This window comes from Lycorma delicatula, chromosome 7 (assembly GCF_047948215.1).
Source record: "Lycorma delicatula isolate Av1 chromosome 7, ASM4794821v1, whole genome shotgun sequence".
NCBI lineage: Eukaryota > Metazoa > Arthropoda > Insecta > Hemiptera > Fulgoridae > Lycorma > Lycorma delicatula.
In genome coordinates this window covers 102,857,609-103,961,082 of record NC_134461.1, presented here as the reverse complement: position 1 = coordinate 103,961,082, position 1,103,474 = coordinate 102,857,609, and the positions used below count along the sequence as shown (strand labels likewise).

The 1,103,474-nt window shown below is 30.3% G+C and overlaps 14 protein-coding genes across 34 annotated transcripts; 7 read left to right on the top strand and 7 right to left on the bottom strand.

Moving 5' to 3' along the window:
• Positions 1-56,460: 56,460 nt before the first annotated feature.
• LOC142328023 (kinesin-like protein KIF3A) lies at positions 56,461-80,924 on the top strand. Of its 2 annotated transcripts, none has more exons than XM_075371466.1 (10): positions 56,461-56,700; positions 57,120-57,233; positions 58,223-58,428; positions 61,143-61,333; positions 65,348-65,478; positions 66,443-66,634; positions 69,668-69,848; positions 72,178-72,382; positions 77,926-78,106; positions 78,429-80,924. In XM_075371466.1, exons 1-10 carry the CDS (start codon positions 56,695-56,697, stop codon positions 78,675-78,677), a joined length of 1,656 nt encoding a protein of 551 aa, XP_075227581.1. In that variant the 5' UTR covers positions 56,461-56,694; the 3' UTR covers positions 78,678-80,924. The 2 variants fall into 2 exon arrangements, with proteins under 2 accessions (XP_075227581.1, XP_075227579.1); XM_075371464.1 differs by having other exon boundaries at positions 56,462-56,700; positions 57,120-57,341.
• A 4,638-nt stretch (positions 80,925-85,562) lies between these two features.
• LOC142328489 (calcineurin-binding protein cabin-1-like) lies at positions 85,563-120,117 on the bottom strand. 3 transcript variants are annotated; one of them, XM_075372314.1, is made up of 10 exons: positions 119,572-120,117; positions 111,039-111,152; positions 108,983-109,120; positions 108,355-108,456; positions 106,766-106,974; positions 105,417-105,666; positions 99,817-99,936; positions 96,654-97,018; positions 93,711-93,885; positions 85,563-91,682 (listed from the first exon to the last, which is right to left on the bottom strand). In XM_075372314.1, the coding sequence occupies exons 1-10, from the start codon at positions 119,662-119,664 to the stop codon at positions 86,505-86,507; spliced, it is 6,744 nt and encodes a 2,247-aa protein (XP_075228429.1). In that variant the 5' UTR covers positions 119,665-120,117; the 3' UTR covers positions 85,563-86,504. The 3 variants fall into 3 exon arrangements, with proteins under 3 accessions (XP_075228429.1, XP_075228430.1, XP_075228431.1); XM_075372315.1 differs by having other exon boundaries at positions 99,826-99,936; positions 119,572-120,116; XM_075372316.1 differs by lacking the exons at positions 108,355-108,456; positions 108,983-109,120; positions 111,039-111,152; positions 119,572-120,117 and having other exon boundaries at positions 106,842-106,925.
• Positions 120,118-125,093: 4,976 nt separating this feature from the next.
• Positions 125,094-159,414, top strand: cos (kinesin-like protein costa). The gene is made up of 3 exons (XM_075370995.1): positions 125,094-125,223; positions 137,704-137,805; positions 153,504-159,414. Exon 3 carries the CDS (start codon positions 153,610-153,612, stop codon positions 157,393-157,395), a length of 3,786 nt encoding a protein of 1,261 aa, XP_075227110.1. The 5' UTR covers positions 125,094-125,223; positions 137,704-137,805; positions 153,504-153,609; the 3' UTR covers positions 157,396-159,414.
• Positions 159,415-220,013: 60,599 nt separating this feature from the next.
• Positions 220,014-280,156, bottom strand: LOC142328352 (adenylate cyclase type 10-like). The gene is made up of 13 exons (XM_075372059.1): positions 279,953-280,156; positions 275,225-275,363; positions 263,472-263,612; positions 260,796-260,933; positions 257,687-257,898; positions 256,780-256,852; positions 251,582-251,668; positions 247,856-247,938; positions 236,794-236,933; positions 232,810-233,006; positions 230,939-231,173; positions 222,607-222,871; positions 220,014-220,241 (listed from the first exon to the last, which is right to left on the bottom strand). Exons 1-13 carry the CDS (start codon positions 280,154-280,156, stop codon positions 220,014-220,016), a joined length of 2,142 nt encoding a protein of 713 aa, XP_075228174.1.
• On the top strand, positions 274,626-287,246 carry LSm-4 (COMM domain containing 5 Like Sm protein 4). Of its 5 annotated transcripts, none has more exons than XM_075370823.1 (4): positions 274,632-274,735; positions 278,252-278,335; positions 281,090-281,190; positions 287,073-287,246. In XM_075370823.1, the coding sequence occupies exons 3-4, from the start codon at positions 281,126-281,128 to the stop codon at positions 287,239-287,241; spliced, it is 234 nt and encodes a 77-aa protein (XP_075226938.1). In that variant the 5' UTR covers positions 274,632-274,735; positions 278,252-278,335; positions 281,090-281,125; the 3' UTR covers positions 287,242-287,246. The 5 variants fall into 5 exon arrangements, with proteins under 5 accessions (XP_075226937.1, XP_075226938.1, XP_075226939.1 ...); XM_075370824.1 differs by lacking the exon at positions 278,252-278,335 and adding an exon at positions 276,882-277,252; XM_075370825.1 differs by lacking the exon at positions 278,252-278,335 and adding an exon at positions 276,882-277,252 and having other exon boundaries at positions 274,637-274,855.
• Positions 287,247-295,219: 7,973 nt separating this feature from the next.
• LOC142327301 (potassium channel subfamily K member 18-like) lies at positions 295,220-312,757 on the bottom strand. 2 transcript variants are annotated; one of them, XM_075370218.1, is made up of 3 exons: positions 312,582-312,757; positions 306,125-306,847; positions 295,220-304,388 (listed from the first exon to the last, which is right to left on the bottom strand). In XM_075370218.1, the coding sequence occupies exons 2-3, from the start codon at positions 306,705-306,707 to the stop codon at positions 303,646-303,648; spliced, it is 1,326 nt and encodes a 441-aa protein (XP_075226333.1). In that variant the 5' UTR covers positions 306,708-306,847; positions 312,582-312,757; the 3' UTR covers positions 295,220-303,645. The 2 variants fall into 2 exon arrangements, with proteins under 2 accessions (XP_075226333.1, XP_075226334.1); XM_075370219.1 differs by having other exon boundaries at positions 306,125-306,840.
• Positions 312,758-313,181: 424 nt separating this feature from the next.
• Positions 313,182-484,288, top strand: Gapvd1 (GTPase activating protein and VPS9 domains 1). 3 transcript variants are annotated; one of them, XM_075370370.1, is made up of 30 exons: positions 313,182-313,438; positions 313,623-313,744; positions 355,725-355,901; positions 365,447-365,679; positions 372,497-372,664; positions 374,120-374,348; positions 377,452-377,661; positions 379,207-379,353; positions 397,983-398,133; positions 405,146-405,309; positions 409,773-409,920; positions 413,819-413,971; positions 420,083-420,262; positions 424,366-424,496; positions 428,033-428,142; positions 440,203-440,276; positions 441,729-441,956; positions 444,138-444,403; positions 447,516-447,639; positions 450,141-450,289; positions 450,424-450,536; positions 451,492-451,577; positions 457,727-458,001; positions 459,592-459,734; positions 459,934-460,047; positions 460,799-461,010; positions 463,181-463,295; positions 473,179-473,449; positions 477,025-477,159; positions 482,042-484,288. In XM_075370370.1, exons 2-30 carry the CDS (start codon positions 313,634-313,636, stop codon positions 482,123-482,125), a joined length of 4,701 nt encoding a protein of 1,566 aa, XP_075226485.1. In that variant the 5' UTR covers positions 313,182-313,438; positions 313,623-313,633; the 3' UTR covers positions 482,126-484,288. The 3 variants fall into 3 exon arrangements, with proteins under 3 accessions (XP_075226485.1, XP_075226484.1, XP_075226486.1); XM_075370369.1 differs by having other exon boundaries at positions 457,712-458,001; XM_075370371.1 differs by lacking the exon at positions 420,083-420,262 and having other exon boundaries at positions 457,712-458,001.
• Positions 484,289-484,317: 29 nt separating this feature from the next.
• Positions 484,318-600,555, bottom strand: obe (activating signal cointegrator 1 complex subunit obelus). 7 transcript variants are annotated; one of them, XM_075370362.1, is made up of 38 exons: positions 600,491-600,555; positions 589,385-589,524; positions 585,220-585,329; positions 582,635-582,786; positions 577,967-578,254; positions 574,658-574,798; positions 572,614-572,731; positions 571,146-571,320; positions 568,295-568,422; positions 567,966-568,111; positions 558,873-559,073; positions 555,821-556,013; positions 555,596-555,708; positions 550,407-550,655; positions 546,161-546,381; positions 542,808-542,913; positions 539,744-539,968; positions 535,986-536,105; positions 533,405-533,519; positions 530,283-530,419; positions 528,618-528,794; positions 527,031-527,256; positions 523,625-523,766; positions 523,004-523,115; positions 521,004-521,172; positions 516,855-517,075; positions 516,562-516,664; positions 514,672-514,967; positions 508,179-508,439; positions 503,890-504,030; positions 502,422-502,610; positions 500,342-500,644; positions 496,368-496,558; positions 493,153-493,321; positions 488,797-489,051; positions 486,319-486,503; positions 485,189-485,352; positions 484,318-484,546 (listed from the first exon to the last, which is right to left on the bottom strand). In XM_075370362.1, the coding sequence occupies exons 2-38, from the start codon at positions 589,519-589,521 to the stop codon at positions 484,428-484,430; spliced, it is 6,498 nt and encodes a 2,165-aa protein (XP_075226477.1). In that variant the 5' UTR covers positions 589,522-589,524; positions 600,491-600,555; the 3' UTR covers positions 484,318-484,427. The 7 variants fall into 7 exon arrangements, with proteins under 7 accessions (XP_075226477.1, XP_075226480.1, XP_075226478.1 ...); XM_075370365.1 differs by having other exon boundaries at positions 600,481-600,499; XM_075370363.1 differs by lacking the exon at positions 600,491-600,555 and adding an exon at positions 599,816-599,924.
• An 8,445-nt stretch (positions 600,556-609,000) lies between these two features.
• LOC142327277 (coiled-coil domain-containing protein 174) lies at positions 609,001-905,126 on the bottom strand. Its single transcript, XM_075370175.1, has 7 exons — positions 904,832-905,126; positions 899,866-900,083; positions 896,051-896,257; positions 880,280-880,548; positions 625,599-625,853; positions 619,652-619,786; positions 609,001-609,577 (listed from the first exon to the last, which is right to left on the bottom strand). Exons 1-7 carry the CDS (start codon positions 904,868-904,870, stop codon positions 609,078-609,080), a joined length of 1,623 nt encoding a protein of 540 aa, XP_075226290.1. The 5' UTR covers positions 904,871-905,126; the 3' UTR covers positions 609,001-609,077.
• Positions 643,194-814,287, top strand: LOC142327278 (uncharacterized). The gene is made up of 3 exons (XM_075370176.1): positions 643,194-643,318; positions 803,818-803,970; positions 812,646-814,287. Exons 1-3 carry the CDS (start codon positions 643,249-643,251, stop codon positions 812,984-812,986), a joined length of 564 nt encoding a protein of 187 aa, XP_075226291.1. The 5' UTR covers positions 643,194-643,248; the 3' UTR covers positions 812,987-814,287.
• A 4,159-nt stretch (positions 905,127-909,285) lies between the features above and the next one.
• LOC142327461 (putative ATP-dependent RNA helicase DDX10) lies at positions 909,286-946,994 on the bottom strand. Its single transcript, XM_075370554.1, has 13 exons — positions 946,732-946,994; positions 944,836-945,027; positions 941,840-941,990; positions 939,012-939,133; positions 936,638-936,759; positions 934,066-934,267; positions 931,626-931,788; positions 927,045-927,231; positions 926,404-926,580; positions 924,098-924,522; positions 916,978-917,184; positions 911,345-911,762; positions 909,286-909,510 (listed from the first exon to the last, which is right to left on the bottom strand). Exons 1-13 carry the CDS (start codon positions 946,888-946,890, stop codon positions 909,378-909,380), a joined length of 2,658 nt encoding a protein of 885 aa, XP_075226669.1. The 5' UTR covers positions 946,891-946,994; the 3' UTR covers positions 909,286-909,377.
• Positions 946,995-948,548: 1,554 nt separating this feature from the next.
• Positions 948,549-972,766, top strand: LOC142328351 (putative glutamate receptor). Its single transcript, XM_075372058.1, has 9 exons — positions 948,549-948,676; positions 949,976-950,112; positions 954,834-954,971; positions 960,249-960,425; positions 961,417-961,683; positions 963,932-964,118; positions 964,910-965,118; positions 967,948-968,052; positions 972,471-972,766. Exons 1-9 carry the CDS (start codon positions 948,549-948,551, stop codon positions 972,764-972,766), a joined length of 1,644 nt encoding a protein of 547 aa, XP_075228173.1.
• Positions 972,767-974,044: 1,278 nt separating this feature from the next.
• On the bottom strand, positions 974,045-1,014,951 carry LOC142327383 (zinc finger C4H2 domain-containing protein). Of its 2 annotated transcripts, none has more exons than XM_075370391.1 (5): positions 1,014,803-1,014,951; positions 1,007,626-1,007,797; positions 1,001,940-1,002,118; positions 997,771-997,998; positions 974,045-978,792 (listed from the first exon to the last, which is right to left on the bottom strand). In XM_075370391.1, exons 1-5 carry the CDS (start codon positions 1,014,865-1,014,867, stop codon positions 978,663-978,665), a joined length of 774 nt encoding a protein of 257 aa, XP_075226506.1. In that variant the 5' UTR covers positions 1,014,868-1,014,951; the 3' UTR covers positions 974,045-978,662. The 2 variants fall into 2 exon arrangements, with proteins under 2 accessions (XP_075226506.1, XP_075226507.1); XM_075370392.1 differs by having other exon boundaries at positions 997,771-997,983.
• Positions 1,014,952-1,015,348: 397 nt separating this feature from the next.
• Positions 1,015,349-1,078,858, top strand: LOC142328167 (uncharacterized). Of its 4 annotated transcripts, XM_075371717.1 has the most exons (7): positions 1,015,349-1,015,543; positions 1,042,296-1,042,367; positions 1,057,050-1,057,076; positions 1,063,217-1,063,237; positions 1,070,644-1,070,739; positions 1,070,776-1,070,973; positions 1,075,856-1,078,858. In XM_075371717.1, the coding sequence occupies exons 1-7, from the start codon at positions 1,015,477-1,015,479 to the stop codon at positions 1,075,951-1,075,953; spliced, it is 579 nt and encodes a 192-aa protein (XP_075227832.1). In that variant the 5' UTR covers positions 1,015,349-1,015,476; the 3' UTR covers positions 1,075,954-1,078,858. The 4 variants fall into 4 exon arrangements, with proteins under 4 accessions (XP_075227832.1, XP_075227833.1, XP_075227831.1 ...); XM_075371715.1 differs by having other exon boundaries at positions 1,015,354-1,015,543; positions 1,070,644-1,070,973; XM_075371718.1 differs by lacking the exon at positions 1,042,296-1,042,367 and having other exon boundaries at positions 1,015,353-1,015,543; positions 1,070,644-1,070,973.
• Positions 1,078,859-1,103,474: the final 24,616 nt, after the last annotated feature.

Sequence of the window (1,103,474 nt, the reverse complement as noted above, 5' to 3'; positions counted from 1 at the left end):
CGATACATGGTTCTTTTCCTCAGCCTCCCTACTTGCCAGACCTGGATTTTTTTCCGAAATTAAAATTAGTGATGAAAGGATGCAGTTTTGAGACTATTGATAGTAGTATTTTGAAGTGGACAAGGAGCAATAATCTGTAAAATTAATAATAAAAATTAAAAAAAATAATGTTCTGTATTTTCTGAACAGACTTGTAATTGAAACTATGTAAGGACTGTTGTTAAAAAGTTGACTAATTGGAAATCTGCTAATTTTTTGTAGCACTATTTCTTAAAATTTTGCAGCAGGATTTTAAATTTTTTTAAGCAGGACATGTTTTAGTTTGACTTTCATATCAAGCTAACAAAGTTTTCTACCCAATCTAAACGTTTCTGGTGATCTGCCAGGTTTTCTCATTGGAAAAAGCTCTCAAATAATCATCATGTCATCCGTGTGGATGTTCAGAACTTGCATCTGTATGTTGCTAGTTCATATTTCCAGTATAGAGAGATCCTGCTGATCATCATCTTGATATCTGGGATAAAATTCTACAATTCTATAATTCTTATAAGCAGATGTCCAATCCTTATAGATGCAGATGTGAATGCTAAGTCACTCTTGTGGCATAGCAGTTTCACCGACGTTGGCTTTTTAGCCCAACATGATCTACAGGTATATAACATACATGGTGAGTTGCCCATAGCTATAGTAGATCGTTTGGTGGAATGAACATTGATACTGTTGGTAGGTTTATCTCTGCCAAACATTGGCAGGGATAAACCTACCAACTACTCGTTACAATTCAGAATAGTTTCTGTATTTTTACTTTTAAAAAGTATTTTTACTTTTAAAAAGTATGCATACATGCTTAATAAAGAAAAAATAAATAAATTATGTATACATTCTTTTATTGCCTACTACAGAGCTTAAAATTTTATTCAGTCTAGCTTCAATTGTCTATACTGTGTACTGTGTTCACACAGTTATTAGTGCTTTGCTATATTTTCATAAATTCTTTATAATACTAGACATTTTTTTTCTAATTTTTATTTGCTACATGGCCTCTGCAAAAGTTTGTGGATGCTCAAGTTTGTACAGTAGAGATAAATTTACACATAAATCTCAAAGAAAGGCTTATTTATGAATCCATAAAAACTGCCTATAAATTTTATTTTGCGCACCCAGGGATCAAGATAATCTGGGCACCTCATGTTATTTCTATATTTTGCTCAGTAACTGAATGGTGGAGGGGAAACAATAGGAGGGCTCATTTACTGTACTGATTGTTTGGTATGAACCTAAGGATCACATTTCACAGACTGCTACATTTGTATGACAAATATATTTGGATTTTCATTCAAAAAAAGAAAGTTCATAAAATATGGAGATGTATCCTCAGGTCCAAAGCTGGTACCACAGGGGGGGGGGGGGGGGGTAGGAGTTACCTGTACCTGTACCACCATCTAATCCAACATTTTTTGAAAAACTATCTGAAAATGTAGTGGATGTTGAAAAATGTCTTCCTGTACTGATGAGAAATCCCCTCACTTAATTCAGCAATATGAACCAAGCTGAACGTCGGTGACGTCCAGTGGACTCTTTTAGCAGAAAAAACAAAAGTTACTGTGTTTGGAACATGAAATTAAATTTATTCAACTTACTTTACTATCAGAAGTTCATTGTGTGTTTACTGATGTCAATTTTATTGACTCTACTAAGTTAACATGAAAGAGTTGGTAATGGTTACAAACAGACATCCGTTCTTCCACTCATGCAGTCTACACGAAAGAAATATATGAAAATGTGGCATCAGTATTAGATGCGATAAAGTACAAAGAGCATTTGTGACAAGATTGTCACAGTGATTAGAAAATTGTGCTTTACTTGTGTTTTTGGGCTACTCGTGGTACAAGAAGTCATTACTAAGTAAAGAACTGGCTATTCCGGCAGAACTTTATGCCTGTTGAAAAAATGTAAAGAATTTATCATTAATTAAGAGTGGTAAGATCATAGTCACAATTTCATATAAAATTTGGACCAATGAAAAATTTTGTAAAGGCACTAGATAAAGATGGATGAGGATTTAATGATTTAATAATACGTTTTCCTAAATTGAGTGATGGTAAGTTCAAGAAGAGTACATTATTTATCGGTCCACAAATATAAAAAAATGCTTAAGGATTTTAACGTTTGAGGATAAACTTAGCGAATGGCATTAGCTGCATGGAAGTCTTTCAGACACATTGTTGGTGTTTTTTAGACAACAGAAAAGATGATAACTATGTTTTTATGGTTAATCTGTTAACAAGTACAAACATTTAGTATGTAGGATGTCATTAAAAATTCATTTCCTACACTCCCACCTAGACTTTTATCCTGAAAATTTGGGCTCTGTCAGTGAGGAGCAGGGAGATCATTTCCGTCAGGATATTCTGACCATGGATCATCAATACCAAGGAAGATGGGATGCTAGAATGATTGAAGACTATTGTTGGTTTTTATTTAGAGAGACTGATCAAACATTGTACAAGTGAAAACATTTGTCAAGATATTTTAAAAATTCAGTTCCAATGATTTAAACGTTTAAAAACTGTATTGCATATATTTCAATTCATCTGTATTTGAATAAACAAAAATTTGGCTGATTTAAACAAATTATAAATGAATACACATAAATAATAACTTTTTTGAAATATTTTTATCACACTGATTATGCATTTATTGGTAAATAAAATGTATGTATCTAAAAGTGTGATGTGTTACACAAAATTTTATAAGTTTTGAATTCAGCACCCAAAATTTGTTAAAATCACCAAGTACGATTCTACATATACATGTGCTGCTGCATTTTAAACCCCCTTCCCTTGGAATCCTAGTTTACCGTTGAACACGAAGGATAGCAAGGGATGGTAACTTGTTTGTAGATAAGCTAAGTTACAAAATTAAAGACACTGTTAATAATTAGTTTTGATAATTTCAACAAATAAATAAAAAAACATAATTTTTTTATTTGTTTAGAAAAATTTTAAATCCTTTTTAATTTTAGAAATTTATTTCTTAAAATAAAATACAGAAGAAAGTCTGTGAATACACTTCATCTGACATATATGATTTCATGTGAGAAAACAGGTAACACAAGTATTAAATATTTTGAATTTTGCAGAGTATAATAAAAGGGACAATGTTTCATTGCTTGTGTTTATTACATTTAATACTGAAATTAGCTTGCTGTATGTTTTTTTGTTAAAAAGATCTAATGTGCCAATTCTGGAATTTATTACAGATTATAGAAAACCTGACATAGTATATTAAACATACGAAACCTAGTTTTATGAGTAAGTGATTTGCCAGTTGAGTAGAATTATCAATTAAAAATGTTAATCTTTTAACCCTTCTCTCCCTATATATGACGTGGATCTTATGATTGTTAGCTTTTGTTCCTTGTTGTTATGAACAGTAAGACTGTTATGCTGATCATGGTGAATACTGGCCTTACATCTTGTACTATGATCATAGATATCTTCAGTTTTTTAAGGCTTAATATTTTGCACTCAGTTTCATGTAAATATGCGATATATCTTGGAAAATTAATTTTTTTCACATTTAATTAAGTTATGGCACTTTTCAGTGAAAAGAAATTCATTATAAATTATAACATGATACTCAGCTCCACAAAACAATTCTTTATTCAGTTTATCACATAATGAGCAACATGATACATTTTTTACTATATTAATCATTTAGCCTAGAATTTGTTCTAAAAACGTTAAATTCTATTTACCATTTTTTTTTTATTGTAATTCATATCTATTTAGATATTCATGGACAACTCACTTTACCTGAATGGCTACTTACTTTCATTGCATATGAAAAATTATATTTAGACTGATGATCATGTTAATAGCTACAAAAATCAATTGGACTGATAACAAAACATAAAAGTAATACAGCAGGAGAAGGGCTCAGTGATTCAATTTTTTTTATTTTTAAATGAAGTCAGAAGGAAGAGAGAGATTAGCCACAGCCACATGAATTCTAAGAACTATGAGAGAAATTGACCTTCCATGTCAGATCAATTTTGGTGATTATAATAGTCATTTTAACCACTACCATAATATAAAATTATACAAAACACTGAATTCAATTAGTAAAATGGCACAAAAGAATTCTACAATGGCTACAAAATAGAAATATTCTCTTTTCAGCAGATATGGTCAGAGCTGAAGTGTATGCATTAGTCAAATTAAGTAAGCTACTGAAGAGTACTAGTTAAATTAATAGAGGATTATGGTTTCAGCACATTAAGACTGAACCATTATGAATTTGCCCAATATAGCTGATATGGATACAAATAATCAGATTGCAGTGGAAAATTTGTCAGTAGGTCAAAGATAAATGAAGTAAAGCATATAGTTAAGCAAAAATACGTTTTACTGTCAGCTTAATTCTGAAAAGAGTGATGAATTACTTTAGTTTTTGAAAAATGTTTTGGTAACCATAACTTGGGGAAAGTGTTTCCCTACTCTTGTTATTCTTTATTTGACCAATGAAATATATTCCTCAAATATTGTTTCTTTACTCATGCTGGTGCTTACATTGAATTAGAAACTTTATTGTAAGCTTTGTATAAAGTGTAAAACTGAAACACGTCCTTGTTTTGCAAAACAAACTACTTTTGCAAAAAAATAAAAATCTTGCAGCAAAATTTTAAGAAATAGTGTAAATACTTTAAGAAGTACCACATTAATTTTACAATCATGCTGTAAAAATTGAAAATAAATATAGAAATAATTTCAATTTATAAAAGCAATGATAGTGACAGAAGTGATATGCCATTGAATCTCGGTTAGGAGACAGTGGTAATGCAATAGTTTAAGTCAATAGTTTTAAAAATGTGTAGAATATAAAGAAATAATTTTCCCTTCTTCATATTATCCTTTTTTATTTCTTGTTAGGAGAATGAAAAAAGCCAGAAAAGAATTTCATAACTATTCCAGTTTGGCCAGGAACTCTGGCTACCAACTCTGCGTCTATCAACGCATGACCCTTGATAGACTATTATTTAGATTGAAAATTATTAATTAGCCTTTCTCTTTAATAAATTCACAGATTCATGTCAGCCAATCTTTGATTTATTGTATTATGTATTTTTGCTTCATTGTAAATCCCATTATTCTCTGAAGCAAAAATAAATATATTTTTGAATCCCATTGATCACTAATTTCCTTACTAAAAATGTGAACTGATATTCATAGTTCACATAAGCAGTAAGTTTTTTTAATAACATCCTAATCAGTATAAAAACATAGTTTTTTTTAATTCAAATTCATATTTAAGATTAATGATTCAGCTGATAAAGTTCTGCACATGGAGTATTTATTCTCTTCAGAATTCATGATTTTCCGGAAAGGAAGAATAGTTATCTATTTACTTCTAAATTAGTAGTAATTGAATTAAAACCTTTATTCTGATTACAGCTTGAGAAGACAAGTCACAAATTATATAAAAAAGAAGAATGAAAATTGTTGAAAAAAAATTAACAAAACAAAAATATAATTTTTTTTTAACAATGTTTAACATAACGGTCGTGGTATTTTACAATTACTTCCATTGGAATTTTCAATAGGAGTGATCTTTTAAATTTTGCTCCTGAGAGAAAAGCGTGTAGGAGTTCAGTCTATTTAAGAAAAACTTATTAAGACAAAGTAAGTAATAAGCCAAAGTAAAAAACTCATTCAAGACAACTTAGAAAAACATACAAAACATTTTAAATGTTAAAAAACTAGAATCCACAAAATACAAAAGAAACTGTAAGGAAATTGTTCTTCAATAAAATCAATAAGAGACAAGAAAAATGTTTGCTACAAAAACTCCAAGGAACTAAAACAAAAGCAAGTACTGCAATTTTACTGAAAATACGTGACAGAAATACAATATAACACATTTCTAAAATTAAAAATTAAACTAAAGAAAAATAGAAACTATAAAACCATAACATTATGGATGTAGTGGGATAAGTGGATATGGAGTGTAGGGCACCATCCCAAAAATTATGTTTTTACTTTTGAATATTTATAATTTAAAAGAACAGAAATTAAAAAGAGATTGGTTATATATTACTTTTCCATCTAACACTACAGCAGAGCTATAGCTTTAAAAGGGAAAGTATTATTGTATTCGGTCCAAATTGGGCATATGCGGTTTTCACCTGATCTTTAAGTTTTGACACCTAAGGAATCCAAAAAACCCAATGGAAATTTTCAGAATGTTTGTATTTATGTGTGTATGTTCAGTACACTCTCTAAATCACCTTATATCTCAACTAATTTTGGCCAAACTTGGTCACATTACTTCTATGTATGGAGTACTGATGCTATAAAATATTAAACTTAAAAGGTCAAAGGGGTGAGGCTGTAGAGCAAGGTCACTCTCATATCTCGAGATTTCACGTAATTAAGGTGTTATTTTTCTTAGGCACATTTGTTAATTAAAAAAAATTCCAAAAAAAACATTTTTGCAAAATCTCCCACCCCAAAAAATTCTCTAAATAAACTAGTGGCTAAATGGGTATAAAGTGGCCGATAGTATCCTCAAACCTGCACGAATGAAATACGATAAGCACATGTGCTTTAGTTAGAATCATTGAATTAAATAACTATAAAATATTACAATTATAAACAAAAAATAATAATAATTAATTTTATTATAATAAAATAATAATAAAAATAATAAAGAATTATAAACAAAAAATATTACATTTAAATTAAATAAAATTTTTAAATTAAGTTGTATGTGAAAGCCATGCATCAGAAAATAGCCGCTTGACAGGAAAGTCCTACAACTGTGTTGTCAGCTTTTTTTTTTTTAATTGTTATACAAAATGATTTGTACTACAAAAAAAATTGATCAATTTCTAATTAAATGTTAAAAAATACTATTCACGTTTATTTATATTATACATAACGACTATGTTTATACGATAATTTATATTGTAATTAAACAAAGCTGAAAAAAAAAACGCATCGGGATCAATTTAAATATATAATGAACAGTATCTCTACTGACTGGGACTAAGTAGTGGTGGATTGTTTCCACAGAGAGCAGTGCATCAATTTTTTCTTTACACTGTCACATTCTTTCCTATGAATTCATGCATGAAAAGTAAAGCATCTAAGGCAAAAACAAAACCAGTCGCAGAATTGTTATTCATAGAATTATTTTCTTTATGAGTATTGATGTTCATTAATCTACCAGATTGTAAAAAACAGAGTAATGGTGCTAGTTGTAGGGTTGAACATCATCTGCATTTTAGTGAAATTCACTTGCTGATGTGCAAAACTCTAAAAGCAGGAAACATCATTCTGTATTCTCCTTAACAAGTATGAGATGTTCATTATTCTTGTAATTTTTGGGAACAACTTTCACAGGTAAGATCAGCTATAGATATATTGGTTATGGCATCTACAAGTGCACCATAAACAGTAACTAACTTTACTTATTAATTTTTAAGTTTATGAATAAATATTATGGCTATAAGCACTTAAATTAATTGCTTTACCAAGATCATCTTTCTTAAATTACCATCTTTCAGGTTCACTACTTTACTGTTGTGTGATTCATGTCACCATTTGTTGCATTTAGGAATTAACCTCTAGAAAGATTCAATAGTTTAACACCTGAATTGTTTGAAATACTGGTGTATTGAATACCTGACCCTCAAACATCTTCAACAAAAGAATCCATGCTGAAAGATCACATGACTAAATTAGCCACATGATGTTCCCATATCAGGAATAACATGTCCAGGAAGAAATTCTGCAATCTAGCTTGGAATTTTTGTGATGTGGCTCAAAGTTTCAGAACTGCTGAAAAAAAATGCCTTATTTATTAGAGATATCTTCAGGAACTAAAAAAAGTATCTAACATGAGAATGTGACAACTTTAAGTGACCTTTTCTATCATATAACATCAGTAATAACTAGGAAGTGACTGTGCACCACATAACTTCAGAACTGTAAAATGGTTCTTCAAGTGTTGTGTCTTGTGGGAGCCATTAAAAAAATTTTGCCTTATTAATATCTTGATCAATGTAAATTAGCTTCATTCACTGAATTATAAGTTAATTAATCAATCAGCTATAAAAACATTTGGTAAAAAATTCTAAAATTTTTCTAGCCTTGCTCATGTAGTGTATTATCTTGAATTTCTTTTGGGTATAGAATCTGCCAAATGCTGGCTCCAAACTGGATGAGTAAAATAGTTTGATGTTAACTCTTCATTGGACTTTCTATGTACTATATTTACATTGCTAAGTTACTGTTAGCCAGAAGCTTCAAAATTTTGAAACAAAATCTTAATAGGAAGGGCTGTTTAAAACAAAACAGTTACAATAAATACCAAAGTTTCTTCAAAAACCACACTAAAAAAAATCTCTAATTATTTTGGTAAAAGGATTTCATAGCAGAAGCACACTACATTATAGGTCATGATTCCATTGCAACTGGATCATAGTATGTACTATTAGAAAGATGGAATTAATGTCACAAAGTTTAACAGTTTTTTCCCAAAACATTATTGAGTTGCACAATAGTCCTTATATAAATTACCACACTTTTTGTTCTTTGACTTTGGCAAAATGTTAAAATTTATCTACATTATTATTAAATGTAAAAAATTTCTACTTAGTATGAAAAACCATTTTTGAGATATATGGAGTGGGTGAGAAATCCATCTGTGCTAGTTATGAAATTATTAGGATAGATGCAGATTACCTTCTATGGATCTAAAATATCTGTGTGGGTTCCACCGCATTTAAAGCACAGCTCGATTCCCCCCCAAGGGGGGAAGATCCCACCTCGTAGCGTGTCTGGTCGCTACACCACCCCCTCCGTTCCTAGCCTGTAGTGGCTTTAACGGAGGACATCTTCTCGCCCTCAAACTGATTGCGCACCACAGCTTTCAGTCCAGGCCCCGCAGAGATGCCACCGATGTAGATGCCCCGAGGGACATCTGCATCGGTAAAATTCACCCCGAGATAGTTTTTCGTGTTTATGCCTTCAGAAAGAAGACAACGGACACCTGCAGCTACCACGTCGCCCTCAGGAACTAAGCTAGAAGCCTAACCGCGGAATGAAGACCCCGCGCCTAGTCCTAACATTTTAAAGAGCCAATTTCTGAATATCTCAGATCCGCACTAACAACCTCTATAACAAACTTTCCCACTAAAGTTTCACACAGCGAAATTTAGACCTAGTTCCCTTAAGAACCCAGCTTATTTACTCAATGAGTTTATTTCTGACTCCGCCCGGGAGAGGAGAATAAACGCCTACTCCCGCACAGCTCCATCGCGGAGTCCCGCGTGACATTCACCATCTTTCGTAAACTGCCGTCAAGACACCCCTGCATACCACCGGAGCGGTACCCAGAGACGCCTCGCCGACAGTGTCGTTAGCTCATAAACACCCTCGTCGGAGCGCGACCGCACCGCCCGGGCAAGGATAACCACGCCTGCCGGCCGCGGCCGCAACCCCGCCGACAGCTTAATTTCAATACTAGAACACCAATTACATCTAACCGAGGCACGCTGCCTAAGCGCCTGCCTTCGGTCAATCAAACTGCCCTGACGGAACCTAGCCACCTGGGTTCCTATCCTAAATCCCTTCAGCCGCCCTGCCCTGGGCAAGGGATTTTAGGAAGCTGGCCACTATCGTCCATTCACTGCGAGTCCTCCAGTTGACTCGCAGATCCAAAAAGGAGTGCACTCTCTCAAGTTCCCTATCAACTCTGGTACATTCAGCTTCGTACCGGGGACAAGTATATAGGACATGGTCCACTGTGTCCTCAACTCCGCATTCCGGGCATGACCCGGAATCAACCAACCTGAACCTCGCTAGACTACCCCTAAAGGCACCATGTCCCGAAAGAAATTGAGTTGTGTACCGATTGAGGGAAACCTAACTAATAGCTCGCAAATCCCTAACATCTGGAAAAATACCATGCGTATATCGACCCGTAGAAGAGTCGTCGGCCCACCTAGCTTGCAAAGTGTCAAAACCTTGGTCTTCAATTTCCCGCATACGCCCGGTAGTAAGAAGACCTGCCTTCTTTGAAATGTACCGCTGGCTACGCTCTGTAGCCAAAATATCTACTGGCTTGATGCCAGCGATCACAATTACTGCCTCTCGCGAGACAGTCCTGTAACCGCCGACAACCGCTAATAACAGAAAACGCTGGGCTCGTAACAGGATGTCCCTATAGCACTGAAACCGCAAACGATGAGCCCAGACGGGCGCAGCGTACAACAATATAGCCTCACAAACGCCTTTATAAAGAATACGCATGGTACGATACTTCAACCCCCAATCGGGATGGATCACCCTACGGACGCCGAAGAAGGCATCTATAGCCCTCTTCGCCACAAACTGGAGGTGCTCCTTGAAGAGAAGCCTCTCATCAAGGATAACACCCAGATACTTTTGGACTATGACATACCTAATCGAAAGGCCGCCCATCACAACCCGCGGATGACGGGTTGCAGCGAGCCGGCCCTTAAAGAACATCATAGTTTTCTCCGTGCTGAAAACCATCTTATGTTGAAGACTCCACAACCGCAATACCTTACATGCTTGTGTCGCTCTGAGCTCGATCTCGGCACGCGAATTGCCCTCGACCAGCAGCAGCCCATCGTCGGCAACACATTCAAAGCACAGCTATATGCGCCTAAAAGTCTGTTATTTATCAACAACAGCATATCAGGGGTAAATTTCAAATACTGACTGAACAATATTTTGAAGCTGTTTGTTGCTAATATATCTGTGTTTTTGGATTTCTTCTTTTACAAAACCACAGAGTGCATTGTTAAGGTGTGGTGAGGTCAGAGCTGGCAACAGAGCCGTTAACTCTTCTGACACTCATTCAATCCAGCAATTTGGAAAAATTTCATTGAGGCATCTGCAAAAATTAAAATCATAATGCACTGGAGCTGAAATGTAATTCAGCTCATTAAATTCATTTCAGCATTAATGATTTCAGCATTAAATCATAATGCATAATGCTGAAATGTAATGATATTAGCAATACCTTTTACCATTAATTCTTTAAGCAACGATTTGTCAATCATTCTCAGATAACTATGTTGATTAACTGCATCATCAAGAAAATAATGATCAAAGAGATATTCAACTGTCACCCAGCCCAAATCATAACATGAGGCGGATGGTGTTCAATTTTCACAAAAAAGTAAGAAATAACTTTTGTTAAAAAAAAAATTTGGTTACAAGAGCTTCAATAAATTGCACACTTGTCTGAGAACAATGTTCTTTTTTATGGTTTGCTCTTGGAAAGGGTTCAAGCAATAACTAACATTCATAAACACGTCGATCAAGGTCATTGTCACTCAAGCTCTTCTGCATATGGTCACATTGTTGATCTTGGAATTCTTAACTCTGCGCATGAACAGTTGCACTTTGATTTCATCAGTAGTGATTGTTGAATCGATGCCTTCACAGCATCACATGTCTCGGCTCAAGTGCTTGCCCTCCTACTGCATGGTACATCAACAACAGTTCCTGTTGCAAAAGCCTTCTTCTCCCATCTATATAACGTTTGCCATTATGGTGATGATTTCCTGAAATATATATACACAAAGAACTTATTCATAATGTCTCCAACATTTACCAATGTATGGTCATTTGTAGACCACACAAAAGCTAACAATCGCTCTTCAACAGTGAATGCACTTGTATCCACCACTGTAGTACACTTAACTACAACTAAGGTCATCCCACCATGAATGTGAACACACCGGACAACCCTCACCATGGCTTATCTTCCTCACCTTTTCTAGAACAGCAAGTGATATCAGTGGTGAGAATTGGCTGCAGAAGAGTCCAATTAAGCTGAATTTATTACAATGTAAAGGGAATTCAACCCACACAGTACTTGTCCTTTGTATAAATTACTCTACACCCCCCTCGGTATATTTCACTCAAAAATTTTACAATGATTATATTCTGATGCTTATTTCTGTGCAAAATTTCAAATTTGAAAATCATTGAACTTCATTCATTCACCTTTTAACAAACACTAAAAATTTACAACAAAAAGTAGTCAAACTATTCAGAAATTAAGTGGAATATTCAAACTAAGTGGAATTAAACTGTCTGAAAAAATTTACTCACTCTGAGTAAACTTTTGAGGACTCATGAGGTCTGCATCCTCCTGTCCCCTTGACAAATTGTAAGATACGTACATTCTTCTGGCATTTTTCAATACTAAAATTGTATTTTTTTGGTTCAAAGTAGTGATGAAATAATGAGAACTGCAAATCCTTACATGCAAAATTTAATTTGGTTAGTTAACATACCTACTACATAGCAAGGAAAGTAAAATTTTTAATAAAAACACAGTTAAAACTCTAAAAAAAACTTAAGGCATTGATTGCATATGCTTGTAAGCAAGCAACACTGATTTGCTTGTATGTTGGGCATGATAATGTATACAGTTCACTTCTCACAAAGTTGCTTATACAATCTCCAACCAGTCAACAACCTGTGAGACAACTGTGTATTATTTTTCATATTCTTAAAACATCAAACTTATAATAATAAACATAGTTAAAATATCAACTTATAATAGTTATAGATGAATGTAATTTTTTGGGTCTACTTCTAGTGTATATATATATATATATACACACACACACACACACACACATGTATATAGTTATATTAATTGTGCAAATAACAACAAGAATATTATCTCCTTTCTATAAACAAAACATTAGTGTAAAACTTCAACCTTCACAACTTTTTTTTAATAACAGTAGGCTTATCTACCTTCCATTGAGTCAAAAGAGCAAAATTGCAATTTATGAACTTATGAACATGAGAGTGAATTTCAGGATACATCCTATAAAATCTGAACAAATTGAGAACAAAGAATGAGAAATGAGAAAAGGCCTGCCACTGATGAAAGAACTTCTTCCTTGAAATAAAAAAAATAATAATATGATCTCTTTTATACTTATTTCACAAACAGCATAAACTGTCATTGCTTAATGTATGAGTATGTTTACAAATAATGATTATCTTTAAAGTGTTGATTTTGCTGTTCATACAGATAATAAATAATTAACAATCCTTTTAATTTCCTATTGAAATTAGATTATCTATAAAATAAAAATATCACTATGGATATTTCATTTGCTTTATTGTCTAATTTTTAAACTATTTTTCTTGTTTATGCTAGTATCTTTGTACAGACAAATTAATTTCTTTACGATTTAAAATAAATATATGATTTATATTTTAATTTAAATTAAATTAATAACTAAAAAAAATATGTATTAGAAAAAATATATATTTTAAAAGATATGCAGTATATTGAGTTAAATATTTATATATATATTAACTTAATATTACTGAACTTGTTCATACACAATATAAATTAAATCCAGTACTTAAATAAGGTATATAGTATTTTAAATTTACATCAAACACAAATACAAATATTTTGATTCTAGTCTAGTCTTTTTAAAAAACACCTGAGGAAGCACATTTTATCTGGTGTTTAAGAATACGAAGCCATGTAAGTACTTTTTATTGAAAAAATATTACTATAAATTGTATTATCAGAGCCTTCTATTTTCTTACTGCATTTATTGATGAACTATTGTTTGTTTCATGTTTATAAACAATTACGAGGGAAGGATAATTATTTTCTCAGTTGCAGTAAAAATTTTCTCATAATAAAGAGTTTTGGGTCTTATTAAGAGAGAAAATCTTTATATGAAAGTTTGTTTTGCATTTAAATGTAAAAACAACCTCTCAAATTTCTCTAGTAGATTTTTAAAAATTTTTTTGTTATGCAACATAATAAAAATTTGCTAATTACACATTGCAGTGTGGATAGCAATTTATGATACAGGCAAAATTTAAATAACTGTACACATTTTTGTAAATACTGTTTTTTTTTTAATTAAGATAATTTAAATATATAATAAAAGCAAAATATTTTTATAATTTATTTTGTTTTAACTTTTAACTGAATAAATATTAAAAAAAAAAAAAATAATAATTTTGTAATTGAACATTAACAATAAAATTATTACTCAGATATTAGGTTTATATTCCATTTTGATTATTTCATATTAACTATTAACAACTAAAATATTTTCTATACTTTAATTTTATAGAAATATATCAGTATAGACTTCATATTTTTGGGTCCAACCAAGGACATATTTTTTGAAATTACTTCAAAGTCTTAACAGCTTACTGAAACATTAAACTTTATTTATTCAGTTGTATTTTTCACTAGACATGACTAGTGAAAAATATAATACTGAACGTAAAACTCTCAACTGGAGCAGATGTCCCAGGCAAAGACATTGCAAACTCATTTATTTTAGAAATATTGCAACACGAAATATCAGTCTTTTGAAACACCTCAAAAATTGGGTCCCACTTCTCTTTAAGCTTAAAATAAACATAATGAATCTGTTATAAAAGAAAAACTGTTTTTACTTTCTGGTCAACCCTCACAATTTGTCTATGCCCCTTAATTTTATTTTATAAAATTTTTCTACTCCTGTATTTAATGTACAATAGTTTGAAATTACATAATTCATTTTTTTATAAGTGAACGGATTAAAAGTTTTTGTTTTTACAATCTATTCTGAATTCTGAAATGTTAATTTTTTTTTTTGATGATTAGGTCTGTCGTTCGAGTTTCATATTTCGAAATATATAATTATGAAATTAGAGACTTATTAAGCAAGGATCCAACAACTCAGCTAAAAGTTGAAGAACATCCTGATTTTGGCACATATCTTAAAGATGTTACTACATTTATTGTAAACAATACTGATGACATGGATAGAGTCATGACTTTTGGAAATAAAAATCGTGAGTATATTTTTATTACTGTTATAGTTATATATTTTATATATATTTCCATAGTACAAATTTCCTCATCAATCTGATGAAGATGCAACGATTGAAATAGGTATGATTTCAATTTATTTTTTTAAAAAACCAAATTATTGATCTAATTTTACAAATGCATGCCTTCAATTGATATAAACGAATGTAATACAGTAAATATAATTGATTTGTAAAACATCAGCATATTCAAACCAAAAAAACCTGTAAAATCCAAGTGAATTTTTCTTGACTTTTACTATATTAAGTAAAAATTATGATATTAAAAAATATATATATTTGGCTGTGGAAAGCCAAAGTAACTGAAGTACAAGCAAAGCAGCATTAGATAAACCGCTTCTCTAAGAATAACACAAACTGGACAAAATGAAGATTCATTTAGCTGAATATCACCTGTAGCTGGCTGATATATACTATATTCAGCTCAGTGAAGAGGTTTATGGAATTTATTTAGCCATAAGTTTGGCACATGAAGCTTTTTTATGAATTATTTTAAGAATGATTCATTTTCAGGTAACAAGTGATTTGTGATAGATCATCTACAGCTGCTACAGTTATGGTATCTAAAACACATACTCCTGCAAAGAAATACAAAATTTAATTTAATCATCTATCTGGTTAAATAAAGTAAACAATACATACATAGAATGACGGTACTATAAATCTGCATTTGATCTGCATTTGAAAACTTTCTAAAATTAACTTTTTCTGGATAACTCTCACATTAAATTATAAATACGAGATATGAATGAGAATTCGTTTATAAAATTCTGTCAACAAATCATCTACATGCTGTAAAATATAAAAATATCATAATTTTGCATTTTGAACTTTTGTTTCTCCAGGTTTGGTTAAAACTGCTTCTACAGATACTGGGTGCCCACGATCTCATGCTATATTCTCAATAACTGTTGAATCAAGACAAGCGGAAGAAAATGGTGAAGAACATTTAACGATCGGGCGTCTTCATTTAGTTGATCTATTTGTATGTATTAACAATTTTTAATCCATTTTTTCTTCTAAAAATCTTAACAAATAAGTGGGTAAAAATGAGAAGAATGTACTTGATGGACTTTATAAATCACAAATTTGTCAAAATTGTGATCATTTTAAATAGCAGTCATGAAGTTTATTGGTTAAGGTATTAAATAAGATACAAGTACATTGGATTTAATGACCAAAAACTTGTCCTTGGTTGGTTTGGTATGCTGTTAATACATACAGTATATTGTTTATAATTACATCGATTGTAGTGACATATCGGTTATGACATTTTTTCTACTGCAATGCAACATTTTATGGCTTGTAATGACGGACGGATGTCCGTCATTACAAGCCAGTACATCCGTCGTCTGACGACGCATGCATTTGTTGCTACAGAAATATTTTGACGGTTAAAATGAGTCACCTTTAACTTTTTACCTACATATGTACTAGCGGTGGGATAATTGATCTTTTTCAGGAATCGATTCTCAGAAAGGATTAATAAAAAATAAAAGTTCGTCCGATTCAACCATTCTTTTCCTTGCCACCAGTACCGTAATGTAAACTCTAATGCGCATGCACTCTCTCTCTTCACCCACCCATGTTTAGTGGTTCATCTCTCTTCATACTCCTGTTCTACTCAACTGATGCATACCTACTAAATGTCTTCGAGTCTATTCTTTTTAACTCTTATTCGACTCTTTAAGAAACATTGCTATGAATCTAATCGAATCATAACTGAGATAGATTTGGTTTCCTATCCACTACCCAATTCATTGTTGAAAATCGTAAACAGAATCGGAACCTATTCTCAATCCTTAGTTCAGTATAAAGAATCGAATTGAAGGAGCGACTCGTTCACGATTCTTCCCATTATAGTTCTTGTTTTTCTTATCTTCTTCCTGTACCAGATTATTGTAAACTGAAGCAACCGCATTCAGTTATTAATCTTTTTCTCTGACCATATCATATCGTGCAGGTACAGTATTTTATTTTACGTATCTGTAATTCATTAAATAGTGATTTAATTATGACTTCGCGAAAAACAATCATGATAGAGGTGAAAAGGTGCACATTATCTGGCTGTTAGAGAATGGTGAAACTAATAAGAACATTGCCCAAGAATTTGGCGTAGGTCATTCGACAATATCGGTGAAATGGAAGATCAGTGAAAAAAATTAAGAAACAATTTGAAACAAATTTTATGAAATTAAAAAAAATTACGGCCTAGTCAAATTAATGATGTTAGACCAAGCGCTGTTAAAATGGCTGAAATACCAGAGGGCTAGTGATATCCCTATTAGCGGCCCTATATTGCAAACTAAGGCAAACTGAAAAATTTGGTAAACCACGTGAAATTAACTTCAGCTTGGATACAACGGTTCCGTCAGCGTCACGATATTGTGTCGAAGAGAATAAGCGGCGAAGACACAGCAACTCCAACTCATGTGTTAGAGAAATGGCTAGAAACCATTTGGCCAAAATTAAAAGAGGAGTATAGTCCTCTTTTTTTTTTAAATTGACGCCGGAAAGAACCCTTCGGTTTGAAGGCGAAACGTGTTCGGGGGGAAAATTATCAAAAGAAAGACTAATAGTACTAATTGCTACAAATATGACAAACTGACAAAAAAAATTCTGGTTATAGGGAAAAGTGCTAAACCCCGATGTTTTAAAATTTTGAAATCGCTTCCTGTTATATACAAAAGTAACAAGAAAGCTTGGATGACAAGTGATATCATTACATCTTGGTTACGAAAATGGGACTGAGAATTAAAGATTGAAAATGACAAAATACTACTCCTCACTGACAACTGTCCGGCTCATCCACATGAAAATCTTTCGTGTATAAAGTTAGTGTTCTTACCACCGAAAACAACAGTAGTCTTACAATCCTTAGATCAAGACGTGATAAAGTCGGTAAAAGTTCACTACATAAAACATCTAATTTTACAAATGATACAGGATTAAGTTAAAAATAAAAAATAAAACACGAATAACTATTCTGGATGCTATAATTATGTTAAAAAGATCAGAAAATATAATTATGTTATGATTATTCAAAAGAATGAGGTTTCTCTACAGACTGTAACAATTTGGTTTCGACGTGCAGAACCACAGACTGGCGAAGTTACTGACGTCGCATGCGAAGAAGAATCTATAGGAATGGGGCAATAGTATGCAAAACCAATCGTTGTCAAATGCATTATTTGAAGATTATCAAGAGGTTGACAAACATTTACAAAAGCATGAAATTGTAACAGATGATGATCTAGTGGCTTCAGTACTAACTAGCAGAAATAGACGGGGACGTAGGTAATGACAACGAAGGTAACGACAGCGACAACGATGAAGACTTCAACTCGCTAAATCTTCCAGAAGTTGTAGCGGCAATGAAAACTATTTGCCGATTTCTCAGTTTTAGAGAAATTTCTAATGAAGAAACAAAGAGTGTTTATTTTGATTTAGAGAAGAACCTTCAAAAACTGTATTACAACATGAAATGTTCGAAACAAAGCAAAATAACCGCTTTTTGCAGAAAAATTAATTTTTACAACTTCTTTTATTATATCTTCTTCTATCTTCTTTTATTCTACCGTATTTATTTTTATTATTGCATATTTTTTTTGTTTTTTTTAATATTTTATTTCAAAAATAGATTATTTTCTAATAATTATTGTTTTACTGTATTACAATACCAGTGCAGATGGCATATTAAAGTAATACCAGTAAGCCAAAAACCAGTAAGTAAAAATTGGGTCAAATAAAAATAAAATCACCAAACAGTGGTTACTGAATTTTTAAATGGATTGTGTTGTTTTATAAGGAATTTGAATTGAGTGTGATTGGTTTTAATATAATTTAGAAAAATTTTTTGATGACTACTTGTGGTCTGTATTTCTAAAATGGGAAAATTTTAAAGCTTGGTTATTCATTTAATGTTCAGTTGAGGACACTCTACTTGACTTATTTTGTCATTCAATGCCATTCAATAAAAATGGACCCGTGGTCAGATTCACAACATGCTTTCTGAAATTGTTTTATAAAAATTGACTATGACAACTGTACAAAGGTTATTTCGCAGGTTCAATATTGCAAATCATGGGTGGCAGGTACCATCTATTCATCCAATTAACTTATGCATTAGAAGATTTGAGAAAATTGGACACCAGAAAACACTGATAAATTTGAAACTGTATTAGCTTTGAATATTAGTAAATTGTCTAACATAGAATCATACATAGACACTTAAAAGTTTTCATTCTCTATAAAATTAAATTGTTCAGGAATTAAAACATGTTGATTTGGTTATGTTGCAAGTTTGGATGATGATGTAAACTTATCCATCATATGTTTGTATGAGATGATAATTTTCACCTAAATGACAACATTCATCAGCAGAATAGTCAATATTAGAGTTCTGGAAACCACTTCAATTATGTAGAAACTGTTGCATAGTCTGAAAATACATGTGGTGTGCACATGATATCACAGCTCTTTCTGGTCACAGGGTATTTGGTTCCTATCTTCACAAGTTTTGGAGAAGGCAATTTCCAAACTGAATTTATTGTGGGCTATTAGATACCCCCACAACATAATTTTTATGACTGCCCCAAGTGGGAGGAGATGAAGGAATGGTCGGCTTGGGGTGAATCACACCCTAGGGTACGGTTGCTTTCATATTGCAAGGGGTGGATGAATGGAGGGCAGTTGTGGGGTTAGCTGCTGAGATCTTGAAAAAGAAGGAGACGAACTGGCGTGAGTGGAGGCCGACTGGCTGGGCTACCAGAGTGTGACATGGGGGATAAGGGACAGCCCTCTGCAGAGCTGCCGTTTTATGGACACTCCCCCAGGCTGAGTTATATTTGATTGTAGGTCCGGCCCTGGGGAGTAGGAATAAGAAAAAATCACTGGACCATTCTTTTCAATCATTACTGTAGCGTGTTACACAAGCATGGTCACAAGATTTTTGAGGCAAGAATTAGTTCAATTTCTACAAATTACATGGTTCCAGCAAGATGGTTTTATGAGTCATATTGCTCTTGTATCTATTGCTGTTTAAGAAAACTCTTTCTGAACCATATATATATATACATACTAGCTGTACCCACCACGCTTCGCTGTGGCACATTGTGGTTGCAACGATGAGAAATGAGAAACAAAACAAAGCATACGTTTCATAGAAGTTTAATTTTGCAATACTTGTGGATATACAATATTTTTTGTTTTTCCATTGTCTGCGAAAAACAGTGGAAAAACACTGTTTTTCCACTGTTAAGGGCTATCTGGTTTGCCAACTCGGGAACACGCAAATACAGTTGTCCATGTGAGAAGCAATCCGCATCTAAATCTAAACAACACAATTCTAAAGCTTGACCTTGAGCTTTATTGATTGTGAATGCAAATGCCAATCGAATTGGGAATTGCAATCTTTTAAATTGAATCGGTCAGGATCATGGGTATTCAAGGAATGAGGACATCTTCACCTTTGAAAGGCCCCGTTAAAATCGTTGCTTCCACTACGTTATTCATCAATTTCTTAACTGCAAGTCGCGTGCCGTTGCAGAGTTTTGGCTGATTAATATTCCGCAACAGAATAATTGGCACACCTATTTTCAATTTTAATATGTGTGGTGGCATCCCTGGCAGATCAAGTGAGTTTAAAAATTCCGTTAGATAATTAACGACTTCATCTGCTTCCACAACGGTGTCTTTCGACTTATATGTAATTTCCTCACTTTGAATGCTGGATTGAATAACATTATTAAGTTGATAGACATCTTTATTCTTTGCGGCAAGGATAGCTCGTTCACTGAGCCAATCGTGATTTCTATGATTAATTTGAATATCAGAAAATACTTTTCCGATCAGTTCTTCTTTCGATGTTATTAAATTACAAAAATTGTCAGGAAATGACATTCGTCTGGACGTCTCATCGGCTGGCAGCTGTCCGTTTCCAATGTCCAGTAACTGTCGTGAGAATACCTCAGCTGATGGATCATTCTGCAACTGAACACGCATATTCGTAGTCAACTGCAATGTACGTACGTGTCGCCACAGTGTTGAATATTTCAGGCAAGCATTTATTTCGACTGCTGGTGTCGATCGAGAAATTACAGGCAATGTTTGCCTAAAATCTCCTGCGAGCAATATCAAAGCATTCCCGAATGGTTGAACGTTATCACGCAAATCTCGTAACGATCGATCAAGAGCTTTAAGCGATTTTTTATGTGCCATCGTGCATTCATCCCAAACAATGAGTTTACATTTTTGCAATACTTTTCCCATACAGGATGCTTTGGAAATATTGCACGTGGGAGTCTCGATGATTTGCATGTTAATGGCAACTTCAGAGCTGAATGCGCAGTCCTTCCAACTGGTAACAATGTCGCAACTATTCCAGATGAAGCAAGAGCTAAAGGCTATGTCATTTTTTGATCGAACCGTTGTTAGAATCAATCTAATGAAGAATGTTTTCCCAGTTCCTCCTGGCGCATCCAAGAAGAAGGTCCCCCCCAACTCCGTCATTTATCATTTGCATTATGCGATCATAAATGCCTTTTTGTTCACGCGTTAATTTGGGAATGTTTGATTGGATATATGACTGAAGATCACCAATGTTGTAACTCTGTTCATGGCGTAAATCCACATCAAATGAAGTAATCGCAGCTCGGGTGGGTGCTGGCATTCCTAATTGACTAAGAACTTTATTTGCATTAGCTAACCACTTGTCTTCAATATTTATCAATGCTTCGTTGTAAATGCCTTCTGTAAATTCAGACAAAAGTGAATATTTAACCTAACAAAGGATTTTTTGGTCATTATGTAGGGATATTATTTTCTGTGTATTATTTGGTTATTTCGACTTTTTTTGTTTGCATAGTCTATCTGGGCTATAAGAAAGTTGGGCGTTTTAATTTATTTACTGTAAGTCATCCTTCTAGGTGGCTTTTCTTTTTGTTTTGGTGTTTTTTAAAATAAAATACAGATGTTTTAGCTGTAAAATATAATTCAAAGAAATCTGTTACTTTGTGATTTTGAAATCACAAAGAAATCAGTTGTGATTTTGTTTACATTGGCAACGGCGATACGGGCTCTTTGTGATTGGTCGTTGTGTTTGACAGCGGCCATCTTGCATTGATCTGATTGGTTTTCCTTTGTTTACATTTCCAAATTAAAAATAGATAAATAGATTTATTAAAAATAGATGAAAACAATCTTTGATGCGGGTTATATATCGTGCTAAAGTTTGAGCTCAATGGTGCAGAACATTTTGAGTTTTTGAAGCGTACACAAACGAACTTAACATTTTTATATATATAGATACCTGGTTCAGAATATATATAAAAATGGTTCATATGTTTAGAATATATATGGTTCATATGGTTTTATACATACACTGGACGGCTAGATTTTCTGATTTGTCTATACACAACTTCATTCCTTTGGTGTTTGCTCAAGAGCTCTTTACAACCTTGTAATACTTGAAAAATTTGTTTTGTCTTCATTTATGTCATGATTTTTCTAAAAAATGAAAAATGTCTTAAGAAGACATTAAGCATCACCTAATTACTCGGCCTAATAACCTCTTTAATGTTGCCTAGGCTTAGCGTAGTATTTGTGTTATTGAAGAGATCCTTTTCTTTTCTTCCTGTTTAGCCTTCAGGAATTACCGTCAGGTATTACTTCAGAGAATGAATGAGGATGATATGTATGAGTGTGTGAGCTCATATTATGAGCGCCCAGCGCAGATCCTTAATTGTATGCATTGGTGTTTTTAAAACAACCTCCTACGAGGCTACCACCGTATTGGGAAAGACTCTACAAGTCCATTTAGTGGTGAAAGTTCAGGCAGCCATGTGGAAATTGAGAAGAGTCCGGTAGGCCGAGGTATTTGGGATGCGGTTTAGACCCGGGTCAGTGATCAGTTAAAGCGGAATGGTGATCACAATGTACTGGATGTAAATTTTGTTCAGTTGCCCATCTCTCTGCCAGCCCTTGGGAGGGGGGCAGAACTTAGGCACCCTGGAACTTAGAAGTCAAGGGGAAAATTGGCACTCACAAGCGGCAAGTCAATTTGGCGAGAGCCGCATTGTCGAACCGTGTGGGAGTTCCTAGATGCAGTTGCTTTGTTCAATCGACAACCGTAGTTTACTTAAGGGAAAGACTCTTACCGCATTGCCGTGGTAAGCTTACCCTGAGTACGGCTGACCATCACCCAATTATTATGGCTGCAAGCGCTATAAAATGGTGGATAGCTACTTGCTGGCATTCAGCGACGTAGGCGTGGCAGCGAATTGCTGCCTAGATGATATAAATTTTATTTATTGATGGGGTGCGTCTACCCATTTTAGCAAATATAGGATAAGTGAGTGGTTGGGACACGTAAGCCGGTGGTGTATGGTACTGTGCCGCGCTTAGTCCACTCACGCTGTTAGATAAGCTCTAGGAACTATTTAGGACACTGGTCGCTAAACTGTTTCGAGGCTCAGTAGCCGTTTGTAGCACAGACATTCGGTCTTATGCTTTAGGACGACCGAGTGGGGTGGTGGCGGCAGAAATGCCAAGCAAAACAATGTATGTGTGCAAGTGAAGTGTAGTCTTGTATAGTTTCAGGTCAACCATTTCTGAGATGTTTGGTTAATTGAAACCCAACTACCAAATAATACCGGTATCCACGATCTATTATTCAAATCCGTATAAAAATAACTAAATACCTTTACTAGGACTTGATGCTGGTACTCTTGACTTCTAAATCAGCTGACTTCGCAAATCAGCTGATTTGCGAAGACGCGTTCACCACTAGACCAACCCGGTCGGTTACTGAAGAGATCCAAACTAGTTTATCTATAATATAAATAACATTATCATATTTAGATAATATTTTGTTAAGATTCTTAGTGGTTCTGGTTTAATTTCTAATCAAGCTTGTCATTCCTTACACACGGCAAAACTCATCTTTCATAATTGACTGTGATTGAGGATTAACTTGCCTGGTAACTTGTTCGTTAAAAAATGAATACTACACATATGTATGTGTACATGCACACTTACACATAAATAATCGTACTAATTATACTTTTTTTTTTTAGCAAATTGGAAGCGGCAATAGAAATGATTATGAAATACAGTGTCCAGTAAAAGATCATGATGATGATAATAATGAAATATCAAACTCATACAATTACATAAAAAGGAAATTGGTTTGTAATAGCAAGAAATCATATAAAATGTGACGCTAATTTAATTATTTTATTCCACTATTATTTAATGCACGAGTAGAAAAAAATTAATAAACTGGGCGCACAACGAAATGTCGTTATCAGCGCTCGTACACAATATTACTATCGTAAGCAATTAAAAGTTAACTTATAAATTAGATTGATATAAAACGCCTATTCAAAAGCAAAACAAATAGTATAAATAGCTTAAACTATAATAGTAAAATTCAAATATTTGAATATAAACGGACGGCCCTAAAAAACCGTAAAACATTCAACAACGTCTTCTCATTGTTTCCTAACATATTTCGGAAGTTGCCTCTGGTTTAAACTTCTGACGTAATGCCACATGAGACACAAAAGGATGTGTTTTATCAGTTAGTTGGCAGTCGTAGCGAACAAACGGATGCAACGGTCTGAGTCATGAGATGCCCATGAGCGAGTCTAGTGTGCCCTATACGCAATCGGGAAATAACCTCTTCTCAACGACGGCTATTCCTGCATGAAGAGCTCGACGGACGAAAGAGCTCGAGTATTCTTAACAGGACGAAATTTAATGTTGATAGTAGTATTCCATTCACTTTGCCACTCATCACGGTTCACCCTCTTCAGAAAACAGAAAAGCTCATCAGAAACAACACTATCAGCGCGCTTATTGTCTGAAAATCCAATATGGCTGGAGAACCAGCAGAAGTTAACAGTTGTGTTGCGCTGTCATGTAAAAGATAACAGACTGTCACAGATGGCAGAAGTACATGTTTCTAAATCACTTGTCGAAATGTTGGGTTAATTATATTTAAGGCCTCATTAACAGCAAACAGTTCCGCAACGAAAACACTGACGAACTGGCAACGCCAAACATCTATTGTCAACTATAAAAGCACAACCAACAGAATTAATGTTTTTAGAACCGTCCTTATAAACAATAGCGTCAGGATTCACGTTATTTATATTATAAAATTTTTCTCGTAAAGTAATCGGATTTGTGTTGTTCTTATGATACCGACAAAGACTAAAGTAGTAATTAACGAGAGAAGGCCGCTAAGGGGTGTAATAATACGAAGTAGCAGTAGGAACTGGAGGTAATTTAATATTTAGAGCTAAGAAAAGACGCTGAACTCTGATACCTAGCGGAGCAGTAGATTTCGGCTGTCCCGGGTATCGGATTAGAAGACACCGCATCAAAGGTTGGATGAATTCGTAGAGCTTTAATACGGGCTACATAAGAACAGATCATTTAGTTTACAAATTCTTTCAAGATAATCTTGAAAGAAATCTTTAAATGTAAAAGGTTTAATATTCAATTTTTTATTTTATTTTATTTTAATACAAAATTACTTTAGAGTTTTAATTAGTAAAAGAAAAATCATTGTGCGTATTAATTATTGTGTGCGCTTTCGGATTATTCCTCTATCATTAGAGATTACTGATTAATTATGAATTTTATAGTTGAGCATATAAATGGGAATTAAAATGAAGATAAAATTTTTAAAAAACACACACACAAACAAAATTCATATTTGTCTATTAACTGACCATATCTTTTCTTTTAGAATTTTGAACGAAGTTCTGAAATTGGTCCTTCAAGACTTCATGAAGGAACAAAAATTAACTTACCATTGACTACTCTAGAAAATGTAATTTCTGCATTACTTAATAGAAAATGCATCCAAATACCTTACTGTAATTCTAGATTTAAACATCTTTTACAAAATTCATTGGCTGAAAATTCAAAAACTATTACAGTAAGTTTACATAAAATTTTACTTAATTTTTTAATTCTATTTTTTTATTATTAAATTATTCCATTAAGTACTGGATGTCATTCTTGGGTGCTAACACGCTATTATCATAGATTATTTTACAGCCAAAGATACCATTTATGGTACAAACAAAGAATATTTAAATAATATTGTTGTTAGATTCTAGACAATGCTTATTAATAGAAATTACGAGGATCATTCTAATATAAAATTGACTAAGAGCAGTGAATGTGATGGGGCGCATCTTATTGGTATAGGTGTGGAGGGAGATAACCGGCCGCCCACGCCCTTAGGTCACGTCCCCACGTCAGCAGCAAAATTCTGAGTAGGAGTACCATCGACCGTGCGCAACGAATTACACAGTGTACCACGAAGTTCTCCCGGGTCTTTCATAACCTATACTACTATCAAAATAAGGGGAAAAAGTTCATATAAACATGTCCTAAAATGCTTTGTTTGTGAGTTACGCTAGTGAAATATTTCACTCGGATTTCAACTATTAAGATGAAATGAGGTTGCACTGAAATTTTTAGGATGTTACTTAAGGAGTAGAATTAGTGATTTCTTATGGTTTTTGACCTGAAAAATCGAATAATATAAGTCTCAGAATCCTATTTGCAGTAGTATTTAAGAAATCTGGGATGAAAACCGATAAATTGTACATACAAATTTTTATAAATGGGAATTAAAATGAAGTTAAAATTTAAAATTATGTTCGTAACAGTTGATTGTCAATAGTTAAAATATGTCAACGTTAAAAAAAACAGTTGTAAACATCTTACTGACAAGACGTAACAGTTGCAAACATCAAGACATCAGTTGTAAACATCAAACAAAAAACAGTTGTAAACATCTAACTGACAAGACTTGTCAGTCTCTATCTGAGACTCGAGATAGAGACATGTTCTCTATCATATGAGTTCTCTATCATGACATAGAGTGAAATTTTCCTCATCGGTAAACAAAACATACTTGCCGAAAACATACAAATCGAGTTGTCGATTTGTATTCCAGTAGTTGCACAACTCCAAGCGAAGCGGAGCGTCTCCTGAATGCAAATGTTGAACTGGATATTTATGATAAAGGATAAAGTTTGTGTCCTTCAAACCATCAAATGCGAAACTCTGATCCGCTTAGAAAGAGTAAGAGCAGTGTTCCTACGTTCTCGTCGTCGGGGCTGACAACGATCAGTGACTGTCAATCAACCTGCTTTGCTGTGGGGTTTAGGCAACACAGCTGAGTAGTGTGTTACACTAGTGCCACTGGCGATTAAGTAAGGACGTTTCCTTTGTTGTTGCATCGTGTTCCCGTTCCTAGGATCATGAACCCAATAATCTTTTCGATCATCTGGAAGGTTCAGGAAGCGATTTCGTTCCAATCTCGCCGGGTAGTCTGCTGTAGGAGCTTTTAGCTTTTCACTTTTCGAGCGGGGTTACGTGCGAACAGCTGGCCTTGCTCGGGATAGATCACTGCTGGACGCTCACCTTGTCTTGTGTCTAGGTAGGATCGCTCAGACTGTTACTGTAGTGTCTGGCTGTACAGTCGGTGTTTTTGTTTTCTTTGAAACGCTATGGAGCAATCCGGGGGAGATTGCTTGGAGATTGCTTGGCATAGCATAGCCAAGGACCTGGTTGCCAGCGACCCCTTCTTGGCGAGAAGGTCACTCGGAAGGTATCCGCCGAGAAGGAGGTCTCGGAGGTTCCACAAGGACAGTACTGCGCCCAAGTGCACCGGCGGATTGCACTAATCCTGCTGAAACCTCTGCCACGAGCTGTGCGGGGAAGGCTGCGGTCGGAACCGCCCAGGGAGTGCGCGGCAGTGGAGGTCAAGCCAAGGCCGAAGGGCGACTCCCCACAAAGTCGGGGAAAACGGAATCCGGTGATATGGAGATCGGCCCGGTGCGGGAGGTCCCCGGGGTGAAGCCTGCTATGAGGCAGGTGAGCTCCGGATCCGACTGTATCGGGCGGATCGAGGAAATGCGGTCAGATGCGATCTGAATGGACCAGTCACCTCAAAGAAAGAATTGCGGATTGGACTGGAGTTTCAGCAAAATGGTCCACCTCTTTTTGGCATTAAAATGCGAGGGGCTCCAAGGTGCCAATCATTTTGCTGCTGTCACGGAACATCGACCAAGTTGTGGATGAAGTTCGTGGTTTCAAACCGGTGAAGGATGAGGCACTAGGTGAACTCCAGAAATCTATAAAACGAGTGGAAGAGAAGGTTAGGAAGCCTGTCCCTTTAGCCTCAATTGCTGCCACGCTTGTGCTTAAGCAGGTTCGTCCACCGCCGCCAGCTCAGCCGTCAGCGGCCAAAATTAAGCGGGTCACTGTCAAGGTAGTCCCGCTTACACCTGGTCGTGGGGAACGGCCGCTCTCCGTAGTCATGGTTGGCTCAGATTTGTTAGGCATCTTCTGGATGTCTCATTGATCCCATGAGCAATTCATTGTCGTGCGAATCACGACGGGTACGCTTAATGTCATGCTAGTGTCAGGATACTTTCAGCTTGGATGGAGTATCGATGACTTGCTGGCGAAGTTGGACAGGATTCTGAACAGTCTCCCGGGAACAGAGTGCTGGTTGCTCTGTATGCCAACGCCAAGTCTCCCGCCTATGGCACACCACTTACTGACCCCAGAGGCGCTGGTTTCGAATAGTTCGTTGAAGCCAGGAACCTCTACTTGATTAATGACGCAGAACAACCGACAACTTTCTCTTGTGAAGTTACATCGACGTCACTTTGGTGACGGGCGACCTGCTGCGTAGTACAAGTAGTTGGACTGTCCAGCCCGAGGCCAGTGAGCGATCATCGGCTTAACATATGAGATCGTTTACGGAGGCGGTCTAAAAGCTCCAGATTCGGGTCGCTATAACCTAAGGGGCCTGGATCAGAACAGGCTGCGGCGCGAGTGCGCAGCTGTCTTGCAGGGTTTATAATGGCACATGGATCCCGTAGATATAAACCGAGTGGTTTCTCGAATGGTACTGAGAAAGGCACCGGGGATTGACCAGCTTGACCCAGATATTTTTACCATCTGCTGCCTGTCATAAGTTGGCCTGTTGTTTTTGGAATGCCTAAGCTGGAGCTGCTTCCCGACTTGTTGGAAAGTGGCTTTGGTGAGGGTGCTCTTAAAACCAGGTAAGGATCCTAGTGAAGTCAGCAGTTATCGACCCATCAGCCTTTTGCCGGTAATCGGCAAGTTGCTTGAAAGTACGGTTGTGGAACGGCTCTGGGAAAACATCGATATGCTAAATCGAGGCCAATACGGCTTCATGAAAGGGGTTGGTACCGAGGATTGCATCTTAAATGCTCTTGCCGAGGTGGAAAGCGACGACTATAAATATGTTTCGGCGATTTTTATAGACATAGAGGCAGCATTTCCTTCCTTGTGTTAGAGTTCTGTCCTCTATGAGTTGGAACGCCGCAATATTCCCGTAGCCCTGCAGGACGTAGTACGTGACTATTTGTCTAAACGTACGGCGTTGTTTAAGGATGCGTACCTAATTGTGGAAAAATTCGTTACCAGGGGAAGCCCGCAGGTGGTATTCGACGGATTTCTGGGATTGACATTTCCAGAAGAGGTCACGGCCCAGGCTTTCGCCGATGACTGTCCGCTGGAATACCGGGCACAGGCGGCCTTGTCAACCGCAGAGGGCTAGATGGACATGCAAAATTTAAAGATTTCTGTGCTCAAGACGAAGTTTATGCTTCTCAATGGTGCAGACAAATAATCGTACAGTCGTAACCCCCATATTAAATATAAAGGCTGTGAAATCAGCCGAGTTAGAGTTCAGAAGTACCTAGGAGTTTTGTTTGATGAAAAGCTGCTGTTTAGCAACCACATTAGGCAAGTAACGGCGGACGCTGTCTCAGTGATTCATAAACTTGCACCGGATCTAAATTTCGTTCAGTTGCCCATTGCCCATCTCCCGCCTACAGAGTTTCAGAATGAACATCACGACTAAGGGAAGATCCTTGTACAAGTTTATACAGAATCTGGGCAGATTGTATGCCTGTAGCTCGTTTTTAAGAACAACGGGTTCCCAGGTGCTCACCAACCACGTTAACTTGAACCTATATCAGGGGAAAATTGGCCACGCACATGCGGCGAGTCAATGTGGCGAGAGCCGCATTGTAGGACCGTATGGGTGTTCCTTGATGCAGTTGCTTTGTTCAACCGGCATCCTTTTTTTACTTAAGGGAAAGACTCTTACTGCATTGCCGTTGGAAGCTAACCCTGAGTACGGCTGATGGCTCGAAGCGCTATAAAATGGTGGACAGGTACTTGCTGGCATTCAGTGACGTAGGCGTGGCAGTGAATGCTGCCTAGACGAAATCAATTTTATTTATTGATGGGGTGCGCCTACCCATTTTAGCAAATATATGACAAGTGAGCGGTTGGGACACGTAAGCCGTGGTGTATGGCCCCGCGCTTAGTCCGCTCACGATGTTAGGTAAGGTCTAGGAGCTATTTTAGGATATAGACTGTTCGCGGCTCAGTCGCCGTTTATGGCACAGACATCCGGTCTTATGCTTTAGCGCGAGCGAATCGGGTGGCAGCGGGGGAATGCCAAGCAAACCAATTACTTCAATGGCAATCACGTTCAAACTAAAATTCACAGAAAAACCTTCTTCGCTAACGACAGCACAGTTTACATTATTCTATATACTTAATTCTGAATACTGATTTAAACAGTATTGTGCATTGTTTATCGGCTGACATTACTTTATTGCCAAGTTGGAAATAATTTATTGTATTTCTGTCATTAAAAAAAAAAAATCATTGATGACTTTCGAAAATGCTTAGGTTTTTTCTTATGTTAACAGTAAATTTTGTTTTTACGAATTTTTCCCCCACAAGAAATTTGTTTTTTTTTTTACATGATATTTTTCCATTATTTTTACGAGTACTATAGATTAAATCCTCTGAAGTTTTGACTCTTCTCCAGACACAGTTCGGAAATTCTAATCGGATTTTTGGTTAGCTTTTTGTCAACTTAATTTATTATTTCAAAGATATCTATTAAGAACAGTTTACAAGATTTTGCTTTGTATCATGTCGCAATTATTTGCTTTTATGTAATAGTGCACCAGTTATTTAACAAATCCATGGATTCCTTTGGGCCCTTTAAAAAAACTTTTAACACCATTTATTCGTTTTCAAGAATAAATTTTCTCCTATATTAAGTTTTCACTAGAAAGAAAACTGGAATATTTTTTTTTTTTTTAATAAGGTAAAGTGATTTACCTTTTTTTTATATACCACGCCTTATGGCAAAAAATTGAACCAGAATCTAATAATTATATAAAACCCTAAAATTGTTGAACGATTCCTCCCTTTCTTTATTAAAATTTATATATTTATTCTCGATAATAATAGCAATTTAAACAATACTGATACTATTACATAATTATTATTACTACCAACATTAATATTACTGTACTACTAATACACTGGACTGGTGTGAAGTTTGCTTTTTTAATGTAAGAAAGCTGTCAAAATTCAAATTTGATGATAACCAGTGTTTCTTGTTGTGGTATATTTTATAGAGTAACAAATCCAATTAAAAAAAAAATCACCAGCAGAATTAGTGACTGAAAACAGTCACATAATAGATTCAAAATGTTTTGAAGTTATTAAATCATGGCGGGCACTTGAAGGATACGCAGGATTCCGGTGGTGATACTCCTTGGCGTCCGAAATGCCTTTAACTCCGTCAGCTGGGACTTCGTCTTCCGGTCGCTGAGAGGGTGGGGTGTGAGCGGATATCGGAAATCTATCTTAATGATAGGAAGCTGGTATACAAGCTTGGTGACCTCTGATTCCGTTCCACGTGTGAGGTGACCCAGGGCTCCGTTTTGAGTCGCCATCTACGAAATATCGTGTACGATGGGGTCCTCCGGTTGCGATACCCGCGGGGTGTCCCCCTGTTGTCTACGCTGATGGTTTGCCCCTGGTGGTGGTGGCAAAAACCGAAGAGGAGATAACACGTGCCGCGAATGCCGCTATCGCGGTGGTCAATGAGTGGATGGCCGAGGTGGGACTTCTTCATCTGTCCTGCGATAAATCTGTTTGTCACAAAGGTGAGAAGGAGATGACCGGTGCCCTTCCCGATGGAGGGAGCAATGGTCCAATTATGAGCGGCCACCAAGTATCTTGGGGCGTGGTTGGACCATAGGCGGTCAATCACTCGTCACGTTCGGGCGGTGAGTGAGAAAGCTAGGTAGACTGTCAAGAACTTTGTTAAGTTACTATCGAACGTTGGAGGGCCCCGTACGTCAAAGAGAAGGCTGTACGCGCATGCGGAGACCTCGATTCTCTTCTAAAGCGCCCCAGTGTGGAAGACAGCCATGGCGGTAGGGTGCAACAGAAAACCTTTGGAGGGAGCACACCGCCGTATAGCTCTTAAGTTGGCGTCGGACACGCCTCGGTCTTGACTGAGGCGGTCTGGTGGTGACTGGGATGCCGCCACTGAGATTGAGCCGTGGGCCGGGAGGAAATTTGGTGAACGGTCATGGGGGTCTTCCATCATACCTGTGTGGACGCAGAAGAGCTGGAGACCCCTTCTGCCCTACTGTCGGGACTTCGACACGCCGGAGCACGTGATATTCCAATGCCCGTGGTGGGTCAAGGAACGCCGCAACTGTGCTGGTGTAACTGGACATCTCGAGGTAGGAACCATCGTTGGAACGATATTGCGCAGTTCGGTGGACTTCGACACTGTGACGGGAATACTTCAAATGAAATATCGGGAAGCGAGGAGGTGAGGGACACCGTTACTCGTTCTTCCGTGCTTGCACGAGTAAGCGGTGGTGATAGTGCAAGGACTCTCGAGCCCGTGATTATACCATAATCAGAATTGATTTAATATAATTTAATTAAAATTTCATTAACTATCTAACCTAAAGTTTTATTTTGTGTATTTATATTACTAAGTATTGTCTTGCATTTTTGTAAAAGTATACTTCTGATAATATTCTCCTTAAATTAGAACCCATTATTAATTCTACTTCCTGCAAATAGAGTTAATTAAATGTGAAATAATTTTGAACTAGGCAGAGTTTATTAATGTAATTGTATACTACTCCAGAACAGATATTGCCAGTTTTTTCTTTTATGGCTTGATATCACCACAAAAGTTTGAAGCTTGAGCATGGGATATGGAAATGGAATTTTTGAGCATATGAAAAATGCCATTCCTGACCAGGATTCGAACTTTACAAATGTTTGTAGCAGAATGGGAGTATTTTATTTACAAAGCCATCCCAGATTCAAATCCTAGTCAGGCAAGCGATTTATTACATGCAACATAATTCCATTCCATCTTCCTACACACAAACTTCCAGCTTATGTAGTGAATTAGTAATAAAAACATATATACAACTATTAATGGTTTTTTTTAGGTTTAATATATTTCCTCGAATGAAATTTTTTCTTGATTTCACAATTATAGTCTTAACGTATTCTTAAAATCTCCTAAACTGATATTTCTCATACCTCACTTAGATTGTTATTTTTAAAATACTACACGTGTTTGATTTTCTCAACTACTGTAATAAAACAATGTTTTGTTTTAAAATCAAAAATTTTAAAAATTACTTTTACTATTATTGTATTACTTTCATTCAGAACCTAAGAGTTAACATAATTCCATTGAAATTTTAAGTAACTGTATGCGATACAAATCACTGTAAAGTCATTCCTCACAACCTTTCATAACTTGTTATTTTATTTATATGTAATACATAAAATCTGTAACTGCCTTGCATTATGTTTTCAGAGTGCTATAATTGACACGGATGGTAGTAACAATAATATTGATGAAAGTGAAGTTGCACATACTAGCAGAGCAAAATATATTTCTAATGAAACTAAAACTAATGAGAATACAAACGATGCTTTATTAAGGCAATTTGAACAAGAAATTAAGATACTAAAACATCAACTTGATGATGGTAATGGTAAGTTTTTATGTTCATAATTTTTCTACTTCACTACATAGTTTGTTTTTTTGTTTTTAGAGTGTAATGTGCATTTATTTATTTATTTAGTTTTTTGCTGAAGTGTTTCTCTACATTATAGTGGCAACTTTAATTTATAAATAATCATTAGTATAAATAAAAAAATTATCAAATAAAAAACAACAATGAAAAATAAGTAAATTACACAAGCCTACAAAATTTCGGTTGTGGAATGTTTTTAACTTTTGATAATCAATTCCTATGTATTTTTTGCAAAAATATGGTACTATAAAATAGACATAAAACATTTTTTTATTAACGTTTTGGCTTATACTCTGCATTCTTATAGCAAAACAGTTGAGTGGTTGAAGATGACGAGATGGTGGGAGAGCTTGGCCCACAACAGTTTGTGACAAGACTTAACAAGATGTAACATGTTTATTGACAACTATCAGTGGTATTTCAGTCATCAACGAAGTAAATCGAGTTTTTTCTGTCTCTGTGATCAAACGCGTTTTTGTCAGTGTAAAATATTTTCAAGCCATAAAGCAAACTTTGTTTTCAATATGGCTTCAGGAGGCTGTAAAAATTCTGCCAATTATTTTTATTACATTTGTGGTTAGTTAACGGTGGAAAGGCAAAAAAGAAAAGTTTCATTCAACAAGTGTACCTCACATATTTCTGAGTGAAAATAGGAGATCAAGACAAAACTTGGGCACCTCACTATGTCTGCTACACATGTGTTGAAGGAATTAGACAGTGGTCAAAGGGTTACCAAGAAGCGTTCAGATGTGGAATTCCAATGGTGTGGCAAGAACCACGAAATCACACCAATGATTGTTACTTATGTTTGACTGGTGTTCACAGTTTGAATTTCAAGAATAAAAAAAATATTGTCTATCCAAAAATACACCATCCACTTTACGCCTGATTCCTCATGGTCCAAATATATTATTGCCATTTCCACTAGAAAATTTACCTGAAATAGACGGTTCCACAAGGATTTAAATGAAGATAACATCTGAAAAGTATGTACCCGGAAATGGATGTGCACCAGAGCTTTATTCACAGTCTGAACTAAATGATATGATTCGAGACTTACATCTGACCAAAGAAAATTCAGAATTGCTTGGTTCGAGGCTTAAAAACCTGCTAGTATCTGGCACCTTATTTTCCTGGTTCAGGTAAGGAGAAAAGGACTTTCTTTCATATTTTTCAGAAGTCTAAGGTGATGCTGAGTACAGATGGAAAATGTTCATAGATTCTTCCAAAAGAAGCCTCAAAGTTTCCCTTCTCAATGAGAATATGTATCCATCAATACCCATCAAACATTCTGTCCATTTAAAAGGTTACAATAATTTGGTATTCGTTTTTGATAAAATTAAATATGACAATCATAAGTAGATTACATGTGACGATCTCAAAATAATATTTTGAGCCTTTAAAGACGTAATAACCAAGTTTCTGAGCAATAAGAAGAATCCAAACTTCAAATCAATTGTTGAGAACATGCTGCACAAGTGCAAAAATTTGGCCTGTTCCATGAGCTTGAAGGTTCACTTCCTAAATTCACATGTGGACTATTTTCCTGAAAATCTGGGTGCCATTAGCGAAGAGATGGGCGAGAGATTTCATCAGGACATGAAAGAAATGGAGAGGAGGGATCAGGGAAAATGGACTACTACAATGATGGCAGACTATTGCTGGATGTTCCACAGAGATGCACCATATAGATAACATAGAAGGAAGAGTGTGAAGCAGAGTATGTCATCTAAAGAAACTTTGACCCACGAAATAAAATTGTAAGTTCGTCATTATAAGGGGGGATTGTGGTTTCCAAAGGCATGACATACCTCGTAAAAATTAATTAAATAAATAAAAGGAAATTAATTTAAAAATATACTATAATAGAAATTAAGCTTATTTTATGGCAATTTTCATTAGAAATTGAGGGGTCAATGACCCCCCCCCCATCTTTATATAACTTCCTCTGAGAAATAGATTTCTTTAATCATTTATAAAGTTAGACTTCTATAGACTGTTGCTGGAAGCTCTGAGTGTTGTGGTGCTAATGAATTTGATACTGGATTTTAAATGATCTTGAATTTGTATAATATGTTCAAAAGATATTGCCTATTTTACATTATATTTGTTCTCTATTGTTTTTAATGCATATGTCTGATGTAGCTCAAGTGTGTCTTGTTTCTTCTTCATTAATTTTCATGTAATTGATCTTATGTAAATGTAGGTTGTTTCAGTTAAATTTTTAACCCTAGAAAAATTACAACTGCTTAATGTAAGTTTTTTTCTGAATGTGTATTTAAACAGCAATGTAGCCTTAAAAATGTGTATAAGCAATTTTAGTGTATTGTTAATTTGACTGTTAATGAGTCTTGCCTATTCTGCTTTTGTGAAAATGCAAAATTGTGAAATCTGTGTAAAATTGTTCTGAAAAGTTTGTTGTGTAATGTGATAAGAGTTGTGAAAAGTGTATCATTTGTAGTAGTAGATCATCCATAGGTTTTGATTGTGTCTGACATTGTTTTATGGCCCAGAAGTTTATATACTTCTTGCTTTTTTTAAATTTGATGTGAAAGTTATATTTTTTGTGCATTTATTGTGAGTGAGCTATTTATATTCACTGGTCTTCCTACTCTAAGGATTGTTACCTATATTTATATGCCGATAAATTTTATGAGTTTCTATCATTAGTTGTAAGTATTTTTGTTTCTTCACTGTTTGATAAAAGTATTTCAGTAAAACATGCTTGTTTTACGGGTGAATCTATGCTAGTCCATTACCTGTAATCTGCGTTGAGAGTAAAGTAATACGTAATTTTGTTGTGATTAAGAGTGTCTATAATTCCAGTGATTAGTTGATTAGATGTTTTGTTTTGAAAAGTTACCTCTGTAAAACTGAGATTTTATCTGAAATGAGATTGTCCAAAGAGGCAAGTGTGGCATCACAAGGGATACAGATATTGATTTTCAAGTATTGTGTATGTGCTGGCAAATGATTGTAAGTGTAGTAAAATTTGTGCTGGAGATTTTTGTAATCTATAGGGGGATAAATTGATATTTTGTCTGACTTTTGGGAAATGTTTATTAGTTTTTTAATGATCTGCATTTAATGATATTTTTTTTACTGTGTTTGGATATTTGATTGCAGAAACACATTTTAATTATATTTTATGTAATATTATGTATTTTGGCATACATATTACAGTTTCAACTCCAACAATATAAAGAATATGTAAAAGTATTTCATTCGACCACTTAATCTACTTTTGCAAGCTACCTTATTAAAACAACCAATATATGCATAGACGTCAACAAAAAATGGAAAATCTTTCACAAATATACAAACAGAATAACATTTTAAATGAATAAACAATTCTTGAAAATCAATTTCAATCTTCAGCATCACAATACTCTAATGCTGCCAGAACTTTCTGAAGAAGTTTAACTTAGAGTAAATAACTAATACTAATAGTTTTTAAAAGTTTCATTTTTAAAAAAGAGTACTATAGTTGATTTTTAAAAACTTTTCAAAATGTTAAAATGTCATGGTTATCAAAATCTTAAATTTTTGACAATCAATATTGTTGAGATAACAAAAATCTTATTGTGATGACACTAATCTTTTTCAACATTTTCATAATCTCACACAAGTTTTTTTTTAGTATTTTTCTTAGTCATCTATTCTTTGATTTTAGTTTCTAAAACAGCAAAGGTTTTCTACTTTTGGTATATTATACTATCTAATTTAATGTTATTTATCATCATACCCCCCCTTTTCTCTTAAATTTAATCACATTTTATTCTTATTTATTTTCAAATTGAATTTCTCTGCACATAATTGTTGTTTATTCTGATTGCAGTTGCATATTGTGATGTCGAGCAACTGCTTTACAATGTATCATTTATTATCTACATTGGGTCTGGGATTAACCTGTATCTGAGATGTTAGCATGTATAATGTAGTGGCTCTTAATATTTTAATTTAGATTTTTTTTATGTTAAAAATTATTTTGAAATCTGACTGTTTTTTGTGTATGGTATACAACCTTTTATTGGGAAAAAATAACACTAGTAAAAGTTTTCAATATTTTCAACAAATAAAAAACAATTTTTTTTTTTAAATAGCTGAATTTACCATCTCAGACAATGAAGTTGAAGTAGAAATAAGCACTAGAGAAGATAAAATTGACAGCAAACATTACAAAATGCACAAAAGAAAATCAATGAATATAAATCAACTTGCTGATAGAAATTGTGATCTTAATCGAAACTCTGAAGAGGTTAATAATAATTTAAAACAGTTTACAAACAATGAAGCTCATGATGAACAAATAGCTGCAACAACGTGAGTATTATAAAACTACTACTATAAGTATAGCATTTGATTTAAATATATTACTTTTTTTATACATAAAAATATTATACCATTATTATCAGTATGTCTATCATTAATATTAATTAATTTTCTTTTTAGGAGAAAACCTAAACATAAGCTTTTACAAGATAAACTAAATAGATTAGAAATGAAAATATTTTTTAGTGAAGAAAATCTAGTAGAAAAAGCTAAACAGCAAGAAAGACTATTAGAGATATTCACAAAAAAATTTAAAAAAATACAATCTGAAGAACAATTACTGGAAAAAAAATTAAAGGAGAAAGAGGTAAGATTTAAAAAATATCAATTTATGTTAGTAGAAATAAGAACATACGTTATTTATATAGTAGTGATGTATTAATGGCAATATCCATGATTTTTCATGATCTATCCATGATCTTTTCAAAGATAAGATCTATGACTCGCTGTCATATTGGATTTTATGCAATTTATAGCAGATAATTATTATTTGTTATATCATGCCTTGAACTACATTTGAATAAAATAAACAAAAGTAATTTTGTCCGATCATATTATGATTAGAATGCTTCATCCAGCTGATTCAAATATATATATTTCTCCAATAATAAAGAATTATTTGTTCAGTAATCTTATTGAGAATATTATTGGTTGCGGTACATAGTACATAAGTTTAGACTTTGACCACAAAAACAAAAGTAGTGATGTATAGCAATGATATAGGTCAAATTCAAAAGGATGTCAGAGCTGAAGAGAAGATTAAACATCATTAATGGATTGAATTGAGGTTGCTGAGAACCGGAGCTACTTTGGTATTTTCAAATACGAGAATACAACTTACATGGATGTAAGCTGTAAAAGTAATTTCAGCTTTGTAACTTAAGTAATTTCTTAGTCACTCTGGATCTAGATAAAAAAATTACAGAAGGTCTAACAGAAATTGAATGGATGGGTTAGTATATTTGTGCCATAACACCTTGCTGATGTTGAAATTTTTTATAAATATAAAAAATGTTTTATAAGTATTATGGGAAATGATAAATGGCTAAATGCTATAATAATCCTCTTTTTAGCATCACACATTATTACACCTCACATATATAATTTGTTTTTGTAGTTTTTCTTTTAGTAAGTATTTAGATTAAAAAAATCTATAACAGTTTTAATTATCTTTAAATCAGATTTAGTTAAAAGAATGTTTAATATGAAAATGACACACATTAAACTCTTTAACATTTGTCAAAGCTTTAAAATACCCTTATCATATATTATGTGATCACTTAACAACACAATCAACCAAGTTGTAAACTACAGCAAACAACGTCAAAAAAAAGAGTTCAGTCCTTCTTGAATGCTAATGTATACAAAACAATTATTAAATAGTTGTTACCTGTATCTTATAGTAGTATTTAATACAAATTGTTCTCATTCGTATTTTAATCTAAAATTTGACTAGGTTTGTTCTTTTCCCCATATATAATATAATATATATATTTTTTATATTATATATTTTTTTTAGTTATATTTTTTCATCTCATCCGTTTTTAAATTACACACATTTGATTTAATGAAAATAAAGTATAAATTGCCCCTTGATTGTGATCTAGTAAAGACAAATTAAATATTTCTCATTTGACTATTAGTTCATAATAATTGTATATTTAATATGAAATAAAATTTCATATTTCATTTAAAATTAAATATATTACTTATTCACGGTTTTTATTTACAGGCAGAACGTGGTGATATGGAAGCAAAACATTCTATTCTTAAAAAAGAAGCAGTTGCCTCATCAAAAAATCTAACAAAACTTCAGGACCTTTTACAATTGGCACAGGAAGAGCAAAAGGAAGTTATTAAAGATAATCAGTATGAAATGGAAAGACGATTGGATGTTCTTAAGCAGTTAACTAAAGAAATTGGCTTACAAAAAGCATTAATAAAAAATTATATTCCTAATAAATTCAAGGTTTGGTGCTTGTATATTTTATATTTTAATTCATTTAAACCTAACCTAAGTATGCATACAAAAGAATTTGATAATAGTAATCTATAATCATAAGTTAGTGCCGCACGCACGCACGTGCATGCGTGTGTGTGTAAACTAACCTATTTATACATTAATTAAATTAATATTCTTTGAAAAAGAAGGCCCATCTCTATCCTTCAGTGTCAAATAGCAAAGAATTCCCCAGAAATGTTGTAATCACCATTGCTAAGGAAATAGTTATTAAACTGGCTACCAGAATTTCACAACAGGAAAGATTAAATAGCAGATGACCAATTTTGATATTACTACCCCAGTAAATAAGAGATTTGTCAGAGTAACAGGTTCTATAACATGACATTATTCTGATATTCAAAATATTTTTACATAGAAATTTGAGAAAGTCAGTTGAAACGACTAAAACAAAAATTATAGATACACCTACCCAATTGTAGGTAGCTAATTCTATTTACAGCTTTGGGATTAAGATTTTTACTATGCATTTGTTCTAATGATGTTTTGTCTAAATGTTTTGCAGTCAGGTATAAAGAGGTCAAACAGTGTAGTAAAGTAGTATTCACATCTTGCCATGCCTTCTTTACAAAAGAGATAAATTTCATTTTCTTAATTGCAGGTAGCATGTACAGTACATTTCATTCTTCAATTATATTTTAAAAAGTTTTATTGTGTTAATAAGAACATGGTTGCCAAAATTTAGTTTATCTGAAATTTATATTATGATACAAAATTACTATAATTATTAATCTTTTCCTGTGAGCAAATTAATTTTTGTTCTATTACACATAAGAAAAATTAATATATTGTTGTTTTTTCCTGAGATAAAATTAATTTTTGTTCCATTACACATAAAAAAAATTAATATATTATTGTTGTTTAGGAACTTATTGTACAACATTTACACTGGAATAAAGATATTGGAGAATGGCAGCTGCAACATATTGCAACTGGGAAGAAAACAGCAAAGTCACTTGAACAAAAAATGGATGCAGAGGTGAGCTTAAATGCGTGGAAAGAGTATATAAAAACTTTATACAAATTGAAAAAGTCATCAGATTCATCAGATGTATGGTTTTCAATTTTTCCTGAAAATCATCAAGAGAGGCTTTATTCATTTATATGAAATATATGGTCATTTTAAGATTGAAGGGAAAATCCTAGTGTTCTTGGCATAAAGAGAGTAAACAATAAAATCAAAGATGCTATCATTATGTAGAAAAATAATTTTTAAGAATAATTAAATTTGTTAATCTGTCTTTTATATACCTCATTATGATTAATAAACTTTTATAGAATACTGGGAGTTGTTTTTATGAATACCTTATACATTTTTGTTTTTCAATGATTTAATTTTTCAATAAGCATTAATTAATAATTCATTGTTCACTCAATCTTGAATGTTTGACTAACATGTTATTACACATCAGTGTGCTAAACCAACTGAACTGCTGCTGATGTTATTTATGATGAACACATTAAGTTATACATTAGCCATAAGAAAGACTGGGACTATGCTTAGTACTCATGGACACTGTTTACAAAAAAACAGTTACACATCACAGCCATAAGAGACTGGGACAGAACAGATTGTACACAACAGATTATATTCACATTTTATTATGTAACAATGTGCTAATTATGCTGTCTCACAAAGTGGGGGGGGGGGGGGATTATATGACTAATAAATATGAAAGCAATTCCTAAATTGATTTCTAGTTAGGTGTTGAATTGAAAATAATTCGCCAAATTAGCATGGCATATGCGCAGTAGCCAGCAAAATCAGTAAAGCATCATTAGAAACACAAGAAACCGGTCACTGTTGCTTTTATCTAATGTGATTATTTTATTATAAGCAAATGGAAATGATTTTGGAAAATGCAATTATGTAATGTATGAGAAGCAAAGTAATAAAGTATCAGTGACATTGAGTGGAAGTAGTGCTAGAAAATCAGAGAGGACCAAGTATCAAACTAAAAAATGGCTACACAATTTTTTGGTGAAAAGGAAATTTTAATGCCCAATACATTTTCAACTATGATAATGTTTTTCACGCAATGGATGCCATGTAATGCACTGAACTGAATCATCTCAAGGGTGTTTAGACTTATTTAAACACAATTCCAGTAAGTTTCTTCAATTTTTTTGCGACTAAACAGCATTCCAAACAGTGGGTAAGTAGAAGTGCAGCAAAGACAGTGAAAGAGTTTCTCTGCAAAAAAATGCTATGGTTTTTTGGGTTGTTCATAGAATACCTAAAAAAAGGAAACATCACCAGGGACCATTGTTTCACACTGGAGCAATTGAAGGGTGCTGCTATTCACTTAACATCCAGTCTAGCAAAAAAAACTTGCTCTTTCACAACGATAATGTGCCTGCATAGACATCTTGGGTTGTTGCTGCAAAATTCCATGACCTCTTCAAAGTGCTTCTACCACATGCACTGTATTTGCCAAATTTGGCTCCCAGTGATTATTTATCATTAATTACTATTTAATCATTACTGCTTAAAAATTACATCTTCCCAGATGATTTAAGAACAAAATAAAGTAAGCTGATCAGAAAATTATTATGAAATAACACTGTTGTAAAAACTTTAATAAAAATATTATATGTACATAAAACATTGATGTACCCAATAGAATCTTAACCCTTAACTGCATGGTATAGTTAGCATATATGCAACAATATTTTAACATTATTTTGTATTTTAATTTATTTACCTTACTTTACTGCATACTGTAGCATATGTGCACATAATATTTGTTGCTTTAGTACATTAAACTCATATTTGGTGAGCCAGTGTTATTGTTCACTAATTTTACATGTGAATGTCTCATTGTGGTTTGAGGTTAGTGATTTTTTGTGCTTTTTTTAATCAGTTGTACAATTAGAACTACTTATATTATTTTGCTATAGTAATTTGTAAATTTTACCTTGTTGCATATTTGCTACAGTATGCAGTAACACTATGTTGTGCTGAATTGAGGTTGGTAAATTATTTTTGTTATGATTTAAACGTAAATTATATTTTTAAAAATGGAAAAATAAACTTCAAGAAAAAATAAATAAGAGTGTGTGGAAGCTCAGCAGTCAAAAATGATGATATTCTTTTCTACTTAACCATTCCTTCTGACAGTGAAGACGAGTTAGTCTGATTATGACTGATAGTCTGAGTATAGGAAATTGTGTACGAACAGGAAATTGACTGTAGATTGTACAGTGACCGTTAGTAACTCCCAAAGAGCCTAGACAAGTTGAAATTAGTCCAGAGGTTTGTAATACTCTACTTGTATGTCAGCTGCCACAAGCAGATGGCCAGTTACCTTATACATCTCAAGCTGATAGTAACAAAAATAAAATGCCATTAAAATATAACATTTATTTGGGGGAAAAAACACCTAAATCTATCCCCAGAAGAAAAAAATGTTCATTGGTAATGCTTCCCTATCAGAAAAGATGCAAGTAAGCCAATCAGAATTTCTAGGAATGAAATAAAAAAATACTTAGGAATAAGCGTTATGATGTCAGTGTTACATGTACCAAATGTCTGAAAGAACTGGTCTGAAAATTTAGGTAACAAAGTCATTAAAGAAGCAATGCAGTGATTTTTTTTTAAAAAATAGACAATTTTGTTTATGCCTGTAATTGATTCTTTTAGAGTCAGGTTTAAAATTATTTTTCTTGAAGCATTAGCCATATCACAAAAGGGTGCCACTACATGAAGCAATACATGCCATTAAAACCTTACAAGTGGGACTGCAAGCTCTTTTCTCTTTGTGGCACAGCAGGATTTACTTATGTCTTTGAAATATATTCAGAGGAAGTAAATCTTGGTGCTTCAGCTAATGTGGTCACACGTTTGTCGCATGTTATACCAAATGATTGTAATTTCAAACTATATTTTGATAACTAGTATACAAGCCTTCCTTTAGTTGTGACTTTGAAAGAACATGGAATCTTTGCTCTTGAAACTTTACGGATGAATAGAGTTCCAGGATTAAAACTGCTTTCCTTTAGTTGTGACTTTGAAAGAACATGGAATCTTTGCTCTTGAAACTTTACGGATGAATAGAGTTCCAGGATTAAAACTGCTTTCAGAAAATGAACTTAAGAAAGCATCAAGAGGTACTGTGGATGAATACTGTGCTACAGTTATGAAGTCCAAACGTCAGCAGTGGTTTGGAAAGATAATAAACCGTTAACTTTTGCCAATTCATAAAGTGAATCATTATGCTTGAAAAGACAAAAATACTCAACAAGTGGATTGCCCCAATGAAGTAAAAGTATAAAATAAACAAATATGAGAGGCATATATGTTCTAAATGGTTTATTGGTAGATATAGAATCAGAATGAAATCAGAAATGGTACATGCGCATTTTTTATCATCTGTTAACAGAACAGTGATTAATTCATGGCTTCTTTATAGAAGAAAACAGGTTCAGTGCAGACAGAAATAAGTGCCACTACCATTACTAGAATTTCAGGAGCAACTTGGAGTCAGTCTTTGTAAAATGGGACTACCAGTAACTGGAAAAAGAGGAAGTCCTAGCTGTGAGAATGAAATATTGCTCCAGGAAAAAAATAGGAGCTCCTGTAAATAGTGCACCACTGAAAGATGTATATCAATTGGGGCATTGGCCCAGTTGGATGCAAAAACAAGGTAGAAGTACGATGTCTTACTATAAAGATTTTTCCTATGTATCATGTGTAAAGTGTACTACATTTTTAAAACAGTAAAATCAGTGTGATTTTTAGAATTACACAGAAAGAGTATGAACAGTAGTTATTTTTTTTCTTGGTAGTTATATTGCAGAATGTGTTTTTTATTTATAAGTTTTTCATATAAACATGTTATTAGTAGTTATATAAATTAATTTTTTTTTAATAAATACAAGTTACAATGGTGGTGGGTTATTTTCTTGAAAAAACCAACACTGTTTATGGAAACATAAAGTATAGGAAATAAAGATGCAATGCATGTTCTGCAGCTTGTAGTGGAAAAGACACATCAAATGCATAGTTTAGCAGATCTGCAACGTACCTTTTTTATAGAAAAAAAGAATTATACGTGTAACACTTTTTAAACTATTTTTTCTGCATTTTTATTAAACACTAATTTTTAACTAACATACATTTTTTTACTTTATTCATGCAGTTAAGGTTTTAAATCTTCCTGATTTTGACCATATTCATAAAACTAAAGAATTTTATACTCAGCTCCATGCAAATGTGCATTTGGTATTAGACGCTAAGTATTTCTTTTTTTTATTTGTTGTATTCAATAAAATGAGTAGAATGTTTCTCACTTAAATTGTACTGTTTTACCTGTCTTAAAAAGTTATTCTTTTTCTAGTTAAATTAGTTGATAATTTGAGTACCTACCTAACACGTACAAAGGAAAACATTAAACGAAACGCGGAGATGTTTTGAAAAGATTCACAATTCGGAAAACAAATTTAATGATCACAGTGCATGATTGACCAGTTGCTTACATTACCCGCCATTATGGCGGGTATTATGTCGTAATAGCTGCCAATGCAATGCCTGCACAAATTAAAAAATTGTAACCGTTTATTAAAGTGAACTTCTGTTGAAAATTTTAATTTTAAAAATCTTTAGCGTAATAAACATTTTTTAAAAATGCCCTGGGGCGGATGGCAATTATTTATTTATGAAATGCCACTGCAAATTGTTAATAGAAAAAAAATTAAACTTGCATGTAAAGTATTTTATAATCGTTAACTGCGAGGAAATTTAAAATGGATTAGCAGCGATTTAGTGTCAGTTTTTCTTCCCGGTTAAAATATTGTTGATTCAGCGCGCGAAAAAAATTTATATATTTTTAAACTTTGTTTATCCGTAAATTGTGTTTTGTAAAAGTAATCAATTTTTTTCCCGATTTCTAGGTAAGATTATATTAATAAAATTTATATTTTACCTATTAATAAATGGCAAATGGTTCAGACATGAGAAATGGTTTATTTAACAATACATGTCTTGTAAATTATGTTTTGATAAACTAATGTACATTTTCTAGGTTATGAATATATCTAATTTTTTGTTGTAGTTTAACGTTAAATGAATTTTCATTCTGATACAATGTTTAGATGAATTAAATGAAAAGTTCTAACTCTATAAAAAGGAAAATAAGTAAAATTTCAAGATATGTACTTAACAATTATTGTTTTCATACTAGTTTACAGAAATTGTTTTGTGAAATCTGTTAAATTTAGTGGAAAGATTACCGCTGTTTTTGCTTAGGAAATATAAAATTGAAAGGATTGTAATATAATTAAAGAATTGGGCTAAACCAATAATGTATGTTAGGTACCAAATTAAATCCCAAAGGGAAAACTTCCATTCCCAAAAACTGTATAATCTGTCTTAGGAATGAGCATCCAGTTCTTCACACTTATTAATGAAACTGAGAAGTGAAATGGTATCTCATTGCCTCCACTATATCAAATATAATATCAGCATGCTAAGTACACTTAATTACAGATAATGTTTATTTGTAAGTTTAGCCACATAAATAACACATTTCACTTTGTTAACCAAAGGAGTAAGCTGTAAAATGAATATTATTAGAGAGAAAATTTTACAAAAAAAAATTTGTACATGGTTTGCAGATGTCACATAAGTAAGATTAATAAGAATAACAAGAAATAAAATAAATTAATGTAACCTGTTTCAAGAGGAAAAAAACCAGTACAAAAAAGAATTAGTATATTTGAAACAACATATTCGACTTAATTTAACCTACTACGCTATATTTGCCTGAAATCTGGACATATTTGGGTTCTCAGGAGTTGTGCTGCTTTGGCCTTAAAAAGGGCTTTATTATTTGTCTTGCAGTATTCAAATTCCTTTGTTTGTTTGTTGTTTAATATTGTCCAAACTCCTTTGTTTGTTTGGAGTTTAATATTGTCCAGATTGTAGTTTGTTGTCTGTTTTTAAGTCAAGCATAATTTGTTAAATCAAAATTTTTGAAATGGAAGGATCTCATTTTCCTGTCATTTGTTGTAGTTTTTTTAATACAATTGCTTATAAAACAATTATATAAATGTCTGCCTAGTTAAAGGCACTAGTATCTGAATAGTACCTTTTTATCTAGATGTGAGTGGGAAACCTGAATATATTTATGACTCAGAATCATGAAAAACTTAAGAATAATTTCACAACTAAGATTATTCAAGAAGTTTATTACAATAAAAACAAATGAGTAGTTATTTTGTTAATAATCTTTAATAAGAAAATAAACAAATAAGAAAACTGTGAACAATTAAATTAAGAAGTTTTTTCTGGCAGATGAATAGTCCGTTTAGGGCAGTTTTGTTATTTAGAGGTTACAGAGATAGGTATTATAATGGGTGTACAAAAAAAGAAGAATATCAGGATTTAACTTATAATCTCTTGGATGAAGTGTATGATGTTAATTTAAGGCTAAAATCAAAGAACAAAAAGGTCATAACTTATTTCCTATCTTTCCATTTTACAGTGTGAACAGACAAAGCCTGCGAAATGTGAATCTGCATTTACAGTTCAACTTGTGTTCCTTAGAAAGTTTAATTGTGATCCTCAAAGTGACAGTAACATTCTTTGATGGCGTAACAGTTTGAAATGACAATGTTTGTGTAAAGGGAAGAGTAGGAACAACTGGGATGTCTGAAAGAAAATGTATGTCTCAGGGACTCTTAGCTGCGTAGTCCTAAAAATTCTGTCAGGAAGGCCAGTGTGAACTAGCAATGCCTGTGTACAGTGTGGAATATTTTAAAGAAACACTTATAAATGTGTCCATACTGTTACAGGATTTGAAGCCCAACCGATTATGGTGTTCATAATGAATCTGCAATTGCAATAAGAAAATGATTTTGTGATTGTATTGTGCTTAATGATGGGTCAACATTTCATCTTAATGGAAACATTATCTCACATTTGTTTGTATGTGGGGGTCAGAAAATCCTTATAACTCTTAAAATGCAAAAAGTACTTACCAAAGTTAAATGTGTTGTGTATAATATCCCAATGTCAAGTTTATGGGCCTTTTTCTTCTTGTTGAAGCAAGTGTAACAAGATAACAGGAAATGCAAATCACCTTTATTAATTCAGTTATAAAATAAGTTTGTGTGTGTGTTATATCTGTTTATGTATTTCAAGACCCATACCCTTCTGCACTAATATACATTGTTTATGTAGCCCAACTTGATCCACCGAAATACAGAAATTATTAAATAAAATTACACTTAACTTATTTTTTCATATCTAACAATGGCGCTTTCATGGCACCCACATCTTAATTCAGTTATTATACTCAAAATACAATTAAATATATGTGAAAAAGTTTTTGATATATGAAAAAAAAAATTTAAGATTAAAATTGAAATTCAAGAAATAAAATATAAAAATTCTTTTAAAAATCACAAATTAAAAGTTCTTTTAAAATATATAAATGATAGAAATTAACCATTTTAAAAGTTATTAGAAACTACATATATAAAAATGTGAGTCAAATTTGATAAAAAAATAAAATAAATAGGAAAAAAGTACCTAGTATCTTGGCTCGCCAATGATGTACTGTGTGGATTTGAATTGCATTCATCAAGTGCATTTATGCATTATCATTATTTTTATCTAAAAAAAATTGCTGCCATCTACTGCAGTCATCAAGTGTGTCATCTTCACATGGCAGCACTCTTTCTGTAAAAATAATAATGCATAAATCCAATTCAATTCAAATCCACACAGTATTATAACATTGGCTAGCCAAGATACTTGGTACATTTTTCCTACATATTTATTTTAATTTTTTATCAAATCTGACGTCATATTTTTATGTGTAGTTTTAAATTTTAAATTTATAAATTTTAAAAAGAGCTTTTAATTTGTGATTTTAAAAGAATTTATATTTCAATTCTTGAATTTCAATTTTAATTTATAAAAAAAATCTTTTCATTTATTATTAAACATTTTTTTATATACATTTCATTTTATTTGAGTATAATATGTAGTTTGATATAAACACTTAAAAAGTAAATTACAACTGAAGATGTGAGCTGCCATGAAAGCATGGCAAACCATGTGAGTTGCCATAAAGATGTCATCTTATTTAATTTATAATTTCTGTACTTAGATGGATAAAGTTGGATTATACATTTCTTTGTGAGCTTGTATTACTTCTTAAGTCACTTACTGGTTTGTCCTTGACAATTAACTGAAGGTAATTTTTTGTTTTTAATGCAGATTTATTCCTGTTAACAGTTATTGTATGAAGTTTTATTTATAAGCTTCTTATCATAAAATATGAATTAACAGTATATTGTTTTAATTTTCTTCTGTTTCCTCATAAACTTAGTATTTGTAAACTATAATATTTAGTAATAATTATGATTAATTACATAATTTCAGGATTCTCAATAATCAAACTTTTTTCTTTTAAAAATATTCTTAATGTATTTTTACCTTAACTGTAACTTAACTAACCTTCAACAAAATTACCAATAAATTACAAACTAATGTAATAATGATTATAAAAATAAAAATGGCTGGAAATAAATAGAATAAAGTATTTTAAGAAGTATTCTTGCTTAAATATGTGTGTTTCAATGCACCAGCACCCCACACAATTAGGAGTTGAAACATTAATTCATGTTAAGAGTTAAGTAAGGGGATGTTGATAATAATTTTTCTGTATACTAACAATTTAAATAAGGAATGCAGATGATGTTCAGCCCTTCCAACTATTATCAATATACAGTTATCACAGTCTGATCATTAAATGAACATTATTACTCTTCAGAGAAATTACTGACTAATTCTGCTTCTGTATTAATTGCTTTCATTTATCATACTGACAGGAAAGAATGTGAACAGTAATATGAAGTAATAATCTCTCTGTGGGAAACAATGCATTGTTCATGTGGGAAACTGTTGATGATTCTTTTTAATATTTTACTAAAAACTATTCATTTTTTTAAGTGCAAATCATTCTGCATAACAATTAAAAATAAATATTCAATCTCATCTTACTCTTTGTATAAACTTTTAAATGATGAATATCCTAAAGTAAAAACAAAATTTTTGGACAGAGGCCTTCCACCCCACTTCACTTATACCCACCCCTCACATTATGTTATGGTTTTACCAATTCTGTTTTTCTTTAAATTTACTTTTAATTATAGTGTTACCTCATTGTATTATATTTGTGTCAGGTGTTTGAGTTTACTGTTTACTTAAAAGGAAAACAAACATTAAGATATTTCAGATCAGTTTTTCTTTTAATTCTTTTTTGTTCCATTTTGATATTTTTATGGTAAACCTTTTCTTGTCGATTTTATTTAAGTCTTACAGGGTTTCTAATACCTTTTACATGTTTTCTTCTAAGGTGTCTTGAATGTGATTTTTTACTTAAAGCTTTTCTCTTAGTTTTTTCTTGCTTGATTTAAAAATTTAAAAAGATCTACTCTACTGAAAATTTCAGTAGAAGTCATTTAAAGATATGATGAAAATTATTTTACTGATTACTATGTTGAAGACTTTAAAAGAAAATTATACTTTCTTTTTAATAAAATAATACTTTTTAATATACTTTTTTTAGTAAAATAAAGAATACTACATAGGTATAGAGTACACTATATAAGGGAAGATATGCTAATGAGATAGCATACCTTCCTGTAAGTATAGCATACCTTCTTGTAAATAGCAACTTTTTTCTTGCTATTTCATGACACTAACAAAAAAATTGTAGGATTGAAACATTCTGCAAGGATGTTTGTATGCATATAACATATATAAGTATGTTTGTTGACCTATTTAATGCTTGATTAAAGATGTCCTGTATCTCAAAATTTCACTCAAAGGGTAGATAAGTCTTTTATATAATTTAATGCCCCTTAGATAGATAAGGTACTTTCTGATTGCATTTATTCAAACCTCTTATGGAAATTTGGCTTTAAGGAAACACAGAAATTCAAATTTTTATTTACAAACCTTTTTTGAGTAAAGTGTGATAACTTATTTGTAGATGTGTGAACATGTGTACGCCTTAGTAGTGGCATATATTAAAGAAAAATTTTATCTAAAATGTGAAATTTTCTATAGTACGTGTGTATTAGAGGGATCAAATTACTTTTTCTGCTATTATTACAATAAACTAAAGTAAAAAATGTATTTTGTTTTAATTAAAAGTTTTGAGTACAAAACAAAAAAGAGATGTATGAGAGTACTTGCAATTTTTAATTTTTATTTGTCAAATCATTATAACTGTACATAATCATAACCTGTGCTTATTATTCAAACGATAATGCAGCATTTTTTCAAAATTTACGTAACTCGCCTTCAAAAATTAACTTTTTGGTTTGAAGCATAGGCAGATTTAAATTTCAGATTACAATAAAAAATGTATCAAAAGAAGGTAATTTTTGAGAGATTGAAATTTTTAACTAAAAATATGTACAAAAAAAAATTTACCCATAAATGCAAAATTGAAATTTTATAATACAGTATTGAAACTAATCCTCTAAAGAGGCTGAAACCTCCAATATAACAAATCTAGAATCACTTTTAAAAATTGAAAGGGCAATTTTAAGAATAATCCCTATCCAAGAAAATCTCAGTTACAGAATGAAGTCAAATTTACAAAATTAAAGAGAAAAATAAGAAAAAATAAAACTTTTGAAAGAGAAGATTAAATTTTGTGGGACATATGATTTGAAAGGATTCACGTAGATGAACAAAAAACTTTTTAAATTTTGGAAATATAAAATTCCACCCCCATACATAAAACAAGTAAAAGAAGACCTAAATATGGCTCATATGTTTTTGAATACGGGGGCATTGGTCATATTAGTTTTCAAAATTTGTTAAGTGATTGGGGGGGAGGGTCTATATTGCATAAACCGATATAGATTTTCTTCAGAGGCATTTTAGAAAAAAAAAATGTTTAAAGCAAATTGTTACCTTGTAATGAATATATAAATAATTTTAAAAACTTAAGCCCACCTGCCCAAACTGTGCAGAAAAATAATCAGAGTATAAAAACTCTGTCTTACTCTGTCTTCAACAAGACAATTTCTTGTTGAAATTGTCTTATCTTTTGATTAATATGAGCTTTGTTAAAACTGGGCCAATACTAATAGTGCTAAAGTGGAAATGGTTTATATGGACTGCTCAGCTTCATTCAGAGCATGATTCTTGGAGTATGTCTACGAAGATAAAAAGCAATTTCTCCTAATGGTAGATTTTCACAATCACAAATTGTATGACAGTGGTATTGCAGAACTCTAAAGATCTGAAAATAGGACAATTATGGTAAATATTTTTTAATTTTGAGAAAAATAAAATTATAATAGAGGTGAAACCTAAAAAAGAAGTAAAATACGTTTTTTAGTAGATAAGAACATAACCAAATTTGATTTTGATATCCAAGATAACAACTTAAATGTATATTGAACAATCACAAATGGTAAATACAAGGAAGAAATATATTATTAGACCTCCTCTCCAAAACTAAAAAAGGAAAAACCTCTTGTTCCATAAAATCGACTAATTGAAAGACAGCGTCAAAACTGATGGTCAGTCTAAAAGATATTATATTCCTTACTTCTGCTAAATACTTATGAAGCATTTGAATGTACACTATATGATTATTTGTGTGTTTACGTGGTCAATTTTTTTAATGGTTTTAGTCAGGTAAATGGAGGCAGGTGGAGCCAGTCGTGTCAAACATTAATTAACAATGGCAATTGTTATGCCATACACAGTTGCACCCCTTAAAAAATCAAATTTAAAAAACCCACAAATGGTTTTTAGATATCTATCTGAACAGTATTTCCAAGCTCAAACTTGTGAAGAAAGTCGGAAATTGGTAAAACTTCCTTTCAAGAAGATGCCTGCCGAAGAAAGGCGATCTATAGTTAGTTGTTAGATGGAGCCACTGAAAGAACAAAATAAAGTTTTTATTTTATTTGTATAAAATAAATAATTTTATTATTTTTCTCCATTCAGTGGTTACATAACAACTGACTAACTACAGATCGCCTTTCTTCTAGATCGATGGCTATCATCTTGAAAAATACAAAAATTTGTAATCATTGTTAATATTTTTCACCCCTTTCAGGGGCGAATTTCGAAAAATCTTGAAATATGTTTTTAGATATTCACACGAAGATCACACACGCGCGGGTGCATACACACACACATATTTTCATTTGTTACATATAAATTTAAAAAAAAAGCTGGGTTTATATATATATATATATATATAGTGTAAAAAAATTGTCACTCGAAAATTTCCAAAACTACTAGATAAATTTCATGAGTTGGTCAATTGTTATAAAAAATTGAAATTTTTTCGAAAAATCTCCAAAACTACTAAATCAATTTCAATGAAATTGATTACGCGTGTATCTTAAGTTGTACATGTAAAAAAGCTGATGAAAATTGGTTTAGTTGTTCTTCAGTTATGCTCAACTTGACGTTATGTTGACTGTGTACTTAAGTGTATTTAGTTGACTGTGTACTGTAGTATATTTTTCATCGCACTAATCAGCGAGTTACACTTGTACTTGTGTGTAGGTAGGGTTTACTGCTTTGTAGTGGCCTTGTGTGTACAGAGATGAAAAGGTCGTGCACATCAAAATTAAAGTGTCTATTAATTGAAGTGAAGTTACCAAGCAGTGAAAACATGTCAATTTCCCACGAGCAACAAGTTTTCATTGTTGAACATTATTTTTCCATTAGTTCTTATATACGTGTTGTAGACGAATTTCGTGGGAAATATCCGGATGTGGCAATGCATAAACAATTCGACCATGACGAGATTAATTGCCCGTGTTAGAGAATACTTGTCAGTTGCAGACAAGAAGAGAACCGCAAGACTGGCCATGTTGACTGAGATTAAGAATGTGATTGAGCGTTCCCCTTCAAAAAGCTTGAGGAGACTATCAGCGCACTCTAAGATTTCATATGGAAGTGCTCAGAAAGCCAAGAAGGGGTTTCGCTTTCGAGCATATCACGTTCGCAGTGTTCAGGAATTAAAGGAGCCGGATAAAGAAAAACACGTAAGAGTTCGTACATGCTTTTCTTAACGGGGCAGCGATTTTGAGCAAATGTGAAAATAAATAAATCGTTAAATTTAACGATTTGTCTCTTTTTTTTATTACTTTGATGTGCGCGATTTGGATGTCCGTACATTGATCTGAACTGTTACTTACCAAATCAAACCTAACATTTCAGTTCCTGGTAACTCCTTCACATCACTTAAATTATTATCATCGTTACCGTCATTTACGTTAACATTTTCAATGGCATTATCAATTACAGGTTACAGAGACAAAAAGACATTTACATTTTCTTGACATGGTCGCACCTCCATTTCAATTCGGCATTCGTAATTGAATTTAATGAAATAGCATCATTTAATTTAAAAATAACATTTTTTCCGCGACATACTCTTTAAAAAACTGGGCAGATGTTTTCAATCTGATTTAATTACAGAGAAGTAGGCAATCTCAAAACGTAGGACCTTTCTCGGCTAAAACTGAATCTATTTTAAATAATGTAAATGAAGTGTAGTCTTGTACATTCTCAGTTCGACCGTTCCTGAGATGTGTGGTTAATTGAAACCCAACCACCAAAGAACACCGGTACCACGATCTAGTATTCAAATCCGTGTAAAAATAACTGGCTTTACTAGGGGACTTGAACGCTGGAACTCTCGACTTCCAATTCTGCTGATTTGGGAAGACGCGTTCACCACTAGACCAACCCGATGGGTTACAAGTAGCTTATTCAGTTTTATTAAAACTGTATAGGTCTGGTTTAACGTTACCCTCAAATGACACATTTTTTTATAAGCAATCATGTCGGCTTTCCTCCCACCGTAAGTTGCAGTCAGAGCAATCACCCCAAAATATTTGGTATGTACATAGTCTACACTTTAGTCCGTGTAAATTATTGGCCTGTTTTGGTTACGGTAGCCTCTTAAGTAACGTAGCTTCAATTCGCGATTTTCTAATTTTTTTCCATTTGAACCCCATGTCTTCGATAGTAAACATAAAAGAAGCCATAAAGATCAAAAACTTACTTGAAAATTGATTTTCTCTTTTACAAGTAGTAGCCATCGAATAGTAAAGCTGAACACGTTCAGCTTTATCAATGTGAAAAAATAATAAATCGTTTCGTGAGTAATATTTTTTATCAAAGTTATCCACAGACGTATTAGTTTTTTTTTAGTGTTAAGATTTTTTTTAAAGAACTAAAGTCGATACGTTTCCAACCGAATATGCTTAAGAAGGATCGGTTCACCTATACATAAATGTAAAAGAAGTGTAGTGTTGTACTGTACAAATCGACCACTCCTGATATTTGTGATTAATTTAAATCCAGTCAGCATATAACACCGGTATTCACGATCTAGTATTCAAATTCATATAAAAGGATTCACCTCTACTAGGATTTGAACCTTAGTCCTATCGTCTTCGTAAATCAGCTGATTTCGAGTTAACCACTTAGAAGACCAGCTTGCCACGCATAAGTTTACGCCCCTTCCAATAAAGTGCAATTGTAATACAACCTACGATATATTGTAATCTAAAGAAACAGATTATGTTAACAACAAAAGTGTAAAAATTAACTAAATTCTAACGATACCAATAATTTTCGTAAACAAAACACGTGCGGATCTTTTTCGGTTAGCGGGTACCACTTTTTCTTTTTCAAAAATAATAATACAATACATGCTACAGTCTTATTTTATATAACTTACTGTCCATAATTTTTATTTTTAACGTTAATTAGATGAGGTTAGCTCATTTCGCTCGCTAACCTCGTCTAATAGGTTAACTTGCTAACCTCACTTAAAAAAGTGATATTTAAAATAATTCAATAATGTTATATTAATTTTTATTTTTCGTTGATTAAAGTATATAAGTATTAGATTATTTTTTCTGTTATTTTTGAAAAATAAATAAAAAAAGATTTGTGCCCGCTTACCGAAAAAGGGCCACAATGTTTTCATAAAATAATATAATGCACACACATTATTAATTTTTAAATATTATATATATATATATATATATATATTAGTACTTTTTACTATATATTTTTTAATTATGTTCATATATACGCTCATAAGAACAGCAACAAACACACAACTCAGCGAAGAAGCAACTGAACTAATCCAAACCACCACCGCCAAAACGCGTGTCACTATGGAAACGCTTCAAGGACAACTTGTGGTTTGCAAAACCTTTAACAACAGCAGTTTAACTGTATATCAGTAATAATTACCCAATTTGATAACAGCTGTTTTCTCCAGATATAGCTGATATTTGAATTTGTATCGTTACTTCATCGCTTAAAAGAATAAATGTGTCTGTAAATAATATATGTTGAATGATGTTTCTGTTTTAAGTCGTAACTGTATTCCTAATATAACTCTTATTGCAATATTTACTAAATTAATATAAAATGTTGGTAGGTACAACATTTTCGTTATATTAAATGTAATATATTATATTTTACTTATTATTAGTAATGATTGAATAATATACATTGTTAAAACGTGTTTAATATGTCCAAGGTCGTAATAATAAAGTAAGAAGAAAAAAATTTAATTTCCAAAATATGTAAAGTTTCTCGTTACTTTATTTTTTTTTTTGTTAGCGTTTTGTAGATGATGAATTTAATTTCTTGAATTATTAAAGTAAAATTTGTTTTCTTTTGTTTTACCTAACCTTTTTTTACCATGCATAGTTAATTATCACTAATGTTGATTCTTGTGTATTAATTATACTTTTTTAAAATCTTAATTTTAAAATTTACTTTAGTAATCTTATTAGTTAATGAAACTCCTCTCTGTTATAATTGTAATAGGTGATGTTTTATTTCTTTAGATTAAACAGATTGCCTGTTCTGTAAGTGAAGTAGAAGATGTTATTAAAGTTGTAATTAGAATTTGCCCATTAAGCACAAATGAGATAGAAGCTGGATGCAGAGAAATTATTACTGTAAGTACATTAATTGGGCAGATATTTGTGAGAAATCCAAAAGCAAATTCCCGTGATCTTTCTGAAATATTTACGTTTGATTATGTTTTTGACACAAATTCAAAAGAGGTGAGAAAATGCTTTATTAAGAGACTTTTATACATAATTTTCAGAAATTCTCTGTATTTTTATACCAGTCTTCTGTAAAGTTAATTGAAGAAAGAAAATTGTTGTATGATGAACAGAAGTATTAACAGTAGGTGTTAATTAAACTAATGTGAACGTTGAAGTCATCTAAATATAATTTCTAGCCTTCTGGTTACTGCACCAATTGATTTTTACAACAAACTATGTGTTAGGAACATTTTGCATCTACAAATAAGTGACCTTTGTAATAGAAACTAGAGAAAATGAATAATTTCATTAATATGCATTAGATATTATAACTTTAACAATTTTCAAGGAAATCTATGAATCAGCTCAATACAAGTATCATTACTGTACAAGCTGACAGAGTGAGCATATATTCCCTTTGTCGCCTGACTATAGACAGCAGTTATTAATCTATGCTGTCTTAATTGATCTTTGTTATTTGAGATTGTAGATCAACAGAATACTGATGTTAAATTTTACATCATACTAAGTAAAACTTTGAGATGCATCATCTATTGAAATAAGCTTATGGAAAGCCATAATGCTGTGCTGTAAATGTGAATCTGTTTCTAATCTTTGTATGGTATAATTTGGCACTTTGCCATAAAGAGAACTTTGTTTACAGGAATTCAGTTTAATTTAACAGGTAATACAATTTTAACCTGTGTAACTTAAAAAATAGGGTCTGAGAGTACAAAGCTCACATGGGAAATAGAAAGGTGGGAATACAAAGCTCACGTGGAAAGGCAGAATTTTCATGGATACTATCAAATTAATAAGGATGCAAATTTTCATTGTTTATTTTTATTCCCTGAAGCACTACTAAAATTTTTACTTATGTTTTTTTTATTTTTTAGTTGGATGATTATAATGCAACAGTATGTCTTCTAATTGACAAAGTTCTTGCTGGTTTTATTGGAACGATATTTGTGTATGGGCAAACAGGGACTGGCAAAACCTACATAATGAAAGGTATACGTACTGAAGCTGAACAGAGAGGTATCATACAAAATTCTTTCACCCATATTTTTGGACATATTGCAAAATCAAATGAAGATTCAAAGTAAGTATAGTACTTTAAAAATTCTTTTGCACATATTGCTTGGATGGAATGTAATAGTTTTATATTCTTCTGTTGCATTACATTATCAAGTTTTGTAAAAATAGAAGTATATGAATTTTAAATGCAAAATAAGTTCGCCTAATAGATTTATAAGCAAATAATATATTGAAAAAAAGTAGCAAAGCTAGTGCACATAGTGCTTGGATTGATGAAAAGTGACAAAACTAGTACACAGTTACCTTAATTTTTTACCCAATACAAGCGAGAGGATGATTCATACTGATATTAATATAGGTTTGTTTTAACAGAACTGGAAATGAATGACAATTACAGGAGTAGTATTTTATTGATCACAACGTACAGTGGTATGTTGTGATTTTGACATAATCCCTTTAATCTTTGGGTTCCCTCCAAATCATAGGGATAGAAAATTGCTTGTGGCATGTGCCATTTTTACATGTGATGAAAATCCTAGAACACAGTAAACAACAAATATGTGGAGCCCAGGCCCTTGTTTGGTCCCAGACTTTAAAACGTTTTTAACACTTACTAATGGAGTAAGGTTTCACCTTTGGGACTTGAGCATCATTTCACCACCTACGTAATAAATTGTTAGGATGATTTAAACAAACTCTAGGCATTTTGCAACTAAAAGACCAATTAAAAGAAATAGTTGTAAATATGTAATACGTAACGTATTACATATTATGTATGTATACATATTATATATACATGTATGTTACACACAAAACATTATGTATGTATGTATGTATGTATGTATGTATTGTGTGTCTGTTCAGACACACAAAGCACTCACAATGATGTGTTTACTGGTTCACTACTCTCACAACTGGCATTATTATGATTGTGTGCTATACTAGATCACATTTGTACATGTCAGAACCTGCACAGCAGTAACAATGCTACCTTTGAGTTAGCTCATTTGGTTTCATCATATTTACAATGCTCTAGGAGCTTTTACTTGGCAATGGACAAATGGATGAAGAAAGTTTTAAAATATTAAAAAAAATTAAAATAACAAAAAAACTGTGTGTGATGGAGAAATTCCAAATACATAATTGAAAGCAGGATAAAAAACTGCATTAAGTACACATATTGGTACTAGACAAAAGTAATGTTGACCAGTGTTATTAAATCATGATTAGGTTTGGCTAATTCATTTTATGGTTTACATGAGACAAGATTCCAATATTTTTATTTTTCAACTTTTCCTATTTTATTTTTAATTTTCTTCCACCTTTTTCCTATCTTATTTTTATTATCTAATTTTCACTTTTTCTTCAATGGAGATGATTTCATTACCCATTCGTTATTGCTGCAGGACTATAGTTCAAATTCATTCAAAAGTATATACACGCTTAACAGGATTAGAACATCCATGACTAATAATGGTGTAATTTAGTCACTGCATAGTTGACATTTATTTTTACCTTTTAACAATCAATTGTATTTATAACTTTTGTTTTTAAAATTCAAAATTCTTTTAATATATTAATTTGTAAAGGAAATAATTATAATGCATTACACATAATTGTTCTTGATGATGGATTAATATCTGAAAGCGCTCACAATAATAAAAATTATTATAAGTGGAAATTATTATACAATTAATTTATATCAATACCAATAGGCCATGATTAATAATAAAATTATGTATTACAACTTTTGGGTTTATTTTAATCTTAATAAAAAATGTTAATAAACAGTAAATTGGTAATAGTACTTAGCAGTATAAAAAAACCCACCATCCTGTGTCCTAAATATATAATATTATTTTTTTAACTTGTTTTCCATAAATTACCAGTTTTCCAATTTCTCTAATACATCTTTTTTTTTTTTGAGATAATAAACTGTGAACTGAGCTAATATGCTGGTAAAACTATGAAGAAATGATGTAGTAAGGGAATAATAGAAGTAATCAGTTTTCTTATAAAAAAGTAATTTTTTAAAGATATTTTTGAAATTTTATTATTTCGTAATATCAATAAATTAAATTAAAATGAGAAATTGATACAGAGTAATGAACATTGAAAATTGCAATAAGGAATCTTGTACTATGAAACTTTCCTGCTAAAATATTATTCATTCTTTAACTTTATAGAAAAATACACTTTCTGATTTTCACAAGAAAAAAGGCTGTATTAATTTTTCTGGTACATTACTTCCCAATCTTTCTTATAACTGTGACATATGTAAACCACCTGAGCTGAAAACCCATCACTGAAGAGATGTTTTTTCTTAAGTAAATAATGTTCAATGTACAGTCTGTTTTTGAAGTTAATAGAATAAAAATGTCATGTCCTAATATGGAATGATTATTGTTGGAAATTGCTATTGGTGGGAGTGACATGTCTGTTAGTTTTGCCTACAATCTTTACAGTTACAGCGCTTAACATACATACATACATACATACATACATAGAAAAACACAAATTGCAAATGAGGTTTAGATGTAAATTAATTTTTTAAATTGTGAATTTTTTCTTAATTTAAGTCAATAAAATTGATATTTTATCTGTTTATAATAATTCTTTTGCTTAATTTTATTTTTCATTAATCTTTTCCCCTGATCCTTTATTTTACACAACAGTTTGAAATAGTAGAATTTGTGATATTTATATATATATACATATATAAAAGTTATTGGTTGTATAATTTATCAACAAAATGTAAAAAGTTTAATTCTTCGATAGGTCTATCGTTCGAGTTTCATATTTTGAAATATACAATGATCAAATTAGAGACTTACTGAGCAAAGATCCAACAGTTCACCTAGAAGTTGAAGAACATCCTGATATTGGTGTTTATGTGAAAGATCTTTCAACTTACATTGTGAACAATGCTGATGAAATGGATAAAATTATGACTATGGGAAATAAAAATCGTGAGTCAATTGTTTTCATCATTATAAATTTATGGATTGGGTAAGTGTACTATGACTATGACTGCTGTTTAGAAGCTTAAGTCCACTTTCAATGAAATGTGTAGTTAAAAATCTAACTGCATGATGTGTACAGCCCAACCCCTGTAGGAAAAGACCACCCACCTTGTGATGATTCCGGTTGCCACACCTCACCCCCTGTTCCTAGCCCTGATTGACTTTAATGAAGGTCATCTTTTGACGCCTCTTATTACATCTGTCATCATCCAGGCCTTAGTGGGCTACTGTCATCAACCAGGCCTTATAGTGGGCTACATCTTGTATAGCCAAAAGGTTTTATTTGTAAGAAAGTATATCAGCATTCATTTCTCACTTTTAATTCAACATTCAAAATCTGAAGTAATAAATAGTGTATGAGATAAATATGTTGTAATATATATATATATATGTGTGTGTGTGTAATATAAAATAACCAGTTATTATCTAAACCAGCAATGTCAGACAACTTCAGCTTTTGGTGTGTTTTATCAACCACCCAGTTCTTACCAGTATTTTGTCATCAGTTCTTTATTGATCATATTTTTTTTCTTGAACTGGAGCTTAATTTTTTCATGTTAAGATATTGACTGCAAAGAAAAAAATCTGGATTAGATTCCATGTGAATATGTTCAACTAATTAAATTTTTAAAGTGATCCAAATGGTTTTCTCCTGTTGCTTTTATTAAATAAATATTCACTTAATCCACTCTAAGCATAATCCTCAAATCTGCAGCTTTCAAGCACAGAATCTTGCCATTTTTTTTTATTAATAGGTAAAGAAAACAAATAGCAGATGTATTAGATTTTATAGATGTTAAAACGTGGTAGAGAATTTTCTTTTAAATGATTATCTCAGATTGCTGTGAAATAGTATCTGTAGCCAGTTATAGTTGATTGGCTTAAATTAAAATTTACAAGTAGGCAGATCAGATGATCACGTTTATAATTGACAAAATGTGACTTTGATTACACTTAAAACCAGGATTATAATATTGTCAAGTGTAGTTGCCAGTTTGCATATCTTAAGTTTAGATTCATTGTGATACATCTCTCCACAAAATAAGCATGTACCACCTATCTTTTAGTTGTAAAATTTGTCATGTATATCTTAAACCATTTACTTATTGTACATTATCGTAAAAAATTGGACTCCATAGTTTTAAAAAGAGAATATCATATCTTATTTATTGTATGCATTAATTTATAAACTATCATTAATTATAAATATCATTAATTTATAAACTGATTGTTATAAAACTCATTACATTTTAAAAAATTCCTTCTTAAATAAGAAAAATATTCTGAAGGAACAGATTAAAATAGACTATATATAAAATCCACTGGTAAAATCAATCTTGATATGTTTTTTATAATAAAATATTTTATGTTCATGACTTGCAGTTTGTTAATAATAAAATAGCACAACATAAGACATGAAACTTTACAAAATGTGTTTTTTAATTAACCATACATGTTCTTAATGAATACAAAATTATTAGTACAAATTGGCTGACATTAAACATTTATAGATTTCTAGCTGTGTTTAAAAGTAATATAGACTGGTTTTAATGGAGCATAAGTAAGAATAGCATAAAGAACAAGTCTTTATGCTTTATTCCATATTTTTTTTTAACATCTCTCGTGTTTTAATACAAACCTTTGTGGAGTATAGGTAATACAGATTTTTCATTCCTAAGCTTACAATTTTCAACATAACAAATGAAAAATTTTTTAATTATTCTCTGTCTCCAACAATTCTTAATGATTTTTACATCATTTTCCTTGTTTACTATTATGCTTTTTTTGGACACAATTATGGTTTTTTTCTATCTTCTTAGTTTAAACAAATTGATTCTGTACCTGTAATTTGATTCTGTGAACATCCATGTCAGGCAGTACAAATTGAGGTAATTAAAAAATAGCTCTATTATATTACCTACAGACAAGTTTCTATTTTATTAAAATAAAATATAAACTATTTTTTCTCTTGGCACTGAGATACTTGCTTAAAGAAGTCCAGCATTAACCTTTTTTATATAAGGAATATTCCATTTTAATTGAACAAATTTTAAAAACCTTTATTGCATCACAATTTTTGATTTTGATATTTGGTATATAACTATACCCACCTTGAAGTGGCCAAAAAATTTTTTTTTTGTTTTAAAAAATTTTTTTCTTGATTTCTAACTTGCCAACAGGTAAAAACAGTCATTTTCATCACTTTTTCCATGAGTTGTAGCATTCTTATTTCAATTGAATAGAGGTCAAAAAGGATTTTTGGGAATAGTAAAGATGGAACGTTATCTTAGTGCACCTTAAGTCATTTTGTTACATAACCAAATCTTGTAATGTTTACTGAAGTTATGTTTAGAAATTTTGAGCCCAAAATTAATGAAGGGCTTAGGGTAATTGCTTTATAGGTTTACCAAAGCCAAAATGTAAAAATTATGTCTGCTGCCTATGATGGCAAGTTGTAGTTAGGCAAAGTCATTGAAGTACACTTTTAGGCAAAGTCAATATCAAATACACTTTTTCCATCTGCAGAGTCCTGGTACTTCATTCAAGAAATCATTGAAACATGGGTTCAACTGGAAAATATTTTAAAGATTCTCATAGCTTCAGAGCTTTTTCTATTAACTACTGGAAGAGGACACAACATTTCACCAAAGATGAGCAAGAACTTTATCAGTTCTACTCAATAAAAACATGGCAGCAGCACTAAGTTATGTTAGTTAAGTTTATCAAAAAGTGCAAGATTTATTCATAACTTTCATTAGCAGAAGTAAAATAAGGCAAAAGTGAATTGAACAACTTAATGTATTTGAATTATTTTACAATTATTCTGTAATTGACTGTTTATCATTTTGCAATTGACTATTTATTAATTTCTTTATTTACTTATTTGCATTTCTTCAGATTGCATATGAGCTTAGTTGTAATTTTTATAACCTAAAAAAATACATATCTGTATTTTTGAATACGTTGTGTATGGTTAGAAGGAATTTTAACAGTTTTGTTGGCTTCATTACTCGTCTACCCTTTTGAATAGCAATTTTTAACTTTAGCAGTTTTATGAAAATCCTTGGACCCTAAGAATTAATAAGTACCTTGATTTATCATTATAGGATTGTTGATCAATTTGTTCCCTTTCAAATGGAAGAGGTGCGACTTTACATGATAAAAGCATGGTCAAACTAGACAGTTGTCATGTAAACTAGTTTGACCATGCTTTTATCACTCTCCAAAAGAATGCCAAAAGTCAAAACCTTGCCCTTTTTGTTCTGATGGTAAATCAGTTTTTCTTTTTTTCATAATAAACAGCAGAATTGAGCCCTCTGGTCATGATTGCCTCCCAAAGTAACACCAGAAGAGTACATATTTAAATGCTATAAATATTATTTGAAATACAATATTAATATTTAAAAATGTTAATTTATGATATTCATCTTGAATTTTTTCCAGTTTTAATAAGTAATGGTAAAAATTAAATGGCATTTAAAAAGCCTTCAAATGATCCTATCTCTCTCTGGCTGTGATAAGTTGCAGCTGTTTAGTGAGAATAATAGTGCTTATTAATGCAGCCAGATTCTTTTAGAATGGTTGTTTCACTTTCACACCTAAATGAGGCTTGATATGGTGTACATTTACTTAACAGTATATTTAAATTATTGGAAGCATCTTTAATCTTGACATTGTATGATTTTCCATTTTCAAGTAACTTTTAAGTAACATACAAGCATTGTGGTTGTGGTATCTTTATCTGAAGACTTTTAATGGCAATTAGAAGTCTAATAAATTTCCAGTTAATAAATGACACTGAATATATGAAGTGAGTAATATCTATAGTTTGAGGACTTACTTTTTGGATAATCCTCTGATTAAAATAGATATGCTATGTAATTGTAAAAATTTGTTCTCAAATATTTGCTAATAGCTGTTAGTATAAGATCATTTTTTTTTTAAATTTTTGTTATGCAGGTGTTATTACTACAAATACTGAGAGTCCACGGTCTCATGCAATATTTTCAATAACAGTTGAAACATGTGTATTAGGAGCAAATGGTGAAGAACATATAAAGATAGGACGTCTTCATTTAGTTGATCTGGCTGTATGTACTGACTCTATATTTCTTTTCCATTTTAAAGTACTTAAAAAATTAAAATAAGAACAATACAATTGAAAGCAGTTTATAAATTCCATGTTAATGAGTATCTGTTTAAACGAAAGTTTATAGAATAAATAACAAGATGGTCATTGGTCAAGTATGTATTAATGTGATTGATTTGTAAAACCAAAAGTGTCTGATTACAACATTTAATTCTATCCATGAAAGGTATCATGGTAAGTATAAATTATATTGTATAGATACTTTCTGAATGGTATAAAATTTATTTCAGAATTAAAAATTTTGTGACACCAGTTTGGAACCATTAATTTTGACAGCTAGAAAGTGCAAAGGATGAACAAATGTAGTATTTGTGGAAATTTAGATGGACTTAAAGGCAGTTTTTCATGATATCATTATACATGACAAAAAAATGTTTGTATCTACCCAGTTGAAGAAACTAGAAAAACATCTTAGCACATACTTATAGTAGAGAAAATTTAGTTATTTTAATTTATGTATGGACTAAGGAAAGTAAAGATTTTGGTTACTATTGATTAAATGGCTCTTTCACATATGACTAATTTATTTTTTGTTGGGATTCAGGAAAATATTAACCATCTTTTGAGACAGTTAGGAAGGGACAATGTAAAAAGAAAGAAAGAACAGAGATTTATATTTTGAGATTAGATGTACTAAGAAAGCACTGTACTTAATAGCAAAGCTGTAATCACATAGCAAACATCTCATGGTGTGATGATTTAAAAATAAAATTCAAAAACCAGTACAATTCTAAAATTATTTCAGTGACTTAAAATTCATTAAAAAAAATTAATTTGAATTAGATCTTTAATAATACAATGTGTGTGTGTGTGTGTGTGTGTGTGTGTGTGTGTGTGTGTGTGTGACTAAATGTGTAAGTTGTATGACTAAATAAACTATTATATTTATTGATGTGCCTTTAAAGGGTTCTGAGAAACAAACTAAAAGTGGTACTGTTGGACAAAAGTTTCGAGAAGCACCAAAAATTGACTTGCCATTATCCACTCTTGGGAACATAATCTCTGCATTGGTTGATGGAAGATGTACTCATATACCTTACCGTAATTCTAAACTTAACCATATTTTACAAGATTCATTAGGTGGTAAAACTGCCATGGTAAGTTTGTATAAAATTGGTATAAACACTAAATTTCATTTCATTACTATACAAACATTATAGATGACATAATTTAGAGAATTTATCATATGTATAAATTTACATTTTATATCATGAGTATAAAAGTTAATATGGCATTTGAATAAAATCCCTTTTTTCTAAAGCCTTACACAAAATTTTACTAATTACCAGAGAAGCCTGTATAATCACAATGTTAAAAAACAATAATATTACTCATTTAATTTTAAAAAGCTTACACAAATAGAAAGCGTAATTCTACCTGGGGTTTCTGAAGTTGTGTTGGCACTGTTCATATTAAAATGAAAGGGAGGGGGGTAGTGTACTGTGACGGGATGTCATAGGTTCTTAGGTCAGTGAGTCATTTCTCCAGCAATTCATTCCCACTCATGTCAACTGAGTTTTCTTTAGAGAAGAAAATGATTAACTTTAATAAAAAAAAAAAACTTACACAGTTCTGTACAAGAAGACTCTACTTTTCATTTCTGATACCTTCATTATTTTGCAATCAAACAGTTTATCAAAGTATAGTGCATACAATGAAAATAAAAGCTTGTGTTGAAGGTCAAAACTGAGAACATTACCCCATCTAATAGTACAATAAATGCAATTTTATTTATTCATGTTTAATTTATTACCATTTTCATGTTTCATTAATTACAATTCATTATTATGTAATTAGTCAAAGAATTTTATTTTAGTTGTAATGTAAAAAAATCTGTAAAAAACTGTATTTAAAATTAAAAAGGTACTACTGTTGCATGGATGAATATTGTATCCCTAATTACACTAAATTAGACATTTTTTTTTTTTTTTTGTATAATATTTAGAATTTTCAAATTTCTTTTTTTTTTATAAAATCTATTCATTGTTGATTGTACTATTAACACTTACTTGAAATTTTCATTATGTCCAGTTTCTGTCAAGTACACAATCTTCTGTCTTCATCCAAGTCATTTTCACTATCACTTTCTAAATTTATCACTCAATCGGCGATTGAATCTTATTTTCAGTTTCATTTTTTTTTACATGTTTGCAGCATAATTTCCAATCAACCTTAAGTCATTTCATTAATATGAATGGTAAGCTGGAAGTCACAGACTCCTGTGTTTTTTTAATAGTCAAAATGGTATTTTATTTTTGAATTTCTTTGTAATTTAATCATGTCTTACAATTTTGGTTTTAACATTGCTTTATTAAATGGAATATTCTTTTAACCAATTAATCTTGCCTCTTTCCCTATCACTTGAATTTTTGGAGGCTTCTCTAGAAGTGAATTGTGGTGTGCCACAGATCAGGAATTAATTTTTCAGATGGAATGAACCCCCATTTCTCCTCCAGCGTGGAATATGCTTAACTGATCACCCTTATTAATTGGCATTTTTACTCCTGCATCACTGTCAACCAACTGAGTTTGTTGATGATTTGTCCAAAATCAATGATCAAAGAATTCTTTTCATTTTTTTTTATTCAATCTTTTTTGCCATTTTTCTTAAATTCTACCTTCTTCACTAGATGTCTTCTTTCTCAATCAAAAGTTTCCTATTATCAGTTTTACATCAGTTAAACCCAAACCCTAACTCTTTCGGGATAGCTGCTAATGTAGTTATAGAACCTTGAAATTGTAATTTGTTTAATGTAAGCAGTTCATTATATTTTGTATGAAACTGTTCAGTTTATAACACCTTGATCAAAATTGTGTAATCCCCAAATAACTGGTTTTACTTTTTATACTTTTTGGTGAGCTGAATGAGCTTGACTACAATTTTTCAAAGTTTTCTTGAAATCCTACAAGCTGTAACTGCAACGGTTCTTTTTTCACATTTTTGAATGTGTATCAAATGTTTGGCATCTTCTAATTTTCCTAACTTTATAGCCTTTCTTTATAAAATCATATACATTATTTCATGAGCTTGACTATGGAGTTTATTCTCTTCATAAACAATGTGTACAATAAATAATGAATATAAATATTTATTCAGGGCTTCTGCCCACCCAATCAAATCACTTAAAAAAAATTGCAAAACAAGATTTTAAAGTAAAATAACTGTAGTACTTAGGTAATAAAATAATAGCTATTGCAAAAAATCATTAACAAAAACCACAATGAATTAACCATAACATGCATTACATTACAGAAGGAAACAACTAAACCATTCATATCTGGCACACAACCAGGAATTGAACTAAATCAGTTTATTGAAAATAAACAAACATTAGGATTGCATGTTAGTCAAATTACTTTGCTACATCGACAATACAACATCTATCACAAGTGCATATAAATATAACAGAGATGGAATATTTTGATAACCAATTCATTTTATAACTCACTTGGAGGGAGTGTAATAATTTAATAAAAGTTTGTGTAAGATATTTGTTTTCTTACTGCATACAGTAAGAAATATTTATAAGTATGCTAAATATCTTTAAAGAAATTGTCTGAAATTAAACAAAATAATAAACTCGTAATTGTGGAAAGAATTTTTGTTATTTATGAAAATAGTTACATGTTGTATTGCAGGCAGAATAACTCTGTTTCTGAATGAATCCAATTTTCAATCAAATTTTCACATGAAACAACTTCAAATACTTGTCTAGCATCTAAATTTCAATGAAAAAAAAATTCATATTTTTTGGAAAACTTAGCATAAACTCATGAAATTTATCTAGTATTTTTGGAAATTTTTAAACCACAAATTTTATATATATATATATATATATTTATATATTTTGTCGAATAGCTTTAATGGCACCTTAAAAACTTTAAGGTAGCCCTAGCCCTGAAAAGGGCAGATTGAGGTTTTTTAAGTGATTGTCCTGAAAAGGACCATTTTGTGTTTTGTGAGATAGCCCTGAGAAGGGCTGTTGGATGTCAGGTTGACATCTATATAAACTAGTACTGTTTATTATGAACTATTGGTAGTTTTGCAAAAGAAATGCATTATATTTTTTTATTTTAATCAAGTTTATTTCCTAGTATGTGTATTCAGCATTTTGTTGGTTTATTTTCAGTGTGCTACCATTGGCCCAGCTGATTGTAATTATGATGAGGCTAATACACTCAGAAATGCTAATAGAGTAAAAAATAATTTTAACAAAGGTCGTATTAATGAGGATCCAAAAGATACTTTATTAAGACAATTTCAACAAGAAATTAAAACGCTAAGACATCAACTTGATAAGGATAGTGATAGTAAGTTTTTATACTCAAAATATTTTCTTTTTTTCTGCCCAGTTTAGGAATTTTGTGAAATGGCTCATTATTATAAGTTTTCTAGTCTCGTATGAAAGTATTTGTATCAGCCTTATCTGCAAATTTATTAAAGGTCTTCACAAAATAGGATTGAAATCATTACTAAAGCTTCTCCCTAAAATTGCTAGACACCACTTTCCACATTACCTTGTGTTAAAATCGCTTATTCACAGTTTTCATATATAGTTGTTTATACAAGTATTTGGTGTAATAATCTGTAGAACCATATTTGCAGTAGTCTTTGGGGTGGAATCAATAAATTGTGTTGGGGGGGGGGGTAAAAAACCCAGTTTTTAATGTTTGATATACAATAACTTTGTTAAATGACTAGAACACAAAACTTAAAAAAAAAAAAGTGTAGCAAATTTAATTCTGAACAAAATGGTGTAAGATAAATTGAATAAAACAAAGATATGTTAAAAATTTGAATTTTATTTAGAAGCAGTACACTAAAGTGCATTATACATACCAGTTTTTAATGTAAGAAAATGAGCCTGCAATTTTCAATACATTTCTTGGTATGCTTCTAGGTCTAGTGCACTATTTCTTAATAAAATTTGAATTTTTCTAACTTTTCTTTGTTTTATTCAACTTATCTTATGCCATTTTGTTCAGAATTAAATAATCTACAGTCTCAATTTTATTGGTTTTCACCCAGATTTTTCAAAATACTGCAGAAGCTGTTCTGGGACCAATTTTGATTTTTTAGGTCAAAGACCATAAGAAATCACTAATTGTCATTTAACATTCTAAAAATTTCAATACTACCACTTCACGAAGGTAGCTGAAATCTGAGGGAAATCTTTCACTAGATGTAACTCGAAAATGAAGTATTTATGACTTTTCTCATTATTTTCACAAGTAGAATAGTTTATGAAAGTCCCATGGAACTTTGTGGACACATCGTGTGTGTATTTGTATGTCTGTGATGACAGGCAGATATATGTAAATCTGCCACTATAAAAGTATCTGACCTCTGCTAGTGATGGTTCAGTTTGTGTATTTGAAGCTTATTATAGGTTGATAATGCATCTTGTATATTTTTAACCAAACTACTCCAAGTGTTTACCTTATTTACAGAGTTTGACATATTCTATTAAATTTACCTCAAGAAATAAAGGTTTATTGACATCTTGTTATTATAAGTACAATGTAAAAATCTCACTCACTAAGAGATTCTAATGACATCTTCAGTAGAATGGTAGTTCTGTCTGTCTAGTAAAACGTTTATTACTATAGTAAAACGTTTATTACATAGTCTTGTGGAACTAGGTGTGTACCCCCTATAGTAATAACTGTATTAGAGGTTACCATCCATTATTTTTCAGTTAGTAAAAATAATAAACTAAATCATTTATTGAATAATGGTCAAGTTTGATTTCAAAATTTACACCTTGCAGTACTAAAATTTCTGCTAATGAGAAAATTATATATATACACATAGACTAAATCTCAGAACCATAAGTACAATATAAGATAGTGATAAAATTAAAAATTAAATTAATTCTAGATAAAATTGAAAGAAAAATAACAAAATTAAAGATAATAAAAATATGAAACTTTGTCATCAATTTCACCCAGAATCACAGGCCAATTGATTAAAAAACTTTCTACATCTTCAATTATCAGCCAATCATAAATTGATACTGAAAACCTTTTTAGTCTTCTATGGATTTAAATTCCCTTTGTAAGAGATTAAAAGTTTTTGGACCTACGTATGAATAAAAACATTTAAATAACTTAATTCTTGGCCTAGGAGGCCAATAATAATGTAAATAAATGTTAAAAATTATTTTGGTAACTAACTAAGCTTTTATAATGTACTTAATAATATACAAATCAAGGTATTTTCTTTTCAATTTTTAGGTTTTTGTTTGGTAAACTTATATACCAGTTTACTTTGTCTTAATTTATCCCAAAGAAAAACTTATTTAAAAATAGAAAAAGTATTTTTTGTCCACTACAAGGTGGGTAGTTACATATACCAAATATCATCAAAATCAAAAATAGTGATGAAATAAAATTTTTGAAAAGTTGAGTTAATATGGAATATCCCTTTTATAAATTTCATTTTTGTTATTTTTATTTTGCATTTGAATTTCTTTTCCAGCAGCACACATATACATACATAATAGTTTTCATATATCATGTAATTGCTTCAAATGAACATTTACTTACAAATATTTATACTGCATAACTGATTTTCACTAAATTATAATAAGATATTAATAGATTAAAAGAATTACTCCTTATTTTATTTTTTTAATAGTTGAATACACAAAGTCTGAAAATAAAGTTGAGGAAAGAGTAAGTGAATATAAATCTGTCAACAAAAATTACAAAATGTGCAAAGTTAAACCAATGGATCCAACTGGTGCTGAAGGTTATGATCAAAATACTAAAGAAAATATAAAGTACAATATTGAACAGGTTACAAATGATGATTTAGCTCATGATGACCTTACTGTAGCAATGTGAGTTTTATTGATGTTAGAAATGATTTATACTACTCTTTATTGAACTTTTAAGTACTTGTTTTCAAATGTATTGCTGCTTTTAAATACATTGGTTACTTTCAAGTGCTTTATTTAGGTAAACATATGTAAATTAAATATAATCTAAATCTGTTTTTACATAATGTACAGATATTTCAAACTTGTTACATAGAACATCAGTAACATAGAACAAATAAGTAATACATATACTTGTAACTTCATTTTTACATAGGTTTGATTCACTAAAGGGATTGACTGTCACTGAAGATTGTGAAAAAAAGATCAAAAAAGTATTTTGAAGAGAAATAAGTTAGTTCACTTTGTACTGCATGCTGCACAAAATATCTAGTAAAAATGCGCAATTCCTTCAACTAAACTGAGCTAGATCAAACTGCAGTTATCAGTGTCATCATTACTGTTGCTACTACAGATATTGTACCATTTGTTATTATTCTCATCTGTAATCTGTTTTAAATTATTAATGTTTCAGTGCAGAATTGTTTCATTATTTGCAGTTATGTCTTTAAAAAATTTCTTATTCAATTGAGGAAAGGGTTGCTTTAGTGAAAGCTTTTATACATTTTGGATCCTTTAAAGAAATTGTAAAATATTCACATTAAAATTTTTGAATGAAAGTATCCCAGCAAAAAAACAGTCGGTTAAAAAATGCCACAGTGGGGTTTGTTTCTTATGCAAAATGAAATAAGCAAACTACTGTTTCAACTATAGAGGTCATAGTCAATATTCAAAAACCTTCCAGTGCAGAAATATAAAGTTATTGTTACAAAAATACTTGTATTGAAGTAAGATTGTTCATGGTTTAAATTGAAGCCACATTGTGCATCAACTTTTATTATTGCATCTGGCTTTTCAAAAGCATTGTTGGTGGCCTGTTAATGTATTTCATATCAGATGAGGCACGGTTAATGCCCCATATCTGCTCATGTTAATTAGCACAACTCCAGATATCATATGATGAACCCACCGGGTTGGTCTAGTGGTTAATGCGTCTTCCCAAATCAGCTGATTTGGAAGTCGAGAGTTACAGCGTTCAAGTCCTAGTAAAGCCAGCTATTTTTACACGGACTTGAATACTAGATCGTGGATACCGGTGTTCTTTGGTGGTTGGGTTTCAATTAACCACACATCCCAGGTATGGTCGAACTGAGAATGTACAAGACTACACTTCGTTCACACTCATACATATCATCCTCAATCATCCTCTGAAGTATTATCTAAACTGTAGTTACCGGAGGCTAAACAGGAAAAAGAAAAGAAAGATATCATATGATGAAAATCCTCATCAGCTGTTTGAGAATCCACTTCACAAAGAGAAAATCAGTGTAAGGTGTGTTTCTGGTAATTGTATAATGAACCTCATATTTTTTGAGCTGGTGGTCACCCAGTTTCACAAGCTTGCTGTCTGAGAACTGTTACAACGGTTTTGCGCCCTTACTGTTTAGACGATTCATGCTCTTTTCACGGGGATTCAGAGGATTTGTTCAAGCAAATCACCTCATCGTGGTGAAGAGTGACAACAACTCCTGGTTGGAAGTCTCTGTTACGAGCAAAGGGGCATTTACCCTTAGTCCTGCTCGCACTCTTTTAGAGCAGGGGCCATAATCTGTAACTGTGTGTTGGATCTTTAATTTTACACATTTGATCCAGTAGCGGTGAAGAGGTGCAAAGAGTGACAGGAAAATACAGAAGGTCTCCAACTGCCTGTGGCTTGCTGCAGGTAGTCATCATGCTTGTGGGCTTGTGCCCAATATCTAAGTAGAAAGAATACAGCAAGCATTTTGAGTTTGTGTACTGTTAGGTCAGGGCATCTCCAACCACGACAGATGTTAGTGAGGTAGATAAGAAGCTTAGCTGGAGGAGGAGGTGGCTGGAGCCTTATCCTTGACCTCCTTGAATACTGGTCCTGACGATAGTTAAGTAGATATAGGGGTGACCACCCAAGAGGGTATGAACTCACTTTGAAAAGTTTTTGCAAACTGGGGGCAGACCTGGCAGAGCTCTGCTCCTTTGGCGTGTGATGTTTGGCAGAACTGGGTGGCTTGTCTTCCTATTTAGCAAACCCCCAAGTGTACTGTGCTGCTACCAAGAAAAGATTATTGCCCCAACTTGAATTCTTCCAAGCGGCTTTCACAGCTCTCGTCAAGGGGTTCGAAAATCTTGTCTCATGGCCTTAAGTGACTGTCTGAGAAACCGGCCCTGGGCCTTATGCAACACAGTGTAGGTATGCTGAGGTAGTCAGAGGCAGACATGGAACCAGCCAGTCCTCTAAGAATCTTGAGTTTGTGTTTGTTAATAGGGCAGAGGGCTCAGCTGTGTCCAACAGTCAGCTGAAGAAAGACCTCCAGGTTGCCCTTCAGGGTGATCGGAAAGATCTTAAAATTAGGAACGTTAGAGACCGGCAAGGGATTAGTTGAGGTAGTGGATGATACGGAGACCATACAGGCAATTAGAGATTCCGCTGCAGTTAAGCGATTGAATGTGAAAATAGACCTGAAAAGAACGCATAAGCCCCTCATTAGGGAGCAGAACACTGATTTGGATGAAGCTGTCTTCCGGCAGGCTTGCAGGTTGGTCTTTAAAACGGGTAGGCATGATACCCAGAAATATCACGGAGTTTTTGAGGTAAGTTCTGGTCACTTTCAAAAATTTTGCCTGCAGGCTGACTATTTATTGATTTAGGGTCCTGTCAAGTAAAAAAGTACATGGACAGCCAAAGCTGCAGATATGGTCACAGGGCTAAATTTTGTAAGTTTGCCTTGGTGTGTACCCATTGTGGCGAGGAGGGCCACAAGAATGACAATTGTTCGCATAGGTCTGAGGCTGCAGCCTGTGCTAACTGTAAAAGATTGCACAAAAATCATGAGCACTCAGTTGTTAGTAAGGAGTGTGGCTGTTATGCAAGGACCATTATGCTGTATTATAATTCCCTAGATGGTTAGGTTCAGTCAATTAAATGCCCAGGCTTATGAAGTCCAGGTTGAGTTAGGTGAGATTGTAGAGAGATGGAGTCTCAATGTTGTCCTTCTGCAGCACCCATATGTAATTTGGGGTGATTGCCAGGCTTTGACAGCTGGAAAAAGTTTTGTGTATGGCATACCTGTATGTCTGCTATTCTGTGCAGGAAGTTGCCTGATAGTGCCTTTGTAAGGCAGGTTTCTGACGCGCATCATGTTGTGGTCAGACTTTCCTTTTGTGGACAGAACCTTACAGTTGTTAGTTCATATTTCCAATACAGGGATCCGACTGAGGAACACTTAGTGAGATGGGATAGGATCCTTCGTATTGTGGGCAATGGTCCAATCCTTATTGGTGCTGATGTTAATGTGAAATCACTTTTCTGGCACAGTGGGATCACTGTTCATGGCAGTGGCACAATTGACAGTTTCATCGTGCAGCACAATTTGGAGGTCTTTATTGTTGCAGACTATTGGCCAATTACATCTGTATGGTTAACAGACAACGAGCCTTTTCAGGTACAAATATTGACATCACCATTGGTAGGGACATCCATGACAGGATCCTTGGCTGTCTGTGGTCGACACCTGTTCTAGCGATCATCAGTTGATACTATTCAAAATAGTGGATGAGAGCTGCAAGATTGCCATGAGGGACACTGTTTGGAGACCAGACTGGAGATTTTTTCTCAAGTCCTGGCATGACCATGTCCTTAATATTTTGCTGAATGATTTTCTCCCGGATGACACTGTTGGGTGTCTCATACCACAGGCGGAAAGTCACAATTTTTGAGACCAACATTCAATCTTCTGAGATTGTGTGTGTGCCAGGTGATCAGTAGCATGGCATGGCACAAGGCCCCCAGATATGATTGTCACAGTGGAGCTCCTCGTCTGAGTGCTTCCAGTGGTCCTTAGTCTTCAAACCAGAATATATAATAGGTTGCTCTTTGCCAGCCACTTTCCGGCGTGCTGGAATCATGGAGATTTGGTTTTTTTGTTAAAAGGTGGCGACGAAGATCCTACTGTTATTTCTTCTTACCGTCTACTAACGCTCTTGCCTGTGATTGGCAAGGATTTTGAGAAGGTCCTATATTTGCATATTAATGTTAATTGGCCACTGATCATTTGCTGATGGACAATCAGTATGGTTTCTGACCAGGCAAGAGCACTGAGGATGCCATACTGAAGGTGATTGATATAGCTTTCTCCAGTCCATGTAAATATGTGTTACGGGTTTTTCTGGACATATCTGGGGAATTTAACAACTTATGGTGCCCCTCTACCCTGTTTCAGATGCAGAAGCGTAAGTGTACACAAAATGAACTAGGTGTGCTCTCAAGTTATTTCAGCCATTGGACAGTTTCCCTCCTTGATGGAGGCTTGGAGGTTCATAAGACCTTAACTAAAGGATGTGAAGATGTCCGTTGAGGCCTATGTGAAGGCGAAATTTGATATGTATTTGACGCAAATGTCTGCCGAAGCATTTACATCTGTGGCATCCTGACCAAGGCCTGGCTGATGACTGTGAGATGTAATCAGTTAGAGGGTCTAAAGATGATCTCTGGTAAAGCCCCTCAGGGCTTTCAACAGAGGGGGTGGTGTGGTGCCCGGTAACGTCACAAGGTGGGAAGTCTTCCCCCTACGGGGTTGGGATGTCCATACTGAAGTCTACTGAACAGTTTTTGAAAAATTCTATGCTCAGTTAATAGAAGAGCTGCACATCAAATGATTCACTAGCAAGTGTTGTTCATGCTGCTTTTACAGAACAAATTTTCACAGTGGTGGCTCATCACATTCCCCAGATTTGTTTAAAATTTTTTTTGTTTGAGAGACAAACTGAAGGTGACAGTAATCAACTAGAAAGAACATGACAGCATGAATCAACAGCATTGACAAATATGTTGGCATAAATCAACATGATTTCAAACACAAAAGTACATCATTGCACCAAACGCTCACTTTGATCATCTTCAACTTTTACTAATTTAAATACTGAATTATTTTAAGTTTTTTATCTCATTCATAAAATGTTACACATCACAACTGTGTAGTAGTATGTAACAATTTGGTTTTTAATTTCATCCTGTATTTACATATTGTGTAAACAGGTTTTTTTTTTGTTAAAATTATGTTTAGGAAATAATTACGCAATATAATATTTATAGGTTATTACAAGACAGCAGAAAAAGTAAATGACAGTCAGAATTTTTAACTAATTTCTCATTGCCCAAATTTTTATTAGAATATTTAGTTAATAAAAATGTAATATAGCATAATACAAGGTTAAGCATTATAGTTTTAATGTTTATTAACCTGATAATAAAGTATGTATAATAAAGTCTTAAAAGTATGGGACTTAATAGTGAAATGCTAGAGAAAATAAATGTTTAAAAACTTTTATTTTTGCAAGATGATTTCTCTCTGCCAGTAGTAGATGCTTATTACAACTGTTGTGCATGGTAGATCTATAGTACAATCATATGAATTTATAATTTTTAATTTTCACATGATAAATTTTGTAATAGTTCATAATTCTCTTTTCAGGAGTGAACAAAAGCTTTTGAAGGACAAACTTATCACTTTAGAAAAGAAAATTCTTGTGGGTGGGGAAAATTTGTTAGAAAAAGCTGATGAGCAGGAAAGAGTGTTAGAGATATCCAGATTAGAATTAGAAAAACTAAGTTCTGAAGAAGAACTATTGAAACAACAGTTAAAAGAGAAAGAGGTAAGATTTAACATGTTGGTTTATTTTATTAAATCTTACAAAGTGCTAAGAGAAAGTACTGTTTATAATTTTCATTTAATACTTGTAACCAAAACATAAATCCAGCAAAAAATTGCTAGTTTTAAAATGTATCTGTGATGTATAATATTGATCATTACTATGAGTTTAATAAGTGTTGTTTTTATTAACCTGTATATTGTAAGATAAGATTTCATTTAGCATGCATAATATCCAATAACTGTTAACAATGCTCTAATAAAATAAATTAAAATAGCATTTCTTAGTTAATATACTACTAATATTGTATTGTATTTGCTCTCAGGCAGAACGTGCTGATATGGAAGCAAAACATTCTAATCTTCAAAAGGAAGCAGTTAGTTTGTCAATGAAACTGAAAATACTACAGGGCCATTTAAAATCAGCACAAGAAGAGCAAAATGATATTGCTGATGATAATGAATGTGAAATGGAAGGAAGATTAGATATTGCTAGACAGTTAACTAAAGAAATTGGCTTGCAAGAGGCATTAATAAAAATGTATATACCAGATAAATTCAAGGTTTGGCTCTAAATTAAATATTTGTGAAATTAAAAAATTTTCAGGGGGGGGAAAGTGAATGTGATTCATTCATTTAGTTGAATTATAAATATTCCTTCAATACATAATTGTCACAGAGCCCACCTATTTGGTGGATGTTGCATGATTAGTATGTTTATGTGAAGAATGCAATAACTAGGTGAAGGCTTTAATTCATCGCTTATTTCAATATGCCTGACATTGTAGTTATTACTCTTGATGACAGCTTTTATCTTTTTTGAGCATCAGATTGTGTGATCACCTTTAATCTATGGTAATAAGTTATTCAAATATAAACTGTAACTTTACTGAGTGGACTGTCAAATGTAAACTGTAATTTTCTTCATGGAGTGAGGAGGAGCAGTGAATGTGGTAGGCCACTGCAGGTAGTTGTACAAGTGTAAACGGGTGCAACTGGCCAGCCACACCCCCTGTAGGTCACATTCTCACATCAGTAGCAGAATGTCTGAGGAATAATTATATTTGTTGCACAACTTATAGATTTCTTGTCAATAAAGGTGTCAAATATTCCAAAATTTTAACTCTCCTCCAGGCTACCCTCAAAATTCAAATGTTGATTGGACCAAAAAATTTTCAAATGTCCGCAATGCAATGAAGAACAAAAGCCATACACATCATCCTTGGACCAGCATCAATAATAATTCAGGCTCTTTTGTGACCTTGTGGGAAGGTGAAATTCTTCCATGAGGTAGGCATAAGTGTTGGAAGTGTGTATACAATGTTGTCACATACTCTTGGATACAGCAAAGTGTACCAAGGTGAGCTTCATGTCTGGAAAGACATCTTTCCAGACAAAGCCACATCAAAATGGCTTCTGAATTGCTTTGAGGAAGGAGAGGCATTTTTGGACAGTGATATGAGACTACCGCCGTACATTGTATTGTGATCACCACTACTACACTCTGAAAAGCAAAAGAACAAGTATGGAGTAGAGGGAAAAAAGGAGGGGCATTGATCTAAGACCAAGAAACACTTCTCAGCTAGAAAAGTTCTGGCAACTGTGTTTTAGGACGCTGAAGGTGTGCTGCTGATTATCTGCAAAAACTGATTGTAGATGATAAATGCAGCATACTCCTGTCAGTTATTTGATGTCAGGACTACTTATTGCAACAAACGATGTTGCAACAGATTCCTCCTTATCCCATGGTTGCATACAGCAGCTCTCGCTAAAATCCACTGGACACATTTCCACATTTTTGGTTTGCTGAAAGAAGCTTTAGAAGAGGAAAGATTCAAAGACTATGCCGCAGTCAAACATTATGGGCACAATTGGTTGTTGAGGCAATAACTTTTTTTTTGATTAGTCAGGGAGCTCCTGATGTGATGTATTTCTTCTGTTGAGGAAACTATGTAGAAAATAAGGTAATTTATTCATAGTTTTAACTAATTTCTATAAAGCTATGTAAAAAAAATCCAATATATATTTGATGGTTCTTTTACATAAGTTTTCATTAAAAGAAAATGATTGTACCTCACCTAAAAATCTTTTGTAAAAGCCATTGTAGCTTAAGAGTGTTATCATTTTTAAAAGCTTCTTTTTCAGTTTTTTTTAGTTAAATGTTCATCATTCAGTAAAGTTAAAGTGTAAACTTGTATTCTGCTAGTTCTGCTAAATTGAGCATAAAAATGTTTACCTTCCAGGAAAGGCTAACCATAAAAATTTCTACATCTACTTAGGTTTTATAAAAACTTTAGAGGAAAATTTTGCCTCAAAAGAATAATGGATGCCATAAACTGAATGCAACATATTTTATTTTTATTGGTATTTAGAAATATTATTTTGAATTGTCTTACTGTATATACGTTTATTGGTTTTTGTTAGTGGAATATAAAGGAAATACTTTTAAATAGGCTCCAAAAAAGAGAGGCTGTCAATTTGCCCATTATGATTGACTTTATCAATCATAATGACCAAATTTTGAGAGCCTCTCTTTTGTAAAGTTTTATCAATATATTACTGATTTTGATGATTCTTAGTTTAATAAGAAGGTTCCTCAGGGTACCACTGTAATTTTCTTACATTTAATGTTTTATATTAAAAATATTTTTCATTAAATTGTCTGCAAACCAAATAAAAACATATGTATTATAAGTTCTTTCAAATAAGTAGAAAAGATTCTGTAAAAGCTGTTTAAAAACAGAGCTTTACTGTTTTAAATTAAAATTATATATTAAGAATTTGAGTCAGGTGTAGACATTGTCAATAAGTTATATTTTAGGTTATTGTTAAACAGGTTTGTTCAATACAGTAAATAAAATGTTGGATTACTTGAATTCCAGATAATACTCTTGTCTTATTCTTTTACTTATTATTGATAAGGAAGGTTCCCTATTACTGACCTCCTTTCATGATTATATTAAATTGAATCGATATTATATTTGTGATCTTACAAGTGATCAGCACAAATAGTTTTTCATACGAGTACGCTATCTGTGCAGGTGATGAATCATTTTAAATCAGTTTGTGGAGGCTTATTTTTTAAAGATTTATGCTGTTTTGCAAGTAGATGTAAAGAGCCTAACTATGGGGTTAAATAGTGCTCAAATTGGTGTGTACTATTTGAAAACGTTTTTGGATGCCATTTACAGTTGAAGCTCTCCACAAATAAAATATTGGCTGGTCCCTCCACAATTCTGTACTAACCTGTGTAATTTAGGCCTTCTTTAATGAAAAAATCTTAATATTAAAAAGGGAATTGAGTTATGTAGTCTAGTTATACATAACCTGTACTGAATTTTGTGAATAGAAGAGCCAGCTGGATGTAATTCTGTGTTTTAAAATAATTAAATGTAGATGTAATTCAAAAAACTTGTCAACCTGTTGTTCATTAGTTCTAATTTACAGTCTATATACGTACTCTATTTCTATAATTGTACTGTACCTGGAAAACTCATAAGGTCATGTGTTCAGTACTGCTTGCTACTCATTAGTAGCAGTACTTTAAACTTAGTATAAAGTGCTGCATAAGAAAGTTTATTCAGGCTGTAATATTTTAATTTCCTGAATTAATTGTATATTGTGGCAAGTCATTTTCTCTGGAAAAAGTTAAAATTATTCATTTGCTGGAGAACAGGATAAAGCAGTACTACAATTGTTCTGAAATCAACAAAACCTGCCATTCCCAATCAAATACCTATACTGAAAACAAAAGCTGAATTCTTTGCAAATAATTTAGAAATAACATTCAAAGTTTCAGCTGGCTGCATAAATTTAAACATTAACTACAGTAAAATTTGTGGCTATGCCAAAGATGTTGACATTGTTACAAATTATTGGTTATAATTACCAGTCATATGAAAATTAAAAAAATTTTAAAATTGTAAACTATAAATTGTAACTTGAAATATTGAAACTGAACTAATGGATGAGTGAATGAGATGCTGAATTAACTACAAAGAGTAGCAAGATTCTTTTATTAGTGTGTAATTAATTATACAGGATGTAGATATCTAAGGACTCAAGTAAATTAAATGACTAGGGTCCTCGATAACTGATTGATCAGTGTATCAAATAGCTGAAAGACCATTACAGAAAGAAAGTGGTGCTTTTGAAGAGAGAGAAAATAATGTTAAAATTGTATGAATCGGCTCTGTTGTCTTGTCAAAGCATGGGAGACTGGACAGTTATGAATAAAAGTTCAGTGTTCCACCAGTCTGCATTATCTAACTTCAACAAAATGGTTAATAGACTAACCATCCTAGTGATAATGAAAAAAACAAGGAAGAAGAAATGGATCAAGCAATTCTACCTGTACTTCAAAAGAGAGGCCCTTCATGCAATAAGGCTGGTGGTAGTATCAACCTACATAAGATGCCATAGTAATGCCATAGATGACACAAAATAACATTGAAGATGATTATTACAAAACAATCATGCATTTCTTTAGAAGTCATCACTTAAAATAATTTTTACTCATAATTAGTCAAAAATTAACACGATTTTATGAAAAAACTTTACCGCATGTAAATAAACAAATTAGTAAAAGTTTTTATATTACTATTAGTAAGAAATGTTTTTAAAGTTTTTCTAAATAAATTGAGTGAAATTACAGTTGTATTACGTTAATGTGTTCTTTCCTAAAGACCTTTAAACAATCCTCTAAAGTCTATTCGATAACTTTGTTACTATTATTTCTATTGCAGAAAAAAATTGTTTTATCTCCCAGTTTCACTTTCTTAATTTTATATATTTTTCTGGTATAAGCATGACTGCAGATGCAGATAGAAAGGTATTTTTTCTAATTTTTCCAGAAACAAAATTCCTCTATAATGAAAATTTATAGTGGACATACAGAATCATACAGAACTTCAACTGAACCTCTTGTCCTTTTGGTAAGTAAAAATAATTTTAAGAACATAATCAACAAAATTTAGTTTATCAAGATGTTTTTAATTATACATTTCTAAAGATGTAATTAAAAAGTAAATGTTTTACTGCATAACAAAAAAAAACTATGTATTGTTATTTAGGAACTCATTCAAAAACATGTACACTGGAATAGTGATATCGGAGAATGGCAGCTGCAATGTATTTCACACACTGAAAATAAGTCGAAAAAATTGATAAATTCCAGTCCAGAATTAAATCCAGAAGTGACTTTACATGCATGGAAAGAGTACATGGAAAGATTATACCAATCAAAAAAGAAATCTGATTCATCGAGTGTATGGTTTACATTTACACCTGAGAATCCTCAAGAAATGTTTTTTTCATTTCAATCAAATTCACAATAACATTTAGGTTTTAGTTTTGCTAAGCTTTTTCTAAGCTTTAGTGATATTCATTTCAAACAAAGCATACTTAAATATTGCATAATAAAATGCATAGTACAATTTACATTGTACTAATTGTGATCACTAAGATATGGTTTTTCATATCAAATGAAAATAAAAATCTATTTACTCTATTAGTACTTGAATTTGTATTATCATTATCTAATCAATTTAAAAAAAAGTAAGTTAATTCAAATGTTTGTGTAGTATTATGAACTGTTTTTATTCTAAAAATACTTTTCATAGTTTAAAAATAATTCTCTATTGTAAGTATACTGACTGCGATTAGTAGCGTAAATAAAAAAAATCTGATACTACATGACTTCCTTGTATGCCTGTTAGATTAGATTACACATTTTTTTACTGCATTTCAATTAAACATATTTCACGTGAAAATGAGAAATTATCCTCCAATTCTTATAAAGTGGACAGTTATACAATTTCTGAGATGTTACAATCCTACATGAAATATTTGGGCAGAGTAAAAGTCTCATTATTACTCGTATTACTAGCCAGTATTATTTGTATCTTCGCGAGTTTGCTGATAACAAAAGTTTCAGATTTCTGGTGTCATAAAAATGTATTATGACACCAGATGTGTTATGTGACACCACATGTATTATGTGGTTAATAATATTCAATTTAGTAACCAGTATACTCTTATATAATGTTAATTTCAACCTTATGGTGTAAAGATGAATATGAAGAGGAAGAAAATGTTAATCTTTTATTATTTCTTTGGTATTATTTAATTACAGCATATTAAAGAGACTTAACAGATTCTGACAAAAAAAAAAAACATTACGATTGGATATTTTTTGTGTGTGTGCCATATATCATAAATTATTATGTTTTCCTCAGTGTATTGTTGTTCTTGTGAGGTTCTATTTTTAAGTTGCTCTGTAGTTAACTTATTACTGCAGTAAAGAAAAATTCAAATTTTGGGCTTTTTTGGACACTTGGTTCAGTGAACTGCAATCAAAGGGGGTGCACAACTAGATATTACAACAGTCCTGGCAATTAACTGTCAAATGATTGCAGAACATCTGAACTGTACCATAGTCCATAAAATTTTGACAAGTGAATTGGACATGAAAAAAGTTTGTGCAGAATTGGTCCCCAAAAAACCTCACTGTAAAACAGAAAACCAACAGGGTGAAAGTGTGCCTGCGATCTTCTAGGGCGAATTGAAACTGATCCTGATTTTATAAAAAAATTTTATTACTGGTGATGAATATAGTATATTTGAGTACAACCCAAAAACAAAATACCATGCTAATTTGTTTTTTTTGATAGTAATGGCATTGTCCATAAGGAGTTTTTGCCTACAGAACAAGACTGTAAATCAAAATGTTTACCAAGAAATTCGTGAAGGACTGCATAAAAAGAGTTGCCCACATGGGACCAGCTACCAAAGTCAAACATGACAATGTGCCTTTTTTTGCCAAAAACTCATTGCACTGTCAGTGAGTTTTTGGCAAAGAAAAACATTCCTGTAGTTCCTCACCTGACTAAAAAAGTCCCTGTGACTTTTTTTTTGTTTCCGATTTAAAATAAAAAATAAATCTAACCGACCAACTGAAGGATATTCTGGTTTCAGAGTTCCAACATTGAGTGGCTTCCCAAGGGAACCTTGGGAAATCACCTTCCCAAGAAGGTGATTTCGTTTATAACATCGTAAATAAAAAGCTTTTCTGATTACTTTATTACACACCTTGTAGTGTTCAGAAACTGAATTGGTTTCTGTAAAACTTATTACTCTTAAGTATTTAGTCCTTTCTCAACTGAATTAGTTTCTGTAAACTTAATGAAGTACAGTGTCCTTTCTCACATGAAAATTTGCTATGAAATGCAAAAATTGTTTTAATATCATATCACTTGTGAAAATATCATATATGAAGATCTGACAGCTCATTTTTAGATTCTGAAAACACTAAAGGATCCCCAAAAAGAATTAATTTTACTACAAAAAAATTTAGTTCATATGGCAAAACCTGACATGTGTCTGAATGAATAAAAGTGTGGAAAATATACAAAGCAAATTACTATTGTTTATAAAATTTATTTTTTTAATTTAACCCTGGAAATTTTCCAGATTTAGTACAGTCCACTAAGCAACTGCTTCACTTCACTATTACAAATGTTATGGATTTCAACATAGTTGTGATCTATTAATCCTGGCCACATTCGGCTAGGTCAATCTTTTAACATGTTGGCTACTGGTAAGAATACAGAGCAATTGTTTAATGTTGTTGCATATCATAAACCAACCTTAAAGAAATAGATAATTTAGTGGTGAAACTTTATACTTAAAATACAGAAGGAAACATTGTGATACCCAAAATAATAGTTATACAATAATAAATTTAATAATAAATACAACTTTTAAACAGTTTCTTAATATTAAAAATGATAGTTACAGAAACCAATAAAAATACACTAAAATTATTTATAGAATACTGTTCCCAGTTGAAATAATACATGTGAAGAAGAAATGAGAAACATGTCCTCACAATATAAAAGGACTAAAGAAATTGTTGCATTCAGAGAGAGTGTATACGTATGCTAAAAAAGTAAGAAACATTGCTCAGTAAACTGTCAACAAAGTGCAATATCTGTAAAACATTTGTGCTTAACATTACTGTTAAAAAAATTGCAAATCTTTTATCTTATTGTTCAGTTTGTTATGGTACATAAAAATATTGATTAATTAATTATTAAATGCAAATTAATTCACTATTTATTATAATACAATGTGTGCAGTATGTAGCAAATTCTATTTAAAATTTTAATTTCACATAATATACAAATTATTTCATGAATAAGATGTGCAAAACATTCACACATTAACATTATTCTAAGAAAATAACTTCACATGAATCTTTCTTCTGTTTATCTTTTGGAGTTGCAACAATTGTCACATCTGCTTTATCATATTTACCAACATCTTGTTTTTTTAAATTTTAATTTCACAGAATATACAAATTATTTCATGAATAAGATGTGCAAAACATTCACACATTAACATTATTCTAAGAAAATAACTTCACATGAATCTTTCTTCTGTTTATCTTTTGGAGTTGCAACAATTGTCACATCTGCTTTATCATATTTACCAACATCTTGTTTTTTATTACCAACATCTTGTTTTTTATTATCAACATTGGGCATATTGGTGTGTGCTTGCGTAATTGTCAACTGGGTACCAATAGCTTTTAAAGCTGATATTCGATTATCTACTGCTGTTACAGGTTTTCTGTAACTTCCTGGTAAATTTGACGATATGTGTTGTTGAATTTGTGGTAAATCTTGCTGTCTCTGAGATAGATTCAACTGTTTATTTTTACTTGAAATTGTATTTTCCGTATAAGAAACCATAACTTTATCAGGCATACTATTAACAATATTACTTCCCATGATTGTAGGTGAACCAGTTTGATTTTCGTTTTGTGGTAATCTTGTTAAAGTAATTTCCTTTGGACTTAATGATGACAATTTACTAGATAATTCATTATTTACAGTTGAAATTGTTAAACCTATTTCTTTAGGAAGTTGTTTCTGTTCACAACTTGCACTTGTAATTTTAGATGGTATCTTACTAATAGAAAGCCCACTTGGTCCAGCAGCTAAATTAAACTTATTATCAGTAGCATTTTTGGCCATATCAATAATATTTTTTCCAATCGCATGTGATGGTTTATCTTTATTATCAAATCTACTTGTTGAAGCAAGATCAGTTTCTTTAATGGAACTTATTGAAGCTTGTTTGCTTCTCTTAGCAGATAATAATTTATGTTGTAAACTTATATCACTTCCAACACTATTTAATGGTGATGAAGTCATCGGATGACGAATATTTGATGGTAGTGGTACAGGATTAAATGGGTTATTAGGGTTTTTAATGATAGATGGAGAACAAACAATCTGTGATTTTGAAACTGATGGAATAGTCTGTGTTTCACGTGGTGTAATAACTGGTGTCACTGTTGCTGATAATTGTGGTTTCATAGATTTTGATTTAGATTTAACAGTTGATCGTTGATGACTCTGAACACCAGATGATGAAGTTGATGACTTTGCAGATGGAGATATAGCTGTAATTGTAATATTTGGATGATCTTTTGGTGAAGTAGTTGCTGATATGTTTGTTGTAACTGTACTACTTTTATTTGTAGAAGGAACAGAAGCAGAAGGCATTTGTGATGATTTTTGAGAACCCTGAGCAATCGTTATTTGTCTCATTAATTCAGCTTGTAGATTATTAAACTGTTGTTGAACAGTTAATGATGCAGCATGCATTGCAAACATTGGATTTGTTCTCATAATATTCATTAACTGTTGTGGTGTGTTATATGGTAAATTCTTATAAAACATCTGAAAATCTTTAGACATGCTAGGCATATTCTTCAAAATTTGTGAAAGAGGATTTGGATGTCTGATAGAACTACCAGCAGGACGACCTCTAGGTCTTTTTACAGGAATTTGAGTATTCTGAACAGGAGTAGCTGTTGCTTTCACTATAGGTGGTGTAGTGACAATTGGAGGAAGATTTATACTACTTGCCATAGTTACAGTCGCAGGTGCAGATGTTACAGATGCTGCTACTGTAACGGCTGTAGTAGTTGGTGTAACAGTTAATACTTGGGATTGTTGTGTTGATGGAGCAGCCAAAACTTGTTCAGGTACTGAAATGCTCTGTTCTGGAACAGTAACTGGAATTAAAGTTCCATCCTGGCAAAACCTTATAGCTGCTTCAAATGTAGATTTACAATTTTCTCCTTTACTTTTTAAATATTTAGAAAAACACTGAGTAACTAATGAAATGAAAGCTGCATCACGTGGCCAGAATTTACTAATTCGTTTATAACGTCTATATGCATCATTTAGTATATCTTGAATTTCAGTAGTATTATGTGTTTCATGTAATTTACGACGTAATGCTTGAACACTTAATGTAAGCGATTCTTTAGCGAGCTGTTCTCTTTCTTCATCTCTTAAGTATTTTTTATCTGGATCAGGTGTGTCTTTTAACTGTAACGATAAGGTAAACAACATTTTATGATCTCTTGAATCTCTTAACAAATCTAACAATAAATGTAAACATCGACTCATATGTCCAGCAAAACTACCAGGACGATCGATTTCACTTGAAGGTATACGCCAAACACCATTGAAAAAATGGTTTGGTTTTCTATCAGCAAAAAGACCACCTTCTCCTAATAATAATTTTTCAACTTTCACATTATCTGAACGTACTTTAGAACGAAAATAATAATGGGCTTGACGATAAATCGATTTATAATGTTCTGGAAATCTTATAACACATTCTTCCATTGCAATTAAACAACGATCAATCAAACATCTTTGCTCTTCTTTCCAATTGCTATTGGTTTTAACATCGTTAGTTTTCATTTTTTTGGCCGGTGAAGGTTTATCATCGTCATCATCATCATCTGAAGAATCTTGTTGTGAGCTTTCTGAAGAACTAGAATCTGATTCTTCAGAACTAGTAGTATCTTCTGAAGAATCACTATCAGATGAAGATGTATCTGATAATGTTTCTGAAGAACTGTCTTGTGATTTTACAGTTTTAGATGTTCTTTTACCATCATCTGATTTATCTGTCATATCATCAGAAGTTTCATTCTTTGAATCGTTTGCAGAATCACTTTCTTTACTTCCTTGTCTCTGTAATATTTTTTTATTATTAGAATCTCTAGTTATTTCTCCATCAGTTCCAACATCATAATCATTAGTTTTAAACTTTTTAGGATTTGTTTCTTCAATATTTTCTTCAGTATAATCACTACTTGAAACTTTTCTTTTATTAGTACTATCACTATACTCACCAGAAATTTTTATTAAAATGCGATCCATTACAAATTTTGCTTCATTTTCAGTTAAACACAACATGCTTTTTTCATCACTGGCATCACAATTATAAATATAATCAAGAGGTTCACCAAAATTAGCAAAAGGACCACATGCTGATTTTTCTAAAACTTCATAAAAATACTGGCGTAAATCTTCAGTAAGAGGTTGATCTTCAGACTGTTCCACAGATTTTAGTATACATGCATGTATACGATAATACAATTCCAATGCTTCAACTGAATAAAGTTGTGGATTAGAATAACTAATATGTTCAGGATATTTAGCATTATTCTGATGTAAAAATTTAACAGCTTGCATAAAATGATTTAGATAAACTATTGGTTTTTCTTCTCTTTTTTCTGCAATTTTACCAAGCATATAATGATGCAACCAACGTTCATCTTGGATTTCTGGTTCAATTCCCATTTTTTCATACCTACTCCATAATGTATTAGCAGAAGTGAAACATGTAAAAGCTGTTCCTAACATTTCATCTTTTTGTGTTTCTAATATTTCAAATAATTCTAAACTAAGGTTTTGTTCCTGATTTAAAAGTCGTGAACAAAATGAATGTACCATATATGAAAATGAACCATATTCAATCCAAAGTGTGGATTGTTCAGGATCTAATTGTAAAGACCGTTGATAACATTTACATGACATTTTGGCTCGTTTTAAAAATTCTGTTTCACTTTTTATTCGTTCACATGAATTTAACTTTGTTTCCAATTGACTACCTCGAGCAAGAGCAAGACAAGCCCATGAATCGACTCTTTTTGGATTAGCACAAACATCTAATACATAATATTTAATAGCTTTACTCCATGATTTATTTTTAAAATAATAGTCTGCAATTAAATAATAAATATCAACAATTTCATTTGGTAAAAGTTTTTTATTCATTGGTAATTCATTCGATGTACCTTCAATATAACTATTTAACTGCTCGACTAAACTTGATGGATTATTTTCATTAGGAATTGAATCTACAATTCGTCTAAAAAATGCTTCAGTATCCTGAGAAATACTGTAACGAGCTGAAGAATCATACATAGGCAATTCACGAGGTTTTAAAAATCTATACACCAACCACGATCGTGACCATGTTAAAGCCAATCCATTGGCATTATGTTCTTGTACATACCTGGGTCTATTTTTCTTTATTGGATGACCATATAAACAATAAAATATTTGTTCCATCTGCTGATTTAATATTAACATTTTATCAGAATCAGGATTGGATGACTCCATGATCGGTAACAAAACTTTTAATGTCTTGAGTAATATTTCAGCTTCATCGTAACAACACCAATTTCTTCTTCCAAGATACTCATGAGCTGTAAATAATAAAGTTAAAGAATTTGGAATTTCATCATCTTCGATTATTTTACCACTAGTTTCTTCATAATGCTTTAATATCTCATAAAGAAGAATCCATGGTGATATTGTTTCAAAAGGTATTTCAGCGCTGTCAGATGATTCAATCTGATGAGAAACAACACTGCTTAATGTTTGAATTAGACGTACCAACTTATTATTTGGTAATTTACCAATGATTCCAAGGCTACCATGATCAATACAAAATGGTAAAGCTTGTAAAGCATTAGTTAATAGTATTAACCATTTTGACCTATTACCATCATCTTCTAAACTATTACGGCAATTGTTTAATGCTTCATGACAACATAATTCACACCAAATAAAACAGTCTTCATATTTTTCTAATTCAAATAAAGAATCTAATAATAAAGAAAACTGTGTACATCTGTCTAAAACAGGCTCAACAAATTCAGCATTCAATAATCGTGCAGATGGTTGCAGCGCTTCCATTAATATTTCAGCAACGGTTGAATATTTTTTATCAATAAATAAAGTTTGGACTTTACTTAAACTTTCATTTCTTTTCAATGTATTATATAATCTTTCAATCAAATCAAAATTAATGATATGGTGATTCTTAATGTTATTTAACTTAACTTCAATATTACCACATTTTGAATCATCCATAAAACGTTGCAAAACTATTAATGTTGATTCTGAATTACCGGCATGAAGATACATCACTGCTTCTAGCCAATAACATCTAACTATAAATTCATTATCTTCAGAATCATCACATACATAATTTAAATCACCAAATGAAAGTGTACAAAATTCTCCACCAAATACAGAACCTGTGATTGGACTTGGTAATCCTTGTTCTTTACCTTTTTGTAGCCAATAATCCAATAACAATTCGCCATACAATAATACAGCTTGTGCTCCAGGCATATCTAATGTTTCTGAAGTCTGACAATTTTCAGGTGAGTGAAGCCTCACAATCTTGTATATCTATAAAAAAATAATAAATTAAAAAAAATACTAATCATTTTCAAGAACTGGTAACACATTAATTTTCTTTGTGAATGCCTACCTCTCAGAAATTTTTTGAACTTTTCTACACTTTGTTTTCAAGACAAATCATTTTAGAACATTAAGAAAAACATTATTTTCTTTCATTCCTTTTATTGTTTGTAACATTATACAACTTTGTAAAATTTATAATAGGATAAACACATAGATGTAGATGCAATCACCACAAAAGTCCCTAAAAATGTAAAAATGGGTTTGGTATACATGGTCGCACACAGACAGAAAGATAGCCAATTTTAATTCACTCAGAGACAGTGGGACAAGAAAAGGTTAGAACAAGTGATGATGTTGGAACATCAACGCCATTCTCCTTTCTTATTATCCTCTTCACAGAAGTAACTGACTGCATTCTTCTGATATTTCTACTAATTCAATATCAGCCAAGTCATAGCAAAAGATCTCTCCCTTGGTGGAATTTATTGTACTGTGAGGTTCTACTATTACCTCGTCCTTCCCTACATTCCTAAGGGCTAGGAGCTTCTGACTCTGGTCATCATCAATTACCTCACTCATCAAAGCGTCACCTAAGCTTTTTAATAAATTTAGGAGAGTCACAAGCCATTACTATACATTTATTTATTAGGAATGGAGAAACCTTAGTGAATGTGATTTACCTTCCTCATTATACTTCACTATAAGAAAATTTACACTATAAAATTTAGCACTACCTGTTACATTTTTTGTTTCCATATTTCCTGATATATACTCCGTTGATGTCAGTCCAAGTCTTTTCGAACTCCCCAGTTTGCTGGTTTGTTCAAGTGAACCAACAACCACCAAAAGACCAACAAAAACTAGCAATTTAATGGTATTGTTAAAGCTGTGTGAATGACACATTTCCACCTCAACTGTTACATGAAAAAGCAGAACTATCCTTACTGAGCAGACAGCAACCCCAATGAAGTTTATGAATGTCTTTGTACAGCAGCAAGGTAATGGTACGGTGTGAAGTTTCGTCATATGGGGTCATCAGTACATACTTTTTCGAAAAAGAGGAACAGATCACCACAACTGTCACTTCAAATCAGTATGTTTACATGTTGCATTCGGTGAAATTCCCTGGCCCCCAAGATCGCCAGATTTGTCAGTGTGATATTTTCTTGTGGAATACCTTAAGAGTGTGGCCTACAAAAGTCAGCCAAAGACTCTGGGTGAATTAAAATAAGCAATTCAAGACAAAATTTGTGGCATCCCACCTAAGATCTTGCAGCGAGCAATGGGGAATCTCAAAGACAGATTGGCAGTGCATACATACAGGATATTAGATATTTTGATATTTTATATAAATTATATTTTTAATTGCAGTAGTTAGATTTCTGTCAATAAATTTTTTTATTGCATTTTTTAAAAATTCCCATTTTTTGTGTCACTATACATTAGTCTTGTAATAAAGGTTTGTGTTCATTATGAAACAAACTAATAAAAAAAAAACCTGTATTACTTACTTTAAAATTGTTAAACACTTTAAAATTATTTTATACTTATATTTTTTATGGAACTACTCTATAAATTTGAACCACTATTAGAGAAAAATATCTTGTAATACAGTAGTTTATGAAACAGCCTCTGATGAGCAGGACTCCGTATGGGCTCTGTTCTGTTTTCCTATCCTAAAGCATATAAAATTGGTAAACTACCTACTAGGTAAAACCAGGCTTCCTATTCCCTGTCATTATTACTTGCATGACCAAGACAGATTAATTGAGAGCAAATAATTAACAGCCATTCTAGATTTATAGAAAGCACAATACATTTATCACTAAAAAACATAAACTCCTGGAGTTTTATGACAAAAAATTAATGTAACAGTAGAATAAAATTGACTATATATTAAATAAAATTTAAGAGATTAGCAAACAAATTCTTAGGTAAATTAATAGATACAATAAGCAGATGGGACATGAACAGCAGTCTAACCAGCACGTTTTAAATAAAAATGATACAAACCTTCAGATAAACGGTATTTAAATAACTTGGCCACCATAATTTCCACTTTGAAGAAACTGATCTCACATAATTATTCAAAAATATTAATATGTTATGGCAATTATTTTCTTTAATAAATTTATTTATGTCATTAATTTCCTTATCTGTATTAAAATATTTCTCTCCTTCAATTAATCTGAAATTTTAATAGATAAAATAATTAATATGAAATCTCCCTTATAATAAATTTAAACAAAACTAGTAAAATACTATCGTCTTAATAATTAGACCACTTTCACAAATAGTTCAGATTCATTTATCAAGTAAATAGATCACATGACTGGTTTAATGTTACTCCTCATTTGTTACTCTTCATTCTTTGCTAAACATTATTCTTAATTTATTGACTACATCTTAGATCCAATTGCATTTTCTTGTTTTATATATTACAATTTTAGTCTTTCTCTACAGTGTTTAACTTCTACACAACCTTCTATTACCAAATTTACAAACCTACACTAACATATGAGCCTAATTTGAATACCCCCCAAAAAAGAAATGACAGAACTAATTGCAGGACCTTATAAGCTACATCACAAATCATAAAAGCTATTGAATTATCATTAATTTTATTCAAGTTCAATTATTATGCATAAATACTATATAACCAAATATATTACAGCCACATTTCAGAAAATTAACATTGCTCAGATTTTTATCTATAAGGCAATTGTTATCACCTGTTCACTTATTTTCATTAATGAATTGCACAAATAAATAATGTTTTATGTTAGTATTTATTAATGGGCATGTCAATTAAAATTTATAAAAATCAATTTTCCATTTTATGTAAATATAAGAATTGATCATTTTATTTTCAAAAAAAAAGTTATTTACTTATTTTTTTATTTTTTTAGGCCACATTGGACCACATAGTCAATCAATTTCCAGTGTTCTTCAAAAAACGCACTTCCTTAACCTTCCGGTTCTGCCAGTACTTCCTAAGACAGTCTGATCTTTGTTTCCGAATTTCATCTGTAACCTCCACTGAGCGTCTTTTCTATACAGAATCTGTGTGCTTTGAGAGTGTTGTTTATTTTTGTCTTCACAAAAGCATCCTCAATCCTCAGTACAATTTCTTCAAGACTCTTCTTAATTTCTCTGATGTATTTCCCACTAGTTTTTTATTCCAAACTCCTGAGGAATATGAGAACCAGTTGTTTCAGAATTCGACCTTCAGGCATTCTTAAGCTGTGCATTTAATTACTTTATTATAGCAACAACAGGTTTAAACCATTTACAGTTAGCGGCCCTCCCACACTTTTTTTATGATAAAAAATGAATTTTGTAGCAACTGAAAAGTGTCAAAGCTGACTGGAATTCACACCCAAATGAAAATTACAGATACTTCACTTTGTCATGGGGTTGGAATTTGTGTTTCAGTGTTATCACAACATTATACAGTTAAAAGCAAAGGTTTTTAAATAAGTTTTCCTATTCTTTTTTTTTTTGTTTTTAAATTAGAGTAGGCAAGATGTGATTATTTCCCAAAACACAACTTCAAAAACATGCATTAAGAATTGTACACTATCAGAGCTACTGTCATTTTTTAAGTATTCCCCTATAAACTGGTTTGGTTATGTAAAATTAAAACTTTGAGTCTAGAAACTCTCTTGGTGCCTGAATTCTCTTGGATTTCCTTTATCACATTATGCAGTGTCACAAAATTTTTGTTCTTTTAAGGGAGAACTTAATTTTAGAAATACCAGACATCACAGAGATATAAGTTAAATGAATAATCAGAATGGATCAGTTGTAATTTTTAACCAGAAACTCTTACAATGAGTGCACTACAGCTTTGGACAATGATAAGCTCATCAGGCTACAATTTGTATGTTTCCTGCTGCACAGAATTTCATAATCGGTTCAGTAGCATTAGACTTTTCACCAGCTGTTGATCAAATACTTAATCATCAGTCAGACTGTATTAAATTTTGAATTCTGTTCTATTAGCAACCATCTTTTTTGATTTTGGCTAACTAAGCATGGGATTCACCCTTTTAGCCCATTTTTCAATCACTTATACCATTATGAACACTCCAGTGTTTCAGTAGCAGTTCGCTTGATTTTCACACAAAATATGATGTGCTGATCTAGATTTTGATCAGAAATCTTTATACCAAATTTGGATCCAGATATTTAATTTTTTTCACAATAGTCAACTAACAAATGGCTCTTCAGCTTAAGGTTTTTCTATACATTAGGTAAAACATATACCAATTCACGAATTTTCACTACACAGTCATTTTACAAATTTAATAGCCACACCTGACATATAATACAATATATCAAATAACAACAAAATAACCACCAAACACAGTAACAGAACCTAAAAAACTAATGACAAAAGCCAACTTTAACAAGATCCCGCATCATCAGTCGGAACAAAATTCCAAAATTACATCAACATCAAGCAAAAATATAAATAAAAAATATAAATTTTAACATAAACCCTAACAACCATAAAACTTGAACAAAACTACTCAATATCAACTGGAATGATAATCTAACTAATATATAATAATTTAATATAAACCAAACCACCAAAAAAATAAGCCTAATATTCTCAACATCACAAAAGATAATCTTTTGTTACGTTGACGATAAATTATATTTTGATAGATGTTCTGTTACTGCGTTTGGTGATTATTTTGTTATTATTTCAGGTTATCCGGCACGGTGATCAGTACGTTGATGAATTATTTGAATTTTCACAAAGTTATCACAATATTATTATATACTTAAGGTACGTATTTATTATTATTTTTTTACATTTTTAAGGTATAATATGTTTTAAATATTATTTATACAGCTTCGCAGTTCAACAAATTGCTCCTAAAATTTTATAATTTTTGAAAAACAAATTTATGATAACTATACGTAGAGAGAAAAAAGAAAACTAACCTGTTACGTTCATCATCAGTGACATTATTAACTACCTCATATTGTTCATTATTTTCTTGTAATGAAATACCATCTTTACTTTCAAATAAACGATATAAATCCATTGTGTCCATAGAATCTTCTGAGCATCTCAAAGGATCCAAATCTCTTCTATCATCCTTTGATGGACGTAAACTTTGTGGCAACAAATTATGCAATGTCCTCGCCAAAGTTGGTTCATCTCTTCTCACAGTGCTTCTTACACGAGCTGATCTTCTTTTACTACAAGACATCAACTGATCTAATAAAGATGGAGAACTTCTTCTACGTTTATTACGACCCCCTGTGTCCTCATTATCTCCTGGTAATTCATTCATTTTACCAATCTGAAATTAAATTGATAAAACTTAATTTAAAAATATCACTGTCATAAATAAAACAGTAAATCTGTTTCCAAATCTGCACTATAATTTTATGGTACAAAAGATAATCATACGTAATCATAAATAAAATAATAAGAATGTTTAACTCAGCGACTATTGCTACAAACAGCAGCTGCTTACAAGAAATAAATTTCTGTTCATCAATTTTCATTCATTCCAAACTTGATTACATTGAATTACTATGAATGAGTTGGATTAGTAAGCCTCTTGATAAAAACATCATTGAAGCTTTTAAATCATTATTGATAAATCATTCAAATGTTTATCATCCTAAGTTGTAGTAAAAAAAAATAATAATAAAGAAAGAAATCAAGAAAGAAGTAAAGAAAAATATTAAGTACACCATAATCACTGCGTAAAACAGATCATTACCAGGTGTGTGACACATCTGTTACCACCCCTCATACAACAGAAACTTTATGAGAAGGAAAAGTAATTAATTGTTAGCCCTGTTCTTAAGTAAACTTTTCAATCATGTGATTTTTTGTGTTAAAAAACAGAGTATCAGCCTTTTTATATATTACTTTTGATTGCACAATAAAATTAATGAATGACCCTTTTTTTTTAAATCTCAAAGAATGACACAACTTTTCATTTTTTTCTCATATAAAACAAAAAAAGATTAACCAGCAAGTTGTATGTATGGTTTTAGTGTATATTTTTTTTATGACAAAAATTAATGTTAAATCGTATTCCCTCTCTCATCACTGCAGAATTACCTACAGATAAAAAATTAGCAAGTCACAATTTTTAATGAACCCAATTTTTCTGATGTTAAAGTGACAAACAGCATAGTACAGAATACTTATTCCATATCACAAGCACTGAAACAGATTTGGAAAATTCTATTGTCAAAATTTGTACACAATTAACATGTTGAACAAGTAATTTACTAATTTTAACAATTCTCTTCAGAAACAAATTGTGGGTGCAATTCAGTTACACTATGGCTGCATTTCAATGAAAACCAGTGAAATCTCAAACAAAAACATGAAATTATTAGCAATTTTTAGATTCAGGTTTTAGACTGAATACATAATCAAAAACCTATGTTGATAGAAACTATTTACAAAAATAAAAATATGTAAACAACCTATCAGTGATTAAATATATAAGGTTTGATAAAAAAATAATGAGAATTTTTTAATTTCTCCAAAAGCATTTATTCAATCTTCAATGTTTATCCCGTCCCCTTCAAAGTGGTCCCCCCCTGCGATATTATACGCTTATACCAACGTAGGTTCCAGTTTGAAAAACTGGAAATTCCTTGAGCTCAGCTTGCAATTTTGCTTTTATCTCATCTATTGTTGAAAAACATTGTTCCTTGAGTGTCCTTTTTAAGTCTGGGAAATAAGAAAAAGTCCCAGAGAGCCATGTCTGGAGAATAGTGGTTGTGACATCATAATAGTATTATGTTTTGCGAAGAACTGTAGGATAAATAGAGTGAGACAATGCATTTTGTGATACAAAAGCCACAAGTTGTCTCTCCAGTCTCATTTTGGCATCAATTATGATGCCATTTTTGGTGAAAATATGGCAGTTTTGGAATGTCGCTTCAATGTCTTCTCGGCCTTCCTGAAAGCATTTGAACTGCTCATAAACTCATGGTTGTAACATAGCGTCATTGTCTAAGGCCTTCTTTAACATTTTAAACGCTTCGTTAAACTTAATTTCTTTTTTACACAAAATTTCCAACAAATTCTCTGTTCTAACAATCTGTCATTTTTTTTTTGTGAATACGATAAAGTACATCTTGCTTTTTCATTTGCCAAACACAAAGTGTTACTGGTGGTTAAAAATTAACACTTGTGTCACTGACAGTACTACCAATGTACAGAAAATGACAGACATACAGTGCGCGCAATTAAAAAAAAAAATCTCATTACTTTTTGATCAGACCTTATATAATAAACAATATCTAATGTCTTAATTTTTTGGAATGCTGATTTCTCTAATATCACAAAGACAAATAGCAACAAATTATGAATTCACATAATTAGTAATCTCTTACTTACAAATCTGAACATAAGTTAAAATATTATTTTAAATTAAAAGCATTATAATGAAGCTGTAATATAATGTAGTTTATGAAAATATATATATTGTAAGACTTCACAAAATACTTTATAGGATTACACAAATTCAGCAATGATAAGTTTTACAGCCATCATTAACTGTCATTATATGGGCATTCACATTAATTACACAGACAGTGATAATAAAACTAGAACATAAATGTTTATCAGACAATAACTAACATAAATCATTGTCTTTTTAAAGACACTGTTTTTTTCTTCTAAATATTTAGTTAAAAGATTTTGATTTACAGTATTCAAAATACACAGAATTAAAAAACTACAATAACTTTATATAGCATGAGAAATCATTGATCATGTGTAATTCAATGATCATTAAAAAATAAACATTGAATTTCATGATAGAAAGATATGTTCAGAATACATGTTCCATCAGTTTTATTCTATTGAGGTTGCTAAAATCACATTACAAATAAATAAACAGTTATTATCAATGCTATTTAAATGATTAAATTGTCACAAAATGATAAGGGTTTATTATTTATGTAATTTTAACAACCTAAAAAGCTGCACAGGGAGAAAAATCTGAATTGGAACAAATGTTCCAAAATACTTTAACTTAACCTGTGCATCAATGGAATCAACAGAGAATACAAATATTGTAATTTCATTTAAATAAAACATAGTAAAAAAAAATATAATTACAATAATTACTTCTTTATCAATTAAATTATCATCTAAAAAATCTTCTGTTTCCACAGTATCTACATCAGGTTTTGTTAACACCACATCATCTTCAGTTAAATCAACAAGCCGATAAAAACTCTAAAACAAGAATAAAAGAGAGTAACTTAAAATGTATATTCCACCAGTAATACATATAACATATAACTACTTACTTCCCAAGTTAATACTATGATAAGGCAAGTTAATCTTTAAAAAAGAGCTTAAGCTTTTGTTAGACGGTAATTTCTTGAATTACATTCAAATAAGTGAATGTAAAGATGAAATGATCATTTTTTTGGAAAAATGAATCCACATTTAAAAGAAAATTTTATCTAATTATAGCAATTATTAACAGTTCACCAATGGCCAAATGCTGCAAAAAATTTTAACTTTTTAAATTTTGTAACAAGATTAAACACAATTACAGTATTTGACTAAAACGTCAGATTTAGTATTTACCATCATATTAGATCACCGAAATGGAAAACTATTACGAAAAAATAAAGAACAGCAAGAAAAAAAGAAAAATATGAAAATCTACCAAATAACAAAAATCACCTAACATTCAACAATAATACAAACCTTCTGGAATAACACACAAAACAGTCTATAAGTACAATGAGTAGGAAGAAATAGATGAATTAACAGGACAAGTATAATGAACCAGGGTTCATTGTTTCTTCCAAATAAGAAGAATGAAAGAGGAAATAAAGAAGAATGTATTATTTTCTCAGAATAATGGGTCCGTTTATCAAATTTGTTCTTTGTAATACAGAGACAATGGCACTTCCAAAGCTCTTATGGGACCAGAAAGATTACCCGACCTAAATAAGAACTTATTGAAAAATGTAAAGGCACTTCAACAATTAAAAGGAAAAGCTGGGTACTAGTTCTAAGGCCAGGAGGTAAAATACTGCCAGGGACAGAATCAGTAGTTCTGCGAGGCTGTGTTTGGCACAATCATCTTAACAGTGACATCAGTAAGCATGTGATTATATCACATGCTTACTGCATTCCAGTGTGAACAGTGATTGAATGCAGGAAGTTGTTTGACAATTTTATGGTAAATAGTAGTAAAAGTGATAGTAGCATTCCATTCATTCATAAAGTGTAGGGTAATTCTATTCTAAACAGAAAAAGTAATAATACTTGCAGAAAGTGGACTGTATGAACTTAAGACTTTTTTATTGTTATCTTGTTAACGCAATATTATTGTAATTTCTATCAGTCATTATAAAGTTTTTCATAAACTGGGCTGTATTTTGATACTCATACTTTAAATGTCATGTAGGTTTAGTTAACTTTCGTGTGCGTTTAATTACGTTATTTTGATTACACAAAACCAAATCAGAATTTGATTTTGCGCAAGTTCACAAACTATTAAATTTAAATTGGGCTGTATTTTGATAATCATAATTTAATTGTCATTAAATAAATATTGTATTTTTATTTGAATTACTATTTTGAATATTACATATATTTACTGTTATCAATATTATTACCATTGTCATTGTTATCATTATCATTTTATATGTTATTATCATTTTATTTTATGTTTTTAAGAGTATTAAAATTGTATTTATAAGAAATTCTTACATTTGTTAGTCTCAATGTCCTTGTTGCACCACAAACACACAACAGTATATTATGACTGACATATGGTTCTACATCACAAAACTATTCAGGGACATTTGCAATACAGCTTGTTTTTATTATTATTCATTAATATCCCATTAGAAAGTTCAGTAAAAAGATGCACCTTTTATCAAAGTAAGTGCTGTAATAACTGATTTAAAAAAATTACAAATATACATATGTACATAAATAACACTTATTATCATAGAATGACTACTTATATTAAAAATTGTCATATTAAAAAATTTACTACAAAATGAAAAAAAAAATTAATAATCAAGGTGACTCGATGTCATTTTTATTATGGAGAAACCTGCTGTTTAGAGAAAAAAGTCTTCTTCTTTGTCCTACATATGTAATCTTCAGACAGAGAGATGAAATAATTTAGTTGCAATTAACTGTAATGAATTTTCTCAAATCTGATTTTTACATAAAATTCTATGATTTAAATTTTTTCAACTACCCATATTTCCCCAATGAATCTTGTATAAATTAATTTACTTCACTCTTCTACTTCTGAAGAACTAGATTAAGTAAGTTTACAGTAGCATGGAAATTAATCCGAACACAGATATTATTTAATAAAAAGTAAGTTTATTTAGAAAAAAATCATACCTTACTATTTGTGAATATCTAGTAATTAATATGCCCTCTTTTATTCTTAAGCACTTCATGAACACAATTTGGCATCAATTCAACAAGTGTACTACACATTACCACAGGAGCACTTTAATTTTTTGTTCTTCGAAACATTTTTTTCACTTTTTTAGAAGCATGGCATGGTGCCAAATCTTGTTTGAACACTCACTGCCTTATGGGAATTTGTTTTGAAGTTGTCCCACAATCCTTTCCTTCAAAATCTTTATATATCCATCACTTTTCAACATACCATCTACTGGAAGTAAACAAGGGCATTCAATAAACATCCTGAAAATATTTTTTTCTGGGGATGTTTAACAAACTGTTGAATATGAGCCTCTGATGCTTCTCTAATATACTGAACCCTTTGTTCCTCATCATAAAACTCTGACATGTCAGAAAACATAACATTTTTCCAGTCTTCTTTGGTCCAATTAGCATGTACTTTGGCCCACATGAGCCTGTTTATGCACATTGCTGGTGTTAAAAGCCGCTTTTTAGCTAGACGATAAGCTTTCTGTCCAGCTGCAAGTTGGTGTCTAAATACTGTCATGTGTAAATCTGTTCCACTGGCTGCCAATTCTTGATTTACATCCACAGCAAATAATTCTGGATCAAGTTTACTTTTTCTCACAATGTTGGAATAGTTTTTCAAAACTAACTACAGCAGTATGTACAGTATAATGGAGAACTGAAAGATATAATTTTCAAATTAATTAAAAAATTTTTTATATAATTTAGACATCTTTTTTCTTTATTGATTATTTGTAAGATATTAAAATTTCATAAATGCAAAATAGTGCCTTTATATTTTATAAAGCGTCAGATATTTCTGCAAATCTCCATGTACACTCTTTGCCTGGAATTGAACCCCCAGATGAAGGTGATCTTTTCTTTCTTTTTTTTGTTTAGCCTCTGGAATTACTGTAAGGTATTACTTCAGAGGATGAATGATAACTCTGATGACAAAAAAAAAAATTTGTTAATGTTTCTCTAAGTGTGATACCATTTCTTGAATAGCTTTTTTGTGTACATTACAGATCTGTAAATATAATTTTTCTATCACCCTTATTTTTAAATAAATTACGCTTCAAAAAAAATTAAGGGAAAATATAAATAAAATCTGTAAAATTCATAATTTTGCAGTCATACCTCTGTTAGAATGGTTTCACTGATGCTTTTCTTTTATAAATAGCCTCAGATACATCCCAAATTACTGTCAAACAGTAATCGGCTAGCATGTTAGTATTCCATATCCCTTTATAGCGGCTTTCCATCACCGAAATGTATTGGTGCAAACGTTCACCATGTTCGTCACTTACGTCTTCGAGGTTGTCCGGGAAAAAATCCAGATGTGAGTGGAGGAAGTGTATTTTTAAAGACATATTACATCCCATAGCTCTGTATGAAGTAAGAGGGTGATTAACAATATTAAATGAAGCCAAAGCTGCACTTTCTACATTATTTAACACTGAGTTAAATACATCATCTTTGACCAACTCTCTTATTTGAGGACCAACAAATACTCCTTCATTAATTTTTCCTTCACTTACATTCGGAAATTTCTGCCTGATGTCCAAAAATCCGGGACTATCCTTCTTCATTGCTTTCACAAAATTTTTCCTTAGTCCTAGCTTGATATTGAGAGGGGGTAAAACTATTTTTTGGGGGTCAACTAAGGGCTCATGAATAATATTTTTCCCATTTGGAGTCAAGTTGTCTCGTTTCTTCCACTCTTTGGTAACATAATGTTTATCCCTAGCTCTGTTGTCCCACTCACAAAGAAAACACATGTACTTAGTATAGCCTAACTGCATGCCTAACAAAATAGCTATAACTTTCAAATCACCACATATGTTCCAGCTATGTTTTTTATAATCTATTTTTTCAAGAACATTTTTCATCACATCGTATGTCTCTTTCAAATTAATACCATAAGCGATTGGTATCGAAGGACATTTGTTACCATTGTGTAGTAGAACCACTTAAACTATGCTTGGACAAATCTATAAAAAGGCACCAGTCCTCAGATTTACGAATTTGTCCTAAGCTCATCAATATTTGTGCAATAAACCAAATTATTTTCATCAATAAGTACTGAGAAAGTTCTTTTTGTTGACTTCAAAAGCCTGAAATTTTTGTATTTTTTTGAAGTAAATTCCATCCTAGCAGTCTTGATCCTAACAGTTCAGCTTGATTTTTTGATAAATTTAAATCCCTAACCAAGTCATTTAATTCACCTTGTGATATAAGATGTGGTTTATTGAAACACAATTCAAAATCAAAATCATTGTTGTCTTCAGTACACTTGATTCTTCATCGCTGTTTTCGAAACATACATTCACAGGTGGCTAAGGAACTGCAATAATTTCACTGTGAGGTACAGGCCTGATTGCAGATTGCAATGAAGGATATTTAACAGTATGTTAACACACATATATAACAAAAGGCATCCACATCATTTACACAATTTCAAGGCATTGACACTGAACTATTAACAAACTTAAGAGAGCAATAAGACTGAACAAAATGAATTCATTTCTAAATCCAATGCTTTATACAAACAACACAGTTGTATTTCCAGCTACATCCTTTGACCTGCATAGACCATAGACATGATTAATCTTGTCCATGAAGGCTCGCTCTTCAGTATTAGATATGATGTCATAATATGTGACTGAAATCATTTATTAAATCATCATATTATGATGTCATAATATGATGATTAAATTCTTTGTCTAGTATTGTTTATTTATAGCTTACAAATTACATTAACAGAGTTAAACAATAAAAAATGAGCTAACAAAATGCAATATAGGAACTTAAGTGTTATAAAAAAAAATCATATTTTTTTCATTTTGAAAAATGATAAAAATCATTTAATTAAAATAAAAATTTTTCAAAAATGGTAAATACCAGTATACACAATCTAGTATTCCAATCTGTATAAAAGCAACTGCCTTTACTACAATTTGAACCTTAACTCTCAATTTTAAAATCAGCTGATTTGCTGTGATGACAAGTTCACCATAGACCAATCTGAGGGGTTCAGATCAAGGTGATTTAGAAGCCAAGTAAGCTAACTACAAAACCAGCTGGCTAACAAATAATATGTAATTGTACAGTTTTACCAATTACATGAAATCAGATTAAATCTATGATAACTTGTTTTATTTCAACAAATAAAACAGAAGAAATACAACAGAAAAATGTACACAACCATATAAAAATTACATTTTTTTTACCATAATCAAAAATAAAAAACAAACTAGTATCACTTACAAAGTAACAAAACACTAACTCACTATTTCAGGATAGTCTTCCTTTAAGCGGTTATAAACATGTAAAAGACAACGGCCCAAAGCAATCCATGATTTTTTCTTTAGTGGCCTATCTGGTTTAATATTAGACAATACTTCATCTTTATTTTCTCTTGGCCATTGCAAAGTTTCAAAACTTTTTTTTAATCTATTAGCTTCTTCAAACATTTTTATATATACAGGATCATCTGTTTTTATTTCCTTGCCATACTCTTTTATTTTTTCATCAAGTAAACTGTCAAATAAAATTATTAATTTTTTTTTTACAATTATAAATAAAGTCACAATAAGAAATTAACTAAAAAGTATTTTGCCTGTGAAAATTACTAAAAATAAAATAAAATTTTTCATGACAACACTTTCATTTCACCACATAAAAGACAGTATCAATTTGGACCGTACACCATTTAATATTGTAGTAAATTAAATTTCTCTCACTTTCATCATTTCTCTTATGTTAAAATTTTCTATTCAGATATATATGTATTATGTGGCACAAACTTACAATTTATTATTTATAATGACTACCAAAATTGGTACATCTATTTTCAAAAATTATCAACATTCGATGCCAGAGAAAAAACAAAAAAATATCTCGTAGCCTTTTTCACATATATCATGTTAAATTCAAACATGTCAATGTTTCACAATGCAAATACCATTCAGCGCTACCAGTGTCACTTTCACCATTACTGGCTGTAGAGTGAACACAGATTCCATAAGAGGCAAATCTGACTGATGTTTTTTGTTTGCAAGTTCTGTTACATGTACACCTTGCCATGGTGTAAACCGGATTCATAACCACTGCCAGTTTGACATAAAATTATATATACACCAAACAGACAAAAGCATTAGCATTGACAAAAGTTTTAAAAATGAATAAATAAATAAAATAGCCCTAATAATATGTTCAACTGGCATCTAAAAATGTTAATAACATTTCATTGCTGGTAGTCTGTTCTGATATTCTAGAATGTCCTTTCTAATCTAAGGGTTAAGATCAGATCTCCTGACACTAATCAGTAAGAACAAGTTTTTCCCCTTACACATGTTGAGTTGAACGATGTGTCATACACTACCATCTTGTTCTACCCCTCCACTATAATCTTCAAACCTCTATACCTTTTATACTATAATATTCTGCTTAAATTTATTTAGTTACCTACTACTGTAAATTTCTCAATAAACTTACTGTCATTTGTTTATAATATATATTATAAATTTTAGAATTAATTTTTTGAGAAATAAAACATTATTTTATAAATGCAAAAGGAAACCTTTGTAACTACAACATAGTCAAACTTATTTTATAAAAAACATTTTTTTTAATTTACCATTGTGGATAATACAGCTGAAAATCATGCCTAAAATATGGGTGGTCATCATAAATTTTTTGACAAAAAGCAATACCTTTCATGAATTTACAATCCTTTTCCAAACCTTCTGATATATAATAAAGGCATAACAAGAAGTTTCCAGATGCATATAAAACTGTTATTAATGTATCAAGACTTGGCCAGTGGTTTGGATTACATCTCAATGCCTGAAAAATACAATATACCACTCTCACAATATTTATTTAATGTAATGATAAAATAACAAATATACATATGTAACACTTTAGAGGATAATGAGTTGCTCTAATCCTTGTAATTAGTAATGAGCAACTATTCATATAATAACGATAATGGCCAAAACTATCATGATGTTTAGAATTTGTACAAAGGATGAAAACCTAACATGCAACAGTCAAGCCTATCACAATTCAGACTTAGAGAGTAAATGTAAATTTGAAAGCAACACAACAATATAAGTATTGAAAGGAATTGACGTAACACCATTTTTAAGCAAAAATGATCCTTTGTTTCTCTTGATGATGAGTAATACTGTTATTAAGAACACTTTCCTATCATAAGCAACGAAATATCTTTAAAAAATTTAAAAATAAACATAAGCACATTTGATTTAAATGGAGCACAGTAGCTACTTAGAAAAAAATATTATAGCATGTTATAAGGAATAAAGCATGAAGAAGACTCAATACAGTACAATATTTTCACATAAACTTAATTTTTGTAATTAATTCAACATTAAAACAATTTTTTTTTTACTTAATAAATATCACTTTTTTCAATATTTCTTAAACTTTTTTTTAGAAAAAAAAAGGAAGAAATCAATGAGACATCCTGAAGCTGCAATCTTTAAGAAGATAGAGAGAGAGATGTGTCTTATAAGGGCTTGAAGACAGCAGCAACAGACACACACATGAGTATTTCAACAAGGCATCATTTTTAGAAGCTGATAGCGCTCTAAATTCTCCTTCTGGTCTCTTTTCCATACTTGCTTCCTACACACCCTCTAGTTACCTTTCATCAATAATCCTGCTCACATTCCAAACTGAATTAACTTAATTCTTTTTTAAATATCACAGTGACGTTTTTGATTTTATCATTCTTAGTTTTGTTCTCAATTTTCCTTTCAAACATCAAGTCCTTTGCTTAATACCTGTTTTTGTTTTTGTGGAAACAGAACATTAAGAATAATATCCAAGATTTGTAAATATAGGCAAGTATAAGAACACAAGTAGATTTAAATACTAGCTTTCTCCCCTCGTTTACTTCTGCCTTTCAAAAAGAAATTCCTGATTAATTTTCCAGAAATAACTGCTAGCAGCCAAGCTGCAGTAATAGAGTTCAAAATCTATTATTTATCTATCGTAAGATAAATACTTAAATTCTGGAACTTCACCTAGCAGTTCATCCCTATTCTGAGAATATGGCTCTATGCACACTTTACTCATGGTCAATATCATTTTTCAAAGAAATTTACTATGATACTAATAAACATAATTCTTTTTTAAATATAATTTCATTTAAATACAGCATTCATCACACCAATTAATACATAGAATTAAAAAACATACCTCTTGAAAAGCATATGATGCTAAATTGAGATTTGGAATTTTTATTGCAGCTCTTCCAATACGATACCAAAGATTTAAATCTGTGTCATCAAGCATTACAGCCTAAAAATTATACATATAACATTAACTAAAAATTTAAAATGAATATATAATACAATATTATCAGTCATACATTTCATAATTTACACAGCTAAATTAATATAATAGTAACCCAACAGAAAGCAACTGCCGAGTATGAATTCTTTTATAATTGCATCTGTGATATTTATTTACTCACACTAGATTACTCACACTGGCAACCAAATACTTCACTTTTTTTGGATGAGAGATATATTTCATCTCTCATCAGAGATACTTGCATGTAATAAATATCATGCCTGACACGGAGTTGAACCAGAACCTTCTCGATGGAAACAGAGACATTACCATTACACCATGGAGGTCAAGAAACTAAGAACATTACATACTTGTACATTAGTAATGTGCAACTATATATTTAATTTCTTCTTTTTTGAAAACATGTGAGAATACATACTGTAAAAAAATAATTATGAGGGCTGATAAAAATATAATTCAATGAATGAGGTACATATGATATACATTTTTTAAGGTAAAAAATAGCAGTTACCTCAAGATAATAGTCAACAGCAGCTTTAATCTCATTCATTTCGGTAAGCACATGGCCAAGATTAACTAAAATGCAATATTTCAGATGCACCAGAGATGGTTGAAGTTTTCCTCCAACATAATTTACATTGCCAGTTACCTAAACATTAAATACACCAAAATTATCTATTTAAACACATAATTACTACAACACATTATAAAACAATAAATTTACAATTGAGCACAAATATCATAATATCAATTATTATGTGTTTTAATACATAAAAATCTGTGATATTTATTACTTTATCAATTTAATTATGAATTTATCATTTTTTATACACCATTAAAATAATTTTTATTATTTTTTACATTTGGTATTGAATGTTATAATAATCATTAGCTACTAAAAAATACCAAAACCAGCCAAACAAATTGAACTTGGTTTTCTCTGGCTTTAATTATTTTACAAGAACTAATTTAATGGGGCTTAGTCATCAGCAATTTATTCTTATATCACACCTTCAATTTCCAGGATGCTAGTCCCCGAGATGTTCCAAATTATTCATAACATTAGGTTATACAGGATAGAGTTTACTTTTTTACCCAGTTTCAATATTACTCATTTAGCAAAAACAAATTACAAAAACTTAGTTACAACATCTTGTAAATTACCAAGATATTAATTAATTAGTCTTATTACTTTCCCTTTCTTTTTCCTGTTTAGCCTCCGGTAATCATCGTTCAGATAATACTTCAGAGGATGACATGTAAGAGTGTAAATGAAGTGCAGTCTTGTACAGTCTCAGTTTGACCATTCCTAAGATGTGTGATTAATTGAAACCCAACCACCAAAGAACACCGGTTTCCACGATCTTAGTCTTATAACTTGTATATCTTAATTACAACACGAACCTCACCAACAAACTCCTTCATCATCATTTTACTCTTTTTCCTTCCTATGAACTTTGATCATATTGTTATATTCTGTAATTATTTTCTGCTCCTTCAAATGAATAATTTATTTATTTACACTTACCATTTACTACCAGTGCATGTTACTTAAAAAAAACTGAAAAATAATTTTACTAAGGTTAACTGTTACAGAAATAATGTCCACATGCCATTTTTTATCAAAAGACTGCTTCGTAGCCAATGTGCAACAACATTTTGTTTTGTTTGTTTTTTTTCAATTAAGATAACAATAAAAATAGCTGAATAAATACATGCTGGTTGCTACCAGGGTTTTAACAATACAGAATCATATGAGTAACGTAGATCATAAAAATATTAGATAATAAACTTATGTTGTAATCATACGCAGTAAATAACTATCACATGTAATTTTTTCAAGTGTGAAATGATAAGATCTGTCTGAAATTAGTTATTTCATCAAATGGAAGCTTTTTATTTTAAAGTTTGAGCGTTAACTCACTAAAACAATTTTATCATAATTCTGTTGTTTAAAATCAATTTATGTAAATAAGGTATCTTTCTCAATATGAAAAAAATACAATGCATTATCATTTCTTTACAACAACAATTTGTACTCTTTTGTGTACCTCCTTTTCTATGTCAATCTGTACTGAGCTTACACCTTGAGTACATCAAATTTACAATCTACCAACAAAATTTACATGATGACTAGCATTGTCCTACACCATTACCTCCATTTACACTACCTTGATTTATCTCATAATCAAAAGCACTTGCTTAAAACTATGTTTGTTAATGGTACCGCTTTAAGTCAGGTAAATTAAACAAAACCAAAGGCTTTTTCCATTCACCAGACCTGAAGTCTTTTGCTATATAGAGCAGATCCTCCGAAATCAGATAACCAATAAACAATTGCTTAACTCCAAAAAATACTTTCACCTACAAAATTCGTAAAATCAATTTGATCAATTCATTTATAAGGTTTATAAAACATTATTTCCACATCTTTTCAGCATTAATTTACCTTGTGATAGGATAATTTTTCAATTAGTTAAGTCAATAAGAAACAAATACTACTAATTATCAAACTTGTTCTTTGTCAACAGTAATAAAAATAAAGAAACACAGATAATAAAGCTTACTCGAGATAAAACATCGGATTCCAAAAGTTTCTTTAAACCTTCTTCTGCTTCTTTCCATTGTTTGTTCCTTTGCAGCAATAATACTTTTGTATACTCAGAGACAGCTTTTTCTTCCTACACAAAGAAAAAATTGGTAGAAAAAATGTATTACTAAGCTTACAGTTAAGTTTTACACACAACTAATTAAAACCTATATTAACGTAGCAAAACATGACATAAACACATTAAATTAGAAACTTAATATTTACGTAGAAGGTTAAAAGGATTAGTTTTTAACATAAGATAAATATAATGCATTGCCCAAAATAGTACCTTAAAAACTTATGATGAATCCATCGATTTGAAAAGTGTATTTTAAGTATATTGTAAGCTTGCATTGAGATTGATGTTAATTTGATATGTTACAGATGATGACAAATGAAGAAGTGTTGTGGCAAACTGATGAAAAAGAAGCTTTTGGAAAAATATAGTTAAAAAAAGAGACAGACTTATAGGCCACATATTAAGATATCTTGGAATAGTTGCTTTAATATTGGAGGGACAAGTAGAAGGAAAGAATTGTGCAGGCAGGCAACGTTTGGAATATGTAAAAAAAATTGTTAGGTATATAGGATGTAGGGAGTATACCGAAATGAAACTACTAGCACTAGATGGGGAATCTTGGAGAGCTGTATCAAACCAGTCAAATGACTGAAGACAAAAAAAAAGTTTATATATTAAATTCTATTAATATAATTGTATTAATATAATCTATTAATTAATCTAACAATCTCAACATATTTTTCCAATATATATATTTTAAATTCTATTAATATAATAAACTACCTAAATACAAAATATTGAAATAAGACATGAATATATGTCTTATCTCAATATTTTGTATTAGATGGTTTATATTAATAGAATTTAAAATAAAATATAACGTTACAGAGGAATAATATGAATTATCAACAGCTTAGGTTTGGGGGAAGACTATCTTTTTTTTTTCTCCCACCTTCCTGGAACCACTCTACAGAGCACTACGTCGGCAAGGGGAGAGTAATGCCGTCAGGTGCCAGTTATGTGGAGTGGCTGTGACCTCACTGCTCCAGGACAACTCCCACATGCTTGAGGGGTGCTCTAGGCGCTCAGTTATGGGCCTGTCTGACGCGGCACCCTCTGACAGGACTCTTCACAGGCATGTAACCTTGTCTAGTACCTTCTTGACAAAGTTTTCTACTGCTCTCCATTCACTGGCTCCCTTTAACATGACGCCCTCCGTATCCTCAGGATGGAACATGTCTTCCAGGCCCAAAGCATCCAGCATCTCCTCACGCTCACCTCTAAACTGTGTACAGCAAAAATGAACATGATATGGAGTCTCCTCCTCATCACAATCAGGACATAGGTCTGCACAATCTAGGTCAAATCTGAAGGTATGACCTGTAACCTCCATGGCCCGCCAGGAACTATGCTAAACTATCCAAGCAAGCCATGTGTTCTCCAGTACCAACTTCTAATGTCACCAATAAGGCGATGGGTCCAGCGGCTCTTTGTCCCCTGGTTCCAGCAAACCTGCCAGACTTCAGGTAGCTCCTCTTCAATCTGCAATAATAGGCGTTTTTTGTCCCTGTGCAGCAAAGGTTGCTGTTCCCAAAGCCTCTTCCTTAATTGTGTGACTAGATCTATTGGCATGACATCCGCCAGGACCTCGGCCGCCTCCTTCGAGGCAGTTTGATAAGCTGCTATAATTCTCAAGTAGCATTTTCTATGTACCACTTCAAGCTTCCCTTTATATTTTGTGTATTCTGTCATATTAGCCAATAGCTTGGCCCCTTAAAGCATGGTGGAATATGTGACTCTGGCCAGTAACCTCCTGCTATACTGAGGAGAGCAGCAATTAATCTCATTGTCCTCTCTGATTTGTTGGCAGTTTCTATGACTTGAATGCCAAATTTCATTCTGAAATCAATCCGTATTCCTAAATGTTTTATTGCTGACTCCAATTTCAGTCTCCTCCTTGCTCTGGAGATGGCAACCACCTCAGTGTTGTCTGGAGCGAGTGACAACCCCATCTACATCATCCATATATTTATCGCCACATATACTTCACTTATTTTCTCAGTGGCGTCTAGCCGAGTGGTAGCCTCGACTACTAGGACAAGGTTGTTCGCATATCCTACCATGGGCTCTCCCTGCAGAAGGGCAACCTGGAACACCCCATCATATGTCAGGTTCCAAAGGGTCGGCCCAAGGACCAACCCCTGGGGTACACTCCTATGCAAGAGATCAAATGATGCACCGTAAGTGTGTAGGAACCCTGTGATCTTCGTGCTAGCATCATTGCAACATGAGAAATGCATTTCTCATATCTAGGGTAACAAGAGCACAAATACTCCACAGACTACCTCTCATGATTCTCCTGGCCACCTGGAGCCCAGTGCCATGGCATCGAGAGCAGACCTTCCCCTGCAAAAGCCATACTGGCTCGCAGAGAGCCCACCCACCTCCTCCACCACCATGGATATTCTGGCCATTCCGTCTATCATAGCCAGCAGCTGGTAAGAGGAATGGTGCGCCAAATCCCTTCCCGATTTTGCTATAAATACCCGCCGCTGGCGCTTCCATTTCTCGGGAAAAATGCCTTCCCGAAGGCACGCGTTATACACCTCCAAGAAGGTGTATAACGGCTATGTCCGAACCGCTACCTTGACAACTAAATTTGGCAATCAGTCCGGACTCGGCGCCTTAGCAGGAGGCATACATGCTTTTGCCTCCAGAAGTTCATCTTGGTTGAAGAAAATCGGATTGCGTCATCAGTAGTTGATTACTCGCCGTCAGGAAATAGCTCTTCTACTATTTTCTGGACCTCTCGAACATCCTGCATGACCAGAACTCTGGATCTTAGGGCTCTCCTTACCAGTAGTCTTCTCCACGGGTCAGTTTCTATTTCTGTTATCAGTTGCCTCTAGGGCGTTTTCTTTGCATCTCGAACACTTCTGACGAGGTTCTTCTGGCAATTTCGATATTCGGCCATATAAATGTCCCTGAGGGCTGGGAGATGCGCCCTCATCACACGTCCTGTGACACGCCTCTCTCTTTTTGGATATCTCGGTGGTCCACCAATAAACTGGCGGGTAACCCTTCCTGTAACATCTCCGCAGTAACACAGAGCCGCCTCGAGTGAGTTTACAAATCGAGACACTTTCTCTTCTGCCGTGTTTACTTCCCATATTCCACTGAAGTCGACCTCCTCTGCAAAAGCATCAGGATCCAGGCTCCTGGTGCTCCAGCCCGTAAACGTGGGTGGGCCGTCTCCTTCCTCAGTGATTGTTGTGATCATCAGTTGGTGGTCGCTTCCGGAGAGACCCTACCACGCCAGCCAGCCAGTGATGCGTGTGGCCAAGTCCAAGCTCACTAACGTTATATCCACAAAGGACCCATTGAAATCCCCCGCAAGAATAGTGGGTCGGTGTGCGGGATGATTCCTTGTAATAGAGTCCAGTTTCTCCTTAAATCTCTCTGTCTTGATATTGGGTGACATGTAGCACGAATAGAGGTAGATCCCCCCGGCCCTCAGCCTGACGAACTCTCTCCTAGGTATACATCCCGGATAGGCGTAGTACCGCATGTCCATATGGCGGCGCGCCCGTCCCCCGAAGATATCACCCTAATCAGGGGCGAGTAATGTACAGCTCGAAGATGAACGCAAGGTCCACGCCCATCTTCGATGCATACTTGGCCAATAAATCGTGAGCCAGTGCAGCTTAGTTTAAATTTATTTGCACAATCTTCATTTCCGTGAAGTTGTCCGGCCCTCATTCATAACATCCTTACCGTCTCCTCTAGGACATGCAGTGGAGCCCGTCCGGTACCCTCAATACCACAGGACAAGCACCTGGACGCCTCCTTACAGTCCGAGGCCCTGTGGTCCTCGCCTCCTCAGTTAAACCATGCTCCCGACCTATCTTCCCCACGACATCCTCTAGCCATGTAGCCGATCTCGAAACATCTATAGCACCTCATAGGTTGCTCTATAATGTCGACATGACATGAAACTAGTCCTACCCTTGACTCGGCTCTTCTGTGCAATTGTCGGCGCTACTGCCGCCGATAGCCTGCATATTGCAATCTTGGTGTCACCATACCACGTCCTGATGTAGCGCAAATTTCCAGGGAGTTCCTGTTCAGCGACCTCCGCTAGTCCACTGGCTATTTCCTGAATATTGCACTCGAGAACTCGGATTCTCAGTGCGGTAGTCTTAGTTCTAGGGTGCACCTAACCATCCTTCAAGGCAGTAGCGTCCACCTTAAAAATATGAAGATATAATTACAGAGATATATGACTACAGAAAAATTATTTATTCAATGACCATGAAACTAATGTTACTTTTCAACATGATCGCTGGCTACATTTAGACATTTGTCCTATCTTTTTCTGAGCTATCTTATTCTAGTAGTAAAGAATTGTTCATTTAGGTTTTCTGAGCCATTTTTTTATTACATACTTGACTTGCTCGTTGTTGAAGAGCTTGGTACCAAATAAAAACTCTATGAGAAAACTAAACAAAAAAAAAACTGATGGTATGTGAACTGAGTTGTAAGATGAATGTGGCAACATCTACCAATCCAGCTTTTGAGTAGCTTCCCTTGTCTTTAGAGAGATGTGGGGACAGGCTTTACCATGCAGAAGAATTACACCTTTTACAAGAGAACTAGTATGTTTCTTACTTATTGTAAATATAATTTACCTTCTAGCATGTCAATAATACTCACTATTGATTATATGTTGCTCTTCCAAATAATACAATAAATTAGACTTTTATATATTATATTGAAATATATAAAGGTCAGTATATATTTACCTCAACTATTTATAGTTGAATTAAATAAACTGTACTAATAAATTTTAAAGTGATAAACTATAAACTCTACCCACAAATGAATTACATAATTTTAAAATATCTTTTCAAGAAGGTCCTGACATCTTTATTTGACTGTTTTTCAGTGATTTAAGGTTAGAGAAAATTTTTGGAATTTAATTATAATGATATAGCATGGAATTTATTCATTTAGCCTCATTCAGTTCTACAGAGCTTAATGATTATATTAAAACTCATGACTACCTTTTAACCAGAGAGCAATATTTAACATAGGACTCCACAATTTCAATTGTCAACAAAAATAATTCACTTATTTTATTCTTTAATCCGCCATAAGATACCAGCAAAAAAATGTTTATTTAATCTATTACTCTATAAACATTTCAAGGAGAAAGGACAGTCAACTCAATGTTTAAATTGTCATTAAAATTCTCTAAATTTATAGAGACATTGTGTACACATAGCAAAAAATTCTCCAAAACGTGATATCATTTCAAAATGTTCTCTAATAATGTGAAATGTACATACAATGGCCCACAAAATATTCCTAGAAGCTCTTCATTTTACTTTACGGGATATGTACAACCATAATCAGGTAATGGGATAAATAACTGCAACAGCATGCAATGACTTCCATCAGACCCTACCAATTATTCCATGAGGCATAAGAACTAATGAGATTGAAGTTCCCTAAAACGTTTTACAACTAGGCTTATGTTAACTTTGAGGGAAAATGAAGGAAAGAATATTTTTATTCTCTTAAAACAAATATGAGGATAATATAATCTAACTTTTCAGAAAAATATAATTTGGTTATATATATCAAAGAATTTATACTAGCACCCTTCCATTTCCAGTGCACCAGTTTGATATGCATGTGAAGTGCAATACAATACGTGTATATTATTAATGTTATGTTTGATAGTATTCCACAGAGTTTGAATTGATCAGTCAGCAATTTCCACAATGAAACGCTGTTTTCATGACAAAGGCCACCAAAAACCCATTTTCTGGGTAGACATGACCAGCATGTTTTTTGCGGCTCAAGAACAGCATCTCATAGATTTTGATGACCAACCATTTCCCACAAGTTTACCTTGCCTGTGCTGTTCAGTATAGTACACACACATCTCTAATGAAATTATTCCAGTCAACTACTGTAACTGGACCCATACCCAATTCACAGCAACACCAAGCAACACTTGATAGTTCAAACACACAACTATATAGAAAATATATGACTGTCACGAAGCTGAGGTTCAATTATTTCAGCCACAAATTGACATGCATATTGACTTTCAACTGGCAAATACCATTTGTCGCAATGCGATATAACACCATCATTTTTGTAAAGACAAGCACATCCATTTTGACATGCTGGTTCCCACAAGAATGCCACGCAATTACAGGAAAATGGCAGTTAGTCCACAAATTCCAAATATTCATGTTAAATGTCAGTAGCAAAATTAAATTGCTTTCATGATTAAACGCACAGTACCATCTCAAAGTAACTGGCTGTAATACACTAATGTATTAAATACTGATACAGAGTAGTATTTACATCATTGTGATAAGGAAACTTATCTTTAAAGAAATAATCAATGGTATCATTATAATTTTCTTTTTAATTTGTCCTCTCAGTATGAGACAACACACATGAAAATATGAACTTAACTTACTTTGATGAACAGAATGTAATAATTAAAAATTGAAATTACTATTCAGAATAATTGTGAAAACATTCAAGATCTGAAATCTAAAACAGCTATTTGGTTTTACACAAGGGCAATACAGGTAACAAAAAATGATAATTGTATTCTTTATTAATAATCTGGTTTTGGAACAAATTAATTGAAAGGAAAGAAGTTACCGACAAATTCTATGAAACCAATTTAAATGAAAACGATTCTGTTGATTATCTTATCGAATTTTAGATTCTCAAGAACTGGCTACGTTACCTTCTCAAATTCTAAAATTAAAACTTTTTTGACCCACTGTGTTAAAAAGAAACCTGGATCCTTTGTGTCTCTGTAATAGTATTTGACTTCAAGTCACATCTTACAAAATTTATGTTCAATGCTAAGAGTATTATAAGTTTTCATGTAACTTAGCACAATTATGTGTGAAGATTTAAACAGTATCTTAACTGTCAAATTATTGGTACACAAGAAAGGGGCTTATTTAGATTTTGTTCCCAACAACCACTTTAAATGAAATTAAGAGTTTAATACCAAAATTATTAACAAAAAAATTTCATAGTTACCTAATCATTTAATATAGATGATAAATAATAAATGGGTAATTAAGAGCAATTACTTGATCAACTTCAAATTTGTTCATACTTTAATATACCACAGTAGATATGTTTAGGATCAGGAAAACATAAGAGCTAAATGTCACAAGGCAAGACTGAACAGTGTGGGTGGCCTACACAAGGTCAAAGTTCAAGCTTCACTATGACTATTCTAGTCAATTGGCAACAGTTTTGTGAGTTATCAAGACCTGTTCTAATCTGTTCTGTAGGGAGAGGTTGGGGTTAAGGTTTAGTTAGAATTAAGGTTAAGGTTACCATTTCACAGGACACTTTACCAAATCTATGTTTAAACAGAAAATAAAGTCACTACAGAGGAAGACTACACCACATGTTCCATGTTATTAGTCAAGTGTATGAAGGATAATCACCTTGCAAATAGCATCATCAATCATCTTTAACGGCTGACTCAGAGTTAGACTCTGATGACTACTAAGGTTAGTTTATGGTTTTTTTCCTGTCTCCACCAAACTCTAACCTTAACTTTAACTTCAATTTCAACGTTAATCCCAAATTCTCTCCACGTAACAGATTAGCATCTGAAAATGTCACCATAACTCACAAATCTGATAGCTAATTGACTAGGGTACTGATAACACAGTGCAAACTTATCTTGCACAGGTCACCCCCATCTAAATTTGCTTTCCAACATTCAGATCTTGTTTTCCTGATCCTAAGCACATCTACTTTGGTATTATTAAAGTACAAAAAAAATTGAAGGTGATCAAGTAATTGGTCAGAATTTCCAATAAGTGTTTAATCTTCATTACTCTTTCTCAATTTTGATTTACTGTACATACTTTATATTTTGTATTTTTATATATTTAATTTACTACTACTTACGCATTTATTATCTTTTAACACTTATCATGAAATTTAACCACCTAAATCTCCTATTTTATAATTAATTTTTTTCTGTTCAGATCAAGATTTTACCATAGTTTCCCTTGATATTTCCATGAAAATCCTGGGACAGTTCCTTCTTACCAGAAGTAGCAAACCTATCAATTTCTAATATAATCTATATGTTCTATCAGAATAAAACATTTATTTATCTACATATACTAATGTAATCCGCTACACTAATTGTTTCTGGGAATACACTTGGAAAATTGCAAGTCATCATTTAGGTGTAAAACTTCCAGGCCACTGGCAAAAAATTACCCCAAACAAATTTTTTGAAATTAAAAAAAGTTTTTATTATACACTATTCTATTATTAAAATTCTTAATACAATTTACAGGCGTATATAATACTATATACTTTTCAATAGAAACAAACATTAAGATTATCTGTGACAATGTCTACAGTGTTTATTTACTGTATACAATCAATTCTAGATCTCTCATAGGTTATTTACCAATGCTTCTCGGGTGACAGGCGGATTTTCAACATCCCCATCACTTTCTTCTGACGAAGAGACATTTAAGGCTTTAAAATGAGCTAACGTCATGGTGTTAATAAATACTTCAATATTAACTATTCATAACCAATCGCAATGCCGGCTTGTATCTGCAGTCAATTAACATTTATTTTATACATAAACATGCAAATATTAATACAGCAACTGATTAACATCTAACGAGTTAATTTTATACAGTCTTAAAATTAATAAACCACTAAACTAAACACAGGATTATACTACTAAAAACAACGAACTACAACCACAATTTACAAATTAATACTAAACAACTCGGCACAGCCTCTTTTATCTATGGTTATACTTTCGTGAGAACGATCGATTACTCTAGTACTTGAATTGTAAAACTGATAATTCAAAAGAAATGTGCAAAAAAAATCACGAACAGAAGCATGCGTTTAATCTTTCTTCTTTTTAAAAAATAGCTTTCACATTATGGCGAGATAAATATTAAAATATTATACTGAAAACATTAACTCTTCCAAAGGTAATAAAACTGTCGAATGTAACAGTTCTCCCTAAGTTAACATTTATCGGTTAAGTGAAAAGTTATAGGTTCGGGATTTCTTCTTACCCTACAATCTAAACATTTTAAAAGTAGAGATATTGAGTCAATTAAAAGAACATCAGTGTTTTTAAATAAGTTTTAAAACCAATCAAATTTATTAAATAATTAAAGTAAACAAAAGCTATAACATTTTAGAGTTTATTTTTAATTATTACGAGTAAAAATTGTAAACGACTCGCTTTCAAATCAGTATAACTTGTTCTTTCAATCCTTTGGAAAGTTCTTACCAGGAAAAGTTCAATGAAATTTCTAGTAGAACTGTTATCAATAGTCTGTAAAATCCCTTAATGCATAGTCAAATAATGGAGACAACCTAATTGTATTTGTTACTGTTATGTTGATTTTGAAAATTTAATATATCGATCAAAATTTAGTTTCTTACGTGATATGAGTTAAATTTTCTTAGTAACTAGGGTACTGTCCGAACCATAACGTTAGTCTTCTGGTCGATTTATCTCCACGCTTTTATTGTGCCAAAAAATTAGGTACGACTGGGTATTTTATTATAAAGAAGCAGAGATATTTCTCAGTTCTAACAATAACAGTTGAACATCAGTAAAATCATCGAGAAACTTCCTTATGATGCAAAAATTCGTGTCGGAATTTTTTTCCGTTCGCGTTATAAGCACTCGGGCCCTGGCCCTTAAAGAAGGGCACTCGAACGTAAGATAACTATAACGTGTGCTTAACTATAAGCACAAGTTCGTTAACTGTCATACCAAATCTCATTATTAGAGATCGTATTATATGCAACATAAAAAGCTTGAAATATGCATGTAAATATGAATGAAAAATGCTTAAAATATGCATGAAAAGTGTCAAAATATGCAACTTTAAATAATAAAGCAATAGTCATTTTTAGTTTTTTTTTATTTCAAAAACAGCATACAATTAATTATTAAGTAGTTGAATAAAATATCAATAAATTAGATAATTAATAATTATTTAACATTTTGTTACTTTTGTAAACGTAAACAATCAGGTACGGTTCCAAATGTTTGGTCTTCCAAAGATTGTGTCTTCGATTACTCAAAATATTTTTATTCGTTTAAAAGGATCTTTCCACATCCACTGGGATAACTGGGCAGTATTTGAAGTTGGGTGCTTTGTTAGCACTTATTGCTTCTGGCAAAAGTTCACCCGTCTCATTAATAAAACTATCCACTTAATACAAAGATCCAAAGTCTGAATTATTGTTAAAAAAAATTTTTAACCTCTGGCAATGGGCAATGCGGGGTTCATTTGGTAGATTTTATTCATTAACTCAATAGATTCAATCAACTCCAAACCTTGAGTTTCAAGTTTTTAATACTCACAGGTATGTGGGAAAAATGAGTGCTAATCTTCTTACTGATTTTTTTTTTTATACTAGAATCGTTAAATGCCTCCCTAGACTGACAAACTTACATAGCCTCTGCACTATCGAAGTCGTTTACTAAAAGTTTTAGTTAGCACTGGTTCGGGAGGTAAAGGCACATTTGGCAGTTTTTCTTTATAGGCCTTATTGCGAGCAGGTGTCTTAAGAAACACTTTCTTTGTTGATGAAATCAGTTTATTTACATTCCCAAACGTGGTTCGTACTTCAACGAGTCGTGGATCAAATTGGGATAAAATACTTGAAGGGCTTTGGGGCTACCTTGATCATATAGGGAGCAGCATCCGAGAGAAATTTAAACTTTCATCCGCAGAAGATTCAGGAAATATTTTTTTAATACTCTCATTCACAAATCTGCCGATCGTAGAATGATTTGTCTTTTCAAGGTCTTTGCAGGCCACCAAATAGTTAAAAGAAGGCTCTAGGTTTTAGTGCTCCGACAGTTAAATTCAAAATGTAATGGCCACAACTGTCGGTAGTTCGTCAGCTTAAATCCAAAGGTAGTTCGTCAGCTACCTTTGATTTCATTGCGTATTTCTTCCAGAACGTCTAGGTAAATTTTGGTATGTAATTTTTACGCAATGTTGATTTGTCTGGTATATTTTGATTCAAACAATATTTTCGCTGAAAATCTTTGAAGGTAGGATTTGTAATTTTGTGAAGAGGAATATTACTTGTAAGAAATACTTCATATAAATCAATGCTGAGGTGGGGTTTTGTTTACTTTGAAGTGAAATCAGTGCTACTTTCTGCTGTTTTAAGTTTTTTCGTGGGTCTTTCTTTTGCAATCTTGCGATATGAAGACTTGTCTTGGCATGCTAGTCTATTTAAAACTTTTTGTTCACGAAATATTTTTCTTGCAAACTCGAAAATATAAAACAATTCCATCGTATGTAAATGTTTCAAGATAGTCAGCTATCCATGAAGAGACGCTTTTTTTCGGGAGGCATGGTATACTTTAAAACTAGACTGATGCAATGAGCGCGTCAACAATAACATGCGTAATTTAGCTGCCTAGTGGGAGGAGTGCTGCAGTAGGCGTGAGTCTGTGTTTTGCTTGACTTCATAATAATATTATCATATCAAAACAATAGATTCGCGGCTGCCAAGTGCGCTCTAAGAGCCATGCGGCTAATAGGTTTGGCCGGCTACAATGTAAGATTTCCTTTATTAACAAGGTACCCAACGAAATTGCAATTACAGCAAAAATACGCATAATCACTAGATTTTAAGGAAAATATACAGTAACCAGTGAGAATGGGCTTAATATGCAAATGCATATAATCCGGTACTCATTATATATTGGCCAAAAATGTCCATGACTGGACAGAAATTGAATAACTACTACATGATATTGAACAACATCTCATAACTCTTTAGTCTGGTATAAATTCATAGAGTAATTTTCCACTCTGTTAAGAGTTTTATTCATTAAGCTTTGTTTCCAGAATGAAAAGTTAAACATCTTTCCTCAGGCAGTAAAGAACAACCCCCGAAATTTGGAATGGCATTAACACCGTCGTTATCTTCTTCATCATTCACAAACTGCAGTTCAACCACTCTTTGTAAATTCTGCATAGCAGTCTGTCTCTTCACTATTAACCACACAAAGAGAGGCCTGCTCAGAGAAAAGGAGGTAAAAAACAGAAAATATCAAGGTGTACGAAAAGAGTGTTGGACATTCCATCAATTCTGAATAAGGTCTGTTGTCTGTGTTCAAATTTAATCAAGACATCTAAAACACTGCTGCATAGGACACAATGGTTTCAAAGACTCAGTCATACACCATTTTGCGTCTACTTGAAACAAACCCCATGCTTAACATGCTATGCTTCTCAAAATTAATTTATAATTTTTCATCCAAATTAAAGATTTTTCTTAAAACTGGTTAATGAATCCTTAACATCCATAGTAAATTTGTTTTAGTAAGGTGCATCAACTGAAACTTTAATGGTATAATAATGAAATAAAAATGACTATTCATTGTAGTAAGAGTTTAGTAACACCACTTTTTTAACAAAAAAAAGTTTGTTTGACATTAATTTTTTTGCTGTTTCTGTACACTATTTCTCTGTTCTGTTTTCTGCTAAAGACTTTGGCCAAATATTGTAATCGAAATAAGTAAACAGAGTAGTGTTGTAAACCAATAAGTAAATCTTTTATTCTGATTGGTATATAATAATATATAAATCACATATATTGGTATAAATCACATATGGTGTACAATTAATATAATTGGTGGGATTAAAGTCCATATTAATTATCTTAAATAAAAACATGTGACAGATGGTGTACAATTGATATAATTGGATAATAATATAGACTACTTAACTTAAAACTTATCGGTAAACATTTGTTTAATAATTTACAGAGGGTGTTGAAAATGATGTCCATCCACTTCTATGAACTTGTCAACCTATTACACACTATTTATTGGTGTAGGTGAAATTCAAAGAAAATGAGCGAATTCAGTACCGCACATTTGCTGTACTGCTCACCGCAATGGTTGACACTAGCTACTGGCAGCCGCCTGCATGTTTTGTGATATCAAGTACGAGTTATTTCGTAAAAACTTCGGGCCACCTACGGCTGTAAGGTCACAAAGTCTGACCGTTGTCTGCTTTGATTCGATTACTCGGAGAACATAAGAGCAGGTTAACGGGGCGGATGAAACTAAAGTTTATGCGATCAACGTGTGGTTAGTTTGTTACCATCCTCCATTATGTTGTTTCCGAAATGGGCAATACGCGTTTGGCGCTGTTTAGTGGTATGCACAGAAAAATAAATTTCATTTCATTAAGAGAGAGCAATATTTCAACGGCTAGAACCAAACTTTAGATACATTAGTATAATTTCTTAATAACACTTTTCACTGGTGCTTCGTTTTCAAATCTTTCCCTGGATTTTCGCCTACATACAACATGAAATTTCTTCTCTAAATAAGTTTTTGTCAATAATACATGTTCTTCTACAGTTAACTGCATTTTAATAAACAAATGACGATTACACGCAACCCTGTTCAAAAGCCAATGCCAGCTATTCGAGTTTGCGTTGTAGCTTTTGCAAAATAAAAGTCTCGGCATAAACTCAAATGTGCAGGCAATAAACTTATGTGCAGGCTCTTCACTCCAGTTCCAGTCGTACCAACATTTTCCTCATTATTTTATCGGTCTTACACTTATATATACATTTTAACAAAAATACGTATTTCGTATAAAGTACTTTAGTGATCGGGACTCTTAAAGTTGAACACTCGTATATATTGGTGGAATTAAAGTCCACATTAATTATTTAAAATAAAACATGTGAAATAATTTTAATGTAAATTTCATTAAATACACGAAAATATTACATATAAAAAATAACTAAATTGTATATTTAATGAAATAATGCAAATAACCCAAACTAATAATACATTAGCACGTGAGACTTAAATCTAAATTAATTGCATATTGAACGTTTTAGAAAAAAAAGAACCAGTATTATGAGAGTTATAAATTGTAGATAGCTTGACTTCGATGAGTTCAGTCTCAGATACGCTCAGTTGATGAAAATTTTCTATTTGAATTGTTTTTTCAGTTTAATTTTTTCAGGTTTCTTCAATGGCGGTATTTGTATTGCCGTTTTCTTCATTTACTGTTGTTTGCAGGTTTTTATACGTTAAAATATTTGTAACTTAGGTTATTTTATTTTTATACAGTAACAGTTGTGTTTACATTTGAAATTTAACCCAATGTTTATACACAAGTTCTTTTAACATAATAATTTACATGATTTCGCTTTCTTAGTGAACTGATTACTATTACTGTTATTCATTAAAGTAACTTCTTGTCGATGTTTTAGTTCAAACATTGAATTTTAAAGCTGCCTTTTCTCATGTGATTCATGGGTGTAGGTGTTAATATTTTTTTCATTTACAGCAGATGATATTAATCTGGGTTTTTCAATGCCATTTTGCATTACTTTGCAGTATTAAGGTACAAATTGTTAACAGAAATAATCATAAGCCAAATTTACATAGCTTATATTCTGTACCACTCTGTCACAAATGTATAGGTGCAGTAAAATATGTGTAAATGTTCTTTTAGTAAATTTTTATGCACTGTCATGAAAATTTGAATTAAAATTTTGGTACAGTCCCAAATATAAAACGTCTCAAATGTTTGAGCAACTTCTTTTTTAAAAAATCAACCAAATTCACTTGTATAGGAAGGTTATTGTGCCAATAATTTATAAAATAATTGCCTTTGTTGTTTATCAAAAATTATTACTAATGACTTACTTTCTCAAATTTTACGCAAATAACTCTACTGAAGGCTCCAAAAAACGTTTTGAAGACAATCAGAAGCATCTTATTAATTTTCTGTACTACTGTTGCCAATGGTTTTCTTAAAAAGTTATGAAACAACTTTTAATTAAAAAATATAATCATTCAAATTTCAGCAACATATTAACACAACATGCTTAAAAAATATTCAATTAGTTATCAAATGGATTTTCTATTATTTTTAAAAACAGCTTTAGGCTCCATTGTCAACAATGCTTTGGCAAATACATTGAAGAAGGTACTGCTAATATCCTGTAAAATGTTATTTGGAAGAATTATTATTTCTCTACTATTGGAAATGGAAAGTCATTATTAATAAATTTTATTTACTTTTTTAGTATAGTCCTGTTCTAGAAATATCCATGTCATTTACAGCACATTATATTAATTTGTGTTATGCGCATTGTCATTTTGGGTTACTTTGCAGTTTGAGGCACATATTGTCATATGTTGTGAGAAATATTTTAAACAAAATTTACTTAGCCTCTGTTCTGTACCACTCTTATGTCACCAATGTGTTGACACAATAAAATATGTTTAAATGTTCTTATAGTAAACATTATATGCAGGTTTATTTAAATTTAAACTTACTCAATTTCTTAACTATTCAATTTCTTACAGAAAGTGTCTGCTGTCCTACAAACCATAATATAATTTACCTTGTTTGTGGTGGAATTATATATTGATTTAGTGTAACAACTAGAATCAGATTAGGTTTCACATATAATTTTGGTATATTCTGGTTTGAGTTTTATACATTAAGAAATTTTGTATTGTACTGCAATAGCCCCCTTTTTTGTTAGTCTTATTGTTTTCAGGTAAATCTTTTTTATACTGAACCATCATGATTGTAGAATAACTTGTTTACACTCTAGATAAATATTGAAGGAGAATACAAGGGTTATTTTTTTTCAAGGTCCGATCATCAGTCACGAAATTAAAACCACAGTGAAAATAAACAAATTTTTATTTGTAACAAGTACTTACATAGTTACAATATTTCTCTACATAGTCGCCACTCCGATTTAGACATTTGTCATAGCGTGGTACCAACTTTCCGATACCCTCATCAACACAGGCAGATCCCGCCTGTGTTTTCAGCCATGTTTCTACGCTGGTCTGCAGCTCGATGTCTGTGCCAAAATGTTGTCCTCCTAGCCAACGTTTCATGTGAGCAAAGAGGTGAAAATCGGATGGAGCCAAGTCCGGGCTGTATGGTGGGTGATCAAACACTTCCCAATGAAAATGCTGCAGGAGCTTCTTTGTTACAGCTGCAGTGTGCGGCCGAGTCATGGAGAAAGACAATGCCTGATGACAACATTCTCCTCCGCTTATTCTGAATTGTCCTTCGTAGACGTTGAAGAGTCACGCAATATGAGGCTGCAGTGATGGTCGTGCCACGTTCCATGAATTCTACTAAGAGAACTCCATTCCGGTCCCAGAACACAGCAGCCATACACTTGGAGAAGGTTTGCTTGAACTTTTTTGGTTTACTGGGAGAATGAGAATGCATCCATTGTTTGGATTGTTCTTTTGTTTTTTCAGTTTCGAAATGGACCCATGTCTTGTCCCCTGTGACAATTTTGTTCAAAAAGTCTTCACCTTCATTGTGGTAGCGCTGGAGAAACGTTAGGGAGGCATCCATTTTCTTTTTTTTTGTGATGGTCGGACAGCATCTTGGGAACCCATCTCGCACACAGTTTGCGGTACTGAAGTCTCTCACCCACAATGGTGTAGAGAGCTGACCTTGAAATTTCAAAAAACTAATCACTCAATACAGAAATTGTGAACCGACGATTTTCTCGAATTGCCTCATCCACTCGCTCAACGAGATCATCGGTTGACACTCGCTTCCTTCCCTGACCGCCCTGCTTTAAAGTTACTGCACATTGTCGCACTTTGCTGTCACTCGTTGAAGTTTCACCATACACATTACTTATTCGTCGATGAATTTCAGCTCCATTACACCCCTCAGCCTGAAGAAATCGAATTACCGCACGCACTTCACACTTGGCGGGAGATGCTATTGTTGTAGACATGTTTACATGCTAGCTGCGTGTTCACAACTAAACGAAGTGACGCGGCGTGATTGAAGGCCTTACTAGAGATGCTGCGCAACACATATGCGCAAAGGTTCATCCGATTTTTGCGCAGGTTTTTATTTTGCGACCGATCGGACCTTGAAAAAAAAATAACCCTCGTATAATTTTATTGCATACATCTAACCTTAGGCTACACTTTAATATTTAATATCAGTTAATGTCAAACTCTATATGGCAGGGGCAATAATTGACAAATAACAACATCAGGAATTGTTTTTGTGTGTATTGTTCCCTAAATTATAGGGAGGGCCGTTTTTAAACTTTCAGAAAAAATAAATTTTTTTTGGTCTATCTTTTTTTTCATTGCTAGAAGACATTTTTATTGTTAGTATGTCTAATGTAAATGTTAATGGTAGAATTTTGTTGCTCTTAATGTGAAATTTCTAGATATTTTGGTAGCCCACAAATTCTTATTTTGTTTGAAATTATTAAATTGAAATTGATTTCATTTGCATCAAAGTCTACTTTACCATTTTGCTCTGATGTGTTTTATGAAAATAGTAAGATTTTCATTTCTATAAGTATTTATTGTAACTTATTCTATTTCCATGTAAAATACACTATCTTGCAGCTCTATATCAAGTGAGTCAATATCTTGTAAATTAAAAACGTTAACTTATCCATGCATTTATATTTTTACATTTACTAAAAATGAAAAAATTAAAAACATTTTACATTTACATATTTCTAAAAAAAATCCCCTCAGAGTAACTCTAGAATACAGAATGATTTTTGTGGATTTTAACATGATTTATTGACATGGGATAAAAGGTCTTATGCTTCCATTGCAATTTTTAAGAAATTTAACCATTAAGGTTAAGGTTAAGATTTAAATAGATTTTGTAGATCAATATTACTTATGAATTAGTTTTTAAGTAATATGTACTAAAATGAATAAAAAAATAAACCCTCAGTTTGCTGCCTTTTTTTATATGTACAAAGAATATATATTCAGTTATTGTTTAGTCTTTTGTTATTTATTTTGTCCTTATTTTATTTACTTAATTATTTTCATATTTAATAAGTGTATGTCTTATTTGCTGCTCTGATCAAAGGTGTACCAGTTGCACACTTACCTATTGATGACATGATCAAATCATCTATTATTTTATTATAGTCCATAATATCAAATATTTATTCTATATTTTGTTCCATATTTTTTTTATATAAGTAAGTAATGGCTTCTTTTTTCTTTCTGCTATTAGTAAAAACTTTTCCTTTTATTTCTACCTGTAATTTCTGGAGCTACTCACTCACTACCTCTTTTCTAAACTAATTTTAGTTCCTGTTAATACATGTGTGGTTTTTCATTGCATTTCTGAACTTTTTACCACATTTATATAGACAGTTTAATATCTGCTTTCATCTCTTTGTGATTTCTTTGCTTATAATCTTCTTTTATGGCTTTAAAACCAAATATTCATTACAAATGTTTTAATTATACCAAAGTCAGTCCTTTTCCTTCTTTCCAGATCATACTTTCCCATCTTATCTTGCATTAGCTACCACAGCATTCACATTCCTTATTATCTACAACAATCTTTACCTTTACTTTCCATGATCTTCTCTATCAACTCTTACATTATTTCAGCTGCATCATCTCATGTTGACTCAAGTTAGCATTTACAAGTTAAATAAGAAACTAATTTTTAGGTTCATTTCTATCCTGATAGCCTAATTAGTAAAAAATTATCCTTGTACATGCAGAGTGGCCTGAAAGTTTTTTTTATGTAAATTTTTTCAACGTTGGTAGGCTATAATTTTATCATTAACACAATTTTAACATTTAAACACAGTACTCGCAAATTGAAGCTATTTTGATAAATTATGATATTAACATTAAATGAGTATAATAAACAATGTTATAAAATACAAATAAACTACTCTTGATACCTTCTTTTGGGCCACCCTATGATTTCATAGGGTGATTTCATTTATTAATTTTAATCCCATTTCATTAATTTTTAATTTTTATAGGAGTAAATTGTAACGTATCATTGACATTAACCTCACTTTAATAACAATTAATTTATTAATTAGTTATTAGGTTTTACAGACCAACAGGTGTAACCTCATTTTATTATGTTTAACTATCTTATTATTATTAAGTCCAAACAAACAAACAAATCTAAAAAAATGGTAACAAAAGAAAATATAGATTGCATAAATTTTTTTTTTGTCTTCAGTCATTTGACTGGTTTGATGCAGCTCTCCAAGATTCCCTATCTAGTGCTAGTCGTTTCATTTCAGTATACCCTCTACATCCTACATCCTACATCCCTAACAATTTGTTTTACATATTCCAAACGTGGCCTGCCTACACAATTTTTTCCTTCTACCTGTCCTTCCAATATTAAAGCAACTATTCCAGGATGTCTTAGTATGTGGCCTATAAGTCTGTCTCTTCTTTTAACTATATTTTTCCAAATGCTTCTTTCTTCATCTATTTGCCGCAATACCTCTTCATTTGTCACTTTATCCACCCATCTGATTTTTAACATTCTCCTATAGCACCACATTTCAAAAGCTTCTAATCTTTTCTTCTCAGATACTCCGATTGTCCAAGTTTCACTTCCATATAAAGCGACACTCCAAACATATACTTTCAAAAATCTTTTCCTGACATTTAAATTAATTTGTTATGTAAACAAATTATATTTCTTACTGAAGGCTCATTTCGCTTGTGCTATTCAGCATTTTATATCGCTCCTGCTTCGTCCATCTTTAGTAATTCTACTTCCCAAATAACAAAATTCTTGTACCTCCATAATCTTTTGTCCTCCTATTTTCACATTCAGTGGTCCATCTTAGTTATTTCTACTACATTTCATTACTTTTGTTTTGTTGTTGTTTATTTTCATGCGATAGTTCTTGAGTAGGACTTCATCTATGCCGTTCATTGTTTCTTCTAAATCCTTTTTACTCTCGGCTAGAATTACTATATCATCAGCAAATCGTAGCATCTTTATCTTTTCACCTTGTACTATTACTCCGAATCTAAATTGTTCTTTAACATCATTAACTGCTAGTTTCATGTAAAGATTAAAAAGTAACGGAGATAGGGAACATCCTTGTCGGACTCCCTTTCTTATTACGGCTTCTTTCTTATGTTCTTCAATTATTACTGTTGCTGTTTGGTTCCTGTACATGTTTCAAATTGTTCTACTATCTCTGTATTTGAACCCTAATTTTTTTAAAATGCTGAACATTTTATTCCAGTCTACGTTATCTATAATTTTATTCATTGTTTTTTAGGTAGTCAAGATATTCGATTTATAGGTGGGTAGGTAAAGCAATGTCCTTATGTGAGTTCAGCATTTTTTGTTTCTTTAATTTGTTTGTGTGGATTTCCCTTTTTTCTGGATTTTATTCGAAGGATTTTATTTTAGAGTTTTTTTTTATTTGATTATAGAATTTTTTTTTTTTTTTTTTTTGTGTTACTTTTATTTACAGTTTACGTTTAATTTATTATTTATTTTCTTCCAATTCTTTTTTTTCCCTTATATTAATTTTTGTTACAGTTTTTTTATAAATATTTCTCTTCTTTTTTATATTTTTCTTGTTTATTTGATTTTAAGTTGATTCCTTTGTTTTTGTTTGTTTTTTTGTTTTTTGATGTTTTAAGTTTTTTATATTTTTATTTTGGTTTAATTTATTTTATAATTCAGCCTTTTCTAGGTCTATAAACGCCAAGAATGTTGGTTTGTTTTTCTTTAATCTTCCTTCTACTATTAATCTGAGGCCTAAAATTGCTTCCCTTGTCCATATACTTTTCCTGAAACCAAATTGGTCTTCTCCTAACACTTCTTCCACTCTCCTCTCAATTCTTCTGTATAGAATTCTAGTTAAGACTTTTGATGCATGACTAGTTAAACTAATTGTTCTGTATTCTTCACATTTATCTGCCCCTGCTTTCTTTGGTATCATGACTAATAACACTTTTTTTGAAGTCTGACGGAACTTCCCCTTTTTCATAAATATTACACACCAGCTTGTATAATCTAGCAATCGATTCCTCACCTGCACTGCGCAGTAATTCTACAGGTATTCCGTCTATTCCAGGAGCCTTTCTGCCATTTAAATCTTTTAATGCTGTCTTAAATTCAGATCTCAGTATTGTTTCTCCCATTTCATCCTCCTCAACTTCCTCTTCTTCCTCTATAACACCATTTTCTAATTCATTTCCTCCGTATAACTCTTCAATATATTCCACTCATCTGTCGACTTTACCTTTCGTATTATATATTGGTGTACCATCTTTGTTTAACACATTATTAGATTTTAATTTATGTACCCCAAAATTTTCCTTAACTTTCCTGTATGCTCCGTCTATTTTACCAATGTTCATTTCTCTTTCCACTTCTGAACACTTTTCTTTAATCTACTCTTCTTTCGCCAGTTTGCACTTCCTGTTTATAGCATTTCTTAATTGCCGATAGTTCCTTTTACTTTCTTCATCACTAGCATTCTTATATTTTCTACGTTCATCCATCAGCTGCAATATATTGTCTGAAACCCAAGGTTTTCTACCAGTTCTCTTTATTCCGCCTAAGTTTGCTTCTGCTGATTTAAGAATTTCCTTTTTAACATTCTCCCATTCTTCTTCTACATTTTCTACCTTATATTTTTTACTCAGACCTCTTGTGATGTCCTCCTCAAAAATTTTCTTTACCTCCTCTTCCTCAAGCTTCTCTAAATTCCACCGATACATCTGACACCTTTTCTTCAGGTTTTTAAACCCCAATCTACATTTCATTAACACCAAATTATGGTCGCTATCAATGTCTGCTCCAGGGTAAGTTTTGCAGTCAACGAGTTGATTTCTAAATCTTTGCTTAACCATGATATAATCTATCTGATACCTTGCAGTATCGCCTGGCTTTTTCCAAGTGTATATTCTTCTATTATGATTTTTAAATTGGGTGTTGGCAATTACTAAATTATACTTCATAAGTCGGTCCCCTCTTTCATTCCTTTTGCCCAGCCCGTATTTACCCACTATATTTCCTTCCTTGCCTTTTCCAATGTTTGCATTCCCATCTGCAACTATTATTAAATTTTCATCTCCTTTTACGTGTTAATTGCTTCATCAATCTCTTCGTATACACACTCTACCTCATCATCATCATGGGCGCTTGTAGGCATATAGACGTTAACAATCGTTGTCGGTTTAGGTTTTGATTTTATCCTTATTACAATGATTCTATAGCTATGCGTTTTGAAATACTCTACTCTCTTCCCTATCTTCTTGTTCATTATGAAACCTACTCCTGCCTGCCCATTATTTGAAGCTGAGTTAATTATTCTAAAATCACCTGACCAAAAGTCGCCTTCCTCTTCCCACCGAACGTTACTAATTCCTACTACATCCACATTTATCCTATCCATTTTCCTTTTTAAATTTTCTAGCCTACCAACCTTTTTTAAACTTCTAACATTCCACGCTCCGACTCGTAGAATGTTATTTTTTAATTTTCTGGTGACCCCTTCCTTAGTAGTCCCCACCTGAAGATTCCGAATGGGGGAGTAGTTTACCTTCGGAATATTTTACCAAGGAAGGCGCCTCCATTATTGCTATATGAAAATGCAGAGAGCCACATTTACTTGGAAAAAAAGCAGCTGTGGTTTTCCATTACTTTCAGCTGCACAGTACTCAGAGGACTGAGTGATGTTGATATGGTCGTTTAAGTCATTCTGACTCACGCCCCTAACAACTACTGAAAGAGCTGCTGCCCTCTTTCAGGAATCATTCCTTAGTCTGGCTCTCAACAGATACCTCTCCGCTATGGTTGCACCTTCGGTCCAGCTACTCACTATCCCTGAGCACTCAAGCCCCCTCACCATCGGCAAGGTCTCATGATTCATAGAGGAGGTGTATAAAATTACAATTTTTAATTTTTTTGTTCTTCAGCATTTCTCATTACTACTTTTTTCAGTTTTGTGTGGGTGTTTAATATAACTTTTTCTTGGGAAAAACAGAAAAAATATGCAAAATAATAATGATATTTTTTTTTACCTTTTATTTGTGAATATTGTGTTAAGTTTATAAAAAATAAATAATCATACATTTATAGGTCCATTTTATGTAACTTGTGTATTCTAGATAATTAAAATATTGTATACATTACAACAGCTTACTAATATTCAAACAAAGTTTTTTAATAATTTATAAGCATTGTTTCATACAATGTTTGGAGTATAAAAGCACCATGAAAGTTGTTCGTATTAATATATTTGGATATGTCAATATGTATCTTTTTTATTTATTTAAAATGCTCTTAGTAAGTGTATCAATCTAAGTAATAATTGAGAGTATACATTGGTATTGGTAGAACATACATTAATTCTTCTTTATTGTATTTGTCAGAGTTAAACCACATTATTTCTTTATCATCTGCACTGTGATAGATCCATCTGTCAGCTTCTGATATGATATCAGATACTAATCTTCCCTTTTTTATTTCTGCCCATTTCTGGAAAAAAAGTAAGGATTTAGAATATGAGGTAATCGTTAAATTAATTCACTTCAAACCATTTAACATTACAATTACATAAACTGTCAGCTAAGTATGACTTAATCGATGTCACCTGAGATCTACATAGAACTCGGTGCGATAAAATACTTAGCACTCATGATTAAATATGATTTACACTCTTTTATAAAATCTAGATGCATTCAGCCATTAGAACAACAAAAAAAAACAAATCATTACACATTTGCCTATTACCAGGCAAACACAATGCCCATGGAATATATAAACTGTTCTGATTATCACAGTATTCTATAGTGGTCAAATAGGAGTGCAACTTCAAAGATACAATCAGTATAGTCAACATTTGCACCAATTCACAGATAAGTCATAATCCACCACCAAGATTAACACAAGAATATGAAATAAATATTTATTTATAAATTCAAATGGATAAGATTGAAACCAAACACCGTTTTTTACCTCATTCTTAATGTGAATTTTTGTAATTAAAAAAAAAAAAAATGCTAATATCAGCAGATGCCAGCATCACCACCATTCATTGAAAAATGTTAAAAAGACAGTTATAATATTTGGTTCAGTTTGCATCTGTATATAAGAGTGTCATAGACAGATGTGTGTGTGTTAACAACAGCCATTTTATACCTTGCTACTTTTTTTGACAGTTAAAAATTAGTAATGTTTTACTACTTTTCTATTATGTCAGTGATTCATTTATATCTTCAGAGTATGTTTTGTCCTTACAAAACATACTCTGAAGATAATAATTTACATAATTATCTTTCCTTAAAGATAATTGTGTAAATTATAGAAATTAACAATTCATTTATTCTGTCCAGAAAGTATAGATTTTATCTTTTTATGTTATTAAACATCAAACAGCTTGTTTTCAGAATTATTTAATTCTCAATCAAAATAAAACCTTAAAATTTTGTTAAAAAATATATTTAAATTTGATGGTAACGAATTTGTGGCATAATTTGTGTGTGAAAATGAATTTGTAAGCTATTATCTGGTGTTTTGTGAGGATGGAAACCCTCATTAGAACATTCTGGTCAGAGATTCCTTCAAATTATAGATATGTCCTAGCAACATGTTAAGATAAAATATGTTAGTATTCTATATTGTTTTATTATAGTGGGAGCATTTTATAGTGGGCATTTCACTGGAAATGCCCACTAATTAAAGGAAATTACAGGACATGTTTTAAACAGTATTCTTGAGAGCCTGAATAATGATATAAAAACCGTTTAAAGCATGTAAAACTATTTAATAATCTAATACTTAAAATTGTAGCTAATTTAATTTTATTAAAATGTTTATTAAAAATTTTCATATTTATTTCATAAAGAATGTAAGTTCAGTTATTAATCGGTTTCAGTATGTTGTAATAAGAGTTTTTGTTTAAAAATAAGACATGCAGAAAACTAGTTTCCAGACCAAGTTTATTTGAAGCTTTTTTTTAAGTCTTAGGTATAAGGTAACAATTTTTATCTCCTATAAAAAAAAAATTAGGGATAAGTTATAGTTTAGTTATTTCTAAATTATCTAAAGTTGTCTGGTTTAAATTTTAAACAAAATTGCTTCCTTGTGGTTTTGTAGGTCTGATCAATTTTTGGGCTATTCAGGTTGAGTTTAAAAACTGAGTAAAAAGCTTATTTTACTTTCCTATATATATATATATATATACACACATAAACTATGAACTGTAGTAACAAAAGATGGTTTGAGTCTCTATGCTCTTATAGATGCGTTATAAAAAGGTAGTGTAAAGTTTTTTAGACAATTCCAAACAAATTTCTAATTAAAAATGTTGATTTAATTTTATTGTCCAGTTGACAATGTTTTCCAGGTGGTTTTATTATTTATTCTACTTTATTTATATTTTATAAATAATTTATATTTTATTTATATGTTAGGCTTATGTAATTTCACTTACTTTTTCATTATGTTTAATCCATTCATGTTCTTGTTGATCATTATATTGCAAACTTAAAAATTTTCCTTTTTTTATATAGTAATCAGATTTTATCTCGTACTCCTTTAGTTCACAGAAATAAGCCTTGAGAAGAAATAACCTTCAAATAAGTAAAAGCATCTGTAGAAATTGTTTTTATTCTTAGTGAAATGTTGAATTATAGTACTGCCTTAATAATCAAAATTTCCCTAGTACCCTCTCCATTTCAGCTTTGACTTCACTTGATGTATAATTCAACCTTTAAGCTTATGTGATGATTGGGTAGGAAATAAAATTCCCAGCATGTGGCGACGTGCATGTAGGGTATATGGTCTACAGAATGTCTACCCAATGTCACCAAGGATGTACTGGTTATTATCAAGGTCCTGGCAACCTAAGCAAGGAGGATCTAGCAGGGACAGATATATATCCACAGAATTAGTAATAAGAAAAAGATATGGACGATGAGATGATGCTGACTAATTCTAATGGATAGTTATCTACACCTAGCAGTTCCTTTAATACTGAATGAAACTTTAATTTATAGGACTGAATAGAACCCGCATTTTGGTGAATATGGGATGATGTGTAAATTCAGTTCACTGAAACAAGCAACAAGAAACTATTTCTGCCCTACTTTTTCTAGTAACCCTAGCATAAGATACTTGTTAATCCTGAGACTGCTTATATCATTTTCAGGACTAACTTTTTGTTTCACGGTTTGCCATTCAGTTATATTTAATATAAAATCACAATTCTGACTGAATAACTTTTGGCAAACCTAACGTGAAACAAAAAGTTAGTCCTGAAAATGATATAAGTACTCTCAGGATTAACAAGTATCTTATGCTAGGGTTACTAGAAAAAGTAGGGCAGAAATAGTTTCTTGTTGCTTGTTGTTTGTTTCAGTGAGCTGAAGTTATACATCATCCCACATTCACCAAAGTTGTGGTTTCTATTCAGTCCTATAAATTAAAGTTTCACTCAGTATGAAAGGGACTTCTAGTTGTAGAGTGAACATCATACTCTTAACATACTGTAGTGAGAGTATGTTAAAAAAGATACACTAACTCTTGTTCAGAGTTTGTGTATTTGTCTCAGCCTTTAAAAATCTGTACACTTCATTTCAGAAAGACAATCATTCTTACACGCATACTGATACATTGAACTAACTATAGAAATAATGTTTGTACAATTATATGAACAATAAAAAAAAAATTAAAGTTAGAATACTAATTAAAATTTTTTCCAGATGAATTGGAATTAATAAAATCATCAAATGATGTAATGATGTAGAAAGTTTCTTCTGTATTTGGTGGAAAAAGTATTTCATTGCAAGGGAAAATTACAACAGGTTAGTTATCAAAATAAAGCTACACTTTTTTTTTAAATTTCATTTGACAGTTCTTTATCATGTGCATGAACACACAATTCAATATATATGTGTGTGTGAACAAGTCTGTGATTTTGATTTTGGATTCAAATTAGGATTACAAAAATACACAAATGGTCATAATCATTTGCCGGGTTCACTTCAAAATGGCCACCAAAATTAAAATGTTTAATTAATGATTATTACAACAAAATAAAAAATTTATTTTTAATTTATTTTTTTAAATTAATTCTATTTTATTAAATGACTATATTTTTTTATATATATGCAATTTTTAACTTTTTTAAATTAAAAAAAATTTTAGTTTTAATTTCTGTTTTTGATTTTAATTTAGTAAAGGATCTTAAAAATTTTTAATTTTATCTATAGTACAGGATTTGTAATTTCAATCTTCATGTGTAATTTGGTACAAATGATTTCAAAAATTATATAGAGCAACTGGTGATGCGATGGTATGAAAGCACGCTGGCTTGAATTATGGATTAAACTAAGTGTCATCCTATTTTATTTTATTATTCTGTATTTAGGTTGATCGGAGGAATATGATTCTCAAAAGGATCGATTTTAGAAAAATAGGTTCAAAACACTTCATTAGCAAGTTATGGCTAGTGAAAGATTTTGCCTGGATTTCTGAAATATGTGGCCACATTGGAATTTCACAGGCCATAAATTATGATACAAATTTGGTGGTCTTATACATTTTTTGAAGAATTGAAAAATATAGGTCCCAGAACTGTTTCTTATAATAATTTTCTCAATAACTACAAGAGTCTGTTCTGGGACCTATATTTTTTATTTTTCAATTTCTCTCAATAACTACAACCCAATTATTGTAAAACCCAAAAAATTCAAATTGATTCAAATTGTTTAGGTTTGACATACAATACCTTTGTTAAATGGGCAATTAAGTGTTCAATAAACATAAATTAAAAAATAAATATTTAAACTTAAACATAAACATTTTATAAACTTTGTTTATATTTATAAAAATTTAATTCTGAGTTAATTAAGTGAATAAACCCAATAAAAACAATAATTCAATAAATCTAAACGAATGAAAAGTGACACAAAAATGATTAAAGCTATGATTAAAGTACTCTAGCAATCAAAGTAGTTATTCAATGTTGCCACCATTCTGTTGATTGCAACACGAGGAATCCAAGCTTTTCTAACTTTGCTTAAGGTATCAGGACTTTTTTTGAGAGTTGCTACAGCTTCGATCCCTTGTGGAGATTACCATTATCAATTCTCAAAGGTAATATAGTTTAATGGCAATTTTATGGGTCCTGCTCAATCAGTCCACTAGTTATCATATGCTGATGACCCACCATGCATAAACCACATCCTTGCTTTATATTGAAAAGCAACATCTTCCAAAGTTTCATGCAGATTGTTTGGGAAAAATTTGGGTACTCTTCTCCATTGAGCCGTGGAGGTAAGAAAATCAGCTGAATTGAATTTTCAGTAAGAATTCCACACCACACATTAAATGAATATGTGCTGTGCTGGAAATGCATTGTGGTGTTTGCCAAAATATTGCTGTTATGAAAATTTACAACTCCATTTCTGATGAAGCGAGATTCATCTCTAGCTAGAATTTGTCTAACTAACCACTGGCAGAATTCTTTTTGATTATTGTAATCTTGCAGTAGTAAATCTTGTATTGGTGTGACATGAAATGGGTATAATCGTAATAAGTAGAAAAGTTAGGTAAAATTTTTATATTCTTATCTTGAAGCTTTTGTTTACTTTACTCATCAGCTTTGATGAGGCGTGTGTGTAGGTGGAATACACCAAGGTGTATGGAATGCACCTTGTTTTATTTGCACTGTAAAGCGATTCATTTTAAAACTATTGTGAATAATTATAAAATAATATAATTAAAAGCTGATCACTTGGCATATTGGTAAACACCAGTATTAACAGCATATTAACTGTTGGCCCACAGTTGGATTCATTTATCATTTAATCATCTTTCAGTATTGCAACTTGCCTTTAATGATGAAAACACATGACTGGTGAAAAAAGAAATGTGTTGAGGTAAAGTCTTTGAATGTGATTCTTTTTTGGAATCAGAAGGATATAGTTTAGAATTGATAATGTACCTCAGTGAACTATTAATAAAATGTGAGGGCGTATTATATTATAGCCACTAAATAATTTTTTTTTGGACCAAAAATCTGCAACCCAGAATTGGAAAATATATCTCAGCAGTAAGGATTTGTTTTTATCATGACCATGGGATGTATTTTTATTGCGAGTGATTTTAAAAATTCTGGTTGTAAGCATTATTAATGCTTATATGTTTTACTGTCCTTTCCTTTATTAAATTGTTAATATTTAATTGAATACAATTATACATTAGTATCCATTCACTCCAGTGCAAAAGAAAATGATGTAATAAAAGAAAAATACTGCTTAAAATAAGATTTAACAACTAACTTCTTGACCATAAGTAGGAGCTTATAGTGAAAATTTACAAAGTTAAAATTTTAAATTTATACAAACCTAGGTTTTAAGTGTGGTGCAAACTTGTTTATTACTTCCTCCATCTCTCTACATAGCTTGTGAGCTTTGTCAAACTCTGTCAGTAAAGTATCAATATCTTCAAATCCTACTTCATTAAGTTTTTTAGAAAGACTTATTAAAAATAACTCAAAATACATTATTTCAGTATGTACATTAAACAACGTGATTTTATTTTGTGGTTGTTCCAGCTGTTCACGTATTAGATTATGCTGATTTAATATACCTCTAAAATTAGGAAAACATTTTATGAATTATTTGCATTATTAAAAATTTTATTTTTAAAACCTAAATTAGAGCATTTGGATGCATCATTTTAGCTTAATAATTATTCTTTTAAAAGTACATGTATTTCTATAAACAATAAGCCATGTTAACTTTGTACTAAATTTAACAAATTGAACTCTTCACCAAAATTGAATTAACAGTATGAATGAAAAATTGGCAGGATATAGAAAATGGAGTTATGTAGACAGGGGCACTGTGCTAGGATTAGAAATGCTAACATGCTAGTATTGCTATCTACATCATAAACAGTGTTGAAGTCGAAGCAGTACTATGCAGTGTTGCAGTATAAGTTCTGGGCAGAGCTCTGTTGCCCAAGGAAGGGGATAATTGTCCAAGATCACTTCAGGAGTGGAGGGAAGAAAAGTGTTCAGACTGTTGGCAGCAGTGTCTGGGCAACATAGCATCTTTGTCTGCCCATCAAAGTGTATTGCCTTTAGTTTAGTGATTTTGATATACAAAATAAATTTTATTAAAAATTATTACATAAATATTGTTTCGCTGAATTATTTACAAAGTTTCATAACTGCAAACCTTTAAAATTGGAAAATTTGTTTGGCAGTGACAGCAGTACAAACATATACAGAGACGCAAGCTAAAAGGAAAAATTTTAACAGGACATTGCTTCATATAGTTCAATATTTTATAAAAGTTCTGAACATAAGGCTGTTCACTATCGATTGGTTTTAGCTTTAGCACTTCTTAGAATATTAATAGTTTTACATTGTACAAGTCCACTGGAAATTAGTTTTTTTTATTTAATGTGTTTTTTGTTCAGAATGATTAAGTTTGGCTTAAATTATCAAATAATTGAAGCAGAGCATAGTACAGGCCAAGGAACAATTGTAGTGCTGTGGAATTATCTTTAAAACTCTTTTTACAAAATATTGTTCAAATTGGAATCCAAGACACCTAACCGATGAGGAAAGGGTGGTCATGTGCCATACTTGGACTGTAATGAGACAGAAAGTGAGGTGTTTATGTTGGGTGATCCTGCTTGGCCCAAAAAAAACACGCCTAATGAAATGGCTCCACTGTTCTTCACCTCAAACTGAAAAAAGTAAAAATAATTCAGCCCTTAGAAAAGAGATGATGCCTTAGATGATTATATACCTTTCTTTGTGAAGTGATGTATTTAATTTATTTGTTTAATTTTTATTCGTAGCAGTAAAAAGCATTAAAAGATTTAAATGGCAGAAAGGCTCCTGGAATAGACGGAATACCTGTAGAATTACTGCGCAGTGCAGGTGAGGAAGCGATTGATAGATTATACAAACTGGTGTGTAATATTTATGAAAATGGCGAATTTCCATCAGACTTCAAAAAAAGTGTTATAGTTATGATACCAAAGAAAGCAGGGGCAGATAAATGTGAACAATACAGAACAATTAGTTTAACTAGTCATGCATCAAAAATCTTAACTAGAATTTTATACAGAAGAATTGAGAGGAGAGTGGAAGAAGTGTTAGGAGAAGACCAATTTGGTTTCAGGAAAAGTATAGGGACAAGGGAAGCAATTTTAGGCCTCAGATTAATAGTAGAAGGAAGATTAAAGAAAAACAAACCAACATACTTGGCGTTTATAGACCTAGAAAAGGCTTTCGATAACGTAGACTGGAATAAAATGTTCAGCATTTTAAAAAAATTAGGGTTCAAATACAGAGATAGAAGAACAATTTCTAACATGTACAGGAACCAAACAGCAACAATAACAATTGAAGAACATAAGAAAGAAGCCCTAATAAGAAAGGGAGTCCGACAAGGATGTTCCCTATCTCCGTTACTTTTTAATCTTTACATGGAACTAGCAGTTAATGATGTTAAAGAACAATTTAGATTCGGAGTAACAGTACAAGGTGAAAAGATAAAGATGCTACGATTTGCTGATGATATAGTAATTCTAGCCGAGAGTAAAAAGGATTTAGAAGAAACAATGAACGGCATAGATGAAGTCCTACGCAAAAACTATTGCATGAAAATAAACAAGAACAAAACAAAAGTAATGAAATGTAGTAAAAATAACAAAGATGGACCACTGAATGTGAAAATAGGAGGAGAAAAGATTATGGAGGTAGAAGAATTTTGTTATTTGGGAAGTAAAATTACTAAAGATGGACGAAGCAGGAGCGATATAAAATGCCGAATAGCACAAGCTAAACGAGCCTTCAGTAAGAAATATAATTTGTTTACATCAAAAATGAATTTAAATGTCAGGAAAAGATTTTTGAAAGTGTATGTTTGGAGTGTCGCTTTATATGGAAGTGAAACTTGGACAATCGGAGTATCTGAGAAGAAAAGATTAGAAGCTTTTGAAATGTGGTGCTATAGGAGAATGTTAAAAATCAGATGGGTGGATAAAGTGACAAATGAAGAGGTATTGCGGCAAATAGATGAAGAAAGTAGCATTTGGAAAAATATAGTTAAAAGAAGAAACAGACTTATAGGCCACATACTAAGGCATCCTGGAATAGTCGCTTTAATATTGGAAGGACAGGTAGAAGGGAAAAATTGTGTAGGCAGGCCACGTTTGGAGTATGTAAAACAAATTGTTGGGGATGTAGGATGTAGAGGGTATACTGAAATGAAACGACTAGCACTAGATAGGGAATCTTGGAGAGCTGCATCAAACCAGTCAAATGACTGAAGACAAAAAAAAAAAAAAAAGCAGTAAAAATTTGAAATTTGGGGTCAAAATATTAAATAGTGTTATGAACAAACAAATTATATTCAGAGTGTTGTTTATTTCCTTGCATATATTTTCACCATTTTCAAAACTGTTTCTAAAATCCATTTTGGAAAAATTCTTGTGGCTGTTGTTTCCCTTATGATTTGCAGCCAGTTTAATGTTGCCTTTCACCCTGTATGTTTTGAGTTATCACTGAAATTTTCCTCACAAAAGATGTTGAACAAATAGAAAAAACCTAAGGGAACCAAAACAAGACTTTGGAGGTTAGAGCATTAGACCTTATCCCATAGTCTGTGAAGTCTTCATTAAAATGTGGGAGTGTGCATATCATGGTGTGATTTCTTCATTGTCTCCATTGCTCATTGTTGTACCTCATTCAAGGAGATCAATCAAGTATGTCTCAGAAGATTTCACCGTTACTTCTCTGAGGGCTGAATTATTTCCTTCCACCTTTTCTAAAGTGTGGAGCCATTCTATTCAGCATGTTTGTCCAACACTGCATTTTCTCCTTCTTAAAACCTCTTTCTCCAGTTTTGAACATTATTGGTGTCAATTGTGACAACATTTTCACATCCACCAGTTGTCTTGTGCGAATATCTGGTGCCTGATATCTTGTTTTCTAGCAATTCATCTTGTCTGTTTCCTCTGTCATTCGTGTTGTTTACAGTGAAAGGAAAAAAATTTCCCAATTTCATATTAAAATCATTAAAGATTATAAGTTATCTAGGAAGAGTCATTACTTTCTGGAACCCTTTGTTGTAAATTGTATAAGCATTTCAAGCAACTTTATTGTTTTTCTTTACAGCAGAGAGACTGTGTTACTTAAATGTTTTACACACTATCTGTCATTATGACTAATGAACATAAAGCATGTAATAATGCTCATTAGAGAATCAGCCGCTAAGCCAAACAAACTGATAGGTTATTATAATCTGAGACATAGATTAATAGGATCTGTACTGCTTTATTTTAATACAATTTTGAGGAAAATCTTTTTCCTGTGAAGGATATAAGTTTTCACATACGTAACCATTAAAAAAGTAAATATATTCAAGTATTAACAATGGAAAGTAAATGCACTTTCCATAGTGTAATGGATGCACTGCAAATAAAGAATGTAGGAGTTGTAAACAGATGCCCACTAACAATAAAATTTTGAATGGTAACAAACATAGAAATCCATTCCTATAGTCAACAGAGTGAAGGTGGGTTTGGCATGCTGATATATAGTATAATAACATGACAATAGCAAATACCAATAACATGACATTATTAGTAGTGAATGTGGAAGAGAATTTAATGCTCTAAAAAACTATAAAACTATAAAAAGCAATTTTTGAAGGGTCTTTGTACCGAGATTGACATCAATTTACTGAGGTAGTTGGTCTTAAAACACAACAGGATCAAATGATATGTATGAAAACAGTGTAGACAATGAGACCTGTTAGTCTGCTGATGCTGAAGAGATCATCAGTTACTGAATAAGAGGCATATTAAAGTAATAAAATATCTAATTCATCACTTATATTTTTTATTCAAAGAGAAAGGCTGTTTTCCACTTTTGTGATGTTACAAAAAAAAAAAAATACTATGAAACAAATTTGTTTTCTTTGAACTGTTGTTAACAGCTTTTGTGATTCAAAGTATCACTTGGGTTTCTTGATAATTAAGCTATTAATTAATGTCTTCCAACATTCTTGCTCTTGCACCAGACAAGCTTGAATAATTTGTCCAGAAATAGACATATTATATTAATATTTCTTTGTATTTGTAGTCTTAATGCAATATTATTTTTAATTGACTTCAAAGGAGGTTCCAATGTGTATATTTTTATATTTTTGTTTTGTCCGAGTGTAACTTTTCAAAGTGAACCAATTTGGGTGAACTATTTTTTTAGAATACAGGTTCATCTGTAAACAATTATGCCTATCATCGGCTCTTTCATTTTGCAATTTTTTCACTTTGATGCTCTCTTACAGCGGTCAATTCTTTTAACAACTTACAGTAGCCACCTCGTAACAGTGGGCTTTGATGATTAGCCCACATGTCATTGCTGTACTATTGTTCTCTGAAACATTGGCACACCATTATTAGTAATATCTTAGTAGCAATGTATTCTCATATGAAGCAACGTATTTTTGGGTGTATTTTTCTGCCTCTCTGTATGGTTCTTTTGGCTGTGTCATGTATTTTGTTATATAATCAATTTATATTCAATATTTTGTAAAGGTTTTTATTGTGGTTTCAAACTTTTTAAAGTAGTTCAATCATATGCAAATAGTTATAGCTGAAATTAGGTCTGTTGTGAAAGGTAAAAAACTTTGTAGCTACATGTGCGAAATTGTAAACATGAATAATTTCATGAAGAAAGAATCTTTAGCTGTAGGAAAATTAAAAAATGACAAGCATTTAATTGTTGTACAGAAGTGTGAAGAGAGAACTGCAGCTACCTGTGGCCATTTCCAACTTCTTCGATCCGAGGGGCTAGAATGTTGATTCATCACCCCGAAAAAGTAATGTAGAGAAAGAAAAGAAATAAAACTAGTTATCATGTTAGATGATTTTGGTTAACAAACTTTTACAGAATTAAACATTAAAATTAATTTTAATGCCAATGAAACTAGTTTAAGAAGAATTTCTTAAGAAGAAACATCATATTCCATTTTTGTCTCAAATGCTTAAACCACAATTGTATGAACTAATTAAGTTGAAGTTAACAGAAAACAATACACAGGACGACAAATTGTTATAAAGTTCCAGCTTCCACATTACCATCCTGATTTAAATCCAATTGAAATGTTATGGTCAGAGGTAAAACAACATGTTGTGAGCCACAATGCAACATTTAAGATGTCAGACGTGCAGAAACTGCGTGAAAATAAAATAAATTTGATGAGCGATGAACACTGGAAACCTTACCTTGAAAGGATAAAAAAATTGAAGGTGAATGTTGTAGCCAAGAATCGTTAATAAGTCACAGTTACTTGGTGCGACTGTACCTTTCATGTATCTCTGACTTTTAGACAGCCTCTGTATGATATGAGGCTCTTTGACTCCAAATCCTCTATGTTTTTTCCCTCAGATCTTTGAGTTATTCTGAACAAGCCTGTTTTGTTTCAAGAGAATGTTCTTTTCTCATAAAGTACAAATCTTTATGTAGCAGTTGAATGGAGAAATATTTAAATGTTACATTTATTTTGAGGCAGTGATGGTGAATGAAAATAAATGACTATACATAAGGGGATAATGAAAAATGGAAAAAACTAGGGAAGCTTTAATACATGTTCAAAAGCTTTTCTACAGCCAAGATCCTAATATAGAATTTAAACTGTACTTGGTGGGATGTTATGCAATGTCGTAGGCTATCATCACCATGGTGGTAGTCAGTAGAAATTAAAAGTTCAGACTTATTCTTGTTAATATTAATGAAGGATTAATTTGATCTTATATTAAAATGTTAGTGATTGATTGTTTTTAGAAAAAAATTGTTTACCTCCTTGTTACATTTAATCCAAGAACGATAAAAATAGGTCTTGAATATTGAATTTTGTTACTGTAAAACAGGGATAGAATACTATCTACAGGTTTTATCATGACTCCAGAATATAAATGTAATATTAAGCAAAATAGATAATAATGTGGAGTAGACAGTGGATGTTTGATGAAAAGTTTCATACTTTCCAAATGGTAGTTATATCTGTTGATGTTCTTCTGTTTTATCTTAAACAAATCAAAATATTTTCTTAAGTATTAATAGATTAAGTGAGAATCATCTGCAGACATTGATATATCAATATTAGAGACTTATTGAGAAGATTAGAGACTAAGTAACCTATTGAGAATGTAAAATATGTAAATTGAGATTTTTACAATTTTTTCATAATGTTATATATAATTAAATATTTCATCATTGGTCTGCATTTGATATTTGTTTTGTCATAATTCTGAACTATCCATTCAAAGAGAGAGAGAGAGAACATAGCATGTGTACATACTATGTACACATGCTATGTTCTCTCTATGCATAGCATGCTATGTACACATGCTATGTTCTCTCTATGCATAGCATGCTATGTACACATGCTATGCTATGTACACATGCTATGCTATGTGCACATGCTATGCTATGTGCACATGCTATGCTATGTGCACATGCTATGCTATCTACACATGCTAGGCTATGTACACATGCTAGGCTATGTACACATGCTATGCTATTCTATGCTATGTACACATGCTATGCTATTCTATGCTATGCTATGTACACATGCTATGCTATTCTATGCTATGCTATGTACACATGCTATGCTATTCTATGCTATGTACACATGCTATGCTATTCTATGCTATGCTATGTACGCTATGCTATATATGCTATGCTATGTACGCTATACTATGCTACGCTACACTATGCTATCGCTCTCGCTCGCTCGGAGGTCTGCACAGGTCAACTACTAACTGAGAATACTATAACTGTACATGATTGATTAAATTACTTAAAATTAGTTCAATTAAAATTAGTTCATGATTAGGTAGAGAATCAAATTAAAAATTGCTTTAACTATTTTATGAAAATGTTTTTTCATTGTTGATACTAATGTCATATGGATATATGATATCCATGAACTTTTCTCTATGGAAGATTGCTTGCGTTGGTAATGTTGTTCTGTGGGCTTCCACAAACCTGCTCGTTACATTTTTTGTATTGTGAACATAGGCAAATTTTTCAGGAGAAAAGTACAGTCCCTAGCTTTAGTGTTCAGATATATTTCTCAGTATTTTAAATTTATTTTTCCTTTTAGTTGGAGTTAAGGGATTTGAAAGTGTAGTGTACTGTATTGTATTTTACTTCCGTATTGTTGTTCATTTACTTACATTACTTCTGATTGTTCATTTTATGGCCCACATTTTAATCCATAGTATGTAGTAATCATATACACCAATTAAATAATTAAAGTATTTCATTGTTGTAATAAAGAGTTTTAATTTTAAGGTTATTTAACCACATAATAAAGTATGACTAAGAAGTTTTTAAAATCATATTACCAATAAAAACAGTAATATTGTCATTATGAATAATGTTGCATCCCAATTACGTAATTTAAAACTCAATTGTAATAATTCTTCTGCTTCGTCTAAACAGTTTAATGTTCTTCCTTGTAAAAACCTGAATGAAGAATTTTATTATTTATTAAAAAAAGGTTTACTTAAGTAATAGTCACTTTTGGTTTCCCCAAAAAGTGGCTGTTTAACAATAAGATTTTGTGAAGGGTTATATATAAAAACATGAAGGGAATCATTCTTTCACCTCTTTATACATAACTCTTAACAACGTGAAAATTACTAAAATTGAGATATATAATAATCTATTAGAATCTAGTTAAAGTTTATTAAATATAAAAAAATTCAAATGCTACAGTGTCATACTGGAAAATTTTATTTAATTTTTAAGTAAAGCTGATTATATAACCATAAAATTACATAAAAGAATTGTGGAAGTAATGGCAAACTGAGAAGTAAAAAATCCTAGAGATCTCACAAACAATAAATAAACCCAATATAGAAATAAAAGTCATCACTCATGATAAAAATAAGTCTTAAAACAAATAAAATAGCCCAGTCAAATTAGACACAGAAAGCCCAATCAAGAGAAGCAAATCTTTTCAAAATTGGCACGTTGTTCCTTGCACCTAATTTTGAAGAAAATAAAAAGTCCTGGGGAGTGGGGAGATGATGTTTTTTAGTTTTACGCTCATATCTCTGAAACTATCACTTGTAGTGAAATATTATATGCATAGAAATTAATACTGATTAAATTTCCTACAAAAATGGTTCTATGCATTTTTTTACGTAGGACCAATACTTTCAGAACTAAGAGCTTCAGAAATGTTCATATTTACCCAGGAGTAGGGTTTTTATTGCATTTTCCTTTGCTCTAAATAGTTCAAACAATGAATTTTTACATAATATGCATATAAAATGAAATTATAGTTGATAGTATTCAAATTAGCAGTTTTACAGTAAAGAAGATAAACGATAGATGGGTGGAGGGGGATTTAGCCATGGGCAGCTGCTTGAGAAGAGAATAGACAAGCTAGTTTGGATTGAGGTGTTGACCTTATACTCATGGACCCAACATGTGATCAGCTGATATGGGTTTTAACTAATTGCAACACAATGTTTCCACTATAAGGGTGCTAGCGATTGGCATAATAGGTTAAGCTACAATAGTAATAAAAAGCTGTTCCCACGTTGCTGTGTTGGCAAAGTGGGTTGGAGGGGCATTCTCAACAACTTCAATACTCTGCATTGGAAGATAGTAGTTGATAAAACTTACAACTAATGTCACAAAAATCTTATGATAGTTTTTAACGTAGTTTTAAGTTACATGTTAGTGTTTTTGTTATCCGAGAATGGGCCTTTTACACCCATTCCGGATTTTGCTTCCTGTGATAGTAGTTTTAAGTTTTAATTACTTTTATTTATTTATTTTCCGGGCGATGATAACGACCAATCGTTTTTCGCCCTAAAACAGCACAAAACATGCTGAACAACAATGTTGAAGCACCTCAAATATTCAGTTGACATTTGATTACACCGAAGGAATGGTAATGATGGTTCAGCAAGAACACTTCCTTGGCAATGAGTACAACAAGCCCAAGTTTATCAGTATGCTACCACTGAGGGAATTGGGAGACAGGCTGATGCCGATAACGATTGTGCAGTGTGGAGTAGAAAAAGCAGCATCCAATGAAAATTTAGCTGTCATAGGTGAAGATGTAATATGCTGGTCTTGTTGACAGCATTAGCTCCATCTGAAACCAACATTCTGTTCGTCAAACCAGGAGAGGGAAAGTGGAAAGTAGAATGTATTTCTCCTTGGAGTTGCAAAAACTTGATTTATGAACGCATGAATGAAAGCATACTTTTCATTCATGGGTTTAGTGGGTGTGACACTACTTCATACATTTTCAGAAAAGGCAAGTCAATTATCGTCAAATTGTTTAGAAAGGACAGCAGCCTTAAAGCCATATCCAGCATATTTTACGAGTCCTCTTCAACACCACAGGAGGTCACTGTAGTCGGCGAGTGCATGTTCCTCGCATTATATCATGCCCAGAACAAGATCTCAACACCCACCAATCTTGGCTTTCCTCAAGTCAACCACTAAGGTTAAGCCTACCATACTTCCCACCCACAAGAGGATCTGCCCAGCAGCAGCAGCTTGAGTGTGTCTGCAAGTTCAAAACTGGTTGGGCAACCAGCAACCAATTATGGAATGGGATTGGGCGAAAGGGGTCAATGGTCGAAAAATCTTCTACCATTTACAACTATGGAACCTGCTGTCCTCAGGCTTTCACAATGAATTGTCAATGAATCACAATTTTTAAAAATACTGTTACTTTCTCGGCTCTATAACTCCAAAACTATTGGTCCTATGTAAGAAATGTAGATAAATGATCCTATGTAGGATCAATAGGATCATTTTTGTAGAAAATGTTTATGTATTCAATTTTTCACTACAAATGATAGTTTAAGAGATATAAGGGAAAAAACAAACTGAGAAGTCACCTTTAAAGGGCCCCCTTTGAGCTCACCCTCCCCCCATCCACCAGGACTTTGAATTTCTTAAAAATTGGGTAACCAAGGAACAACTGTGTATTTTCAAAACTATGGGATTTATTTCACTCAATTTGTCTGGCTTGAATGGGCTAAAAATTCAAGTACAAAAAATATTAAAAATCATATTATTTTACACATGCTAAAAACAAATAATCCAGAAGGGAACATACTCTAATAAGAAAATGAAAAGTAAAAACAGTAGAAAATATTTAATAGTTGCCAGTAATTTTTAACATTTTCCAATAGCTTGATCAATAAACCAGTCTATTACATTTTTTTATTAATGTACTAGCAAACCAGGCAATGCTTCACTATTGCTAGATTTGCATATGTATATATATATATATATATATATATATATACTCAAATCTAGATATATATACACATCTACATATATATTATACTATATATATGTAGATTAAATCATAATTGAAAGTTTGATAAAATATTAACAAAATGAACATTACGGAACTTCATAAAATTTAACCTCTCCCTGTTTCCCCTTTCCTTTTCCTACTTTCTTTTTTCCATTTTCATTTGATCATGTTCTCTTTCCCACTTTCCTTTTCTCCCCTCCTCTTTTCCCCTTTTTCTTTTTTCATTTTCAATTCTTCCTTTCTACCTTTTCTGATTTTTCCCTTTCTCCAGTTTTCCCGCCCGTAAATCGGTCCAGTAGTTTTTTAGTCTATAGCAGACACACATATCGGAAACATTGAAATGGAATCGTAAAATATTTAGTTTAGCATTTGTTGCTTTTACATCCAACAGATAGTGCTATTTTTACTTGTCACAGGTGTGACATCTTAGGTATATAAATAGTAGATATATAAAAACATGTGCATATTTGAATGCAACATTGTGTCAAAATTTCAAAGCAATCTGTGAAGAGCTTTCAGAGATTTAAGTGTTTGAACAAACAAACGAACATTTACATTTTTATTTATATAGATTTTTTTTCAGACTTTAACTTCTAATTGTAGTATTTACAAAGTTTAAGTTACTAGAGTTTATTACTTTTTTCAAAGATACAAGGTTTGAAAAAGGTTTTTTTTTATTTTGTTGTAACTGTTATATTAATCAAAATTATTGAACACATAATTCCTAATTTTATTGTCTGTGAATTGCCATTTTTGAATTAAATTTATGAAATTAACTTTAAATATTTCACTTTATCTGTTGTGCTAAAATTGGCTCATTTATTATTACTGGTCATGTTAAATAGAAAAGTACATTAAATAAACAGAACTATAGTAAGTATAGAAAATGATAAAGTAGAGTATGAAAATATAACAAAGTACAACAAAACCCTAAGTGGAATGGGAGTAGACTGGTTACAGCAGAATATGTGGAAATATAGTCCTATCTCATTAATTATCATTTTGTAAATTTATGTTCAGTTCTGAACATTACCTGATAGAAAAATTAAAATATTTCATATAAAAATATATATATAAAAGGTTAAACAGTTAGCCTAATAATTAGCACAACCACTGTCCTTCATAACATACACAAACAAAGAAAATGTGAGTTTGGTTATGTGACAGACAGCTACATTAAAGCATCACATGAGGATTGAGATATTTATGTATTCATTTCTCCTTTCCAAACAAAAATAACAGAAATAATGTGGTAGTTTTATGTCTATGATTCCACAGCAATGTATGCTAGCTTTGATTTGATGTGGCTTATTGTAGATAACAGTAACAAATATAGCCATATTATAATAGGAAGTATTTGATTATATGAAACACTTAATTCCATGATCAGGGAAAGATGTTTAAAATGAATTGAAATATTCATATCTTTGCCTCATTGCCTATTGATTTATGAAATTATTTGGATTTTTAAATAAAGCAATAAAATGCAATTTTGGGAAGTGTGAATTTATCTTTGAAATCCTCCCATATTATTTTTGTTGTATCAACTGTAGCAGTTTATCCTTGTTTTAAACTATTAGGATTTCAGTTAGTTTAGTGACAACCTTTCAGTAACTTCTTAACAATTTTCTTTGAAAAGATTTTACCTCAAATTTCCCTCCTCTCATATGCATCCTAAGACATTTCTTATTTTATAAACCCACATCAATTTTCAACATCTTCCTGTTCAAAGGCTTTCTACTATTTTTCTCTTGGATTTTCATAATCAAAATGTTTTTTTGTATTTTTTAGAATTAATTCTTAGGTGCATATTTGATGCTAGTAGATTTATTTTCTGTTTGAAAGTTCTCTTTCTTAGTTTGTTCATCCTTACCAGCAGAATTTAGCAAATTTTGGTTTATTATTATTTCTCAATCTATTTTGTTTTGCGTAAAAAAATCATGTGGAAGACATTTTTGGAAAAAGAAAATTTGTTTTTAAATAGATTTTTATCTGCTCATTCATTTATTCATTAAATCAGAAATAGCAGTAATTTTCTATATCCATTAGTAAATGTTATTAATTTAGTTAGTTTTGAATATGTTTCCTGACTCATATAGTTCTTTATAATTCAGTTTTCATGTTACTATTTCATTTATTTGTATATTTTTTTTTTGTTATAGGTATAAAATGGACAATTTCATTTTCATTTCAAGACTGCATCCCTTCAACATTTATGGAATTATTAAAATGAAAGATTCCACTTAAGAAAAATATTTAAAAGAAAAAATGGAACCAAATATTGAAGTTGCTGTCAGAATTCGGCCACCAATTCACAGCAACCATTTGGTTGAAGACATATGTTTGTATGCAGATCCATATACAAAAGAAATTATTTTAGCTAATCAGATGTCATTTTATGTTGATTATGCACTGCCATTAGAAATTAACCAAAGTCAGCTGTTTGACAGCATTATACTACCAAGAATTGATTATATGCTTCAGGGTTATAACGTTTCATTTATCGCATATGGCCATGTTAATTCTGGAAAGACTTATTCCATACTTGGTCCTGGTTTACATTGCGCTTTGAGTGAAACTACGTATGGTATACTTCCGAGATCTGGTAGAGAGATATTTAACAAATTATTAGCATTTCGTCAGCAATTCGGTTTACAGTTTAAAGTATTTGTTAGTTTTATTGAAATATGTAATGAAGAGCCTAAAGATTTATTGGCCTCTAATAATGTTCAGTTTGGTAATAATAATAATATTAGTTTTAAAACAAATGAAAGAGGTCTGACTGTTTTATGTGGTATTGAAGAAGTTGAATGCCATAATGTAAGTGAATTATTTAATTGTCTCCGATTAGGTATGAGTTATCGTAAAACAGCAAGAACGAATTTAAATTCTGCTTCAAGTTTATCACATTGTGTTGTTATTATAAAAGTTGAACAAAGATGGTTAAGTAATCAAGGGCAGCTAGAAACTATAATATCACAAGCGATGTTTGTTGATTTAGCTGGCAATGAACAAATGTTTTTAATGAGTCCAATTGATTCAAATCCAGTACAACAAACAACTGTTGGTAATATGGGTTTAGGTGTTATATCGGCAATAATTGCATCATTTTCAGGACAGTGGTTACCTTCATCACCTTTTACCCAATCATTACTTTTTCCTTTACTTAAAGATTCATTTATTGGCTCCATTAAAACGTTATTAATCTGTTGCCTTTCACCTTCATCAACAGATTACAGTGAAACATTAAATAGTTTACGTTTAATAGATCATATACATACACTTAACAAATATTCTTTTGTCAGAGAAACAATTAAATTTAGTGCTAATAATGTAAATAATGATTACAAAAATATTGATAATTCAGAAGAAGGTAATAATAGTATTAAAGGCAGAGAAATTAATGGAAATGGAAATGCAAATGGTGATCCATTCGGTTTAGAGTTTGCTGCATCACAGTGGTTAAAATTAGTAGCCAATGCTGAAGGGTTGTTTAATAAGCTTGTTACTAATGATATGCCTGAAGATGCTCGTGAACAAATTGAAGAATGGTTATGTTTGAAACAAGAATGTGAAGAATGTTTTGGTCTTGAATCAAGAGCTGGTAATGTTCAAAATCACACTGGTAGATCTTTAGAAAGAATTGAAGAGGTTACTGAAACAGATACTAAAAGTAAATCAGGTAGATCGAGTGATGATAGCGATTCAGATGGAATAGCAACTGAAACAGATTCTGTTGAAGGAGAAATTGATGATAATGAAAATAATGGAAGTGATAATATAAATGGTCAGGATGAAGATAATGATTATGGTGAGGATGATGGTGAGGATGATGGTGAGGAGGAGGATGATGATGATGATGATTATGGTGGTGGCAATGCTAATGGTGATGAGGATGATTATCTTGACAATGACAAGAGTAGGAATTGTAATAAAAGAGCTGTTGAACAAGAATTATTTTACAGTTCACATGGTGTTGACTTTGTCGAAAAATTGGACCAACTGATGGATCAATTTAGGTTTGCTACAGATAAAACAATTGGTAATATTATAAATAAAGTTTCCAAAAAAGAATTACCTGATGACAAAGATGTATCATTTTTTAAACCACTACCTAATACACGATCAAATGGACGAAGAAAAAGTATTTTGCCTGGAGAAAATCAGTTTTGCCTTAGTAATCTGTCATTAAATCCAGAAGAAAATGTTATAGATGATGACATAAGCAGTTTTAAAAAGAAGACAAATGATGAAGATTGTACTGATAAAAATTCTATTAATGATAAATTGGAAGAGAATGGTGATATTGTGTTAGTTTTAGATATCAGTAGCATTACAAAGCAAACAAAATTTACGGTTGAGCCTGAAAAAGAATTTCGTCTCCTTTCTGCAAATAATGATATAAAACAGAGTCAACTTGGTTTAGCTAATTTAGATTTAGAAGCAGCATCAAAACGAATTGATGAATTACAGTCTATGATTAAAATAAAAGAACAATTTATTGAGGAGATGATTAAAAATAGTGGTGCAAGAATATCAGCTAAAGCAAAATTTCAAAGAAAACATACAAGATTAGAAGAAGAATACTTTAAAGCAAGAACGCAGCTGGCTAAAGCCGAAAAAGCTTTGAATCATGAAGAAGGAAATCCAAATTTAGAAAATGAAGTGCAAAAATATAAAACATTAGCAGCACAGTATGAAAAACGATTACAAGATATTGAAATGATAAAACAAATTGCTGGTGATAGTGCCAAAAAGGTTTTAGAATTGGAAAATAGTTTACATAATTCTAAACGTAAAATGCAAAAACTTAAAAAGCAGTTAAAAAAGGAAGAAGAACATAAATATTGTTTAGAGAAAGAATTAATGGAAGATCAAAAACGTATAAAACAGTTGGAGGAAAAATATAAATTACAGTCTGATAAACTCAAAAGTAAAACAAATGAAGATAGTGATGATACTGGAAATGAAGAAAAAAGACTTAAATGGATTGCAGAAGAAGAGGAAAGACTGATGAATTTACAGTTATCTTCGCAAAAATTACAAGAACAGCTTCAAGAAAAACAAACCATGTTGGAAAGACGTGAGTCATTTTTAAAAGAAAAATTATCTGAAGAAAAAAGCATGAGTAAAAGTTTACTGCATGTTAGTGCAAGAATTTCGCATTTAGAGCAAATATTAAAAGAAAAATCAACAAATTTGGAACAAGCTGATGATTTAGATACTAAAGAAGCATTGAGGCATGAAATAAGAAACTTAAGAAAAACTAGAGATTGTTTGGTTGAACAAAGAAGAAATTTAGATGCTAAATTTAACAAAGATAAGGTATTAACAACAGTTGAAGAAAGAAAATTTTTAGAATGTGATGAAGCAATTGAGGCAATAGATGCAACTATTGAATACAAAAATGAATTAATGTGTGGAAGAAAAGGATTGGTCGGTGAAGTAGAAAATGGTGAACGAGAAAAAGGTGAAGAAATGCTTTTGGCTAGATTAATGAAACTTTCTCCCATGGAAATGAGAATATTATTATATAAGTATTTTCAAAAGGTTATTGATCTCAGAGAAAGTGGTAGGAAAATGGAAACACAAATCGCTGAATTAGATAGACAAGCTGAAACACAAGCTTGGAAGATTCAAGCTTTAAGTAATGCTTTACAGCAGGCCCATTTAGAATCTGAAAGAAGATTAATTGCAGCTCAAAAAGAACATCAAGAAAAATTGCATCTTATATTCAGACATTTTGCAGATGAAAGTAGTGGCCACAGTTCTGGTGCTGATAATGTTGAGAAATGTTGCAGACAAAATAAAGCATTGAAACAGCGTGTATTGGAACTTGAAGCAATGTTATATAAAGCAAGAAATTCACAATATTCAAGAGGAGCATCGAATTCAAATGCTCAAGAGACCGAGCAGGCAACACCAACTACTCAGCTGAATATACCACAACATAATCTCAAACAGCTGCAGGGAGGATCATCATCACATACGACAAAAGTTACACGTCAGAAGAATAAGCTAATTATTCAACAACAAAAAACTAAAAAAAAGTAGTCCAGTATAAAGCAAAAAACCACTTAAAATTACTCATTTTAAGTTTACGTTATTGTTATTATAGTCTTGTCCAACAAGTTTCTGTTTCTTGTACACAGAATATTTAAGTTTGATGAAATATGGGAATTTGTTTATTAAAGGTAATTTTGTCCACTGGAATTTTATCCTTATTGCACATCCTTCATTTTCCAGGATGCTATTCATAAGGAAGTATAAGAGATGCATTCAGGACCTGAACATAACCTTTCTCATTGGGAGTACCAGGTACTCCCTGGTAATATTAATTACCAGGGAGTAATTAATAATTAGTAATATTAATTATTCATAACTTATGTCATGATTTCAGTCATTTTTACCCATTTTTGTATTTTGCTAAGTTAGATATCAGTTAAATAATATGAATGAGTAAAATAATAATAGAAAAATGTGTGACTGCTAAATATAATTCAACTGAACAATTTTTGGTTTGGGAAACATAAAATTGAAAACTGTAGCACTATTTGAAAGTGATTCTGAGGCATTATTTTATATTATCTTCCTCTTTTTTTCCCTTTAGCCTACTCCAAATTTAGTAGGGAACAACCTGCATTTTTCTCTATCCTTCCATACTTACTTTCACAATACCAATGGCACATCATCGACTCTCTTTCCTACATATCTTCATTCACCTTATCCATTCATCTTTTTCGTGGTCTTCCTCTCTGCTACTTCACATGCTGTAGTTCCATACACACTGTCTTTGCCACCCTCTGATTTTCCATTCTCAGTACATGTCCAAACCACCTTATTCTATTTCTTTCAATCCCGTCAGACATCTTACTCATCCCGACAATTGACCTTAACTACTTCATTCGGTCTATCCTTCCTTGTTTTTTCAATCATACTTCACAAGAATTTCATGTCTGCAGCTTCGATTCTCAGTTCCTCCGTACTTGTCAACCTCCATGTGTTAGGTTCATATGTTTTGAACATCACTTCTTGGAAACAACTTTACTCCATATCAAAGTCCTTGGCGCTAGGAAAAACTCACTAGCTTGTCTTATTCTCCTACTGGTTTCCTATTCCAATCTTCCATTTTCTTCCATCTCACTTCCCATATACACAAAACTCAAGAATACTTCAAGCTTTTTCCATTCACTTCAGCTAACACCTCTTTCCCACTTTCTCCTCATGACTCATCCATGACTATTGTAAATAGAAGCGGTGACAGAATACTCTTTGTCTTAGCCCAGTTATAATACTAACCACTCAAATGTTCCTGCTTTGGTACTCACTGTTCCCCAACACTTTATAAATAGCCATCACCATCTCTATTAACCTCTTTGACACCCCTTTACTTCTATTACTTATGTTTTTATCTACTCTTGCACTACGAACCATCTGGACTGTAAATAGTTGGGTGAAACAATCAAAAGTACTATTATTTGTGGTATCTGTATGAATAGGACAGTTATTTAAATCCTTCTCGAGATAAGAATTAAGAAAAATCACTGTTGGTAAAAGTATGTTTCCTTTTATGAAGTATAATTTTCCATTTGACTTGTTTGGTAAACTTTTCTTCAATATGGTAAAAGAGCATGCTTTTTTTAAATTTGAGGGTACTTAAAAGCTCTCATAAATTTTAAATTGTAATGTGTTCACAGTCAATTCATCTGAACAGCATATTTTCAGTTTGGTATATTATCAGTTTAAATGAGAATAAATATATTCTTGTTTAAATCTTGAAGATATCAGTCAAACTCAAACCATCAAGAAATGTTGTAGTTTCCTTTGGAATCATCAATTTCTTTTTCCTGCCGTAACTTTTAATATTCCTTCCAACTATTATTCTCTTTTTCTCTGTTAACAGCATTCTAGCTGAACCTCTGATAATATAACACTTTGGCTTCATTTTCAGAAAATGTTCTCATTTTTCTATCTGCTCTGCATATATTTCTTCTTATTATTAATATAGTCATATTTTAATCTATTATCACTGTGTTTATGTTCAACATTTCTGTTTTTTTTTATCTATAAAATTTCTGCCTTTATTGTCTTCACAAATTTTTTACTTGCTTCGTTTATCCATCAGCTTTAATTAAAATTATTTCCTTAATTATTTATTAAGATTTTCTATTAATTTCTAGGCTTGTGCAGTAATTTTTACATTTGTTCAAAACTTAACTTAAAATTATTTGCGTTTAGCTTATCTACGTCCTATCTTTGTTAACTATCTTTGCTAACTTTAACTTACATTTTTAATAAATTGATCAGAATAATTTGCGGAAATAATTTATGTTTGCTCTTTGATAAATTACATTCCATAATTTCTTTTGAAATTTGTCATTTTATGTGGTACCTTGCTGTATCTCTTTGCTTCATCCATGTGAATGAGGTAAATAATAATTACTACATGTTTATTCCTTAATGATTCCATATGAATTATTATGCATCTCCTGATCAGAAAAAAATCTTATGTTTTTTCCAATCTTAAACTCTTTTTTAAAGATCTAACTATCTGTTTCTAGTCTTTATTTACTGTACTATTCTTATTTAAACTTCTGACATTTAATAATGAAGGTCTAGGTATAATTCTTTGTTTTATGATCTTTCCTACTGAATAATTGAGCAGTCTCTAACTAGAGATGCAGTTTGGTAAAACAGTTTAGTTCAAGAAAGTTTCACAAGAGTATTGTATAAAAAATAAAAAGGAGTGACCAATTTCTTCAGAAAATGGAACTGTATTTTTCCTTTGTTTTTGTTCATGTTACCTTTAATTGCAGAACTGATGTGCTAGCATACTCTGACACAAAAGATGCTATTTTGGTAATAGCAGGTTTTAATACAATCTCAGTGTCTTCAAACTTGATTGATGCTTTGTTTTAATCGAAGTTAGTGACAAAAAAGCCATTTTACAAGGATAAGTGGAAAATTAAGCTCAATTTTTCAAATTTATCTGACTAATAATACAATTTACAAAGCCACATTCAACTTTACTAGCCTTTAAGTGTTGTGATCCAAACTTTGCAAAAATGAAATTGTGCACTTTCAGTTTTGTATATAAAATTATATTATTACTGAAATGTGTTATATGTTTTGGATTCCTTTGTTTTTTGAATTGTACCTACACTGGGTTATTGTAATTGTAAAAGTAATACCAAGTCACTCAAAATCACTTTTAAAAATCCACTAAGTGAATTCAACAATGCATTTATGGAAAGTTTGTTGAAAAACTGCAAAACATGTCAGAGCTATACAACGACTGCCCAATCACTGCTTCAGTAGTACCAGTTATGTCACTACACAATAGTACTGCACAAGCAGCTAAAAAATTTTGTTGCTGCATGTTACTGGACACTTTCTTATACTTACCTTAGTCATATGTTTGAATATTTTTCTAATTGTTTGAAATGTTGTATATATCATTACTTTACAATTAGTAATGTGCTCAGAACATCTTACAATCCCCTACAGACCTTCTTGCAACCCCTCTGGGGATTTAGATCCCCACTTCAAAGAACCTGCCATAGATTACCATAATAAGACTACTTGCTTCTCAAAGCTTGCTCTGCAAAATACAAGATTCCTGATTTCTTATAAGAAAACAATTATCTGTTTTTAATTGTAATGTTTATATTTTTAATGTTAACTGAATCTCATACTTTTTATGCATCTCAAATTTTATGTTAATTTTTATTTATAATTTTCTATATTACTAATGAAAGCTTACTCATATAAAATAATTGAAGTTGCCTCAGCATTATTATTTTAGAATCTCTTCTTTTGTGGTAAATTGAAATGTGAAACAAGTAAAAAGTTAATGGTAAAAGGGGTTTTAAATTTTGTTATTTAGAACAACTGGTTCAGCTGCCAGTGCAAACATGTCTTTCATACAATCAAATTTTATATTATTTTTTATGCATATTTTATATTTTTATATGAATAGATTAATTATTATTTCTCTGCTTCACTGAGTAATTTTAATTACAATAATGAACTTACAATCGTATATTTTTAATAGGTATTATCACATCATTAATGATTTTAGTGTTTGCTCTATTTTTATATGAGAAATTTTGTAAGTCATTTTTATTCTAAATAATGTAGAGTACAAATATATTTATTTTAATACCATATTGCTTTGAATTTTCAATAATCTAAAAGAGTTTTTTTTTTAATATTTGAATGAAAGCAAATAAGAATTAAAAAAGGAGAATTCACTTAAGTTTACGTTTTTCAGTTTAGATTGTCTAAGAAATACTTTTTAAGTTTTTTTATGCTGACCTTGATAAAATTTGATATTTTGAATCTCTAGATTCAAGTTATCTAAGTTAAACAGTTTTCTTTTTGTGATCTGTTTGTAAAATGCATTTGATTCTTTAACTGATCACTTGCGTACTAAAAACTTCGTTGATAGATGTATAAAACATACGGATATTGGAAGAATATATTACACACTTGCATTACAAATAAAAAATTCTTTTGAAAGTTGTTTTTTTTTTTAATTTTGCAGTTTTCATCATTTTTTTACACGTATAATTGTATATTGAACTGTGTAGTTAAATATATAATTTTATTTTTATATTCTTTAAATAGTCAAACAATAGTATTGAAATTCTGTACAGATTTATTGTTTATGACTAAAAGAAGTTTTGTGAATGCCAAATTATTTACAAGTTTGATACTGTTATGGTTTTAAAGTCTTTTTTGTTTCACAAGCATATAGGTATACTACTTCTCTTAGAATTTCTTTATTAGAAAACATTATATGGCAGCAAATATCACTTAACACGTCTACATTCATTTCTTTACTTCCTTTTCCTCCGATAAGAGTTTTTGGCTGATAATACTTCCATTAAAAATATATGTAATTCATTTATTTCCTGACCCTCCTCCTTTGTACTACCATCCACTCTTACTGTCAATACAATCTCATCTCAAATTTCAAGGTGCCTTTATTTTCTCTTCCTCAGAAGTTTAGTGACCATTATATTCTAAACAATGATCACTAAACATTAAATGTTATTTCTGTGAAAGTTCGTTACAAACTCCTTTCTCTAAGCTATCATTATAGTTTATTTTCCACTGTCACCATTCTTTGATATACATTTATTGTGACATTTCAACAATTTAGAATTTCACTTTGTTTTTCATGAATTTACTTTTGCTGTGTAGAATCAGTTGGTACTCTTATTTGTTCTAAGATTGTAATTGATTGTATTTAAGCTTCAAATTATCCCTAAATCAAACGTTTTATTTTTTCTAACAAAATTGTTTTGTAATTTCTATTTTTAGAAATTTTGTTTTAGTCTTTTTCATGAAGACATCTACAATATACATTTGCATTATTTACCCAAAAGTTATGTTGGCTCATTTTATGAAAAGTATTGCTCATTCAAGTGCTATGTATAACATAACAGAGTTATGTTTCCGTTATTAAAAAATGTTTGAGCATGCATGCTGTGTAGTTCTTTGTTTACACAACTCAAGAGTGCTAGTTAACACTGCTGCATTCGAAGTTTGTCAGGTCAGGATATGTTTTCAATTAGAACCACAAAACAATAGGTGCTGTGGTATTTTTAAAGTCTGGATTAGAAAACATTACTGTTAACATTAACTGATCACTTATGCCCCATCTGTCTATCTTTCATATGGAAAGACAGCCATTACTACTTTCATCCAATTTAAACTACTTGTAAACTCATGAAGCACCTGGCAACTGCTGATGCAGTTATCTGTCAGTTCCTCTCGTCATTAGCCACTACAGAATGTTAATAGTATGCAGTGAAAATACATCCAGTGTATTTCCAGACTTGGAAATTTGAGAGCAGAGATTATTACAGAACCATAATGTTGTAATAAATGTAATTTAGTACCTTAGCCAGGGCCTGACAGGTAATTAAGGTAAAAACTGCAGTAATGTGTTTTTTATTTTTAACTTTTCCCTCATTATCAACAGGACTGTTCAGTCAACAAGATTCATATAAAACCTTTTCTTACAAATTGTATAAAAAAATTTATTAAGTTCAAAGCAATGTGATATTGAATATTTTAGGGTGTTTTTAAAAAAAATGTTCTAAATTTTTGTGCTTCCCAATTTCTCCTTGTTTTTCTTTAAAGTTTCTTTTTGTACATAATTAAATTATTAGATTTGTAGTAAGTTCATTTGTGTACCAGTAGTAAGCGCTGTACATAATATACAAAGTATTATTATTTATATTCCTGTTTAATACACTTTGTGAGTAATGTATGACTTTTTATTTTTAAAGTATGTATATTTAAAATAACGTGAATATAATTAGTGTTTCCATTCTGTGTGTGACTGATAACTACTGTCAAAGTCCAAGTTCTGACTAGTTGCAGCATGAAGAGAACATCAAGGTATAAAAGTACATGATATATTTATATCATTGATATTGATATATACCAATTACTATTTATATTATAAAAATTAGTCAACTTTTTATTTATATGCAGACTTTACGTGCCATTAATAAAAAGTGCTCTGTATTTTAGTCTCTCACAAACTGTATCCTAATTAGAGCTTGGACTCAGCCAGTATGCTTTATTAAATTTTGTACAACTAAAAAAATGTGATGTATTCTTTATTTAATTTTAGAATTAATTGATAGCTTTAGTATGTGTTAAAAATTTATTAGTGACTGAAGTATACCTTTTTAGTAAATTAGAATTCTCATAAGTATTATTGTATGCAGTTGTAGCATTATATATAATACCTTTTAAACCTTTAAGCTAACAAACACACTGTCTCAATGGCCTATTTAAAAAAATAATATATTGTTGTACTCATGAGTTTATATAAACAAGTTGGATTATTTTTACTTAAATTAAAAATTCACATTTTGTTTATCATGCTAAATTGCATTAAGAAATTTAAAAAAATATTTTTAAACAATTTTTTTATTGAACAGCTTAATTTCAGTTTCTGAATTAGCTGTTCATAATTTTCCAGGATTTATATCTATTAAAAGATTGATTAAGAATTTCTGTATAAATGTTTCATTACAAAGTTACCAACAGTACAAGTTACGAATTGGTACCCAGTACAAATTCATACTGTAAAACAGTAGATAACTAATTTAGACTTTATTTACTTCATGTAGTACAAACACAAAGTGATTGAAAGTTACCCGTTTTCAATCCTAACAGTAAGTCAAGTCTAAGTTATCATTACTGCAATATCTCAGACACGCTGTATTGTTTTTGTTTTTACCAAATCTTAGGATGTCCAAGAAACTAGAAAGAGTTGAAAAAAATAGTAGCTAACATCTAACACTAACAGGATATAATTTTATTAATACCACAAAATTAATAAAACTAGAAAAAATAATTTTAGAAGAAAATGATCAATAAACATCTTTAATGTCTGAATAATCTTTCATCTCCAGTTTAATCTGTTTGTAATTTTTTTTTAATTTTACTTTAGCACCCTGTAGAGAGTGACCAGTTCCTTTCTACCTCAAAAATATGCATTAATATTTGAAATATTATATTAAATTATGACTGTAATTTAATTGTATTAAATTACATTACACATATTGAAAACTATATTAAGTCATCTTCAAGCTTGGTCATTGGGTTAATTTTTAAATTAAGTATTTATTTCATTATGTTTTAAAAAATTATTAATTTTAATTGTTTTAAAAGTGGTATTTAACTGCATCATATTGTCTTTATTACTTCAAAATTAACGGCATACAATGTTGCTACAGATTTAGTTTTTAGAAATTAGAATTTTGTGTTATTCATTTTATTAGAAACTGAATTATATCCTTCACCTTTTAAAACATCACATTATTATTATTGTTGTATGAATAATTTTTAGTTTCATGATTAAAATCATATATTGTAAATGTGCATGTAATTTATACTGAAATATAGGCCTAAATAAAATCATTACATTAAAATATCATTTTATATACATAATTGTATAATAATGAATTGTATTCTTTTATAAATTGATTTTATTCAAACTGTTAATTAGTCTGCTGAATTAGTATTATTGTTACATAACATTGTTTTGTATCTATAATAATAAGTTACTAAAATTAAGTTAATAAAGTAAGTTATAAGATATTAAGGAAACTAAATTTATCATTTTATAAAAATAATCATTTTTTATTTATTTATTTGTTTAAGTTTTGAAAATAAACCATTGTCAAATATATATATGTTATTTGGTATATAAAATTACCTTTTTTTATTTTTTTTTTAGTTTTTTATTTTAAAAGAAACAATTTTTTTATAGAAAAGTTTAAACTTATAGTAAGGAGGATTACATGTTGCACAAACTTTAAAAGATAAATTATTTTCTCAGCTTAACATTGAGTTTTCACTTACAAATTCTTGGAAATGAATTAAGATACCTATTTACATATTAGTATTCTTATTCACTTTTTTATTACAATATCATTACAAGAAGTATCATCATCTTAAGGAGGTAACTGTAAAAAATTGAGTTTTAATAACAAAACATTCAGTCTACAACAAGGCAGTGATAAGGGAATAAGATTTGACTTTTTTCATCTAGATCCAGGATTTGTTAAAGGAATAGAGTAAGATTTTAAGGCGGTTTATCAGCTAATCATGTTAATTCCTGTGACTCCTGTTGTATCACTAGATACAAATAATTCAGTAGCAAAAACAATAAAGGTTCTTTTCTCATTTGTCATGATTATTTTTGTAACAATATTAGTAGAATAAATTGAAAAAAGAAAACAAATAGCAAGATCTTATTAAGACTGTACAGTCTTCAGCTAGTTCAGATTAAACAAGGAACAGATTATATAATTTTGGACAAATCCAAATTCCTTTCCCAGTTGTATTATCAGTGTTAGATCTAGGCTCTTTTCATGAGGGTGAAGGTCTCAGGCAAATTGAATTAAAATGTATGTCCTGTTATATAAAATAATTTGACGATTTAAAAGAGTGTACTACAAGAAAATTTTGTATAAGAATCAAATAGCATAGTAATTAAAAAATGAAAGCAGGAAATTAGATTATATTTAACTTTAAAGAAGTTTTGAAGAAAGAAAAAAGAAAAAAAATAGTTTTGAAGAAAATTAGAAAACTTATAGATTATACTTTTGTAAAAAGACAGTAAAAAACAAAACTTTCCTTAAAAATATTCTAACTCAGAAATAATTTAAAACTGAAATTAACTTTTTTATATTTTTTGTTTTTATAAATTATGTCTAAAACATCTTTCAGATAGATCATCTAAAAAATTCTACCAATTTTTATAATACAGAAATGAAAAAATAATCGTAAAAGAATTATTTTTACAAGGTTTTGGTTTTGAATAAACCAATATTTTTTTAGATCCATTACCCACTACATTTTAAGATGACATTCTTTCATCATCCAATTCTTAAAAAATAAATAATTCTGAATATGTTTCCAAAAAAAATAAAGTTTGGTGCGAAGGTAGCACCAAGTTGCAAACTGCAGATGTCTCTTCTAGAGAAGAAAAGAGCAGACCTTATGTTACAAGAATAATATTGGGAGAAAAAGGAACTACTAATGACTGAAAAGAAAGATTTGATACCAGCCCAAATATATGTAACTATTCCAAGTAATTGCTAAGTTTTCTAATGAAGAGGCAGAAGAGAATCATGTAAAGGTGGAAAGAAACTCAAAAAGTGAAAAGCATGGGACATTTGTTATTACAGTGATGTAATAGAACATAGTGGTTGATGAGAGAAGAGATGATGTAGAGAAATATGTGGTTCAGGAAAGAGGAATGGATGGAGGAAACAGTCAGCTTTTTTAGAAAGAATAGATTCTTAGTATGTAACACAATAACTGAATGATTCTTCTTCAAAGGGAATTTAAACATTTCTTGAAAAAGATAAAGCCTTTATAGGGGTAAATATCTTACCCCTTTATAGGGGTAAGTGATGCTGGAGAAAGTAATTTTTTTAAAAATGCTTGATTTACAAAAAGAAATGGAGGAAAAATTTATCAATAATTTGGGAGGAAATAATAATGAAAATACAAGCAAGAAATGGTTGAAGATAAGGCAAGGTTTACAAAAAGACATTGAATTATAATAAAAATTTTTATTTTACACATTTCCTTATGTGGAAACTACAGACACTAGGTTCAAAACAGTTTTCTTAATGGTATAACATTCACAAAAAATAAAAATGAGCTTAAACCAAAACTGACTATGTCCCCTCTGGAAATAAAGAATTCTGAAATTATCAAAATCTAAAGTGTGGCATATACCACACTTTATGCGTAGGACCATATTAAATTAAAGTATTTAATAAATAAAAGAAATTTGTCTCCTTTAATAATGAATTTACAATCAAGGAAGCATATTCAAGTTTGCTTTGTATAAAAGCATAATACTGATTCAATGTTTATAAACTTTAGAAGAAACCCAAACATTTACATGGTTTGAGAAATTTTATGTACATATAATCCAAAGTTTAAAAAGTCAAATAAATAAATATCTAGATCTTTTTTGTATTTAATTGGCTCATTAATTAAATAAGAGTTTAATTAGGTTCACGTGTTTTAAATTCAATTGTAAATCTATTTTATAATTGAACTTGAAAAAATTAAATTCAATTTAATCATTAGAATCATTTAAAAATAAAATTGATGCAAAAATTTTGTATCAAAAGTATACAGAAGGACTTTCTTGGTTTGATCTAGCAGATTGTTATTCATTATTATAAAAAATAATAGGCCTAATTTTGAGCCTGTGGAACTTTCTGAACCATTGCTAGACTCTAACGATTCCATGCCATTAATTTCAACATATTGTTATATTCATCAAATAGCTAAAAAATACAGATAATTATTTTTTCAAAAATCCAAATTTAAGCATTCAGTTTAATAATGAATCGTGCATGATTGCTTCTTTATGTAAAACATCAAATTAGTGTAACAGAATGAGAGTGAATACATATTTTGAGAATTTTGTAATTTATTCGTTAAAACACAGATCAAGTAAAAATTTGCTAACAAGTATGTAAAACAAGTAATTTTTTCTTTAATAATGTTAGACCTATTAATATAGATTTAATATAATAAAAGATTAATAATGAATTAACAAGACAATCAGGTGGAATAAGTTAGAAATGTACAATAAAAACCTGAAGTAAAAGGGAACATGTTTTGAAGTTCAAAGTAGCAGTGTTGTTGACTTTAAAAGCAGCATTAAAATAATATGCAAATAGAAAAGAAAATGACACTGTAATTAGAATCTCAAGAGATTCTAGAAGGATGTAGCAGAAAATGTGAATTTAGAAGAGAAGATCCCTTTTTATCAAGGATGAAAAGAAAAGTATATCTTGTCCAACCCAAATTGGCAGATTTGATGAACAGCATAGCTGTATATCTTACTGCCTAATGAGCATGGGTTTATACTACTTGATTAAAAACAGTATGTATACGGTACGATATTTCTTATTCCAATCAATGAACAAATTCACGTCTTGTATTTATTAATTATTTAATTCTGAGTTTATATATTATTAAATTAATAATTTATTTCTTTATTAAATAGTGAAATAGATATGTTATGTAATATTATGCAGACTAATTGGCTATTACTGATTAGTGTTTAGGCCTAAATGTATTTATTTATAGTTTTATAACTGTATAAATACAAGCCAAACATGTACAACAAGACTGATGTCTACTGTTAATGCTACACTTTTTGCCCTTTGTTCTGGGAACAACCGTACTCTAGCCTAGGTTATGAGTCATGTATAATAAAAATTTCTTTAATTCAGGTTTGTGTAAATAATAACCAAACGATGTGTCATTCTAAACATTTAAATTAAACATTAAATCTCTATTTATACAAACCGTTCCCGACTCATTCAGAGACTAACTTGTTTTTGAAAAATGATTCCGTTCTAATTTATACTATATTTGCAGTTAAAATGTGTCCAGTTAATTATGTGTAGGCAAAGAGTAGGTTTTCATCCGATTATAGCGTTCTTTGAGTTTTATCGACTTTTATTCTTATGGTAGTGAATTGATCTTATTATTTTGCATATTATGTCTAATTTACGTGGAAAAGAAAGTTTTAAAATTTTATTTAAACGAGGGTTGCTTGCCTTCTATAAGGAAACTTACCGCAAAACTAAAAAGTGGTGGGGTATTTAATGGGCAAAAGAGTAGCTTAGGGACATTTTTGTTAAGCATAGACTTCAAATGGAAGAGTATCAGAAATCTTATTGAAAAACATGATATTCAGTACAAACTGTTTGTATACTTGAATGTAGTTAAATAAGACGCAGATCGAGTTGAATTATAGACTAATCGTCAACGTCAATGAAACTCATAGTTTTCACTGCCAACAGAAATGTTGGCAACCTTCATCCACTTGAGTGTTTTGCTGAACCAATTTCAAAAAGAGAAAAGAATAATTATCCATGCTGGTAGTGAAATGGGATTCGTTTCCAACTGCTTGACAGTATAGAAAGCCAAATCTTCCGTAGGTGATTTATCATTCTCAGATAAACTAAAACATGTTTTTAAAGTATATAAGAGAAAATTAATGCAACTTGCCAGTAAACGGTGTCATTTTAGATAATGCTTCTTATCACAATGCTGAAGAAATCCGAGCACCGAATTCAGCATTAACCAAACAACCAATGATTGATTGGCTGCAGACTAACAACAGCTTACCATTCCGTGAAAATTTGAAAAAAGTTCAGGTATGAGAAAATGAAAAAAAATAAAAATCATCTGAAAACATATACGAGATATTGGAGAAAGGCGGGTTCCCTATTTTACGTCTACCCCCATATCATGATTTGAATCCCATTGAGATGATCACGGGTGAAAAACCGGATTGCAGCCGAAAATGTACAATTTACAACAGCTGCAACAATGGAGATTTGTCATAAAAAAGTTCGCAGAACTCTCACTGGATAAAATGTTGCGAACAAGTTAAAAAAGCTAAGATGAATATCGCAAGCTGCAAGAACCTCTACAACAACAAATTGAACGTGTCATTTGTGAAGCGGGAGTTCATCGGAATCGTCAAAAGAAGACAAAAACATGCAGAAGGGAGTGAAGTGCTATACATTCAGCCTTCGTAATTTTTTACTTTAGTTTATTTGTATTATGCTATTTTTAGTTACAAAAATTATAACAAAATATATTATAAAAGCAAAGTGTGAAAGTTTTACTGAGAAAAGGATTGCCGAGCAAGTAATAACAATTATAAAAACACAGAAAAACAAGAAATACCTACATCTCAAGGTAATAATTATAATTATTTATTTTTTTACTTTTAATAAGACTAAAAACAATTTAAAAATTTATTCTATGAATTTTTTATTGATTGGAATAAACATTACTATAAAAATACAAAAAAAAATTATACTATAAATTAGTACAAAAAAAATTATTAAGTATATTTAGTACAAAAAAATATATACTGTATATAAACCATAAAATTTATTATATCGTATATACACTGTCTTCCACAAGTAGCATTTTATAGCCCCGTGCTAATTAAGCAACCATTGCCTAGATCAGATCTGTGCCAATTTGGCTTGGACAAGTTATATTAAGTTATATAAAGCTTATCAGGTTATATTAAAGGAGAATTGGTCCACTGATTTATTCTCATGATGATTCCAATCAATGAAAAAATGAACCAAGAAATATAAAGAATTCAGGAAAATTAGTCCAATACCTCATGTTGCTGAAAGTTCTTAAAGTACTTAACTGTAATTACTGTAGTACTTAAGTATTTAACTGTAAATTGTATGAAAAGTTGTACAGTTTATTTGAGAAGGAACAATTTGGATTTAAAAAGTGGTCATGGATTCTTGGGATACCATCAGATTGTTAAGGGTGAAAGGACAAATGTTTATAGAAGAGTAAAGTACTACTAGTATTCATAGATCTTGAATAAGGAATTCAACAGAGTAAAGATAAAAAAATTATGGAGAGCCTCAAATAACTTGTTTGCAGTACATCTTGATATTTATCTTACAAAAATTGTTAGTGAATGTTTGAATGAACTACATCTGATTAGTGAATGACATGATGGTAATATTAAAATAATGAGGAAGCAACTGTAATATGCCAGATAGTTTGGACAGGAATATGTCATGAAAGTACATAAAACTAAAAAAAAGCTCTTATGATTTTTTAGAATATAATACTATGAAAAATAAGACAGAAAGACATTGAATAATTTCAAATATCTAGGAGAGCAAACTAGTGACTTTCATGAATGATTTTTTGATGTAGTCATGAATTTCTTATATTTATGATTAATGTACAACATAAGCTTAAAGCTTATGTGCAGGAATATGGAATGAAATTTTTATAGCATAAAACCAGTAAATTATGGTAAAATTTTGCCAGTAAGCAACTTTCAGAAAGTTTCAGTAATGAATTTCAGGAAATTAAATCATAAGAGAAAAAGTCTTGAATTTTGAATAAATTAGTCTAAAGAATGCAGAGCAAATCCTGTGGACAACTACTACTGGTTCTGAACAAGACTTTAAAATATTCTGATTTGAAATAGTAGCTGTTCATAAAACCCACCAGGTTGGTCTAGTGGTGAATGCGTCTTCCCAAATCAGTTGATTTGGAAGTCGAGAATTCCAGTGTTCAAGTCCTAGTAAAGACAGTTATTTTATACAGATTTGAATACTAGATCGTGGATACCGGTATTGTTTGGTGGTTGGGTTTCAATTATCCACACATGTATGAATGTAAATGAAGTATAGTCTTGTATAGTCTCAGTTCGATCATTCCTGATATGTGTGGATAATTGAAACCCAACCACCAAACAATACCGGTATCCACGATCTAGTATTCAAATCTGTATAAAATAACTGTCTTTACTAGGACTTGAACACTGGAATTCTCGACTTCCAAATCAACTGATTTGGGAAGACGCATTCACCACTAGACCAACCTGGTGGGTTTTATGAACAGCTACTATTTCAAATCAGAATATTTTAAAGGAATGATCGAACTGAGACTATACAAGACTATACTTCATTTACATTCATACATATCATCCTCTGAAGTAATATCTGAACAGTAATTCCCGGAGACTAAACAGGAAAAAGAAAGAACGTAGCTGTTAATAAATGATTGTGTAAAACCCCAAATTAGTACATGAAGCTCTATTGGGTAAAACAGTGCCCTCCCCTTACTTTTGCTAAAATATAAATTTAAATGAGCCTTCATAGTTAAAAAAAAATGTTCTCTTGAAAAATGGGATTTTCTATTTTTATTAGAAATTTTAAACATAGTTGATCTTCATAACTTAAGTTTGTAGATGCTGTTATTTATAATCATTAATAATACATAAAACTAAAAATAATTTCTACATGAAATCATAATTAAAAGTTTTTGTAACAGTAAAGTTATAATTTACAGGTAAATTAATGTAAAAAAAATCAAACTTAAACATGATCTAAGGATTGATGGCCTCTCTTTTATTTACATAGTACTCCATTTAGGGGTTTTTTTTTTATTTATATTAATCAATAAAATATAAATATATTGACTTGCACTGTTATTATTTTTTAAATATATAAAATATTAATATTTACCATGTTGTCATAATTGCAGTTTTCAATCGTGCTTGTGACAAATCTTGCATTACATCAGGTTCTGTTATCTCAAAAGGTTGGGTAAGCTTTTGGATGACTGTTTCCATAAGTTTAATGTGTTTAAAGTCTCCTAAATGATTGTAAATATCGATCATATTTGCAAATGTATCACAAATTAAGCAAAAACGAGGATTTTTTGATTTCAAAACACATAGCACAGCTGCTATTGAGGCTTTTTTTGCACTCTTCCAATCCTTTTCATTCTGATAAAAAATAAGTACATTATTAAACAATACATCAGCAATTTTCACATAAATTAAGGTAAACCATAAAATGCTCATTTGGATTAGCTGCTTACCAACCATCAGAGCAAGTTTTGGTTATCAAAATATCTACTGTCCCTAGCTATTAACAAAAACATACATTAAATCTATCTATGTATAATGGTTCACATGCATAATAATGTAATGTAGAATAGTGATGAACAAAGATGGAGGACAAAGGAATTAACTTCCACTTCAAATTTGAAAAACATTTAAAATTAAAAACACTTTAGAAATATAAAATTATTTCTGAATAGTGAAGTTTACAATCTTTGCTGAAAAATAGCAGCTTAGCTACAATATTTACGAAATTATGTAGTCTTTTGCAAAGCATTTGTTACATTACTCAAGTTAATAAACGTATTAATTGAGATTGATTTACAGTTTTAGTATATATAAATTATTTTATTATGTTACTTACCATATTTTTTACCTTAATTTATGTCCTTTTTTGTGAATTATGTTGTAATCTAAAACAGAATCAACCTTCACAAATCAGCTGATATAATTAAAAAATTTAAATTTTAATCCTAGCAAATTCATATAAATTTAATTCATAACTATCTCTGCAATAAAATATTGTTTGATGCTGCTTCTATTTGGTTGGATTACAGTGCCTGTTACATTTTTAACTGTATATTATACAAAAATGAAGGAAAGTGTAAACTTATTCCAATGTTTTTGTTATTATCTCATAAACTACCCCTTTTCAATTTAAAAAAAATCATGAAACTTTGTTTCTTTCTTAATGCCTGCTCTCAGACCAGCCTCTTCTCTGTTTTTACACTCTCACATTCTAATCACCTCTTTATCAGCTAAAATTTTTAGCTAAAAAATTATTATTTTTAGCTAAAATTTTTCTTCCATTTGCATTTAAGGCTTTTTACTTTTGTTATTTCCATGTTCAGTATTCTTTCACAAATGGTCTAAAAATGACCACACTAGTGTGCTGCATTCACCTCTTCTCTCTTTCTTCTAACTCCTTTTTTCATTTTATCTTTATTCATCAATCAATCTCTCAATACGTTGATTTGATCAGTTCATCAATGCAACCATCTTAATCACAAATAGAATGTTAAGTATTAGAAGATATCAGTTGCCTTATATTTAACCCATTTTTACAAAAAATACATTTACAAAATAATACATTATTAGGTCCCACAAATAAATTTTTCCATATAATTTAGTAAAAATTAATTTCTGATGATGTTAAGTCCTATTCAAACTCTTATGAAGGAGTGGGGGCAAAAAACCGTTTTTTTCAAAACTACGAGAGTTATTTTTTTTCAAGGTCCGATCGGTCACAAAATTAAAACCACACTGAAAATAAAAAATTTTTTATTTGTAACAAGTACTTACATAGTTACGCTATTTCTCTACATAGTCGCCACTCCGATTTAGACATTTGTCGTAGCGAGGTACCAACTTTCAGATACACTCACCATAGAACAGCGCCGCCTGTGTTTTCAGCCATGTTTCTACGCTGATCTGCAGCTCGATGTCTGTGCCAAAATTTTGTCCTCCTAGCCAGCGTTTCATGTGAGCAAAGAGGTGAAAATCGGATGGAGCCAAGTCCGGGCTGGTGGGTGTGATCAAACACTTCCCAACGAAAACGCTGCAGGAGCTTCTTTGTTACAGCTGCAGTGTGCGGCCGATCATTGTCATAGAGAAAGACAATGCCTGATGACAACATTCCCCTCCGCTTATTCTGAATTGCTCTTCGTAGACGTTGAAGAGTCACGCAGTATGAGGCTGCAGTGATGGTCGTGCCACATTCCATGAATTCCACCAAGAAAACTCCATTCCGGTCCCAGAACATAGCAGCCATACACTTTCTGTTGCAGAAGGTTCGCTTGAACGTTTTCGTTCAGATAATCGGTTGACACTCGCTTCCTTCCCTGACCGCCTGCATCATGAACATCTGTACGTCCTGCTTTAAAGTTCCTGCACCATTGTCGCACTTTGCTGTCACTCATTAAAGTTTCACCGTACACATTACTTATTCGTCGATGAATTTCAACTGCATTACACCCCTCAGCCTGAAGAAATCGAATTACCGCACGCACTTCACACTTGGCGGGAGATGCTTTTGTTGTAGACATGTTTACGTGCTAGCTGCGTGTTCACAACTAAATGAAGTGACGCGGCGTGATTTAAGTCCTTACTAGAGACGCTGCGCAACACATATGCGCAAAGGTTCATCCGATTGTTGTGCGTGTTTTTATTTCGCGACCGATCGGACCTTGAAAAAAAACCCTCGTAATTACACAAAAAACTATTAAAAAACAACAATCAATTAGTTCTCCCTTTAATTAGATGATTTCTCTATGTAAGTAGATCACTTGATTATGTATTTCAGGAATAATAATTTTAATAACAGTTTTTATGAAATTTTGCACTATGACTTCTGAATATGGGTCATTGGTGTCATTTATACAACTCTTTCGCAGCAATTTTTAATTCTACATTTTTATATGTGTACACCGCTCTGGGACTAACACAAAAAGCCCTACTGAAGCATCTTATCAGATAAATCCAGAACTTCTACAATCTAAATCTAATAAAAGTTGTTATTACAGTTATTCTTCCTTGGAACAAATTAATGGTCAATTTAATGATTTATTATTAGGTGGAACTTCATTAATTTTATTTGCTCTTACTACTCTATATTGGTTATTGTTCATAATTATTATTATTATTATTATTTAAAAATATAATTATTTTATATTGAAATCAAAAAGGAAGAATGGAAGATCCTCAGGAAAATCCACAGTGTGATCCTCAGAGATGGAACCTGGATCAAATATCCACCAAGGAATTATATGAAAACACTGACTCCATCACCGACAAGTTTAGGAAAAGACATCTACAATTCTTCAGACACTTACGCAGGATGGGTGAAGATACTCACTTAAAAAATGTTCAGCATCGTCAAGGCAAGTAAATTAAAGTCCATTTGGATGAAAGAAACACATAACAACCTGGACGTCTGAACATCTCAGAGGAAGAAATCAAGGACAGAAAAAAATTTAGGGATGAAATTAGAAAATTGATTAACAGCAAAAAGGAGAAACAATTGGGAAAGATAGATGGTGGAGAGGAAGAAGAAACACAGTGAACAGATGAAGTTTGGGGAAGAAAATAAAAAAGGAGAAGGAATTAAAGCCACGATTGGCTCAAGTTCACGCGCTCTCCTAAAGGGGAATAATTGGAAATAATAATAATATTTTATTTTTAAAAGCTTTTATTTTACTCGCTTTAAGAATAATCAAATCTTGCAACTGCTATATCTTTTGATCTATCGTATGAAAATCAATAAAATTTGGTACACGTATGTAACTTCGATGACAATACAGCACTAGGATGTCGGAATTTGATATGACCCACCACCACGCCACCATGCGCTACCTCTACGCTAAATTCCATGCATTTAGTTGAAAATTTTCATTTTTCATGAACTATCATATGAAAATGATAGTACACATATGTAACTTCGATGTGTAAAAATAAATATTTTTACTTTTTTAAAGCTTTTATTTTTAGTCTTAAAAAAATACAAAAAAAAATTACAAAAATATATTTGATTACATATAAAAAATTATTTTTTAAAAAGCTTTTATTTAACTAATATTAATAGTAACATTAATAAAAAAAGGAAACAAATAAGAAAGTAAAAAATAAGAATTAAATCAAATTGAGAATTTTAAACAAAAAATGTAATATAGTAACAAATATAAAAATGCACTGAAAAGTAAAAAAAATAAATTATATAAATATCTAATAAATAACCAATAAATAAATGTAATAATTATTAAATTTTAATATTAAAAGTAATGAAAATAATTAGTTAAATTAAAGAGTGATGCAGTTTTTATAACATGTTTTTAAGTATTTATAGACATTTGCTGTATTTTAAAATATATATTTTGTTTAATGAGGTTGTTTAGTAATAATATATATGTTTATGTAATAAAATAACTCAAGTTTTAATTCTTTGATGGTTCAAATTTGCACCGAGATGACCTTTAAGGGTTAATAGGATTAAAAATAAAAATTAAATTTTGCACAAGTTATTACATTTTGACGGTAATGTGAAAAATTATTATTTATTATCATTATTATAATTGTAATCATAATTATGAATTCATTAAATAAAAATTCATAATTAATTAAAACGAAACTTTTAGCGGAAAGAGTGCATTCAATTTGGCTTAGATTACAAGCAGAATTTGAAGATGTACTTCAACTATGTGAGAACATGTACAAAGAAAGCGAGTGGGTGCATTTTCCCAGATTGTTACTTATAGCTAGTCAGTCTCAACTGGAGAGGTTCCACCAGACCTTTCCGCCTCCTCGCGTCGTTATTGAAAATGAAAATGAAGATTAATTGTTGTAAAAATAAATGTTGTATTCTTTTAAATAAATTATAAAAACAGCGCCATGCTTTTATTTAACTAAATATTTTCTTTACTTTTAATTTTAAAATTTTAATAATTATTACATTTATTTATTGGTTATTTATTCGATTTTATATAATTTATTTTTTACTTTTCAGTGCATTTTTATATTTTTTAATATATATTTTTTTGTTTAAAATTCTCAATTTGATTTAATTCTTATTTTTTACTTTTTAGAGGGGTTTTCTAATTTGTTTCCTTTTTTTATTAATGTTAATATTAATATTAGTTAAATAACAGCTTTTTTAAAAAATAATTTTTTATATGTAATCAAATATATTTTTGTAATTTGTTTTAATTTTTTTTGGGGGGGGGGTTAATAAAATCTAATTTTCTTTCATACAAACAGTTTTCTTACCATGCAATATTGTGATAATATATTAAAATATTCAGCTCTCAGTACACATAATGAACTTTTACTTCCAAATATTGTGTGCCAACAAGATGTATGTATTGTACTTAACAATTTAACAAATTTATTTGATTTAACTTTCTTATAGAAATACCAATACAATTCATTGCCAATAATAAACTCTTTTGCTCTGCTTAATTCTGCGTTTGCTAAAGCTAAAAATTTTAAATCCAAGTAACCTTGTGCTGTAAATGAAATTTTAAATCGTATTATTAAAAAATGTAACAGCATTTTTCCTATTAACTAAAAGTTTATTATAGCTTTCATCCTTCAGTATTTTGAGAAATAATATGTGTAAAGAAAACAGTATGATAATAAATTAAAAATTGTACAATTTAATATATATTTCATATTATAATCATGCACTTATACTGCATTCTATTAATGTTCATCACACATCATAATTACAATACATTTTGAATTCAGAATGTAAACTAAACTCTTTAATACGATTAAAATTTAATCAAATTCATTCTATCTTAATTGTAGAAACAATTATTAATCTTAACGATTATGCAAGCACTACCCTATATTTTAACAACCAACATCTAGAGCACTGTGTTCCCTTTTATATCTCCTTTTCTTACATATTAATTAAAAACCTCACTATTATTTATTTTTATGTTTATTATTATGTTTTTTTTTTATCTTGTATAGTATTTTGTTAACATACTGGAAACTTGTGTTATTTAATAATTGCAATGTTTTTGGCATTACATCACAAAAAAATTTTATATAATACAAGGGTTGTTCAATAAGTCCTTAGAAAATCCAAGAGATGGCACTCGTAGTATTGAAGATTGTTTGCTTTTAGTAAGCGTCATTTGTCACTAAAGTGCAGTTAAAGTTTCAGCTGTATCCATCACATGGTTTCATTGTCATAGTCGATTGAAGCAACAAGCTATTGTTTATTTAGAAAAATGGAAAAAAGTGAGTTTCAAGTGGTGATTAAACACTCATATTTAAAAGGCTTAACACCAAAAGAGATTAAAGCTGAGTTGGATGAAGTTCATGGCACATCTTCTCCTGTGTTAGCAACTGTTTACAATTGGGTAAATGAGTTTAAACATGACCATACATTCACAAAAGATAAAAAAAATTTGAAACATCCAGTGGAAGTGTCCACCCCTAAAATGATTGACAAAATCCATGATATGGTTTTGAGAGATCAACAAATCAAAGTGTGCAAAATAGTTGAGGCCACAGGCATATCGCAAGGTACAGTGTTTTCTATTTTGCACAAAAAATCAGGTGTGAAAAAATTTCAGCAAGATGGGTGCCAGCCATGTTTGCTCTCAGTGGAAAATAAACACAATCGTGTGGTCAACTCTGAGGCTGTTTTGGCAGTTTTTTGTTGCAGTCCTGACAAGTTTCTGCATCAATACATAACTGTGGATGAAACATGGATGCACTACTACACTCAAAGGACAAAGGAACAGTCAGAACAGTGACTTTCTGATGGAGAACGGGCTCTGAAGAAGGCAAAGATAGTGAAATTGGCCGGCAAGGTGATGAGAGTATTATATGTTGCTATTGCACCAGTTGAGCAAAGAAATCAAGAAAAGACATCCTCATTTGAAAAAGAAAAAGACGCTCTTCCATCAAGAGAATGCACAGGTGCACAACTGCGCAGTTTCAATGGCCAAAATTATGGAATTAAAGTTCAAATTATTACAACATCCACTGTATTCACTGGATTTGGCTCCCAGTGATTTTTTTTTACTTCCAAACTTGAAAAAATGGCTTGGTAGGCAACGGTTCATGTTGAACAAGGAATTCATCACCCAAACAGATGCTTATTTTGAGACCTTCCAAAATCCTACTTTTTGGATGACTTAAAAAAGTTAGAGAAATACTTAGAGTTAAAAGGAGATTATGTTGAAAAATTAAAAAAAATCTACACAAAATAATTTGTTTTTTTATCTTTTTCTAAGGACTTATTTAACAACCCTTGTATCACATGATTTTATTATATCTCAAAACTTGTTAATTCTGTGAATTGTAGTTATACAATTGTTATTTAGTATTATTATTAATAATTATGATTCATGAATGATTTTTTTAAAAACATTCATCACCATGTGGTGAATGTAGAGTGAATGTAAAGTCGCTGTTTCTCTTAATTCCAAGGAAAACAAAAGCTTATCTAGATGTCCTTACTACTCTACAGTACTAAGGACATCAGTTCCTAGAATAATAATAATAATAATAATAATAAGAGTACGGAATGGCTTTGTATTAGCATCTACGTAATATTTGTATTTTACTAAATCTAAATTAGTGAGGTATACTGCTCCCAAGTACTCTTGCTTTACGATTAATTAAGTTCATAATTTAATCTTATTACATATTAATGTTTAAACTTACCATTAATTTGTTAATATATTATGTAATCATTGGTGCTTTTTAGTTTGAGAAATATCATAATGAATGAAGATAAACATTAACAAAGGTAATCATATATTACTGTTTTAACTTCAGATTTTTATCCTAGTCATAATTAACTTATCAGGTAAAACTTTTCATTATTAAAGAGGAATATCTGCACTAATATATGGAATGATCTATCAAACTTTGATTTGCTGTTGTATTTATGCTCTGTTGGATCTTTTTGTATCATTTATAACCAGAAAATCTTAGTCCGCAGAATTTTTTTTTATTCATGTTGGTACAACCAGTCATTTACAAATAGAAACTTCTGTTGCTGGTCCTATACTTGGATGTTTTCTAATGTTAAATTTATCTAATTTCTTTTTTGAGTTTCTGAATTTTCTTTAACCGTTTTCTGGTTTTTTTAATACTTAGAATTGCGATATAAGTTATTTACTGTATTAATGTTGTTTCTTTTTATATTCTTTATCAATGTAATTGAATTACAATAAATCAAATGATCTTAAATAAATGTTTTAATTTCACTTGCATATATTACTAAAGTAAAGAAATTAAGAATTATCCATTCACAGGTATTGCAAATGTATAGTGTTATAGTTAAACAACTGGTATGCAACTAAGCAGCTCATTTAAGTATTAAACTTAAAATTCTTAAGGAAATAAAGTTAACTATTATTTTACCAACTACATTAACCAAATGTTGAATAACATGTTATCAAACAATCTTATTTATTATTATTTATCAATAATTTAACTGTATACCTTCAAGTATTGCAATTTTTCCTCTGATAAAGTTAAAATCAAAACTATTTTCATACTCGCTCATTTTTATCATTTGCTAAAAAAAAAAAAATTAAATAAAAAGAAAGAAAACTATAAAACTAAGTTTAATGAATGTTTTATAAATACTATATATTTTGTAGCATTTACAAAGAAAATAATTTCTTTCTGATACCCTCTATTGGGCTTATACAAACTGAAGCACTGCTGGAAGAATTTTTTTATTCAAAACAAAATATAATTTTCTGTGAAATTTATAAATTGTGTTTCTTGTTCTTGCTTAACAAAAGTTAAATATATTGGTAATTTAGTATGCCTTAGTTACACAAGCTTCCCAACCACAACCCAATGAAACCTAGTTAAAACTATTTAACTGTGTTGAAAGCAACGGGTATGAACATACATGTGGAAAGTGTTCAAACATGAACACAATTTACAGGTTCCAACTTGATGTGCATGTGCTCCTTGTAATTTGGCCTGCTTGCTTAATAGTCATAAGTTGGCCTGCTTGCTCAAAAATCGTGCTCTCAACAGTATAAAAGAGGCGTAAGGGTTGCAGAACATCAGTTTAGTTTTGAATACGAAGTGTGTATATGGTGCCTTTATTTAAATTTTTAAAAGCGTAGTTTCACTGTAAATAATAATAATCAAGGTTTCGATTTTTTGGTATGTGGCCACTGTCTAGAGTTAACTGTTTTTTTTCTTTCAATTAGCTTCTTATCAAAATTGATAAATTTGTGAAAAAATCGTTCTAAGAAAGTTATTTTAATAATAGTTTTACCTCATTGGGTGGAAAGCCACAGAGCATTGTTTGCTTTCAAGAAAATTACTTACTTTAAAAAATCAACAACCTTCTATTTGTAAATCAAGCCATATTGACAAAAGTACACTTACATCTTATCTTGTATTAAGAGTAGCATCTCATTGTATTAGAGTTTTATAAAGATTATTAAAATGTCCAAACCCCATAAAATCGTAGAAAACCAAATATTACCTGCTGCAATTGATATGTCATTGTTTTAATAGATATGGAAAAAGAAAAAACGTAGAAAAAAATTCTGCTTTCTAAGAACACAACATCAAGGCGAATCGATGACATAACTGCCAATGTTTGCATCAGATAATTCAGCAAGTGAAAGTAGAATTTTTTAGTGTTCAATTTGATGAATCAACAGATCTGACAAAAATTTCTTAGTTGTAATCTTTTGTGATATAGGAAAGATCAATTGAAGAAAATATATTGTTTTGCAAATCAATACCTGGTCATGCAACAACAAGACAATGTCTTTTTGATGTTTTTTATGAAGCTACTAAAAACTATAACATAGATTGGACAAAATGTATGCAGTATGTAATGACATACTGCAAAGGCGATAACAGTTAACAAGTGGATTTCTGCAAAAATAAAAGATCATCTTCTACCAAGAGCGGAATGGACACACTACTTCTTTCACAGATATGCTCTTGCCACAAAAAAATATGCTGGAAAATCTCAAATAAATATTTTGTAAAGCTGTAAAAATGGTTAATTTTATTAAAAGTCAATGGTCAGAGAATAGGCTGTTTGCTGAACTATGCAATGAAATGAACGAAAAGAAAAAATCTCTTCTTTTCCATACAGGGATCAGATGGTTATTGAGGGAGGGGGAAAGTGGGGATGGTTATTGGGGAAGTGTTAACCCAGTTATTGGAATGTGAGATGAATTAATGTTTTTTCAGGATAAACAAATGCCATTCTCAATATTTTTACAGAATAATGAGCATACATTGTTATCGGCTTACTTAGCTGATGTATTTTCATATTTAAACGATTTGAATGTGAATTTACAAGGAAGTGATAAAAACATCAATAACAAAGTTCATGCTTTCATTAAGAAGCTTGATATCTATTTGCCATCAAAGCCAAAATTTTTAGACGTTTCCACTCACTTCCGATTATATTGTGAAATATGTAAATGTAAAATGAAGAATTATACATTATTCACCACAGTTTGGATAGCATATCATCTTTTATCACTTGAAAATGATTTACTTTTATGTGTTCCTAACATACGTAGATCCATGTACGGAAAAACTTTTAAATGAAAAACAAACGCAACCATCTCTCAATTTATTTTCTTTATATGTGTACTTATAAATGTAAGTAAAATGTTTATAAATTATTTTATTTCTCAAAATTATTTCGTTATTGTTTACATGTAAAGTTGAAGGCTAATTATTTTACAACCACCTTTCATATCACCATGAGCCCCAGGTTGAGAAATGCTGTCCTAGTTATATATCACCGCTGTAAATTTTTTATCAATAGAAAATGTTATGCTTTTAATTTTGGAGTGTATGTAGCATGTTAAGTGTGAATAGCTAACTATTAGCATATACCAGATGCTTTTATTGAATTCTTCAGTGAACTTGTTGACTGACAAAGATAGGTATTTTAGGCAATCTAAGAAAGATAATTTGTATGGATAAGTGTGTTAGTTGTGTACCCACCAGATTGATCTAGTGGTGAATGTGTCTTCACAGATCAGTTGATTTGGAAGTCGAGGGTTCCAGCATTCAGGTCTTAGTAAAGGCAGTTACTTTTATACGGATTTTGAATACTAGATCGTAAATATCGTTGTTCTTTGGTGGTTGGGTTTCAATTAACCACACATCTCAGAATGGTTGACCTGAGACTGTTCAAGACTGCACTTCACTTACACTCATACATATCATCCTCATTCATCCTCTGAAGTAATACCTGACGGTAATTCCCAGAGGCTAAACAGGAAAAAGGAAGGAAGTGTGTTTAGTTGTAGTAGGTTTTTTACTATATTTTAAAGCTCCATTATTTTAATTTTGCCTTTTATTATTTAATACTTTTAAATAGAAATTTAAATTATTTAGAATTGTTTATAAATTGTCATAAACATATTCTCAAACAGTTCAATCATTGTTCAAGGTAAGCATAAACCCATAATTATTAAACCCATAAAAAATAAATTGCTTTGTTTTCATAAAAAATAAAATATACCTTACAAGAAATTTATTACAGACTTCTAATACGTAGTATTTACTTGTAACAACCGACTAGAATTGTAAATTTTAACTTAATAATGAATTATTAACTTTAGTTCTTTTAAATGTTTTTTTTTTTTTTAATATTTTTATCCTTTTGTTTTTATTTTCTCAGTTGGTATACTATGTAATAAAAGGTAATAAAATAGCCCTCATCTATTTTTGTATTTGTGGAATTTTAAGACCTCTTGAATCCAAAAATAAAAATCTATGCCCCAAATTTCTTTATTTAAGGATTTGAAGTGAAATGCTTTAAATCTCAAAAGCATAACCTATAATAATGAAATTGGTGTGATAGGTGATTGTGCAATATTACAGGATTTTATTTTACTGCTTATTTTTTATTTGACTAGGATAATATACATTGAGGAAGATTTGACTTGATGAAAATTTTATAAATGTTTTAAGAATTTTGTTACAATTTTTTTTGACTTAATTATTGAAAAAAGCACTCACACACACACACACACACACACACACACACACACACACACACACACACACACACACACACACACACACACACACACCTCTGTTATAATCGTTTGCTAAGTTTTTATTCAATCTCATCTGTATTTTTACCCTGTGATGATCAACAAACTGAATAAAATGCTTTTAGTGTAACATTTTTATAATCCACATCATAATACTTTCAGTTGTTTTTACAGCCATTTTCAGTGACTGAAGTTTCTCATCCTGGTTATCAATTATTTATTGCTGGTAGTTTTTCTGTTAGAAATATACTTATTTTAAATGTCATTTAGAAAGTGTGCTTGAATTGTATTTGTTAATTTATTATATTATTGCTGTAGGTTTCATAATATTCAAACATGTATTTTGCCCAAACATTACAAAATATATTGCGCAAAAATACTTAACTATAAGTTGAGGAGATGCATAGCATCTGTGAATCTGGGCTTTGCAATAATGCAGTGGGGCTGGTGATGCCTGTGAACTGCGGCCAATCCAGTGAGCTGGAAATTGTTAATTTAGGAAATCATGTATTCAAAGGGCAAAGTAAGCTGGAGGCCCAGCCAAAAAAAATATGTTCCAAACAAATATTTGTTTGGAACAACAATAGCCATATCCTGTCGTGTGATGAATTGCTTTTTAACTCATTCACAAAATGAGAATTCTTTTTAGCCAAGAAAACCACATTTCTGGCTTGTGGACTGCGATCAATTACACAATCATTAGAAACTACCTCTTTTTTAGAACTCCACAAATGGAAATTATTCTATTAAAGCTTGTTAGGTTTGCAACATGCATGTTCTGTACCTCCATCTGATAATTCATTCATAAAAATTTGTCAAAATGGTTTCATTTCATGTCTTTTTTAATATAATCGTGCATTGTTGATAGAGTTATTATAAGTTAAGGCTCTCATTTACAAATAGATTTAATTAGCAAATGTTCAGTCAAATTGACAACAGAGCAGCATCACATGATTTGCATTTGCATCTTCCTTCATCCACTACATAATCTGTCTTTAACACTGTACTGAAGCAAATGCATTGTTTTTCCCAATCAAACACAGTTGCTTAACAAGGTAGGTCGTTGTTAAAGCATTCACAAAATATCTTCTTATTTGTGGCATTTCCCAATGCAATGTCATTCATAAACCTGAACTCATGTCATCAACCTTGAAACTCATGGAAAGATTTGTTTCCTTGAGGCTCCTCAACAGTAACTGCATCTGCTCACTCACATCAGTTATGGCTTTTGTAACTGCAAAAAGAGAGCAAATGAGTTTCCTGTGTAACCTTGAGAGCAAGAATACCAATCACAGTAAAGAAATTATTTCTCAGAAAGCGAATATCACATGACTTTCAGTACAGTAGCAACAGGTTAATTTGAAGGGAGGGGTGCAGGGACTTCTTGGACTTACTGTATAAATTAACATATCAATCTTACTAGGGCACTGAATTTCACAACATTTAGAATTTATTTGTTATTGAACAGAAAATCTTTTTGGACAAAAATTGAAACTCCCCTTTTATGTGCAGTTCTAAATTAAAAGGCTTCATTAAGCTTAAAATTACGTAGTTCAGAAATTACTTTTATATTGGTCAGCCATTATTCTGTAAAATAAACAGTAAGTAAAAGTTATAATGATATTAATGTTCAATTTTGTTACTGATGTAATACATTTTTTATTCAGATTAGTTTATAATTGAACTGGATGTTTGAGTCGCACATTATGAAGATGGGCAGGTCTACTATTCCATTGGTCACAAAAGGACATACTCCAGCATTTGCCTTGATCTAGATATACCATGTGAAACTCTTGAAAAATGCAAAATAGATCAATAAAAATCTGTTTTTATAATCTATGAGAATAATAAACACATTAGATAACAGTCATAAATTTAAAAAAAAAATTAAAACCAATCCAGAATTAAAAAAAAATAATTCTGAAGGGAAGGAGAGTTAGTTAATTTTTTGAATACATATTTAAGTTAGTGGCTAAGATGTAGAAAATTCAGGTTTACTTATTTATTCATTCAAAAACTCATTAATAAAATAAAATTGACAACTTAACTCTCACTAAAAGAGGGGTTCTCTTGCAAATGTTGAAAAAAGGGACAATCAATACTGCTAGCTATTTTCAATTTGATAAAACCTGGCTTTAATTTTAATTTAATAGTAAAATACATTACTACAAAAAATACCTTCAATCTTTCATCAGCTTGTATTAGTCCATTTATAGCTCTTCTTCTACAACCAGCAAGTAATGCAGTTTGAGAATACTCTATTGTTAATAAAATCTCTCTTTCCATTAAACCTTATTAGACAACAAATTAACAAAACAGTTAAGTATATTCTTATTTTTAATGCAAAAAATAATACTACTATCTCTAATTAATTGTATTATACAATTTACACTTACTGTGATAGACTGTAGCAGTTTTTCAGATTCTCCAGACTTTCATCTCATTTTTCTGGATCACATCACCAGGTCTCATTTAGTACAGAAAAAACAGAGTTGTGTTGTGATATCCTAATAAATTTTAACTGAAGAATAAGGACAGGTTCATAATCTATAATTCCTTAAAATATAAATAATTGCATATATTGTTGCAGCTTGCTAGGGTGATCTTCATGAGTTATATGTTATATATCTATTAATATACATCTAGTACAAGTTACACCAGTTAAATTTCAATCCTTTTTGGCCTCATTATATTCAGTCTCTCAACCATCAATAGTGTTTGGGTTTAATTAACGATACATCCTAACCTGGTGAAGCTAGTGTAATATGTATACTAAAGTTCATGAACAATCGAACCTGTGGGTTTGGTGAAACCAGTGTCAATAAATATCTTGAAGGCTTCTAAACAATTTTGCAAGTTGCTTACATATCATTTGGGCTTCCATGAGAAAAAAATCTGGAATCATAGACCATTTCCCAGCAGACCTTATACTTAGTATAAAAATAAAAATATATCCATTTATATTATATATTACACTTTGATGTCAGAACCTAATATTGAGTTTTGTTAAAATTAGTATACTACTGTTTGTATTCAGTTTGATAAAACTTTTTTCGGTTTGATGTATTCAGATTGCATTAAAAATCTAAATTTATTTTTTATGAACTATCTACTTTTGTTTAATTTATATTTTTCTTAGTTAACATTTTACCTTACATTATTCTTACCTGCTGTATGATAGTGGTAAATGATGTCTTCAAACAATGAAGGTTCAAATCTATCTTTTCTTTTAACATGTATTTCTCTGAACTCTGGTCGTTTCTCCTTTTTTTCTATAATTAACAGTACCAAAAATAAGCTCTAAAGAGTATTAAATACAATATAATAGAATTAATCCAAGCATACAGTAATCAGAATTGGTAATTAACTATGCATCAATAACAGGAAGTAATAGTGAGATTGATTTGAAACATTGTTTTATTGACTGTTTCTGATGAAAATTAATTGATAATAAATTTGGAAAGAGACAAACTAAACCAAACACAATATTTAAAAAAAATGAACATCAAGATGTTTTTAGCTGCTCTTGCAACCACCTTTAGCAACTGGTAAGTAATGACAAAAACTGGCACTTATAATATCAGCTGTTACCAGAGTGAGAACAGTAGTACCAATAAGTGAAAGTGAAGGAATGACTGAAAACATGATATACATTTTCAAAACCATTATATTTGGTTTGATTTGTCACTGCATCAGTTTATGGTTTTAAATAAAAATAACAATTCTGTTTGTTTCAAACAACAGCATTCTTTCCTTACCATTTTTCATCTGCTATAAAAGAAGTTTACATTTAATGTAGTTTGAACTAAGGTTGATGCCTTACAATAATAATTTGATTCAGACACAAGCTGCTTGAATTTTTCTATTTTTAATGTTATATACTACCAGGCTGAAAGAGTATTATAAAATACAAAAATTCTTTTTTATAGTAATAAAAATTTTGTAAATTTTCTGTTGTAATTTTGTTTCAAAATCTGAAAATTTTTCTGCCTCTTCCAAGTTGTAAAAATTAAATCCATAGCATAGAATATTTCTTATATGTCTTCAATGAAAGTTACTAAAATTGTTGTATTGTATTTTTAGTATTCTAGCAGGCATGTGTTCCATTCCTGAGTGATATATTAACATTGTGATATCTATAACATTATTACGTGAATATTAATATAATATGCACATAATGTTTTATCTAATTATTATATGCTATTAATTGTTTACTAACACTTTGCATGACATTGCCAATAACTCTTTATGATCTGAGTTCAAGGAATAATATAATAAAGTTCTATTGAAATCCACTCACTTATTCAAAAGTTATTATCAGATTTACTCTTTTCTCTGTTGGTCTTAGAAAATTCTAAGGATTTTTTTTTATAACAGTAAGGAATAGATAAATGATTTTTTTTCACGTGTCATTCTACATCCAACTTGAGTATTCCTTGCATTAGTACATCATACCTTGTGTGTAGCATATCCAAGGTTTTAATGCAAGGCAGAATAAATAATACAAAATCTAAATTTAGTATTATCAAATTCCTCTAGGCTGAAAATTTAAAAACAATGGACAGCTTTATATTATGAAATAGAATGTTGGTGAGACACTACAGTTCCAACTCAATTCTCAAACCAATAAATTTAAAAGAAGAAAACATTTTTACATATCCAAAATAATTTGGAATAAAAATGTGAAATTCAGCATAAAGACCTTCCATGAAAAGAAATCAAGACTTTGAGCAAGATTTTTTTCAACTTGCTGAGCTTCAAAAGGGTATCATCATTTTTAACATGTTATCTGAAATTTTTACCAAATGAATAAATAATATTTAACAATGATTAAAACTAATGAAGGAGATGTTATTTTTTAAAAATATTACAAATTAAAAATTTTTTCACATAGTTATGTATGTACACACACACTAGGAACATTCAATAATTAAAGATACAAATTATAGAAGAAACTGTGCATTTTTACAAAATGAGACTTACTACTTCTCAACATACCTAATGCAAAGAAGTCTTTGTCTTGTTGTTTGAGCCACTTTCCAACAAATTCTTTGACCTCCTTTGTTGTTGCTGATCTTTTTTCCATGTAATGCCTCCTTGAGTGGACTAAACAAATGAAAATCTGAGGGAGCTAAATCTGAACTGTAGGTAGGATGTGGTTGTATCTCCCAACCCATTTTTCCAATGGTTTGAGCATCCATTTCAAAGGGCGAGCATTGTCATTTAGCAATATCACACCCTTTCTTTGAGGTCCGCAACATTTTACTCTCATTGCTGACTGTTTTTGAACTGTTCTACTCACTTATAAAAATTTCTGCTGTTCATACAACTTTCACCATACTGTAAAATCATTCGAGAAAACATTTTAGCCGGTTTTTCACCTTCAGAAAGCAAAAAACTTATCACTCAACGTTGTTCAACTAATGTGGAAGCTTCAAGCAGACACGTCATCGTTGCAATATAAACAAAACAATTTTTACTCGTCAGCTGTTCTCAGCTCATCCAAGTGATGCCAAACTAAAGTCATTAAAGTACAAAACTCCTACAAACTGTTTTATTTCTACATCAATTTGTCTCTTTAATTATTGAATGTCCATCATATATAAAAGCCAATTTTTGAAGTATTGCTCTTTAGGTAACATGTGCTTCTTTTAGAAACATGTTTGAAAATATTTCTGAAAAATTTGATGATAGATTGAGAAACAACATCTTGGAATTAGGTAATGGAATCTGATGGTTTTCATTATTTCAATAATATTTATAGAAATCTAGGTTTTTATAAAAAAAAGTTATTTACAATTATTTCCTGATACTTTCATTTCAAAGAGTGTTTGATACACAATTTGAAAAGGTGTTTGATAATGTGAACTGGGACAAAATGTTCACGATTCTCAAAAAAAAAAGGGATCAGATGGAAGGATCAACTGCACTTTGTATAGAAATGAGAAAGTAGTCATCAGAATGGGAGGAGAAATTAAATATTGTTAATCTTATATATCAAGTATCTTCATTCTCATACTGGTCCAAGGGATTACTCCAGCCCTAGAATTCTCCTATACCGTCCACTGTCTCCAAATCAACATAAATTTTCTACCTAAATGGTATCATCCTATCATTCATTAAACCCAACATTTATTTTAATTTTCCTTAGTAAACCCCACATTTCTATGGTCCTCCAAATTCATAATTTCTTTAGTTGCCTAATCCTTGAGATATGATCGACATATTGCAAAAATGGATGTCATATTTACTTAGATTATTATTTACAAGATTAGAACCTTAGAATAAACAGAACAAAAACCAAAATAATGCTATGTGGTCGGGTATATAAAAAATGCACAGATTAAACTGAATGTTGAGAATTTCCAACAGACTAATGAATTCAAATACCTGGCAATTATGCCAGACAGAAGTTCCAAGGAAATAAAAATGAGAACAAGTGTTTCTTCTTGTTAAAGGCAATTCTTGCTTGTGCAATTCTCATTTTTATTAATTGCCTTTAACAAGAAGAAACACTTGTTCTGTACTACCAATATAAATTTAGATATAAGGAAACAGCTTCTAATAACATATGTATGGAATGTAGTTCTGTACGGTAGCAAAGGTTGGATGATTGGAAGTACGTATAGAAGGAAGCTGGAGGCCTTTGAATTGTGGTGCTACAGGTGAATGCTTAGGATCAGGTGGATTGGCAGAGTTACAAATAATGTAGTATTTAGCCAGGTGAATGAAGAACAGAAGTTAATGAATGCTCTCACAAGAGAAGAGATGTGCTAATTGGCCACATATTACGACACAAATGGCACAGTTGACTGCTCTCCATATTATTGTTGAGGGAATGATTGAAGTGAAGGATCATTGGGGGAAAGGAAGGCTGGAGGTATATCAAACAGATTATGAGGGATGTGAATTGTGAAACCTATGTCGTGCTGAAAAGGAAGGCTCAGAATTGAGGACGTCAGAGACTTGCTGCCAATCAATCACAGGATTGAATACCAAAGAGAGAGTGACTTGCATTCAAAATATGTTTTAATACACTACATACAGTATTTTTACTGCTGAACCTAGTTCCTCCATGTTTTAATCATTTTCCATTAACCAAGACCAAAACTATGGAAGGGGTATTTAAAAATGACAGCAATTTGATTCATTGTGCTCTTGATGTGTACCTATAAGGTTGAAATGAGATTCAAAATGAGTAGATCAATGATCACTGATCCATAACATTATGCTTATCAATAATGTAATCCAATGTTTCTTACCTTCTACTTTTTTATCATCAATTGTTAGTTGGGGTGTTGTTGACATTGCTTGTAAGAGTGCTTGCCAATAACCAGGTCCAAGCTTTACCTAAGAAGAAAAAACTCATACAAATGCATAAATACTATATTTAAAAACAAGCATGTAAGTTCACTTCTTGGTCTATATGGGAGAATTCTTTCATTTTAATGTAGACATCATAGTTTGGTTTCAAGAGCTGATTTTATAGAATGAGGATGAGGATTATTCAGAATAATCTTCTCTATGCCCTGTTCACAAAGTGTTCTTTGTGAACAGCATCTTTATTTTTTTTAACTTTATCTCTGTGGAAACTGATAGAATATCTCCTTTCACTAATAATCTTTAGCATCAAAAATGTTTCTTAGTATCCTTTTATCAGTTGATGGTTGAATCTACATTTTTTCCTGACTGAAGAACAAGTGTGCTTCCACTTCAATGACTGTATTTCAGTTCATATCCATGAATCTCATTACAGCATTATAAATGATTATTCTTTCCAAAAATTCATCTTCAGTCAAATAGTATTGCAAAGTTTTAATTTTCTTTTGTAATGAATAATAGTTCTGTTTGTCATGAATAATAATTGAGAAGATTAATGATCAGATTACCGTTTTCATATTCTGTTTTATATCTATGAATAAAAACTACTGAGACAATTTATTCATATGGATAATTGAAACTGGTTGTTTCTCACAATGGTTATCAGTAACTAATATTCAATTACTTTTCAACTGTTCAGCCCATTTACAATTTATTCAAGTTTTACTGTATTGCTTGAATATTTGGGAGTCCATTCTGGATTGAAAACTCTTGAAAAAAAGAACAATTTTGAAAAGGAATTGCTATTCTTAAATGACTGATGGGTATTTATGCATATTACTCTGTCAATCAGTTGTTTTAAATTTATGACAAAAATTGATTTAAAAGTATTATTCTTACAAAGATAATTTCTAAATACAAGTATTTACTTATTTACTAAATACTTCTTGAATGATTATACATATAATAAAAACCACCTATGCATAATCTAGTTGTCATGTCCGACAAGTTGGTCATAACAGTAATCATTTTTTAATTTAACTCTTCAGTTAAAGCATCATCATGAATCCATTGATTCAAAAAGCTTATTATTCAAATAGGCAAATTAATATTAAGATTTCTATTTTGGTTTGTTTATTTATTATTTGGTTTTTACTTATTAACAATACTACACAAAATATATGTTCCAACAAAATGTTCATAGTCACAAATATTTAGATATTATGTTGTTAGATGAGAAGGCATTTTCTCATCTTGCAGAGGCATTTTTAGATTAAAACTCCACATGATTAGAGAGATCTAAATTATGGTATGTAAGGTAAAGAATTATCCTTGGCCAGAATATCCTGTTTGGGAAAAGCTTATAAAAGAATGTATGTACTTAAATTTACACATTACGTTTTATATATATATATATATATATATATATATATAAGACAATTTTTCATATGGCATACAATAAATTATTAACATTTAGTTGATGAATTTAACATCCACTAAGAGGTATGATTGATTTTTTTTTCAGAAATCCTAGTAAACTACCAGAAATAAAATAAGCTTCACCTTCCTGTTTCTTGTTTTCTCAGTGTTATATTTCACATCCATTTTGAAATAATCTCTAAACATAATATCACACAAGATGCTTCTTCAAATTTAACTTAATCTTACTACATAATAACTACTCTTATTTCTTTCTGTTAAATGTTTCTTAGCCACTATTATTCTTGCAACGTGGTACTTAATTATATTTGTACTCTACTTCTTCAGTTTGTTTGTTCTTCTTTTGTATAGACATGCATTGGCTCATTTCAAAAAGCCTATTTTTTACTCTCTATACTTAACAATAAGATTAAAAGAATATTTTCGTTTCATCTTACTGCTTAGTATATATAAATTATTCTCTTGAATATTTTTAAATAATAAAACAAAGTTGTTGATTCATATTAAATTTGCAATAAACATAATAATAAAAAGTTTTACCATATTACCATTGTATTATAATGGCATTTCCATTATTACACTCAAAATCTGATAGTTGTCATGATAAACTGAATTAAATACTGATTAAAGTTAAGTTAGCTATTAAAACAAGTGTTTAATTTAATCATAATGTTCAAGATTTATTGGTTTATTCATAAATGTGTATTTATGTATCATATAGATCATCTTTATATGTATATATATATATATATATATATATATATATAACATTTTTCTTTGTACTCAAATGTTTGATTTTTTCTAATACTTATACATCATTCTTCATGTTTGTTATTGGTCCTTGTGTAGTGAGATGACTTTGTTTTAACTATTGACAATCAACTGTTATGAACATAATAATTTTAAATTTTATTTTCATTTTAATTCCCATTTATAAAAATTTATATGCACAACTATAAAATTCATAATTAATCAGTAATCCCTGATGATGGAAGAATAATTCAAAAGTGCTTAGATGGTCAATACTCACAACTGTTTGGTAAGTGAATACTGTAGTTTTTATATAAATTATATAATACCAGCGGTGTAGGATGTTAAAAAAATTGAACCTGACCTATTTACTTTTTAATAAATATTTTATTAAAAATTAATAAAATTTATTTTTTAATGTATTTTAATATGATTTAACTATTTTGTTATACTATTTACATTTTCTTTTAATACTACACTGTCCTGTTATCTGCATCATCTGACATTAAAAAATGTATTCTTATACTATAATTCACTGCCCAACAAAAATTTTTTTTTCAAATGTTTCCTTCACTTAAGTCAAATCTTCCTAATTTTGGGTCGAGAAAAACGAATATGACAAGGAAAATTTTTATTAGCTCTAGTTTCTGTAATATACAATAGATGGAAGTATTTTATTTTAACGGATTAAGAGAAAACAATACATTTTAATTTGATATACCATCAACATACAAAGTCCTTAGGACATTTTTTTAATGACAGTTACATTTAAAGAGTTCTTAATTGATGAAAGAATACTTGGCAGCTGGTTGGGTCTAAAGAGAATCACAAGGTTGCTTCATGAGATCATTTTCTTTTGGCTTTCCTCATATAAGTAGAGTTACAAAGCATCCCTACACCAGACCAGCAGTAATCCGCAAGCACTACTTCATTCCAGCGGCCCTGATTTCTTTGTTCCATTACAGAAATATCCTGATGGAATCTTTTTCCATGTTCATCACCAACAACTCCACAACTAGGAGGGAAAAAGTGCTGGTGTGAGTAGAGAAAATGTATTTTAAGGGACTTGTTGCATAACCCACCGGGTTGGTCTAGTGGTGAAAAAGCGTCTTCCCAAATCAGCTGATTTGGAAGTTGAGAGTTCCAGCGTTCAAGACCTAGTAAAGCCAGTTATTTTTACACGGATTTGAATACTAGATCGTGGATACTGGTGTTCTTTGGTGGTTGGGTTTCAATTAACCACACATCTCAGGAATGGTTGAACTGAGAATGTACAAGACTACACTTCATTTACACTCATACATATCATCCTCATTCATCCTCTGAAGTATTATCTAAACGGTAGTTACCAGAGGCTAAACAGGAAAAAGAAAAAGGGACTTTTGATAGTATTTTTGCAGAAGTACTGTCACCAACCAACTGTAGTTTTCATTTCTTTTATTGTCTAAAAGTCCATGAATGACTCCCTTTAAGGCTTCCCAAGCTTCCTTTTCTTTCTGCTACTAAATTCGGTCAAACGCAGGATCCTTTACAACTTGTCGAATTTGTGGCCCAACAAATACCTTCTTTAACTTTTGCATCACTTAATGTAGGCAATTTGTCTCCTAAGTACTTAAGGCCTGGCCTTCTCGGTTCATACCTTTGACAAAATGTTTCATCAAACCCAGCTTTATACGAAAGGTGGAAAGAAGAACATCTTTTGGATCAACATGAAGCTCGGCAATGACATTTTTTTCACTAGAGTTAAGATTTCTTGCAGGCCAGTCTGCTTGAATGTAATATGATTTCCTATCCCTACTGTCCCACACACATAAAAAGTTATTTAGTGTAAAAAAGTATTTAGTGTACCCCCAGTTGCATTCCTAAGAGTACAGCGATGACTTTTAGATTGCTACAGTGTTTGTAGTTCTGCTGCTTGTTTATTGTTTATTATTGGATTGTGGTGTTCTTTTTTGGTGTGGACATTGACAAAGTTCAGGGGAAAATTTCTTGGAAGTATTTCCTTTTTTTTCACTGTTTTTGAGGTGTTTTTTAATTTAAAATTTTTTGCAGTAGGCAATAAGGATCAAAATAGCATCTCTTAACATTTAGTAGTAAACAACTATAAAAACACAACACACAAACAAACAAGTGTATTAGTAAGGTTGTTACTGTGTGTAATGTAGATTATTTTATTGCTATCGATGGTTTCCCAGCAGGTAGTCTATTGTAATCTTATCTGAACAATAGCTAGGGTGGTAGCGATAAGTAGGTGGCTTTGTCATTACTTGATAGCACTGGTAGGGCTATATTTGTTTATGTTAGTTGATATCTAGTATTATTGTATTGATATAACATTGCATATATTTTGCGATAATTTTTTTTTTTTAATTAAAAATATAGAAAGGTCAAAGGATTCCTGTACCTTCTGTTTTTGTGACAGTAGTGGGTACCCGGACTGTGTGCATACATTTTGTCAATCCCTGGTTGGTAAAAATGGTCAAAAGGAATCAAAGCCAACAATGCAGGCACTCCACAGTACGTTTTTAGCTCCAGAGACTCAACAACTAGCGAGTTGACGGATGGTGCATCAACTGTCGAGAAGAGTAAAGAGCGGAGGAAGAGGAGTCTCTCTGCTAAAACGGTTCTGGCTGAGATGGAGTAGCAGTCGAAGGTTAATCTAGAGAACACCCTTCAAGGAGAACTAGTTAAGTATGTTAAGGTGTTACTTAGTGTGAGCAGTATGCTCACTAAGCATGCAGAAAAAAATCACATGGCCAAAGAACTGAAAGAACTTGTCGTAGATATGGTGAGGGTCGTGAGGGCATTTAGAGGATTTGTTAAATCTAACCCTTTTGAAAGAAAGGCAGAACTGAGAGAAGTTGCATTTCAGACCAGAACTGATGCCAGTAGCAGCGATCTGTTACGGCAATTGAAAGAGGGCATCAAGAATGACAACATAGATGTCCTCGTGGCCGCTAAATGGAGGAGATAATGGTTCATCAAGACCGTGGAACCGGATGACTGGCATTTCTGGATTGAGAAAGACATTGCTGTAATGCTCTATCTCAGTAAGCCGAAAAGCAGATTCTCAGAGTCAACATTTAAAGTGGCTCCAAGGGTCAAACATCTGATGGCTGCAGATCAGCTAGCTGCATGTGAGTCAGCCACAGTTCTCCAGGGAGATGACCTGGAGGACTTTGAAAGGAGAGTGTTTATTCTCATTATTGATTCCTCCATAGTAGAGGAGAATATTTCACATCTAAGGAAGGATATTGCCTAAATTTTTCTTCAAGCTAAACTATATGTTATCTTTGGAGTCAAGGAGGGCGAAGCAGCCTGTGTAACACAAAAAGTTCTGGAATATGGGGGTATGAGGACTAATAGGATGACCAGTCTCTACATTGAAAAAGAGTAAAACTAAAGCAAAGAGAGATAAATCTACCAGTGTGGCAACGGTAGAAAGGGCGAAGACTCTAGTTGTAAGGGCGGCAGACAAGACTTTCACTGACCTCCTTAGGGAAGTCAAGGGAGGAGTTACAGACATAAACTTGGAAATTCTCTGTCTGTAAGGGGCAGGGAGAGGACATCTTGATCAGAGCTAAAGATGAAGATGAAGGCCCTGAGAAGCTAGTTAAAAAACTCCAAGTGCTTTAATCCACCATTAAAGCGCTATGATGAAGGAAAACATAAAACGAACATATAATTTAAATGTTGCATCTATTTAACTTATGTTAAATAAAAGATGTTCAAAATAACCACCCTGATAATCAATGCACTTTTGTGCTAGACTGATCATATTAAGTATCGTCTGACGCAAAACGTTGTCAATTGCGTTGATTTCTAGTTAAATGTTCACCTTTAGTTCATCAATATTGTGGGGATTAGATGCATAAACTCTCTCTTTTAAGTAGCCCCCAATGGAAAAAATCCCTAGTAGACAACTCTGGAGAACATGGAGGCCACCGTCCTCTGCTGACAGCTCGTTCATTTGTGAAAGCTGCATGAACACGATTCAGTGAAACGTTTGACTTGTGATGTCTTGTTGAAAGAAGCTTTATTTTTTTTTCATTATCAGTTAATTGCGTATAGAATTCTTCAAAAATTATGAGGTAAACTTGTGTATTGACAGTCCGGTCAAAAAATATTGGTCCCACTATACGATTACCGGAAACGGCACCTCAAACACCAATTTTCTTATCGTGAAGTGGACTCTTGAACATCTCGTGAGGATTCCTCATCAATACCTGGTGTTCTGCGAATTAACATGATTGGATAAATGAAACCATGCCTTGTTTGACATGAAATACGACATCTGGTCTATCTGGCCACCAACAATGTTTTCGAGAAGCCAGTTGTAAAAATAAGGTTGTTTCAGTTTGTCTGTCTCCTTCAGTTCTTGCACAGTTGTAACGCAGTATGGTTTCAATCTTGAAGAATTTTACTACAAAATGTGTATTTAACATCGGATTGTTGGGAAAACTTGCGTAGTAATTTTTTTGGACTAGCACTAAGTAATTCTCCTTTCAATATCAGCAATGCCCTGTATAGTCCTAACGAAAGGTTGCCTATTTTGTTTTGTATTTGAAACCGAACCTGTAGTACACCATTTTTTACTAAATCGTGTATGGATAATTGCTGGATACAGGCAATTCGGACATTTTTTTACGAAGTCTTGACATGGTTCTTCAAACGATCCTGAACGAATATAGGTCTGAACTACATCTATCCTCTCCTGGATTGAATTTTTACACAAAACACAACCTCACTCACAATAATACACTGCAACAAAACGTATACTGCACTGACATGTAACCACCTGACAAACGGCAGCAACAATCCAGTAGAAATATATACATCCACTAGTCGCACTAGTTGTGTGAGTCTTTCATAAATGGTGTTGGGTATATTTATGTTGCTCACCCGGTATATCCTTATATCATTTTTCTATTACCACTTGTACTATTATTGGATGGTAGTATAAAATGGTATAAAGGTAGTTTTAACTAATTTTAAAATGTAGTATTTAAAATTTGCATACTTACATCTGTTGGTGGATGTAATCTTAATTCTAAATATGCTGCTATTCTCTTATGAAATATTGTCTTTTGATTTAGAGGTAAAAGATCATATGTTCTACGACGAAATAATGGTATTGTAAATCTGAGATTGTTACAGAATGCATAGTACGGATACAAATATGCTTCCTCAAAATCATCTAAATCAATACAAATGTTATTAAAATATTTAAATTTTTTTAATTTTATAATTCATTACGTTAAAATATTCAATGTTCCACTTTTAATTAATACTAAGAGTTAAGTATCTAAATTCTACAGAGATTAATAATAATAATAATTATTCTAATTTTTATTAAATTCTAGAATATTTAAGTAAATTCATTGAAACATAGTTTAGATTTAATACTTGTCCTTTTCATTTCATCAATTTTTTTCTTGTTTATTTTATTCATAACGTGCAAATTAAGTAACAAATGTTTCATACTAATCTGACATAAAACCAAAAAAAATCATATTTAATTAGACTATTTGATTTATAAATATATTTATTTTAAATTTGATTGGTCCTAGACAAAAATCTGCACCCCTAATAACCTAAGACTTCCTCCATTATCTAAAATGATGTAGATGGTATTCAACACATTTGAAGATGCATTGTCACTTTAAACAACACTTCAGAACAGCATCAATACTGTTGTTTCTTTGCTCTGCAAGCAAAAATCCTTGGAAAAATTTGGTTAATACTGCACGATCAACAAGCAATTTGTAACCACTGGAAGTAATATACAGAACTATACAACAGCAACAAAGCAATATAACCTACAGAAGAAAATGAGCTAATAGAACTGGAGCCAGATATTACAAAATAAGAAGTTGCATGGGTAATGAAACAACTATCCAAACAGAAAGCACCTGGTATTATGTACACCAGCGGAGTTACTTACAGATACCCATTGCATTATGACCTAAAAATATGAAATACATGTATATAGCCCAATGAATTGAAAAAAATCAATATTCATCCTCTTCCCAAAAAAATTGCTACTCCAAAGATTGCTCAAACTGCCATAACATTGCACTGATACCCCATGCTAGTAAAATTTTACTAAAAATCACACTTTTCACCCTGACCATTAACAGAGAACTACCAGATGTTCAGGCTGGTTTCAGAAGGGAATGGAGCACAAGAAACCACATTGCAAAACATTTTTTGAATGTTTTGCAATGTGCTGGATAATGGAGAAAGCCAGAGAATTAAAAAAAAAACATTTATATGATCTATTAACTACTCCAAGGCATTTTATGTCATCAACCAAAACATATTATGGTCTGAGAAATGGGTACACAAGAACATATTGTATGCTTAATCAAGTCTCTATACCTTAACCAGGAAGCCACAGTCCACACCCCATGAGGTGATACTGACTGGTTTAAGATCAAAAAAAGGTTCTATATGAGGCTGCATCATATCTCCTTTAATTAAAATTTGTGTGCAGAATCTGTTATGAGAAATGCTGGTCTTGACAAACTCCATCCAATATTAGTTTAATATTTGTTGGCAGAATTCTTAACAACCTAAGATATCCAGATGATACAACCCAATTAGCAGAAAGCATGAAAGATGTAGAAACTCTGATCAGGATGACATAAAAAGAAAGTGATGAGGTAGGCTTCATCTCAGTATAAAGAAGGCAAAGATCATAACAACCACAGAAGATAAAAACATCAGCAAGAGCAATGGCACCAACAAAAATTAAGGTGGTAGAAGATTATATTTTTTTGGCTCAAAAATCTGCTGGTATGGAAACTGCATACCTGAAATTAAAAAAACATCTGACAATGGTAGGGCTGCCATGAGGAGATGAACAAAATGTAGAAAAAACCAAGGACATCAGCTTGAAACAAAATGTGGACACATCTTATTTATGATGGACGGAAGAAGACAATTGGACCAACCAAGAACCCATTGGCTGGATACAATCAAAGTAGCAACCAGCAGGAGTATGGAGGAACTTAAAGAAGCTGTCAGACTGAAGGAAGTGGAGGAGCATGATCCATCAAATTACTGAGAGTCATATGTGACAGTCGTTAAGAGGAAGAAGGAATCTCAGTGATTAACATCTTTCTGGACTTAATTAGTACATGTTTTCTTTTAAATGCTTATCTGTATGTTGTTGGTATTTGCTGACCAATGATTATAGCAGTCAATTAAAAATTAAAAAAATTAAATTTTTATAACTTCTACCTTAAGGATTTTCACTCAACATATTCTGCATTAAAATTTACAAACTAAGATTATATTTTAAAATGTCAAAATATTCTGCATGCTTGTTCTACAATTATGCAGATTTGAATTTGCACTGATATCATACTTAATGCCTTCTTTTACACCACTCATAATTTTTTATTACATGTTTAGGAAAATGGATAAAATACAATTGATACAGTACTAACACAGTTTATAAGGTTATTACATTCATTACCTTAAAGTAATATAACTGTGAAACACTCATATCTACTTGAACAAAGTTACCTATTAACCAGCAGTTCTTAGATTTTAAACATCTAGCTATCTCATACTTTGTTTTATAAGTTCCTCTGAATGCAGAATCCAACTATTAATGTTTTTGTAGCTACTGAAATTTGATAAACCAAAATAGAGAATGTTATTAAAAAGAAAGGAGTAAATGCAACAACAATTTTCTGTAGAAAAAGACAGTGTATTAGGAAATTCAATAAAAATAGATTTAATTTAATAGTTATCATAATACTGTCAAAAGTTTGTTAATTTCCTAGACTATAGTTTTAAAACAATTGTTTATTTGTTACATTGAACTAAACGTTTTCTTTAAACTACTACCACATAGCCATTCAAATGAACAAAAATTTATTGACCTATTTACATAGTGATATCAATGAAAATTTACTTTAACCAATTAATAGCTTCCATAATTTCCATTGTGTGTATATACTCTCATTGCCAGATCTAGTGAGTGTTGACATTCATTGACAATTTTATATGATATTCCACTTTTCTTTCACTTTCATGTCAAATAATACAAATCAATTTAAATATTACTTACCATGAATGGTTCTTACTTTGCAGTAACAGGAAAGTTGATTTGATCGAATAGTTGCATCATAAGACCTAGCATCAAAATCTGAAATGATGTCACTTGTAGCATCATCATCATCTCTTGCACAACATAATATGTGCATTTCAAATAAACGTTTTATTGCTAAAGAGAGAAGACTATGATCAGGTAACTAATTTAAGTGATAAACTTAAATATATTACTTAATATTTACTTAGATATACTTCAATATATTAATTCCATTTACACAAAACTAACATTTATCTATAGTTTTTAAATTATCTGTGTTTTTAAGTGTATCAACTATATATATATATATATGAATACTTTGCCATACACTTTCACTACTGAGTAGAAATTAATGAACATATAATAGAAAAAGAAAAAAAACACACACCCATACACACGCACACATATATATATATATATATATATATATACCATACATGGCTTATGTTTCCTGTATTCCAAAGAAAATTAATTCAAACAGTTTTTACAACTTCAGAATTTTTCAGTCTTTGCAATTCTCAGCGATTGGCCCTGGTGTTTTTCTCATTAATGTCAGCTGATTATACTGTTGTTGGCTGTTTTTTTAATAAGACAGATGGAAACATCTAATGAGAAGTGGTTTAAAAGTATGTGTGATTTGAATTTTCTCAGTCCATTTTGTACACCATTATGTGTTTTTTACGTTTATACATTTCATATTTTTCAAAATGTTTAGATGCAATTCTTTTTTTCTTTATGTGTATGAATATCAAGGTTGTTGTTAATGTTGGTGGATTTGTGATTTGTGATTTTGAGGTGGTTAACAAATGTTGGCTCTCTTTTGCAGTGGAAGGTTTTTAAGTGCTCATATGAAGTTTTTAAAATTGCAACCTATTTCACCAATGTACAACATTGGCAATTGGACAGTCCAGTTAGTATATTCCAGCTGCCTTGTGTTTGTTAGGTGATAGCATTTTATGTTATGATTTTTTGTTTGTTTTTTAGAAGGCTCAATTTTAACTACACTTTTTTAATTCATTAGGGTATTTGTTTTAAGTGATGTATTTATTTTCTGCACAAGTAGGTCAGTCTATGGAGTCTTCAAACAACATGGGTGCTCAAAATTATCGTGGATGATACTACTAAAAGCAAATAGTTTTTGTGATGTTGGATATTTGAAGATGTTGAGAGTAAAGCAGTTTGCTTATTTACAATTATCTGGTATGCTAAATGTAGATCTTCTAAAAATTTTTTCCTCAGAAATGAAAACTGCAGAAATAGCCTCCAACTTCATATAAATATCTTAACATATGAGCCTACCATAATGGAAAAGAGAAAGACTTAAAAGGCTGCTCAGTTCTTAAGACTGTCTCAGTAAATACTAAAAAATAATTACCAAATGCTAGACAAGATAGAGATGTTAATAACCCCAGACCATGCTACTTGAAAATGCTTCATCAAACTCAGATGATGAATTAGTTATCTTAAAATGTAAACAGAAACTGCACTCTGATATGTAAACAGCAAATTAAATAAGAATAAATTATATATTTTTTTAATCTAAGTAACATTAATAAAACATGGGTACCTTTACAGGCTTACATAATTTCTCACGTATTAATAAAGTGTTCTATAAACTACACCCAATAAAAAAAAAAAACCAACATTAAGCATTACCAAAAATTGTGCTTATTTTAAGGTGTCCACTAATAATACAGATAGTTTAATTGAATACATGTTGATAAGGTTTTTTATAACTAAGATTAATTAACTTAAAATATACTGTGAATTTTTTTCTTAATTTATTACAAAGATTTGATTTAGCCCTGGAAAAAATTCATATAAGTCAACCATAATCTACAACTATACTGATGGAAACTTGGCTGTATGACAGGATCCCTAACTCCAAAATTATTTATAGTAGATTACATTGTTTCTGATCAAATTGATGTTATAGAGAATAGAGGTAAAACTAATCAGTAATATTGAGAATGTATAGTGGAAGCTGAATGAGCTAAAAAAAATTTGTCCTCGGTTGTATATACCAACTGATAATGGTGAAATCAACTGACAAAATACAGTGAATCTTTGGTTATACAGCAATTATATGTAATGATTTTCACTGGTCATCTTAACTTGAATTCACTGAGTACAGAGTTGGCACAACTTGATTTGGTTTTCCCTGATTTCTTCATTTCATCAAATCAATTCCAACAGATATTAGAACCAACGAGAAGTAGACAAAATCTGAACCCTTCTGTGCTGTGTTAGATTTGGAGTGTACTAATGAACAGAAAACAGTCTCAATAATTGATATAACATCACTGACAGGATAGAGTAGTCATTCAACACTTTTGTTAACCAATTTTTTTTTTCTAAAAGAATACTAAATTAAGCAAAAGTCAAGTACAGTAAGGATTAAAAAAGAAAAAGTAATATCAATATTATCATTTAGAGCTTTGCAATAGAGGAGGAGGTCACTAGATATTGCCAGCTGGAGTAGAGGTAAGCAAAATATAAAGAGATTTATGATCAATAAATATTTATTAGTGTCATTGAAAAGTGTGTTTGCACTTCCAGTGATCATAGAACCTATGTAAGTAAATTCTACATAATTATACTTATATTGTTATAAATTAAGTAATTTTGCACAGCTTTTATAATAATAATTCTCTTTTTTAATAAATTTAAAAGGATTTACATAATGCTGAGTTTTGTTATTTTTCTGCTAAGCTGTAGAAAAATAACAGATTTAACTTTAAATGAGCATTCTAACTATAATTTGTAACCAGAACCAAGAAAAGCTAATTTCACACTAAAGTGATTGCCATTAGCTTTGCTACTGAGTTTTCTAAATAATTTAATAAAGAAGAGAATATAAGCTGTGCCAAGAGTTTTAAATTAATAATTTATCATAGTATAAATATAATTATATATAATTAATATTTATTTATAGTGCCAGCTTTAGGGTAGGGCAACAGGTGCGGTTGTTCAGGAGCATAATGTCTTGGGGGATGCCTTTGGCACTTCCCAAAAACTTTTTTATTTTTACTCACCATACACAGGCCATTAAATTTACATTACCTGGGTTCTTTATAAAGCAAATGAGCACCTGAACCCACATACCCTAAACTCTTTTCACTACAGATGGGACATCAAACCCATACACTATTGGTTTCTTACATAGGTGACAAGATATTTACTATTTATAGTTTTTCAGTGCTGCTGGAGTTGCATGTTCAGACTTGTAAACAAATGCAAATATGACAACCTGAAATTGTCAGAGTAATGAAGGTTAGTGAAATTGGGAACACTTAAGTGCTGCTATACTTGTACATGTAAACAGTGCAAATCATAATAAATTGTATGCTCAATGATCTGAAGCAGAAAAAATGTTACAAAATAAAATGATTGATCATTTAGGACAATCCCTAATTGTAAGAGAAACAGAGCATTGGAATAATGGAGTACATAGATTATTGAATATAATTTTATAGATGACAAAAAATAACATGGTGCTTTGTGGATCTTCAGATAATCGTTTCACACCTAATTATGGAAAGTATTTAGGACTTAGTGAAACATTTGCAGATGCCAAAGCGAGAAAAATTAATTATTTTAATGAAGCACTATATTGCAACATTTTTGTAAAAAAATTATACTTGTATACATAGAAACATAAAAAACAAATATTTGGTGTAGAAGTAGTAGAGGTGTTTTATTTTTTCAAGTGTAACATCTTAAACCCCCAGTCATCAAAATTTTTAGTAGGAAACTTCCGGCCTTACATGAGACACCAACATTTCTTGCCTGGAGCGTCGAAATGACTAAAGCCAGGACTGTTTATTTATGTTGCTTTTGTAGAAAACAATGTTGAAAAGTTTGTTGAAGGTGCCTAATATTGTCCCAGAATATAATTAAAACCCATTCTAACTGTTCTGGCTGATATTATGAATATATCACACTAAAAGCTGCCAAATAAATGGAAGTAAGCATCTGCAACCATCATTTTTTAAAAAAAAGACAAAACATTACCAGTGAACTACTGACCAATTTCTGTGACTTCCAAGTATATGAAAAAGCCTTAATTTACAAAATTCATCAGTTTCTTTTAAGAGATTATTTATTGCCTCCAGTCAGCATAATTTTCTTTCGGGCAGATCATTAACACAAATCTTTTTTGCTGTGCTTGAATCATTGTGCTAAAAATCATAACTCTTGCTATCTATTGCACAGTTTGACTGTAAAAAAACAATTGACCAAGTTCCTTAAAAAATACTACTGTAAACATTTAATTATTTTCTAAACTTATTACTCAAGAAGAAGCTCAGAAATGAAGAATTCTTACTAAAAATCATTTATCCACTCAGCTAAGTTATTTTTTGATGCAAAACCATTGAAAATGAAAATTAGAGATCAGTACTCAAGCATTTACAGATTCATATTGTTGTTCCTCAAATCTGGATATGCTTGTCTGCTATTTAAAATTTTTCACAGAAACATTTTTAGTTATGTAAAAAAATTAAACTCATGTCGTGAGTAGCAACAGGAGTGCTACATAGATGATTTTCATTATTTTACTGTCTTGTTTAAAAAATTAATTTTAAATAAATTGAACATATTGTAAGAGACATTAAAAATATTGAACCTACTGTCTCTTAGTACACTGATATGGTAACTCATTTTTATTAATATATTTTTAATCACTAACAAAATAAGACATTTACCTTGAGCAGTTTCTTTAGAAGAACGTTTAAATAAGACTGCATGTAGCATCTCCCTTGAAAATTCATTACCTATTACTGAACCGCATTTAAGCAGAAGTTGTTCAAATGGGGAAAGACGATCAAAAGCTGACATGATAACAGCTGTAAATTGAAAATTTATTCTACAGTTAATTAAATATATTTAAAATAGTCTATGTAATACAAAATTAATATTACAATGAATTTGTAATTACCTTCCATTATTCCAGGTGATTCTTCAACGATTTCATCACTAGTAGACATTACAGAACAGATATTTACCTCTTCATCTAATGTTTCAACCTGAGAAAAAATATTTTTATTATCATTATTATTTAAAGGAATAAAAAAACACTCCAAGAAAAAGGCAGTTTTTGACAGTAATTTGTTTTCTTTTTATATAAAATTAATAAAAATAAAATTCTCTATAAATATCTTGCATTTTTTTTTTTACTATACATATAATCTTACTATTATAATCTAATGAAAAGCAATAAATTGTTATGGTATACATAAAAATATAACAGGAAGAAGAAATAACATATTAATATAATAAATATTAATAAACCAATATTAATATAAATAATATAATAAGCATACCGGTAATGGTGTTTGAACAAATATAATACAAGGAGGACGAACTTGTTGTCCAATAACACGTTTTGTCAAAAGGATTAAAGGTGGTATTACCATGTCTTCTTTCAATTTCTCTAGCTCCTTGAGAACAATTTTTTCAGTCACCATTGTCCTGCTATCCAGTAATGATTGTAAAAATCTTTGACACCATCCTGGGTTTGGTGTTGAACGATTTACTATCAACCTAAATGCAAGTGCAAAAAGATTTTTCACACTTCATGAATTAACAAAATAATAATGTTAACATTATAAATTTTTATACTGCATTAATAGTAAATATCAGTTAATAGAAAAAATTTTATTTTATAATTCCTCTCAACAAACAGATCTTACTTGTGTAAAGCTCAAATTAGATTGATAAAGCTCAAGTTAAATGATCATGAATAACATATGGTTGATGAATAATTGTATAATGATTCATAAAAATCAAAACTAAACAAAAAATAAATATTTTATTCTGATCAGTTTGTAGTAATACATTATGTAGATCTTGTTAGGATTGACAAGTATATTCGTACTACTCCATTAAAAGCAAGTGCTACAAGATTTGCATGGCTGACTCAAGACAAACCATGATATAAAACATTGATCAGAGCAGAATCACAGAATATACTAAATTAATTATAAGATAAAAAATAGATGTGATTAAAGCTCATATTAATTATTTAAAATATGAAATAATGTGTGTAGAATTTTAGTAGTAAGGGAATGAAGCTTTAAGATGGAACCACCTATCACTTTGTATGAATGTAGATTTTTCTGTAAGAACACCAGTTGCATTACATTTCAACCATCCCTTGTAATACATAGATTAAATCGCAGATGATTTAAATCAGGTACTAATTAAAATGAACAAGGGTTAATGAACAGGTTAATTTAATTAAAATGAACAAGTAAAAATCAGGTACTAATTAAATGAACTAGAACGTAATTATAAATAATTTAATGAATGAAAAATTAGTAGAAAAATTATTGAATTTTAGGTTTGATATTGACAATCATCAGCACTTCTGCTTACCTTGTCTAGCTAATGCAATCAATACATTTTGTAGCTTTTGCTATCTGCAGCATTTTTTAATATGTTAATGTAAATCATTTGGATTACAATCCTTGTTCTTTCATATTCACAATCATATGTCTACAGAATTGAGAATTGCAAACCTGGCTGTATATATATATATGTAAAGTATGTATGAAATGCTGAAGATAAAATAATTTGCCAAATTATTCTGGAATATTACTCTTTTTACTCTTTTACTCTTACTCCTTCTATTCCTTTTCCTTCAACTTTTCAGCATGCTTACCTTAAATTTTCTAAGAAATTACTTATGTGGTCTATAAAAAGTAACGTAACGAAAATTTAAAAAATAAAGAAACCTGGATTGTTTCTGTTAATTGACTATGTGTGTCTCTAAAATCAGGGGAGTTGCATGAAAATAATGTAATAAAATTATTTTTAAAAAATATTGCTTTCAAAGATTGAATATTAATCTTGAGAAAGAGACCAATCTAGCTACAACTAGGCTTCCTAATTATTTTCTTCAAAAAATATGTGAACTACTCTGGTTAGAGAATCATAGGTGCATGTCTTCCATCTGAACTGTCATACTAAATAATAGTTGTCACATATAAGCTTACTGTTTCCTAAGTAAGCTTTAAAAAACATATTTTATGGTAATCTAAAGTTATGCATAATGAACAACCATAAGGGCAATCTCTCTCTTTTTTTTCTGTTTAGCCTCCAGAACTACCGTAAGGTATTACTTCAGAGGATGAATGAGGATAATATGTATGAATGTAAATGAAGTGTAATCTTTTACAGTTATGGTTGACCATTCCTGAGATGTGTGGTTAATTAAAACCCAATACCACAGAACACCAGTATCTCCAATCTAGTATTGAAATCCGTACAAAAGTAACTGCCTTTACTAAGATGTGAATCTTAGAACTCTGACTTCAAAATCAGCTGATTTGCGATGATGAGTTCACCATTAGACCAACCTGGTGAGTTATACAGGGGAACTGGCTATTACATAAGTTGCTTTGTAGTACTAATGATACTAATTCTTTCCCTTCTCAAATCTGTTTATCTAGTTGTTATTACATAAGTTCTTCATATGCTTATGCTTATGGATTCTCAGTCTCCGTGTTGGTGGTTTACCTTCTCCCTCAGTTCTCTTTTCCTGAATTTCCTTTTCCTTGATGCTGTTTTTCAGGGTAAGTAACTATGGTATTGTACAATCACCTCATTGGCTCCATGTGTAACTTTATATTGGTAACATTTGGTTCACAAAAAGGTATACCCTACTACACTACAGAGGCAATTGGCTGTAGCTTGTCAGAGTACCCTTGTTTCCCACTCATGGATCATACAAAAGATGAATTTACGGCATCAAGATCTTCTTTCTCACACTTTAATTGTTGCATAATTTATTTTAATGAATGATTCCCATAGGCTTATTCTTTTGAACAGGTAATGAAACAGGAATTTTCTTATGGTTCATATCATAAGAATTAAGTTGCAGAATTGAGTGTGGAAAGATCATTACTGATATCATTGACTGGTATATCAGTCATTATTGTACCAACTGAATTATTGAGATTCAAAATTCATGAAAGAAATAAGACTTATTTGAAAAGTAGTCATTTTTTTTCGAATTTTCAGTAGAAACTTTAAAGAAGTTTAGGAAAAGTTGAAATGGTAATTAGCTGTGAAAAATCCTTTAGAAGAGAGAGTTCTAGTATTTTTTTCTTTTTTGCTTTGGTTCTTTAATTCTTTATTTTCTTCATTTATTAATTTATACTATCTCTTTGAGGGCTAGGATTTCATATTTAATTTTTAAATATTATTAGGTTTTTGTCACACTGCTAGTGTGACAATAATATACACAGTAAAATTAAGATCTAATTTTCTTATATTTTTATTTTTCAGTACTTTATCAGCAGATGTAAACCACTGAGAGCAAAGCAAGATATGAATACAAAATGTCTTATGACTGTTTCCATTAATCTCCATTAATTAAGTTAAAAATTTTAGTATTCTGTCACTAATTAAAAATCCTTAACAGGGAAATAATGGTAATAGAATATGTACATAAATTTTTACTTAGACCAAATAAATGCTGGAATTGTAATTATTTATTTGCTTTAAATGAGTTAATGTTAATTACTAAAAGATATTGTTAAAGTGGCTTTTCCTTTTAAAATTATCTCCTCCCCTCCCCCAAATTCTGATAATTGTTCATCTTTTAAAAAGAGTTATAAGAAGTTATTCACTAATATTTCTTTATTCGTTATATTATTATTAAATCTCTTGTTCTCTTTTTCAAAAAAAATAAGGGACCTTATTTGGGTCCCTTTTTCAAGAGACATTTTTCATTCATATTTTCTACTTAATTTTTCCCTCTTTTCAAAGGGCATTGTTTACCTAATTTTTTTTACTTATAATCTTATTTTTCAAATAACCTTCTTTACCTAAATTCTCCAACTTGTTTTTCACTTACCTTTACCTTTCATTTTTTATTATTTTTTTTTTTTAGCTTAACTCTTCGTTAAACATTTTCTAGATGATTTGTTTTCCTTTTCTTCAATAAATAATTTTGGGGTATTCCTTTTTAAATCAACAAATGTTTTTGCATCACTGTTTTTGATTTTGATGATATTTGGTATATGATAACTACCAACCTTGTAATTGCAAAAAAACTTTTTTTATATTTTTAAAATTTTTTCTCTTGAGTAATAAACTATTTTCTAACTTGCCAACAGGTAAAAACAGCCATTTTCGTCATTTTTTCCATGAGCTATAGCATTCTTATTTTACATCATACATAGAGTCAAAAGGGCTCTTTGGAAAGAGTAAAGATGGAACTTCATCGTAGTGTACTCAAAATTAATTTTATGTAACCAAAACTTGTAATGTTTACTGAAGTTATGTTTACAAATTTTTTTTTCAAATTTTGGGCCGAAAATAAATAATGAAGGGCTTAGGGTAACAGGCCTGTTTTTACCTTTTAACTCTTAGGTACTATTAGTACTTACAAAAAAAATTGTACTGATACTGAGTGTCCTATTGCCACCAAATCGTAAGATTTTTAAATGTCTCCTTTTTGGGACCCAAAAACCACATATGGGACAAGTGGCAAAAATCTGAAATGTTTACAACAGTAAGTACTTTTTATGTACTTTAAAACCATATAAAATTTATTATGTTCCTCAAAGGACTGATGAGTAATGAAGCCATAAAAACCACTAAAAACATTAATCCTTCTAACCATGAACAATGGATCCAACAAATTCACATCTATTTTCAGATAATAATGTAGGCCTACTATACTAAATATTTTGATATGTCTATAATGTGATAGCTTATATTCCAGCTAGTTTCTTACTTGTATGACTCACTCAAGTATGACTCATATACACAAACTCATATTTAAACATGAAAGTGAATAGACATGCATGGACATGAATGTTTGCGTAATACTGAATGTAAACATTGCAGAAGGCTCAGTTGCTGTTTTGATTTCAGTGTGGTATATTGTATTATTGCTAGTGTTAATACTGTGGTTAGGTATTATATACTTGTTTATAAAGTAATCTTATTAGCAGTGAACATTTCTTTAATGCAATATCTTTTTTTTTAATTTTATTAATTAGAGAATTTTTTATTTTAGCTGTAGAGAAAGTGGGATAAGACAAAGTGTAATTGGTAGTTTATAATTTATACTAACTGTATTGTTATTGTAAGAACCCTAGCATTTTATAAAAACAGATTATGACGTGTTCAATTGCCATTCACATTGAAACAGTATGTCACAAATTGACTTACAATAGATCTTCAGTATTACACGATAATTAGAGTTTACTGAACAGCAAATAACATTGATATCTTTATAAGAAGTGGATGTACTGAAACAAAAAATATCTGTACTTTTCATAAAACCAAATATTTAGATAAATATTTTCACATTAATGGAAAAAGTTTCTCTGACCAATTTAGGTGTCATACTAAACCGATTAAGAAATCTCTTCAAGAAATATCTTTGATATTTTCAACAAGTAATCCAAATTTAAAATTAATTCCAGGCAGAGCACTGTATACAAAATGCTTAAAATACATAAACCACAAGATGATACAAAAAGCAAACCAGAATGTCAAGATATATTTGAGCCTCAAGGTATAATAGTCGAGTCAGTGAATAAAGCTTGTTCAGCACTTTGAATTTCCCCTATTAAGGTTAAAAAATTATCAAGTAGCACAAAGGAATCAATTTTAAAAAATAAAGTTACAAAAACAGCCGAGTCAGTTACAGTAAATTAAACAATTTCTTTGATTTAAATATTTCTACTGAAGAAACCAGTTTAGTACCATAAAATTATGCTGATTTAGGTAGAGAATATGAAGTATTAATCATTAAAATAAAGGATAAAATGAAAAGAGTTGCATCAACCCAGGAAAAAATTAATATTTTAAGTTTATTACCAAGCAGCTGGAGTATTCAAAAAATTCAAAATGAGTTTAGTGTTGGTCAGTATTTAGCCCGTCAATCCAAACAATTAGTTATAAAACAAGTGGAATTTTGCCATAAATCGGCAAAAAGAAACCCGGTCACATAATTGATGAAAATTTTATTTAATGTGTCCAAGATTTTTACCAGAATGATGAGCACAGCCAAATGATGTCAGGCAGAAGTGTCTGGGTGATGCCAGGCAGAGACACACTACTATGTCTCTGTAAGACAAGCTGATTGGAAGAAAACTTATCTAACTTAAAAGGATTGTACACAGCCTTCAAAGAAAAACATTTTAAAAATTGGTTTTTCAAAATTTGCTGATTTAAGACCTAAATTTTGTGTTCTGATTGGTGGGTCAGGTACTCCACTCTGTGTATGTATTACCCACCAAAATGTAAAACTTATGTTATCTGCTCTAAAAATGAAATTTGATTGTAAAATTCTCCTTTCATCCATGGTATATGATATAGAAAATATCATAAAAAAATATTTTTCACACTGTGAAAAATGTCTATGCATTAATGATGTGCTCAGCTTACTGCAAGAGAGCTGGAATGATTTTGATTCTGAACTTTTCTTTAAACAGTGAATTTCTGTACCGTTGTGAACTAACTACTCAAATTTTTCCATTTCAAGACTATTTAGATAAAATCACTGAAAATTTAAATAAACGTTAAAAAATAAAACTTGTTACAGGGTGAATGTACTGTAATGCGAGACTACTCTTAAAATTTTCCTTTTGTGATACAGGATGAAGTCCAGTCATATCATTGGTCAAAAACGTATGCCACAGTACATCCATTTCTCATATATTTTGAAAAAGGAACATTACAAAGCCAAAGCTAATCAATGCATGATTAGTGAGTACTTGAAAAGCACAATACCACATTGTTCTTTTGCTTCCAAAAGCGGGTTATAAATAAAGTAAAAGCACTTACCACAAATTAAACAATCTTTTTTATTTTTCTGATGGCTCCTCAGCCCAGTATAAAAACAAAAAAATTTCATAAATTTGTGCTACCATCAAGAAGATTTTGAAATTGCAGCTGAATGGCATTTTTTTTTTTTTTGCTGATACAATGGAACAGCACCATGTGATGGTATTGTTGGAACTGTAAAAATAACTGTGAGTAAAGCAAGCCTTCAAAGGACAGTCAACAATCAAATTGTTACACTTTCTGAAATGTACAATTATTGCAAAGGCAATATTAAAAATATAACATTTATTCTCTGCTCTAATAAAGATGTTCAATAGACTGAAGAATACCTCAGTTTTCTTTATCAGGTAATCACAACAGTCCCAGAAACAAGAACCTTTCACAGTTATATTCAACAAGTCAGAAATGTATTCCGAAAGTCTAGGTGACCTCTGAATCAGAAAAATTTATGTTAGTATCGGTACACAAGGACATTAATGCTTCTGATTGCTTTATTGGTTTACCAAAGTCAAAATGTAAAAATTATGTCAGCTGCATATACAATGGCAAGTGGTAGTTAGGCCAAGTCATTGAGTTCAAAATATACGAAAATGAAGAGGAATATCAAATACACAGTTTCCATCTGCAGGGTCCTGGTATTTCATTCAAGAAATCATTGAAGGATGATCAAACATGGGTTCAACTGGAAAATATTTTAAAGATTGTCACGCCTGCAGAGCTTTTTCTATCAATTACTGGAAGAGGACACAACATTACTCTTATTCAATAAAAAAATGGCAAGAGCACTAAGTTATTTTAGTTAAGTTAGTTATCAAAAAGTGCAAGAATTATTCATAACTTCCATTAGCAGGAGTAAAATAAGGTAAAAGTGAACTCAATAACTTGTTAATATATTTGAATTGTTTATCATTTTGTAATTATTATTTATCATTATGTAATTGACAAATCATTTTGTAATTGAATATTTATTAATTATCAATTTATTCATTCTAATGAGTTTATTTGTAATTTTTATAATCTGAAAAAAATATATATCAGTATTTTTGGATACGTTGTTTACGGTTAGAAGGAACAGTGTTTTTAGCGGTTTTGTTGGCTTCATTACTCATCAACCCCTTTGACTAACAAAATAAAATTTATATGGTTTTAAAATAGATAAAAAGTACTTTTTTGGCGATTTTTTTTAATGAAGGACACTTGGTAACAGTACAATTTTTTGTTATAATTACTACTAGTACCTAAGAGTTAAAAGGTAAAAAGCAGGCCATACCCTAAGCCCTTCATTATTTATTTTGGGCCCAAAATTTTTAAAAATAATTTGCAAATGTAACTTCTGCAAACATTACAAGATTTGGTTATGTAAGAAAATGAATTTTGAGTACACTAAGATGAAGTTCCATCTCTGTTCTTTCCAAAGAGCCCTTTTTGACCCTTTGTACTTTTCTTCAATAACACAGCTAAATTTGCAGTATGACCTTTTTCTTGTAGCTTTAAAATGTTGTGAATCTGTGATTTTTCACTTTAATGGTTATTAATTTTGGTCTTATTCTTTCTGTAATACTGATAAGTATATTGTTTTTTGTAAGTTCTATTATTTTATTAATTTATAGATTAATTTTTATGCAGACTAAAGTAAGGAGGTTAAAATGAAATTGTTTTTGTATAGTTAAATGATTTTAATGAGGTCTTTCAAAATGTGGAAGGGTCTTGAACTCAAGAAATGACTGCAATGATTTTTATACATCGGGAAGTTACTTTCTCTTCAGATCCTGATTTGAAATAGGTTTTAGTTTGTATAGAGACCAATATATTTTTAAATAAGAACATTAGCTCCAAAATAAATCTTTAGCATCTTCTGTTATTGTTACAATAATGAATTTTCAAAACATATAACTAACATTTCTGTTTAATAGTTATACATACTAAATATCCAGGACACTAAGAAAGAATGAATTTAAAGATTCTGATTAACTTACATCTCCAGCTCTGTTGGTATTGCTCTGACACCAAGTAACTGACAAGCAAGAGGTGCAACAAATTCTTCATCCAAATCTTCTAATTGATATATAATTAATTTAACATTTTTAAAGCACCTACGTGGTTTCGCATAACTTTTTTTATTAACAGTCATAACAAAAACAACACTCACTTTTTGAAGAAAAAGTGGCAGATATTCGGCTGATTTTTTATCACAAAATTCTATATTATCAATAAATATTATGGTTCCTGAACACACCTGTAATTATTAATTTAAATTAATTTTTTCTTAATTTTTAATAGTAAATTTTAATGTAATTTTTTACATAAATTAGTGTTCAAATAACTGAATTTTTAACAAAATATTTTTCAGAAGAGTACTAAATTACACTGATGGACAAAAAAAATTTTTAATGTTTCTCTAAGTGTGATACCATTTCTTGAATTGCCTTTTTGCGTATATTACAAATCTGTAAATACAATTTTTTTATCACCCTTAGTTTTAAATAAATTATGCTTAAAAAAAAATTAGGGGAAAATATAGTTAAAATCTGTAATATAAAATTTATAATTTTGCATGGCCATACCTGTTAGAATTACTGATGCTTTTCTTTTATAAATAGCCTCAAACACATCTCGAATTAACATCCAACAGAAATCAGCTAGAAATTTAGTATTTATTTCCCTTTATAGCAGCTTTCCATCACCAAAATGTCTTTATGGAAACGTTAACAGTGTTTGTCACTTATGCCTCCGAGGTTATCTGGGAAAAAATCCAGATGTGAGTGGAGGAAATATATTTTCAAAGACATATTACATCTCATAGCTCTGTATGAAGTAAGAAGTTGATTAACAATATGGTGGTAATCATCGTATTTTTGTTTGCCGCGAAAATGTTTGCAAACATCTTTAAATGAAGCCCATGCTGGTCATCTTTGAACAAACTCTCTTATTTGACGACCAACAAATATTCCTTTAATTTTTCCTTTGCTTACAATCAGAAATTTCTGCCTGATGTACAAAAATCCAGGACTATCCTTCTTCATTGCTTTTACAAAATTTTTCATTAGTCCTAGCTTGATATGGACAGGGGATAAAAATATTTTTTTGGGTTCAACTAAGGGCTCATGAATAATATTTTTCCCATTTGGAGTTAAAGTTGTCTCGTTTCTTCCACTTGGTAACACATAATGTTTATCCCTAGCTCCGCTGTCCCCCTCACAAAAAAAACATATGTACTTAAAATAGCCTAACTGCATACCTAACAAAATAGCTATAACTTTCATCAAATCACCACATATGTTCCAGCTATGTTTTTTACAATTTATTTTTTCAAGAATGTCTTTCATCACATCACATCATATGTCTCTTTCAAATTAATACCATAAGCAATTGGTATAGAAGGATATTTGTTACCGTTGTGTAGTAGAACTTAGTTTATAGTTTTAAAACTTAAACTATACTTGGACGAATCTATAAAAAGGTGCCAGTCCCCAGGTTTATGAACTTGTCCTAAGCGCAACATAAACTCATCGATATTTGTGCAACAAACCAAATTATTTCCATCAATAAAATACTGAGAAAGTTCTTTTTGTTGGCTTCGAAAGCCCAAAATTTTTATATTTTTTGAAGTAATTTCCAACCTTGCAGTCTTGATCGTAACAGTTCAGCTTGATTTTTTGATAAATTTAAATCTCTAACCAAGTCATTTAAGTCACCTTGTAGTTCAAGAACTGGAATAATTTCACTGTGAGGTACAGGCCTGATTGCAGGTTGCAATGAAGGATATTTTACAGTATGTTTAGATTTTTTAGAAATTCCAGACACACTTGCTAAACAAAAGTAACAATTGGTTACATGATCCTTTGGTTCACGCCAAACCATAGGTACACCAAATGGCAAAGCTTTCCGTGTATCTTTCAGCCATCCTCTTTATATGAGGATGGCCATCCAACAATTAGTGCGTACTATTTGAGGAGCCCACATCTTAAACTGATCACCAACTTTACACTGAAAGTACAAATTATATTGCTTCTTTAATTAAAGGTGTAATGTTTTTTTCTATTTGATTTTACGGTAAACTCACCACATACATACAAAAAGCATCCACATCATTTACACAATTTCAAGGCATTATGACACTGCACTATTAACAAAATTGTTTGTTAATTAAATCCATTGTTTAATACAAACAACATAGCTGTGTTTTCAGCTACATGTTTTGACCTGGACAGACGGGATTAATCTAGTCCATGAAGGCTCACTTCTTCAGTATTAGATATGATATCATAATATGCTATGATATGATTTCTTTGTCTAGTATTGTTTATTTATAGCTTAAAAATTATGTTAAGTTAAACAATAAAAAATAAGCTAACAAAGTACAATACAGGAGCTTAAGATGCTAAATATACATTGAAAAATGAAAAAAATCCTTTAAATAAAATTAAAAAATTTTTCAAAATGATGGGTGATAAAAAGATTCTGAGTTCATAATTTGTTTTCTGCATCAAAAAATAGATTAAAATTATGTATCACATATTAGTAAACAAAAATGATGTTTGTTAGTGTTATCTGTAGTCTGCTTGTTAGGATTTGGATGTTTCATCTCGCATAAGCAAAATGTCAATCACGATTCATAGAGTTGGTACAAAAAGTTAGCAGCAAAGAAATCTTGATGTGTCCAGAGATTATTTTTATTACATGGCCATTATTTGCAATGACATACAGTATTTTTTTTTCTTATTGTGCAGTATTAAATTTTATGATATAATCAGTAACATAATTTTCTCTATGAGAAAATGAGGGTGTTTTATTACTACCTTCATTCAAGTATTTCTGTGTTGACTGAATAAGTCAGAACCTTTTAGTTCTATAAGTACCTCTCCTATAACTAAGTTTAATAGGATAGTTTGCGTAAACATAATGCCAGCATCCAAGGGTTAAGTTGTTGCTTATCATTAACAACTACTTTTAGGAGCTTCCAACAATTTATATAACATAAAACGTACTTATAACAAAAATGAAGGTTTTTCAATGGCTTTAAATATGTAAGTGTTCGTTTCTATTACCACTAACCATATGTTTGCTGCAGCAAATCACATACATAGTTTTCCTTCTCTGAAGTAATTGCTTTGCTGGAAATGATAGAAGTTGTATTCCATTCATTATCATCACCAGGATTCTTTACCCAAAGAAAATCATTAACATTTTAACTTTAAAATAATATACATTGTACCCATGTTGATTGGCATTTATTATTAACTAATGATCAAGGCAGTTAACAGTAAAAAAATTTATTACGAAAAAAGAAGCAAATAGCTTTTTCTATACAGACATATTTAACATTTTTCACAATGGATATCTATGGAAAGGTCAGTCAAAGACATTTTTAAATATCTTTATCTTTTCATATTTACAGTAGTAAAATAGTTTTACTTCTGCTTTATGCAATCTTTCTTTAAATATTTTACTTTGATAAATGTTAGCTGTTGATTTTATAAAAATATGAAAAATTTATTTTCTATTTTTCAACTAGTTGCAAGAATTCAGTCTTATACAAAATTAAAACTAAGGAAATCAATTTCATGATCTAGAAAAAAACAATTAACAATGGTTGAATATTAAATACCTTACTTACAACTACAGCTTAGAAAGAAATTTATAAAATTTTTATGTTTTTAATAATAATAGCACCAGCAATTACCAGCTATAAAATTCATTACAATTATTTTAACGCTCAATTTTATGAAAGTACCCATACCAGTTGTATCAGTTTATGAAGTGTTTTATTTTTCAATTTCATCACCTCTTGTGAACTCCTAGAGAAAAGTTCTGGAGGAGCATCATTTACATCCAGATTAAGTACATGAGTAAGAAGGAAAACATACTTTACATATTCCGTCCCAGCTAAGAGAGAAATTATTTTTCCAGTTCTACTTTTTATATCCTCATCACTTGCAAAATTAAGCATCTAAAAGGAATCAGAAAAAAAATTTAATTAGTTACTGAATATTAACTGAAATACTTAACCCAGTTAAGTAAATGTTTTTCAAACAGTTATTAACTGTATTAAAATAATAATTGAAAGAGAATATAAGTAAATTAATAATATTTATGAAAATTTATGTGCTGCTTGTCCTTAATCAACTCAACAAGCAGTTTAAATCCATAAACATGCATACCCAGCATATGTTCCAAAATGTTTTATGGCCATCATCATTAAATTACCCTCAATTTTCCCTTTGCAAGTGTTTTACTTAATTTTTGTCATTCATAAAGACTAGTATATTAACTTTTTATTTCCAACTTAGGAAAGGATATGATTAGATTATTATTAAATTTACATATACTCGTATGTACCTATTATCAGATAGGACCTACTTCATATTTCATTAACACTTTTTTTTAATTAATTCTACTTATTTAAAAAATGTAATTAGTCATTTTTTTATTTGTTGTGTAAAGTGATTTTACCAGTAATAATTCATACTCATAATATTTTCAGAATCACAAATTGTCATTTTATCTCTCCTGTCCTCAGTTGACTACCATCCATAGGAAGTTTTTATTAAGGAAAAAATTGAGAAAAATGTTTTTAAGTTTTCCCCCTCCTCAACACCTATGACATACAGGAACTTGGTGATTGTGATGGTGTTGGCAAAAACTTGCAAGCTCCATTAAAGCAACTTCTCTACAAAAGGTTCTATTATATTGAAAGACAAATTAAAAAACATATTTAATTTTTCTGAGTTGTTTTAAGAAAATAAAACATTAAAAAAAAATCCTTAGCTAATTTTGACTAGCTATGCTTGTCTTACCAGACATTGCATAAAATAAAAATTCTAGACTTAACAAATGTATATATATTCTGTACCTTTCAGAAGAAAGATCATCTTCTATAAGGGATAAATCAGGATAAATAATTACAATTTTCCTTAATTATATTTACATGCATGATTTAAAATATTAACCTTTTCCCATCACAATGATCCACGCTTGATTAGTGCTCTATGAAAATATGTTGGTTATCTGATTGCCTCTCTTCATACTCTTATGCTACCTCTTGTGAAAAAAATTTCAAAAAATTACAGTATATTAAAGAGATTTAATAGATTCTGACAAAAAAAAACATTACAATTGGATATTTTTTATGTGTGTGCTGCATATCATAATTTATTATGTGTTTCAATACATCGAAATGTTGCTACTAAGATAAGCTATTTTTGTAAATAATAAATAAATCCATTATTGTCATAGCAATTATAATACACAAGTCACACATACACACACACACACACACACACACACACACACACACACACACACACACACACACACACACACACACACACACACACACACACACATATATACACACACACATACACATACACATACACATTTCTGAGAAAAAAATGGTCATATTCTTTCTAGTCTAAATAAAACATTTTACATCGTATAAATGTCGTTCAAATTGTATAATAAAACTGATTCCTTTGTGAATACAAAACAAAATAACTGACTTAGATGCCATATAAAATGATTTTGTAACAGCATTTTAAAACTGACGCCGTACATAACCAGTTCCAAGGTTAAATGATCTGAAAAGGTTAAGTAAAAAAACTATTTATCTTTATTGAAAGAAGAAAAGGGTTAATGTAAAATTGGACTTCCTAATTTTATTCTTATACTAATTTTATGTTTGCTTGTCTTTCTTAGTACATAGCTCTGGTCTTCATTTTGTAGTAGAGCTTTGTAGTGAAGTTTTTACACATGTTATCAAAATATTTTTAACTTTAAGTCATGAAAAAATTTTGTTTTCTTATAAGCATCTTTTCCCCAAATTGAAATTATAATAACTGTGAAGGGTATAAAATTCAGATGTATATGTAAATAATAAATTCAAACAGTTACATTTCTTTGAATCCAATGAGAACTGTTTTACATATTCACTGGATTCATTACTAAAAAGAGATTAAAATTCATCTACATTTATAGGAATATTAAAAAAAATTATAAAATTACTTTTCATTCATTCCGAGTTTGTTATAGAAAAAAAAATTAGTTTGTTAAAATGCAAATCATAAATTAATAAAAAAATATGTTTTAATCTTGTTTTTAAGTCTTTATTACTATGAAGCTACTACTAATAATCTGTATTTCTAAAGAAATATCAATTTTTAAAATACTAAAAAAAACTTATTAAAACCCTATAGAATAAATGTATAACAGTCATAGAAACTGTAAGAACATAATGTTATTAATAGGAGGAAATTATAATAATAATTAATAGTAGGAATTTGAAATAATTATTAATTATATCATATAATACGTACAAATTTAAAAATCTGTTGAATAGTGTAATACAATATTGTACTGTGGTTTGTTTGTAAAGTTATTAATATTATTCTTAATGGCTTATTAACACACATTATCATAAATTCTTCTAACAATCTAGTTTTGCCTACACCTTTATCACCACAATACAATACACCGCAAGGGTAACCTTCATATCCATCTAACACCCTTTGAAAAGTCTGTAACTCTGTATCTCTTCCTAATAATGGTGGTAGTTGATAAATAGTCACATTTCCTCCTCCTCTGTAATAAAATTTTGTATAATTACATTTTATGTTATTTAAATACTTAAAAATCATAAACATAAAAATAATTTATTCTAATTAATCTATCAAATAGTAATCTTTGTACATACTTAAGGTTAATTAAAATACCAGATTGAAAATGTAACATTAGTGAAGTCAAGAATTGCTACACAATTTGGCAATGCCATGGATCAGCATCAGCAGTGACTGTATCATTATTTTATAAAATGGCTTAGTTTCATGGTCTCAGAGAAAATTTTATTGGCCATGAAAAATGTTTACTTAACTTATTTCATAGTTAACAAGATGTAATGCACAATCGCTTATAACACACTAATGAAAGAAGTATGACATAAAAATACAATTTTATTTGTTACAAAAAATTACATTTATTTTTCCATGTAATCATCAGTTGCAGCTACATATTTGTCCCAATGGTTAACCGGTTCTCATTCCATCAATAAAGATTGCTGGCGATGTTTCCCTTGATCCATAGTTCACTCTTATCTTCAGTTCATCATCTGTGGCGATTCCTCTTTAATTGAGGGAAGAAATTAAAATCACAGGACGCCAAATCTTGCAAGTAAGGAGGATGTGGAATAGGTTCAAATTTCAACTTTATAAGAACCTTGGGCGTTTGCATGCGATATATACAACCAAGCATTTTCGTGTTGCAGAATTATCGTCTCCATGGATTGTTGAAATCAACATACAGGTCTCCTAAGGTGTTTATCATTTCAACTTTGTGTATATATTGCATAGAATTTTTACAATCAACCCGACTTCCAGGTAGTCAGTCAGTCTGTCAGTCACACACTCATGTTTGGAATTCTAGAGAGGATTTTTTCCAGAGGGATCTTTTTGAATTTTCTTTTTATTGTAGCAAACCATAGTGGTAGCTTTTATTCCATGCTATGAAGTTTTTATTTTGGCTATATTTGACAACATTACTTTTGTTGTTCTTATTTTTTTGATGAATTTGCGTGTCACCCACTGCAAACAGATAACATGACCTTTTTATCTGTTTTCTAATCAAAGAGTAAATTTTCTATTTAGAATGATTTAATAAATCAGTAGATTTTATTATAAAACTTAGCAAAATTTCAATACTTAACTTTGTGGTGTTTTAAAATTATAACAAACACAATTTCATTAATAGAAATTTAAAAAATAAAACTAAATCTTCATTTCCACTGTTGCATCACTTTGTAAATGCAAGTAAATTAGAAAACTTAAATATAAAAAAAACTTAAATAAAAGTTTACCAAAAAAAAAATTGTATAAATAAATACTAATAATAATTATTTGAATACATAAACAATGTTCAGTATTTTTTTTTTGTTCCTTACTTAAAGTGTTCATTTCTTAATGTGAGATAACTAAACTTTCTTATGATGGCGAGTTTACTGTTCTTTAGGTACATTCATGTTACAATTTATTGTCTGTATGGACTACTATGGTTATTCTTATGATTAGACTTTGTTTTTATTTTGTTTTCTTGCAATAATAATATTTAATAATCATAATACAATACAAAGAGAAAATTATACTAACTTATCCATTTGTTATTTTTTATTAGTAGTATTTAATTTTAAATCTGCTTATTGTCAGTTTTTAGGTTTTTTATACTTGTTTTCCTAATTCCCTTGCATCTATTGCTGCTGATTGTTTAATGTTCAAAATACAAATTTAGCTTCAGAGTTTTATTTGTTTCATAATTAAAAATGTTCATCATAAAACATAATTAAAAATGTTTCAAATACCAATATTTTTTGCTTTCTGTACAAAAAAAAAGAAAAATGTTTTACTACTCTCCTCCATTCTGGCAAAAGTTGAATACCTGCCTCATGACACCTCAGAGTATTACCATAACAAAACCTCATTTAAAAAAAAAATAAATAATAAAAAACTTCAGTTAGGTTAAACAGTCAAAAGTTAGAAAAATTATTAAAATAAATTTTAAGTTTCTTTTTTGTAGCATTTTATCTCTAATGATGTGACATTTTCCACACAACTCAGAAATAGTAGCAATTCTGTTTTCAGCACTGAAATTTAGAAGGGGGACTCGTTATTTAACATTATATGATAAATATTAAATATAAATGTGTAAATGAATATATTTAATATATAAATATATGCTATATTATATTTATATTTTTATAGGCTAAAACTTCTAATAAAAATTCATAAATTCATTCCCTTTCAGTAACATAACAATTCCCAAAAATAGTCCACTCTATGCTTCAAATCAATCCACGTAATACACAAGTTACTGCATCGCATAAAATTACATGATCATAGATTAATTTTTCACAGACATAAAACCAATTACATATTGTTAACACATATATGCCAAACTTAATATCGGCGGACGGCAATGGTAGCAGCTTAGATGTCAGCAGGAGTGCGCTTGCACAGCGTCACTCCCGTCGCGCAGTTCTCCCACCATAGCGGTGCTGCGGCTCCACCATTTTCAAAATCCAAAGAAAGAGCGTGCACGAGATTGAATTTTCAATTCATCGTCGACCACCTCCTGGAAAAACCAACAAGAATAAGCATGCGAAGAAGAAATCGAGCACGTATTCAAAATTTAAGGAATGCCCAGCGCAGATCCTTAATTGTATGCACTGTTGTTTTTAAAACAACCTCCTACGATGCTACCACTGTATTGGGAAACGCTCTCCCAATCGATTTAATGGTGAGAGTTCGAGCGGCCATATGGAAATTGCGAAGAGGCAAGGAGTCTGAGGTATTTGGGATGCGGTTTCGAGGCGGGCCTTTACCGGAGCAGAACGGTGATCTCAATGCACCGGTTCTAAATTTCGAACAGTTGCCCATCTCCCGCCTGCGGAGGAGGCTTTACAGCCTTGCGATGGAAGCATGGCAGCAAGAATGGCACGCCACGACCAGAAAGGTCCTTGTATAGATTTATACAGGATCTGGGAGGATGGTATGCCTCTTCTTCGTTTTTAAGGGCAACAGAAGCCCGAGTGCTCTCCAACCGTGTAAATTTAAACCAATATTTGTTTCGGTTCCGCCTGGTAGTTGATGAGCTGTGCGTCTGCGGGAAGGTCCAATCGAACGAACACATGATGTTCGACTGCCCAGCTCTTGGGGAGGCCAGAATTCAGGCCACCCTGGAACTCAGAGGTCAAGGGAAAAATTGGCCACTCACAAGCGGCGAGTCAATGTGGCGAGAGCCGTATTGTCGGACCGTGTGGGAGTTCCTTGATGCGGTTGCTTCGTTCAACCGACATCAGTAGTTTACCTAAGGGAAAAGACTCCTACCGCGCTGCTGTAGAAAGCTAACCGAGAGAGATGGCCGGCTACCAGCCAGATTAAGGCTCCAAACGCTTTAATGGTTGATAAGTACTTGTTGGCATTCAGCGGCCTAGGCGTGGCAGCGAATTGCTATCTTTGACGAGATAAATTTAATTATTGATAGTCATATATGTTTTAGTAGTTGACGGGGTGCACCTATCCAATTTAGTAATATATGACAAGTGGGCGGTGGGATACGCAATCGAGTGGTGTATTGGTACCACGCTTATTCCGCTCATGCTTTTAGGTCAGCTCTAGGAGCTAGTTAGGTCACTAGTCGCTAACTGTTTCGAGCGCTCAGTAGCCGTTTGTAGCACAGAAATTCGGTCTTGTGTTTTAGGGCGACCGAATGGGGTGGTGGCGGGAGAAATGCCAAGCAAACCAATAAAACAAGAAGAAGATAGAAGAATACAGAAGAAGTTCCATGGCCGCCTCAACGTGGAAACTCCCGGCGGATGCAAACATCCCCGCCAGAGCAGCAGGCCTGGTCGCCCGCCAAGGGATTCGCTGGACGCAGACGCTACCTTCCCGCTCCATCCCGTAGCTCCAATCCCGTAGGGGCAAGACACCCACCTTGTGACGTTACCGGTCGTCACAACAGCCCCCTCCGTTCTGAGCCCTGAAGGGCTTTACCGCAGGTCGTCTTTAGACTCTCTTTGACTACTATAACTGATTATACCCCACAGTCATCAGCCACGCCTCGGTCGGGTTGCCACCGATGTAAATGCCTCGGCAGACACCTTTTGCATCTGTTAAATGCATATCAAATTTCGCTTTCACGTAGGCCTCAAAACGGACATCTTCACATCCAACCAAACATGATTTCCTCAAACTAACTGACCGAAACCGCGGAAGCGCGAACCCCGCGCCTGGTCCAGATTTGACAGCACCGTTTGTGACTGTGAATGCCTCAGAAAACGAACGAGTTTAAAGTTAAATTAGTGCTACACTCATACCAATAAAAATTATATTTTACGCAAGCTAGAAATTAAGACCTACACCCAAATAAGTCGACCAATTTAGGTCGCCTAACAAGGATAACCGCAACCTCATTCCGGTTCGCGCAGGAGCCGGGGATACATCCTGCACCCCAACCCGGTCCCATCATGGTGTCTCGCGTGGCATATCACCAAATCACGATCAGGACCGACACCGGCGGAGGGAAGCCACACCCCCGGTCGCACGGGTTAACATACTCCGACGGCGCGGTCACCTCCCACCAGCGGGAGTCACAAATCGAATCACAAACAATACCAATATAACCGTGGCACAATGCCAATGCGCCTACCTCCAACCAATTCAATACCTAATCCGGAACTCTAGCCACACAAGATCCTACCACGGTCGAGTACCTCGATTACTGCATACCTACATACCGCAAGGGCGCGGATAAAACAAGCCACTATAGACCACTCCTTGTGGATCATCCAGTTTACGGAAACAGACGTAGAGGACGTGGTCCACTGTATCATCAGTTCCGCAATTCGGGCATTGACTCGAATCCACCAAGCGAAACCTAGCCAAACTCGCCCGAAAGGTATTATGCCCGGAGAGAAAATGTGTGATATACCGATTGGTGGAGACCCATCCAACCACACCTAAATCAGATACTATAGGAAACATACCATGCGTGTAGCAACCTGTAGGGGATTCGTCCCACCTAACCTGCCTGGACGCAAGGCCCCGGTCTTCAATCTCTTCCATTCGTTCTGACGTCTATAGGTTATTTACCTTGGAAATGTAGCGCTCCTTACGCTCATCAGCCAAGATATCTATTGGACTCCGGCTATATCACAGACTGCCTCTCACGAGACTGTTCTATAACCGCCTATTACAATCAGCAAGAGGCGTAGCTGGGCCAGCAGCAAAATGTCCGCGCAATACCTAAAAGCCATGCGGTGAGCCCAGACAGGCGCAGCATACAGCATAATAGCTTCGCTGACACCTTTTTAAAGGATACGCATGGTACGGTAATTCAACTCCCAGTCGGGATGAATGACTACGGATTCCATAAAAAGCATCAGCGGCTTTTTTTTGCTACAAACTGTAAATGTTCTTTGAACCGAAAATTCTCATCAAGGACAATGCCCAGGTATTTTTGAGTCGTAACGTACCAAATGGGAGACCAGCAATCCGGACACGGATTCGTCAGGTAGCAGGCCATCGGCCTTTAAGCAATATCATTGTGGTTTTCTCTGGGCTGAAAATCATCTTATGTTGGAGACTTCACAGTCGGAGTAACTCACAAGCACGAACAGCTCGGAACTCTACTCGTAACGCAAATCCCGTTGCTTAACCTGACGACGCGAATGCGTCGTCAGCATAAGCGACAACATGGCAACCTTAAACGCAAAATCGAATCGAATTCTATGATCCAAAGAAGGGGACTCAGAACACTGTCCTAAGGGCATCCTTTACTTAAGGTCTTACAAACCTCCGAGCTGCTGTCACGCAGGGAAACAGTCCGATGGCTGAACACTTCTAATTCATTTCGTGTATACTTTCGCTTCTGCATCTGAAACAAGTCAGAGACCCACCATAAGTTATTAAATGCCCCGGATATGTCCAAAAAGTTCCCTAATTCATGCTTGCATGAATTAGAGGATGTTATACTCATCACCTTTAGTATGGCATCTTCAGTGCTCTTGTCCGGCCGAAAACCATACTGGTTGTCCATTAGTATATGATCAGTAACCAATCTAGCATTAATACGCAAATATAGGACCTTCTCCGAAACCTTGCCAATTAAGAGAAAGAGCGTTAGTGTACGGTAAGAAGAGCTAACAGTAGGATCTTTATCGCCACCTTCGAACAACAATATTAAGTCTCCTCGCTTCCAACACGCCGAAAAGTGACCGGCGAAGAGCAACCTATTATATATTCTAGTTAGATGATCAAGAACTACTGGAAACTCCAGAACGAGAAGCTCCACTGTGATACAATTATATCCGGGGGCCTTATGCCGTGCCATACTACATATCACCTGGCGCACTTCCGCCTCAGTGATCTCAGAAGACTGTAAGTCGGTCTTAAAAATCGCGACTTCCCGCCTGACACGCAGGTAGTATGAAACCTCACCCACCATAGTATCATCCGGGAGCAAATTATTCAGCAAAATGTTAAGGACACGGTCCTTATCCATTACCACACCCTCGCGGGTTCACAAGGCTTTCCTGCGCTTATGTCCAAGGGCTCTATACACAACACCCGAAGGGTCTTTATTCCCTTGCTCCTGAACGAAGGAGCATCAGGAATTACGCTTGGAGGACCTAATGCTATGAAAGTACGTATCGTTACCCACAATAGGAAGGATACTATCCCATCTCGGTAGGTGTTCCTCAGTGGGATCCCTGTATTGGAAATATGAACTAACAACTGTAATGTTCTGTCAGCGAATGGCAAGTCTGATCACAACATGATTGGTGTCAGAAACCTGCCGTATAAAGACACTATCAAGCGACTTCCTGCATAGAATAGCAGACATATGATATGATATAAAACTATATGAGATATGCCCTATATAAAACTTTTTCCAGCTGTGAAAGCCTGGAAGACACCCTAATTACATATGGGTGCTGCAGAAGGACAACATCGAGGCTCTGTCCTCTACAATCTCACCTAATTTAACCTGGACTTCATAAGCACCCTGGGCATTTAGTTGATCGAACCATCTAAGGAATTAAAGTGCAGCACAACGACCCTTATATAACAGACACACTCCCTATTAACAACTGGTGCTTATGATTTTTGTGCAACCTCTTACAGTTAGCACAGGCCGGAGCCTCGGACCTATGCAACAATCGTCACGCTTGTGGCCATCCTCGCCACAAAGGGTACACACCAAGGCAGACTTACAAAATTTACATCTTACATCTTTGGACACCCACAAACTCTTTTACTTGACAATACCCTAAATCGATGAATAGTCTTCCTGCAGACATTAAGTTTTGAAAGAGACCAGAACTTACCTCAAACACTCCATGATATTTCTGGGTATCACGCCTACACATTTTAAAGATCACCTGCAATCCTGCTGGAAGGCAGCTTCATCCAAATCAGTGTTCTGCTCCCTAATGAGGGACAAGACATCTTTGTCGGTCAGGTTATGGTCAATATCATAGACTATAATACGGGACCTATGCATTCTCCTTGAGTCTATTTTCACATTCAATTGCTTAACTGCCTTGGAATCTCTAATTGCCTGAATAGTCTCCATATCTTCAATTAAACCCTTGGTGGTCTCTTTAATGTTCCTGATTTTAAGACCTTTCTGGTCATCCTGCAGGGCAACCCGGAGGTCTTTCTTCAGCTGACTGCTGGACACAGTCGAGCCCTCTGTCCTATTAACAAACGCAATCTCAGGTTTCTTAGAGGACTGACTGGCTGGTTCCATGTACCTTATTCATACTTATTTTATAATCTGAAATGATGAATTCTACTACTTAGAATATAGTAATTTTTTTCCTTGTTGTGTATTCCATCTTTTCTGAGGTTAGGCAAAAAATATTGACCAAAGTTTTGCCAGTTCTCTGATAAACTGGATGAGGAATTTTAAATTAAGTTATCTATAATAAAACATAGAAAGTAATTTACAGACATAATACTTTGCCTAATTATAATAAAGGAAATTGAAATTGTTTGTAACTGAAACATATTAAAAAAATTCCTTCCTTGTAATAACATGCCTGAAACATCCTCAGATTATTCATTAAAAGAATAAAAATATTATAAAGATTGTTCTTACCTTTTACCTTCAGAGTATTCATAAATACCAGCAACTTTACCAATACCTTTAAGAACCTTTTGTTCTTGTTCAGTGAAATAAATGGGAGAAAGACCGGAGTTAAAATATGTTTGTTGATCACATGTTACTTTATTAGGGAAATACATCATCAGACGTGCTGCTTTATTAACTGGAGCACCTATGACTGTATATTCTTGTCTTAATGGATGACCTACGACACCACAGTATGTCATGCCTAGTATCAACAGAATATTAACAACAGAATATAATGAGCCCTGCTATTCTTGATTTTAAAAATACTAAATGATACAGAACAATTCTGTCATATAAAATTTATAAAAGAATTATGTATATTTATAACAAATTAAAAAGAAAAATAATGAGGTACAGTTTATACTATTCAGTTCAAATAGATAAATATTTAGTAATTTTTTTTTTAAATAACCAATATTTTGTAAATAGAATCTGTTTTAATTATTACTGAACAACTAGCACAGGTTATATTGTAATATTATTGAAATGGATTTTATAATAAAAGTTAAAACAAGTAATTTTGCTTGAAATGTTATGAGAATACCATTCATAAATGGTACAAAAGTGCTATTAAAAGAATGATATGAAAATGAAAGATATGAAAAGATATTGAAAGATATGGAAATCAGAACTCTACTACTAAGATAGACAGTATATCCTCCCTATGTTGTGGTTACTGAGGTCCTGAAAGGTAGAGATGATTACAAATTCTATTTTAAATATTTACTGATGAAATTTTGAATAGGAAAAGGTAAGCAACACAAATTGAATCTGCTTATCTGCACGCTCTCTTCTATTTGAGATTATCAATAAAATTAGGCAAGTTTCTTTATTAGACAAGTTCAACTTCGACATAGACAATTTTGACATAAAATACGTAACAAAAACTTATTGAACATTTTGGAAACTGGAGTTTTGAGTATTGATTTTAAGATCCAATAGTTAACAGTTAGAACTTAAGAACATGATATCTAAACATATTATATTATGGAGGTTATTGATGAAGTCTGGAATTTTGTTAAGCAGTAAGGAAATAATCAAAGAAATAAATTGTTCCTTACTGAAGAGAATCTAGCGACAAGTTACCTAGCACAGTGTTGTGATCTGATCAAACAGAATAAAAAAGTCACTGAAGCCATTTACCGCAGTATAACAATATAAGTATCAGGAACGTGCATGACTACCAAGAAGATTTAAAGTTATTGGCAGTTAAGATGAATTTTTTTGCATAGACTGAAATTTTCATTTAAACCTAGTAAATAATGAAAAAAGGAGAAAGAAAGGAATGGAAAGTAGAGCAGCGGATGAAAGAAAGAAAAAACAACCAGCAGGAAATGGATGAGAACAACCTAATAGTGCAGGCATTGACTTTTTATGAAAGGAGGAACAGAGACTGCCCAGAAGGTCGATGTTAGATGTTTACTTTTCAACTTTTTAAAAAACCCAAAAGTTTATAAAGAAATATCCAAACAGCATACAAATAGCTCAATAGACCATGAACTGTTACTAAACAAAATTTTAATATAGACTGATCATTTTAATAACTCAATTCAGAAGGAGATCCATACTTATGACTGAATCTGATCTGAATGATGACTGAAACTGATCCATACTGATGACAAACTATAAAGTGAATATATATATTTAATACATAAAATTTAATAAATCCCATAAAATATGTTATTTAAGGAAACTGAGACAACATTTTTTTTTTTAAGTCATGTGTTAGACACTGTTAAAGATTATTGGGCACTTCTATACTTATACAGTATAAAATATTTACCTCTCTTAGAAAAATTAAAATTAATTATTCCTAATGATAAAAAATATAAACTTACCAACAGTAACACCACATGCGATACCTTTAACATGTGGTAATTGGCTGATAATACTTCTAATTTTATAAGCACATTTTAAGCTTCTCATTGCATTATATTCATGATGAGCACCTCGTAAACCAAATATTACAAGAAACATTATATCTTTATCAAACATACAAACTTTATTCACAACTCCCATCTGTTTTTGAACAACCCTAAAATAATAATGAAATAATGATGTATTAATTACACCAAATACTTTTAATATCCCAAAAATATGCCAACCTTAGACTACTATCAGTTAATGTCTGAAATGGAATCATTATCTTTCTTCAGTATACATTTTAAACTAGTTGTAACTTTATAAAAATACAATGTATATTGTGGTAGTGATTCTGCATAGACATTTTACTTTGATTAGCATTTTTAATCGTCGACCTACAATAAAACATAATCCCAAGCTTCTACTACTAAAACAAGTAAACTCGATTAACCTTTGTTATAAAGTAGCAGCTGAGATAATATCATCACGTAAAAAAATCAGTTGTCTCCACAACTAGGAGAAAACATTAATTCAAACTTTGTCATCAAAAAAATCTAAAATTTATAGTTGGACATATTCCTATTAAGAATAGATGGTACAATATCCCATTTCTGATAGTAAAGTCACTAAAGTGATATACCCTAGTATAAAAGCTTTTTGGAACACACTGGTTTATAAAGCTAGGGATAGATAACAAGTAAGTTTGTATTAGCCCTTGCTGTTAATGTTAGAAACCATACACCCCATACATTTAGTCACAGCTATAGGAAAATTAGGTATTTTGTGTTTTATTTTTCCAATAAAACATTTATTTTTGTAATAAAAAACTTAATATTTGTTTCTAATTTATAAAACATTTTCATATTCAAAGAACATTTGTGATTACACATTTTTTGTAAAATTTATCTTGCAATATTTTTATTTTAGAAACAAGAAAATTTATATTTATATGATTTTTTCCATTCTTATGTTCTAAGATGTTAGGAGATGTGATCCCAATGAGATGACAGATTTACTGTACGAGTCATGTAATTCATACAGTTACAATGCTTGTCACAAAAGTTAACTAAAGAAACGCTGGTACCTCTCTTTATTGCCTATGTGGGGTACAGTCCAACATACAAATTAACTATTATGAAATACATAATCATAGTACAATAAACAACAGACAGGACTAAACAATAAAATATTAAACTATATGTTTTTTTACTTTAAAATACTCAATTATCACAATTCTAATAACCAGTAGGTCTTGGAAAGTAACCTCACCACCAAATTAGAACTCAGTGGGCTAATTCCTCATTACTTGAAATCACATAAGTTGCAATTATTACAATTAAGAAAATATAATCAGAAACATCTTAAATCTTGTCTTTATTTTTTAAATCTTTAATTTTTTCAATTAAGAAAAAATAATTTGAAATGTCACATGGAATCTGGAATGTCATAGGAATAAGAGGAAAATAAAGGGAAACAAGAATGACATGCAGATAGAATTTAGAGGAAAGGCCTCAATGAAAAAGATAAATGAATAGTTTGAGGACAGACATATGGTAATGTTCAATGGAAATTACAGACAACTCTGCATCTCTACGGTTGCAGATAGATAAGAATTCAAATAAGTAAAGAGGTGCTAAACAGTTGCAAGGAGAGCACCACTATAGAACTATACAACAAAAAAAGAAACACTTACCCCACTGGTTAGTAGAATTTGCCAGCATGGTACTTTACAGCATTGGAGACAGGAGGGTACAGTCTACACACTTCTCATGGTACCAAACAAAGAAGAATAGAAAGAAAAAAAGAGATTAATGCAAAGAGAGACTACCTTTGACCAAGGTAGTTTGCCAATTCCAAATATTGATACTTCACAACCTATTATAGAATGTGACTACTGCTATCGCCTGTTTCAAACCATTTAGGAAACACTAAAATATGAGACACACTAAGCTCAATATATTAAGGGTGATTGCAGGTTTTCTACTCATATATTATCACAACAAAAAAGTGTATTTTGTTCATTACATTGATCTAAACTCAGAGTTGAACTCTGTATAAAATTAAATAAAGACATTCAGCTAGTCAGCCGAAGTTTAAATGAAATAAAACTAACCAGAAGACTGAACTCTACTAGTTGTAAAATTTCTGGAGTTACTAGATTGAGATAGTTATAAATGATCCACTCTCCAAAGTGTATAATAAAATGCATAATCTGAACAAAATTGAATATTACAAGTAAATTTTTTTTAAATCCAAAATTACTCCTAAAGATTAGTGAATAAAGTAACTTCTCATTCAGTAAGCAAAATAGAATAAGAAGTCATTTTTACCTAGCTAGCCAGTTGTTGATTCCCAGTAAATATGACAATTTTTTTGCCTCTCATTTCATTTTAGATATTTCATTTCATTTCAATAAAGACACCTTCCTTGTTAAAAGCATAATTGTCAGATTGTAATTATAATAATGAAATAAATATAATAAATAATATGGCAAACAAAATTGAATAATTAAAAATGAATTACCACTAACTTTTTATAACCAGATTTTACTAATACTGTAATTCAAAACTCATTTAAACTAGACTTTTTTAAAAACTAACTGAACATTTTATTAATGAATCTTTTTATTAACTTATTGAAGTAATTACTTGCAACAACTTAAATTATTTTTCAATTATTTATTTATGAAATTAAATTTCATATTTATAAAATTTTGGTTCAATTTATTTTTTAAACATTTTAGATTTAAATTAATTTTGATTACTGATTATCATGGACAAGAACATAAATTTAAAAATTGGTTATTTTCCAACTTAAAGAGTTTCCCTGGACAAAAAGCATGCTTTCACTTATCACCTGGACACAATATATTTATTGTAAGTAGATGTTAAAAATTAACAAAAATTAATTAAAAACTAAAACCCAGTAACGTAAAAATACATCTTAAAATGAAGTAGCCTGTAACATACGCTAAAGCGAAATAAAAACACAAAGATATATTTCATTATTTATCTCGGTTAAAATAATAAATTTACCATCTGCTTTATGGCAAATTATATAAATGGCTGAAACACACTACAGTATTTAAATATCTGAATAAAAACAGATGGCCCTAAGAAATTGTATAACATAACATTAACACTGTTTCATTATCCCCTAAAATAGTTTGCATGTTAGCAAACAGATACAATCCACAAGGAGGTAGAGCTCTTTTAGTTGGCAGTTGCAACAAGCACAAGGAGGTGCATCTGTTTGTGTCATCAAATATCCGTAAGCGAACCTAACATGCCCTGTTCGCAAACTGAAAATAATAACCTTCTCTTGACTGTTATTTCTGCATGAGGAGCTTCGCGGTGACACTGTGTATTTAAATGGATGAAGTTTATTGTTAATAGTAGCATTCCATTCTTTCCATTCATCATGAACTACCCTCTTCAGAAATCAGACAAGATTGTTCAAAGCAATGTGATTGGTGAAAGGGGGCTGAAAGCAAGAGCCTCCTTTGCTGCACCATCAATGAGCTCATTGTCTGAAATTCCAAAATGGCTGGGGATCCAGCCAATACATTTGCATTACATTGAGTCATATGAGAAATAACACACTGAATCTCACAGACAATAGGGTGTCTGGAGTATACGTCACTTGTTGCCTGTAAGGCACTCATGTAATCTGAGCAAAAAGAAGTACATGTCAAAATATTAGGCTAATTATATTTAAGGCCTTTGAATAGCATATACAGCTCTTCAACGAAAATACTGACAGTGCTGGGAAGGCCAAACATATATGTTCTACTGTCAACCACAAAAGCACAACCAACAGACGAGAGGTGGAAAACTTTTAATAACACTGAATAAACACAGAATGCTTTTCATACAATATTTTTTTCTGAAGAAATTAGTTGAATTGTGTGAAAAAACAGATGAATTGTGTAAGTAGATACTGAAATTTTATATACTAACTGCCATATTTGAGTGTATACTTCATCAACTCTCTCTATAATAGTTTCAACTGATCCTTTTTTGTCTAATATGACATTTATAAATACAGTAGTTACTAATCTCATTTCTGTAAGATAATCAAGAGGTTGTTCTGCATCTACCTGAAATAACAAAAAGATAGTGTTGTAAACTTAAATAACAATAAATAAATATACATTATCCTATTATTACCAGAGAGTCAAGGCACCTTGAATGTTGGTGATCCTTAAAATAGTTGTTTAGTAAAGCTATCAGAAGTAGTCAGCTTGGTTCCAAATAATTCATCTCTTTACTCCCAGAGTCAACAATAGAAAATGGCTTGGCTACGCTAGCCCAGAATTATAATTTCTTGGATTGGTTCTAAGAACCATTTGGATTGTCATCCAGCATAAGTGTCAGAAGCCTAATCAAAGTAATTGATTACTGCAATCAGCCTATTTATAGATGAAAAAAAGTTATATATGTATATTAAAAATAAATATTTATATTAAGTAGAGAGAGAGATAAATAAAAACTAAGAAAAATGTATGATCTGCCTTGACCTCAATCTATGTATCTCTTGTATAATACAGTAAAAAAAATCTCCGTGAACAAATATACACCAAATTTTATAAAACAATAACCTAGAAATAGCAAGATTAGGTTGTAATACAAGGTCTGTTCAGGGAATAACTGGTCCTTGTAAATAGGATCAATAATAAATTATTGGGTCATTGTCCCCTTCAAAGTACTCACCCCTCTCCTATTCACACACTTTTCCAGCGATGTTTACACTTCACAAAGCAGTCCTTGGAGGTGAAAGAACCCCATTTATAGGTGCCTAAGCATTGCCGGGCTCGTTATTCCGCAAGATATTATTAGGTGTATATGTGCACTTGCGCAGTACAAACTAAACCTCCACCCCTCCTGGAAACCGCTTATGCAGCATTACTTCAGGAAGGGGGAAACGCTCACTCACACAATCGAACACTGCAATCAAGGAACACCAAACACCAATACAATCACACACTCAACACAAAGAAACAAAACACAGGCAACACTAAGACACAGCAAAGCACAATTACGCCCCCACACACACAATTTGTCATCACACAAACACCAAACGCACATAGTCAAACAAATTGCGGTACACATACACGCCACTCAAATACATGCACACACAAGCCAACATCATGCACACTCTCAGGTACTTACCACATACTTATACAGAACTTACCAGGACATCCCCAGTCTAAGCTTCAAAAGAGAGGAACTTACCTATGGGCCAGTGCCAGCAAAGTGATCATGGCTTCATTGCATCCAGTAACCCCCACAAGGTTGGGGGGTCTCCCCAGTGTTGGGACTGCATCCCAACACTGTAGGGGAAAGTCACCCACTTTGTAACATTATCGGTCGCCACACCACCCCCTCCGTTCCGACCGCTGAGGGGCTTTGTAAATGCCTGTACACTCGAGTGACAGGCAAACCGCGACACGCAGTTTGTCTACAACTACTTTGGCAAATCTTGCCACTGCGTTCCAGTTCTCTTCTTTTGCTAACACAATCTGCTCGAAGTCTTCAGGTAAGAACACATACCTCCTGCCTAACGTGTCTACCGCTCAAGACTTTGCTACGCTCTAGTTCAAAACGGGGACACCGAAAAAGACATGATGTCTCTTTAGTTCCACAAACAGGGAAACTATCCATATAATAGGGCCCAAATCTAAACAAAGACTCTAATGCCCCCATCTCCCGACAGAGGCTGCGTTAAATTGAAATCCATCGAGCAATGAGCCCTTCCGGACTCGTCCACAAACGTCCCCAATCAATATATATGACCACCTGCCTGCCTTTTGCACTGTGGATCTACCTATCCTGCCACACCCCTATCAACTTCATAATATCCAAATTGATACGTTTCTTTTCAGCAGCCATCAGTGGTTCGAGTTGGTGTAACCTGCTCCGTTTAGTTATCTCAAGATAAATCGGGAACAACCAGCTATCACTTCGACCGCCTCCCGGGATGCAGTCCTGTAATCAGCCGCCACCCATACATAGCATTTCTTATAAAAGGACTCCAATGTTCCTCTATATCTTCCGTATACAACAACATATGCTCAGACTTAGAACCATATAAAAGCGTGGCATGGGCCGGAGTGGCCCATGCTACGCTATTGACAGGAGATGTCAATAATTTCCTTCGTTGTTGCCCTTGTCCTCTACAATTTGGTAGAATCCCGGCTATGTAACGCATTACCCTCTCCGCCTTTTCAGTGGCTTCGAGCGCATGCCTACCTAACCTTAGACGAGCGTCAAACCAGATCCCTAGACATTTAAAAGTTTCGACAGTATTTTCCTTCCCTGAAATCTCGACCACCAAAGTCGGTCTTCTTTTTGACGTAGAAATCACCACGATTTTAGTCTTTTCGGCGTCATGGGCAGACCAACACTCTCCATCCAGGAGCTCACTATGGAAAAGGAGGGCGCCTTATCTTCTCGGACGCCTCCCATCGAATATCTGCCTCCTCGACCAACGCAACGTAGTCGGCATAACCGACGACTGTTGCACCGGTAGAAAGGGGAACACGAACACACCATCATACATTATATTCCAGAGGGTTGACCCGAGAATTGACCCCTGGGGGAACTCCCTTATTCACGTCCCGTTCCAGCAATCCATCATGAAGCTCATCATCCTTCTTTTTTAAATAAGCAGAGATGATCCTCACAAGATATTGAGGAACACCGAGAGTCCTCAATGCACTGATAATCGCAGTGTGTTTAATGCAGAACGTGATTCTTACGTCCAAAGTCACAAGCACGCACATCTTGCCTTTTTATGGTCTCCAGCAAGCCGCCATAATCCTTTCTGCCATCCACGCATCATAGAAACCGCATCCAACGCAGATCTGCCTGTTCTGAAACCCCGTATTATCGGTCATGGATTCCACTTGTTTCTTCGATCGCGCAAGATAGCCGCTGAAGTAACAATCTTTCCAAAATCTTGGCAAACTTATCAATCATTGACAGTGGACGAAAAGAGGCAGGAAGCGCCAAGTCCCTGCCCGGCTTCGGTATCAGTACTAAGCGTTGACGCCTCCACCTTCCTGGAAATACACCTTCCTCCAGGCACGCATTACATGCATTCAAAAACGCCGCAGGATCAGCACGAATTGCCAAATTAATAAGTGCATTTGGCAAAAGGTCAGGTCCCGGTGTTCTATCAGTTGAGAATCGACTCACTGCCGCATCAAGATCCCCAGCAGTAAACAGTGGTATCATTGCCATCTCAGCCACCTCATTCGCAAGCACCTCGCCTTCAGCTGGAAAGAGCCCCTCCACTATATTTGCAATCTCTCCGGGCTCACATCGGAATTCTGAGCGAGTGCTCTTCTAACCAGTAATTGATATGGTTTACCCCAAGGATTATCTTCCAATTCAGCGATAAAACGCCTCCAGCACTCTTTCTTCGATTCCGCTAACAGCCGAGCAAGCTCCTTCTTTACTTTATATAATGCAGAATTTGCTGCCCTTGCCGAGTAAAGATAGGATTCTCGTCGCCGTCCGCCTAGCCCTGAGACATTTCCTTCTTTTTACTGCATCTCAGCCGTCCACCAATAAACAGGTGGACGGCCACCTGTAGGTACCAATGTACCTACGAGGAAGCACTTGGTCGCACGCACGTGTCAACAAGTCGACCAAGCGCGTAGACTTCTCCGCAGTGGGAGCCTCACTCACCGCCCGAAGATCCAGCCTCTCGGTAAAAGTTACATGGGTTCAGTTTCCCAGCACTCCAGCCCTTACTGCAGGTCGTCCGCCTCCATTTAGCCTGTGAATAGTTACGGTAACGTTATCGCTTGGTGATCGCTTCCCGTGTATCCTTTATAAACTTTCCAATCTCGAATCTTTGCGACCAAAGTTGTGGAGGCAATCAAACCTGAAATCTCTCTTTTGAATGTATAAACATCCTCACAATTTAAGCACATCATGTCTAACTCTGCAATAGTCTCCGTCGACAGCCTCCCGCGCAGATCCGTTCTAGCCGATCCCCATATCGTTGACCATGCGTTGCAGTTCCCTGCCAACAACGCCAGTCAGTTGGCTGCGAGATTCCTCGAAAGTGAGGTTAAAGCTTCCTTGTACTGCTCGGTAGAGTAGGACTGATAAGTAGGGAGGACAGTCATCTGATTTTTTGCACAAAACTTTCGAATTGACAAAGCTGTGTGTGCGGGCGCATTGTCGTGGAGAAGGAACCATGAGTTGTCTCGCCACAACTCTGGTCTTTTTTTACAGATTTTTCACATAACCGATATAAAACGCTTTGATAGTACGTACGGTTCACCGTTTCACCTTAAGGCAAGAATTAAAAATGCAGAATTCCATTTAAATCGAAAATCAGAGAGCATCACTTTGAGATTGGATCGAGCTGACGTACTTTCTTGGAGCGTGGAGATTCTTTTCCGATCCACTGTGATGATTGAACTTTCCATTTCGATGTCGTGGCCGTAAACCCAGCTTTCGTCTCCCGTTGTGATCCCGCATGAATTTTTCATCGTCATCGGCTTGTTCAATGTTTTTTCTGTTGTTCGGTCATCAAACAAGAAACAAACTTTGCTGCAACTCGATGCATGTTCAGTTTTTCAGTCAAAATGTCATTGCGTGATCAGATTGAGATGCTAACCTATTCTGCAAGTTCTCTGACAGACGATCGGCGATTTGCACGCACCAGATCATTGATTTTCTGAACATGGGTGTCATCAGTTGAAGTTGAAGGCCTTCCTGGTCAAGGATCATCTTTGATTGACTGATGACCACTTATAAATCGTGAAAATAATTCATAACATTGCGTGCGATCCACAGCATCTTCTCCGTAAGCTTGTTTAAAAGTTGAAAGATTTCTGTGTAAGTTTTCCCCAGTTTTATGCAAGATTTTACGTTGTATCGTTGCTCCGAAAATCGCAAATTACAAAAATCGCTACTAACATTTAAAAACGTTGCACTCAAATAACAATAACACGAAAACTAAACGAGATATAAACATTCCAAGAATAAGTTGCAGAGGAAGTTATGCGGAACACAATGCTGCCAGCCGCACTACACTAGAAATCTTCATTGGCGCATAATTAAAATGTTCGGTTATTTTCTGAACAAGCTATGACCAATTAAACGGCCAGTCCATATTTTTTCTCATCCTCAATAAAATATTTTCCTTAACATTCTGTACTCCACTGATTAAAGTAGAAAACTTGTATTTATAATAATTTTTAAATTTAAAATCAATATTTTAAATAGCCTCTTAACTAAACTAAAGTTTCTTAAATTCTACTAACATAAACTACCTAGTACAGAATATTGAGATTTAAGATATTCCTTAATTTTATCATAATTCTTTTGCAGGATAATTGTGCGTTGTGCACTTCTAAATTTTGTTAGTAGTGTGTATTGGATTGCTATTAACTGTATTTATGTGTAATTTTATGAGACCAAAATTTTTTTAGAATTATTTATTATATTATTAGATATAAATTCTCTAATATTACTATTTCAATTTAGTTACCCTTGTTTATTTCGATACTGACATCTAGATAATTTAATGTTCTATCATTATCTATTTCAAATGTGAATTTTAAATTTTCAATAAAAGAATTTAATTTGTTTAATATTGTTAGATGTTCATATTTACCCACCAGGTTATATATAATGAAAATATCATCAGTATACAGTGTCTGTATTAAAACATTATGTTTATGAGTTATGCCATATACTAATTTACTCTGAAGATCCTGAAAATATATTTCTGACATGATTGCTAATAGTGGAAATCCCATGGGTAAGATATTTTTTGTATATCTTCTTTTTTTTAAATTTAAATAGTTTTGTTGACATATTTTTTTTATAATAGTGATGATACTTCAATAAATGTTGGATCTTCTAGGGTACTTTATTTTTTTATTGTTTCTATAGTACAGTCTATTGTTATGCTACGATAAATGTTGTCATAACTATCCATTCTAGTGTCTTTGTTTACATTTAAACTTTTTAATTTATTTACTAACCATTTTTTATGTTACGTATATTAGATAAATTAATTTTTTATTATATATCACGTAAATTCATTCAAAATCGAACAAAGGTCTCATTGGAATGTTTATAAATTAAACTTTTGGTGGTCCAGTTAACTTAAGAGTAATTGATTCAGAAAGATACAATCTAGAATGGTATTTTAAAATTATTATTATTTTTGAAAATTAGTCTGAATTGTTTTATTTCAAACTTTTAGAAATTTGTTAGTTGGTTCATTAACTTATATGTATTAATATATTGTTTCAGGTTATTTTTCAATAATAAATGGTGTATCTGAAATATTAAATTGTTTGTATTTAATTTTTCTCTTAAGTAATATAAACCATTTATCAATAAAAAACATATGTAAAGTATCTATACAAGAATATCATTAAAAGCATTACTAAAGTTTACAATAAAGAAATATTTAAACCAGTTTACAAACCTAATAACCACATAATAAAATGTTTAAAAAACAAAAATAGTAATAATAAAATAATCTGTGTGTAATTAAGAATTAAATGTAATAGTTGTTTGTGATGGTGTATTTATATAGGACAAACGAATCTTTTAAAACTAGTTTTCTTGAATATTATAGAAATTATAAAAATAATAAATTAGGTTTATCTAATATACCAAGTCATCTAAATATACTATTTCTGATATTCACACAAATTTATAAATATTGGAAATTAATCAAAATGACCCTCCTCTATGAATCATGAGACCTTGCTGTTGGTGAGGGGGCTTGAGCGCTCAGGGATACAGAGTAGCTGGACCGAAGGTGCAACCATATCGGAGAGGTATCTGTTGAGAGCCAGACTAAGGAATGATTCCTGAAAGAGGGCAGCAGCTCTTTCAGTAGTTGTTAGGGGCGTGAGTCAGAATGACTTAAACGGCCATTTCAACATCACTCAGTCCTCTGAGTACTGCGCAGCTGAAAGCAATGGAAAACTACAGCTGCTTTTTTTCAAAGAAAATGTGGCTCTCTGCATTTTCATATAGCAATGATGGAGGCGCCTTCCTTGGTAAAATATTCCGGAGGTTAACTAGTCCCCCGTTCGGATCTCCGGGTGGGGACTACTAAGGAAGGGGTCACCAGAAAATTAAAAAATAACATTTTACGAGTCGGAGTGTGGAATGTTAGAAGTTTAAAAAAGGTTGGTAGGCTAGAAAATTTAAAAAGGGAAATGGATAGGATAAATGTGGATGTAGTAGGAATTAGTGAGGTTCAGTGGGAAGAGGAAGGCGACTTTTGGTCAGGTGATTTTAGAATAATTAACTCAGCTTCAAATAATGGGCAGGCAGGAGTAGGTTTCATAATGAACAAGAAGATAGGGAAGAGAGTAGAGTATTTCAAAATGCATAGCGATAGAATCATTGTAATAAGGATAAAATCAAAACCTAAACCAACAACGATTGTTAACGTCTATATGCCTACAAGCGCCCATGATGATGATGAGGTAGAGTGTGTATACGAAGAGATTGATGAAGCAATTAAACACGTAAAAGGAGATGAAAATTTAATAATAGTTGGAGATTGGAATGCAAGCATTGGAAAAGGCAATGAAGGAAATATAGTGGGTGAATACGGGCTGGGCAAAAGGAATGAAAGAGGGGACCGACTTATAGAGTTTTGCACGAAGTATAATTTAGTAATTGCCAACACCCAATTTAAAAATCATAATAGAAGAATATACACTTGAAAAAAGCCAGGCGATACTGCAAGGTATCAGATAGATTATATCATGGTTAAGCAAAGATTTAGAAATCAACTCGTTGACTGCAAAACTTACCCTAGAGCAGACATTGATAGCGACCATAATTTGGTGATAATGAAATGTAGATTGGGGTTCAAAAACCTGAAGAAAAGGTGTCAGATGAATCTGTGGAATTTAGAGAAGAGGAGGTAAAGAAGATTTTTGAGGAGGACATCGCAAGAGGTCTGAGTAAAAAAGATAAGGTAGAAAATGTAGAAGAAGAATGGGAGAATGTTAAAAAGGAAATTCTTAAATCAGCAGAAGCAAACTTAGGCGGAATAAAGAGAACTGGTAGAAACCTTGGGTTTCAGACGATATATTGCAGCTGATGGATGAACGTAGAAAATATAAGAATGCTAGTGATGAAGAAAGTAAAAGGAACTATCGGCAATTAAGAAATGCTATAAACAGGAAGTGCAAACTGGGAAAGAAGAGTGGATTAAAGAAAAGTGTTCAGAAGTGGAAAGAGAAATGAACAATGGTAAAATAGACGGAGCATACAGGAAAGTTAAGGAAAATTTTGGGGTACATAAATTAAAATCTAATAATGTGTTAAACAAAGATGGTACACCAATATATAATACGAAAGGTAAAGTCGATAGATGGGTGGAATATATTGAAGAGTTATACGGAGGAAATGAATTAGAAAATGGTGTTATAGAGGAAGAAGAGGAAGTTGAGGAGGATGAAATGGGAGAAACAATACTGAGATCTGAATTTAAGAGAGCATTAAAAGATTTAAATGGCAGAAAGGCTCCTGGAATAGACGGAATACCTGTAGAATTACTGCGCAGTGCGGGTGAGGAAGCGATTGATAGATTATACAAACTGGTGTGTAATATTTATGAAAAAGGGGAATTTCCGTCAGACTTCAAAAAAGTGTTAGTCATGATACCAAAGAAAGCAGGGGCAGAGATAAATGTGAAGAATACAGAACAATTAGTTTAACTAGTCATGCATCAAAAATCTTAATTAGAATTCTATACAGAAGAATTGAGAGGAGATTGGAAGTGTTAGGAGAAGACCAATTTGGTTTCAGGAAAAGTATAGGGACAAGGGAAGCAATTTTAGACCTCAGATTAATAGTAGAAGGAAGATTAAAGAAAAACAAACCAACATACTTGGCGTTTATAGACCTAGAAAAGGCATTCGATAACGTAGACTGGAATAAAATGTTACGCATTTTAAAAAAATTAGGGTTCAAATGCAGAGATAGAAGAACAATTGCTAACATGTACAGGAACCAAACAGCAACAGTCATAATTGAAGAACATAAGAAAGAAGCCGTAATAAGAAAGGGAGTTCGACAAGGATGTTCCCTATCTCCGTTACTTTTTAATCTTTACATGGAACTAGCAGTTAATGATGTTAAAGAACAATTCAGATTCGGAGTAACAGTACAAGGTGAAAAGATGAAGATGCTATGATTTGCTGATGATATAGTAATTCTAGCCGAGAATAAAAAGGATTTAGAAGAAACAATGAACGGCATAGATGAAGTCCTACGCAAGAACTATCACATGAAAATAAACAAGAACAAAACAAAAGTAATGAAATGTAGTAGAAATAACAAAGATGGACCACTGAATGTGAAAATAGGAGGAGAAACAATTATGGAGGTAGAAGAATTTTGTTATTTGGGAAGTGGAATTACTAAAGATGGACGAAGCAGGAGCGATATAAAATGCCGAATAGCACAAGCGAAATGAGCCTTCAGTAAGAAATATAATTTGTTTACATCAAAAATTAATTTAAATGTCAGGAAAAGATTTTTGAAAGTGTATGTTTGGAGTGTCGCTTTATATGGAAGTGAAACTTGGACAATCGGAGTATCTGAGAAGAAAAGATTAGAAGCTTTTGAAATGCGGTGCTATAGGAGAATGTTAAAAATCAGATGGGTGGATAAAGTGACAAATGAAGAGGTATTGCAGCAAATAGATGAAGAAAGAAGCATTTGGAAAAATATAGTTAAAAGAAGAGACAGACTTATAGGCCACATACTAATGCATCCTGGAATAGTCGCCTTAATATTGGAAGGACAGGTAGAAAGAAAAAATTGTGTAGGCAGGCCACGTATGTGGCCTGTTTTACAATATGTAAAACAAATTGTTAGGGATGTAGGATGTAGAGGGTATACTGAAATGAAACGACTAGCACTAGATAGGGAATCTTGGAGAGCTGCATCAAACCAGTCAAATGACTGAAGACAAAAAAAAAAAAATTAAACATATTAAAAAAAATATTACCCATATATTATCTGGGTATATAAAAAAACCACAATTTCAATTTGATAAACCACCAGACTGTGTGTAAGGGAGATATTCTTATAAAAAACAGCAACAGATAGTAGCACTCATGTGTAAATTTTATATTACATTACTGTCATTACACTATGGTTTTATTTTATTTACATAAACCATGGTACATGATTTTATTTGGTAAGAAAAATCTTATATACTGTACTAGGTGATTTATATATTGTAATTTATTTATTGTGATTTTTATATTTTAATTTACAATATAATTTTACATTACAGAGGAATAATATGAATCTTAAAAAGATTAATTTCAATAGAATAATAATAACAAACTAAAGTTATCTCACATAAATAAAAAATTCAGAGTAAGACATAATTTTATACTTCTAAGTTTGTGAAAATTTGTTTATGTTCACTTTCTGCTTAATTTATAGGTTTAACCCCAGAGGTAAATCCATATATCAGAATTAATCAAGCATTGAAAGCATTAGCATTGTTAACATTTTTTTCAATACAGAACATAATATTTTAGGAACTGAAATTACCAACTCATGTTAAACAATCTTATTTATTTTATTAATTCCTAATTTGTGCACTGCAATCTGTTCAACTAGTGAGCAATAAGTAAACCACCCCATCCCCCCAAGATTATGAGTATGATCTGAATGACATGTTAATGATGTGTAGCCTTGTATAGGCTAACCATCGCTGAGATGTATGGTTAATTGAACTCCAATCACCAAAGTACACCAGTAATTCACTGTATATTATTCAAATTCATATAAAAGTAACTTACTAGGATTTGAAACACAAAACCATCAACTTCAACAATCAGCTGTTAAACAAATGATTTGCGATGAGTTTACCACTAGACCAGTCTGGTGGGCATCTTGTTAATGACAACTATCTTAATTATAATTTTTATTGCTAAAATAAATCCATTAATTTATACAAAATAACTTTATAGTTAATTTAATAATTTACCTGTGCAACCACAGGAGGAATAAGGTAAGGTCTTAGGAAAGGACCAAGCTGTCGTTGTGCGGCAGTTCTAACTTCTGGTCTAACTGAAAATATACTGATAATCAGATAAAAAATAAACAAGAATTATTGTCATATTCAAGACAGTATATACAGAATCCTAATGGAACAGTGTACTTCTATGTAAACTCTAGACTACAGAAGAAAAAGTTTACAGTGGTAAGGAGTATATAAAACAACAGTTTTTTTTTGTTGAGTTGTCTAGAAGTTCACTGGAATGGTACTATTTTCTTTTTTTTGCACTGCACTAATATTTATACTTAAGTATATTTATAACATTCTACGTATTCAGTTTCTCTGTTGCATATGTTTCAGTCTTTGTCTTCCAATAATCTTTACCTTCTCTAAATGTACTTCTATCAAAATTAATTAAATTAACTAAATCTGGATATCTCTTATATATTCTACAACCTTGTTCATCTCTTTACAAGATTCTACCACAAATTTATTTCCATTTTCAAACCCTTTTATTTGAAATTATATCAACCTATCTAATTTTCAACATCCCCCTGTAACAATACATTTCAAAAGTCCCTACGTCTGCCAAATGATCTATGTAGTGTTACTAGCGCTTTGAAGCTCATTCATCTAGTGAAAATAATGAAAAAATTCATATAAACAAGGGTCTGAAAATGTCCATTAGCGAATTAAGGATAGCAAAAGATTTCGCCTTGATTCCTGGAAAGGGTGAAATAATAAAACCATACTGAAATTTGGTTATGAAATCATAACCAAAATTAAGTGGTAATCTTGATGGTTTTTGACCTGACAGATCGAATAAAACAGATTCCAGAACCACATCTACAGTAGTTTTCATTATATCCGGCGTAAAACAAGACCATTTATTATCCAAAAACACGTTTTTTTAAAGTTTCAATACATAACTTTATTAAATTACTAATAAATGCGTAAAATTTATTCATAACTTGTAGAAAATTTAATTATGAGGAGATTGATGTAAAATAGCCCAATAAAAAACAGATACAAGTTCAAGAAATTTGAGTTTATTATTGACACCGTATGAAAACAAAGGGATTACACATACAAGGCATGTTTGCTTTTATATAAAGTGCAATGATATTAAAAAAAAAAAATGTGTGTATTAAATTAAAAAGTAAAATTCAGAAGATATAGAATTAACGAAGGTTATATAACAATGGGCAGAAGTCAATCCACAAACGACAATACGATTATTTTCCAACACCGATTTAGCGTTAGTATTTGGCTGGTCTACTTTAAAATCAGCTAGCTAGCTACTTGGACGTTCATTCCCCCAGGACGTCTAAATTCAGAGATTTACTTAGAACTCCTTAAGGAACAATTGCCGCTGTTATTGGTTGATGTTCCATTAGCATCAACATACCACAAGTACTTTCAGCTGGATGGTACGTCACCCCATCTCTCTCGTTACGTGTCCGCATACTTGAATGACCAAGTTCCAGAGTGATGGATTAAACGCGGCAAGCCGGATTCCTAGCCACCAAAATCACCTGATGTAACACAGTTAGATTTTGCCTGTGAGATTGGATAAAAAGTATTGTGTACAAGAGAAAAGTTCATACGCGTCATAAGAATTGGTTACTCGTATTACAGGTGCCGTCGCACAAATTAAGAAAATCGTGCAGAATTGCGAAGAGCAACGCTAGCAGTGCGAAGGCATGCAGTCAATTACATTTAAGTAAAGGACAGATTTTTGAAAATTTACTGTAAACTTTATTAAATGTATCAATTCATTTTCTGTAGTTTATAACATTTAAAAATTTTTATACGGAAAATATTTTTAGTTTTAAAAGTTTTCAGTTTTATATGTTAAATTTTGTTATTATAAACGTAAAAAAAAACTTTTAGATAACAAATGTTTTTTACGTCGGATTTTATAGAAACTATTGAAGATATGGTTCTGGATCCTGTTCTAGAATTTCAGTATAGTTTTATTTCAGTCTTTGCCCAGGAATCAGACCGAAATTTATTTATCTAGCCGTAACTCGCTAACGGAGCGTTTCCGGACCCATGTTTCTATGAACTTTTCTCATTATTTTCGTTAATAGAGGTAATATTTCATACTAGCAGACTTCCATCTTTCTATCCTTGATTGTGCTAGTCAATTTTTGATATCTGCATTACTTCATCTATTCTTTGTGTAATTCTACTACCTAATACTTCTTTCATCGATCTTAATACTTTATTCGTTATCATCATTCTTTATATTATTTAATTACCTCTGTTTTAATTTGATTTATCTTCAAACACTACGAGTAATTTCTCTCCTAGCTTAAATTTATTCTATGATACCAAACAATTTTTTTATTATGCATTGCTAAAAAAATTAATACTTTTTTTCAATGTGTAGTTAAATAAAAATTTAATTTCCATATACTGACAATTCCAAATATTCTGATGAAATTCTAATAAATGTACTTACTAGGCTCTATAAGTAAACATAATTTTTCTAAATTTGTTTAATTTCTTAAAAACTAAAACGGTTTCACTATTCACAATTAAGTAAAACAGCCCTTGTAAAAAAACACAAACATACTATAACCCCAATTTTTTATTTCAAAACCTAAACTTTACCTCATTTTTCCTTACATTAACACCATAATTTCTTTTTGACTAATCTAATCAGTAACTGTAAGTCTTTTAGTATGTATTGCCAGTTTATTCTCACATTTAAAACGATGAATTACAAAAAAAATAAATTATAATAGGAATTTAAAATATTTTAAACCCCTATATTACCCCCTGTTAAATAACTTAAGAGTATACTACAGAAAATCGTAATTTTCCTACTAAGTTAGAATGATGTATTTACAATTTATTCACACCAGCAGCTACTAAAAGTTAGAGTCCAATTATGGTTATTTTGATTTATTTTTGTTGAGAAAAAAAATATTTGAAGTGAATGAAAAATGCTAAGCCCAACCAGAATTCAAACCTTGAACATTCAAAATGAAAGGCAGAGATGCTGCCATTCTCTATCACAAAAATAAGCATATTTAAATAGCACAGAATTTCACTTTTATCCTAAAAGTTATATTGAATGCATTCATAACTAATGAAATTATGCTAAATTAACTGTTTTTGCCATATTGCACAGTTTTTCAGATACTTTGTAGGCTTTCACCCGTTGTCAAATAAAAAAATTTCTTACCTAGCATATAATTTAAAAATATATTCTATAATTCTGAAAAATAAAAAACATCTCATATAAGGTTAACTAGAAAAAGTGAGGAATGAAGTGGTTTCCGATCTTAAACCAAATATACTGCTGCAGATCATTATTCTAAATCCATTGAAATGTAAATGATATCACTACAAATGGCAACTTCATTCTAGAACAGGAACTAGCTATACAATGAAGGATAGATAAAGCAACTTAATTGGTGTTTCTTGTACCTTGGACACTTTTTAGGTGTCACAGTCATAATAAATGGTATTATAGTTTTAAAAACAACAAATTGGTGTTTTATTTTCTGTTATGAAACAATGCAATATTTACTTCATTTTAACTCAGTACGAAAAATAATAATACTTGTATTAAATAATTTTAACCAGATATCCTGCAATTGACCAGTAAATACAATTACAACTAAAAAGTCATTACTGTTCAAATTAATTTTTAAAATAAGATTTCACTATTTAAAAATAATTATTAAAAATATATAATACCAGTTTCAAATTTAGCAGAATTTAAATCTGTGAAAGATTCCACTTGCTTAAACCTCTGAATTTGGTATCTATACTTCTTTTCAAGATCTGAAAGTTAAAAATTTCCAAAATTATAGGAATTTTCTGTTTCTGCTGTTATTACTGACAATTTATGATTAAAGAAAAAAAGGTTGCTTAATTCTGTATTTACCTAGAGCAGAAAATTAAGAGAACTCCAAAATATAAGTGTTGAATCACAAAAGTTTGTTATAGATTTATAATTTAATTAGTACTGGGTAATTATGAATGTTATTGTTTGCCTGCAGACACATATTTATATATCTGTATATACATAGATCACAGTCATAAGAAGTATTAAGATGAATTTGTAAAATAATAAACTAATTCATCTTTTTATTTTGTTAGCTGAAGGCACGTTTAGCAAACCTTTTGCCCTTTAGATAATAGAGTTAAAAAATACTGAGTGCAGGTTCAGATCATTGTGTTTACTCCACTCTAGAACCTGGGAAAATTTATCTGAACCAAACTCCTAGCAGCCCACACACACTGGGTGTGTGGAGTTCACCGCCTATGCGGTGGGATCAATCTTAACCCCCCTCCCCCCCCCCCCTGAGGGGAGAAGATCCCGCCTCGTAGCGTGTCTGGTTGCTACACCACCCCCTCCATTCCATGCGATGGGACCCACTAATAACTCACTCCCTCACACAAGGTGTTGCTGGATGTCATGACATCAGTATGTCCCTGTCAATTATAATTTCAGTTTTCTTAGCTGACAGTTGCAGCCCCTGCATCTGAAGCCATGACTTGATCTTCTAAATGGTCATCGTAGCTATCCCCACAACCTTCTCCAGCTTCTTCGCTGTCATTACTTCTGGCAGCCACTCCTGCTGAAAGAAATTGTCGTACACCACATCCCACAAGATGGGCCCCAAGATTGACCCCTGCGGCACCCCACGTTGCATGGGCATAACGATCTCCTCCTCCTGCTCAGACGTGATACTCAAGTTCCTTCCACTGAGGTACAACTTCATCATCCTTAACAAATATGGTGAAATGCCTCCCTCCTCCAACTGCAACAATATGGCCTCCCATCTCACCACATTGACTTTATTAGTGATATCCAGGAAAATGAACAGTGGAATCTTCCTCACATTCCTAGACCCCCTGGCTGTCGCTTCCACCACCTCACTTTTTTAACAGCATCCACTGCCTCAGCAGTGGATGCTGTTAAGCATAAGCATTACATAAGCACACCAGGGTGCTAATGTACCAACCGGGTTGGTCTAGTGGTTAACGCGTCTTCCCAAATCAGCTGATTTGGAAGTCTAGAGTTACAGCGTTCAAGTCCTAGTAAAGCCAGTTATTTTTACATGGATTTGAATACTAGATCGTGGATACCGGTGTTCTTTGGTGGTTGGGTTTCAATTAACCACACATCTCAGGAATGGTCGAACTGAGAATGTACAAGACTACACCTCATTTACACTCATGCATATCATCCTCATTCATCCTCTGAAGAATTATCTAAACGGTAGTTACCGGAGGCTAAACAGGAAAAAGAAAAAAAGGGTGCTAATGTAGTCCAGGTTGAGTTAGGTGAGGTTGTAGAGAGACAGAGCCTTGATGTTGTCCTTCTGCAGCACCTGTACATAATTAGGGATGATCTTCATAGCTGGAGAAAGTTTTGTATAGGGCATACCTGTATGTCTGCTATTCTGTGCAGGAAATCGCTTGATAGTGTCTTTATACGGCAGGTTTCTTGCGCGCATCATGTTGGGTCAGACTTCCCATTCGCGGGCAGAGCCTTACAGTTGTTAGTTCATATTTCCAATACAGGGATCCCACTGAGGAACATTTAGCGAAATGGCCGCTTACGTCAATATGGTTGACGGACGAAGGGCATTTTCAGGTACAAATATTGACATTACCATTGGTAGGGAAATCCCTGGCAGGATCCTTGACTGGTCGTGGTAATAGACGACTGTTCTAGCCATCATCGATTGATACTTTTTGAAATAGCGTGAGCTGCGCGATGTCCATGAGGGACACTTTCCTGTTTACCGGGGGCGCTTCCTGCATAGGAAGGCGGACTGGCCGAAATTCTCCTTTTTGTTGGAGTCCAGACTGGAGATTTTTTCTCGAGACCTTGACAGCTTGCCATTAGATGTCCTGGCAGAAATTTTTACTTCTGTGGTGGTGGCGGCGGCTGAAGCCGCCATTCCTTGATGTACTGGCAAGGAACGTATCTGGTTGGTGGTCTCAATCTGACAGCAATAAAGCAGTCTGTAAATTGACTCGGAAGGGCTGCGCAATGAGAAGGTGATCCTGATCGGCGTACGGCCCTAACTGCAGATTACCGCCGAGCAAGGGCTAGGTACTTTCATAGCATTAAGTCCTCCAATCGTAATTCCTGGCGCTCCTTCATTCAGGAGAAAGGAAATAGAGACCCTTGGGGCGTTGTTTATAGAGCCCTTGGACATAAGCGCAGGAAAGATGTCCTCCTGTCAGCTATATCAACCCGCGAGGATGTGGTAATTTGATAAGGACCGTGTCCTTAATATTTTGCTGAATGATTTGCTCCCAGATGACACTAGTGGGTGAGGTTTCATAGTCAGACGGGAAGTCGCGGTTTTCGAGACCGACTTACAATCTTCTGAGATAACTGAAGCAGAGGTGCGTCAGGTGCAGTATGGCACAGCACAAGACCCCTCAGATATGATTGAATCACAATGGAGCTCCTAGTCCAATTGCTTCCAGTAGTTCTTGGTCATCTAACTAGAATTTATAATAGTTTGCTCTTCAGTGTCCACTATCCGACGTGTGGAAGCCTGGAGACTTAATATTGTTGTTCAAAGGTAGCAACAAAGATCCTACTCTTAGTTCTTCTTACCGTCCACTAACGCTCTTGCCTGTGATTGGTAGGGTTTCTGAGAAGGTCCTATCTATATTTGCTTATTAATATTAGATTGGTCACTGATCATTTGCTAATGGATAACCAGTATGGTTTCCGACCAGGCAAGAGCACTGAGGATGCCATACTAAAGGTGATGGATATAACTTTGTCTAATTCATGCAAGTATGTATTAGGGATCTTTCTGGACATATCCGGGGCATTTAATATCTTACGGTGGCCCTCTGCCTTGTTTAGATGCAAAAGCGAAAGTGTACACGAAATGAATTAGAAGTACTCTCAAGTTATTTCAGCCATCGGAGTGTTTCCCTGCGTGACGGCAGTTAGGAGGTTCGTAAGACCCTAACTAGTACTGCGTACTTGAATGAGCCGGCTGCATCTTAATGACCTGCTTCTTATCATCCAACTCAATTACCTCCGCTACTGCTCTAGCTACCTCCTCTTTTGTTGTAACAGTGTCTATATCTTTTATGTAAATTCTCTGTATTTGTTCTCTTTTATGCAGGGCAACCTTCACCCCAGCAACCCCCTCCTGCAATTTCCTCAATTTTTCTGGCCCTTCCACCTCATCTTTGATTCTTATATGGATATCTTCTCCTACACCTTTGTGTACCAAGAGAATTTCTTGTTCCCCCTCAACTACTCCTTCCTTAACCTCTTTAAGTAGCTCTGCAAAGCTCTTTTTTCCTTACACATTGGTTGCCTTCACTATTATCGTCTTGGCCTTCTCAGCAGGTACTCTGCTGGTTGATCTCTCCCTCTTAGATTTGGCCTTCACCACCCTTATCAACACAGATTCTGGTCGTTCTATTAGTTCTCCACCCCACGGTACTCCAAAATATTTCTAATTTTTCTAACGCAGAATGCATCACCCTTCTCCATGCCAAAGACCACATCATGCTACGCCTGTAGAAATATTTCTGCCACTCCTTTTCTCAAATGGAGGATGTTCCCTTCCCCAACGATGAATCAATCAGTAGGGTGAACATCCTCCTCTCAAAGTCTTTCACATCTTCCCCTTGGAATTGTGGCTCCCTCCATGCATGCAAGCCACTGGCCCTACCTTCAACTGACCCTTCATTGCCAGGTCCTTAATTCTTGGAGACGATTTTTAAGGCGACTCTGAGATTAGCTAATACGTATCTATATCTAATTAGCTCTTCTACATATCTATAAAGCTCCCCCTGTGGAGTGCCCTCCAGCCTCTTCTCCATCCCTAGATCAATTAGTACTTTTTTTGCAGAGTGACTTCTCTTCATTCTCTTCTTCTTCTCCTCTGTTGCTGCAGCCTCAGTTGACGCACTTGCCATTGAGCCCCTGGAGCTGCATGCATACTGAAGCGCCTGCTGTTGCATACTCCGACTTCTTTTAACCATTTTCCCAGTAACAGAGCTTACATGCAATAGCTTTCACTCAACTATATAATAGCTTACCTACATAAGTTACTAATAATCTCTACAATAATAGTCTATTATCAAAGAAATAATCAACTGCTTCTCATTATCACTAAAATTATAATTAAAATTAATATACTTCTAAAACTGTTAAATGCAATCAACGTAGGTAACACTTAACAATAATTCTTAAACTACATGATAAGAAATATAATTCTTATAGTCCACTGCATTACAAATACACACACTAACACATACAAACCAATGACAAGCAAAAAAGCTTTAAAAAACAAAAACCAACAAACAAAGTCGTCCATTTTCCAAATGCTTTATATATATAAAAAACATCCAAATTATCAATCACAGTTACCAATGTACACTCCAATAAAGAAAAATCGCAAAACTCAATCCAAAACTAAATAAACGCAGAGTAATATAGATCACGTCTACTCTCAACAAAATCTCCCACTCTACTCACTCTAGAACCTACTCATGGTGTTAACAATATCTTAATGGTATCCAATGGAATCTTAGTAAATAATGTACTGGTCTTTTTGTTAAAATCTTATAATAATAAACTTTTTAATTATTTATTTTTAATAAATTTGAAATTACATTTACTGTTGCATTAACAAATCACATCAACCGGCAAAATTGAAAATTGTACTAATTACTATCTATGAACGCCAATTTATTAGACATAGCATAGATCATTAGTATTTTACATTAATTCACATTTTCAGGATTCCACTGATAATTTCCAGGTATTAAAGAATCCTCAGATTACAAAGGATAAACTTTAAGGTAGATCTTAGTTACTTTTGAAACTAAATTAATGATAATATAATTAAAACTGCAGTAGAGTATAATAATGACAATGAAATAATATTTACCTACTATTTGTTTTGGTGGAAGATTAAAAAGTTTTCTGTTTGTCTGCCAGGGATTGTAAATTATACGTAATATCTAAAAAAAACAAAGAATTTTATAATTTTTTCTATGTAAAATAAAAAAATTACTAATCTTTTACTTATTTCCAGAACATTATGAAAATAGAAAAATTAAATAAAATAATAACCCTTAATTTCCTTATAGCCTGTCAGTTGTTTGCATCCCATACAACTTTATATTATTTCTCAACATCAACTTCCCAATGAATAGACACCTGAAAAGATACAAAAATGTGAAGCAGGGTTCAAAAATCAACAGCAAAAGTCAAATGTAATAAGCCAGTTCCCATAAATTAGTGAATTTCAACAATGTTGAATGTTGTTTGCTTGTGAATGTATTATTGCAGGCTAATGGCATTCTTTGGCTAGCACCAGATTTTATTCCACTTCTTTTTTACATACCATTAGTGCAAATATTAAGGTGTGTAAACATTTTAATCATACTGCTTGTTTATCCTAATGTTTATGATTCTTTTTGTGGGAAGGACTAACCCATATTGTTTTAATTCATTTCACTATAAATGATATTGGGTATTATTATCAACCTAAACCTTTTCTTTAATCAATAAGATATACAACAGAAACAATGTTGTAATCAACTAACATGAATGTCTACAATATCAGTGATAATAAAAATAATCTTCATGTTAAAGCATACTTCCACATATTTAAAAAAAAATAAATATTTTACTTTCTTTTGTATTTGCTGTTCATTACCTTGAAAATTTCATTTTTTTATAATCAGGCTTTTTTAGAATTGATAATTACTAGAAAAAGTGGGTCCAGTAATCATAGATTAATTGGAAAATTTGTTAATAAAAATTAAATTAACGATATTATTAAAAAATACCTTTATATGTATTTCGTCTTTATGAGTATATAAATAATTGACATGGCTGCAATGGCCCCAAGCAGATGGTGCCAACACAACATCACCAGAAACGCATGTATCTTGTGCTTCTTTAACCTCATCAACAGCTTTACCATAAATAACATAATATTTTGATGTTTCTTCACCAATACTTGAAAATATTACATTTCCAGCTGATATTGCCAATTTAACTTAAAAACAAAACATTTCCAATAAGACTATATTGTCTACATCTTGTCCAAAAAATAGTAAATTAAATTTAATCCTAACACCATTAACAGTATTTTGGATTAGGTCATATTTATTAAACTTTATAAACATAACCTAAAATTAAATTTCAATGATTAATTATTTAGATTTAACTGAGAAAAAATATTCTAGCTAATTTATTCATTAATAATTGAAATTTAACTGACCAATAAATCTGAACAAAAGTTATTTTCTTTCAATATTTTTCATGATTGTAATCTGTTGTAATAAATGCAATTATGCTTTATAGAAATTGTTCAAGCATCTTTAACTCTCAATCAGTAGTCACAATTTGATCCTGATGAGACCAATTCCTCAAAAATTGAGGACCAATTCCTCAAATTGTCCTGATGACAATTTGGTCCTAGGAAAAGTACCCTATTTATTTCTCATCCTTTGTTTTCCTGTTGTCTTTCATTGTTTAATACTGCCATAATTACTCTTCACCGAACACTTTTATGTCTTGGAAAATAACAGTAAAAAATCTAAAAAATTTAATTAAAGCTAAAATCATATTTCGATCATTTTCTAAATACATTAACACAACAAAGTTACTCATCAACAATCTACAAAATGGAAACAATACCTGAGGAAGATTTAATGTTACGATTATAATGATAGACTGAGTTGTTTTTGAACTCATCCATATAGTTTAGATTTTATAATAGTTTTATTGATTCGGATATTGCAAAATGCTAAACATTATAGAATTATACAAGCAGAAGGTATTATTAGAATGTAGGACAGCAAGAGAGCAAGGTCATTAAGAGAGATAAATATCATTATTAAGAGGTCATCATCATCATCATGAACATTATAGGTTGGCCATAAAAGCCTATTCCATTGGCATAGACTCAATCACTCAGTCTCAGAAATCTCACAGCTGCTCCCTCCATCTCTTTCTTGACCATCCTATTTGTCTCACACCAACTGCTCTATAACCCTACATAATCTGTAGAATTCTATTTCCATTCATCATATCTATATATGACTCATTCACTACTGCCTACCTTTTGCAACCATGCTTCCCGATAATGTCAACTCCTAATTGCTGACGTATTACATCAGTACTGACTGATATGATGCTTCAATGAAATACCCAACACTCCACGCAAAAATCTCATTTCCACAGATTCAATTTTTCAACTTGATGTGAAATAAGGAGTCCAAGTCTCAGAACCATACAGTAATGCCAGTACAATCATAGTTTTGTAAAATTTAATAACCGTTTCCTTCCTTACTTTACTGACAAGATTCCTTTGCATGGTACCTTGCAGCTTCTGAAATCTATGCAGCTTAGCATAGATTATAAGCATCTTCTGATTTAAAAAAAGACAAACTACAACTCAGATAATCAAATGTAGTTACTTGGTTTAATATCTCATTATTTATCATTATCTTTGTCACATGGGTTCCTCATCTACAAAGCCTTAGTACCTTTCTCTTCTTAGTAGATATCTCCAATTTATATCAGCTTAGTATGGAATGTATCCTAAAGACTGCCAATAGCAAATTTCAGAGTTAAACATCATTTATGATGTTTTAACTCTGAAATATAATCATGAAATTATATTTTAAAACTTTTTGCTAATTTTCAACAACATCATCAATTTATAAATTAAATAACATAGTTGATAACAGACCCCTTGTCTGACTCTATTTCACACATTCTTCCACAACCTGATCACCCACTTAATAACACCAATGTGGGCATTATAATAGAGACTTTGTATTGTCTTAATGAAATTTTCCAGAACACCTTTTTAAAACTTCCCGCAGCTTCAAACAAGACATCTTATCAAAAGCTTTCATCTAGTCAATGAAAGATACAAATGGAATAAAATTCATGGTGTTTTTCTATCAGCTGTCCACTGCAAATGCACAGTCTGTACAGGATCGTCCTCTGCAAAATCCATGTTGATCCTTCCCTAATTTCACTCAATTAAGAGAAGGCAAAGAAATTTCTGTACCTCTTAATTATTAAGAAGCAAAGACATTCTCAAACCAAATCATTCCCAAGATTCTGTGATGAGATTGCAGTAAAAAAAATATGGGTTGAAGCATAGATGATATTTTCCATGGAAATTTGATAGTGCACAAGTATGGTATACACATAGCAAGCAACTTGATGGACCAGTAGACCTCTATTAAACAATATTTCATCTGCTTTTCCCTGATTGTGCTATCACAATTGTCTGCTTAATGTCAAGTATATTCTCCATAGCCCTTGCCTTACCAAACCAGTTATAAATACCAGAAATTATATGCTCTACCATAACTATAACTGTCATATATACCTTGGAGGCTCGTAGGCTATCCTACTACTCTATCACAAAGAACTGTAAAACAAGATTATGTATTTTTCAAATTGAAGTCCAGTTAATCTTCGCTGTGTCCAGTGGAGTTAATGAGGGTAACAGCTAATCCTTAATCGTTTAGTTACACATGGAACATCTCTCCAAGGTTTATGAATAATAATAAGATGTAATGTGGCACTGGCTAAGTTATTTTCTTAGATCTTTACAGGTAATATACATACACTTCTTGTTAGAATGAACAACTGCATGATGTCCAGTACCATCCAAAATAAAAAAAATCCCATTCCAAGAGTAAGTATAAACTTTGTTGCCAATAATGATATTACTTAAATAGAAGTTTTTAACTTAAATCATAATATTTAATTTTTTAACTTCTGTTATATTTTAAATTTGGTTGTTTTATAATTTTTTTTTTTTTTAATATTTAATAGAGAGCAATTAGTCAAACATTTAACTTAATTTAATATAATCTTATAAACTATTATTAAATAATATGATTAATTTAAAAACAATATTCTCACCTCTCAGAAGTACATTAGCATCTGTTTCAAATGAACCTAAAGAATGCTGAATATACATTGCACATACAATAGCTCTATGGATTACTTCAACTATATAATCATTTCTTTTAACTTTCCAGACTGCTAGAAAAGCATCACCTGGAATAATACAATTTTTTTAAGACATACTGCAAATAAAACGCTGTGAAATTTTTAAATGCATCAATAATAAAATAAAAATTATTAATTTTAATCACTTAATTCTACTTTTTCTATCTTTTTAAATTATACCATCAAAAAGTCTGAATAATATCATAAATCAAATATAGTCTATGAGATTGGTGAAGAAATAGTATATCTATCTCATGAGCAGTGTGCTAGTCAACTAGAATACAAACACGATTCCTTACTGCTGTTTAATTCGGTAATTTGTTTCTTAATGAATAGTTATTGATCCTACATATATATATATATATAAAAGAAACTGATTTTTTTTCTCCTAAATTATATAGGTTAAATACTTATGGTTATTACCATTTTAATGTATGATTTTTGTTTCTTCAAGTCATAAAATGTACAACCATGTTTATAAAATAAAAATTGTTAAGTACTGTAAACAATATATTACTAATAAGCCTACGTGTTACAATAACAAACAAGTGACAGTTGCCAACAACAAACAATTTAAAAAGTATAATAATAAAGTAGACTTAAAAAAATAACCTTAAAAGGTAAAAAAATTTTTAATTTTGAATTGATTTTTTAAAATCAAAACATCATTGCATATAGTAATCCAATATTTAACAAAGATGGCAATAAAAAATAAAATGAGAAAGTTCAAGTTTTGTTTTGTTTTAAACATTTTTTGTTAAAGTAAACTGTAAAAAAAGTTACGATGGGACCAGCACAGGAACTTCAACAAAATCAAAAAGTGTGATCTGGACAACACATGACTTCCTTGTACACCTATTAAATTACATTTATACATTTTTTTAAAATGAAAAGTACATAAAATTTTATTTCATTAAAAACTTCTGATATTTTTTCATTTCGTTTTCTTTTGTTGTTATTGAACTATTATCCATCGTAAAAATCTTTTTACAATCAGAGGTTAATAAACTAATATATTTAAATTAAAAAAAAAAAGTTAAAAAAAAGGAGATGAAGTCTGATTTGAACCAATGTGCCTTCCCCTAAGATCCAAATATTTTAATAATTAAAATTTTATTTGGCTATAACTCTGGAACTGATGAAAATAAGTACCACTTATGATATATGATCTATGATTTATTGTTGGCAATAAAACTGTTTACTGCAGTTAAGAAAAAAGCCAAAATCCAAATTTTGGGGAATTTTGGACTTTTTTGGACACTTTTGCTTCAGTTGATTGCAATCAAAAAGGGAGGTGCACAACTACATGTTACAACAATCCTAAATCCAAAATTTCAACATCCTACAGCTAATCGTTATGTTATGCGAGATATATACATACATACATACAGATATGCCAAAACTAGTCAAAATGAATTCGGGGATGGTCAAAATGGGTATTTCCATTGAAATCTGGAAACCAGAATTTTTCGCAATCACAATACTTCCTTTACTTCATAAAAGGAAGTAAAAATTATCAAAATCAGACCATTTGGTGAAGGGTAAGGCTTAGATACACATAAAAAAACATAAACCCAAAATATAAGGTCAAAACAAAAAACCCCTTCTTTTTATTAAAGTTGGTTAAAGAAATGTTTAACCAGTGTGTTAAACTTCAATGTTCACAAATAATCAACTATCTGAGAAGAGACATTCAAGAAGAAGCAAAGATGAGGGTGTATAACATAACCTCTCTGCTGACTCTACTACACTATGTAGAACAAAGACCACTATAGTTTTAGGCAAACAACACAACAGAATAATGGCTGCAGAAATGAGGTTTTTAGCAAATTTTTTAAGAAGATAAAATAACAATTAAAATAAGAGCAATTACTTTCCAAGATAGAGAAAAGAACACTAAGATGCTCTTTTCTCTGCCTTTTTAGAAAGAGAAAAGTCATTCTTAGGGGTCCCTTAATATGGAGAGAATAGGAAATAAAGGTATATTAGAAGCAAGAGCAGAAGGAAGGAGAGGAGGAGCTCAACTTTGTATGGCATGAGCTAATTATTTGGGTTGAATAGCTTGTAGGAAAGGAAAGAGTGTACAGGAGGAGTAAAGGTTGGCACTTGATCATAAGCACTTCAAATTACGGCTGAAGGATTCACTACTTAATAGCAAAAGAGAAGAAAAAGAAAGAATATTTATTAATCATGAGTAGTTTAGTAAGATCATTATCTATAACAACAGTAATAAAATTAAATTTAATAAAACATTATCTTCAAATTGGTGAATACATATTTAGTCATTCTTGTACTTTGTTTATTAACTTACTTTTTCTGCTATTAGTTTCTTTCTAGTTTTATTTTGTTCAGATTCTTAACTCAGCAATACTGAATTTTTATTTTTACATTTTAAAAACACATTAATCAGAATTAAATCTGTTAGTTGTATATGTCATTTAATAAAAATAATGGTTATTTTATTTCTTATAGATAACCTCTACTCATTTCTACTGAACTTAAATCAAATATTTAAATGTACAATTTTCAAAATTAATTGTAATTTGTTTTCTACCAAATTTAAAATAGAAACAAGATAAATACTACCTGAAAATTTTATGATATCTCCTCCATAAGAATAAATAACATCAACCATAGCACCAATATAAGAATTAAGAGTTGCTGTTAACTTATATGTTCCTCCTTTTCCACCTTCTGCAAAATATTTTTCACAAAGTGCAGTAAAACCTGTAAATTTATTAACAATAAATTAACTTGAATTTAACAATAAATTTACATTTTGTACAACTTTTAAACTCATTCATTGATCATTATTGTGAAATATGGTTTTAATTTTCATACAGAGTTAACCAAATTAAAGTTTAAATTACTTCTCAAAAACATTTCCAGTATAAAAAAGAATACCAGACTTTGTATCTTTTACAAAATTGCACTGCAACAAAAACTATATATTCGCAGTTTGCCAGTACTTAACTCTGAACTAGAACAATGCTGTTGGTATAGGGCAATCTGAGAAATTTTGTTGCAATGCTCTTTGTACTCAAAATATTTGGCGTCCCGCCTTGAAATGTACAATTATTTACTCTTTTTGCATTTATCATGTATTTTTCATAAAAATTATGTTATTACATGGAGAAAATGAAATATATTAAATAAAAATAAACAGTTAGAATGCTTCTATTGAAATTTCTAAACACTGATTAAGCACCCCATTTCCTTAACCAAAGCTAGTAAAATTCAGTCCTCTAGTAATAAATTTAATTATTTGTAAAAAAAAAATACAGAAATGTATTACTTTTGGTTTCATAGTGCTAATAATAACAATATTTCTCATTAAAAGATATGAGTAAAACATCAAGAAAAAATGTAAAAAATACAATAATTCTTTTACATGTGTGCTCAAGTGACAAATTGGTTTTGTGCTGATCATAATCAGTGCCTGTTTGCTAAATGTATAGAAATAATGAGAAGAGTATGTATTTTCACTGAAGTTAGTATAATTTTACCAGTGACATCAATTAAGCAGGTAAATTTACTAAAAAGAATTGTAAAATTGCATGCTGGACACTAAACGTTTCAGAAGATAGTGATTTTACTCTCCTTAGTAAAAGTACTGTTTTCAGAATAGGTTATAGAATTACCAACACTGAGAATGGTATTATTACTAACAAGTTAGTAAATTTACATTTATAGTGGAATATTAAATTCTAGAGCAAAGAATCTGTCCAAATTTGGAGGATTAGAGAAGGCAGAACCAACAGGGCAAGTTAGTTAAAAAGCATAGGCAATAAAGCTGTTTGTCACTTGGGCAGATTCTTTGCTCCTGAATATACTATGCTGAATACAGCAAATTTTCAGTTGCACTCTTAAAAGTGCCTCACTCAGAACAGTAAATTTTATCTGTTCATTTACTAAAGGGCAGTGATATTACTTTTTCCAATGTAGAAACTAGAACATTTTGGTCTCTACCCAGTTAAATACAACATTTGGTTACAACTTTTAACAGATTGTCTTTAAGTTAGGCACTAGATTAAGTATAGATTTACACTAAATCAGATAATTTTTATTTTTTGAGAAAAGTTGGGACTTAAGAATGAGCAAAAATAAAAACTAAAAACATGAAAAAATAATTTGCAGTAATTGATGTGATTCTGTCTATGAAATAATACAATAAAATAGAGGACAAGTTCAGACGGTGTAAATTATAAGTACATGTTTTTTTTTTTTTATTTGCACTACAAATGATTTAATTAATGAAAATTTGAATGACAAATTCCTATAACCTCAAAAAAAATTATTGTGATCACATGTAACGATCAAATTAAAGATAACTGATATTAAAACTAAATTCTTCATTACATTGTACAAAATTTTTCATAGGTGAAAATAACACTACAACACAGTTGTTCAGTGTTAAATATATCAATCCTAAAACTTTTGATGATATTAGTTTTTGTGGCAGTGCAATTTTGTAAAAGATACTAGAGAGCTTTTCAATGATATATCATAAGTGGTACTTATTTTCATTGGTTCCAGAGTTGTAGCCAAATTAAATATTTGGATCTTACAAAGGGAAGGCACATTGGTTCGAATCAGACTTCATTTTTTTTAATTTAGATATATTGATTCATTAATAATTATTAACCTCAGATTCTAAAAAAAGTTGAATTAAGAATAATTTAATTATAACAATTAAAAAAATTATGAAAAAATATCAGAGGTTATTAATGAAGTAAAATTTTATGTACTTTTCATTCTAAAAAAATGTATGTGTAATTTAATAAGCATACAAAAAAGTCATGTGGTGTCTGCATCAGATTTTTTACATTGGAAATGTTATTGAGGAGTGATATTTTTGAGGAATTTATACAATTTGATAAATATTGTTGAATAAAAAGCACTTCAATCTGTATGAATTCAATAATTTTATGAGTGAATTAAAATAACTGATTTAACATTTGATTTGAATTTGTTTAATTTTTTATCAGAAAAATATTCCTTTTTTGTCAATTTCAATTAATTGCAGGTTTTAATCCTCTTTCTTTGTCATAAAGACATGAATATCTTCTGCATTTCTTGGCCAGTGTCATGTTTTCTTTTTTCATTGTTTATACAGACCAGTTACTTATTTTGTTTTATCAGCCAGATGTAATGTTCTAGATATACCAGAATGAAAAATAGTACTAATTTTTGATCTTCAATTTTAAATACTTTGAATGCATCTTTAATGTCAAATTTTTAAATTTTGTTATTCTTAGAAATGACTTTCTCAAACACCAATAGTTTTATTGTTACAAACTTCCATGTTGAAACAGACTGAATTTTTTGCATCACATTCTCACAAGAACAATTGTCATATTTTCAATTTTTTTTTCTTTCTTATTGTATACATTATGTAATAGTTGTTGAGTTACACTACCTTTTTTCAAAAACTAACAATTATTATTTAAACAGGTCGTCATATACTGCACTTTATATTTGAATATATCTTTTAAAAACTCAAAGAAATTATAATATTTAATGAATTGTAGTTACTAAATCAAAGCTTTCATAATAAATCATTCAATCTTAGTGATAAAAAAGAGGAACAGAAAACTTTAAAGAATTTAAAGTTAGTTTAATTTAATTAGTTTAATTTAAAGATAGTTTCATCCTATTAAATTTTAATACAGCCAAAACTACTTGAAACCCAGAGTTTAGCTAAAACTAACATATACCAAATTCAGTTTTATATAAATTTAATCATCATATAATTACATTTGGTTATTGGGCGAAGTTCCATTAGCTGTCTACCACTATTTTTGCAAGAATCTGTTTACTGTTCACCGCTCTTTATTTTAAGAATAATTTTATATTTCTAGGCAACCTTACATATTAGAGCAATATTTTGTGTTAAATGAAAAAAAAATCAATAATTCTATGCTTCAAAGTTGTTTACTGCAATGAAGACAAAATAGTCCACCATGTATTATTTATAAACAACTGCACATTTATTCAACATTCTCTTTTCTACACCTCCATCTCTCACAGTCGTCACTTATGCTCATCACTATTTAACGTCTACATTTGCATTGTTTTTGTTTAGGTAAAATGTTAGCTAAACTAACATTAAATGTACTAAATGAACTAATACTGACTGGAATGTGGTTAAAGCTATTAAATTATTACTATTAACTATATTATTATTGCTAATAAAATTGGTGGTCAGAATATTTTAATGCTTATTAAAAAATAGTGAAGAAAGTAACAAAACCAGACTGTTATTGAAATAACATAATTATGTTATTTTTATTAAATATTTAATATTCCTTATACTCCTGAAATGTAATATTAACATCTCTTGATCCCTTTCAAATGTCAGAATAACTTTCAAGATACAAAAACAGGCCATAATATCATTGTTTGGTGCCCTAATATGAATACAGTATTTAATAAGTATCAACCCATTTAAAATATTTTCCAAACAATACATATGAAATAAAAATTAAAAATTCTTTTTTGCAGAAACAGTATTGCTCCATTGATAAGTGTTAACTAAATAAAATTTGTGTAAATGACAATAAAATAAAAAAAGTTTCTACACTATCATTTACTGTGTAAAAATAAAATATGCTGATTAATTTCTTCATTAATACCTTCTAAATTGTTATTATTTATCTTTTGTATCTTATTCAGTTTCTTCATTTATTTAATATTTTCTTATGTTTGCTACTATTTCATGTATTTATTATTTTTAAGTGAGACTAAAGCCACTTACATATATTTATTTATGATTAATCATGTATATGATATATTTTTTTTATTATTTGTTTTCCTTAGCTAAAAATGGTTCTACATTATCATCGCCCAGACATGATATATTTGTTGTAATAAAAAAATTAATACAATTAAATTAATAAAATTACCATCTGCTTTACATCAAATGGAATGAATAGATGAAACACTACAAAAAAATCAAATACTTGAATATAAAAGGACAGCCCTAAGAAATCTTATAACATAACATTTCATTATCACTTAGAATAGTTCACACATTAGTTTCTAGGTTAAACCTGCGACGCAATAATGCATAACTGATACAATCCACAAGGTTGTGGTACACTGCTAGTTGGCAGTCGCAGGTGCACAAATGGGTACATCTGTTTGTGTCATCAGATATCTGTGAGTAAGCCTAGTGTGCCCTATTCGCAAATGGCAAATAATAACCTCCTTTCGACAGTTATTTCTGCATGAGGAGCTCCACGCCGACACAGTGTTCGTGATTGGATGAAGTTTATTAGCATCCCACTCACTTTGCCACTCATCATGAACCATGGCACATTAGAAAATGGACAAATCATTCAAAGCAACACAATTGGTGAAAGGAGGCTGGAAACAAGCCTACTTTGCCACACCGTCAGCGCGCTCATTGTCTTTCTTTTCTTATTCCTGTTTAGCCTCCAGTAATTACCTTTCAGATAATACTTCAGAGTATGAATGAGGATGATATGCATGAGTGTAAATGAAGTCTAGTCTTGTACAATCTCAGTTTGACCATTCCTGAGATGTGTGGTTAATTGAAACCCAACCACCAAAGAACACTGGTTATCGTCTACCTAGAATTCAAATCCGTGTAAAAATAACTGACTTTACTAGACTCTCTTACTGGAACACTCGACTTCCAAATCAGCTGATTTGGGAAGACGTGTTCACCACTAGACCAACCCAGTGGGTTGCGCACTCATTGCCTGATTCAGCAGAAGTTCACAGTTGTATTACCATGATTCATTTGCAAAATAACACACTGAATCTCAAATGCAACACAGGCTGTCTGAAGTGCATATCATTAATCACCTGTAAGGCACTCATGGAATCTGAGCAAACAGGAACATGTCAAAATTTTGGGATAATTATATGCAAAGGCTTATTAATGACACAGCTCTACAACAAAAATACTGGTGATACTGGTAAGACCAAACATGTATGTTGTGTTGCATACCACAAAAGAACAACCAACAGAATAATTGTTTCTAGAGCCATTTTTACAAATTATAGCATCAGGATTCACACTATTTATAATACTATAAGATTCATTTTGTAAGATAATTGGATTTGTATTCTTTTTTTGAACTAACAAAGATCAAAACAGTAATTAACAAGAGAAGACCGCCAAGGTGGGTAAATAACATGGAGTAACAGTAAGGATTGGAGGTAATTGTATATTTAGAGCTGAAAAAAGGCGGTGAACTCAGATGCCTAGTGGAGCAGTTGATCTTGGCATCAAATCCTGTTCCTGGTATCAAATCAGATGTTGGTTAGAGAACACCACATCAAAGGTTGAATGATTTCATTGCGGTTTAATACAAGCTATGTAAGTGCAGCTCATTTGATTCCGTCTATTCGAAAGGAGTAGCTTACCACTTTCCACCAGTAGACTTACCACAGGGCTTGAAAGAAATACACCTGTAGTAAGATGGGTGAATGAAAGATTGACTTCATCTAGCATTCTAAGAGTGGTAGACCAAGCGGACAAAAAAGCCACACAGCTGTGGTCCAAGCGGGAACGGACTAGCTCGGTAGAAGCACAACATTTATTCTCGATCTGCTCCTTAACGAGTATTGGATATAAACTCTCAGCATGAGAGGTAAAATATTTTTAAACATTTCACCTTCAGCTCCTTTAAATGTGTTACCCAGGTTAGTCATTTTTAAGAATGTGGTTTGACCTGTTTGACCAATGTCAAACATTCACATTCTTAAAATCTACCCCGTGCGTATGCTTCAACTGGTTCACCATGTAAAAAAAATTGAGGATCAGTATCTTTCTTCAGGCGTGAAAGACAGAAGTAATTTAGTTTTCTCCATAGAAAACATAAATCCAGTCATTTTACACCATGACTGTAAACGGATTATTGTATTTATGAGCAGCCTCTCGCTAGTAGCTTAAGTTCTGGATAATACATAAATTGAAAAATCATCAACAAATAAAGAACACATAATGGGTTTTCGCACGCAGTTTGTTATACTATTTATGACTATGGCAAATAAGGTAACAACACTTAGGACACTTCCTTGTAGTATTCCGTTTTCTAGTGTGAAACTTTTGGATATCATTGTTCCAATTCAAACTCAAAAGGAACCGATTGATGAGGAAACCCTGGTAAATGCAACAAGAAGATTTTTATAGTCCTTGTGTATACCTCAATCATGCAGTTTATATAGGATTCCTCTCCTCCAAGTCATGTCGTATACCTTTTGCATATCAAAAATGTTCAATCAACTTGCACAAGGTACTGGTCAAGGATATAGGGCGATAACTGGAAGGGCATGATTTATCTTTACAGGTTTCAGTATGGGAATCAACAGTGCTTCTGACCAGTAATTTGGAAACACCTGGTCAGAGAATATTTTATCATTAATAAATAAAAGATGTCGTAACATACTGAACCTGATATTCCCAGGAGAAGTGTCATGAGAATTTTTCAAGGCATATCTTAGTTCATCAAAATAAAAGTAATAATAAAAGCACACTTTCTACCTTTAACTTAAAGGTAGGACAGTAGGAGGTTGTTTGTGCTATATGATATGTATATGTGATTCTGTTATATGTACTTAATATGAATAAATGTCTTTTTATTGATTTTTCTGTTTTTACGTCGCATTCTGGTGCTATTATTTTATTCTCTTCTATTTTCTATATGTCTGTGTGTCTATTGCTTGTATGTGGTTTTACCATACAAATGGAAATATAATGGATCTTTCTAACATAATTGTTTTTTATGTTTATTATATATATATATATATATATTATCATGACATTACATTATGTGCCAAGAATATTTATTTATTTTCAACAACAAACTCCACTCAAACCTCAAGTTACAATTCACTGTAAAATATGAATGTAATTGGTCATTAAAAATTATTCATTTTTAACACATTCACAGTGGAATTATTTTAATTGCATTTTACAGAGTGCTGTTCCGGTCCCCGGAAACCAGTGCAGCTGGGTTTGACTGAAAACTCAGTGAGGTTACTTTTTTCTATAACGTGATCTTTTTCAATTATTCTATAAAATGTTATAACAACAAATAAGCGATTTTTTTTGTTTGTAAATATTTACCTTCCAATCGCTGGTAGTAAAAAACGCACTGTGGTTACAATACAATACTTACTTGTGATTCCTACCTCCGGGTTAAAGATGCATCACTATTTAATTTATATTTTTTTATAACTTATGAACCCCAAATAATTTGGTTGTTTCCTATTTGTTATCAAGATTTTTTGTGTTGACTATTGGTATCTTGTTAGGCCTAACGGTAAAAAACAATGCTAATAATTTTTATTAATAAATTACATAATTCCTTATTTATTCAATTGTCAGTGACCTTGAACGCCGACAATTTTTACTCTGGTACATACATATGTATATATCTGGCAGAGAAATTGTTAAAAATGAAAATTGCTTACTGTGGTACCTTGCAAAGTAGTAGAAAAGGAGTCCTCAAAGAAATCAGACAATTGATATTAAAACGTGTTGAAATCTTCGGTGTAGTAAAGTAAATCTTTATTAAGTAAATCTTTGGTGTAGGTTGAAAAATGGCAAGACAAACGGCCTGCATTGATATTGACAACAGTGTATTCCCATGACAAAATTAGTTGACACAGGAAAGATTAACAGAAAAGGTGAACTGGTGAAGAAACCAAGTTCTATTATTCATTATAATTAAGGTAAAAAAGGGGTAGACAGTGACCAAATCTCGTCCTACCATTCAGTTTTGCGTATGAGTATAAAATGGAACCACAAGGTCTCATTTGAATTAATTTTTGGAGTAGCAGTTATTAATGCCTGGATCAGTTATAAAATGATACCCGGTAATAAATAAATGACAACAGAATTTATGAGGGTGTTAGGAAATTGATACAGAAAAAAGAGTAGGCAAGACACTTCGTTATACGTTTGTTAAAGCCGAAGGTCCGGGGCGAAAAAAAAAGAAAAATATGCCGCGGTTGTTACCAGAATCTGTGGAATCAATTAGTAGCAAAACAGCCGATAGAAAAGCGCGTAAGGCGATGATGTCTTTCTGCTAAGAGTACGATGGCGTTCCAGGTTATTGTCTGGAGTCTTTTAATTCGTATCATACTAAGATTTAAACTGTAAAAATTTTAAAAAGCTAAGTTTTGTTAGAATATTATAAGTGTTAATGAATTTTACTATCTATCGTTAATTCTTATATTACTTTTTTTTTAAATGACCACGTTATTTTTTTTTTTGTTTTTTAATTCTTTAATTATTAATACGGATTTTTATTCGAATGTAATTAATTAATCACTGAAAAGATAGTAGAACAAAATTAAATTAACAACAAAAAATAGGATTATTTATTATAAACTAAATATACTAGAAATATTTTTACTTTTATCTTACTTATTTTGAACTGTTATATATTATTTTACATTTAAACAATATTACTTATTAAAAGTACAGGAAAGTTCTTTTAATTAAAGTTTTAAAAGGTAAAGAGTGAATTTACAAATGAATTCTCATTACGCCCATAATTATTAGTGTGGTTCCGGACTTTGTCGTTAGGAAAATTAAATACAACGGCAGTGCTACTCCAGACGCCGGTAATACTACGTGTAAATATGTCAAAACTAACCTAACAACGTATTCGTAAACTAAACGTAGCAGAAAAGTAAAACTTGATGCAATAGGTGGCGTTAAAAGTATAAACTAAGTTCCTGTACCCGGCGACCGGAGTCGCACTATTATTAAAGATATGTTCCGCATCATGGGAATGGGAAACGTATTACCATCAAGGCAGGCAATTATAACATCCTAAAATCATACATCTCGGATATGGTCGAACTGAGACTGCACAAGACTATACTTCATTTACATTCATACATATCCTCATTCATCCTCTGAAGTAATATCTGAACGGTAATTCCCGGAGGCTAAATAAGAAAAGAAAGAAGATAATTTAACATCATACTTGCTTGAATAACCTTTCCTAGCACCGGGGACCGAAACAGCAGCGAATGTGTTAATCACAAATTTAATGTTAATGGATTTTTTTATTTGAATTAAAGCATTTTCAACAATACAGTTATAAAAGTGACCAAAAAATGTAAAATTTTGTTTGTGAAAGAGATTTAAATCCTGAAAATGGCTCCATTATCAATAAAGAGCTACGTTGTGGTTTTAACATTTTATCATGTTTGTCCTTTTAAATGTTTAATATAAAACTGTCAATAAATAAATTAATTACTTCATTAAATATATTATTGAATCTGCTTATAATTCAATTAAAATATTGATTTTAAAAGTTATACAGCTTTTGGAGCGGTTCTGGTTGTCACTACGTTGTAATGTAAATTTCCGATATTACATGTTTCATAGGTCTCTGAAAGTTTACTAAACGTAAATTAAAAAAAAAAAATTAAGGAAAATATTTATTTTTTGTACTGCGTAAATATTACGCAAAAGGTACGAAAACCCTGCTTACATGTAAAAGTTTTGTTTCAATTTTTAACTAAATCATCGCAACCAGCTTAAAAAATAAATTTAACGAAAATAAAATTTTTTAATTTGTTTTCAGTTTCAAAATGTCTGCAGAAAACAGCTTTTTATACTTTAGATATTATGCAATAAGAAAGGGAGTCCGACAAGGATGTTCCCTATCCCCGTTATTTTTTAATCTTTACATAGAACTAGCAGTTAATGATGTTAAAGAACAATTTAGATTCGGAGTAACAGTACAAGGTGAAAAGATAAAGATGCTACGCTTTGCAGATGATGTAATAATTCTAGCCGAGAGTAAAAAGGATTTAGAAGAAACAATGAACGGAATAGATGAAGTCCTACGCAAGAACTATCGCATGAAAATAAGCAAGAACAAAACAAAAGTAATGAAATGTAGTAGAAATAACAAAGATGGGCCACTAAATGTGAAAATAGGTGGAGAAAAGATTATGGAGGTAGAAGAATTTTGTTATTTGGGAAGTAGAATTACTAAAGATGGACGAAGCAGGAGCGATATAAAATGCCGAATAGCACAAGCTAAACGAGCCTTCAGTAAGACATATAATTTGTTTACATCAAAAATTAATTTAAATGTCAGGAAAAAATTTTTGAAAGTATATGTTTGGAGTGTCGCTTTATATGGAAGTGAAACTTAAGACGATCGGAGTATCTGAGAAGAAAAGATTAGAAGCTTTTGAAATGTGGTGCTATAGGAGAATGTTAAAAATCAGACGGCTGGATTTAGTGACAAACGAAGAGATGTTGCGGCAAATCGATGAAGAAAGAAGCATTAGGAAAAATATAGTTAAAAGAAGAGACAGACTTATAGGCCACATACTAAGGCATCTTGTAATAGTCGCTTTAATATTGGAGGGACAGGTAGAAGTAAAAAATTGTGCAGGCATGCAACGTTTAGAATATGTAAAACAAATTGTTAGGGATGTAGGATGTAGAAGGTATACCGAAATGAAACTACTAGCACTAGATAGGGAATCTTGTAGAGCTGCATCGAACCAGTCAAATGAAGACAAAAAAAAGATATTATGTGCCATTCTTTTTTTTTTCATTTTTATGGCGTGTTGTAGAATGCTTACTTTACTTATTCAAACAATAAAATGTTACTGGTTTGGCAAGATTTCAAATCTCAATCCTGATTTTATTATACTATTCGGTGAATGATGAATTTCATACATCTGAAAGGAATTTTTGAAACAGGTTAATTTAGATTCATACATCATTTGTAGGTAGTGTTTTGAAACTCAATTTAGGGTTATGTTCAGTCAACTTTGAAATTTGTTATTGCGCAATGCAGAGGAATCTATTGACAGATTGAACGGATAAAAACGTACGTACATACAATTATTTTATAATATTGTATGTATTTTTATTGAATAATGAATTTCTTTTGTAATGTTTTCTAGTATTCAGCTGTCGTTGTAACGAATACCATAAAATCTTTATTTACGTATGTTTTAAACGTAGTTTGTGAATATTTGAAACTTATTCTTGTTAAAGATTTTAATTAACCTTTTTTTAGTTAAGTTTTTAGTTAACCTTTTTAATTTTTTTTTTGTAATTTACATGGACATAACTACCTACATGGCTATTAACCTAGGCTAGGTTTATCACAACTACCTTTACTTCTAGTAATAATGTGGCCTATTTTTTTTTTTTTTTTTTAGTACTTGCTCTAATATATTAATCACTTTAAATGTTCTTGTTATCTTCGCCAGATAAGTTTTGTTCCCAAAATGAATTTATCTATTTATTGATAAAAGAATTTATATTTGAGCATTACTCATACCATGTGAATAATTTTTAGATAACCACTTACCAGATACATCCCCAAATAGTAAAATACCAACAAAGTGTGTCCTAGTTTTTCCTTCTAAAGGATATTGATTAATTAACTCGCTAGGGAGAAGTGTTGCAAAAATTTCTGCTTGCACATTACTATAGACACAATCATTTATCTGCAATAAATCATGATTTTTATCATTAATTCATACAAAATATACACAAAATCATCTAGAGTTCATATATATATATTTTTTTTTTACAGTTTAAGTTGGCAGTTTTGTATATAACTATAATTCATTTGAAAACCACTGGAAGATGGAAGTTCACACATTAGTACCACCACTGCTGTACTAACATTTCTTCACAGTTTTTAATGCAACCATTCCAATATGTATTTTTCATTATAAGTGTTTTTTGTCATAATACATGTAAAATGTACAATTTATTAAAAAAATATCATGCTTTAAACTATAATTAAATTTTATTATTCTAATTAATGACTATTTTTAAAACTATACTGTTTATTTACTATTTTAAAACTAATTATATATTTACATACACCATAATTATTTTTAAATGAACTGTGAAAAAACTAAGTTAGCTCATCAAAAACTGAAATCTAAAATCACCAGTGAATTTTTGAAAATAGGTATGTGCAGTTAAGTCATAATGGTATAATAATGAATAAATAATTTTGTCAAACTGTGAAGATCTGTCCAAGAGGCTATTTAAAATATCATTGTATTTCACTTAACATTTTCTTCTGTGTTTATTACACATTATTAAGTACACATCAAAAGGACAGCATAAAAATTAAATCAATTCATACAAAGTAACTACACAATTCTAAAAGTAACAATCAGATATCAGTTATTTATTACGTTAAAAAATTTCATCTCGAATATGATATAAGCTTATTATACCTAGTGAAGTAAAATTCTCAGGATTTTAAAGGTAGTCCAAGATTATCTTTGCCTTCTTTTCTATTGCCAGCTAAATTTTTATTTCCCATTAATTTTCCTGTCATTTTACATTTTATTCTGCTGTTTTTATATTTTGTACCTCTGATTTAATCAACCCTTCTCTTCATGATATCTTCTGACAGTTGAATCTCCTACTCAGAGTTCTTCATTCTAAACTCCTGTTCATATCAATTTCCATATTACTTTTTCATTCTGTTGTCCATTTAATTTTCTTTAACCTCCTTGCTCACAAATGCCAATAACAGTTTTTTCCCATTTTTTTTTTTTACTAATTTAACAAGACCAAGTTTAATTCCACTTAATTAAGCAGTTTTTCTTTTATACATTCCTTTTTCTCAACTGCGGTTTTTCAGATTTTTTCTCATTTTCATTTCAGAAACATGGTTCTAAATACTTCTACCAGTACTGTTTTACTTAAGTCAGTTTTTCTTTCTTTTGTGAAAGATATTCATTCTTTTGTTGTCTCTCCTTATTATCTTTGTTTTTTTTTCATTCTGATGTGTGGCAGCAGATATTAAGCAACTATTTTTCTTCAAAAGAAAAAATATACAAAATTGTTTTAGCAGAGCCGAGCTAGAAAACTGTGTAAATGAACATATTTGCTGTGTGTAACTTGCTTAAAAGACACATTTAAAAATTTGAATTGGGCATCATAATATTCCTAACACTTATAATGTTAACAGATGATAATTGACATTTTATTTTTAGAATTCCGTCGAAGATGTTTAAATTCAAATCTAGCCACACTGAATAAACTTAAACAAGGCTTAACTTAGGCAAATTAAAAATCTACAAGCAGGTAAATACATTTTCTGAAGTCAGCTAGTACATTGTAATGGAAACCACTTTTGGATAGTGCAATTTTTACGTTAAAAATTTTCTTACTTAATGTTTTGCTAAATTAAAGGACACTTTTATACAAATGTATTCATAAAATCTGCCCAAGTATAAAATTTTGGACGCACTGGTGCATTATAAAGAGGTGGCTGCTGCTATCAAAAATATCGTGACTTCTTTTTTGACATCTATAAACAGTTGAAATTAAAAATATATTTACATCTTAAAAATAAAAAAATATGGTAATAAATTATATTTATTTTTAATTATTTATTTTATAAATAATTAAAATATCTTTAGTAGAGTGATTTTGTGAAATGTGTATGAAAGTTTACATCTTTAAAAAATGTTACTTTTACAAATTGAAAAATTTTGATATTTAGAAATTCTACGTAATGGGTTTAATATTCTTATGAAAATATATTGTTGAGAATAATCTAACAATTAAAGAATAAGACAGATTTCTGATCGCTAACATTTCAACACTAACATTTTTATTTTAAATTTATTACATTAACTAATATAAAGAACAAACATTTTAAAAAATGCTTCTAATAAATTAAGATTTCATTCTTTAAAAATAAAAATAAAAATTTTTAAAAACACTAACAAAAAACAATCCACCTCTACCAAATTGTTTTCGTGGAACTGAGCACAATTACTTTAACACACAAGAGTGTTATCTGCTTTCTTTTATATAGCCATTAAACTCATTCAGTTGGTTTAAAGTAAAACTGATTTTAAAATCTGCATTTTCTTTGTATAGTTGCTTTACTTTTTTCGTTTGTTAATGTTGGTATAAACTTAAAATACTTTTATTTTTTCAAGTCATTTGCTTGATCAAATGGATTAATTTTGGTGAATTTTTTGTTTTTTTCCACCTTAGTCTTGTTATAAGATTAAAGTTGACCCTATTTTAATATTTTCCTATATAACTTTAGTGAAAAGATTTTTTTTTAATACAACAGTTATATTGTCAATAATCATTATCTTTGTCAATATCATTGCAAAAAATTGGATTTATGTGGCATAACATACATATATACATAAAATATAACTAAATAATTCTAATCTTAAAATATAATATAAAATTTAACATGGGATTCCACATAAATGCACAAATCCACTCTATTGCCACACTCCATTAAACTGTAACTGCGCTCTCAGTAGTAATCTGTTTTACATTGGTTTTCTTATTGTATTGTAATGTTTTGTGTATTTCTTTTCTTATTTTTATCCAGATACATTTTTTGTAATGTTCCTTGCTGATGGCTTCTTTCCCATTCAGGCAGCATTTTTAGTATGGCTATTCATATTTTAAATAGGTATGAAAGTAAAATAAAAATACATTTTTTTAAATACACTGAAAACTAAGCAAGTTTATATTTTTTAATTCTTTGATTTGGCATCAACTAAAACTTGTACTTTGGCTTTAAACACAGAGTTTGAAAAGAATGTGAATGATTGGTCCTTAAGTAATCATTAACTCTGTAAATGGATTTTTAGACTTAATTATTTCAGTTTTTTAAATTTAATAAATCCTCTGAATATAGTTCTGCCTTTGTAGGTATTATTTTTTTTTTTTATTTCCTGTGCTGACCTAATATTACAATATTTTTTTGGGTTGAGAGGTATTTCTGTACACTGCTAATATCTCATTGGCAATTTCCTTTTTTTTGTATTTGATTGATGGATATATTTAAAAGTGAATAGAATATGTTATTTAGGGACTAATGATTGTTTCCTATGATTGAAAATATTACTGTTTGTTTAGCTAACAAAATCCCATTCCATGTGATTCCAATCTTTGTCTGAGTTTCTGTATTTTATTCTCTATAGTACATGCATTATTATATATAGACATTGTTTGTTCTAATGTTATAAAAATTTTCCCATCTATCACTCACTGCCTGTCTTCTTCTGCCTATTGAAGTGAGGTTTACATTCACTGTAAGAGGGATTGGCAGATTGTTCCATTAGGCAAAAGCCAAGATAGTTTCTTTTTTCATGGATTAGTAGTATATTCTTGATGTGATTGACAAATTTTAACAAAATATTTATTAATTTAGTACAGTTTATTTTGTGCGTGCTTCTCTGGGAAAGCCCTGGGATTTATTCAGAATTCACCTCCTCAAAAAAAACCCACAATTTTTTAACCAATCGGCCAAAAATCTTTGTATTTTTAATATCCAATAAGAATTAGGTGGGAATATGCAAGTTTCAAGATAAAAAATAAAAATTGGTACTTTTTCGTTAATCCCCCCTCAAAATAGCAAGAAATATTGATATTAACAATAACCAGGTTGGAGAAATAACCCAGTAGCCAGATATAGCAATTTATATTTATTTATTTTATAAATATAATCTAACGAAACCTAACCCACGCTCGCTTTGCTCGTAATAATTAATTACCATAGATTATTCGTAAATTATCACCTTACTAATTAACAGTAATGTTTTGAATATTTAAGTAAATTAATGAATTTATTTTTTAAATAATCAAAACATTACTGTTAATTAGTTGAGGTTAGCGAGTGAAGTGAGCATAGGTTAAGTTTGGTTAGATTAATAAATACTTAATTCAGTAATTATTGCAATTATTTATTATTTAAATAATCATAACATTACTGTTAGTTAAGGTTAGCGATTGAAGCACGCAGGTTAAGTTTGGTTGATTATATTAATAATTTATATCTACAATTATAAGCAAGAATGGTTATATTTTTAATATATAAAATATATTAATATGGAAAATATTTAAAATGACCGGTATAAAAGAGCATGTTAAGTGTGTTAAGGGTTTTTTTGGGGGGGAATTCTGAAAAAGATACAAGCCCTTTACAGAATGTTTTATGGTCTGTTTCAGTTTGAAATAACATGTTTTTCTATGTTACGTTTAGGAAAAATGTGTCTTAAGTATATAATTTTATTGTATTACTTACTGTGTACAAATACACTTTCTCTGATAAAAGGGCTGCTTCCAACAGTCCAGCATTTTGCCTAGCTCCTGATGATGCTGTTGTTGAATGCTGTTCATCACTTATCAAATTTTCATCTAGATCAGGTGCCCAGTATGGATTTTTGGCCCAAATTACATATTGACACCAACAATCCTCTGCATCTTTTTCAATTAATAGAAGTGACATTTTTCTAATTTTATTTTTTATATATACTTATGTAGTAAGACTAGTTTTTGCTTTTATTCTTTAGTCTTTTATTCTTGTATTGCCTTTATTATTACTACACATTTTCTTTATAATACACTTAAAAATTTTTGTTTAAAATTTTTTTCATTTTTTTTATATGTATATTTTAAAAATACATAGTGCCCTTCCGCATATATAAATTAATACTATAATTTCATTTTTTTATAATAGTAGTAGTTCAATGTCAACAAACAAATTTTTAATTTATATTTATATACAATGCATTTTTCATGTATGGTAATAAAAAGTAAATATAAGTGATTAGATTGTTTTTCTTTTTTTTTTTTTTGATTATGCTGTTGTGGTCATGTGGTTTTTAAGAAAACATATTTGTTTAACAATGTTTTCTAGTTAATGTATTTTAACTGGTATTTTTTTTTTTTTTGAAATTTTTATAAATTATTAACTTGGACTAGCTTTTTTAGGTATTTAAATCATTACTTTTAACTAACTTCAGTTTTGTTAGAATGAAGAAACATTCCATAAACATTAGAAAAAGCAGTTAATAAGGAACTATAATTTCAGCTTACTATTTAATTTCTCTTTGGACTTCACATGCATTCTTTTCAATCTCTATCCATTATATATATTAAATATATTTCTCTCTTTTTGAAAATCCCTTATGGCTTTTTAATACAATTTTTAAGTATTAAATTTTTTAATTTTATTTCTTTTAACATCCAAAATTTTATAAGGTGGTGTTCAATGTCCACACAGAAGTTGTGCAGTGTAATGTTAATAAAATTAATTAGAATTAATAAAAATGACTAATTTTAAGATGAAGTGAATCCAAATGTATGGAATGTATGCAATATTTTTCATTTTCATGAAAAATGTTAATTTTCATTTTTTTTTTTTTTTTTTGTTTTACAGATTTTGTTATAAACTTTGGATCTTAATTATTTTAAGATGCCTATTCATTATGCTACAAATGATTCTATTAATTGGAGAATAAATATTGTTATATCATCTAGGTAATAGTGATACTTTTATTGCATTAAATTGGGTATTCTATATATTACTGCACTATATTGAAATAAGTTGTTTTTACATTATGCTCTTTAAGTAATGCACTATTTGAAATATTGAAAATATAAATGCAATATTTACAGATTGTTATGTTTTGCAGTGCTTTGTTACTTTTCAAACACATGTTTCCATTATGCAGTAAGCATTTATCTAGTTATTTTATTTATTTATTTAATGCATCAAGTAAACAGCAGATTTTCTAAATTTGTTGTGATATTTACAGATTGTTATGTTGGCAGTGTTTTGTTACTTTTCAAACACATGTTTCCATTCTGTAGTAAATGTTTATCTAAAGTTGTTTATTTGTTAATTTAATACATCTGCTGTTAATTTAACAGCAGATTTTCTTTAAGAATTGTAAAAAAAAATTTCTAAATATATTGAATTGTGCTTTCAGAAGATCTTTTCACACCTGTTATGTGTAGCACCTTCATTACATCAGAGTTCACTTACTGTTGCAATTAAAGGCTGTAACTTTGATCCTTGTCGTTGCAAATTAGTTTAGTTTGACATTTACCACTGATGTTACAATCACTTTGTCTTCAACATTTAGTGATCGTAGTATTTAAAGTGTGCATCTAGATAATTTAATCAAACTGCTTAAGTAAAATGTTTGATTTTTAAGCTTATTATGATGAATGTTTATAATATCTGTTGTATATCCTTAATATTAATGTGTTATAAATACATCAGAGTATTTCATATGTTACACAATGCAATTGCAAGGGAATATAAAAGAATGAGTGAGAGTAATTTTCAAATTCATGCTAAAACTAAAAAAGTACAGCTTGTATAAGGAAAGAAGGATCTTTGCAGAGGGGTAGAAAAATCATGCCATTATAGTTGTGATTTAATGAGCTTTATTCCTTAAAATGTATCTTAATACCATAAAATGTTTTTTATAAAAAAATAACCATTGTGAATATTTTTTATTTAGTAAAATGTTAACATAAATATAACCATTAATTTAGAATTTATGAAACATCTGATTTTATTAAAAACCTAGTAATTATTAAAACCAATGGGACACATACACACATTGACTGTTTACGATAATTTAAAAATAAAGCATGTAAGTTTTTTAATGTAGGCCTGATTTTGCACCTCCATCACTTTTACTTCTTTCTTTATTTGACAAATACCACAATAATTAATGTAATAAAAAGCATAGATCTAAATTTATTATGAGTGCGAATTAAATGTAAATGGTAATTTATTTATTAATAATATACACAATTCATACCTTCATCATTTCTGTATATATTCTCCTGTTCGAGCTACACAATTTTGTACACAGTTTGGAAGCTTGAATATTCCTTGTTCATAAAAAGTTTGAGTACGAGTTGTCAATCAATTGTGCACATGCTTCTCGACGTATTCATTGTTTCCAATCATTCCCCTCCAAGCTATTCTTTCAAGGGCGCAAACAAAAAATAGTCACAGGGGCAAGTGTGGACTGTAGGGAGGATGGTCAAAGATTTTCCATTGCATTTTTTTAAATTTATCCCTTGTCAAAATCATTGTGTGCGGTCTGGCATTGTCATGGAGGAGGATGACATCTCCGATGGGTATACCTGGTCTTTTGTTTTGGTAGGCGACTTTTGTTGACTGTACCAGCTGGCAATAGTAAGCTGCATTCACCGCTTGTTGATTGTGGAGAAAATCAATGAGTAAAACTCCCCTTGTGTCAAAAAGAATCGTTGCAGGGACTTTTCCAGCTAACAGACGGGTTTTGGCTTTCATTGGGCAGCCCTCATCCTTCCTTCGCCACTACTTACTTGCCATTTTTGACTTCTGGAATTTATTGAAGGACCCTTGTCTCATCACATGTGATGATGCGCCTCAAAAAATCGACCCTTTCTTGTCAAAATCAATTCAGAAGTCTCTCACAGATCTCCAACCTGACCTGTTTTTGATTTTTGGTCAACAACCTTGAAACCCATTGAGCACTAATTTTTCTAAAGCCAAGATGATAATGGATTGAGGACTCCATAGCTGATACCCATGTCTGTTGCAATTTTTTCAACAGTGAACCGGCGATCACCTTCATTTGTTATTTATTAAATAAGACAAAAATGTATGCAATTATGATTAATTAAATAACATTAGAAGTTAGTTTTACTGGTAATGATTAGTAAACTGAAAAGTATGTAATTACCATTATAACTGAGTAGTTGTAATGAAAAATAACAAGATTTTAATCTAGTTGCAAGATCTTGTTATATGAGATAACCTCATGTAGGATTCAGTAATGATGTATATACATTTGGTAATCATGAAAGAAATGTGACATTCTGCCCAAATATTATTTGTAAGTTGTGAATTGAAACCCTGAGTGACCTTTAATTTTTTCCAGTATGCACACTGCAGTTGTATAGCCCCAGTTGTCTTTTATAAAATATAATGTTTGTGAGCAGGTAAGGTAGTGTGGTAAAGTCTTTTCCAAGTTGAATGTTAAGGTATCAGGTGTTCATTGTTTTCTGCCTCTTTCAAATCACTTTTTAACATTTTACGTGCTTTTTCAACACATTTGTAAATGTGCTGTATGTTCATTAATTATTTGTTGTGTTTCATCTTCAATGGTGACATTTTTTTCAATACTTAAAAGGCATCACACTTATCCTTCTTAAATTTTTTTGCGTCATAGACTGAATGATGTCAAGAAAATTTGCTTGTACTTAGAAAAGGGAACATAATTTTGATATTCCTGTTAATACAGATTATGCATAAAATTAACCATTATATGGCAAGACAAATATTTAGCATCAGTCTTATTTCTGCTATAATGACTCGCATATCAATGAAATTTGTTGATATGTTAAGTGACTTTTTTTGGGGCATCTGTAAATTTGTAGTGGCCTCCTGCTAATCCTGTTTTGTCTACCACGGAATGTGATCTTAATTTCTTCAACGCTGTGTCAATCCTCTTTGTTAATAAGCATAAACCTTGGCAGAAGAAAGATGTTCATACTTCTATATTGTTTAGTGAGTAAATTCAACTAAAATTTCTTTTAAGAGGACTTTATGCTCTATGATGATTGACATCTTTTTCCTTAACGAAATGAAATTACCTAGCATGACAGTCTGAGTATTGTATTTTCCAAGTTCCCATAATTTTTCATTACACATTTTTCTTTCATCAACACTAATATTTAAATGGCATTTTCTTGAACAGTTGCATACATACTCTCTGAACTCTTTAGTACACACCTCCTGTTTTTTAGAGTTATGCTATGGTTTATTTAAATTTTTTTTTCTTCCAATCTTTTCTTGTAAAATTGCCATATTTTCTCTTCCTCATTTTGGTCGCCCCTTCTGGATCTGGATAGGCACTGGTAGTAATTTCACCTCTCTTATCTTCACAGCCTTTTTGATTTTCACTCATCTTTTGATGAGACCAGTTATTTATATGGAGTTTAAATTAGATAATGGAGAAGTGAAATGTATTAAAGTGCCTGTTGGGAAATTTCATTTACTTAGACAAAATGTTACGTTAATACTTAAAGAGATGGATTTATTTAAAAATTATTTAAACAGTATTTAAAAAGATATGTTTATTAATCATAATTATTTGTATTTGTTCCTCTGTGTAATCTTCATATAAAATTTTATCTGATGACATCATTTCTATTTCAGATATTTAGTTTTGGTTAATAAGTTATCTGTAGTGTATGAAGACATGATTTAGTTAATACAAATTTGGAAATGTTCAAAATACTTTTATTAATGTATTATATTTAGTAAATGAAAAAAACACCTTTTTCACATGATAGAATAGTAGGAAATTATTTACTGTATACCTTCCTCTGTTGCTTCAGAGCCCATTCAGTTTCATTACTACTAATATTATTATTATTATTTAAAAAAATCATTTTCATTATTACCAATAAATTTCCATTATTACAAACCAATAAGACCAAGTTATTGTGTTCATTTCCAGTATTGTAAGTTGTTTCTACATTTACTGCTTCAGGGGTTGATTCAGTTACATTATCCTCATTATTTGAAAGAACATTAAATTCATTTCCACTACTATTAACCAATAAGACTATGGCTTCATCATTTGAGGTGTTTCTTTCATTTGCAGTATTGTCAATAGTATCCAGTGTAAATTCCTGCATCAAGGGATATCGTGCTTTTAAACTTAATGACAACACAAATGTTAGTTTAATTCCTAGTTGTTAACAAAGTGCATTCACATCAGAAAATAGTATTTCCCACCAAGCATGGTATAGAAAAACATTATTTTCAGATATGAAGTAACTGAAACTAGCCTTTGCTGTCATTAAGCAATACAAAACCACCTGTTAACCATTATGCAAAACAGTGTAACCAGAAAGAGCTAACATTTCTTTATGGACATTAAGAACTAGCTCTATATAGAATTACCAACATTTTTTATAAAATAAAAATCATTAAGGAAATTGCAATGTGTAAAAAAACAATAACAAAAACATTATTTGGTGAACGAACCTCAAACACTGGCATTGCAGTTAAGGGTAAGTCAAGAAGCAACTTTGTTCTTGGAAGCATTTCCACACTTATATGATAAATTTAAATATTATTAAACTAATTCCCTACTTTTTAATACTATAAATAACAATTAATTAAATAATATTAACTAAGAAATACCATATGAATTCACTGTATTTCAATCATAGCTCAACATGATAATTTGGTTCTGTAATGCAAAACATATGTTCAGCTAAGAAAGGGGAATCAGCTGACAAGATTTTTGGTTTCCTATTGCAGAATGAAAAATTATGAATATAGTTAATGGTAGTTGGTTCAAACTTCAATATATAGCAGCCCAGTGGAAATTTGTATTGGATCGTTGTTGCATAACAAATTAATCAATTACAAGTGATTCTAACAAAAAAAAAAAAAACAGATTCCCAATTTTGGTGGTACAATCGATTCTAACAAAAAAAAATCGATTTCCAATTTTGGTAGTTTGTTCCTTCTTCCATAATTGGGTCCTAGTTTGTTCATTTAATGTGTTGTTTTGTCAAATTTATTTTTTTTTTTTTGTAATCTCACTCACATTGTTAAGATTCGTTGAAATATCGTAAATTTTATTTGCTGCTTTTAAAATGTTCATTGTGGGTTAATATCTTTATATGTTGCCATTTTGTATGACTTGATTGGCAAAATGGTTTTTTATTATATCGCCTGTTTGTTTCTGAAGGTGAATGTGTGTCCATTGCAGTATATAAAGCAGTCAGTGAAGTTTAATTTGTCTACATCTAGGCTGTTTTATTAATTAGTCATATCATTTTGTATTTTATTTATGGTTTTGTTTAAAAAATGTATTGCTTATCAGTTGTGGAAAAATTACAAGATAATTTTTTTAAATGCTACATCATAAATATATCTTTTTTTTTATTACTAAATTTTAAGATCTTAAGACAGATATCTAAGTACTATCTAAACAAACCAAAAGTGGATTGTCAAAAACCGTAATCTTAGAAGAAAACAATGAGATTGTAGGTACCACTTTAATAAAAAGAAATCCTGGTTAATGTTAGATAAAAAAAGACATATGTTAGCAGAATATGTGTTGAGTATGACAAAAAAAAATACAGTTAAAATACAGCATTTTGTGATATTGTAAATTAGAACATATCATTCCTTAATTAGTATGTGGACTTAATGAAGATGATTGTGATAGGTGTACCCTAATGTATGTAATAAATCTGTTTGATAAAACATCGGTTTGATAAAACATTTTACTTTCTGATCATGTACATTGTATTATGTGCTTTAAAATAGATTACTTAAGATTTATCATATTTTATACATAAAGAATTTTTTTTTAATTTTACAGAGAGTTAGGGCGTGTACTGAAACCAGTTATTTATATGGAGTTTAAATTAGATAATGGAGAAGTGAAATGTATTGAAGTGCCTGTTGGAAAATTTCATTTACTTAGACAAAATGTTGCATTAATACTTAAAGAGATGGATTTATGTAAAAATAAAATAAACAATATTTAAAAAGATTTCGAGTATATTATGTCTATTAACCATAATTATTCATATTTGTTCCTCTGTGTAGTCTTCATATAAAATTATAACATCATTTCTACTTTAACATCATTATAACATCATTTCTATTTTAAATATGTCGTTTTGGTTAATAAGTTATCTGTAGTGCATTAATTAAGGCATAATTTAGTTAATACAAATTCTGAAATAATTTAGAAATGTTCAAAATACTTTTATTAGTACTTTTATTTTATTCAGTAAATGAGAAATGTAAAAAGTATTCTTAAAATTATTAAGATGATTTTTTAGTTTTCCCTTATACTTTAAAATTAAAGTATTACTGAATCACTATTAAAAAGTCATAAAATAAATTTTCAAACGATAATTTATTTATCCAGTTTCATTAAAATTAGTTCATCCATCCTAGGTATGTCAAAAAACATAAATCAAGATACTTGATTGACTCAATTCAAGTTTTGACAAACAAAAGTATCATTTAGAGGCGTATTTTTCATGATAATAGCAATAAAAATACCCAAATCAATTTTTTTAAGTTAGATCCACCCTGTTATTAAAATAAAAATTTGCTGATAAAAGAAAAATAAATATATAATGTAAATTTATTTTACCTAAAAAGCAGTGTTTAAAATAAATGTTTTGTTAGTTAGTTACTAGATTCGTGTTTTTAATAAAAATGTCTCTCATTAGAGAAGTTGTCAAATAGAAAATATTATTATTTGATTCCCAAAAGTCTGATATATATATATATATATATATAGCTCAAACAACAAATTAACCCCCAAACACAGTAACTGAAAAACCTTAAAAAAATAATACCAAAAATCGACTTTCATGGGATCCTGCATCATCAGTTGATACATAATTCTATAGTTACATCAAAAAACAAAAAAGAAATAAAAACTTAAAACTTTAGAAAACATAAACCCTAATAACCACAAAACTTGAACATCACAACTTCACTGTCAACTGGATTGATAACAAAAATATAAAAATGATGATTTGTCGGAAATAAATGTTCATTCTGGTTTCAGATTCGGTATGACAAGGAAGCATAGACATTTAATAATAGTTGCACTGTTTTTGTTTAAGTGGTAAAAAGTATATTTTAATAATAGTGCCTTTGAACTTTTTAGGAAGGTGGCTTTTGTTTTTGTATTTATATAAAAATTGTATTATAAAAAACTATATAGGTCTATAATTATCATATTTGTAATTTAAAAAAATGTAAATTGTAATATTATTGTGTAAACATAAATAATGGATATTGAAAATCTTAATTTCTAAACTAATGTTGAAACAAGAAATTTGGAATAAAACACTTAAATTGCATTCCAACAAAGTTGTTGGTAAGGTAAGTAATAAAAAAAAAACCAGTATTTTTTAAATATGACAGTACTTGCAGTAATAGTTCTGTAATCCTTTTTATTATTATCTATTGAGTAATAAAACAGTATCAGTTAATTATAGTAAATATTATATTAATAACAGTTCAAATATTACTTTATTCAATGTAGTATGTTTTGTTCGTTTTTACCTGCTTTATTTTAACTCACAATGTTTTTTTTTCATGTTTGTCCTCAAATCTTGCATCCTTAATTTAACATAATTCCTGACATTGCCTATTGATGAAATTTTTCACAATTACTAATATTGAGTGACAATACAATATTCTACCATATGAGGGTAAATTAAGAATGCAGGTGTAAAAAATAGCAAAATGGCTATGCAGAGTTTTAAATTCAAATTAACCTACTAATTAAACTCATGCAGTGTACGATAATAATTTGATTAAAGTATGACTAAAAAGTATAAAGCAAATTTAAAAAAATTTTTGTAATATTATTAGTCATCATATGACTAGGGAAATATTTCCATGTAACTACTAAATTTGTTTCTTACACATTTGGTCTCAGTTGGAAGCCTTCTACATCTCTCCCAAATTACTGATTCACCATGAACGGTAACATCAGCTGGTTTTACAGTTTACGGTCTGTTTGACCATTAAAATTTTACACGATCTGAGTTCAAGCCGGCATGAACCAGATTGGTTTCTATCATCTTTAATTTTATTCTAACTGATACGAAAGGATTTTTAGTAAGTGCCTGTGAAACCCTTCTTTATCTATAATGGTAATATGTAAAATACAAACACATTTGACAATTTTTTCCAATGATTTTGGAGAGAATACACCATTTTGAATAAAAACTTCCAAAAGCAGATTCTACAGATTTTCTTGCCCTAGGCAAGCATTTGTTAAAGTTGGCCTTCTTGTTTGTCAAATTCTTGCATTTATATGGTTTCATAAGGTTAGGAAGCAAAGGATAATCCTGATGTGCTAAGATAATATAGGGAGCTTTCAAATTACTGTGAGGGAGAAAGTCAGGTTCTGGAAAATGATTCCACAGTTGGTACCAGCATGTAGCTTTTCCTAAAGTATATGACTGGTTTCTTTGATAATACTTCTGACTGTAGTATTTCCCAAACGAAACCAGAAGGCCAAAGCCTGGAATGACGTGTCAGTGGTCAGGTATCTGAAAATAATAACAGGACGATTTGGTACAAATCTTTTTTAATTATATTGTATGAGTACATTTTCATATTGAATTAGTCGCATTTGGACTAAACTATTGTTAAACTAGTTATATTATTAAATAATATAACTACATTATTTAATTCAATATAGAATAGTCACATTCAAAGGTGACATGAGGGTTTATACTTTGATTTTAGTTACTGCTTTGAGAAATAAGTGGAAATATTTAAAAGATCAATTTGCTGTAGAATTCAGGAAGATGAAGCCTATTACCACAGGGGACCCAGCAAACGAATCATCTGAGCCAAAATGGTTGCATTTTAAATCTCTATTGTTTTTAAGAGATGTTGTGTAGCCATGAGCCTACTCAGGTAATTTGTCAGCAACAAGAACTCCTCCATTGCCCAGTGAAGCAAGCCAACAGATTTATAATGTCAATAACAATGCTGCTGAAAACTAGGGTTTTCAAGAAGATCCCATTAGTTTTGACGAACCTAATGCTGAAGAAAGGACAGATGTTCCACATGAAACATAATTTAATTTGAATTGGTGATTGTGGAAACAAAATAACATCTTGCCAAAGATCAAAGTTCATCTTTTCTGCCCCCCGATCCTGCCAATTTTATTGTATGGAGCAAAAACATGGACACTATTTAAGACAGATCTGAGCAAACTTGAAGTGTTCCAAATGTGATGCCTACACTATATCATTAAGAGTCTCACTTCATGATCACAAACAAAATGAGGATATCAGCCATTGCTCTGAACAACAGCCAACAATTGAGGAACAGATTCAAAACAAAGACTGCAGTGATTTGGCCATGTCTGCAGAATGAGTGAAAACTGATTACCATACAAACTTCTCTGGCATGAATGACCCACCCATTGGAGAGTCTAACGAACAGCTCCAAAGAAAACATGAATCAAGCAGATAGATGATGATATAAAAAACCACAGGCTAAACCTTAATGAGGCCAGGATAATGGCCATGGATCGCCATACATGGAAGCATCTTGTTAGTGTAATCAGACAACCCTTGGCACCCACAGCAGCATACAGGCTTAGGAGTCGATCCAACCCAAATGCCAGCTAGGGATCAAAAGAAGAAAGAAGAAGGATATTTTACAACAACACAAGATACACAACTCTCCAAAAATCTTCGTAACCCTTAATGATTTATCTGTTGTGTAAAGATTTCATTTGTCATAAATTTCTGTTTTTTATTGTGCTTTTTTATATTTCATTATATTATTCAAGGTTTTTTTATACTTTTTTTGTTAATTTTAAAGAAATAATTAAAAAAATTATTTCAGTAACAATTATGAGAAATCTGTATTTTTTCTTTTTCTGTTAGCCTTCGGAACCACCTAAGGCATTACTTCAGAGGATGAATGAGGATGAGAAAGAAGTATAGTCCTGTACAGTCTCAGAATGTGAACAATGTTATATCAAATCTACTGTTAAAACGCAAAGAAATTTTGAATATTGTAAAATGTGTATAGATGTATTAAATGTGATACTAAAAACATTAAAATGTACATCTGCTTTGCATTTTAAAATAATATTATTATTATTTAATTATGAGAAAATTAAACTAACATAATGAAGGGTCATTACAAGATTATAAACAACCCATATCTATTCTGTTGATTAAAACATCTCCTTAATTGTCCCTTTTTGTGGTCCTTTATCTCCTCTTTTTTTTTATTATTATTACCAAACATAGATCTTGGTGTTGGTGTGACCTTGCCAGGTTCTCCATGCTGAGGATCCTGGGACCTTAAGAGCTAATTCATCCTTGATGTCTGTTAGGGGAGTCTATCAACTGGACCAACTCAGGGACTGACAACAACTACAGTTTTGTCCTGCAATTCAATTTACTCAAAGAAACAACTTTAACATAACTTCATTATGTTATCTGTCTCTTGATTTACTTAAAAATCAAGAAACAGATTCACAAATTTAATAAGCTTCTAATGAAAACATACCCTATCTCTCTGCTCTAGTTCGCTTTCGGGAGCGTGGCTAATGCCTACACCCCACCATAGCTCCATTACAGAGTTCTCTCTACATCCATTCTCATACTAACAGCAAATATCTCAGCTAACCGGGACTCAGTACCAAAACGCCTGTCGTAGCAAAGAAAGCACCCAGGGAGACTCCTAGCGACCCAGATTGCTATTCTATATACACATCTATAACAGCATCAGACTCCCTCAGGCATGCTCCACAGAACTAAGAATCTAAGGAAGTCAGTAACTATGTTCCTTCCATTCCCTTTCGGTTTTACAATTAACTTTCAGATCGGTACCAGAATTGATCCTCACAAGCTCTCTAGCTACTTTGGTATATTCAGCTTTGTACTTGGGACAGACATGGCAAACATCATCAATGGTCCTACACTCCGAACAGAGGCCTGAATTAAACCAAATCTGGTTAACCTATCTCGAAAAACACCATGTCCAAAAAGAAACTGTGTAATATGCTGATCAGGGGAAATACATGGGGTTGGCCAGTCGCCTCCCCTTTTAGCATGTAATTTTCTTTCTGAGTATTTTAAATCTCAAGTATTCAGTGCATCCCTCAAAATTTAGGAGCTGAAACATTAAATCCAGTTAAAAGTTAATGAAATTCCTGTAAAGATGCTTAAAAGAGTAATGTTTGAACTATTCATAAAATTTACTACTCAGTAAATTTACTGGGTAAATTACACATCAGTTGTGAATTTAAAATATTGGCTTTCCAATGGATCCCATTTTCATGAAAAAAGATATTGTCAACATAATTTAAATTAGTTCATATGTTTAAAAATTAAATATGTGTTAACAATTTACTGATCATTAAATTTTTTAAATGATCCAAATCATTGATTTTTTTACACATATTACAAAGTATTATAAATAAAAAGCACAATGATGTAAATTTTATTAATCCTTTTATTAAATTTAAAAAGTTTTAGTATTTTAGTACAAATAGTTTTACAAAATAAATGAAATTATGTACTCAATCCTACCAGTTTCTTTTTTACTTAGTTTTAGATTTTTAAACAATAAATATTCAAAAGTAAACACATAATTTCAGAGTGGGGGTCTTCCACCCCACCCCTCTTAAAACCTCCTCATTAACATTAAACTACAACATTATGTCCCACCATTTCCGTTAAGTTATGAGAAAATAAAACAGTTTTCTTTTCTTTTTATTAATGCTTGGATTTTAATAATTTTTGTTAATTTATAAATATCTGTTTCTATCAGTGCTGTTTAGTAGTTTTAAGCTTCTTTTTTTTATCTTCTTGGTATTTGTTTGATATTGTTGGTATTTTTCTACTTTGTTTTACTCAAGAAAGTATTTTTCTTAAACTAATTAAATTGACTTAAAAAATTGAATAAGTTTCTTTGTTGGGTTTTATTTCCTTTTTGTTATTCTTAAAACCTTTTGTTGTTTCCTTCTTAGAAATTTATTGTGATTAGGAAACTTTCTGTTAACCTGTAGACTTTGTTAGATCAAACTCTTTTAAAAGTTTTAGTTCTGAAGCAAAACAATTTGTACTTCCACAGAAATTTCCAATAGGAATAATTAAAATATCTGACTTGTAAGTTACTGAGACATTGGTAAAGAAAAAGTTTAGTTACTTTACTGTATCTTTACACAGTGAGCAGCCAATAATATATATTCTATGAAATATAAACAACCAAAACACAATAATGACTGCTCAGGATTATCAAAAACAATGAATTAATATTTGTATTTTTTCTTGTTTCATGATCTGTTCTACTTATTTCTAGACCATCTGTCATTTAATTGGTTTAATCATATTCTATTCCTTTCTGTTTTGTGGTATATTTTAACTTCAACATATGTATTATGAAAAACATTCTCAGTTATCTATTTTGTATGTATTATAGTGTTTTAAAGTTTATCGTTTACAAGGGCTGCATGTAGAGAAGCAAACATTATTAGAGAAATCACCTTGAAAGTCTTTTCCTAAATTGTTATTGCATTGCCCCCTGGATTTTTTTTTACTGTTGTATGTTTTTTAAAACAGATCTCATAGACTTTTTTTGTAAGATGATAGACTTTCAAGATTGATTATATATTTTTTTCTGTATTTAAAAATGTTTGTAAAATATTAAAAAAAAAAAATCATTGATAAGGTGACATTTGAATAGATGAAGTACTTATGAACTGCTGTCCCATGTTTTCCACTTCTTTCTCACTACTTATTTCTCTCTCTCAAATTCTTCTTTATTGTTAAATATAATTCATTGTTGGTTTTGTACTGCTGTTGAACATCAGGATTGTAAAGACAAGTCACCTTTAGAAGATGACATTAAAAATTAAATTATATAATGTATAAAAAATATATTAAAAAAACACTATAAAATTACACATGTTCAAAAGATCACAAAGTACATTCACTGTAATAAGAGAAATCTTAATAGTGATGATCATAGTTTATGGCATAGTTAATGACCAAAAATTGATTATGTGAATGGGTTAATGACATAAAATCCAAATTGAACCATTTTATAATCAATTACTGTTCTTCCATTTATTGTCATCAGGTGGTTCATTATAATCAGAACTTTCTATTGATTCCGAAAGGAAGAAAGTGATTCTTATAACAATAGTTCAAGACCAAATGAAACAAAAGATTTTTTACTTTGATAAGACCAAAAGATGGATTACTGTGGATGAACATAGTGAAAACAAAAAAGACTAATTTCATTAACTCATTTATCAGATGTTAAAATATTTGAAAAAAAATTGAATCAGCAATAAAGTGTATTTTCTTCTTGCATAAATGTCATAAACAATAATAGAGGAAAATATTTGAAAAAAAAAACTAGCATTTTGCTTGCAGTTGAGCACGTAAGAATATGCTCTTATGTAACTAGTATTTCATTTGAAATTTGACAAAGGCATCAAGAAATTGCTGGAACTTAGCAAAATTTCCCAAAGCCAACTCAGAAAAACTACGTATATAAAAACAAATCATTTTACAGAAAACATTCAAATTTGTTATTTTTGCAAAATCTGCTGCAAATTTTATCTTCATATTTTACTAAATTTCTACACTGATGGATGAATTAGCTAAAAAAAAAAAAAAAAAAACCACTAATAAGACACATTTTAAGTAATTTTATTTTTAATAAGTATTTATATTTTTTCAATTATTAATTTATTTTCTGTAATATTTTGTTAATGTGGTAAAATTATAAGTAGATCCCTGAATATCAGTCCCTATTATTGGTTTTTCATGAATTCTTCTTTTTACAGATACTTTAAGAAAAATATAAAAAATAACTTGCTTTTCTCATTTGATTGTGCTTAGCACTATTATTTATAATGTAAGATGCCACCACCATAAGTTAAAAATAAAAGCTAGGAGGTAAATAATAATTAAAATGTACTACTTGTTACAATATAATACTTTTATTTGAGCCATAAAATTTTATAAATTAAAACGTATCAACAGTATTTAGTTTTTTATGTCTGTGTATGTGAGCGTTGGGTATTAGTGTTTTTTTTATACAAAACATATCAAATTCATTTACAACTACAATAATAAATTACATACATCAATTATTAATAACAGATTTAACTACATTTCAGACATAGAGTTATTATTTTATTACCAGTTAAATACAAATAATATAATTATAATATTTATATTTTCTATAATTATAAATAATGAGTAAAAAAATATAATTACAAATAAACATCTACCTTACTTTAAATTTATATTAATACTGAGCATTAAAATTAAAAAAAATATGTTTAACCCATTTACACATTATATTCTTTTTTTTAATTTTTGTACATTTATTTCAAAACCTTAGTCTCATTATTAAAATTAATTTATCATATTATCTGCATCAGCTTCTTTTAGTTAATAGATTGTCTCATTTTTACCAGATAATTACTTACAATAACAGTTTTAACACTGATGTTCTTTTTTTATATATAATACTGTTCATGTATATTGAAAGTAAAGAAGTCTACTGCAACAAATATTTAAATTTATCTTTTATAGTGAATTATAGGAGTAGAGACATATTTTTACTCTGGCCATTACCATACAATTTGGAATGTATGTTAAGAAGTATCCATATGATTTATAAAATCTCACTGAAATGTGTGTCTTTTCAAAAACTGAAACTGAAACTTTTCAAAATGGTAGTCAAAATCAGTTCTTGTTTTACAACTTAAAAAAAGTTTATAGTCCAAAAAATACTACTTTCATTGGATGTGTTCTGTTCTCCTTTTTTATAGGCATAGAAAATAGTGTCTCTTCATATTTCAAAACAAATGTAGAGTAGGTATGGATGTCAGACAATAATATGTAACTTTAAAAAATTATTCTACAAAACGGTAGAAAATGAAGTCAAATCTAAATTATACTCGTATAATAGCTTAAACTTAAATAAATCTGAACATATCTTAATTTAGAAAAAGTCTAATTAGACTAATAAATAAGTTTTATTATTACACTATAAAATATCTGACTTTTAGCCATAATTTAATTTTAAGTCCTACATATTTTAATAATATACTTCAGCAGACTTCTTTTAGATATAAGATATTACATATTTTACACTTTATATTTATATTATGTTAAATTCTATTAAACTGTAGATCAACTCTTTATACATATTATAATTAAAAAATGAAGCTAACTTTTATGCAATTATTTTTATTAATATTAATGGTATGTTATATGACATATTGAAAAAAAATTACTGTAAAAAAAAGTAAATTATCATATTACATATTCAAAATTTGTTTTTTAAAATAGATTAATATGAATATTGAACAAATCTTTTAATTCAGATATTAGAATATATTCCCTGTATAAATATTATTTTACTATGTTTTACCTAAAATTGTTGTAAGAAAATGATGTCCATCTTTTTTTACACATTTCTTTATGTCAATAGTAAAGAATGCCAAACGTCTACTAGTTAATATAATGCTTATATTTTCCTATAAAAGTAATTTATTTTCTTCCTTGCCTTTTATATTTTTTGTATCTTCTTTCATCTTATTAATAGTATGAGTAGTTTAATTTAGTTTTTAAATGGTATTTTTAAAATAATTTGGAATTAAACAATTTTTTTTTTTCCATGAAAAGTTTGTTGCAAAATCGTGTATTGTTATACCTGAGGTAAAATTTGTTGGCACAAAGTATATTAACATTTTACCAAATAATACTAGTTTGGCGTTTCATTTTATCCATTATTATCATGTCTGTGACTATTTTAAATATACATCTAAAGGTTGTTTTTTTAATTATAAATATTTCTTTGAGCATAAGTTGTGTTTGTAGTGTATTAAATAGAAACAGATTGGTTAGATATTTGTTATTAGTAAACCAAGATGTCAGTAATAGTGATTAAGCTGTTTAAGATGTGTGGAGATAATGGAAGTTAAGAAAAATATTGATCATGCAGAGAGACAAAAGATTCTTGAGGCATGTTAATGGTGCTTCAAATAAAGGCACAGATTGATTATAAAAGTAGTAGGACCCCTGACTTTGACCTACAATCAAAAGTTACAGTTTGATATTTAATGCAATCCGTGGTAGATAATAAAATCAGATATGCTAACAGGCAGGAATCTCACCCAACTGAGCTCTTAAGAAGAAACCAGCCACCATCCTGTACCTGCATGGCACTGTAAATTGAGCTAGTGAAGTATCAATCCTTTCCCACAATACCTATCTAGTAAAGACGGGAACAAGGATAAGGAAGAAGGGCAGATGAGAGAATGAAATGATCAACCCATGAAGGGATTGCTTCAGAGATGAGCGTAGATTAATATCTTACCCTTGGATCTCAACAGTTAATTAAAAGGTGTTGCTATCATATGTTCTATGATGAAATCATGTAAAGGCTTCCAGAAGTCTTCTCAGATTTATTATGTAGCTCCTATATCAATGATATTGCAGTAGATACTTGTATATGTTCCTACAGTGAGGCCATTCAGCGCATGTTAAGATTAAGGAAATATATATGTGAAGGGTCTTGGGCAAGATTTCTCAATTTTTCAGACTTTCCCATCTACCCAGTTGGATAGATCTTCCTTCTCATTATCCATCACTTTTCCTAATCTTTTATCATTTCTTCCTCATGAGTTCTGTGGATGCAGGTCTATCTGAAATAGATTACCACTGAAAGGATTCCAAGATCTGAAGAAGCAGTGCATTCTTGCTATCTGTTGAGTGAAGCTGTTTGTGGAACAACTCGGACACCTTCTGTTTCCTACCTGATGGCTGTACAAAATACCTGATTTTGAAGTGTGTGCAATTAAATCCTGACCTTCAGAAAATAAAAAATATGAACTATAATAATAGAATTAAAAAAAAAATGACCAATCGTAATTGAGGAACAAATAGGTTTGTAGAGCTACATGAAACAGGATTTGTAAATCATTATTGTGGAAGTAAAATTCAAGAAAAAATATTTTGATTAATACTTGTGATAATTGGACATTTTTTAAAATAAAATTACAAGCAGTTTTTGACTGAAAAATATTTTCATTCCATTGTAGAACTCTTTTTTCTCCCTAACAAAAAAAAAACAATTATGATTGTTCATTTTGAAAGAACTGAGAATATTATCATTAAATTAACTTTTACCTATACTTACCAGAAATGTTCATGTTTTCAAAGTTAAAAATGGCCCATCTGATTATTAATAACATCAAAACTAAGTTCTTTAAAAAAAGATCATTCATAACTCTGTACTGTACTCTCACTGCACATATTAATTTTAATAATGAAATGGATTATTTACTTAATTGGAAAGAATGTACACAGTGCCTTTATCCTTGATTACAGTTAGCTCTTCTAATTCTTTGGTAGCTAATAATAATAAGATACACATACCATGTGTTTTCTGATTTAGTGTTCTTCTATATGCAACATCATGGCTTTTCTCTGATCTTGTAAGTGTAGACCCAGTTTGATTTAATGTAATTACATGCTAATGCTATCAATTTTATTGTTGGCCTCATAAAAGGTTTCCTAGCATAAGATTTCTGGCTCACTGTCTGGTTCATTAATATCACCATTTATAATATTAAAGGCCAATCAACAAGTAATGAGAAAAACCTCTAAATAAAGAGTATGATACTTTCAAAATCATAAGTTCGCATACCTTTCTTTTTCCTGTTTAGCTTCCGTTCAGGTATTACTTCAGAGGATGATATGTATGAGTGTAAATGAAGTGTAGTCTTGTACAGTCTCACTTCGACCATTCCTGAGATGTTTGGTTAATTGAAACGCAACCACCAAAGAAAACTGGTATCCACAATCTAGTATTCAAATCCGTATAAAAGTAATACCTTTACTAGGACTTGAACGCTGGAACTCCTGACTTCCAAAGCAGCTGATTTGGGAAGACACGTTCACCACTAGACCTACCCGGTAGGTTTTAGTTGGCAAATCTATTATCAATTTAAAACACCTGATATAATTACTTTAATTTGCATAACTAATTCATTCTACAGTGACAAGTCCTCTTGAAAAGTTGTTTTTCAAGAATAATGTTAAATAATAACATGTTTAATTTCAAAAGGTATAAAAAATATGCCCAAAAATGTTGTAATGTAATAATGTAATGTAATTTATGCCCAAAAAATTCAAGACTTACAATTCTCAAACAATACAATAAAAAATATGTGAATCATAAATATTTTTACAAGTGAATTGAACAGTTTGAAAGTGACCAAATAATTTTCACTAATACCAACATAAAGGATAATCCAGCTCTGAAATTTAATATTAGTGAGCTTATTGAAGTAGATCTGTAGTAAGAATTTGTGAAAATTCTGATATCAGTGCATTTCACTCACTTATTCATAAATTTAGTACTCTCATTTACTGCTTCTTGTAGTATTTAACATATAATCAGTTTGTAATTTTATTTTTCCTTACTTTTAAAATAGTCATAATAATCTAGGATTACAATTTTAAGTCACCATTTCATAAGCAGAATCAATTAGACGTAAAACTTTATTTTCTGTTTTCATCTGGCACATAAACATCAGTACATTGGATATAGATATATTTTTTTTATTTTTACCAGTTAGGTTTCTCTTATGCTGAGTGGATTTATTACATTTAAATTAAAATAAATACCTAATAACCAAAGCTAATTTATTACAAAATAATAACATGTAAATAAATTCTTGGTTAGTATTCTTTTTTGTCTATAACACAAATAAAATTTTAGTTTATTTGTATTAACATAGTCTGTTACTTTTAAAGTTAATCTTTTTTCCCCATAACTTGCTTTTATTTAAATTTTTATAAGCATTTAATATGTGCTTATTGTAAGAGGTTAATAATAATTTTATAACAGATAAAATTAGTCTGAAACTTGTCACTTCTCCCAGGCAAAAATAATAACTATTTTTGTAAAATAAGTATGAGATTATTCATAAACTTACTTTACCAAAATGTTTGTTATTATTATGCATTTTTTTATTTCTACATAAGAATATTTTTATTAGCAAATTAATTACTTTAAAAAATTTCCTATAAAGTACAAACATTAACATCTTTCCTGCATTATAAATAAACATAAATTTATTACTACACTATATCTATAAAAAAAAGTGAAAAGATTTTTTAGAACTAGCTTAATACAAATAGCAAATTAGAAAATCTACTAATACTTCAGATTTGAAATTGTTAATTTTATGCATGCATCCTCTTAATGGGTATTTCAGAAACTCATGAACAACTGAAAAAAATATTTGTGTTTTTCTCTGTTAACAGAATAAAATTATCAATAAAAAAATGATTCTGGTCTAGAGATCTATATTTTTCAAACTGTTTAGGTTCTTGAATCCAATAATACTTAAATTTTTTTTTAAATTATCCGATCTCATGTGCATAAATACTGACTTTATGTCCTGAGATGACCTATGATCTTTTTTTATAGTATATCTATCTATGTGGGTGACTGATCATGCTAAATTAAAGGAATAAATTGTTTGGTAAGTAGTTAGTTAAATATTAAAGGGGTGGTACATCTAACTAATGCCCTTGTTAAATATAGGTAAACGTTTTCATTGTAAACATTACTTGGGTATGTATTTTACCATATCAAAATATTATGTCATCTAAAAGAGTTATGAAAAATTTTGTAAAAAGAAAAAAATCATCATTATCTTATAAATGTTTATTTATCCTCATGGAATGTAAGCAGTGTATAAATTCATTGTTTCCCATAAAAAAGGTACATTAAGGTTTTGCTTTTCACTATCTGCCCCAATCTTTTTTACGCCATGGATACTGTAAAGTTTTGAAGTATACTAGCCAGAGTTGCCTTCTTTGGGTGTAAGACTTCCATTATACAACCAGCTCTTGCGATGAACAGAGTGAAGGAGAAATATTACCTAAGACTTTATCATTTGTATTTTAGAAGACATGGTGTTACACAATAATTATACATGTTTCGGTGAAGAAGACAACATGAAACTGCTTCACTTCTCACTTTCCCTAATACATCCCTTTACTGAATATTTTTATTCTCAGGAGTAGCTGTCATTTTCATAAATGACTCCTGTTATATGTAAGGTCACCTACAATGTTAGATGTCAACCTAATTAATACTAATTTTTCTGACATTATTTTTTTTTTAACTTCTCAATTTGAAATTTTTTTTTTAATTTGATGTTATAAAAGTAGGAACAATTTTTAATCCTTATCAGAGAGGTTTAGAGATTGTATATCCCTATTTTTAAAAATAAGAATTCTTTAAATTATTTAATTTGTTACTATTCCAATTTTTCAGCTTAAACATTTGTATATTATTTTATTTTAATGAAATATCAGAATGGAAATACGAGTTTAATCTTTATTACAGTTAGACTAATTTTAGGAATAGATCTGTAATAATTTTTAGAACTTTTCACTGCCTTTGTGACCAATATTAAATAATCATTAAAATATGTTTAATTTTCATGATAATAAATTTCATCTCATTTTATAACATCACAGATTTGTTAAAAATAATTAGTCAAGCTTACAATCCAGGGATTTATTTACATACAGTTCAACAGTTTTCTTTCTGAGCAGTTTTAATTTTTTCTTTTAATTACTATTTGTTTTTTATGAATTCAGTACATCACATAACTTTTATTATAATGCATTTATCAATTTTTAATTATCAACTTATTTAATTATTTGTCTACTTATTTTTCTTTCTAACACTTATGTTTTACACCTTACGGATTATCAGTACCTTAGTTCCAAAGTTTTTGAGGAATGTTATGCAATGTTGAATTCATTATTATTTAATGTTAAATATGAAATGATTTTATAGATCATATGATACAGTGACAAGCATGTTTAGGTCACTCGTATCATTATTTGGTGGAGAATTTTTCAGATCTTTGGCTTGAAAGATTATTTAACTAGAAAGGAATGGCATAAATAATTTTAAAATTATCAGAAAGTAATGGATTCATTATTTTGAACTTATAATTGTCATACTCTCTTTTTTCTGTTTAGCTTTCGGAACCACCTAAGGTATTACCTGAAAGGATGATATGAATGAATGTAAATGAAATATAGTCTTATACAGTCTCAAGGCCAACATTCTGGAGATGTGAAGTTAATTGAAACCCAACCACCAAAGAACACCAGTATCCATGATCTATTTAAATCCATATAAAAATAATTGTCTTTACTAGGATTTGAACTTAGAACTCTCAAATTTGAAATCAGGTGATTTCCAATGATGATTTCACCACTGGACCACCCCGATGGTTTAGTTGTAATACTAATTAAAAATAAATTTATCACATTTGCAAAATCATTTTATAAATTAACCTTTGTGAGAATTAACTGTAAATTAAAAATTAAATTAATACTCTTACCACTGTTCAATATTTTTATATAGATTAAGAATCTGCTCACTGGTGATCAAGTTGGTGGAAACATTTAAAATAACTAGAATTAGAATAGAGATGTTAAAATTTAAATTGTGAAAAACTAGCCATTTTTAGCTTAAAAAGAACAATGTTATTTATTTTATTAACATAACTATGTTTTTTAAATAAAATTAAGGATCTATTTACATGACATCATGATAGTGGTACCAGTTAGAATAACTCAAGATAAAGTGCATATTTAAGATCTTTTTTTTTTCTTCACTCATTTGACTGGTTTGATGTAGCTCTCCAAGATTCCCTATCTAGTGCATGTAAGCTCTAACTTATTCTAAAAAAGATGCCATCATACTAGAAAATAAGTTATATGAACTTTTTTTTTTGGTGTACTGTATGATAATTCTTCAGTCAAATTTCTTGGGAAGATACAGTGATTGTGTGACTGTATTTTTGCTGTAACTCACGTAATATGTTAACAAGAATATTGATTGAAATTAAAAGACTTTTGATGATTTAAATATTATTTTAAGAATTTCATTAATTATTATAGTTAGTAATTATTAATTGTGGTAAATTGGCTTTGATAATTTTTTCTTTTTCTTTTATTTTACATACTTATAATATATATATATATATATATGTACACAGTAAATACATTTTAAATATTTTACATTTTTGTGTTTTCTTCATTAGTTTCTTTAGAAGAAGATTCAGTATTAATTGCAGCATTATTGGTATCTGATCCAGATGGTATAACACCAGTAAAATTTATGTTAAGATAATTAAAACTACTGCTGTCATTAACTGAAGAATTCTCTTTACAATTACTAGTTGAAAATTTACTTTCAGGAGATAATTGAGTCATATGAATATGATGATCAGAATCTGATATGCAATCATTTGCATTTAATGAATCTGAAGTATTTCTTAAATTATTTAAACTGTGTGGTTGTCAAGAAACCGATGGTTTAATTAAATCACTTTTTGTTATTGGTGGTGTACTGTAATTTTCCAAACGATAAACAACTTCTTTATGGAATATATTAAAACACATCGCTGTTAATGCCATACCTGATAAAATATAGAGTGAGAAAAACCATACAGTTAAGTCACCATAAGCTTGTAATTTTGATGGAACTGAATCTACAAAATTAATAGTACTTAATGTCATGAAACAAAAGAAAATTCCATCAAGGTATGACCAGTTTCTTTCTAATATACATAAAATACTAGCACCACAACAGACGTATGCTATCATTACAGCTAAACATAAACATATTGATAAAAGTGTACTTTTATAACAGCTTGCTGTTGTTGGATCAAATGTCATTGAATTTGAGTTACTAAAATGATTTATTGTTAATGTTGATGTCTTATGTATATTCTCTGGGCAGTGCAAGTTATGTGGAGTTGTTGGACAATCTGGTGTCTTACTCGGTGATCGAATATAGAATGGTTCTAAATTGAGTCGTTCTTCTCCAATTCCTCCTGCTCCTATACTTCTTTGCTTTTCTTTATTTTTGTTCTTACGAGCACAGCTGCAGCAGAAATTTCTATTGAAAATACTCAATGTACAGTTAGATAATAAATTTCCTATGCTTGATAAATATATTAGCATTAATGGAATTCCTATAGCTGCATAAATCATTGTCACTGTTTTTCCTAACATTGTTTTAGGTCCCATTTTTCCATAACCTGAAATCATATAAAAACTGAATGAAGTTTAGTTTATTAAAATTAAATCTCCTCTAATTAATCATATTATTACTGATCATGAAAAAATTATTCCCATTGTTTCACTCAACTTTTAAGCAAACAGTATTAATATTTTACCAATTGGTCATCTGCCTTGAGGTAGGCCTGTTATACCATGATCGTCTCCATTCTCCTCTATTCCCTGTTGAATTCTTACAATCCTGATAGCTTCCATTTCCTTTAAAATCATCCTTAATCACTCTTTTCCAGACTCTCTTTTTTTGTACTTTCTGTTGCTATTTACATTTATTTGTAAACTGTATTTAAGTTTATTTGCTGTTTTTACCGTACTTGCTTAGCCTTTAAGTATGTAAGCCTGATGCTAATAGTTGCCTAGTGATTACTTTTGGCAAACTCACAGGAAAAAAATTGAATCATTCTAAATCTATACCAACTCCAAACCAGTGATTAGTATTTTATAATTGATATCCTACTTTTAAAAAATATATTCTCCCTGTATAAAAGTAATCAGAAAAAAAGATTGAAATTTATTAAACTAGAATATATTTTTGAACAATTTATAATCACACAAAAGAATCTGGTAAAGGGTAAAGTTCAATAACTTAAAATAAGTTGCAAATTTTCTACATAAAAGTACATCTTAATATTTTTACCTTTTTATTTTCAATCATGTCTTTGCATCTACTGTCCACTTCTGTCGACCTTCACAATGTTTTACTTTTAGGTTTCTTGTCTTCATTACCTCCTCTACTTCTCTACCCTTTCAGAATTATTTATGTTATCCTCAGTAAAATCTGGTTGAAAGCTCTGAATCATACATCCTAATCGTGAGGTCAAACTACCTAAACATTTTACTGGACATTGTCTACGATATCTTAAACTACGTGCACACCACCTTGTACATCATTATTATTAACACCATACATCTATTGTTTTTCATGCTTTTACTGTAGATATTTATTTCTAAAATTACAGATTTTTATTGTATCCTTCATTTTATTCCCATGTTTCTGTTTTACAAAGGATGAAGAAACTTGGACCATACTTCTAAAAATCATTTATTTTATCTCCTTCCTTCTTACCATATTGAATTGATTTTGAGATTCCACAATCAATTGCTAAAGAATTCCAAAAAAAAATTCCTAAAGATTTTTTTTAATTTTCTTAAATATTTATTTTTAATACTTTGTTGATTAGTTTTAGGTACAACTGATGTTAATTAATAGCACAAAAAAAATGATCATATATTATAAAATTGGTGAATGATTGAATGAAGATAACATTAAAAAGATACTGTCCAATGCCATATGAGGTAACATCAATAATCTTCAACAAACTTAAGAGTAAGCTGCATAATTGTTTTGATTCATTTTAGATGATCAAGCCTAACAAAATAATTCTAAATTATTGCCATTAAATCAATACTTTATCTATTTTATTTATCCCAGCAACTAAAGGCTGACCCCTAATTATAACTAGCCACCCAAATTTTTTGATGATAAATGAATTTTCTAGACTGAAAAATACAAAGCCTGATCTGGATAAATCTATCAGATGAAAGAATGAGACATTACTACTCTCCCATGGAGATTGATAGAATGGTAAATATGAAAACTGTTATGCATCTTAAATCTTATTACTTTACTTAAAATTTGACTTAAGAAATATAAGATACCTGTTAAAAAAAAAAATTTGACTTAAAAATATAAGATTACCTGTTGTTGTAAGTATTGTGATGGAGTACAATAGACTTCTTGCTAAATCCCAATTTGTATCAGAGTTTGATACATCTTTATTATGATTTAATTCTTTTGTTAGATGTTCAATTAACTTTTCCTGAAAACGTGAGATTTCTTGTGATGCTAATTTTGTCCAGTTTTCTCTGTACAGTATATTTAAATTAACTGTTATCTCCCAGATATTTTCAACAGCACGTTCCCGTGGTTCATTACCAAAACTAGTTGTTAATATTTCATTATTATTACTTTTTCGGTTTAAAAATCCTTCACCTTCGATCACAACAAACAATATAGCACCTAAAAATGTATAACTTATTAAACCTAAACATACTGTAAAACTATTTACGCAACCTTTTATAACTTTCTTTTTTTTCTCTTTTTCTTTTACTCTTGTTTCATTCATGTTATTACTGTCATCATCAATTCCTGAACAAAAACACAAACATCCACTATCTGATTCATTTGTATTTAGTGTATTATTATGTTTACTAGTATGTGTTGAACTGACATGTGCTGAAGATTGGTTATATCCCTTATACATTATGTTTCTTTCATCCATTTGTAATAGTTTTTAATAATACTTTCAATGAATCTTGTAAAATATAAGCCATAATCTTGCAGTTATAAGTAACTTATACTATGTTGCACTTTAATAGGTTTTAACTGATAGGTCTTCCTTTTTTTATAGACCACTTTTACCTGTAAAAAAATAAATCTGTACATTCATACATTTTAAGACAATTGTAATGATCATGAAGTTCATCTGTTTATTTTGCATTGAGAACAGTTCAATTTACATATAATTCAATGAGAATAAATGAAATGTGTTGTAGAATCCTGCACAGCAACCTTATTTTGAAAGTCTTATGAATGATCAAAAAGCTTTATTATACATGGTCATTCATGGGAACCGGATGTTTTTGAAGTGGGTTGTACTCGGGCGTTCGTGGTGGGAGGGGCACGTGGCTGGTGTCTGACGTTTCCTTTGTTCATAGCATTTACATTTTAGTCGTTGAGATGGAGCCGTGGACGCTAGACCAACGCCTGTACGCGTATGACAGTTTTGTGCGAAATGACGAATCCGTAACTGCTGTTCAGCGAGATTTCCGCCATCAGTTTAATATCCATCGTAATGCAAGTGTCCCTTCTCGTAACACAATATTGCGATGGGTAAACAACCTTCGAACAAGCGGTTCAATATTGAAGAAAAAACCCCCGGGTCCCCGACGAACCGCTAGCACTCCGGAGAACATCGAACGAGTAAGGGAAGCCATTGTCAGAAGCCCACGCCGCTCTATTCAGAGGCATTCAGCAGCGCTTCAAATGAGCACAAGTACGGTAAAACGAATTCTGCATACAGACCTGCAATTCAATCCTTACAAGATAGCCGTCGTGCAGCAGTTAAACGAGCAAGATTTCACGCAGCGATTACAATTTTGTCGAAAAATGCTTACAATTTTTGAAGAAAATGAAAATTTGTTATTGTTAATGAGTGACGAAGCCCATTTTCATCTGAATGGCTTCGTCAACAAACAGAATTGCCGGTATTGAGCAGAAAGAAACCCACACCAGCTTCACGAGAGACCACTTCATAGCCCAAAGGTGACTGGTGTGCAATAGGAAAGGTCGGTGCTATTGGACCATATTTTTTTGAAGAAAATGACGCTGCCGTAACTGTAACAGCTGATCGTTACATTGTGATGTTGAATACGTTTTTCATCCCTGAGTTACGAAACCGGGGAATCGATTTTCAAAATGTGTTATTCCAGCAGGATGGAGCTAGAGCGCACACAGCGAGGGCAACGATGGCTGTTCTCCGTAACTTGTTTCCGGGACGGATCGTTTCCAGATTCGGCGACATTCCTTGGCCCCCTCGGTTCCCCGACTTGAGTAGTTGTGATTTTTTTCTGTGGGGTTTTCTGAAATCGCGTGTGTACGGCAATACACCGCGTACATTGTTGGACCTAAAGATCGCAATTCGTCATCACGTCACCCAGATTGATGTAGACATGCTGCAAAGAATTGAGGCCAGTTACCGTGAAAGGCTACAACAATGTATTGCCCAAAATGGACATCACTTGGCGGACATAATTTTTCGTTCATGAGTAAGTAACAAATGCTTTGATTTAACAAGTATTTCAGTACCAATAAAACTTTTTCAAAGTAAATATTCAATTTTTTATGATTATTTTAAAAACATCCGGTTCCCGTGAATGACTCTGTGTAAGTCAAGTTATATTAAACTTATGTATGTATGCTACTGGATTGCGATATTAATTATTTTTATTATAGTTGATATAAAATCCCTCTAATTGTTATTGTAGTGGCTGATTATAGTGTATATGTTCGTATCTGTTTAGAATCATTTTGAAGTAAGTGTATTCTACTAAGAACAGTTTCACTGTATTACTTCTAAACTTTTTGAGGTATTTGTGTCCCATATACTTCATAGACTATAGATTAGACCAAAGTATTTTCAATGAAAAATGCAAACGAATTATGATTAATATTTTGTTAAGTATTGTAAAAATTATATTTTTCTTTATTAGTGATATGAATCAAATATTTTTCAAAAAAGTTTTATTTGTTTGAAAAATGTTATAATTATGTAAAAAATTAATGCATTTTGTAAAGATAATAATGCAAGAGATAAAGTTTAATACTCTTACAATTTAGAAGAATAATAATGCGGGTTCGGGTTGAAGGTCAATTATCTATTTGAGTTTTGGCATTAAGCAGGTGACTGAGAAATGTTAAAGACCAGTTATAACCTTTATAGGTATAAAGAAAGAGTATAACGGGTAAAATATATACAGCAAGAAGGAGGTCCCCAGAAATTAAAGAAATGAACAATAATTATGAAAGCACAATAAAGACATCAGTGGGACAGGCTAAAAGTTTTGTTGCAGAAGCTGATTTAAGACAAAATAATGTACTCACATATTTGTTATCATTGCTCTGGATGAGTTTCTTAAAAAAAGTGAAGAAGACTGTACATATACAAAACACATTATATTGCTTGGGAGAAAAAGTAAAAAGCGGGGCTTGGAAATAAGCTTAGAGAGAAGAAAAGCATTGGTTGTAAGAAGTAGATACAGTTAAGTTGTTACAAGTTTCAGATTTTATGTGAAATATCTAAGGATGGAAATATTAGTAGAGTGCAGATGGCAGGAAAGCTTTATCAGGATGCTGGAATTTAAAATGAGATGAGTGGCAGTCAAATGTTAACAGACATAAGCAATAGGCAATTTAAGTAGTTTTTAAAAAGTATATCAAGAAAAATACAAAGGCATTGAATAAGAAATGCTTCAGTAGCAAAAGACTTAGGATGTAGAGTTCTACTAGAAATATCTGAACAGGACGGATTAAGATGGTTTGAGGAACAGATAATTAAAAATGTAATTTAATTATAGAAAGACCAATAAAAAGAGATGGATATATTTCAGGAAGACCTGAAAAAGAGAATAGAGGTGATTAAAGTTTTTGAGGAAGAGTGTGGTGGAGGTCCGTACAGCTCAACCCAATAACATTTGTATTTAGATAAAAAGGTATTATGATATGCAATATTTATCCAGACTAATACAAAATCATTTTAAAAAACAAACTTAAAAATTCATAATCTGTGGAGAAAATTAAATCATTATAAAAATCTTAAAATTAAAAACATATATATGCATATTAGCTGTACATTTGTTTGCAGTTAGAGCCCCTGTAAATAAAATGTTAATGAAATACTCCTGACAGAATACAGCCAAAGTTTAAATCAAGACTACAGTAATATTTTTAAGAGTTTTTTAAATGTCCTTGCCATTTATACATAGCAAATAATTCTTAAGAGCTGCACAAGTTGTCTCTATCAGTTGATTAGTAACGATTGGTTTATATATGCAAATAGGGTTATATATTTGAGAATCTGATATTCATATTATATGTGGATGCATATGTGTTTTAGGACTGAAATTCCATAATCTGCCATGATTTACAAAATAAATATCAGATTATTCATCTCGACTCTACAAAGATATTATGTGGCACGCAAAAAAAAAAAGTAAATAAAAAATACAGAATATAGTAGAATTTTTTTTGAACTTGAAATTTTTCTTCTAAAAACCAAAATTGTTTGAAACTCAAATGTGGCATTAAATAAAAGTACTTGAAAAGAAATTTTATGAGCATTTTCTATTTATAGTCTTATTTCAGGAAGAGTTTAGTATAGCTCTTTTTTGAAAATTAAAGAGTAGAAATAATGATTTTTTTTTACTTTTTCTTAGTAGTTTTAAACTTACTTTACTTTTTCGTGTCTGAGCGATGAGACATTAAAACCTTTGTGACCAGTATTGTGCCACCGAAACACCAGAAGCATTTCCTTGCCACAGATCTTCTAGTGTGCATTTGGTTGGGCAGAGGGTGCATTTTAGGAGATGTTCAGAATCCTGAATCTCACCGCACTCGCAGTTCAGGTCGTTAGGCTCTATTTGACGCCATCTAGCACGGTTAACTCTGATTGGTGCAAACCCAGTTCGAAGCTGGTTTAAAGTCACCCACGTTTGCCAGTCCAGGTCATGTCCTGGAGGTGTTTGAGCTCTTTTTGGGAACCATGGAGGGGGCTCGATAGATGTAGAGTTCAAAAATCCCTTTCTCGATTTCAGTCTCAGAGGGGGTGGTCGCTCCATCTGGTACATTGTATGTCGTGTATCGAAAGATTGTCTGAACCGTTCAATGTACTCGGCTTCAGCTCGACATAGTTTTAAAATTTAAACATATGTGAAGTTATAGAAAAATGTTGTCCATATAAATAACAGTCATTTGCAAGAACTTCAAAAAGGTGAGGAATGTTCAATTTGATAAAAATACAAAAAAGAATGCAGTGAAAAATTAATATACAGTGATTAGATACTTTGTGTGAGCTAAGGCTATCTGGATTGTGATAAAGTCCATAAAATTGCACATTTGTACATTCATATAATATATAAAATCTAAAGATTTTTCAAACTGACTTTAGTGAAGTGTTGTGTAAAAACAAATTAATACATTAAATATTCCTTCATATCAAAATGTAATATACTGTATTACACAAATCGCTCTGCTGTAGTTATCCAATATTGACCAATAACGATGACCAACAAATAATATTATCTTAAAATTGTTTATGCAATTACTCATTAAAAATCTGTTCACTATAATTGTTTGGCATGAACTTACTTCAGGCTAACAGAGAAACTTCCTCTGCAATATAAAAATGAATCGTCAAAATCGGTCTTCTTGGTAAAAAGTAAGGTTTAACAAACATAAGAAGAAAAACTTATGAGTTGATTTGAGCACCTTCAGCTCTGTTGATCTGGTTTTAAATAATTAAATAAAAACACATTTTCTGCATCCTAATTTAATTATCAAATTTATTAAGATATCTGAAATATTTTTCTAGTAATAGATTAAATTGTGGACTGCTCTGATTAAAAGTTTCCATGGTTTTCTTTTATTTCGTCTCCCAAATCCTAGGGGAATTCACTTGATTACCAACATACTTATTTGCTAATATAAGCTCATTTATTCCACCTGACATGATCTGTGTAATGTATAACTACGTATTGAAGCAGATAAAATATTAGTTTCCTTACTTTTACAAATTTAAATGGGAAAAATAATGTAAACAGTAAAAGTACTGTTGTGAAACATTACATGTTAAAAAATAGTACTCTAATAAATTTTATTATAAAATACTAACATCAAAACAGTGACTGCGAATATTCACCAGTTAATTACTGATTAATTTCCAATATAAAACCATAATTAATTTTTGTTTTAATGTACTGTTAAATAGGTCAGTTTTTGGAATTTAAGTAAAATATTCACATATATAATTATTAAATATGATAGTTACATGTTTTGTAATGTTTATCAATGGATTTTTGCCTAAAAAAAACATTTTTTAGTGTATCATATAAACAACTGGAAGAGAATTCATAAGAAATTTTTGTTTTTGTTTTTCAAAGAATAGAAAACATAATATTTAAGGTAAAAAAAAAAAAAGTGAAACTATCACTTATATAATATGCATACAGAAAATCGCATATTAATATAAAAACATGAATTTTTAATTGTAGCTTAAAAAGTTACACTGTAAAACTGCTGATGAGAAAAATAGAATAAATGAGTTATGTAAAACTTGCCGGAAAAATTAATAAATGTTAAAATTATGTAAATACATACCTTTTAAATAAAACATGATATTGAAAATAGTCTGCGCCAATTAAAAAATCGTGATAACAATATAATTGATTTCCAGTCATCCATTCAAAATATGCAGGAAAAAACGATTTTTTTCCTTGCATTTACAATAGTTTTATATATTATTAAAAAACAAAAATAATTTAACTTTTTTTAGCATAATACTACTTTTCAATTTAAAAAAAAAAAATAAATTGCTACTTACGTGAATATTGATTTCGTTATCATGAGCACTATAGATTAGTGATGTTATAGTGAAGGAAAGCAACACACTTTGGTAATTGCCCTAACTACTTATTGTTAATCTAATTTCGAGCTCAGGATCACAGACGGATGCAAGAGCACTAAAATCAGCGCTCTGGTATACCAGGAAAACTCGGAAAATCGATCGAGGGCTCCGCCATCTAGAGGTTTATACCCGAATCGAACGTTGTTTGTTTGCTTTTTTTGTATTAATATTTATTGGGCAAGATTTACAATGATTGCAATTTATGATTTAGTCTACATATTCCCTATAGTTTTATTATTAATTCCATTACAATCCGAAATAATACTTTGTTTTTAAGGTGTAAAATTTCTTAAATTTAAAAACTTACCCCTGTTAAGTGATGACTTTTTGACGGCTAGATTTGGTTAAAATAATGCAAGCATTTATTGTTTTCCTTTACTGTTAATTATATTATATTTTTTTATGTATTAGTTTATATGTAACAGTTAGGTAACTAGCATGAATAACTTAAATAACTTTTATTGAAGATTACCGTAGGTAAATTTATATTTAGTACGTTGGCACTAGTGAATTTTAATCTGTCATGGCGTATTAGTTGTGGGTGTTCTTGCTCTAATTTAGCATGTCTATTATTTTATAGTGGATTTTAGCATTAAAGGAATGATTTTAATTTTGTTGTATTGTCTTTGAAAGAGTAAAATGGGATAAATCCGGTTACATCTGTTTCTGTTAAGTGTTTATTTTGTATATGTTCATGTTGCCCTAGGTCAAGTTAAGTAAGAGTAGGCGTAAGAACTGTTGAAATTTTCCTTTTAATAATATTTTGATATAAGGTTTGTTTATTTTTATTTTTATTTTATTTCATTTCATCACTGTTTTTTGAATTTCACTGAATACGCTGCATGACTAGTCTTGTTCGATCTTTGCGAAGATCTGTTGTTCATTTAACTTTCTTACAGACTGTTAACTATTAGTCGACACTTCTATGGTTATTACTATTTCGCTCGTTCATTTCAGGACACAAGAAAATGGATAATACACTTGTACTCTGGGATTTAATTGAATTGGCTGGCCATTTAAGGCAGGAACGCCTTTTTGTGTTGTCAGAGCAGGTACATCTTCAGGAACTAAATGAAAAGGTGAGTAGCTATTCTGGTCAAAAAACATAGAAATAATTATTTATTTCTCTGTTACCAAAAATTAGTGTCTGTAACTAGATTTTCTGAGCCTTTTTTTAGAAGACTATTTTTTTTTTAAGAGAAAATAAAGATTTTGGTTTTATGAAGTATCTGTAGATTAGATTTTTTTTATATGTACTAATATTACTATATTATGTGCAGAGTTTGATGTAATTATCATCGCTTTTTCGTTAATGTTATGCTTGGTTAGAAGTTAATGCAAATCATCAACATTAATGCATCTAAATAAGTTTATGGTAGAATGGAAGAGTTTTGGAGTGTTCTTCAGAATTTTTATTAGGTGTTGATGTTTATTTTATTCAAACTTCAGAAGAGTAGTTTGACTACCTAGTTTGATTATTCATTGTATAATGCCCTTGGAAATTTTGCTAGCTTTTGGCGTGTTAGTTGGTAAAATTGTATCCAAGTTCCAAAAATTTCAAGTAAACGTGTATTATAGAGTTGATTTGTGAGTTTGCCCACCCAGATGTTTACATGATACTTCCTGAACATTTCATATGTTAGTTTTTAAATTTTCTAAACAGCATTGACTATCAACCTTGGTCAAGTTCAGGGCAATTTGCCATGAATTTACTGGTTTAATTTAAAGTATTGATAAGTCTATATAGAATACTCTCTTCTGTAACTCTTACATTGTAAATGTAGAACATTATTTTTATTGATTGGTGTAAATGCTTGATCTCCACAGTTTGGTTTAATATCGTATCACAGCCAGTCTTTAATGATAATTTTTTTTTCTGAACAAATTTAGTCCTTTTAAATGCAATTAATATATATCAGCTATCTTACTTTTATTTAAATGTCTCTCTTTTCATTCTTTAAATGTAACTGTCCATTTTTGATTATTTTTTTAAGTTCAATTTTGTATATATTTATTTTTAACTTTTTTGAAATATTTTAAAGAAAAATCTTTTATATCCTCAGTTGTTCGTTTGATTAACAAATATTTAATTTTAATATTCTGTATATTTTGAGTAGAGGTTTTATGTTCTATTTTTTTTTGCTGCTGAACTAGCCCTTATACAAGTTTTCTAATAAATTAATCTGCATATTACCTATAGTTAAATGAAATTATATTTTAGCTCCTTTGAGATTTTTTCTCTGTAATCTCAAAGCAAGAAAATGCCAGAAAGTTATTTTTTGTTAACACATAACTTTTTTTAAAAAATATGATTATATTGTTAAACATTTGATTATTACATAGCTATTAAAATAATTCAAATAAATATGATTATATTAAAAATAATTTAATAAATATCATCCTATATTTTGCAATAAAATGCATTCTTATTTAACTTGTGAATTCAAGAATTTGTTTTTTATTAGAATATTTTTGCATTGGCCCCAAGAGCCGTGTAAAACAAAAGTTGGTAGAATTGATTAATATTTTACAAAAAATATTAAATACTTGGTGGGTAATCAAAATTTTCAAACTTTTGAAAGCGTTTTGTCTAATTGAATATAATCTTTTTGGCTTATTATATAATTATTATAGTGTAGGCTCCTGTGATTTAAATGCAATTTCTGATTTTAAATAATTGATTTACACACCACTCTTATTATTTAAAATTCATGAACAAGGTTTTTAACAAATATTAGAAAAAAAACTATTAAATTCTATTCACTGATATTCTTCATTCTGATTCTTTTGTTCACTCGGAATTATGAAGTGCTTTGTTGTGACTGTAAATATTGTTTGGATGAAAATTGATTTAGACTTTCAAATAAATATTTTTATTGAAAATTTTAAGGCCTCAAAGTGGTGAAATGCAGCAAATCTCAATTGAGAGTTTAATATAATTTTAATAAAGTGGGAAAAATAACTTAAATCTTTTAATATATAAAAGAAAATAATAAATTTCAGATTGTTATTGAACACTAGAAAATAAATCCTCTTGTTATAGACTTGTTCAACTGATTTTAGTAGAACTGACTAAGCTGATAACTTAATCTTTGTAGTATAGAATTTTGAATGCACATTTATTATATAGTATAATTAAACTACTATCCATTAATTTAATCGGTAATTAATTTCATACTTCTTAAAAAAATAACTGCATATATTGTAACATAGCAGTAGCTTAAGATGAAAATAAATAAATAGAAAATTAAAATTTCTGTTAAAAAAGAATAGAAAGTGTTAGAAAAAGATAATGCTAAAAATATTGGAACAATGTTGTAGATGAACTATAAAAAAACATTTAATGGGGAATTTAGAAATATGGATTTGTTAAATAATGTAAGGAAACTGAACTGGGAAGGTAAAAATAAACAGTAAGGAAAAAATGAACAGAAAAAATTAGAAAATGAACAGTGTAAAAATTACTTAAGCTGTGAAAAGTACAAATCAGATAAATAAGAAAGAAAATGGTGAATGGGAATGTGAAAAAGCTGAAGTGGAAATTGAAATGCAGTATATAGAAGAATTTTGATATGCAATACATTCTTGAGTTGTACTACATTACCCTAACATTTAAAAACTGGAAAAATAATATCATAAGCCAACGTGATTCAGTGACAAAAAACAAAAATTGATTAGTGTTTGTTTTTTTCAAGAAAGAAGAATTTACTAGAAATAGTACAATTCATTTTTTATTATTGTGTACTTGTTATTTTAATTTTTTAAGTTCGAAATACATGACAAAATAATGTAAATTATAACTAGTCTTTTGTTTTTCAGCATGAAAGTCTCAAAAAGACAGTAACTGCAAGTAGATTCTGTAATCTTTCACATTTATTAAGTACTGATTATTATTATACATAGAATTTTATCTGGTTTATTAAATGACGTATCATTTAACATATAGAACTTTAAATCTTTACTGTTATTTTAATAGTTTATAGAAAGAAACCTATTGTAACATTTATTAAGAGAAAAATAACAGTTTAACTGATTTTTTTACTTAATCTGTTTGTCCTGACCTAGTTGATAAACAGAGATCTATTTTATCTTGTTTTTCATAAAAATGTGCAAAAGGAAAGTAGTTCGTTTAGAACAGAATTGATAGTTGCTGCTACTAGTATAAGATGTCAGAGAAACATACAATGAATTCTTTTGAAGGAAAAGACCGATTATTTTCTGTTATACAAATGTGTGTGTTTATATAATCCAGCAGCTTGAACAAATCAGGAGAGCAATGACTGCTCTCAACTTCGTTTTATATTATTCTGAAAAGTAAACTGTGCAAATTGCGTTTGGAGTAAGGATAAGCAGATTACATCAGTTTTAGCAGTACAGCATGGTAATTTGGCTGTCGTCAAGCTCATCAGCAGTACCTTTCCCTTTAACAGTCAAATTCAAATGGTAAACTTTTCAAAATTCAGTAATGGTAATGGTAAATTCAGTCAAATTCAGTAGTGGTAAATTTTTTTGTCAGGTGTGTGTGCATATAGATTTTAATTCAATGAGATTTTTTTCAAGAAATTTTTAAAAGAATTTTGATTCTTTTGTAGTGTCAGCCAATAAAAACTATGACTAAATGCTCTTAGTATGCTGGTGGACTAATCTTTCTTTATTATTACTCAAGGTTGTTTATTGAATTAATTCTCATCATGGTTTAGTCTTCCAATATATACATATAGTGTGCATTTTGGTTTGTAACTGAATAAATATTAATTATTAAAGTACCACCATGAAAGGTCTAATTTTAGAATATATTTTATCAAGAAATTAGGTTTTAATATAAATATCAGTTATAAATTGTTCTTCCTAATATTATTTTGATATTCTATTTTAATATTTTATCATTAAACCTAATGTATCTATACATGGATAATAGTGGTTAAAATTTTCATTTATATCTCTTCTTTTAGTTATCTTGGTAGATTGAATTTTATTTAGTCAACAAAAATGTTCTTTTAATAAAACATCTTTAACCCTTCATGTTTGAAACTGTATTCTAATTTTAGCTCAATAAATTGTAAATTGTCTGTTTAAGTTTCGAATAAGCTGTGATTAAAGAGATAAGTTGGGAAATTGGGAAGCTCCAGTTGATTTATTTTTATCTACTGATTTCTTTCTTCTTTTCTCTCTTATATAATTTCTACTTCATTACTTCCAGGGAGGGGGGAAATAACCTTCAAAACACATTTGTAATGTTTATATGTTGAATATGCATTCTTATTTCTCTTTTGAATAAAATAATGTGATACCTAGTTTATGTGATATTTAATTGTAAATTTCGCTGATTAATATACAAAGATTATGGTCTTAGGTTTATCGATTGAAAACATTCTTAAAAATGAATATAATATAAATTAATAGGTTTTTATATTTTTTGTTAAGAGTCCCACCATTGAAATTTATTGATATCGGCTCATATTTGTTATGTTAGTTCTGTTTTATGTCAGTATTATTATGATTATTTTACTTATTTAGGTTAATGATCAGCACTGAAATTTATTGATAAGGAAATGTTGAATTTGTTGGTAGATAATGCAGTGTTTACAATAAAAATATCCTTTTCATTACTACTTTATTAATATTAACTGACTTACTTTATCGATATTGTAAGTTATTCAGTCTTTTACTTTTCCAACATATTTGGTATGTGATTTCAATATCATTGTCAGTTTTATGTTTAATTTTAATTTTCTCTGCAACAAGGACTCACATGGAAATTGTGGTGTCTGTGACTTCCACAAAATTTATGACTGAGTTTAGAATGAACTGCATGTTACTGTACTCATATGTAAGTGAATTCATGCGATGCAGGTGCAAACAGACTATCAGTGTGTTTGAATAGATATTGGCAAACATGTTGCCTTTTGGTCATCACAGTGAAAGAATTGTGCTGCAACATCAGTATTATAGCAAAAATCTTTTTTTTAGTTGATGTAAATACAGGTATTCTTTTTAATTTCAGTAACAATATCAGTAAATTTCAGTGGCAGGGCTGTAAGAAAAAATACACACTTATTTAAATATTTTGTATTGTGGTAAGAACATACATTAAGTAAGAACGTACATTTTATAAAAAAGATTGCATTGTTATTTTTTCATTGTGGGAATTTTTCACTATTGTTTTCCTTGATACGTTTAAAATTCACAGATAGAAATGCAGATTTTGATATAAAAAATTAAACCTAATATTATAAAATGTATTTTAAATTTTCCTAATTATTTTTTTAGCAGTTTTTGGTTGTACGTTTAATCCTCACATTCACCTTGCACTTTCTTGAACAAAAGTTTCTGCAGCATTCATCCTTTAGAGATCTGTTTTAAAAGGTGGGGAAATATTCATAAGTTCTGCGCAGCTGTGCTTAATTATGTATTCTTCTTCTTAAGAGAGTTATAGACATCTATTAAGAACAAAAATTGAGACATTTTAAAACTGGCTACTCTTGGTTTGCTTGCTGTCTCAGGCTAGGTTCTGTTCTATCCTTGATACTCCCATAGATCTTTGGTTTAAAAAAAAATTATAATTTTCGATATTTTTATGACTAATTAAGCATTGCAGATGTTTAATGTTTTATCTGTTATTTTCCCAATTTAGTATGTGAAGGAAATTTTTATAAATAAATATAAATGTTAAATTTGAGCTACTGTTTTAGCATATATATATCATCTACATTACTTTAACTTGCGATGCCTATAGGTTGCTAAATTCATAGAATTCTAAATTTGGTGTTGTAAAATGTGTGAAATAGCTACATGCATTTTTTTCAGCAATAATAGAAAAAATATGATTTCTAGAAAATAACTCGTTATTTCTTAACCTTGGACATAGCAGCTGTTGATTTTCCTGCAAATACATTGAATGAAAACAAAATGCTTGTTTCTGCCTAACCTTGCATTTCTTAAAAATTATACTTAAGCATACAGTAAGAGAAATGAATATGTTTGCTTTATTTAAGTTTTTTGCTGCATAATTAATTATTTTACTCTACGTTTTAGTTTTTGCAAGTTTTGTTAGAAGAGTGAGATTGGATTGGTGTAAAATTAAAAAATTCTAAAGTACAGATATAAAAATAACTCTTAATAATCCACCTCCTTTACTACTTAAAAGCAAAAATTTAAAGAATACTATTATTATCATCATCATCAAAGTTATATAATTATCAAAGTAATTATAATAGTTTTATATAAATTATATATATATAAATTGTTTAATTTGTTAACCAATTCATACCCATTTTTTATATTATATTTATACAGAGTCCGGCATATAAACCTGATGATTTTTGAATGATTATAATTAAACTGTGTTTCGTACTATTAAAACATTTAATATATCAAATTAAAGATCAATTTTTGCAATTTATAGTGAATTACTTACATAGATTTTTTTTTATTTGAATATTATGTTGTCCAAATTACTTCTCACACACTCACTTAACCTCATTCTAAAATTTGACATTGCTCGCTTAATCATCAGTTGTGGAACTGCTTCAATTTCTCGTTGAATGGCCTCCTTGAGTTCTGCAATTGACTGTGGTCAACTATTGCAGAATTTATGTTTGAGATATCCCCACAGAAAAAGAAAAAAATCACAAACAGCCAGATTAGGTGAACGCGCTGGCCAAGGAATGTCGCCAAATCGGGAAATCAAACGTCCAGGAAAGGTTTCTTGCAGTACATCCATAGCGATTCTCGCCATATGAGCGGTGACACCATCTTGTTGAATCCAAATTTCATGTCCTTGAAAGTCATTCAGTTTTGGTTGCAGAAATTCATTCAACATGTTTACGTATTGATGAGATGTTACTGCTACTCTGTGATTTAACTCCTTAAAAAAATATGGGCCAATTATGCCAAACTTTGAAACCGCACGCCACACTGTAACATATTGACTGTGAAGTGGTTTTTCAAGAATTTGCCGTGGATTATGCGAAGCCAATAACAGTAATTTTGTTTATTCACAAATCCTAACAGATGAAAATGTGCCTCGTCACTTAAAAGAATAATGGCATCCTGGTGGACATTTTCGAGGATGAACTCCCAAGCTGCTTTGCGAGACGCCCAATCATTTGCATTAAGTTGCTGCACTAACATCATCTTATACGGATGGAATTTCGGGTCGGCATGAAGAATTCGTCGTACGCATCGATCAGAAATGGCTAGCGCAGCAGCATGTCTCGCTGCTGAACGTCGTGGATACCGTGTAACAGCTAACCTTACAGCGTTAATGTTCTCAGTCCGTTTTCGTCCTGTTGGTTTCATTTTTAAAGCAGACGATGGGTTACTAAAATTCTTCACCCACAACAATATCGTATTCCTACTAGGAACAGACGCGTGTCGATTTAAATTGAAATCTCTGCGAAATAAACGTGTTACAATAACCAAGTCATTATTTTTAAAATAGGCTTCAATCACAATTGCTCGTTGTTCACCCGACCACAACATACTGGCAATTGAAATAGCATGTCGATGTACAACATTCCGCCTTCCCATTGACAATGGTGCCAACATAACAATTAGTACAAAATCGTCAGATTTATATGCTGGACCCTGTATAGTAAATCAATCTTACAGTGCTGTATGTAATATTTAGTGGCTAGCCCCAAAGATGTTTAACAAATTTTAATTATTTGACCACACTTATTTTATGTATGTAATAACTTTGAATTTTAATGTGTAATTTTGAATTTTAATTTTAATCAACTGATGATGAGGAATTCCTCAAAGCACTGTTGATAAAGGAGAATAATAGAAATTTGGTTCTGTACTGTGGTGGATTGCTGAGTTTTGCTTTTGAATATATATATATATATATATGAAAGATATGTATTGTATATATATTTATATATATATATATATATATATATATATATATATATATATATATATATGAAAGAAGGAGGACGCTGTATATTGATAAAGGATATTTTATTTAAAACTTAACTATTGTAAAGTAGTGATCAATGGAATATACAAGAGTGCCTTGGGGAAAAAAACATAGTTGTCCGTCCCTCACTAATATGGATATGGTAGGAGTGTAATATATAATCTACTAGTAAATGGTGAAGTAATACAATGCATCTCTCGAGTATTCTTGAGAAATCGCATTTTGAAAATTGTGTAAATGAGATTGCACATTTACTGTTACAAGATTCATCAGAAGAATCGCAAAATTATTTTTTGAAGTTTCTTGAGGTAGTGTTATATTAATACTAACGTTTAAAATTGCTTTAAGTTTACAAAAAACAGATATTATATATTCTGATAATAAATTGCCTATCATATGCCTGATTCTTTTACCAGCTCGGCTAAATCAGTATGTCTCCGGAACCTGGAGCTTTATTATTTTTCAAACTTCCAAGAGAGAGAAAATCACATTTTCAAATCTTAATCTCTAAGTCTCCAGATCCCTAGCAATTGAAGTTTAAAACAGTTATCTTAAATGTTGGACAATTCTAACTAGATGGTTTCTAATTTATATCCATCATTCAACCAGATACTGGAAACAATCATAACTATCTGATTTTCATTAGATTTAACTTTTTAAGGAAATCTCAAGTCTTCCTTGTACATGTTACCTTTCCTATAAAATTCTTGATTCCCTCACAATATGTTCTTTTCTATCAGAAGGTTTCTTTCTTACTAACTATTTGTTATAGATAATCTTTTTGACACCTATCACCTTTTAGATAGAATCTCATTCCACCGATGTAGTTTTTGTAACATCTTCCTATTATTGTCCAACACTCTTATATTTCCAGAGCAGCTTCAACTTGTAACACTCGATATTTACATTCACTGCCCCTTCTGATGGAGAGTTTATCTTTGCAAACAATAAATGTTAATAGAAACTGTGCTGATCTCTCTTACAAACCTTTTATAACAACCTGAAGAACTGAAGCTAGAGATTTTTTATTTTCACTGTAGTCTTCTCGCTGTACTTGAAAATATTTGAACTTAGGTTATAAGCAAGAAGTGGTTGGATCCACAGAAGAAAATTCTGCCTTCAAAATTACGTAATTGGTAATAAGATTTTAGATGATTTGTTGTTGGAACTATACATATTTGTAAGTTTCTTTAGTAAAATTTAACATGAATCTTAAAAGAAAATTGTTGACACTTAAATCAATCTTGTCCCATTATCAGTTAGTACTTCTTCATCATGGGGAACAAATTTTGTGATTTTCTTTTTTTCCTACTCTACCATTAAAGTCACCCATTAAAATAATTTCTTTTTGACTATTCAGTTATATTAGCACCTGAAAATATTGTTTAGCATCTGCATCAAGGTTTTTGTAAAATCATTTTTTCCTAACTGCTTCATCATAGTCTGTGCATGCACACATTAATGTGTATATAAATTTATATGCATGCACACATCCCAATTACTAGTAAAATCATTTCTCTTATATTCCAATTATTATTCAAGTATGAATTGATATAGAACTCCAGTTTGGCCTGTAATATATGTTGTTTTAATAAGAATGGTTTAAAAAATACATGTTTTGTAATTATTTGTATTAAATCAACATGACATGAAAAAAATTACTACTTTATAAGTTTTCTTAAATATTAAAATTAATTGTATTGAATTACTTTTTTATATTGATAGTATTTAATAACACTTAATCTACCACAAAGCAAAACACAAATTGAATTTTAAACAGTTTGTAAACATGACATTTTTTAAATAATTTTTTGTTAGAAGTATTTAAATTTGATAGCATGATTAATTGTTATAATGTTTTTATATACCCTTTAAACAGATTATTTAATTTGGTGCCTTTAAAAATAATGAATTTATGTATTAAGTATTATTTTGTAAACCTGTTGATCAGAACACTATAAACTTTTGATGGGGTTCTGTGCCGAAATTAAAAAAAAAACTTTTTTTTCCAGATATTTGATAGTTTATTAAAATTTTATACTGGTAAAAAGTGATTTTTAACACTTTGTTCATATTTAGGATCTTGATATAATTGAAGGTAGCCTATTAAAAATTTAAAACTGATATTTTGTTTGTTCTGATTAATATTTATCTGGATTGTGAGACTGTTTTGGGTTGTTTGGACCTGGATGAAGTTGGCTGTAGCAGCTGACTATTTGTTGAAACTTATTTTTTAATTCAAGTAAATAAAAAATTTGCTTAGAGCCTGATTATATATTTACAAAAAACCAACCTTATGCAAATTAATTAGAGGTGCATGTTAATTGTGTGCGGGTGTTGTTTTAAAAATGGAATAAGTACTTTATTATTTTAATGAGTTGTTATTGGATATTAATGAGAATAATTATTTACAATTGATGTATGATGAATAATAAGTTTGTTGCTAATCATGTATTGACTTTCTCCTTAATTTATAAAAGTGGGTTTCTATCTTAATGCCATTCTATGAAGATATGTTAATACCTTATCGGCATTTTTTTTTTAAGTAGTTATTCTTTATGTGATACTTGTAATATAGGACTGACATTTTATCACAAGAATATAATATTAATAATAACCATAAAGTTTTTTAAATCTTATCATGTAAAATGTAGAACTTCCTTCTTCTGCATTCAGGCCTTTTGTACTTAGATTCTTTGTAAATTCGGTACTTAAGTTGGCATTTTTTCAGTTTAATCATATGCTCTTAATACTTATTAAATATTTTTATCTCTATTTTCAAGAAAGTTTGTGAGCAAAACTTGATTTTAGGCAGTTCCATGTTTAAGTAGGTATGAGTTGTAAACATTTGGATTGATAAAAAGTTTCTTTAATAAATTTCTGCAATAACAGCTGAAAATTTGAGGAAAGTTTTTTCCAATAATTTTATGAAAATTTCTTGAAGGTGTTGAAAAAATTGTATTCTGTGTAATGAAAATGTACGAGGTGTGGCTATTAAATAACGAGGCTAATGCTGTAAAATATTTTATTTTAAATTTATACATATTTAGTTATCCCCTTCAATATACACCCCTCCTCTATCCTGGTACACTCATTGTGAATTTTCCATTGTTTGAAACAGTGCTGGAAGTCTTCTGTGAGCTCTTTCAAGATGCGTGCTGCTTTTTCTTCAATGTTCTGAAATCTTGTTCCTTTTAATGCAGATTTGATCTTGGGGAACAGATAAAAGCCACATGGTTCCATGTCACGCAAATAAGGCAGAGATAGTCTAACACTGGGATGCTATACTTGGCTAGAAACGTCTTGACAGACAATGCAGTGTGAGCTGATGATGTGTTGTCCTGGTGAAGAACCCGTAACTTTCTTCCACATTCCTGGTCATTTTTTCTTATTTTTTCACGGAGCTAGGACCTCAAGGAAGTAATGTTGAATAGTCATTTGACTTAAGGAACCCAGTGAAGGTATTTAATCTTATGAATATAAAGCAAAAAACAAAACCTGTGCGAACATAATCTTTAATGTCTTCTTTCGGCCATCTTGGAAACTCTTAAACCACTCAAAAACTTGCACACGTGATAAACATTCATTGCCATATACTTTTTTTTTAAAGATAAGTTTCAGTAGTGATTTTTCCAAGTTTCATATAAAATTTCATGATAGTTCTTTGCTCTAATAAAACAGTTATTTTTTCGGCAAGACAAAAAACAGATGTTATCCAAACGAAGGCCACGGCCAGACTAGTATGTCTACAAAAACTGGAGTGGCAACAGTTGAAAGAGAAGGCTTCACGCTACACAGCTGTTGGTCGTACGAATTTGGTGCGTGCACAGTTCTTCTGTAGCAGCATTAGTTTAGTTATTTATAGCCACACCTCGTATTCAGATTAAATCAGTGTGATACTGATTGTGAACCGATCAATGTTTATCTGTTTCTGAGAGATTCAGGTTTGAAACTTTGCAGAATATTGGTTTTTGTTACCTGTCATTCTTAAGTAGTAGATTGTGCATTCGAGTTATGCTTGTTAATTTCCAGTCAAAAGATTACATTTATTGGAATTTTTATTTTTTCCTTTTGATACTTACATCTGTGGAATCTTTCTTTTGCTTTAATAGAACTAAATTTTTCTTATCATATTTCTCTAAAATTTAAAAACTTAGAACTATATTACATAATGAATAAATAAATGTTATTTGTATAAACTAAGTAAATTATTTTAAAAATATTTTATTTAGCCCTTTGATTTGAACTGTGATTACTGATTGTGTAAAATATTATTTTAACTGTGCAGTTTTTATTATATTTTATTTCATTATGATAGTTTTTCTTCTGTTTATTTTTAATTTAATAATTTTATTTGTTAATATTAAATTGTTGATATGCAATTAATTCACAGAAAGATAAATTAATTACAATAAATATGATGCAATTTTATCTTCCTTTATTTATTAGTTTTTGATAGTTTGTGTCAGTTTTATTTATTGACATAAAAAAAAAGCTTTTCTTATAAATTAATCTGTATGGAATAAATGAATGTATAGTGTTTATATTAATTTCTGTGTTTCTTGTAAAATTATATTTATATAATTTCACTTGACTTGTAGCTAATGATGATGGTAACCTCTGTGTTGTAATGATAAAATCTTTGTTTGGAAGCTTCTAAGTTCAAAAATTGTTGAATGTGGGCATTTTCTATGTGCTGCAAATAAAAAAAATGTGCACATATCATTTCATCATATTATATCATACTACCGTACCCCGTCGCGATTTCGCCCACAATATAGATGTAGCTTCACTCGCAATGCTTTTTTAATAGCTTATTTTTTTTTAAACTTATTTTTTTATAAATAAAAAAAATAAAAATAATCAACAATATTATATTTAGATTTTCAGTAAATCCTGATAAAACTGTAAATAAAAATTTTTATGAAAAATACTGAAGGAATATACGATAATCAATGAATTGTTGCCCAAAACTTAAATAAAAGAAAACAAAAAAAGGAAGATAAGATAGTTGAACAACAATAGTTCAATAAAAAAGTCTAATAAAGATAAACAAAACATTTTTTACAATCCCAAATTTAGCATCCCCATCGCGGCTTCGCCCGTGCTCTATGGTTACTTGCGCTTCCCGTCACGATCAGAGGGTCATGGCTCGCTTCGCTCTCCCGTTTCTTTTACTTTCTTGCGTTTCGCTTTTCCTTACTTCCCTTTCCCCATCCTCTTCTTTTTTTCTCTTTTCCTTTTTATTTTTTTCATTTCCCCTTCTTCCTTTTTTACCCTCTTTCCTTTTTCGATTTTTTCCTACTTCCCCTTTTTGATTTTTCCCTTTCTCCTTTCTTCCCCGGTTTTCGATGAATTTCGGTTGAGGTTCATTTTGCCGCCAAGCAGAAATCATGGTAAAATTATTTTTATTCCTAATTTAAAAACAAAACCTTTTCCGGACACGTGTTTATTATGAACTTTTTTCATTATTTTAAACAGAGAAATACAGCTGTAAAATTTAACGGCATTCTTCTGGAGCACTCACACACTCATTCTGTCGCTCTGCGTGCGCACACGATGTATTAATAATACCTATCCGACAGATGTAATGAATTACTTCATTTCCATGCTTTACCTGTGCTTTTAATCTCAACCAATTTTTTTGCATCTGACATTTTCAATTATTTGCTTTACATATTCCAATTTTTTAATTCCATTTTAATTTAATTATTTATTTATTTTAAATTTAATTTAATATTATTTTATTTAATTTTAATTAAATTTATTTAATCCCCTTTCTCTTCCCCTGTCCTATTTCCTTTTTACCGTTTTCCCCTTTTTCTTTTCCTCATTTTCCCCTTTTTTGATTTTCCTTTTCCCTTCTTCCCCGCGCGTAAATCGGTCCAGTAGTTTTTTAGTCAATATCGGACACACATATCGGAAACATTGGAATGGAATTGTAAAATATTTAGAATAGCGTGTGGTGCTTTTACGTTCAACAGATAGCGATAACACGAAATTAAGTTTTTTAGCGATTTGAACCCCTTAAAATCAAAATTTTGCATAATCCTCTCTAAGTGCACACATGCTTAACGATACGAAGATATCCTGAAAATTTCATGTCCCTACCTATGATAGTTTAGGTTGTACGTTTATTATGAGTCAGTGAATCAGTCAGGACATTCTATGTTACATAAGAGATGATGATATGACGTAATATCATATCATTATATTCTCATTAACAAACTTGAAACTTGTAGAGATTGAAAAAGATTTAAAATTAACTGATTGAGATGCGATGTCTAATCTTGAAAATGCTTGGATTTGAAAATTTTGGTCAACAGGAGTAGGAAATAATAGCCGTTTCTGGGACAAGGTCAAAGGTCACGCAGATTCTGGGGCAAGGTCACGTCGCAGGGTTGCCAAACCTGGCAACACCGCAAAAGCGCCGCAATTGGCGCACCTGACAACGTCGTTGTATAATAATAATAAGAATACGTTGTTTATTTCGCGGTTTTCCTGTATAGGAGGAAAAAATAAAAAAAGATAATTGTTCTAATTTTATTTTCCTGTTTACCAAGAAAAAAATAATAATAGTTTTAATTTTAAAGAAATATGACAACACCGAAAAAGATTTGACGTCGCAATAGATGTGGCAACATCATAAGAAGAATTTCTGTAATTCCCCTGCGCTGTGGTTTTCCTGCTCACAAGGTAATAATAATAATAATAATAATACGTTGTTTATTTTCCTGTATAGCAGGAAAAAAGATAATAATAATATCAAATAATTTCTGTAATTCCCCTTTTCGTGCGCGGTTTTATTAGAAACTAATTTTATTAGAAAAGATAATAATAGTTTTAAATAATATGTGTGTAATCATATCTTATCTTTTGTAGCAAATACAAAAACAAATTCTCCTTTTAGCGCGCGGTTTTCCTGTTTACCAAGAAAAAAATATTACTATTAAATTATAGTAATAATAATAATAATAATAGTTTTAATTTAAAACGATATGTTTAATCATATCTTATCTTTAAAATAACAATTTTATTTTGTGTGCGGTTTATCTATTTCGGCCAGTTTTATATAAAAACAGGCAGATTTTTCATTCATTTATAGTGTGTTCTCAGTGTACGAACCTGCTGCTGTACGTTAACACCATTATATAGGTGAGAAAAATACTTTCTTAATAATAATAATAATGATAATTACATTTTAAGATTTAAATAATATCTTATAATTTTTAATGTAAAGATTTAATTCATAATTAGATTTAAATAATATCTTATAATTTTTCTTAATAATAATGATAATTATATTTTAAGATTTAAATAATATCTTATTAATTCATAATAATAAGGTTAATAATTAGATTTTAAGATTTAAATAATATTTTAATTTTTCTTAATAATAATGATAATTAGATTTTAAGATTTAAATAATATCTTATTAATTCATAATAAAAATAATTATAATAATCTTATTTTAAGATTTAAATAATATTTTATAATTTTTTATGTTGATATTTAATTCATAATAAGTAAAATTAATTTAAGATATAAATTTTGTTCGTTTAGCATGCGAATAAATATTAATATATTCGAATAAATCTTAACATATTCGATTAATATATTCGTTTTTATTTTCAGATTAAATTTAAAATTATACTCTACGGTGTGGTACCTTGTATACTCTTTACGGTGATACCTTGCAGCATTACGGTGGTATCTTGCATCTACTTATTACAAAGGTAAGCGCAACCTTTCAGAATGAAAATTATGAAATGTAAATGCATTCGCCAAAATAATTACATAATTTAAATAAATAATTAAAAGCAAATTTTCACATTATGTATGTAAATATTCTTTTTTATAAATATAAACCAAGCAAATTTCCACATTATGTATGTAAATATTTTTTTTTATAAATATAAACCTTTCATCATTTGTTTCTTTTACAGATTAAATTAAATTAATATATTCGTTTTTATTTCCAGATTAAATTTTAAATTATACTCTTTACGGTGGTGGTACCTTGTATGGTGGTATCTTGCATCAACTTATTACAAAGGTAAGCGCAACCTTTCATTATGAAAATAGTTTAAATGTAAATGCGCGTTCACCAAAATATAAATAATTATAAGCAAAGTATTTTCATTATTAACTTCTATTCCAGAATAATTGGTATTAGTTAATATTTTTGTTTTATTTTATAGAAACCATGAACTGATAAATGAATGTTTTGTTAATATTAACAGCAAATATTAACAGATTTGCTGTTAATATTACTACCGTTGTTGCAACGTGCATTGCGACGGCGATAAAATCCCACTATATTCCATTAAATATGACAAATTTTTTCAGATACGATTTATTATTCCTATTTCTAAAAATGAATTCGAAAGATGTTTCATCGACATAATAAAACTGTATGTTGCAGATTTCTCAGCAGCAACAAGAGTTATTCGATTTGCTAGCTGACGAAGACATAATGATGATAGAAGATATAGCTCGAACTGCAATGGATGATGACGGTCAGATACCGTCAAATTCAGGGGTTGGTCGCCAGCCAGTAGCGACCGCTAATCCGCCGGCGGTAACACGACCCGCGATCGTTGATGGACAGCTTCCATCGACCTCGGGAGTTGCCCGCCAGGCAGTAGCGACCGCTAATCATCAACCGGTAACACGACCCGCGATCGTCAATGGCCAGGTTCCATCAACCTTGGGAGGTGGTCGTCGGCTTGCGACGGTAGCCTCTCGTCGTAAAGTTAAATATCAAAAAGCGGCGGCACGGTTTACATCGATAGACGAGACTAATAAGCTTAACCTGATGAATATTCTTATTAAATTCTATACTATGGGGTTGCTCTGTATAAACGATTGGGAAGAGGCGTTTGGTAGAGTCGATAAAAGAAATTTACCGACGAATCTAATTTCATTAGTAAATGTATTAAAGATGGCTTTGACAACAATAAAATCTAAATTGCGTCTATCTACTTCCTTAGATGACAACCAGATAGGGGAAATGAATGAAAACTGTCGAACGTTGCCGATATCTTTCCTCTTAGATAGCATAAAACATATTCCGGCAGTGGGCAAGAAACAATTCGATGAAGCCGATGTAGATCTACTGCGGTTTATTATGAAGTCGCAGAAAGGAACAAAACGGACCTTGAAAGAGGTCTTACTCGGAGAAGAGGATGAAAAAAGATCTTCTCAGTCGTATGAACAATATATTCGCGTTTTATTAGATGAAACGCAAATTGATCTAACGACATCCCTTACCGCGGGTGATTATTTAGTTAAAATCGAATTATTTAAAACCGCTGATATCGAAGGTAAACATTGGAAAGAGCGGTATGGGAAGGCTCTTAACAGTGCTGTTTTTGTCGTTAACAAAGGAAGTCCGATTCTTGTAACATTCGATGACTTGATGTTGCAGGCCGTTGAAAAAGTAAAAAATGACGACGGTGCTAAAAGAATCGTGAGAAAGATAAGCGCGAAGCCGTTTTCTGATTGAACCTCTTCTGGTTGTCTGTGTAGTTGGTAGTGGTGTAGAGTAATAGTTGTAGTTGATAATTAAAATTCTTTTTCGGTTTTTAGGCATGGCAGATTCAAATAGTTGCAAGCGTATCCGATTAATGCAAATAGGAAGAACGGATCGATTTCGATTGATAGAAAATGCGTTTGCTTGCAATCTCCAAACGTATTATTATAAAAATACCGATAGTAATGCAAAAGACATTTGGAATTTCTTAGAGAATTTAAAAAGTGATATGATTCAATTATTGTCTGAAGTAGTAACAGCGGTAGGTTCAATTAAATTTAATTACTACTAGAGTGTACGTACGGTAAAGAGTTATTGAATGAGTCCAAAGATATTTGTTTTAAGACAAAAACGTGAAGTTTCTCAATTTATATAGCGTAGCAGAACTTATCGATAATGCTATTGGCGAATTGTTGATGAAAAAGCCGTTTTTGAGGGGAAAGGGAGCGGGTGGACACTGGTGTTTATCGATGGTATTCTGATAAGAATTAGTAAATAGCAACTTTTGCGTAGTATTTCGTATCTCCCATTACCAAAAGAAATATATAGGCGAAAGGCGGTTATAAACATTAAAAATAATGATGATTACTGCTTTAAATGGGCTATTCTTTGTAAATACGTGGAAGGCACGTATCGGGAAAGGGTAGACGAAAGTTATAGAGGACTGATGAATCGGTACGACTTTAGTATGATAAGTTTACCTGCATTATTATGTGAAATACGTTATTTTGAAAAGAAAAATAACGTTTCTGTGAACATTTACTCGATAGATGATCAGAAACAAGTTTTTCCTGTTGAAGTATGCGACAGTAAATTGGAAGACCATTTTGATTTGTTTTTGTTAAAGCAGAATGATACTAGTCATTGTTGTTATATAACAGATTTTCCCGTTTAGTTTCCAGCCAGATAAGTAAACATGGTCATAAAATAGTAATTTGTAAGCGATGTTTTACGCATTATAAACATGATTCTGAAAGCCAACGCAAGATGACAACTCACTTGGAATTATGTAAAAAAACAGAATCCGTTAAAGCTGTAGTTCCTGAGGCAGAAAATGGAGTAGACCGATTTTAAAATTAAAAAACTCACCAGAAATTTCCTGCTCCTATTGTAGTTTATGCAGACTTTGAATCTATTTTAAAACTGGTAAACAGGTGTTTACCGTCGCCAAAATGTTCGTTCACTGCAGAATCCGAATTACATATTCCAGTGAGTTACTGTCTGTATTTTGTATTCTATGAAACCGTATCATCCACAATTAAAGATCTAGCCCCCAATCCGCTTATCATTTACAGAGGTCCGAATGCCGCTGAGAGGTTTATGAAATGTCTTGCAGACATAGTTAAAAGAATAGCCCGTGCAATTGAAAGGAATATTCCTCTTATTATGACAGATGAAGCTATGATGAACGCTTTTCAGTCTGCTAGATCTTGTCAAATGTGTGAAAAAGAATTTACACGTGACTTACCACCGCAGCGCGACCACTGTCACCTCACCGGCAGATATCGTACTGCATTATGTCGCAAATATAATATGATAAGACAAAATCGCATACAAATTCCTGTATTCATTAATAATTCGTCTAATTATGATTCGCACTTTATTATTAGACAGCTAGGTTACGATACGAAAAATATTTATGCTATACCAAACTCTCTAGAAAACTATCACGTTTTCAAAATGCATATCAAAAAATCTGACCATTCAATTCGTGGATTCGATTTGATTTATGTCTGATAGTCTTGAGGGTCTAATTTCAAATCTACCCGTATGTAAATTGAATCATATCAGGAAATACTTTTCTGAAAATGAACTCCCGTTAGTAACGCGTAAAGGTGTGTATCCTTATGAATATACCAGCTCTTGGTCTGTGTTAGACGAAACAGCTACCGTCTAAAAAAAAGTTTTATAGCAGTCTAACCGGCTCGAGTGTAGATGATAAAGATTATGCTCATGCGAAAACTATGTGGCACTATTTTAAATCCCGACACGATACCGGCGTTTTTACCCTTGAAGATTATAGCGATCTATATCTTAAATGCGATATTTTGTTGTTAGCCGACGTATTTGAAAATTTTAGATCCTTGTGTCTTACAGAATAGGGACTGGATTGCGCACATTATCTTACCGCGCCAGGTTTTTCGTTTGAAGCTATGTTGTATAAAACGAAAGTAAATCTTGAATTGCTGTCCCATTATATGATTCTTTTCATAGAGAAAGGAATTCGAGTTGGAATGTCGATGTGCGTTACGAAATACGCTTCTGCAAATAATCCTTATGTAAAAGACGGTTTCGATTCTCACTCCCCTCGGAAGTATCTTACCTATATCGATGCCAATAACCTATACGGTTGGGCCATGAGTAAGTACTTATCTTTCAAAAATGTTATGTGGGACCGCGATGATTTAAAAGATATTATCCTAAAAGACGTATGTAGTATTCCTGCAGAATCCTGGATAGGATTCATTTGTGAGGTCGACTTTGAATACCCTGAGAGCCTACACTTAGATCACAACGAGTTACTATTCCTCCCAGAAAATAAACCTCCACCTTTTCCTAAACAATTCAAATTACTAGCTACTTTAGAGACGAAGAAAAATTATATCTGTCATTATGAAGTCTTGAAATAAGCCGTTTGTCACGGTTTAAAAGTAATTAAAGTGCACAGAATTCTCCAGTTTGAACAAGCAAGATGGTTGAAACCGTATATTGATCTAAATACGGCTAATAGGCAGGCTGCATCGAATGATTTTAAAAAAGATTTCTTTAAATTAATGAACAATGCGGTATTAGAAAAATGTATGGTAAACGTACGAAAACGAATAAATTTATAATTAGTTTCGTGTCCGCGTCGTCTTTCCAAACTTATATGTATACCTACATTCTTAGACAGGATAATTTACGATGAAAATTTTTGCGCTGTACAGCGCTCTAAAGAGAAAGTATATTTCGATAAACCGATTTACGTAGGTTTAGCCGTCTTAGATTTAAGCAAAACATTAATGTATCAATTTCATTATGATGTTATAAAATCGAAATATGTTTTGCACGTTAAATTATTATGTGTACAGACAGTTTTTTTATCAAATTGAAACTTTTGATTTTTATCGCGACATGCAAAACGCAGATTTTATTCAGTATTTTGACACCTCAGATTATCCGTTAAATCACCCTTGTCATTCGCTTGCTAATAAAAAGGTTCTTGGTAAATTCAAGGATGAATGTAAAAGCGTCCCGATTGTAGAATTCATAGGTTTAAGAGCCAAACTTTATACATTTAGAACGGTGGCTGGATAGGTAGAAAAGAAATTGAAAGGCGTTAAGAAAAATGTTAAAAACGAAATTACCTTAGATGATTATGAAGCCTGTTTGAAAGAGCCCGCGTCAACTTTTTATCATAAGATGAAAATGTTTCGATCTAAATAACATATTATTCATACGGTTACGGTAAATAAATCAGCTTTATGTAATTATGACGACAAAAGAATTGCAATTGATGAAATTAATACAATCGCTTACGGACATAAAAATACGCCATTAGAATTGAGCAACCTATTTGAAAATGACATGCTAAAAAAAGTTAATATGTTGTCATTCAATAACATCTATTTTGTTTCTTTTCAGTTTATAATGTTTTATTTTAAATCAAATTATAGTTTAACAAGACACAGAAGTTCTTTTTCACTAGTAGCATATTCTGTTGTTTCATTGTATTTATTTTTTAGAAATAAAGTTAAAACTATAATATTTTGTTCGAATATATATTTTATTTTTAATTTTTATATATATATATATATAAATATATAATAACTAATATATATATATATATATATATCATTGCATTTTATTGTTAAAAACTATATTCGCTTTGTTATATTGATTTATTTTTTTAGAAAAAATTTATTTATTTAAATAAAGCAAAATACTATATATATATATATTGAAATAAATAACTGTTTTATATTATATACTGATTGTTAATGTAAATAACTAATTACTTTCTTATAAATTATGTTATTTTATTTTTTAGAAATAAAGTTAAAACTATAATATTTTGTTCAAATATACAATTTTTTATAAATATAATATAAATATAAATATACATAATATTATATATATATATATAATATAAATATAAATATATATAAATATATATATATAATATATATCATATTTTATTGATTAAAAATAAAGTTAAAACTATATTCGCTTTGTTATATTGGTTAAAAAAATGTATTTTAAATTTATATATATCTCATTGTATTTTATTGTTTAAAAATAAAGTTAAAACTATATTCGCTTTGTTATATTGGTTTAAAAAATGTATTTAAAATTTATATATATTTCATTGTATTTTATTGTTTAAAGATAGTTAAAACTATATTCGCTTTGATATATTGAAAAAATGTATTTATTTAAACAAAGGTAAATACCATATGTAAATTGAAATAAATAAATATAATTATTAAATAAAATTGGTGTCTTTTTTCCCTTCTCAATTATTTTCCTAAAACAAATATTGGATGGGTTATTCACTTTACGGATAAAAAATGACGAAAGTAAATAAATAAAACACACCGGTAGTTATGGATGTTATTTTTCTTTTTTCTTTTAAGTATTACAATCATGACAATCACAATCTGACATGCTCAAAATAATATGAACGGATACATGACCGCATCCTTATTGTAAGAGTGACGAATTCCTAAGGCATGTCTGATCTCGTGCAACAACGTATGAAATAGACTGGTCTTGCCTTTGTCTGCTTTACCGTCAAGATCATAACTCCAATTCTTCTCTTCATCTATATGGATCTCTACGAGTGTATTTGCTGTATTGGGAAAAAACGCGTGTCCCAAGATACCACCAGGATCATCAAGTATGTTCGGGCACCTGACTTTATCGTTTTTAGCATACGTGTGGGTGCCGTATTTGTCTGAAATGAGGATATCATATTCGTAGTAATTGTGAGTGAATGTCAGTTGGGTGTGCTTTGCCCATCCCTCGAAGGTTATTCTCGCTAATTGCATCTTTTCAGCCGATGTCCGCTGGTAGTACCATTTTATTTCCCGTTTTCTCCAAGCGATTCTAGATACCGCGAACTGAAAAACGTCTGCTACGCCACATCTGGGGGTGCGCATAAAGGCTTCAGTCTCGTTGTTCAAGTTGCCATTTACAGGGAGATTGAAAGAATCTTGAAACAGCCTCACAGCGTCTTCTATCGCTTCTTCATCGTCCAGACTCGCGTTATTTCCTCCTTTTAGGTAACCATAGTTTAGCAGAAACTGATTTGGATCGAAGTTGTCTGCAGCGATAGTAGTAACCACTACAGCAAAGAAACCAATAATTAGTACGATCATGCTTTCACAGTTTTCGTTTGAAGAATGATCATACCGGTTCGATCGCAACCCCTTAAATATATATTTCTAATAGTTGAGAGGAAGGAGAGGTTAAATTATATCTGTAAATGAAAAAAACAAGCCTTTTCTTTTTTATATAAATGTATTTTCTAAAAACTAAAACTAACTACAGCTGGAACGACGTTACAATGTACACTTACATATATATGCAAATAGAAAAATATAAAGTACAAACAGATAACGCTAATTTTTACATACAATAATTTTTTACAAAAATAAAAAACTAAACTTGACTCCAGTCTTTGCCGGCTTCAGGAAACGGTTGACTGATCTTGATGCAGGTAGATCTTCGTACACTTTTGCAGGGACGTAATGGCCGTAATAGTCTGATGAATGATTTAGGAACATAGCGTAAGACTTCCGGTTCGGGACTGTTTAAACAACACTTCTTAACTTTTTCCATAGCGTTTCCCACCGCTTCCACGGTATTATAGAATTTGCTTTGCTCGAACCACCACATGTGCAGCCATATAACTCTGTTCATAGCGCATTCATGATTTTCACCAAAAGGACAGATTTTGTTCATTTTACAAGTTGATCGGAGGACAGTCGTACCCATTAAGATGCTTTTATCGTTAAACACTTTATAGCTTTTATCGTTATTTAGTATATGTTTTAGCAAAATCGTTTTGTCTTCGCTTTTTGCATTTATTATAAACGTAGGCGCCAAATTTTTTAGGATGAATGGTAGCCTTGAATATGAAACGAATCCTGAATTCCAACTATGACTTATTTCTTTTTGTAGTTTTTGTTTTGATCTTGTAGCTTGAAACAGTTTATCGTAGTCATCGAAAGGCGGCTTAAATAAATATTGATCGAATTGATTACCGTCCAATGAAACAATAGCCATTTCTTTACATACACATCGTCGACGGTATCAGATAGGCGAAAACAACTAAAATCGACCACGAAGAAAGACATGTCGAGTCCAACAAATAATCTATACTAATTAAGAAACACTTCTTACTGTTCCTGTTAAAGGGGTATACTGTATGACGTAGTCACTTATCATTAAACGATAGGCGGTCGTGTTATCAGGAATGTTGACAGAAGTTTGGATCTCGAATTTTATATCGACTGCGCCAGTTTTCAAGGTATCGCTCTGTTTTGAACAATCTATAAAAAATAGCGGTATTAAAGGGTATTTGGATGGAACGATTAACGCGCCTTCAGACTTCCTGTTGTAATAAGATCGATAAAAATTCCTAAACATTTCATAAAATATTAGCGGATCTTCTTGAATTTTTCATACGGATAGTATATCGAATTTAAATATAAACGTATATTGTTAACAGAAATGGAATCAAACTTAGAAGCGCTTTTAGTCGCATCTCCTTTTCTTGAAGTTTGAAATCCTACGATCACATAACGAGGTTTATCCGCTTGCGTCGTTGTTTTCACCGTCCATATAGTGTCTTTTCCGTTAGGCAGAGACGGGTACTCGTACAGATTCCACCTGCGGAAAGCCATAGCAATGGGTTCATCTCTATCGACGAGTCTGAGAAGCGATAACCTCCTTTAATCTGATACGTTCACGTACGGTATTTTTCATACGATTCTTAATGGGAACGTTTTTCCAGTAGGAACAACTACTGCGTTAGTATCGGTGGAAGCCCGAAGCAAGACTAATTCTTGTTTTACGTTCAACAATATTCGGTTGTAGTCTTCGAAGAAACCTAAGAGCATCCTTAGAGGTAACATAATGCTAAATCTACCAGATTCCCCGCTGATATAACCGCCGTTATCTGATTGGATATCGTCTACGCCAGGCGATGTCCAACCCGTCGTGAAAATTTCGTCTTTTTCCGAATTCCTGAGCGAAATAGCCTTTGTAATTGTAGAAGTTATGCCTACGTTTCTGACCCTATCGACTTCTTGTCCGGCTATTTCGTACCGGATTTCATCGAAAAGAAACGCGCTGAAATTGTTACATCATTTTAGCGTCGCAATACGACCCGTAGATGTGTAAGTAACTGTCGCACGGAAGCGTGTACACGTCTTGTTGCTGAACGGGGATTCGTATCTCATCGTTGTTATTAAATATTGTAGCCGCGTAAGGATAGTGGGTATGATATTCGTTACCCGTAATTGCGTCATCGAACACCGCGTTTACTGAATCGACATTAATTATCTTCCCGCTCATTGCGCTGCTGTAAGACTGTGAAACCTTAAGATTCGAGAAAACGCACGTTCTCTCGTGTTAATCTTTTAAGCTTTACAGTCCGATTGTCTGTTGTTGCGGTTGCGGGAGAAGATTTATATTCTACATCATCGAGAAAAATCAACCTCATCGTTCCTTCGTCTCAAATGCAGCCTCACGGTCATCTCTTCGTCGCCAAAATTTATTATATCTGATTTCTGGTCGCACACCCGTACGGTTATATTTCGTATAGATTTGGTGTTCACCGGCAGGTAAATGACGCTGTGAGGTACTTCGATTATCTTATATCCGCGCCCGACGCTGGGAAAGAATTCGTGAGTTATATGACTTTTTTCACCGTCTACGTATGATCCTCGGATGATGTTACAGGTTATACGTGTCGCGTTTACAGTTGAAATACAGATCGGACTCTGAGATATGTGCAACGTGTTACGGAGTAGGATGATCGCGTCAAATCCTAAAAGATTACGGATAGAATAGGGCTTTGTAAAATAGACCTTTTCAGAGCAAAACAGTTGCGAATGCATCGTCGTAGGTTCGATCGCGATGTTGAAAACACATTTCCGAGAGATTTTCTTACTGCAATGTTGCGGTTCATATTTACAAATCGCCCTTCGAATTCATTAAACACGTCAGATAGTTTCCCATGCCGCGAATCATCATTGTTAATCGCATTTGATTCCTCCGTGTTATCGGCCTCGCAACCAGCGATTCCCATGTTTCAGTTTCATACGCAAATCTTCGATCTCATACATCCCCGAGGTAGCGTTATCCTTTTACCGTCGCCATAATAAAACATGTTTTTCCTTATTCTACGTTGGCGATGTTGTTGTAAGACATGAAATCGACGAGACCGATTTCCCACGCGGCATCGCCGAGTTCTATCGGCGGGAAGAAATCCGTAGACAACACGGACGATTTTCCGCTGAGACAGAACATATCAAAAACTTCAAACACAAATGTCCGCAGATGACTGAATCAAATCCTTGTCTGCGATATAAATTATAGTTGATTACAATGTCGTTTCCGCCGTCGCCGGATCTGAGATAACGCGTTAACTCTAGGCGGGCGTAGGTTTCCGCAACTATCGAAGTAAACCGCTTTTACACCTAGTTTTTTGTAACACCTAATGCGTACCCGAATTTTTGACGCTGTCTAAATTCACTATCCCCGATTCGTATTTCTTTATTCTATCCGGTAGAGTATCGCGCATGAAAATCCCTCTGAAATATGGTATATTCACTTTGCTTGCAAATTGTAGAAGCGCTATGTCAGTCAAAGGTTTATTCGGAAGTTTGCGCAGTAATTTTAGCGCCTTTGTCTGCCACGATGTTGTCGACGACGACGTCGTTTTTTTACACCGCATTCGGTCTTTGGACGATATGGCTCCAGATAAACACCCTTCCCGTTTTTTTCTTATCGTTTTTCTCCGCACACCTCTGCTCGATGGTCTCTTTAGTTTTCCGCCGAACTTGCTTTTTAATTTCATAGCGTTTGTTACCGCCCACGCGGCAGGTTTCTCACCAATACTGGAATCAGGTGCTGTCACCCTCTGCCAGGCTCTTTCTCCTAATTGCTTATCGGCTTGAGCTCTCCGTAGAGTATCGCTGTAAGCGTTATACGCTATATCGTGCACTTTACAGGCTTTATTGAGAGGGTTTATCCCTGGATCTCCTCTCCGCAATCTTTTTTCTAATTTGGTTCCAGGACTGCAGTATTGGTAACCCGGTATGTGAGCTTCAAAAGGAAGCAAGTGCCGCTCGATTGAGTACTGTTCCTGCAGTACTTTTTGCGATCGAACTTACCAAACCGCCTCCTCTTTTCTTACTGGTTATTCGCTTGTTCGCTCTCCGCATTTTATAGCCGACTAAAAGTCTTCATATGATTCTTCCGTTTTTATATCAGATTCGTTTTCAGTCTTCTTATTAGTTCCTATGTTTCCCCCAGGGTCGTTCGCGATTTTACCAGTCTAAGAGATTTCTTCTTCATTTTTCTTCTCCATGTTGCAGATCTCGTAAGAGGTTTCTTCATTTTTCCTCATCATATTGACGACCTCGTCGAATTTTTTCTGGGTGAGGAACCGCGCGTAACTCAACGTTATTAGATCGTTTTCATCTTCTGGATTAGCAGCGTTTTTAGCGCGACCGCCTTTGAAATCGACAGCTTTAAGATTGCTCTGCTCCTCGCATATTAAGATACCGCGATTTGTAGCGTACTGCTGGATGATATACAAGCAGTCGCTCATATTGACGGCATCATCGTAATTTTCTGCATACGCTAAATTACAGATTCATTTTTCGCGAGCGACGATATTTCCTTCATCGGTGATCCCGAAGGGATCCTTGAGCTGAGTTCAGACTGACCCAACCTGTTGATCGCCGTGTTCGCAAATGGCTCGACTACAGTACGCTTTTCTCTTTTATCAGCCCTCGTTCTTTTAATTTTTCGATTATCGATATAATTTCATTATCATGAGCTGTATTACCGGCCTTCTTTGACGCAATCAACAGTTTTAACCTCTCGCAGATTTCGTTAGGATCGTCAAAATAAACGTATTCTATTTTACGGTTTTCGTTTAACGTCATTGCAGAAGGTATCAGACCTTCTCCTCGTTTTTTAGAAGGGCCGGGTGGAAACAGTTATTATTATATCCATGTACTTGCGTCCCGGATTTGTCTTCACGCGTTCCAGAGCGGAATGATGTCTTCTATGTGCGTTCGTCGCGATCAGAATTTTTTTATACTCTTCCAAATCTTCTTCGGTATACGACATGGGTCGCTTCTTAAAGAGCAATTCGAACAGACCTCGACTCGCAGGGTGTGTCACTTCTCTTATGAGAATATTACTTTCTCGATCAAAGTCTACGTCGCATCACCGATCTTCAGACTGTTACCGTCGAAATGGACGCCATACACACCATACAAGTTGTTTTCCGTGTCCCTGATGGCGTCGAGCGTGTACTCTTGCGCCAATCCTTCCCGAAGACTGGTTCTGACAGTCATGCTCGCCCTCATCTTTCCGTCGGGCATACGCAGCAGCTCTTTGATAGTCGGTTCTGTCTCGAACGTCTCTATGTTCGTCCTTTGTTGTCGGCGGCGGTTCGGTTTCTTTGACCGCTGCTGGCGTTTCGATCCGGCGTCGAGCCATGTAGGAATTAAACCTCTTTGCTTTTTGCTTTCGTCTTAAACCGCTCATCTCGTCGTCGGCCATGTCAGGCGGCAGGAGCATTTCCAGTGGAAGCAAACCGGTACTATCCATTTTTTTATTTAACTCGCGAAATAACCATTTTTTTTATTTGCTACAAAAGATAAGATATGATTAAACACACACACACACACACATATTATTTAAAATTAAAACTATTATTTTTTCTTGGTAAACAGGAAAATAAAATTAGAACAATTATTTTTTCCTGCAAAACCGCGCGAAATAAACAACGTATTATTATTATGCGACGACGTTGTCAAATGTGTTTTCTTGGTAAACAGGAAAATAAAATTAAAACAATTATTTTTTTTCCTGCTATACAGGAAAATCGTTAAATAAACAACGTATTCTTATTATTATTATACGACGACATTGTCAGATACGCAGTGTTGCCAATTGCGGCGCTTTTGCGGTGTTGCCAGGTTTGGCAAACCTGCGGCGCGACCTTGTCCCAGAACCTGAGTGAACTTTTTCACCTAGTCCCAGAACCTGACTTAACCTTTTGGCATTGCCCCAGAACCTGACTTGACCTTGTCCCAGAACCTGACTTGACCTTTTGACCTTGCCCCAGAATCGGCGTGACCGTTTAACCTTGATCCCACTATCGGCTATTATTTCCTACTAACAGGCTTCAAAGCATTTGAAGCCTAATAAGCTCTTGGGTTTGATTTCCCACAAGTTTCTGACACTTTTCATTTTATGAAATTTCATCTGTTTCTATAAAAGGAGAGAGAGGAGGTACCTTATTTAATAATTTATGTTTTCTATTTGTTCAAACCTTAGGCTTCTTCACAAAGTAGACCATTTTTGAAAATCTTTTTATTTTTATATTTTTAAGAAATTCCTCTGTTTGTTCCATAGTAAACTTTTCCAATGTACCTTGATAGAAACTTTTTAAATAAAAAAAATACCCTAAATCTAGATAATTTGAAAGATGGTTTTCATTTTTTTTTTATAATCATTGCTTAATATTTGATTATTACGCCTAATGTTACATATAGCCCTTTGCTGTTCAGATATTCTAAATTTTCTCTCATAAAAATTCGAGGAAATTAATAGGTAAACTTGGATTAATTATTAAGTGAAAATAGAATACATATTTCCGTATAACGAAAACTTTTAGCAATCATCTGCCAAGGATCAGTCAACTGACCCTTGTCACTTGATCTAACTTACATAATAATTTTACTTTTATCCAAGACACTTTCTCGCCTTTGTGTTTTCCAAATGGCTTTTCGTATGGGCAGTTTTTTAAGGTAATTTAGAAACTACAAAATGTAAAATAAATTTATTATTATTGCTTTTAAATAAAACTGATAAAAAAATGAATTCTTTAAATTTTGAATATTTGAAGTCATATAATGTTAAATTTTGATTCAAAAAATAAAAAGAAATATGAGGGGTTTTTTCAAGGTCCATCGGTCACGAAACTAAAACCACAGTGAAAATTAAAAAAAAATTATTTTTAACAAGTACTTACATAGTTACGCTATTTCTCTACATAGTCGCCACTCCGATTTAGACATTTGTGGTAGCGTGGTACCAACTTTACGATACCCTCGTCATAGAACGGAGCCATGTTTTCAGCCATGTTTCTACGCTGGTCTGCAGCTCGATGTCTGTGTCAAAATGTTGTCCTCCTAGCCAGCGTTTCATGTGAGCAAAGAGGTAAAACTCGGATGGAGTTAAGTCCGGGCTGTATGGTGGGTGATCAAACACTTCCCAACGAAAACGCTGCACGAGCTTCTTTGTTACAGCTGCAGTGTGCGGCCGAGCATTATCATGGAGAAAGACAGTGCCTGATGACAACATTCCTCTCCGCTTATTCTGAATTGCCCTTTGTAGACGTTGAAGAGTCACGAAGTATGAGGCTGCAGTGATGATCGTGCCATGTTCCATGAATTCCACCAAGAGAACTCCATTCCGGTCCCAGAACACAGCAGCCATACACTTTCTGTTGGAGAAGGTTCGCTTGAACTTCTTTGATTTACTGGGAGAATGAGAATGCATCCACTGTTTGGATTATTCTTTTGTTTCTTCAGTTTCGAAATGGACCCATGTCTCGTCCCCTGTGACAATTTTGTTCAAAAAATCTTCTCCTTCATTGTGGTAGCGCTGGAGAAACGTTAGGGAGGCGTCCATTCTCATTGTTTTTTGATGGTCGGACAGCATCTTGGGAACCCATGTCGCACACAGTTTGCGCTACTGGTCTCTCACTCAATACAAAAATTGTGAACCGACGATTTTCTCGAATTGCCTCATCCATTCGCTCAACGAGATCATCGGTTGACACTTGCTTCCTTCCCTGACCGGCTGCATCATGAACATCTGTACGTCCTGCACCATTGTCGCACTTTGCTGTCACTCATTGAAGTTTCACCGAACACATTACTTTTTCGTCGATGAATTTCAGCCTGAAGAAATCGAATTACCGCACTCACTTCACACTTGGCGGGAGATGCTATTGTTGTAGACATGTTTACGTGCTAGCTGCGTGTTCAGAACTAAACGAAGTGACGCGGCGTGATTGAAGGCCATACTAGAGACGCTGCGCAACACATATGCGCAAGGTTCATCCGATTTTTGCGCGATCGATCGGACCTTGAAAAAAAATAACCTCATATATATATATTTACTACCAAGAATGTTTTTTTTTTAATTTGCTTTAAATATAAAGAATATATGCATGAAGTTATAAATAATAGTATTCAATTATCTATTTAGAGATCCTAAGTGTTGAAAGGTTTTTTTGGGTGTGGGTTTCTTTTAAAACGTGTTACCAAAATATAAATATTATTTAACAAAGGTAATAATATGTTAGGTGGATAAAGCTGAAAGAACGAAATTAGAAGACCAATTTAAATTTAAGGTTTTTCAGAATTATCAGGTAGTGAGGAATGCTGTTAACTAGAAAAATCCAGCAAGTACTGCATGCTTATTTAGGGAAATGATAATTAAGCTTGCTCCATTCAGTTGATTTATGCAGAGAGATTCCAAACTGTATTCATTAGCTTTTCAACCATATTTATCGATTTCAAAACCACAAAATTAATTTTATACAGAGTTTGTTGTTTCAGAATAAATTGTTAATATCTCAATTATTAACATAGCAAGTTGTAGACTGTTACACATTTATTTTGACTAATCTTCTGTATATCTTTATCAAAATATTTGTTATTCCATACACACCTTTTATACATTTCATCAATGTTCTGTTAGCTTCATCAACTCAGTTTGGTCTCTTTCTACTTGTCCAAAACTTGACATTAAAACTCAAATATCTCAACTTTGACAGTAGCTGAACAGTTCCATTGGCTATCTTTAATATAAGGTTAATCCTACTACTACTATTGCTGCTTGTATCACAAAATGTCTCACGATTGAAAGCGTTCATCAAACCTAAGTGAAAGATTTCAAAATCTTCACCTTATTTTATTCGAGGTTCACAGATATCTTTATTAACCAAATTATTTTAATTTAAATGCAACATGATTACATTACACATACATATTATGATTTATTTGTTTATTAGAAAGCGACGGGTTATTATATTCTAGCAAATATTACAAATTAATTAGAAGAAATAACAGCGGTACTGACTTACTGCTAGGATAGAAATTTGATTTTAAAATAGAATAAAAATAAACTAGAAATTAAATGCGTAGGAAATGAAATGAAATTGTTAAGTGTCACGTTAGAAGAATGTAGTTGTAGATAAGATATACAAATACCACCTTTTAGACTATAGCAGATTTTATAACTGCATAAGCTTGTTAAATAAGTTGTACAGCATATTACCTAATTCTTGTTATAAATTGTTGATGTGTGTAATTTCTTATGATGTAATATTTTGTTTCAATTAAATATTATGCTCTGAAAAACTTTATATTATTAATTTTTTGTTTCTTTCAAAATCTCCTTCAATCCAAATAAAATAAAAAATTAATTGTAAGTAATACAGCATTCTACAGAAGAAATTTTAATTTATAATCGGTATTAAAAAAATTAGTCATCTAATGAAGTGGTAGTGTGTAGTCTGGTATAGTTTTGCATTTTATTATATGCAAATTACTTTAACATATTTGTACTTTTATTTTGATCTAAAATTCAGTCCAGCATCAGCAAAGTTATTTGATGAGGATGCACACAAGTTCCCAAACATAACTTTTAAACTTTTAGGTAAAAGAGGCATACCAAATTGGGATTGTTTGTCTTTCTCATTAGTATCACAATCGGTAGCTGCTCTATACTAATTTAGCATAGTTGCTGATAATATGACGTATATTTAAGGAAGAAATTTGTCAAATGCTGTGTATAGAGTGTCCTATATCTGCTGTATGGAAGTAAAGCATGGACGATGAGGAAGAGGAAGGACCGGATTGAGGTTTTTGAGATATGGAGAAAATAAGGTGGATGGATAAAGTGAAAAATGGAAAAGTAATGAATAGGATTATAGAAGAAAGAGCAATTATGTGAAAAGTACACAAAAGGAAAGGAAATTTGTTATGCCATATAGTCAGAGGGAATTGAATCTTGATAATCGGATTGGAAGAAAGGACGGGAGGAAGAAGGATAAGTTAATTGTTAAGGTGAAGATTGAAAACTACAAGGGGATAAAAGAGAAGGCTGTGATAGGGATTGATGGGGGATAGCAGTGGTGTAATAGACCTGCTACTGGCAGAACATCAGATGATGGTGTTTATGATTGTACATATATATGGTATTGTTTGTCAAAAAATTTGTTGGCTATCACTAATGTTATTAAAAGACAGAATATGTTTATCCATTTGTTTTTACAAATAATCTAGACAAAACAGATTAGGTTTAGGTGACTTAATTTTTTAAGGAAATCATTAAAATCCATTGATCGATTAAGTTATTAACCTCATTTTTAATCGGTTTTAAAAGGCCATATGCATTTTTAAGGTAATGCACATTTAATGACATTGTTTTACTGTGTCGTTTTAGTAATTTTATTGCTTGAAACTAGTTGTACTGGAGTAAATTTTAAGTAAAAAGTAGAGTATTTGAAACTTAGCATATTACATGGTAATATAAGTTTTTTTCTTAAGGGTCATTTTCAAATTATGGGAAAGTATTAGTTTTTTGTCGTGAAATTAATTTTTTCAACCGAAAATTTGTATTTATTTTATATTTGGGAAACACTGGATTTAAGTTTGCGTGTTATGAGTTAAAAAATTAATATTTTTTAAACGTAGTTGTTATTTTTTTATTGAAATGCCCTAAAATCGTCAGTTCGGTAACTGTCTTCGTAAAGCTGTCGTGTGGTTCGGTAACTAATATATAACCGTAAAAAATAATTTATCGAACCAAAACTTCGTTATAATGTTCCCTAACCCTGTTATTATATTTCTATACAAGCATTGAAAGATTATATTTTATTTAACGTAACTGAGGTCGCGAAAATAATACGTCTCGGTTACGAATGTGGCCGGGGGAGAATTTAAAACTTCCCGCCCGGTAGAAAAAAATCGCGCAAAATTGGGTAGTAGAAGTATTTATTAAACAAGTGTGTGTTGTAGTCGGTGCTTTCTTGAACTTTTTTCGTTCATCGCAATAAACCAGGTAAGATATTAACCGTACATTGATTACTGAACAACTCGTTAACGTATACAGTTTAAACTTTATTATCATTAACTTTATTTTAAGGATAACGCTGGGCGCAGAAATATCAGTTAAACCTATCCTAACCTAAATTTACCTTCGTAAATGCCAGAAAAGACTACAGCGTAAAGAAGAAAAAGTTGAAAAGTTATTTTCTCCGTCACCTAATACAGAAATTAAAATACTGATCAGCGTAAAGAAGAAAAAGTTGAAAAGTTATTTTCTCCGTCACCTAATACAGAAATTAAAATACTGATCCGAAGAGAAAAGGTATCTCCCACTGTCAAGAAGAGGCTGTTTATTGAATTTGGTCTAGAAACGTAGCCTGAGCATAAAGTTCTAAAAATAAATCCAAAGGCTAAAGAGCGGCAGCTGGTTAAAAAAGGGATAGGGTCAAAAACATTATGAAAATACCACATTCAGAAGCATTTCACGAACATTGTTTCCTATAAATCAAACCGACTACTAAATGAAAACAAAAGAAATTTTGAATACAAACAGACGTATCATTCCGTAGTTGCGAAAGAAACTAGCCAACTTAATGATTTCTTCCAGGACGAAACAGTATCCCGAATCTGTTCGGGAAAGAAGGACGTTGTCAGGTGAAAAAGTGAGAGAAAACAAAGCAGAATACTTCTTGATTCAATGCAAAACCTTATACGGTCGTTATGTGAAAGAAACAAAATCAAGTATTTCATACACAAGTTTTACCCGAGTCGGAACATCTTGAATCACACCGTCAAATGCAAGGGACAAGAAGACCTGTGCCTGTATTAGGCAAAGTAATATGCAATTTTTAATCACTGCTTTAAAACAAATTAGAGTGATTAACAAAGGATGCATCAGCAACGTCTTAAACGCAGTTATGTGCTCAATATACAATGAAGCGTGCATAACGGGGAAGTGCCAAAATTATAAACAGAAATTATCAAATTTCAAAATGGGAGTTATTTTAAAATCCTACCAATGGAAAAGTGTTTCGAAGAAGAGAGTAATAAAAAATGAAGAAAAAATAGTAAAAAAGGTCGTAAAATTTAAAAAAAGTAGCACAGGTTTCGATGTGAAAATAATGCTCGACAAAATGATTGTTAACTTTAAAAAAAAAACGTTTATTTTATGTTACATCAAGCAAATGAACTAAAAAACAAAAAAAACCCTTAAAGAGGGCGAACTTGTTTTCATCATCGATTTTTCAGAAAACTATGTTGCTAAGTATTCGTCAGAAATACAATCCATGCACTTCGGTGCATCTCAGAAGCAAATATCACTCCATACTGGTGTAATTTATAGTTAAGAAGAAAATAAAATTATTAGTAAATCTTTTTGCTCAGTATCGGACCATCTTGATCATGCTTTTGCAATTTGCGCTCACATGAGCCCAATATTTCAAGATTCAGCGCGGTTATATCCCAAAACCCACAATATCCACGTGTTTTCTGAAGCCCGTCGGCACAATATCGTACAGTAAATTATTTGTTATAGTAGCAGTGTTTTAAGGAGATATATATTAATACATCTCCATAAAACACTGCTTCCTGGATTTTTCCCCTCATTAAAAAATGTGACTTGGAACTTTTCAGAGCCTGGCCCATGGATGAGGTGGGAGGTTCTCTTAAGCGAAGAGCTGATGAATACGTACGCTGTGGTCATGACGTCAAGTGTGCTGCGGATTTTGTTCATGCATTTCAGAATTATTTTAAGAGTAAAATACTTCTTGTGGAAATACCGAATAAAACTGTTGAAAGCATGAAAAATAAAATTCCAGAAAATATTCCTCCGAAAAAAAATTATGCAAATAAGCGGTGACCTTTTGTGGAGGCAGAATTTTGGGTGAAAGTTGTGTTTTGTTTGCTTTGTTAGTCGATACTGTGATCATTATGCTTCAACGCAAATATTTTATAATGATAAACTGGCTCATATTCCATAAAGTCGAATTCACGTTGATGATGTGTATACGTCGTCATCATCAGATGAGGAAAACATTGCCGAAAATCCTTCATGTTCTCAGTCTGAAGATGATAATAGTGATCGTAGTAGACCTTGTTCATTTTATTATAATAATTCTGACACGTCTGCAAACCACATGTTTCATCACACGCTTGGTGCACATGTACTCGTCAGATTCGAAAATTCGTCAAAAAAAATCCAGACTGCGTCAGTTCGTCGGTATGTGCCAGTTTCGTGGCTAACGATGAGTTGAAAGTTATGTTAATGCAAAATGTTTCTGCCGACAAAAAGCTCTTTGTGTGGACAAGCAAGATATTTCTTATGTTTCCACGGAACAGATTGTAGCGACACTTTCTATGCCCAGGATTATTTTAAAAGGAGATCGCGTGTTTTATAAATTGTCGCCGAATGGCTTCGACGACACGTAATTCATAACCTTGTGGTGTCCCTGAAAAGGACCGTTTTTTCGGCGTTAGCTCTGAGAAGAGCTGTCGGGTCCGGAAGATGGAATCCGGCGAAGAAGGGGAATTGCGGCTCATCCATTGAAGTCCGACCGGGCTTTCCTTCAGTGGCAGTAATGGCCCCCAGAGCCCCGCAGTGTCGGGTCGCCGTCAGCGTCGGTCGTCCTTCGCCGGCGCGGCCGAGGTGGCTCTCCCCGAGCTTTCCCACGCTGGGCCGGCTCCTGCTGCTGAGTCCGCCGGCCAGGGCGATTGAAGCCCGGCGAGCTGGAGCGGGAAGGTAGTGGTGGCGTCCAGCGGCTCCCTCGGCGGGGATGTTGACGATGAACTCATATGGTGGGGGTCAATGATGAACTTCATATTCGGAATGGAATGGAATGCAAAGTTGGCAGGAGTCTATTACTCCCTACTTTATCGCAGAGCCTGGACAGAGTCCCTTGCTGCTGGATCTTTCTAATCGGGCTTGTTTTTTTTAAAAGGTTATTTTTAATCTCGGATCTAATTTTTCAATTTTTGTCTATTATTATTTTTGTGAATTTAAGACGGATTTAATTGCATTCCAATCCGTTGTTGAACCAGCGTTATCAAACCCATTGCATGGGCCGACCGCGGAAGGCTAGGCTTATAAAGCCTGTCCTCCCGACGTAATTCCCCTTCAGACCGTCCACTGAAGTCCTTTCGGTGCTAACTCTTTAATAGGCTAGCAGGAATACGCCACAACGGGACACTAGCTAAAAAGGAGGGAGCAATGCGTCCCCTTTTCCGGAGGGGTCGCAATTGCTGGGTTATTTGGTCTGATTGTAAGTTTGAATTAGGAGAGGTTGTTAAGAAGCTCTTCATCCGCTTCTAGTATGGCTGCCCTTCAGGACGCATCTCTGCTGGGCTCTGTTCCGGACTCCAGTCCGTGATGTTGAGACGAGTGGCTGGTCTTCCTTCTTCTTCATCTTCTCCCTCTTCTTCTCCCGAAGACCTCTTCGTTCTTCTTTGGCCTGCACTTTCCAAGAATTGGTAGTAACCGAAGTTACATACCGTTAACCTTGTAATTCCCGAAGCCCCGAAGGGCTGAACGGGGGAAAGTGCAGGTTTCTTCGCTCTTCTGTGCTGTCAGTGGCTGCTGGGCAGGTGGCTGCTGGGCTGATGGCTGCTGGGCTCGTTCCCTCTTTCTTCTTTCTTGAAAGGAAAGGAAGGTAATAGGGAACTTACAAATGGTGGTGCCTATTCGCGATCGCGGTTTTGGGGTGGCGATTTTCTGGAAAGAAGTAAACAGTAATTATTCACTCCACGTAATTATTAACCTTCAGACACACGTGTGTCTGTGAAGGGGTTGGGGGGACCGCGTGGCCGCAGTGAAGAAACCATATGTTTTGTGGTGGCTGTTGGTATCTGCAACAGAAGAAGCAGAACACAAACACGAGAAAAAAAAAAAAAAAAAAAAAAAAAAAAAAAAAAAAAAATTCTTAATTATAACTTTTCTTTTCGGCTGGCAGGATGAGACGGCACGTCGAGTCGTTCCACATCCGCGTTTCTCCCGTTTCTGAAACAAGAGAAACAGAACAAAACACGCAAAAAAAAAAAAAAAAAAAAAAATTAAATTTAGACCGCGTTTTTGTTGTATGCGCGACTTACCGTATTTGAAGTCTTCAAAATATATAACTTGCGAAAAACTAATCACTCGCGACCCCGGAAACGCGTCTGACGCACTATTCCGTTTATGGCTCATGCGATATGGAGGCCCCTAAGCCTGGTTTGTCGATTTTCGGCTACCGCACCGCACCATCACGGTGGTTCGTCCAGTACGGCGTGAGGCCGCTTCCTTACACCTGTCGGAGTTGGGTCCTCTCTGCAGATGTCCCGAAGATGACTGTGTTCGGACACAGCCGCTCTCCCGAACAGTCTGCGCGCCTGCGCCACCCCCACCTCGGACACGGATTGAAATCTCGCATCAGATCGGAGAGTGGCGTTCCTGACGAACCACGGAGCTCCAAAGATCGTCCGCAACGCTATGTTTTGGACGGCCTCGATCTTCTTTTGAAGCGAGGAGCTCAACACTGCCCCCCATGCCGGGTAAGCATATGTTAGAATCGGCAGTACGTACAGCCGAAAAATGAGCAGCTTAGTTGCCAGTGGGTACGGGCTGGCACTGTTCAGCACTGGGTATAGCGAGGCTCTGGCGGCCTTAGCCCTTCGGGTCGCATAATTGACATGCTCGTCGAAGGTAAGCCGCCTGTCCAACACCACCCCCAGGTACTTAACTGTTTTCTCAAAAGGGATTTTCTCCCCTGAGATTTCCAGCTCTCTGGTCGGTTTTCGTGTCTTGCATGTGAACATCACGGCCACCGATTTTTCACCGTTGACCCTGATTCTCCACATGTCGAGCCACGGTTCCACTAAGTCCAGCTGCCTTTGGAGCCTCCGGACCGCGTAATCCACATTTGCGGATTCGTAGAAATATGCCGTGTCGTCTGCGTAAAGGGCCGTTTTGACCCCATCCGACAGCGGCATATCGTTCACGTACAAAGTGTACAAGAACGGGGAAAGTACTGCTCCTTGGGGAACCCCAGCGGCTATTTCTCTGGTAGAGGAAATCGTTTCCCCTACGCGCACGACAAAATGTCGGTCTAGTAGATATGACCGCATCAGTCTGACATAGCGGTACGGGATCGCCGATCGCGCTAGCTTATAAAGCAGCCCGCTATGCCAAACTTTGTCAAAGGCCTTGGCCACATCCAGAAAAACGGCTGCAGTCACCCGTTTCCTGTTCAGGCCTCCGACAAGGTCATCTATTATTTTTACCAGTTGGAGGGTAGTTGAGTGACCCTCCCTGAACCCAAATTGCTCGGGCCGCACTTCTCCCTCCATGTATCGCCTCAGTTTTTCGAGAAAAATCCTCTCGAACAACTTAGACAATACCGGTAACAGGGAGATTGGCCTATAATTCCGTGGGAAAAGTAAACTTTTCCCCGGTTTGGGTAAACATACGACTTTGGCCGTTTTCCAACAATTCGGGAAATATCCAACGTACAAAATGGACGTGAATATCACCGAAATTGCTGTAATCACGGAGGCCGGTATGTTCCGGAATGCACGGGCGCTGATCCCGTCGACACCCGGGGCCTTGTCGGGGCTTGTGGCCTTAATGGCTGCGGAAACTTCCGCTTCAGTGACTTGGTCAATCTCTAGAGGGGCGTCCTCCACCTGTGAGAAATAATCTACAAGAAAGGATTCCACCTCGGTTGTGTGCTCGTCGTTCGGGGAGGGAGGGGGGTTTGGAGTGAACTGCTCCTCCAAGGTATCGGCGAATACCTCGGCCCTCTCCGCCTCCGAGTATGCAAGAAAACCTCGCTGCCCCACAACCGGATGGCGAGGCTTCTTCCCTTCTCGCAGTCTCCTGTTCAACCTGAACACCGAGGAGATGTCGTCAGAGACCGAGGCGAGGTATTCGTTCCACGAATCCTCTCGATGGCTTTTTAGCAGTTGTTTTACCCTGTCCGTTTGATTATAAAAGGCCCGCTTATCAGCGGGGGACAGGGTGATTCGATATCTCCTCCTCAATCGTCGTTTCTCCGTTATGGCTTCGGAGATATGAGGAGGGAGGTCGTTTCGAACAACTGCTCGAGTCTTGGCCGATGAGCTGCCTGCCAGGGCCTCGGTCATTGACGACGTGACGCGCCCGACAGTGTCAACTTCATATTCACTCTCGTGCACGCTCTTTTATTGGGGCTTGAGACTCGTGGGGCTGTAGCGCCGCTATGGTGGGAGAACTGCGTGGTAGTGATGCTTGTATCAGCGCGTCCATGTACTGTGCGCAGGCTCGCATCTGATTTGCGATTGTGTTCGCCCGCCGATATTAAATTAGACATACTGGTAACAAAATTCAAAAAACCAATAAATTTGTTCTGATGGAGCAATATGTTATTGCCGTATCTTTTTTCATAGATTATTTTTGTTATTTAATATTGTATTATTTTTTCATTTGTCACAAAAATGTGTTTAGAAAACGAATTTCAGTGTATTTTGAAGCTTAGTATGTATCTTAATTTAGTTACCTAGTTAATTGTTGCATTTTATTTTATTATATTGATGTTTTTTTTTTAAATATTGTTTCTCTAGATATATTTTTTTTTATTTAACTGAAACGTTTATTTAATTTCATTTGTATTACCAAAAATGTAATGCTATTCTTATTTATATTTCATTAAAAAAGTCTGATCAAGTATTGTGAAATTTGTTGATCGTAATGTGCTTTTTCTTTTTAAATTTTATATTTGATATGTTTTAAGTTATTGATTTTGAATGATAAGTATTATTTCTAGGCGTATGATATTGTATTTAAGCGTGTATTATGAAAAATTATTCTGTTAATTCGCTTATTGTACCTTGTAGTCGAAATATTTTATTTTATAGACTGTTTTAAAAATGTTCACTGATTTGTCTTAGTTTAGCAGTTAGTCTATGTTAATATATAGTTTATGTTATCCTATTTCATTGTACTTATTCACATTTTTATAAGTTTTTATGTATTTTTTGTTTATTATATTCCAAATATCTCGTTTTATTTTATTATTTTCTCCAACTTCCACATCTTATTGTCAGTCCGGTAACAGGAATGTCAGATTAGTAGCGTTACGTAAGTTCGGTAACTCGTCTCAAACTGCAATTTCTCGTTAAAGATATAATAATTAATCTGCAGTAAAATCATGAAATTTATCACTTGAATACAGTTTTTGAAAATCAATCAAATTTTATTTAAAATCTGTGCTCTCGCTCCGTATTTTTCGAATATTATGTATTTAACAACTCACAAAATGATAAAAGTAAAACTTTTTGTCATTTAATCAAAACAATGCTGTAAAAAATTCTAAACAATGTTTTATGTAAAATTAATAATTTAATTGTATATAATAAAATTGTTTTTTCTATTTACCATATTTCCTGTCACTTATTATGTCACAAAAATTGTTACTGAAATGATACATTTTGTATAGTCCACAACAAGAGAGATTGATTATAAAAATGCCAAAAAATAATTTTTTTAGCTGTGCTACTTGTGGTGTCTGATTTTATTGTACTGTTCTATAATTATTAATTAATTTTAAAATAAATTATATTTTGACTTTAAACATTGTATTTTTATTAATATCCCTCAATCTGAAAATGACCCTTAACACATCTCTTTCATACACTATTAATTTAGAATTAAAATGATTATTATAGTTGAACTGTGTATCATAACCATAAATGGACAAAAATGAAATTTTTCAGTAATTTAACATTTTTAAAAATCCTGGTCTAATTCACTAAAAAAAGTGTAAATATCATTTGGAAAAACTATTCGTTAAATCTAATTATGGGCTTTATAGTGAATAATATTATGTATATGTTTACATTTAATAATTGTTTTAAAAAAATCATAAATTGTAGTGATTATAAACCACTGAATTGTATTCAAACATTCACAGTTTATTACTCTTGAATTAATTATTCACATCAGAAAATATTTAACTACTACTTCAGAGCTTCCCGTAAGATCACTTCTAAATGACATTTGTTTCAGTTGTATTACACAACTGATTTGTGTTATATAAATGACAGTTCAGTGTATTATACAGCTTAACTCATATTTGTGTTCATTATTACATATAGTGAATTCAGGATTAGTATGGTGATCATAATTTCCATTTTTCAGATTTTTGTAATTATTACATTATAATTGGTTGATTGGGTGTATTATTATTTAATATGTATCTTTATTTATAATTTTAATTTTATTTTATCTATAGGTAGTACTTGCATCTTCTCGTTTAGCACAATCAGCATGGGTTACATCACAGCATCGTGTTAATTTAAATCGCCTTATATTATCACGACCAGATTGTTCTCCAGCTATGTGTTGTCAACGTGCTGATTCACTTGAATTAACTGAATTTATCGATTCATACAAAGTACTAGGATATCAGGTAATTTGTACTGTATAAGCTTACTTTAATTATGCTCTTGAAAATAACTAGAAAAACACTTTTTATTTTAAATTAACTGAAGAATGGTTTTGTAACTCACTTTAAAAGTGAAAAGCAAGAATTAATAGGATGAAAAAGTACTGGCAATCAAGAAAACTTAAAAATCCCAAAGCTAAGAAACAAATCAAAGACAAGAATAAATTACTACAGTGGTTCAATGAGGCCGTAAATAAGCAAAACAAAAAGTATATATATATATATATATTACACAATAACTATAAAAAAATTAATTATGTAAGTACTTCAGTTAACCTTCATGTAGAATATATACTATGTTATTGTTATTTTGAAAACCTGTCAATGCTGTCTACATTCTTAAACTGAAGTATTTTTTTATTTTATATTGTCATTCAAAATATTGATATCGTATGATTAGTATTCATATCTTTCAGTTATATGTTAATGTCAGATGTAATTTCTAATGTTCTATAAATTTTTGTTAATTAGTAATAAAAATTTGGATTACAACTTCTCTTTAAGCTTCTGAAAATTTGTAACATCATTTTAAATATTTTTTAATTAAAAAAATTATAAATTAAAAAAAAAAATAATGTTCAGTTTATTTTTTTAATATATGTAAAATTAAATAATTTTTGTTGATTTATCCTAGTTTCATTAAAAAAAAAAAAAAAAAAAAAAAAAAAAAAAAAAAATAATATATATATATAATTATTGAATATGAGATATTCAGATTGCTTGAATTGAAACTCCAACATCCTGTTAGGCCTATTAACAATTAGGCTACTATAGAGGAGGATATTAATTCATGCTTCTCATCATTTGAGAATCTACTGGTGTGAAGGGGAAGCCATACAATATTTTATAATGTTGGGTTGAGTTATATTTTGTATTTACTATTTGGTTATTTAAGAATGTGTGTATTTTATATTTTTTTCTATTCAGTCTTAATTCATTCAATTCACTTCTTTATGTATTTTGATTCTACTCTAGTCCTTATACCTTAATGTATTTTTGCTGCATTCTAATTATTGAGTAGATGATACGTTATATATTATAATGTGTAATATAAAGTTTATTCTAATAAACTTTATTATGTCATTTTAATAAAATATAGATTAAACATAATTCCCAAATATCCTAGGATAATTATAAAAAACTCCCAATTTAATAAAAATATATTCAAAACAAAAGAATTTGCAGAAAGATTTAGGATAAAACAGGAAATTAAACAGGGTTATTATAAAAGGAATTGTAAAAACATTAAATTATATAATACACACCCTCATTTGTTAAAAATGTTAGGACAGGTGATCTCTGAGTACATACTTAATTTTATTAAAATTAATGTTGAAAATCGTAAACATGAAAGAATCTAAACATATAAAAATTGGTAATTTGATTAAGATAAGAAATAATAACAACAAAAGTAATAATAATAATAATAAAATAAATCCGCCCGATAACAAGTTTCAAAAAATATTGTTGTGAATAAAAATGGTGCTTCAGGTTTTATTCATACACAAGAAAAAAAAATACTAACACTAATAATGAGTTTTTAAATTTGACAAATGTTAACTTTAGTGATAATGCACAATCTGTTGTTGCTAATGCTTTTAAATTTAATCTATTTGATAACAACAAGAATAATATTATCAAAAAACATAATAGTTGATTCCGAAATAAATACTAACAAAATAAATCCTTCTGATAAAGAACAGTTACGCAATATTATTAATAGCAATATCCATAGAATTAAAGGTATAAATTTTAATAAGAAACCACTTTTTAATTTAAAAAAATTCTTAACTTAAAGAATAAATTAATTGAAAATAATTTTATTATATTAAAATCTGGTAAAACTAATACACTTGTTATTATGTACACTGAAAAATGTAATATTTTAATGAAACAATATATAATCAAAAATAAGTTTAAAGAAATAAAAGACCTACTAATAAATTTTTGAAAATAATAAAAAGTCTAATAGCAAAATATCAAACTGTTTTTAATTTTAACAATTTAAGATACCATACTAGATTATACCCTTTTGAACTGGTCGCTCAATAATTAACAGGACTCCCAAAAATATATGAACCCGGCATCCCAATGCGACCTTTGATTGATTTTACATCTGCACCATCTTATACCATTCCAAAATAATAGAAAGAATTTTTAGGATAAAAATGAATTTACATTTTATTTATAACATAAAAAATGGATATGAATTTGTAAATAAATAAAAAACTTAACAGTTGGCAAAAACACTAAGAAGTAAAATGTATCCTAGCATACCTATTGGTAAAACAATTTGTATAATAAAAAATAAATAATTATGAAGACCCTAAATTTATTGATAACATCATCACTATTATAAGAAATGTCAACAAAATTACTTTGAATTTAACAAGTGTTATACACAAGAAAATTGATTGCCTATGGGATTTCCTTTGTTAGCTATCATGTCAGAGATATACTTATAAGATTTTGAGAATAAAATAGTTTACGGTATTATTTGCACGCATAAAGTTTTATTACCGACTTGTTATGTTAACGATGTTTTTGTCGTTTATGATCCAGTTATGAACAATGAACACCTCATAATTTTACATAAACTTAACTCATATTATAACGATTTAAAATTGTCTTATATGAAGTAGATATAAACAGAACAATACATTTTCTAGATGTTTGCATTTAAATTAACAAAAATAATCAAATTGTAACTTTGGTATACAGGAAACCTATAGCCAAAAAAGTAACAATTCATAGAAAATCAAATCATCCTTGGTCTCATAAAATATATATATATATATACAAATATGATTAATAGAGCTATCCATTATACACAAAATAATAAAGAAAAAGTCATGAGTACAGATGAGATATACATTGAGTATATCCAATTAGTGTATGTCCTCATCATATACTCTTGTATATGATCACAATTTTAATCTTTTAATTGTTTAATATGTAATTTTCTAAATATCATATGACTGATGATGTGAGATTCTGCAAAAATACTAATGTGAAAAATTATTAATATACAAATAAGGTAAGAGTTGTCTTATATCTGTACTTGATTGGATTAATGTGATATCGGTGTTTAAAATTTATTTAAAAATAATTTAGTGAAGCTGATAATTAGTTTTCATTTCAGTCGAAAAATAAATAATACTGTTGAGGAAAATTTATATGAATTATGTATAAGTATTTTTAAAAAAATAAATAAACAAAGTAATATAGTATATGTTTTTTTAATCAGTGGTAACTTAGTTGAAATTTCCACTACAGAATTTATCAGATAATTTAATTGTATGCTTTATACCACCCATTAATTTACTTAATACAAAACTTTTATATCAAACAACTTATATCAATTTTTCAATACAGGCACATAAGGTTGGAACAACTTTTATTATTGGACCCATGAGTAAGGAAAATATATATATATATATATATATTTCAACTTCAATTATTAGAATTGAATTAACTTAGAAAAATATATCAAGTAGAAAATATTGCCAAATAAAATAAACAATTCCATGTATAATTATTCCATGTGTAAAATTATGACTCTTTTAATTAGTTGAGTTATAAGTGGGTGTTATGAGGTGGAGTTTATTGTATTTCAAAAACATATTATTTAACATGTTCAGTGTTGTCACCATGTTACACACCATCAAAGATTTTGGCACAATATGTTTACACAAAGATTCTGATAGAAACCTATTGATAGTTTAGGTAGATTTTAATTAAAATCTTTATTTATTTATTTATTTAGTCTGTTGAAGTCATGCTGCCTTACTTATCTGGATTAAGGTTTAAGTTTGTGGAACCAGAGCTAAGAGCAGCATTCTAATGGCTATCTATCTCTAACATATTGATTAAGATTGTTTTAAGTTATTGTGTCATGTGCTTAAATCTGCTGGGTAATAGCGGTAAGAAGTAAGAAACATTTTTGAAAATGATTTTGGGAAAAACAAGTTAGGCTGGTAGTTTTGTAAACTATTGTTGATTAAATTATTTGTCAGTTATATTCTGCACTGATAAGTTATTTCATCAATGTATATTGTATTTTCATTGATTCATTTTTAAGATATCAAGGATAGATTGCTCTTGCAGTTATTTCAATTGCAGTTAATTCTAGAATTTTATATTATTGATTTTTATTACTATTTATGTTTATTATTATTATTATGCTTTTATGGCCATCATGGGACCACTTAAGTCAATTTTAGTTGGATCTTTTCGGAGAAAAGCGTGTTATTTTACTCTTCTGAGCTGCCCAGTATTTCTTCATCCGTTCAGATCTTGCTTTCTTTTCTTCATCCGTAAACACCCTCTTCGTTGTATTTTGTCGTTTGTCTGTCTTTTGTTTAAATCTAATGCTTTTGTCTTTTAGCTTTGTAATTTTTCCAGTTTTATTCTGTAGGGCGGTCAGGGAAATTCCCAATTCTTTCATATCTTCTCTAATTTCTTTGATCCATCCTACTTCTAGCTTTTGGAACCAGAGCTTTTCAATGATATTTCTTGACAGTCTTGTTTCCGGTGTCCTTATGAGATGACCAAAGAAAGAGATTCTTTTTTTCCACATAGTATCAGTAACAGGCTCTATTTCTCGATACACCACCTCATTTGGCACAATCCACCATTGGCCTTCTTTTTGGTATTTTTTATTGATACACGTTCTGACAATTCTCCTCTCTATTTTCAGAATTTTTTCAATTCGGTTTTTCTGAGTGATTTTGAAAAGGGTCTCGCTTCCGTAGGTGACTTCTGGCTGTACTACAGTTTTATAATGTTTAAGTTTTGTTTTAGCAGAAAGGCATTTTTTGTTATATGTTGACCAAGTTAATTTTTGGGATTTAATCATTTTATTTGTCCTGTTTTGCCATGTCACTTTTTCATTTAAATTATAAGTTATTATTTCCCCTAGATATTTAAATTGTTTTACTATTTTAATTTTCTGATTGTTTACCGTAATGTGCTCTATTACCAGAGGATCTATAGCCATCAGTTCAATTTTTTCCAATGAGATATGAAGCCCTATCTTTTGTGCTAGGATTTGAAGGCTCATGATTTGTGTTTTGGCTTCTTGAATATTATTTGCTAAAAGAGCGAGGTCATCTGCAAATCCTAGGCAATTTAGTGTGATGGAGTTTTTCTTAGTACCCATTTTTATATTTTTGGGATTTATTTCATACCATTTTCTCATGACAAATTCGAGGGCGCAGTTAAAAAGGAGTGTTGAGAGGCCATCTCCTTGCCTCAATCCAGTTTTTATGTAGAAGGGTTGAGAGAGTTCACCTCTGAATTTCACTCTGGACTGGGTATTGGTTAAAGTTAATTTTATCATGTTTACGAGTTTAGGGTGAAGGCCCAGGTTTCTCAGAATATTCAGCATGGATGGTCGATGTATACAATCATAGGTCCTTTTAAAATCGACGAAGGTGATTATTGGTTGTTTTTTCCGTCTTTTGTATAAGTCCATCATAAGTTTTAGGGATATTTTTTGCTCCAGGCAACCTCTCCATGGCCTAAATCCCCCTTGGTATTCCCCAAGTTCCAGTTCAAGTTGGTCTTTGCATCGGTTGTATATGATTCTCGACAGGATTTTGTATGTGCAATCCAGGAGAGATATGCCTCTGTAGTTTTCCGGATTAGTTTTATCCCCTTTTTTATGTAATGGATGAATGAGGGCTGTGGTCCAGTGTTCTGGAAGTTTTTCTTCGTTCCATATTTTCACGAGGCATAGATGTAGGGAAGTTTTGACTAAATAAACTGATGAGTGTTTCCAGAGTTCTGCGAAAAGCTGGTCTTCTCCACTTGCTTTGTAGTTTTTTATTTCATTTAAGGCTGCGAGAACTTCTTGAATTGTTGGCGGGTTGATATTTACCGGCGAAGTTTTAACTGGAGTTTCAGTGTCAATCTCAAAAAGCTCTGAGGAGTCGTCACAGTTGAGGAGTCTATTGAAGGTTTCTGCCAAAATTTCAGCATTTTCTTTGTTGGTGTGGGCCATATTTCCTTTTTTTTCCTCTCAGCATAAGGGTGGGTGGTTCATATCTTTGAAGAGCCTGACCAAAAATTTTATAATAGTCTCGGGAGTTAGTTTTCTTGGAACTTTCTTCTATTTGCTGAATCAAGTTTTTTTGGGCTTGTCGTTTGGATCCTCTTATAATTTTCTGAGTTATTTTCCTTTGTTTGATGAATTCATGGTTAGATTCTTCAGTTTTCTGGGTTTGGTGGTTGATCCAAGCCCGGTGTCGGTCTTTGAATGCTTTGTCACATTCTTCATTCCACCATTGGTGTTTTTTTCTTGGGTTTATAGGGGCTAGTTCTTCAGCTATTTCTTTCAGTTGGGATGTCAGTTCTTTTAAATTATTAGTTAATTTGATTTTTTTTGTTGTTTCTTCAAAGATGGCATTGTTTATTAATTTATGTGGATCATAAGCTCTTTTGTTTTTAGGTTGGGATTTTCTCTTTTTATGCGGGGTGAATTTTATTTTAACTTTAATTAAGTAATGGTCCGATCCAGTATCTGTTCCTCTCAAAACTTTTACATTATAAATCTCCTTGTGATAATTCCGGTCCATGCAAACATGATTGAGTTGCCATTCCCCTTTTTTCCAATCTGGGTGTTTCCAAGTCTTCAATTTGTTTGGTTTTCTCATAAAATAGGTGGATTTTGAGATCATATTATGGTTTCTGCAAAATTCGACAAGTCTTTGGCCGTTCTTGTTAGTTTTCTTCTGGGCAGGCCATTTTCCGATAATATCACGATATCTTCGTTCTTTACCAAGTTGGGCATTAAAGTCCCCTATTAAAATCTTGGTGTAGGTCTTATTTATGTTGTTTGCAGTTTGGTCAAGAAGTTCCCAGAATTTGTCCATCTCTTCTCTATTTTTTTTGTGGGAGCATGGACATTTATTATGGTGTAGAATTTATTGACTGATTTTAGGGTTAAGGTTGAAATCCTGGGGGAGTAAGACTTAAATTCTACGACTGAGTCAATTATTTTAAGATTGATTGCAAATCCTGTTCCGAACTGTGGGCAATTCTTCATCACACGTTTCCCGGGGATTCCTTTGTAGATTCTGTAACCCTGAGATTCAAACGGCTCTCGATCGGTGTTTCTCATTTCTTGAAGTTCTGCGATTAGGATTTTTTGTTTGTCCATTATGTCTGTTAGAGTTTTTAGTTTGCCGGGTTGAATTAGAGAATTAATGTTGTGATTCCGGAATCATTTCGTCCTTATGTTTATTATTTTATATATCTATTAATTTATTTTTATTTTATTAATAACTTATTCTGATAATCTGTTTCTAGGATTTTGATGATTTAATTCATATTGATAGCTATTTAGTTATTGTAGCATTCGTATTTATAATTAATCAACTTTTAGATGTCAATTTACATAATATTTAGATTAGTGTTATTGGGAGTTTTCTTTCATTTTATATGAAGTCAGTTGTGAATTTTTATTTAAATATTTACATGTATTTATAATGTAATTTTTAAATTTATGTAGTGAATAATTTTTTAAAAATTGTGTTTATTTTTTATTAAGTGTTATGGTTTTGCCGATTGCTTTTATTGTCTGAAAATCTATTAATAATAGTGATTTTTTTAATCAGTATTTTTCATCTTAAATTTATTTTCTTTTTACATGCTTTCCTTTAACAGAGTGGTTTCACTGTGTCCTCAGAAATTGCAACCTTAATTAAACTCATTTCCTGATGTCATACAGTGGTGAAATTTTACACATTGATATAAATTGGGTGACAATACAATATTCCATTGTTAATTTCTATTTTATAATGTATGAGGAACATCTTGAGGAAGGGAACTGAATTGATAAGATGCTATTTATTCAATTGATTTTCACCGTCAATTGAGTATGAATATATCAGGTGGCTGTTGGAGCAGATTTTAGTATAACTAATGTAAATTTACCTTCTAAAATTTATATACACTAATCATCTGATTTGGTTATAAATAAGTGGTATAATTTATAATAATTAAAACTTATTATCCAAGTTATAATATAAAACTGTATATAAAAATTTTTTTGTTTACTAAAGAATTAAAACAACTAAAAGTAAAAACTTACTTGTCAGTTTAAATACTTATACAATGAAAAAAACAGTTAATGCTACGAGGAGGTTTTATAACTAAGAGAATCTAATTTGTTCAAATGTGAGTTCAAACAACTTAGTTCTTTTGAGGAAATAAAAAATAGAATAATATTATTCCTCAGAAATTATTTTAAAAGAAGAGTTGAAAAACACTGAATTTTGGGAAGCATGTAGAAAAGAAAACAAAGAAAATTCTACAACGATGAAGAGAGAGCAACTAAGCAAAAGAGACAGTTAGAGAAAGTGAAAAAACCCCAAGAACAGAAAGCAAATGAAGATAAAGAAGTCAAGTGGGCAAGATTGGATATTCATTACCAATTACAAAGTGCAGTTGAGAGCTACTATCCAGAACAGCATGAACTTCAATTGGGATTTTGATGCTAGCATAAATCGCATTATCGTGCCAAAGGACACTTTAAGACCATGAAGATCACTTGGAAAGTCTGTGCTATTTAGAATGTGGGGCACTAGCAATGCTACAAGAACATGAAATTAGTTTAGAATGTAGGTGTCACTAACGTCACGATTGGAATGCTGATCTTACAGCATTACTGTTGTTGTGTGACATTTTAAATTTATTATCATTCCAGTTGGCATTAAGTTATGTTGTTCAAGTTTTGTGGTTATTAGGGTTTATGTTTAATAAATTTTTAAGTTTTTATTTATTTGTGTTTTTGTTTGATGTAATTTTGGAATTGTGTACTGACTTACGATGTGGGATCCCGTGAAAGTTGACTTTTGGTATTAGCTTTTTTAAGTTTTCTGTTACCGTTTTCAGTGGTTGATTTGTTGTTATTTGAGGTTAATTGGCACAGTAATCAGTATGTTGATGAATTATTTGAATTTTCACAAAGTTTTATTTATGTACATCTATTATTTGTAAATTGTGATTTATATTTTTAGTACAGGCCATTAGATTAGATTGTCTTTTCTCAATCAGTTTGTGTTGTTATTTCATAATTTATAAAAGTGCCTTTTGTTTCGTTTTGTAGTTGTAGTTTTCCTGTGAAGGGATGTGTTTACAATAACCATATCATAAACTCACACTTAGGTTCTTCACCATTTTTGTTATTTAATTTAGAAGTTGTTGTGAAGTATTATGTGATGAGAGTTGAACTCTGACAAATTTCTGTTTACTGAATTATTCTATAGAATAATAAAAAAAAAGTACTATGTGTTCAACTAGTTATGATGTTCAGAATGCAGAATAAAGAACTCAGTTAAACTTTTATTTCAGTCTTATATTTATGGATGTAATTCTTTTTATCCTTTGACAGTTCCATATTCATGTTCTGAGAAAAGTAAGTTGTTGTTAATCCTAAGAAAATGTATTTCATAATTAATTATAGAAAATGATTGCCTAAATTGTTTTATTTTTTATTTTTATAGGATTCTACCATGTATGGGCAGTTTTTGCACAATTTGCGTTCAGCACCAGAATTGTTAGCTAGTTGTTTAGCTGCTGGTGATCGTATAATGCCTGAAGCTATGCCTTCTATAATTCATTCATTAGTTGCTGGATTATATGGTAGTTGTCTTTTACCAGAGGATAAATTACTTGTCTTAAGATTACTTAAAACACTTACAGAGTTACAGCTTTGCACATCTGATAATCCTAGAAGGTATTTTTTCTTTTTTTTATTGATTAAGTATTACGTTTCATTAAACAAGTTAATTCATCAAGTAAATTAATATTTTTAATTAACCAAATTTTTGTACTTTTTTGTACCAAATTTTTTATATTTTTAAATTTCTTAAAAAAGCAACATCAGTTATTAGAATTTAATTAACTTAAAAAATATAAAAAGTAGAAAATATTGGCAAATAAAGTAAACAATTCCATGTATAATTAAAGAAAACTTTATGATCAAAATTCATCTAACACGAGACAAACAGTTGATGAAAATTATTGATAATTTCCTAGTTTGGATATGACTACAAAAATAGTTAGAAGAAATAAATTAATGGCAGAAAATGCAGATTGTCATCCTGCTCAAGATATTTATTAAAGTACTTTTGAATGTGATTGTACAGCTTTCAGAAAGATGAGAATAGATTAAATCTAAGATTTTGATATTTTTTTTTATGTGTAAAATTATGACTCTTTTAATTAGTTGAGTTATAAGTGGGTGTTATGAGATGGAGTTTATTATATTTGAAAAAAAACATGTTCAGTGTTGTCACCATGATACACACCATCAAAGATTTTGGCAAAATACGTTTAACACGTAGATTTTGATAGAAACCTACTGATAGTTTAATTAGGTTTAAATTAAAACCTTTATTTATTTAGTCTGTTGGAATCATACTGCCTTATTTATCTGGATTAAGGTTTAAGTTTGTGAAACCAGAGCTAAGAGCAGCATTCTAATGGCCAGTGCTATCTGTAACATATTGATTAAGATTATTTTAAGTTATTGTGTCATGTGCTTAAATCTGCTGGGTAATAGTGATTGAAGTAAGAAACATTTTTGAAAATGACTATTTTGGGAAAAACAGGTTAGGCTGGTAGTTTTGTAAGCTATTGTTGATTAAATTATTTGTAATTAGTATTACTATCAATATTGTATAGTGAAATTATCTTATTCCTGGGGCTAGAGACTGCAAAAATGCTGCAAATACAGAAAACCACAATTATAGAATGGAACTAATACTTATTTAAGGAAGAATGGTTAGGTTCTATGTAAAATGAAAAAAAAATCACATGTACTTACTTGGGCGATGTTATTGATGAAATACAGACAGCAACATTAATTATAAGCACTGGTTTAGTACAGTACATAGGTACACTACACAAAAAAATATTTAACAAAATACATTATATTTCCGAATTTACTTGTAAGCACTTACTGAATTGTTTGATTTAAAAACTCACAACAGTACGTTTAGTATGTGTTGCATTAGAAAATGGTATTACATGTCATACTTGATAATCACCTTAAAAAGTCATGAAGACAGCACAACAATACTATCTACTCTAAAACCAAAATTACTGTAAAAAGGAAATTTAAAAAACTAACCTACAGTATTTTGGATTACATGTAAACAAATTTGTAATTTTTCCTGGTCTCGCTCTTGTTTTTAAATCCGTGTGTAGTTCTGTGTATTCTTGCATGGCATCTTCAATTTTTGTGCTTAAAGATTAAGCTTCTATTCAAAGATGATGCAGCATCTATAAAAATCTGGGTAAGATCATGGGATAGTTTAATGTATTTGGTAAGTGTTTTGATATAAACTGTTTTCCAGGGATTGTTTCTTCTACCTCTTCACCTTCATACTATGCCTGCACCATTTAATCTTCCAGATCTTGTTCATTAAGTTCTCGTGTGTTTACAAGATTTTTAATATCTGTCTCATCCACTTTATTGACCTCATTTTTCCCTATTGAACGAGCTATTACTTTCATGCTTTTGGCGATATTTCCTGGGGTCTTGATGTCACCAGTACTTTCCAGCATATCTGTTTGAAGCAGCTTCTTCCAGCAAGATGCCAGAGTTGACTGTTTCAGTCCATCTAATGAAGACTTCATGCATATAATGATGTCAGCCACATTAAATTTCTTCCAACATGTTGTAACATTCAGCTCAGAAATTCTTCTGATGTAATATAATTTAAAGAGTTGAATAATTCCCTGATCCATTGATTGCAATAAAGCGATATTGTTTGGGGATAGAGAAACTACTTTTATTTTGGGATGATCTTTTTTGGATTTCCTGTGGATGACTAGGAGCATTGTCTTAGACTAAAAGAGCCTTAAAATTTAGGTTTTTTGATTTTAGATATTTTTCAACATCAGGTACAAAATGGTTGTTAAACCAGTCCATGAAAAGTGAAGCTGTAATCCACGCTTTTTTATTGAATTGCCAAAAAAACTGGCAACAGCATCTTATTTTTATTTTTCAACACGTGCGGGTTTTGGGACCTATAAATCATTAGCGGTTTAATTAAACTATCATCAATTGCATTTTTACAAAGAAAAATTTTACTCTGTCTTTTGGTAGAACCCTGGTGCTGATCGTTCATTTTTTGAGATGAAGGTCCTATCGGGCATTCGTTTTCAAGCCTGCTCATCTGTGTTAAAAATCTACTCTGTCTTGTATTTGTTATCCTCAACAATTTTTAAAAATTTTCTGGGTAAATTTCTGTGGCTACTTTATCTACTTATGCAGCTTCCACTACAATTTTTACATCGTGTAAAGATTGCCTGACTTTAAATTTATTAAACCAGCCTTCTGAAGCTTGGATCGGAGTAAAAGAATGATTTTTGCTTGGCCCTTGGTTAAAATGATCGTCAGTCTCTTAGCTTTTTCACAAATAATAGGTCCACCTATTGGAATCTGTTTTTGATTCTAATCTTCAAACCAAATACTTAGTGCAGTTTCCATCTTCTCAATAGCAGGATCCCTAACTGTTTTAACACTGAGGTGATGAAGTGGAAACTGAGATCCTAATTTGCTGTTCAGATTTCTTAATGTAACGAATGGTTGATTCATTTATTTCAAACCTTTGAGCAACAGAAGCTACTGATTCACCTTCTTTAAGCCTATCCAGGAATTCAACTTTTTATACAACAGCATAACTTTTTTTACCCTTTTTTTTCATTGCTACTGGTGGAAGACATTTTTACAGTAACTCAATCCCTTTATATTATAAAAAAATAATTTAAATTAAATGATAGATTTAGTAAAGTTTAAAAACAAAAACCAAGCAAAAATACAAAGTAGGCCTACTATTCTGTACGTACAGTAAAATAGATTAACAATCACACTTTGAAAGATTAACAATATTGTATTGAATAAAAACATTTCCTACTTATTTACAACACGCACACAATAATAACCGTTATACGATCGATACTTCTGCTCAACTGAATTACTTTACAGTACGTACTGAACTGCCATAATCTGAAACTACATGTGCAATGTTGACAATGGGTAACTCGTATCCTGTCTGTCACTGAAAGGCAAATATGATACAGAAATTTCTCTTATATAAAAGCAAATAGTGTACTGTGCAGTACAGTATGTGTACTATCACAGTGTACATTCATACTACATTAAATTATTATTTTTTTAATGTGTGATATTTTAATTTTTTAATGTCACTACATAATATAATGTATGCGAATATGGATAATTTTAGCTGCAAAATAGAAAATACATCAAAATATTGCACTGCAAATAATGAAATCATGAATAAGGAGATTTCACTGTATAGTAGTTATTATAGCAGATGTATAAAGTTTATAATTTAAAATGTTTTAGTTATGTAAGGTTTATTTTAAAATAGATCTGCTGTTTAAGATTATAACTCATGTGGAAATCATGGCTAACTATGTCTATACTTCCATCATTGGTTGTTTAGAGAAAGGTACAGGCCATATGTGGATCAGAACATTCACTAATGCCGATTGGACTAGAAAGCAACGGCATCTTTGTTACTGTGCTATTTGATGTGACGAACACATTTGGTTACTCTTTTGGGTCAGTTTCACAAACATCATCCTACTGTCCTGAGTTTATGAGGTATAAGTTGCAGGTAAAAGGTGTGCCTTTTATTGTTGGAGATTTGCAAAATGAATTAAACATCCCTTTTCCTTTTGAAGAACAAAAATTAGTTCATCAGATTCTTTCTGATCAGATTCTTGGTGAGAAGCATTGGTGATCCTTGAACTGAAGCCTGGTAAAGAAAGATAAATTATATCCTTTAAGTTGTTGGCCTATATCCTTGATCAGTACCTTGTGCAAATTGATGAAACGTATGATAAACCATCGTCTAGTGTGGTACCTGGAGAAAAATGTCCTAATTGCCCCTGAACAATGCATTTTTTGCCAGGATAGAGATCAGCTATTGATCATGAAGTTGCCTTAGAATCTGTTATTCAAAACACCTTCCTACTTCACCAACACCTGGTTGTGTTATTTTTTGATATACAAAAGGCATACAATACAACACAGCTTGAAGGGGAGGAATCCTAAATGCACTGCAGGAATGGGGAATAGAAGGAAATTTCCTTGCATTTATCAGGGTTTCCTCAGTAGTCAGTCCTTTCAAGTTCAAGTTGGAAAAATGATATCCAAAAGTTTTACATTAGAAAATGGAATACCACAGGGAAGTGTCCTAAGTGTTAGCTTATTTGATGTAGGTATAAGTAGTAGTGCAAATGGTGTGTTAATACTGTTATGTGTTCTTTATTTCTTGATGATTTTTCAATTTACCATAACATCTAATGATAGGCTGCTCCAAAATACAATAACCAGTTTAGAATCGTGGTGAAAAAAGACTGAATTCGTGATTTCTCCAGAGAAAACAAAATCAGAGAAGATTTCACTCATCAGAGAAGATATTGACACTCAACTGTTTTTACACGGTGAACCAGTTGAAGCATACACACAGGTTAGATTTTTAGGAATGTGGTTTGACCGACGACTGATGTAGGCAACATATTTAAAGGTAGTTGCATTTTTAATTTCAGATCTTTCATCTCACTCAGCCTTATTAAAGACTCAACATAGATGTGTTTTATTTTAACAAGTTCATTTCCTAGTAGTACACCGATAGGAATATCACATGTGGTATTCACATTGGTGGCATCCCGAATGAGGCAAGAACAAGGCTGAATGATGCCTTTGGCCAGGGTTCTGAAGATGACTTCCAGTAAAGCCTAAATGGCTAGGTATGGAAGGGGTGATGTGGCGACCAAAACTTCCATATGGAGGGTGTCTTCTCGTATGGGGGTCAGGATGAGGATAAAATGTTTAAAAATGTTAGAACTGCTGAGAGTTTTGTGTAATACTCATTGGAGAGCTGATAAAGTATGCGTGTTGTGCTTCTACCAAGCTTCAGTCTGTTCCCTCTTGGACTGTAGCTGCGTGGTATATTCTTCTGCTCGATCCATCGCTCTTAGAATGCTAGATGCAGCCCATCATTCGATCATCAGTCCTGCTATAGGTGCATTTCTTTCAAGCCATGTGGTAAGTCTACTGGTGAAAAGTGGTGAGCCATCCCTTTGGAAAAGCGATGTAATTACATTACAGGCGATTAGTGACATGTACTCCAAACACCCTCTGTTTGTGAAATTCAGTATGTTATTTTGCAAATGAATCACTTTAATACAACTGTGAGCTTCTGCTGGATCTCCAGCCATATTGGAATTTCAGGTAATGATGGTGTGGCAAAGGAGGCGTGTTTCCATCCTTTCACTATTCATGTCGCTTCTAACAATCTTATCGGTTTTCTAAAGAGAATAGTTCATGATGAGTGGCATAGTGAATGGAATGCTACCATGAACAATAAACTTCGCCTAATTAAGAAACTGTGTCACTGTGCAGCTCCTCATGGAGAAATAACTGTCTAGAGGAGGTTATTATCTGCCATTTGCGAATAGGGCACACTAGGGTCACTCACGGTTATCTGACTCAAACAGATGTGCCAGTTTGTGCTCGCCGTGATTGCCAACTAACAGTGCACCACATCCTTGTGGTTGTATCTGTTTTGCGGCATTGTGTGGAAAGTTTAAACAAGAGGCTAACATGCAGACTATTCTAGGGAATAATGAAATGTTATCTTATGTTTTATGATCTCTTAGGGCCATCCGTTTATATTCAAATATTTAAATTACTGTAATGTGTTTCAACTATTCATGCCTTTTACCGTAAAGCAGATGGTAAAATTATTATTTTAATTGAGATTTATAATGTGATATACCTTTATGTTTTATTTCGCTTTTAGTTTATTTTACAGGCTATTTACTTTGAACATGTAATTTTGCGTTGCTGGGTTTTTAGTTTATAATTGTTCATTCTTTAACATTTATTTTTTACAACAAATACATCGTGCTGGGCAACAATAACAAAAGTGTTTTTTCCCAGAAAAACCAAAAAAAAACCATGCATATCATCCTCATTCATTATTTGAAGTATTACGTTATGGTGATTCTGGAAACTAAACAGAAAAAAGAGAAATGTATCATACCAATTTGAAAATAGATAAAAATATTTTTATCTTCGTCAATTTTCATGTTGTTTTAAACATTATTTTGATGATAAAAGCCTCTAAAAAGTATGTTTAAAGGATCACTATGTTTAATCACTACAAACACTATTTTATAATCACTATTTTTAATTATTATAAACATAGTTTTTTTTTTTTAATTATAGTAAATATAGTTTATAACAGAAAGAAAAAGATATAGCAATGAATCATTTTACACTAGTGGTGTAAAATAAAATGAAAAATTTTTGTGTTAAAATATTCCACTAACTGCTGATCATGCTACAGTAGTACAATGCACTTTTGAAACTTTTTTTGTTATTTTGCAAGTTTATTTTTTTCTTCATTTAAAAAATACAATGTTATTCGAAATATGATTTCAATGACATTTGATGTTAAGTTGTTATCTTTATATTGCTATTCATGTAGTATATTTTATACTTTCAGATTGTTGAGACATGGTTCTTGTGCATTCTCTCGTTTATATTCTGTGTTTCATGAAGGTTTGTTCTCAGCTAAATTATTTTTAACTGCTGCATTACATGGACCTATAATGCAATTGCTTATGGAAGATGAAAAATTTCTAGATATTGATCCAGATAAAGCACCAATCAGGTAATAACTGTTTAATTAGTTATTCAGTTGGATGTGGGTAGTCTAATTATTGACTTAAACACAGATGTTTTGTAATCTCATAAAGTGTCATATATGTTGTATGAGCAATTTTTATGATTCCATTTCAAGCTAAGAAAATAAAAATGTTATATAAATGTTTAACTTTATTGCAGGCGTTTCTAATTTCTTTTCTTTTTTTTGGAATTATTACTTGTATCTTATATAACTCAAAATATTCAGGGTTATATTTAAAACCTCATTCAACTTTTTTGCATGAATTTAAACAAAATCAAGTTTGGACACCTTTCATTGTTCAGTAAAATTTCATAAAAAAATTATATAAATAAAGAAAATGTGTAAAAATCATCCTCTAACTCCATAAATTTATTGCTAATAAACAAACTAAATTATTATTTGTTTTATTAAATATTACATTAGTTATTTGTCACATGTAGGTTTTACATTGTTGATAAATTGAATCCATTAAACTTTTGTTAATTATTTCCTGAAAAATGATTTATTATCAAACAAAATTTCACCAGATTATCTTTTTTCACATTAGTAACATATTTTTTTTCTTTAAACATAATTAACCCAGTTTTGTTTCTCATAGCAGTTAAATCTATTATATCACTGCTTTTCAGCACTGTATCTTGTATAAAAAACTTTTTTATTTTTGAATTAAATATATTTGAAAAAAAAAATAGTTTTTAAATAAAATGTCGTAACTTATTTCCTATTGTCAGAACAAAAATAAATTAATTTTTAAAGTTATTAATGTAATAGATAATATTATTATCTATTTTTCATTAAGGTATAAATTGTTAAATGTTGCTTTTTCACCTTGAGTAGTAGAAAAGTTTGTTCTGGGTAAATATTAGAACTTGATTTATTTATACGTAATTTTATTGTGGAAAGCAGATACGATAGAAAGTGATAGATAGACACTTAGTTCTCTCCAAACGATATGCAAACAGTTACTTGAGGTTGCTCTTAAAGGATTCAGAGTGAGAACTTAGTCTTTGTGAACTATTTTAATCCTGAATATATTTTAATAAATTTAAGTACGCATTCATGATTTCCATAAATTCTTATTGTAAATAAGTTTTGTTTACCTAATGGTAAACGCCAGTTTTGTATACTGGTAGTGTTGTGAGAATCTACATAACCTGATGAGTTCTACCTTTTAATGTAATTCTCTGATGAGTAATTTTTAGTTATTTTAATCTTAATGGAAAGGAAATGTACATTGCTATTTATTGACTTTGATTGATTTTATAGTATTTTTTCTGTATGACATCTGTTGTATGTAACTCTACGTTGGTTGTATATGACAACATGAAAGTAGTAATTTCTTTAGAAAATTTATTTGTTAATGTTGATACAATTTATGTTAATTTAAATCTGTGAAATTTTTCTTTATTTAAATAGTAAAATTTTTTTTTTCTTGTTCAGATTTCCCCCAGATGAAAGATTGAGAAAATTTGGTAAAGAAGGTACAGCAGAATATGCTGCTAATTTACAACGTTATAGAGCATGGACTATTAAATGTTTAGTTAATACAACAAATCAGTTTATTAAAAGTCTGAGAGAAAATCTTCATTGTTTTCCATCAAGTGTTTGTTGGCTTGTTAGACAAATAGCTGCTCTTCTTATTAAGTCGAATGCTGTTGAAGAGAAAGAGGTAAAATATTTCAGATAACTTAATAGAAAATTTAAATTAATATTTATTTTAAATATAGTTGGAGTTATTTTTTGTAACTGATGAATTAATTCATCGCAGAAGCTTGTGATGGGAATATGAATATGAAAATTCTTAGCTTATGAAAAATGACATCCTGACCAGGATGGTCACCTCCGCGAAGATCAATTATTTTATCCATTCCATTTTTTTTTTGAAGTCTTATTTAGTTAAATTGTCAAGAACATTTAAGGTTTCAAGTAGTGGAATCCATAGTTTACTTTGTGTGGCCTTAATTTTATCAGAAAAGAACATTAACAGGTACATTCTATGATAAAAATGAACATTAAAAGGTACCATTAAAGCTTTGTTATCATTTATAAAACTTCCAAATAGTCTTTTGAAGTTGAATAATGTCATTACCAATTCAAAACATTTTAAAATGATGTTTTACTTAAAAACATTTAGTTTAAATGTTTGTATTGTTCTGGTATTGATGTTTTAACTGGATATTAATTAAGAATTATCAAATGATCATAAGATTAAAAAATTATTTTTTCATTAATATCTTTGTTATAAGTTTTCTGTTGTTAAGGTTTATATATTGCTCATTTCTTTAGATTTAGATGAATGATGCAACATATAATTGGACTATCACACATTTTCTCAGTATGATAATAATATTTTTATTATTTTTTCTGTCTTTTAACTTCAGTTTTGGAATACAATTAATATCTACACTTTTTATTGTGGTATAGCAAAATATTAATTTGTATTGTATTTAAATAAGAAGGTTCTGATAAATGGTTATTAAATAAACCTTTTTTTTCTATTTCATTATTTTTACCAAAGATACAGATAATGATACCAAAAGTCTCAGTCCCATTTTAAAATTATTGTGCTTGTGATTGTGAATATTGATATTGACAATTCTAAAAGGAAAACCATAATTAAAGAAAATAATATTTTTCTTTATTTACCATAAAGGAAATATTAATATTATTACTTCTACTTCTGAAGCATATCAAACTTTGATGTGGTTTAAGGGAAGGAGAAGGTAGTTAACTATTCAAAAGTCTTTTTTATTTTGTTTTCTATTTCAATTTTTGGTTAAGCTGTCTCCAAAGGTTATCTCCAGCTGTCTCCATTTGGTCAAGTGTGATCTTCATCGCCTTCCTTATGAATTACTTTTTCCATAATTTCCACCATCTATCAAAATCATCTCTTTCATTTATTTATACACCTCTTCTTTGGTACATAAAATGTAAAAATAGGTTGATTTTAAATTTTGAATTTAAAATTAATTGAAACACCTTTTATTTTAAATAGATTTTGCCTAAATCTCAGGTGTGTTGCTCCATATTCTCTTTTTAAATAAAATTTTAATACATATATCATAAACTTTCCTGAATATAGTTTTGAAAAAAAATCATAAAAACTATTTTTCAGAATAAACTTTTCTGACTCTTCCTACTTGGCAGTTTGTGTAACTGTCACCACTTATTTTAACTCTGTATAGTATATTTTGTTTTCCTTCATTTGTCTCATGGCATTTTTTTTTAATGTGACAGATTTCTTTGAAACCAATTTCCTTACAGTCAACTTGTCTATTTAGAATAGTTTGACTTTTTTATGTCTGTAAATCTTAGCAGTTATGGAAAAATTGTAAAGTAGATTGTGGTATGTATTAGTTAATGCAGAAAAGTTTCAAGCACAATTAAGAAATGGATAATACTGTTCCATTTATCACTTCAATGGTATGAATTGACAGAATAATCTACATTATTCCTTTTTCAGTCTTTGCTCTATTGTTTGCATTATTTAAAATAAAAAATAAAAATGATAGAGTTCAGTCAATAGTTGTCAGCAGTTTGTAATTTTCACCACTATTTTAGCTATGTAGTATATTTTGGTTTCTTTCAATTATCGTATGATTGCTCAGTCTCGTGCTGAATAACAGACTAGTATGGTTTGCATGTTTTTATAATCTTTTCCTCTGGATTACACTTGTTTTACTGAAATTAATCTTTTTAAAATTCATATTATTCATCTGTACTGTTAAATTTTATTTTAAATTCTATTTATATGAACCAACTAGTTTAATGAGGTAAGACATATCTTACCTTTATTTTATCATGAAAGTACTTTTGCAGGATCCCACATCCTCAATCATAATTGAAATATTTAATTAAACTGCAGATTAAAAATTAAAATTATACATATTAAACATGGTTTATTTTAGTATTTTATATAAAATTTTTCTATAAAGTAAAAATTGTAATAAATAAAGAAATAATAATTTTTATATTAATTTTTTTACAATTTTTATATAAAATAAATCATGTACATGATTTATTTCAGTATTTTTAATGTTTAATTAGCAGTTTAATTAAATATTTCAATCATGATTGAGGATGTAGGATCCTGTGAAAGTACTTTGATGATAAAATTAAGGTAGGATATATCTATCTCAATATTCTGTTCTTGATGGTTTATATTAATAGAATTTAAAATATAATCTATCTCTTTGTATATTAGTATCATTGAAATGATTTTTTTTCACTATTGTTTTTGGTTTTAAACATGTTTAGTACTTTTTCAGAGTTCTCTGCTTCATCAGAAGATACTGTTTTTATATATATAAAAAAAAATGTTTAGAAAAAATATAATTAAACTTTTAAACAATAGAGAAGTATTTTACCATCTCATATATATTTTTATCAGTAACAGAAGTTGTAAATAATCTTTTTATGGCTAAATTTTGTATTTAATGAAATGTGGAGAGATCTCTTCAAAAGTAAATACTAAACATGACTAGGATAGAAAAAATTAATTTCATTTTGCTGCTAGAATGAAATTTACCAATTATTTATTAACAGCAAATAGTTGTAATTGGTTTCTGTGTTTTTTTGTAGATACAAATAGTATAGTATTATAAAAAGCACAAATTTGTATAGCGTTTTTGATTATTTTAACATTTTAAATAGGTTTTTATGTTATCAAGTTTTTCTTGTTAGAATGAAGTTTAAAATACTATTAAGATAATCTGCTAATTATATGTTAAATTAATTATGGGTCAGTTTTACAAAATGTGTTTTTTTTTCAGGTCTTTGCCATTTGTACAGATTTAGTTCTAACATTTTTTATATGCTTAGCTATTGTAAATCCAGAACCATATGGTATTACTGATGCTCCAATTAGTTATATTGCTCGTTTTAATCTAATTCAAGTTGCGCAGATACTACAGATGCTTGCTATGCAAAAGTATGAAGGTGTTGATCCAAAAGTTGAAGATCTTTATTCACAGTTTGATAAGGTTTGTTTTAATTGTTTGGTTTTATTAATTTTAATTTTATTGTCTTCCTCCTATGAAATTACAAAATCATCACATTATCCTTTAAAGTTTGGTTTCTGGCAAAAGAACAGGTTCATCAGCAAATCTTAATTTTTTCTTGAGTAGTTCATCTATTCTCAAAATTTTCATTTAGTTTAAATAAACTAAATGAAATGAAGCTAATGGATATTGTGTACAGTGTGTACAGGCTGTGTACAGTGTTCATTGAAATCGATGCATAAGCTTGCACAATAATATGAAATGGAGTTAGTAGTTATCATAAAGCAATTCAAGATAAAACTTTTCCCTTATAAAATAATGTCTATGAATAGTTTAATAATAATCACTGTGAATGGTTTACAATTTTATTGAAAGAATTTTCAAGATATCCTTAAGCCTCTACAGAGGAAACTTGGTTTCATTTGTTAAGATTATATTAACCTCAGATTATATGACTGTGGTCATTATATAACCCTCACTGTTTGCATGAGTGACATTTGGACGATACAAAATTGGTAGATTTTTGGGTTGAATTTTGTGGAGGTGGCATTGCGAGTCCTGTACACTCTTCAAATTGTCTTAACTGTCTTTACTCTTATGATCATTATTATGCTGAAATTTTAATAAAATTCAACAGTCAACTCGCAGTAACGATCAGTTTTGCTTGGTTCGAACAAGATGGTGTTGCAGTATACTCGGCTAACAGTTCATTGATAGTCTTTCATTTAGTCATTGTTTCATTTTAGTCTTTGTTTTTTGAGAATGAATCCTTTTTAGGGTTGATGCTCCTAATCATTGGATTTGACTTCACCAAATTAATTTTTTTGAGAAGCAACAAGACAGTTTATTTCAACAGACCATTTATAATTTAACAGCTGATAGCAGAGCATATATAGAGAACATTTCATGGGATCAGCTGTTTAAAATATTTCAAAACAAGCTGAAAAATATTCAGTAGCATTCAACCAGTCATAATAAGAAGTTATTTCTAACACATTTTATAAACTTTTTAAGGTAAATTGCAATCCTTAATTTGTGCTGTTACTATTTGTGAAATTGAAGTGCACCTTGACTTCTTGAATGTACTGTAAAAGAAACTTGCTATGCAACTACTAAAGGCACTCCCTGTATAAAATTAATACAAATAGCTGTTGAGGTTTGTGTATTTTATGAAGAATTTATAACGTATAACAGAAAGTAGGTTTTGATTCAATCTAAGTGCATGTATGTAAATAGAATCAAGAACATAATTTTTTTGATGTCTGTTAATTATAATAATAATTTCTAAATATTCAATATATATATATATATATTGAAATAAGATTCAATTCATATACCTAAGCCAAAATGTTTAAGTTACTTTTCTGAATAATATATAAAACATTTTGCTGTCTATTAATGTCCTGTAAACTACCTTTCGTGAGTTGTATAAGTATAATATATTACGTTTAAAGCAATATATTAAAATTGTTTAGTGAATAGTGTTGTTGATTTAGTGAATATATTAAATTTGTTTATTTATAATAGGATTGTGTCTCCAATATTTTGGAAGCAATGCTAGAAGGTACGACTAATGGACAGGGTGCTGAGGAACCAGCTGTTGCTGATAACGCTAAATTACAGGGTTTGTCACGATCAGCTGCACTTTTTACAGAGGCAGAGCTGTATGCACTGGTAATGTATGCTAATTTTTATTGTAATATTGTAACATCAGTATCTGTTAAGTGTAAATGCACTTATAATATCAATTAAGTAAATAAAAAAAACCTTAAGATTAAAAAGAGAGGTGTAGTTATTGTTTTATAAATATCATAGTTATTTTTCTAAATATTTTTTTAAGTTGTGACAAACTTGTAAAAAATGGTGGAATGTAGATCTTATGCATAAAATTGTAAATTTAATAATAAATAACTTATTAAATTGCAACAGATTGTAGTTACATTATTAATCAAATTGCAGTTACAATTTTTTTTTTTGTGTTAATTATTAACAAATGATTTTGTAGTATATGCTGCTTACTATTCAATCTCAAATTAATACTCAATTTAGTTTTGTAAAAATTGATCTGATGTAATTGAAGATTTGTTGTTTTTTATTATACAGCTAATAACATGAATCATTTCATATTAAATCAGCCAGATGTCATATCAATCATCTACTCTGATTTTCAAACAATTTTTTTTTTCTTGTTACTGCACAGTTTGAACCTTGGAAAATTTTTCATCTCAAGAAGTATGGTTTTTGAGTTACATAGTTTTTGTAATGTAATGAGTGATTGATAGGTAGATGATCAATTTTGTGTTAGTAATTTTCCAGTTTTAGGTTAAAAATTAGTAACCATTTGAAAAATGAAATTCATTAAATGAAAGTAATAATAAATTCAGTATGTATTGTAATTCTTATTTTTAACTTTTAGATTTAACTTTAAACTTTATCTCAACTTTATTTAATCTCTTATTTCAACTTTAGAAATTCATAATTTCAATATTGATAAAGTGGGTGGCTTGTAGGAGGAGTAGTAATTAACATTCTAATTTCTGGTCTCATCTGATCTTCATTACTGGTAAAGATGTGGCAACTTTCTTCTTTTATGATAGCTATCATTTGTATCAATTCTGTGATCATTTATTTCTGGAAAATGTCAGATGTGAAATAAATTGGCTGTGAGATTTCACCCTTACTTCACATCTTGAATTCCAGCAATGCTGCTCTATGAAAGTTTTTAGGTTTATGAAATATCTGGAGTGTTTAACCACCAGTATCAATTCTTAACTCCTTAATAGTACCATTCTTTCAATCAAAATCTTGTTGTTTTGCCATTATTTATTTTTTTGTTAATTTTGTTATTTTTTTATATTAATGTTCTCTCTGTATAAAGTATGTTATGTAATTCAGTTAACATCTTCTTAAACATTACTTTATTACAGTAAATCTGAAACCACAATAACCAAAAATTTTGTTAGTTGAATTGTCCTTCTTGGATGGTATTCTATTTTAGGTAGATTTCATAAGAAAGCTACCCATTTGTAATGGGTACCATGATTCAACTTCCGGAGAATTTTGACATATCTTTGCGTTTCAGATCCCCCAGATCCCAAAATCACCATCAGTGCAAAAGTTTATCTATAAATTTATATGTATGTCTATATATTTCACTTTCTTGTGGATATGATAAGTGCTGTAATTTTCTGTCAATCACTCTCAAATTTCGTACCCAGGAAGTTGTGTAGATGAAGCGAATAATTAAACAGCAGAGCAGAGTGGAAGAACCTACACCTTCCCTTATATTAAGATTTAATCTTCCAGTACCTCCTGAGAAGATAAAAATAGGTTACCTATTGGTTCAAGTACGACCTTTCATCCCTAACTCACGAAGATGTTTCCAATGTCAAGATTATGGCCATACTACAGCATAATGTTCAAAAACAATCTGCATTCGATGTCTAAAGAAGGTCACAACGACAGTAACTGCCATGAAGAAGAAAAATGTGCTATCTGGGGGAACACATTCAGCTTGCTTCCAAGATTGCCCAATTTTTTAAAAAGAGAAGGCAATTCTCAAAATCTGTACAGAGCAGAAATTATCTTTTCTCTCTCCCTCCTTCACAACAAATACTAGAGGATGTGGTTGAGGAACCACCTGACCCCTAGGGCAGAAATTTTTAAAATCAAAAATTTGAAAAATAAAAACCGGATCACTTGTTACTAATGAATCTGTGACTCTGTAGTTACCTTTATCTATGAACATTATCCAGTGGAATGTTAGAGGTTTTTGGTCTTGCATTTAAGATATCAGATTATTGTTATGCATACATGAACCATTAATAATGTGCTTCCAGGAAACACACCTTCTATAACAACATGCAATAACACGTAGAGGCTATTTCTATGAGAGATATAACTCTCTTGTAGACATTAGAGGAAGTGGTAGAGTTGCTACTTTCATGCGGAATGAGGTGTCTGCTACAAGGATACCACTAGCTACCCTCATTTCTGCTGTTGCTGTAAAAATCTCTGGTCCTTTCAGATTACATATCTGCAATTTGTATATCTTGCAGAACTCTGAGTTCAGTGCTCTGGACATATCAGATCTCCTCACACAGATACCATCGCCATGTTAATAGTAGGAGATTCTAATCATCATATTTCATGGGGCTCATCTTTCTGCTCCCATCAAGGAAATATGATAAACAGAATGAGACAAGACTTAAACGCTTGTCTACAGAATGAAGGATCATGCACATTCATGCCCTTATCATCTGTTAACATTGTCCAACATTGACCTCTCCTTATGCTCACTGACTTTACTCCCTTATCTTAATTGGTCTGTGTGTGATGACTTTTACGGCAGTGATCACAGGCCAATTATTATTGCTGCTAGTTTCAACCGTGTTATTAAAAGGTCATGGAGGTGAATTGTTGAAAAGGCAAATTGGAACATTTACCATAAAGCCTTTCCATTACAGTATGACAATGGTACAGACAACCTTAATCAACTTAATTCTTTTAAGTATTTGGTACTTGAGAATGTTGATAGATATATTCCTCAAACATCTGGAAACCCTAGAAGTCCTTGGTAGAATGATGACTGCCAAAACACTATTCAGAAACGACAGCAGGCATTATTAAAGGCAAATTTAACCGCAGGACTAAAAATGAACATATAAATTTATACCATAAAGCTAGAGTGGTGAGTCGTCGGGTATTCTTAGACACACTAAGAGGAAATCATGGACGAAATATGTGGACACCATCTTGCGCACTACCCCCATGTCTACTGCGTGGAAGAAGCTTTGCACAATTTGTGGATCACCGAAACAATCTATTCTTGCTCATTCACAAAGAACTCCTTTCATCTTCTTATGCAGTGGCAACTATCTTGGCTGATTGTTTCCGCTCAGTGTCTCTCAACTCATCATACACTAACAAATTGGTAAAAGTTGAGGAAGAGGTGGAAGTTGCAGATGGAAGTATTATCATTAGACACTGGTGATTTGGTCAGTGAGTTGAATGCTTCATTTACATTCAATGAGTTATCACGCGCACTTAAAAACTCATGTGACACTTTCCCTGAACCTGACAACATTTGCTCCTCTGTATGCTCTCACACCTTCCTAATTTGGTATTACACCACCTATAGTGTATTTATAATGGTTTATTCTCTGCAAAAGGTTTTCCACTCACTGTGTGATCAGAAACATTTGTCACACCAGTACTTACTTTTTTTCCCACCACCAGCTGTATGTCCGGCAAGGCAGGTCGGACACTGGTTGGATCTTTTCTTTCTTTCTTTGCTTGCCCACCCTAGTGGGGGTACACCATTTCTGGTTTTTCCCACCGGTTCAGATCTTTTCTTTCTTTTTATTTGCCCACTAGTGGAAGGAAGCTATTTATGACTACCACTGGTTCAGGTTTTTTCATTCCTTCCCAACCCTTCATGGTGTTACCTCTGGATCCTGGAGACCCAGGTATCAAGAGTCCCTCCACTTCCTCACCACCACCCACTCATGCAACACGGACAATGAGTCCATGAGGGGCTATCTCTCTTTTTCACCCCCTCCTCCCCGTGCCACCATCTCCTCGCTGCAATATCGGCAATAAATCCTGCTATCGTCATATACACACGCTGACCAGATACCATTCTCTGGATTATGTTTTCTGCAAAGTGGGCCAGCACTTCATTGAATTCCTTGTCTTTCTGCTTCCCACTTGTGGCATCTAAATGCTATATGGTTGGGGGTATCTGCATCCCTGCAATATGGACACTTGTCAGTCTCGGCCTTTGTCTCCCATGCAGGTATGCTTTAAATTCTCTGTGAGTCAACCAATAACTGACCTCCCCAAATCCCTTCCCGACCCACGGTTTCACCATCCTAATGAGGCAATGTGTCCAGTGCCCTTTGGAGGATGTGTCCCCCCCCCCTCTGCCTGTTATTCTGATATCTCCTTCCAGGCTGTGGTTTTAGGCACTACCTCTGTTACTCACATCCGCATCTGGGCTATTTGTTGTATCAGAGGGATTCCGGTACAAGTACAGCTTCAAGGGACACCAAGGTGGAGGCTGATGCCACCCTAAGAACCATCCATCTCTGTACGCTCTAAACTTTGGCGATACTTATCGACCTCCATCACCCTTCCTCAAACAGGTGCACCATATAAAATCATGGAGTTTGCCATATGTGCAAATAGCTTCCTTTTAGCTGACCAAGATCTGTTTATATTCGTTAACAGCCCACTGAGACTCTTTACCATTCTGCTCACCTTTTTACTTGTCTCCTGCTCATGCCTTCCAAAGGTTTTCCCCTTACTGATCCTTATCCCCAAATACTTCGCTTCATCAACCTGCTGTACTGGGGTATCACCTATCCTGATCATTATCGGTCTTATATGTCTCTTGCCGGTCATTAACACCACCTTTGATTTGTCACCTGAAAGCTGGAGTCCCTTTTCTATCATCTTTGCCACTACCATCCTTATCGTTTTGTTTCCTGCTTTGGCCACCTCTATCTCTGTCCTGGCCCTCACTACTGAGGCCAGGACAACTTAGCGAATTGAATGCATTTTTGACATCTAGCATTATGACTGCCAGTATATTACATGTTGTCCATGTTCCTGTCCCTTGTTTCTCTTGTCATCTGCATAACTTCCCCAACAGCTCTGATGGTTGAATGCCCTGTTCTAAAGCCGTGCTGGTGCTCACTTAGTCCTCTGTGTTTCTCTATACTGATCCAGAGCCTAGCCTCCAGCATCCTTTCAAATAGTTTGCAGAAGTTAAGCAAACATATAGGTATGATTGAGGTGTATCTTCAGCTCCCGGCTTCCGGATCAGTACCTGCCTCGCCCTCTTCCAGTCAGTTGGTAATATTCCTGTATCAGCATGTGGTTCATTATGCCCACGAGTTCTACTGGAGCCAGATCCACCATCAACTTCACTACTTCCACTGGTATTCTATCAGAGCCAGGACTCTTGTGAAGTTCATTTTCCTCCTGGCTACTAAGAGCTCGCCCACTGTGAACAACTCGAGTCCATCTGTGGTAATCTTTGTGTGTGATTCTCTTCCTACGGGAAACAGATCTCTTAGGCAATCACAAACTTGGCCCTCTGACCGTGTCAGGAGTCTTTTTCCAAATCTGCTGGTAATGATTTGAAAACCCTTGCCCCAGGGATCTTCATCCACACTGACGCATAACTTCTTCCAGCTGTTTTCCTTAGTCCGCTTTATTGCTCCTTTGTATTCATCTCTAGCAGCAGTATACTGTTGCTTGGCAAGCATCTGGCTGTTCAAATTTTCGCGTCTATTGGCTCACTCAAGCCGCTTCTCAGTAACCAAATTTTTCTACGTAACTGGTGCAGCTCCTTGTTTCACCAATAGGTGTGGCATTTCTCTGGCACTCGATTCGTCACCCACAAACGTGTGCACTTCTCTGTTACCTCCTCTATGAGATCCTCTGGTGTGTTCAACTCTGTCAACCTGTGCCTGATACTATGGGCAAATCTGATGCAACCACTCCTAGATGTAATTAACCACAGCACACTTCTGTGGCTCACTCGCCGATCAACCCCATATACTATGTGGCAATGGTCTGTCAGTATTTCAGTGTCAAGAATTCTCCAATTAATACACCAATCTGCATGCTCTTCATGAACGCAAGGTCAGTCGCTGAACCTGAATTGCCTAGGTTGAAGGTATTTCCGATCCCGTTCAAACATGTTAAACCCAGACAGCTGGTACGTGCACCAAGATATTGCCCCTGCAGGTTACAATTGTCTCCGGAGAAATCCGGGGACTGTGTGTTAAATCCCCAGTGACTAACAGAACTCCTTTTCTATAAATCTCGTTGCTGAGCTTGTCCAGAAATGTCAAAGCTTTCGATTGCGGTATTAAGAGAGTAATAACCCATCCAGATCTGCCCATATATATCCATCTCCCGCATCGCTGTTTACTACCGGAATACCTGACCTCAGGGATCTTATCGCTGCATCATGCCACGCCAGTCTTTACTACATTCGGTTCTAACACCAGGAGAACATCCACCCCTTATTGATGGATGTCTCTCAGCATAAGTTCATAGCTTGTTACCGATTTGTGTTAAATTGCATGAACTTCATACAAAGGACCTCTCTGTCATGTGGCCTTCCATTTCACATATCATGCATGCAGCTGCTTGTCTGCATTCTATCCTTCAGTGTCCTGGCTTCCCGCAATTATAGCAATGCTGCATCCTATAGACACCCATGCAATTAGCCGCCACATGCCCTGCAGCCCACATCGGAAACATCTCACCCAGGTTCTCTGATCTCAGCCCTGTAACTGAGCCAGCCTATCTTTACTCGTGCTTCGGTCAACCTCCTTACAGCGTCATATGTAATTATAACTATTATGTTCAACTCATTCTCCACTCCTACTACTTGAGCCACTGCTGTGTTTATTCTGTTACGTTGTTATTCCTTAAGGCCATCTGTTTATACTCTAATATTTAATTTACTGTAGTGTGTATTGGCTCTTCGTGCTAATTGTTGTATAGCAGTTGGAAGTTTCGTTATTCTAATTAAAACATAAAATGTGATATCTGTTTTTTTATTGCAACAAATGTGTCACGACTGAACAGTAATAATGCCAAAGCATTTTTCACCCAGAAAAAAAGAAACAAAAAAAAGCTTAATTTTTCTCTAGGGCAATAATATCTATAATTCTACTAAGATTTGAAATCAGCGCTGATAATTTACAGTTGATATGGAGTTTTACAGTATCACTTTGACCATCTCATCATTTTTTAAATCTAAGACTGCAGAGATTGTGAAATTCTTGCTATAAAATCTTTCTATATTTAATACAAACTACTGTATGTTAAATGACAAAACTGAAGTGTATTATGACTTTGCCCTGAAAATAAATCAGTGTAACCTAAGAAATTTTGATTCCTTAGTCAAAAAATCCTGTAAACTTCACTTTACTTCATTACGTTTACTGGACAGTTTTTAGCTATGGAAGTTCTTTTTCAGTTTCAACAGAAAATTATTGGCTCAATGAGTAAGGAATTATTTAAGATCTGATATGTATCTCTTGTTGAAAAAAATTCATCATAATGCTTTGTCAAAAAATAGTTGTTCATATTTTCTTCTGGATATTTAATTCCGGTTTTAGTTAGTCTTAAGTTTAGGCTAATTTTAGATATTGTTTTATAGATTTCAATCTAGCAGTATATAGTTTCAAATTTGTCTGTTGCTTCCTCATTTCTAACCAGGCACTTGACTTGTTGATTCAGGGTGGTAAGGATGGTTATAGGGGTGCAGGAGCTTGTTACAATAACAATTAAAATATTATACTTAGATATCAGTTTTTATTTTATATGTAATTGGTTGGCAATGGAGTTGATATTAAAATTATTTCTACATTTAATAGAAAATTAAAAGATTACAAAGAAATCTTTAAAAAATTGTTTTAGCATTGTTTGAAATAGTTTGAATTTATATCAATAATCTCATGTGCTAACGAAAAACTTAAGCTATGTCTGTATTATTCAAACTAAAATAATGCCAACAATTCTACATAATTCGGTGACCATTATAAAAATTATGTTAATATACCACAAAGTAAAATTTCAACAGGATTTTATTCATGTATATTATAATGTTGTATGATATAGGAAGGAAGGTATGACAATACTTCACTCCTATTCAAATTTATTAGAATGAATTCTTTTGTTTCCAAATGGAAAAAATCCAGAATTGTCTATGTTTTTAGAGTACTGTTTTATTTCAATTTTCATTGACTTTTTTAATTTACTTTATTTTAAATTGTATTTAGAAGAAACACTGAAAATATTGGTAACTTGACTTAATCAGTAATTTGATGATACCATAGTACCATCAGTGTTACTTTTTAGTCAGTCTTGCTGGCATAAATATGTGCTCTTTAATGTAAAAATATGTTAATGTAAAAAGTAACTTCAATGAGACATTGTCTTTCATAGTAGAAGAAATTTTTAAACTGGCTCTTATGCAATGCACACATTCATCTGAGTTTTCCAAAGCACAGTATGTAGCTGATTTAAAAAAAATATATCTCTTGTAAAGAGTACTTACAGGCAGGTTTACCCACTGGGGTAGTACAATTGAATATTTTAGTACATAGTATATTTTTAAAAAGAACTCTGCTAAAATAAGTTACAGGTTAGAGGATGTTGTCTTTAAAGCAGTAAAAAAATAATAATTTTTATTTTACTTTTTAGAACAGCTGTTTCTATTTTATAAATAAAAGTTTGTGTGTGTGTGTGTGTGTGTGTATATATATATATTTGTATGTATATATGTGTGTATACATATATTTATTTATTTTTTATGTAACATATATTTTTTGTAATTAATTTATTTTGTGATTATATAGAGTAAATTCTAATGTACTGTATATAAATATTACATTTTAATCATTAAAAGAGATTTATTTATTTTATATAAAAAAGAATAAATAAAATAAATATTATTCTTAATACAACACATCATCACATTAATTTACATTCATTTAAATTTTTTGTGATAGTAAAACTAAATTTGGCATTTAAACACTTTGTGATGTAGCTACACTTAACACTATTATGTTGCTTGTTTGTTTATGGAATAGGTTTAATTATTTTTCATTTTCGAATTGTAGAAGAAGAATTTTATCACTGCGTAATTTTAATAAGAATCTTTTATCTAATTGTGTTCATTATAGTTCAGTTGATAATAATAAATTAACTGCCAAATTATTAACCATGAAAGATGCTGAAACTTTGATTAAAAACTTATCTGAATCAGAAATTGTTTTGCTTAAAAGTGCTCTTGAAGAACGTTCTGTTAAAAATGTAGACGTTAAATTTAAAAGTGCATATTCTTTTAAATGTTTATCAAGTGATTGTAAAGTTAGTATGCAAACTCTTTTGCCTGCAAGTACTGAAGTGTGTAAACAATCAATCAGTGAGTCATCAAGAATCCCTAAACCAACTCTTAAAGACTTGGGTACTTTATTAATACATGAAAGTACACCATTTTTTTTCTTTGGTTTTTTGGATAATTTTTTAATGATATCATTTGATGAATTTATCCTGGAAACTTTCTTGCTACCATTAGGTTACTCTGTTATATTTTGTGCTGGGTTAGGAAATGCATTAGCTGATCTTGTATCTGTACTGTTTTCCTATTACATTAATGAATTTGTAAAAAATTTTACAAAGAGAAGCACATTAACTGAATTTCAACTCAGTTTGCCAGTTTACAGAAGGATTATTGTAATTAGTCGTCCATTAGGTATTATGGTTGGTTGCATGTGTGGTATGTTTCCATTATTACTTTAAACATAAACTGATTTAACAGAAATACATATAAAAAACTGTTTTAATTATGTTTTAGATTAATCAATATTTTTATATCCTTTTTTATATGAAGTACATTATTTACTTATTATATTATTTACTTAGTTTGTGATTATATAATAAAAATTTTCTTTAGTGTTAGCAGTTAATGATTTCCTCCTGCTTGTAATATTTTTTCTTGCTGCCCAAAGCCCTTAAAAACAGCCGTAAAACGTCATGCCGTAAAAAATACAAAACATGACACGTTTTGTCATGTTTTGTATTCTTTATTCACTGGCAAAAATCCATGACAGCTGTGTTTTTTATGATTAATTACTTGGTTCCTCGATGACCATGTTGAATTTTCATTTTTGAAAAGTAAACAGAATTGAAATAATAGCCACAAATTCCTAAGTGGCTACTAATTGTTCTATAGTTGTGTAGTAAATCAGTTTCAGGAATTTAGTTATTGACATCAGCAGTAATGTTTGGCATATAACATGTGACTTGGTGAAGGTAAATGCTGTTCTTCTTTCGTATTTATTGTTATTTAACATTAATTAATCAGCAATAAACATTAATGTTGCCAATTGTTGTTGGCAGCTGGACACTCTGCAATCTAATGCTGAGCAATATTGTAATGTTAAGTATTTTATGTATATATTTATTATATAATAGGTAAATTGGACCTACATGAAAAGTTGAATGATGTGTTAAACAATTTGTGTAACATTGGTGATATTTTTTCCTACATTTTATGGCAAGCAAAATATGCATGAAAGCGTTTTTCAGCAATATTATTTCTTGACTTCTGAAATTGTAAAGATTTATCTTGCAATTATGGTTAAAATTTGTTTCAGGAATTAACAGAAAAAAGGAATCAGTTTATCGCATAGCATTGAACAGTCGTATATTGTAATATAGTTGCAGATGTAAAAATAATAATATAATGTCCAGAATCGTATAGTTAATTCATCTTGTAATTCATTTCCTTGTCTTAATATCCTTTTAAGTTGTGCAGTTAACTTTTGTACATCATGTTTTGATAGATAAATAAAATAATATACTTTGTGTATTTAAATATCAGAATTGTCCAATTGAAATGAATTTGATATTATTTGGAATAATGTGCAGTTTTATTTGGCTGAATGAAATCTTTAAAAAAAACGAACTAAAATTGTAATTAATTGATTTATAACATCACTTAACAAGTAGGTTATAGCTATTGGGGGTAGTATTGTAGCAGGAATGCAGTATGTGGTTAGTGGATAAATAGAAAAAACACGCCAATAAATAGCTAAGCAAATTGCATCTGAATAACAACTATAAATTATTTTTAGGTTATTTTATACAAATTAATTTTTTTATTGCTTTTATTCATTAACCTTACCCATTTTATTCGTCAAATAATGTAAAATTTATTTATTTTTTAATGAAAACTTTGTTAAGTTACTGCTTCAGGATCAACATCTTGATGGTTAATTTTCTCTTTTCTTCAGATTTGTGATGCTATCTTCAGGGAACATGCTTGACTAAATTTCAAAGAAATAAAATTGTCTTAATGCAGAAGCCCTTTTTATGAAAATGTGATTTTGCATGCTGTCTTCAAAGCTTTTTTAGATTGACTTCAATTCACGATGGACTTAAATTCAGCCATAACTATTCACACATGAACAAACTACTTTAAAAAGTGTGAACCGTAAACTATGATAAAAAACTTTTACAAAATAAAAACTGTATTGTACATTAATTGACTAAACTATACAACTCACACAAAAAGAAGTGTACTGAGAGGCAGAACCACAGAACTGAACTTTATATACATAGAAAAGTAACAAAGGAACAAAAATAAAATACAGTAAAAAAATAATTGTTTTGTATTTAAAACATGATGTCACTTTCTTAATATTGTAAACACACAAAAATATATTGTATCATGTTTATGCTACTAAGAGATGACTAATCATGGTGTGCCAATATTTCAGAGAACAATATTATAACAGTGACATGTGAGCTGATCATCTAAACTCGCTGTTACATGGCAGCTACAGTAGATAAAAATTACATTACCTAACCAAATTTACCTAACCAAAAGCTTGCTTCGCTCACTAACTTCAGCTAATTAGGAGGAATGTTAACAAAGTAGGTGCTGCTACTTTAGAACTCATGATGATGGTAGACTGATTACTAAAGAAGCACCCAATTTTTTATTCTTTTTCTGTCTTATAGGGTTATAATCAATAATAATCTTGGATTCGATTTATCCTTTGTATAATTTTAAGAGGTTAATTTTTTTTAATTTTATTTATGAGATTGGTACATTTAAAAATGGCTCTTTATAACAGCGCTATGAACTCTAGTGTGTGAACATAATTTCTTAATGTTTTCACATGGTGAAATGTCTCTATAAAAATCTGTCACTCTTATGTTTTTGGTTCAAAAAGATGCTGAAAAAACAACAGAAAAATGTGGAAAGCAGGTTACTACGAAGAAGTTGCATATAATATAATTTTAACGTATATGTGATTTTTATGGTTGCTGTCATGATATTAAATACAGAGGTTATTTGGAAAATAACTTCCAATTCTTGATTATAAAAGCACCATTATTATAAAATCACCAAATGAAAACAAAAACAATTATTGTATACATCTTTTTGTTATGCTTCTACGTAATTGCTATCAAAATTAAGCCTCTTGTCACATCTGCAAACAAGTTTTTGAATAGTCTCATGATAAAACTCTGCCGCTTGTGAACTAAGCCTGGGGGTCATTGTTTTTCAACCCCCCGTCATTTCCAAGCACTGTGTCGCTAACAATTTCTTTATTTTTGGGAAAAAGTGATCACTGGGAGCTAAATCAGGGCTGTGTGGAGGATAGTTAAACAACTCCATTTGAAACTGTCAATTTTGTGTTGAGTGCGTACTGCAGTATGCGGACAAGTATTATCATGAAGAAAAACTATATAACAATTGAACTAAACATATGGTTGGCAATGGTGGCAACTGGACACATCAATGAACCTGTAAAACAGATTTGAAATTTAAGTAACTTTTTACACTTTTATGTCTTAAATCTCTATCCTGAAATAACAAATTTATAGGGGTTTATTGATGGCATCTTATAAATTGTGCACAACCATTGCCTTTCTTTAGCATATTATATTTAGAGAGATAGCTGATGAATAATTAGAAAACTAATTGACTAGTGTATGTGATGGTGATGTACCAGGGAAGTAGAAAAAATCACCTAGAGAAATTGAAGTTTGTATATTTTGTTTGTAGTAAGGTCAGCCAATAATAACACCAGAACAGTCTGCACTAAGTTCAAGGAAAAGTTGCATGGTTTTTATTCTTTCCAACTGAAAGACAATAGGTTTCATCTAACAAATGAGATGAACAATTAATTTTTTTAAATAGTGGAAACTGTATATTGTTATAATTTTTTAACTATTATTACTAGGGTCATTCAAATGTAAACCAGAATTTTGCCATGTAGATTGGGGAAGAGCAGTGAATGTGGTGGGGCACTGTGGGTAGTTAGATGGATATATGTGGAGGGGGAGAAACTGGCCAGCCACTTTTGTAGTTCATGTTCCCATGTAATAGCAGAATCTCTGAGCAGTTGATACCGTTGTTTGTTGCGCAGCGAATTATAATTCAATTTTTCGCCAACGAAGATATCAGATTCTCTGAAATTCTGACTAATTCCTGGTACAGTTACTCTGTCAAAAATTCAGTTTGATTAAAAAAAAATTTTTGAATGGCTCTAATGCAGTGGAGAACGAAAGTCATGAATGAATGTTGTCTGCAGACCAGCGTAAATGATTGGCCAGCAACATTCAGGCCATTCTTGACCTTGTGGAAGTTGACCTTGTCAGATAGCTGTTGCTGATATCGCATCAGACGAGGGCATAAGTGTTGGGAGTGTGCATGGAATATTGTCATACACTTTTGGATACAGCAAAGTGATGAAAAGGTGGGTTTCACCTATCATTAAGGCACAGGGAAATATTTGGAAAGACATCTGTTGGCAGCTTCTGAATCACTTTGAGGTAGAAGGAGAGGGATTTTTGGACCTGCTATGAATCATGGGTCTACTATTACACTCTGGAAAACAAGAGAACAAGTTTGATAAGACCAGGAAACACGTGTCAACTGGAAAAGTTCTGGCAACTATGTTTTGGGACTCAGAAGGTGTGAGCTGATTGATTTTCTTCACAAACAAAGGATGGTAAATGAGGCATATTACTGCTAGTTGTTGTTGGATGATGTCAGAGCTGCTTATCACAACAAATGCTGACAACTGATTTGCAATGTCCTCCTTCACAACAAAGCACAATTGAATACAGCAGCCCAGACTCATCATAAATTCGCTAAAATTCATTGGACATCTCTTGAACATCCACCATACAGTCCAGACTTGTCACCATGTATTTCCACATGTTTGATTTGCAGAAAGAAGTTTTAGGAGGTGAAAGATTCGAAGACGATGTTGCAGTCAAGCACTTTGCACAGTTGATTGGTTGTAGGGGTGGGGCGGCCATCTTACTTTTTTATGAGGGGGATCAGAAAGTTGAGAAAATGTATTTCTGTTGAAGGAAAATTATAGAAAAATAGGTTAATTTATTTGTAATTTAATCTAATATGTAAACAAATCTGTTAAATGAATTATGGTTAATATTTGAATGACCCTCATATTTATTAACAATAAAAAATTAAAAAGTATGAAATTAATGATCGGACAAACAGTCAAGCAGGTGAGAATGTATTATGTATCTTGTATGTAACAACTTTGCAATTATAAAATTAAATAAAAAAATTATTTTCTATAAATGTGTGTTGATTTTTGCAGCTTTGAAATTATGTCTATTATTTTCAAAATAAAAATTTATACTTTTTTATTTTTTCTAATAAAATTCTTTCTTTTTTTTCTTTCTATCATATAAAAAACAAAACCAAAATACAATTTTGGAAAAACTCTTTCTTCTCCACTATACTTGTGCAAAGTGCAAATATCACATTCTTATTTGTTTTATAAATTAAAACTATAGAGATGCACATTTACTACCTCAGTCTGAAACTAAAACATAATGAAACTATTCTGCTGCTGTTATAATTATGTATAATGAAACCTTGGTATGAGATTTGACTGTATTTTTAAGTATATTATTTAAGTTTTTATTAATTTAAATTAATAATTCCCTTTCCCTTAACATATTAAATGTATTATTCAGTCATCCTGTTCAGATTTTACTTGTTTTATTTTCATTGGGAATTAAATTTAAATTCCTTATTCTTGAAAGAAATACACATAATAAAAAATAGCACATAGACTGATTAATTTTGTACCAGAAAATTTGAACACTACGTTATAGAGAAATGGCAGTAATTTAGATTATTCAAAAACTTATAATTTTTAAAGATATATTCAAATATTGTATCAAAGCATTAGTTTCATTATCTGTCACAGGTTGTATTGTCAACAGAATATTACATGAATCAATGATTGAGAATATAAATACAGCTATCTATAATTTTAAATTATGTTTTTAATTAAACTGTATAAAAAAGAAATTCCATTGCAGAAATCTCTGTAAACCTACTTACTTAAGAAAGATAGCAAATAAAAACAGTAAAACTAATTTTTAATAATATAAAAAAACATGTTGGCTGAAAAAATCATTTATTTCTTCCTAATATTTTGGTTGTAACAGTCATGATATAATTTTAGAAATTACCTTGGTTAACATTTATATGTTATTAATTACTTAAATATGTGTATTCATCTTCAGGTGATAGAAATAAAGGAATATGATGAATTTATAAAAACTGATGGAAAAATTTTAATTTATATAGCTGTGATAGTTATAATTTAAAAACTTTTTCTCATTCTTTATTTTGCAATATAGATTATTTTATAACTACTGTTCAAATTCATTTGTTTTCTTTGTCCTCTTGCTTAAATGTAAACATCTCCTGTCATCTTCTTTCTTCTCATTTGTTAATGAACCAGCTGGTCTTAATCATTGTTAGAATTAATAACTGTATGTATTTGATGCTTTCCTGTAAAATGTTGAAGAAATAACATTTCTAAGTTCATATCTGTTCTAGCTAGATACCTTTAATATATATTTAAAAATGTGAACTTAACTAAAAGTATGAAACTATTGGAACATAATGTAATGATTAATAATTCAGTGTAAATTTAAAGTAAATAAAGGAAGTGCTTACTTAACAAGCACTTCCAATGCAAAAATTCATTACATTATGTTACAATAGTTTCATTCTTTTAGTTAAGTTTACATCTTTAAGCAGTTACATTGCCTGTCAATGAAATAAAACTAATTCTGCTCACCAATAAAGTTTGACATGAGTACTTGCTGTTCATCTTCACTTTAATGTGAATGCAGTAATGTGTTTCTCTAGCCTTCACCAGTATAGGATGGGAGAGCACTTTTTTTCATTGTACTAGACATAACATTGGAGTAATAATTGTCTATGAAAATGTTTCTCAGTAATGCTGCTCTGGTTGTTTGTCTTAAAATTAAAAAAAAAGAATTTTTCTCACTTTAAGCACCCTTGATGTTACTTTGAGTGATGCTACATATTGTGGTAGTAAACCTCATCCCTCATACCACGAGGGATGTGGTTTACTATATTACCCAGAGATGCGTAAAATAATTTTCAACAGTTTTAATCATTCATCTCAGTTATCAATCATTAATATATGCAGAGATTTCATATGTTGCATTGTCGTTAAATGCCAGATGTTACATAAGTTAGATATGGTTAAATGATGAATCGATAAGGAAATTGTTGATGTATTAGAAAGTGATTATAATTAGATGTTTATTTGCTTTTAAAATCAGTGATATTAGTAAGGTGTCATTAAAAAATAGTAGTGAAGTTAGAAGTACGAACGTAAACACTAATTTTTTGTATTTCTTATTAAAATGTTTTAAATCAATCTGATAAAAATGTTTAAATTTACGCTTTTGCAAAGGAAAGTGATTAAACAAATTCTTAGCAGTCACAATTATTTAGGAAAATTATATAGGAATATTTTCAAGAATTAAACATTTTTAGAAACAACTTGTGATCAAATGACATACAACTGCAGATCAAACTGATATTGTTTATAGAAGTATTATTAATTTAAACAGTAAATCAACTTATAAATATTAATTCATTTACTACTTTTCAACAATGTTATTTATTTTTTTTATTTTACTGTTATTATTTAACTATGAGTGATGTTGACATAATATCAAACTAATATAGTTACTATAAGTTGAAGTAGGTCAAATCTATCTTCTTTGCAAGCAGTCATCTAATTTACTTAATTACATAAATGAGTTCAGTATATCAGTATGTTCCTGTTGCCAAATTATTGAATAAAATGTTAAATCCCCTTTAATGTTTGATTAATTTTACAGCAGTAATTGTTTTTGGATATGTTCTTGAATGCAGTCTTAAGAGGAAATACAATAAAAATTTTCGTTAGCTTGTTCACACTGCTTAATTTTGTGCTTAGTTCCAGTTTTGTTACTTTATTTTAGATATTTTAAAAATCTGAAACAGTTTTCAAAAAATAGATTTTACCATTTTTTCTCATAATTTTACATAATAAAAATTTTGATCACATGACTATTACTGGTTAAAAAATTAAAATTGGGGTCAAAATGGTGGATAGAAATTTCAAACTTTCTGTAAAGAATATTTTTGTAAGTGTACAAATCTGCATCCCTCTTATTATAGCCACATTTTATTATTTATTATACGAAATCATTTTCAGACTTTTTTAATATTGTATGTTTAGTTGTGTATGAAATATGATGTATGTTTGTAATAGTTATTTTATAAAATACTGCTTGTGAAAATTCATTGTTAAACATGTTCAAGGCAGTTTATGTTAAATGTTATCATAGTTTGTGTGGTGGCGAGAAGGAAAGTTGATGTTGAATAATCAATGAGGTCACTTAGAAAAAGTTACCTGTCTTACTTTGTGACTATATTGTTGTACCACCAACTGATTTTATAAGAGGGAAGATTTAAAATTAGAATAAATATGTAGCATAAGCAGAACGTAGGTTAATTTTACCTTACCAATTTTAATGACTTATGTGGTGTTTGAAATTTTGTATTTAGATTATTTTTTTAGAAATTCTTAAAGTGTGTGCCTTTTTTCGTATAAAACCAAAAAAATCTGCCTAATTCCTTAACCATTGAAGGTGTTTGGGGCCTTTCAAATTAATTCCCCAGGCTAGAAAACTAGAAACTTTTTGTATCAAAAATTGGCCAACTAAGTTTTAAAAAGTGTCTTAAATTTGTAACAGCTGCCTTTTTCCTGTCCTATTTATAAAATTAAATTTCCTTTGTAAATTGTATTTTTCTATTCCTTTCCACATTAATCAGTAGCCTCTCACCATTTCAGTTGAGGTTCACTTACAGTCAATTCAGTCCTCACTCAGAAATCAAGTTGTACAGATGTTTGTTCATTTACTGTTACTACTGAAATATTATTTTTGCCCCAAAGATATTACATGAGAAATCAGTTCTTTTCAGAACTTTACCTAAGTTTGTTTTTACATTAACCATCCTATTTTCTAAACATAAGAAATAGTTCTTTTCTTTTCTTCCTCATTAAAATCTTTCTTCTTTTCAAAATTTACTTATATTTTTAACTTTTTCCTTTTTGATGTTACTTTGATAATGCATAAATTAAAATTGCCTATGGGCCAGAGTTTGGCAAATTATATAATTTTGTAAAGATTCCACCTGAATCTTTATGCATCAAAAGTTTATATATTTTGCACCTTAATGAAAGAAATTGCCAATTGTAGTTTTCTAGCTGTGGTTATATTTTTCAACAGGTTTTATTACTAAATTATATAATTAGTTTTATATATTACTTTATTTTGTTAGAATTTTAAATATATTACTATATTTATTCATTTTATTTTTCTTGTAGGTTGGATTTCTTCAGGCTGTTGCTAATGATCAAGCAGATGCTGAAGTAAAAGTGGATAAAAAAGAACTAGACTCAGTTTTATCTCAGTTACCACACCAAAACTCAAGTCCTACTACACATCCAAAAAATAGTAAAATTAATGGTCAGAAAGGTATATTTTTCTTACAGTAAAGTTTTTTATGTTTTTAAGTTTATGCTTTAATATCAAACACTAAATTTGAATTTCTCTTATAAACTTGCATGTTTTCATAGTAAGTTCATAAGAAATCTGTTGGTTAATTCAGGTGATTTATTCCCTTAAAAGGTTCAGAATATGCGTAAAATTGATTAAAAAAGTGCAGTACAGGGAAAAATTGAGCATACGAAAAAGTGCCATTGTTTGGAAATGATGCTTACAAGACTGGGAGGAAAAATAACTAACAATAGCAAAAAATAATTCTAATGAAAGAAAATATGAAATTATTTCTCATTCAAGTTGATAAAGTATTCTTAGAGTAACATAAAAGTTGATGATTTGAAATATATGTAGAATAGAATAGTTGGATGACGTGGAGAACAGTCTTTCAGTGAATGTAATGATTAGAATTTGTGTTAGAAAGATTGAACATCTTTTAAAATGATCACTTTATGTTTTGAATTATATTCTTCTTCTTGCCCATTTTTCCGGGATTTTTATTTATTTGTTTAGTTTATAAAATACAATGCGAGAGTGTTCAGACTGAAGCTAAAACTTCTTATCTTTAAAAGAATTGCAGTTTAACAAATACAAATTATAATTAGGTACACTAAACTAAATAAATGACTTATTACTAACCAATAAAATATAATATAATTTGATGCTGAATCAGGATGTTGAGAGATTAACAATTAAAAATTTTAATATAATTACAATTAGTATAATATAATTGATTAGTATAAACAGATAAAAAAGTAAGACAAATCAGTAACAATAATAATGATAATAATATTAACAAAACAACAATAATAAAGAACTAACAATAATAATAATAATAGTAATAACAACCACATCAACAACAACAACAACAATAATAATAATAATTTATTTATTTATTTTGTTTTTTGTGCAACAGAACAGCTTTACAAAGCCTTCATATGTTGCACAGTATTACATAAAAATATATACAATAGTTACAATATCTATAAACAGTTATAAGTAACAATTCACATATAAATTGAAAATACAATATTTAAATACATAAATATCGGAATACAATAATAATAATAAATTATAAATTTACAACAATGGAAATAATAATTCTAGTCACTATTTACAAAAATACATTAATTTCGTTCAAGAAACGAACTTGTGGCAGAAAATCAGACCATCACCTTTACCATGTTATAAAGCAATAGCAAATTTTCATATATATGTAGATAAATGCAAATTATGAGTCTGTGCATAATTATAAAATAATATTAATAAAATGGTCCAAAACAATTTTTATAACAATTTAGTATTTTACAATTAAAAAAACACAATTCAGAATTTATAATATACATAATCAGAACATAATTTTATAATAATAATAGATTTTAAAACAGTAAGAATTACAAAGTAATACAAAAGAATAAAACCAGAGTATTAATAAATTGTGATTATTATTAAGCAGTAAATAATTTCTATAAGCAGAAACTAATTCTGAATAAAACTATTTTATTAGTATAAAGTTAAAATATTATTTTGGAAGGTGAATTAAAAGGAAAAGGTTAATAGTTAGACACTGAAATAAGAATGGAAATGGCTGCAAACACACACACATATACATACAAACATATAATATATATATATATATGCATATATACCATCTAGCATAACCTAGTCAGTATTACCAACTATTGCTCGATATATATCATCAATAGATGGACGAGAAAAAAGATCTAATAGATCAGCGAAACTATTTGCCAGACCAAAGCATCTTAATACTGGAGAACACTCAGAAACTCTTCTAATGAAGTAGGGCCTAAAGCTCCTAATGTTCCGAAATGGCACCCGCAGTTGTAATTCACGACATTCCGGCAAGGTACCATGGAGGAGATCTGCAGCAAACTTCAAATCGAAAGCAGTTCGCCGATCTTCCAGTTTCTCTAGCTTCAAATCTCCAGATTGAGTAGTGTAGGAAGTGGTATCAAATTGACCAGGAAACCTGCATCTCAACGCCCAAAGCAGTTTCTTCTGAACGCTTTCAATCATATCGTTAGTGAAACCACGATCCCTGTTCCAAATGACCGTACAATACTCAACAAGAGGATGAAAGTGTTTTATACACAATAGCCATGTGCTTATCAATATAAAATGATGACAAAGCCATCTCACAACACCCAAATTTCTTCTTGTCAATGAGGTGATGGACTCAATATGATGTATAAAGGAAAGCTTTGTGTCAAAAAGAACCCCTAGGTCCTTTATCTCCTCAACTCGCTCAATTCGAGAGTTGTCTAAGAAATAAACATGACGAGACCAATTCGTCTTTCTTGTGAAAGTCATCACCTTCTTCTTTTCAAGATTCAAAGGAAGACTGTTCTCAACAGACCACAACCAAGCCTCGTTCAACGCTTTCTGCAGCAGCAGAAAGCGTTAATAATAATAATAATGAATAATAAACATAAATAATAATAATAATCAATAAATTACATACAAAATAGGTAAGGACAGGATTTATTTACAGGTAGTTAAATCATAAATACTAGAATTCAGTTCAATTGACAAAAGACAATATAAAGACTGCTAACCTTTAACATCTAGTATTGTATTAACTACAGATAAGATAAATCTAAAGTTTATTCACTGCAAATACTCTTTCTGTTTAAAATAAAACTACCCTAAAATTAATGAGTGAGTGTAACACTTAATAATAAGTGTTCTGCCCAAAGGCAGGTTTTCAAATGGCCGCCCACCATTCTGCTCAATTCTGTGCCATCTGTTTCATTTTATAGTAACTATCATCTTCCCTTTTTATATTGTCTATCATTTTCATTCATCTCTAACCTCTTGCTTTCCTCCCTGTTACAAATCCGACCAGTGCCATCACCAACAGGCAGTCACATCTCAGCCAGTGTCCCAACAAACTGCATTTTCTTCTTTTTATAATTTCAGTAATTGCCCTCTCTTCTCCTACTCTACGAAGCACCTCCTCATTCCGAAATCTCTTCGTCCAGCTGATGTTTTCCATTCTCCTTCAAACCCACATTTCAAAGGCCTCCAATCTTCTCTCCTCTTTCTTCCTAATAGTTCATGTCTCTGCCCCATAAAGGGCTACACTCCACACAAAACATTTTGCAAATTTTCCTTAGTCGCAGATCTAGTTTGCTACATAGCACACTCCTCATTTTGCTGAATGCTTCCTTTGCTCTAGCAATTCATACTTTAACTTCCTGATCACACTTCATATCTTCCTTAATGATGCACCCCAGGTACTTGAAGAATGCCACTTGCTCAACTTTATTTCCCCCTACCCTAATCGTTGCCCTTTTGGTTGATTTGCTAATTATCATGCTTTTTGTCTTCTTTGTATTTATCTTCATCCCATACTCCTTACAGGTTTGATTTATTCTTCTCAACATTTCATTCATCATGTACTCACTCTTTGCCATGTCATCAGTGAACGTAACGTACTCTATCCTCCTTCCTCCAATATTTACACTCTTATTACCAGTTATACTCTTTTCAATTATCGCTTCTAGGTAACAGTTGAACAGAGTTTGTGACATGCAACATTCCTGCCGCACGTCTGCTTTCCCTGATAACTCTCCCAAGTCTGCTTTCTTCTGATAACTCATTCCCAATCTTTATTTTTACCTTCTGTGACAAGTACAGATTTCTTATTAATCTCCTTTCCCTCCAAGCAACTTCTTTTTCCTTTAAGATTCTCAGCAATTTATCCCATTCCACCTTGTCAAATGCTACATATAAATCTCTTTGCTTTTCAATATATATTTCTCGGATCACTCTTATTAACCTTATTGCTTCCCTTGTTCCCTTCCCCCTTCTAAACTCAAACTGCTCTTCCCCAATTGATCTCTCAAGTCTTCTATAAAGTCTCCCATTCAACACTCTTGGTAGTATCTTAACTACATGCGATATAAGGCTAATGGTCCTATATTCCTCACATTTCAATGTATTACTCTTCGTTTCAATTGGGACCATAATAGTAGTCACAAAATCTTCCGGCCAATCACCACTGTCATATTCAAATTACATAGGCTTGTGATATCCCTAATTCCCCTTTCCCCTAAAACTTTTCACAGCTCAGCCAGTACTTCATAGACTCCACACGCTTATCTGCTCTTCATTTCCTTTAAGGCTTTTTCTACCTCTCCCTCCATAATGTAACAACAACCTTTCTTGTCCTCACACACTTCTGATTCATCTTCAATTCCTAGAATTTCTTGTCTCTTATCTACTTTGTAAAGTCCTTCCACATATTGTTTCCATCTACCTAGAACCTTGTTCTTTCCATCAACTACCTCCCCATATTCTGTTGCTATTTCCATTCTAGTTTTACCTTTTCCCTTTTTAAATTCAGAGTTCCGTAACTACTCTGTACATCTCTTCAAACTTTGAAGTTTTTTCAAACTTCAAAGTTGAAGTACTACCCTCTACAATTTCTGAATATCTTTACACCTCTCCATCAACCATGTTTGTCATGCCCTTTCTATCTCTCTTCTTAATTCATTATTTAGTTTCCTGTACATCTAAAGAATGTCAGAACAGAAGAGGGTAAGAACCCTCTTCTGTTCTGGCATTCTTCCACTTTCTTCGCTCACCCATTTTATCCAGCATCACCTCTGTAACCCATTCTTTCTTTATCCTCTTAGTCTGCTTTTTACCCCCAGCATCTTTGATGTCATTTATTAGATCCTCCTTCATATATCCATCTTATGTTAAGGTCTGTGTCTTATTCTCTTCTCTCTATTTACCAAATAATTCTCCTTTAGCCTTTCCCTTTTGTCTCCATCTTTCAGTACTTTACTATTTAACCTCTCTACTCTTTTTCCTTTGTTTACTCTTTTCATCCTCATCCGTAACTCTCTCACCACAGGATTATGGTCTGAATCTATATCTGCACCTGGATACAAATTTTTTAAACATTTTCTATACCTGTTTTCTATCATAAAGAAATCTATCTGGTACCTCTCTCCATTTATTCTTGATGTCCTTGTGTATCGGTGTCTCTTGTGGGCTTGGAATGGTGTATTACCAATTATCAAAGAGTTCTCCTTACAGAAATCCACCAATTTTTCCCCTCTTGCATTTCTTATACCTAACCCAAAGTCTCTCACAACATTTCCCTCTGATCCTTCCCCTACAATTGCATTCCAATCTCCCATCACTATAATGCAAGTTTATCTCCTTCCCCCATCTATCAGTTCCTGAGTCTTATTATAGCATTCTTCAGTCTCCTCATCTTGATGTTGGCTTGTTGGCGTAAACACTTGTATTATCACTAGATCTTTTCCTTTGCCCTTCAATCTCAACAACAATACTTTCATCTACATATCTTACTCTTTCAACACTGTCTCTCATCTGCGGGCTCAGCAAAATTCCCACTCCATATTCACCACTTCTTTCTCCGCTTGAAGAAAAGATTTTGTACCCTCCACTCTGTAACTCCTCCCCCCTTTCTTCCAACCTCACCTCGCTCAAACCCAGCACATCCATTCTTTTCCATTTCTCTTTTTGCATTCTCTAGCTTCTCTGCTTTAAGTAACGTCAAAACATTCCAACTTCCAATTCTAATTTTATCTGCAAGTGACCTCGATGTTTCCTCCTCCCAGAGAACTGATTGAGGGGAAGCTTTAACTCTGGATTCTTTAACATTGAGGATCACCCACTGTCCTCACGGGAATGCTTATGATGTCACTTTACATATTGTTACTGCATGCTGTTTCGCAATCGCGTCAAACATACCCTTACTGATCTTAACTCGCTGGTCCTGGAGTATTTATACTATGGGTCTTGGATGTATTTATACTCATTTGGGTGTGGTTCTGCAGGACCACTCTTACATTTTCCCATAAATTCCTACCCTGGTCCCGTAATTCTTCTCATTGAACAACATCTGTTGGAGTTGTGCCATGGGCAGTATTACAAAGAATGATTGTTAAATGGACCTGTTAGCCTTAGAAAAAGGATCTCTTCTGGATTCCGTTCAGTGTTATTTTCTACTACTTTCTTCTTAATTGGCAGGGATCTGTTATGCAGGTCAATTATACTGGTCTTTTTACAATAATATAATAGTTAAAAAATAATTATTATTATTATAATAGATAAAATACAGGTCATGAAAAAAAATTATTTAGAAACCAGCCTGTTATATCTGTAAGAAATCCTTTTATTATTTAAATTCTAAAGTGTATCAGAGTATGTTGAGCCTTTTACCATCATCTCCATTACTTAATAATAAAGTTTGAAATTTTGTAAAAAAATTTACTTTCACTCTTGATATTGAATTTAAAACACTGAATTTGTGACAAAACCACAAATAGGGATACATGTGCCTAAAATTTCTGAGTGGTTGTTGACGAGCTATCATGTCTGTAAAAAGTGGAAAAATCGAATAATGTAAAGTTAGTGATTAGAGATTTGATGTATTCATTTAAAATGTGATATAAAAACTGAAAAATTTTAAACCATTTCATTTTGGATTTTGTAAGTTAACCACCAAAGTTAGACCTTTGAAATCAAAATTCTAACTTTGTTATGTGAAGATTACTGCTCTTTTTTCTGTTTAATCTAAAAAATTTATTGAATAAAGTGTTTGAAAAATGTTTAAAATAGTTAGCTAACACAAGACTGAATAAGCTAAATATTTGTGTATTTTTCTTGAAAATCAGTTGCCAATTTTTGAGATATTTATTCTCAATTTTTACTCCGTCAATTGTTTTTTTTAAGGGAAGCAATTTCAGCTTCAAATTTTTTTGTACTTTGTGCAAGGTCTATAACTTCTAACTTAAAGAATTCTATTTATGCAAGTAAATGAAAATTAAATTGAAATTTAACTTTAAAACTAAGTATAACAATAGTTTTTTTATTTTATAAAAAAAAATAATGTTGATTTTTTTTTTGTGGATTTATATTTAGTAAAAAGTTTTAGTTATACATTGTTTAATTTGTATTTATAGCAACAAATTTGTTTTTACAGGTGGTGGAAGTAAGGGTGGTTTAAGAAATTGTAACAGTACTAATACTGGAGCTGATGCTTTAGATGAAGGTCTTGGTGGCGAAGAAGAGACTAATAAACCAGTTTTGGTTATACCATTTGACATGAATTCTGATACATCTGTTGGTTTCTTATCTGAACAAAAGGTAACATTTATTTATGACAGTTTTGATCAATAATTTAAGAGATTATATTCTAATAGTAGTGTGTGATTGTTATATAAAATCAAAATTAATCTGCTTGCTAAAATTTTGATAGATTCCTGTGGACATTTTCATAACAATTACTTCTTCACTTATAACTAAAGGTGGTGTAATTATTTCTTTTGTGAATTTTTTCTTTTTTAAGTCTTCATTTAATTGTTTTTCTTCATTTTTCGTTACAAAAAACTGGTTTGAAAAAGTGATTACTGTGAAAAAACTGCTACGATGAAACAGCTTAAAGTGATTATTTGATTGGTACTATTTATAAGAGATTTAAAGATTTCATTGCTGTCATCAATTTTTTAAACATAAAATGATTAAATTCCAGTCATTACATGAGTGTGGCTTCTCATTTTTATATAATCTTTTTAAAATGTTCTAACTTAAGAAAACAAACTTCATAAACTTCAATTTTTACCCTTATTATTAAGATAATTATTATCAATGTTTTATCATAATGAATCCATTATCTTGAACTCTCAGCATGTTACAGTCTTTTGATAAATAGATAGCCAACTTAATGGGAGGTGAAAAAACAAAAAAAAATCTTAAATTATCATTCAAATTTAAAGCAAAAACAGTTTTAAGCAGCAAACTTCTTGATTCTCGTGGAGCTCTCTATGAAAAGACTGTCTCTGGTTCCAGTCAGTTTTGATCTTCAGAGGTGGTACTTTAGAGTAATGAGTATTAACCATTACCAGTAATTGTTTAGTTGCATTTAAGATTTGTTAAGGTGTATAAAAAAATACTAATGAAGTAATTACATTATTTAGATTTATTAATACAAAATCTGCAAAAATCAGTACTGATTAACAATAAAATTTTAATTATAAATTTAGATTTTTTATTTAAAAGGATCAGTTTTTTACTGTAAGAACAAACATGCCTTATTCGAATGCTGATATTTGTTAAAATAAAATGGTGTAAAGGAACACAGATTTTTCTAAATTTAAAAATAAAATTCACCACAATAAAAATTATTCACCATAATAAAAATAGTTTGAGAAGATTGGAAAAAAACTTTGTTAAATCTAGAACAGGCTCTATCTGAGACAGTTCCAAAATTCCATCATTTTTAAAATCACGTATTGTGTCCATTTGAGAAAATGTATTGTACACCTTCATCAATAGCTCAAACTAACCAGATGCATTAAAATTTAAAGATCGGGTGAATGGCAAAATATTACCAATATTAATGTAATGCTTCTTATTTTATATCAAATGCTATAGATGTGCAAAAACAACCTTATGAATAAAAACAAACTTAATAAACAGCTGGTGGAAAAAATGGACTAAAAGAGTATCAAATATTTGCAATAAGGCCATCAAAATGAAACCAGAGTGGCCGTGATAATGATTGATGATGTGACAAGATATATAAATAATGAGGAAAAAGCATGAACTGGATGACAATGGTCTGGAAGGCTATAGATGTGCAAAAACAACCTTATGAATAAACAAACTTATGAATAAAAACAAAGTTAATAAACAGCTGGTGGAAAAAATGGACTAAAAGAGTATCAAATATTTGCAATAAAGCCATCAAACTGAAACCAGAGTGGCCGTGATGATGATTGATGATGTGACAAGATATATAAATAATGAGGAAAAAGCATGAACTGGATGACAATGGTCTGGAAGGTCATTATTATTCATTTCATTTTCATTTACTACGTCATTAGGCATTTTAGTGGGAATCTGATCATCTCTATACATATTTCATGGTCCCAATCAAGTTAGGGGAGTGTCATCTTAACAAAATAATTACATAACATCTATACTGATACTTTTTGTTCTCGTAAATACTTGTCTTCTCCAGATTTGATCATCTTAGAAGGTGGTCTTTTTGGAGAGAGTTCATAGCAGTATAAAATGCCCAACTATTAATAAGTATGTGAAACATTTTAAATAGTTGCTGTTTTTGAATTATGAAACAGAGACTTAGTTATATTAAACTAAAGCTAAGCTCTTTAGTATAGTACAACAATGATTTTGAGCAGAATTGTAGAAGGATCTACCTCTTTACAGCAGTATCATGAAGAGGTATGGAAATTTTAGGATACTGAAAATTTCTTTCCCAGAATGGCCAGAACTAGGGCCCTAGTCCTTCATGCCAGGACTTTCACTTCTACACATAGGGTATAAGAGTGTAGAAAAGCCTATACACGAAACTCCTGCAAATCTGTACAAGCACAACCTTTTACCAGTTTGCAATTAACATAAGTGAGACTAAGTGTGCAGTGTGTATCACCACAATCGGCAGTATTGTGATGATACACATCCTACATATGAGGTGTGATAAAACAATAACAAAAATTTTGCAATAACATGTGCAATGTCTTTCAACTGAGTTCATTTTTTCCCACAAGTTGGCAGCACTGTCTAAAATGATGTCAATATTTTCAGTTGTATTAGAAGGGTCATTCAAATTTGGCAGTTAAATAATACAAAGTCCAGTTGAATGTTAATATTTTCCTTACATATTTTTGTTTATATAGGTGTCATCCATTACGAATTCGTAACCATAAGATTATACATTCAACAAATATTACTAAGCAGTTTTATGTTGCTTACCCTAGGCAACATGAAGAAAACTTGCAACATATAATTGGACTGTCACAAATTTTCTCAGTATGATAAATAATGAAGAATTTTTGGATTTTGTAGAATGAAAAATTCTAGCTCAATCTTCATGAGATGTGTGGTTAATTGAAACCCAACCACCAAAGAACACCGGTATCTACACCAGTGTATTCCCCGACTTGGCAATCTCTAACTTATTCTCATAGCTGCTGATTAAATGAATAACAATTTACAATGATATATGAAATAGAGAAAAAATTGTTAAGTAAACTTAAGGGTGTATCAGAAAATGTTTTCCACAAATGTTTTAAAAATTGGAAGAAGTACTGGCCTGTCACATTACTGGGGCTACTTTGAAGAGGGCAATATCAATACTAAATAAATTTTTTTTTTTGTCTTCAATCATTTGACTGGTTTGATGCAGCTCTCCAAGATTCCCTATCTAGTGCTAGTCGTTTCATTTCAGTATACCCTCCTACATCCCTAACAATTTGTTTTACATATTCCAAACGTGGCCTGCCTACACAATTTTTTCCTTTTACCTGTCCTTCCAATATTAAAGCGACTATTCCAGAATGCCTTAGTATGTGGCCAATAAGTCTGTCTCTTCTTTTAACTATATTTTTCCAAATGCTTCTTTCTTCATCTATTTGCCGCAATACCTCTTCATTTGTCACTTTATCCACCCATCTGATTTTTAACATTCTCCTATAGCACCGCATTTCGAAAGCTTCTAATCTTTTCTTCTCAGATACTCCGATCGTCCAAGTTTCACTTCCATATAAAGCAACACTCCAAACATACACTTTCAAAAATCTTTTCCTGACATTTAAATTAATTTTTGATGTAAACAAATTATATTTCTTACTGAAGGCTCGTTTAGCTTGTGCTATTCGGCATTTTATATCTTTCTTATGTTCTTCAATTATTACTGTTGCTGTTTGGTTCCTGTACATGTTAGCAATTGTTCTTCTATCTCTGTATTTGAACCCTAATTTTTTTAAAATGCTGAACATTTTATTCCAGTCTACGTTATCGAATGCCTTTTCTAGGTATATAAACGCCAAGTATGTTGGTTTGTTTTTCTTTAATCTTCCTTCTACTATTAATCTGAGGCCTAAAATTGCTTCCCTTGTCCCTATACTTTTCCTGAAACCAAATTGGTCTTCTCCTAACACTTCCTCCACTCTCCTCTCAATTCTTCTGTATAGAATTCTAGTTAAGATTTTTGATGCATGACTAGTTAAACTAATTGTTCTATATTCTTTACATTTATCTGCCCCTGCTTTCTTTGGTATCATTACTATAACACTTTTTTTGAAGTCTGACGGAAATTCCCCTTTTTCATAAATATTACACACCAGTTTGTATAATCTATCAATCGCTTCCTCACCTGCACTGCGCAGTAATTCTACAGGTATTCCGTTTATTCCAGGAGCCTTTCTGCCATTTAAATCTTTTAATGCTCTCTTAAATTCAGATCTCAGTATTGTTTCTCCCATTTCACCCTCCTCAACTTCCTCTTCTTCCTCTATAACACCATTTTCTAATTCATTTCCTCCGTATAACTCTTCAATATATTCCACCCATCTATCGACTTTATCTTTCGTATTATATATTGGTGTACCATCTTTTTTTAACACATTATTAGATTTTAATTTATGCACCCCAAAATTTTCCTTAACTTTCCTGTATGCTCCGTCTATTTTACCAATGTTCATACTAAATAAATAGAACTATTTATTTATTTATCAATGAAAATCACTTTGTAATTTTTTACTATTTACACACTTTTTTAAATATGTTAATTACTTATCTTACAGGTTCTAGAAGTGGAGAAGAATGGTGTCATGGTTGAAGAATTGGTTCGTGTTGGAGCAGTTCCAGTTACAGTTGTAGGTAGTCGTGATAGAGTTGAAAGTCAAGAAAAACGAACACGTTTTTCCCTTTCACATGATGATGGATCTATTGGTATTATTTGATATTAAATAAGTTATTTTTATGTTATTAATCAAATTTGTGTTCAAAATATGCTTGTTAGAAAAGTACTATTAGGGTACAAAAATCAAATTATTTTTATATCATATCCGTTCTGTTACTATTTTTTTATATCAAACTATTTTTTTTATGTAATATGTTGTGTTTATCTTAACTGGATAGCAATTCTTTTACTCCCCATCACAGAATGAAGGTACCTATAAAAACAATTAAATTTGCTGTTACTTTTTAATTTCTAAACACTGGCCTGTGAATTCTCTTTAAGTTTAATAACATGAAAAATATTTGATATTTATCCAAACCAAATGATGAGGTTTTAGGTCCTGATCAAATCTGACTGCAAACAGCTGAATTGTATGCACAGTATAATACATTTTAGAACCATAATTGATTTACCTTAATATTTTGTCATTTCCATTAATTGTTGTATGTTGACTATACTTTTCATGTCTGATGATGAAATTTTATTTGGTTTAATTTTTTCCAAATTTTTGAAAACAGACTGTATTTTAAGACTGCATCATCAACTTCCAAATTTTATACAGAATGACATATAAACAAAATTTGCTGTTTTTGTAATAGTATCGGAAGTTTGTTTAAAACGTCATGAAGATATAGTAGTGCATGTTGGAAATGATTACTACAGCATTGCTGTGTACAATTGTAATCTAACTTAATAGTCCTATCAGTTTCAAGTTATAAACTAAATTAATATCGAAACAGTTTCTAGCGCTACATTTTTAATACAGAGGATTTCTTTTAAGAATTGTAATGTTGTGAGAGGTATAAAGAACATGCATAAATTTCTAGTCTATTAAGCTTTAAGTTAAAGTTTGAGATGTAGCATTCTGTGATCAGTCACTGCACATGAACATAATGCAATAAAGCAACTTGAAAGGTAAAGTGTCCTTAAAATATTCAACTTTACCCTTTTATGAATGCCAAAGGAAATAATTGATTTATATTTGTGTCTTTCATTTATGAAAATCATGGAATATTAACTGTTTATCAGTTGCATTCGTGGAAGCTGTAGGACACCAGGGTGAGTAATCTGTGTTATTGACATATATGAATCACAGATGTTGAATGTTTATTTGGTTTTTAAACATTTTTTGAAGTCAGATCTTAATGGTGTTTACAAAATACATTTTCTTATATAAAGTCTTGAAAGAACTATGTCAGAATTTGTCAAAGGGTCTGATCTGTAGTAAAATGGTTTGGGCAGTATTGAAGAAGAAAAAGTAGTAAAAAATAGTATTTTCAACCTTAATTTTTTCTGCAACATGTTATTGGTAATCAGTCTTTTTTATTAACTTTATTCTGAACTCATGAAAGAATTAAGTCTTTTTGATCTGTGAATTACAGACTAAAACTTTAAATACCTGAATTTGTATTTCATAGTTAATGTATGTATTCACTGTCAATTTGGTACTCTTTGATTGCTTGGTTTTGTGAAACATTATTGCTTTTTGAAGCTGAATGCAATACTTTTACATTTTGATTTTAATGTTTGTTAATTATTTTTATGTGTGTTTCAAAAGAGGTAAAGTACTGTGAAATGTAAGAAAAGATAGGACAGGTTTTTAATTTTAAATAATAATAAGATGAAAAATCATCAAACAATCAGTAATAAATGATGATTCTAACTTTTTGAATGCTTAGAATTTTTCTATTATTTGTTAAGCTCTTAGATTCCCAAACTTGATTTTTCATTTCAACCATTTAACTAATTTTTTTTTTGTATGATAAAAAATGTATTTTTTAGTTTATTGAAATCCATCTTACATATTTAATCTGGTAAGCCTTTAACAAATTTCTCTATTAATGAAGATCTTTATAAGTCTAGCATTCATAATTTTTGTACCTATATAGTGGGTTGTCTGCATTTACCTGAAAACCTTTTCAGTAGTATTTTTATAGATATATAAAGGTTCTGACAGTCATGCTTACATATGCAGCTCTTGAGAGTGTATCATTTCTTGTATATTTATTAAAAAAAAAAAAAAATAGAACTAACATTTTTCAATCCTAATAAAAATAAAATTTAAAATTCTTCTTATATTAATATTTTTTTTTAATATCTTTTTAATTAACAATAATAATTTTAATGTTACTTAGTCAAAATTCAGAATTCTGTATTCTTAAAACACTCAAGGAAATAATGCTGTATGTATTGTGTTTCTTTATTTATTTGTATGTCATTTTTGCTTTATGTAGTGTAAATTGAACAAGAATCATTCTGGTTTTTCTGTATTGTGAGAGTTATTCAAATTTAAACAGTAATTTTGCTATTCCACGCAGCAAGCAGTTCCGAGCTGGATAGTAGAGTGAGGGGTGGTTAATGTTCAGTGTGTGAGAGAGGGAGAACGAGCTTGTTTAGCTCTTCTGCTCTATTCTACCATCAGTACATGAGTAAGCAAGAAGTTCCATCATCTGTTGCATAGCGTATAATCGTAAAGTTTTTTAAACTAATGAAGACGTTAAACCTGTGGAAATTTTAACTCATTTAAAGGTACAGTTTGGGGATGCTACGCTGTCCCAGAACCAAGTGAATACATGGGCCAGACAATTTAAGAGTGGGTGAGAAAGTAGAAGACAAAAGTCATGATTGACACCCAAGGTCAAGTCTGACAGCTGACAACATTTGTACTGTTCGAGAGCTTATCGAAGGTGATCGCCGATTCTCCGTTGAAGAAATTGCATCAGAAGTTGGTATCAGCTATGAGAGGGCTCAATTCATTATCACTGATCATCTTGGCTTTTGAAAAATTAGTGCTTGAAGAATTTTGAGGTTGTTGACCAAAAATAAAAAACAGGTCAGAGATCGATGAGAGACTTCTGAATCGATTTCGGCAAGAAGGGGATGATTTTTTGAGGCACATTGATGAGACATGGGTTCATCATTATAATGGGTCCAGAGTCAAAAATGGCGAATAAGGAGTGGTGGAAGGAAGACTGAGGGCTGCCCAGTGAAGGCCAGAACCTATCTGTCAGCTGGAAAAGTTCTTGCAACAATTTTTTTTGACTTGAGGGGAGTTTTACTCATTGATTTTCTCCACACTTAACAATTGATGAATGTGACTTCCTATTGCCAGCTGCTACAGGCAACAAAAGACGCCTACCGAAACAAAAGATGGGGTATGTCCATCAGAGATGTCATCCTTCTCCATGACAACGCCAGGCCACACACTGTGATTTTGACAAGGGATAAATTGTAAAAAATGCACTGCAAAACCCTCGACCACCCTCCTTACAGTCTATATTTGTCTTCCTTTGCTTGCACCCTTGAAAGAATCGCTTGGAAGGAAATGATAAGAAAACAATGAAGACATTGAGGAGAACATGCACAATTGGTTGATAATTTGTCCTCAAACTTTTTATTAACAAGGAATATTCAAGCTTCCAAATCTTGGCAGAAATGTGTATATCATGCAGGAGACTATATAGAGACATGATGAGGTATGAATTATATATATTATTAATCTATAAATTTATAAAAAATAATTTCTGTTTATATTTGATTCACCCTCATATGTTTTTACATGTTTATATTAGACTCAATAATTCTGTTTCATATAACGGTATTCATTTTATAACTTATAACTATATTAGAAGTCCAAATTCAAATTATTGGGAAATAAATTATCATCTGACCTCCATGACAAAATTGTAGCACCTCTCCCTTTAATCTGAAAGGTACTGGGTTTGATTCAGTCAGGTTTTTAAATTTTTACATTACAAAATTAATTTTATCTAAAAAGATGTATGTGTATACTGATTATATTTGGGTTTGAGCTTGTTATTGTTACATAATTTTGTTATATTTTAATTGTCATATTTTAATATATATATATATTTTTTTTTTTTTTAGGAAATACTAGTGATAACTTAGAAGCAGTGTCTGAAGCAGCTTCCAATCATAGTGTAACATCTTCATTGGAACTGGAAAATGAGGATCAAAATGATAATCTTTCCGATATGGTTTCAGCTAATGTATCTGGTAGAGGATCACCCAATATTTCTGGTATTAAATTATTATGCTAAGAATATATGTCTAAGCCATACAACCTTTTTTTATCTCTTTTTGGATGTTTGAGAATATAAATATGATTAATGAAGTGTGAGATTATATTTATTGTTTATGAAAATGAGTAGAAAATGACTAGTTTAATGCTAAGCAGTAAAATTTAACACCACATAGCAATAATATCCCCAACTTTTTTCTCATCCCTGGTAGTGGACTTGTTTATAGATCTAAATAAAATAAGGAAACAATTTGTAATATAACCAACATAATATATTAATTATTGTAGTACAAGTAATGTGACTTGTAACTATATTAAATAATTTTATAATTAGATCCTAGGTGCATCAAATGTCTTGTTTTATTTTGTAAAATGTTGAATGAATGCCTACAAAAGATTTGTAAGGACTGATATTATTTTTAAATATGATGTAAGCCACTCAAATGTAGAATTCTATCTTTAATTTGATGTGGTAAATGTATGTAAGATTAAAATTGAATTCTCTGTAATTTTTATAAAAAAAGATAATGTGTGATTCTAAAATATTACTGTCTTATTTATTTTTTCATGATTCTATTCCGTAAGATGTTTTGAAAAACCAGATTTTAAGGGTTAATAATAATCATAATCTATATTTTTTTCATTTATTATTATGCAAAACATATCACTAAAAACTATAAAATAGATAAAATACAATAATAAAACAAGTTATAACACGTTACAATGAGAAAACAGTTGAAACACATTATGCCAGTACAGGCTACATGTGTTAGGTTGCAAGGTAGCCTTATATACAATATTATTAAAAAAAAGATTGCTGCACATCCCTGACCTTCATATTATGAATAAAAAATATTTTTAATGAGCCGATTCTGCATTTTTCGTTTAAATTCCTTTATGGGGACTACCTTTTCTATATCAAGGAAGTTTATTTAAAAAAAAAAAAAGCTATTCTTATTATTAATGACCAATTTTTTTTTTTTTTTTTTTTTATAATTAGATGACTTTGACTGCATGAAATCACAGTATTACTATTATTTCTAGTATTGTAGTTTTTACTGTTTACAACAATTTATTCCTCAACATTATTTTTATATGTACTAATACATAAAATACACATACAATTGTCATTATTTTAAGTTAGACAAATAAATAAATACTTACTGTGTTCTGGTTGGTTCTTATAAGCATCATTCTAACCACTTGTTTTTTTTTTTTAACATAACAGAAGAACATCTGTTGTGTGAATGGATTGACCCCAATACATAATTCAGATATAAACTGGAATTTGTTTACATAGCATTATTGATATTAGATGAAATTAAATAAATTACCTCATTGTTCTACATAGTTTCTTTCAACAGAAATACATTTTCTTCGCCAGATAGGTAGCTGCCTGGGATCCCCTCATCAAAAAACAAGATGGCTGCCCGAACAGTCAATTGCGCACACAATGCTTGATTGCAGCATCATCTTTAAATCTTTCCTCTCCTAAAGTTTTTTTCATCAAATCAAACATTTGGAAATAACATGGTGACAAGTTTGGATTGTATAGTGGGTGTTCCAAGAGGTGTCTAATGAATTTTAGCGAGTTTATTGTGAGTGAGCTGTTGTATGTGGCTGTGCTTTGTTGTAGAGAAGGAGGACATTGTGAATCTGTTGCCGGTGTTGTTTGTTGTGATAAGCAGCCTTGACGTTATCCAATTACTGGCAGTAGTAGTTATCCAATAACTGCATTACAACTAACTTCATTTGTAATGCATGCCGCACTTACCATCCTACATTAATGCAGGAAATTAGTCAGCGGCATACCTTTTAAGTCCCAAAACACAGTTGTCAGAACTTTTCCAGCTGACAAGCGTTTCGTGGCCTTATTCAGTGCTCCCTCCCCACTCTCCACAACTCCATACATTTCTCCTGCTTTCCAGGATGTAGTGGTAGACCAACATTTTGTCATAGGTCATAATACAGTCCAAAAATGCCTCTCCTTCTTCCTCATAGCAATTCAGAAGCCACTGACAATGTATTTTCAGACATTTCTGTGTGCCTCAGTGAGAAGACATGGAACCTACCTTGCCGATACTTTGCAGTATCCAAGAGTATCTGACAAAACTGTATGTACACTTATGCCCACCTCTGGTGCAATTTAAGCTATGGTTACCTTCCACAAGGTCACAAACAGCCAGAATGTTGTCATCGTAGATGTTGGCTCAAGAACAATGTTTGTGACTTTAGTTCTCCATTGCATCATGACCATTTGACATTTTTTGACCCAATCCATTATTTGAGTTTTTGACAGGGTATCATCCCTGAACTGTGCCTGAGTCGAGTCAAAATTTCATAGGATTTGATTCCTTTATTAGTGAGAAATTTGATAATTTGTTACGCAATGGACGGTGGTACTTCCTGATCAGACATTCTGCTACTGACGTGGGAATGTGACCTACAGATGTGGCTGGTTTGTTACTCCCCTCCACATATATCTAACTAATTACCTGCAGCACCCCACCTCATTCACTGCTCTTACTCAGTCTGTAGAGAAAATTCCAGTTTATATTTGAATGAACATCATACATTTAGCAAAATCTGTTATCAGAAAATTACTAAAACAGATGAATGTGAAACTAATAAAAGAATATAATTAGATACAAGAAAGGGTTAGGAGAAAATTGGCTTGTTAATCATTAATTATTATATTTAAAGAAAAGACAAAAAATGAATAAATCTGTGATATATAAATATGGACCTCAAACGTAGGTAATTCACTATCAATGTAGAAAATCTATCTCCTACCGATAAAATATGATCAATAAATTAAGGTATGATCACTAACCCCGCAGGCAAAGACTTTCTTTAAAATAACTTCTTGTGAAATTGCATAAAATACATAAATAAATTGCAGAATATTAAGACAAATATTTTTTTATATTCCAAGACCATAATAATTAAGTTTATAATCCTTTTACTGTAGATTATCCTTTTTTAATGAAACTTTCTCTATTGCTTTTAAATTGAACTGGATCCAGCTTGGCAGAAACTGGACAGCTTTTGGCCTACAAATTTTTATGTTTTACAGTAGCTAACAAATTTATGCATCAAATATTATGTAATCGTTGAAAAAAAACTGGGACAAGACTTACAGGTGATTAGTTAGAAAGTTCTTTTCTACATCTAGACTCTAAAGGAATAACTTTTATTAACTTTAAAAATTCTGGAAAAGTACTACTGACAAAACACAAGTTACCAATTTTTTCAAGTGTTAAATAATAGAAGTTACAATTTTTAAAAAAATATATAAATTGACGTATCAGTAAAATTTGTAGCAGAAAGGCCAATCCATTACTGCTTGTAAAAAACTTTTTCATTGAAGCCCCAATCGAATTCCATTTCAACATTTCTCTTTTTTTTCTACATCTAATAATACTGCAAATAAAACTAATATTAAAATTATTATCTATGATAAAATTTACAGCTAATTTCTTTTCTGTAGTTTGTACAATATTTGTTGAGTTCATTTGAATAAATGTGGGATTGCATTTCCATCACATCTAATAAGTTGTCATGCTGCTTTACCCTTATATGGGTTAGAATTAATACAGGTTTCATAAGATTTCTTTTCTATCATCTTTTGTTCCTTATAAAATTTTTACAATGAAAGTAATTGTTTCCTAACGAGTCAGTTTGGTGATTTTTAAAAAAAATTAGTGTTAGCAACATCATTTCTTTTTTATGTTTTAATTTCCCATCATACCAGTTAATCTTTATGTTCCCATACTGCCATGAAGTGTTTCTTTAATAATACTGTATTTAAGTTTTAGAAAATTTCAAAAAATTATTAAAATCCTTACAACTATTACTAATGAAGTGATATTTCCTATCGCAGTTAACTTGATTAAAATATTTTCACTTGACTTCAGTGTAATATACTTTTTTATTAGTGGAAGTTTATTACACCTACATATTTCTTATTTAAACATGTTAAAATATTGGAATGGTTAGAATGCATCTTATGCACCCTGACATTTTAATTAAAAGTAGGGAAATTTTTGATAATGTAAGTCTTTAGCTGAGTCAATAGAGATTTCAACCTCAAAAAATTTACTATAGCAAATAAATTATTTGAATGGATTCAGAAAATATGTAGGATAAAAGTGTGCCCTAGCAGTCATGAGTGATTAACTATTAATTTGTTTAATTAACAAATTAAGGAAAAGTTTTTTGCTAATAGCAGCTTTACTTTTAATTGCATGTAAAAATAAAAAACACTTATTGATAGGTGAGGAAATTTCACATAAAAAAATCTCATGGAACTTTTTTATTCAAGCAAAAGTAATGGTGCTAACGAATTTTACAATAATCACCAAAATCATGCTATAGCTATCATACATAAGTAGCATAACTAGAAGGCATGCAATAAATAAACTTCCATAACTCTGTTCTTATTAGAGATAATTAAGAAATCAAAAAGGTTCGGATTCATAGGCTATAAATGATTCATAAGCCAAGGCTATAAATTAATCAAATTTTTGAATTATTTTTAAATTCTGATTGCCTGTTAATTCGGATCTACTGTGAAAATTTGTAAGTTGTTGATAATAACCTATAACAATAAACGAATTGCAAAAGATGAAAAAGTCAGTATAACATTCTGTTCTTGGGCTACTACCTACTTGTTTCATAAGTTATACAACTATACTTATTTAATTGTTTATAAACATTTGAAAACTGCATTTTAGAAACAACACGTTTTGGTACCTTGGCTAACATTCAAAACCGATCATTATTAATTCTGTTTTTTTTTTAAATATAAAAATATTCTAATTGTTATTTGTACGGTAAAACATGTACTTTAAGATGACAGAGATGGTTTTTCAAAAACTTTAATTTTTCAATAGGTTTTAGAAAGTAAATGCTAGTATACTTCATAAACACATGAAAATAACGCTATAAACAGATTGTTATAAAAAATTAATGAAAACAGATATTTTTATACAACTTTTTATATTTATATAAAAATAAGTCATTTTGATTGATTTTGAAAATTTTTTGCTGTTTCTGGAAAAAATGTTTTTGAAAAAATATCTAGTTTTTCATTAATATTTTCTTTATTTTTATCTTATGAAAAAATAAATACCACTAATAGAAAACTAAAACAATTTTGTAAAAAAGCTCCCAAACACTTTTTTTATGAGTAAAATCAAGAGATTATGGATAAATTATTATTAATTTACCCATTGAGTTTTACTGTATGTGAAAAGATACCCAGTTTCCAAGCTACTCTACCATACCGTGATTTTGGTGCTTGATTGTAAATTTTGCTAGTGCCCTTACTTTTCTTCATAGAAAAAGAGTACCTGGGAGGTTTTTTATGCAAAATTTTGTCAGCTATCTTTTGGTGTTTTTTTATTTTTACATGTGATTAAAAATAAAGTCACTATTGGTGAAAAACTAAAGGTTTTTCCTTAATTTGTTAATAAATAAATTAAATAGTATTCACTCACATCCGATAGGGCACACTTTTATTCTACTTATTTTTCTGAACCCATTTCAATAATTTATTTGCTGTAGTGAATTCTTTTGAGATTAAGGTCGTTTTGAATCTCTGTTGACTCAGCTACTTACCAACCAAATATAGGAGAAAGACTAAAACGTACAGGTCAAAAAGTTTAAGTATTATAATATCTGTGGTTTCTTTTCTTTTACCAATAGAAAATCAATATTAACATCAGTACAAATTACAATATTTAATCCCTTTGAAATGATTAATAAATTTTCCAAAGAGAAAGACAAAACTCTTAAAATCACCCTTAAAGTTAGTCTCAAAATTATTTTCTTGATAAAATTACTGCAGTTTAATTTTTTCATCCTAATTTACAGTCTTATCCAGAACCCCAAAATCCTTTGTCATTTCTTTATACTTTGTATCATCTCTAAAATTTGTATTAATTAATATGTACGACCTCATTATATAACTTTAAGATTTTATTTTTTATTTGAAATTTAACTTCTGAAGCTCATAAAAATTTCTAAAATGTATTTTATATAGGTATAATAATTGTGATTAAGCTCTTTGCTTAAAGTTAAATAGATTGAAATGATTCTACTTCTAGGTCGTGATACCCCTTCATCTCAATTAACTGAAGGTGAAGAAGGTGGTGCTCAAGTTTCAGTCGGTGTTGAACCACGACAAGCTTCCTTGGAATTTGTACCATCATCTCAAACAGCTAAACAAAGCCGTTTTGATATTGATGATAAGTTTGGAAAATTTCAGATAAAAAAATTAATTGAAGGTAGTTTTATAAATTATTAGTATGTATTTATAAGTTTTTGTGTCTTTTGTACTTTATTAAAAAAGTCAGTTAAGATGTACTGTTATTGATACAGTCTTTGTATTTATATATCTAATAAACATAAACGTTTTATGTATTAACTTTGTGAAAATTCAAATAATTCATCAGCGTACTGATCACGTCGCCAATTAACTTCAAATAATAACCACCAAACACAGTAACAGAACCTAAAAAACTAATACCAAAAATCAACTTTCACAGGATCCCACATCAACAGTTGGTACAAAATTCCAAAATTACATCAAACTAAAAATAAATAAAAACTTAAAAATTTTAGAAAACATAAACCCTAACAACCACAAAACTTGAACGACATAACTAAATGCCAACTGGAATGATAATAAATTTAAAACTTCAAGCAACTATGTTTGTAAACACTATTGCCAACTGCTACAACCAACTATGCCTTTAATTAAATCATTATCTTCAAAAATGATCTGTTGATTAATTGTTTCATACTTTTATGTAAATCTATAAATATAATATTTTTCAAGTATAACCATTCTTTTATTGTTATTACAAATTGCTAAATTATTTTTATAATCAGTAATACTATGCTTACACAACAAATGGTCAGCCATATTACACAACTCCCTTTCCGTTTCTGTAAGCCTTGTATGCTCCATAAATCACTTTTTAAAAGATTGGTTAGTTTTACCAATATAAATTTTATTACATTCATTACATTTAATTTTATATATTTCCCTTAAATCCTCTCCAACACTTTTATTATTATTATTCCTTAAATATTTGTAATATGGTTATTTGGTGGTTTGTAAGCTTTTGTAGAGTTATTTTTATCATGAACATTAGTAATTTTTTCTATTATTTTATTTATGTAATTGCATTTTAAGAAAAACTTATTAAAAATATCTGTTTTATTTTCTTGTTGCAATTGTGTAAAACTATCATGGTAATTAATTCTCTGCTTTTTATATGTCTTTTTTATAACTACAACATGAAAACTATTAAATACTGCTATTTGTTTTATTACATCTTTCCTTTCAAAGTTTGTTTTCACTATTCTTTGTATAATGTATTGCTCTAAAAATCAGGTTTTTATATGTACCAATTTTTGAGACTATGGGTAATTAGAATTTACGTGAATTGTAATGCTATTCATTGTGGGTTTTCTTAAACTGATGTTTCTATAACATTGCATTTATTTATTTCAATCTCAGTATCTAAAAATTGTATTTTTTTTTCGTTTTTTTTTTCATGTAGATTTTAAATTATAATTAAGTGTATTCAAAATGACCAAATGTTTACTATTTATAACTGGATTATAAATAACCAGAATATCATCTTCATATCTTATCCGTAATAGTACTTGGTGTACCAAGTGCTAGTGGTATACAAAGTGGCACTTGGTATATACCATGAATTATAATACTCTCAAAATATTGTATAAAAATTTTCAGACCTAATCACAGAAATAGGTGAACCCATAGGTAAACCTTTTGTTTGTGAATAACATTTGTTCTCATATTGGAAATAATTTTGGAGACAAATATTCCTCACAATGGTGAACATGACTCCTGGTATACTCCTGGTTTTCCTTCAAATTGTTTTTTATTATTTCTATTGTTTTATCAACTGTTCACTAGGGTGCATGTTGGTGATATCATATGTTACCATTTTAGTGTTAGAATTAGTTTTAATACAATTTAGCATATTTATGACTGTAACCATTCTTAACATGATACGTATATTCAAAATTCATTTTTATTCTAAGAATTTTAGCTACTACTTTAACTATAAAAGGTGCTGTCCTAAAATGTATTAATGATCTTATAGAATTGTTTATTTTATGTAATTTCGGTAATCCAGTAAGTTTTGGGGGTGATGGTACTTATGGATGGATACAATCTTGAGTGATAACTTAATTTATTATCAAAAATAAATATTGGTTTATATTTAGAAATTAATTCCTTTACAGTTTTTAAATATTTGTTTGTTGGGTCTTATATCACTTCAAAATCATTTTCTTCAATGTAATTATCCATAAGTTCTTTGAACTTATTTTTATTCATAACGATTGGTGTATTAGTTTTATCCAATTTTAATAATATCATTATCATTAAGCTTATTTTTTAATATGATAACCTCAAATTTTATCATTTCTTTATTGACTATGTTATGTTTTTTATATTATGGCTAATTACATTTCTTATTTGATTCTTATTAAAAAAATCCAATCTTTCAACATTATATTCTGTATCAGTTGTGATATTTTATTTTTACTTTTTACCATCATTTAAATTAAATTAATTTGAAATGATCAATTTTTCTTTATCAAAAAATATATTAGTAAAGTTCTTAAAATTATTATCTAATCCTGTATCTTGTTTTTGAAATCTGTTAAAGTTATTGTTTTGAAAACTAGGTTTATTATAATTTCCATGATGTAAACTTTATATTGAATTCTGATTATTGTGGTTCTGTTACTTTGGTGGTTATTTTGTTATTTGAGATTATTATTTGTATTATTCATATGTATTATTTATCTAATAAACAAATGAAAGATTCTGAATTATGTAGATTTGACTTGGTCAGATGCTTCTAGTTAAAATGATAAATAAATCAAGGGATACAATTTGCTATTTTATCCAGATTCCCATTTCATTTTCTTATTCATATTCTCTTGTTTATTGTTTTTTTCTTGTCAGTAGAAGTTTCCTTTTATTTTTAATTTATTGTAAATTTCTTGTGGTTATTTTATCAGCATTGTTTAACAGATTATTTTTTTATTAGTTAAAATTTAATGTTTTTTTTTAAAAAAACATATTTTTTCATTCTTCATTATTTATTTACTTGTTTTAAAAAACTGTGGTTTTTGTTGGTTAAAATTATATAATAGCATTTTTATCTTTTATTATGGAAGTATTGAGATCTTTCTGTTATTTACCTGCGTCAATTTTTTAAATCTTTATTCCCCACTGCCGTGGCTCAAGTCAACAGCTATTGTTAGTTATTTTAATATGCAGTTAGTAATCCTATGAAACAGTAAAAATAGTATTCATATACTATAAATTATATGTACATAGTTTCTGTTTTCACTAAAAAATTGTATGGTTTCTAATGAATCATAAGGGTGTGTGTGAAAATTCAAAGCAATATAAATATAAAGGGAAAAGTTTTTTCCTAAATAAGGAGCAAACTCAGTGTTGTTGGATATATATTAATTCAATAAAATAAATTCTTTTTTTTTGTCCATATCTTCCTCTTTCCTAATTCCAAAAGCATAATCAAAATACAGCCCAGTCCACCAAAGTACAGAATCAGTAAGAGCTCTTACCTTATCTTATTATTTTTCTTTTTTATATATCAAAAGCGCTTTTGAGGAATGTCTTCATCAGTTGATTAAAATTGAAAATTAATTACACATTAATAATACACTAAACATAATATTATTACATGTATGACAATATATGCAGTCAAATAATTAAAAATCTTTATAAACTTTTAAAAAAATTAAAATTTTTGTAAACATTTATATTTTAATTAATTATTTGACTGCATATATTATGTCATATATGTAATAATATTATGTTTAATGTTTTATTGATGTTTTAATTTGTAATTATTTTTCAGTTTTAATCAACTGATGATGAGAACTTTCCTCGAAAACACTTTTGATTTATAAGAAAGAAAAAAAATAGATAAGGTCAGAGCTTTTATTGATTCTGTACTTAGGTGGATTGTGCTGAATTTTGTTTATGCTTTTGGAATATATATATTATATATATGTACAAAATTATATGTGAAATAGAAAAGTGCATAAGCCTTAAACAAAAAGTACATAAGACAAAACGCATGACTTATCAAAAGTATAATGAAGCAGAGGTGTCAAGTTTACATATGTAAGCTTAAAAAATGAATCTCCTTATGCCGTATTGGAAGAGGAACTATTTGATATTTGCTACTTTTATTCACATGGTAATGTTAGTTAAAATCATTACTAAATTGCAACTTTTTAAAAGAGAAATAGTTAACAGTGCTCTTAATGTTATTAGAATAATTACTTAGTTTTTTCTTGTTAGGAGCGGATGAAACAATTTCCATGGTTAGTGATACATGGAGTACAGATGTATTGGCTAGTGATAGTGAAATCATGGAAGCAGTTCCTGGAGCTGCAGAAGTTGTACAACAGTCATTACCTGGGCCACCTCAGGTAAAAGTTTTGAATTGCAGTAAGAATATTATTTTGTACTGATATTAAAATAAAACTACCATTTAAATAATGGTTTTTTATTCTTACTTATTTATAGTATTAGTACTTATGCTCTTATGCATTTAACTACAAAATAAAATAATCCAAGTCCATCTAGATTTTTATAAATAAATCAATTCTTATATATTAAAATCTATCAGTGGTTGCTCCATTTATTTATTTATTTAAGTTCAATATGATTGTTAAAAAATGTGTACAAAGTTTAATTTTTTCAAATACATTATATTTTTTATTTTTGTAAATTGAAATTGTTATTAACAGTATCTATACAGGTATAAACTTTTATTATTATTGGTAATATATCACACAAATTTATTTTTGGCAAAACCCAGAAAAATCAGTAATATTCATAGAGGTTTATTCATTCTTTATTTGTTCCTATTCTCTAGGCTTGCTCAGATCAGGCTATTCACATTACACATCAATTTATCCCTCTTTATAAACAGTTTTTCCATGATTTTCTTTAATTTATAACCTTTTTTCCCCCATTTTTCTTCATCTTCTATTTGTGAAGTATTCTATTCACACCCATTTACACTCATCATTTTTTAATTTTTTTGATACTATCTGTTCTCATTTTCGTTGGTTTTCCTCAAAAATTGCAGCTTGCATTTTTTTCTTTATTGCTCCTGTAAAACCTAATTTCCTATTGCATGTGTAAGGGTTACTTGATAATAAGCTGTAAGTGTCTGACAATATAAAAACTAGATAGATACCTTCTAATCTCTAAAAAGATCCAGAATTAAAAAAAGTTAGAAAATCTATAAATTCAAAATAGTCAAATGATGCTTATTCTTGATTTCTGTGTATAAAAATACACTGTGTTGAAATATCAGCTTGGGTTTGACTATAGTTGTATCAAAGCACTATATATTAATTCAATAAAATTAGTTTTAAAAAAGCTACAATCCTACATTTTTCAATGAAACTAGATTTTTAATAATAGAGTGCAGATTTTAGTGTAAAATCCAGAAATAACTAATATATAGAAACTTCATTAAAAATATTTAAAGGAAATACATTCACTGTCTAAAATTGTGTTTATCTACAGTCAAACCTATATATACACAGTATGTCTGAAAAGTTCCCAAACTAAATTAAATAAAAATACAGATTTGAAGATAAACAAATTTACTCACATCAGCCCTCTACATAGAACCCTTCTCTAGTTATATACTCATTGCAGCGCTGGTAGAGCCCGTCAAATGCTCTGCCTGGAGAAATCACTTTGTGGGATCACCTTCAACTGCTCAGTACAAGCCCTTTGGATGGCTGGAATATTGTTGAAAAAGCAGCTTTTCATCTTCAACTTGAGTTTCGGGAACAGAAAATAGTCGCTGGAGCCAAGTTGGATGAATAGGGCGGGTGGATAAGACGGTGATTTGATTTGTGGCATAATAACGTGTTAAAACTGTTGCCATGTGTGCCAGGGCAGTGTTGTGCAGGAGAGTCCAACTACCCAGATCCCAGTACTCGGACTGGATTTGACGAATGCGATGCATCAGGCGTTTTATTACTTTGAAATAAAATTTAGAATTCACGGTTTGACCAGTTGGGACAAATGCATGATTAATCAGGTCCGTTGAGTTGAAGAATGCAATCAACATAGTCTTCACTATTGAGTTTTGTTACCTGAGTTTCGCCGGTCTTTGTGCTCCAGAACTCAACCAAGCAGTGGATTGATGCATCGTTTGCAGATCATACGTGAAGTAGCAACTTTCATCCCAAATTAACAATTATTTGCAAAAAATTCAGGTCGCTATTGGCAGTTTCAACGAAGAAGTCTTGAGCGCAAGAAAGACACACCTGTTTTTGTTCTTTGGTCAAGAAGTATGGGACGAAACAAGAGCACACCTTTCGATGGTTCTTTTTTTCAGAATTGTACATACTGCATCTTTACCAATGTTTAGCTCTTCTGCTATGGCTTGAAGGGTAAGATGAGGTTGTTTGAGCAGGAGCGCGTACACTTTTGCAACGTTTTTGTTGTAAACAGCTGTTGATGGCCTCCCGCTTCATTCATAATCCAACGACTCTCTACCGTCTTTAAATTGCTTTCACCATGTGTATGTTGTAATACAAGATGCAGCTTCATCACCGAATGCTTGCTGTATCATAGAATAAGTTTCAACAAAAGATTTTTTAAGTCGAACACAAAATTTTATCATGCATCTTTTTTCCTTGTTGTGAGCTCGCCCAAGGTCACATGAACACAATATATGCAGCCGAATATAACTCAAGACTGGAGTGATGAAACACGATGAAATTTTGTAGATACATTCATCAGACATCATACTATATAATTCCTTGGTTATCGGAGAGATGGCATTACTTGTATTGACTATAGAAATTTAGTTCAGGAACTTTTCAGACGCTACTGTGTATGATATTTAATTCAACAAAATGGACGTAAATGATATTTGTATTAAAATGTTAATGTTTTTATTATGTTTTCAATACTACCATTTAAAAATCCAAGAAAGGGCCATCCATGTCAATCTAATCTAAGTTAATTCCATTGGCAGGCACAGCTTGAGTAAATGATGAGGATATTGCTTTTGTGGATTCATTTGGCATCGCAGTTTTTAGTTAGAAATTCTGTAAACTTTGTTATTTACATACACACATTTAATTTTTTTTTTCAATATAGGTAATCTATAGAATTCAGCTTGGGTTGGGTAGCTTGTCAGTTGGAGGACAAAGCCTGAATGATTTCTGTTATTATTTTTGTATATAAACATGAATATTCTTTTTATAATCAGTTAATTTATTGCTTTATTTTTGTGTATATTCTACTCTTATAACATTTAATTATGTCCAGTATTTTCTGTATGTTTGAGTTAGAATATTGTGGAACTTTGATTTATTATATGCTTACTTAATTGATAATTTTACTATTTTATCCTACTTAATCTATAGAGCTCGTAGGTTTGCTATTGGTGTTATTTTTATAAGATTTTCAATAAAGTTTCATTAATATCTATTGTATTAAATTGGTAGAAATGTAATTTTGTACTTATTATATTTTCATTTAATTATTTTGTAGGAATTTCTTTTGATATAATTGTAGAGGCCTGCCATGAAGAACTAGGTAATATATAGTATTGATACCTGTTCTATAAATTAAATGAATTTTAATTAATAATTTTTTACAGTAAATTTAGATCCTCATCTTGAAAAAATGTAAAAAAAAATGAGTTGCTTACATTCACTTATTTAACAGTAAACATGTTTTCATTTATAGTCATATAGAATTATGTTTAAAAATTGTTTTTAGTAAATAAATTATTATTTGCATACTACTGAGCAATATCAGAATATGTATTAAATATTTTATTGAGTAATAGTCCAATATTTATAATTATCAGTTTAAGGTTGTATTTTTAAATTAACATTTAAAACTGCCCTATTAATTTTTTTGTTGCTGCAAATTTTTTATCATATATTCTATATTTTATATCTAAATTTATAAATTTTAGTTGTTGGATGTATCGGAGACTGCTTCTGAAGCTTGGAGCACCGATGTTGTAGCATCTGATTCAGAAAGATTAACTGAAGTTGACACTGATGACACAGCAAGTGTGGCCAGGTAGACTAGATTGAAAATTATGTATATTTTAGAAAAATTTTTCCAGTTTCAGTAATGTTGTTTTTGGTTAAGCAGCTATGCTTTGCTATTCTATATCATTTTGATTATTATTTTCTTTTTAATCAGCTACTTTTCTATTTTCACTCATCTTACACTGCATGTTCATATTACACAGCTTGTGCATTATGTTGAAGAGATGCAGTTCTGGATTGTTAAACATAACTACACACTTGTTGAGGTTTTGTTTACAGTTTGCTTTTTTTTAATGTATGACCATCTGAACATCTTTAATTTTTATGAAAATTAAACTGTGTGTATTACAGGATCAAATTTAGAAGAACAAATTTTCTTTTTAAAAGAAAATTTGTTAGAGATTTTGAAATTTGAGATTTTTTTCATGTCTAAATTTGATATGAACAGAACCGAAACACTAAATTGGAGCAAAGGAAAAAGGATAATTTAACTTAGCATTGAGTGTGAAACCAAACTGATAAAACCATAAAACATAAAACTGATAAAAACATAACATAGTAAAATCTAAGTTTCTTCGTATTACTTTCCTTTCAATTTTAAGTTTCCCTTTCTAAGTAGTATGTAATTTTCTTATCCGGACAGAAGTACGCATGCTCTGTTGTTCTCTATTATTGATCTGATGTCATTTTACTGTAAAATATCCTTAATTTAAGTTGTCTTCTTTTACACTTACTCTTGTCTTCTACGATTACTTTCATTACATCTTTTTTTAGAAGAACATTGCCTTTTTATATTGTGTACAGTTCAATATTTCTTCTTTATATTTTGGTCAATAGTAACTTATTAACTTTATTTCCCTACATTCCTTAACGCCGATGGCTAATTTTATCACATAACATCTATTTTAATATCCAAGGTACTCTGTTGTCACCATACATATTAATGCATATTTAACTGAGTTTTTTCATTTGACTGTTTCAAAATTTTTCATAAAAAATTTCAGTCATACATTTTAAATGATTTTAAGTTCATAGAGAACTTATTCAACTTTTTGTCTTCCTTGACAACTACTGTGAGTTTAAAATATTTACCTTTATACAATTTGAAATAAGCATACAACATACCAGCTTGATTTTTATAGAAGATATGTCAGAATAGAAATTATTTTTATTTTATGTTGATGGTCCCAATTTCATGTATTTTTTATAACACATGAAACTTTTAGGAATAGAAATTGTTCTGTGTTTTATTTTTGTTAATAAACAGATATTAGAAACTTAATATTTTTTATTCTAAAATTGGACATTTCTTATACTGAAACTCTCTTAGTGACAAAAATCTGGAAAAAATTTCAAATCGTTAAAAATTAGAATCACTTAACAGGGGTTTTGTAATGAGTGGATTTAAGTATGCCTTACAAATAAAAATAATAAAATATATTTTCCTTTATTTTGTAAAATCTTTTTCTCTCTTCCATATTATATTTCATTTCTTTCTCACCAGTCTGTTCTGTTAAATAACTCCTTCTGTAATTTTTCTTACTTTGATCTCGTTAACTCTCTTCCTGTACTAAAATATATATATATATATATATATAAGTTACTTTTTCAAACATTATATACCATTATATGAAAATAAATTACTTTAAAACCAAATATTTAAATCCACCAGATACAGTTGAAATAAGAGGTAAGAATACTCACCTTGTGTGGCCCTTTCAGACTTTTACTATATAATTAGCAGACACATTGTATAAATTACACCCAATTATAAATTAAAATATATGTTTAAAAATATAATTAAAATTTTATAAAAATCATTAGTTTGTATTTACTAATGATAGTAAAAACTTCTTATATTTACCATGGTAAGGTAATGAGTAGGATTTATCAATATATTCAGTTATGCCAGTTCTACCAATTTAATCATTGTATTATCATAATTTGTTTAATATTAAGTTTGTATTTATTTTTACTTCCTTGTACGAAGTAAAGGAAGTATTGTGATTGCAAAAATTTTGCTTTTCAGTTTTCAATGAAACTATTCATTTTAATTAGTTTTTGTGAGACGTCTGTATGTATGTATATATGGATGTATGTGCATACATATGTACATATGTATCTTGCATAACTCTTAAACGATTAGCCATAGGATGTAGAAATTTTGGATTTAGGACTGTTGTAACATCTAGTTTTGCACCTCTCCTTTTGATTGCAATCAACTGGACCAAAAGTGTCCAAAAAAGCTCAACATCCAAATAATTTGGACTTTTTCTTAATTGCAGTAATAATCCCTCATTGAGAGCTTTTTAACGATATATCATAAGTGCTACTTATTTTCATTGGTTCCAGAGTTATAGCCAAATAAACTTTGAATTAATGAAATATATGGATCTTACAAGGGGAAGGCACATCGATTCAAATCAGACTTCATGTCCTTTTTTCTTTCTTTTTTTTTTTTATATTGATTTGTTAATAATTATACTGGTCAACATGATTTTTGTCTCACAAGTACCAATCGGTGTACTTAATGCAGTTTTTATCCTGTTTTCAATTATGTATTTGAAATTTCTTTATCACCCACAGTTTTTTATTTTAATTTTTTAAAATATTTTAAAATGTTTTTTCATCCATTTGTCCATTGTCAAGTAAAAGCTCCTAGAGGATTGTAAATATGATGGAACCAAATGAGCTAATTCAAAGGGTTGCTACTGTTGTGCAGGTTCAGATGTGTATAGACATGTTGTTACATTTGAAAAAAATATATATATGTATATATATATATATACATACATATACAAGGTCTGTCCGGAAATTAATGTCGCCAAGTCTTCAAGTATGAAAAAAAAACCATTTATTTACATAATAAGAATAATAATACCTGTACTTTAAAATTCTTCAAAATGGTCTTCCTGCATCGATACATCTTTGCCAGTGATATTTCCAATCTGCAAAGGAATCCTGGAAGGCCTGTTCAGGAAGTGCATTTAAAGCCATTTCACAACCTGCTTTCACGTAGTCAATTGTTCTGTAATGATGTCCTTTCAGGGGAAATTTCAAACGGAGAAAAAAAAGAAGTTTGCGGGAGCCAAGTCAGGACTGTAGGGTGGTGGCTGTGGCAGTGTTGCCACGTTAGATTTGGCCAGGTAGCTGATCATGACGAAGGCAGTATGGGCTGAAGCGAAGCATGAATATTTTGGAATTATTCACAATTACTTCAGGTCAGCCCATAAAATGGGTTCGATAACGCTGGTTCAACAACGGATTGGAATGCAACTAAATCCGTCTTAAAATCACAAAATAATAAACAAAACTTGAAAAATTAGACCCGCCATTTAAAAATAACCCTTTTTAAAAACACGCCCGATTAGAATCATCCAGCAGCAAGGGACTCTGTCCAGGTTCTGCGATAAGTAGGGAGAAATAAACTCCCGCCAACTTTGCATTCCATTCCATTCCACAATTACTTCTTTCCAGCCCAACTTAGTTGTTATTTTGTTTCCAAGCCATGTTTGAAGCTGAAAGAAGTGAAATTATATAGCTGGTCCAACAGTTGGTGATAATTTTTCTAATTTAAAAGTAGACTTTGCAGTTAATACTTCGTATTGCTGAAATCTCAAATCATCCATAGATAATTTATCATTTGTGCATTTGTAAATAGTTGAAATTATTTTACAACCATTTCAAGCAATGAATTTTGGCTCCGCATTAGTCTGATAAAAAGGCTTTACAAACTCTATCAACTTTGGAGTATTAATCAGTGAATTCAATGTTGTTGTTTTTCCTTTGCCTGCAAAACCAGATGTTGTGTCATAGCCAATAAAACAATGTAAAAAACCAATAACAGAACGATAATCTTCTTACTTAAAACTATTTGACGAATACATTGAGTAGCTTACATTGGCTGCACCTGGCTTGAGAAAGTAAATTGTTGCATTATTCGAATTTAAATGAACCAAAAGATCACAATATTTTGTCAAACAACAACAGTTTTTTTATATTCTGTGACTTCTGTTGCTGCATTTATAACCTTATTTTTTTCGGCGATGTCTATTGTTGTTGTATTAATAATTAATGAATCTGCATCTTCTTTTGCTTGTTTAATTCGATATCCTTCAAATCTAAATGCTTTTGCAAAAATTTCAACAATTGAGTGGTGTAATCAGTTTTTGAATTTTCTTTTAAATTTAAACAAATTATCAACAAATACTGAAAAATTCATTGCTTCAAGAGTAATTTTTTTTTGCGTTTATAAGCATGTTTTTGAATTGTGATTATAGATTTTTTTTTATTTTACCAAAAAGTGTATGTCAAATCAAAAAGTGAGCACTGGCAGAACTCTATGACAATTTTTCTTGGTAGAACTTTTTTTTTTTAAAAAAAAGTGTTTCAGACTGGAAAAAATGATTACCTCAGAAACTTCTTATTTTTTTTTTTATCTAATAAAATTATTTTTGCAGAAATGAAAAATAAAAAACAAAAAAAGATCCATACCTTGTAATCTTTTTTCTATTATTCTTATCAAACCACAAGTTACCTGCTATGAAGTTATTCTGTTCAGAAATCTGTATCATTGTTTCACCTTCCCCATTTCTTTTCCATATCCATGGGGTTCCAGTACCTTCTCTGTGCCATCTCTCTTTTTCCACCTGCGCATTCATGTCTCTTATTATTACTGTTTCCTTATCTTCTATGCAGCTTTCCAGTTTCTCTAAGAAGTGTCCTATATTTTCTTCAACACATCCCACCTGTAATGCATACACTTGAATGATATCCTGAATTTTATATCTAATCCTTAGCCTTAATCTTATGATTCTATCATCTTTTGCCTACACCCTTTCTATGCACACCTTTATTTCCTTACCCACAAGAAAGCCAACCCCATTTTTTCCAGTTTTAACAAAGATGAACTTTGTAGAATCTATAAAATCAAATGCAATGATAGTGATGATATATATATATATATAAATACTTTACTAAAATTTATCTTTTTAAGATTCATATTATCCCTCTGTTGAATTTAAATTCTATTAAAATAAACTATCTAGTGTAGAATATGAAGATAAGATATATCATAGTTTATTTTTCATAAAAGTACTTTCACAGATCCCACATCCTCAGTCATGATTGAAATAATTCCATTATTGTATAATAAAAATTTTAAAATAGAAATACTAAAATAATGAAAATTGATGATTAAATATAATAATTTTGGTGGTTTTTATATAGGACAAACAGATCATTTAAAATTATTAGATTTCTTGAACACTATAGAAATTATTAAAATAATAAATTACATTTATCAAATATGGCAGACCATCTAATAAATAATAAATATTCTATTACTGATGTTAACACAAATATTAGAAATTTATAAAGATGACATAAAATTAATTATATTAGAAAAATATTACAAATATAAAAACAAACAAAATTTCAATTTGATAAACCATCAGATAGTACTTAGAAACTGCAACAGATTGGAGCAATCATATAAATTAATAAGCAGTTTTCATTATTTTAGTATTTTTAATTTAAAATTTTTATTATACAATAACAGAATTATTTCAATTACGACTGAGGATAGGGAATGACATGAAAGTACTTTCATGGAAATATTAAAATAAGATATGTCCTATCTCAATACTCTGTACAAGGTGGTTTGTTTTAATTATATATAAATATATATATATATATATATATATTTTTTTTTTTAATTTTTGACTACATATTACAAATATATGCAACAATTTTTAATGTGTAATTTTTTAAAAAAATTTTGCATTAACTGACGATGAGAGATACCCTCAAAAGCACTTTTAATGTAAAAATTGGAGAAGAAATAATATACAATAAGAAGTATTGTTAGACTCTGTACTGTTGGTGGAAAGCTAAGTTTTACTTTTGTTTCTGATATATATATATACACACACACAAGAGGGTAAATCAAATATAAACGGGATTTTTGTTACTGAGCGTCTATGGTTCATAGTACTGGGCCCGTGCTTCTAATGTGTTTGTGTGGAGTCATTAGAATTGGGGAGAGCTGGCCATTCCATACTCCCAACCAATTGGTCTGTAACGCTTACAATGTCTGAGCAATAGGTGCACACCTCCATTGTGCAATATATAATTATAAAATTTCTTGCATGTGAAGGAGTTCAAGTGATGGAAATTTTCCGGAGATTGACTGCACAGTTTGGGGAACAAACATTGTCAAGTACTTGTGTGACAGAGAGTTCAAGAAAGGATGAGAATGAGTGGATAATCATGAACATGATCGCTGTCCTTGGACCAACATTACAGACAAAAACATTTGTACGGTTCGAGAAGACAATTGATGGGTGAGAGTATCTGAATTTGCAGAACTGGTTGGAATAAGTTATGGGACCTGTCAAGCGATTGTCACAAATAACCTACAGTTTTGTAAAGTGTGTGCTAGATGTTTCCCTCGCCTTTTGACCACAGACCAGAAGTTGAGATGTTTGTCAAAGGTCTGTCAAAGGTGCAGGTCTGTCAAAGGCTTACATCAACATTTGCAAAAGAAGATGATGCATTCTTGAGTCAGATCGTCACATGCGACAAAACGTGGGTCCACCACTACACTCCCCAGTCAAAACAAGCCAGTATGAAGTGGCAGAGGAAATGGGAGGCAGCCCTTATGAAAGCCAAGACTTGACTGTCAGCTGGCAAGGTTTTTTCAACTGATGAGGCATATGGGTCATTAATTTTTTGCATGAGTGATGCACAATCAATGCTGCTTACTACTGCGAATTGTTGAATGAGGTTAGGGCTGCATATCGCTGCAAAAGACAAGACCAACTGATTCGAGAGACCATCCTTTATGACAATGCCAGGCCCTAACGGCCTGTCATAAATGACTGCAGCTCTAACTATCTCAAAACTAGAGGAAATGCACTGGACTCAACTTGATCATCCTCCCTACAGCTCGGATCTATCGCCCTGCGATTTTCATTTGTTTGGGTTGCTTGAAGAACCTCTAGGAGGGTTATAAATTTCTATATTTCTAAAGCAGGGAACTGTGTAGAAAAATAAATTATATTTGCCTTTTATTTTTCAATAAATAAATTTTTTTTTTTAAATAAAATTTTTTTAAATTTGTTTTACCCCCTCATATTTAGAAAAAAACCACCAGATCGTTCATAATAAAGCTTTTTTCAGAGCATTATATTAATTACAAAAAAGAAAATATTAAATTTTCAAATTTACTGAACATCTTTTGAAAAATAAACATATATTAACCGACATTAATAATAATTTAGAAATATTAAATATAAATAACGATAATAAAGAAATTGATATATTAGAGAAATATTATATTAGTAAAAGTAAAAATAAATAAAAATCTATCATTAAACTAAGTGCATGTGATAGATAATACAATGATTACAGTGGTAGACCTGACATAATGATTGAATATTTTGATAAATACTATTTATTATCTTACCATGATAGCTATAAGAAGTTGACACTAGAATATATATACTAATGTTTTTTTTTTTTTTTTAATTTTTAATTATATATTAATAATTAGATGTAATTTATAAAATTTGTCTGCTCATCTCATAATGAAGTAAAATTTTGAAAGCATTACATATAGGTGAGTGTTTTTACCTTTTATTTGAATTATATCTGGTGGATTTAAATGTTGTATTAAATATTTTTACTCTACGTTTACTTTTCTGACTGATTTTATAAAGTTACAGAATTTTATAGCTTTAATGTTGTATGTTTAATTTTCTGAAAAAAATAAACAAAAGTAACTCTGTTATTATGAGTTAATTTGTAAAACTCAACTGAACTAATATAAATAATAAAATTAAAAACCTTTTTATCTTTTAAGTCTTATATTAACCGACATTAATAATAATTTAGAAATATTAGATATAAATAACAATAATAAAGAAATTGATATATTAGAGAAATATTATATTAGTAAAAGTAAAAATAAATAAAAATAAAAATCTATCAGTAAACTAACTGCATGTGATAGATAATACAATGATTACAGTGGTAGACCTGATTTCCATAGGAATGCTGTTCCTATGGAAAGAGCATTCATTGCATTGTGTGTTAAATTATATTTACAGCGTAATTCAAAATCATAGATTCAGTTTTGCAATGCTGTATTCCATATTAAGAATTAACACAAAGTAAATTAATCCGATAATATTCACAATAAAGTTTACAGATACAATTCATAAATGTTCAATGTGGCCCTCTCTGGCTGCACGACACACATCTGAGTGGTAGCTGAACTCATCTCACATATGAGGAAGCAAACCTTGTGTTACTGAGTTCACCGCAGCTGTCATATGGTTCTGCAGGTTGGCCAGATTTGTTGGTAGAGGTGGTATGTAAACTGTATCTTTCACAAACTCCACAAGAAAAGTCACATGGTGTCAGACCAGGTGATCTTGAAGGCTAGAATTGAAGAGCTAACAATTTAACAAATTGTCTTTAATCTAAATAATAAATTGAAATTGTAAAGTATTAATTGCAGATGGTTGTTCTAAATGTTTATTGAGTGTGTTTACAATTATGTTGATATTAGAACGAGGCATGTTTTTGAAGGAAGGTCCATTTTGATTTTGCCACCTATATGTGCGATGTAAGAAGATGGTATTTGTGTAGCCCAGTTATTTCATTTAGTCAGTTGTTACAACAATAGTTTAGTTATTTTGTTATTAGTTGTTAATATTCATCTATTTATAGTGAGTGCTATAGTTTTTAATCTCGTCAAGTGTAAAGTTTAAGGAATATTATGATTTTTGATGGCAAGAAATAATTCTGCGACTGAAATTCATAAGCAAATTTGTGATGTTTACGGGCCGAATATTATGAGTGATGCTAAAGTAAGAGTTGGCTGTTCATTTTGAAAAGGAGAAAATGAGCATTCATGATGAACAACATCAGTGCTAACTGATGATTTGATGATGTTTCATGATCATTGATCTATGAAGTTTGACTACAAAATTTGTCCATAAAAAATTGTTTGCAAAGTGGATACTGAAGGTTTTAACCAACACTCACAAGAAAAACGTTGCTGCATGAATGTTTACAGCGTTATGAAAGTGAAGGTGTTGAATTGTTAATCGCATTGTTACCTATCTGTATTTCTTTTTCGAACATCAAAACAAAGTAGCAGTCAATGCAGTGGCAAATTACGCATGTCAAATCAGATAGTGAGGTATTAGTCATAACATAACTCCTATCAATTATTTTCTCTTTCTTCACCTTAAACAGCGTGTTGGGTAAAATTAACAAAAATAAAATGACACACAGCTTATATTTGCCAAAAGAAATTGGACTTTAATTAGAGAAAAACAACTTAACCTTATCTTTAAAATCATAACCTTAAAAAATTAAATGAAATTACAAAATAAACATAACTTAATTTTATACAGAATTTATGCAAATAATATCGGCTGAAACAACATATCAATTATAATAATAAGTGGCATATACATAAATATACGTATTTCAAATTATCATTTTGAAAATATTACATTAAAATACGTGGCTAAAAACAGTTTAAATAACTAAAATACATTATTATTCAAACTACAGGATGGAATACAAAAACAATAAATATTACTAGAACAAATTACAACATTAATTACAGAGAAGTCCACAATTACGACTTCACTTCAGGAGTTATAATTTTTTAGATTAATAAGAAGAGTAATGAGAATTCAGTTCATGAATAAATAAGAATTAATCTCTGCACTTAAAGTCAAATTAAATGATAGAGTCAATATTTAAAAACATTTCAAGTAAAAAGTAAATTTACCCTCAGCAACTGACTTTTAAACAAAGACAATTAATGAATAACCAGAATATTATTAAAAATAGTCATCAATTAATAACATATAAAAAATGACACACATGAACAAAAAGAGTTAATAACAATATAATCAAAAATGTAATAAGTAATCGTATAACTAGAGGTCATTTAAAAAAAAAACTTTCTTGAAAATATTTAAGTTTCCTAGTTATTATAATGTTAATAACTCCCTTTTTCCTAATTTGTGAAAAATAATATAATACTTGCTAGAGCAAAACAATATTTAACAATGATCAAAAATAATAATAACAGGAATAATCTAACACATTAGAATCATGTAAAATAAAGGATAAATAAACTGTCAATAAAACTGTTATTTTCCAAATGAAAACCAGAGGTTGTGTAGTTACAAGAATTAATGAAGTACAATAGAAAACATTTCTGGAAGTCACTAGAATGCATATAAGATATTAACCAATGCATTCATGTCCATGAATGTTTGTGTCACACATATATTTTATAAATTCTGAAGTAGTATTTAATTACAAGTCGATTTGATAATAACGATAGTTGGCATTAATAGCATATAAAATATGTTACATATGAAAAATAATAACATAACCTTTATCTAGGCCACCACGCATGAATATACTTGAATGAAGAAATGGTTGTATAAGTCAATCTTGAATTTCAAATTCTTAATGTACAATTAGTAGTGTATTTCACTAATTTTACTAATAATATAACTGTTTAATATAATAAATAATGAATAATCTGAACTTGCCTTAATCACACATGAATATTTGTAAAAAATGAAGTCGTGAAATTAAAGTACACAAAATACATACAGTTTATCCTTGGCGTAGTCTACAATGGCGAATCAAAAATAACAGAGGTAACAATATGCGATTAGAAGTGGAATAATACGAAGCATCTCAAATTCGTAGTAACGAGTTTGGAGAGAATTCGACGTCGATAAAATGGCTGGTTTGTAGCAACTGAACTACTTATAATACTAGAGGATATCTACTGAACTGGAACAGTAACTTATCAGAGAAACGAGAAAAACAAAACATAGAAATCTGCAAAATTCACAAAACACTGACAAGTAGAGCAAGAGAGAATGACCACAACGTTTATGAGAGTATGAAGACGATAAAAGTATTTAACACATTATACGAGAGAGAAAAAGACAAAAGAGAGGAATCGCAGGCAACTGCACATGGTGAATGTCTGATCTACTCTGCCGAAACAATGGCGTGATGAGAAGAGGGGAAAAAAGGCTAGGCAGTGGAAAGAGAGAGGGTGGGTAAAAAACAAGAGGTGTGTGCATGTATTAGTATGGGAACGAAAGAAAAGGGGTGTATGTGAAGACAGCAATAAATAATGCGAGATATGAGTACACTGACACTATAGATGACAGAAACAGACAGTCTGGTGGTCGCCAGGAGTGTCGAAAACGAAAACAAAAACCAAAGCATGCTTATTATAAAAGTACACAAATGACAAGCCCATACGAATGAGAGTAATAAATTTACCAAGCCTGTAACAAAAAACAAGACCCAACCCTAGCTTTGAATTCATTGGAATAAACGCAACTTTATTCCAGTGGAAAGTTAGTGAAATACTATGAAAAATATGTTGAAGTTGAAGGCAGCTATACAGAAAAGTAATGTAATTTTTATGTGGAAGTAATAAATTTTACTCATAATTTTCAGTTTTGTTTTTATTTCAAAACAATCCTTAATTTAAAAACGCCCCTCACAGATCCTACTTGTACACAAATGTATGAATCTCAAACTGCTGGTAAAAACATTTTGCCAGTTAAGATTAAAGCTCATCTTTATTACTCGTGGTTTAGTCTTATTTTGAACATTATAGGAATTATTTCACACAAGCAAAAAGAAATTTCTAGAGAAAAAAGATTGGCCCTTTAAAGGTGGTTTCCAAAGTTGTTTATTTTTATAAATTGAGTCTTTTAAATCAAATGTAGGATTATGTTCCACAAAAATTTTAATTTAAGTCCACACCTCTAACCTTCCCTTGAGAGACTTTTATCAGTTTTATATCTATTGAAAAAATTTGTTTAGTAAAAATAAGTTTGTCTTAAATACATTATTACAGCTAATATTGTAAGTATTAATTTTTATTACCTAAGTCTTGTAGTGAAGTTAATACTACTTTATCACAGTTACAGGATTGTCAATTTTTCACATTCAGATAACATTTTGTTTATGAAAAAAACTGTTACTACATTTAATTTTCCTTTTATTAATATAGGTCTGATGATACAGCTCGTTCTGAGGTTGAGAGCAGAGGTGATCCAGAAGGAGGAGAAGAAAGTTCATCTGTTGGTATGTAAATTTGTATTATTTTATTGAAAACATTTTTTTTTTTTTATGTTTTGGTAGAGAGGAAAAAATATTAAATACTTATTCCATTTGTCTAAATTATTGCTCAAATTAATATTTGTGTGTAGTTCAAATTAACTGTTTGTAGGGATATATGATTACAATAAAGTGAATGCATGTTTTAATATGTAACATTAAAATAAATACAGATTGCTTACATAATGCTGTGTATAATAATTTTAACATAAATACTGATCTAAATAAACCATTTGACTCTAATATTTTGTCTTATAAAGAAATGTGATTAACGTTTAGTCATGATGCACTTCTCATATTTAAAAAAAAATAAAACTTAGAAGGGCAAGAAGTGTGAAGTAAGTTAAAAAAACCATAAAATTAAACAAAATTGGCTATACCATAAGCTATGAGCTTCATTAATTATCACTCCAAGTCCGCAGTCAAACAGTTCTTTCTGCAGAAGATGAGATGAGTGTTTTGTAATGTGTGTGAAAAATGCCATGCCTGACTGGGATTCGAACCCAGGACCTCCGGGTGAAAGGTTGAGACACTGCCACTCATGCCATGGAGGCCAGCAATTTATTTTTACTTAAAAGATATATTTAGGAGTAGATATACTTAGTAAAAGATATTATTCATACTTTTATAAAAGATATATTATTTTATAAATATTTGGACTTTGGGGAGTCCCCAAGATAAAAATAAAATTATTATAAAAGTTTTTATCTTTATATTTACTTTTCTCCACGTTTTATCCAAATATCTTGGATAATCTATATTAATCTAATACTTTTAATTAAAAAACATTACTAACTGAGGTTTATACTGTATTAATTTACAATAAGTGTTTGAAAATTACACTGTTGACATCAATGTGACATATATTTTCTGTCGCCTACCTAATGATATCTTTGCGTTCCTTGATGAGAGCATCAGCATTGAGAATGGGACCAATCAGTTCATCATGTGTGTCTATTTATTGCTTGTTTACCTGGAATTTCATCCATTCCCATAAACGGTAATCTAAGGGAGTAAGGTCCGGTGATGTAGGTGGCTAATTTACCAAATTGTCTTACTTCATTTGTGAAATGTGTTGGTGCTACAACAGTTGATAGTAAGTACATTTCAATTTGTTTCGCCAATGAAAAATTTTCAAGCATTGTAAGAAATTCACTATTTAAAAATTCCATATTTCTCCCTGTGACATGTTCTAGTGTGAAAGGGCCTATTAATTGGTTATCATTCATGCCATACCAAACATTTAATGAAAACTATTTATAGTTTTAAATACTTATAATTTTCGTACCAGCTCGAGCTAAAGGAGGAATTTTATTATAATTATTCTTGTATATATCACATTTTACATTATTAAAACTAATTATAATTAAAACTAATATTTAAAAATTATAAATATTGTTACTTTATTTTTACGTGCAGCTGTAGGAACAAGTTTCCGTCCAATAAGAGAAGAAGGTATTGGTTCTGAAAGGCTTTCTATACCTATATCACCGACTAGAGTAGAAGGTGGAAATTCTCAAATTAATCCAAATATAACTAGTTCAAATGTTACTGGTCGTGGTGGAGCCAAGTCTGATTACCGTAGACGCACTCTTGAATATGTTGATAGCAACCGCAGAGAATTTCCAAATATACCGGCAAGATCAGGTAGTATTATATTTTTCAGTTCTAGATTCTACTAAATGTATAATTTTTATTAAAATTATTATAATTAATTTTTTTTTACAGCTAGTATGTATGTATATTTAATAGAAAGTATTTTATTATAAATATTATTGGGACTTGGCAATCCCATACTGTAAAATTCATTTGTCATCATCATCATAAAAAAGTTAACTATAATGAATGTATAATTCATTATAGTAAAGAAACAGGAAATTATTCCAAATGTGTTATAATTATTGTTATAAATGATGGGGTTATCTGCCTTGCTCAGAATACAGGTCTTGGTTTCAAATAGTTAATGGTATTTAGTTAAATAGAATGCCAGAGAGATTCTTAGAAATACTTGAAATATATATTGTATAAACCTATTAATAAAATAATTTTATTATTGTCAAATTTTGCATTCCTTTTTAGAAAATGTTTATTCATTACTTTTTTTTTATAGGATATCTGTTTTAAACTAATTTTTGAACTAAACATAATGATATCACTATCTTGTACATTTTAAAATTACATACATGGTGGCATCAAAAAGTAAGTAGAATTTAAATGTAGTTTGCAAACTAGATATTGTTGGATGAGTGTGTGTGTTACATGTCAACACAATTTTCAAACAATTGGCTGCATGGCATTATCAGTTTTAATATAATGTTCTGTTTATGTTTAACAAAGTTTATCTTTCCTTTTAGGAAGTTTGTAACAAAAAAGCTATAAGTGAAAAGCTATTGTACAAGTGTACAAATTTGTTTTGGTGAGATGGGGAAGGCCATTTCAAGATCTACCAAGACCAACCTTCAGCCAGTCTAAACGATAAAAATTTTGATAAGTTACCAATATAATCAATGAAGATCATCATTGAAGAATTAAAAAGATATTTCAGATGATTAGTTTGTCTTGGGAGTTTCATGTCAGCAGTTAACAAACTATTTCAAACTGAAAATGTTTCTGTAAAGATTTTTTCATAGTATCCAGAAACAAGTTTTAAATGACAATTTTTTTTTCTAAAATTGTTTCAAGAGATAAAGCTTTGTTCTGTGGTTACGACCTAAAACAAAACAACCATTAAATCAATGGGGAATGCAGAATTCATCAAAATTGGAGAAGCCTGACATGCCTGATCCAATATCAACACCATGCTGATTTGTTTTGTTGGTGTTAACTGATTATTCATAAAGAATTTAATCTGTGCAATGATAACATAAAAGCGTTTTTTGCTCCCTCCCAAAAAAAAGTTAATTCTTTGCGCTTAGTGGAAAATTTAGTCCTCATGTACAAACTGAGATCCTAAAAAGATAACATGATAGCAAAAGAAAATGCAGCAGTGATGTATCCTTCACTACACCAGTGCCTGTCTTGTCCACATGGCCTTTAGTGTCGGTAGTTCGTGGTAAAAAGCAAAGATGAACATTCACGTTGCTTTTTCAACTTCTGCCTTCTCCCTATTTATGTGTACTCAACCCCTCCATTTTTCTGTCCCCTGGTATGAAATGTCAGATGAAAAAATGTTTACTTGATGTCAGCAATGTGAAAAAAAACAGAGACCTTGAACTAAATATCCTCTCTATTTTTCTGAGGACCCGAGAAATATTTCCAACTCCTAGGTAAAATATTTGGGATATGTGTACCAAGCAAAAAAGAGAGTTTTTGTATAATATATAAATAACTATTTTTCAGTTATTTTTGGGTTTTGTTTATATGTTGTATTTTTATGTGAACTGAATTGATACACAGCATGTTAAGAATTACATTATTGGTTCTGACTAGACTATAAACTAATAATCTTACAATCTGATGATTTCACATAAAGTCTCAGGATGTAGTTTAAAAGGCAATAAGAGAACAATAAACTTAAGCGAAAGTGCTTGTGGTCAAAGCCTAATATAATTGAGTTGTTTCAGTTCACGTCACCAAGCTAGATAACACGTGTAGATTTTCCCTTTACTTGGATACTAGATTCATGGATGTTAAAGTAATCAGTGTCACTTAAAAATTATGAAAGAAATGAAAATCTAATTCATAGATTTGACATAAAGCACACCTTTCCAATGATCTAAAAGTGTTTATATGATCTATGCAATGTCTTTGGATGAAATTATTTTAGAATTTATTTATTATTTGTAAGATGTGAACAATATAATTTTCCTAAATTGCTCTTATTTTTAGGAGGCTCCCTAAGTTTCGTAGACGATCCACCTAGATTGGTTAGTAGTGTTGATAAGCCTCCGGATTTAAAGCCAGCCTTAGTTGCTTCTGTTACATGTCACAATATCTCAGCTTCAAGTCCAGCTGCAGTTACTGCTCCTTCATTTTCTGCTACACCTTCACCTGTTTCTGCTATCCCAAGTTCTGGTTCTGCTTTAAGAAGTCAGTCCAGCCTTACTACCCCGAAGTTAGCTCACTTTTGTTCACAGCAAACTTCTAGCCAAGAGGTAAGGAATAATAAGCAGATAAGTTATTTTAAGTTGGACTGTTGCTATCTTAGAATAACTAATTCCATACTACTGTATAAAATTAAAGAAATCATGATTCAATATTACAGAACCTGTTAAATTGTAGTAAAAGATTTTTTTAATAATCAAACCAGTTCTTGAGGTAGTATTAATTGAGATAGTTTGAGGAATGAAGATGTGAACAATTCAAAATCTTTTGATCTGAGTAAAAAAAAAATCAAGGAATAGCAAAATGGGATGATTCATTATTTACTGTATGGTAAATAAGTAAAATGTTGCCAAGTGTTGTTTATTGTAAAATTCTTTTGTGTTAAGACAAAAATTAAAGTTAAAATTATTAAATAAATTACTATTATGTGATTGCTTTTCCTCTTCAGTATTCAGTTTACTATTGACCAGTAGTTTTTTTTTCTTTGATTTGAAATCAAAAATTCTTCCTAATCATCATTTTTTAAGATGATTCCTCTAAGTGGGTCCAAAAAGTAATATAAGCATCTTTCATACTTTCTATATATTTCTTGAAAGTTGTTTTAAATCAACTAATTATCAGAGGAAGTTGTTTTATTCAGTCCTCCTTTGAATTCTGAATCCTGGATGGATTTCCTTGATTATACTGAAAAATACCCCTTCAACTTCAGATTCTTTTTCTAAATAGAAAAGAAAGAAGTCACTGTAGAAATTCAGTAAATTAATTATTACTCTCTCTTTCTTTTTCCTGTTTAGTCTCTGGTAATTACCTTTTAAATAATACTTCAGAGGATGATATGTATGAGTGTAAATGAAGGGTAGTCTTGTACAGTCTCAGTTCGACCATTTTGAGATGAGATGTGTGGTTAAATGAAACCCAACCACCCAAGAACACCGATATCAACGATCTAGTATTCAAATCCGTATAAAAGTAACTGACTTTACTAGGAACTGAACACTGGAACTCTCGACTTCCAAATCAGCTAATTTGGGAAGATATGTTCACCACTACACCAACCCAGTGGGTTGGTACCAGCACGCCTGGTACCAACACCTCAAGCAGCTCCTCTTCAATCTGGAATGATAGGCGTTTTTTGTGCCCATGCCGCAAAGCTTGCTGTTCCCAGAGCCTCCTCCTTTGCTATGTTACTAGATATTGGCATACCCCCGCCTGGACCTCGGCTGTCTCCTTTGAGACGGTCCGGTACGCTGCTGTTATTCTCAAGCAGCATTTTCTATGTACCACCTCAAGCTTCCCTTTATATTTTGTGGAATCTAGGTTTGGGAGATTCTCAGAATTCCTCAGCTCATGTTCTAAAGTAATTTCTGTATAGTTTCTCTATATATTTTTTGTTTCTTTAATGGAAAAAAAACATGTTTGTTTGTTTTTCGATTTCTTAAAAAACTGATTTTTTTATGCAATTGAGTTTTCAATAAGTTAGGTATAATTTAAAAGAAAATTTTGCTAAAATAATAATATAATATTATTTAGAAAATATAAGTAAAATAAGAATACACTGGAGTATAAGGAAAATGAATATACAAGTAATATTATTTCAGAAATAACTAAATATTTCTTAGGTGGGTTGTACCATTTTAAGTTACCTTGGCAACCGGTGATAAAAGAGACGTGGACATTGATATGGTTGCTACAGCATATATACAACTTGTTATGAAAATCATTAAAAAAAGAAAAATCCTGTCTTATTTTTCTTTTTTTTATTTGTATTTTTTCATACATTTATAAATTATTCTTTTAATGATTCAATGCATTATATTATGTATGTATATACAATTATACAACAAATATTAACGCTTAAACAAAAATTGCATAACCTTGATTTTTATTGGTTTTAATAGGAATTGTAAATAATAGAAAGTAAATTATAATTCTGTTCACTCGCTGAAAAAAGTAATAAGTAAAAGGAAAGCCAGTTTGAAAAGAGGAGTAGATTTCATTACATTCTTCATCATATATACATTTAATTAATTACCTTCAACCAAAGAAGGTTCTAAGATTGAACCAATTATGTACATAATACATTTTTACAAGTTTTATCCTTCAGCCAGCCTCCATGGCGCAAATGGTAGCATCTTGGCCTTGGTGGGCTATTATTCTAAATAAACAGAGTATAACCCTGTTTTTCCAGATACTGTTCATCTAAATTATTTGGCATAAGAATATTTTAAATACCTGATATAAATTTATAAAACTTCAGACCCACCATTTGTTTGATAATTTTGACCTAATTTTTACATTTCAAGTTAATATGAAACTAACCAGTGGAATGGATTTAATTTGTAGAATTTTAAAATCAGAAAATTTAGTTGTCTTATATTTATCACTATTAAAATACTGCACATGTAAATGTAGTGAGACTTATTGTCTAATTTTGTATTTTTTTTTTGTCTATTTTAAAAAAAATTAATCTGATATGTTAGGTTTGAGCTTATTATACAGTAAAAATGAGTTTAAGTAAGTTTCAGTACTTGAACTTCACATATTATATGATCTTGATAAGTAGTATGGCATTGTGGTTATGTAAACTTTTATCAAACCTGTAAAATAATCCTTAAGTATTATAAATATTAACTTGTTGAACAGATTAAAAGGTATACTGGAAATTTAAATTCATGAACTGTGTGTGATTATTTTTTAATTAAATTTAAGTTGTATATATCTACTTAATACCTAAATCATTTGTACTAGTGTAAGAATTTTGTGATATTTTGTTTTTCACAGTATATAAAAACTTATGCATGCTGCTTGATGTCCGTTTACTTCAGTACTTACCAAAATCTCAATCAAAGAAGGGTTTAAACTCAAGAAATAAAAGAATAATTCTTGAAAGCATTTATTTACCCATAAAATTATTATTCAGCTCACTAGATAACAAGCAGTATGTACCATAGATTATTACCAATGGTTCTTTTATCACTAGTTTCAGGAGCTTTTGACAAGAACTTATGTTTTTGAAAATCAAGGTTGTTTGTTTATATGTATTTGCTAAAAATTATTCAGTTTTTAAAACTAACATTAAAATTTCTTAACTTAAAAATAATTACATTTTTCATTGCCCTTTTTAGAATTTTTTGTTTTATTTAGAATTATGCTCCATTTCAGGTATCAATTGAGGAAAGTGAAGGAGGTACTAGTGGAACTGGAGGTGTTTGTCTAAGTACGGCTAGTTTAGCGTCAACCAGTAGCAGTGGAAGTAGCTCAGAACCAAGACACAAGACAACCCAGGGTATATATTGTTTTGCAATTAGTATATTGAGCTACTTGTAATTTCATTACCATTGTTATTTATTTCATTTTTGCATACAGATTAGTGTTATATTCCTTCCTTCTTGTAATTGACCAATTACCAAAATTTATTTTAAGTATTATTTGACATTAGAGGGCTTTGTTATTGTTTAGGTGTCAATTCAAGGTAAACCTTAAAAACAATGTATAATTTTTGTATTTGTGTTTTTGAAGTTATAGTACTTACTTAAAAACATCTGCAGATTTTTGGGATACATTTTGTTGTTGGATGGTTAAATCTCAATAACCATATTGGTTGTAGATGATGAGTTAGAAGTTGTGGTTCTGCTTCTGTTCTTTTTTGTAGCTTTCTTCACTGAACCAAATATACAGTTGCATATCGTTACGGCAAGCTACCAAAATGGAGGTCATATTCAGGTCTATAACTGACTGCTTCATTATGTGGTCATTCAATTTTTTTTCTAGATTACGGGTTCAACTGCTATTGTCATTAGCCTAGAAGGTAGTTCTTAGCGTATGAAAAATGTCATAACTGACCAGGATTCAAACTCAGGACCTTCGGATGAAAGGCCAAGGCACTACCACTCCACTGTAGTTATTCAATTGATTATAGGGACTGGCTGTTAATGAACATTATTACTCTATGGAAAGCAACAGTGCCTATTATATCTCTGGTGCTTTGTATGCATCACATTCATAAGAAAGACTTGGACAGATAATTAAATATTAAAGAGATTTCACTTTTACAAATTTCTGTTGAACATGGTACCATGCATTGTTTTATTTTTCATTTCTTTTGTTTAAATATTCATTGCCTTACTTGTTTATACTTATTAATTTTGTTTTCCCAACAACCATTTTTATTTAATATTCTCTTACCTTCTAATTTTGAAATCATCTGTTAAAGTATTCTGTGCTTGATCTCCTAAAAGTTCTACATCAACTGTTAATCCTGTACAGATGATTTTCCTTAATCCAATGCTATTACTTCTATTGTCTTCTAGGGAATCATTAATCATTCTCAACTATTAATCTTATTCCTCTTCCTAATTCAAATCGCTCGGTTTGTGCATCACTTAATTTCATAACCAATTTCTTGATTCAGGGATAATTATTTAATTGCTATTTTATCTTTATAAATTATAAACTATTAACTATTAACTTTAACTTTATAACTATTTTTTAATATTTCTGTTAGTTAATCCCATTAGACACTGTTGAATGCTTTTTCCTTATCTATATAACTTATTCAGTCCTTCACTTCTTTCTATATAGCTCTCAAATTTTTCTATTTTATATCCAATTTTGCCACTTGCATCCCTTTTGCATTTTCCTTTCTAAATCCACATATTTCTTCTGAAACTATTTGCTTCATATTTCTACTAAGACTTATGTTAGAATTCTCAAAAGAATCTTTCCTGAATGAGAAATTAAAATAATCCTTCTTTGAACTTGACACCACTGCACTTTGCTTTTTAAGGTGTAGAATCACAGGTGTTTTTAGAGAATCTTCTAAAAACATCCTTCTTTTGTAGATCACATTACACAATTTCACTAATTTCTGCAATCCTTTTTCCATTAAAACATGAAGGTACTGAAAATGTCAGCCCATCTTTCCCCATAGCTAGTTCATTTTTCATTTCTGTAATTACTTATATAATGTCCACTTCCTTCGTAGTTATCTTTCAGTTTAAGAGAGATCATTTGGTTTTACGTTGGGCTAGTATAGTTCTATGCTAGTAAAATTTCTTTAGAAATTTAGTAACAAATAAAATATCTGAATGTAGAAATTATTACAAAAAAGATTGATAAGAGTAAGTTACAGTTTACAGAGATAACATTTAAGAAAAGAAGATTTAGAATAAGGAATGTTATAGCAAGAAAACATTTAGGATTAATAATTTGCTTGAGAGGATTTGGAAGGTTATTCATAAATGGGATTAGAATTGAAGAGGAAAATTACAAAAGAAAATGTTATTTCTAAATATAGGAAGTAGAAAACTAAGGGGCACGCCAAAGATGAATTGGATAGCGATTGGAAAAGAGATGAGTGCAATGGAGAAGAGATGGAAAGCAGTAATTGAAGACTAACCTGATAAAACTAGGAAGAGGGATCTGTTGATGGTAAATGAAATACATTAAATAAATTTTCATTAACACTACACTAAAAAAAAAACACAAAACCACTGATAAAGAGAGTCTAAATCTCTCCTACAAATAGCCTATTAATATATACAATTTTTGTGACATTGAACAAGATGTTTTTGAACTTTTTACATGTTGGTTACTTAGTTTCTCTGTATTTTTTATATTCTTTTGAAAGCAGACTATCATAGGTAAAAAAAAATGTGAAAATGTAATCAATTGTCCCTCTGTCAGTATGGTTTTTTATTTTTTTTTTAAATGACAGTTTGTTTATTTTTTGATTGATAAATGTTTGAAAGATATTAATTTTTAATATTTTTCTTCTTTCTTTTACAGATTATAATGTTCCTGGCACTCCTTTGGTATTGAATGGATCAGTTGTCATGTTGGAACCAAGTAACTCTACCAATTCTAAGCAGTTACCATCAACTGGTGCTATACCAAAGAGTATATCATTTGATAAGACTGCTGAAAGAGGTGATAAGGTGGATATCAGTTATTTATCTAATAGTTGATTCATTTTTGTTATTTTTAATTCAGTTTTACTTTTTTATATTTTATTACCTATAAATCTGTTGTTACAGCTACAGAAATTTAATTACTTTGTTTTTTTTTTCAGGAATCATTGGATGAAGATAGCAAATCAAAACGTGGTAGCTTCTTCAGATTTAGGTTGCCTTTTAATAAAAATCGTCGTGGAAAATCATTCCGAGGATCTGAAGATCTAGGACGGTAAGATTTTGTTATCTTAATTTCATATATTATTAAAATAAATTACTGTCTTTGAGAATAAGACAAGCGATATTATAATTTTGCAGACTAATCTCATAGGTCATTGGTATCGGAAGCATGGCTAGATATTCTGCATAATAACCTTTGTTACTATAAGTATTAACATGCTTGTTCTTGGACTACGTTATTTAATTAATATGCACATTCAGTTCTGTAAAACATTTCATACCTATTTATGTGTATATTACAGCAATATACAACCTAAATGTATGATTATGTATATGTAACCATGTTTTAATGAAAGTCATTGGTTAATATCAAATAAAAACCATGTTTGTATCCTATAATTTGTAAGAAATGGTTTTTGTTTTTATATTTAATGGTTTGATAAACATAGACAAACTTAAGGACCCCTTTGTAACCTTTTATGAAAATTATAGTTTCATTCTGAAAAATGATTGATTAAGTTTGTTTTATCAAAAAAAAAAGTTTATATTTGAAAAAAGGCTGCACAAATATCCATTCTTATTGTTGAGAGGAATTTTTTTTTCTAAATCAAAGGTTTTTTTATTTTTGTAATATGCTATTTTATCTGTTGTAAAGATTGTAGTTTATATATACAAGAGTCATTCAAATATAAATCAGAATAGATAGAATTGTAACCAATGAGCCAAGGACACTTATAGCAAATTAACAGTTAGCACTTAAATATAGCATAAATATAGCACTTAGTATTCAGCTATGATGCTAATCATACAGTGAAAAGAACTTGATGAAATCATTGTGCAATTTTTCAACAATTACACTTCCAAGATGATTGTTTTATAATTTCAGGTGAGCCCAAAATACATTTCAGTATACTTACTTTTGAAAGAAGTGCATTGTTTTGTATTTATAATTTGCGTTTTCTAAAGTTATCAAGTAATTTTTCCTAAACAAAATGGTTTTTTTGTAGGTTTGGTACTGGATTAGGTGGTACTGATGTTGATAGTTTAAGTCTTCGTAGAGGATTATCAGAAGAAAGTCGTTCAACAAGAACAGGTAGAAAATTTTAATTTTTTTATATGTATTATTTCCTTAGGATCTTTAATATCAATTGAATAAGTAGAATTAGTTAACAGCATACAGAAGATATTAATAAGACTATAGTAATTTGACCTCTTTTATCTGATATAACTTAAGGCAATGTAGTATTATTTGTTTGAACTCCAACCCCTTTAAGAAAAACATGTAAAGATTTAGATGTATTTACTTTCATGTAAAATAAAATATTTTTCCAAAAATAAATTTAAATAAAATTAAAATATAATAGATAAAATAATTATAATTAGTTGTCTTTGTAACTCATTTATTAGTATCAGAAAAAATTCTGAAACATAAGCCATTAGTTGTTTCATAAGCAGTTCTGAATGTATTAAATAAATGTTTAGTATTATGATTTGAAGCTTAATTATCATACTTATATCAAAATTAAAACTGTGTGTGTGTGTGTGTGTGTGCATGTGTGTGTGTATATATATATATATATATATATATACACCTGGTGATATTTAAATATGGAAACAGTTTATACTTCATATCTGAGAGGTATTTGGAGGCAGAAAGAAATCGGGTTTTACATAGTTAGAAAAAAATCTGTATTATGTTGGGTTTTAATTTTTGTCCACCATATTGAATCATACTTAATTTTTTTAAATAGAAAATTTTTTATGACACATGCTTTCAATCTAAAATTTTATAAGTAAAACAATGGTGAAACTCATTTTTCTGTTAGTGTCTTCATTATCAAGTTTTAAGCATTTAAAGTTGCAATAATAGAAAAATTGTGCTAACAGTAAAACTAGGTAAAACACGCTGCATGAGCAATTTTATTGCGTTTTACATTCATGTTGCATACAAAAACAAACTTTAAACAGTGCTATAATATTGATAATAATAAACAATAAATAATAATTAACAGCACAACAATAAATTAAATGGCTAAATCAGCTGATATTCACTTTAAATATTACAATATTTATTTAAAAATTTTAAATAAATGTTTTTGATCATAAATTACCAATGAAATAAATGTTGAAAGCATCACATTCTACAATAAATGTTCAAAATCTTCCCTTCTACAGCTTGGCAAGTGTGCTAACGTGAAGTAATATCCATTTATAACTTGTAATATGTCTGGTGGTAAGTGAGCAGATTTGTTAATTATTCATCTTTTTAATTTGTCAATGTCTGCAGGTTTTGTTTTGTAAACATGTTTCAGGTACTCCTAAAAAAGTAATTCAGAGGAAGTAGGTCTGGAGAACTGGGAGGCCATTCTATGGCTCCTCTATGACCTATCCAGCGATTTGGAAATTGTTCATTTAAAATTTGCCTTAGATAATGAAGTGGTGGCCCATCTTGCTGAAACTATATGTTATTATTTAATTCTTGTCCAACATTTTCCCAGTTATTTGATAAAATTCTAACAGCTAACAAGTTTTTGTAAGTAACTCCTGTATGATTATTATCTAAAATAAAAGACCCTACAATACAATGACCAACAATTCCCGCCCAAACATTCACTTTCTGAGGGTGCTGTGTTTGATCTAGGATTATTAACTTAACATCCATCTGGATTATTATGGCTCAGATATTGACAGTTTTGCTTAACTATATGTTGTATGATATACTCAACTAAATTTGTGTTGCAAAACATTTCAGTTTTCAGATTTCAACAGAAATATCCATTTTGACCATCCCTAAATCCATTTTGACAAGTTTCAGTGTGATGTACATACATCTCACATAACTAAAAACGATTAGCTGTAGGATGTTGAAATTTTGGATTTTGGAACTTTGTGCACCTCCCCTTTTGATTGCAATTGACTGAACCAAAGTGTAAAAAAATCCAAAAGCTCAAAATTCAAAACAATTTGGATTTTGGACTTTTTATTAAATGCAATAATAAGCCCTCATGAGAGATTTTCAACGATATATGGTACTTATTTAGTACTTATAGATGGTACTTTAGATTTGGTACTTTATAGATGGTACTTATTTTGAGTTATAGCTGAATAAAACTTTAATTAATGAAATATTTGGATTTTACAGGGGGAAGGTACATCAGTTTGAATCCGACTTAATCTCCCTTTTTTTTAACTTTATATTGATTTTTAATATTTATTAACTTTAATATTTATTTTATAACTTTTTTTTATTTAAATATATTGATTTATTAATTAATTAATTTATTATTATTATTATTATTATTATTATTATTATTATTATTTATTAATTTAATTTATTAACCTCTGTAAAAAAATTTTTACGATAAATAATTCAATCGTAACAATAAAAAAAAAAATTATGAAAAAATATCAGAAGTTATTAATGAAATTTTATGTACTTTTCATTTTAAAAAAACGTGTACATGTAATTTAATAGGTGTGCAAGGAAGTATTTCCAGCTCATTTGTTTCATTTATTTTAAGTAACAAATATCATCAATATGCTAATATTAACATTGGAAGTTAATTTTTATTTAGAAAATAATATTAGTAGATATAACCATTTAATGTTGTGTTAATTATTATTGTTTTATATGATAGCACTGTTTAAAGTTTGTGATTTTTCCATCATTACAGCTTTGAATGCTTATTAACTAGATAATGAAGGCATTAACAGATAAACATGGTTCACCATTGTTTTTCTTGTAAAATTTTAAAATCAAAATCACCTTCCTATTTAAAAAAAATTAAGTATGATTCAATATGGCGGACAAAAATTAAAACCCACCACAATACAGATTTTTCTTAACTACGTAGAACCCCATTTCTTTCTGTCTCCAAATACCTCTCAGATATGCAGTATAAACCATTTCAAGACTTAAATATCACCCGGTATATATATATTTTATACCTATTAATGGGTATATTTTTAATGCTAAAATGAGTAAATAGTATTTAAAACATGATTGATAAAAATGCCAATTGCTGTATATATTTATGTTAATGTAGAATGGGAAAACATTATATGAATTACAGGAAACATTTATTTATCATGTTTACTGTATTTTTGTTAAAGAAACATAGAAGAGATAGAATGAAATAAAATTTGAGTATGCATCTATTTGTACTTGCTTGATATAGATTATTAACCAAATACTGCTATTGGCATTGTACTTGGCATGGGACAGATAGAGTGCATACAGGCCGATTCAGTAATTAGCAGACCTTTCCCACCTTCAGTGAGTTGGTTGTCATGTTAATAATAATTATAATGTTTTAAACTGAAAAACTACAGTTAATATTTTATATTATTAATAATATTTATCTTATTTTATAATGGCCTATTTATTTTATTTTATTAGAAAATGTTGTAAGATTGCACCATATACTGTAAGTATTTACAACAATGTAATTCTGAAATATCTCTAATTTAACTCCTAATAAAAATATTTTAAAAAATAACACCAGACAAATATCATAACTCTAGTCAACTCATAGCTTCAGTACAAGTAATTGGATCGCTGTCATAGATACTGCTGTCATCCGTATCACTTTCGTTATATTCATCTAAACATATAAAGGATTCCAGTGTTTTCTAAAATACCTAGTTTGGCTTTATCTTCCCATTTTAAGCAGTTTTCTAAAATACCTAGTTTGGCTTTATCTTCCCATTTTAAGCAGTTAAGAATTTTTGGTTTCCATTGTTCAGGTCCAATAGAACTAAATTTACCCGTACATTTCTTTACTTCTTCATGTGTGAAAGTTACGTTGTGCTTTACAACCTAGTTTTTCACATTTGCCCACATCAGTTCAGTGGGATTTATTTCAGGGTGGTAGGGAGACAGTCTTAAAACGTCATGGTGTTTTTTGTTTACTCGTCAATGGCATATTTCTCGCAACACTTTTTGTTTTACTTAATTATATTATACAACTCCACATTCAAGGTGTTATGAGGTATGGGAATTTTATTAAGTTGAAGCTAGTTTACTGTAATTTCCTTTTTAGCATTTGAATTAGTAGCTTTATTAACTTTTACATCGTGATAAGGCGTATTGTAATAGACAATGCGCCTTTATCACAATGTAAAAGTTAATAAAATTCCTAATTCAGCAGAGTTTTGGTGGTAATCCCTTGATTGTACCACTTGATTTCCACATTGACAGACAGTCTAGTACAAATCCCATCATTCCTCTTGCATTCGAAATTATTGTCCTCTCTCCTTTACTAATAGGTTTCTTCAAACATTCTGCTGTATTACATTTTCCAACTGACATTTTTTTTTTGCAAGTGATTGCTATGGATGTACATCTCATCTATAAAAACTATTGGTCGATTTGCTATTCTGAATACAGAAATTTTTTGTTAAATTTAGGAGCATGCACTTTAGCTCCAATGAAGATCTATATATATATGAACTGGCTAGTGTTTCTGCAACAGACCATGTTAATCTCCAGTGACATGAAGTTAACATCTCATCGTCAGTGACTGAAGTCAACTTTCACTATATCAGTTAATTGAAGTTTGGACTTGTGGTGGTAGAAGGGCCTACATTATTTTTGGCAGACAGCAGAATTGAAATTTCAGAACTAAGGCAAGTTCTGCTCTAGCCAGGCTGTTCTCATGATTCACTGTGTATATTACAGGCAGTCTGGGATTCCCATGCTGTTGAGCAATGGGGGAGGTAGTCAGTTTGTATCTTTACAGGCTAGTCCTGGGTTCTTATGCCGTCTACTAGATAGGAACAAGTCATAAATCTTTGGTATCGAATATCAGACCTTTTAACCAATACGGACTTCTTTGATGGAATTCCAGTACATTTAAACCATGTTGCTTTAAGAATTCGACGTAATGATCAGCTTGAACTGTGAAACAATCATCCTTCAGTTCTTGAGTATTTTATTAACAGAAGGTATTTTTCTGAAGTGTAAAAGTGGTTGATTGTATTATGGATAACATGGATATTAAAATCATCAAACCCTGTGACAGGTTTCGGCTGTTAAGAAGTTTTCCTTGATGTTGAGACACTGCAATTTTTTTTATTCATTTTTTTGCGAGTGGCGGCAGACCTATTCTATTAGGAACAATTATAAAGTCACTGTTCTCTGCTTCTTCTGTCATGAACTTTACAACATTAGCCACAATTTCACAGAAATGACTGTGGAGTAGTTAAGTTTCCCGAATTTTTGATATTTTAAATTTCATCACTTTCCGACTAAACTATTCAAATATAACATTCACAAAAAAAAACAAAGCTAAAAATGGAACACAAAAAATTATCTATTATAACCTTACTCAAATCACAGTAACTGCTTGCATATCATGGAAGCTGACAGTTATATAGAATAAACTAAACCAATTTGTGAGATTTACAATTTATGATTTTAATATGCGTTTCACCAATGACTAATTATTATTTCTAAGTTTTAATTATAATATTTTATTATTGTATCTTTAAATTATTTACGGAAATGTAAATAAGAATCAAAACAAACATGACATAATTAGTCATTTTATGTGACGTTATTTAAAATGATTTTAGACGATGAGCTGGGGGCAAAGCGAAGGAGAAGAGAGGAACCATGCTGAACTTGAAAAAAGTTCTTCCTTTGTACTTAACTTTTATAAAAATAAAGAGAAAAATTTAATAAAGATAAAAGTATTTATTTAATTTAATATTGTTAAGACTTAGGTTTCATTTTCTCCTTTTTTTAATTGTAAAAATAAAAATTTTCACCTTTTTTTTACTCTTTATAAATTTTCATTCTTTCGTTTAGTCTTTATAAATTCTCACTTTTTTGTTACTCTTATTAAATGAATTTGTCTAATGCTCTATTGTTAGTCAGTCTTGTTCCATCCTTCAAAGACTCAACATGTGTTTATTACAAATATATAATTAATTAATACAATAATGTTACATGTATGAATTACAAGTTCAAAGAATATTATAAATGAAATAAGACTTATTTATTTAAATGAACCAGCGAATAATAAAATATGTAGAATAATTAAACCTAACCGAGGTAAGTATTGTAATCACAAAAAATTTCGGTTTTCAGATTTCAGTGGAAATATTCTTTTTGACCATCCCTGAATGGATTAATTAGTTTCGGCATCTTAAAATTATCAAATTTGTGTGAAAATATAAATTAAATAACTTTTTGACTTTTAATTATTGTCAATTTTTTTATAGTACTTTTTTTTGTAGATACTTCAGACGATATACTGGCAAAATACAGGCGGAAGGTTAGTGGAGGAGATAATAGTAATGCTAATGGTAGTGATAACAATAAGACTAGAAAATCGGGTGAATCAGAAGTAACTGTTGGAAATGAACCGGTGGTGAATGAAGATGAAAGACTATTTATTGATCCTGCTAATATTGAATCTTCGTATGCGTTTAAGGATGCTAAGAAGAAATTACGACTTGTTTTAAGTACTGCAGAAGTACAGCAAGTGCCTGAGACAACACTTACTGCAATGGTATGTATTTGTTTTAAGTTGAATGATGGTTAAAATAAAGTGATATTTATTTTTCTACCAAAGTATTTTGTAGCATATTTAGATTAGATTCAGATGTAATGTATGAAATAACCGAAGTTTGATCAAAGGCAGATCAGATTGATTGAAAGGTTTGTCTTTCATCTTGGGTGTTAAAATTTTACAGCATATGCTGTGGCATTTTTAATTTGGCCTGATGATTACTATATATGGAGAATTGATGTTAAATGGCAATTTAGCATTAATTTAAATTAGTTAGGTTATAATTAGTCAAGAGGATAGGGCGATAGTCACCAAGGGTTCTGTTTTTTTCAGGATTTTATTCATGAATAATTTTTTTACACAGTTCTTTTCTTGCATTTAATTTAATGTTCTATTTAATTTTTTCCCTAAATAATTCTTTGTTGAGACTTTCACCTTCCAGAGTTAAACCTTTTTGCCAGCTTTTTTATTAAATTGCTAGTTTTTCATGTTAAATATTCAGGATTAATTCCTTGTTAGTGTATTAAACAAAGATGAAGTGAGATATATATCTCATTAATGCATTTAAATTCAGACAAAATGTTAACTTTTCTACAAGTTGGAGCTGGGGATTTTTATTTTTTAAAGTCCTTATTGTAAATAAATAAACTTTCTCTGATATAACTTAAATTGTTCTGTTTAAAATTTTGTATTTTTTGGGACTAAATTATATTAAATGTGTAAATTATTTATGAAAAACCCAACTAATAAGATTTGAAAAAATTCAGTGGGTACAAATATTATTTTTGTACCTTTCAGGTTTAAAAGGGGAGATTATTGAGCCCTGTACCCTCCTATGTAATAATACATTTTTAAATTTTAATAAAAACATCTTGTCAGAACTACTTTAATCTATTATTTAATTTTTAACACAATTTGTAACTAGCCAACAAAATACAGCATACAGCAAGTGCCCTAGATATCAAATCTTCATAAAAGATGTTAAAAATTAAAAGCATAAAGTTTAGTGATTTGAGATTTGGCAGATCCATTTACAACGTTTTTGTGATTAATGTTTAGAAATTTGAAAATTCAGTTATGAATTTTACGAGTAAAATAAGCCAAACTAAGGTCTTCATAATCACAGACCTTTTTTTTTTTTAATTCATTCAAATGAAATATTCAAAAAGTTTTCAAAGCAGTTGTGTGTATTTATAAAATTTTATGATATTATTTCTCAATTACTAATTTGTGTGAATTTTTATAAAATATATGTTTTTAAATACTTTGTGCTTTCAATAAATTTGATGACAGCCATTCCATTTTTTCTGATTATTAATATTTTTATTGGTTTATATGGTATTTTTTCTCTCTTTTGTTATAAGGTAGTTTCATTTATTATGATTGGAAGACTTGATCTTCATTTTTAAAGTAGGTAGGTAGGTAGGTTCCAAACTTATGAAGCAGTTAAAAGTAAACATAAATACACTGGATGAATGTTAAAATTTAAACAAGCCCATCTATGTTTTTTATTTTAAATATAGGTAACAACAATAATAATGATAATATCATGAAGTAATGATAATATCATGAAGTTTTTTTTTATTTCAGAGAGAAGCTTGGAGTCAGAAAGAAAATGAACTGGTTGCATTTCTTCAACTCCAGCTAGCTGAAGCTATTAATCTGCAAGATCGTTCTCTTGTTGCACATCTTCATGAAACATTACGTTGTGTGCGATTGTTTGATAGTCAGGGGTAGGGTTTTACATTTTTATATTATTATAGTATGTTTCATACATGTTGTAAAGTAAAGTAGGTAAATAAAATACATGTAGATCATAATTTTAAATTATTTGGTATATTAAAGTTTTATATATATAATTTTCTCACCAAATTGATGTTTTTCAAATTATTTGTAATGACATAATGTAATAAAAATATTTTTCTTTTTTAGCTGTACCAAGCTCTTTGAATCGCTGAAGGAAGATTATAAGTCAAGAACACCATATATTTCATATTTAATACGTTGTCGTCAAGCCTTGCTTTCTACTTTAGCACATTTGGATAGGTATTTTATTTTGCCTATTAATGAATTGTTGGTCTTATTAATTTATTTTACTTGGTTTATAAACATTAAATTTATTTTATAAATGAATAAATGTTTTTTAAGCTACATAAAAAAAGTTTATTTTTTGTAGCGTTATTCTTGAGCAGTTTCTCTGGATTTAATGAAATTCACTAATTGATTTGGTTGTAGCCGTAATTTAGACACTGTGTAAGTAGCTCATAAAATGGTATACCAGATCCATCATGTGTTGTAATTAAAATTTTTCCCGTGTTATTATAACACTTTCAACACTTGACTTAAAATTGTATCCACTTCAATGATTGTTGGGGCTGAATAGCTAATTACAAGAAAACATTTCTATCTAAAAAGAAACATAGAAAACTTGTATAAAGTACTGGCCCAAATTATGCCAGTGAAATTTATTCATTTTTGTGAGCTATAATTCATAGGATAACATTAGGTTATTCTACAAACAATTTAAATTTATACATGGGAGTTTACATACTTAATTTATTTATTATTTTTCAGGTAATTTCATCAGAAAGATTTGGCCATGAAAATCCCCATTATTGGGGTTCAGGGTATAACCAATAAAAATGATTGTGCAGCTAATTCATTTTAATAATTTTTAACTATTAAATTAGTCTTGATATATTTTTATACTTTCTCATGTTATTAGAGTTAGTCAGATTTTACAAATTTACTACTGAAAGTTTAAATCAGTAACATTTGTATTTCTATTTTCTGACAGGTTAACAGAACGTGTTAATAGTGATAGAGCAGTATGCACTAGTTTTCTAATGGCTGTATGTGTCAGATTGTTCCTTGAGCGTAGAGAAAATATGGTAGCAAGGTTCAGTTCTGAATTTCAACATCTTACACTGGCTGATGAGAAAAATGATCTTTTAGATAATTTTTTGCAAACTCTTGCTTTGGAAATGGAAAGAGATCCTGTTTGGCAAGGTAATATATGTATAATATTTTATATATTTATTTTCACTCGTGAATTTTTTTTTTCTGAAAACTAGAACAATTAAATCTTCCAGTTATTTGTAAGATAACTGATTCAATATAATAGTTTAGCTTTACTGAACATACAAAGGGCACTTGGAAAGTTTTACAGTATGACAGAAGGAATCATCACAGTTACAAGATCTTGAAAATTTGATGACGGTCAAAAGTTAGTTTGCATAGGACCCAACCTGCACTATAGCCATTCTAGTTGCTATCTCAGGTCATTTGCCTTTTAGCTGAGGTAGTGAAATGAGGATTATCTTCATTATACAACAATATTTAGGTGGTACTGAGGGTTTGAAAGAGGCAAGTTTGGCTTTCAAGGTCAAGTTGACCGCCTTTGTCGATGACTGAGGGAAACATTTCTGCAGTAATAAAAGTACTTGAGACAGAAAGCATGTGACCTACTACCAAATAGAGGTATTCTTGAGCATTAATGGGCTAACAGTTTGTATTATTCTGTGAGATCACCTTCAAGTTAGAAAGCTTTGTACCCTTTGGGTACCGCATAACTTGACCGACGATGAGATGGCATGTCATGTTTCATGGTGCCATGAAATGCTGAAAAAATTTGAAAATGGGAAATCTTCTGATGAGCAATATCGTGACAGGTGATGAAACTATTATGACTTCCCGACCAAGTCTCAGAACAAAGTATGATTGTTCAAAAATGAGGAGATCCCAATGGGTGTTAGAAAATCCAGATCAGTGAAGAAGAAAATGATGGCCTTTTTTTTTAGTACAAGAGTAATTTTACTGCAAGTTGTGTTGGAAACTCAGAAGACAGTTACAGGGAAGTGGTATACTGAGGAATGCCTCCCTAAAATTGTTGAAGCTCTCAAGAAGCTGTGCCCAAATGGAAGGACTGTGATGACCTCCAAAGTTTGCTCTGAGTATTTGGCCAGTACTGGAATAAAACTTAGAGTACCCTCCCTACAGTCCTGACCTTACTTTATGTGTCTGTACTCTATTCCTTGGGGAAGAACAGACTGAAAGGGAGACATTTTACAAGCAATAATAACCTCTTAAGGGCTTTGAGTATGCCCAGATCTCTGATGAAACATGGCAGTGTTTCTTTGAAGGTGGTTTCAAAGATGGAAAAATGTGTAATGTGTGGTCGAGATTATTTTGAAACATTAAAAAAATAAAGTCATTGCAAAACTTTCCTAGTGTCCTTGAATTATAGCAATAAATCATGTGTGATGTAAAATTGAAGTACAATGCCATCATATGAATTAACCTCAATAACTTGTGGTAGATAGTCTAGAGGGTTCTTCTTGTGTTGGCACATAGAGAGCAATTCATCAATGTTATTCTTGATAAATTTTTAAATCCATTTCTTTTGCACCATTCTCACATTTTACATACTACTACATAATGAAATAATAGTTTTTATATAGAAAATAATATTTTATATTTTAAATAATATTTTTTATAATCAGTAGTAAAGGATATCAGTGTAGTAATAATTTTAATGTAGCTGATAGTAATAAAATAGATCAGTGTAGTGTAGGATGTTGAGTTTAGTTTTTAGTTATTTTTTAATTGTTTTCACAGACATTTTAAAGCTGAGAGCATCAGTAAATAACCAACTGATTTATACAGATCATAACATAATAATATATTATACAGATCATTGCAGGAAGATTAGTCTGATATTCTAGCCTAACAAAAAAAGAGAGTCCAGCATTTGCCTAGAAGGATCAAAGGAAACCATGAAAAAATTTTAATCAAAACACTGCAAAAAAAATTGTAAATAAATAGGGCTTTAAAAACATTTTGCTATTTATTTGTAATTCTGTTTTTTAATGTTGATTTAAGATTTTTTCATGGTTTCCTTTGATCCTTCTAAGCAAATGCTGAAGCCTCTCTTTTTTTTTGTTAGGCTGGAATATCAAACTAAACCTTCCTGCAATGATTTGTATAATGTATTATTATGTTATCTATATAAACCAGTTAGTTGTTTATTGATGTTCTCAACTTTGAAATACTCATGAAAAAAGCTAAAGGTATATAAAACTAAAACCACACTGAACATCCTACTGCAGTGATATATCCTTTATTAAACACTTGGAGAGATATTAATTATATATTGATAAATTATTTCAAATTGTTTCAGCTGCCAGTGAATCTCAGTTGACAATGGCTCGTACTGCTATTGAAAGATCTGTTATTAGTAGGGTATATATATACGCTATGTATCCTAATGGAGATGGTGATATTTCTCGTGATCAGTAAGTATTTTTTATAAATTAAAGTTGTATAAAAAAAATATATAATCTATATATATAAAAATGTTAAGTTTGTTTGTGTCCACTTCAAAAACTCAAAATGTTCTGCACCGATAAAGCTCAAATTTTAGCACAATATATAACCTGCATCAAAGATTGTTTTCATCTATTTTTAATAAATCAGATGGAAATGTAAACAAAGGAAAACCAGTCATATCAATGCAAGATGGCCACTGTCAAACACAACGACCAATCACAAAGAGCCCGTATGGCCGTTGCCAATATAAACAAAATCACAACTGATTAAGTAACAAATTTCTTTGAATTATATTTAACAGCTAAAACATCTGTATTTTATTAAAAAAAAAAAAAAAAAAAAGACCAAAACAAAACGAAAAGCCAACGAGAAGGATGACTTACAGTAAATAATTTAACACACCCAACTTTCTTATAGCCCAGATAGACTTAAGACTATGTAAACAAAAAAAGTCAAAATAACCAAATACACAGAAAATAATATCCCTACATAATGACCAAAAAATCCTTTGTTAGGTTAAATATTCACTTTTGTCTGAATTTACAGAAGGCATTTACAACGAAGCATTGATAAATATTGAAGACAAGGGCTTAGCTAATGCAAATAAAGTTCTTAGTCAATTGGGAATGCCAGCAGCCACCCGAGCTGCGATTACTTCATTTGATGTGGATTTACGCTGTGAACAGAGTTACAACATTGGTGATCTTCAGTCATATATCCAATCAAACATTCCCAAATTAACGTGTGAACAGAAAGGCAATTATGATCGCATAATGCAAATGATAAATGACGTAGTTTGGGGGGACCTTCTTCTTGGATGCGCCAGGAGGAACTGGGAAAACATTCCTCATTAGATTGGTTCTAGCTACGATCCGATCAAAAAATGACATAGCCTTAGCTCTTGCTTCGTCTGGAATAGCTGCGACATTGTTACCAGGTGGAAGGACTGCGCATTCAGCTCTGAAGTTGCCATTAAACATGCAAATCATCGAGACTCCCACGTGCAATATTTCCAAAGCATCCTGTATGGGAAAAGTATTACAAAAATGTAAACTCATTGTTTGGAATGAATGCAAGATGGCACATAAAAAATCGCTTAAAGCTCTTGATCGATCGTTACGAGATTTGCGTGGAAATGTTCAACCATTCGGGAATGCTTTGATATTGCTCGCAGGAGATTTTAGGCAAACATTGCCTGTAATTTCTCGATCGACACCAGCAGACGAAATAAATGCTTGTCTGAAATATTCAACACTGTGGCGACACGTATGTACATTGCAGTTGACTACGAATATGCATGTCCAGTTGCAGAAAGATCCATCAGCTGAGGTATTCTCACGACAGTTACTGGACATTGGAAACGGACAGCTGCCAGTCGATGAGACATCTAGACGAATATCATTTCCTGATAATTTTTGTAATTTAGTAACATCGAAAGAAGAACTGATCGATAAAATATTTCCTGATATTCAAATTAATCATAGAAATCACGATTGGCTCAGTGAACGAGTTATCCTTGCCGCAAAGAATAAAGATGTCTATCAACTTAATGTTATTCAATCCAGCATTCAAAGTGAGGAAATTACATATAAGTCGATAGACACCGTTGTGGAAGCAGATGAAGTAGTTAATTATCCAACAGAATTTTTAAACTCACTTGATCTGCCAGGGATGCCACCACACACATTAAAATTGAAAATAGGTGTGCCAATTATCCTGTTGCGGAATATTAATCAGCCAAAACTCTGCAACGGCACGCGACTTGCAGTACGATTTAGAAATAGATGAATAACGTAGTGGAAGCAACAATTTTAACGGGGCCTTTCAAAGGTGAAGATGTCCTCATTCCTCGAATACCCATGATCCCGACCGATACACCATTTCAATTTAAAAGATTGCAATTCCCAATTCGATTGGCATTTGCAATCACAATCAATAAAGCTCAAGGTCAATCTTTAGAATTGTGTGGTTTAGATTTAGATGCGGATTGCTTCTCACATGGACAACTGTATGTGCGTATTCCCGAGTCGGCAAACCAGATAGCCTTTATATCTACGCAGACAGTGGAAAAACAAAAAATATTGTATATCCACAAGTATTGCAAAATTAAACTTCTATGAAATGTATGCTTTGTTTCTCATTTCTCATCCATGCAACCACAATGTGCCACAGCGAAGCATGGCAGGTTAGCTGTACCTAATATTTAGATAACCCTGTTCATTAATATAAATTGTATTAGCACTGTTATATATTTTGTCCAATTTCATAAAAATATAGTTTGTTTAATGTTAGTCAATTTTATATAATAACTAGCATATCATTAAGTGCTCTTTATGCCTCTAATTGTGTTTATTTTTTCCTTTCTTTGCCATTTTATTATGATTGTATATATGTTTATATATAGCTAGAACTAAGAAGTGAGCTAGATTAATGAATTAAGAATTTATGCTTGGTTTGTCTGGAAACTACAATTATTTTATTAAAAAAAAAACTCTTGAAAAAATTCACAAATCAATGATATCCTAAAAGGTTTTTTTTTTTAGAATACATGCAATGCTTCCAAGCATTTTTCATAGTAAATGCCTGGTGCCTTATATTGCTTGATATTTCCCATGTTATTAAATGGTGAGAAAGGTTCAGACCATTCCCACCATTTTTTTAATGTTTCCTATGTTCTGAATTAGATTCTTTCATATTCATTTTTAAATTGGGGAACAAAAACAAAAAATATTTACCAGATGGCAAGTCACAGCCGTAGAATGAATATGAAAGAACTACAATGGATATTTTGGATGAATGGTTTGGTGCATTGTCATGCTGAAGATCCATGAAGAAAGAAACTATCTTTTAATGCAAATGCAAAAGTTTTTCCCCAAACATTCTATAACTTATGCTTAGAAAATTTGGTCCATTCGGCCCTGTGGTACAAATTCTCTCTGAACAATCCCTTGAAAATAGAAAATATGGTAATCATTGGTTTGCTCTTGTGAGCTTTCTTTGGGCGAGATGATTTGGTAATGTGCCTTCTGCACTTTGGCTTTTTGAATTCAGGTTGTTTTTGAACACCCGTGATTTATCTAGTGTGATCACTTGATCCTAGAAATCAGGTTAAGTTGTCAAACGATCCAAACATTTCTTGGCTGGTGCACAGATGACTATTTATTCAAGAGTAAAGTTTTTGCAAAATTTTCCACGCATCCAATTCCTGTCTCACAACTTCATAGACGATAGTTTTAGGGAACCCAATTCTTCTGCAATCATTCTGGGAGTTAATTCAGTGATTATTGCTCAAGACTAATATCTCAGATTTGCATGTCATCAATTTTTGATGTGGAAGAGTACTCTGAACATTATTCATCTTCAGTGTTGTCATGACCCTCTTTGAAAGTCCTGTGCCACTGTTATACATGTACTGATAAAATTAGCTTGTTCATAAGATTTCTTTAACATTTAAAGTGTGTCTGATCACGTTTGCTAGTTCCACACAAAATTTGATGGCATAACATTGTTCCAAACTAATTTAATTTTTTTTTCGTATTAAGGCATTGAAAAAGTATCTTGATACCTTACTTGAAAAAAGACATGAAAAGAGTAATACAAGATTAGAATATACGTGAGTCCTTTTGAGTACCTGAGATCCCAACCTAAGTTGTTATGGAACAGGAATCCCTCAAAGTTTATCCAAAAAAAGATAAGTTATTTCATTCTTATTGCTTTCCAGACAGTCCTGTGTAAGAAATATTTATTTGTTATGGGTCTTAGAATCACATATTTTTTGAAAACACTGTTCTAGTATAGGATTAGAAAATGTTATATTATTCTTTATGACTTTTTATTATTTTAATGATTCTCTATAATCTGAAATGTTATTTAAATGATCTAAAAAAAAAAGTTGAAAGATTCTTTAATGTAGTATCCCTTAAAAACTAATTTTTACATAATAATAATTGTAGCTGCAAAATGTTTGCAAAGAATGAGAACCAGTTTGCCTTATAAATTGTTATTTATTCATAAAGTTTGCATTATTCTGGATGTCACAGTACGCCCACCTTAGCCCACTTGGTTTTGGTCTAATGTTTAACTCTTCATTAGCTGATTTTGAAGTTGAGAGTTCTAAGGTTCAAATCCTAGTAAAGGCAGTTACTTTTATATGGATTTGAATACTAGATCATGGATACCACCGGTGTTCTTTAGTGGTTGGGTTTCAGTTAACCACAAATCCCAGGAACGGTCGACCTGAGACTATATAAGATTACAGCACTTCATTTACATTCATACATTTCATCCTCTGAAGTAACACCTTACAGTGGTTCCAGCAGCTAAACAGTAAAGAAAAGTATGCCCACCTTGTTTCCGTCATTGGATAAGGTACAGATGTAAAATTTTGCAAAAAAAAAATTGCTGTTAAAAACATTAAACACCACATGAAAAAGCAACTGTGAAATTATAATGAAAAAAAAAGAAAAGATTTATGATTGTTACAAGCATTTCTGTGTGGATTATTTAATGTTAATATTGAGAGCAGATGTCTGTCTATTGCGACAAGTGACAAAAATATTGGGTATGTTCAAAGCGACTTAACGAAATCTGTTTAGGAAATAAGGTCAGAAGTGTGACATCAATTTGAGCCATTACTGAGATATCAGTGCACTAGTATTAACCACATGATCAAAAAATGCAATTTTTATTGATTGTTCAAAAATGTTGGCAAAGCTTTGGTCTACCCTGATTAAGATACACTGGTTAGCACTAACATTAAATAATGTCTTTAAAGCATACTCTTCCAATATGGCATCAGCTGGTTTTCTTTTTTAGTTGAAATCAACCTAAAAGAAAGAGGTACAACATTATTATATGAATATTACTGCTATTCTGTTATGCTACAATGATGCTCAAAGAGGTTTGATCAGTAATCAGTTAAATAATTGGTTGAAGGAATGTTCCCAGAAACTTAATTAAAAACTGAAGGGAAAAGTTGCTGTAGAAAACTACTTTGAAAGTATGTCTAAAACTGTGGTTTTTCTAAAATGAACGCATTGCAAAAATTTAGAAGTTGATTCATAAATCTACGGTAGGCAGTATAAAGGACTAAAGTCAAAAACTATGATTTATCAGGAAAGCAAAAACAATATTCAAAAAACTCTGCAATGATTGATTGAATATTCAAAAAATAGCTCATGCTGTTAAACGTATTTTTCTTTTTAATCTGCAAATTCACCTCTTTTTTAGGTTTTAATATCATTTTTCACAATTTTTTATTACTGATGTACGGACTTAATTCTCTTGGACCAAACAAATCTTGACTTAAGCCTTTTTTACCAAAATGTTCTAATGTTTCTGTTTTTAATGGACAGTGATAAACTTAGTAATAATTGTAGGATTAGTGGTAAGTAAGCTCTTCAATTATTCTTTTTCACAATAAAATAGTTATTGGTAAAATAATTTCTTTATTAGAAAATCTGATGTGGACACCACATGACTTTCTTGTACACCTATTAAATTATACATACACGTTTTTTTTTTAATAAAAAGTACATAAAATTTTATTTCATTAATAACTTCTGATATTTTTTTATAATTTTTCTTTATTGTTATTATTAAATTATTATTTATCGTAAAATTTTTTTACAATCACAGGTTAATAATTGAAGTCTGATTTGAACCAATGTGCCTTCCCCTTGTAAGTTCCAAATATTTCATTAATTAAAATTTCATTTGGGTATATCTCTGGAACCAATGAAAATAAGTACCAATTATGATATATTGTTGAAAAGCTCACAATGAGGGCTTATTATTGCAGTTAAGAAAAAGTCCAAAATCCAAATTTTTTTTGGTTTTTTGGACACTTTTGTTTAAGTTGTTGCAATCAAAAGGGGAGGTGCAAACTAGATGTTACAACAGTTCTAAAAGCAAAATTTCAACAACATACAGCTAATCGTTTTTGAGTTATGCAAGATACATATGTATGTACAGACATCACGCCAAAACTAGTCAAAATAATTTCACGAATGGTCAAAAAGGATATTTCTTTTGAAATCTGAAACCAAAAATTTTTGCAAGTAAAGGAAGTCGCAATACTTCTTTTACTTTGTACAAGGAAGTAAAAATATAATGGTATTAAACATTAAACAAAACAGTTTGTGAAATGACACAAAAATTGCCTCATTTTACAAACTGTAAACTGCTTCTTCTGCTCAGTGCTCCTTACCAACTCATACCAATCATGTAGATGATATATCAGCATAGAAAGCGGCTTTTTTTTCTTTTCAATTAATCCGTGATCAACATCACACTCCATGTGAGAATGACCAGGAACCAAAAATTTGTGATGTATGACATTAAAATGTGGAAAGTCAACCACTGCTTTCAGAAACATAGCAGATATGTGAGAGCTTCCATTCTGCCCACCACAGGTGTAAGAATAAAAGATAACTTCTTCTTTTACATTTTTAGAAATTGTACTTAAATGACTGTACCCATATGAGGCAATTTCATTAGCTCCTCTTATAGCTAAACCCTCATGCCACATATGTGTTGAAGTTCCAGATGTATCATGGGTTGTTAAATTGAACATCCACAACTAGCATTTATAAAATATAACAGAAATACAGACAGATGGTGTTTGTAAACACTGCTGTAGGTCAAACACAAAAACCTTCTTTATTTCATTATTTTTTGCAGCTTCCTTATTGATTCTCTTCGATTCATATGCTTTCATCAGCAGCTTCTTGCTGCACTCTAAATTCATCTTCAGCTTCTGATTTTACTTTGTCATCTGCAGTTTTTATCTTCATTGTTAGTGTCACATTTGTGACAAGTGTCAACTTAGTTTTTTAAAGAACAATTTCATGCTGTGGTATTCTCTCATAAATTTTTCTTCAGACTGGTTTTTCTGTCTTCTCACAATACTGATCATACATGATTGTTAAATTCAAATGAGATGAAGAAATTTTTTATCATTTGTCCTTTGCGAGTGAAGGCTTTCGTATGAAGGGAATGATTTTATATGGGATTGTACTTGTTCCAGTTCATTTTCAGTTATTAATTGAAGGATGCTTCCCTCGCTGATCACTTTTAGTAATTTCAGATATACTTTAGGATTTGTTTTTAAAGAGTTTCAAATAAATTTTTCTTTCTCATCTAGGGTTTTGGTAAAACAGTCCTTGCAAACAACATGTCTTTCTCCTTTGAACTGAATAAAATATTCATAACTAACATTTCTTGATTTTGAACTTTCAGGCTTTCTCTTCTGACTGAACAATACTTTGTTATTAGCATGTGCAGCTATAAAATCTACTCTTACCATGGGATCCTAAGCTCCAATACTCCCAATATGAAAAATAGCAATTTGAATTTCATCAGTTAAAAACTGATAACATTCATTTCTACATTTTTTTAGTGGTTTCAGTAATTCCCTTGCCGATACTTCTTTCCCACTAAAATTAGTATAGGCCTTACCATTTTGAATTTTTGTTTTCTTTCTTTATGAATTTCCTTGCCCATTTCTTTAATTATTTTTTATTCTGCTGGTCTAATAGCCTCTCTTCAAGAACTACAGCACAGCATGACTTTGTGAGCAATTTTCAATCTGCCTTATATTTCAAAATTTGCATTATGAATTTCATTGACAATAATTTTAGACTTTTTTCGTTCTTGACTTTTGTTTCCTTGTAATTGAAAGAGCAGAATCTTCACTACTATCACTTTCTTGTGGTAGAACATATGTTTCATCTTTATCTTAATAAGTCTGCATAATCACACTGTCGAAGAATTAGAATCAGAGTCATTGCAACTGGTGATATACTTGGCGAATTACTGGATGTATCCATGTATGGAAAGAAGAATAATCTGAAGTGTGGGGGTTAGATTATGAGAATTTAGGCTGTTTCAAACATCTAAATCAACTGATTTGGAAATCGAGAGTTCCAGTGTTCAAGTTCTAGTAAAGACAGTTACTTTTATACAGATGGTAATAATAGATCATGGATACCGGTGTTCTTTGGTGGTTGAGTTTCAATTAACCACACGCTTCAAGAATGGTTGAACTGAGACTGTACAAGATTATACTTCATTTACACTCTTACATATCATCCTCATTTATACCTGAAGATTAATTCCCAGAGGCTAATCGGAAAAAGAAAATAAAGGTTATTTGAAACATGAGAACAAGTTAATGAGTTGTACAAGTCATTATGTTAAACAGAATTACCACTCAGGCAAATACTTGGTTGTAACTTTTTTTAAAGTATTTTCTTTATATTTGTACACATTTGATGGCAGAAGGAAATCCTTTACCAAAAATTGAGTTGGAGAAACAGAAGTACATCAAAATATTTCAATAATGAAGGATAATTCGCAGAATTGTGCTAAACAGTAGAATACATTTTATATCACCTAGAATTAACAAAAAAGATTATGCCATTTACCAGTCTTCTTTTTCAATGTTGCTTCTTAAAGCCATATTCTATATCTTTCATGAGCGATCACCCATATTTTATTACTTTAAATTTTAACAAGTAACTTTAAATGAACAATATATTTTGTAACCTTATAGAAAACAGCTGTACAATATCAGGAATACTAACATTACTAAATCATCTGATTTTGTATATAAAATTTACTGAATGTAAAAATATGTTTAAAAAAATTAGTTGGCTGACAAATTTTATGTAATATCAAAATAAAAATATTGACTTAAACCTTTTTGAACAGACCAAAATTAACATGAAACATGTTTAAATAGAATTAAGTTGATTTAAGTCTTTTATACCGACCTCACATTGTTAGAAAAATATGGTCAAAAAGAATTAAGATGTCTTATGACTAAAAAAGACACAAGTTGAATTAAGACCATATTACCAACCAAAAGTTTGAAAAATTGAATTAACTCGTTTGTGTCACTGCTTGTAAAACCAATCATAATAATAATTGACTTAAACCTTTTATACCATCTGAAAGAGAATTTTTTTATGCATGTTGTTACCATTGAAAAAAACATTTTTTTTTTTTTACTTAAGTCCTTTATACCTCTCACCATAGAAATAATACTGATGTGCCAGTTCTTTTATCATTCTTGAAAGCAGCAAATAAAAGGTAAGTTTTAAGAGACTAACCGGAGAATAGAGATTTATAAAACACTTGCTGAAAAAAAGAGAGTAGAGTGTTAAACCAATTTTTATTTTTTTAAAGAAAGTCGACAATTGTAATAAATTAGAACGTAGGATCCAGGATATATGTGTAAAAGAATGGTGTAGAATTTCTGTTTTTTGTCTCATTAAAACTTTTTTTTTTTATTAATAAATGAGAAATCCATCAACCAGTAACTAAGTAACTGATAAAAAAAATTATACTACAGTATTTGAGTAGACACCAACCTGAAATTCTAAAATTTTTAAGAATCAATCTACGATATTCCATGTATCTTTGATCTGCATATTTTTGAATAAGTCGGTAAATTTAATAGTTTTCTCACATTAATTTCTCACAATTTAATTTTATCACAGGTAATGCAATGTATGTATTAAAATATTATTCAATTTTGTATTTATGTTTTATAGTTAACAGCTTGAAAACATTAGAATATACTACAGGTAAGCAAGAAATACTCACTGCTATAAATTAAAATTGTTATAAAATAAATTTTTAAGTATATTTTAATTACCATTAGTAATTATTTTGGTGGATAAAAATGTAGTAGCTGCCTTCTTAACACCTCAAAAAGTAATATGTTAGCACTCATCAAATTATAAATGTAATATTACAGTAAAGATAGTTTACAAACAATAAGAATGAAATAATTATTTTGTTGATTTAAAAAATGTTTACTACAAAAAGTATTTTTCTTTTCAGAGTACTGCATGAACACATGAACAAGCTTTCTAAAGTTATAACACCAAGTCACAAAGATTTACGAATTCCAAAGATGTATTATTATGAGTGCCCTTGGCCTTCAGCCCAAGCTGATATAGCAGCAATATCAGCATATAAAACACCACGTGATAAGTTATACTGTGTATTTCGTTGTTGTACTACTATCATGAATTTATTGTCATTAGCATCTGATCGCAGTGTTCCTGCAGCTGATGATCTTATACCAGTTTTAGTGTATGTTCTCATCAAGGTAACTGTACTCTTTATTTAATACATCATACATTTATATTAGATTTGTTTATATTTAATATTAACGAATAACTGCTTTATAGAGTAACTGAACAAAACTCACATTAAGAGAAATGTGTATGAAATTGTTTTAACAGTTTTAGATTTGTTCAATGTGTTGAGAATATTAATACTTCTTCATGCAATTAATTACTAATCTGAATGTAGCCAGATTTTAATCACTTATCATAAATATATAAAGTAGAACTAGATTCTGGAATGTTAAGGTTAGGCAAATTTTCTATAAACAATGAATATTTGTCAAATTAGACAGGGCTGATAACATTTCCATTATTCACAAAAAAGATAAGATTTTCTATATTCACAAAAGGCAGATTTTTTCTAGGTTATATAGGCTGTTACTAGATGGATTCAGAATTATGAAAACATACCCTTTTTTAACAATTTAACAAAGGAGTTGATTTACTCTGCATACTTCAATATTCAAGGTTTTGGTTTTAATTACAAAAAAAATGTATTAAAAAAAAAACAGAAAAGTTTTGGTGTCCCACCAAAATACATTAACTGATAAAACTATTATTAACCACAAAATCTGTATGAATGACAAAACTCCACTGCTGTTACCGGAGTCAATGATGACTGCCATTACTGTATGTGGATCCCACTAAAGTTGACTATTGGTATTTTTATTTTTTTAGTGGTTAAGTTGTTAATATTGGATTTAATTAGCACAGTGGTCAATATGTTGGTGAAAAAAACAAAAAATAAAATATATATATATATATATATATTTTTTTTTATTCCATAACTATAATAATTATACATAGGGGTTCATAAAAAACATGTGTTGATTTATGCATGGAAATCAAATCATCTCTGGGTTGATTAAAATCAAGTTTAATTATCACATCTCTGTAAAGATATTTTCTTATCTGAAATATATGGAAGTATATTTGTAATACTGGTTATCTAGTTATAACGTTAGTTTTTGTTAATGCTGATTTTGCAACTATGAAATATCATTCGCTGAAAATTTATGAAAAAGTCAGTTGTATGATTAAATATGGAATTAGGATTATAAAAGTTAACTTTTATAATTTGTCAAACACTTCATCTTAAACATAATCTGTATTTATTATTAAAAGGGAAAAATTTAATTTAAAAAAATTACAGTAGGTAGGTCTAGTTGATAACCTGCAAAATAAAGAAATAAAGATAATCTTTTTAATTTTCGGTTGTTGATAAGTAGTGGTATGAGTGTTTATTCAGAACTATGTTTTCTTTCATATTGTAGCAATAATTATTCTTTTTTTTTTTTTGTTAGTAGCCAATAATGATTGGTAATATTTGTGAAGAACAGATAGATTCTATTTACAAGGTGAACTGGATAATAATTCCTTTTAACTATTTTGATGACAGTGCCAAAATTAACTTTGAATCTTCACTTTTGAGTTCTATCCTCAAATATTATAGTTTAGTTGGTGTCACTATTTATTTTCTGCTGTTGTTCTAATTAGACATGTTTACTGAATACAGTTCATGTTTACTTACAAGCAGTTACTAAAATAATCTAAAAATTAATACTCATTTAGAACAGTTTTCTGATTTGAAGAAACTTTCATAATGTTTTACCCCAAGTTTAATTAATAAAACAAAAGTGTCTTAATTGTTTGTAGTTATTTTAGGTAACAAATTTTACTTTTGTTATAACAATTTATTGAAAGTTTCAAACTTCTGAGAATATAAAGAAAAAAAACCATCCGTCAACTTGTAGGAAATACTTTTCTTTTAACATAATATGAATATATCCTTCTGGTGCTGTATTTTAAGACTAATTTATGGTAATATGAACCATATTTTTCGGTTTGGGGAAAAATATCATTTTAAGGAGGTTAGTGATGCTTTTAAAAATTTATATACGTTTCCAACCTGCATTAATATGTTTATTGCAGTTAAGATAAGATTCATATCATGTATATGTATACTTATATTCTTTTCTTTGTATGCCTTTCTTTTTTAATTCATATGAAATCTGAAGAGGGTTGGGTATGTTATAGAAAGAAAATTTGGAGCTTATGCAAAATAACTGTATTTGTAGCTTTGTATAATAACTCCTGACCCTTATAATACATTTCATGTAGCAAAATCCATGTTTCAGTGTTAAGATATTATATTTTGTAGTGCAGTAAAGGGTAACATCTTTACTATCAAACACTTTTAAAGCAAATGTATGCATTTCCTTTGTTGATTTTTAACCCAGTTTGGATATTAATAATACATGTACTTATTCATCTTTTGCAAGAAAATTATTTTGAGTGAATATATACATGTATGCCCGTGTCTACCAATATTGATACGTAGTAGTACATAAAATTAAGTATAATCTTTATTTACTGTGCTTACAACAAATGTCTTTTTCTACAACAAAATTTTTACATTTTTCTTTTTATAATAATTGAAGACCTCACGCAAAGAAGTCTTACTTAAGTTACATTTGATTCTTTTCTAGAAAACAGTGATTTTTAGTAAAACAATATAATTGATACTTCCCTGAATCCATAATATTCAAACGTGAATTTCATGGACATGGACAGTTTTTTCCACAAAATTACTACTAGTTTAACTTGTGAAACCATTCAAATTTAATAGATGTTATTTTAATATTTATAAATCTATTTATTTAATGATGTTATGTAATATTTATAGACTATTGTTATTTTTCCCTTTCAGATATAAAAAGCATAAGTTCTAAGTTTCAAAAAATTGAATTTTGAAAGAATTATTTTAAAAATCATTAATTTCTGTTTTGAAATGAAAGTATGTTTAATCTTAATAATTACACTAAAAATATATTTTATCTTTCATATCTAACATTGAACTCTGTATTAGTTAATAATATTTTTAACTTTTAACAAAGAACTACATAAAATTATCATATAGATCAATAAATAGATAAATATAATTGCATTATATGCAAAGTTGTAGGTGACCCTACAACTTACAGACAAAAATGCAGTGTGTATATTACTGATGTGGCCATGAACGACACAGGTTTGCCAACCATAAGGAGAGAAATTTCCCAGCGATCTTTACTTTAGATATCCCTCATATTTTTAAAATTGTAAAAATGTAAGAAAAACAATCAACAAGGTTACACACGCATAAATATTAACTGATTTTTTTTTTTATAATTTATAATTTCACATAAATTAATTAAATTTTTACTTTTAAAATAGAACAACTTTCAAGTGGTTGAGAGAAAATATCAACTAAAAGAAATAGTATAATCCATTAAAAAAAAGTAAACAATAAATAGAAATGAATTACACTTTGACATATCAGAAATGGTTCTAAATGGAATATTACAAAGTAACCAAAAATGTCTAGTCCCTACCAAAGTCAATAGAAACTGTGATTTCAAGACAAAATTGCAGAATTGTAGGCCTGGGATGGACCACCAGCAGTAGTACCACCTGGAGAGTATACTAGTGATTGTGTTTGTGACCACACACTTATAAGAATTTTTCTGTGTAAAAAATATTTAAATTAATATTTAATTTTTTATCTTGTTCTTAGGCAAATCCTCCTTCTCTTTTATCAACCATTCAGTATATTAACAGTTTTTATGGCAGTCGTCTGGAAGGTGAAGTTAGGTATTGGTGGGTCCAGTTCTGCTCAGCTATTGAATTCATTAAGACCATGGATTATGTTGTCAGTGATTAAATTATTATTTACTATGATTAAATATGTTTAATGAACAGTAGTATATATATATATATATATTTTTGCATTTAATAATATCTGTTGTTTTTTTAATGCATGCTTGCAATATATGTATTGTGGTATACTTAAGGTAACTTTATTGAAAAAGAGCAAGTAGTGAAGTATATATTTAGTAGTGCATTTATAGTAACAGATACATGCACTCTTTTAAATTTAATAGTTGAAGTTTTAGTGATAAAAGTATTAATTTCTATTTAAAATTACGGTAATTTTTTTCTTTAAAAAATGCTACTTGCTTTACTTTGTATATTTATAACTGTAGTTATTTAAATGTATTATGAATTTTCTGTATAACAATTTAACTTTAAGAATAAATAACTTGTTATCAATTTATTTCTCTTATCAGTTTTCACAAATAAATTAATTGAAAGATGACATTTTTACTTATTCCATTTTAAAGAATAAGGGTCTTATTATATTAATGTAACTTTTCTGTTTTATTGTAAAATTGCAATAATTCTTGTTTTATATAGTCTGTTTATTATTATAAAAACTCATAATGATATTTAAGTAAAATAATTTTTATTTTTATTATTTTTAGTTATAATTGAACATAATATGTAGTATATATAAAGTTTTAATAATTCTTATAATATATTTATATAAATTTCTTTTTTTTTTTAATTGTGCATAATGTTATACACAAGTATAACATACTGATTAACTAAATTGTTTCTTTTATTGTTAAAAAAAAGTTTAAGTAAAAAACAATGGAAAAGCGAGTTCATAGTTCAGTAAAACTGCGGTTTAATTATTTATTCTAACAGTATTATGTGTCACCCATTTATTCAGTTAGGGAGAATGGCAGCTGGTAAAAGTTTTATAATGTATATTCAGTTATTTTAATTTTAATATTTTATGAACAATTATTTGAGCTTCATTTTTTTATCAATAATTTTTTTTTGACTGATTAATATATCATTATATGATTGAATTTTATTAAAACAGTGGTTATTGGTGAAAAAATTCATAACTTTTTTTTAACAAATTGTGATATTAAAAAGAAAAAAGAAAAAATTAAAGAGAGAGTTAGTTCATTGTAGGTGGGCCCAGGGATGTTGTAATAATTAATGATAAAAATTCTGCAATTTTATAAATAAGATGTGTACATCTGTGCATATACACATCTACATACATATATATATATATATGTGTGTGTGTGTGTGTGTGTATTTTATTAATTAGGGAAGCATGTTTTTCTTAATGTAAAACAATTTTATACTGTTATTCAGGACAGTTTAAGTAAGTTGTATGCTCTTGATATTAATAATTTAATTATCTTTCTTATAATTATAACTAATTCTTTCTAATACATCTTAACAGTTCAGTTGTAGTAAGTCATATTATAAGGTAACTAACTTGTAAGTTTACATTCAGTTATTTATTTAACAACTAAATATATGAAGCTTTTCTTAAATAAGGTTTAGTTTTTTTATTGCAGGTATGTTTTTAAAATACTAATTGCTTTATATTTTTTCTTTGAAGTTTTTATTTACTTCAAAACAAATCTGCAAAAGTAATTTCTGCTTGTCAGAGATAATTATTTTTATAAAAATTATCCATAGAGTTATCAGTAAGAAATTAGGAGCATTCGTATGAAAATGCATTTCTGTCATCCAAAATATAAGTCTATCAGCTTCGTAAAATCTTAGGTTTGATAACTTAGGCATGTTTTTGTTAACTTATTTAAAATTTACTTTTTTTTATAAATTAGGTGTTAGTCATATAAATAGTATTCAGAGTAACAATGACTATCATTCATTCATTATATATAGTGCATTACTAGTCGTGCAAATGTATGAACAGAAATACATAATTTTTTTTCTTCATTTTTGTTCTTGTAAAACATAAACCTTTTTTATTTACATAACCTTCAAGCTAATACTATATAACAGCCTGCTAAGAAAATATATAATTCTTTTGGTTTTGCTACTTATTTTTTTGTTGTTAAAAGAAGCACCACTGGTAATTGTTTCTCAGTAAATGACCAAATGTGAAAAATGTATAAAATGAAATAGAATGGTCTGAATTAATTTTATAGCTGTATTTACTGAATGTTTCTTTATTACCATGGGCTCAAGTTTTAAGGATAGTTTATGGATTAAGGTTTTATTAAATTTTTTTAATATTATTGTTCTACGAGATCAGGAATTTTTGTTACACAAAAGCAGCAAATGTCACTTCTATTTCAGTCTGGAGTTAAACATTTACCATTATTTACTCTTAAATTCAGAATAATAATTGTGACAGTTGACAAAGAACATTGTATTAGCTGAATTTTCTTTTTCACCAGTCTAAAGTTTTCGGTTTTTTAATTAATTTTTTTGTGATAAGAGAATTTAATCAGGTTGGAAGGGAAAAGTATTAAAACATTTCTTGTACTAAAGTTAGTGACGCATCACTCATCATTATTAGATTATAATGATCTTCATCTGTTTGTTTTAATATTAAATCTATGATGAAAAGTCATTGAGACTAATTGTTAAAAGTAAATAGATTTTTTTTTTTTTGTATAGTAAATGAAGGTTTAAAAGAATATATAGACAGTTAAATAATTGAGTTAAGAATGTGACAAATTATTTATGGATATATTTTTGTAGTTAAATTTTTTAATTACTATTTTACAGTACAATGGTGCAATGGTGCATTTTAAAAAATTTATGTTGTATTTTTTAAGTTAAATTTGTACATTGTTGTAATCATTGTTTTATTGTGTTATCTTTGTTTAAAGATTTTTTTTGTATGTTGTTATTATTTGTTATGTTTGTTTTTATTTTCTTTTTCATTTATTGGTCATAAATGATTTTTAAATTAGTTTTTTACAGTAATATTTGGTTTATAATTAGTGTTGAATATATGTTTGTGTATTTTAAATAATTAATGTATTTACTTTTAATTATTCTGTTTCATGAGGCTTTTCTTTTTGTGGCTGCAATGAATATTAATTTAGATCAAAATATTTTTTCTCAATTTTAACCATTTATATTGTTATTTTATTATATCAATAAATTTATTCAAACATGCAATCCTTTTCCGAATAGGATTTTATTTTTGGCAGTGTTAAGTTAAATGACAATTTTTTTTAGTTTAACAAACCCAATAAAAAAGATGCTAACTTGTGATTTTTTTATTTCCACAGGTGTGTTGTATTAGTTTTCTTTCATTTTTTCTAAATGGTTTATTAATGCAATAGGGGTATTTTATCCTTATTTTCACATCTTTTAATCTCAAGCAACATAGGGTTCTAAATGTAAAATCTAACAGAATATTATTTTCAAATTTGTTGAGAGCTATTATATAACTATTATCAAAACAATAATTAATATTAATTCTCTTTTGTAAAAGTTAAAAGTGTCTTATAGATGTATCGATTTGATTATTCTGAAGCTCAGTCTGGTCAAGAATAATTATGATAATAGAACAGTTTTGTTCGTCATATTTTGCTAATAATAATTTTGAAGGAATATGAATTACCATTTTGCTAGTATATAAAAAATTATATCTCATTTATGACCTTTAAATAATGCATTTATTAGTAAAGTTTTTGAAAGAATAATATTTATTTATACAATTAAGTAGTATATACTATTTTAAAGAGCATAATGTTTACATATGTTAATTAAATATTGTTTTTTTTTTTTTTTGTAGAATTGATAATTTACAATATTCTATTTATTGTGTGTGTGTGTGTGTGCGCGTGTGCATGCACACATGTGTATGTATGTACAGCAGATTGTCTGGCAATGCTGTTATATAGCAATAAATACTTCATTTTTAAAATATATTTTTTCTCTTTATGAAATTATGAAACACTAACATGATATTTACAGTTGGCATTTGTTATTGTTATTTTTTTATGTAATATTTTAAGTGCTTCCAACATTTACAAATATAAAAATTATAATAGCATTCCATGCAATAAGTGTAAATAAAATATTTATTATTATTTTTCATTTATTTGCAAATTGTTTTATCAATAATTGGTAAAGGGATATATTATTAAATTTTTGTTTTTAAAATAAAAGTAATGAAACATGTAAATTTAAGTATAAAACAAATGGATTTATAATGTACAGTAAATATTATGTAATATTAATATAAATATTTTATTTTTTTATGCGTGGATATTGACATTCAATATTGTGTACAGAAATTGTAATTTTATTATTGTGTATTCATATTATGTAATTAAAATGAAAATCTGTCTTTTCAGTAGGAGCAATTCTCGTTTGATTAATGATCTTTGGAGATAAGATTGATATTTTTTTAAAAATTAATTTGTGTCACAAATTTATCTTTAATGAATAATAAAATGTAATAATAGACTAGTAGATTTTATCATAAACTTAGAAAGTTTTATTTCTCTGTATGCATGTGTATATAAATCTGACATGAAGAAAATTTAAGTTCTGGGTTTTTGGTTAGAAGCATAATAACCCACTAATTACTGTTAAAAAAGAAAAATGTTATTAGCATTTGTGTCTGAATTTTAATAATGCATTATTTAATAATATTATTTCAATATACATATCTTGTGTAAATTTGTGTTAAAAAGCAAGATTTGCTCTAATTAATGAATAATCAGAATATTTATTTATTCTTACATTTAAATTACTGAGAAAGTACTTCTAAATAATGATATTTCAAGAAATAAGTAAATAGATATGGATAGAAATTATTTGTTAAATTTATATATTTCCTATCTAGTAAATATAAATACTGTCAATTTTTCCTGATAGTTCACTGTGCTTTTTTAAATATAATGAATTGTAAAATTAGGTAGTTTATAACTTATATTTTTGCTACATAGGACCTCCAGATGAAAGGCCGAGATGCTACCACTTGTGCTATGAAGGCTGGCATGTGTCATTTAACTAGAAGCAATGTTTCATAGAAACAAGATGGATTATTATAGGCTGTTATGTAAGATCAGCATAGCCAATGTAGCTGCATAACAATTCTGTAAGATTTCTGAGCAAAAAGGATTGGTGTTTATTAACATATTTTTAAAAAAAGTGGAGGTAGGATTTCCTGCAATACAAATGTATCTAATTATACACATTGTTGGCACTTCATAGACAAAATGACTATGCTGCTTGAAGTAAAGTCTAGTTAACTATCAGGACTTATATGTATCATATATTCATGAAAAATGTAGCAAATAATTTATTGCATTGTTACATAATATTGTCGTTTTGTTAAATACATAATATAGTAAATTAAATTACAGATCCTTCTTATTAAAAATAAACTCATTCAGTTTGTTTATTAATATTTAAAATTATTTAATGCGCCATACAAGTAATTGTGTATTATTTATTATGAAATAAACTGATAAAAAAATAATTATAATAATACAATTAGATGTATAGCTTTAAAAATTATATTTTTTTAAATAAAATTAAAAAAGTTAATAGAAAAAGGGAAACAAATATTTTTTTGTGCCTTGTAATTAATGAAATAATAAAAAATTATCTCTTGTATGAAAGTATTTTTTAATTAGCATTATAATTCTCAATTAAAACAAATTTTATTTTTAAAAAACTGATTGTGCTTAATGTATATTATAAAAACTCAAAAGAAATTTAATATTTTATTAAAAAGTCATTTGATATTAATTCTTTGAAAATTATTGATGTTTATTCTATTATTTGCTATATTATTTTAATAAAAAAAATAATTATTAAAGATTTAGATGGTAGTAATTGCTTGAAAATATGATATCTTGTATTGTAGGTACATTTAACTTGTTGAAATGTAAGATAAATTTGTAATCATCAATTCTCTCTCTTTCTCTATGTATATAGTCCAAGTAAGCTTTTTTTTGTTTACAGGTATGGCAGATTCATCATTAATAATGTGTAGATATATATAGTAGTAAATTTTATATACAGTTTTATATAAAACTGTAATAGCTACAGCTTAATTGAATTTTGTATAATTTTCACATAAACCATCATAATTAATTTTTTTTAAAATTATGTATTGATAAATGTTCTGTTTGACTGAAATGGAACTGATTTGGAAATTGATTTGAGATGGAACAGAAATGAAACTATTTGACTTCATTCGTTTACAATATATTGATGCAGCAGAACAACTCCATAGTCAAAACTTATTGTAGTGATACTTTTAAATTTTTGTTACCCTTTTATATACCATTTAGTCAAGGCCCTCTTTATTTCCCTTTTTGACATCACGTCTTTATCTGGCCTTCTTCATGCTTATTTGTTATTAATGGTTGTACTTATCTTTTAATTCTTATTTATTACCTGTTTTCAGTAAATTGAAGTTCTTGAGAAGGACATCTGCTTTATTGTTAATCTGTTCATTGTTTAAAGTGAATTAATTTCATTAACATATTAATTGGGATATATTCTTTTATTAATTAATTAACTGTGTTGATAATTTAGAATTTTGTTTTTTATTTTTAAAGAAGCTTAACTTTTTATAGCCTTAACTTTATAACCATTTTTATATTTTATATTTACTAAAGAACTGTTTAATTGGGTAAATTTACTCACAGTGTTAATTTCTTTTTTATATGTAGATTTCTTTAATGGTAATTTATTATGTAGTCTCTATCTATCATCTATCTAAAAGTTTTTTTTTTTTAAATATTCAAAATCTGGATAATTTCTTTTTATTGTTAGGTCTGAAATTTCATCTGAAAAGATGAAATTATTAATTTTTTAAAGCTATCAATAAAAGAAATAATCTAGATTTTGAATTTCAAAACTCTTTTTTTTTCATCGTATATATAATGTTATGGTAAAATTTGTTCATTTCTTAGACAATTATTTTTCAGTATTTCGTTTTTTTATAACAAATTTAATTAAAAGTGGATGTACTTTTCAAGTACTATACTGAACTGAAAATTTACAGAAAATAAGTAAAATTAAAAGATAAGTACAACCATTAATAACAAACAAAAATAAAAAAGGGTACAATAAGTTTTGATAATGGGTTTCAAATACTTCTACAATAAATGAATGAAGAAGCTAAGAAAAGTAAAAAGCAGCACCCAATAAACTGTACCTCATGTTCACTTAATAAAAAAAAAAAAAAAAAACACTCTTTCTTATTTATTTTTATTTCCTATAAAAAATATTGTTTTACCTTTTATTATAATAATTAAATCGTATAATTAAATAACATATTTACAAAACTTTATGTACATTATCTATACAAAATATTTAATACATATCAACAGTTTTTGCTGCAATTGGTGGCAGTATGTCCATCTTAATGTTGTACTGTTGATCTAGTCCCAGGTATGTATCTGACATAATGTATAGTGTAAGTACATGACGGCCTAAAACAAAAAGAAATTGTCATTACTCAGTTTATATAAAAAAAAAAATTAATTTACCTATATCAAACATGTCAATTACAAGTACTTTCATTTTAATGCTTCAAGGGTATTGCATTAGTATGTGTCTCAAATAAGCATATCCTAATTTTTTGAGATTATGGCATTTATTTAAATGTTGTTCACTATCTAATTGTGTTTAATGCAAGTTAACGATTCTACTGAGAGTTTTACAGTTAGATGAATGAATATTCAATGATATAAATTACTGAAATTAGCTGGATCCAATTAAACATACAGCCTACAATTCAACAAATGGTTATAATAACCACTGTAGATGTAAACAGGATTTTCAGAAAATATATATGAACAACCACATAAAACTGCCAAAAGTGAAAATTAAAGAAACATTCACAACAAAATATGGTGACACATTTTCGTCCATATCTTTTTATTTATGACGACATATATTTATCAGTATCATGAACCGACAAGCAAAAATGCAAATGCTTTTCAATTTATTACAGACTGGAGATTTGTAAGCTGAGGTTACATCACTAAATTATTTGATAAAACCAAAATTTAAAATATCTTTCATCCCCTGTAACATAAATTACAATGAAATGAAAAAAAAAAGTAAAATACCTGTTGCTGCTGGAGTTGTAAATAGAAGCTGTTGTGTTGTATGATGTGTAACAGGCATTACTCTTTTCAACGCAAGCAATTCTTGAGTTTCAATACTGCCAAGTACTAGGAACCAACCAGGTTCTACTGCTTTAGAAAATTTAGGTGCATGTCCTTTTCTCTCTCTAGAAATAATTTCAATAGATATACAAGTTTAGAAAAAATAAATAACTAGCTTTGTTTTAAATATGATATGCTTAATAAAATAAGCGCTCTAATAAATTATTATAAACCTGAATGTACATATAGTGAAAAACTGGCAAGTTTTGTGTTGAAAGATACATTTTTTATGCAGCAGGCATTATTTAGTTTACATATAATTAATCTACAAAATTAATGAATCTTTACCATGAATTGATTAACAATTAATTAGTAATTATTCATTCACATTTTTAAAGAAAGGTTTCTAATATAAATAATTATCACTACGGATAATTTTGTTTTCAACAGTAAGTTGCGTGTGGCTGAATAGAATATATCACACAGTAATTTTAATTACTGCAGCAATATTCTGTCATTACCAAAACAAACAACTTAATTAAAAAGGTATATGTACAGGACTAATCATCACAGTATACGATGATATTGGGGGATGATTGTATAATGTCATGATTTAACCTCAATCTTCTATTAATAAGATCATTTTATCTTATCTAGTGGTCATTGGTAACCAGATAATCATGAATTCGCTTCACAATAATGTTTAGATGGTTTCAATATTTTATGCACTTTGAATTTTTAAACTAACCAAAAACAGTAGCACTTTTTTCATACTACATATTCCTGCACAGTTAACAGAGATGGCACAGGGTTAGACTTGTCTCCTCAAGTATGAGGAAACAATACTAATAAAGGAAAAAAAAATTGCAACAATTGACATAACTGTAATAACAGTATGTATGTCAAAACTCTTAAAATCAACTTGTACTGCTTTAAGTTTTAGATATGGAAAAGTGTCTTTTCTGTATAGTTATAATTACAGACAACTGAATTAGGTAAACATTATTAATGTGGACTCTCTTAGTAACTCGCTAGTTTTATTAATTAGTATAGAGGTAAATCTTTAAATGCTTGTGAAAAATTTATTTTACCTAGTTTGATTTAACCTAATCATTTTAATGCAAAGTGTATATTCTTGATCAGCATGAAGAACAGTAGGAGGTCCTTTATCATTTCTGCTAATTTTTCTGTCTTTATCTTCTTCTTCACCTTCCCAACAGCCGCGAACAAAAAACTCTAATTTTAGATCAGGTAGTTCTCTTATCACTTTATATATCTAAAAACAAAAGAAAAGAATTGATGTAATATATATAAGAGATATAGTAATAAATTAAAATGTAATGATGCATATAAAAAAATGTGTGATGTCTTACATTTTAGGCGAAAATCAAAAAAACGATTATAGAATTTCTTTAAGATAGAATATTTTCAATTGAATTAATTAAAAACATTGTACATAGAAATCCTAAATCTCAGAATATTTTTAAAATATGTGGGCTTATTCAATTCAAATCAATAACGTTAGAAAAAAGTTTTTCGCTGAAATAGTTTAATATCTTTTTCCTAGATATTATAATAATGCAGTAAAAACTGAGAAAATACAGAAATTAAACGTATAGGATGGTTTAAAAATTAAACAAAATTCTTAATTGACATCATATTTAAATATATGTAGTTATTTTTATTTAATTGACTTCATGTTTTGTATATATGATAGTAATTTTAATCTTTTAATTTTTATTCAAAAAAAAAAATTGTTATGTTTGATATGTAATTTTATATACAACTGATGATGCGGGATCTCACAAATGTGCTATTGGAATAAAGAAAAGAAGAAAGTAAGGTAAGGGTCATTCATTTACTTTGCAATTCTGAACTTGGGTTGTTCAAGTTGTTTTTTTATTATAAAAAATATATATAACATTACAGCTAAGAGAGTCTGCATTTCTGCAGTCTCACTTAACTGTTTTATGATTTGTCAAGAGGTCTGCTTGACTAATCACGAAACAAAAAAATTAAGAAAATATACAGCGACGTAAGATACTCGAGTAGCCCCTGACCTTGCTTGTCTGATTGAATTGTGAATTGCTTATGCGGTAACTCTTTGAAGGTTGAGAGCTGAATATTTCATTGTGTAAATAAAGTGCTATACAGATTTAATTTAAAAAAATTGCCATCTGTTATAGTATCAATTTAAATATTATTACATTGGAAAGTTTCTATTCACATTGGTATAAACATAGTCCAAATGTTTAATATAATAAATAATATTATGTAGTAGCAACTAACGCATTGCTATCATTAATCATTCTACATTATTTTATATCAGGAGCTAAACAAAAATAGGTGGGGGTTTAATTAGTTAGTATGCACGGCTACTGTTTAACAAGTTAATTTTAAAAAATAATATAAGGTGACACACAACTTATGTTTTACAACAAAAATCAGTGTAATCATCATAACATAGTTGTGCACAACCACAGATAAGAATTGGCATACACAGGAATTATGCAATTGTTTTTATTTAAGTCTTGATACTTAGTTACATGGGAAAAATAGTAATAAAAATGTAAACTTAAGTAAAATCAAATATAATACTGCAATACTCGTAGATTAGGAAATCGAGTTAAGTCTACAATAGTACCTGCAAGAGTAATGATAAGTCAAAACCTATTACACCACAAAATTTAATAAATTACACATCAAACAAAAACTAAAGATCCTTTATACTGTTTTTAAATTAAATAAATTACACTTATTTTAAATTTAAACAAAACTTAAGCTGAAGCAGTGAGAAAATTTTCAAACAATTTCTTTTTTACTATGTAAAATTTTGAAGTATGTGAAATTTAAATTAACTTTTTATATATAACTGGAATTTTTATTGAGTTTATTTAAAGAAAAAACAAGTGCGATAATCATTGAATATTTTTCTTCAGCAACTCAATTTTTTATTAACATTTTGCATTAAACTTTACGAATGATGTAAAACAACTTTTAGATGTTTTTTTACAGAGAAAATAATTTTAAATCTAGTATACCAAATGATATTATTCAAAATAATTTTTGTTTTCATATTTCTGACTTCTACTGTAAATGATTTTTACAACTCCTCTAAAAGAATGACCCTTAAAATATGGTTACAACTTACAGTACACCTTATCTAACACACTTGTAAATCAGTTCAACATTGTGTTTGTTGTTATATATCATGATAATTAGTTTTAGCTTACTTTATAATAACTTGTTTTATTTAATAAACATCATGGCATTCACACACTTTTAAGAAAAAAGAAAGTTCTACGTAAAATACAATAGCATACAATATCTAAGTTCCTAAAAGAAGCCAAAAAAAATTATTTTTAAGAACAGAACAAACTGTATTATTTTTATCAGCTACATCTTTAATTATTGTATATATTATATATTGTAATGTATTTAACATACCACCATCTCTAATTTTATCATCAAATCTAATAAATATTTGATCGAACTAGTTCACTAATACTCTCTAATTCCATAATTAACATTACAGAATGTTTAAAAAATACCAGGAAAAAATTAAATACCTGATCAACTTGTCCTTCATCTAATTCAGGTGTAAGAATTGATGCTAACTGTTTATAAGTGCATTGCATTAGCCCAGGTAGTGTTGCCAATTCATGATGTCCTTTAAAAACATATAAATTATGAGGTTCAATATGAGGAAGAGTAGTTAATGGTGAATCAGTCAACCAACGACCTTGTATTATCATCTGCATAATTTGCATTACTCGTAGTGTAGTTGCCAACCAACCTTGTTCAGCACAAGTATCAATCATTGCCTGAAAGAAAAAAACGGATTGCCTCAAATAAAAAAGGAGACTAAATCCATTCAATGATAGAATTTGGTCCTAACAATGTAAATATAAGAAAGCACAGAAGTTCAAATTATCTATAAATACAAGGGTGTATAGTATAATCTTATCAAATATTATAACATACCAGCTTTTTGAATGAACACTATAAAAATTTAAAACAAATATTCTAGATTAATTTTGTTTAACATGGCCCGTTGATATATATAAAATTATAATTTATAAAACCGCTTGCTTCCCAACAATTATCAGTAGTATACACGTTCAGAAAATTATTTCCATCTTCAGGAATGTATGGTAGTTATGTATGTAATAATATTTACTTCACATATTAATTAAGTTATATAAATAAAATAATACTTTTATAAATATAACAACTGATCACCAAAATTATTAAAATTAAGTCAAACGTAAATTCGCCTTGTCATTATGGTGGTCTCAATTGTTATGTTTATTGGGAGAAAATCATTTGGCCAACATAGGAATCAACAATTATTATTTAAAATTTGTTTAAATATAATGTCATTATCAAATTTTATTTGCTTATGTATCAGTTTGTTGTTATTTGAATATATATGAAACTTTTTAATATTAGTTTTATATAGATTATTAGAATAATCAAGTATATTAATAAAATTGTCTGGATCGTAATTATGATTTTGATTCAGAATGTGTTGGCAAAATTAGATTTTTCTACGTATCCTTTGTTTATACAATTTATATGTTCTTGAATCTGAATTGAAAAGAACGATTAGTCATGCCGACATATTCTAAATCGCAGTTAGTACATTTCAAACTATATACACTGTTTATCTACATTAAATTTATTATTGTTTTTGAAGGGTCTCTATTATTTATATATTTTATTATTGTGTTGTTAGCCATATAAGAGTTTTTAATCAGAATGATTTAAAATTTTTATTGAATTTTCTATAATTTATATTATATTTGATTCTAACATATTCATTTCCATTATTATTATTATTTAGTAATTTTATTTACATCTTTTATGTATATTTTAGTATATAATTTATTTATTAAATTTTCATTATATCCATTGGTTGTAGTGAAGTATTTAATGTTATTTAATTCATTGTTTAAGCTTATATTATTAAATTTTATTGCTCTATAAATTAATGCATTAAATGTAGCTATTTTATGATTCCAAAGATGAAAATGTTAGCTAAGATGGCTGACGTCTCAATATGGATTCACCACCCTCCAGCCATATTTTAGCTAACATTTTTAAAAAACATAAAATATTATTATACAAGAGATATGTAGATGATATATTAATCATATATACTCAACAATTCAGTGATGAAGAAGACAAAGTAATTGAAGAAATGAATTCTTTAGATAATAACATTAAATTTACCTTAACTCGAGAAAACAGCAATAGCATATAAATTTTTTGGACCTAAAAATTATAATAATAAATTCGATATCAACATATGTAAAGGAAATCCACTAAACAAAAAACAGTAATCCATCATAACCCATTTCATCCTTGGAATCATAAAATAGCTACATTTAACACATTAATTTATAGAGCAATAAAATATTTAAAATATAATAATATAAGCTTAAACAATGAATTAAATAACATTAAATACTTCACTACAACCAATGGATATAATGAAAATTTAATAAATAAATACAGGTAAAAGTGTTATTTTTATGTTCAAAATTGTTATGTTTAGTATTATCTAAATCTCAATTTAGTTATATTTTCATTCTTACATAATGAATAAGATTGGTTTTTTATTTCTCTGAAATTAATTTTAGTGGTAACCTAACCACTATCAGACTAGGTAATTAAGGTTTAAACAGGTTATTTATTCCATGTAATTTATCAGTAAATACTTTTTTAAAAAAAGTAAATGATCAATAACATACAAAAATTTATGAGACTGAAGGGCTGATTCTTATAGTACTTTTTATGCTGATTTTATATATGTTAATAGATCTTTTCTATCGGGCTCAGTTTTTTGTAGCTGAATTTCTTTTGAAACAAAAAAAATGTATGGTGAACATATTTTGACAATACATTACATGGTTTTTGTACTCACCTAAAATCTATTTCTTTTGGATTTTCTGCTGTAGGTAGACAGCAGAAAATCTATCTTGCTTATATTAGGGAATTTGTTTTTTTAGAAACTGAAACCTGCACCATTACCATCCACTGCTTTAATAAAATTTTTGAATAAACCTAGCTTAATATGTAGAGGTGGAAGATAAACTTTTTCTGGTTTTACTAATGCCAACATTCTTCTCTCCTAGTCAGTACCTCTCTCTTTGGCCAATGCTCTTTTATGTAATAGTTTTCTTCTCCCTGCTGTCCTACTCGCACAAAAAGTAACAGCAAAAGCAACTTATAGTATCCAAGTTGCAGTCCAAGTAAAGGCACTATTACTTTCTGATCTCCATAAATATTTCTCACACTGACTCATGCACAATACAAGTTTCATATTTTCATAAGACTCCTTCAATGTTAACATTGCTAATGGTATGCTAATTGTTGTATGCTAATGGTATTGAACCCATCAATACCATTTATGAATGGTATTGAATACCATTTATTTATTTCCAATATGAAGTAGAAAAGCTTTCAAACTAAGCTTTGATAAGTTAATAAAAAGTCGTCATTGTCAGGATGGTGCATAAGTCCCAAAGCATCCAGTAAAGAGCCCACATCATTACAGAAGTTTTTGAACCGAGAGAAGAAATATTCAAATTTTTACTGTCTTATCTCAGAAAGCACTTATTTTAGTGTTCAGTTGTAAAAGATGCCAATATTTCTGCTTGATTATTTGATAAATTTAGATCACGAACCAGATCATTTAATTAAATAGAGTTCAGTATATCTATTTTCTAAAAAGTTTGGATCACTTTCTTCATCGCCTGATAAGTCAGCACAAGATTTGACATTTTCATCTTCATCTAAGTTCCATGTTTGTGGTGGTACTGGAATTGGAAGCTCTTGGCTATGTGGCACTGGCCACATGACAGAGGGAATATCAGGTTATTTAACAGTACACCTAGTTTTAGCTGTTATCCCAGATATCTTTATTACACAAAAATAACAGTCTGCGGTAAGATCCTTCAGTTCTCTCCAAACCATTGGAATTGCAAATCGCATGAGATGAGATCCATTTAGCCAACCAGTCAACAATGTTACACAAGAAGCACAGCAAATATGAGGAGCCCAAGATTTGTCCTGATTTACATCCTAAGTACCTAAATTACATTCTTTACCTAATTTACATCCAAAGTACAGTTCATATAACTTTTTTATCAGTGGAGTTATACTTCTTTTCTATGACTTCAATGTTACCTCACCACAGATGTAGAGAAATTGTTTGTATGATTAATACAACTCTGAGGCATTAATACACTGCAATAAATGATATTGTTTAAAAAGAAATACTTTATAAACACGCTAATTTAATAAACATACACTCACTTTACTGAAAAACCTGAAAATACAAAAGCCAACTACAAAACTGAATATTACACATACGAGAACTCACATTTGAATAAGAATTAAAAATATTTCTCAAGTCTGTGCAACAGTTTGTAAGTAAATATAATAATGACAAAAATAATTATTGAGTGAATGATATTTTTTAAGTAAGATGAAAAAAGGAAGAATGAGTCTTTCTTGTTCGTTTTAATTAGTGTGTAAATAATAAGCAAGATGACTTAATGTCTAATAAATCAATGTGATACAATTAAGGGACTGTAATAAATAAACAAAAGCTATTTAGTTGATAATATAATAAAATACGTTCACAAAATGCTATGTGTATGGTGTTCATGCATAATACTACCTGAAAATAAGAAAGTAGTTACAAAAAACTAAGCCTGATAAAAGAATTTCATATTTGAAATCAGCATGAAAAATACTATAAGAATCAGTTATTCACTCTCATTTAACAAAATCATTGTTGGATGGTGTAATCTCTATCATAAGACCACAAGATGTGCTTAGAAAAACAAAAAAGAAACAGATATTTAACTAAATAATAATATTTACTAAACTGTAAACATTTTATAAATACTTACCTGCAATATTCTGATTGCTTGATCAAGAACAGATTTAAGATCTGTGTAATAATCAGACATAGGTAATGGTAGGCGTGAAAAATGAGTTTGAAATAACAATAATGCTTTTGTGTGTGGAGAATCCATTGTTAATGGGTCTACTGGCAATGGGCAATCCTTGGCCAGTTCACTGCAGAAAAACAAAAATCCAAGTAAAAAAATTTTTAAAGTACTAAAGAGACAAACTAGAGATAAATTTGTGAATATTTAGAACAAAAAATATTAGAAATGTTGCTAACACAAAATGAAATCAATTAGTAGAACTATATCTAGTAACCAATATGAAACATGCAACTTACATCACCAGAGCAAAAAACAATTAACTATAATTTTAATTAAGTAATGCAAATTAATAATAATTATGTAACATAATTTTATACTTAATATGAAAAAAATAAAATAAAAATAGAAACAAAAAGTTGTTCAATAAGAGCTACCAGGTATTATCCAGTTATGCTTGTCAAGTGGTAGCACTGTTTGATAGTTGTGTTCAACATATATCATCTTTTAGTTATGCAGTAATACGCAAAAGAATAAACACATCCCTACCCGAGTCAGACATTGTATTTTATATTCGTATTGTATTTTTCATACCGTATAAGATTTCAATTCCATATTCATACAAACAAGCTTCAAGCTTAAAACACATATTACAAAAGTTTATATTCTGTGAAAATCACACTTCAGAACTTTGTAATTTTTTTCAGTCCACATAATTTGATAACAGATAATGCCTAATTGCTGGGAGTTAGGCATCGCATTGTGAATGTTATGTTCAGCACTGTTTTTTACATAAATTTAAGAAAACATGATCTGTAAAAGATGTTCAGCTTCTTGAGTGTCTTAAAGGGAAAAATATTGTACTGGTTAATAAAAGTGTTGCTGAAGATCCAAGAATGTTAATTCAAAGCTGTTAGCAGAAATTAGGCACTACCGAGATCACTACATGATAAATTTAAAAAAAATATTTAGCTTTACAATCATACAAGGATCAACTGACACAGTAATTAAGCCCAGGAGACTAAAGATATCATTTGCTAGTTGACTGAATTCTTGAAAACAAAACAGCTTTCTACAAGAAAATTATTTTTGGTGATGAGCCCATTTTATTAATGAGGATATTAACTAGCAAAATTGTCGCATTTTGGGCAATGCATATCCAGCAAAAATAATGGGCTGAAAGCATTATCAAGTTCTATTTTTTTTTTGAAAATGAAAATGGCTTTCAGAATAGATTAGCATTAATAAATCAATGAAATTACGACTACTGAGAACAAAGTTCAGATGCAGAATTTTCCTTCAATCAGTCATATCAACTGACCTCCAAGATCATACAATTTAACACCACCGTTTCCATTTCCTTTGGAATTATGTGAAAAGTTAGGTACACGCAACAATCCATGAACTCAAAGATGAGTTAACATCTAATTACATAACACTGAACCACAATTGTGCTCAGATGTTACTGAAAATTTTGATAAAAGGGAGGCCATTTTATGTATCAATCATACTACAGAGTGACTTTTTAGTCCTGTTACCCAATTTTAAATGTAATTTAAGAAAGGGAAATTTAGGTGGAATAAAAAAATATATTTGTTACTTACAAAAGAGATTTAATAAAAAGCTATTACTTACATAATTGTTAAAGAATATGCTCAAAATGCCCACCCCTTGCGGTTATACACGCACAGACTCTTTTCAGCATATTAGCAGAAACCTTTTTAAGAGTTGCATTGGAAATATTTGTGATTAAGTCTGTAATATTGACTTTAAGTTCATCAATAGTGTGAGGATTGTTTTTGAAGGCCTCGGACTTAATATAGCCCCACAAAACGTAGTCAGGAGATGTGAGGTCTCCTGACCTCACTATTGGCCTCCTATTGGAGGCCATAAGTCCTTGCTTATTATTTGATCATCAAAGAACTCTTGCAGAAAATCCATGGTTTCTTGAGACGTGTGGCATGTAGGACACCGTCTTGCTGAAACCGGCAATACCGTTCTTGAGGTTCCAGGAGGGACATAAATTGTCCCTCCTGGAACTTCAATACTAGTGATACCAATAGTTAACTTCAATACCATTGAGCCAATTTTTATTTTATTTGTACCGAATTACTTGTCATTCAAAGGGCTTTCCAATGAGGTGTCACAAGCTACATAGTCTCATTTAAAAAAAATTTTCACAGTTTTAATCCACAGATTATGATTTACTTCAAATGGTTTAAGTTATATCACGTAATTTTATAGTTATTTTTGTTGAACTGAAATTTAAAAAAAGTACAACCCCAAATGGTTTTTCACACCTACCGAGCGAAGGGGTAGGTGAATTTTAATTTTCTTTTCACCAAAATTCATTATTTTTTTCGGGTTGTCAGTTAATGTAGTTAAATGTTATCAATGCCATTTAAGATTTTTGAGTTGAGGTAGGTGTAGCAAAGGGCTGGGTTCCAACCCTACAAAAATAATTTTAAAAAAGTTTCCCCAAGAATGATATACATGCCTACAAACAAAAATACAATGGGACTAATAGCTGTTTAATAAATGCGTTAACTTTTCAAATGAACATCTGGTATATGTGCTTGTCAAAAACCTTAGATCTAAAATAGTTATCATAGCAACATTTCAAACAAAACAAACATTGTCACAAGCTAAATTAATCCATGAAAACTTAAATATGTTGTGAATGTAATTTATAGTTAAGTAAATAAGGTAACTAACCTAATAATAGTAAAATTTCTAAAATAAGCAATTACTTAACTGATTACTCATAACAAGTGAAATTCAAAGAATAACAAAAAATGTTGAAATATATTCTTATTAAATGAAGCTGAACAGTATTATAATTAAGTATATAAAATAATACAATATTATAAAATATTTTCAGATTTATATTATACTAGAAATCACTTCCATGCACAGTAGTTTTGTTTGCAAAGTGGACATCCTGATCCTGACATTTTACCATCTAAACAACTTCAGATCAGATTTAGTCTGTAGGCAATAGACCCTCCACTCTATGAAAATCTGTTGAGATCCACAGTAAAATATGAGCAAGGCATCAGTGCCAATGAGACCAGCAAAACAATGTAGGTATCAAAACACACCCTTGATGCATTTCAATGTAATTTTTAAAAAACAAAAGTATTTTAATAAAATAAATAAAAATTCAACTGATTTACCCATTGACTTGATCTTCATTGTGCCTGACTGGAAGTTGACTATATTCAAATGCATTACAAAATTCTTCTAGCAATTGTTCGAGAGTTAGTGACGAGTTTAAATGTGATCTGAAATGTAGCATTGTTAAATGTGATAAATAATAATATGATGCAATACGACCCATTGATGTAGCAGTCACTCCTCTTCCATCCTAAAAAAAATAACACTATAAAAACAAAAATGACAATATTGATAACTACATAAAGATGTTGATCTAACTGAATATTTAATTCGTTTTAATAATGCTATTATAATTATTGTTATTATTATTACTACTTTATGTGTCTTGGTAATGTCTCTTTTTAAGTTTTATTCATTTTGTCCTCGGATTACTAAGAAGAACAAACTTTACATACATTATAAAGTTTCTTTTTTCATAATTTTATTTATGTATAACATTATATACACTTTAAATTTTGCTCTTAAGAAATTTCTTCTCAGAAAAAAATTATGAAAAACTCTAAAATTATAATTTATTAATGAAATTTATAAAACATTATTAATAAACTGCAACAAAATAAATTCAGAAACTGAGGTATCCTGAACTTTTCTTCTACAGAATTTGGTCTGAAATGTCATTTAACTTCACTCTAAAAAAGAACTATGGTCTGACTATAAGTTGAGAGAATCTACATAAAATTGCATCCATCTAAGATCTTTTAATGTATAATAGCCAAGCATTCCTGACAAACAATTTTTAAATAAAAAATCCGATTAATTATAAAATTTTTGTTTATGTTCTAATATTAAATATAAGATCTCGAAAACCTACTTATGTGGAGCTATAGTTACATCCAACCATGAGGAACCCCAACCAAACAGGATATCAATTTTTATTTATTTATTTATTTGCCAAATTTTATAATACTACATGTACAATAATTAACAATATATTATAATAAGAAAGGAAATAATATTAAAAATAATCTCTTTGACAATATGGGCATTGCCAGTAAAGCAGACCTTGAGTGCCAGCAACAAGTGTAGTTCAAGTAACAAAAAGAGAAAAACAAGTATCTACTTTAAAAAAGAGGGAAAAATGTTTAATATTGCATATTCAATTACTGTTTAAATGAAGTACAATGAAAAGAGGTGATTTATGCATTTAATAAAGTAAATCATGTAAATGGATGATATTATAAACTTAAATATTATATCAATAATATAAATAAATAATAATAATATAAATATTATATTATATCAAGTGCATAACAAATTGTTCTGGGATAAGATTTATTATATTGTTATAAATTAAGAAAATCGTCTTCTGCACAAAATTAAATCAGTGTGAGGAACATCATAGTTACATTAAGTTCGTAAATTATAAGCGGTGTTATAATGAGTATTAAAAATGAAAAATGTGTCTACTTTCATTTATATAGATTACCAAATCTTTTAAATAAATTTGTTTGATGGTAATAACATTGAACTCATTAAAATGTTTGTTGCTGGGATAACATCTTGGTTTTCCAAGTGCTGCTTTAAATATATTGTTTTGTATTAGAATATTTTATTAAAGTGTATGTTAAAAACACCACCCCATGCTCTTATCTCTCATTGGAGTATAGATTGTGCATATTCAGAATAATTTTTTTTAATTATATTTTTATATTTCATCCACTGATTTTATAAAATTTAAAAATTAGATATTTTAAGTTTTGACATAGTTTTGACAAATAAAATGCTTATTTTTATTATTTCATTATTCTTAAAATTTTATAAATATTTTCAATAATGATTTTAGATATTCTTAAAAAAACATTAGCTAATGAGCATTAAAATTAAATTTTTATAAATAAAAACTATATTTAGATGGTATTTTTTTTATTTATTGAATTACATGCAATAAAATTAGCCTCTTCATAATGGTTCTCTCATTTTAAATATCATAAAAATAGTCTATGTATGTATCTTAGTACTGTTTTTGTTAGCTAATCTTCTTTAAAAACAAAATATTGACTTTCGGAGGTAATTATATTGTTAAGTGTTGAAAAAAGTATTTTTCTCTATGTGGCATACACTGGCACAGATGGCTATTCTTATGTCAATGTCTACGAATTGACAGTGACATTAATTTACCTATAATCTATCTGTGTGATTTCTTATAATTCTAGTACATTAATTAATATATTAATTTAAATATTTCCTGTCTGTAAAATAATGTAAATACAAGGGGGGCTAATCAGAAAATAACTTCATATTCATTACTTAAAAACCAATTTATTACACACAGTACATCTTATAGCTACTTTTCTACATAATTGCCATCCAAATTAAGACACTTGTCATATCTGTAAACAAGTTTTTGCATACCCTTGTCACAAAACTCTGCCATCTGTGAATTAAGCCAAGTATTAACATCATTTCTCAACTCTTGTCATTTTCAAAACGCTGCTTCTGGTAACCATTTCTTCATTTTCAGATAAAAGTGATAATCACTGGAAGCCAAATCACGGCTGTATGGAGGATGGAGGATGGACTCCCATTTGAAACTGTTGATTTGGCATTGAATGCGTACTGCAGTATGCACTAATGAAGGAAAACGATGCTGAAACTCAGAATGCCACTTTGTTTTGTTTAGCCCTTCTCAATTTCTTCAATGTCTCGCAGTAAGTTTCAGTATTAATTGCCATGCCTCTTTTCATAAAATCAACCAAGATCACACCTTTATGGTCCCAAAAATCTAATGCAATTAGCTTTTTTGAAGAATGTGTTTCACGGGCCTTTATGGGTCTTCAAGGAGAACTGGTATACCCCCACTGCACTGATTAAACTTTTGTTTCCATGTTAAAAATTTAACTCATATCTCATCGCCTGTTACGATGAGGTAAAATAGCGATTTGAAAATGACAGGAGAGTTGATAAACGGATAAAAATAAATAAAATAATAAATAAACCGATAAAAATAAATGAAATAATGGATAACTGAAATGAAATGATAATTAAAATAATGGTTTATTGCTACAATTTTACAACAAAATGGATTCAATTTCTTGCTTCAGCTGTGATACTAAATATGAGGTTTCCATATAATATATAGCAATATAATATAAGGTTTCCATAAATAAGAACTAATAATTATCTGTATCATATTTTAAGGAACATAAACAATTCTAATTAAATCTCAACTAGTGCTTTTCCTACATTTCTTTTTATTTAGGTAGTACCTAAGTAGTTCGTACTACCTCTCTCTTAATGATACAGAATTTTAATATAAATCTGTTATTTTTCATATTAAATTTTCTAAAAAAATCTTTATCTAGAAAACCTGAATAATGGTAATTAAATCCTAAATATGCATTAAATAAGGATAAGTTAATTGAATAGTTTGAAATAAGAATTTTAAAACAATTGGTTATCAGACAATTTTTTTGTAGTTTCTCAAACAAAACCATCCAACTAAATAAGACTTATTCAACAAATTAGTAAAAAAATGCAATTAGTTGTCATAGTTAAAAAATGTTATTATAATAATAATTTAAATTTCATGTCAAATACAAACATTTACATTCTGCTGTACGAATGTTGCTACAAATAAGCAAACATTTATTAAAATGGTTGCTATAAGAGGAGGATTATGATTTGTGACTGCTCAATTTTAATTTTAATCCTTTAGTACATAAAAGGGTTTGACAAAAAAGTGGTATATAATTAAGGTGCCAAAAATTCTGAACTGCTAGAACAAAGAAAACTGGGAGAAATGTTAGTACTTACTACAAATCTTTTAAGTACAAAAAAGTAAATAAAAATCTATATTTAATAAATATTTAAATATATATTTTATGTATAAAAATAAAAAAATATATATTTTGCAGAGTAACAACTTATGATATGTTGATTAATCCAACTTCCCTGAAAATATTAGAAATAAAAATTATAAACATTATTTAATAATATAGCATCTTTTTAAAAAAAGGAATAAGTTTCAACTCACCTCTTCAAAATAAATACAATGAGCATCAGAAAGTGTGTTTAATGATTTTTCAATAAGAGATGATAAAAACATATTAATATCTTTTGGTTCAAGTGTTTCTAAACCATAATAAGATGGATTTTGTAATAATCTACGAAAGAAGTAAGTCCATGTCAGATAATCTAATGCTTCTTGACGAGTCTTAATAGATCCAGCAACAATTTCAGCATTTAAATGATCAGGTAAAACAGAAAGTAAGCTAGATTCAACAGGAAATGGCTCGTATAAAAACTTTTTATAAAAGTTCTTTTTCACATCATGAACCTGCAAAAATTGTAAAACACAGCTATTACTACAGTTTTAAAATCAGTGTGTTTTTAATAACTTATTTACTTCTTACACTTTATCAAATAACAAATGTAAACAGCCAATTTCAGGGCTAACATCAATCTATTAATAATAACAGATACTACTAACTATTACACAAAATAATAATCAAAGATAAATATAAATAAATAAATCCAATCATAGATATACTTATTTTTAGATATTAATAATAACTAAACAAGAATATTTTACATAATTTGCATATACTTAAAAAATAAATATTAAAAAAAAATTGAAGGTTACATAAGGAATCTAAATCTCTTAAGTCCTTTTCACTTAATAATATGGTAATTTGATTAATTATTGATGGTAATTATTAAAGTAATTTATATTATTCCTACCAATAATAAATTTTTTTATATATATTTTATAATGGTATATCATACCTATCATAACAATTAACTTCCAGGATCGCGTATCTATTAAAAAGAAGTTAATCATAACACATTGAAAAAATGTGAATATAAATATTAATTAATACGATTAAATTAGTGAATTTAAATCTTCATCAAATGCAATACTAATTGTAACTGCAGACAACAAAATGGTGATCAAAAATTCCTTTCTCAAATCAAAACACTAAAGTGGTTTGCTGCTGAAATGGAACATTCGTGATAAATAAACAAGTTATAAGTATTAGTTATGCAATACCAAAATATGTTTGGTTTATTTATTTAAAAAAAAAGAAGATACAATAAATATGTACACAAATGCAACACTTTGAATGTTAACATTAATATTGTGAAAAATACATAACAGAAAGTTTATAGAATTTCTTCTCTTTAAGACAATGAATATCAAAATCTAAATTTACACTCCTGCTTTTTCAGAATATGAGCACAAAGTATGAACAATAATAACAAGTCCATTTATGAGGCAGGCTAACATCACGAAAATTACAAATTCCAGGGATAAATTGGTCTAAGATTAGGCCTAGGCCTACTTGTTACAATACTATATTATAATTTGAATAGAATATCTTTCTTAAATGAATAAATAAATACTGGAAAAAATTATTAAAAAAAAGCATCAAAAGTATAATTTTTACATAACAAGGAAGACTATAGAATTGTTGGCATTAGAGAGTTAACAATTATTTCATTATCTATCAACTGCATATTCTCTTATCACATTCAAGTAATAAAAAGTATAGTTGATGATTTTACATTTGGTTTGAATAATGTGTGGTAGGTATAGTCTTTTGTTTAACGCTCTCGTTTTTGTTTATACAGAGCATTAAACAAAAACAAGATTATACTGAGAGTGCTATAATTCTTACCACACTGTACACAGTCAACTTTTAATTTTTGTACAATTAGTGTTTTCTATAGAATTTTTTTAATTTTTATAGAGTTGACCACATTTTTAGAATTACATGTGTACTGCCAATTATTTAGAAATTACAAGAAGATTTTTCTAAGTATTTATCTTTCATCTGTGTGAAAAACACATGAGCAGATGTCAGTATGCCTTTGCCACAATTATAATTTGTTATTATACTTATATTACAGATCTAGTGATCCGTAGTTAACATGTACAACAAATCTATTTATCAAATTTACAAGAAATAGCAGTAACATTAAAAATACAATAGTATCTTATCAACACTACATTTAACATAATTAGTTCTAATTATGTTTTTGTTACAAACATTAAAGAATAAAATAAGCAGAATCATTTAAGTGGCTCAGAAAATAAAATTAATATTATTTACCAGAACAACAGCAATTCCCTGATTATCAAACTGTGGTCGACCAGCACGGCCCATCATTTGCAATATATCAGTAATGGGCATGTCCACATATCTTTTGACTTTACCATCATAATATTCAGTCCCTTTAACAACGACAAGATGTGCTGGAAAATTAACACCCCAAGCTAATGTAGCAGTTGCAATTAATACCTGTGAAAAATTAGTTATGAGCATGTAAACTTTACATAGCAAGATGATGCTATACAGAACAATACATTATATAACTGTAACAAAAGTATAAATAAAATTAGCACTAGTTTATAAGTGCAGCATAACAGTAGACTTCAATTTAAAAGAAAATAAAGATGTAATTTCCTATGCCCAGACTAAAGTTATTATTGAAGTTTATACTATATTATCTATCATATTCATCAAAAAATTACAATTATTTCATTATCTATCAACTTCACAATCGCTTAACATACTCAGATAAAAAAAAAATTGCAGTTTCTATGATTTTACATTTCGTTCGAATAATGTAAGGTACGTAATGTCTAGTTTTTGTTTAATGCTCTAGATTCTTACTAAGGCTTCGTACCATACAGTACAACAATCAACTTTTAATTTTTGTATAATTAGTGTTTTCTACATAATTTTTTAATATTTATAGATTTGACCACATTCTGATTTGTATAAGTATTTGCCTTTCATCTGAATGAAAAAACTGAATGAACTTGAACTGAATGAAAACTTTCATCTGGATGAAGTTATGAGGAGAAATGGAATATTCCACAGAAGATAAGTAAAAGGAGCAGAGAAGAAAAGGAATATTCCGTGGAAGACAAGGAAAGAGAGTGGTACAGCAGGGATAGATGATGATAAGGATGATTCTTGTTTATAACGTAGACCCAAGAGCCTAGAGTTGATTGAATAAGTTATGTTCATATATAAATACATTAATGCTATATATAAATTTAAGTCTCTAAAATATAAAATTATACTTATACTAGAATAAACATACCTATAATGGATTTACTTAACCTAATGTTAACAGGTCTCACTATATAACATTACTAATATAAACAAAATATCATTTTCAATTAAAGTCAAAATGATTGATAGTGTTTGAGAAGAGGGCACTCCCTCAAGAGAAATTAAAGGTGAGGTATGGAGGATAGAAAGGAAGAGAGATGATATAAAGACCAAAATATTACCGCTAAAATCAGAACTTGCATTTACACTAAACTGGGCACATCATAAAAAGAGAAATTTCCAGAGATTAAAGATCTATGGAGAGGAAGAATCTCAGGATATTCAGAGCACAGAAGGACATAGCTGCAGAAGATGGTTAAAAGACAAATTGCCTAACAAGTCCAAGAAAAATCCTAGTGTGCTTAGTTTCTCTGCTACAGTAGTAAATAAATACAATTAATATCAACCAAAAATGGTCAATGTCAACCATAGTTAATAAACTGAATTAATTAATAACCTGAATCTTTTGATTAACAAATAATTCTTCAACAGTTCTTCTATCTCTTTCTTGTAACCCAGCGTGATGCATACCAATACCAAATGCTAATGTCAGTTTCAGATTTGGATCTTTAACAGATCCAACAATTTGTTCCATTTCCTGAAAATAAGAATAATAATAATACAAAAAGATTTGCTATTACAAATTTAAGAAATGACAAACAAAGTATTATAATGATAGTACTGGTGACTTAAGAAAAATTATATCTGTAGAAAGATAATGTTCTTTAAAAGAAATTAAACTTGCATTTTAATAAGTTAAAATATTAAAACTTAACACAATTTAAGCTGATGTTACTGACGGCAGTATTTTTCCAGTAAGGCAGATAAGATATTTAGAATATATTGAAAGATAAATTGGAATTCCACCTGTTCATTAGTAAATCAGTGTTTGAGTGCATTAAAATGTCGTATGTTTTCATGAACATATAATTTAAAACCAAAAATAAAAACAAAAAATACCCCATCTTAGCACACTTAAACATTACATAACAAATAAATATAAATATAAAAGTTCACATAAAAATTGAGTTTCATGGTCATTCATTCATTCATTCATTCATTCATGAAATTGTTTTGCTATAATTAAATTAGGAAATAATACTTTAAAAATTAATGTAATTACATAAATGTATTCGCAATTTATTTCTTTATACTTCATTAAAATGTGCTTATATATTTTCCAGAGCCATGTTTTGAGTTTCATGTTTATGATACGTGATTACATGATTACAATTTTTTTGAAAAAATATATATCAGGGATGAGTGAAATGTAAGGCACTGTCGCTCATAACTCACAAATGGAGAGACAGATAAATGAAACAAATATAGCATAAAAGTACATTTTATTTGCTACAAAAACTTACATTTGTTTTTCCACTTAATCACAATTTACAGATATACATACCGACCTCCACAATGTATCAGTTTTCTTATTCAGTCAATAAAGAATGCTGGTGGTCCTTCCTTCATTCATGATCTCACTATGTCTTTCAGTTCATCATCCATGGCAAAATTAATACCTTTAATAGCCTCTTTAACCACAGAAAGAAGATCGCAGAGTGCCAAATCACATGGTATAGAGGATGTAGAATAAATTCAAATTTCAACTTCACAATAACCTTGGTGGTTGCATGCGATATGTATGGCTGAGCATTATCATGTTCCAGAATTATCAGCACCATGGATTGTTGAACATGACACATACACACACACACACTTCTTCTAAGGTATTTTGACTCTATGAGTCACACAGAATTTAGTCTACCCAGTTTTCACAAGAAAATATTAATATTTTAACACAGATTAATAATTATTAAATTTTTAGGTATATTTGTGACAGTTGATGAGACTTGGGTTCATCATTACACTCCCAAGACAAAACAGCAGTAAAAAAAATGGGTTAGAAAAGGTCAACCTGATCCAAAAAAGCGAAAATGACTTTTTTCATGAAAAAGTTATGGCAACTGTTTTTTTGGATTTTTTGGGGACTTTCATTGATTATCTAAAGATGAGTAAAACAATAAGTGGCGAATAATATTATGCAAACCAATTGCAGCATCTCAACGATGAAATATCCAGATCACACTTGTCATTATAATGGCAAGAATCAACGAATTATGGTTCAAATTCCTCCAACACCCTTTGTATTCACCTGATCTGTCTTCCAGTGATTAACACCTGATTCCTAACTTTAAAAAATGGCTTAGAAGGAACAGATTTTCAACTAATAATGCAGTTATTGTCACTGTAGATCATAATTTTAAGAGTTGGATAAATCGATGTACCGAAATGGCATAAGCACTCTTGTGGAACATTAGACCTTAATGGTGACTATGTTAAAAAATAAATGAAAATACTCCCAGAAAAATGTTGTTTTCTTATCCAGGCATAGAACTTTTCACCCAAACCCATGCATATATATAATTTTTTTTAAAAATCAATCCTTTCAAGACCCATATCACCTCTGTACTAATAATTCAAATATATATTACTCAATGTGATCCACCCAAGTACAGAAAATAAATAAAATAAAATAACACACCTTATTTTTTCATATGATTCCTACAAAAGTACTTTCACAGTAACCCATATTTTCAGTTGTAGATTTTTTTTTGTAAAATAGTTTGTATAAATTTATATAATAAATATACAAATTAAAATTAAAATTAATAGTTAAAAACATTAAAATTACACATAAAATATATGACGTCAAAAATAAAATGAAATAAAGCAAAATAAAAACATACTACATGTAATGGCCAGCCAATACTACAGTAATGTACTATTAAATAAAACGTTTATGTAATATCCATAAAAGTGCTGCTATCTATTGTTGCCTTTATAAGTGTATCATTCTGAAATTCTGTTTTAAGTTGATTAAATTGAACCCCTGCCTATATTTATATATGTAATACTTTTCCAAAATATCTAGATTTCTATTATTATTACTTTTTATATCTCCTTTCTTAATTTCCAATATTTCTAAATTAGTATTAATATCTGAAATAGAATGTTTATTATTAATGAGGTGATCAGCAACATTAGAGAAACCCAACTTTTTATTTTTATAATGCCTATAATGTTTTAAAAAATCTGGCTTTAAAAGATCTATTGGTTTTACCTACGTAAATATTCTTGCAATCATTACACTTTATCTTATAAACCCCACATAAATTATATGAATCAGTATTATTATTATTATTATTGCTTTTTATGTAATTTATTATGTGGTTGTTTGTTTTATATGCAGGTTTAATTTATTATTATGGTAAACTTTAGTTATATTTTCAACAACGCTATCTGTGTATGAATATTTTAAGTAAACATTTTCAACCTTCTGTGAGTTATTTATTGGTTTTTAAAGTTATTGTACTATTAAGTTTTGACATTTGTTTTTTTTATATATTATCAATTAACAAATCACTGTATCTATTAAGAATTGTAATATGTTTTGTTTTATAGTATTTATTTCCATGTTTAATTTATTTTTATTATTTTGTATATAATGGATTGCTCTATTAATCATATTTGTATGTATGTTAATTTTGTGAGCCCAAGGCTGATCTGATCTTCTATGAACTGTGAATTTATCGGTTATAGGTTTCCTGTATACTGAAGTTACAGTTTAATTATTATTATTAATTTCAATACTAACATCTAGAAAATTTATTTCTAAAGGAAATTTTAAATTGTTATATATGAATTAAGCTTATTTATAATTATGAAGTGTTCATTATATATAACCGTATTAAACACAAAACATCAACATGAAGAGTCCATAATAAAACATTACGTGTATGAATAATGCCATAAACTAATTTATTCTCAAAATCTTGTAAGTAAATTTCAGACATGATAGCTGACAAAGGAAATACCGTAGGCAAGGTATTTTCCTGTGCAAAACACTTATCAATTAATCTGTCGGTAAGTAATTTTGTTGGCATATATTCCTTATAATAGCGATGATGTTATCAATAAATTTAAGTCTTCATGATTATTTATTAGTTTATTTTTTATTATATGAATTGTTTTTTCAACAGGTATGTTAGGATATTTAATTTGATCATAACATACCATCCTAGTATTTTTTCCCCGAATGAGACCTTTGATTGATTTTACATCTGCTCCATCTTATATTATTTTCAAAATAATAGATAACATTCTTAGGATAAAAATGAATTTACATTATCATTATAATATAAAACATGGGTATGAACAGAAGGAAATTATAATTCAAGAGTTTTGTTTTAATTAGACTTCCAAATGTATTTTAAAATTAGTGGTAATTTTTTTAACAAATATATGATCAAAACGTTACAAATCATGCATATATACATTGTGGGTAATGAAATTTCCTTTACTGGAAAAATAAATGATTTTATCATTTTCTGAAAAATAAAACTGGCACCTTTTGAAAGCTAGAAAGGAAGACCCCCCAAACAACTTTATATTTTTTTAAAGCATTTTACATATAAGTCATTCATTCATTCATGCACATAATTAGAAAACTTCCATCTTTTCATTCACAGGACTTTAATTTATATAAAAGGAGTCCATATCTTTTTTTAGTGCTTGAGCTACCTAATTTATCTTGTAACTTTAAAAACATTATATTTTTAAAATATAAGATAAGATAATTAATGGTATACAAAACTGTATGTTCTATTTCCCCTCACAAACATATCATTTTTAATCAAAATTACCAAATAAAAAAAAGTTAAACTGTATTTAGAGATATAAAATTACCTGTTCATTTGTATGTAACCACTGTTTTGGTTCTTCTTCACCAGCAAGGAATGCAATTAGATCTAGGGCTGTTAATCGTGTTTGACGACGAGACGACACAAATATTAAAACTGGCTGTGCAGGAGAATGCTGCCGTATTGCCTGAAAAGTAGGTCTATTCATAGTTGCCATACGCGGACAATAATGTTTACCGGGAAATCCAGATATATGAACTTCAAGTGGTACTGGACGAACAGATGGTCTGAAGTTATATAATCCCATCTACAAACAAAATAAAACATACAAACACAATCTTCATACTAACTAAATAAACATCAATGTACACTAAAATAGATTTTAGCTTTATGGTATTACATGTAATATTTTGAAATCCAAAACAGAAAAAAAAAAGGAAAAGAAAAATTAAACTAGATGGAAAGTCTGGTAAAGTAGAGTTCTGCACTACAATAATTAGTTAATTTAAAAATTAAATAGCATCTACTGTTTGATTAAAAGATATAATGGCATATACGGAACAAAAAACATTTACTTAAAGTTAGTTTCTGCAATAAATGTTAAATTTAAAGGAGCTTTACAAAACAAAGAATAAAAGCTACTTAAAAAATAATTATAAAGTCTCATGTCTCCTATGTGGAAAAATATTTACACCAGTTGTTATGTACAAAACAGATTAAGGGAAGAAAATAGCCGTTACTCTTTAAAAATTCACAAATATTCACTTAAAACTTTAACAAAACATTTACTAGTAAAGACTAATAACTTTTTTTACTACTTATAATTATATCTACTTTTTTCTTTTTGCTCATGGGCAGTTACTTCAAATTAACATCCACTAACAAAATAAATAGTTTTCTTAAAAAAAAAAGCACTTAAAAATAATAAAGTAATTTTTACTCGTTTTCTCTACTTTTCTAAAAAGTTTCTGAATTGAAACTTCAGACTGTTTGTACTTTGAATTCTTAGTTTTAAATATTCTCAATTTTAAAAGTGTAAATGTTTCAACATTTACATCAAGCTAAACAACATCCAAATACTATTTTTTTAAACCTTTTGTTTATAAAATTGTATTAGGTATACTTAATTAAGTCGTAAAAAATTTCAAGGAGCTACAAAACAAGCCAAATCACCAAAAATCAATTTAGTATTGTTGGCCCAGCTGTATGTTCCCCCTTTACTTCAACTGCAGATTACATTTATTATACATATATACATATAATGTTTTTTTTTCTTTTCTCACTTTTGTCATACATTCTGTCCACTTCAACTTTCTCTTCTTAATTCTATTATTTTAGGGTAGTCATAGAGCTTTTTTTAATTCCCTGTTCATTCACAATCTCTATAAGCTGGTAATATCTTCTTTTATTACAAGTTTATATGCTTTGAAAAGACTTGATTTACATATATGATTATTCCCATCATTCTCACTCATTCAATTCTCTCTTTCTCTCTCCCCCTTCAGACTCTTATTAGAATCGAACAGCCACATTGACCAACACTGAAAGTACTGTATTCCTATATATTGAGGTTTTTAGTTCTGCTGATAACTTTTTTCAAATACCCTTTTAGGGGGTACAATAAATCAACTTTGGTTATGCTTCTTTTGCACCCACACTTCTTTCATCCTTAAAAAGAGTTGTTCATTCTCTTCTTGTGTCCACTTCCTTCCACTGGTAGATTTTTCCTGAAAACCTGGTTTCTGAATTACCTCTCTAAAAAGAGTCCTGTCATTTATTGTGTCTGTTGATTCTAGTGTTTTTCTTGCCTTTTTCTATTTCCTGAAACCATTTGGGTTTGGATTTGTAACTTCTTAGCAAATCAAAACATCATTTAGTTATTTTGTTAACACCCATCCTACATATATGTCTATAGAATTGTAATCTTTTCCACATCCGTCAGTTTAATATATAGTTTAAAATATAGTTAAAATATAATATAGTTCTCTATAAGGTCATAATTTGAATTCAAATTCCCTGTTACTTTTAGGTCCTAGTATTCTACTCAAAACTCTCCTTTAAATCTTTTCTAATTGTTCAAGATATATAGTTCCAATTAGTTTAAGTGTTTCTACCACATTAAGTATTTTGGGTCTAACCACTGTTTGACAATGTCTCAGTTTCATATTCCATGATAGAAATTTGTTATGTGTTTCTTGTAATGTAAATGCTCTTTCCATTTTTTGTGTTCTAGTTTCTATCGCTTTTTTGTGGCATTTGATATCCGTTCTCAAAGATATTTAATGCAATCCATTTTGTGTTTTATTATTTATCTTAACGTATTGAAGTGCATAGCTGATGTTTGTCATAAACTGCTGTTTTTTTAATTCTGTGATTTGTTCTTGTGCATTTTCAAGTGAGTCTGTAATTAATGCCATGTCATCTGCGAAAATTAGACAATCCACCTTGATCATATTTAAAGTTGTTATTGTTTATAAACTTTCTACATTCTTTAACTACCTTCTCTAACCCACAACTGAAAAGGAGGGGATAAACCATCTCCTTGAGTTACACCTTATGTTATTTCAAAGTTTTCTGAGAGTTTCCCCATAAATTTAACTTTAGCATTATGTTTTGCAAGACAAACCACAAGGAAATAGTTGCCATTAATATCCCACTCATCACCACAGAAGAGCTCATGGTGGCCAGTTATAATATCAAGCGCAGTAAGAGCCCTGGCCTGGATGGCATGGTTTGGAGGTGGTCAAGCTTGTTGTAAAACTTGCTCTGTGGTGCAAGGTTGACACATTCAATTATGCCATCACCCAGGAATGGTTTCCAGACTCCTGGAAGTCTGCCCAGCATGTGATCCTCAGGAAGAAGGGGAGGCAAGCCAGCAAACCGCATCCTTTAGATTGATCTGCTTGGTCAATTTACCTGAGTAAACTTTTTGAGGGTGCAGGTCGACTGTAGATGCCATACGTAGTCATGACCAACAGCCAGTAGACCAGATTGAGCTCAAGGCATACATGTTTGATTCCGGTGATGAACCTTTTTGATGTAACAGGTTATATCAACAGTTTATTCATGGGACACAATATTCCAGGCTATGAAGAGTTATGGCATTAGTCTATACTAAGAAGGGTAACCCAGTGCTACCTTTCAAAAAATTGGCGACGGGTAATTTCCACTGGGGGGAGAGATATGGATCAGGATAAGTTGTAATGTTCCACAGGGTTCAGTGTTGAGGCCAACACTATGTAATATAACATATGACGAAGTCCTGTCCCTCGGACTTCCCACTGGGGCAGTCTTTACTGGGTTTGCCAATGACTTGACACTTGTGTTAACAGCAAAGTTGGAACGGGCAGTGATGGACACTGGAAACAAGGCAACAAACATTATTGTTTCATGCTTGCAGGAGATCAGCCTTCAGCTTTTGCCAGAGAAGACCTAAGTGGTTGTAGTCTTGGGTAGGCATAAGCTGACCCTAATTTTGTTAAGGGTCGGTACCATGATAGTCCACCCTACCCAGGCAATGAAATACCATGGGGTATGGATAAACAAAAATGCTACATTCCAGAGGCATATGTTGGTCAAAGCTGAAAAAACACCTGTTGTGTTCAGTTAGACAACAGCCAACATCAGGGCCCTCACACATCAAAGTGGAAGGTCTTGTCTCAGGTGATACTCTTGAAATTACTCAATGGAGCCCCAGTCTGGTCCATTGCTGCAGAGGGGGAGAGCCCATGCAATCCTAGTCAGATGTGCAATCTTTATCCCTTCCCTTTCAGGTATACTATGGGTAAACAGCATCTCAGGCGATGTCGCCAGCATAGTGAGAATTGCATACCCGGATTTCCTCGTTTGGAAGAGAGGAGCTGTACAGGGTAGTGAATAAGGTGTTTGCAGAGGTCAGCAGAAATGGGATCAGTTGACAAAAGGCAGATGGACTCCAGTAAAGGCTGTATTCAAGTTAGTTTAACTCAAACTGGGGTATGAGTTGACAACCCACCGGGTTGGTCTAGTGGTGAATGCATATTCCCAAATCAGCTGATTTGGAAGTCAAGAGTTCCAGCGTTCAAGTCCTAATAAAGGCTTTTATACAGATTTGAATACTAGATCGTGGATGCCAGTGTTCTTTGGTGGTTGGGTTTCAATTAACCACACATCTCTGGAATGGTCAAACTAAGACTGTACAAGACTACACTTCATTTACACTTATACATATCATCCTCTGAAATAATACCTGAATGGTAATTCCCAGAGGCTAGACAAGAACAGAAAGAAAGTGTACAAGTTGACACAGTTTCTTACTGGTCATGGATTTTGAGACCTTCTGTGGATTGCAATTACTGCTGGGAGAAGAAGATCGTGGAATACATGACGTTTAAGTGCAATAAGTTCCTGCAGCATAGGGAAGCACACAAAGGAAAATTTGGCATGCTTACCCCTAAGAACATCACTGGGAAAATCCTACAGACCAAACAATGCATGATGCTGGTTAAGATCATCCGAACCATGTTGATGGAAGATGTCCAGGGATGAATGTTCGAGTTTCCTTTGGTGCAGGCAGCCAACCCCAAGACCAAATTAAAAAAAAAACACAAGATCCTGACAAGTTTGAGACATGGGGCCAGTAATGGAGACAAACACACAGCGATGCTGTGATAGTACCATAAGTTGGGCCCAGCATCCCTTGCTGTATTGGGGGAGGGGATTTAATGAGTAGGCCTGCAAGGGAGAGTCCCACACTACACTATGGAGTATGAGACCACATGGTGCTTATAAAAGGTTTCCCCTCCTCTAGAAAAAAATGTGTTTGTTAAGGTTGCTTTAATTATTTCAGTCATTTTACTATCCAGTCCAATTCTTTTAGATTGATAATAAGCACATTTCTGTCAATTGAATTGTAAGCATTTTTAAAATCTACAAAAGTAACCACACATTTCAAACTCCTGATTTCCCCAATTTCTAAGATGTTTTTTTTATTTTTAGGTTTGTGATTTGTTCTGCACAAAATAACCTTTCCTAAAGGTTATTTTAAGGTTTCCTTAAAGGTTTATTAAGGTTTCCTTAATTTACCTTTTCCTAAACCCTCCTTAATACTGTCCTTTTTGCAGGTAGAGACCGTTTTAGCTCAGTTTAAGAGTTCTTTGGATAGGGTCTTACATATCAGTGGTAAGAGGAATATTCATGTGTAGTTACTTTGATCTGTTTTGTCTCCCTTCTTGTGCAGTGGATGTATTAACACAGATGCCCATCCATCCAAATGGTAGAGTTTTGTCTCACAGATTTCTTGGATTACTCCATCAACACTTTCATCTTTTCACTAGAACGTTTCCACAGCATTGTCTTATCCAGATGGTTTGTTAGTTTTAAGTTACTTTATCATTTCTTTAATTTCTTCAAAAGTTGGTGGGTTTGAATCTGCTCGACTTGGAATGATGTTTTCAAAATTAAAGTTTTCTTGTGGAGGGTCGCAGTTGTGTAGTTTTTTGAGTATTCTGTAATATTCTGTGTTATTATATGCAGTTTTGAGAGTTTCTGGATCTTTAAAATGTAAAGTTGGTGGTGTGCAACTTGTTAAGTTAGTTTTGGATGTTTTATAAAAGTTCCTTGTATTATTCTTTTAAAAGTCAGATTCTATCAAAGTTACGTTGTACAAAATTAGTCCAAGCTTTCTGTACAAAATGCACATCTACGTTTATTTTTTGTTGGGTTAGAAGAACAAGTTCCCTAAGATACATCTCGAGGTTGGTAGCTCTTAGGAGAAATTCCCAGCTGTACCTCTGGTGAACAGACTGCGACCACTTTGCCACATGTTGCAAATCAGACACGAAGTGTATTTGAGGTACCACTTTGGTCTCTGGGTGGTATTTTATTTTCCATCTACCCTGCATATCTGCTGGGAATTGCCCTATCCACCACCTGAGAACACACCAAATGGGAGACGATAAACTCCTCGATAACTTTATTAATAAGAATTTATTGAGACCACATCTACTTCTGTATATTTATCCTTATAATAGATTTACAGATGTACTCTTTTACTGACAAAGAAAATTGTTTAAGAGATAACAGTTCTTTCTTTTTTTCCACCTAGCTTATATAATTTAATGCATGTTTACAATCTTCTCATATATTTTAAATCCTTTATGTTTGAATTATTTATTTTTATCAAACAAGCTTTCAAATAATTATTCTGACAATATAAAATAAATTGGTTTAAATGTAACTCTATTGATCCATTTGAGATGTTGAGCTTTATTTTGATGATAAAGAAATTTTTTACATTTTTGTTTATAAGAAAGTAATTCTTGTCATTTATTTTATAAAACAAAATACTTTCTGACCAAAAAACTTTCTCACATTCTTATGTCTCTGACATGTGAACAAAATATTCAAATATTAACTAAATAATAGTTAATAAGGTGTTCATATCAATTTGGAGAAAATTTAATTATTTATTACAATTATATAAGTAACACATAATAATGAAAGAAATTTATTATTAACACTGATAAAATATATTTACTGGCTTTAATAATAAAACTAACCTGTCCAATACCCAACCAATTAGCAAGATCTCTAGCATTTGCTAATGCTGTAGAAAGACCAACAATCCGTAATGTTTTAGAAGTATGTGAAGAAATAAAATTTGTACGAGACACAATTACTTCGAGAATAGGACCGCGATCTTCACCTAATAAATGTATTTCATCAATAATAATAAGAGAGACTGCACGAACATAGCCACGTGTTTGCCAGCTACGTGATATACCATCCCATTTTTCTGGTGTTGTTACTATAACATTAGCGCTGGCAATTGCTTTTACATCAGGTGTTACATCACCTACAAACATATAAAATAATATAAATAGTTACATATACTTTACAATGAGAAATTATTCTTAATTTAAAAACAATAATTCTTGCTTGGTAATTAAGTAAACCAGGGATGTAGTAAACTACAAGTACACTCACTATATGAACAAGTGACACAGCTGCTTACAGGCCTCTGATTCAATCAATTAATATAAGCATAACTGATTTAACACAACACAACATTAATTAATGAATAATTAATTTGTAAAAAAAGGGAAAATATAATATCAAAGAGCAACCAAAGCATTTACATCTGGGCTTGCAAAATTTAACTGTAACCTCATTACAAGAACTGCAGTTTTTCAAGAGAACATGATTTTTTTAAATAACTACAGAAATTAAAAAATTAATCTCTGAAAACATCAACATTTTCATCTCAGTAAACTGTGTCAGTTCCAGTAGAAAACTGCAAGACAAGCAATGTTTAATTTATCAATGTTCTTTAATTTAAAGAGAAAATTGTGAGTAAGTGTAGCATTTTCCTACCTAAAATTTCTTCTATGCTTCATTAATATCAATCTTCAGAATGAGGCATACAGCTGTGTGGTACATTCTACCAACATAAATCTGGAGGAACCTATCCTAATTATGCAAATTGATCAGCAACAATAGATAACATTAATGCTGAGGAAAGGTACCAATGGAGATTGAAAGTTCAGTCAGTTATAAATGTAATACATTCTAATAATAAACAAGTCCAGAAAAAAGCCTTAGGAAAGAAAAGACTTTAAAAATATTGAGAACCTCTGGGTCCTAACAGCCATTTTAAAAACAGCTATCAAGAGTTTTAAGAATAATAATATAATAATATTTTTAATGTTTATCAGTTCATATCAGCATGTTATAATTTAAGTTTCAAACTATGCTGATTTGAAACTTGCGTGAAAACTGAGTGCAGCTGTACTCAGTTGTCCCTCAGGCAAGTAAGGCAAATTATTACACATGCACATAAAAAATACATTTTCAGTTTATTAAATTATAACTTCTAGAGCACTACACTAACAGGAACCTTTACAACATAGGCAAATTAAAAACAACTGACATTTTGCTAATCCTTAATTTGATGCAGACTTCTAAAATCAAGTTTAAAGACGCGAGTATTATTCTTTAATCTGGTGGAGAATTCTGAAATCTAACAATTTATCCAACTATTTTCTAATATTGTTTTCTGGTTTTATTATGCAGTGATTTAAACATGAGAGATATATGTTACATTCCATGATTGCTTATATATATATATATATATATATATATATATATATATATATATATATATATATTTGTTTAATTTAACCAATAAAATTGAGTTTCAGACTATTAATTTTGTGCAGATAATATTAATATCACATTTGTTTGAATTAACTAACTGAAATTAGATATAATGTTTTAAATATTGCTTTGTTTAATTGAAACTTTGTTTAGTCTTAGTATTGGTTTTTATTACATGGTAGAAGACAGTATATTTATAAAAGAAAAAAATTGGTAGAAGGAAAAAATCTTAAATATAAAATCATGCAATACAAAAGGTAATACTTTTAAAGATATTTTTTCAAGCGATTTACCTGTGAGTTCAACAACAGAATAATTTAATTTATTCTCTAACCTAACTTTCCAATCCTCAATTCGTTCTCTAACAAGCGCCTTTAATGGTGCTATATACACAACCTGTAAAAAAGTACATAAATGTTCATTTCTAACCAATATAATAATTCAACACTATTATAAAATAAACAAGATTTCTAAACAATTTAAAAAATAAATTAACACTAAGATATAAAAAAAATTACTGAAAACAGATTATTCACACCCAACTTAATAGTAATACATAAATAATGAAACAGAAATAATAAAATACCTTAGTTCCTGGATATTGTTTGAATACTCTAAACATAGCAATTTCAGCAGCAATTGTTTTACCAGAACCAGTTGGAGCACCAAGCAATACATTATGATCAGTGTGGTAAAGACAATGGAAAATTTGTGTTTGAATAGGATTAAAATGAGTGAATGAATATAACAATTCAAACTGAGTATCAGCCAGTGCTGTCACTGGTAATGGTTGCAACTCCAGTAAATCTATAAAAAAAAATACATAATCATTACGACTAATAAAAATGAGCTAGGAACTAGTAAGTACTTACTTATGGTCTCAATTTTCTAAATATTAGATCAAAATTGAATAGCCACGGAGATCTGGCTTAAAGTCTGCATTATGCACAATGAGTCTCCTGAGGCTTATGAGAGCAATTTTCTAGTCATTTTCATGTCCTAGATTGGTAATAACAATTTTTTTGTTGATACTTTACTAATTCCTGCTCAGAGAAAAAATAAAGATTGCAGAGATCTAAAGCACAATTATACAGAGCAACCCCATTATACATGCCAGTTAGCTGAATATATTATTTCTTGTTTTCACCTTCTGTATTGCAATGTTGAGGAGCTCACAAAAAAGATAATGTATGATTTAAGGTTATCCTCAGGTTGTTGGGGTTCAGTCAATATCCTCTGAACATGATGGTCAGATGATAAATTGAGCCTTGTTTGACCAAATGTAAGGTGCAAATGAAAATCTTCCTTGGAAAATGAATATTCTGTCTTGAAAAATATAAATTATATTTTTTACCAGAAATTAAGACAAGGCTTTTTGGGCTACATTGAAAAATAAAATTAAAAAAACACAAAATGATCAAAATGATATATTGAAATAACATATGGTTCCAACAATATATGGATATTGGAGCTTGTAGTATTCTCCTTGCTCCCCTTTGATGCATCAAAGAAATATTGTTAGCATTGACAAAATTGAAGCAATGCATACAATTACTGTTATAAATGGTTTTCAAGAAGTCACCTTATTTTTTGGAACGTAAAGTACATATCACATTGTTTAGTTTAATTGATCATTATGTAATTTTACTATTCTCTGGTGACTTTATAAGGTAAGACATAAGTTAAAATTCATTCAATTCTCTAATAATTTATTATCTTTTTTGTTCTTGAATGAAACTATTAAACAGGTATGAGGAATCAAATCATTACAATCGCATTCAAGCCAATATAATAAATTTTAGTCACTGAGAACTATACATGTTTCTACAACAAATGCACCTAAAAAACATAAACTAGCACAATATTTTTTAAAAGCTATATATTTTTTTTTTTTAAGAATTACACTACCAAATCATTCAATTGTTCATTGAACAAAATTCCTGGAAAATAACAAAATTGCAGTAATAACATCAAAAATTAAACCAACTAAAATATGAATAACTAAATTCATGAATTGTCATCAGCAAAGTTATAGGTGTCATATTTCATTAAGAAGAACTTGTAAATAAATTATTTATACATAATTTATCCTCTACGAAGTGTGTATATATAAATATATTATAGGAGTTACTGAGCAAATAAATGCAACAAATTTCATTATCTGAAAAATCAGTATGATATATATTTCAATAATATTAACTGAAAACAGTTCTACCTTACCATTCACGGTTTCTCTGATTAAGGAATTTACTGTATGTGTTATGACTTTTAGGCAATTTACAAATTAGAATTTACAATTAGGCAGGACTTTGTTGGCGGCTAACTTACCATCAGCTGTTTATATACTGTAAGTGAGGTTAGGTTTGGCAGCAATCTTTGCCGGATTTAGACCAAACAACTTTTGATCCCTTCAGTTCCTACCCATAACCCTCTGGATCTTCATCAATCCGGACCCCCTCAACCACCAGCCAAATTCCAACCCTGGATTTGGGGGGATACCGTGTGAGGTATCAAATCAATCGGAATTTGATCCCTTACAAGTTTCCAATGATCTAATTAAGAATGGATCAACCTGGGAGGAGGGAGAGAAGAAATTCACTTCCCAGCATGGAGGTAACATTGCCATATATTTCAACGGTGGCCCTGATGAGTCAATTCACTGCCACATTCAGATTAGAGAGTGAGAAGAAAAATGCTTCCGATGTTGGGTCGTCAGACATGTTTCAGCCGGTTGCAAAGGGGTGGACCAGTCAAACTTGTTTTAACTGCAGTAAGCCTGGGCACAAGCGTGCCCAGAACAAGGTGCCTGTGATTTGTGGTAGGGAGGACCACGAAACGGAGAAATTTTTAGCCCCGAGTGAAATATCTCCAGATCAATACAGGATGACGTAGACCAGTACAGGACCTCTGCTGGGTCACTGCGTTGAAAGAGCATGTAAACATCATCATATTATCAGAGCCGAATGTGTCAATGATTTTGGGGCCTGCGTGGCTAGTAGACCGCTCCTCAGTGGCAGCGATAAGCTTTCCAGTACTTGGTGTTCTGGTAGTTAGAAGTGGAGCCAGATGCGGCTTTGTATTGGGAGATCTAGGTAGCGTGATAGTATTTTCTTGTTATCACTCTCCCAATACGAACATTGCTTAGTTTATTATCTTCCTGGACAACCTTGCTGAGGAAATCACCCAATACAGGGGGAAGAATATATTAATTGTGGGGAGGGGGGATTTTAATTCCAAAAGTCCTGAATTTTCTGGTTAATTAAATAGCATACGAGGCCAATACCTTAGCCACAGGGAGAGTGGGCTGGGCTTGGTATTTATGGCAGTGGGGCGACCTTCCAGAGAGGGGACTCCCATTCCACAATTGACGTTGCGTTTGTACCAATGGAGGGAGTCAACAATTATGTGAACTGGTCAATTCTAGAAACTGAGTGTCTTTTGAATCATTTATATATAGTCTATGAAACTAGGACAAGTGTTGGCAGAACCAGTTACCAAGCATGATAGTCTCCAAGAAAGGATGTATTCAATTTAGTGGCAAATACAAACCAGACTGACCAGGATCATATCTCCAATGGAGTTGGTGGTGATAGTCCAAGAGAGTGCAAAACATCCAGTGCACTAGTCCCTAAAAGGACAAGTAAACATGCATATTGGTGGACTGAGGATATAGAAATCAGTAGGAAGCAGGCATGGAAAACAAGGGCTTACCAAAGCTCAAAAAGAAGAAGTGCTCCTGACAGGGATACTGCTCAGTTCAATTATGTTATGGCCAGAGCAATAAAAGCAGCAAATAAAGCACCTAAAAGACCTGTTGGAAGAGTTAAGAAAGCCCAGGACCAGACAGTACACCGGCTTATAAGATTATTTGAGTATTAGTTGAAAAGGTATTGGAAGGAATGTTTAGGGTCATAAACGGAATGCTTCTTAATGAATATATATCTGCATCCTGGAAAGAAGCGAGTGGTATTTATTAAAAAAATGGGTGCTGAGAACTCCATAGGTGGATATATAGACCAATGGTCTCATAAATAATATTTGCAAGCTCCTTGAACAAGCACCAATATAGCTTCCATAAAGGTAAATCTACCACTGAGGCGGCAGGTCAGGTGATGCAGATAAAAGACAAAGCTGTAACAGGCACTTGGTGAATCAGGGAGGTGGCAGTACTTATTTTACTGGATGTCAAAAATGCGTTTAATTCCCTATGGTGGGAGACAATTTTTTGAGCACTCAGGGAGATTTTTTAAATGATAATCATTTATTATGATAATTTATTATTATGATCATTTATTAATGAATGTATAATAAGTCTTTAATATTAATTTGTAAATAAAACATGGTGATTTTTAAGGTGACAAAGCTGAATGTTTTTAACAATACATTACCTTAGTTTTTGTTTTTATTCATGAATAAGTGTTTTTTTTCTATTATTGTAATAATTTACTTTCTAAATGGAAACTTAACAATTATGATTTTTCAAAATAATCTGTACAAAAACCATTGACATTCTTTCCAAAATTAAGAGAGCAAATAGTCAATAACAGAATTTAAGAATGAGTCAATGAAGATAAATATTACAATATTAAAAGAGTTGTTATATATATATTAATTATCTAACTGCATTGTAAGATTGTATTGATCTTGATTTAAGTACAGGAAACCTGCTTACCTCTACACAATACTTATGTTCCAACATTTGCATATTTCTAGATCAAATAAGTAAATAAATAACCTGTATGTGGTGGATGGCTCTCTGGTAATATTAAATGCTGAAATGATAATGGCTCAGTGGTGGCTGAACCTAGCCATCTATCAGCTGTTGCTCTGATCATGTACTGTGATGGTAATGGTTCATGAAGTGGTATAGTCATCACCAGCTCTTGAGGCTCTTTGGAAATTACCTGAAGAAGATATGTAAACATGTTTTTATCAAAATTTTAATAAATAATAAAATAATGTATATTTAATTAAATTTAAAAAAAATATATATATACATAAAATTACCAAAAAAATGCATATATAACAATAAATATCTAAAAACATCAATGTATGTTAATGTTCATTTACATTAACACATAGTACCTTACCACTTCTGTATCAGATCATAGACTAATATTCATAATAAACTATGGTAAAAATTTTGTGGAGTAGATCTGAAAATGTAAAATCAGTGTACTCAATACAGGAGTTGAATTTTCTCTTAATTCTACATCAATTAATTAAATCATCCTGTTTAATACCACTTAATATTTTATACTTTTATGTTCAAATTAAAATTTTTAAATAGAATATTTTTCAAATATCTACATTTCTTTTGTCCTAGTAACACATTACATTTTTTTACAATGTAAGTTTGGTAGTAATTATCACTACAAAAACACTCATGTACGAAAATAGAAAAAAATGAACAGAATTTAATGAGAAAATATGATAAATTCAAGGTAGGTTCAAAAAGTTCCCATAATTGCCTCATATACAGGTGTTCCATAAGTTTCCATATATACAAAAATAATTTTTTTATGAAAATGATTTTTATTTATATAATAAAACCTATTATATTTTATATTATAAAAAGTATAGGCTCTACAAAACTATTATTATTTTGAAAACAATTTCAATGCAGTGGATGTCCTCCACTGCAGAAGAACATGAATCCTATGCATTTACATACACAGGAAAATACACATTTTATAAGAAGGGCGTGGTGTATCAGTAAAAGATACAAAATATAAATCATCTCAAGCTGTGCTAGCACATAACTCCAGCTGGGTTAGTACAGCTCGGACATTAACAAATGGGCATAATGATCGATTAGAAATTTACAAGTAACTGAAGAAAGAAGGGCATGTAAGATCAGATATAAGAGCAAGAGAACAAATATTTGCTATTTTACCCTTCATTTACAAAAAAAGAAAAAATCAATTAACACTACGAGAATGAAATAAAAATTTCATTAAGCTTATGTTAAAGACCATTTCATATTTATTCATTCCCACTATGCTCATTAAATACAATTTGAATTACTCCAAAAAAAGGAATAAATATAAAATCAATTGTATACAAAGTGTACAATCAAGTTTTCCTGGGCCTTTCATAATCTATTCTACTCGTGAAAGCAATGGAAAAAGTTCACATAAACATACATCCTAAATACTTCATTTGTAAGTTATGGCTAGTGAGAGACTTCGCTTGGATTTCAGTTACCTGGTAAAATGAGGTCATACTGAAATCTTTAGGACATTAATTAAGTGGCAGTATTAGTGATTTCTTATGGTTTTTGACCTGAAAAATCAAATAAAATAGGTCCCAGAGCTGTATCTGCAGTAATTTCTGAAAAATCTGGGGTGAAAACCAATAAATTGGGATAAGAAATCCTGCTTTTTTTTTTGTTTGACATTCAACTTTGTTAAATGTGCAATAAACACATATAACTTTTAAACAAAACTTATAGAGAATTTAATTCTGAACAAAATAGTGGACATATATTTATATGAATGTTTACCATAATTTTCACAAGTAGATCACGTTGAATCATATATATATATATAAGTTTATTTTGTTATAATAAAGTTTTTTCTATTTCGTTTATTTCAATTTTTATATCAAAACAGCCCATACTTAAAAAAACATGCCTTGTAATATTAATCGTAGTGGTTGAAACAAAGTATGGAAAAGACTAAATTAAATAAATGAAATTAAGATCCATAAGAGAGGAGAAATGTTCATTTTTACCTGTTTACGTGTTATAAGAAAATATTCTGAATGGTACATAAAATTGGAAGCAGGATCTTCTACCCAAATCCAAAAAGTTTCAGATGTTTTCCCATGAACTTTATCATTCCACCTGAAAAAGAGTATGTTTCATTCTAGTGCTAAAACATTAATTCTTTACTCAAGTTTAAGAAATAATTAATATTATGAAGTTCACTGCACGTAAAATAAAATTGCTAAAAATTTAATACAGAGAGAAACAAAATGAATGAATAAGACTTTAAAGAGCAAGAATATGATCTAAATATAAAGATAATTAAGCTTACTTTAGTAATTACATTATTAATAAATTTGTTGGCATAAGGAAAATAAGCAAACAGATAAATATAGTGTAAAATTAATAATAAACTGCAATTTATGCAATTATTATGAAATTTATTAATGGTGCATATATAGAGAGAAAAATACTGCTATTACTTAATATAAATGTACAGTTTAAATAAACTAATTTAATGTAATAATTATGACCAAAAATCATCTTCCTATATGTTTCTGAAATAACACTAATTAGGGTTGCTTATATTATTATTTAATTAAAATTCAAAACAAAACAAAACATAAAAAATCAGAGTTTTTCATTACCTAAAATTAGCAGTCAACTGTAATTTTATCTTTAATACAGTTCTAGTGATAGGATGAAGAGTTGCTTCAATATTTAGAAGTGGGAATTCATGAGCGCACTTCTTCACAGTTTCTCCCATTCTAGCATGGCGTAACATTAAACCTTAAAAATGAATAATTACAGTAAATTTTAAAAAAACTAATTTTAAAAATTAAACTTAAAATTTTTTTATATGTGTATGATAAAACCACTTCCAAACTAAAGAACACAGCAAGTCATAGTAAGAGCTGAACTATACTGAAGAAAATTTCATCATGTTGAACTACTCATTACTTGACTCTCTAACATGTCTATATATATGTCTAGCTTGACATGAAATGACATCATTTGACTGTTATGTATCAAATATAGGTCTACACCATGCATCACAATATAAATCAGATATGAATAAGCTAACATACAGATGCACTAACTTATTTGTATTGTTTGTTTCATGAATGATGGAATAAATAAATTTAAGGGTTGTAACTTAAGAACGTTTGATGGGTTGTTTTGGAATACATTCAGATTCAGCATATGTAATACTATATAGAACACCTACTCCCTTTTCAGTTCCAAATTTTATGTTGACCAGAAAATTATTGTTCTGACAGTGGGTTTTGCTTAGTAAAAATAATATTTAGTTTATCTGTTCACAGCAAATAAAAATGTTAGATCTGATTTTCTCTAGGCCATCTATCATTTATACATACTTTATTAAAAAATAAAGTATGAACAAAGACTGGTAAGAATAATTTATGTAAATTTTATATTTTTGATTTGTGTGTTATAAAAAATATACTGAACTGTAATCAAACTGATTACATTTCCTGTTCATATCTTAAGTTCTTATGAGACAGCTTAGCGCACAAGTCATCAGATGCACCACAGTTAATGTTTGTTTACTAAACCACATATGGACTCATTCGCTCAGATTTCATACATATCACAAATCAAAACATTTTACACATTCTAATCATTTAATTATAATGTTTTCATAAATCAAGATTTCTTAAAGGAAATGTGAGGCCTAACATAAACAGCAAAAATAACAAGAGTAAATAGCAAAAACTCTAAATATAGTATTATATTAATTGATACCTTTATAAACTAGAAGCAAATGTCTGTTAAATATAAAAGAAAGAAATGTTTTACATTTTATTTCCTCACTTCATAACAAAACTATGAATGTAATGACAAGTTTTTATACAAGGTTATGGTAACAGAAATTCATCAAATATTATATTGTATAATGAAGTGATTGAACAATTATAGCTGTTAAGAAATTAGTAGAAGTGAAAAACAAACCTGGTTTTGGGATTGTATTATGACACTTTTTTTTGGCCAAAATAATTTATAATATTATGTTATTTTAACAAAACAAAAAAAATTATTTATTTTATATTACATAAATTTTAAATTTTTAACTTCGATTAAAAATGTGCCGACAGTGAGTAATATAGTAACATAAACAAACTTTTATAAACAACATTATTTTTAAAGGAATATGATTTATAGTGTTAGTACTCATATCATATGCACAATTATAATAAATGCAATTTTGCTGTAATGTACAGTATCTCACATTATGTGTCAGACATAAATCTACTGTTATGCCGATTAGTAAATGACAAATTATAGTAAGTTAATAATTTTACAATAAAGTACCATGTCTGGCATTATGTGTCAGATATAAATCTTGGAAGCTTCTATACTACACCAAATTTAATTTTTTTACAAAAGTAAACATTTTTAAAGAATTTGTTTAAAAAAAAAAATGAATTTACTAATGTTGGGAATTGCGAAACAATGTACTAAGACCATGCTGCTTGATAAGTTTATATCCTAAGATTGCTCTCTTGAGTTTTATATAAAACCAGTTACATAAACTCAACATATCAAAAAATGTTACTAATATCAATGAATATTATACATTATTTATTCGTTATGAAACAAACCATTTATATATAGAAAGAACATATAAAGCAAACTCTTTTGCTTAGTGGATATTTGACTCAGAAAACCAACATTATTAAGCTACTTGAAACTCGTAGAACCCTTATTATTTATCTACTTGAACTTTGATATTTGCATATCAGAATTTCACAAATCATCTTATTAATACATACACTAATATGGAATTGACCAATCCGAAATTAATTCATTATAATTTTGAACATAATTTACCATTATAACAAGTAGCATTTTTAATAGTTCTTTATTAAATAGTCGACGGATTAGTAATATTGTAATGGATGCACTCAATTATTTTTGCAGAGAGGTCTTTAATAATAGTTTCTCATACCTATATCCAGAATAAAACAAATTGCAAACCTCCTGAACAGTTTTCCGAACAAAGTCACTGCACTCAAGCTCACACTGACGAATCCGAACACAAACTGTCTGTTGATGGACTCTCAGTCTAACCCCCACCACCATTCCTGAGAATTACTCAGTCTATGTGAGTGCGTGTATGCACACCAACATAACACTTTTTGTGGGAAATGTTTGTTCCCATTGCGAGCACAATGTCATACTAAGATAAAATTTTATTTTTAGTATTAATGTGCGATAAGAACTGAATTACGCCGTGATTATCCACAATCAGTCTTCTCTGAATAAATCCATTCAACCTCGCATTTTTAGAATCGTCCGTCGACGTAATACAAAATTTATAAAATAAAAAGTATATAATACAAACAAAGTAACCAACTTAATTAAGTCCTATGAGCCTATTTTAGTCAAAATTTATAATGGTTACAATCTACTGTTATGCCAATTAGCAAATTCATGATACTATTATTTATTTTCAGGACATAATGTAATGATAATGATACAAATCAAATTTTCATTAACAAGAATTATAATAAAGTGTTTTTTCAGAATATCTCTAACTATACAAACCAGCAAACAGCATATATATTTTCTGGCCTCAAAAATGTAAATTATTTAAAAATTTCAATGTATAAAACTTATTTTCCCATTTACAAGTAAAAAGATCTAATAATTTATACTTATAATTTTTCTTTAATTTTCAGACTGTAGTAAACCACAGAAATGTTACTTATACTAAAATTTGGCAATTTACAGACTTCTCATAGTGCTGATATTTATGGCATTACAGCCTAGCAGTACATATTCATATATTTATACTAATACACAAATTACTTTAACAGTAAATCTAAATATCCCTACTTATTAAAACTACAGTAGCTTTAAATAACACACACAAGAGAACAAAACACTTTCATAACTTTAACTCAAACAATGAATACCATATAATGAGAAATGGGTAATAGGTTATACATACACATATAAGGAGTGTAAAATTTCATTAATGTACTATAAACAACTATAAAAATTAATAACCAAGTACCACATACATACCAATTTCCTTAGAATCCATTTCTCTTAAGTCATGAACAGTATGATTCTTTTCCTCTAATTTAAAAATAATTTCATGTGATAAAATATTAAACTGTCTCATTTCGCTTTCAACTTCCCACTGTTCACGCTCAAACATCTGACTAAATGCAAGAAATCTACCGGCCATGAGTGGATTATTCTTACGTAACATTATGTCAAAAAGAGCACGCACAATCCTTACAGCATTCTGAAACATGAGAAAATAAATATTACCATTGCTTATTTTCATTTCCATCATGTAGTCATAGAAAGCGATTTTTAACATTAAATAAATATTTTTAAAAAAACTGTTGTATTATTTAAAATATATTTAAATTATTTATTAAAAGTATACTACTTAATGAACTTTTGTAATAATTAACTAAAATCAAAATCAAAGATTTCACTAAGTTATGTAAAATTAAAAAAATTTGTAAACAAATAAGAACCTTCAATGAACTTATGTAGCCCAACACTATAGAATCTTTTCATAATTAAACATTTAATTATTTCCTTATAACTTTGTATCGTTAAAATAAATTTCAACTATAGAGAAATCAAACAAACGAAAACAAAATAATTAAAATTAATATACTTTGGTAAAATTGCATTAACACCTTAATGAAGAATCTTCTAATATCAAGAAATATATATCTAGAATTAAAAAATTACTATGATTTATTATTATAGTAAGTAATTTATACTGTACATTAAACATAGGACGAAGTGCTAATTAAATTTTAATGAAAACACTATATGTCATGCTTTAGACACCACTTTCTCTGCTGTTGGAACTGTACATTCTAATAATTTTTTTTTTAGTCTGTTAAGATAAAACTATTAGCTAGATTCTCTTGGTTATGAAAACACATTAAATACACATAACCAAAACTTAACATACTAAGATTCAAACACAATGTGATGAAATAAGTGTTATGTTCAGTATTTCTCTTTAAACTGATTTCAGTCTTTAACTACAACAATCATTAGCTACTAATAAACAATAAAAACATGCAATGAAACTGTACCAGATGTTATCTAACTTCAGCAGATCTAAAGAACTGGTTTAACTTTAGTTACTAGAATTTTACCTTACTTCACACCCATAATTTTTAAGTATGCTATTACTTTACGAGACATTGCAGTTGATATCCCTGCAATCAGCTTGTAAGGATGAAGATTACCATCTTACCTAGGACCTCATATTCTGTTGAAATCAAAAAAGTAAAATAAATGCATTTTATTCTAGTTATTATTTCAGAAAATAATAATGTGCAACTGATTTTTTTTTATGCTTTATAAACTGAAATATAAACAAAGTATGTTGTTTTAGCATTATGGGGAACACAAACTAGAAGTAATGCAAGTCTTCATCATAATGCACAAACTTGGTTCAACAGTTTTGTTACAAGTTCTATTAACTCAAAAGAGTATTTTATACTGAATAATGAAACGATGTGATGTAATTGTATATACGATGTGATGTAATTGTATATCCGATGTGATGTGTGTAGTTATATATGTGAAATAATACTGTTAGAAGAAAATTATAGTAGTTATAATAATTACCTGAGTAACAAATGCAAGATCTGAGATTAAAGAGAACGAAGTAACTCTTCCACGAGAAAGGAATGTTTGTAACAGTATATTAACTTTACCATAAAGATTTTCACTACCGCCAAGTACTTGATAATAACAATTAGTGTCCAACAGTTCATCTAACTCTTTCATTTCATCCTCCCGTACCTGTAACAGAAAATAAAGTAGAAAACAAATTAACTTAACCTGTAACTTAATTAAAATAATCAGTGCTTTCTAATTTTATTAGTGTGTATGAAATATTTTATTTTCAATAAAATAAATTTCTTTTAGCTAGTTTTCTTATGCAATACAACCAGGATCACAAAATTTTATAAAAAAAAAGATTATAAAATAATAAAGTTATGGGTGTAATATTATTCCATGCCAAAAAATCCAAGTCATAACCTTTTTGTCTCAGATTTCAGTGATTTATTTGTTTAATCAATACTAAAAATATTTTTCTTTAGAATTTTTGAACAGTTGTTTAATTTTAAACCAGATTTAAAAGAGTATTTATTTCATATTCTGGTATTCAGACCAGAATAAACTGAATCAACTTTAAAAATATAACTAAGACTACAAAAATATTTAAAAATAAGTTAAATTATACAAAAGAAGTTAAACATTTAATATTCATTACATTAATTATTTAATTAAGAATTTATTAAAACATGTAAAAATATTTTTAAATAGTTAACTTAGAAAAGATAGAAATTCTTTTAACAATTTTTCACTTACATTTTCATTCAAACCATTCCCACTTTATAGAATGCATACCCCTGTCTTTCTTTAATATAAACAAGGGAATTCTAGATATAACTTTGTTAGGTACTAACTGAAAGAGAGCCAAGAACTAAAAACTTAGATAAGATAACAATACCTAACTTTGAGCTGTTTTCATGTTTAATAACTGAAAATAATTTAATGTACATCTTGGATTAGTGTATATAGTGTATATTTTATATATATATATATACTACAACATAGCTTGGGGATCACTGCCCGCCCACACACTGTTAATTACACAAGTACTATTGCACAATTAATTTCCTAACAACCCATTACACTGGTGTAGCATTTAATTACATTACACTGTTGCGGATACACTATTGTACCCTCTTTAACTAGTAGAGCAGTGTATTACCCATGTAATATCACTCCCACGTAATGTATATTACATATACAATGTATACCTCAATGTAATCATACCACCAGTGGTGTACCACTGGTATTATCCATTAAACTAGTATACCAAAGTAACTATAATGGGGGGGAGGTGTTTAAGGTTAAAAAATGAAATTTTAAAACTGAGACAAAAATGAGATACAGCAGCCGAATTATATTACTTCTGTAATAGAATAATACAAAATTTTGGGCTTTTTGCAATTTTTTAATAATAATTAAAAATCGATTAGTTATATAAAACTACTACCAAAAAATTCTATATCTTTAGTACATACCAAGTTTTCCTTTTTGAGTACATTTTATATTTATACACAAAGATTATTCAAAATTTGTATATAAAGTTTAAAAACAGGTGTTTTTTACTGGATAATTTGAAGAAACCTTTATAAAGTGATATTACAAATATTAATTGAAATTACAAATGTTTATTTATTTTACTTATAAATTTATACAAGAAAATGGTTGTACCTTAAGCTGTTCAAATTCTTGAGCTTGAGATATTAATCCAAGAATTTCAGGTTCATTCATGACATCTTTCAATTTCTCATTAAATAATTCAATAGTATCATATTTTATATAGAAGTAGCTAGCAGTCCGACCCAAGTCTAAGAATAAAAACAAATTTAAACAAAACAAAACATATACTTGAATAAAAATAAAAACTTGCATTTTTAGTGTAAACAATAAATATAAGTTTGTAAATAATTACAAACTTTATTAAGAAATTTTGTAAATTAATCAAACAGAATTTTTTCAATATAAATTGATAAATTAACAGAAAAAATAAGTCAAGAGATGAATAATAAATATATACAATTATTAATTTAATTGTGATGAATGAATTTAACTCTATGATAACCAGTTTTCAGTTTTTCCAGTTGCTGTTTTTTTTTTTTTTTTATATCCACATTTAATAATTTTGCAGAGAACTCTCTGCCTCATCAGGAATTTTATTTTATATATCACTTAATTAACCCATTCAGTATACAATATACACTGGGAAAAAAACACTATTTTTTATCTGCTACACTACAAATTCATATTTTAAATCTAATAAAAAAAATACATAAAGCAATTTTCTTAACTTTTTTTTTGGAGATACTTGTTTCATTTTTCTTAATAATGTTCAATTTTGTCCTAAAATAACACGTGTTAGTTCACTATTTAGTGAGTATGTAAATAAGCCTAACTTGAATTCCTACCCTAATCCTTATAACTAATCCTACACTTAGTTTTTAATTACATTTAAAAATTTATTTTTAATGAAAGATTTTGAAACATTGTGGGACATGAAGAGAAATTTGAGATTTCTCACATTGTCACACAATTTCACTTCTTTTCTTTTTTTTTTTGCGCAAACAAAACATCTTTTTGTTGGATTTAATTTTTTAGCAGGAACAGGAATTTTTTCAACAAAATGTGCCCACTGCTTTGTCTCAAGGTGTACAGGTGTTGTGCCACTAGATGGTCTATCTCGAGTTTTATAGTGGCTGAGTTTTTTATACAATAACTGAAAAACAAATATTCAAATGAAAATCACTTATTGTATAACATAAGTAATTGTAATATAAGTATTGTATATTTTTTCTAGTTGTTTTTTTTTCCATAATTTATAGGGGTTAAAAATAGCCATATCAAACATATTTTTCTGTAGCTTTTGACATAGGACCTCATTAAAGAAAAACATGATAAAACTTTACCAATATGTATGGCAATGGTTTTGTTTTTTAAAAAAAATGTTTAATTATTACTGTATCTAAATTTATTATTAACATATAAATAAAAAAGAGATTTATATTATAGCTGAAATATGATATAATACGTCAAAAATTAAAAATTTTTCCCTGAGTTTATGCCTTTATTTCATTCCGTACAAAGAAGATTAGTCTTCCACTGCCATCTAACGATAAAAGCACAAACTATTTAGAGTCTAATATTCCTTATAAAACATACAGTGAGCGATACGCATCAAAAGAACAGATGGCCAGGAAACATAATGACATGGTGAGCAGCACTCGTCAAAATGTCATAAGGTTGTGTCATTTTCTGATGCAATAGACTCGTGAAAGTAGCAGAATGGGTTAAAAGCATAATTTAAAATATTAAAACCACAAGGGTAATGTTTATCATCTCAATCACTGATGTAAAGTTAATTAATTTTTTACTATAAATAAATAATAATAATTTATTATTGATAAATAATAAGAGAATTGAAATTACCGTAATCTGATTATATTTTTAAATATAAATCTGAATAATTTAAATTACTAAGGCAATTCATGTAGATTCTCCACATTCTATTACATAAATTTATAAAAAATTAGATTTTTAAAAATATACATTGGTATTATATTTAAGTTTAGATTTGTTAAATAATTTACACTATATTTGAGAAAAAAAAATGTAAAAGATTAATTTTAATAAATAATAATTATATTTTACTGCTTGGATGCAATCTGCTAAACAATCTATATACATAAAATCATTATTATGTGGTTATCTGCTCTCAGATAAAATCTTACACCATATCTGTCGCCATTCTTTATTCCCAGTTTCTGATAGTTGCACGCGCGTGCGCGCGTGTGTGTGTGCATGTGTGTGTGTGTGCATACACAAAGCATAATCTGTTTTTTACAATGAATGTTTTCTTTTTCTATTATCCATTACTTATAACAGAAACTTAAATTAGACATTTCTACATTATTTACTTTATAACTTTCTAAGAAACCTTCAGATTGAAAAATATAGTTTTAAAAAATATATCTAGAAGAATGCTGATGACAAAAAAATATATAACAGCTTAACTTGTTTAAAATCCCCTGAAAACAGCTCACAAGTAAAATATAAATATTACAATTATTTTATCAGGAACATCAACAAAATCCTCAAAAATAGCTTGAATAATAAGAATAGTAAATTGACCCTACAATCATAAAAAGAAACTTTAAAATAATAATGAATGTAATTTCTAAAAGAAGCACAAAAAGAAGAAAATAATTATATTTAATATTTATTTATAATGTGACTTTTTGACTTGGTGACCAAAAAACTGACAAACTCTTAATTTAACACAGACTTCAAAAAATCAAACTAAAAGAAAAATTATTTTTATTACTTTGAATATTAAAGTTTTTAATTTTAATTTTTAAAATGTTATTTTTAACATTTTGTTTTAAACTTTCAGAAAGTTACTAGGAAAAGACTTAAACAACCAATACATGATTTTCCTCATTTTTAGATCAGTTAAAAATTATTCAATTTAATTTATATTCTTTTTTAACCCTTAATAAAAATTTTAACTTGATTATAAAAATTGTTAAAAAATTAATAAAAATCTTAATAAGTTTAATACCTAAATAAATAATTTTATATAAGAATGAATATATTTTTTATCCTTTATTGAAAAAAATATAAGTTAAAATAGACTAATGCTACATATGATATAACAGTTTGGGAAAATCTACATTGCACACATACCCGCATACTTTTGACAAATGTTTGGGTTTTGGTAAGCTCTGTCATGGCATACCATTTAATAAGCTATAAAAATACATTAAAAAAAACAATAATTATAACAACACAACACACACCAGTTACAGAAAGATCTCCAGTTCTATGAACATAACGGATCATTTTTGCTTTGTCCAAATCAATTGCTGCAGTATTGATCAGTTCCTTCCTTTTTCTTTCTAACAATGGATCATCCTGAAATTAAATAAAAATAACACAATAATAAATTTATTATTTTTTTGTCTTCAGTCATTTGACTGGTTTGATGCAGCTCTCCAAAATTCCCTATCTAGTGCTAGTCGTTTTATTTTAGTATAACCCCTACATCCTACATCCCTAGCAATTTTTTTTACATATTCCAAACATTGCCTGCCTGCACAATTTTTTCTTCTACCTGTCCCTCCAATATTAAAGCGACTATTCCAGGAATAAACTAAATAAATTTATTTAAACATAAAATAATTTATAAGAAATAAAAATAAAAACAGACTGTAACATATAATAGTGCTTCAAAGTTACAAATAATTATATTTTTATCTATATTTAGTTAATTAACAATTTATCTATTTAATTAATTATCTATTAATTAAAACTAAATTTTTATCTATTAAAACTTCAAAAATAGTTAATTTTTGAAGTCGGTGCCAGCCAACACAAATTAAACAAGTTACATAAAGTTAGTATCTCAACCAACTGCTAGGCGGCTAAATGGGATTCCCACATGTAAAATGGGATCTCAAGAACATGTAAGAGAGAGAATCTTATTGTCATATCTCATCTTGAGTTTGCAAAGGCATATCTGCTTGGTGGTAATATATGTTCCTAAGCAACCTATAAGTATTCTTATATCATATTTTTGTAGGAAAAAAATACATAACACCAGTATTTTTGGATACGTTGTTTACAGTTAGAAGGAACAGTGTTTTTAGTGGTTTTGTTGGCTTCATTAATCGTCAACCCTTTTGAGTAACAAAATAAATTTTATATGGTTTTAAAGTACATAAAAAGTACTTACTGCTGTAAACATTTCAGATTTCTGCCACCTGTCCCACATGTGGTCTTTGGACCCAAAAAATGAGACATTTTCAAAATCTTACAATTTGGTGGTAATTTTTTTTAATGAAGGACACTCGGTAACAGTCCAATTTTTTTTGTAAATGTATTGCAAGTACTACTAGTACCTAAGAGTTAAAAGGTAAAAAATAGGCCTGTTACCCTAAGCCCTTCATTATTTATTTTGGGCCCAAAATTTGAAAAAAATAATTTATAAATGTAATTTCCGTAAGATTTTGTAAAAAATCCTGTAAACCCATGTGACAAAATGAATTTTGAATACACTAAGTTGAAGTACCATCTTTACTCTTCCAAAAAGTCTTTTTTGACCCTCTGTACGATGTAAAAAAAGAATACTACAGCTAATGGAAAAGTGATGAAAATGGTTGTTTTTACCTGTTGGAGAGTTAGAAAATAGTTTATTACTCAAGAAATTTTTTTTTTTTAAATATAAAAGCACATTTTTTGGCCACTACAAGGCGGATAGTAATCATATACCAAGTATCATCAAAATCAAAAATAGTAATCCACTGATCATTTGTTGAATTAAAATGGAATACCCCAAGAGCATTCACCACAACAAGCAACTGATTTTGGATGATAAACCCATCATTGTGCGGGAGATGGCGGCAAGAATGGAAATTAGTATTGGCAGCATCAAAACAATTATTAATGACCATCTCTGATACTATAAAATTTTCACCACATGACTACCTTACCCTCTTACCTTCAAGCAGAAGTTTACACAGGAAGATCTCTGAACTTATCTTCTACCATGTTATGAGTAGAATGAGGAAGATCTATTGAAGTGTATTTTCACAATGGATGAAATGTGAGTCCACCACTAAACAAAAATAAAGTAAACACATGTCGATGGAATGGTAACAGAATGATGAGTTAGCCATGAAACTAAAAACCATGCCATCAGCTGATAAGATTTTGTATACCATGTTCTCGGACAAGTACTGTATGTTGATTTTTTGTGTCAAATGAAAGAACAGAAAATCATAAATGCTGCCTACTACAGCAACCTCTAGTAGGAACATGTGAAGCCAGCTTACAGATTGATATGCCGAGATATTCTAATACACACATCTTGCTTCATGACAACTTGCAGTCCCAAACTTCCCATTTAATGTGCAAGACATTCATCAATCTTAGCTGAGAGACTTGAACATTCAGCGTACAGTCCTTGGGACAATCATTTGTTCAGCCTGTTTAAGGACACATTAGATGGATATCATTTTGTACCTGATGAGGTTGAAGAATTTGTGTGCAATTGGCTCAAAGCACAGCCAAAGAAATTCTACAAAATGAGTATTCAAAACCTTCCAAAATACTGGAAAAAGTCCGTGGAAGTTCATGGACACAATCTAGAAAAAAATGTTAAACTCCTTTTGTTGATTTTAATAAACTATTTCTAAGGACAAATTCTTAAATCCAACTTGTTGAAAACTGGACTATCAGAATATAATTGAATGTTAAAAATTCATTAAAATAATATGAAAACTGTATTAAAAATTAGACACAGAGACCACTATTTTAAAATCTAAGTGTCATAATAATAACTATTTAATAGTCTAAGAGAAACAATGAAAATATAATTACCATTATATCCTGATAAGATATTCCATACACTTGGGGATTAATTCTCATCCTGACAAACAGATATGTATAGCTCAACCATTCTACAGCTTCTTCTACATTTGATATTGTTCCCAACGTGATCTTAAACAATAAAAATAAACAATAATTAAAAAAAGAAGGTTTTTATAAAACAAGTTACATTGAAAAAAATTACTTCTTTCTGTTATACTCAGAGAAATCTAAATCAGAATAATCAACTGGCTGTGTTTCATAAATCCTGGCATATCCTACAAGTGTAACAATTGAAAAAATTTCATAAAAATTCATCTTACTTCCAATTGTGATTATGCTGACTGAGTATGGCAATTCTAAATATTGTTTCATAAAACTTGACAATTGGAAAACATACCTATGAATTTCAACATTTTATCTCATTCTGGGAGATGAAGTTGATCGCCTGCTCAAGGTGCCCCCTATGTAACCTAAACGATCAAGAGGTCCGTCTTAAAACATGTTAACTAAATTAGCATGGCTCCATATCTCGACCAAATCAATTCTTCTCAGAGCTCTGATAATAACCTCCGCATTATTTATTGGAATGCAGAAAAGGCTGAATGACAGAAAATTTTGCAATTCAAACAAAACGTCTCCCAGGCAGATGTGGATATATATTTTATTGCTGAAGCAGGTTGCTACAGAAACCCCAAAATATTACCATACTAATGGTTATGCTGTGACTATACTTAAAAGATCCCGCCAATTATTATCAGGAATCTTTGTGGGAATACAAAGTGAAATGCAGTATCATGCATGAAATGGAGAAAAACAAAACATTGGAGCCAGTCATGGTTGCCATATGGAAAAATCGTCAACACTTCACAGTTTTTTGCTTGTACAAGCCTCCAGGAAATTATCCTTCCTATGAACCCCTGGAAAGAAACATGCAACCAAATACTATTCTTGTTGGAGACTTTAACAGCCCTTCTCCAAGATGGGATTACTCAAGACTGATGCCATCCAGAAAGTGCCTTGGAGAGATGATTGATAACCTTCTGGATGTTGTGGATACACCACCTACCTACCTCTCATATTCAGGTCGTGATAGTTATCACGACCTGATTTGGTTGTTATCCTCCCACACTTATCTGAAAAAACCAAGGCCCTCTTACTCAATGATGCTGGTGGATGTGGTCACAGAGCACTTATAGTTACGTTGGCCATGACAAAAGTGCCATACAATGAAAACTAACCCCTACGTTGGAACTTTAAAAAGACAGACTTGAATATAAAATGCTTACTGATTCCGACCATGAGTTGAAGAGTTTTCACAAGCCGGAGGCAGGCCTGACAGCTCTGCTCCATTGGTCCATGATGTTTTGGCGAAACTTGATGACTTGTTTTCCTATCTAGCAAATCCCAAGAGTACCAAGGGGAGATTATTGCCCCGTCAAGAATTCTTTCGAGTGACTTTCACAGCTCTCATGGAGGGTTTTGAAAATCTTGCCTCAAAGCCTGCAGTTCAGAAACTGGCCCCAGCGCAGCCACGTAGGTATGCTGAGGTGATTAGGAGCAGACGTGAAACCCAGCCAGTCCAAGAAACCTGAAGATGCATTTGTCAGCAGAGCAGAGGGCTCGACTGTCCAGCAGTCAGCTGAAGAAAGACCTCCAGGTTGCACTTCGGGGTAACTGGAAGGATCTTAAAATCGGAAAAATCAAAGAGACCAACAAGGGATTAGTTGTAGTAGCAGATAACACAGAGACCATTCAGGCAATTAGAGATTTCACTGCGGTTAAGCGATTGAAGTAAAAATAGACCCAGAAAGAATGCATAGGCCCTGCATTATAGTCACAGCCTTACCGATGAGGATGTCTTGTCCCTCATTAGGGAACAGAACACTGATTTGGATGAAGCCGCCTTTCGGCGGGACTGCTGGCTGGTCTTTAAAACAGGTAGGCGTGATACACAGCAATATCACAAAGTTTTTGAAGTGGGTTCTGGTTTCTTTTAAAAATCTACCTCTGCAGGGGTAAACTAACTGTTTATCAATTTTGGGTCCTGCTGAGTAAAAGAGTACGTGGATGTCCAAAGATGTTTCAGGTGCTGCAGATATAGTCACAGAGCTAAATTTCGTAAGTTTGCCTTGGTGTGGGTGCATTATGGTGAGGAGGGCCACCAAAAATAAAAAAAATGGCATACTGTCAAGTATTATGAAATATGTCACTAACATTTACTGTATTTATTTGCATAATGTCTACATGTTCTACTCCTACTTTTCAGCCCTAAATTGACAGTCTGGACACTGAGTAAATTTTTTCCTATCGAATACCAAAACTTACAACTGCATTTTGATACATACATCTGGTTCATGAAAATAAGTGTAAAGATTTATGGGTAGAACGAGTAAATGAATAAAATTCAAGGAGTCCCTTGAATATGGATAACCACATTAAGAGACCAAACTTATGTTCAAATGCAGTAGTATATTTTTCTACACCACACAGTGGATGGCAGGGTCGTACAGGTCCTCAGTTGGCCACAATTGTATTAAATCTACGTAAGAATCGTTACTTTTACTAGCAAGTGGTGATCAAACACCCACTCAGATATTAGCCCAATTGTGAATCTACAGTCAGATTCACAACAGAAGGCTTCCTCTTCTGTTCTTTCCTCTACTTGTAATTTTGAAGATGATTTTGAGTAAGTAATTCTCTACAGTCCCTGTCCGACCCTGTCTGAACACTTGTTTTTTAATGCATTTCTGAGAGATCCTTAGCGTGATCAACAGTGATAATTGTTCAATGTTTGTAAAAGTCAACAAGAATCAACAACTGTGCAAAATATTATATTTCATTGTTAAGATACTAAAATCATATGAACCAACATCACTGATGTGGATATTGTGTTAACATTTCACCTAATGATGCACTCATTACTTTTTAAATGTTCCTTACATTTACAACAAAATACTAAAACCTACTTATACGTATAAAAACTAAAGAAAACAATTTAAAAAAGGTGATACTTTTCTATAAATTATTCAATTTTCCTTTTCAACTCAAAAAAGCCTTGATATTTTGAACTACAGTGCACGTTCTCTATTGAGGATAAGGCAACTTCAGATCTAAAATATGTTACATCTTAAAACCCATTAAGGAACAGCACCTATACTGCTGTATTTCTAAAAAAAATGATTAAAATGACGAGTAAAATTTTAAAAGGAATTTAGTACAGCAAGCAATTTAGACCAAGTAGTTTAATAAATAAGAAATTTCTAATTCTAAAAAGACTTTACGAGTACTATGTGACAACCAATAAAACTGGCACTATATTCCTTTTTAATTAAAATATATTACATTTTACTGTTATCAAGCTTCGGAGATTTATTTTTTTACTGTACAATTAAATACACAACCATTATTTTTAATATTTTATAAAATAAAACAGATATACTAACAATAATTTTTTTAATATTAATTTTTCTACAACTATATACACTTCCTTTGTTTGATACTTCCTTTGAAATAATTTATACTTACTTAAAATAGTTATTTTAAGTATAAATTATTTGAAATAGTTATTTCATGAAAAAAAAAATTATTTATTTATTAGTGCCATCAATTTTAAACCACTATTATTAATGAAACTGTAATGAAAATAACTTTACCAGCTAAACCAATAATTTAGTTGGTTTAGTAAATTTTTATCGCCTGAATAGATGTTTTATTTACCAATAACTAATAATAAAGACAGAAAAAAATTATAAATAAACAATAAATACCTCAGCATTTAAATTATCTGCAAGACAGGCAGTGAAATTACTTTCAATAGGAAACTGATTTGTCAACAACGATAAATAATGAGATAATTTATCATGAGATGTTATAATAATACCATGACCTGACGTATCAAATTGAGGTCTGCCAGCACGACCAAATATTTGCAACACATCCAATATACCCAAATCAACAAATGATCCATGTTTTGAATCATACAACTCTGTTCCCTGTTACATAATAAACAAAATACAAATTATCTCAATTATTTATTATCTATATATTATTTGTTATCAATATATTATCTATTATACCTCAATTATCTTTTCACAAAAAAAATATATGCATTTTTTATTTTTTCATTTATTTTCTAAACCACTCACTCTCTAGTTTCACACTTACATTTATTTCTGAATATAGGCTGTTACAATATATATTGCATTACTTTTTAAATTCAATAAATAGGGTACTTAATTATTAAATGGAGATATATTTGATATATTTTTTTTCAATTGCTGCTTTAAAGTAAAAATTAGATTAGTAAGTGATAATGCAATAAGTATGAATCAATGAACACAAGGAGATCAATTGCAAAGCTGCCGTTGCAAGTAATAATGTAATACTCCACAATATAAATAAGATATGAAATGGGTGCAGTTTAGATAAATAGTGAAGAGCAGAATACTGCATAATATGGAAATTTGGGCATCTCATTAGTATAAGAAAACTGAATGCATTCATGTTGGTTTTTTAAGATTGTTCCACTTTGGCTGCACCACACCCAAAAATTTTGTTAGAGCAAAGATGGGAATCTCATAGATCAAAGTTCAAGTGAATCACAGAGTGCAGAAATAGTTATTGAAGGTGAAAACAAATAGCTGATAATTGACTGCCAAATATTTATTTGAAGATGTTGATAGTATTGAATGAAGATTGGAAAGGCAGTGTGGTTTTAAACTAGTTAACATATCTGAAAGAAAAATGAAAGAAGGTGTTGGCTGAACACATTATATGAATAGAATATTTTAAATCTCAGAAAAGAAATATTAAGATTAAGAAGCCTATTTTACTCAGTCTGTAGGTGATGTCAATAGTATTAGGTAGATTTCATAAGAAAGCTACCTATTGTAAAGGGTACCATGATTTGACTTCTGGAAAATTTTGACATATCTTTGCGTTTCACATCCCCCTGACCCCAAAACCACCGTCAGTTCAAAAGTTTATATATATATTTCACTTTCTTGTGGACACGATAACTGCCGTAATTTTGTGCCAATCACTTTCAAACTGTTTCTTAAAAATAACTCATCCCAAAATCTCTGTCAAGTTTGTTAATGGTCAAAATCAAACCATGGCGATGGAAATGGGGGGAGGGGCTTTTTCAAAAAAACAAAATATTGCTATAACTTTCTTAAAAAGTAAAATATTGAATTCGTTTAAAATTCCTACTATTCTTTAGATACGGGCCTAAAACTTATGTAAGTGAAGTTTTTTGGTATCACCAACCTTTGGCCCAGGAAGTGGAAAAAATGGTAGTTGAAGACAAACAAAATCATACCTCCCTTAATAGGCACAGTATTGAATTGGTAACAATTTTTGATATGACCAACCCTTACAACAATGGATGATCAAAATGTTGCTGTAATTGTAAGAAGATGGGGCTTGTCATATGGTAAACAAGTGAAAAGTTTTTCAAATGCAACCATTGTCGTATTGAGTAAATTTGAAGTTTTTCTTAAATTTAAGGTGGAAATCTTTTTTATCACCAGAAATCTACCTCCGCCTTCTGGCGTGCCGAAAGGGATTTTTGTGAATTCAAATTAAAACCCTGATTATCAGTTATGGAATGTTCTTGGAGTTGGGAAAAGTACATAAAATTAAGGGTGTCCAGTCTCAAAAAAAAAATCTGTTGGTTAACATAGGATGCCAAAGGCTTGTAGATCTCAAATTTATTTGAAAAGGCAGTTATATAATTTTGAGGGTGACAAAAACTGCTGTATCTGTAATATGCAAGAGCTTGAAGACACATTTTTGCTGGTAAGTTCAGTTTATTCCACGCTACAATCAAGATATACTTGAGCCTTTTGTCAATAAGAAAACCCAAAAGAAACTACACAGTTTTTGTTGTGAAACATAAAAGGCAGCTTGACTTGTGTATATGTATATTAGTGAGGCATTAAATCAGTGTAATTGTGTTGTAATTGTTTGTTCTCCGTTTAGTACTGTTATATTTATTTTATTGTTGATTTATAATAATGGACAAAAAGGGAAGAATGAAAGAGGATTTATGAATTTAAGTTGATTGTTAAACAGTAAAAGGCTTTAAATGGAGATTATTAGAATGAATAAATAAGTTACAATATAGTAAGTACATAAAATGATATAAGTTAAACATACTGCATACTCAGTTCCTTTTACAAATAAACTATTACTATCATATTATTATTATAATTATTGATATTATTATCACTTTTGCAGTTCCAATTTTTCTATATCAATTTTTTTTAAGTATAAAAATTAAATAATTGTGTAAATTTGTACAAAACAGTACATTTGTATCTATCTTTTTTTATAAGATCCCTCTTCTTTTTAGTCTATCATCAAATTAATTACCGATTTACTTGTTACAAGGAGTATAGTGTTTTAGGTAAAATGGTTTACTTTTTACTTTTTTACTAAATTGAATATACTAATGTGTATCAATGTGACAAAGGCCACTGAAATGATGCATATTCGGCCTACAAATGGTACCTTAATTCTCATAGAAAGCAACTTATACTGCTAATTTCTTAGTTTTTTTTTTGTTTTTTTTTTATATTCAAGAAGTAAGGAACCCAGCCTTATATGCAACAAATATGCCAATATTCATTTTCAACCCAACTTATCAGTAAATTAAGATCCTGAATATCTGAATATGGATCAACCCACAGATTTGGAGAAGCCCTTAGAACATTGAAGAATTTAATATTTAAAATTGTGCAATAAGTTACCACAACTAATTACATTATTTTACATTAATCAACATTATTTCATAATAATGAATTGTATTTTAGTTTTAAAAAAACTGACCCGAATTATAACAGCGTGAGCAGGAAGGTTAACACCCCATGCTAATGTTGAAGTACAAACTAGAACTTTTATCAACCCTTCACCAAAATATTTCTCAACCATCGACCTAGAAAAAAAAAATAATAAAAAAATGTATATATATATATATATATATATATATATATATTATTTATAAAATATATTCACATAATATGTTTGAACAATTTTCATATAATCTTGCAATAAGCCAATCACTCTAAAGTTTTAAATGAAGAAATTTAAAAATTTAAGTAGCTTTTAATGATCTGGACTGAAAATTAATGATTTGGTTACTCATACAATACAGGAATAATAGTAAGATAGGAAAATTTATTTATAAAACTAAGTACATGTTTAAAAATTAAGGAAATTAAACAAAAGACATAAAATAAATCCTACTATTACACAATTTTGAAAAGAAGATATGAAGTATCACATCATTACAAATTAATCAAACTCTTAATTTAAGAAATTAACATATCCATCATGGTAAATCCAACTGTTCATGTCAAAGCATATATGACAGGGTACCCAAAAATAACTATCATCATTAAAAAAAAAGTTCAATAATTTTAATTTTCTGAAAATTTAATCTCTTTCAAAGTGTTATCATGTGACTCAATTGCCCTTAACCTAATAGTTTTCCAAATACTGGGAACTCTTTTTTTTTAAATACTTGCCCAAAGGTTATAATAATTTATCTCTGACTTCCTCCACGGCACAAAAATGCTTTCCTTTGGACTCTTTCTTCATATACAGGAAAGGAAAAAATCAAATGAAGTACGATCTTGTGAGAAGGGAGGGTGAGGATCAATGGTCATCTTATTTTGTAACAAAAACTGTTTGGAGTATAGAGCAGTATGGATAGAGCTGTTATCATGGTGTAGATACCAATAATTACTTTCCCATATCACCAGGCATTTTTGTCTCAAAAAATCTTATCAACATGTCCACGTAGAAATGCTGATTCACTGTCCAGCATGAGCAAATTCTATGTGAACAATCCTGTTCAACAAAACAAAATTGTCTTCACATTTGATCAAACTAGCCATGCTTTTGTGTTATTGAACTCTATGATTTCCACTTGCTTGATTGTTGTTTTGTTTCCAGATCATAACTGTAGCACCTGCCACAACTTTAGAAAGAAAGTATGAGCCATTTTGAAGTTCATCCTTCAAATCATAACACACATTAACAAAACTGATTTTTTATGAGCAGCTGAGACACAAATATTACAACGTGTTCCAAATTCAAATCGCCTATTAAAATTTATTGGCAAGAACTCATAAACATACTCGTACAACTCAATTCAGAAATCTCTGTTTATCAGTCTGACAACAATCTTCATAATTCTATTACAAACTTTTTCAAGATTTTTGTCATTTCTAATTGTGAAAAGCTAGCCAGGTCTTGGTTGGTCTTCAAGTGGTTGTGTTTAAAACACAAAAACCACTTGCAGACTATTGTTTTACTTAAAGCTTCCTCTTTAAAAGTATTTTTAAATACTAGTAAAATGTTTCAGCAGCTGCTTTCCCAAAGAGGAAACAAAACTTAACATGGACTCTATGTTTTTCTAATAAGTATCAAGAAAAACCACCACGAAATGCCTTATAAAAAATACAGAACAAAGCCATTTGAAAGAACATCGCAGAACATTGTAAGCTTGCTACAGCTAGAGGTGGAATTCACAACTATGTTTAGATTACATGCAAAGTACAAATTCTAGTTATTTTTGTGTCCCCCTCATATACTCCTGCACCAAATAATCACATCAAAATAGCTAATTAACTATTCTTCTATTCTTACAGATCGCCTTACTCTACCAGTAAAGTAACTACTGCCTTAATCGTAAAATAGATAACACAGTAAAACTTCTTTTAAGGATTAATATTTCACACAATTGATTTCCTTAATTCTTGACAACATTCACATAAATTTTGTCCAACTGACTTATATCAGACTTCCTTGCTTATACAATGATTTTTACACTCCTGATAAAGTTAAAATATTTAAAATTTCCTTGAATCCTTTTATTTGTTTATTTAGGAATTGTTGTCTAAGTATAACAAATTCCAAAAAGGTTGTTCTAACACCTGGGCAATTGTAGTAACAATGAAGTGAGAGGATAATGACCCCACCATCAAGTAACTGACACAATCTTTTCAATTTTACTCGTGTGAAAATTAATGTTACCATTATACAATTTGCTCATAACAACTGCACACTATTTTTGTTTACACTGATTTATTCAATTATTCAGGTAGAGTAACCTATCCTACAGAAGACGTTTACTTTTATGAAATGCATACTTTTCCCTTCCATACAACATGCCTGTTCACAAAATAATGTGAGAAGCCATTATTATAACACTAACTGGTATACCAACTGACAACAACTGTGAAAGCACATAATAGTGAAAGATACTTAGAAATTAGTTACGTTTACTGTCCACAAGATAGATTAGAACATCCATAAAAGAAAAGGTACTTAATACATACAGATCTGAATGCAAATAAAAATGAAAGCTCTAATTGTTAAAAAATTGAGTATACTCTAAAAACAACTTTGTCAAAGGTAAACTTAACTAGTTTGGACAAGCCAGATCTTCAGTAGTCATTTTTGTCCAATGTTCAAATGCTATGGAACACTAAGGAATCAAATGCTAAAAATTGCTTTCTGGCTCAATGGTCACAATTTTATGGTATCAAATACCTGGCTAAAAATTTAAGGAAATGCACGGCATAGTTTCACAATGTCCACATGGTAAAAGCACAACTGTATTGATATTACTGTTGAGTTCAAGGTTAATTGATTATTTTTCACATTTACTTAATTTTTAGAGATATTTTATTTATTAAGCTATTAAACTGTATTGTTTTTACTTTAACTTCTAAACTAAAATTCTTTTTTACTATTAAGATTAGATATTTTATTCTATAAAAGGTTAACTTTTTCCAACTGTATACTCTATTGTGTTACAATTGACCATTAAATAGTTAATGGTCAATTGTAAAAAAATAAAATCACAACCTTCTAAATACTAGCAGGTGTTACAGTAAAAACTTAATTACAGTAATCATGATAATTCTAATACGGTTACATAACATGTGTTTAAAGATTGTAAGATCATGGCACTTACTTTTAATTAAATTTTAACACCTATATAAACAATACACTTTTGTTATTTGCATTTAACCTGTGATACTTTTCCAGGACTAACCTGACAACAAGCAAGACCAACTGCCATGCTGTAAAGTTGATCAACAGCATAATATAATGAAATAAATTATCAAAATAAAAAATTTAATTGTATAAAAATCAAACAATTTTGTCACCTGTCACTACGTAATAATCCGGCATGATGAACTGAAAATCCAGCCTGAAACAATTCTGCAAGCTGTTTAGACCGAGCTCGTTGAAATGTTTTTCTTGCATTACCAGCAGAAGGTCCATCTTCTGGCTCAAACAACCTTAGCTGACCTTTTTGTGATGCCATTTCTTTTAAAATCATTGCCGTACGAATGGTGGCATTACGTGCATGAACAAAAACCATAACCTACAATAAAAAATTATTAAAAAGATAAGTTAAAAAATTTAAAAATACATTAAAAAAGAATAACAAAAAGACATTCTAACTCAAAATGTGAACAAACTCATTACCATGTTCTCTCAAGTTATCACTTACTATTCATCTCCCTTTAATAGTTTTTTAACCAGTTATCTACAAGTGACAGAAGATGTAGTATTAAATGAAGATCATTTTGGTTGCAGAAACAGGACTGGCACTAGGGAGGCTATTATAGCTCCTTTGTGAAAATAAATATTTAGTCCAATATTTCTTTACACTTCAACGTGTATAAAAAGAAGCATTAGTAATAGAGTAGGAGATGAAGAAACGCAAGCTCTGATTTAGAAAAGAGTAATGATAGGATTTAGCTTGCTCCCACTGCTACACAAGTTGTATGCTGAAGCTGATAAACAAAGGAAAAAAAGATTCACTGATGATAATGTTCTTTGAGTAGAAATCAAAAAAGAGTTAGAAAAGGTACTAAGGGGCAAGATATGATTCAAGAAAGGAAAATAATCAAAAATTAAAGTAAGGGAATATACCAGAGCCGGCCTCCATGGCACAAGTGATAGCATCTTGGCCTTTCATTCAGAGGTCCCAGGTTCAAACCTGGTCAGGCATGGCATTTTCACACGCAACTTGTCATTCATCTCATCCCCTTAAACAATAGCTAACGGTGGTCCTGAGGGTTAAAAAAAGAAGAATAATACCAGTTGTGAGGCAATTTTTTAATTTAGGTAGTAAAATTGCACGCATTGAACAAAGTAATGGGAGATATACAAAAGCAAACTGGCACAAGCAAGGAAATTTCCATGCAAAAAAAATAAATCTTAATACTTGAAATACAGGTCGATGAATTAAAAAGAAATTCTTAAAAATATTTGTGTGAAGATATAGTGTTTCTGGAAACGACTAACTTGAATGGCTGCAACAGACTATGCAACTAATACGAACTAATAAATTTGATTTTCGCCATTAAAATTTGTTCATTTTTTAAAATATTTTTTTGTTAAGAATAATATTCTTGAAGATAGATAAGTAACATATTTCAATCGATTTGTTAGTGTTTAACATGATTAGCTAATTTATAATTCAACAGAAACCCGGTTGAAATCTATTTAAATAAGCAGTTACTTTCAGTTTGGTCTGAATGTTTGTGCTAGTAGCTGGCGTTAATTGCTATACACTTAGGCCAATTACATGGTAGTGCGGCAGTACAATCTAAAGATCAAACAAAATTATTTCAACTATTTAGTAAGTATTGAATTATTGACAAACATTTCTGCCATTAAATCTACTGATATTTGCTCTGACTTATCCCATTAAAATCTACACTCATGTTCCATAAATCAGGATTTGGCCTTTACACAATCCATGGTATGGTAATGGAGAATATAAGATTAAAAGTGCATGAGCTTGCTAAGTAATAGGTGTTTCAAATGGCTAAGTGCATCATATTTCACACAAATTTCTGTACTAGTGAAAACTGCCTGAAGATGAGCCACAATTGATCACAAATTAACAAAATATGTGAACAATTAAATATTTCTAAGCATGGTTTGGGATTGTTTCAATTGAGAAGAATATTTTTGCAGTTTCATTTGAGAAACAGATCTGTAACAAAGTACAGTCAAAACATTCAGATTTACATAAAATATTTTACATAAAAGTAAAATACTTTTTATTTTTAATGTAAAAAGTTGTAGAACTTGTTCCAAAGGTGAAAACCATTCCATTAGCAGTAAAGTCTTTTAATATGGTCATGGCATTATCTTCATTGACTTTTTGGAGAAAGATAACATGATAACCCGGAAAAATTATTCATCCTTACTGAGTTGCCTGAGTGAGGAAATAAAGAAAAAAGACTTCCACATTTGATGAAAAAATGTTTTTTTTTTCAACCAGGGCAATGCACCACCTCACTCATCTACAGTAGCAAAACTATTTAAATTATGTTACAAAATTCTTCTTCATTTCACCTATTTGCCGTGCATTATTATCAAACTATTATCTATTTGCAAATGTGAAGATATGCTTGCTGGAAAGTGAGTGATAAAGAAATGGTTTGCATGAAATGATGAAGTTATTGCCTAAGCCTGCACCTATTTTGAAGATTTACATAAATCACATCACAAGGATAGTGTCAAGAAAACTGAGAATCATTGGACTAAATGTATAGATTTGAAAGAATACATATGTTGAGAGAAACAAAAAGATTTTCCTGAGAAATTTTATTTTCTTTACTTCAGAGTAGACTTACCAAATACTCTGGGAAGTCAGCTTGGCTGTGTACAACCTTTGTAACTATAATTAATTGTATAATCCCCCCACTAATTCCTGATAATCATTATCATCAGAAGCTACAGTATAACAACTGTTATCGCTTTCTTCTCTGATCATGCTTGTAAATAAAGGATTGGAAAAATTCCTCTTCTGTGCTTAAACATAAACAAGCATCATCATAAGGGTCATTCAATAATTAAACAGACAAATAGCTATATAGCAAAAATAGTTTATTAAATAAATACAATTTTTTGTCTACATTTCCACATAATCCCCACCAACTTCTCTATATTTGTCCCATCTTTTTATAAGTCTTCTTTTCCCCTCAGCAAAGAATTCTTTACCTTGATCTCAGAGCTAGTTTTGTACTTTTTTCTTTACCGCTTTGTTATCATTGAACTTGATGCCGCACAAAGCTTCACACATACAATTCCAAAGGGGGCAAATTCAGGGCTATAAGAAGGATCAGGTAGGAGCTCCCAACCCACTTTGCCAATAGTTTCCAGCATCAGTTGTGCCATATAAGATTGAGCATTGCCTTGGAAGAACAAGCATGCCTTTCCTTTGCCGTCCTAAACAATTTATCTTCAACGCGGGCTTGACTTTGTTCTCTATCATGAATGAGTAGTATAGGCTGTTGACAGTGCGCTGCCCCTCCAAATAATCACAGAAAATCAGACCATCGGCAATCCAAAAGATAGTTAACATGACCTTACCAGCCGATGATGGTTGTGTTTTGAATTTTTTACGGGCAGGCGATTCAGGGTGTTTCCCTTGCATGCTTTGACGCTTGGACTCCGGCCCAAAATGATGTATCCAAGTTTCATCACATATTAAAATCTGTCCAAAAATGCACCACCTTCATTACTGAAACAATTTTTGAGTTTGTTGCAAATGTGAAATCTCTCAGCTTTGTGATGAATGGTAAGCTCTCTGGGAATTCAGTTTGCACAAGTCTTACAGTAGTTCAGTTTGTTCTGAATGATCGAATGAGTTATACCCTACACTTACTCGACATTTATCAGCAATTTGTTCAACTGTAATTCATCAGTCTTCTTGGATTACTGAATCAATATGAGAATCTAACGTTGAGGTCGACACTGTTACCGGACACCCGGAGTGGTGTTCATCGGTCACGCTTTTGCAGCTACTTTTAAACTTTTCCACCCATGCGTAAAAACTCGCACAGTTCATGCAACTACTGCCATATTGTTTGTTCATCCAAGAGAATATTTCTGATGGTTGTACACTTTCCGAAAGTAAAAATCAGATCACAGAATGGTGTTCTTCAAAAGTACTTTCTTCGAGCAGATATGCCATCTTAACTAAGACTTTAGAGGTTATGTTTATGTAAATATTAATCAAACAGCTCTTCACAAGATTGCCAACTAATACTTACATAGGTTTCAATCCCCTGCATTAAGTGTCTCCTTCACTAAAAATGTTTAATTATTGAATGCCCTTTGTACATATGAATGTCACAAATGATATTTCTGAATAACTTAAGAAAAAATCCTGAAAATTAAAAGCAAGGTGAGTTATGCATACATGGACAATTTAAATACAAATGTGGAATGAAATGTTTGAATTGTTACAAAACAAATTTTCCAATACAAAACCTTGAATCATCCATAAGTCAATCAAATGAGGAATAAAAATTTGAAGAAATAAATATGTAGAAATTGATCTTATTTTACATGTTTTAATTTAAGTTTAAATAATTATATTACCTGATGTCCTTTTTGTACCATAGACACTACTTTTTCATAACAAACATTATCCATATCCTGCATCTGTTGTAAAGGTTTCATAGCTTTGATACCAACAAACGTCTGTTGAAGTGGTACAGGACGAAATCGTGAATCAAAGTAGAATAGTCCAACATATGGGTTTACACCTAAAAATCTAGCAACATCTAAATAATTTGGGAGTGTTGCAGATAATCCAACAATACGTATCATACTCTGCGAGGATTCAACCTAAAAATAATACCTTCACATAAAATACTGTTTAAATTATTTCATAATCATAGAAAGTATGGATTAAAAATAAAGACATTTTTATGAGCTTCCTAAACTTTAAAACATATTTAGAAACTGAAAAATCTCTCTGATTTAGAAGAAAATGTAAGAACAAATTAGACTTCTATTTAAATAATTGTAGAAGTACAAATTCAATTTAAAATAACTTTAATTATTTGAAATGGAATGAAATTTATCATAATAAATTTAATTTATTATGACCTGAATCCAGAAGTAAACAAACTAAACTTCCTGAAAAGATATAAGCAAGCATGTGAATGAGTACTAAACAGTTATGCCAATAACAAACTGTGCTCTATGGTAAAATAATGCAATAAATAATATATATTTACTCAGTACATTATTATATGTAGTTCATCACTCTAGTATTATAGTTAACTTTTCTTAAAATTTAATTTTTCTTTTAATTTAATTAAATTTTTTTTAACTTACTGATTTAGATTTTCTTTAAATTCAATTTTTTTTATTTGTGTAGATAATTAACACATGGGGGAATATTAAATAAAAATCTTATAGTATATGAAAAACATCATAGCTCATTAGGATTCAAATCAGGAAATTCTGAATAAAAGGGTGAGATGAACCATTCCATTTTGGAGATCAGAGAATTTATTTTCTTCTTCCTTAAAAGGTCTTAACCTTTTAAGAATAAACCTTTCTTAAAAGGTCAATTATTTTTATTTTTAGTTTCATATGTTTATAGGATAGTCATATTACTTTCAACAAACTGTATTAATTTACTGATATTGTCAAACATTTGTTTCATTTCATAACTGAGCATTAAATATTAACAACTCAATAATGAAAATATATTGACAGCGATGACATAGTAAATTTTCACAATTATACAGTTAGCCGACTGCATTTTCACAGTTAGTTTCTACAGATTCTATGAATCTATCAGAGCCACACTTACATGTTTATTGTCAGACATGTACTGATAAAGTAAACTTGTTTTCTTATTAGGTTAAAAGTTCAAACTTCTCTAATTAAGAATGTATAAATGAATATATTTCATACAATTGACATGTATTATTCAGAAACAGATGTGAAACATCGACAGGTATTATTCATGCATTAATTCTTTTATTCAGAAACTAGCTGAATTCAATTTTTTAGGATTATCATCTTTCTAAATTTAAAGAAACTTCAACATGAGTAAAACAATTTTGTGTTATATACAGAGCGTGTCACAAGTATAGAAATCCCTCAACAACTTTAAAACTGTTCCAGATAGAATAATGTAACTTTCAGGATAAGACATCAGTCAATTACTACTTTACCTTTTGATGAGAAACAGAATTTTTCTTGGGGCCAACTCACGATATTTTAAATGATAACATCCTTTGTGTAATACATCATTTTAAAGGTCTCTTTAAGAAAGAAAACTGTATAAAGAAAAGGTTGGTACCATGTCTATACCCAAAATAGCAGCAGGATAAAGTTTGGATTTAAAAAAAATTATATTGATAAATTATCGAGGAACTGTTATTACAAATAAATAAATTTATAGAGATTTGATTAAATGGATAAATAAATTTATTTTTAAAAAAGTTACTTATTAAGTACAAAGTTTGCTTATTTACTTATATTTCATTTTAATAAAAGTTCAAATTGTCCTTCTTCTGTTGCTTGACAGTGTGCCAGTCAGTTGTAAAAGGATGATAATGCATTATTCAATGTTTCCCTAGTGATATTTTGCGCTAATTCTCGAATTCTACTTCGTAAGTCATCAATATCTTGGGGCTTATTACGATAAACAACACTTTTTAAGTGGCCCCACAGAAAGTAATCAGTGATAAGTCAAGTGATCTTGCTGGCCATTCTATTTGACCCCTTCAACCAATCCATCTTCCACAAAAAAAAATGCATTTAAAATTTCACGAACCTGAAAACCAAAAATAAGGTACCAGTACTATCTTGATGAAACGAAATATTTCAGAAGTTGAGGCCAACAACATTTTTAATGTTTAGAATGATATGGACAAGAAGCAAAGCCTCGTAATTCACTGCATTTAAATGTCCATCAATAAATATAGACCCTATCAATAATTCTCCAACAATATCTCATATACATTTACTTTATTTCTTTGTAAATAAACATTAACTTTATTTACTTTGACTGGATACTGTGATTGTGCCTCACGATACTAGTGTGTGCATTAATCAGTCCTGTATTAACAATTATGACAGTTTACATTGCCATTCAAAAAAAATGTGGCCCTATTGCTAAATTAGGATCTGCACAAATACTGTTCATCATAATTCCACAAAACTCAAGTTTTTGATCGTAAGTCATCTTCATTAAGTTCTTGCATCAGATGAATTTTAAAGGGTTTGAAATTTCATTTTTTAATGTATAAATCACTGAACTTTGGCTAATATGTTCTCCTGCTCCTGTTCATGTTGAGGAATGAGGATTCTCAATAAATTCTGGCATAATCTCTAATGATTTTTTTATTATTTGTTGTAGATTTAGGCCTCCATGGTTTTCTGCTATTATTAATGCTCTCCACTTCTTCAAATCATTTGATGGTTTTTGACATTGTACCCTTTGAAATATGGTTATGATTATTAAATGTTGCATTGAAAAACTCATAAACTCTTCATTATAAGACCTAACTATTATCAAAGCCTCTCATTCTTAAAAGTGCGACTCTCTACTCTTCACTACCTGACAAGTTAATAGTAATGTTGCAGATAGTACAGAAAAAATTCAATAAAAAACAATTACAAAGAACGTAAAAAAACATGTAAATAACCTTTAATAAATGCAATAAAGGAAGTCAAAATCATTATCCAACCGATCACAATGAATTCTCATAAGAAACTAAGAGAATAATAATGAAACACTCTAAGAAATTATACAATGAAGTAAACTTCATTTTTGCAACAATGGTAAGAGACCATCAATGATCAGCTGATCAGCATGATTAGGTTACAGTACTTTTACTATCTGCCAAGAAGGGGCTGAAATTTTATTTCTTGTCAAAAGGTAAAGTAGTTGACTGATACATTATGCTGAAAGTTACAGTGTTCTTCTGGAACAGTTTTAAAGTTGTTGAGGGGTTTCCATAATTTTGACTCGCTCTGTATGGATTATAAGGGGTCTGAACTTTTTATAAGACATTAAAAGCATCCAGAAACCTAAAATATTTGTTTGTATCAATTGAAACCAACTATTTTGTTTAAGAAAATGGCAATTTCCAGTAGTACTATATTTAACGAGAAAAAGAATCATGCAAATGGTATCTTGTAAATAACTTGTTAGAAGGAAATCTAGATTTAAACTCAAGCACAGACGCCTTTCTCTACCACTATTATCTTTCAGAAGAGAAAGAATGTTTGCAAAACTCTGTTTGATGCTAACTGTTAAGGAAATTTTTCAGTTAAATATCAAGTTTGGGGAGCAATGCAAGTGAAATTTTGTATCAAAATGGAAAAAAACTGTTTTTATAAAAATTTGCAGCAAAATATTTATGGAGGGAATTACATGCAACCACACAGTTTCACAAATTCTTAGACACAAACAGCATGTAGAAGCATTTCAAACATGAGGGCTATAATAATCACAGTTGTTTTTTTTTATTATATTATAAGAGTGTCTTTAACAGTCTGTTCAATAAAACCAAAAGAATAATGAAAGCCATTTATTATTTACTGGTAATGAATTTGATGAAATTAAAAAAAAAAAACAACTTAACTGTGGAAAAACAAGACACTAATGCTACACAACAGCAATGTATCCATGTATTTGTTGCTTATTATACATATATTTTTGATGAAGAATCATCATAATTTTTAACAAATTCTATTTCTTTAAATTCAATTTTTCACACAAAGAAAAAAGATACTTTAATTCTTTCACTCATTTACTCAACTTCAAATGAAATTGACAGAATCTGTCTTCACCACTTAATTTGACTTTAATCCATGTCTGTTAATTTTCTCCTTTTGTTGTTTTATTTGATTATAACTTTGAGTTCACAGAAATAACACTAATAAGTTTCTGACATGTTCTGCTACCTTGAAAAAATTATGAAATTACATTTTTGAATAGTCAGCTGCTCATAGTCATATTGTTTTTGTTTGTTTCAATTCTAATTTTGTATAAAGTGATATTTCTGTTTTGTTTTAGATGTGATAAATAGTTATTTAAAATATTATTAACCAGAAACTTTTATTTATTTTCATTTACATACGAACAGGTTTTTAACAATTTTTTATTTACATTTTAATAATAAACTGCTTATTTTGTTATAGGTTTCCTATTCAATATAATTTTAAAAGTAACAAGTATAAAAAACTGCTTCACAAAAGATGTTTAATTTCCTGGCATTGGTTATTTATTCTTATATAGTGAAAAAGTAATTTACAGAAAAAAGTTTTCTAAGATTTTTCTTATTGGGGTGAGGGGTAATTTATGATAAATTTTTATTGTAAAATTATCATTACATGTTTAATTAACTAAACTAAAAAGTTTTAAAAATTAAAAAAAAATCTGCTTTTTATGCTCCCCACTTCCTTCAAAATCACCTTCCAAGAAAAGTTTTGATTTTTATTGTTTACTATGTTAAATGGAAGAAACCAAAAATAATATTAAAAGTATTAATAATACTTTTTTTTGTTTATCTTAACTCTTAATATTATTAAAAGCATCAAGAATGAATCCATAAAAAACCATGTGTAATTTTTTTTGCCAATAATACAGTACAGGAAAGAGCCCAAAATTAATAAGCAGTGAAAATGAAAAGGTAAACTTTGTTTATTGTGGTATGTTACAGCAAAATACAAATAACAATCAATCCTTTTCATTCTTTACTCAAACTTTAATCTATAAAAAAACACATCTGTTTACCAATAATTTGTTTGATTACCTGCCTTAATGTACGAGCAACAAGGGCTTCCACAACAGGACCTCTATCACCGTGCAATAGATGTACTTCATCAATAATTAATAGTTTAACAAGACTTGTGAGTGCTATATCACCTGTTAATAAAAAGAAAATTATTAGAATAACACTTTAAAAAAAAGAAATAAATGTTTAATAGAAAGACAGTCAGTTTAATATTTAACTGCTATAATCATAACTGAAAATTACCAGTTCCTTTTCTTGTAACCACATCCCATTTTTCTGGTGTAGTAACAAGCATCTGAGTTTGTAATATTTCTGCCTTAGTTAACTGCATATCACCAGTTAATTCACGTACTTGAACTCCTAATGGTCCTAATTTCCGATTAAAGTTTGCAGTCATTTCAGCAGCTAATGCTTTCATTGGAGCAATGTAAACTATCTGCAAAACATTATAAAATTCAAAATTATTAATTTTATCAAATAAAATACCAAAAAATTCTAAAATATACAGGTGTTACACATTACAAATATATTATATGTAAAAACACAGAATTTACAAACTGCAAGATGTCTTTTGAGTCTTTATTAATTTATAGTCTTAATTTTTAACTGTAACTTATTACGTTACAAATGCAGTAATAATACTTTTAAATGAAAAAAAAGCATCTCATCAGTTCTACAGATAAATATTTTATTCTGAAAGTAGTAAAATTATAGTTAACAACATTGTAAAATGTAAATATACCCAATAACAGAATGAAATTTCTATGAACATTACACTACCTTAAGATCATGAATTACCTAGTGGTTCATTATTTTCTAGAAGTGAACAATGTAGTGACCAAAACAGATAACATATAACACAAAAATGTGTTTCTTTTGACAGTAAATTTATATGAAACAAAAGAATATCAATAGGAATGCTTCTGCCAGTAGTCAAGGCTGAAATTTATACAGATAAATTTTAAAAACGACATACAAAATAAAATACAATTCTGGATGAGATATGTGGATGATATATTTGTCAATATAATTTTAATTTACAAAATAAAATCAACTATGAGTACATTTTCTTTAACCTCTGAGAACACCATTAGGTATTGCTTCAGAGGATGAGATGAATGACAATTATTGTGTGAAAATCCCATGCCTGACCAGGATTTGAACCCGGTCCCTCTGGATGAAAGGCTCGCACCACAGAGACCAGCATTTGAAACTGAAGAGAATGAGAATATGAATATTCTATTTATAAGAAATATACTTTACAAATATATTGATGGTACTGAAACAGGTGTCAAATTAAATTTACAAATAATTATAATATTTAATTAATGTAAAAATAATAATTGCACAGGACAATTTATTTAAATTGATACAATATTAAGAGGAATTTGTAACTGTAATAAGTATATTTATTTTCCACTCTGAGTCCCAGACCTTAAAATCTGATTACTCTCAATAAACAATCAGATGCAATTTTTTCTCTTAGTTCATAATTTTAAATATTATTATCATTACTCAAATAATAACATCATATCTAATAATTAAGAATTACAACTGAAGATAATTCAATAATCATTTCATCAAAAGATATCACTCAAGTAATTTTTGAAAGTTCCACCAAAAAAAAAAAAAAAATCTTTGAATTATCATTTGATCATTCATTTTTTGAATTATCTTTTTGATAGTGCTACAATTCCAACTTAATAGTTGATTAAATTTATTGTGATCTTGATACTAATTTTAGGAATCTAAATACATTTATCAATACCACCAAAAATAAATAATATTTAGGTTTTTCCAAATAAACAATCTACTTCATAACATAACCAGAAAAAATTCATAATCTTTTATTCTTATATAATAATATAATATATTCTGTTTACTTTTAAATAACGAATGAAAACGTTTATTCAGTGTTAACATTAAATGACTGTGTTCTATTAAATAAGTATAATTAAATACTTAATTCTATTATACTAATTCTTTAATTCTATTAAATAAGTTCACAAAATTAAGAGAGCTCCTGAATACCTAGTTTTTTAACTTCATTCAGAACACTAAAAGCAGATTTGGAGCTGCCTACATAAAAAAAAATATATCCTCTTGAGTCTATTCAACTTATATGCTAAAAAAATATATTTAACTAGCCAGTCAGGGCTCACTTTGCTCGCCTGACCGTCTAGCCAGAGAGCTCCAACCCTGGACTCCTGCAGTGTTCATTACCCTCATGAGTCTGAGAATAATAATGATAATTAACAACTTAATTTCAGGCTTTAAAAAACCTGAAAGAGAAACTAAACTACAAAAGACAAAATAGTAGTAACTATGTTAACAGAAGTACACACACCTTTGACAACAAAAAATGAGTAATAATGAAACTATCAGCTTTATATATAACATTACATAATATAAGCCAAACATTCAAATACAAATCATAAGTTATAGAAACAAATTAAAACAAAATGTTTCAAATAATATAAAATAAAACTTCACTATGATTTGGATAAAACAATTTCAATATTGAGATTATCAACTGCTCTCACTGATAAAATAACTCCAGAAAAAATATGTAATTATAAAACTGAATTGCTAAAAATGAATAAACTACAATCAAAAAATAATACAGCAACAACAAACAAAAGTTACTCCAGTGCAATTTCTGAACCATTGGGCAAACTCTCACCTTATTAAAATATAATGAATTACTTGTGCCCCTCTCCTACAAATTCATCCATTTCATAAATAAAACACTAATTCACACTTATATACATTAACTATTCAATTATAAATTAACGATCAACATAAAGAAGGAACATGGCAACAAATATTTTAATGCTGATGAAATTATCATCCTGCATAAAGGATCAGCCCAAATACTGGAGCAGGACAGTGTTTCATGTGAGAGATTACTTTTTCGTGTGAAAAATATCTTCTATCGTTAGCTGCAAAGAATTCCATAAATATACAAATTTTAAATATATAATAAACCTAAGCATTAGATTTTAGCATCTAAACATAATTTATGCAGTAGCTTTTATTTTTTGTCAAAAAGATTTTTCCCTAGAATAACTACTTTAATATTCCAAGAGATGTATTTCCTGACTTAGATACAAAGATAAATGAAAAATGGTAATATCACATGAAGAGTTTTCTAGAGAAAGAAAGCCCTTTTAAATATACTCTAAATTACTGAAGTTTTACAAAATTAATAGAAAACTTGAAATTACTATTTTTAAGTTTTACTTAATATATCAGAAGAATATATTACACTAAAAAACATAAAAAAGATTATAACCTTGAATTTATCTTTTTGAATGACGCCTTTATCAATGAATTGTCGAATTGTATGTACAACTGTCAGTAGAGCAACATTCGTTTTACCGGCACCAGTGGGCGCACATATTAATAGATTTTCATTTGTATGATAAGCTGAATCAAACACAACAGACTGTATTCTGTTCAATTTTTTAACACCATTAAATGCCATCTGTCCAACCTGTATTTACAGAACATCAACATAAGTAATAACAGATATGATAAATTAAACACCTTTCCACCAGTGTGTAACATTTTTTTTAAAAATGTATGTTGACATTAAATACAAATTAAAACTTAACACAATATGCAATATTTTTATTAATAAACATACTGATCAAATTAAAATTAATACATTATTTCTTTTAACTTTAATACAATGACAAGCAATAAAATTTGATTTCCAGTATGCCATACATGCATAATATTTCATTCTAACTTCAGTAGCACGCAGTATGATATCTGTACCAACACATTTAATACATAAAATTTTTTGGAAAGTTCATTTAATATCTCCAAAACAGCATTGCAATGACCATTTTATGCATGTGTACCAACTTTCCATATTTTTTAAGTAAGGTAATGTAATTATAAATTTCAGTTTTTTACTAGAAATGGGTAAAATTACTAGACAATGGCTGAAATTCATCATTGTTAAGATATGTAAATATATTATCAAACACCCCCATGAGTGAAAGAAAATTAAGAAAATGGGCCAGAAAAATTCAACGGAGAGCTGGAGAATAAACACAGAAAGGCAGTCATTTGTGATTACTGATTTTTGCTTTTAAGAACAGTTGGTTCATTATTTCCTCTCTTGTCTTGTCTTTTCCTGAAATTTCAAGGACAGTTCTTTATGAAATAGTGTCATACCATTTGAGCAACTCAAAGTTGTGTTCATGCAAGATACCAAAGGTGCCTGCTCGGCACCACAAAACTAAATAAGCTGGCAAGTATTAACCATTCTGCTGAAGTATAGGGAGGAAGACTTAAGCCACAATTTTAATAGTGAAGAGATATAAGTGTTTCATGGCAATGTAAATTAAAACCAGCTTTTATTTTAAGGACAATAATGAAAACAAGAGAACAGTACAGAAATATTTGCTTTAAAAGTGGCTATACCTAAGATGAGACTATTCAAAAATTGGTACCCGGTTTCCATAAATGCATCTGTGAAAGTGGAAACTATATAAAATAGTTTAAGGCTGCAGTTGATGAAATTAAAATAAATTAAAAAGAAAAATCAATTTATAATTTTTTTTAATAATTTAATGATACTTACTTTTCAAATATGGTTGGTAACATTCCAAATTGCCCCTAATAAAAGAGGGGATTTCCCCTATTTTAAACAATTCTAGTAGTAACAACACTTCTATCCCATTTTAGACATAGTAAAAAAAGAGAACGGTTTTTTTATTAATCAAATATTGTGTTTTTTTTCAAGTAATAAATTTTTTGTTTCTCAGAAATTTCATGAAAAATATATATTATAAACAGTAGATGAGAAAATTATGTAAAAATATTTCCTTTGAACAATCAAAATTATGGAGTATCCCCTGTAACAAACTGTTCTGAAGCCACTACCACTGTTCTGAAATATATTTTTAGTTACTTTTTAATCAAAATTGGAAAAAATATAAAAACCTGTAATTATTTAAGAAGTTTTATTCTGTAGAACTAACTAGTTAGCTGGGAGTTCTGTAAAACTAAAAGCTACAAGGTTTGCAAAGCTAATGTAACGGTAATTGGAACTTTTTTCTGACCTGGAGTAATATAATAATAACATATCAGGTACATACATTTCACAAACTAATGAATGAACTGCATAGAGAAGCAAGATATAAACAAATAAATCTTCTACAGTATTAAATAATACCAGAAACTGCAGATATAATTAGTAAACATGGCTTTCTTATAATAATTTTAATACATTTCACAATCTAGTACTGATCATGGAAAGTGTGAAATCTTTCCCCTTTTTTCTTATCAACACACTACTGCTTTCCAAACAGGCATTGGTTGCCACAGGTTTAGCAACTAAGAAATGCCAACAACACAAAATTTTTTATACGAAGAAACTCATTAGACATTTTTTGTTAAAAAAAAAAAAAACAACCAATAAAACATTAGTTTTTCATTCAATTAGTATGCAGTTTTTAATTATAATTATGTAATTTAATAGATAAATTACATAATAAAATACAAAATTTTCATAAAAGATAACATAAAATTAAACAATAGCAACGGTGATAATGCCTACACTAAAATCAAGTATAACATAAATTATAGAAATTTCAACAGAATACTTAAATTATTTGGTTTAAAAACTGCACATACAACTAATAATAAAATATTTAAATAATACAGATCCATCTAAAGTAATAATTTTAGATAACAAGGCATATATAGCTTAAAATGTGCAAATTGTGAATTAAAATACATTGGCAAGACCAATCGGTCATTCTCAATTAGAATACGAGAAAACATATCAATGGTATAAAAAAAAAAGTCAAATAGATAAATGTAATTTTGCTAAGTATATTATAAATAACAACCATAATTATAAACCAGATAATTTTATTAACATTCTTGATTTTTCAAATAATATACACATTACCAATAACTTAGAAAAGTATCATATATATATATATATATATATATATATATATATATATATATATATATATATATATATATATATATATATATATATATATATATATATATATATATATATATATATATATATATATATATATATATATATATATATATATATATATATATATATATATATATATATATATATATATATATATATATATATATATATATATCTTAATAACGATTAATTAATAAATGTACAAACAAGATTTGAAAATGATAAATTATATAAACAAGTACTAGACAATAACCATAAAGTGAGCTGACCATACCAGTCATTCCCACTTTACCATTACGGTAGAGACATTCATTATGACAGGACATTAAGTTGACACAATTTTAACACATGACGACCACCTTTATATATCTTACACACTTTATATAACAATTCTACTCCTGACGACAAAATTTTAATTAATAAAAAAAAATTAAGTTCCTGAAGATGGAATTCGTTTCCGAAAGCGCTAGGACACATTAAAATATTGTTGGTAAGTGGGTTTTACATTTTAATTATTTATTTTCTATTTCTTTAGTAATTTTATTTAGGAACAAAATATTTATTAATATAATACAAGATTGTCATTTCTAATTTGTTCCATTAACTTTTAAACAAATAAAAGCAAATGTATACCTCACATGTTATAAGTCTCATTTATATTGAAGAAGAGAAAAATGTTATTTTGCACAAGATGGCATCAAATGATCCATTATATTTGAAGTTTAAAAATCTTTATGTATAAAAAGCAGCAAAACTGCTCATTTTGCCAAATAAAGCTAAGTATCTTTCATATAGTACATAATTTGGAAGTATATTCTATATTCGTAATGATTGTAGAGATGTTGATTAATCTTGGATTATGCTTTCAATTCGAATGCAAATAAGGAATTCCTTGTATTTATTTACCAGAGTAAGCAGAGTGATGGCCTATGTAACATTACTGAAAAAAAATAAAATGTATAATTTACCTTAGGCAAATTAATTAACTAATGTTACCAATAATGGTGAAAAAATCATAACAGTACTTCATTATCTGAAAAGAACCAAACATTAAAAATTGTCATAATTATTAAAACAATAATTAATGCTTATCACTGTTTATAACATATATGACATTAACTTTAATTTACTTATGGACCATATCACCCATTAAGTGAGATTAATGGCAAATTATAAAATAAACTTCTAATCAGGCTATAACAGTCTCAATTTATTACCTGTTTTTTCATTCATTCTTATTCAAAATTTCCTTTAACTTGATGATTAACATATAAATTACATTTTTAACTGCTTATTGATAACAAATGAATCACTCATATTATAGTTAATGGAAATCTATTTTCACTGAATAAATTAAAACACTAAATTGATGCATATGCATTCAATTCTGATTACTTTTGGGTAGATTTCATAAGAAAGCTACATATTATAATGAGTACCATGATTTGACTTCCAGAAAATTTCGTCATATCTTTGCATTTCACACCCCCCAGACTCCAAAAACCATAGTCAGCTCAAAAGTTTATATATATATATATATATATATATTTCACTTTCTTGTGGACACAGTAACTGCCATAATTTTGTGCCAATCACTTTCAAACTGTTCCTTAAAAATAACGTGTCCCAAAAACTCGGTCAAGTTTGTTAACAGCCAACATTGTACCGTTAGGGTGGAAATGGGGGGGGGGCTTTTTCAAAAAAATAAAATATTGCTATCTTAATAAGTAAAATATTGAATTTGTTTAAAATTCCTACTATTCTTTGGATAAGTACCTAAAACTTATGTAAAGTTTTTTGATAACACCAACAATTGGCCCAGGGGGTGGAAAAAATGAGGTTTTGAAGACAAAAAAATCATACCTCCCATAATAGGCACAGTATTGAATTGGTTTAAAGTGGTCGTTAGTCCTCTAAACATTACCTAAAACTTTTGTCTGAAACAATTTTTGATGACCAACGCTTACAACAAGGGATGACCAAAATGTTGTTGGGTTGTAAGATGGGGCTTGTCATATGCTGAACATGTGAAACTTTTTTTCACATACAACCATTGTCACCATGAGTAAATTTGAAGTTTTTTCTTAACTTTAAGGTGAAAATCTTTTTTATCCCCTACTTAGCATCAGTGAAATCTACCTCCGCCTTCTGGCATGTCGAAGGGAATTTTTCAATTCTTCCTGTACATTTCAGCAAGATGGGAAATGAATCCCTGTTGATTTATGATTACTGCAATATATCTTAATATATTCTCAACAGCCATGTTGAAATTCTGCCAAGACTACAATGAGATCTTTCTAACACTAGCACGGATGGAATGTGCAAATCATTTTCAATTTAAAAATAATACATTATCCTATCTGAATCAATTTCAATTGATTTTTAAAACAAATTTCTAACAGAGAAGATAAGAGTATATTATAGCCATGAAAAAATTTAAACAAATTATTTTATTTTATTCTTTGGGAATAATAGAAAAAATGTACACTGTATTGCAAATAAAAAACTAACTTTTAAAATAAAAAATTAATAAGGTTTTCTGATGTAGTGTGGCAAAAAGATGGTAATCTGCGTCTGGTGAGAAAAATATATTCATATAAATAAATAAATGAATATATTACTATTGGTTTAAATTAATAATTAATTTACTAAACATCTTTATTTTTTGTTTACAATGACTGCTTTATTATTTTATTTATTAGTAATTTTCATATCAGGCTGACAATTTCCCGCGCCATAGCTCATGGTCCTCTGCCAATTTAATCTTTCTGAAGAAATGTCTAGTGTTTTTCCCAGTCGCATCTTCAATTTGGTCCAGCCATTTTTACAGTGGTCTTTTGCATGACCTACTTACTGCCCATGATTTTTTTCCCCTGTATTTATGCCGGGCCTACGGACTACATGACCAAAAAAGCAGAGGATGCGCTGGAAGTATATTGCGGACTACATCCTCTGTATATCCAGCTCATTTATAATCAAGTTGTTCGTCCTCTTTTCCATCCATGCAGCGCGGAGCATTTTTCTGTAGGCCCACACGACAAATGCATCAATTCACCTCTGGTGTTCAACCTTGATGGCCCAGGTCTCAATACCATACATAACTACTGGGAAGATTAGTACCTCAAGCAGTCTCAGCTTTGTATTCCTCATGATTGCCCTATCCTTCCAAATACCTGTGAATTTCATAAGCGCCTCCTTCACAAAGATAATTCTTTGTATTTTGGTCAACGAGCCTCAACATTTATCAAAAATAAATATACAAAATGATCCACCTTTTTGAAATCAGACAGCACATCACTGACTGGAAGATTGTCAAGTCTGTTTAAGATCAAAATGTTTGTTTTTTTTAATGTTTAATTTCAGCTCTAGTGCCTCACTTTCTTGCTGAACTCGGTTGAGGATGTCCTTCATTTCAACTTCAGAGCCTGCAAACAGAGTCATATCATCGGCAAACCTTAAGTTGGTTATTTGCCGGCCTCCTATTCATATAGTGCCATGCTAGAATAAATCACTGTTATACTCCTCTCATCAGGTAAAAGAGCTCCATTGTATCATTTTCCAGTCTAACCACTGTACTGTTCTTTACATGTAGGTTCCAAATGAGGGTAACAAGATGATCAGGAACACCCATCTTCTTCAACACTCACCACAGATCTTTCTATCTGATGGAGTCAAAGATCTTGGTGTTATCTAGGAAATATATTATCAGAGGATTGAACTCTCTAACTTCCTCTATCAGCTGCCTAATATTTCGAATTTGCTCACGCGTACTCATTTCTTTGATGAATTTGGCTTGCTCTGCAGGAATTTCTCCTTCCAGATAGTATTGTAGACGTTCATGAAGTATAAACAACAAAATTTTACTCACATGTGAAATCGGAGAATAGTTCTATAATTTTCGCAGCCTTTTTTATGTAGAGGTATGTACACTGAAGTTGCCCACTATTTACAGATCTGGTACATAGTCATCTGTTACCTTGAACATTTTTCTGTGATGCTATCTGAACCTGGTGACTTGTCCTTCAATTTCTTTATTGCTTTTCACACGTCCTCTTTGAGAATCACTGTTCTCTCTCTGGTACTAAATCTCAATGTTCTCTCTCTGGTACTAAATCTCAATATTCTCTCTCTGGTACTAAATCTAACTCTGTGAGCTCTGCATGGTCGTCAAGATATGGGTTGGTGCAGTAGTTTTCCATCTTCCTCCAATCTCCCAATAGTCGGTAAGAACTTTAATACCTGCATCTTCTATAACCCAAGATTTTGTCTTTTTTTTGTTTGAAGGTGTTTGTAAGTTTCCTTATTTCCTTGGACATGGACCACATTTCATTATTCCTGTTCAGCTTCTCAATTTTATTGCAAGTTTCTTGGATATATGAATTTTTATCATGATAACACAATCTTTGGATTTCAGTTGACAATCTCCAGTAATGTACTGAGGACTTGAGAAGCGAAAGGCACTGGTGGTACCTTTCACTCTTCTTCATTCCTTTACAAGTTGAGCAGTTTAACTGGACAACTAGTTTCGTTTCACTTCTTTAGCTATCTCTTCTGTGGCATCCAAGATCATGATTTTAAATTCTTCTTATTTTTTAAAAGATGCTTGTTCACTTTCAACATATTTTTCACTGAACTTGACTTTTATTTTCTGAAGAAGTTCCATCTTTTGAATTCTGAAAAGACTAGTCTTGTTTTATTCAATTGAAACACAACTTGACTCTAAGAAACAGACATAGCACTTGATGGTTTGACCTGTCATCTGCACAGAGACATGTTTTTATTTTCTTGACTGACGTTTCCCATCTTTCTGAAATCAAAACGAAATCAGTTTGGTTGCGATATCTGGTCCACAGTGAGACCCACGTATACAGCCTACGAGGATGTTACCAAAACAATGTATTGATTTTTTGGAGTCTCTTTTCTTGACAGGACTGGAACCATAATTTCTTTCACAAAGACTATTGTTGGCCATGGCCAACGTGCAATATTATTGCAATTTCTTTACTGCCTACTTTTGTGTTAAAGCCACCTTACACAATAGTAATTTCTTTCAAAGGTAGCAAGTCACAGCATGAGGCAAGTTGGTTATAAAGCTCTTCTATTTCTTCATTTTCAGCTGCTGATGTTGGAGCATACACCTTAATTATATTGAGCTTCACCAGCTATGTGTTTAATCTCACCTGAAGGAAACTGTCGTTAATTGATCTATATTTGTATACTGCATCTTTCCATTCCCTCAATACTATAAATGCGACACCACTGCTTGATTGTTTTGATTTTCCTAATAAATATACCACATTCCCTTCAAATGTACTGAAGTGGCCACTGTCTCTCCAATGTGCCTCTGCTAGTCCCAGTGTTGTAATCTGGATTCTTTAACATTCTTTCTTGACAACGGCAAGCTTACCAAGACTAATACATTACATCTCTTACATTCAAGCTTGCAATCTTGTGTACTCTTCCAATGATGGTAGTTGAAGTCACTTCCTCTACAGTCAGCAGATTTGACACCCTGTGATTTTCATTTCGTCTAACATTTATAGAATAACCTGAAGGGCAATTATTTCATCATGGATAATGAACCAAACATGGACACAGCGTATTCATAAATTAAGTAAAGGCTGTTGGGATTAATTTATAAAATGTGACAATTTGTTCACTATCGGAAGAAATGCAAGCATGTAAATTCTGATTGAACTGAAAACAAAATGAAATTTCTTGTAACAAACTAATGTAGTTTCATCTCTTTTTTACATCTGAATACTTCTTACCATTTGAAAATTATTAGTGACTGTCCATTACTTTTCAGCCATACCTAATAGCTTCATTTATTTTGAAAAAATTGAAGATAAATGTACCTCTAAAAAAATTATTTTCTGTAAAAAATAAAGTAGGATTTATCTGACATTGTTTTTACATTGGAGGAATTACATTTTCAATTTTAACCAGTTATATAATGAAGTATAATAAATAGAATTTACTTTGAAGAGATGATTTTCTGTTCTTAGATCATCTTTTCATCTTGACTCTCAATTATATAAAACTTAATATTTAATTATTATTCATTCATTAATAATAATGTTAAATATAAAAATAATATACATATTGCAGTATATAAATATACACAGATATGATCAGATACATCATACATGTTATTATATAAATTGTAACCGAGAATCAAGACAAGATGACCTAACGACCAAAAAACTATAAAGTTCTGTTTTAGGTGGTTTATATATTAATTAACATTAATCAGAATATTCAATAAAATTGAATGGATACTATGACTGAATTAAACAATTTAAACATACGAATAGCATTAATAGCAACAAATCACCTAAAGATCATAAAAAAGACAAAACTATTAATGAAGAGAGATGCAATATAAACTAACTTATAAAAGAAATCTACCTCATCTAATGAATCAATAGGAACTAGTTTACTGCCAACAGAAGTTGGTGGTGGTTCAGATACTGGTATATTAACTTCTTCATACTGTTTTGTATCTTTCCTTTCAACACCTTCTGGTAAAAGCATTTTGACTTCTGATATATAACCTGAAACCAACCATTAATTTACACTATAAACAAAAACCACAACTGTAATCTCAATTCAATAAATTTATTAAATACTAAAATTTACATATTTTTTACATAAATGTTAAAATTTATTAGAGAAACAATTTAATAGATTAGTATATTAGGAAAAATGTCCATAATATTTCACAGTTTAAAAAGTACCTGCAGTTTGTTTTGCTTTACTAAGTGAATCATAAACATGAGGATAGATTTCTTTCTTTTGTAAACGACTTGTTTTCTCTTTTTCTTTTACAGCTGGAGCATTTAGCGCTGCTTTTAAAGCAGCTTGCCTAAAAATCAGATTAAAAAAATTGATATAAAACAACATATGCATTAAATTTGCTTTTAATTACATAAATTTTACTTAGAAATAAAGTAATTATTTATTTTTTACATTTACTTCATCCAAATCAACTCAATTGTCTTAACATACTTAACCTACTCATGCAGTATTACCTTTATAAAACAATCTTTACATTGTAAGTTAATATTATCTTATCATAAAAAATTGCACAAAGCATGTTTGAAAATTCTATTAAATCGGTTCAAAAAATTATACTAGTATTTTAATCTTTAATAATTATTATTGTTTTCAGAAGAATTCAAAGTGTTCATAAAGGATTATATTTGTGCCTCGGTTTTTGCACCACTATCATATAAAAAAAAAACTCCGTAAATATACAATAAAACATTATCAGAAGTCAAAATTGCACTTTCTCACAACATTGTGACAAAATTAAGGAAATCTCAAAACAAATTCGATACCCATTTTAATGATTTTAAAGAGTTACAAGATATGTTTCTCTTTTTGTTGGACCTTTTTCATTTGAAATAGAATAAGTTCCCTCTTTCATTCAACTGGAATTAATATCCAAAATGATTAGTTTTGAAAGACAATTGTTGAGTAGAAATTTCAAATATTCTTACTTACGTAAAAAATACTATAAAAGTAAAACATTTGATGTGCTTTGGGAGTACAAACTTACGCAAACATTTTCATGTATGAAGTTAAACAAAACAGCATATAGATCAAGACAGATAAACATCTCTCTCTGAAATACTGAAAATTGCATGTTACCAGTCTTTGAATCTGATATTGAAAAAGAACTGAATAAAAATTTAACTGTTAATAATAGTTTTAATTATCCTGCTAATGTTACTGATCCTGAATCAGTATAAAATAATTTTAAGCAGCCTGCAAAAATTACACCATCAAACAAAATGGCCCGCAGCAGAAATGGGTTAGCTATACCTAGTCTAAATGAAGAAAATTGTCCTAAAAAGACTTTTCTGTGTGGTTTTAAATTAAAAAAACAAATAATACAAATTTAGAGAGAATATGATTTAATTTGGCTGGCACGCTTAACAAATACAAATGAGTGATAATGAAATGAACTTTTTGTAGCGTAAAAATTGAAATTTTTACAGTTTAATGGATTTTTTATCTTTTTATTAATTGATATTTCAATTTATTTCATTTTACATATTTTTGGTTCTATTTTGTAATAAGAATTTATTTTTTTGTGAAATCTTGTTCCAAATTTTTTTTGTCTTCAAATAAACACTGTTAATATTAAAAATCCGTGTGCAAGACTTAAAGGCTAGAAAATGCATTTTGAGAAAGTAAGAAAAGCAGATATAGAGATTATTACTACTGAAATTAAGATAAGCCAATTCTGGAAATGTGTATTTTTTACTTATTTTCTTCTGGAAATGTGTATTTTTTACTTATTTTCTAACTACATGGGAAAATACTTTGAATATTTAAATGGTATGAGGCTAAACATCATTTTACTATTATAATCCAATATTAAGCAACGATAACGAATAAATATGAAAAAATATCTTCAACTTTTGTTTAAATAACACACAATCTTCCATTTAAAAATCTTCCACTTAAGTCAGAGTAATTTACAATGATACTACCTAAGTAACTTGCTCTTGTTGATTTAACACAGAATGACCATAATGTAATCGGACATATTTATACAAAACAGATTACATTTGAAAATTATTCCATTATTAATTTATTGCTAGTAAACAAAGTAAACTATTACTTTCAAATAATAATCTATTATTTGGTAAAATTATCTAACAATAATAAAACCTAAGATTTTTCTTATGTAAAATTTTACTAATTTTCTAATGAAAAATTTCCATATTATCTTCACTAAGAATATCGGTTAAATCAATTTTAATAAATCTATTTATGAGGAATGAATTTATGAATTTATTTTTCAAAATACATAACAGCAGACAGAGAACAAATCATCTCCAGCTGTAAAAATTTCATAGAAATTTTTCTTTCTTATTTTGATGGAAGGATTCCATTTCTTTGTGTATTTAGGAAAAACATTCTATATATTTCAAAACAATATAGCCTTTAAACTAATAAGAGTTGTTATTTATAAGGAGAAAAATTTATCATAAATTAATATAATAAAAAAACAGAGAGGAAAGTGTGTTGATGTTAGCATTGACTGCACGGAACAACTTGTTTTTTCCATACTTCAACATTTCACAAAGGTCAAACTAGTTAATTTTTTTAATGTATTTCTGCATCTCATATTTACACAAAAACTCATTTTATATACATTTTAAAACAAGTTTTATTTGTAATTTTAAAATAAAAGAAATAAGATGTAAACACATATACTACTAGTCTGTGGGTTTCAATGTGTCATCAAAAGCATTAAGTAAGGACTTTACCTCTAAACACAAGTTATAGTAATCAGCTTCCAAAGAATTATACATTTTGAGCACTCAGCAAGTATATGTAATGAGTATGTTCTTCTGACAACAGTTAAAATGTTTACTCCCTTTTTAAAGAAATAAAATTTTAAACAAAAACTATTGTTAATATTTTAATAATTTTTAATTTTTATTTTAAAATATTTTCAATTTTTACAATTGTAACATTAAATCACCATTTCTTACAAAACACAAATACACTAAGTTAAAATATTAATCTGACAATTTAATTCACTGAATTAAATACTTTAACACAATATACCTTTTTGCGCGCAACTCAATAGGATTGAATTCATCATCTTCACTATCATCATCCTTATTAACTAATTTATTAATTTTTTTTTCTTCTTTACGAGCTTGTTTCATCAATAATTTCTCCTGCTCTGATTGTACAACAACTTGACAACCATATACAGGTCGCCTTTGCTCCGTTGTTCCTGACCAAACAACAACAAAAAACGAATGAAATATTAAATTACTAATAGTTAATCAATATTTGCTTAAATGATTTATTGACACATAACATTTTGTACATATGTAAACACACATAAAATAAATCATGCAAAAGGTAACATTTTGTAAGTCTTACATATATTTAATTAAGGATATTCCTTCTTTTTAACTTCTTTGTAAGCATATAGAAGTTATTTTTTTATATTATCAATAGGAATTTTATAGTGATATCCTGTGAGTCAGTTTCTTAATCAGATGTGATAATGGCATCCTATGATGAATTATTTCTCTGTTCACATTAGCTCAGGAAACTTGTTGAAAATGTTTCGATGAAAGTGAGTGTAAAAAAAGACCATGAAAATTCTCAGGACTGTTAACAGTGAAGAAACTGACGACAAAGTTAAAGCCTAATCTCTCAATCAACTGAAGGTGATGTTCGGATATTAACACTGTATAAAATATAAATTTTACAGGTAATCATGAAATAAATCTTGTTATTAGATGGCAATTATCAGCATAATTTACTGTACTGGATGTTTTGAATCAGTTTTTATGTGATTAGTTTTGGATCCAATTGTATTAATGGAATAAATAAATATGCACAGGATATGATTCCCACTATCAGAGAGGGTGAATGTTTAATTTAATCTAAAAGTACATTTTTCTTTAAAAATTATTGTCTCAAATTATTGTCTCCAGTAGGATCCAGTAGGATTAAATAACAGGTTGTAATCCGGTAAAAGTAAATTATGGATCATGATAAATTCAAAATAATTTTGCAATACCTTCACTTTCTTCCTCTATAGAAAAAAAAGATAAGCTTAGAAAAACTGTTGTAGAATTATTCTTGCCTTCTCTAAAAAAAAAAAAAATACTGTTCAGGAAAATATATTTTCATTAATGAAATTCTGATGGCATTTAGAGACAAAACATTATTGATCAGTTTAATATTTCAATCTTATTTCATTAATTTTGTTTTAATCATTCATTTTCAAATTTCTTAGTTTGAGAAATTTTTAATTTCTCTAGAAATGAATTCATAGAAATTTGGAATTTCTTGTTAATTTTTTTTATATTAAAGTCTTAGTTAATCTTAACATTTTTCTCTCCTTGGATTGTGACTACTTAAATTACTGTTTTTAACTGCTTATAAATAGACAAAACGAAAAGCAAAGCTGTTAACAAATGAAAAAAATTTAGACTACATTCTAAATCTTTGAGCCAGCCATGATTCTAATTAAAACATTTATTTATTTATAGAATAATATATTACAAACCTTGTGCTGCAATTAGTTTTTTCTCTTCAGCAACAGAATTATTAAAAACAATATCATTACGATGTTGCAACAGTAACTGAATTAATTCAAATCTATCAAAACCCAACAGTTCAAACATCTGGAAAAAGAAACAAAAATAAATAAAACAATACAAAAAATTGACATAAACAATGCTATCGTAACTATAACGTGTATAAAAATTGTTTTATCAACTTTTTTCTACTTTCTGAATTTCTTCAATATTAGCAAAATCATTTGATTTATGGTATGCTACAGGCTACTCAGAAATTAACTTCCGATCCTCGGTATTGAGCAAATGAGTGGGGGGTAACAATTCTGCGTTTGCTCAGTTGAACAGCCCGGTTCAGTGCAGTTCTAGTAGTGTTTTTTTGGAAGTATCACTTGCATGTTTGTTCTTGTAAAACTCTCACTCGTAATCGCTGCTGTCACAGAAAATACTGCTGACTGTGAAGTGCTTGCTATCATCCATTTCCTTCATGCAAAGAACTTGTCGGCAGCTGAAATTCATCATGATCTTTGTGCAGTATATGGAGGGAATATCATAAGTAACAGTGTGGTTAGATGTGTTTGTAAGACTGATGCAGTAAAATGTGAGATGTGCGGTAAGACAGGTGTTGTATGTTTCAGAAAGGTTGAACAAACATTCATGACAGGTGGTCGAACCTTCATGACAACACTTTGTCTGCATACTACAGACACCAAATCAACAGTTTCATATGGGAGTTTTTTCAACCATCCCCCATACAGCCCTGATTTGGCTCCCAGTGACTGTCACCTTTTCCTGAAAATGAAGAAATGGTTAGCACCAACACAGCGTTTTGAAAATGACAAGGAGTTGAAAACAGTATTACTACCTGGCTTAAATCACAGGTGACACAATTTAATGATAAGGTATTCAAAAATATTCAAAAACCTGTTTACAGATACGAAAAGTGCATAAAATTGGATGGCAATTATGTAGAAAAATGGCTAAAAAATATAGCTAAGAGATTTATATAATAAATTATTTTTTTATTAATTGGTAATTTTTTTAATAACAAATTGTAAGTTACAACTCAAAATTATTCTCCCTTATGTCACATTTAATTTCCTTCATAATGAGTTTATTATGTACTGTAATGAGTCCCTTCTAACACATTCTTAGAACTAAAAGAAAAACTTAAATTGTAAATCTTTAGATTAATGTCCTACCTTCAATTATTCTGATCTCGTTCCAATTTTCCCTTCAGTTTTAATGGAGGTAATTAATGGGAGATAAAATGTAAGTTTTTATTAAACTTTCTTACTTTTTACTTACCTTATTTTATCCCACTGGTTTTCCAAAAAGATCAGTAGACATACTTCTTTCAGTAAATTTTTATCTATCCATAGCATTCTCTGGTAACCTATATTTCAAACTAGTATTACAATCATCTGTATATGCCTTTCCCTGCTATCTACCACAATTGCTTTTGCTCTCCTTAAAGTATGTATTCTTCCTTTCTTTCCATATCCCTCCGAAATCCAAAACCACACTCTTATCCTAGACACTAGCACTAATACTGCTTTACTTTTCAACAATACTCCCAAATACATCTTCAATACACATGTTTTATTCATTACCTATTTGCTACATCAGCTGATTATAAGCCTTGTCCTTAAATTTTAATCATAAACAGTGAACAGTTCCCACGCATTACTGGTTAAAATTCTCTTGGAATAGCTAATCCAAATTCAAAAAAAATAACAAGAACTCACATGAGTTCACTTCATTTATTCATTCATTCAGTTCACTTTGGTGAAATGAATTAAAAGAAAAATAAGGCAGGTTACCATTGTTAAAAAGTCAAATACCAATAAATGATGGGATTCATTGGATTCTGACCCAATAATTAATGCAACCTAAAAGCAGAAAATATTACAAAAGATCCAGATATTTATTTTTGTAATGAAATTAGTCCTGATAAAAAAGTAAAAAAAATTACAACGTAACGGAATGATGAATATAATAATAATATTGTAATTAAGTTGTAGAAATAATTACTTCATTTTGTAGTTCATCATTTGAACGACCAGATTTTAAAAGTGTCATCACAGTTTCACAGAATTCTTCAACAGATAAACCAGCAGGGGTTTGTGATCCATAACATTTCTGCAATTCTTTTACTAACCATGGTCTTCCAAACTGTAACAAAAATAACTCGCACATGAATAAAAAATATTTTTTATTGCATTAAATATTTAACAAACCTAGCTAAACCTAGCCTCAAGCATACAGCTATTTACAATGAGGTGGATCCCTTGCACCTTGTACATCTCCGTTTTCCTTTATTCAAGATATTTAAGACTCAAAATAGGTCCCATTTTCTGTTAGGTTGTCTGTCATTTTTCTCTTTTCTGTCATTTCTTTTGCAACATCTACTGATACTTCTAGCACGTCTTTAATCAATCCTTCTCTTTTTATATTATTTCCCAGCCAATCAACTTTCCTGTTCTGAATTACTCTGATTAAGCTTCAGTTCTCATTTACTCTCCATTTCTTCTTCATTTTATACTTTGTCAGTTTAGTCATCTTATTATCTCCTCCATTTCAGATGCTTCTAGTCCTTTCCACTTTATTTTCTGTCCATATTTCACATCCACACAGATGTAAATTGCAAACATAACATTTCACAAGTCACTTTATTCAAATCCAGCTTCATCTTGCTACATAATAATTGTTTCTTTCTGTTAAATCCTTCCTTAGCCATTGATAAAAAAGAATGTTTGCATTTATTTCATTTTACTTGCGTAACCTATTACATGGTACCTAAGAATCATACTGTTTAACTTGTTCATTTCCTCATTCTTTTGTGCAGACTGCCATAGGCTTTATGCCTTCAATCCTCACTTTAATATTTCTAACATTCATTTACATTCCATATTCTGACATAGTCTCTTATAATTTTGAAATCACTGTTCAATATCCTGTGTTTGAGCTCTTAAAAAAAAGCCATGTCATCTATGAACCTTATACAATTCATCTCAAGTTATCTTTTTAACTTCTTCTAAGGCATTTTTTATCATCTCATGTCTAGTACAAAAAGTATTTAAAGATGTTTTCTTAGACAAACTAATCTATCTTTTAGAAAAATATTATTTATACAGAGTTTAATATGTGACTATGATTAGTAATCTGACACATAACAGTATCTATTCATTGGTGAACAAATACAGACCCTTGTGATTTTTTTTCAGTGATATCTAAGTTTCAATTTCCTTTGAAGATGAATAAATAAAAAATATATAACAGAATAAAAAAAAAATTTGAGCCCTTGCATTATATGTGACTGATGTTTTTAAAATGAAGAATTGGAGTAATCTACGCACTTCAAAAATATAATTTTTATAAGAAAATCATTAGAGCTTAAACTAAAAATGAAAGATAGTAAATGTTTGTAAACTTTATTAAATTTACATTACAAAATGTTTCTTCGAGTTGAAACATTAATAACGTCCATATGAAAATTATGTTTTATGGTAATAAAATAACCCTACATTTTAATTATAAAAACTGCTAACTGAGAATTTTTTTTTCTAATTTCATATTTTATTAACTAATGCTCTAATAATTGGAGAGACATGCACTGTGCATTCACAGAAATTATTAATGTTCTCATAGATAGAAGAGGTATATTAATTTGTTGCTTTACACTAACAACCACACCACTCTTTCTTATGACTATCATGCGGTGAAGATCGTAAACAATATGGCATATGGCGACGCCTGAATTGGAGGAAGCTTTTGAGGACGGTTGTCACCTTATTGAACGCTTGTGCCTGGAGCAGTTAAACCTCTATCATTCCTGGTCAGCCACCAATGAAGCCATGAGGATTCTTGAGGAGTATGACCTCGAAGTCCTCTTGGTCCAGGAGCTGTACACGGTTGGCCCTTCCACAGAGTTGATGTTATTCAATCTCGTGGAAGACGGCTGCTCTCTGCGATCGTGGTCAGCTTGGTCTCATTGGGTGTCTTCCGGATGCCCCAGTTTTCAGATAAGTGGTTCACTGTTGTGCGAGTCACAAGGAGTACCCTCGATGTCATACTGGTGTTGGAATACTTCCAGCTTGAATAGAGTATCGATGACTTGTTGGCAAAGTTTGGGGCGGATTCTGGATGGTCTCCCAGGCATCAGAGTGCTGGTTCCTATGGACCCTAACACCAAGTCTTCCGCCTGGGGTACACCACTCACTGACCCCAGAGGCGTTGGTCTCACACAGTTCATTGAAGCCAGGAACCTCTACTTGCTTAATGAAGCAGAACAACTGCCAACTTTCTCTTCCGAATTGAGGGAAAGTTACATCGATGTCAACTTGGTAACGGACGATCTGCTTAGGTGTACAAGTAGTTGGACTGTTTGGCTCAAAGCCAGTGTGAGCCAGTGTTACAGCCATAGGCTGTAAGTCTCACAGACTTACAGCCTATGAGATTGCTTATGGTGGCAATCCAAGAGCTCCAGATGTGAGTCCCTATAACCTAAGAGATCCAGATCAGCACAGGCTGCAGCGTGAGTGTGCAGCTGCCTTACATAGGTTGTAATGGGGCATGGAGCACAGGAAGGAGGTGGAATTGATGGCTGAACAATTCAGCCAGGCCATCAAGATTGGCTGCAACAGGGTCCTACAGCACCCTCAGGCAATGAACACACTTAGGTAGTGGTCAGTCTGCTTATCAGAGAATACATGGAGCTGTCATGACCGCTGCTTCCAGGGAGCCATCTGCTAAACGCAGGCAGAAACCCAGGAAAAAAATGATGGTCCTCTACTTAGCGTGCTGTGCGCAACAGCTAGGTCTACTAAGAGAAGATGCCAGCGTCGCCCCCTAACAAGGATTATCGTTGATGATGTGCACGCTGAGGGTCTGCGGATTTACCAGCACGCCCGTAATGAGTACGTTCATGCCATCAAGGAAGCATGATTCCTTGCGTGAGATGCACTACAATCCCTGGCAGCTCACGAAGTCATGTTACGGGCCAAAGTCATTGCATGTGCTATCCAGTGTCCGATGCGGGTTTGGTGGTTGTGACCACACTTTAACACCTGTGGCGACTTACCGGGCATTCCTGGATACTCTTTCCAGATGCTCCGGAGCTTGAAGCAGAAGTCGGTGTTGAGAACCAGTCCAGTTCTGAACAGATACCACTCCAGTGATACAGAGTAGCTTCACCATCGGCAAGGTCTCACAATTCAGAGAGGGGGAATATACACTTAATTATTATAATTAACCCAACAAATATAATTAACTTAATTATAAAGCTATTGTACAACTTGTATAATTCTTTTTACACATTTTTTTGATTCATTAACTACTAACCGATCTTTTTGAGACTGGTTTCTTATCCTCTTTTGTTGAACTGCTGAATGAATTACCGCCATCATATTTCATTGAAAATGAATGGACAGCTTCAATACCAGTTGACAAATCAGTTAAAAAGCTTACATCAGGTAAATTGAAATCATTCATTTCTGCAGGAGTAAAGCGTATATCTTCACCAAATAGTTTTTTAACTCTTCTTTTATTATTACCACCACTATCACACCAAGCTTCTTCTAATGTATCCAAACAGCTATCTGTCAGCATGGAATGAATTTGTCCCACTGTCTACAAAAAAAAGAAATTTTCAATAATAAGAAAAGAACACAATAGAATACCAAAAAGAAATTACTTTTAAAAACATTCTGTTTCAAAAAATATATATTTTCAAATTCAATAAAAACACCAATAACGATAAATATGCAATATAAAAATAACAATATAATACAGTAGCACTTAGGGAAGGTTTAAATCCAATTGTATTCACAAAATCTTTTGGTTTTAGCAAATATCCAATTTAGGTCGATTGTGGTTCATAAGCCTTATAACAAAACAATATATTATTGTTATAATATAAAACACGTTACAACATATGAAATTGATCCAGCTCCTGCTTAAAAGGAGTAATGAAGGGAATGGTGGCCACAAGTAATGTATAATAGCAGTTAGTCTGTAAAATAATATAAATAACAGGTATTGGATACCTATTATTTACAGATAGGCTAATATATATATATATATATATATATAAAGAGAGAGAGAGATATTCAGAGTATTTCTAAATTTGTTGTATAAAAGTAACCTTTAATAAAGGAAAAAGTAAATAACTTGCAGAAATGTTTGATACAACACTAAATACAGTATATTTTCAATTTTCATTTACAAATGTTCAATATGGCTACCATGTGTAACAACATGGCAGATGTCCCATCTATAACCAATTTCCTGCCAAATCCTATGAAGTATGCCTTGATCAATGATGGCAACTATTTGTTATCCAGTGCCGCAGCTCACTGACATTTCCTGGAAGTGGAGAAACAAACACTATGTGTTTAACATAACTCCACACAGAGAGTCCACTGGAGTTAGGTGATCGTGGTGAACATGAAATTGTTCCACATCATCCAATCCAAGTCGGAACTTTGCTACTGAGATACGCGACAACTGCATGTTGATAATGTGATGGCATGCAATCTTGCTGGAAAATGAATTCTGTGTCCATATCCTGTTGTAATTGTGGCATAAGATAATGTTCAAGCATGTCCAAGTATGATATTCTAGTTACAATTAACTCAGAAAAAAAGGAAAAACTGTAAATTTTGTGACAGCTTACAGCAAAAAAATCATTTACCTTAGGCAAGTCCCATGCATGTTTTTTTGCGTGTCGTGGATTCTGCTCACCCTATATCCGAATATTATGTCGATTCACTTTACCACTGGTATGGAAGGTTGCTGCATCAATGAACACAATTTTATTAAGATAATTTTACCTTCAGTCTTAACTTTGTTTTTAAATAAAGCACGATTACACAATACTCAGTTTGTTTTTCTTTATTGTCTTCACTCAAAGCTTGTATCAGTTTTAATTTGTAGGATTTAAATGATAGTCGACTATGCAATACCCTCCATGCTATAACCCTATGAATATTCAATTCTAAGCTGGCTCATCCCATTGATCTACCTGTACTATGAATGAATGCCTGCCACATCTGCTTGATTGCCACTTCTGAGACTGATGTTTACCCTGGCCTGGTGCTCTATGTGACACACAACCTGTTTCAATGAAATGATTGTACCGTACAATAACAGACTCTCTTTGAGGTGGTTGCTTGTGTTATTTAGTCATGAATTGTCTACAATAGTGATTCCCAAACTCAAACTGTGTGCCAGAAGCCACAGCCACTTCATAGGGATGTCATAAAATATTGTAAAAGCTTCATAATTAATTTAACCAAGACATTTATAATTATTAATTTAATGTTAATGAAGTAAAAAAATAATGAAAATACACGAGTTTTATTTATTTTTATCTATTACTTATGAGTAGTCATGCTTTTTCTTAGGGAAGGGCACCAAGGAAAAATTTTAATTGCAAAAGGGCACCACGACTCAGAAAGGGCACTGCAATTCAAAAAATAAAATATATAAAAAGTGTATGTGTGTGTGTGCGCACACACACGCACATATTTATATATAGATGAAAGTATAGGTAGAAGTAAAGTAACAAAGCACACCATAAGCAAACACCTGCTGATGTATATCTCTTTTATATTATGTAGTCAGTACATTTCCAAAACCGAAAGAATATACATGTGATGTACTTCGTTAATATTAACCTTTTCAAAAATTACTGAATTAAAGTTATTTTTTTGATTAATAAAAATGTAAGTACAACAAATTCATGCTTCATCATTAAATTCATCACTTAATACAGAAGCAGAAATTTAATTTTCATGATAAAATTACAAATATTAATTATTTTAAATAAATTCATTCATTTTAATTTGAATGCTGAATAAATTTTTAAACATGCTTTTTATTTGGTTAACCTTAAAAATGTTCTCTCTGGTACTTTACTGTTAAATACACAGTATTAAATAAAATTTGTTACAAATTCTATAATGTATTATTTAAGGTTATATGCACATATTTTTTGGGGTAAATGTTATATACATTTCATATTTTTACAATTCACCTACACATACTATTTTTGAATCGTTGGATATTTAAGAGACATAATTGCAATGCACATAACATTTTTATTTCTCTACTTTACTTATTTTATAATTTCAGTTTTTAATTTTAAGTAAACATGATTGTTAATTTTAATCACAAGGTTGGTTTGTAAAGGTTTGGGATGCAATAAATTATAAATTACATCAACTGAAAAAGTTTATAATTTATTATAAATGCACAATTACAACATTTTAAGCTGTTGAAAACTGATTTTATTTTTTTGTAATTAGGGTAGATTCTAAGGGTTGCAATATTGTAACACATAAATTATGTGTCAGAATATGGAAAAATGTTTATTCTACACATTTAAATGACTTTGAGCTACAAAACACACTTATAATTTTAACAATTTTTTTTCATAAGTGGTTGTTATTAAGAGTTGAAATGTTGCAATAAATTATAAATTATATTATAAACAGTAAAGGGATTTTAATTCATTATAAATGCACCAATAAATATGTTGATTAGTTGAAGTTTGAATAAGTAGACGAATCCATATTGAGTTTATGTAGTATTTATTCATTTGTAAAATACATTTTTGATTAGATATATCTGGTAGTCTTGTTTGTTGTAATTTGATTTCAGTTTAGTAATAACACATTGAATATTAATAATACATATAATATTTTGAGTATTTGAAGTATATTGAATAGAATTAATGTAAATGATTGATTGAATTGCTTAATGCATTGTATGTTATCGTCCCACTACATATCATCTTGTGTACCGAGTCTAGAATCAAATCAGCTGAGCTTTAGGCGTTGAGAAAAAGAATTACAACAATCAAGGCTACCATTACAATATTTTAAATAAGAAGAACATACGATATTAAAACTTAACAAAAACATTTAAAACTGTTGAAAACTATTTTTATTTTTTTTAATTTCATCATAACAGATGGTTTCTAAGGGTTGAAACATAGTAAATCATAAATTATATTCCAAAATTATACAAGAATGTTTATTCTAAATATTTAAACATGGTTTCAATATATTAAACGTTTAAATCTATGGTTTTTAAATTTTTTTTAACAAAGGGTAGATTTCACCCCAAAAAACAAAAAGCACATATCAGGAATGTATAACTTTTAAGCAGAGAATTAGATAAGCTTAATTACAAATTTTCATGAAAATCAATGCTGTCTGAAAGAATTCCGAGGTAATACTCTATTTTTACCATCAAACACTGAACTACACATAAATACATATTAAATTTCACTGAACCAAATTATAAAATCTTAACAGATTTTCAACTTAGAAGATCATGTTTTTCACAAGTTTTACCTGGTTTTTATAAGTTTAATGGGATACCAATACAATTCTACTTATCTTGATCAAATAAGAGTTGAAAACACTTCTTATTCAGCATAGTAGTACATATTAGAATTTTCCATAAATTTCCTATTTAAAAGAACTTTTACAATAGACTGTAGTTTTACCAAATAATGTGTAAAACTCTTTTTATTCAATTCCACATTAGTTTATGTTATTTTGGAAAAAATTTAGATATCATATAAATTCACACACTTATTAAAACAATTTGCATTTTCAGAAAAGAGATTATCCAGAAAATCAAAATTTGGGTAAACCAAATTCTGCAGTAGTATTAAAAAATTAGCAGAATTAATTATTAAATTGAAATCTATTAGTTATTCCAATCAGTGCTTGTAGTCAATTATTGCATTTCACAAAGCAAGATTTATCAATCATTGTTATTAATGTATTTTATTCTATAAAAGAATGCCAATACCAATGTATTCTAACAAGAACAGATTCTACCCATTTTTGTAATCTTATAGTATAAACCTCTTCTGTATTATAGAGAACAAAAAACATTCAGTTTTCTTTTAATTGTTTTAATTTTTTTAAATTAAGACAAATAAATAGTAAACAAATGTAAGTAAAAGTAAATCAGAAAATAAAATAAACTTACAGTACATATCTTGTCAGCCATATTTTGTGATACTTGTCCAAACATCTGTTTTAATAGTGAAAGATGTTTTCTTAAAACAATCCTTTCACCAAGAAATAAACGTAATAAGAATATTGTTGCTTCATCAACAACATCTTTAGCTTGGTCACCACCTAATTAAATTAAGAAAAATTAATTAAATAGAAACGGTAAACAATATACACAAGTTTCAGTTATATTTAAAATGATGGTAAATTTGATAAAAATATAACTTTTTTTTTATGTACTTAACACCAACTACACTTTCATAAGCGCACAATAATTACTACTACTACTACTTCTGTGATTACATCAAGTGCATGACTTTTACTTTACAAACATTTAAAATTAAGCAAAAAAAGCAACAAACATTAAATACCTACAAATTTTAATACTCATATGGCAAAAAAAAAAAACAAAACACATCAAATTACAAAAGAGCACCAAAAAAGGCAAACAGTAAAATAAAATATTAAAATTATCAATAAAATTAAAAGTAATGATAGAAAAATGTTTAACAAAGAAGGTAAATACAAAATAAAACTGATGTAAAGAATAGCAAAAAATGTAACATAATTACAACAGAAATGAAAAAAAAAACAAAACAACTTCAAGAAGCCATGCAATCTTAAAAATAAGGTAAACATTAATTCGAATTGTGTAAAAATTTAAAAAAGTAGAAAATAGGAACTTTAAACTAAACAATAATTCATTAGCAAATAAATAGATAAAACAAATTATTGCAATAGAAGAAGGCAATCTAATGATTAGATATTCTAAAATATTTTAACTTAAACTTGACTGAAACAGCATAGTTTTCTATATTTTTAATTTATTACTTTTTATGTTTTAAAATGAGTCATTTTCTGATATGACTAATGAAGAACTATTAGTGTCAACTATAAAAGCATTTTAACAGAAAGAGTATTGTTAGCATTATAAGATAAATTTAAAATGTTTAATTTCCTCATCACATTATTCTGATATGACCTAATTTAATAAATTAATCAGCTGTATACAATTTAATATGGATTTTCTAAACATTTTTAGTAGCTATTTTCATTCCACCATGTATTTAATAATTATTTTAAATAAATATAAAACCACCAGATCTGTAAAATACAATAACAGCACTAATCAAAATTGTTTCCCAGACACTCTTTTTTCCATATATTTGTTATATAAGGGTAAACAACATATTAATTACTTTTAATTATTACTCAGACGTATTGTTTTAATTCTTACTTATTATAAATAAATAAAATATTTTAATTATTTATTATAAGAATATTATTTTAATCATAAATATTATTCATTTAATACGAATGTGAAACAACTATTTGATTCAATTCACAGAACAGATCTACAGTTGGGCAGTAGCCCCTTAAAAATAATGATAGTTTGTCATAATTAATAAAAAATAAAAAACTGATTTAACTCATTAAGACAGTGAAGGAAAACCGTTAACATCCATAACATGAAGAAATCTAATAATCTTCTAATTGTGTATGTGTATGATGTAAATGAGTGTATGCACCTCACCCACACATGCATGCACACATGCGCACGTGCATGCATCCACACAAAATTTATAAAATGAGCACATAGAATGGATAGATTTTTATACAACTTTTATTTGTAGAAAAAGCTGACTAACGCATGGTTCAATGCAATGCTGTTTAACAACATAATATTAATAATACAAATACTAATGAAAACATTTTCATTTTATAGTTCATCATTTTTAAGTAGCAAAATTATAATAAAAAATGTTATTTATCACAATATACTAGAAATAATACAAATTTATTCATTTAAAAATTCTTACATTAAATGTAAGAAAAATTGAATACGGACTGTTGTGTAACATTTAGAACAGCAGTTAGCTGAAAGTGGTACTTACAAAAGATTATTATTGTTATTAATTTCTGACAAAAAAACTACTGTTGTGATTAAAAAAAAACAACTGTTAAAAAATAAAAGTCGAGACAGCAATTTAAAAATTAAGTAACATATTTTAATGTTAAAAAAAACTGGTTTCAACCAAAAACATTCATATACTGAACCAAAATCAATATTTTCAACTAATACAGAACATTATTTTATAACATAATCCTGTAAAGTTTACATCCATGGCTGAATTATGAACTTCAACATTCTAAAAAGATTTCTTTTTCATAAACTATTTAGTTTTGTTTTACGAACACACTAAGTTTTTATACACAAGTTTATACTTCAAATCAAGCTTTTTTCATTAATATACGACTGAATTTACTCAAAAATAAAATCTATTTCAGGTCTACAGAAAACATTTTATTTTTATAAGATTTCAATAGTTAACTTTTTTAAATGTATAAAACTGTCTTCAAAACAGTTAGGCTACAGATGAAATTATGAATTTTAAGCAGAGTACAGAGAGCAGAAATTATCTTTTATAATAATTAGACAATGGTAAAAATCATAATTACAAATGATATTTATCAGTAAAATGTTATCCCCAAAATTTTATACATATATGTGTATGTGTATGCATGCGTGCATGTTAAATTAAAAAAGATTAAAATTACCTGTCAGGTCATTAGCTAGCATTCTAAGCGAGTGTAATAATTCTTGTATGACAGGACCAGAATTTGCATCATTATCAACAGTAGCACGAAACTGCGACCATGTGAAACCACTGAAAAATAATAAAAGAGAATAACATGTCTATGTTGGTGCCACAATTGTAATGATTATAGAAAACCTAACAAGAGACAAAAACAACACAACCATTCCCATCAATAAAATCATGCCACAACATGCATACTTAGGAGGATAAGGAATGACATGGTTTCCTGTTGTCATCACTGGGCAGAATATACTATAACACATTATCAAACCAGTTAAATGTAAAATAATTTTTCTCACAGAAAAAACTCTTCAGTTCATGTTATTTATACATGATACTTTATAAAAGAACTGTGATAGGTAATGTAAAGTAACAAATTAATCTAAAAACGTAAAACTGCACAATATTTCAATACAAAACTGCAGAAGCCATCAATTTACAACAAAGTGCTTTTAATCAACCATCAAATCTTTTGGTTAACCAAGATCTGTATAATACAGTAACCTATATACAAAGCAAAATAATTCTTTTGAAAAAAGTAACTTAATAACAAAGTTATTTAAAAATATTTTAATATTAAAAAATTAAACAATTTCTGACACACTGTCAAAAATCCAAAGAAGAATAACAATAAAATCAGAAGTGCAGCATATTTTTTTTCTATAGGTCGATTAATCCAAATTGACGAGCATCTTTACAGATGACCACAATTTAGGAGAAATCCAATTATTTATACTGCAAGGTTGTCATCCTTTGCCTCTACTAATTTATCTGAAGATTATACAAAAACATACAGCATATAAAAAAAATCATTAAAAATTAATTAATTTTCATCATAAACGTTACACTGAATCTGAAAATATAGAAAATAAATTTAAACTATTTATAAAATATTGTCATTATATAATGTTTAGGATAAGATGTTTTAAATTTTCTCCAAAATAACAACTTTAAAAAAAGTTAGATCTAGCCTCCACAAGGTGTGCCTGGATATATCTGAAACAAATAGGAGAAATTTATCTGGTGAACTGAACTTAAAATAAACAACTTATCTATCTATCATCAAGCCATACCCCACTATCACCTAACTAGATCACATCTACAGTTATAACTTGGGGCATTAGTTATATCTAGACCCCACAGTCAACCATGAAAGATCTTTTAAGGAATACTCCATCAGCTGAGCCAAGTAACACCAGAGTTCAGAGAAGGCAGCACTCGGATACGGTGGGCTGCTACTTAGAAGACAGCATGCGATCAGAAGCATGACAACGCCCTAACACCACAAATACATGAACAATAACAATACAAAATGCAAAATAAAATCACCTAAATTTCCACATGCAGTATAAATTCATTCATGCAGACTAGTAGACTAAAAATAATAACCAACCTAATGGACCCACTCAAAATTCTCATCATGGGACTGCAGGAAATAAGAAACACCAAGCAGGACAACATGGAATCTCAAGGACATAGGTTGTACAAAGGTATACCTGGAAAGAGAGTGATGAAAAGTGTCCCACAGTTTGGAACATACTTTTTGGTCAGCCTCAAAATAATAAACTCCTTACAAGAATTTAAGTCACAACCCTCAAGAATCTCAACACACACCCTAAAAGCATCTAATAAAATCAACAACATAATAAACGCCCACTAATAAGGCACGCTCCCAATAATAATAAAAAGTAATCTCCAAACGACCATAAAGAAACAAAAAAGTCCTGAAACCTGTTTAACTAGATCATAAATAACATCCCCAAAAATCATGTTAAACTAATTGGAAACTTCAACATTCAACTAGGGAGAGAAAGAAGATACCATGACATAATCAGAAAATAGGTCGCCCAAAAGAAAACAAACAAATTCTTGGTACCATTTGAGACTCAAACTCTTGGACTCTCACCACTACTATTAAACTGCACTCTGGAAATGGTAATGAGAGAATGGGAAAAAATTCCCCCAAAAATAAAAATAGGCCAAAACTCAAAACAAACTGCCTTGGTTTTGCTGATGACTTGAACTAGAACTTCAAAACATTACAAAAAAAATTGCCACAAAATATCATTCTAAAGACAGAAATTATGCCCCAAAAACCACAATTAAAAGAAGCAAACAAAAACAGTATAAAGTCAAAATGGTAATCCAATCTAAATACTCAAAAAATAATAACAAACAACCTAAATGAAAAACCTCAATTCAAACAAACTAGCTAAGGCAAAAAATTAACCTGGTACACCTACAGTAAAAAATATCTATCCGTAAACGTAAAAATAAGAACTACTACAAAGTTATAAAACTGAAAGCCAAATGTGCAGCAGAAACTCTCTTCCCCCTGAACAAACAATCAAAATATTAAAACCTGGAGATCAAATATTTAAGATTTCTGGATTCATAACAGACTCCAGAAAATTAAAAGAAGAACTGGAAGAACCTGCATCAATAAAAAGTACCAAAAAAACAGGCAACGGTAGATCATGCCCCAAAAAGCTGTGTATAAAGGATTAAAACACATCATCGATACCACATGTAAGTGGAGACTAGGATTCTTTGGACACTAAGAATTTGGATGCAAGATTCGAGACTTCTGAAACAGCTAGTAGAGTACAATCTTGACTCAAAAAAAACACTACGACAGAATGCAAATAGATAAAGAAATAAGAGAGGATCTGAAGAAAATTGGCCTACAGCCGAAGACACCACAGACAAGATAAAATTAAATGAAAAAAATCAAGGACAAAAACACTTGCATCACACTCACAAGAAAGAAACTCACAACAGGAACATTTTCAATACCAGAAAGAGAACAGAGATTGGAACATATAAAAAGATACTGGGAGGGCCACAAGGCCTGAACAAACCCTTCAAAGAGACTTGGATAAGGACTGACTAATGTGATCCTATGCTGTCGTAAAAGATGAAAAAAAAATTTTCATTGCTACATTTTTTAAATTAAATACTTTTAAAATAAGTATTTTACTGTCTTAAACTTGTGTTTAAACAGACAATTTAAATGGATTTTAATAGATTTTTGATAGTATAAAATAAACTGATATTTTTTTAAGTTAAAAAAAAAAACATATAATAACAAAAATTCCACGCTAATTAATTGTAATTGCTATTAAATTTTTAAAAACAACAATAAGAATTTTATTACTAAATAACAAATTTTACTGACAATAAAAAAACTGTACATGACTAATTTGATGAGATTATTTCTAAGTTATGTTACCTGTTAATTAATGTAACTGAAGATGTAAGGAAGGAGAAATAACAGAATACTGCTTGTCTATCACTCTTCATTACTAATCAGACTGACAGAAATTCAATTTTCTTAATGAACTCAGAACTTAAAAACTCAGATGTTCACCCACCGCAAGTTAAAATTTAAACTATAATAAAAAATTTGGTTTCAAAGATTACACAGAAGATCAGAATAATGCTTGCTGAAACCCAGTAAATTTTAGGTGAATTCAATTTACCTTTGCCCTTGACTGAGATATAATAAGGATCCAGACACAGAGAGCTATAATGAAGGATATCATTACAGCAACCTCCACTAATTTACAGAAAGAATGGATGCACAGATGACTAGTTCACAGTAAGAATATAAAATAACTTGCAGGAGGTTAAAATAATTAAGATGCAGTAAAACTGAGCTTAAAAGATTAACAAAGAGCAAAATGGAATGAAGATTATCATCATGAACCCAGTCAAACGAATGAATCAAAAAGGTTTTCTTATATAATTTTTCAATGAAACCATAATTCTCAATTGATAATTGTGTCTACTTTGATAATTCTGATTTGCCTCTTACCAGTATGTCATTTTCATTAAGTGCTCTACATTGAAATACTATACTGTATAGTGTTAGTCGGCCCCAGGCAGTGAAGGGGGAAAAATAGTGTTAGTACAATTCACACTGTATCTAATAACAGATAAAAAAAATCTGAGAAAATCCGAATAAATAAAAATATTTTAATGATTTAATCCTCTTACAAATATAACTTTAGAATATTCTAGCTGATCCGGCAACGCTCTCTCTCTTTTTTTTTCAAAATATTGAAAAAGAGTATAATACAAAAATAAACAAAATGAAAAGAAACAGATTTAATAATACATACTCTCTGAGTTCCTGTGCTTTTTTCCTACGAAGAAAATCCAAAGAATTTGCTTCCCTATCTAATTGACGAGGAGAAGACAGATTAGCAAATGCACGAAGAGATTTTGTTAATCTTGGCAGCTCACCTGTAAACTCCATTTCCTAATAAAATAAAAAGGAAAGAAAATTAGTTTAAATATTTTAAGCAATTTAGTTGCATATTCAAATAATACTGAAATCCATGACTGAGGACATACTGTTCAATTCAATCTATAATTATTAAGCAACTCATAGCCTAATACTCTTTAAGTTAGGGATACCTTTTTTTTAATAACTATTCATATATTAAAATCCTGGAACACTATAATTTATTTTAATGTAATCCTTAACAAGAAGTAATTTCATAAAATTACCGGACTCCTACTATACAGTAAACGAGTGAGCAGCCAGTACCTAGTGCAGATTGGATAAGGTGGACCTCTCAATTTTCTTCCTCGAAATCTTCATGGTATTGGGAGTTACACATAGAATGGTTTGATAGGAACTGGATAAAGTTGGTTGAAGATTTCAAAGAAGAAATTCATGGTTTTTAAAATGAATGCATTTAAAATATTAAGGAAAGTGAGCAGAAATACAAGAAGATAAATTCTGTAAGCAGGAAACTATATTAATAAAACTTAAATATAAGCGAGTGCAAAAATGATGTGATTTAATTATGTATGAAGCTTCTTAAATTCAAATAGCTTCTTTTTTTATTACAAAAATGGATTAAAATATTTTTTCCCATTTTTGTAACATAGTACACATAATATCCTATGACTATTGGCCCACTTTGTACAGTTTGAAAAAAAAAAGTCCCTACACTCATTATATAACACATCCATTTCTAGTGCACAGTTAAGTAGAAATAACTAATGACCAGATCTAATAAAATCATTTTTTAATATACTCTTTATAAACGTAATCTTTAATTGTGTGCTACAAAAAAAAAAAAATACAGCAATAATTTTAGTTTCAAATTTATTAGAACCATTTAATTTATGTAGATATCAGTTTTCTCAACATACATAGAATATCAACATCTCCTCTTTGCCAAGCAAAATCAAATCATACTGATTTTGTTATTATTATCTTGGTACTTACGTATTAACGCCACCGCAGCTACAGCTTTATTTAAAAACAAAATAATCAATCGGATTTCGGTGGAAAATGGGCCGAAACAGATTCAAAACAGAATATTAATGGTTATTTATATTTATTTATTTTATAAATATAATTTAACCAAACTTAACCTACGCTCGCTTCGCTCGCTAACCTTGACTAATTAACACCATAATTTTTTGAGTATTTATTTAATAAATTCAGTAATTATTGCAATTTGATTATTTAAATAATAAATACTATTTATAGTATTAAATAAATACTCATACATAAATATTTATTTATTTATGTTAAACTCTATATCGGCCCATTTTCCACCGAAATCCAATTGACTACTTTGTTTTTAAATAAAGCTGTAGCTGCGGTGGCGTTAATACGTAAGTACCATTATCTTTATAATAACAAAGACGTACTTTGTATATACCAAATACGTAAGATATTCTTTCCAAAGCTTCTTTTTTTACTTTACAAGATTTGTTATAAGCTTAATTTTTTCACAATCCCATGTTTATAAAATATTACATATTATTAAACCACATATTTCTCAAAACAGCATGTTAAAAATATATTTCTACGGGTAACTGAACATAACTAGGTTGTCAATTATTTACTTTCAAACAAATATTTATTTAAAATTTACATATGGATTTTATGATTACAAAGTGTAACAACAGAAAAAAAATTATATTTACACAATAATAGCCTAAATAAGCAAATACTTAAAAACAACCAATAACATCATTAAATTTTATTGTACCAAGATCACAATTTGATCATACTTTTATGATCTTTAATAATTCATTTTTATAACGCGTACCATAATCAGCAAATTGGTAAAAAAATTTCATTTACCATAAATGGTGGAAATAATGTGAATTTTCAAATATACAACAACATAACTGCAATGAATGTAAATAATACAAGAAATAAGCCATCTTAACAAATATGATATCATTCTCACTAATCAATGATATCTTTATTATGATAATGGAGTGGAAGCTCAGCCCTTGGGGATGTCTAGATAAATTCTTCCTAACCAAAAAATTGCAAAATGGGTCCAAATAGCATCTCAAGTGCTTGTTTATATATTCCCTATAACATAATAATTTAACTTTAATCCTGAAAGAAGTCCTCTATGGCGCTGTAGCTGTCTCACTTCAAAATCAAACACTACAGTGATGGTTTATCTGATAAATGTCTGTGTTCAACAAAAAAAATTGTTAAGGGTCATTTCTGTGAACACCTTTTTTTAATTGGACCAATAAGTAAAAACTGCAGTGCAACTTATTATAAAAAAAAAAGGGTGAGCCTAAATGTAATACTAAATTTGAATGAAATCAAACTGTTTTAATTACAGTAATAGTCCAAAACTCACACATAAATAGTTAATTATTAAAAACTACACTGTAGACCCAGGGTTTTTAAAGCAACAAAATCCACCATTAGAATTAGTAAATAAAATTTTGCTTTTTCACAATAAATTGCCCCTTACACACTTCATTTAACACAATAAAGCACTTCACAAGTAAACAGTTGACCACCAGACAAAAACTCACAAAGGTTGTGGCTACTAAAATGTATTCAACATGAAGAATTAAAAAAAATAATTTTAATACTTTAAAAACATTCAAAGATGCATCCTGAACCCATAGGGGAAGACACCCACCTTGTGACAATCCCAGTCGCCATTCCACCCCCTCCAGTAAAACCCATCTTTTCTAGACCCTCAACAAATGATTACATATTTCATTCCTCAATACAGTCTCTATCAGGATGGCACTGATGCATATGTCTCAAAAGACATTTCCATCAGTGTTAAAACCCATCAACAAAAGATATTTTTCAAACTTACCTAAACAAATCGAAAAAAAACTGATAACCATTAAAAATTTACAAATTAAGCTTATAACAAAACATTAATTTCATACCCTCAAAAATTGTTTGCAACATCGCAATTTTGACCTATACTAAAGCAACAAAAATTACCAATCAATCCAGAACATACCAAACAAAAACCAGGCACAATTGCCGAATCTGCCTACACTGGCGGAAAAGTACTCAACAGGTCCCCAGCCACCCAGGCTACTATTCTATACTAAACATCCTCTGCAATCCTTTCAACTGCAAAAAACCTTAAAACTCTTTCAACAATGCACCACTCATCTCTAACTTTCCAGTTAGACTGCAGATCCAAACTCAAACCAATACCCTCAAGCTCCTTGACCACCTCTGCATGCCTAAATTCATATTTGGGCAGACATACACCAGATGATATGCATCATCCAATACTATGCATTGAGGGCACTGACCCAAGACAGTCAAGCCAAATCAAGCCAGCCTGTCCTGAAATGCACCATCCCCCCCTGAAAGGGAACTGAGTCATATACCGGTTCACGAAGATCCATGAGGCGACTCCCAACACCCTTAATCTGCAAAGAGACCGTGTGTATACCTCCCAGCTGCCGTCTCATTCCACCTGCCCTGCCAAAACCTTCCTCCTCTATTCCCAAATACATTGCACAGTTAGTTCACCCGACTTCTTTGCAGCATAATGTAACTGATGTTCCAACACAAGGACTTCAATTGGTTTAACACCCACAATAACTAGAACTGCCTCACAGGAAATAGTCCTAAAACCCCCCCCCCCGTCATAACAGAGATATAACAGAAGATGGTGAGCCCACAACAAAATATCGCAATAGCTTTTATACCTCATTCTGTTTGCCCAAACTGGTGTTGTGTAAAGCATAATCATTTCGCATACCCCTTTATACAAAATTTTCATTGTTTCAAAATTTAGACCCCAAGCGAGATGAACTACCTTACGAATACCGAAGAAGGCATCACATGCCTTCTCCAACACATGAAAGTGCATTTTAAAAGTCACTAGACACTCTGAAAGTACTACTTGAATCTGAAATTCTAATCAAGGAGCACACCCAAATACAGTTGCAACAAGAAATAACAAATAGGCTACCCGTGTAGCAGCAATATGGCCCTTCAGCAGCATTATGGTGGTCTTCTCAGTGCTAGCATTGAGGATAGAGATGTGGAACACACCTCTAGTCCTCTATAAGCGTGAGCTGCCTGGAAGTCGACCCACAATTTTTCTTTGACCAGAGAAATCCATCATTGACATAAGCAATGGCATGACATCTACTGGGCAACCTCAACCACATGAGAGTCGAACTCCAAAACCCGAAGCAGAGGACCCAGTACACTACCTTGGGAAAACCTCTTGGACAGCATCTTACTTAATTCAGTGCCACCACCACGAAGCACTACATATCTGTTAAAAAAGTAATTTTAAAGTACCCCAATCTCATCACTCGTACACACCAACCATTGTAATTGATACAAGGCTGAGGGCCACCACAAGATGTTAAATGCCCCGGATATATCCAAAAATATACCCAGGACATACGCAGAGTTGGAGTTAATAACAATGTCAATCACTTTTAAAATTGCATTCTCTGCATCTTTCTCTGGTTGAAAACCATACTGGTCCTCCATCAAGAAATTTCACGAGACCAACTTTCCATTAATTCACAAATACAGCACTTTCTCAAACACCTTACCAAGCACTGGCACACCTAACATGCAGATGATACTGACATTAACCCTTCACATTATCATCTAGCAGTAATCATTCATTCAACAAAGCACAATACTTTGTCCTATCAGTCAGTACACCTTGCTGGGTTGAGAGCACACAGAAGAATGTCTTTCTTTCGATTATGTCCCAAAATCCTATAAACGACACCCTAGGGATCCTTATTACCCTGACCCAACACGAAAGAATGCCAAGAATTTTGCCTTTTTGCTGTTTAAATCAAATGAAAATAAGGTCCTCAAATCCCTATATATTCGGAAGCGAGTTCCACTCATCACTCTCATGATGAGAAGCTTGCCTAAGATGACTCAAAGTTCACTTCAAATCAGAAAACTACCTATTCATCAAGGAACAATTCTCCCCTGACCAGAACTTTGTAGGATAGTGTTCTGTAGCATCCACATAAGCAAGAAAAAGCCTCTCTGCTAACTCCTATAAATCCATAACTGCTCAACTCTGACCCAAGACACAAGTCTGGCCGATAATATATTGACAAATTTTTGCCAGTTTGCCCCTCTTGTACAGCAAACACCCCTGCTGAATGGGAACATTACACCGATACACCTCACTGAGGGCATTGACGATCTGAAACACAATCAAACAGTGATCACTGGAACAGTCATCAACTACTGTCCATCATACAACAGTCCCGGGAATATTCCTTCCAATAGTCACATCTACATTTGTGCCAGCAAACAACCTTCTTCCATCTACTCCAATCATGCACAGGTTGAAAACTCACCCAAAACATTATAAACCTTGAGACCATGTTGTACAATGAAACTCTCCACAAACTCCCCTTTCTCATCCGTCAAAGTACTGTACCATCATAAAGACTTTGGATTAATGTCTGCACCAACAAACCAGACAATCCTGTCCCATTTCTCTAACTGATGCTCAACAGGGTCTCTGTAGTGAAAATACGAACTTGCAATGTAAAGTTACAAGTCTCTGATTACAGCTTCACAACATGGTGAAAATCAGAAAGCTGACAAACAAAGACATAATCCAAATGTCTCCTGCACAGTAGAGCCGACATACTAGCAGAACCACACAGAAACTTCTGTCAGCCACTAAAACTTAGCAGATCTCCTGCCACAACATAAGAATGGTGTAAAAAAAACCATATCCAGATTCCTTTAATCTACAAACTCACCTAATTCAATCTGCACAATGTAAAGAACTTGAGCATTCAAATGCCCAAAATTAACCATTAACAAATTGAAGTACATCTCGACAACTCTTAAGCAAGACCCTTACTGTCCAAGGAGTGCTTATGCTCTTTGCACCTCTTACAATTGACATAAATCGATCCCTCATTCTTCTTGGTACAATCCTCTCACTTGTGACCTTCCTCTCTACAATGAGCACACAGCAACGGAAAGTGGCAGAACTTCACCTGTGCCTACAATGACCACACTTAAAACAATACTGGACATCTATATATTCCTTCATCCTACAAGATGAGAAGTCCACAAACAACCTGCCTTCAGAAACAAATTTCTGTAGAAGGCCAGTCCCACCTCCACTTCCAACACTGCACGGTAATGTTCTGCATCACATTTACCAGTCTTGTACAGGAACCAACATTCGCCCTGGATATTCGCCTCATCCAAATCAGTATTTTACTTCCTGACCAGTCATGAACTCATCATCAGAGAGATGACGATCCACATCATAGACAATAACTCTTGGTTGCTGTTTACATTTAGGATCAACCCATACTTTTCATCCTTTAAAAACTCAGAGCCTCTTGTTATCAAAGACAACAACCAATCCCCTCTGGGTTTCTCTTATATTTCAGACTGGACCTCTTCTTACTAAGAGCAACCTGAAAATTGTTTATTTCCCTGGTCGTTTTTGCCGAACCCTCAGGCTTATTCAGAAAGATAACCTCCAGTTGCTTTCTCAACAAGCTGTCCTCATGCTTATCCTTCATAGCCTCCATGTATTGCTTCTGTCGGGGTTCCACAGGCCTAGAAACTACAGTAGGAGCTGTCACTGTTTCCTTCACAATCACCTCCTTTACTTCAATTGGTTTAAAAGCAAACACCTCAACCCTGAGCCAGAACAGCTATTGTTGCCTTAAATTCCTTTTTCTTGGAAATAATCCTAGTCATAACCGAAGCTGAAGCATTTCGTGGCTTCTCTATAAAGACATGAATTGATCATACTGATCTTAGAAGTACTTAACCAGGGGGGCAGCGCTACCTTTCCTTCTGTTAGCCCTAAAAAACTCATCAAACAGGTTATCTCATGAAATGTGGGTGTAAAAACTTGCCGCTGCCTGATCTTCCTCATTTGAGAAGGCAGAGGAATCATTGATTCTTACCTCGGTCACTTCACCAGCCCTATCCCATTTGGGCTTTGGCTGTTTCCTTGAATCACTGGCTTCCGATATTTCCACTATAATACCTCACAAATTCAAACCAACAAAGACTATCTAAAACTCACTTTACTACTACTAAATATGGGCAAGCCCACAAATGTGACAACTGCCCATAGCGAGCTATGGACAGCCAAAAACCTATAAATCCCACTGTCACTCAGCACCTCTTTTTTTTCTAAAATTCAACACAAAACAAAATTTAAATAAAAATGAAGCCACAAATCTAAATTTACAAACAATTTTATAAACAAACCTTTTAAACTAACAATTTTTCTAGTATCTAGTCTGTTACTTTAATTATTAGTTTTACAGCAGCCTGTTTGAATGAACCAAAAATGAACAGGTGAAAACAAAGTTTTCCTTTATTACATTTGTACGGACTTCCAAGTCTATTATGTTTGACGCTAACAGACCCTACACTTACTTTTGTAAAAAATCTCGTTTCTTACCCTGTATCTATTTCATGTATTAATCACCATGCCACAAAGTCCTTTTCCACATAAAAGATTAAATATGACCTCCACTGTCTTCACACAATTTTATGAGTCGCCCAAGAGCACTTAGACAATGTCTTCCAACTTGAAGGTTCAAAGTCATAAACAGTCTCAGACTAATTTTCAGTTCACCAACATTCCTTAATTGTAAATGGGAATTATTTTTTCTTGATTATACCCCGAAAGAAGTTGTCTATCACTCTTCAAAATGTTCATTTAAAAAGTCCTTTACTGACCAAATAAGCTGGAGCACCATCTTGATGTAAAATGGCAGTTTATTTCATATAAATCAAAACTGAACCAGAGGAATAGAATAATTTTCAATGATCTTTAAGGTATGAAAATCTGTTAACACTTCCTTTAAAAAAATATGGTCCCATCAAATCCATTTCAGATATTACTATCCACATCATTACATGTGGTGGGTCTGTGTTTTTTTTATACACAATAATACACATTCTGAGAGAGATCTATTATTCAGGAAAACAAGATTGTCTTGGAGAACAAGATTTAATTGCGTAATTAAACACAGGGAAAATATCTTAGAAGATCTTAAGTTTTTAAACCCAAGAATGTTTTTCATTATTTTTTTAAATGCTGAATGGGAAATAATTAGTTCTGAAAAACTTTTCTTAATTAACTTAAGAAGAAATCATAAACAGAATTTCAGGATCAAGGACTGGCCTGGTGAAGAAGGCTTTTCCCCCCTCTTACATAGTGTTACTACTGATGGAACTTCACTACCAAAACGCTGACAGAATCTGTATCTTTTGTTTCCAAAATTTTCATTTGTGTTTGTATGCTTATGCACACAAACTCTAACAACAGGTATTTCTTCAACTAAATACTTCTTGTCTCCCAACTTAACTTAGCACTGCATGAATAACAATTCTCAGTGAACACATGAAAATAACATCAACCTCTAATAAGCATGACACTTTGTTGAGTAATAAAAGCAACTGATTAACCTTTACAATCATCTGACAAACAATGTTATCAACTTGAATGTTATATCATGGAAAGGAATTTTGTGACTACTCTGTAGTGCCACTATCTTTTTTAATTTATACCGATAAAGCACATTCTTTAACCTCTAGGACTAATTCCACTAGACATCCACCACACGATGATGTTGCATAATTTTAAATTAAAAAAGAAAAACAAAACATGAGATTTTTAACATATTTTTCTAGAATATGTATTCACTAAAAAATTATTTCATGAAAACTTCCCACTTTTTTACCCTTTTTAGAAAGTAGCTGCTAAATACAGAAATCGTTTTAAAAAATGTATTTTTCAAGTTAAATGTTATATTAAGAAAAATATAAATTTTCCATATGAAAAATTCTTCTGGAAATCCTTCTGGTTTGTGGCTTATTTATTCCAATACATGTAGAGCATAAATCTAAAAAAATTTAGTGTATATATCTCAGCCCTTTTGAGTTATTAGATTCTCAACTTGGAGGAAAGATGCAATTATTTGAATTTGCTATAACTAATTTAATGCTTAGATGATATATGATCAAACAGTTACACGTTAGTATTAATGGTCATCAAAATTACATGAATAAACTTGCTTTAATCAAAATGTGGTACCACTTTGCTTGCTTGATATATTGAGCAAAAGAAATCAGTTTGCTAGATGCCATAACTATCACAACACAAGTTCCTCTCACTGAAAGTAAATGAATCGTTTTTTTATCAAAAATAGACAATATATCACACCAGATGATACTGATAGCTATCAACATTAGCTACTCATTCACATTCGTGTCATATTCAGCCCTCTAAATTATTACTTCATTCTGTTCACCATGAAGATTGTGAACATAATTACTCTCAGAGAAAATAAATTTTAATAGATCTTCTTACATATCAAAGGCTTTGTATATAAAGCAGGCATAAAAAACTGATTGCTTTTATATAATACAAACACTTAATATACCACTTTCTGTCTTGAATCAATACAAAATATAAACTATCTTTCCACAATATAGGAGATTTTAAATTATATTACATGTGTTATGTGATACAATATTATGCTACAAACTGCATATTAACCAACGATCCTAATAATTCCTAAGACTACCACTGTTACCTGAGGTAAAATATATTATTACATACAACTTATTAACAGAAAATTTTCATCACATATATTTAATTCTTTTAAAAAATTAGGTACTTATTGCAACAATACCACTATTTGTACTCCTGACATAAATTATAAAAATATTTATAAATGTAATTTATAAAGTGTAACTATAAATTAAAAACCTTCATTCAATAATAATGTAATTAATTCAAAAACTTCAACTTTACAACTTTCCTAAAGATAAAGTACCGACTTGTACATTAGAGAGAATTAAATTTAGCAACCAGGAAACTCTTACAATAATATATGTTTGTTAATGAAAAAAAAAATGTAAGTGTAGTGATAAATTGAGTAGTTGTCCAATACATAAGAATCTATAGGAAAGTTTGCCTCCCCATTCATTTGATCCCTCATTTTTAAAATTAGAAATGGTTGGTTTCAATGACTGGAAAATACAGATGGCAAACCAACCCACAATGGACAACACCTTTCAAATTAATTAAACTAAAAATTATACCACCTTTATTTCATGGGAACAACATAAATTAATTCTAAAAATCATAAAATGTTGAACTTAAAAAAACGAAAATAAATCAACCAGTTTAGAGTTGTTGGCCTATTTATGTATATTGCACAATATGAGGCAAACACCAAGGGGCCATGTTTTAAGATTAACTGCATAAGTAAATCTTTATTAAACTAACCTTTCAATTAATTCATGTAAATTAGACAACTCTGGGCTTGATATGCTCGACCATGCATGGGTCACAAACAACAAATTGGATGAAAAATCTCAAAATCCAGTTCACCGATGCTAAACAAAATTAAAATATAAAAGTAAAGAAAAAAATAATAAATAAAATGATTTAAATATTATGAGCCCGGATCATACAACAGAAACAAAATTATTTTTAACTCTTAATTAGAAAGATTAAGACAGTACTTGATATGAAGCAAGCACAATAAAATCTGTTCCAACCGTATAAAGAACAAGGCTAAAATAATAAAGATAACGCACTAAAAACACAAATAATGAAGCAGAATGTGGTAAAAATGAAAACTTACAGATTTCAAACGCGTTAGCTTGCTATATGATACTTTTTATTTTTTACGATAATTGCACGTTAAATAATACAAAATAACTGGAACAATAACAACTATTAAAATACAACTATCAAAATATTAACGACAATTTTAAGTGAAAATATGAGAAAATAACTTTCACGTTTCCAAGACGAATTCAAGTTTATTCGTGGTGTTAATAGCACACAAAAACAACTGTAAGAAACATTAATATGTTATTCAAAGATAATATAATATAAAAAAATGTTAACTGGACAGGTAAGAAACAAGAAATTACAATTCTTACGGTTATTTACATAAAAAATTATTATCACAACTGAACACGTCCAATGCAATTACCCAAACAGCTGTTTTAAAACCCAGGCCTCCGTTCAATGCCTTCTTAAGAATCCTTTTAAAAAAATCAGCTGTTTTATTAAATCTGAAGAAGCGCACTTTTTTAACTTTAAAAAATTGAAATAATGAAAAATATATAACATATTTCTAAATTATGCACCTTTAGAAATTATTCTCAAGGGTGATTATGCTAATACCGAATTTTTTGTTGGAAAGAAATATTACCTGTTGTTTTCATCCATTAAAATTCAGAAAAATTTGTTTGATTTTAATTCTATTTCTTACTTTCTAGTTTGACAACCCCCTCCAAGTTTGCCGCCATACCTTAATTGTGGTAAATTATAATCTCAATGTTTGTGTCCATACTGTTGGTGAAAATTATTCAGAACTATTAATTTGTAATGAAATACCAAACTTTTAAATTCAATATTAATATATGTATATATAATTTATATACAGTATCATGCAAATTAATCCAAACACAGATGTTATTTAATAAAAAGTAACCTTATTTAGAAAAAAAACTTACCTGTACAATTTGTAAATATCTAATTGATATGTCCTCCTTAATCACTTCACATACATTATTTCACATCAATTTAACAAATGTACTATATATTTTTTGTTTATTTTTTCATCATGAAACCATACCAATATTTTTGCTTTAATAAGGTCAATTCTTGTCATACAATTCATTTTTGAGAGTCATTTTTTTACTATTCCACAAAGATTTTCAATTAGATTTAAGTCTTTGGAGTTGCGTGGCCATGGGAGCACCTAATGTTTTGTTCTTTGAAGACTTTTTTTGTCAGTATGGGAAGACACCAAATCTTGTTGGAACTCTTCATTGCCATGTGGAAATTTTTTTTGAAGTTGTGTCACAACCCTTCCTTCAGAATCCTGATAAATCCATCACTTTTCAATATACCAACTACTGAAAGTAATGAACAAGGAGGTCTTTCAAATGTGAAACAATTTTAAAACATTTTTCTCTGGGGATGTTTAATTGATTATAACTCATCGGAAGATATAACATTTTTCCAGTCTTCTTTGGGCCACTTAGCAAGTGCTTTGGCCCACAGGAGCCTTTTTATGCACATTGCTGGAGTTAAAATCTGCCTTTCAGCTAGCCAATGAGATTTCTGTCCCGCTGCAACACTCAGGATCTAACAGTTGTCTCATGTAATTCTGTTCCTCTGGCTGATTCTAAATTTAAGTCAACAGCAGATAATGTAGGATCAAGTTAATTTTTCTCACTCATAACAAATCCTGTAGTGTAGTTTTACTTTTACAGCCATAATTCCCTTTCCTTTGAAGTGAAAAGGAACCTGTTTCTTTAAATTATTTTAAAACAGTATTCACTGTCCTTAGTCCAATACCATACTCAGGATCTGTTTTTCCTTGTGTCATACTGTTGGGTATAGAAAGAGAAACAATTTTCTTGTAGTATATACACAGAACAAAAAATACAAACATATGATTTTTTAATAAAAATTAAATAAACCTTAACAAAACACTATTTATAACATTAAAATTGGTAAATAAACAAAGAAAAATAATCTCACATTACACAGACAACTTGGGTGTGTTCAAGCAGTGTACTCATAACATGGAAATAAACAAACAAATGCCTGCATTCAGATTAATTTTCACACACACACACATGCATATATTGTCACATTTTAATTCACTTTTGTGGAAAGTCACTGAAGATGATTCTAAAAGCAAGAGAAAGGGCACAGCATTTGATCACAAAAATGACTGAGTCACTTGTACAACTACAAATGTTTTAAATAGCAAACTAACCAATTTAATAAGTGCAATACTTTCAAAACAGATGTAGTAATGTTTTTAGTCATTCTTGAAGTCATAAGTAGTGACTGACACTGTGTTCTTACCTTGACATCAGCTGATGTCAAGGTAAGAACACAGTAATAGAGTATACAGTAGAGTAATAGAGTTTATATAACTCAAAAATTGTTAGCACAATTTTTGAGTTATATAAACATAAATTTTCAGGCTGGTATTTTCACACACATTACAAATTGTTCATCTCATCCTCTCAAGCAAATACTTAACGATGGTCCTGGAGGTTAAAAAAAAAGAAAAAAGTAATATAAATTTAAAACGTTGCTCAAAATATGTATTTGATTTTTTTTTCTCTTCATTTAGGGTATAATTTCTATGTATTTGTGATTTGCACCTATACAATGGTTGGCCAAAAAAATAAAGAAAAAGAATTGGTTAAATAATAAGGCATAAGAAAAAAAAATTTATACAAATATAAATACATTCTCTACAATGACAAACAGAATATACAGAGAGTGTTCCCCCAGTAGTAGATACTGTTTTGGGAGGTGATTCTAGAATCAAAAATAAGAAACAAATCTTTAAAAAAAGCAACAGAAGTGTTTTGTTCTCAAGTTGTGGCTGCTGAAAGATTTCACCAGGGTGACATCTTTGAGCAAAAATCAGGATTTTTGCTCAGTAGGTAATCTAATTCAGTACTAAAATTTCTTTACAACTAATTGTGGTAAAGAACTGGTGTTTTTATCTTGTATTATATGAACGGAATTTTATTTTAAAAAAACATGGCTCCCAGAACTGTATGCAATATTCTTTAAAAAAGTTACTTAAAACTAAAAAAATCAAAAACATTATTTTTTAGTTTGCCATAAAATAACTTCATTAATTGCTAATTAACAAATAAAACTTTGTGACAAATTTTATAGATAATTTAATTCTCAGAGAAAAACATACACAGTAAATATCGTTTATACTGACTTCCAAAAAACCAACGATTTTAAGTCATTGTAACCGATAGTCACAATAACCGATGTTTAGGTAACTTATTTGTACTACTTTAATATGCCATCTACACGGGTATTGTAATACAGTAAAATAATAACTTATTTTCGTAATAAGATAACATTAAAAAAAAAAATATATATGCAATAATAAACACAAATACGCTAGAGTAAAAGAAGATAGAGAAAATTGTAAAAAGCAAAAAGTCAGTTATTTTGCTTTGTTTCAAACATTTCGTGTTGTAGTACAGTTTTTGAAAGTTCTTTTCTAAATCAAAACAAACATTCTTTGTTTCTTCATTAGCAATTTATGTAAACTGTGAAACCGACAAACGGTTTTCATCCCCGCTATAACTTCTGGAAGATTTGGCGGGTTGATGTCTTCATCGTTGTCACTAGCGTTACCTTCGTTGTCATTACCTACGTCCCCGTCTATTTCTGCTAATACTGAAGCCACTAATTATCATCTGTTACAGTTTAATGAGTTTCTAAATCTTTGTCAACCTCTTGCTAATCTTAAAACAATGCATTTGGCAACGATTGATTCTGCAGACTATTGCCCAATTCCGCTAAAGATGCGACATCAGTAACTTCGCCAGCCTGTGGTAAAAATCCTGCATGTCTAAAGCAATTTCTTACAGTCAGCGGAGAAACCTGTGATGGAGCTGAGTGGGAGTAGGAGGTTTGTCCGCCTCTCCCTAGTGGACCAGACCGGAGCCCATAATTTAACCTAAGTCAGGGGTTTATTTAAGCGTAAAGTTGAATTTCATAAGGGAACTAAGACTAAATTTCGTTGTTGCGATCAACATATTTGGTGGTGGTATGTTGTGTTTATCTTGCCTCGAATTTCGAGATATTCACGTAATTGGCTCATAATAAGTAGAACTGGGCGCGGGGTTCGCGCTTCCGCGAGCTCGGTTAGCTAGTTCAGAGGGATACGGTGCAGGACATTCAAGATGTCCGGACGATGCCTACAGCGAAGGCAATAAGCTGAGTTATTAAATCTACCGAGGCATTTACATCGGTGGCATCCCAACGAGGCCAGGCTTATTACTATGAGATGTAAAAAGTCAGACGGCGATTGACGACTCCCGTCAGGTCATGGAACGGGGGGGGGGGTGTTTGGCGACGGAACGTCACTAGGCGAGTGTCTTCCCCTACAGGGTTGGGATGGGTTCTTCCATATCACCGGTATTGTCGAACGACCTACGCCTAATTCTTGGGAAATGTCATTAGTTTCACCATTTACTAACTGCCAGATAATGTGCGCCTTTTCCTCTGTCGTGAATGTTTGTCGCAGTCATAATTAAATCACTATTAAATGGATTACACAGGATACGTAAAATAAAATACTGTACCCGCACGAGATGATACGCTCACACAAAAATATTAATAACAACTGAATGTGGTTACTTCAGTTTACAGGAAAATGATAAGAATAAGAACTACAGTACATATGCAGGTAAAAAGGAAAAGGTGACTCATTTTAACCGTCACAATATTTCTGTAGTTACAATGTAGATAACTACGTTATTGGCGAGTCACTTCCGTCCGTCATTATATGCGATAAAATGTTGCATTGTAGTAGAAAAAATAAGTAATTAACCGACATGTCATTACAACCGATGTAATTAAAAACAATATACATTCAGTATTTATGTATCAACAGTATTCCAAACCAACCAAGAGACAAGTTTTTGGTCACTATAAACGATATTTACTACGAGGGTAAGTCAATTATTATCCAGAATTTAGTTATATTTTTGTTTATGTTGGTAGTACAGTCATGTTGCGTAGATGACGTGTGAGTGGTTTAATTGTTTTTATGTCTGTGCAGGTTTGGTGCTGCTAGGTTAGTTCCATTATCGCTGTACTGCCGTTAACCACAGCTGCTCCGATTCCTGTTTGCACTAAAGAAGAGCAACGTTCAGTGATCCGTTTTTTGTGGTCGGAAGGTGTATCACGGGCTGAAATTCATCGAAGACTTTCGGTACAGTGTGTTGCCGCAACGGAGTGTCTATGAATGGATTGAAAAATTCAAAAATGGTCGCACGATGAAGGAGCCGGACGACCGTTTACCGCCACAAATGAGGAAAACATTGAGCGTGCACGTGACATGGTTTTCTTAGACAGACGAGTAACTACTGATGAAGTGGCACATCGTCTGCAAATTAGGCACGGTTCTGCCTACGAAATCATCCACAACAGACTTGGGTCTCATAAAGTCTGTGCAAGATGGTTCCCAAAACAACTCGCACAGTTGCATAAACAAACGCGCTTGGACATCTGCCAAAAACATTTAGATCGCTATGGTAACGAACGGGACATCTTCTTAGACAGAATCATCATTGGTGATGAAACATGGATCCATCATTACGAGCTGGAGGGTAAATGACAGAGTATGGAATGGAAACATCCAAATTCGCCCCGCAAAAAAAGTTCAAGACCCAACCATCCACAAGAAAACTGATGCTTACAGTTTTTTGGAACTCACAAGGCCCAGTACTGGAACATTATGAGGAAAGGGACATAATAATAAACAGTGTGTGTTAGAGTGAGATGCCTACTGCCAAGCTGAAGCCTGCAATTCGAAGCAAACGCTGAGGACTGCTGTTGAAAGGCGTTGTGTTGTTGCATTACAATGCTCATCCACACTGCTGAAAACACTCCAGAAACTCAACTTTGAAGTACTGGCTCATCTTCCATGTAGTCCTGATCTTCCCCCTTCCGACTATCACTTGTTTGGTCCACTAAGGCATTAAGTTGATTTACCTCGGACGAAACAATGAAAGAAGCGGTGCATTCCTGGCTCGCAGCTCAACCAAAAACCTTCTTTTATGAGGGCATCAGGAAGCTTGTGCAATGATGAACCAAGTGCATTGAAATGCAAGGGGACTATGTTGAAAAATGATGTACATGTAAGTTTCCTATTTGTATTGCAATAAAATTTATAACTACATTGCGGATAATAATTGACTTTCCCTCGTATGTATATATATATATATATAGAATATCTCTTTATAAAGTAAGTAGTTTCTCTTAACTTCAATCAAAAGCAGAAATAGGATAAAACTAATAGATTAAAGTCAGAATGTACCTTAATACAGCCCCTTAATGCACCTTATTTTATAAAATATTTTCAATTGAATTTTATTACTTTAACCAGCTAGTTGGCATTACTTAATAAATGAATTGAAACTTAATTTGAATGTGATTATTGTTGTTCTTAAAATAATATGTGCATAGACACTTAGCTGTTTAAATCATGATTTTTTATTAACGAATTCAATATGCAGCTATAATAATTTTATTTTGAATTATGTTTATTTACATTCAGAATTTAAATTCAATTTTTATTTATGAAAACTGCAGTTTGTTACAATTGTTTTAATAATACCTAACTTATTCCCTCATACCAAATATGCAGATATGACTTATGTGTAAGGATTTTTTAATGGAAATACTAAAGCTTTGGTGCAGAACATTGACATAAATATCCTAAATACCTAGATCTATACAGTAAAGTATTTAGTAAGATTTTTTACAATATGCATGAGAATGGTACTCTTCTTAGAATTAATATTTCATCTCAGTATGGGCTGAAACATGAAGATGAAGTTGAAAATATCTTCAGACAGTTAAACATAGTCTCACAAGTTTGCAAAAAATATCTAGGCAACTTAATATTACAAAATGTTCATGTAAAACAAACAATATGTTTTCATAGATTACATCCATATGTGCAGAAAATGTAGCACCATCAGCTAAGAGATTATGCTAGGCGAGTGCAATTTCGTGGATTCATTAATGTGAACCACTGCATACTTTCATGAGAACTACTTTCATGAATATACTTTAACCATATTGGTATTAACAATATCTAAACTTTTTATATACTTAGAAGAGAATCCACATGCTACTATGAGTATCAATTTTCAGTGAATGTTATTAAAAGGTTTTTTCTCAACTGAAAAATGTTCCAATGTCAGAATGAATGGATATGCATTTTCAACACTAAGGGCTCCTCCACATTCCACTCATTACGTAACAGAATTTTTAATTGAAAATTTTTTTAGAAAATGCACTGCTTGCATTGGACCTATTAATTGATCACCAAAGTTTCCAGATCTCTCTTTATTAGACAACATTTATAGGGTTGGATGAAAAGTGAACTTAAAATTAACATACAAGACATAATGATATCTTGAGTTTTAAATACTTCTCCCTTGTAAAGGAGTATGAAGAAGTTTTGAAATGAGCAACACAAGATCTTAGGAAATGAATTTTATTTTATAAAATTAATATAATTAACTACTTTAAAGAAACAATAGTCTGTAGTCTGTATCAAATTAACAAAATAATATTAAATTCATTAAAATAAAAATAATGGGAACAAGATATTTTAGTTTAAATAACCTAGAAAGTAATAAATATACTGAATGATAAGATTTTACAAATAATAACAGATTTAATTTCACGGATGAATATTTCAACCACTATTATGCTATTTTCTGCACAACCCCTGGGATGTACAGAAAATAAAAATAATAATAATGATAAAATTAAAATATTTATATTTTATAATAAAAAATTTTAGATTTTATATTTCATAAATAAAATAATTATAATAATAAAAATAAAATAGAAAATAGGGATAAAAATGTAACAGAGTCAGCAGACTGTCTATCAGGTTGAGTTACCAATACAGCAAGTTCCAATAAAGAAGCAACTGCACTGTGTGATATTGGAAGGTCCTGCACAGGACCACAAATCTATAAGCCACATTCTAAGGTACTTTTCTAGGAAAGGAGGGTTAAGGGTAATGAAAGGGAAGGGTAGTTGAAAGAGATAACAACTAACAGAGTTGAAAGCTGCATCTCCAGTTGAGTTAAGCTTATTGTCCTGCCTATAACCAATTAGATTAAATTACAATAGATTAATAATCATGTCAACTGAACTGTAAATTGTTTATTTACAACTACAAAAAAATGGTTACATCGCACGATTTCTGTGATAAACAGTAAAAGTAAAATAGTCCTTAATGTAAAAGAGAAATGTAGAAACTGAATGTTATGAGTACCAAAATGTTGTCTAATAAGAAAAATCTTTTTAAGAGGTCAACAGTTATGAATAACTAGGATTTTTGTGTAACAAATGATGTTAATGTAAACAGAATAACAATGGAGTAGAGATAACAGCAACTTCCTGTTATTAAATAAGTGTTTTTTTATCTTGGTAACCAATGTGTTAATATCAAGAAGCTGATTTACAGATCTGTGTATTTTATACTATATTGAAATATGGAGTTAAATGTTAATCAGTTAACCATGCACATAAATAAAATAACTGACACAGATAACATGTGTTAGAGAGACACATTTTAAAATTATTATCTTAATAATCTTGGTTCTTGAGACAAACAGAGAACTCAAGTAGTAAGAATCATCGGGTGTGAATATGATAAGAATACAAATCAGAAAGGTGCAGACTACAAATGGAAAATAAATATATGTGGAGGGAAGATGAAGAGGGAAAACTAAAGGATATGAAAAGAATGGCTCAAACTTAAAAAGGTAGGTGAAAATCCTAATGTTTTGTGAAATACAAGGGAGAGGGTAAAACTGAAAAAGAAAAATAATTAAAAAAAAATTATGTTAATCGAGTCAGCTGTCAAAAATCTTTAATTTAATATTAATAAAACTTGAAACACAACATTTTTACAGTGCATGTCACATATACATTAAATTACATCTAGAAGTCCTTTATCACGTTTCTTTTCTTTTATTTCAGTTTCTTTTTGCAAGTATTTTAAACCTTCTGTAATTGAATCTTCCATATCTTTTGATGATGTATTAATTTTCCTAAATTTTTTTTTATTATAAATATCCCCACCATAGTATTCCATTGTTAAAGGAGGAGGAACTTCAGCACGTTTGTGACTTTCAACCTTTTTATCTTCTAGTTCTTCATTGTAATTACTTGTACTGGAACTACCAAAAGTTTCAGGTACTTCATTTTTTATAATCTGCAATTTAGTTGTATTTAAAAATGTTTCACCCTTTGCAGAAGTACTTGCTGATTCATTTTTTGAAGTTTTAGTGAATAATTTTTTAGAACTAAAATAAAGACCAGACTGACTTCTTTTTGAAGATGTTGCTTTCAATTCATAAATAGATGGAGGTGCAAATTCAGTATCTCTTTCTTCTCTTCTCTTTTCAACCCATTCTTCTTGAGACATAACTGAAAGAAAAACCAATTATATACTAAATCATACAAAAATCTTAAAATACAAAAAAATTCTTGATAAATATGTATTTTTATATATAAATTATATTCAGACTAACATAATTACTTAAGATTTAACATGTAATGATCTGCTAAGAAATTAATTAGGGCAAACCAAATCAATTACTAAGTGGCAACAATTAGGGAAATGAAGTGGAATGGTATTTTAGAAAAATTATTATACCATAAGGCAGGTAGAATAAGGGGAATTTCCAAGAAAAATATTATTTGACAAAAGTAACAATTATTAGAGTAACTGGAAATAATTTTCATAAAAAAATAGAGAAGATGAAACAGGTGGTTGCACACATTTAGTAATACTGCTGATGACTATAGTAAACAAGATGACACTTAATACACTTGCCTTTGGCACTCCATTCTCCAAGGTGATGCTACTCGTCATAGAATCTCCACTACAAACACGGAATGTGCAGTCATTTAGGAAACCCCTAATAAAGGCAAGCATATTGCCCATGACTCCATATTCTTTAAGGGTGTTTAGAATACCTCGTCGCCAGGCTGTGTTGTACACCCTACTGATGTTAAAGAAAATGGTGACGAGTTGCTGGTGGAATAGGAAAGCATTTTGGATAGCAGTGTTTTCAGTGATGCAGGTGATCAATGGAAGATCATCCATGGTGGAAACCATACTATTCTGGAAATATCAGAGTGTGCTTCTTTAAATACCATGTAAGCCTTCGGTTCACCACTCTCAATGTTACTTTGCACAAAACACTTGTCAAGGAGATAGCTCGGTAATCTGAGAAGCACGCTTTATCTCTACCAGGTTTCAGTACGAGTACAACAATGGCTTCCAACCAAATGGGGGAAAGACTTGTGTGGAGAACAAACCATTACATATACACAATAGTTCATTACGTGCCAAATTGAGAGGATACTTAGACAAATGTTATCAGGTCTAGGTGAGGTGTCATGTGAGTTTTTTAATGCAACTCACGGAATGTAAGGAGAGCATTTAATTTGCGGACTGAATCACCAATTTTTAATTTTAATATTTCCATTCGAATCTTATATCTTTGAAATTCGTTAGCATATGATGAAGTTAGGGACAACTAACGAAAACAATCAGCCAGGTTAGTTCCAACTGCAGATGACTTAAGGAGTTCTCTTTCATGAATAAGGCCAAGGCTAGACTGTTTGTAGATCTGCAAATGACATGAAGCTTTCTCCACACAGTAGACGTGGCAACATGACTTTCTCCTAGTGTCTATTAAAACAGGCCGACATAACACTCTAGCTCTACGATACAAATTCAGATATTCATTTGTAGGTCTACGATTAAATTTATGCAATGCCTGTCATTGCTTCCTAATCGCGTTATATCTAACACACATATCTGTAGTTGTGTGTATGTATATATATATATATATATATATATGTAACTAATATATATATATATATATTAGTTACAGGTGATTTGGTTTTTCTTTTTAGAATTTTTAATTTTAATAACCTCTGATGATCTGGAGTTGGGTGGTTCCTCAACGATTTTCTCCAATATATGAAGTGATGGTGGGGAAGATTTTGAAAGATGGCAAGTCGTAGATGACAACTCAAAGTGGGTGTTTGTGTGGGATTCCCTAACCGGGAGCTTATTGGACAATTTTGTATTCTTTTTCTGTTTAGCCTTTGGAACCATTGTAAGGTATTACTTCAGAGTATGAATGAGGATGATATGTGTGAATGTAAATGAAGTGCAGTCTTGTACAGCTCAGGTCGATGGTTCCTGAGATGTGTGGTTAATTGAAACCCAACCATCAAAGAACACCCGTATCCATGATTTAGTATTATTGTACAGCTTACCACCAGCTGTATTCACTCCTGGCCATAGAGGCAAAACTTTAGGGACAACAGCTTTTGGAAGTATTTCATTAATGTTGGTTTTGCTGGCTGCAACTACTGACTTCTTGTTCATCTTAGCTCCAATTTAGTAATTATGAGTGAAGCAACTTGATCAGATAAGATCTGAATAAGCTTTTTAAACTTACTGCAGGATCCGCACTGTTGATTACTCGTATTTTCAAAGGCTTGTCTTGATGAAGCAGTGGCAAATGAGACGTCTGGTTTAACCAGGTTACATGAGTTCAACAAGTTTTTATACTCTCTTCATGTGGCCAGAAAGGATAACTTCTGCTCAGAACAAATTTTTAGAATTGTCTTCTCTTCTTTAAAAGTTGGACAATCTCAAGAGCGAGCTGAATGTGCAGTTTGCATATTTTTCATCTTCTGACAGTTTGTGTCATTGTGAGCATCTCTATTTTTCAATTTTCACATTTTTCAATTTTCGAGCAAGATGCTGAAGTGTGGCCTACTCTTGACATTTGAAATATTGCCATGGGTTGGAGATGAAAGGTTGTATTCAAAGAGAAAGATAACTTACTCTTACTTTCTCCAGTGGTACGGGAAGGTTGAATGTTAATTATAAGGGAAGGTGCAGGTTCTTCTATTCAATTCTGGCATTTCACTGTTCTTCTATTCCACTCTGGCGTTTCATTATTCACTTCACCAATACAACACTTTGGGGATGAAGCTCATCTGCTACTTCAGTAGCAGATCCCGACAAAATATTACTCCATGACTTATATTTAAGGGTTTGTGACATGTTGTATTTACATTTATACTGCCCATGTTAGTGAGGTGTAAGAGAGACCAATTTTGCTCATCATTAAATGTTTCAATTAGATCCATCTGTTAATTTTTTGATGTTCTTTGGTGAGCCACTTGATCCTGTTATCACTTTGTTGATCAGGAAAGATGAGACTTTGAGAAGGGATAATCAGACCTTCCTGATTATTTCACTTAATACGAATCTAATATTTTTAAACTGTGGATGAGATACATCACAATTACATTATCTTCTATATTACTGTTAGCCTTGTCAGACAATGCTTTTCTTCTTTCTTTCTTTTTCCTGTTTAGCCTGCAGTAACTACCGTTTAGATAATACTTCAGAGGATGATATGTATGAGTGTAGTCTTGTACATTCTCAGTTCGACCATTCCTGAGATGTGTAGTTAATTAAAACCCAACCACCAAAGAACACCGGTATCCACGATCTAGTATTCAAATCCGTGTAAAAATAGCTGGCTTTACTAGGACATGAATGCTGGAACTCTCGACTTCCAAATCAGATGCGTTCACCACTAGACCAACCCGCCGGTGGGTTTGTCAGACAATGCTGATCGAGGCCTTTTCAGAAGACTATGTTTGGTGATTTTTTCAGATGCACCACCAACCATTGTAGTGTTTTCTTGCGGATTATTAATTTTGGTCTCGCAAGTACTGGGGAAATATAGGACCACCTCTGTAGAGACCACGTGTACAGAGGCTTGGCCCTAATGCAGCTGGGTTCGTCCAGGTGCCCAAAGGACTCATTTACATTCATACATATCATCCTCATTCATACTCTGAATAATACCTTATGGTGGTTGTGGAGGCTAAACAGAAAAAGAAAGAAAAAGGTACCCAGAGGACATTGTTCAAGACTCATTATGTAGAGTCATCCACCCATTGGCATGATAGTTTACACCTTGGGTTACAGTTGTGTTTCATAAGATGTCGCAAAACCATCAAATGTAAATGTAAGAAGAAATTGTGTAGGATGTTCTTGTGTAGTTGTGTAAGGGTATATGTTGTAATTTATATAGTGTTTTTGGTTTAGTGTATACGTATAATGTAAAGTGTTCTGCAACTTTGTGTGTAGAGGGAAGAAAAGCTAGGGCCATGGGAACACCAACCCCCAAAGTCTTAAAGAATAAGACTTCTCATCAGGGTAGCTAGAATGAACCTCATATGCTTGGAGGAATGTGAGTTGTATATATAAATCACCAGATAAAAAAAAATACATATATATATATATATATATTTTATATATTACATCAGCTTAAACAAATCTTCCTTATATGATTTGTGCACAAATGTCACATTCCTATTTTGAATTGAAAACAAACTATTAATTAATCTACTGCCTGTAATACTAGAATAAAAAATTAATTATATTTAGTTCCCCCCCCTCTATATTTATCCACTTAAATTCAGTACTTTTAGAAGAATTTATATAATTCATTTCTACAATGGAAAACTGATTCTTTCTTTCAAAATATATATGTTTTTTTAACAACAGGTGCAACATTTTATCATATTCTGATTAATAATACTTATTAATAAAGAATTATAAAATAAATAATGTCATTAAAAACAAAATAATGTGATTCTTAAAATTTTTATCAAACTAAGCACTAAAAAGTTATCTATCAAATGTTTTTTGTTTTCTCTAGTACGTACAATTTTACTAAGGAATGGCAATTTCTTTTTTTCATTTTCAAAATTCTCTGTTTTATGCATCGATGTGTAAAGCATTCCAACAAAGTTTCATTCATCATTTCTCTACATTTATATTGGAAACAATGATGTGACTGGCTTATAACATTTTATTTCTTCATATGTTTAAGTCATTAGTTCAGTTTTAATCTTGATGATTAGTAAATTACTTAGTAATATGTTACGTAAGAGAGACTTTGATTTGCTGAGTATATCATTGCAAGCATCAATAAAAGTATTTTATAGTCAATACTATATACATGTGAAAGAAAAAGCAAAATACAAAAGTAAAATAAGAAATATTTGATTGAAGTTTTTGTAAAATACATTTAGAAAATTGAGTGAATCTATTAAAAATTATTCAGACAATAAAAATGATGAATAAATGAGTAAGCAGATTGATTAGATGCATTATCACATTAATATCTCCTAAGAGAATAATAATTATTATCTTATTTTACAGATTTAATTTGATAACTGATATAGTACAGTTTATTTTTATAAGATAGTCATGAGCATTTGCTATAAAAACCAGAATAAAATAAAATTTATACAAATTTTATTATAAAAAATGAAACATTTTGAAAGAGAATTTATTATCAGATTTAAATATTTTATTACTTTTTTCTATTCCTAGAAATTATTGTAAGATATTTTAATACCTTTTTTGAAACATAAAAATAAAATAATATTTTTATACCACTGAGGAATTTAATGGTAAAGATTAATTTATATTGCTAAGTATTATCTTTTAGTGAAAAAAAATTTGTTATTAATAATATTATGAGCAAGTAAACAACAGAAAAATTATTATAATATTATCTGCAAATCTGTTAATGCACATGAAATTTGGTAAAGAAAAAATAACTCCCTTTACTTCATAAAGACTTGGACAGTGTATGGAAGCAATTCAAAGCTTGGAAGGTTAGCCTATTTACCAGCATTAAACTAGAATTTTCAGAAATAAGTATTATAACGTGTGCACTAGTAAGATTATTAATTTTTAATTTTTATTTTGAATTAACTATCTAACAATAGTCACTTAACTAATTAATTAATTGAGATTAATAATTCAATCATATATTACTTATAATTATATTAAATAATTTACAATTTTGAATATTTATTTATTTATTGAAATGTTAAATATTTATAACTAATTTATGGATCAATTAAAATTTGATGAATGATAATTGGTGTTACACAATCTGCTTCCTCTTTGTTAGGAATATGCCAGTTTTAAAAATTACACTACACTTAAAAAACCATTTTATATTTTTAAATTTAATTATATTCATCATTTCTTTGTATTAGGTTTGTACAATCTTCGAAGTTTTGTTTTGATTTTAATAGGATTTTACCATCATATTTTACTTTTTGCTGGGTGATAATTATTAATAAAGATCACTAACATTATACTTCAGTCATCTTCTTATTTATTGATTAATAAATAATATGCTATCATTCATTTGTACATTTTAAAAGTATAGAATTTATTTCCTTTCAAAACTGATTAAATGATTTATTTGGCAACAGGGGTTATCAAGTACGGTTAAATGTTTTTACACTGGGTAATAATTGTCATCACAGCAAGCTCGTACTGGTGGACGTACATGATGTCAAACAATACATGCTATACATATGCAGTGGTGACATGGAACAGTGTAGAGGAAAGTTAATGAAGGCTCAGAATACAAAGTAACAGAAGGTAACAACACCACATTTTGTTGAATGAACCAGTGGGCTTTGATTTTTCTTCATTACAATTTCCAATTGATAAGTAAGTTGAAGAATATTAATCAGACTGGCATACTTATTCTGATCACAGGTTTTTCCACAGTTTCCTGTAATCCTTCTAAGAAAATAGTTTTTTTTTTGGGTGGCAAAAAACATTGTCGTGTTATCACCCGGAAAACAAAAATATGAAATATAAAAATTAAATATAAAATCTAGTAAGGCAACAACAAAATAAATAGTAGAAATTTAAAAACAAAATGAAAACCCAAATTAAAATACTAAAAACAAAGACAAAATAAAAAACTTAAAACTAAAATGTTAAGTACAAAAATATACAACTACTGCACAAAAAAGAAAATTTCAAGAACACAATTAAAAAGTATGTAAAATACTAACACTTCAGAGAAATAAAAACATCCGGTCCAAAACGTCTTTATTATTGCCCAGGATTTGAGGAAAAATGGGCAATTTAAATTTACGATGCAAGGCCGCATAACGTATGCAATCCACAAGGACATGGCGTACAATCAAGCGATATGTTATCGCTTCAAACAGTCAGACATCGTACGCATATCGGTACATTTACTATTGATCTCAGATACACGTGAGTAGCTCTCGTATGTCCTATCCGCAACCGACAGAGGACCACTTCCTCTCGGCGAATTTTCCTGTGGGAGAAATCCCATGGTAACGCAGTATCTGTGATAGAATGAAGTTTGTTGTCGACTCCGGCAATCCAATCATCTTGCCACACGCGAAGTGCGTGTTTGACACGGTTAATAAAGTCGGATGTAGTACCACGGGTAGTGAAGGATGGCTGACTACACGCGTCTTTGGTAGCGGAATCTGCACGTTCATTACCAGGAATACCCACGTGACTAGGGATCCAGCAAAAACTCACTTGTATGTTGCCATGGTTCAACTTGGCGATTGCATTGTAGATTTTGGTGACAGTAGGATGTCTGGAATAAAAATTTTCTAAGGCATACAGAGCACTACACAAGTTGCTAAAAATAAGGATATGACGGTACTTAGGGTTAATGATATTCAAAGCCTTATGTATAGGCCTGCAGTTAAATTTACACAGCACCTGCTGTTGTCTGCTAATAGCGTTTCAACAATCACCATTCCACCAAGGAACAGAAGGATGTCTAGGGTTTCCGACATTTGTGGGATATATCTATTAGCATTTTCAAGTACCATGGACATAAAAGAGGAAAGTTAATGAAGAATGCCCGTGGCATTGTCACACTGTGATGGGAAGGCTTTATGGTAACCATTCCAGTCCACCTTTCAACAATCTATGTCCATGGTCTTTTATTCACCTTGCGATTGACACCAAAAGCAATAATAATCAGCCTGTGATCACTGCTGTGAAAGTCATCACAAACAGACCAATTAAGACGAGGGAATAAACTCGGTAAGCATGTGCATCAACAAAGGGCCTTCTGATTACAAATATCTTGCTTCAAAATATATGGGTATTATCCTCAAAAGAAGATCTTCCATTCAAGTAGAACCTCCAACATATGGGAAAGAAGGCATATGACACTTTCTATAGTATATGTTGAGTAATCCATCCAACTTGGAGTTAAATTTTACTCATACTTGTTCTTTATAAAAATGTTTGTGAGGCTACTGTATTAGTTCTCCACCCATCTGAGCTCAATGTATGCAATTTAAAATTTATGAAGATATTTTGTTGAAAGCTTTCTTCTGTTATTGGTAACTGGCAGTTACAGAACTGTTTTTTGAAAGGCAGTCTCTGTAATTACCAGAATTAAATCCATAGATATCTTAGCTTGCGAACGTAAATTACACAATGTTTCTAAGAAAGATGATCAACTCAACCCTGGGTTCAGACCCTGGGTTAAAGACCAGCGTTTTGAATCTTGGCAGGTAAGATGGAATGAAATCTTCCAACTGGAGCAGCACATATGATAGTTTCCCAAATGTGATAGAATTACTTAGCTAGAAGGATTTCTCCAGATCAATATAGTACTCAATTTCTGGCTAGAAATAGTGCAACCACTTAGGGAAAAGTTGGTTAGATTTAATTCAGTTGATTTAGACATATGCCTGGAATCTAGGATTCAAGAAATGATATACTATATCCTATTTGTTTGCCCACAGAACGAAGCTGAACATACCAGAGTAGTTAGGGAGCTTGAGAGACTGAATTCTTTTTTGATGTAAGAGTCAACTGGAAGACTCATTGTGAACAGGAAGTTGGAGAAAACCTCCTGAGTATTTTTCTTTGTGTATAGAAATGGGTTGTTTTTTTAGGTTATAAAGTAGTAACTGGGTAGCTATGGATCCATTTGAGTACACACATTGGCTAAATATAGATGTATTAGCATCAAGCCTCGGTTAGATCAGGTATCAACAAAAACTCATTTAGTTAAGATTTCTATGATGGAACTATGCTGGGAGTTGATGGCATTGACCATGCTCCCAAGTGCAGGTCAGACTGGAAGAAAAAAATATAATTAAATGATAAGTGGTGGTAGGCTACAAAACTATTTTGAAATGAAAAGATTCAATAGGCAATTATCAGAATATGTTCTGAATGTAGTGGTTATTAGTTTAAATGTAATAATGTAAAATATTAGATTAGGCAACTACCTTGGAATATTGAGAATGTTAATGGAAGTTTTCCCAATAATGTTAATTCACAGTATGTAAGTAATAGTTACGGTTCATGGACCTAAGGGTTTGGGTCTGGGTCAAAATTTGTTTACTGTTCATATAAAGTTTATTGTTAGAGTTTTTTGCCCTCAAAAAAACAGATAGGAGAAGGCAAAAAAGAGATGGATAGAAATAAAATGTTTGAAGAAGCTTTAGGAGAGGCAAAAGCTAAGACAAAATCACTGATGTAAATGTCTACCAAGGCACTGGGATCCAAGACGAAGTAATGATTTGTAGGTTATAGAGAAGTAACCTGAGGGTTTACTATTCAGGGTAACCTGAGTAGTAACCAGACTAGGATTCCAGTGGAATTCTGATGGAGGCCTAGCTGATAATTACAGTATGCAATCACTTTCGACAATCAATAAGATGACCTCAGCAAAGGCCTTCATGATTAAGACCTCATGATTAAGGCCTTCATGGAGGGGATAGTGTGATGACTGGAACTGTCATAAAGTCTTCCCATTTGTAATCAGGACTACTATTACTATTTTTAAGTGAAACAATAACAATACAGCATATAAATTTTATTGTGTCGAGTGATACACAAATTTAATACTTCCATCATCCCCAATTTTCCAATTGGGTTATCAAATTGGATGGAATGAATCTGACAAATTTTTACAGTTGGATTCCCTTCTAAACTATTAGTAGGTTGGATACCAAGCAACAAACATTTGATTTATACCAGCTAACATAGACATCCATTGGTCATTTTAAGAAACTCGACAGTTACAGAATTACTGTAACGTTAAATAGGCAGAAGATGTTGAATCCAAAGAGAATGAGTATATACTGAAAGTAAAGTTTTAAGAATTAGGCTTAACATTATGAGATCAGATAACATCATTGGGAGATTATTGATAGGGAAATTTACTCATCACTACTTACAATAAGATGGCCAAGAAGAAAATGTTTGAGGAACTAGTTTTGATGGGACACAGTGTGAGAGAAGAGTATTTGGAGATAAAGAGAGATGCAGAGGACACAAATACTATAGACAGTATTGGTGCCTAGGTTCTATTGTGCTCAATGTACCCTAAAATATTTATTCTTGAAACAAATAGGCCCTTAATGTTCCAAATACTCAGTAATCAAGGAGAGGGCTTATTTTTAAAATGACATGAAGAAAATTGCATTATTTATTAAATTAATCAATCAACTGAAAGAAATGTATAAAAATATTATCAGTAAAAAAAAGAAATCTCAGTTGAAAAACGTTAGAATAAAAAAAGCATCACTTTTCTTATTAATAATGTTTACCTGGATTAGGTTTTACACCATCTTTTCCAACATCCCATGGTCTAACATGTGCAGCTCTTTTCAAAGCATTTTCTAATTCATCTAATTTCTCTGATGTTGATTCCTTGTCATCATCAGTTTTATTTTCATCTGTTTCTGTAAAAAAAACACATAAAACTAATGAATTTATATAAAATACGGAACTCTTCCTTCATATATGTATGAATATATATATATTTGTGTGTGTGTGTGTGTGACACACACACGCACACACAAATGGAATTTTCATGTAAATATGTTAATCTAAATAATATTTCAAGATACAATTTTTAAAAAATGCATCAAATGTGTCATCATAACAATAATAATAAAAAATCTCAGACAAAACAAATAATAAATTATTCTAATACTAATATAATTAAAATATGCAGCTGGAAATGCTACAATTGTAATAAAAATTAAATATTTTAAATACAGTTGGAGAAATAAATAAGGCTACATAAAAATATAATTACATATAAAATGTGCCAGAGAGTCCTACTGTATATTGAATTCTCTCTTTTTATTTGATGCATTATTGGGAAATTTAGTCTTTCTTTATTATGAAGTATAGAAATACTTCAGCTTCAAACAACTTATTTTTTTTTTGTTCATTTATTACTTACATCTTTAACAAAATCAACTTTTTGTTTAACCTGACTTTCAAGTTTATTAACTTATTTTATTCACTTTTACAGAGATTCATTTACATGTAACAAAAATAACAAAAGCTCAAGAGTATCTTTTTTAAAATAATGCTTTTTCTTTTAAAGATTTTTTGAAAGGGGGTTCCAGCCAAACCATTATGTATTCTGACATAATTAATAACTAATTGCCAATTTCCATAGTAGAATGGTAGCTTCTTGACCTTTTATCTGGAGGTCCCTGGTTAGAATCCCAATCAGAAATGACATTTTTCATATACTACAAATTTCCATTGAGCTAATGACCATAGCAGTTGATACTCGTACAATAAAAAGTAATAACTAATTATTTTGGTGCGCAGATTTTTAATTTATGCCAATAAAACGTGTACTTATATATACACTGAATTCAACTTTTGGTCATAAAGTGTCACAACCCTCTCCTTTCCATTTAACATTTTTGAGTTGCCACCTTGGTAGCTATGGATGTGAAAGTATCATGCCAAAGAGAAAAGTGTTTCAAGGTATGAGCATTTGCTGAATTTCATTTTTCTATAACGGTTGAAAATATATTTAAGGGTTCCGATATTTTATTTTCATTCTATAGCATTATTTCCTTACTCTTGGTTGTGCAATATTTGTTTCAAAACTGCCCATCCAATCTATGGAATGTGATTGCTTACATAAAAATAAAGAAAATTTTCTGCTAATCAATCGTGGAGTGGTAGTAACATGGCCTTTCATCTGAAAGTCCTGGGTTCGAATCCTGGTCTGGCATGGCATTTTTCACAAATGCCATATAGACAAATATATATGCCCAAAAATGTTTTATTTTGTACCTACTTGTCTATGTGGTTTTTTAAATAGAAATCTATACCTCGAAAATGGATTTAGGTGTGAAACAAAGTTCATTAAAAGAGAAGGTTCTCAATTTGATTCATGTGATTTTTTTTTCTATATGTTCAACCCCCACTATTTACTTAATATATTAATTTTGATGATTCATATTTTTTTAGTGGAAGCTCCTGTGGTGGCTCCACTGCAAATTTTTTTTTTATAACTCAAATGAAAATTTTTTAAACTAAAAACTACACAGTCTACTTAGATGATTTGAAGATTCTTTTATCATCAGTACTCCTTAGCACTGGATCATAGTGTAATGATATATACCTAATGTCATTATGGTGTTTAAGAAAATTGGTTGAAAAAAACTCATGTCCAGTTTCAGTCCTATGTCATTTCTATAGGCATTCCTGTTTTTATAAAAAATAATAAATATTCCCTCAAGGGAGGAGAGAAATTAACTCATACTCTGTAGCAGTCACTTAGTGTTTTTACTCTGAATTATTTTTTTTTGTTTTCATAAAGACAGGGTTCTCATTTTTTTATTCGTACAGTCAGTGCTTTTATACATCTAGACTTATTCAAATTGAAATAAAAATAAGAAGTGTAAGACAAAATGAACAAAAATTATACTGAGAATTAAAAACCAATACTTTTTTCATTTATTATTTAAATTTAGTTTTTTTTTTTTGTAATTTTGAGAAAACAAATTTAGTTATGCTGATAGGTGCTTTTTTGATAAAAATCACTTCCTGGAGCTTGGGAACATAGTTTTGAAACTCATGTACAAAAAAAAAAACACTTAACTGGAAAAAATTAATTATAAAGATAAGAATATAAAACTTCAAACTAAATACATAATAAAATGTGGAAAATAAGTCTAGATGGTTTTCATTATGACAGTTTTACTGGCATACACACCAATTTTCTAAGTTATCATATTATATTATAAAACCAGATAGCATAATAAAAAAACAACTTAATAAATAACCTTGTAGAAAATTTTCTTTTTAAAAACTAAAAAATATACCAATGTAACAATAACAGATACAAGTTGCAATAATGTGTGACTTAAATGAGTAAAGTCACTGCATAACTGCAAAGCTATTTATGATCTAGATGGTCATTTCTTTTGAACAATAATATGAATAAACACATTGATAAAAAACTGTAGACACTACACTCTGTTATATTTAGGACTGACTTAAGTGAGTTGCACTGCACAGCCCAAAGATCACTGATACTTTTAACTGGCTCAACAAATATTACTTTAAAAAAAAACTCACAAAAGTGGAGTAAAGCATTATCAGAATTTCAGAAAACGTTTTAGAAAACATTTTTTGAAAATTTTTATACTCTAAAGTCGAACCTTAAAAGTATTTTTGTAGAAAATAGTAATATCAAAATCACTTCTTACTGGAAAGAGGGGAATCAAAATATCATAAAATATAAAACATTCTAAAGAATTTATTTTTTTTACTACTCTTTTTTTATAAAAAATGAAATCACCTTATAAAAGATATAAAAAAGATTTCCATCTTAAAGTTAAGAAAAACTTCAAAGTTACTCAATATGACAATGGTTGCATGTGAAAAAGAATTTCACATGTTTAGCATACAACAATCTTCTTACAATTCCAGCAACATTTTGGTCATCCCTCGCCATAAGGGTTGGTCGTATCAAAAATTGTTTCAGACAAAAGTTTTAGGTAATGTTTAGAGGACTAACGACTTTAAACTGATTCAATACTGCGCCTATTAAGGAAGATATGATTTTTTTGTCATTGAAACCCCATTTTTTCCACTTTCTGGGCCAATGGTTGGTGGTATCAAAAAATCTTACTTAGATAAGATTTAGGCCCTTATCCAAAGAATAGTAGGAACTTTAAAAGAATTAGATATTTTACTTAATAAGAAAGTTATAGGGATATTTTGTTTTTTTAGAAAAAGCCATTTCCCTCCCTCTGGGTCCAATTTTGCCCATTAACGAACTCGGCCAAGATTTTTGGTCATTATATTTTTGTATCAATTTGAAAGTGATTGGCTTAAAATTACGGCAGTTATCGTGTCCACAAGAAAGTGAAATATGTGTATTTATATATGATTATTATACGATATTATGATATTATGATATTATACGTATTATATATATATAAAAATTTAAACTGATAGTGGTTTTGGGGTCTGAGGGATGTGAAACGCAAAGATATGTCAAAATATTCTGGGAGTCGAATCATGGTACACATTACAATAGGTAGCTTTCTTTTGAAATCTACCTAAAATACGTATAGGTGACTATTTTTAGCATATCACATTAACAATCAACAATCGTAAATGATTTTAATCAATTTATGTTTATGACACACATAATGTTGTCAGCTGAATATAGTTATAGTGACAGAGTAATCCAAATAAATTTTAAAATGCTGTTGGCAAACATAATCATTATTAATCATGGCTATTAAATAATTTTTAAAAGTGGGAGCAGAACAGATAGATTAAACTGGAAAGGTTTGGTGTAAATTTATTTTAATCATAAAAGAAATTTGATAATCGTTTCTAAACTAGTTTTCAAATGTCCTACTTAATTATCTAAAAAGCTAATCAATCACATAGTGTTGTGTGGTTGGTTATATAGTAAGTGTTTGTTAAGTACAGACTACAGATAATGAGTTTCCACATCAGTTCTTAAAATATATTATGTATTAAACTGTGTAGGAGTTTAAAGTCTAAAAATAAATGTTTATAACTCTTCTGGTAGTAGAAAACTACTATGTTAGTAAAAAATAAACCGGACATTTGTTTTTAGCATTTATTAGTACAGAATAAAAATAAATCTATTGCTTTTCAATGTAGTCTCTCTGAAGTTAATTTTTCTCATTGCATGGGGAGCTTCTTCATAAGCTCCATAAGACATGTGGATCCATTCTTCATAAAAAGTTTGAGAACTTTTCAAGAGCCAATTTCGCGCAAACACCGCTACTTAGTTATGGTCTGGAAACGACGACCTCCCAGTACCTTCTTCAATTTCTAAACAAAAAATAATGGCAGGGGATAAAATTAGAATGGATGATGTTCTAAGGTTTCCTAGTAAATTTCATCCAGTTTATTCCAAGTGTTAACAACTGTGTGAGGTCTGATGTTGTCATGAAGTAGAATCACATTTCTGGTCGGCTAATGGCGCCTTTTGTTCCTGTAGGCGGCTTTCACCTAGTCCAATTGCTAGCAGTAGCATCCAGTATTAACAGTGCTATGTTGTGAAGAAAACTGACAAGAAGTACGTCTTCCTCTTCCAGTTCCAAAAGACGGATGAGAGGACTTTTCCAGCTGACATTTGCATTTTTGCTTTTACAGGGGAAGGTTTTATTCCTTTCCCATTTCATAGCTGTCAATTACATACAACTCAGGTGCACTGATGAACAAATGTCTCATCATATGTGACTGCTTGGTGCAAAAAATTATTTTCCTCTTGTCGAAATCAATTCAACAGCCTTTGGCAAATTTTCTTTCTGATTTTGAATAAAGTCTTGGAATCCACATCACACACTTTGTGGAACTCAAGGTGGATTTAATAACAGAATGGACACTTCTGTGACTGATACCCATTTCCGCAGCAATTTCATCAACTGTAAGAAGTCAATCATCTTCAATGAGGTTATAGATTGATTGACTATTGTCATTCATCACACTTCTCCTTGAACACTAATTGTGACTTCATTTTTTACAGCTTTACACCAAGTTTAAATTTGTTGGCCCAGTCATATACCTGGGTATATGACATCATATCCCCAAACTGTGCATACATCACATCCCCAAACTGTACATCTAGTCAAAATTTCAGAAGATTTGATGCTCTTATTTGCAAGAAAATTGACAATAAAATGTTGCACAACCAATGATGGAACTTCTTGCTCTGACATGATGCTAATGATCAGAAAGATGCAAATACTGAGGATGCTATCATCCATTCCCTCTCCACATCTCCACTGTCAATACCCTCCGCACCATCCCACTCATGTTCATATGCAAGCTGTGAAAACAAAAGACGAATCTAAATATTTGACTGACTCCGCATATTCTGAAGGCAAGCCCTCTGAGGGTTTTTTATTTTCCGCAAGGCCCTCTTCTTACTTTTACCTTATCTTCATTGGAAATTTACTGTGGGGTATTGTCAGCTGTCACCCAACTATGACAGTCATTCTGACAATTTTCTAGTACCTGACAAAACAGCCAAATTTTCTGGGGCTATTTTTTACAGTCTTTTTCTTAACACAATATTAAATATTTTATTTATAAGCAACTTATAAACTATAAGATAATAGATCACAGACGATATATGTTAATTAAACATGGAAATTAACTACATATTAAATCAATAAAAAGAGCATTTTCATCAATCAAAATAGTTAAGCATAAAAAATAATTAACAAAAGAAAAGAATACCTGTAATTATTTTAACATCTTCAGATTCTTCACAATTTTCTTCTTCTGGAGGTAACCCTAATCTTTGTCTATTTCTCAAACGAGCAGCTCGTATTCTGGATTGTAACTGTTGATTACGTCTCTCACGTAAACTTTGAGTTTCTTCTTGTCGTTTTAATGTTTCCTGTCGTAATCTTAGCAATTCTCGTTGTTGTTTAATACGTTCATCTTCATCAGTAGAGAAGTTGTAATATCCAACACCATGAGTTCTTGCCTCTGTAAAATAGATATAAGAAATAAATTTTAAAAGAACCACTACTAGGAATTGTTTTCTCTAGCTGTTGTAATTTTTTTACTCACTGCTAATAATTCTCTTGAACAGATATCCTAACTTTATTTAGAATGTGATGATTATTATTTTTTACTACAGCTATGACTTTTTTTGGGGGTATGATTTCATGCTCCAGGTCTCCAAACTTGATATTAACATTAAAAAAAAAATGTATCTGGCACACATCACAGCGAAGTAAATTATACAAAATACTGTTAAGGGAAACAGTTTTAATGCAGTGCTATTAAAACTGGTTACCTGAATACCTAATTAAAGAGTAAGTTTTATCAGATAAAAAATAAAGTAATGTTACAGCTACTATGTTATAAATTATCCTTCTCAATTTTTTTTTTAGGTCAGTTTATCAGACACTTACTTTCTGTACAACAGTCCAATTTATCAATAAATTTATTCAATTCACCTCATAAATTAGATATACCTGTTGAGTTTCTACACTGAACTTAGCATTTTCAGATTCTCTTTAGTTTCTTACACTAAATTTCAATAAATCAATTCTTTTTCATGTTAATTGAATATTAATCAATTTAATGCATTGCACAATATTGCATAATTTTTACCTAAATATCATAGATGGTTAATATTCTTGACAATCTTATATGTATGTTTCCCCTAATGAGTTGAAACAGTGAATATAATGGAATTATTTGACAATAGAAAAGGTATGTTATTTTGTTACTTAACATTATCTTTTGAAGGTTGTAATGCACATAAAATACCTAAGGTACAACAATCATAGCTGTCAGTGTAAGGTGAACGGAGTGAAATTGAACAGAGCTGAATATAACATTCATTTTGGACTACACCTATTTTATGGATTTGGCATGATAATAAGCAGTAATACCATCAGCTCAGTGAAGAAGCAAACAGAAAACCACTTCATTCCTCATTTTCTAAGTAAGCCAGACATGGGACCTTGTTTTTCTTGAGGATAGACGCAATGTTTTTCTAAGTGTCTTGTAATATATTTCAGGTTATCTACAATCATTACAGTTATGGCACTTAGTGTACATAACTAAGTATACATTATAATGAACAGGGTTACAATTAAGTACAGGTTGTTTCAAGTAAATACAATACAATATAATACTTGATTGTGCTTTCATAAACAAATAGCAATAATTATTAATATTAAAATCAATAATTATAATTAATTACATTAATAAAATGTAACTGATATTTAAGCATGCTTTAAGACAAATCTACTTTTTTTTAGTAATGATTTATTTGTTCCAAAGTTACTTTTTCACCTTTGATCTTAATATACTTTATAATTAGTTTTATTCTTAGCTCAATACACTCTCTTTTTTCTTAATTTCTGTTAGGAATTCCTTTTTTTGTGGATAGATAGATTTACAGCCATCCTCCAACAGTCAATAGAAAACAGTTAAATCGCGAATATTTATAATGGATAGGGCAGTTCATTTTGAAGGATAACCCAAAAGAGAAGAGGATTTCCTTAATAATATAAAATAATTTCTGCACTGTTTTTCTTTTTCTTCCACAATTCCCACTCCACTGTAAGGAAACTCTGCCAGTTTCATTATAATGCTAAATAATTTTATTAACATTGGTAAACTAACAATACATGCTTTAGCAATATCTCTTTGTGTTATAGAAGAATGTTACTATTTTACTTTTTTATTATTATTTTACTTTTTCCTAAGGATGATGCTCATTTTAAAAAACATATAAAAAGTTGATACTAGTCACTAAACTGATCTCAAATCTATAATTACTGTTTAATACAATTCACCAACTAACTATTATATTACTACAACCTGAAAATGTATGATAAAATACAAACAAAATAGCTGGAAGTATTGAGGAGAAGATATCAAATGATCAGGACTACCAACTGAAAGAAATTAAATTATTATAAAAATACTACTTGTTCATATTAATTTATATACTACTGTTGTAAAGGAGGGCTTTGTAAGCAAGCAACCCATGTTAAGCTATTTGTAAAGCTGTTAGATAAGAAAAAGTTTCTAGACAGGTTTACAGACAGTGTTGCCCAAATCAAACTGCTAAAATGTCAAGGTCATAGAACCTCCACATATTCACTTAACTATATAATACACTTTTTGTTACTTCATTATTTTTCTTCCTGTCTTTAATATTTATACTTAAAATTTAAAAGCTTATTATGAAATAATCTAATTATTCTGAACCCCAATCAACAGCTGATATTTCCCAGGATTCATGTCTAGACAGGCTGTAAGATTTCTGAAAATTTTTATTAAAGACCCCTACTTTAAATTAAATGTTTAATAACTCTTATTATTTTGAAGTTCTGTCCTACCCTCTTTAATGTTCTGTATAAACAAATACAAGAATTTGTTATTGTTTTAAACGTACTGTCACTGTTACACTTCACATTTTTTGCATGTTCAATAAATATGAACAAAAACTGTTTAAAAAACACAATAATTAATTTATGTTACAAAGTTCTTTAAAATTTTTATATAATTTACTTAAAATTAATTACATATGAAAGAAATATTTGTTAAAGACAAAAACATATCTGTAATTTGTTATTTTTTTGGCTTATTTTATTAGTTTGATGTATCTCTATGTATCTATTATTTACCAATCTTTTAACTTACATCCTCAATTATCTATTTATTATTTATTCTAATCTTTTTCTTCCTTTACTATATTTTTCCTTTTACAGTTCCTTCAAGAAAAAATTGTTCTATTCCTTAACGTCCAACAGCATTGCCCTTTTTACAAATTTTTGCCTCAAAGTTTTCTCTCCTATAACTCAACTTAAAATCTCTTAATTTTAAAATGAAGAAATGTTAATTTAAATAATTATTTTAATTCAAACAAACTACCTAATTTTCAATATTCTCCTGTAATGTAATCTTTTAAAAGGCTTTATCCTATGTTTTTCTGGCTTCCTTAATATTCACTTTCCTAGATTACAGTATAATTCTCTAGGTAGATATTTTTAATAATCTCTTTCTAACTACTGAAATCTGTTTGATACCAGCAGATATAATTTTTACTTTTTTTTTTAATTTTTAACTCAAGAGGTCCTCGAAATGTTAAAAGATAGAAAAAAAACTGGTATTTAAAATTTTCACCCATTTCAATGTTTTCCTTTATTATAATATTTGTACTACAATAGGCAGGAAAATAATATTTATGGATATAAGGATGGGAAATACAGAACAGGAAACATATCTCACTTGTATTTGATGGCAGACTGGCTGGAATCATTAAACTGAAATCCATGAACTGAAAATATAGCTGATCAGTTGCAATCTCCATCTTTAATGAAAATTTCGCATAAAAGTAAACTCTTTATATAATTTATGGTAATTGCTACTTCTCTTTTGAATTCAATGCAAGATCATTATTTTATCAGGTAATTAAACTAATAAATTGTGGTAGACAACGAAAGTTTACAATTGTTAAATAACATAATGTAACTGTTACTTTTGATATTTTAACTAAAAGATAAAATGAACAATATATTTAGTTTCCAAATTTGAAACGTACACATTAAAAAAAATATTCAATTTCACATTGAGAAATGTATCGATTTGCAAAATAAGTTATAAGTTTATTTCTTATTAAAATTAATGTGGGGGGTTACTTGTAAATGCATCACATTTTAATGCATTATTACCATTCACAAGAAAATTTTGATAAACAAACTTAAAATTCTTAATGAAGAAATATGTTAATATTTTTAAAAATGTTTACTATATTAATAACAATTTTCTCCAGAAATCTATTTAATTGAGGAAGTTAATAGTCCTCTAACTGACGTACAAATGACATTACAGATAATCAGTAAACTGCAACTTTACATAACGTAATAATTTATAGAAATTAAATAAATGATAGAAAAAAGTTTATGAAATGTTCATATTTTAATTTTTTATTATTGCATTCCATCAGGCTTTTATAAAAATAATTATTTTTATTTGCTTAATGTCATGAAACTGACAAATAAAATGCAGAAATGGGTGATATAAGTGGTTAACCTCCAATTACATATCGTATAAGGGCATTTCATAATTACCTGGAATTGCCAACAGATGGCAGCACTAATGAATAATTTAAATAGTTGGCAAGTACCTAACATACTTGATTTCTGTCAAAACTTCATAATAATCCAATGATCAGTTAATTTATAAACCGTAAGATGTAAATGGCTTCAATTTGTATTTTTAATGAAAAAAACAAGCATTGTGCATTAATTAAATATTTCTTTTCGAAAAATTTTAATTTAATTTTTTTTTTAAATCATCACTGAGCTTAATGTTTCTGGCAATTTTCCATCATCAGCAACCACAATTTCTTCCTAGTTTGGTTAATTTAAACATGGTTTTACAAGGCATAAAGACGATCATCAGAAAAAGATTTGGAATCAGAATAACAATATCAGAAATAGTTGAAAAAGATATTTTGGGAGGTCATTGCATAAAGAGGTCTGGGATTTTTGATATTATGAACATTCCAATGGAATGTACACATGTATATTTGTTCATCTAAAAGTTATTAAATATGGATCTTATGACTGAGCAGTCATAGCTCAATTTTGTGTAGTCAACTGTGAGAATAATCATGAAAAAATGCAGTTGTCTGGCTACTTGTGCATTTTTAAACGTAATCAAAATGAATTTTTTTATTGATTTGTAACTGTTAACGAATCATATGGTCATCATTATGTATTGGAAATGTAAGTATAGGCAAAGCAATGAGTATGTAAAGGTGGAAGTACTCTAAACAAGGCAAAAATTATTGCATTGGCAGGAAATGTAAGCTAATTTTTTTTTCTCTGGGGTTGTTGAAAAAGGTGAAACGCAAACAAAAACAACCACATTTGACATAGAAATAAGTGGTTTTTCATCTGATACTGCGTTAATTATAAAGCACTAATTGCAAAAGTAAAATTACACAAATTATGTTCTATTACAAATTACATCATACTATTTAGATTTAGTGACGTGTGACATTTTCTTTTTTCAAAATATGAATAAATGGTTGTTAACAGAAAAAAATTTTCTTTAAACAATGAATGAAACAAACATAAATTTTGAAACTTTCAACAAATAAAATCTGTTTACTATTATCAAAAAACTTGAATATCACTAAAATATGTACATCAAACTAAAAGGAACTATTTTGAAAAAAATTCATTATTCTGGAAATGTATTAAACACCTTTACACTCTTTAATACATTAATTCTGCAGCTGTATCATGCATCATACAACTGCAGGATATGCTACAAGAACAACTTTATACTATTTGGTTAAGTACAGGTTTTGGATCAGATAACTTGTGGTTTTTGTCTCGTTTTTATATGGTTTTAACAATCCACTGATATACTCTTGTGTACCTTTATCTTTAAAGGTAATCAACCAACTGTAACTTTTATTTAAAATATGTATGTTTGTATTTTAAGAGCCATGACCATAAGGTCATAAACGACCATAAATGAGTCACTAGTTACTTTTGTAGATGACAATCATTCTCAAGAATATCAAGCATCCCATACCAAGCTTAAAAGGAACAAGTAACATTTTCATTCTGTTCACCGTATGAATTTGGCTATGCAGTAAACATCATTATTTTTAGAGAAAGTAGCTCTGTCTGGTGCCCCTTTTACTTTGGGTACATTTTATTTATTAAAATACATTCATTAACATAATCTTTTTTTTTTGTAATTTTAAAGTTTATTTAATTGAAAGTAAGTAAAAAAATAGATATTTACAATCTGAATAACATTCAGATAGTAGTGTTAAAGCATAAATAAAGAAGGCCAAGCTCTAGTTCATAAAGGAGTTGGAAAAAGATGTAGTCTGTTCCCATTGCTTTTCAAACTGCATATAGGAGAAATTCAATAAGCAAATATTGACAAAAGAACAACTATTCAAGAAGAAAAAACAAAGTGAAACGTGGATTTATTTGCTAGAAGAAAAATTCAGTTTGAAAATAAAAAAGAATAGAATAAAAGTAATGCAATGTAATAAAAAAAAAGGATACAAATTAAATATTAAGAAAGGGAAACATGTATTAAAAAATTACAGAATTATGTTATTATATAATAAAATTACAAGACAATTAATTAAAATTATTACAAAATATATTACAGATAAAGCAAAAATCATCATCCCAAGAACATCAAGGTCTATATCGAGAACATGTCCTTTGATAAACTCCTAAAGTATATCTTGCAATTAAAAAGAAAATAAAGTATGTAGTATCCTTTAAAAAAAAAAACAGAAATGGAAAAGAATGGAGTACAGAATCACATAAATTAAATGCAGATGGCCCCTAACCCCAAAATAAATAAATAACAAAAACATATCATTAAAACTATTTAAAGTTCATTGTTTGTATTCCATCAGAAGCTAGGCAAAAATAATAATTTCATTCTGTTTCCTGACTTGAAACTAAGAAAAGAGATGAAATTTGAAAGAAGAGCGGTCAAAGGTAAACAGAAAATTTAGTTCAAATTAATCCTGATTGGATGAAATATAGCATCTAATACTTCTGGAATAAGTTAATAGTTTAACAGTGACTTTAGTTAATTTTACTATGAAAAATAACCCACTGGATTGGTCTACTGGTGAATTTGTCATCGCAAATCAGCTGATTTCAAAGTTGAGAATTCTAAGGTTCAAATACTAGTAAAGGCAGCTACTTTTATATGGATTTTAATACTAGATTGTGGATACCAGTATTCTTTAGTGGTTGGATTTCAATTAATCACACTTCTCAGGAATGGTCAACCTGAAACTGTAAAAGGCTACACTTCATTTACATTCATACATATCATTCTCATTCACCCTTTGAAGTAATATCTATGGTGCTTCCAGAGGCTAAACAGAGTAAGAACAAAAATCAGTTAATTTCATCATGAAACATAACATGAGTGGCCCTTTCAAATTGCATGCAATACAATATTGTAAGAATCTTGCATAACATTCCACTGATTTAATACAAAAATAATGATTTAATTTGAATTCTCTAAGGTATGAAACTGAGCTTGAAAGTAAAAACGGAAAGAAGTCTAACTCAGATTCAAACTAAGGAATTTAAAAAAAAAATACTAACGTACAAATCATTTATTGAAGTTTATTAGTTTCTATAAAGAAAAAACACATTTCGACTGGTAGAATGAAACAAGGAAAACAAATGTAAAGTGAAATAGATAAGCAAATAACTGCTACATCAGACTGTGTGAATCTTGGCAAAATTCTATAAAGGTATCAAACATTTTATTGGAAATTTTTATTAGATGATTGTACTTAATATGAGAGTCATTCAATAATAATTAAAGAGGCAAATGACTGTAGAAAAATGATTATTTATTTGATGACAATGAAACTAACATTACTTTTCAACATAATTCCCGGCCATATTTAGGGAATCTCATTTTTCTGTGAGCTTTTCTTATTCCATTAATAAAGAATTGTTCACTTCAGTATCTGAGCCAATCCTTGATTAGTCTTCATCCGCTCATTGTTTCTAGACTTTGTGCCACATATAAATTCTTTGAAAGGACCAAACAAAAATTCTAATTCAGAGAAATCGGTACTTAAAGTGGATGTGGCAACACCTTCCAACCCGACTTTTGGATAGCTTCACCTGTCTTCCCAGCAGTATAAGGATAGTCGTTATCATGAGAAAAATTACACCTTGCAAAAAGGATGTTTACTGCTTATTTTGGGTTTAACTTTATTTTCTAGCATGTCATATTAACACTCACTGTTGGTTGTTATTATTCTTCCAAATAATCGAATTAAATTTATTGGGGAATTTATAGTCAAAGAGATTTAGCATCACTTTGTGATGCATACCGGCTGGTATGTAGGTTTTTAATTTTTTCCCAGACAGGAAAACTCAGATATTTCCATTCTCTGACTTTGATGAAATGATGACACTTACTCAAAATGATGAATCCAAGTTTAACAAAGGTTTTTTAAACGACATTACGTTCCGTTAAAAACCGTAAGTTCCATACAAATGTGAATTTGGGTACCTTGTGATTTTGGTCGATTGTCTAGAAACCAATCTTTAATACTTTTGCGGTAATTCAGCTTATCACGGATACTGGAATGAATAGTGTAAATAAGAACATTAAAGTGATTTTGCAAAGCGTAAGTCGAAACTTCCACCGGTCGTCCGAAAGTTGGTGAATCTTAATTCCAACCGGTTTAAACCGTTTAATCCACTTTTAACCATGTTGTTTTGACATCTTCGGCCGGTTTTACGCTCTCAGAGAATAAAACTTATCTCAGCACGCTGTTTTTCCACGGTACACCTCTCAAGAACAGCCGACATTTTGAAATAAACAGAAAGAGGTTATAATAATCGAAATTCTTTTCGAACAGCTGATATTTTCTATTCAGGATTTGCACACTTAAACGGGTCAGACAGTTTCAATTAATTCTATTAAATGTTTTCCGCCATTGCCATTTGCCTCATTAATTATTAAATGGCCTTCATACAACCGACAACGAATATGTTTTGGCACATGTAAATATAAGTTTTACGTATATTTTTTTACAGAAACGACAGCGAACGTTGTTAATCGAAATCTCCTGTACTGCTGAGTAAATTATTTATAAGAAAAAGTAGTATTCGTATAATTTTATGAATTTTTAATCTGTTACTGCTTTACGCTAGTTTTTACACAAGAAAAACGATTATTTCGGTAAATGTTTAAGCCGTAACACAAAGAAAAGAGGATGCTGTAACTTGGAGATAAGAAGTCACTTTGACTTGTGATTGGTTAGTTTATAGTATTACTTTGCACTTTTTCAATAAGTTTAGATCCGATTTTTAGTCGATGATTGCATTTCATCACTTGACATATCACTTTAACGTTTTAGAAAGTGTGGCAAATGACCGTAAAGGTCGACCAATTGGTCAAATGAAAATTTCTTACATCAAAGAATAATTAATTTAAACAAATTAAAACCGTATAAAACTACACGAATTGTTAATCTTAAATAGCAAGTTTGTATAATAAAGAAAAATAAATAAATAAAAATGACATTTTAAGGGATAAAACTGAGCAGAGAGATGTTAAAATGGAAAGATAAATGGGTAACCTTGATTTTCTTATTTAAATCTGTTACAAAATTGATAAATTTACCGGAAATTCTAATTGTAAGAGTAAATTTCATCATGCAACATATTATTCCAGGATCTATCCCACATCAATACAATTATATTGATCAACAATAGAAAGTGAAGGTCGACCGTATGATTAACTCAAAAATGCTTTATTATCACGGAATAATTTATTTAAAATAATAAACCCCTAATACTTTATTAAATATCAGTAGTTTGTATTGACAAAAAATGATTTTATTTCAATTTTAAGACGTGGTAATTCGTACACACATGAGATAAAAATGTATATAAACAATAGTTAACTTCAATTTTTTATTGACTGGATTACCTTATTTCATATTTCTGTAATAAAAACGATAAATTACAGATGATTGTATTGGATGCTTCCACTCTTTAACTTTAATTTCTATAACTGTGTCGTTAAAAAAATTTGACGACACAGTTATAGAAATTTACCGTCACGCGACTAAAGCCGCGTTTCGAGAAAGTCCTACAACTGTGGGTTGTTTCTGATGCACGAATTACACACACAATTTAAAATATTTATCATTTTATTTAAATATAATATGTTTTTAGTTTATTTAATTCAATGATTCTAAATAAAGCGCGCCCGCATACCATATTTAATTCGCGCGGGTGTGGCGATACTAGCGACAACGGTCGGTACTCACTACACTAATGTAATTTCATAATTTATAAAGAACAAATTTCGCTTGTACGACTCGCTTTGTACCGAGTCAACCGAACGATCGAATTCGATATCCAGCTAGACTGAGTTACTTTTTGACACTTTAAATATTATTTATTTATTTAATTCAACAGCTCATCCTGTGACGACACCACATAGTAGTAGTTTAGAGCATTTTTGGGGTGGGGGTGCGATTTTGCAAAGATTTTTTGGCAAATATTGTTATTTTTTAAATGTTAATAAATGTGCCTAAGAAAAATATAACCTTAATTAGGCGAAATATCGAGATACTGAGGGTGATCTTGCTCTAAAGCCTCACCCCTTCACCTTTTAAGTTGAAATTTTAATGGTTCAATGCCCCATGCATAGAAATAATCTGGAAAGTTTGGTAAAAATCGGTCCAGTAGTTCAGGGGGTATAAGGTGATTTAGAGGCCAATACCGAACACACGTAAATAAGAACATTAATCGGGAAAATTTCCATTCGGTTTTTTGTTTTTTGGGTTCCTTAGGAATCAAAACGTCAAAATCCGGTGAAAACCGCATATGCCCAAATTGGGCCGATTTCTATACTTTCCCTTCTAGAGCTGTAGCGCAAAAGTAAAAGGTATCACTAATATACTAAGGGCTGGGATTGTATGCCTGTTAACCGAATTAAATAATCACTAAATAATCTTACTAAATAAAAATAATTTATATCACTAAATAATTTCACTATATCACTAAATAATTTTTTTTTTAATTAAGCTATGAGGTAGAACGAAACGATGAAGTTACTAGAAAGTATAAGTGATTTATGAAAACTTCGAAACCGAAGAAATAGAGAATCGGATGATTCTGATGATGATAATAATGATTATGATTATAATCATTCTAAAAATCTTATTAAAAAACGGTAAGATTTAAATATTAAATTCACCATGAGTAACTAGTTGGACCCATAATTTTAATAATATTCCAAACTTAAATTATTTATTCTTTAATTTATTTAATTGTCATCTATTTATATAAAAAATAATAAAACATTTCGTTTCGAATAAATTTTTATACAATATTTTAGCTTAAAAAATGTTTAATCTAATTTATTCAAACTACAAAGATTTAGTAAGATGTAGATTGATTAATTGTTGTAAAACCTTCCCCTTCGGTAGTTCATGTAATAGATGTATAGTGTTACAAGGATTAAGCCCTAAACTGCTTTAGCAACCAAGCTGTATAACAAATAGGATTCAACTCTTTAAAGAAAGACATCCATCAATTTAGATAAGCTACACTTCTTTTATTTTGCAGCTATATACAAATTTGTAATATAAATGGTATGCTCTATTACAAATACCTAATTAATGTTAAAATATATATATATATATATATTCCCCAATCCCTATATAATACAATTTAACGTTAATTAGATCACGCCAAGAGTGAATAACTGTACTACTCGACAGATAAAAAAGAAACGGTCCAAGCATTTCTTCCACCTGGAAGATGACCTAAGATATGAATTGAAATATATTGAAATACATGAAATAATTTCAATTTTCAACATAACTTCAGTAAAGGATTTTCAACAACAGCGGTATCAAATTTTTGTACCAGGTCAAACACAACCATTAGATTGGGATAAAGGAGATTACAAGAATAAACTTATTAGATTGTATACCTTTGACTGTATCGGGTTATTCTCTTCTGAACAAAAAAAAAGGTGAACTTACAAGGCTTCATTTTTTTATCTGATAAATAGAGTACAATGGCATTTTCAAAGTAATCAACTAAAATCATAGTTATTAAGAGAGGTGTTCCACAATGCAGGGTGTCCCATATAAAACGCAACCCATCAATCACTCATCCATGAAATTTCAAAAGTCAAGCTTACTCCCCTACTCGTTACTGAAATGGACTCGTCCAACATCTGAACATCGCGGCGACGCAGTAGAACACTACCGATAGTAACAATAATGCAATCATAACGTTCAGTGTATTGCTAGAGACAAGATGGTGTTTTCGCTAGATGAACGTGTTTTCATCGTTGAGTCGTACTTCAGTACGAAATCAGTGGTTGCAGTGCAAGATTTGTTTCGCCATAAGTACCCAGATAAACCAGCTCCTAACAAAACATCATTATTAAGGTTAGATGCAAAATTTAGAGAGACCGGTTCTGTTAATAACAAGGAACACAAAAGGTCTGCGTCAGTGTTGAATACAGTCACTGAAATCAAAGACCGATTACTCGCCTCGCCAAATAAATTGATCAGACGTTTGTCTGCTGAAATTAATTTGTCTAAATCAACTGTTCATCGGGCGACCAAACGATTACAATTACGACCTTATCGCATTCAAACGGTTCATCCACTTCTTGAGCCCTACAAAGAAAAACGGCTACAATATTGTCAACGGTTCCGTCGATTTCTGCGTGAGGGAATTAATGTTATGGATTCGTTATTTTTCACAGATGAAGCACGGTTTCATTTGGACGGCTACATAAACAGCCAAAACAGTAGAATTTGGAGTGCTGAAAATCCCCACGTTTATCATGAAAAACAATTATACCCGCAGAAGTCGGGCGTGTGGTGCGCGATATCGCGGAAGAAAATAATCGGTCCTATTTTTTTCGAGTACACCATTAATGCAGAAAGATATCAGATATTTTATTTCAGTTCATTGTACTCTTGGAAGAGGAAGACAGACAATGCTGGCTACAACATGACGGTGTGATATCGCACTACGAAGGTCAACTTCTGATTTCGTCGAGGAATTCTTTGGTAATCGTGTTATCGGTCGAGGCTTGTGGCCACCAAGCTCTCCAGATTTGACTGCGGCGGATTTTTTTCTACGGGGTTACCTCAAAGAAAAAGCCTACAGCAACAAATCACGAACACTTGAACGATTGAAATTCAATATTGAACAAGCTGTATTAAATACCCAGCCACAAACTTTGAAAAAAGTTGCAAGAAACGCTGTAAAAAGTATTGAAGCTTGTATTCAAGAAGATGGCGGCCACTTCCAACATTTACTCTAAATGTAAGGTAATGGATGGTAATAATAAATATTACATTTACATTTACACATGCATTTTTATTATTTCAATACCTACCAATATAAGGTTGGGTTGGGTTTTATATGGGACACTGTATATTCTTGTTCCCATTCCATTTTTGTTGAAAGTGTCATAAAACGTTTCAAGAATGTAATGATTATCTGTTTTCTGCAGAAAGATAATCTGAAAGGAAAGATTTCAACAGAACGAAAAAGTATAGAATTGTAGTGTGGATGAAATAGAAAAACATCAGAATTTGAAATATTGAAAACTGAAGGTAACTAAAAGAAAAAATAAATTTCTCGAATTTAGTATTTGACACCTAAATAAAATGAATACGTATTTCATAACGATAAAATATGAAATATTGAGGACGTTTCAGTAGCAAAAGTTCTTGCTGTTATTGTTAATAAAAATGTAGATGACATAATAGTAGTAATACTGGAATACCCGATAGGAAGATGTCGTTCATCCATATATTTCCTGAGAAGTCTTTAAGTCCTTTAATCAAGGATACAGAATTTAAATTTAAATTTTATAAGGTTATGGGCCAAACTGGTTACTTGTAATGACGAATCTAATATCTAAATTTTATCGTTTTTTAAAACAAGATCTTTTAGAATTGATTATCATATTGCCGTCAATTTGAATTTGTTGTAATGATGTGTGCAAACCGAGTTTATAGGTTAGAGTAATGAAGCGCCGCATCGAGGCATAGAATCAATCATCTCCTTATACATCAAAAGAGATGCGTGGGAATAAAGTACCGTCTGAAGTCGAAAGAGTCGTGCTACAAAATATATATATATATATATATATATATATATATATATATATATATACATATATAAAGAAGGTTTAACGATCGTGTCTCGGTGTTTACAAAACCATCTTAGCAATTCGATCTAGTTGGCGTGAGGATTTATTGGTAACAACAGTTCACCAAATATTAAACTAGACAGAGCCATTTATTTTATTATGTGTACAAGTAAACTTGAGTGAATTAAAATTTCTAGCACTACAAGGAGAATTATAATCTAACGTTACCTAATGGAATGATTTTGTTTTAAATAACAAATGAGAAATATTAAAACGTTGAAAAAGATTTAATAAAGAAAACATTTTATATATATATTTACAGACCTTGTGTGTGTGTATATATATATAAAAGTAATGAGACTGGTTCAGAAAAACCTTTTATTTACAATCCAATTATACATGGACTCTATCAACTTCGAAATAGTTCCCTTGGGAAGTCACGCAACGCTTCAAACGGTTTTCCCGCTCTTTATAGCAGTGTTGGAACTCAGAAATTGGAATATCCTTCAGATGGTCGGTTACATTTTTTTTTTAATGTTTTCTACTGTTCCAAAATGGTGTCCTTTGAGGTGTTTTTTAAAGTCAGGAACAGAAAAAAGGCGCAGGGACTCAAGTCAAGTGAATAAGCTAACTGAAGAACTACAGGAATGTTTTTCCTTGCCAAAAATTCATTAACTGAGCGTGCACTGTTACAAGGTGCATTGTCATAATTCAGCATCCAGTTGTCTTTGATGGCTGGTCTCACACAGCCAACTATTATCCTCAGTCTTTCAAGAATATCTCGGTAAACATATTGATCTACAGTCTGTCCTGTAGGCAAAAACTACTTATTACTATGGACAATGCCATTACTATCAAAGAAACAAATTGTATGGTTTTAATTTGCTCATTTTTGTTTTTTTTTGGATGTAACTGATTCCCGGTCATCTGAAAATGCTTTAAACCACTTAAAAACTTGGGCTTGTGACAGAGCATCATCTCCATACACCCTCTTCAATTTTGAAAAAAATTCAGTAGCATTCTCACCGACTTTAACACTGTGAGTTCATCAACGTTGCTCGTAATTAATATCACTCATTTTTGTAATGCACAACAAAAACTTGTCTCACGAAAAGTCTGTTTACGTCTCATGTGGCAACAATAGACTATAAATATTAATACCTAATATAAATCAGCTGTTCATATTACCATATGTTTACCAGTAACTTTACAGTGTTGCCATATTGGCTGCTTAAAAAAAATAGTCTCATTACTTCATTTACAGACCTTGTGTATATACGAGTATATATATATATATATATATATATATATATATATATAAAAAACAACATTTTGCAAGCGATTCATAATCTTCAAAATTATTGAAGACAAGTTGATAAAAATTTGTATACACGTTCTTCTTTTAGTGTAAGTGTACACTAAGAAATGATGTTTTGAAGTTCCGAGTTTATAGGGTTAAAATTGAGTAACAATGAAATTTACTATTTGTTTAATTTTTCGGTAACAAATGAAGATACCCACCTGATTTTTTTGTGTGTAATCTTCATGTGAATATCTACAAACCAATTAATAGATATTTTCAAATTCGATCTTGAAAGGGGTGAAGAAAGGTAAAAATATTTTGAACAATTATTAAAAATTTTCCCAATTTCCTACTATACTAAACGAGATATTCACTCGATGAGGGCTTGCAAATACTCTTCAGATAAATACATAAAAATCATTTTCGATTATTTAAGGAGTGCAACGGTGTGTGGTGCGGTGGCTCAACCAACATAACCACTGGCACTGTAACTGTATGTGCGACGAGATTGCCTGCATACCTCCGGTTACTTGACTTGAAAAAAAAAAAAAAAAAAATTAAATGAGAAACGAAGTACGGTCATCTCCTAGTGGTGTATATCGGGTAACGCTAAGAACCGGACAAGGTACATTTTTACCCGTACGAAGGACGGGTTTTTTAAACCCACACTTTTCCGATCACCCAAATTTTCTGGTCCTGTACTATCAAACAGTTGCTCTGAAGAAATTACAATACACTAATAGTTTTTTATAAATTGAACAGGTTTTTTTAATTTTTATTTATCATTATTATTCTCAAAAGGATGAGTTTAATGAACACAGGGAATCCAGGAAGCAGAAACCTGGCTAGTCGGAAAGGGTGAGCGAAGCAAGCCACGACAAGCTTAACATCCCCTGATCGCGTTGGGAAACGCAAGTAACCATATAACACGGGCGAAGCCGCGACGGGGATGCTAGTATAATATAAATGATTTATAAAAAAATAACATACGCGTAATATAAAAGTGTTTCTACAAGTTATTTAAATATTTAGTATAATGGTAAACGTTTCGCTCATGGTTCAATTTTTTATTATAATTAACATCGTACATTTTATTTTGGACATATTTTAATTCTAATTCTTTATTTTGTAATCCAATCTACGCAAAAATTGTTATAGATATATTGGATGTTTTGTAATTTCAATATTTTTACAAACAATAAAAATTTATTATTTCTACGGAAATTAGCAGGGAAACATTGACAAAAACAATGAATAAAATAGAAAATTAATAAAAAAGAGAAGTGGATAAACGTACGTATTAATATATTTATATAAATAAAAATTTAATGTTCGTTGGTTCAAAATCTTAAATCTTCGAAAGTTCTTCATTTATTGCTTTGAAATTATGACACAACGTTGCATTCGAATACGCGTGTGTTTATATATACCTACTATTTATATACCTAAGATGTCACACCTGTGACAGGTATAAACAAGTTTTTATTTTGAAAAACAGCGCTACATGTTGGACGTAAAAGCAAAACACTCTATACTAAATATTTTACGGTTCCATTTCAATGTTTCCGATATGTGTATCCGCTATAGACTAAAAAACTATTGGACCGATTTACGCACAGGGAAAAAGGGAGACCTTTTTCCCCGCGCGGGAAGGGAAAATCGGAAAAGTAGAAAAAGGGGAAAAGTAAATGGAAAGGGAAACGAAAAAAGAAAAGGGAATGGTGGAAAGGGGGACAGAGGAAGGAGAAAGGGAAAGCAGAAAATGGGGAAAGGAAAAAGGGAGGAAGGGCAAAAGGGATAAAGTGTAAAAGGAATAGGTTAAATTTTATGAAGTTCCGTAATGTTCATTTTGTTAATGTTTTATCAAACTTTCAACGGAATAAGTACTAAGTATTTCTTCTTTTTAAGATTTAGAATTCTGATTAAAGGAGTCGATCGTTGTAAATGTTCAAGCAGTCTGTGCAAAATAATAATTGAAAACGAAAAACACGAACAAAGCTGCGTATAAAATAATTTTTAAAAAGCTAACAACAGATTCGGAATTATAAAACGTGAATTGACAAACTATTCTATTTATTTAGAAAACGGTATTCTAAAATACTCAATTCTTTATTCCTAAACTTCCTAAAAAAAAAGTAATATTAAAAGTGCAATGACTCAGAAAGAAGATGCAGTACAAAATAACATTATTATTGTTATGAAAAAAAATAAGTAAATAAACAAAATCCCCCACTATGATCATACGTTATAAAGTAGTGGGGGTAAAAGCATGCTACTTCTAATCAGATCGTTGTAAAACTTTCAGTCAAGTGGCAGCTGCCGCTGTGTTACGTTGTGTGCGTTAGTAATAAATAATAAATTCGTTTAATAATGCGGTCAGTACACATAATACGCGTGTTACCGGGAATTTTTATTGTTATTATACTGCTAAGTGTAACAGGTCTGTAATATAAATACAACAAAAAAATAATCATTCTTTGAAATGAAACAACTTATCCATACAAAAATGACCAAAACCTAACCTTTAATTTTTTTTAATAAAAAGCGGTTATTTTATGAAATATGTAGTTTATAAAAAAATTATGAGTTTATAAAATTATAATTAAAAAAATAATCATAAAAAAAATATTTTTTTAAAAATCAGATAATTTTTTTATTAAATTTGATTTTAACAATTCAACTATTTTCATAAATTTCATGTACATTACAAGGTAAGTGTTTATGTTTTAATAAAATGTTTTTCGTAAAATATTTATTTATTTTTTTTATACACGTGTTTCAGTGAATTCGTTGATACGTCTCAGAATTTTATTTTTAACCAGCTAAAAAATAAAGTTGATCTTAAAAAATTAATATATTAATTACTTTAAATAAATTAAAACTATTTATCTCTACAGAATCTGAGCGTTTTATAAAATTTTGCTTATATAGCGAAAAGTTAATAAAATATTGATTAGCCGAAGATCGATTAAATTAATGAAGTAGTAAAACAGTAATTACTTTATAACGTTGCTATTAAATCAGTATATAAACATCTTTAATGTATAAATGTACTAAATACATTTATAAATATCATTAATAAAAATTTATTTTACTATCACTTAAAATAGTATTTTATAGTTTTTAAAATATTAAATTCCCTACGTAACTTTAATAAAGAAAAAAAAATACTATAATACATAGCATCTTATATCTTGCTACTTTGAAGGAAACGTTCCAGCAGTTCAACGTAACTAACGACAAATTGTTACGGAAAAAGTGAGGCTGAGTAAGAAAAATTAGTAAATTTAAAACCTAATCTCAAATAACAAGAATTAATATATTAAAACTATTCCAGACTTTACATTTTTTCTTGGAATATACGAGCGTTAACGGAAGAATTAACACTAAATAAAGAATAAATTTTAATAAACAGTAAATTGAAAAGTAATTAATCTACTTTTCCCCTCTGAAATAGTAAAGAAAAAAATAATAAACCCACCGAGTTGGTCTAGTGGTAAACTCGTCGTCGTAAATCAGCTGATTTCGAAGTTTTCAGATTCAAATCCTAATAAAGGTAGTTGCTTTTATTCGGATTTGAATACTAGATCGTGGATACCGGTGTTCATTGATGGGTGGGTTTCAATTAACCACATGTCTCAGGAATGGTCAGCCTGAGTTTGTTGAAGACTACACATTTATACACTGATAAGTGTAATGTAATTTGTACCGGTAATTGTAATGTAAGTCGCTAACGACTTTAATTGTTGATGCGACTATAAATAAAGGTATAAAAATAAATAAATGCAAATGGGAAGAATCTATAAATACACTTCCAAGATTAAGTCATACATGAAAATATAATAATAATATACATATAATATATAAAAATAATAATATAAAAGATAATAAATTATTTTATTAAAAATCTACATTTTTGTTAAATTATGGACGTGAATTTCTTGCAAGATTCTATGTAGATTTAACTTTTTTTTTATTATTTATTAAAAAACAATAATATCTAAAAAAGAAGTATATATATATATATATATATATATATATATATATATATATATATGTACATAGTCGCGGCTTCGCCAGCGCTACTATATGATTATTAGCCCGTCGCGGTCAGGATGTTTAGCTGATCATGTTTAGATTCGCTCGCCTTCCCGTCCAGGTACTCTGCTTCCTGGACCCCCTGTGTTCATTAAACTCATGCTTGTGAGAATAATAATGATACATAAAAATTAAAGCTTGTTCAAATCAGTTTACTGAAATTTCTTCAGAGCAACCGACAGTTTGGTCATTACAGAACCCAAACTTTGATTGATCTTAGGATTGCAGGTTTCCAATCAGCCTCCATCTTAACAGTAACAGTTATAGCCGATTACCCGTCCTTCGTAAGGGTAAAATTAACGCCATTCTTTGAGCAGTCCTACCTAGACACTGACTTTCGATGTGTCTCTTTCATTTTCGATTACTGTATCGGGGTTTTTAGTACCCCCAGATTCAACAACTGTGTCTGTTAACTTTTCTGCACGCATGAAAGGTTTCCTCATCACTAAATAATAATGCATCAAGATAATTAGGATTGTTTTCGACACGTTCACAGCCTCTAGAGCAAATTGATATCGTAGGCGGCGATCATTTGGTTTAATGTAATGGATTTGTAACTTGTATGCTCGCAAACGAAGCCGCTTATGAACAGTGGAACGAGGAATTCGAAGTTTGTAACTAGGCCCCCTAATTCACTTTCCAGGACTGGCAGTGAATTAATCGCATACACGATTCACAGTCTCGTCACTAACTGAAACTTTTAGATGATTTTCAGTTTGTGAAATCTTCCAGTCTATCTTAAAGTAGTATTCAATTGATGAAAAGACTTGGATGTGGGAGGATCGATACTCAATTCAGTTCGTACATGCCATTGAACACGCGTAACCGTTTGAAAATTTGCAAACCAAAGCACGCATTGAATCTTCACTGGTGAAGTCCACATATCGACTGATTACTACTGACAACAGCAATGTGAGTCGGCTTGCCTGCGCATGCGTATTCCGCTGACCTTGAGAATATGCGGAACAAATCTTGATATTTCCTGTCGATTGAGCCTACGTTTAAGGGATTACGACAAACGGTTTTCTAAATGTAGGCCATTATTTTTGAATAACTTTAGCTCGACATCCTGTATATATTATACATATAGGCCCAATACACACAAAGTCCCTTGTATATATACAAGGGACTTTTAGTTTTTGTTCTGCTCTTATGCGTAACTTTTACCTTCTTGTACATTCATTACAGCACTCACCATACAAAATGTAATGTAAACAAAAATAACAAAAAAAAAAAAAACAGATTAAATAAAATAATAATAATAAAGCCAAACAAAAACAAAATGAAAAAAATAGCTAAGTTTAATGACGTTTCGCTTAAAATCCTAAGTATTTTAAGTGTAAAATATATAACATATGTTGCAGACCAATCTGAGCAGGCTAGTCCAGTTAATCAGTTTTTATATATATATATATATATATTTATATAAAGTGAGACTGTTCTTTTTTTTTACATTACATGATTAAAAACTCGTTTTTAAAAGAATGTGAGAATTCTTATTAATACTAAAAATACATTACAATTAAATATCTTTTTCAGTCCCTTTTTTTTCAAAACTATAGATTTTTTTAACAGCTCAACTTAATGAGGTATTAAGATTTAATATTTTTAAAAAAATCATCTTTCCAAACGATACCGATAACTATTTTAAGTTCTTGATGTTTTTGATGGCAGGCTCCAGTTTACGGTATCAAGGAAATGTACTTGATTCTTTCTTACACACGAAAAATTCTTGGAATATATACGATAAATTTCTGAATACTTTTTCGACTTCTTTCATAAAAATATGTTTTCATTTTTATAAATAACCGAATTATTCTATTCCCGTTATAAAACTATTTATTACAGAAACAATCATTTAAATAAGATATTTTGTAATGGAGATAACAAATGTTTATATTACCCAAAATTAAAAAAAAAAATTATAAAAATAATCTGAAAATTTTTAACAGTAAATAAAAGTTTATGTTTTTTACATGAGTAATATAATTACATATTTTATAGAATTATTTTATTAAAATTATAAAATTTTATATACCAGAAATTTTTTTTTAATATAAATGATATATTTGTAACTGTTTAAACGAGTTCCTAATGAAATAATGTAAAAAAGACAGGTTTTAATTTAACTTTTATAATAATTATTTTAAATATTTTCTTATAAGTTAGTCGGTAACATCATTTTTTAAATATTTCAAGTTATTTATAATGTTTTCAATTTGTATAGTAGTATGTATAATGTAAACAAAATGCTCGTACAATATAGCCGCCAATCTTCGTCAAATCGTGTAGTATACTAAAGGGTTTATGCATAGTTGAAAGTAACCTCTAAAGATTTAGTAATATATTAATTAATTATAAAGTACTACCCAATTTTTGAAGGAAATTTAGCTGATTATCAACTAACCATAACTCCTATTTAAATTTCTAGTGTTGTCAAGGCTTAATATAACAATTAATGTAGTATGTTTTTTTCCAAATAAATTTAGACAACCTTCCACCTTTATAATTAAATTGTATACTATAAGTGTATGAACTCAAATTCTGTAGCTCATAATACGCCTATTACGTACAACCATTGTACATAATAATACATAAATACTAATGCATATAAATATGAAATTACAACTGCGTAAAAAAGAAATTTATAAAAAAACGTTAAAAAGTTATTTATTTAATGTTTTTACTTAGTCTTATGACGGAATTAATATTTTATTTAAAATTTAAGTATGTTATTTTATATAAAATTTCCGGTTTAAATTCATTATATATTAATTTATAAAAGAGAGAAAATAAAATAAACATAATTACAACATTACTTAGAAAAAAAACTACAAGGTAATTGCAAAGTTTCTTCTAAAAATAAAATAAAATATTAAATGTGCTTAATAGCTTTTAAAATATTTAAGTAAGTAAAATCCTTTTTGCTCTTTAAATACTAAATTACTATATTTCTTTATTTAAAGAAACTCAGAAAGGTAAATAGAAAAAAAACATTTGATCTACAAAAATATAATAATAATCTGACGATATAATTAACAGATCAAATGCACTCTACCTAAACTAGTTAATATCTGAACAAAAATCTACGATTAAAATGACGGATTAAAAAAATATTTTAAATTTCAAAAGGTCGATCTCCATGGCGGAGTTTAGCATCTCTGCCTTTTATCCGGAGGTCTTGAGTTCGACTCCCGGTCAGGCAGTTCTCGTTCACCCGCACTAATGGTTACTTGCGTTTCCCGTCGCAGTCAGATGAGATTTAGCCGGTCAAGGATGCTTCGCTTGCCCTTCCCGTCTAACCAGAGGGCTCTGCCACTTGGACACCGCTGTGTTCATTAAACTCATGCTTGTGAGAATAATAATGAAAAATAAAAATTAAAGCCTGTTCAATTTATTAAAAAATATTAATCTATTGTAATTTCTTGAGAACAGCAGTTTGATCAGTACAGGACGTGAAACTATGAGTGATCTGAGAAAGTGGGTTTCAAAACAGTCGGTCTACAACTTAAAAATATTAGTTATAACTGGTCACCCGTATGAATTATGGGTAAAAATGTATTTTTTCCGGTTCTTAGTGTACGTGACAAACAGGTACTTCGTTTTTAATTTTTTAATTATTTGTATTTTATGTGCTTTAGTCAAGTAATCGGAGGCAGATGCAGTCTCTTGTGGCGTACGTACAGTAATAACAATGACTGTGTTGGTTGAGTCGCCGCGCTGTACGTCATATTCCTTAAAAAATCGAAGTTAAAAAAATAAACGAAAATGGTTTTTAGATATTTGTGTGAAGAGTATTTCCAAGCCCCAATCTAGTGAATATCTCGTTTAGTATAGTCGGAAATATAGGGAAAATTTTAGAATAATTGTTCCAATTTTTTTTTCAATTTTATCATCCCTTCCAAGAACGAATTTCGAAAAATTTACAAATTGGTTTTTAGATATTCATATGAAAATTACAGACATTAAAAATCAAGTTGATGTTTTCATTTGTTACCGAGAAATTCAAAAAACAGTAAATTTTATTGTTACTCCATTTTTACCTCTTTAAACTCAGAATTTCGAAAATTCCTGTATTAGTATGCACTTACACCGTACGAAGAACATTTATACAGATTTTCATCAATTTATCTTCCGTACTTTTTGCTTGGATTGATAAATCAGACAGACAGTCAGGACAAGGTCCTTTGTAGGTAATATATATATATATATAATGTGTGTGTATGTAAATCAAAATCTCCGTGTTTATTTTTTTACCATGTTCACATAAAAATACGGAACCACTGGGGAGGATCGTTATTAATTTCTCAATCTTATATTTACTCAAATTTTAAGAAAGCTTTAGACTTAAATTTATTCACACAGATACATTGAAAAAGGGAATAACTAAAAAAAAGCCTAATTCAAAAAAATGACACAGAACAATTAAACTAAACGATAACGCATTCAAAAGAAATATATAAAAAAATATTTTTTTAATTACTTGAGTTTGTTGTAATTTTAAAAATCCAGCAAGGAGTTTCATAATTTTCACGGCTTTTCCCCTTAAAAAATTTTGTTTTAAATACTCCTTACAATTTTTAAATATTAATGACTTAAATACACAATATTATTTAGAGTGTAATTATGGAAAATCTTCAATAAAAAAGATTTGGGTTTTTTATATTTACACCTACACCTTGATCAAATGATGTTTTTACTTCAAAATGATGCAGTATTAAATATAATCGAGTAAAAAAAATCAAAAGCTTAGTAAAAAGGTTTGGGCTCCAAATGACCCCTTTGACCAAATGATGTTTTAATCTTCAAAATTATATTCTATTTAGAATATATCTGCTAAAAATCAAAATTTTAAATAAAAACATGTGGATTCCATCTGACCTCTTTGGTCGGCAACTACCTTATATAATATTTTTAATAACTATCTCAACTTGAAAACCATATAAAGCACCAGATATTGTAAAAAAAAATGTTTAAATTCTTCAGTTGGAATCCATGGGATTCACTTTTTTTAAAGTTTCCAAGGTGTTTACATTAACACTAGATATAGTTGGATTTTCATTCATGAAAATTAAATTTTCAATTTTTTAATATTAAATTTACCACTTCGTCGATCTCCATGACCGAGTGGTAGCGTTTCATGCGGATGTCCCGAGTTCGAATCCCCGTCAGGTGTTGTATTTTTCATTCGCTACAAAATTAAAATTTTTTGGTAAATTAATCATAAAAAAAACAGAATATTTTAACTACGGGTTCCATTCAGTCCCTCGTTTTTTGAGGATTAAAAGTTTATTTATTAGAGTAGTTATTAACTTGACTAAGTTTTCTCGATTTGGTGGTATGTTATTTAAAAAAGTTAAAAAAAAATATATATATGGGTGCCATGATACCCCTTCGTCGGATCGAATCGAAAAGCTGGTCAAAACTGAAACATATAATTAAATATTTATGCCAAATTTCATTTTTTTAGTCAACAAGTTTTCGAAATATGAGAAGATTGTTTAGAAGTAATGTTGAATATCTCTAACTCAATATCCGAATTTTGGAATTTTAAATAACTTAAGTACTTCCACTTGAAAAAAGTATAATTTTCTATGATTAGCATATAAAAAATGAAAAATACTACGTACTCGTTTTTAATTTTTTACAACATTTAATGCCATCAATACCCCCCCATAAATACAAATTTTTTGAGTCATTTTTAAAGAATTTATTTTGAACCTGATAGGAGATATTAATCAAGATACAGGTCAACATACGTAACCCACCAGGTTGGTCTAGTGGTGAACGCGTCTTCCCAAATCAGCTGATTTGGAAGGCAAGAGTTCCATCGTTCAAGTCCTAGTAAAAACAGTTACTTTTATACAAATTTGAATACAAGATCGTGGAAACCGGTGTTCTTCGTTGGGTTTCGTTGGGTTGGGTTTCAATTAATCACACATGTCAGGAGTGGTCGAACTGAGACTGTACAAGACTACACTTCATTTACACTCAAACATATCATCCTCTGAAATAATACCTGAACGGTAATTCCCGGAGGCTAATCAAGAAAAAAAGAAAGGTCAACATAAGTACGAACAAACATCTTCCGAGAATTCCTATAACATTTTTGTGTTTTCGGACCAAAGTCTTGAAACGTTCACACTGTAGAAATCCCCTAACCCAAAATTTTGGATACACTTTTCCCTTAATAAACTATGTTCAGCAACAATATAGCTATAACCGGTAAAATAAAAATCTAATTTTTGAAATTTATTAATCTTTAATCATTGTGACCAATCATCTGTCTTATGTATTCAATTATTTGACTTGTCTTTCTTCAAATATTGACTTCATTTGTCCGCCTTTTCTTTAAACTTCCAAAAAGTAATATATATTTATATTTTAGATTCCAATTGTAATCTTAGACAATTATCAATCAAATTACTGTAAGATTATTACAAAGCCAACATAAGTTTACTGATTGGTAGGTAAATCAAAATCTTGCATTTAATTTAAAATAAGTTCAACGAGAATAGTATTTAACACAAAAACCCACTGCAGAACTTACTTACTGAGATTAAATTACACAAGAAAAATGGCACCGAGTATAATTCTCTCACAAGAAATTTTAAAAATTCAAAACTTAAAAAATTTTTATGGTAAAGTTAAATAAATTTAATTGATAAAACGTATAATTAAAATTAAATTTACATAAAACAGGTATAAATTAATCTGAAGTAAACAAAAAAATAAAAGTCTGCTAAAATTTCTTAGAAAATTACAACTTATTTCTTAGGAACTTCTTAATTAAATAATTAGTTAAATAGCCTACGGTAATGATTAACATTTATAACGCTATATGACTCAATTAATACGTAAATTGGACGCATGAAGTATACGTTTTATGAATGAAGCTTTATTATCATTATATTTTTTTTTGTTTGAAAAGACATATAATGAGCAGATTTATATATATATTCAAGACGGAAAGGCTGTAATAAAATTTATGGGATTTTTTTCTTTAAGATTTACAATGTCAAGTATAAAATCTGAAGTAGAAATGTGAAATCTTAAAAGTCTTTTAATCCTAGGTACGTTAATAATATATGTTAACATGATTCAACGGAGAGATTGCACGTTGAGTAGCTGGTGCGTCATAGCTTAGTTCAATCTACTTAAGTAATTTAGAGAGCTATTACTGAAGTATGAGTGATTACTTGTTCAAGAATATAAAGAAAAAATGGGGATGGAAGAACTTAACATAAAAGATCGACAAGACTTGGATGGGAGGTACTTCCCCTAAGAACTTGATAAATTCACACTAAACAAACATTGCATTTCACTATGGAAAACAATACAACAAACAGCTGTTTCCAATAGAAAAAGGTAGATTAATCTTCTGTCTCATTCTTTCTTACGGTACTAAGATATGTAAAATACCTAAGTTACGAGCGGTTTTCTCTTTAAATAGAACTATTTTCTCTGAGAGTAATGATGTTCATCTTGTAGCAAGTCCCTGTGATGAACTGAGTGAAGTTATGTTTTGCAGCGCTGAATATACTCTACAGTTCGGACGGCTTGCTGTACTGATATACAATAGTATAATTGACTCAATAAAGAAAGCAAAAGGAAACAAATATGCTCCCCACTATCCTTGCAAAGCACGGCAAGAGAAACATTTTATAGTTGAGAGTACTTACGCAATTTTCATGAATGACTAGTTTTATCAGTTCGACGTTAAGTAATGATATCCAACATATACAATTAATATTTCGATTCTGGTAGCATTGCGAAACGACATTTATTCGTATCAAAACATTTTATATAATTTTACATAAATGATATGTTAAGGCGTTAGGCATCATTGTGATTCTGAATTATAAGACATTTTAAGAAATGATGATTTTTCAATTCTACCATGATGATTTTTTTCTATTATAGAATGACAAAAGAATTTATAGACTAGTTGAATAATAAAAATAAAAAAGATCGAATTCTAAATAATGACGTATTACTTTTGATCCACAAATAAACGAAGGGAATGCAAAAAAAACTGATAACACAGTTGTAGGACTTTCCCGTCATGCGGCTAAAGCCGCGTTCCGGATAAGTCCTACAAGTGTGGGTTATTTTTGATGCACGACTTACTCACAAAACTTAATTTAAAATATTTATCCCTTTATTTAAATATAATATTTTTTCGTTCATTTAATTCAATGATTCTAACTAAAGCGCGCGCGCGCATACCGTATTTAATTTGCGCGGGTGTGGCGGTACTAGTATCGACGGTCGGCACTAACTAAACTATTGTAATTTCACAACTTACAGAGAAAAAATTTGGCTTGTAAGATCGATACTGGTGTAGCCGCGAGGCTTAACGCACCAGGTACCGCGTCAATCGGGCGATCGAGTTCGAGGCCCAGTCAGACCTTTACACTTTAAATACAATTTTACAGTTTACACGTTTTTACACTTTAAATATTATTCATTTATTTAATTCTACTGCTAATTTGTGACGTCACAACATAGCAGACAACAGCATTTTTTGGGGTGGGAATTCGATTTTTCAAACTTTTTTTGCCAATATTGTTACTTTTTATTGTTAACAAATATGCCTAACAAAAATATGACCTTAATTAGGCGAAATCTCGAGATACCTTGCTCTACAGCCTCACACCCTCGATTTTTTAAGTTGGAAATTTAATGGCATCAATGCCCTTTTTATAGAAGTAATCTGACCAAGTTTGGTTAAAATCGGTCGAAAGTTCTGGAATATGATTTAGAGGCCAACACCGAACACACTTGCATATGAACATCAACATCGGAAAATTTCCATCATGTTTTTCTTTTTTTGGGTTCCTTAGGTGTCAAAACGTCAGGATCCGCTGAAAACTGCATATGCCTATATTGGACCGATTAAAAAATATTTTCCCTTTTAGAACTATAGATTTGGTATAGCGCTGCTATCTAGACGGGAAAATAATTTTTTTTTTCATTTTAAGATCCAATGATGGACCTTCGGTTTAGAAGTTGAACACGCTAATGACGGAAAACTAACATGGTATATTCTTAAACTACATTTAACCAAATCTCATGGTATTTTCTAGCTTTGCAATCTTTTCGCAAGATTAGCAGTGCGAACGGTGAAATTTTAATTTTTTTTTAAATAAAATTTATTGGTATTGCACTTTTAAAAGTTATCTTTAAAACAGGTTTAGGATTTATATAAACTATTTAATTATACTCGTATATAAAAAACATATGCTCATAAATCTGGATTTCAATAGTCCAGACTTCTGTTAATCCAGACTGACCCGGGATGTTCCCATGAAATTCTTCAGTAATAATTTTAGAAAATAACAAACGAAAATTTTAAAAACTAGCCTAGTGAGTTATACTACATATCTAATTTAATTATTTAAAGCCAGTTTTAGCTCACCACGTCATCAGAATGGATAATACATTTCCCGACGATTTTTTTAAAAAACGTTTCACTGCATTACTTTTTTTTTTTATCTTTGTTTCAGAGGATGAGATGAATGAAAATTTTTGTAGCATGTAAAAATGACATGCCTGACCGGGATTCGAACCCGGGAACTCCGGATACAAGGCCGAGACGCTACCACTCGCGCCACGGAGGCAGGCTCACTCCATTACCTTTTTTCCTATTTAGCCTCCGGTAACTACCGTTTAGATAATTCTTCAGAGGATGAATGAGGATGATATGTATGAGTGTAAATGAAGTGTAGTCTTGTACATTCTCAGTTCGACCATTCCTGAGATGTGTGGTTAATTGAAACCCAACCACCAAAGAACACCGGTATCCACGATCTAGTATTCAAATCCGTGTAAAAATAACTGGCTTTACTAGGACTTCACTCCATTACCTGGCTCAGCTTAATCTACAGATAAACTAAATGAAATTTTATAAAAACTAATAAAATTTTAGAAATTTTATCTCAAATTTCGAATTGATATTCTAAAATCTATGAGGTTAAAATTAAAATATAATAGTAAAAAAAAAAACTGACATTAAAGATACAATGATCTACTCAAAGTGTTGTTCCGTCGAGTGCATAGTACCGTACATAAATATAATGTAAATAAGATTACTTTAGAATGTTTTGATTTGCGAAATTTTAGAAATAAGATGAAAACGAATGATTAGGGGAAACTACTTCCTGCACTTTAAAAACATTAATAAGAAAGACCATCCATTGCTCTTTTTTGTAATTTTTTTTCGTTGTACGGATTTCCAGTGCATTTAATTCACATCATTTAATCCAATTCAAACACATATGGACTCAAGCTAGCACACATGTAGTGCGCGCACGCACACAGAGACAAACAAACATATGGAAAGATGAAAAATGTCATCTTGAATAGGAATAATCTCACTAATGAAAAAATATACTACGATCAATCTAATCTACCACACCAGATAAAAAAATTGGAACATCTAAAGCGAAATGGAAAAATTTTGGCGTCTTTTAGAGTAAGGAAAAAATAAAAAAAACGAGAATATTAGAAATCTTGAAAGTGGGAATAAATTTTTCTTTCATACAAGAGAACAAAATTAAGTTAATATAATTAGTTAAAGAGCAGATTAAAAAAACTATTGAAATGGAAAAAATAGGAAAGAATTATAAAAACTGAATAAATTTCCTAGCCGACCGCAAAGGTGAATAGCATCTATACTTTTCATCGGAAAAGTGATGGGTATAAATTCTAGTCGAGCTTGTCATTTTTTAAACAATACATCATTCAACTTTCACCATCATTAATAATAAAAGAGCACAACTATAACTTGATGATAAAAATTTAAAGTTGCGGAAGTGAAAAAATAGATAAATAATTTCATATAATATCAAATAAGAAATAAATGTAACAGAAAATGGGTAAAACCACAAGATAATAAAGAAAATAAGATTTTTAAATGTGAGAAATAATATTATTTTTTACCACAAAGAGAGGATTATTGAACTTATTAATAATTAAACACTTTAATGCCAATAATTTTTGTGAGACTTTTCCCGTTTAACGAAAGCATGACGCATAGCTTGATAATATGAAAATGAATGACATAAAATATAAACTGAATGAATTCTTCATAAATATATATTTTTTTAAATTAATATATATTCTAGATAAAAGAACATTTCCTTTTAACATATTAATAATAAATTTCATACCGACTGCCATTTTAATTATTACAAAAAAGTCTTCAAAAAGAATTATTTATTATACTAAAATAAATAAGCGATTATATGGATAATTAATATTTATTACTGATAATTTAATACGTCAATAAGCTATTAAATAATTTGTTTTCGTATAGGTCTAATAAAAAGTATATAAATAATGATATTAGTAATATGTTATTATTATTAATGAGTTATTTTTAATGTTGAAATGCAAAATGATATATAATCAGTGACTTTTTCAAGATTATAACTATACTTTATTGATTTTATTATTTGTTTTTTTTTTTTTTTTTTTTTTTTTTTTTTAATAAAAATGAAGTAAAATTATGTATTTAATATTTACATATATAAGATATAATTAATAATTTAAAAATTATTTTAAAAAGAATAAAATAAAGTATAAAATATACGATAAAACTACATCATATTTAAAAAAAAAGAAAGTAAATAATACATTTTATGTTAACAATCAAGTTAAATTGTATAAGTAGTGATTGTAACTGCATGATTAGGAAATTGAAAAGAAATCAATTAAAAATTAATAGAGAATTTAAAATAACCAATTTGGTGGTCGTAAAGGCTAATACAGTTAATACCTTTCGGCAGATCGGAAGGCAAAGGTAAATTTCACCGGTGCTAAGTAAGAGATAAAAAATATTTCCGCCTATAAGTTAAAAAAACGTCAAATTTACTCAATACGGCAATAGTTGCATGTAAAAGAAGATTTCAGATGTTTAGCATACGATAAGCCCCATCTTCTTACAATTCCAGCAACATTTTAGTCATCCCTTGCCGTAAGGGTTGGTCATATCAAAAATTGTTTGACAGTGTTTTAGGTAATGTTTAGAGGACTAACGACCACTTTAAATCGATTCGATACTGTGCCTATTAGGGAGGTATTATTTCTCTTTGTCTTGAAAACCCCATTTTTTCCACCTCCTGGGCCAATGGTTGGTGATATATAAAAATTTTACTCGCATAAATTTTAGGTCCTTATCCAAAAAATAGTAAGAATTTTAAACGAATTTGATATTTTACTTAATAAGAAAGTTATGGCGATATTTTGCTTTTTCGAAAAAGACTCCCCCATTTCCACCCCCATGGTCCGATTTTGACCGTAAACGAACTCGACCGAGATTTTGGGACGAGTTATTTTTAAGGAAAAATTTGAAAGCGATTGGCGCAAAATTACGGCAGTTATCATGTCCACAATAAAGTGAAATATATATATTTTTTTTTTGTCTTCAGTCATTTGACTGGTTTGATGCAGCTCTTCAAGATTCCCTATCTAGTGCTAGTCGTTTCATTTCAGTATACCCTCTACATCCTACATCCCCAACAATTTATTTTACATACTCCAAACGTGGCCTGCCTACACAATTTTTCCCTTCTACCTGTCCTTCCAATATTAAAGCGACTATTCCAGGATGCCTTAGTATGTGGCCTATAAGTCTGTCTCTTCTTTTAACTATATTTTTCCAAATGCTTCTTTCTTCATCTATTTGCCGCAATACCTCTTCATTTGTCACTTTATCCACCCATCTGATTTTTAACATTCTCCTATAGCACCACATTTCAAAAGCTTCTAATCTTTTCTTCTCAGATACTCCGATTGTCCAAGTTTCACTTCCATATAAAGCGACACTCCAAACATACACTTTCAAAAATCTTTTCCTGAGATTTAAATTAATTTTTGATGTAAACAAATTATATTTCTTACTGAAGGCTCGTTTAGCTTGTGCTATTCGGCATTTTATATCGCTCCTGCTTCGTCCATCTTTAGTAATTTTACTTCCCAAATAACAAAATTCTTCTACCTCCATAATCTTTTCTCCTCCTATTTTCACATTCAGCGGTCCATCTTTGTTATTTCTACTACATTTCATTACTTTTGTTTTGTTCTTGTTTATTTTCATGCGATAGTTCTTGCGTAGGACTTCATCTATGCCGTTCATTGTTTCTTCTAAATCCTTTTTACTCTCGGCTAGAATTACTATATCATCAGCAAATCGTAGCATCTTTATCTTTTCACCTTGTACTGTTACTCCGAATCTAAATTGTTCTTTAACATCATTAACTGCTAGTTCCGTGAAATATATATATATACATAAACTTTTGATCTGACAGTGGTTTTGGGGTCTGGGGGATGTGAAACACCAAGATATGTTGAAATTTTCCGGAAGTCGAATCATGGTACCCGTTACAATGGGTAGCTTTCTTATGAAATCTACCTAAAACTAATAATGTAATATACTATTATGATGACTTCGCACAAAATAATCTTCGCAAACCTTAAAGCATATGACGTTTAAGCTCTAATAAAATATGATAGAGCCGATCTCTGTAGTAGAGTGGCAGCGTCTTAGCCTTCCATACGGAGGTCTTGGGTTCGAGTCCCGGTCAAGTATGGCATTTTTCATACGTTACAAATTTCCATTCTCATAGGGTAAAATCACAAAACAGTAGATGCTATCATCTCAAAAAAAAAAAAATATATATAAGTACTGTAACTAGTGGAATAGTACTGTAAACACTAATAACTAGTGGAATAGTACTGTACTAGTGGAATATAAGTACTGTAAACACTAATACGTAAAATCATAAATTCTATTAACACCAAATCAATTAAATGCTACGGTATTTACTGAATAATGTCAATTAAGTATGAACTAAAAGAAACGGTTAAGAGAAGTTGTAGTGAGAAGGATCAAGTTTGTCCATGAAGTTAAAGAATTTGAGTGGATCAAGAAAGAACTTGATCTATTTTGTCTATACCCTAATAAATGAGGGGGCAGGATAGATTATTAAAAAAAAAAACAGAAAATTAATGAAGAAACGGGGATTCTTAATTAATTAATCGGGGATTTAAGTTTTAAACTGTTAAAAGTACAAATGCAGAGAAACTAAGTAAAAATACAGAGGAGCCGAGTGCACCTCAAGTACCGTTTCAGTACCTCTGTTATTATTTTCTTTAATTTTTTTAAGTATGAATAAAATTTAACTTGAACGAATATCTAATTACAATTTTATCTACAAATTTAATAATTAAACAAATTTTTAATAAAATTGTTTGTTTAAAATTTTTTGAACAATTTTTTAAATGTTTGTTAAAAGTTTGTTTATTTAAAATTATGGTTTTGTATATTTTAAACAATTTTAAAAAGCTATTATTTTAAATTTATTACCACCAGTTAAGAATTATTTTCTTAAAAATTAATTTTACTTGAATTCTTCGCCTTAAAGTAAAGAAGCTCACAAAATGAAAAAAAAAAACTCGTAATTTCAAAGTTTAGTGAACATTCAATGATTAAAAAATCTGATATTGGCACCACATGACTTCCTTGTACTGCCTATTAAATTACATATACTTTTTATTAAACCGACCACCTGAAGGATATTCCGGTTTCTGAGTTCTAACAGTGGTATTAAGAGTGGGAAAACCGTTTGAAGCATTGCGTGGCTTCCTAAGGGAACTATTTCGAAGGTGATAAGAGTCCATATATAATTTGATTATAAATAAAAAGTTTTTCTGAACCAGTCTCATTACTTTACTAACATAAATAAAGTCGTATTACTTGGGTTTGTATTACTAACATCCTTAATTGCAAGTAACTATGACTATCGCCTCTTGTACCTCAGATGTGGTCCGAGTTACAAACATAAGGAAGAATGGAAAATAATTAGTGTAAAGCAACAGATTAACGTATCCCTTTCTATAATGAAACAATGCGTTTTATATAATATTTCAACTTACTCAACTGGAAATCTTAAATCTTCAAATACGATATTCAACGCGCTTTTTGTATTATTTATATATAATACAGTTATGGTAGTAATTAATAGTTAATAAGCAAGCAACTGTAGCGATATAGTCATATTACAAATTAGTTTTTAAAACATTTTTTTTAAAAATAATCTGTAACTGAGCACAAAGCCAGAAAATAATTGAATAAATATCAACCAAGATAAATATATACGAAATTATAGATTGAAATAAAAAATAAGAAGAGAACTAAGGATGGAATATAACGTAACAGAGAGTTGTGGATATAAAAAGTTGTAAACATCAACAGATGGAAATAAATCACAGGAAAAATAAGAATTCTATTACCAGATACATCTATCTAAACAAAACAATATAGAATATTTAAACGTATTCATTTATCTCTGTGTCTGTCTTCTCCTTTATTCAAATTTTTTGTCATTTTCTTTAGGATTATATAGTTTTTACGATCGAATTTATACAACTACAACGAAATGACTGAAAATAAAAGACTAAAGAAAATGAATCAATTCGTGTTTTTATTACTTACTATAAATGTGTGTTTGCGGTGTTTCGGCTAGAAGATGTTCAATAAAGATTTAACTATAAATGGTGAAAGTTTCAGATCGTGTGGGTCATACAAATCATCTTCATTACTCACGGTATGGATAAAAACATTGAGATAGATGTCAGATAAAAGAGTGTAGAACATATAGTCTTACTATAAACGGTATAATGTTAGGACGTTACAGGAAAGAATATCGGTTGAACTGGAAATTAGGCGTCGTAAAACTAGGGAAGGCGTCTGCAATAAATTGTATAGACACAGCTATCAAACAAACCTTACTTCTTTACTCGATATATTCCTTTTTCCAAACTAAACATATCTTATAATCGAACAAAGTTTAAAATGTCAAAATGTATCGGTGAGTGCGTAGTATATTTATACTCGTACATATCAAGGTATATTATGTAAGATAATAATATTGTTACAACGTATAACAGACGAAAACCAAAATTTCATTAAAGCGAACAATACTAACAAAAATGTTAGATTATTTCATGTAAAAAATAAAATTTAATTTAAATAGATTTTCATATATCTAGACTGGTATTAACCATAAAATAAAAAAATATGATATGGACACCACATAACCTTCTTGTACGCCTATTAAATTACATATACACATTTAAAAAAAATAAAAAGTACATAAAATTTTATTTTATTAATAACTTCTAATATTTTTTCATATTTAACTATTTATTTTTTTACAAAGGCTAATAATTACTAATAAATCAATATATATGAAAAAAAGGGAAATGAAATCGTATTCGAACGATGTGTCTTCCACTTGTAACATCCAAATATTTCATTAATTAAAATTTTATTTGGCTATAACTCTGGAACCAGTAAAATAAATACAACTTATGATATATCGTTGAAAAGCTCTCAATGAGAGCTTATTACTGCAGTTAAGAAAAAGTCCAAAATCCAATTTTCTTTTGGATTTTGGACTTTTTTTGGATACTTTGGAACTAAATGTTACAACAGTCCTAAATCCAAAATTTCAACATAATACGGGAAATCGTTTTTGAGTAATGCGAGATCGAAACGTCACGCCGAAACTAGTAAAAATGGATTCAGGGAAGTAAAAATGGATATTTCCGTTGAAATATGAAAACCGAATTTTTTGGCGATTTCAACACTTCCTTTATTTCGTACAAGGAAGTAATAAGTCGAAAAAACAGAAATTAACTATTTTAGAAAGTAGTAAAATGTAAATAAAATTTTGAAATATTATTGAAAAATGATTAGTAAAAAAGTAAACTTTATATTGTTTTTATAAAAATAAAATTGATTTTAATAAAGCGCTTTAAATAATAATAAAATTTAATAATAATCAAGAAAAAATATTACAATTCTGTGTACATATACTTAGGATGGGTGATTTTTTAACTTGCTAAGAAATTAGAAAATCCAAGCTTACATGGTTTTGGGAAATAGAAAAATACATGTAAAACATTAGAATCAACACAGACACAATAAATGACAGGAAAATGTTTAGACAGGAAATTCAGAAAGGAGGTTTTCAGGAAAGAAAAAATCTACAAGTGAAAGGAAGTGGACATAAAAATTAAAGGAACGACACTCTCGAAGGGTGAAAGAAGCATGGGCTAAAGGAAGCATAAACAAAGTTGATTTATGCTAAACAAAGTTGAACATACCCTTTAAAAGGTTTATTCGAAAAAATCTAATACCTTTTAATTCTGGTCTAAATTTCGACTTTTGAACTCGGCACTAAATTAAAAACCAACTATCAACTATTAGCCTATTAGAAACGTAAATTGCAGAAAAATAATTTCTCTAAAACTTTTTCAAGTGTTTTTTTTTATATCCTTAGTAATAAAATTAATCGAGAAAAATTATCATGAAAAAAATTCTTTCTCAAAGATGATGATTCATTTAGACATTTACTCATTTCTTAAACATTTTTTGATTTTTATAATACGAGTATTTTTTTTTAGGTCTATTAAATTAAACTAATTTTTTTTAATCTCTTAAACAGAAATAATTTTCTAAACTTTCATTTTGTTTTTACTCTTGATTTAATAATTTGCCCACACTTTTATCAATCGGTGATGCAAAATTGTATTTTCTTTTGCAAGTGTAAAAAATATTTTGGCGTCCTGAAGGACAATACTACATTAAAACTGACTAAAATATTATTAAAAATAATCATGTAGAACCGCTTAAAAATGCTATTATATCTTCATTAGTATATTGTTCTTCTATTTACAAAATCGTAAAACGTCATAACTGTGTTGCAAACAAAGAAAGTTTATCAACGGGTTAACGCAAACATTGAAAGATCAATTCAACTTAGTTAAGTTAAAACTGATAATCTGTGTATCAGAGAGCTAATGTCAGTAAAACAACTGAATAGATGTTAAAGCGATTGTATCCAAAATTAAAAAAGTTTAACCGCGCGAAAAATCAGCCATTAAGCAGCAGATATTACATCATCAAATTCTGTTTCCGAGTGCAATTATGGTTGTTCTGCACTGCTCGAATCGATGAAAGTATTAACAGTTTCCTCAGGAAGATATTCTGCTGAAATCAGAAAGAGGTGTGATGATATCCATTGCACAAAGAAACTCAAGAATGATATTCCTTGCAGGAAGGAATAGCATTCTAAGAAATAAGGGAACCTATTGTCACGGGGAAGTTTGCTATTTGAATGTTTGCAATTATTTATATGACCGTAATATTTATTTATGTTTTACAGAAATAAAAAAATCTAGAATGCAAATATCTCAGCTAAAATTATTGCTAGAAAGCTGAATTTTTTCTGTAGGTTTACAAAAATATGAAATCGTTCTTAGACGGATTTCTTCGCAAATTCTGTAACAATTAACTCAAATATTTAAGGAAGTGATTTTTGCAAAACAGAATCTCAAACATTTATTACATTTCGTTATCATATTATGCGAAAAACCCTCTGAAGAAACATTACATATTTCATTATAATAATTTAAGCAATTACGAAACATTCTTACTATTTATTGACTAAGAAAAATTTATGTCTAAATATTAATCTGTCCCCCCTCCCCAAAAAAAAAATGGGTATTATTCAGTTCTCAATAAAGAAAATGGAATATTTTTATGTGATTTTACTTAAAAACAAGATAAGTATTAAAATGATTCAAATTTAATTTAGGTAGCTTTAGAAATGATGAAATTAAACTTTTGGGTAAATGCCTACCTTAAAAAACGAAGAAACTCCATAACTTAATGATTCAGTTGTTTTTTATTGTCAGAATAGAATAAAAATCAAACACTAAAAATTTTGTGATCTTTATAGGAGATAAACAACTTTTTGATAAAAATCAGTAGTTTTAATTATTTGGAAAAAATTCCCCTTTCCCAAATTTAAAGCTTAACTTAATCCTAGAACGTCAAGAATTTTAATAAGTAAGAAAAATTAAACTTATTAAATAAAGAAAAAGTCAATGGCCCGCCCTTAATTACTTTTTTTATTCAATATCTATTTTTGATTTATCAACATGATCAATTTTGGTGTTTTATGAAATAGCATATCTTCTAACGTATGTATTTTTAAAAAAATGAATGTTTAATAACATGTCCTTCATGTTGTTCCCCTTAGAAAATAACTTGAACTGTAATTACGAAGAAATATTACTTATTCAAAAATTAGTTATTTAATAAAAAAAAAGAAAAAAAAAATCTAATACGATAACTAAATGTTTACCATTGTTTAAAATTTACAAAAAATAGTTTTTTAAGTTTTTCGCAAATATTAATAATCTAATTTTAATCATTAAATAATTTTAAATGCCTTTTTTTAGCCCTTAAGAAACTTATTTTTACGTTTGTACTTCAAAAATATATATTTTTTGTAATAAAAAATTTCGTAAGATAAGAAACTATTTAAAAAAAATTATTCATAGCCGTATACGAGGGTATTTTCGGAAGGTCAGATATACAATCGAAGTAAAAAAGATTTTATTTCATTTCATGCCAAAACAAAGTACATTTTAGAAATTTCTTTTTATATCTCCAAGACTGATTAAAACATTTTGATCAACATAACCCTAGTTTCAAAATATCGTCGGCGCAAAAATTTATTTCCATAATTTTCGGACAGTTTATCGACTTGCATCAGGAAATTGAGAGGATAGGTTGGAAATTCATAAGCACCTTTATTTTTAAAGCCCTGAGCTCAATCCTTAGTTTTCTTTCTCTTAGGAAGCTAAATGAATATCTTTCTAGAAAATGTTTTTTATATGGTGAAAAGTTGGAAAATGAGACTATAAAATGGTTAACAATCATGAATGTAAATTTTTATGTAGAATATTTATGAGTCAGGTGTCACACAGGAACAAAGTTTTAACTCTAAACACCACTGGGGTAAGTGGGAGTAAATTCGGGAAAAGAGCGGCTTGGCTTTTCTACCTCTACCGAATCAGAAGCAAAATCTGACCCGTTTGTAAGGTACTACTGGTGTAAGTCTCCAGTATCTTGGAGATGACATTCAAACTTTCATTTTATAACCGATTGAGGTTTGGACTCGTGGTGGTAGTGATGACCGTTACTGCTCAAGGCAGACAAACGGTTTGTTCTTTTAAACCTGAGAAGATATCTACTCTGCCCAGATCATGACTATTTTAATTTTCTTTCTTATATTGACCATTCTTTTTTCCTGTTTAGCCTCCGGGAATTACCGTTCAGGTATTACTTCAGAGGATGAATGAGGATGATATGTATGAGTGTGAATGAAGTGTAGTCTTGAACAGTCTCAGTTAAACCATTCCAGAGATGCGTGGTTAATTGAAACCCAACCACCAAAGAACACCGGTATCCACGATCTAGTATTCAAATCCGTATAAAAGTAACTGCTTTTACTAGGACTTGAACGCTGGAACTCTCAACTTCCAAATCAGCTGATTTAGGAAGACGCGTTCACTACTAACCAACCCGGGTTGAATATTTTAATCTGACTTTGTGTAACCTCTGCTTTACGTTTGTACAAAATTGTTATGAACTTTAATCCGTATAGCTGGTTAGCCCTAGACTGTATTATTATGCCTATGTGATTTTCTGCTTATAGATGGATTTGTTCTACCTTTGTACAGCTAACCAGGACAAAGATTGGTCATGTAGAACCTATTATATGCCTCGGACGATATGTTTTTGAAGATAATCCCTTACTTTCTGCATTTAGCCGGAAGAATTATTTCTCCTGTTCGGATGAGTATGTTAAGTGCGTGCTAGACTTTGATTTTCAGTTAGGAAATATGTGGGTGAACAAAATTAAAACTTCTCCTATAACGCTCGGTGATATTTGGCTAGCAGGAGAATATATATGTGTATTACTCTGGTGACAGCTGGAGGTAATTCTACAGGGAAGGATTACTGGGGAATGAAGCAAATGCTCGCACTGAACGGTAAGCTTGTGATCGCATAATGCAATAAGTACTAAATTAGGAACATGTCGCTTAATTGAATCCACTAGAAGTACTTTCAGGCTCATTTTTCGTTTGTTTGCGAGAAAAAAACTCTGGAGAGTAGATATTCTATAACTTACTGACCAATCCTAGACGTAATTACGAAAATTTTGTTTCTAAAATTAAAATAAGTATGATAGTTAATTAATCTGACCTTTTTTAATTTTTTGACAGCAGTACGTAAATTTTTTCAGGGTATATGAAAAAAAAAGTTTTTTATCCCGTATAACAGGTCTCAATAGAAATTGTAAAAATTAATAATGATTTTTTTCATGATGTTGATAAAATTATTTTAAAATTATCTATGTTTATAAAAGACGAAGTAATTTTTATTTTATTTATGATAAAGAAAAAACTGTTTTAATAATTTTTATTAAGATATATTTTATTTTTTATGTCACGATTTAAAAAATAAATAACGCAATAATTTTTGCATTTTAAGAATTTATTATGAGGAATTTATGTTGCTGTTATTATCTTAGCATGACAAAGCTACACTTCTTCATTATAATATATTATAAATAATAATGAAATTAATAAAACTGTAGAATATTCCTATATTATCTCATATTTTTGTGCAATTTTATGGCCAGGATACAAAATGATGTACATCTGTGCGTGTATCTGGGAATATATATATTACAGTAAAGGGGGAGAGGTTGAATAAAACTGTAAAATATACTAACGAATTCTCTCCCTACTTTGACAATAACAATAACAGAATGTATATTTTGCCTCCAGGGACTATTTTTCACAATATAAACTCCAGATTCCCTCGTTTATTATAGTTTATTTTATTGTATATCTATTACATTTAAAAATATCGTTCGGTATAAATGATTAATGAATCGATGTCGCACATTTACTGTACCCTTAAACTCCTCTGATTCTTTCATAATAGATAACTGATGACTTTTTCATGACATTTATTTCTCAGTAAACTGTTACTTTGTTACTGATTATATTATGATGATTTTTTGATTCTGGTAAACGAATTTTTTAAAAAGTATTAGATTGCATTTTGATTTACAATTTATAACGGTATAAATGTTTAATGTATTCCAAAAGCGCCTAAAAATACTACTAAAAAACACAATTCCGCTTTTAAACATTTTTTAGGAATTTTCGATAAAAAAATTTATTTGGTGTAGTAAATAGATAAATAAAAATTTATTTAAATTTTTCTTGTTTAACTTCTTTGTTTTATTTAATAATGGTTTCTTGTTGCTATCGATTGTAACAGTAAGAGATGTACAAAAAACATGTTCATGCATATTTTTAATCCTGAATAAACTTAAGTTGCTTATATTAACAGTTTTGTGTTATTTAAAAAAGGTGTTAACGTTGTTTTAGAAAAAAACAATACACATAATTAATTAGGCATATTTAATTTCATTCTTACAGACGTACACTTGCACTTATATACACATTTGCTTGCTGATTTAGATTATACGTAGACTTTACATTACTAACATTTTAGTATGCATCTTTATAAATAAATCAAAATTTCCGTATTTGTTTGCCCTCTCGATGTTAGCTTAAAACTCAACAACCACTGAACCGATCTAATTCGTTATTTTACCAATGAATTTAATGATGGTTTTAAATTAAAATTTTTAAGATAACTCCATTATTAGATGATCAGCAAAGATTAAACAGAAAGGGCGTTATATTTTATAGTGAAATTATTTGTGTATTCACATCTTGACCAGCTGAGTAAATCATTTTCTGTAAGAGGTATTGCTAATTCAGTTTTTTTAATAAATTGAATTTCATTTTATTTATTAAAACGAGTAAACCGTTTTGAAGATGCCAATAATTTAAAAAAGAAAAAAATTATTGCAGCACAATTTTCATAAGTGACTGACGTAATTTTTTTTTATAGAATGTTGTCTATGCAATATATGTAATTAAAAACTATTACACGATGAAGTTTGCCGCATGGGAAGAAGATTGCTTAAATTTCTGATGTTAGGTGAAAAAAGGATTTTTGGAGTAATCATTTTTAAATACTTTTGGGGCTAGATTGAACAGCAGGAATAATGCGAGTAAGGATGTGCAGAAAAGGTTGCAAGCAGTAAAACCTTTTATACGAATTTAAGTCTGTTGAAGTGTAGTTACATCAGTAAAAGCATAAAATAGAAGGTTTCCATAACTTTCTGAAGTCCTATGGTAATTACAGTGAAGAACCTTTGACGCTTATAAACGTAAGCAGACGTAAATCGGGTGAAAATATTTGAAAAGACAATAATGTAGAAATTTATAACCTAACAAATGAACTTAATCGATGGTAAATTATAAGAAATGGTGAGATGAAAGCTTTAATGGGAGCGAAAGGTATTGTTAATTTCATTGAGGCTTAAATATTGCTATAATTAGGGTAGGTTGAAAAGATGACCTCCACTAAACTACAAATCGTTAAAGATTACATCAACTTAAAAAGAAGATCAGTTCAGGAATGGGTTTGACGAGTTGAGATTGTTGGGGATACGACGATGGAAGAGGAAGGCAGTTAGTTATTGGGGGCGAATTGAAGGTGAACCTAGAGAAAGCGAAGACTCATACTGGGCTGCAGCGCAATAAAAGAAAACATATAGAAATTAAAATTACGTTCGTAAATATTTGGTAAAGTTATATTTTATTATGATGTCTTTGGACTCATACATAACTAAAGCAAATAGGATTTTGTTTCAGTAGCTTAGTTTATTTCAGATTCTACCCTTTATATATAAATGATACGGATCTGTTTTTAACCCGAATTCAAAAGAACGAACTTAAAATTTTAACTAGATAGCTATTTATAAAATGGAAATGTTAGTAATGTATGGTGTTATTTCTTTACTTGAAAAGTTCACTATACCGCTAAACGTTGTTGATGTAAAATTAATTTTTGGTAAATCTCTCTCAGAATTTACTTCATAAAAAATCTGATATGGACACCATGACTTCCTTATACACCTATTAAATTATATATATATATACACATTGTTTGCTGCACTTCATTTAAACTTATTTCATTTGAAAGGTAGATACGATCCTGCAATTCTTTAATAAAATGGACAGTTACACAATTGCTGAAATCTTAGTTTTTATTAACATCAAATATTTATACAATTATTAATTCAACAATCTTACATGAAATATTAGGACAGAGTAAAAGTCCCTTTATTACTCATATTACTAGATCAGTATTATTCGTATATTCGTGAGTTGCTGATTAACAAAAGTTTCAGATTTCTGGTGTGTCGTATAAATAAAAGTTAATAATAATTAAACTATTCCGTTTGTGAACTTCTGTATACTGGTTACTAATGTTAATTTTGACCTTACGGTCTAAAATACACAGTTTTTATTATTGGATTATTTGATGAATAATCAAAAATGAAAAAGAAACAATCATACAGGAAAAAGAAAGATAACATGAAAAAATAAATCTCAAAAAAATGACAAGAAGATGAATATGAAGAGAAAGAAAATGTTAAAAAGAAAGGAACAATAAAACAATTAAGAAAATATGATAGATATACAGAGGAAGAAAACGTTAAGACCAAGGAAAGAATACAAAAATTATAAGAGGATGCTGAATATAAAGAGAGAAAAATTGAAAACTAGAGAATGTGTAAACAAATTAAGGTCAGAAGAATTATATCAAACCAAAGAGCGATTAAATAATTTGCAACAAAAAACAAATAAACAAAATGATGATCAATTCCGACTTAGGGAGAATATTGTCCGACAATATCACAGGAGTAATGAACTAAAAGATAAGAATTAAAGATCGGGCATCTATGCCTCACTGTGTATGTTGTTCTTGTGAGGGTCTATTTTTCAGTCAGTCTGTAGTTAACTTTAATGTAGATAAAATTAAACAGAAATTTCAGAATTAAATAAAATTATTATGATTCCAAATTATAATTTTCAATCAATATTAAAAAATCAGATGTTTCACAAAGTCTATTACATATACACATACGTAATAATGCCTATTAGATTATATATACACATTTTTAGAAGTACATAAAATTTTATTTCACTAATAACTTCTGATTTTTTTTTATTGTTATTATTGAATAATTATTTATTGTAATTTTTTTTTACAATCACGGGTTAATATTATTGATAAATCAATATATTTAAATTAAAAAAAGGAGATGAAGTCCGATTCGAACCGATGTGCCTCCCCTTTGTAAGATCCAAATATTTCATTAATTAAAATTTTATTTGGCTCTGGAACCAATGAAAATAAGTATCACTAATATATCACTGAAAAAATTTCAATGAGAGCTTATTACCGCAGTTAAGAAAAAGTTCAAAATCCAAATTGTTTTGGACACTTTTAGTTCAGTCGATTGCAATCAAAAGGGGAGGTACACAACTAGATGTTACAACAGTCCTAAATCCAAAATTTCAACATCCTACGGCTAATCGTTTTTTAAGTTATGCGAGATACATAAGTACGCACAGACGTCACGCCGAAACTAGTCAAAATGGATTCAGGGATGGTCAAAATGGATATTTCCGTTGAAATCTGAAAAACCGAGTTAAAAGATTTACAAAAATTAAACCAACTAATCTATTATTTTAAAACCTATTTTAATCTATTAAAAATTATATTGAATCTATTTTAAAGATTATTTTTTTAATCTACTTTTTTTTTTAATTTACTCTTTGAGAATAAATTGTAGCAAAAAAACTTTCAAGCGATGAAATGTAAACAAATATAATTATTTGTAACGTTTAAGAAACTATTTCGTAATTTTAAACTAACAAATGAGAATTTGCCCCCCCCATCTTGCGGGAACGTTTTTTTTTGTAATTTACTGAATGTGGATAAATTTTAGTTAAAGAACGTCTGTAGATGACAGAACTGTAACAAATTTGGTATGATTTTTTTTTTAAATTTTAATTGGGACTTCCTTCCGGAAAATAAATAATATCTGTAACTTGGAGAAACACCGGGTAGCTCAATTTGTAAATAATTAATTTGGTTGATTGATCTGTATAATATTCCGGAAGATTTCTGATATTTATTGCAGTTTTCTTGATTCGAGATCCGTAGACCTTTTGTTTATCCTACCGTAAATATATTTGTAGCTTATCACATGGCTGGGTCGCCGGACCCATAAGTATTGTTCATTAGAACAATAGAATGTACCTCTGGATCAGTTTGAAGAAGTTGAATTAAAATATAATACAACTAATATACATAAGTACGATAGTTTTAAAATATAATTGTTCAGACTGCGGCTTGACCTGTCTACCTCCCACACTGAAGGTAACCCTTAACTATTTGTGCCTATTCAATAAAATTGTGTAAAAAACTATTAAAAATTTTACAGATTATAAGTCGTTATATTTATATATTAGTCGTTGACTTTAATATTCAAATTATAATGTATTTTGTTTATACTAAATACATAAAAAATTAGACGTTTTATATATCGATGCACGTGTCTGTATCCTATAATATCGGAAGGATTGTAAAAAAACATGGATCGATATGTTTAAAAATATAATTTTTTTTTTAATTCACTACATACGCTTGAATCTTGTGCGTGGAAATATGGAACAGAAATTTTGTAGCGAATGAAAACCCATGAATTCGAACCTGGGATTTTCCGGATTTTCTGAGATAGTAACGCTAACGCTCCGTCACGATTTATATACTATAGTAATAATCCTTCTTGTCATTCTGTACTAGTAAATTTCTTAATTTATTAAAAAAAGTCTTGCAAAGCGTCTTTTTTTACGGTTTTATTTCTATAAATGAATTTAATTTTTTTTTTATGAGCTTTAAATATTATTTAAAAACATTATACATGTAACATATATGTATACGCGAGTGTATATATATATATTTTTATATAGAACGTTTTATTTATGATTGTTGTAAATAGTTTTGTAAAAGTACAAATAATATAGCTGTAAGATTATTTTTTAATGAGAAGTAATTTAAGCAAGAGAGAAAATATTTTTAAATTTTACGTTAACCAGTATGGAATATCTCGAATTGAACACTAAATATTTTCTTAGTGGGACTGATTGTCGTAAAAGTTTTATTGTTTCTCTATACGCTGCAATATAATGTTGCACACACACACAAAAGAATTATTGCTATGTATTCTACTAAAATAGGTTGTTCCCTAATAGATAACGTGAACCAAATTGTATTTACAGTAGCGGAATATACACACATTTACGGTAAATTGTTAATAGTTTTGTGGTAAAGATAGTGCTGTATTTTAATAGCTTATAGAATAGCAACGTATAAGGCTTTATTACTGTGTTTAATTGAATTTACCTATTCCGTAGCGTTTATTAGGTGGAATGTGACCTAACATATAGCCGCCATTTGTAGTTAATAAATCATAAATTATTTATGTTTAAGTTTACTAATGAAAATTTAGTTTTCATTACAGGTATTCAGAAATATTTTTAATTTTTTTTTATACTTTCTATGTTTTTATTATTATTATTTATATTTTTTTTTTTTTAGAAAAGAAACGTGCGTAAAATGAAATCGTTTGTTATATTTCAAAACTAAAAATATCTATTATAATCCACTTGATATACAACAGTAGAAAAAACACATACAAAAATTATAAATTGTTGAGTACAGTGGAAAATATTTATTTAAATAAATTACTTATGCGATATTTTTTTATAATTTAACTCTACTATCAATATGTAAAGTAAAGAGAAGTATAATTAATTGTAAAACAAATCGAGGATAATTAAAAGATAAAATGATAAAACTACGCTAAATTTGTTAGAAAAAATTATATTTTATCTCTTAAAAATTATATATTTTTTCCTAACTTTTTGAAATAAACAGTCGATAGGTAATTAAAAACACAATTATATTAAACTAAAAATATGAAATAGAATCAATATCAAATTATAATTTGTTTAAAATATTAAAAACGAGAATCTGTCATAAAGAACTGTTAAATGATTAAATGAAATTCGAAGTTAAAACGTTTTTAAAAACAAATAATTTTTAATAAAACAATAGTAATGTCTTATGTAAAGTTAAAATATTATGAGCTATTAATAAACTACTTTGACTAAAATTAAATATAGCGTGATATTTTTTTAATCAAAGTTTATTAAATTGTTAATATACCTCATTTTTAATCTATAATAAATTTCAGAAAGTATTTTTTCTTTCAATTATTTTTCTTTGATTTTTTTTTATAACAGAAACTCCGTTAAAGTAATTGTCAGATTGTTTATTTGTTAATCACTTACTGGTACTCATACTTCGTTATTTCTATATAAATTTTCAGAACTTTTTTTTATAATTATTATTATTTTAATCAAGAATATTTTTTTAAATTTTCTTTTATTAAGAACAAAAAATCTGATGCGGACACAACATGAATTCCTTGTACGCCTATTAAATTACATATACAAATTTTCTGCTGCACTTCATTTAAACATATTTCATTTGAAAGTGAGATACGATCCTACGAATTCTTTAATAAAAGGGAACAGTTACAAGATTGCTAAAAAATTAATTTTTATTAACATCAAATATTTATACAATTATTAATTCAACAATCTTACATGAAATATTAGAATAGAGTAAAAGTCCCTTTATTACTCTTTAAATAAATGTAAATCTTATTTGTATCTAATACTATGTTGTTTTAATTATTATGATGTACCATCAACAAAATGAAAACAAAAACGAAACAGAAGGTTACTAAATTTTATAACGATATTTATTATTAAGTAGATTGAAACAAATGCATTAATAAAAATAATACGATTCTAAATTGTAATTTTCAATTGATATTAAATAATCAGATGTTTCACCAAATCTGATGTGGACACTACATGATTTCCTTTTACGCCTATTAAATTAGATAAAGACATTTTTAAAAGTACATAAAAATTTATTTCACTAATACCTTTTGATTTTTTTTCATATTTTCTTTTTTATTGCTATTATTGAATTATAGTTTATTGTAATTTTATTTACAATCGCAGATTAATAATTATTAATAAATCAATATATTTAAATTAAAAAAAAGGAGGAATCGGATTCGAACCGATGTGCCTTCCCCTTGTAAGATCCAAATATTTCATTAATTAAAATTTTATTTGGCTGTAATTCTGGAACCAATGAAAATCAATACCACTACGATATATCGTTGATAAACTCTCAATGAGGGCTTATTACTACAGTTAAGAAGAAGTTCAAAATCCAAATTTTTGGATTTTCACGGAATTTTTTATTTCTTAAGCAATGTTAAATTTAAATCAAATAATATTTGTAAAAATTAAATTATACAGTAAATTATTATTATTTAATAGGTTTTAAAATTTAATTTTTTTATTTCACATTATTTTATTTTTTACACAATTAAATATCAACAATCTGTTCCCTGGGAACAAGGAATGGATGTGTTGGATGACTACGATTGATTTCAAGGAAAGGAAGCCTAACAGTACTCTTTATATTCGTTTTATTCTGGCAGGAACCCTGAAACAACTACCTATTAATGATAATGATAAATTAATTTTTATAGCGTTTAAAAAAATATTATACCTGACCTGGGAACTCGAAACCAGAACCACTAGATATAAGACAACAATGGCACGGAGGTCAGCATTTTACTTAAAATAATTTTTTTTTGTTAAAAAAGATAAATACTCGTGTGTGTGTGTGTGTGTGTGTGTGTGTAAAGATACACTACATTAAAGTGAATATATGTAACTTGTTAACTTGTTAAAAGAGTATTTTATTTTATTTATATTACAGTGCTAACTTTTAACACTGATTAACTTTTAAAGTCTACTTAACTTATAAAACTTTTAACTTGATTTTTAGTTGTTTTGGTTAAATTTATATCCGTAGTCTATTTATTTATATCTTTTTAAAATGTAATAATAGATTAGCAACTTGTAATGTAAATGTACAAAATTAATTATACTATAGTACTTTACCTTAATAATTTATGTGTTTTTATTCTATAACTTAATAATGTAGGATTAATTACAAAGATTGAGTAAAATATTTTAATTAATGTTTAATTTATTATTATTACATTATCTTCTCAAAGTTTTATAAACTAATATATTAACTAGACATAGAACTAAAATAAAAATAAATTTTAAGAGTAGAGATGAAGAGTAATGTAAGCCAATTAAGTTAGGCTGATAATAAATTTTGTACAATTAGTACAGTTGAATGTAATCGACTTTCTTTAAATTTATTTAATATATTATTTTAAAGAAACTTTACAAAGGATGTGTAATTTTGGAATAGCTTTATTATATTTGAAAATTAATTACTTTGAAAGATTTTCATCCTTCAATACTATTTTTCCATATTTTCCATGAGACTCTTTTCCATTCCTCTGAAGGTCTTCCACTTTCTCCTTTTTCTGGAGAATGGCTATCATCTTATAATATTCCTACGACCAACTTTCTTTTTTTTTTTTTTTTGCATGACCATACCATTTCAAACGGCTCCTTTCAATATCCCATTCCACTGATTTTTTTTTTCTTCATTTACCACTTTTTACATCCTTCAAAGTTTGCAACTTCTCCTCGTAAAATACTTCTCTCTCAACCTCTGTTTATTCTGCTTTGTCATCTCCCATGTTATTTCTATTTATTATATAATATACTTTACCAATTTGCATTACCCATTATTTTTAAAATCATCTTTCTAATTCTGTTTGATCATTGGATCGAACTTAATTAATTTATTTGGATAATTCTATTTGAAACCGTCTTCTGCCTGGAACCTTCTTATGAATTATTACTCCTAAATATTTATATTGTTTAAAATTCTTTAGAATTTTTCTACATATTTTCAAATCCTTCAAACGATCTCTTAATCGATTGATAGTCCAAGATAAGCGATCCCCCGAACGGTGTTTTAAGGAATTCTATTTAGATTTGTAGATCGCCATCTTTCTGATAACTTTGGAAAATAAATTTCAAAGCTTGCACGTGTGTCGTTGGATTAATGTAACATTGTCGGACTGCCGGCCTCCGTGGCGCGAGTGATAGCGTCTCGGCCTTTCATCCGGAGGTCCCGGGATCGAATCCTGTCAGGCATGGTATTTTCACACACGCTAAAAATCGTTCATCGTAACCTCTGAAGCAATATCTAACGGTGGTCCTGGAGATAAAAAAAAACGCAAAAAAAAACATTGTTGGAACGGTTTCGATAAAATTTTATAATCTCTCTATTGTATATAAATATAGTGTGATTGGAAATCATTCCTACTTGCATATTCTCTTAGAACTTCACAATTTGTGACAAAATAGTGAATTCTTAGGCATATCATTCAACAACAGGAAATTCCTTATTTTACAGATTCTTATATAGGAGGAAAAATTACACCAATGACAGTATAGATAGTTGTATGAAAACGCTTCGCTAGATTTCAAAAAACTTATCACAGAAAATAAATTTTATTTTCCTTACTATATTTTATTCATATCGTGCTTCTTAATATTACTTAGGCCCGAAAAGGTTCTTTCAATGCGAAGTTTTAATATTATCTCGAATGTTAATTACAATATAAGGGGCAAAACACGGTTCTTAGTTTAATATGTAAAAAAAAAAATAGTATATTTGTTAATTATCATTTTATTTTTCCTAGTAAGAATGTACATAAGAGAATTTAACGCTTTCTGATGCTTGATTTTTTAATTACAGTTAAAATGAGAAAATAATTTTTTTTTAAATTCGGATTTTCCACATTTTTCAAATAAATATTATTAACCATTAGATCTATGTAAAAGTATCAAGGGTATAAAAGATGCGCAATACTATTTTCTATAGGGTAAATGACTGGTAAAATAATTTAAAAAATAATTATTTTAGTTAATACATAAAATGTAAGAAGCAAGTGATATTTCGCCCTCTTGAAATGTCTTCTTTTCTTAGACCAGTTAATAGTATGTATAAAATGTAATGTTCTACAGCTTTTATTGTTTAAATCGTTCTAACATTGTTGAATACGTATGAATCTCTAAAAATTAATAGAAAAAGCTATGAAAATAATTATTTCTCTTTTTATACATAATGTAAGAATCATCGATATTGTGGGTTTTCTGTAATATCTAGTTTGAAATTTTCTTTACAAAATCATATATTTTCCATATTATTAAGGAAGATATCTTTTGTTTTTTTTTTTAAATTAATTTTTTGGTCTTTTTCATTAAAAAAAAAAATATTGTCCAAATATTTGTTTAGTAAAAAAATGTGTTATGTACGTTTTTTTACAATCTTAACTATGGACACCTTCATATAAATTTGTACTTCTCATTCATTTATTTTTAAATCTAAAATTTTTTATTTATTACTTGAAATCAAGTAATTAACTTAGTTTGACATCTTACTGAAAAAAATCAAGAAATTAAAAAAAACAGGCTTTGTTTTTTTAACTTTTAATCTCCCTCGAATTCTCATGCTCATTTTGACGGGGAAAAATTCTTAACTATATTCTGTTAAGTGATTAAATTAACATTTTATTATTTTCCCTAAAAAAATTTTGTGTTTTTGTATTAATACTTCCGAGTTTTTGTATATTTTTCAATTAATAGCTGTTTCAGTCAGGAATAGTAAACTAATGTATATAGGTAAAAATAATTATCGTGAAAAGGGCTTACGAAATAAAAATATAATAATATTAAAAAAAAGTATAAATTTATATACAGTAAGGTCTTTTACACATGAACAGACTTATAGATATATAAGTTATAAAAAAGTACTTGCAAAAATATTTTTCAGTTATTATTATTATTATTACATACGATGTAAGTAAATTTTTTATGAAAAAAAATAAATTTTTTTGCTTGACCTGTAAAAAAGTCTGATCTGGATTCGAACTTTTTAGAGAAAGGCAAAGAAAGATGTTACCACTTAATCATGGAGGCTGTTAGTAGTTCTATTTGTTATAATAAAAATTATCATTAACAATTTTATTTAACAAAAATTTATCTTGTCACCAAATTTTAATTAATTTCGTATTATTTGAAAGTTAATGTAACTTATATCTCTGAGATAAACAACCTGTTATACGAGTTTAATACCTAAACAATTTCAATTATATCTAATCTAATTTCCAAAAATGGTACCGAAAACTTTAAAACTACTGATTGTAGGATATAAATAAATGTCTAAATAATTAACTTTATAATTAAATGTTAATATATACTTTCCATTTAATAGGTTAATAATTTGGATGTAATATGCAAATTAATATGTTAATTTATTTTAATTAAAAAACCAATTATTTTGATAAATTGATATAGATTATAGTTTGACTATAAAGAAATTATTACTTAATTAAAAAGATGTGGATTTCTGTATGGTGTCTGTGCGCACCTGCGCGCGTGCCTGTTTACAAGTAGACCTAAATTTGTGGTTAAAGAAAGACCCATCATCCATCATTACCAACTAATGTATGTTGATTTTTTATCATTAAAACTAGAACGCATATTTAAATGTTGTATTTAATATATATATATATATATATATATATATATATATATATATATTAAACCGTATTTTTCGACAGTTATTTTCATATGAAATAAAAAGAATTTATTTATAGAATATTTCTTTAAATACAGGAACTATATATATATATATAATCTAATATTCTTTTTTTTTCTTGATGAATTAATTCACCATTTGAAGTTTTGAATGTAAGAGTAAGGAAATGAGTAGGATATGAAAAATGACAGCTTGAACGCGATTCGAACCTGAGATCTCCGGATGAAGGCACAGACCTTACCACTTTGCTACACACACAGATCGGCAGTTTCATTAATTTATAAATATAATTTCCAACTTTGTCAGTTTTAATTAAAATTTATAAATTTTAAGAAATTTACGTTAAAAAACAAATTCTTATTGTATATAGATATGATAAATCCCAGCTTAACTCGATAAATATTTCATTCTCAGGTTGGACCTTTTAGTTAGCAATACGATAGGAACAGAATGCGTTTATAAACGGAAAAGAAGAGCAACCGTTTACCAAATCTCATAAAGATACTAAAGACGCAATAATTTTATTAAAGGATATTAGATTTTTGCACAGATCCAGTGGATATGTGCAAAAATCCTTCACAATACATGGGAAAGAAGGCATAAAATAGACAAGTAGGATGCTGAGCGAATTCTATTTCCTTAACGTTATTGTTGTTCCGTTCACGAATCCTATTTCTTTAGATATAAAGGATGAGTATGGATGATGATAAAGAAACAATGTATCCATAAGAGAGATACAAAAAGAGACAAATAAATCCACCTGAAAGAGTTATTGAATATGATTTTCTATTCTAATCCAGAGTTCTTCGAGTGTTCGGGATAAATCTACCTTGGATGAGAGCGTGACGTTATTACTATTCAATCAATCGCGGTGTCTAGCTCAAATGTATGATAACTCAAATTATATTTCTAAAAATACTAAACAGTCGCGAATAAAAGGCTCTGGTTTCCTTAAACAAGACTCTCTTCCATCTTCCAGTATTATATATCAGGTATTCAACTAAACTGTAAAACGTTTAGTTGGTTCTCCATCAGCGGGAGAGTAAAAATCTTAATTTTTTTATTCATGTAGTTTTATTATTTTGGCACAGATTTCAATGAATAAAATAAATTTCCACCACCATTATTAAACTTACTTAAAACTCAACATTGTTTTACCGTCCAGCGTTACCGCATTACAAGGGAAAGTAGTGTAATCAGTTCAATTTGGACATTGTGGTTTTTACCTGATCTTGACATTTTGACACCTAAAGAACCCAAAAAACCGGATGGAAATTTTCCGTGATGTTCGTATGTACGTGTGTGTGTTCGGCGTTGGCCTCTAAATCACTTTATATTCCCAGCAACTACTTGACCGATTTTGACCAAATTTGGTCAATTACTTCTAAATACGGAGTATTGATGCCTTAAATTTTCAACTTAAAAAGTCAAGGGGTGAGGCTGTAGAGCAAGATCACCCTCAGTACCTCGAGATATCACCTAATTAAGGTCATACCTTTCTTCCCCCCAAAAAAAACGTTTTTGCAAAATTGTACTCCCACCCCAAAAAATACTGTTGTAGTCGTCTGCTCAAAGGTGAGCGGTAGAATTAAATAAATCAATAATATTTTTTCTTCCTATTTAGCCTCCAGGAATCATCGTCAGGTATTACTTCAGAGGATAAATGAGGATGATTTGTATGAGTGTGAGTGAAGTGTAGTCTAGTCAGGTCGACCATTTCTGAGATGTGTGGTTGATTGAAATTCAACCACCAAAGAACACCGGTATCCACAATCTAGTATTCAAATCCATATAAACGTAACTGCCTTTGCTAGGAATTGAACGTTGGAACTCTCGACTTCGAAATTGGCTGATTTACGAAGACGCGTTCACCACTTGACCAACCCGGTAGATTTAAATCAGTAACATTTAAATTATAAAAGCGCAACGGTCTGGCTGGGTCTCTAATTCGATCGCTCGGTTAACTCAGTATCTGGTGCGCTAAGTCTCACTGCTACACCAGTATGTCGATCGTAAAAACGAAATTAGGTCTGTGTAAGTTGTAAAATTACATTAGTTTTGTTAGTGAGGACCGTCGCCGCTAGTACCGCCACACCCGCTCGAATTAATTACGGTATGCGCGCGCGCTTTAATAGGAATCATTGAATTAAATAAACGAAAAAATATTTGAATAAAATGATAAATATTTTTAATTAAATTGTACGTATAAGCTGTACATCAGAAATAATCCACAGTTGTAGGACTTTCCCTTTTGCGGCTAAAGCCGCATACCGGGAAAGTTTTACAACTATGTTTTCAGTTTATTTTTTAAAATAATTTGCTATGTATGAAACTAACTGATATATATATATATATTATTATTATTATGCTTTTACGGCCAACATGGGACTACTTAATTCAATTTTAGTTAGATCTTTTCTGAGAAAAGCGTGTTACTTTACTCTTCCGAGCTGCCCAGTATTTCTTCATCCGTTCAAATCTTGCTTTCTTTTCTTCATCTGTAAACACCCTCTTCGTTGTATTTTGTCATTTGTCTGTCTTTTGTTTAAATCTAATGTTTTTGTCTTTTAGCTTTGTAATTTTTCCATTTTTATTCTGTAGGTCAGTCAGGGAAATTTCCCAATTCTTTCACATCTTCTCTAATTTCTTTGATCCATCCTACTTCTAGTTTTTGGAACCAGAGCTTTTCAATGATATTTCTTGACAGTCTTGTTTCCGGTGTCCTTATGAAATGACCAAAGAAAGAGATTCTTTTTTCCACATAGTATCAGTAACAGGCTCTATTTCTCGATACACCACCTCATTTGGCACAATCCACCATTGGCCTTCTTTTTGGTGTTTTTTATTGATACACATTCTGACAATTCTCCTCTCTATTTTCAGAATTTTATCAATTCGGTTTTTCTGAGTGATTTTGAAAAGGGTCTCGCTTCCGTAGGTGACTTCTGGCTGAACTACATTTTTATAATGTTTAAGTTTTGTTTTAGTCGAAAGGCATTTTTTGTTATATGTTGACCAAGTTAATTTTGGGGATTTATATATATATATAAACGGTTTGCGTTATATTGCTTTTATTAAATTGAAATGGGTTGAATATATGGAGAAAATTTATTATTTTATGTTGAAATTTTAATTAATATTGTATGATAACTATACAGTTAGGTAAAACGTTCAGTTGATTTTCCGTTGATCACAATAATTACATTCTAATATACAAAATAAAATAAATTCATTAAAAATGATTTCCATGTATTAAAAAAGTACATTTTGAAGGGATATTAAAAATGAAAATTACGATGAAAAAATATATTCTAACGAAAGTGGTATCAATTTTCTGTATAATGATTTAGTTTTAAAGAACATAATCTCCGGAGATTTGACTCCGGATATTATACTTAGATAGCCTTTTAAAATACAATGTTTTTCATATTTTGTTACCATTAAATCCCATGCGAGAGCGTGCGCGTGTGTGTTTAGACGTTTGATTTGTTTTCTCTTTTTTTAAAAAAATACTTTCCTTTTTTTAATAATCCAAATCTTATCTGATGCCTCTTCAGATAGGTATAAAGATCGAGCTCAGATTAGCTCTGTAGTAATACAAATATAAGATTATTATTTGTTTAATTTCCCATTATTTTTTCATTCGATATGGTACACCGCTATCAGCGTAAAACCTAATCGGGTTCTATATGTTATCGGAGCAAAGGATATTCATTAATTTCAACCACAACTCTTCAGATATTGTATAAAGACTATAGCCTAAATAATTAAAGAAAACTATTTTCGGCTCCAATACTACAGTCAGCACGAGAGGAGAAGTATCCTTTCTGAACCATCACTACTGTATTTCTCCTATACCTCAAGTAACCTCTGTTTATGGCGAGTGGAAGGGGAAATAACATACTGCCTTCCATCAGTTATATGGATCGTTGTATAAACAAGCTTGATCGAACAATACCATTCTTATATCATTGTAACCATCAAAAAGAGTCACTGCTATCATTCAGTAGGGAAACTATAGCTTATATCCAGCACCAACCTCTTTATAATTTGTTTATTACCTCTAAGGCTTTGGTAGTGACCAGTTTTCCGTATCATATTTCGACCGATAATTTTCCTTCAAAATTCAAATCCAAAATTTTCTGTTTTACAAGTCGTAAATTTTTTTTTTTAAAAGTAAATCAAAAGCCAGTCCGTCACGGAAAGATAAACACATCTCTTTATCAAAAATTATTAATTCCTTTTACAGGAATGAAATGTAGTCCTACAATGAATGTACGCCAGTCTTATACATAACCATTCAGAACATTAGAATTATTCAATAGCATAGGGTGAAAGTTTATTTATGGAATTCATGCCGATATTCTGCATACTGAAATCGTTGTGCAGAAAGGATATTTCTCCTCTCGCGTTATCTATAGAGTCCAAAATACCTTTCATTAATTGCCTGGGCTTTATATAATATCTCAACGGTTTTAGTAGACGTCAATCAATCTTTTGTTAGAAATTGGCTCCACCTCTATTGTTCGTCAGTGGCCAGTTTCTTTCTTCTGCGTAAAAGAAAGTTTGTATAATAAAATTATTATACTTTATTTTTTTCATATTAATTGAGAATTCATAATTAGTTCAATCTTTGTCCAAGATAATTTATGAACGTACGTATAAATTTTCAGTTCGGAGATATGTAGCATATTAATGCGTTATCGAGCAATGGTGAAGCGTGCTGAATCAAGCGGTAAATAATTAATCGGTTAGTTTCTAAATGAAAATTTAAAAATATCTAATTACATTGTAAATACGAGTAATAATAATAAAATTTTTATAGAAATATATTATTGATTTTCATGGAGCTAAACCGAAGACTAATTAAATTTAAATGGCGCTCTTCTGATTGATATATTAACATGATGACTAATAATTAAACTGTAACAAATTTATAAATGAATTCATATGATATGAAGGTACTTTACTGCTTGAATTATTTTTTATTAAACGTATACGTAATTAACTTTAATTTAAAAATTCATCGTAATATATTTAATTTAGCGTAACAAAGTTGACTATTAAAAATTACAGTGACCTTTACGTGAACTTTAACGCAGCTTTATTAACTAGTATGCCTAAGGTTGAGGTAAATAGTATAAGTGTACGGATTATATCCTGTTATGTGTATATATATACATATGTGTGTGTGTGTGTTTGTATCAACATTTCTTGAGGTGTTTTTGTCGTTTCTGGGTAGGATTATAATGTGCTTAAATGAAAATCTTTGCTTAAAGGATTAGAACGTGCCCTCAGATTACGAGACGTAAGTAAACGTGGGAGTATAAGAGTATCAGTGACAAAATCAATGGTTACAGCTCCCTTGGCTTCATATATTCTATTCTCTCTCTTTCTCTTCTTGTTTTGAATCTTCTCTTATATTCACCTTTTCTCATCCTTATTACCTATCTATGTGTTTGTATCCAAATTTTATTTGAATACTTAACAGAGTAAAAAATTATAATTTATTCAAACAATTTTGTTTATTTCTGAAATAAAAACTTCATTATTCATACATTTAATAAAGCTATTAATTAATACTTGAAATATTTATTAGCTGTTAAGATTCATAGATTTCCTTATTCCATATTACATTTTAGATTTTTATGTTTTTTTTTTAATTTTAAATTAATAAATACTTCATTAACAAAAATTTGATCTTTTTTAGTTTTTAAAAAATTAGGTGTTTATTTAAAAAAAAAATACCTTCAGGTTTACGTGATTGCTGTTTTGACATCTATATTTCAAAATTCAACATAGTGTACTGATGGCCGGATCTAGTCGTCAAGGTCGTTCAAAATTGTAGTTAAATTGTAAAATCCAATTGCTTTATAAGTTTACGAAATTGTTGATTTTATTATTACAATTTTACAATTCAAGGTATGCGATACAAAACGGCCGATGAAAAAATCGAAGTAATGAAAATTATACTTAAAATATGAAATAAAATTGTTACGGGGAAGTTTTTGGAGATGGATGAAATCCATTTTTATATTATACTTAAAAAAATATTGAAATTAGTGAATACAAAATTAACAATTAAACTAATTAAAAAAAGAGCTTTTACTCGTTAAGTAAAAAAAACACGCAAAAATTCGAAAAATACTTAATTGTAAAATGACTAAAATTTAAGTTTTGATTACAAAAAAATTGCGCGTATTAAACTATCCGTTTGTGAATGAACTGTACGATAATCGGAAGTTATATGTTAAGATATGTGGTGTCTTAATGTCTGCAATATTGTTCGTGAAATGACAATTTACGAGGCTTGGCTGATAAATTTTGCACACTAGCGTGCTACACGGAGACAAAAAGTACTATCAAGTAGGGCATGACAGCACATAATAGCTAAAATCCCCCTCTACAAATCTGCAATAATGCGTTGAAATCCGTTTACCGGTTTGTTTTCAGTAGCAGTTAAAATGAAGTCGAGTACGGCCAATATGTCAACACGGTTGAAAAAGCGTGCAGTGATCGATTTTACTGCTGGAGCAGAGAAATTAGGGAAAAATGTTTTCGCAAACCATAACTCATAAACACAACATTTTCAGATGTATGAATTTCTTTTGAAATATTTTAATCAAAGGAATCCACCTTTCTTTTTCTGTTTAGCCTCCGGGAATTGCCGTTCAGGTATTACTTCAGAGGATGATATGTCTGAGTATAAATGAAGTGTAATCTTGTACAGTCTCAGTTCGACCATTCCTGAGATGTGTGGTTAATTGAAACCATCAGCCAAAGAACACCGGTATCCACGATCTAGTATTCAAATCCGTATAAAAGTAACAACTATCTTTACTAGGACTTGAACGCTTGAACTCTCGCCTTCCAAATCAGCTGAATTGGAAAGACGCGTTCACCACTAGACCAACCCGGTGGTTTAAAGAAATATACCTGTAAAGTTTATCAGGAACGTCCGGGAATGTTCTATATAATTTTGAATGTGTGTGTGTGTAGGTTTTCTGTGCACACGCGCTTATGTTTAAATAAAAACAGACAATACTCGATTTACGATCATCAAATATTTATGCAGTTTTACTAGTTCAAATATGTTTATTTCCCTTTAATTTTAATCAAATTTAGCAAGATATGAGAATGATGTATGATATTGACTTATGTTACTCGGGCGTTTGAAAATCGTACATGTAATTTTCAATTAGCGAAATAAATTTTGATAATTTTTTATTCGATAACTAAAGTAGATAATACTAACTAAAGTAGTTAAACTTAATTAAACTGCTAATCTTAATTACATTATCAACTAATATTACCTACTAAACCATCTAAACAGTAAATTATTGTTAAGTATAACGTATTGCTGTAGACTACTTATATATTATACTTGTTGTAATTTCCTGTTAAGTTTAATTTATTGCAATCAAAAAGGAAACTTTAAAAACATTGATGTAGCTTACGTGTCTGTTTTGTCGGAAATGAAAATGAATGTTCTGTTATTCAAACTCGTTAATTGATTTTCTACAATAAAATACTGTTATTTAAATTGATCATTCAATATAGTCCCTAAAACAGATTAATTTATTTTTCCCCTTCTTCTACAAAACCTTTTAAAAGAAACCAGTATACAAAACCATGATGCAATCTGTTGTTTTGAAACTTTTTAATTTACTTTTGAAGCTCAATTTTGACGTAATATATATATATATATATATATAGATTTGCTTCAGTTATTGAATATTTTTATTTGTTTTTTGCATCACTTCATAATAGTTCATCCAATTTTCAGTATAAATACGAGGAAGATTGTCGTTTTCATGGTCTGTTAGCTTTGTTAGCCTTCACTTATACTGCCTTCCGTATCGCCTAGTGTCTTCTTAAAATCTGATACAGTAACTAGTTAAAAATTTTTTTTTTTTCCGAGGAGGCAGATAGATGCTGAAACATTATTCTTATCCCATACGAAAAGAAAACTGATAATTTATTCCAAAATTGAAATTAAATTCACGGTTTTCTGATCTTAGGAATGTCGGTTTGTAATCCCTGAACAAATACTAACAGATATGCAGTGTCACTGAATTATTATAATTTTTTTTTATGATAAAATTTAAAAAAAAAGCATTGAGACCATCAAATGTTATCTTAAATGAAATTAACATTTGATTAATGTAAAACTTTTATCGCATTATTGTTGTTACATCATTATATAGTACCAGATATATTTTTGTCTATTATTTTTTTAGCTTATATCGTAAAATAACTTTTTTCTTTTCTTATACGGACAATTCTTTTTAAACATTACAAAAAACATATATTTCTTTAACGAAGTTAAATAAGTGTAGTCCAACACTGACTCACAACAAGTAAATTAATTGTTTCTTTACACTATATCTTCCAGTTTTTTTTGTACGGTTATAAAGTACTAGCTGACCCGGCAATGCCTTGCCATTGCTAGATTTGAGTATTATAGATATAGATATAGTCTTCTGGCTTTAAACCAGAAAACAAACAAAAAAGAAAAGTGAAATATCACAATAAAAAACGAGAGCTTATTCAAAATAAGCTCTCAAAACTATAAATAGACCATGTACCCTTACTGTTTGTTCTTTTTTAGAGTTTTTTTAATTTATTTTTTTGTTTGATTTCCTGATTATTTTCCTCGTTATCGTTATAACAAGTTTATATATTTATGCTGAACGAGTTGTTAACTGTTATTTTTAATATTTTACCTGTTGTACGGTTTAATTTTTTTTCGTGTTTGTATATTTTAAACAAGGAAATGAGGGTTTCGTTGTTTTTTCTTTTGTATTTTGTGAATGAGTTATTGATTTAAATTCTGATGTTAGTTTTTTCTGTTTATTTTTACTTCCATGTACTTGCAAAAGGAACTATTGTGATCGCGAAAAATTTCAATTTTCAGATTTGAAAGGAAATACTCATTTTAACCATCCCTGAATCCATTTTTACTAGTTTCAGCATGACGTGTGTATATGTACGTACGTACGTATATATCTCGCATAACTCAAAAGCGATTAGCCGTAGTATGTTGAAATTTTGGATTTAGGACTGTTGTAACATCTAGTTGTGTACCTCCCGTTTTGATTGCAATCCACTAAATCAAAAATGTCGAAAAAAGCCCAAAATATTTGGATTTTGGATGTTTTCTTATCTGTAGTAATCAACTCTCATTGAGAGCTTTTCAACAATATATGAAAAGTGGTACTTATTTTCATTGGTTCCAGAGTTATAGAGAAATAAAATTTTAATTAATTAAATATTTGGATCGTACAAGGGGAGGCATATCCGTTCGAATCCGACTTCATTTCCTTTTTTTTTTAACTTTTAATAAATTGAATTATTAATAATTATTAACCTCTGATTGTGAATAAAAAAGTGTATATGTAACGTAATAAGGGTACAAGGAAGTCATATTGTGTCCACATCAGATTTTTATTGTTAAATTTCAACGTGATTTTTTATTAAAAAAAAAAGAAGGTTTATTACCTTTTTAATTTTGTTCGTCTTTCCGTTATTTTACATTTTTTCTTTAATTTTTATTGTCTTTTTTTTAGCTTTTTTTGGCCTTTAATTTTTTTCTGTTTTAAATATGAGTAACTGATTTGTTTGTATAATTGGTTTATTTTTTTGGAATGGTTTTATTTAATTGGGTTAATGCATGTAATTTTTTGGTCGGTAGTGAAAAACATATTAATAATGTTTTAAAATATGTAACATATTAATGTTTAAAATAAATATAACTTGTTATATAAAAAGTATACATTCTAAATGAATATAAATTAGGTAATTAATTTGTAAATAGTTGATTAAACTGTTCTGCAGTATAAATTATCTACATATTCATATTCTCTGAAAACTTGGAACCGTATTTTTATTATACCTAATTTAAAAAAAAACTTATATTACAATTCCTTATTTATAATTATTTAGTTTAAAAGAAGAAGAACTTTTATTCCCGCTTCATTCCATAAACTTACTGTTAACTTTGCAGCTCAATTTACAATTTAGCAGTTGAATTAAATTAAATGAATCAATCTTGCTATAACGGTTGTTGGAAGAAAAGTTTTATATATATATATTTTTTTATTTATAGCAAGACATTTGTAGATAAAGCCGTCGTAAATTGTATTTTCTTCGCTCCAATTAATTTTTAGTGGCGAAAGAAGTTATATAAGACAAAACGTATTTATTATTTCTAGGAAAAGCTTCTAGTCTGTATCTGACATTTTTTATCAACTTTTGTTTCTTTGACCAATTCAACATTTTAGATTTTAGGTAATTCAAAAGCTGTATAATAAATACTTGCCTACCAAATTTGAAGATATTATATTTTATTTACACTTATAACTTTCTACTACGGAAGAGTAACATCAAGAAATTTTGAATAATGTACATTCTGGTTTATACACGTAGTACTTATAAATATGTGACCTACTCTTCTTTTAACTATATTTTTCCAAATGCTTCTTTTTTCATCAATATGCCGCAACACCACTTCATTTGTCACTTTATCCACCCATCTGATTTTTAAAATTCTTTTATAGCACCACAACGTATATGCCTTATCACCAAAACCTATCAACTTTATGCCCTTAATTGAGTAATGGATCTACATTATTATCTTGTGCATAGGTTTTCCAACTGATACCTCCTTTAGGGTAACATATAATCAATGCTCCTTTCATATAGAGATATCAGATCACAGATGAGAGAAGATTATTACCCAACAATTTATTTGTAATAAGATACAAATACGTGAAAATATTTAGTAATTATAATATAATGAAATCATGAGTTATATTAAGCAGTTTTATATTTATCTCAAGAAATGTGAATAGTTTTTATTGTTATTATAATTTTTTAAAAACCAGCTTTATGCATATTAAAAATCTGACAAATATATTTTTCTACAAAAAACTGTTGTTAGAAAATAAAAAATAACGATTATGGTTGGTCGTATATTCTTTTATTTTTCTTAATGAAGAAAAAATTTATCTAGAAATTGTTTTACTATTTAAAAGACTAAAAAATTTTTCAAAAAGTTAAACAATATATATATATATATATATACATACACATACACACACACACACACACACACACACACACACACACACACACAGAAAAACAAAATTTATTAACTCAAAAAGATGAGTTATATTTTTAGTATTCAATGTTTGTTAAAGTTTCCATAAGCCAATAATAGAATAATGTTTATTAAGAAATGTATTTATTGAAAAATAATTTATGGTACTTTATAATGCTAGAGAATTTGAAGTTTTGTGTAAATATTTACCGACAATCAATTTAAAAGATGTTAAATATTAATGTGACTAGTTGGAATAAAAAAAAATTATCTTTCAAACTATTAGCCATAAATACTTTTATTTACACATATATATATTTTTTTCTTCAAAATATCATCAAATTGATGATATTTCAGTATCAGATTTAAACGTATATTTAACATAAATTCAGCACTAAATAAGAATTTCAGATCATCTAGATTGTTTATGATTAAAATATATTTTTATACGTATATATATATATATATATATATATATATATATATATATATATATATATATATATATATTATGTGTGTGTATCTGTGTACATACACATATTTCTGTTATGTATATGTATAACGCTTATATGTAGCGTGAGGCAAATACACGAATTTGCCTCGCACTACAATTTGTATTTCTAAAAAATACAAATTTGATTTCTTTTCGTTCAAGCGGAAAATGTATTTATAAATGTATTATAAGTCTTATTGACACGATACTATTTACGGGTAATACAATTGCATGAATTAAATAAATCAAATCTGCCTAAGCAAATGGCATAATTTTTTCTCTTAGCAAAAATTTTATTTTTCCAGGCATATAGATTAAACCATCATCAGTTAAATAATTTCTGTTAATTACTTTATATTATTCTATACATGCCTTGTTTTAGGTACATTTTAAGTAATTTTAATATCACTTTTGAAAATGTTTAGACTGTAAAGGCTCAATAGGAATAGAAATTTTGTAGTAGTTCATAAGCCATTAAATGAGACCTACATGAGATCAAAAATAAATTTGCATGAGATTAAATCAAATAATCTCCCTCATTTCTAAAATTAAAATTGTTTATTGTGTTTCGTTTTATAATTAAATCAGAAAAATTTGTGATATATTTCTATATATAATCTTTATTTTTTTTTTAAACTCTATATAACGAGGCAAAAATATCTACTGGAATATAATGAATAAACTGTATTCAAATACTAAACAGAATTATTAACAGTCGTCATGACTTGTTGCTTGATTGCTTTCAAAAATAAAAATAAAAAGATTAAATACGTACAACGTACTTTTTAATCGTCATTCCTGCTCTTCCGTTTTAAAAATAATTTTTTGGTTACCGGAAATTTCAAATAATTCGTTTTCTGTACTTTAATATATTTTTAATTTGTACATTTTTTTGATTACTTGTAGCTTCACCCTTTTGTTTCATTCTATACGTCAGTTATCTTGCAAAACGTTCAATCTTGTTTTTATTTTTACCGATTTATCGAAGAAATATACGGTATTACTTCCGGTCGCACGGTGGGAGTGGGAGGATGAAATTGAATTTTCTTTTACGTTTTGAGATATGAAGAGTACGAAATACCATTCACTTAAAATGTAATTTCTTTATATGTATATATACAGAAGGTCCACGAAACGAAAAAACTTTCAGGACGTGTTCTAGTGATGAAAATATTGAAAAACGTTCGTACAAACATAGTTCTAGAAACGCTTTGTTTTGTTTTCAGGTTGCGGCTAGCGAAAGATTTCCTTGAATTTCAGCTATTTTAATTAAAAAAAAGTCTGTACTGTAATTTTTGGGAATCGATGTAATTTGAGCTGAAAAATAGGATAAAACAGGTCCCAGAACAGTAACTATAGTACTTTTTAAAATACCCGACGAAAAACACTAAACTCGGTATCGGAAAATAAGTTTTTTTTAGGTTTACAGTAGAACAGCTTTGTTAAATTACTAATAAATGCGGAAGATTAGTAACCAAACTTGTAGACAGTTTAATTTTGAGAGGATTAATGTAAATATATCCAGGCTCCGTAGGAAAACACTCTCCATGTGGCAGTTTTGGTCACCACGCCACCCCCTCCGTACTTAGACCTTATGGGCTTTACCGGAGGTCACCTTCAAAACCTCGGCAAAATGCATTTCTCAGCCTTGTTCTTGCCTCAGTCAGAATGCCACCGATGCAAATACGAATGCCACGTATGACATTCCCATCGGCTATCATTAAGAATTGTCAAGAAAAAAAAAATATATATCTAATTGTCTCAAACAAGACTGAATAACAAAAGTAAGGAACTGAAATCTACTACCTACTCGAAAGGTAAAGACTACAAGCCTTAAAAATTTCAGTATGACTATGTCACCGGAAGAATTGAAATCACAGCGAAAGTTTTCGCTAGCCGTAACTCGATAACAAAGCGTTTTCGGACATATGTTCGTATGAATTTTTTTCCTAATTTCAAGCTCTAGAATCAGTTCCCAAATTATGCCCCTTTTCACATGAATCACTGTATATTTATTACGCATAGTACATTCACGTCTGATATTTTATGTCATCCTCTGGTCTCCCTTAAAAAGCAGAACAATCTTTTAATTAACAAAATTAGGTTGTCAGATAATTGTTAGGCTCCAATAAATATGAATCATACAGATTGAGATTTAAAAAATAAAAATTTTTAATTTATTCATGTATTTATATTTATGAATCATATCTAAAAATCGATCTTAAGATAACAGAACTATTTTGGTATAACTCAATGCAATACTTAGTTTACGAAAAAGATCTTTATTAAGATTCCGTTTTCATTTTTTAATAAATTAAATCCATCTGACTAATATGAAAATTTTCTGTCCTTCCTAGTAACTACTTTTAGCGCTCTTAAAAGTAGTTTTGAGAATGGAGGTAATCCGAACCGCGTAAACTAAGAATGTTAAGAGTGAAAGAGCAGAAAATAACACTGAAATTAATTATGATAATCCAAGCGAAATATAAAATACTGCGATAATTTTACACTCATATAAATTATCTTTTTATCAAATTAATAGGTTTTCCTTTTACAGAACAATACTTACTACACTTTCCATGAGTTTTTAAATAAAATAATTAAAAAATAAAAAAACCCTGCATTTTCTAGAGCTTCGTTCAAATTTTATATTAAAATAAATTTTATCAACGCGTTTTGAATAGTTAATTTTCGTTCATAGTATTCTACCATTAGTACAAGTCCTGTTACAGCTACTGCTCTCCACCTTGTTCTAACCTTTGTTTCCGTATATTTTCCCTTTTTCGTAATTCCATCCATCATTTGAAATATCATCATTCCATTCACCAAGCCTTCTATCGCATACATCTTCTTCTCATACATGTCCCAGCCGGTTCCTTTTCCAATATTAATCATATTTAGCATTTTCCTGTTCTCTCCGATTCTCCTTAATACTTCCATTTGTTGATGGTCTTGCCGTCTGACATTTATCATTCTGCGCCCCACCCACATCTCAAAAGACTCAATTCGTTTTCTGACAGTTTTTCTCATCGTCCACGTATCAACTCCATAGAGCATCTCACTCCAAATAAAATATTTCATTAGTCTCTTTCCTAACCCTAAATTTAACTTTCCACATAGCATACTTCCCTTCCAATTAAATACCTGTTTACTTCTTGATATACGTGTTTTAATTTCTACAAGTCAGTTCATCAGTCATAAAGCTCCCTAATTACTGAAATCTCTTCACCTGCTATAAAACTTCATTTCCTTTCAATCCTCTTCCACCTAATATCACACATTTTGTCTTCTTTTATTCATCCTCATACCCTGACTTTCACAAACTTAATTTAAGTCATCAATCGTTTACTTGCACTCTCCGCCAGTACCGCCACGTCATCAGCAAAACGTATACATTTTACTCTTCTTCCTCCGATCATTATTTCTCTTTTCCCATTCATTCAGCATTTAATTCTTTTTTCCAGATATAAACTAAACAGTGTTGGTGACATGCAGCATCCCTACTTCACTCCTCTTCCAATCCCTATTCTTCCTGTATTTTGTATTTTATCCTCCACTTTTATTCTCTGTTTATAGTACAGCGCTTTTATTAGAAGCCACTTTTCCCAGTCAACTCCCTTCTTTTCCAAAATTAGCAGTAATTTATCCCATCTAACTCTGTAAACGCCTTTTGCAGGTCGACAAATTCAATATTCACTCTCCGCCTCCTTTCCAAATATCTCTCTCCTATTACTTTCAGCAGCCATATCTCACCTATTACTTTCAGCAGCTCTATTAGCGTCCCTTGTTCCAGTACCTCTTCTAAACTCATACTGTTCTCCCTCAATATTACTATCCAATTTATTGTATCGTCTCTTATTTAGAACCCTTAACAGTACCTTACCTGCACGTGATATTAAGCTAATCGTTCTATATTCTTCATCTTTCTTTGTATTTCTTTTCTTTTCTATTGGGACCATTATTGTATCCCGGAAGCCCTCCGGCCACTTTCCTTCTTCAAGTATTCCTAATAATAACAATCCGCCTGTCTCTCCTAATGCTTTGAACAGTTCAGCTGGTATTTCATTACATCCCTCAACTTTCCCTTTTCTCATCATTTTAATTCCCTCATTTATTTCACTTTTTAATATACTGTACTCTTTTTGATCTTCGTACATATAGTTAATTAATTTTTATTTATTTACCGGTTTTACATATTAAATTTATTATTCGCTCACGTATTTATTGTTTTTAATTATTAAAATATGGATAACAGTGTTTGAATAACTGTAAGTAACTGCGCTTTCCAGTATTCGAAACTTATGCCGCTGGATCAATAATATCTCCAATAAATACTTTGTTAATGTATTCAATTATGTTTTTATTATATATATATTTATTTATATTTTATTATTATATTCGTAGCTACATTAGTTTCACATTATTAAGATTAATCACTATGTGCATGTACAAGATGTGTGAGAAAATTAATAAAGTAATGAGATTGGTAACACTGCGAGCGATTTGGCAACGCAGTGTCTACCGCGTCTACCTGTGCTAGACAGGTTTATTCATCCCTTTCACATGCTCAGTATGAGTTTCAACTCCGTTCAGCCAACAAATTATTTTTGACATCGCCATAAGTGAAGTTGTGTTTTTGTTGTGTGTTACGAAAACGAGCATCGGAATTTACAGCGACGTTGTACAATCAAGTTTTATGTTAAATTTGGAGAATTCGCGAGTGTCACCTTTGAAAAGTTGAAACAGGCCTATGGGGAACATTGCTTATCAAGAGGACAAGTTTTCCGCTGGCACAAATAATTTTTGGAAGGCCGAACACACGTTGAAGATCAACCTCGCTCACGGAGACCTTCAACTTCAAAATCTGACGAAAACGTTGAGCGTGTGAGGGTTCTTGTGAGATCAGAAAGTCGTTTAACAATAAGGATAATGAGTGAACAGTTAAATTTAAAAACTTTCACCGTACATCAAATTTTGACAGACGATTTGGACATGCGAAATTGGTGGCGAAAAACCTCACAAAGGAACAGAAGGACAATCGAAGAAACGTGTGCGTTGATCTTCTTGAGAGGATTGACAATGACCAAGAATTTTTCAGTCGTGTGATCACAGGTGATGAATCCTGGATATTTGAGTACGATCCTGAAACAAAGCGGCAAAGCGAAGAGTGGCACACTCCTCGCCGAAAAAATGTCGAATGAGCAAATCAAAGATCAAAACCATGCTGATTTGCTTTTTGGACAGTAGGGGGTATCGTGCATAAAGAATTTGACAAACTGTCACAAGCAAATGTTCGCGTGAGACCAGACATTGCAGACAAGGGATGCATCAAGACAACGCTCCGTGTCACACGGCCATTTCCATCAGAGAATTTTTGACCTCAAAACGCATCCCTACGGTTCCTCAACCCCCGTATTCACCTGATTTGAGTCCTTGTGACTTTTTACTTTTCCCGAAATTGAAACATGTCTTAAAAGGACATAATTTTGGAACTCTGGAGAACATTCAAAAGACTGTGACCGACCGGTTAAAAGCTCTACCAGTTGAAGCCTTCCAGCGCTGTTACCAGCAGTGGGAACAACGACTCCGCCGGTGTGTAGCTGCCCAAGGGAACTACTTTGAAGGGGATAATATTGTTGTTTGAAAAAAATAAAAACTTTGGAAGTTAGCCTCATTACTTTTCTCACACACCTCATACAATATTTATATTTGAAGTATTATATTTAAGTATTTATCTAGATTCATATTTTTAAGTTATATTTTAAATTAAGACATAACATTTTTAAAGAGAAAACTTTTACTGTAGCGTTTTAGTAAAGAGTAAATATTTCTTTAAAAGCATTTTAAAAGTACTTCAACAATAACATTATCAAGAAGAAATAGATACATTATAAAACAACTGTTGAACTAAACTTGATTAACATATTTATATGCCTTATTTAAATAAGAAGAAAAGAGTTACATAGTTTGTTTATAAATAAGGAGGACATGAAACTGTACAAACAGTTTTTACTTTAATTTTTTTTAACTTCCGGGATGACCATTAGGTATTGCTTCAGAGGATAAGATGAATGATTTGCAGTCAGTGTGAAAATGCCATGCCTGACTGGGATTCGAACCCGGGACCTCCGGGTTTACTTTATATTAATTGTATATTTTGTAACGCTGCTTCGATTAAGATTTACCAGTGAGTGCCCCCCTTGATCAATACTGACAAATGCTTAGACAATTTTTTTTTATTCATAAGGAGCATACTCTTTACCCATTTCTTAAATTATGTGTATAATTTTTTTGTTATGTACCGAATAAAATATTTATTTAGTTGACAGATCATTTATTATAAAATTATAAGGGAGAAATTCATATTAGTTACAGTTTAAATATACTCTTGTTTTGTTTTGTCTTTTGAGTTCAGCTGCGTTTGTTTATTGCGTAAAAAACAGTAGTGCTTTTGTGTGTGAATTCACGTGGTATTACTACTAGAAATAGAGTACCCATTGTCATTAATTTATAGTGTTTTCAGTAGTACAATTGTGTATGGAAATTGAGTACAATGCAGTGTATAATCTCCACCAACTTAATCCGTCTCCTACACTGGCATACTATTAAATACAAAATACTAGTATAGTGCAGCAGTTCTTTTTATTATTTTTATTTAATAAAAGATTAAAAAAAAAACACTTTATATCGTGATACTTTTAACATTTATTAATCAAACAATATGTGAACGTGTTTAAAAAAAAATCTATTTATCACTTATAATAATATAATATAAAAGCTTCGAAATACTTCACCTATTACATATAAATTACTTTGTTTTATTACACGTATTTAGAGAACTATTAAAAAAAGTAAATTAATTTCAAATTCTTTAATGTCTCAAATGTGGGAAAAAATGTCAGTTTTTAGTTTCTAGTTAATGAAAAGTAACCTAAATAATAAACAAACACGTTTTTTTCTTCATTAAAATCCTTTTTTTAGAATTTTAAATTTATAAAATTTTTATTTGGTAGTATGTTTTCAATTTGGAATTCTTAAACCTTGTTAAAGAGTTTTATTTTTTTTTCTAAACACCCGTTTGTTAAACTGGTATGAAAATTTAATAAATGAGTAAAATTTCGCTTTAATCTAGTTGCTTTTGATGATCATTATAAAATTTATTTCTTTTTTTTATTTCTTTATAAATTTTTTTTTTTTGGTACGTTTTAAAATAATTATTCTACAGTACGACGGATGAATATAAAAGCGTGAATGAAACAGGCCGAAAGTACTTTACTACTCATCTAAAAACATTAACTCTGTGCTACTAACTGAAGAATTACAATCCTACTTAGTTTTTATAAGAGCCCTAATATCTTAGCAATATAATACACGATTTTTTGTTAAGGCTTCCTTAATAAATCATTTTAAAAACTTGTTCTTAAATATAAAAATAATAGATTTTAAAACATAATTAAAATAATTCTTGATTTTTTATATACCATTTTTTACGTATTTTTTTAAATACGTTTTATTTTTGTGTAAACCACAAATATACGAATTGTAACAAATAGTTAGTAAATATTATAACAATATTGTACCACAGTCTGTACCATTACCAAGACAAGCTAAAAATGAACTAAACTCATTTATTCACATAATTTATGAAAGAATTACGTTTTTACAGTTTCATTTTTATGGTCAAATTGGTTGAAGAGAGTTGAATTATTCCATAATTTTTTAGTTTAATAAAAGAACTATGAATTTTTTAAATTAACCATGTGAAAGTGTATCAGGGGAAATAACTTGGGTGAACCCTTTTTGTAATCGAAATTAGTGAAGAAATTCTTTTCCCCTCACATACATATACAGTTACAACCAAGTTTGCAGCGAAGAAGCCATCTTTCCTAACATTGAGCAATTTAGTAACTATTTACTTTTAATTAAATTTATAAATCTTAAAAAAATCATTAATATGTTATTAAACCTAATTCTATTCTATGTTATTTGTTGATATAAGTAGTGAAAGAAACATGCACAACTGATGAATTATTAAATTTTATTTCTTATATAATTCAACAAAATATAATAATAAACAATTTTTTTTCTACAATAAAAAAAATTATAAGAATCAATAAATTTGTAGCTACAAAAATGTTATTAATAAATTTTTATATCTAACAGAGTTTATAAATGTCATATATACATCTAATCTCGTCTTTGGATTGAATTTCAAGTTGACTTTACGGAGGGTACCACACCCTTCCCATCCTGCATGCAACTAAGCCAGAAACCTTAACACAAACAAGTTAGGCTCAAATAAGACAGGTAAACATTTACCAGTCTGAGCCCCTGTGGATGAATGAATAAACCCACCTTTAGACAGACAGGTAAAGATTTACACGCTTTACACAAACATTCTTGTTATAAAGTAAACATACAGGCTCGTGTAAACTTGGCTATTTATTCAAGGTAGATTGAGCATTTTACACTACGGAAACGTCAATTATAAGTAGGTTTTCATGTGTTTACCGATGTAGACCTGTGAATATGGGTGAATTTTGAAAGGTAGTTCGTACCTAGATCGTTTTAAGCGTGCACTTCAATAGAGAACGAAGGGGAAAAAGTACAGACATTACAAGCGTTTGTGGTACAAGGTAGGATTGCGCCTGGCACGTCTTATGCACTTACAGTAACACATTTCATACCGGGAAGAAATCCTGCGTTAAAAATATACAAGGATCGTGTAGACGGGTGAGTATCATTTGTAGTTTAATCTTATATAAAGAGATTCAGTAATACAGGCTCCGGCAGAAATAACTCCGATTTGAATTGTAAATAAAATAGACATTACAAAAAAATTATGTAAAAGTTAAATATATTCTAAAAGAACAGTATTTGCCCTTTATTTTCGCATATCTTTTATTAATTTTTAAAAATTATGTGATTCATACGCCGACTTCACTATCTATATAGGTCTTTCACCTCTCCCTGAAATTCCGCATTACTTTTCTTGTCATTTCCAAAGGTATTGCAGTGATCTGTTGATGGATAGCAGCTTTTAAACGATCTAGGGTTCTTGACTTTTGTTTAAAGATTTCAGCCTTTAATGTCCTAAGAGAAAAATTCACATGCTGCAAGGTCGGGTGACCGTGCAGGCCATAGGATATCTCCTCGTTGTGAAATAAGACGTCCGGGAAACACTTCTCTTAGGATTCTCTTGCTGTATGAGCAATAGTCCCATCTTGTTAAAATCATAAATTTTCATCTTTATTTCCAAGTTCATTAAGTCTTGGCGGCAAGTTGCATAACATTTTTACATAACGTTCGGATATTACTGTAACTGATTGTTTTTCTTCTTCAAAAAAATATGATCCTGTTATTCCAAATTCAACAACCTCAGACCAAACTGTAACACGCTGAGTACAGAGGGGGGTTTACGAAGTAAGGGATTATTTTCTGCCCAGTATCAAAAGTTTTGTTTGTTAACACAACCCGATAAATGAAAATGGGCTTCGTCACTTGACAGCAGAATACAGTTCATTAGAACATTTTCCAGAATAGCCTGGTAAATCCAGTCACATTTATTTAGCTGCTGCACGATCATCAATTTATAAGGATGAAACTGAAAGTTGGCGTGTAAAGTTCTCGTTATAGTCCAATCAAAGATTTGTATGTAACGCAGCAGCGTATACAAAAGCTGAGCGACATGGAGATTGAATAACTAGTGGCCTACCAGGCGGTTTCTTCTGAACCGGTAGCTCTAAAATTGGACACCCATAACTGAATTTTCTTCTAATCGGGTATCACGGCGAGTCGACCTAGCCGAAAGTGTAAACCAAATAATCGCTGCGTCTTGATAACAGAATCACCATTTTTTAAATAAGTTTTACTAACGAAAGCACGATGTTCACTACTCAATGTCATGGTTGTAACTGAAATGGCAAGACGTCCGCTCAAAATGGCGTGTCGACACCACGCCCTTTACTATCAGCGCTCCACCAGCAGCGGTGGAAAATCGGGGAGTTATTTCTGCCGGACTCTGTACTTACACAAGTATACCTGTTATGATTACTGGTATGATCTAGCAGTAAGGGATGGAGGTATCCCTCACGGTAACACACAGATAAGTTTTATAACAACTTAAAATAAATGCTTTTGATAACTGCTGTTCAAAATAAATACATCGTAAATAAATAAATTTACAGTAAACGCGACATAGAATTCCTTCCTTGCAAATTATGTAATAACAAATTAAAAGATAATTAATTTCATTTGCCTAAAATTTTCATTTATTGCTATCAATAACCAATACCAAAAATACGCAGTTGCTGGCGTACAATGCTGTGGAAAAGGGTAGTACAATTCGTTTCACAGGAAGCCTGCCTCATATAGTCAAACTTGTACATTTGTCCGGCGAACTGTATAGCACAGTGGTTCCCAAACTTTTCCGAGTCGCGGCGCCGTTTTTCAATAAAATTTTTCCATGGCGGCCTACCCTAAGTAAAAGTATGACTACTCGTAACTAAGAGATAAAAATAAATAAAACTCGTGTATCTTCATTATTTTTTTTACTTTGTTAACATTAAATTAATGATTGATTCAATTAATTATGAAGCTTTTACAATATTTCGCAGCTCCCCGGGGCGCCGCGGCGCACAGTTTGGGAATCATTGGTATAACATATTTGCAATATATTGCAAATGTTTTATCTACAACTGTGTATTTTATATTTTAATATTTTATAAAAGTGGTTCTACTAATAGAGCAACAATGTAAGAATTTTATAGACTATTTAATAAAATTTATATTTTATCTCTTTTTTTACCCAACCTTTTCTACTTTCTAAGGGCAATGTGTTATATAATTCATGTTTCATAAAATTTTTATTTCTCTTTATATAAAACATTGTACTAAGTGTTGGTTTTCCCCATAAAGATATAATCTATTATTCATTACGTTATTTTTAATTATATCAGTAATAAAATTATAAGGATACCAAATTAGCCGGAACTGCTATTTCATTTTTTAGTTTTTGTTTAAAAAAAAAAATCAATTACTGCAGCCGTTTCTTGAGAGACACTCCGGATATGTTCACACACTTATATTGATTATCTCGTTCGTGGTTGTAAGGAAACATTACTTAGTCTTCAATATTTTTCGAATAAAAAAATATAAAAATAATATCTTTTGATTCTGTACTGTAGGAGAAAAATATAATGCTTTCTTGTTTGATGTTATTTGTTTTTACTATGAATTTTATCTCCTTAAATAGTACAATAATAAGCCAATATATAATAATAATAATAATAAATAGGCCAGTATAAATTTAAACCAATAAAAATAACCAGAACAATGTATGATTACAACGATGCTGTTGACGTTTTCCGACATATGTGTAAATCGTATAGTTTATTTTTCCCCAACAGTAAACTAGATAAATTAGTATTACCGTTAACACATTACTTATTTTCTATTTTTAATTTTCGTAATAAATAAAAATTATAAAGTAGAAGTTTTAGTATGATTTATTTGTTGTGTTATAAATTTTAAGTTATTAGAGAAAGTTTTAAGTTAAATTTAAGTATTGCCGGCCTCCGTGGCGTTAATGGTAGCGTCTCTCCTTTCATCCGGAGGTCCCGGGTTCGAATCCCGGTCATGCATGGCATTTTCACACGCTACAAAAATTGTCATTCATCTCATCCTCTCAAGTAATGCCTAGCGGTGGTCCTGGAGGAAAAAAATTAAGTATTAAGTTTAAATTTAAGTAATATACATTACTTAACTTAAAAGTTTATATAAACTTCATGACATTTAAAACTCCTCATAAGAATTTTAGGTTATTTATATTTTTTATAATCACATCAACAATTAAAGGCGATTCATAAATATATATGTGAATGTACTGTTAAACGTGTAGTTTTGTGTAGTCTCAGGCCAACCGTTCCTGAGATGTGTAGTTAATTGGAACCCAATCACCAAAGAACACCGGTATTCACAGATTTAGTATTCAAATCCGAGTAAATAGATTATTTTTAAAAAAATAAATAATTCTTTATATATTTAAACAATTATTTTCGACCTTTGTGATAAAAATAATAACAAAATCCAGGATTAGGTTAAAATAATCAAGTCTGAAAAATTAAAAAAAAAGGATAGCATTTTTGAGTGGTGTACTTTTATGAAATTTTTTTTTTATAAAAATTCAGTGATATTGTGTTTCTGATGATTTTTTTTTTTAACGAAACAATAAAATTATCATTAGTTATAACTCCGTTAATAATATACTCCTAATCATTAAAAGGAGATAGGTATTAAGGAGAGATATAATTAGCTCCCTTAATAAACAAGCTACCATAATAAAATTTCATAAGGTTATACGATTCCTGAGATATTAAGCCGATGCAAGTTGTATGTAGATTGTTGGACTAAGAGTTGAACAAATATTTACACACACTTGTATACATAAAGAATTGATTTACCTAAATTTTATTAGTAAGTAGTTCTGTGAACAGTAGATGTCGCTGAACCCACCGGGTTAGTCTAGTGGTGAACTCATCATCGCAAATCAACTAATTTCGTAGTCGAGAGTTCTAAGGTTCAAATCTTAGTAAAGACAGTTACTTTTATACGGATTTGAATACTAGATCGTGGATATCGGTGTTCTTTGGTTGTTGGATTTTAATTAACCACACGTCTCAGGAACGGTCGACCTGTGTCTTTACAAGACTACAATTCATTTACATTCATACATATCATCCTCTAAAGTAATACCTTACGGTGGTTCCGGAGGCTAAACAAAAAAAGGCAATAGATGTCGCTGATTTTTGTACTGAGTTTTGCAAATTGAGCTTCAACATAAATTTAATAAATACAATTGAAAATTAAAATAAAATATAAAACAGAAATTGTAATAGGGTAAAAGGACAATATTTTTTTAAATTTATTTATTTATTTTTTTTTTGTTTAACCTCCGGGCCCACCATTAGGTATTGCTTCACAGGGTGAGATAAATGATTTGTAGCGTGTGCGAAAATTCCATGCCTGACCGGGATTCGAACCCGGGACCTCCGGAAGAAAGGTCGAGACGCTACCACTCGCGCCACGGAGGCCGGCTAAAAGGACAGTACTAATAATAATTTTGTGTTTACTGAGCACCCAATTCATACTCTTAACTGTAATACGTTTGTTTAGCCCCTAAAAGCTAAAGCGTTTATTCATATGATTTGATAATGTAATTTTTAAGTACTTTTAAACAAATATTTTTGCCATTATTAATTTTAACGTTTATTTATAATTTATGAGCGCTTTTCATGTTTATTTGAAATATTTCAAATAAAAATTTTTTCCACATTCAAAATTCATTTCATTTATTTCTCTGAAATACTGAACAAGTATTGTTCAGCTTCAACACATTCTCAGTACACAATAGGTCGTATCGTCCGTAGATGAGTAGTAAATTTTTGGGAGTGTAAGGGATTTCAGGAGTTAACATAATTACTGTAGTCAGATTTATAGCAGTAAGATGGTGTACATCGAATTTAGGATTATTGATAAAAAGAAAAAGCTAGTTGAAATAACATAATCAAATATGCGCGCTCACTCGTATACATTTAAAAAATTTATAGTAGAAGGTTTGGCCAAAGCCAAAAATATTTTACTCTATTGGAAGTACTATTACCTGGAACAGGAGATATTACTGACTGATGATTGTCGAGAAGATACTTCCACTATTATTTCTCCTCTTTTTTTCTTCTTCTTTTTTTTTGTAAAAAAGTTGTCTGAGGGAAAACAGAAAGAAATAAAATATCTAAAACCGACCTGCAATTAAGTATTTAATACTTAATTGAATCAAAATACTACTAAAAAAAATAAAACATTAACTCAAAAAGATGATATAGTTTGTAATAGGAGAACGATTTCAGAGGTAATTATTAAGCTTTAACATGCATTAAAAAAAAAATGAAATAAAAAACTGTTTTAAGTATAGCCGGTGAGAGATAAACTAAAAATGGTGGAAAACATCAGAAGTAAAGGGAGATGATCACTATCAGAAACTATGAATTCCGATCTACCGCAGCACACTATCTAAGAAAGACAAAAGTTGATATTTTAAACGGAAAATTTTGTGAAAACCTTTCCTCATATGTCGTTCCGTTTATTAAAAACGTTATAGAAAATTTCATAACAATCAGAAAACGCGTTTTGCTATAACTGTATCACAAATACACTCACAGATGAAATGTTACAAAATCGAATTAAAATAGGACCTCTGCTGGTTACGTATTTATTTATTTATAGCCGGTTAAATATTTAGAGAACCTCAAAATGTTGAATAATATAAAGTCGTGGGAAGGGAGTTGGTTTTGAAAGTTTGTATCATTTAATATGTTTTACATATTATAACGATCGGAAATGTAAAAATGAACGAGAATAGAACTGTTTACACTGTATATATACAATGTATTGTATTTTTAACTCGTGCTGCGGTTTCAGTGAATATACTGTCCATAAATAAATTCTTAACTATAGTTTCCCTGTATGAAGTCTATAAATTTTTGAACTTATCAGACTATAAATTATTCTATGTTAGTATTCTTATGTTTAAACGTATTGTGTTAAATTTTGAGATCCATCATCAGACGCGTTTACCTTTTCTATAAATTACTAATGGTAAGGGAGAAAATTGTGTGTTTACGTTTGCGAGAGTGTGCGCGCGAACGTTGAGTACGATGTTTCCCTTTAATGTTTCTGAATAAGAACCCTTTTGATACTCAATGTACCGAATAGAACTTCTGGTATACCTAATATAAGTGATGTTGAAAGCTTTCTTGACTCAATTTTAGGCCCTTCATTTAATTTCCTTTGTCTTTTATGTTATGAGATTCTGATTTTGTTATCTAACCTTGCTTGTAGATGATATATATTAAACTTAATTCAATTTTAGACGATACATATTCGCTGTGCCTCTTTACATATCATTTGTAATATTTAGGTTATGTCTAATATGTGGATTTGTTTTATTTTAATAATAATAATTAAATTATATATGTGATTAATAAAACCCTAAGTTAAATTTTTTTATAACAAGGGCAACCAGGAAAAAAAAATTAAAGACGTTATCCTGACAAATACTGTCATTTATACACAAACAGAAGAGGAAATTCAAATACATTTTACAAATCTGTGGGGAAAGAGAAGATAGTTCTCTAAGATGATAGTTCTTAATGGGTGCCATAATTCGATTTCCGAAAAATTTCGACATATCTTCGTGTTTCACATCCCCCAGACCCCAAAACCACCGTCAGTCCAAAAGTTTATATATACATTTTATATATATATATATTCCACTTTCTTGTGGACAAGATAGATGCCGAAATTTTGCGCCAATCACTGTCAAATTAATACATAAAATATAACAAACAAAAATCTCGGTCGAGTTCGTTAATGGGCAAAATCGGACCATGGATGTGGAAATTGGGGGCTTTTTTAAAAAAAACAACAAAATATCGCTATAACTTTCTTATTAAGTAAAATATCAAATTCGTTTAAAGTTCCTACTATTCTTTGAATAAGGACCTAGAACGTATCTAAGTAAAGTTTTTGGATATCACCAACCATCGGCCCAGGAGGAGGAAAAAATGGGGGTTTCAGACAAAAAAATATCATACTTCCCTTAATAGGCACAGTATCGAATCGGTTTATAGTGGTCGTTAGACCTCTAAACATTACTTAAAATTTTTGTCTAAAACAGTTTTTGATATTACGGCAACGGATGACAAAAAAAAACATTAAAAACAAAATATCGCTATAACTTTCTTAAGTAAAATATCTAATTCGTTTAAAGTTCCTAATATTCTTTGAATAATGGCCAAGAGGTGGAAAAAACGGGGGTTTCAAGGACCAAAAAAATCATGGCTCCCTTAATAGGCACAGGAATCATAAGGAAGTCTTGATAAATTTAGCAATAGTTTGTGGTCTAATGAGAAAAAGTAGTGTCCGTAAAACATTGAAGCAATGTTTGATACGAGCTCGTACAATCCGAGTTCGCCTACCCCTATTTTTCCTCGGTGAAATCTACCTCCGCCTTCCGGCGAGCCGAAAGGAATTTTTTTTATATGTAAAATGTTTTACTTGAAAACATTTTGAACGCTTAGTGGTTTTCTATCGACTTACATTATTAAATGATAAGTTAATAATTAAATTATTTCGAAGTAATTTAGGCAAACTGTTTCAGATTTGCGTCTCTATTGAAAGACAAAATTTAATTCTAGGTAGATAATGACCGACAGGTAACAGAAATGACTTCTTTGTTCTCAAAATCGCCACTTTCTGGAAAGATTTAGCGACTGCCAGAATAACTCTTTCAGAATAACCCACCGGGTTGATCTAGTAATGAACTCGTCCTCGCAAATCAACTGATTTTGAAGTCGAGAGTTCTAAGGTTCAAATCCTAGTAAAGGCAGTTACTTTTATACGGATTTGAATACTAGATCATACACACCGGTGTTCTTTAGTGGCTGAGTTTCAATTAACCACACATCTCAGGAATTATCGGCCTGAGATTGTACGTACAAGACTACACTTCATTTTCATTCATACATATCATCCTCTAAGGTAATACCTTACGGTGGTTCCGAAGCCTAAACAGAAAAAGAAAAAGGTGGGCAAAGCAGAGGCTATGAGAATATACCACGTGAGCTACATCAGCCAATCAGAGAATTTCGCAAAAACAGAAGATATAAAAGTAGTGATCGCTCGAAAGTCTTTCAATTGATCCAGCTGTTCAGTTCGAGTGAGTCCCGGACTATTCACCTTTCGGGTTTTGAGACCTGATTTGGGTTCTCTATCAAAAATGAAGGGGGACCATTCAGAGGGTCCGAATTGGTAAATTTGATAAAATAAAAATTAATCAATTCCCGTATATTCAAAATAGTTTCTTCCATTTAGTAATTAATTTAATTTTAATTAATTATTATTATATCACAAAAATAATTTCATTATTAAAACAATGAAATTTATATAAATTAATGTCGCATGAATAAAATATTTTAATTGTAGTTCTTTTGAATTAAATGAATTTATAAAAAAAAAATATTTAAATTATGAGTTTCGAAATCAATACCTTTGTGTTTAATTCAATAAAAAAAAAAATCATTTTAAAATAAATAAACTGTAACCACAAAAATTTGATGAAAAGATTAAAATTATTATTTTTTTATTCTATATCTTACGTATAATATTAATAAAATATAGAAATCAATAGAATAATAAAAATAAAAGTTATTTAAAAACGGAAAACTTTACGTAAGTTTGCGGCTGGGACCCGTGGCTAGGTCCTGTTACTCAGCTGCTCTGAGAGCCGGGAAATTGATTCTGGTGCAACCCAAGTCATCTCCAATTGTATATAACCGTTAAGGATATGTCCGCAACGGGAAATTGCTTACTTTGGAGAAGGACAAGTACCCTGCATATTGCGTGAGCAGTGAGAGAGAGAGAATTATTCTTCAAATTCCATGCTAAATTAATTATAAAAGAGATCTTTGGGAGTAATGAATCAACACAATCTCCCTAATTGCTTGGTTAGTTTACTGTAACATTGATTATTATTATTATTATTTATTAATTATTATTATTGAAACTCTACTGTTTATGAGTACAACACCAATTAAAATATATATAAATTTGATGCTCTGCTGATAAATGGGAGTTTAACAGTGATCCTTGATCCACTTCTCGGTGCACCAGATACAATTTCCTTTTTGAAAATCAAATACTACACCAATAGACAAAAATCTCTCTTCATTTCACCTTTCATTTTTAATAAACTGTTTCCACAATTCCCAAAAGAAGTTAATAAAAGGTACAATCATTTATCCGTGGTTAATTTATCATAGCGATTTGATGAGACTTAAATAATATTAAAAATAATATTTATTATAAATTCTTTATCTAAAGAAACATTACTCACTTAATTTTCATAAAGACAAGAAGAAAAAACTTTTTATTTTCGGGTAGTAGGAAGTAATATTCGTGAAAAAAGTTAAAAAAACTATTTATTGCTAAAATTAATTATTTGTGCTTCTTTTAAACAACTGGTAATTACAAGTACAATAAAAATAAAGAGAAAAATAAAAAAACTCTCTACAGGTCATTTTTTAATGAATCTTTTTTTTTTTCATCTTACTCTTATTTCTGAAAGTCATAGTTGAAATTTATTGTACTTATCAAGAAAGTTGAAAAAAAATCCCAGATACAATGAAATAAGTAATTTTCAAGTTAATGTACGATGAAAATGTAAAGTGTAACAATTTTTAACCAGTTTATTAATTCTTCTAAAATGCTTATATTCTCTATGTCTGCATGTTTTAAACCTGCAATTCTGAGAGCTTTAATTTCTTTGAACCATGTGATGTAAGTTTTGTAAATACATTTGTCAAAAACCTATCAGTTAGAATTTTTTTTTTAATGTCCATAAAAGGCTAGTCTTCGTTTTTATATACCTTCTGTACATTTGTTTATTTTGAGGTAGAGTTCCTCTACATTTTTTACTTTATTAGTACGAAGTTTGACGAAAAAATATGCAGAATTTTAGTTTTTCTCAAAAAATCTTTATTTACTCATCATTATTGAATTTGTCACTTTCAAACTACTCCTTTTTAGATATAATACAATTGTGCTATCGTGCTTTTTCCCATCTTTGAAGCACCTCTGGAACGCAATTACCGGTACGGCATTTAGCTCCTTCAGCAATTCTATCTTTATCTCTTCAATGTTGGCAAAATGTCATCTTTCATGGTTCATTTTAGCTTGAGCAATAGGTCACAGGGGGTCATGTTCGGCAAATACAGAGGCTGAAGCATCATAACAGTTGTTTTTGGCCAATCATTCAAGAAGAAGCAGTGAAGAGTGAGCAGATGTATTATCACGTTGCAATTGCCATGAATTGTTTTGCCGCAAATTTGGGTGTTTTTTCGGATTGCTTCATGCAAACAGCATAGAACTTCAAGGTAGTAATCCTTACTGACTCTCTAATAGCGATTCGGCAATTGTCATTTTCTTCACCTTTTCAGCATTATCGAATGATGATGTGCTGAGACGGTCATCATCTTTGTCTTTATGGTCCTCTTGAAAATATTTGTACCACTTGTAAACGCTTACTTTATTCATAGAAGAATCACCAAAAGCAATGTTTAACATTTCCAATGTGGTACTGTATTTTATTTCATTCTTCAAGCACAATTTAATGCAAATTCTTTGTTCCATTTTTTCACAAGTTAAAATCGATAACCATAGCAAAACACGTGTAACCTTTTCGACAACCAGCAATAAACTAAGCACCCAATATGGCTACCAATGTAAACCTGTGTACTTAGGGACAAGTGTACCAACAGAACAAAAAAAATTGTGACAATTGTACTTCTGGAAAATTTTAAATTGTGCATATTTTTTTTATCAAACCTCATACAAATTAGCAGTTATAATTTTATTGATTATATCAAGTTTTGTAACAAAATGTATATTTTTCCTCCTAAAAAAAACTAATCAAGCTAACAACAAAACAAAACAATGCTTCAGTGGTGAATTGGAAATCAAGAGTTCCAGCGTTAGTCCTAATAAAGTCTAATAAAGTCCTAATAAAGTCAGTTATTTTTACACGGATCTGAATACTAGATCGTAATATAGGTGTTCTTTGGTGATTGGGTTTCAATTAACCACACATCTTAGGAATGGTCGACCATAAACTGTACAAGACTGCACTTCATTTACATTCCTAAATATCAACCTCATTCATCCTCTGAAGTAATATCTTACGGTGGTTCCGGAGGCTGAAATGAAAAAAACAGAAAGGACTTTGACCTTGAGACTTTAGACCCGCTGTCTAAACCTGTTTTCCAACAATTACATTTTGTGTATTCCTGAACCTAATTATATCTATTATGGTATTAAAAAACGAGTAAAATGGAAGTTGATAAAGTAATTGCTCAGAATTACCAATAATTATTTAACAAACAAAAAATTTTTTTTTAGTTTTTTTTTACATAGTTATTTATCTCTTTTTTTTTACATAGTATTCATCAGTGTCCACTGATGATAACTGCTTAACAATAGAAATGCATCCATTTTTAAATTCTGATTAAATTTTTTTTTGAAAACGGTTTACAGCGCTTTCTTGTTTAAGAAGTTATTTGAATACCAGTTTATTCTAACTCTTTCGTTATATATTTCATTATCAGTTCATATAATTGAGACAAATATTTCAGTTATGAAAAAGGTCTGTCTTATTGTGAATGAATGTTTTAAAACTGTATTTAATGCTCATAAATTTCAGTAATAATTTTTAAAGAATCTTTTTCTTTATTAGACATTTTCACGATTTAGTTCAATTTATTAATTTTTAAAGAATTTAACAAAAAGAGACTATATTCTTAATTATTAGTATTTTTTTTTTTAGATTAATTATATAAAAAAAAATATGAACATATAATCCTATATGGTATGTATGTTGTACGTATTTATATATACGCGGAATCTTTGTTATTTATAGTGACGTCATCATTCAGCATAATAAAATGATAGTGCATCATCTCTTTGGATAGACCAGTAAAAATGTCTGTTACGATTAACCCCTGCCCTAGAGTTGTCGTATAACTTGTTTGTATTATATTCTGTTTTTGTAACGATACTAAGCTTCTATGTAAACATAAACGTTCATGTATTACGGTGTTTATGTATGTGCATTTTGAAAAATATAGGACAATGTTTGTGTTCATTCACTGGCGTGTAATGTCAAACATCGTCATAAAAGCCCACGCATTCTTTATTTTGTTTTATAGGAAAAATCATTCTATTTTAAAATTTGTTTTATAATGCCCTTTTAACCCACGTTTTACTTCGTAAAATATATTAAGTACATTTAAAAGATGTTTTTTTCCTCTTTTTTCATCTAATACTAAGTCATTAACATTGAACAATAGGGTTTCATTTGTAACTTCTCTAACGATAGTCTGTAATATCTCCTGTCTGTTCTTTCATCCAGTTAAAATTGTAATTGAACCGTTTTAAAACTCGTATATAAAACGCTAAGAAAATGTTTTTTTTTCTGAATACCCATCTAGTTATCGAAGTTTTAATAATTTTGAGTTTTAAAAAAGATTTAGAATATCATGCAGAAAAAACTTGCCTTTTAAGAATTATACAGTACTATCTACGCAATGAAAAATATTGAACTTTTCACGACAATAAAATGTATTCTTTTCTCCTTTATTTTAAAACCTATATAAATTACTTTTAAAAATATAACTCCTTTTTATGCCTTTTTAATATTTTTTTATTGGATTCATTTCAAGTTTTATAGCTTCTTTTAAAAAATACATTAAACAAATTATTTTTTAAGTAAATTTAACCATTTAAAAAGATTTTTCCTACTGTTTTTTTTTTTTCAATAAAATAGCCTTTTCTTTTTAAATTGGAATTTAACAGTCAATAATGACATGAATTCTTTTTCATTGATTTATGCGTATTAACAAGGATCTTTTGATTACGAATATAAATTCCATAAATTTACTTAGCAAATGATTGGGAAAAGGTTGTAAAATAAAAAATACTTTCCATTGAAATCACTATAAATATCGGTCTTCTGGAAGAAAAGAGTACAATGTGCTACATACTATGAAAAATTTTGCTAGATATGTAAACTACTGTATTCAACTTTCATATAATACCGTCAAAAAAAATGTTTAAAATTTATAATATATAAAATATTGATATCAAATATGCCTTTTGCTATTGCTAAGTGATCTTACCCTTTTATCCAAAAGGTCACAGGTTCGACTCCTGTCAAGGACGGAATTTTTTATTTATTCGCTACATAATTTTGTACTCTATATTGTCAACCTCAAGCTTTTGAAATTATGTGGTAAATTTAATTATCAAATAATAAATAAATAAAATAACGTCGAATACTAATTTATTTCGTAAATTATTATTAAAAATAATACAGCGTGTGTTCCCGTGCCCGTCTATAATCTAACAGTAAAAGAGTAACAGAACGTTAAAATTGCGCTACGGGTAACATATGTGAAAACGGGGTACTTCTTGAATGTAATTTTCTGTAATTATATTAGGTTTTATTCAAATAAATTACAACTGACAAAAATAATGCAGTAAAACACGAATTTTATTACTGAATAAAACACAGTATTTTCATCAATGTTTCTCGTAAGATGTAATTCATGTAATTGGCGTATATTACCTTGGGGACACCTACGCTTCTAGATATTTTTCCTAACTGTCGAACCAATTATCCACTAACAGTAAGATATTTTTTTTACGCGTGATTAAAAAAATCTTATTTTATATTGAACAAAGTACAATGACTAAAAATTGTGGTAACATTTTTAAACTTTTTATTCATAAAAGTTAATGTTTAATGCTGAATCTATGTTACGTTAACAGTATTAAACTATGTTAAATAAATTGACCGGACCGAATAATTAGCTTGATCGATCTGTAAACGGCTGATTATTATTAGTTTTGAATGACTGGTTACTACTGGAATTTTAATTTTCACTGGAGTTTAGAGTTAATAATAATTATTCTGTTTTTGCTATGCTATAACATATCTTTGTTTGTAGCGCCTTCAATAAAAAAGTCTACATAATTTGTTTACAAACAGACACAGAATTAGAAAAAAAATTTCTTTATACAAGTACGAATATATATATATATATATATATACATATTAGCACATACAGTAAATGAACAAAATTGAAAGTTTGATAAAACATTAACAAAATTAACATTATGGAACTTCACAAAATTTAACCTATTCCTTTTACCCTTTTTCCCCATTTTCCTTTTCCCATTTTCATTTTGACCATATTCCCTTTCACTTTCCCTAATTTCTCCCTTTGACCCCGTATTTCTTTTCCTTATTTCCCTTTCCCCTTCCTCTTTCTTCCCTTTCCCTTTTTTTATATTTTCCCTTTCCATTTCCTTTTCCCCTTTTACCTTTCTCCCCGCGCGTAAATCGGTCCAGTAGCTTTTTAGTCTATAGCGAACACACATATCGGAAACATTGAAATGGCGTCATAAAGTATTTAGTATAGCATGTGTTGCTTTTACGTCCAACAGATAGCGCTGTTTTTTTAAAAAAAAAACAATGTTTTTACCTATCACAGGTGTGACATCTTAGGTATATAAAACACGCGTGTATTCGAATGCAACGTTGTGTTAAAATTTCAAAGAAATCGGTGAAGAACTTTCGGAGTTTTAAAATTTTGAACAAATGAGCATTTACATTTTTATAGATATATATGATACCGTGAAAGACCGATATTTGGCAAATATCGATATTCTCCGATAATGTTGACAAACACAGATAAGCTCTGGTAGGGGTTGAAACGATAACTAGAAATTAAAAAAAAAAATCACCCAATACCAATCTCTAAGGTAAATAAATTACGAGAAATCCTCGTAAAAAAAAAGGAAGTTTAAATTTAAGCCAAACAACCTACGCTCGGTAACCTCGTCTAATTATAAAAATTATATACGTTATTCTTCAACATTGAAGGCGATTAATGAAATTCACCGCATCTGTAAAAAAATGTAATCATATTTTCAGCATTTTATAAATTGCATGGTCCAATCAGGATATACAGAATATGTTAACTTCATGGATGAACAATAACGATATAAATAAACGGTCAGATGGTATGCCCTTTGTTCAATGGTTTTATAAAAATATTTTTATTCAACTTTCACCATCAGTGCATGCTGAATGCGACAGTAGTTGTCGACATATTCCGGTGAACGTCCGAATAAGCAAATATTTTGTCTCTCACCGACGTTATTTGGTATGTGTCGACATTCACCAGAGAATATTGACATTCTCAAATTACGGTCTTCGGTAAATAAATTAAGAGGGTTTCTCATAATCTACTTACCTTTCGGGTGATTTTTTAAAAACTTTATAGTTATCGTTTCGACTCCCACCGGAGCTTATCTGTGTTTGTTGATATATACCGGCAAAGATTCGAATAAGCAAATATTTCGGTCTTTCACGGTAATATATATATATATATGCGCGCGCGCGCGAGTATATATCGTTTCACAATGCGATAACTTTTTGAATAAAAATTTCAAAACAAAAAAAAAATATTAAGAATATCATCGACATCTAGATATTTATTTTTGAACGAGCCAATCAAATGTTTATTGTTACAAATCTTACTTCTCTGGATTTAACGTCTAAATGTACTTTTTCCCGACATTAATTTTCGAAAGTTTGCAAAAAAGGTTTCTGTTTAATTTAGCCGCTTTAGCTTTTCTAATGTAAAATGGAAGAAACTTTTTGTGTGTGTGTGAGTGTGCGTGCACACACGCATAATAATAATAATATTTTTATTGCATAAAAAAGCAATACAAAATTGCATCATAGTCGTCCACAATCAATAACTAGAAAATGTGGTTAAAAGTCTACAGAAATGATTAAAATTTTTAAGTCCTTTCTATCAATTCAGTCGCCCCATTCAAACATACAAAACGTATCATTCAAGCACAAATCACACCTTTTGACATCAGGCTATGTCCTTATACAATTTTTATTAATTACCCCAGCGGCCATCCATGAACTCGTCAACAGAGTAGAACGTCTTAGACACAAAAGGCATGTTAGTCGAGATTTAAATCGACTCAGAATGGGAATTTGTTTGAAATCCTCAGTAAGCCTATTAATTAATCTGACACCAACTTGCGACGGCAAATGTTCGAAAGTCATTGTTCTGTGCTGTTGGGCACGCAGTTTATCCTTCCTCTTGTATCGTAAAGATGTACATCTCCGTTCCGCATTAAATTGCTTTTCGAACGACAATGCAATACAACAATCAAGATATAAAAACAGGGCAAAGTCAGAAATCCCAGCTCCGAGAAGGCGTCCCTACACGAGTCACTGAATTTTAATTTCATAATCAACAGCTTTCTTTTGCAGCCGATACATCCTACTCAGCAAGCTCCGACCACAGTATCCCCCAATTCGAATCCCGTAGGACAAGTGTGAAAATATTAGCTCATAGTAGGCCATTTACAACAGATGTAAAGAGCAGGCAGGCACTTGCGAGTTTACGCAGGGCAAAGATGCCCGATGAAACCTTAGCGCAAACATGATCTATGTATTTATCCCTCGATCAGGTGCATACCCAGGAATCTTGCAGATTCAGATTCCTCCAAGAGTTCAACCATCAGGGAAGGTTTCCTGTCATGCTCATGCTTTCGGAGACAAAATTTAATAACGTTCGACTTTGATTTGTTAGTCCTTAGGGTTATTTCTGAAAAGTGTTGAATTAATTGATTTAGTTCAACAAAAGTTTTGACCTCCAAATGACTTAAAGTACACGTGTGCACATGTACATTTTCGCAAGCACATATAAACTCTTATATAAAGATTTGATCGATCTAGATCATAACTGGTATTATTAATTTTTATTTCTTAAATATTATGAAATAATATAAATTATTATTTATATATTTGTATATTTCCCATTTACTTGTCCCTCTAATATCAAACCTGTCGCTTTGATATTGGAGGGATAGGTATATGGGAAAGATTGTGTAGGCAGGCAGCGTTTGGAATATGTAAAACAAATTTTTAGGGATGTAGGATGTAAGGGGTGTATACGAAAATAAAACGATTGGTACTAGATAGGGAATCTTGTAGAGCTGCATCAAAGCAGTTAAATGACTGAAGACAAAAAAAAAGATTATAAACACCAATTATTTCCAGTACCTAAGTTAAATAACTGAAATAAACTACGCAGCTGACTCAGGTATACGTAGTATAATATACATTAGCAAAACAAGCACGTTTTATCACTATTCAAGAAATTATAGTGTTGTATCTCAAGTCCAAGGATAGATCACATTGAGTCTTTACATTAATCTCTAGGGGGTGAAATATTGGAATATACTTCCACTAGTGGAACGTAACTTCTGTCTATCTAGAAATGTATTTTACAGAATGTAGGTTAAGTAGAAAGGGGTGGTATAAATTTTAATTTTATCTAGAAATAAGAGTAGAATAGGCTTGCAGCATATCGTAAAATAAAGTTATGTTTTAATAAATGTTTTAAATGCATTACATAAACTATATTATACATTCTGTATTACTGCTACTACACTGATTTTTGTTTTGTTTTATTAAACAGTATAAAAAGTCATATAACCTTATCTTTTTCATTCAGGTGAGTTATATTAAAAACTATAAAATGTTTTATTCTGCTTACCCTTAAATTTTTACATTTTTTTAACACATTTTTTTAAATTTCTTTTACGTGACTTAGAGGTTATATAAGGTATTTTACCACACTACAAAAAATATCGTTTGAAATACTTCTATAATTACATTTTATTTTCCTCGATTGTTATAGTATGTATATAAAATAGAATGAGATTATTTCTGTCGGTCAATAAATTAACCCTCCGTTTTTATTTTTCTAGACGTTTTAAAAGTTCTTTAGCTTAAATTTTTTTTTGAATAAACTCTAACAAGTTACGGAGCGTTATAACTTAATTTTGGGATAAATAATTGAAAAAAAAAAATACACTTTATGTAAGCTATATTATTCTTTAATTCCTACTAGTTTCTTCAAATAAATTGCATCATATAAAGGTTTCACAGAATAAACAAATTTTAATACTTTATAAAACTAAATTTGTTTTCTATTAGATAGATCCAGATATATAATTTCAAACATAAATTTTTTTCCTTAACCCATACTTCAGTGTGTATTTTTAAACCGATAAAAAGATAAGTTTAAACTATTTCTAAATAATTAATACTGAAAATATTAACTATTGAAAAGTTTTTAAACAGAAAAATTTGAATAAAGTATCTAAACTCTGAAAGTCCGTATCTGTATAAATTTTTATCGTTAAAAAAATTGATTTTCATTATTATTTTTAAATATTGATAAAAGTCGTTTTTTTTTGTGACCGCATAAGTAAAAGTAACATTTTTTTGTTTCTAAAAAAAATAATTTTTACATCAATTTCTTACAGTTTTAAGGGTAGTAATAATTTTGAATTTGAAGTGATGTTAAAATTTTAACATTTTATAAATGTTGGAATATTTTATCAAAGTCGTTTATAACAAGTTATTTTGTTATATTACTGAGTCTAAGACAATAATATAAATAGCTAATAAGTCAGTGTTATAAATATCTAAATGTGTTGATTCATCTAAATTTTTATTATACACATGTGTTTACATTAAGTGTATGTTTGTGTTTGAAATGCCAATATCTAGTTTAGAATATAAACCTACTCGTAAGTTGTGCTCTTTGTGAAAATAATAATAGTAGTAGCCTTTTGCATTTTATTTAATTATCCCGAAAGGATTGTCTATCAGATTAAATATTCTAAACCATCATATATGCAAAAACATGATCAACTTAACAGATAACAGTAGTCCTTACTTCCTGTTGTACACAGCTTTTTTTGGAACATAATCTTTGTTATGTTATTTATTTTAGATATTTTACCATTCCCGTAATTTAATCTAATAATTCTTTTCTTTTAGATCCACCTTAACTGAGATATTTTTTTAAATTATATCTTTAAAAATAGTTATTTTTTCTGCATAGAAATCTTTTTAGATAATCTATATTAAAAAAATGTAAATGTTCGTTTGTTCAAAATCTTAAATCTCCGAAAGTTCTTCACCGATTGCTTTGAAATTTTTACACAACGTTGCATTCGAATAGCGCGTGTTTTTATATACCTACTATCTATGTACCTAAGATGTCACACGTAAAAGCAACACACGCTATACTAAATATTTTACATTCTATTTCAATGTTTCCGATATGTTTGTCTGCTATAGACTAAAAAACTACTGGACCGATTTACGTGCGGGGAAATAGGGAGAAAATGAAAAATCGGGAAATTGGGAAAATTTGGAAAGGGAAAAAAGAAAATGAGAAAAAGGAAAATGGGAAAAGGAAAGGGGGAATTGGGAGAAAGGGTAAAAGGGAACGGTTATTTTTGTGAAGTTCCGTAATGTTCATTTTGTTAATGTTTTATCAAACTTTCAATTGTGTTCATATCTATATATATACATTATATCTACAGATTTTTATTGCTAGATTATATTAAAATGTAGAGAAAGAAACTACATGAACCAAAAAAATTTTTAATTTTCATCTGCGATATCCACTACGTAAGGAAAAATATTCAATAAGCCTTGATATCAGTTATATTTATTTCTTATATTATAACGGATTGTAATAAATTTTGTAGCGTGGAAAAATGCCACATCTGATTGGAATTCGCTACCATTCCTTCACGGAGATGAGCGACAATAGTTACATGTATTACAACTATAAATATTTTCTACCAAAAAAAATTTCTACAGTTTTTAAACACCAAACAAAACTTTTTTACCATCCTATAAAAAATATCACCAAAAGTAAAAATATGGGTTATTCAAAAAGAATGAACCGATTTCAAGACGCAATTTTTCAGTTCAATAAAACCGTTATAGAATGGGTCACAGATCATATGAAAAAGTATGTTTTTAACTGTTGAATAACTACCGCATGAGCGCGTTAATTATAGGGATCTCAAAATGACGAGTCAACAACACAAGGCGTTCTGTGTTCTCGAGTTCGCGAAAACAAATTCGATACTCATAGTGCAACGTGCTTTTGGAAGGCGATTCGACATTAAACCGTCCGCTACGAAGAACATTTGACAGTTTGAGGAGGCTATTTTTTTTTTTAACCTCCGGGACCACCGTTGCGTATTGCTTCAGAGGATGAGATGAATGATAAATAGCGTGTGAAAATGCCATGCCTGACCGGGATTCGAACCCGAGATCTCCGAAGGAGGCTGAACAGAAAAAAGAGAAAAAAGTAAAGGAAAACGTCCAGGATGACCAAGGGTTTCGGAGGAACAAGTGGAGAGAATTCATAATGCGTTTCAGCGCAGCTACATAAGTCCACAAATCGACCTAGCCGTCAGCTTGTAATTCCTCAACCAACTATATGGCGTGTGTTAAGAAGACGTCTACATATGAAACCATACAGGCTGCAGTTACTTAAAGCACTTTCCTATAACGACAAAAAGAAAGCGATTGGAATTTTGCGAATCGATGCTAGAGAAAATGGAAGACGAAACCTTCATTTTATGTTTCACTTTCACCTTAAGCGACCTTTCACGGCACAGTCAATCGTCATAATGTTTGCATTTCCGAATTGAAACTCCTACATGCAACAGTTGAACACGATAGAGATTCTCCTAAGGTGAATGTGTTCTGTGCAGTTTGTAAGGAGAAGGTTTTTGAGAAAACACGGACAAACCTTTATAGGACAAACTTTTCTCGACATACTCCAAAACTGGCTCTTCCCGTTACTGCAATCAGATTCAGATGAATTTATTTTACAACTAGATGGAGGACCACCTCATTGGCACCTGAAAGTACGAATCTTGTTGAATGAAAACGTACCCCGACGATGGATTGGTTGAAACGGTGCTCAAGATCTTGCTCGCTAGATCTCCAAGTTTAACCTATGTGACTTTTTCTTGTGAGGATATGTTAAAGATCACCGGGATATGTTTTTGTTTACCGCTACCCACAAACATCGATGACCTTAAACACGAATATGAATTGTGATCGACTCAGTGAATCGTTACGTGTTGCTATGAGTCTAGAAGGAATTCTCTTATCGCCTTCATGTTGTCCGTGCTGCTTCTGGTGGTCACACTGAACACTTGTAAAACAGGAAATGAAACCTGATTATTAGTAGAATAGTATGATTTGGTCAGAAGTTTGTACTATTTTTCGTTAAGTCATGAAATCAATTCATTTTTTTTTTTAAATCCTACAATTCAAAAGCAAAATAACTTTTAAATACTTTATTAATAAATTTTTATTTATTTACATCAAATTTTGTTATACATATTAAAAAAATGGACTAATAGTATGGGAAGGAAAGAATCATGAAATAAATTTTTTTGCAGTATATATTACGTAGTAATGTGTGTGCAGTGATGTAATTACTATTTGTTTTTATTAATTTTCTTTTTAATTCCTTCGCAGTATTCAACTGCAATGATTATTTAAACCTCAAAATCAAAATTTTCCTTATATTCAAGACGGGTTAGTATTGTCAAATATTTTGCTTATTTTCCTCTTCTTCTTCTGATACAAATTAAATAATCCCTTAAAATAATAATAATAAATAAAAAACCGCGACAGAACTAAAGGCATACGTATAACAGGGAATTTCTAACAACATGGAATGAATCGGCCTCCGTGGCGTGAGTGGTAGCGTCTCGGCTTTTCATCCGGAGGTCATGGGTTCGAATCCCGGTCAGCATTTACAGACACGCTACAAATCATTCATCTCATCCTCTGAAGGATGAAGACTACCTAACGGTGGATCCGGAGATTAAAAAAAAAACATGGAATGAACATCATAAAAAAAGAAGTCTGATGATGCGATGAATAAAAAGGAACATGTAAAAGAGATAAGAATGTAAATAATTAAAAATGCAAATATTTTTAATTAAAGTTAAAAAATATTTAAATTTAAATCTAGAAATAACATACAGTCACTTTTTTTATATTATTAAGATAATGAAATTACGGGATGACTGCACCTATTAAGAATAAAAATACTTAAAAGGATACGAAACATAAAGAAAAACAAGTGGAGATAATATTCTAATTAGAGATCGTTATTATAGTACTCAAAATAATAATAATAATATTATTATTGTAACATAAAACTGTACAAATTTCAAAAGTGTTGGATAAAGAAAGTTAAACTATAAATCGCCAATTCAGAGAGATTAAAGTTCACTTCTCATTTTTAACAACACTTCAAAATAATATATTGCCGACTCGTAAAAGCAAAAAACTGAGTTATATCTTTGTTATTATTTTCTTGTATTTTTGACATATTAATGGATTTTTATTGGTCAAACCAACTTTTAAAATTTTCATGATTCTTAATGAATGAGATTTTTAGATTTACTACATTTATTTTAAATGTGTGCCAAGTAATTAGGATTTTGATTATGTCGGTAAATTTATAATAAAGTAGTGGTAGTGGATCTTAATATGTAATTTATCACCTCGTTAAATTGGAACAATTTTATTTTTCATTATATCTCTTATAAAAAAAAAAAACTACATTCGTAACTCTTAAAAATGTATATTATCAAAGCTTTCGTTCGTTTACGTTTTCTTACTAAAAGAAAAAAATATCATCAACAAACAACCACTAATAATATAATTTCGGTAAATTGTACAGCGGGTGAAAGAACTTTTAAACTGTTGACTTATGTAGGTCGTGTATCCTGACAGAAGATTTATTTTTTAAACCGCTTGTAATTTACCATTACTCTTGTGCTAAAATTAAGATATCTATCATTTTTATCTGATACAAAAGAAGATCGTTAAAATATTATTATTTATGATTCATTAGAATCGGGTAATATTTTTTTTTTTAGATATAATATTTATTTTATGAAATGTTAAATTTACTTATTCATACATACATTTAAATAAAATTGCTACTTTTGTATTTATTTTGATTTTGAAGAAAAACTTAACAAGTTTATTTTTAAATAAAAATAATATAACGGTAAATTTAATATCAATACTTATTAAAAGGTTATTGATTTTTATTAATGAACTAGCAGACCCGGCAATGCTTCTTCGCTATTGCTAGATTTGAGTATATATATTAATTGAACACAATTGAAAGTTCAATAAAACATTAACAAAATGAACATTAAGGAACTTCATAAAATGTAACATTTACCTTTTTCCTTTTCCCATTTTCATTTTTACCATATTCCTTTTCCCCGTTTCCTCCTTTCCTTTCCCCCTTCCCCATTCCTTCTTCCCCTTTCTTTTTTCTCCTTCATTCTTTTTTTCCATTTTCCCCTCCTTCCCTTTTTACCTTCTTTCCTTTTACATTTTCGATTTTTCCCTTTTTCCCCCGCGTGTAAATCGATCCAGTAGTTTTTTAGTCTATAGCAAAGATACATATCGTAAACATTGAAATGGAATCGTAAACTATTTAGTATAGCGTGTGTCACTTTTACGTCCAACAGATGGCGCTTTTTTTTCTTCAAAAAAAGCATGTCTTTACCTGTCATAGGTGTGACATCTTAGGTGTATAAAAACACCCGTGTATTCGTATGCAACGTTGTGACAAAATTTCAAAGCAATCGGTGAAGAACTTTGGGAGATTTAAGATTTTGAACAAACTAACATTTATATTTTTATTTATATACATTATTTTTCGATTTTTTTAGTTTTTTTCTTTAAATTAAAAACCCTTAAAATTTATTTTTTTTTAATTTTATTGATAACAGCAGAAATTTTTGCAAACGGACTTAATAGAAATAATGAAAAAGCTATATTGATAAAGTATTAACTTTTAACAAAATAATAATTTATAAAAGTTAATATATGTATCAAATGCATCCAACCGACGGGATTGGTGTAGATTATCAATCCTGTCTACCAATCCCGAAAGAGAGACGACCAAACCAACGTTGTTATAATACGATTGGAAGATCTCAAAGTAGACTGTAAGGTCGCCATTAACGTAGTTTGTAACGTATAAAATTTCTTAAAAATTATATTATTTAAATTTTATCAGTTTAGGTGTACTATCCAACCGCGAATACGGGAGCTTGGACCCGTCGGATGATTCCAAGGTTGAAGGAGTGGTTGGGGAGGAAGCATGATTACTACGTCCGCCAGCTCCTCTCTGGTCACGAAGGATTCGGATCTTACCTCTACAGGTTTCGGAGAAGGGAATTCCCTAATTATATCTATTGTGGACTAGTGAACACTATGGAACATACATTTTATGAGTGCCCCACATGGGACGAGATCAAGGCACGAGCGGGCCTAGGTCGAATCACGGCGAAGGACACAGTAGCCTACATGCTACGAGGTGCCGAGTAATGGAAGTCGGTTGCGGGAATGGTTGCTGTGATCCTGCGGAACAAGGAGTCCCAACCCCGTAGGGGAAGACACCCATCTTGTGACGTTACCGGTCGCCACAGCACCCTCACCGTTCCGAGCCCTAAGTCGTCTTTAGACCCTCTAACTGATTACATCTCACAGTCGTCAGCCAGGCCTCGGTCGGGATGCTACCGATGTAAATGCCTCGGCAGACTTTTGCATCAGTAAAATACAAATAAAATTTTGCCTTCACGTAGGCCTCAAACAGACATCTTCACATCCAACCTAACGTGATTCCCTCAAACTGACTAACCGAGGCCGCGGACCCCGCTCCTTGTCTAAATTTGTTCGTGACTGCGAATGCCTCAGAAAACGAACGAGTTGTAAGTCAAATCGTACAGCGTGTGAGGTGCAGGCTGACTGTTGTGTAGTCTTGTAGTGAGGGGATCTATTGCTTTCATGAAGGGACCTATTAAAACGATGAAGCATGGGACGAAGCGTGGCGACGTCTAGGGCTAGGGAGGTAGCCCCCCATGCCTATGGTGTTCTGGTCCACCCACATGCAAGAGTGCGGGTCGGAGCTACCCGATGATGGTGTGGGGGACCCTCAAGGTATGAGAGGACGGGTCGCGTGGAGTAAATACTAGATGTGCAAAACACACATCTGGTGCTTTGTAGGTTAGGGACGGGAAGGGCAGTTCTCCAGCTGGGAGATGGGCTGGCTGTCCAGAAGAAGTCGGCGTGTCCTGATGACGCTAGGGAGACCTCAGTGGAATGCCTCTACAAGGGGCTAGACAGGGAGGGCAGGCTGCTGCCACGACACCCTGAGGTGATCCAGTAATGCTTAATTGCCGGACTGGTTGTCTTAGGGGTGTTTAAATCAGAAAAAAAGAAAGTGTACTACCCTAGTTCTATTATTATCTTGATATTATATGATATAATATTTATAATAATAAAATATTTTTCTTTATATAATAAATATTTTACTTTCCTTAGTTCTGTTTTGTATTGTAATTTTGATAATGAGCCGCTTTGTTATTTTAAATATAGATTAATGAAGGTAGTTTTTGATATATAGGTGTATGAATATAAACCGTATTTTCTATCTGATGAAATGATGGTTGTTTGCGTGTATGTGTGTGTGAGCACAAGCTACTGATAAACACTATTAGAAGATTACTGCGGAATATGGTTATGGTTCTGTTATTATTATTATCTTCATTAATTTACTTTAAATTCCTTGTAAGTAATAAAACTGAAAAATAAAATTTTAAATGGATATACGTTTGGCGAGAATTTCTTTATACAATTTTATTATTAATTCAGTCAGCTGCAATAATGTTTTAATAGCCTTAAGCTCACCAGTCTCGTAGTAGTTTTTCATACCGGTTACATTTTACAACTTATCTTTTTTATTTCTTTAGATTTTCTGTTAATTTGGTCGACCTCTTTATATTTTTAATTTCCTTTTCATAATGTTATATTAAAATTTCATCCTTCCAATTCAATTTCATCATTTCCTTCTGCGTAAAACATCTATAGAATTTTATTAGTCTCTTTTCTTTTTAAAGTACATATTGGTCAAATTATTTTTACTTCATGGATATCTTTTTATAAACTAACTAAGCCTTCTGTATCTTCTTTCTTTAAAACTTTTGTAGTTCTTTTGTTATACTTCGTTATAAAAAAAGAGTAATTATAAATTTAAATGTAAATACTCATCATTTTGGATCATCTTGGATTTTTAATTTTAATTTTTAAACGAGTTGATCTGAGATAACAACATACCCGAACAGTTAAATTGATTTCAATGAATTTTTGTTTGAATTTTCAATGCAAAAATAATTATGACATCAAGACCATGTAATGTGATGCAAGAATATAGAATTATAAGATTCCTACTGTCCCTATCGAAGCTGTTTATTATAAAAAGGGGGGTCCAAAAAAATGTACTCACCGTTTGCCAGTCAATATCTCGTGACAAATTTGATTTGACGAGAGCATTTTTGGCACTGAGAGACGGTTATAATATGTGTTCGAAATGACCACCCGTAGCTTCTATACGACGCCTATGGCGCCAAACTGGACACCGAACTACGGCTGTTAGTGTATCTGGCGTAATAAGAGGACATGGCTACGATTGTTTTTAACGTAGTTCGTTGATTGTTACTGGTTATTGTTGATAACCGTCATCCTTGACGGTTCCCCAGCGGTAGAAGTCCAGAAACGTCAAATCAGGAGACCGAGGTGGGTACAACAGCACCTCTTCGACCACCCACCGTTCGAGTATCGTGGTACAACCTGACATCTCGATGGTAGTGAGGCGAGACTCCGTCTTGTTGCATGTAAAAACGTTCATCACCGTACAGGTTTTGGATGGCAGGCAAAATCCTTGTCTAAAGCATATCAAGATACGCCTCACCTGTTACGGTACCCTTGAAGAAGAAGAAACCAATCAAACTACGAACTGGTAGACCACACCATACAGAAATCTCCGGTAGATTCACTGCCCTGTCCACATGAGCGTGAGGATTTTCAGGAGCCCAGTAGACACAATTATGGCGGTTCACAATTCTGTTAAGTTTGAATTGCGCTTCGTCAGTCCAAACAAACTTCCCTGCAAGTTCCTCATCCTCGCCAACCATGTGCTGAAAACATTCACAGTACTCCATCCTTCGATCTGGGTCGTCGTCATTCACCGGATGTAGCAGACTTGGAACGTACACTTTCCATTTTGCATTCTTCAGAACGGGTCTTACACTTGACCGGCTCATCCCGCTTTCGCGCGCTCCCTGGTTCATTGATTTTTGCGGTGATCGGGTGAAATGTTGCAACACTGCAGCACCGGACGCCGGACTTGTAGCTGTTTGTGGTCGGCCGAATCTGTCCTTGTGCACATCTTTAAACTCTCTCTGCCACTGCCGTTGTACCGCGTGAATATTCTCATACTTCCAGTATCACTTCAGTACAGCCTTCCGTTTAACAAACGATAAGCGCGAACCTCAGCCATTTTTGCTACTCGATTTTCTTCTGCGTCACTAGTTAATATAACTGGCTTGCTCCATCACCAACCACCCGCGCATGCGCGGCATAAATTGCCCGCTCCGCCTACCACGAAAAATTTAATACCTTACACTACACTACACATTAGATTACTGAGTGTAAGTCTTTTTGTTTGGATACTATTTAATTAAAAACAGTGAGTACATTTTGTTGGACCCCGTCTGTATAATGAATATTGGTTCTGAAAGGTTTAAGACGATCTATCTAGATTTTTTATGATTTTATTAACGGTGCTACATATCTTGTGCAGAAACTCACATTACCTGCCCTACAGAAGACCATATAACATCATGTAATGTGACGCATACATATAGAATATCAAAATTTCCAGTGTCTCTAAATAATCGCCAGAAGAGGAAAAAATCTTTTTTGCCAATTTTGTCAGATTTTTTGTGTCTAGAAAACTTTTCCAACATTACGGTACAACGCGAAAAGCTGCTTCATCGATTCAAATAAGATTTATTTCAATCGGATTAATAGGAAAAAAATTATGCGCGAACAAACATAAAAAAAAAAATACGGGTCGAATACATAACCTCCTTTTTTGAAGTTCGTTAAAAAAGTAACTTGAAAATGTTTATTACATTGCATATATGACTTAAAAGTAAATTTCACATCTGATCTGCCTTATGTTACAGCAAAGAAAATTATATGAATCAAAACAGTATATTTAAAGTTCTTTACCGCAGGTTTTAAGGATTTTTTTTCTGAAAGAAGACTAATTCAGAATTAAATTAATATATTTTTTAAAGAATTTTGAAAGTATTATTTAATATTTGTCTTTTTAGCTCTATTTTCAACAGAAAAAAATGTATACATTTTGCATTACAATACTTTTCTTAATCTAATTTACTAATAATCTAATACTAATTTCTTAATTTTAGTATTTCATCATTAAAAAAAAGGTACAAACGAATAACATGTGTTTTATGTGAAGTATTTTATGTATAATATTAATTAATAATACATAGATAGTCAAATGTAACAAAATATATAATCCTTTTTTTTTATTTTTTAAACTGTACGTACGGTTATACAATCAGGTTTCCTGGTTGGACATTTAATATACATAAATATAGATATAATAAATACATAAACTATATATACTACACATAATGTATACTATATATACAAAAATATAGATATATAGATATAATGAATGTAGCCTACAATCTTTGTATTAATGGGAATTATAACGAAACAGGGAGCTTTTTGATCTCGTGAAATTCTGTTAACTTAGCTTAAATGGAACGCTTGTTTATTATCGTTGGAGTATAAAAAACGTTTTAGTAAAACTAAAAATGTAATCTAATAAAAGATATTATATTTTATAGAATATTTTTTTGAGAATATTAAGGTGTTCGTATTTAGACACATTGTTATACACAGACGAAAGATATTTTTAACGTGATTAGTTAAATAAAATATATTTCAGAAATGAGAGGAATCTTTTTTTAAAAGATTAAGCTAAAACACTAAAAATTCGATTTCAAAAAATACTTATTAATATTTTAAATTCTTAAGGGATTTATCATAACTTTAAATTTGGAAAAAGGTCATAATATTTTTTTACGTTCACACTCGTTATTGTTAATTAAATATCATTTTGCATCCTTGACTTACATTTTTAAGATTTTTTTTACGTAAATATTTATAAAATAATTAATAACTAAATTAGTACATCTTGTTTATTCGTGGAGATTTAGTAGCTATTTCTAACTTTTTGGCTCTTAAAATAAATTTTTCTCTCTCTCATTTATTTACTTTTTTAAATATGAGTATCTTGTGTTCTAAAACGTATACTTACCTAAATTTACACCAATTAATTCTCTCAAATATAGGTTACATATTAAGTGTTTCTGCCATATCTCATAAACATATGAAAGGGCAGCTCACTTACACAAAAAAAAACACGAGAAAGTTCGCGGGTGTTTTTTTTTAGTGGTAGGAGATTTAATAAGGGGTCTTTTATATATTCTCATTTTCTTCCTCTCTTTTTATGACACGCTATTTTGTCTTTAAACGCAGCCAAATATTTCATTTTATTCATATTTACAATTAAAATAAATATGCTATTTTTAGAAAAAAATTATTTTTTATTTTTAATATATTCTTAGTCTTGGAGAGATATCATATGTTTTTTATTGGTGCAATTATGCTCATGTAATATTTTTTTTTTTAAGTTTAGAAAAAATATATCTTAATTGACTTATTTTTAAATTATTTATGAATAATTTTAACCTAAAGTAACGTATAAAATCTATTTTAAGGAATTTTCATAGCGTGGAGTAAATTTTCTGTTATAAACAGGAGTCCGCTTAATAAGAACTACAAATGCAATTTGAAAAAAGCTGGCAAAGTAGTACACGACTTTTCCGATTACACGGGTCAAAAAGTGGTATTGTAAAATCCAAAAATTTTAAAATCTGTAGAAAGGTAAGACCGTAAAACATTCTACAAATTTGTAAAAAAAAAATTGTAAAAGAAAAAAGTAAAACAAAGTCGTAAAAAAGTAAAATCTTAAAAAATTGTAAAACAAAATAGCCTTAAAAAAACATTATATGTTCATCCACAATTTTTCCGTATTCAAAAGACTCTTATTAACGTAAAATTAGTTTTAAAAATTTTGAGATCGAAAAAACTAAAAAACATTTCTCTAATTTTTTTAAAAATTTGCTAGTCCAAGTATCAAGGACGCTTTTTTTCATTTGTTAGGATGAATACCAAAATAATATTTAAGCATCAAATTCCCAAATATCGAAAAAAAAAAAATTTTATTTTATAGGGGCCTCCTATTGGATATCTAATTTGGATATCACTGGTCTAGATGAACAAGCTGGACCCTAAAAAATACGATATATCGTGTTTGACATGATCACCATATTTTCCCTTTGATTTCTAGATGTATCTGTACTTTCTAGCTATATTCGCCGAGAAAGTAAAGTAATAACCGCATATAATAAAACCCGACTACAAAGAAATAAGAGGCCTAATCATATAATAACGGTAGTATACAGATTAAAACAAAAATACCGTTATATATTATTACTGTATTTTGTATTATTTTTATAGTATACGGTAATTTTATTTTATCATAACTGACGTCATATTTTTTATATGCAACTTTTAATTCCAATAATTTTAATGAGTATTAATTTTTAACATTTTTTTATTTCTTTTTAAAAATGATAAATTTGAAAATTTTTAATCTTCATTTAATTTTTAAATCTTATATAATTTTTTATATATTACTAGCAGACCCGGCAATGGTTCGCTATTGCTAGATTTGTATATATATATATATATATAGAGAGAGAGAGAGAGAGAGAGAGAGCGAAAGAGAGAGATTAAATGAACGCAATTGAAAGTTTGATAAAACATTAACAAAATGAACATTACGGTACTTCACAAAATTTAACCTTTCCCTTTTACCCTTCCCTTTCCTTATTTTCCCTTCCCCCTTTCAACCCACATTAATCTTTCCCTTATCTTCATTCCCCCTTCCTCTTTTCTCTTTTCCCTTTCCATTTCATTTTCCCCTTCTTTCTTTTTTTCCATTTTCCTTTTCATACCTTTTACCTTTTTCCATTTTTCCCCGTGCTTAAATCGGTCCAGTAGTTTTTCAGTCTACAGCGGACAAACATATCGGAAACACTGAAATGGAATCGTAAATTATTTAGTATAGCGTGTGTTGCTTTTACGTCCAACATATAGCGCTGTTTTTAAAAAAAGCATGTTTTTAGGTGTATAAATAACCCACCTTTTTTAGGTGTATAAATAATAGGTGTATAAAAACACGCGCGTATTCGAATCTAACGTCGTGTCAAAATTTCAAAGCAATCGGTGAAGAACTTTCGGAGATTTAAGATTTTGAACAAACGTACATTTAGATTTTTATTTATATAGGTATATGTTAATTATCATTTTGAGTTTATTGTATGATTTGGTAATAAACATTTTATAAAGAAGAATTACAACTGATGATGTGGGCTGCCACGAAAGTACTATTGTAGACATTACGAAAAAATAAGATGAGTGTCACTTTAATTCCGTACTTGGGTGGATCAAGTAGAGTTATATACAATATTATTGTATTGTAGCAACAAAACTGCTACGTTTTAATAACATACATACTAATGAAGTATTAATTTATGACAGACGAACTTTCTTGGTATTCAGTATCGTAATAAAAATGGGTTATTTATTTTTATTGTTAAAGAAAAGGTAGAAGATAAATTGAGGTTGTTGGATGTAGGAAATTAAGAATAGCATTTAACCGTTCAAATGACAAACTTTCTTTTTATTTACGAAATAATTACCATGTATTTCTTTATTTTTTTGTTTTTTAATACTATTTTCTTTTATATCCGTGGAGGAAGAAATTACTTCTAAAGGTATTTTTTACTATACTATAGTTGTTAAAAAAACCCCATATGCCTGAAAAGATAAATTGTTATAGGTTTGTGAACTCGATTTATTACAACTGCTATAAATATTTCGTACATATAGGTCGATATGTATTATAAGGGTGTAAGAGAAAAGAGGTAACATCAGTTGGTTTGTGACAATGAGGATATCCTTTTTAATTAAAATTAAAATTAACTCCTCTGTTTCTCTACTCCTAACCCCCTCCCTCGTAGGTTTAAACTATTTTTTCTCTCTCTTTTTTACTCCATACAGGTCAGTATATTAACTAACGGTAAAGTATAAGCACACCTATTCTAGTGGTTTTAATAATTCACCTTCTATATATTTTATTTAATAATTCGTCATTAGTTAAAACCCAAGTCATTTTAAAATTATTTTAATCTTTTATTTCACGACCAAGTTTGTATTATATGAACACCTGAAATAATATCAATATTCAATATCTTGACCTTTCGTTTATATTCAAAGCTTAGACAATACTGACCTAAAAGTTGTAACTTTTTGACTAGTACTTTTTTAATGATTGTATTTTGTGTGACATAAAATTAATAGATAAAATAAAACAAGCATATCCGATTTCCTTCGGTGAAATCTTTTGTTTTGCTTTACATGTGACATAGACGGTTTTTTAAACGGTCACGACCGTCCAAACTGAATTACGTATTTCAGCTGTAAGGATTTTTATTTTTCCTTATTTTTAGCGCGAACAAGGTATTATGAACAAATTATTTAATAAAACTGATTCATTAATTTTTTAATAAAGTTTTAATACGTTTATTTATATAAAATACTTACATTTTTATTTTACTCGTATCTTATATACCCCTACATGTAATTATTTACAGTATTTTTCATAATCGAACTTAAAAACTATAACCATATAACAATTTTTTTTTTAAATAGTAGATATGAGTTACGGTTTACGCTTTAATTCATGCTAATAAATTGAAAAAAAAAGCTTCTTAATGATTTTGCGACTAAAATAAATTGGTTTATATTATAAAAGTGATGTTACAAAATTAAAATAATAATAAAAGACCTAGTTTATAGTAATTAAACTCCATTTAATATTATTAATTAATTAAACTATTGTCCGTTAATTAAATCAGCTGGAAGGAGGAATTAATAAATTACGTCAGTGACGTCACCAATGAACAATAATAGCTAACTCTGATATACATGACATTCGGCTAACGTATTCAATATATTATTGGCTATAATATAGAGATGTATGTAGATATATGTTCATGTAACATATGCATATTATTAAGTTGGTCAATATTCATTACATTATACGTCACACGTAATATTACATTACATTACCATCGAGTATATATATATATATATATATATATATATATATATATATATATATATATACATATTTGCGACGTAAACTTGATAAAGCATGAAACTTGTTACAATTTCATATTACTAATGCCATTTGCAGGTGGCACAGTCATTGTAGTTAGATTTACTTAAACATATTGTATCGTACAATATTTATAATTATATAAACTAAAATGTTATTACAGCATATATAACAAGTAAAATACGAAATTAAATGTCAACCGCGTGTTTCAGAAAATCAGTTATAGCACTTACTGTCAAACAGTAGCATGTAACTTGTTTTACTTCAAAAATTATTATTAAGTTTAGCATAAACGACATAAAGTATATGTTAAGTAAAAACGAAAAATAATTAACATAAAATAGTTTTAAAACAGGCGTTAACTTTTATAAAAAACGGATAAAGTATTTTATTTATTCATAAAAAATAAAATGTTTACGAATTTTATTTACTGAAATCGTTGTTTAAAATATGGTTGCAAGATTGATAAAGTTGCAGTTTATTTAGAAAATAAACTGAATTTCATTTTAGTATTTAATTTATCAACATGATAAAGTCTGGTAAAATTTTTCGAGATATCAGTGATTTATATTAGAAAATCTTATTTTATCAAAAGTTTTCCCTAGGTTGGTAAAATATATAATTTTACATAGCAAGCGTTATTTATACATACATATGGAAAATAAAAATTCTTCTTATTTATGTCTTCTTCTACGACTCGGTGTTGACGTTATGAGATATATCCATGATTTCCGGTCCCCAGTAATCTACTTCACTCGACTCCAGTCTCCTCCCCGTCTCAGAGAACTGTTCCTAAGTTTATCCTCCTATTGTTTCCTGGGCCTACCCGGACTTCTTCTTCCGTCTGTTTTGCATTCTCACATCTTTCTGGGCAGCCTATCTTCGCTTATTTTCAAGATATACCACCCCAGCCATCTTAATTGACCTTCTTCTGCCTTCTGGTTTGGTAGTCACGATAGCTTGTTTGTTACCGTTTCTAAGCCGATCTCGTCCAGTATTATTCAACACAAACGTCTATTAATTGTCCAAATAGCTGTATTTTCGTTTACCTTTAGGTTTCACTCAAAACTGAAATAAAATCCATCATTTCAATTTGTATGTATTAACCTATAAATTTGATTCGTATGCGTTTCTATGAGATTAAATTACGAATTAAATTAGTAAAATCTGTGGTAAGGAAATATACTAAGTAACTTTACTTTAACCGGGCATACATTTTTATACAATTCAAATGTTTATCAAAAAAAACTTCCAGTTTTGACGAACTATTTCGTCAAATTTCTGGTATTTACTAATTTTAATTTCGTCAAATATTTTGTTTACTCACTTGGATAAACATTCGGAGAAATCAGACTGTTTAAATGTAAATTTATAATAAAACTGTACTTACATATTAAAAGTTAACAACAAAGTTGTTATATTTTCCTGGCATTGGTTATATCTTATATAATGGAAAAATAATTGATTCATGAAAAAATTTTAACAAATTTATATTTTTCTACCTTTTCCTGCTCTCCCCTAAAATCACCTCCCAAGAAAATTTTTTTATTTGTCTACGTTTATTACGTTAAATGGAAGAAACTAAAAACAATTCCACTGAAAAATATACATTCGATAAAAATTTACCTACGATTTTTTATTTATTTATTTTTTTGGTGAGGGTGAATTATAATGAAATTTTATTTCAATATTATTATTAACTAAAAAGCTTTTAAAAAATCGATGTTTTTAAACTTTGATCTGCTCCCCCACGCAAAATATTTCCTCCAAAGTACTTTGTTGGGCTAGTTGCACTACTACTATGCTTAGAAAGACAAAAAAAAAAAATCGGTTAAATATATGCAGTAAATAAAATGCCAGTAATAAATAAACTTAAATAAAAATAAACAAACAAAAAGCTTTAAAAGGTTTTTTTATTTTTGGAGAAGGAGGAATTTTGGGGCAATTTTTTTTTTAAATTATAAGATAAGCATGTATTCATGTACCGGCCATAATTTAAAATGAGGTTATCTTTGCAAAATTTTGAGAAAATTGACTCCAAAGAAATTATATTTATTCCACCCTCTATAGATATTGACCCCAAACTTTTACCAAACAAATATCCCTGTATATACGGATCTCTGTGCCACATTTAATCAAAATCTATTCATCCAGTCGAACGTTATTAAGTTTCAAACACGCCAACACACGTATGTACACACGAACATTACGTTTTTGTGTTTTTTGTGGTTCCTGTGTCATGAAACGTCGAGAAATGCAAAAAAACCCACATTTTCTGACTGATTACTTTCTTTCTTCCAGAAAAGAGCTTCGATGCAAGGAAAGTAAAAATGTAAAGGAAACCTGTAGATTTTAAATATAGAAACCAACTGGTCAATCATTGATTTATAATGAACTATTCTGGTGATAATACAATTTGTGTCAATATAAGAAAAGTTTATATTCATACTGTTTTATTCCTTTCGGTACTATTTTTTGAATAAACATTTTTAAATATAAATGTATACTGTAATTTAAGTTTTAATATTTGTTTTATCCATGACTAATTTCAAATTTTAGCTGTTTTTTAATTACATTTTCATTTACTTGAGAGTAAAGGGTTTAGATTTGTTATTTATTTCTAATATTTGCATTTTTTCTACCTTTTTAACATTAAAACATATATATATATATATATACAGTAAAACTTGGTTATAACGAGATTCAAGGGGCCGATCAAACATGCTCGTTGCATCCGAGTGATCGGTACTTCCGAATTGCTGCCTCATAACTGTAAATTTTTACGTCATTATGTATTAAAATACAAAAAATATATTGTATACCTAAGAAGAAGCTGTTTTAAAATAAAAAATCGTTGTTTTTGTATTATAGACTAACAAATAAAATTAAGATGTAATACAATTTTTAGACGCTAATACGTTTTACTTTTAACCAAAACTGTAAGCGTTAAATAAATTTTTTAAAAATGCTAATAAGTGTGCAATAAAACTTACCAAAATCATCGAGGAAAGTAACAAATGAACATCACACAAGAAATTTGTATGTTACACGTTTTTCGTACAAACTGTATTGATTTAATCTACAAAATCATTCTAATCTATTTTTACATCATTCTTACAGAAAACCTCAAAACTTAATTGCGCTTACAAATATTTTAACCACGCCACTCTTCAGACTTTCACCTAAATCTAAAATGTGCTATAGAGTTCGATGAACCTGTATGGGCGATTTGACGGATCATTATTTGGCTTCAGTCTTGTCCTGGAATTTTGCAAACAGAAAATCCCGAGTAAACGAAATAATTACCAACCTTTGTAACACCGCAGTGGAACTTGTACTGTACGTATTTGAATTGTATGTACTGTACAACGTCCTATTACAAATCTTTTGTTCACCCTCAGACCTGACCTGAACAAGCCTAAGATAAAATGTCACAATCTTTATGTATAAATCGTAAATGTATATTTCGTAAATGAAAAAATGGAATTCCCCTTGCGTTGAGATTATTTGGTTGTTATATAACTTTTTTGTATTAAAATGAAAAAGCTCGTAATAAACAGCTTTATTATGCACCGGTACCTCGCTAAAAGCAAGTTAATTTATCATTAATAAGGTAGAAAACCAAACAAATCCGAAATGCTTCTTGTTACAACCAAGTTCTCGTTACAAGCGAGCTCGTTATTCGCGAGTTCCACTGTATATATATATATATATATATATATATATATATATATATACACAAAATATACATATATACTTTTTTTTTGTCTTCAGTCATTTGACTGGTTTGATGCAGCTCTCCAAGATTCCCTATCTAGTGCTAGTCGTTTCATTTCAGTATACCCTCTACATGCCTAACAATTTGTTTTACATATTCCAAACGTGGCCTGCCTACACAATTTTTCCCTTCTACCTGTCCTTCCAATATTAAAGCGACTATTCCAGGATGCCTTAGTATGTGGCCTATAAGTCTGTCTCTTCTTTTAACTATATTTTTCCAAATGCTTCTTTCTTCATCTATTTGTCGCAATACCTCTTCATTTGTCACTTTATCCACCCATCTGATTTTTAACATTCTCCTATAGCACCACATTTCAAAAGCTTCTAATCTTTTCTTCTCAGATACTCCGATTGTCCAAGTTTCACTTACATATAAAGCGACACTCCAAACATACACTTTCAAAAATCTTTTCCTGACATTTAAATTAATTTTTGATGTAAACAAATTATATATATATACAAAATAGGAAAATATTACCCCGCTTTTTCTTAATTAACAAATTCATACACTCCAATAAAAATATTTTTAGCTGATGAAAACAGTTTGCGGATCCACTCTACTTTTGACAAAATTAATTTTATAATTTATTAGCCGAGGATAAATCTTTTCTTTAATTTCCTGGAATAAAACTAAAGAAATTAGGATTTTAAATGACATTAATACATTTTTTTGAAATTTCAAACAAGAATTCCTTCTCCATTCTTAAAGGATTTTTTTTAATTGCTTATTGTTTACTTTTCTGGTATTTTTTCTCTGATTATTTCACTTTCTAAGCTCAAATTTTACGTGTGGGAATGTGGAATGAAAATTTTGTATCGTGTGAAAAATTCCAAATCTTATCGGGATTCAAACCTGGAATCTTCTGGGTAAAAGGACCTTCTTTCAGGAAGGTCAGAATTGTTTATGAAATTCTATAATGGTAAAAGATTTCAATGTGGAAAAAATTAAAGAAAATAAAACTGTAAATAATATTCACTCATTTTTTTTTGAATTTGACAAAGTTTTTCTGAGAAATAGATAAGACCTGGTCGAAGAAGGAACACTGAATAATTCGCTTTTTATTTTTAATATTATATGTTTTTATTAATATATATATATAGCTGAATTATTTTAGAATGTTATATACAAAATAAAAAAAAATATTACCTCAAAATGACTTTAAATTAAAAATTTAATTATTATGAAATTATTTGGGAAATTAACAATATAACCTTAATATCACATTGTATTAAAATCTTTTATCTAGAATTGAAAATGGACCGAGAGAGAAATCTGTTTATAAGCCAACGCAGTAGGTAGCTTTATCGATGTGTATATTTTGGTAATGCTACTGTGCACAGTAAATGACTCTGTATATAAACAAGTAACTTCATATTTGTTTTAATGCAGTTTTGATTTCTGAATAAATTATTATTATTGGAGAAAATTAATTGAATTTTATAATTTTATGCTAGAAGGTTTCATCAATCAAAATACTGCAAATTAGAGTAATAAATTGTATTGTTATTTTCATTGCTGAAGCTTTAGGTTAATTTATAAATTCATTTGGTTTCATGTATGGAACAATAAGCAAATCTTTAAAAAACAAAATCAATAGGAAGATGACTGTTAGACGTCTATTGTGCTTGCGGGATTATGAAGTTCTGAAAACTTTAGTGATGACTTTGAAAGAAAAACACAGAATCCTAACTGTAGAAATGATGTTTTTGATATCCGTTATAGATGTGAGAAGAAAGGATAAGCTCTACAATGATAAAATTAGAAGTCGATTAACATTTATAATCTAAATAAAAATGTATAATTTTTTAGCAAACGTCCTCGATTGGTTGAACATTTTTCAGAAATAATATTCTAATAATCATCAACTTTATATTTTAAAAGTGTACCTGTATCAGAAAATAAATACCAAATATGCTCGGTTTAATAAAGTGAACAAAAAATGTTAATTCAGCAAATAAAATGAACAAGAAAATCCTAAGTTACCCGTATTTCAGTACGGGAAACTTACAATAATTTTCAATTAAAAATGACTCCGACTACCACAGTTTTCTCAGTAACAGAGCAGTTAGTAATTATGTACAGCCATAAATTAACATAATGTTATAAAATTAATTTTTTTTATTAATTTTGGTAATTAAAAAAAAAACTAAACAAAAACTTTTCTTTAGTTTTAAATAATTCACTATTTTTATTTTAAATGAAATTGGATAGATTAACAGAAAAATGACTGGGAAGTAAAATGTAAACATTATTTTTAGCTTTATTATAAACTGAATCGTTTAGTTTCAAACTCATCGGTAAAGCGCAAACAAAATTTGGAGTACGAGGCTTAGTAGTAATAAAATAATATGTTAATTTATATAAATATGTCCTTTACCCTCATACAATAATAAATTTTAATATTTTATGTATGAGGGTATACGTAATAAGCTGACTATGATAAGCCATTTATAATTTTCTCTTTTGAATTTTGTACGGTTTTTTTTTATTCTGTTTAAAGGAAAGTAAAGAATAATTGTATATAAAGAACACGTTTATAAAAAGATAACGTACATAATGGGTTAAATGACTGCTTTAACAATAATATTTTTGTTACATTGTTTGATTACTTTTACTGACAGCTTATTTAACTTTTATACATACGCACACTCTCGAACTTACACACTTCTCAAAGAGATCTTTTTAAATGTAAATGAAGTTAATACAAAAGAAAAAAATTTACATGTTTAATCCGAAACAGTTCAATGAAAAAAAAAACACAATATTATATAAACGAATAATAATTGCGATTATGAAAAAATAATATTTTTGTCTTTTTTCAAAGAATGAGTTTCACGTACGTTTTAAAAATATGCTAATAAATACAAAAAATATGATCGTACGTACAAGAATCAAACAGATCTTTGTAACCGAGCTTAAAACACAATTATTGTTTAAAGAAATAAAAAATAGTAACAACCTTTTTAAATAAATAAACTTCATCTGTAAATTATAAGCTAATTTTAAATCGTTCTCAACGTATACTTTATTCAAATAAATGTTTTGTTCCTTTCAAATAGTAAATTATTATAAAAGTTATGTCGGGAATAATATATATATATATATATACAAGCAGACCCGGCAATGTTTCGCTATTGCTAGATTTGAATATATATATATATATATATATATATATATATATATATATATATATATATATAGATTAAATGAATGCAATTGAAAGTTTGATTAAAACATTAATAAAATGAACATTACGGAACTTCACAAAATTTAACCATTCTCTTTTACCCTTTCTCCCTTTCCACCCTTTCCCTTTTACCCATCCCCTTTCCTTCCCCCATTTATCTTTCCCTTATTTCCATTTCCCCTTTTTCTCCTCTCCCCTTTCCATTTCCTTTTCACCTTTTACCCTCTTTTATTTTTTACATTTTCCCCTTCCTCCCTTTTACGTTTTTCGATTTTTTCCTTCCTCCCTGCGCGTAAATCGATCCAGTAGTTTTTTAGTCTATGGCGGACACACATATTGGAAACACTGAAATGGATCGTAAAATATTTAGTACAGCGTGTGTTGCTTTTACGTCCACCAGAGAGAGCTGTTTTTTAAAAAAAAAACCATGGTTTTACCTGTTACAGGTGTAAAATCTTAGGTATGTAAATAGTAGACATATAAAAACACGCGCGTATTCGAATGCAAAGTTGTGTCAAAATTACAAAGCAATTGGTGAAGAACAAAGATTAATATCTTGAACGACCATTTACATTTTTATTTATATATATATATATATATATAAAACGTACTTATTGTCTCAAATAAACTGTTGATTTAATTAGCAGGCGATATCATATTATTACATAAATACAATTCATTAGATAAATTACTAATTAAATAAATTATTTAGTAGATGACACAACGTAAAAAAAAAAAAAAAAAAAAAATAAGTAACGAATGATCGCTGTAAAGATTTGGTTTTAATTTTTCTTGACTTTAAAACAATTCATTGCCGGTATAATATACTTATATTATTCGCACACAAAACGTTTACCGCGAAAGAAACTGAAATCGTCAAAGAAATTGTAACCCCATTATAAAATCATTTAAAAAACATATAATAAAAATCCAGATTGTTCTGAAAATTAATTAATGTACATAGAATTCGTTACAATATATCATAGTTATATCCTCTTATTAATTCCGCAAGGAAATTAATATTTAAATCAAAATTTTAGTATGTAGGTGTGTCTTACATTAGTGCGATACGTCTCATTTTATTGCTCTGGCTTATAAACTGGGGAAGTTATCCCCAAAGTGGTAATTAAATTACAAGTACCCTTTAAGTTTACATGTTCTAAAATATACTATCCTTTAATGTCGTAACGTACAGACTTAAAACCAATTTTTTGATCCAACCCGAAGAATGTACTTCCTAATTCCATATCTGTTATTGATAGAAACGAAATTATTTGAACTTTATTACCTCATTATAATAACTATGTTTTAGATCAGTGGTTCCCAAACTTTTCCCAGTCGAGGAGACGTTTTACAATTAAATATTTTCCATGGCGCCTTACCCTAAGTAAAAGTATAACTACTCATAAGAGATAAAACTAAATAAAACTCGTAATATTCATTATTTTTTTTACTTTATTAACATTAAATTAATAATCATAAATGTATTGGTTCAATTAATTATGAAGCTTTTATAATATTAGGCGGCCCCCTTGTGAAGAGGCCACGGTTTTGCGGAGCGCTGCAGCACACAATTTGGGAATCACTGTTTTAGATATCAATTTAATTGTTTTAAAGTTTTTTTTTAATTTTTAACCAGATGAAAATTTTATTAAAATTCTTAGAAACCTGAGTATTTTTAGCCCCGAACATGATAATCGCCTTTATAATCTTAAAAGACAAATAACTTTATTGACAATGGCCATTAAAAAAAAAAAGAAAGTAATTTAAAAATGATCCGAAATATCCCTTGAGTACTATAAATTGAGTCCCTTGAGTGTGTTAATGTGAGTAAGAAGTAGTGTTTGCGTAGCTATAATTCTTTCATATCGATTTGATTTATAGGCTATAAATATATTTATATTTGAATCGATTGTAATAGTAAGAACTCAGGAATATATCAACATAAATTCCCTTTCGACTAAAAAAGCAGACAATGCGATACGCATTTAAAAAAAAAGATTTTTCTTTTCAATAATTTAAGTAAAAAAATACGTGAAATATTTACAAACATGTAATTTTAATTTTAAAAATTACGTAACTGAAAACTACCAATAGTAAAGAATATACAGCATTATATTTAAATAAATTAGAAAGCAGTGCTACTTGGTTTGAAAGCTTATTTCAGTAGTTTCATTACAAAAACCTTCGACAATTATACAAAAAATAATCAACAAAAAATTTAAAAAATTAACAAAACAACCTTATTTCAGAAAAATAGAGAAGAAGGAGCTGAGAAAACACGGACTGGAATTTCATAATATCCTTCTACAGCAATAAGCTAAAAAAAAACTTTTTTTATCAGAATTTTAACATTACCGTGGTTACATCTAGGAACTTGTTCTCAATACTTCGAAGCGTTAGAGATGTCGAAAAGGTAACAATAAACCTATAGAAAAGGTGAGAATTTATAAATTAGTTTGGAAAGAAATATAACAGTTACAATAAGTAGATCATATTAAAAGAAAGATTCAGGCCAGAATAAAGGAGAATCAATCTCAATAAATTCAGAGAAGATCGAAAAATTAACCATACCATTACCTAAAAATTGATCTAAAATTATTTTATTAGAAACAAACTTTTAAAAAATTACAAAAATAAGATAGCTAGGATAATTATTTTATTAATAATGATAAAAAAAATCAATGTTGATTAACGGTAGGGGACCAGGTGTAGTAAATATTTTTAGAATTTTTAATGTAATAAAAATTTTTTTCTATCGTAAGAACCTTAAATGTGAGATCTAGTTTTTTAAAATTTTATTAATGGTGGGAATATCTATAGTCTGATTGGTCCATACTATCTCCATCTTAATTGGATAAATTTTTATGTTATTCAATTTTACATAAAGAATGTGCATTAGGTAGTGATGGTTAATGTACAGTTTGAGTTTTTATGTTGTTATCTCCTGTTTTAAATTTTGTTCGCGGAAAAGGATATTTGTTTGGTTGATATAAAATTCATGTTAACTCAATCTTTCCTACGATAAATTTTTATCTTATCCAACCCTATGTAAAGGGTAAGCAGTAAATTGTGGTGGGAAATCTGAAACAAAGGTTGTTTAAACCTTTTTATGCTTAACATTTTACTTACGACTGGAATTGCCTAAAAGGTCAACAGTAGTTTATATTTTATTTTTATTCTGTAAATGCTGTTAGAAATACTAGTTTTTATGGCGTTAGTTAAGTATATATATTTTTTCATAAACTATGTACTCACCATCTACTGATATCTAATTTTAGTTTTAAATAACATTTTTTTGTAAACCGTCTTTTTCAAAACTCTTTCCAAAACTCTTTAGAATAGTTCTTTTCTATCTATAAAACAGTAATTATATTAAAATCTTATCAGAACGTATAAGTTGTTTCTGAGAAAAAGTTTATAAAATATAGAAATTTTAATAACAGTTAGAAAAGAGAATTTTTTTTTGACAAGACTTAATCTAATACTGTTAGACAATAATATTATCTAGTAACGTATGCGGAATTTTTAATATTAATATCGACAATTACGATAGATTTTATTGTATTCAGCAGGCACTGATTACATTTTATCAGCAAACTGTGGTATCTATGGTAAAATTCAATATATTCATTTCCTACTCTCTTATTTTACATAATTGTCCCTTTCGATTTCATAACTTTTCAACATGGTGTTTCTAGTATTAACCAAATATTTAATCGATCTTGGATCAATTTATTTAATACGGTAGTTTTATACTATTTGTTTGGCACAAAGCCTATACCTTTCATATTGTTTTCGCCTATTACAACGACAACCGCCAAGAAAAAGCTTGATGCAACGTATAAATCATTATTAGAACATTAATGGTATTGATAATTGTGATGACATAAAAACGGTTTTGCCAGGATATTTGTTCTTTTGACTGCCTTGCTTCTGCAATTAAAAATAAATATAGAGGAGTTCATCCAGCACGGTCTATTAATATATGTTTAAAACTTTAACAGTTTAATTCTAAAACTTGATAATTAGAATTGTTTTTAAATTAATAATAGTATTTCTTTTTTAAATAAATCTAAACGGGAAACAGCTGTGTGTACTTGCTCCATCTGTACATTTCTACAGAGAGAAAAAATTACTTACATTAATTAAACTTCATCTCACCAAATCATGCAGCGGATGTAAATAGACGACATGTTAATAAAGTAACATAATTATATTAAACTTTAGCCGTCTCCATTTATTCAAAACATTACTGCAGAAGAACGACAAAACATTTTTTTTTTTTAATTAGTGAACAGATATCCAAACGGAATTGGCGCGTTTACAAAAGGTGCTACAAAAGTACAGACCCTATTAATTGTTATTGTAATTTCAGGAAATGAGTCATCTTATAATTAGAGGATGAGTTTATATAATTATTATTGTTACTATAATCATATACATTATACGTAATCGACTGTTCAGTTGTTTAGCTAGCTGTATTTGTTTGTAGTACAATTCATTTATTTTTTTTTAATTTTAAATCCTTTCGATTGGTAACAATGAAATTAGTTTACAATGAACCTTCTGCAGTATAGTTTACTTAACACAATAATCCTCTAACGTTGCTTTATCCCGAATCCGAAATCAAAATCCTAGACAAAAAGTGTTCACACACACGCGCGCGCGCGCACAAAGATAACCCCAAATATCTCGATTTACTTTTCCAAACTGAGAATAGATACAGCCAAAATTTAAACAGTGAAACCTGCACAATCTCATCATCCAAAATCAATTCCACAAAAAGCCATTGAATTTGTTTTAGATACTGAAATTTTCTTATTACATACACGCATGATTTTTTTTTTTAATTCATACTTGTAATGCCCGATGGAATATATATTCATTGTCAGGTTTTATAGCTTGATCATCAGTAAAAATAGCTGTATTAAAAAATTAATAACGTAAAACTCGACAAAATCCCTTCAACTGTTTGGATAGCGTTATTTTTGTTAAAATTAAAGTCGGTTTATGTGTGAAAAATTAAGTTTTTGTGTTAAGTTTATTTTGGTTTTAAAATCAGTGAAAATGCAATTCATGAACTATTTTAGCTACTGCAGCATCATTCGCAATATTATTATTACATTATAAAAATTGAAAACCTTAATCTAGAGATTTTAAATTTACAAGGAACCACCGATTTGACTTATGTTGTTATGGACAGGTCGGTCAGTAGACCGTTAAACTATAGTTTAACAGAAACTATAGTTTTGTTTCTGACATTGATCCCCGATTGTTTTGTAAATTTTAAGCAATCAACCTGTTTGTGCGTAATTAGTTAAGAAAATCTCGTGAAATATTCTATAGATATAAATGTTCCGTTGTTTAAAATTTTAAATCTCCGAAAGTTCTTCACAGATTGCTTTGAAATTTTAACACAACGTTGCATTCGAGCACGCGAGTTTTTTTGTATACCTACTATTTATACACCTAAGATGTCACATCTGTGGCAGGTAAAAACAAGTTTTTTTTTTTAAACAGCGCTATCTGTTTGACGTAAAAGCAACACACGCTATACTAAATATGTTTCGATTCCATTTCAGTGTTTCCGATACGTGTTTCCGCTATCGATTAAAAAACTACTAGATCGATTTACGCGCAGGAAATAGTGAGAAAGGGAAAAATCGAAAAAGGGAAAATGGGGAAAAGGAAAAAAGGAAATGTAAAGGGGGAAAACAAAAAATGAAAGGGGATAGTGAAATAAGGGAAAAATAAATAGGGGAAGGAAAGGAAAAGGGAAGGAAATGGGGAAAACGGAAGAAATTGAAAGGGGATATGGGAATATGGTAAAATGAAATGGTGCAAGGGGGAAAAGGGAGAAAAGGAAAGGTTAAATTTTGTGAAGTTCCGTAATGTTCATTTGTTATTGTTTTATCAAATTTTCAATTTGCGTTCATTTGATATATATAAATAAATAAATAAATAAATATATATATACACACACACATAAATCTAGCAATAGCGAAGCATTGCCGGGTCTGCTAGTAAAATTATATCAATAAATGAGTACTTCAATTCCGCTAAACCTCAGTTTGGCTGCCAGCCGCCGTGGCGCGAGTGGTAGCGTATCGGCGTTTCATCCAGAGATCCTGGGTTCAAATCCTGGTCAAACGTGGCATTTTCACACGTTACAAAATTGCTATTTCATATTATTCTCTAAAGCAATATTTAACGGTGGTCCCAGAGACTAAAAACAAAAATCTGTTTGGTCGGGCTTTCAGTACAGCCATCGCATATAAAACAAACTTCCGGATAGGTATGTAGGAAAAATCATCCCTTTTAAACCACAAAATATAAAAAATATATTAACGCAAAGATCACCTCTCATTCTTAACATGGATCCAATAAACAGTTAAAACTCAGGAATAAAGGATGAATGATAAAGGGAGAGACGGATAGCGAAAACGTGGGAACATCTCACGGCCTTCAAGGCAGCAGCAAGCTTCCCGCTCAAAATATTTCTTTTCCTGTTTAGCCTCCGGTAAATACCTTTCAGATAATAATACTTCAAAGGATGAATGAGGGTGATATGTATGAGTGTAAATGAAGTGTAGTCTTGCACAGTCTCAGTTCGACCATTCCTGAGATGTGTGGTTAATTGAAATCCAACCACCAAAGGACATCGATCGGTATTCACGATCTAGTATTCAAATCAGTGTAAAAATAACTGACTTTACTAGTACTTGAACGCTGGGACTCTCGACTTCCAAATCAGCTGATTTGGGAAGACGCGTTCACCACTAGACCAAACCGGTGGGTTTCCCGCTCAAAATCTATCGGGATATACTATAAAGGATAGGAAATCATGTTACCGATTCTGCGTAGACTAGCTTAAATATGGTTACAACTTGCAGAAATTAAAGAGCCAATCGAGACGATAATCAAGTTTTCTCAAGGAAAACCGTCACACGTTCCAGAATTGTGTGGCGAGCAAAAGTATACAACTGTGTTACAACAACCGAATACACGTACACCTACTAGAGGGTACTCGAAGGACAAACTATAAATCAAACAATAATAAATTACTTGACAAAATCTCAAGAGTAATGAAAATAAATTCACGCAATTAATAAATAAATTATTTAATATATGTATCATTAAATCCGTAACAAATCTCACATTAATAATCATGAAGGAAACAGTGTTACTAAGAGACTATTTTAAAGTGTTTACATGTTTAAAGGTTGTTAGCGGCCTAGTAATTTATTTATTTATTCTTTCTCTTTTGTAAAATTTATACAGTATTATTACGTCAACTTAATCTGCATTCATATAAAAAATAAAATAATAATAAAGACGCAGGAATCAGATTAATAACCAGATCGATTGCAATAATAATCTAGTTTTAATATAAGATGAAGTGTAGGAAAGACCTTCTAATTACACTAATTGCATCCCATTAGTTACAAGTCATTCACTACTAAATTACTTCTACCAGCACTAATCAGGAAATTACAAAGTGTAAAAAAAACCTTAAATATCACGCTAAGTACAACTAAAGGTACTGAAAATAAATAAAACGTAATACAATATAGCCTATAGAGACTAGAATTTACATTCTAATATTATACAGAACTGTTAAAAAAGAAACAAAAAACACACAGGTTTCAGTATGAAGAAGAAAGAATAAAGATTAGGAATAAAAATACCGAATGAACAATGAGGTAATATCATACTATCACCAGAAGATCGGGGAGCTAGTATTACAATTTAAATCCGATAATCTACGGGGAGCTATAAATATCAATCCGCATACGATTAGTCACGTGTCCACAAACGTGATATAATAAGAATGGTAATTTCTCCACTTTATCTCATATCCCTCTATTTTAAAAATAAAGAATTTATTTTAAAGCCCTTTATCATGATCATTTACAGAAGAATATCCCGATAGAAAACTGCTTTATAAGTAATCTTATAAATTTATCCAAAACTTAGAATTAAAAAAAAAATTAATAATAAATTATGTAGAATAATTTTATCAGTAGGTTTGATTATTAGGGGGGATGGAGATAATGAACTAATCTGATCATTATTTCACAAATATTAAATATCTTAGGCTACCGCGAGAATTTTGTTCTTTTGTCCACGAGTGACATTCAATGCGTTAATACAATAAAATTTTCTACAAAATTTCATTCACCTCAATATCATAGATTATGGAAGTGCGTAGAAGAAAACTAATAGAATATGCATAATTATTTTATAAAAAATTAATCTTCAAAAAAACCCGTAATTATAGTTTTATCGTTTGGTCAGTGCAAGGTTATTAAAGAATAAATATTACATTGTTATAATCTGTACAAAGATTTACGCGCTAAACGTGTAATTTTTTTCTTCTTCTTAATGACAATGAACTGAATGAACTTTTTTTAGAGAAAATATTATCTAACTCGCAATAAATATCACCCGTGGACAAAGAAAACTAAATTCTCGCGGCAGTCGCGCAGTATATTATATGGAATAAGATTTTCTAATAATCTAACCTACCGATAAAATACTTCTTTATAATTTAAAATGATGAAATATTTAAACAAATATTTGCCATACATTATACGCTTTACGTTTATGATGTTTATCTTTATATTTTTCAGACTAAATAATTAATTATCTACCTGCTCACCCATGAATAGTACACAAAATCCGGTACAATACTACCTTCCCACAATAACAGTACTCCATTCTGTCATCACTAAAGACTAATGAGGAAGAAATCTTCGTGTTTAGGTAGATTTCATAAGAAAGCTACCTATTGTATTGGGTAGCATGATTTGACTCCCGGAAAAGTTCGACATATCTTCGCGTTTCACATCTCCCATACCTCAAAACCACCGTCAGTTCAAACGTAATATATATATATATATATATATATATATATATATATATATATATATATTACACAATTCAGAATTTATAATATACATAATCAGAACATAATTATATATATATAAATATATAATTGTATTGGGTAGCATGATTTGACTCCCGGAAAAGTTCGACATATCTTCGCGTTTCACATCTCCCATACCTCAAAACCACCGTCAGTTCAAACGTAATATATATATATATATATTACACAATTCAGAATTTATAATATACATAATCAGAACATAATTATATATATATAAATATATAATTATATATTATTATACAGAAAATAATAATAATAATAATATATAAAAAAAGTACAGCAATTCCATCTGTTGAATGTTATATTAGTAAAAAAAAATTAATGAATAAATAATTATAAAACCTTTACAAAACTATGAATATCTTTTATCGGAAAATTTTATTGATAATTTTGACACGTCTCGGATTATTGACATTCTGCTTACGTAGAGGGTTTACAGGACCGTACCACCGGCTGCCATATATCAATAAATATGTCGAGTAAATAAAATATGTATTATGAAAAATGGGAAAATAACAAACTGCATTATTCCCTAATAGGAAGATCCTGTATGCCGGTAATGGTTTTACAAATAATAAATAATATTTCTGAAAGTTTTTCGAAATCTTTTTTGCAAATATAGATGGAGGCCCATCTATATATCATTGTCACTCACAGTATTGAGAAAAGAGTATACAAATGTAGATATCTATGAATAATAAAACAGTGTAATCGGTTGTGAAATGAGTATTATTAATACTTCGGTTTAATAAGGAAATGTTTAAAAGTGGATTTTTATAATGAACAAGTTAATTCAATATCTCTTTATTTTTCTAATTAATTATTCATTCGGTTGCAATGACTAGAATATAAATTTAATTCTATAAAAAGTAATGTTTTAAATGTATAGACGCTAAGAAAAACTTTTATATTCAATGTACTGATTTAAAAGACTCAAACGAAAACATATGATACAATTATATCAGTTTTCCCGTAATATATTTTTTTTATTTATAGAATTTCTATAGAACATAAATAAATCCGTGATACATACAGGATAAAGTTAATATTTTTAACGTAGAATTAATCTTTAAATATAATATAATTACAAAATCCTTTGATATATACATTTTAGTTATGAGACGAAAACCAGTTTTCTAAATATGTATATTCGTCAAATTTCGATGTTAAAATACCCTAACCGCTATTCTTAATCTTTTAAATTTTTATTTCCGTTTATATTTATCTATTTATAGAATCATATTATTTTTATTTATACAGCAACAATAGGCGTACGCCCACTTAAATTATTGATGGATGATAATGAATTTTTGAAGTATGCAAAAAACACGATGTCAAGCCGAGATACTATACACCGCCACGGCGATTAAATGATTAATCTAGGTATTCCAGATTAATATATTTTAAAGCATTTTTTTTAAACAAATTAATTTTGTACTTTTATAAAGCATTAATAATTTTGTAAAAATTAAAATCAAACAGAAAAACATCTTACACATTTTAATTGCAATTTAATTTTTGAAATTTTTTATTGTTATTAAATTACAGTTAATTAACTAATGGCCGGATGGTAAAGAGCTGAATCGTCGATAAATAAATTCAATATGGCAGAAATATGCAACGTCCATCCTATTTTCCATCACACGTATTACTGATGGCGTGGTGAGAGCATGGACCTATGCTTCGCTGTCAAATGTAATATTCATCACGGTGTAGAATTCGAATTTTAAACTGTGTTCGCCCATCCAAGTACTAGTGTATATACATATATATATAGTGGCGCAGAGAAACGGAAAATTTTGAATTTGATGTTGGCAATCCTGTAGGTGTACCATAAGTGGGGAAAAAGACATTAAATTGTAGAGAGTAACGGATATTATGTTGTCAATGGAATGGTGTAGAGCGTGCGGTTGCCGTAAGGGCGTTTACCGACAGGATGGCAGTGTGAGCTACACAAACAGCGATTCTATGAGATCCCGCCACGGGATCCGTCCTTCTTCACACGCAATCAAAATTTGGATTCGTAACTTTAGAGACTGATTTAGCTTTGAAAAAACCTAACGGGTTTGTATTGTCTGTACGTACGCCAGAAAACAATGATGCCGTGAAAGCTGTAGTATTAAAGAATCCTCGTCGTTCGTGCGGAAAATTGCCTCGTCATTGGAACTCAGACGTCGGAGCGTGCAAAAATACTTCCTAACCTGAAATTTCATCCTTACAAGATACAAACTGTCTAAGAACTGAAAGGTAACGATTGCGTATTGCATCTGCAACTTTGAGAAACTTTGACTGTTGTCTAAAATCAATGAAAATGCTAAAGTTATTGAAAATCTTTGTACGTCAGATGAAGTCGATTTTTGTATGTCGTTATGTCGACAAGCTAGAGACATTTTTAGCTCCTAGGCTCCATTCTCTTTCAAATCTTGACCTTCAGCAAACTTGGTTTCAACAGGACGAAGCCACCTCACACACTGCTTGACAGACTACGGCAGCAGTGAGACGTTTGTTTGGAGGTCGCATAATTTCAAGGACTGCTAACATCGCTTGACCGCTCCGATCTCTAAGCCTTTCAGTCTGCGACTTCTTTTTATGGGGAAATCTGAAGAGCGTTGTGTACCAGACTAGACCAAGAAACTTTGCCCAGCTGAAAACACAAATTGAAGAGGAAATCGCCAAAATCCGAGGACACATTGCGCCGCGCTATGCAAAACTTTCAGAATCGACTTACTGAATGTGTACGCAAAAATGGATAGCACTTAAGATAAATAATTTTTAGAAAGTAATGTATATTGAGATTTCCACTCTTGTAGAACATATTTTCAACATCAAATAAAGGTTGGTAATTTTACTTCATTTTTCTAATTATTTGTCATTTTCCCGTTTTTCTGCGCAACCTGTATATATATATATATATATATATATATATATATATATATATATATTCAATATATATATTCAAAAATTTTTCAAGAAGAGTGGCAGAGACAACCACTATCATTAAAACATACTTTGGCCATGAAATATTAAGCCATACAAATCCTTCTCGGCCCGTAACCATATACATAACAAACGTTCATTGCTTTAAAACACCGGAAAATAAACGAAATTTTGCAAGTTTCAAGCAAATTTTGTTTTTAAATTCAATAGAAATGGTATTTACTGTTCATTATTTTATTTTTTCAACTTTCCATTTACCTAATGTCAATTGTAGAGTTGAAATAGATTGTTTGATATCCACTTTTTGAAAAATCAGGGAATTAAGAATTATGGTGTCACAACGAACATAAATAGACCAGAATGCCTAACATTTCTCTAATTTCACAATCAAGTAAAAATACATTCTTAACAATAGGATACGATTGTAGATGGCTACCTGTTCAGACACGAACGAATATCTGTGTAGATTTAATGCAGAATTAATGTTTGTCCGTCTGAAAATCATCTGCCAGTAAGTCTTTTTCTCTATCCGTTATCGCCTGCATCTGTTACAAAAATGACCACATAAATTTTACGAAACTAAGGAATTGATTTGAAACTATAAATTTGAAATTTATCAGAAGATGATCACATTTTTCATCAACAAAACACGTCTATTTTGAATTATTTCGACAAATTATACGCATATAGTTAGCCAATTAAAAAAAAAAAAAATAGTAATTATATATATAAAAATAAAATATAAAAAATCAGAAAATAATAAAATCGAAATTATTGAAGTATTAATTGAAAAATATTTGAGTAAGCTACATATACTTATCAACTGTCTAAACCGTAATGTTGTAGATGATCTGACGTAAGACATGTCATTCCCAGAAACAGTAAAACCATTCTTAAAAATTACAAGCACAAAATGCCTCACTTACTAAAGATGATAAGAAGTGGAGCGGTTTTGATTGCTTTTTTTCATTGAGCTGAATATACTGGTACGCAATGTACACAGAAATACAAGCATGTTTATGTATTTGTCCACACAGATATATCTTCAGTCCGGTCGACACAGAAATTACCTGTTTAATGAAAACAATTTTTTTAAGAATAAGCAACTTTAAGTAGTGAAATTTTCACCTCAAATGATTTTATGCATTACAAAAGACTTTGTTAGAAGGTGAAAGCATTAAATTAATGGACCACATGGATCTTTATATGGAAAAAGTTAAATTATAATGGATGAGTCATTAACTGGCGATTATAAACATAGTTTTTTCCGGTAGCATTCAGATGTGTTTGGTAATATCAGATTCTTCTTCCTATAGCATTACAAGACGAAGCGTTAAACGAATGAACACTGTGAGTGTGCGATCTAAGCATTATCCTAAAATGATAAATTTTACGACGCACAATGGTTGTTCTATGTCATTTTACGTATCAGTCTGTCACCTAGTTGAATATTGAACTGTTTCAACTTTGCACAAGAAGTCCCAAATGAGCTGTCTGCCGTACAATTCGTTTCAATAAACTTATCGGGTACCAATATTCGAAGATATATATGACCATCCACATAATATACAAGATGTGCAGGCATTAAATGACGCCGATCAAGTAAATCGTATAACTTTTTACCTTCAACTTTTGAATGTTATAAAAGTTAATTGAAGCCGGTATTTACGATATGCTAATAAATGATGAAACACATTTCCACTTATGTTAATAAACACTAGCCGGTCAGGGCTCCGCTCTCTGGACCCTTGATGCGTTCGTATCTTCATGTTTGTGAGAATATTAAGTATTTTACAGTTATTCGTCAAAGAAAAAAGATTAATAATTTTACTTAATTATATTCCTGTTGCCGTGGTGACAAATATAATGAAGTAAAAGGATTAATATATTTACAAATTACGAACGATGTGTGCATCGTTCGTATCAAGAGCATGGTGCTTTATACTTGTTTATTTTTATAAAAAATTTAAAAAAACATACGTCTACAATAATTTTTTTTTAATAAAATGTAAAAAAAATAATAAGTACGAGAATAATAAATGTTAATGTAAACAACGTACTGTTTGTAGTACACAATACAATTTATTATAAGGTTGTTAGTTTAATTTTTTCAACTACATGGTACAACTCAACAACGGCTACGCGCAGCCTCCCGGTGCACCACGTGGTCCGTTCTGACCCAATAGCAGCTAAAACAAAAAGGTGAGCACATACAAAAAAGAAACTAACGTACCAAGTGTTTTTATTGGAGAAAATACTTCCGATTTCGAGTAAAAAAAAACAACCTTAATGAAATCCATCAAGAATCCCACTGCACAGCTATTAACGTCACCGAATGATGTGCAACATCTTTAGACTAATCGATTAATTTTTTTTTAAAGTTAATAGTAAAAATACTGTTATAATGACATCAGAACAGTATGTCCGAATGATCAAAAACTTTTTATTGCCTCAAATAAAGTGGAAACCCTGAAATCAATCCACACACGTGGTTTCAATACGATATCACAACTAGCCGCACGGATAGACAATCAATGAACAATTAAAGGATTTTTATTTAGATAAAGAAATATTGCTCATTCTTTAAGAAGGGTCTATTTGAAAAGTAAGGTATTCAGGGATACATCCTCACAAAAAACTGAAAAACTCAAAGAAAAAATTCATCGCAATTTCGTGTGGATATCTTACGTCGTAAAACGGAAAAAATTATAACTAGACCTGAAGATGTAAATCAAAATGATGATCATCTTCATTTAAAAAGTATAGCTTTATGTAAATGGTGATAGACTGTACGACTGAGAATGAATTAATGTTGTAGTTAAATTTTATTAAATAAATCTGTGTAAAAGTTTAATAAATGTACAAAGATTATTAAGTTATTTAAATCGCCATTTTTAGTTTTATTGGCTCTCATAAACTCTCTCCTTTTGGTATATATTTATTTATTTATTATGCAAATATTATGTGCATATATTTAAGAATCTGTAGGGAATTCAGGTTTATTTCAATAGAATTTAAAATCTCATCAACATCAAATCACAAAGAAATAAATTTGCTGCTAATGTTAAAAGCTAACCAGCCAATCAAAATTTAATAAAGATTTCAGTAATATTTATTAGACTAAATAATTTGTTAATTTATAAGAAACATTAAATTTATATTTTTTTTTTAAATGCATAATATATATATGTATAAACACACAGGAACTAGTGTTACGTAATAAAAATAAAATAATAAGAAAAAAACAATGTTACTGGTTGATAAAAGTTGGAAAGTTGACAAGTTATTATAAAAATAACAAAAACAATACAGTTAACACACTGGTTAGTTAATAAATTACAAAAAAAAGCTGTTAAGAGTATACAATAAAGAAGTCGCAAAGTAAGCTGCAATTTCTGTTGAGCGTAAAACTGTACATATAGCCAGGTGTGTGGTGGTGTGAAAAGAGATGCCAGTGACCGCGCGAGCACCTGTGCGTATATATGTGTTATCATGTGTTTTAAAAACAACCGAATGTTAGTTGTGTTTCAGCAGCCAGACGTGCTTTGCGGTTGGCTGATTACCAAGAACTGAACCCGGTACCTTTTCTGGTTAGATAAAACAACTATTACTAGTCTACTATGACTACACCATTATCTTCATCATTATTAATAAACCAGGATATGTAGAGTTGTAATATTTTTGTGTTCTTTTTTTATACATACTATACCTTGTTTTGGTAGAACAATATAATAAATTTCGTAATATCTATTAGTAATAACAACCAACATAACAAACAATCCGATAAAAAAATAATAAATAAATTTAAAAAATACGAAAAAAGATGAAAAAAATCGTACATTAATTACAGGTTCTGCATATTATTTCGTAAATAATCTAGTTACAAAAAATTTTCAATAATTAGTAACAAAAAAAAAATACTATAAATAACTTATTCTAACAAGAACTTTGACCTTGATATTTAACGCTACTGCGTTCAATGCATCGTCACGGTGTTAAAACTTGCAATTAAGATTTTCCACAAGGAATACATTACAACTAAACATGAAATGAGGGGGTAAAAAAATACTTCCAAAAGTTAGGAATAAACGAATAATCAAACAATAAAAAAAAATCCAATGAATATTACGAAAGAAGTCTCTCATCTATAAATTACCATTAGAACTGGCAACAGTGTACAAAATTTTTCATGTTAAATAATAGCTTAATCTTTATTTACAAGATATCTGAAACTTAACATATCAAGCATGGATAGAATAAAAATAATTTCGGTAATTTCTTTTTGTGGTAGAAAATATTTGTTTTTTAAATGTAAAGATTTTATTAAAAAAATTAATAAATAAAAATCGGCAAACATCATTTTGCTAAACTTTTCCGAAAGATTAGTACCATATTTACATTTAAAAAAAACTAACCTGGAGGAAAGTTCGAAATTTTCACTAATAGTTTTAAATTTCACGAAAAAAATCTTTATTTAAAATAAACCTCAAAACTAGAACCAATAAAAAATTCATGTCCCTTCTCAATCAAAATATGAACCGTATTTCATCTCCCTTCTCTTTTAATCCAATTTTCAACAAAATAGATCTTGGATATATATGTGTGTATATATATATATATATATATATATATATATATATATATATATATATATATATTTCATTACATCAAATTTGAATCATTTTGGTTTATCTAATCCGGCTTTATTAACCAAAATTGATACCAACATACGAACTAATAGAGATTACTCGCACATCTCTTTCTTTTTTACAACTGTCGACATTAAAGAATTTATTTGCTGATTTTTGCATGACTACCATACTTTTCAATATATTTGATTTTTCATTCTATTTATTTATTTATTTAATTAGCGCAAGAATAGGGAAAGATACGAGTATTTCAGAAGATATACCTATGCTTGTGCGAGTGGTTTTTGTATATATACAAAAACACTCGGGAAAATAATAAAAACAAGAATAAACTCAAATACAGTACAGGAAAGAAAAACTTATAACTTCAGTTTCAATTCGTACACAGAGAATAGCGTTTAAAGGTTCATTAAATATTCCTTTTTGCTTGTTTTTTCAAAAAGACAGTTTTATTTTCTATACTCGTACTTCTTCCTACACCAAACGATTGGGGGATTACTATATGGAAATAGATAATTCATTTGTTTTACGTGCAATATTACACAATAAGTAGATCAACATTTGTAAAAGGTATACGCGTATTAATGCATTTTAAATATGGTACATAAAGCATTTTAAATTATGTTTATTTTTTAACAAAAAAGTTCAAAATAATCTTCCTCATAGTAATACGTTAACAAATGAATACAAAAATAAGTTACAATAAACATAATTGTTATATTTTATTAAATTCATGCACACGGTAAACATACTTATTTGTAGAAAAAAAAATCTTAAGATATTGTTAAAATAATACTGAATCTGATGAAAATTCAGTTGAAAAACACGATACTGAGACTTTTTTGGTATTGCAACATAAAATTCTAACTCGAAAAATAGTATAAAAATTAATATAATAATATAAAAGGAAGGTAGTTATACAACAGTATTAGGAATATTTCATAAGAAAGCTACCTATTATAATGGGTACCATGATTCGACTTCCGGAAAATTTCGACATATCTTTGCGTTTCACATCCCGCAGACCGCAAAACTACAGTCAGTTCAAAAGTTTGTATATATATATATATTTTACTTTCTTGTGAACACGACAACTGCCGTAATTTCGCGCCAGTCACTTTCAAATTGATAGATAAAATATAAAGGCCCAAAATTCTCCGTCGAGTTCGTTAATAGGTAAAATCGGACCATGGAAATGGAAATGGAAGGGCTTTTTTGAAAAAAACAAAATATCGCTATAATTTTCCTATTAACTAAAATATTGAATTCGTTTAAGTTCCTACTATTCTTTGGATAAGGACTTGAAACTTATCTTAGTACAATTTTTTTTTGATATCGCCAACCAACGGCCCAGAGGATAGAAAAAATGGAGTTTCGAAGACAAAAAAAGTCATACCTCCCTTAATAGGCACAGTATAAAATCGATTTAAAGTGGTCGTTAGTTCTCTAAACCTAAACCTAAAACTTTTGTCTGAAACAATTTTTGATATGACCACTCCTTACGGCAAGGGATGACCAAAATGTAACTGGAATTGTAAGAAGATGGAGCTTGTCGTATGCTATAAACATGTGAAACTTTTTTCACATGCAACCATTCTCGTATTGAGTAAATTTGAAGTTTTTTCTTCGTTTTTATTTATCTACTAAGCATCGATGAAATCTACCTCCGTCCTCCGGCGTGCCGAAAGGAATTTTTTTTTATTTCATAACTTTTTAAATCGGCTACGAAACTAAAAGATGAAGATAATTTAACGTGAAATACTAACTAGAATTTTAAAAGGTTTTTAAGTTTCATCTAATAAAATTATAAATTTAACATCGACACGAAATTTCATCTGCATTTTGAATTGATGGGCGAATTTCTATCAAGATAACTTTTTAAGAATAAAAAAATTAATTCAATAAAACCTTGCAGGATTAACCTTAACAAATAAAAAACTGGCCCGGTTTCAGCTTTATATCTTCTTCATTACCTTAACTGCCTATACAAACCTTATTTTGATTATACATTCTATTAATAAAATTACCGACTTTTTCTATAGTCTAAGTGATTTTTTATTCTATTTATTTATTTAATTAGCGGAATAATAGGGAGAGAGATATCAGAAGATATATCTATGCTTGTGCGAGTGGAATATAAGAGTAACCGAAGAAACTGCTTTAAAAATAATTACGACGGGAGGTCTTTAGCTAGTCCAGGTGTATCTAACAAAGTAGAGGTATAACAAATTACTTTCAAAGTATATACAGAGTGTTTCTAAAATGGTGGGCCGGCTATACTCTTTCGGATTCTACTTATAAAACTAAACAAAAAATATCGTTAGGAAAAATAGCATTTTCTCCATCGTTCTTCCCCTGTTCACCATTTTATTATTTTTTTATATAAAAATTTATATCTCAAGTTCGGATACTCGAATCGCATTAATATTTTGTAAGCGTCTTGGTAATAAAGTTTTAAAATTAGTAAAATATCAGGACTTAAATACCTTCGCAAATTACAAAATGGCGGCCATTTTTATATTTCAATCCGTTATATTTCCATCAAAATTTTTGTTAAAAAAAAAATAAAAAAAATTTTATTTTTTGTTTGCTAAAATATTAAAAGCCTTTTATTTTTAACAAAATGATATTTTATTTTTTTAAATCGGTTTACAAATAATCGAGTTATAGCAGAAAATTAATGTTATAATTTTGTGTCTATTATTCATGTCCTCCACTTTACGTTCAATTCGATTAAATATTAATTGTTTTTATTTATTGTTAATTCTAGTATTGTAGATTATTATCAGAAGTAATAATTTTCTCACAATAATAGACCTAATAATTATGACACAAAATTACATCATTTTTCTCCCATAACTATTTGTTAACCAATATAAAAAATATAATGTCATTTTGTTCAAAATAAAATGCTTAATATTTAAAATTCTGATTAAACTAATATTTATGGATATAACGGATTGAAAAATAAACATGGCCGCCATTTTGTAATTTGCGAAAGTATTGAAGTCCTGATTTTTAATTAATTTTAAAACTTTGTTACCAAGACGTTTACCAAATATTAATGTGATTCATCTATCCGAACCTGAGATATAATTTTTATGTAAATATAACAAAATGGCGGACAGTGGGAGAACGAAGAAGAAATTTCTATTTTTCCTAAGGATATTTTTCGTTTAGTTTTACAAGTAGAATCCGAAAAAATATAGCCAGCCCACCATTTTAGAAACACTCTGTATAAACTATAAATAAAAGTAGATTTTAAAGGCTTATATTTTAACACGATAATGTAAATTTCTTACTGAAACATCGGCTGAATATACGACACTGAGTGAAAAAATGTATTAACCGTTTCATTTCACAGATGTCAGTTCATTCGTCTTGAAGCTCATTGATTTCCTTAAATACTGTACAAAAGTTGTAATGATGGTTTATATTTTCAGCTATATACATACATAAAGAAACGAGAAATGTTTGCTGAAAGAAAACACTTTTCCTCCATATTCTAAAAAAGCTTGAGAACGGACTTGCGATCCTCTACGAAAAACCCTCGAGTATCCACAATTGTGTAGCGTCTGCAGTTACTTAAAATTTAACCGTTCAGCCAGATTCGGAGAATTTATTTGTAGAGACACGGATAAAATATAAGATAATAGAAACTTTCAAACTTCTTTGATTATAAACTAGTTAATGATGATTAGCTAAAAAATTAAAGTGTTTTTTTTTTTTTAAATTAAGAATCGAACAGATCAACAGACAAACTAAAAACCAGTGAGTTTCAAATGTTGCTGACAGTTTAATTCCAGGAATCTAAGATGCGGACACACATGTTTTATAAAAACAAAATGGTGGAATATTTTTCTTATAGAGCATTTTGCCGATGGAAAATTTTCAAGTTTTGTAGAAACTCGCTCTAGAAATAATACTGTGAGTTTTATTGTGTAACATATGAATAAAAAGATGACGTATGCAGTTAAAAAATAAATAAATTAAAAAAAATACATATATATTTAGAGTATGCTAAATTAGAATTAGAAAGTAAATTATGTTTTTTACCAATAAAAATTAAATCAAAATAATTTGCTTTTAAAAGAATTAATTTAGAAACTGTTGTTGAAAATCAAAAAATATGTCGCTGAAAAAACCATTTGAAAAGATAAATGTTATTTTCAAAGTCATCAACATTCCGTTCCCTCTGTTTTCAACTTTTCAACCCTCTCTTGTAACAAACATTAGTCGTATCCCTCTCGAAAGCAAAAGTTTCTTTTTCAATTCGATTGCCACTACATTCAAAAGAAGGAGAGAAACAGCAAGAAAATAACAACAAGAAAAAAGCAGACTAAAAAGAAATCAAAATAATAAAGGATACGTAGAGAGAGGGAAGAAGCTGTCTAGAAGAAGGGAAACAGTAATACGGCGGCGTCAGAATGGTAACGACTCTTTTGCAATGCGACAAACGAACGTTTGCCAAATTTAGATTCGATTTCCCTCTTTATCACGCATTTTATTACATAAAAAAGATAGGGAAAAGAAATGTTCTTAATGTATCCTCTTAGTAATATTTTAATGCGAGAAAGAGATTCAATAAATTTAGATATCTAAAAAGCTGTAACATTAAATAGCATGGACCGCTTATCATTTTACAGTCTAAATTTTATATAGAACATTTATTTCGTATAATCATCTAATATTATGTGTATATATAATTTTATTATTTATTATTTTTTACAGTCAGTTGATTGGTATTCTCTTCTTCTTTTCTTCTTCTATCCTATTAACTTCAAAGTATTTACACCTCACATCCTTAATTATCAGCAATTTTATAGAATATCTGTATTTTCCAATTACTATCTTCCTCTATTGTTTTTACCTTCCGCACGTTCATCCACGAAACGATTAACTAAACCCGGATATCTTAATACATGGCCGACCGAACTAGTTCGTCATTTTACAAGATTCTGTCACAAATATTTCTTCTCATATTTGAAACGATTTCAACATCCTTCTACTGCACCAAAAGTCATTGGTTTCTATTTTTTTTCATTCAGTTTTTCGATTTGCTCGTGTTACACTAGCCTATATGTTATCAAGAATTTTTTCCAATTCTTAGATCTAAATTTATCTTCGCATGAAAGCTCTCCTTTTTTGTCTCAGTCTGCTTTTGATCTTAGCATTACTTCGTCCATCCTTTTTATTTTTACTGTCTAAATAATCAAAATCTCTCATTTCTGGTATAATTCTCTAATTTAATATTTTATTCCTTATTACCTCCTTTCTCTCATAGTTCATTACCATTTTGTTCTACTCTTAATTATTTTCAGACTGAAATTCACAACAACAAATAAATTCTTGATTCACCATGTTATTACGTATTTTTTTCAAAGTATATAAAAGAAAGAAACAAAAATAAAAAAATAGCGAAAAGCTTGTTTTATATAAACAAGTAGGATGTTCAAATTAATAAAAGTCTTTCGCATTGTAATCAATTTTTAGTAAATTATACTAATAAGACTGGAAATATTTATAGGGGTTCACAAATACAATCTATAATTAATTAATATCGATGTGTATTTGTTACGTAAGCTGTACACAATAACAGTAGGTTTACAATAATAATAGATTAATATACTTGCTCAGTTATGTATACCGTTACCAAATTGGCGCCACAAACTGTCAACCCTAATTGCAATTATTAAAAATTAATTGTATGATATATACATATATATTTCAACCAGTTTTTTCAGCTTGCTGTTAGATCTAGGTGTGTGGGTACAGGTAAATGCAATTACTGCTACCGGCTTGCCAAGTCTGCAGCTGCATATGCAAGTGTAAATATAGTCCTGTAAACATGTAGTCCTGAACAGACTCAGGTCGACTACTCCTGAGACGTGTGATTAATTGAAACCCAACCACCAAAGAACATCGGTATCCAAAGTCTAGTTTTCAAATCCATACAAAAGCAATTTGTACGCATTTCGACGGGACCACGAACCACCAGAAGGAGACTTATACTCACACGTCTTGTATGATGTTCCGGTTTGGTAAAGGGCCCTAGAGGTTTACAGGAACAGACGCCAGTTAGAAAGTGTGCAGAGGAGGATTGCCCTTCGGATAGCGTCCTCCTACTCCTCGGCTTCCACTGAAGCGATTTTGATGATTACTGGGATACCTCTGCTGCAACAGCTGGCTAGACTACGTATGAAGACCCACGAAGGAGTGCGCAAGGAAGTCGCTCTCAGTGAAATGCTGACGGAATGGCAGTCAATCTAGATGGGACGTTTCTAATAAGGGTCGATGGACCCACCGGCTGATCGGAGAGATTCAGTCGTGGTTCGGGAGCGGGTTTGGTAAACTAAAGTATTGGTTTTTCCCCAATTCCTCAAATCTGACCCTTCAATAGAAAAATAAAAAAATCCAATTTTAAAAAATCCTTAAAAAATTATATATGTTTTATAAATTAATAATTTATCGTCATTGGGCATAGGACCGAAGAATCCTGTTGGCTGGTGTTGGACCTCCTAACTTTCTCTTACATTACGGCTGGCATCAAAATATGAACTTCATAAGATTGTTGCTGTGGTTTAACTCACTGGATAAAGGTCCAAGTAACTGGAGGACTAATGAAAATATAAATAATGAAGCTACCCCAATTGAAATACAAATAACAATGTATACAAAGGAGAAGATAAAGTATAATAATGATATTAATGAATAAAATTTTATGAACAATTCAGTAATTCAGAATACATGCTGATGCTAATGGAAATGACGTTAACATTGATAACGAAATAAAAAAAAATGATAATAATTTTTTCTAATTAAAACTGTTAGTTTCTTTATTATACTACAGAATTTTAAAATGCTTAAAAATGAAAGTAGAAAAAATAAATAAAGAATAAATTAATCTAAAAAAAATTCTTAACAGTAAAATTTAAATAAGTTCATTATACTGTTTACTGAGTTATTTGTGTTAGAAAACAGGAATAAAAATAAATAAATTTTTAACTGCAATTTATAAATTTTGAAGTGATAAGATGATAAGTGATAAGGAATCATAAATATAGAAAGGTATTAATAACATAGGAAGGTAGTAGAGATTATGATTAAAAGATAAGATAAATGAAATCACATCTCTTTTTTCTTTCGCTCTCCAGTTCAAAAATTGAAAACCCCCCAAAAAATGACGAAATTGGAGATTCAATCGTGTAATGGGCAAAAATATAAGCTTATAAGTAAAAGTTAAATTGAATTTTGAAAATTATACTACGGGTTCGGGAGTTAAACACTTAAAAATAGAATAGAAACAAAAGAAACTCTGATGTAGTTTTAACTAAAGAAAATAACATTAATCTTTGTACTTTTTCATTGAAATTAAAAATATTATTAAAATAAAATCAAAATAGAAATAAAATTATTAAAAAAATTATAAAGAAGGGAAGCTAGTCAAAGTAAATAAGGTTACAAACCGAAGAAATTAAACTGTACTATCAGTCGAAGTGAAATTTTACTCGTATTTTATTTATTTTTTGTTAAATAACTTTCATCGTATATTACATACATAACTTCTATCCTGATTTTTTTTTCATAAATTATAAAAAAAAAATTATTTCGTTTAAACATCTCTGGCGTCTTTCTAAAACCATTAATTTCAAGTGATAATGGTAAGAAATGTTCAAAGGTCTTAAATTCGATTTATGTGGCTACAACTCTAACACTTTTGTGATTTTCCAATTTCGTTAAGGAAATTTTAGTACCCTAACGATTTCTTTCTTTCTTTTTTTTTTGGCTCTCTCACCAATTCTGATATTCTCACACACTGATTTATTCGCTATTTTTTGTAGAGGCAAAGACTTTCCTTAGAAATATCAAGAAAAAAGTGAAAGAGGCATATTTTAGTCTATTACAATTAATATAATAATGTTTCAAATACGTTGAACAAATTAAATTTTATTGTAACAAAAACGTTTTTCTACAGCTGTATTATAACGTTTGAATTATGCGGCAGAAATCTGTATCATAATGAAGGTCATTATGAAACAAATTTCCAATTCAACCGTCAAAATTCTACTCTTTTCAACCACTGACCAATCAGAAGCGGGTATTGTATTAATATATCAGCTTTTTTTTTTTTTACTTTGATTTTAATCCGACTTTAGCAAATAGAAGTTAATTTGAAAGTGCACCAATAGGTAACTAAATTTCAATATTAGACCGTTTATCTTTTTATTAATTAAGTCGGATTCTGGAGATGTCTTGTAACATCGATCGACATTAAAGAAAAGGCAGAATTTATGATTAATAACCTACTGCCACAGAAATTTATTTTTGAAATTTTTTTTTAATATTACGCGATGTATTTTATCATTAATTTAAAATAATAATCGCAATATTTTCTCAACCGTAGAAAAAAAACGGTATGCAATTCTCTAATCCTGAGACTGTTCGGTATGGCAGTCGCCAAAGGCTCGGGTCATAATTTACTCCGTACTAGTGCATTAATGGCTATCATTATAGGCTCGTTACAGAATGTACTATTAAAATTAATTAAATCCATATATCATACCTATAAAAATATAAGTGGATTTCGTTGATTTTAGGGTTGTTTTCTATAAGGAGGGAAATTAAAATGTAAATATATATATTTTTTATTTTTTAAGTCAAACAATTCTCAAAAAACAGAACTAAGAATTCTTTAAATAATCATAATAATAATAAAGTCAAAGCATTTGTGAAAGACATAACTGAAGTCGTCCGCCTGAATGGTAAGATTATCAAAATAATAGTACCGATTACAATATTCTGTCTAATTAAGAAAAGGATATAAAATAAAAGATTTTATTTATTTTTAATATTAAATATTATTAAGAATTCATGATATTACATGTGTATATGAGACAAATTAATAATTAAAAAACAAAACAAAATTAAAAATAAAAATTGATAAGAAAATATTTGTAATTTGAAAAAACCCCAAAAAACAGGATTAACCTATACATGAAACTAATTTTTAAGTATAATTATGAAAAAAGGTTACTGTAGAAATTCTGAAACTTAAGCGCATCGTAAACGATTGAAAATTATTTCTTACAGTTTTCTCTCTCTCTTTTCCACTCTCGAACATGTTTTCCCCTCAGAAAAAAATAACATTTGATTACGTTCGGCTGCATAATTACATTCCGTATAGTTTATACGTAAAATGCAATTTTATTACCGTTATAACTAACCTTTACAGTGAACTACAATCCATAAACTTCATAAATAAAAATTTTATGTAAATAGAATATATAAAGTATTATTTTTATTATAAAACTTTGGTAATAAAAAATTTATTAAAAAATTACTAAAGATGTCACAATTAGAAAATGATTGCAAGTATATCAACAGCAGTAACACAGCAGACAGTCGTAAATCTCTTGTAATGCACATCGGTATTGCTGGTACGGATTTTTATTAACAAAAAAATAAATTCAGACTTCGCAGAGTGAATAAATCGACATTGCGGCGTCGTATTATATTTTACTACTGCAATATTCAATTTACTATGCATTTTATATTATTGTTTATTTGTTTTTTTGAATAATAACAAAAATAATAGTAAAACGGAAATTAAAAAAAAAAATAGTTACTCCAAATAACTTTTTTTATTATGAAAGAAAAGAAAGACGATAATATATGTTTAGAGAACGAAAATAACTACAGAGGTACAGAGATACAGATATGTTAACTTTCTTTTTTTATGCTGGTTGGGTCCACAGTTTAGTTTAATAACTTCATTCATCAAAATTTGTTAAACGTTATACAATCAACAGACAAATTATATTCTATTGTTCATTAATTTATGCAAAAATACATGAGTTTTTTTAAGTACTAATAATGAACTATTTTTCTAAAGATATTCGAATAATTATATATTAAATAATTACCTTAAAAATACAATTTTAAATATGGCAATTTGAAATAAATTACCATTTAAATAATCTTAATTTTCATATTTATTAATTTTAGTTAATAAATATAAAACGTCTAAAAACCGTTAAAACGATAAAATTCTAAAAATAAGATGAGCAGCATATTGATTAGTAAGTAATAAACATCAGTTAATATTTGGATTTAGCAAAAGCAAACGGGTAAAAAAAATAAATAAATAACAATTTTTAAAATAACTAAAACAGATATGAAATAATAATAAAATATTCTCTAATTCAGACCAAGTCGTAAGAAAAAGCTAGCTGAAAAAGTCTAAACCTAAAAAACTCCCAACCGAATTGGCCCAGCCTTACTTTCAGAGTCAAATAGTACTCCGCTTTCACCTGTTCTTTATAAAATACTCTGTAAGTTTTTAATCAACGGTTGTTTTTATTTTTATCTTATAAAAAGAGAAAAAAATTAGCTTTTTTTATACTTTCCAACACACTGGTTATTTATTTATTCATTATTATTACTTGCTTTAGTCATGGCAAATGCGAACTATGAACGCGGTATATTTCATACGCAAAAAGATCTTAATGCACTGTTACGCTGGGCTCATGATCAAGGCTTAATTATTAAATGAAAAATAACGGTTGTACTACACATTCGTTACCCAAAATCAGTAGTTAAAAAAAATTATTTTTAAAAATACATACTTGTATTTGTTTGGAAAATTATTTTCCTTCCTGCAATTGCCCTGCAGTAGTTTATAAATCCGAGTATTTAGGCATTATTAATGTATTATTGCAATATAACTATTGAATTTTTTACCTAGTCTAAGCATATTAATTTATTTCTTCTCGATTACGTAGTGTACAATGTAAAATATATCATCTACAGTTTCATTTCCTTAACCATGTTTTAAAAATTTTATATTACTCATTATTTGAGTCGATCTTAAAAAATGGCATTACTGCTTAGGGAAATGCTGAGAATTATCATTTAAATGTAATCCTTTACATTCAAATAAAAGTAATTAAAATAATTCTAAATGCCTATATTTAGGCATTTAGTAAATGCCAATACATATATTCCAACAAATAACCAAGATTTTCATTAAATCAGCAGACTTCTATCACCCAGGGATCTGCTGTATCAAAATATTTTAATGTACAACTTTTCCTCATCAAACTTTTTAAAAATAAAAAATATGAACAATGAAACTCGTAACACACCATATTTTAACACACCGGCTTTATAATAAGTATGGTTGTCGTACTTTCATATTTTGTTCCAAAGATTTTCTCAGATTTGTTACTGGGAATATTAAAATTCATTTTTAGGATGGCATTCTTAATTTTGTTTTAACTATTTAATTAATTTAAAGTAACACGAAGGAGAAAACTGAAGAGTATTTTATTTATTTTTATGAGAATAAGGAAACTTTTTTGTTCTGTTGTGTTAATTATTCATAAGTTAAGAGTTTTGTATCGTTTTATTTTTCAGTGGAATTATTTCTATTTTTGTTTTAATTCTGTATTTATTATTTTTGTATGGAAACCCCTGACAAACAGCTGTGTCAGTTTAGGGGATCTAATAAAAATGTAAATTGAATGAAATAAGTAAAAAAAAATTTTTTTTAATTTATGTTTTAATACATTTATTTTAACTAGTTCTTCTACATCTACTGATTGTTGATAATGATTCTTTAAAATCAATTTTATTTTAAATTTCATTAGTTTACAAACGATTTCGAGTATTTTTTTCTATGATTTTATTTTAATAATCGTTTAACATACGTATGCCTCTTTTGTAGTTATTGATTAAATTTATTAATATAATTGTTTGTATATTTTAATATTACATTTTTTTCTAATCTTTCCTTCCTTATATGAAGTAAAGGAAGCATTGTGATCGCGATAAATTTCGGTTTGCAGATTTCAACGGAAATATCCAATTTGACTAGTTTCTGAATCTATTTTATTTTTTTATTTTTCATGAATATGTTGAATCTATTTTGACTAGTTTCGGCGTGACGTCTGTACGTATTTATCTCGCATAACTCAAAAACAACTAAGTCATAGGATGTTGAAATTTTAGATTAAGCATTGTTGTAACATTAGTTGTTCTCCCGTTTTGATTGCAATCAATTGGACAAAAATGCCCAAAAACGCCCACAATTTGGTCCAAAAAATTTGGGTTTTGAAGTTTTTCTTAAACTGCAATACTATGCCCTCATTGAGAGCTTTTCAGCGATATATCATAGTGGTACTAATTTTCATTGGTTCCAGAGTTATAGCCAAATGAAATTTTAATTAATGAAATATTTGGATCTTATAAGGGGAAGGCACATCGGTTCGAATCCGACTTCACATACATATTATTTTTTTAACTTTTTTTAAAAATTTAAATATATTGATTTATTAATAATTATTACTATTTGATTGTAAAAAAATTACAATAAATAATAACAATAAAAAAAATCTGATGTGGACACCACTTGACTTCCTTGCACGCCTATTAAATTAGATGTACTCATTTTTAAAAGTACATAAAATTTTATTTCAGTAATAACATCTGATTTTTTTCGTATTTTTTGTTTATTGTTATTATATAATTATTATTTACTGTAAAAACGTTTTTACAATCAGAGGTTAATAATTATTAATAAATCCCTATATTTAAATTTAAAAAAAAAAAAGTTAAAAAAAAGGAATGAATATTTCCCCTTGTAATATCCAAATATTTCATTAATTAAAATCTCATTTGACTATAAATCTGAACCAATGAAAAAAAGTACCGCTTATAATGTATCGTTGAAAAGCTCTCATTGAGGGATTATTACTGTAGTTAAGAAAAAGTTCAAAATTCAATTTTTTTTTAATTTTTGACTTTTTTGGACACTTTTGGTTCAGTCGATTGCAATCAAAGTAAAGGTGCATAACTAGATGTTACAACAGTCCTAAATCCAAAATTTCAACATTCTATGGCTAATCGCTTTTGAGTTACGCGAGATACGTACGTACAGACATCATGCCGAAACTAGTCAAAATGGATTCAGGGGTGGTCAAAATGGATATTTCCGTTGAAATCTGGAAATCGAAATTTTTTTGCGATTACAATAATTCCTTGTACGTCGTACAAGTAAGGAAAAAAATATAAAAAATTGAGAAGTTATTAGTGAAATAACAATTTATGTATTTTTCATTTTAATTCAAAATTTTTACAGAGGTTAATAATAATTATTAAAAAATCAATATATTCAAATTAAAAAAAAAAAGTTAAAAAAATATATGTATATGAAGCCGGATTCGAACCGATGTGTCCATGGTTACGGATCCGACATGTTCTCGCTTACACCACATAACTACTTCTCGCTTACACCACATAACTACTTGAGCGACGTGAAACAAAATTAATATATAAACTAATATAAAACACTGATATGGACACCACAAAAAAATGTGATGCAATGTGGTGTCCACCACAGTGAAATTGAGTAAGTGTCCTTTTTCTTTACAAATTGGAGGATCGTATCTCACTTTCAAATGAAACAAGTTTAAATGAAGTGCAACAAAAAATTGTACATGTAATTTAATAGGCGTACAAGGAAGTCATGTAGTGTCCACTACAGATTTTTAAAACTAATCTTCATACATAATGATATTACGGAACTGTATAATTAATACATACATTTAAACTTCCATCTGTATTTAAAGCATCTTAAATTGCTAGATTAATATAAAAAATAACTCAACCTGTGAGTTTTAAACAATTTTAGAAACGGGATCAACCATCCACTACAAAAAAAAAAAAAACAGACAGCCAGAAGTGAGAAGGGTAGAAAAGAGATAATAGCTTTTATACTTAAATTAAAGTAACACCACCAGGTCAACGAACATTTTTATTATTATTATTAGTAACTTTAATAACGGTCTGGACCAGTAGGGGGTAACTTACAGGTTTACCGCGCCAACATGTTATCTCTCGACGACCTGGGTGTAAACTTGTTAACCTCGATCATTTTTATTAATTAAAACTGAAATGAAAGTCGTAATTTTTTTTAATATTAAAAGTACATAAATGTATTTATACATTATACGATATGTAAATATTCTAAAAGGAAATTGAAAATCATTTACAAACAACCATGCTAATCAGGTACCATAGAATAACACGGATACAATCTAGTTACACAGAAACCTCATTATTAAAATAAAAATACGAGAAAATTAGATTTTTTTACATAAAACTGGATAAAAATCAAATACAGGTAATGATATTTCTTATTACAAAGGAAGCTGCAAAATAGGTTATCAAAACACCACGCCTACCAAAATCTCACTAAACACGGATCTCGTTTTATTTATAAAAATATAGCATAGAATTTGAATTAATGAATTAAAATTTTATAGGAAATTAATCTATATAACCAATTTGTATTTTTTTATTTGATTTTTCATTCACATACATCCCTATAACTATTTAATTCCCCCCACACCAAGGCGCAACAGGATTTGGGATGAGATCCCCACCGCGAAACAGCATATAAGCTTTAAACCTGTTGATCGACTGAACAAAAAATAATTAAAAAGATCAACAACCAAGTAAATGCATATATAGTTTTGTAAAAATAAAGAAATAGCCTCTTTAATATACTTTTCTGATCGTACATTTTTAACTTAGTTTTCTCTAGCAAAACATACAGCGACATCAGTGTAATTGGAATTGATACGCTCAAACAATCTATATAAAGGTTTTAGAGTAAAGTGAAATGCTGACTTAATGGCAGTGGTATCTAATTCTTGATAATCCAGAAACAAAACGAAAATATATCAACTCGATGACCAATCCAAGATCTCCATTTATGTATAATATTATATTAAACACAGAGGATATCCTGTAGTCTCATATAAAGGGATATGAACCCGCAGAGAAAACAGGAAAACTATAATCCACTCCTGTCTCACTAAATCTTCTCAAACCCAAGATCTCCAGAAAAATATCTTCAAAACAAAAACCAATTTCTTTATTCGTAAAACCGTCGGCAGTTCTATACTACAAGATAGTATTTCAGTTCGTGCCTAACCGTTATCGTGTATAGTCACGACTCTGCTTGGAACGTTTGAAAATCTCAAGTTATTTACTTTATTAAACCTAAATTTCGTTTGGCTCGAAATACTAGTTTATAAAATGTTACATAAATAATAATTTATAACGAAAAAGAATTTCAAGATTGTTACTTAATCTTTTATTTTTAATATTACGCCGATCTATAACATATTGTTATAAACCAATCACAGTTTTTCGAGAAAACGAAGCTATATATATTGAGGATGGGTTAATATTAATACTATTTTTCACTGATCAAACGCAATCAATATTACACTGCAAAATCATAAGTTCTTAAAAAGCTATACTTACAAGGAATTTTAATTTACCTCCAACGTTAAAACAAAATTTTTTGATAAACAAAAAAGATCTAATCGAGTTTATTAGGGTTATTGATGTTACACCCCAGAAATTTTTTTGTTGTAAAATTTTATGCGGTACTGTGTCAAACGCTTTGTTAAAATCGAAACAAACAATTTTTAACTTCTGGCCTAATGAACGTCAAAGTGTCTACCAGGTTGAAAATAGTCATTCTATCTCATATAACCCTATTACAAAAATACAACCATTTTTCTTTCATAATTAAATAAATAATTATAAATAACTCTCTCAATTCGTTTTATTATGACTGGAAATGTGTCATCTAAATTCATCTCAGGTCTTCATCGCAATTTCTAATAATAATAATAAAAACAGCAATGTTTGACATAAATATTCAAAATATAGATTTTAAATCATTTACTACTAAGAAACCATGACTGCATGTTATATCGAGCTGGCTGATCTGAGTGCAATCTATTTAACTAAAAAGGTAATTTTATTTATTAAAATAAAAACAAATGATTCATATATTTTTAATTATTCAATTAATATTTAATAACAATTAAAGGTATAACTGTATTTTATACAGGTAATCAGAATTGGAAACATGTTATCAACAGACAGAGCCTAAGCGATACATATGTTTGTCATAGTTACAATCTAGTTAATCAAATAAGATTTTATTTATTAAATTTTAACGGAATAATGAATATTCCAACGGAAAAAACTATATTTTCCAACAAATGTAATTACTTATACTGATTTTTTTCTATTAGAATTTATAAAAAAAAGGAATAAGTCAATTGTTAACGAAAACTAAACGGATCAGAATTTTTAGAGAGAACAGGATGCAAACTAATTAACTACAAAAGTTATTTAAATATTTAAATTCTGATAAACTATATCAATCCAGATTTATATCAGTAACTTACTGATATTTTATTTATATATATATCTCAGGTTATCTAAAACGTATTGAGTCTTAGGAGGCAGCAATTGAGAATACATTTATTGTTGTTGGAAAAGAAAGTTATGAAACCAAATATGCACCGTTTTATCGATGACCTTCTGCCATTTTTCTGGCAATACCGTCGCAATAGAACTTCTCAAGGTCTCTGGTCAAAAAATTAGTTTTCACAGGCTTCTTTGAAACTAACTTAACACCATTCAGAGAGTTCTGTTGAGATCGAAATCCTGGCTGTACGGAGAGTGCACTAAAACCTCTCAGTCAAGTTCTCTCAATTTCTGAAATCATTAATTTAAATCAATTCTGTATTCATTATAGACGAATACGATCTGGCGTTACCAGAGTGGTATAAGACACCCTTTTTGTTGACTAGCACCAGGCTGATGCTTTTGAATTGCGAGTGGAATCGCATTACTTGCCGTCACTACAGGTCTGAGTCTGTCGTTCTGTCTGGCGGCAGCAGCTCGTGATGCTCAATGCTCTTCCAATCCAACCAAACGCCCAGAATAACCTTTTTCGGCGTCACTGTGGGCTTTACCACAGACCGTGGATCTTCTTTTCGTATCGAACGTGATCTTTTTCGCACATTGTTGTCGTCGTTATTCATTTTTCATCACTCGTTATCAACCGCTTCAGAAATGGCTCGATTTCGTAGTGTTTCAGTAGAGATTCGCAGATAGAAAATCGATCGAGTAAATTTTTCTGAGTCAGATCATGGGACCCAAACGCCGAGCTTCCGTTTTGTAATCGGCTTTCTTTAAATGGTTTAACACTGTCTGATGATGGATGTTTAAGTCATGACTGCTTCATGCCGGTCTTCCTCGACTTTTGCCAGAATACCATCACCTTTTTTGGTCGCTCACTGTGAGGAGCATCTTGGACATCAAAATTTCCAGAAAGAAAGCGACTGAACCATCTTTTAGCAACATAACCTTTGCTAACATATAATTTTTTTCTTCTTTAACCACCGGGACCACCGTTAGGTATTGCTTCAGAGTATGAGATGAATGATTTGTATTGTGTGTGAAAAATTCCATGCCTGACCGGGATTCGAACCCGGGACCTCCGGATGAAAGGCCGAGACGCTACCACTCGCGCCATGGAGGCCGGCGAAAACATATCTTGACCAAAAATTTTTTTACGGGCGTGCGCAGCAATTGCGCCTTTATCGAAATAAAATTGTAAAATGTAGCGCAGTTTTGCGGAAAGTTCACTCATTTTCACGGCGCAATACCTTGCGTCTGAGTATAAGAATTCCAACACTTTCTGACCATCTACTATCTTCAACTGCCTCTGATGTAATACCTTACGGTAGTTCTGAAGGTTAAACAAAAAACGAAAGAAAAATCTTAGTGCCAGCTGACAAATGACGTTTGGCCTGACCTACTGCTACTCATATAACCTGAGATTTGGGACTCTAACACTATGTCGAGCACAAAAGGATCACTACTTTTTAGACTACTTATTATATATACAAACATAATAAGTAAAGTTTCTTTAAATAGGTGAACAATAAACTATGCTTATTACTATCGTATACTACTGATATATGTAGACTTTGTTTTATCATAAATTAACAAAAATATTAATTACGATTTTTTATTTTATAATAAAAGGTATTTATTCTTCTATTTCGGTTCATAAGTATTATCCTTGTTACTTTTTTTACAATTTAAAAGGATTGTGTTTTGCTATTTTTCTTAATTCATACACTCGCTATAAAAAAAATTAGGTAATAAAATAAGGTGGTCCTATTTAAAAAGTTTTTTTCATGTTCTCAAATAATATAAACTTTATTACATGTTGACAAAATGATTTTATTAAGGATAGTACCGACCTAAAAAATCCTCATCAAACTGAGTATCTGTAAAACGGTAAAGACCAATTACATATAAAATTGATACATGTGGAGGTAAACATTTTAATTGGAAAATAAAGCTAATAATAATTTTAAAACAATTAAATTGTTAATATTTAATGAAAATTCATTATTTTAAAATTATATTTTTTTCAGAAAATTATAACAATCAACAAAATTCCGTCTTTCTATTTTAATAACTATTACAAACTTAATGAGAGTTTTGAACAGCAAGATTAGAAAAGTATATTTTATAATTTTTTAATTATACTAATTCGGGTGAAGATTATCATCATTCCCTTCAAATTAATGAGTTATTCTATAAAAGAGAATTTTTTAATTACTCTGGATCGCTCACCCTTCTATAACACTATTATATATTAAAATAATTTGTTCTATATATAGTAAAACTAACAAATAATTCTTTATTTATTAAAAAAGAATAGTTTTTAATTGTATACACATATTAAGTGATAGTTATAGGAGTATAGGTATCAGATAGTTTAATCAATATGGTTAAAAAAATACCATGGATGAAAATAGAGGAGGTAAAAATTACGTATATATATATTTTTTTTTACTGATATAACAACAATAATAATAGTTAGAAAAATCAGCCTATTATAAATTGATATAATGTTTAATTCACTATAATTATAGGAAAGTATTTCACGATAATAGCATTTTTTTCTTAGGGTGAAAAATATATCATTATGATAATTATTTTGTGTATTACTTGAAAACGAACAATTTCCAGGAAGCACCGCACTGGTTCTTTACATTCTGTAACGTAAAGAATTATTGTATCAAATTATATAAATAAAAAACATACGTACAACATTATAGAAAAAATACAATTTTTTAAACAGTCCATTTAACAGCATTATGTTTTATTTCAACATACTTTTACAAAAAATTACCAACAGATTAAAACATTACATCATATGATAATTGGATTAAATTAATAGACAATGCTAAATGTAGTGCTCATTACAAGGTTTTTGAGCAATAAAAAGTAAAATAATAAACTTATTTAATCTGGTAAACGAAAGTATAAGCTACTTCGAAAAAGCCTTACGCAACTACATTTTAGAAAGTTATATACATATAAATATTAGAGGAAAAAATGTCAGAAAATGTAAATTTTTGTACAGAACAAAAAGCATAAAAACAATGGTATAAGGACAGAATATGTAATTCATTTCAACAAAGTTTTTAAGATAAATATACGAGAGGTTATCTCTAAAGTAAAGACCGTTTCATTGCAAAAAAATTTATTCTCAAAATTTAATAAATATTTTTTATTTCTCTTAAACTTTTTTCCTGTTTAGCCTCCGGGAATTACCGTCCGGTATTACTTCAGAAGATGAACAACATGATATGTATGAGTGTACATGAAGTGTACTCTTGCACAGTCTCAGGTCGACCATTTCTGAGATGTGTGGTTAATTGAAACCCAACCACCAAAGAACACCGGTATCCACGATCTAGTATTCAGATCCGCAAAAAAGTAACTAACTGCCTTTACTAGGATTGAACGTTGGAACTCTCGAATTCGAAATCGACTGATTTGCGAAGACGCGTTCACCACTAGCCCAACGCGGTGGGTTATTTCTGTTAAGTATATAATCACCACATGAATTAAAACATTTTTCATAGCGATACACCAGCTTCAATAGACCCTTGTCGTATTCTTCTGCCGTCAGTCCATTTAGCCACTGGTTAACGGCATTTTTAAGTTCATCGTCACCCGTGAATTGCTTACCACTCTAAAATTATTTCAATTTCCCGAACGAATGGTAATCAGTACGAGCTAAGTCCGGACTATACGGTGGGTGATCGTAAATTTCCCATCCAAATATTCTCAGTAAATTACGTGACGGATCCGCAACATGTGGACGCGCGTTATCGTGCAACAGGACGACGCCGAAGTTCAGCCGCCCACTTCGCCCATTTTGAATGGCGCGCCGTAACCTACGTAAAGTTTCGTAATAGGCTTCTGAATTTATAGTCGTTCTACGTGGCACGAAATCAACCAGCAGCGTGCCAAACCGATCCCAAAAGACTATGGCATTCAGTTTGCGTCCAATTAGCTGTGGCTTGACCTTTGTTGGTCTGGCTGGTGATTGAGGATGACGCCATTCACTTGACTCTAAGGTGTGATACGAAATCCATGTTTCATCGCCGGTAACAAATGAATTAAGGAACTCATCACATTTTTCTGTGTATCGTAATAAAAATTCGAAAGCAGATCCTATTCGGATTTTTTTGTGACGTTCCGGTAAGACGTGTGGCACCCAATGTGCACAAACCTTTCTAAAGCCTAAATGGTCATGAACTATGCAACCAATAAGAGCTCTTGAAACATAAGGAAAAAGAAGGGCCAGATCGGAAATTGTTGAGCGACGATCTTTTCTGATTTCATCATCGACGCGATTCAACAAGTCCTCGGTGATTATTGAAGGCCTCCCAAAACGTTCTTCATCATGCACAATAATTCTGTTATTTCTAAACCTTTCACACCATTTTCAAACATTTCTCTAATTCATTATATTATCACCGTACACAACAACCAACTGCCTATGAATTTCAACCGGCTTAAGGTTTGGATGGTTTAAAAATCGTATGAATTCACATATTTCACAGTTGGCGGCAACATTGATTTCCTAATCACTTCATATGATTATAAATCACACGTAATCAAAGATATTACAACGCGAAAACTTACAGACTACAATGCAGTGTGTACATTACTAGCGTGGCCATGAACGACAAGGTTCGCCAACCTTAAGGAGAGAAATTTCCCAGCGGTTTCTAATTTAGAGTAGAGATATCCTACGTTCATCAAATCTGACTGAAATTTTAGTTACATATCTTAACTTAAAATATAATTATTGAGTCAATCAAGCATCTATTCATTAAAAATAGTTTCTCGATTAAAATTAAAAAAAAAAAAAAAAAAAAAAAAAACAAAATTAACAATTATAAAATTAATCAAAAAATAATTATAAAAAACGTTTTTGATATTTTTAAACGATTTTTACCTCTTTCCTATTAGGTAATTTATGATTATGTTATCGAGGCATAGCAAAAAACTTTTAAGATTTACGTTATCGAGGTACAGAAAAAGCTTTTAAAGAAAAGAAGATCATAACAATTTTTATTAATTCTAAGAAGCATTAATATTTTTAAAATGTTTGTGAATGAACATACACCAGTCAACAATATTTTATTACAGTTCTCTGTAAATAGTAATTCTATATTTATTGCTTAGTTAAACATTCCTTGTAACTAATTTTAAAGTACAGTAGGTATATATATATATATATGAAGTATACAAAGTCTCACATTTCTTTGTCAATCTCTCTCTCTCTCTCTCTCTCTCTCTCTCTCTCTCTCTCTCTCTCTCTCTCTCTCTCTGAGCACTCCGTCGTCCTTCCTTCTCGCTTTATACCTATAAAATAACGTTGTTAAATCTAAAAGAGCTCTAACTAGTTCATTATATCAAATAATATTAACAAATATTTAGATTAATAAGTAAGGCCCGCTTCAACAGATTTAAATATAGAAGATAATCATTGTCCTTATAAGAACGAAACAAGTCGTAAGATCTATAAGGAAAAAAAAGAAAGGTAATAAGAGAAAGTATCACGGAAAAGAAAATTTACAAAATGTCTGAACTTCGGAGTAAAGTTTGAATTCAAAATAAATTTTTACATGCTATGTATCCATTTTTTAAGGAAGGAATAAACTATAAATAAACAACGTTATTTATAACACGTAAAACCATAATTTTACACGTTACAAACATGCGCGCGTACATATATATATATATATGTGTGTAAGCGCTATATATATATATATATAGAATTATAAAGCTGAAGACTATAAGACTATTATAAAGAATAAACTATAAAAGAAATAAGGTTCTTAAAAGAAAGACCCCAAAAAAAACATACTATTAAAAAATATCACTGATTTGAAGTGTAGCAACAAACACGATCACGGAGTAAAATATGAAGACATTAGAAGCAAGAAGGGTGGACTTAACGATGGATTGCGGCAATGATATACTTAACAAGATCTGACAGATGAAAGACGATTCAAGGAAGGGATAAATAAAGAAATGAAGATTACTTTTACTAACATAAGTTCTCCCCTTGTATAAGTTGGAAAGGAGGAGGAATGCAAGATTAAGAACACGAGTAAGAAACCGGAAGGAGACATATAATTGTGTTTCAGTAGAGTGCAGTTACATAATACACATAAACACAATCAATCTTTACTAAACAGATACGTACGTAAACACATACACATTTTTATAACAGAATAATTCTCATTGAATAATTTATCTATAAGAATTACTAAGAACTACAGTTATTCGGTTATTATACAAATTTCATAGTACTCATATATATAAAAAAAAATATTCTTTTCTTTAAAAAAAATTAATACAATACAGCTTTACAAATTAATATGTATACCCATCTCGTACTGTTAACGAAAAAATTCTTATGGCCTTAACCTTAATCAATATATCTGCCAAATTAGTAAAATTTTATTTCGGCGTACGAGATATCAGGATTTTTTAATAAATTACTAACCCTATACAAAACTATTCTAACCAATTCATTTAAAACTAATATAAAAGATTATATTTTTCATTAAAAGTATTACTTTATCGATAAGTTTTTAAATAATTTTAAAAAACCTGAATTTTGTGCATCCGCTTTAACAAATAATGTACTCGCAAATAATTTTCATTAAACCATTTTAAAATGTTATTTATTTAGTACTATTGCCAGAATCTTTACAACGGTTCACCAATCTCACTAGTACATAAATCATAAAAAAAACGTACAAATAAATAACCTAAAACTTCTTTTACTATATTTAATGTCGTTGTAAATATCGAGGGATATGTCTATATCGATTGTTGTCTATGTCAATATCGACTTCCTCACACGGTTATTATATAATTAAATATTGTGGAATAACATGTAAACACTCCCAGGACAAATAAAAATAAATTGTAAAATTTTCAGCAAAATCAGTTGAGTAGTTTTTGAGTTTTTAGGGTACACAAAAAACGATGAATAAAAAATAAAAATAATATATCTTCAATAAGATATCGGAAGTGTATATTTCATTTATAATCATCCTGTATTACAGAAAAAAATTATATCTATAAATTAATTTTGTAAAAGCAGGCACCGATTCAAAAAAGCGTCTAAAGGATTAATTAAGTATTTGGACCACATTATTTCTTTTCAGCTTATTTTGATGTCTGTTCCAATTTTTAAAAAAAATTATCTATTGCTGTTAACCATGTTTCGTAGTAGTTATAAGTAAAAATTAATATATATATATATACCATATTTACGTACATAGATCACTTTTACAAGCCTAGAACGGTTTAAAAAATATATATATTTTTAAAACTACTTTTAATAAAAAACATTTTTATTGTTTTTTAATCGAATAATGTTTGTTTATGTTGTTTTTTTAAATTTAATTTACTAGCTCAAAAAGTATTAAAAAATATATAATAAATTTGAAAGGTTCAAGGGATAAAATTTTAAACGCTTTAGTAGAAAACCGTTTTCAGTATTTTGACCAACAGTTTCTATCTTCGTTGGACGTAAGAACTGATAAACGAAGTAAAACAAGTTAATCTAGTATAATATACACTAAATTACACGTCTATTAAAGTAACATTATTACTACAACTTAATTAGAAACCACAAGACCGTGCGCTCACACAAAGCAAAAACACTATGAATAGAACAGGATGGTGTGAGGAAAACAACTGAATCGTTTAGACATTATTACTACACCGAAGTTACGCACCACTTGTTTCCCTTTCTTAATACTATCTCTGTAGATAAGTTTGCAGCTTAAAAACTTGCTTCAAATAAGTTAAAAAAACAATGGTGGTCCTATTTTACTAAAAATTCTTTCTTTTTCTGTTACCTAAGTAATTTCATTTCATTACTGACATTTTTAATGACAAAATATTGAAGAAAAATTTCCCTTTTCGACTATTTTTTTAGTACATGGCATAATACGTCCATATCTTTTTAAGTTATTTTTTTTAATTCTCGACCGGCTTGATTGTTTTTAGTTTATAGTGCTTTTTACTTATCAGAAAATTTTCAAGGAATAAAAATTCGGTACGTTCGTTTTCATACGGCGGATAAGAAAAAAGTAAAATGTAACATGAATAGTAATTATGATTATGAGGGGGTTGACGTAATAATTGAATAAAAAATTCCATTAATTAAAGAAAAAAATCTTCGTAAATAGGATAAAATATTTTAAAAAGTTATAAAATAACAGATTTAATAGACTTTATTGTGGATTAGTTACATGAATAAAAATTTCGAAAGCTAATTTTTACAAAGTTATTTAAAATAGTTCTGGTAAGATTAGCTTACCGTAATATATTTCGCATAATAACGGGAAATAATTAATAAAATTTCTATTTACAAATATCAGATCATCTGTGAAGTATTTTTTTTCTTTTTCGTTATTATACGCTTTTTTGTTTACTCATTTTATCAAAATGTTATACAAAAAAAAAATCTGACAACACAGTTATAGGACTTTCCCGCCAGAATTTTTTTTGATGGATGGCTTACATACACATAACTTTCCCTTTAAATTGGACCGATTACTAAACTTACCTTTGTATAGCTATAGATCTACTATAGCTCTAGGCGGGAAAGTAAAAATATATTTATTTTAATTACAAAAAACATATTTTATAAAAATACATTTAAAAAAGATAAATAAAAAAAACGTATATATAAAACAATCTTCTTTATATTAAATCTGATTGTTGTTTCATTAAATATAATTTATATACATCAAAAATTAATTTAAATGTCAGGAAAAGATTTTTGAAAGTGTATGTTTGGAGTGTCGCTTTATATGGAAATGAAACTTGGACAATCGGAGTATCTGAGAAGAAAAGATTAGAAGCTTTTGAAATGTGGTGCTATAGGAGAATGTTAAAAATCAGATGGGTGGATAAAGTGACAAATGAAGAGGTATTGCGGCAAATAGATGAAGAAAGAAGCATTTGGAAAAATATAGTTAAAAGAAGAGACAGACTTATAGGCCACACACTAAGGCATCCTGGAATAGTCGCTTTAATATTGGAAGGACAAGTAGAAGGGAAAAATTGTGTAGGCAGACCACGTTTGGAATATGTAAAAGAAATTGTTAGGGATGTAGGATGTAGAGGGTATACTGAAATGAAACGACTAGCACTAGATAGGGAATCTTGGAGAGCTGCATCAAACCAGTCAAATGACTGAAGACAAAAAAAAAGTTGTTTCATTATTGATGAGTATGTAATCTGTCATGTACCGCGTTTGTGTCATTATTTATAATAATAATAATCCTACCCTACTAAACGGCATTTGTTGTCTGTTTGTGCGCGCGCGACCCCCTTAGATTAGCACCGTAATGTACCGATCACTAGCGGAAAATCTCGATTCGTTAGTACATGTCTGGTGGGGGTCAAGGGTATACTCGTTATTCGTTATGTTACTATATATAGATATACCGTATATATATATATATATATATATATATCTATATATCGAAGTTTTGGGAAAATGTAGTACTTGTTAACAAGATCCAAATTTTCGAACGAAAATCGCAAATAGCTCGGCAACCGCTTGTCCGATTTTCACGATTCAGACGGCGTATGTATCAGCAGATCGAGCGCTAACTGTTTAACGCATTGGGTAAACTCTTGATCGACCGTATCTTAGTTATCCGGAAATTAAATCGTTTAGCCCAATGTTTTGATTGCACTCACCCACCGTAAAACATAACGATCCGATCTTTCGCTAAATACGCTCAAACCCTTGCGCTACCGCAGTTGTAAAGTATAAACTTATGAAGACTAAAAAGTAGAAAATAAAAAAATATATAAAAAAACTTTTTCAAAACCACTCTAATATTAAATCCACTAAAAAGGAGAAAATAAAAAATTTTTTAAACACCAGTCTTAAACGCACAAAATGTAAAAAATAATTTTAGAACGGTGTCTCTCAGAATGGATTTGACAACAAGAAGTTGAATAAAAAAGAATCTATACTTATAAAGAATCGAAATAAGAATTAAGAGAAAATAACATCAAATTTTTAATTTGATGTTTTTTCCAATTTTTAATTTGAAGCTATGACTTTCACATAATCTTACATATCATCATCAAACCTTGTTAAATCGATTCTGAGAGATACCGTCCTGAAATTATTTTTTACCTGTTAGTGCGTTTAATTTAAGAGTAGTGTTTTAAAATTTTTTTTACATATTTATTATTTATTTATGTGATTGTTTTTCTTCATAAAATAATGAACTATAACCAAAAAATAGGCACCGGAATGTACTGACCACTAGCGGAAAATCCCGATTTGTTAGTATCAGTTTTTAGAGTTAAATTTCTAATTTAACTTTCGTATATCAATTTTCATCATCCAAAAAAAAATATAGTTTTACACAACAGTTAATCAATTTTGGACACCTAATGATCCCATTCCGAGACACCGCCCGGAGGGCCTATCTGCATAGGCGTGCTGTAGGCACGCCCTGCAGCTAGTACAAGTAGTATAATGAAATTATACAAAAAGAATTTATTAACACGTTTTACATTAAAAACGCTTGTTTTAGAATATGTCTGACAAATCGACTGACTGATTTAAAATAATCGAATTGACTATCTTACATAATTATTAACACTCTCTCTTACCTCAGATAAAAAAAACTATATTTAGTTATATAAAGAGAGAGCACGAGAGGGAGAAAGAGAGGGAACAGATGAATAAATTTAACTGTAGTTCAAGAGAAAAGAGAAGTATTTATTCTTAAATATCAGAACCGCTCATAAAATGAAGCTATCTATATTCTAATGAAACAATTTTTCTACAAAGGTATCTCTCGAATTTATAAATCGAGTAATTTTTAAAGCTGGGAATGTTAAATGTTGGCGGGAATGTTATAATAAAAGTTATATTCATGCAAATTATACAAAATAAAACTAATAAAACTTTGGTTATACTACTTCAGGGACTACACATTTTTAAACAGATTAGTGTAGGTGGGTTACAAAAGAAGAAAAGTTAACAATATTTAGTTATTACCTGGTATCCTTAAATTTACGTCGTTTAAGTAGAAATAGTGTCTTTTAAGTCCGACTAGCTATCATTTCTAACTTAGTTTACTATCTTGTATAATTTATGATAATACAACATGTTTAAAATGTTCCCGGCAATAAAATGATTATAGTATGCATCACGAAGGAAATGTTTGTCTTTGAAGGAATATCTTACAAACCATATATATTATATTAAACTTAATTTCTGTGTTACTGTTTTCAGCTACAATTTATTTGAAGTAAACCTCTCTAGTTCTAGGAATCTATGTAGGTTACAGTACAGTCCGTTTACTGTTTATACAACCACTTCGTGAAGCCTTTGTGCATTTTCTTACATCCGGTCGTGAATACAAAAATTTTAAAGGAAAATCTATCTTCCTACAATCAATCCTTTGACCATACTGTTATTAACTAAATTATCAAATTATGAGCGAATTATATTACAGTACGAAATATATTGTTAAATCACGTAGTTCAATAAAAAAGAATCTAAATTTACAAACAATTGAAATAACAATTAAGAGAAAAAAATGGCTGTCATATTGAAAAATTGTTCTTAAATATATATAAACTACTTTTTTTTAATCCAATCTCTAAATAAAATTAGGAGACGTTGAAATTTGACTAACGAGAAAACAGGTAAAGAATGGGTCACGTTTTTTGCAATAATTGGTCAATAACTGTAATAATAAGTTTTCTTCAAATAAACTAAAACTCGCAAAAATAACGTAAAATAGAAAAGTTTTTAACATAGCATTACAGTTAATTTTATCCGTCAAATGATTTGTAATACATAATCTTTTAAAGTCAGGCTTTTCTTTCTTGATGAATATAAAAGTTTGACGCCCAGTGATTTTTACTGGGTTCACTGAACATAATCTAAATTATGTTTTTAAATAACATAAGCAGATTTTCTCATTAGTTCGCCCATAGATTAATCCATTTCAGATTTAGTTAAGGGAAGTGTATAGAATCAGGTTATTGTTAGTTACACTGGAAAATGAGGGTTATATATCTTGACAATACATTATTAATTACCGCCAAAGATTTACGTAACAATGAATTAAATATCATAGAACCATCGAATAATATTGAACTTGTAATAGACAATAATTCATCAAATATAATTCATTAGTTTATTATTTTGTGATCAAATTACAACGTATCGTTTGGATTCTATTTTTGATCTACCTTGTCTGTTTTTTACCCTTTAACCTCTCTTCAAACACATAATGTACAATGTACAGGGTGTCCCATATAAAACGCAACCCAACCTTATATTGGTAGGTATTGAAATAATAAAAAGGCATGTGTAAATGTAAATGTAATTTTTATTATTACCATCCATTACCTTACATTTAGAGTAAATGTTGGCCGCCATCTTCTTGAATACAAGCTTCAATTCTTTTTACAGCGTTTCTTGCAACTTTTTTCAAAGTTTGTGGCTGGATATTTAATACAGCTTGTTCAATATTGACTTTCAACCGTTCAAGTGTTCGTGGTTTGTTGCTGTAGGCTTTTTCTTTGAGGTAACCCCGTAGAAAAAAATCCGCCGCACTCAAATCTGGAGATCTTGGTGGCCACAAGCCTCGACAGATAACACGATTACCAAAGAATTCCTCGACGAAATCAGAAGTTGAACCTGCGTAGTGCGATGTCGCACCGTCATATTGTAGCCAGCAGTGTTTGTCTTCCTCCTCCAAGAGTGCAATGAACTGAAATAAAATAACCTGATATCGTTCTGCATTAATGGTGTACTCGAAAAAAATAGGACCGATTATTTTCTTCCGCGATATCGCGCACCACACGCCCAACTTCTGCGGTGGTGTAATTGTTTTTCGCGATAAACGTGGGGATTTTCAGCACTCCAAATTCTACTGTTTTGGCTGTTTACGTAGCCATCCAAATGAAACCGTGCTTCATCTGGGAAAAATAACGAATCCATAACATTAATTCCCTCACGCAGAAATCGATGGAACCGTTGACAATATTGTAGCCGTTTTTCTTTGTCGGGCTCAAGAAGTCGATGAGCCGTTTGAATGCGATAAGGTCGTAATTTTAATCGTTTGGTCGCCCGATGAACAGTTGATTTAGACAAATTAATTTCAGCAGACAAACGTCTGATCGATTTATTTGGCGAGGCGAGTAATCGGTCTTTGATTTCAGTGACAGTATCTGTATTCAACATTGACGCAGATCTTTTGTGTTCCTTGTTATTAACAGAACCGGTCTCTCTAAATTTTGCAACTAATCTTAATACCGATGTTTTGTTAGGAGCTGGTTTATCTGGGTACTTATGGCGAAACAAATCTTGCACTGCAACCGCTGATTTCGTACTGAAGTACGACTCAACAATGAAAACACGTTCATCTAGCGAAAACACTATCTTGTCTCTAGCAATACACTGAACGTTATGATTGCATTGTTGTTACTATCGGTAGTGTTCTACTGCGTCGCCGCGATGTTCAGATGTTGGACGAGTCCATTTCAGTAACGAGTAGGGGAGTAATCTTGATTTTTGAAATTTCAAAGATGAGTGATTGATGGGTTGCGTTTTATATGGGACACCCTGTAGATTTCCATTATCGTTCATTCTTATAAAGCGACCATAACTACTACTAATTTGCTAACTTTTCCACTGGTGAAATCGGATCCAGCTTTTTTTCAACAATTAAATGAAATATTTAGAGGGAACCGGACATCTCAGACATAACTGTTAAAGAAATACTTCCATCTTCGGTATTTTAACCGAAAGTTTAAATAAGTGTTTATTTGTATTTTTCTAATTTAACTGTAGAATATACAGTGAATAAACAACAAATTAATATTAACGAGCATACCAAAAAACACTTTTGACAATTACTTAAGAAAGTGAGGTCTTTCCCTTAAACGAGTACACATTTCAACATTCCATCGTAATCTCATTGTAAAATTTAATAAAAATCGGAAAACGCGTTTGGTCGTGACTGGATCGCAAATTCACAAACAGATGAACGCCAAAAGGTTGACCAATTAAATTAACAATGTTAGGAGAGATAAAAATAAACACGTTTCAAAATCGTTTTCTTTCCTTTCTTTAATTTAACTTTTCTTTAGTTAGTATGGTTAGATGGTATAGTCGAGAGTTCTATGGTTCAAATACTAATACAGGCAGTTACTTTTTACAATATTAGTAAAGTACTACAAGTAAATTTCCAATACTAGTTAAGTTACTTTTATACGGATTTGAATACTAATCGTGGATACCGGTGTTCTTTGGTGGTTGGGTTTCAATTAACCACACATCCAAGGAGTAGTCGACGTGAGAATGAACAAGACTATACAAAATTTGCATTCATACATATCATCCTCATTCATCCTCTGAAGTAATACCTTACGATAATTCCGGAGGCTAAACAGACAAAGAAAGATGAGAGAGGATACGTCATCCCTCTCTATTACCACCTGACCACATTTGGTCCTGTTTGCAATCAGAGCCGTAGAATATAATTATAATAACTAATATTTGATCCCACCACAACGTAGAACAATAGTCGTCTCTTTAGGATCACTCCTTAGCCTAAACAAAGATATCAGATTTGTTCTAAAGGAAAAAGAAATCTATCACTAGATTTGATTTCTTTACTCAGACGACTATAAACATGTTTTTTTATTACAGCTACATTTATCTTAATTAGATATTTAAAATGCTCTTATTTATTACACTTTAACTAGTCTACATCTGATTTCAAAGCCTTCTTTATAATTAAATGAAGTATTTTTTTAAAATGATTTTTACGATTTTTGGGTTAAATACCATTCTTTCCTAATATGGTAGACCATTTCAATAAAATATCATCAGTGTACACGAGGATTTTTATAATAAATGACAGTAATTTATAGTTACCAACACCTATCTTACTATTTTTTATTCTCTTGTTGCATCGTTTATTAAAAGAGTCCATTAATATTATAAAAATAAAAAAAAATTAAACTTTTGACATGATCTCAGTTTTCAAAGAACAAATAGTTCGTTATTGAATACCTTATATATGTATTTGAACACTTTTTGTCTACGATTTTAATTTTAATTACAGATTTGGGATTAATCAATGTTAGAGGATTAAAAAATACATGAATGGACGCAATAGGCCGTCAGGCTCATATCAAAATGGCCGCCAAAATTAAAATGTAATAATCATCAGGCAATAACGGTGTAGGCTATCAAGTTGATTCAAACATACTAATGTAAGGTTTATTAAAATGCATAAAATATATAAATATCAATTTGGTAAATCAAGTGTAAGACCTCAGAATGGTAGAAAAACTAACATTAATTGAAAAAAAAAACAACAAAATATACCATAAAAACGGCTAAAAGACTAGATAAATAAATTATATTAACTTACCGTACATAACGTAAGTAAAAATTAAAGTTAAATTAGAAGTAAAGTTAAGTTAGAAATGAATTAATAATTGAATGAACAGTATTAATAAACTTTTCATTGAAGGAGTTTTTTCTGAATCGATCTTATTAGAAAATTTTAAATTATTGAGGAATTCTAATTTTTAAAAAATGAAATAAAAATAAATTAGTGTATATTTACTAATATTTATGAAAAAAAAGTAAATATTTTTCTGAGGAAAGAAAAAACATTCCTTATTATTTTGTTTTTTAAATAAAGAGAACTGTAAAAAATGGATCTGTTCCAACACAGAAAAAAATATCTATACATACGTATCAACCGAAGTGTACACAGTCTAACCTATATGCTTGTCACTTAATTTGTACAAAAAGTACCGTTTTATGAATAAAATGTTGTGAAGCAACACATATTTTATACCATAAGTACAAAAACAAGAATGCAATGGAATAAAGGGACCAATGACAAGGTAACATTAATAATAGTCAGGCCATTGTAAAACAATCATTTGTCAAAGTTATCTACCACCATTTTACAAATGATAATGAAATGTTGTTGACATATATATAGTAGGTAGAAACAATAATAGTTAATATAAAATTTTTCCTCTATTTTTCAAATATTATATATTATTATTTTTTTTCAACAACTATAACTAACTAAGAGATGTTATCAAACAGGCAAGAAGAGGGTTAGTTTATACAATTATATACTACTTCAGATAGGATCGTGACTATATATCGTGCACGTGCGTATATAGGTGCACATTGTTAAAAAGCGAAAACAGTCGATAAATATATATAGCCTAGCTTGTGTACACAGCTCCATATCGTGTCATGAGACGTGTATACTTTTCAATATCTCACACTTGAGAGCTGAAATTTCTTATTTGTACGGCGGTTAACACTATACAATTATAATAAACAATATCCTTTTATATATAAAACAGTTATCAAATAATAGGTTTGCTCAGTTCTCCCTATGATTCCATCAATGCAAGATATAAATAGATAAAAGTAAACAATATTAGATTTTCAGATAATATTTCAAGATGAAATAAAATTACATTCAAAGGTATAATTCAATTACAACCGATATCAATTAAATTACAACCGTAAATAATTTTTTTGTAATGTAGGTTAAAATAATTTTTTTTTTTTTAATGTGTTAACATAAGGTGTAATTTTTTTAACCACAGGGTTTTGTTTGTTTCCTTTAATCAGGTAATGACTTTAGTTTATTTACCTAGAATCGTAATATTTTTTTATATACTCCCTAATGTTGTTAAATTATTAATAAATAAAAGAACAAATCATTAAAATATCACTCTTCCTTGACATACACTTTTTTCAACATTAGTCAATTGACTGGTTTGATGTACTTCATTCTTTTATATTCTGCACTAATTTTTATTTTTTATTTTACCATACATCTTGTTAAAATTTAATTTTTCAGTTAATTACTTTCTTTATTTTAATCTTTGTCCTTACACGTAGTTTTTACTTTCTACATCTCCATCCTTTAATTAATTAATCCTAAATGCCTTAATACATGACCTAAAAATTACATCTACTTTTAGTAAAAATGTTTCTACGAGTTTATTTTTCCCGGATTCCTTTTAAATCTCTTAACTTAATTATTCATTTATAATAATCTTATTGTTTTAAAAGTCTTTTATTATTAAGATATACAATATACATAAAAGTTGTAAAGTATAGCATGACTTTCCCGGATGATAATAAAAATTAAAAGAGAGCAAAAAAAAAACAGAATATATATTTTTAAGGGATAGGGGAAAAGTTTAAGAAATATTTTTCTAAAAATATTCATATATGAGTTAAGCTTAACAAGCTTGCTTAAATAAAGTTTTCTCTAAATCTTACACCCCTTTTAATAAAGGTTAAAATAAAAATAAAAAAAAAACAATTTAAAAAACTTTTCTGCGTTTTAGGGCAGGGGTCTATAATTTAAAACAACTTAGACATTCTTAATAGTTCTATTATATAGTATAAACTATTAAAAAACCTTTGAAAAATATTTTAACCGAAGGGAGATAGAACAAAAGAATAAAATATATATTTCAATTTTAAAATGTGGGATGGTTTTTTGTAAAACGTTTTTGAATTTTTATATATGCATTGTAGATGACAAATTTAGTTTAACGTAGATTTCTCTAAAATGCCTGTGAAGAAAATAGATATTGGTTTTTTCGCAATACTCTCCAATTCCTCAAGAAATTTTGAAAAAAATTAATAGGATCAATGCCCCACATACAGAAATATTTGAGCTAGATTTCAAGAAAGTCGGTGCAGTCAATCCTGAGATGTAAGATCAAAAACAGTATGACTCATTTACGTGCATTTACTTGTCTTTTTTTATTTAGGTGAACTAATTGCACCCTAAAACGTAAAAATTAACAAAATACCCCGATACCCGATTTTTCCCTTTAATAAACCTATTTTAGCTATATTCATCGGAAAAATAAGTATACTATAAACTTTAAAAAAAAAACCACAATTATGTATATATAATTATTACTATTATTATTATCATTATTATTATTAATCTCTCCTCTAAAAACACATAGTGCGTTGGTTTGTTCGTTGTATGTGCTCACATTTTTATTTTAGCTGCTTCTGGCGCAGAGCGGACCACATGGCGCGCAGCAGTTGCTGACCGCTACCATCTAGCGGGAAAAATTCAATTAACAACTGTACAATAAATTGTTTTTTTTTATTTTTATTAACTTCCGGGACCACCGTAAGGTATTGCTTCAGAGGATGAGATGAATGATTTGTAGTGTGTGTGAAAATGCCATGCCTGACCGGCATTCGAACCCGGGACCTCCGGATGAAAGGCCGAGACGCTACCACTCGCGCCACGGAGGCCGGCAATAAATTGTTTGTGTACTATAAACAGTACGTTGCTTATATCAACATTTATTATATATTTACATTTCGTTAAAAAATAAACTATTGTAGAAGTAGGCTTTTGAATTTTTTTATAAAAATAAATCAGTATAGAAGCACCATGCTTGTTGATACGAACGATGTATATACATTATAAGTAAATATATCAATCCTTTTACTTAATCATATTTCTGTCACCATGGCAACAGAAATATAATTAAGTAAAATTATCAATTTTTTATCTTCAATGAATATCTGTAAAATATTTAATATTCTCACAAACATGAGAATACAAACGCATCAAGTATCCAAAGGACACAGCCCTGACCGGCTAGTACATATATTGTTACCACATATATGCCTACTTTAATATCGGCGGCCGAACACGGTATAGCAACTCAGATGCGAACTGACGCCAGTATACGGACGCGCTGATACAAGCAACATTACCGCCGCGCATTTCTCCCACCATAGCGGCACTGCAGCCCCACCACTCTCAGGCTCCAATAAAAGAGCCTGCAACACGAGAGTGAATGCAATTCATCGTCGACCTTCATCTGGAGAGGACCAAGAAGAGGAAGAAGATGGAAGAAGACAGAAGTTCCCTGGTTGGCTCAACGTGGGACCTCCCGGCGGATGCCAACTTTCCTGCCGGAGCAGCAGGCTTGGCCGGCCCACCGAGGGAGCCGCTTGACGTGGACGCTACCTTCCCGCTCCAGCTCATCGGGCTTCAATCGCCCTGGCCGGCGGACTCGACGGCAGTAGCCGGCCCAGCGTTGGATCGCTCAGGGAGAACCGCCTCGGCTGCGCCGGTGAAGGACGACCGACGCCGACCCGACACTGCGGGGCTCTGGGGGCCACCACGCCACGCTGTAGTGGGGACTCAACTGCCGCTGAAGGAAAGCCCGGTCGGACTCCAATGGACAAGCCGCAACTCCCCGACTTCGCCGGACACCAGCTTCTGGACCCAACAGCTCTTCTCAGAGCTAACGTAAAAAACGGCCCTTTTCAGGGCCACCACAAGGTTATGAATTACGAAACGTCGAAGCCTTTCGACAACAGCCCTTCTCAGGCCTACCGTAAGGTTAGCAATTACAACGAGCTATCGAAGCCAATTGACGACAAAAACGGCCCTTTTCAGGGCCACAATAAGGTCAGTAAGTGCCACGTGCTGTTGAAGCCATTCGGCGACAATATATATGTTAATTTCTAAAATTATGTATATCAGTTTATTTTTTATTTTCTGAATGAGGGTACTCCTTCCCCGGTGTTAGTATCCTTTTAATTTTATCATTACAGTACTGGTAATTTTATTATTTAAATAACCAAACTTTTCCGTTTATGAATTCTGTATTTCTTGTTATTAATTTATAAAATTTCACTTGTGTACTGAATAATGTGCATAATGTACCATACATGAGCTCTAAGCTTGTCCGTGGAATGGAAGTTTTGTAGCGTATGGAAAATGCCAAGTCTGACCAGGATTCGAACCCGGAAAATTCCGGATGGTTGAGTGAGACGCTAGAGTCCATTTGTTGTACTCTTCTTTTTTTTTTATTAACAAATGAATATAATTTTTTTTCTTTATTAACTCATCGTTAGTGTCAGTTAAAATTTTTCTTATGATATCTTTATATCATGTTGGAAAGTATTTATTTTTTAGATTGATACACCACTAAAATAAAGCGTTTAAAATCAATTATAGTAAGAAGTGTGGACTCGTGATTCTCATAATAACAAATAAAAAGAGGTAAAATATTTTAAATTAAAATACTCTTTTTAGAATATCTCTTTTTATTCTATCTGGTAGAAAAAAAGCAGATTAACATTCTACAGATTACAGAAAAGTGAAATCTGGCCTTGTAGGTAGCTTATAAAAAATAAATAGAAATCCCTTTTTGATCTATCTAGAGGGAGGGAAAAACTGTAAACATTTTAAAAACGGAAATATGCTTTTATGAAAGCATATAAAAAATATATTTAAAACAAAATCGTTCTGTGGATTTATTATTTTAAATATTTATTTTTTCTAGTAAAAGTTGTAACTAAAAAATTTAAATAAAAAATATTTTAAAAATAAAACGTAAAAAACCTTAATTTTTAGTATTTTAGCAAATATCTAATTTTTTTTAAAAATAGTAGTTAAAAAAATTAAAAAATGGAAAAACGAAGGTTGATTTTAATGCAAGAAATTAATTTTTTTAGTTTTTAAATTCTCAGTTGCTGTAAATTACACAAACCTTTTAATCAAATAAAAAAATCCTTAAAATTATATTTGTATACTTTTTATTAAACTTTTTGATTACAAAATAAGGTCGACTTAAAACCACTATATCACACAACACAAAAAGAAATAACCAACGATTGTCTGTTTAGTTGATAATCTACAAAATACCTTATTTATTTCAAAATCAAATTTAGAAAAAAAAGGAAATTAGTTTGACTGGTATGACTGAGCTCGATTTAACACAATTGATCTCATTTGGAAAACTAAATTACTTTTCTCCTGTTGTAAAATCTAAAAAAATTGTTTGGTTTAAAGAAAGTGTTCGCAAATTTTTAATTTATAATAAAATTGAAAATTCTCTTTTAGCGCTAACAAAAGAACTGTTAAGCTTTTTAAATCCTAATAAAATATTCGACGTAGACCATCAAGAAAAATCATCCATAAAAAATTTATTACGTCAGAGAAATTTTTTTTTAATTTGGTGTTAAATACATCTAAATTAAATAGCTAAATTTTTTATTCTAATTAAAAAAATATAAGTTCAAATTAAATAAACCAAACGTAGAGTACATAATAGCATCTTCTTTCCTTTTATTATTGTTATTATTAAAGTAAGAACTAGAAATGAAGGTACTAAAAACCCTAATATCTGCTATGAAACATCTTGGTAGTCTAGTTTGACCTACATGGTAAGTGCTGGATGTAAAAGTTTAATCAAACCTAGTGATGAGATAAAAAATTTTTAAGACTTAAGGGTTGATCTACTAAATTACTGCGAAACTTTTTACTCTTGTAAAACAGACTTCTGTTGCTAAATAAATAAGTAACGAAAGTTATTCAACCAGAAAACCATTTTGATACTTTCAAAACTTTGCTCTATGTATATATTATAAAATTCCGTAAGTTTCAATCTTTTTAATAAAAAATTATGGTTAAAGTATACTTCAATAAGAAATTAATGAAATACTTTAAAAGTTTTACTTACAGTTTCCTTTGATGGAGTTAATTTTCTTACAATAATATTTCACTTTGTTTACAATCTATATAAATAAAAATGTAAATGTCCGTTTGTTCAACATCTTAAATTTCCGAAAGTTTTTCACAGATCATTTTGAAATTTTGATACAACGTTGCATTTACATACGCGCGTTTTTATATACCTATTATTTATATACTTAAGATGTCACACCTGTGACAGGTAAAAACTTTTTATTTTAAACAGCGCTATTTGTTGGACGTAAAAGCAACACACGCTACACTAAATATTTTGCGATTCAATTTTTCCGATATATGTGTCCGGTCTAAAAAACTACTGTACCGATTTACGCGCGGGGAAAAAGGGACAAAGAAAAAAATCAAAAAAGCTAGAAGAGAAAAAGGGAGAAAGGGAAAATATAAAAAGGCGAAAGGGGGAAAGAGGAGGAGGGAAATGGAAACAATGGAAAGAGAAATGGGGAAAGGAAATGGAACGGGGAGTAAAAGGGGTAGTGGTAAGAAGGGGAAATTGTGAAAATGAAAATTGGAAATAGGAACGAGGAAAAATGAAAAGGTTAAATTTTGTGAAGTTCCGTAATGTTCATTTTGTTAATGTTTTATCACTTTCAATTGTGTTCATTTAAACTATATATATATATATATATATATATATATATTATATATACTCAAATCTAGCAATAGCAAAGAATTGCCTGGTCTATTACTACTAATATAAATTTTCTCTATAAGGAAATCTTGTTGCCTAAATTTCAACATATTTTTAAAATTTGTAAGAATCGCATTCAATATGTAAATATACTCGTACATTTCAAGCAGAACACTACAATTTAATTATTTTTAAAAAAAATTTATTAAACAATAGGATTATTAAACTGTATCAAATATACAGTATATAATTTTTTTTATAAAAATTAAAAATAATAAACGAATAAGAACATTTTCCGTTAAGTAAATGTAATTACTTTCTTTACTCCGTATTACACCTATTGCATTCTTCCATTACAATCTATTAGAAAAGCTAGAATAAACTACTTGTTTAAGAATAAATAAATCAAATTAAAAAGGTATAAAAGATAACTTAAAAATATACTCAAAAAATAAAAATACTTTTATAATTCTAAAAATGTCCATATTTTGAAATAGATTTCAAATTAAAAACTAATTCCTACCAACAAATTATCCTTGATTTGGTACCGATCTTAAAAGTCTTAATTTGAAGAAATAATATTTCATTGTAACAATCGGTTTTTATTTTATTAAAAAGTTTATTCAAAAGAGTTTTTGTATTATTTTTATTTAAAACTAAATAAGTATATAAACAACGCTACCGTATAAAAAAAAATCATCGTAAAAAAATGAAAAAGACGAGAATCCTGAGTACTGATAAGGCGAAAAGGTATATAGAAAAATGACACACTGAGTTCGAGATGAGGCTGTTTGAAAAACAGGAATATGAATTGCTTTTTAAATTTAAGGCACGTTAACATAGATTCCATGCAATCTTCTTTAAGCTTCTCGAGAAAATAATTTTTAATCAACTCCTGAATTTTTATTATGTAATTTATTTTTAAAATAGAAAATCCTTCTCTTAAGTTATAAAAAAAACTTACTTCTGGCCCACTAAAGCATTGTTCAACAAAATAAATACATGAAAATTGAATACAAAAGTTACATTTCAGGTATTCCTGCGCAAATTTCTATATTATTGATGAATAAGAGTTAGATAAAAAAAAAAAATTAATTTTAAATCAAGCTGTATTAGCCGTGCATCCGGCTTCTCCCGGATCAAGACGCTTCCATCTCATAAATAAGAAATTTATATTCATTAAATTTTCTAGCAAAATTTAAATAAAGTTGTAGTAACCTCAAACAGCATGTTTCGTATTATAACTGTACACATATAATAAGTTAAGTGGATAAATTTCAAAATTGATTACTTTGCTTTCGTTGTTATCTACCATATATTGTACAAGCCGAAATAACGATAAAAACAATAACGCAGCGAAAATACAAGAAAGAAATAAAAAATGAAAAGAAAAAAATCAAATATCCAACTCTCATTTTAAAATAGTAGCAAATGTTTTAGGTGACCACCGCTGTTTCATAAACGGAAGACAAAAACCATTAAAAATATAAAGTAGTTTAGGTGTACGTTAATAAAAATTTTGTGATATTACATTTTTTTCTAAAATGACGTTTAATATAGAAAAAAATATTCAAAAAAAAAACCAATTATCAATGAAAAGTCTAGTAAGACTTTCCCGAACGAAGATTCTTATTCTTATTATTACTGTTGACTCAATTATTAATCCACTTATAACAAAGTTATATCTTTAACTTCTACTTTCACTACATACGCTAAATTACACGTAATAAAATTTATTTATCTCATGACTTGGCAATTGTATGGCATATATATTTTTTTTAATATTAAAAAGTTAGTTTTTTTACCATTTTGGGATCTAACACGTGATTTACAAAACTGATATTTAAATGTTTTGGCATTTTAGTAAACCTTACGTTAGTGCGTTTGAACCAACATGATAGCTTACGCCATTATTGCGTAGTGATTATTACAAATTTTAATTTTGGCGACTATTTCGAAGTAAACATAACGGCCGATCGCAGTATTTTTGTAATCCTCTACCGTTGCTTTATCCCGAATCCGAAATCAAAATCCTAGACAAAAAGTGTTCACACACACACACACACACACACACACACACTGAATTCATTAACGGATATATTAAAAAAATTAAAGAATGATTTTTTTTGTAATTAAAGAGCGGATATCAATAGCTATGGTTATTAGCCTGGTGAAAATTGGTATCGTATGAAAAGATGCCATCATCTTTTCATACGTTACCAATCGCCTAATTCCGACCAGTTTGATCTTGCCTGTTTCCGATCAGACATGGGCCTGATCGGAATCTGAACCCGGGACCTCCGCATAAAATGCCAAGACCTACCTACTCAGCCACGGAGGTCGGCTGAGCAACAACAATAATATCAACAATAAAAATATTGTCATATTCTGATTGAAAATACAATTATTTATTCTCATAAACATTTCCGTCGTTTTTTATACGTTTAACTATTTAACAATATTTTTTTTTATTTTCTATTTTGATGCAATGTATACTTTACCTGTTTTTACTTTCTTGTACGAAGTAAAGGAAGTATTGTGATCGCGAAAAATTTCGGAGATTTCAACCGAAATAATTATTTGACCATCCCTGAATTCATTTTGATTAGTTTTGACATGACATCTGTATGTACGTTATGTATCTCGCATAACTCAAAAACGATTAGCCGTAGGATTTTGAAATTTTGGATTTAGGACTTCTGTAATATCTAGTTGTGCACTTCCGCTTTCGATTGCAATCGACTGGACCAAAAGTGTCCAAAAAATCCCAAAATCCAAAACATAATTGAATTTGGATTTTTTAACTGCAGTAATAAGCCCTCATTAAGATCTTTTCAACAATATCATAAGTGCTACTTATTTTCATTGGTTCCTAAATTATAGTCAAATAAAATTTTAATTAATGAAATATTTGGATCTTATGAGAGGAAGGCACATCGGTTCGAATCAGTCTCATCTCCTTTTGTTTTAACTTTTTTTTTTTTTTAAATTAAATATATTGATTTATTAATTAACCTCTGATTAATAAAAAAAATTACGTTAAATAATATTTCAATAATAACAATAAAAAAATAATAATATGAAAAAATATCAAAGTTATTAATGAAATAAATTTTAATGTACTTTTCATTTAAAAAAAAATGTGTATATGTAATTTAATAGGCGTAAGTCATGTGATGTCCCACATCAGTTTTTTAAAACAATTTTTATTAGATTTTGTAAAAAACATACAACTTCTGATATTTTAATCATATTCTTTATTCTGACTTAAAATTACACTTAAAAAAGATATTTTGTCACATAAATTGCGTTCATATAAAGGTACTATCGCATTGTTTTATGTTTAAAACACACAAACGGAAAATATCTCTTAAGGCATAACTTTAAAAGCAAAGCGTTTTCTCTCTGTAAGAATATTTTTCAATATAAAGATTTGTGAAAAACGGTTTTATAATATTTTAAGAACCTCTTGAAACAACTGTATGTGGAAAAGTACCAGATTTTTATAATAATTGTAATTTTCCTGGGTACAATTCAATTATCATATAAATAATACTTTTAAGAATTATGAATTTTCTTCTTTTACCAGAAGATTAACATCTGTATCATGAATTCTAATAAGGAAATTACGTGAACTTTTTTCCTATAAATTTGTTTTTCTGTGCCATTTGTAACTCTAATGCCCTAGCATTATTTTAGTATGAAATATTTATGAAGACAATCACATCAGAGGGCTGTGTTATTATTATTATTAATTTATTATCGAGAAACCCAGAGGGAAGCGAAATAACTTCTCCAGGAAAGGGATTGAGATGGGAGAAAAACAAGAAGGGGAAGAACATAATAGCCCCTCCAGAGAGATTTCATCGGATTGATAAGAGAGAGATTCTCGTTTAAGTCTGGCTGTAATCACTAAAATCATGAATTCTATTCCCTTTATGGTTTAAAACTCTTCAACACAAACTAATCTAAATTAAATTTAAATCTCTTTGTAATAAATTCCCCAATTTAATGGGCTTTGATTTTTGTCCTACTATTATTTTGTTCGTTAAAATGAATATTCAGCTAACAAATATCAAGAACTTAATTTATATTAAGTGAGTGAATATTTTAAGGAACCCCCAAAAAAGTGTAAACAAATACTGAAAATTGCATAGAATTAAAACACATGAAAAAGTATAAAATATTACATTATCAAATAAAAATTAAATATTTTTTTACACGGAAAATTATTAAATAAAAAAAAAAACAACAAAAATCAGCTAATTAAATTAGATTTTTACCTGTTCAATTCAGGATAGCCATACAAGGCAAACTGATTGCATCTGGAAGAGTAAAAGATGTTCCAAATATACGTATGTTGGATTTAAATGCACGTTGATTGATTAAATTGCTAAATAACCTTAAAAAATACACGTATTACCCTGGTTAGAAACGTAAAGATTTTGTATACGTAGGTAAGTATTATTATGCGAAATCAGATAATGTATAGATAGATTTTTGTCGAAAGAATGTATAGATTAAAAAAGTTATCAGCGTTAGATTAGGTAAAACATTTTTACATATGCCTCTTAAATAATAAATTTTATTTTTATTTTCACTAGCAATTATGTGATATTTATAGTAATATCCCAGCAGGTGATTTTTTTATGATAATTTCAACTAATTTTTTATTTATACTTGTGACTAATAATACATTATTCATAAAATCAAATAATAATTCGATAAACATACAAATTACAAAATCTATTAAGCGTAAAGCATTTTTTTAAGATGTTTATCTGATAATTAATTTTATGATAAATATGAAATATGCTGATATGTTGTTTGTGTGTGGTATCGATATTTTAACGTTTATTTAAAAGGTTTTTTTATATCACATTAAAAATTTACGCACGTTTCACCAGCTAATTCAGAAAATATTGGTTTTAAAATGGTATTAATATTATTTATAAACAATACATAAAAAATAATAAAATTATCAAAATAACGAACGGAAAGTAGAGAAAAACCATTCAGTAAGGCTTTATTATAAATTTTCATAAAAAGAGAATTATTAATTAAATTAAAAAATTTCTGTTTTACAAAACCTCTTTGTCGTAGTTTATCGTTATCACTAAACTAACAGCACGATCAACCGGTCAAAGCAGCGAATTGGTTGTTTTGATCGCTAATGTATAGGGATCGAGCCACAGCAACTGGACGAATAATTCTTAATCTAATCGATGCCGTTCACCGACTCAACCAATCACGAGCCTCTGATTGCGGCAGTCCGATAACTGGATAAGGAGCATGATGCGTATAGTATACAATCACCACAAAAATTAGGATCACCGCCACCCCCCCCCCCCCCAGGCGCATTCGCTTCTTCAGAAAATGAACAGAAAGGGAATAATGCTGGTAAATTGATACCGATTTTTTAAATCACCGAACAGATCCGATCAATTGTAAACATTTTCACAAAGATCTACGATCATAAAAAGTATCGGAACGCAATTCATTCAATTTCCATTTAATACAAAAAAGAACATTTATCACTAAAAATATCATGGCCAATAAAATAATAATCACACAGTATCAAGGGACAAATGTCCAGGCTCTGCGGTACATGTTTTGAGCATCCTACTACGACAAGCTTTCGTTCCATTCCGTTCCGGTCAGAGTGTATGACTATAAGAAGGAGAGAGAGAAAAAAACAAAAAAGAGAGGCGGCTTAACGCATTTTCATCCTTAAAAATTCTTTAACAGCACTGAAATGCGATCTTACAATTTATTTACTCCATTCCTAAAACGCAACTAATAAGGAGCGTAAGAATTAATTACCTAATAGCAAAGGCCAAATATTTTTACACTACATACATAGAGTGAGAGGGTATTGCACCCCCCAAAATCCTTTATTTGGGAGGGGGTTGTCTATTTGGGAACAGAAATGGTTCTTTTCAGAATTATTGTATTGCTGAATCTAATCATCCTGATCACATTTCCGACTCCAGCCGTCTGATCAACTAATAGAATTATTTTAAGACCCCATTCGAGATAAAGCTACCAGACTGGTCTAACCGTCGCAGCTGTCTACTCCCGGTGCATAAGGACAAATGGACTTTTTCAAAGCCAACCTGTTAAGTCGGGGTTAAGGGAGGCTGCTTCAACCGTCACTGCTAACTATTCAACAGTCGATTTAATACACGTTCCTTCTCAGGGCCGCAATACTAAAGATGCTCTTGTCACCTTCGGGTATCCCTCTTTGATGAGTTTTAAATAATAATAATTTAGTAAAAAAAAAAATCTAAATTTTCTGTATCCTTCAAAGTGTAGAAATAATACGTATTCAAATACAATTTTAATTACCGTTTTCCTATTTACGATTTTAACTTATAGTGGTCTCATTTCTTTAATATTCCCCTTCATACTTTACCTGTTATCTCAGAAGATTATTTTTATAGACTAATATAAGGCCATAACCTCTACTGTTTTTTATGATAAATTTTGTACTTTGTAAACGATGTACTTTGAAATTTCCAGATTTCACCGAGATTATTTTCCCACAGAAATGCTGAAGGTGTTTTTTTTTATTACCCCAACCTATTACCTATTCCTGACGATACATCGTCCTGATTTCCGTAGGGGAAGACACCCGTTTTCTGACAATCTCGGTCGCCACACACCCTCTCCGTTCATAGCCTTGATGGCCTTTATCGAAGATCGTCTTTTAGACCCTCTAAACTTGATAACACAACACAGTCATCAGGTTGACCTCTGTCAGGATGCCATCTATGCAAATGCCTCGGGAGATATTTCCAACAGTGTATTTACACAACCTACTATCGCCTTCTTATAGGATCTTCCAACCACTTCTATCTACCGTAACTTTCAACCATCAATTATCAAATTAATCTAACACCGAAAGTTTCACACAAAAGCTCTACCTGTATCTAACTTCATTATAAACTCAGATCATTACTTGATTGAGTCTTTAAACAGCAAAAATACTCGATTGCAATAACGACAATTTTGTCCTACAATTCAATTTACTTAAAGTTTATATGATATGCAATTACTTGCCGATTAATAAAATATATATTATTTGTTTGTTGGTTTCGTTGCAGATAAAAAGAACCAGCAGCACCTTCAAACGGCTAATAATGCCCAAATAATAACAATAATTTTAACACAATTTATAAGAGATATTATAAATGATTCAAGATGCGATAACCGGTTTACGACGCCGCGTCAAGTTTTCTAATATTTTATAAAAGGGAAATAATTTTATCATGGCATGGCTCTACGTCCGTCTTTTTGTTTTACATATATTTCTTGTATTATTTTATACGAGAAACAAACATTGTTTGAATACGATACTGTCTCAGAGGTAAGCTTGCCGGTCACAAACTGTAGTCTTATCGTAATGGCAGCCTGTCATTTAATAAAAAGTAGGCTACCAGTAAATAACATAAAATACGGATTTAAAGTATAAAGTAAAACGGTTATCGTACCTGAAAGATCGTTAAAAATAATTTCAATTGACATAAAATACTGCATGTAAATTCCAACCGTTAAACAATCGTTTACTTCTATAACAAAGTCTGATGATAACGTGCAACTAAACAAATGCAACGCTCAGACAACCTCCTTTGTACACAGTTAACACAATATGAGGTCATCGAAGCCAATTTACTTGGTCATTGTAGGAGTGTGGGCATGAAGTTTACACTGAAAGCTACGTATAACGTACAGTAAATGAGCGAATATAACAAATAACAATAAAATAAATGTGCTGAATAACATATAACTTCTTAAATTCCGTCATAATTTACTACAGTATTTAGTTTACAACCTAATAGTAATATTCATTTTGAGTAAATTACAACGAACCAAACTAATGAGTCATGATATATTACATCATTTTAGTCATAATTTTGTGGCGAAGATTAATTAAATGTCAGCATCATAATTTATCATAAGATATTATTTTATTAGCCCTGTAATAGAGTACAGTGCGTTCAATATAAGATAGTCTCTAAGACATGCATACGTTAAATAAATACTTTTGATATTCTATAATGTATAATCACTGTATGGCAAAGATATACTGCACATTAAAATTAATGTAAACTTTTGTATAAATAATTCATCTATCAACACCCGGTTGTGTACGCTTCAACAAGAGGTGAAAGGAACTAGCCATCATCCTATATCTTTAACAGGTTCTTTATTATTGCTTACTTTTAATAGGAGACCATGTTTGCGATAATGAAGAAGCAATCATACCCCAGGATGAGGCTAACGCACAATATTTTTTGGTGTGTAATAATCAAAATTCTCTTTAATTTTTTTTCAGAGTTGCGCGCACAAAAATCAATTATGACAAAAATTTTTTTTTTTAAATCAATTTATGCAAAATTTTTTATTATTATTAAACAAATACGTATCGATTATACAATACATTCATATATGTATGTATACATATTTAAACAAAAACGAAAACTTTTTACATTTTTTTTCTTCTGTCTCTCATAGATATTCATTTTTTGTAAACTTCATTTGTATTTATTTCTTAACCGTTGGCTAAATGTAATTTAATTGTGATAAGATCACTCAAGTATTAATTTTCGAATCTGTTTCGGTATTTTTATGAAATTCCTAACAGAAAATCCACGTTCGCAGTCTGCGCTGGTTGCTAGCAAAGTTTCCATAATGTTAAATAGAAAATTCAGGGTTAGTTTGGACAAAGGTATTGATAAAATCTTGAACAATCCTAGTTTAGTTTTCTCTAGAATTGTAAATTGCAATTCTGAATATTCGTTTCATATTTTATCTACATTAACATTTTTATTTGTCATAAATTTTGAACAGCTTTGGAAAACTGTTTTATATTCTACTTTCCGAAATCAAAATTGTTTCCTGAATTTATTAAAATTTCAATATGTTTGCCAATTTTTTAAGTCTTCATCTGGAAATCTTTTAAGTGCAAACATATACAATCAATAGATTGAATAATAATTTTCAATCAAATAATAGTAAATAAATTAAAAGTTAATGTAATTTACATTACCAGCACGTTGATATGTATTCTAGATCTTTCGGCTTACTTGGAAGCCATCATCAGGGGTTAAAATTAATACATTTAAAGTCAAATCATAGTTAAAATATAAAAACTGTTTTTAAACAATTTAAAGACCGTTTTTAAATTTCTTTAATTTTAAATTGAAGGAAAACAATATTCATCTCTACAACCGATAACATATTTTATTTATCTGTACAGCGAGAATTATTACTCATCAAATTCGTTTTGAACGTCACGTGCCACAACTAAATATAAAACAAACATTAATATATCCTTTTTTGTTATAAAATGATTCACTATATAAAGTTACAATTCAATTCAATAAGTGAACAGAAATGTACATAAAAATGAAAATACAAACGTATAAAACATTAGTGTAAATATTCATACAGTAAACAACACCACGTGTCCTAATTACAAAATCATATCACTAGACGTGTAAAGATAAAGGAGATGTTAAAAAATACTTTAAACACAAATTAAGCTATTCGTTTGAAAATTTATTCGTCGAAGAAGAAATCACGTTATAATGATATGCATAACCTTCTGAGAATGAATACGATGAAATATAGTAGTTTAAAAGGATTTATTCAAATTACCCGCATTTCTGTAAATAAACTTCTTTGAATATTTATGCAAATATAAATATAAATATGCTGCTACTTCCAATCATTTTTATCGAGATGTATTACAATAGATTTATAATCTTTTTAACTAAATAATTTTAAAGAAATATTATCATACTTAAAAACCTGATTAGTTCTACAAACGTCTGTAAAATATTAATTTATTTAATTACTGAAGTAAACAAATTGTTTTCCAGGTTCATCGGTCGGGCACAATTGTTATATATGTGGTGCAGGAGGTGGGCAGTTGGAAAGTATTTTTCCAGATATATCATTTCCAATGTGCGACGTAAATCAAGAAATCAAACAATGTCCAGAGGAATATAAAGGATGTCTGATTGAAACCAATGGTAATTATTAAAAATAGATTATTTTAAATAATTAAAATTTATAATTTTAGAGACATATTATATAATTTTTCTTTTAGGTTAAGTATGCATGTTATTAAGGTAAAATTATATATCATACAAAACCAAAATTTTGATAGTTTTGAATCTCAGTTAACTCAATTAATAAGAGAAAAATAATAAACTAGAAGAAAGGAGTTTCTGAAATTGTGAGAAACCAAAAGGAAATTTTTATTTCAAAATTAATAACCATAACGTAGCAAACTCCACATCTCCCGATTTGGATGAAATTTAAAACTTAATTAAAGAACTTAAGAATAATAAACCTTCTGAGGAAGTTCAATTATAGCAGAAATGTGGAAGAAGACCAAAATAAATGCAAAAGAATCCATAGTCAATATTTTATATGAAATAACGAAAAAACTTTCGAAGAATGGAAGACTGCACTCATCCATTTGCTTCATAAAAAAGGATCCAAAACAGACCCAAATAGTTATTTTAACTATTTTTGATTTATTTTTTTTTAAATTTATTTATTATTTTTATTATTATTTTTTTTAACAAATTTTTGATTTCTTCCAAAGCAAAAAACCTAAAGGCAAATGGTTCACACAAGTCCAAGAGGACCTAACAGAACTGAACATAACTGAAGAAATTATATAAGAAAAATAAATTTTTAAGAGAATATTAATAGAGGAAAATAAAAGGTTCCAAGAAGCGCCAAACAGAGCTGAACTTTCTGAAGAACGAAGGAAAGAGAGATCAGAAAAAATGAAGAGGTACTGGGCAGTATCTAAAAAAAGAAATAAATAAATAATCTAACATATTCCAATATTAATTATTCGGAGAAAAAAAAATTATATATTATAAAAGTAATCCGGTATAAATATTTGTAATTTCTTTCCTACTACGGTTTGAAAAAACAAGGCGAAGGCAAAGATTTTTATTTATTTCTTCTAGATATTTTGAAAAAAAAAACTGCTTTTCAAGAAAAATATTATCAAACTTTCTTTTTAAAACTTATGAAAAACGTGAATTTTTTTAACAGATCGATAAAAAAAATGTCTGAAATATGAAATTTATTTAATAAAAAGATAACCTTTTTATTAAAATTGTTCTTAAAAAAAAAACAGTTCAAACCAACAAGTTGTTTAAAACAATTCGATAAGTTTCAAACTCACGAAATTAGCTATGTTTTTTTTGTTCAATCTTAAATTTAAAGAAAAAACTTGCAATTAAAAATAGTAAGCTGTTTATAAAAAAATATGTACTTAAAAAAAAAAAAAAACAATTTTAAAATCCTTTAATCGAACTGCTTTACCATTCTTTACATCAAACATGATCCAGAATTTTGAATTTTTTAAATTATTTTTTAATTTAAAATTATCTACTCCAGCTTGGGCTAATTAAATTAATATGCTAAAAAAATTAAAGAAAAACTAATAACTTAAAACGTATTCATTTACTTAAAAATGTTACTGATTTAAATTTAAATTACAGCTGTTTAACTTCTTAAATGTATTGTGAATAAAATAATTGATACAAATGACTAAAATTTCTTGAAATTATATATAAAAAACGTAAATCGTTTATATATATATATATATATATATATATATATACACACACAGTTTATAAAACTGATTATATTATTAAAAAAATTCTAGCCTATTAAATTAAAATATTTCTGAAAAACTGAAAGAAATATTTGAATATCTCGTTAATTCACTATTTCTTTGATCTGCTTAAAATCCCGCGCGCGCGTGCGCGCACATACACAAATATAACTTGTATGTTCCCAAAATAAAGAATATTTTTACTCAGCCTTCCATTTATATATATATAATGAAATTCATCTTTTGAATTAATATGTTTAATCAATTAAAAAAAAAAAAGAACATATAAATCGTTATTAAATAGAAATTCATAACATAAAAATTTAAACAGTTGAAAATAAATATAAAAAAATTAAAAGGAAGCAACAGCGAGATTCATTTGTTATATTATTAATTTAACGAATTTACTCTACGGAGATTTTATAATTTACCGAATTTAATAGGCATGTCTCTTGACACAATAGTTCTTTTTTCCATATTGCAATAGATTAATTACATTTTATTGGATATAAAATGTATACCCAATATATATTAGATATAAAAAATATACGCAGTTACTTTTATAAGGATTTGAATACTAGATCGTGGATACCGGTGTTTTTTGGTGGTTGGATTTCAATTAACTACACATTTCAGGAATGGTCGACCTGAGACTCTACCAAGACTACACTTCATTTATATTCATACATATCATCCTCATTCATCCTCTGAACCACATTACAGCGGTTCCTGAGGCTAAACAGAAAGAGAAAGAGGATATAATATATATAAAAAAATATATATTTTTTTTAAATAAAAAAAATTATATTTAAAAAAAATCACCATTGATAAGTAAATAAAATTTAAAACTGACTTAACGTTATGCGAGTTGAATTTTTTTAAATATTTTATCTTCATCAGCAGTAGACTTTGTCCTTAGAATTTTACTTAAAGGGAATGAAATGTTTTTGAAATAAATAGACCGAAAAATAAAAATAAAAACTCTGGCACAGTTCTGCACAAGAAGATCAACTTTTCATTATTTTATTTTGTTTCCACGTTCTAACTTGCAACATCATAAGGAACCACACTTCTGACTTGCCCCGTTCAAATTTTTTCGACCTTAAATTGAACATAACTCAAGAACGATTCAACCAATGTTCATCAAATTTTCACACGTACAACTTCACATAATTTAATACAGCGTATCTAAATTTTAATGAAACTGATCTACTAGTTTTAAGCCACAAACGTTTATACATAGGCCTATAAATAAAAAAAAATAAATAAATATGGAAACCACAATTTAAGTGAATGTATTTCATACTCCTTATACCTAAAAACAGAGAAAATTCATTTTCACTAAGCACTCCTAATATACGACCGAAAGAAATACCGTATTTTTTTCGAAGAGGAAGTTTTCACCATTTGTTCAAGAATCAAATCCTTCATTACGAACAGAATATCAGAGATGCAAAATTACAATATTTTACTTCAATCTAAACCTAAATATTTTTAAAATTCACAAAATATATTATTATAAACACAATCAAAAATCACAATTAAACCGTAATATTTTATAGTTAATGACCACATAATAAATAAAATAACTTTTTTTAGTACAACAATTTTAGTTAAAAATTAAAATATTTCATTAACTTCATCGACCTGATTATGATCATTAAAATATATTTATTTACGTTGGTAAAACTGCAAATTGATCGGACGATAGTACTGTATACATAATATCTCCATAATATTTTTATTTCTATGTAATTTATGACACCGGTTCAGCAGCTTGATCTCGATTTAGTACCTGTAACGTTCAGAATACAGCAAAATTCATTGTCAGACACTTTATTTTATGTATTTATAATCCAGATATTATGATTGTCGCGTAAACATATATATGATTTACGTTAGATATTACTGGAGGTACTAGCTATTAAAGCTATATTATAGCTATTAAATTCTCTTATTCACCAGCAGTTGGTTTTCAATCCTGTTTTCTATATAAAAGTGTACATGTATGCATTAAAGTATAATTTTGATACGGTATTTTATTATAATAAGTAATATTCTTACCTGAATGCAATTTATCATTTTTTAATAATAATTATTGTACTTGGAGGCTATAATTAAATAAATGTTAATCTTATTTCTTTAAATGTATAAATCATGTTTTCGCGACCTTAAGTTAAAATTTTACACAAACAGTTTTTAAATCGTTGTTCATTAGTACAATCCTTTCAGATTTATTTTCGATGATTAACTAAAACAATAAGTTAATATGAAATTTTAAATTTTCTTATTGTCATTCGATTCTGTTAAGATTATATTTAACAATTTTAATGTTTTACAATTTAAATACATTAATGTAATTATTAAATTTTAAACAGACATGGGAACTGTGAACCTAAAATTTTAAATCACATTTTTTTGCGTTTTTTTTTTGTTTTTTTAGTGAGGTTACAGAATAAGTTTTACAAATTAATAATATTATTTAAACAGTTTCAAACTGCCCACAGGATTGGTAAAGAAAGAAGTGTTAGCCATTAAAAAAAGAATCACGCCTCGTACACACTTACATAATAAAAATATACATTTAAAACGACGAAAGCTTTTCTATAGACATTTAGTACAGGAATTACACAAGATTTGAACAATTCTAGAATTAAAAAAAAAAATTTATTTTAATGTATATATTCTCAAAAGATTGCAAAATAATTAAAAAAACTGTTTTATTTTATCGTTAGACTTATCACGCGCAATAACATACAGCCAAACCACACAGAATGCGCCAACATATTTATTACGAAGCTAAGAATTAATTTAAGCCCCCAAAAAAATCAAGGATATTTTAAGTTTTCAAATGATATTACTTTCATTCATTACGGATCAGTTTTAGTACCTTTTTCGTACAAAATAGAGATTACTTTTTTTTAAAGAATAATTGAAATACTAAAGTATTTCTACTTGTATTATTTAAAGGAGGGAAAAGAAAAACAAAAGAAACGGAGTAAATATTCAGATAAGAAAGTAATAGTATTTGCTACTGTTGATGATTTGGAGACTGTTAGAAAACAGAACGCTACATATAAGAAATAATAATAATAAATTTAAAGTGAAGAGGGACGGAGTGAGGATTTGAAAAGTGACAAAGTAAAAATAAAATGTATGATGATAAAAGGATGAAAAATGAGATTAATCGACGGAAATGATAAAATGGAGAAAGTAAATTATCAGGTATATAATCTGTAGTCAAACGCTTCTACATCTTTAGTAAAACGTTCAGACTTTGACAATGCTGTGAGAAAAACAAAATCACGAATATATATAATTTTAATATAAATCTGGTACTATTATATTAGCCAGATTAGCAAAGGTCGGCCAAAATTAGCCAAGTAAGAAAATAATTATGGGGGAAAAATGATAAGTCTTCGAATAAAATGTTTTAAGAAAGTTTTTGGTTTTGAACAAAGAAGTTAAGATGAAAAAAGTGGAAATAATTTAAGAAAATAGATGTAATACCAAATATAAACAGCAGAAGCAATCACAGATCTATAAAAAAAAGTTCAAAGAAGTAAAGAGAGAGGGAATGAATAATAACAAATTTATGAAAGTAAATCGGTAGGAAGAACAAGCTATTCTGATTAAAAACCGCTTGGAAGTAAATTGGGAATTGAAGACTCAGCTCGATACAAGAAAATATATCCATATTATAGAATACCAACGAAAAAGATTCTGTAAAATCAAAGTCTTTTTACACTTTTTAATTAAAAATAAAAAAAAATAGAATACTATTGATTTTTTTAACTATTAGTAATAATACAACTGCAGAAGCTTAGGGTAGGCACGCCCTCCACAGCCAGGCCTGGCGGTCGGCGTCTCGGAATAGGATTATTAGGTGTCCCAAATCGATTACCCCTTATGTAAAAATTTTTTTTTTTGAATGATGAAAATTGATATAATAAAAGTTAATTTTTCATATATGGTTACCGGTGATACATCTAATAAATTAAAAATTGAAAATCCATCTTACCAGCAAATTAAGTGTCACTCCAGATTTTTCGGTTTATTTCAAAACCATCATCACGAGATAAAATATTATAAATAAGTTAAAAAATTAATAATTATTTTAAATGTTAAAATACTTATACAGTCTAATTAAACAGTATAATTTGAGTATTCTGCTAGAACGCAAACAGTTACGATTGTATAAGTAGTTTAACATTTGACATTTTAATTTTTTAATTTATTTATAATGTTTTATCTCCTGATGATGGTTTTTAAATAAACCGAAAGATCTTGAGCCACACTTAATTTGCTGATAAGGTGGATTTTCATTTTTTAATAATTTAATAAAAGTTAAATTAGAAATTTAATTCTAGAAATGACACTAACGAATGGGATTTTCCGCTAGTGATCGGTACACTCTAAGCTAAGCTAAGGTGCTAAGCTAAGGGAGACGGACACAAATACAGACAGACACATACAAATGCCCTTCAGTAGGGTAGGATAAAAAAGCTGACAACAACCTAGTTGTTTCTGGTCCGCGGCTTATACACACAACTTAATTAAAAATATTTATCATTTTATTTAAATATAATATTTTTTCATTTATTTAATTCAATGATTTTAACTAAAGCGCGCGCGCATACCATATCTAATTCGCGCGGATGTGGCGGTACTAACGGTGACGGTCGGCACTAACTAAACTAATCTAATTTCACAACTTACATAGAACAAATTTCATTAGTACGGTCGGCAGACTGGTGTAGCCGCGAGGCGTGACACACCAGGTACCGAGTCAACCGGACGTTCGAATTCGATACCCAGCTAGACAGAGTTACTTTTTACACTTTAAATATTTTTTATATATTTAACTTTACCGCTCACCTATGATGTCACAATATAGCAAATGAATCCAACAGCAATTTTTTTGGGGTGGGGGTGCGATTTTGCAAAAAAAAAATATTTACAAATATGGTTATATTTTAATTGTTTACAAATGTGTCAAAAAATATATGACCTAATTAGGCGAAATCTCGAGATACTGAAGGTGACTTTGGAGTACAGCCACACCCCTTGACCTTTTAAGTTAAAAATTTAATGGCGTCAATGACCCTATAGAATAGAGGGTAATGTGACCAAGTTTGGTAAAAATCGGTACAGTAGTTCTGAAAATACAAGGCGATTTAGAAACCAATACCGAACACACGTACATACGAAAATTAACATGCGGAAAATTTCCATTCGGTTTTTTGGGTTCCTTAGGTGTCAAAACGTCAAGATCCGATGAAAACCGCATATGCCCAAATTAGATATATTACAATACTTTCTCTTCTACAGTTGTAGCTCTGCTATAGCGCTTTTTAGACGGGAATGTAAAAAAATTATTTTTCAATGTTGATAGCAATTTTTAAATTAACCGTTTCAATATACGAAATTAATATTTCGAATAACCTGTAGAAAATTTAATTATCTTTCATTTCCTATAAATCGTTTTCATAATAAATGAACAAAAAAAATATAAAAGGATGTAAATGGGCGAAGAGTTTGCAAATATGTTTTATTTTCAAACATTCCTGATATATTAAAATATCATTTTATAAGAATAATTTTTTATTTGAAAAAGAAAAGACTACACAAAGAAAGACAAGTTAGGAGGATTGTATCTCCAAAAAAAATAAATAAATAACTAAAAAAGATAATAAAATTAGACGACATTATTAATCGATTTAATCTCACAATCAAGTAGTTTAAATACGTACTAATTAATTTGATGTTATGTTTCTCATATAATCCACACTTAGACATTAAACAACTTGATAGAAAGGAATTTATATGTATACTATTACATAAAGACAAAGAGGGTTTTGTTGATCGAGATAAAAAAAAAAATACTACTCGATCAATCGCAACCAAATTTTTACCCATGTTTCTTGGCATAACTAAGAAGGATTTTAGATATATATCATCTCAAAAATTCTCGAAGAACCAACCGATCGATTGCTTTCAAATTTTCAGGATACATTCGTATTATACCATGGAAATTTTTTTAAGCCACAGACCGAGGTTCTAGCTCCCTTCAAGGTTAAAATATAAATATTCATTATTTCATCACCGGTAACGAGAGTGAAGTTGCAAATTAAAAATATTCATTAAGGGGAAAAAATAATCCTTTTACTTCATTATTATATTTCCGTCTCCATGGCAAAGAAATAAGTTATGAATTTTTCATCGTCGAAGGTGTACATAGTTTAGTCACCGTAGCTACTATTATTCTGTCTTTTGTAATTTAGTTTCTTTTTCAGATTTCTATGAAGCCTGAATACTTTAATTGTTTTTTCAGTATTATTCTCACAATTATGAGGATGATGTACAGTGCAGTGGTCCTGGGGATGGAACCCTCTGATTAGATGGGAATGGTGACTGAAGTAAGCTGTGCGAGTGTCCAGGGTCCCGGTCCCTCTGGCAAATTGAGAACGGCGAGCGAAGCGAGCTCTGCGGCCACGGGGTAGACACCTTGACCCCGAAGAGCCCATGAGTTGGCTCCAGGGTTCGCCTGGACTGACCTGGGCCCTGAGGGTCCAGTCGGTCCCTTAGGGCCGACTCGGGTCGGCTAGTACACTAATATTTTGCTACAGTAACTGTCCAAGTCTTTTTTACCACTATAATGCATGACTATAAAGCACCTGACGTACAAGAGATACCGGTTACAGTTTCTCTAAGATTAACGTTGATATTTTTATAACAAGTCTAATGAATCGAGTGAAGGTATCACTTCCAAGACTGATTACTATCACCTACAATGGGCTTGGTATGCCGATACGTTAAAATGAATTCACTTAAGAGTAGAAGGCATCAGGAAATCAGTTACTCCTCACTTTCAACAGTAAGCTGGCATGGGGTGATTTTTTTCCTGAGAATGATTACATCACTTTTGAGAGTGACTCATGATTCTCATCTAGAACCACTGTACTTATGATTCTAAACATACAAACAAATATCTCGTAATATTTAATTTAACAACATTGCTTTTTTTTTTTTTTTAATAACAAAGATTTTTTTGTTGTCCAGGTACCAGAATAACAAAATCATGTGGGTATTTAGCGATGAATATTTGTAAAACAGCAAATAAAGTTGAATACTGTTATTGTCAAGGCGAATTATGTAACGGTCATCAAAGATTACCACAAACGTTACCACCATCTACAATATCATCACACGAAGATGATGATGAAGATTTAACTGAAGGAAGTGGAAGGGGTCCAACAACTGATGATTTTGAAAGCAGACTCTTACCTCCTGCATCTACTTCACGACCGCAACAGCAAAGTAAATCATCATCAACAAATTATTCTAACAGTCATATCGGAATAATGTTATTGCCGTTTTTTATTATAATTTATTTAGTATAAAATAACTACTTTCTTTCTGTTGTTATAATTAAGATTTAAAAAAAAGGTGAAACAAAAACTGTGCGGCAGTCATAACGTAAGTTTAATTCCGTAAGTAAAAGTTTAAATGTAAGTTTAAAATAATGTAATATAATTAAAAAGAGAGGTATACTGTTTGTAAAATAACCTCGGTTACTTAGTGATGGGTTTAACGTGATTAAAGCTAACTGTTTATCTAAACTAAGAAGCAAAATTTGTTACATTTACATGGTTCTAGAAAGAGTAGTACAGTTATTGTTATTGTACATATACAATTAAATTAAGTCGTAATTATTATACAACAAAGCTTACCAAAATTATGGCAATAAAAAAATTTAAATGATCCAATAAAAAAAGATGTTAATTTTTTTGGTTGAATTGATTAATAGTAAATAGCTGTTATTTAAAAATTAAAAAAATTATTTAAAAACAAAGCGCGGAATACACTTAAAAAAGAACGGTAATAAAGTAACTACAATGAAAAATATACCAAGATACGTGCGATATAATTAATATGTGGTTAATTAATTTATATCTGAATGACATCAATAACAAAATATTGTTGAACGGTCTATTTATCATGTGAAGATATTGTACTAGTTCGTCAGATTCATATTCAGCTCAGTCCATCGAACAGCCGGTTTGTCAGTCGCCTTTGCTACGTAATTAGGTGGGAAACCGATATAATGTTATCTATGGATATACAGTACCCCCAACGTAAATTTAAATCTAATAAACTTTGCTGGAATGCAGAGCCATTAATATTCATGAGGTTTACTCTAAATTAATGCTACTGAACCAATGATCATTACAAAATTAAAAAAAAAATCAAATGAAATTGCAACCTTTATTTAAAAATGTAAGGAAAGACCTGTAACCGAAAAAAGTGATTAATTTAATTTTTAATATCTCATGATCCTTTTAACGAAACAAACTAAATTAAAATGATAATATATCTCTACTTTTTTTTTATAAACTTAACTTCGTTATCATTTTATGGGTTTCTTCCATATTCGAAGCTGTTTCGTGTTCGGAATTCATCACCTTTTAAAAAATTTCATTCTCGATCATTTACAAGTTTCAAAATTTTGCTTTCATATTATTTTCTACCATTAATCCCTCGCGAATTCCTCAGGAATTCATTCTTTTTAGGATGTCTTCCACCCATTTCTTCGTTCTCCTTTTGTATAAAACACAGAAGTATTTTAAAGACTTTGATCGATTCTTTTCAGACTTCGTTGTTTTTTTTTTTATTATTATTTATTTATTTTTATATATAAATATATTCACTCACTATATCCTATACCTAGCTTTAAATAACAAATTTTTTAACCAAAAAAATCATTATTTGTCGTTTTGTAATGAATTATAAGCATTTTATGAATTTTATTATAAAAATTATAAATTTCAAAAAATATTTTTTAAATTAAATTTTTTTAACTTAAATCTTACTTTATTTTGTTAAAATTTTTTTTTTATATTAGGCTTCAAAAGATAAAATAGAACAAAGAAATCATGAAAATATGGAACATTAAGAATCAGATAAAAATACATCTATTTTAACCTTTTAAGGTATATATATAGGAGATGGTCAAACTAGTCTAAAGATAAATTTAAATACCTGAGACCCGTTATAAAAACGGTAATCTGAACGAGGAGATTTAAGACAAGGAAAAAAAGGCTGAAAGATATATTTCAGGGAACTGTTCTGCGACAAAGAAAAACGCAAAACTGATCATAGGATAAATATTACGTAAATTAATGATAAACTGATTTAAGAGGTGGTAGATGACATAAAAAAAGGAAAATAAACTTATTTAGAAAGGGAAATGGTAATAATTCAGCAAAACGTAGCAAAAATATCGGAATGGTTTCAGAAAAGTAAAGGAATTTTTAGATGCTAGAAATATAATAAAACATGAAGAATTGCTTTCATAAAAGCAATCAAAATTTTGAAAATGACAACACTAGGAGAAAGAAATACAGAACAAAGAAAGAAATGAACAGCGTATAACAAAGTACAGAATATTATGTACGTAGACGCCAGAGTGATAAGGAAGGATACAATACTTCAATCAGCGATCCAACGTAAGTGAGAAAAACTGCGGTAGAATTATATTCTTACTGGTTATAACTTACATTATAAAATTTATTGCAATATTGTATATTCAAATTGTAAAAATAATGGATAACAAATGCTTTATTAAAATATGCAATATTCGGCCGGCGTCCGTGGTACGAGTGGTAGCGTCTAGGCCTTTCATCCGGAGGTCCCGGGTTCGAATCCCGGTCAGACATGGCATTTTCACGAACTCTACAAATCAATCACCTCATCCTCTGAAGCGTGCCTAACGGTAGACCCGGAGGTTAAAAAAAAATGCAATATTCAAGAAAAATTTCAGAGTAACGAATAAGATTAATATTTAAACTAATTAATTCATAAATTGCAAAAAAATAAAAATTTTAGGGGTAAAAGAAATCAAATATGTCCGAAAAAGAATTGAAAAAACAATTAATCGTTCACATGGATATATTAACTATTTATAAGCAAACAAAAAAATATTCAAGCCTAGGAGAAATCAATAAATAAAATATGGTTAAAAGTAGAAGAATGTGAGTGTAAGCGCGCGCGCACTTGGTGTGTAATGTAGTAAAAGGCAATTCTCAGATAGTTCAGGTTATATTATACTACAATTCTTCCAGGTCAAGGGTCATTATAGTATATAATAAATATCCGGTTAAAATGTTGATGTAATAATAAAAAAAAAAAACTAAATATTAAATTAACTAAATTGATTCTACTGAAGTTGTCCAAATCTGTAATCATAATTAATTATATAATATACGATATAAGACAAGGAATAATGTTAAGATATATCACTATATAATATAATGTACCATATTATTTATAATCCTCCTTTCACTTTTTAATCTTCATTATTATAAATGATTGTACTGCATCAATTTTGAATAAATAGTAAACGCGAGTCCAAGACGTGCAACATACATTACCACTATTCTTAAATACAACTATTAATTCTAAAAAAACAATTTCTAATATATTAAAAGCTAACGACAAATGTAAAATAAAATAATTTTATACTAAAAATTATCTAGTATTAAATTTCGTATAATTATTTACATTCTACATCCGATATCACGATTTATTAAACTGATAATAATTAAAACACGGTTTTTAAAATTGCGTACTATTTTGGAACGAACTGTTATAAATAGTCCATAATGAAGTTTGTAATATATGTTATTACGTCATCGGTACATTTTCCTCTCTGCATCAGTTAATTTTTTTTTTCAAATACCACTTCATCCTATCGAAATTATAGTAGTTCTTAATAGTTTATTAGCTTATTAGAACAGTTTTAAAAAATAATCATATCTGAGTCAAACACTGTTTGAAAAAAAGTTGATAAATGGAAAATTGTTAATCTAAAAAGTTTTTATTACGATTACTATTTAATGAAATAGTAATTTTTTATAAAGTTTTTTCAAAAAATTAATATGTATTACGACTTTATTTTAGTAAGCTACTCATTCCTTGACCCGTTTTTCATTGTCGTAAAGACGATTAGGTAAAAAAATAATTATAAAGATATATAAATATCTGCTTTTAAGTTCTTTTTTTTAAATTTAAGTGATTTATTAATTACTTACACTCATCGGCAAAGATATAACGTTACTAGTATAATAACGTACTAAATGAATTAAAACAATTTTTTAATAAATAAACATCATGTGTAGTTTTAATAGCAAATTCTAATTATGTTAATAAAATATTTTAACAGTTAAATTTTTTTTTTAATTACTCTTTCACTTGTTCTTTCGTAGGATGTAATTCTAGAGATTAATACAAATAAGAGAACAAACCTGTGGTCAATCAAATTATATTTTTCCTATTTTTTTTTTAAATTAGAAAGTCAAAATAGGAATTTATTAGTAAATTAAATTTATACCTACCGTGTAATTTTTGTTTTACGTTGAAGCTTAACTAACATTTTAAATTAATAAAATATTACAAAATGTGTAGTTATAAGGTAAAAATATATTTTAAAAATTGAAAGAATACTGAGCAGCTTTTCGTAGATATATATCTCATCATCAGGACGTTAATGTTACTAAAATAAATCGGAAATATAAATATATTTTCAAAATGAAAAGAGCATTTATAAAAATATTGAATAGCTTTTTCGTGGATTTATCTCATCGTCAGCACATTAATGTTACTCGTATAAACAACACACTTTTTTGTATGTTTTTCAAAACGATTATAATGCATTTAAAATAGACCAATCATTATATACCGAATTGTGATAAAAATGATTCATTGATAAAAATATAATATTATGTGATTTTAAGATGAATGATTTACTTCTTTGAACTGTACTACTTTCGACCATTTCTATAAGTAATCGTCAAGGTCACAACAGAAGATAGTCTGGTACGGTATGTGAACAACGCGATATGAACTGCTATAGATCGCTATGGACTGACATACACCGGAGTAAAATTTTCAAGTATTTGTATTCCCTGGAATTAGGTCGATGTTCTAGATGAAAGTTGATACTGAAGCAATCAAGTTGCTATCAAATCCGGAATTTTCAATGGAGAATTCACGTATGTCCTTGTGAAAGTAATTACGAAAAATATACAATCAGCGAAAAAGATATTCCCAACATTTATGAATTTACTTCAAAGGATCCGTACAATACTTTAAATCTTTGTTCCACTTTACCAAACATGTACTCTTATATAAGATAAGCTTTGGATAACTGATCGTTCAATATTTTTTTCATTTTTTACAGTAAAATAGGATCTCTTAATTGGTCGAAATAAATATTATTTAAATCAGAAACCTTCATCTCCCATTATAACAGAAGACAATACATCCAAAGTTAACACTAATTTGAGATCCGAAAAAATATTTTCATCACATAATTTCTCATATCCCCCAGTAACACAACGGATGAACTTTTTACTTATTAAAGATAGTATGGAATTCTTCTTCTTCTTTACCCCTAAATAAATTAAAGTGAGAAGAATAAGCTTTTTTGTTTAAACTCTAAGTTACGAATAGTGGCTACATCTTTCACTGCTTGATCCATAAACACAAGCACAAGGTTACGCGAAGAAACAGGGTGGTATGAACAAACTGCCCTTTATATAAATTAAATTCGTACTGTAAGTATAAATCCAGCCGTCCTCAGTGGTAAGAGTGGTACCGTCTCGGCCTTTCATTTGGAAGTCCCGGGTTCGAATCCCAATCATTTTCATTAGCTAAAATTGTCATTTCATCTCATCCTCTGAAGCAATACCTAACGGTGGTTCCAGTGGCTAAAAAAACTATACGAATAAATCCACTTCTAATGATAAAAAAAGATAAATATATTATAATAAGGGGAAAATCAGTTATTTGAGAAGTGTTCTTACCACTTTATATATTAATGTCTAAAAACATTTATTTCGTTTTATAAAACGAAAAGGAATAATATCCAATACTAGTAAAAAATATATATATATATGTATATATTTTACTAAATAAAATAAACTTTTTTCGATGTTTTATTTTATAATAAAAATTTCTATTGCAAGAGCAAAGAATCGCTAATATTTTTATCACCTTCCATGTAATATAACAGAAAAATAATAATGTATAATGTATAATGATTACATTACCGACAAATCAAAAAAGCATTGTATGGTTTTTTTATTGCATCGAATTCCGTAGCATAGTTGTATAATGTAATTTCAAATTTATTATTTTAAGCTTTCTCAACACGTTTCAATTTCGTACGATCATCAATAATACTACGTTTTATTATTCTATACCGCATTATATTTTTTATGAATACATTCATTGTACAAACAATATGTATAACCTTTCTTTTTATGTTTAATGTATTTTTAATGCGGTGGAAAACGTAAAGCATTTAAAGATACTCGAATCGAGTTGAATTTTGTAATAAAAAATTCTATCTTTATAAAACCTCTTACGCTAAAGTACATTTGCAAATATATTGCCACAATAAAAGGAAAAATAATTTTTAAGATATAAATGAATCCTTTCTTTTTATTATATTTCTCCAAATAAATATATTATTATTTTTTTCTAAGTTAAAAACAAAATTGTTAATGTTCCTTTTTTACAAATAAAACATATTGACTGCCGCTGTTAACAATCTATTTTAAACTACATTACATTAAAAATATATTTTTTTAAAGACTGTGATGTAATTTTTTTTTTCAAAATATTATTTATTAATTAATTTATAAATGGTGCTATAATTTAAAAAAAATAGAAGAAATAATTAAAAAAAAAAATTACCTTACACAATTAAATGTATAAAATAATAGTTTTAAGAGGATGTAAATCTGTTAAACAGGTATGTAAGTTAAGATGTATGAATGAATGGATGTAATTTATGTAGTTATGTAATGTAATTAAATTACCTACACTTAGCCCTATTTATATGTATTTAAAAATATTTATTGAAAATTTCTTTCTTTTTTTAAATTTTGTTTTAAAATAGTTACACTACTTTTAAGATATTACGATAAAAAAAACATGAAAAACTTATTTTTAATGACATATTTTTTTGTTTATTTTTCGGCGTGAAGATCATAAATAATACACCTATTTATTTATAGTATAATTTTATAATGTATACCAATAATAATAAAATTATAAAACATTTATTATAATTAATATTTATTTCAGATTGAAGTTAATATATTTAATAAAGATTTAATGATCTCATAATCTTCAACTAGGCCTCAATTTTGCATATATATTTAGCGTATGAGTCCTATGTTGCAATAAAAATCAAAATATCCTTGCCCAGAAATAAACCAGAGACCTTTACTTCAGCAGCTACAATAGTTTTCAACTTCTCGAAATATAGTTAATAAAATAAATTTTAGATTTTTAATAAATATGAATTTCATATTTAAAAAATGTTTTTAGTTAATTTTCCAAGAAATTGAATAATAATAATAAAGTAAAAAGCAATAAAATTAATGAAATTGTCCACAAATTTTATTTATAATTGTTTTTTAATGTAAATATTTTTCATTTAGCAAATAAAGTTTGGATTTGAATATTTAAACTTCATTTACAAGCAATAAAAACATTATAATCTAAGATCCGGCAGATGATTTCTGCAGGTATCTGTTTTTTTTTAATGAAACTCAATTAAATGAATAATTAATGATAATTTAATACCTTACTACCTGGTTGCCTAGCAAAAATTAGCCGCAATTGCCTTTAATTAAACATATTCTAATCGAATTATTTTAACGAACTGCAACTATATTTTTTTAAGTGAATTAAGCATTTGATATAAATCAATTAGAATATATTTAATTAAAGGTAATTGCGGCTAATTTTTGCTAGGCAACCCGGTAGTAATGTATTAAATTATCATTAATTATTCATTTAAATCGAGTTTCATTAAAAAAACAGATATCTGCAGAAATCAGCTATTGGATCTTGTACTATTAAATAAATTAACATTTACTAAGCCGTAATTGAATATTATTTTAATTAACGAAATAAATACTCACGTAACTTTCGTATAAGTTTTTTATTAAGGTCTGAATGATAAAAAATGTCTACTATAACTGTGCCAAAAAAAAATTGTTTAATATTTATTATTATTATTACAGAATAAATAGGCTCAATGATATAATATGCATTAAAAAATTAGTTAAAAATGTGTTAAGTAAAAAAATCAAGCTATTTGTATTGATTATAATTTTAAATTTTATATTTCTAATAATGTTTTAAATATATATCTTAACAACAATAGAATAATGATTACATGATAGGCTTCACGTAATATCAATACATCGGTTAAAAATCCCAAAGTAATAGATAAATAATATTAAACATATTTTTTAATAAAAGGACATTCTAAAACGAAGTACATTCTGAAGATAATAGTATTAGATTCGAAATGCGAAAATTTTAATTACTAATAATACTGATGTAAAACACAATATACTTAATATAATTTTTAGTTTCCCTGGAAAAGCTACGGTGGAGTGTGGAAATAATAAAGTATTTACTGTTTTATGATACCGACCGGAATCGTACTCGATGTTTTCAGTAGGGCTAGTAATATGCTTCAACTTCCTTTTCTCCTTCTACCAACGGACTAGTAGATATGATCTTATAATAAATTTATACTTTTAAAAATAGTAATGAAACGTTTATTCTATATATATATATATATATATATATATATATATATAACGATGTTTACAATCAATTCATTTTGTTATAATAGACGATTATACGGAATTTTTGGGCTATTGAGAAAGGTTATATTAGAGATGTATCGCATAATTTTAATTAAGATTTAAAATAAAGAATATTAATTACTAATTACAAAAAATTTAGAAAAAACATAAAGGCGAATTAAAATATACAAATTCTTATAACAATAACCTTGTCATAATAACATCAAGTTTACATTTAAAATAAACAGAAAAATAACGAAATTGTCTAGGATTACAACACGATGTTTATGTGATCAGATTATTCTAAATGGGGGACAAGAATTATAGAGAAAGGCGAGAGGAAAATTTTTACTTAGTGTAAAATTTAGGGTTAATTTCAATCAACGATCCAGGGATTAATTAAATTTAATAATTCAGGAGAATACTAGTGCTATAAACGTACGTGTGATGCATCGTCCCTCTGTGTTGTATGTACAGTATATTAGGAGTTTCAGGGTAGATGAGAAAGAAAGTGTGTGCGTTTGAGCGTGTTGTTTGAGCGTGTGTGTGAGGAAAGGGTTGGTAAGAGTCATATTACAGCGTCCACACCGCACCACAACATAATAACAATATGTAGCAGGCTGGCGTCAAACAGCATGCGTTGAATATAGGGGTTATATGATATACGTAGCGTCATAGTACGTAATGTACTGATCCAATTAGACGACACAAGTTATGAAGCTACTAAACAGTTTTTGAAGATTTCACAACGCAGCAACAGAATTCCCCCTTTTCACTACCCACCAACCCCCTAAAATTAAACAAACAACTCGCATACCAACATTTAGATATAAAACACACACTTACACAAAAACAAATACACATACAGACACACAAACACGCCCACCGTGTTAATTTGGTCAGATGGAATGTAACATTAAACAGATTTTAAGAAAATATTCCAAAAATTTAAATAATTAAGTACGATTATAAAAAAATACTTGTAAAACATTTAAAAAATAGTATAAAAATAAAACTATTTAACAAACATGCTTTTTTTTTACAGAGAGAAATTTGCTATATAAAAAAAAAATTTTATGTTTACTGTTTTGAAGTAATACTTTTAAAAAAAACAACATTATGTTAAATAGCAAAAATTAAATATTTTTTTTATTTCTTTTTTTTAAATCAACCTACAGTATTTTGAGAGTAAAATTATTACATTTATTAATCCCATAGTTAAAAAAAAAATAACTACAACAGAAAATTGGACGAAAGATAAATTTATGAAAATTTTTCTACTACTATAATTGGTTATTTTTTATAAAATCAATAAACTCTCACAGTTCAAACAAAACATCTAATAATATAAAATATTTATAACTTGGTCCATCGGTTAATATATATATATACTGGCGAAATTTTCTAAATTTTCAAGAAAAAAAATGTTTTACCCAACGCCACTTTTTCTCGTTTTAAGCAATTTAATATAAAGTAAACCTTCTAAGATTACGTAAACCTGTTTTTTATATATTCATATGAAATATACTCATTTTTTTCCCAGGTTCATATTAAATCGTTAAACCGAAACACACTCTTCAATCTTTTCGATCTTAACCGCTTTATTTTCCACTTAATCTTTACATATTATGTTCCTTGATTTTTAATTTTATCTATCTTGAAACGGTAAAACAACTAAATTCAGTTTTCTTGAATCATCTTTGATAGTTCAATAATGGATTAATAATCGTATTCTTTAATTCCTAATTCAATTATATGTCATACGTCCATATAAAGGATATAATCTAAATTAATACAACCAGTTTTTTCCTATCAGATTTTTTAATGAGCCACATTTTTATCCATTTATTAAATTTATCATCTTAATATCCAGCCGGGTTTAATATTTAACGTCAATGTTGTGAAAACAAAATATTTTAAAATCTATAAAACGCACAGAAGGATAATACTACTTGAAAATGGTGTTGGTGTATTTTTCGGTAATACGTAAGCATATAATCGAAATCAGATTCATTTATTTTTTATCTACAGTAGCAATTCTATGGAATTGATAACAGAACAGCAACTATATTGAAGTGATTTATTTAGAATAAATTATTTTCTTTGTTGAACCTGCTTTGCTTAAAAATTACTATCGATTCAATAAAAAAAGAAGAGATCCATTACTTCAGGATCTTGTCGATTATCAAAACCGAATCTATATACTGGCAAAACAACACATCAGGAAATCTATTTAAATACTGGTGAAAATACCATAAATCATAATAAAGGAATCTAGTGTAATTTATTTCATAACTGTTATAGATAGAGGTTCTAAAATGGGTTAATGGTCTTCAATTTTACAATAAAGGTTCTAGGACATAAAATTTACAAAAAAAAGAAGGATATGAAGGTATTTCAAAACAAGTTCTAAGATATAAATATCATGGAAAAAGAGAATGAGGCAGACCGAAAAAGTAGTAAACCAGAACGAATCAATGATGTCATGAGTTAGAACCCGTGATATAAAACAAAAAGACAATTTATAAAAATTAAAATTAGCTAGCAATTAAATTTGAAAATCTTTCCAATAAATCTTCGTACAGACAATTTAAATTTCAGAAGAAATACCTATATAAACATGTGATTAGTATTAAAACATTTTTTAATCATTAGATTTTTTTTTTAATGACTTCATCTTAATTCCATCAACCAATTTTTTTTCGGTAAGTACACATTATTTCCTTTAAAAAAAACGACAAATATTTTTTACTTCATTATTATCATCAATATTTATTTTCATTTAAAAAATACGAAAAGTTAAAAAATTGATTTGTGAATATCAATCACAAATTTAAAATATTTAGATTAGAAGACGAATTCATTCATTCAGCACGAGTAATAGCATTTTTATTTAATAAAATTTATGTATTAAGCGTGAAGACACAATATTATAATTTATAATAATGTAACACAACTAAGAATACGGTATGTACTTTTCAAGTAACAAAATCTTTACTGACACCGTAATAAGTGAACGCACACAAACACACACTAATCAGAACAGACTCAGAGAGAGAGAGAGAGAGAGAGAGAGAGAGAGAGAAAATACTTATTAAATGTAAGGTTGGTTACATTATCCATATTTTTTATTTATCATTAAACTTTATTAAATTTTTAATTATCATCATTTTTTATCATTAAATAAAATTAAAGTGACAAAAAATATTTTCTATTTACCAAAGTTTGTTTTTTTTGTTATATACAGCATTATGATTTTTTAAACTGATTTTTTTTCTATAAAAATTTTGTTTTATATAATAAAGCGATACCAGTATAAATTTTCAGTTAAAAAGGAATATGGCTCAAGTTTTTTTAGTTACTTATTTGTACAGATACTGTTTGAATTTTAACATTGTCAGTAGAGAATTATTTTATGAATCAGAAAGAATCATGACACTAATGTAACTACAGTTTATTTACCAAAACATCTGCTGAAATTAAAGTTATTAATTTTTAAAACAAATTACAATTGCTTTATACATTTAAAAATGAATTTTTATTTTTGAAAATACAATATAACAATAAAAATTTTCAGAAATACACAATTACGAAAAATTAAAAAAAAACTTTACTCTATATATATATATATATATATATATACACACTCGCGCACACACACACACGCACGCACGCACGCACACACACACACACACACACACACACACACACACACACACACACACACACACACACACACACACACACACACACACACACATGGTCTATCCATTTATATATATATTTAAAACAAAAAGTTGCCAATTTTGTAATTTAAAGTAATAATGTTATTCAACTTCCTTAATTATAGTTATCTGCATTTACAACAAAATGTACATAAATGTAACTAGAATAGTATAAAATCTTTTCTAAGTAATATATATTAAGCTTATTATTCTATTAGTGTTATTTTATTGTAATAATAGTTGTAATAAAATAAATAAATATTATTGTACCGTCATTTATTTATATTTATATCTTATAAATAATTTTATACCTATCTTTACCCTTACTATAATATAATTAAACTTTAAAATATGTAATTGTAATTAAAATAATTATAATATATGAAAATAAAAAATTGATTACAAAAATTATACTTTTGTTCAATCATTTGTAGATTATTTTCAATCTTTGTACCGGAGTCAAAAAACACATCGCCCTTGATTAAATAGGTGTAAAAACAACAGATATTTTACTAAAAGTATAAATTATCTAAAATGGGAGTTTATATAAATATAATAATCGTAAAATGAAATACACTATTCTAACTTATAAATAGGAAATAATTTTAAATGCTTAAAAATCAAATTACTATCAACCAAAAATTAAAAACGTAAAAGTAATTAATTTATAAGATATTTTATTTTTTTTTTCTTTAGTTATGGACTCCTAAGGACCACGTAACAATTTCATTTCATTCTCTTTTGTGTTCCTTATCTTCCAATATCTTTCATCTTTTCGCTATGCGTTTTATTCCTTTCCTCAGACCACTTTGTTCCAGTTCTCTTATCTTTCCTACCTTGGAATCCTATTTTTCACACATTCCTAATGAAACATATCTTTTTTTGTTATTTCATTCTCTCTTATGTTGGTTTTTCTAGATTTTTTTTTATTTCTTGCATCCAGCTCGTTCTTAACTTCTTTTCCCAAACGTACTTGAAAATTTGTTTCGTTAACCTGCTGTCATTCATTGTGTGAGTGTGTGTGTGTGTGTGTGTGTGTATATATATATATATATATATATATATGCCAAAAGAAAATAAATCTTCTTTTTCTCATTGTTTCCGAAATGTTTTCGCCATTATTTCTTATTTTCCAGCATTCATCAGTTTTTATTGGACCAAATAATTTCCTAATAATTCTTCTCTCTTAACAACTCCAATTTATTTAATTTATAATTAAGTGATTAAGCGGAAATGAAAAGTCGGTCTTCTTGCGCAGAACTGCGCAAGAGTTTTTTTAATCTTTATTTTTATTTATCTGAATAATAGAACCGTCTTATTTCATTTTTATCACATTTATCTGAAAAATTGTAATTATTATTTTTATATCAAAATATAATTATAATAAACAATTCATATCTCAAGAATAAATTTCTGTAGTACGATACATATTTTAATTAACTGATATAATATTAGAGTATCAAAAAACGTTTAGATAAAATTTAATTTGATAAATAAAATATTTATCATTTTTATAGTTATCATCTAGATTAAATAATACAAGAATATAAAACAAAGGAAAATGAAAAAAATAATAAGTAAAGAATTTAAACAGAAATAGGGCAGTACAAGAAAAATAAATGAGAATAATGAAAGTAGTAGCTTAAAGTATTTTTGGGATCTTAACATTTCTTATATAAGAAAATAAATAACATTGTATAAGAAAGATTGATGATACTTTTATTAAATTAAGTAATATCTTTTGGAATTATATGAAGTACGTAAAGAAAATAATAAAAATCAAATAAACTGTAAAGATAAAAGTAATAATAATTTAATTTAAAAGCGTACAAAAGAAGTGGAAATATAATTGATCATATGTCACCGATCACTAACGGTGATTTCCCCTAATGCCCAGTCGGCTTCGGTAAATTAAGGTCAGGTTTAAAGCCCAGCAAACAATAGGATCAATGCGAGAGTGTGTTCGTCTGTCTGTGTGTAAGAGTATGTCGATGTTCAAATCTACGTGTAGGTTACTAACTCAATTTTAGGTCGGTAATTTACTACAACATTATTAAATGGGGGTGAAAAAACTAAAGCCTTCAGTAATACAAAAAATAAACAAATTAACTAATAATAAAAAATTATAATTGACAGGATTAAACAGTTGATATGTTAGTCAAAATCTGACTACGATGTACGAGTCAACTATTACACTTATAAGTCACTTTATACTTCTTCCCCTCCAATCTACGATCGATTTCTACAGTAAAATTTCTAACAAATATGTTTAGGGTTTTTTTTTCAATTTAGAATGTTATTTAAATCAAAACAAAAAATCTTAAATAAAAATATCAAATAACAGCATAACTTATCGTAAAAAATTTAATTTGTAATAAACAATTTTCTTCCATATATTTAGAACTTGATTTTAAAAAATCATTAAATAATGAAATTTAAACAATTTTCTAAAATTGACCACAATATGTTTATAAATAAAAATTATCTTAAACACATCAGTATATAATTATAAATTGCACAGAACATGTTAGGTATGTTACACCTCGAGTACAAAATGGAATAGCTCCTTCATCTGGTCGGATGGATCAAGTAAAACCGCAAATAAATCTTGACCAGAACAGCATCATAAATATCAACATTAATAATTAAAAAAAGGGTTACAGTTCTTATTAACGTCTACATAAAACAATTATATAATCATAACAAAAAATAAATGAATAAAATAAACACGATACTAAATAATATTTAATGACTGAAAAATATTTTGTTTTTATAATTTACGTTTTTTTTCTATTGTTTTTTATCGTACAGTGGCTGTGCAAAATGCGTTGATAAACCTGTAGTGGAGTTTGTTCATTGTTTGTCGATCTGCATGATAGAGTGGTAACATCACCAACAATCATCCCGAAGGTTCGACGTTCGAATCCCGGCAAGAATAATATTTTTCCACACGCTAAAGAATCTTCATATCATTTAATCATATTAGAAAAGATGTTGCTTTACATTTTCTTACTTAGTCTTTTTAATGGTTAAGATGAATGAAAAACCTTTGATATAACTGAGTTTTATTATAGCAATAATCAGAGTTTTCTGAATTAACAACTGGTTTACGATTCCCTATCAGTAATCATAATGAAAATATAACTTGCAGGATTGATTGATTACATTCTGATTTAGTGGCACGAAAATGTACAATTAAGATCAGGTAAACAAAAACGAGAAAACGTTTACTTCTCACTTTTTCTACAACCCTAACAAAAGAAGCTTATTATTCTTCTTGAGTAAATGCTGACCGATCACCATACTTTCCCTTACAGCTATACTCATAGATGTTAGTTTCTTCAAAATTGTCCGATTACGCCTATAAGTTTTCCAGATCTTTACATTTTTTAAAGGAAGTTAACTCAAAACGTAACCCAAAATTATAGGTTATCAATGTACCGTGATGCGTAAACACACACATGCCCATGCTCGCTCATACTCTCCGTCTCTCTGCCATTACCCCCTCTCACACTCTGTTTCTCTGATAATAGATATTCTGTATTATTCACGTGTATATTATGTTTTTTTTTTTGCGATGTAGAACAGGTAACAAAGAATGAATAATTAAGAAAACCATTAATGTGGAAGGTTTTAAATTAAAGGGGACAGGTACATAAAAACTGACTCAATATTAATCAATATTCAGATGTAAATTCTAAATGATTCATAGAAATAATAATAATAACAAACTTTTGTTTGTATATGAATTACAAAATTAACCAGAGTTGGATTTCAATTTAGTTGCAAAACGATTAAAGATTAAACAAAAAAATAAATAAACAGAAGTACACAATTACCTCATTCTATTGATTACAATTATTATAATTTAATAAAAAAAGTCCTTTTTTATGTATTATATAAAAAACTAAAGAAATGAACTATTTGCAGTTATGTTCAATTCTTTAATAAAATTACTTTATCTTATTTAAAATACACTACACGAAATTACATGCAGAACACCTCCGTCATTCTCTTCTAGTTCTTCGTAATTCGCGAAACTCTTGGTTAAATCTCTTGGCCACAGATTCTCATTTCCTCATCCCAGCCCACTTCAAGAGACGTCCTCTTCTTTTCTTCCATATAAATAAAAAAGAGCCTATCATCTGTTATGTTAAAGTAAAATGCCTCAGGAAGTAGTTATTTCAAATAGGATATTTCTATAATTTGGCATCTTTTGTTTACACTAAAGAAAAGCTTTATTGGATAACTTAAATTTACTCTAATTAAAAAAGTATGTGTCTGTATTTTGTTGAGTAAAAAAATAAACAAATAATCAATAAGCTGTAGATCTAAAATTTTTAAGGATAGGTTGTATTGATCTTGAGAGTAAATAAACAAGGAAACGTATAGAGAAAGATCAGGGACAGATGTACTGCCCCATTTAGTATCATGTTTCGTCAATAATCCACTAAATTAATAAATTAATACCGTAAGATGATACTGATACAATATTACAACTCGTTATCATTATGGTACACTTTCTCTAACTGCTACCAGGGTTCTTTTACCTCAACGAATTGTTATAATAGTTATTTTTAAGGCACGTTGTTGAAGTTGTTATAAAAATAAAACAACTTACGATTCGTCTTTTAGCAACCATCTAGAAAATAATCAAAGTTTCAAAAGGAAACCCACTTACCCGTAAAACTTTGAAGAATTTTCGTTACAAAAGTCATACAGTTAAGGGTCTGGAATCGCTTGAAGTTCGGAAAGCAATAATGTTGTAAAGCTAGAATAGTTCTGAAGTAATGACATAAACGTTTTTTTTTAATATTTTACCGATTTATTATTTGTTTTTTTAACGAAAATAATTTTCTAATATTATTTTTACAACGTAATCACTAAAAAATTTAATTTTATAATCCTAAAAAAAATATAAATAAAGTGAAAGTTATATTTGCCTCGATTTTATCATGAAAATAAATTGTTTTTCTCTCTATTTTAATTGCTGTTATTACTTTTAATTGTAGTTTAATTGAATCTTTAATTTTATTTTCGAATTCTTTAAGAATAAATATAAATATTATAATTACATGTAAAGCCTATATGACAGATTAAAAGTTCTAAAATTTATTTTCCAGTTAATATTCTCTTTTGAGGATAAATATTTTCATCATATTCCATTGCGGAGTAGTAGCATCTTTGTCTTTCAACCAGAAGATTTTGGGTTTGAATCTCAATAAAGATTGCCATTTTTTATACATTTATAATAGAGGGTGTCCCACGAAGAAACTTTCAGGAAATGTTCTGCTGGTTAAAATAATAAAAACGATCATACAAATATAGGTCTGGAAACGCTTTGTTTTCGAGTTACGGCTAGCGAAAGATTTCTTCCGAATTTCAGCTCTTCTAATAAAAAGAAGCCCTACTATAAGTTTTGGGACCCAAGTTAAGAAGTAAAGTTAATGGTTTCTTATGTAATTTGAGCTGGGAAATACAATAAAATAGGTTCCAGAACGGTAACTGCAGTAGTGTTTAAGATATCCGACGTAACACACAAAATTCGGTGTCGAAAAAAAGTTTTTTTTAGGTTTGTAGTACAATAACTTTGTTAAATGACTAATAAATGCGGAAAATTCAATAACAAAACTTGTAGATAATTTAATTCTGAGAAAATTAATGTAAATATAACTAATAAAAAGTAAATAAAAACTTTTTTAAATCGGTTTTTTTTGTCTTGTCTTCAGTCATTTGACTGGTTTGATGCAGCTCTCCAAGATTTCCTATCTAGAGTCAGTCGTTTCATTTCGGTATACCCCCTACATCCTACATCCCTAACAATTTGTTTTACATATTCCAAACGTTGCCTGCCTGCATAATTTTTTCCTTCTACCTACAATATTAAAGCTACTATTCCAGGATGCCTTAATATGTGGCCTATAAGTCTGTCTCTTCTTTTAACTATATTTTTCCAAATGCTTCTTTCTTCATCGATTTGCCGAAACACCTCTTCATTTGTCACTTTATCCCATCTGATTTTTAACATTCTCCTAGACATCACACTTCAAAAGCTTCTAATCTTTTCTTCTCAGGTACTCCGATCGTCTAAGTTTCACTTCCATATAAAGCTAACCTCCAAACATAACTTTCAAAAATATTTCCCTGACGTTTAAATTAATTTTTGATATAAACAAATTATATTTCTGAAGGCTCGTTTCGCCTGTGCTATTCGGCATTTTATACCGCTCCTGCTTCGTTCATCTTTAGTAATTCTACTTCCCAAATAACAGAATTCTTCTACCTCCATAATCTTTTCTCTTCCTATTTTTACATTCAGTGGTCCATCTTCGTTATTTCTACTACATTTCACTACTTTCGTTTTGTTCTTATTTATTTTCATACGGTAGTTCTTACGTAGGACTTCATCCATACCGTTCATTGTTCCTTCTAAATCCTTTTTACTCTCAGCTAGAATTACTATATAATCAGCAAATCGTAGCATCTTTATCTTTTCACCTTGTACTGTTACTCCGGATCTAAATTGTTCTTGAACTTCGTTAATTGCCAGTTCTATGTAAAGATTAAAAAGTAACGGGGATAGGGAACATCCTCGTCGGACTCCCTTTCTTATTACGGCTTCTTTCTTATGTTCTTCAATTATTACTGTTGCTGTTTGGTTCCTGTAAATGTTAGCAGTCGTTCTTCTATCTCTATATTTAAACCCTAATTTTTTTTTAAATGCTTACATTTTATTCCAGTTTACCTTATCGAATGCCTTTTCTAGGTCTATAAATGCCAAATATGTTGGTTTGTTTTTCTTTAATCTTCTTTGTATTAGCAAACGGGTCATTTTTAAACTATTCATTATCTGGTGAACGCCAAGTAAATCTACGTTTTAATGATAAACAATGTATGATTCATCAGATTTAGCTTAGCCACGACACTAGTACAAGGCGAATTTCATAGCACTGGTTAGTAAAAAACAAAGTGTGGCGCATCCTACGGAAAGAAATCCGTAGGATATTATCCTTTCTCTCTGAAACAGATTCAAAATTTGCGGCCAATAGATTACACCCAGCGGTTAAACTTCTTTCATTGGTTTTTAGACAACGCTGATAAGGTAAATTCAATTTTATTTACTGATGGAGCCACTTTTACGAGAAACGGAATCTTCTATTTTAAAAACAGTCATGTATGGAGAGAAGACAATCCATATGATACTCTGGAAGCTAGTTTCTAACATAAATTTCTAATTAATGTTTGGTGTGACATTATTTATGACAAAATTCTGGGACCATTTATTTTCAATGAAAAGCCTTACGGGAGATGCATACGTTCATTTCTTGAAAAATAATTTGCCGGTTTTTTGAAGGATGTATCTTTCTTTACAAACTAGAATGCAAATGATTTCCAGCACGATTGTGCAACGCCATATTTGTCTTTAGTAGCTAGAATTCACTTGGAATATTAATTTCTTAAACTGGATTGGACACGGGGGACCAATCGATTGGTCACCACGATCACCTAGGGTAGCTGTAATTAGGCGTAAACCCGTAGTTAACCGAGAAAGAGTAAATATGGTAAAAAAAATTGTTACTCTAAGAACCAAAAATTTCTCCTTTATTATTTATTATCTTTTATTTAAATAAATGACGGAAATTCTAGCTAAAAATAAAACAAATTAATTTTAATTAAAGCAAGAAAAAAGTTACTTTTTCCTTTAAGCTATATAAAACAAATAAAATTAACCGAAAGGGAAAACTAACCGCCTTATAGAAACCTACATGAAACGAATATTTTATTTTTTCACTAACCTAATAAACTGTACAATACAAAAGCAATCAGCGAGCCAATTTTCAGTTTTTTTTTATCTAATTTAAAAAAATAAAAATCTGCGATATATTTATATATATATATATATATATATATATATATATATATATATATATATATATATATACACAAACATTATTATTTTATAATAGAAGCTACCAAGAGACCACAAAAATAATCAAAATAATATGAAAAAAAATAATAAGAATAACAATAGAATACAAAGAATATATGAAATTATGGATAACAAGAAAATGAAAAATTGTACAAATTAAACAAAAAAAGAAGAAAATAATAATAAATAAATAAAACATTGTAACATATAATCAATTCCATACTGTAAAATTACCAATAGAAATAAATAATATAAGACATAACAATCATTACGGTGAGAATCTTTGCAGACAATATGCTGATTATAACTTAAAGTGAACAAAGATTCTGTTACTAACTTCAGTATTTACTGTTCGCCAACTTAAGAAAAAGTACGTTACAAAAAAAAGATGAATTAAAAACGAAAATTAAATATTTGTAAAAAATTTAAGTTATATTAAAAATGATTAAATACGAAAAAATTTATGTTTTTATTGTAAAAATTACTTATTCACCAAGATAAATAATAAAATTATTGGGCATTTAATCTGTAAATATTTTGAAATTATGTTAACAACCACAATAAACTAATTATTAAAAAGAATCTTTATCAGAATTTACCTAGTCGCATTATATCTTTACCGAAGATTTTTAAACTAAATAGTACGCTTCATGACAATTACTAAAAATCTAAGGACTTCTTACTTTATTTCCCGCACCATTTGATTACATTACATAAATTTTTTTTCAAACTGTAAAAAGTAGAATAAAACCTGAAGAAGCACTCATTTAATGTTTAATCTGCCTAACTTTTTACCTGTGCGAAAAATCCAAATCGACATATATAAAAATGGATCCTTATTAAATGATACTTATTAATTATCGTATAAATTTGAGTATTTTTTGACGAAAAGTTTTCCAAGTATTTTTTTCCCATAAAATAAGATAGTTACTTATATTAAAAAAAAAATGGAAAAATGGATTGTTTTGACAAGCTAAGTAATATAATATATTTAATAATAAAAAATAATCACTCCTACGACGCAGACGATTTTATATTACTAAATAACCATTCTTGCAGCGGTGGCCGGTATGCTAACAAATTCTATAAATAGTATAATAACTTTTTTATTCTAAAACCCTTTAAGCGCATTTAAAATAGAAAGGAAAATTTGCAAGTTTTTATGAAATCGTTAGTTCTTTAATAACTCCGATTTCAACTCGAACCCATCGCCCTGCCCGGTCGTCTCATCGAACTGCATTTGGTGGTAAAACGGGGGCTGGATCCTTTTGAAAAGATCGGAACAAGTACGACGTACTCGCCTGGAAACACTGGTTTCCGCAAATGGACTTATTAATGAATTATTTGTGATTGAAATACACAATGACGCGTTTTGTATCTTATTGAGAAGTAGTACAGAAGTAAAAAGAGTTTATAAACTCGAAAATCGTACTAAATTATTTATCTACACTTAAACAGTTGAATTTACTGCAGAAATGTCTACTCGAACAGAAAATGTTCGACGACTTATTAAAAAGTACAGAAGAAATCCGTTATTAAAAAACAAGAAGGTTTCAGTCGACAATTTTAAGAAGCAAGTACAATAAATCTCCAACACCGAACCCGATATATAAATTATTTTCAGCAAGGAGATCACTACTGAGATCTACATAACATCTTATCCATTTCGATTCTCAAACGGAAACTCAAGATCCGTTGTGCGTTTAAAACATAACATTATCCAGCGAAGAGAAAGATAAAACCACAATTGTTGCCAAACTGCAAGCCGCTAAAATTTGAAAAATGTCAGAAGGAGTATCGAAGCAGCGTTCAGAGAACGAACCAGGCTCGAAACGGAAGAAGATCGTTCCGCAAAAAGACGCGATGCGATGTTCGAGTTTGTGAGTATCCTTCAAATCGTAAATTTCTTCCGGATATTACGGTTTTCTGTTTTTCGAAAATAAAGTGTAGTTTTATCGCCCGGATGAAATAACCTAGAATAAAGATGAGCCAACTGCTTTTCAAATCTAAGAAGAGTATGAAGTCCCTGAAACCAGTTGGTACGGTATATTAAGAGACTTATCCGAAATATTTCCAAGCCATTTCTCGGCTCGAACATCGTACCGACTCGAGGATATGATGACTACATTAGGATTCTTGAAGGAATTCAAAGGCAGCTCATCAACATCAGGAATTACCACATCGATGACGACACCTTACTCATTTCAAAGCACGGGTACTTGCTCCTTATTAGTTACAGCACTTGTACATTCTCCACAGGTGATCATAGCACTGATCAAGTTGCAGGTATAAGCGGAGAAAAATGCATAAAAAAATTGAGACACGTTGCTCAATACAGCGTACTAACAGCAAAAGATTGGCTCAATATCCTTTACTATTTATTAAAGGGACGGTAAAACGCATTCGTAGAAGTGATCGATACTCCTTAAATCTGCTCCTTAAAACTCCTTAAATTGGAGTTATACTCGATGGATACATAAAAGATTATAAAACTAGCATTACGAAAAGCAAAAAAGGGTTTATAACCCCAGTTTTCGAAATTAGACTTTATGTACTTGAACTAAAACAACATTCCCTTATTTAATACCCAAATTAAACAAAAAATTGAAAATTTATATTAAGATGTTCATATGCTGAGAATATGATTCATAATGTTACTCGTCACTGCAGGCGATGTACAGTAACACGTAAGAAAATTATTATCCAGGGCATTTTTTACGAGTACAGTTCATAAGACAGTCTATGAAGTCTTGTATTACGTGAAGGTTAAAGAACCTTTTCTTCTCCAGAAGTTGCTGCAGCATTTATTAGGTTGTACAAAAAGTATTCAGTTTTTCGCACGAGATAGCGTTAGCGTATTCCGGCAAAAGGCGAGGAAGACCGGCATGTAAGCAGTCATAACACTGACAATGACCTAAACATCTATTAACAAACTAACAGTGTTAAACCGTTCGGAGAAAGCTGGCTATAAAAAAAAACTTGACGTTTGGATGCCACGTCATTTGACTCAGAAAAATTGACTCGATCGAATTTCTATCTGCAAGCCTTTCTACTGATCTACTGAAACGCAATGAAGTCGAGCCATTTCAGAAGCGGTTGATCACGACTGATGAAAAGTGAATAACCTACGTCAAAAATGTGTGAAAAATATCGAGTTTCAAAGCGAGGAGAAGTTCCACAGTCTGTGATAAAGCCCAAACTGATCCCCAGGAAGGTTTTGCTTTGGGTTTAGTGGGATCGGATTAGCATCAACCATCACGAGTTGCCAGGCAGAACGAAGACTCAGACCTATACTGTCAACAATTAGCGCGATTCCACCAAGCAATTCAAAAGAAACGGCTAAACTGGTCCAAAGAAAGGGTATCATATACCAGGCAGACAACACCAGACCTCATACATCTTTAATGACCCGTCAGAAATTGAGAGAACTTGACTGGGAGGTTTTAATACATCCACCGTATAGGCCGGATCTGGCACCGTCAGACTATTATTTGTTTCGGTCTCCACAGAACTCCCTGAATGATGTTAAGTTAGTTTCAAAAGAGGCCTGTGAAAAGCACGTGTCACAATTTTTTGACCAGAGACAATAAAAAATATATAGCGACGGGATTATGGTGTTGCCGGAAAAATGGCAAAAGGTCATCGAAAAAATGATGCATGTGTGGTCTCATAATGTTATTTTCCAAAAACAATAAATGTATTCTCAATTCTGATCTACAAAAGTTCAATACTTTTCGGACAAGCTTATATTTTAGATATATATTAATATAAACGCCACTATATATCCTCATCGTAATAGTAATTAAGTTTAATTACACACACGCCTCCTTTCCACTTTCCAGCTTATAAAAAAGATCACACAAGTTTTTTAATTTATTTTTATGAAATAATCATTAATACATGAAAAATTTTTACTAAGAAAATGGCTTAAACTGAAACCATTTGCTAAATTAAAAGCGCCGAAACTAATTGAGAGCATTGAGAAAATGCTTAGCAAGTAGGACGTTAATAGGACACATTTTTAGAATTTTTTTTTATTTTGTTTTCCACGACTGTAAAAAATCATGTAAGTTTAAAATGTTTACAAAAAGGATATTTACTTCGTAAAAAGAATAATTAATCGTAATAATAATATGAAGTGATTTACTTTAATATAATGATATATATATATATATATATATATATATATATATATATATAGATTACGGAATAAAATAAAACTACCCTTGATTTTTTATCATTAACTTAAAGAGAGTTAAAAAGCCTCAAAATCATCAGCAAAGATATAAAGCTCTCAATATACGAGTAGATTAATTAATGATAATAAATCTAGAAATCGCATACTCTATGATAATTTACGAACAATAGTAAATTGGTTTCACGAACGGATACTAGGATAAAAGAACCAAACAAATAAGTTACACCCGCATTAAAACCGGTCTAAAAGGGTGAAAAAAGATAAAAACTAGAGAATAAATTCATTCCATTTATTCAAACGGATAACTGGATCGATTCCAACAACAAATCAAGAAAAGGATGCTTACATACAAACGCACACGTACATACATGTTAGTGTTAACGTATGTGTATAATTGGCTACGTAGAAAGTCTTAAAGATTTTTTACAAAATTATTACTATTTGCTCTGCCTATATTAAGCTTAATTAAATTTATTGAATAAATATATATTTATATGATTAAACCTTTGGATTTGTACTTAATTATTCTAATACTTTATACGACACCTTATAAAAAAAATATTATATCTTTCTTAAAGTTAAATAAGTTATTTGGATGCAAAAATGTATATAAATATTCTAATATACGAGTATTACAGCCAAATTAATTTTCTATGTAACTCACCCGTTCTTTATCTTATACCTATTGACTCTTACTCGCTCTACCAGGTACAAATGTTTAGTGCTTCCACATTCCAAAGAAAATAGAATGCGATGCAATATTCACATCATTTTATCAATTTATTCAATAATCATTAAAGTAAACATATACTTCTGACAAACCCGTAACGCATCACTACGTTTGATTATTACAAATGTTTTAAGATAAAAAAACACTCTTCCGCAGTTCTACGCAAGAAGACCGACTTTTTGTTATTAAATTTTGTTCTCTGTTGAAAAAGTATCAAGTCATTCTAATCTAAAAGTTTTATACAAAAGACCTTTGATCCATAAAAAATAGTTAAACGTTCAAAACGCACTGCAATATATAATACAAATAAAAATAACAATATAAACCGCAGACAAAGAAACGTCAACATTCTAACTTAACGAACCCTCAACCTAACGAACCACGTTTCAAACTTACCACGCTATCAGATGTTTTCGACTTTAAATTCAGGGTAATTCAAGAACGCCTACATCAATCTTCATCAAATTTTCATAAACACAACTTCATAAACATTACTACAGCATGACTAAATTTCAATGAAATCGATCGAGTAATTTTGGAGATTTTCGAGCCACAGAATTTCATACACAGGCTTATAAATAAATAAAATAAATAGGGAATCCAAAATACAAGTAAATAATATTTTCGTACTCCTCTTACCTCAAAACGAAAATAAAATTTATTTTCATCCCCCATTCCCCCCATGCGACCGAAAGTAATACCGTACTTTTTTTTGAAAAGTCGGTAAAAAAGCAAGAACATTGTCGATGAAACATCATTGATAACAATAAATGTAATATTTATTCCTAAAATGTTTCATCATAAATCAAGATAAACAAATACGGTACTTACGTATTAACGCCACCGCAACTGCAGCTTTATTTAAAAACAAACTAGTCAATCGGATTTCGGTGGAAAATGGGCCGAAACAGATTCAAAACAGAATATAAATGGTTATTTATATTTATTTATTTTATAAATATAATTTAACCAAACTTAACCTACGCTCGCTTCGCTCGCTAACCTTGACTAATTAACACCGTAATTTTTTGAGTATTTATTTAATAAATTCAGTAATTATTGCAATTTGATTATTTAAATAATAAATAATTGCAATAATTATGCAATAATATGCAATATTAATTAATATACAATTATATTGCAATATAATTGTTAATTTATTATTTAAATAATCAAATTGCAATAATTACTGAATTTATTAATAAATACTCAAAAAATTACGGTGTTAATTAATGAAGGTTAGCGAGCGAAGGGAGCGTAGGTTAAATTATATTTATAAAATAAATATTTATTTATTTATTTTAAACTCTATATCGGCCCATTTTCCACCGAAATCCGATTGACTACTTGTTTTTAAATAAAGCTGTAGCTGCGGTGGCGTTAATACGTAAGTAACACAAATACTAGTGTCTGTACTCAAATGTCATCCGTTAAGTAAGTAAACACACGGCAAAATACACGTTTCTTTGTAAGCTTGGGTAATTCATCTTCCAAAAAATAAATAAATAAAAATACTTAATTATTTTTATTTTCAAACCGTTTTCTTTTACTAAATTATAACAGTTACGAGAAACACAATACAGATCATTAAATAATGTAGTTTAACCTCCCATTTGTGACGTCAGTGAAATAAACAGACATTTAAACTTAATGGTAGAGCTTAAGTTAATGCGAATCTTTGATGGGATTTCTACAACTGATAGGAAGGCGTCTTCATTCAAAATGAATGATAGAGCACAGTGATAGATGTACTTTTATGTTCATGTGTGCGTGTCTTCTGTTGTGTGTGTGTGTTTATGTGTGGGGGTGCATGTACGTAATAGTGGTAGAAATTCTGAGCGAGCTTAAAATGAGGTTAAACCTTACTGTTTTTATAACTAACTATGCTGTGAAGTCTAGCCTTTTTACAATTATTACTTTATAACACAGTTTAACTACTTACCAAAATACTTACAACTTAATTAATTAAAAAAGTACAGAATTATTCTACCTTATATTTAATACGATAATATTTAATTAGATTTATTTTTTCATAATTTTTAACGAGAAAATACCAAAGATGATTTTAGTGCCCAAATACTATAAGAAGAATATTACATTTCAAGTGTATTATGTCAGACATTTATTTCTAATCGTTAATATAAAAAATGAACGGCAAAAATTATTCAACAAACAAAGGAAAAATTACTATAAGTACCAACACAAAAAACACTTTAAAAATAGATGTAAAGTCCCATTATTCATAAAACGAAAATGAAAACTAAATTTAACAAAGTAGTTTATGAAAAAATATTAAAACTAACACGATATTAAAACTATAACACACACACACACACACACACACACACACACACACACACACACACACACACACATACACACACACACACACATCCGCAACAATACAAATATATACATCTACAAGTACACAAAAATAAACTAATAAGTTAAATAAATATTCTTTCAGATCGGAACTCATTAAAATAAACATTAAACAGATAACCTCAGGAATTGATATTTTGATATTCCATGGATAAAGAAGGAATTACGTCATCATTCGCCTGGAAGGATCAAGGGAAATCACAAAAAAAATCTTGATCAAGTCAATACAATAATAGTTAAAAAAAAATAATATAATTATAAAAATTATGGTTATACAATAAAGATAATACACCGCAAATTTCTTCTTTTACTCAACCTCAGGGAATAAGTTGAACAGCCGGTTCCGACATCACATCGGTTCCAGTGAACTTTACCTCCATACGATCTCTATTTCTCTCAATAATTCTCTCTAGATAGTCCATCCACTTTAACCTGTGACATCTAAGCCGACAACTTCAAAACCTTTCGTACGTCAGCAGTCCTTAATCGATCACTCGTTGAACATCCCTGGATCGCACTGAGGAATTTATTTTCGACTGATTCTACCGTATTATTTACTCCCTGAACCTATACCCTGCCGTCTGATCCATAATATAATGTCGGAACAGGGAAACCTTGAACGAGCTTAATGTTGTTACTCTTCTGTACTTAATTCTTAATGTCCTTCTAATTGTTCCACATCCATTCTGGAATCGAGCAAACTCGCTTGCAACATCACCGCCAAATCAATATTAATGTTAAACGAGGATACAGAAATAAATTTTTATTTAATTAGTATTATTATTAAATTTCATTAGCAAATTACTGTATAATGGGTTTTTTTTTTAAAGAAAATCTTTAATTCAAAATGTGAACGCATTACTTTCTCGTCTAGATAGCGCTGTAGCAGACATATAGCTTTAGAAGGGAAAGTATTGTAATCGGTACAATTTGGGCATATGCGGTTCTCACCGCATCTTGACGTTTTGACACCTAAGGAACCCAAAAAACGGATGGAAATTTTCCGAATGTTCGATGTCGCCTTCTAAATCACCTTATATTTCCAAAACTACTACACCGATTTTGACCAAACTTGGTTAGATTACTACTATAGATGGGGCATTGATGCCATTAAAATTTCAACTTGAAAGGTCAAGGGGTGAGGCTGCAGAGGAAGGTCACTCTTAGTACCTCGAAATTTCGCCTAATTAAGGTATATTTTTCTTAGATACATTTGTTAGCAATTAAAAAATAACAATATTTATCAAAAAACTTTGCGAACTTGCACCCTCTCACCACCCGCAAAAAATGCTGTTGTATTCGTCTGTTATGTTGTGACGTCACAGGTGAGCGGTACAATTAAATAAATGAATAATTTTTAAAGTGTAAAATAGTAACTCGGTCTGGCTGGGTCTCAAACTCGATCGCCGGTTTGACTTGGTATCTGGTGTGTTAAGCCTCTCGGCTACACCAACTGCCGACGGTTCAAGCGAAATTTGTTCTACGTAAGTTGTGAAATTACATTAGTTTAGTTAGTGCCGACCGTCGGCGCTGGTACCGCTACACCCGTATGAATTAAACACGGTATGCGCGCGCGCTTTACTAAGAATCATTGAATTAAATAAACGAAAAAATATTATATTTAAATAAACAAATTTTAAATTAAGTTCTGTGTGTTAGTCGTACATCAGAGACAGTCCTACAACTGTGTTGTCAGCTTTTTTTTATAGGTCAAAGTATTGTTTTGTGTTATGCGTAACAGTCCATTATCTAGTTTGATAAAGATAGACAGTTTTGTTTAATAACAAAAGTAGCACACAAATAAACGCATGGAAGAGATAGAATTTTTTATTAATATCATCCGGATGGGATTTTCAAGAGCTATTGCTTTAATTAAAAATATAAAACAATATAATAAGATTATAATACTTATGAAAAACAGAGATTGAAAATAAAAAATAAAACTATATCGTCAGCTAGAATACTGCAAGTTCTAAGAACTAATTTTAATAAAGATTTTAATAAAAGCATAACTTACAGAGCACAAAAATAATGTGATTAACTATTATATACAGTTACATAGTGGACATATAGGAACATCGATAAACGACATGGGAATCCAAGCGTTATATCTTGATTCGCCTAAACGTAAACAGGAACTGTTTCTTCACGGCTAATACTTATAAATGACAATTTCTATCATAACACCCTGACATATTACAGCTTGTTAATAATATAAATTTAAACCGACGCTTCACAAAGCACGTATAATCGGATCTGATCATTTACGGTCTGTTAAGGTCACCTTACTGCAAGCTTCTTTGTCGGCTAAATCGACTCAAATTTCCGGAATTTCAACATTGTTATAGATTCAGTAGATTTTGATACGTGTATAAAATAACCAAGAATTGAGACATAGGTTCGAAATTATGGGACGAGTAAAAGTATGCCAGATAATGTCTGCTGTCTACTTACTGAATTATAATACGTAACAATTATGTTTATCCTAGATATAATGGAAGGCTATAAGTTGTTAAAATCTCGGGAAAAAACAGTTAATAATTAATTTTAATTTGCATCCGTATATTAGTAGAGTATTCTTATATCTTTTGGGGTATAATTAAGAACGCTGCCGGAATGACGGTCAGAAACTGAAAAATCTTCTTTCTTTTCCTGTTTAGCCTCCGGTAACTACCGTTCAGATAATACGTCAGAGGATGAATGAGGATGATATGTATGAGTGTAAATGAAGTGTAAGTCTTGTACGTTCTCAGTTCGACCATTCCTGAGCTGTGTGGTTAATTGAAACCCAACCACCAAAGAATACCGGTATCCACGATCTAATATTCAGATCCGAGTAAAAATAATTGACTTTACTAGGACTTGAACGCTGGAACTCTCGACTTCCAAATCAGCTGATTTGGGAAGACGCATTCACTACTAGACCAACTCGATGGGTTATTATTTTTCAGAATACTGAAAAATAGGAACTGTCAAACTTTACGGTTAAGAGAAAATAAAGTCACAATAACAGTAGAAAATATTTGATAATTCCTCATTCTTTGTACTATTACGAATATGTTCATCATCGCGTACAAAGTAATATATTATCGTTTTATGTACATGTACATTAAAAAAATATTATACAGATTATAACTAAATTTTATCAAGTAAAGGATCTTATCGTTAACAAGCCTAACAGCAAAGAAATGAAATTCATTTGAGCTATTTAAATGGACGGATATGTATATATATATATATATATATATATATATATATATATATGTGTGTGTGTGTGTGTGTGTGTGTATATATATATATATATATATATATATATATATGTATGCCAAAAGAAAATAAATCTTCTTTTTCTCATTGTTTCCGAAATTTTTTCGCCATTATTTCTTATTTTCCAGCATTCATCAGTTTTTATTGGATCAAATAATTTCCTAATAATTCTTCTCTCTTAACAACTCCAATTTATTTAATTTATAATTAAGTGATTAAGCGGAAATGAAAAGTCGGTCTTCTTGCGCAGAACTGTGTGTGTGTGTGTGAGTGTGTGTGTGTGTGTGTATAACTGACATTCAAAGATTCATTTAAAAAAATTACTTCCTAATGTTTTTCTTTCTTTTTTTGAGAGCCGAAATATAAATTTTTGCACGGCCGTAATACTGGAACCGGCGATCAAAATTAAAAAAAAGAACAGTTTTAAATATTAAAGTAATCTTTTAATCTTTATACGTTATATATCAAAACACAGTTGTAGGCGATAAGAAACAAGTCATTCCCAAAAATTATTTAGCCGTTCCAAAGAATAAAAAGCATCCCATATTAGGTTTATAAAGGAAAGCGTAAAGTGGTTTCCCTATGCCTTCTTCAATATAACGTTGAATATCACCACACCACACCCACCAAAATACAAATAATATTTAGTCCTTCAAATAAAATATTTGTATCTTCACAGATCTAACGATCCAACCAATAACAACTTTTGGATAAGAAAAGGTCTTCGGTTGGGAAATAACATAAAATTGTCTTAACCAAAAAGAGAGGGAGCCTACAAAATTAAAATTGTGCGCTATTTTTAAATTTTAATATCATTCCAAAAAAAAATAAAAAAATATTATCTTGTAATTTTTTTTTTTGGAAAAATTCATTACTCTCTAGATATATAAGTGAAAAATGTGCTCAGCAAACGGAAGCAGGAAAACAGCGCCTACGCGCTACACTCGTATGTTACAAGCTTATACATTAAAAAGTTTCTAAAAAAACAAAGACATACCAGTATCCTATCTAGAAGATTAAGTACTATATTGAATGGTAAAGTTATGGAAACAACAAAAAAGCGGTAAATAAAATAATTATTAAAAAACAACAAAAAAAATACGACTACTAACTGTGTACATCTCTACCTAGAATAATTACGAAAGATGAAAAAAAAAATAATCAAACAAGTTTTTATTTTCTTACATGCACATATTCAGGTTACAATAATGTTAGTCAACGATACGAAATTTAAAAATTACTTCTTTATAGTCGGGTACCTTTGTAAGCTATATGAAATGGTGACTTTAATGGAGGCAACTGTTTAAGACAAAATGGATAGTCCAGACGGCTCCGCCCCCTGGACTATCGTTGTGTTTCTTATCCTTATGTTTATGAGAATAATACTGATAAGTAGCAACTAAAACCTGAAAAGCTTCTTTCCTCGTTCTTGACATAGAAGCTCTAATCCACCCCTCATACCCCCCCTCCAAGTAGGCTAGGGCTTCGATCTATGGTTTAAAACCTTCCCTGGGATAGAAGAATGTATCCTGAAAATTTTAAAGCAATCGGCAGTTTGGTTCTCGCGTGATGCTCTGATACTCCACCCCCGATTATTTAGAAAATGATCAAGTTTGGTTCAAAGTGCCAATTGGTATCAACACGTCATTTTTGGTCCTCTATTAAAATATAACAATCGTTTTTCTCGAATTCCTATTAGCGTTACGCGCGCGCGCACACACACTCAACCTTTTGGTCATATAGTTTTATTAATGATCCGAAAATATTTAAAACAAATTAAAACCTCTATAATTTATCACAATATAAATTATATAAAAAAAAATATTGAGATGACTTAAAGATTCGGTTGAGATCTCATTTCATAGAAAGAGACATCAAGTTTGTCACCCAACAATCACTTTCGTTCGATATGGCTTCCATCTGTAATGCGACATTTATCCCATCTGAAGTCGAATTCATTCCAGACTATAGCCAGCAAGTCAAGCGCTAACTCTGCAGCTGCGGCCTTAATTTGAAGACTTAGTTCAACGAGAACAACAGGCAAACGCGATACATAAACCCGATCTTTAATGAAACCCCATAAGAAAAAGATTTAGCGGGGTTAAATCTAGAGAGCGAGTTGGCCATGCAAATGGACCTTCACGACCAACCCACCGACATGGGAATTGAGTATCAAGAAAATCTCAGACTTCTAGGCGGCAGTGAGGTGGTGCCCCGTCTTACTGATAGTAATGGTGTCCACCTTGGTCATCATCGTCTAACTAAGGAATTAGAAAATTTTGAAGCGTTATTGATAAAAGATACCATTTACGGTTGCTTTCTAGAAGAAGAACAGGCCATTCATTCTGGAAGAACAACCTATCTCAACGAATGTTTGGTGCCAAGAGTAAATTGTATGCCTACTAGGAGGCTCCCTACCGTATTGTCTACGAAAATTACGTTGACTTACAGTTGCTGACCGCAAATCGTGAAACCAAAACCCACAGCAGGCACTTTCCACACCAATAAATATATCCATTTTTAACAACACTGGTAATAGCGCTGGTGGCCGAATTCAATACTAATGAACTGCATGAGTCAAGACTTGATGTATTTTGATATGAATGAAACCTCAACTGAATCTGTAAGTTATCTAGATAAATTTTATGTGCTTTCAAAGTTGTGAAGTCCTTTTTAATCACCCGGTACAATTACAATTAAACAAATTTCAGTAGTTCATACATTAAAATATAAAGAACATCAGATTTTCGGTTAATACATGTGTTCGAGGGTGTTTTTACATATGTATGTGTATAAATATATATTTTTTTTGTGTGTGTGTTTACACGCATATTTATTTTCGAATCAACTGTATTTTTTTGTAAACCAATGGAAATATTACCTCACACATAATTGAAAATAATACAATATGAGTATATATATATATATATATATATATATATATACTCATACATACACATACTCATACATATACTGTATATTATATATTGCATATATATATATATATATATATATATATATATATATATATATATATTACAGCTCTGCAGTGATCTTTGTTTATAACTTATTTTTCTGAGAGAATTTCTATTTCACTTCTTTTTTTCCATCAGGAAATAATATAAAGATACTCGTAAAGAAAAAAACAATTTTTTTTAAACGAAATTCACCAAATATTTATCCTTAAATATGAAATTAATTTAAATAAAATTTAAATAAATATTACACTATTATTACACTAATTTAAATAAATATTAAGCTGGGATATTATTTAATCAGACAATAAATAAAATTTAAATTTAGAAGTAAAGTATTATAAATAATAAGGATGGACATAAACGTCCGGATAATTTAGTGGCAAGATACAGACTTGTTTTCTGAACTATGGGTTGCAAGTTGGAATCCACTACAAGCGTTTAAAATTGTTATTGTTAAACTATTGCCCAGTTCCCTTCCCAATTCAGCTGTAATGCGTCTCTCTTTTTCACTGATGGTTGAAATAAAGAAAATCGAATATAGTACTATCCACGTCGACCCAAAGCGTAGTACTCGCTTGAAATGAAGTGATAATCATTGCAATTACATCCTACCATGATGCAAAAGTTCAGAAGATGACTGTACTGTAACATGGATAGAAAAAAATATCAAATCTTTTCGAAAATCATGGAAAAAATAAAAGAGGAAAAGCTGGGTAAAAAAAAATTCTTTGACAGTAGTTGAAACTAATCCAGTTTAAAAAATTATTAAAAAGGATATAAAAAGCAAAAAAAAGAAGCGACTACGCAATTACAACTGTAAAAATTACATAAAAAAATCTAAACTGTTACAGAAATATTTCTCATGCATTAATTTTGTCTAAAATTTGATTTTTACTCGTTTATGTGACATGAAAACACCGATTTTCATCAAACAGATATAAAAAAAAATTGTCTCAATCGCACAGAAATCGTTTAGATAAAAGAAAACAATTAAACTGGCAAACGGTAGACATCATTTTCTTCAACTCAGAAATAAAAATTATTTAAATCATTATGATTGTAGGCTAACACGAGTCCCAAGTAACCCTCCAAAATAGCATACCCATTCTGAGTAACAACAAGACTCTCACTCCAGGCTATTAAGAAAAGTGGGAAGTGACCTTATTTCCCTTTGCGGAAAGACATTTTGACTATGGTCGCTTGCACCGCAAATGCTTTACAAGAATAAATATCCATAAGAAACACATATAGCGTAATTCAACTAAATTAATTAACCCGTTTGGTTAGAAACAATGGGATCATTATATAGAGTGTTCAAAAAGTGATGCAACTTTACGGAAAAATGAGTAAGTTACAATAATAGTTGAAAGTGGCTATTCGCATTAATGAATACGACGTTGCATGCTCTTAAACACATGTAACGTTTGTTGAGGAATTGCGGCGACACATCGTTCAATTTCGCTCTGCAATTCGGGAATAGTGTGAAGATGAGTTTTGTCAGCAGCATCCTTAAAATATACCCACAAGAAAACGTCAGGAGGAAATAAATCAGGAGCCCGAGGGGGCCACAACCCATTCGAAATCACTTTTCCGTGAAAACATTGATCCAAGAAAGTCATGTTGTTGGCTACATGAGCCATAGTATTGTCCTGCTGAAACCATGTGTACTCTATCCAGTATAATATTTAAAAATTGTTGCACCATCTATATGTGGCGCTCACTGCTCATTGTGCCATGAAAAAATGTCATCAAGATTCGTCTACGTGACATTGCACACCCACTTTTTGTCCGTACAGAGGAGACTCAGCAGCTGATTGGGTTTTTCCGTACACCAAATGCGTGAATTCTGCACATTCACGTATCCATCAAGGTGGAACAATGCCTCATCAGACCAAAACCAGTCATCGAGTTCTTCCCCATCTGGCATTACAGATATGAATCACTGACAGAAACTACACGTTTTCTAGTGTTTGCTGGTAACAACTCGTGAACAATACGAATTCTGTACGGATGAATCTTAAAACACTTGCACAAAGCCGTATGGGTACTATCAACGGAGAGAACAGATTGGCTAGAGTGGAGTCGCACATTCTTCTTGGGACTAACGGAAAATGTAACTTGCACGTCGATCAACTTTTCTGGTATTAGCATTTTTGGTTGACCACTTTTGGTTGCATCTACCACATTTCCTGTCTCTTGGAACTCGTGGTACAGCCGCTTGATGGAGGGCGTTTTGGTGCATCCACACCATAATTTTCTCTGAAGGCATTCTAGGTTTTGGCATTAGTGGTAATCTAATATATTGGGAGACGATGAATATTCTTTGCTGTATTGTGTAACCTCAATTAAACACGCAACAAAAGGAGGAAACATTCTTTCACAAGGTTGCGTCTCTTTTTGAACATTCTGTATATTAAATAGAGTAATCCAAAACGGATTTTACAATTTTGAAGGTGTATGTTCAGAATACTTACAGAATCGGTCGAGCTGCCATTCTGTAAGAAAACATATCAAGTTTTGATTAACGAATAGTCGTAATACAGATTCCATCACCAGGAACGGTAGCGGGGACCGTTTAATTCAGCTAGTAAAATGACTATTTTCAGTGGTGCAGTGCGGTAATTATGTATTTTGATTTCATGAAACAAAATCCTTTACAACAGTCGACGTGTTTTTCTCACTCGATATGATAAGGATCATCCGAGCAACCAGTAATTTATGCTTGGAATCACAATTTTGATATGAAACAACAACAAGTTGTCCGAGTATTTCAGATGCTGCCGTTAAAAATGTCAAGGTGAGCTTAATTCTCATAAATCGATGTTACGTGCTACTTATGAAACAAGTACTCCATAAACGATCGTTTGGAATTTGTTACGTAACTTTTCAACTTAACCTATTTTACTTTTTAGTTTATATAAATTGTCTTTGTTCTCTTTTGTTTAAGAGATTATTAATTTTAAAGATGATAGTGGGCTATGCTATAAATAAAAACGTTTGCGGCCCTGAAAAATGATGCGCAAAATGATCTTGGCTTAACAAAAATGCGTTTTACTTTTAGCACGTCGTCACTCAATATTAAAATCAAATATATACAGTTTAATATGTAAGATGTCCTACTAGTTATTTTGATACATTGTATTTTAAGTAAGTAACTTGATTTTTAGTTGAAGATACCTGTGAATATAAATTGTACGAAAGTCGAACATGTTAGCAGTACTAAATATTTAGGTCTGTTTATTGACAAGACGAAAAAAAAAAAAATTTTTTTTTTTTTTTCCTGGGATTTTCAGATTAAGACTGTACTAGTTATATAAATACTGAGATATTTTTATTTTTTAAGTGATGTATATCCTCAGCGTATTTAAGAACGCTTTAGATTTCAATTGTTCATTCTAAAATCCAATATGGCATTTCCTACTGGAAAAGAACGTACTGTCTAAATATTAAGCCTATTATTATATCTCAAAAAATATTTGTAAAATTAATTATGCAAATTAATATGACGAACACTCTTTCCAATTTTTTAATGATCTTGGAAATCTGCTTTTTAGATATATTTTTATTTGTTAAATCTTAAGGATCGTTTTTATCAGTGGTCGTCATGAAAAAGAAAATTACAATGCTTTTTTTTCAGATAAGTTGAAGACACGGAATCGTTTGAGACTAGTTCAAGCTAACAATAAATCCTATAAATGTTTCTACACTTTCTGTATATATATATTTTATATCTAAACTGTTTAATAAGTACTTAATATCGTTGCCTGTTACATCAACCCAAAAATATTTAAAAGGACTTAAAAACTGGTTGTTTTCGTTAGCGGATCTGTTGAATTTTTTTTCAAGTTGATAATGAATTGTTTTTTTACTTTGGTCTAGTATTTCCGCACGGAGTAGATGTATGTTAAAAAGTATTTCAAGTATCAATGTTATTTTTTTACTTTAAATCTTTACGACAGTAAACTCATAAAACTGGTTTGTTTAATATTATAACTTATATTATTTTTTACTGATATTTCAAAAACACTTTATTTGTATGTACTTTGACATTTTATATTAATTTTGAGGTTGTAGTAGTGCATGGTTTGCATTTTCTTCTCTTTCTGATGATGCCTCAACACAGTATTTTAATGACGCATCTATCCACAATTTCACCTTTAGGTCTTTAATTTTCATAATATGATATACATATTATTACCGTAAGAAAAATGCCACGCCTGACCGAAATTCGAATCCGGGATCTCCGGATGAAAGGCCGAGACGCTACCACTCCGCCATGGAGATCAGCTTATTGTATTCTTATCATTCTGTTTTTACATTTAAATTAATATTTGTAAAGTGTAAATTTGTATTGTCGTATCTATAGAAATAAATAAATTACAATTAAACGTGAGATATAGCATTGCGCAAGAAATTACTGGCAATACAGATAAGGTGAACGGTTATAAATTCCGTACAGAAATTTTAAATTGGGAAGAGAGAGGCAAAATATTTCACGAGATGTAACCTTTAATAACGAGTCAAGATTTCACGTTGACGATAAAATAAAACACCCACTAGGCAGTGAAAATCAAAAAGATGTTCGTGTACATGTTTTGGACCTTTGGGTTTGTCAAATTATCTTTTTCACTGTCACGCTCATTGAAATGTACAGTATCGTGTTCTTGGATATGCGACACCTGTAACTCAAGTGTAGAATGAGAAAATTTTCTCATTTCAAAGACATTTTCACTTTCAGTCAAGCGGTGTATTACCAAACAAAATTTCTTTACAATAGTTTGTCATGTCGATGGATTGGTCTAGATGAACTGATCATGTAGTAACTTTACCCGATTCCCCGGATTTAAAACCAATGAAATTTTTTTGGAAATTTCATTAAAGATCACCCGTTTTTTTTCCGACCTATTTTCCAATCTTGGTCCACGTAAAACTGAATCATCACCACAGATCCAAAGGTATAACAGGATATGATGAATCGAATACGGCAAAAAATTGGTTTCAAGTGAAACGTCTGCGATGATGCTAACCGTATAACGGGTCACCGTCCGTCCGGTAACGTACCACCGAAGTGATAAAACAAAAATTGTTTTGCTGTAAAATGATACTACAATCGATTGAATATCAATTATATAAATATTATACATAAATTTTCCTTCAAAGGTGTAAAAATTCTTTTTAGAACCATCAGTACATTGTTTCTATTTAATAGACGTTACGAATTAATTTAAAAGATCGCTTATGTAGAGAGAAGATAGATAGAGAGAGAATTTTATAACCATGAAATATCAATACATGAAATATAAAAATTATATATAAAAACACATGCGCGCACACACGCAATATAAAAAAACAAATCATGAAATATTTTTAAAACGTTAATTAAAATTAATTATAACATTATGTAATATATTCATTAAATGTGAAAAATAATATACATAATTTAAAATAAATTTTAATTGAAACACTGGAAATTTTTAACAAAAATACATCGGAATTGCTATTCTCTTTAAAAAAAAAAAGAAGAAAAAATAACCTCATGATATGACTTAAATAGTTTAAAATTCCAAATTAAAAAAATTACACTGAATTTTCATTTAAGAAAATAGCCAAAAAAAGTTTTAATTTTATAAAATTGTTATGGCGGGAAACCGCATTTCCAGGAAAGAGAAGTTAGTAACAATAAAAAATGTGGTTTTCCCATTCCTAATAAAAAAATAATTTACACACTATTTTATAGATAGTTTTAAGAGTTCAGGAAAATATCAACTGAGATGTGGAATCTCCATTGTTTGGTTTGTACAGTTAAATTTGATTTCCTGTTTATTATTATTATTTTTTTTATAAATAAATAACAATGCTCATCTCTTTCATACATAAACACCAGGTTAATTAAACTATTAATTACAATGTAATACCTTTTAAATATTATTAATTACTGAATTTCTCTGAATTCAAATTTATATCTACATTATAATCCTATTCTATTGCTTAACAATAATAACCATCCTCTCTTAACAAAAGATCAGCTCTTAAAAACGACTGAAAAAAAACCCCGACGACATTACAGTCGATTGTTACAAAATTAGGTATTGTCAATTTATTTCAAATCTGTACGCTGCAATCTATTCAAATAGTGAACAATAAGCAACCATCCTTCATGGCGAAATGATGAGGATGATATGCATGACATGTAAATAGGTGTAGTTTTGTACACATTCAGGCCGACCATTCCTTAGATGTGTGGTTAATCGAACCCCAAACCACCAAAGTACATCAGTATCCACTGTCTAATATTCAAATCCGTATAAAAGTAATAACGTTTAGTAGGATATTCGACTTCGGAAATTTCAAAATTTATAAAAAATCAGACTCGATTTCGAAAATCAGCTGTTAAAAAAATGATTTGTGACAACGATTTAACCACTAGACCAGCCCAATGGGCTGATTATTAATATTATTATTGAAAAGTGAAGAAAGAAGATACCTGCTTGTTTTCTGTTTGTAGTGATGTTACTGCGAAATGAATGTATAGAACTTAGGAATAATAAATACTATTTAAAATGTTTTAGAATTCAGTTGAGTTTTATGTCTCATTTGCGAAAATTAGTACAACCATTCTGATAATTTAATATAATGTCATACAAATACGATAATAATTAAAAAGCATTATCCTTAATTAATAGACGGGTAAAAATATGACACGCATTTTTTATATGTAAATAATTTTATATGCATTTTTTTTTTTTTTACTAATCAGCCAATTTTTATTTTTTTATTTTGCCAAAAATAGTACAATTTTATGAGAATATTATAAGAAAGTTGTCCAATTTAAAATGAAGGCCCGGCTCATTACAATGGATAAACGATATATATCTATATAAATGAAAATATAAATGTTTGTTTGTTCAAAATCTTAAATCTCCGAAAGTTATTCACCGATTCCTTTGAAATTTTGATACAATGCTGCAATCGAATACGCGTGTGTTTTTATATACCTACTACTTATATGCTTAAAATGTTCACCTGTGACAGGTAAAACATGCTTTTTTTGAAGAAAAAAAAAGCGCTATCTGTTGGACGTAAAGGCAAATATTTATTTAATATATATTAAATATTTTACGATTCCATTTCAATGTTTCCGATATGCGTGTCCGCTATAGACCAAAAACCTACTGGACCGATTTACGCGCGGGTAAAGGGGTGAAATGGAAAATCGGAAAAGGGAAAGAGGGAAAAATCGAAAAAAGTAAAAGGGAAGAAGGGGAGAATGGAAAAAAAAGAAAAAGGGGAAAGGAAACGGAAAAGGAGAATAAACAGAAAGAGGAGGGGGAACGGGAAGTAAGGGAAAGATAAATGGGGGAAGGAACGGTAAAGGGGGTGGAAAGGGAAAAAGAGAAAGGGAATGTGGTAAACATGAAAATGGGGAAAAATAAAAGGGGAAAATGAAAGGGGGAAAGGGGGAAAAAGGAAAGCTAAATTTTGTGAAGTTCCGTAATGTTCATTTTGTTTTATCAAACTTTCAATTGTGTTCATTTAATAAATACACACACACACACACACACACACACACACACACACACACACACACATATATATATATATATATATACTCAAATCTAGCAATAGCGAAGCATTGCCGGGTTTGCTAGTATATACATATATAAAAGTTGCTGGATAAGAAAAAAACCGATTAATACTGTTACATTTAAAGACAGTTTTTGATTCGTTTCAATTGGGAAATTTTTTTTTTTTTTGTCTTCAGTCATTTGACTGGTTTGATGCAGCTCTCCAAGATTCCCTATCTAGTGCTAGTCGTTTCATTTCAGTATACCCTCTACATCCTACATCCCCAACAATTTGTTTTACATACTCCAAACGTGGCCTGCCTACACAATTTTTCCCTTCTACCTGTCCTTCCAATATTAAAGCGACTATTCCAGGATGCCTTAGTATGTGGCCTATAAGTCTGTCTCTTCTTTTAACTATATTTTTCCAAATGCTTCTTTCTTCATCTATTTGCCGCAATACCTCTTCATTTGTCACTTTATCCACCCATTTGATTTTTAACATTCTCCTATAGCACCACATTTCAAAAGCTTCTAATCTTTTCTTCTCAGATATTCCGATCGTCCAAGTTTCACTTCCATATAAAGCGACACTCCAAACATACACTTTCAAAAATCTTTTCCTGAGATTTAAATTAATTTTTGATGTAAACAAATTATATTTCTTACTGAAGGCTCGTTTAGCTTGTGCTATTCGGCATTTTATATCGCTCCTGCTTCGTCCATCTTTAGTAATTTTACTTCCCAAATAACAAAATTCTTCTACCTCCATAATCTTTTCTCCTCCTATTTTCACATTCAGTGGTCCATCTTTGTTATTTCTACTACATTTCATTACTTTTGTTTTGTTCTTGTTTATTTTCATGCGATAGTTCTTGCGTAGGGAAAATTATTAATACAAATCACGAAAATGTGAGATTGCACTTGGGTGGTTTAATCATGAATAATCGAAAACCAGTTAAAATCAATGTACGAATATAATATGAGTGATCTTTTAGCAACTGAGAGTGGTAAACCGCAGGGTACTGTACTGGCGAATTCTTTTTTCAATGTATACAAATGATCTATATAATTTAAAGATCGACGGAAAAATTAAATTATTCGTCGATGACGCTATTTTATTTATATCCAAGAAGAATTGGAGGGAAATATACGGCTTTGTTAAAAGTGATTTTAAGGTAAAAAGATTGTTAGATTGTAATCAATTAACAAAAAATTTTAATTGTCTAACATTTTCTTGGATTTTGGAGTAGCACTCAGCCAATAAATAGATTATTACTTCATATTTCATAAGGAGAAAACAGATGTGGTCGTAATTACATGCTTTACAAAGAAAATTGTTCGGAAATTATTATCGATTAAAATCTTAATTGGGATTATCAAATCAAGAACCTACTAAAAACTTCGATTTTTATCACATATTTTTTGGGTATCGGAACTGCTTGCAATGGGTGTTTTGAGAAATATAAATTTTTCATTAGTTCAATTTTTAATTCAGTATACATTAATTAATAGACAGGGTGTTTTCTCTCAATAACAGAGCCATGAATTAGAGCCTAAAAGCAGATTTTAAGAATTATGTTTCATAAGAAAATGATCTGTAATTGATTTTTGGGAAATCATTAGATTTATTGGTGGACTCTACTTTCTGTCGACATAAAATATTACCTCATAAAAAATTATATTTCAAGACCAGATTTAGGCATAATATAATATTCACGTCAACTTTCTCGAATAGGTAAAACATTACGGTGCGATCATGTAAATTTCAAAATGGCGTCCAGTACATAAATTTTATTGAATAAAATGTTAGACCTCTATTATAAACAAAAAGACACTTTATTTTTGAAAATAGCTCAACAAACATCCGAGTTATTGTAGAAAAATGATGATAACTTTCAGTCGCACTTTATACCCACCAATATTACATAAATTAATTTGTATAACTTTGAATTTTTTCATATTTGTGACGCTAAATAATGGATATTTAAACTTATTGTAAATTAATTTACTTGTAAAACATTATTTGCGTTGAAAAATGGCGTTCTGTTTATTTATTTAAAAATATAACAAATTAAAATAACTATATAAATAAAAGACAATCTTCGATTTATGGGTACCCTAATAACTCAGTAGATTTCGAAGTTGAGAGTTCTAACGTTCAAATCCTTAAGCAGTTACTTTTATACGGATTTGAATACTAGATCGTGGATACCGGTGTACTGTGGTGGTTGGGTTTCAATTAACCACTCATCTCAGGAATGGTCGACCTGAGACTGTACAAGACTACACTTCATTTACATTCGTATATACATCATTCTCAGTCATCGTCTAGGTAATACCTTACGGTGGTTTCTGAGACTAAACAGAAAAGAAAGAAGAATAACTTATAAATTATTAAACCGATTTCGCTAAAAATTACATAATTTATTATTATTTGTTCCGGGAGTGTTTATATGTTATTAGTTTACATACTGAAGATCGTTTAAAAGAGCTACATTAAAAAGAAAAGATACTTTTAATAACATTATAACTGTCTGAAGAAGTCGATATTGACACAGACAATGACAATCGATATAGACGATATTTCTCGATATATACAACGACATTAAATTTAGTAAAATAAGTTTTAGGTTATTTATTTATACGTATTTTTACTTCTTTGTACAAAGTAAAGGAACTATTGTGATCGCGAAAATTTTCGGTTTTCAGATTTCAACAGAAATAACCCTTTTGACCACCCATGAATCCATTTTGACTAGTTCGGTGTGACATCTGTACGTACGTATTTATCTCGCATAACTCAAAAACTATTAGCGGTAGGATGTTGAAATTTTGGATTTAGGACTAATGTAACATCTAGTTGTACGCTTTCCCTTTTGATTGCAATCGACTGAACCAAAAGTGTCCAAAAAAAGCCGAAAATCAAAAAAAATTGGATTTTGGACTTTTTCTTAACTGCAGTAATAAGCCCTCATTAAGGGCTTTTAAAGGATATATCATAAGTGGTACTTATTTTTATTGGTTCCAGAGTTATAGCCAAATAAAATTTTAATCTTACAAGGGGAAGGCATATCAGTTCGAATCAGACTTCATCTCCTTTTTTTTTAATTTTAATATATTGATTTTTTAATAATTATTAACCTCTGATTGTAAAAAAATTTACGATTAAATAATAAATTCAATAATAACAATAAAAAGAAAAAATATCAGAGTTATTAATGAAATAAAATTTTATGTACTTTTCACTTAAAAAAAATATGTATATGTAATTCAATAAGGGTACAAAGAGGTTATGTGGTGTCCACATCAGATTTTTTTTAATTTATGATTTATATAGTAGTGAGATTGGTGAGGTTTAAACTGTGGTAAATATTCCGGGAGTCATAAGAAGAAAGAAAGAAAATTAATAGTGAATTAATATTGTACAATTTATTGTTTTTGTAATGTTGTCAGTTTCAATGTTTTCCTAAGTTAAAAATATGATATTAATAAAAAAAAGTAAATAAATAAAAACAAAATAATTTTAAAAACTGACCGCGACGGTAGACGCAAGTAACCACATAGCGTGGGTAAAGCCGCAATGGCGATGCTAACTATAAAATAATGTAAAGTTTTCCGTCATTTTATATCATTTGTTCTTAATAACTGCTAAATGAATATTATTATAAGTATAGAAAAACAACAGGATTTAATGAATTCCTCGCAATTACAATTAACAGCAGATTTATTTAAATTTAAAAATCATAGCAATACATATAAATATCTGGATTTACTTTAAGTTTCCTTAGAACAAATATTTGAAGCGATCTCCCTTAATGGCAGTTCACTGTAGTGGTTGACGATTTAACGACTGTCTCGCTCTTTAAAAAATTTCTGGTGTAACTCTGATATGTCTAAAACATTTTTCAATTTTCAATTGAAGATCTTCAACACTGAACGCTAGTATACTGTAAACCATATTTTATATTTTGGTATTTTTTAGGTATTAGTTTTGATACAACTAACGATTACCGAAATGTAAAAGATTAAAAACTGATACGGCCCCCGTTTTGAAATTTGTGAAAAAAACAAGTTTGCAAGGTAATTTTATTATTTACTGCAGAAAGATTGCGGTGTAAACATGTGTACAAAACATTATAATTCCTTAATCCGATCTTCAAATATAGATTTGTATTTTAAAAATCATAAAATGGCGAACAGGAGAAAAACGAAGAGAAAATTACCATTTTTCGTAGAATATTTTTTGTTCATTTTAATGCAGATAATAAAAAAGAATAGAACATTCTTTTCTTGTACCTGTTTATAGAGTTATGCTCAATTTATCAAATAACAGCACGTACAACGTTATGTGATAATTTATCGTTATTAGACAATTCTTTCATCGTTATTAGATAATTTACCGTATCTAATTATACATTTCTTACCCGGAGAAAAAATTACATAAAGAGTAAATTCAAGGCTTACAATTGAAAAATCTTTACTTGAGAGCAAAATCATTTGACAATGATGGTCGACTGAAATCTTTCTGAGATATATAAATAAATATACACACTTATAGAATTTTGGAATGGAATGCAAAGTGGCCGGAGTTTCACAAATTCTCCCTTCGAATCGCAGAGCCTGGACAGTGTCCCTTGCTGCTGTATGATTCTGTAATCGGGTGTGTTTCAAGGGTTTATTTTAATGTCAGTTTTGTTTTATAGTTGTTTTTTGGTATAGTTTTAAGTTTTGTTATATTTTTATGGACGGATTTTTGATTAGCGTTTCATATCCGTTTGGAATAGCGTTCTCAAACCCATTTCTGGGTCCGACCGCGGGAGGCTAGGCTTTTAAAACCTGTGCCCCCGACGTAATTCCCCTTCAGACCGTCCGCTGAAGTCCTTTCGGTGCTAGCGCTTTATAGGCTTGCAGGAATACGCCATAAAGGGGTCCTAGTTTTGGAGGGAGCAATGCGCCCCCTTTTCCGGAGGAGTCGCAATTGCTGGTTTAAATTAATTGTAAGTATTAAGATATTTTATGGTATGGATAAGGAGAAGTTCTTCATCTACTTCTTCAATGGCTGCCCTTCACGCTGCTTCTCTGCTGGGTTCTTTTTCCGGACTCCTGTCCGTGACGTCGGGTATAGAATTTTGTAACAGAGATTTTAATAATTCAGAAAACCTACGCTTTCTAAAGTACTTTAGCAAATGCTAAAATACAGAACAGTCACAAAAATTTATACTAACCATGGCTACAATGCGCGTGGACTGTCAACTAATAAATGCAGAATAATCTACCAACTCGTCGGGTGAATGCAGACTATTCGCCATGCGGGTTTTGAGACCTGATTCGAGTTCTCCATTAAAAATTAGGAGGGACGTCGTCCGATAAAAATTTCGATTGAAACATCGGGGGGGCCTCCAAAGGGCGTCGAAGTGTAAAAATGGCACATTTAACGCCAAAATAGTATATGAATAATGCATACGTGTATGTATATATATATATATATATATATATATATATATATATTTGTAAAAGGCTGTGTCGATTCACGCAACTTGAACGTATTATATGAATGGAATCTTGCTAATGGTAAGTTAAGGATAAGGATTATTAACGATAAGACTGTAAAAAAGAGAAGACAAGATTAGGATGAAGGCTTAGCGTGAGATAATGTGTCAATAGGTGGCCAAGACAACCCGCCGGGTTGGTCTAGTGGTGAACGCGTCTTCCCAAATCAGCTGATTTTGAAGTCGAGAGTTCTAAGGTTCAAATCCTAGTAAAGGCAGTTACTTTTATACGGATTTGAATACTAGATCGTGGATACCGGTGTTCTTTGGTGGTTGGGTTTCAATTAACCACACATCTCAGGAATTATCGGCCTGAGATTGTACGTACAAGACTACACTTCATTTTCATTCATATATATCATCCTCATTCATCCTTTAAAGTAATACCTTACGGTGGTTCCGAAGCCTAAACAGAAAAAGAAAAAGGTGGGCAAAGCAGAGGCTATGAGAATATAACACGTGAGCTACATCGCCAATCAGAGAATTTCGCAAAAACAGAAGATATAAAAGAAGTGATCGCTCGAAAGTCTTTCAATTGATCCAGCTGTTCAGTTCGAGTGAGTCCCGGACTATTCACCTTTCGGGTTTTGAGACCTGATTTGGGTTCTCTATCAAAAATGAAGGGGAACCATTCTGAGGATCCGAATTTATAAATTTTATAAAATAAAAATTAATCAATTCCCGTATATTCAAAATAGTTTCTTCCATTTATAATTAATTTAGTTTTAATTAATTATTATTATATCACAAAAATAATTTCATTATTAAAACAATGAAATTTATATAAATTAATGTCGCATGAATAAAATATTTTAATTGTAGTTCTTTTGAACTAAATGAATTTATAAAAAAAAAATATTTAAAAAATGTTTAAATTATGAGTTTCGAAATCAATACCTTTATGTTTAATTCGATAAAAAAAAAAATCATTTTAAAATAAATAAACTATAACCACAAAAATTTGATGAAAAGATTAAAATTATTATTTTTTTATTCTATATCTTACGTATAATATTAATAAAATATAGAAATCAATAGAATAATAAAAATAAAAGTTATTTAAAAACGGAAAACTTTACGTAAGTTTGTGGCTGGGACCTGTGGCTAGGTCCTGTTACTCAGCTGCTCTGAGAGCCGGGAAATTGATTCTGGTGCAACCCAAGTCATCTCCAATTGTATATAACCGTTAACGATATGTCCGCAACGGGAAATTGCTTACTTTGGAAAAGACAAGTTCCCCTGTATATCCTTTGTGTTTGCAGTGAGAATAGTCTTCAAATATATAAGTTCCAAGCTAAATTAATTAAATGAGGCCTCTTTGGGAGCAATGTGAAGCAACACAATATCCCTCCCTAATTGCTTGGGTTAGTAACTGCTGCAACCATTGCTAATTATTATTTATTATTATTGAAATTCTTCTGTTTATGAGTACAACACCAATTAAAATATATATAAATTGATGCTCTGCTGATAAATGGGAGTTTAACAGTGATCCTTGATCACTTCTTGGTGCACCCAGATACAATTTCCTTTTTGAAAATCAAATACTATACCAATAGACAAAACTCTCTTCATTTCACTCTTTCATTTTTAATAAATCGTTTCCACAATTCCCAAAAGTTAAGTTAATAAAACATACAATCATTTATCCGTGGTTAATTTATCATAGCGATTTGATGAGACTTAAATAATATTAAAAATAATATTTATTATAAATTCTTTATCTAAAGAAACATTACTCACTTAATTTTCATAAAGACAAGAAGAAGAAACTTTTTATTTTCGGGTAGTAGGAAGTAATATTTGTGAAAAAAGTTAAAAAAACTATTTATTGCTAAAATTAATTATTTATGCTTCTTTTAAACAACTGGTATTTAGAAGTACAATAAAAATAAAGAGAAAAATATAAAAAAAACTCTCTACAGGTCATTTTTTAATGAATTTATTTTTTTTTGGAATCTTGCTCTTATTTCTGAAAGCCATAGTTGAAATTTATTGTACTTGTCAAGAAAGTTGAAAAAAAAATCCCAGATACAATGAAATAAGTAATTTTCAAGTTACTGTACAATGAAAATGTAGTGTTACAATTTTTAACCAGTTCCTTAATTATAAAAGTTACTTGTAAACCACTGATGAGTTTTTCTCTCTAATACTGAGAATGAATAATATTGAGGGAGTGACATTTAAAAAGAAAAAAAAATGATCCAGTTGCGTTTAATATTTCCAAAAATACCAGCAGTAACTAAGACAATAAGAATTAATAATTCGATCTAACCAACGGTTTGGCCATTATAAAGCTGAATACAGCAAGGAACATAATCTAATGGTTATAACTGCAAGTCAAGCCACCATCTTGAAAAGGAGAAAATTACAATAGTTCTATCTTCTTTCCAGGTATAAAAACTATGTTCATGCAAAATTTCAGCTCAATCATTGAGTATCTTTTGCATGAAAGTGAAACAGTTTGAATTATAATCTCTTGTGTATATATATATATATATATATATCAGATTAATGTTATACTAAGTCAACTAAATAATTCCTATTCAATGTGATAATCCAACCTCATTCATAAATTACTGCAGATGCATCCAAACATACACATCATGATCAAACGTGTTTTTAATCATTGCATAAAATATAAATAAAATAAAACAAAATATAAATAAAATAAAATAATATTATATAATATAAAATAATATTTTATAATAATATTTTATATAAATAAAATAGTACAACAATTAAAGCAAACTAACAAACACATTAAAGTTTAGATTAGATTTAAAATAGCCATAAAAGAACAAGCTATAAGAGTAATAAAAAAATAATAAAACAATAAAATAAAAATATAATTCATAAAAATTATTATTATTATTATTATTACATCTGAAACACAATAATTTTTCACTTTTTTTTCTGGGTTATCCCCAGTCACTACAGAATTACACTTAGTTAATTTCTCATTTATCTTCTATTCTTCCAACTCTTCCTCATTTTCAAGATGTGTTGTTTTTTCCATTTTCTCTTTTAACCATTTCTTCTTATTCTCTGTTTCCTTTCTGGGTACCTTCATAATCTTGTAACTTATTTCTAAAATGCTTATATTCTCTATGTCTGCATGTTTTAAACCTGCAATTCTGAGAGCTTTGATTTCTTTGAACCATGTGATGTATGTTTTGTAAATATATTTGTCAAAAACCAATTTGTCAAAAAAGCAGTTAGTCTGTTAGAATTTATTTTTTTTTAATGTCCATAAAAGGCTAGTCTTCGTTTTTATATATCTTCTGTAAATTTGTTTGTTTTGAGGTAGAGTTCATTGTTCCTCTACATTTTTTACTTTATTAGTACGAAGTTTGACGAAAAAATATGCAGAATTTTAGTTTTTCTCAAAAATCTTTATTTACTCATCATTATTGAATTTGTCACTTTCAAAGTACTCCTTTTCAGATATAATACAATTGTGCCAGTGCTTTTTCCAATCTTTGAAGCACCTCTGGAATGCAATTACCGGTACGGCATTTAGCTCCTTCATCAATTCTGTCTTTATCTCTTCAATGTTGGCAAAATGTCATCTTTCATGGTTCATTTTAGCTTGAGCAATAGGACAAAGTCACAGGGGGCCATGTCCGGCAAATACAGAGGCTGAAGCATCATAACAGTTGTTTTTGTCCAAACATTCAAGAAGAAGCAGTGAAGTGTGAGAAGATGTATTATCACACTGCAATTGCCATGAATTGTTTTGCCACAAATTTGGGTGTTTTCTTCAGATTGCTTCTTGCAAACAGCATAGAACTTTAAGGTTCTCAGTAATCCTTACTGACTCTCTGATAGTGATTCGGCAATTTTCATTTTCTTCACCTTTTCAGCATTGCCGAATGATGATGCGCTGAGACGGTCATCATCTTTGTCTTTATGGTCCTCTTGAAAATATTTGTACCACTTGTAAACGCTTACTTTGTTCATAGAAGAATAACCAAAAGCAATGTTTAACATTTACAATGTAATCTTTTCGACAACCAGCAATAAACTAAGCATCCAATACAGCTACCAATGTAAACATGTGTACCTAGGGACAAGTGTACCAACAGAACAAAAAAATTGTGACAATTGGACTTCTGGGAAATTTTAAATTCTGCATATTTTTTTTTTTATCAAACATAAATTAGCAGTTATAATTTTATTGATTATATCAATAAGTTTTGTAACAAAATGTATATTTTTTCCTCCTAACAAAAAATGAATCAAGCTAACAACAAAACAAAACAATGCTTCAATGGTGGAAAGTGAGACTATTAAAAAAATTCAAAGATGCTAATGCTACCATTCTGCCATGGAGGTTGGCAGAATATGCTATCAAAAATTAATTATGCCAACAATCCAGAAATATATGTAATGCAACTTTGTTGCTAATTCAGATCCTGTAGACAGCTACTGTCTATACATGATTACTATAATGAGTATATTAACTGGTCATTAACCAGGTATGATCAACCTGTACGTAAACTGGCCACTTATACTACTGGATCACTAGATCAGAATATATTGTGAATTAGACTTACGACAGAATGGTGTCTAGAGACTGTACAAAGAAGCTATTAGCATTAAAATTTAACTGGTCAAGTTGAACTTCAAATGCAAATTCTTTGTTCCATTTTTTTCTATCTCCTGTGCAAGAAGGCAAGTGTGCTTATCATCTGTCAAACAATCTGATTTTGAGTACAAATGTAAATCAGGTATTTTTTTCTTTTTAAATGTCATCAAATGATATAATCATGAGTTACCAGTAAGTTAGCATTATATATTAACAACGTATAGTACACAGTGAAATGTAATCGCATTATTTACTTTCAATAATGTTTGGGAACAGCTCATAAAATGTAACTACAGTCAGTAACACTTAACAACCCATAATTTTTACTAAGCAATCAATTTCTGAACAAGTTTCAAGAGTTATGAAACCATCAGTCAGCAATGAGATTCAATTCAGTTTAAGCTGTTAAAATTATTCATAAACCAATTTAAAATTAAGTTAATTTTAATTATATTTTTAAGTTGTATTATAGGTATTCATAGTTTACTCTTGTTTAATAAATAGTCTACCTTATAAAATAGACACATACAACCAACTGGTGCACTTTGTTGTTTGCACTACAGTCTTTTTTTTTAGAACAACAAACTGATTTAATTAAAGTCCAGGAAATAGTTCTTGGATTTAGCTTTGAATTTTTTTATCAACCACAATCCATATCATTATCATAAAGATTACATAAAAATAAAAATCAATTGATTTTTGGAATATTAATTGTTTTTCTTATCTGGAATTCTGGGTTGGGCAATAAACTACCATCTCATTCAAATTCACTCCCAACACCTTCACAATTATCCTTCACATTTCCGTATCCCTGATAATATTTTCCCTAATTTTTCCAGCTACCTTTATCTCTGCCTATTTCTTAGGCTTTTCCTAATTACCTTTCAGAATAACACTTTCAATCCTGTTCAATTGTTCCTCATTCTTTCTACATGCTTAAATGGTTTTAACATTATCCAACCTATGCATTCCAACAAATTTTTTTTTCTACAAGAAGTTAGGTTTAATGCAATCTTCAACCCAAGTAGTTTCTAATCACTTCTAAAACTGATTTCAAAAAACATGGTTCTCAATTCAACCCATATTTTTTTTCATATTAAAGCTTTTTTTAAAAACTGAGGAGAAGAAAGTTGTGCCAGTCACCACCCAGCTGTACAGACGGTAGTGTCAGGCTCTCATCCACTAAAACCTCTCCCCATTAATACATTATGCTTTGATGCCACCTTTCAGCATTACTCAGAGACATGTTGCACTCACCACAGAATTTCAGACTATCTCAGGAAGTCCTAGACACCTCAACAGTAGCTGACAATCCCTGAGGGCACCCAACCACCTCTTTGTCTAGGATATACCTTCCCTACTCCTACCTAACAGTGGTTACTTTTCCACTCTAAGTTAAAGTAAATTTTGATAATTCTTTGTTATTTTGTAGGCAGTTCATCTGAGGTTCTATAATAAATTAAATCAATTTTTTTTTTCTTGTAACAAAAAATTACATTGCTTATAAGGACAATTTTGAAGATATTTTTCATTCTTATCTGCTTAGTATTGAATTTTTATAGCATAGTGGTACAAAACGTGATGTCATCTTGATATATCAAGTATTTTCACATGGAATTGCAAAAAAATTGGTCAGAAAATGTAGAATAAATAATAATATATATCCCGCATTCCAGACAGCCTTACCACAACCTCAATCATCATCATCTCGTGTTCTGCCTGGTTTAAAGTCCATAATGCCACTGCTGTCCCCATTCATCTCTATCCCAAGCATTTTCCTTTGTCCCCTTGTAGTTTCCAATCTTCAACTCATTTATTAAGATCACCCTTCCAATGCAGTTGTCAAGATCTCACTCCCACTAACAACATGTTCTAACCAGTTTCTTTCCTTCTTTGTACTTCCTGCATATAAGGTGCTACTATTAATATATTATTTATAATATTAATATTAATATTAAGGTGAGACTAATGCTGCTACAGGAGAACTGCGCATGTGCCAAATTTATATGACCAACAGCTGTGTAGCATTAATCCTCCTTCTCTTTCGATTGTCACCACTCCAGTTTCTGTAGACATTTAGTCTGGCCATGGCCTTTGTTTGGATAACATATGTTTTTTTTGTTTTGCCGAAAAAATTATAAGTGTTTAAATTAAAGCAAAAAATTGTGAAATTTCATATGAAACTTGAAAAAACCGCTACTAAAACTTATCTTTTTTTTAAAAATGTATATGGCAATGAATGTTTATCACATTAGACATTTCCAAGAAGACGTTGAAGATGATGTTCACCTGGGTTGCCCTTTCATGTCAAAAACAGATAAAAATATTGAAAAAATTTGTAATCTGATCCAATCTGAACGTCAGTTAACTATTCGTGCAATTGCTGAAGCTGTAGGAATTGGCGAAGAATGTGCAAGGCAAATTTCACATAGCAAGTTTAACATGCAAAAAGTGTGTGCGAAAATGGTGCCTAAAATTCTCAAAATCTAACAAAAAGAAGCTCATGAAAATGTTTGTTCTGACACTTTGAATGCCATTGAAAATGACTCAAACTTCTTGAAAAAAGAGTGATAACATATGATGAATCTTGATTTTTCACTTATGATCCAGAAACTAAGCATCAATCCATGCATTTGAAGGCCCCCAACTTCACAGAAATCTAAAAATGCTCAAATGAGCAAATCAAAATTCAAAGTGATGATTTTTTTTCAATATTCATGTGATTGTGTATCTTCACTGGGTTCCTGAAGATCAAACTATTAATCAACAGAGCTTGAGATCCTTGCTTAACTACATGAAAAGATAAAAAAAAATGACCCTAACTGTATAAGAATAAATCACGTGTTCTTCATCAGGGCAACACACTGGCTCACACTCCACTGTCTGTCAAGACGTTTCTAGCGAAGTATAACATCCCAGTGTTAGACCATCCACCTTATTCATCTGACCTGGCACCACATGAGTTTTATTTTTTCTCCAAGGTCTAATCTGCATTAAAAGGAACAAGATTTCAGACCGTTGAAGCTGTGAAAGAAAAAGCGGCATGTGCCATGAAAGAGCTCACAGAAGAAGACTTCCGCACTGTTTAGAACAATGGAAAATTCGCATGGAGCATTGTAGGGATAGAGGAAGGGTGTACATTGAAGGGCTAATAACTAAATATGTATAAATTTAAAATAAAACATTTTACAGCATTAGTCTTGTTATTTAATAGCCACACCTCATACAAGCTTTTTCTACTTTAATCCTGTGCATTATTTCCTCATTCCTCACTATAACAATCCATCTTACTTTCTCCATCCTTCTCCATATACAAATCATACAAGCCTCAAACCAGTTCCTCTCCCTCGTCATCCATTATTCACTTCCATACAACAAGGTAATCTGTACATAGAATTTGGGTAACCTCTTCCTTAACTCTAATTGCAGACTTTTACCATACATTACCTATTCTTAGTGAAGGCTTCCTTTTCCATTGCTATCCTTCCTTTTATTTCCTCTGTCCTCTTCCAGTCCTCTGTCACCATAGTCCCCAAATAATTGTAATTTTTTATTTTTTCTATTCTTCCTTCATTTGTCCTCACCACTAAATCCTCTTTGTTGTTTACTTTCAATATTTAAGTTTTTCCTATATTTATTTTCATTCTAAACTCTTTCACTCCTTTCTCCAGGGCTGTAAAAAATCTTTGCAGCATGTGTGCGTGTCATCACATAGAATTACCATATCATCAGCAACCTTATGTATCTCATTTTTTGTTCACCTATACTTATACCTTCTCCTCTTTCACAAAAATTCCCAGCAGTATTTTCTGTACAATGAAAGTTGTAGAGAAATTACCTCTATACAACGTCTCTATAGCACAGTTTCTTACTTTTAATAACAATCAATAAACAAATTAATACATACTTCTGCATTTCAGAGAGCCTTATCTCATGCTTGGTAGCAGTTTATTTATATCATTTTCCTGTATTCCTTTCCTTATTTTTATCAAGGTACACACACAGGTTTCTTCATGCACAGGCATGTCTATATTTTAATTAAAAATAAAACTAAAATCTGTTACATAATACATAATTTAAAAAAAAAAACTGACTAAATAAACAGAAAAATATATCTTTTCAATTCTCTAAATTTCAAAAATAAAAAGCGTAAGAATATGTCAAATAAATGGAACAGCTGTTTTGCATGTAAAATGCTTATTCATGTTTTATTAATTATTTTTAAATTCTAAAAATATAAATAGAAAAAATAAATTAATTTTTACATTTTCTGACAGACTTAAAAATATTGTCATGAAAAATGTTAGAAAGTATTTTTATTACTTCCATGTATGAAGTAAAAGAAGTATTGTGATCGCAAAAAATGTAGGTTTTCATATTTCAATGGAAATATCCATTTTGGCATTCCCTGAATCCATTTTGACTAGTTTCATTGTGACGTCTGTACATATGCATGTACGTATCTTGCATAACTTAAAAATGATCAGTTGTAGGATGTTCAAATTTTGGATTTAGGACTGTTGTAATATATCTAACTGTGCACCTCCACTCTTGATTGCAATTGACTGAACCAAAAGTGTCCAAAAAAGCCTTTTCTTAACTGCAGTAATGCCCTCATTGAGAGCTTTTCAACAATAATCATAAGTGGTACTTATTTTCATTGGTTCAAGAGTTATAGCCAAATAAAATTTTAATTAATGGAATTTTTGGATCTTAGGGGAAGGCAGATTGCTTCAAATCAGACTTCATCTCCTTTTTTTTAACTTTTTCTTTTAATTTAAATATATTGATTTATTAATAATTATGAACCGCTTACTCTAAAAAAAAATTTACGATGAATAATAATTCAATAACATAAAAAAAGGGAAAAATATCAGAAGCTTTTAATGAAATAAAATTTTATGTACTTTACATTTAAAAAAAAAAAAACATGTAAATGTAATTTAATAAGCGTTCAAGGAAGTTATGTGTTGTCCACATCAGGTTTTTTATTATATTTTTCAGAATTAGATAATTTAAAAGCAAATTGCGTATCAACTTTTTAAATTAAAAAAGTCTACTCATCCCTATCTGACTCACGAAAATGAACAGAAAAGTACACACAGAAACATGTAACAAAAACAAAAAGATATAAGAAAGGTAAGATAGGCAATATAAAATGTAATGGTTTCAGATCCCTTGGTTAGATAAATTGAAGATTGTACGTATAAAATATATAGAGGGTAAAAGGAGACAGGATCTCTCTTGTGAGGAATACGACTGAATACTTTATCAGCTGAAATAGAATTGGAAACATCTCACATTATACCCACTACAGGTACCTACTACTTCAACTAAAATAACTGCTCTCATTTCAAATTTTTATGACATATCTAACAAAATAGGTCAATAAAATAATAATAAAAAATACCATAAATCTATAATATTTAATGACATGTAACAAGTTTATCTTTACAAAGTACATCATCAAAAATAAAGGTAAAAAATATTATGTCATAAAAAACTAAATACCAAATTTTTCCGAGATAAAATCATAATTAATTGTATTGCTCTAATGATGTAATAACAATAACATTTTCATCTAACAGAATAATTATTTCATTGAAACCTCTCAGTACATTAAATTCCTTAAATAAAAGGTTCATTCTTCTCTATACCATATTACATAAAATAAATTTAACACCTCACAATGTTTACAAATCATAAGACTTAACAAATCAAGAAATTTATTAATTAATACTTTCATGCAAACTAATAGTTCAACTCTGCCAATCTCCGTGGCTGAGTCGTAGGGTTTCATCCAGAGATGATCCTGGGTTTGAATCCCAGTCAGGCATGGCATTTTTCATATACTACAAAATTCCATTTCCATATCCCATGCACAAGCTTTAAGATTATGAAATGATATCAAGCCAAAAAAAAGAAGAACATCCTGGCAGCAGAATATAATAATTTATTAAAAAATTGTTTCATTAGCTGTGTTTTTTTATTTTGAATTCTTTTGCAGAGATTTCTGCTTCATCAGTAAAGATATATTTTAATATAATTAAATTTTTTAAAAGAAGCACATCTCACAGAATAAAGTGAATTATTCTGCTGCTATAAGAAAACTATTATTTCGGTACCATGTTTAATTATAATTTAAATATGAAATTTAAAATTATTTTACAATTAATGGTAATTATTATTTATAAGAAAAAATTTAAATAAAGGATTTACCTTTAACACCTTTGTGAAAACCTTTAACTTTAACCTTAATCTTAAACTTTAACCTTTGTGAAAAAATGGAAGATAAAATACCCATAAAATAAAATGATGGATTAGATATCTTAATTATATTTCAATAATACAAAAGAAAAAAAATCAGTTTAGAACATGATGCGATGGTTAAAAAAAATAAACCTTCAGTCAGTTGAGCTTGGATCAATAGTAAGCTCCTTACTTCAATCCATTCATTTAATAAATATTTTGTCTATGTAATATGTTTATTTATATACTTACTAAGAAAATTATAAATTTATTCCTTTAAGTACATGATTGAAACTCTCACTCTACATGTATAATAAAAATGAAATAAGTGTAAAAATCAAGAATTCATGAATCATTCGTTTTAAAAAATTACTTTGATTTTTGAATCTGTTAATTCATTTCAAATATTTGATGAAATTTTGGATTAAAAATTAAACAACGGTATATTTTTATAACATTAAGAATATTTTTACTACTAATATTCAAATAAGGAACAATAGAAAAATGAACATAATCAGGAAAACACTGATAAAAAAATCACGGACAATAAATGTAATAATCAGATAAAAGTTTCATTATGAATAAGTATACAACTTTAATAAACTTAGAAGTATAATTCTTCTAGATGTAATGAAAATAGTAGGCCAAGTATGAAAAGGAAATCAGCTGAAAGAATAGTCAGGAAAAATTATTTACTGGAAGGTAAAACTGATGAATTACCTATTTGAAAAACTGACAGGGAAAAGTTAATTATTATTCCTGCATATTCACATATATAAATGATTTTTCTTAGATCACAAGAGATTTTTTATTAATCACTGCTAAATTACATTCAATGAAATGATAATTGACAAAAATTTCAATAATTACTCGTAAAAATGTATCTTAAAAATATATATTAAACAGCAAAATAAACACAAATACAAAAATGTATAAAATTAAAATATAATAATCAATGACAAAAACAATTTAAGTTTCTCTATTAACACATATGTAAATTAACAATGAAAATGTAATTAATCTATATTAGGTATTTTTTTTAAATAACTGAAGAATATATTATAACATGTATAGAAATGCAGTGATGGGTTGATGGTAGATTGTTACGGTGCTTGGTTGTAATTAGATTTTATCAACACAGTCACTACTATGCTTAGTACCGGCGGGGTTTCCAGAATGCATAATAAACTAATTACTCTACTACATACATATACACTGAACACACAATGCAGTCAATATGTATACAAACACACATACGCCAAACAATGGTAGTTGCTGTTGTACTGATATCCATTCTGTCATGATATAAAGCATTGTAAAATATACATGAACGACCCTGACCAACGAATCAGTATACAGTAGCTAAGTGTGTATATATTTAACACTCTCTCACTCACAGTAACTCTCTTTCTTTCACTGTTTTCCCACCTCTCAAAACAACTATTTCTACTCCCTTCATTTTTCACAGTGACATTTTCTCATTAACTCAGTCCAGTCTTCTGGCCAAAATAAAAAATACAATGCTAATTACCTATGTTCTAAATTCTTCTCTCTACATGCAAGCCTATTAAGCCTTCAACCAAACACAACTAGCAAAAAACCTATTAATTTTTTAAAGCAGGTGCTAAAAACTCTATATTATGTATCATTATACATTAATGTAACAAAATATTTATTTACAAATTGAATTATATTAAAAAGTTTTTTCTTTTTGTTAATATTAAAGATGTCTTTGAATGCTTCAAAATTATACAGCAACCAATTGAAAAAAATAACATGCAATTCTAAAAATAGTAAAATTGCAAGCTCGCAAACTGGCTCTACAACTTCAAGAATATCACTAATTCTTGAAATGGAAGGTGTATAAACCTTAGACACTACTGTTAATTCCACAAAGCTAAAAATTCAAGGTAAAGATAGCCGATTCTTTTCTTGCTCATAAGTACAAGACAAACAAAAACAATCATTTTTTTTTTTATTAATATGTTCTCAAACATGAGTCTTACTGAGGAGAATGAGATTAATAAATTGATAGATGAAAGTTGTCCGAAATCAAAACATGAAACTTGCTGAAACTGAACCTGAGCTCAGTTACCTAGGAACCAGTGTGCTAACCGCAATAACGACTGGCCAGCAAGTTGATATATTAGCCAACAAACATAGATATCAAAGTAAATATGCATCTTCCATCTATTACACAATTAACAATAACTTTGTTCTAAGGCTAATAAAAAATAATAATTACAAAATTAACTTATATTCGAAACATATGTTTAGTGAAAACTGAAAAATAATTTTAATCAGATAATCAAATCATTCTATACAACATGCTGTATCTATCTGTGTACAGGAGATAAAACTAAAGATGATGAAGATTGATAGGGCTGCAAGGTTTTTGGGAGATCAGGAGTATCCTGATCTGAGTAGGCATTAAATATGTAAAGAGTTAATGACAAATTTATGCATGTAAGAAAAAGTTAAGGAAGAAATAACTTCTTTTTTTTTTCTTTTTTTTAGAATATTTGAATCTCCTAATTAATCACTAGCTACTTAAAATTCATACAAATAAATATCAGTATTTGGTTTGGCAAGTTTGACAATGCAGATAATTTTCTTGTAGCAAGATTATTAAGTATAATTTTATATTATTTTTGTATTACTCAGATGAAAATGGTTAAAGAATCTTTCTTGAGATACTTAAATGAAAGTAAATTTTATATCATTTTGATACAAATTTTTTAACCACCATAGGATGCCATAAGAATAGAACACCACTTAAAGATTTTAAGCTTTATTCATGATTTAGTAATAGCTGTTTTGACCATCTTTGAGCCAAATGTTGTCCTACAATGAAAATTATTCAAATAATTCTGGATAAAGTCATTACCCCAATCAGAATCAATTCCTCTGTGGGATGATTATCTTCAACTGTTGAGAAAATATTTTCTAATTTTTTATTTTCTGGCTATAGTGATATATCATGCTAAGCTATAATGAGAAAGTATAAATATCAGCCAACAATCTAAACAACAAAAAAAAAATTGATATTGTTAAATGTTTAGCACTGTAAGAAAACATAAAAAAAATATCTTCTTAATAAAAGAAACAGATTTAAATAAATTGTAAAAAATAGATTTAAATAAATTGTAAACAGATCTGTGAAAAAAAATTTTATTCCATTGCTCCAAGTCCAGAAAATCTATCATTATCAGATGGACATTTGAGCGTACGTACTTATGTACGCATGTTAGTCCGTACTTGGTCTTATAACTCTGGACCCCAATAACACACTTCTTAAAATTTTGTAGACAGCTACTATCTTTAGGGGGAAAAGAACATATTAAATTTTTGCAAAAATTGGAAAAAGGAATATGGATGTTTTGGTCAAAATAAAATTTCAATCTTACTTTGGCACTTTGGCAAAAACGTTTTCTTACAAAAGTTGAAATTTATTTTATTAAAATTACAAATTACCAAACGTTTTTATTTAATATTCACCTACTCCCCAAAAAAAATTACTTTAAATATTTTTTTTTAGCTATATCTTGCTTCAGGAAAGAGGTAAATGTGATTTTTCTGCATCTGTATTTTCTAAATCAATAGGCCTTCAAACCCCTATAAATTTTTTGTCCATCCCACTTTAATGATCTGTGGTAACAAAAAATACTTTAATTGTCAACAATTTAAAAAAAAAAAATTATTTTCACTTTAAATCCAGGTAAATATAAAAAATTAAATTTTTTTATAACCTTTACTCTTTATAATTTCCTGAAAAAAAAATTATCCAAAAATCTTCACCTCTTCCTAGAATATTTCAACTTTGTTTATTTACAATTATGGCTGCCACTAAATATTTAAATAATTTTAAAAAGTTATTTTTTTAATAAAAGTTTTGATTTTTTTAGAATTTATACTCTAAATACAGTACAATTTTGATAACCGACCAAGTTGGTCTACTGGTGAACTCGTCATCACAAATCAGCTGGTTTCAAAGTCAAGAGTTCTAAGGTTCAAATCCTATTAAAGGCAAAAAATACTTCTATACCGATTTGAATACTAGATCGTGGATACTGGTGTTCTTTAGTTGGGTTGGGTTTCAATTAACCACACAGCTCAGGAATGGTTGACCTGAGACTGTACAAGAATACACTTCATTTGCATACATACACATCATCCTCGTTCATCTTCTGAAGTAATACCTTAAGGTGGTTTCGGAGGCTAAAACATTAAAAGGAGAGTACAAATCTTGATGATAAAAATGTAAATTTGGTCAAGGAGATCAATTACGATCAATAACTTTTATTAAGATTTTGATTTTTTTCCAATTATTCTTTTAATACTGTACAACTTTTAAGGAAAGAATGTAATTTGATTAAAAAGCTTAAATCATTTCCCTACTTTATTTACTGAACATTTTGAAATTTTTCTCAATTGAATTACAAATATGAATAATTAAGTTATTAAAAAATTCCTATAAAAACCTATGACTTATTTCAAACATAAAATCTAGCAAAGGCAATGCTGGGTAAGGTATGCAACACTGTGCTGGCATTTTTCTTCAGAATTTTTGTAGTAAAGGAAACATAATAAAAATGGTTGTAAATTTAACTTTACTCGATCATGGCAGAAATAATACAGTCATATCCACACCAATCAACTTTTAATAAACGTTATATTAGTTTTCTTGTTCTTTCCTAAATACACTAATATAGAACTATTGTTCTCTTATTTCTTGGATTTAATTTCATTTCCTCTAGATTATATAAATCGTTATAAAGTTTTATTTTTTGAAAATAGCTTGTTTATAATGGAAAAACAATTCACACAGACTATGAATACTTACTTGGAAACTAGAACAGTACTAAGCATAAGTGATACAAATAACAAGTTTGATTTCACAAAAAAAATGAATGATCAAAATTAATGTTCAAAATAAATTTTTAAAAAATGAAATATTTAAAAAATACTAGTTTGGTAGCAGTTTTTAAAATTCATTTATAAAAAAAAATTATGAAATACAAATAATTATTTAATACAAATTAAATTAATTTTTTTTATTTCTGAGATTAGGAATATTAACAAATACAATCATTAAGTTTTTTATATTGATATAAAAAGCCTTATATTTGAAAAACTGTTTAAGCTTATAGAAGCGAAAGAAATACAATAATTGAATATCACAAACTTGCCTTTTTTTAATTTTCTAATAAAGAATGCATGACATACTTTTTGTTTATAGATTTTGTAGTGGAAGCACAGTAATTATACACAGTGATTATTAAGAAAGATTTCAAAATGCCAAAACCTTTACTTCTGTATTTCAGCGATAACGTATGAATGGTTCACTTTGCAATATTCATATTTTGTCAAACACCAAGAACAACATAATTACAATGATGAAACAAACGTGATTTACACATTTAACTTAGCCCAGGGCTTAGTACTAGAGCAGCGTTTCTCAAACAGGGGATCATGGTGATATGAAAGGAGGGGATCGCAACATGAGCCTACAACTTTACACATAACCAAAAATGGAATTATTTTTTGAAAAAATCTATTATTTTACTTACAAAAAAATTTTTATTTACAAATCTAAACAAAATAGATTAATGAGATAGTTGTGTTTGGTTTTCATTTAAAAGTTTCTCCATACATGAATGTATGGTAGAAACACACAAAATCAAATTGTTTTAAAGTGATAAAAGATTCCTATTTTTAGTTTTTAGTGCAATCATAGACAAAAAACCCTTTTCCCAGAGGTAAGACATGGTGAAAGAGATTAATATTTTCAATGCTTCTGAGACTGAATTTCCATATTCACTTCATTAAATCTTCAGATGTGAATTGTTGTAATGTTTTATTGGCAGACAATTTGATGAGCTGGTCCTGAATCTCAACTGGACACTTAGCTGCTGTAACAACATTTTCACTAAATGGATTTGTTATCCATCTCTTTAAGAAATCATTTTTAACTTCTGGGAAATACTCTGCAAACTGAATTTTTAGCTCACTCAAATGCATCTTCATGCTATCCAAACTGTGGTGAATAATAATGTCTTATGCACATTTTTCTCAATATAATCAAAAATGAGTGGAAACACATCCAAATTTTTGCTTTCAAGTGAATAATCCAGATATAAAGCTTCTTAATGACAACATGAACTTTGTCTGTCATTAATATAATGTTTTTATCACGTTCGTGTAAATTCACATTCAAGTCGTGTAAATGTGAAAATACATCAGCTAAGTAAGCCAACAGCAACATACACTCATTATTCTGTAAAAACATTGAGAGCGGCCTTTGTTTATCCTGGAAAGATGTTATTAATTCATCTCACAATGCCAAGCAAATAAACACTTTCACCACGATAACCCTCTAACTCCTGTGTGGAAAAGAAGAGAGTTTTTTCTTTTTGCCCATTTCATCGCATAATTTTGCAAACCCAATTCTGTAGTGATCGAAGGTCAACTTTTAATAAAATTAACCATTTTTACAGCTTTACAAAGAATTTGTTTGAAATTTTCCAAGATATTTTTTGTCTGTGAAGGAAGCAATGAGCCCATTCAGCCCTTGTATACAATGATTTTTTAATTTTTTTCAGAAATCCACTGTTCTTTCCTGTTATCGCCTTTGCACCATCACTACATACTGCAATAGATTTTGTCCAAGCTAAGTTATAGTTTTTAGTGGCTCCATAAAAAACATCAAAAAGACATGACCTGTTACACGACTAGGTACTTTTTTTTATTGATCTGTCCTTACTGCATTCATATCTCACAAAATATAAGAACAGAGAAATGTTTGCCATATCAATTGACAGACTGAACACTAAAAAATTCACTTCAACTCACTTGCTGAATTATCTGATCGCAAACATCAGCAGCCACATTATCGGTTCACCTTGATACTGTGTCGTTAGAAAGAAGACTTTTTCAATTTTTGTTTTTGTTTTTTCCACGCCTATTAAAACACTGACCATATCAACTGTAGCAGGCAATGAGGTTTTCTGCAACTGTATGGGACTTGTACATCTTAGCTACTTTTAATGATACGAGATAAGATGCTTTTTCACAAGTGCGTGTGTCAATACTACTATCATAAAACCTATGTAGATTCTTGTTATTACTATGTCCCTGTTAAAACTCTCATCACATAATCATCATTTGATTTATTTAAATAAACATCTGCATTGTATAATCTAAAAATGAGTCCACACTTTTTTCTCCATCTTATCCAAATCATATTTTTGTTCTTAGTGATATACTATTTTATCAGCCCATAACATTTTTAATTAGCTGTAAATATATGGAACACATCATCATTCATAACAGGAAGATTAAAAACAACACAAGATAGATCTAAGTATGGATGTAACTTATTGTAAAATGAATTCAGGACTAGCCACAATGTCAAGCATGAAATTACACTTTAAATCAGCACAACTAACATTTTTATTAAATTCATTTTTTAGAATGATTATTAAATGTTAAATTATGTATACAATCTAAACAATGTAAAACAAAGGACATACAACCAATATTAATTTATTTTCATTATAACATAATCATAATGCTATAAAATTATTTTAGAAATTACTTTAAATTTCCATATGAAAATCTTTATTTAAAAATAAATAAATTTAAAAACTGTTTATAATCTGTATTTGAAAACAGTTATTAGATTATAATAACATTTATGCAATCTGACGCTAAAATAACTTTCTTATTAAGAAAAAAAACAGTTAAGGATCATAATAAATCACATACGGCATCTTGTTCAGTTCCTCAAACAAATTTGTTTCTGAATGAGTAGTATAGTCTATGACAAGTAGAACTACATAAAACAAAATAATAATACATAAAGAACACTTATTTTCTATTAAATTTGAGGTTAACTTATTTTTTACTGAAAATACTTATTGAACTTTTTTTGTTTATTAAGTGTCTTCTTTTATACCTTCTATCTAAGAAGTGATTTTGTTAATTACACTATAGTGGAGCAAAGCTTGTGATTCTGTAAGCAACTAGATTTTGACCCAGTAATTTAATATTTATTTACTTTCACAATGGTTTTTTTTCATCAATCAGAGTAAAAATTTCAACATTCCATTGCATGTACTGTTAATAATGGGGTACCAAAACACAGTTAAAATATAAAAGTAGTGATATTTACAATATATGCTAAAAGTTATCCATCAGTCTATATTTGTTCAATATAAAATCTTTGTTAGTTGACCAATTTGAACAGGGATGCTATAAATATTAACTAATTCCTTCCCATCTCATCATCATTCCTACAGATGAAATAATCTACATGTGGTATTTAACTACAAGTAGGGATACGTTCTCCTCCAAATGTAATCTATATATATATACAGAACAAGGAAATTTTCTTTTAGGAAAATCTGCTATAATTAATAAAAAAAACCTACAAAACATATGGATTTAAAATTAACTTGTGATCATTATCGGTGTTTGTTAACAAGTCCTAATTTATTCAGTTTCTTATCTGCTTGAATCATAAAACAGTCGACAGATTGACTGAACAAAATATTTGCTAACTAATATAGAAAATACTCTGTCATGTCAGAAATTATTCAGTCTACTTCATGCATCATCTAAGCATTACATACAATTTTTTTAATATATGAACCGTGATAAACAAACTAACTATATTATTTATTGACTACTGCATATTAAGTTACAACACATTCATTAATCATTATGCGAGTACATTCCTCACTACAGTTATTACTTAATTTACTGGTTAGCGCACCTTCATCTTAATGACATCTTGATGTAATGCTAATGATACTTTGGTTATGATAAAAGTACGTAAATTAATAAATTAAGTAACAACTGTAGACAAGGACAAACATACATAATTAATTTATAACACCTTGACATGAAGCAGACATCAACTTGAAAACACTCAATCATACAATTAGAATAAAATTCTAATTAAATGAAACAGAATTAAAGAAAAAGTAATTTTTCATTGCTTGTTTAATTTTTATACTTTAGATAATCAATCATGTCATTTTAAATATTTATTTTAAAATTATGTTTCTTTATATAAATTATTTTCTACTTTCAAAATGAATGGCTCCCCCTTAAACTAATATTCCTGACACCATCCTACTAATTCAACATATTGCATTAAAAACGGTTTTTTCTATCATAAATTAACTTTATAAAAAAAGTAATTTTAGATTAAATATGTAATTATAACACTTTTTAAATAAAAATTTAGATTTAATTTCAAGTACCCTATTACTTAAATATATACAAATAGTCTAACTTTTTTCTTGTATATGACAGTTGGCAATGAAAAAAATTGAATTATTCTACCAAATTAATACCAAAATGATAATGGAAAAATAATGTGATAAAATAATTTAAACAAAATAATTTATTTATCAAAAGTTATAAATATAGAATTCTTTAATAACTTATTTAAATCATTTCAATCATCCTTGCAATCAAAATCACTAAAGATGGTCATAAGAATAATTGAGGACATTTTGATGTAAGTTATTAAAAATGTCATTAATAAAATCTGGTTCAATTTGTCACTTCAGAAATTTATATTTTTCTATCATTATTAAACACTGATGTTAACAAGCAGTATTACTGTTTACCCACACGTTATTTTTAAAAGTGAAGATAAATATATATTACTAATGCTAAAAAAAATTTGTAATAACTTTTTACTTAATCCTAAAAAAAACTTGAAAATGTAATTTAGAGAATATAAAAGAGACATTACAAAAACAGCCCGACTATCTATAAATAAAAAAAGTTTAAATTAAACTACTAGTTACTAAAAAGAATTTTTAAATATTGACTCACCATCAAACAATAAATCTTGATAATGGACGTCTGTTTTATTCAACAATTTCTTCTCTTGTTCCTCCCACTTACGTCGCATCATTTCTCGATGCATATCATTCGATAGCATCTCTGGTGTTGCAGCAGACGAAGAACTTACATCAGTTGGCAGAGGTGGTGGAGTAGGTGGTTTTAAATTTTTCGCTAATTTATCATCTTTTTGCTTCATGTATTCTAAGTCTTTGCGTAGACATCTTCTTGATCGACCCAAAACATCGGTGAAATCAACCCTGTAATTTCATTTATCACAGTCACATATATAAAAGTATATAGCAAAATAAAACTTAGTCAAAAAACATTTAAGCACCAATATTTATATGTAAAATAAAAAATAAAATTATGAAAAAATGCATACAAATTTTTTTTTTATTGTTTAGAAAAATTGATATTAATAATTTATCTATATATTATTTTTTTTAACAACCAAAATACTGTTAGAATGGTTGACACCTTATAGTAGGGTTTACAATTCATCGTAAGCTAAATAATAAAAATAAATAAATGTAAATCAATGTTAAAATTATACTTTTACACTGCATTTATTAACAAGCTCCATGCAATCATAAGTCTAGAATGAATCTTTATAGTAGTACCTTGTTGTCTGAAATGTTAATTCTTTGCAGTTTAAATTGATTAATAAGGATAAAATCTAATTTAAAAAAAAATCTAGAAAATCTAATTTTAATTCATGTTTTAATTTTATAGCAAATTATACAGTTTTACAACTGCAGAAGAATTATTTTAAGGTATATATATATATTTTAACACATCCTTCCTAACAGTATTTTAGTGATATTAAAAATACATAAAAATTACTCTAAATAATAAATATACTTTGTTTGAAATAAAATCTTTTAAAAATAGTTTATTTATATAAGTGCTGACATGCACATCTTGTATATGGACCAACATAATTTTTTAAAGAAAATTAATTCATAGAAAAATTGCACATATAAACGTTTTCATATCTCTTAGAGTTTTCTCGGTATCTTGTCTGAAAGATAACAAAAACTACAATTAAATTAACTTTATTTTAATGAAGTGATTGAAAGTAGACAATGTACAGTAATTCCACTGACTAAATCACACATTTTACTTATATTTCTAATAATAAACTCATAAATAATATAGTAGATTATCAATAGGTGTATCAGATTGTGAAAGAATTCTTAATCAAATTAGATATTACTCAAGAGCAAACAGCAATATATATATAAAACTTGTTAATTTTTTAATTTTACTCTTAAGATTAAAGATTAAGAATTTCACAGTCTGATGCACCACTCTCATCAATAATGGGCAGTCATCATTACTAGAACAAAAAAAAAAAAAAAAAAAAGTTAAAGGCAATCAAGCAAACAGCCCCCTTCTTTATTACACTATATCTTTTATATTACAGGCTGAAAAATTTTTTCCTCACCTTAATATTATATCATATCTCATATAGAGAATAACATAATTTAAAGTACTTCACAATTTATATCTTTTAAACAAGAGGGGACTATCTGGTAGAATATATTATAAGATTTTATAATAGACTATAATTTCATTAAAAAAAATTATTAATTTAAATTGTGAAAAACGGCTACATTATTGATTAATGATACTAACAGTTGTCAATAATAACATTCAGTTTTTCAATACATTCTAATTAAAAATTTTATTAATTTTAAAACGTTGATAAAACAGAAAATTAAAATGATTTTAATGGTTGCTCAGGTTTGATGGTGATAAAATATATGTATATATAACAGAATCAAATAGATTAGTTAATGCTCAGTGATAAGTGTAGAGGAAGAAGTTATTAAATGAAACATCCTGTTCACAAAACAAAACATAATACATCATATGAAAAGCTGATTTATTTTATATCAAAATGCATTGCACACCAATAACTAACACTTTAACTTTGGGTAACTTAGTTTGAATAACATCAAGTATATTAATTATATAACAGGAATATGATTATACTGTATAAACATAGTGACTATGCATATGTATTAAAATATATCATAAATATTTCACTCAACTATTTGTAAATAATTAATAACAAAATCGTTATTACAGATATTAGTAATAGTTGTCAATATTACTTTTTTTTGTAGGTGTAGGCTATTTCCAAAAAAAAAATATTTTTTGGCATTACCAAATTACTTTTGCAATTAGGTTTACCTGCGCAGTCACCAGGAAAGAAACAAAACACCAAGTCAGTCCACAAGCAGATAACAGTCTACCCTATCAGATAATAACACGGATGCATTGGCTCTGTCAATATTATCATAGGGGATTTAGCATGATCAGAATTATACCTACAGAACCATTAATGGGGAAGAAGTAATCAAGGATATAAGGAAAAAGAATGGGTGTGTGAAAAAAATAATCTCCCATAAAAGTAAATCAGTGTAGTTTAACAGCTTGTTTCAAACTCATCAATATTTATTACTGTTAGTAAAAAAATTATTTATTATATATGTATACACATATACAAAGTGTGTCACAAAGTTTTCCCAGGACTTTCATAACCTATTCCACTCGTGAAAATAATGGAAAAAGTTCACAATTATAAAGATATCTTCTGAAATGTCATCTGCGAGTACGGCTAGTGAAAAATTTCGCTCGGATCTAATACTCTGGTGAAATGAGGTCGTACTTAAATTTTTAGGACATTAATAAAGGGGGCAGAATTAGTGATATCTTATGGAATTTGACCTGAAAAATTGAATAAAATAATTCCTAGAACGATATCTGCAGTACTTTTTGAGAAATTTGGGGTGAAAACCAATAAATTGGGGTTAAAACCTTATTTCTTATGTTTTTACAAACAATAACTTTGTTACATGGGTAATAAGCAGCACTTATGGGGAATTTAATTCTGAACAAAATGGTGTAAGATAAGTTGAATTTCATGGATGAAAAGTTAGAAAAATTCAAATTTTATTTATAAACAGTATACTAGATCAAAATGCATTAAACACCAGTTTAAAATAAATATTCAAAGATGAGTCCATCATTCTTGATATGCTTCTATATTACTTTTGTTCTTTTTAGTTTTTCAAGGCTGACCTTACGTTACTCAGCTGCATCCATAATGCAGACAATTAATTCCTCACAAGAATGTATTTTTGTTTTGTATAAAATATTTTTCAACCATTGCCAGACACAAAAATCTAAAGGCGTTAGATCAAGCAATCTTGGTGGCCAGGAATCTGAACCTCCACAACCGATCCATTTCGTCAGGGAATTGATAATTTAAATGAGTGAAAATGCCAAAGAGAAGTGGAGAGGCACACCATTGTACTGGAAGTATAGTTTGCGTTTCAGCACTACAGGAACATTTTCAAGCAGTTGCGACAATTCCTCTTGAAGAAAATGTAAGTAGACCTGAGAATTTAAGTAGCCATGTAATATGAACGGTCCAAACAGCTGATTGTGAAGAAGGCCATACATTGATGCTAAATCGGTGTTGAAAATTGCCTTCCACCGTTTCATGAGACTTTACTTTGGCCCTATATGCTCATTGCATAAGTTGTCAACACCATCTCGAGTGAAATTTGCCTTGTCAGGAAACAAAATTTAATTGTAGAGTTATCGATTTGTACTCCACCAGTTTCAGAACTCCAAGCAACGAGGACCGTCTCCTGTGTGTAGTTGTTGTACAGGAAGTTTATGGTATGGATAAAACTTGTTTTGTTAAGTGTCCTCCAAACCACTGAATGCGAAATTCCGATCCACTTAGAAAGACGTCGTCTACTAACCTCTTCCTTTTTCCTGTTTAGCCTCCAGGAATTACAGTCAGGTATTACTCCAGAGGAAATGATATGTATGAGTGTAAGTGAAGTGTAATCTTCTACAGTCTCAGGTCAACCAGTTCTGAGGTGTGTGGTTAATTGAAATCCAACCACCAAAGAACACTGGTATCCACGATCTACTATTCAAATCCGTACAAAAATAACTGCCTTTACTAGGACTTCAACGCTGGAACTCTCGACTTCCAAATCAGCTGATTTGCGAAAACGCGTTCACCACTAGACCAAACCGGTGTATTCGTCTACTGACGCCTGGACAGCATTGATAATAATTTCATCAATAACAGCATCATGTTGGACAGATCGTTCGTCGCTGTTATGAATACTACTTCTTTTATGAGTGAACCTGATTCGTGAAGACTGCGAAAAGTCGCGTTAATTGTTTTGGGATCTGGAATCCTGAGATTCGGAAAATATACTTTACATTCTACAACAGCAGCTGTAGCAATACTATTACACACACCAAAAATGAATACCATATCAGCGTATTCGTCTATTGTAATAGGTACGGCATTGCTTTAATGGCAAACTAAAATTCACAGAAAATGCAAACAGCAAAGTAAGCAGTACCAGATGTACATAATGTATCTTACAGAATGATTTAAACACTAATACTGTATTGCGTGTGCATTGTTGATCAGCTGTTGTTATTTTATAGCCAACTCTGAAATAACAATTTTAAAGTAATCTATTCTATTTCTATCATTAATAAAAAAAATTATTATGCAATTTTTATTAATTTATTTATTTCTATTTTACAGTTTTTGTGCAATTTACAGGGTTTTTTTTTTTCAATTTTTTAACAGTAAATTCCGTTTTTACAAATTTTTCACATCATAAAAAAAGGATTTGGTTTTTGTTTACATTAAATAAGTACTTTTCTGACAAATGTAGCAATGTTGTGTTTCTAAATAAAATTCGAATTTTTTCTAACTATTCTGGTTTTATTCGCCTTATCTTACACCATTTTGTTCAGAATCAAATTTTCCACAAGTTTTGTTTAAAATGTTGATAAGTTTATTACCCATTTAACAAAATTATTGTACGTCAAACATAAAAACAGGGTTTTTGTAACCAGATTTATCGGGTTTCACCCCAGATTTTGAAAAAGTGCTCCATATACGGTTCTGGGACATATTTTATTCGATTTTTCAAATAAAATACATAAGAAATCACTAATTCTGCCTTTTAATTAACGTCCTGAAAATTTCAGCAACCGGAGTAGCCGGAAGTAGCCGGCGGAGTACCCGAAATCCAAGTGAAATCGTTTAATAGCCGTAACTAGCAAACAAAGCATTTTAGGAGATATGTTTATATAAACTTTTTCCATTATTTTCATGAGTAGAATAGATTATGAAAGTCCTGTAAGAACTTCATGGTACAACCTGTGTATGTATACCATACAGCGTTTCAGTTTAATCGCCCCAGGCGATTTTCTCGTAAACTATGCACAATACAACAAAATTACCTAAACAAAAATTACTCAGATTGGAAGGGGACATCTCTTAGTAACCTTGGACTTGACCTTATTTCAAGGTTAACACGATTTTTTCAAATGAAATGACCTATTTTTGACCTTACCAACGAAAAGATCAAACACCTTTAAATTGGAATATTTGGTCACATATATGACCTTGGACCTTTTTTGAATATCATACGACTAACAGAGACAGAGTTTATGGCGATAATGTTATACGAGTTACACGTTTTTGAAGGTCATACAATATTCCTGGAATATTTATATCCCAGGCCATTTACCTCACTAACTACGGGAAAGAGTTACCTATGGAAAAAAATGACTTTACAGAAGTTATGTGAATAGAAGGGGAATATCCGACGATGACCTTGAGGTCCCCTTTGGAGGTTGTCCCAAGGTCATTGAGGTGAAATTTTTCATTGGTATTAGCTTTTTTTATAGCACCAATGGAAAGAACGAAATATGTCACGTCGACAAACTTGAATTCAGTCATGACGTTTTATGATTATATTTCATTTTTTCCAGCTTCTTGAAGTTCATGGTTTAGGTTATGGTTTTAATCACATACGGCATCTGGTTAACACAATTTTCTGATTCAATACAGTACTAGATACCAATCCTCTTCTCACAACTTAGAAACCAGTGACTGTAAATATCTGCAAAAAGAATCCAGCACCCGTATAACATTATTTCTGATGATTAACCGTATGACCTTCAAAAGTGTTCCAAGACCATTTATGTGAACATATATTGCAATGTAAACTTTTTCGCTTTTTTCATAGGGGGGGGGGGTCAAAAATAGGTCATTCCATTTGAAAATATCGCGTTAACCTTGAAATAAGATCAAGTTCAAGGTCATCTTGAGGTGAATCCTTCCAATCCAAATAACTTTTGTTTAGATTATTTTTTTGTGTTCAGCGTAGTTTACAAGAAAATCGCCTAAGGTGATTAAAATGAAACACTTTTATATATACAGGCGATTCAAAACTATATGACAACCTCTCGGGAGCTAATTCTTTAGCTAAAAATAGTAAAAAAATTTCATATAAACATAGGCCCGAAAGAAAGATTTTACTGAATTTTGTAAACTGTTTGTAAAATGTTTAAACAAACATAGAAAAAATACAAGATTTTATTGAAATATGCACAATTAAAACCGAATAGTAAAACAAATAATAAAAAAATTAATGACTCAAACAAATGTTAACATACTGGATGCATCATATCCAACAGCACCGTAATACTTAGCAGTAGTTTATGAAGAAGCTTACAAAAAGTAAAAGCTAGCTCAGCCAAAGGTTGAATTTTTAACAATTGTTCCTATTTAAAAAGTATACTCCAGTCAATTTTGAAAACATTTTATGCTAAAAAAAATTCATGTATAATTCATGTATTTTCTTTGTTTTCTCTTGAAATGCAATATTTTTCTGCTGTAGAACAAACAATTTAATTTCTGTAACATTATTTAGTTTGGAAAATAATTCTACATTTTAGATTTTTAACCGCACTGTGAGATAGGAACTCATAAGAAAAAAAAGTGTGGCTGGTTTAATTGAGACCAGTTAAGGGGAAGATCACTGTATCAGAAACTTACATTCAAAATCTTAAAAATATAAGAGTATTGTTCATATGCAAAATATTATACTAAGAGTCATTTTTTAACAGGTGTAGTTGACACCTTGTTAATGAAAATATTACAGATGAACAAAGGCATTATTTAAACAAAATCAAATTCGTATAACAATAAGAATTGAAATTATTCATGAAAATAAAAGAAACAATTCCATAAATCTTTTTGAGGTAAACAGATAAATTGTTGACGATATCAAGATTGGAATAAATATATAATGAAAAATGTTAATAATAATATCATTTAAAAACCATTAATGGGTACACAAAGTGTTTATAAAAACATGTGATCATTTTTATATATTAAAATATATAAAAACATTTATATATTTTAATATAAATGATTATAATCAGTATTAAAGCAAAATTAAGTAATGAATTAAATTTTATTAAAAAAATATATAAATTAAGAAGTTAATTGGTAAGCAGTTAATAAATAAAACATCATGTACAATAAAATATATCAAAATTTAAAAATTCCATTTAAACAAATATATACTTGAATAAAAGTAGAAAACAAATAATTAAACATATGCTGAATTATACAAACTGATACCACAAAACACTGAAAATTATACACCACTACTGGTTTAATCGTATCCATTAGTCATTAATACAATTTCTCTATTATAATTAATGATATTATAAGGTGGTCCATTAATACTTAAACTCAAGTTCTCTGATTTACCATTTGTATGTGTATTTATAGATAAATACTGTGTAATCTGATTTTGATGACTTTTTTAGATCCTTATGCAAAAGAAAATTCTCTTCCTTGTAAATAAAATTTAAAATTGTAAATCTTCATTCCTTAGAAAGTTAATGGTTAATATTCACCATCTGTAGAATCTAATTCTATTGTTGGAACAAGAATCAGAGTTCTGTTCTCTAAACATTTATATTACCAATCGCATTTCTACTATGTATTCCTATTGAAATTAAGATTTTTTCACACGTTAGCTTTAATCTAAACAAGTCACATTGTTGAACTTCTCTCAACAGCTTTTTTATGGCATCTGAAGTATTCCTCTATTGTGCTTAACAAATGGTGTTTTACTAGCAACCAAATATTTTTATTCAAGTCAAAATGATTAGGTTGATATTTTAAAATTGAAAAATCTTTAGATTGAAAGTTTTCTACACACTTTTTTTATGGTTTTCGTGTTTTATTACCATCATAAAACTCAGTTCTAAACATGGCTGGTAAATGATTATGTAATTTGTTACCAGTTCTGCATTCCAGTTTCAGTGAAATGAATTGGAACTGGGTAATGAAGTGAATTATGAAACATTCTCAGTTTATATTTTTCAAGTGAACATTACAGAACCTTCTCAAATATGACTGACTGATGACTGTAGAGTTAGGCGGTAATATAAAAATTTGCAGTAATTAATAATAAAAACATAAAGAAATGTTAAATAAAGAAGAATAAATACTACAGAAAACATTAACCTATTTATGATGTCTAGAATGAAATAATTACTAAGAAAAATAGTAAAATATGACTGTTGGATTAAGAGTGTTTACTATTTCAAACTACACTGCTTTTGAACAGCTTAGATGAATTATTATCTTATCTTATAGCAATTAATGAATTCAGGGAATAGATTTTGTTATATGTATTTGCAAAAAATTACTATAGTTAAAAAATAATGTTACTATTACCAAAATATAAGGAACTAAATTTGATTACAGAAGCTTTTTGAGAATAAATTTTGTTAATTATTTTTACATCGCATTATTGAAATAAAAAATATAAATGTAGACTAAGCGCAATTTTGTTTTTTCACTGAAATTCTGTTTTGACTACATTCATTATTTAAAATGCAGATATTTAAATAACAACATTACACTATCCAAGATTGATGGCAACGTGCAAAATTTACTAAACCAAAGAGAATTTTTAACCAATGGGGCCTAATCAATATTCTTACTTCTATGTTATCTGAATACTATAATAGTTTATTAAAGGAGCCAGAAATGAATTATAATCAAAAGCAAACACTATAATTTTGATAAGTATTCTTATTTGATCCAACTGTATTTGTAGTTAATATACTATTCTAATAAAAAAAATATATATATATATACCAATATATATATATATATATGGGGAAGCCCTCGCTGACTTATCTGTCACTTTATCTGTCTCTTATTTTTCAAGAGAGCTAGAAAGCTAAAATTTGGCAGAGTTATTCCAAATGAGAGTCCTCATGAAGAGAAGTATATTTTGATTAACACCCTGTGAGTGGTTATATTAAAAATAGTGATGAAAAAATATTCTAAAACTAAAACCGTAGTTAATTTAGAACTTGAAATGAATAAATATTTCCTTTACGTAATAAGCTACCATTAAAAAATGATTTTTTCCTCCCTGAATCCTGGAAGGTAAAAGGATGCATATTAGTCTCTGGAAAAGGTAGGAAGAGAGAAGCTTGAATCTGAGCACAAATGATAACACCAACTTTCATCAAACAAATTTTGGGATTTTCCTTCGAATCACAAGGGAATTATTGCAATGAATTAAGAATGCATTTTGCAGTGCTTATATATTTTGTAAACCAAACTGTAATAAAGGTTAGGATTTGAGTCTGGTTGTAACAACAATATTAATAAAAAAATATTGGCCCTCTTTTACCCCCTCAATACATGGGTTGATTGTTAATCCACGTTCTAGAGAACCAAATGCTTGGTATAGTAATCAATTATTTTATTCATTTTGACTTATAATAATGGCTCGATTCATTAAGGAATTCAGACCCCATAAATAAAAAAAATTTAGTTGTTATATAAGGATGAAAACTTTATAATTTTGCTCAAACATCTGAAACAAATTGTACGATTCAACTCTTCTCTTGCAGAAAGCAGAAGATGACTGAGTACCCTCTAACAACTTGAAATTGAGTTGTAAAATAATCAGTCACAAATAGATAAATTTTACAATGTAATTCTCAAACAGAGAAACACTTGTGGAAAATGCAACATTAATAACATAATTTTATTAAGGAATACATTACATAATCATTGTAAAATTAGTGTGTAATATACATTATGTTAACTTGTGACACATTCTGAATTCAGCACTCTATCAGATGTGTAGTAAAAAGAGGATTCATACAAAAAGAGGTGAAGGAGTAGGTGAGCAAACAAGCATGGAATTAAGTGTCTGTATATGATTATTCAGCAAGTGATCCAAAATGTGATCCAATGCTGAAAGAAGATTAACTTGTATTTTTTTAATTCTCAAGAATATTTTTAACCATTTACCAGAGTAAAATTGTTCCAAATGCCAACTACAAAATTCAATATAAAATAGGTTTACTTGAAACACTAATTTCTTATATCTACTTTATACTTAAAAAGTGCTGAAATCTTTAAACAAAGCATCAATTGAAGGGGATACAAATGAAGGGGATTACCTTAACATGGGACAGCCCTCATACATTCCATTTACAGATCAAATCTCAAATTTCACTTCAATAAATGAATTGCATTTATAGGAACTAAATATATTTTTGAGTTGATGCATTGATTTATCAATTAATCATTAAAAAAGTTATTAAAAAAGTTTCCTACTTATAAAATATCATTAAAAAAGCATATGCAGTAGGTATAGTAATTGGTATAGTAATTTATTTAACATACTTTATTAATTTCTGTTTCCGGCAGGAACATTTAAAAAATTTTTTTCAGATGTATGGGTTGTTATTTTACTATCTACTTTTTTTAATGATCTTGCTTTTAAAACCTCTGGACTATCGGTAAGGTATCATTTACATTAGAAATTACATGTAATAGCCATATGTAGATAGATGATCAACACTTGATTCCTAAAGGTACCAATTGAGTTCTAACAATTCATTCCTGGATACTGCTTTTACAGCTTTCACTGGATAATTTTAGACTGAAAACTGTTAAATTTAATTCAGCTAGTTAATAACTGCATAAGAATTATGTTTATCTATAGGAAAATCTGAATAAAATTATACCAAATATTCTGAAGAATGTTAGATTGTCACATAACCTGCTTATTCCCTCTTCAATTTATAATTTTGTTTTTCACAAAAGTTCAGATTTTTTATTTTGAATAAAAACATTAAATTTTAACTTTAGTGGAGCTTCTCCTGACTCAAATGTACCAGAAATTTATTTGTCATTCTTAAGAGCTAAGTTAATTCTGATATTTGCAAGAGGAGAATGCTGTTATTCTCATAATATATCTCATTTTCACATCTTAAACAAGTGCTGAAAGTTATAGAATTAAGTAATAGCATATTATTCAAAAGTCTATTCAGGTTTTTATACAAAAAAAAAAAAAAAAAAATACTGACACTATATTACTTATGAGTATGTAAAGTCTAGTTAATGCCAAATTTATCGATATTTTCAGAAAACCCTTAAGCAAATGGCAATGTAGAACTGTATTTTAATACATATGCATGCTTCTATTAGAAAGAGATTGAAAGGTTTCCTTTACCAATACATACTTCTGACCAAAACTACAGCTTTTTTTCAGTTACTAAATATAAACAATGTGTTACAGAGGACTATAGGCATTTCTTGCCACTGCATAAATATTATTTTAATAACATAATGGAAGTAATGTTTCAAAAATGTTACTCATACACAACTTTTAAATCTAAAGCCCAATGCACAACCAAGAAGGCAAAAGCCTTAGAACAATACAAAGCAGAAGTTAGAACAAAGAAAGCTTTCTAGAATTAATAAAACCTTGGATCTCATACTTAAACTTTTAGATCTTTATATTACTTTAATTATTTTTAAATCTTAAAAAAAATCTTGTTAAGGTTTGTATAGTTCAACGACACCATATAGGATGTCTAAACCTCATTAAGGACATTACAGTCAATAACACAGTATTAACATCAAAATAAAACAGATACAGACATTAAAAAATTTCTGAAGAGACCCAGTAAGAAAATACATAAGTGAGTGAGAAAACTACATGATCTTTATAGTCTGTAAAGGTTGTATGTATTAGGAGGTTTTGGGTATGGCCACCAGATAAAAATCAAGAGTCTCAAGACTGGTTCATAAACTAAGTTGGATCTACCAAACAACGCAAATGTCAAAAATCCAGTAACTCAAAGCAAGTCCCCCATACCTTCAGCATGGATCAAATGGATTCCCAGCCAAAAACCACAAAATATCACCAGGGAAAAGAGGTAAAGTATAAGGAAAACCGTGAATAGACAAAAATTACAGTCTACTTACGTAGTACAGAGTGACGCAGAGAAATGGGAAAATTTTAAGTAATTAGAATAAATGTACAGTTACTAACCTTTATTTGATCTTGAAAATGTTCTACAAGAATGGAAATTTCAATATACCTTACTTTTAAAAATTACTTCACTTAAGTGCTACCCATTTTTGCACACGCATTTAGTCATTCACTGACAATTCTGAAAATTTTGTATAGCAAAACACAATGTGTTCTCCAGGATGTTGGCAATTTCCTCTTCAATCTGTGTTCTGAGGTGGGCCAGTTTCTTGGTCTAGTCTGGTACACAACGCTCTTCAGATGTCCCCATAAAAAGAGGTTGTAGACTGAAGAGCCTGGAAACTGGGGTGGCCAAGCAATGTTAGCAGTCCTGGAAATTATGCGATCCTTAAACAAACATCTCACTGCTGCCATAGACTGTCAGGCAGTCTGTGAGGTGGCTCCATCCTCACACTGCCCCGATTTTAGATAAAATAGTTTTTCAAAAAATTGCAGATGCAATACAGAATCGTTAGGTTTCATTTCTTGGGCAATTTGAATCTTGTAAGGATGAAATGTCAGGTTCTTTACACGATCCAACATCCGAACTCCAATGATGAGGCAATTTTCAGCACTGAATGATGAGGACTCCTTACCACTGCAGTTTTCATGTATCAATGTTTTCTGGCATACCTAAAATATAAGCTAATTAGGTTATTTCAAAGCCAAACCAGTCTCTTCAAAGTCACAAACCCAAGTTTTGATTGCATGTGGATTAAAATCCTGAAGAAAAGGTATCAGATGAATCAATGCAATTTAGAGAAGCTTGAGGAAGAGGAGGAAAAGAAGATTTTTGAGGAGGACATTGCAAGAAGTCTGAGTAAAAACGATAAGCTAGAAAATATAGAAGAAGAATGGGAGAATGTTAAAAAGGAAATTGTTAAGTCAACAGAAGCAAATTTAGGCGGAACAAAGAGAACTAGTAGAAAAGCTTAGATATCAGAGAATATATTAGAGATATTAGAGAATATATTAGCAGTTGATGGATGAATGAAGAAAGTATAAGAATGCTAGTGATGAAGAAAGTAAAAGGAACTATTGACAATTAAGAAATACTATAAACAGGAAGTGCAAACTAGCAAAAGAAGAGTGGATTAAAGAAAAGTATTCAGAAGTGGAAAGAGAAATGATCATTGGTAAAATAGACGGAGCATATAGGAAAGTTTTGTGGTACATAAATTGAAATCTAATAATGTGTTGAACAGAGAAGTACACCGACTTAATACAGAAGGAAAGGTTGATAAGTGGGTGGAATATATTGAAGAGTGATACGGAGCAAATTAATTAGAAACTGGTTATAGAGGAAGAAGAGGAGGTCTAAGAGGACAAAAAGGGAGATACAATACCGAGATCTGAATTTAAGATAGCATTAAAAGATTTGAATGGCAGAAAAGCTACTGGGATAGACAGAATACCTGTAGAATTACTGCGCAGTGCAGGTGAGGAAACGATTGATATATTATACAAAGTGGTGTGTAATATTTTCAAAAAAGGGAAGTTCTGTCAGACTTCAAAAAGAGTGTTATTGTCATGATACCAAAGAAAGCAAGAGCAGATAAATGTGAAGAATATAGAACAATTGGTTTAACTACTCATGCAGCAAAAATCTTAACTTGAATTTTGTACAGAATTGAGAGGAAAGTGGAAGAAGTGTTAGGAGAAGACCAATTTGATTTCAGGAAAAGCATAGGGACAAGGGAAGCAATTTTAGCACTCAGATTAATAGTACAAGAAAGATTAAAGAAAAACAAACCAACATACTTGGCATTTATAGACTTAGAAAAGACATTTGATAACGTAGACTGGAATAAAATGTTCAGCATTTTAAAAAATTTAGGGTTCAAGTATAGAGATAGAACAATTGCTAACATTTACAGGAAGCAAACTGCAACAGTAATAACCGAAGAACATAAGAAAGAAACAGTAATAAAAAATGGAAGTCAACAAGGATGTTCCCTATCTTCGTTACTTTTTAATATTTACATGGAACTAGCAGTTAATGATTTTAAAGAACAATTTAGATCCAGAGTAACAGTGCAAGAAGAAAAGACAATGATGCCTGGATTTGCTGATGATATAGTAATTTTAGCTGAGAGTAAAAAAGATTTAGAAGAAACAATGAATGGCATGGATGAAGTCCTACACAACTACCACATGAAAATAACCAAGAACAAAATGAAAGTAGTGAAATATAGTAGAAATAATGTAGATGGACCACTGAATATAAAAATAGGAAGAGAAACGATTATGGAGGTAGAAAATTTTGTTATTTAGAAGTAGAATTACTAAAGATGGATGAAGCAGGAGCGACATAAAATGCCGAATAGCACAGGCGAAACGAGCTTTCAGTCAGAAATATACGCTGCTTATATTAAAAACTAATTTAAACGTCAGGAAAAGATATTTGGAGTGTAAAATCAGATGGGTGGATAAAGTGACAAATGAAGAGGATTGCGGCAGATTGATCAAGAAAGAAGCATTTGGAAAAACATAGTTAAAAGAAGAGACAGACTTATAGACCACATATTAAGGCATCTTGGAATAGTTGCTTTGATACTGGAGGAACAGGTAGATGGGAAACATTGTGCAGGCAGGCAATGTTTGGAATATGTAAAACAAATTTTTAGGGATGTAGGATGTAGGAGTAACCCGAAATGAAATGACTGGCACTAGACACGGAATCTTGGAGAGCTGCATCAAACCAGTCAAATGACTGAAGACAAAAAAAGTGAAGAAGGAACTTGACCATGGGGTGGGATCTCATAGTGTCGCTGAAACACTCTTTGTGCAGCTGTCACAATGTTGGTAAAACACCCTTACAGCAATCGCATGCTTTACACCATTCCACTTCTCCATCACAACTAAATGTCTGTTACTGCTCTACAGTTTAACATGTTCCTCCCACTTATGTACACCTGCAGAACTGCCTACATCAAATTCAAAATTTTCCATTTCCCTGAGCCACCCTGTACTATGAAACATTTTACAATACTACAAACAACTTCACTCAAACAATGCTTCAAAATTCTCTTCCAGGTAAAGGGTTAATTTGTACGCCTAATGTCTGCCCTCAATGATGTTTTACTGATCACTTCAAATCATTGGCATAACAAACAACTTTTCTGCTAAGTACTAAAAAGCCATCAGAGAACTGGCTAAGGTTTCATCTAAAGAAAACCCTCACCCATTAACAGAATTGTATCACATCCAGAAATTTAAAAATAACTATTTTTCCACTCTAAACAGTTAAGAGTGAAAACAAAATTTGAAGATACAGAAATCTAAATTAATCTTTCATTTCTAGCAGACTATAAAGTAAAACCAGAAGTTGTTACCTCATCAGCTACTATAACTGCCTAATTCATAATGCAAGAAGTTTTCAATCAAAAATACAACTAGCTGACATGTGTCAGTTAGTAGGATAAAACAATAAAATGCAATACTATAGCAGAAAAAAAATTATTTATACATTTTATAACAAACTATTATTTAATTTTAGATGTTAAATGTAAAAAAATAAAGATTTTTAAATACTGACCAGTCATTTTCAGGATCTGATGGAGGATCTGAATCACTCAGTTCTTCCTCTTCTTCTTTCTTTTCAGAGGGATCAGAGAGAACATTTAGATCATTCTCCCTCTGCTTTTGATCAAAATTAACCAAATATTCCGATTTACCATGATCTGCAACCAATTTACCATCTTGCAGATGCTCGTATAATTTACTCTTAATTTCCAAAACACTTCTACACAGAAAAAACACAAAAGAAATGTTTTTAAATAATTTTTTTTTCTTATTATAAACAAATAATTAGAATTTGTATCTTTCAAAGATAGTTATAATTTTTAACTGTATAACTATAACTCAATCTAGAATGAAAATATAATACACAGCAGTCATTAAAAAATACTGAATTATATCAATTTTAATCAGTTAAATTTCTATTATTAAATGGGTTGGTAAATAAACTGCTACTTTTCAAGAAGATGCCTGCAGGTGATCTGTAGTTAGCAGTCAGTTAGTTGTTAGATGCTGCCAATGAAAGGAGAAAATAAATAAATAAAAATTATAATCTAACTTTATACAATAAATAAATTTATATAAGTAACTAAATATATATATATATATATATATATATATATATATATATATATATATTTATATAATAAATAAATCTAAAAGTATAAATATAATCTAACCAAACTTAACCTACGCTCGCTTTGCTTGCTAACCTTCGCTTACTAGTCAAGGTTAGCGAGCGAAGCGAGCATAAGTTAAGTTTGGTTAGATTATATATATTTATTATATAAAGTTAAATTATAATTTTAACTTATTTTCTCCTTTCAGTGGCCCCATTTAACAAATAACTGACTAACTACAGATCACCTTTCTCCTGCAGGCATCTTCTGAAAAAGTACCAGTAAACCATCCATTAAAAAAGTGCATTCATTTTCAATCAATAGCACAATATATTAGTAACTTATTCAGTGAGTAAAGAATTTAAACTGAGAACAAGAAAAAATTAGAAAAGTATTTTATATAACCTTAAAATGTTTCAATACCAATATACAATAATTTAAATTGTGAGCTCTGATACACTGTTTTGGAGCCAATTAGGGTTGACTTTACTGTATAAGCCTTTAATGTGGTAGTGTGATGCACCCTTATCCAAATAAAGAAAGAATACAGGTAACAAACAACCCATACCTCTTCTCGATACGTTTAATAACAGGAGTTGCCCTTACACATTTATAACAGCATTATGATCATTCTGAACTACACTGAGTTTTACTATAAACAATCTCCATCCCAATGGAAATAAACCAAATACATTTATAATTATTTTATATATGAGAGGTTATTTCTAACTAAGACTATTTCATTGTAAAATAATTTATTCTGAAAACTTTATAAATATTTTTTTACTTCTCTTAAATGACATAAATTACACTACTTCTCTATATAATTGCTACGTGAATTAAGACATTTATCGTAGCGATACATCAGTTTCAATAAACCCTCGTCGTATTCTTCTGCCGCCAGTCCATTTGGCCACTGATTAACAGCATTTTTAAGTTCATCGTCACCCGGGAATTGCTAACCGCTCAAAAATTCTTTCAATTTCCCAAACAAGTGGTAATAATCAGATGGAGCTATAAGTCCGGACTCTATGTTGTAAATTTCCCTTCCAAATGTCCTCAGTAAATCTTGTGTCGGACTCGCAACAGTACTTTGAATGGCGCGCCGTAACTTACGTAGTTTCGCAGTAGGCTTCTGCATTTATAGTCGTTCCACATGGCCTGAAATAAATCAGCAGTATGCCAAACCGATCCCAAAAGATTGTGGCCATCAGTTTGCGTCCAAATGGCTGTTGCTTGATCTTTGTTGGCGATTGAGAATGACGCCATTCACTTGACAGCCGTTTTCTCTCTGGCGTGTAATAAGGAAATCTATGTTTCATCGCCGGTAATAACTGGGTTAAGGAACTCATCACCTTTTTCTGTGTTGTATAAAAAAATCAAAAGCAAATCCCATTCGGATTTTTTGTGACGTTCCGTTAAGACGTGCACAAGCATTTCTGAAGCCTAAATGGTCATGAACAATGCAACCAGTAACAGCTCTTGAAACATCAGGAAAAAGAAGAGCCACGTCGGAAAAAGTTGAGCGACGATCTTTTCTGATTTCATCATCGACGCGTTTCAACAAGTCCTCGGTGATTATCGAGGGCCTCCTCGAACGTTCTTCATCATGCACATTAATTCTGTTATTTCTAAACCTTTCACACCATTTTCGGACGTTTCTTTCATTCATTATATTATCACCGTACACAGCAAACAACTACTGCCTATGAATTTCAGCCTGCTTAACGTTTTGATGGCTTAAAAACGTATGACTCCACGTATTTCACAGTCGGCGGCAACATAGATTTTCCTACACACAGGTTTGCCACCCTTAAGAAGATAAATTTCCCAGCGGTCTTTCTTTAGAGATATCCCACACGCGCGCGCGCGCGCGTGTATATATATATATATATATATATATATATTGCATTCTATTGATAAGAACCACCAAGTACTGAATAGTTAGATGAGATACATTTTATCTTAATTTTATCATGAAAGTACTTTTTTGGGATCTTTCATCTTCAAACATGATTGAATTATTTAATTAAACTGCATATTAAAAAAAATGTTAAAACTTAAAAGCAGTAAAATAAACCATTTACATAGTGTAATGTTTGTTACATTACTATGATATTATAATGAAAAATTTGTATTAATTTATTACGTTAATAGAACTTAAAATATAATTTAACAGTACAGAGAAATAATATGAATCTTAAAAAGATTCATTTATATCATATATATATATATATATATATATATATATATATATATACATGACACCAGTTGTCAGGTTAGAAAGTTATAGTATATATTTCTGCTACAACACTTTCATCTTGTACTGCAGAACAAGATTAGATCCAGTTCACCTATCAGCAACCTATACAAATCCAAGTTCAGAATGCCAGCTGAGGGTTACACTAACTAGTCAACCCTCACCACACTTACTGATGTGATGTCAAATGTATCATAGTCCATATTACATAATTTTAATATTTCTGAAGTACAAAGAATATGTGAAAAAAAAATAACAATTGTCTCTCAGTTGAAATAAGCTTTAGCCAACAGAAGAATCATTCAGCAAAGCTGGAAACAAAATTCTAAGTAAGATGATTCAAATATAAGATAGAATTAATGTTCAAATGTTTTATCAGAGTGTATGACATTAAAATCAGTGAAAATATAAGAATCTTGTTTAGAGTGTGATAGAGTATAATTGTGAACAAAACTGATATTGTTGAAAAAATACTGGAACAAGATATACAGAAGTTATGAACAAAATAATGATAATGACAAAATTTCCATTGAAGTAGTTTAAAGTAACTACATAGGAAATGTGACAAAAAAATGTTTTTAGAAGTATCAAAAACAAAAAAAAATCCTTTAGGGTAAATCACTGATTACATATGCCCAATTTCATTGGATGAAAAATGATATTATTAAAAAAATGTTAACAAAAGAGTGGGAATAAAAATGAAATGACAGTAGAACAAGGGTTATAATTGTGGGCTGGTGATTTTATGTTTATATTTTTTAAGTAATTTTAGAAATGTTTCCTATTAAATGAAAAAAATTATAAGATGCTTAATTTTGCATTACAACAACAAACAATAAAACCAAAAACACACCTGATTATAATTAATTTATATATTGGTAAAAAAATTAAAGATTAATTTCAAAATAAAAAAAACACAATCTTAAAATTCTCAAGTAAAATAATAAAATTTACCTGGATCTTTTTAAAGCTTCATCATCTTCAACTGTTGCATCATTATCAGGAACAGAATCTGCATTTACTTTTTCTTTCTCTTCTTTCTTTTGTTTTTTATGATGACTTTTTTTAAGTTTTGTTGAGCTGTACATGAAATCAGCAGTAGTTGGTTTATTAACTTTGGCTTTTTGCACTTCATCTTGTTTACGTGAAAGTTCAGCTTTTAAGCTTATAAGCTATGAAATAAAATATTGTTAACATTGTTAATGATTATGCTACACAAAATTTGTATAAAAAAAATTTGCTTAACTAATGAACAGAATAAACACATACATAAGTTTATAAAAAGACTGAAATAAAAGTAGAATTTATGTGCAATTTATAAGTTAATATGAACTCCATAAATTAACATTATCACATTGTGAAGCTAAACTTCTTGAAGCGCTTTGGTGTATATACTCGTATATACAGTGCCATAAGCATATAGATTATAGGAGATCTTACACAAGTCATACATCACTCTTGAAAACAATTTCAAACTCAAGAAATCAATATTCAATGTCAGGCTTAATATGGAGAGTGAGCAGAGAATTGGTTACATTTCCAACTTTAATGAGCCAAAATATAATATTACAGTATGTTGTATACAAATGTAATGTTACAAATATAATTGTTACTAAATATGGTATTGGTATGCCAAGCCCACTGAAATGTGGGCAGTATTCATTCCTGGTCTGCCAGGACAGACAATAGGGGCAGACTACTGATCGAAATCAGTGCTCAACTTGATATGGTGTGCTTGAACATTGGAGATGTGAATTCACTTTCAGAAGGGGAGCATCTGGCTCGGTTATTGATGTGACCTTTGCAACTTCATCATTTGGCTAGAGTACGGGACTGACGGGTATACCGCTAGCGACTACTCGGCGATAACCATTACGATAGCCGAAATCGGATACGGCGCAGGTGATACGTTTGCTTTGTTAGGCTGGAGTGTTAAAGGCAGGGACTTGACTGTCTTTATCGAGAGCCTGAATTTTCGGAAGGTAAATGAGGCACGTAATGCTAAAAACAAAGCCGATTGTTTAGTTTGACTCGTTGGTACGTGCGTGTGAGAGGCAACTCCCTATAAGATATATCAGGAAAGGCCGCCCGCCAGTTTACTGGTGGACGGTCGAAATCGCGCATAAACGTAGGGAATGCTTATCGGCTAGGCGAGCATCTATGAGGACGACTACAGCTTAACTAGGTTAATATACATCGCTGTATACAACGCAAAGAAGAAGGAACTGTCCAGGATGATTAAAACTAGGAAGAGAGAACTTGGAAGTGCTCTCTTCGATAGAGGAGGACCCCTGAGAGAAACCATACAGTTTGTTTGTCAAGAAGGTGCTGAAATCGAGGTCCCCAGTTACCCGCGATGCCTCAAAAGTTGCAAGAATAATCGAGTAGCTTTTTCCGGTTGGGGATGTTGCACTGGAGCGTTAGGAGATGGATGCGAGGACAATACCGATGTTTGCAGTGGAGGAACTTAAGGCAACCGTGCAGCGAGTTCCCTTGGAAAAGGCATCTGGTGCTGACCGCCTACCAAATGCGGTTGTCAAAGCGGCGATTGTAGCTGAGCCTGAGATATTTTTAGAGGCATATAATGCATGTTTGAGAGAACGTTGTTCCTGCGAGGTTGAGGCGGCAGCGCCTCCTCTTGATACCGAAGCCGAGGTAGGCCGTTATCAATGATTGATACGTTGGCGAAGATATTCGAGAGAATAATAAAACAACGGCTCGCCTTAGCAGTAGAGGAGGCTAGGGGACTCCACGGCAATCAGTACGGCTTTAGAACCAGCAGATCTGCTTTAGACGCTGTGGCGAAAGTACGGAGGTTATCTAAGAGCATGATTGCGAGTCGCCAATATTGCAAAGGAAGGATATGCATCCTGGTCGCACTAGATGTGCGTAATGCGTTTTATGGTGTAACCCATGTTGCGATCAGTCGTGCGTTGCAGGGATTTCGCGTACCGCAATATTTAGTGCGAATTATTTGTTCGTTTCTTGCAGATAGAAGATTCATATGTGAGGTGAACGGCGGTGTGATTGGGCGAGTGGTCGACAGGGTTGTTCCTCAAGAGTCTATCCTCGGACCAACCCTCTGGGACTTAAGATGGCGTTTTTAGCGTCCTACTGTCCCTTAAAGTAACAATAATTGGATTTGCAGACGACATAGCACTTGTCATAGAGGCCGATACCCGGAGGGAGGCCGCCAGCAAAATCAGGGATTCCTACGCTGCAGTTGGAACTTGGATGATTTAGGCAGGAAATATCTAGGCGTATGGATTGAATCCCGGCTGAGATTTGAAAAATACTCCATTGAAGCTGCTGAAAAGGCGGAGAGAGTTACGCGCCATATAGCAGGAATTCTACCTATCTGTGGGGGTCTGTGACAACTGCAAAGTAGGTTACTTACAGGAGTTGCATATAGTACGCTCCTATACGATGCAGAAATCTGGGCGGACGTGGTGCGGTACAGAAAGTATAGAGGGAGGATTGAGGCCTTACATTATAGGCCTTACCTTACAGAAACAGTCTACAGAACTGTTTCTCTGGAGGCTGCAAAGGTTTTGGATGGATAAATGGAGTTTCTCCACCTCTTTAAAAAAAATAAAATAAAAAAGTATTCATTCCTATCATCTTAATTCCATTCATCATAAGGATTGCCTATAGAGTGAACATTCTCAGAAAATGTAACATTCATTTGTCTTAGTAACAAGTAAAAATTCATTTGTTTTCATTCATTTGGCACCAGTAACTGATGCCAAATGAATGTATCTCAAGAGATTTACATCTATCATGGTAATAAATAAAACTGGAATAAATAGTATAAAATAACAAATCAATATACCCCTTTTTGTTATGATTCATTACACAAATTGTACCAACTCAGTAGGGATGATTTTAACAATTAAATTTAGATCATTTCAATTGTCCTATAAGACGACAACTTTGTAAATATGATGTATAGATGATCATTTCATGCTGCACTGAAGATATAAAAAATTAAAAAGTATAAATGAGCCATCTACATAATGCAGTTGAACGAGTTCTGTAATAATCAAATCAACCTTTAATTGTATAATAATTAATTAGGAATATAATTACTGCTTTTACTTTCCTAACATACATAAATTATGTTTCTGAAAATAAAACATAAAATTAGGTATTAAAGTAAACAAGCTAGATAAAAGCCAATAGTTTATCCATCACAGGTTCAATGAGATCAGCAACAGAAAAATTTAAACTGGCCTAAATATGCCTAAACCTAAATGTATAGTACTCAGAATGCCAAATCAGTAATTGAAACTCTCATATTCCATTATACTGATCATAAGAAGCTTATGATGAAGGTGCTCATTAAAACAAGATATCTTCTCTCTAATAATGTACTTCCTCCTCATTATCACGCATAGATTTTTGGGTACTTACGTATTAACGCCACTGCAGCAACAGCTTTATTTAAAAACAAAGTAGTCAATCGGATTTCGGTGGAAAATGAACAGTCTCTTTATTAATTTTAATAAATGGTTATTTATATTTATTTATTTTATAAATATAATTTAACAAAACTTAACCTACGCTCACTTTGCTCGCTAACCTTGACTAATTTACACCGTAATTTTTTGAGTATTTATTTAATAAATTCAGTAATTATTGCAATTATTTATTATTTAAATAATCAAAAACTCCTGTTAATTAGACAAAGTTAGCGAGCGAAGCGAGCGTAGGTTAAGTTTGGTTAAATTATATTTATAAAATAAATAACCATTTATTAAAATTAATAAAGAGACTGTTTTGAATCTATGTTAAACTCTATATAGGCCCATTTTTCACCGAAATCTGATCATACTTTGACTACTTTGTTTTTAAATAAAGCTGTAGCTGCGGCGGCGTTAATACATAAGTACAGATTTTTGGAACTGCCAAAGATAAGTACTGATATTTTTTTAAAGAAGAATAAATTTAAGAGCTCCAGCTATAACAAATTTATACACAATCAGATTTAATTAAAAATTTTAATGATTGTACAACTATCGATAACCTGTTCCAATCTTAATAATTATGAAAAAGACACAAAACATCTTGTTACAAGACACTTTCCATGAGAATAATGTTTTACTATACTGTTCCTAACTTTAACACTGAAGCCATTTCTCAGGATAAAAATCACTTCCAATTCACAGCATACTTGGCATGTTAGTTTATAACAATCTATCCATCCCAATTAAGAAAACAGCAAGTCACCCCCACACTACCTGTAACTGTCTCGAATTTTTTTTTTTCGTGACTTGAACCAAGTGTTGTTACACATAATCAATGCAGTTATGGCATTAACATATAAAGAGACAAGTAAATAATCAGATATTAATAACAGCAATGGTATAATTTTCTACCAGCAGAAAATATAAATAAATATTAATATAAACTCTTTTTAACAAATTCAGTCAATTCTCAAAATTTAATTTTCTAGTGGTTACAGCTACAGTAAGTTAATACATGATATTTTATTTATAATATAATAATTAAAAATATACCAGTTTTTTAAAATTATTTTGTTAAATTAAAATTTAATGAGTTTTCATCTAAAAAAAAAATGGACTACAATATTAATTTAGATTCATACAATCCAAATTAAATTCAACATTACATTACAAAATTTATGAAGTTGTTCACTCTATTTTGTGTAAAATACTATACACGTTTGGATATTCTTAATGATTTCACTGCAATTCACCATTAACTATGATGTTATGTTTTAACATTGCTAAAACTGTATAATACTACACAAAATTTTGCGGGAATTTGAAAATGTGAGCTTTTCAATAACAATTTTCTTTGAAGCAAAATAAAGTCTTATTATAAAATTATGACACATTTTAGGTTAGTAAAATAGGTTTTAGGTTATGTAATAAAGTAGGAGAATACTTTTACTTACAGAAGACTTGCTAATATCAATTGATTTGGAAGTATTCATTACTAATATCACAACGAAGAAATTATACAACGTTCAAAAAGAATACAGAAATGCTTTATAAAGTACAAAAAAAATCACACAAAACAACGTAACCATACCACAATTAGATTATTATTTTAGATGATAAATAAAACAATACATTTAAAAACCTTTCGTATAAATACTTTTGTAATAAATATTACACTCATCCCTTAACAAATCGCAGATCGTCCAAATTTACCACTTTCCCGCAATATACTAACTGTAGTCGCTGCATCAGCTGCAACCAATGAACGAAAAGTAACTGATAGCAGCGCTTTAAATATACCAACGGAGAGAATGTGTAACGTCTTTGAAGAGGAAATAAGCGCGCGTAATAGAAAATAAATAACATTATCATACTTTTTTATTCCCGAGAAGTTAAAATTGCGGCAAACGGTAATTTAATCAAACTCACTTTGAAAACGTAATATACACATCTTTATCACAATGAATTACCAGGAATAAAAGTTCACAAGAGATGGTTCTGAGTCATGTCAAGGCTCTTTACCATATAGTAATGAGTTTATAAGTTTGTAAATTAAGATATGCTAATTAGTTTCAACGTGACTCTGAACAATCTATAGAAAGATATTAATATTAAGTTTTATTTAGTTATTAATGAAATTTTGTTTTTTTAAATGTCAGAATTCCTTTTATTTTTTTGAAGATTTCTTAATGTACATTTAATGTTCTTTATTCAAACATATATATGTATAAATACATAATAATATGTATAAAAAATACAGTAACCACTAATTAATTTATATAATATTCTGCTACTTATCTCTATTTTTATTTTAAAATAAATTAAGACCTCTTTATTGTTTTCCGTTTTATTAGGCATTTCTGCTAATGTAATATTTATTTAAGTTCAAAATGAGCACCAGTCAAATATTTTTAACTTCTTAGACAAATCTGTCATCCATGTAGTCAATTAAACCTGCCAAAAATTACCAATAATAATGAGATTTAGTAATTTAAAAATACATGAAGAAAAGATTGTGTACTTGGTTTCATAGATAAAATTGCATAGAACCTATCTTCTGTTAACATATTCATAGCTACAAAAGAAAACTTTACTCGAGATAGAATGGCAGAATCCTGACTAGAGCTGCTGTTAAAAGCTTTTTAACTTAAAACAACACTGGGAATGGTACACAATCACCTACAATCATTTTTCTTTATCGATGAAAAATGAGACGGTTAAAACCATCTCATGAGCTATATTTGATTGATTATGCAATATTGTTATGGTACTTATATATATGTATATATACTTAATTATATATTTTACTTAAGAAAAAATAATACATACTGAGATGCAGAATTAAATTATAGACATTTTATCGAGAGAAAAAAGATCCTTTTTAATTAAATAAAACACTCATTCCTTTCACAGTTAAAATCAGGTCTTTTCATAACGTTTAACCCCCAAAGCAAGATTTAAGCTAAAAGATATTACAAGGGGATTTAATGTCGTCTTGCATATTTTGTTTTTGATGCTGTTGATTAAAATAAAACAGTCCAGGATTTCTTAAAACACTTTTTTTTAAATAAAGGAATCATTAAAACATTGTTACATCAATTAATGAAAATGATAGAAGTTGATATGACAAGTTTGGCTCATTTACAACTTTGAAGGTTATAGAATTTTTATTTTGAAACATAAGTTAACACTGCCAACAGTGCTACTTATCACTGCCTGTCACAAGTCAGGGGCTTTGTCCTGCAAGTGATAAAGAAGAGTGGAGAGGCAGAAGTATCAACCTTGTTAAAAATCTTAGGTCCATCTGGCTTCAGATGGTAGCACCTAGTTACAGAGCCCCTGCTACGATTACAGGTGAGAACTGGTCAATGGCCTACATAGCGGAGAAGGAACTAGATTTCTACATGTAGGGGACAGAATAGCCTATAGTGGTGACTCGAATAAATTACCCGGCAGGTTCAGAGGCAGCAAGATGGCAAACCCACCCACAGCCGGATTTAGGCATGGACCTGGCCTAGGGTGGCAATTTGGGTAAAAATGTGAATCTTTTTCAAAAAATAAATTTACACGCACTTACTACTGACAAAATAAAATATGGAAAACATATCCCTTTTCAAAGCAGTCTAAAGCACGATAATTGTGGAAGATCAGTTGTAGCACAATGTTGTTATTTGCTAGCAAGCATGTGAAGTCAAAAAATGTACGATAGGTTATACACAGATCTGTTGGAGAGGGCGGCAGCAAGTGATGTACTGCCTGGACAGTGTGGTGCCATATACAGAGGGTGATGTTGTCTTGCGTACCTGTGCATTATGGCCTGCACAGTCCACCACATCAAGACTCATTGCTTACATTGGGTAAACCAACTGTCCCAATCTATGAAAGCTTACTGCAGGTTGTCAAGAGTGTTCAAGTCTGTTGTCTGTTTGGTGCCTTGTCGTTGAGCCATTATGATTTTCTCACTATTCTACTGTTTCAGTGAAAGTTTTTATTGTTTGTAGAACGTTTACAATATTTAAAAAATGTAAGTAGATTTAGCTCAAATCATATTCCTAGTAATTATTCTAGTGCATTTACTTTGCAAGTAGTCAGTTAATTTTATTTAGTATACTTTTGGTTATGTTATTTTAACACAAAAAAATGGATGAATTGCAAAATACCGAAAAGTAGCGAGCGAGAGGAAAAATAAAGTGAATGAAATAATAAGTAAAACTGTAAAATTAGATTATTTTTTTAAAAATATTCCTTGTACAGGGAAAACTTCTTCCCAATTTTATTCAACATTTTCACAACATTCAAGGGTTGATGAAAAAAACATATTGAGTCGTTTTGACTCAATATGTTTTGTTGATTTTATTACGTCTACTGATGAACAAGAGGCCCAAATTAATGATCAATCTAGTGTCATATCATTATCAATAGAGCCAAGTGGTGATCCAAATAGAGTTGCATCTAACGCTGAAGAAAATGAAGACGGCCTTTTAAAACTTGATACTTTCCTACTGTTATTATTATCATCGGTAACTTGAAATCAAGTAATGATCCAGTATTGTGGGATATTAAAGAAACTATTAGTGACTATTTTGTTAAGAATGATTTCAATCAAAATAAATATAGTGTCTTTGAACAATCCAAAAGAGTGTATCCTGATAAAAAAAGATTTTTGAACAAGCATTTTTTGACAGAAAACTTGCTGTAGATATAGTAAATAGAGATTGCCTGGTTTATTCCCTCAGCCAGGGAACTTTGTTCAGTAGCCCCTGCAAACTGTTTTGTCTAACTTCAGTCAAGTCAATTCAGCGACAGTTGATTTAGTGATTGAGAACATGGTTTACCAGCAGGTTAATGAACATGAGAACTCACATGCTCACCTTGACAAGTGTGTTAACCTACAAATGGAGAGCTGCTGAAATGGGGAAGATTGATAATCAGTTACAAACTCAAATATAAGAAGTAAAATATAAGAGTGGTTGCAGTGAACAAAAAGCTAGCATCATGTGGCCTTTCCTTTAGAGAAGATAACTGTCTGGTTCCACTAATAATGGAAACTACATGATGTGCCTATAATTGATTGCAGAGTTTGACCCTTTTTTAAAAATCCACATTGATATAACTGGAAACTCTGGTTAAAGCAAATCATCTTATCTTTCATCTACAATTTTTGACTAGTTGATTGATATAACGGGTAAAGTGTTATAGAGAGTATCTTAAAAGAAGTTGACTTTCGTGGGATCCCACACATCAGCCATGCTATGACCTACACAAGTCTAAACTTTTATCAGCTCAAAATCAACTACACAAAAGTAGACTGTGTACATTATCTCCATATTCTGGTAGCTAACAACTGTCCATTGTAACTGAAATTTGATTAAATCTCACTTACTTATCAGTAGCTAATTGCATACCTGAGCTGTATTTGAGCTCTGCTCAAATTTCAGTTCAATATGGGTTTTATATCAATAATCCCCAAATTCCGATGGTTAATCACCCTAATGTAGGATCTTATTACCACAACAGAATTTAAAAATAAGAATTCTTTTCTGTTCAACGGTTTATATACTAGTATGACAGAAACGAATACATACAGTAGTAAATGAATGCTCAGATTACCATGCCATTTTTAAGCAATCTGTCTACTGAAAATTACTAATGGAAAAATAAAACACGATTACTGATATGAAGTTATTGGTAATTTTAAAAAGCATAATCTGCTAGCAAAGGCTAAAAGAAATTGGTTAGTAATTGACAACTAATTGCTAATAGATATCACATATAGTTTACTTAGCAACATATAGGTTTACAAAATTTTTTCTATGGATAACCACAAACAGGTTTAGGTTTTATATATATGCCTTTTGCTTTTTTATAAAACCAATAAATATAAAATAAAAACAATTATACATTTTTTCTCTAACAAAAGTAACTTTTATTAAATATTTTTAAAAGATTGTTACGTATATGTACAAAATATTTAATCATTACATAAAAACAACAGGTTAATCAACTTCTCTTAGTTAAAAGTTTAAGAGCTAGTTCTTCATCTTGTAGAAGGGAACTTCTATCACTCTTCAATCTTTTATTATTGTTCTTTATATTATCTGGCTTTCTTTTCTTTCCTTTTCTTGAAGAATTCCTAAGCATAAAGAATACCAAAACTATAGTCAAAATATCACACAAAAATATTAGCTTAAAAAAATATTATACTTCTTTTCTTTAAATAGTATTGGTAAGCTGATGTTGCTCCTTTATTGGTATACAACAGACAATGCCTCATCTGGTAATGCATACCTCTGTGGTTGGAAAGAACTGAAAATTAGCCTACGACTTCTGATCTAGTACACCTCAAACAGTGAGTGCTATTTCCACAATTCTATGCCTATTGTTATATGATTGGAGTATACCTCTACAGCACTTTAAAATTGTATACACACTGTAAACAGCTGAAGGAAACCACAAGTACATCATTAACCAAAATACACATTACAATTACAAATGTAATTTCCCTCTATATTACACTCTTGTTACAACTTACAATAATTACCACAACTTTCCTGTTTCCTATTACTCAATCTAATTGTATCATCGATAAACATTTCCATTTTAATTCCTGTATTACAATATTTAATAGTTACAAAGATAATATTTTTTATTTTCCTATGAGAAAAATATTACCAAGTAATTCTGTTTTTAAATGCAAAAAAAAGTTTAGCAATGTAATGTAAAAATGAGTCATGACCATTAACAATTATTTATAAAACATTTTTATAAACAAGATTTATAAAACAATCTGAATCTTCCTAAAGTTTATACAAATAGTATTTTTTTTTTAATGAACAGTTCCTTTTATTTAGAAGAAACAACAGAAACACCCACTTTTACATAACAGCATGTATAAAATATCTGTAAATACATGTTTTATTTTTCTTCAGGGTACAATTATTTAAACAGTTCATGAACTATGTCTGTAGAGTACTACAATAGCTGTATTAAACTAAAGGAACAATTTTCTATAGTTTGTAACTCCTGCACACAACGGTTCTGTAAATTGCAAATCCAGATATAATATATTCATGTCTATACATATACTTACTAAAGTCAGCAAATTTATTTGAGTCTAGAGATTTTTAATAATTAATATTCTGTAATATCTAGCCCAACAAAATAAAGATTACATGCTTAAAAAACTTGTTAAGATAATCATTTAGAATTCAATTAAGAATAATGTAGAGGATAGTCTGTAAAAATTAATCATTTCACTTTTAAATAACAAGCCAACTAAAATGTGTTTTAAGGGAGATTTTAAAGATTGTACAGCTGAATGGCAATTAATCTTGTGTCAAATTTTCTCATGCGATTTTTATAAAGTCAAATGCAACTTTACAGTCAAATGACTGTAGAGTTTGATCGAGCTTTTGGCACTGGAGTTACCAAAATAGTTAATGTCCAACTACTAGTTTTCTGTATGCAACAGATATAATAGTGGAGTTGAAAGTGTTAAAAATATATGTGCATACTTTTATATGCTTCCCATCAATATGCTTAGTCTTTCCACTAATGCAATAGATACATGTGGAAAGCTTATAGAAATTTGTATTGGACTGTTAATATTTTATCAAGTTCTACAGTTGCAAGTGAAAATAAAATAAAATTTTAACCTATCTTAAGTTTAAAATTATTTTAATTATCAGCTTGATTTAAGATTTGTAGGGCAATTGTTCTTCGACATGAACTTTTAGAGCCTAAATAATGTAGCTCTTTTTTGCAGTGCAGTGTAAATAACTACACAAGTTATCATATTTTTCATACTATTCAATGAACTTATTAATTTTTTTTTGTAGCTAGATATTTATATTAATTATAAGTCATATGACAACCCACACATTTTTCAAAGGTGTAAATATACATCTATATATCATGTAAATATACATCATATAAGCTAGTAGATAAAAATTTGTATAATGCATTACCTAGAAACTGTATCATTTTTCGAAAGAATTGAATCATCATCATCACTATCATTCTCTCCTTCCTCACTGGCACCAGTATCTTCATCTTCATCACTATGCACTCTTAATTGAGATGACTCTGAAGAGCCTGTTTCACTTCCACTTTCATCTTCATTATCATTATCATCATTCTGTTCAAACTCTTCACTCAAATGATCTGATTCATCTTCATCACTATCACTACCTTTTCTTAATTTTTTCAGTTTTAACCTCTCTTCTTTATGTTTCATTTTAATCCTTTCTTTAAATAACTGCTTATCAATTTTATCTTCTTCTCTTAAAACCTTTTTTGCTTCTTCAATACTAATACCACCTCCTTCACATTCTTCTTCATATTTTTTACCTAGTTCTGTTACTTTTTGTTTAAATTTATTTTCTACTGCCTGTAATCATAAATAAAAAATTGTGTAGATTAAAATAATTTGAATAAAATATATTTCACACAAAAAATTCTGTTAACAGTAACAATTTCTCTGACAACTAAATCATAAATAAAAGATATGTGTATCATACAATTATTTTTGTAATTTGTTCTGCAATAAATAAGTATGAGTAGAACATATTTGTACATCCTACTTTCTTTAAATTGTATATGTTATGAACTAGTAATTTATTAATGTAATACCTAGAATCTCGTAAAAATGTTATTCACAATGGAACACAGGGGATATGAGAACCAGCAGCCCTATATTAATAGGCTAATATGACGGATCTTAGAAATTTTACCTTAAGTAATTATGCCTTAAGCTTAGAAAAATGATTGCTAGAATGCTACTTTTTGGTGAATTGATGGCATTATATTTATCATATTCTTACTTGTCTTATATACTACTTTTTTATATATACATTTTTTTTTTATTAATTATGAATTGTGACATTAAATCAATTTAAAATAAACTGATGGTGTTATCAACCTGTTGTATTTGAACCTCTTGTAATTAGAAATCATAAGTAAACAATTTGTCAGATTTGAGCATGCCAGAACATCTTTCAGAAGCAAGTTTCTCAGCAATGTGTGGCAGATTTATCTACTGTTTAGGTGTTGGGATATAACCTAAATTAAAGAACAGCTGGCTTTGCAGAGGTCTGCCCCTCATGATGTCAACAGTGCATATAGAATATTATATTCTGGGGAAGGCAATATTAAAATTTAGACTACTTCTATGGATAGAGGTAGGAGCTTATCTGGTGGTTGAAGGTCACTCCATGTTATTTATACAGAACTGGCATATACATAGGTTAAATTAACTTTTTTTAAGAAATAAAGATGATTTGAAATGTTAGGGCTATGTGTTGACAAACTAAACTATATGGGCCAACAATGACATGTTATTGGGTACAACCACAACAACAACAACAGAAACAAAAAAAAATTTACAGAAAAATATTGTTAAAAACTGAAAATTATTAGCGATACCACTACATATTTGTCCAATGTTAGCGTTACAAATAATTGTAGAAGGTAGAAGAAGGTCCACAGAAAATTGGGGGCATTCAGGCAGTATAGGAAGGAGATGGCTGATTAAAAACAAAAGGCAAAAATTATGTTTTCCTGATATTTCAAACTAAAATTAAATACCTGCTACACTAGTACAAAAAATTAAAGGGACATTAAAAAATAAAAGTGACAAAAAATTAAAGGGATATTTTATGATAAAAATGATTGAATTCAAACTACTTCAACTTTGCAACCAAGAGGGCAAGAGGCTTAGAGAGACGAATAAAAAACAAATTTAAGCTTGATTACACTACTTTTTGAGTAAATTACTTTTAAGTAAATTAGAGCCTGATATTAAGAAACTCATTAAAGTATATCATATTCATCTTTCACATTAATGTAAGTGTAATTTTTCAATTGAAAGCTTTGTTTTAATTATTGTAGTGTTATATTGAATATACTATCACTTTTGTTGTTATATAACTATACAGATACAATTTTAATTTTTGGAAAACAATTTAATAAAAATACTTCCAAATATAATTAAATATGCATTCTAATTACTCTCATTTAAAATGTAAGTTTCAATTCAGGAATAGGATTTGCCATGTTTAAAAATAATAATTACAATTGCTGTTTTTTAAGAGTAAATTTTAAAAACAGAAACTACAGTTATTATTTTTAACAGCTGTTAAGTTTAAAAATTTTGAGGGGTGCTAGAAAATGTTTGATTCTCAATGTGGGTGATGGGAGAAAAAGTTTGAGGATCAATGCTCTAATACAACCTGGCAAGATAAAAAATCATAACAAACATCATGGACCAACGAAAAATTACCATCATAGGACTTTTTAAAGTCAGAAACACAGATCAAGATCCCATGGAATCACAAGGATACAGATTATACAAAGTGATTCCCAGAAAGGGAGTGATGAAATAATGTCTACAAATAGGAACAGGATTTTTAGTGAACATTAAAGTGAGAGACTCAATCCAAGAATTTAGAAATCAGAATCCCTCAGAATATCCACAGTAACTATAAAAAAAATCCAATAAAATAAACACAGAAATAAATGTCCATGCTCCCCCTAATGATAAAAATAACCTAAAAACAAATTGAAAAGAAACAGACAAATACTGGGATCTACTTGATCTAACAATAACAAATCGTGTACAAAAATTGAAGTCTCCGAATGTGTTGGAAGTCCTTGAACGCCCAATTAGGAAAAGAGAGAAGATACAGAGATCATTGGAAACTGGCCAGCACAAAAAAGAATAGCCAAAGATTAATAGAACTCCGCAGGAACCATGGCCTAATATCCAAATTAGCATACTTCATGCGAAAATCTGAAAAATTCATGTGGAAACCACTCTTCATGAATAATTACAACAGAGAAATCTATAATGTGAAAGAAGTAAGAGGGACTGACACAGGATATGATCACTACCTAATAAAAATAAGATTCACTCCCATAAGAAGAAGAAAACAAACACCTGAGAACAAGAGAATAGACCCATCCCAACTAATAGAAAATTAAGAATATATACAGCTATACAAGAAATAAAAATAAAAATAACCGACAAACTAAAAAATCTTGTAAACCAACTAAATTCAGTAACAGAAGAAATAGCTCCCATAAAACCCAGGAAGAAATATCAATGGTAAAATGAAGAATGCGACGAAGCAGTAAACAGAAGACACAAAGCCTGACTAAAACCCAATCCCAAAAGTCAGAAGAATCATCCTTAAACTTAATAAAGCAAAGAAAAGAAACCCACAAAACCATTAGAAGATACCAATACCACAAAGATACCCCAAAAAAATAGAACAAGAATGCAATAGGGAACCAAGAGACAACAAAACATTCGGCAAACATCTACAAAAACATCCCAACACTAATGTTTAAAGGCAAAAGCAACAGAATAGTCCACAACAACAAAAAATGATGCAGAGATATTAACTGAATCTTTCACAAAACTACTAAGCTGTAAAGAACCCCTGGAACTGCTCACATTAAATCAACCCTCAAGATCACCTTAACTAAATACCTAGTCGACATTTGGATCAAAGAAGAGCTACCAGAAAACACTGGATGTCAGCCATCATCCAGCCACTACACAAGAAAGGAGACAAAAAAGACCCAAACAACTACAGAGGAATATCATTCCTGGACAACACCTACAAAATCAAGGATCATCTACTACAGAACAAAAGATCATCTTTAAGCAGAGTTTGGGGAATTCTAAGGAGGATTTAGACCCTGAAGAAGATGTGCAAACCAAATCATTTGCATGAAACTAATGATGGAAATATACAAAAAGAATTATAAGAACCTGATAGTAACCTTCATTGACTTCAAGAAAGCGTATGACTGTATACAGAAATTCTCTTTTCAAAATATTAAGAAATTTCGGCCTACATCCCAAACTAACAAACATAATAAAGCTAACACTAACAAATACTCAGTCTAAAGTAAAATTCAGAGGGGAAAGATCAGAACCATTTGAGATAAAGACAGGCCGGAGGCAAGGAAATGGCCTATCACCACTCATTTTCAACTGCACACTCAAGTTTACCATGAGAGAATGGTGCAAGAAATACCCCAAGAATATAAAAATTGGACCAAAAAGAAAGGAATAAAACTAAGCTGCCTAGGCTTTGCAGACGATTTATTTCTATTAGCAGAAGATATAAATGAAGAAAAATCCAAATAATGGAACTCCAAAACATCAGATTCCAAATATCCTTTGAAGAAATAAAAATAATGACAATCAGGTCCAACTCCTAACTAACAAGATAAAAATAGAACAATAAAACTAGTCATTCAATTAAAATACCTCAGCAAAATAATAACCTACAATTTAGATGAAGCTCCTCAATTCAAAGCAGAACAATCAAACTTCACAAAGAACAAAGACGGACCTGGTCAACATACAACAGAAAATGCCTATTGACAGACATTACACAACAGTCCTAAAACAGAAACAACCTATGCAGCAGAGACACTCTTCAACCTAAAATAACAGCACAGGGTAAATAAAACAGAAGATAAAAGACAAATCGGAAGAACTTGTATCAACAAGAAGTACCGAAACCATGGACAATGGTGGATTGTTCGTGTTTGAATCAAAGAAGAGCTACCAAAAACACTAGATGTTGGACATCCATCCACTTTGTAAGAAAGGAGACAAAAAAGACCCTAACAGCTACAGAGAAATATCACTCCTGCAAAAATAATAAAATAAATATTACACCTACAAAATCAAGGATCATGAGCAACAGAACAAAAGAACAAGAACAATAAGGTCCTCCACAAGAAAGTAGATCCATCATGGAAACTAAGCATAAGAGAAGACTGGCTTTTTTTGCCCATATCATGAGGACAACATACCAGAAGATACTGAAGAGAATAGTCCTACACCTTTGACAGCTGGACAACAAAGGAGGATACATATGGATTAAGGAGATAAAAGAGGATATGGAAGAACTTGAACTGACAATTGAAGACACCCTGAACAAGAAGAAAATAAAAGAAAAACTGAAAGACAGAAACACATGACTTACTCACAAAAATAAGATGAACCAAGGGGTATAATTAGATGAAGTAAGGAAACAAAGACTGGAACATCTAAATAAGTACTGGAAAGACCAAAACAGTGTGCTCTTTAAAGAAATAAATCTGACATGGAATGACTTAAGTGGTCCAATACAGCCTTAAAACCATTTTTTTTTTTAAATTACTCAAATTTTCCATTTTTTGTAAATTATATGACCACTAAATTTGTTAAAATTGCATTCAAAAAATTATTGAAAAAAAAGAAGAAAAACACCTTTTCAGAGAAAAGTCCCCCATCGCTTTTAGAAATTATTAATTATTGGGAATTCATAGTAGGAGGTTAAAAAACGGATCTGATTCAACAAGCAATTAAAAAAGTCAAATGAACAAAGATCTCATAAAGCTGAATAATTATCATAGCTACAAACAAGAATACACATTTTTTTTTGGTAATTCCCAAGATTATAATGGAAAACTCTACAGAAAGAGATAATTTCTAAAAATTTACTAAAATTTCAATTTATATAAGAAGTAGCAAATTAATAAAAGAAAAACTAATGAAAGTTAAAAAAATTCTTCTATATTTAAAGTAATTTAATACTTGCCTCGCCTTCTTCAGTAAATACAAGCCTTTTATTAGCTACAATATTTTTTTTAAGAATACGTTTTGCTATTGCGGCTTTTGTTAATGGTTTTTTCTTTGTTTTACTAGATTCATCTAAAGGAATCATATTACCTTCTTCTTCATTATCCAAATTATGATTAGTACGTTTTACTTTAAGAATCTCCTCATCGCTGTCAGAATCATCTGTTATTTGAAATAAAAATTGTATAATTACATAAATAATTATCATTATCTAAATCTATACAATGTATTTTGCAGCTCATTTCAAATTTAATAAAATGAATAAATTAATATTTCCTATTCTGAGTAGCTGTATTTCTTTTTATAACCTATATGTTTTTCAGTGTATTTAACTTACCTTTTAAATGTAAAAAAAAATTTAATATTTTTTTAACTTTTACAGATTACATTCTGAGAAAAAACTATTAACTGCAGAACTATTTTATCATTATATTTTTAATTCTACTAACATAAACCATCTAGTGCAGAAAACTGAAATATGACATTTCTTACTTTACTCTTATTATGGTAGTACTTTCATGGAATCCCGGATCCTATGAATGCCGAGATCCTCAGTCATGATTGAAATTTATTTTATTTCATTACACATTAAAAAATACTAAAATAAACCATGCACCATGGTGAAATATCTGTTACAGTACAGTTTTATAAAATTATTTTATAATTATTGATTCCCAACTAGTTTTACTCTGTTACATATAAAAGAAGGAAAGTACTCCTTTCAGTTAAAATGACGTTGAAGATTTGTGCATTTTTTGGCTACAGCAATCACAAAAGAACATTTGTAAAACACTTTGGTAAAAGGTTCTGTACATGTATATGTGTACACTAAATCAATTTATATCTGAAGAGTGTACCCAAAAATCTGAAATTTGGATGAAAGATACCTTCAATAAACAGAATACTGAAGCATTAAAATTTGATGCTGTTATAATATAATTTAGGGGTGAGGAAATGAGGTTTGAAGTGGTATTTTATATTTTTTTAAGTATAAATTTTGTTGTTTAAATATAGATTTTGCTAAGAAAATGAAACTGGTATGGGTAATATATATATATATATATATATATATATATATATATATATATATATATATATATATATATATAATAATTTCAATAATATTGTAGGATTAATAAAAAAAATCAGAAATAAATTACACCTGAATGGTTGTCAATACCTTTTTGACAGATTGTTTACTTAAGTTTAGATAGATTTAGAAGAGAAAAAATATTTTCTTGTACAGAACCCTATAATTAATGAATTTTTGTAATAAATTTACTCAAACATCTTTAAATATATATAACACTTATATCAACTAGCATATTTTATCATGTCCAAAAAAGTTAAAAGTATAGTATGACACTGATCACATTATTTGCTAAAATGTATACCTAATACTTCAATTCAATAGTCTTTTTCTCGGCCGGACTAAAAGTTGAGATCACAAGGATAAAATGTGTCAGTACTTTTTTCTTCTTTTTTTTAGCAACTATGCTTACTGGTTTATGCTTCATTGGTTATGCCAGTGAAACATAAACTGCATCAAGTTATTTCATCTTGATCTATGAGAACAAGTATTAGTAACATGATTTGGACTGATGGCATTACAACTGACTCTGTCAGTTGTAATTCCTAAAGACCTGGTTTGCAACTACTTCAATTAAATTTTTTACACATAAGTTGTTACCATAAAAAATTAAATGGTTGAAAAACTGAAGTATATTCTAACAATAAAGATTGAAACGATAACTTCCAGTTTATTTATCATTACTTCAGGAATTTAAATCCATTACAGCTATCTATGATGATGGTAGGTGAATTAATGTAGCATTTTTCACAGAAATCCTGACCAGGATTTAAACCCAAATCCTGTTTACCAGCTAAGTTAACTTGTTAAAGTTGATATCAGAAAATCTACCTCCTTTGAAGACTAATAAAGATTAATATGTGAAAAAGTATTCTGCAAGATATAACACAATGTGTCCTGTTACAAAACATATTTAATGAAAAATGAGATTCAGAGAATTAAAAAATGTACAATTCTACGATGTAATGTCAGGTCCTAGCTATATATTTGTAAACAAAAAACTGACCAATTATCATTATCAAAGATAACTGATCATTGCTCATTATCAAAGATAGCAAAATATAGAACTAAAACTTTCCAAGAGATCTAGCTAGTTGCACAAGACTAGAAACAATAAGAAATAAGTAGAATGAAAACTGAATAATTCCTAACAAGGTGAAGGAGTTTGTATTTCTTTTTTTCCTTCAGTAATTTGACTGGTTTGATGCAGCTCTCCAAGCTGCATCAAACCAGTCATGTTTGTATTAAACGTGCTAGAAAATTATTGATTCTCAATGTGGGTGATGGGAGAAAAAGTTTGAGGATCAATGCTCTAATGCAATCTGGCAAGATAAAAATCATAACAGACATCATGGAGCAACGAAAAATTATACATACTACTATACTATTGATGGACAAATGAAACCAGTTTCGTTTGTTTGCATCAGTTATGCTTGTATTTCAAGTTTTGAATTCACAGTATGATTACACAAAATAAATTAATTCTACAAACAATCAAAAAATTAATTTGTCTAATAAATTAACAAATTCAACCAAATTATATAAAAAGTTTAAGATAAAACTTCAAATAAGAGTTAGAAGGTGAAATAAAGAATGTATTTACTGAATTCCTTATACTTTTAGTAAAACAAAGGAATGTAATAAAATGGTTTAGCTAATTGGACCTTAAAATTTACCTAGTTAATTGGTTAATTAGACCATAAATATTATTAACTAGTTAAAGACACTTAAATTACAAATCTCTTACTACATTTACAAACTTAGAAAATCAATTCCTAAACCTATTAATATAAATTCACCTTAATGTTTTTTTTCCAATTCTCCTGAACATTCTTGACAGAACTTTCATAGTGATTACTAATTTATTAGAAGAAATAAAATAAAGATATTTTTAAATATTTAGAAAAAAATTATTTTAATGTAAGCTCATCATATGAAAAAATGCCTAATTGATTTATAACCATTACATTGTGTTTTGACAACATCCAGAACCTGACCCCTCAAAGTCCAAGTGTAATTTTGAGTTAACTCAAAAGTGTCATGGGGTCTAGCTCAGAGTCACAGAGCTCACCATTCCCATGTTGCCAGCGGGCTGGTGCCCTGGACACCTGCACAGCTTGCTTCGTCATCATTCCCATCTAATCAGAAAACTCCACCCTGGACCCCCACACTGTACGTTATCCTCATAGTTGTGAGAATAATACTGATAAATAATAATTATAGTATTCAGGCTTTACAGAAACCTGAAAAAGAAACTAAATTATAAAAGATAGAATAATAGTAACTAAAGTGCAGACAACTTGTGACGATGAAAAATTCATACTTATTTCTTTGACATGGCAGAAATACATACAATAATAAAGTAAAAGGATTATTTTTTTCCCTTAATGAATATCTTTAATTCACAACTTCATCCTCCTTGAAATAATGAATATTTATTATAAATAATGAATATTATTACAGAAGAAATAGTGAATATTTTTTTACTTTTAAAATCTTCCCTGGGATAACACAAATGTAACCTGCAAATCTGAAAATAACCAGTTGGTTGGTTCTTGCGCGATGCAATAAAAATCAAACAAACAAACTTTATATATATATATATATATATATATATATACATTTCTGAATAATTGTGATCTGTTAGATCAAGAGTGTACCTAATGCGTGTAAAAGTTAGCTTTCAAATTACTAACAAATAGCCCATTTGAATTTTGAAATCGGACAATTGTTTTCACATATTATAAGAGCACCTCATTGCACCTCTCAAAACAGTACCCAGGGGCACCCCGTTTGTTACCAGTTGATGGTGATGACTGGCCTCCCACAAGGTGATTGCATACCTCACCACTCTAGTATCACATACAGTCCTCACAGGAAGCCCATTATTGTTAAACAAAAATTTATTTAATATTATTTTATTTAATGTAAATTTAATTCTATTATTCTTGTAACACTCATTCAATTGAATCAAATCATTCAGTTCAAATCCAGCTTACACAGTGACAAGAGAATCACAGTTCATTAATTAATTCAGTTCAATTCAATTCATTAAAGTTTGTGCTTCAACTGGCAAATCTCCACTATTAAATATATATATATACATTTTTTTCATGATGAAATATATCTAAAGACCTTCTCAGTTATGCCACAAAACATGGGTAAAAATTTGATTGCAATTGATCAAGTAGTTTGTTTATCCCGAACAAACAAAATCCTCTTCCTTTTTATATAATACAGTAAAACCTCCCAAAAACAGAATCTGACGGGACCGACTAAAAATTCCATTTTGAAGAGGTTTCCATCTTGCACAGTTTTTAAAAATCGAGCTTAATATATTGTGAGGTCCTATGCTATGAATTATACAAATATAAAATGAAGTTAGGCATGGATAAACGTTTGGAATAATCCAGAAATTATATGGCATATAGAGAACATTAACAACTAATTTTCAAAAATTGTTCAGTTACACTAAAAGAGGGTGTTTTTTTATTTTTACAAGTAAGTAATTTTTCATTTAAAAGTTATGTTTAATTAGAAGAAATATACTTATTCTCAAAACACAATATGATCTAACACTAATTCTAGAATAAAATTATTTTCTAAAATAGTCAAGTTCAGTTTTCTGTTTTAATAATTTACTCTTGGAACTTTTGTTTTCAAAAATATTTCTAGTGGTTAACATATTCTGTCGCAAATCATCGCTATTTATACACATCGTGAATTCTTCCAGCTGTACGACCATACTCAATACTTCTGTTTGTAAATTTTGTTTTCTGTGTCCTCTCCTTGTCCTACTTCTGAACTTTCATAAATCTTTTTAATTTCAAACAAAATAATTTCATCTACAGTCTGAAATCCTTCTTCAGTTACCAAATCACTATCAATACTCACATAGTCTCCACCATGGACCCATGTCTGACCGCTTTCTTGCAACAGAAATTCAACTTCACACAATATTGTTGGATAGCACAAAGAACATAAATTGGGAACATAATCATTATCCGTTTCTGTGAAGCAACCAGCTTCTTGAAAAGCATTTTTAACACAGTTATTTGTAATTTGTTTGTACACAGATGCACCTTAGTGTAACCAGAACAGTAATTTTATGCATTGGTTCTTGAACAGATGAACATGAATCCTATTAGCGACTAGCAACTGCAGAATGCATTTCTGATAATGAATTTTTATGTTTTTAATAACCCCCTGATCCATTGGTTGAGTTACTCTAGTTGTGTTTTGAGGAAAGAACACAAGTTTTATGTTATAATAATTTCCGGGTGATACGATGCATTACCTAAAAACAGTAGAATATTTTTATTTTTACTAACCACTTTTTCATTTAAATTATATTGCCATTTTTCCATATGTTAGACATCATCCAAGACTTTTTATTTGCGTACCATTCCAGTGGTAACTGAACGACACTTTTGAAATATCAGAGCTTCCAAGATTTACCTATCACTAATGGTTTAAGTAACGTGCCATCCCCAAAACCACACATCCAAAGAATCACTCTTTTTTTGGATTGTTTGCCTTCCATACAATCTTCATTTTTGAAACACAGTATTTTGTTCGGTAAAGCTTGAAAAAATAATCCGATTTTAATGCAATTACCGATATTTTTTGGTTTGTAACCTGTGGTTATTTCTTTAATTTTATTTTTCCGGTCTATAACTATTTCTTTGTCTACATCTTTAGCCTGACCTAAAACTTGATTGTAAGAAACAGAGTTCCTTGCACAAAATTTTTCTAGCTATCCATTAGAAGCTCTAATGTAGTAATTCCTAAATTAGTTTCAATTTCTTTCACCTGTTGTTGCAGGAAAGGCCCCGAAATAAGTAGATTTTTTGATCTTGCATAAGTGAACCATTTAAATAAAATTGAATTTATTTCTTCATTTTTTCTTTTAGTCTGCAATTTAGTATTCCTTTCACTCTTCAACCATTCTTCCTTGATTTTATCTTTATATTTTAAAATGTTGTAAATTTGTGTTTTTCCACAATTAAACTTTTCAATAAGTTCTTTAACATTCATTTTAGAAATAGATTACTAACTTCTATTTTGTCCTTTAAACATATTTATTATTTAATTCCTAAAAATTCCTTTAAGTATTTTTTCTCTGCATAATTATGAGTAAAATTTTAAACGAAGAAAAATGCACTAATGAAAACTAAAATAAGTTACAATTTTTAAAGTAGTAAACTAAAAATTAAGGTATGTATTTACTGTATTTAAACTCTCAACAGATAACAAACTACAATATATTAACAGAACACGAAACTATAACAATTTACTTCTATGACAAAACTATACTGCTGCGTACCATGGTGTTCAAGGCACTGAATAAAAGTTTTCTTAGAACTGTACATGAATTGTTTACATAAGGATTTGCCCGCTATCAAATTTTATTAATGACTGTCGGCTTATATGCCAGACATTTGGAGCCAAGAATGTGACGGCGTATAATTAGATAAACAACAGTTACAGTACTGTATTATAATAATCAACTACTGGATTTATAATTTGCAAATCGTGTTTGTAAATTATAAATCCATAAACCCAAATTACAATTTTTTTTTTAATTTCCTTTTGTCTTGTGGGACAAGATTAACATGCAAAATTAAAATCTGTTTCCTTTCCATTTCTGTATTGTAGAGTTTTCTGTCTTGAAAAGATTAATTTCTATAAAAATATATCGGGATTTGGGAAACTGTATGTTTTGAGCAGATTACTGTTTTTTGGAGGTTCCATTTTGTAGAGGTTTCACTGTAATATAAATTACTTCTCTGCTGAGATGTAATACTACAATTTATTTAATCTTTTAGATGTAATTAATAATTTAGATAATGTAAATAACTACAATTTACTTTGAAGCTCATATAATGTGAGCTTCATCACAGAAAAATTGTGCATTACTAATCAATCTTACATTCTCCTTTTAAAACAATTAAATAAATAAAATGGAAATCACAGAATACTAACCTATGCCAAAATTAAATGTCTCAAATCGTTTTGACTGAATTTTGTTTCCAGAGTTCAACTGAGAATCAGGTTCTAATGAAGAGTCATCTTCACTGTCATTATTTTCAGAATCAAGAGGCTCTGATTTCATATCATTTTCTATCTTAAAATTTGTTTTATTGTAACTTCCGTTATTTTTACATGATCGCTTTTCTGTTTTTGTTTTGATTCTAGCATTATTTTCATCATCTTCTGAAACATCACTATTTTCTGATTCAGACTTTACTATATTTTCTACCTTTATTTCTGCCATTTTACCATCATCACCAGAAACACTATTTTTAAATGTAAATGATGTCTGTACGTTATCTTTCTCCTTTTTAATCTGATTTTTTTGTAGCCTCTGTAAAAATCGTATACGTGGTGACACAACTAACCCCAATGACCTGAATAAAAATAAGAAAAATATTTATTAATATAACAGTCAGTTTTTATATTTGTAAGTTAATGAAAAAATGCCAAATCACTTTTCTGTTAACTTCACAAAAACCATTTAAATATAATTATGTATGAAATGAGTATAAACATTTTTTTTTTAATTTTAATATTTTTTCAAGATTTTAAAATACTATGGCTGATTAGAGGCTATTTTTGATTAACTGTTAAATTGTTAACTTTTCCAATAAGAATAATTTTACACAGTTTGCTATAAACTAAAAAATAAATCAATGCTCTGAGATAACGGACAGCATAGATTGCAAATATACAAAGATTTGACTGGGTACAGAGCAAAATTTATAAGATTTAATAAGTAAATTCAATTTTTTGGTTAAAATGAGTAACAATAATTAACCGGATTCTACACAATGTGCAAATTCCATATATCATGCAGTTCAGTTGTAACAACTGGAATCAAATAGTCATCCAAAAACTACAGAAATTGTAAATGACTAGCAAAACAGGAAAATTTAGCGAAAAACAGAAAATGATGATTCTCATATTTCTATGAGTTTTAAAAGTCTTGTTACTAAAACTAATTGCGGTTTTATATTAAACACTGTAATATTGTATTTTTGTATTTATTAATATAAAGGAATATATAGTTACAGACATCAAATTAATTTAAAGAATTGCAAAATCAAATAAATAAAAATAGTTCCTGGCATGTACATTTAAAAAAATAATTTTAAAAATTACATCAAACTATCTCCAAAAATGAGTTGAAAGTAAATGTGTCTTAACCCATGATTTATATTAATAAAAATTACTTAGAGAATTTTCTAGTCTTCATCTACTATATCAGAAACTGATGAAAGCCTATGTTGTTTCTACTTTCTTCTAATTTAATAAACCAACCTTTTACCTGCTGTAAGAAATTCATTTGACAAACACATATTAGTTGGATGCCTATCTTTAATTACTTCAAAAATCTGTTCTTCAAAAAACTTTTCTTCAAAAATCTGCTTTGTTCTCAACACAGAAGATGCTCTAACACTTTTTTTCATACACATGTAATTACAATAAACTATGAATGAAACACACCTGTCAAATACAGATTTCCATCTGTTAGTAACACTTGCAGTTGAGTATGACGATAAAATGCATCCCTCAACATTGGAATATTCAGAGAGTGACATCCTGGAAATTGAAGGGTATAAAGTAAGGTAAAATGGCAATAGCCAAAGCCAGATTTAATAAACTGGTTCTTTTAGTCATATAGTAAGTTGTTATCTGCATACCTGCACATCAAAATAATAACAGAAACAGCTTTTGTCATTGTCACTTTGTAAGATAATAAAAAAATTATGAACTTTGTAACAGATGTAAATTATAAATATGGATTATGGGAATATGCTCAACAATATTAATAAACAAATAATAATAGTATATGAAACCAATGTTTTAATATATCATCTAAATTAGTAAAATTCACTCTGACGTAACACCACATCTTCAATCTACCAAAGCAAATTTAATGCAATTTCCTTACAAATTAACTTTGGAATCTGTAGATTTGTTAACAAAAAATATAATCCCCAGGTTGATGGGTTAATATTTTATCTTTGTTTTAAAATGTACTAAAGCACAATGTAATCAATCTGTAGTTCTGCAGATCATCTTTTTTTTTAAATTGATGCCTCATATATACATTTCCCTTAAGGTTCAGCTAATTAATTACCTAAGTGGCAGTCATATTTAAGTCTTTGATTTTATACCAACCAATCAAGTAGTTTTAAGGCTCAGCTTATTAATTTTTTTTGGAAAATATGTTTATTAAATATACTTGGTTGTATAAATACACTATAAATAAACAATATACAGTTTACCTGGCGAATGAATCTGTATTCAATTTATGTACATCAAAAACCTTTTTATCTTTCATAAGAAAAACCGATTTGATGTATGCAACAAATGCCCTTTGAGCCGATTCTTTTAATTCTGGTTTTCTGGCAAGCATTGCTTCTATCTTGACTTTTGGATTTTGTAACATTTTCGGATTTACTCTAAAACCAAGAAAATACAGTTATAATCTATATTTAAATATACACTTATTGTAAAAAAAAACCTAAATATTGACAAAATGTGCTTTATAATATTACAAAATGATTATGATTTACCTTTTAAATACCTTAAAAGCTATAAAGATATTGGGAAAGAAACTGAATTATAGATCTGAGATCTTCTGGAAGCTCATTTTCAGGTATAAATTTTTCAGCAATTTTAAAAAGCTGTATTTTTTATATATTCTTTTCACTGTAGTATGTATTAGTCACTGAATGATTTAAAATACATATCACAGGCTCAAAATTATGAAAAACCATTTCTATATTATTTTTGGAGACCCTCAGAAGAAACATAAATGCAGATAAATATTATTTTAAATAAAATAAAATATTATTACTTTGGATACCTTTTTTTTTTAATAAGAAAAAACATTTTACAATAAACCATTTAAAAAATTACTTACTTCATTTCATTAATAGGGATTCTTTTCTTATTAAGATTAGCAAGCATAGCTTTTTCTTCTGATGGTAATAGTATAAGTAATGCTTCACCACCTTTATGATACCGAGCAGTGCGTCCAACTCGATGGATGTAAGTAGTTGCATCTTCTGGACAATCCACTTGAATTACCCAGTTTACGGCAGGAAAATCTGCAAATATAAATATTTAATCTGATATGAAAATAGAAGATAAAACAATATCACTATTTTCATAAAACAGAATCACTCAGCCTTTAGAGCAAAATTTGTTACAAGTATGAAATATCTGTTATGTACTAAGTCAATATAACAGTTGCTCTTTAAAAAAAAAAAATTATCAGTAAACTCCAAGTAACAAAAAGAATTGGAAAAGTATGAAAAAAATTACTTTTAATAAAAAAAAGTGTATGTGTGTGTGTGTATGTGTATATATATATATATAAATTGACCTACCAAGTACAGAATAAAATTAAATTACACAGGATGACACCTACCTTGTATCATTATATATACACAAGAGTACTTTCACGATTTTCTAACATCTTCAGTTGTTCCAATTTTGTAATTATTAACGTAAAATTACATATCATAAATACACAACATTAACAAAATAAAATCTTGATCAAAACAATAAAACAAAATTTGTTAAAACTTTGGATATAAACTTTAAAATCAATTCAAATCAAAATGGAATTAAACTTTTTTTTTAATAACTATTTTTATAATAACAGGGGTTTAGACACTTTCGAGAGATTTTATATGTATAAATATAAAAAGGATTCAGCTTGATCAACCAACAAACAAGAGCATGAGGATGACACAATTATAAAGACTACAATAGATAGCAGCACTTTATCAAATGTGGTTAATCTTTGGTTTAATCTATTTAAAATCCTACACAGTAATATAATAATGGCTGGCCAAACCATGCGAGCGCGCATGCGCACACACACACACACACACACACACACACACACACACACATATATATATATATTTATTTATTCTTTTTTAACATATTATCACTTTAACTTTTAATTAATATTTTTATTAATTTTGATTTTAAATCTTAAATTTAAAAGGAAAAAGTTTTTTATACAAAAGGTGTATATATATATGTAAAGAACACTGTAACACAAATTTACAATATTTTATTCAATAACAGACAAACTGAAAAGAAACAAATGAATTCAAGACATTCATGAATTAAGATTGTGCAGATTACAAAACCACAGATAAAGTATACCCAAAAACTAAATGACAGAACATAAAACAGGTGAAAAAATTGGTGGAGAAGAAATGAAAAATAGGGAAAAATGAAGGTTATCGACCAGTAATATATATGACTGCTGTCAAACACTACATCCTAAAGATAAGAAACCAAATAAGTTTATGCCATACAAAAATAATAAACTTAATAAGTGACTTCATATGTACTAGTAAAAAATGTCTGGAATTAGCAGCTAGTGACCTGCAGAGGGAAACAGTTGCTACTATAGGGTTTGTTCAATGTTTCTCATGAATTGGTGTACCACTGAGACTCTGTACTCATGGTAAAATGCCTCATTTTATATATTAAACTGTAGGTTTACTGTAATCTGACTGCATTAGGATTATTATAATTACATGTCTGTTACCTACGACTGTTGCTATGAGATATTCTTGCAAATTGTGACTGGAGGGTACTGGGGAAATAAAATACCCACGGTGAAAAAAACCAGAAAATTGGATCAGCGGCTTCAAAGATACAGGAGGAACTGTTTTCTCAATGGTGATGAAGACAGAGAAACCTAGGAGGCAGATCTCTTAAAGAAACCTGGGACACATTCAGAGGCTCTAAGGTGGCAGTCCAACCACTGGTCTCATATTACAAGATGTTTTAAATCCCTTAATCCCATCTGATTTCATTTTTTATGGCTTTTAAAGTAAAGGAACTTTTCCTAAAGACATTTCTACTTACTTTAACTTGGAAATGTAAAAAAAGAAGAAGGATTTTTGGAAAATAGATAAATGTATGTGGTTTAGAATGTATGTGCTTTAAATAATAGATTGAGGTGATGAAGGGGCTTAAGAATGCTAGAGTAGATATTGCAGTAATATGAGAGGGAAAAAAGGAACAGAAAGGCTTTAAAGAAACTGGAGATTTTATATTGTAAATAGTAGAGAGGACATGGATAAACAGGTTGCCAATATGACAAAGAAAAAAAAAATATTGACTACTTTTATTAATGAGAAGATTGCTAATGTTCGTTTTAAGATAGGGATTCAGTTTTTAACGATTTTTGGAATTTATGCACCTGAGGAGGCTAAGGGAAATGAGTCTGAGGAATTTTATAATGCTCTGCAGTTGGCAATGGTTGGGCTAAACGACAATGATTACCATGTACTTTCAGGTGACTTCAATGCCAGCATAGGTAACAAAGCAGTGCCAGGAGTCATGGGAAGGCATGGAGAGACGATAGTAAATGTTAACAGGCAGGCTCTTTTGGATTCCGCATCGACGATTTCTTTAAAGATTATGAATACTTTTTCCACGTAAGGATATACATAAATACACATGGGTTTTGCGAGGGAGTCACTCGATTACTGATTATGTAATATTCAATTTTAAATTGTTTCCTTTCAATTCAAGATACTAGAATTTATTGTTGTTATGATGTGAATACTGATCACTTTCTTTTACGGTCAAAAACTGTAATATCTTGTAGTTGGAAAAAAACCATGGTTAAGACAACAGATTTCTGAAGAAAGATTTTAAAATACTTGATGATTTAAGTATTTGGGACCATTACAAGCAGACTGGATGAATATTTTCAGTTTATGCTTGCTGAATCCCAATATAAAATTTATGTGTTAATTAATTTATACATTGACGATGCTGTTGAAAATTGGCAAAAAGTTTTAAAATATAATTTTATGATTAATGTTTCAATTCTAGAAAATGTTTGCAGATGACCAGATGGTTCTGACCAATTCAGAGGCGAATTTGTAATTTTCAGAGTTTAGGTTACATCCCATACTAAGCTGATAAAATTTAGTGACACCTACTAAGAAGACAAAAGACAAAGGTAGGTGAGACAAAGGCTTTGTAAGTGAGGAAACTATGCATACAAAGATAGTGAAAATTAATGAGTTATGAGAACAAGTAACTTATTTGGTTATCTGGGTTGTCATCTGTCTCTTTATTTAAATTACAAGATGTTGATAATAAGTTGCATAGATTTCAGAAGCTGCTAGGTACAATGAATTTTTTTTTTACCACGCAAAGGACTCTAGTTGCAAAGTAAGGAAGAAAGAGTTATTTAATTTTACAAATTATTGCAGTACCAGCATAGCTGTATGGTCAGAGACTTGGAGTCTTACTTTGCAATAAAGTTGAAGAACTGAATCTATGGAAATGAGATTTTTGTGTAGTGTGTTGGGTGTTTCGTTAAAGGATCATATCAGAAGCTAAGGAATATGTCAGCAATTAGGAGTTGACAATATTGGAAGTCAGACTGCAAAAAGTAGGCAGCAGTGGATGAGTCAGACAGGATGGATGGAAATAGGACTCCAAAGATTGTATGGGACTATAGAGCAGTTGATGTGAGAAATATAGGATGACTGATGAAGAGATGGAGAGAGCAATTGTGAGACTGACTGGCTGAGTCAATGGCAATGGAACAGGCTGTATGGCCTACCCACAACGTTTATGATGATGATGTCTGTTAAAAGCAATGCATGTGAATGAAGAATTTTGCATGTAGTTCAGGAAATGTAACTAAAATATTTAAAATACTTTTATCAAATTATTGAAGATCAAGCTAGGTTTGACATAAATGTTCTAATTATGAAATCTGCTAGGCAATTTTTATGGATGATTTAACATGCATCATATAACAGAATTATTCAAATAAGACACTTATAAGAAGCTTTAATGTGTGCAGGAACTGCAAGAAATTACAAACTGTAATTTCAGCTAAACTTTCATCACTAATGTCATTATAGGTAAAACAGCTGGAAGTATAGGTACATTCTAAAAAACTAAACAATGACAGTTCTACAGAAAGCTGTGTTCAATTAGTCTTACTGAGCTATGAAAGCAATAAAATGAATATAATTTTGTTTTTCATATCATATAGGTTATGTGTCAGGAATTTATTTTTCTTCTATCAAACAGTGAAGTTATAGTATGATATTTTGAGTGGAAGCTCATATGAAAAGCACGCACAGCTGTGGTTTAATCACCAATACGTGGCAATGCACTGCTTGCACCACACTGACAATGACAGATCTTTTGACAAAATATCTGCGTTGTCCCAAATCCATTCTTTCTAAGGCTCAGTAACTTCTGACATTAAATTACTCCTAAAATGAATCTGATACTAAAAGACAAGCCTTGAAACCACGGATAATTTTTAATGAATATCAGCTACTGCTTTATAAGCAACTAAAAGAATTTCTGACCATCTAGTTTTAAAAATACTGAAAATTCTATTACTAGATCACAAGGAAGTAAATTCAAAGAGAATAAAATCAAAATGTATCACAAAGCAAAGATTTTCAATAACTAATAAATTACTTACCTAATCCTCTAGCAGCAATATCAGTAGCAAATAATACAGCATGTTCTTTGTTACAGAAAGATTTATAAATATCCATACGGCGTTGTTGATGTAATGAACCATACAGAGCTAAAAGTGCAATTCCTGGTCGCAACTGACAAAATATTTCAAAGACATACTTCACCTGTGAGTTATAATTCAAAACATTTTAGGCATTTGAATAAAATTTAAAGAGCTAAATTAAGGTAAAGAATTGATTATTTATCACAATCAGAATCACAGTGTGATGAAATAGCTAAACAGATAAATTAAAGAAATTTTTTTATTGGTTGTTTGACTGCTTAGATAAAATTTCCCATTTCCTGATGTTCTCAGCTTATTTTTTAATATCAGATAATTTATAACCAAGATTAACGTCAATAATCTCAATGTTATATAACAATTATCATCTTTGAGTTTTATACTATTCATTTAACAAAAACTTGCATTTATCTAAAAAATTCAAAATGCAAATTACACAAGGATGATTTCTAAACTATATTGCACAAACAAGTTTTACAATAACATCATATCTTAAACATTTCAATCAATAGACTCTTTTCTATGTCTCACAAAGAATATATAGTCAAAAGTGATCAACAAAATGGGATTCTTGAAGTATGCAAACAGATTGAAAAATATATGCCTCATGTATTTTTCAATAAATCCCAGCTCAATTTAGCAATCTAATTTAATTTTATGACTTAAAACTTTTATTATATTTGAGAGTAAGTCAATTATTATCCGCAATTTAGTTATATTTTTGTTTATGTTGGTAGTAATGCCCTGTTGCATGATGACGCATGCATGGTTTAATTGTTGTTATGTCTGTGCAGGTTTGATGCAGCTAGGTTAGTTCCATTATCGCTGCCCTGTCATTAACCATGGCTGCTCCACATTCTGTTTGTACCAAAGAAGAGCAACGTTCAGTGATCTGTTTTTTTATGGTCAGAAGGTGTATCAGGAACTGAAATTCATTGAAGGCTTTCGGTACAGTACGGGAACAGTGTTTTGCCGAAACGGAGTGTCTATGAATGAATTGAAAATTCAAAAATGGTCGCACAAGTGTTACACATGACGAAGGAGCTGGACATCTTACCACCATAAATGAGGAAATGAGGAAAACATGAGCATGCACGTGACATGCTTTTCTTAGACAGAAGAGTAACTATTGATGAAGTGGCACATCGTCTGCAAATTGGTCACGGTTCTGCCTACAAAACCCAAGTCTGTTGTGGATACAACAGACTTGGGTTTCATAAAGTCTGTGCAAGATGGGTCCCAAAACACCTCACACAGTTGCATAAGCAAACGAGCTTGGACATCTGCCAAAAACATTTGGATCGCTATGGTAAAGAACAGGACATCTTCTTAGACAGAATCATCACTGGTGATGAAACATGAATCCATCATTACAAGCCGGAGAGTAAACGGCAGAGTGTGGAATGGAAACATCCAAATTCGCCCTGCAAAAAAAAGTTCAAGACCCAACCGTCTGCAGGAAAACTGATGCTTACAGTTTTTTGGGACGCACAAGGTCCAGTACTGGAACATTATGAGGAAAGGGGCACGACAATAAACAGTGCGCGTTACAGTGAGATGCTTACTGCCAACTAAAGCCTGCAATTTGAAGCAAATGCCGACGACTGCTGTCGAAAGGTGTTGTGTTGTTGCACGACAATGCCTGTCAACATACTGCTGCCCACGCTGCTGAAAACTCAACTTTGAAGTACTGGCTCATCCTCCGTATAGTCCTGATCTTGTCCCTTCTGACTACCACTTGTTTGCTCCACTCAAAGAGGCATTAAGGGGCTGTTGATTTACCTCACACGAAACAGTGAAAGAAGCAGTGCATTCCTGGCTCGCAGCTAAACCGAAAACCCTTTTTTCATGAGGACATTAGGAAGCTTGTGCAACGATGGACCAAGTGGGTTGAAATGCAAGGGGACTATGTTGAAAAAATTATGTACATGTAAGTTTCCTATTTGTATTGCAATAAAATGTATAACTACACTGCGGATAATAATTGACTTACCCTCATATTTGACAGAAATGAAAGAAATGTTTTATCCAGTTTTTCACATTTTTCAGAATAAATTATCCTGATTTCCTTCAATGAAAGACAATAGATTATAAAAAACATGAATTTCTATTAATTACCACATGGTAGAGTGGTAGCAACTGTCTTTCATTTGGAGATTCCTAGTTCAAGCACTAGTCAAGTGACATTTTTCATACGTTCCAAAAATTTGTTATCATCAATCAGTAACTTATTGGGTGTTAGTCTGTTGTTGTTATATAAATAAATAATTAATTATTGTATAAAAAAATCAATATTCATAAATTTTAGATGTTCATAAATATAATAAATAATAAACTGTAATTTAAAGTAATACTAATAAAAAATGATTAAAATGAATACCTGTTTACAACTTGAAAGGAATACTAATATTTTATGTTTATAATGATTTCTAATAAATGACCACAGCAAAGTAATCTTATCTTCAAGTTCACAAACAGTATAGCTCTGTGTTAATCCTTCAGGTGTACTATATGATGAATGCTCATGAACAGAAATATACTTTGGACTTGTAAGGCTTAAACGTGCCAAGTCCCGAACAGACCTTTAACAATAAAATAATACTTATGTTCATATAAAATTAAAAAAACTAAAAAATTAATAATTGAGGATATAAGCAAAAATTATAATAATGATTTTTTTAACAGAATTCAGGCCTGTAATTTATCAAATAATTATTTATTAGTCATTCTGATAAAATAACTTAAAAATATAAATTTTTTAAATTATTGATTATTATTACTATTCAACTGCTTTAAAATTAACCACTGATAAAACAATTTTTATAATACCTTTGCAAAAAATTTAATAAAAAAGAATTTTTAACACTGACCAAAGAAATGCAAATCAATGACATTTAAAAATGCTATCTTTGTATTGTATGGTATTGTCTGAATTCAAGGAGGGATATTTCAAGGAGGGATATAAGGTCCATCTTCCTCTGACAGGAACTTCAGCCACACACACAATAAAAAACTCAAGTGTTTGCTTTTCCTCCCCATTTCATTTACATTGTTTAATTTATCAAAATTCAACTATAAAACAGCTACATGTACAATAATTATATCATATTACTTACAATTAAATACTACAAATTTTGTGGTGTTATTTGAAAGGAAGAAAACAGAAACTTACCCATGACTAAAAAATATCACTTAAAAAACAACTAGTTCTTATGTAATCAATATGTAATATATAATTAGTATAATCACTATTTCAAGTTACATATTTTTTTCCAAATCTCATTCCATAAAAAGCTGATGAATTTAAAATATATTAATTCTGATACAATCAAATGATTAGATAATCATTTGATGTAACCCTGAGAAGATCCCTTGCACTGTGTCCATCCTCATTCTCTTCTACTTCCAGCTAAACTTTTAATACCTTGATAGCTCCAATTTCTTTTTAGATCATTTCTCAATTTTAATTTCTCTGGTATCTCTTCTTTGTACTTTTTACTGATTGTTCTGGCACTGTTTTAATCAATTTCTCAGTTCACATGACATGTAGCAGCTAATTAGCTTTCTTACACTGAACTGTTCTGATTACGTTTCTATTCTCAATAATCCTGCTCATTATTTCTTTATTTTCAATTTGTTAATCCATCTAAACTTTTCAAACCTCCACCATTACAATTCAAATCCTTCTGGCCTTCTTTTACCCTTTTTTCTGTGATCCTGTTTCACAACCATATAGATATAAACTGTAAACATAACATATTTCTATTAAATGCTTTCTTAGCCAGTATTCTAATTTTTGTTGCATTTTCATTTTTAAAATTATCTGTAATATCTCCTATCCTCATTAGTTTAATTTTCCTAGCGTTCATTTTTATGGTGTATTCAGTCATAGTGTCATCTATTTTTCAAATCATTTATGTGTTTCCACCAAAAAAAAAACATGTAATTTGCAAAACTTGTACAATTTATTTTTCTTCCTCCTACAGTGATCTCTCCTCCTCTTCTAAAGTTTTTATTTATTATATCTTTAACATTCATAATCAAGGGAAAGATAAGAAACACATTTGCCTGGCTCTTCACAGGTCAATCCGCTAAATTTGTGCATATACTTTATTTTCATAACTGTTTTTAATCAGGAAAAATTATTTAATTAATTTTCTACTTATCCATCTGCTCTTTGTCTTTTTAATATTTACATTAACTTATCCTATTTGACTATAATTTTCCATATTTATAAAGCATACATATATTTCTTGTCCTGTTCAATACATCTCTCACCAATAATTCTTTTTATCACAATCATATCCCTTCCTAAATCTACATTATTCTTCTGGTGTTAATTCTAAAGGTCCATAAAAACATAAATGAATTACCAGTAAGTATTTTAAGATATGAATCTCACAAAACTTTAACTGGATCCAATCAGAAGTATAGTTATTCAATCAGACTTACAGAATTATTAGAAACAACTCAGCAGATTTCACATTTATTATAACCTAAAAAGAAAGCACAAGGCAGATTCCATTAAGTTAGACAAATAATGCACAACATATATCAAAGTACTATGAAATAATGGAAGAGTCCAATCAGCAGATTTGTAAGAAACTATCAAAAACAATTATGATAACCAACCGGAACATGTTATTTTATCAACAGCACCATTTGATATTTGTACCCAGTAATCGATCTACCAACAGAAAGAACAGAAAAATTAATGAAGCAAAGATGAAAAAAATGATTGATGAGAATTTAACACAGTTCTAGTACCTAAACTTCAGACCAGTTGTTTCAGAGAACAGAATATAATCACAACAAATGGCTAACTCAGTTTCACTTATAAGTTATTTTAAAATTATATAAAAAAAATTGTCACATAATGTCAAGAAATAAACCAATTACTATTTACAAAACTGTACATGAATGATTCTGAAATTAAAAAAAATATATATTACTTGGTCTGTGTTGCTGAAAAAAGAAGTGTTTGTCGATTTGGTGGAAGATTTTCAATGATATTATTCATAGTTTGTTCAAATCCCAAATCAAGGCACCGATCAGCTTCATCAAGCACAAGGATCTAAAAATAAATAACAAATGTTAAAAAATAAATTAAAAATTATAAAGATTCTACATTTAATACTAGGTAAGCAAAATTCAATAATGGAATGATAGTCTTTCTCATATCAAATTAAAATTACCATTTTAAAACTAATAACTATTTCATTTGGAATGCAAAGTTTTAAATAACAATTTATTAGTTATCTTAAGTTGATTTATTATATTCACATACAGTATATTATTTTGAAATTAAACAATCTTATGTCCACTTAATGGAATTATTACATATAAAATAAATAAAATATTTCAAAATAAGAATCCAACCTCATTTTAACAATAAATTGCTATATCACAACTTCTTTCCTGATCCTTACAAAACCATTGTAGAAGGATTCCAGAGTATGTGTGTAAATATATATATATATATATATATATATATATATGTGTGTGTGTGTGTGTGTGCACAAACTCATATACACAATCCAGAAATGAAGATGAGCATTACACAAGACAATTCCAGCTATATCCTAACTACCTCTACTATAGTGAGTACAACTATGGTCATCTATCTTCTGTAGAACATTGGGTTATGATCATTTAATTAATATTATGCAGAGGCTATATCTCTGATATCAAATATTAAACTTCATTGAAAACTTTCAGATAAGTTAGTAACTAAAAACTTAGTGGAAAAAATAAATTCACAACCCTCACATTTTTTTACATTCAGGAACCACTATAATATGAAAAACTGTTAATCAATTACGAACTTTAATAAATAAATGCGAAGGGCATTCAAATATAATCCAAAATTTGTCTTTTATAACTTTACTGATAAAATTACAAATAAATTACCTTATTTTTCTACATAGTTTCCTTCAACAGATAACATTTTCTCCACCAGACAGATAGCTTCCTGATCCTCTCATTAAAAAAAAACTAAAAAAAAAAACAAGTAACTGCACCAACAACCAGCTGCGCACATAATGGTAAACTGTGGCGTTATCTTTTAATCTTTCCCCTCCAAACGCTTCTTTCAGCAATCCAAGCATATGGCAATCACACAGTGACAAATATGGATTGTACAGTGGGTGTTCAAGAGGAGTCCAATGAATTTTAGTGAATTTATCATGAGCTTGAATTGTTGTATGTGGCTGTGGAGAAGGAAGACATTATGAATTAGTTGCTGTCATCATCTGTTGCGATAAGTAGCCCCTACATTGTCCAACAACTGGCAGAAGTAAAGACATTCACCATTCTTCATTCAAGCAGAAAATCAATCAGCAGCATACCTTGAGTCCCAAAACACAGTTTCCAAAACTTTTCGATCAACAAATGTTTCTTGGCCTTGATCAGTGCCTTCTCCACTTTTTCACCACTCCATAATTGTTCCCTTGCTCTTCAGAGTGTAATGGTGAACCCACATTTCATCACAGGTCACAATAAAGTCTAAAAATGCCTCTCTTTCTTCCTCAAACTGATTCAGAAGCCACTGACAGATGTCTTTGTGGACATTTTTCTGTGTCTCAGTGAAAAGACTGGAATCCACTCAATACTTTGCTGTGTTCAAGAGCGCCTGATAAAATTGTAAACACATTCCTAACACTTATGCCGACCTCTGATCTAATTTCAGCAATGGTTATGCCACAAGGTCATGAGTGGCCTGAATGCTATCATCATTAACACTGGTCTGTGGACGACATTCATGACTTTCGTTCTCCACTATAACATGGCCATTTCAGAATTTTTTGGCGGAATCAAACACTTGAGTTTTTGATAGGGTAACATCACTTGAACAGTACCTGGAGCAGAGTCAAAATTTCAGAGAATTTGACACCTTCACTGGTGAGAAATCAGATTATAATTAATTACACAACGGATGATGATAACTTCTGCTCAGACATTCTGCTAATAAATATGGGAACGTGACCATGCACGTGACTGACAAGTTGCTCCTTCCACATATACCCAACTAACTACCTGCAATATCCCCACACATTCACTGCTCTTCCTCAGTTCCGCGTGGTGAAATTCTATTTTATATTTGAATGACTCGAAAAAAAAAATACATATATATACATAGTTTGAGAGGGCGGGGAAACTGAGTTCTTACCATGATTACTTATTTTGTAATTTAAAATTTTGTCGTTAGATAATTGTTATGAAATATTTCTATTAAACTAAGTTTGTAATCAATCTCTCAAACAATAATTATGAATGTTTGACAGAAAAAAAAAATATATATATATATATATAAAATAAAAAACTAACCTGTAAATTAACACAATCAAAGAGAGGGTTCTCATCCATATGGTGTAATAAACGACCTGGAGTACAAATAACAATATTGCACTGATCCATACGTTTCTTTTCAAATTTTAAATCTTTTCCACCTGTCATAAGAAGAAACAACATATAAAGGTTCAATCAAAAATCAAAATAAATACATTTTATCATAGTAAGGAAAATTATGTGGTTAAAGAGGATCAATATTTATCTTGCTATAACCGTACTGCACCTATAAACAGTATGCACTTAAAAAACCAGCAAGAATAAAAAACAAAATGAAAGTAGATTTCTATTATATCCTTTTTACTTTAAATTAAATTCTTCAGAATAATAAATGAGTTTACCAAAAGAAAACTATAGTAATAATAAATAAAATTTAGGCTAAAACAATTATTCCATTTTTCTACTTCAAAATGAAAAAAGGTAGCTTAATCAGATGAATAAACTTTAATTAATATATCTATGATTTAATCATAGTTTCTCATTAACTAACCTTATTTTTACATGCGACACTGTAAGTCTAGCATGTTTAATATTTTATTCATGAATTTCTGAATGAAGTGGAGTCTTCACACTTAGGTAGTTATGAATAATACAGAAGTTGAAAAATTTAATTTTACATCGTCATTTTCATTAAAATCTTAATTTAAAAATGAAATCTAACATGTCTGGGAAAAATAAAAAAACTACCAAGAATATGATCTAGTAACAGATACTAAATAATATTTTTTTATTTCTGAGCATAATATAGAATGGGTTAAGCAGTCACAGGTGGCACACTGTATCAATAAAACATCTAACATGTATTTAACTCATACCCTAACATGGAAGCAATTTAGTGAATATTATAGATGTTGATGATTCACTTGATCAACATTTCAATAATGATTAAAAGATAAATATATACAGTGTGTGATGCAAAAGTCTTAGGAATAAGACAATAAAAAAAAAGTCTTAGGAATAAGACAATAAAAAAAGATGTTAGATTACTTTGATTTTACCTTATAAAATTATTCATTATTAACATAATGCACCTAATTCAACAACACTCTTTGGTACTGGCTTTCAACTTCTAAATACCATTAAAGTACTCCACTAAAAGGATGTTCTTCAAATGCTTTACCACCACTCATTTGGAAGTCATCAGTGATATCAAATTGCCTTTTCAAATGCAATTCCAGTTTTTGTAACAAGAAGCAATTCTGCCAAGATAAACCCAATCAGTACAGGGGGAAAGAGAACATAGTACACATGCAGTGTTTTGATCTAATTTTATACTTAAAAACATCAATGATACCAGTTGGTAGATTGATGTTAACTGAACCTCTGTTCAGCTAAACATAAAAGAATATAAAAAATTTTAAAAAAATCATGAATGTAAAAACAGCCTAGGATGAATGCATGAAATTTGGAGGCTGAGAACATCTTTTATAACATTCTGTATAATTATAGTAAAGGTTTACACTTGAATAAGTTTAAAATTTATCATTCAAATTAACTGTGATAAGAAGACACTAATATAACTTAGTAATAAAATCTATGGCCTTCTCATTCAGTAGTTAAGAAATCAAAATCTAAAAATCATAATCATAAAATCATAATCACTATTTTGGATAGGTCAAAGGGTTTTCTTTTATAAATTACAATTTATACAAACCTGTTCAAATATTTTCATTTCTCTTTTGATTTTAACATTAAAATATCTTAGTAAGAGATCTGTATCCAAAACTTTCAAGTAAGATGACCAAAATTCTCTTCCTATCTTTAATAAACTAATATAAATGTAGATTCTTCTTGACTTTGGTTTTAGTATATTTATTATTTTAAAATATATTTGTTGTCTTTTTATTGTATGTAATTTTTTTAAATATATTTTTTATTTTGCAGACTGAACTAAGCTTTTGCAAAGCTTTTCGCAGCCTTAATTTTAATATAATTTTATTTTAATCATCTTTTCTACACTACACTACAGTAAAGGCATTCCAATTGTTTTGTATTCTTTTTTATTTTTTGACCACTACAATTTTCATTTTGATACTTAGAATGTATTTTATTTCTTTTAATTATTTTAATGTAGACAATCCTAATATATACTACAACTGCCACTAGTGTTCATGTGTTTTTTTTTCAAAAATTCTCCTGGTAATGCCAATAAATTAATTTTTTTATAATTCATGTTTTTGTTATTCCTGTTTTACTGCAAGTCAACATATAGGCATTGACTATATGTCAGTGACTAAGCAACAGTGCCACTTAGTAGTATTAATTTTTCTTATATTATCTTAGCATTACATGTAAGATTTTTTTGTGTTTTATACATGGCAAATGAATAAATGACAGTAATAATAACAATAATGATGAAGCAAAGATGCAAGCTGCCAAAAAATAAATAAATAAACACACACACACAACATATTTATCTAAAATTTATTTACATATAATAAAGTTCTGTAGACAAATGAATAAGCATTGATGACTAAATACTTTCTGGAAATCCAGTCTCAATATTGAGGCCAAGCAGTATTAATCATTCTTCACCTCACTACAAACGTCAAGACAGATGAAATTGGTAACTAAATTACACTTATAACTTGCACTTTCATTCCTCACAGATGTATGTGTTCTGAAAAAGTTGTCTAAGTAGTGTCCCCTAAAAAGATTTGAAAGGCTAGAATTACAGCTACATTTGAGGATCACAAGTTCGTAAAACAAATATTATTTTCACGTTATCCACTGCAGAAATCAGAAGGTAATCTGCTATAAAAGGTATAGAAAACAACATTATTTAAGTGAAAGACATTATTACTAACCAATAATTAAACCAGCAGAAAAATCATGATAAAATCCAACTTTTCTTAATGTTTCAAAAATCTGATATGCCAATTCACGGGTTGGTGTAATAATCAATGCTCCAGTACCATCTAGTCTAGTCCACTTCGTGCAGAATAACTTTTCTAATACCTGAGAAGAAAAAATCTAGATATAGAAATGCATGGAATAATAGTCCAACAAAAAAAGCTGATTAATCACAATTGTAACTTAAAAATACAGCAATCAGGTTATACTTTCATCAGAATATATCTCATTTACAAAAACAAAATATTACAAACTGTAAATGCAATAACACCTTTTTTTCATTAATATAAATTTTCAATTATTTAGGTATAAACTAAATCATATAAAAACTGAAACCGATTTTAACCATTAATTTTGAATGAAGGGTTAAAATAATTAACTGATTGAAAGCAAAATAAAAATTATTTTTAAATTTACTTTCAAAAAGTAATCAAATATCAAACATTTACAACGCATAAATACAGAAAATACACAAAAAAAAGTTAAGAGATTTTTAATATATCAATTTAAAATTTATAAAAAAATTTTGCCAAATGAGTGGTCAAGCCTTTCTTTTCTCAGGACATAATACTTGTGCTGTAATACAAGATTAAAAAAAATTATTTAATAACTCAATAAAATGATATAAAAATCAATGTACCACCACATTTTTTTATAGAAATTTTCACTCAAGTTGGGGATTAAGAAATTTGAGTCAAACTACTATTTAAAAAAAAAAGAAGGTTTTTTATTGTGTAATCTGTAACATACATACTTTACTACCATCCATCATATTCTGATCTTATTTCAGCTACCACCTGATCTGGATGTTCATTAAACTTCTCCATCTTTGTCTGTCTTCCCACCATCTCTCCTCTTCCACCTTCCGCCAATTATATTGTCTCTTTTCTATACTGTCCTTAATTCCATCCCCCATCTTACTCTGGGACATCTGCAGCTTTTTCCATTTACTCTCAGCTCTTTCATTCTGACTGGTCATCTCTCTCCATTCATCCTTTTGTGTCCATACCACTGCAAGCTCATTTTTTCTATTCTTTCTCTCATACTCTCCAACCCCAAGTCACTCCTAATGTCTGAATTCCTCTTCTTATTTTACTTTTTATTGCCTGTAGGAACTTCATCTTACCAACCTGCAACCTACTGGATTCTCTTTCGGTAATTTTCGTGCAACACTAGTGGCATACAATAGGATTGGTAGATCATGATTTTTGCTCTTTCTGGTAACTTCTTGTTCCATAACAAATGTTTCACACTCTGGTTTGGATTTCCTCCCTTTTGCAGCCATTTCAGACAATTTCCCGCATACACCCTGATGTAAGAAGACCTCCCTTCTTAGTAATATATCGCTGGCTACGTTCTGTAGCTGAAATATCCAGGGGTTTTATGCCAGCAATCACAGTGACTGCCTCTCGCGAGAAAGTTCTGTAGCTGCCGACAACAGCTAGCAATAGAAGATGCTGGGCTCGCAAAAGAATGTCCCTATAACATTGGAATTGGGCTGAGCCCAGACGGGCGCAGTGTACAACATAATGGCCTCACAGACACCTTTGTAAACAATACACATGGTACGATAGTTCAACCCCCAATTGGGATGAATGACTCTACAGACACCAAAGAAGGCATCGATTTGCTACAAACGAAGGTCTCCTTGAAGAAAAGTCTCTCATCAAGGATAACACCCAGATACTTCTGAACGGGGCAGACACCAACGGCATGGCCATCTTAGTACTGCTATATGAAGGTCTCAATGAAAGCAGCTATACCTGAGAACCTCCAAACCAGCCACCTATCATAGTTTTCTTATTTCCTCCTCAGTAGAGAGCTCGTCTATGTCCTTAATTACCAACTTCTTAGAGCAAGCTCTGATCTTGCACTCACCCCATCCATTAGTACCATTAGATCCACTAGTAACACACTCACTCTTGACAGGTATCTACTACCAAAACAAATACCATAGGAGACTCCATCTCCACCTCCTCACCAATGTCACACAAACATCCTTACCAATGAGGACCTTTGTGCGAGGGCAAAAGGCCAACAGCTGTCCAACCCACAGGTTCTTCTTATCCACCAGACACCTGACCTGAGGAACCCTCCTAAAGACATTCATCCCAAAGCTGAAGCGCACGAACCCTTCTTAACTTCAACAAAGGTGAAGGCACCCTTCAGCCATCGTTTCAAAATGAGGTCAGGAACTTCCTCATTCCCAATGCCTTGGGCCAACTTCTGGATAATTATATTATCTCCGCCTTGCAAGTTTCATATGAAAAATCCTGTATGCCCTGCACATATTCCTTCTTCGGCAATGCTGCCTTAGTAAGCAATGCTAGTAAGCTGAGACAAGCTAATTGCCAATTGCTTTATCTTCCTCTACGTGTTCTTATCTATTAAATTGTAAGAAGTCAACAGAGGGTAGTTTAAAAAACTGACATCTTGTTTATTAACAACCAATATGTTTTAGACAGAATGAGTCAGTTTCCGTAGTTATCCCACAATAATCTATTGAAAATAAAAAATTAGATTCACAAAAGATTATACTGGTCTTTTTTTCTCACTTGTATGATAACAATGGGATACAGATCTATAGAGCAACTACCTTAACTCAAATTATTTAAAGCAATATCAAATACATAATGAATATGTTGTAAACTGAGTAATAGAAGAAATAGTAGTAGCAGAATTCACCTCTAAAAATAGCCAAAAGTAAGCAATTCACTTTGAGAATAAATTTGAAGTCAATGATTAACTTGCTTCAAACCCTTAAATTTGAAAAGTGTTTTGCAAACATTTTTACTGTTACATACAATACCAATACACTTTCCTAAAAACAATTTTGGACTGTCACTTTTTAAAAGTAATCTCTACTGACAGTATTAATAGTAATAGAGCAAACACAATGAGGTCTGCAAACCAAATTTATTATACTGGAAATACACATAAAGATACTTACAGGAATAACAAATGCCAATGTTTTACCACTCCCAGTTTTGGCAGCACCAAGGATATCACAACCTTGTAGTGCATATCCAATACTTTCCTTTTGTATCTCAGTTGGATCTGTAAAGCCATTTTCTCTAAGACCTTTTTGTGTTTTAAATGAAAGTGGAAGATCAGAAAATTTATTTACTTCCTTAGGATTAATCTGTAAAAAGAAAATCATCCAGTTACAACAAGCAGCTTAAAATGCTAATTATAAAGCATTTTCACCTACCTTAAAATATAGAGCAAATAACTACAGTATGCATTACAAAAGAAACGCTTTTTTTGAAGATTTATATTTTATGAACCAGTTGATGGAAAATGTTGTCTTATACAGCATTAAAATTTTATGCAATGCAATTCATTTGAAGAAGATCTTAAGGAATTATAAGAAATTTTAAGATAAAAAATACCAAATTTCCAGTTACTCTTTCAGTATTCCAACATTCTGTTACTTCATTAAGAAATTATAAAACCAGTAAATAAATCTTTTACTCTGATTGATACATGATGAATTACATATATCATATAGATCATGTCACTGATCTGCATAATTTTTTCTTTTTAGAGGATATTTTGAATAGTTTTATCTGTTTAAATATTTTAGAAAATCTTTTAGATTCATTTTCAATACAATTCAGGTCAATTTCATTATGATAGCCTTTTTTAAAAATAAAAGTTTATTTCTGATTTTAGAAAATATAAGGATTTTTTTTTTACTTAACTATTTTTATATATTTCAATTTTGTACATGTATAACTCTACCCTGTGTTTTTTAAGCAATATGAAATTAATTTCTATTTCCTCACTAAACACAGAGTTTTACCTCCATTAACAGGTTTCTTCATACTTCTTTTTATATTCTTAATTAATTAAACTTGTAAAATGATTTTAAGTACCATAATAGAATAACTAAAGTGCATGGTTGAAATAGCAATTTAAAAAAAAAATAGCTGGAATACTGAAACCATGAAAATTTTTTTTAAAGGTGTACTTTAATGATAGATAAAACAATATTCTTTTACATACTTAAATACTTTCAATTTCCATTTTTTAATGTATGTTTCTTTTAATGAAGGTTACATAACATTGAAATGGGGCTATCAGGAAAGCAGATGACAAGCGGAATAATTCTCCATAATCCCTACAGGTTTTCTTCAAAGAATTGCAACTCGTAACAATAATGCAAAAAAAATAAAGTTTAATACACAGTAAACTTAATTTTTCCAACAAGTCATTCATAAGAAATAATTCTGCAAAAATAAACTTTTTCTTTCATGATGTAATCTACAATATTATTAAAATAAGAAACACATCACACAAAAATAAAAAAATTATAAAAAAAGTAGCAGTTTTTTCTATCATTCAAAAAGGGTTTTTTATGACATCAAACGTAAATCTAAATTTAAATGAGAAAGTGGATAGAAATTTCATACCAAATTTACTTAATTCTAATTAAAAAAGGGCCTGCATTCAAACACTGCTTAACATCATGGAAATATCCTGGTAAACATAAATAAAATCTGTTTCAAATTTATTTTTAAAAATGTTAATTCCAACTACAGAATAACATAATTTTCCATTAACAAAAATAAATATCCAGTATCACAAGCACTGCACTTTTAAATTGGATATGAATTAGTGATTATAAATCAGTAAATGTCAAATCAATTAGGTGTCCGTGAAATAAATTTCAACTTAAATCACATCCGTAAATTGAATCATACTAATAAAAAGCACTTACAATACTTAGTTGGAAATATATTTCAATAAACAGCTATATTCCGTAAACACAAAATGAAATGAACTTTCTAAAATCTGTTTTAAATCTATATTAAAAAAAAAAAATCGAATTTTAATGTCTCACCGTAGCATATCCACATTGTAGCTTAGATATAACTTCGTCTGTGTTTATTGTCTTTTTCTTATTAAATAATTTTATTTTGGCTTTTTTGCCTTTCTTATTTCTCTTATTTTTTTCCCCTTGATCCTCCATATTATTTTGAAGTTCATTAGCTACAGGCATAAACAAACGCCACAAACAAACCGATGCACGCTGGTAATCTAACCTAAAATTCTAGTTCGCAAACAATTTACAACGGAGATCGCGACAGCAACCAACTCATCTGTTGGGACACATACGCTATCTGTGAAAATCTGATAGAACATTTTGTTGAAATTTCAACAATTTATTTTGTGTTGTTAAACATAGATAGCACAGATACATTAACATTAAATATTCGGATCCTAGAATTTTTCTCAACAGCTAAATAATAAGGAAAAGTAATGTATTCCATAATAATATTTTAATAAAATGAAGTTAGTATTAAATAAACAATTCTCCAGATAGAATCTATATCTTTTTACTCCTTTTTAGTGATATGAAATAAAGAAACCACAGATGCAGGAATTAAATCTGACACCACACACTACCAATTCCATGACAGTAAAATTTTTATTTTATTAAAAAGAAAGCAATTTATATTTATTAATGAAAATATTTTATTAATTTTACATATTTTTGTAAATGGGTACATATTTTTATATTACTACAACTTTTAGAACAGCAGAAGAAAAATTACAAGATTTTATAATAGATATAATTTTTACACTTCTGTGTTATGCAGTTGTATGCTAAAGAATAATTATGAACAATTAATTATTAAGCACTTTTTTTTTAATTTTCCTTCAATTCTGACAAAATATAATTTTATTCAGTAAATTTAATTTTAGATCATTCTTTATATTAACTTTTAAACACAAGTCATTAATATTAAAGAAGGAAAACTATATAGTTTCAAAGTAGGCTATTCACATATGTAATATTCATAATTTACTTTACTTATTTACAAAGTTATTCAGTTCAAAAAATAAAGAATATTAAATCAACTATGAATGTAGTGTCCCTATGAGAATACAACAGGTGGTGAAACAGTTTACCTACTTAGTTTCCCTACATGTTCAAATAATGTACAACAGGCTGTACATTTTCATAACACTTGTATTTTTTAAGTAATTCATTTTTTTTTTTTGTATATATTAGTATGGTATAAAATTCAGAATTTGTAATTCTGTTATTGTTGTGGGTATTGATTGATTTTATGTATAAAAGTCACTCATTTTTATCTATTCATAAAAATATTGCATTTAAACTTTTTTAAAAGCCAATATGTTATACTTCAAGGGAAGAGAGCTCTGAATTTGCATAACAGAAAGTAAAAAAGGACAAATGTGTATTCTGTTCTTTGAATGTTATAATTCTAAATTAAATATTTTTGATTTCATCCCTTCATCAACCAGTAAAATGAACATCAGTTAGTGTGAGAGCAGTTAGTGTGGTAAATGTATACCACATTTTAACAGTATCTTACATACAAATTTTATCGTACACTAGTTTGTAGTTTACTGCTCTTAACAACATTCTTAAAAAAAAAATCAATTTTATATTTTGGGAAATAATTTTTTTTTTAATTTTTGGTTCATCAAACTTTATTCTTTTACAAAATGAAATTTTATTTTCTGAAGTTTTTATTTTCCCAAGGACTTATTTTTTCTGTTAACTGTAGAACAATGAACATAAAAAGTTTACTGAAAGAAGATGTCTTTAATAATGCAATGCAAAATGTGGTTAATAATTTAGCACAAAAATATTTTTCTAATTTCAGTTGTATTATATTTATTAGAATGGTTGATGAAAATGAAATTATACTGCATGTTAATAACAGTTTGGTACAGTTAACCATAGAAGATGACTGCAAAATGTTGGCTTGTTTAAATACTTTAGCTTTTGCTGTAGAATTGGGATGTAATGCGTAAGTTAAATATTATTAATGCAGTACAACATTTACTATTTGAAATTATTAATGTTTTTTAAAGCTAAGATCCAATCCTTTATATTAACTCATACCCTTATAATAAAGTTTAATATGTTAATTTGAAAGTGTAAAATACATTTCAACAATAAATGAAAAAATATCAGTGTAACAAAATAATCATAGACAGTATAAAAAAAGACTAAAAAATATACATAAAAAACATACCCACTTTTTAAATGGAATTGTGCTTCTACAAAGTATGGAAGCGAAAAAAATATGGAATTGTGCTTTCAGAGGACCTTATTGGAGCTATTATAGGGTTCATTTATCAGTGACATGACTGGCATTGTTAATTGTTAGAGAAGCCCCTTTAATAACTCACTTGGATAGTTCAAACAATTTTGAAGTTTTGGTTTGGAAAAAAATGGTACATATTATCTGATAATTTGTCATTATTTCCTATTTCTATGCGTCACTTGTCCAATTAAATAAATCCTTTTGCATTTATTTCATGCAAACTGGTGCAGCTACTCTGGAGTTGCAGGGGTACAAACAAATATATCAGCATAGTACAATGTCTTCCTGGTATGGTTAGATAGATTCATTTCTGAACTAGTCTGGTGAAAATAATAATATATTATTTCACTCTTACTGAGTAAAGTAGTAATAATCAATGAGAAAGTGATATTGTTAATATATTTTTATATAAAAAGTACTACTTAAAAAATATTGGTTTATGGCTTAGAGGTCTTTCAAATTTTGTACTATTAAGACGACACGGAAACCAATTTTCTACATCACACTAATTTCACTTTAACAAAAAATTTTTGTTACTGGTCAAAGTGATTATTTACAAAAATTGGCTTTTTTCAAAAATACTTTTTGTATATTGCTTTATATTTGTGGATTGTTAATGTAATATGCCTTATAATGTTTAATATGGGATGTCTTTCTAAAAATTCACTGGACTCCATATTTCATTTGATAAAATTTAAAAAAAATTTTTAATATGAATCAAGTTGTAAGAGAAAAGAATAATAAAACCTAAAATTTGTCATAACATTAACGTATTTCTGATCATTTTCTGAACATTTTTTTATCATTTAATGATTGCTTTTCTGAGACAATTTTTTTTTACACCTGTATATTTTTGTTGTCTTTATTTCACATATTAAAAAAACTAGCTTTGACCATGAGAAAGTTTTTCTGAGTTTCATTAGATCAAATATTTTTAAATATTTCATTGTTTTAAAATATTTTGTTGCTCATAATTATTTTTGTTGTTGTTATTTTTAGATACATTTTACAAGTTATACATCCTGATCGACTTTTCACAGTAATTCATGAAGTTTTAAGATATGCAACAAATCGACAAAATCCAAGGATTCTTTTATTACCAAATGGAGCAACAATAAAAAATATATTATCAAAAAGTTTAATTAATCATCTACTCACAAAATATGTGCCTGATATACTTATTTTAAGAATATTAATTAATGGAAAAAATATAAATGGTATGATAAGACAAATAACAATTAATTTATCTTAATAAATGCAAAAAAATTGATATTTTAACAGGTTTAAAATGTTTATTCAAATATTTATCAGAAAGAAAAATATTATTGATGAAATGATTTCTAGAAACCTGACAAAACAAAAATACAAACATTTTTCTTAATTTTATTAAATATATATTTGTAGTATAGTATTTTTACGCAACATTTAGAAAAGTGGTATAATTAAAATAAGCAATAATTTTGTATAATAAACTCTGTCTTTTATAAAGCTCATATATGTGAGAAATTATTGAATTTCATTTCAAAATCACTTAAACAATTTTACAGATGTAGATAAGATAAATATACATACCTTATGGACATTGATATTGCGCTCATCTCTGAGCCCTACGTTCCTCGCTCACGGCTGGAGTGGGTTATCTCTGAGGATCGGGATGCGGTCATCTGGCCGATTGTACACCACCTGTGCGGGACGTTCTGAGAGAGCGTGGTTTCATTGGATGCATTTATTATTACAGCTGTTATCTTTCACCTAACACATCTGTGGAACGATACAGGGGAGACCTTGAAGCTCACCAGCTGGCATTATTGGCTGGAGATTTTAATGCCTGGTCGGTTACCTGGGAATCACCCAGGACCGACTTGAGGGGCAGATTGCTGACTGAGGCGGTTGAATTACTGGATCTAGAATGCCTCAACTTTGGAGGCGCACTAACGTTCAGGAGGGAGATCACTGGGTCCATTATTGATCTTATTCTTTCTACGCCGACTTTGGCGGCGCGGATTCGGGACGGGCGGGTGAGTGAAGACTACCTAGCAACTGATCATCAGGCCATCCTCATGAGTGTTAAAATGGTTTTCTGGGGACTGGGAGGCCGGTTCCCCGTGGCTGGAATATGAGGGGTATGAACCCGAAAGAATTTGCGGAGACACTGGATCTCAGTGCAGTACCCCGAGGTTAGAGGCAGAGGACAGGGCCGAATATCTGGTCGACTGCCTGGAAACAACATGTGCTGCTCTTCTCCCTCGCAGGTATTGTTGGAAGAATCATTCCCCAGCATATCGGTGGACAGAAGAATCGCTCGGAAACGCAGGGAGTGCTTTGGGGCTAGGAAGCTATCGCAGCGTACGCATCTCTACTCACTAGGACAGTTATGCGTGGCCCAATATAGGAGGTACAGGAGCGAGCTCAGTAAGCTTATTAAAGACTCTAAAAGGGTATCTTGGAAGCAATTCATTACAGAAATTGATACAGACCCATGGGGGAATCCATTTAAAATTGTCGTTAAAAGGGTACTAAGAGCTAGACTCCCCTTATCATTGGACACCTGAGAGGTTCAGAACATAATTGAGGGACTGTTCTCTCATGGGGATGGGGTCGTCGCGGAAGTTGAGGACGATGTGAATTCTCCTCTATTTTTCACCAGGCAAGATTACAGCAGCAGTGAAACGGATGTCTCTGGATAAGGCGCCGGGACCAGATCTTTTGCTAAATTTGGCAGTTAAGGTGGCTGTTGGGGTGGACCCTGATGCCTTTTTGAAGGTATACAATAATTTTTTAGATGAGGAGGTGTTCCCTCAAAGGTGGAGACGGCAGGGCCTGGTCTTGGTTCCCAAGCCGGGAGGGATCTGGTGCTTCCGTCCTCTTATAGACCACTGGCGATGATCGACACCATGCAAAAGATACTCGAACGCATGCTGCTGCAGAGGCTGACCAGAGTTATTGAGAACACAAGGGGACTTTCGGATAAACGATTCGGTTTTTGGAGAGGAAGATCTGCTTTGGATGCGGTATCGGAAGTTTTTGGTATGGCAAGGAGAATCATTGGAGGGATAAAAATCTGCGTGCTCATGGCGCTTGACGTTCGCAATGCATTTAACTGAACCCATGACGCCATTAGGACTGCGCTGGAAAGTATGAAAATCCCCTCTATATCTGAGAAGGGTAATTCTTTTCTTTCTCAGTGAGCGAAAATTGATCTGCAAAGTGAAGGACGGAGCGGTCGAATGGTGAATAGATAGGGGAGTTCCACAAGGGTCAATACTTGGGCCGGCCCTTTGGAATATTGTGTATGATGGCGCATTTCGCACTTCTCTACCGCCGGGCGTCATTCTTGTAGATTACACAGACGACTTGGCCCTCGTGGTGGAGTCGAGTACCCTGAGACAGTCCATCGTTCAGGTACAAGGCTCATACACAACAATCAGAACCTGGATGGACGGAGTCGGGTTAACTGCGGCTCCAGATAAGACAAAGATTATCAAACGACGAACAACCAAACGAATACCAACATTGAAGATGGTGCTCACTCAAGCACCATACTTTGAAACTTCCTTTGACCCTAAAGGATAGTTTCAAGGATTGCGATAAAATATCTTGGAATATGGGTGGACGCCAGAATGTATTTCGGCACCCACGTCTTAGAGGCCTGCTCGAAGGTTGAAAAGGTCATGCGTCTGGTTACCAGATTATTGTCGAACTGTGAGAGACCGAGGCAGCAGAGGAGGAGGCTGCTGTTTGGAATGGTAAACTCCATGTTACTTTACGGTGCCGAGATATGGGGAGGGGCATTAGATACGGAGTATACAGAGGTGCTCTCTAATCAATACACAGAAGGAGCTGCCTCCGAATTACAGCTGCATATCGCACCCCGTGCGATATGCAGCCCCGTAAATGGGGTTCCTCTTTAAAAAAAAAAATGTTGCATACCTTTAGTATACATCTTTAAATAGTTACATCATACAGCGATGGAGAGCCACCGACAAAGCCGAGAGAAACATAACCACTCTCAGCCGGTTAATGGCGAATGTCCGTAAGCCAGCAGACAGCGACTCCTGATGTCCACGAGGCATTCCATCCTGTTATGCAGGATGGAAGTGTGGGCTCAGGCGTTAAGATTTGAGAGAAACCGGAAAAGGTTTGCACAGGTGCAATGCACCGCAGCCTTGCGAGTCGCTTCCGCGTATCGGACGGTATCCGAGCCTGCCATTCTGGTGGTCGATGGGATTACACCCACTGCTTTTTGTATAAGGGAGTGCCAGGCGAACTACGGGAGACGATGGGCAGACAAAGACCAGGAGACTAATGCCAGGGAGGAATGGACTTGCACTTTCCTCACCTGGCAAGACCTGGGTCTGTGAGACCAGAGGACGATCGAAGGCAAGGCTTATTTTTCTTATCAGACCATGGACGGAATGGTGGTATGGAGAAGTGGTGTACTAAATGACCCAGTTTTTAAGAGGTCATGGGTACTTCCGGGCTTATCTTCATGAGATAGCGTGGTCCCTCGACTCCCTTTATTACCCCAGTGTATGGGATGATGCCAAGCAAACCTTTTTCAAATGTGCTTGATGGGACACAGATCAAGAGACACTGGAGGTGGATCTCGAAGCACTGGAGGCTAAACAGAAAAAAGAAAGAAAGGCCTGAGTCCTGGTAGAAAGGAGGATGGTTTTAGCCAGTAGTCTACTGATGGTAGTTTGATAAGACCACCAATGGGAGCCTAGCATTCTGTGCATAAATGCATTTTCACCTCCTTCCCTTCCAAAAAAAAAAGAATTATTATTATTATCATGAAAAATAATACATGAAGTAATAGATAAACTCAGTGCAAAATAAAATAACGATTTTGGAGGCATTAATTATTAAATGCTGAAGATGTATTTAAGTATACATTAAACAATATGAAGAAGGTTTAAAACTTATTAACAGATTAGGAAACTATTATTTTGTAAAAGAAAATACTTGATTTTAAAATTATGTAAATCGGTCAAAAAAATTTTGATCATTAAAAAGTTAAAAAAATGAGATTGAAACATAGTTCTGTTGTATAATTTGGTATAAATGAATACTTTTACTTTTAAGGAAAAATGAGTAATTTTAGGAATTTATTGATATGATGAACATCAATATTGTCAGAGAAAGCAACTCTCGATTAAGCCACTTCTTTCTCAGATGCTTATGCATCACAGCCATGAAAAAGACTGGGACAGATAATGTAAACCAACAAATTTAATGTTCACCTTTTTTGTTATGATCAATGCTATTTTATTCTGATTCAACTGAGTAGGAGAATTAATTTGATAAACCTTGCCCCAATTTCCATCTGGTAATTATGTTGTGATGTAACTAGCTGTATTAATTAGATGATTTGAATGGCAATAGAAGCCTAACCCAATTAGCTGTGGTTGTAATACTTCTAATGTATGTATGTTAAGTGCCTAACTGTATGTTAGGTGCCAAAATAGTTGTGGCTCCTGACATGTCATAAAATGTTTTAGTTATCTCAAAGAATAAGAAGCTCTATGTGCCAGGATTATTAAGTGAAGTAAGGAATGAAATAAATAGCTGCATGTCTGACTCAAATAAATAGTTGCATATCAGCATTCTAAGTCCACCAAAATGCAAGTGATTTTCAGCCTTTAAAGAACAACTAAAAGGTTTACCATAAGAATTAGTTGTATAGTGAACATTATTATGCAAAGAGAAAATAAATATGACTGATGCCTCTAAAGCTTTAATAACTATAATTCTGTAGTTTTAGTTATTATAATATTAAATTTATTTAATTATGATTTAAAATAGAATGACATTATGTTGTAGAACTAATACAGAAATTAATTATGGTTGATTTCAGAAAGTGATCATTTTGAGTTCTCTACAATTAGCTGGATCAGTGGACAACACCAAATATTAAAAACCTGCTCTATTAAAAATTGTGATATATCAAAAATAAATCTTTTTCCTGACAAATTAACAGATTTACAAGGGAAAGGTATAATTTTTTAATGTATTCAACCAATAAGGCAAAACTAACTGGTCTTTTATTGAAGTTTTGCTTCATCTTTTTTTTGGAATTTTTAATAACTTTAAATTATAACCCTAAGTTTTCAGTAGTATTTTATTTTGTTTAAAACATTTTCATACTTAAAAATAAATAAATAAAATAAACATACCAGATAGTTAAAATTTAACTATCTGGTAATATAATCATACTTTATTACCACAAGTAATAAAATCTAATAGAATTTTCCAGTTCATGGAAACTGGAATATTTTTTTTTTAATTTCGATTATACTGGCTTATTTTTAAAAAGAATAAAAAAACATTATTCAAAGAATGAAATAATTACACAAAGTAAATGTGTGAATACAAAATCTAATTGTTTAATTTAATTAAATTAATATAATACATTTTTTTATCTATAATTAAATATAAAAAAATTAATATTATTTGTTGGTAAAATAAACCATTATTATTATTATAAATTCCTGTAAGAGTCTGAATTTATATGATATGACAGGATTAATTTTTGAAGTTTTCTTAATGAATAAAGGCCAGTAGCTAATATTTTTTACATTTTTACGTTTAAAATATAATTTAATTTAATTATTAATACGCGCGCGCGCGCGCACACACACACACATATATAAAAATTACAATGAAATAGTAAATTGTACAGTAAGAATCTCGCAGATATCATTTCTTCCACTCAAAAAACAAAAATTTCTGCAATATAAATAAAACAGTTTTTAACAACAAACAATACTGACATCAAAAAAGTAAGACGCTACATTTCTATTTCAAAATCTGTTATTAATTCAGAATTTTCTTTAAAAAAAAATACATATTAAATATATGTAATGGACAATAGATATTCAATAATAATGGACAATAAACAATGTTTAAGTGTTCCATATAATATGCAAAAAAATAAAAATTTGTTATTAAACTCTTACTTATCTTATAAATTTAATTTATTAAACAATGAATAATCATAGAATTGTAGTATTTATGTAAATGTGATATGTATTACATATAAATGAAATCGGGTCGGTAAGGGTTTTGTAACTAATTTTTATTTTTGTTTTGCTTCTTATATGGAATGCTTAAACATTGTTTATTATCTCTTATTATATATTTATGTTGTCTATTACAAATATTTAACATGTGTCTTTTTTAAGTAAAATTCTAAATTAATAACAGATTTTGATAATAGAAATGTAGTGTCTTACCTTTTTTGATATCAGTATCGTTTTGTTAAAAACAGTTTTACTTATATTATTACAGAAATTTTTGTTTTTTTAGTGTAAGAATTTTTTTCCTGTTTAGCCTTCGGGAATAACCGTCAGGTATTACTTCAGAGGATATGTATGATTGTAAGTGAAGTGTAGTGTTGTACAGTCTCAGCTCGACCATTCTGAGACATGTGATTAATTGAAACTCAACGACCAAAGAACACCGGTATCCGCGATCTAGTAATCAAATCCTGCCTTTACTAGGATTTGAACGTTGGAACTCTCGACTTCGAAATCAGCTGATGTGGGAAGACGCGTTCACCACTAGGTCAACCAGTGGGTTTAAGAAGAAATGATATCTGCGAAACTCTTACCAATTTCATACTAATTTTTTTTTTATATCACAGCGTTTTGTTAAATTATTTTTTAATTTTTTTTATAATTCACTGATTGTTTATCTAATGGATTTATTATTAAAATTTATTGCCTTTCTAGAACAAACAAATTGAATTTCGGGCCCATTTTTTTTTAGTCATATTTTTCCTTTTTTAAAAAAATTGGTAAATGACCTTCACGAATCGAAGATCCGTGATGTAATATTGCACTTACTACTTTGTTAAGTGTAACCCTCGATTTTTACCGTTAAATTCGATTTTACCAATCGAATCTATTTCTGTTTTATTTATTCTTGTTTTTTTAAAAATAAAACTAGTATAATCTCTTGTAAACTGATACTTTTATATTTTTTTTAAAGAACTGATTGGGGATTAAAAAAATTGTTTCATCTTCAGTACTTTCATTTACATAACAGAATTTACTATTAGAACAAGCTGTAGTATATACATCTTATTATTTCAAGTACATAGTCCCATCACAAGCATTTCACGGGATTTATATTTTATTGTAGTAGAGAAAGAAGTCCCCGCCGGATTTTCGGCTAATTTTTCTAGCAACCGCTTTTTCTCTTTTCTCACCTTTTGGACTTAGGATCGCGCAGCTGCTGTTCTTTCTTCACATTTTTTAGTAAGAATCGGGTGTATCTTCTTTTTCCAACTCGGAAATCGATCACCTTGTTTCATAAATTCGTACACTATCTATTATTTCCCTGACCTACCGTTTTAGTTTCTGTATTTCATAGCAGACTTAAGTTTACGGAGGCCTTGCCGGCCTCCGTGGCGCGAGTGGTAGCGTCTCGGCGTTTTCATCCGGAGGTTCGAATCCCGGTCAGGCATGGCATTTTCACACACACTACAAATCATTCATTTCATCCTCTGAAGCAATACCTAACGGTGGTGCCGGAGGTAAAAAAAAGAAAGTTCAATAGACAATTATAAAACACTAAAAATACATAACCAATTATAAAATGTGATTACTATGAACAGATAGCAAACAAATATAGCTATATTGTTTTTTGATATGATTCTAAGAAAGGTGACTTGTTTCCTGAATTATAATACTTGGCTTGTCAATGTTTATTTTTACAATAAATAAAATCACAATATATTATAAACTATATATATATATATATATAGTCAGACAATTATAATGTTAGTTCATGTAGCATTTGTTTGCTGACATAATTATAATCTTCTATACATTTTTATATTTAAAAATATACTTTAACATTTCTTTTTATGGCAAAATATTTAATCATTCATAAAATAAAAACAGCATAATTACAAAATACTTAAACGTAATCTATAATAGCATCCAGTAACATACTTGTAAAATAAAAAGTTGTATTTACAAGAAAGCAATTTGTTTCTGCGCATGAAAACTAAACTGAATGTTTTCAGTTTGGATAACAGGTACTGTATTAGCCATCATATTACAAGCTTCCAGGTCCACCCGGCTGGTCTAGTGGTTAACTCGTCATCGCAAATCAGCTGATTTTGAAGTCGAGAGGTCTAAGGTTCAAATCCTAGTAAAGGCAGTTAGTTACTTTCATACAAATTTGAATACTAGATCGTGGATACTGGTGTTCTTTGGTGGTTGAGTTTCAATTAACTACACACCTCAGGAATGGTTCAAATCCTAGTAAAGGCAGTTAGTTACTTTCATACAAATTTGAATACTAGATCGTGGATACTGGTGTTCTTTGGTGGTTGAGTTTCAATTAACTACACACCTCAGGAATGGTCGACCTGAGACTGTACAAGACTATACTTCATTTATATTCATATATATCATCCTCTGAAGTAATACCTTATGGTGGTTCCAGAGGCTAAACGGAAAAGAGAGTACAAGCTTCAAGATTCATTGCAGCAGCTATACTTGTTATTAATACTTGCTATGCATGTCTGTTCAATTTCTGATATAATTTGCAAAAATTGTTTTTGTTTTGAGTAGTGCTGGGGTATATTCTTTGTATCTGTGCCTAATTGACCATCCAATTGGTTCAAATTTTTAATGACATCACTGTAGTATAAGTTGATGTACTCCTGAAGCATTACTTTTATTCTCTTATATTTTGTTATAACATATGACAAATTATCAAAATACATATTGATAAAATACAAACTTTATACAGCTGCATTACTTGAATGCAAAATTGTATTTACAAATCTAACTTTACTTTTATTTTATAATTTAATTCAGATTGGTACATAGTTATGCATTAAATAGATCACATCAGGAATGAATATTAATCCTCAGGTAAGAAAAATCCCTTTCACACACCAGAAGACAGAGGTAGATTTCACTGGTGATAAGTAGGGGATAAAAAAAATTTCCACCTTAAAGTTAAGAAAAACTTCAGATTTACTCAATCCAACAATGGTTGCGTGTGAAAAAAGTTTCACATATTTAGCATACAAGCCCCATCTTTTTACAATTCCAGCAAAATTTTGGTCATACCTTGCCGTAAGGATTGGTTATATCAAAAATTGTTTCAGACAAAGGTTCTAGGTAATTTTTACAGGATTAACAACCACTTTAAACCGATTCGACACTGTGTCTATTAAGGGAGGTATGATTTCTTCTTTTGTCTTCAAAACTCCTTTTTCCACCCCCTGGGCCAATGGTGATATCATAAAACTTTACTTAGATTAGTTTTAGGCCCTTATCCAAAGAATAATAGGAACTTTAAAGGAATTTGATATTTTACTTAATAAGAAAGTTATAGCGATATTTTGTTTTTTTTTTAAAAAGCAGGGAGGCTTTTTCACCTCCCATGAAATGGGGAAATGTGGGGGCATTTCCACCCCCCTGATCCGATTTTAGCCGTTAAAAAAAAGACAGAAATTTTAGGATGAGTTATTTTTAAAGAACAATTTGAAAATGATTGGCGTAAACAAATGGCAGTTACTCTGTCCATAAAAAAGTGAAATATACATACATTTATGTATAAACCTTTGAGCTGACGGTGGTTTTAGGGTCTGGGGGATGTGAAACGTGAAGATATGTCAAAATTTTCCAGAAGTCAAGTCATGGTACCCATTACAATAGGTAGCTTTCTTATGAAATCTACCTAAAAGAACTGTCTCAGCATTTGCCAAACAGATAAAGGGAAACCATTATAAAACCTTGATCAGTATGGTTCATAAAATATACAATTAATTATAAAAAATAATAATAACTAGTTAAAATCCATATTAATACTTAAATAAATGCATATTAAACAATAAATAAATGATATTACAGAAAAGAAAAAAATTATTTGTACATTTGAAATTACTTGTAAATTTTGTAAGATGCAGAAGTATCATAATTGTCTTGTAATTATTATTATTTAAAAATTAATTTGCTAGAGTAGTATTGCTTCTTAAAAAGAATGCTATTTAAATTATTTGGGAAAATCTTTCACATTGACCAGTAATTTATAAAAAAAATGGAAGCAGAAACATAATAAGACCCTTTCTTAAATGCCAATGGTATCATTGTTTTGCAATACATTAAAATACTTCTGTTGTCTGGTTTAATCAAGATGGATACTATAATTTTTTTTAGAAATTAGTAATTATTTTTTGATTAAAAGAACTGATTGTTAAAACAGTAATAATACTGTGAATGTATGGAATTATATTATTTTACAGAATTACGTTTAGCAACTATGGATTACAGTCCTTATTCTATTTTAAGGCCTAATGGAGTAGTAGATGGCATAGAGGTGAGAATATTTAAAGAATTTGTTCGCATGTACAATGCTTCATGGTCTATTGTCACAGATGACAAACAGTGGGGTTATATTTTTCCAAATGGAACGTCAGAAGGTACCACAACAATGTTAAATAATAAATATTGTGTTTGTGTGTGTGTGGTTAAGGGGGAGGGGTTGAATGTGTGTAAAGAAGGGCTTGCATAAGTGTGTGCTATTTACCAAGATAGTATTAATATGAGGGAAGTAGAATTAATTGATCCCAAAAGATTTAAGTAAGCTGTTAAACTTAAACATTTAAAAAAGAATTTAATAGTCTACAGCATTGAAATTTATTTCAAGTTCTACCTAATTAAAGAAACTAGCTAACTGAGGAAAATAACATGAAAGTAGGTTATGGAGATTAGAGAAAAACATTTTTAGGGCTTTAGTAAAACTATTTGAAAAAGAAATTATGCATTAAAGTGATCAAGGTAAATTATCAAGTTTGTAATTTAAGTAATATATTCAACATTCTCCAATAGTGGACAATGTTGCCTATTTCATTATTAAGGAAAAATGAGATAGGTTATTACTATTAATATGCATAATATAACCTAATTTATATTCTAAATTATTTAATTATTTATCAGTCAGTATGATAGGAGTGTAGAAAACCACCAGTCTCTAGTACGCTTCATTCATTTCTACTGTTTATATAGTTTTTATAGATTTTTTTTCTGTAAGTAGAAGTGGAAGTGTTCATATTTAAATACTTTTTGTTTTAAAATTCATGTATTTATGTATTTAAAATATAAAAGTCATAGTACAGACAATACAACCACTAAGAGTAATATTGGTAGATTATTTCATGGTATGGTATGTACCATAAATTGCTAACTGTTCGTTGTACAGCTTTTATATCTTGTTTTAAATATCAAGAGAATTCAACTGGTTATTTCTGCGCTTGAAAATGATAGGACAATACCTATCTAGTAGTGTTGCATATTAGATGAAAAAGAAAATTACATTAAAACAAAAAATTAAAAATAAATCATCAACATTAAGAATTATTATTCTGTATTTCATTACTTTTATGCTGATGCTAATTTTTTTTATCTGTTAAGGAATTCTTGGAGCAGTAGCAGATGATAGAGCTGATGTTGGTTGTGCAGCTGTGTTTATGTGGTATGATCCACATTTATTTTTAGAATACACAGCACCTTACATTCGTTCTGGAGTTACTTGTCTTGTACCACGTGCAAAAAAATTACCTCAGTGGTTATTAGCAAGGCTACCATTTTCAGTTCCAACCTGGATTTTACTTGTTATATCTCTCTTCATGTCAACAGCTGTTATGTATACATTTCATAGAGTTGCTCATATACTAGTCAGTAAGTGTTTTAATTATTTAATTTTTAATACAACTAAACAAATAATTTATTATAAATTTTTTATAAGCAAGTAGAACAGTAATTTTAACATTTTCTTGTACAGGTTTTTTGAGAAAAGCTAGTATGATTTTTCCCCAGTTTATATGAATAACTTCCTTTCTTCAGAATTTCAGCAAATATATGAAGTAATTTGTAACACATTCTTGAGTTATGTTATCTTCTCCTGCAGCCATCCCTATTGAAACTTTAGTTGGTTTTATTCTTTCAGCAATATATAATATTATATATATTCAAAAACAGCTTAACCACCAGACACAGAAAAAAACTAATACCAATATTATTATTGTGTTGGTGGTTAAGTTGTTTTTTGAATTTAATTAGCACAGTGGTCAATATGTTGATGAATTATTTGAATTTTATATATTACTAGCAGACCCGGCAATGCTTTGCTGTTGCTAGATTTGAGTATATCTATATAGATTAAATGAACACAATTGTAAGTTTGATAAAACATTAACAAAATGAACATAACGGAACTTCACAAAATTTAACCTATCCTTTTTTCCCTTTCTACCTTTTCTCCTTTTCCTACAACCCTTCTCTTTCTCCCATTGTTTTTACTTTCCCCCTTTTTCTTTTTTCTCCTTTTTGCTTTCCATTTCCTTAACCCTGTTTTCCACTTTTTTCTTTTTTACATTTTCCCCTTCTTCCCTTTTTCTCCCTCATGTAAATCGGTCTAGTAGTTTTTTAGTCTATAATGGACACACATATCAGAAACACTGAAATGTAATGGTAAAATATTTAGTATAGCGTGTGTTGCTTTTACATCCAACAGGTAGCACTGTTTTTAAAAAAAAATCATGTTTTTACCTATCACAGGGGTGATATTTTAGGTATACAAATAGTTGGTTTATAAAAGCATGTGCGTATTCAAATGCAATGTTGTGTCAAAATTTCAAAGCAATTGGTGAAGAACTTTTGGAGATTTAAGATTTTGAACAAACAAACTTTTACATTTTTATTTATATAAATTATATATATATATATATATATATATATATATATATATATATATATATATATATATATATATATATATGACTTTTTTCAGGTTTAAATAAAAAAATTGTGAGTAAATTAAAAAAAGCTGAAAAACTGAAATTAAATGGTGTAAAAACGATATTAATTAACAAATGTTTCTGTTTTACATAACATAGTGACCATTCTTGTGTTTCACATCATAGCATTGTATTCCATTTAATTCATAGATGTGCACTATGAGATAGGGAATATTCTAACGCACAATCATTACATGTATATTAAGAAAATCTTTAAAAAAATTCTTTATAGGGCTGATGATTTTTATATTTAATTGTAATCAGGATTTGATTTATCATATTAAGGTGTAAATATTTTTTACAGATAAAATTGTAAACAAAGATGCAAACAATTTTAAATATTTGATGCTTACTTTTACATGCACATATTCAAAATTGTGCTGGCAAACCTAAAACATATTAAATTGCCTAAAACAATTTACAAGTTTGGTTAATACTCAGTAAACGTTTAAAGTATGTTGAATATGGGCTAGTATGATATTCATACTATAAAATGAAAGTAGAAAAAGAAATGGGGTAAATTTAAGATGGTAAACTATATTCCTTACATGCTAATGACAAAAAATAGCATTCTAGAAATACACAAAATGAACTAAGGATAAAAATAGCTATGACCAAAACAACATTTAATAAACTTGTTTTCACAGATCAATAATTAAAGCATCAAATCATCATCATTTTAAGATCATTTAAAGCATCAAATATGTGCAGCATTAGTTACAATTGTTTTTTATAAGTGTAAAGTTGGTCATTGTACAGCAAAATTTTGTGGTGATTAACATGTAAATAATGCTTATATGGCTGAATATTACCAGTATTCCAGTGGGCTTGATATATATTTTAATTAGCTCAATAAAAAATTTACCACTTCACTTCTCACTTCCTCTAGTAAACCTGAAACAGAATGCTTATTATTCTTAGAAATGACAAATATTTTGTGTTAGCTTAATTATAATTATCTGACTATGGCAAATACATATATTGATCATAGCTAGTTAGCACTTAATGAACCAATGGCACATTAATGAATAAAAAATATACATTTAAATTAAACTATAAACATATAAAAACTAATATGCATATAATTTTTATGAAACAAAATTTAAAAAAAAGGTTGTTTTTTAATTTAGGAGAACACCAGAAATTGACAATTGGTGATTATGCAGTAAAAACAATTGGATTACTTACTTCACAGACTATTAGCCGAAATCATTTTAGACCTCCTTACAGGCAACTATTAACATGGTTTCACATGTATTTCTTTTTAATATCATTATATTATTCAACAGGATTAGCATCTGTCCTTACAATACCAAGGTTAGTTTATTTAAAATAATATTTATTACATTAATACAGAAATTGTTAAGGTGAAAAAAAAGAAAATATCAAATAATAACTATTCTTTCATTCTGAACATTATAGTATATCATAATATATTAAACAAATGTAATAGAGTCATGGATGCAAAAATATTCATATACATACTAATATAACATTTGTATACAAAATAGCTGTACATAAATTATGTTTTAAGTAACTTGGTTGCATTTATGGTAGCACAAATTGTTATTGATCAGCTACCTATAGGCGAGATCTCAGTTAAATACTGTTTATATGAAATCACTGAATCTTCATTTTACTACTGCAGTGTGGTAATTCGGTTTCATTTATGGAACTTCCTTAGGATTAGACAGGTAGATTTTGGGCAATATTGAATAACTGCATTAAATCTCTGTAAAAGTTTATTAAAAAATTGAATAAAATAATTACCAAATTATTCAAATACCTTTTTTAAGTTTCAAGAAACATCTTGTAAAATTTCATCAAAATCATTTAACCTGATTATATGAGAAATACTGAGGTAAGAAAGTTTTCATAAAGATATTGCATCACTCACTCATGTAAGTTATGATTACATGCAATTCAACTGTCTCATGGGTGTAAAATAACTGTTGGTTTGACAAACAAATAAGGCTGCTGCCTGTGAGATTCCAAGAATAGATTAAGTTGAACTAGAAACTTTATAAAATCACACTTCAAATTAATCTTCAGTATAAATCTCTCTTTATTTTTTAAATTAAATTAATATACTTTATTTCTACTTTCAGATATGAAAAACAGATAAATACAGTTGAAGATTTAATAGAAAGTGGTTTAGAGTGGGGTGCCACACATAACATTTGGGTATTTTCAATTTTAAGGGCACAAAATAATTTAAAAACATTAAAATCACGTTTTGTTACTTTAACATTTGATGAATTAAAAGCTCGTTCAACTAAGAGGAATTTTGCTTATGCAATAGAACGATTACCTGGAGGTAAATAAAAAAGTAACTGAATTCTAAGTTTTTCACGTTAGATTAAATATTTTAAAGATAAATATAAAAATAAATGAAAAAAAATGTTTTACTGAATTTTGACATTATATTGTAACTATCTAAATTATTAAATATTATAAAATTTATATAGTTTTAACATCATAAATGAAAATATTTGAAATCATTCAAGGTAAAGAAAATTAACATCGTTAAATGAAACCATAATAGACATAATATGATTCATTGTAAGTTCTCCTGTGAGCAAGACTTTTCAAATTTGAAGGCATCATAATTAAAAAATTACTCTTTTGTTCCATATTAAGAAAAATGAGGAGTAAAGGTGAGGTGACTTTTCATTGGTGTTTTCACAAAGATGAAAATTCTGTAGCATAATAACATACTACGCCCACTGAATTTCAGCAGACTTTTAACATTAAGTGAAAACTCTACCCAGTTCATCAAAAGAACTGGATCTAAACTGAGTGTTATTATGTAATTATTTAACAAGAGTAGTCACTTAAAATAACATGTGTACAAAAAAATCTGGGTTTTAATTTATGATATCTCTTAGATAAGGTGTACAGTGTTGATTTAAGGCAAGAATTAAAGAGCAAAAATGACAGTTTCAGTTGTGCGCATGGCTGTAGATTGATTCCTTATCTTTCTACTTGACAGTATCGTTAGCAATATTGACAACTCCTGAATAGAAATCATTCTGTGTTTTGCAATTTTATAAATATGAATCTTTAGTTATAGTTCAATGCACGTCCTGTAGAAAGTTTAATTGTCCCAAGAGACAATAACATTCGTTGATGGCATAATCATTTTGAAACGACTGGATGATGTCTGTGTAAACAGAAGAGTACAGGATGATCAAGGGTGTCTGAATAAAATGTTGAACATGTCAGAGAGTCTTTCCTGAATAATTCTGAAAAATCTGTTAGGAAGGTCAGCTGTGAATTAGCAATGCTAATGAGAAATGTTTTAATGAAACGCTTACATCTGTTACGGGATTTAATGCTTACCATTTGAAAACTACACTGTGTATGCAACTTTTCAATCAAATATTGCAGCATGAAGATGACAACTTTCTTGATCGTGTTGTGTTCAATGATGAGTCAATATTCCATCGTAGTGGAAAAGTTAAGATACATAATATCCTTATCTAGAGGGGGGGTCAGAAAATCTCCATGCACTCTTACAATGCAAAGGGGACTCCCCAAAATTAAATATTTACAAGCTGTTATTTTTCGGTGAAGCAAGCATAACAGAATTGGTTATTTGAATATGTTGCATACTTTTTCTTCAAACCACAGAATTTTATTTAGCAAGATGTGGGCCTCCTCACTGGCATTACTCTGTACAAGATTGGTTGAATGATCTTTGCCTTAAATACTGGATTGATGGCCATAGATTCGATGATAGAGCTTGTTTCAGTAGCCTTTGACTCAATCTGAGCCCATGTGATTCTTTTCTTTGGGGTTTTATAAAGGATCTTATATGTGTGTATCCACTCTCGTATGGTTGGATGTGTGCCATGGGACAAAAGGTGCACACACTGAACAATTATAGGGAGAGTTATTGTCATTTTATTTGTGATTCATACTATAAGGCAAAGTTAAGAAATATTAAATAGCTTTAAACCAAGATATAATTTTTTTGTAGATCCTGTACATTAGCATCTATTATATAAATTAAAATGATAATGATTTTTTTTCTCTTAATTTCTTTTCAGAAAATTTTCACAGTTGGCTTTATTATGTCTTTTTTTCTTTTTGCATTTGGAAATAACTAAGTAACATCCAAGTTTAGTTGAATTGTGTTACCATGTTTTAAAATAAGGTTCTTTTGTTAAAGTATTGTAAATATATTTAAAAATACCAAAACAAGAAAAAATAAAATAAAATAAATTTAATTTGAAAAAACTGATAAAAAATAACAGTTTTCAATTCATTTTTAGATTTTGACTTTTAGAAAATGGTGAAAAATTAAAAACAATTATTAATTCTTAGCTTGGCATCAACTTTAAAAAAATAAAGAATTAAAATAGTGATTTATTTTCCTATTTTAGGGTTTTATTTTTTCTAAGTAGGCCTATACTTAAAAAGCTTTAAAAACCTTTATGAGATATAACCATTTGCAAGAAATGATTTTGTATTTTATGTTACTGAGCATGATTTATGAATCTCTGGAATGTTTACTATTTTTTTTATCTAAGTTTGCAATGAATTTTGTTAATTTTTATACAAAATATTTTGAATATTAAATGAGATTATGTTATTTATCATTATTCTATGAGAATCCAATAAAAACTAATGATGGTAACAAATAAAATCTTCTGTTTAATTACATGGGAAAAATTAACACTGGAACTTCCTCTACAAAATAAAAATTATCACTGAAATTGGTGTGTACAGTTAAGAGTAAAAATTTAGATATACATTTATAAAAAAGTTTACATATGGATCAAATTGAGAATTTCTTTCCTTTGAAGTTGGTTAAAAATAATAATAAAAAAGAGAAGAAAATATTAAAATTTTACTAACAAAAAAAATGTATAGTCAGAAATCTTTGCGAGTGTAATATGAACCATAGAAGATAAGTAACTCTTTCTCTAATTACTGAAAAGGAGAATAAACTTCAATGTCATCTGCATAACAGAACAAAAACCACAATGTGATGATGACCAAAGTTTTATATGCTATGAATGTGTGCCATTTCAACAAAGAAATAATACTATCCAATAAACAAAAAGAATCAAATCATTATTACATAAAGGAAAATTTGATGTTACTATCAGCATGTGATATTACTTTTCTCTGATTTAAGGTAATTTGGCAATTGGTGATTACGTAACAGAGGAAGCAATAAATGAACTGGTTGTAATGAATAGTGATTTGTACTATGAATATTGTGGTCTAGCTTTGCATAAAGGTAAGAAATATTAAAGAAGAACTGTTTTATTTATTAGATATAAGTTTAACACTTTTAGAGACCTAAATAGTATATAGTAATATCTGAAAGGAAAAACATCACATCCCTAATTTTAGTGGTAGAATAGTTGTCACACCATTCCCAACTAAGTAAAATTTGTTCAAAATTTAGTTCATAGTACATGCTAACACATCCTGTCAAACCACATTAATTGTTGCTTTCCTTATCTAATGAAATCTAAATGGGAACTTCATAATTTTTCTAATTTATTTCAATTCTCAAAAATACCTAACTTGAAAGTAAAAGACAACTGTCAAAATGTAAATTCTGTTTTGCTGTTACGTTAGGTGATACATTTACTAATATTAATAATCAATGATATAAAGTGGATATTCTGTTTGAATTACTTAAAAATAAAAAAATTATACTTAAAATCATGTTAAATATAATAAAGCCCTACTGTAACAATCTAATTGGTTTCTGGAGAGTGGTCATAAACTTTCTCCTCAGCAATGGAGCATTTTCTCTTGACTGAAATAAAAACCCTTCAGTGAATTCTGTGGGTGAAATTAAATTATATTTTAATGAAACAATTACTCTGAATTTCTGTATATTGTATAAAACACAATTTTATTGCACCATATAAAAGTGCTAGTTTATATACTGCACAAGACTATAGCCTTGTGGTATGTAACCAGAAATACTTCTTTTTTTTTGGCTAAAACATCTTAACCTAGAATTCATCTATACTGTATTCAGCTAGTTTATAGAGTGAAGAATAAACAAAAATTGTATTTTTGTTAAGTGAGTTCATCATGATTCTGCTGAGTCACGTCCCTTGTATCACTTCCAATTCACAATGCGTCATATCATACAACACTATAATCATTACTTATATAGTGCTAATATTGCTTACTAGTCACTGAATAATTAATTTGTTATATACAGAGTGTCCCACATAAAACGCAACCCATCAATCACTCATCCATGAAATTTCAAAAGTCAAGCTTACTCCCCTACTCGTTACTGAAATGAACTCGTCCAACATCTGAACATCGCAGCGACGCAGTAGAACACTACCGATAGTAACAACAATGCAATCATAACGTTCAGTCTATTGCTAGGGACAAGATGGTGTTTTCGCTAGATGAACGTGTTTTCACGTTCAACTTCTGATTTTATTGAGGAATTCTTTGGTAATCGTGTTATCGGCCGAGGCTTGTGGCCACCAAGATCTCCAGATTTGACTGCGGCGGATTTTTTTCTATGGGGTTACTTCAAAGAAAAAGCCTACAGCAACAAACCACGAACAATTGAAAGTCAATATTGAACAAGCTGTATTAAATATCCAACCATAAACTTTGAAAAAAGTTGCAAGAAACGCTGTAAAAAGGATTGAAGCTTGTATTCAAGAAGATGGGGGCCACTTCCAACATTTACTCTAAATGTAAGGTAATGGATGGTAATAATAAAAATTACATTTACATATGCCTTTTTATTATTTCAATACCTACCAATAAAAGGTTGGGTTGCGTTTTATATGGGACACCTGTAGCAGTCAATGTAATCAAATGTTTATGTAATGTTATGTCTTCTCAATTCTATTAAAACCCTCAATCTTTTCATATGATCACTCTTTTGTTATTGTGTTTCTGTTACTGATTTATTTACTCTAATATTATTTAAAGTTAATATAATACAATTTTTTTAAGTTTACTTGAAAGCGAGTGTAGTATATTCCTAGATTTGGGTATACAACTTGAGTTATACCATTATTTTGACACCATGTCTGATATCGATTCAGCTGATAATAGTGCACGATTATTGATATTCCCTCTGAAAAAAGCCTTTAACTCCCCTAATTCATGTAGAAAAACACATTTTAAATTTTGTAAACATTTTAAATGTTTACAAAAGGAAATTAAAGAGTAATCCAACGGTGATGATTTTCAGATGGTGTTAATGAACTGCTAACATTAGTGGAAGTTGTGCTGCTTCAGCGTACAATGTGATTCACGGGTATGAATGTAAATACTAATGAATTACGGTTTTCTAAAATAAACAAAACCCCGCAGGTCAAATGATGAAAAAGTTGATTTCTATAAAAATGTGATTTGTAAAAATGTTCACAAATTTTATTTATTGAGAAATGGTTTGGCAATGTGTTACTTCCTATAGAAGATAACTTAGTTATTGTCTTAGACAACATCCCTTATCATTCATGAAAAAGGAAAAAATTTCAGCCATATTTTGGACAAAGAATGATATCAAAATGTGGTTTAGTTCAAAAGGAATGATTTTTGAAAAAGACGAATTTAAGGTCCAATTGCTGCAAAGGGTTTCGTGTATTAAAAGTAATGTTACTGTGTATAAAACTGATGAATTAGCAAGATCCAGTGACAAATTTTACTTTGATTACCTCCCTATCACTGTGTACTAACCCCAAATGAGTTAATTTGGGGATATCAAAAGTTACATAGCATCAGAAAACACTGCTTTTAAAATATCTGATGTTAAAAATGTATGCATAAAAGCCATCGATAAAGTAGGCCAGCAGGAATGTAAAAATGGTATAAAACATGTAATAGATACTATTAAACCACATTATTGGAAATTGGATAATATAACAGAAAACAAAATTGTGTCCCCCATTGTTGTCTCTTAATACTGACAGCAATGTGGATTTTTCATAATCAGATGAAGAAAACTCAATTGGATTTATTATTTGTGTATTATCACAGAAATTTAAATCTAAGGCATTAGTGAACTTTTACTGTTTGTGGGCAATTGACAATTTCATAACTCTTAAAATCTCAAATAAAGTCTAAATTTCTTTAAATTTAAATTATATGCATAATGTTTGTAAAATTTAATAGCGTGTGGTTACTGAATATTAAAGTTGCGGTATGGTTTCTTTTTATGCATCAGGATTTACAAGAGATGCTTGTGAATTGGCTACCTGAACACTAATACATGCAGTCTGTTTACTTAAACTCTATAAGCTAATTGAATAAGATATAGTAATGTAATCTGTCACATTTTAAATTAAATAAACAATCCCTTGGTTATCACAGAATAATTCCTCTTTTTTCATATGGCGCTGTTGCTTTAATTTAACTGACAATCCCATCATTTGTAGAAATAGTTGTCCGATTAAATACACATATGAAGAGACTGCATACAATAGATAGAGATAATCTATTTTGTTATTTCTGACATGAGGCTTTCAAGAGTCTTTGACAGTGTAACACTTCTTACACTGTCAGTTCTTTCAAATACTTATTCTTTGATTTTTTATAATGTAATTTAAAATTAACAATCTATGATGTTATAACAATATATATCTCTATATAACAATAATATATAACAATATATATATCTATAGTCATAACAATTTTATGACTATTTCATTACTTTCTTATTTTGCTTTAACAGTTACAAAATTCTTCTAACTGCCTACCTTGGGTTTTCTGAAGAAATTATTGATTTCCTTCTTTCTGCCAGTAGAACTTATATGTCATGACAATATACATTATCAATTTGATTATGCTGACAACTTACTTGACAAAAGTTAATAATTGCAATAAATGTAAAGTACGTAAAAACTAAAATAACAACTGCACCCTATGCAACAAATGTATAAGCATGGCAACAGAAATATTTGACTAAAATTTTAAAGTTACAACACAAAAAAAGAAAAATATGAAAAAAGATCATTTCTAAGATCTTAAATCCACATTCAATTAAAAATACCTATATAGGTTATGAAATAAGAGTGAAAGTAAAATGATTAAATCAATGATCAACTATAACAAATTTGATCAGAAGGAAGAGGTAAGTTTTAGGGAGATAATAAAAACAGACCAACAATAGTATTAATGCACAGCAAGAAATATAACCATTTGTCTATGGTCCTGACAAACATTTATTTTCAATAAACTAAGGTAGGGTCATTTAATAAATAATTGTAAATTGGGACAAATTAAATAAAGAAAATAAATTTCAAAAAGTAACTGTTAATTGATACGAATAATTTTTATAATGTGAATACCCCTTTATAATGTTGTCATCTGCAATGAGTTAAAAATTTTAACCTTTACATCACATTATAACTGTACTTGTAGATCTCTTAATGTCTAAAATATGCTCATTTAATGTTTTCTGAGTTTTATTAACTATATCTTTGATAGTAAACCCTAGAGTTTCAAAGGCTTAACTGTAAAAAAACATAGTAACTAGCAGCAATAATCATAAATAAAAATTGTATCGCATATATTTTCTTTATTAGATGTGTAGTTATGGCTTGAAAAAGTATGTATGATGTTGAAAAACTAAATGATCAGTTTCATACAAAATATCTATTTTAAATATTACAAAACTTGAACTAAAAATTCTGTTTAATATTTTTTTATTTCCAGGAAGTCCATATCTTGAAAACATGAATTCAATGATAAGAAGCTTATCCAATGCAGGTATAATTTATTACTGGGAATCAGAAGTATCACATTTATATCTTTCAGCTAAAATACAGATGGGTGTAAATAAAGAAATTCACGATAAATTAGTTGCATCAACCCCAGTTACCTTAAAACTAATACATCTAAATGGTGCATTTGTATTATTAATTATAGGGTTAGCAACTTCTATATTTGTGTTTCTTGTAGAAATATTAGTTTTTAAATGTAAAAATATTAGATATATTCATAAAATGTAATTTTGTAATACTCATTTTTGAAAAGTCTAATCAATGTATTTAGTAATTTAAAATCTGTATAAAAGAAAAAAAAAATAGTTTTCCTTATTTATATAAAATCTGCTAAAAGATGACTTATTAAAATCGTATGATAATCTCAAAAGAAATTTACTGAACATTCTGTTTAGCATAAAAAACTGAAAAGTATGTTTTGTTCAGATTGTATTGAAATATACTTGTATATATTTGTAACATATTTGACAATTATATTTATGACATATTTGTATATATTTGTATATATTTGTAATTGTATATCCTGTACAATATACTTGTACAGGATGTTTATCAGAGTAGGGCAGATGGTTTGTGCTAGACTGCCTGTGCAGGAGGTGGGTAGTTAAAGAGGTCTGGTGGAACTAGTTATGCTAATGGCCTCCAGCATCCATTTATTGTTGGGCTCTAATTAATGGATGCCATTCCGGTCTGGTGATTTACTAATGTAACAACAAGCTACAGGTACAATCAATCATTTGATCATACCTGTAGCTTAAATATCTACTGAAGATATTACACATAACACTATTACTTTTTAATGACAAGTGGTTTAAAAAGGAAAGATTTACAGCACAATAGTTTAAATTCTGTTTTTTATTTATTATTTTTTTTTCACACCTTTCACTTACACTATGAACAAAGATTTTTTTTAGAAATTTTTATTTTCATCATATTTTATAAAAAAAAGTTTCAGTAAAAACAACTCTCCCAATTAAACCATGTGTTTTTCAAGCCCTTGAATTTTGTAAGGAAAAATCGAATGAAATAGCATTTTCCTATGGTCTGCAGGAATCATGGTCTAACTGCTATGGATCATTTTTACTAGTTTGGCATTTATTAGGCCGGGACATATCTAACTAAATACTGAGGTCACAGCTTCAGAGATTTTCCATGCACAACATTATGGCACGAGCTGGTATAACCAGATCAAGATGCTGAAGTTAAAAGTGATATAAAATGCTTGAGTAATTCTATAACAATTACTGCTTTTATAAAATGCACAAAGATTTATATTCCAAACCAATGCATCATTGAAATTAAACAGCACTGACTACAAAACAAAATGGCATCATAGTAATCCTGCTGACTCCAGCTCTGCAATGTTTCAAAATCACCAGTTTCCACGAGCCAAATGAATTTAAATCCTTGGTGTAATCATAAACTATAAACATTAGTAGTGTTAATTCAATGTTTAACAAAAAATATAACACATAATACCAGAGATGAATGACAAAAAAAACAAAATAAAAAAGAAACTTTTATTTTAAAAAATATTACAAAAACAAATGTAAAAAATTATAAACAAAATATTTTTTTTTTTTTTAAGTACAATATACAAACAGGAAATTATGGCAATTATAAATGAGTATTATGTAAAACCGTACTATTTAAAAGCAATAAAATAACATTTTGATTTTAATTGTTTAAATCTTTTGTTAATAACTCCTTACAATTTACTAAACAATGCTTATACAATTCTACATAATATTATATTAGGTATATATATATATAAAAAAAATTATGTATGTATAACATAAATAAATACATAATTTACACTTGTCAACTACAGAAAATTATAACTAGAAAATTTCCTATTTTAAAAACTTAATATTACACAATTAATACAGTAATTAATCTTAACCCACAGCACAAAAAACATGGTGGCCAAGTTTGATTATTATTAATCCTTAAACTATACGAAAAATATACATTCATTATATTGAAAATACTATCATTCTATTTCAGTTTTAAGTAGAAAATATTATGTGTATTATTCTTGCTTATTTTTTAATAGTATAATATGAAAAAACAAATCAAAATTTCTGGAAAAGTTAGAACAATAAAAGACAATAACTTCTTGAAGTACATTTATTTTATAAAAATCACCCCGGGCATTTAAAAAAAATCATTTAGCTAATCTTAAAAAATTAAAAATTTTTACGATGAAAATATTAATTTTTTATTATAGTGTTATTTGCTTTATATGATTTTTTTGTTTGTTGACAAAGCAATAATATATCAAACTCAGCCGAAAGGTTATACAGAATGTAATTTAGAAAATTTTATATCTTAATTTTAATTTCTTGCCAATAGTTTTAGGATGGGGATGGATCAATTAAATATCACAATTCATATTCTGCTACCTCTGTTACTTTTCAAACTCTGCGAATACCGTATTTATGAAAATAATACATGCATTAATAAATTATAGGTAAACTTATTTTTTAATGATCTTAAAGAAACCCATATTTCATACAATCTGGATTATCAGAAAGCTTCTGCAAAATTTGCTAAGTTGGCATCGATAATAATATATTTTACAAGTTAAATTGTATTATAGCTAGTCAAAGCCGAATTGGTACAGATCTAATGAACAGCATAGCTGTATATCTTGTTGCTTAACAAGCATGGGTTTATAATACTACTCGATTAAAGGCAGTAAATATACGGTACGATTATTGTTTATCCAATCAATGAACAAATTCACGTCTTATATTTATTAGTTACTTACTTAATCCTGAGTTTATATATTATTAAACTAATAATTTATTTATTAGATACTGAGATAAATATGTTAGGCAGTATTATGCAGACTAATCAGCTGTTATTGATTAGTGTTTAAGCCTAAATGTATTTATTTATAGTTTTATAATTGTATAAAATATCCAAGCTGAACATGCATAAGACTGATGTCTACTGTTTATGCTACACTCTTTGCCCTTTGTGCTGGGAGTAGCGAACAACTGTACGGTAGCCTAGGCAATAAGTCATACATAAAAAAATTTCTTTATTCAGGTTTGTGTAAATAATAACTGAACTATGTGCCATTCTAAACATTCAAATGAAACATTAAATCTCTATTTATACAAACCGTTCCCAATTGATTCAGAGACTAACTTGTTTTTATAAATGTTTCTGTTCTAATTTATACTGTATTTGCAGTTAAAACTTGTCCAGTTAATTTTGTGTATCCAAAGAGTAGAAGGTTTTCATCTGATTGCAGCATTTTTTGATTTTCTATTCTTGAAAGTAGTTGAAGTCTTAAGTGAGATTTTAAAAGTAATTTATTCGTGTTAAATTACTAAATTTTTGGTGGCTCTATTCTTATGGTAGTGAATTGGTTTTATTATTTTGCATATTATGTCTAATTTATGTGGAAAAGGCATCATCGCCAAGGGAAAGAAATTATACACAATGTTTTTAATTACATGGCAGGAGAAGCTGCAGTTGGAATGCTTGTTAGTGACCCCTAAAAAGTTGAAGAACATGTTGCATCTGCCACAGGAGTCTCAAAAAGAACAGTTCAACAAAATTACTGATGAAATAGCTCTGCAAAAAATTCATTTCTTCTTGCAAAGGAATGGGGTACTCACCTCACTGTTTGCACCCCAATCTTTAGGTAATTCATCACGCATATGAAAAAATTGGCAAAAACATTAAATTTTTAAATTGAAGCTATGACCTTCACATAATCTTATATATCACCATCAAAGCTTGTTGTCAAATCTATTCTGAGATATAGTCTTAAAATTATTTTTTTATATATTTTTTATTTTCTACTTCTTAGTCTTCACATACTTTACAACTGCGCTAGTGCACAGGTTTGAGCATATTTAGTGAAAGATCGGACATTTTACGGTGGGTGAGTAAATCAAAACACAGGACTAAACCATTTAATTTCCGGATAACCAAGATCTGGTTGATCAAGAGTGTACCCAATGCATTAAACAGTTAGTGCTCGACCTGCTCATACATACACTGTGAAATCGAACGAGCAGTTGCTCGGATCTTACGGCAGGACCCCATTGCACCTCCTTTCCAATTTCCAAACGGCACCCTGACAGCAATTGAAAATATTATCATCTGACGGGTACCACTAGAAGCTAATAGGGGGTTGGAAAATTTTTTCAGAGTGCTAAGACGGTTTTTGAGATTTTCATCTGAAAATTCAGATCTGGTTAAAAAGTACTAAATTTTCCCAAAACTTTGGTCGCTACTGTACAGAATTTCTAGTAGCAACTGTATACCCTAATATATATCTCACTTAAAATTTCTTTCAATAAGAAAGTAAGCATGCAAACAAGGTTGCATAAGTTCAAGGGATACTTTTTACACTTAGCAACTTGAAAATGTAGCTAAAATGTGTTGTCATCAGGAGCAAATCTGTATGCAACATTTCAGAGCAAATGGATAAGCAGAAATACTAAAAAAAATTCAGTTAATTCATTTTTGAAGTGTAAAGTTATTTAGGCATGTTCTGACAGAATTTTTTTACCTCAATGTTTTTGTACATGTAATTTTGTTAATTCTTTTTCATGTTTTTTTTCCCAGACATTTCTGATTGTGAATAATTGATCTTTTGCCTTTCTCTATATCACTGAACATGTAATCTTGTTAATCTATTAGAATGTTCATTTTTTTGAGAAAATGTTCTGTCATGCCTTTCTCTATACTGTTGGTTACGTAATCTTCTTAATTCTTTTGAATGTTCATTTTTAGCCATTACTTTGTCACTATTTTTTTCATCATTTTCTTTATTATTACTGTCATTTTCTTTGTGTTTTCCTTTTTTGAATATTTTATAAGTCAAATTTTCATCTTTGCTTTCATCGTCAGTACCTCTTTTGCAGCTGTTTATTGAACTATAACATCTATCTTCATTTTCCTCCATAACTGATCCTAATAAAATATTTTTTAAAATTATTATAAAGCTCGGTCAGAATATCTAAAACCTATTATAATATATTACATGAGCAATTCTACATGAATTAAGTGTATACAATGGACATTTTTATTATGTATTAATTTGTTCAATTTAAAAATACGCAGAGTATAAAAGAAAATGCTTGAATCTGCTGAATTTTAGAATGTACAATATACATAGTGCTGCTATTGGTTAGTTCTCTTGAAATGCAAGAGATGGAGTTGATTGATGTGAGATTATTTGAATAGATTTAAAAATTAAGTAGATATTTATTTAATTAAAATAAATTATTACTGCTAAAAGTAAATATTTTATCAATTCAAAATAATTTTTAATTGTTAAAAATTATTTTATCTCTAAATTAGCTAAAACCAACAATTTTTAAAAAAACCTATATTTAACTATTTTAAAGTATGGGGTAATACATCAGCGTCATCTGTTGTATTTTGTGAGAACTAACCCATTTATATTGCTTAGTGTCTTGCGTTACGTTACAGATTTTGATTACAAGTCAGTGATTTTTTCCCCTTGTTCCCATATAATTCGTATGACAAAAAATTCTGACAACGCGCCTAAAGAAGTTTTTAGTTAAAAAAAAAATGTATACCGTATTTATACTGATTCCACGAGTAGCATATTTTAGCCCCGTGCTAGCTAGGCAACCATCGCTTAGATCAGATCTGTGCCAATGCAGCTTGGATAAGCTATACAATACTTCTAATTATTTTTCTTTGAGCACATAAACAAATCTGAGGTTACTTAATTAACAGTTCTGGTTTACTTTTACTACACCTAACAAGTACCATCCACACTAAATATTAAAAGAATCTATTTCAATAAATAATTAAATACTATACATAAATAAATGAATGTAATATGTTGAATGGAAGGAAACTAAGGTGATGTAAGACCGTAATAATTACAATTATCAATCTGTACTGAAAGTCATTAAATAAATCACAAGAGATCAAAAGAGTGATCAATAATAATCATAATAATACATAAAGGTTTGGCACATTTATAAATACATATTTAATATATATATATATACATATATATATATTAATTAATAATAAAGCTGTTATATGTAAATAACAGATAAATCAGTTAAAATAATAATTTAACTAATATTTTAATTACAATAATAATAAAAGTTTACTAATCTTTTTTCTTCGGTTTCTTTGGATTACGTGAACGTGATTTTGCTTTACATAATGGGCAGATAGGAGCATTACGATGTATTTGTTGATGGCAGGAGAGACACGATTTCATTGGAGGAGGCTGTTGCCTGTTGGTAAAAAGGAAAAGAAAAACAATGAGATAAATTGTACACAAAAAATGTAGATACAGAAAATTTTAATTAATGTGAATTAAAGTTTCTGAAAACACACTAAATACAAATGGTGCAAAACATGTTTAAGATTCAACTAAAATTTAAGTTCTTTGAAAATAAGGCAACTCCATCATAATATTTTCATGAAAAATGGTGTAGTTGATAATCAGCATAGCAAACTGCATTTTAGTAGCAGAAAAAAAAAATATTTTGAAAACTCAAATAATTCATCAACATACTGACCACTGTGTTAATAAAACTTAATATTATATGAAATATAAACCACCAAAATACAGTAATTATATAACTAAACTTACCATATTAATTCCAATAATCAATTTTCATGGGGACCCACATTTTCTCTTTGTATTGAATTCTATGATTACATTGAAATACATTTATTTTATAATTTGTTGAAATTGTTTACTTTTCAAAAATTTCCACGTCCAGGGCGGCAACAGCTGTACTTAAGTACATTACATATAGCTGGCTAACGGGGTTCTGAGTGTTGTTTCTCGGATATGCTTTTTTCGGCCGATTTTCATCTATAGGCTAATTACAGGACTGGACTTTGCGGCCACCTGCAGATACGGAATTCTTAATGATTATGGAAATGGATTAATACCGCCTTTAGAGCTGGCGATGTGGCGGCCACGGTCAAAGTTATTTGCAGGTGTAACAGAGACCTTTCGTCGTCCACATGCCCCCCCCCCCCCACGATGGCAAGCATGTAGTTAAGGTGCCCATGTTCGGAGCCCATTTGGTGTGTAAGGGCCTGGAGTCAGTGCAGAGACTGCGCATCCGCTCTCTGCCAGGACATATGCCGGTTCCACCGGAGTACTGGAACGGACCTCCAGGGTTGGTAGCCCTGGAGTGGGGGTGTACCCCGGCGGCTAGCCTTACTACAGCAGGGATGAACTGTTCATGCAAACTGAACAACCAAACGTGGCAGAGGGTTCACGCAAACACCCTCGTTTAGAACCGGCCGTTTCGCCTGAGGCAAAACGGAGAAAGAGCGCAGAATCTCGTAAAATTGAAGTTGAGGCTAGGAAAAGCTTGCAAAAAGCTTTCTTCAAAAGCAACGTTCCAAAGCCAAAATACTTAGTTGTTACAAAAGAAGACGGTACTTTCTCGAAGGTGAGTCCATTCCTCATCGCTCGAGAAATAACAAAATGTGCTGGAGGCCCTGTTAAGGAAATTAGGAAAACTTTCACAGAACTTCATGTAGAGACTGTAAATGATATACAGTCACAGAAGATCCTAGGTCTTAAAAAAATTGGAGAACTAACTGTACGTGTTGATCCCCACGGCACGCTCAACACCTCAAGGGGTGTTGTGGTCTGTCGGGATCTTCTTAACTGTACGGAGCAGGAAATTGTAGAAGAATTAGCGCCGCAAGGAGTATTAGAATGTCGGAGGTTGAACATGAGAAGGAATGGTGAAGTCCTACCTTCAGCATCCCATGTTCTTACATTTAACCGGCCTACTTTGCCAGAGAAGATAAGAGCGGGCATACATCGGTTGGATGTGCGGGCATTTGTCCCGCAACCAATGCGATGCTTTAAATGCCAACGCTTTGGTCACACCACTGTTAGGTGTGAGAGGCCGCAAATATGCGTGTGCGGTGATGAAGTTCATGAAGGAGAGCCATGTAAGGAGCCTCCTACCTGTATAAACTGCAGAGGACAGCATTCCTGTAGATCCAGGAACTGTCCTGTTTACAAAGATGAAGTAGCTGTGCAGGAAGTAAAAACCCTGCAAAAAGTCAGCTACTTTGAAGCAAAAAAGATCGTAAACGCCCGCAGACCTAGAGCAACAACAACCTATGCTCAGGCTGCGGCTGCTCTTCCTGCTCCTGCTCCTGCTCCAGTTGCTGTTGATGAGAGTGCAATCATCAACAAACTCGCACCTACCTTGGCTGGCTTAATTGAGAGGATAATTGAAAACAAAATGAAGCCTCTCAGCACTAAAGAACCTGTTAAGCCAAGAATAATTGTACAGCCTCCTGAAGACACATCTCCAAAGCAGAAAGTCGCTCCAATACAGAAGAAAACGGACACTAAACCTGAAATTCAAGTCCGTCTTAGTGAGATTTTAGTCGATGAAAAGAAATTGACAGCTACAGAGTCTGTTATGGAGGCTCCCAAGCCTCCTGTAAATGAAGTGGCCTCTAAGCCTCAGAGGCCACAAAAAATCACACAGGGGGGGCGAGTGTCCCCCCTCCCACAGGCGGTGACCGGTGTGTCCCCCGTGTTAGGGAGTTGCCGCCTCTCAATCGGCGCCGATCCATGCCCGTCGTCGTCGGCGGCTTCGGTGGTCTCCGATTCGGAGACCGGAAGCTACACCGGCGACGACGTTCTCCGCGAACATGATGCCGTTCGCAATATGGAGAAGAAAAGAAAAAAAGGATGGCCGAAAGGAAAACCTAGGACATAATTTAATTAAAAATTAGCGGGTCGATTGTACAATGGAACATCAATGGATGTTTTTCAAACATCCATGAGCTCCAACGCTTGGTACATGACGTAGACCCGATTTGTATATGTCTGCAAGAAACGCATTTCCGCCGAAATGAAAATTTTAAATTAAAAGGATTCGATATATTTCGGCGAGATCAACCGCGAAATGTAAGAGTTAGAGGTGGAGTAGCTATATTAACATCGACTAGAGCTACCACCGAAGCGGTTGTTCTAAACACAAACCTACAAGCGGTCGCCGTTAGAATGAAGCGTCCGCTCCAGGTCACTGTCTGCAGCATATACTTGCCGTATTTTGATTGAAATAAGGATGACATAGAAAGACTAATTTCCGAGCTTACCCCACCTGTTTTACTGGTGGGTGATTTTAATGCTCATAATTCTCTTTGGGGATCAGATCGAGTAGATCCCCGTGGAAGAGAACTTGAAGGGTTCCTGATGAATTCAGAACTTATTATTTTAAACGACGGATCAGGAACCTTTTTCAATGCCAGAGATGGATCGACGTCCTGTATAGATCTTGCACTTATAAGCGGATCGATAGCACCGACGTACAGCTTCCATGTCATAGACGATCTGCATGGAAGCGATCATTTCCCGGTGCAAATTGTAACTGATGTTACAAGAACAATATATCCCATCCCTAAAAGATGGTTATTTGAAAAGGCAGACTGGACGTGCTTCACAGCTAGAACGATACTCCCGGAAACAACTGGAGTTATCGGAGACGATGTCGACGCCATAACAAATGCAATAATTGAATCGGCATCGAGATATATTCCCAAAACATCTGGGAAACTTACGAAAAAACCCGTTCCATGGTGGAACGATGAAATAAGTGAAGCTATAAAAAGAAAGAAAAGGGCGTATAACGCCTTTAAGAAGCGTCCTAGCATAGAAAATCTTGTTGCCTTTAAGAAATACAGGGCGTATGCAAAACGTCTTATGATAGACTCGAAAAAACGATCCTGGCAGCAATACGTGTCATCCATCGACAAAACTACTACTGCATCAGATGTTTGGAGGAAAGTGAAGGCGATTTGTGGGCGTAATGATTTTGCTCCCATAACTAACCTTCAAGATGAAGATGAAATAAAAGACACTCCATATGAAATTGCAGAGCTGTTATCCAATCACTTCGAAAAGGCCAGCAGAACGGCCAACTACGAGGAAGGTTTTTCGAACCAAAAAAGAAGAACTCGAAGGTCTACTAAATTTTAGAACTGAGTATAATTACTCATATAATGTACCATTTAAAATGGAAGAATTCGCGAAAGCGTTGGAAAAAGCAGGTAACACAGCTGCTGGTCCGGATGAAATCCATTATAATATGATCAGGCAGCTGAATACCACTGCAAAACGCAGATTATTAGAACTTTATTATAAAATATGGCGGGATGGAACGTACCCGCAGCAGTGGAAAAAAGCTCATGTTGTTCCAGTACCAAAGAAAAATAAAAATTTAACAGACCCCAATAGCTATCGTCCTATTTCTTTGACGTGTGCTATGGGAAAAATACTGGAAAAAATGATTAATAATCGACTCGTCTGGGTTTTGGAAAAAGAAAACCTGATATCACCGTATCAAGCAGGTTTTCGGCAATACCATTCTACCACTGATCAAATGATCAGCTTAGAGGACATTATATATAACAGCTTTATTAAAAGGAAACATTGTGTCGGAGTCTTCTTTGATCTTCAGAAGGCTTTCGATATGACCTGGCGTCATGGTATAATGCTCCAGATACATGAATGGGGCATTCGTGGCAATCTGCCTATACTGCTCAGCAACTACATGAATGACCGTACCTTCCAAGTACCGTCAACAATGAATATTCATGTGAAAGAATCTTGGAAAATGGCATACCGCAGGGTTCGCCGTTGAGCGGTACCTTGTTTACCATTGCCATTAATAAATTGATACTAGCCATTCCAGTAGAAATCAGCAAAAGCGTCTATGTTGATGATCTGGCAATTGTGTATGCCAGCATCAAGACTGCTATGGTGAGGTACAAATTGCAATGAGCGATCAATGCTCTAAATGAAGTTGCAAGGAATAACGGATTCCAATTCTCACCAGAGAAAACGTGCTGTGTACACTTTTGTAGGAAGAGAATTCCTCATCAAAGTCCTGCGTTGACAATTGACGATAATCCAATACAATATAAAGATAGCGTAAGATATTTCGGACTAGTATTGGATAAATCCCTTACATGGGGATTACATATACAGGACTTGAGTAATAGATGCAAAAGAGCCCTAAACATTATAAAATGTTTATAGAATTTAAATTGGGGCTCAGACAAAGAGACATTATTAAGATTGTATAAAGCATTGGTTCAATCTAAACTAGACTACGGATGTATCGTATATTCATCCGCTAGAAAGTCGCACTTAAGAAAGTTAGACGTAGTTCATAATAGCGGAATAAGATATGCAACAGGCGCTTTCCGCACAAGTCCGGCGGCTAGTCTGATGTCTGAAGCCGAAATAATGCCACTACATTATAGAAGAGAGATCCTTTTGTTAAGATATGCAGCAAATGTATGGGCTTTCCCTGCTCATATAAATAATAAATTGTTTACGAATCATCCTATGGCTGCAGTATATGAACATCGTGCTACCTATTCCAGACCAACCGGAATTAGGTACCACGAATTAAGAAGAAAATATGAAATTGCTATACCAGAGACACTAGCAATTTCTACTAGAGAAATACCGCCATGGCTCTTGCCAGCGGTAAATACAAGTTTAGATCTCTCTCAAGGAGAAATAAAAAAGAAACCAGCAGTGATCATCCAGCAGGAATTTTTAGCAACTGTCAGTAGTTACGAAGAACATATTAGAATTTATACTGACGGTTCTAAAACCGAATATGGTGTTGGATGCTCGATATATGTAAATGAAGAAGCCCACTTTTGGAGACTGCCAGATGTGGCCAGTGTCTACACGGCAGAACTCACTGCAATTCAGCAAGCTCTTCGCTACGCTGAACACTATTGCGAAGAGAGAGTGCTAATATGTTCCGATTCATTAAGTGCACTCGTCGCAATTCGGAACAAGAACATTAAGGATGTCCTAATTGCAAACATCCTGTCCATTTTATACGTACTAAAACAACGAGGACAGCGATGCGTATTTGTATGGACTCCAGGGCATGCTGGTATTACAGGCAATGAAATCGCAGACGAAGCTGCCAGAAAGGCAACAGTCTGCGATGATTTGGATACATTTCCTGTAAGAGTGGCAGATGTTAAAAACCGTCTAACAAATATAGTAAAAAACAAGTGGAACGCTGAATGGAGGAGTTTAAATACAAAATTAAACTCAGTTAAAACTTCTCCTTATAAATGGAAAAGCGACTTTAAGTTGACTCGCCGAGAACAAGTAGCGGTGACCAGACTTAGAATCGGTCACACGCAATTAACAAATTTATATATGTTAACCGGCAAAGTGAGACCAATGTGCGGTGTTTGTAATAAAACACTGACAATCAAGCATCTAATAGAAGAGTGTACCATATATGAGGACCTCAGAAAGAGGTTCCGTCTTACAAATAATATTAGTGCTGATCTGGATAATGGAAATGAAGAAAATATAGTTGCATTTTTACATGCCAGTGGACTTCTTAAAAGTCTATAAAATGGAAGTTTAAAGCTGTGGTAAAAGATACTCTAAGCGGTAGTTTTATATATACATATAAGGGAGTCTCGAAGCGTGGCACGTATAGTGACGGGAGGTAGCCCTCTTGCCTAGGCCATTTTGGCTCACCTGCATTCAAGAGCAGTGAGTCGGGGTGTGACCGATGATGGCATGGGGGACCCTCAAGGGTGGATTGAGGGCGCGAGGCTATGGGTGTACGCCGTGCATGCCTATGGCCTGATATAAGAAGGATTCAACTGCCACGGCACCCTGGCACGACTGATATACTGCTCAACGGCGGTTCTGGTCGCCCCGAGGGTGCTTAAACAAACTATAAATGAGACTTCATAGAAGAAAGAAAGAAAGATATGGTATTGATAAGTTTAATTTTAATTTCATGGTCTTTTGAGAACCTATCTCAAATTTTAATATTGGGGCCCTTTACACCCCATAAGTGTTTGTGATTGTTCTTGTCTTTCATGTTTAAATGTTTATTGTGAAGTTTGTGTTTTTAAATAAAATGTAAGGGCCCTTTACACCCTTACATATGACGATCCTGATTGTGACGAGGGCTAATGACCTTAGCAGTCGATGGCCGTAAAAATTCAGTTAAAAAAAAAAAAAAAATATATATTTTAATGTAATTATAAAATTCAATACCAACTGAAGGTGTGATTATCCCATGTAAATCGATTATTAGAATTAATATGGTAAGTTTAACTTATCTAATTACTATATTTGATGGTTTATATTTTGTTTAATGTATATATATATAAATTAATTAATTTATATTTAATAGATCATCCCTAAGAACAGAACAATTGAAATAGGATGACTTACCTTATTTCATTACATATGGAATGAATCTATTAAATATAAATTAATTTATATTAGTACAGAGGAGTATGGTTAATAAAAGAATTACTTTAAAAAAATAAATAAATATATATGTATAAAATTTACAGAATATTACAGATCATACAAATAAAAAAAAAGGTAAATCTAATCTAGCTGATCATTTGTTAGAATGGAAACATAGAATTACTGATTGCAAAAATAAATATACTAGAGAAATATTACATTTATAAATATAAATAAGAATATAAAATGATGAACTACCAAATTACATTTGAAGATGTTGATTTAATTAACACTTTAAATTCTATTCGTGAGTTAGCTCACATCCTACATTTAATTCTATTACAACCGGCATGCGGGCTATTCTTGTGAATAGAATACAAACAATGATTCTTTAATTCATTTCGAACAGTTCAGAGTAGCTTTTACTGTGATTTATTAGATATTTTAGAAACTACATAATTTTATTCAACATGTGTTTCTTGCTGGCAAAAAGCTAGGATATGGCCACTTCGTTCAAGGCAGTGCTTGATGTTGTACTGATATTTTACTAAAATATTAACATAATATGTTTAATTTTTATTAAGGAAAAAATTACTGTGTTCTTTTATTCTTTTTAGAAAGTTTGTTTTCTAAAATTTGTATGTTTTACGTCGGTGAAGTATTGTTTACTTTGTGGTTTACATGCTATTATTTTGTCTAATGTGAGTTGATGTTTTGATTTTTCCAAGGGTGTTTATTGTTTTATTTTCTAATATTTATTATTTGATCTAAGTAAACATTTTTTTTCAGTATGAATGAATGTTATTGTGTAGACGATCCAAAAACAATAAACCTGATAAATGATCTTATGTCGGATTCATATTCTGATATTGAAGATAATATTAGTTCAAATGAAATTCATCCTAAAATTTTAAATAAGGAATTTTTGATTTTGGATCCGAAGGAAAAACTGATGAGGATAAAAATCCAGATTTTGAAGTAGGGTCAGATTAATATGAGAGTGATGGTAATGCCGATAATAGGTCTAACAATTCCCAAAGTTTTCTTGATCAGGATCCATCAACATGTACTTTTCAGCCTGAGGCCAACAGAAATACCAAAAGAAAGAGAAGTAGTGGGCTGCAAAGTAATCAGATGAAATGCTGGGTTGGTTATTTGATGACAATCAGCCCCTTTTGTTGCTTTATGTTTACCACACTACTTCAAACTGTATCATACAAGAGCTAATTCAAAGAGCTTTTTTTTTAAAAAAAAACTCATTTTTTTATTATATTGACAATATTTTATTTATTAATTAACAAGTGATTTTTTTACTAATAAAATAAAACTTGTATTCCTTTGCTTATAATTATAATATTTTAAAACATAATTGTGAGAACAAATATCATATAAACATTGTTGAAATTTTTTTGATCAAATTCAAGCTATTTTAACATTTTTATTAAGTACAATAAAATTATATTTTTTTTAGATTATTAAATTACAGATTGTGATGATTCAAAGTATGACAAATTTATTAATTTATGTTTATAATAAAAATAGTAAGTAATAATTCTTTCAAAATATCCCTTACATGCCTAGGATTCTGGTACTGGGTACTACATAATGGCTTAGGATTCAGTGTTAAAAACATAATAAAAATACAATTTAATGGTTGGCAATAATGACAACAGAACAAAGGAAAATACTAGATATTAAACATTACATCATTCCAGTACTGGGCAGCAGAATTTGCATAAACATTTATAATAAATTTCAAAAGAAAACAGTTTCAACAAATTATAAAATTACTATGTTTAAATGTAATCATAGAATTCAATACCAATTGAAGATGCAGGATCTGCGAAAATCGATTACTGAGATTAATATGGAAGTTTAACTTATCTATTTACTGTGTTTTGGTGGTTTATATTTATTTCATTTGATATTAAATTTTATTAGTACAGTAGTCAATATGTTGAAGAAAATTTGATTTTTCAAAAAAATTAATATTTTTTTATTTATCTTTTACTAAAAACACATATATAATTTTTATTATCGTTTTACCACAAAGTTTGTTTCATAAAAATAGTTTTTAGTGTATATATATAAATAATATATATATATATTATACATACCATATAATAAAATAAAAACAAAATGCTGATCAAAAAGTTACACACACACACACACACACAAGGCATATGCATATTACTCATCTTCAATGGTTTATAAATCTGAACAATGGGCTTGCATAAAATTTTGTATGAAACTTGATAAATCAGCTATTGAAATTTTTAGAATGCTTTGCAAGACATTTTACAATTCCTTTGGTTAAACGCAGGTTTTTGAATGGCATGCTCATTTTAAGGCTGGTAGAATATTACAAAGAAAATGATCATTTGAGGTAGCCACAAGTAAAATAAGAGAACTCACCATCCATGAGGACTATCGCTGAACAATCCACGAATTATATGATATAATTGAAATTGGTCGTGGAACTTGGCAATAAGATTTAATAATTGAATTTTGAGATACTTCATGTTGCTAAAAATTTTGTCCCTTAGATACATTTTGTGTGGGACAAATTTCTGTCTCATACACAAAAGCAGTGGCTTGTTGATGTGGGTTGTGAGCTTCATGACATGAATAACAACAATCCTACTTTCATCTTTAGTTATAACTGGATATGAAAATTGAGTTTATGGATATAATCCAGAGACAAAACAACAGACACTAAAGCTGAAGAAGGTATGACAGGTCAAAAGTGCATGCTCGTTGTGTTCTTTAACATCAAAGATGTTCATCGAGAATATTTCTGCTGGTGTTAAGTGAATTCTGCCTTTCATGTGATGTTTAGAGGTGATGGAGAGAAATCATACAGCAAAAAGACCAGAAATTTGAAAAACAAAATTGACGACAGCAATGGGCTCACACACACTTCCCTCAAAACTATGCAGTCTCTGATAAGAAGATAATATAGCAGTCGTTCCACACCCTTCATACTCTCCAGATGTACTTTCCTTTGTTTCCTAAATTAAAATTGAAGCTGAAAGGTTGCTGCGTTTCAATAAAATCTTAGTTTTGTGTGTGTGTGTGTATATATATTCATATATTTAATTAAATAATTCCTTCATGACTGAGGATACGAGATCCCACAGAAATATTTCATGATAAAACTAAGGTAAGATATGTCTTATCTCAATATTCTGAACTAGGTGGTTTATAAAAATAGAATTAAAAAAAAAAATATATATATATATATACATTATATTTATTCAAAAATAAGGCCCACTTGATTATACATCTATCTTATACTGGAAATGCCGATGAAACAGCTGTCTTTTTTTAAATGCTGAAGAACACAACTATAAAGAAATTGGCCAATCTACTGTTGAAAACAGCTGGAGCAGAAAAAATGAGATGCACAGTTACATTAGCCATTTGTCCAGATGAAAAAAATTCTCTTATGTCATTTTTAAAAGAAAAACTCTGCCAAAGGGAAAACTACAGGAGGTTTACATGTTCGTGTACAAGATAAGGGGTGGATGGAGCGAAACTAATGTGCGACTGGCTAGAAGTCGTTTGCAATTGCAGCTCTGGATCAATGTTAAAGAAACGAGGACTTCTAGTTTTAGATAGCTTCCGTGGCCATCTTGAAGATTTTGTGAAGAATCGAATCAATGAAATGCATACAGATGCTGCAGTTATTCCAGGAGGCCTCACTTCTGTGCTGCAACCCTTGGATGTGAGCATCAATAAGCCACTCAAGGACCACGTTAAGAAGTTTTACACTAAATGGTTGGCAGATGAAGATCACACAATTACGAAGAGTGGACAAATGCAGAATCCTTCAATAAAGCTTCTTTGCAAGTAGATTGTCAAAGCCTGGGGAAATTACTCCAAAAATGATAATCAAGAATTTCAAGAAGACTAGCATCTCTTGCACATTGGATGGAACGAAAGATCACCTTATATGTGAGGATTCTGATGACACTGAGGAAGAGACTGACATTGATGATGGTGAAGATCAGGATGATGATGAAAGCAGCAGTGACTCGGAGTAAACAACTGTGTTCTAGGTAATTAAAATACAATACCGCACTTTTTGCATTGTTGTTAAAATAATGACAATTGGTTTGAACTATAAATTCTTAAGTTGTTCATTTCTGCTCTCAGACATACCGGTACCTGTAAACCTGAACAAAGCCATGACCCTGATGTCAAATAGCATGCATCCTCAGATAACAAGACTTTTTTATCCGTATAACTTACAGTAGTTGGTGTTTAATGAAACATACTAAATTCATAGTTTGGTAATACAGTTATTTTTATTTTCATTTTCCAAAATACCTGTTTGTAAGACCTGCCTTGAATACAAGATCCCCAAATTTTATGGTATAATTGCATTAAAAAAAAGGGAATCTTATTTTTTTAAATATTCTTAAAATATATATATATATATTAGCACCGCTGTTCTAATAAAATTTTGTATTAATTTACATATAAACAACCAGAACATAGTAAATAGAAAGTTAAACTTTCCATATTAATAACAAGAATAGATTTTCATGGGATCCTTCATCTTCAGTTTTATTAAATTTTAAAATTAGATTAAAACATATTTATTTGTTAATTTGGTGAAATTGTTTTGTGAAAATTTTGAAATTTAATATGGATGAATACGCAGATTCTACTATCCAGTATTGTGTTTTGGTGATTTATATCTCATTTAATATTAAATATATATTTATATAAAAATATATATATATGAAATTGAAACACTAAAAAATATATGTATATACATATTATATATTTCTTTCTACTCAGTTATTGAATTTAAATCAACTGCTTTGCTGTATTAGAATCTTCTGATAGACAATAAAATTAATTGGTACCACATTTAAACAAATTTTCAAACATGAATTACAGCTATTGTGTTATTTAAGAAAATAATATATATACTAGCCATAAAATTCAGTTTACCAGATGTGTAAATATGAAACCGGAATTTTTGTACAGAAAATACATGTTTATTGTATGAAAATGATAAAAAACATTTTATTCAAAATATTGTCCATCGCTAGCTATACATTTTTCCCATCTCTGACAATTTATGAATGCCACGCCAAAAAAATGTTGCTCTTTTGAGGCAAACCAGTCATCGAGCCATTTTCAGAAGTGAAGCGCTGCTCAGAAAGTGCGTGTCCCATCAATGCAAATAAATTGTAGTCAGACGGAGCCAAGTCTGGTGAGTAAGCAGCATGAGAAAGTATTTTCCAACTGAACGCCTCAATCATTTCCTTGACCAATTTTGCTATGTGTGATGGTGCATTATCATGTAGTAAAATCACTTTGTGTTGTCTTTTTTTATATTCTGTTGTTTATCATGCAATGATTGATTCAAATCGATCATTTGTTGTCGTTAGTGTTCAGCATTAACAGTTTCGACAGGTTTTAGCAGCTCATAATAGATCACACTGTTCTGACCTCAACAAATACAGAGCATTGTCTTATTTCCATAGCAATTTGGCCTTGAAATCAATGTTGATGGTTTGCCTGGAGTTACTCATGATCTTTTACGCTTGGGATTCTCGAAAATATCCACTTTTCATCACCTGTCATAATCTGATGGAGAAATGACTTTCTTTTGTACCTGGCAAGCAGCATTTCGCAAGTGGTTTTTAGGTTTTCTTGCTGTCTTTCATTCAGTTCATGCAGAACCCATTTTCCCATCTTCTGGATCTTTTCCATGGCTTTCAAACGTATGGAGACAGCTTCTTGTGTTATATTTAATTGATCCGCAAGTTGTTGCGTTTGAGAGTCATCCTCATCCAACACTGCTTGCAATTTGCTGACTTCAAACATTTTGGTGGTCTTCAACCTTTTTCATTTCTCACATCAAAATCGCCACTTTTGAATTTTTTAAACCACTCAAAGCACTGTGATTTACCAAGAGCATGCATGCTCACTGTAAGTTTCGACAAACATTCGATGTGATTCTGCAGCAGTTTTCTTTTAAATGGTTTTCTTTAAAATCAATGCTGTCCGCAAATCATAATTTGTAAGTACAAAACTCGACATTTTCAATGCTAATTGAAACTATGCTGTTGTGTAAAACTTGTATTGTTGTGAGTTGAAAATCTTTGTCAGCTGTCAAATAAAGAAAATGGTGCCAATGATGTGGTTTGATGGTAACTACATTGACAGCTAGGGCCATCAATGGGTAAATTGCGGTTTTATATTTATACACCTGGTATTCTAATTCAATGACCAAGATACAATAATTAACATAAATCATGATACATTTTTAATGGTTTCTAATTATTTTCAAGTAAAAAATATTCTTTTTGAAAAAGCAGAAATCTGACAAAATGCTAAATGGAAGTAATAAGAAATAAAAAACAATAACTAGAATAATTAATTTTTTAAAACATTAAAATTATAAGGATAAACTGTAATAATATACAGTGGAATGAATAATGAACATGTATAGTAAAACTCTTGAATTATTCAAAATCATTAGACTTATGTCAATTTTAATTTTTGATTTATTAACATTTAAAAACATACTAACAGTTCACTATAAAATGATTATTAAAAAAAAAAATAAAAACATTAGATAAATACAAGAGTTAAATAAAAATTAAGCACAATAAAACATAATTGTGTTTACTTACACTTATTGATATATAGAAGAAACTTGCAACATAAGCATTACAAAAATTGGAAAACAAAAAAATGTTTCAAAACCATTTAAAAAAAATAATTTAAAATCTAAAATGACACGGGCATTTTGAATCATTATCAGTAGATACTGAGAAAACAGTACATAAAAGGTAAATAAAATAAATAATGTTGGCAATGTGAGTTGGAGGTTAATGGTTTAGGAAACAAAACTTTAAGCATCTGATTGGGGGTTGCCTAAAATTAAAAAGTTGTTTTTATTTTACTATTATTCTATAAACTCCACATAACTTTTATTTTCTGTTAGAAATAAAACATTTTATAGTGTATTGTTAGTATGTTTTTTAAAATGAAAATTTATTATTATTATTATTCATTAATACATATATATTTTTTTATGTACTGTTTACTTTGTATTTACTGATGATTTTTAAAATGTAGATTAAAATATCTTGACCAGCTAGTTTTTAGGTTTTATTTATAATTTGTTGTAAAAGGCTTTGAACACTTTTTTGTTTTAATTTTATTTCATTAACTGTTTAGAAGAGTTCTTTCTTTAAATTTAAGCAGTACATCTTGATAATTAATAAAAAGTAATTAGTAAAAAAATTTGTTGTTTATAAATAACAATAAATAAACAATTGTTGTTTATAAATAGATTATTAAAGTATGATTCTTTTTCAACAAACAAAAAGTTATTTGAAATATTATCTGATTTTGCTGCACCATTTTTAAATGTTTGATTGCTGCAAGTGTTTCACTTTCTTATTTTTTTTGGAAAAAAAAACCTTTTTTTGAAGAGTAGTGGAATCATATTGCTAAATTAAATAAAATTAGGTACCTAGGTTCTTTATATACCATTCATGGCTTATTTCTACATATTGGACTTCTCAGTGCTTAACATTTTACCATATTAGAGCATCTCAGTGAAATTTTGACACAAACTTTAAAGTATTCCCAATGAAACGAATAACTTTTTAATCCTGTTGTAAAATACTGAACATAACAAAACAGCTTTCTCATTTAGCTATCAAATCTAAAATATGAATTAAATACTGATTATATACATAGATATCAAGGTCAGGTAGACATCACAAAAAAAAAAAAAAACAATTTTTCATTCAAATATTTTCTAACACAGAAAATCAAATAATCGCACAAACATTCTGATCAAGTCTTTGAAGGTCAATACACTGCAATAAAGGAGTCCATGAAATACTAATAATTTAATAGAAAAACATTTATGCTCAATTTATTCTGTAAACGAAATTTTAAAATTCTGACTTGCTCATTATTTAGTGAAGGAATACTTAGAAGAATTTTTAAATATAAGTTTTAATTACACTGAGGTTCAACATTTTGATAAATATCTTAGTTTAAATCTTTCTTTCAATTTGTTTTTATTTATAATAAAAATATCTTCTGGAACACACTCCCATCATCATAATTTTTTTTTTGTCTACAGTCATTTGACTGATTTGATGCAGCTCTCCAAGATTCCCTATCTAGTGCTAGTCGTTTCATTTCAGTATACCCTCTACATCCTACATCCCTAACAATTTGTTTTACATATTCCAAACGTGGCCTGCCTATACAATTTTTCCCTTCTACTTGTCCTTCCAATATTAAAGCGACTATTCCAGGATGCCTTAGTATGTGGCCTATAAGTCTGTCTCTTCTTTTAACTATATTTTTCCAAATGCTTCTTTCTTCATCTATTTGCCGCAATACCTCTTCATTTGTCACTTTATCCACCCATCTGATTTTTAACATTCTCCTATAGCACCACATTTCAAAAGCTTCTAATCTTTTCTTCTCAGATACTCTGATTGCCAAGTTTCACTTCCATATAAAGCGACACTCCAAACATACACTTATAAAATCTTTTCCTGATATTTAAATTAATTTTTGAAGTAAACAAATTATATTTCTTACTGAAGGCTCGTTTAGCTTGTGCTATTTGGCATTTTATATCGCTCCTGCTTCGTACATCTTTAGTAATTCTACTTCCCAAATAACAAAATTCTTCTACCTCCATAATCTTTTGTCCTCCTATTTTCACATTCAGTGGTCCATCTTTGTTATTTCTACTACATTTCATTACTTTTGTTTTGTTCTTGTTTATTTTCATGCGATAGTTCTTGCGTAGGACTTCATCTATGCCGTTCATTGTTTCTTCTAAATCCTTTTTACTCTCGGCTAGAATTACTATATCATCAGCAAATCGTAGCATCTTTATCTTTTCACCTTGTACTGTTACTCCGAATCTAAATTGTTCTTTAACATCATTAACTGCTAGTTCCATGTAAAGATTAAAAAGTAACGGAGATAGGGAACATCCTTGTCGGACTCCCTTTCTTATTACGGCTTCTTTCTTATGTTCTTCAATTGTTACTGTTGCTGTTTGGTTCATGTACATGTTAGCAATTGTTCTTCTATCTCTGTATTTGAACCCTAATTTTTTTAAAATGCTGAACATTTTATTCCAGTCTACGTTATTGAATGCCTTTTCTAGGTCTATAAACGCCAAGTATGTTGGATTGTTTTTCTTTAATCTTCCTTCTACTATTAATCTGAGACCTAAAATTGCTTCCCTTGTCCATATACTTTTCCTGAAACCAAATTGGTCTTCTCCTAACACTTCTTCCACTCTCCTCTCAATTCTTCTGTATAGAATTCTAGTTAAGATTTTTGATGCATGACTAGTTAGACTAATTGTTCTGTATTCTTCACATTTATCTGCCCCTGCTTTCTTTGGTATCATGACTATAACACTTTTTTGAAGTCTGACGGAAATTCCCCCTTTTCATAAATATTACACACCAGTTTGTATAATCTATCAATCGCTTCCTCGCCTGCACTGCACAGTAATTCTACAGGTATTCCGTCTATTGCAGGAGCCTTTCTGCCATTTAAATCTTTTAATGCTCTCTTAAATTCAGATCTCAGTATTGTTTCTCCCATTTCATCCTCCTCAACTTCCTCTTCTTCTTCTATGACACCATTTTCTAATTCATTTCCTCCGTATAACTCTTCAATATATTCCACCCATCTATCGACTTTACCTTTCGTATTATATATTGGTGTACCATCTTTGTTTAACACATTATTAGATTTTAATTTATGTACCCCAAAATTTTCCTTAACTTTCCTGTATGCTCCGTCTATTTTACCAATGTTCATTTCTCTTTCCACTTCTGAACACTTTTCTTTAATCCACTCTTCTTTCGCCAGTTTGCACTTCCTGTTTATAGCATTTCTTAATTGCCGATAGTTCCTTTTACTTTCTTCATCACTAGCATTCTTATATTTTCTACGTTCATCCGTCAGCTGCAATATATCGTTTGAAATTCAAGCTTTTCTACCAGTTCTCTTTATTCCGCCTAAGTTTGCTTCTGCTAATTTAAGAATTTCCTTTTTAACATTCTCCCATTCTTCTTCTATATTTTCTACCTTATATTTTTTACTCAGACCTCTTGCGATGTCCTCCTCAAAAATCTTCTTTACCTCCTCTTCCTCAAGCTTCTCTAAATTCCACCGATTCATCTGACACCTTTTCTTCAGGTTTTTAAACCCCAATCTACATTTCATTATCACCAAATTATGGTCGCTATCAATGTCTGCTCCAAGGTAAGTTTTGCAGTCAACGAGTTGATTTCTAAATCTTTGCTTAACCATGATATAATCTATCTGATACCTTGCAGTATCGCCTGGCTTTTCCCAAGTGTATATTCTTCTATTATGATTTTTAAATTGGGTGTTGGCAATTACTAAATTATACTTCGTGCAAAACTCTATAAGTCAGTCCCCTCTTTCATTCCTTTTGCCCAGCCTGTATTCACCCACTATATTTCCTTCCTTGCCTTTTCCAATGCTTGTATTCCAATCTCCAACTATTATTAAATTTTCATCTCCTTTTACGTGTTTAATTGCTTCATCAATCTCTTCGTATACACACTCTACTTCATCATCATCATGGGCGCTTGTAGGCATATAGACGTTAACAATCGTTGTCGGTTTAGGTTTTGATTTTATCCTTATTACAATGATTCTATCGCTATGCGTTTTGAAATACTCCACTCTCCTCCCTATCTTCTTGTTCATCACGAAACCTACTCCTGCCTGCCCATTATTTGACGCTGAATTAATTACTCTAAACTCACCTGACCAAAAGTCGCCTTCCTCTTCCCACCGAACCTCACTAATTCCTACTATAGCCATGTTCATCCCATCCATTTCCCTTTTTAAATTTTCTAGCCAACCAACCTTTTTTAAGCTTCTAACATTCCACGCTCCGACTCGCAGAATGTTATTTTTCAATCTTCTGGTGACCCCTTCCTTAGTAGTCCCCACCCGGAGATCCGAACGGGGGACTATTTTACCTCCGGAATATTTTACCAAGGAAGGCGCCTCCATTATTGTTATGTGAAAATGCAGAGCCACATTTTCTTGGAAAAAAAAACAGCTGTAGTTTTCCATTGCTTTCAGCTGCGCAGTACTCAGAGGACTGAGCGATGTTGATATGGCCGTTTAAGTCATTGTGACTCACGCCCCTAACAACTACTGAAAGAGCTGCTGCCCTCTTTCAGGAATCATTCCTTAGTCTGGCTCTCAACAGATACCTCTCCGATATGGTTGCACCTTTGGTCCAGCTACTCTGTATCCCTGAGCACTCAAGCCCCCTCACCAACGGCAAGGTCTCATGATTCATAGAGGAGGATCATCATAATTAATATTCATAAATTTATACATAGTACACAAAAAAAATTAATTAACATACACTCTTCTGTGTTTGCTTGTAAATTGTTTGACAATTGTTTATATGACTCTATCCTTTATCTGTTTACTATAATTGCAAAATAATGGAATAACAGTTTTGTTATATAAATTGTTATACTTACACATACACAAAACTGATAAAAACCATTACTTAATGACCAACCAGTGTACAAATATAACTCAAGTATATGTTTATTTGTAATTAATAATTAATAATTATTATTGTTATAATATAATAATATACATATTATTATATGTTATAATAATTAATAATTATTTAATAAAATGTAAAAAGTAAATGCAATGTGATATATGTGATATTAATACAAACTATTAAAATAAAAAGGAATTCCACATACTATTTAACAGGCCCAATCTTAAACAATGCTGGTAGTAACTGTGTATAGAAAAATTAAATGCTGTTAATGGAACAGTTATGATAATTGAAAAAAAAAAGAAATTATGATAACTGTAAAAATAAAGAAAAAATAACAAATATAAGCAATACCTAAATGTTGGAGCAGGACCAGGTAATGGTGGCAAAGGACGGTGATCAACTTTACTTGTACTAGGAAGTAATTGTAGCGGAGGCTGAACTGGTGCAAGAAATGCAGATGCAGCAGCTGCTTGATGTGCAGCCGCATAACTGGTAATAGTGGCTTCAGGCCTCCACTCACCCCCTTTGAAATGTTTCTCAAAATACGTTCTGGCAGAAAACATTCTGAAACACCATTGCCTTAGAAACAGAAACAAGGTACAAGGTAATAGAAAATATACACGTACCATTATATAAATGTTTATATTTATTCAATTGCTGATTTCTTTTTAAGTCAAAAATACTCTTATAAATCATAAGATATAGAATAAAAAATATATAATGGTATTAGTTTATATGTTATAATATATGAATTTTATTTCCTATAATAATAAATATTTTATACCAGTTACCCATTCTTCGTACAGGTAAAAATGTACTTTGCCTGGTTCTTAGTATTACCCGATAAAATACCACTAAGAGGTGACTGTACATATTTCATTTCTCATTTAAAAAAAAATCTTTAATAACTTCTTTTATGTCTTTTAATTCAGTAACTGGAGGCAGGTGCAGCCAGTTGCATTCTAATACAGTAACAGTGACTGTGTTAGTTAAGCTGCCACACCATACACTTGCTTATCACACCCCTTAAAAAATCAAAATTAAAGAAAACCCAAAAATGATTTCTAGATATTTATCTGAAGAGTATTTGCAAGCCCTAATAAAGTGAATATCAAAGTATAGTTGGAAACGGGGAAAATTTGCAACTATTGTTCAATGTTTTTTTTACCTTTCTTTTACCTCTTTCAAGGTCGAATTTTGAAAAATCTTGAAATTGGTTTTTAGATAATTACATGAAAATTACACACGCAAAAATCAAGTTACTATCTTTATCTATTATCAAAAAATGAAAAAAAAAAAAAATGGCTGGTTTAAAAAAATTCAAAATCCATTTTAACCCTTTAAACTCAAAATTTCAAAAAATCTAAAAAATAGTTTTTAGAGGTTCACATGAAGATTACACACAACAAAAATCAAGTTGATACCTTCATTTGTTACTGAGAAATAGGAAAAAGTATAAAAAATAGTAATTTCATTGTTACTTCATTTTAACCCTTTTAACTCAGATTTTCAAAAAATCCTTTCTTAATGTGCACTAATACTGTAAAATGAACTTGTATATAAATTTTTATCAGTTTAACTTCAATATCTTTGCTGGGCGTTAATGAATTCAGTCAGGACAAGTTGCTTTTTAGGTATATATATTCTATATAATTTTTTTTTAGATCTTACATCAATTCAGAAGATCTATCAATTAATAGACTTTTTCTGTAAAAGAAAAAATAAATATGAGGAGTATGCCAATTGCTACTGACTGCCTACAAAAAAAAATCTAATTAAAAAATTATCAACAATATTATTTATTCAACATGATGAACAGTTCATTTACCAATTCTGTACAGTAATACCTATTACTTTTGCAAATCCTTGTTGAAAAACTCTGTTACCAAGGGATTTAGCTACAGTTTCATCTCACTAAAGAAATAGTAATTTTTCTAGTTATCAAGGGAGATAGGAGGGTAATAAAAATTGTCCTACTTATTCAACTAAATTTTTTGTGTGATCACTGGAGTGGGAATGCAGCATGCATTGTTATGTAGAATAATCCCTTTGTAAGCAACTTATATCATTGTTTTGGAATAATCTGAACATTCTTCAGTACTGCATAAAGAATTTTTATTATTTTGCAGTCAAATATTCCATAAATTCTGCCAGCAAAACTTCCTTCTCGCAGAATACTGAAGCTATAATTTTCATTTCAATAATGTTTGTTTTAATTTTTGCCTTGTTAGGTGAACAAGTATAAATTTACTTGTTTACCTAACGAAATTTTAATATAACTGTTTTGTTTATTATCTCATTAATATAAAAACTGTTATGGATCTAGACTATGTTGCATTCTTCTAGTAGCTAAAAAAAATTTTTAATTTTGCAACCAGCCCGTCACAGCTGGCAGGGTCGACAAACAACATGAAACAAATTCCATGTTTTTCTGTCATTGCTTTATCAGAACTAAAACTTAATAGAATAATTACCAAATGTGATTCTAAAAAGATTAAAGATTGCTAGTAGGTACTGTGTTCCTATGGGAACCAATTTATCTTTAAAAGCCAAAGCCCCAAATATATTTTATCAATTTACCATTCTGTTTTTAGGCTTTACTTATTTATTTGTCTTTTTTCATGAGTTAATGAAAGTAATATGCTGCTATATATATAACACATGTTCAGGTCTTTCTAGTAAATCTGTGATAGTGTTACATACTAATCCATTTAGTATATACATTATTACAATTATCCATTAGTACAGCTGCCAATTAGCAATAAAATGGAAAACAATCTGCTCATGTTAAAGTAAAACTATCAGCTTAAGTTCTGATGAAAATGAGTTTGACCAGGATAATAACTGATTTAACTACCATAAAAAAACAGACTTACACAATGAGATAAAAAATAAAGTGTTGTATTGAAAGAATCTTTACTAAGTGTTAGAAAATCAATAATAATGAGGAAAATACATTTTTAAAGTTCAGTGAGAAATAATTATAAATGATTCTTTTACTTGTACTCTACTAAATGATTTTAAACAAAAGACTGTCTTCTTATTTTTTTAGACAAATGCAAAAATGTCAGCTTCAATTCAAGTATTATGTGTAAATCAAAAGTGAAACTAACATAAATTTTTTAACAAAAAAGATGAGTATTTAGATGAAAGATAATGTAACTGGTTTCTATTTCAAAACAATTTTACTTGATTTATTAAAAAAAATTGTTATGCAAGCACATACTGGTCTCAAACTGGAACCAACGGTGCAGTATGAAAAATATTACATTGTCAAATAAGGAATGATAGTAAAAACGATCAGCAAAAAGAAAGAATAAAAAAAAGAAAGCAAGAAAGGGGATTTATTTATTAGTTCCAAGGTGTTGAAAGAACCCACTGCAACCAAATTATATTAAAGTAATAAAAGAGATAAGAACAAAGCTATGAAGAAAGTTTTATGCCTGGATGGCTTTTCAGACTGTTGCATAAATAGTGTAATAACTCGTATAGTACTGAATAATAGTATACAGTTTTTGAGTGTACAAAAAGTATAGCACTTTACTTCTAAACAGTTGATTACTTTTCTAATTTTCATGAAAGTTTTACATTTTAAACACAAAAAAATTCTTTTAATAATATATATTTCCATCTTTATCATCTAGTAATCTTAAGATTATATTACTGCAAGAAATGCTATCAACAAAATCTCACAAACAAAACAAAGGAGTGAACAAATTCTCTTGACTGTTAGATTATAAAGGTATAATGATAAAAAAGGAAATATAATAATTTATTTTTAACAAAGAACAAATAAGAAAAGCTAAACTATTGTTAAAATCATTAAACATTAGTTTTTCAATAAACAACAATAGAAATTGCATCCATATGGTGCAGACAACTGATAGCACATTTCACCAATTGATGAAACATAACAGGCAATTTCTTGTTATTGCTAGTATATAATAGAATTTATCAAAGAAATTACTTTTATGACATCTATGTTTTTCTTTGCTCAAGTGTAAGATATTGAAGTAGATATTAAAACTTTTTTTGCTACAATTGCAAAAAAATTTAAAAATATACAAATTTATAAGCTATTTATTTAATCACAAGGGAATGACTAATTAAATAGAATGGTATTTTTTTAAATAATGATGAAAAATGTGAGAATCAAACTCAGGAGCAGCTGAATGAAAAGTCAGCATATCCAATACATTACATCAAATAGCTGGCTGATAAATTTAGCATACAGCACAACGTTTTAATAAGAAATAAGACTGAATGATTTTTCAACTTTTTTAAAGTAATTGATGATTACAGCTACAGCAGCAACTACTCATAAGATTGCATAAACATGATTTACTAAGAAAAATGATTACTAAGTATCAATTAAAACACCTGATAAAACTATATGATGAATTAATTTATAATGTTAAACAAATAAACAAGATTTAATTTTTTTAAATCATGAAGCTAATGTAATACATTAATTAAATCAATTTTCTTCAAACAAAAAAATAAACAAACAGAATAATTACTCAGGTGTAATAAGATCACTCTCCTCTTCATGTAATTCAGGCAATCTATCTAGACCAAGATAATCCCGTCTCATTCTATCTATATCCATCTTTAATGGCCGATAATCTTCATGAACTCTCCTCGCTCTATCTAATGCCCTACTTCGTGCTTCTTCTGCTTTTTTTATCACATTCTCCATCTATAAAAAAAAGAACTTAAAAAATTATTTTCATGAAAAATTTGATATTTCTAGATTGATGGAATATTATTGTTTCAACCAATGTAATGAAATTGTACGTTCTGATAATTCTGAATTTATTAAATTAATCAATTGACTTTAATTACTAAAGTGAAGACTTTTATGTATGTTTTAAACATTTAGATTAAAAAAATTATAATAAAATTAGTATTTTACTCCACACAGAAACAACTACGCCAGACAACTACAGGAGTAGTCTATGCCTTCATGATAAGAAACCGAGTGAATTTGTGCTTTATAATTAAGAATGAATGTATAATTTTAACTATTTTGTTAAAATTGTCTTAAAACATAAACTTTAAATAAACATAAATGTTTAAATCATTGTCTTGTAAACGTTTTGAGTAATGCATTCCTTGTTCATATAGTAATAGTTTTATAAAGTATTAGGTACATTTTAATACAATGTTTGTTTTTATGTCGGCTTCTCTCTTTCTGCATTCTTTGCAAAAAAAAAACATTGCGAGTGGAGTTTCTTGGTTATGTTTATTTCTTTATCACGTAGTTTGTGCTTTATTTATATGTATGTAAAAAAAAATATTATTTAAATTTTAGGTTTTAAATGAGAAATCTTAAATTCAAAAGACTAATATTGAGGGTTTTTAAAAAAAAAAATAGTTCTAAATCTTTTTTCATATCATTTATAAAAATTTTTATTCATAAACCCATTTTGTTTTTATATTTTGAAGTAAACAATATGAGTAATGATTTATATGTAATGAATTTCTATATAAATTATTTAACACTTTTTATATTGGAATATCAAGTGAAAATTTATAAATGCAATGACATAATAATTTTATTCACGGACTGCGACTTTAAGAAAAATAAAATAACCATAACAATATTATAATTATTACCATTTTTCCCAATTTTTTTTTATAGTTATTTCAATATATCATATGATAGACTTTATTTTTAATTTTTTTTTTTTTAAGTTGCTGAATATTATATTATTACTGGTTTTGAGAAATAAAGTTGTTAGTTAAAGAGCTAATAGTATTCTGGCCACTGTTCTGTTCTTGTGTTCTAATATTAATATACCCTAGAAGATTACATAAATATATATATATATACATACACATATGTAATATGCACCAGTGCATAACAAAACATAACAAAACATAAGGAACAGAATTTATTACAGAATAACTATAGTTAGGTCACCAAATAACAATTCTACTCAAAAAATTAATGAAATGAAAGAAACTGTCAAGCAATGATTATATGGACTGGTGTGTATTATGAGAGAATTTTGAAAGAAATGTAACATTATAACAAATGTCTCAGTATTGGTGGTGATTATCTAGAGGCTAAGAAACAAAAAAAAATTATTGTAATACTTTTATATTAAAAAATGTTATAACTATTATTTACTTTCAAGATAGCCCTTGCATTATAAAAACACAAACATATAAAAAATAACTAATGTAATGAAGGTATAAGATATAATTAACATATACTAAGACATATATAGTGAAGATTACACAATACAAGCCAAAATCAAAGAATACATTAACCAAAACAATATATATGTCTCTAAATATTGTTATTTAATTAGTAAACATTAACACACTAAACAGACTGTGATCTCAAATTGAAATACAAAACAGAAACTAAATAAATAAAAGAAAATGAGTTATCTAGTAATATAGACAAATGCGAACTGAAACAAACAGATTTCACAACATCTCACTAAAAACTCACATTATAATCCACAAACAAAACATACTTGACATCAGTAATTACACATGAATGTAGACACAAACTAGAAATACAAACAGATGTTGCCAAACCATTCTTAGCATTGAAAAACAGATCATAATATTAAGAATGAAAAACAACACACAGACAGTCAAGAATGTATACATACCATATAACTTTAAACTTAAATTTTTATGACAACCATTCTCTATATATTAACTACTAATACAAGAAACATAAAAACACATTAATACAACACAAACAAAAATCACAATGGTATATTTCAGAGTAAAACTCATATAATAAAAATGCTACAACTTAACAGCTGCGAGTGGAAATATTTTTATAATCCTGGCTTAAATATCGGACAGAAAGTTTTGAGACTAGACCTGCTAAGTAATTACAAATATAAAGACATTATGTCCCAAAAATAATGGACAGTTCATTGGGACTAAAAAAAATTTGTTCACACACAAAGCTTACAGCCCTTCAGTGCAATCCCTCTTATATGTAATGTACACTTGCCAATTGTCTGGCAGCTTTTGGATTCCTGTCAGGAGAGGACCATTGTTGAGGTGTCAAATTTCCTAGGTCACAGCAGCTGATAATTCTTTCAACTTCTTAAAAACTGTTGAATTCCTGTAGGGGTTATTTCAGCTTTGGAAAGAGGTTGAAGTCTGGCAGACTCAAATCAGGGCTACATGATGGATGATGAAGCATTTTCCAAGCATAAATGAAAATATCAACAACAGAACTTGCAATACATGGGCATGCATATCATGCAAATTGAGACACCACTGTTGACTCAGTTTTTGAATTTTCAGTTGCAAAATCTTCTGAATGAAGCTCCTGTAGCAAGTAGCAGTCACACTAACACCATTTGGTACTTTGTTCTTAACAATAACACTCTTGTTATCATGAGTAAAAATCATCATTTGCTTTATTTTTTACTGTAGGCAACAACTGTTTGGTCTAGGAGAGTATTAATGTTTCCAAACACTGCTTTGCAACTTCAGTTCAAGTTCAAAATCATGTATCCATCATTCATCAGTAAAAATTATTCGATTCAATAACTGCTTGCCCCCTTTCATAACTTCTAAGCAATTCTCTCATGTAATTCTAAGATGCACCGCTTTTGCTGCTCATTCAGTTGGTATAGTACCCATCATCTTGTGATCTGTTTTGTGTGCAAACATTACATTAAAGTGCAGTGTACTGAAGTTTCTGGTATTCCAGTTTCATTTTTTATTTTTCTCACAGTCATGCAACTAGTGATGTGTCAAAAAATTTCCAACAGTTAGACTAAACTGTTGTTTCTCAAAAAAATTAATGATCTGTTTTTCACATTAGTACAAACTGTTTTTTCTGTTCAATAGTAATAAGGCACGCAAACACGTTGAATCACCAAACAGAGCTGTCAGCTCACTAACAAATGTTAATGAAAACAAATTGAGTAAACTGTTTGCCGTTTGCTGACAACAGGTCATTTGCCCAGCAAACTGTTGTTTTATCAATATTAAATGTGCTGTAGGTAACTGCTAGGATTGAACAATTTCAAAAATCAAATAAATCTTATTCATGAAAATGCTGTAAGGTTAAAGCGGGTCATAAAACTATTAAATCTTGTGATAAAATGATATTGCTGACATCCAAAATATCCTGTTTTTCCCAACAGTTTGTATAAACAGTTGATCTCTTTAAATGAACAGTTTGTTTTTGTCCAGCAGAAAAACACAAACACCCACCTCTACATGCAACGGTCTTTGTCAATCACTTAGCAATGCTTGTGTTGTCAATAGCAGAAGATAGTCGGCCAGAGCATGTCTCATCTGCTGTATTCCTTCTGGCCTCCCTAAACGTTTTGTGCCAATGCTGTACAGTGTTGTGATCTACAGTATCATTACCATACACTTTCCATAAAGACTGATAAATTATTGACACAGTATTTCCTCTTAAATTTTCAATTATGAAAATTTAATTTATCCTCTTTATTTTCATCTTCGAACTTTGTTTGAATATCTTCAAATTTTGTTCTGCCTCATCTTCAAACAGCACAAGCATTGTATGCACTTAATAAACCCGAACAACTTATATGATTGCTTCATGACAATTCATACTGCACACTGCCAGTTGCTGGAGGTTGTTCTGTGTCATCTTTTTTGTGTACACGTGCACAATATGTTATTTTTCAGACAACCCTTGTATTATGCTAGATGATGTTATCACACTGCTATATAAAGACAAGTTGAACTTGACACTGCTATACAGTGTCAAGTTCCTTGTGTAAAACTAATCTCTGATTTACGTAGAATGTGAACATAACTGCTCTAATTCCAAGACCTCAATTCCTCCAAGTAAAGAGGAAGCCCAATTACTAATCACTATATTTACTTGCTGACCTCTGTCACACAGAGATAGTGTCTATGACCGTCATTTATTAGATTTTGAGTTTAAATCCCAATAAGGCTTGGCATTTTTTCAAAGATTACTGAATTAGAAAAAATTAAAATCTTCTTACATGATTTCATGCAAGAAGAACCAAACTATATGTGCGGTTTTTGAAGTTGTTTTAAAATGAAGTTGAACAAACAGAACTAACTTATATTTAAGTATGTCTTTGAAAATTGAAGCAATTTCTAAAAAATCCCGATCCAGGTAAATAGGTGCAATTGTACTTATTGGTATCCAAAAAGTAACTTTGTTTTGAAACCCCTTTTGTTGAACCAGCTTGGTGGGACAGTTAATAATCATTTAAGGAACACTGGGAATATGATTTTAGAAAGTACAAAGGTTCGTTCTTCCCCCTCCAAGTTTTTATAACTGCATAGGATAGCACAACGCTAGTGAAATATTTTTTTGTTTTACGCAGTTGAATGCCCTTCTTTCAATCAGTTGCATCTGCAGTGAATGAATGACCACGTCGGAGTAAAGTACGTTGCATAATCTTACATCGGAACAAATTACCGAATCTTTACATGAGACGTATGACAGTAAAATTAGAATATTTGATAGTGGCAGTGAATTTGATACTGACAAAAGTGATGAACCTTTGGACAAAGTGTTGGACTTTGTGTAGATGCCTGTTTCCAAGTTTATCACACTGAAGTCAACTTTTAGGCGAGTTAATAAAATTTTTTAGTATTTTTTCCAAAGGGTTTGTATTTGTCCTGGAAATTTGGCTAAAATTGATGTAATAGTTTTGGAGCTATAATTTTTTACTTTCAGTACTGTAACGTAGCTGCTGCTTGGACATTTAAATTAGCTCCAGCATGGTAGGGCTTTAAAAGTTTAAATACCAGGTTGAAAGGTTAATCATGGTATGTCAAATATTAATTTCGTGCAACAGGCAATAATGACTTTTGTACAACCTGGTATTATTTTACTTAGAGTTGTAAGTTTTATTTTAAGTTTAGATAATATAATAAAGGAATCAATAATGTTAAAAATTAGAATATTGTTAACTAAATAAGAATATAGAACATCACACGCAAATCCTACTTAATTTCTGCTGTGAAAACACAGGCGGCTCCGTTCTATGATGAGGGTATTGGAAAGTTGGTACCATGCTACGACAAATATCTAAATTGGAGTGGCGACTATGTGGAGAAATAGCATAACTATGTAAGTACTTGTTACTAATAAAAAATTTTTTATTTTCACTGTGGTTTTAATTTCGTGACCAATCGGACCTTGAAAAAAAATAACCCTCATATATTTCAGTTAATACTAATAAAAACACTCACAGAATTAATATCAGCATGGATTTGACGAAGCTCTTCCACATGTGCCATTTTTTCCTGCATTAGTAGATCCATTTCTTGTTTGTATTCTGTCAGACATTTTCCTTCTTGTTCGCTAGCCTCCACTTCTTGAACTATCCGTGATTTTAGCTTCTCGAGTTGTAAAGTTTTCGATCTAGAAAGCATTAATAATAACCTTAATTAAATATTTGTAAAACATTAACCATTCCTAAAAAAAATGAAATAAAACAGAATAGACAAAATAACTTTAGACATAATAAAAATATTAAAACTATTTCAAAACAAATATTTTACAAATAATCTGATGCCATTTTTTGGGATCACCTAATACAAATATTCTGAGTTACATTGATATAATTAGAATGATTGCTGTATGTAACACTATTAAAGTATATCTTATAATTAACTTCAATATTTTATTGTTTATGATTTACATAAGTTAGAATTTTTTAATGATTTATTAAAAGTAAAATTTTAAAATAAGATTTTTGTTTGTATTTTGTTTGCTTAATTACTTCTGTAGTTATAGTTCTACTGCTGCCGTAATGGGGCACAGCTATAAAGAGAAAGTAAAAACTGAGACCAAAATTTTGGGTGTTTTTCAAACATATATATTTCCACTTTGACCACTTAGTCTTATATTAATACCACTTTATTAAAAAAAATACAAAAAAAGGTATAGAAATCTTTGTTAGATATATATTTATGTATGTGTGTTGGCCTGCATTCTGATTAATATTTCTGGATTGGCTTAAATAGATTTTTTAAAATGGCTCAAAAAATTTCTACACATGGGGCATTAAATTTTGGGCAAAATTAAAAGAGGGAGAGGGTGTTTTGAATTTTTGTATAGGTTGTACAAAGTTTAACTTTAGTATGATGAAAGCACTTATTAAGTTGTTTAAAATTCCAAAGTTTTAAGCTAGCTGGATTTACCAGGATGGGTGCTTATCCAGCATTATTTCTAAATAGTTTTTGCCTTATATATCAAAAACCTGTTGTCAAAAAAGTTGAAATTTGCCAAAAATATCTGGCTGTACATATCCCAGCTTGGTCTTAACCAGATTTATTTTTAGTAAACCAAACTTTTTTTTGGTCCTGTTGAATAACACTGCACCAAATCAAGCAACTTAATGAAGTAAATAAGTTCTGAGTAAATATATTTTTAATTCCCAAAAAATCAAGAGGGCTGAATGAGATCTGCTTACTTAAAATAACAATTTTTTAAACTTTAATTTTCAACACTGACAATTCAATTGCATCTAGTATTAGTGTAATTGAAATTGGAACTTTTTTTAAAAACGGAGCCCATTAGGTCTGACTTAAGAATTTTATAAAGTTTCTGTAACCTCTAATAGTGTATCTGGTTTTCAAATTGTAGCTAATATTAAAAATGATGAATGAGGTTAACTGAAAAAAAATGGGACCAAAATTATTTTAATGAATTTAAAAAAAAATTATATCTTAATTAAATTCAGGATAATTTTGATGAAAAACCCAAAATTTGGTTAAGGGTGTCAAATCAGACCAAAAGTTTTATTTTTGTTGAACACTTTGATCTTTTTCACAATTTTGGGTCAAATCTACTTCCGGGGTATTCCATTTTAATTCAAAAAATGATCAGTGCGTCACTATTTTTGATTTTAATGATATTTAGTATGTGATAACTACCCACCTTGTAGTAGCCAGAAAATATTTTTTTATATTTAAAAAAAATCTTTTGCTTGAGTAATACTATTTTCTAACTTGCCAACAGGTAAAAACAGCCATTTTCATGAGTTGTAGCATTCTTATTTTACATCATACAGAGATCAAAAATGGCTTTTTGGAAAGAGTAAAGATGGAACTTCATCTTAGTGTACTCAAAATTCATTTTGTTACATAACCAAATCTTGTAATGCTTACTGAAGTTGTTTTTTCAAAATTTGGGCTCAAAATAAATAATGAAGGGCTTAGAGAAACAGTCCTGTTTTTTTACCTTTTAACTCTATTTTTTAGTCCGTAGTACTTATAAAAAAATATTACTGTTACCGAGTGTCTTTCATTAAAAAAAAAATGGCTGCCAAATTGTAAGATTTTGAAATGTTTCATTTTTTGGGCCCAAAAACCACAAGTGAAACAGATGGCAAAAACCTGAAATTTTTACACAGAAGTACTTTTTATGTACTTTAAAACCATATATAATTTATTTTGCTATTCAAAGGGGTTGATGAGTAATGAAGCCATCAAAACCATTAAAAACACAGTTCCTTCTAACCGTGAATAATGTATCCAAAAATACTGATGCTATGTATTTTTTTCAGATTATAAAAATTACAACAAAACTCATCAGAATAAATAAAATGATAATTAATAAATAGTCAATTACAAAATGATAAATAATAAATTACAAAATGACAAACAATTCAAATACACTAACAAGTTGCTCAATTCTTTTACTTTATTACAAGTTACACTTTTACTTTATTTTAATACTGCTAATGGAAGTTATTAATAAATCTTGCACTTTTTTTATAACAAACTTAACTTAGTGCTAATGCCATGTTTTTATTGACTAGAACTGGTCAATCTTTGGTGTAATGTTGTGTCCTCTTCCAGTAGTTGATAGAAAAAGCTCTGAAGATGTGAGAATCTTTAAAATATTTTCCAGTTGAACCCATGTTTGATTATCCCTCAGTGATTTCTTGAATGACGTACCAGGACCCTGAGGATGGAAAAAGTGTATTCGATATTCTTCTTCATTTTCATCTATTTTAACTTCAATGACTTCCATCATTATTTATTTATTTTAACCACCTCTTGCCATCGTATAAGCAGCAGATATAATTTTTACATTTTGGGTTTGGTAAATCTATAAAGCAATTAGAAACACTAATGTCCTCGTGTATCAATACTAATGTAAATGTTTCTGATTCAGAGGTCGCCTGGACTTCCAGAATACATTTATGACTTGTGGAACACAACTGTGATATGTTCTTGTTTCTGGAACTATTGTGATTACCTGATAACAAGAATTGAGGTATTCTTCACTCTCTTGAACATCTTTATCAGAGCAGAAAATAAATATTATATTTTTAATATTGTCTTTGCAATAATTGTACATTTCAGAAGATGTAACAATTATTGACTGTCCTTTGAAGGCTTACTTTAGTCACAGTCCTTTTTACAGTTCTACCAATACCACCACGTGGTCCTTTTCCATGGTATGAGGCAAAAAAATGCCATTCAGCTGCAATTTCAAAATCTTCTTGATGGTAGCACAAATTTATGAAATTTTTTTTGTTTTTATAGTGGGCTGAGAATCTATCAGAAAAAAAAATTGTTTAACTTGTGCTAACAGTGTTTTTACTTTATTTATAACTTGCCTTTGGAAGCAGAACGATGTAGTATTGCGCTTCAAGTACTGACAAATCATACAGTAGCTTTGGCTTTGTAATTTACCATCATTTTTAAAATACACGAGAAATGGGTCTACTGTGGCTTAAGTTTTTGAGCAGTGATATGACGACTTCATTCTGTATCACAAAAGGAAAATTTTGAGAGAAGTCGCCTACTACAATACATTCACCCTACAAAAAGTTTTCCTTTTTAATGTTAAGAAAATTAGCTTGTTTCTTTGCAACAAAATGATGCCTTTTTAGATTATTTAAATTTTCAGTAACTTTAAGTACTCTTGAAATGGAAGAATTTGAGTAATTATTTCACAATAGTCAACAGAAACCAACTGTTTGAAGAAAATTTCAGAATCAAAATCATCCCAGCTCTCTTGGAGTAATCTGAGCACCTCATTAGTGCCTGAACATCTTTCACACTGGGATAGCATGCACGTTTCAATTTCTATATCACATACCATGGTTGAGAGGAGAATTTTATAATCAGATTTCATTTTTAGAACACACAACATGAGGTTTACATTTTGGTAGGTGATACACACATAAACAGAGTGAGTACCTGACCCACCAGCCAGAACACAAAATTTAGGTCTTAAATCAGCAAATTTTGAAAAACCAATTTTTAAATTATCTTCTTCTTTAAAGGCTGTGTACAATTCTTTTAAGTTATAAAAGATAAGCCTTTTTGAATATTAATTTTCTTTCTGTCTTACAGTCACATTCTTCTTTCCTGGCATCATTATAGTAAAAATCTTGGACACATTTAATAAAAATTTCATCAATTATGTGGGTTTCTTTTTGCTGATTTATGGCAAAATTCCACATTTTTTTAACTAATCATTTGGATTGGTGGGCTAAATACTGACTAACACTAAACTCATTTTGGATTTTTTTGAATGCTCCAGCTGCTTGGTAATAAATTAAAATATTAATTTTTTCCTGGTTGATGTAACTGTTTTCATTTTATCTTTTATTTTAATGATTAATTCTTCACATTCTCTACCTAAATCAGCATAATTTTGTGGTACTAAACTGGTTTCTTCTGTAGAAATATTTAAATCAAAGGAATCGTTTAATTTATTGGTAACTGACTCGGCTATTTTTATTTTTTTAAATTGGTTCTTTTGCGCTACTTGATAATTTTTTAACCTTAACCGGGGGAAATGCCAAGTGCTGAACAAGCTTTATTCACAGACTTGACTATAACATATTGAGGCTCAAATATACCTTGACATTCTGGTTCACTTTCTGTATCATCTTGTGGTTTTGTATATTGTTTAAGCATTTTATACACAGTGCTCTGCCTGGAATTAATTTTAAATATGGATTGCTTGTTGAAAGTGTCAAAGACATTTCTTGAAGAGATTTCTTAATCAGCTTAGTGCGACAGCTAAATGGGTCAGAGTAACTTTTCCCATTAATATGAAAATATTTTTCTAAATATTCAGTTTTATGAAAAGTAGATACTTTTTGTTTCAGTATATCCACTTCTTAAAGATATCAATGTTATTTGCTGTTCAGTAAATTCTAAAATATCGTGCAATACTGAAGATCTATCGTAAGTCAATTTGTGACATACTGTTTCAGTGTGAATGTCAATTGAACACTCCATAATCCGTTTTTATAAAATGCAATGGTTTTTATAATAATAATAGGGTTAATATAAATGATAAAACTACCAATTGTACCTCACTTTGTCTTATCCCACTTTCTCTACAGCTAAAATAAAAACTTTTCTAATAAAATGAAAAATAAAAGATATCGCATATAAGAGAAGTTCACTGCAATTAAATTATTTTATAAAGTGTACATTACCTAACCACAATAAATACTGCAATAATACAACATATCACGGTGAAATCAAAACAGTAACTGAGCCTTCTACAATGTTTACATTCAGGATTACACAAACATTCATGTCCATGCATGTCTATTCACTTTCATGTTTAAACATGAGTCATACTTTAAATAACAAACTTTCTAGGATAAAATCTATCTCATTATAGACATATCAAAATATTTTGTTCAGTAGGCATATATTATTATCTGAAAAAATACATGCTGTGGAGTTTTAGGTTCACGGTTAGAAGGAACAGTGTTTTTAATGGCTTCATTACTCGCCAACCCATTTGAGTAACAAAATAAATTTTATATGGTTTTAAATTATATAAAAAGTACTACTGCTGTAAAAATTTCAGATTTTTTCCACCTGTCCCACATGTGGTTTTTGGGCCCAAAAAATGAGACATTTTCAAAATCTTACAATTTGGCAGCCATTTTTTTTTTTTAATGAAGGACAATCAGTAACAGTCCAATTTTTTTTATAATTACTAGTAGTAGCTAAGAGTTAAAACGTAAAAAACAGGCCTTTTACCCGTAACTCCTTCATTATTTATTTTGTGCCCAAATTTTGAATACACAACAATTTGTAATCATAACTTCAGTAAAAAATTACAAGATATAGTTGTGTAACAAAATGAATTTTGAGTAAACTAAGATGAAGTTCCATCTTTACTCTTTCCAAAAAGCCCTTTTTGACCTCTGTACAATGTAAAGTAAGAATGCTACAACTCATGAAAATACCAAATCATATACTGGTTATCATATACCAAATATCAACATCAAAAATAGTGATACAATAAAAGTTTTAAAAATTTGTTGAATTAAAATGGAATACCCCTTCCTGCAACTGGTCAGCCAAACAAATATCATTTATGATTTTATTTAAAATAAATTTTTCTTAAAAACTTAATTGTTATACTATTTCATTTTTAAATTTTTTTGAACATTATGGTTAACATATCAGGAAAATGTTTGCAATCCTTTGCTAGCTTCTTTTTTTTATTAATATTTTGGTTTTAATACATGATAAAACGGCTGGAAATAAGTAAAAAAATAAATGCAGATTTCTGGCAATTTATATATCTTGGCTATAGGAACTATGTTCTATTAGTAGTTACTTGTTTTGTTTTTAAATGCTACATTGTATTCAGATTTTTAAAATTTGTGAGCTATTTTGTCTGATGCTTTGCATATTAACATGATGTATTTTTTGTTTTTATTTATTCTGTCAATTTTGCCAAGTGGGGGTGGTTAGAGGTATTCCCAATGAGAGAATGTCATTGTTGATTTTCTATACATTTGAAAGTATTCTTTTGTTGGCTGCTTTTATTGATGGCTAGATCTAAATTGTTTTATTGTGTTTGTGCTGGGATTTACATACTGAACAGCTATTAACCTGTAATTTGATGCTGAAATTAGCACAGTTCTAGGTAAATATCTGTTAACCAAAGATATATCAATCAAACAAAATTCTATTATATTGGTATGCTACTTTATTACAACATGTTTTTCTACAAAATTGAAATAACAAGTACCTATATTATACAACATTTGGGGGACTACACAGGTACAACATTTGTGGCTACTGCTCACATAAATGCTTAATTGAATTTATGAATACTAATACTATTATTATTACTACTTATTTCTGTTAGATAAGAAATTGTGATTAACAATTAATGCTGTAGCAACATACTAGAAAAAAAAACATTACACTGCAACAGCTATTATTATCTGCAATAACAAAATACATCAATAGTAATTATTACAGTTTTAAAATACTAAAATAAAAAGTTTTTAAACGTGCATCAGTTTTGACAAGCCGGTAAAAATAAAAACGTAAACAAATATTAACACTTTACCATTCATCGAGAATAATGAAACTGTTATAATACCCATTTAACGACACAATAATTTAATATCACCTTATTTCCTTTATGGCTTCTAGCTTGGCTATAATATTTCGTTCGTTCCCAGTCATTAAATTCATCACATTTAATTTTAACCATACGTACAATGTACGATATCTTTCACAAATTTGTTTACCACGACTTTTCTCAAACACTACTTTGAAGGGGAAGTAGGAGGGCGAGTATTAAAAAAATTGGAGGGGTTGCAGTGATGTTTCACATAATAATAAAATAATTTTGTGAAATAAATATAACTTTAAATAAATATGAATCTATTAATACTATATATTAATTTTTTTTTAAATCTAAATATTTCTCAAATAATTTATTAGAAGAAGATAAGTGTATGTAATGATCTCAACCTTTTTTATGTCTTTTTCAAAAATGTAAATTATTATTTTTTTAAACGTGCAGGCATACTATCAAATATTTGTTTTAATAATAAATATGAAATAAACCATATATAAAATAATTACGCATAAATAATATTGGTGAAAGAACCTCAAAAACGTTTTTAAGAATTTAGAGGTCAAATCGATAGTACTATAGTTATTTCCTTCTGTGCGTCATTACTTAGTCTCATTTCCTGGAGTTGGTGGAATTGAGAATACATTTGAGTTGTGCTGTTGTGCAAGACTGGTCGCTTATGCGTAGTTTTTTCTTATAAGTAGAATCTTACAATTTTTAAAATGAATTATTTAATTCTGACTGTTATTCTCACATATGTGACTCACGGTATCATCGCTTCTAATACAGGTTAGGACTACCTTAAATTTACTTGCGATACCCTAGGTTTCTATTTCATTGATTAAAACCTATCATGTTCATTCATGCATTATTTCTATTAACATTCTGTTATGTAATTTCTGTGTTTTGAAATGCGTTAAATGGGTATATATTTTTTTGTTAATAACAATAGGGGTTTGTTTAATGTAGTACAGTTAATTTATGTTCTAATGTAGAAGTAACTAACATTTTTCTTCATCCTTGTACTGGCAAAATCGTTTGGTTATGATGTTGCATTTTTTTAATGTTTAAAATTAGAGCAGATTAAAATTAAAAGTGAAGGTAATCTATAAATAACGTTGCATATATATATTTATAATTGCCCATTTATTATTCTATTAATTTTTTTTTCAAAGAAAAGAATTTTCTTTCATTAAGAATAGTCATTGTACACAGGTTTACTTGTAATTCATTGAAATGATCTTAAATTGATTTGCATGCCTTAAGTTAATCTTTTTTGAAATTTTGTTTTCTTCATGAATGGATTAGTTTAAAAAAAAAAATAACTTGTGTCGTCTGTCTTACACTTTATGTATATTCTTGTGAATATTTTTATTTGGAAGTATAAATTGGTACATGTCATAACATGTACTAATTTATACTAGTTTATAAAATTTTAAGTTTCCTTTTTTTGTAGTTTCAATATTTTTAATATAAAATTTGATATATGCTTTCAAAATGTAATGTTTGGTTTTCATTAATATCATTATTGTATTGAAATTTTGTATTAAATAGCTATGTAGTAAAGCTATGCGTTTGCTGATTATTCTTTTAAGTGTACTTCCTATGGTAAAGCAACAACATTTGGCGGACTCAAAAAATTGCACTTTGTATTATACTCTAAATACATATTGTTTATGAATAGTGTTTTTATGAACAATGATCTGGAAAATTTTAGTTGTCTAGTTAAATTTAATAAAATATTGCCTGTTGATTGTTTGATGTTATGAAAGGAGATAGAGTTGTTGTTTTGAAGTATAAGATTTAAAATAAAACCGTTCACGTGGTTATTGTGCATGAAATTATACCATTGTACTTCTGTTGAAAATTGAGTAATTTGTACTCGTACATTACATATATTATTAATATATATTATCAATTAACTAAATAATTAAAATATATAGTTTTTATTTATATATAACTATATTTTAATTATTCATAAGGTGAAATTAATTTTGTTGTGTTTAGAATGCATTCATTTATTTAGTATAATTAAACAAAATATTGCTTGTTTATAGATGTAAATGTGTTTAGTATTATTAAGCATTTATTTCAACAGTTTTGTAAATTGATGAAGTTGCCATATTATAGTATGTAGGCATTTATGTTTTCAGCTACCAGTTGCATTTTTTATTAGTATTTCTTATTTGTTATGTAATATTTCATAATCAAGCTTGAAGTACTGATTTGTAAAAAGTTTAAAACTACATAGAATAATATGTTGTGCAACATTGAAAATTACAGTATCCTACTGGCCCATTTATTTATATATATTTACTTTTAACTTTTTTTAAAAGTATTTTGTTGTATTGTTTCAATAATTAGATTATTTTATATTTTCCGAGTATTAATTAATATTGGATTCTTATGTTAAGCCTTGGGTGGAACTTTCTGTTCTTGAGAGTAGGTTTGTTAATTTTGGGAATAATTGATATTTAATTTTAGGTTGCCTATAAAGATTATGGAATAGTATCTTAAATAAATATTTAATAGATTATTAGACAAATTGTTTAGGAAGTTTACCATTATCACATATTTATTATACCACTATTTCTATGCATTATTTGAGTAGCATTTTTGTTTTGTAAATTTTGCTCAAGTTTTAGGAAATCAGTCACTCTTTAGTATTTGTTTAAATTCTCCTAGAATTTATTAGTATAAAATAAAGTATATTTGTAGTATAAAAATATTTTTTCCTATGATCAGAAGAACATTTGTAGATGATATATCTGTTAAAAGTGGTAATTAAAGAGGGTAGTTCTAATACACTTCCCTCGTCACTGTTGGAGGTCAGCATTTGATCATCATTTTAAAACTAATGTGTTATTTATTTTCTATTAATTATATTGTTTATAGAATCTGTAAAATGATTTTTAGTTCAAAATTTTTTACTGAATATTCACATTTAGTTAATAAATGGACTTCTTTAGAAAATGAATTTCTTTTCATGTAATTTGTAGTATGTATGGCATTTGCATAAAAATTTACATTTTCTGTAATTATTTTAATTTATATGAAAAAATAGAAAATACCATAAGGTAGGAGGATAAATTACTTAACGTAAAAGAACCAATAAAAGAATAAATAGCAGATATACTATGTGATGATATTTAGTAAGTAGCAAGTAAGATTTAATTTTTTAATGTATTGTTTATCTAGTTTTGGAAAAATGCAGGATTACAGATGTATTAGAGTTTTTTTTCTTGTGGACAGTAATTAAATAAGATGGAGTATATGCAACATGGGATTACTGAAGTAGAAAGCTTAGGTAAAGAATCCCTATTAAGCAAGTATTGGAAGTGAAAATTCAGATAAGGTTTCTATTGGTTATAATCCGTTAGATTTCCATTTTAAGGATCATCTAAGTGTGAAATGTGTAGTTCATACAGCAATAAATGCTTTTCTTTTCATTAATCTGTACATTTCAGTTTATTAGTATTTTGGGTCTTGTTTGTTACTCACCAAATTTCTACCACTACTCGTGTCAGATTTAAATTTTTACTTGTTACTGATACATTGTAAATATACATGTTTAGCATGTATCTTAAAAATGAAAAAAAAAATATTACCTATAAATTTATTAGAAAACATTAAGAAAAATATGAGTACATGATAATAATTAGAAAATTAACAAAAAATTGATTTTCTTTTGAGGAAGCCAGTTTAGTTAGAAAATGTAACAGTTATTCTGGCAGTCAAAAAATTGTAATGTCCTGAAGAATTTTGAAAAGCTCATCTTCCCCCTGTTGTACTTCTGTCACTATAAAATATCTATAAAATATTTACAAGATGGATGCAGTTTCTTAGAACATAAATTTTAAATTCAGCACCATTAAAACATTAACAATATAAAATAAAGTGAAATTAAATATGTTGGATGAAATATGTGCGAACTAGATGGGGAGGGGCGGTTGTACAACTAATAAGGCTTGTATTTGGGAGTTTTTTGTTTTTAGTTAGAATATAACTTTTAGTATCATTTCGTACCTTTATGTATTTATGAGAGTTGTTCAGAAAGTTGTCAAATTAGAAAAAAAAGAGTATTCAAAAATTATTTCCAAGTTTTTAATACTCTCAGTATAATACAATTTGTTTAACTCTGCAAAATGAATGATTGTCTCAGTTTTGACCTCATCATTTGACATGAATCTTCACCCAGTAAATCAGTTTTTTAGGTTTAGGAAGAGGAAGTAATCACTTGACATCAGATCTGGTGAATACAGAATATGTAGAAGCACTTCAAAGCATACATCATGGAGTTTTGTACAACCCAAGACATATGTGCAGGTGCAGTATTGTGGTGAAAGAAAACTTTATTTTTGGCAAGGTGTGGACATTTAGTCTGGATAACATTCTTCAATTGGTCCAGTAGTAAATTCTAATATTCCCGATTGATAGTCCTGCCTTTATCCAACACCACACCATAAGAATCCCAAAAAAAACTATATATACCTTTTACATAGATGGAACCGTTTCCCTTACTTTGGTGAACTTTCACGTGCTCCCACCCACTGTTTGATCTCTGGCATGTAATGGTGAATCAATATTTCGTCTGTTATTACAAAACATTGAAGAAACTCACCAGAATCATGTTTAAATAAGTCTAAACATCCTTGAGAATTGTTCACTCAAATACATTTTTTATTCCTTTTTAAACAGTAATTTGTTAAATACTGAATATTGTTGAATGAAGAAAAAGTTTGACCAAAAACGTTTGATAGTTTAAAAACATACAAAACAAACTTTGTTTTATTTTAGAGTTTGGATTTTATGGAAAAATTTCTTTCTAGCAGCTGCAAGTTAACATGTTGCTATTCTCTGAGATATCAGAATTGTAGACTGATTTTACCTCAGGAACATGCAGCATAAAGTGGGCATGAAACTAAAACTTTGGGAGAAATATTAGGCAGTCGTGTCTGTTTCCCTTCACTTACAAATCAGCCTCTTCAGCACAGAGAACATTATGCTGCTCTGAGGCTACCCTTAACATAGGAAACAATTGTCTGTTGAATGTTTAATCTGGGATCTAATGCATTATGATAGCCCGACTTGAAAGATTCTGCAAGTAGTTAAGCTATTACTGATATAACTGTAAGGATCAATGGAGTATACAAGCCCCATTACCAACAACAAGGTCTGGTCCTTATTTCCTTGGTGGAAATATTATTTATAACTAAGCAATTATAAAAAAAAAAAAATGTTTATTAATTGCAGTTACTACTAAAAATATGATTGGCTGTCATATCGTATGAAGAAAAGTTCATTTATGTAGCAATGTATACAACATACTAGCTAAACTTATTGATTGGTATTAACAAACACAATAGCTAGTATTTTAGGTACCATAAAAGTGAGTGTATACCGCAACAGCATGCTCTACCTCGTGGTGTAAATCACCATTATGTCCATATAGTATGGTTTGCACTCGATGTATTATCAATGTAATTAGTTATTTTATTTTTTTGTTTTTTAAGGAATTTTAATTATTTTGATAGTAATTTTAAATTAAATAAATGTTTTTAAATTAAAATAAATGTTTTTTACTTTATAGAAAGTTTTTTTTTAATCTTTATAGTTTGATGTCAATATTTATTTCAAGTTAATAAAACTATAAGGTTTACAGTTATTTTTATTTAAAATGTGGGTAGTAGACTTACAAAAAACACTGCCCATGTAAAACAGAAGCAAGGAAACCTGTATGTTGATAAAAAAAAAAATAATGCAGAAAAGCGATATTAAGTAATAGTTACTGCTAAGCGTGAGCTATAAAAAAAATTTATTTCTTTGCTTGAAGTTTCCAACTAATTTAATTGAATTTTTACATGAAAATACTGGGAATGTGAATAATTTAAGGCAGTGTATAATAGTTCGATACTAAGCGATTTCATAAAGAAATATAAAAAAATGGTCATTGTGTTTTGTAGTCAATGTAATCTTTTTAAAGTTCTTCCTCTTGTTATCAAGAAAAAACTTTTAGTGAAAACCACCACTGGAACACCGTATAAAATAATTATTCTTCGAAGTCTTTTGTTTGGTGCAGAGTAAGGCTTCAATGTACATAAAAATAGATGATAAGTAAAATATTCTTTGTACAAATTACATGAAAAACCTCCTCTGACTTTTAGATCGATTACAAAAGACCGACTTTTGGATAATAAAAAGAAAAGACTTAAACATCTGTAAAATTTTTCTGGCATTAACATGTTTATTTTGTAATATTTAAATTATATTTACAGTACATTTCTTTTCACATTAACTGTACTGATAAGATTCAATTATTGCATTATTACTTAAATAGTTTTGTTTTATAACATAATTGCATTATATTTTGTTTGTGTTTATATTAATCCTGATGATTACTTGTAATTGTTTTGAATAGTTATCATGACTGTTACTAATAGATTTTTAAATTGTTTTGATATTTATTGGTTTAGATAATTATCAGTTGAAAAATAACTGTACTTATTCAATTTTGTTTTATCTTTAAAATAAATAATATTTGTGAACCGAGTAATACATTATGTTTTATTACATTTTGTACTATATTTATAGAAAGCTCCAGAATGTGGGCTGTGTAATTGTCAATCATGTACTTATGACTTGTATTTATTTTATCCACTTCAAAATACTTAAAAATTGTAGATTGTATTCTGTTTTCCAAACAAAAGAACAGAGGTGTTTGAAATTAATTTTAATCAATTGTGACAAACAATATGTCCAGAAACCATTTATAATAAAGTTTATTTGAAAATAAATTGTGAATTTTGTAAATTGGCTGTTAGTGGTAGGTGTTTTCTGCTGTACATTTTTTTTTTTTCACTTTTATTAGTTTATTCTTTATTATTAAATAACTTGAATCATCTATCATGTTTTAAAATTTAACTGATATGATTTTAAAATATATATAATAGTATAATTTAAGATACAGAACTGGTAAAGTAGTATACTATGTGAGAGTATTGTTTTTGTTCATTATAATTGTCAGTATCATTCTTATTTTAATAATAATGTAGATCGTTGAAAAGTTTCATTAAGAACTGACTTAAGGTATCCTTTATTGTAATAAATATATCGGGTAACCAAGGAAACTGACAATTTCAAAATAGGTTAAGAAGTGCTGCTGTCTGATGGAATAATGCTCTAGCTATGCCATTTATTCAGTGATTTACAGTATTTCATTGTGGAGCAGTGGATAAATTCACAGTATGCTTTGCTGTTGAAGCATTATGTAAAAATAACAATTCAGAAGCAAAGCAGATATTTCAGTTGTAAGGAGAAGAGTTTGTACGCCAGAGTACATTAATACTGTTAGTACAGTAATGGACAGGAGCAAGGCATTCTGCTAAATACCATTCAATACCAATAAATTTCTATAACTAGGATTTTTATATAGAGAATCTTGCACAAAGATTTACATTTAAAATCTTTGTATAAAGTTAACGTTCTTCAAAAGTTACAATCTTATCCCATTGAAGAGTTTATAAAGTTTGCTTTTTACATGTTTAGACAAAGATGTAGAGTTTACTGATCAGTTGGTACATATGTAGACATATCAAACAAGGCCCATAATCAGACATACCTGATGAGGAACATTTTCAGTTAAGTGGTTTCTTGAACAAACAAAATTATTGATACTAGTTGAATGAAAATCCTAAACAGTTGCGTGAATGAAAGTAAAAGTGAACATGTGGTATGCCCACTTGTATTGGCATAATAACTCATCTATCTCTGAAGATTAAAAAAGAAAAGTAGTAATAGCCAATTTAATATGTCATGTGTACATGATTCAAATGTTTTTTACTAGATTAGATAGAACTCATGTATAGTGATTTCAGAAAGACTGCTCATATCAAGAGATTCAATAGTCTTATACGGTTACTTTTTTCATTAGTCTGGTATTGTGGCCATGACTGGCAAGATCTGATCTGTTGTTATGACTTGTTTCTACATGGATACTTGAAAGGTAAAGTTTATTTAAGTTGTCCACAAGATATCAGCATATTAAAAAAAAATATGAAATAAGTTTTGAACTTACAAGATATGTTGTGTGTTGTGAGTGCTACGTGTGATCTGGCTGCGTAGTGTGAAAAGTGATCATACCTGAATGGAAGACATTTGACATATATTTAAAACAAAATATGGTATGAACATATTTCATTTAGAGCATATTTAAATTATTGCACATTTCCCTGTTAATTTGTACTAATGAGTTAATAATGACAGCGTCAGATTTTACTTACAGGTTATGTTTTATATAATATTACAAGGATTAAGTATAATATTTTAATAATTTATGTTGAATCCATGAATTGGAAATGTTTTATATAAATCGGTAATTCCGTACTGAGCTTTTTAATTCAGCAAGTTTATTAGGTTATTTTTGTGAATTATTATTAATTGAAACTTTCTAGACATGTTTAGTAGTATATATTTATCTTTATATATACAACCAAGGAAGTTACCCGGTTTATGTTTATTAAGTGTCAACCATGTTGTAGGTAACATGATGTAAACTGTCAATCTCAAAATACATAGTTTCTAAATTTTTAATCCAAATTTTCCAATCTAGTCTCTTTTCAGTTTGAATTGTATCCTAATTATAATATTTCTTATAAAATAACTTATTTGATTATTATACTTTTATAATTATCTTGATTTTTTTTGTTCATTAATGATTTAGTTTCCGATATAAAATTTTTATTTGAAGTGTAATGGGTACTGGCAAGCAGTAATTGGCTAGGATGATCCTCAATTAACCAAAACCACATTAATTATATTTCTGCATAGAGCAAATATAGCTGGAAAGTTTTTAAGGCTACTTTTGTTTTACTTTTTAAGAGCTACTTTTCTCTCATTTGCCTCTGATGACAGGCTGGATAAATGACAGCAGAGAATTCTATACAACCCACTCCTCTGCAAGCATTGATAGGACATATTTTCTGGCAAAATAAATTACGGTGTCTTTATATACATTCCATTATGAATTATTATATGTTTTGCTTCATATTAGAATTTTTATGTTATTCATGACTTTACAAAGAAATAGTTAATGTTTATCAGTGTCCTGATTTACAATATTTTAATTGTATTAAGAGTTGTAATCTGAGATATAATCCAAACTAGATACTGAAGTTCAAACAAGATAACAGAAAACATTTTGACAACATCCTGAATTAAATATATTTCATTCGATGAAATATAATCGTTAAATGAATTTCACAATTTTTTTGTTTGGTACCATAAACATAATACTGAAGATGACTTGACACAAGACCGCCTTTTCAAGAAATTACATGGCTGGTCAAAAAGAACAACACTTATTCTCATGCAAGGCTTAAGGAGTATGAGGAGGAGGAAAGCAGTTTCCTGTTGCTTCCTTTACTGAGTTGAAGACTTTTACACTGTATATGGCTGTTTGAAAATGAACAGTGGCATTTTTACTCTGCACACCATAGGAATTGACTATATATTGAACATTATTACTCTGAAAAAGTAAATCTTGATAACTGTTAGTGTACCCAAGATGTTTTACATGTGATAAAAATGTTTGGAACAGACAGTGTAAACCTACAAATTAATGAACCTTTCTGTGTGAACGATGCAATAATTATATGCAGTCTCAATTCATTAAAGATATTTCACTAATAGTGCTAATTTTCTCTGTGGTAGTGACAGATTCTGCCTAGTTGGGAAAAAGAAAGGAAATATCTTGAGTTTATAAAACATTTTCTTAAAAATTATCATTTTGTCAAGAAATTATTGAAAAATAATTGTGTATAATTAATTATCTTTTAATTTTGCCGTGGTTGAAATTTATACAGTATTCAGAAAAAAATTACTAGCTATGTCTATGTTTTAATTGATAATAATAAGCTTGCCTTGTTTTTCTTAATATTGTATAAAATTTTATTTAACTGATATAACCTATTAGATTAATATTATTATGCTATAGATTAGCAACTATAGGTAATACGATACTAACCAATTTATTGTTTTACGATTTTCATACTTTACTGTAGTATTACTCACATTACTTTAATGATGTCTGAACATGTTTTATATCTAATTGACTATCATCAGAATTGCAAAGATGAAAATGAGGCTGATGAAAACCAATAGTGTTGAGATAAAATCAAGTAAACTAATAATGTAGCTGATTTCTATTGGAACAGTATTTATTATCCAGCTTTTACAAGAATATTTTCTAAGAAAAAAGAAGTGACTCGAATTGTTTTATTTAATTTAACCTTTTCTGATCATGTAGCTATTAAACTGGCTATGTACGGCGTCGGTTTTAAAACGCTGTTACAAAACCATTTTATATGGTATCGAAGTCGGTTATATTGTTTTATATTCACAAAGGAATCAGTTTTATTACACAATTTGAACGAGGTTTATACGATGTAAAATGTTTTATTTAGACTAGAAAGAATATGACCATTTTTTTCTTCTCAGAAATGTGCTTGTGGGTGTGTGACTTGTGTATTATAATTGCTATGAGGGTTACGGATTTATTTATTATTTACAAAAATAGCTTATTATATTAGCAACATATCGATGTATTGAAACACATAATAAATTATGTTATATGACAAAAAAAAAAGAAGGTTGTTGTGGTCATAAATATGTCACTTTTACTTTAGGTCAAAAATATCTTTTCTAGCAAAAGATGTCGGTAAATATGAAACGCATAACGATTCGTACTGAATAACAGTATACGTTGTTTTTTGTCAATCTGAATAGCCTTTTAAGTGGTGGGAATTTCGAATTTACTTTCACTTATACTAACATATGTGATTTATGACACGGGTTTTTCATCATATTTTGCCCAATTTTCAACCGATTTGCCTGAAAGTATTATTTTTAAAATCGGCAAACTGTTTCATAAAATTTTTCACACGAGGGTAGCATAAGAATATGAAGGGAGGCAAAAAGATACAAACATATTTTTGCGGAGCGCTAATCAACCGCGGTTCATTGTGATGGGAAAAGGTTTTTAAAAGCTAAAATGTTGGCAGTAAGTAATTAGCTAAAAAATTTTTTTTTAAATTAAGGACTAAACTACATAAATTCAGAGGTTAAGTTGAAATTCATTTGTTTAAATAAATAAAAATTTAATTTGAAAATTTTAATTTAAAAAAAAAAAACACCATTTTAGTTTCTAAATTAGTGTTTCTTTAAAGATAATTTATTTTCAATGTTTTTTGTGTATAAAAATTATTTTTGGTACTTAACGTATTAACGCTACCACAGCTACAGCTTTATTTAAAAACAAAGTAGTCAATCGGATTTCGGTGGAAAATGAACAGTCTCTTTATTAATTATAATAAGTGCTTATTTATATTTATTTATTTTATAAATATAATTTAACCAAACTTAACCTACGCTCGCTTCGCTCGCTAACCTTGACTAATTAACACCGTAATTTTTTGAGTATTTATTTAATAAATTCAGTAATTATTGCAATTATTTATTATTTAAATAATGTTAATTAGTCAAGGTTAGCGAGCGTAGGTTAAAAAAATAAATAAATATAAATAACCATTTATTAAAATTAGTAGACTGTTTTGAATCTATGTTAAACTCTATATCGGCCCATTTTCCGCTGAGATCCGATTGACTACTTTGTTTTTAAATAAAGCTCTAGCTGCAGTGGCGTTAATACGTAACCCCCTTATTTTTGTTATATTTTGTAGATATTAATTCTGTATTTTATTTTGTTGATGAATTATTAACACTTTTCATAGTATGACGTTTCTGTTTCCACCTGGATATTTTAAATTTATTTTTTACTTTATTTTATTAGATTTTAAGCATTTATCTGAATTATGTTACATGTAAACTTGAAATAATTTAATGTGAACTTGTGAAAGATATAGCATTTGTGAATTATGTTAATTTTATACTTATAAGTACGTAAAAACAACATACTAGTACATAAAAAGGTGGCATAAGGCAATAAGTACAGGGTTTTCAACTTATAAGAGACCCCATATAGTTTAGTAAATAAAAAATAAATAATATGCAAAAATAAATAATAATTTTTTTTGCAAACACTTAGGTGTTGTTATGTCAAAATGATGTTAATTCCCTTGTATGCACTTTTTGAACACATGTCACCATGTTCTTTGGCTACTCTTGTTAGCTGTATTCTGCCTATTTCCTGGATGGTATTGGTAATATTCGTCTTCAATTCTTACAGGGTGTGTGGATTGCTCCTATAAACAATTTCTTTTTAAGTAACCCCAAAGAAAAAAGTTTGGACTAGTCAAATAAGCTGATCTTGGTGGCCACAATCCTTTTCTCTCAGTAGAAGAAATTTTTTTCTCCTGAAAAAACTCCATAGAAGAACAAGCTTTATGGCAATTAGTGTTGTTCTGTTGTAACCAGCAGTCATACTCATCCTCTTGCAGTAAGGCTATGAGTTGTTGGTTAATTTCTTGGTAGATTGCAGTATCCACAGTTTTTGTAAAAAGCAAGGGTCCTATTATTTGTTGCTTACCATACACCTATTTTTGGGGTTGTAGGAGAGATTCAAAGAGAATGTGTGGGTTTTCAGTACCCCCCAGGTCCAGTATTGACTATTTATTAACATACCCACCATAGTGAAACCACGCTTCAATGTGAAAAACACCTTACATAAAATACCAATGTTGCTTCTAATGAAGTTCTAGAACCACTGACATTAGTGAACCTGTTTAGCATAATCAATATTAGTTACCTCATGGAAAACCTGCATTTGATGTGGATAACATTTCAGCATTATCCTCACTGCATTGTGGGCTGAACTTAGTGAAATGCTTTTTTCTTAACTTAGCTACACACAAAAATTTAGGAGATTTTGTAATTGCCACTTTAATGTCCTGTACAACTTGCATTGTTAAAACTGACCCGTGGCAGGCATGTTTCTGTTCTGAACACTAAATCTATTTCACAGAATTTTTTAACTAACTTTTGAATAACACTGATGCTTCCTTTTCAAATTTCACCCTGAACGTTTGCTGACAGATAACATGAGATTTGATCATTAAATAAGTGTACATCATGAATACATGTTCTTCAAAGTTAACCACATTTTAATAAACAAGAACACATGATTACACAGCCTTGTTCAAAAGCCAGTGCACAACATCCACTGGTAATACTCAAATGAGCAGGCAATAAGCAGTCCTCCTCGCTCCAGCTCCAGTCGTATCAACATCTTTCACATTATTTTACCCATCTCACACCAATGTATGTATTTTAACAAAAATATGCATTAGTATAAATTACTGATGGGCTTTCTCTTAAGATGAACACCATTGTATGTGCCGCTGTCACTTTATATATTTGGCTGTCACATTCATAGCTTACGCTGACCTTGTAAATCTTGTTTATATGTGTGCAAGCACTTACACACTTAAAAAGTCCAACAGTGTATTCTATGTAATACAGTATATAAAAATTTTTCATAAAATATTTTTTTTTTACAATTTTCTAAGTGTAATCATTTATATTGTTAGATTTTTTTAATCTATTCTTAGGGCCATTTTTAATTAAATTAGTTAAAACCAGTACTCAGTATCCCCATGAACTCTTTTTGCAGATTAAATGTTTTAAACCTTACTGTTGCTGAATAGTAAAATATTGATGAATTTAGCAGAAATTGTTTTCTTGGTATTTTCTATTAATCGTATGATCAGATGTTATTAAAATAAAAACAAACATTATGGCTTATTTTACTGCCATTAACATTATTTTAAAATTACAAACTTAAATTAACATCGAGTTATATTGTAATTTAAATTTATGCTTTAAGATAATCATTTTAAGAAGGAGAAGTAGCCAAAAACTGTAATAATCAAGAGGAAACTAACCTAACCTGATTTAAAAAACGCAGAAAGATTTAATTGAAAATTGGAAAACAGATTGTGTTACAGTAGTGCAAAGCAAGATGGTTATCACGTGGTAAATTTTTGCAATGTGTTTATGAATTAATAGATGAAATCACCATTTTTCTAGAAGAGGAAAACCGACCGGAATCTGAGAAGTTTTGTAATGGTTTATTTGTGATGGAATTGAGCTACTTGATCAACATATTCAGAAAAAATGCCTTGAATCTTTAACTCCAAGGAGCAGATACACATAATGTTGGATATGAGTGATAAAGTTAATGTTTTTGTTGAAAATTGGAATTGTGGAGAGAAATTTAAAGCAAAAACCCCTAGAAATGGTTGCAAATGTGGATGGATGTATTAAAACATATAAGGCTGAAGAACAACTTTGAAAGTTATTTTTGTAACCATTGAGAATGATTTAGCCATGCTGGCAAGTATTTTCTTGCTGATAGCTTAGCAAGTTATGAGTTGGAGACATTTCAAAATACTCCTGAAGAGCTCTCAACTGCTGAAGAAGAAATCTCATAGACTTCACGGCATGTGGCAAAAGTAAAAGACAATTTAATAATAAATCACTCTTTGAATTTTGGGCAGGGGTGGATGATGAGTTTTCTGCTCTAAAAACAAGAGAATTTCATGTACTATTACCATTTTCTACATCCTACCTTTGCAAAACCGGATTTTCTGTGATGGGTTCTTTGATGACAAAATATAGATCTCAGCTAAGTACAGAAAAAGAACTCTGGGTGTGTTTATTTTTAATATTAAACCGTCCTTCTTAAAGACAGGTACAAGGAAGTCACTAATAAAATTATTAAACCTGTTTTTAATTTAGTATTGATGAGTTAATTATTTATTAAATACATTGTGCAGTATGATATAATCTTATTTATAAGTGTATTATGTTAGTGTAAATGTGAATTATGTCAGAATGTATTTTGCTTTCCTTTTGGTAAATAATAAACTTTTTTAATATTTTCTTTTTGACGTGCTTGTCCCCCCATTTAGTGTTATCACCCTTCCGATGGTGGGGGGGCACCCCACAGGTTGAGAAACACTGTCTTAGGTAGTAAGGATAATTAATAATTGTAATGCTATCATTAAAATTCTTTATTATTTTTTCACTTGATTTAGCTGCATATTAGTATATATGAAATACTATTTATGAGGGATATCTATAAAGTAAAGACTGCTGGGAAATTTCTTTCCTTAAGGTTGGCAAATCTGTGTGTCATTGTTACTAGTAATTGTTGTTTGTAAGTTGTCGCATTGTAGTATTGCTGATTACATGTGAGTTACTATGTTATAAAATGAATAGGAAAATCGATGTTGCTGCTGACTGAAATACGTGGTCATAGGTTTTTTGAACCATCAAAACATTAAGCCGGCTGAAATACATAGGCACTTGGTTGCTGTTGAATGAATGAAATAAACATTTGAAGGGGTGTGAAAGGGAAGGGTTAGAAATAACAGAATTAATGTACATGATGAAGATTGTTTAGGGAGGCCCTTGATAATCACTGAGGATTTATTGAAAAGCATCGATGATGAAATCAGAAAAAGTCGTCACTCAACGATTTCCAACCTTACCCTTCTTTTCCCTGTTGTCTCAAGAGCTGTTATTGGTCGCATTGTTAATGACCATTTAAGTTTCAGAAAGGTTTGTGTTGGTTGGGTGCCGCAAGTCGTAATGGAACGTCACAAAAGAATCTCAATGGGATCTGCTTTGGAATTTTTGATGTGCTACACAGAAAAAGGTAGGAACACAGAGGTTATGAAACATGGATTTCGTGTTACACGCCAGAGAAAAAACGGCAGTCAAAGTGAGTGGTGTTATCCTCAATCACCAACCAGACCGACGAAGGTCAAGCCACAAACTGATTGCCAGTCTTTTGGGATTGGTTTGGCATATTGCTGATTGATTTCATGCTACGTGGAATGACTATAAAAGCAGAAGCCTACAGCGAAACTCTACGTTACAGCGCACCATTAAAAAAATGGCGATGTGGGCGGCTGACTGATGATGTCGTCCTGCTGCACGATATAATGGATGTCCACATTTGGGTCCGGCATGTTATTTACTGAGAACTTTGGGTGGGAAATTTAAGATCATCCTTCATATAGCCTGGTCTTAGCTCGTTCTGATTATCATTTGTTTGGGAAATTGAAAGAATTTTTGAGTGGTAAGCAATTCACGGGTGGCAATGAACTTAAAAGTGCTGTTAATCAGTGGCTAAATGGACTGGCGGCAGAAGAATATGACTAGGGTATATTGAAGCTGGTGTATCGCTACAATAAATGTCTTAATTCATGTGGTATAAGGTATGTAGTTTAAGAGAAATAAAAACTATTTATAAAGTTTTAATAATAAATTTTTTTACAATGAAATAGTCTTTACTTTAGAGATAACCTCTCGTAATATGGAATATACAAGTATATTTAATTTGTGATTTTCAATTCATATTGTATACTGTCTCCAATTTTTTTAGCCAATACTGTACTACTTATTGTTTAATTTTAAATATTATTGTAATAGAACTGATTTTAAATTTCCTGTTTTACTTTCAATGCAGATTGAAATAATGCTTGCATAGTAGGTTTAGCTTATAAAAATAATGTGACACTTGAAAGGAAATATGTTGTTTTAATTTTATGTGTTATTTAACCACATGTTTATCATTCATTATCATTTTTAAAAAAAAATTGTTTAATTTTAAACATATTATTACTTGGTATAGTTTCTTCATCATATTTTCCTGATATATATACATATTGTAAACTAATCACTTTTGTGCTGTAAACAATGTAATCTTGTTTTGATAACATTCATTGTATGTTTTTTTGTATTATACATTTCACAAAAGATATTCTTTTTTAGATTTTGTGTTAAAAGAAAAAAAATTGAAATCAAATATAAAATGATTTCTAGTGAGATTACTTTAATGATGTTCTGTTCATAAATGACATTCATACATAAGCTAATAAATTCAGGAGGAAAGTGGTTTGTTGTTATTTTTTTTTTAAGTTATGCTTATAATATTATGAGAATTTGAAATAGGTTGTGTTCCAGATGTTTTTCAGTTGAAAATTGGACATTTTGGTGGTTTTGAACTCTTCTATACAATCCGTATTTTCAAGGACATATCTGGATTAGACATTCACATGTGCCAACGTACACACAGTTCATACAAACATAAGTTCAGAAACGCTTCAGTAGGGAGTGTTGACTTGTGTAAGATTTCACCTTGATTTCTGTGCATTCGGTAAAATTAAGCCAGACTGAAATTCTTGGGGGTCCAGATTTTAATGGTTTTTTATGAAATCTGATCAGAAAAGTTGTAAAAAAAGGTCCCAGAACTGTATTTTTAGTAATTTTGAGAAATTTGAGGTAAAAGACCAAAGACGAAAAACACACTATTTTATTTTTGGCATAAAATAACTTTATTAGTGGGGAATAAACACATAAGCATTTAAAACAAGATTTTTAGAAAATTTAATTGTTGAGTAAGATGGCATGAATAAGGACCACAGTGACTTTGTGAGTAGTTTCGACATTGCCATGTGCATTTTCGACTCCTTATGTATTTGAATTATGAATTCCTTTTCTAGTAAATGTGGCTTCATTTTTAAACAAAGTAGTATGCATGTTATTAGCATTGTCCAGATTCCAGTTACAAAAAATTAAGCATACAAGAAGCTCTGTAATAGGAAGTAAATTTTGTTTCTTTTGTAAATTTAAAGGATGGAGTTAATCCTTTCCAAGTATTCGCCATATCTTACTTTGTGTTAAACCAGTGTTGTAAGAAATTCTTCTGGTAGTGATGCCCAGGCTGTGTTTAGTATACTGAATTTGGTCTTCTTCTATCACGACAGGATGTTCTTGCTGTTCAGCAGTACATGAAGACAGCAATGATGCAGTGGTATGTAAACACTGAAATATGAAAGCAAAATATATGGTCTGGAATCTGTTATTCAGAAATATTTTATATCCTCACTGTGCAGCTTGTGTGTTTCCATTGTAGAACCCATATCCAATAATGATATCTGTGAATTCTTCATTGGAAAATTTACAAGGCACTGTTAAATAATAACATACATTCATTATTTTCCATTCACTTATTTAAATGTTTATTGCCGATTCAAATGTAGTTCAAAAAGCTTACTACGAAATAAATTACTTCAAACAGATTTTGATAGAATTAATTTTTTTTTTATAATCTTGAGGTCTGATAAATTTATTCTGTTGATGTATTTATTTGATTATTCTTTTTTTTAAATTTTGATTGTTTCGTTTTTAAAATATTTAATTCTTTTGATTCGTAGTATTGAAAATTTTGTTTCATTTAATGCCTAGTTAAAATATGGCACATTTGAAATTAGTTTGTATTAGGTTCTGTAGACTTATTCATACCATTTTACACAGAATCAAATTCTCTATAAGATATGTTCTAAATTTTTATCTGTTTATTGCCCATTTAACAAAGTTATTTTATGCCAAACATAAAATAGTGTTTTTCCACCCTAATCTTTTGTTTTTTACCCCTGATTTCTGGAGAATTAAAAATACAGTTCTGGGACCTATTTTTTCCAGGTCAGATTTGATGTAAAACCATTAAATCAACCTTCTGATTTGATATAGAAGAATTACAATAAGACTTAATTTTTCCGAAGGTGTAGAATGCAGGGCAAAATCTTCAGCTAGCTGACACACTAATAAAATGTTTATGATATATTGTGTGTTAAATAAATAGGAATTTGTTGCTTTACATAATCTGTTCCACTCTCGTCTTATGATTGTGATGCATGTAAAGTATTTGAGGCACGATAGTATTGTCAAAAGTTGTAAATTAATGCTGTACAAAACTACACTCATACATATCATCCTCTGAAGTAATACCTTCGGTGGTTTCAGAGCCTAAACAGAAATAGAAAAAACAGCTGCTTTAATAAATTTGTAGTAGAAGATGTTACATACAGGCTGGAATGGCGCCACTATCATTTCGGTGTACCACCAATATGTTTTGACAGTAAAGAAAGCAGTGAAAAACTACTTCACTGCTCAGTGTCGTGCTATATTGCTTGCTTTCTTTGTGGTGGGGGAATATTGTTACGCCAGTGACTTGTGTCTGTCAATTTGCATACTGTTGTTTGGTTATGGTACTTAAAATTACATAAATAACATTTTTTGCAATTGTTTAAATTGTATTTTATGAGCACTAGGAAATTGTAATCAGATTAAAAAAATAATAATCATAAAAGTTTTGTAAAAGGCTAAAGAGTAAAAAATCTGATAATTCATTGACTTAGAAATTGAATAATATTAAATTTTATTATATATTGTATTATTTAAATGCAAGGATATAGGAACATTGTAAATGCAGGGTTATTACAAATGATCTTTCTGATTATGAACTTGAATAACTCATATTTAGTAACACTCAGGTACATGAAAGTAGCATCAATGGAAAGGAGAACTTAAAATTTTCAATGGTTGCTACAGCTGTGTGTAGTTATTGATTTCATTATTGATTATGGGATTGGGTATGCTGGTGACAAAATTGTGTGTTTGGATTGGCTTCCATGTGCCCTCGTGACTTACACCCTGTGTCATTTTCTCTGAGGCTTTGTCAGATAGTACATGTATCAACCACACTTACCACCTACCATCCAGGATCTTCATATTTCTATTCCCAGTGGACATTACATTAGTGGATTACCCAGTGTTACATGTATTAGAGGAAATGGACTACATGCTTGATGTGTTTTGTGTGATACCATAGCTCACATTGAGCACATGTGATATGTTGTTGTGAATCAAATGTAATACAAAGCTTTTTGAGTTTTCCTTTCCGTTGATGCTACTTTCATGTTGCTAAGTATTATTAAACATGATTTACCAGGTGTGTAAATATGAAACTGAAATTTGCCCAAAGATGGCCCTAGCTGTCAATGTAGTTACTGTCAAACCGCATCATTAGTGCCATTTTCTTTCTTTGACAGCTGACAAGGATTTTCAACTCAACAATACAAGTTTCATACAACAGCATAGTTTTAATTAGTGTTGAACATGTCGGGTTTTGTACCTACAAACTATGGTTTACGGACAGAATTGATTTTCTGTTACCATTTTAAAGAAAACTGCTGCAGAATTGCATCGAATGCTTGACAAAGCTTACGGTGAGCATGCTCTTGGTAAATCACAGTGCTTTGAGTGGTTTAAAAAAAAAATTAAAAATGACAATTTTGACGTGAAACAAAGAATCTGGAAGACCACCAAAAAAGTTTGAAGTCAGTGAATTCATCCAACATTGTTGGATGAGGACGACGTTCAAACACAACTTGTGGATCAATTAAATGTAACACAAGAAGCCATCTTCATACGTTTGAAAGCCATGGGAAAGATCCAGAAGATGGGAAAATGGGTTCTACATGAACTGAATGAAAGACAGCCAGAAAACCAAAATACCGGTCACCAGGTACAAAAGAAAGTCATTTTTCCAATTTTCAAATTTTGGATGGAAAAGTGGTGATATATTTTGAGAATCGTAATCGTAAAAAACATGGGTAACTCCTGGCGAACCATCAACATCAATTTCAAGGCCAAATCACTATGGAAAGAAGAGAATGCTCGGTGTTTTGTGGGATCAGAAGGGTGTGATCTATATTATGAGCTGCTAAAACCTGGCGAAATCGTTAGTACTCACTCAATGCTATGGACAACACATGATAGATTTGAATCAAGAATTGCGTGAAAAACGACCAGAATATCAAACAAGGCAACACAAAGTGATTTTGCTTCATGATAATGCACCATCACATACAGCCAAACTGGTAAAGGAAATGATTGCGTTCAGTTGGGAAATGCTTTTGCATGAGGCTTACTCAGCAGACTTAGCTCCATCCAACTACTATTTACATCGATGGGACATGCACTTGCTGAACAGCGCTTCACTTCTTATAAAAATATATGAAAATGGCTCGATGACCGGTTTGCCTCAAAAGAGCAATAGTTTTTTTGGTGTGGCATTCATAAATTGTCAGAGAGATGGGAAAAATGTATAGCTAGTGATGGACAATATTTCGAATAAAATATTGTGTATCATTTTCATACAATAAACGTGTATTTTCTATACAAAAATTCTGGTTTCGTATTTACACACCTGGTATTCACGTTTGTAATCAGAAAAATAATTTTTAATAACTATATATTCCTAATTTACGAGTATTTCTATTCATGAGCATGTATTATTTTTTTTCGTATTATCTTTTATTGTTACTAATATAATATTACAGTAAGCCTCTGTATTTTTTATATATGTAACATATGTCTTTTATAAATACAAAATTCATATTAAATAATTTTTAATTGGTTACAAATCACTTGTAACACAGCATGTTTATTCATTATAGTGCTCTTTAATTATATAGTCCATTTGAACTGTTTTTTTTTGTTTTGGTGATATATACTTTTAAGTAATAGATAATAATTTTGATTAAAAATTGAATGTTCTCAGTTAATAATTAGTGCTGATATAATAATATATCTTAGTGATAATGTCTGATTCATGATCTATCACACTTTCAGTGTCATGTATTTATTATTCAAGTTAGATAAAATAATAGCAGGTTAAAAGTTTATAATGGTGATGTAATTCATCAAGATTAATGAATTACATTAAGATTTTATTTCTATTTATTTTAATTTTAAAATCTGTATTTCTATTTAAATTGATTTCATGAATACTTTTTTTTTAATCTTAAAATGACTCAGAAATAAATGGAATTGTGATTCCATGCACTATAAAAACTCTTCTATTCATATAATTAATTGGTGAGTAATCCTGTACTACTCTGTGTGATAAAATCACAGGGTTCATGTAATATGTAACATCTATGTTCATGTAACATAAATATGACAAATATGCTCACAAAAATAACACTATTGAATTTAAATCCGACCCTATACTGAATAATAAACATAAATAAAAGTAACTACTTAAACAAATATAAGTTCCTATCACCTTTAGTAAAAGCATTACACAAAATGCACCCATTAGATCCATCATTAAACCTACATTGTAGCTTAGCTGAGGACATGGCCCATTAGGTCTTATATAATACTTGAAAATTTAACTTATAAAGAATTAAGCACACACCTTATTAATTAAAACTGTCAACATGATCCATATACTACATTTGCATCCTTTTGATGTAATCAATCTTTAAATTATCATAACCATAAAAAATAGTCGAACATATAGAAATCACTGCAATAAAAATCTACCACCAGATACAAAAAAAATAATATAATATAATTGTAATAATATATAACTGAAATCAGCCTTATTGCAAGTCAACAGAACCGAACTATTTCACATGCCACAATAAATGCTATACTCAATTAGCCATACTACTTCTTACCGCCCATTGTAATGGATCATCTGTTTCTACACATCTGGCTAACAAATTGGAAGTTGAAAACAATAAAGTTTTGATTTGCACAAGGTTTATTTAAAAAATGACAGCTGTGTTCATAGATAAGTAACTAATAGTTAATAGATAGATAGGTCGTTTATCAAACTTCACTGTTATACCAACTTCCTCTTGAATATATTGTACATTCAAGAGTAATTTTTTTATTTTGATGTATTTATTTTTATTGAATTGAATCATGCTTGTATGTGCACAGGAAATTTTTGTGGCATGTGAAATATCCTACCCAGCATTAAATAAACCTTTTTTAACCTACGTTAGAAAGTTCTATAATTTGATAAATAAGTTTATGTTACGCAATTTAAAATTTGTGCAGGATTCCTTATTATGTGTAGATATGCATAAAATATTATGTCAAGTGAATTTTTTAATTTTTACTTTTAATGTTGTTAAATAATAATATATATTTTATTTAATGCAGGTTAGGTTTAAGTTCATGGATCATGTTTGTTTATTTTATAAATGTATAAATTAAGTTCTGCCAAGTTTTTGAAAATGTTCCGGGAACCCTTTTTTTTTTATAAACTTTCTTCAGCTGTTTTGTCATGTTATTAATACAGTGACATCACTTCAACGATGATGTATGTAATGCATTACTGTATCCTTGTTTTGGTTTTTTCCGAATATTTCAAGCATGTAAACAGATAAAAATCAATTTGTGTTAAGTATAGAGAATAGGGTGGATACTCCCAAGGTATCTCTTGACCTTCGGTGGGGGGGGGGGGATCAGTGTGCTGATATTTGGTTGTGCAAAAACACCTGATTACTTCCTGCCCATATTGTAACATTGTGAATGCAGTTAAGTTATGAAATCTCCCTACATTACTACTATTTAAACAGAAAGCACAGTTTCCAGAAACGTTTTGAAGCTACCTCATACAAATACTACAATAAAAATAAACACATAAAATAATGTACATTTTATGTAAAAACTGTTAGCAAAAAGATTGTATGGATAGTATAGTATATACAGTATTATTGAATTTTTGTAAAATATTGTATTAACTTATTTCCTTAAAGTATAGCAGGTAATGTAAATATGCATTACAGTTATTCACTTAACAAATATTATATATTTAGTAATTTTCTACTTGTAAATTTACTCTTAGTCTCTCATTTAATCTTTTTTTATAATATCTGTATAAAATAATTCTTTATTTTTAAAATAGAATTTATTGCTTAAATTACAAATAATAATTATTGACAAATTATTAAAGCCTGACCTTCAAATGCCCATCTGCTAGCTGGTTTTTGTCTCATTTACATCACAAATGCAATTTTATATTTTTTCATATGTTACAACTACATGTATGATGGTTGAACCAATTGTTCCAAGTTTATTTTGTTTATGTAATTTTTGTCAACATTATAAAAACCATAAAAAAATTAATTTTTCTAATATTTTTAGAGAAAGACAAAAAAGGCAACAAAAAGAATTAAAACAGGTACAGACAGATTCCCATCTGTAAAACGCCTGTTTTAAGCAGAGTTGCACGTATCTTCAGATATGTGCAACTCTGCGTAAAACTTCTGATTCTAGTGAACTGATTCATTCAATCTAATCAGTTCACCAGAATCATCATTGTTATTTTGAAAGATTTATGATTCTCGGGTATTATAATCTGTAAATAAGCACTGGAAAGATTACCTGTAACAAATTAGATTATATTAGATTTGAAGAATTGTGTTCAAAAATTATCCAATTCTTGGCAGTGAAATAAATTACAGTTTACTTAGTGGCTCCCAGTCCTAGACATCTTTGAAGTCCCCTTGTGACTCCATATGTCTAACTTGATGCTTTCTCCATTGTGTTAACATTTTTTGTAGTGGAAATTCTTAGAATTTTACAAGCGATGCTAAGTTTAGTCATCTCTTCTTGACTATCATTGGGCACCTTTTAGTGATACCTTCAGTTTAGAAACAACCAGAAAACACATGGGGTCTTGTCTGTAAGTAAGGAGCCAGACGAATTTCATATTTGACCTAGAAGTCCTAGATTAGAGGTAATGAATGGGCAGATATGAGTTATCGTGATAACAGTTGTGTGATTTTCACTGGTCTGTTCTTTTGTGCCAATCCATGAAGATTATAGAACTCCAGAAAACACAGTTTGTTGACAGTTGGCTTTTTCTTCCATATTCGTGATGCATAACTGCAATAATAAAAAGTCAGCAGTGGTCAGTTGGATAGTTGTCCTTATCATACTTTGCACATTATTAATGACATTTTATGTTTCTTGATGGTCTACTGGTATGCTGGATACTCAACTGAAGTTTTACAATTTTCAATATTAAATCACTCTCCATTCTTTAACTACTAGAGCTGTGGTCTTGAAAGCCTGCTTAATCCTACAAATTGTTTCACTTTGTATATCAACAAGTTTTTGGCAGTTGATGTATTAACATTGTTTAACGCGTTCTGCATTATACACAAAATAAAAAAAGTGACTAACACTTATTACACTGTCACACAAAATGGCTGCTGGACAACAACTGACACATTTTGAGGCTACAACAAATATCTATGCACACTAGATACAGTACATACAATGAACGCTTGGTACCAGGTTCTATTCCTTGATTTGAAACTTTTTGAGAAAAAAATGGGTCAGATAGATACTGGTTGAACAGACCCGTATGACGAAATATGTGCTTCAGTTTACACAGTTAATGTGTATCTTCAGCCGAATTCAGCGTAACTGGTTAAGGTTTTTGTATGACCCCCAAATACAAAACAGTCTTTTTGCAGTTGTACAGGCACACAGCACGGTCACCATTCTGCCCAATTAAACTGACTGCTTTACCAGCTATTTGAAGGTACCAACAATGGAGTCTTGGTAGTGGCTAATGTTTATTTTCCAAGGTAATTGTTCAAAGAAGAAAGGAAGGAAAGAGGGCAGAGGAAGGAAACAGTTAATCTACAGACATATGGACTGTCTCTGATTAGAGTAGTTTGACTGCCATCATATCCAGGACCTTACAACAAGTGGAATCATAACATAATTCACCTATATAAAAATCATGTTGCTGACAAGGTTCCTTCTGTTTTCTTTAGTCACTACAGCATCATGTTGCAATTTAACAGTTGAAAAATTAACCGTACAGTTTAATAGTTTAAAGTGACCAGCTATTTCATTCATATAAAGGCTTATTACAATTATACAGGGTCATTCACGGGAACCGGATGTTTTTAAAATAATCATAAAAAATTGAATATTTACTTTAAAAAAGTTGTATTTGTAATGAAACATTTGTTAAATCAAAGCATTTGTTACTTACTCATGAACGAAAAATTATGTCCGGCAAGTGATGTCCATTTTGGGCAATACATTGTAGCCTTCTAGCCTTTCACGGTAACTGGCCTCAATTCATTGCAGCGTGTCTACATCAATCTGGGTGTCGTGATGACGAATTGCGATATTTAGGTCCTCCAATGTACGCGGTTTAATGCCGTACACACGCAATTTCAGAAACCCCCACAGAAAAAAATCACAACTACTCAAGTCGGGGGACCGAGGGGACCAAGGAATGTGGCCGAATCTGGAAACGATCCGTCCCGGAAACAAATTACAGAGAACAGCCATCGTTGCCCTCGCTGTGTGCGCTGTAGCTCCATCCTGCTGGAATAACACATTTTGAAAGTCGATTCCCCGGTTTTGTAACTCAGGGATGAAAAACGTATTCAACATCGCAATGTAACGATCAGCTGTTACAGTTACGGCAGCGTCATTTTCTTAAAAAAAAATGGTCCCATAACACCGACCTTTTTTATTGCTCACAGACAGTCACCTTTGGGCTATGAAGTGGTCTCTCGTGAAGTTGATGCGGGTTTCTTTCTGTCCAATACCGGCAATTCTGTTTATTGACGAAGCCATTCAGATGAAAATGGGCTTCGTCACTCATTCACAATAACAAATTTTCATTTTCTTCAAAAACGGTAAGCATTTGTCGACAAAATTGTAATCGCTGTGTGAAATCTTGCTCTTTTAACTGCTGCACGACAGCTATCTTGTAAGGATGGAAATGCAGGTCTGTATGCAGAATTTGTCTTACCTTACTTGTGCTCATTTGAAGTGCTGCTGAATGCCTCTGAATAGAGCGGCGTGGGCTTCTGACAATGGCTTCCCTTACTCGTTCGATGTTCTCCGGAGTGCTAGCAGTTCGTCGGGGACCCGGTGGTTTTTTCTTCAATATTGAACCACTTGTTCGAAGGTTGTTTACCCATTGCAATATTGTGTTACGAGAAGGGGCACTTGCATTACGATGGATATTAAACTGACGGCGGAAATCTCGCTGAACAGCAGTTACGGATTCATTTTGCATAAAACTGTCATACGCGTACAAGCGTTGGTCTAGCGTCCACGGCTCCATCTCAACGACTAAAATGTAAATGCTATGAACAAAGGAAACGTCAGACACCAGCCACGTGCCCCTCCCACCACGAACGCCCGAGTACAACCCACTTCAAAAATATCCGGTTCCCATGAATGACCATGTATTACCTAACTAATGGTTTATTGACATGTAGCATTTCAAGATTAATTTACAGTACAGTTTCTGAATATAATTGCATTAGCCTGTTTGAAGTTAAAAGAATGGAATCATACGTACCCTTTATTCCTTTTCTTAATGAGGGATTATCTCATTTTTTATTCTAAAACATTGAATTATTAACTTTTTATATTATAAACTATTAGTTTTATTTTTTTTTTTTGAAATTAAGTGACGATTAATATCTTCTTTCTTTTTCCTGTTTAGCCACCGGTAACTACCGTTTAGATAATACTTCAGAAGATGAATGAGGATGATATGTATGAGTGTGAATAAAGTGTGTAGTCTTGTACATTCTCAGTTCGACCATACCTGAGATGTGTGGTTAATTGAAACCCAACCACCAAAGAACGCCGGTATCCACGATCTAGTATTCAAGTCCATGTAAAAATAGCTGGCTTTACTAGGACTTGAACGCTGGAACTCTCGACTTTCAAATCAGCTGATTTGGGAAGACGCGTTCACCACTAAACCTACCCAGTGGGTAGACGATTAATATCTGTATTTATTTTACTGTTCAGATCTTATGTTTGTGCTTGATATGTAATTAAGATATTATATGTGATCTTTTTTTTTTTACAGATCATAAAAATGATGTACTTCATAATGTTACACAAGCTGCAGAAAAAAATGTAAACATTTCAGATGTTAAAGGTGAATTTTAATATTTTTTTCCAATCTTTTAATTATTCTCATGTATCTGTATTTACAGTAGTTTCACAGTCACTAAATTCGACAAGCAAGACATCTTTCTTGTCCCCAAAAAAAAAACCATTAGCCTAAACGTCTTTACCAAACATTCTTGTTTGTAGTTCTTTGATCTATGAGATGATAAATACACCATAATATTGATTGCTGCTTTATCTTGATGTTCGAATAAGAAGTGTAGGTTTCTTGTTCAGTTACAATACAATCAAATAATTCATCAGCTTCATTTTTGTAACGACAAAAAAATTACACACAGGATTGAACAAGGCATTTTCATTGTCTGTCTGTTATCATCTTTTGCACTCATTTAGTGCACAGTTTTTTATAGCCCAATTTTTCAGTCAAAACTTCATAAATCAAAGATCATGAAACATCAAAGACAATTGTGAAAGACATGGTGAAGCACCAGTTTTCTCATTATTTTTTTCAATTAAATAATCCATTATCCAGTGGCTGGCCATTATGTTCTTTATCTTGAATGTTTTTTTGGCCTCTTTGTAACAGATTCCATCACTGCCTTACTTTAGAATTATTCATAATATTTGCCCCGTAAACATCATAAAATTGCCTGTGAATTACAGCTCTAGAATTGTTTTTTGCCATAAAAAATCGGATTATGTGCACTTCACCCTCAGTGGGATCACAAATTCTAGTACTCTAAATGGATGAATATAAATAACTAACAATAAAATTACTAAACTATTGATGCTAACAGACTATTGATTGTAATAACTGAAATGTCCAAGCGTCATTTCTTTATATTGTGTATATAGGCTGCAAATTCAAAATTTACTGTATAAAAATATGCCTTGTAAACTGGTGCCAATTATGTTGAGCTGCAATCTACTTGTAAGCAAACAAAATTTAAAATGACTAAACTTTAAATAGATTTTATTTGTTTATTAAATGTAAAATTTTTAAAAAGTAATACTGGTTATAATTACTTGTATGAGTAAGTATGTTCTACATGCTTTGGTGAGGTTCCTCAATTACTTTTTTTTTTTTTTTTTTTTTTTTTTTTTTTTTTTTTAACGGCTGTTATTTTTAGTAATGCAGTTTGCACAGAAGGTCTAGAAATAATATGAAACTATTTTGAAATTTGTTAAGGTAAAGAAGGTAAACATTAGCTGGAAATCAAACATGTTGATAATGTAACAGAAATTGTTTCACAGTTTTGATACCATTATTTAATTTGTTGAAGAGTGCTTTAAACACATAGACTTGCAACATGTGCATGTACTTAAAGACATTGACTAGCAGTTTACTTTTTAAATGAAATTTTTTAATAACCGTAACAAGAACTCTCATATATTGCATGTACCCTTTTTTATTGTTTTTTTTCTTTATACTACTGTTAATTATCGATTCTTGCTTGCTGGTTCAATACAAACCAACATCTTTATTATATCATAATACCCTCACTCAATCAAAATGCTTACACAACAAGAATAATACATACAATTATATCAGCTGTATAGTGTAACATAATCATATCATAACACACCAGAAACATATAATATTAGCTTTCTTAGTCTTACAAATGACACTTCATCGTGAGGCTTGGTGAGTATGTCAGCCACTTGAATATCTGATGGTACATAACATACTTTTCTTATACCTTACTTAATTTTCTCTTGAATAAAATGATACTTAATGTCAATGTGCTTCAACCGTTTAGGCTGTTTGCAAGATTTACTGATTTATATAGCTGACAAATTGTCCTCAAATAAAAGTACATCTATATCACTTGAACTCATCACATCTAATTCAATTAAAATATTTTGAATTGACTGAGAGCTACATGTTCTGCCTCAGTGGAAGACAGAGCAACACAAAATTGTCCTTTGAACACCAAGACACAGTACTACTAAAAATGTTAAAACTATGCCCACTGGTGGACTTTCTGTCAGTTGTGTCACCACCCTTGTCAGCATCTAAAAAACTTTAGATAATATAAGTAGAAGAACTTCTGTAAACTAGTTTCGAATCAAGAGTTCCTTTAATATAACGTAACACTCCTTTTAGACATAATAATAATAAAAAAATCATTATTAGCATAATTTTGGTATTTGCTTAAAATACTAATACTTGCACATAAATCCGGTCTGCTTCCTAACATCGCATATATAATATAACCTTATTATATATATCCATACTTATTTTATAACTGTATTTTCCGGGTTTTTTTCCTTAGAAAGTAATTATAATAAAAATTATTAACCATTGAAGTAGTGATAGTTTTACAATCAAACATATTGAAATGTTTTAATACATTTTCTAGATAATTACTTTCATTCAAAGTTATCACGCTGTCTTTTAAACTTTGTTCTACAATAATACCTAAATAAATGAAACTTGACTCAAATCTTTCACTTTAACTTTTTTTTTTGTTAAATTGTTTCTCATTTCATTCTTAAAAACATTAATTTTTTGCTTATTTGAGCCTGTTTTAATTGCCATCAACTTAAATTAGTCTATAAATTTTAAAATGTTAGCTAATTTGATGTACAAACAATGAAGTACAAACAATAATCATCTGATCTTACAAAATTCTGAGATATGAATTAATGAAATTTAACGTACTAGCATTTGGGAAAAGTTTTTAAACCATAAATTGCTTTCTTAAATTTGTACACTTTATCATTTGGTAAATTGCAATTCTGAGGTAAACACAAATACAGTTTCTTTTGATTGCTATGCAAAAAGATCATTTGCATAACTGGCCAGTCAAAGTTTACACGAACAGCTAACATTAATCTAAATGTATTTAATTTGGTAACAGGAAAATAAACATCATATATTGACCATTGATCTTTTCTGCATGAAACCTCTGGCAACTAATCTAGATTTTAATTGAGTTATCTTGCCTTGATTATCTCATTTAATTCTGTAAACACATTTGCTGTCAATAACATTACATATCTCTGACTTAATAATGACCCATGTATCATTTTTAGCTAATGATTTCAACTTAACCCCAACCCAGCGTTCTGCCCCTGTTTGGCAAAAATTGACCGTTTAACTTTTTCATATGATGGTTGGTTCTTCAATGTCAATCACACTAACAGTGACAGTCTTCATAATCATTATATTTAACTGGAGGTTGCAGCTGATCCCTAGGCTGAAGCTATCTTCTATCAGTAGGACTATTTATGTTCTAATTCAGGGAAGTTCTTTTTAAACTTTCATCCGTAGTCACATACTTAATTACATTTTCAACGTGTTCAACTTCAGGTGTAGGTTTGTCTTTCTTCATGTTAACATTACCGTCAGAAAATGAGAAAATATTCAGTTAGACAGAACAAAAATAACATCTCTTTCCAACGTTACTGCATTCATATCTAAACTTTCTGTCCTTTTGTTATTTCACTATAACTTACAAAGATTCCTTTACTACTTTTAAGATCAAGCTTCTTTTACTACTCTTTTGTTATATGCACATACAATTCTGTATCAAATGCTGATTATATTTTTTTTAAATCAAAACTTTTCTTATTATTGCATAATTTATAAGGTGTTTTACCACCTTACCTTTCACTGTAATTTTCCAAGTTCTATTAATCAGATACACAGCTGTATTTGCTGCTTTAGCCCAAATTGGCATGCTTAAGTGTTTTGCTGTCACAATATGTATTTTACGTTCAGCAGGACCTTTCTGTAGGAGATTATAAGAAACTGTAGTTTGAAGTAGTACTATTCCTTGATGAGTCAAATGTTTTCTCACATTATGATTAGCAAATTTCTTTCCGTTATCTGTTGTTAAGATTTTAATTTTCTGAATCTTTTCATTTTCACAGTTTCACAAAAAGTTCAAGATTACCTTAAACTTCATGCTTATGCTTTAAAAAATACACCTTTGTATAATGTGAATAGTCTTCATCTTTCATTAAAAACATGTAAAGAGAGCTCCCTATTGAGTCCAACTTCTGTAGCTCCAGAGACATAAGTTAATTACTTCCTTAGAATAAATCACAATGTTTTCCTAGCACACGGCTTTGCAGAACAAGGCCGTTTTTTATCTTCATACTTACTACCATTTTGATTCAAAAAAACTTTTAAAAAATTAAAATTTTGATGTGCTTAAACTTTCATGCCATCAAATTAAAGATTTTTTATTTGAGTTCACCATGAAATCATTAGCTGTAAAACAATCATCTTGGTCTGCAAAATTCTGGTTTTCCAAGCAATCATCCTGTGAAAAAGTTTATTTGACTGTCTAGTCAATGCATAAACTTAATTTATTTTCTTGTAAATTAATTCTTCATAGGCATCAAGTTCAAATAAAAACCATTATCCAGAGCCTTGCCCTCCGAAAAAGGATTCATCCTTAAATTAGTTACATAAGCGCATTTTTCATATTCATATTTATGAACTTTTACCCATTTTAAAATTTAATAAAAACAGTACAATGCCAATTGTAGTTATTACCGACCCATTATCTGTTTTTAGCTTGATTTGGTTCATTAAGCTTTACCTACTTTCCAAACATCTTTAGATCATAACATATACCCTCATATGCTCCACTATCAAATCAAGATACCACTCTGTACCCAAATTCACTTCGGAAATTCTAGTTAAAGCCAGTTTTTCTTTTGAATCATTTACATTCATTTATTTACTTTTTTTTTGCCTTTGACAATTTCTTTTAATGAAACCAACAATCTTTTAATATATTTCCCTTCTTTTGACAAAAGTGACACAATATTTTTTTATTTTTCATAGAACTTGAATAATTCATGTACTGATTCTTTTTATATCCAACCATTCCACCAGAAAAAAAATTTCAGACAAAACTTATTTACATGTTTAGCAGTTACCACGATGGTATCTTTACCACTTAAATTTGAATTTTTGATAAATTGGCCATAACACTGTTTTCAAATTTAAAAATTGTTATAATAGATCAATACTCACATTTGGTTGTTACTCATATATTTTCAGTTAAGTTCACATTTCATTTACAGTCTTGTACATTAAAACATGCGACAAAGGTCTGAATTCCATGCCTATTACTAACACACTTTGTGTGCACATGCCTCATGAATTTCATACTTTTTAAAATTCTCCAGCTTTCAAAGCATTCTGTATATCGCCATTGGTAATGTCAAAGAGATATGTAGCTGTTAATATTAACTCTCCACCTGTAATTTCCAAATGTTCCAGTTATTTTCATTTAACTTCACAAACTGCTGTAACTCCATTATTTAAACACGTGGTCACAACTCAACAAAACTTTCATGACCTCTGAACCTATTTTCACAATTATAAGTCTGGGCCAATAACCTGTTCAGAGTGCTTTAAATAAATGCACACATTGGCAGTAGTTTACTTCTGATTGTTCTATCATTTTGATTGTATCACAACATAATTAAATTGTGATATGATATTTAATGAAAAAAATATAACCAGATGTTAGAAATATTAAAATAATGATAATATTGTATTATCGAAAAACTTACTGAGTTGCTACCTAATGCTTACTGAATTACTACCTCCAAATAAAAACTTAATTCATAAAATAAATCCAGTTTGTAGTACAAGTTAAGCTAACATCTAATTTTTTATGTTTGTTAGTGAATAAAATTAAGTATATAAGACTAAGAATTAATGTTTTTTTATTACAGCAATGTTATTTATACAATTAGAGCCTATATTTTTTTTAATATAAAAATTACTGCTGTATCATGTTTTACATTTTCTTCAGACCCAATTATGTTTCAAATAATGTAACAGAATATATGTTACATTCATAGCTGTTTAAACAATCCTTAGTACTTGTAGGGCGTCTAGAACATGGTGTAAATTTTGTTTCAATTCATTAATTAATTTACTTCAAATGTACATAAATTATAATACTTTAAGTAATGGCTTAAATGCATTTCTAAAATATTATAGTAATTTATTAATTTGTTTTAAAAGACATGTAAAAAATAACACAAGAGGCCTCTCTCTTTTTCTGTTTAGCCTCCGGTAACTACCGTTAAGATAATTCTTCAGATGATGAATGAGAATGATATGTAATGAGTGTAAATGAAGTGTAGTCTTGTACATTCTCAGTTCGACCATTCCTGAGATGAACAAACCCACCGGGTTGGTCTAGTGGTTAACGCGTCTTCCCAAATCAGTTGATTTGGAAGTCGAGAGTTACATCGTTCAAGTCCTAGTAAAGCCAGTTATTTTTACACGGATTTGAATACTAGATCGTAGATACCGGTGTTCTTTGGTGGTTGGGTTTCAATTAACCACACATCTCAGGAATGGTCGAACTGAGAATGTACAAGACTACACTTCATTTACACTCATACATATCATCCTCATTTATCCTCTGAAGAATTATCTAAACTGTAGTTACCGGAGGCTAAACAGGAAAAAGAAAGAACACAAGAGGCCTAGAATAATTTGCTTGAAATGTGTGTTGCTCATCTGATGTTATTCAAAGGTGCAATTATTGAATTCTGTTATCCATCATACTCCAGATATTTCTCTTCATACATTTCTTTACATGCCATTTAATACAGTCGTCCTACTTATTAGTCAACTATATAAAAAAAGATTGCATTATTTAAAGAATGTTTACTGGTATATTTTTCTTTTAACATTATTTATTTATGGAAATAAGATGCGGATATATTTTTTTGTTTATTGAAATGTTATATTTCAAATGAGATTTTTTATTTTTATGTGGCGCGTTTTTTGGTATTTTTGCTTAAATTGCTATGGGCATTGTAAGTGAAATTACAATTACCCCCCCCCCCCCTACCATACAGGGGCATGTTTGCAAAAGTAATGGTGGAATATTGTATTGTCACTCAACCTGTGCAAAATTCCATTAATAGGCAATGTCAGGAAGTATGTAATCATAAGTTGCAAGATTTGAGGACAAAAATGAAAAAAAGGGACATGTGAGTTAAAGAAAAGAAAGTAAAAATTCAAGTCGTTATCTTCAGTGGCTCCTAAGATAATGGATCATAAATATAGAAAAATATGATTTTTGGAAAACTGGATTTGAAAATTGCATAAATGAGTTTAAGTTACTTGAAAAATGCCCAGCTTCATTTTCTGTGTCATCAGTGTTAGCTTCCTGATCTTTTTTTTTTAATTTTTAATGATTTAACGAGTTTGATTCCAAGACGCTGCAGAACTTCACAACTTGTTAATGTTTCCATTATTAAATGTCGACACTATATCATGTACTTGAAACTCAAGTGTTTCCTTTACCACAAAAATATTTTTTGGCAACTGGTTCCAAATTATCTGGTTGAGAGACTCTGAGTTCTTCGTCTGTCCATGGAGACATTTTTCCAACTTTTCCAACAATTCTTCATCAGATAAATTGAAATATTGGCTTTATAGATTGAAGAACAGACATTGGGACAGAAGAAGTTTTGTGAATAGTTTTTACTGATAAATTTGTTGATAAATGAAAATTTGAGCTTGTTTGTAAAACAGCTGACAAAAGTTTTTTTTAAAAAATCATAAAAAATATATTTGTTAACATACAGCATGAATCTTATATAAAGTGACTCAAAAAGTATTGAAAAATAAACAGAGAAGAAATTCCAAAAAAAACATTTTTTTTACCCTAACTGGTTACAGCTGCCCTTAAATCTTTCACTATTTTATTGCTCAGACAAACTAGTAAATCATAAACTGTATATGTATTTTCACTCAAAGGTGATAATGATTTACTCCTTTATTGATTTTATTTTTCTGTGAATAATAAAAACACAGAAATAAGGAATGCACTAATAGACACATGGTAAAAACAGCACAACTGTAAAAAAATTTATACACAAAACATACACCTTAAATTTAATAATAAAATTGATTCTCAGTGTAGCTTTTATATTTCATCAATGTCTGATCAGACGATGTAAGCATTGTTGTGAGAATTTCAATTTTTTTGTCAAGTGGGCACTGATCCTAAAAGAGTTAATTTTGAAAAGTGTATGTACTGTAATTGGGAAGGTACATCGTATATAGAAAGTTACATTATAAGTGAAAATGTTTGATTTTATGTACATTTTTTCTTTTTGAGCGAATTTTATTCTAGACAACATCGTCTGGAGTGTTAAATTAAATTATGATAGTGAAACCAAACATTACTGTTTTCTAAGATTTGATATGTAAATAAACCTAGCATACTTCTTTGCTTACATGGATCAGCAAGAGAAAAAGCTTAAATGCTTAAAAATAAATGTATAGAAATCATATATCTAATGATGAAGAAATGTGCTTACAGAAGATCTTACAGCTGTTATATTTGCAGTTCCTCTTTCATTAGTAATATTGCAGGCAACTTTTTTGTTTGTAATGCTTGGTATAAACTAGTCTACTCTGAAGTATGAATAAAGCCAAGTTGGCCTCTGGCTGGATCCTAAAAAACATTTTGGCTATATTCATTATATGTTCCTTATAATTTTCCCTAAGAAAATGCATCCAGTTGACTATTTGTCTGACGAGAATTATTTTTCAACAGAAAGTGGTTATTGCATCAGGGCCAATGAGATTTAAAATTTTTATCTCTGTTATTCTTGACTAGAAAAGGTAATCTATACATTACAGTTTAGAAGATTTTAGCAAACATGTTTTCCAATTGTTGATTGATTTAAAAGAAAATTTAAATTTATGTATGGAATTTATTTTCCCAATAAGTCTGCTCCTTATTCCCAGCAGTACCACATTTAATAGGAATTGAACAAATTATTTTGTTTGTTTCTGCTTAAAAAATAATGTAAATAATTATTAAATTTTCTAAATTATTTTTCAATAAAGCTCTTTTCTACTGATCTGCTGTTTTTTTATATATAAAGTAAATTTATTCTATTGCTGAAGATTACTTTTTGAAAGTTATTTCAGTAGCAGTGCTCAAGAAGTAAGTGGTAGTGCTCGCATCTCCTTAGTTAAGTCTTTAGTTTTCCAAAGTTTTGTACTAATAAAGTTTACATTAAACTCCCGTTCAGGTTGAACTATTTATAAGGAAGGTATTGTTAGGGTGTCATACTGGCTATTTATTCAGGTATTTTGATGTTAAATGAATTTTTGTTGAGTTTAAAAGAATGACTGTTGTCAGTATGTATATAGTTTAATATGTTACTTTATTTAAAAATATAAAACTGAAATATTAATTACCTATTGTCAGTTTTGCTCCAAGATTGATTAAATACATCTTTACCCAGAAACATTAAATCCTTAAATCTGGAAACATTGGGAAAAATATCAAAATTTAACTGCTTTTTATCCATGGTGAAATGAAGTCAGGTATATGAAGAGGTTGAGTGTGTGTGTGTGTATTACCATTTTCCTCAAAAACTACTGTACTGATTGATTGAATGCAGTTTTTTGCATTGCATAGATATCACTTCAGAGCAGGTTTGTATACATGTTTTATATGGTTATAGGCCATCAGTGGGTGCTGAATGGAGATGGTATATGTGTTTGAGGTAAGAGATTTTGTGTGCGTCACCATTTTCCTCAAAAACTACTAGACTGATTTTGATGCGGTTTTTTTTGCATTTCATAAGTATCACTCAGAGCAGGTTCTTAGATTAGTTTTATGGTTATAAGACACCAGGGGGCGCTGCAGTAGATGTTTCTTCAAATGGGATTTTAAAATTTTTAATTTTGTCACTTTCAAGTCCCTAAAATAAGTTGATTATTAATAGTTGTAATTCCAGTTATTATCTAAAGATCTTTTAAAGAAGTCTTGGTTTGATTATTTGGGAGATGTTACCATTAGTACAATACAAATAACTGAACGTACTACAGTTAAATAAGTGTTCAAATCTAATTAGAAGTAATAATCACATGAGTTTTGAATTGTCACATTGCATATTTCATTTAAACATAAGAATAAGAGATATGAAAAATATATATTATAATAAATAACTATTAATTTAGTAGAAGTTAAAAATAATTTTGTAAGTAGTTGTTTTTAAATATCTGTTGAAGTTAACTGTATGTTTTGAATAAAAATTAAGAAATATTTAAAAATATTAAAATTTTTTTTAGATGTGTTCATTCTAAAAACTGTGATGTAATTGAAATTAGTATAAGTATTGTGGTTTTTGTTGTGCTTTTATAAGGTTGTATGTGATATTTCTTATTAAACATTAATAAGATAATATTGTAATACTGTAGTTTATGTAAACAGTTAAATTTATTGTGGGTATATTTCAAGGTTGACTGATGAATGTTTATAATATATTTGAAAGTATGAATGCATATCTCAGCAGTAGCTTGTATTGTTTTTCTTTTCATAGTTTCAAGTTCTTTGTTATTATTTGATTACTAGTTTTTTTTCTGTTGTAGTCCTATTTCCCTTGTATGATTTTTATTGTTACTTAACAGGCCTCATAGTTAAATTCTAATGTTGTGCCCTTGCTTTTATCTGTTTGTGAGCAAATTAAAACATTTTTCCATGAATGGAAAAATTTTTTAATTCCAAAATGATAAATAATTTCCAAAATTCCATTTTGGAAAATAGTTTCCAAAAAGGAGGTGGTTCTTAGTTTGGGAGATGGTGTCCCCACGGCCCTAGCCTATGCAGCTTTCCTTCCCGCTACACATTGAGCTGCTGAATCTTTTACACAATACTCATATACCACACCATAAACACACACATGTTACAACTTATACCCTTTACACAGCAACACATCTTGCACCGTTTCATTTTACACTTATACTTGGTGGTGTTGCAATATCTTATGAAATGCAATCTTAACCAAAAGTGAAAACTATCATGCCAGTGGTTGGATGGCTCTATGTAGTTAATCTCAAGCTGTGTTCTCTGGGTACTAGGGTGAACCCAGTTTTATGAAGCCCTAGCTCCTCTATGCATGCGCATTGCTGGTACTCATTGGAACTGTGTCTCAGTCCCAATCAAAAAACCTTTGGTGGTTGTTTTTGATCCACTTGAAAAACCCAACAAATCTGGAAGCTTAAAAAAAGACTTCGACAGACTTGTCATCGAAGATGTGTCAGGAGATAATGAAATTAGAAATGAAACAGACTGCTAAATTACATATTCTATACAATTTATTGTATTCAAATATAAGGGAGAAGATTTCACCCTTCTTAATATATAAGTGCATTGTTACAGCTTGTAGTTCTCCAAAATCAAAAAATACTAAATAATAATTAAAAAACTTAGAAGCGCCCTGTTTATTGAGGTGAGTGATGATATAAGTCAGAAGCTTCTACCTCTTAGGTTCATAGGGAAGGACAAAGTAATAGTGAAGCCACATAATTCCCTGAATTCCAGCAAGAGAGTGATCTTTTGCTATGACTTGGCTGGTATTGAACCATCAGAAGAATTGTCACTGCAGTCGGTTACTTCTGTTCAGAGGATAATGAGGTCAATCTCACTTACAACATTTTCTACATCAGTGGTCCCTGAGCAAATAAAAATTGACTACCTCTCTGTCCATGTATGGGCTTATATACCAAACTCCAGACACTGCTTCCAGTGTCTGGTTGGCCCAAAGTAAACTAGTTTTACACCAGAATCAAAACTGGTTGTATAAAGAAAAACGTTTTTCGACATTACAGCTGTATGTGCAAAAATGTATTAACTGTAAGGGTTCATATTTGGCAAGATCTCGAGAATACCCCGTTTATAAGGAGGAACAGGCTGTAATAGGGTGTGTATTGAATAGAAAATTATCCTTTCCTGTGGTTTGTCTGGAATACAGAAAATCTCTGAACATGAGGAATCCTGTAACACCCAGTGTTAGTTTTGTTCTGGCTCTCTAACAATTTCTAAAAGCTGAATGAACACCACCAAATAAAACTGCTGTACCAACAATGCGCCAAAGTACCAAGATTAGAATGAAGGGATCCAGAAAAAAATAGTTCCCTAGAACGGTATTTCCAACTTCCCAGGCTTCCAAATCCCCTCTGCCATCTCAAGGTCTCTTCAAGGATATAGAGACGGATGAAATGTCTGAAGAAGCAAAGCACTTCCTAAAAGTTCAAAAAAGGAAAACCGGATAGTATTTGATGATTAGTCTGGTTATAACATAAATATTACAAAAATGTTTAAAAACTTGCTTTATACTTTTTAGTCATACTTTAATCAAATTATTATCATAAATTGCATGGAGCTTTGTCTCAACATACTGCCTGCCAAGAATCATCTCTCTGTGTGCGTGAAAAAAAAACATTGTGAGTTAAAGAAAAGCAAGTAAAATGTACTTTTTTTGGGGTACAAATATTATTCAGTGGAATGTTTGCAGTTTTTGTACTTGCCATAAGGATATTGAAATCCTACTAAAAGAAGAAAATCCTTAAATACTCTGTTTCCAGGAAATTCATATCCATCCCCAGGATGATGTGTCTATTTGCGGTTACATCTGTGAAAGATGCGACTATCAAACTGAGGGCAGAGGACGTGAAGGTGTGGCTGTTTCCCTGAAGGAAATCGTATTAGCCACACACATTCTGCTAGCTACAAACATCCCTGCAGTCTCAGTGAAGATATTGGTGTCATTTAAAATAAATATCTGCAACTTACATCTCTGCCAACTTCTGATATCAGTGAAGATGATCTGTCCATTCAGTTTTCACAGATGCCTTTACCCTGCCTAATTGGCGTTTTCAGTTCCCATCACTATTCATGTGGCTCATCATCATGTGTTTCCCAAGGTATTATAATTGATAGACTGAGGCAGAACTTAGATTTCTGCTTATTGAACAATGAGTCGTACATGTTTACATCATCATCATCAGCTACATTTTCATTCTTTGATCTGTTCTTGTGTTCAGCATCCCTACTTACCTGGTGTGTTTCCAAAAGTTCTTTGGAAGCCATCACAAACTGGTTGTTATCTCAGTCGGTAATAGTATATGCCTTAAGAGTCAGCCACACAAATGGGTGGTTTGGAAAGTGGACTGGATATGATACAAGGATTCCTTTGGCTAATACAAGTGGTAATACGATCCACCAACTTGCCAAGTTTATATACCTGATAGAAAACACACAAAATACATTTGCATTCAATAGTGCAAATGTATTTACCCCTCTAACATCGGGAAAGTCAAGGCACCTGCTGTATCCCTTGGTGGGACAGACTGCAGAATTGCACCAAGGATTGTTGTAGGGCTTTACATAATTTCAATCAAAGGCCTACGACAGAATTGCTTTTCACCTTCTGTGATGCTTGGGCTGTGTTTGCTGTTGAGTGTATCAGTGTGCTAAATGGAAATCGTGGCTCATTTATGTTCAACTCCATCATTGGTTGTGTGGAGAAAAGGCTAGGCCATGTGTGGATTGGGGCAATCTTCGCAGCAAATGGGACTGAAAAGCAATGGCAACCTTGTCACTGCATCAATTGTGGTGAACAATTTTGGAAACTCATTAAAATCAATTTCAGTTACATAATCATACTGTCATTAGTTTGTGAGGTATAAGTTGCAGATAGAAAATATTCCATATTTATATTTCCAAATTCATGAAATGAATTTCCAATAACATACCTTTGATGAGCCTTGATATGCCTTGAATAAATTCTGAAACATTTCCTCTAGAAATTATATCAGGCACAGTGTATTATCTCATCACCCGAATACTATGTGACAACATTTTTTGTCTATTTATAATAAAATATTCTCTGATGAGTTTATTTCAGTTTCTTGGTCACATGTAAGAATTCAGTATGGGTAATTCCCATACTAAAGCTTAGTAAAGATAAATCATGTCCTTCAAGTTACCGTGCTATATTCTTGATCAGTAATCTGTGCAAGGTGATGGAACGATTGATAAACCATCATCTCTAGTGTGACACCTCGATAAAAATGCCCTAATTGCTCCTGAACAATGCGGTTTTTACAAAGGTAGATCATCTATCAATCATGAAGTTGCATTGTCATTGAAAATGTCTTGCTCTATTTTTCGATAAGCAAAGCATATAATATGGCTTGGAGGAGAAGAATCTGAAATATACTACATGATTGGGATATACAAGGGAATCTCCTTGCATTTATCAGGGGGTTTTCTAAGCAGTCAGCCCTTTCAAGTTCTAGTTAGAATTATAGAAAATGAAAATACCACAGGGAAATGTCCTAAGTGTTACCTTGTTTGCTGTAGCCATAAATACTATAATGAGAAGGATGTGTGGAAACCAGTTGTGTGTTTGTTATTTGTAAATGATTTTTCAATTTAAGTTCTGAGAGGTTACTCCAAAATGCAATAACCTATTTGGAATCTTGGAATAAAATTACTGGATCCATGTTTCCTCCAAAGAAAATGAAATGCATTTGAGGGAACATGTTGACCCTCAACTGTTTTTATATGGTGAACCAGTTGAACTATGCATGTGGATTAGATTGTTGGGATTGTAATTTGACCAATGACTAATGTGGGTAACACGTTTAAAGGAAATTAAGATAAAATGTCTAAATATAACAATCCACTGAATTTAACAATAGATGTCAATAGATGGGCTTGTAAAATACAAGTCAGAATTTTAGTTCAAGCGATTTCTGCTACTGTGGTTTCCATTATTTTGGGCACTGTAGTGTGCAGTTGTATTTTTATTTTTTACATTAGTTATTTTGTATATGTTGTAATGATTAAACTGTTTAACAGTTTATTGTTATGAAAATAAGAAAAACTTGTTAATTTTTCAGGTGCAGGTAACAAAACTGGTCTTACAAGTAAGTAATTGCAGATTTGTAATTTAAGTTTAAAAGATTTTTTTTAAAGGTGGCTACTTGAGTCAATAAAATTGTTTATAATCGTGATGATGATAAAACATTTTCAAAAAGATGAACTGTAGATTTTTTTTGAACAATTATCAAAATTATTGGAGCATAAAAATTTTTATAAAAGTTCAACTTGCATCATAATTAATATTTTTTGTTAGAAGGCATTTCTATTGATAGAAGATTCTTCTTTTTTTTAATTTGGCTTTTAATTAAACTCTTAACGAAGCACTTAATTTTTTTATGTGTTGGAACATGCTGCAGTAATTTTTGTGGTTAAGTTTGGTTTTTCCCAAACTTTAAGAATGTTATTGGTAACAACATAATGGAATAAACATTTTTTTTTTAGTTATTTTGATAAAGTATTATTTTTATTTTGTCAAGCGTTTAAGTCATAACCCTGTAATTATGTTTTTCAAAAAAAAAAACGTTGTGTACATGTATATCTAAAGAATATGTCATCTATCTATCTGATCATGTGATGAAAACAACATTGATATGCTAACATGTACAACCAACTAAATTTCTTAAAAAGTATATAAAGTCATTTTTTCATTTCATTGACAAAAGTAACTGTCGTAAATAATAAGTTTTCAGGTATTCGATCCATGTGTATCCTAATATCCCAATTCATATTGGTTATTATTTTCTTACAGTCCTGTGTAAAAGGAAATATAATTTTCCTGGAAAAATGTAAAAATGGCAGCTTGTAACTGTCTTCACCTTACCTTCTTTCAGTACTTGGTTAACTCTGTTGATATAGAATTTTTAATACTTTTTAAATTACAGTTAAATATTGTTTGGATGAATTAACTTTATTTAGAGTTTTTTACTTATGAACTTTGATGAAGCCAAAATTTGATCAGTAAAACTTCTGTTATAAAGTAATTTAATATAAAACAATTGCTGATAAATTATTGTGTACAGTATGGTATATGTATTATAAATTCTCTTGGGAGATGACGGGTGAGTTGTGTACAGCATTCGTGCTGCTTCTTTTTTAATCCAGAGTACAGTACATTAATTATTAAAAACAATATTACAGTTCATATTGATAATACATTAGAAATGATGTCAACACATTAAATAATTATTAAAAAAATAGTACTGATTGATGCGGTACAGTTTTTTACCAACAGGAAAAGTTGCAATATTAATTAAAGAATGAAGCAGTTGCTGTTAAAATAAGAAAATAAACTCTGCAAATGAACTTTTTAGTGGTGATGCAGAATATGCAACATGATGTTTTTACATAATTGTGTTTTAATGATTAATAAAAAATCAGTAATTTACATTAAAAATGGAGTTGACTGCTTAAACTGAAAGTGAATATGTCTGTTGCTATCATTTAAAAAAAAAATATCAATATGTTGATATTTTTGGATGGTTTTTCAGAAATCTGCTGAATTCCTTTCTTAATTGTTCAAAAGTGTATACAGTTTGGTGAAAATGAAAAATTTTTACTATGTAGAAGTAAAACGATTACAAATTTGAAATCGTTATATATTAAGTTATATAATTAAACATAGGACATATATTTTCATTAATCTTGCTTATTTTGTGGATTCAGTGGTCAGTAAAAAAAGATAATCACAGTTGAAGTACTGGCATTCAGCATTCTTAAGTTACTGTTTCTCTAGTACAATACTTTTAAAACTCACTCAATTCTGCACTTTTGTACATTAAAGTCCATTTCAAACAAGGATATTTGTAGTACTTTTCGCCTTTTAATGCTTAAAAAGGATTTAATTGATTTCCTTTTTTTGTAATTAAAATATTTGCATTTTCTGCTACCATAATTTTTATATTGAGTACATTTGTCTACCTTTCTTGGCTTTGTTATAGCTAAATCACTTGCTGATACATTTTGGATGTATTCGGATTTATAGTTTTGAAAATGGAATATATCCAAAATGCATCAACAAGTAATGTAGTTACAATGAAGCTAAGAAAGGTAGATAAATGTACATAAATAAATGTTCTCTTTTTATTTTAATATTTTATGAAATTTATAGCTTATTTTTAAGTTTGGGTTTTTTTTTTTTGTTTGCTTGGCATTTCTCCTGCCGCCACCCCATTTGGTTGCCTGAAAGCATAAGACTGAATGTCTGCGTCACAAACGGCTACTGAGCATTGAAACATTTTAGCGACCAGTGTCCTAACGCTCCTAGAGCTAACCCAAAAGCATGAGCGGAATAAGCATGGTACCATACACCACTTGCTTGCGTGTCCCACTGCCCACTTGTCTTGTATCACTAAAATGGGTAGGCGCACCCCGTCAACTACTAAAACATATATGACTATCAATAATTAATTTATCTTGTCAAAGACAATAATTCGCTGCCATGTCTAGGTCGCTGAATGCCAGCAATTACCTGTCCATCGTTAGCGCTTGGAGCCATAATTTGGCTGGTAGCCAGCCATATCTCTAAGTTAGCTTCCTACAGCAGCGCGGTAGGAGTCTTTCTCCTTAGGTAAACTACTGATGTCGGATGGACAAAACAACCGCATCAAGGAACTCCTACACAGTCCAACACTGCGGCTCTCACCACATTGACTCGCTGCTAGTGGTGGTCAATTTTCCCCTTGACCTCTAAGTTCCAGGATGGCCTGAGTTCTGCCCCCCCCCCCCCCTAGAGCTGGGCAATTTAATATCATGTGTTCATTTGATTGGACCTCGCCACAGACGCACAGCTCATTAGCTGCCAGGTGGAACTAAAACAATTATTGGTTTAAATTTTCATGGTTGGAGAGCACTCGGGCTCCTGTTGCCCTTAAAAATGAAGGAGAGGCATACCACCCTCCCCAGATCCTGTATAAATCTATACAAGGACCTTCCCTTAGTCTTAGCGTGCCATACTTCCATTGCAAGGCTATAAAGCCTCTTCTGCAGGCTGGAGAAGGGCAACTCTTTGGAATTTAGAACCTGTGCTTGAGATCACCATTCTGCTCTGGTACAGGCCCAGCTTGAAACCGCATCCCAAATACCTCAGCTTCCCTGCCTCTTTGCATTTTCCACATGCCCGTCCGAACTTTCACCACTAAATCGATTGGGATAGCCTTTCCCAATACAGTGGTAGCCTCGTAGGAGCTTGTTTTAAAAATACCAGTGCATACAATCTGCGGTCGACAAAGCCGCCTGTGCTTGGTCTTGTAGCTATAGCTGTGAATTACCATGAACTAACAGGAGACATTCATCAGCGAAAGCCTGGGCCGCAACCCCTTCGGGAATGTCAGTCCCAAAAATTTGTAGAATATCAGGTTCCACAGCAATGGACCGAGAATGGAGCCCTGCGGGCTTTCCTTGGTGACGGATTTTTCTACAACTAGGTGTGCATCCTTAACTAGAGCCGTGCAATTCGACAAGTAGTCAACATACTACGGCCTGCAGGGCTATGGGAACATTGCAGCATTCCAACTCATAGAGGACAGAACTCCAATGCAAGGAAGGAAATGCTGCCTCTTTGTCAATAAAAATTGCCAAAACATATTTACAGTTGGTGCTTTCCACCTTGGCAAGTGCATTGAAGATGCAATCCTTGGTACCAACCCCTTTCATGAAGCCATATTGGCCTCGAATTAGAAATGAGTTCATATCGATGCTTTCCCAGAGCCATTCCACATCCAGCCTTTCAAGCAATTTGCAGATTACCGGCAAATGGCTGATGAGTCGATAACTGCTGACCTCACTAGGATCCTTTCCTGATTTTAAGAGCACCTTCACCAAAGCCACCTTCCAACAAGTCGGAAAGCAACCTCAGTTTAGGCACCCTGAGAACAGTCTGCCAAGCAGCTCTCTTATGACAGACAGCAGATGATAGAAAATATCTGGGTCAAGTTGGTCAATCCCTGGTGCCTTTCTTAGTGCCATTCGAGAAATCACTCTGTCTATATCTATGGGTTCTACAGCCTGTATGCTAGGGAATGGTGTCTCACCTGTCCTAACGCCGCCTTCTGCTTCACCCTGCAGAGCATCTGGAAACAGTATCCAGGAACGCCTGGTAAGTCGCCACAGATGTGTGGTCACAACTACCAAATCCACATTGAACACTGGACAGTACATGCAATGGCTTTTTTTTTAAAGTATGGTTGTGTAAAAAATTTTTTTTCAGTTGAGTTAAAATTCATTATGTAAGCTTGAAATTTATAAGTTAAAATTAAAATACATTTCTATTTTTGGTAGCATGTGAAATATTTCAACCTTGTTTGGGATTTTTATTTTATGGACGAATTATTATGTCTCTCCACTACTTGGAAATAGTAAATACTACACTTTGAAGAAGCAATATTTTATCTTAACAGCTACATTTTTAGGCTTCTTTCATCCCAACTAAATCATAAAGTAACAAAGGCTTTGAGTATTTGGCCACCCCACATCTGTAGGGTTATATTCTGCTCCTACCTCCACCAACAAATTCCAAATGAAAATATTATTTTGAAAATGATTCTCAAAAATATTCATGCTGTAACCATTAGATGCTGATTGATTATCTTGGTTATTGCCTGAACAGAACTTCTCAGAAGTGCTATAGGTAATGTTTTTGAAACTGAAAAATGAAATTGAATTTTTTATTTATTAAAAAATGTTGTGGTTATTTCTATAAAAATTTAAACTAAGAACACTTCATAAGTAGTTTTGAATTATGTTAATAGCTAATATTATTAATTTACTGTGTAAAATTTACTACAGTATAAGGAATTTCTCTTTGTATTTATTTTAAATGATGTCTGGTCATATCCTTAGAGGAGATACAGCTCTTTCAATACTTGTGGGTGCCAACTATAGTAATTGTTGGTTGGTATATTGGCCTCAATAAAAATCTTAGTTATTTGACTTTATGTAGTATGTGACTGAAAGCAGTGCAAATGTGATTATATTTCAAATAAATGTATTCATTCATTCTTGTTGCTTTTTTCTCTGTTGATAATTTCATTTTCTAGTTGAAAGCCCTGAGAAGTCTAATTTAATCAGTTAGTGTTATTAATTATGTAAATTCTAATTATTCAGCATTTATGGAGAATTTGGTGTATGTATTTTTATGGGTGATGTAAATATTTCAAATAAATGTATTCATTCATTCTTGTTGCTTTTTTCTCTGTTGATAATTTCATTTTCTAGTTGAAAGCCCTGAGAAGTCTAATTTAATCAGTTAGTGTTATTAATTATGTAAATTCTAATTATTCAGCATTTATGGAGAATTTGGTGTATGTATTTTTATGGGTGATGTAAATATTTCAAATAAATGTATTCATTCATTCTTGTTGCTTTTTTCTCTGTTGATAATTTCATTTTCTAGTTGAAAGCCCTGAGAAGTCTAATTTAATCAGTTAGTGTTATTAATTATGTAAATTCTAATTATTCAGCATTTATGGAGAATTTGGTGTATGTATTTTTATGGGTGATGTAAATATTTCAAATAAATGTATTCATTCATTCTTGTTGCTTTTTTCTCTGTTGATAATTTCATTTTCTAGTTGAAAGCCCTGAGAAGTCTAATTTAATCAGTTAGTGTTATTAATTATGTAAATTCTAATTATTCAGCATTTATGGAGAATTTGGTGTATGTATTTTTATGGGTGATGTAAAAGTTTTATTGGTCTTTCAGTTATATCAAAAATTTGTTGTGTACATTTCATTAACTTTTTAATGTCTAACCTACTTTAAGTAACTTCCAACATTTTACTTGTGCAGCTTATTGTGGCTGTCTAGAGGGTTCATTCTTGGTGTGTTGTAGTATGGGTTACATAATACAAGTTTTTATTTACCATTTTATAAGGATGTGGATCACAATGCTCTTTGGTTCAGGTGGATTGAAATTCTCTCTTGATTCCCTAAAAATTAATGTATTTATGTTAGTTTTATATAGATTAAGATTTATGTTAGCTCTGAGTTTTTGTTTTTCTTTGATTTCTTTTCTTGTATTTGACTGCCTAAGTAAATTGAATATTTCATGTGCAAAATTGTTGAGTGTGCACCTGAAATGCTGCTCTTGTCATTGCTGAATGTTTTGTAATTAGTTTACTATATTTTATTTAGTTTCATGATTAAAAAAGAATGTTATTAATGATTACGAATCTGTTCTTTTTTCCAGATATTGAGCCAGAACCACCACGTAAGTCAAAAACTAATTAACTTGAATTTAATTATACATTAGATAAATCTTATAAAATAAACTATGTACTGTTTTAGAAACAAATAATTAAATATTATACGTTTATATGGGCAAGAGAAACTTTTAGGATACGATCTACTGCTGAAAATAATGAAAAAATGTTCAGCTTAACATAGGCCTGGAAATTTTTTGTTTTCAAGTTACTATTAATGAAAGATTTCACTTGTATTTCAGCTCTACTGTAAAAGAAGCCATACTGTAATTTTTGGGACCCAGGTGGAGTAAAGTTGGTGGTTTCTATAGTAATTTGAGCTGGGAAATAGGATAAAACAGGTCCGAGAACTGTAACTCCAGTAGTTTTTATGATATCTGATATAAAATACAAGATTTGGTGTCAAGAAATAAGTTTTTGTTACTAATAAATCCGGAAAATTTAGTAACAAAATTTCTAGAAAATTTTATTATGAGAAAATTAATGTAAATACAGCCAATAAAAAGTAAATAAAAACATTATATCGGTTTTTTATTGAAGCAAAACATATTCATAACATAGTAAAACCAAAAAATAAAATACTTGAAATGATAAATGGTAACAGAATAACAAACCTCAGATACAGTAATTCTTTGAAATTCCCTCCTTCACAATATAACAGCATTCTGCCTGACGAAAAATATTTCTGGTGGCTTTCCGTTTCATCACAGGATCATTTTGCGTAAATTCAATAGCATTTTGCATTCTAATGAATAACTTCTTTAGTATTAACTTTCTGTTTGTATACTATCATTTCAAATTGCCTCATATGAAGTAATCTAGCATTAAGTCAGGTGATCTTGGTGGTTAAACCCACCGGGTTGGTCTAGTGGTTAACGCGTCTTCCCAAATCAGCTGATTTGGAAGTCGAGAGTTACATCGTTCAAGTCCTAGTAAAGCCAGTTATTTTTACACGGATTTGAATACTAGATCGTGGATACCGGTGTTCTTTGGTGGTTGGGTTTCAATTAACCACACATCTCAGGAATGGTCGAACTGAGAATATACAAGACTACACTTCATTTACACTCATACATACATACATACATATCATCCTCTGTAGAATTATCTAAACGGTAGTTACCGGAGGCTAAACAGGAAAAAGAAAGAAGGTGATCTTGGTGGCCAATCAATTGAGGTCCACCAAGTCAAATCCAGTTTAAGAAATTAGCATTCAAATGATTTCTAGCTACTAAAGAAAAATATGGTGTTGCACCATCATGCTGGAAATCATTTGCAATCTAGTTTGAAAAGGTACATTCTCAAAAAGAGTTGGAAAATTATTTTTCAAGAAATGATTGTATAAATCTCTTGTAAGGTGTTTTCATTGAAAACAAATGGCCGTTGAATTTTGTCTCAAATAATGCCACACCAAACATTAATATTAAATCTTTGTTGGAAACTAGTTTCCACAGAACCATGTGGATTGTCTTTGCTCCTTAAATTACTATTTTGAGAATTGAAGACTGCTTTTCATAAAAGTGGCTTCATCAGTAAATAAAATTGAATTACTTTATCAGCATTGTCTAGATTGCAATGACAGAAGTTTAACTGCTGGGGGGTAATTTGTTGGCCGTAAATTTTGAAACCTCTGTAGAGGTGAAAAGGATAAATGTTTTCTTTCCATAGGATTACCCACTTTGTTCTTTGACAAACCAGTGCGACATGAAATTCACCGATATTATTGCCTTGGCTTTGATGAATAACAATGATTTATTTGGCATTCAACAGTAAATGAACATGTTGGAAATGACTCTTTTGTTCCTAATTGCTGATACACAAAAGAATGCTTATAAATGAATGCTCATTAGTTTACTGAACAAATAATACGATATTCTGTTATTTTTAGTCTTTTTTGCTTCAATAAACCAATTTTTAAAAGTTTTTATTTACTTTTTATTGTTTGTATTTACATTAATTTTCTCATTAAATTCTCTACAAGTTTTGTTACTAACTCTTTGGCATTTATCAATCATTTAACAAAACTATTTTTGCTACAAACCAAAAAAAAACTAGTTTTTCAATACTGAATTTTGTGTTTTACGTTAGATATCTTAAAAACTACTAGTTACAGTTTTGCGATCTATTTCATCCTATTTTCCAGTTTACATTACATAAGAAACCACCAACTTTACTCCTTAATTTCAGTCCAAAAAATTACAGTAGAGCTTCTTTTTATTAGAAGAGCTGAAATCCGGGCGAAATCTTTCGCTAGCCGTAACTCGAAAACAAAGCATTTCTAGAACTATATTTGTTTATATGAAGAACATTTTTCATTATTTTCACCAATAGAATATGTCCTGAAAGTTTCTCTGTTTCTTCGTAGGATACATGTACATATATATTAATTATAATTCAAAATAAAAGACGAGTAATGAATTAGCAATTTCAAAACAATTTTTTAGAAATTAATTTTACCTTGTTGAAATTTTATATATATTTTTATAGCTAAAGAATGAATTTGTAAAAGTAGTACTATTTTAAAGTGATATTAATATTTGCATGGTATTTATTGTAAGTTTGTGTTTACTGATTTTGATAAAAATAGAAAAAGAGCCTTTGAAGAATTATTATTTTGTGTTAAGGTATTCCTAAATCCTGTCGTCGTGGTTATCTTATTTCTCAGTAAAAACCTAAGGTTTGGATTATGTTTGGTTGTTTTAAAGTTTAATTTTTGTTTTACACTTTCCTATATGTTCGTCTTAAATTTATTTAATATTTCATTTTTACAATTAAAAAACATTTTTTGTTTTATCCTTAAATGTGTAATTTTAAAAATGCCCGTGTATCAGTAAGGAACTGGATTTGTATCTAAAAAAAAATATAATGAAAATTTCAAGTTGATAATTCTTGGCTAAGCTGTATGAAATTATAGTGGGAAAAGCTAATTTACATTAAGTCCACATTAAATCTTTATATAAAAATACTTTTAATTAGTATTCTTATTAAAGTATTTGAATGTTAATATAATTAACTTTCAAGTTCCTTGCATTTTATTATTTTCCACATTATATCAATTCTCTAGACTAGCAGTTCTCACACTGTGATGTGCAAATAGACACAGCAATAAAAAACCTATTATAATACAATTGTATTTTAATAGGTTATTGTATATTTTTAACAAAAGATATAAAAATTATTATAACATTATTAGTATAACAGATATTTGTTATTAGAATTTATTTATTATTATTTTTATTTATATGTGGGTTGTTGACTTGTGGCTGTTCTTTTGTGACTTTATGTGATATTGTGCAACATACAAAGGTTTTGTGAAACTGTTCTGTTGCACAAACAAAGCAAATAAAAATAAAAAAAATAAAAATTAATACATTGGATCAGCAATTCTTAAACTTATAAATACATATAAATTGTTTTAGTAAAATTTATATGTACATAGTGTCTCAAATAAATGTATTCAGTCTTTCAGTGGTTTTAGCTAGAAAAAGAACAGGGATATAAATGACTAAACTATTTTAGTTGATAGTACAAAACATCCTTTTTCATTGTTGTCACTCAATGACAGATGGTGTTATTTATTCTAAAATAAATTTGGGTGAAATTCAGTTGTCTTTACCTGAAGAGGCTTTGAAATGCTATCTGAAAACTTGAGAATGTTAAAAAAGGTTTTAAGAAGTTCATAGACTTGGGCAATGTAATTTGGAACATTACCACCAATGAGATTAACAGTTTCATGATTTGGTGACAAATTTAAAGATAATAGAATAGTGGAAAATGTATGAATTCGTGACAAGTTTAAAACTAATGGAGTAGATGAAATTGTAAACAAGGATCAGTCAGGGTGAAGAAAAACGTTTATGTGATCAAATGTTTACACAATCCCTTTAGAGTTCTCTTAGGCAATGCTTTCATGAGACTGGTATTAAATAAGATTTTTTTTTTTTTTTTTTGTCTTCAGTCATTTGACTGGTTTGATGCAGCTCTCCAAGATTCCCTATCTAGTGCTAGTCGTTTCATTTCAGTATACCCTCCACATCCTACATCCCCAACAATTTGTTTTACATACTCCAAACGTGGCCTGCCTACACAATTTTTCCCTTCTACCTGTCCTTCCAATATTAAAGCGACTATTCCAGGATGCCTTAGTATGTGGCCTATAAGTCTGTCTCTTCTTTTAACTATATTTTTCCAAATGCTTCTTTCTTCATCTATTTGCCGCAATACCTCTTCATTTGTCACTTTATCCACCCATCTGATTTTTAACATTCTCCTATAGCACCACATTTCAAAAGCTTCTAATCTTTTCTTCTCAGATACTCCGATTGTCCAAGTTTCACTTCCATATAAAGCGACACTCCAAACATACACTTTCAAAAATCTTTTCCTGACATTTAAATTAATTTTTGATGTAAACAAATTATATTTCTTACTGAAGGCTCGTTTAGCTTGTGCTATTCGGCATTTTATATCGCTCCTGCTTCGTCCATCTTTAGTAATTTTACTTCCCAAATAACAAAATTCTTCTACCTCCATAATCTTTTCTCCTCCTATTTTCACATTCAGCGGTCCATCTTTGTTATTTCTACTACATTTCATTACTTTTGTTTTCTTCTTGTTTATTTTCATGCGATAGTTCTTGCGTAGGACTTCATCTATGCCGTTCATTGTTTCTTCTAAATCCTTTTTACTCTCGGCTAGAATTACTATATCATCAGCAAATCGTAGCATCTTTATCTTTTCACCTTGTACTGTTACTCCGAATCTAAATTGTTCTTTAACATCATTAACTGCTAGTTCCATGTAAAGATTAAAAAGTAACGGAGATAAGGAACATCCTTGTCGGACTCCCTTTCTTATTAGGGCTTCTTTCTTATGTTCTTCAATTGTTATTGTTGCTGTTTGGTTCCTGTACATGTTAGCAATTGTTCTTCTATCTCTGTATTTGAACCCTAATTTTTTTAAAATGCTGAACATTTTATTCCAGTCTACGTTATCGAAAGCCTTTTCTAGGTCTATAAACGCCAAGTATGTTGGTTTGTTATTCTTTAATCTTCCTTCTACTATTAATCTGAGGCCTAAAATTGCTTCCCTTGTCCCTATACTTTTCCTGAAACCAAATTGGTCTTCTCCTAACACTTCTTCCACTCTCCTCTCAATTCTTCTGTATAAAATTCTAGTTAAGATTTTTGATGCATGACTAGTTAAACTAATTGTTCTGTATTCTTCACATTTATCTGCCCCTGCTTTCTTTGGTATCATAACTATAACACTTTTTTTGAAGTCTGATGGAAATTCCCCATTTTCATAAATATTACACACCAGTTTGTATAATCTATCAATCGCTTCCTCACCTGCACTGCGGAGTAATTCTACAGGTATTCCGTCTATTCCAGGAGCCTTTCTGCAATTTAAATCTTTTAATGCTCTCTTAAATTCAGATCTTAGTATTGTTTCTCCCATTTCATCCTCCTCAACTTCCTCTTCTTCTTCTATAACACCATTTTCTAATTCATTTCCTCCGTATAACTCTTCAATATATTCCACCCATCTATCGACTTTACCTTTCGTATTATATATTGGTGTACCATCTTTGTTTAACACATTATTAGATTTTAATTTATGTACCCCAAAATTTTCCTTAACTTTCCTGTATGCTCCGTCTATTTTACCAATGTTCATTTCTCTTTCCACTTCTGAACACTTTTCTTTAATCCACTCTTCTTTCACCAGTTTGCACTTCCTGTTTATAGCATTTCTTAATTTCCGATAGTTCCTTTTACTTTCTTCATCACTAGCATTCTTATATTTTCTACGTTCTTCCATCAGCTGCAATATATCGTCTGAAACCCAAGGTTTTCTACCGGTTCTCTTTATTCCGCCTAAGTTTGCTTCTGCTGATTTAAGAATTTCCTTAAATAAGATTGTGTTCATAGAATTTTATAACCTAATTAGTGGAATCTATACACCCCAAGAGAGACATGCATTAAATGAAGATGATCCAAACAGGCCGGTATAGAATTGTTTGGTTGGATGAAGCCACTTTTAAGCTTAATGGAGCCATAAATCTACATAATTGAACAGAAACCACAATTGGTTTCTGTTCAATTATGTTTATGGTTCAATTGTGAACCACCAGTGTGGTTTATTTTTTTTTAGAGGGGTTGTGGGGCATTCTTCTGTGAAGGGACTTTGCAGCATCTCTTCCTTATAAATACTACAAAATGTTATTCCTGCTGTATGTAACCCTTTTCTTGATGAAAAAGTATACTATTTTGAAAAGATGTTGCTCCACCCTGCTGTCATCATTACCTGATGGAATTTCTTAATATCACAGATAGCATGAAGAGGAAATGCTTAAGAGTTTCCAGCTCAATATACAGAAAAAAAACTTTGTACATTTACCTTTGGGATGTTGACACTTTGATACAAAACCAAGGACACTGCAGCAGCTGAGGCAGCTAATTGGAAATCCAATTAATGTTATACTTTAGCTACAATATAGTTAGTACTTCTGTAAATTAAACCATTACTGTAGATGTAATTTATTTTGAACACTTAGTTTAAGTTAAAAAACAATAAAAGAATTATGTACTTAACTTTATCTTTATTAAAATATGATTGATCAAAAGGTATACACATTTTTTGGAGACATATATATATATATATATATATATAACACCCTCTTTAAGGTACCGGCAGGTGGATTTTTTCTAGTCAATACATCCAGTTAAGTGTGAGCTAAATAATAATATATGAAAAAAGTACATTTCCTTGAAATTTAAATGAAAAAAGCACTTTTTTCTCTAAATCCACTAATTCTAATAAAAGAAGCAAGAATTAATTTAGATGTCTGAAAGAGAGATTAACCTCTCTTTCTGAAATAAACAAATGTAGATGTTAAAATGAATATGTGATAAAATATAATTTTCATTTGTTTAAGATCAAAGCTTTTTGCTGTTATTTATAATGTGAATAGATAAATTTTGTCTTAGAGTCCATATGAAATTTAAATCTACCCTGCCTATAACTTTATCAGTTGGTAGATAACACTTTAATCATTATTACTTAATATCTAATGATCTCACAACATTCCTGAAATAGCAGGGTGTGAAGAAAGGTAAAATTCTGTTATTCTCAATTTAAAAAATTTTAGGATTTCTTTTAAAATATGTGATAGTTTACCATATAGAATAATTTATATACATTTAAAACTAAATAATGTTGGTAATTTACCACATTAGTGTTTTAAGCTCTTTTTAATTTTTGATAAATGGTTAAGAATAATGTGAGAAATTTTAGTTAATCTTACAGGTACTTTTTGATCACAGTGTGTTTGCTATTTATAATATTTTTATAATGTTTATCAGTGTAAATTATGAATACTGTTCAGTAATTGAAATAAATGTTATTTCAGATAATAATAATTCTACACCTACACCTACACCTACACCTACACCTACACCTACACCTACACCTACACCTACACCTACACCTACACCTACACCTACACCTAAACCTACACCTACACCTACACCTACACCTACACCTACTAATACTACAACCACACCTCCAAGTACATCTACTCCAGTTACAACTGTATCACCCAATACAACCACAGTTACACCTGTGACACCCACATCATCTCCAACGACAACTCCAAACACAACTTCATCTACTTCTGCGCCAGTAACTTCAACTCCTTCACCAAAACCTGATCGTAAATTTGATGGACTAAGTTTCTTTGGTAAGTCAAATATTTCTGTTAATAAGGCACTTTTACATTAGATTACGAGAATTGTACATTATCTGTGATTAGATGGTTTTAAGATAGCTTGTAATTTCAAAATGGCAATACTTACAGGCTATTATAATGGATGTACTTCAAAGTAGTTCCCTTCTGATTGAACACACCAACTCCAACAGTGTTTCCATTTTTATAAGCATTCCTAGAGATTTTCTTTCTTAGGGTATTAAGAACCCTCTCCGTATTTGCCTAGATGTCTTCAATTGAATTAAGTCGATTCCCTTTCAGTTTCCGAGGCTAAATCAGAGGAATAGAGTGGGAATTTGCAGAATCACAGGAATATGACCAAAAATAATGTAATATTTTATAGTTATCACTTTTGTAGTATTCCTGGTTGACATGTCTGTTCCCAAGAAGCAAATTTATGATGCATGACACCTGTAAAATCGAAGAAAATTACCAACATTGTTTTCACATTTGACTGATTTTGTTGCACTTTTTTTAGTCGTGGTGAGCTTGGTTCCTTCCACTGCGATGATTGTGCCTTTGTTTCTCGGTCTTACCCATAAACCTATGATTTGTTTGTTTCCTGTAATTACCCTACTTAACAAATCTGTCAGTTTCAGCCTGATTAATCAGTTCTTAGGACACAAGTCGGTGTTGTTTCTGCTGGTCTGAACACAATTTCAGAATGAATTTCACGCATATTAGATCCATGTTCAAATCTTCATTCAATTAAAATTGATTGAACCACATAGAAACTTAAATTCAGTTCATCAACCATCTCCCTAATTGTAAGTCTATGATCATATTAAATTGTAAACTTTCACAAAGTTTTTGTTGATTTTTTGAAGTGGAAAGCCTGCTGGGGATATCCTCGACTAATTTGCAGCCATCTTTATATCTGTTGATCCAGATAAAAACATTTGACTGGCTAAGGCATTTATCCCCAAAAGCTGTTTTAATAAGAGTTCATAAGTCATTGAAGCTAATTTCCCTATTTAAAAAAAAATTTGACAAACTTGTTCCGTTTGTTCATCCATTTTACAAAATAAATTATGTGCCAAGAACTGAAAATACTTCTTCACTCCACAGGACGCCACTCCTGCTAAACAAAGATATCACGGCGATCTTTTCAGTATGTTTCAAGGACAAAACACCCTTGGGCAACGTACCCACTCCTGTTGAGCACCTGTCTTAAAACTTTCCAGTTATTCCTCATGTTAGTTGTCATAATGGTTCACTTAGTCTTGTATTTAGTGTAAGTGTAAATGTTTTTTGTAATTTACTCTAATCAGTAGATAAATAATTTATCTCTAATTAGTAAAAAACTCTTCTAGTTGAATATTTCCAGAGGTAGATGTTACTACAATATTTAACAAAAGGGATAATTAAAGTTACATGACATTACTGGGTTTTTTTCCAGTGGAAGACACATAGAATGAGTAAAAAAATTAAACATATCTTTAACTGCGTCAGAATTAGACAGTTAATAAGACAAAATGAAATGTGTGTTGATCACTTCAGTCTCTTAATGTAACCGTGTTGATGGTCTTAAGCTTAGGATAATATACTATTACAAGGAAGTGTTTAATTTAATATGATTTCTAGTGGAATGTCTTAGTATGTGTACTGTATAATAAAATAAAATTTGTTCATCTAAAATATATTGAGTTTGATTTGGTTTCATATCAAGTAAATATGGGCTTAGATTTGTCCTGACCATGATTGAACTGCTTTGATGTAAGATAGTCTCTGTGGCCTGTTTGTCCTCTTCCTCTCCTTTTTTATATCCTTTTTTCCATCTTCCCTAACGAGTATGATCAGGATTCTATGAGTCAATATCCTACCTTTATCTGTGACATCATGCTTGCATCTTCTAGAAGGACAGTTGAGCATTTGTTATTGTATCCGAATTTGATGTTAGAACATGAAACATTACAAATCTACATTGTTAACTTGATTGAAAGACGTAGTAAATAGTGAGAAATGTACTCTGTTTGGTATGAGGAATTTATCATACATAATTGTATTAGATACAACTACTAGTTACTGAACTATTAGTTACTTTTTTTTATAGTAAAAAGAAATTTATAGATGGGTAAAGACAAATAAAGTTAAATAAAGGTTTTGTGTATTAAAGAAAAAGAAAGTAAATAGTGAACTAACTCTATGCTGTTTTAAAATATGCTTTGAATGTGTGTTATAAATCAAATATGAAATAATAAATGTTAAATAGTTTCTAACTAAGTTTATATTTTTAATTAAATAAAGTGTGAAAAATAAATCAAAAACTTCAAATATAACATTAAAAATATCCAAGAAGAAAATAAACATTACATGACCATATAACATTACACTTTACCATAATGTTTCTCTTAACAATGCTTATTCAAAACATCCAGCAAAAGGCATTATATAAAAAACTAGCTAACCTTTTTCTTTGAAGAAAGTTTGTGAGCATGATAAAAAATAAGACGTTACAAAATATTGAAGGCATATAAAAATATGCTTAGAATTTTGAGAAAGAGATTAAATTACTAAATTATGGAAAGCAAGCCATTTTTATAATGGTTTTTTTTCTGTAATCTTAATTTATTGCCATATTTACATCATAGGATAATACATATTAGCGTATCTGGCAGGTTTAGAGGTTAACTCATCACAAATCAGTTGTTTAATGGCTGATTTTTAAAGTCAAAGGTTCTTAGAATCAAATTCTAAAAAAGCTAGTTTCTTTTGTATGGATTTGAATATTAGAGAGTGGAAACTGGTGTATGTATATTATCCTCATCTCATTGGGCGATGGAGGGGGTTGCTTATTGTTCACTAGTTGAACAGATGCAACATACACATTAGGGAAAAAAATATTTCATCATATGCTCATCAACAAAACAAGTATATTAATTGTATTGATGTAGTAGCGATCCACCACTGCAATTAGTTAATTATTAGATGGTGCCACTGCACTGAAATGGTTTATTGAAATAAGAAAATAAATAAATAAAATTATAAATATAATCTAACCAAATTTAACCTAAGCTTGCTTTGCTCTCTAACTCTGCTCGCTAGTTAAGGTTAGCAAGTGTAAGTCGTTCATTCACCGTTATGCAATGCATTCGGAAAGTTGCTGTGCAGTATGCTTTAGAATTATGTGATGCATTTTGTTCTTTTGGCATTAGATTGATTGCCCTTTGGGATAGTTGGGCGTTGCTCAGTAATAAACCAAGATGTCAGTTATTTAGTTGTGATTGAACATGCTTCATTTCATTTTGTATTGTTTTGTTTATCAGATTCAATAGTAGTGAGAAACATAATGGTTCTTCCGCTAGAGGAATGCATTTTTCTCATTGATCTTGTGAAGGTGACTGGTATTCAGATTTAGTGAAGTACAAGTTTTCTGAAAAGTTTCCAAATACTCCTGTTCCTCACCACAATGCAGTTTGAACTCTTATTGAAAATTTTCAGGAAGCAGACTCTGTTTGATGCTGATCGAAGTGGAAGACCACCTAAACTAAACAGAAGCTGCTTGATATTTTGAATACTATGGTTGAAAGTCCATCAATGTCAGGGCGTAAGTTAGCACAACAGCAGGAATCAGTCTTGCTACTGCACATAAAGTTGTAAGAAAAGAACTGAAACTTTTCCCCCAAGTAATTTGTGTTCAAGAACTGAAACCTACATATCATGCCAAAAGACTAAATTATTGTCAATATTTTAAACATTTTATTGATAAAAATTCCGTAGGTATCTTCGGCATTACTTTTTTACAGATGAAGTGTGGTTTCATCTGAGAGGATACATTAATTCACAAAATGCACAACTAAATTGACAAAATACAACTAACCCCCATGAATTACATGTAGCGAAAGTTGGAGTTTAGGTCAGTGTGAGTAGAATGCACATTGTGGGTCCAATCTTTTTTGAAAATACAGTTAGTAGTGACTGTTATTGTGCTGTTTTCACAAATTTCATTATTCATTTAACAGAAGTGAAAAATCAGTCGCAATTGGTTCCAACAAGATTGTGCCGTAATGCACACATATAACAGTGAGTTTTTACGAAAATGTCTTTGGTGAACGATTCATTTTGAGGCGTTTGTGGCATGCACAATCATCTGACTTTTCAACATTTTTTATAAACTTCTAGTTATTGTAATATCTGTTAAAAAATACAAAAAATACAAAGTAATAATTAAGAAAGTTTTGTCATTTTACTTCTAATTCCAGTGCTCAGAAATTTTCTGAATGCTAAGTATCATGTTAAGACCACCAAAGTGCAGGTGATATAAGCACCGTGCTTGTTACATCTTCAACCTGTTTACCACAGAATATCTTCATGCTCAGAGAGCAGTTCTCTGACTTGTTAATCTACCATTATCTTTACAGGGGTCACGGCATAAAAAAAATGGATATATAGAACTTCGTAACAAATAAAATGTACCTCTTTCTATAGGAGACAATGCATTGTTTTATATTTATTATTCCAGTACTGGACAGCAGAATTTGCATATACATTTTTGTAATTTTCAAAGTTCTTAAAAAAAAACAATTTAGACAAATTATAAATAATGTAATTATAGAATTCAATACCACAACTGAAGGTGTGGGATCCTTTGAAAATTGATTAATGGAATTAATATGGTAAGTATAACTTATCTAATTACTGCGTTTTGGTTTGTGGTTTATCTTTCATTTAATATTATATATACTCATAAATAATTTCTACCCAGCAAGAACTGTTATGTGGCAAATAAATATATTATTATTAATGAAGAAAATCTACATGGTACTTGCTGGGTGTTATTTTTTTGTTTTTAAGCCAATATTGTATTTTATGCTAATTTATTGATATATTGTTTGTTTTGTTTCTGTTCTTGTAGCTGGTATTGTCTTGTCTGTTGGTCTGCTGGCAATTGGTTTAGTGGCATACAAGTTTTATGAAGCCAGTAGAAGAGAAAGAAATTATCATACTCTATGAGTTTTATAATAATAATGATAATTATTATTATTGTTTTATAATAAAATTGGAAGTTACAAAGAATTATGTCAAGCTTATCTTTTCTTTTGTTTATTTGTTTGTTAAATGTCATATAGTCTTTTTTTCAGATCGTAATGAAGTTAATTTCTTTTGACTGTTTTATATATATATATATAATGCTCTATCGTGGTAAATTTTACAAGTATTGGTTCAAAATTGTTTTTCATTTGTATTAAACTAATTGTAAATGTATTTACACCTTTACTTTTTTTTCAGTATATTCATATTAAAAAAAAAAAATTTAAGCAATATGTGAGTTAATTTTAAGAAAAAACATCTATAAATCTGTAGCCTATCATATTGTTTTGAATTATACTGTGATAGGCAATATGTTCTCTTATTGTGATAAAGTTTTTTTCTGTTTGTATTGTAGTAGTCTCTGTTTTGAAAAATTATTTATTTATACTTTCTGGTGATTGAAAGTTTAATTTAACCATTGTGGTCCTTTCACATGTTATTTTTAAATCACATGTACTGAGTTTTTAGGATAAGTAAGGACTTAGTTTGTTGTGTTAAATATTATTTAAGTAATAAAGATCAACTTATTAAACAGACAAAATTTTAAGAGCAAATAATTTTCTTATACATCTACTCCCTTGCAAATTTTTTATCGCTAATCTCTCACCATGGTTAGCATTTAAAAATAATTATGTTTAAATACCTCACATGAAATGTTATGTTAAGTATGTTTAAACATGACTGATGATGTTTTGACATAGGGAAAAATCGCCAGTTACCATTATATAAAATACTTTAAACAAATTTTACACAAATTCATTTGTTACTGAATAAACTACTAGCTTTTAAGTGTGAGTTATTTTTGAAGGACTTTCAGCGTTAAATAAATTTTTATATGTATTTTATTTAATATGTTTATCCAGTTATTCCTTGGATTATCTAGTTGATAACTCTGAGATTCAGTTGTATAATTTTCCTTTGGTCTGCGTGATTTATGTTAATTATCAATTATTTTACAAAATTAGATTCTGTATTAAGGGTATTTTTTATTGTCTAAAAAACTTAGAATTTTTTTTTCAATTTATGATGTTATTTTAAACAATCAATATAATTAAAAAAAATTATATTCTTTTAATTATGTGATTTTCTGTAAATTTTTTTTCAAGTTCATCTATATGTATATTTTTTTAGCTGATGTCTTCTTTTTTTCTCAACTGTTTATTTTATTCATTCATTATGGCTTTATAAAAATAATGTTTATTTTGTACATTGTTCTGTTGGCTGGTTTTTTTAATTATGATATGATATTTTTATGGTCTCTGAAGATCTGTTGTGAATATTATGGAGAGTAAAAATAATTATTACATTTCTTCATCTTAAGTCAATTGTTACTTTATATCAACAATCTAGCTTTATCTGCTTGGATTTGAAAGAGTCTGCAGTTTTTTGTTTTAGTACCCATCAATAAATTTATTTCCTTTTATTTTTTCTTTGATAGTAGTCTAGTATTAGTTGTAACTGTAATTGTAACTAGTTGTAACTGTTTTTATATGTCTTATTTTATGTATAACTTGACAAAAATACTTGAGTTTCCTTCTTTGATAGTAGAAAGAATTAAAGGTGTTATATTAATTTTTTTTCTAGAATAGCATTTATCAAGTGGTTTTTCTGTCATTCATCTCTTTTGGATATTTGATGGAATAATCATATTTCAATCTGTATTACAATTTAACTGTTCCAGAACTTATAAAATTGTATAATAATACAGTTTTTACCACTTTTTATAGTCAATGGATGTGGCTCAGTTTCATTAGGTTCATATTTATGAATATAAATATTAATTTAAACTAAACTTGTATTCCCAATTTTGTTTTTCTAGGTTTGCATATTCTTCCTAATGTATTCTTTCTAGTCATTAAGTGTAGATTTGATCCTGAGGTAAGATACTTTATACTTTTGATGATTTCTTTATCGATCTGAACTCATCTGCAGTGCTTCTGATAGTCAGGAGTTAACGTAAATAATTTGCAGAATTTCCAAGATATTTTCTTTAATTGTCCTAGTTGGTTGTTACTCGTTGATGTTTACTTGCTTTGAACTTGAACTATTTTCAATTTCATCATGTCTGATTTGTGATCAAAATTGTGAATAAATAATAAATATAATATACTTGCATAAACTGCTGTAGTTATAGATATAACGTATGATGATAGGGTGCTATTACTGAAATAAGAAGGTAAAAAAGCAATGTCTACCGTAAATTATGTCATGTCTTTTGTATTGTTACTTGTAAATGATATGGGAAGTTTTGAGAGCTTTGTTGATCGATAGATCTTTTGTCCTAAGTACTTAAATCTTTTTTTAATGTCTTAAATTTTACAACTAATAAATGAATTTCTTATAAAAACCATAGATCAGAACACTACATGGAGATTTACTCCTTAGTGATAATAGATAAAATAAATTTTTTATAAAAAAAGATTGAAAAATTTCAACTAAGTGAATAATATTAGAAAGAGTAATGGGTAAAAAAAGAAGACAGTATCTTCTATTTCAGTTGGTAATGACATTATGATTAGTGTAACTGGTTTTATACCACAGCAGTATAAAAAATACTGTTGTGTATTAAGTGAAAAAATGTATATTTTGAACTATATGTATATCTGTATAATTACGTAAATAATCATAATCAAATCTTTATTTTTATTTCATAATGTTTTTTTATAATATGATTTAAAGTGTTATACTAGTATTTTATATTGTTTCTCAAAAATGAATGAATTTTTCCTTCTTGTTTATTATTTTATAATAAATACATCATAAGAAAGTTCATTTTTTTGTTATCAAACTTAATGTTTGTATTATGTAATTAAATTTTTTTAGTTAAGTTTATTTTTTTTATTTATTTAATTTCCATATTCTTCTTTTTTCTGTTTTACTGTTTCTTTATTTTTATAAGTGAATGTGTATATTGGTTTGTATATATATAAAATGGGTTGTAATATTAAGGTTTCATTTTATGAACAATTATTTAAAGTTTGATTTTTATACAACATCAAAGAAAAAATACTTAAATTTTGTGTTACGGTTAAATTGCTTACAGTAGTGTATTTTATTAATTATTTGCCACTTAAACTTTCTTTTTATATATTTGGAAGATAAAAGTATTTTTATGTTTTCATTTGCCTAATGATAAGTTATCATTATTCTATGATACTTAATTGTATAGTCATTAGTCTTAAGCATTTTTTGTAATAACAAGTTTGTTATCATAGAGAGCATTTTGTTCATCAGTAGGCACCACTTTTTTTTAAGAATGTTGCTATTCATGAATTTGATAAATAAATTAATTTCGTCACATTGTAAAAAAGAAGCCGTTATGGAACTGTTAAAGATATGAATTTGGGTACAGCCAAGTTTGATTGAACTCGCCAGATTTATTTAATTTTATTATCATCTTCTTGAGGCTGGTCATTTGCACAATGTGTTCAATTTATTGGTAAAATTTTCAGTTCTTGATAGTGTCCCTTTCTTTTCTCTGCACCATGTCAATACCTTTCTGCTCCTGATATATTCCATTCAGGTAAATTTCTTATCTTGGAATCTTCTGATTAAGCTTTTGTTCTCATACATTCTCATATATTATTTTTACTTTGCCTTCAATCTTAAATTGAAACTGTTATATGTGCATAAATGTGTAATGATTATGTATTGCTATAACTAAATGATTATACTTCATATATATTACAGGTTAAATAGATTACAACTAATAAGTTTTAAAAGTTAAATATTTCATAAATTTTTTCAAGCTTAAAGAAATATTTTAATAAAAGTTTGTTTGATTATGTATTAAAATGGTTTTTGCTGCTTTAATGAATATTTCTTACTTTATAAAAATACATAATTATTTATAATTTTCAGTAAACCGTGTTGTTAAATGATTCCACACTATTATTTTTTTTTAATTGATTAAAATTCTGTTTCCTAAAATTAATAGTACAATTTTGTTTAGGAAGAACATAAAACTGGATGAAGTAAAGGCAAGAACCTGCCTAAATTAGAAAAAAGTTGATACTGTAAATATTTTCTGTTTAAATGGTCCTGAAAGTACAGTAGCTTAATAATTGTAAAACTATTTCCTTCATGAAAACTTCAGAAAAGATTTGTAATGAAAAATCAATAAATTGAATAAGTAACATGCATTTGAAAAGAATCTTGGTCCTGCTTTTGAAAAATAGATGCTATAAAATAATTATTAAAAAACAGAAATCTTGACTACTAATTGTACACATTTACCCAGAATAATTATGAAAAATGGTTAAACAAGCTTTTCTTTCTTTTCTTACTGGAATTTTTTCAAGATACAGTAAGTTAGTCTGCGATGTAAGATTTAATATACTTCTATATTTCATGTTGTAGTCAGATACCTACATAGGCTAAATGAAATGATGACTTTAATGGCCTCTACTTTCTTAAAACCAACAGACGCCCAAATACAACATAAATTGTAGAAGTAATATTAAATTTGTCATTGCATACTAACTTACTATATCGTGAGAAAAGAAAGAAAAACTTGTTTTAAAGATTTTTTTGTTAGTTTTTCATAATTATTCTAGGTAGAACTACTCATCTACCTAGTCAATTAATAGTTGGGTTTTTGTTTTTTAATAATTATTTTATTAGCGCTTTTTTTTGTTACCATTCAATAATGTACTAGGCATCTAGATATACTGGTATAAGGGTTTTTTTTTTTTTATAGAAATGTGCTGTTTAAGTAAAAATTTAATTAATAATTTCAATGTAATGCATACTGGCAACAGGCAGGTGCTAGCCACGGTGCATTCCTACTAAGCATATTTTTTTTAAATTGAGGACAATGAATTTTTCAAAAAAATCACAAGATGTAAAAAGTGTTCCTTTTTATCATCTAATGGAATACAATCATTAAAATATGAAAATAGCATAATTTAAAAATTTGTTGTCCGTCACTGTAGATGACATAATTCAAGATAGCCTGTGTTACTTGCAAGCTGAAGACCTGTTATTAACCAAAAGGTGGATCTATGAAGGTACAGAAGGGAAAAACATACATTACGGTTAAATACAATATCATTCCTACAGTCTTTGTAAAAATAAATGGAATAAACTTGTTATATACTAAAGTACCTTCATTTTCACTCGTACAAGATCTACTTTTTCTACATAAAGTTATATGTATTATAATAGGAAACAGAAAGTCCAGGTTTATGACAATCTCTCTGTTATATATATTTTTACAAAATTTCAACAATTTAAAAAATAGAAATACATATACTTTCTTCTTTTACGTATTAAAAAATAAACAAATCATATTAAAAAATTACAGTATTAAAATATCAACACAAAATTGTAAAGTAAAAATATATAATTGTATTAAAGGATGAAATTGAAAATAAATGAAAATAAAATAAAAAGCATAAAAATCAAATTTAAATTGAATAAATTCAAATACATTTTATTACAAGTTTTCTAAAATTTTAGTTAGGTATATAAATGATATATAATTCTGAATTTCTATTTTTACATTGTTCGTGATCCAATATACTTTTCAAGATATTTTGGTTTTTTGTACTAATTTCAAACAACTTAACTATATATCCTTTTTTGTATATTGTTTGCAAACAATGTAAGAGTGATGGAACTGTTTTTAATGCAATGTTCAGAATGAATTATTGTTATCTTTGTTTAACTGTCATATTTTAAACTATTTTGATAGAGCCAATCTCATCAGATTTTTTTGCATGTTATGTTTCAGACTATATTTCACAAAAAATTGAAACTCCTAAAAATAAAAGCAACTTTTATTTGAAATGAACAACAAAAGTTTTAATAAATTTATTCTTAGGGATACAGATGTTCTTTAAATTTTACTACATGTAACACATTAAAGACAATATAATATGCAGTAACATTTTTTTCAAAGCATTAATGAGATTTTGATGAGTGGCTGTGTTAACTGCAACTTTTATAATTTACTCTTCGAGGTTATATTATAAAAAAATTCAAAGGAAAATTATCCAGATATGCTATATTTGTCTAATTTTTTTTCAGAATTTTATGGGAGTTCCTTTTAATAATTATGTAGAAATTTGACACCATGTGAGTGATTCAGATAATAAACACACATTTATATATATATATATATATTTACACATATATATGTGTAAATATATAACGCTGTTATATGTGTATACTATATATGTTACGCTATATACATACTATATGTGTTGTATACAGATTTGTCGTAGATATGTAAAATCCAAATAATAGGCATCTAATGTCAGCAGGCTTACTAGGAAAAGTATGGAGTAAAATGATTCCACTTGCCTTCAACTGGTAGAAAGCATTTCTATGAACTGATGTGTGATTGTGCCAAACCCACCAAAAGTACAAGTGTTTAGCTCTGTTTAGTTATGTGTGATACCTTCTGTTGGTCATACAAATTGATTATATTGTAAATATTGTTTCTTTCAGAGAAAGCAAATAACTGCTGTCTCTTGTATGCCAGATGTTTATACACTTTACAACCATAATAAGACTAGATCTGTTTGTGTGAAGTAAAAAAATTAATTTACTTCATTCTCAAGAAATAATATATACCACCTCAGTCCTGAGATACTGTAGAGAATGTCCAGGATCCCTGTAGGGTGGAGTTACGTACTTTAAACACTTTTATTTATTTTAGATACGATTAGAGTTATCTAAGCTTGAACAACAGAATACGTACAATGCTTAGAATCTTATCAATTTTTAAGATGTTGAATGTTTTCAAATAAGATTTCACATAGAAAAAAAAATTGGCATGAAGCAAAAGAAAAACATGAATCCTGGCTAAGACTAATAGATTCCTTACTTTATAACCTGATAGTTCTGCATAAATGAGTATGAAACAATGAGACCAGTGAGTGATAAACTTTATCTGCAAATCAATAATGTTCAACCATGTCTGTGCAGTTTGGCTGATTCTCTTAAGTGATCGTAGCAGTCGATGTCACCTAACGCAAAAAAAAGAAAACATGATGCATCATCACTCATGATCAAATTAAATTAAATCCTCAATTTAATGAGGTACTTTCATCGGTTATGAGATCAGTTTACATTTTAGAGATGTCATTGTGCAGGGGCAATTTCTGTTAATTTTTTTCTACTGTAAATGTATTTTCCGATCATTTCAGTTTTTTGTATAAAATTTATATTAGAACAGTTCATTTTCTTTTATAAATATTCTTCAAATTTTCTCAATTTACCGTAAAGAGGAAATTTCACTACAAAATATTGTGAAACAGTACAAGGTGTATGCAAAAAGTAACGAGGATTTTGAAATTTTGCAGGTTGTATTAGTTAGTTCTGTTCTAGAGATTTTTTTCATTGTTGAATTGGTAAACATCTGAAAAGTATTTGTACATTATTAGCCATATTGGATGTTTAGACTGTTGTCAGCTGTCGAAAGGATAACATGTGTTTTGGTATGTTTGGCGATTTTTTATTAGTATAAATAATAGATCAGAGAATTTATATTAAATTTTGCTGTAAGAATGGAATAAAGTCTAGCAGTGTTTTAAAAATGTTAAATATTGCTTTTGATGACCCTGCTAAGAGTAAAGCAAGGGTTTACAAATTGGTAAAAGCATTTCCAAGAAGGTCGTGAAAAGGGGTTGGAAGATGACGAGTGCCCCGGATGCCCCAGCACATCAACAACCGATGGAAACGTGGAAAAAGTGAAAAAAATTATTATGAATGATCGCCGAATCACAGTCAGAGAAGTCGCTGATGTTGGTATATCAATTGGCTCATGCCATGAAATTTTTTTTTATGTTTTGGGTATGAAATATTTGACAGCAAAATTATTGAATATCAAACAAAAACAGTGGAAAATGGAAGTTGCTCAGGAGTCGCTAAAAGAAGTCAACATGATGCAGAACTACTGAAACATGTCATAACAGTTGATGAAACGTGAGTTTATGGATATGATGTCAAAACTAAGGCTTAATTGTCCAAGTGTAGGCATTCTGTATCAGTAAGACTGAAAAAAGCTTGACAAGTTCGGTTGAATGTGAAAGTTACGCTCGTGTTCTTTGATTTTTAACGGCATAGTGTCATCAAACTTGCCAGAAGATCAAACTATCAATAAGGATTATTACCTACAAGTTCAACACTGTGAAGCAATCTGAAAGAAACACCCGGATTTGTGGCGAAATAATTCATGGCTTTTGCACCACGATAATGCGCCTGCTCACACTTCATTGCTTGTTCGTCAATTTTTAGCCAAAAACAGCACTGTAATGATACCCCAGCCACCATATTCGTCAGACATGGCGCCCTATATGACTTTTTTCTATTCCCAAAAATAAAAACCTTATTGTTATATAAGCACAGATGAGATTAAAAGCGAATCACTGAAAGAGCTAAATACTATTCCAAAGATCAAGTTCCAGAAGTGTTTCGGGGGATTGGAGAAAGTACTAGCATAAATGTATAATACCTAATTGGGACTATTTTGAAGGGGATAACATTAATGTAGACAAATAAATAAAATTCTTTCCAAAAAATAAAAATTCTCGTTACTTTTTGAACATACCTTGTACTTTTTTCATTATTGTAAAACATTTAAAAACTATTTCATTTCACCATCTGTATGAAATAAAATCCTTTTATTTTTTGTGCATGCCTCTCCAATCAGATCTGATAATTATTTGTATGTCAGTGTTTGTACACATAGATTAGAAAAGAGAGCAAAATTTGTGTGTATCTGTGTATGTACAAATTAATTCTTATCCAAATATTTATTACTACTATAATGATTTAACTAAGAAAAACTATTTATATATAGCTTTACAATTAACTGATTTACACGCGCATATAGTTTGTTATAAATGATATAATTTTTTTATTCACATATGTTATAAATAAAACTATTGAAGAAAAATGTTTTAAATGAAATTAAAAGTGTTTTAAAATATAAACTAGACTTAATTTACACTCGTAAGAAAAAGTCTCGATGATAATATCATACAGATCAATGTTTGATCTAACATCTTAATACAGAACTCTACTACCGATTTATTTGAATCCAATATTTCTGTTTGTTTAAAGCTGGTACATTCAATCGTTACCTTGAAACTTTTTCATTGTAACGAAATCTTCATTTACCGAAGTCATGAAATATTAAGAGGGGTTTAAAATGTTTGGAAAATGATTTTGTCAGTCAGGCCATTATGATGAATTTTCAAATTTTGATTTTGGGACAGTAGAAAGAATTAATCTTAATTGTTTGTTAGTGCTTTAATACATAAAAAAATATTCTATTTTTTAAAAAGATGAAAAATAAGTTTGATAATTTAAGAAAAGTAAATATATTAGCAGTAACAGGTAAGTTGTATATATGGTTCATTATTAAAATTATTAATTTAAATATTTTATTTGATGTGAATAATATAAGGTGGAAAAATTGTAATTGTTTTTAAGTAGTGGGAGAACAATTTTTAATTTCCTTTCAGTCAGAATTGGTCTTGTATTTAATTAAAAGGTGGTAATCGCTTTACTTGTATACAACATATAAATTTTCAGATAGATACATATATCAAAGAAATGTTTGAATCTACAGTGTAGAACTTCCAACATATTTGTCAATATGAGTTTTGTCCAGAAAGAAACCAGACTTTCAAAATTATTTTGTTTACTGGTTATACTTCTTAACCATATATTTTCCTTTTCAAAACGGTTTTCTCCATTGTTAATATGCAGTTTCTAGCATTTTGTGTCTGATATTAGAATTTATTTTAGTACATGTGTTAAGGAATAGGCTACAGTTCCATAGCTAATTACCTTGATTCTCTTCTATATCTGTAGCAGTATCCTTTTAAGGGTTTCATCTTTAGAAACTGAAGGAAATCTATAGAGGTGAAATCTTGTTAAAAGCAAATGTTGGTTTCTTTAATGTTTGGTCTGAAAATAAAACTAAATACAACTTGGAGATTAATTAAACAAGAACAAAGGTTCTTAATAAAAATGCCTTATAATAAAATTAAATGAAAATATTTCAAATCCCAATAAAATAGTTGACAGATTTGATTCTTTCCATTGTTCTCAAATGTGGAGAAATTTTAATATGATCAATTCAGTTCTCATTTTAAGATCTTTTCAGATACTACGAAGGAAAAAGAATTAAATCTCAGAATTTCTGTTACTCAGCGATCATACTGCAGCAATACATCAGATGTAGACCATCTGTTGTTATAAGTTTACAAGGATTGATAAAAGTAATGTCCAGAGGCCCATCAGGCTGGGATCAGATCTATTTGAAATTAAAAAAAATAGTTTCTGTATACAGACGGTCTGTTATTGTATACCATTCAAGTTGTTGCATACCTATTTTATTTATTAATTCTGTATTTAGAAAATTTTTCAATAACTAGCAAAAGTGTATGTGTACTTCATTAGGCGTGAATGAACTGTATTGTTATTTTATTTAAAATCCTGGAAATCTGTGTATATATAGAGACTTGTATTTGTTGTTGGGTTCTAATTAATCCTGGCGTAGTGACTCGGAGGTGTATGAGTGCAGATACACTCGCTACTAAAATAACCGACACAGGCTCTAGGTAAGTGGAGATTTTCAAAATAAATTCAACAATTAAAATATTAACAGCACTTGTAGAAAGAAATTACATTAATCATAAAAAGGTGGATGCTGTGCTGGACAATTTTATTCAGAAAATTTTAAATGCTCATAGCCTTAAAACTATGATGTGTAATGTTTTAAAACTACATTTAACAAAAGTTTTGTTAGTAGAAAAGTATGATGTCTCTGTCTCAATTGTCTTTTGAACACTGAACCACAACCAAGTATTTTAAATTTACTGTATAAGATTCTTAATTAATAAATTCGGAATTAAGTTATCATAAACATAATATTGGTATTTTAAAAGGAATTAACTTTTAAATAAGTTTGTGAATTCAAAACATTAATAAATTTTAGACTCTGTTAGTATGTTGTAAGTAGTTATTTGAAGGTACCAAATTTTTTGAAATACTACTTCACATGCGCTTTATTAATTTAAAGATAACTTGAATTCATGTAGAAGGGTTTTTCATCAACACTTGCAAGTCATTTTTGCGTACTTTCAGAGGGAACAGAGCTTTTTTTAAGTTAATTAAGAATTCATAAAAATCTTTTGTTTAAAATTATGTTCTAACATTTTTTTACATCAAAATTATTACTCTTTTCTTAGAATAATTTACTTTAAATAACTTTCACTTATATAATTAAAAAAAGAATATTTACAGAGTTTAAAAGAAAATTTATATAAGAGTATTATGAAGTTAAAAATATTATATAACCTTATTTTTAAAAAAAGAAAGAAAAATTAGTTCAAATTAAAACTTTCATAACTTATCTAAGAATAAATTAAAATTAAAAATGTTTAACTTTTTTTACTTTTTAAAAATGTCTACAGTAAACATTGAAAAGAAAAAATAAATTTGTACACTGAAGATGAAAGAAAAATTATCTTAAAAAATATGTAAATTTTTTAGCTAAATTACAGTGGCAGCTTGTGTATAGGTATTGTGGTACTGCAGCCCCCCCTATTTCTGCTTGATATTATCAATAGCATTTAATATATAATGAGTCCATTTTTCTTTATACATGTATAATCCTTAAGCTTAATGTCAGTAGCCATCCCCCAGTTTATGAAAAAGATACAAAAATATTTGTGTAAACTATACAGTTCCAGCAGCGTGGTGTTTGGCTGTTGTGTGCATGTGCACATAGGAAGCTGCGAGGGAGGGAGAGCACTGTCGCTCCCACAGTGCTGACCCTGGCATGCTGGTGGAAGGTAGTTTTTTTTTTACTTGGTGTGTGTTCCTTGATCGTTCCCTTTTCTAGTTTAGTCAGTGGAAGGAATATGAAAGTGATTTAGTTGTAGAAGATGGTGGAAAGCAAGGGCTCTTTCATTACCAAATCTGTCCAAAAACATGCTGGAAGGGCAAAAGAGAAGGTAATAAGTAAAAACTAATCATGTAGTGTTTCTGTATATATAGATACTGGACTGTAGTTTTTTTTTTTAAGTGGAGATTTTTATTAAGTTAATTTCTTTCTGGGCCTTTTCAAGGCCTAGAAAGAAATTTTCTGGGACAGCACCCCCACTAATTTTAGCTACAAGCCACCACTGCTAAATTATAAAATTCTTGTACTGAAAGTTTATTGCAATTATGTAAAATCTTGTTTTCACAATAGCAGTAAATATATATTTGAAGATCATAGAATTTGTAAACATAAGTAAAAGTGATATCTGTTGTGTGAAATATGTATTAAAAAAGATTCATTCAATTTGATGAGTTTATCTAAATGTATTCAAGTTATACAAGAAGTGGGAGAAATTTAAAACCCATGTGGAAAGTAGGCATTGTTGAAGTAGTATAATAGAATACCTGTTTTTACTTTGTTTTAATGCTGAAAGTGTTAAATAATTTAAATAAGGTTCCAAATTAATTTAAACTGTGTAGATTGAAGAAAAGGCATAATTCAGTTATTGACCTTTATAAACTTTATAAAAAATTGCTAAATAATGGTTAATGAATAATTTATGACATTGTATAAATATGTATGAAATATTGAGTATAAAATTGGAAAGTACATTACAATGAATTTAAATTCTTGCAGGTAAATTATGAATTTACATTAGATTACTGGTTATGGCTCAGATATGTTTGTAACTGCTAGGCTGCATTAATACCTAATTTGATAATAATTCCTTGTACTAATTAATAGTTAGGTCATTAATTATGACCCAGCATCAGAAAACAGTTTCTCATTTCCTTGTTAACAATTAAAACCTTAAATATTTCTTTTACAATTTTAAACCGTATAGATTATTGTTTGTTTATGGTGTGCAGATATGTACACAAGCGCGTGTGTGTAAGGTTGATACTGTGATATGAGTGATGCAATAGTACATTGTTGTTGCATAAATTAATATTACTATTATTCTATGTGGGAAATAATTTTGCACAGCATCAATATAATTATTGATACAATAATAATTATGTGTATGGTAATGGGAAAAATTAATAATGTAATTATAAAATTTATGTAAGCATTGAAATTATGATTATAATATAATATTTTAATTATAAAATATGTAACAGAAAGGTGCGATTATAAACTGATTAACTCCTTTCTAAAATTTTATTGATAAGCAAATATAATATGTATGTGCATAATAGCATTGAGGATTACAGTTTTCAAATACATGTATCCAACGTAATGGCATTACGATTTTTGCCCTATCATGTGTAGAACAGCAATACCTTCTCTATGGGTGTGTTGTTTTTTTAATTGTTTTAGGTAAAATCTATTATTCTCATAGCGATTGTAGCCAAACAATATTTCCTCTTTAAAAATAATATTAATATAAATTTAAGAAGCATCTTGAAACCCTTTGGATCATAACTGTAGCTTTATTGAAATTAGAGGTAGTAATTTCTTTCCCATTAATACAAAATTATACAGTTCCTTGTTACAACTCTACCTTACACAGAACTTTGTATGAATCAATTGTTGAAAAATAAATTATAAATATTTAAATAAAAAAAAGACATAGAATTTAGCCTCTAAGTTATTTAGTATTGACGATTGATATTAATAGGACATTTTAGTAAAGGAAATAAAATATTTATTTTATAATTATAAACTTTTGAAACGTCTAATTAAAATTTTTATAAATACAACATTTTTATAACATATTTCAACCACCCTTTCAACAGTCTTCAATAAATGATGCTACTATTTTCACTCTGGCATCAGCTTATATTTTTCCTGACATTCTTTTTTAATTACTCATGTTTAGAATGATCAAAAATTGTGTTTGATTTTAATTGTATTATCATTTAGTATATCCTTATTTTGTGTTTATATATTTCATTATGTTCTATTATATTAAAATTTATTCTGATTTTCTGAATACGTAGAATAATATCTTTTTTTTTTAGAGCAGTGGGCTTTCAACTGTTCATTGTATCTATTTGAAGCCATCCACTTTGACCGATGTAGAACATTGTGTGAATATAGTAGTTCAGTTTATTTATTTCATGGACTTTGTGTCTGGTAATTCTACATGTAAACTAAAAAGGCCCACATCTATTCTTGAACATTATGAGATATATAATTACCACAAAACCACACAAGAATGAATAATAAATTGCTTAATGACAAAATGAATACAGCAAAGCGGCATATTTCCTGGTCATTGATGTTTATCTCAGGGTGACTGAAAATGTTTTAAAATTACAAAAATGTTGTACTTGATTTGTCAATATATAGTTTTAAATAATTATCATCACTAACCATCATGGACAAAGATGTAGCTAAAGAGATAAAATAATTAAAGTTTATCATTTAATAATTTAATTTTATTTCTCTTTTTTATTGTAGATTATCTCTTCATATTTATTGAATAATATAGTATATATTATTGGCTAATTAAATTGTTATTGTAAATGAAGATATAATTTTTTTTTTGCCTAGTGAAGATGTGACAAAATTTACCTCATTTTACATTTGGTTGTGGCAGTTATGTAAGACTAATTATTACCACTGAAAAAAATGAGTGAATTTTATATCAGTCCTGAAATTTATCTTTATTCCTTTTTTTTTTAATACTGTAAATTTTGTAATACATTTTTGGTTTGTATGCTCAATAGATTTCTTTACAGCAAAACATTTATTCTAATGTGTTATGAATATCTTATTGTTTTTGATTTAATTAAAAAAACAATCATGAACATTATTTTCATTATTACAAAGAGTTTCGTTAAGATATATTTTAATATGATATGTAGATGTGTTTTAATATTTTAATTTTTTTTTTACATAAGCTAAAATATTATAAGTTAATCATTTATAGATTATAGTAGTAATATATTTTCTAATATGTATTTTTTTAATGAATAAATAAATGTATGCTTAAATAAAATATAATTAAAAGGTTAATTTATAATAATAGCATTAGTTATAAAAAGGACTAATTTTTTTTTTTTTTAAAGAAAATGTGAGCTTCTGTTTAGTAATTAATTATTAAATTAATATATAAGTGTAACTTTTGTGAAATGAAATGGACTGCACTCTTTTATTATTATTGTTTGTATTGAACAAGCTTTACTTATTCCATTATAGCTTTGTCTATTAAACCTTTAAGTAGGATTGAATTATCTGTTATTTATTGATTGGCACTGATGAAGTATAACAATATATTATTGCAAAAATCTTATATGAAGTCTTTACTTCATGCCATTCCATTAGTATTGAACTTGTATTTGAATTTTTAGATTTTACTATCATTATTCGTGATTTTTGTGACTGTTATTATCAGACAACATAATATTGTTACTATATATTCCATAAACATTTTGGGTGCCACATGGTTATTTTGTGATTCATACTTCATAGTTTTTGATTTTTAGTTTTACATATAATTATTGTGGAATACTTGAGAAAGTTAACAAAATTATATTTTGCGTTTTTTTAAATTAGTATTTTGATAAAAATTAATTTAAACACACACAACATATATATTCTGTTTCCATGATTTTCTTTTATGAGTGAAAACTGCTCAGTTTGACTGAGATTCAAACTCTGAACCATCTAGTGCCACTGTCAATCTCTATGCCACTCTGCAATGGAAGTTGACGATATTTATATGATTTAATAACAGCATAAAAAAAATGTTGTAAAATTAATTTTAGCTACAGTTGGTTTTATTTCAGAAAAAGTATATTTTTCTATATAGATGTTTGCTGTCCATTTGCAAAGTAAATATATCCAATGTTACCCTTTTATTGTAAGAATATGTTGTCGTGAGTTTCTGAGTTTATAGTAATATAATGATTAGAAAATGTACAGTCCAATGTGATTTGACTACTATATTAAAAAAAAATTATGATAATGTTAAGGAAAACGAAAGTGAACATGTTGTGCTGGAAAATTATACCATCCTAAGTGATAAAAACACTTGCCTGTAATATTATCTATTTTTGACTTACTTAGTTGACTACTAATCATGTGTTTTTATCCACTGTCTTATCTGTCCTTTCTGCTTATGGTCCTCATATTTCATGCAATGTTGTAATTTACTTTATGTTAACCTTTTTTATTAGTTCATTAAAATTAAAGAAAAAATTATATTTCTCTTGTAATTACTTTTAGGGTATCATGTTTTGAGAACATGATTTTTGTATACTTTTCCAGTTGTTATCTGTATCAAAACAATTGCACATATATAATTCTACACAGCTTAATTGTTTAGCGTATTTAATCAGCATTTTGAAAATAGGCTTACATAGCATTAACAGGGTTTATTTTTTAGTTCTATTTACAGTTTTTTTTTTATTTACAATATAGTACTGTAGTTTTAAGGCATTTATAAATTTCAATAACAGAACAAGGTGTAGCATTGTTATAAATATCAACATACCTGGAATTGTCACTGTCCATTATTATTTCATTATCACATTTTGAGATCTCAGAACATTACTCTTTTTAATTAAGCAGTAGTTAGCTGACTGGCCATTGACTTTGCTTTTCCACTGGCTAGTATTTAGGTGCATTGTATAGTTCGTAGTGTAATTTTTGAATAAGTGCATAGAGTCCATTTCTGTAGCCGTCTATATAAACTACTCATAGTTTTGGTTAGAAAAATACAATATTTTTATAAATTTATACACAAAAAATCTATATTCACTATCTTAACATCCTAATTTTTAAGCAGATATTTTTCAAATTTTCATTTTTTTAAATTTATTTATTATTTTTATTGGTTTAAATCAAAATATATACCTCATAGACATGACATTATTTATTGAAGAGTCCATTTTATGAGATAATTTCTTAAAATATTTTACGCAAAAAGAGTTGCTTTAAAAAATATTATATCCTTACCAAATTAATAATAAAACATTTTTATCATCATAGGGCTATCACCAAATTTTTGTAATTTATTAAAATTACAAATACAACAGTCGATTGAAGGAGAACCAGTGAGCCGAACTTTTACCTCATGTATACATAATTTTTATTAAAAAGAAATATTTTCAATTGGTTAATAAGGTGATTTTTATAAGATGTACATAATTAAGCTATGTGAGCAGCTTTACAGTTTTAAAATAAGCTACGTATCAATATTTTTTATGAATTTTTAGTGATGAGTTTATGGTTGTAAAAATCCTTGCATAAAAAAAAAAATTAAAAAATTGTAATTTATAAATTTTTCAGTTAGCATTATGAGTCATTGAGGTTTTCCTGTTAATTCTTTTTGTTACTGTCGATTAATTAAACAGATGTTTTAGCTGTTTCATTTTTTTACAGATTACTTTTTTACTAGAAGTAATTACATAAGTTTTTCAACTGTATTTACATATAATATAAATATATAATTTACTATTAATAATATAAAAATTATATTTTGGTGTTTTTTTTAATAAAGTGCTCTTATTGTTATCAATATAGGGAGGGATTTATATATAAATTATATTCAGCAACATCGATTGTAGCTTTATTAATTAAAATAGTAGGTTTATATTATATCTTTATTGTGTGTGTCGTCATATTAAAGTAATTGTATGTAATCAGCTCTCTTGTTCCTGTTGTAAAATATTGGTTAATAAAGTTTACACTTTAATCAAGTGTTTTTTTGAAAATAATTTAAAAAAAATTAGTTTCTCTTTTAATGTGCTTACACATGCTAATGTAATTCTGTTGCTATAGTTTTTTTGGGAGGAAAGCTCTTAAATAACCAATCGCTCTACATATTTACATTTAATTTAAATAATTACCTGCTCTAGTTGTTGATTAGAGTATTTAATTATTACATTATAGTCATTCCATTGGGATTTTATTATATGTTGGCAACTATGTACAAGGAAGAGTAAAATTAAAACTTTGAGTATACTAAAAGTATAAAATACTGTGTATGCCTTTGGCATGTCATTTGGCCTAAAGTGTACTTATGATTTCAAAAGTGACTGATGGGTAATAGCCTGATGCTAGAATGAAACATTATAGAGCACAGCAATAGTTTAAATACAATAATTCCTTTTGTGAGATCCTCCAAAAAGGAGCAATGTTCTGAAATTTGTTTTTTTTTTTTTTTTAGTAATAAAGCACTGAAACCACAAAATGCATTGATGAATGAAAGTTCAATGTAATGATGCATTTCAGTGCAACAAGTGTAAAAATGTATTAAGAAGTTCCTACATGATGCTTGTTCTATAGCAGAGCCTCATTGAAACAGAAAGATGTGAGAGGGCATAGTTAAGGAAAATGATGTCTGATAGTGAATGAAAGTTACCTCTCTGGATGTGGGTCATGAATCATGGCACAATATTATCCACCATGTCCTGCTGTTTAATAAAGTGTCTGCAAAATGTTTGCCATGCCAGCTAACTTTACTACTGAAAGAATGGTGTATTTATGTGTTTGAAGCAGCTGATTGCTTTCTGGGAAAAATTGTCTCTGGAGATGAAATATAGGTATGTTGCCATTAAATGGAAACTAGGCAAGGTGAGGCAAGAATAATGAGATAGCTCCTATCTCTAGAATAATGACGAAAACCATAAAAATTCTACATACAACCATTAATGTGCACAAATTTGTTTGTATAGAACACTGCTTGTGTTGGGCATACTTTATGTTTGTAAAAAATTCAGATCTCAAGAGTCATCTGCAATTTGGAATCATATTCAAATTATTTGGTTGAATTTCACTCTTTTAATGACTTTTACATCTTTGGATGATTAAAAAAAAATGGAATGCAGATCTTTCAGATCTGATGAAGAGCAACTAATGAATAGCTACTCTTTCAGCTAAAGAATTTTATTTTAGAGATACACATGTACTTCTGAGAATTGGAACATTTGTATGTCTTGAAGATCATTAAAAAAATGATCCAAATTTGTACTTTCTGTTTTCAATAAATTATAAATATTTAAGGTTTTATTTGATTTTTCCTTGTAATTCATCATAATTCTGTTCTGATGACAAGATATATTGGTAAAAAAGATCAGTTAGATATATAGTTCAGCTACAACCACAGTTATTCTGTAACATCACTGATAAAAGTCTAGTTAAAGTTGGTACAGTAATTTTTAATAAAATATACTTTGTCAGTTTTAATTATTGTAGCTTTTTTAGGGAGAATGGTGAACTTTACTGTTACATTAGTACTTAATTATAATTGGGATTATGATATTATGAGTTAATTTAATCTAAATAGAAAATAAAGTGACATTTCTATATAATTTGAGTTAGTGATTTTTTAAATAGCTTGTTACATCAGGACAAGCCTGGAGATATAAATATTACCGAGGGCCAGTGAATCAGAGAAATTGTAAAACTTGGTCTTCCAGTTTTAAAAATTATTGCTAGCAGATGAGATTTTTCCTTATTCCTTCCTTGATTGTTAGTAAACAACCTTATAACATTGTAATTCAATTTACAGAATCTTTTTGTGGTGGTTTTCTATTGTTTTCGTGATGAAATAAATTGTTGGAAATGATTCCAAGCCCATGTCAGGGTTTGGGCACAGGAAATTTGTTATATTGTAAGTCGCAAATGAAACTTTAACCAATATTTAAACACATTTAATTTATTATTTTCAAATAGTAATGGTAAAAGCAAAAATAATACTTTCTGTAATGAATTTTTATTTGAAGGAGATCCTCAATATGGCCATCATTTGACTCAAGATATGCTTGAACACATTTCAACATGTTTGAAAATACATGCAGCATCAAAGAAGTGATCGTATTTACAAATTCAGTTATGTTGTTTTTTTTTTGGCTCTAGGGCAGAGCTCTTCAAACTTTTTTCATAGCGACCTACTTTCAACAGTCAAATTTTTTTATGACCTTAACCAACTAACATAAGAATAAAAATAAAAACAAATAATACTGAAAAATTTAGAAATAAAATATAAGATTAACATTACCTTTAATGGGACTGATATGGAACTCTTTTGACACAAAAGATTGATTCTTGGCTCTATTTTGGTGATAGCAGGTATCAAATACCATTTCTTTGTCTTTTAGACTTGACGATGCTTTGTTTTAACAGAAGTTAATGTCAAAAAAGCCATTTCACAAAGATATGTGGGTGTGAAGGGAAGAAGGGCATTCATAGCTAGTTCTGACAATATTGGATATTCTGCTCTGATACCAATCCAGGAGTTTAAGCTGTTTTTCGAAAAATTATTTTTTGAATAGAATTGCATGAAAGTTCTAAAAATTTTTTTGTGCTTTTGATGAGAGATGGTTTAATTTTTTAGTACAACACCAAAGGATTTTGGATCCAGTTGAATTGGCTGTTATTTAATTCTGGCACAAAATATTTTTCAAAATGAGTTTTGAAACTTACCAAGTGGTCAGTTATAATTTGTTTGATTGCATCAAAACTTTGCTGGTTATCTGTGATGAAGTCACACACGAAAACATCTCATATGAGCTATTTTTACTTTCTGTAACCATTTATTCATTTTTTTTATATAGGCTTGAATTTTAGATATCAGTGTAAAAACTGGTGTTTTCTCTTTACAGAGATAAATTAGGTAATTAAATTTTTCAAATATATCAGTTTTGAGTTACTTTCCAATAGAAATTGCATTACGTCATCTTTTTAACAATACTAGCCTTCTTAAAGCTCAACCCCTTGACAACCACCATACTTCTGTGTGGAGTAAAAGATAGTTGAACTTTGAACCCATTTGCTCACATAAATTTTGAAAAGAGGCAGGGTACATAATATTAACCTATCGGGTTGGTCTATTAGTGAACACATCTTCCCAAATCAGCTGATTTGTAAGTCAAGAGTTCCAGCGTTCAAGTCCTAGTAAAGTCAGTTATTTTTACACAGATTTGAATACTAGATTGTGGATACCGGTGTTCTTTGGTGGTTGGGTTTCAATTAACCACACATCTCAGGAATGGTTGAACTGAGACTGTACAAGACTACACTTCATTTACACTCATTCATATCATCGTCATTCATCCTCTGAAGTATTATCTGAAAGGTAATTACTGGAGGCTAAATAGGAAAAAGAAAGGGTACATAATATTGATAGCATGACTTTTAATATTATTAATAATCTTATAATACTGTGTTTAATTCTGCAAAAATCTTCTTTACTGCAAGTACCTCTTGATGTATCAAGTGATGAGTGAAAGTAATAGGTACCTTGCTTACAGATTTGACCTTAGTGTGAAAGCTAGCACGTACTTGTCACTGCTACTGCACTATCCATAACTCCAATGGGCAGTCTCCCCGTTTTAATCCTACTTCTTTAAAAAAGTCATCTACTTTTTGAATAATTGACTCACCTGATGTATGCCCTGCTAATGACCTACAAAAGATTAAATTTTCATGAATATTGTTATTGTATCAATACCTGAGACCAATAATTGTGCAATTTTTGTAATCCACCTGGATTACAAATTTTGATTTTCCTTTAATCCCCAAATTTGTACTTACAAATTTCCAAAACTCATCTAGTCACCATAGTTTTTTCTTAAGGTGTCAGCACATTTTTACCCATGGATAATTTCAGTCATTCTGATTGCTGTTGGCAGAGAAAGTTTTTCACTGATTGTAATTGAATTTTTGGTCTTTGCAATTAGGTAAGGGTTTTCATAAGATGCTTATAAGTGTTTCAAGTTAGTAAGTATATGAGTTTCCATGGATAACTTGCTTTTTTGAAGACTGCTACAAGTTTTCAAAAATCTCTACAACAATAAACTCGACTTATTAGCATAGGAAACATGTTTTGTATCAAAATGTCTTATATCAAAAATGTTTTGTAGATTTCATGCTTTCACTTGCCAAACACTTTACAAATCAAACTGGTAGATGCTCATTATGTATGCAGGTAGATGTATATCAGTATTGTAAATAAGTTTCATTAAATTTTCTCTTTTTTATGTGAGATTGCTTAGTGTTTGCATAAATATGTTACCACTTGGTTGTCCTGCTACAGTTGAATTTACAACCTCTGAATCACCTGGGGTTTTTATCTTTGATATTAACCACTTATCCATGGGGTGAGTTTATAATATAATAAATTAAAATCTAGATATTGTGATTCAAAGATTGCAAAAATGGAATTGTGCACAAACAATTTTAGATATATATAACATATTTTTAACGTGTTTGTATATATCAAATAAGAACAAAATAACCTCCAAAACACAGTAACAGAAAACCAAATACCGCCATTTGTTTCCATAAGTCCTAGAAGATTGACATTTTTACAAAACATTTTTAGAACCTTCGTTAAAAGGTATGTAAAGTTTCAATATAATTGGTGGGAGAATGGGCAAGCGATACTAAATCAAAAGCACAAACCTCTTCATGGGACATATATATAAATACATACAAAGGGGTTCCTTGATTTACACGGTTAATTCATCCCTAAAAATTGTCAGGTAAAAATCAAAACTGTTTTAAAAAGGCTATACAGTATAATATTGTACTATTGTGCATTGTAGTATCTGTACATGTACATATTTAGAGGCTAAATTCGTAATTCTTTTCGCAGGTAGAAGACAGGATTTTTAGACAGTTTGGCTAAACATACGTTAATTAATAGAATATAAATTGAATCCAGTGAAGTAAACATGATTACATACAGTACAGTATTGTAGAAACAAAGTAAAAAATGTAAGAATAATAAAATACAATAGAAAGATAATAATACAGTACAGTATTATTAAAAAAAATAATTACCTTAAAATAAACATATATAAGCCTAAATACAATAAGGAATATTAAAAAAAATGTTGTGATTTAGTTCAGCTTTGGTTTCTTAAAATAACTGTCCAGTTTACTCTGCTTTATGCTTTTCTGATAGTTGCAACTGATTTAGCACAATTGTCATCTAGCTGCTGATTTGGCAATTCGGCTAGCGCTAACAAGTCTTCATTTTCTGAAAGTTGTTTACCTCCTTCCACAAATTCATTTATATTTTCAGCATCAACTTCAAGCCCTACACTGCTGGCAAGTTGTATAACTTCATTTTTAATAGTAATGTAATTCCTTGTACATTATCATCGAATACCGTTTGATCTTGATACAGCTTGTGTCATACTCCACAAAGCGTACTCTCTTTGATTTCCTTCCAAGCTTCACCAATATTGCGTACAGTATGAAGCATGTTATATTTTTTCCAGAATGTTCGCAAATCACAAATCTCATTGCTTGAACTGTTATTCGCAGAAACCACCTGAGAAAATGTTTTTGTTTTTAAAATGGTAGGCCTTGAATGTTGCTATCCTTGATCACATGGCTGTTTCAGTGATGTCGTATTTGCAAGCATCGTGAATTAATTGCTTTCAATTCTTCTGAGTTTGGATATGCGGGAGCATTATCGAGCAGCAAAAAAAAGAAAGTAAACCAGTGCTACATTTCAATAACTACACATTTCCATTCATTTAGTAAAGATGGTTTACGACGGTACTGGAGATGTGAACAACAAAGCTGCTGCAATGCTAGATGTACTACTGGGAATGACCTTGAAGATATACAAGTACAGAAGTAGAAAATATACATTTCAGAAATGGTCGACCTGAGGCTGCACAAAACTACACTTCACTTACACTCATACATATCCTCATTCATTCTCTGAAGTAATACCTGATAGTGATTCCCGGAGGCTAAACAGGGAAAAGGTACAGAAGGATGGTGTGAGAGATCATCAGCATGGTGTGCAAGGGGGAGTAAGAAAGGTAAGGGACAACTTAAAGCGCCGCAGAAAGAAATTGACATGAACCCACAGCACAGACCATGAGGTTGACTAAGAGATGTGCATGAGGAAAAACTGCTTTTGATCTTACCTGAAAGGAATACATTGTAATGACAGATTAATCGAAATCAAAATAGAGACTGACGTCCCAATCCCGCTTTATTGCAAGACATTGATATTCCCAATGAATATCGTATTACTTGGGTTGGACAGAGGTTGCTTTTGTAAGATTCCAGACCAGAAGATGAGAACAAAATACTTATTTTTGCCGCAAAGGAGAACCTGAGACTGCTATCTGCTAGCCCAATAATGTTCGTGGATGGTACTTTTAAGATGGTACTAAAGCAATTTATGCAATTATTTACATTACACAGTATTTTCCGAGGGCTTGACTACCCATTTGTATACGCTCTGACTTTGTGGAAAACTGAGAACACATATCGACTACTGTACAAACGTGTTGTGGATACAGCTCGAGAAGCACATTCATATACATCCTGGAGTTCTCTTATCATGATTGATTTTGAGTTGGCAAATATTAACACAAGTTGACAAATTTTTCCAAATGCAAACGTCATAAAGGGTTGCTTATTCCATTGATCACAATCGATCTGACGTCAGATTCAGCCAATGGGATTAGCAGTAAAATATAAAACCATAGGGAGTGAAGTACGGAAGAAAATTTCATTGCTGCTGGTATTACCATTTGTTCCTGTGAAAGATGTCCTTGATGACATTGTTGAAATAATATCAGAGGATCTGGACGGTCTGGTGGAATACATTGAGTGGTTATATGAAAGAAGAAGATGAGCTTAAGGCCAATGAAGAGCCAAGAAAGCAACACTCCCTGTTGAAATGTGATATGTGGATGACCTCGTGATAAGTGGCCAGCAGAGAACAAACAATGCTGTTGAGGGATGGCATAATAAATTTCAGAAGTTGATAACTGTTCACCATCCCTCCCTATGGAGATTCATAGATACAATGATGCATGAACAACAAGATATCACCCAGCTGCTAGGAGGCCACATTAACATAAAACTGCCTGTGGACAAAACATATTTAGCAAACTAAACCACACATTGCTGAAGGGGTTATGCAAAGATATCAACAATATAAGAAGAAATAACACATGACAACTTACCTGAGGGCCGTCGCATATAGACTAAAGGTGAACGGTGCAGAATTGATTGATAAATGAAATCTGTAACAATAAATTAATAGGTAGGCATATGTGATAATTATTTCTGGAATACACATACAATAAATAAATTAAAAAAGTTATATTTCTCTTTTTTTATCTATCTCGATAAATGGACTAGACAAATATGCAATGACTTTATTCAAAGGTCTTCTAGTGGACAATACGGTAAATGGAAATTACCTGGAGTGGACATAAGTGCGATGAATGAAACTGTAATATGGACAAAATAATTAATGGACATTGGACTTCAGATAGATGTTACCGTTAAGTGGACATTACAGTGTGGACCAAATGTCCTAGAAGCAATTGTTTTGTCTTGGCCTTTCATCAGGAGATCCCGGATTCGAATCCCAGTCAGGCATGGCATTTTCAGATGCTACAAAATTTCCATTTCATATTCCCTAGCACAAGCTTTGAGCTTATATGACAAATTAATCATAAAAAAATTGGTATTCATGATACACCTCGCTGAAAAAATATGAAATTGGTCTTAAAATGACAATTAGTTTGAGCGAGGGGGCTAGTGCCCATTGGGAGCAAGGAATTTTGATTCTATTGTACATCTATATGGCCTTTTTTTTTTAAATTGCTTAAAGCTTGAATAATTAAAAAAAAAAGATTTGAATATTTCAACATTTTAATTTTGTTATTTGAGGTGACTAGGGATAGAGGTTTTTGGGAGGCAAGAAGGGATCAGAACTTCTTGCACTATTTAAAAAAAAAAAAAAACAAATTTCTGAAAGTAAAATATATCTTGAAAAAATAATGTTTCTAATATTACAATAATTCAATTTTTGTAATTAAGGAGGGTCAAAAAAGGCTGTACATTTTTATATTTCTACTTGTTTTTTTTAATTTTATTTTAAGAACACATTAAACAAATTGGAATATCAAATTTTAGTTTTTATTAATTAAGAGGATTAGGAAGCTTCATTTTCTCTTGAATACCAATGTTTATTATTTTTTCTGAAAGAATTAATTTTGAAAATAAAGGTTCCTAACTTTCAATTTTTGTTAATTGAGGTGAATTAGGAAGTGAGAACTTTAGGAAAGGGGAAAAACAGTTTGAATGTGCTCTTCCATGTTTTTTTTAAATTTTGAATGGTATTTTTGGGCGGGCAAGGAAAACATCTTGGACACTATTGTGTATTTAATTGCTTTCTTATCATATAACTAAATCAAAAATGTTTGAATCCATTATATTTCAATTTTTTTAATTAAGGAGGCTAGGAAGCATTGGGTGTAAGGTGGTACGAGTCTTTTCTTCTCTTACATGATTTTAATTTTTTTAAAGGTAAAATATATTTTGAAAAAGAAAAGTTGGAATATTGCAGTATTGTTCATACATCAACCTTTTTTAATATTTTGATCTTGGGAATTGGTAGAGGATCCTGGCAGTCAAGGATGGGTTGAATAAGAACCTCTTCTCATACTTATTTTTTATTTTCCTAACGTTGGAATCTATTATGAAAAAGAAAAATTGAATATCCTGGTAACTCAATTTTTTTACAAAAGTAAATTGGGAGAGAATGCTTGAAGAGACTACAGGATTTTAACATTTTTAACCCTAGTGCTTCTGGTTTCATAGAATCAGATTATTGAGTTTGGTAGATACAAGGTAATGGTTTCCTCATATCCAGACTACTTTTTATTTATTTATTTTCATTCTTATTGCTTGGAAGGGGCAACTAAAAAAGTGAAGAAGTTGGTAGTACGCCATGGTGGGGGGTAGGGGATGTATATTTTTTTTACATAGTTTATAACATTCTATTAAGCTTTAAAATAGAATACGAATTTTTCTTACCGGTTAAGTATTTTTTGACCTCGGACAGATAAACAAATTCCGTGACTTTGTGTAGTAGTTCAGATATAATTTACACTATTATTTAAAAACGAACAAAGAAGTAATATTTTTTCTCTAAAATGAAATTTTTAAATTTAAATAAATTATCGGTAGATTGTTAAAAGTAAATTCTGAACGTCTTTTTCTAGATCAAACTATCGTGCTATGCAACGAGAATGTAGTTGTCTTGTTAGGTTTTATCTTGTTTATTATTATTTTAATTATTTGGAATAAACAATTATTTATAATTAGTTCGTATGGCTCGGACTAAATAATAGTTTCGTTTAGAAAGGATGAAATTTGTTATTTTGTCTAAATTAATGAAGCAAACAACCAATCATAAATACGGATATTGTAATTGCCAACTGCGAGTACCGACTTATATCTTATCTAGTGCGTAGGTATGTGGTTGTCCTAGTAAAGCCAGTTATTTTTACACGGATTTCAATACTAGATCGTGGATACCGGTGTTCTTTTGGTGGTTGGTTTCAATTAACCACACATCTCAGGAATGGTCGAACTGAGAATGTACAAGACTACACTTCATTTACACTCATACATATCATCCTCATTCATTCTCTGAAGAATTATCTAAACGGTAGTTACCGTTTAGATAAACAGTTTATTATCTAAA

Bases quoted from the DNA above. Each gene is read 5' to 3' on its own strand.
- LOC142328023 (XM_075371464.1), top strand. The intron at 65,479-66,442 runs GTATGTACTGAC...GTGCCTTTAAAG, and splicing joins TTCATTTAGTTGATCTGGCT to GGTTCTGAGAAACAAACTAA. The intron at 78,107-78,428 runs GTAAGATTTAAC...ATTTGCTCTCAG, and splicing joins AACAGTTAAAAGAGAAAGAG to GCAGAACGTGCTGATATGGA.
- LOC142328489 (XM_075372314.1), bottom strand. From the start codon at position 119,664: ATGACGTTAGCTCATTTTAAAGCCTTAAATGTCTCTTCGTCAGAAGAA. The intron at 99,937-105,416 runs GTGAGTTAGTGT...TTCTTGTTTTAG, and splicing joins AGGAAGACTATCCTGAAATA to AGTTTTTATCGGCTTGTTGA. The intron at 97,019-99,816 runs GTAATTATATTT...ATTTAATTTCAG, and splicing joins TTGATAAAGAAGTAATTATT to ATTGGTAAAATGAATGAATT.
- cos (XM_075370995.1), top strand. From the start codon at position 153,610: ATGGAACCAAATATTGAAGTTGCTGTCAGAATTCGGCCACCAATTCAC.
- LOC142328352 (XM_075372059.1), bottom strand. From the start codon at position 280,156: ATGTCACTTCTATTAATTGAAAAAGATGCAGAGGATTGTTGGTGTCAA. The intron at 263,613-275,224 runs GTAAGTGGTTAT...ATAAATTTACAG, and splicing joins ACTATTTGGGGATGTATCTG to GTTTTACTGCACTTTGTGAA. The intron at 247,939-251,581 runs GTATTATATATT...GTATATTTTCAG, and splicing joins TTCTGCTAAATTTGAAACTG to TTAGACCAGAAGTTAGAACT.
- LSm-4 (XM_075370822.1), top strand. From the start codon at position 281,126: ATGCCTATTCATTATGCTACAAATGATTCTATTAATTGGAGAATAAAT. The intron at 281,191-287,072 runs GTAATAGTGATA...TTAATTTTACAG, and splicing joins AATATTGTTATATCATCTAG to AGAGTTAGGGCGTGTACTGA.
- LOC142327301 (XM_075370218.1), bottom strand. From the start codon at position 306,707: ATGGATGAAAGAAACATAATGTATAAGGGATATAACCAATCTTCAGCA. The intron at 304,389-306,124 runs GTAATCTTATAT...ATATGATTTCAG, and splicing joins CACAATACTTACAACAACAG to GTTATGGAAAAATGGGACCT.
- Gapvd1 (XM_075370369.1), top strand. From the start codon at position 313,634: ATGGATAATACACTTGTACTCTGGGATTTAATTGAATTGGCTGGCCAT. The intron at 374,349-377,451 runs GTAAAATATTTC...TTTTTTTTTCAG, and splicing joins ATGCTGTTGAAGAGAAAGAG to GTCTTTGCCATTTGTACAGA. The intron at 409,921-413,818 runs GTATTATTTGAT...TTTTTTTTTTAG, and splicing joins ACATGATGATGGATCTATTG to GAAATACTAGTGATAACTTA.
- obe (XM_075370362.1), bottom strand. From the start codon at position 589,521: ATGGAGTTTACAGGTGAGCTGCCAAGATTAACAAAATCTCTTCGTGCA. The intron at 568,112-568,294 runs GTACTTTTTAAA...GGTTGGTTTCAG, and splicing joins TAAAGCAAAACAAACTGCAG to GTTATATATCAGAAGTCAAA. The intron at 484,547-485,188 runs GTATTTTACTTT...TTTTTGTTTTAG, and splicing joins TACAACTCCAGCAGCAACAG to GCCGTCATGTACTTACACTA.
- LOC142327278 (XM_075370176.1), top strand. From the start codon at position 643,249: ATGCGGTCAGTACACATAATACGCGTGTTACCGGGAATTTTTATTGTT. The intron at 643,319-803,817 runs GTCTGTAATATA...ATTGTTTTCCAG, and splicing joins TATACTGCTAAGTGTAACAG to GTTCATCGGTCGGGCACAAT. The intron at 803,971-812,645 runs GTAATTATTAAA...TTTGTTGTCCAG, and splicing joins ATGTCTGATTGAAACCAATG to GTACCAGAATAACAAAATCA.
- LOC142327277 (XM_075370175.1), bottom strand. From the start codon at position 904,870: ATGAATACTTCCAAATCAATTGATATTAGCAAGTCTTCT. The intron at 625,854-880,279 runs GTGAGTCAATAT...TCTATTTTACAG, and splicing joins TCAAGATTTATTGTTTGATG to AGGCAAGAACTCATGGTGTT. The intron at 609,578-619,651 runs GTAAACATTATT...TTTTTCTTTCAG, and splicing joins TGGTGTAAAACCTAATCCAG to TTATGTCTCAAGAAGAATGG.
- LOC142327461 (XM_075370554.1), bottom strand. From the start codon at position 946,890: ATGCCTGTAGCTAATGAACTTCAAAATAATATGGAGGATCAAGGGGAA. The intron at 945,028-946,731 runs GTGAGACATTAA...TTCTTTTTACAG, and splicing joins TACAATGTGGATATGCTACG to ATTAATCCTAAGGAAGTAAA. The intron at 927,232-931,625 runs GTAAGTAATTTA...TTATATTTGCAG, and splicing joins TATTGCTGCTAGAGGATTAG to ATTTTCCTGCCGTAAACTGG.
- LOC142328351 (XM_075372058.1), top strand. From the start codon at position 948,549: ATGGTTGATGAAAATGAAATTATACTGCATGTTAATAACAGTTTGGTA. The intron at 948,677-949,975 runs GTAAGTTAAATA...TGTTATTTTTAG, and splicing joins GTAGAATTGGGATGTAATGC to ATACATTTTACAAGTTATAC. The intron at 961,684-963,931 runs GTAAGTGTTTTA...TTTTTAATTTAG, and splicing joins AGTTGCTCATATACTAGTCA to GAGAACACCAGAAATTGACA.
- LOC142327383 (XM_075370391.1), bottom strand. From the start codon at position 1,014,867: ATGAATTTAATGACTGGGAACGAACGAAATATTATAGCCAAGCTAGAA. The intron at 1,007,798-1,014,802 runs GTGATATTAAAT...AATGCTTTCTAG, and splicing joins GAAGCCATAAAGGAAATAAG to ATCGAAAACTTTACAACTCG. The intron at 1,002,119-1,007,625 runs GTGAGTGTTTTT...TTTTTTTTATAG, and splicing joins TCCATGCTGATATTAATTCT to ATGGAGAATGTGATAAAAAA.
- LOC142328167 (XM_075371715.1), top strand. From the start codon at position 1,015,477: ATGAATTATTTAATTCTGACTGTTATTCTCACATATGTGACTCACGGT. The intron at 1,015,544-1,042,295 runs GTTAGGACTACC...TTTTTTTTACAG, and splicing joins TATCATCGCTTCTAATACAG to ATCATAAAAATGATGTACTT. The intron at 1,057,077-1,063,216 runs GTAAGTAATTGC...TCTTTTTTCCAG, and splicing joins TAACAAAACTGGTCTTACAA to ATATTGAGCCAGAACCACCA.